The 984632-nt window shown below is 40.5% G+C and overlaps 8 protein-coding genes across 22 annotated transcripts; 5 read left to right on the top strand and 3 right to left on the bottom strand.

Annotated features, from left to right (window-relative positions):
- The first annotated feature begins 59679 nt into the window (after positions 1 to 59679).
- On the top strand, positions 59680 to 305145 carry atp8b4 (ATPase phospholipid transporting 8B4). Of its 4 annotated transcripts, none has more exons than XM_072565057.1 (29): positions 59680 to 60039; positions 67561 to 67657; positions 150006 to 150071; positions 187590 to 187648; positions 194171 to 194284; positions 195681 to 195779; positions 197726 to 197787; positions 202908 to 202980; positions 205647 to 205717; positions 212239 to 212321; positions 225935 to 226093; positions 226881 to 226969; positions 229606 to 229802; positions 233844 to 234052; positions 236859 to 236902; positions 243503 to 243668; positions 244616 to 244804; positions 244979 to 245094; positions 257588 to 257752; positions 258693 to 258804; positions 270924 to 271029; positions 274601 to 274742; positions 284042 to 284225; positions 285131 to 285354; positions 286200 to 286283; positions 288388 to 288633; positions 298020 to 298158; positions 298657 to 298787; positions 301237 to 305145. In XM_072565057.1, exons 3-29 carry the CDS (start codon positions 150044 to 150046, stop codon positions 301513 to 301515), a joined length of 3570 nt encoding a protein of 1189 aa, XP_072421158.1. In that variant the 5' UTR covers positions 59680 to 60039; positions 67561 to 67657; positions 150006 to 150043; the 3' UTR covers positions 301516 to 305145. The 4 variants fall into 4 exon arrangements, with proteins under 4 accessions (XP_072421158.1, XP_072421159.1, XP_072421160.1 ...); XM_072565058.1 differs by lacking the exon at positions 59680 to 60039 and adding an exon at positions 60217 to 60559; XM_072565059.1 differs by lacking the exons at positions 59680 to 60039; positions 67561 to 67657 and adding an exon at positions 104340 to 104489.
- Positions 305146 to 323561: 18416 nt separating this feature from the next.
- Positions 323562 to 388436, top strand: LOC140468933 (NAD(P) transhydrogenase, mitochondrial-like). Of its 2 annotated transcripts, none has more exons than XM_072565054.1 (22): positions 323562 to 323951; positions 328054 to 328241; positions 338078 to 338307; positions 340436 to 340653; positions 343662 to 343749; positions 346745 to 346833; positions 347612 to 347799; positions 350750 to 350883; positions 351019 to 351210; positions 356403 to 356556; positions 358118 to 358279; positions 359127 to 359237; positions 360019 to 360164; positions 362410 to 362605; positions 370440 to 370673; positions 371505 to 371665; positions 372862 to 373041; positions 374154 to 374313; positions 376379 to 376460; positions 378204 to 378322; positions 381493 to 381608; positions 388160 to 388436. In XM_072565054.1, the coding sequence occupies exons 2-22, from the start codon at positions 328103 to 328105 to the stop codon at positions 388304 to 388306; spliced, it is 3246 nt and encodes a 1081-aa protein (XP_072421155.1). In that variant the 5' UTR covers positions 323562 to 323951; positions 328054 to 328102; the 3' UTR covers positions 388307 to 388436. The 2 variants fall into 2 exon arrangements, with proteins under 2 accessions (XP_072421155.1, XP_072421156.1); XM_072565055.1 differs by lacking the exon at positions 323562 to 323951 and adding an exon at positions 324191 to 324360.
- Positions 388437 to 403893: 15457 nt separating this feature from the next.
- Positions 403894 to 410496, bottom strand: dtwd1 (DTW domain containing 1). Its single transcript, XM_072565050.1, has 5 exons — positions 410089 to 410496; positions 407785 to 408085; positions 406751 to 406894; positions 406079 to 406388; positions 403894 to 404564 (listed from the first exon to the last, which is right to left on the bottom strand). Exons 2-5 carry the CDS (start codon positions 408049 to 408051, stop codon positions 404332 to 404334), a joined length of 954 nt encoding a protein of 317 aa, XP_072421151.1. The 5' UTR covers positions 408052 to 408085; positions 410089 to 410496; the 3' UTR covers positions 403894 to 404331.
- Positions 410497 to 410515: 19 nt separating this feature from the next.
- Positions 410516 to 719159, top strand: LOC140468927 (protein FAM227B-like). 4 transcript variants are annotated; one of them, XM_072565042.1, is made up of 17 exons: positions 410516 to 410761; positions 412152 to 412227; positions 412930 to 413005; positions 425636 to 425885; positions 429478 to 429539; positions 431091 to 431135; positions 436806 to 436910; positions 438345 to 438443; positions 440522 to 440623; positions 452886 to 453012; positions 460344 to 460463; positions 685722 to 685837; positions 687777 to 687937; positions 695246 to 695323; positions 695677 to 695751; positions 711874 to 711934; positions 716502 to 716678. In XM_072565042.1, exons 3-17 carry the CDS (start codon positions 412955 to 412957, stop codon positions 716676 to 716678), a joined length of 1629 nt encoding a protein of 542 aa, XP_072421143.1. In that variant the 5' UTR covers positions 410516 to 410761; positions 412152 to 412227; positions 412930 to 412954. The 4 variants fall into 4 exon arrangements, with proteins under 4 accessions (XP_072421143.1, XP_072421144.1, XP_072421145.1 ...); XM_072565043.1 differs by lacking the exons at positions 412152 to 412227; positions 716502 to 716678 and adding an exon at positions 719030 to 719159; XM_072565044.1 differs by lacking the exons at positions 412152 to 412227; positions 716502 to 716678 and adding an exon at positions 717706 to 717984.
- On the bottom strand, positions 541182 to 653179 carry fgf7 (fibroblast growth factor 7). 3 transcript variants are annotated; one of them, XM_072565052.1, is made up of 5 exons: positions 653160 to 653179; positions 636548 to 636800; positions 635338 to 635947; positions 560825 to 560928; positions 541182 to 544606 (listed from the first exon to the last, which is right to left on the bottom strand). In XM_072565052.1, the coding sequence occupies exons 3-5, from the start codon at positions 635624 to 635626 to the stop codon at positions 544412 to 544414; spliced, it is 588 nt and encodes a 195-aa protein (XP_072421153.1). In that variant the 5' UTR covers positions 635627 to 635947; positions 636548 to 636800; positions 653160 to 653179; the 3' UTR covers positions 541182 to 544411. The 3 variants fall into 3 exon arrangements, with proteins under 3 accessions (XP_072421153.1, XP_072421154.1, XP_072421152.1); XM_072565053.1 differs by lacking the exon at positions 653160 to 653179 and having other exon boundaries at positions 635338 to 635553; positions 636548 to 636911; XM_072565051.1 differs by lacking the exon at positions 653160 to 653179 and having other exon boundaries at positions 636548 to 636910.
- On the bottom strand, positions 712321 to 831426 carry galk2 (galactokinase 2). 2 transcript variants are annotated; one of them, XM_072565048.1, is made up of 10 exons: positions 831022 to 831423; positions 824762 to 824850; positions 819005 to 819128; positions 808961 to 809051; positions 790741 to 790884; positions 765846 to 765944; positions 759407 to 759559; positions 746249 to 746459; positions 722541 to 722742; positions 712321 to 717105 (listed from the first exon to the last, which is right to left on the bottom strand). In XM_072565048.1, exons 1-10 carry the CDS (start codon positions 831075 to 831077, stop codon positions 716898 to 716900), a joined length of 1377 nt encoding a protein of 458 aa, XP_072421149.1. In that variant the 5' UTR covers positions 831078 to 831423; the 3' UTR covers positions 712321 to 716897. The 2 variants fall into 2 exon arrangements, with proteins under 2 accessions (XP_072421149.1, XP_072421150.1); XM_072565049.1 differs by lacking the exon at positions 790741 to 790884 and having other exon boundaries at positions 831022 to 831426.
- Positions 831427 to 831557: 131 nt separating this feature from the next.
- On the top strand, positions 831558 to 866998 carry cops2 (COP9 signalosome subunit 2). Of its 3 annotated transcripts, none has more exons than XM_072565046.1 (14): positions 831558 to 831725; positions 834506 to 834619; positions 844174 to 844251; positions 844531 to 844656; positions 848740 to 848826; positions 849976 to 850065; positions 850176 to 850253; positions 854416 to 854590; positions 856101 to 856279; positions 856365 to 856417; positions 860628 to 860725; positions 862241 to 862323; positions 863101 to 863159; positions 865136 to 866998. In XM_072565046.1, the coding sequence occupies exons 1-14, from the start codon at positions 831672 to 831674 to the stop codon at positions 865278 to 865280; spliced, it is 1419 nt and encodes a 472-aa protein (XP_072421147.1). In that variant the 5' UTR covers positions 831558 to 831671; the 3' UTR covers positions 865281 to 866998. The 3 variants fall into 3 exon arrangements, with proteins under 3 accessions (XP_072421147.1, XP_072421146.1, XP_072421148.1); XM_072565045.1 differs by having other exon boundaries at positions 848737 to 848826; XM_072565047.1 differs by lacking the exon at positions 848740 to 848826.
- A 23377-nt stretch (positions 866999 to 890375) lies between these two features.
- secisbp2l (SECIS binding protein 2-like) lies at positions 890376 to 984365 on the top strand. Of its 3 annotated transcripts, XM_072565040.1 has the most exons (19): positions 890378 to 890576; positions 917960 to 918053; positions 927888 to 928060; positions 931157 to 931475; positions 932831 to 932948; positions 936069 to 936289; positions 937502 to 937526; positions 944174 to 944289; positions 949888 to 950046; positions 950581 to 950703; positions 950954 to 951121; positions 951660 to 951801; positions 954213 to 954382; positions 956107 to 956245; positions 965582 to 965744; positions 975303 to 975523; positions 975927 to 976081; positions 978638 to 978854; positions 980395 to 984365. In XM_072565040.1, the coding sequence occupies exons 3-19, from the start codon at positions 927957 to 927959 to the stop codon at positions 980997 to 980999; spliced, it is 3165 nt and encodes a 1054-aa protein (XP_072421141.1). In that variant the 5' UTR covers positions 890378 to 890576; positions 917960 to 918053; positions 927888 to 927956; the 3' UTR covers positions 981000 to 984365. The 3 variants fall into 3 exon arrangements, with proteins under 3 accessions (XP_072421140.1, XP_072421139.1, XP_072421141.1); XM_072565039.1 differs by lacking the exon at positions 917960 to 918053 and having other exon boundaries at positions 890376 to 890576; positions 951663 to 951801; XM_072565038.1 differs by lacking the exon at positions 917960 to 918053 and having other exon boundaries at positions 890376 to 890576.
- Positions 984366 to 984632: the final 267 nt, after the last annotated feature.

The raw sequence follows: 984632 nt of genomic DNA, 5'->3' as shown, positions 1-984632 counted from the left end.
GTATTTTTGCAACTAATTTCAAAATATCAAAATTCATTTGAGGTGTGGAATGACAACAATTCACCCACTGAAGGTGCCCAGTCAGCAGTGCCCATAACTTCACAATTTACCCGAGAATTCACTCTGACAATATAATTTGTCATATAGCCATACTGAAAAAATTGAAATCAGTTTTAATATGTGATCCATTCTTAAAGGATGGGATTGCACGACAAAGTTTTAACAAAAGATCTGAAAAACAATGGAATGCTGAATGGTATTTTAACTAGACTACTAACTCCGGCCTTGACACATTCTTACATGAGCTTCAGTGCTCTCTAATCATGAGATTTCCTGATGATAAGTAATCCAGTGTTTACCCAAAATAATTTTGTCAGTGTGTACATTATACATGGGAATGGATTAGTTTAGATTGCAGAGGGTACTTCAGAATAAGATCAACAGTCAGGTTCCATTCTTGGTCTATCTGAGTTAAAAATCACACAACACCAGTATAGTCCAATAGGTTTATTTGGAAGTACTAGCTTTCAGAGTGCTGCTCCTTCATCAGGTAGCTGTAGAGCAGGATCGTAAGACACAGAATTTATAGCTAAAGATTACAGTGTCATGCAACTGAAACAATATATTGAACAAACCTAGATTGCTGTTAAGTCTTTCATCTTTTAGAATGGGTTGCAGGTTTTGGTTCACTAATATATAAATCCCAGAACTTCTTTCATATCACATTCTTGAGATAACTTAAGATTTTCTAACAAAAGGTGACCTCTCAGCTCAGACAATGCATTAAAGGTGTGAAGTTAGAGTCTATCTACATCCTGATCTTGAGTCAGACTGGTTCTATTTCCAAAGTAGGCATTTATAAAATGTTACGTGGATTGACTCCCTGCAGATTGTGTGTTTTTTTGAGCAAAACAGAAGGTGTCTGCAAACGCTGCCAAGCAGACAAGATGACACAACTACACCACATAGACGCACATCAAGAACAAGAAACTGGAGAAACTTGGCATCACCATTAGCAGTCGCCAAGCCTCCCCTGGCACCACAGTTGAAAATGTTATCACCATGGGGAAATCAATCGTTAACTTATCGGACCACACACATCAACCAGAAGAGATTGAAGTTCTCAGCCGAGGTCTTAATTTCCGCCCGACCACAATAACTGCCTGCTCTGTCTGAGGAAGCCTTGTGACATTCCACTTCGACCTAGCTTTGAGAGTGAGATGCAGTGACAAAACATGACTGACAATGCTGCCAAGAAAATTGCTCAGGGTGAAGTGGCAGTGGATGATGGTCTTTAGACAAAACACTTACAGAATGGAATGTTTTACACATAATGTGAAAGCTATTAGTTACAGAGCAGGCTTTATCACTGGATATTGAGTTTCAAAACATCAATATTTGTAAAACGTTAGAACAGAGTTAAAAGGAGTCAATTGGAATTTGTTTTCGTATGTTTTACAATTAAAGATTTTCAAAACAATTCTCTTTTTTCCATAAGAGCAATAAAGTATTAATATGTCCCTTTCTCCAGAAATGTATTCTGTTGCTTTGGTCATTACTTGATGTTGAAGCTCTGGGGAAGAGTGACAAGGGAGGGAAAGGAAGCTGGATGGGGAGAGGGCTGTGGGACAGACAGATTCAAAACAGTATTAATTCCTCAGATTTTACTGATTCCTGCTGGAAATGCACACTTTAAAAGTTAAGAACTTGTTTTGGGTCAGGGTCAACTTTGATGGACCCCATGCCACGGCTGATCAGTGCAATACAGCCTTGAACAATTACAAGTTACATTTGATGAGTTCAAACACCCCAAACTATGAAAACAAATGGTTCAGCAAAGTATCTGAAAGTTTCAAGCATCTAAGTGACTGGCATCTTCAGAGTTGGAAACACTCATTGGAGGGAATTAGATTGGAAAACATATTTAGAGATTTAAACTTTACCTTGAAAACAGTACTAGCAAAGCTAAAATTAAAACTGGGCAAAGTGACTCGGTTAAGATTGCTCTTGCAGGAAGAAAGCACAGACATAATGAGCTGAATAATCTCCAATTGTATTTTGCTTTGATTATCTTTTGATTCTGGGAAGTCTCTGCTGGCAAGTTATGGGTTGACATTTCAACATAACTTTCCTTGCTGAGCTATGTAATTGAGGCTGACCCTAATCTTTGAGTGCCTTGTTAATTTTGGCGCTCCTGTGTCGCAATCACTGAGTGCTGCATTATCATCACAGCTGTCCTTCATATGTGTGTACACTGAAGTTTCATTCTCTCTGGAGATTCAGGCCAGGGTTAAGGAACCCATGACACTATTTGAAGGCAAACAGATTAATTGGTCATTTGTCGCAATGGTCGTCATCAATTATTTATTAACATAAAATGAGTTATCCAAAGTGCACAGCACTGGCATCTTACTTTGAAACATCTGTGTGATGTGATGGCTTTGTAAATGCTAATAAATATCTTCCTGCATTCTTTTAGTAAATGCGACACGCAAACTTTGAAGTCTGTAGATGTACAGTCTCGTTGTGAAACACAAATGAAAAAGATGCTTACAACAAAAGCACGGAACTTGCTGGAAATAATGAAAATTAGGTAAACTGACTACATAAGAAATTGATCCAAAGGTGTATGCCCGGTAATAGCGATCCTCTGTAGCTCCACTTTGGAGTAAAATGAGAAGGGGTTAAAGTCATTGGACAAAGAAGAGTATAACAGATATGCCACATTCTAGGATCAGTTGTATTTCTGTTTGATCAATATTGCAGGTTTTTTTCCCATTTGCAGACTTCCAACCATAGATTCACAATCTTGTTGTTATGGCTCTCTGAGCAGCAGGATTTCTGATAATAATTCTGAATCAATAAAGGTACATGTACGAGAGGAAAGAACAAAGGAAAAGATACTACTAATAGGGAGCACATCAATTTTTACTGAGGCAGATTTCAGTCTCATAGGTTTTCTGTTTGCCTCTGTCAATATTTTCATGTTTTGAACTCAATATTCTCTGAGGATTAGTGTTATCAGTTTCTCCCACAAGTGGACCTCCAATCCCTTCTGTTCTAGAAAGCCTTTTTGATTGCCCAGTATCTAGATTGACAGGTTTGTGGCCCAGGCATCATACATAGAACCTTTGTTCCATGTAGCAGCTATTCAAATGTCACATGTGGTTTCATATGTATACTTCACTCTTTACAGAAAAGTACATGTACTAAAATTAAGTTTGACACCAAACTGAAAAACTGGTTAAACATGTAAAATCCATGAATGTTGCAATTTTCTGCCAATATTCTTTTAAGCCTGCTTTTTTTCAAACTGTCATTCTGCAGTGGGGAGTTCCCCTTCACATGTCAATCATAACTTGCTGAGAGACGGAAGTAACGAGAGCTCTGGGCAGTGGGCCACAGTCGATATTCTGCAGGTCCGGTGAAACCAGGGGAGTTAGGGCATGTCAGTTAGGGAGCTGCCCACAGATCGGTCTGGAGTCCAATGCACATCAGTCGGAGACATCTGTCCAAACTGGTCAAAGAAGTGGCCCATGGCCAATCCTAGGGGTCAGCTCACTGAAAGCGAAGCGGTGTTATCAAGGCGGCCGCTACAATGGTAGGGAAGTTGGGAATCCCTACGGGGTGGAAACAGGCCCTTTGGCTCAGCAAGTCCACATCGACCCTCTGAAGAGTAATCCACCCAGACCCATTCCCTTATTTCTTTACATTTCCCCTGACTAATGGACCTAACACTATGGGCAATTTAGCATGGCCAATTCACAAACCTGCACATCTTTGGATTGTGGGAGGAAACCAGAGCACCTGGAGTAAACCCATGCAGACATTGGGTCACCCAAGGCTGGAATCGAACCTGGGTCCCTGGCACTGTGAGGCAGCAGTGCTAACCACTGAGTCACTGTGCTGCCAATGTGGAAATTGGAGGCAGTATGCTGGGATGTGGAGGAGGTCAATAATTGTGAAGGGGAGTTGGGTGGGGGTGCTCAATATGTAATGGGAGGAGTCAATAGAACATTGAATCCTGAAACAGGTTGGGTGTCATCAACAGTCACAACCACCCTGGCTTCAATGGTGGGGGTGGGGGTAGGGGGGGTGGGGCGCATGGGGAACAGTGCAGGATGATGGCTGGCATGACAATATCATAAGGGCCAGGGCTCAGAAGAGAATATTGAGAGATGAAGTCATAAGTCAACCAGCCTGTGGGAATATTTAGAAACTCAATTCTGATGGGCTCAACAGGGAGAGCCAGGAAGAAAGAAACATGGAGACTTTGGGCCTTCACTGTGTCATGTGTGAACTGCATGGCTCTCCATTCTCACACACCATGTAAATGTACACTGGGAATGGAAGAAGGCTGCAGCCAGACCTGGGCTGCTCAAGGTATCGGCTTCTCCAGGCCCTGGACTGCTCAAGATCCCAGGCTGCTCCCGGCCCCAGAGTGCTCCAGGCCCCAGAGTGCTCCAGGACGCGGGATGCTCCAGGCCCCAGGCTGCTCCAGGCCACAGGATGCTCTAGGCCCTAGGCTGCTCCAGCCCCCAGGCTGCTCCAGGCTGCAGGATGCTCCAGGCCCCAGAGTGCTCCAGGTCCCAGGCTGCTCCAAGCTCTGGGATGCTCCAGCCCCGAGCTGCTTCAGGCCACAGAATGCTCTAGGCCCCAGAGTCCTCCAGGTTGCAGAGTGCTCCAGGCCCTGGGGTGCTCCACGCTGGGGAATGCTCCAGGCCCCGGAGTGCTCCAGGTCTTGGAGTGCTTCAGGCCCTAGTTTGCTCCAGGCCCTGGGTTGCTCCAGGCCCCAGAGTGCTCCAGGCCTTTGTGGTGCTCCATGTCTTGGGCCATGATTGGAGGAGAGTTCCTTACAAAATCTTTCGCTTATGCTTACCTGCATTCAAAACTCGAATTTCAAATAAAACAGAAAAGATTTCAAACTATAATAAATGTCCACTTTACATCATTATTTCAATGTCTATGATCCCTATCATGTAACGTTGTGTAGTTATTAATTAATAAGTTGTATCGCTGTCTCCAAGTAAAGCAGACCATTAGACAGTATGAAGCATTCTGTTGGGCTGTTTGTGGCCTATGTACTATATGTCAGGCACTCCTATTGAAGAGATACCACAAACACACGTCTTCAATGACCTCAATAGACATGACTTCCACTCTCCCATGCCATTGATTGTGTATGGTAACATACAGAGGCTCTTACATGCCAACACCAGATAGACTACCATGATATGTTCAAGCTTTAGTTTTCCCTGAACCTTTCCAGTAAAGAAAAAAAAAGACCCACAGGGAACTTCCAAATGCCAGATCCCATATTTTTCATGGATAATGACTTCAATGAGATTGATCCCAAGGTAAGCACTTTAATTAGGTACCTGTACAAGAAAGATCATTGTGAGGCACCACCAAGGTCTCTAAAGCATGTTCTAGCTGCACAACAAGTCAGGAAATTGGGGTGACAGGGAACTATAGAATACATTAGCCCATGGTGTTCTTGATAACTTTATCCCTGGTGAATTGGTAGAGTTTGCCATTGCCTGAGACACTGACCCAACACTTGGGGACAGACTGGGCACACACACAATATTCACCCACACCAGACTGCCATTCAAACTTCCTCGTGGCAATAGGAGACTGCTTTGCCCCAGAAGAGGTGGGGCAAATGGGAAAGAGTTTCAACCTGAAACAAATTCTGGGCCTCTCTTCGATGAGACATGATGTCCGGAGCAATACTTGGAACTTTAGAGACTGGAAGATAACAATGTCCCAGGAGTGGATGCACAGCTCGCTTAAAATCCCGGTCAGGAGTATTGTACAATGAGCAGATTTCCACATACATGTATTGCTCAGTCCCCAACCTCTCAGTTATTCCAGCTCCCACCCACACAGTATCAACCAGCACAAACACTTTCACTGACACAGACAGGGCGCCTGGTTCAATGTCTCTGATTCTTAAATGAATTGACTATACAATCAATGATTGCATTTACAAAAGGCTGCTAGAAAATAGCACAGTTTCTTGCGTCCCCTCCTCACAGGGTCATAGACACTTTGCCAGGATATTTGTTGTGAGCAAAACACTAAGACAGACCCATGAAAACAATGTGTGAGTTTTAACTGGATTAACTGCAGCACGTTATGTATGGTAAATACTGGGTCCATGAGGAGATTTTGTGTGATCACATGCCTGTTCCAGAGACAAGTGAGGCTGAGGCATAAATGTCAGCAGATTTACTTGATTCATTAAAAATACAATTTCACCAAAAGCAGTTTTCACATGTATAAATATGCTGTTTTATGTTCACATGCTGCTTTATGTTGCAGTGTCCATGGCTGGTAGCTTATCATTGGGGTTTATTGTTGCTGTCGACTGTCCTTTCTACTATTTTAAATGAACTTTTAATGGTTTAGACAGTCCTGCTGGGGCCACTCTAACACAAAGTCAAGGGGTCAATGGAAACTCACAAATTTTATTTCAGCCCATGCCCCCAGGGCATTAATGAGGGAGCTGGGATTACTAGCCCAGTGACATTACCATTCTGTCACCCTCTCCTCACAGTCCTCCTTTCTGGTTATTTTGTTCAATCCGCTTGGACATTTTATGGCCAATCTCTGGGGCAGGTGGGACATGAACCCTGGCCTAGAAGGAGGGACACTACCATTGGAAATCCAGAGCCCTTCGATTCCCTGTTCTACGGAGAATTTACAAAGTCCAACTGTTGAACACTCATACCAATGAATGTGATCCCATACAGGGGTGTAATGTTAAAGATTCTACATATGAACATTTCTCCAACATACATGCGTACAGCTATTGCATATTGTCCTGACTCACATACAAACCAACTTGTGAATGGACTTGGAACAGAACCCTTGCACAATCCAGACTCAAAATAAAACTTTAATCAGGTTAGACAACCACTATGGGGCACTGTAACAAAAACTATTGTTTTTAAAATTCATTCAAAAAGATGTGGGCATCATTGGCTGGACCAGAATCTATTTCCTATCCCTTAATTACCCCTTGCTCTGAGTGGCTTGTCAGTGTCATTTTGGAGGATGATTGCAAGTCAAACACTGTGTCTGTATGGATGGAGTCACATATGGGCCGGTTTTGAACTAAGGTTGTCATAATGTTGTTTTGATTCTGATTTTGATCTTTAATGTCACATGTTCTCAAGTACAAAAGTGCAGGAGTACGGTGGAAAGTGGGTAATGTCACCACACAAGGCAACATCTTAGGTACAAGTAGCAAGGACCAGAATCTTAAGGACAGGGTAGAAAGAAAGAACAAAGTTGAAAATTAAACATTGCATTGATTATAGTACAGTGACACCTTCTTAGTTTTAAGTAGAAAATAAAGAAACAAAGCCGAAAGTTCAAACATTAAGGAATCAAGTGGGCTAAAAGGGGTCATGAAATAGCTTTAGCGAGCAGAATTAAGGAGAATCCCAAAGCATTTTATTCTTATATAAGAAGCAAGCGGGTAACTAGAGAAAGGATTGGTCCACTAAAGGATAATGAAGGAAGGCTGTTTGTCGAACCTGAGAGAATGGGTGAGATTCTGAATGATTACTTTGCATCAGTGTTCACTGAGGAGAGGAACATGATGAATCTTGAGATTAGAGATAGAAGTTTGATTAGTCTGGATCATGTTGACTTAAGGAGGGATGATGTGTTGGGTAGGCTAGAGGTTATTAAGGTGGACAAGTCCCCAGGACCGGATGGGATCTATCCCAGGTTGCTGAGGGAGGCAAGAGAGAAAATAGCTGGGGCCCTGACAAATGTCTTTGTGGCATCCTTAAATACAGGTGAGGTGATGGAGGACTGGAGGGTTGCTCATGTTGGTCCCCTGTACAGGATGGATAGTAGGGATATTCCGGGTAACTACAGACCAGTGAGCCTGACGTCAAAGGTGAGAAAGCTGCTGGAGAGGGTGCTGAGGGATAGGATCTATTTATATTTAGAAAATAATGGGCTTATCAGTGATAGGCAACATGGTTTTGTGTGGGGGAGATCGTGCCTTACCAACTTAATAGAGTTCTTTGAGGTAGTAACCTAGTTGATAGATGAAGGAAGGGCTGTAGATGTCATATACATGGACTTTAGTAAGGCGTTTGATAAGGTTCTCCATGGTAAACTAATGAAGAAAGTGAAGTCACATGGTGTGCAGGGTAGTATAGCTAGGTGGATAAAGAACTAGTTGAGCAACAGGAAACAGAGAGTAGTCGTTGAAGGAAGTTTCTCGAAATGGAGAAAGGTGACCAGTTGTGTTCCACAGGGGTCAGTATTGGGGCCACTGTTGTTTGTAATATAAATAAATGATCTGCAAGAGGGCACTGTTGGTATAATCAGCAAATTTGCAGATGACACGAAGATTGGTGGAGTAGCAGAAAGCATAAGGGACTGTCAGAGAATACAGGAGGATATAGATAGACTGGAGAGTTGGGCAGAAAAGTGGCAGAGGGATTTCAATCCAGAAAATGTGAGGTGATGCATTTAGGCAAGACTGATTCTAGAGCGAATTATACAATGAACGGAAGAGTCTTGGGAAAAGTTGATGGGCAGAGAGATCTGGGAGTGCAGGTCCATTGTACCCTGAAGGTTGCTGCACAGGTGGATAGAGTGGTCAAAAAGGCATATACTATGCTCGCCTTCATTGGACAGGGTATTGAGTATAAGAGCTGGCAAGTCATGTTAAAATTGTACAAGACATTGGTTCAGCCGCATTTAGAATACTGTGTCACCACATTACCAAAAGGATGTGAATGCTTTGGAGAGGGTGCAGAGAAGGTTTACAAGGATGTTGCCTGGTATGGAAGATGCTAGCTATGCAGAAAGGTTGAGTAGATTAGGTTTATTTTCATTAGAATAAAGGAGTTTGAGGGGGGATCTGATTGAGGTTTACAAAATCATGAAGGGTATAGACAGGGTGGATAGAGACAAGCTTTTTCCCAGGGTGAAGGATTCAATAACGAGAGGTCGCGCTTTCAAGGTGAGAGGTGGAAAGTTTAAGGGGGATACACGTGGCAAGTACTTCACACAGAGGGTGGTGGGTGTTTGGAACGCATTGCCAGCAGAGGTGGTAGAGGCACGGTCGTTTCATTTACATTGCATCTAGACAGTTGCATGAGTAGGTGGGGAGCAGAGGGATACAGATGCTTAGGAATTGACTGACAGGTTTAGACAGTACATTTGGATCGGCTCAGGCTTGGAGGGCTGAAGGGCCTGTTCCTGGCCTGTAAATTTTCTTTGTTCTTTGTTCTTTTCAGAGTCCACCTCCCAGGCCATGAATCCACCTTGCTGAGCCGGGATTCCACCTTGCCAGGCCGCGACTCTGCCTTGCTAGGCCAGGACTCCACCTTGCCAGGCCGCGACTCTGCCTTGCTAGGCCAGGACTCCACCTTGCTAGGTTGGGAATCCACCTTGCTAGGCCGGGACTGCACTTGCTAGGCCGGGACTGCACCTTGTTAGGCCGGGACTCCACCTTGCTAGGCCGGGACTCCATCTTGCTAGGACGGGACTCCATCTTGTTAGGCCAGGACTCCACCTTGCTAGGCCGGGACTCCATCTTGCTAGGTTGGGAATCCACCTTGCTAGGCCGGGGCTGCACTTGCTAGGCCGGGACTGCACCTTGTTAGGCCGGGACTCCACCTTGCTAGGCCGGGACTCCATCTTGCTAGGACGGGACTCCATCTTGTTAGGCCAGGACTCCACTTTGCTAGGCCGGGACTCCATCTTGCTAGGACGGGACTCCATCTTGCTAGGACGGGACTCCATCTTGTTAGGCCAGGACTCCACCTTGCTAGGCCGGGACTCCATCTTGCTAGGACGGGACTCCATCTTGCTCGGCTGGGACTACACCTTGCCAGGCCGGGACTCCACCTTGCCAGGCCGGGAGGCTCTAATAGGGTCTAACAGAAACAAAACTGAACGACAGTGGGTGGTTTGCTCCTTTTTAAGTGATACTTGATAGCAATCTCTTCAGCCCTGCCTTAACTTTGCTGATGATTGTAAGTTTTCTGATAGGGCAGCAATTGCAGGATTGCATTGGTGTTGCTTTTTTGTGCACAGGACCTACCTGGGCAATTTTCCTCATTTTCAGTTCGAGGTCAGTGTTGTAGCGGCAGTGGAACAGCATGGCGAGGGAGTGCAGTGAGGTCAGTAGTTTCCAGCACTATTCCTGGAAATCTGTGATAGTCAGAAGTTTTTACAGTTTCCAGTGCCTTCTTGATGTCATGTGAAGTGAATTGATTTCGTTAAAAATTGGCGTCTTTGATGCGGTGGACCACCGGAGAAGGCTGAGATCAATCTATTGGCACTTCTGGCTGAAGGTGGATGCAAATCAATCTGTTTTTTTGCACATATCTGCTGCATGCGCCCATCATCAACGAGGGGCATATTTGTGGAGACCCCACTGCTACCATTCAAGACCAAATGTGGCAGGACTTCAAAACTTAGCTCTGATCAGTCGGGTGTGTGATTGTATACATCTGCCTATTTCATGCTGCTTCTGCTGTCTGACCCACAAGTCATTCCGGGTTGTGGCTTCAGCAGGTTGACAACTCGATGTTAATCACGCCTGGTGCTGCTTCTGGTATGCCCTCTTGCATTGTTTATTGAACCAAGGTTGATTTGATGGTGATGGTAGTACGGTGGATATGACAAACCATACAGATCGTGGTTAAGGACAATTCTGCTGCTGAAGATGGTCCACAGTGCTCTTGTGGATAACCAAGTTTTGAGTTTCTAGATGTGTTCAATAGATGTCCTGTTTAATACAGTGAGAGGGCCATTCACCCAGCACAATGGAGGGCATGTATCCTCAATGTAACGATGGGACTTCAACCCCACATGCCTTGTAATGGTCACTACTATTCATATTATCACGGACAGATAAACCTGAGACAAATAGATTTGTCGGTCTTTTCCTCTTGTTACTTCCTTCTGCATCTGCCAAAGATAATATTAGCATGACATAATATAGAATTTTTAGGGATTACCATGCTATATGATATTTTTCAGTAAAAAAAACTATAAATTCTGTTTGATGGTAAAGCTTTAGCGTGTTATTTCGTTCAATCCTCTTTCTTTACAGCAATGTTGTATCTCTATATTGCTTACTGGGAATTTTAATCACTTTTATTTCTGAGCAAAGAAGTAGTTTCTTACATTTGGAAGATTTTGTCACCTTTTGTATGAAGGTCTCCTGCCTCTTCAAAGGCAAAGTGGGTGTCAACAGCCTTTCGCAATCTAAAACCAAATGGTAAGGCAAAACCCCAGACTAATGTTTGTACAATTGGAATTGAATGAAAAAAATCTTGAACTAAAGTGCTAAGCTAATGGCAAACTATTAATATTTCTAAAAACACACCTGGTTCACACATGCTTTTAAGGGAAGGAAATCTGCCCTTCTTCCCTTATCTGTCCTGCATGACTCCAGACCCATACAGTGGCTGGTTTTTAACTTCCTTCCGGGCAATTAAGAATGGATAAAAAATATTGGTCCAGCCAGTAACACTCACATCCCATGAGTGAACAAGAAAAGATACATTCCTTGCATAAGTTTTTAAATAGACTGCTGTGGCTGAGACCTTAAGCTATGGTTAGCATGTGAGTGTCCCAATGTCAAATCCGAATTATCTTTGTACACAGTGTCCTGGCAATTCTTGTTGGTCTTGCAGGAGTTCTACCGGAATGTTTGTGAACTGGCTTCAAGGAAAACACAAGTATTTTCTGGAATCTGTGGGATCTGGAGGATATAGCAATGGCATTGCTGATAAGATTTTTCTGATGCTCTTAGATGTTTCTCAGTCCAGATCTCACTACAGTACAGGTCAGTGGTGGTAACACTGTTTTGTTCACCAGGATGTCTGTGGAGGTCTTTGTTGTACTCATTACTGTAATCTGTAGAAGATTGCGCTGGCGCGGTGATCTGATGTTGGATCTCCTCTTCGATGGTGACTTTTTGAGGGGAATGACTGACAAGGTCTGCGAAGCACTGAACATATTCCAGAGTGCCTCCACTAACATGTCAGGAAGGCAGGCTACTTTACTGACCAAGAATGGGCTTATACAAATTTTGCTTTGGCAACCTTCAAGGACAGGTTGAATTTCTCTGATAGAAAAACTGAGGTGGTCGAAAAAGGCTTGCAAGTCCAGTGCAAAGCAGGCAATATTAGTGCACTCTCTGTACGCTACCAATCACATATGTTTACGGTGGTCAGTTCAGGTTGGCCACAGAGATAACTGGGTTAATGTGCTTTCCATCTAGATGACACTTAATGCTAATACCAGGGGACAGAGTCACAGAATTGTTATGATGCAAAAGGAGGCCAATCAGCCCATCATGCCTACACTGGTGCCATCACTTCGTACCAGTTTCCTGTCCTTTCCTCATTCCGTATGCACCAGTTCTATCCCGATGACACGTCATCTTCAATGATGTGCATAGAGACTGTCAGGTAGATTGCTAATAGTATCGAGGACTGTCACACAACCTTTCATGACACTGGCCCAGACTTTAAAGGCAGTTGTTTCAGATCTTCCACTTGAGACAATTCACTCATGTTGCCACAAAGCAATGGCAGGGCATTGCGCAGATTTTCTTGAACATCCAACTCTTTGGAGAACAATATGCAGAGCTTGATGTATCACTGAGCCTATTACTTTGGTCAGGTTGATGAAGGCAATACCTGATAGTGATTGACGGTTCCTGATGCAGAGTGATGCCAATGTGCTCAATTCCTGTACTGGCTAAGTTCACCACGAAGGCCCTGCCTTTTCAATCTTGTTCCTCACCTGAGATATGGTGACCCTCAGGTGAAACCCATTGTTCGTAGTCACTCTCGAATAAGGGAGCATCCTGTTATCCTCTCAGATGCTGGCAACCCACACTTCAGTGACATCTACATTTTGTGATTAAGTACATTTTTAGAAGTGCAACCAAGGTTCATATTCAGGAAGCTTCCTGCTCATTTCAAGTTCCAAGAAAATATGCCCAAAAATGAATGAAAAAGAGGCTGATTGCTCGTGACATCAAGGCAGGACTCAATCCAATATGGAACCAAACAATGGGGGTCAAAGGGAACCCCCCCCTGCAGACCTGCCACACATGAAGATGCTTGTCAGAGGTCAAACATTACAGTCCTCGTACATTGTTGCTTTGCCAACTATCTCCAACAAAGGCCTTCCCTTTGTTGTAAGGTCTTAATCGCATAGTGTTCATTTCCTGCTTGCTATTTCTTTCATAAGACATGACAGCACACTAAGGAGCTGGACAGCATCCAAAGATAAGTTGGCAAGAAGCCACAAGCTTTCATACCAGCTGGGAACCAAGGCAATGAACTCATAAGGAAAGGTCAAACCACATCCCCATGGCATTCCTCTAAATCAACATCTCGGAGAATATCATTGACTCGAAGCCTCATCAGCCATCCCACCAGCATAGCTACAAGGGCAGGGCAATGCAATGACTAGCTCACTCCTGAATTCTCGATCACCTACGATACTTAAATCAGACTTATGAGAAGATATTAATCATTTGCTAGTTTAATGCAACTGAGAAACACTGAAGAGTTTGAATACCGTCTGAGAAATTGTCACTGCGGGGTACACTTGCTAGAACTGCAGCTGTTTTATATATTCTCACTCAACAGATTGGATTGCATTAACTCCTCATGCTTACCTCAACCATGCCTCACTTTTCTCAGGATGTCTACCGTCGAAGCAACAGCATCAGATGGCCTCAAACTCCCTCTCCATCATCATCGCGCCGGTATCCTGGCACAAGCTACTCAGTGCCATTATGGGAATGTCATTGACACCCGAGCTATTGTGATTCAAAAGCATGGTCCACCATCACCTAAAACCAGAGGTGGGCAGCAGGTATTCACTGACATCTTCAACCTGTCCCTTCTAAAAGCCAAAGTCGCCACTGTTTTAAGACGATTGCCATTATCCCAGTACCTGAGAAAGCATATGCAATGAATCTTATTGACTATTGGTCAGTGACTCTGATGTCCATAATCATGAAGTACTTGCCCACTCACATATCCTATCTAAATCTCTGTGCTGACCCTCCACATCCTCTGCACAGTTTGCCTTTCCACTCAATTTAGCGTCATCAGCAAACATTGGATACACTACACACAGTCTCCTCTTCCAAATTATTTATATATATAAATATATATATATCATAAACACCGACACCTGCGGCACCCCACTCACCACTGATCTCCAACCAGAGAAACATCCATTTACCCTAACTCTCTGCTTTCTATTGGTTAACAGTCCTCTATCCCTGCCTGCAAATCCATGCACTCTTAGCTTATGGATTAACCTTTTAAACACCTTATTGAACACCTTCTGGAAATCCATGTACACAGCATCCATCTGTTCCCCTCCATCCACCGCGCTTGTTACATTCTCAAAGAACTCAAGCAAGTTTGCCAAACATGACCTTCCCTTCCTGAATCCATGCTGCAATGGTCATAAAGGCACAACAACCCCCCTTCTTCCTCAGGCAGCTTAGCAAACTCGGCATGTCCAATAAGGTCCCTCACCGACATTTACAGATGCACCACAGAGAGCATACTGTCCGGGTGCATAACGGCCTGATATGGCAGTCGCTCTGCCCAGGACCATATGAAACCACAAAACTTTGGGTGCATTGCCCAGACCATCACGGGAGCCAACCTCCCATCCATGGACTCCATGTACAGTTCTCATTGCCACAGAAAGGCTGCCAACATCAAAGATCCCTCCTACCCTGGGAATGGTCTCTTCCATCAGGCATAAGGTACAGAAGCTTGAACACATGCACCAAGAGGCTCAAGAACAGTTTCCTTCCCTGCCATTATTAAAGAGCTTCATGGACCTCTTCAAGCTGAGATAATATTGCTCTTGCTTTGTGCCCCTCCTGTGCAGTGTAACCTTGTATGCCTCACTCTGTCTAAGCGTTCTATGATCTGTATGTCCTTGCTTGCTATGATCTGCCTAGACTGCTCGCAAAACAAAGTTTTTCAATGTGCTTAGGTACTATGATGGTGCTGCTTCTTTAATAAGGTTATGCTGTCCTTGACATTTTTTTCAGAGCAGTCATAAAAACAGCGATTCGGAGAAAGTCTGGCTTGGATGGGTTTTAACTAACAGATACCGCCTCCGGCACAAGGCTTTCAACTTTTAAGAACCACTTGGACAATGAAAGGGGGAGAGGCCAGTTCTCCCAGCTCAGCTTTTTTCTGGTTTGATTCGGTTTTGGCAGTCAGGCAATTAGAGGCTGCTGATCCAAGAAACAGCTCCATGGAAGAGGGTGTTCCATGTTGCCGTCTCTCTCTGACATCTCTCCTGTAAGACCCTGTGTTTGAGTTTACCTTTTGTGCCAAGAGGTGTTTATGGGGATTGTTGCAAGTACTGGGAACAGGGTGAGAGGTTAAGTTATTTGGTATTCTGTTCTCTTTTTTTTTGTTTCATTCAGTAATCTTGCAAATAAATTCTGTTTTGTTTAAAACTGAATGGTTTGACAAGCTGCATCTCTCCTGGGATATCTACTGTACACCTGCTTAAAACAACTCGCAAAGTTAGGGTTGGGACTACTTTCGTGAAATGTTTCGAGGGGGTCTGGCCTGGTCCATAGCAGACTGGGGGCTCTCTGCAGGATTTGTTCTCTAGTTCCGATTTGAAATTAGGGTTGTTGTGGTAGGTGTTAGTGTCCTTTGTTCTGGGTGGTGAATTTGGTTGGTTTAAATGGTGCTTGGGATAGCCATGGCTCTTTCAGTCTGGGGGTGGAAGTAGTGACTTTGGGGGTTTTGCAAAAGGTGATTAAGGCCAAGCTGCTAGAGTTAGCAGACAATCCGGATTGAAGCTGCCTCCTTCCATAAGGAAAAGAGAGATAATTACGGCAACAGCTCAGCATTTAAATTTGCTGGAAACGCCATCAGAATCTTTGGAGACGGCTAAAATTCAACTTAAAATGAAGCAGCTTGAGTTAGAGGCAAAAGGCAAGGAAAGGGCAACAGGAATGAAACAGTTTGAATTCTGATTAAAAGCAGAGGAAAGAGAAAAGGAATGAATCACTTTAGCAGAACAAAAAGAAGAGAGAGAAAAGGAGAGGGAGGAAAAGAGGAAATTGGTACTTAGGAAAGTCAGCTTAAAGGGATGGAGCTGAAGGCTGAGGGTAAGCTGAGTGAGGAAGAGAGTGAGGATGAGCAAGCCTATGGGAGCCAAAGGCCTGGTGAGGATCTGTTTAAGTATATTCATACATTGTTTAAATTTGATGAGAGGGATGTGGAAGCCTTTTTCATCTCATTTGAAAAGGTGGCCAAAAAAATGTGATGGCCAGCGACCATGTGGGTTTTGTTGATCCAAACAAAACTTGTCGGGAGAGCTAGTGAGGTATTCGTATCACTATCAGAGGAGGCATCTGGGGTGTATGAGGAGATGAAGAAAGCCATCTTAAGTGCATATAAGCTTGTGCCAGAAGCCTACCGACAACATTTCAAGAATCCAAGAAGGGACCCTGGCCAAACCTACATTGACTTTGAATGGATAAAACAACGAATAATGACATAAAAAATACAGCAAACCCATCACGTTCTTAGATGGTTATTTCAGAGGAGTTCGAAAGTTCCCATCCTGAAGTAGTGAGAACTCATGTGGAAGAGCAGCGAGTTAAAACTGAAATGGCTGATGGTTATGAGTTGGTCCATAAATCAAAGTTTGGCTTCCAACATCAGTTTCAATCCGTGAGGGATAGAAACTGGGGAAAAGAGAAATCCTCATGTGGTAAGGGAAAGGTAAGTTCTCGATGAAGATCATAAGGATAACTTACCACAGGGTAAAAAGGAAACCCTTAAAGGAGAAAGAGAAGTTAAAATGTTGCAGGGTTTTAACTGCAATAAAGTAGGACATGTGAAATCACAGTGTTGGTGGGTTAGGAAAGCACTGGGAAGCCAGATGTAGGCAAAAAGGACAAACCAGTGAATTTTGTTGGAATGGTAACAGAAAGCACAATGGAGGCTCGAAAGCTGCACCTCCATGTACACCATGGTCAGAGATTGGTAAAGGAGGAAGTGCCAGATCTTCTTAAACCATGTACCTGCAATCGGCCAGGAGCAGTAGGTAAAGAGGTTTCAATATTAACAGATACAGGATCCTCTCAATTTGTGATGTTGAAAGATAAGGAGACATGTACCTCTGAAGGACTATTGCCAGAAAAAGTATTAGTAACAGGAAACAGTAACAGGCACAGTGGTTAGCAGTGGGCGGCACGGTGGCACAGTGGTTAGCACTGCTGCCTCACAGCGCCAGAGACACGGGTTCAATTCCCGCCTCAGGCGACTGACTGTGTGGAGTTTGTACGTTCTCCCCGTGTCTGCGTGGGTTTCCTCCGGGTGCTCCGGTTTCCTCCCACAGTCCAAAGATGTGCAGGTCAGGTGAATTGGCCATGCTAAATTGTCTGTAGTGTTAGGTAAGGGTAAATGTAGGGTTAAGGGTGGGTTGCGCTTCTGCGGGTCGGTGTAGACTTGTTGGGCCGAAGGGCCTGTTTCCACACTGTAAGTAATCTAATCTAATCTAATATTGAATTCACGGTGAGACAAGAAGCGCTCAGTTATGTAGACTGAAGAGTGGAGAATTTGTGGTAGGACTATTGGAAAAATATCCAGCTCCAGGAACACAATTTGTCCTTGCTAATGATATAGCTGGTTCACAGGTAGAAGTGCTGCCTACTGTGTTTGAAATGCCAGTAGAAACTCAGGCAACTGAACTATTGCAGGATGTATATCCTAGGATTTTTACTGACTGGGTGGTAACGAGGTCACAAAGTCTTCAGTTGAAACAGGAGAGATCATACCGTACAGATAAGAAAGTTGAAGTGGAATTAGCAGAGACCCTATTTAATCAAATGGTGAAGATAAATCAGGAACAGATAGATGACAAAGGAGCCAGATAAATTTAGCTCAGATACATTAACTGAGTTACAGCAGAAATATGAAAATTTAAAGAAATTGTATCAAAAGGCATACACAGAAAAAGAATCTGAATATGTCCCTGAATTTTACTGTTTTAAAAATGATGTCTTAGTGAGGAAGTGGAGACCATCACATATTCAGGCAGATGAGAAATGGGCAGAAGTTCACCAAGCAGCATTGTCAGTGGTTTATAGAAAGGAGGCATTGCGGGTAGTGTATGAGCTACCACGAGTGGGTCATTTAAGAGGAAGAAAAACTCAAGCTAAAATATAAAAACATTCTTACTGGCCTGGATTGCACGAGGATGTAATTGAATGTTGCCAGACATATCATACATGTCAGGTAATTGGAAAACCACAGACAGTAATAAAACCTGCACATTTAATACTTATTCCTGCATTTGAGGAACTTTTTACAAGAGTCTCAATTGATTGTGTAGGACACCTACCTCAAACAAAAAGTGGGTATCAGTATTTATTAACAATAGGGATGTGTCCACTAGATTTCCAGTGGCTATTCCATTATGTAATATCACAGCTAAAATAATTGTAGAGACAATATAATCAAAGTGAGTTACAGTGATTAGAGCTCACCCATAGTAATGGTACCAAAACCAGATGGTACCCAACGGTTCTGTATGGACTATCGCATAGTCAATGCTGTTACACAGACTGATGCATAACTGATTCTGCATTTGGAAGACTGTATTGTGAAGGTGGGGCAAGCAACTCTGAACTTACTCAGAGGGTACTGGCAGGTACCTTTGTCAGAAAGAGCGAAGGCACTTTTGGCTTTCGTAAAGTCAAATGGACTATCTCAGTTCAAAGTCATGCTGTTTGGTATAAAAAATGCGCCATGCACATTTCAGAGACTAACCAATAAGGTAATTGCTGGAATATCCATCTATACCATATACATCGGTGACCTGGTGACTTTTAGTCACACATGGAAGGAATATTTGCAACATTTATCAATCTTGTTTGATCGACTTCGGAAGGCAGGCTTGGTGATACACCGGGCTAAAAGTGAATTTGCCAAAGCCGAAGTCACCTTCCTGGGCCATGATATTGGACATGGACAAATGGCCCCATGGAATGTAAGAAGGGAGGGAGTTTCCCATACCATCGACAAAAAGAGCAGTATGATGGGTTCCTGGGATTGAGTGGATTTTTTTGAAAATTTGTACCAAAGTTTAGCAGTGTGTCTGCTCCACTACTGAATTACTAAAGAAGGGAAAGAAGTTTCAGTGGGCAGCAGGCTGTCAGACGGCATTTGACAGCCTGAAAGCTGTGTTAACCAGTGTCCTGGTATTAGCCACACCTAATTATGCAAAACCATTCAAGGTGGCTATCGATGTGAGTGGTGTGAGTGTTGGTGCTGTGCTTTTACGGGAAGAAGACAAGAAAATAGAAAGACCTATCGGGTATTTCTCCGGGAAGTTGAACAGTCATCAACAGAAGCATTCAACAGTTGAAAAGGAGACTTTGAGATTGGTTGTTGGCATTACAACACTTCAATGTTTATGTTACTGGTAACTTATCGGAGACAATACACTTGTCATAACCCATTGACGTTTGCAGAGAAATTTAAGGACAAAAATTCAAGACTGTTTAGGTGAAGCTTGTTGTTATAGCCATTTAATTTGAAAATTGTGCACATGGCAGACTGAGAAAACGTGATTACCGGCGTATTGTCGAGATTTGAATAAGAAATGGAGGCATTCGATGGCAGGAGTAAAACAGACTGAAACAGAGCATGTTGTAGAGCATGTTTGCATGCTTGTGGTCAATTTAACGTACATGTGTGTTTTAGAGTACTAACAATTTAGGATTGGGGGTTATAAAATGAAGCCATCTTTGGATATTGATGGTTCATTTTTTAAATGGGGGAGGTGTGACGATGCTGCTTCTTTACTAAGACTATGTTGCCCTTGTTTTTTTCAGAGAGGTCATAAAAGCAGCGATTCAGAAAAAGTCTAGCTTGAATGGGTTTTAGGGCCAATTTGGTCATAGTTAACAGATACTGCCTCAGAGAAACGGCTTTCAAGTTTTGAAAAAAACACTTGGACAATGAAAGGAGGAGTGGCCAGTTCTCCAGATCAGCTTTTCTCTAATTTGATTTGATTTTGTCAGTCAGGCAGTTAGAGGCTGCTGATCCAAGAAACAGCTCCATGGAAGACAGTGTTGCATGCTGCCGTTTCTCTCTGACATCTCTCCTGTAAGACCCTGTGTTTGAGTTTACCTTTTGTGCCAAGAAGTGTTTGTGGGGATTGTTGCAAGCATTTGGAACAGTGTCATTAAGCTGGAATAATCTGTTGGGTTTTTGGATCGGTTAAGTTATTCGGTATTCTGTTCTCTTTTGTTTGTGTTTCATTCAATAATCTTGTAAATAAATTCTGTTTTATTTAAAGCTAAGTGGTTTGACAAGCCGCATCTCTCCTGGGATATCCACTGTACACCTGCTTAAAACAACTCGCAAAGTTAGGGTCTGGGCTACGTTCTTGAAATGTTTTGAGGAGGTCTGGCCTGGTCCATAACAGGTACATGTGACTACAATTAATCAAATCAAATCAATGCTTTGCCAGCACTGTCTCCGTGAGCCTTTTATACACGTGCTCCTTTCCTGCTCTGTCATTTTGCCAAACATTAGGGTTTCTATCTGTCCTTTTGCCATCCTCATTCTGAGTGATAAACCATGAACGAGTCCACACTGAAGTATGATAGCAGTTTTCCATTGTCCCCTTCAGGAGGACTGTGCAGGAGATTCTGCAGCTCTTACCACCTGCCAGGTGAATAATTTACCTGCTTGGCCAAATTACAAACACCTTCCAAGACCAATATGTCCCGCTGTGGGACTTAGACCTGCAGCTTTAGCCTCTGAGGAAAGGACATTACCTCTGTGTCAAAAAGATCTCTTAACACCTTGCTAACGTTCAACAAAATGTTAAATTGAAGAGATCACATTTTTAATCTTTGTTGTTTTTCATCTCCATGTTAGTAAAATTCAGGCCAAATAATTAGTTCAAAACACATTGTCAGCATTGGAACTTATTATAGCTTCAAGGCTTTTTTGTAATGAAAAGGCTCTTATAAGCACAGCACCGATAATTCTACAAATTGACCAATAATTAAAATCCTGGTCTCTCTACTTCAAGGAAATAAACTAGAGAAAGTCAATGTGCAAATAATACTATTGTGCACCTTTCTATTTTTAACAAAGGTCTGTGACTGGGTGAAGAGAGAGTCATTGAAACTAAACCTGCAGTGTTCAAAGTCACACATCTATAATCCAAACTTTACTAACGTGAACTTTGGCAAGCAGAGAAGTTGAGGAATAAATACGGAAAATTCTTGTCATCTTTCGTCAGTCAATGATCTATTAATGTATCTAGTTAATGTGGCAGACTGAGATGAAATGGTGTACTGACAGATGACAGTACCGCTTTCTTAACACATATCAATCACTTTTCCAATCTCACTCATCACTAAAATTATTTTAAAAATATTTTCACAAAGCTAATTTTTCTAGAATCAAGGCTACAAATTTTCTAATCATTAACTAAAAAAAAATTATCTTATGATCTTCAACCAATTCCTTCTGTCCTTATACCTCTGAAATGTTGCACACTTTTGTGGCTTCACCTATTACTTGTCCAACTGTCTGGAGGCTATTGAAAACTGAGCTTTATGTCAAATAACCACCACCTTGATTCTTGATTTTCCAGCCTACTCTTTTTATATTTGTATTTCAAATATAAGAGAAACGTTCTGCTTTGAGGGCAAAACATACTCTTTCTGTCGTTACCCCTTCCCTCGTCAAATGTCATCTTAATTCTAAATAACTCCGTTTCAACTGGTGCTATTGCTTGTAGCTTTATTAACACTCATAACTGAGACATTTAATCTGCCAGTCCTCATTATTATCTTTAAGATCACACCACCAGATTCCCACTATTCTCTCATCTGCCCATAGTATCTTCCCTGAACACAGATATGACAGATTCTCTCCCTAACTGCCTCGATGGGTGAACACTATTTCTGCTTTCCTAAGTCCAGAAGAGTGAACAAATTCCTCACTTCTCATTCCTGAGGCAGCTGTGTCAGAGTTTTGAATTGTTACACAGATGTGTTTTCTCCCCCCATTTCTTGAACGTGCATCAAAGCAATGAACAACAATCTGTATCAAGCAATTTGGGTTCATCAAAAGTAAGGAGTTAGCTTATTCTAAGCTCACTTAAATAATATGCAAAAGATATTAAAAATGTAAAAGTATATTCCAAATTCTCTCATACTTAGAACAAGGTGAAGAGTGAGGGGGAGCGACTGATTGATTGATTGACTGATGTCACATGTTCAGTGTAGAAAGAGACCATTCAGCCCATCAAGTCTGCACTGACCCACTGGAGATCATCCTACTCAATCCCTATAACCTTACACTTCCCATGGCTAATTCCCTCTAGCCTGCACATCCACGGACACTGAACAATTTAGCACAGTCAATCCACCTAACCCTGCACATCTTCAGAAACCAGAGAACCTTAGCAGGAACCCACATGGACGCAGGGAGAACATGCAAACTCCACACAGTCAGCCAAGGCTGGAATCAAACTCAGGTCCCTGGTGCTGTAGGGCAGCAGTGTTAACCACCAAGCCACCATGCTGCCCTGCTTAGGCGAAGGGGTTTTATATCCCAATATTGTGCTTGAAGTTTCAGTGTGGGGTAGCGCTGAGCTGTCTGCTCTCCTCAAACTGAGATCAACTTTTTGTTTCTCCAGAGTGGATACTATTGCCGTTCCCCTATTTCACATTCACTATCTCTGTGACATAATCCAACTTGGAATAGAGTCAGGGACCCAACATGAGAAACTGCAGAATGAGAGAAAGAGCTAAACATACATACTGTGTTACTAGTTGTTAATGTTTACAGGAATAAGAACGTGCTTTCTCACGGGACAGTGTGTCAATGGGTAAATAATGATTATTGGCCACAATGAGGACAATTCAATTTTAATAGAAAGTTTTAATGATCTATTGAGTTCTCAACTCTTCTATTTGCAAAGCAGGTTTCAGAGGGTGGCCAGTGTTCTGCTAATAGAGACATTCAGGCTTAAGATGATAGTAAGGAGTAACATTGGGGTCACCCAAGTGCTAGGCAATGACTATTGTTATTAGATTAGATTAGATTACATTACATTACAGTGTGGAAACAGGCCCTTCGGCCCAACAAGTCCACACCGCCCCGCCGAAGCGCAACCCACCCATACCCATACTTCTACCCCTTACCTAACACTACGGGCAATTTAGCATAGCCAATTCACCTGACCTGCACATCTTTGGAGTGTGGGAGGAAACCGGAGCACCCGGAGGAAACCCACGCAGACACGGGGACAATGTGCAAACTCCACACAGAGAGTCGCCTGAGGCGGGAATTGAACCCGGGTCTCTGGCGCTGTGAGGCAGCAGTGCTAACCACTGTGCCACCATGCCGCCCAATGAAACAAGAAACAAGGGCAAGAAACAAGAAACAAGAGTTATGAAACAAGAACAGAAATTGCTGGAGAAACTCAGCCAGTCTGGTGGCATCTGCGGGGAGAAAGTAGACCTAACGTTTTGGGTCAGTGACCCGTCATCTGATGAAATGTGTAGCATCTGTAGAATTCATTGCAGTAACTCACAAGATTTCTCTAACGGCACCTTTCAAACATGCAACCATTTCCCATCTAGAAGGACAAAGCCAGCAGATACATGGAGACACTGCCACCTACATGTCCCCCCTCCAAGCCACACACCATCCTAACTTGGAAGTATTTCACTATTCTTTCAGGATTACTAAATCATAATCACCCTCTGGAATGACATTGTAGATATATCTACATCCCTAGCAACAATTGAAGGAGGCACCTCATCCTGACTTTCTCCAAGAATGGGCAATAAATACTGATTCAGACAACAACAACAACAACATCCTCGGAAATTTTAAAATAAAGCTTGTGTCCGAGGAGCCTTGATCCCCAAAGACAATTGACAATCTCGGTGTGAGCTATACATTCTAACTGATGCATTTTACTGGCCAGATAATAACTCTTGGACATCCTTGTGATAGGGAAGTCATTTATTTAGACGTCCTTTTGTAAATTCCTGTGGTTTAGCTACTTTCAAGTGAGCTTATTCAGTCCATACTTTCATAAGAAGTAACAAAGAGGTAAAATTGACCGCACAAAGTTGAATATTTACACTGAATTTGTCAGCGTATTCCCTGATCAAGATACCCAAGAGGTTTAATCTCCTCTAAACATGTTACTCTGAAGGAAAACTAACCAGAAAAGGTTCAGCGTATTATGTCAATTGGCCAGTTTCAATGGAGTCTCAATTCATGCGAACCTTGCAATATTTTAAGCTGCCCAGTAGAGGGCACAACAATACCACATTCTGATTGAAAGTATTGCTGCCTTCATTTTTTTTCACTTTATTTTGCAATGAAATGTTTTCACTAAGTATTAGTCAGTATTTACTTTCTGGAGAAAAACACTAACAAGAAACACATGCTGTGTTGTAATGCAATAGCTTAAATCAGTCCCTAGTTAAATACATTCGATGTAACTGTTTCCCAAAACTAGATTCAAGTTTTTCTTCAAGCTGTTTGCATCAGGGTAATTACAGTCCTCAGGGGCACGGTGCCAAAGTGGTGTTTTATAAATTTTCTAACGATTTAAAGAACATTCAGTGTCACAAAGTTCAGGTTAAAATGAACAAATGATTGAAATGCTATTTTGTCAATTCGCAATTATAATTTTATTTTTCAATGATAAATGTTAATTATAAAATTAATTTTTAAATTTTTTTCTTCAAATTATTTTAAGACATTTATAAGGGAATAACTCTTAATTTTAATAGTGACTGACTGTTCCACCAACAACATGGTATGGGGTAAATTCTACATTCAATAAAAAATAGAGAACTTTTGGTTTCTTTTGATTAATAAACTCATAAGGAGAAAGTGATGAAGGGCTCTGGCCCGAAACATTGATTCTCCTGCTCCTCGGATGCTGCCTGACCTTCTGTTCTTCTCCAGCAACACACTCTCGACTCTAATAAGCCCATAACACAATCGTGGGGATGCACAGAATTCAAACACTTGATTTCCAGCATGTTTGATTTATGAATTATTAACTTGTATAAAAACCTTTATTTCCCAATGCTTTATTTGAGGATAACCAATGTGAGCACTCTTTAACATGGTGTGTCCCATCACTCAGTCATCTCAGGAGAAAGGACAGTGTTGTGTCCAGTTTTGGTCTCCCTGTTAGAAGAAGGATACTACTACGCTGGAGAGGGTTCAGAAGAGATTTACCAGTGTTGAAGGAATGAGGTTACCGTGAATGAAGTGTTTGAGTTATGTGGAGAGGCTGCATAGGCTGGGACCTTTTTCACTGGAGCATAGGAAGTTGAAAGATGACCTTATAGAGGTTTATAAAATCATGAGGGGTATCAATAAGGTGAATGACAGGTGTCTTTTCGCTGCAGCGGGAAAGTTCAAGACTAGGGGGCATATTTTTAAGATAAAAGGAGAAAAATTTGAAAAAGACATGAGGGGCATTTTTTTTTTAGCACAGAGAGTTGGAATGAACCTCCAGAGGAAGTGGTGGACACAGGTAGAGTTACAACGTTTAAAAGATATTCAGATAAGTACATGAATAAGAAACATTTGAAGTGATATGGGCCAAGCGCAGGCAGGTGAAACTGGTTTAATTTGGGATTAAGGTCGGCATGGACTGGTTGGACCGAGGCATCTGTTTCTGTGCTTTATGACTCCATGACTCCACATAGTGACTGCTGCAGTAACATGGTGTAAGGCCCAAAGGATGTTCCTGAAAGGCATTAAATTGTCCTGCTCCAGGAAAAAGACAAATCTGACTTATAGTTTTGATTTGGGGTCTGAGAATACACAGAAAATGAAGATGGACAAAATTCTTCACCATTGCCCATCGGATTCTGAAGGATGTGGAACTCAAAACAGCCCCTCAATACTGGTCACAGCAGTTGGATTAGTCGGTGACTGGAATCAGCTTCTTTGAAAGGGCAAAATCCAGTTATCTCTCGGTTTCTCCATTTGGCCAAGATGTTGCGCCTACAAATTCACTGTTAAATCTCAGCTAGAGTTCAGAAGTTAAAGTTGTAAAGTTATAAGGCCAGTCTTAATACTACAGTCACTAGTTTCAATGAAGTAAAAGTGAGAAGAGTGTTTAATACAAACTGATTTCAATCAGAATGGAGCTGCGTTCTAGAATTCACTACATTTCGATCAATGAAAATAGAACTCAGTGTTTACCAACATTACTCCTCTGAAGCTGACAGCAACTTCAGGAGTCGGCACATACACAGTTAAAGTTTGGGAGAAGATTTGTAGCTCGGGTGCTCGTTGTTGTGGTTCTGTTCGCCGAGCTGGGAATTTGTCTTGCAAACGTTTCGTCCCCTGTCTAGGTGACATCCTCAGTGCTTGGGAGCCTCCTGTGAAGCGCTTCTGTGCTGTTTCCTCCAGCATTTATAGTGTCCTGTCTCTGCCGCTTCCGAACTCGGCTCGAACTGACAACCGGTAGCGGCAGAGACAGGCCACTATAAATGCCGGAGGTAACAGCACAGAAGCGCTTCACAGGAGGCTCCCAAGTACTGAGGATGTCACCTAGACAGGGGACGAAACGTTTGCAAGACAAATTCCCAGCTCGGCGAACAGAACCACAACAACATACACAGTTAAGCATGAAAGACTGCAGGTTATCATCAGTTACTCAGCCATGCTGCAGGAGTATGTTATTGATGTCTCAGAATCCTGTATATCCTGTATAAGTGATTTGGAGGTGCTGGGTTGGACTGGGGTGGACGAAGTTAAAAATTGCACAACACCAGGTTATAGTCCAATAGGTTTAATTGGAAGCACTGGCTTTCGGAGCGCTGCTCCTTCATCAGGTAGTTGTCAATCACCTGATTAAGAAGCAGCGCTTCGAAAGCTAATGATTCCAAATAAATCTGTTTGATTATAACCTGGTGTTGTGCGATGTTTAGCTTTATCCTGTATAAGATGCTGGTGAAGCCACTGCAAGAGTATTGAGTGCAGTTCTGGAATCCACATGATTGGACAGTTAGTATTCTTTGTGAGCCGGATCGGGGATCCCGCATGGTGTGTTGCCTGCCCGGTGCCAGGATGTAGGACCTGGAGTGGGAGGGGGCGGATCCAATTGTTGTCATCCACATTGGGACTAACAACGCAGGCAAGGCTAGAAAGGAGGACCTTTCTGGGGAGTAAAAAGCACTAGCAACAAAATTAAGGAACTTGAACCAATCTGGAACCAATGTTCTAGCGAAAAGGATAAATAGGGTGGTCCCTCATACTTTAAACTAGTGAGTCGGAGAGGGAGGGAAAGGGAAAGCAACATGAAGTACGGTGATAAATGACTTGTGTGCAGGAGGATTTAAGTTAGGACAGACTATGAAAGAAGCAATAGTGATAGATAACGCAGGAGATATTAGAGATGTTGTGAATCATGATGCTAAGAAAGCTAACATAAAGGTACTTTATCTGAATGCTCATAGCATTCATAACAAGGTTGATGAGTTAATGATATAAATCATCGTGAATGAATATGATTTAGTAGCCATCACGGAGACATAGTTGCAGGATGGTCATGACTGGGAGTTAAATATTCAAGGGGATCAGACTATTCAGAAGGACAGACAGGGAGGTAAGGGAGATGGTGTAGCTCTGATATTCAAGGATGACATCAGGGCGGTGCTGAGAGATGATATAGGTTTTATGGAGCATGAGACTGAATCCATTTGGTGGAAATTAGGAATTCCAAGAAGAAAAAGTCACTGATAAGTGTAGTCTATAGGTCACCACATTGTGGGGGGGAGGGGGGGGGGGGCAACAAACAAAGAAATAACTAATGCCTGATAAAATGGTAAGGCTAATATCATGGAGGGTCTTCATCTGCATGTAGGTTGGTTGAACTAGCTCAGTCAGGGTAGCCTTGAGGAGGAGTACATGGAGTGTAGCCGTGATAGTTTTCTTGAACAGTATGTAATGGAAGCAGTGAGGGAGGAAGCTATCCTAAATAAGGTCCTGCGTAATGAGAGAAAAATAATTAATGACCTTATAGTTAGGGATCCTCTTGGAAGGCGTGATCACAGTCTGGTTGAGTTTAAAATACAGATGGAGAGTGTGAAGATAAAATCCAATACCAGGTTCCTGAGCTTGAATAAGAGGGGGCTATGATAGAATGAGGGAGGACCTGGCCACAGTAAACTGGAAACTGAGACTTTATGGTGTGACAGTTGATGAGCAGTGGAGGACCTTCAAAGATATTTTTCAAAGTGCTCAGCAATGTATATTCCGGTGAGAAGAAAGGACTCTAAGAAAAGGGTAATCTGCCATGGGTGTCAGAAGGCAGGTTATCAATCTGAAAGAGAAGGCTTACAAAGTGGCCAAAAACAGCAGGAATCTAATAGTTTGGGAAAACTTTAAAAGTCAACAGAAAACCACAAAATGAGCTATAAAGGAAAGTAAGTTAGAGCATGAGAAAAAAAAAACTAGCACAGAGTTTCTTTAAATATATAAAACGAGGAAGAGTGGCTGAAGTAAATGTTGGTCCTTTAGAGGAAGAGAAGGGGCAGTTAGTTATGGGATAGGATGAAATGGCTGAGGTATTGAACAGATGTTTTGCCTCGGTCTTCACAGCGGAGGATACTAATAACATGGCAGTAAGAGAAGAAGAGACGAAGGTAAGTGAAGACCTGGAAACAATTATTATTACGGAAAAGTTGGTGTTGGGAAAGCTAATGGATAGACAAGTCTCCTGGCCCTGATGGAATGCATCCCAATGTACTAAAGGAGATGGCGGGAGAAAAAGCAGGTGGACTGGCTGTAAATTTCCAAAATTCACTGCATTCTGGGACAGTCCCAGCAGATTGGAAAACAGCAAATGTGACGCCATTGTTTAAAAAGGGAAGTAGACAAAAGAAGGGGTATTATAAACCAGTGAGCTTAACCTCTGTAGTGGGGAAAATGCTTGAGTCTATTATCAAGGAAGAAATAGCAAGGCATTTTGAAAGAAATTGTCCCATTGTACAGATGCATCATGAGTTTATGAAGGGCAGGTTGTACTTCACAAATCTTTTGGAAGTCTATGAAGACATTTTAAGTAAGGTGAACAGCGGGGACCCAGTGGACGTAGTGTACCTAGATTTCCAAAAGGCCTTCGACAAGATGCCACACTTGAGGCTGCTGCATAAGATAAAGATGTATGGTATTAAGGGTAGAGTATTAGCATGGTTAAAGGGTTGGTTGACTGACAGGAAGCAAAGAGTGGGGATAAATGAGTGCTATTCTGGCTGGCAATCAGTGACTCATGGTGTACCTCAGTGATTGGTGTTGGGACCACAATTATTCACAATTTATATAGATGATTTGGAGTTGGGGACAATGTGTATGGTGTCAAAATTTGCCAATGACACTACGATGACTGGCAGAGCAAAGTGTGCAAAGGACTGTGAAACTTTACAGAGGAGCACAGATACATTGAGTGATAGGCAAAGGTCTGGCAGACGGAATACAATGTTAGTAACTGTGAAGTCATACATTTTGGTAGGAGTAACAGCAAAATAGATTATTACTTGTGTGGTAAAACATTGCAGCATGCTGATTTGCAGAGGGACCTGAGTGTCCTTGTGCATGAATCACAGAAGGTTGATCTGCAGGCGCAACAAGTAATTAGGAAGGCAAATGGAATTTTGTCCTTCCCTGTTAAAGGGATTGAGTTTCAAAGCAGGGGGATTATGTTGCAGTTGCATAGGGTGCTGGTGAGTTCACACCTGGAGCACTGTGTGAAGGTTTGGTCTCTTCACTTGAGAAAGGATGCACTGACATTGGAGGAGGTGCAGAGGAAGTTCACTAGTTGACTCTGGAGTTTAGGGGGTTAACTTATAGAGATCATAGAAATGTACAGCACGGAAACAGATCCTTCAGTCCAACTCGTCCATGCCGACCAGCTATCCCAACCCAATCTAGTCTCACCTGCCAGCACCCGGCCCATAACCCTCCAAACCCTTCCTTTTCATATATCCATCCAGATGCCCTTTAAATGTTGCAATTGTATCAGTCTCCACCACTTCCTCTGGCAGCTCATTCCATGCACATACCACCCCCAGTGTGAAAAAATTGCCCCTTAGGTCCCTTTTATAACTTTCCCTCTCACCCTAAACCTATGCCCTCTAGTTCTGGACTCCCCGATCCCAGGGAAAAGACTTTGTCTATTTATCCTATCCATGAATTTTTAACCCTCTATAAGGTCACCCCTCAGCCTCTGACATTCCAGGGAAAACAGCCGATGCCTATTCAACCCCTCCCTATTGCTCAGATCCTCCAACCTTGGCAACATCCTTGTAAATCTTTTCTGAACCCTTTCAATTTTCACAACATCTTTCCAATAGGAAGGAGACCAGAATTGCACACAATATTCCAACAGTGGCCTAACCAATGTCCTGTACAGCCACAACATGACCTCCCAACTCCTGTACTCAATACTCTGACCAATAAAAGAAAGCATACCAAATGCCTTCTTCACTATCCTATCTACCTGCAACTCCACTCTCGAGGAGCTATGAACCTGCACTCTACGGTCTCTTTGTTGAGCAGCACTCCCTAGGACCTTACCATTATGTGTATAAGTCCTGGGATTATATTCGTTAAAATTCAGAAGAATGAGGGCAGATCTTATAGAAACATATACAATTATGAAGGAAATTGATAAAATAGAAATGGAGAGGATGTTTCCATTGGTGAGGTAAAAACAATGACTGCAGATGCTGGAAACCAGATTCTGGATTAGTGGTGCTGGAAGAGCACTGCAGTTCAGGCAGCATCTGAGGAGCAGGAAAATGGACGTTTCAGGCAAAAGCCCTTCCCGCAACGTCGATTTCGAAGCTACTTGGATGCTGCCTGAACTGCTGTTTCCATTGGTGGGTAAAACTAGGATAAAAGGGTGTGGCCTCAAGATTAGGGGAAGCAGGTTTAGAACAGAACTGTAAAGGAAATTCTTCACCCAGAGGGTTGTTAATCAATGGAATTCCTTGCCCAGGGAAGTAGTTGATGCTACTTCAGTAATTATTTTTTAAAGCTAAGGTAGATACTTTTTTGAACGATAAAAGAATTAAGGGATATGGTGAAAGCACGGATAAGTGGAGCTGAGTCCATGAAAAGATCAGCCATGATCTTATTGAGTGGCGGAGCAGGCTCCAAGGGCCAGGTGGCCTACTCCTGCTCCTAGTTTTGATGATCTTTTGTTCCGATGTAACTACAGTGGAGAGGATGCAGAGGAGATTTATTGGGCTGGAGAGTTTCAGTTATGAAGAGAGATTGGACAGGGCTGGGGTTGTTTTCCTTAGAGCAGGAGAGATTGAGAAGGGACATGATTGAGGTGATTATGAGGGACATAGACAGGGTGGACAGGAAGCTGTTTTTCCTCTTGATGGAACATCAATGACCAAGGGGAATAGGTTGAAGGTGAGGAGCAGAAGGGTCAGAGGGGATGTGAGGAAAAACACTTTCACCCAGAGGTGAAACTGGTTGCCTGGATGAGGGTGGAAGAGGCAGAATATCTTATGACATTGAAGAAGGATTTAGATGTGCACTTGTGATGCCAAAGTATACAAGGCTATGGGGTAAGTGCCTGAAAACAGGATTTGAATAATTAGATTGATTAGGTGGTTGGTTTTGACTGGCATGGACACATGGACCAGAGGAGCTTGTTTCCTGTGTTGTGGATCTTTATGACTATATGATGGTAACATTGTTTGGCTCACTGTATAAAGCTACATCCCTGAATTCTTCCATCAAATTACAAGTAACAACATGCCAGGTAAAGTCCTGAAAGCTATAGAAAGAACTGGTACTGATTACAAGGAGACATCATGAACTGACATGGTCTTTATTGTGATGGCAGTATATGCCCAACAGCATTTGATAATGACGTCAGTGGCTCATGCACCCTTCTCGATTTGGAGGAGCAAACAAGAACATGAAGAATCAGGACAGCAGTAGACCATTCAGCCCATCAAGACTGTCCTACGATCATGCCTGATCTCAAGCTTTAACTGCACTTTTGCCCTGCTTGTCATGACCCTTTGGTGTCTGGGAGACCCCCCTGTGCATTGCTGCATCCATCTTCCCTCCTCCCTCCTTCAGTAATCTCTGACTGTGCCATTATCCTTTTGGGGGAGATGTGTCACATCAGACGCTTTGTGCTTTTTCCAGAAAACTTGTCTTGGTTGCACCTTTCACCCTAAAAGCTGAACTCTTCTGAGAAAGTAGACACTAACACTTGCTTCAGCTCAACCACAACCCCCGGTTAAATAGGGGGTATTGTTGTTGTCGATGATGTTGAGAATTCTTTGCTGACTTTCCCATTTAACACAGGAACAATTTAGATTGACAGGAGTAGCTGGTGTATATTAATTTACTTAACTCCTCAAAGCATTCCTTAGGTATTGAAGCATGGCTTCAAAAACCAGACTGGTTTCCTTTGCGGTTTATTCCAAGATTGATAACACAGAGTAAAATGTTCTGGCGTATTTAATCCCTTAGAGTTCCATCCGGTTTAATACTATTAGGGTTCGAATTCACTTTGTCACTATTCGCTCATTTTTTTTGCACAATGTGAGCCAGTTTCAGTGTTTTTAGCAGGAGTTCAACAATTTGAGAAAATCTTTTACAACTTTTTTACCTTTCACAGAGGAAATTCTGACGGAATGTTCTAGGTGTTATACTTTGCCATACAGATTAAACATTCAATATATAGTTCATTGAATATTTTTCATGGGCCAGGCTGTGGTGGAGTTTTTAAATTGACCAAAGTATCTCTTAACTTCTCAATTGGAGAGTTGGGTCTGTACTAAATTTGCTCTGCAACTCACCAAGGCCCCTCAGACAGCACCATCCAAACCTACCACCACATCTAGAAGGACAAGGGCAGCAGATACAAGGCAACACCAGCACCTGAAAGCTCCCTTTCAAGCCACACACTTCATCTTGTCAATGCCTTCACTGTTGTTAACTCAAAATCCTGGAACTCCCACTGGGGATGTCCCTCCATAAACTGGGCTGCAGCGATTAAAGACGGCAGCTCAGCATCACCTACTTGGGAGCAAGTTGGGATGGGCAAGAAATGCTGGCCCAGTCACATGATCATAGAGTCATAGAGATGTACAGCACGGAAACAGACCCTTCGGTCCAACCTGTCCATGCTGACCAGATATCCCAACCCAATCTAGTCCCACCTGCCAGCACCCAGCCCATATACCTCCAAACCCTTCCTATTCATATACTATCCAGATGTCCTTTAAATGTTGTAATTGTACCAGCCTCCACCACTTTTTCTGGCAGCTCATTCCATACACACACCACCCCCTGCGCAAAAAAAGGTTTCCCCTTAGGTCTCTTTTATATCTTTCCCCTCTCACTCTAAAACTATGCCCTCTAGTTCTGGACTCCCTGGCCCCAGGGAAAATACTTTGTCTATTTATCCTATCCATGCCCGTCATGATTATATAAACCTCTATAAGGTCACCCTTCTGCTTCAGGGAAAACAGCCCCAGCCTATTCAACCTCTCCCTATAGCTCAGATCCTCCAACCCTGGTAACATCCTTGTAAATCTTTTCTGAACCCTTTTAAGATTCACAACATCCTTCCGATAGGAAGGAGACCAGGTTTGCATGCAACATTCCAACAGTGGCCTAACCAATGTCCTATACAGCCGCAACTCCTGTACTCAATACTCTGACCAATAAAGGAAAACATACCAAACACCTTCTTCACTATCCGATCTACCTGCGACTCCACTTTCAAGGAGCTATGAACCTGCACTCCAAGGCCTCTTTGTTGAGCAACACTCCCTAGGACTTTACTATTAAGTGTATAAGTCCTGCTAAGATTTGCTTTCCCAAAATGCAGCACCTGATATTTATCTGAATTAAACTCCATCTGCCACTTCTCAGCCCTTTGGCCCATCTGATCAAGGTCCTGTTGTAATCCGAGGTAACCTTCTTTGCTGTCCACTACAGCCTGTGTCCTCTTGGTGAGCAAAAATAAATTCAGAAATCACAGAAGTGCAAGCATACTGACACACAGTTATCCTGACAGTGCGGTAACTCTGATAACAACGTCCGAAAACATTAGTGTTAAAAGGGGAATAAGAAGTCCTGAAATGTCACCTTTGATGCATTGTGGTGGCTGTCCATTTGTTTAACTCAATATTTTGTTGTCTTTCTGCAGTAATGGACAATGTTGACAGGTAACCCTGTGCTGCAACATCGCCAAATGTGCAAAGAGTCAAGGAGGGAAGAGATACTGGGCTGATCGTGAATGATGCAATCAGCTCCCTTTATCTGACACTTTGCCAAGAGAGACAAAGAAATTTTACGGTTTTCCAATAAATATTTGCCTTTTATTTAAACTATTGGCCTGAATTGAGAAGAAAAAGCAACATTTAAGATCAGAATTTAATTCTTATTAATGCTAAATGATTATTCCAACCCCAGCAATTTAAGGTTGAGTTCCTGGGTAGGAGCTTTCTAATCGTTAGGTTTGTTGGGAAACGATCAGTCCTCAGCAAAGGACTCACCTTCATCCCCCTCTGTCAAAATCCACCTGGACACCCCGCGCTGGCCTATTACCTGCCCTCGACCTCTTCATTTCCAACTGCTGCCGGGACATTAACCGCCTCAACCTGTCGTCCCCCCTCCCCCACTCCAACCTCTCACCCTCACAACACGCAGCCCTCCAATCCTTCTGCTCCAATCCCAACCTTACCATCAAGCCAGCGGATAAAGGGGGCGCAGTGGTAGTCTGGCGCACTGATCTCTACACCGCTGAAGCCAAACGCCAACTCGAGGACACCTCTTCCTACTGCTCCCTTGACCATGACCCCACCCCCCATCACCAAACCATCATCTCCCAGACCATACAGAACCTCATCACCTCAGGAGATCTCCCACCCACAACTTCCAACCTCATAGTCCGGGAACCCCGCACTGCCCGGTTCTACCTCCTTCCCAAGAGCCACAAGCCTGACCACCCTGGCCGACCCATTGTCTCAGCATGTTCCTGCCCCACTGAACTCATCTCTACCTACCTCGACACTGTTCTATCCCCCAGTCCAGGAACTCCCCACATACGTTCGAGACACTGACCATGCCCTCCACCTCCTCCAAGACTTCCGTTTCCCCGGCCCCCAACGCCTCATCTTCACCATGGATATCCAATCCCTCTACACCTCCATCCACCAACACCAGGGCCTCCAAGCCCTCCATTTTTTCCTCTCCAGACATCCCCAACAGTACCCTTCCACGGACACTCTCACCCTCACCCTTAACAATTTCTCCTTTGAATCCTACCACTTCCTCCAGTCCAAAGGCGTAGCCATGGGCACACGTATGGGCCCCAGCTATGCCTGACTCTTTGTTGGCTAAGTAGAGCAGTTGATCTTCCGTATTTACACCGGCACCGCTCCCCACCTCTTCCTCCGTTACATTGATGACTGCATTGGCGCCACATCGTGCTCCCGCGAGGAGATTGAGCAATTCGTCAACTTCACCAACACATTCCACCCTGACCTTAACTTTACCTGGATCATCTCTGACACCTCCCTCCCCTTCCTGGACTTCTCCATCTCCATTAATGACGACCGATTTGACACTGACATTTTTTACAAACCTACTGACTCCCACAGCGACCTGGATTACACCTCTTCTCACCCTACCTCTTGCAAAAATGCCATCTCGTATTCCCAATTCCTCTGCCTCCGCCGTATCTGCTCCCAGGAGGACCAGTTCCACCACAGAACACACCAGATGGCCTCCTTCTTTAGAGACTGCAATTTCCCTTTCCACGTGGTTAAAGATGCCCTCCAACGCATCTCGTCTACATCCTGCACCTCCGCCCTCAGACTCCACCCCTCCAACCGTAACAAGGAAAGAACGCCCCTGGTGCTCACCTTCCACCCTACCAACCTTCGCATAAACCAAATCATCCGCCGACATTTCCGCCACCTCCAAACAGACCCCACCACCAGGGATATATTTCCCTCTCCACCCCTTTCCACCTTCCGCAAAGACCGTTCCCTCCGTGACTACCTGGCCAGGTCCACGCCCCCCTACAACCCACCCTCCAATCCTGGCACTTTCCCCTGCCACCGCAGGAACTGTAAAACCTGTGCCCACACCTCCTCCCTCACCTCTATCCAAGGCCCTAAAGGAGCCTTCCACATCCATCAAAGTTTTACTTGCACATCCACTAATATCATTTATTGTATCCGTTGCTCCCGATGCGGTGTCCTCTACATTGGGGAGACTGGGCGCCTCCTAGCAGAGCGCTTTAGGGAACATCTCCGGGACATCCGCACCAATCAACCACACCGCCCTGTGGCCCAACATTTCAACTCCTCCTCCCACTCTGCCGAGGACATGGAGGTCCTGGGCCTCCTTCACCGCCACTCCCTCACCACCAGACGCCTGGAGGAAGAACGCCTCATCTTCCGCCTCGGAACACTTCAACCCCAGGGCATCAATGTGGACTTCAACAGTTTCCTCATTTCCCCTTCCCCCACCTCACCCTAGTTCTAAACTTCCAGCTCAGTAACTGTCCCCATGACTTGTCCAGACTTGTCCTACCTGCTTATCTCCTTTTCCACCTATCCACTCCACCCTCTCCTCCCTGACCTATCACCTTCATCCCCTCCCCCACTCACCCATTGTACTCTATGCTACTTTCTCCCTACCCCCACCCTTCTCTAGCTTATCTCTCCATGCTTCAGGCCCACTGCCTTTATTCCTGGTGAAGGGCTTTTGCCGATACGTCAATTTCACTGCTCCATGGATGCTGCCTGAACTGCTGTGCTCTTCCAGCACCACTAATCCAGAATCTGGTTTCCAGCATCTGCAGTCATTGTTTTTACCTTGTTGGGAAACCCTATTCTCTGATATTCATGTCCAACTGCTTATATGTAAGAAATAGTCCCCATAAGATAAATGTTCCATGTGATTGTTTGTGATTGCAGAGAACGTGCCTTTGTAAAACAGTCACTGTGAATCATAAAATACTCACTATTTGCTGTTACAAATTTAAATTTGCCATCAATAACCATCAGTGAAACTAATTTTGCTTTGAATTGCCAGCAGCACGACACAGCCAGAAATGTTCCTTGCATGAATATTGCTCACTTTGTGAGCTCTCACATAATAACAAACTGCACCCCTGTGATTTAAAGAATGAGATTCTCATATTTTGACTTCACACGGGGGCAATCAGGCCTTGAGCTTATCTGCAGATATTTTGTTGGATACTATATTCTGCACAGCTTGCCACTGCTTGCAAAGCTCCTGCACTCTCAATTGCAGGAAGTGCTATTGTAATTGCTGAGTAAATCTGTCTGATAGCCCCTGAACTATCTATGATAAGAATGAACAATGTATACCATCATGTTGCCACTTTTCAGGCTGAACATGCCCAGATTGTGCCCATATATTGGCAGGAGCAACAGACTGGATGTCTCTAAATTAAGCTGCATTGGGTAGATCTGCTTGAATCCCAGCTAGTTTAACTAACTGAGTCATACAGACTGAGGAACCCCAGCCTCCTGTCACCCTATCTCTATCTAAGATACAGCATGCAAGACCCCAAGTGGGCAAGGGTTCAGGCTTCACTGTAACGTGAAACAGTGCCAAGGTGGGGATGTTTCCCAGGGTCAAACACCCTGGCACACATGAAGAAGGAATAAGTGGGTAAGGTGATGAGGAAACCACTGAAACTCCAAAGGTGGCAGACATTGCTGAGGTATCAATGGTCTTCCGTGCTGTCTGGAGAACCAATGAGAAATCAGCTCTGTCTCTTCCAAGGAGATCACAGCGGGTCAGACAGCATCTACGGAGAGAGAGCAAGCTAATGTTTTGACTCTTGGTGACTCTTCATCACAGCTGAAGTGAAGTGTGGAGGGGACTGCATTAAACAGCAATAAACGTTTAGATTGACTGCCTCAAGCTCTGTCTATATTTGTAATTGAGAGCTGTTGTGGTGTGTGTCAAGAGGCCTGGGTTTAAGTCCGACCTGCTCTGAAGGTGTATAATAACATCTGTGAATAGGCTGATTAGGAAATGTTTATAAAATTGACTAGTGTCTTAAAAGTAAAGTTAAAGTGAACTCCAAAGTCTTTTACAATGTCTGACAGAGCTGATTCCTCTTGTCATCTCTAAGGAACGGATGAATCAGGGCACTGTCAGGAAACTGGTAATTACTGGCTGCTGAAGCAGAACAAAAGTGAAGCTGGACTTTGAGGGTGACGTATTCCTATCCAGTCAGAATCATGTGGTCCCTCCCCATTTTCAAAGCTGCAGCCAATGAGTTAGCAAATCTGGTCACTCGCACAGGCAGCTGTGTTTCTTTTCCCCCAAAAGCAGCAAGTCACATCTTGTCCAGTGTAAAGAAAATAGACACTAAGTGAAAAAAAAGAGTTTTCTTTATAAAGTGGAGCAGTGGATGATATCTGATGTTGGGCCAGATTCCCAGTACAATTGAACTGTGCTGTTTGTTTTATAATTCTGCATTCCACAGCTGTGGACCAACTGTAATTCTTGTGTTTGCATGTTCGGCTGTTTTAAAGCCATTGATTCAGTCACTAACAGAGATGATCGTAATGGCAAGGTTACTAGGCTAGTATTCCAGAACCCTAATACTCTGGGACATGGGTTTTTGGTTGTTCAATGGTGAAACTTGAATTCAATAAAAATCCGAAATGCAAAAAAGCTAGATGGTCAATCACAAAACCCTTCTGTGACAACATAAAAACCCAGCTGGTTCACTAAAGGTTACTGTCAGGGATGGAAATCTGACATCCTTACCTAGTTTGGCCAACTCCAGACCCACAGCAATGTGGTTGACCCTTTAATGCTTTTCTGAGCAATAAATGCTCATGTTGCCCAAATCCCATCAATGATAAAAATTAGTTCACAACATCTACTTGCCTTTCTTTCCTTTAACTCCAAGGTATTTAGCATTCCAGTAACAGTATTAGATACTAACAGATTATTGTCTTTGAACAAATACACACACAATAATACATTGCATCCTGCTCCTCAGATGCTGCCTGACCTGCTGTGTTTTTCCAGCAACACCCTCTCAACAGTATTGTTTTATCGTACAATCTTTAGTCAACTAAAAAAAACCCAATACAATTACAAGACAGATTTTTTTATTCTCATAACTCATTATGACAAAAGGTATTCCTGTCCAAGGATATCCAACATTTTTTTGTAAAGCAATCTGATTGCTTCTTATGTACAATAATCTAAGAAACGTTGAATTTTTTTTCCTTCTCACATTACTTTTGTGCTCACAAAGGCAAATCCTCAATCTCTTTTCCATAACAGCCTTTGCCCAGTCAACATTGTACCAGAGTGAACAATTGTCAATAAAGCCTTCTGAAGGCAAATTTGTTCCCAATTGGTCCTTATACAGGTGTTCCTTTAAAATAATTGATCAATTTATAACTGTATCTGTAATTTCTGCCAATGCAAGTGTTTCTGCAACTAAGGTGTTTTAATTGTTCTTTATTTTAGTTTTTCGATTCGATAAAAGACAAATATTTGTAATTTCTTCCAAGTAAAAACATAATAAATTCTGTTGTACTTGAAAACCATTGGGAAGATTAGCATGTGAGATGTCAACGAAGTGACTAATTTAATTCCTCCAGGCTGGAAAACCTTTGGATTTGCCTTTAACACTTCTCCAACTGTTGCATATGTCAACATGGTGCTTAGCTCCTAGCATGTATCTGGTCTAGTTCATGTGCATAGCCATTTTAATTGCCCAATTAAACATTTCAACAGATCCACTTCTTCCTCAGTTGGAGAATTTTTCTTTTGTGAGAATCTGGTCTAATTTATTGGGATCTTATCAACATTCTTTAAATTAGACTGCTGATTCAGAGCTATTCCCAGTTTAGTCAGCTTTGTATCCAATCCTATATATTTAAAAGCCCCTGAAGACTGACTTCCTACTTCAAATTCTGCTTTAAGCTTTGTACAACAAAGTTTTCAAATTCCCGACTCACCATAAAAGATCAGGCTGCGCATCATAAAGATGCTTGAAAGTTTTTCCCGCTGCACCAATAAAACATGGCAGGGTCTGCTCTGAACTGGAGACAATCCATTTTTAATAAGACCGTGCTTACTGAGAAGTCCCAAACTCTAAAAGCATAATTTCAGCAATATTCATGTACACCAGACTTCCAGAGTGCACCCAATACTTCTGGTACTTCTTTTGGAGGATGAAGAAGCACCTCCCTTTTGAGAATACCTCTCTGTAGATATGCAGCTTTACGATCAATTAATCCACATTTCCAAGTTTTTGTTCCTCACAAAGCAAAGAAAATCTTCAAAATTACGTTTACCCACTCTTACATTAGACTTCCTATTTTTCTTCAAAATGTTGAGTCACTAGGCTGACTTTAGCCTTATAAATTCCACCCAGAAACACCTTCTCTGTGCATTTCCACCTGTGTGAGAGGGATCTGTCCCTGCTGTTGCATCTCTGTGTACAACCCAAATTCCCTCCAACTTTGTGATCCTTCCTGTTCAGCACGTTTTATTAATTTGTCTTCCAATTTGTGGCCACCAAGACCTTCCAATGTGCTTCTGCTGCAGGTATTACATTTGTACTAAATTTCTTTGCTTTGTTAAAGTATGCCCTCCTTTGCTTTCTGATCTGCTACTGTTTGACCTCACCATCCTATTATAAGGATTCCCATCAGCAGTTTGTGATCTCTTTCTGGGGACATGTTTGCTCTCAGACCCACAGTTTGAGTTTACATTGCATTTTCTTGCCTTCTGCTGTAGCACGTCATGCTCCCAATAGATGGATTTTCCTAAATGTTTTTATAGTTGTCACCGTTTAACATCGAAAAACCCTTTCTCGCAAATACTTGCCTGAAGTACCCAATTTTGATAGTTGTATTTTGGACCAATGGTCTCACATTGCCTATCAGAACTGATCTATCTACTAGAATTGTCAATGGCAAAAATTTGACCTTTATAGCTGTGTAACATTTGGGTATAAGATATACCTGGTTCTTATTTTCTTTTTATAACTCCTTTACAATCAGAAAAAAGTGCAACTTTGAAGAGAGTATCTGAAAAATTCAGTTCTGATGCTGTACAATTATTGTGTTGACTTTATCAATAACCTTTTGTGTATACTTCAGTATTTCTTACAAATCTCATATCCATCACTTATCTCTTCTATAATCTCCTTATTACAGTCCTCATCTCTTATTCTTGCATCATTTCAATATTTTAAAATCTTCTGGTGAAGTGATGGGCAAATTGCCTCTGCAATTTTAATACAACTTAATTTTCACATTCTAAATATTTGAAATCACCTACCCCTTCCCCAACAGATGTCAAGAATTGTTATTTGACTTCTTTACTAGAGAGGTTACATTCCATTAAAGGAAAGACAATAGTGTCCCAGTTACGTAAATTGCAAATTCATAGATTTTCCAAATACAGTAGCTTTACCATTTATCATATTCGATTCACCTGTGTTTTCCTAATTGGTGGCCTATTTAGTAATGATAATATTTCACTGCATACCACATCAGTGTTAATAAAACGATTGATTTCAGCACCCTCACAAGGCAAGACCACTCTCTTCAAGGATTTTAGTGCATAATCATCCCCAGAGCAAAGTATTGAGTACAGGAGTTGGGAAATTATGTTGGAATATTGCGTGCAATTCTGGTCTCCTTCCCATCAGAAAGATGTTGTGAAACGTGAAAGGGTTCAGAAAAGATCTACAAGGATGTTGCCAGTGTTGGAGGATTTGAGCTATAGGGAGAGGGTGAACAGGCTGGGGCTGTTTTCCCTACAGTGTCGGAGGCTGAGGGATGACCTTTTAGAGGTTTATAAAATTATGAGGGTCATGGATAGGGTAAGCCGACAAAGTCTTTTCCCTGGGTTTGGAGAGTCCAGAACTAGATGGCATAGGTTTAGGGTGAGAGGGGAAAGATATAAAAGAGACCTAAGGGGCAATCTTTTCACACAGAGGATGGTATGTATATGGAATGAGCTGCCAGAGGAAGTGGTGGAGGCTGGTACAATTGCAACATTTAAGAGGCATTTGGATGGGTATATGAATAGGAAGTGTTTGGAGGGATATGGGCCGGGTGCTGGCAGGTGGGACTAGATTGGGTTAGGATATCTGGTCAGCATGGACGGGTTGGACTGAAGGGTCTGTTTCCATGCTGTACATCTCTATGACTCTATGACTGTCAAATTGTTCAACTTTGTTGTGATTCCTATTACTCAATCTCGGTAGCATTTTAAGAAGTCTATCCACATACTGTAGCTATGCATCCACTGTCTAGTGCTGCACAATTAAAAAATTCTGTCAACAACTCATCCATCGCTGGACTGAAACTTCTTGTAACCACTTAATGCACTGTCTTTGGTCCATATGTCTATCTTTTTGCTCTGAATATTCCATTTCACATTGAGTTTCAATTACTCTACTATATAGTTTGGGATGTTACTGAGCTTTGAATTGCACCTGAAACATCAGTTGACTAAAGCCTAGGCAGTTCTGGTGTTCATTCTCTTGTAGAAAATCTCAAATTTCTTTGTGTACCCTTCCACAGAACTACCTTCACATTTCCTAAATTTGTCAAAATGTGACCATTCCTCTCTAACAATCAGTAAATCACTATTTTCTCCATGAAGATTAGCAATTTGTCCAAACCTTCTTCTCTGTTCAAACGATCAGCCTCTTACACTCCAGGTAAAAATATCCCAGCCTATCCAGCCTCTCCTTAAAACTCAAACCTTCCCGTTTCAGGAACATCCTTGCAAATTTCTTCTGCACCCTTTCCAGATTAATAACATCTTTCCTATAACAGAGTGACCAGAACTGTACCTGGCACTCCAAATGTGGCCTTACCAATGTCTTGTACAGCTATAACATGACGTCCCAACTCCTGTACACAATGCTCTGACTGATGAAGGTAAGTATGCCAAATACTGTCTTCACCACCCTGTCTACCCATGATGCCGCTTCTAAGGGAACGATGTGCCTGGTTTGACAACATTCCCCAGGGCCCTACCATTAACTGTATAAGTCCTGTCCTGGTTTGTCTTATCAAAATGCAACAACTCACAATTACCTGAACTAAACTCCATCTGCTATTCCTTGGCTCACTGGCCCAGGTGATCAAGATCCCATTATACTCTTAGATGATCTTTTTTTGACAACCTTCATCTGCAAACTTACAAACCATGTCTCTTAAATTCTCATTCAAAATGTCTGTGTATTTAGCATCCCATTAACAGAATTAGATATTAATCATAAATATCCCAAATCCCGAAGAGAACAACAATTTATACTACAGGAGAGATGTTGCTAGGACTGGAGGGTTTCAGCCATAGGGAGAGGCTGAATATGCTCGGGTTATTTTCCGTGGAGCATCAGAGACTGAGAGGTGACTTTCTAGGGGTTTTATAAAATCATCGGGGGCATGGATAGGGTAAATAGACAGGGTCTTGTTCCTAGGGTGGGAGAGTCCAAAATTAGAGATTATATGTTTAAGGTGAGAAGGGAAAGATTTAAAAAGGTTCTGAGGGGTAACTTTTACATGCAGAGTGTATGGAACGAGCTGCAAGAGGAAGTGGTGGAGACAACTACAATTACAACATTTAAAAGGCATCCGGATGGGTATATGAAAAGGAAAGGTTTTGAGGGATATAGGCCAGGTGTTGGCAAATGGGACGAGGTAAGTTTGGAATGTCTGGTCAGTGCACATAAGTGGGACCGAAGGGTCTGTTCCTGTGGTGTATGACTCTATGACTTTAAGAAGTGCTGATTGATTATCAAGTGGGCTATGATTGGAAGAGGTTTTGCCTTGGAAATTCATTGGGAAACAGTTCCCTGCAAAGCTTTTGATTCAATTCAAGCCAAGCAAGTTGGCTCTGATTGTAGTCAAGAGACGGCCTTTTCCTTCTGTAGTCCCATGGCAATGCCTTGACCAACTAAACATATAAATGTAGGCTCATAAAATATATATAGAAAATATTCATGCACTTATTTTGCCATGGGAAAAAAAATAACAAGCAGGTGTGATTTGGAAAGTGTTTGAGAATTTGTATTTCTTCAGTGCCTTGGCATTAATCGATTCCAGGCTGGATTATCCAGCCAAACACTTTCAGAAACATCAAAAGTTTAACATTGAGAGTCATTCCACATAACGTCAAGATGATCAACACTGACACATGTGTCAGTACTCACAATTAATTTACCCAGGTTAAATCTGGAGAAAGAAGTGAACGTTTGCTGTAATAAATATTGAACTGTTGAGTTTGAAGAACATTAACCTGCAACCAACTCCTGTTTATGTCTCACTGAGTTTGAGATATTTTATCATGAGCCCCAGCTACACTTGATAACCTGGTTTACCAAACTTACTGAGCTTAACAATAAGGGGCACAGAAGTATTACAAATCGCTAAAGAGAAATAGTCTGGGTTAATCAGTGCTGGCCAGTTTGTGTATTTAACTAAGGTAGTTTGATGTTAAATCAATATTGCAGTGCATTAGCAATTTAATCAAATAGAGATTGCAACAAAAATTTATCAATTAATTTATTGGATTGAAGTCGAATCATTTCACCTTCTTGAATAACTCAAGTGGTGGTGACATTTTGCAAAGTTGAAGGCTACATAAGTAAATGAATTAAACTGTGATTCAGTGAAAGAAGAAGGACATTTGCTGTTGGTTAAGTCAAAATGTACTACATGTGGGAAGATGGCCAATCCACTAAGACTAAAATCCATTTGGAAAAAAAGTAGATAATATGGTTTATTCAAATTTCCCAATTTAAAAGCATTGCAATAACAAAGGGATGTTTCAATAACCTCAAAAGCGAAAAGAAAATATCTAGAGCTGACTCCAAGGGCTAATGGGTCTTAACATTTTCAATGAAAAGGTTGGTATGTCTGTTAAACACAGCACTGAGGACATTGGGAAGTATAATAAGAGTGACACCTCTGACTCCGAGATGTCTGACTAATATGTACACAGCATATGTGCATAATATGGACATAGCATATTAGATTTCTGACTTCAATAATCACAGAGCAGTTCCAGTTCCAGAATCCAATAATACTTTCAGTTTAAGATTCAATTTATAAACAACACTTTCTTTTTCTGTCCACAGGGTTTTCATCACAATTTCAGTTTAAAATCCTTACAGATGTACTGCGATCGCAGAGACTCTTTCAACTTCCACACACTAATAAATCACACGCAAAGCTCATTGCCAAGCACCAGCTACAGAAATCACTTGTTGTTTGGGATTCGTTATTCCCAAGAAACCAATGTAAATACTGCAGCTTGTTGATCTATGACACAAAGATTAAATCTTGAATAAGTCGTGCTTGTGAAAGTTTCAGTCAATTTTGTGAGTTGCAGTTTGTGTCAACTCTCAGTATGGTGAAGTATTAAATATTTCAAAGATCCAAATGCTATTCTTATCTTGTCCACCTGAACTGCTCAAGATGAAACTACTAAGAGATCTTCATGCCTAATATTTGAATTTCCACAGCAATACTTCATGAAATTTTAAAAAGCTGATAGACAACGGCCATGTGCCAACAATATCTTTTATATTCATTCTTGAGATGTCAGTGTCTCTGCCTGGACCAGCATTTAATGTGAATTCCTAATTGTCCAGAGGACAGATAGTTAACCACATTGCTGTCGGTTTGGAATCACATGTAAGTATGGAAAATAAAGAACATGAAAGCGTGGGAAGGGTTAAAGCATGAAGACCACTGGCAATCTATGGTTTGTGGAAGGCAGGATGGGATAACCATAGTGGAATGTTCTTACACCAATTAGCAGAGTAAGGTTAAGGCGAAAGGTCACTATGGCGAGATGAGATAAACAAGTAATAAAGCAAGTTTCTCTGTTAAGTGTTATTATGACAGGATTGGGACAATAAATATTTGGGGACATGACATTAAAATATCTAATTAATAGTTAGTTGGGTCAGCTTGAGACAGGAGACTATTGTAACAGATGGAATAGCTAAATATCTATCATGACAGGTTAGTCTGGAGTGGAAAGATCACGAAAGGAAGGAAATTAGTGAACCAGATGAATTTTTGCAACAATTGACAGTGGTTAAATGGTCACTACTAGGCTAGATTTTCATTGAATTCAAATTTCATGACTGGTCATGATTGGATTTGAATTCATATTTCTAGAGCATTGACCTAGAGTCCTGGATTAGTAATCCAGTGGCACTGCCCCTACGTCACCTCCTCCCCCTAAATTATTAACTTCAAATCTGCAGCGAATCCATCTTTGCAGGGACTTTAACTTTATGAGCTGAGGTTTCGATAACTTGGACACAAAATTGCACTGGAGATTATGATTATTTTCAGAAGTGGATTTACAATTCCAACTCTTCTTTTCAAATTTATTTGGGTAAAAACGATGACTGCAGATGCTGGAAACCAGATTCCAGAATAGGGCGTTGCTGGAAAGGCACAGCAGTTCAGGCAGCATCCGAGGAGCAGGAAAATCGACATTTCGGGCAAAAGCCCTTCATCAGGATTTATTTGCCCAATCCAAAATATTTCATGAGGCAGCACAACCAGTGAAATAATACAGTAAGTATAATTATCTTTTGATTAAAACATATTTCTTAATGTGTTTAAGAGTAGTAACCTGGTGCAGGATGATGAATACAATTAAACACAAAGCAAGCAATTTTAATGAACCTCTATTCCACCAATTCAGATGTAACTGATTTTTAATTACATTGAATCATTTATTAGTTTCATTGATGTACACTAGTCAGTTTATTAGTAAATTTAGATTGTTTTAAAATGTAGCATCTTTGCACTTCAAAATAAAGCTTAATTTCAATACCATCCATAAATCCCTGCAAATGGTAGAAACTCACTTTATTCATTATTTCAGTCTGTGGTGTGTAGCTACTTTTTGTGAAAGGAGTCAGTTTTCAGCATAATGCTTCTTAAATCAGCATCAACACATAGAGAAACTTAATTTCCTCTGGATGGAAGGTGCTCTTAAATTTCCATAATCTGGTCAATTCAATGCAAACCAATGAAAAGTCTAGGCATCCAAACAAAATTTGTCGGCATGCACATTTGCAGGTTAAATCACCTATTAGTTTTAATAATAAACAAAATAGAAGTATTTAACAGATCTAATAACTGTAACATGGCTCAAGGATGGACAAACATGGCTCAGGAATGGACAGGACTGGCAGCTTAATGTTCCAGTACACAAATACTACAGGAAGGACAGAAAGGGAGGCAAAAGAGGAGGGGGGTGGCATTTTTGATAAGGATTAGCTTTACAGCTGTACTGAGGGAGGACATTCCCAGAAATTCATCCAGGGAGGTTATTTGGGTGGAACTGAGAAATAAGAAAGGGATGATCACCTTATTGGGATTGTATTATAGACCCCCGAATAGCGGAAAATTGAGAAAATTGGAGGGCATCATCTCGTCTACATCCCGCACCTCCGCCCTCAGACCCCACCCCTCCAACCATAACAAGGACAGAACGCCCCTGGTGCTCACCTTCCACCCTACCAACCTTCGCATAAACCAAATCATCCGCCGACATTTCCGCCACCTCCAAACAGACCCCACCACCAGGGATATATTTCCCTCCCCACCCCTTTCCGCCTTCCGCAAAGACCGTTCCCTCCGTGACTACCTGGTCAGGTCCACGCCACCCTACAACCCACCCTCCAATCCTAGCACATTCCCCTGCCACCGCAGGAACTGTAAAACCTGTGCCCTCACCTCCTCCCTCACCTCTATCCAAGGCCATAAAGTAGCCTTCCACATCCATCAAAGTTTTACTTGCACATCCACTAATATCATTTATTGTATCCATTGCTCCCGATGCGGTGTCCTCTACATTGGGGAGACTGGGCGCCTCCTAGCAGAGCGCTTTAGGGAACATCTCTGGGACACCCGCACCAATCAACCACACCGCCCCATGGCCCAACATTTCAACTCCTCCTCCCACTCTGCCGAGGACATGGAGGTCCTGGGCCTCCTTCACCGCTGCTCCCTCACCACCAGATGCCTGGAGGAAGAACACCTCATCTTCCGCCTCAGAACACTTCAACCCCAGGGCATCAATGTGGACTTCAACAGTTTCCTCATTTCCCCTTCCCCCACCTCACCCTGGTTTTAAACTTCCAGCTCAGCACTGTCCCCATGACTTGTCTGGACTTGTCCTACCTGTCTATCTCCTTTTCCACCTATCCACTCCACCCTCTCCTCCCTGACCTATCACCTTCATCCCCTCCCCCACTCACCCATTGTACTCTATGCTACTTTCTCCCCACCCCCACCCTCCTCTCGCTTATCTCTCCACGCTTCAGGCTCACTGTCTTTATTCCTATGAAGGGCTTTTGCCCGAAATGTCGATTTCGAAGCTACTTGGATGCTGCCTGAACTGCTGTGCTCTTCCAGCACCACTAATCCAGAATCTGGTTTCCAGCATCTGCAGTCATTGTTTTTACCCCATAGACTGGGACTGCCATATTGTTAAGGCTTTAGATGGAGAAGCATTTGTTAAGCTTGTACAACAAAATTTTCTGATTGAGTATGTGAATTTACCTAATAGAGAAGGTGCAAACATTGACCTACTCTTGGGAAATAAGGCAGGGCAGGTGACTGAGGTGTCAGTGGGGGAACACTTTGGGGCCAGCGACCATAATTCTATTAGTTTTAAAATAGTGATGGAAAAGGATAGACCAGATCTAAACGTTGAAGTTCTAAATTGGAGGAAGGCTAATTTTGACGGTATTAGGCAAGAACTTTCAAAAGCTGTTTGGGAGCAGATGTTGGCAGGTAAAGGGATGGCTAGAAAATGGGAAGCTTTCAGAAATGAGATAACCAGAATCCAGCGAAAGTATATTCCTACAGATGAAAGGAAAGGTGTGAAGGTATGGGGAGTGGGGATGACTAAAGAAATTGAGGTTTTTTAGTTAATAAAAAGAAGGAAGAATATGTCAGGTATAGACAGGATAGATCGAGAGAATCCTTAGAAGAGCATAAAGGCAGGAGGAGTATCCCTAAGAGGGAAATCAGGAGGGTAAAAAGGGGACATGAGATAGTTTTGGTAAATAGAGTTAAGGAGAATCCAAAGGGTTTTTACAAATACATTAAGAACAAAAAGGTAACTAGGGAGAGAGTAGGGCTGCTCAAGGCAGCCATTGTGTGGAGCCTCAGGAAATGGGGAAGATACTAAATGAGTATTTGCATCAGTACTTACTGTGGAAAAGGACATGGAAGATATAGACTGTAGGGAAATAGATGATGACATCTTGAAAAATGTCCATATTACAGAGAAGGAAGTGCTGGATGTCTTGAAATGCATAAAAGTGAATAAATCCCCAGGACCTGATCAGGTATACCCTAGAACTCTGTGGGAAGCTAGGGAGTGATTGCTGAGTCCCTTGCTGAGATATTTGTATCATCAATAGTCTCAGGTGAGGTGCTGGAAGACTGGAGATTGGCTAACGTAGTGCCACTGTTTAAGAAAGGTGTTAAGGACAAGCCAGGGAACTATAGACCAGTGAGCATGAAGTCAGTGGTGGGCAAGATTTTGGAAGGAATCCTGAGGGACAGGATGTACATGTATTTGGAAAGGCAAGGACTAATTAGGGATAGTCACCATAGCTTTATGCGTGGGAGATCATGTCTCACAAACTTGATTGAGTTTTTTTGAAAAAGTAATAAAGAGGATTGAAGAGGTTAGAGCAGTAGACATGATTTATATGGAGTTCAGTAAGGTGTTCGAAAGGTTCCCAATGGGAGACAGGTTAGCAAGGTTAGATCTCATGGAGATCTAGGGAGGACTAGCCATTTGGATACAGATCTGGCCCAAAGATAGAAGACAGAGGGTGGTGGTGGAGGGTTGTTTTTCAGACAGGAGGCCTGTGACCAGTGGAGAGCCGCAAGGATTGGTGCTGGGTCCACTGCTTTTTGTCATTTATACAAATGATTTGGATGTGAGTATAAGAGGAATACTTAGTAAGTTTGCAGATGACACCAAAATTGGAGGTGTAGTGGACAGCAAAGAAGGTTACCTCATATGACAACAGGATTTTGATCAGATGAGTCAGTGGGCTGAGGAGTGGTAAATGGAGTTTAATTTAGATAAATGTGAGGTGCCGTGTTTTGGGAAAGCAAGTCTTAGCAGGACTTATACAATTAATGGTAAGATCCTCGGGAGTGTTGCTGAACAAAGAGACCTTGGAATGCAAGTTCATAGCTGCTTGAAAGTAAAGTTGCAGGTAGATAGGATAGTGAAGAAGGCATTTAGTATGCTTTCCTTTATTGGTCAAAGTATTGAGTACAAGTGTTAGGAGGTCACATTGTGGCTGTATAGGACATTGGTTCAGCCACTGTTGGAATATTGCATGCAATTCTGGTCTCCTTCCTATCGGAAGGATGTTGTGAAACTTGAAAGGGTTCAGAAAAGATTTACAAGGATGTTACCAGGGTTGGAGGATTTGAGCTATAGGGAGAGGCTGAACACGCTGGGGCTGTTTTCCCTGGAGCATCGGAGGCTGAGGGGTGACTTTATAGAGGTTTACCAAATCATGAGGGGCATGGATAGGATAAATAGACAAGGTCTTTTCCCTGGGGTTGGGGAGTCCAGAACTGGAGGGCATAGGTTTAGGGTGAGAGGGGAAGTTAGAAAAGAGACCTAAGGGGCAACCTTTTCACACAGGAGGTGGTACATGTATGGAATGAACTGCCAGAGGAAGTGGCGGAGGCTGGTACAATTGCAACATTTAAGAGGCATCCGGATGGGTATATGATTAGGAAGGGTTTGGAGGGATATGGGCCAGGTGCTGGCAGGTGGGACGAGATCGGGTTGGGATACCTGGCCGGCATGGACGAGTTGGCCCAAAGGGTCTGTGTCCATGTTGTACATTTCTATGACTCTATGAATCTGAAAATTACTAAGGCAGTTCAGGATTTCCCTACAAAAGGCTTTCTGGTTACGAAATTGTAGTTGATATCAATGTCTGAGATTACTGTAAATTAGTGGGATTACTGTAGGAATAAATCTTTGGATAGCTGACAAGTTAATACCATTAGTAAACTAAACCTATTGAATAGATTGGAGTCCGTGTGTTACAGCTGAACACTGTTTCCAGAGCTTCTAGAATCTTAATCCTATAGATTTTATGGTTGAGTTTTTGCACACCTTTCCCTGCAAGATTAATGTTGGCTTGTGGATCAGTGAGTGACAATGTTTTCCCTTTCAACTGATTACCCACTTCTCCCGGATTTTATTGAGCTTCAGAGTAAATCCATGTTACACTGTTAATGATATCTAGAACAGCTGATTTAATATTACCATGCTCATCCTAGGTAAATATGCCCATCTAATGAGAAATATCTCTGCCTATAACTAGCTGATACAATTTAATTTGCCTATTATAGCCACTTCACTTCAGATGTACAAGCAATGTTTTGTTGTGGGTGTTTAGGTTCCAAGTCTGTTCGGTTTTCCAAAGTATGGCACTGGAGTCCATATATCTTTGGGCAAGAATACTTTATATATAACTTGATCCATACCCATACATTCATATTCTCTGCACACCAGGTTCAAGCATCTGTGCCATTCTAGCTCTTGCTATTTCTATGTGACTTTGATATCACCATTAGTATCATTTTGTGTGTGTCTCATGTGAATACTTTCTACATCCACTAGTTAAAGGTTAAAGAATAAGCTTACAGAAGCCAATGAGAGACCTTTTCAACTAAACAAAGAGAATTTAATGAAAATAAAGTTTCAGAGAATTTACCATGAGAAGTGTCAAACACACTCATAAATGCCATAAGTTCAAGAGAATAAAAACGTTTTCCGCCCAACTGAGCAATCTGAGTGACAGACTCAGAAAATGTCATCTGATTTGTTCAGTAATGGCTAACAACTATAAGGCAGGCAATTGCATCAAGTCATAGAGTCATACAGCACAGAAACAGAACCTTCAGTCCAAATAGTCCATGCTGACCATAATCCCAAACTAAACTAGTCCCACCTGCCTGCTCCTGGCCCATATCCCTCTAAACTTTTCCTGTTCATGGACTTAACTAAGTGTCTTTTAAACATTGTAACTATGCCCACATCCACCACTTCTTCTGGAAGTTTGTTCCACATGCGAATCACCCTCTACGTAAAAAAGTTGCCCCTCGTGTCTTTTTTAAACCTCTCTCCCCTCACCTTAAAAATATGCCTTCTCATCTTGAAATGCCCCATCCTTGGGAAAAGACACCGAACTTTAACCCTATCTATACCTCTCATGATTTTATAAATGTCTGTAAGGTCACTCCTCAGCCTCCTACACTTCACTTTAAAAAGTCCCAGCCTATCCAGCCTTTCTTTAAACTCAAACCCTCCATATCTGGCAACATCCTGAAATTAAATGTTTTGGAAGTGAGTAGTAAAGGCATCATTTCACAAATAAGTTACAGGACAAATAGACTATGTGACAACTCAATCCCCTACTTTATAAAACTGATAAATAGTATGTAAATGACTGAAAACGTAATGAATGTTGTTGGACAGCATGTGATCCATGGACTTCAATACAAAATTCAGAAGGTGCTTAACTTTTCCTTTTTATTTTCTGAATGAAGGAAACCTGCATTTTGCAAAGTATTATAACTATCCGCATGCTGAATTGTTCATCATTATGCACACCCCCTCACATTGAAGGTTGGCTAAACCACAGAGAATGTCAAGTAGACTTCTGATCTCATTGTAGCAAAAAATCTGCAAGGCACACAGACAATCCAGTGAGTGAAGTGCATGCTCTAATCCCTACCCACAGCCACACATTACACAGCAGTGATTTTCATTTTGGTGACAATGGGGAATATGGTATAAGAAAGAATGAATGTTTCACAAGCTTTTCATTGTGCTATGTCCCATTATTAAAATGATCTGTTAATTCAATCTTTTGTTACCAATTCCTATCCTATTTTCTATCCTATGTTGTATAATTCAAAACTTATGGAAATTTGTATTATTTTCACTGAATATTATTTGTTTGGAAATTGTTATTGTTCCTGGCAGCAGGGTAAGTAGCTTGGTCATTTGGATTAAGTAAAACGGTTCTGATTTGCAATAGTTTTGAAATTGGCTGGTATAATTTTAAGGAGAATATGCTTTTATCCAATCCCCCTTACCCATGTTTTTTTGAATGGGCCTGATGCCATGATTTCTGACACACAATCCTACTTCAGCAGGAAACATAGGACTTGACAACTGACCTTCTCCCAGCTTTAAATGTCCAGAAGTTGGTCAATTAGGTCTGCTAGCTCCTCCTGTACTCAAATGAATTACCCATTCTGACAAGAACAAGTTTGGATGGTTCAGAGACTGCTTAGGTGTCTTCCATAGAGTGGTGTTACAGGAACCAATTCACAATATTGCCTCACCTTCCTCAATTTTGAAACATTTGTTCATGGGATGTGGATGTCACTGACTAGGCCAGCATGTACTGGCCTTCCTTATTGCCCAGAGGGCAGTTAAGAGTCAACCTCATTGCTGTGGGTCTGGAGTCACCAGACCGGGTAAGGATGGCAGATTTCCTTCCTGAAAGGAAGGAACTAGATCGGTTTTTACAGCAATCGACAGAAATTAGCTTGCAAATTTTAATTCTAGCTTTAAAATATTCATTCTAAATTTCACCGTCTGCTATTTTGGAATTTGAACTTCAAGGCATTAGCTTGGTCATTTGGATTATTAAGTGGCATTACACTACACCACTTCCTTCCTTTCTAAGATCCACATCTCTCAGTTCATGACTATGAAATTCACTCCTTGGGAGCTATGTCTAACACAACAGCAATATTTCAGTACAAAATATACCAAATTCATTTAATGCAAAAATAGTTAACAGCCCTGAGTACTTATAGAGTCATACTTCACGGAAACAAATCCTTTGGTCCAACCAGTCCATGCCAAACATAATCTCAAATTAAACTAGTCCCACCTGCCTGCTCCAGGCCTATATCCTTCCAAACTTTACCTATTCATGTCCGTTGTTGCATGGAATAAGTTTACTCTGTATAAACTGAGAGAGGAGAAAGGTTCTAGTTCAGTGAGAATGTTACTTAAAGTAGCAGAAATGAGTGTAATGGTCATCATCAAACTGAAAGGTAGGTTAAATTGGAAAGATAACATGAGACTGTGCTCATTTGAGAAGGAACATAGGAAGTGAAATTTATTATAAACACCCAGTAGTGCCATTGGTTAAACCCATTCAAATTAAAATTACACAGCCAAAATGGTCAGTGAATGATATTTGGACCAATCTGTCAGTAGAACACAATGAAGGTATAACCTCAGTGCATGAGAAAAGGAAGCGTAAGAAGAACAAATAACTGAGAAAGAATTAAGTAACTGCATCAACATGGGTTAGAAAGCCAGCTAGATTCCACAAGCACACTGCTCCTTATAAAAAAGAACTAAGAATTCCAAATTCAAACAAAAATGATAAGTATATCATCCATAGAATGATGCTGATAATTCAGATTAATATTAGATAAAATTTATGCTTTGCAAAGATTTTCTTCTTACCACTTATCTCACTGGGAATTCTGAAGTAATAACAACTACTTTAAACACAGGACAATATAAAAGCATTTTATTCTTTCATTGATTGGCAGTATTTTTTCCTCTGGATAGGCTGGGATTTTTTTCTCTGGAGTGTAGAAGGCTGAAGGGGTGAACTGATAGAGGTTTCTAAAATCAAGAAGGACAGAGATAAGGTGAATAGCTGCAGTCGTCTCCCCAGGGTAGGGGAGTCTAAAATTAGAGGGCATTGATGAAATATTTAAAGGGGACCTGAGGGGCAACCTTTTCATATACAAGGTGGTACACGTGTAGAATTGCTACGGGAAGTGGTCGAGGTAGGTACAATTACAACATTTAAAGGACACTTGAACAGGTACATGGATAGGAGAGGTTTCGAGGGATACGGGCCTAATGCAGACAAATGGGACTAGTTCAGTTTAGGAAAACTGGTCAGCATGGATGAGTTGAGTTGAAGGGTCTGTTTCTGTGCTGTATGACTCTATGACATTTTAAACACACTGGTGCAACGAAAATGCAAGTACAATGAGGAAATCTGGATGTCCTGCCCAAATATAATATCGAATATGCCTATACTAAATTAAATGAGATATCTGTCTGTGATTCTTGTTCAAATTCTGATCTTAGCCTTTCTGCTAAAGAAATTACACAGAAAAGGGAAGGAGATAAATGAATGAATGATGAGTCAGGATAGGCTTGTATTTTGTGCCTCACAGCAGCTAGATTTGGAGTAACAAAGATAAGAACTGCAGGGCTTGTGTGTCCACCTGATATCCTAGTTTAGCAATATAAATTAGCAGAAGGATTCTAAAAGGATTCTTCAGTATGATAAAGCAATAATGCTGTGCAAGTAACCCTTAACAACTCACATAGCTTCATTCCAAAATCTTTACATTCCTTCTGCGGATATAAACAATTATATTATTTTTAATTTTGTTATTATTTTATACAATATCTTGTGCCATTTCAGCACCCATCACTGATCACAGCGTGAGCATCACATGTGATGACATTTTTGTGCTCAACTGTTCTTTTCTTCCAGATAATGTCAAATGTTCAAGAGATCAATAAGTAAGATGTTTGACCAATAAATGATGTATGGGTAAGTACACTGGAATGCAATAGTCTTTTCCAGAATTATGCATTATTCCATAAAATCGTACAAAAGGAAAATGCCGAAATAAAGAGAGGAAGTGCTTGAAATATTCAGCAGGTCAAGCAGCACCTGTGGAGTGGAATTTTCCCAGTCCCTGAATGATGTGAGCAGTGGTGAGACAGTTGGCAAAATGTGACAAAAATGGAAAGACAGGATTCTTGATGTCAAGAAAGAGAAGTCCGATTTTCTGCAAAAGGTTTCAAGGACTCGATTAGGATCATGCTGGTGACCAATAAGGGCTGAAAAATGTGTTGCTGGAAAAGCGCAGCAGGTCAGGCAGCATCCAAGGAGCAGGACAATCGACGTTTTGAGCATATTGGATGCTGCCTGACCTGCTGCGCTTTTCCAGCAACACATTTTTCAGCTCAGATTTCCACCATCTGCAGTCCTCACTTTCTCCTGAGCAATAAGGGGCCTGTTTGTATGCTATAACATTCCAGTGATGGCACTTCATTGATATACAGGTTGCTATTTCTCCAGGCAGCACAGGGAAACTAGACAGCATCAATTGCTGACACTGAGTGTTAGAGTGGTAACTTGTCTCTTCAGCTCATTCAGCATACTATAATGCAATAGGGTCATCAAGGGCCATAGATATCTCCACGAGATGAGGTTCCAATGACTGCACAGTCCAGCAGCTTATTGCAGCACAGTACAGACAGGGTGCACTACATAATCTTCAGGTGCTGTGTCTGGGCAACTGAGGCCGAGGATCTGTGAGAGCTGCAGCACTTTTCTGAGCAGGCAAGAGAGAACTCTGATGATGAGGAACATCACCTTCGCCACCCTTTGATGCAGCAGCGTTGGTCAGTCTGTCAGTAATTGCATTCACTGGAACTGAGTTGGCTGAAGTCACCATTCATTGATTATAAATGCAATGATGCTGGAAAAGCAAGCAGCCACTGTCTATTCTCAGCTGCAAATGCAGCTCGCTGATATCTTCGTTCATCACCTTTCCTATTGTTCAATAAAAGTTACATTTACAAACTAATATAAACCTTTATAACATCAGATGCTCCCTCATTCATACATGGAAATGCTTTATGCTAGTTTGGGCATGAGGGAAAGAACAGCTATCCTTCAGACAGGTTTATAATAGTATGTGGTGCTAAGGATGGCTACCCTCCCTGTTGTATTACACTGAGGACCTGAGCACGTGTTGGTCTTCTGGGGTCCTCCAAGTGTTGGTGCCCTGGGGCATTTCTTCCTTAGCTGGCTGTGTTACCAGAACACGCTCCCAACTCTAACTTAGCTCATGACCCAAGTGAGATGTCACGCTCTGAGCTGGTGGAGGTTGCAGGAGACAGCCTCACTGGTGCACATTCTGAGGTGAAATTGGATATGTTAGCTGGAGGGACAGGTCTCTTCAGGGAGGAGACTATGTGGATGGTGCTCATGCTGGCAGAAGACAGAGAGGGAATGAGTTGGAAGGTAGGAATGGAGGCTTGGCAGTGTTAAAATGGCATTGATCGTAACGAAACAGTAGCACAGCACTTGACAGAAGTCACATGACACCAGTTTATAGTCCAACAGGCTTATTTGAAATAATAAATTTTCAGAGCACTGCTCCTTCATCCGATCACCTGATGAAGGAGCAGTGTTCTGAAAGCTTGTGATTTCTAATAAGCCTGTTGGATTATAACCTGGTATCTTGTGACTTACAGCATTATCTAAATGGTGATAAGTTGTAGAGTTCTCAGATGCAAAGAGATCTGGTTGTCCCGATGAATAAATCACAAAAGATCGAGAATCACAAAAGAGGTACAACAAGCAATCACTAAAACACACAGAATGTTTGCTCTTTGAGAGGGGATTCAATGCAAATATTTACACTTCAGTTATACAGAGCATCGATCAGACGGCATCTGGATTACTGTGTATAGTACTGGTCACTATACTTAGGGAAGGATGTTAATGCATTGGGCACGATTCAGAGAAGGTTTACTAAACATTACCTGCAAAGTGTGAATTTCATTATAAGGAAAGGCTAGACAGCCCAGGCCTGTATCCTCCGGAGTTTAGAACAGTCAGAGGTGACTTAATTGAATTATATAAAATCCTAACGAGACTTGACCAAGTGGATGTTGAAAGGATGTTTCCTGTATGGGAAAATCTACAACTAGGATCATAGGTTAAAATTAAGGGATCACCCATTTTAGAGAGAGAGTGAGAGATGAAGAAACCTTTTTCTTTTCACAGAGGGTTGTGTGTTTTTTACAATTCCTTTTTTCAAAATGCAGTGGATGCAGAATCTTAAAATATTTTTAAGGCCGAGTTTGACCATATCTTCGAGGGGAGATAAGGCATTAGCAATTTATTGGAGATATGCAGAATGTAGAGTTGAGATTAAAATCAGATTGGCCCTGACTTTATTGAATGGTTGAGCAGGTTCAAAGGGCCAGGTGGCCTACTCTTTGTTCTTTGTTTGAATGTTCCAGTTAACCCCAATTTATAAAAGATTCATTTTATAAAAAAGAGCAAGGCTGATGCCCAGCTAAAAGAATTTTTTTTGAGAAATTTCATTAAGCCCACACACCCAATTTCACCAGTGTTATCCACAAGATCACCAAGAAAAAATGAGGAAAGCTATGACATCCATTTACTTACCCTGACACAGAGATTGATGGTTTTAATTGTATGGAATGGGAGAGAAAGCTCCTTCCAATATTATTTTAAACAGGTTTCCAATTAAGGAGGTTTAAGGAGCTGGACTGACAAAGTCCATAGACATAATCATGCAGTGAGTATTATCACTTAAAGGGACTGCTTTCTGTCTACACTTGAGTCACACTCTCCTGAACTTTGGTCACGTTGTGGGGAATGTGTCAGATGTCCTGCTGGGGTATCAGCTCCTGGGCCCTGGTCAAAGTGACCATCAACTCTGGGAAGGGTCTTTCTGGCTGCCTGCCCTTATATTGAGGCCTTTTCACCATCCATATGGAGCCTGGACTTCCAAAGCTGGTGGTGCTGGAACATCAACAGCAGAAATGACATGCCTTCTTAAAAAAATACCACCGTTAAATATGTGTTTACTTTTTGTGCATCCGTGGGTGTTTTCAGTTGGCATGCTTCTTAAACAATAATCTTTGTTAGACTGCTATTTGCACTTGGATTAATGACACTTGCGCCATCAAGACCAACATTTATACCCAAAGTATTGGAACGGTGAACTCACTGCCATAGGGAATTGGTTGCAGCCAATGTGTGGGGATACAGGTCAGGCTGAGGGAGATGAAATTAGATGGTAGATTTGGATGAGAAAACATGGGAGGAAGCTCAAATTAAGAGTAAACATCAGCATGGCCTGTCTTGTACCTTGTCTCTATGCATGTGGTTCCATTAAGGTGATAAAACGGATAATTATAAAACGGAACACAGCACTGAGTCATGTAAGGCTTGATCCAAATGAGTATCTTTTAAATGGGAAACCCAGTGTGTCCCGATTGGTGCACTTTTGAGAGCAGAGTGGAAAATCACTGATACTTCGAAAGAAAATGGGAGGAAACTGGAATCTAGCATGTTCTTAAAAAAAACAATTGGAGGGATGAGGGGAATTTGGGCGTAACATCTCTTTCTTAGTCAAAAATATAAACCGTCCCCATATTAAATGTGCGGAAGGAATCGCCACATCACCATTAATTGAAAAAAAACGAAGAGAATGGGATTGCGGATAAACCATATCGCGTTACACTGAAGTCTTTCCCAATCTTGGGGGATCAAAGCGACTTCCTATACGTGCGAACGCTAACGCTGTGATGGAACACGTCAGTGCTCTGCTGGCCAGCACCAGGCTCGATGGAAATGTTTGCTCAAATGCACTGAACGCTTCAAGCGCTAGAGTGCAACCTGTGGCCAGGCTGGCTGGGAGCTAAAGGCGGCTTTCCTTCCCCCTCTCAGCATCGAGTGGGGTTCTGCAGCTCCCTTGTGCCTGCCCAGTGCAGACCACCCGCCCCGTCTCCGTCCAGACAAAGCTCTCGAGCTCCAGTGCTCATCCTCCAGCAGTGACAGGAGTTTCCCCCCCACCCTCCTTCTCTCTCTCTCTCTCTCTCTGCAGTGACTAACACTCAGGGCTGAGCCCAGCTCGCATCCGCTAGATTCCGGTTTCATTTCTGCACCGCGAGTTGGTGAGAAACGGGGAGCCCGGTGAGTACTGAACCGAGGAGGCTACAAGTTGGAGGTTTGGCTCACCCCCCCTCCCCCAGCCCCTTGCTGAGGGTTCGGGGGGGGGGGGGGTAGATGTGGGAGGCAGGAAATCCGTTTAACAGAAGTGCCCAACCTTGAACTTCTCTTATTCTGAGCGTCTGCAATAAACGAGCAGCGGAGAGTAATAGTTTTGGGGCGAGACGTTGTAACGTGTGTGTGTGAGAGAGAGAGTCTCTTGGTGGCTGTGTTTGAAGAGGCAGGAGTGGGAAATGCGAGCATTCCTTGAGCTTCCATGACTATTTAGGAGCTGGCGGTAAAGGCTGCAGTTTGTTGCTAAAGGGGTGAAGCGGTCATTAGCACCGCCTTAACTCTATTTGGCCACTGAGGTTGTGGGCTCGGTAGTTTGACATGTTATCTGTACGGTATTCAGTTGGCGAGGCAACACTTCAGATCACTTGGAGCCCATAAACAATGGTTTATGTTGGAACTTCGGCACCATGCCTCTTCATCAAAGTCCACGGTACATATGACAATGGCCTTACGGGAGGTAGGATCATGCTTAGGACCAGCTGATGGATCATAGGCATCTCATTTTGCATTGGAGCTGCAGAACAGGATTGCTTTAGCACCATAAAGCCAGGGATGCTGGTCATGGAGATGAAGGAATAGGGAGGGGATGTTCAGATCAAATAGGTTAAGATTCCTTCCACTTATGCCCCTGGGACATATCTTTGGGATCAGCATAAAGAAAATGTTACAGTTCTTTACCACGAATTCCCAGAATACAAAATATACCACCACTACTGACTATTGAATGGGATCAATCAAGGCATTTAAAAGGAATTTCAACATATATTTGCTGAACTATATAAAGGATAAATTGGGTTCAATGGCTGACACGTGTTTTGTTTCATGAGAATGATGAACTAATTGGGGTCTACAGTACTAAATTCCTGTGTACTAAAACGTTTATGAGCACAATCTGTTGCAAGATAGAATTTATGGAGGGGTTCAGATGGCAATATAAACAGCATGTGCAGAATTTGAATACTTTGTTAAGATGATCTCAACTCCCAGATGGCTTGCACTGCAACGTTAACTGTGCTGTGTAACATGCAAATCTTTGTTTTAATTTTTTCCTCATGGTTAGGGAGGGATACTGCAGGCATTTAACTCCATCATCAAACTCTGTGGCATGTGCAGGCGTGCTGAAGTTGAGACTTATTTTTACAGCATGTTGGAAGGGCTTGTTTTAGATTGCGTCAATTATAAATGTGTAGACTTGTGGTCACATGAATAAACTGCTTTCACTTGGGTCCACTTCTCGAATTATCGTAAATTTAGCACAAATGGAGGCCATTTGAAAGTCTAGTTCCTGCCTCTATCCCCATTTCTTTGTGATTTTCTTTCCTTCTCAAGTATTTGTGCAACTTCCTTTTGAAAGTTACAGTCAAAGTTTCTGTGGTTTTTGTGATGTTATCTCAAATCCTTAGTGTTGGAACACATTTCATACAGTCATCTACTCTCCTCCCACCACCTCCATTATACAGATAAGCATTGCTTATTCAGACACCCAGATGCTTCTAGATGTCTACAGTTATATTAGTTATATGTCTACAGCTGTACAATTAATCAGATGGGATTTTTCACAAATCCTTGTGTCTTTAGTTATTACTCTGCTGTTATTCATTGGTAGTTCTATTCTTGTTGGGCCTGCCTTGTCTTTAAGTAAATCACTAGCAGGCTCAGCAATAAGTCCATCTTTTAAATGTTTTGAACATGTTAATGTCTACATTCTTCTCGTGATGGAGGTTCAACCTAGAACCAAGAAAAAGATAGATGATAGAGCAAAGTATGGTATTGGCTAGATGTTGAACTGTAGAATACAGTGTAGCACAGCATTTCTTTTATTTTGTATTCAGTGTACAGTTTATAAAATCAATACTTTCTCGAGTTACTACTTTGTCTTATTTCAAAATGAAGCAAGGCTGCCTTTTCTTGGATAGTGTGTTTTGAGTGCGTTTTGAAGATTAAGCAACAAATTGCATGTAATTCATGTGGATAAATATACATGGATGGTGATTTTCTTCAGTCTTATTCTGATTAGTAAATGATTGAAAATTAGGTGATTTTGGTGTAATAGACTTGGTCAATGTTTATTACTCATAAGATCTTCCTCTTGTGCTTTTTGGACATACACTTTGTTAAATTTGAGTTTTGCAATAGAAGTTGACAAATATCTGAATGTTGCAGCAAGTGTGGTTAGTATTGTTAGCACTGAACAGTAATGATGAAGGCTAATTTTCATTTTATATATATATATTTGGAAATATAATACATGGATGTGAAGCATTAACAAGAAGTTCCATGTTCTTCTTCAATACAAAATAGCATACAAAATCCAATGGGTGAACATTGCAGGGTCAAGACAACATTGAGTTGTAGCAATGCAGTCTAATTGGTTTAAAAATGTTACCTCATCCGTGAGAGAGATTACTGTCCTCTGGAGCATGAGGTTATATTTTCTACAATTTGTTTCGCCATATTTCCATATACAATTCAATGTCTTTTTGCTGGAAGCATAATGTGATGGATACTTAAATGGTCATACTGTCCGTATTGTCTGTTGATGATATTATTCTTTCTTAGGCTGGATGAAGTGACTATACAATGTAATTTTGTATGCCAGTTTGTCAAGTAGGTTTCTAAATAATTTTCTATTCTGGCCCAAACTATCAATCCTGGTCCAAGTGTAGCACTGCTGCCTGTAAGCTAACTTTCCTTTCGACTGTATGAACAATGGGAAAGCTTGCCCCCATGTCATGAAATTTTAAAATCTACTTGAGAACTGATAGATGGAAAATATCCTCCCTCAGTGCTTAAGTGTATAACTTCATAAGAATATTTTCGTTTAAACATTTGTTTTGATTCCTTTTGATCTGAAAATGGTGGAGTTAAATTGTCTTATCAGTTAATTTGTGTGCATTAGTGAATTAAACTGCCTGGACTGTTTTATCTTCTTCCTGCTTTTTTTTTTAATCACGGAAGCATAGGGAAAGGATTCGGGTATTCAGTCAGTTAGGTGTGTTTTTCCATTCTGTTAGACCAGGGTTGATGTGGACCTCAATTCTACTTACTTTTGTCCTATATCACTCCATTACTATGCCTTATGAAATTAACCCTTCTCAGTCTTGAACATTTAATTGATATAGCCCTATTAAGGAGAGAGTTGACCTGTTTATCATATGAAGAGTGCTTCCAGATTTTGTTCCTAAATTATCAGGTTATTACTCCCTTTCCCTTTCCAACATTCTGGATCAACTCACTTGAGGAAATTACTTCTATTTCACTCTCCCTTGAGCATGTGGGCAATGGCATGAAAAGTGAATTGAATTGATTCTTTTATTCAGTATAAAATACGGTGAAAAGTTTATAACGTCGCCATGCATTGGAGGTATTCTCATTAACCGAATATAGACAAAAGGAAGATAACTTAAAGTGAGTGCAACTTTTCCTTCTCTAGTCCTGCTCTGCCAGCCCATGCTATGTCACTGCCAGAGTCCCATTCCAGGCTTCACCAGCCCAAGAAAACATGCAAGAATAGAAAAAATAAATTGTAATCTGGACTTTAAAAAATGTTTCTGATTTTTCCTTCAAGTTTTAAATGGCAGCTTTAGGATCTCACAATTGAGTAGTTACTACCTTACCACCAAACATTCACATCTCACTGATAGTTCAGCTCACCTTATTTCTGCACCACTTCCAATTCTCTTCTCCCTTTCCTGAGAAACTAGCCAGCACAAATTTCTGACATATAGGTGCCTGGTGGCTGCGGTTTGTCAGTTGCTTCATCCAATTCTGTCTTCAACACACAATGCATACTGCATGGACACCAAGCTCCTCAAACTAACGTCCACATAAATCCGCAGCCCCAAACCCCCAGGCTAACTAAATCATCATGCCTGTTCTCGGACCAACTCTCTCACCACTCCAGGCCTTCTTCACTTTACTGTGGAGTTCAGGGACACATATGACTTGCATGCTTCTGCTAGATAACTGATGCGATGAGACACACATTCAGTTCTGCATATGCGATGTGCCTTTTAGTCCTTGCATTTGTTTCTTAATAAACACGCACATATTTGGAGGCGCCTTTTTTTTATTCATTTGTTTATGGGATGCAGGTGTCGCAACTAGAATCATTGAGATGTACAGCACGGAAACAGACCCTTCAGTCCAATCCGTCCACGCCGACCAGATATCCCAACCCAATCTAGTCCCACCTGCTAGCACCTGGCCCATATCCCTCCAAACCCTTCCTATTCATATACCCATCCAGATGCCTTTTAAATGTTGCAATTGTACCAGCCTCTAGCTCAGCATTTATTGCCCATCTCTAATTGTCCAGATAGCAGTTAAGAATCAACCACATTGCTTGGGGTCTTGAGTCATACGTAGGCAAGATCAGGCCAAGACAACAGTTCCCTCCAAAGGGACTTTGGTGAATGGGTGTTTCCTGACATAGACTCTTACTTCCAGATTTTTATCAAATTCAAATTCCATCATCTGACATGATGGGATTCAAAACCAGGTCCCTCGGATGTTACCTTGGTCTCTGAATTAATAGTATCACGATAATACTGCGAGGCCATCACCACCATCTGTTTATTAAGTTGCTTTTTAACACAGAAGGAGAGGCAGGTAGCTGGTAATGATGAGGAACAATCAAGGGAGCTGAATTCTTGTTGTATGGTGCATTAACATAATAGCTCCAACATGTGCCAGCAGCTCACAGGGCAAACATACTGCACGTGCTTTAAGCAAATGGCAACATAAGAGGGGCAGCTAATCCTTAGTGAGGTGGAGGGGGCCATGATAGTTAGGGGATACTGCCACAGTCAATCACAGGCTTGTCTGATTCAATTCAAGGGGTTGGTCGCAGTCAATCAGGTGTTCAGTTCTACCAGAGTCTGGGGATGTGTGGCCCTGCCATCCAGAGACTGGGCCATAGGCTAGTCCTGTACAGCAAGTGAAATCTGACCAGAGATTACACTTGTGGAGCCATCTGCCTTGGGATGAGCCATATTTCCTGCAATCAGACAAATTGAGGCATTGAGTAATGATGGAAATGTTTGGATAAGTGATTAGTGTTGACACAAGAGCAGGAGAGGTGTCCTCAGTAAGCAAGGAGGAAGCACTGAGAGTTGAAAGGATTAGCAGTTTGGGAGTGTGTGAGAGCCATTGAGTGGAGATGGGGTATACATTAGTGACAGTTGCAGTCCATGAGACTTAGTGAGATGTGTCTGCGGTGGCAGAGTTAGGGCAAGTGGTGGCCCTGTGAATGTGATGTAATAGAGAGAAGAGAGATGTACTCTCCTTACAGAGCACAGAAGGTCACTGACCTTCTTGCAGTGCTGCATATACCTTTTAAACCCAGGACACCGCACTGCTGGGGAACTATCTGGGTCCAAGCCTCCTGTGGTGATCAGCAGGGGAAAGCTCTACTTCCTCTTCACTAGCCCTCTCAGGTCCCTGTCTGTGAAGCAGGGAGCTGGCCTTCCTCTCTGGGCCATGCTCTCAGTGAAGTGCCACAGGGGAGGGAGCAGTTTCTAGCTTGCACTTTCCAGCTGGACTTTAACTTTAGTTCTAGCCGGAGAAACACCACAAGTTCCTGGCACTTCCACCCTGTCCTGCTGTACAATGCCAAAGAGAAGGACTTTGAAAAGCCTAGCTACATCATTCATGAGGTGAAGAGTGGGTGATTGCGTAAGAAAGGTTTCTCGAGACATGACAGGCTGGGGGCCATGAATCTCACTCAACAAAGCCCTTTTGAAAATGGAAAAATTCCACCCTATATGTATCCTGTCTAATCAACCTTTAACTTCGTTCTCTAAGTTCTGATATCATGATAAAGTTCCAATAAGTATGCCCTGAACTGTTCCCCAGGGCAGTATATCTCTTTGCCCACAGTTTTCTAGGTTGGTCTAAGCAAGCCTCTGCATAATTAAACTGTCATTTCCTCACTTTTGAAATCCTCTGTCTTTTATAATGTAAAATCTGGTCTTTCATTGAAGCTCCTCAATGAAATCGAGTTCTTAGAACTCATAGGAATCATTGGATGAATTCCTATCCAGGTGCTAAAGGAATGCGTTGAACTCACCTTTTCACCAGGGGTAGGCATTTAATTTCTTGTTGTGCAGCTTGAGTTTGAGCTGGAGTGGATGAATCATTTACAATGTGTGCTGATTCCAGCACAAACATTCTTGTGTTGATTCACAGTCAGTCAATTCCTTAATGCTACTCTGCAAGAGAAGTTTCAGCTTTAACACTCTTGATTTGTTCTATTAACCTCTGTTACGCTGTAAAATGGGCCAAAAGAACTCCAGTTGTTCAGGGCTCTTGGAGATATTGTCTTTCTGTCTCATTAATTACTTTGGTAAAAGCAAAGGGAAACCAAAACGTCATTGTTTCTGATGTCCACAAAGTATCCCAGTTTTTGGCATTTCCTCTTGTTATTGAGGCCTTCAGGGATACTGACAGAGATTCCTTGCTCTAACTCGAGCTGTTTAGGTGCACAAAAGACCGTGGACGCAAACCTGTTGAAATTCAGAGAGTGCAGGTGTCCAAGGTGTAGTTTTTAAAGTCTGAGGAAAAATAAGCCACTGCTTTCTACTGTTTCACGATTAAAAATCACACAACAACAGGTTATAGTCCAACAGGTTTATTTGGAAGCACTAGCTTTCGGAGTGCTGCTCCTTCATCAGGTTGTTGCGGAGTATAAGATTGTACGACACAGAAATTATAGTTTATGTTTACAGTATGATGTAATTGCAATTACATATTGAAGAAGACCTGGATTGTTTGTTAAGTCTCTCATCTTTTAGAATGGGCATGTTGACTTCAGTTCTTTCATATGTAAATCGCAAAACTTTTTTTAAAAGCTACATTCTCAAGTGAACTTTAACAATTGGAGTCATGTTGGCCCAGATAATGCATTGAAGATGTGAACTTTCCTGTGTGGGGCTGTCTGTGCCACAATGGTCAGACTGATTCTAATCTAAAAAAACGGATTTACAGAATCTTACATGGATTCATGCAGTTTTTGAATAAAGTTTACTTTGCTCACACAGGGAAGCTAACTCCTTCAATACATTATCTGGGCTGACATAACTCCAATTGTTAAAGTTCACTTGAGAATGTAACTTTTTTGTTATGAAACAACTGAAACTGACATGGTCATTCTAAAAGATGAGAAACTTAACAAAGAATCCAGGTCTTTTTCAATATATAATTTCAGTTACATCACACTGTAAACTTTTGCTATAAATTCTGTGTCTTACAATCTTATTCTTCACAATCACCTGATGAAGGAGCAGCGCTCCGAAAGCTAGTGCTTCCAAATAAACCTGTTGGACTATAACCCGGTGTTGTGTGATTTCTAACTTTGTACACCCCAGTCCAACAACAGCATCTCCAAATCATGACTACTGTTTCACATTTTCATTTTTCTTTTCCTCACAGCCAGAAAGCCAAAATCCAACTCTTGTCAGTGAACTGACCCAGTGCCTTTTCGTGGCTATTGGCATGTCATCATTGCAAACGTCTATCTTCCATTCAGGTAAGCTCCAAAGCTTGATATAATTTCAATCTGCAGTGTTGTATTTATTGGTTATTGCCATCACTTTATAAATAAAGTGGTTCAGGCAGGAGGAACACACTCAGGAATTAAATAGTGCTGCATTAAGTTGATGAATGTAGTTTTCAGAGCTTGTAAATAGGTCTGTAAATTAAGATGATAGCTTTCATTAGTCACACCTCTTTATATGGTGAAGATTATATACTAGTGTGCATTGGTGAGAGTTCAGTGATGGTCATAAGTAGCTACCTTCTGTATAATTATTAGCAGTAACACTGAGATTAGCCCACATATTAACTGTTTGCTTTTTGGTCAGCAAATGCACTTTGGAGGCTGCTTCAGATAGTTAGTCCATGGTGCTAAGATTGTGAGTCTGAGACACTGTTCAAATCACATACACTATAGTCTTTTGCTGGCAGGGTTACATTAAAAAGTGGGGACTGGGCTCATGTCGAGCATCAATGCTGGCATGGACCAGTTGGACTGTATGGCTTGTTCTTGTGCAGCTGGTTTGAGGTATTTAAGAACGAGCTGAACATGAAGGAAGCTGGCAGTGCTTAAAAGGACCAGAAAACTGACCTTAGGTGTAGCAAAGATGAGGGCATGAATAAAAAACTGATGAAATTGGACATCTTGAAATGAGATAACTGAGGGAGATACTTTAACTGGAATACAGAAAGATACAATGATTAAAAGGTAGACAATGATTGAGGAGAAAACTAAAAAGTGTAAATAAAGAAATCTGGGTCTGTTATTGGGAATAATTAATTTGGAAGAGAAATAGAAGTTAATTTTCATTGTTTTGTTACTACTTTTTGTTTGAAACCCCAAATTCATTCAAGGCAAAACTAAGTTAAGGGAAGAGTTAACGTGACTAGGGCTGTGTTTGTTAGAATTTAGAAGCTTCAAACGTATTTTTGCTGATTGGGGCACCTTGGTTAAGACAGCGTTTAAAAATAAGAAACAAATCTTTCAGGAGTAAATTTTAGGAATGCTTCCTAATGCAAAAGGTGGTGGATGTTTGGAACTCTCTTCTGTTAAACAGCAATTGAGGCTTGATTGATTGTTGATTTTTAAAACTGAAACTGAGAACTGTTTGTTTAGTCAGAGACCAAAGAGATACGGAGCAAAGGTTTATTGAGGGTCATATCAGCTATGGTCTGATAGAAAAGCAAACCAGGCTAGAGGGGCCATATAGTCTTCTCCTTTTCAGAAAACTGAATATCTTAGATAACTACTTCTTGAGTTCTATTTCCGAATATTTTCAGAGCTGACCCACAGCGATATAGTCCTCACCACAATTAGGGCAAGAAGGCAAGTTCCAAATTAAACTCCAGCCAGAACAGGCATCAGTCTCCATACTGTTGGCGCAAATCTGATCCACATACCATCCAACTCATTAGGCTAACTGGTCTGCCAAGGAACTGTAGCAACATACACTTTTCCAGAGCTACGAATAACGCTGATGGAAGCTTCTATTTTCTTTCCCTCATCTTACTGATCTGGAACCTCTCCTGCTTTTACCAACTTATTGGTTTACATTTGATGGATTTGCAGATTGATATTCAATTTTGTTGACAATTTCCTTCAACTTTATGTCCTGGAGCTTTGAACTTGAAGCTCTGCCTCAGAGGCAAGGATAAGACCATAAGACATAGGAGCGGAAGTCAGGCCATTCGGCCCATTGAGTCCACTCTGCCATTCAATCATGGCTGATGGGCATTTCAACTCCACTTACCCGTATTCTCCCTGTAGCCCTTAATTCCTTGTGACATCAAGAGTTTATCAATCTCTGCCTTGAAGACATTTAGCGTCCCAGCCTCCACTGCACTCTGCAGCAATGAATTCCACAGGCCCACCACTGTCTGGCTGAAGAAATATCTCCGCATTTCTGTTCTGAATTTACCCCCTCTAATTCTAAGGCTGTGTCCATGAGTCCTAGTCTCCTCGCCTAATGGAAACAATTTCATAGCGTCCACCCTTTCCAAGCCATGTATTATCTTGTAAGTTTCTATTAGATCTCCCCTTAATCTTCTAAACTCCAATGAATACAATCCCAAGATCCTCAGCCGTTCCTCATATGTTAGACCTACCATTCCAGGGATCATCCGTGTGAATCTCCACTGGACACGCTCCAGTGTCAGTATGTCCTTCCTCAGGTGTGGGGACCAAAACTGGACACATACTCCAAATGGGGCTTAACCAGAGCTTTATATAGTCTCAGTAGCACAATGGTGCTTTTATATTCCAACCCTCTTGAGATAAATGACAATATTTCATTCGCTTTCTTAATCACGGGTTCAACCTGCATGTTTACCTTTAGAGAATCCTCAACTAGCATTCCCAGATTCCTTTGTACTTCGTGATACACTCTGCCACAAAACCACCATAAAAGACAATATAATAGCCTGCTCCATGAATACTGAGTCAGGTCAAACAATTTTCCTTACCTTCCTCTTTTGATCTTTATCAACTAACTTGCAACTGGAATCTGAAGAGTATGGTTGTCAGAACCATAGTTTGGTGGCAATTCAGTTTGGGGTTATAATTTGAGGAAGGTTCTGAGGAAGGGCTACTGGATCCAAAACGTTAACTCTGAAGTCTCTTCACTGATGCTGCCAAACTTGCTGAGCTTTTTCCTCAACTTCTGTTTTTATTGGGGTTGTAATTTGTCTTTCTGAAATTAGTGTAAGGTAACCAGTTTTGTACTAATACTCTTTAGTGTACACAAGAATCAGATTGTAACCGGAGTCCTGAGTCATACTTCTGCACTCAGCTTGGTAGAAAAACATAGAAACTTAGGAAATAGGAGAAGAGTGGGTTGTTTGAGTCTTCAAGCCTGCTGTCATGCAAAATGATCAGAACTGTCCATAAGATACAGAAGCAGAATTAGGTCATTCAGCCCGTTGAGTCTATACCATAATTCGATCATGGCTGATATCTTTCTCAATCTCATTCTCTTGCCTTCTTCCTGTAACCTTTGATCCCCGTACTAATCAAGAGCCTATCTATCACTGACTTCAATCCATTTAATGACTTCGCCTGGACTGTCTGTAGCAGTGCATTTCACAAATTCACCACCATCGAGCTGAAGAAATTCCTCCTTATCTCAGTTCTGAAGTGTTGTCCCTTCACCCTGTGGCTGTGCCCTTGGGTCCTAGTCTCCCCTACAAGTGGGTACATCTTCTCCACATCCAGTGTATCCAAGTCTTCATGAGATCATTCTCTCATCCTTCTAAACTCCATCCCGTACAGACCCAGAACCCTTGAATGTTTCTCACATGACAAGCCTTTCATCCCCGGGATCATTCTTGTGAACCTCCTCTGGATCCCCTCCAATGTCAGCACAACCTTCCTTAGATTTGGGGCCCAAAACTGCTCACAATATTTCAAATGTGATCTGACCAGAGTCTTGTACACCCTCAGCAGTATAACCTTGCTCCAGTATTCTATCCATTTTGAAATTAATGCTAAAATTACATTTGCCTTCCAAACTGCCAACTGAACCATCATATTAACTTTAAGAGAATCCAGAACTAGGACGACTCAGCACCTTTTTTGCTTCAGATTTCTGTAGGCTTTCCCCATTTAGAAAATAATTTATGCTTCTATTCTTCTTGCCGAAGCGCCCAACATCACACTTTCCCACATTGCAGATTAGATTAGATCCCCTACAGTGTGGAAACAGCCCCTTCAGCCCAACAAGTCCACATCGACCCTCCGAAGAGTAACCCACCCAGACCCAGTTCCCTCTGACTAATGCAGCTAATACTATGGGCAATTTAGCATGGCCAATTCACCTGGCCTGCATATCTTTGGACTGCGGGAGGAAACCAGAGCACCCAGAGGAAATCTACGCAAACTCCACACAGACAGTCACCCAAGCTTGGAACTGAACCTGGGGCCCCGGTGCTGTGAGGCAGCAGTGCTAACCACTGAGCCACCGTGCTGCCCCAGATTGTATTCCATCTGCCACTACTTTGCTCACTCTCCGAGCCTGTCCAAGTTTTTCTGCAGTCTTCCTGCCTCCTCAACATAACTTGCTTCTCGACCTATCTTTGTGCTAACTGAATATGATCATTCAATTCAGTACCATGTTCCTGCATTCTCCCCATAACTATTGATCCCTTTAACCCTAAGAATTATATCTGATTCCTTCCTGAAAACATTTAGTGTTTTGGCCTTAAGTGCTTTCTGTGGCAGAGAATTCCATAGGCTCATCACTCTCTGGGTGAAGACATTTCTCCTCATCTTAGTCCTAAGTGGCCTACCACCTATCCTTACACTGTCAATCCTTGTTCTGGACTTGCTGGTCATTGGGAACATCCTTCCTGAGTTTGCCTTGTCTGGTTTTGTTGATATTTTATATGTTTCGATGAGACCACCATTATTCTAAAGTCCAGTGAATACAGTCCTAACTGCTCCAGTCTGTCTCCATATGTCAGACCTACCATCCCAAAAATCAGTCTGGTAAACTCTTTGTTACACTTCCTCAATAGTCAGCGCATCCTTCTTCAGATATGTAGGGCAAGATTGCACAAAATACTCCAGTCATGGTCTCATCAAGGCCTTGTACAACTGCAGTTAGACATTCCTGCTCCTGTACTCAAACCCTTTCACTATGAAAGCCAACTTCTTGGATATGTGGAAAAGAGGCAGTATAATTACAATTTGATTGACCATGACCTTCAGAACAGTTTCATAGTATTATACTGTGAAGGAGAAATGATGGCCTTGTGATATTATCGCTGTAATATTAATCCAGAGACCCAGGTAATGTTTTGGAAACCTGGCTTCAAATCCAGCCATGGCAGATGGTAGAATTGGAATTCAGTAAAAGAAATTTGGGATTAAGAGTCTAATGGTGACGACAAGTCCATTGTTAATTGTTGGAACAACCCTTCTGTTTCACTGATGTCCTTGACGGTCCTTGCCAGGTCTGGCCTACAAGTGACTCCAGACCCACAGCAATGTGGTTGACTCTTATCTGCCCTCTGGGCAATTAGGGATGGGCATTAAATGCTTGCCTGGCCAGTGGTGCCCTCATCCCATGAATGAATAAAATAAATATGTTCAAAGACTAAGGTTGGAATGTAATGCTGGTGAGACCTTTAGATTTTCCATGTGGCAATGGGTTTGTAAGGATTCATATGTTAAAGCTATCTATCAAACCCCTATAAGTTATTGTCTGTTACATTCACTGATAAGTTCATGTACGGGAGACTGAATCTCTGTGCAATGGCAAAGACAAAATTTTAATTTCCACATTAACGTTTTTGAAATCACTCTGTGGAGGCCGGTATCCCATCACTAATTGACCTTTTATATACATTTGCACCGTCATGGACTCTGACTAGCTGGGTAACAGCCAGTCCCTGGAGTGAGGAAACTCCCTGAGACTCCTGTTTATATCTGGGAGAGGGTGAGGACTGTAGATGCTGGAGATCAGAGTCAACAAGTGCAGTGCTGGAAAAGCACAGCCAGTCAGGCAGCATCCGAGGAGCAGAAGAGTCGGCATTTTGGGCATAAGCTCATCATCAGGAATGTGGTGGGGGGGATCCAAGGGGGCTGAGAGATAAATGGGAGGGGGGGGGGTGGGGCTGGGGGGGAGGTAGATGATAGATGAAGGTGGGAGATGATGATCGGTCAGAGTGGAGGTGGGAAAAAAGACGGAAAAATAGGACAGTTCAAGAGAGTGGTGCTGAGTTGGAGGGTTCGATCTGGGATAAGGTGGGGGGAGGAGAGATGAGGAAACTGGTGAAATCGACATTGTTCCAATGTGGTTTGAGGGTCCCAAGGCAGAAGATGAAGCGTTCTTCCTTCAGGCATCGGATGGTCAGAGTTTGGTGGTGGAGAAGGCCCAGGATGTGGGTGACCTTGATGGAGTGGGAGAGGGAATTGATGTTTCAGAGAATGTCTCTGGGACATGCGCAGCAATTAACCCCACCACCCGTGGCTGAACACTTCAACTACACCTCCAGCACCCCCCACTCTCCCATTGATCTCCGCCTCCTTGGGCAGCTCCCCCCCGCCCCCCCACACTCCTGATGAAGAGCTTATTCTTGAAACATCGACTCTTCTGCTCCTCAGATGCTGCCTGACTAGCTGTGCTTTTCCAGTGCCATACTCTTGCTTACTTTAAAAAAAATTTTTTTTCTATTCTTTCTTTTTCTTTACCCCACACTACCGCCTAACTGCAGTAGTGGTAATCTTTTTCCCCAGGACCATGTTGTTTGTGTGCAGGTGTGAGACACCATGGAAGACACAAGCTGTCCAAATCTTTATTCAAATTTCCACCACCAGGAAGAAAGGAAACACCCGAGTGGCCAGTGACAAGCAGTGCCCTTCACATCAAAGGGCAATGCTGTGTGATCAAACAGTGAAGGGGAGGGCAGGGATTAAATCAAAATAGAATTGGAGGATACTGTTGCTGATATCTGTCATCCCGGGTTCCCTGATTGGCCCAGGGTTAACAGACTCAGTCAGGGATCTCATACTCCATGACATCCACCTGGCCGGCCTCATTACAATCGGTAGAGTTTTGTACCAAAGACGGAGACTGGAGAAAATCAGCCAGTTTGGCAGCGGCTGTAGAGAGAGAAACTGAGTTAATGTTTCGAGTCTGGTATGACCATTCTTCAGAATGAAAAGTATTGGAAAATAGGCTCCTTTTTTGTCCTTTTAACAGAGACAGAGCAAGAGCAAGACAGCAGATGGTATGGAGGCCGAATGCAAAAGACAAAGGAGCTGTTAGTAGTCAAAAAGAAAAGGAAGAGAAATGTAAAAAGGATGTAAATTAAGGTTGAAATGGAAGGAATTAGTTCCTTGCTACAAAGTACAAAATAAACAAAGTACAAGCACAACATAACCATGGGGGAAGAGAATGTAAAAAAACTGGAGGACGCCCAGATTGGTTTTAACGCTGAGACCTCGAGGCTGTAATGTGCCTGAAGGAAAATGAGAAGTTGTTTCTGAAGCTGGCATTATCCTTTGTTGGAACATTGCAGCAGGCCCAGAACAGAAACGTCAACATGAGAGCAAGGTATTTTATTGAAATGGCAAGCAATTGGGAGGTCAGGGTCATTCCTATGGACAGAACAGAGGTGTTCCACAGGTGTTACAGAGGGAATGATCCCGGTGGAATGCTGACAGTGAAGGGAAAGCACTAGGTTCATCTCTGATTCTTTCCAGAGTCAAAATCACTAATTCTGTTTCTCTTTCCACAAAGGCTGCCAGAACCTACTGAGTCTGTGTTTGTTTCAGATTTCCAACTTTCACTGTGTTTAGTGTTTTGTACTAACAGTGTGACCTCAGTTATCTTTCCTATGATGAAGACTTTGCCTTTCTTCTTTAAGTAAAGTTAAAAAAAAATCACACAACACCACGTTTTGGTCCAATTTGGAAGCACTAGCTTTCGAAGCGATGCTCCTTCATCAGGTGGTTGTTCATCAGATTTCTTTAAATAACAGATATCTGGAAACTCCCAAAGAAAGACAATAAACTTTTCTTTTATCTTTATAATAAGTCAATGATTCCGATTTCTTTGAATAGTTTTTGCTTCACTCACTCAAAAAAAATCACTGTTTATGCTTTGCAAATTTGCTGTTGTTCAATTACATGAACATTTTCTCCTCTCAACTGATATAGTTAGTTATGAATACTAGAGCAAATAGAAGACTTGATTGATAGAACTGGCATAGTCTTTGTTCAGATGATTTTGTGAACTGGGAGACTGATTAAATGTCAGCTACAAATCAACTCCTTTGCTGTCAACTAGTTAAACTGCCAAATATTTATAATTAAAACAAAAACTAAAATGATTTTGTAATTGAGGCCAAAGATCGCAAAAGATGATGCTCATGTTAAAAATATGAAGGGCTGTTGTGGAATTTATGGGTTTGACACATTTCATTCTCCCATATATTGTCAATGACTGAATTATGTTGTGTTATGCATGCTTTTCATACACTTCTGTTTTGGGATGGAGGCCAAATTGTTGTGTAACAAGGTAATGTTAATGTACATGATTTATCAAATATACAACATTGTAAAGAGCAAATTTAAGACTTCTGTATACACTTGAGTAACAGTCAATCTCATATAAAAGTCAACCCTAGTTCTTCACAGATAACAGATCAACATTTGTGAGTCAAGTTAATATCCAATACCTAAATGTTACGATGAGGATATGCATTTTATTTTCATGCTATTATGTGATTTGATGTACAATTTGGCACAAAAAGAGTCGGTTGACAACCAATCTCATGGAATACAGTCACATATCTAGTTGAGGTTTTGAAATTTCTTCATTTTGTGTAAAAATGCCCTTCAGAAAAATACAAAAAATGTCCAGCAGCATTTAAACTCAAGATGATTGAAGTTGCAGAGAAGACAAACAACTGTGTAGCAGCAAGAGAATTTTGTGTTTCAGAGAAACTTTGAGAGAGGCTGAAGGGAAGATATCGAACCAATTTCAAACAATGCTAAAACAAAGTGTGCTGACAGAGGTAGACCTAGTAAGTGACCACAATTGGAGGAAAATGTTGCTAAGTGGGGACTTGAAAATTGTCAAAATGGAAAATGTATTAGTCGTGAAGCCATCCGAATCCATGCAGGAGATGAATCAAAGAAGGATGGAATTTCAGATTTTAAGGCAAGTGCTGGGCGATGCACGAGAAGGCAACAGAGAACTAAGATGGCACAAAAACTGGCTGCTGAATGAGAATATGTTACAGTTTCACCAGTTTGCAATCAGAAATTGGCAGAAAGAAGGCTGCAAGTTATCATGTGTTGGAAACATGGCCTCAACATACTGGAGGATTGAACTGCGAACCTAAAAGGAGAACAAGTTGAGTTGGTGAGAACCCCTGGCCAGGAAAAGAGTGGGTTTACTTTAGTTCTTTCTCGCATGGCTGGTGGTGCTAAGTTAAAACCGATCTCTGGGGGCTTTTCAGAGGAAAAACCTTGCCAAAGGAGAAATTTCCTAAAGGAATTGACATCCATGTGCATTCACAAGGCTGGATGGATGAACATAAAACAATACAGCGCAGAACAGGCCCTTCGGCCCTCAATGTTGTGCCAACCCGTGAACTATTCTCAGCTCGTCCCCCTACACTATCCCATCATCATCCATGTGCTTATTCAAGGATTGTTTAAATCTTCCTAATATGCCTGAGTTAACTACATTGGCAGGTAAAGCTTTCCTCGCCCTTACCACTCACTGAGTAAAGGACCTGCCTCTGACATTTGTCTTAAATCTATCACCCCTCAAATTGTAGTTATGCCCTTTCGTACAAGCTGACGTCATCATCCTAGCAAAAAGACTTTCTCTGTCTACCCTATCTAATCCTCTGATCATCTTGTATGCCTCTATCAAATCCCCCTCTTAGCCTCCTTCTTTGCAATGAGAACAGACCCAAGTCTCTCAGCCTTTCCTCATAAGGCCTTCCCTCCAGACCAGGCAGCATCTTCGTAAATCTCCTCTGCACCTTTTCCGATGCTTCCATATCCTTCCCGAAATATGGCAACCAGAACTGTACACAATATTCCAAGTGTAGTCGCGCTAGTGTTTTAGGCAAAAGTGAGGACTGCAGATGCTGGAAACCAGAGTCTAAACTAGAATGGTGCTGGAAAAGCATAGCAGGTCAGGCAGCATCCGAGGAGCAGGAAAATCGTCGTTTTGGGCAAAAGCCCTTCACTAGTGTTTTGTATAGTTACAGCATAATTTCTGCTCATAATACTGTATGAATTTTGATGGGCATGAATATAAACCATTCAAAAGTAGTATCCATGTAATAGTCCATCCCATAAATTTAATCTTAAAAAGTAGACTTAAAAAATTTGACTATTACACGAGTACATATGGTATTTAAAAGCTGTTGGATCTGGCAATTTAGTAATATTACATGAATATGATTGCTTTCTTTGAACACTGATTTAGATAGCTCACCTACCTTGTATTGACTGGGGAGCTGATCATCTGCTTATTGTATCCCGAGAGCAGAGTCATCCAGTCTTTGGCAGTTAAGTCCTCAAATTCTTACTTCTCAATCCTAATTAGCCTTCTATTTCTGACTGACTCATGATTACTACTTGATTTCTTTTTGGTTTTTCATTTAGCCTTTTGAAGAGACTAATAAGTTGAGATGGTAAGAATTTTGGGGCTCCTGGTATTAAGCTTAATCATAAATATATGTTTTTTTGCTTCCTAACTGTCCATATGTTTGCCGATGCCTGTATATTTGTTGACCCCTCTACTGAAAATTGTTCAGTTAGATTTTTTTTAAACTCCAGGAGAATATTAAATAAATTACGCAGCTATTAAAATAAACTGGAAAAGTCACAAATGCTTTCAGTAGAAAATATTATAACCGCATGTTGTATTGTGACATGTGTTTTCATTTAATTGCCCAGGACATGATTGTGGTTTACCCAGATTGTTTACTTAGACTTATTAAGACCTTTCCTTTTAAATCTATTATTAGACACAACTTATACTTACCAAAGTTTTCCGATTTCTCATGCAAGCTATTGTTAGCTTCACAGTTTGAATAATTATTCATTTGGCTGTATTGTCCAGTCCACCTTGGTCCACTCCTCCGTCACTCCCCAATGACCTACCCATATGATTGCAGAAGGTGTAACACTTGCCCATTGACCGTATCCATCCCCCAGGTCCGAGCTTCCAAACACCTTCCAGATAAAGCAGCATTTCACTTGCGCTTTTTTCAGTCCAGTCTCCTGTATTCACTGCTCATAATGTGGTCTCCCTTTCACTGTCGAGACCAAAAGCAGACTGAATGATCACTTTGTGGAAAACCTCCATCCTGTCCATAGGAATCACCCTGACCTCACAGATTTAAAACTGGAAACTCTTTAATAATTTAAAGAAACAAAGTGAACTAGCATTTCTTGGAGACTTGAAATGATCATACTGGACATTTACATGATAGGGACCCATGAACAGTCCAGTATTATTAACTGGGTTGCTTAAACAATGAAGTATTCCCCTCCATAGTTTCTTTGGTGTTAGATAATTGAAAGCCACTTGGTAGTTACCATAGCTGTGTCAGACTGGTTTGTATGCTAAGTAGAGAGCTTTATGGTATAGGTTGCTAATATTAGTATTGTGGGGAATTTTTTGGACGATGTTGTTAAAATACATTTTTAAAACCTTTTGCATTTATACAGCACATTCAGAACTGTTTGATGTCCCAAAGCACCTCGTAATCGGTTAAGTACTTTGAAGTCTAGTTACTGGTATTATCTGGAAGCTGATTTGTACATCAGAAATTCTCCATATCTGGCAATGTAGAGAACAATCAGATAATCTGATGCTTGTGACTTTGTGTAAATAATAGATATTGAACAAGTCACAATAATTACCTTATTCTCCTTCACAATAGCGATAGGATTCATTATGTCTACCTGAAATAGTAGATGGGACCTCAGTTTAACAACTCGTCCAAAATAAATGGCATTTCTGCAACATTCCCTTAGAAGTTCAGTGATTAGTCCTGCTGTCTCACAGCGCCAGGGGCCTACGTTCAATTCCAGCCTTGGGTGACTGTCTGTATGGATTTGCATATTTTCCCTACGTCTGCGTTGGTTTCCTCCGGGTGCTCTGGTTTTCTCCCATAGTCCAAAGATGGGCAGGTTATTCGGATTGGCCATGGGAAATTGCCTGTAGTGTCTACAGATGTGGAGTCAAGGTTAAAGTGGTGCTGGAAAAATCAGGAATGAGGCTTTTGCCCGAAACATCGATTTTCCTGCTCCTCGGATGCTGCCTGACCTACTGTGCTGTTCCAGCACCACTCTAATCTTGACTCTAACCTCCAGCATCTGCAGTCCTCACTTCTGTCTACGGGTGTAGAGGCTGGGTGGATTAGCCATGGCCAATGCAGAGTTATGGGGATAGGGTGAGGGTCTGGGTGGGATGCTGTTCAGAGGGTTGGAGCAGACTCGATGGGCTGAATGGCCTCTCTTCGCACTGTAGGGAATCTCTGATCTGCACCAAAGTGACCTCTGGAATGAGACTTAGACCCAAACTATTCTGAGAGTCAAAGGTGAATGAGCCATTATGTGTGACTAGTTTTCAAGGACACTGCTTTTCTTTTCAAGCTGAATAGTTATGGCAACTGGGAAAAATGCATGCCTGATGGCTATGTGCTCTTATAAAAATCAAAACTCAAGTGTCCATTTCCAATTTTAAAAGAAGTTGTACTTCTGAGAATTGTCCCAAATGTTATTTCCCTTCAATAAACATTATGATGTGGCTCACTGTGAATACTGGAAATCTTTGTCCTGTTGTACATCCCAGTTTTTTTTCTGTCTGTGACTGGAGATCCTTACACAGACATAATCCTTGCAGGACTGTTTACGTGAAATTATCTGACTGGCCTCACTTGTAAACAGGACCACAAAGCAGGAGCAAAAATATTACAAAACTTCATTACAAATGTGTCCCACATTTTACCTGGCTGCAGTTATTAAAAGCACGATGTTTCTGCAGTGGGTAAAAAGCTACCAATTGTAAAGGCCAATTCTGGTTGTTTCTCTAAAGTCACGTAATTCTTGGCAGAATTTGCTTTCCTGATGAAGGGCTTTTGCCCGAAATGTCGATTTTTTTTTTTCCCTGCTTCTCAGATGTTGCCTGACCTGCTGTGCTTTTCCATCACCACACTAATCGAGCATCTGCAGTCCTCAATTTCGCCTAGAATTTGCTTTCAACCTTTTAGATTGCGTATTTATTTTAAAATCACATGTCGAATGTGGGTGTCGATGGCTGGGCAGCATTTATTGCCTGTCCCTCGTTGTAATAAAACACAATGCTCAGACCTCAGTACACTAGTGGCGAGATCTGAAACAAGGCAATACAGATAGCAATCATTGGTTAACAGCAGAATTTAACTTTCACTGTAATAATAATATTTTATACAACTACCCTTCTACAGAGTATGTTTGGGATAGTTTACTGTGTTGAATGGAAGTGATGCATTATTTCTAAGTGTGTATTAGGCTCTGATAATGGGAGCTGCTCTTGTCAGTGCATTCCAGTGAGTTTGATAAGTACCATCAAAAAATTTGAGGGATATGCTCAGTACTGTGAATAAAAAAATAAATACAAGGTACTGTTCGTATTGGCAGAAAACAAATGTGTTGTCTTGAAATTTTACTGTTGCGTGTAGGGAGTTAAGGGAGAAATTAGTGAAAGATTGATGAGAATTTCATACACCAGTCTATTTCGCTTAGTCACTGTAGGAATCTGGGACTTGATTCACTGAAATAAAAGCAAACTACTGCAGTTGTTGGAAAATCTGAAAGAAAAAAAAAAGAATCTGTAGAGAGAGAGAGAAACATGGGTAATTATTCAGATTAACTACTTTGTCCTCATATTCCCCATCTCAGCAACATGTGTTATATACACAGGCCAACGTTCCTTTACTGAACTAGTGAAGAGCAGTAGGAGCTTTTTCTCCCCACACCTAACTGGGAAACTTCTATCCTCCTTCTTGAAAAATCAAACAGCCTCTGAAATGAATTTAATGCATTTACGTGTTAAATTTGCATTGAGCCATTTAAGAAGCAGCAATTAGTATCAGTGTTATTTATAAATCTTGAGAGACCAACTCCAGAAGCACAGTAAACTGAAAGGATGGTGATAAACTGAAGATTTTGTAGATAGATATTCACCTCAAAATCATGCTGGAGAAGAGTTCAGAAATGGCTAGTGCCTTGATGGCATGTACCGAGGTAATTAAGGCTTTCGAAGAAGTGGTGTGTATGTTGATTATACCCAGTGTGACTGGAGAATGAAGACTTGGTTGGGCAGATGATCCCGTGTTTGTTGATCTTTCTGGTAAATGTTTGTGCATTTAACTCTTTGCTGGTAAAAGTCAATTTACTGCATGTAAGCATGTTTTCTTGAGCTCTTAGCCATTGACAATTATTTTCCCAGCCACAGCAACGGGCCACACTTTTTTTTAAAACTGTGGGTAGGGTGAGAATGGAGGACTCTCTCCCTTAGCTGGAATGGGAATTGAATTTTGTGCTGTTTGGTGTTAATCTGCTCCACGCTGTAGCTGCCCAAACTAACCTGACACTGCGTAGGTAATCTGAACAAATGGCAATCTTCCACTGAATCTAATGTAAGAAGCACTGACAATTACAATGGCATTAATTTTGATTTTCCCTTACATGGGCCCTTCTGTTTTGCATCTTGAAGGAATTTGACTCATTTTCTTGTGGTTTGATTTGCTTTTCCTCGCCCTGTAAATTGCTGTCTTTCTCCATCTGTCTGCTAACTAGTCGCGTTGTCCCTGTGCTGAGTTGACTCAGCCTGTTATTCCTCCCACCCGCCCTCCCCCCCGCCCCCCGCCTTTGCTTTTTCAAGTGGCAAAGCAGTGATTGCATGGAGAACCACGAATTAATGAAGCCCCCTGAGAGCTGTAGTCATGTGGAGCTGCACCTTTTATTATTTCAGTGAGGTAGCATTTGAAAGTGGAGGTACAGAGTGTAAGGTTTGTGTTGGACCACAGGTACCAGTTAGATGAACGTGTAGCCATTGACCTGAGTTATGTCACTAATTGAATGTTTGGCTGAGCTTTGAAACTAAGAAGCTCCTGCACATTTGTATTTGTTGACACATCTTCCAGGACTTCGGTAAGAGGCTGATTTATTTGTTCAGAAATCTGTAGGGACCACAGCTGAGATGACTATTTTCTCATGATGTTGTAAACAGTGATTTTAAAATTCACAGTTGGACTAGCAGCCACCTGTGCACTTTTAATACCTTGGGTTTGTCGTATATCCGGTGTGAACACCAGATTTCGTATCTCTTCGAGGAAAGCAACTCGAGAGTGGAACTGCTAACCTACAGCAATACAGAAATCAACATACAACTTTTGACATGTATTTGGAAAGGTTCTAGACCATAGTGGTGCTGGAAAAGAACAGCAGTTCAGGCAGCATCCCAGGAGCAGGAAAATTGACATTTTGGGCAAAAGCCCTTCATCAGGAATAAAGGCAGCAGGCACTCTGCCTCTATTCCCGATGAAGGGCTTTTGCCCGAAATGTCGATTTCCTGCTCCTGGGATGCTGTCTGAACTGCTGTGCTTTTCCAGCACCACTCTAGTCTAGAATCTGGTTTCCAGCCTTTCTTTTTACCTAGGTATTTGGAAAGGCAAGGACTGAAAAGGGATAGCCAGTATGGCTTTGTGTCTCAATAACTTGATTTGAGTTTTTCTCAGAAGTAACAAAGAGGATTGAGGGCATCCTCTGAATACCAGAATATCCCGGCCTAGTTTCCTATGCTCTGGGAGATGAATAAGCACTGTCTTATCAGCTAGGACTCTATGTTGGAGGCAATCTCATAGCAACTCCTACACTTGCTGCTTCCTTAGAGACCACTTTACAGCTGACCATTCCCAACTCTTGAGGATGAAGAATTTCAAAGATTCATCGCCCTTTTGAGTGAAGGCTTTCTCCTTACCTCAGCGCTAAATCTCTGAACCTTAGACCCATGGTTCTGGGTCTCCAGCAAGGGGAAATAGCCTCTTGTCATATACTCTGTAAAGCTGCCTTTGAATTCTCAAAAAGGCTACCTCACGTAAACTACAGGATTTATAGGGCCTTTCCAGTTAATCTTAACTCCGAATAACCCTCTCAGGCCAGAAATCAATCCAGTGGAATTTGTTGCACTGTTTCAAAGACAAATGTTTTCCTTTGCAGCTGAGGAGACCAAAACAGTACATACTTCTCCAGACATGGTCTCATGCAAACCCAATATAATTTGCAGGAGTCTGCAGTCTTGTACTCCAACCCCTTTGCAATAAATGCTAACATAACTGAAATCTGCAAGATTTTCATGCATCAAGGCAGTTTAGTCCAAGTTAGCAACTTCTCAAAATCTTAAATGGCACATTCTTCTCATGTCTGCGTGGGGTTTCCTCCAGGTGCTCTGGTTTCCACCCAGAGTCCAAAGATGTGCAGGTTAGGTGGCTTGGCTGTGCTAAATTGCCCAAAGTGTTGACAGATGTATAGATTAGGTGCATTAGTCAGGGATAAATGTAGAGTAATCGGGTTGGGGAATGGGTCTGGGTGGTTACTCTTCGAAGGGTCAATGTGGACTGGTTGGGCCAAAGAGCCTGTTTCCACATTGTAGGAATTCTATGTAGGGATTGTGGAATTTTATGATTTCTGTGCAGCTGTGCAACCCATCATGTGAACCTGAGGTCTCGGAATGAGCATTTCAAGTAACGCCTTCCTCCAGCCTGCTCTCTGTAACCAGACACGTTCTTAGAACATAGAACATTACAGAGCAGTGCAGGCCCTTCAGCCCTCGACGTTGCGCCGCCCTGTCATACTAATCTGAAGCCCATCCCACCTACACTATTCCATGTACGTCCAATAACGTCTTCTCAAATAACAGTCTCATTCCCTTTGGAATGCACGGTTTGAACCGCCTCTGTCACCCTGTCAGGCAGTGCACTCCATCCTCAAACTATTTGCTGCCTGAATAAACTTCTCCTACTGTTGCTTTTCCTGCTTTTGCAAATTTCTTTCACCTGTGCCCTCTTATTCATGATCCCCTCACAGCTCGGAGTATGTTTGCCGATCTACTCTGTCCAGACCGCTCCTGGTTTTGAATTCCTCCATCAGATCTCCCTCCAGTGACGGAAAATATTCTGGATTGCACCTCACTTCTCAACATTCAGCTTCATCTGTCAATTATTTGCCTCTTCCACTCAAAATTATCCTCCTCAAAATGGTGTCAAACTTCATATCATCTGCAAAATATGAAATTATGCCCTGACGTAACATAAATCAGGGAGAACAAGGATCCAACACAGACCTCTGGGGAACTCCACCATAAGCATTCTTCTGGTCCAGAGAATATCCATTAACCATCACTCTGTTTCCTCGCACTCCTCCAATCTGTAGCCATGTTGCTACTGTCCCTTGTACTTCATGGGCTACACTCACAGGTCAGTCCATGTACGTTTTTCAATCGGTGCTCCCTCCGAGATGAGGATGACTCTATCTCATTCTCAGGGTGAGTCCGTAGGTGGCTGTACAGATCGATGCGTTTACCCCAGGCTCTGTTACACTTGGGACAGAGGTAGCTGTGGGAAAGGGTGGGTGGGGCATCAGTGTGACCGTGCACTCCTTACGAATTTTCATGTGGCTTCTGCTTTTTCCCAACGACGTGGCTGAAGGTGTTCGATAGCTTCTTGGATGCTCCTCCTCTACTGTGAATGGTCTTGGGCCAGTGATTCCCAGGCATCTGTGGGAATTCTGCACTTCACCAGGGAGGCTTTGAGTGTTCTCTCTGTCACCTGGAGCTCACTTGCTGTTTTGGAGCTCGGAGTAGAACACCTACTTGGGTGGTCATGTGCACCACATCAACCCTCATCATCCTCACCCAGCCTCCCATTGCCCTCATCAAAAAACTACAGCAAGTTAGTTAAAGATGACTTGCCCTCAACAAACCTATGCTAGCTTTCCTTAAGGAATCAATATTTTCTGACGTTACTAATAATTGGTTGCCAATTATTATTCCATACTTCATTTTTAAAATAAAAATAAAGAATGAGGAAATGTTAAATTTTAATTGTCAACATCTCAAGGTAGTACCAGATATCGTGAGTCTTTGAAATTGCTTTCCTGAAAAGGCAGTGAAAGCAAACCCTTGAGTATTTTTTAAGGCAGTGCCAGGTAGATTCTCGCTAAGTTCAGGGGTGAAAGGTTGTCTGGGCTGGGTGTGAATGCAGATTTAGGGTTGCCGTCACATCCGCTCTTATTAATAACAGAGGGGCTGAATGGCCTGCTCTGGCTGCTGCTTCATATGTGAAGCGTACCAGGTTAAGATCTGCTTTTAACTTTTTGGATGTATTTAAGGAGTCATTGATAAGGAAATGACAAATACAAAGCATATTTTGAAGCGAATGCAATTATCCAGAAGTGGTAAGGAATAAGAGCACAAGCGCCCCACGTTGTAATCCGTAATCTGAGTTGATTCATTGGTGATTTTAAAAAATGTCCCTATTTGCTGTTTTGCCTTCAATCCATTTGTGACTTGGCTTTGCATTTCTGTGCACATGAGCATTACAAATAGCGTGCTTCCTTCCAATTCCTTCTCCTTTTCCAGGAATGTGCTGTAACGTTTTAGGAATTGCTTCAAGGAAATTTTAATTTATTTTAAATGAAATGCACATTTTAAATGCGCAGGAAAATGTAACTGGCTTTGTGCGGAAATAAAACTGAGTTGCTTGATCATAGAAGTTTAAAGATAAAAATCACACCATGATGCAATGTTTACTTGGTAAATCCAAAATACTGCCAACCCTGCTTCTCTTTTGAAACCTAAAATAAGAAGTGTTTGTGTAGTGCACTGCAGATTTATTACTCTTGAGATTCCTCTACAGTTTCAAAAATGAAAAGCTATATTCTTCATTGTCAACAAGATGTCAGTGAAAGGACACCATACACAGTAAACATCAGTTTTCCTGAGTTGCCTGGACTTTTCTTTTTAGCAGTCCAACCTTTAGTTAAGTTTGCTGAACTAATGTTGCAAATTCTGAGCACAAAAATGTGCAATGATCAAATATCTGCAACAAAACCACATAAAGAGACCAACTCCCTGTCTCGAATTCCTGTTCACAGGCACCATAACAAAGAATAAAAGAAATTTGTGACTATTCTAAGAAAATACGACTTGGAAGTAAAAATGTTCATGATTAATCATGTGATACTATCAAAACTAACAAGGCAAGCAGGATGTGAGTCTGCTTCCATTTATGTTAATCACAAGGAAAGAGGAAGTAAATAGTAGTATGTTGACCAGGGTCATAGTCATAGAGATGTACAGTATGGAAACAGACCCTTCGGTCCAACCCGTCCATGTGACCAGATATCCCAACCCAATCTAGTCCCACTTAACCTTGGTTTAAATGAGTTTAAAGTACTTCAATTACTATAGGAGAAGTAATTGTTGGGTTTTTTCATAGAATATGTTTCCAGTCCATCTTTGCCCAAAAATCGAAGTGTCTTTTGTCTGTTAGAGTCATAATGTTACTGGGTAAAATAAGGCCATTCGGCTCATTCTCTCCATGTTGCCCTCCTGAGCAGCAATTCACATGCTGTTACTGTCCTGCTCTCGCCAATATAATTGGATCTTCTCCTTTCCTGCTACTGGTCTACTCGTGTTTAATGTTATGATTTGGCTGTTTACCTGCTTTACTCATCTGTCATTTGCAATGTTCCTGCCCAGTTTTGAATTGGGTGCCTTCCAGGTTCTGAGGTTAATTGAATTTTTGTAGATTGACCACTCTGGATGCCAGTGATTTGGATCTTCTCCCATTGATTACTACTAATGCCAACTAAATGTAACCTGGGCAGCAACAGATTAATTGTGGAAAATCCTGTGGAGATCTATTTTCTGCAGTATTTTCTCAAATCTCTCACTGAAAAAATTTTAAAAATGCTTTTGTTGTGGGGCAGCATACTCAACACAACTCCTTGAGCAACCAGCCAACCCTAATGAAATAGAAACATGCCGTTAACTGACTGCTGATGTTCACTTGTTCCAGAGGCCGAAGTCCCCTCACCCTTTTATTTATACAGTTTATGACTTGACGCTGATCTGAGTTCCCCAGATTCTGGATTAGTGGTGCTGGAAGAGCACAGCAGTTCAGGCAGCATCCAAGGAGCTTCGAAATCGACGTTTCAGATGGTTCAAAGACAGCTCTAGCTAAACCAATTCTATGCGTTAAGAAGCTGTAAGTGTATTGCTCAGCATAATGTATAGGCCCTGGATTAGTGGTGCTGGAAGAGCACAGCAGTTCGGGCAGCATCCGAGGAGCAGTAAAATCAACGTTTCGGGCAAAAGCCCTTGCTGTATTCCTGATGAAGGGCTTTTGCCCGAAACGTCTATTTCGAAGCTCCTTGGATGCTGCCTGAACTGCTGTGCTCTTCCAGCACCACTAATCCAGAATCTGGTTTCCAGCATCTGCAGTCATTGTTTTTACCTACCTGAGTTCCCCAGAGCCAGCTCTCCAAGTGATCAGAACCCCTAAAACTCCTGTTTATTTTTTTCTCTCTCTCGAGTGAGCAGAGCCTCCGACACTCTTGTTTTTTTTATTACCCCCACACTGTCGCCTAACTGTGGTAGTGCTTATTTTCTCCCCAGCACCCACGTTGTGTGTGTGTGTGCAGGTGTGAGACACCGTGAGAGACACAAGGTGCACGAATCTTTATTCAAATTTCCACCACCAGGAAGAAAGGAAACGCCTGAGTGGCCAGTGACAAGCCGTGCCCTTCACATCAAAGGGCAATGCTGTGTGATCAAACAGTGAAGGGGAGGGCAGGGATTAAATCAAAATAGAGTTGGACTGGGAAATAATGCACTCCACTCCCTGCGGCGCCCACCTCTTGCTGAACAACTCCCGCCTCGGGCGAGTTTGCACATTCTCCCCATGTCTGTATGGGTTTCCTCCGGGTGCTCCGGTTTCCTCCCACAGTCCAAAGATGTGCCGGTTAGGTGAGTTGGCCATGTTAAATTGCCCGTAGTGTCAGGTGCATTAGTCAGGGATGAATGTAGGGGAATGGATTGTTGTTTGGAGGGTCGGTGTGGACTTGTTGGGCCAAAGGGCCTGTTTCCACACTGTAGTGTAGTGAATCTGTAGTGTAGTGAATCTAATTCCAGAGTGTCGGTGGACACCACGTGCTCCTTTTCCAGAGACACCCGGGCTCTAATGTAATCGTGGAAGAGGGGCAGGCAGTATGCCCTAACAACCCCCTCCAAGAACTCCTGTTTATATCTGTCAGCCAGTGCTCTCTGATTGGGGCTGTTAACCTGGTCCAATCAGGGAACTCATATTCTATGAGGTTCATCTGGCTGACCCTGTTACAATCACTATGTCCCTCTCCCTCTAGGTCTGGGGACGTAGGCCTTTTTTCTCTTGTAGCCTCTCCTTGCACGTTTTCAGCCCGGGTCCAGTTCCTCTGACTTGGCTTCCGGTATGAGTGGCATATCTCAAACTGTCACCCATTTTTTGCGCCCAGTACGTCTCGGAAGAAAATCATCTTCTTCAGGTAATAAAGTTATTGAGACTGTAATATCCATTGTGCCTATCTCCTATTTTGAGATTTCTTCAATGCTGGGCAGAGCAGAACCCCGGGGTTCTGACAGCCTTTCTGGCTGTTCTGAGGGCCGGGTAGGTTTTGCTCTTGACCCATTTGTGAGTTTATTGTTTGTTTAAAATTCCTACAAAGGTGAAGTAATCTGCCAGGCTTCGCAAATGGATATGACTGGTGCTGCAAACCGGACTGATTTGATAATTCCTTCACTTTCCAGCCTCCTGATTTCTGCCTCTACTTTTGCCCGTGAGGCAAATGGCTCTGGGCATGCCCTGCAGTATTGTGGAATTGCTTCATGGTCAACATGTAAGGTGGCCTTGGCTCCTTTGATAGTTTCCAAAAAAACCACCTGATATTTAATTAGGACTTCACTCAGGCAACTATTTTCTAATCGAAAACTGTTGAGCCAATTAAGGTGAATTGTTCTCAACCTATTTCGTCCCTTCAGAGTTAGGCCTGAGCCTTTTATGACAATCAGTGATAACTGAGCCAGCTGCTTCTCATACAAGACTGGAACCGTAGTTATACCCTTAATCAGTAAAGGTTCTCTGATATAGGTTCTCGGTCTAGCTGAGATCTTGCATAAACTTAAGGGTTGGAGTCCAGAGTGAATTTTTAAAAATTAGATTACTTAGTGTGGAAACAGGTTCTTCAGCCCAACAAGTCTGCACCAACTCTCCGAAGAGCAACCCACCCAGACCCATTCCCCTACATTTACCCCTTCACCTAACACTAAGGACAATTTAGCATGGCCAATTCACCTAACTCGCACATTTTGGACTGTGGGAGGAAACCCACGCAGACACGGGGAGAATGTGCCAACTCCACTTTTGTTGAAGACTAGTTCTGTGAGCACTGATATAATCGTGATGATATCGATTACCATTAGAACCAGGTGTCTGTTTAACCAGACATATATTTTGATTGGTTCTGATTTTGATGTTGCCAAGCGATTTAACTGTTCCAAACCAAATGTAGATAGACTTTCCAGGGTGTGCATTCAGCTGGATACCAGACTGAATTCTGTTACTCAGTTAAAGCTATTGGGACTTTTTTTTTTGCTGTCTCGGGTCTACATAGCAGTAACTACAAATAGCTTGCTGGTTCAGATCCTGAAGAAAATATTAACTGTGTGGCCAAGGCTCTGCTGGGGGCTGACCTAGAGTCCCTCTATTCCAGGTATGTCTTGAGTGAGGCTTTGCAGTTGACTACACTCAAAGGGTGTCATCCAAGCTCAGTCAGACTGGTGCGGGTGATCCACTTCCATTACCATACCCTGTAACTCGTATACTCCATTTGTTGCATTTTCTAATGACAAGGCCAGTTGTTTGAAGTCCAGTTGGGCTTCAGCTAGTAAGTACTTTTGCATGATTGCATCATTATTCCCACATACCAAACAGTCTCTCAGCATCTCACTAAGGGTTAAACCAAAGTCCCATTCCTCTAACTTAACCGCGTCAAAACTCCCAATATACCCTGGTTCTCAAATTGCTGATAAAACCGATAGCATCTCAGAATTAAAGGAAGCTTGGAATCATAATATTCTTTGACTAAATCCATCAACCCGTGGTAGTTTCTGGTGCTTCAGGAAATGTTAGACTCCTAATAACTGAAAAAGCTGTGGGTCCACAAGCTGTCAGGAAAACTACTCATTGCTTTTCAACTGCCCCAATGACATTTGCCCAGAGAAAGTAATGCATTCTTTCCACATTCTGAACCCTAGTCTTTGATGCCAGGATCAAATGAGCCAAGCTTCCCAAATAACAGCTTGGTGCCAGAAATGCTTATCCCATCTGAAAGACAACTGTTATGAGTAAATTTCTTCAGGAGCATATTTTTTCTCTTGTCACCACAGATATAACTCCACAGAGGCTGGTATCCCGTCACCAAGTGACCCTTTGTTCATGAGTACATAGTACTTGACACTGGTGCAGCTTCCTCAGAGCCAGCTCTGAGTGAACAGAAACTCTGACACTCCTGTTCACATCTTTCAGACAGGCTCCATGATTGGATCAGGTTAACAGCCCCAATCAGGGAACTCTTATTCTATGAGGTCCACCTGGCTGACCTCTGACAATAACTATAGTTATCTTGACTGCTTTTTCAATAGCATGAAAGAAAAATATGTTATGTATCTAGTTTAAGATTTCACCTTCTCTTACGGTGTTGCTGAGCTGCCTCCTTTAACTGCTGCAGTCTGTGGTAGCGTTGATGACCTCAGGACTGTTCAACATGGAGTTCCAGAATTTGAACCCTTTTGGAAATCCAAATACACTACATCGATTGGTACCATTTATCTACCCTGCTGGTTACATCCTCACATCCTGATAACTTTGCCATATATGATTCCTCTTTGTAAATTGTATTGACTTTGTCTAATTGTACTATGATTTTGTGAAGACTTGCTTAATAGTAGATTGCAATAACTGATGTCAGACTAGCTTGTTTGTAGTTTCTCGTTTTTTCTCTCTCTCTCTCTCCTCTCTTGAATAGCAGAATTACATTTGCCACCTTCCAATCTGCTGAGACTATATTAAAATCTTGGGAATGTTGAGCAATCATAACCCTTATCATGTAGCTCCCTCCAACATAGAAAGGTAGAAACATAGAAGACAGGAGCAGGAGGAGGCCATGCGACCTGTCCAGCCATTCAATATGATCATAGCTGATCATTGCATTACTGTCCGCCCCATATCCCTCAACCCTTTTAGCTGCAAGAGCTATCAATACCTCCTTCTTGAAGATGCAATGTTTTGTACTCTGCCGCTTTCTATGGTAGTGAATTCCATAGGCTCACCACTCTCTGGATGAAGCAATTTCTCCTCATCTGAGTCCTAAAAGATTTACCCATTTTCCTTAAACTATGACCTCTAACTCTGGACTTGCTCAATGGTGGGAACATTCTTCCTGGCAATATCCTGTGGGTGTCATGTTTGTTGTAGACCCTTTAGGTTCAGTAAGACCCCAATCCATGGAGACCTTTCCCTCTGTTCTCATTCTGTTGCACTCTAGGTGTTTGACGCAACACTTGGCGTTGAAAGCAGTTACTCTTTCCTCATCTTGGGACTAAGGCTGTAATGAGGTTTGGAGCAACATAAACTTTGCACAGCAGCTCTTGAACAGTAAATGCATTTTGATAATGCTGCCCACTTTTATTTATCTCGAGTGAGAGTTGACTAATGGGATGGTATTTGATCAGGCTGAGGTTTGTCATGCTTTTTGTGGACATATCTGGGCAATTTTCCACCCTGTCTTAGAATTGTACTTACACCTGGAACAATTCAGTAAGAGACACGGTTCTTCCGAGTTTTCAGCATGAGAGTTGGGATATTTCTGTTTTATCCAATATGCCCAGCCATTTCATGTGATGTAATGAGAGTCGAATTGGCTGAAGTCTGGCACATGCAATAGTGGGCTCCTCAGGAGTAGACCAAGATGGATCATCCATTCAGCACCAGTGGTGGAAGATGGATGTACATGCTTCACTGCTGTCCTTTGTGTGCTGGGCTCTTTCAATAAAGGGGAGTGTTTGTTGAACCTTTTACCTCTTGTTAATAATTCACTTGGCCACCACCATTAATGATTGGCTAGGATCTGATCCATTTGATTTTAGTAACACATGAAATTTGCCAAGCAGTATTGAGGCCAGTTTGTTAGTGAGTCTGAAAAACGTTATTGTGCAAGTACAACTGGTAATTTGGCGTTTATTGCAGTGGGGATAGAGTGTAACAGTAGGAAAGAATTGCTATGACTAAGATTTGATGAAACTGTGCATAGTTTTGGTCTCCTGACTTAAGGAAGGATGTACTGGCATTGGAAGCAGTTCATTGAAAGTTAACTTGGCTGATTCCTGAGGTGAAGCGTTCAATGTGGGAAAGTCAAGTGGATTGGGCATGCATCCGTTTAGATTTTGAAGAAAGGGAGGTGATCTTGTTGAAATATATAAGCTTCTCGGGTGGGGGGCGGTGGGGTTTAACAGGGTAAGCACTGACAACATGTCTCCCCTCATGGGAAAATCCGGAATTTCATTAAAGGGACACTGTTTAAGTATAAGGGATCCCCAACTTAAGACACAGATGCGGAGGAATTTGAAGTAGGGAAGGCCAGGACATTGGATCGATTCCAGGCTGAGTTGGACATAACCCTTGACTGCCTTGTCAATCAAAATTACTGGGATTAAAAAAAAATGGCACTAAGGTCATAATCAGACCAGCCACGATCCCTATTGAATGGCAGAGTAGACGTGACGGTCACAATATTTATGACTAAACCAACCAGAAGCTAACTGCAGAGGGAAGCTTCTGTAAATCGATAGCTGCCTGCGACGGCCCTTCACAAAGGGAGGGAAAGGCTGGTTTATCAATATGAGTAAAACCAGCAGAAAATGACTGACTTCAAGAATATTTTCATGGTTTGAAGCAGGGCCCAATGTATGGCACAATTTAGTTAGTTTATGTCAAGATGGTATTTCCCCTTTTTAGGTCTATATGATCAAATTGCAAAATGTCCAGAAGGACCGCAGTCAATTTAAATTGCTACTTAGCGACTAACATTTTGTGATATCAAGAGGTGGTGGTATATTTCTGGCTTGTAGGTCCAAAGGCAGCATGATGCAAGTAGTGACTCGTTCTGTTTTGAAGTGTGATGGCCTGAATATAGTGGCCTCGTTCGACTGATTTTATCAACTGTTGATGAGCTTCACTGAGGTGATGGGGAATGCTTTCAACTAGATAGTGAACTCTTAAACCCTTTCCTGTAGAGGAAGTAAACTAGACTTACCCTGTGTTTGTCTAAACAATGTGTGCAAATGCTTGTGAGAATCCAGCTTTAGTGCAGCAAGCTTCTTAATTTTAGTTTTGCAACACACAACCATCAACTTATAAAGGAGAGTAACAGAAGTCATTTTGAAGCGAACCAGGAAAATATGTACCCTGGAGCTTTCGAATTGTGGTGTAATCTCTGGCATAAAACTAGGCCTGTTAGCACATGTTAATAACTAAGTGTGCCAGTATTCTGAGTAAGATGCTTATTTGGCCGGGCCCAGTTTCTAAATGTTGTAACTTTTGCGAATAACTGCACCGTTTGCTTTCCCTACAAGTTGCAATCTTGAAAGAAGCAAAATAACAAAGATGAGTAACCCTGTTTGAAAACTGACACACATTTGAGATGTGCATCATGGTTGACTGAAATGCAGTAACATGCAGTGAGGAGCCTGCCCAAGGCTGCTTCAGATAATCAGGGAGTACTACTGCTACCTCTGCCCTCTAGATATGTCAAACCAAAGAATTCTAATACTCTGTAATGTCCCTAATTTGGTAAAATATCTATGATCACAACTTTTAGAAAGCATGTGAGAGTGGGGAGGACCTGGAAATAGTCACATCAACCTAAAAGTACGAGAGAGTTGACACCAGAAAAAGAATAATATGAGGAGAAGAGAAAAATGTCTTAGGGTTACCTCACAGGAAAGTTATGAATTGATAAATTGTTCAGCGGCTGCTCTTAAGAATGGTGTTTCAGTTTTACAAAATGTGAATTTCTTCTTTTAATATAGATATTTTTATTGAAAATTTAACCTGTTTTTACAAGTTTATAAATAAAAAAAACACAAGTACAAACACTAATATACAATTAAATCTCAAATAAATAATAGCCAAAACCTGTCAAACAAAAAGAAAAGATACAGAGAAGAAAAAGACAAAACTCAGCTAACTACTAATCTAACCTATAACTAACCAGAGTGTATGATCAAATATCTTGCGTTATTCAAGAGAAAAAAGAAGGATAACATAATAATTAAGTAGTGACGTACATGCTCGGAATGAGCTAACATCAAGTCGTAATAAAACCCATATTCATGCGGGATTCCTCTCCCATGGGGCCCAGCCGGAACCGTTACCTCAACTAGATGAAAGCCCTTGATAGAATGGCCGAAATATCTGTATCTATGTAATTCAAGAAGGGCTGCCATATTTTAATAGAATAATTCAATTTTTTTTGGTGCACGATATTTGTAAGGAAGTCAAGAGGAATACATTCCATAATTAATCCTATAGGAAGTCCAATAGGACCCTCAGCAACCCAGTTTACTAAGATATTTTTCCTTCTAACCTAGCATAGGAGAGGGGAGCTGGCTTGTAATATAAATATTTCTATTTTATGCATATTTTATTTTCTATTTTACAGAAACTAGGTGCAGGAGTAGGCCATTTGGCCCTTTGAACCTGCCCCACCATTCATAATAATCATGGCTGATAATGAAAGTTCAGTATCCCACTCCCACTTTCTCCCCTCGCCCCTTGACCCCTTTAGCTGCAAGGGCCACATCCAGCTCCCTCTTGAATCTATCTAATGAACTGGCCCCAACAGTTTCCTGTGGGAGAGAATTCCACAGGTTCCCAATTCTCTGAGTGAAGAAATTCTTCCTCCTCTCAGTCCTGAATGGCTTACCCCTTATTCTTAAACACTGACCCCTAGTTCTGGACTTCTCCAACATCAGGAACATTCTTCCCTCATCCAACCTGTCCAGTCCCATCAGAATTTTATGTTTCTCTGAGAACCCCCCCTCATTCCCCTAAATTCCAGCCAGTCGATCCAGTCTTTCCTCTTATGTCAGTCTTGCCATCCTGGGAATCAGTCTGGTGAACCTTTGCTGGACTCCCTCAATAGCGAGAATGTTCTTCCGCAGACGAGGAGACAAAAAATGCGCACAATACTCAAGCTGTTGCCTCACCAAGGCCCTGTATAACAGCAGCAAAACATCGTTTCTCCGATATTCAAATTGTCTCACTATAAAGAGGAGCATGCCATTAGATTTCCTCACTGCCTGCTAACTGCATGCCAACCTCCAATGACTGTTCCACCATGACACCCAGGCCTTGTTGCATCTCAGTTTTTCCTAAACTGCCACTATTCAGATTCTAACCTGCCCTTCTGACTTTGCCACCGAAGTGGATAACCTCACATTTAGATTACCTACAGTATGGAAACAGGCCCTTCGGCCCAACAAGTCCACACTGATCCGCAGAAGAGTAACCCACCCAGACCTGTTCCCAACCCTATATTCACCACTGCACTATGGGCAATTTAGCATGGCCAATTCACCTGACCTGCATATCTTTGGAATTTGGGAGGAAACCGGAGCACCCGGAGGAAACCCACGCAGACAGAGGGAGAACATGCAAACTCCACACAGACAGTCATCCAAGGCTGGAATTGAACCTGGGTCCCTAACCACTGAGCCACCGTGCTTTATCCATATTTATGCTGCATTTGCCAAGTATTTGCTCCATTCAGCCAGCCTGTCCAAGTCACTCTGCAGCCTCTTGGCATCTTTCTCACAGCACATACAGCTGCTGAAGTAGAGTTTAAGGACAGTATATATAGGAAACTCTTCAGTTAGCACAACAGAAAAGTACATCTGAGAGGATGGTATGTTGCCTCCGTTGTAGAAGGGCCAGGGATGTCACTGGTTGCAGGCCATTTTTCTAAGGGAGGGTGAACAACCAGAGGTCACGGTCCAAGTTGGTACTGAGGACGTAGGTAGGAAGAGACTTGTGGTTCTGTAAGTGGATATAGGGACCTTGGTATTAAAGTTAACGAGCAGGACCATCTAAAATAGTATTTCCTGGATTACCTCCATTGTCATGTGCAAAAGTGGAGACAGAAATAGCAACAGAAGCCAGATGAATGTGTATCTGGAAAGATGGTGCAAAATGGACTGCTTTCAAATTCTGGTGCATTAGGATTGGCTCAGGAGAATATGGCACTTGTACAAGCCAGGACTGAATTCCTTGAGGTGGATTTTGCTAGTGCTGTTTGGGAGAGTTTAACTCAGCAAGGGAGTGGGGACATGGAGGGGAAATTAGAAAGTATACCACGGAGAGCCAAATAAAATAAGGGTTAGAGAATAGTAAGTTAATAAGTAGAATTGGAGTAAGGAAGGAAGTAATGAAGTCTAAACTAGGGTTACACTGTATCTGAATGCACAGAGTGCAGTGATTAAAACTGGGCAGTTACACACCCCGATTGCAACGTGGGATAATGCTGTTGAGGCAGTAATGGAAGTCTGGCTGAGAAAGGGCATTAGATTAGATTACTTATAGTGTGGAAACAGGCCCTTCGGCCCAACAAATCCGCACCCACCCTCCGAAGAGCAAACCAGACCCATTCCTCTACATTTACCCCATCACCTAACACTACGGGCAATTTAACATGGCCAATTCGCCTAACCTGCACATGTTTGGACTGTGGGAGGAAACTGGAGCACCCGGAGGAAACCCACGCAGACACTGGGAGAATGTGCACATTCCACACAGACTGAGGCGGAATTGAACCCAGGTCTCTGGCGCTGTGAGGCAGCAATGCTAACCACTGTGCCTCCATGCCACATGTCTGGGTGTTAAATATTCCTGGTTTCAAGGTACTCAGAAAAGATTGGAAATGGGAGGAGATGGCATTTTGGTTTAAGGAGAGCATTGTGCATTGCAGTACTGAAGAAAGGCTGTTTCACATGGTTCAAAGACAGCTCTAGCTAAACCAATTCTATGTGTGAAGAAGCTGCAAGTGTATTGCACAGCATAATCTATAGGCCCTGGATTAGTGGTGCTGGAAGAGCACAGGAGTTCAGGCAGCATCCGAGGAGCAGTAAAATTGACGTTTCGGGCAAAAGCCCTTCATCAGGAATACAGCAAGGGCTTTTGCCCGAAACGTCAATTTTACTGCTCCTCGGATGCTGCCTGAACTCCTGTGCTCTTCCAGCACCACTAATCCAGAATCTGGTTTCCAGCATCTGCAGTCATTGTTTTTACCTAGTAATCTATAGATCATCAACTAGTGGGAAGGATGGAGAGGAACAAATCTGTGAGAAATTGCAGTGAGGTGTGAACATCAAAGAGCAGAGGAGAATGGGCGACTTTAATTATTTGTATATAATGGAGGATACTACTAGTATAAGGGGCAGCTGGAGGAACATATGTCAGGAGCATTTCCTACAGTAGTATCCAGTAAACAATCAGGCATTGCTAGACCTGGTTCTTGGGAATGAAATGGGCCAAGTAACTCAAGAGGTGGGGGGATGTGGTAACATTTAGTGGGCAGTGATCTTTGGTTCACAAGGTCTAGGATATCAGTGCAAAATGAGATTTGATCAATCCAGGGTAAGAATAATAAATGGGAGGAAAGTAGACTTCAATGGGGAAAGGAAAAAGTTGGGCCAGATAGACAGGAGTCAAAGGTTGTTGGGGGAAAACACAGCAGCAGAATAATGGACTACTATCACAGAGGAGGTTATTCAGGTACGGTCAAAGTATATTCCCTCAAATGAGATAGATAGGATAAATAAATCCAGAGCTCCCTGGATGACAAAAGAAAAGAAAATAAATTAAAAAAGAAAAAGTGTGCTTTTGACAGGTCTCAGGTGGTAAAGACAATTGAGAACTAAGTTCAGTGCTGACAGCTCAGAGGAAGAAGAAAAACCAAATAAGGGAGGCAAAGAGGGATTATGAGAAAAGACTAGCAGCTAACATGCATTGAAATCCCAAAGTCATCCAAAGCGCACAAAGAGGTGAATAAAGACCAATTGGAGACAAAAAAAGGGGGATTTGCACATAAAGGCAAGGGGCATGATTGAGGTGTTAAATTGATACTTTGTCTGTCTTAACTGCTAAGCAGATTCTGCCCCGGTAATGCTGACTGAGTAGGGAACTCAGACACTAGAAGGGTTTAAGCTGTTTGTACTATAAGTTAATAAGATTAATAAAGGCTGGATGAGCTACATTCAGGGATATTGAAGGAAATGAGTTGAAATCATGGAGAGACTGGCAATAATTTAATTTTCTCTAAATTTAGGGGTAGCACCAGAATACGAGAGAATTGCAAACATTATGGCTCCATTCAAAGAAATTTGATACCAAGTAATTACAGACTTGCCATTTTAACTTCGGTGGTGGGGAAGCTTCTAGAAAAATTTGTTCGGGAGATAATTAATAGTCACATGGAAAAATCTGGGTTAATTTGGAAGAGTCAGTGTGAATTTGTTAAGAGTAAATCATGTCTGGTCTTTTGAAGAGGTTACCACAAGAGGTTGATTAATGGCAATGCTGTTGAGGGTGTGCATGAACTTCCAAAAGGTGCTTGATACAAGACCACACAACAAAATTGTAAGGAAAGTTATTTGTCATGGAATCAAAGGACAGTAGCAATGTGAATACAAAATTAGCTGAGAGAGGAAATCGAGAGGAATAATTATTGGGTATTTTTCAGGCTGGAAAGAACATTTGTAGTGGACTTGGGGACCCTTGCTTTCCCTAATATATGTAAGTATTTCAGATTTTGGTATGCGGGGAATTTTAAAATTTGCTGATGACACAAAATTTACAAGAATTGTAAAGTGCAGGGAAGACGACAAGGACTTCAAAAAGACATTGACAAGTTGGTTGAGTGGACAGAGGAAGTTCAGTGTAGAGAAGTGTCAGGGGATGCACCATGGTCCAAGGAACATGTCGGGTTGGTATAAAATAAACGGTACAATTCTAAAAAGTGTGCAAGGGCAAAGAGGGAGTATTTGTACATTAATCAGTGTGTGCAAGACAGGTAAGGAGGTCTCTTAGTAAGGCATACAGTATTCTAGGTTTTATTAATAGGGGTATAGAGTACAGAGCAGGAAGGTCATGTTGAACCTTTATTGGACACTGATCAGACCTCAGTTTGAGTACACGTTTGTCAGGATGTGAACACATTAGAGAGTATGCAAAAAATGTTTATGGGAATAGTTCCAGTGATGAGAAACTTCAGTTATGAGGACAAATTGCAGAGGTTGGGGCTGTTCCCCTTGGAGAGGGGAAGGCTAAGATAAGATCTGATGTAAGTTTTGAAACTCATGAGGGGCCCGGACAGAGCAGGCAGGGAGAAACTGTTCAGAAGGTTCGAGTACTGGAGGCCGCCATTTTAAATTGTTATGAAAAAGAAACCAATGCAAGTTGAGATGAATATTTATTGGGGAGTAGTCTGGATTTGGAATGCACTGTCTGGAAATGTGGAGGAGACAGGTTCAACTGAGGCCTTCAAGAGGAATTATTTAAAAAGAAGCAACATGCAGATTACCAGACAAGTCAGCAATTCAGTACTGAGTCAAAATGTTCTGAGAAATGGAAAAGACATGATGGACCAAATGGTGGCCTTATGCATTGTAACAAGTCTGTGTTTCCAGAGATAGCAGGACTGACAGATGAGGAGAGGTTGACTAGGTCAGGATTGTTTTCACTGGAGTTCAGACGAGTGAGGAGGGATCCCATAGAGACTTATAAAATTCTAACAGGACTAGACAGGATAGATGCAGGGAGGATGTTCCAATGGTGGGTGTGTCCAGAGCCATGGGTCACAGCCTGAAGATTCTGGGTGGACCATTTGGGATGGCGATGAGACATTTCTTCACCCACAGAGTGGTGAGCCTGTAGAATTCATTACCATAGGAAGTAGTTGATGCCAAAGCATTGAATGTATTCAAGAGGCAGCTGGATATAGCACTTAGGGTGAATGGGATCAAAGGTTATGGGGAGAAAGCAGGATTAGGTTATTGAATTGGACGATCAGCCATGATCGTGATGAATGGCACAGCAGGTTTGAAGGGCTGAATGGCCTCCTCCTGCTCCTATCTTCTGTGTTTCGATGTTTTGGTTGATTCATCAAGCCAATAGCCTGCTGCTTATGTAGGTGTTTAGTGTAAGTGATATTCCAAAAGACCTTCCAGACATTAGTGAGGAAATAAAAACACGGTTAATGAGATGGTGGTTTATCTGTAGGAAAGAAAATGTGCAAGGCATTTCAGTAGAGAATTTCAGAAAATGAAACTTCAAGTGCTATTGAACTGCTGCCTGTGCAAACAAATATGTAATTTGAGTTATAAGTTGCACATTTAACAGGTATTTCTGGTTAAGTGAAGGGATGACTGATTGTTTGCCGAAACATTCTGTTTCTCTGACCGTTACTGGAAATTACGGACAATAGGAAGTGAATCAAGAAGTGAAGAATGGGGAACTTGCAGCAAACATTCATATTGCAATGGGAACTAATTAAATAAGACATCACCTCCATTAATAGTGGATCGTGTCCTTCCTTTGACTGTTTTTGTGGAAAAAAGATGATATGGTGGTGCCAGTGTTGGACTGGAGTGGACAAAATTAATCTTCACACAACAACAGGTTATAGTCCAACAGGTTTATTTGGAAATCCTTCATCAGGTAGCTGGTGGGGCAGGGTTATAGGACACAGACTTTATAGTAAAAGATCAAAGTGTCATGCAACTGATGAGAAGTATTAAGCAAATCTCGATTGTTGTTAAGTCTTTAATCACTTATTTTCTCTCTCTCCCTTTCTTTCTCTCCTCTCTCCTCCTCCTCTGTCTCTCTCTCTCTGTGTCTCTCACTCTCTCACTCACACTCACACTCACACTCACTCTCGCGCGCGCACTCGTGCACACACACACACACACACACACACGCACGCATTTATGGGGTGAATTTGCATTTGCAGATTTATGTTTGCAGATACATTCTATTTTGTTCAAAAAGCACACAATCTGTAGGCAGTCAGTCCATGTGACATTTTACAAATTCCTACTTTGGAAATAGAACCAGTCTGACACAAAATTAGAATTCAGACAGACTTTAACCTCACACTTTTAATGCAATCTCTGAGCTGAGACGTCACTTTTTTTTTGTGTATAAAACCTTAAGTTATCTTGGGAATGTGACTTGAAAGAAGTTCTGGGATTTACGTATTAATCACTCAAAACCTGCATCCCCATTCTAGGTGATTAAAACCTTAACAGCAACCTAGATTTGATCAATATTGCACAGTATTGTACGACACTTAGATCTTGCTACCTGACAAAGGAGCAGTGCTCCAAAAGTTTGTAAATCCAAATAAACCTGTTGGACTATAACCTGGTATTGTGAGATCTTTTAACTGTGAAAAAGAGAAGCACAGTTATATGAGCACCTTATTATCAAAATCTTTGTTTCATTGAGTGACCATTAACGACTGCGTGAAATTTCTGGTCAATGGCAATACTGTCTAACACTGCCCAGTTGGGTTTGGAGGGGGAGGTGAGGTAGTAATTAGAGGTTTGTGTGTGTGGGATGACACTTGGATTTGTTAGATCAGGTTTTAGATTCCTGGGTAATTATCAAGGGTATGGTTATCCATGTGGATGTGGCCCACATCTCAAGCCCAGAGACTGAGACTGTTATACAAGCTGTTGGGAATCATCCATTTGGAAGTTGAAACTTCCTGGACAATTCCCCATAGGTCCATGTGTCAAAACTTTCAGAGAATCCCAACTCCAATTTTCTGTAGTATGTCTGGTTCTCAGTGACCTGAGACCAGACAATTTGTGTCTATATATCTTTAGTGCTATCTATTCACTAGAAATGCGTGTTCTTTGTTTCTGTTCTACTTGCATCCCTTCTCTTCTTTGTTCTCAGTACTTTTGACTGTATTGGTTTGTCTGATCTCTTCATCAAAAATCACACGACACCAGGTTACTGTCCTGAAAGAGCAGCACTCTGGAAATTTGGGGTTTCAAATAAACCTGTTGGACTGTAACCTGGTGTTGTGTGATTTTTGACTTTGTCCACCCCAGTCCAACACTTCCACATCATGACTGCATCATGTCTGACCTAATCATTTCGAGAATTTTATTCCATTCTCCCAGTTTCTTCACTCTTGCTGCATCGGTTCTCTGACAATGCCCCTGTGTGTTGATGTTTCTGATTTAAAAAAAAATTTTTTTTTATTTTTCTTAACTGGATTCCCCACCATTACACTTGATTGATTGGCTCTTCAACCCTTGCCCACTTGGCACCAGCTGTTCCTCTCAGAAATGCAGCAAGATTCCACTCATCCTCAGCTTCTCCTCTGCAACGCACCATATTCAACGGATCATTTTCGGCCACGTCCACAACGATGCTGCCACCAAACACACCACCTCCTCTCTTCCCCTTGCAGTATTGGTAAGGGATTGAGCTTTCTTTGATGCCCTGGTTTCCTTTTTCACCTTCTCCAACACCCATCCCCTTTCCAGTGCAAGCCCAGGAGATTAAATGCCAGCCTTTTAATTTCAGCCCACACTCTTGCAGGCGAAACAGCAATTTATTTGTATGCATTTGTATCAAATGCAAATTGGGTGACCACATTAGTGAGCATTCCCATTCAGCCCTCAAGCGTAACCCTGAATTTCTGGTGCTTGTTGTTTTAATACCATGTCCTAATCCTCCCAACTTTCTGACATCGAATGGTCAAATAAAAATGGGCCAATGGAATTTGATCTAGACAAGTGTGAGGTAAGGCATTTATCTCTCAGTCCATTTCCACCACTACCGCCCACCACCATTCCTGATGAAGGGCTTATGCCTGGAGCGTCGACTGTCCTGCTCCTCGGATGCCTAGAGAATAAGAGCAGGGACGTAATGCTCAAACCGTATACAATACCAGTTAAGCCATAGCTAGAGTATTGCATATAATTGTGGGCACCACATTAGAGGAAGGATGTGATTGTACATTCTCAAGTACACAGGGGACTTGCAAGTATGTTGCAAGAATGGAGAATTTTAGCTCTGTGGAAAGATTCATTAGGTTGACATGTCTTGAACAAAGATTGAGGTGTACAAAGCTGAGGGGCCTAGACCGAGTGGATTGGAAGGATCTATTTCCATTCGATCCTTCCTATTAGAAAGGGAATAACCAAGGTAATAGTCTTTAAATAATTTTCAGAAGGATTAGTGGGAGCGTTGAGAATTTTTTCATTGAGGTTGGGAGGGTCAAGAACTCTCTGCCAAGAGGTTTGATGAAAGCAAATATGCTCGACACGTTTTAAAAACAAAGTTAAGGTAGGCTCCTTGAAAAGTTGCAAACTACAGGCCTGAAGACCAAGAGCTGGGAAGTAGGATTAAGCTGGATGGTTACTTGTCAACCAAAACAGAAATGGTTTGCTGAATGGCAGTTTCCTGTACTGTGAATGTTGCTATTTTTCAAAACGGTTATGTCTCTAACACTTTGCAGTTCTGGAGAAAGGTCATTGACCTGAAAACATATTTCTCTTTCTCCACAGATACATAGAAATATAGAAAATAGGTGCACGAGGAGGCCATTCAGCCATTCAAGCCTGCTGTGCCATTCATCACGATCATGGCTGATTGTCCAACTCAATAACTCAATCCTGCTTTCTCCCCATAACCCTTGTTCCCATTTGTCTCAAGTGCTGTATCTAGCAATTCCTTGAATACATTCATGGTTTTAGCATCAACTATTTCTTGCAGTAATGAATCCCACAGGCTCACCAGTCTTGGGTGAAGAAATGCCTTCTCATCTCTGTCCCAAATGGTCTACCCTGAACCCTCAGACTGTGACTCCTGGTTCTGGATGCACCCACCATCGGGAACGTCCTCCCCGCATCGATTCTGTCTCATCCTGTTTGAATTGTATAAGTCCCCATACCGCTATTTCCAAAATTTTCCATTTTTATTTTACCCAACCAACAACTGCAATATTTTGCATATTGTCGAGCACAACAGAAGAACAATTTATTTGCTACTCATGCAGATGTCTCTGTGTTGACTAAATGCTTCCTGGATCAACCAAACTTTGAATCAATACACATATATTTAGATTCGAGTAGGTAAGTAAATTGATCCGAGTCCCAGAAGGAAAGAGGATTCCAAATGCAAGAGTAACCTAAAAGCAGATTTAAATAATTTTGTTTATTTAGTTTTGTATCTCCATCACAATCAGTTTGACTTTTGCAGTGATTCAAAACTGGAAGTAGAACTGACTGAGGTCAGCAATTTGGTGACTTGTGAAAATGAAAGGGGATTGCTCTCGCTGTGGTTCTGTAAACAGCAGGACAACAGTTAGCCCCCAGGCTTTGGTGAGTAAGTGTAGGTGAGTAAAAGGAGAGAGTAGCTGAAGTACTTGCTTGGATCATGGGCAGTCATGGTGGATGGTCAGGAGGCTTTTGAGGTGTGGGGTTGGGTGGAGATGGAGGAGGGTGACTGGTAGGGTTAGACAAGGTTTTAAATTGGCTGACATTTCCTGGATAAATCTATCCCATGTCCAGCCCAGAGTTAGAGTCATAGTGTGGAAACAAGCACTCGAACCAGACCCACCCTAACCCCGTAACCCTGCATTTCCCGTGGCTAACCCAACTAGCTTTCATATCCCTGGACATGTGGGTAATAAATGTACCCTGCACATCTTTGGGCTGTGGGAGAAAACTGAAGCACCCAGAGCAAACCCACACATACATGGGCAGTGTGTCCATACAGACAGTCACCTGAGTGTGGAGTTGAACCCTGGGTCATTGGTGCTGTGAGGCAGCAGTGCTAACCACTGAGCCACCCTTGAGTTGGAAATGTTCAACGTAACATGGACTAAAATGAGTAAACAGCATCAGCATGATTTTACATTTAGGCAGTGCCATATTAGGAGTTTATTGTTTGAACCAATAATCCCAGGTAAGATTATTCCTTTAGTTTTCAGGATTTAGTATGTGTGTTTAGATCAACTGAAAGCAGATCGTAGCGCAGTATTATCTTGCTGATGGCATTACTTCAAAAAGTTGCAGAAATCACAACTGCAGCTGCACCTGATTGGATGGAAGCCCTGCACTAAACTGGTTTTTAATTGGTGTGCTTTTTAACTGGAATATTGCATTTCATTGATTTGTTTAAACAGTTGGATATCAAGTTGTATTTTATTGCTGTGTTGTCTCACTTTCTTAGCTCATATATTTAGAAAACATTTTATTTGAACTGTTAAAATTAATTAAGATGGCTGCTTCAGCACGTAAGTTTGAAGTTCTACGTATATTTTGTAAAGGAGTTCAGTTTGGGAATACCTGCTGTCAAATTATTCTTGACTAATACCCATCATGGTGAGACTTTTTTTGATTTCTAAGACTTGCTTTTTTTTATTTACTTCAACTGTCAAATTAAATTAAACTCATGCAGAGTGCTACTTGAAGTTCAGTCTTCAAATGAACCTGTTGGGAGTTCTCTGAGATCGTTCACTTTGTTAAATGACTCATCGAATTGTGGTGAGGAAACATCCCCCAGAACATTCAGCACAACCGGGTTTCCTGTATTTTGATGACACACAAAATACTGTATCTTTACTTCTGCTGTTAGTCTTTGGGCAAGTCAGGACCAGAGCACCACCATCTGCACCATCACGAGGGCGAAGAGACAGTCTACCCCAGTCAGAAGTGGACTGAACCAACATTGTCAGCACCAATCTGACCCTCACCAGCCAGCCAGTACAACCGGCCTCCAAGGCTGTGGTAAAACAAAATTCCGTGCACCTTATGGCCTGAAGTTGTGGAGAATGATGGTGGAGGTTCCCATTTTGTTATGTCATGTAGTTGACCCAAAATTCTCATCCACGCTCATTGTACTGAAGTAATTGTTAAAAACATTTATTACTTAACCTGTATGGCTGCATAATGGATATGCCTTCCTTTGTCACCAAATCCTGGAGTAGCACTTGAACCTGCAGCTTTTGGCTCCAAGGCAGTGACATTACCCTCCTCATTCAAAACCCCATTCCATATGTGGACTAAGGAGTAAGTGAGGCAAAAGTGAGGACTGCAGATGCTGGAGATCAGAGTCAAGATTAGAGTGGTGCTGGAAAAGCACAGCAGGTCAGGCAGCATCCGAGAAGCAGGAGAATCGACATTTCGGGCAAAAGCCCTTCATACCTGATGAAGGGCTTTTGCCTGAAACGTCAATTCTCCTGCTCCTCGGATGCTACCTGACCTGCTGTGCTTTTCCAGCACCACACTAATCTTGACTGAGGAATAAGCAGTAGTTAAAGTGGTAGTTCTATATGATGGTGATTATTAGATATGCAGAAAGAACAGAATGAAACCTCTGTTTTCCTGGTTTGCATTAATATAGCTGCTTATAAATTTGCCAAGACGCATCACTTATCAGGGGTTACTTTGATATGCACCAGCTGCTGTTGAGGTGACAGCCATTTTACAGAATCACAAATGTCAGCCATTATGCGCATGCAATAGCTGGAAATAATGGTAATTGGACAACTATGTACTATATCAGAATTTGATTCATTTTAATAGCCCTTCTCAAAATGACCCTAACCTGGAAATGATTAGTATCCCATTTCTGTATTCCCCCTTGTAATTCTGCTGAGCAGGAAATGGCAAGATCATGACCGTACATCGTTCACTCCCTCACCAAACAGACCATACAATAACGAAACTACATCCAGGATCTTGGCTCCCAAAGCTACAAATGGCAAATCATAAACAAATGCGAAAAATAACAAACTCAAAATTATCTGACCTAAGCCAACTTAGGTCGGCTAAACTAGTTGTTAGGGCAGTTGTAATGATCAACGTTTGATTGGACTTGCTCATTGTAAAACATAACTGTGCCTTAGGTGCCGATTATTATGTTGCTGGATGGATTTCACTTTCTCTGCATGGTCATCCATATTTGCAGTGACAAAACTTTGGCTTGTTGTTTTCAGGTTCCAAACCGAACCCATTATTCTTCAGACGGTTGTGCAACTTGCATGTTGAGTATGGAAACAACGCCTCGGTATTTTTAATGGTGATTCATTGCTTGATTCACCTGGAGGCAATTGTAATGACAATGGTTCTGTATCCATGTGAACCTACTTTATAGTGTTTTCACTAATGATGAACTACACAGATGTGATAGAAGTTGCTCACTATTCATCTATGATGAAACATGAAAATATAATATCTGATAAGTTGTTGATGTAACAGAATAATAATTGTAACAGCTTATAACATACTCTGTTGTGAAAACCACTCTTTGGTTAGGAGAAAGTGAGGACCGCAGTTACTGGAGATCAGGGTGGAAGATTGTGATGCTGGAAAAGCACAGCAGGTCAGGCAGCATCCGTCGAGCAGGAGAGTAAACGTTTCAAGCATAAGCCCTTCCTAGAAATGAGACTTATCGCATTTCCTGATGAAGGGCTTATGCTCGAAACGTCGAATTCTCCTGCTCCTCGGATGCTGCCTGACTGGCTGTACCTTTCCAGCATCACAATCTTCCAACTCTTCAGTCAATCCAATTCGAAGGAGGTTCTGAAGAAGGGTCACCTGAACTCAAAACGTTAGCTCTGCTTTCTCTCCACAAATGCTGTCAGAAGTGCTGAGTTTCTGCAGAAATTTCTGTTGATGTTACAGTTCCAAGGAGTTTTTTTTTAAACTCAGTGCTCTGGTGTGAATAAACGAATTGAGATAGAAGCCAGCTAATGCACTGAATTAGTGGAATGAAGGAAAAAGCTTGCATTTATACAACACCTTTTACCACCAAAGGACATTCTAAAGCACTTAATTGCTGAAAACGTACTTCTGAAACCAATTTCTCCTTAACTTGGTATTCTTGTGAATTATCCGGATGTGTGCAAGTTTCAGTAAATATGTCTTTTTTCAACAATATTCAAGTTCTGTACTGTTAGCCAACTATACTTCTGAAATACTGATATCATTGACAGTCAAATATTAGTCACAATAATGGTAAAATATGATCATCAACTTTCAACTTCCATCATTTGAATTTTAAAAAGGAGAAAACACAGATTTAAGATGCCACAATGAGAGAAACGAAGCCACTTGGAGCGTAAATTAACAATGTATCAAAATACACTAAAACTCAGTCAGATGTGAAGAAACCCTCATCTTTTTTAATTTTCACCTTTCTGGAAGTTTCATATTTTGCGATTAAAACTGCCTGCAGATTATCCAGCTTGAAAAAAAATGATGCCAGACATGGGAATATATAGTGAACTTCAATTCAAGGAAACACTTTTTGGTGGGAGAACAAAGGAGTGATTTGTAAGACAGAATTGGAAGACTCTTTTCTCTCTCTCTCTCTCTCTCTCTCTCTCTCTCTCTCTTCCTCCCGGCATCTTCCCTGTTTCCCCTTAGCCGCTCATAAAACAGTCAGTGAAAAAGTTTATTGTGAACTGAAGGATATTTACAGATTTTGGCACGGCAGAGGGTACAAGATAAGGGGTCCGTTCAACTACAATGGTTTCGGGTTAAAGTCTCCACCTAATACAATTGCAACATTTAAAAGGCATTTGGATGGGTAATATGAATAGGAAGGGTTTGGAGGGTTATGGGCCGGGTGCTGGCAGATGGGACTAGATTGGTTTGGCACATCTGGACGGGTTGGACCGAAGAATCTGTTTCCATGCTGTACATCTCTTTTGACTCTTGTGACTCTAACATTTCATGAATTCTAGGGACTCTTAGTTTCAGTGTTTGAACCAATTGATCAAAGCTGAGAAGCTACCAGAGCTCTCCTCTAGAAGACAGAATGAAGGGCAGGAGCAGGAATGGTCGCTAGACGCAGTGGGATGATGGATGTTACAGGTATTAAGCAGATGAGCTTCAGTGGACGTGGTGCAAGACAGCCGAGCATGACATAACATGACAGCGGATTTTCTGGCTAGAGTCGCTACAAGATGCAAGCAGAAGTTATGACCACATGGCAAAAATTGAATTTTTACTGAGTTTGATCTTGCTCAGACCGCAGCAAGACTTGGTGAAAATCCAAAATTCCTATGGATGATCAGTGAGAATCTTGGACTGTAATTATTTGAACTTGCTGTTGTATTTCAATATACATGAGACGGAATTCCACAGATCAGTATTTTCTGAGGTAGAATTAATGAATGAGAGTAGATCTGTCACAGAAACTTTGATATGCTTGTAGATAAATATTGAAGTGCAGCTGTGATATGACCCTAATCTAGGTAAGATTCCAAACCGGCATAGCATTGTGAATTGCTCCCTTATTGCTGTCTTACCTGGCCTTGACTCTTGAGCATTTCAGAAGGTAATTTTTGGCAAACCATTGATCATTTGTTCAGTTGTTTAAGTTGAGCAATACGTTGCTCCAGAGCAAGAGATGATCCACAGACCGGCGTCATATCATGGATAGTTGGTTACAGGAGTCAGTGACTTTTCTTTCAGGAGAGTCCTTGCCTTTCCTGCATCTTTTGAACAATTGTCACCATCCATTTGCTCTAATGCAGTTTAATACTCGGATGAACAGCCGGATCCCTTAAAGCAAAGATCCCCTTATGCTTAAGGTTGACATCACTCTCGGTGGTTGGTTATTTTAGTGCTTGTGATAACCAATTGATAGTCAAACCTCTAATTTTATTTCAGATATATTTCTGACTGGTAAGCAATCCTAGCTTTTGCTTTAGTTATTGACTTAACCAATCTGACAAGCATGATAGGCAGCAAGTGATGGCCTGCAGGTTCTTGATGAACAATTGAAGTCGAGTCAGGTCAATGGCACCTCTTCAGAACCGAGATGAAGAAGTTGATTATGACCCAGTATTTTTCGTCTGTGAAAGTCACATACAAAATGTAATAGTTGCTTGGATACACAGTTCAGATTTCCAGTTTGAATGGGATACCTTGCTTTTTCTTTCAGTTTGGAATACTGCCACTATGATTTAATGCTGAGCAGCTCAAAAATTGCTGCATTCCCACATCATGACATTGGCTATTATTAGTTAACCAGTTTGATTTTAAGCCAATTTGCTGACTGGATTGGAATTGAGATGGTTGCAATAGCTTCCCATTCTTTCACTCTCTGTGTAATGCTTTCCATAAACTATTGATGCATTACATTGGCCTTTAAGTGGAAATCTGGCTTTGATTCCTTTTGATGGGCAGACATGTTGTCTACTTAAATGGCAGGATAACACAGCCAAGGGTGGAAAGTAACCTCAATGATCCATATTAGTTTGAAAAATCAAGTTTATGACTTGCTTTGGGATAGAATGTTTGTGCTGGTTTGGGATTTTGGCTGATTCCTCATACTCAGTGTCTCCAAAAATCAAGTTTTTAAACATTCCTTGGAATTGTGGGACACAATTCCTCAAACAATGATACTGAGCTTGGGGCCTGTGAGGAGAACAAATTTGACTAATTTGCTCCAATTCTTGAATCCTTTCTCTCACATGTACAATTTGAGGCTACTGAATTTATATCTTTGGCCAACAACTCTTAGTTTTTCTTGTCATGTCCTGATCTTCAATTTCTCAGGATAATTGTTTGAATGTTGTCAAATTCTGCTATAAAAGTGTATTTTAGTACCTTGCATTGGATTTAAATCCTCACCCAATCCACTTGTTAAAAATCTTGCATCGATTATGCTCTTTTTGTCGCTTCCTTAATTTCATGTTGTCACAGATTGATGTCAACAATGACCTTTGCAAATTGAGTGGGAACTGTTGATACAGCAGTTTTCCCATTCAGTGTCTCATTGTAGTTTGATCATCTGGCCAGTAGGCGGATCAGTGCAAAGGGTTTTCAAAGTCTCTCCCAAATGAGTTACCATGTGTGTGAGGGAAGGTGTGTGTGTATGTGTGAGGGAGGGAGGGTGTGTGTGTGTGAGTGAATGAGTGAGGAAGTATGTGGGTGAAGAAGGGTGTCTTGAGGGAGAGGATGTGTTTATGTGTGAGTGGGGCAGAGTGAGTGAATAAAATGAGGGATCTTGTGTGTTTGTGTGTGTGAATGTGAGGGAGTGTGTGTCTGTGTGTGTGTGAAAGTGAGGACATGTGTGAGACTGTAATGGTGTGTGCATGTATATGTCTGTGTGTGTGAGGGAGCATGTGGTGGGAGTGTGCAAGTGCATCCATTTGCTACCTCATGTGAGATACCCAACAAACCCTTGAAGCAGGGGTTAAATGTTCATTCTGATTTACACATGTAAACTGTTTGTGGCCTTGCTCACAGTCAGTTCCGGAATACAGTATATTTTTTGAAGAATGTAACTTGGTTTTCCGTGGGAACTAGAATTTTGTGTTACTCAAAATACTGTGGCTAAAGCCAAAAGCATTAGCGTATATAATTAAAAATTAAAATAGTTTAGCAATGCATGAATGTGTGAGTGACAAAAAGACTGGTGATTAGTATTATTGTAAAAATGCGATCAAGTATATGCATCTCCTGGATAGACACTGCAGGAGTCCTGTGCACTGAATTGTGACATATCTAACTCCTTCTATTTCGTTGGCAATGGGTTCAAAATTATAGTTTGGTGCAGAGGTTTTCTCAGTGTGAGAGTAAGTTCAAGCTTGTTTTTGTTGCAAGAAGTTGAATTGCTACATTGATAATTCTAACAGGAAACCATTCTGCCTTATTTTAAGTACTTGATTTGGTTTGAATTATTGTCATTTGTATTTATTACAAACACGGTGAAAAGAGTTGTTTAGTGTCACCACTCTCCAGCACCATTTAAAAACCCTAAAACTAAACTGAAAATAAAGCCAGAAAAATAAATCCATAAAAGTTTATCGAATAGTCCTATCTCAATAAAGTTACGTGATCTTTGGAACAGTTCCGATTTCTAACTCAGTCACAGCCTGGATAGACCCTGCTGCTAACTTAATGACGCTGCTGCAGTCGGTTTAACAGCAGAGTTTACTTATTGGGTTTACCATGTTAATAGCATGGGTGAGGTGCTTTTTTGACTGCTGCAATGTACATGATGATGGTATTCCCACTGTTATTTTATGGGAGAAGTTCCAGGCTTTTAATCCACCAATATATTTCCAAGTCAGGACTGAGTGTGACTTGGGAGTAGGAGCTGCCCTACCTTCCCTCACAGCAGTGGAGGTTGCAGGTCGAAGAGGTACTGTTGAAGAATCTTCTGTGAGATGTTGCACTGTGCCTTGTAGCTGATACACATTGTAGCCACTGTGCTTGGGGTTGGCAGGAGTGAATATTTAATGTAGACACACTTACTTAGCATTTATCAGGAGTGTGAACTGTACTGAACACTGTGCCAATGATAGTGAATAGCAGGGGTTATTATTGATGAAGCAGCTGAAGGTGGATATCCTGAGGAACTCTTGCAGGAGTGTCCTGGGCTTGAGATGACTGACCTCCCAGTCTTTCTTTGTGCTTGCTATGACTGCAGCAGCTGGAAGGTTTTGCCTTTATTCCCATTGTTTCAAACTGACAGTTATCCCTCTGCCACTTCACTGACAATCGAGAGTTACAGGCAATCCCCAGGCTGTGAATAGGTTCCGTCCTGAAGTCCGTTCACAAATCAATTTTGTAGACCGTTCAGAACACAATGCAGGACAGCATTAAACAGCCCTCGTATGTACAGGCAATGTATGTTGAGTCTTTAAAGTATCCCCCACCCCCCCACACCCCCACCCCCCCCCCCCCCCCGCCGCCGCCGCCACTGCCCATGTGGGACAGAGTTCATAAATACAGACATTCATAAGTCAGACATTCGTAAATCAGGGATCCCCTGTTGAGTGATACAGGGTATTATTGTCAGAACCATTAACTGACACTTACTCAACAATACCCAGCTCTGGGATGCTCTGAGACTTGATGTAATCCGGAGAGTGTGTGTGTGTGTGTCAGCAGGACAAGACATACCTGGGGTTAGTGATGGAGAATGTATGACACTGTAATATGATTCTGTGGGTGTTACTTTCTCAGGCTGCTGTGTTGCTTCACAGTCTGTGGAACAGCTCTCCAGATTTAACACACGTCTCGAGATCAGTGATTTTTAGCCAGTCTGCTGCACACTGGTGTGCGGTGACAAGGGGTGCAGTGTGCTATGGAAGTTTTGAGAAGCAGTGTTGTTTTACCTGTTGAGGCCATGCCCCTACTTTTGATCTCCTCTGGAGCTTCGGTGTGTGTTATTGAAGGCAGTACCTGCAGGCACCAAACACACCATTTCAAATGCATACGTGCAAGCTTCCAAAGTCATAATGTGTAGACTTCTGGACAGTGAGCATGCTGAATGAAAGATGTGGCTGTGTTGTGGAATTGTTTGCCTCATTGATGTGCCTTGATGAGAAAAAGGTTGGAAACCTCTGTTCATGAGGAAGACTTTCCATGGATGACTGGGTTGGGTGTATCTTTATGTCCAGTGCCCAGTTTGTTGCTAGGTGGTCCATTTGGCTTCAATCTTATGGTTCTTTTGTAGCAGTTTGCAGCAACTGAATAGCTTGTGAGGCTGCTTGAGATGGTAATTAAGAGTCAACTACATTGGACATGCGGTCATAGAGTCATAGAGATGTACAACATGGAAACAGACCCTTTGGTCCAACCCATCCAGGCTGACCAGATATCCCACCCAATCTAGTCCCACTGCCAGCACCTGGCCCATATTCCTATACCCATCCAAATGCCTTTTAAATGTTGCAATTGTACCAGCCTCCACCACTTCCTCTGGCAGCTCATTCCATACATATACCACCTTCTGTGTGAAAAAGTTGCCTCTTAGGTCTTTTTTATATCTTTCCCCTCTCACCCTAAACCTATGCCCTCTAGTTCTGGACTCCCCAGCCCTAGGGAAAAGACTTTGTCTATTTATCCTATCCATGCCCCTCATAATTTTGTAAGACAGTCATTGAGAGGCTTGACCAAACATTGCTAAATACAATCTGCTTATCCGAGAATTTTATGTAGGTAAAGAGCTTCACAATTTGCAAATTGTGTTGTAGTGACATGGAAGTTTGTCAAACATTTCTGACAACGGTGTCTGAAGAGGCAATCAGATTTAAGTGATGGCAGTACCTGTGAATTGGAACTTGAATTCATCACCTTCTGATTTGGAGAATTGAATACGTAATCTGGTAACGTTTCCCTGGCAGAGGTGCTAGTTTTGGATGAGAGGTTAAATTGAGGTGCTGTCTCTCTCTTCAGGTGGATGTGAAAGATCTTGTGACTTCCCAAAGTAAAGCTGGGGTACCATCTTAGTGTCCACCCAGCATTTATCCCTGAAATGGCACTGTTAAATTGACCATTTGGGTGGCTTATTGACTGGTGTATTTTGGATCCTGCTTGATATGGCGACTTTTCAAAATTATTAATCAGCTACAAAGTGCTCTGAATGCCCACGGCACATGTATGTGCATGACTTCTTTGAGCAGTTTACAGGGAGATGCCATTCATCCTTATTTTTTTTAAAAATAGTTGATCTTCCACTATTTTAGATACAGCTATCCAACAATTGACCATCCCACTGTTGGGTGGGATCACGGTGACTTGGAAGTTGTGGCTACAAATGAAACATTGAAATTCTTTTCCCAAGCACGTCAGCTTCTTAGTTTGGACTGTCTGTGTTTGAACAACACGAAGTAAATCAGACATCTGATCCTGATCTTAAAACAACATTCTGAAGTCCACAAAGTGCATTTCCCCTCCCCAACATGAGACTCGTGACAAGAGCTTGCATTTTCACAACAACTTTAGGATATAAGATGTCCTGAGCTAGTTGACAGGACTCTAATCGCACCAAATTTGACTCCAAGCCCAAGAAGGAGGCTTCAAAACAAGTGACCGAAGCTTGGGCGAACAGCTTGGCTTTAAAGGGGAATTTTAAAGAAGTTGGGGTAATTAGGGAGGGAATTCCAGAATTCACCGTCCAGCAGCCAATGCTGAACTTGGATTGTGGAAGACTTTCATTTCCAAAAAGAAAATATACTTACTTTTCCTGTCTTTATTTGTTGAAATCAGCGTGGAATGGCATCTAATTTGTAATTTGTTGTGTGTTGCAATTTGTATCTTCTGAATATGAGAGTTCTTTCAGGACTTGCATGATTGAGCTTCTGTGTTTGAAAGCAACCACCTTCCAGTCTAAGAAAAGTCATGTAAAGTTAAACAGGATGGTGTTTGTTGCTTCCCTGCAGCTATTTATAGGTTACGAAGAAAAGACTACATTACAGCAAAGACCGTTGGGAGGACCTTAACTTAGGGGTGACTCCCACGACATCCTATTTGAGTCTTGGACCAAGTCCTCGTGGTGTCAGTCCAGTGGGTGCCGTCACTGCGTTTGCTGAAGCATTAACCCATTCAGTGCCTTCCAGACCCAGATGTTCCCTAATGGAATCTGTCAACTGCTCCAGTTTTTGTTGACCGCTACGGTCAGTTTAATGATGTTTACAAAATAACAAGCTGTCAACCTCTCACTTCTTTACAACATTAATTTTCTCTTCAAAACATTTCTTCAAGATTCCCTTCTCTAAAAGCCCATTCACCGCCCTTTTAGCTTTTGCTAAACTTTAACTCTTTCCTTGCTGATGTTCTGATAGGACCCCATGCTCATTCATAGAATCCCTACAGTGTGGAAACAGGCCCTGTGGCCCAACAAGTCCACATTGACCCTCCCCTCCCTGAAGAGTAACCCACCCAACCCATTCCCCTACCCTATATTTACACCTAACCTACACATCCCTGAACATTATGGGCAGTTTAGCGTGGCCAATTCACCTAACCTAACCCACGCAAACATGGAGAGAACTTGCAAACTCCACACAGACCGTCGCCCAAGGCTGGAATTAAACCTGTGTCCCTGGCGCTGTGAGATAGCACTGAGCCACCGTGCTGCCCATCATTCTCAGGACTCTGCTGAAATCTCTTCTGTCTGATAGTTCCTCAGAGCACTACCATATGGAAATAATTCTGGGCAAAATCATTAATAGAATTTTGACTGACTACACCCATTTATTATGACTACCCTTTGTGTCATCCTTACATTCACCCATTCCAGGGGCTCGGAATAGCAGACCATTCATCTGCACCATTCAATCCATCTCTGTACTTATCTGTAATAATTTCTCCTCATGTGCTTCAATAGTCATCTTTTGGAAAAGGTAGTTGGCATGGTAGGTGTGCAACATGGGAATATCAAGCCTTGGCTTGGCCCAGACACCAAGGGTTGCTCAGGATATGAGTTAAATCTGGGGCAATACAGCAGCTCAGCACTGCTGGTGATTGCTAAATACCATTTTGAGGCCACACTGCATCTGCAGATTTGTAATGAAACCTGCAGAACAATTATGGTTGTTGCTGAGTTTACCTATATCTTTCAGTCAGTTTAAAACTTCAACTACACCTTTCTCCTCAATAACACTGTCCCTGAAGAGCGGATTAGCTTTTAGACATGTACTGATGATGCTGTGCTTCACCCATCTGTGGCTTAGCTCCATAAATGTTACTGTTTGTCTCTCTGACATGAGTGATGGAAAATCCAGGACATTGTACGCTTTTGTTTGCTGGACTGAAATCATTCTCCTTCATACTAATCAGACACTTCTCACCATCGTTACTGACTCCACTTTCCTTCTCATTGCTAGTTCATTGCTAAAACAACGTTTTAGCTGAGTTGTGTTTAACTTGGAGATAAGATCCAAATTCCACATCCAATCCATCACTGAAATGATGCTTTTATACACTAGGAAAGGAAATCTGCCACCTTTACCTGAGCTGGCTTCCATCTAACTGTCCTCTGCCCTAGCCTGCCGTACCATTCATTTACCCACCCTCTCCAGCCCAAATCCCAGGGCACTTCCCTCCTATTCCAACTTTCTCCAAACTAAGTCACTCATTAATGCCAACTCGGCCCTTATTGGCAGGCCAAGCAGCAACTGTGGGTTGAATGGCCTCCTTTTCCACAGTAATGATTGTAGGATCTACTTCTCAATATTACCCCTCTCCATTTCAATCTTCACTCCACTGACATGTTCAGCACTATCTGCATCATCCAATTGCTCAACTGCCTATGTTAGTCTTCGAAGCTTCGAAACGATAATTTTTAACTGCTCTCTAGGCAATTAAATGCTGAACACCCCACATTCTGTGAATGAATATTTTTAAAAAATATGTTTATTCAATGATCTGTCAACGGCATCACAGCCCATGTATCATCTCCTCCTCTTTTTACCAATGCATCTGCCATTGGGGATTTTCACTGACTCTGTATCTACAATTGCATTGTTTCAAGTTCTTTTCTTGTCTGTCAGTTCCTTGCCCATTCATGTTCCATCCTAACTTGAGGGTGCACCTTGAAACCCAATCTTCTGCCCATTCACCCCCCACCCCACCCCCCAAAGCCTGAAACTCCTCTTCAAAATGACCCTGCTCAATCTTTATTCCTTCGAAAGGATGTGCAGCCATTAAAGAGGGTGGAGAGGAGACTGTCAAGGATGGTTCTGGGGAGGAGGAACTTCAGCCACTCTGTAGATTGGAGAATGTGGGGCTTTTCTTCTTGGAGAAGCGAAGATTAAGAGATTTCATCAAAGTATTCAGAATCATGAGGGGTCTGGACAGAACAGTCAGAGCAAACCTGTTCCTGTTTGGTGAGAACTGGAGACACCAGTTTACGACAATTGGCAAAAGACGCTACACCAACATAAGCAAAAGCAGTTTTACATAGGGAGGCTAGGATCTGGAATGCAGTGCCTGAGGCTACGGTGGACACATTCAATAGATGTTTTCAAATGAGAATTGAGTAATTTTCTGAACAGGAAAAAGAAATGAAGAGCTGTGGGGAATAGGTTGGGGAGGAGGGAATTGGCTGCATCAGTCTTGTTGAGAGCTGGCATAGACCCTACAGGCTGAATGGCCTCCTGTACTGTAACCATGCTGTGATTCTGTATCATTTCCTTCCTGCTGGCCACACATGAAGCACCTTGACATGTTTCTCCATATTAAAGGTAGGTGGAATTGTTGCAGCTGTGCAGTTGTTAATTCAGTAGGACCAGTTCCTGAAGAAACATCCACCCATAGATAGAACATCAAACCCACAGATAGAATCATAGAGTCCCTACAGTTTGGCAGCAGGCCATTTAGTCTATCAAGTCCACACTGACCCTCCGGAAGAGCTTTTTCCATGACTAATGCTCCTAGCCTGCACCTCCCTGAATGCTGTGGGGCAATTTAGCATGGCCAATCCATCTAACCTGCACATCTTTGGACTGTGGGAAGAAACCAGAGCACCGAAAGGAAACCCACACAGACACGGGGAGAATGTGCACATTCCACACAGACCGTCATCCATGGCTGGAATGGAACCCAGATCTCTGATGTTGTGAGGCAATAGTGCCATTGAGCCACCATGCCGCCCCAGATGTTAGCATTAATTGGATTTCCACTCTGTCTGAATACTTGTCAGCAGGAACTTTGCAAATATTTAAGTGCTTGTGGAGCCTCTTGTATGCAGTCACAGCGATTATTTTGAATGTAAGTTGGAAAGAAGCAGTCCCTAATGTAATCTGGGCTTTAAGGTTAGTCATGTTTAAATATTCTGTTTTAGGCTTTGCCAGCTGCATTTGGGCATAGTGCTGTGTTGATCCTAAACACTTTCTCAACAAATGGATGGGGGAGAGAGAAGATTGTTGTTCATATTTCTATTCCTTTTCTTTTGCAAAGTCTAAACATTGTGAATCTCCACACTAGTTGGCTGTACAGCATTGTGTGACAATTTTCAAGCAGAGGGACAGGATCACAGCAACATCCATGAAAGATCGGTATAAGTTAATAGCTGTGATAATAGTTTTGAGGTAGAGTTATACTAGTGAGTTGTGAGAAAATTTGTAGCTCAAAGCTTGAGGTTCTGGATGTACGTTTGCTTGATGAGCTGGAAGGTTCGTTTTCAGACATTTCCTCACCACACTAGGCAACATCATCAGTGAACCTCCAGATGAAGCACTGGTGACATGACCCGCTTTCTACTTATGTGTTTAGGTTTCCTTGCATTTGGTGTTGTCATTTCCTGTGGCGACATCATTTCCTGTTCTTTTTCTCAGGGGATGGTAGATGGGGGTCTAACTCAATGTGTTTGTTGATAGAGTTCCGGTTGGAATGCCATGCTTCTAGGAATTTTCGTGCCTGTCTCTGTTTGGCTTGTCCTAAGATGGATGTGTTGTCCCAGTCGAAGTGATATCCTTCCTCATCTGTATGTAAGGATACTAGTGAGAGTGGGTCATGTTGTTTTTGTGACTAGTTGATGTTCAAGTATCCTGGTGGCTAGTTTTCTGCTTGTTTGTCCAATGTAGTATTTGTTGCAATCCTTGTAAGGTATTTTGTAAATGGCATTAGTTTTGCTTGTTGTCTGTATAGGATCTTTCAAGTTCATTAGCTGCTGTTTTAGTGCATTGATGGGTTTGTGGGCTACCATGATGCCATGAGGTCTGAGTAGTCTGGCTGTCACTTCCGAGAGGCTCACTGATGATGTTACCTGATATGGTGATGAAAGGTCTGAAAACGAACCTTCCAATCAGCGAGCTAACCTACATCCAGAAGAGTTATCCTGGACTTGAAATGTTAACTCAGTTTCTGTCTCCATGGATGCTGCCAGACTGGCTGAGTTTCTCCAGCATCTGCAGTGTTTTGCTTATACTTTTATGTAGTAACATTTTGGCACAAATGAATGATTGGCCATTGCTCGCTCCCTGCTTTTAGTGAAAACCTAAAATTCTTTTCTGTTGAAGAATCAATGACATCAGTCATATGATCAGTTCAACATTGGAAGAGAATATATTGAAAACAGTTGATTCAAGAAGCCACATTTTGTCCGTGAACTTTCAGAAGTGTTTTTTTTTAATGTAAGTTTCAATTAGGTGCTTTTTTTTGTCTTTCTGGGGAAAAGCTAACCTTGTGTTATATCTGTACTTGTGCTATAAATAGAAATTTGCCACATGTGAGCACAAATAATCTGATACTGTATGGTCAGTGCTGACATTTAATTTAGAATTAGGAAGAAAGTGGAAAGAAAGCACCAAAAGATGACTTTCAAAATTAAGAAGGGATTGCTATTGCTCCCTTGCTATTTGAAAAAAGTTGTTTCTAAACTGAAATTTCATACCTATCTCAAAGGAAGAATCTCAAGTCTGAAATTTTCTCAGTTACTTGGGGGGCTGTAATCTTGATTTAATTAAAGCCTTTCTAAAACTCAACTTGGTGATCTCAGTACTGCATTGTAACAGGAATCGCACACCAAAGCACTGAACAGTGTGAGGTAATCATGTACCCTGTAGCAGAGCCTATGTTGATTTTTCAATGATTAAAATATTTAGCTGAAGAACTTCTTATGTCAGTGTATTATTGGTGACCACCAGATATGAAAAATGGAATGCAGACAATCTTCGTCGCCGATGTATGAAGAACTTGTAATCTTTCTCCTGTTCCCTACTCTACCCAGTAGCTTTAATTGATTAAGCCTTGAATTTTAGTTTGATTTAAGATATTAGCATTCTCAGCTTGAAACATTTTATCCATGCCCATATTTCAAAGATTATGATCACAATCAATTTTAGTTACTATTTATGCTTTTTCCTTCCACAGCATTTTGTACTGACACAAAACAGTTTTCCTGTACCCTGTGTTAGTTTCTGTTCCTCACAGAGAAGCCCAGATAGTTAGTTTTGCAAACCAGTGGTACTTAGCATTGGGATTAATTTGATCCTACGTTATTGGGTGTCCAACTAAGTAGATTTGAGTAGGTAAAATAAAGGGGGGGAGAGGGGGTTGGGTCACTGTAGGTGTAAACTGTGTACTTTATGTATATTTTTTAATATCGCTGATTGTATCTCAGGATTTTAGACATTTGAGTTAGTAATGTGGGTTTTCGGTGTGTCTAAAGTTAATAATTAATGGCTAGGTATTGCTACAGTCAAAGTGATTTCTGTTCATACAGATTTTGAGGATAAGCATCAGAATTGATGGGTTTTTCAGAACATTGGAAGAGTTTTACAACTGAACAAGTTAAATAAGAACCAACTTAGAGAGTCGGGCCAAGCTTGCTTTTACATTAAGGGAAGCACTCACAGCTTAGAGAGAGAAAATGGTTTTGATTAATTTTACTTTGAGTTTGAGCAGTCCTGTGAAGCCTTCGATGAAGATGGCTGCATAGACTGGAGGTCTTGAGAAGGAAGGGTAGATTGAAACAAGAATGCCTTTGAATAAAGCTTTAGAATTAGTCCCAAACCAAGAGTGCTAGGATAAAAACATGAAGAGCACCAATCAACCACACCACCCTGTGGCCCAACATTTCAACTCCCTGTCCCAGACTGCTGAGGACATGGAGGTCCTGGGCCTCCTTCACCGCTGCTCCCTCACCACCCGACGCCTGGAGGAAGAACGCCTCATCTTCCGCCTCGGAACACTTCAACCCCAGGGCATCAATGTGGACTTCAACAGTTTCCTCATTTCCTCTTCCCCCACCTCACCCCAGTTCCAAACTTCCAGCTCAGCACTGTCCCCATGACTTGTCCTACCTGCCTATCTTCTTTTCCACCTATCCACTCCAACCACCTCCCTGACCTATCACCTTCATCGCCTCCCCCACTCACCTATTGTACTCTTTGCTACTTTCTCCCACCCCCCACCCTCCTCTCATTTATCTCTCCACCCTTCAGGCTCTCTGCCTGTATTCCTAATGAAGGGCTTTTGCCCAAAACATCGATTTTACTGCTCCTCGGATGCTGCCTGAACTGCTGTGCTTTTCCAGCACCACTAATTCCAGAATAAAAGCATGAAGAGTTTACTTAAAGCCGAGTGCACTTAAGCTCAGGTGCATGAATAACTCCAGGAAAAAAAAGTCTGCAATTCCAGTCGAAAAGTCAATTTTACCAAGTGATTTAAATCTTTGTGAACCGAGAAATGGAGACTCTGGTGTGGTTACTGTGCAAGTGGTATTTTGTGTACTGTACAAGCTGTGGTTTTGGATATTGGACCATGAGTGTGTTTTGGGCACTATAAAGAAGCTTATTTGTTTATTTTTTCCTTTTTAATTTATAAAGGGGAGTTTAGCAATTAATGGGATTATACTTTTACTGTGTGCCACATGTAGACAATCTCGTTTATTGTATTTTATCTTTTTTTTGCCGCTAAGCTTCCGTTTTATTGTTAAAGAAAACATGCAGCACTTTGTGCTTGTGTTTTAATGTGACACCACTCTGTTTAAAATTAAAACAAGTGATCTATCATTCTAGGTGTCTGATTTGTCCACTAACAACGTCAGCTGAAATCTTAACACATGGGTCGCGAATAGGAAATCTGGCAGTAATCATTTTTGACTCTTCACCTGATGTTTCTCTTTGACCACATTTCCTGAATGTGCAGTCCTTGCCACCAGAAAGACCCAAGGACAGAGGTGCAAGGGAATACTGGTGCTTTCAGTTCCCCTTCCAAATTACACACCATTGTGATGGACATAAATCATAGCTGGGTCAATGTCATAGAATTCCCTGCTTAGCAATTCTGTGGGTGTTGACAATTACACTGGTTGAAGAAGGCTGCCTCAAGGGCAGTCAGTACCAGTAAGATCCATATTCTGATGTTAAGACTTTTTAAAAAAATTGCTAACTGTAAAATCCTTATTCCCAATCTGACTGAATTCCAGTTTAATAAACAACTCGCATGAAAATAAAGGAGTCTGGTGCAGACACTTGGGTTTTTCATTTGTGAATCTATGTACTTTTAACTTTTTAAAAATAGGTAGCGATGCCATTTTCCAGATCAGAGTAATCCTCAACACAAAGATAAATGATTTATGTACACTTTGGATTCAAGAGTGACTGAAATATGATGTAATGTGCATCGTGTTATGATTGTGATGGCTTCAAAATAGTTGGAACTGGTTGCCTGAGGTTTGTAGCAGTTTTTCTGTTGGAACTATCAATGGCTCTGTATCAATTCAAGGGACATGCTGGCTATCGGTTCTAAATGTTATCAGACTCATGCTGTTTAGTATTGTTCATCTCATCCTGCAGCATGAGTTCATCATTTTCTCAAGAAATAAATGTTTTTTTATTGGGTCTCGATCGAGTCTGATCAATATCTCTAAAAAATGACTGTTGCAAAAAATATTAAAGGCTTCTATTCTGCCACTATCTTCACCATCTTGTACATTGATGAGTGGGTGGATATTAGTGTGTTGCCAATAGCAACAACAACAATAGCTGCTGTAAATTTCCACAATCCTGTTTCCTTTTAATTCCCTAGATCGACAACATAGCCTCCTGTTTCAATGTAGGTTTTCTGATTGTAGAGCTGTAACAGATACATGCTTTGAATTTGAAAGTGTTGTAGGGTGTTGAAACATTTATTGTGCATTCATATACAAGAGCTTGATACCTGATCCCTTTATAGAAAGGAAATCATAATGGGTTGAGAGTGGGTTGGCAGTTGGCATACTGCACTTAGGCTGCTGGCAAATAGTGTGGCCTCCGCAGTCAGTTCCTGCTTTAAGATTAGATTGTCTGTGTTAAGTTTTTGTTTCATCGCTTGACTGTGTTATAAAGACTGGAGTGGATCTCGGAGAATGGCTTCAGATCAATAGCATGATTAAAGGCCTGAGATCGTATGAGACATGAGAACAAAATTTGATTTAAAATGAATGAACTGAACCCCAAGATCTTTAAATTGCTCCCTGATGTGGATTATATATTATTAATTACCAGGATGCTGTCTCTGTGCGAGTAAAGGAAATTGCCATTACTGTGTGGCACATTGTTTGTCATTGCTGATGGTGATTGCCAGTGTGCTCCATGTTTGTGACAATACACGCATTGGAAGATTAATGATACTTCACTCCTACAAGTCAATTAAGATCTTAGTTGGGATGATTGTTGAGCAGTATTATGACTGGAATAAAATATAAAGCAATTTGTAATTCTTCTTAAAGTTTTTGAAACATTGTTTAGAACTCAGCCAATTTGCCATTTTTTAAAATCCAGTTAAACCCCATAATGTGCCCGAGAATTTGTCAGTATTTCAGTTGTTTTTCTTTCACTGTGATCTTTTTGCCTCTTATTTCCTTCTCAAGGATTATTTGCATATCGTTAGCATAGATCTTGAAACGGAGCAGTTAATATTTCTGCTTTTACCCTGTTTTATTCTAATTGATTATTTTATTTCGGCTGCAAATTTTTAATATAGCACATTAATATTGTGTGGAACCAAATACAACACAGTGACAGAGCATCATTTACAAAGAGGTACTGTGATTCATTGTAGTTTAGATCAGTGCTTCTCAAAGTGGGTTTGCAAGCGGATAGTTTGAGGTTGTGAGCTGTGGAGGCAGCAATGGCTGGCCATAATGCTCTGACTGAGGTATAGCAGCTGCATTTCCCACTCTAGTTGGCAAGTCCTCCATTTACAAAGACCCCTTCACCCCACGGTTCTCACTCAGGGGTCACACCAATAGTTTAAATTTGGAATTGAAGTCAGAATGGGAAGAAGTTTTGGTTCGAAGGAAGGGTCACTTGATCTGAAACGTTAACTCCGATTTCTCTTTACAGCTGCTGCCAGACTTGCTGAGCTTTTCCAGCAATTTCTGTTTGTGTTTCTGATTTTCAGCATCTGTAGTTCTTTCGGTTTTTATTCAAGAAGTTTAGGAACCTGGTTTAGGTTGGATTGGAATATTTATACTATTTTTTAAAAAAGATTTATATATATTATGTCAATATCAATGTTGTGTTGCTTTGTGAACTAACAAATGGTTGCAGTTATTCATCATTTTAAATGTTGTTTATTCACAGTTTGTGAGAAAATTTCATTTAGTTAAGATTAGATTAGATTAGATTAGATTACTTACAGTGTGGAAACAGGCCCTTCAGCCCAACAAGTCCAAACCGCCCCGCCGAAGCGCAACCCACACCATACCCCTACATTTACCCCTTACCTAACACTATGGGCAATTTAGCATGGTCAATTCACCTGACCTGCACATCTTTGGACTGTGGGAGGAAACCGGAGCACCCGGAGCAAACCCACACAGACACTGGGAGAATGTGCAAACTCCACACAGTCAGTCACCGGAGGCAGGAATTGAACCCGGGTCTCTGGCGCTGTGAGGCAGCAGTGCCAACCACTGTGCCACCGTGCCACCCTCAAACCCCAGATGCTAAAGTTGCTCCATGTTTCCAGCTGTGTCTTACGTCTCAAACCAAATCCTTAACACAACCTTTGGGCCACACAATGAATAAATTGTGTAGTTGATACGCCTTCACATTGCAAGTTGGTTGGGGAGAAATGTAGATCATTACACGCTGCACAGAGTGATGAAGGGACAGGGAAAAAAAACCTCTTTACTGCATGACTGTTGCAAGTAGTGTCATGAGAAGTAACAGACTACTGCAGTGAATCACTAAATTACAGCATAAAGTAGGGCTGGTAACAGCAACTGAATAAATTGCAAAATTAAACCATTGCCTTGAGAATATAGTTAGCAGTCAGCACTATTACAAATTAACTGTTACACATATTTTACAATGTCAGACATGAGATACATGTTGCTTTTGATTTAAGGCTATCAGAAGCTAAAACATAGCAAATAGAATTCTTATGGTGACTGCTATTGTGGTGTTAAGAAGTAGAATTTAATTGTATTGTCCATGGTGTTCCATGCATTTGCAGCCTTTCAATTTCTTTCCTAAGCTCACTGTATTCCTTGGGATTGGGGTCCTTGACTTAAAATAAGGACAGGGTCCAGTTAAGAAGCATCTATCAATATAGATGTGATTGCTGTCTGTGTTTTACAATGCCTCAAGACTGATTCACTTGTTGTGTACCTTTACGTAAGTATAAATATCCCCTAATGTGCATTTTCACTGTGTTTCTCTGAGGGAATAACAAGTACCAATTCATAATCGAAGAAGAAATATGCTTGAATGGCAAGCATGGGCCCAGACTAGCTGAATCACAGCTAAAGCCTTTATATCACGATACTGTGGGTGGAGTTAAAATCCGACACAAGAAGTGGTGCAGTACTGATCATGTTATTGGATTAGTAATTCAGAAATCCAGGCTAATGTTCTGAGTATTCAAGTCCCACTAGATTTGGAATTCAATTAATTAATTAGAATTGAAAAGCTTTTCTTAATACTGTGTCCATAAAACATTTTTTTCACAGAATCCCTATAGTGTGGAAACAGGCCCTTAAATGAAACAAGTCCACACCGATCCTTCGAAGAGTAACCCACCCAGAGCCCATTCCCCCACCCAATATTTACCCCTGACTAATACACCTAATCTACAGATCCCTGAACACTATGGGCAATTTAGCACGGCCAACTCACCTAACCTGCACATCTTTGTGATTGTGGGAGGAAACTAGAGCACCCGGAGGAAACCCATTCAGATACAGGGCGAATGTGCAAACTTGAAACAGACAGGTCCCCTGAGGCTGGAATCGAACCCAGGTCCCTACGCTTTGAGGCAGTAGTGCTAACCACTGAACCACCATGCTGCCCCACTTGTCATAGTGAAAAAAGATACTGTTTACTCCTATCATTCGGGAGGTGATCAGCTGCCCTTAACTTGTGATTCCAGCCCCGTAACTACCCTTTGAAACTGGCCAAGCAAGCCACTCAGTTGCATCGAAATGGAAAAGGCTGCTGAGCAGTTCAAGTAGGTAGCTCACCACCAACTTCTGAGGGATAACTGGGGATGGACAATTCGCAGCCAGCTTATGTCCCATGAAAGAATTTTTAAAAATGAGGCAGCTTTAAACAGCTGGTTTCTCATGCCATCTCCAGAGGCAGCGATGTCAGCAATTATAATACACAGGCAGTTGTTTTTAGGCTACCATCTGTCAACAGACCAATGTGTGCCAATTGCGTTGCTTTGATGTTGCTGGCCTGTGTGCATCTCCCCTTGCACCAGGGAGGAAGCTAAAGCTTGGAAGCAATGACTTCAGTGGGGTTGTACATCCTTCCAGTTCTTTCGCTGTTGTTGGCACTACTCTGAATTCTGGCCGATAATGTAAATGGGCATAATTCAGAGCTCAGGGTATCAACAGGTTACATCACAGCAGAGCGGTGTTACCTTTTCCTTCCCCATTTATGTTGTAAGATATTATGTGCATTTTGCACAATCTTATGAAGAACAGAGTTTATTTGTTTTGTTACCACTGAGTTACAGGGGAAACGCCAATCTCACTATGGTGAATTGTGCAATTTATTGAGCATGATGGTAATGCATGTCGCCTGGTAACAATAACATCAGCTGTCGTAGAGGCATAGCATTCTTACAGCACAGAAAAAGATGCTTCGGCTCTTCATGTGCAAGAGACTGTGAAGAAAGAATAAATTAGCAAAAGATGGACTTAAAGGGAACAGTGTTATGTACAATAGTGTAAATAGACTCTGCAGAAACCTTCCAGAGTCAGACTCTCCTAGATGAGGGGAAAGCCTTAACAGTCCACAAGCTACCAGAACAGACAAGGGGAGCTGTCTCTCCAATTAGCAGAACAGAACTCGGAGCCACAAACCTCATAGGCTACAAACCAGGGTTGCAGCATCTTGACATATTTGTTAGTTGAACATGAACGACTGCCCAAAACTGAAGCCTTCATTGTAGTAGCGCCTGCACTGAAAATCTAATTAGTTCAACCTTTTCCCAGAGAGGAATTAAAAGCAAGGTTAGAATGTTCAAATGTATACTGATTAAAAAAAACAGAGATGATCTATTTGATTCCCTCACAGCTTCCAAATTAGATACCTGACTGCTTTGCTTTGGAATAGTTTTGATGACAGCTGAGAGACTAGTCTTCAGCCACATCCACTTTGGCAAAGGTGCTGAATAAGTAGTTCACCCTTTTATTAAGTGAGGAATGTGGGGTTCGTATTGCAAAGGATTTGCACAGAAATAATAACATGAAGAAATGAATTTTAAATGCATTAGTGTCAGACACTTTGCACTCCAGAATACGGATGCTGGTTGGACAGTATATCTCCCTACCCTGAGAAGGAGATGACAGCTGCTTTGAAGGTTAAAGGCTAATCCAGCAACAACCAGTGTGGGTTTGCAATGCTTTGGTCATGTTAGACTAACCAAGGGAATTCTTCAAGAATTCGTTAATGGAGAACATGGCAGGTGTGGCACTTTTGGATATTTGTTAGGAATTGTGTGCTTCAGGGGTTTGTTTTGGAAATTAAGGAATGCTATATTTTTAAGAAATAGACACATGGGGGATGGACAGCAAATAGTGTGATAAAAGCTGTGTTTGTAAGTGGTAGGATGTAACTAGAGGTATCCCCCAGGGAGCTGTCCTTGGGCATTTCAGTTTCCATTTAATAATTTGGATGTATGCAAGGGCTGCGATTTAAATTTTGTCATAGCAGCTGAAGGGAACATAAATTGAGAAAGAATTCAAGAGAAGAAAGTGAGGACCACAGATGCTGGAGATCAGAGCTGAGAGCATCCAAGGAGCAGGAGAATCAACATTTTGGGCATAAGCCCTTCATTCCTTATGAAGGGCTTTTGCCTGAAATGTCAACTGTCCTGCTCCTTGGATGCTGCCTGACCTGCTGTGCTTTTCCAGCACCACACTCTTGACTGAGAAAAAATTCAGCAGAGTCTAGGTTAGGTTAGGGTGTGGAGATAAGTGCAGATTAGTGTTGAGCAAGTATATCGCATAACTAGGGCAGTGGATAGGGCTTTAAACTATAAAAGTGGGGATTGAGTTCAGTCGCATGGAAAATTATGGCAAAAGTTAAGGTCTGGAGGGCAGAGGCCTATACTCAATGGAATTTAGAAGGCTGAGGGGGTATCTTATTGAAGCTTACAGAATTCTGAGAGGCCAGGATAGTGTGGATGTGGAGAAAATTTTCTACAGTTAGGAGAGACTAGAACACAAAGGCACAGCACTGATGGACCTTTTGAACTGAGGAGGGGGACTTTCTTTAGCCCAAGGATGGTGAATCTGTGGAACTCATTGCAGTCGAAGGCTGTGGAGCCCAAGGTAGATTCTTGATCCAAGGATTACAAGGGGAGGAGGCATAAAAATGGAGTGAGAAACATTATTAACCATGATTGAATGGTGGAGCAGACTGGGGCCTAATTGTGCTGCTGTATCATACGTTTTAAACTGCATATGGGATAGGGAGTGAAAAATGACCAGTGCCTGCCTATCATCAATGTAGCATTACAATTGTTTTCACCAGCAGTTTGAGCTTGTGTGCCAAAACCTATTGGCACCACTGTCTCATCTTTCGAAAGGCAGAATTGGTACCTACAGCAGTGGGGAGACCTTCACTTCCTCTGAAACCATTGGGAAGCAAACTGGGTGATAAGAATGTGGGAGAAACACCTCTGGAAATAGGAACAAAGGCTAATTAACCCATTTCCTGCTGGATTGTATTGGAGCACTTCCGAGGTTGGACTTCCCAGGGAACATCTGTTCGATTTCCTTAAGCTGGTCACAGACGATGAATGTGGTATTTATGGTTTTGTGCTCTTTTCTGCATAAATCTGCTTTTGCAAATGTGGCTTGCTATAAAGAGAAACTGAAGATTATGTGGTAAAGCTACTTGTTCTCTGCCCCTGTTATTAACCCAACCTTAGCATGTTCTCATACTCCAGAGTGCCATTCTCATCTATCCTATCCTCGTACGCAAGCTGGGCTTCTTTTAGCTTGGTTTTGTTGATCAACTATGGTGTTATACAAGAGACCTGCACAGAGGTGGAGCTAGATCAGTTTTGCCCAAATTCATCCCAGATGGGAGCAACCTGAAAGAGAGATTCAAGTTGTAATCCCAAGTGCATTGTCTCAAAACCTGGCTTATCAATCATCCAACTTCAGGAACAGCAACCAGTATCCAAAGACTGTTGTTGCATTTGGTGACAAGTTACTGATTTAGCTGCAAGTACATGAGCATGAGAGAGACAGGTAGGAAATTATCATTTTACGTTGGATGATAGTAAGAGACTAATCTCTTTATGACAGAGTCTGGGCACTGTGCATCATTCCCTGTGGTTTCTGACACTTTATTCCCCGCTTTACTCCATCCCCTAACACCGTAGGGTCCACTAACACTCAGCCCAATGCCTCCCATCTGACTTTCACTTTATAACAGGTAATGAAAAATATTTGTTCCTATCTTTCAAGATGAATTCATATGTGCAACTTAGTCATTTTATGTGCTTCCTGCAATGCTTTGCATTCTAAACATGCTCGATTGATTTCTTGGAGCATAACAGTTCTGACCTTTCTGACATGCTGCTTTTAAGAACATTTCTGATCTTCATGCAGGAAATTCATGTTTTTGCTTGAAGGTACATGGCCTTCGGCTTTATGTAAGAAAGTAATTAGTTTGGCCAACCTTTTGTATTCACACACAAAAGCAACACTCAATGATCATAATTAGTTTTTGAAAAAGAGTCATTGGACTCGAAATGTTAACTCTGCTCTCTCTCTCTCTCTCGCTGCACAGATGTATCTAGACCTACTGAGTTTCTCCAGCAATTTCTGTTTTTGTTGCAGATCTTCAGCACCTGCAGTTTATCAAAATTGGATTAAATTTTTAAATGTTGTTTGCAGATTTAGCAGAGTTGGTGGCCTAGTGGTAGCTAGGCTATTGATTCAGGGACCCAGGTAGTAAGCTGGGGACCTGGGTTTGAATCCAGCCACAGCAGATGGTAGAATGCGAATTCAATAAAAATCTGCAATCAAAAATCTAATGATGACCATTATCAATTATCAGGAATAAATCTATCTGGTTCACTAAAGCTCTTTAGGGAAGGAAACTGCCATCCTTACCTGGTCTGGCCTATACATGACATCGCGAGTGATGGCAATGAATTCTGGCCTAACCAGTGATGCCCATATCCTGTGAATGAATTATTTTTTTAAAAACACTCTTCTGGAGGAAAGGTGGACCTTGAATCTAAGATTGGTATTGCTTTAACATATCCCTTCATTAGATTTCATATTTGTTTGTTTGGATTTGAGTTCCTTTTATGGTCATTATTTTATACTTGTCATCAGAATTGTAGAAACTGAATTTCAATGTTAAAAAGCTGATTTTCAGAAATTAAAACATCTCAGTGAATTGATCATAGTGTGGTTCCTTGTCACGTTGATAATAAATTGGAACGTATTGCTTTGAGCAGTTGACTCTTTTTTAAAATTTTTTATTATCACTTAATGTCTCTTAAGGGTGATCATCCTGAAAGTAGTACCTAATAGTTCTATTAATGGATGTAGGTTTGCTTGCTGAGCTGAAAGGTTCATCTTCAGATGTTTCATCACCCTACTAGGTAACATCTTCAGTGGGCCTCAGGCAAAGCACTGTACATGATTCCTGCTTTCTATTTATATCTTTGGGTTAGTGATGTTATTTCCTGTGGTGATGTCATTTCCTGTTCTTTTTTTCAGGGGGTAGTAGATGGGGTCCAACTCGATGTGTTTGTTGATGGAGTTCCAGTTGGAATGCTTTGCTTCAAGGAATTCTCATGCATGTCTCTGTTTGGCTTGTCCTAAGATGGACGTGTTGTGTAACACACTACATTGGACAAACAAGCAGAAAACTGGCCACCAGGATACATGAACATTAACTAGCCACAAAAACAACATGACCCTCTCTCACTAGTATCCTTACATACAGATGAGAAAAGACACCACTTCGACTGGGACAATACATCCACTCTAGGTCAAGCCAAACAGAGACACGCACAAGATTTCCTAGAAGCATGGCATTCCGACCAGAACTCTATTAACAAATACATGGATTAGACCCCATCTACCACTCCCTGAGAAAAAGAACAGGAAATGACATCTCCACAGGAAATAACATCACCAACCCAAGCATATAAATAGAAAGCAGGAATCATGTACAGTGCTTCGCAGGAGGCCCACTGAAGATGTTACCTAGTAGTGTGACAAAACGTCTGGAAATGAACTTTCCACTAAGCGAGCAAATCTACATCCAGAACCTCAACCTGAGCTACAAGTCTTCTCAAAACTCACTAAGTTCAATTAATGCCCAAAAATTAGCAAGGTACAAATACTGCTCTAAATTTCCTTGAACAGTTTCTTTATTAGTCAGTGTTATGCTGAAGACTATTGTTTAGAAATCCAGGCAGTGGAATACTTTTGCATGATCATTTCCAATTAGTTTAACTTGTGTGTAAATTTGTTGAATTACTATGCTGGGTAATACTGAAGTGTTTCAATACAAATGCTATGGTGTGGCAAGCTCTCTTTCTGTAAACCCTGATGCTTCATCTCAATTTATTATTCAACATTTATCAACGTTTATATGGAGCCCCTCTAATGTGGTAAGACGGCATTTGACACCGAGTCACATAGAGAGAGACTTAAAGAAGGAATTCCGGAGTTTGGGGCCGAGGCATCTGATGGCAAAACCACAATTGGTGGAGAGGAGAATTTCTGACTTTCTTGTGCTCGCAAGGCAGCAGTCTTGACTGGCTTTAGTGTGAGATAGCTGCCTTATTAAAAAAAACTCAAATGACCGTTTTAGATCTGTTCGATGATTGTGTTTAAACCTATGCCCCTCCCCCCTCACTTTCCCAACGGATAGAAAGGAATTTGCATGGATTGCTTGTACTTGGGATTATTCCGATGATAATTGCAAATTGGTTCTCATGCATTAAAAACAGTTTGCTATTCTCATCAATCTGCCTATGCATTGCACACAGTCTTTAAATTGTGATGGTTTCTTAATAGTATGTGTTGTTGTTGTTGACTGTTCATCTGGGAGATTTTACCTCCCCAGGGAGTGTAGTTAATGTGTCATATGTTTTTGCTATGGTGTCTGTTCTTTTCAGTTGTTTGTAGCAGCATTAACGTTTGTGAACATTCCTGTGTCCTTCTGTTAGTGGCTATGATGTTTTATAGACCTCCAACACTCAATCCCAGCTCTAATGAGCATAGAACATGGTGTCTGAATAAGACAGCAGGGTAGACTGTACTCAGTCTGTGTTTAAAGTGCTTCAGTATGTGCGTCGCATGGTAAAGGTCACTTGACTATTTGTATGTGATTGCATTGCAATTCAAACACTGACTGACAAGAGGCCAAAATTGAAGAATGCAGATGACTCCTAGGGTTGTAAGGATGGTAGAGAGAGATAAGACAGTATGAAGATTCGGATAAATATTTTAAAGTGGAAGTATTACTGAACAGGGATGCAGGGTAAACAGGACTTAATGTAAGTTGGTAGTATGGGCAGCAGAGTGAACAAACATTTTTCTGTACTGTGTGAGAGTTGAGACTGGTCAGGAGAGCATTGCAACAGCCAAGTCGAAAGATAACATTGATGTAAAATCATTGACTCCAAACATGGAGGAGCTTCTGCTTCTAGCACTCTTAGAGTCAGAGTCCTACAGCACGGAGTCAGGCTGTTTGGCCCAAACTGGTCCATGCCGACCAAAATGTCCGTCCATGCTAACCCCATTTCCCTGCACTTGGCCCATATCCAAATTAATGGATTTCTCAAAATACTTGGGCACATAATAAATAATGGATTTTTTTTTCCCAATCCAGGTAATAGTTTAATTGGCGATTTAACTTTCTTTGTTTTTCCTTCCCATTGTAATTAGTTGTGAAAATAGCTAGTGACTGAACTTGTGGGTAAAGAGAAATACAAGTGAGAATTGTGAAAATGCCCAGGAGGTCTGTCAGCATCTAGAGCAAGGGATTTTGTTTTTCCAGACTCCACACACTCTCTCAATGCTGCTGTGCTTTGATTTCTGTTTTCTGAATTGGCCCAGTAACCTGATAACATGCTTCCTTCCAATGGAAGATACTGTTCTCCTCAAATGATAATTGCCATCTGTTCTTTTGTAAAATCAGTCTCTGCGAGCAAGAGAGACAATCGCAACATTGATCTAACGATGCAAGAAAGTTGTGTGCATTTGCAGTCATGAGCTCACTGCGTAAGTGAAATATTCCGGTGACCCTTTCCAACAGTAAAAATGCGTCTGATGATGGATTGCTATAGTTAGTGGCCACTGTGAAGTGATGCTAGAATTTGTTTTCTTTGATTGTTCATTGAATGTGGGTGACACTGGCTCAGCCAGAATTATTGCCCATCTCTAATTACCCAGAAAGTAGTTCAGAGTCAGCCACATTTCCTTGGTTCTGGAATCACATGAAGACCACACAGGGTACGAAGGGTAGATTACACATTAGCGAACCGGGTGAGTTTCTATAACGATGGTTACGTGGTTGCAGTTAGGCTAGCTTTTTGTTCCAGGATCTACCATGGTGGAATTCAAATGTAGAACATTAGCAGGGGTTCGGGTTTACTCAGCCAGTGACATCACCACTATCTCCATTGCTTCCCCTTTGGCTGAATTTTCGTGGTTTTACAAACTGAGTAAAGAGTAGCAGAAACTTGGTGCCATTACTAGGGCAACCTATCGATCTATGAGTCATCAAGTCATGCAATGATTATAAACATGAAAGAGGCCATTTGGCCCGTCAAGTCCAGACAATGCTGAACTAAGTAAATACTCTTTGTGAGGAATGAAATTATCTGCTACATGGTAAGTAATCCTTCCAGTTGCACCAAATTTCAGAAGTAGTTTATTTACTCAAATTTTGACCCAAACTCTCTTTTGCATTTCACCGAATGCAGAATATTCTGGAAAAGAATGCAATCAGACAACATTTCAGATGTCTGAGAGAAAATGACATTATACATTAACATAATTATTACCTAGCCTGTGAACAACTCCATTTTAAACACCTTGAAATGACGTTTTTTAAAAAAAACCTATAAAGAACCATTTATTGTTTGCATTGGGTCCAGTTGTGAGTTTCTTAGGAATTTTAAACCAAAAGATAAATTCTTCTAAAACTTGTCTATTACCTTTGTACCTAAAAAGGGAGCTTAATTTTAAGAGTTTTTGAAAGACCTGCAAAAGAAGCAATTGGCAGAAACCTCACAAGGGTGAATCATTTAAGCTAGTTTCTCACATGTTTTAAAACTTGATCCGAAAGATCGCAAGAGCTCTTGACCCAAGCAGAACTTGAATTTGAAATTTCCTGACCTTTTACATTGCTTTAGCTGCAATTGAGCAGAATATGCTTAAAAAGTACAAACACAACCAGTGGAAATTCCAGCTCTATGTACTTGCTACTGCAGTAATTGATGCTATAATTCAGAACAGTGAGAGCAGTGTGGGGTGTGGAGCTCATTATTTCAATTGCCTTTAGAACTGAAGGAGGGGAAAGCAAGTGTTTAGGATCATTTGCACTGTGTATTAGATGTTACAAGAAGGTTAGACCTGAATATATGCCACTTTTTTTTATTTTTGTTATAAAATGAGAAGATGAATAAGTATCGTTTAATGCCAGAATTTTGCTTTGGGGTTATGCTTCACCTTACCACCTGTCTTTCTCTGCTCTCTCCTCTCTCTCCCACTGTCCATCTGTTCCTCTTCTGTATCTGTTTCTCTCTCTGACTCTCCCAAGCTGTTTTGTTATCCCTGTCTGGTTGGTATTTTCCCAATCCCTGGGGTACATGGACATTGGTGAGACAGCAGTATGTTATGGCGAGATCAGAATAGTGCGATTCTGGATGGCAAGAAAAAATGTCCAATTTTTGAACAGAGATTGCAACAGTGAGATGAAAATCTCACCAGTAAGCAGCAAGTGGCCTAGTTGGATACATTAATATCTAATTATTACCTAATCTTGCCTCATTTATTGCGTTTTGGTATTTTACCAGGAAGTGGAGAGAAACTAAATGGTAACAATTATGTCCTGAAAGGGAGCTTGGTAATTCCAACTGGCCGTTTGCTCCTCAGGGCCTCCATCTTGTTCAGCATCCCCCAAACACTCAGGACATGCTCCACGGGCAGTGACTGCCTGCATTCCTTTGTCCGTGGTGGCTGGCATGAGATATGCCCCAACTTCGCCACAATATCGTTGCCAACTTCCTTACATTTTTGGGCCACCGTTCCAATCCTGCACTTTGGTCTGCACTGACGCAATCAGAACCGACTGCACCGCAGGGTTCCTTGGGTTTGAGAAACTTGTCAGCCATGATCGAATGGTGGAGCAGACTCGATGGGCCGAATGGCCTAATTTCTGCTCCTATGTCTTATGGTCCTATTGTGTTTGTACAGATGCTTTGCTCTCGACATCAAGCCTCTCATTACTGCCAACTTCACAGCTTTCCCAACTCTCTCACCTATGCAGACAATTTCAGTGTCTGGGAAGATTCCACCCCAAACTCGCTGAAAAGGAAGATCTCCGAAAAGGAGCTGAAAGGATTTATCAGCTGTGTCAGTTGCTCTGTTATCACTCAGTCATTTTGTGCCCACCTGCATGTTCATGGCATCTCCACCTTGCCTTTGTGCATATTGCCAATTCCTTCAGAACATACTGGCTCAATGTCTTACCTTGATTTCGTTGGCATAGACACAAAGCCAGGCAGCTTGTCATGTTTTCCAACAGTGATCATTCAGAGGGTTGGACATGTTGCTGTAGATTACTGTTCTACATCAGTGCTGTGTAACTACATCAAGAATCTCTGCTGACCTCATGATCTTCCCAACTTCCTCACCAATGCTCACATCGTTCAGCATCTGGGAAGATTCCACCCCAATGTTTTCTTCTCTAAAAAGTAAGCTCTCAGAAAAATAGCTGAAAGGATTTATCAGCTTTGTCAGTTACTTGCTTCAGGTCATCAAATGGATTCAAAATTCCTTGTAATGATGGAGAAAGATATACTTGCAATGTTATAATTTTAACACAACACCGCACCTCACGATATTACCTGTGCAGAAATTCTAACAAGAGTTGACACCAGAATCTGTGGCAGTATCGAGGGAGTGATGGTGGAACTTTGAAGTGGAGTCCTCACGTTGAGTGATAGGATGGTGATGTAGGGCTTTAGGTGGATGATAATGGTGTTTGATGTGGAGGTGTTTGATGGGGGATCAAAGAGAAATATTTCACAGGAGAGCACTTTTCCCCCTTGCATCATTCCCCTTCCCCTGACCCTTACATTCAGAATCACCACTCCCTTGTCATCCAACGCTTTCAAAGATTTTAGATGTTCTTGTGATACCCATACCGGTTCCATCCAGTCTCCCGTCCGCCATTAGTACATGCATTTCCTAATATCAGCTGTACAGCAGATCTAAGTGTGTTGGGGTTAGTAGGTGTAAAGGAAATTATACCTGTAACTCTTGGTACAGTTACTAACCATGCGCAAAAGTAGCTATGTCATAGGGACATCAGATCACAGAGCTGGAGCCTGTCTACAGGACTCCAAGTAAGATATCCTCGCTTACATCCTCAGAATATGGTTATAGTTAATAAACCCTGATGTTGTTCAATCACAAGAATGTGGATGTCATTTTGCATGTGTCTAGGTAGAGTGAAAAGTTTTTGTTTTGTGCAGTACAGGCAGATGTAACATGCAAAGATCATGGGGTGATAAAACAGAGCGAGGAAGACATAGTTATCGCTACAAAGAAGGTGCACGAAGCAAGATCAACATTAGATTTGAAATTTGAGATGTCCATTCAGAAGTTTAATAACAGCAGGGGAAAAAGCTGTTCTTGAACTTGCTGGTACGTGTGTTTAAGCTTTTGTATCTTCTGCTCAATGGAAGAGATTATAACCAGGGTGGGAGGGGTCTTTGATGTTGGCTGTCTTTCTGAGGCAGTGAGAAGTGAACATGGAGTCAATGGACGGGAGGTTGGCTTGTTTGATGGACTAGGGTGTGGTCATAACTCTCTGTAATTTCTTATGGTCCTGGGCAGAGCAGTTGCCTTACCAAACTGTGATGCATCCAGATAGAATGCTGTCTATGGTGTATCTGTAAAGGTTAGAGATAGTCCTTTTGGACATGCTGCATTTCCTTAGCCTCCTGAGGAAGAAGAGGTATTGGTGTACCTTCTTGACCGTTGCATCAATGTGGATGGACCAGGACAGGCTGTTGGTGATCATCCCTCTTAGGAACTCGATGCTCTTGACCATCTCCACGTCAGCTCTGTTGATGTCGATAGGGCCATGCCCTCCTGCTTGCTTCCTGAAGTAGGTGACCAGCTGTTTAATTTTGCTGATATTGAGGGAGAGATTGCTATCTTTACACCACATCACCACATCACACACTCTTTTCTGTATTCTGTCTTGATATCCGGCCTACAACAGTGGTGTTTTCAGCGAACTTGTAGATAATATTCGGACAAACTTTGGCCACACTGTCATGAGTGCACAGGGTACAGTAAGAGGCTGAGTAGGCAGCTTTGTAGGACACCAGTGTTGAGGGTTGCCGTGGAGGAGGCATTGCTGCCTGTTCTCACCGATTGTGGTCTGTGGGTCAGGGAGTCAAAGATCCAGTTGCAGAAGGCGGAGCAGAGACCTAGGTCTCTGAGATTGTTTGGGATTATAGTGTTAAAAGTGGAGATGTAGTCAATAAGTAAAAGCCTGATGTAGATGATGCAGGTGCTCCAGGGATGTGTGTAGGGCCAGGGAGACGGCGTCTGCCGAGGACCTGTTGTGCCAGTAGGTGACTTGCAAGGGATCAAGGCAGGCTGGGAGGCTGGAATTGATGTGAGCCATGACTAACCTTTTGAAGCACCTCATAATTATGGAGGTCAGAGCAACTGGGCGGTAGTCACTGAGGCACACTGCATGTGTTTCCTTTGGTACTGGGATGATAGTTATCTTGAAGTAGATGGAGACTTCAGGTTATAGTAAGGAGAGATTAAAGAAGTCAGTGAATACTCCCACCACCAGGTCAGTATAGGATCTGAGTGCACAACCAGGGCCTCCATCCACGCCAGTTGCTTTTCATGGGTTCACTGTCAAGAAGGCCGATCTGATGTCTGCAGTGATGACTGAGAGACCCTGTGCATCCAAGGCTGTTGGGGCAGGGACATATTTCACTGACCTTCTGTTTGAACCGCACATAAAATGCATTGAGCACATCAAGGAGGAATGTATTTTTGGGCAGATCCGCAGAATCAAAGGAGCTTATCAAGAGCCAAAAGTGAAGACCAATGATGGTAAACCATGAGGCCGGCCCAGAGCTGGGACAAATACCAGAAATGCTGGGGGTAGGGGGCAGTTAGTGATAGGTATTGAGGCATGCCAAGGCATCGAAGTGTGGAATGGGCAAATCTGTGCAACCACTGAAGAAATGGCAGGAGGAGGCCCAGCGTATGTGGTTACCAACGAGATGATGTTCATTTGGGGCTGTGTTGTAGTGCGGCTGTATTGTGAAGGTCTGTAAGCACCTGTCAATAACATGCTTTATGGGCCACAGATGCAGAACGCCAAAGGATTGGCCATTTTTCAGTCAGTTTACTGAAGCTTCTATAGACAATGTCAGTCTGTAGTTTGGACATTTAAAGGCTGTCACTTTGACCTGAAGTGAAGCAATAAATAAATTCCCCCATGGAACAAGATGATAAATGTGTATTCTTCTTAAATGAAGTGATAGATCAGTGAGACAAATTCTGCTTTGTGGATATTCTGGCCATCGCCAGAAAAATTAATTTCCAATTAGATACGGGGCAGTTGTATTAATTCTTTTGAATGCTCTACTGTGGTTGATAAAGAGGATCCCCATCCCACATTGTACGTTGGGTCTCAGGAAGTGCAGGAATAAGAAACCAAAAGGATGTTGATGCTTTGGAGAGGGTGCGGAGAAGGTTTACGAGGCTGTTCCCTAGTATGGAAGGTGCTAGCTATGAAGAGAGATTGAGTAGGTTAGGATTGTTTTCATTTGAAAAAAGGAGATTGAGGGGGGACCTGATTCAGGTTTACAAAATCATGAAGGGTATAGACAAGGTGGATAGAGATAAGCTTTTTGCCAGGGTGAAGGATTCAATAACGAGAAGTCACAATTTCAAGGTGAGAGATGGAAAGTTTAAGGGGGATACACGCGGCAAGTACTTTACACAGAGGGTGGTAGGTGCTTGGAACGCGTTGCCAGCAGAGGTGGTAGAGGCAGGCACGGTAGATTCATTTAAGATACGTCTGGACAGATGCATGAGAAGGTGGGGAGCAGAGGCATACAGATGTTAGGAAATGGGCGATAGGTTTAGACAGTGGATTTGGATCGGCTCAGGCTTTCTTAGTGCTTATCGGATTTAACAAAGAACAATCTGATACAATGGGAAAGAGGTTATGGAGACCTTGTACATATTTGCTAATCGCTACAATTCTTTATTGTGCGGATCTGCTTGTATGACTTTAGACGTTCTTTGGTTAGCCAATGCCAAGGACGCCAGTTGTAGCATTTTACAATCTGTCAGAGGGTGGAGCAATCCTACATGTTTTACCAAAACAGAAGTTAGAAGGGGTGAGAAAGCAAGGTGTCAAAGAAGCCTGTGACCATCCATCACAGTAGATAGGATAGTGATCTGCTGTTTTATATGAGAGTGACAGGGGAAGGAAATCAGCAGACGATAGCTGTTTATTTGCTCCAGTGTGAAATTTCTCATCTGATTCAGGTGACATAGTTCCTGAAACTAGAATGTTTCTTTTGAGGAGAACCAGTGCTTCCTTCAAGAAAATGGAGAAGAGTTCAGATTGCTTACTCCTGGCCCAGAAGATGCAGAACAATAGCTGCAATAGTCATTAGATAACAAGTTCTTCTCAGAGGACATTACCAGATCTCTGCTGGGATGGAAGAAAGTAACTTCTCTTCTCGTTCTATCAGTAATGAAAACCTGGAAAGCCATTTCTAGATCCAGTAAAGTGACTACAGAATCTGAGATCAAGAATTATGGAGTTAGAAAGAGATCCTCTATCGTGCAACAAAGAGGTCTCAGAGTTTCCAAACAAAGTCAGTGCTGTTGAAACTTCAGTCAGGGTGGATGCCAGTCAGAAGCCAGTTTTCGACACCAAACCTTTTGCAATCATACACTTTGAACCTACATGTGAGCTGGACATAATTAGAAAAGTGTTTCAATCTTCAGAAAAATCTCACCGAGCAGAAGGATTAATAACTTAAGCAGCTCATGAGCTGAGCTGTCCAGAAAGGAAGAGCCCCTTAAACCCAAAGTTGACCATGTTAAATATTCAACAGCGACGGATTGCTGAGAAGGCATTGGAAGGCTGCAAGGGAAAAGGTGGTCCTTTCGGCCCATTAACTACAATTCCGCTCCATTGATGTGCCAGCCCTCCAACTGAGGATACTGTTAGAGATAAGTCCCTCAAATAGAGAAGACCTGTTGGGTTGGCATGAAAGGGGAGTAAAGCTGTTAAATGTTTGTAGTTCAATAATAAGCCACATGGTCTGGAATCAATAGGTGCTTGATAAATGGTACAGATATGTTGGGCCAAAGGGCCTGTTTCAATGCTATGAAACTCAATTGTGAAACAGCATTGGAAGGGATGTAAAGGGAACTAAATCGTTTATTCTGGATATAGTTACTGAGCATGTATCATAGTGACGTGTGATCACATGAAATGGGAACCTAAGTCTGTTGGGCTGCAGGTAAGATGTCTTCTCGTGCCTTTCTCTCTGTGTATCACTGTGTTTAATCAGGCCTCTGGCTGTTCATTTCCAAATATATAGATCTTACTATAATGGGAGCAAGGTGGAAACTAATATAAAATGTGAGCAGGTAGCTACAGGTTTACTGGTAGTGATGGTTTGTCGTGTTAAATATCTTTGATTGTAACCAAATTGAAAACTTTTTAGGAAGTCATTCTGCATCCGAAATAAATATGTCAATAGTGCTTTAAATAATATGAGTAGAGTAGAGCTTGGCTGGTAGTTCCGTATTTGGGATTACTGAGTGGTATTTGACCTCAGAATTCATTCTGAGAGATATATATCTCTGGCTGAACTGAACAATCATAACTTCATCAGAAATAGAAGCAAAGATAACCCATTTAGCTGATTTGAGCCTCCTCCACCATTCAATTAGATCAGGGCTGATGTGATTCTGGCTTTCAATTCCATCTTTGTGCCTGTCCCCACCCTGTAACTGTTACCTCTTTTGCCAATTAAAATCTGCCTATTACCATGGATATATTCAGTGACCCAGGTTCCATTGTTTTCCAATGGAAGAGAATGCCAAAAATGAATGGCCTCTGAGGGAAGAGTGTCCTTATCTCTTTGTTACGTGATTTTAAACATTGTCTCCTTGTTCTGTTTTCTTCCATGCAAGGAGTCCATTGAATAGAAACATCCTCTCGGTATGTATTCATTCAAAAATGTTTAAATTCCTCTTCTCCATTCAACAGATTGGTCTATCAACACAAAACCATGTGAAATTTAGAATCCATGGCTCACTGGTGCACCAAATGGACAAACTTAGAAATCACACATCACCAGGTTATAGTCCAACAGGTTTATTTGGAAACTCTAGCTTTCAAAGACATTACTTAGGTAGAGCAGTGAATAAGTATAGGCTGGAGTGACGAGAACTTAGTTTAGTTTTTTACATTGTTTTAACTGACTGAGAAATCCACAAAATGACGACACAAATTGTTTTTAAAAAAAGTCATACTGTAATCTTACAAACTTTCCTTTGTTCTTGCCTTGTATTTTCCAAAGGTTGCTCCTGCACAGATGAAAGCTGTGTAGAGACAACTTGAAATGTGACTTCCTTACTGTCCTTTTTCCTCCCCATCAGGAAACATTTAACCAAAAAACAGAAGTACGATGTAGGTGTCTCAGCACCTGTTTAAACCTCAAAATCATATAGTTCCCTGATATGTCTGAATATGTGTAATTACTTTGGTGATAGTGGCTAATGTAAAACACTTCCCCATGCTCCAAACTGAACCACCCTCTGAAATCCTTGGCGTTTGAAAGCAAGATGATGTAGGCTCGCCCCATCATGGGATTTTCTTGTAATCTTGGAGGTTTCCAAAGTAGTTATTTACTTCCCCATGGGAGAGCATTTCCACCACTTTTGGTCTCCTATTCTGTTGTAGATATTTTTCCATCAACATGTTCAGGTTTGTTATCATTCATTGACATACTTCTGGAGCAAGTGGGACATGAACTCAAGCCTCCTGGTTCAGAGATAGAGATGGAGATTGTGCTACAAGTGTTCTATGATATGATATGGAGGAGGACATGAACCGTCTTTTAGGCAGAAGAACTTTTACTGGTAAATATCCCAGCTTCAATGGGAGTCGATTGAAACAATTTCTTCAAAAGGCAAATGCATTGGCAAAGACTCATGATGCAGGGCAATGATCTATTAACCTGTACTCCTCAATCTCCTTGACAGCAGATTGTGGCTCCCAGTTTCTCGTGTTTTGAAGGATTTATTGACAGATTGATTATTCTGCCTAGTGCCAGGAGCACAAAACGAATGCCAACCATATATTTGTGCCCACCCTGTGCCAGAGGAAACATTTATACTGCTCTCTGCTGCCAGCTCATTCTCTGGTTAATTTATCTCAACTGGCACTCTGAGAGTTAAAAATCATCCCAGTTCACAGATCCAGGGTTAAAAGTGGCCAGAACGTTTGTAAGTATTTTGTACACAATATATTCCTCAAGTGTCTGATGAAAAGAGATGTAACCAACTCTCTCATCAAATGTTTGTTCTGGACATTTTTTGTTGGTTTGCATTTGGGCAGATTCTCAGGAAAATATTTGGTACCAAAATTTGCACATTTTTGTGGTGATCTGATAATGAGTGCAGTGGCAACTGGAAATGGGTCAGGTTAAACCACCTTCAATTACCACATAAACAGTGATGAGGAAAATATATTTAGCCTTACCCAAAGGAAATTGACCTCAATCATTTCATCGTCAGAGTGGAACATTGTTCACTTTTAAGTAGGCAGCAAGGTAATTGAACCAACTTTCAAATTTGATTTATTTCCAAAATTATTTTTACATTCTCCTGTTTTTACAGGACAATGTTTTTTTGGGTAGGGGGTTATTGAAGAAACACTTGTGTCTTTAAGAAATTTGTTGCATTGAATTACATTGTGATCAACTAAATAATGGTCTGCTGGAGTAGGTGACTCATTGGGCTTTTGCCCGAAACGTCGATTTCGAAGCTCCTTGGGTGCTGCCTGAACTGCTGTGCTCTTCCAGCACCACTAATCCAGAATCTGGTTTCCAGCATCTGCAGTCATTGTTTTTACCTCGTTGACTCATTAAGTACTCATGGGCATTTCATTTTAAAGTAATTGATGGATTGCTTGAATGTCTGCAGATGAGTTATGCTGCAACGTTATGCATTTGATATGCTGTTTGTGCTTTGGTGCTACGTAAATGAAGAGGGACCAAAGTAATTCATTTTGTACTGAATTGCTGTGTAGTTCAGGTTAACATAACCAACCCGATTATATCTGGAATCAAATTGCCTGGTCCCCATGTACCTGCAATACTGACAAGAGAATGGCAGTGGAATTGATGTCTGAAATTGTGTGGGGTGTCCTAATGTACAGAATGTGACTAAAAGGGGAATTGCTTGCTTTGTGTCACTTAATAAATGTTCTTCACAAGTTTCAGTGTAGGGCAGCAGCAGACATTGCATGCGTAAATTGAACAAAACTCCAGTTAAATTGCTTTGACTGAGGTATTATTAATTCAAATATACACTGTGATTCTCAGGATCCAGGCAATGGGGATGACATTGGATGATGTTTATTGCAAATTAGCATGGTTTGCATCGTACCTGTGTTTTTTTAATTGAAATCAGTCGGGCATAATGGAAACCCCATTCACAATGAATGTGTCAGGTGTTGAAGATGAAGACCCTCAGTGTGTTTTACTTCAGCACTAATCCTTGAGAGCGTTTTCATCATGAATGATTGACGATGCTATCTGAAAGGCATTAAACAGTGCAAGATGGGAAATTTAGTCTTTTCTGGTGGTTCACTATCTTCTATGCATTACAGCACATCCCAGAGACTATAGATAGTATGAGAAAATCTTTTAAAATAGCTATTTCATCGTAGAGGAATTGTAGCGGTAGTGTTTTGAAAAATGTACATTGTAATTCTGCTGCAAAGTATTTTGCTGTTTTAACTGTTTTCCATTTTTTGTCCTTTTATCCAGTCCTCCAACGCCTCAAATTGTTAAAATCCTCCGGCTTGCATTTAAGTCTCCTGTTGTTTTCATTCTTCTCTCGCTGACCTTTTCTTTGTAACCTCTTCCAGCCTACCCAAGCTCATCTCCCTGAACTCTTAATTTATTGTGCAGCTCCCCCACCTTTTCCCACTCAATTCCCTTTGGTCGACAATTTGACAACGTTGTCTTCAGCCACCTGGATCCATATGCTCTGAAATTTCCTCCCTAAATCCGCTACCTCTGCACCAGCTCCTCCGATTCTCAGGCTCTGTTTCAAACACGCTTCTTTTTTTTCAAGTTTTTCACTGGCCTCACTAATAATTCCAACTTTGGCTAAATGTTCATTTACTTTGATTATGCCTTTGTGAATTGCCACAGGAAGTTTTTCTACATTAGTAGTTGATTATAAGGAAAGTGATGATGATAAAACATTATGTGACTAAGTTGTTATTCCAAATAACATTTTTGAATACCATATATCAATTAATTTGAGATGTAACATATGGTTAGTATAGCACGCGTGGACATTTTACTTTGGAATCAGGAGCTAGACTCCGTAAAGGTGATCATGAAACCACCATTGCTTGTTGGAAAATCCCATCTCATTCCCTAATGTCCTTCATTAAAGGAAATCTGCCATTCTTACCTGTTCTGGGTTATATCTGACTCCAGAACCACAGCAATTTTGTTGACTCTTAAACTGAGTGAATTGCCACATCATTGAAGAGCAATTAACAATGGACACTAAGTGATTGTTTTGCCAATGGTGCCAAGATCTGTGGTTCCCAAAGATCTCCACCAATTGGATTTTTCTGTGTCATATTGGAAACAGGCAGACTACAGTATTTTATTTCATTCAATCTCCCATTAGCCATAGTTCCCATATGAATTGTAGCCCATTCACAGTGATCGCACAATTATGCTACATTGCAACTTTACCACAACAATGTGAATAAACAATGTGGCAGCACACAGCCATTATGCATTACTTGGTGCAAACATATGTACATTGAAGAGCTTAAAAATCCACCAGTGTCCAAGTACTACTGACATAATTTCTGTTCTGTTGTTGACGAATAGCGATTGAATGATTTGATAAAATTAGTCAACAATTCAGTTATCATTGCTTCATGTGACTACTGGAAAAGTAGGTGAGTTGGATGTACCATGGTCCTTTTGCATTTGACATTCCTGTGGTACTCCTCACATCAGATGAGTGAAGGAACCAATAACAATTTTATGTATTTATTGCAATTTAACTTTACTATTTTTGCGACGCTGCTGTAACCTGTCTGAGGTTTGAAACAATAAGAGACTTGGTCAGGTGATAAAAACTATTAACTAGCAACTTACATCAGCAAACTCTGTTTTTGGAGTTGTAGCGTCTTCAAGTGATGTGCCCAAAGGCAAATAAAGGGTTATAGGTTACAAAGAGAAATTATTAAGACAGCTTCATTGGTAAGAAAATCATAAACAACATGTTTCTTCTGGACAGTTAACGTCCAAATTCTGGATTAGTGGTGCTGGAAGAGCACAGCGGTTCAGGCAGCATCCAAGGAACTTCGAAATCGACGTTTCGGGCAAAAGCCCGTCATCAGGAATAAAGGCAGTTTGCCTGAAGCGTGGAGAGATTAGCTAGAGGAGGGTGGGGGTGGGGAGAAAGTAGCATAGAGTACAATGGGTGAGTGGGGGAGGGGATGAAGGTGATAGGTCAGGGAGGAGAGGGTGGAGTGGATAGGTGGAAAAGGAGATAGGCAGGTAGGACAAGTCCAGACAAGTCATGGGGATAGTGCTGAGCTGGAAGTTTAGAACTAGGGTGAGGTGGGGGAAAGAGAAATGAGGAAACTGTTGAAGTCCACATTGATGCCCTGGGGTTGAAGTGTTCCGAGGCGGAAGATGAGGCGTTCTTCCTCCAGGCGTCTGGTAGTGAGGGAGCGGCGGTGAAGGAGGCCCAGGACCTCCATGTCCTCAGCAGAGCGGGAGGGGGAGTTGAAATGTTGGGCCATGGGGCGGTGTGGTTGATTGGTGCGGGTGTCCCGGAGATGTTCCCTAAAGCGCTCTGCTAGGAGGCGCCCAGTCTCCCCAATGTAGAGGAGACCGTATCGGGAGCAACGGATACAATAAATGATATTAGTGTATGTGCAAGTAAAACTTTGGATATGGAAGGCTCCTTTAGGGCCTTGGATAGAGGTGAGGGAGGAGGTGTGGACGCAGGTTTTACAGTTCCTGCGGTGGCAGGGGAAAGTGCCAGGATTGGAGGGTGGGTCGTAGGGCGGCGTGGACCTGACCAGGTAGTCACTGAGGGAACGGTCTTTGCGGAAGGCGGAAAGGGGTGGGGAGGGAAATATATCCCTGGTGGTGGGGTCTGTTTGGAGGTAGCGGAAATGTCGGCGGATGATTTGGTTTATGCGAAGGTTGGTAGGGTGGAAGGTGAGCACCAGGGGCGTTCTGTCCTTGTTACGGTTGGAGGGGTGGGGTCTGAGGGTGGAGGTGCGGGATGTAGACGAGATGCGTTGGAGGGCATCTTTAACCACGTGGGAAGGGAAATTGCGGTCTCTAAAGAAGGAAGCCATCTGGTGTGTTCTGTGGTGGAACTGGTCCTCCTGGGAGCAGATACGGCGGAGGCGGAGGAATTTCCAGCACCACTAATCCAGAATCTGGTTTCCAGCATCTGGAGTCATTGTTTTTACCCAGTTAATGTCCAAAGGTTATTTGTGTATTCTTGTAGCATAATTACCACAAAATTAATCTACTTTCCCTGGGAATAAAGAATGTTTGTCCCTGACATTTAATTCTAAGAGATTTTCGAATCAACAGCTTTTATCTGTGGCTGCCTGGACCATGACAAAATTGTCCCAGGGTGCTTCACAAAAGCATTATTAAACAAACTATGACAAAGAGTCACAAAAGGAGATGTTAGACTGGATGGGGGGAAAAAAAAGTCAACAAGACAAGTCATAAGGAATGCTTTTAAAGAGGGAGGCAGGCTAATGAGGTGGAGAAGTCTTAGATTATAGGCAATGGTGGAGTGATTAAAATCATGGATTCTTAACACAACAGAATTAGGGTCTTAAGGCATTGTGTCACTAGAGATGACAGATATGGGGGAGGGATGAAATCATGGGAAGGACTTGAAAGCAAGGATGGCAATTTTAAAAGTAAATGTCCCTGTAGGAGTCATTGTAAGCAATTAACACAGAGGTGATAATGGAATGGAGTTTAGTGTGGGTTAACTCATGAGCTGCTGCTTTTCAGATGATCTCAAGTTACTGGAGAGTAGAATGGTGGGGGTGAGGCAGGAGTCCGTGGAGATAGTTGAATCTAGAGGTTTTTAAAAAGAAGAGGGCCTCCATTCCTTTGGGTATTTTGGATACTCTCTATGTTGGATATTTTGCACAAACCTCTTTATGCATTCTTAAGTGTATGGGAAAGTAGGCTTTTCAATTCAACCTTCCCCAATTAATTAGAAGGCTTATGTCAGTTTGAAGTTTAAATCTGTCTTGCCTTCATTGAACTTCTAAAGCCAGCTGAAAGAGAAGATGGCCTGGCAGTTCCTTTGATACCTTTTGACTTGACTCATTGAGATGTATTTGTTTACTTCCCTGGACTAACCTCATTACCTTATGCCATTATTCTAGTCCTGTTATTAACTGGCATGACATAAATTGCGAAATTTCAAATATTAATCCTTGATATTTCCTGAGAGGCTTCCGTTGCCTTGACCATGAAGAATCACTTAATTGTACGACCAACATTAACGTGAATTAGCTTCACCATCTCAAGTGCGAGTGAAGCAGTTTTGCCAAACTTTCCACAAGTTATATCGACTTGATACATCTCTACTCACTGGAAATGAGTCACTGATGTGCAAATAGAACTGTTCACTCTATCTTCTGACTGTCATTCAACTTTAGTTACTATGGGTTAGATCTTCTGCCTCTTCATAGTTAATATAACGGATCAAGGATTGACAGAAGTTATGTCAGTAGTACTTGGAGTACTTAGTGAATTTTTAAGCTCATCAATGTACATATGTTTGCACCAAGTAATGTATAGTGGCTATGTGCTGCCACATTGTTTGTACACATTGTTGTGGTAAAGTTGCAATTTCGTATAATTGTGCGATCACTGTGAATGGGCTACAATATAAATGGGAACTATGGCTAATGGAAGATTGAGTGAAATAAAATACTGCAGTCTGCCTGTTTCCAAGACTAAACATTTTGTTGGAATTTCAAGTTGCATTTATGAAATGATCTATCTGTGGACAACCAGTTGTAAAATACATAAACTTTGTAAATGCAAGATTTAATTAATTTTGGGCTAAATGTTTAGAAAGCCAAGGAGCTTGAATGTAGCTATTTTTAAATCCTATTATTCAAACAGTGTTGGATTAAAAAATTTGATTAACTTTGTCTTACTGTGAGGTTCTCTTTAAATGTTTCTTCTGGAAAGTTTGAAATTAAGCTGATGATACAATTGGTTATAATTAGACTCCACTTATGAGCGGTATATTATCAGAGTTATTGTGTTACTTAATGACATTGTGACTTGCTGACACTGACAATTTGCTTTTTTTTTCCTCCCTAGGCCATCATTTGAGCCCAAATCAAAGGTAATCAGATGATATGAAGCTCTGTGGGGATAAATTAATAGGTGAGTAAATCTCTTCCTATTGAAACAGAAACAGCCCGCTGGTCATGCTAAATCTGTTTCTGTCAATTATTGTGATAAGCATTTGTCTCTAGTAAACATAATTGTCTGACGAAGAATGCTGTGCAAGTGATAGAAGCTACAAAGCTGACTGAGGCTGTTATCTTGGAGACTGAATGCAGTGTGACTGAGGATCTATTATGGAGTGGACAGGCTGTTTTTAACGGCACATCGTGCTGGTGGGGAAAGATAAAGTGGATCATGTGTTTTGCTGTAAAGATTATTGTTCCATAGAGAAACTGGAGATGTGTATAAATTTCCTTTTGCCACTCATCGTCAGGTCCCCACATAACATTACGTAGTCCAGGCGACCTATTAATGTTTCGATTCAGCGAACCATAAAGTGACCTAAGAGAACAGTTTCCTTGACGTTCCATAGCAACCTGTTCATTTGTTGTTTGTAGTTGTAGAATACTTCAGCAGAGCTGCTTGGTTTTGAAAATGGGTGCTTTTGTCGTTTTACCTATGTGTATCCTAAGGGTTCAAGTGAAGCCTGCAGGTAGAAAAAGCTTTCTCTTTGAAATATCTTGCCTCATGCTTGGTGGCAATTTAAATTTTGTGTTCAGTAGATTGTAGAATCATGCTTGTTTAAACTGTGTGATGTTGTTTCATTCATGTTTGCCTCACACGTGGTATTAAAAGATGAAAACCCAGTCGTGGAGAGCTGGTAATCTGACTGTGCTGTGGAGCAGTCAGTTCCAGACTGGTGCCTCTCAATTAATGGTGCTCAACTAGTAAATAATTTGCATGCTATGAATTGTATGTTTTCAATATTCATCTCACTTAATCACTTTCACCTTAATTGCTATCTTTGCATAACGTTTACTAATATTTACTTTTGAGTGTTGAAACCAGTTTAAAATATCAATTTAGAAGAAAACCATTTACGTTAGCTGTAACTGACTATTCTAATCCCAGCGCTCAAGTTCAGGTACAAAATTTAATCAGTCTTACTCTCAGATAGACATCGCAGTACAATCTTCAAGGTCTAATATGGAGCAATATGATATTTACAGTTGAGCCTAATCTGTTCTGGTCACCAGGTAAAGTAATGCCTCTTAGTTTCTGCTACATTGTAGATTCACAGCAACTATGAGCTCAACAATACAGCATGGAGAGCTATGAGCATCAGAAAATTCAGGTTGTGACTTGAATAAACTGCAGCTCAAAGCAGGTTTTATAACCCACCCTTTGTTCACTTCATATCCTTTGTAACAGCATAAAAATTACACGCTGACAAACAATTGATGCACCAGATGTCTTCATTTGATCTTCACAATCACTTTCAACATGACTGTACATAAATATTTTAGCTCTTTGCATATATGTCATATGCCTCGTTGCACCCAATCTGAAGGAGGTATGTAGTCGCATTAGGAAATCACAAGAGCATGTATGGAAAAGAACTATGAATGAACATACTGCCTCTTGTGTTCGGGCGTTGCGTTGTGATGAGAGAGAAATGTGAGAAAAGGTCAATTTTATATAGCTTTAAAACCGAGTCATAGAGAAAATTGCTTATTGCTTTCATACATTAAATAGTCTACTTAAGTATTTCAGGACCAAGCCTTCGTCTGGGTTCTTCCAATGTGTTTGTCTATAAAAGGAGTGTATTCTCCCCAAAGGAGAACATCTGTGCAGATTGGGGCTCTTCATCAACTTCATGGTTTTATTAAATCTGTGCCACTAACTTTATCAGCACCATTTACTCATACTCATTCTCCATGAGTTTTGGTGAACTTTGAATAAAGGGCACTAAAGTGGGGGAACATGCAGCCTACTTCTGGCCACTATCCAGACCAGCCATTAGTTGTGAATGTCTTGCATATTTTGCTCTCTGCATCAAGGCAGCTGAGATTTGGAACTCACTATTTGGGCAAATTAATTCTCCTTAGATCAATTTATTGTAATGATTAATAAGAGCACCGACACTAAGATACATTTTGTCTAAGATATGTCTAATCAACTCTCTTCCTTACTGTTTTGTTAAATAAAATTGCCTATTTATGTATATTGTGCATTTAGATTAGATTAGATTAGATTAGATTCTCTACAATGTGAAAACAGGCCCTTCAGCCCAACAAGTCCACACCGACCCTCCAAAGAGCAACCCACCCAGACCCATTCCCCTACACCAAACATTGCATGGCCAATTCACCTAATCTGCACATCTTTGGATTGTGGGAGGAAACTGGAGCACCCGGAGGAAACCCAAGCAGACACGGGGAAAATGTGCAAACTCCACATGGACAATTGCCTGAGGTGGGAATTGAACCCGGGTCCCTGGTGCTGTGAGGCAGCAGTGCTAGCCACTGAGCCACTGTGCCACCCTTCTTTGAAGTTGGTCAGTGCATTGAGAATAGGAGTTGGAAAGTCATTTGTTGCAGCTGTACAGAACATTAGTCAGGCCACTTTTGACATATTGAGTTCAATTCTGGTCTCCTTGCTATAGGAAGGTGTTGTGAAACTTGAAAGCATTCAGAAAAGAATTACAAGGATATTGCTAGGGTTGGAGGGTTTGAGCTGTAGGGAAGGGTTGAATAAGCTGGGGCTTTTTTCCCTGGCATGTCAGAGGCTGAAGTGTGACCTTCGAGGTTTATAAAATCATGAAGGGCATAGAGATGGTCAATCGACAAGGTATTTTCCCCTCGGTAGGGGAGTCCAGAAATAGAGGGTACAGGTTTAAGATGAGGGGGAAAGATTTAGAAGGGACCATGGGGGCAACCTTTTCACGCAGAGGGTGGTGCCTGTACAGAATGAGCTGCCAAAGGAGGTGGTGGAAGCTGATACAATTACAACATTTAAAAGGCATTTGGATAGGTAGATGAATAGGAAGCGTTGAGAGGGAAATGGACCAAATACTGGCAAATGGGACTAGATTAATTTAGGATATCTGGTCAGCATGGATGAGTTGAACCAAAGAGCTTGTTTCCGTGCTGTACAGCTCTATGACTCCCTGACTCTTATCGATTTTGTCCATAGTGTACTCTTGCTGATAACCATTGTGGTCAGTAACAGCATTTATGTTTGCCAGCATACTTTATGCAGGGACATTTAAAACTATCTAACGTTGTACCATACTGATTATTACTTCAGGTATTTTAAAGACAATGTCACCATTTTAAAATACCCTTTGAAAATGCTGTTAAATAATTTAAAAGTATATTAAAAATGTTCATATTTCATGAGGGGGGATTGTTTTTTTCCACAAAGACAATCTTACATTTTTTTCCACTGGATTTTTCCGTGTATAGTGGTGGCCCATGCTATTTGTCTGCTCTTTGTGTGATTTCTGTATCTTTCTTTAATAGGGTGTGGTGTTGAAGTGTTTCCACACCCTACATTTTGCAAATGTCCTCCTTTCCTCTTCCCTTTTTGTTTTGGCTAACGCTTGCTCATATGGCAGTCTCTAGAAAGTTGCTAAAGTTTCGGGGACACAGAGAGGGATTTAAGCAGAATTTTGATGTTCCTGGACTGGAGTCAGTTGTATCCCCGATAGAGGTTAGTTAAGGCAGTACAGATTTGAAGCTGAACCAGCTGCTCTGGGTGACTTAGGCAAGGTAAGAAAGACCACAATCTATGTTATAGAAATATTTTGGTTGTAAAGGGTTAAGTTGCCTTTACAGCATTAATATAAAGATCACTGCAAGCATTTAGACACTTGAAATGGCATTGAAAAATGTGCTCAACAGCAAAAGTGAGAGCAGGTTTATTTACAAGTCTCTGGACCTGTTTCAACACAAACGACATGGAAAAGCAGAACAAAGAAGTGTTCAGAGATGTAGCTGATTGGCAGCAATGACAGTTGAGCTGCTGAGTAAATGCTCCCCGATTCAATGTTCAACCCACTCTCTATTCTCTCTGTATCTCTCTCTGCAGAGCTGTAACTGACATCCTTTCACAAGCTGTCCTTGTGTGGCACAATTGTGGTTTTTATGGAATTCCATTTTAATTTTGAAGTGATAGTTCCCTTTGAAAAGGGAATATGAGATGTTCACGACATTGCTATTCAATGTCAAAACACCCATAATATCTCGATCCCCGTTTGGATCCAGATAACCAGAATCTACATTGTCAATTTCACTTCTGGTAGTATTTACTCCCTCATATTAAAATTAGAATGAAATGGTTTGACCCCATTTATCTTTGAGAAAGTATTTTGTGGTAATCTCTTTATTGTTTTCAAATCGTTGGAAATTAACATTGTGATGAATTAAATATGTGGTAAATTCAATTGTAATAAAAACAGAGCAAAGGTTTTATATTTTAAGCACTTGCTGCCAAACGTCAACTCTCCCTCCCTTGAGTTAATCTTTAAAACCATTCCTTCTTGGGGATTTTAATACATTTGTAATAATGATTAATCCTAGACCAAGAAGCTGGGCGCCTAATGAAATAGGTTAGCTTGGAAAAAGCTCCCCCACTGGTTTGAATGAAGGAGCTATTTAATTAGAAGTGGATTTTGAAGGGTATTGACATGTGCTATGACAAGATATAATTTTAAGGCAGGTATACTACATGCAGATTGATGTTAGAAGTCTGCAGTACTGATATGTCCAAGGACATCTTTGGCATTTATGGTTTATCAGCTTTGTCATTCAGCTGTTTTATTTAACCTGCTGACTGTGCTGAGTGTGAAATCCTCCCTTGATGAAACTGTCCTATAGGGTGAGCGCTATTTGAACTTGCTGTAAGATCACTATATTTTTAAATAGGAACTATGTAGGATTCTGTTGGGGCTGTCATTTTATGAAAGGTGTTAACAATGGAGAAGTGATAGTGGAGTTGTAAAATAACAATATAAAACTGAAACAAAATACTTTTCTCTTCCCCCTACTTTTCCTTTTGTGTCTGCTGATTGCCCTCTTATATCCTGCCTCGTATGGATCATTGCTAGCTAGCTAGCAATATGTCATTCAAAGATAGAGGGCAGTCGAGTACAGCCCAGTTAAATTCTGCTCAGGAACTTCCAACATTTGCCAGGAGGGTGGCAACCCTGCTCATTTGCTTCTCTCCCTTCTCTTTCCCTATGACCATGAGACATAGTGGCTGAAGTAGGCCATCAATGCCAATCAATGTAATTATGGCTAATCTGATGATTCTTGCATTGATGTAAAGGTTTCTTGCAATGGAACGTGAAATTGGATGGCTTTCTTGTGTGCTGTTACATTCTAAGGTCAAACTGTCGAACATCTAGTTAATTATCCACCCAAATAAGTTGCCTCACATTTTTGTTTTCGCTCCAACAGTGGTACTGTGTTGATTTCAGAATCTTGTCCCGGGGTGCTGTGGAATGCAATTGCAATGATTGCCGTCTTTGATCATTGCCCACGTTAGCTTCAAGCAAACTTACTGCTGATGTTAATAAGTCAGCTGGGAGATGGCAGATTGAGCTGTTCCTCCATAATCTTCACTTTGTGGAGATGCACTCAGCAGGGTTTGAAGACCATTTACAGGGCAGCAATGAGGCATAAAACCTTGCAGATGCCTCCATGAAGCAGTTAAAGGTATTTTTAAGATAGAGAAATGTTTAGCTGACTTCCCATCGTAAGAAAGGCAGTCTGAAGTAAACTGTGCTGCACAAAGGATAATCAAATCTGTAGAAAGCGCAATAATGTTAGCCTGGTCTAATATATTAATTTGGTTACAAAAGAAATGTTCAAACCCCTTGTCATCATTTTATAATGTCTCCAAATTCTATCGTCTCCGGTCATGTCAGAATATTTGCTGGTGATGAATGTCGCAATTATGGTGAAGTTGTCGTTAGATGGAGCATGATTCACCCTCTGCTGCTCCAAAATCCCTCTGCTCATGTTTAAACAATGAAGTTTCTATGTCTACACTGACAAGTGTATGGTAACCACCACCATTGAATGACCTACTGCTTTGCTTTACATCCTTTTCAGTTCAACATGAGTGGTGTTATTACGGATAAAAAGGATTCAGGATGAAAAGCAGTAGGATCCAGTAACTGGCATTTGATGATTCAACCCCCAGCCCTTGTGTTTCTCTTTGCATGCTGATACCTGCATGTACTTTTGGTTTTCGTTAAACTTCCCTGTAAATTGTTGCAGATGGTGGCTAAAGCATGTAAAAATAGTTATTTCCTTTCACATAAGGTAGACCAGAAAACTGCGTTAATCTCTGGAACGGTTGCAGATACACAAACACTCAGCATTGAATTACAGACATTGGTTTCTTGTCATGTAAAACATTTTTCATTTCCGTGTCCCAGTGCATTCTTTATTCCACTCAAACTTTGCAAGCTTTAGAAAAGTTGCGTTTGTCACAATATATTTTTGAAAGCTTTCCAGTCTGATATTGAACTGGCCAAGCATATCAGTTGATAGTCATTAGTGCAGTTGAAAAGCTGCTTTGGTGGTATGAAATGAGCAATGTTTCAGACTAGTTTAGTGCTCCAGCATTTTTGATGTGCAACAGATGCCAGGAGTTGCTATCAGTAAGTGGTGGCTGGGAAATCATGTAGTTTCTGGCACAAACACTGGCAGAGCAGAGGCAAGAGTGACCTTGCCATTGTTTCTTTCGCAGATGCATTAAATATAATATTTCCGTGCTGACTTTATTTCCTGCTGAATGTCAATCCATTCTCTGCTTTCTATTGTCCAACATGACTATATCTGAAAAGAGATTGTACTGCCTTCAGTAATTTTTTCTATTTTTGTACTTCATCCCTCAGAACTTCAGCAAGTGTTGTTCTTGGCCTCATAATTTCACTTCAGCTGTTTAACTTCCCAAACCCTCCAGTGATGTACAAGCCTAATAAAACGGAAATCATGACCAATTGAGTTGCAGGGGACCAGACCACAGATTTGTGTTAAATTGAACTATGAGCTTTTTGAGGAAGTTCAATTGTAATCAAGTTTGCCCACACATTATGAAAATACAGTAATGCAGTAAACATGCGTTTATTTATTTGACAATTTGTTCACATTTTACAATGGCCTGATCTCGTACAGTAAAAGGCATTGAGAAATGTTGGGACCTGGCTCTGGAAAAATTCAATAATCGTTTCCTGAGTCCACCACATCATCAATACCGTCAAACCTGTTTTCCATGTTTTTGTACTGCGAAGCGAGATCCAGAGAATCTCTACGGCATATGCAACTTAAGCTGGCTTCTGGGTCTTCAAGGTAATAATCATCCTTTTTATCTATCGATACATTTTGTCCACTTTCCTGATCCAGACCTCAAAAATGCTGGAGGTTAACCCCATGTTTCTTTTAGACTCATGCTGCGTGGGTAGTGCCTTGATGTTTTCCTGGCTTCTTGGATTCTTCTATCACACAGGAAGCTTGTCAGTGGTGTCCATGTTGGTACAGACCATAGCAATAACATATTGCTTGCTTCAGTTTACACCATCACACATTGTACCTTTAAAGATTAAAGAGTAATCTGGTAAAAGCTAGTATAGCAGTCCAGGTTCATTATGCTAAAAGTGTCTCTTGATCCATACTTATTCAGGATGTGGGTGAGACTGTTTGGCAGCCATTGCTGCAGGCCTGTCCATGTCTTTATCCTCTGTTGTGGCCTAAGTCCACTCCAATTGGTTGACATGGTCATATAATAAGTATTCGCGAGGTTGGCTAATCCAGATTTACCGATCCAGAATTTCGAATTCTCACAGGGATCCTTTTATTGGATCGGATTGATAAAACCCATCTGGTTCACGAATTTTCTTTTGGGGAAGGAAACTACCATCCTTATCTGGTCTGACCTATATATGACTTCAGACCCACAGCAATGTGGTTGACTCTTAACTGCCCTCCGGGCAATTAGGGATGGGCAAGAAATGCTGGCCTAGCCATAAATGCCCTTGTCCCATGAATGAATAAGGCAAAATACTGTTCTGTTGGTGGGAACGGCTGATAATTTGCCCAAACCCCAGAGATCCAAATTTGACCTGATCGCAATTTCATTGTGGATGCATTACAGTTACTTTCTCAATTTATTTTGAGCTTTGATGCCACATTCCTTGCTAAACCTTCTACATGTAGGAGGAAACAGGACAATGCATGCCCCAGAATACTTTGCCTTTTCTGAACAGACGAGGGTAGTTATGTAAATTTACTCAGTAGCTAAGATATCCTTGTAAAATGGACACATTTTTCCAGGCGTGATCCAGATTATGTTGTTTGAGAAATATTGCCTATTATTACACACAGCCCAAATTACAGACAGCACAAGTTGTATTTTCTGCATTCATTTAAATGTGTGTATCTAGGCATTTTTCTTGTCTCCACTAACTTTGAGTTATTTCTAAGAAATTACTTTAACAGTTGTATGAAATTGCCAGTAGCTGCGCATGAAGTTTATTATGGGACATTTTTATCAAAGTACTAATCTTCCAAAAGTTACGTAGAATAATGCTGGTTTCAGCATACTTCCAAGGATTTGATATATCTTGAAATTAAATAGACTGATAACTCACTGGCGCTTTGATTAGATGTCATTCCAACCCTTAGTGGCACTTACCTGATAAAATCTCAGTCGGCATTACTGCCTGTTATTGCACTGTGGAATTAGACAAATCAAGTGGTTATACCTTGGATATAAAGTTATGGAATGTGAAATGAAATGTTGATCTGCTTGCAGAACCCTTGAAGACTTTTGCAGACAGTATGTTCTTTAAAGTGGCTCATGTGCAGTGTATAATATTCAATAGTCTACGTCAATGGATTCCTATTTATTTAATTGTCAGAATTATTTATCTATTGCATTGGTGCCCATTCATGATGGACTGGAATGTCTTATTCACATTTTTAGGGTATCTGTGTTTATCTTGCTGTGAGTGGAGAGACCACAATGTAGGTAGCAATAAGAAAAAAAAAGATGATTTTAGGTGGAGAAACGCTTTCATTCTTGTTCTCCTGCCATAATGTTTCTTTAAATAAAAGCAAGAGCTGTTGAAGGAGTGAGAAGCAATGGGGTATGTGTTCTAAGGGCCCCAAATATCGGTGAGCAGAGCCCCTGATCAGGAAGCAGAGACTTTCTTGCATATTGCTGTCCATCATTGATTTGCAGTGAAATCATTTGTTTGCTCAGGAATCACTCAGCAAACAATTTGAAAGTAAATGGAATTTAATGCTAGGCGTATGCAAGTGGTCTTTACCATTCCCCAATTACCTAATTAATGATCTTCTCATTTTAAAAGAACCTTACTTCTCCATGGAAATGAATGGATGGTTTACACCAGAACTAGTTGACTATTTTAATCTTCCTCCTGCTTCCTTTCTCTTTGTGCCCTATATGCAGTTGGCAAGACAGAAGAGTTGATGAATTTAACACAAGAACACAAACATGGAATAAGAAAACACCAGTTGCTCTGTGAAGCTTGCTATTTCCACAAACCTGTTGGCTTTAAGATAGATATTTGTAAAGGGGACATCTGATGAAGACAGACTGTTTGGGAAACTGGGCATCAGAATCTAAAATAAGATTTCCAATGTTGTTCAAGAATAGCTGTACTGATCATGATCGTCATTTGACTAAAAACAGACTTAAATATTTCAAAATTGAAATCTCAATTTAACCAAGCTCATTTGAGGAATCATTAAACTGCAAACTAATCTTTCACAATTATTGCTGACCTGAATAATAATGTGAAACAGTACAGCTGAAAAAGGAGTAGGCCCAAATCTTCCTTCGAATAGAATTTTCAAGGCTTGTTTTATGAAACCATTGTTCATTTTGAAAGCACAATACGTGTGGGAGAGATTAATGATGCACTTTGCTTATTGGCATGGTTGTTCAAACACTGGCGAGTACTGAGAGTTAACAGATGAGGCAGTTTATTTGATTTTGGCTTCTGTGTTTGTTTAGGCTGGTGAACAATTAAGAATCCTGAAGTGTGGAACCATGCAGCATTTGCAAAGATTGCAGGATATTGGGTTCCCAAACTGACTCAAGCTACAAAATAAGCTCAATTTTATTGTTTCACAGGATAATTTAAGATGTTTTAAACAGCACAAGTGTGGTAGAAGACACTTCAAAACAGTGTGCATTTGGGTCTGGGGTTCAGTCTGTGGACAGAAAGCTTTGAAAGAAAATAATCAAAAACGTGACATCATAGGGAAGCGGTTAAATAATTGTAAGGTTTTATTAAGTGTTGATAAAGTTTCTATCTGTAATAAAACTTACTGTTTTACTTCAGCAAGAGGAATAATTAATGCACAAAGGTGGCAGGTCAAGTGATGTGCTGTGACTGCAGGATGTAAGAGCTTCTGGACACTGGTGTGATCCAGGGCAGTCAAGTCTGCAGTCTGCATCCATAGCTGCAGGAACTCTGGCTCAGAGCTTCTGAGGCAGAGGCTGAGCTGGATTTACACATCTAGGAAAGGGAGAATTACCTCAACATTTTTATGCCAGGAAGCAGTCACACCCCTTAAAATAGGATCTTCTGACTTGATCCATGGTCATGGACATGTTAGTGTAACTCTCAGTCAGGCTAGTAAGCAGATCAAGAAGGTGAAATTGGAGGAAACTCAACCATTAACAGTTGTCCAACAGTTTTGAGGTTCATGCAGCTTGTATGGATGAAATTGGGGACAGCTTAATGGGTAAATAAACTGGCCATGGTACAGGAAGCTATTCAAGCAGGGGAGGTAATAGGAATGTGGTGGTAGTAGTAGCAGACAGTTTATTCAAGGGGGAAGGCACAATTCTTTGCAGCTAAAAATACGAGTCCAAAGGGCTGTGCAGCCTGCCTGGTGCCAGGGTTCAGGACATGCACTCTGGGCTAGAGAAGAATTTGCATGGGGAGGAGGAAGAGCCAATGAGCATGGTCTGCATAACAACCAACTACATTGTTCAAATAGGAAAGAGATTCTGCTGAGAGACACAATCAGTAAGGAGTTAAATTAGAAAGAAAATCCTCACGATTAATAATTTCTGCATTATAACCTGAGCCATGAGAAAATTGGCATTGGGTAAATATGTAGCTCAGAGACTATTGAGGGAGCAATGGGTTTTGATTCCTGGGGCACTGACACCAGTATTGGGGAAAGTGGGATCAATATTGTCAGAACAGTCTTCACCTGAACAAGGTCAGGATCAGGATTCTGGTGAGTTAGGTAATGAAGGTGATTAGAACTTTAACTTAAATAGTTTGAGGAAGGGATCAAATTTAGGAAGATTCAGAAGTCAAAGTATTGAGGAAAATATTAATGTGGGGAATGATGGGGACAGAGGGTACGAACTTAAGAATAAGTTAACACATGAGGCTAGAGGTTGCAAAAATAATAAAGGGGCAAAACTGAAGTTTGGGGATCTGAATCAAAACAGAACAGAAAACTGATGGCAAAAATATAAACGTGAACAGTGTGATAGCCATTACAGAGACATGGCTGCAGGATGACATTAATTGGGACCTGAATATGGAAGATAACATAACATTTAGGAAGGGCAGGGTTGGTTTTGTTAATTAATGACAACATTAGCACAACAGAAAGGGGTGTCCTAAGTTCAGGAAACCAACAGTTTGGATGGAGATGGGAAATGGGAAATGCAACAAATCACTTGGGAGAGCATAGGGGCCCCTATCAGTAAAAACATGGTCAGATTCAGGATAAAGGAAGAGATAATGGGAGCTTAGCGCAAATGTAGCTTTACGTTCCCTTTGAGAGAGTCAAGAGTGGGTCCAAGGCTTGTACTTTCAACTTTAATATGGGTTAATTATGAGGGCATGAAAGTACAGCTAGCTAAAGTCAACGGACAAACTAGATTAAGGAATGGGTCAATGCAATGGCAGGCATTCAAGGGATACTTCTGAAAAGTTATTTTCTAATGGAAAAGGACATTTTTAATAAGTGAGGACCCACTATCTGTGGTTAACTGATGTTATGACATGAGGGCAGGCAGCCAACCTGCCTCTGTAATTACAGCACAGTCAAATTAAACCATCAAAGATCCCTATATACTTAGGCCAATGGTTCATAACCAGATTTTTGAATAGCTAATCCAGGACTTTACAAATAATTTACTTTCCAGACACCAGTTTTGTATCCTAAACAGAAGACTTATTAATTTATTAAATACAAAATAACATTGGCAGAAACAAAATGAAACAACACAGTAAGGTGGTTAATGTCTACGCTTTAAACCAGTCATATTTGTTTTCAGGCCCTATTCACACACAGGACAGGCAAACAAACACAGTTAAAGGATAAATAAAATAACAAAAATGGACAGATTACTTGAATGTTCTTCATGATGTATTGTTTACAGACAGAACTGTGGATTTCTTCTCTGAAACATTTATCCAGGCAAAGGCAACAATATTTCACACTCCGCTATCTACTCTTTGTGCTTCCCGAAGCTAGAGTAGCAGGTCAGGCACGGAGCTTTCAAATCTTTACGCTGTCTCCAGAACCACTTTTCTCAAAGCATGGTTTAAAATAAAATTAATTCTGGTTCTACCCTGATAGACTGATCGACCTGCCCCGAGGTATCAATTACCCTTCAACAACTGCCATCTGATTAGATTACTTACATTAGATTAGATTAGATTAGATTAGATTACTTGCAGTATGGAAACAGGCCCTTCGGCCCAACAAGTCCACACCGACCCGCCGGGCGCAACCCACCCATACCCCTAACCTAACACTACGGGCAATTTAGCATGGCCAGTTCACCTGACCTGCACATCTTTGGACTGTGGGAGGAAACTGGAGCACCCAGAGGAAACCCACACAGACACTAGGAGAATGTGCAAACTCCACACAGTCAGTCGCCTGAGCGGGAATTGAACCCGGGTCTCTGGTGCTGTCAGGCAGCAGTGCTAACCACTGTGCCACCGTGCCGCCCAAAATCTGCTTGAATATAGAGTCGCTTTCAGACTTGCCAGAACCAATTTCCAGGTACTGAACTTGTTATTAGCCAACTTCTGCTATCTGCTTGAACATAGTGCTCTTCCCAGGGTAGCTGTGTCTGTCAGAATTTTTTAAATCAAGGCTCAGCCGGCAATTAGCCTCCAAGCTTGACCTCATAAAATAATGCTTCTTTGATCTTTTAACGCAAAGTGCAGAGGGGATTTACCAGGACGTTGCTGGTATGGAGGGAAGCTCTTACGAGGAAAGTCTGAGGGATTTGAGGCTGTTTTCATTAGAGAGAAGGAGGTTAGGAAGTGACTTTATAGAGACATACAAGATGATCAGAGGATTAGATAAGGGGGACAGTGTCAGCCTTTTACCTCCAATAGTGATGGCTAGCGTGAGGGAGCATAGATATAAATTGAGGGGTGATAGATATAGGACAGATGTCGGAGATAGGTTCTTTCACTCCGAGAGTAGTAAGGGTGTGGAATGTCCTGCCTGCAACAGTAGTAGATTTGCCAACTTTAAGGGCATTTAAATTGTCATTGGGTAAACATATGGATGAAAATAGAATAGTGTAGGTTAGATGGGCTTCAGATTAGTTTCACAGGTTGGCACAACATTGAGGGCTGAAGGGCCTGTAATGTTCTGTGTTCTAAAGTCCACCAGTCATTTCCAGTTCATAAATCAAAATTGATAAGAGATTTAAAATAATGAAAAACAAGTGAGCTTTCTACCAATAAAAAAATTATGGATAGTATCAAACTTAAAGAGAAAGTGTATAATTGTACAAAGATGGGTGGTGGGTCAGAAGACTGGACAGAATATAAAACGCATTAAAGAATATCTAAAAGTTTAATGAGAAGTGAACAATTAGCATATGAGAGAAAGCAAGCTAAAGCTGTAAAAACAGTAAGAATTTCTATCGATTTTTTTTGATAGAAAAGAGTTAACAACAATAGCTCTGATCCCATGGAAAATGAGCCTGGGAAATAATAATCAAAAATAAGGCAATGGCAGATGAATTGAACAGGTATTTTGCATCAGTCATCACTCATCATCATCGGCGGTCCCTCTCAGACTCTCTTCCTTTCTCAGGGTGAGTCCATAGTGGCTGATGCAGCTACTGCAGACTCGGCTACGCTTTGGGCAGCAGATGGTCGTGGGAAGGGTTGAGTGGGGTGTTGGTGTGGCAGCCCACTCCTTACACTGTTTTCACCTGGCTTCCGCTTTCTCCTGACGGCAAGTATTGAGGTGTTCGCCACCTTCCCAGACGTCTACTTTGGACAGTCTTGGGCCAATGATTCCCAGGTGGGAATGCTGTATTTTGCCAGTGAGGCCTTGAGGATATTCCTGAAGTGCTTCCTTTGTCCACCTGGGGCTCACCTGCCGTTTCGGAGCAGGGAGTAGAGCACCTGCTTGGGGGGTCTTGTGTCGGTCATACATATAATGTGACCAACCCATCGCAGTCTATAAAGGCGGGGTCAGTGCCTCGATGCTGGGGATGTTGGCCTGGTCAAGGACGCTGGTGTTGCTGCATCTTTCTTCCCAGCCGATTTGCAGGAACACGAAATATCTCAGAAATAGCTGTAAACCAAAAAAATGTAATGGAATAAAGAATTCGAGAATGTCGCAGTCAGTGAGGAGGTGGGGCTGAACAAATTCTGGAGCTGTGGGCAAATGGTTGCTTTTGTGGTGACGGATTTCATCCAAGGGTCTGCAAAGTAATGACCGGTGAGAGAGTTGTTTTGTTTGGCTTTAATTTTCCAAAATTCCTTAGTTTCGGTGAAGGTTCCAGTAGATTTTATTTGAAAAGGGAAGGAAACCAAAAGCAGGAAACCACATGCCAACTTGCTTGGCATCTGTCCTACAGAAGACATTAGAAGCTGTTATTTAATAAGTTATATCAAGGCACTGAGAAAAGGTGAAGGTAATTAGATTGGGTGAGAGTAGATTGTTTCATGTCACGTTGTTTCATCAGTGCCATAAACTAAAGCGAAAGTAAACAACAGCAGGGTGGAAATCACATGGCTATGGCAAGCCAGCTAGAATACTGTGTGCAAATGCATTTTCCCAAACATAGTCATAGAGATGTACAGCACGGAAACAGACCCTAACATAGATAAGAATTCATTACAGTCCATTGGCGAGTTCCTCAATTGGCTGGCTGCTCTCAATTTATAAGAAGTAAATTGGATTTTTGAGATTTTAGACTCATCGTTGTTGTCAGCTGGAGTGTTCTTTGTTTTGGTTTAAAGATTTGGAGAGGAATTCGAATAAACTCTTAATTTACCATGGGATCTTCCTCTCTCTTTTTGCCAAGAAGGTAATATCATTAAATGGGTGGCAAATGGACAAATGAAATTGCACCAAATCTGAGTTAGATTCAATAGAATGAGTATTGATGATCCTTTTTTTTCCCCCAAAATACAGCAGTGAAATAAAAACAGAAAATGCCAGAAATTCTCAGAAGGTCAGGTCGTTCCTGTGAAGAGATGAAGAGTTATAATTTCAAGTATGTGATCATGCAGAAGAAATTATGATCTTTACATCTCCCTTTTGTATGTTCATATAATTTTAAAATAAAAAGGCACTTGACAATGCAAGTCTCTTTATGCAAAAGGGTAGAAGCACTTGCTAAGACCGCACTTTGAAAATTCGTTGTTTTCCACAAAAATAAAAGCCCACTAACGATCGGCAGCCATCTTGCTTTTGCATGTGCTCCAGGGGCCAAGGATTGAGCTGTATGCCCTCGATTCCTAGATATTGGCTGGCTTGGCAGAAATAATAGCATTTCCCAGCCATTTTCAGGTTATCTCTGTCAATTCTTTAGAAGTCAGTAACAGCAGGTAGGAGGAAGGCAAATAATAGAAAATAATGAAAATGGAGTGGATTGTTAGAAGATCAAAAATGTGTTAAATAACAAAACTTAGTTTTGTTTGCTGTATCAATACTAATGTGCAAAATTTGCTTGCATTTGAATTATTTTGTGATTTAAAATATATCTTGATGTGCTGCAGTGTAACACTTAAACCTTTGAGATCTATCGTAAGCAAACCCAGAAAGTATTGGAGAAGCTCAGCGGGTCTGGCAGCATCTGTGAATAGAAAGAAACAGTACTAATGTTTTGAGGCTGTTATGACTTTTCAGATATGTATTTAGTCTTTTTCTACATTTGATATTTATACTTAAGAACTCAACTCAGGATTGGGGGAGGGGAACTGAATTTCCTGGATGCCTACAGTATTGTGCCTTAAATAATGTTGCATTTGTTGCACGAACTCTCACTTTTTTAAAATAAAGTTTTGACAATAAGTCAATCCATTTGTAAATCAGACCACCAATTTGTAAATAATTTCGAGACTAAATTATGAAGTATGACTTGTTGAAGCTCTTTTAAGAACAAAATTTGGAAAGCTATTCCAGTTCAATTGCAGTGACATACCATCCACTTTGGAAGCAGTTCTCGTGCATAAACCCTATGGTTAGAAATCCATATTCATGTCTTTGGGGAATGCATAAACCATTTTGTTTTCAAAGAATCCTTCAATGCTTCAACAGGTCCTTTGATGACATATTTCACGCAGCTTGAAGACTAGAAAATAGTAACTGTTTTAGTATTACCACACTCTTTTAAATTCACTAACTCTGATCAGTTGTACTAAAACTTTCGTGAAGTCACAGGGGAGTCTTCTGTCTTGGCGAACATTTGCTGCTTAATAAGGTCACATGGTTCTGCTTGTTTAGTAAGACCGTGAAACCCTGTAAATGTTTATATTTACATTCTGGCAGAGAATTTCCATGTGTTTGGCCAAAAGTTTCTCTCTAATTGTTCACATGGAAAGTTAAAGGGGCTGTGTTCTCCAGTTAAGATGCGCGTCACTTGAAAATGGTACGTGTACCTTTAAGTTTAATTTTCCAAACATCTACTCTCATGAGTGAATTTTGTGTTCTAAAATTGGGGGAATCTTAATTCTGGGAATTGGAACAAGAGCTAATTTTAGACTGCCGTTGCCAATATTATATGTTCAAGCCAAATTAAAGGCCTGAGCAGAATAAATTTGCCCCCTGCTCTAACTCAACAATGACCTTCTTCCATTGCGTGACAGTTCTTATTTCTCAGGCCTCCCACCCTTAAGACCTGGTCGGTCAATCCTGGGACAATTTTGCACTAAGCCTAATCAACACAAATTGTTTTGAAATGTGTTGCCACTTAACCTGACAGATGTCAGGCAGTGTTTGAGCAGACATACAGCTGACATTTAGAGTAAAAGACTTTCACCATAACTGGGGAAAGTTGGATTTGTGGGTAGGATTGAAAAGCATTGTGTAACTGAAAAAGTTTTATTTTCTTGGTTCCTTCCACACTTCTTTCCTTTCATTCCTTCTTCCCTCAATTATGGTGGTGCTTTTCTTAGCAGGTTTAACATCTTTGGCAGTGAACTAGTTAAAGTGCTATGGCAAGGTTCCCTTGTACACTATCTTGAAAATAGTGCACTAAAGAACTAATGTGCTACCAGGGGAAATTAAGCCCCCTATTTATTACCATTCTGTAAAAGCTTACTACACGTTCCATACCATCCACTTGGATGTTCAAACCTGCCATTCTCCTCCCTGTCATCCATTAGCTGTAGCACTAATGAGTACCTTGGGAATTCTACCAAATCTGTCTTGTCATTGCTTTGAATTTATTGTTTGGCACCTCCGCTCCCAGTGACACAACTGCATTTTCATGCTTTGCATGGTTTTCCTTCTCCTGTGTTTAGTTATAAGGGTTGGATATATTTGAAAACATCTGTAAAATTTCAATTAGGATCATAGTTGTGGAGATGTACAGCACTGAAACAGACCCTTCGGTCCATCTCGTCCTTGCCAACCAGATGTCCCAACCTAATCTAGTCCCATTTGACAGCACTTGGCCCATATCCCTCGAAACACTTCCTATTCATGTACTCATCCACATGCCTTTTAAATGCTGTGATTGTACCAGCCTTCACCACTTCCTCTGGCAGCTCATACACACACCACCCTCTGTGTGAAAAAGTTGCCCCTCAGGTCCCTTTTAAATTTTTCCCTTTTCACCCTAAACTTATTCCTTCTTATGCCGCTGTTGGAAAGGCTTGGAGAGTGGAGAAAGAATCAAAAGGTTATAATCAGCGTTGTGGGAGAACAGGGAAGTGAGTGGGAATAAAGACCATAGGTAAGTAGAATACGTTACAGGAAACGGCATAAGCAGATGTGGTGAAGTTAGTCTCAGGTGGAGCTGGGAGATCAAGAAGGAGGGTGTTGGAAGTTTGAACCAGCAATTGGATCGTATGGTGACTGAGACTGCGATGGATGTGTTTGAGGCTTTGAAGCTCGTTCTCGGGTCAGTCTGGGAAATTGAGGTTGTGTGTTGTCCAATTTAGCCTGTGCACACAGCTGGAAAGCCAAATGCAATGTACAGGAGGGAAGCAATGAGAAGCTGGGGACTTGTTAGCTTGTTTCTTGCAAAAGCTGAACAAGATAGTTTCAGGCTTGTCAATGTTGCACTGGAGAAAAGGCCCATTTAGTTAAGATGTTTTGAACAACCCTCCATGGGCCCTCAGGGTTAAGAAAAACAAAGTACTTTTCTCTTTCTAGTGCAGATAGTTATTGTTTTCCACTCCACGCAGATGTGAGATGCAAAATGAAAAAATCTGATTTCGGAAATGGACTCAATTAAACTCGAAAGGTCAGAAATGTATTGAGTGAGGAATAGACTTCTGATGTAAAACCCTCCTTTAATAAAAATGAATGATCTCTTTAAGTCACTTCTTACATAAATGCTGCCTGTCCTTCTCTTGGGTGGTCACTGGCCCCTTGGCCACGAAGATGCAGCTGGGAGTTTTTGGCAGTTTGTCCCATTTCAGTTGGCTTGTAAAGAATTGAAATACTGACAAAAGAACCAAAGAGGTGATGAGAAGGTTTTTCTTTAAGTGCAGTGCTTTACGATCTGGGAATCTGAAAAGGAGCTGAAGCAGATTTAATAGTATTCTTCAAAAGGAAATGGAATAAATGTAGTGGAGAAACCTGCAGGACTCTGGTCAAAGAGCAGGGGAGTATCTTTCAGCGGCAAGCATAGCAACCCATTTGTCCCCTGCCTCTGCTGTGCAACTTTGTGCTGAACTAAATCCAAACCAGCTACAATGCACCACCATGCCTTTAGCATATTGCGTATTTTATGTCAAAATTATAAGAACAACGGTATTAATAGTCAATTCCTCATAGATTTAAGAAGCGTAGTGATACCTTCAAACTTGATTTACTTTACCAGATGGGAATTAAATGAACTGATGTGCAAAGTGTTCTGAAATGCTTCAGAATTGTCATTTTCGGTAGTTTTCCTGGAAGACTTTGCTCCTCATATAGCCAAGAACATTATGTGCTGTAAAGTTAGAACCACTTCCTCCTGGGACACTATGTGCAGCAGCAAGTGGAACCTACCTTGCTAGCTGCATGTGTTGCTTTTTGCAGTTTTATCCAAATTGACTTAATTTGATTAAAAGTTATCTGATGTTCTGTAGGTGATAAGTTGAGACCAGTGATAAATGATACTCGTGACTATACTTATTTGATCTCGAAATCTATGCCTTTGTTGGGGATAGGCCTTATAAGAAGTTGCAACTGCTGTATCTCAAACACCGTGACATGGCTTTTATACCTGCACTGTTGAAAAGATTTTTGACTGGATAATGTTATTCTGGATGTTTCAAAAGGTATTTTTAGCTCTCTGGTTTCGTGGATTACTGTACTGCACAGGGTTGCACCAAACCAAATGGGAGCAATCCAGGGCAAAGTAGCCCACTTAATTGGCATCGCATCCACAAACATCCACTCCCTACCCCACCGACAGTCAGTAGCGGTGTGTACTATCTACAAGATGCACGGCAGAAATTCTCAGACAGCACCTTCCAAACCCATGACGATGTCCATTTAAAAAGACAAGGGCAGCAGATACATGGGAACACCACCCCCTGCAGGTTCCACTCCAAGCCACTCACTCCGACTTGGAAATATGTTGCTGTTCCTTCACTGTCACTGGGTCAAAATCTTGGAATTCCCTCCCTAAGGACGTTGTGGGTCAGGTGGACTGCAACGGTTCAAGAAGGCAGCTCACCACCACCTTCTCGAGAGCAACTAGGGACGGGCAATAAATGCTGGCCCAGCCAGCGATGCCCACATCTGATGTGGGAATTTAAAAACAAAATGGAAAATTCCAGACTGGATGATGAATATGACGGAGATTTAATGACCTCTGGAGAAACTTCATTCAGGGTTATGCCTGAAACGTCGATTCGGATGCTGCCTGACCTGCTGTGCTTTTCCAGCATCACTCCACTCTTGACTCTGATCTCCAGCATTTGCAGAGCTTACTTTCTCCTCTGGAAAGACTACAATTGGATTCAGTATGTCAAGAGGATGGTGAAGAAACTCTCCTGGGATTCCTATTGCTGATTGATAACTCAAAGAGGACAAGGGTAGCTATGAGATGAAACAGCTTCAGCAGTGGACAAGATATAGCAGCATTGTAAATTCTGCCCCCCCCCCCACCCATTTAGATCTGTTTCAGGGATTGTAATATTTTTCTCCCCAGGTCCTAGACGAGAATAGGATCAGATTTGTATGCATTGGCTTGATGGTCAAATACTTTGCTGATGTCTTGTATACACAGTTAATGCCTGAAGCAATAGTGTATGAGGTAAGCAAGGGCTGCTGATTCCTCAAGTCATAAGCAATATAAGAGGAGAGAAAAATTTTAATTTTCTCATTTTGACCTTTAGTAATGATATCTAAGCTAAGCCAGTCAATCAGTCTGGGGACATGAACCAATCAGTTAAAATGACACAGCATGAGGAGTATAGGTAATCCCATCTGTGTGTTCCTGAGGCCCCCCTCACCCACCCACTTTTGACAGTTTAGAAAAGTAAAAAGTGGAAGTTCCAGCCGCAAACTATCTGTTCCATTAACACCGTCCTGTACCTCCATGATTAGAGACGATAAAACTGCAGATGTTGGAATCCAAAGTCGACGAGCAGGAGGTTGGAAGAACAAGCCAGGCAGCATCAGGAGGTGGCGAGGTTAACATTTTGGGTGTAACCCTTCTTCAGGAATGGGGGTGAGTGTAGGGGATGCTGCAGATAAAGGGGGTGGTTGGGGGCAGGGTGGTGAGGTGGTAGGAGGTGAAGACAGGTAGAGGGTACGACATGGTTGGTCGATGGGAAAAATGAATCCGGTCAGTGGCTGGAAGGAAGGGTGGATCAGAGGAATGGAAGGGAGGGGAATGGGTTTTGATTTGAATTGGAGAACTCCATGTTCAGTCCTTCAGGCTGTAGGGTACCCAGGTGGAAGATGCAAAACCTGCTGACACACCGCTCCCTCTCACCACCATCCAGGGCCCCAGACAGTCCTTCCAGATGAGACAAAGTTCACCTGCCTCTCCTCCAACCTAGCTTACTATATCTGGCGCTCCCGATATGGTCTTCTCTACTTTGGGAAGACCGAACGTAAACTCAGGGCACGTTTCGCCGAGCATCTTACCCAGGCCTGTAGGGACTGACCTGACCACCCAGTCACCGCCCATTTTAATTCCACTTCCCACTCCTTCCCAACATAACCAGCCTTGGCATCCTCCATTGCCACAATGAACTAAACCACAAATTGGCGGAACAGCACCACATTTTCCGCCTGGGCAGCCGATAGCTCGGAGGACTCAACGTTAAGTTCTCCAATTTCAAATAACCTCCTTTCCCATCCCCCAACTCCCTTCGCAGCCCCTCCCCCTCCCTTCCGTTCCTCTGATTGACCCTTCTATCCACCAACCGGATTCGTCCCTCCATCGACCAACCAGGTCGTACCCTCTACCTATGTTCATCTATCGCTACTTCACCACCCTGCGCCCCCATCCCCCACCTTCCTATTTATCTGTAGCTCCCCTTGCACCCACCCCATTCCTTAAGAAGGGTTGCACCCGAAATGCCGACTTTTCCACCTCCTGATTGTGCCTGTGTTCCTCCAGCCTCCTGCTTGTCTACCTGCACCTCATGATGGCTGGAGCATGACTACCTCATGACTAAACATGCCTGACAGTCACTCCCAATATCTACAAGCATGTAGTATCCCCTCAGGGACAGAAAAAACCGTGCCTAAGGGAAGACACTCTGGCAAGTTCTCTCTGACCCACTAGAGTGATCCAAACCACTTCAACAGATCCCATGGACCCCAAAGGTGCTGGCTTTCTGTATGATTTATATCCCAGTGAGGGTCAGATCCACATCCCACTGGAAGAAGTAAAGGGTATCAGTTATCCCAGAGTTACATGCACTGCTTCTTGCATAGTTTCAATTCATACGCCTGGGACTTATTAATCAAGTCAACTGGAATACGCTTAGAACAAACACAATCTCGAGCTGTTTAATTTTTCTTTGAAGCTCAAATTTATAAAGGATTTGGAGTAAGCTTTAAATGTTGTTTATTTTCTTCATATTTTTATTAAAACTATTTTTTTCCCCGTATGGATGCTTTGGGCAATATTCTTCCTCCAACCATCTATATTATCGAAGGGGTTCAATTGCTCATTTCATTTTGATCTATGACCTTTTCTATACAAGTGACTGTCAGGTTTGTCTGTATTCTCAGAGAAGCCTGTTTGGTGTTCAGGTGCTTTGAGGCAACCAGGAATCTGCTATGTCAATGTTTAAAAACAATGATCATTTCTTGACTTTGCAGCGAGTCAACAGAGAGAGGCAAGCTCACTAATGTTGATAGAAATGTGTAATAAATTACAAGGTGTTTCTGCAACTGCTTAAGTAGCAGCTGTAAATGTTGTTCCTTGATTGTCACCAGCGTTCTCCCGAATAGTGGTCAGCAGTCATCGAAACATCGATTCTCCTGCTCCTCGGATGCTGCCTGACCTCCTGTGCTTTTCCAGCACCACGCTGTCGACTCTGAGCTCCAGCATCTGCAGTCCTCACTTTCTCCTAGTAGTAATAATATACTGATATTGCATCTTATCAAGAATGTGCATTTATATAGCACTTACATCAAGGCACTTTACAGAAGAGCTCAGAAACAAAATTTGTCACCAAACAACATACTCAGCAGGAAAGGGAATAGTCAAAACTGGTCATACTCAAAAACAAATGTACAACTCTTTCCTGGCGTTCCATTGAGGCATATAAGATGAGCAGAGAGATCTTGGTGTCCAGGCACATAGATCCTTGAAAGTTGCCACCCAAGTTGATAGGGTTGTTAAGAAGGCATACAGTGTGTTAGCTTTCATTAGAGGGATTGAGTTTTTCAGAATTGATAGATCATGCTACAAAACTCTGATGCAGCCACATTTGGACTATTGCAGAGAGTTCTGGTCACCGCATTATAGGAAGAATGTGGAAGCTTTGGAAAGGGTTCAGAGGAGATTTACTAGGACAATGCCTGGTATGGAGGGAAGGTCTTCCAAGGAAAGACTGAGGGACCTGAGGCTGTTTTTGTTAGAAGAAGGTTGAGACGCAACCTAATTGAGACATATAAGATAATCAGAGGGTTAGATCGGTTGGACAATGAGAGCCTCAGATGGCGATGGCTAGCATGAGGGAACGTAGCTTTAAATTGTGGGGTGATAGATATAGGAGAGATGTCAGTGGTAGTTTCTTTACTCAGAGAGTAGGTAGGAGCATGGAATGTACTGCCTACAATAGTAGTAGACTCACCAACTTTAAGGGCATTGAAATGGTCACTGGATAGGCATAGGGACGAGAATAGAATAGTGTGGGTTAGATGGGCTTCAGAATGGTTTCACAGGCTGGCGCAACATCGAGGGCTGAAGGGCCTGTACTGCGCTGTTATGTTCTGAGAAAGACAATTGGACCAGTATGTATAATTTGCAAGCTTTGTTTTTCTCTTTCTGGGTAGTGAGGTATCAGGTCGAATGATATTGATTTTAAGAGGCATCTTAAAAGAGCAGCGAGAGGTGGGAAAACTGAGAGGTTTGAGGATGTCCTGGAGCTCCGGACCTAAAGGATTGGCTGAAGCCATGGCTACCTCTGGAGTGATAACTGATGTCTAAGGACCAGAATTGTAACTGTGCCGTTGTCTGTGAGATCTGTGGGTCTGGCAGAGATGACCAAGATAAAGAGGGAAAAGGCCATAGAGGGATTTGCAAAGCAAGCTTAGAATTTTAAAGGTGAATCATTGATGTGACGGAAGTGAGAAAGCAAGGGTTGAAAGATACTTCAGATTAGTGGTGGTGGCTTGTGGGTAATTACACTTTTGATTTTGTAAGAGGCAAGTAATTGCAAAGTTTCAAAATTTGATTATCTATCACAAGCTTTCATCTCTGTAGTGTCCACCACTTTTCACCGCCCCTCCTGTTAACCTTTCCACCCGTGATCCATTTCAATGTTCTAGTGAAGCCCAACCCAAGCTGGAGAAAGAGTATTCTGGTTTCCACCCAGGCACTTCACAGTCTTCAGGGCTCAACATTGAGTTCACTATCTTCGGAGTTGGAACATGGTCCTCTGAGTTTGGTCTCAGCAGGGAACCTATTTTCTTCTTTTCACATGACCATTAACACCTATTTCCCACCTTCATATTTTCTTTAGTACCATTACCATTACCACTCCCTTTGTTTTTTGCTCTGGACTCCTTCACCATCAGTTCTGCTCATTATTCCTCCCCTTCAGCAGCATAAAATTACCATTTCCCTCCACCCCCTGCAGTCCTATAAAGAGTAATTGTACTCGAAACATTAATTCTGTTTCTTTCGTCATAGATGCTGCCAGACCTGCTCAGTTTTTCCAGCACTTTGTTTTAATGTAGCTGTCTCATTACCTGTGTCACTGGGTAATGAGATGGCTGGATAAAGCATTGATATTATCGGGTGATGAGAGTTCAGGAGCATTAAGATGCTGCTGAATGAGATAATTCCAAATCCAAGATGGAGGCAGAGTATGACTCTTTAATTGGAGCTTGTCTGCTTCTTCTGTTTTTTTTTTCTGTCTTTTTATGTTTTGTTTTTCCTTCATTCTTCTTACCCACCTCCCATCCTTGAGCCTCAAGTGAAGTAATTGTAGACTTCCAGCTTTGACAGCCTCAAGGTGAATCCAGAGTGGATTCCCAGCTCCGAGCGCCTTAAGGTAAGGCCCAGCCCGATGCGGTGTGGAGGCAAGGCCTGGTGCAATATGGTCAGGAGGTGAGGTGAGGCCAGTGCAGTGTGGGGAGGTGAGCTGAGGCCGGTGCAGTGTGTGGCGGCGAGGTGAGGCCGGTGCAGTGTGTGGCGGCGAGGTGAGGCCGGTGCAGTGTGGAGGCGAGGTGAGGCCGGTGCCGTGTGGGGGTGAGCTGAGGCCGGTGCAGTGTGGAGGTGAGCTGAGGCCGGTGCAGTGTGGGGGTGAGGTGAGGCCGGTGCAGTGTGGGGGTGAGCTGAGGCCGGTGCAGTGTGGGGGTAAAAACAATGACTGCAGATGCTGGAAACCAGAGTCTAGATTAGAGTAGTGCTGGAAAAGCGCAGCAGTTCAGGCAGCATCTGAGGAGCAGTAAAATCGACATTTCGGAGAAAGGCCCTTCATCAGGAGTGAGGAGGTGAGGCGAGGCCGGAGCAATGTGGGGTCGAGGCGAGGCTGGCCCTGTGTGGAGGCGAAGTGAGGCCGGCGCAGTGTGGAGGCAATGCCTGGTGCATTGTGGTCAGGAGGTGAGCTGAGGCCGGCGCAGAGTGGAGGTGAGGTGAGGCCTGTGCAGAGTGGAGGTAAAAACAATGACTGCAGTTGCTGGAAACCTGAGTCTAGATTATAATGGTGCTGGAAAAGCACAGCAGTTCAGGCAGCATCTGAGGAGCAGTAAAATTGACATTTCGGGCAAAAGCCCTTCATCAAGAATGTGGAAATGAGGTAAGGCCGGTGCAGTGTGAGGGGGCGAGGTGAGGCCGGCGCAGTGTGGAGGCCTGTTGCAATATGTTCAGGAGATAAGGTGAGGCCGGCGCAGTGTGGGGGTGAGGTGAGGCCGGCGCAGTGTGGGGGCGAGGTGAGGCCGGCGCAGTGTGGAGGCGAGGTGAGACTGGTGCAGTGTGGAGGTGAGGCCAGTGCAGTGTGGAGGCGAGGTGAGACTGGTGCAGTGTGGAGGTAAGGCCAGTGCAATGTGGAGGCGAGGTGAGACTGGTGCAGTGTGGAGGTGAGGCCGGTGCAGTGTGGAGGCGAGGTGAGGCCGGTGCACTGTGGGGGAGAGATGAGGCCAGTGCACTGTGGAGGTGAGGTGAGGCCGGTGCAGTGTGGAGGCGAGATGAGGCCGGTGCAGTGTGGAGGCGAGATGAGGCCGGTGCAGTGTGGAGATCAGGTGAGGCCGGTGCAGTGTGGAGGTGAGGTGAGGCCGGTGCAGTGTGGAGATCAGGTGAGGCCGGTGCAGTGTGGAGGCGAGATGAGGCCGGTGTAGTGTGGAGGCGAGGTGAGGCCGGTGCAGTGTGGCGATCAGGTGAGGCCGGTGCAGTGTGGAGGTGAGGTGAGGCCGGTGCAGTGTGGAGATCAGGTGAGGCCGGTGCAGTGTGGGGGCGAGGTGAGGCCGGTGCAGTGTGGAGGCAAGGTGAGGCCGGTGCACTGTGGAGATCAGGTGAGGCCGGTGCAGTGTGGAGGCGAGGTGAGGCCGGCGCAGTGTGGAGGTGAGGGGAGGCCGGCGCAGGGTGGGGGGGCGAGGTGAGGCTGGTGCAGTGTGGAGGCAAGGTGAGGCCGGTGCACTGTGGAGATCAGGTGAGGCCGGTGCAGTGTGGAGGCGAGGTGAGGCCGGCGCAGTGTGGAGGTGAGGGGAGGCCGGCGCAGGGTGGGGGGGCGAGGTGAGGCCGGTGCAGTGTGGAGATCAGGTGAGGCCGGTGCAGTGTGGAGATGAGGTGAGGCCGGCGCAGTGTGGAGGTGAGGTGAGGCCGGCGCAGTGTGGAGGTGAGGGGAGGCCGGCGCAGTGTGGAGATCAGGTGAGGCCGGTGCAGTGTGTGGGGGTGAGGTGAGGCCGGTGCAGTGTGTGGGGGTGAGGTGAGGCCGGTGCAGTGTGGGGGGGTGAGGTGAGGCCGGTGCAGTGTGTGGGGGTGAGGTGAGGCCGGTGCAGTGTGTGGGGGCGAGGTGAGGCCGGTGCAGTGTGTGGGGGCGAGGTGAGGCCGGTGCAGTGTGTGGGGGCGAGGTGAGGCTGGTGCAGTGTGGAGGCGAGGTGAGGCCAGTGCAGTGTGGAGATCAGGTGAGGCCGGTGCAGTGTGGAGGTGAGGGGAGGCCGGCGCAGTGTGTGGGGGCGAGGTGAGGCCGGCGCAGTGTGGAGATGAGGTGAGGCCGGTGCAGTGTGGAGGTGAGGTGAGGCCGGCGCAGTGTGGAGGTGAGGGGAGGCCGGCGCAGTGTGGAGATCAGGTGAGGCCGGTGCAGTGTGTGGGGGTGAGGTGAGGCCGGTGCAGTGTGTGGGGTGAGGTGAGGCCGGTGCAGTGTGGGGGGGCGAGGTGAGGCCGGTGCAGTGTGGAGGCGAGGTGAGGCCAGTGCAGTGTGGAGATCAGGTGAGGCCGGTGCAGTGTGGAGGCGAGGGGAGGCCGGCGCAGTGTGTGGGGGCGAGGTGAGGCCGGCGCAGTGTGGGGGGGTGAGGGGAGGCCGGCGCAGTGTGGGGGGGTGAGGTGAGGCCGGCGCAGTGTGTGGGGGTGAGGTGAGGCCGGCGCAGTGTGGAGATCAGGTGAGGCCGGCGCAGTGTGGGGGGGCGAGGTGAGGCCGGTGCAGTGTGTGGGGGTGAGGTGAGGCCGGTGCAGTGTGGGGGCGCGAGGTGAGGCTGGTGCAGTGTGGAGGCGAGGTGAGGCCAGTGCAGTGTGGAGATCAGGTGAGGCCGGTGCAGTGTGGAGGTGAGGGGAGGCCGGCGCAGTGTGTGGGGGCGAGGTGAGGCCGGCGCAGTGTGGAGATGAGGTGAGGCCGGTGCAGTGTGGAGATGAGGTGAGGCCGGCGCAGTGTGGAGGTGAGGTGAGGCCGGCGCAGTGTGGAGGTGAGGGGAGGCCGGCGCAGTGTGGGGGGGCGAGGTGAGGCCGGCGCAGTGTGGAGATCAGGTGAGGCCGGCGCAGTGTGGAGATCAGGTGAGGCCGGCGCAGTGTGGGGGGGCGAGGTGAGGCCGGTGCAGTGTGTGGGGGTGAGGTGAGGCCGGTGCAGTGTGTGGGGGTGAGGTGAGGCCGGTGCAGTGTGTGGGGGTGAGGTGAGGCCGGTGCAGTGTGTGGGGGTGAGGTGAGGCCGGTGCAGTGTGGGGGGGCGAGGTGAGGCCGGTGCAGTGTGTGGGGGTGAGGTGAGGCCGGTGCAGTGTGTGGAGGCGAGGTGAGGCCGGCGCAGTGTGGGGGCGAGGTGAGGCCGGCGCAGTGTGGGGGCGAGGTGAGGCCGGCGCAGTGTGGAGGCGAGGTGAGGCCGGTGCACTGTGGGGGCGAGGTGAGGCCGGTGCAGTGTGGAGATCAGGTGAGGCCGGTGCAGTGTGGAGATCAGGTGAGGCCGGTGCAGTGTGAGGGGGCGAGGTGAGGCCGGTGCAGTGTGAGGGGTCGAGGTGAGGCCGGTGCAGTGTGAGGGGTCGAGGTGAGGCCGGTGCATTGTGAGGGGGCGAGGTGAGACCAGTGTGGGGGCGAGGTGAGGCCGGTGCAGTGTGGAGGCGAGGTGAGGCCGGTGCAGTGTGAGGGGTCGAGGTGAGGCCGGCGCAGTGTGGAGGTGAGGCCCAGACTGATTCTATTTCTAAAAAAGTAATTTACAGAATCTTACATGGATTCATGCAGTATTTGAGCAAAATAAAATATAATTCTGCAAGTACAAATTCACCCCACAAGCTTGTCTGTGTGTGTGAGAGAGAGAGAGAGAGAGAGAGTGTATGAGTGTGCATATAAGGGGATATAAGTCTGTGAGAAGGTGTGCGTGTGCGTGCGTGTGTGTGTGTTTGTTTAGTACATTAGGGTCACCTATAGGGTGACATAAACCCAAGATCCTGGTTGAGGCCATACCCCCGAGTACTAAACTTGGCTATCAGCCTCTGCTCAACCACTTTGCATTGTTGCCTATCCTGAAGTGCCATCCTCCAAGATGAACATACCCACACATGCACCCTCTCTCAGACTTATACTCATTTATTACGCTCACTCACACTCTCTCTCACAGACACCCATATACCACCACACACACACTCTCTCTCACACATGCACACACAGACATATACGTTTGTTGGGTGAATTTGTACTTGCAGAATTACATTTTATTTTGCTGAAAAACTGCATGAATCTTTGTAAGATTCTGTAAATCCCTTTTTTAAAAATAAAATCAGTCTGAACATTGGGGCACAGACAGCCTCACACAGGGTACCTCACATCTTCAATGCATTATCTCTGAGACAACATGGCACCTCTTATTAAAGTTCACTTGAGAATGTAATTTTAAAAAGGGTTCTGGGATTTACATATGGAAGATTTGAATTGAATTGAATTGAATTTATTGTCACGTGTACTGAGGCACAGTTGAAAGCTTTGTCTTGTGAGCAATGCAGGCAGATCACAGAGTTAAATAGCATAAATTTACAAATAATAGGTAAACAGTGGCAAAAACCAAAGCACAGGTACAGACGAATGCTAAGAGTTTTTGAGTCCATTCAGTATTCTAACAACAGTTGGGTAGAAACTGTTTAAAAACCGGCTGGTGCATGTGTTCAGGCTTCTGTACCTTCTCCCCGATGGTAGAGGTTGTAGAAAAATATTGCCGGGTGGGATAGATCTTTGGGAATGCTGGCGGCCTTTCCTTGACAGCGGGCCTGGTGAATGGATTCTATAGATGGGAGGTTGGTCTTTGTGATTGTCCGGGCCGAGTTCACCACGATCTGTAATCGTCTCCGATCTTGAATGGTACAGTTGCCATACCAGGTACATCCAGATAGAATACTCTCAAAGGTGCACCGAAAATGTTGGCGAGGGTATTCACCGTCATACAAGATTTCCTTATCTGCCTGAAGAAGAAGAGACATTGTTGGGCCTTTGTAACCAGTGCATCCACATGAAGAGTCCAAGAAAGCTTGTGGTGGATGACCACTCCCAGGAGCTTGACACTCTTCACTCGTTCCACTTCTGTGCTGTTAGTGTTTGGGGGGGTGTGTGAGTAACATCCTGCTGAAAGTCAGTAATGAGTTCCTTGGTTTTGCTGGCGTTGAGAACTAGATTGTTCTCAGTGTACTATTTTTCCAGGTCTTGCACCTCCCATCTGTAGTCTGTTTCGTCGCCATCTGAGATTCGACCGACTATGGTGGTGTCATCAGCGAACTTGTGAATGGCATTCGTCTGGGGGACTCCAGTGTTGAGTGTTAGTGAGGATGAAGTACTGTCCTCGATCTTCACGGATTGTGGCCTGTGGGTCAGGAAACTGAGAATCCAGTTGCAGAGAGTGGGGCTTGGTCTGAGATCACTAAGTTTAGTAATCAGTGAAACCAATATGGTCATTCTAAGAGATGAGAGATTTAACAAACAATCCAGGTTCTTTTCAATTGATAATTTCAGTTGCATCACACTGTAAACCTTTGCTATAAATTCTGTGTCTTACAAACTTATTCTCCACAACCACCTGATGAAGGAGCAGCACTCTGAAAGCTAGTGCTTCCAAATAAACCTGTTGGACTATAACCTGGTGTTCTGTGATTTTTAACTATGAAATATAAAAGCAGGCGTAATCTACTTTTGCAATTAGTTGAGAGATTAATATTGGCCAGGACATGGGACTGTTCTTCATGGTTCCTTAAATTGTTCGTCTATAAGGCCGGCAATAAATAATTCAATTTTCCCAATTAATTCTTTGACACGTTTAAGTTAAAAGGATATTTTCCAATTAAAGTGATTAATGTAACACATATTAACTAATGAAGCCTGCTCAGTACACCCTTTATCCCCATATTTAAAATCGACTCTTGGATGTGGACCAGTTTCCATCTCTGGAGGTCAAAGGAATGCGTAGACACATCCTCTGCTACATCACACGGCCTTGTTCGTGGACAATGGCCTTTTCAAGAAAGATTGGCTCGTCATTCCTCAGAGGAGGGAGTGTAGTCTGTTAGTACACAGAGATGTGTAATGGGGTTACAACAACATTGCGATTTGAGTTGTATGATATTGTCCAGCTGTCAGTCCAAGGAGAAGGTGGGTGTAGTGATAATATCACCGGACTAATAAATCAGCGTCTTGGGCTGATGCTCTGAGGATTTGTTTTCAAATCCTACCACAGCAGCTGGCGAAGTTTGAATTCAGAATAAAATATCGAATTGAAAGTTTGTCTCGACAATAGTGCCATAAAAGGTTAATTGATTTTCGTAAAAATCGATTTGTTTCACTAATGTCCTTTAGCGAAGGAAATCTGCCATCCTTGAAGGTCTGGCCCAGTATGTGACTCTAGACACATTGCAAATGTGCTTGACTCTGAAATCATTGAACACCACAATTAGTGCAAGGGAGATTAGGGTTGGGCAACAAATGGTGACCTTGAGAGTGAGATCTACACGCCATGAAAGAATAAAGAAAAAGAATTGTAAGTGTTCTTGTGTTGAATGGGGTGATCAGAACCAAATTTATTTATGTCAGATCTGCACACAAACACTTCAGTTTTTTTTATCATTCACAATGGGAAAATGTACATTCTATGAGCCTCTTGCAGCATTTCCAGATCGCGCGTGCATGTGTGTGTGTGTTATGTTGAACTTTAAGAAGCTATCTGTTCTGGCTTGCAAAATCTGTAACTCTGTAAAGACAAAACTTCTTGTCAAAATTTTTCCTCTTGTACTCATCAGGACAATTTGCAAGAATACCAATTCAAGGGGAAAACCAATAATTATACTGCATGCGTGGAGAATGCTGAATGATTGGCAAGTGAACTCTAACTAGTCGAGGCATTGTCATGGAGAAAGCAACAATCAATGATAGATATTGTCGGAGAAACTCAGCAGGTCTGGCTGAAATGCCCTAGAATCGTAGAATCCCTACTGTGCAGAAACAGACATTCAGCCCATCGAGTCTGCACCATCCCACTGAAGAGCATCCTGTGCAGACCCACCCCATCTAATCCACCTCTCCTGCACATCCTTGGACACTATGGGCAACTTAGCGTGGCCAAACCACCTAACCTGCACATCTTTGGACTGTGGGAGGAAACCAGAGCACCCAGTGGAAACCAACGTGGACACAGGGAGGATGTGCAAACTCCACACAGTCAGTCGCCTGAGGGTGAAATTGAACCCGGATCCCTGGCTTTGTGAGGCTGCAGTGCTAACCACTGAGCCACAATGCTGCCCTCCCCCACCCCCATCCCAGCCGTCATCCCAGCAGCAATCAGCACTGGGGTCCTGGTCCTGCCATTGATTTTCCTTATTGTTCTGAGTAATTATGGTATTACCTTCAGGGGAGGAACAATGACTTGGATACTTTTAGATGCTGGTAATCCAGGCATTTTTCCATCACAGTCAAGGCTTTTGACCGTGTTGATTTGCGACTGAATATCTTTTGATCTAGATTTTTTTTCCTGCCCACATGTTAGTGGGAAATGGCCCATAACTCTTTTCAGCTTTTTATTTGGTCTTGGAAAGGAAATGTGGCCCTTTTCAGTTTACAGCTGGAAATAGTCTGAGAGATAACCAGTGAACCAATAGGGCAAAACAAGAGCAACATGTTTTTCAAATGTACAGCTGTTTAATTGCCAAGATAACTCTGAGCTGAACATAATTGTTATTGTTCTGTGGAAATTTGGGGAGTGATTTTCTGCACTTGCCTGGAGCTTTTCGAAGGGCAAGAAGCAAATTCAAGGCAATGGCATTGACCGCAGAATCTTTCCCGCACGTTCACTGCATTTACATTCAAGGTCACAGTCTCGTGGAGAAAAAACAGGACCTACACGCTCACAGCCAGACTGCAGACGTGATACCTGGCAGGGTTGACGTCTTCGTCCAAACCTCCAGTGAATGCAAACTCCTTCAGTAAAATCTGACCGGGTCAAATAGCCACATTGGCTGACGCCAACAAACTAAACAAGAGTGGGCAAGCAGAGCTGACCAAGGAGGGAGGAGTCTGAGGCCCACTTAAAGGTGGGAGGAATGTAAAGGGTGTGGTTGGCGTGGGCACTGGAAGGATCCTGGGGAATGGAGAGGGGAAATTGGCACTCCGGGGAGTGTGGGTGGTTGGGTCGGGTCACAATGTTGCAGTTGACCTCCTCCCTCTTGCTTGATTTGGCAAGGGGAGAGATGGGGTAGCAGGATATGTCAGGAGTGTCTGAGATGTTAGTCCCAATTAGCCTGCCTGATGCTGTTCCTCCCGGTTGATGCACAGTCATGCCATGGTCCCTCAAACGCCTCCAGCCTCGGTAGGGAATGAATGAATGAGTGAATGCATGGCTGGAGCAATGGGGTGAAGGGCCATGTGCATAGCCGGCAGATACCAATTCCTTTGGACCTGGTGCCCACAGCAGCTAACATCCAGTTCCTTGATGCAGCTATGCACTCACATGTTGAGAACAGCCTGTAACGGATAGAACCTGGGCAGGCTCCTCTGCCCTTCGCTTCAAGTCTACAGATAATCTTTGCCAAAACATCACCCTTCTTGTCTATCCATCTTGGTTAGCTCATGAATGGCCACATCTGGACGTTGATCATTGATGGTGGGTTCTGCAGGGACCTGTTCCCCAGTAATCCTCAGGGTGTCTGAGACCAGTGGCGTTACTTCCTCCTCTAACTGTGAGCTCAAGTCGATGCTGTGTTCACCTTAGACCTACACTTGATCGAGGCAAATGACTCTGTGCAGGAGGAGGGTGGGAGTGCAGACTCTGAGACTCATGACTGTTCCTCCTCAGTGGTGTGGTTTGTGGGACTGATAGGGATGGGTCTTGAATTCCCACATTTTAGTGACAGCAATGCTGCTTCCTGTACAGGTGGGAGTAGAAGATTGGAGTCCCTCTGACTGACTCAGTGCCTGTAGGTATCCAATCTCCTGTTACTGCAGGAAAGGCCCCCTTGCTCTCCTGCTAGCTCAGCGGCCTGCTGCTTGAGACAGTGAGCAGCCTCATGTCTTCCACTTATCATATTGGTTGTTTCCCTGCAGAAGGAGAGAAGCCCTAAGAGACAATAGTATGGCTACAGGAGCACTCTGTCTGCATTGATTGATAATGAGAGAGATGGCAATTTCCAGTACTGTTATTGTTTGTGTGCTTTACTTGTAAGAAAAAATTGGTGTAAGGGAAGTCAGGAGTTAAAGATTTCTGAATGAAAGGTTAGTGCCTTTAAAGCACTACAGTTGATGTAAAACAGGTCAGTATTATAATTAGATTAGATTACTTAGATTAGGTTACTTAGTGTGGAAACAGGCCCTTCGGTTCAACAAGTCCACACCAACCCTCTGAAGAGCAACCCACCCAGACCCATTCCTCTACATTTACCCCTTCACCTAACACTACAGGCAATTTAGCATGGCCAACTCGCCTAACCTGCACACCTTTGGACTGTGGGAGGAAACCGGAGCACCCGAAGGAAACCCACACAGACACTGGGAGAATGTGCAAACTCCACAAAGAAGTTGCCCGAGGAATGGGCCTGTGATGCCTGTCAGGTGTTTAGTACAAACCCATTCTTTGTCGCTGTCTCCTTGTCCCGTGTGAGTTTTTGGTGAAAAGCCCAGTTGTGTACGTTCACCTAGTTGGGGTGAAAGGTCAGTGAACCTGGTGATATATGAGCCGATGAGTATTGTAGCTCCTTTTATGTTTAAACATGAACCCTGGCAAAAGTGAGAGTGGCAACGCCAGGAGAGTGTCACTTTGGGAGCTGCAATGTAGTGACACTGAGGTTTTCATAGAATCCCGATAGTGTGGAAACAGGCCATTCGGCTCAATAAGACCCTCCGAACAGTAACCCACCCAGACCCATCCCCCTCCCGTATTACTCTGTGTTTATCCCTGACTAATGCACATAGCATACACATCCATGAAAACTATGGAGCAAGTTAGCAATTCACCTAACCGGCACATCTTTGGACTATGGGAGTAAACTAGAGCACCCGGAGGAAACCCACGCAGACACGAGGGAGAAGGTGGGTTTTGTGAAGGAGATGCCTGGCAGCCACCCTCCTGTGTGATAGTGCACTGCAGCTGCAACTTTACAGCATTCACTCACACCAAATAGAGCAGTTAGTGGTTAGTGTGCCCCTTGGTGATGCTATGAACATCATCCTCCTACATCACTGGAGTCACCCATGGGTGTTGACCCATACAGCTATCATTCAGGCTGCCTTCATCCTCCCGAGCAGCTGCCTGATGCCAGCCCTTCTGTCCTGACTAGCCTTCAGGAGACCCTCACAGTGCAGCACTGCCTTTTACCTGGACCCTAACACCTCAGCTGGTGGGCTGGGGTGGTTGATGCTCCTGGATTGTAGAGTGAAATGCCTTTCGAAATATAGCACCCGGAAGCTTCTGGAAGCTGGGGCAGAACCTCCTGGCTGTAAAATGTGCCATTTCTCTCACACATGCATGCGCAATGAGGAAAGCAGGCGACCTTCCCCCTGCAAAACACAATTATTTTAGCTCACCTCCACATTCACCCTCAAAAGAACAAGAATGTGGCCCTTCCTCCTTGTGGCTTGATTCCCACTGAACCAATCTTTAACAGGAAACTGTTTTTGTTTTGTAAATAAGTCAAATTAGTCAAAAACAAAATCCAAGTTAACCACCTGCTGGCAGTATGTTTAAGCATATTGTCAGGGGATTCAATTGTGGTGTTATTGTAAATTTCCAGCACGTACTTTAACATGGGCATTAATATCTCTTCTTTAAGATATTTTGGCATAGAAAATACATACAAAGTACAAATTAGGCCACTCAGCCCTTGAACCTGTTCCACTGTTTAAAGAGAATGTGGCTGATATCATTGTCATCCCTACCTTCCTTTTATACCCCACACATCTTTGGATTCGGATGTCAGTCAAAAACCCATCTAACTCCGACTTAAAAATATTCAATGACCTTTACTCCAGTGCTCTCAGGGGAAGAGAATTCCACAGGCTAAAGACCCTCTGAAGAGAAACAGTCTCCTTGTCTCCTCCTTAAATGGGACATGCCTTATTTTAAAACTGTATCCCCTAGTGCTAGTCACTCCCACAAGGGGAAGGATACACTTCCAATTTGTCCTCGTACGACAAACCTTCATTTGAGGAATCAGTCTAGTGAACCTTCTTGCACTGCTTCAAATGCAATTAATAATTAAAAGGCAATTCTATCATTCCTTAAATAAAGAAACGAAAGCTGAACACAGTACTCCAGATGTGGTCTCCCCCAGTGCCCTGTACAGCAGTATTTATTTATTTAGTAACAATAGCTCTATTACATTAAAATGAACAAGAAGGTCGGCAATATCTACCATTACGTTATGTGTGTGACTGCTATGTATCCTGTTTTCAATTCATATCCTAGCTTTAACTGACCATATGTTCAGTATAAAATTCTCTTTTGTGATTTCTACGTGCAAACGGGAAACCAACTCTCTTCCTACGTCAAGCCTACATTCACCTGTGAACAAAATGCCTCTTGCTGACACTTTTTTCAGAATTAAGTTTTGTTTTGACAACTTGCTCATGACTGCATTTTATTTTAGTTTTACATCTCCTCCTAAAGCTTGCGCCAATGAATGGCTGACTAATGCTGCATGTTAGGATTAACCTGAATACTTTATAGCTGAAAACTATATGGAAGACATGTGCCTTGCAACTTGGGCATGGCTAAATTAAGTCTATGAAAGTAAAAGGTTTCCTTTTAGATAGGGTGGGAATGTGTTGACACATCTCTGGAATCTTGCCAGCTCACCAGAGGCTGTCACAGATATGGGAGATATAGCCATTGCCAAGTCCCTAAGCTGGGAAAAGCTGGAGGAAAATGTTAAAAATAGGAATGAATTCTTAGGAGAAACAAATTTCTACTTGTGGGGAATCTGATTTGTGGAGTTACTGACTTCAAAATTCAGGGCTAGTGCAGTATTCCTCCAGCTGATAAATAGGCAGAACCAGATCTTCCATATGGATGAAACCCACCAACTTTGTACCACTAAATGGAAATGGTCTGTCCCTTCAGAGCGAATAGTATTTGTGCTGTCAATTAAAACTCTTCAGAAGGTGGACATCTGAAATTTATACGGAAAATGTTGGAGCAAGTCAAACCCCATCTGTGGACAGCGAATCACAGTCAAGGTTTCAAATCCAAAGATTCCTGAGTAAGAGTCAGTGCAGAAGACAGTTCTGGAGAAGCACCTTCTTTGAAGCTTCTTCTCAAGTTGTCTTTCTGATCCTTTAGATGGATTGACACGTGTTTCAGTGTTTGAAAACTGAGTACCTGGTGTGTTGTTTGCTTGAAGCTGTCTTGGGCATAGAGTTAACACGAATATTGACTGAGTGATTTGCAGGCACAATGATGAATGCTCCCACCCTAAAAGATAAAAGTAAAATTGTTTTTCAGATTTGTTACTTTTGGAATGAAGGAGCTTTCTTATTCAGTCTGTAATTGAGGTGTTACAGATTCTCTCCAATTGTATGATCTGGTTCCTCACAATCTGATGAGGTGAGTAACGGTGGTTAATTGTTTTTGAATCACTTTTTTTTGTCTTTCAGAGGAGGAGCGGAGGGTGATAGCTAACAACCGTGAATATAACGAAAAGTTTCAATATGCTGTAAGTGAAAATTTAGTCTTTGTAAACACTCCAAAGTCTATAATCTACAAACCATAATCCAATAACAATAGAAAAATGTCAAAACTCATCAGATTGAACTTTAAGAAACTTTATGAATGTAACTATGTTAGAACGTATAGTAAGTGACTGTATGCTGTATCCTTGCAGTCACATGTTCTAGGGTCATGTGATGTGGTATCTTTGTGACAGTTCCTTTCACACATGCAAAGTAGCTATTCTAGGAGTAAAGACATAATTAAACCTTTCCTCTAAAGTGACAGATATGGTTATTGCAAACTCCTGCCTGACTACAAAAGTATCTCTTGTATTGCACTGCTTTTATGCAGAGTAATTTTCTTAGGAAGTCAATGTTCTTCTTTACAGAGTTATATATTATTTCACGTGGTAATATGTTTCAAAGGCATTTATGGGCGTTCATTGAAATTAAGGTCACAATAATAATAATTATTACCAGTAACTGCATATACAATGCTTATGATTACTACCAATAATTACACATATCCTGGGAGACTTGCAGCCAAACAATTGTGACGATACAAGTATTGAGGTCAAGAGGACCAATTGGCTGGTTTAAAAAGTCAATTCCCAAGTTTTTTTTAATGAACCTCTTTTTTTTGATTATCTTTCCTTCACTCTGACTCTGTAAGATTCCACATGTTTCCCCATTACTTCATGCCATTAGTTGCAATAACTTGCAACAAGAACCACTTCTCAGGCCTTCACCTTAACTGTCCTGTTAATTAGGTGATGCAGCTCAGAGTTGCTAAAGAGAACAGCAGCGCTCTCTGTGAATATTACAGAGCTGTCTTTGGAGGAGGCATGATCTAAAGCTACAGCTTCTCTATATGATCATCAAACTCTCTCCATAGTACCTCACTCCTGAGAGATCTGCAGAAAACTCTTGATGCTGAGTCAGAAAGGGCAGGTGATGGGACTGCCCTGAATTTGCTGTTAATTTCACTAGAACTGATATTTCCAATCTGCTAACTGAAACCTACAATACATAACTGACAAAGGCTAAGGGTTAATATGAAGAATGAATCATTTCCTTACACAATCTTTAGATAGGTAAAATGGCACCATGGGCTATTTCATTGTCCTTTCAACTATTGAAATAACAAGTTAAATAACCCCTGGTAAAAACAATGACTGCAGATGCTGGAAACCAGAGTCTAGATTAGAGTGGTGCTGGAAAAGCACAGTAGTTCAGGCAGCATCCGAGGAGCAGGAAAATCGACGTTTCAGGAATACAGGCAGAGAGCCTGAAGGGTGGAGAGATAATAACCCCTGGTCTCCAGTTGAAACCCATCCAAGAATAGAGCGGTAAAAGCTTCCAACTGAAAGGATTTGAGGTAGAATTTGTTTGCATTCTCACCTTAGTTTGGAAACTACTGCTTTAATTTCGGGTGGCATGGTGGCTCACTGGATAGCGCTGCCTTCTCATAGTGCCAGGGGCCCTGGTTTGATTCCAACCTCAGGCAACTGTCTGTGTGGAGTTTGCACATTCTCCCTGTGTCTGTGTGGGTTTCCTCCAAGTACTAAGGTTCCCTTCCACAGTCCAAAGATATGCAGGTTAGGTGAATTGGCCATACTAAATTATCCACAGTGTTCAGGGATGTGTAGGTTAGATGCATTAGACAAGGGTAAGTGTAGAGTAATGGGGTGTGGTAATGGGTCAGGGAGGGTTACTCTTCGGAGGATCAGTGTAGACTGGTTGGCTTGGGCCTGTTTCCACACTACAGGCATTTTATGAAATTGCCCACTCTTAGTGATGTATTCATAGTAAATGGGTAATACTCTCTGATGAAAAATATTGTGGAAAGTTAGAATAACATATTTTTGGGAATGATACCTTTTACTGCAGCCACAACTGCCAGCCTTAGCCAGTTTTTTTTAATGTTGCATGTGATGGGATACATTTCGTGGAGAGAGGACGAGCAGTCTGAAAATATGGCTTGTATTAGAGTCAGTGACATCTGGAATACCATAGAGTTCTTCCCAAGGGAGTTTGATGCACTCAGATGCTTAGAAAACAGGACCTCCAAGGTAGTAATCTGAGGATGACTTCTGGTACCACATGCTAAACCAGCATGGGGTAGTAAAATTCAGCCCATCCTCAAAAAGCTTACACATCATTTTGAAGGGAGAACTTCAGAATTCTCCAGTGTGATGAGTTCTAGAGCAAGCTGAGGTCAACAATGAAATAAAAATAGAAAATACCGGAGAAACGCAGCAGGGTATCTGTGGAGAAAAGACACAGAGATAATGTTTTGAGTCTGATTTGACGCATGTTTGTTTTCAAAAAGTTATATTGAACTCAATGTTAAATTTAATGTTTCAAATCCTATACAATGTTTTCCGAATAAACAAGAATCAAATCAGATACAAATCATTACCTCTGAGCTTCTCCTGCATTTTCTGTCTTTGTTTCAGATTTCCAGCCTCCACAGTATTTTGCTTTTGTTTGAACTCAAGAATGGAATAATAACCAAGCCCTTGGAGAGGTTTAAATAGGTGAATATAAAATCGTAAAGCAAGGAAGATGAAGAAAGGATTAGGAACAATTGTACAAAATGGGAAAGAGCAGATAAAATAGTTAGATGAATGACACTGAAGAAAAGAATAGGAGAAAAAGGAGAAGGGAAGATAGTTCTGAATCAGGACTACGGTGGTTATACAATGTGCAAAGCATTTTAAATAAAAGCAGGGAACTAGACAGAATAATTAGAATTGAAGGACGGGATGCAGTTCTGTCAGACACTTGTTTTTAACAGAGCTGCCAATGTGAATTATGTCTGCCTGGTTATAAAATCGTGAGAAGACAGAGAAAGAAAATTGAATAAGAAGCATTATTCTCATTGCAGTTCCATCTGGAAACTGGTTATTGAGGTTGGTGCTTGGACAGTGTATCTATATGTTAATAATTAATGATGGATCTGTATGTTATTTGCAGCATATCATAGCTATTTCTCGATAATTAGAAAGATTTGAAGTGTATGCATGTGCTATTATCTTTGACCCTTTACAGGGGACTGAGATAGTGGTGAAGGCCCTTTAGAATGCATCCAGAGCTGTTTTCCCAATCAATATGTTGTCAACCTATTGAAGAATGCAGAGCCTGATCAGATTCTACATACAAAACCAGGGCATGTAACTGGTAACTGATGCACACAGAATCCTTGAGAAACGTTGTCCATAACCTAACAAATTCAAGATGAAAATGGTTGAAGATTTAAAGTGATTCAACACACAAGTGTCTAACTAGAAGGTAGCTATTTTCAGTTGTGTTTCAGACCCAAAACTGGATAATGGATTTGGAAATGTGGTATTCTACACTACATTACAATGATAGTTTTGGTCTACTCTGTTGCAGAATCTGCTCTGCCTCATGGTACATCAGTCCTTATCAGAGATTATGGATGTGCGTCTAACTCTTGCCATAAGGCTGGAGGCAAAAATCCATCCAGCTGAGTGGCTTCTGGTGCTGTCCCACATTCTCCATTTTGTCGTTTACCATGACAACGTTGTGCTCTGAGATTTGGGAAGGATTGTGAATAATCCCAAACTCTCCATTCATGAAAACCTGTTTTAAAAAAAAAACAAATAGATGCCCTGATTATATTTTGCTTAATTCCTTCTTGTATTAAAGTGTGTCACAGGCTGGGCCTACATGGAGTGTTGGATTTTCTTTAAAATTGACATATACCAAATGTAGGGTTGAATACAGAAGAAAATTGAGGACACTTAAAGAAGTACCATAGAAATGAAGCAAAAGGAGAGATTAATAAATTCTGAAGAAAATATAACAGAAAATATAACCTTAGATAAGTGAAAACACCAAGAGCTAACACCAGCATCAAAGGATGGAAGCGCAAAGAGGCATGCTTACTTTTGAATGAGCCCAATACTGAGATAGTGGCAGAAATGAGTCATGTATTTTGAAATCTTAAGGTTGAAAGTTAGATGTTAGTTTCTACCCTGAGAGGATTCCAAGACCCACCTCTGGGATAAAAGTCACCGTAATTAGGAGTAAAAGCAGGAAGTCGCCAAATCTGGCTGCTTGCAGGCACAACACTGAAGAGTCGTGAGTGAGATAATGGAGACACTGACCATAATTTATAAATCATTTTGTAAACGAGAATTGTTTCTGAGTTCAAGTGGCCGGGTCTCCATTAGTCTTTCCCTCAGATGTGAGTGATCCTGTGGGCTCTATAATATGGAAAATGATTAATAACCAGATTTCAGGGACAATTTGCATTGATTTGTAAACGATACTTGACATACTTGATGTTTTGAGGAAATCAAAGTGCATAAAAGGAAATTAAATATCTTTTTAAAAATTTATTCTCATGATTTCCAGAATTTGAAAGGTCACACTTTATGATGTTTGTAGATTTGATGACAAGACGTTTACTTTTCAGCCTGAAAAGTACTTCACATTTAAGCATTTGTGCGTCAATTGGCAAATGAGTGGGGTCAAACTTGAAGTAGGATCTCCTCCATAAATAAGCAGCCTGATCTCTGCCGTGGAAACTATTCCAAAATTTATCTCAGAAAAGATTTCCTCTCAATGAAGGCAGCAGTGAAACTTTTTTTAAGTTGTTCAATTTTTATTAGTTAAGTTTTAATTTATTCAAAACAATAATATTTTTTATCCTCTACTCTTCAGTGCTTTTTGATTGTAATGTGGGAAATTCTCATCAACAGCAAATTCTCTGGTGGCCAATCCTGTTGTTATTTATGAATTCTGAACTTCAATTCAAGAAGGATAATTTGTCTGATAAAAGCATGTTGAGAATAAACCACCCAATGGCGCGAGTGCAGGAAGGCCTAGAACCGTTAGTCTGACTCCACAGACTTCAATTAGCTGTGCTCATGATGCATTTTCCAGACATTGTCTACTTCCAACTGAATGTTGTTTTTTTTAAAAAATATCAGGCACAAATCCATAATTTAAGTCACAATTTCAACTTTTTTTTTTAAATGCACTGACTCCATCTGGTGGACATTAGTTTACAGGCATTGTACATGACCTTTTGAAGCATTATTTTTAATTGCATTGTCCATTGTTATCCTTGGGCATCTATTGGGCCAATGAATTTCCCTATATAAATATGTGGACTTATGGTTTGACATTTTAGTATTTTTTTAAATTGTTTTAGCTAGTTAAAATTTCCTAATTCCTAGATCTGCTATAACATACGTTTCATCAATGTGCACTCGCTGCAATGAGATTGACGAATTGAGGGCACTGTTTCTACTGCGCAGACTTTTAAAACATGTTGGCTGTAACGTGATTACAGCGCCAACTCTTTAAGCGCTGTTTCTAAAGCACAATTTTTCTAGAATGTGGGATTGCACAAGAACGCAACTTTCACATTGTAGAAGAACTGACTATATATTGATAAAACCAAAACTGTTTGAACCTCACTTCTGTATAAAGGACAATGTATATCTGGGGTGTGAGAGGAGAAGGCAAACGCTTTATAACCACATCTTAATATTCTATTGTCCATTGCAGTAAATGCTTAGTTTTGTGTACCTACCTTCCCAATCAACACCCATTCATTAACTTGTTGTTGTATTCATTGAACAGGCAATAGTTAAATTTTGTTATTATTTTGATTTCAGCTCCCAGCATTTTTCTGAAAGCATGGATGAAATTAATTGTTAACACTCCGTTTTTAGTTTGGATGAAATCAAAACTAGTTATCAAGTTGGTCATATTTACCAAAGCAAGTTAAATATCTTTTTTGGTCAGTGATTTAAGCCCTTCCCCATAGGCTGGAGTGTGACTTCTTTTCCCAATTTGTAGTCTGACTCTGAACTGAACTCAGAAACCTTGACACTCTGTTTTCTTGTTATATATGGTATTAATGACAGAACACACTTTACCGTAGGCGTGGTAGATTATGGATAAGCTAACTATAGCAAGAGGACACTGTTGATTATTTAATGAAAAATATCAAAGTGTACATGACAGCAACTCTGAAAACTACTGCTTTCAATATTCATCCCAGGCTGTGCGAAAATTTAAACAAATTGAACTGCTTTTTGTTATTTATGTAAATGATTCGAGAATGACCTTAAGGGAAGGCAGTCTGAAATTTGTGCCCAGTCTTGGCTTATATGTGATTCCAGAGCTAGAGTGGTTGACTCCAAACTGCCCTTGGAAATGCCCAGCAAACCATTTAATTCACGGGCAAAATCTACTGACCTGGCCATCAATGCTGACATAAAAGAATAAATAAATGTTTCCAGAAACATCAAAATCTACAGATGCAATATTTATGATAAAAACATTATGGGAAAGTTTTTAAAATTGCCATTGGCTGAACCAATGTATGCCACCCATTTATATTGTTGTAGATGGTCTGTAGACAAATATAGTGAAAACATGATTATTGCCATCAGTTTATAACTTGATATTAATCAGAAAATTCAACAGTTGTTGATTGCATTTAAATATCTTTGAATAATTGTACTCTTATGTTATTTCAGAATAACCGCATCAAAACCTCAAAGTACAATGTTATCACATTTCTGCCTATCAACTTGTTTGAGCAGTTCCAACGAGTTGCCAATGCATATTTTCTGTTCCTGCTGCTTTTACAGGTTAGTGATTTTTAAAATACAGCACACAAGAACATGTTTACAATTGGTATCATGTGACTGACTCTTCTTTGACAGTGGAGTATTTAATAACACGTGCTTCAAATATTAGAAGAGAAATATTTTCATCTAAAGAAACAAGCTCGCAGCTGCTGTTAAAACCGTGATTTCTAGCATTTTTTTTGTGTGTTCAAATGGTTCATAAAACTTATTGTGTGTCAAGTTAAACTTGGCAAAGAGCGGAACTTTCCTTCTGATTTATGAAATTAGCAAGGCCACACCCTTTGTGAAATGAGTGGCCCAGTATCCAAGATGATTAATTACCATCCTGAACAGGATCTTATAGTTTATTTGTACCATATCTACCATCAATGGGCACTTGTCATAGGAGCTGTACTCTTTCCACTGTTGGTCTTGAGGTTTACCAGTTGAATATGTGTGGCAATATAAAATTATCTTGAAACAGTTAAACTAAAGAATAGGGAAAGTACCATTTCTATTGTCTACAATACTAGTTTTCCCCATTTTTTACAGCTGTCCCTGTGGAGCAACCAGTGGACTTAGGGTGCACCAACCAGGTACTCAAGGGGGAAGAAAATAACAGTGAAAGGGATGGGGAGGATGGGATGTGAATTATTAGTAACAGTCTTAGGTGGTTCCTCTTCAGGGGTGTGCCATCCACATACTATTAACACCTGGAACTCAGCATTGGGTTTAGTGCATCTTCTATTTATTCAACTCAATGTCATCAGCTGCTATGACCTTCCAAATCTGAGCATGGCATTGAATTCAGCACAATGTTGAAATCGAAATTATTAACGTTAAAAGAACAAATTTAACATGATATGTTTTTGCAACCATGAATTCACAGTTCTGGATATAAATATATGTTTTAATCCTTCATAAAGTTTAAAAGTTTACAAGCTTTTGTTTAGTTCAACTTTTATTTCATCAGTTTGATTGTGTTTGATTCTATTTGGTTGTAATCACTTCTGTGTGCTATAATTTAGCCTCAACTTGTTGGCTTGAAGTCACTTACAATTATTAAATATGTGACTTATCCAGTTTAAGTCTTTAAGCTGAAATGGATTGTTTTATGTAGACACACAGCACAGGCTAAATGGCCTTTTTTTCTTGCTGATCCATGTTTATGCTTCACAGGAGCTTATTTAAGGGCAACATTCCTGTTAGTTTAGTCTCTTAGTTCAGATTGCTTGATAATTCAGTTGTTTTATTTAAAATTTGTCTTTGTTATTGCATTGCTTAATTCCTATCTCCGGATCATTTATTTATTATGTATTAAGTGAAGCATCAGATGTAAATTGAGCTAAATCCCAGGAGTGTACACTTGTGAATTATTTAGCTTAATTCTAATTGGGTCTGTTTTGATTTTTTTCAGCTGATTCCTCATATTTCTTCACTGTCCTGGTTTACCACAATAGTGCCTTTAGTGCTGGTATTAACCATCACTGCAGTCAAAGATGCTACAGATGATTTTGTAAGTACTTAATTCATTTTGGGCAAAGTGAGGTGCCCATTGCACTAGTTCGGATTCGCTCCTTTAGAGTTTAGAGGCAGCTCGTGAAATCCTGTATAAGAGTAGTGATGCTGGTTTCACTTCTTCATTCTTGGCTCCACGACAGTCGGTGGTTTGTGAGATGGTTTTTGTGAGATAAGATTCCGCATGTTCATTTACGTTTGGGCTCCTTTGTTATTGTCACTTCACTCAAGTCAACTTTGATCCTCCAGTGTATTTGCCATCATTCTGTGAGTTTACAATGCGCCGTGCTTGAATTGCTCTTGGTATACAAATGGCCTTGTTGCCTTGCACAATGTCAATGGGGAAGAATCAATCCATAAGCTAGGTTTTTGGTTTAGCAAGATCAGGCTTATGTTTTCCAATCCATTTTTGAAGGATTTGTTCATTTATGATATTAAATGGAGATGGCTAACCTTTTAAGAGCTCATGAGCCAGGAAGAAAAAAGTTATGTTAAAAAGCCCAGTGTGTGGGCCAGTTTGCATTTTATCTTAAGTTCAGAGAAAACAGTGTGAGATTGATTTACATAGAGGGTGGTATCATTTTGAAGCCCCAACCCTATTTAAATTTGACCAAAAAGCTATGGGATTCCAGATAGATATCTTGTTAGAAGTTGTCAGGTTAAGATCTAAAATGCGACACTTTTTTGACAGTCTCTGTTCAGTTCCATCATGCATGGAAAGCAGACTCCGAATACACAGGAACCTCGATTATCTGAAGAGATGACTGGGCACTATTTCATTCGGATAATCAATTATTCAGTTAATCGATTCAATGCCTTTCCTCTGGGGCTCAGAGTTTTTTTCAGTCTGCTCCCTGTTCAGGAGATGAGGCAGTACACTGCACACGAGACCCCGCCCCCGTCCAATACTGCCAGCCTCCCGTCCCTGCCCAATACCGTTTCCAACCCCATCCAAGATCGACCCCTGCTGCTCAAACCTGTCCAACACCACCCCCCCCGTGCCCCCAAACCTGTCCAACACCACCCCCCTGCCCCCCCCCCCCCCAAACCCATCCAACACCGCCCCCCCCATGTCCACCTCTTCCCCACTCCAGGGCAGCCAGACTGGACACCAACAAGAAGACTCCTACTGCTGCTGCCGTCTTTGTGGGGTAAGTCTCCACGTGTGGGCACACACACGCACGCACACAACGTTTTACAGCAACTTTTCGACAGGTTCCACCTTTACCCTGTACAAGACAATGTTGGAGAGATTATCTGGGGAAGGAGGGTTTAGGGTACACCCCTGTGTAGAACTCCAGGGAAAGTGTGGGGGGGTGAGAGAGAGAGGGCAGGAGGTCAGTCATTTGGAGACGGTGCCTGTTTAATCATTGTAAACAAAAGACGCGATCAATGTTGGAAACACGTGTTTGATGTAATGTTTCTGTCGGGACGTTGAGATCTCCTTTGGATAGTCCAATATTTGGATCATCAAGGTGCCTCTGTGTATCTTTGGACATTGATCACTATATTGTATGAGCCTGTAGCTTAAATAGACAGGCACTTCAGCCAAATTCCAGTTAACGCCATATGAACCCTTTGAAAATTCCCATCATTGCCATTGGTTGCAAATGATGGGAGCCAACCATTGTTTGTTGTGGAACATGAGGGGGAAGAAAGGAAGGAGGTTGGGAGATCAAATACTGACCATCAGGTTGGGGAATGAAATACAATGAGTTTGCTCATTTAAGCTAATGAACTGACTGCATTCAGTTGTGGGAATCGTGGAAGCAAGTGAGCTGCTTGCAGGAAAATAGCTGACTTCAATTAACTCAGCAAAGGCCTGGGGTTAAAAGAAAGTGATAGGGCTATTTTGAAAAAAATAGATGCATTTTCTTATGAAGAACTCTTCTTCACACAAAAGCAGTCAGTGGACGGGTACAATCACTCTCTCTTACTTTTCAGTTTCGCTATAAGAGTGATAATCAGGTCAACAACCGATCCTCTCAGGTGCTCATTGATGGCAAGTAAGTTCTTTATAAATTTTCAACCTGGAAAGGTGACAATGGACTGAATTGTCTCTTTCTGCATTGAAATTTCTATGACGGGTTTATTATTTCCAAAGCAGTTACTGCATACTCTGGTTTTAAAAATTGAAACATAAAGTTAACTTGTTTGCCTAACATTCTGCCTTTCTATTTGGCTTTTGTGCCAATTAATAATTTTACTTGAAGAATATGTATGTAGCAAAAGCTCTTGAGCAGCAATTAGTAGCACACTGATTAATCTTTGAATAGATTTGTGTGAGAACATAATTATATGTTTGTGAGGATATATTGATAAGGCTATATATAGGCACTCATATCCTGTTATTAAAGAATTTTGTTGGCATATGGCAACCAATAATTACAAGTATTGCAGAGAACTGTCATCCAGTGCCAAGCGACCCAATACTCTACCTCCTGCAGATGCCACTTTGCCCAGATCTTCGTGCTGTTTGCCAGCATTGGATCGTGTCCCAAGCTGTGCTCAAATTTCAGCCCCTATTGAATTGAATGGAGCTAATTCCTGACGTAGATGATGCTACTCTGTGTCTAACATTAATGGAGCAATTTGAATGGGAATGAGTTTGGAAAAGTCAGCACTCCAAGAAGACATTTGGACAGTATATAACTAGCAGATACATGACCATATTACTTCCATCTGGACATTGGTAAAATTAAAAAGTAAGCTAATTAGTTTATTGGGTGATTTGGTGGCGGGCTTTTCAAAACTGAAAAGGGCAGACTACCTCTAGTTGGGGAGTTGGTTAGGAATGGGAGAGAGCAGGCTGGAGTTTGTATTGAATGATGAAATGCAAGTAAGAAGTTATGCTAAAAGACTGACTCCTTGGTTTCCTCCGGGTGCTCCGGTTTCCTCCCACAGTCCAAAGATGTGCAGGTTGGGTAAATTGATCATGCGAAATTGCCCATAGTGTTAGGTGCATTTTTCAAAGGGAAATGGGTCTGGATGGGTTACTCTTTGGAGGGCCGAATGGTGTGTTTCCACACTGTAGATAATCTAATCTAATCTAATCTAATCTAATAACCCATGTATATTCAGCTGTAGCTATGAGCAAGATCTAGGAGGCTGATATAATAAAAGATGGTCCAAATTTTCCATACAAGTGGAATGGATGGAATTTGTTCAGTGGTCATGTGGATACTGTGAACATTTGAGGTGAGGTTTTGTAAGCTTGAGTTGAGGTAAACATCATTTTTTTAATATCATCAATCACTGAGTTTCTTCATTTTTAGAATCACGCTCCTCTTTGACTCCTTCCTTCCAGTTTTCTGCTGATATATCCCAGCAGTGTTATTCTTGTTCCCCAAAATGCATTTCAAGTAATTTTAATGTAAATATTATTGGGTGTTGTTTAAAGGAAGGAAAGCAGATGAGTGGGGAAAAAATATTCCAATCATAGAATCTATGGCATGTGTTTAGCACTTACAAATAAGTACAAGAACTAGGTGAATTACTGGGTGGGATGGGCCTGGTTGGGAGGTTCTTCCGAGAGTCAGTGCAGACTCAATGGGCCAAATGGCCTCAATCTGCACTGGAGGCATTCTATGATTTAATGTGCTAATTTAACCCAGCCAATCCTTTTCTCCCAAGCCAGCTTTAACAATACTGTAAACTCAAAAGACTACAATGAGGGAAGTTAACCTGTGGTTGCTGCGAATGTGTAATGGTCACGTTTTGAGACCACATTACTTGGTTCACTGGTAGTAGTTTAGCTTATGATCTTGGGATGTGGGCAACATGAAATCCTTGGTTGTCCTAAAAATATTGAAAAAAACAATGCAGTATGGGACTAGAGCCATTGAGTCCAGTGTGACAGGTGAGTCCCTTCTGGGGGATATTAGAGCAAAGAAAACTATAGGGGATTGAAGTATAGAGTAAACAAAGAGGAACTGACAGAAGGGTCAATAATCAGAGGGCGCGTTTACAAACCAGTAGCAATATGAGGAAGAAAGAAACTTTATGGCCTGAGTGATTGGGTTTCAGAGTGTGCTGCTTGACAGGGTGGTGGAAATAGATTCAATAAAAACTTTCAAAATGAAGAATGAATACTTGAAAGAAAAACATTACAATGCTATGAGGAAGATCTGGGCGATTGAGATTCACTGGGTCACTCTTTGAAAGAATCAGTGCAGATTCAATGATTAAATAGTCTCCAGCTGTTTGTACAATCATTCCATACTGCTGATCCAAATGATTTTCTTACAAAGGTCTGGCAAATTTCATGGATACATTTCTGGTTCTGGCCCATAAATTAGATGATTTATTAAATTCTAATTAGCAAATCTAAATTTCTGGGATGCGAGTCCATTATTAATTTAAGATGTAAATGTTAGAGTAATAGCGTAAGGGAATAGGTCTGGTTGTGTTACTCTTTGGGGGGGTCAGTGTGGACTTGTTGAGCCAACTGACCTGTTTCCATACTGTAGGGATTCTATGATGTTCCATGCAACACATTATTTTTAGGGAATTTGCTTTCTCCAAGTTTATTGAAAAAAAATTGGAAAATAGTATACTCTATCAAGCCACATTTTCATTTAATTGTCATACTTTATCAGTAGTTTTTAATCTGTTGCTTGGTATTTACAATTTGCTCCTGATGTTGACTGTAAATATATATTGGGTCAGAATATTGGAGACAATGGCCTTCTGGGTATTATCGCTGGAGTCTTAATCCAAGACCCAGATAACATTCTGGGCCACGACAGATGGTTGAATTTGAATTCAATAAATATCTGGAATTGAGAGTCTATGATGACCAGGAATCCATTGTTGATTGTTGGAAAAACCCATCTTGTTCACTGTCCTTTTGGGAAGGAAACTGCTGTCCTTCCCTCGTCTGAACTACATGTGACTCTAGATCCACAGCAATGTGGTTGACTCTTAACTGCTCTCTGGGCAATCAGGGATGAGCAATCAATACTGCCTGAGTGAAAGTGAGGTCTGGAGATGCTGGAGATCAGAGTCAAGATTAGCGTGGTGCTGGAAAAGCACAGCAGGTGAGGTGGCATCCGAAGAGCAGGAAAATCGACGTTTCAGGCAGAGGAGATGACCTGGGGATTGCAGTGAGAGAGAGACTCTGAGATCTTTGTAGAGAGAGGAGGAGAACTTCTTCAAGGTACGAAGTTAAAAATCTCACAACACCAGGTTATAGTCCAACAGGTTGAATTGGAGCATCGCTCCTTCATCAGGTGATTGAAAGCTCGTGTGCCTCCAATTAAACCTATTGGACTATAACCTGGTGTTGTGTGATTTTTAACTTTGTCCACCCCAGTCCAACACCGGCATCTCCAAATCACGACTTCTTCAAGGTAGGCATCCTTGCAAGAGCTGATGAAGGGCTCCTCGGATGCTGCCTGACCTGCTGTGCTTTTCCAGCACCACTCTAATCTTGACAATAAATACCGCCTAGCCAGTGACACCCTCATCCTGTGAATAAATTAAAAAACACTTTTGAATTCTACTACTTGTTCCTTAAGTGTTCATTATTTATTTTCCAAATACTTTTGTTGCTTTCAGAATTACATGACGTTTAGCTGATTGCAGAGGTTTAAGTTTACTAATCGGGTTAATTAAAGCTTTTAGGAAAATGCAATCAACATGTATTTACAGGGCTAGTTTTGAGTTAACACAACAGATTTGAATAAGACTATAGATGAAACACCAGAATAAATATTTGATGTTGATTGTAGGCGGTGCTGCTGCTTCTTTGACAGGGCTTATGAGCATAAAGATTCCAAAAAGTGCAGTAGATCTTTCAGGAACATTATGGAGTCAACATATCACTGTAATCTTTAAGATTATTGTTTAATGGGGATGAGTTTGAGATATTGTTGTTTTAGTTCCAGGAATCTATGATTATACTCTCATAACACTGCAGAGGTGATTCACCACCTGGCACCTTTAAGACTTAGACTTGATAAATAGTGGATCAATCTGAGACGGTTAGATATTAGGGGGTCATGACAACAGTTATGTAATACAGGTAGCTGCCCATTTGTAAGGAACTTTCTGCTAGTTTAATATGTTCAGCAGTGGTTTTCCAAGCTGTCTCCTCTTGCAGTCTGAGTCCTTTAGTAACTGTCAGTGTCCCATACAGAAGCACTCCTCTACCATGATCACCAGACTGCAAAAGCCACTATTGCCTCACAGCGCCAGGGACCTGGGTTTGAATCCAGCCTTGGGCAACTGTGTGGAGTTTACATGTTCTCCCTGTGTCTGCGTGGGTTTCCTCCCACAATCCAAAGATGTGCAGGTCAGGTGAATTAGCCATGCTAAATTGCCCATCGTGTTCAGGGATGTGCAGGTTAGGTGCATTAGTCAGAGGTAAATATAGGATAATAGGGTAGGGGAATGAGTCTGGATGGATTACTCTTCGGAGGGTCAATGTGGACACGTTGGGCCAAAAGGCCTGTTTCCATACTAGGCTTTCTAATTCTTAAAAAAAAAGCTTTGGATAAAGAATCATTGGAGAGAAGACATCACCACGTTTAAGCTTCATCTCCCTTACTTAGCTCACATTGCAGCCTGACGTTTCTTTTAAACTGGAAACCCTCTCACTGGCTTCATCAGCCACCCCCTGCCCTTGAGTGGATGATGAGCTTGCTTTTAGATGGAGAGTGGCTACTCCATATGTGGGCTTCTAACATCTGTTTGAGCCTGAATGTGGGGTGTGGAGAATGCTGGGAGAATCCTGCCCTGGCTTCCAGGATTTCCATTTTCTGGCATGGAAGCTCACTTTGAACACAAAGTTTTACACAAAGAAGATGCCACTAGGACACCCAATGGTTCTCTTTCTCAATATAAGGCAGTACAGGAGGATATACGAATGATATTGCCAACTTGTGAAGGTTCTTTGCTGAAGCTGGTTACAAGAAATAGAAAAAGAGTCAGTTTCCCAGTTCCCAACTAACGCACTCTCATGGCCATAAAGTCAGGAGAACACATTCGTTGCATAGACACGTGGAGGATTGGAAAGAAGCAAGGCTTTTTAATGATTGGTATGTTCTCTACAGTGTGTGTAATCTAAAGAAGCGACAAGATGTTTGGGGGACAATTGTAACATGTTCTGCATGTTTTTAACCAGGCTACAGAATGAGAAATGGATGAATGTCCGGGTAGGAGACGTAATCAAATTGGAAAACAATCAGTTTGTGGCTGTAAGTGCTTGTTAAAATCTTAATTACTTATGCATTTGTCCTCTGGATTGAGGTAATCTGCCTGACTATTTATTGCCTATCCCTAACTAAACTATGAATGTGGCATTGTGTGTTCTCCTTGAACAGCCTCAGTCTCTTTGTAATAAAAGCTGTGCCCCAATTATATGTACTATATATGTGTCAACTCTTCTTGCAGTCTGTAAAAGCCATGACCATACATGAATTGGGTGGCACGGTGGTTCAGTGGTTAGCACTGCTGCCTCACAGCGCCAGGGATCCGGGTTCGATTCCCGCCTCGGGCAACTGTCTGCGTGGGTTTCCTCTGGGTGCTCCGGTTTCCTCCCACAGTCTAAAGATGTGCAGGTTAGGTGAACTGACCGTGCTAAATTGCCCGTAGTGTTAGGTGCATTAGTCAGGGGTAAATGTAGGGGAATGGGTCTGGGACGGTTGCTCTTCGGAGGGTCGGTGTGGACTCGTTGAGCTGAAGGGCCTGTTTCCACACTGTAGGGAATCTAGTCTAATCTAAACTGGGATTCAGCTCCTTCTGTTACTTGGTCATTACAAAATGGGATTGTGATTTTGAATAGTGTTTGATCAAAGTCACTTTAAAGTGAAATGTAATTATTTCAGAACAAATTATTTTGTAGTATTAAAACAGTATGTACCTCTACTTCCTTATAGAATTCAACTCTGTATTGTGCACTGACGCTGTCCCCAGAAGGTTGAGTGCTGAGAATAAGGCATGCAGGCTATATTTATGTGTGCAGTTGTCATGCTTTATTGCTGATGGGAAGCATTTTTAAATTGCTGAGGGTTTCTAAGCTGTAAACTAAAACTGCATTCAAACTTTCTAAATTCCTGATCAAATATCAACTAAACTCCGGGAATAGCCCATTTCCATAAATAGGCATCCAATCCAAAGGGGATGGACCCCTTTAAACAGAGGTCCATTTTCACATGGAGAGCAGTAATATGTTGGAAAATATTCCTGACATTCAGAAACAATTGATTACTAAATTCACCATCACACAACAAAATGTGTTTACACAATTCATGGCTATATTTCTTGCTTTCTCTCTCACTTCTCTGTTGTGTGAATAGTTTCTATGTTTAGCAAAACTCCTTTCATCTATTTTATTAATTGTGTGTGACACACTGTCCCAGCAGCCCCTCTGGTTCCTAGTCCTGGTATACGACACTAGCTGATTTGCCTGACTCTTCAATATAGCAAAGTGAAATGTACTGAATAATGTAAACGCTTACGTAGAGAATCCAGTTGGTCTCCTCCTACCCATACTGCCCTCTGATGACATTGATTGCTTTCAGCCTCTCTGTCAATCTTGTAACTTTTCAGCTTCCTTTTTTCAAAGCTCCTCCCTTTTCTCCCCCCCCCCGCCCCACACAATGCCCACTAACCCATTACCACCTCCATAATCTGCAACTTCACATCCATACACTAAAAAAACCTAAAACTTTCTCTACACTCCTATCAAACGCCATGCTTCTACGCATTTCCCAGAAATAGATCTAATTTCCCCACACAGCATTTTTGCAATAAAATACAGTACTGCTCATTAAATCAAAAAAGGAGAACGATTTGAAGGAAGAAGTACATTGGATCTTAAACTATTGTTGTACTTTGCCATCAGTGAATTGAATGGGGAAAGGTCATTTCTGTCGATTAACCTTGTTCAATTCTGTAATTCCTGGATTACTGACAGTTTTTTTCAATAAGTTTGTTCTGTCTTTGTTCCATGTTCAAGCCCGGCCCCTACTGCTCCCCTGCATCTCACCCTCTCCAAATTCTGAGAGTGAGTTTAATCCATAAATTCCTTCCATGCTTTAATACTGGTCAGCCAGTATCTCGCGTTCCCATGCTTGATGAGGAAACCTTATGATTATTCTTTCAAATTTTAGAGAAGTCCTCCAGCAATTGCTACAACTTTCTCTTCACTTTTGTCACTTAGTTTGAGGAATTTGCTGCCCATTTTTATGAATGAAAAATTAATGCAATTTTGGTGACCCTATACCTGGAAACTGCGCCACTTTCAGCCTCCTTATGCCAGAGAGGTAAAACTTGTGTTGGAGGCAATGATTTGAAAGTTCCCCAGATGAGTTGTGGGATGAGAAGGTTGTCCTGTAATGAAGGGCTGTGTAATTTTGACTGATGCTGTTTCTGGAGTGCAGAGGAATGAGAAGTAATCGCGCTGAAGTCACAAGATTCTACAGGAGCCTGGTATGGTAGCCACTGAGGTAGCTTTCCCCTGGCTGGGGAATTTTGAAATTCAGGACACAGACTCAGGCTAAGGGTCCGATCTTTTAGGACTGAGCAGAGAATTTCCCTCATTGAGGAGTGCTGCAAATCTTTGCAGTGTTGTGGATGCTCCATTGTGTTTAAGACTGAGACAGACAGTTTCTCAGGGAATCAGTGGATTTGAGAAGCAGGCAAGAAAGTGGAACTGAGACCTGACAATCAATTATAATCATATTGAATAGCCAAAAAGACTGGAGGAACTTTGTAATCAATTCTAACTCCTATTTCTTATGTTCTTAAATGTATGTGGAAGCCATGTTGCAGGTTCAGAATGCTAATCCACTGTGTCTTGATTAAATATGATTTCACTTCATATAGTTTCTTAACCTTGACTTGTTACGTTATCTTTCAGGCTGATCTGTTGCTGCTGTCAAGTAGCGAACCACATGGTCTTGGTTATGTTGAGACAGCAGAGCTTGATGGGTAAGTGTTTGAGGGGAGCTATGGCCAATCCAGCAAAATCAGTTTAAGTTGCAAACTAAACTGAATCTGTTAAGTAGAGATGGTAAGCAATTCAATGCTTGGTGAAATCGCTAAACTGGAACACAGCCTTGAAACCGGTAGATATTCCACCGCTTACAATGTTGCGTTTTTATACAACTTTAACAAACAAGGTGAGTTTGTTCTCTCCTCACCCAGAGCCCAACCCTTCTCCGTCAATATGTGAAAGTCAAGCTGATGACAACATTCCCTTAATGAGGCATCTGTTGTAAACCCCTTTTTAAAGAAAGCATCTACAATTCCACTCTTCCTCCAGCACAGAGGAAATTCACACTGTCACCTTGTCAGAGTTAATAGTCTAATAATCAATTGGTCATTGGGGAGCGATTAACTTTGTGTTGGTTTATTTGAAGCAATAAAATACATTTTAAGTTATGAAGCAAACGTGAGTGCCAACCAACTGACTTCTGTGTGTGCAGTTTACAAATCCACAGCAGACGATCTGCATGACAGGGTCACAGCATTGTGTACAAATTTCACACATAGTCTTTAAAGGTGAACTCTCTTCAAGGCAAGCTACACATATAACACATTTCAAGCCCCAGTATGTTTTCCTCCATCTATGAGAATTGGTGTTGTCTAGGCCATGGATGTTTAGTGATCTGCAGTGGGTTATGAGACCATCAAGAGCTGTATGTGGGAAATAGTCTGCCTATTTGTTCAGAATTTGTTTTTACAAAAAGCCTGCTTTAGCTGGCATTCTATTTCCTGCCCCATTCACTGTTGGTGAAACCAACACAATGACTGATGTGAGCGGAAATCATGCTGGTTCTGAGTCAAACACATGATCTCCAGATTTGCACTGAGAAGTACTCTTATTCCCAAATCCCAAAGCACTTCTATTTGATTCCACTAGCTATAAACTTATTTGTCCACTGCAACAGTTCACTTAAAATTCAGTACTGGTGATGACTCAGTGGCAAATCCACACAGCTCTGAATCAGAAGGATGTGAGCTCAAGTCCCGCTGCGAAGATGTGAGTAGCAATACTCTAGTGCAAGACCAAGGCAGTACAACGCTGTCGGTGGTGGTTTTGTTCAAGTGAGGTGTTTAAACTGAGGTTCCGACTGCTTCCTTCATCTGGATACAAAGCAAACCATGATACCAAGTACACCCAGGGTTCTGGCCAAAGTGTATCCCTCCACCATCATCACCTACAGCAGATTATCTGGCTGTGATCACATTGCTGTTAGTGGAATCTTAAGGTGCATAGATTAGTTGATACGTTTTAGCATTAAAGGTATAACTTTACAGAAAAGGTACATATGCGATGCACATCTTGAGAAAGGCCATTGTGAAAAGGGACAAGCCTTTTCATTGTTTCATACTTCACTGAGATTTGAAAAAAAATCTCTGAGAAGACAAATCTAATTGGAAAGTTGACACACACCATATCGACCTCAGAATATACAATGAGGGATGGGTCCTTCATAGAAATGTTGCTGTAATAAATAATAATATTCTGTGCTGCAATTAGGGGAAGGTGAGCAAGACCAAAAAGAAAGTATCTGGGAGAGGAGCTATTTATTTTAAAGTATGAAATATATCCCAGATGTAAAATGAGACTGGAGAGAAAGGTATTTGAATATTTTATTTCTGTTCTCAATTAAAAGGAATAATCAGATTTTTAACTGAAGAGGAATTTGATTGCACAGAAAATTCTTCCTCCATGGTGTTTGATGTAACAGCTCCGACTGACTCATCCCATATGTCAAAATGCCTTCTCTCCTTCACCCTACCTGAGCATTTTAAGTGCATCAAACCATGCAGAATTAACGTGATAAAAAAACCAGAAGAACTGCAGATGCTAGAAATTGGAAACAAAAACAGAAATTGCTGGAAAATCTCAGCAGGTCTGGCAGCATCTGTGGAGAGAAATCAGGGTTAAATTTTGGAGCCAATGACTCTTCCTCAGAACTGATTTTCTTCAGAATTAACTTGATGATCCTTACCAGAATCACACCTTAAACATCCTCCTTTATTCAACCCTTGCTAGTACCAGCAGTTTTTACTGCTGTCTATGTAGAATAATCTTTGCAGATGATCTTTAAATGGTCTGTCATCCTTGGTACAGATCTGGGCAGATTCCAGACAGGATAGACTCTGGATAGATGTTCCCAATGATTGGAGGACCCAGAACCAGGGGCCCTAGCCTAAGGATACAGGGTAGGCCATTTGAGACTGTGGTGAGGAGAAATTTCTTTCCCTAGAAAAATCTTTATTCCAGACTGTGGAATTCTCTGTCACAAAAAGCTGCTGAGGCCAAAATATATTGCAGATTTTTGAGAAGGTGTTAGATGGGGCGGCATGGTGGCTCAGTGGTTAGCACTGCTGCCTCATAGCACCAAGGTCCCAGGTTCGATTCCAGTCTCGGCAGACTGACTGTGTGGAGTTTACACATTCTCCCTGCATCTGTGTGGGTTTTCTCCAGGTGCTCTCGTTTCCTCCCACATCACAAAGATGTGCAGGTCAGGTGAATTGGCCAGGCTAAATTGCCCGTAGTGTTAGGTGCATTAGTCAGAGGGAAATGGGTCTGGGTGGGTTACTCTTCGGAGGGTCAGTGTGGACTTGTTGGGCTAAAGGGCCTGTTTCCACACTTTCAGGAATCTAATCAATATAGTTGTTAAGGCTGAAGGAAATGGTATGGAGAGAAAGTGTGAACAGGTTATTGAGTCATGATCACATTGAATGGCAGAGCAGGCTCCTGCTCCTGCTGCTAGTTTCAATGTTTCTTTGATCTCCAAGTTGGCCGTTACGGCATTGGATTTTCACGTGTTGGTTGGTGCCCCAGTTTTCCTGTAATATTTCCTTCCCTTGCTGGCACGTCACTTTTCATCAGCTACACGTTTTTAAAGTTTTGTTTGACCTTTATTTAAACCATTCCGTGGGGTATGGGCCTCGCTGCAGAACCAGTATTTGTTGCCCATCCCTAGCTGCCCTTGAACCAAGCAGCTTACTCGGCCAATTCAAAGGTCAGATGAGAGGCAATCACATTGCCGTGGGTCTGGAGTCACATGTAGGCCAGATCAGGTTAAGATGACAGATTTCCTTCCCTGAAGGACATTAGTGAGCCGCATGAGTTTTGGCAGCAATAGTTTCGTGGTCATCAGTAGATTGGCAATTCCAGATTCTTGCTTTGATTTTACAACCTGGCGTGACAAGATTCGAACCCAGGTTCGCAGAACATTCGCTGAGTTTGTGGATGAATAGTTCAGCAATAATACCACTAAGCCACACATACTTCAAGGCAAAGCCACATTTACAGCTGGTTACTGTACAAGCTGATCATGTCCGTTATACAACGATTAGATCTAAGTGCTCATGAGACCAGCACTTGTAAAGTGGAGCCACCTAGTGACTGTAACTGGTTGTTGCAATCACCATTTGAAAATTGCTTTCACTGTTTCAACAGGTGAGAGAGTTAGATCACTTGAACATCAAAACAAGTCAGAAATCTGAGCATTAATAGGGAAACTATGACAGAGACTGTATTTATATAGCATCTCTAATGTCCTCAGGCTAATAAAGTACCTCTGAAGTGTATAAGTGTAAGAAGTATAGCTGTGCATTGCAGGTTCCCAGAAACAGCACAGTGTTAGTGGATGTTGTTTGAGGGCTGAAAGTTGAGTATTAGGCTGCTCCAATACAAAATTATTAAGTGTGCTCCTTCTCACGACCACCTCCTTTGTCACCTCCATTGTTGCTATCAGACTACTTGTCCAGCATTGAGTCCCGTATGAGCAGAAATGTTCTCGGGTTAAATACTAGGAAGTCTGGAGTCATTGTTTTCGATCCTCATTCCAAACTCTGTTTCTTACGTGCTGACACCATCTCTCATCCTGGCAACAGTCTGAGATATTAAGCTGGTCTCTTTGCAATCCTTGGTGTCATTGTTGCAATCCATGGAGACCAATAACCTTTAGGAAGTGATATGAATTTAAAAGTAATATGAAGCAAAGGATTTCATAACAATATTCCACATTTTGCAATGTTTACTGAAACAAAAATAACAATAGCTAGACATTTCTTAACAGGTAATGAACAAAGTAAACAATAAAGCAGGTACTCTCTAATATCCTATTAGATTAGATTCCCTACAGTGTGGAAACAGGCCCTTTGGCCCAACCAGTCCACACCGAAGAGTACCCACCCCAACCCATTTCCCTCTGACCAATGCACTTAGCACTATGGGCAATTTAGCATGGCCAATTCACCTAACCTGTACATCTTTGGACTGTGGGAGGAAATCCACATAGACGCGGGGAGAATGTGTAAACTCCACACACAGAGTGTTGCCCAAGGCTAGAATCGAACCTGGGACCCTGGTGCTGTGAAGCAGCAGTGCTAACCACTGAGCCACTATGCTGCCCCAATTAACAGAACCAAAATCCTCACGTCATATTTATACTTTTCGCTGGACTTTCAGCAGAAATATGGTCTTCGGTTTAAAGTCCCTAACTCCTCCCAGCTTTATTAGAATCCTCTTACACTGTCCCACTGGAGTGAATCTCCAGTACCTTTTAAACAAAGATTTTCCATTCAATCTTTTGGATGAGCTCTCAAATGGATTTCAAGGGTGGCACGGGACTCAGTGGATAGCACTGTTACCTCACAGTGCCAGGAGCCTGGGTTTGATTCCAGCTTTGGGTGCTGCCTCTGTGGAATTTGCATGTTCACCCCATGCCTGCATGGGTTTCCTCCCACATTCCAAAGATGTGCAGGTTAGGTGGATTGGTGATGCTAAATTGCCTTCAAGTGTCCAGGGATGCACAGACTAGGCGGATTAGCCACGGGAGATGCAGGGTTACAGGGGACAGTGGCAGGGTCTAGGTGGGATGCTCTTTGGAGGGTTGGTGCAACTCAGTGGGCCAAATAGCCTGTTTGCACACTCTGATTCTAGTTGTAGTAATTTTGTGGCTGTAACTCTTCATTATGTTTGTTTCTTTGAATTGGGAATTGTCTTCACCAACACTCTGGTAGTTAATGCAAAAAGAAACCCTTTTTTCTCCTGTATGGCCAGCAGCATCCGTTATGGAACCTCGTTTCACAAATCTCTTGGCTCTTTAAAGTTTCAGCAGCAGCAGGACCAGCTACCACCTTGTGTCAGATTTAAAAATCTGCATCTAACCTGGAATAAAATTTGATTTGAGTTTCTGCCTCCACATCAAGCAGATCACACAGGCTTGTCTCTGGAAAGATTTAGGATAAGGTCACATTCTGCTTTCCACATGACTCCATTTTACCTCAAATTAAAGGAGACAATTCAAACATAACCATCTTCTGAAGTCTAGTGTTTGTAAAACAGTCACATTTGATCTCAAGGTGAACTTCAGTCCTCACGTTTCAGTAATCAACTGTCTATTTTCACCTTCAGTTAGACCATCCAGCTCCAAACTTGTCGTAACTCAACTGAGCAACCCTCATTCATGTCCTTGTTGCCTCTGAGATTCAATTATTTCCCACGTTATATCTTACCTAAACTTGAGGTCATTCAAACATTCAGACTGTGTCTGAACCTGCAACAAGCCCCCTTCACCTGTCACTCCTGAATTTGCTCATCTCATTGACTCCCATTCAAGCAGCTCCGTCTTTGTAAACCCCTCCATGGCCTTACCCCCTCCTTATCTCTGCCATCTCCTTGAGCCCTAAGATACTCTGCACCAGCTTCCCTCCTTTAGTTATAACCACTGGCTTGTCTCCACAGTTTCATCATGCCATAGGCATAATATGAAAATAAGTTGTTTTACTGCATTACAAAGGGCAGAGAGATCCACAGTTTAATGTGATCTCTACTGAAGTGTCAGGCTTGGTTTCTGTGCCCAAGACACTGACGAGGGTCTTGAACTCACAACCTCTGACTCAGGGCAAGAGTGAGCTCCAGGATCAATGCAGTTTAAAGTATTTTTTTACAATGTAAATATTGATTGAGGATGACGATTATGGGGCAGCGTTATGTAAGATGTGTAGAATGTAGCTTTCTTATAGAAATTCTAACCCTTCAAAGACCAAGATGTTTTGTACTCAATTCTGGTTGTATGGTGGTATTGTCCCTACCCCTGAGTCAGGAGGCCTTGTTCAAGTCCCACCTGCTTCAGAGATGTGTAATAACACTTCCAAACTGGTTGATTAGAAAGTATCTATAAATATCACCAGCTACATGCTGGGTGAGGAATAATGTCCATGTGTTCACATTTGTAATGTGTCTTTAGAAATGCTTAATTTGAAAGCAACAAATTTGCTTCATTGTTTGGAAGAAACTAATTATAAGATGGAATTTGACATGTATGGTGCACATCACTTCTTCAAGATCTCCTTTTATTAGAAATATGAATTATTTGCAACATTTTTACCTGAGTTATTAAAACATTGAAACCCATGTAAGTGTTCCTGTGAATGTTTTGTGTGTGATGACAACACTATATTCTTCTGACTTCTTCTAACAGAGAAACCAACTTGAAAGTTCGACAAGCACTGCCCGTAACTTCAGAGCTTGGTGCAGATATGTGTAGGTTGGCAGAATTTAATGGTGAGTTTAATTTCTTCTACTAGTTTCACTAAGTAAAGTCACCAGGGAATGGCATTCAAAAGGGAGTGGGTTCCAACACCAGGAGAGTTCCATGAAGTCAGTCCCAGGGAATAAGGGCGGATTGGAAATCCGAAACGGCCTCACCAAATTCATTCAGTGTCATTGCAGAAAATGAACAGCATTGTTTTCTGTGGTCTGCTGCAACACGCCAAGTTCATACACCAATCTTTTCCATGCTGATACTTGCCACTTGAACAGTGTGCACTTAAATCATTAGATCAGCAACAACATCATTATGCTCCCACACAAAATCTGCCAAATGTATGTGTGTGTGTGTGTGTGTGTTTCAGGTTTCAGGCATGGAAATGACACTGTAAATGAACGGGGGAGGTGATACTGAAGATTACATTCATCATGTCAGTTTCATGCTTTGCATCTCCTTTCAATTTCCTTGTTTTTAATTACATTTTTTAACGTTATTTTTGTGAAAGGTGGCGAGGTCAGCATTTATTGCCCATCCCTAGTTGCCCTTCAGAAGACCCATGGTGAGCTGGCTTCTTGAATCACTGCAGCGCATGGGGTTTAGGTACACCCGTAGGGAGTTCCAGGATTTTGATCCAGTGACACTGAAGAAACCGGGATTATAATTCCAAGGCCGGATGGTGTGTGTGGCTTGGAGGATTTTGCAGATATTGGTGTTCCCATGCATTTGCTGCCCTTGTCCTTCTAGATGGTGGAAGTAACAGGTTGGAGATGTTGTCACAAAAAAGGCTGGGTACGTTTCTGTAGCATATTCTGCACATGGTACAAATGCAGCCATAGTCACAGTGAGCCTTAATGTGCTGGTGTTTGGGTGAAGTTAGTGTCTAATTGAAGGAATGTGGAATGGGGCCCCATTCAAGTAGGTGGCTTTGACCTGTCCAGCTTCTGACTGAAGCAGTCATCCATCAAGGCCCAGACTGGGGCTCAGCAGAGAGTGAGCCTATCCAGGCCGTAGGGAGTCAGGAGATCAGTCACTCATTTTAGAATCTGACCTTGTTCTGATTAGATTAGATTCTCTACAGTGTGGAAACAGGCCCTTCAGCCCAACCAGTCCACACCGACCCTCCGAAGAGTAACCCACCCAGACCCAGACCCATTTCTGTCTGACTAATGCACCTAACACTATGGGCAATTTAGCATGGCCAATTCACATCTTTGGACTGTGGGGGGAAACCGGAGAGTGTGCAAACTCCACACAGACAGTCACCCAAGGCTGGAATCGAACTTGGGACCCCTGGCGCTGTGAGGCAGTAGTGCTAACCACTGAGCCACCATGCCACCCTGTAAACCAGCCATGTAAATATTGGTAACCACAATATGTACATGGCTGATTTATAGTCTCTACTCAATAGTCATCCCTAGGACAGAGCTTCCCGATCTTTTTTCCAACGTAACCCCATTGTAAACCTGAAAGTTTAAATAACCCAACAGGGAGAACTATGTAACTGTGGGTCTGCAGGGAGGAAAGATATTATTTTACAAGTGTTAGTGGAAGATGGAGACGACATCGGAAGCCCTGTTGTCTCAGAGCTTGCAACTTCAGAATCTCAACTGAAGATTGACCCATAGTTTGGGAAGTCATATCCTGGGATGTTGATGCTGGGGAATTCAGCAAATAGTAATGCTTAATGCTTTTGAACATGTTAGGTTCTCTCTCCTTTGGAGATGGTCATCACTTGGCAGTTAAAACAAACATGCGACATCCCAGATGTGAATGTTGTCCAGGCCTTGTTGCATGCTGGCACAGACTGCTTCAGGATCTGAGCTGAGATGAATGCTACTTAATATTGTGCAATTATCAATGAACATCCCCGTTTCTAAGGTTGGACAGAATGTCTGTAGGGAATCAGGTGAAGATGGTGGGATTCAGCACTTTTACTGGGTGGGGGCCACAATTCAAATACGGACTACAAAAGTAGGGATACGTTACTCCAATTTGACAGGGCATTAGCAAGATGATGTCTGGAGCAATGCATCTAGTTTTGTACTCTAATTTAAGAATAGGGAAGCAATTGTATTAGAAACAGTTCAGAGGAGATTCACTTGACTCATTTTTGAGGTAAAGAGGATCTCTTAAGAGGAAAGTTGGACAATTAGGCTTGTATTCACTGGAGTTTAGGGTCAAAAATAAGCTCTTTGTGAGGAATGAAGGGTTTATGCCCAAAAATTCAACTCTCCTGCTGCTCGGATGCTGCCTGACCTGCTGTGTTTTTCTAGCACCACCCTTTTCAACTCTGACTTTCCAGGTTCTGTAGTCCTCACTTTCGTCTCCATTGGAGTTTAGATGAATGAAAGATGATCTTGTCAAATATATAAAATGCTAAGGGGATTTAATAGAGTGGAAGGCTTCCTCTTGGAGGAGAGATTAGAACAAGGGGATACAGTTTAAAAACAAAGTGACCCCCCCTTAGGGAAGATATAGGGAATATTTCTTCTTTCAGAACGTCACAAATCTGTGAACTCTCTTCAAATTGGTGGTACCAGAGTCATTGAATATTTTCAAAGTTGAGGCAGATAGATTCTTGATAACCTTTGCCCCCCCACCTTGTTTATCAGAGTTAGCTAGGGAAGTGCGTTGTGGCCACAATCACAACAGCCACCATCTTGTGGGATGAAGGAGCAGGTCTGAGGGGCCGAATGGCCTGCTGTTATTCCTAATTTGCCCAGTTGTGACAATAGCCAATAAGATCAGAACCCAATCAATTTTGTAGTGTGTGAATGCAAACAAATGATTTCAACTGATTAAAAGTCTTTACATCATTAAAATGGAATGATGTTGAGTTTGTCTGAGATTTGTCATTCTTGCAGACTTTTAGGATTGTTTGCCATTTTGCTCGGATTTCCTCTTAGTCTGTGGTCAACCAATTGTATTTTTGATAGTTGCAGACTCTAATTGCAGATTTCCGCATAGGAATGTGAAGATTCATCAAGTATGAAATATTTTAAGTTCTTCTCTTGACTATTGACCCTTAACCTGATTACCATTGCAATTACCTGGGTCACTGGCTTTGAATGGCTAAGATTTGTACTGAAACTAATCCCAAAAGACAAATTAGCTTCTGGCAAGCTGCTCAGCAAGTGAAACCCACTTTGTTGCTGTATCCTTTAAAATGGCTTCAGCAGCATATTCAATTTCTCTCTTAACATTTGAGTTCACGCTGAGTAGCCAGAATATTGTCCTGCATATCTAATTAATCTCAAGCTTCAGCCTCCAAGCACAATAAATTATGCTGGGGTCCTGCTGTCCACTGTTCCCTTCCACAATGTGTCAGGTTACAATCCTTATCCCTACGAGTGAAGAGATGGTTTGTGCAATTACTCCCAGAGTGAAAACTCCAGTATATAAGTAGACTGAATAAAATTAACAATAAAAACAGATAACAGGCAGACATATTTAGCTCCATTCCCTACAAAAGTTAATTAAGAAGGATTTGACAATAATCCTGGCTCAAGCATACTTGAGTTTAACATGTCAGCATTGTTGGCACAAAAATCTAATTTTGATTTGTACATGAATAGGAGGAGTCTCTCTGATGAGAAGCTCACACTGTTCAAAACTAAAACAGAAAGCAAATGTATTCTCCTTTCCTGTACATTCAACGTAATTATAAAGATGATTGAGATGGTTGCTTCATGAGCTATGCAGTGAATTTTTAACTCGAAAATCAAGTGAACCAAAACTCCCTATTCAATAGGGATTTTCCCTATAATTAATGATGCTCAATGAAATTGGAGGAAAAAGGAGCTTTGAAAACTGCAAATCCTGAGGATGGGCATTTGTGAGCAGGCTGTTCAATGTAGCAAACATCCATCTTTATTAAATGAATTTCTGCCACATCTAGGCTGAACCTAATACTTGGAAAATAAGTTATTCATGGGTAGATTTTGATGGATACCGAACTCTGTTTGCATATACACACACACACTTTCTCTCTCACTCTCACTCACACACACGCACACACACACACACACACACAAGTTTTTTGTTCATTAGACTTCATGAACAGAAAGTGCTTAATTTTAGGGTTTTTAAAATTACTGATGATTGATTTTCTGGACAAATATATATTATCATTAATATTTATTGTCACGTGTGTTTTGTTAGAGTTAAAAAAATGTGGCACTGGAAAAACACAGGTATTCCTGATGAAGGGCTTTTGCCTGAAACGTCGATTGTACTGCTCCTCGGATGCTGCCTGAACTGCTGTGCTTTTCCAGCACCACTAATCCAGAATCTGGTTTCCAGCATCTGCAGCCATTGTTTTTACCATTGCCAGGACTGCGTTTTGGGCCCACCTTGTCCATGCTGCCAATGCCTCTGGGTCTCGTACAGGGCACAAACTCGCTTCTGCCGCTGCCTCCATGAATCTGCGCTGGACATAGATGCTGCCAGGAACCCAAATCTGCCTCCATCACAGTGGACATGAATCATAGATTCCCTTCACTGTGGAAGCAGGCCATTTGGCCCAACAAGTCCACACCGACCCTCCGAAGAGTATCCCACCCAGACCCATTCCCCTACCCTATTACTCTACATTTCCATGTCTAATGTACCTAACTTACACATCCCTGAAAACTATGAGCAATTTAGTATTGCCAATTCAACTAATCTGCATATGTGTGGACTGACCCACGCAGACTCTGGGAGAGTGTGCAAACTCCACACAGACAGTTGCCCGAGGCTGGAATCGAACTTGGGTCCCCGTGGCTGTGAGGCAGCGGTGCTAGCTGCTTAGTCACCTTGCTACCTTAAACTATATAAATGATTTGGATGTGAGCATAAGAGGTATAGTTAATAAGTTTGTAGATGACACCAAAATTGAAGGTGTAGTGGACAGCAAAGAAGGTTATCTTGGATTACAACGGGATCTTGATAAGATGGGCCAATGGGCTGAGGATTGGCAGATGGAGTTTAATTAGATAAATATGAGGTGCTGCATTTTGGAAAGGCAAATCAGGACAGGACTTATACACTTAATGGTAAGGTCCTGAGAAGTGTGGCTGAACAAAGAAACCTTGGAATACAGTCCATAGCTCCTTGAAAATGGAGTTGCAGGTAGATAGGAGAGTGAAGGAGACGTTTGGTATGCTTTCCTTCATTGGTCAGAGCATTGAGTACAGGAGTCGGAGCAGAAGCACTGGGATCACTCACTGACCACTGCCAGTCTGCACTGGGCCCATGTTGCCTCCACGCTGGGCTCACTCACTGCAACTATTCCATAGAAACATCTGAATTAGAGGCAGAAATGGGCTGTCCAATCCTTGAAAGTTGTTCTGCTGTTACAGAGCCATAGAGTTGTACAGCAAAGAAACAGACCCCTTTGGCCTGAGTCGTCTATGCCAACCAGCTAACCTAAATTAACCTAGTCCCATTTGTCAGCATTTGGCTCATACTCCTCTAAACCCTTCCTATTCATATACCCATCCAGATGCCTTTTAAATGTTGCAATTCTACTCTACTCTACCACTTTCTCTGGCAGCTCATTCCATACATGCGCCACCCTCTGCATGAAAAAGTTGCCCCTCAGGTCCCTTTTGAATCTTTCCCCTTCTCACCCTAAATCTATGACGTCTAATTTTGCACTCTTCCCTCCCCCACCCCAGGAAAAAGACCTTGGCTGTTTCCCCTATGGATGCCCCTCATGATGTTCAACAAAATCACGATTGACTCATTTTTGGTCCGAACTCCACATTGCCATTCACCAGTCTGCGATAACCTTAGATTCTGCTGCTGAAAGAGTATCAATCTATCTCTGCCTTCAAAATATTCAACGACTCCACCTTCACCTCTTCCTGAGGCAGAGAGTTCCAAAGTCACTCGTTCCTTTGGGGGGAAAAAATTCCCTCATCTCTATCCTGGGAGGTTGGCCTCCTGATTGTAAACCAGTTGGCCCTTGTTCTGGATTCACCCACAAGAGGAAACATCCTCTGCACATCTATGTTGTCAAGGCCATTCAGGATCTTACAAACATCAATCAAATCACCCCTCACACTTCTAAACTCAAGTGCAAAAAATTCCAGCCTGTCTGTACTTTCCTGATAAGATTCCAGCTCTTTGCAAATTGAGCAAATCTGCTCTGAATCTCCTCCAGTTTGATTTATATCTTCCTTAAATAAGGAGATTGAAACTATACACAGTATTCGTATGTGTTTTGAAAACCACTTGTGTTGTACTTTAATGTTACATCAGCACAGTGGACAAATTTTGTTCTGAATAGTCTAAGCTGTTGAAAACACTAAAGGACATTTTCTAATTTAGTTGTTATCATGGTTATGCCCAGGGTTGTTAGAATGTTCTATTGATCATTCCCTTCCATAACACTCATGCAAAAGATTGTTTCAAAGATGTAACGTTAGTTTTGACAATCTGGCTTGGCTGATCTGCCATTTAGGACATGTATTCGTTCTTGTAACTTTCTGTGAATCTTGTAACATGTAAGTAGGTGTCCAGAGAAATGGAATAATTGAGATGGATATCCTGTCCCGACCTCCTTGTAAAGACTCTGTTCAAGACACTTTTGGGAATAGAGATAAATACAGGCTGTATGAACCATGCTATTGCCCTGCTGAAGGAACAGAACACTTAAATCAGAAAGAGCTCTTGAGAACTAAATTGCATCCAGACAAGAGAGAAGTAAAGGCTGAAGGTAGATATGGCACCTTTCACAACCTCCATGTGTCCAAGAGCCATTCACGAACCTTTGAAGCCTGTAGAGACTGTCATGTGGCAGATTGCACAGAGCACATTGGCTCACTGCAGCAATGGCCAGATAACTTGTTTTGGTGATTTTAATTGAGGAATAATGTTGGCCAGGACACCAGAGAAATCTACTGTGCTCTTCATTGAAACAGTGCCATCGGATCCTGAGAGGACAGACAGGGCCTCTGTTTAATATCAGATCAGACAAACAGGTGTCTGACAACACAGCACTTAGCATTGTCCTGGAGCGTCAGCCTTGATGTTGTCATCAATTCGGAATGTAGGGCTTATCTGGAAAGGCAAAGCAAGCGACTGAAATCTTTCTGGTCCAAAGCTAGGAATGTAGAAATTACAGACCATAAAATTCGCATAATGTTTCTAACCATATTGTGCCTCATAACCATCAATCAAATACTTGCATCTTTGCAGACAGACAGAATAAATGCTCTCCCTTAAATGCTTCACAGACATGTAAATGTGACTCATCTGTGTAAGACAAGAACAAACTATTTGCCACAAGAGGGTGTGGACAGAGTTGGATTTGTGGTCCAACTTTGAGTGTGTTTAACCACTTACTTGTTTCTGTCTCAAAAATCAGCGTTTGAAATGTTTTTGTTTGGGTACAGACCTGTTGTGCAGAGATGGACGACCATTTTTTCTGCCCAGTAGGTGGGAGGTTCCAACCAAAGGCTGTAGTTACTTTTGTCTTTTACCATATAGCAGCTAGCCAATGAGGGAAGGTCTCTTGGTGGGCTGTCTGAAATTGTTGGAACCCTCAGCAGTCCACTTAGGGTGAAATAACAAAAGTTCGACAGTTTACGTGGACAGCGTTGAGCACATCTGCTGTTGAAAATGCTGAACATATTCAGCTGGCTGTGGAGAGAGAGAAAAATGGTCAACAATTTGGGCTTGATGATGTTTCCTCAGAACTGCAAGAAATTGCAGATGAACAGGTTTCTAGCAAGTGTAAGGGGAAGAAAGAAGGCAGAGACAAAAAAACAAAAAGGCTAGTTCTGTGCTGAGCAAGAGGGCCAAAGGGATTAAATGCGGAAAGAGATTAAATAGGGTCACATAATCATAGAGATGTACAGCACGGAAACAGACCTTTCAGTCCAACTCGCCCATGCTGACCAAATATCCCAACCCAATCTAGTCCCACCTGCCTGCACCTGGTCCATATCCCTCCAAACCCTTCCTATTCAAATGTTGCTATTGTACCAGCCTCCGCCACTTCCTCTGGCAGCTCATTCCATACATATACCACCTTCTGCGTGAAAAAGGTGCCCCTTAGGTCTCTTTTATATCTTTCCCCTTACCCTAAACCTATGCCCTCTAGTTCTAAACTCCCCCACCACAGGGAAAAGACTTTGTCTATTTATCCTAACCGTGCCCCTCATGATTTTATAAACCTCTATAAGGTCACCCCTCAGCCTCTGATGAATGCGGCAAGAAAAAATGGGATGATAATGGGACTATAAGATAACTTTTTTTTTTATTCATGGGCCATGGGCATCATTGGCTGGCCAGCGTTTATTGCCTATCCCTAGTTGCCCTTGAGAAGGTGATGTTAAGCTGCCTTCTTGAAGTGCTGCAGTCCACATGCTGTAGTTTGTGCCACAATGCTCTTAGGGAGGGAATTCCATTGCTTTGACCCAGTGATACTAAAGGGATGATGTTATATTTCCAAGTCAAGATGGTGAGTGGCTTGGAGGTGAACTTGAAGGTGGTGTTCCCAGGTATCTGTTGCCCCTGTCCTTCTAGATGGTTTGGAAGGCATTGTCTAAGGATCTTTGGTGAATTTCTGCAGTGCATCTTGTAAGTAGCGCCCTCTGCTGCTGCTGAACACCAATAGTTGAAGGAGTGAATGTTTGTGGATGTGATGTTAATCAATTGGACTGCTTTGTCCTGGATGATGTCAAGCTTCTTGTTTATTGTTGGAGCTGCACTCATCCAGGAAAGTGGGGAGTATTCCATCACATTGCTGACTTGTGCCTTGTGGGTGATGGACAGGTTTTGGGGAGTCAGGAGGTGAATTATTCACTGCAGTATTCCTAGACTCTGACAGGCTCTTGTAGGCACTGTGTTTATGGGCAAGTCCACTTGAGATTTTGGTCAATGGTAACCCCCAGGATGTTGTTGGTGGAAGATTCAATCCTGGTAACACTACTGGTTGTGAAGGGGCAGTGGTTAGATTTATCTCTTACTCGAGATGGTCACAGACTGGCATTTGTGTGGGGCAAATGTTACTTGCCACCTGTCAGCCTAAGCCTGGGTATTGCCAAGATCTTGTTGCATTTGAATATGGACTGCTTTGTATCTGAAGAGTTGTGAATGGTGCTGACCATTGTGCAATCATTGGCAAACATCCCCATTTCTGACCTTAAGACGGAGGGAAGGTCATTGATGAAGCAGCTGAAGATGTTTGGGCCTGGGACACTATCCTGAGGAACTCCTGCAGGGGTGTCCTGAAACAAAGATGACTGACCCCTAATAACCACAACCATCTTCCTATGTGCCAGATATGACTCCAACCAGCAGGTAGTTTGCCCCCAATACCCATTAATTCCTGTTTTGCTGAGGCTCCTTGATGCCATACTTAGTTGAATGCTGCCTTGGTGTCAAGGGCTGTCATTCTCCCTCACCTTCGGAATTCAGCTCTTTTTGTCCATGTTTAAACCAAGGTTAGAACGACGTCAGGAGCTGAGTGGCCCTGGCAGAACTCAAAGTGGGCACCAGTGAACAAGGTGATGCTGAGCAAGTACTGGTTGATAGAACTGGTAGATGACACCTGCCATCATTTTACTGGTGAGGAAATGTAAAATCATAGAATGGGTTCAATACAGAGGGAGACCATTCCCCCTGGTGTGTTGGTCTTGGCAAGTGCGTCTCAGCTGGCCCCACTCCCCCTCGCTTTCCCCATAAATCTGCAAATTCCCTTTTGGAAGCCACAATTGAATCTTCCCCTGCCACACTCACTCGCTGGTTGTGCGTTCCAGGACCTTACCACTCGCTGCATTATCCATCTTTTCCTCGTGTCATCTCTGAGTTGTGTTACCAATCAGCTTAAATTGATAATAGAATCATATGCTTCCGTATGGTAAGAATTCTTTGGCCCATCAAGTCCACACTGACCCTCCGAAAAGCATCCTACTTAGACTCAATCCCCTATCCTAACCCCGTAACCCCTGCAAAGCTCATGGCTAACCCTGCACAGCCCTGGACCCTTCGGGCAATTTGGCGTGGCCAATCCAGCGAACCTGTACATCTTTGGACTCATGCTCTCAGATTCTAAACCATTGTGCCCATTGGCAACAGTTTTACTGGCACCAACTGCCTGAAGAAAGATAGGAGATGTGGTTCTGACCTGAAACTGTCGGACTCTATGTTGAACCTGACAGGACATGCAACAGCAGCTGATCTTTCATTAACATCTGATCAAGTGCATAGTTGGATTGAGTCAGCACAATTCTTTTTATTTTTCACTCACTTGCCATTTCGCCATCTGGCATCAGGAAGCTTGCCAAACCTTGACTGAAGAAATTCATAAATCTTGGAAAGTGACAGAGAAAGAAAATAAATTTGTTCCTGATGAAAGCAGTCCGTTGATCAGTTGGAAAAGAAGCCGACCAATTCATTGTATTGAACTCGCTCAGCAAGGTTGCATAATTCATCGCAAACCTTTACCTTGGAGTTTAGTTTTTAATTAATTCAGGAGTATGTTATTCACAAAAGGAAGACAAAAATATCAGTCATTTCAAGCAGCAAATAACGTGCAATTATTTGTACTTAAATGAACATCTTGAGCCTGTTAAATCAGAGGTGTCCAATGATCACAATATTCAGCACAGAATGAGATCACTCTGCCTATTGTACCCATGCTGGCTTCTTGAAAGAAACTAAACAATTGGTCTCATTTCCTGGATCTTTCTCCTGGCACTCTGTTTGTTTCATTTTATGTCAAGAATGTATGCTTTTTCCTTTTTGAAAGTTGATTTTGACTCTAAAAGAAAGACATGCATTTTTATAGCACCAGAAAACTCAAAGCCAATTAAGTGCTATTTGAAGTGAAGTCATTGTAGTAATGTAGGAAACACGTAAACCAAATTGGATTCAGCAGCCTCCAAATCGCAACATGATAATAAGCAGCTAATCTTTTTTTGTAATGCTGAGTGGGAATAAATATTGTCCAGGGATAAATGTTCTTTGTTGTTTTTCAAAATAGTGCCAGAACGTCTTTTACATTCAACTGAGCAAGTGGATGGAGCTTCAGTTCAACAACTCAGGGATGGTACTGTTAATAGTGGAGTGCACCTCCAACAGCATAATGTATTGCACTGCAGTGTCAACTTGACTTTTTTATTCCAGACCTGAATTACAAGACCTTGTAATCCTGGGCTGGGTATGCTACCAAGTGAGCCATAGTTGACTCCTTCTGAATGTGGTTCAACACACTTGCAGGCAATACCTTTCATATCACCAATGCTCCCCCTAAACCGCTCTTGAGTGTCCACACTTGGCGATCAGCATTGTTCCCACCATTTACTTTCAGTTTCAGCCATGCACAGACCTCAGAGGTCACAGGTATAAAGAAAATACGAGAAAATGTAGCACATCACTGTAACTGACAGCAAAAAAAATTCTAGTCGTCACTAAGGCTGGAAGATTTAAGTTATAAGTAAAGATTGCATAGTCTGGGACTTCTTCCCTAGAGCATCGGAGGCTAAGGTGTGACTTTATCGATGCTTATAAAATCACAAGGGGCATGGATAGGGTGAACAACTAAAGTTTTTTTTTCTCCAGGGTAGTGGAGTCCAAAACTAGAGGGCCTAGGTTTAGGGTGGGAGGAGAAAGATTTAAAAGGGACCTAAGGGGCAATCTTTTCACACCGAGGATGGTGCATGTATGGAATAATCTGCCAGAGGAAGTGTTAGAGGTGAGTAAAATTATGACACTGAAAAAAAAAATTGGACACGTATGTGGGTAGGAAAGGTTGAGAGAAATATAGGTCACATGCAGGCAAATGGGACTAGCTTGGATTAGGAAACCTGGTTGGTGTGGACGAGTTCAACTGAAGAGTCTGTTTCCATGCTGACTTTCCTTCCCCTCCCCTCCTGTTCTTTTTGCCAGCAATCTTAAATTTGGATCTTCTGGTTACCTGCGTCCTGTCAATACAATGTGTATCTTTTAATTTGCTATATTGAAACATCACATAATTCAAAACCACTATTCAACAATATTGATCTTCAATAGTATTTAAGAAGTCATGTATGTTGAGATGGTGGGGAGCTATTATTTTCATCAAAAACGTGCTAAATTACCAAAAGAAACTCAGTGCAGTTTGGATGTTTCCAGTTTGCATTTTGCTGAGTCCAATCTGACTATTATTTGCAGTATCCATTCAAGAAGGACTAGTATTTGGATCAATTTTCAAAAGGAGCAGTTTTCAGGAACCTAGGTATCCAGGTGTTACTTGGGCCAGCATTTGAATAATTGCAAACACAACTGAACACAACTTGCAAAAGAAAGAAAAGTTCCCTTCAGCTAATGCAAGCTGGCAGAACTGGAAGAGTCCAAGACTAATGAGTGCCTCTAAGTGAAATGATCTATTCAAAAAGCCATAACAATGACTCATGCAAGCGGTGAACCATTGTATTCGTGCAGTAAGGACAATTCTTCTGAAATTAATTTGTATTGGTTGGGTAAATTAAGGGAACTTTACACTGCAGCTAGTTGCATTATTTTAGACCTTTGTATGTGTGATAGCTTACTATCACCTTCTCAAGAGCAACTAGGGACAGGCAATAAATCCTGAGCCGTTCAACCCATGTCCTGTGAGTGAATAAAAACTATCTTAATGTTCGAAAAAAGTGTGTTTTGTTTCATATGTAACATTGATATTATAAAATTCATCAAAGAGATCCATGTTGCTGAATCACTTTGTGGACTTTAATTAGAAAAATATCCTCTCAATTTTATTTTCCTACTTAAATTAGAAGGTAAAGAATGGGTTGCAAAGAGGATAATTCTGTAAATTGCAGTTGGGGGGGGTGATTTATTTAGTGAGTTAAACACTGGCTTTCTGCCAATATTGCTGGATTGTTGTCAAACTAGAGAGAGATCAGTGAAACGCATGAAGCAAATCTGGTCTGATCGGGCCAGCTGACTGCACCATGAGAGCTGCTGCTCTCAATGCAGGTTACTTCCACCACCTCTTTAAAGGTGGGAAACTACATGAATCCCTACAGTGTGGAAGCAGGCCGTTTCATCCCTTGACTCCACGCCAACCCTCCGAGGAACATCCCACCCAGACCCATCCCCCTATCCTGTTTTTCCCATGGCTAATCCACTCAGCCTGCACACTTTGTGGGAGGAAACTGGAACATCCTGTGGAATCCCATGCATGCGTGGAGAGAGTGTGCAAACTCCACACGGACAGTCACCTGAGGTTGGAGTTGAACCTAGTGTTGAAAGGCAGCAGCGTTAACCGCTGTGCCACTGTTCAGGGTCGGCTTTCTTTCAAGAAGATGGAAAACACTTCTAGGTTTAACTAGGGGAGTTCTTTGCAGTTAACAAGATTTGGTTGATGGTGTATTAGAAACCAGTGTCAGGTTACATTGACATTTACTGAAACTTTTAGGAGGATTAAGTATTTGGTCCCACTCTTTCCAGATCCTAAGCTGTTCTGCCCACAAGTCCCCCATGTCGCCGTCACAATGGGTGGTGGGGTTCACACCAGACTTCAGAATTAACCCTTTCAGACTCGAGTGCAACAGCAGATAACATTTTCCAGATTACTTCCAGTTTTTTTTAGTGTTTGTGTGTGTAAGTATTGAACGAATCACCTTGTATTGACTTCCTTTTGCTGTGCCAGGGGAAATCATTTGCGAGCCTCCAAATAATAAATTGGACAAATTCACTGGGACACTATTTTGGAACGATAAGAAGTATTCCCTAGATAATGAAAAGATGCTGCTTCGAGGCTGTGTGCTGCGGAACACGGAGTGGTGCTTTGGCCTGGTAATCTTTGCAGGTAAATCACAGATCAGTGCAGACTGGATCATTAAGGGATATTCTGATAGCCCAATTTTCTTTTTTTTTAAATAAAAAGGACCTTTAATGTCCTCTACATCCTTGGAATGTCCCAAAGTGCTTTATGGGCAGTTAAGTGTTTTTGAAGTCTTGCCATTTTTGTGTAAGACAGAAAATGCAGCAAGCTTTCACAAATGATGCGATAGTAACCAGATGATCTGAATCACAAAATCCCTACAGTGTGAATTTGACCCATTGAGTCCACACCGACCCTCTGAAAAACCCACCCAGACCCACCCCCACTATCCTATCCATGTCACCCTGCCTTTTCCTATGGCTAACCCACCTAGCCTGCACATCCCTGGACATTATGAGGCAATTTAGCATGGCCAACTCACCTAATCTACACATCTTTGGACTGTGGGAGGAAACCAGAGCACCTGGAGGAAACCCACTGGAAGAATGTGCAAACTGCTGTGGTGATGCTGATTAAGTGATAAATATTGGCCAGAATGTTTGGGGTAAATCCTACACTTCTTTGAATAGAACCCAGGGAATCTTTTAGGCCTACTTAAGTCATTTAGGGTCTTGGTTTAAATTCACATCCATGGGAAAGCAAGTCAAACACATAGCACTTCCCTCGTTATTGGAGTGCTTATATATGTTTAAAGCTGGTGTGGGACTTGAACCCATAGACAACAGTGACATCCGTTGAGCCAAGCTGATATCTAATACCTAATGATTTGATTCAGTATTATATATAACACACCTTCACCTTTACGTTTTAGGGCCTGATACCAAGCTAATGCAGAACAGTGGCCGAACCAAATTCAAACGAACGAGTATAGACCGACTGATGAATACTTTGGTACTATGGGTAAGTGAATGTGTTTACCTGGTCACCTAGGGTTACAGATTATATTGCAGACTGGAAACAGGATTTTTTAAAGTTTAATTTTTCATGCGATGTGGGCATCGCTGGTAAGACCAGCATTTGGTGTCCATTTCTAATTGTCCTTGAACTGGATGGCTTCAGTTCAGAGAGCAGTCGAACAAATGAATGTGGCTGTGCGGTCTCATGTAGGACAGACCAGGGAAGACCCTGAAGGACATTAGCGAACCTTTTTTTAACGAATGCTGGTTTCATGTTTGTCATTACTGAGACCAGTTTTGTGATGTATGAATTGAATTTTAAATTCCACCAAAAGTTCTCGTGGAATATGAATTCATAACATCTAAAGAATCAGCCTGTTTGTTGCATTATTAGTCCATTGACATTACCACTACCCATTGTATGGATTATTGATAGTCACGTGGACTGTGTATGATTTCCATTTATGAGTTTGGATCTGTAATAAGGTAATACTTCTTTACAGGCATTATAGCTACCTTCTCCTAGTCGTTAGGAGAAATGTTGAGGAACTCTATCAATCATCGCTGTAATTGAAATTGAGTCCACAAACACTTACAGTATATTGAGCTGTTGAAGTAAATGACATGGATTTGTTAAAGAGATGGGGATGGTTGGATAGGGAGGAGGAAAGAAAGGAATGGAGTAACTGCTGATAGGGTTAGAGGAAGAGAGGGGGTGGACGCTCCTGTGGAGGCTAGAACAAGTGGGCCAAATGGCCTGCTTTCTGCGTCAATCTCAACATAATTCAAAGAAACAAAGAACTGCAGATGCTGGACCAAAAACAGAAAATGCTGGAGAAACTCAGCAGGTCTGGCAACATCTGTGGACAGAAAGCAGAATCAACATTTTAAGTCTAGTGACCTTTCTTCAGAACTGATTTTAGCGAGGAAAAGGCAGTATTTATACTGAAGGTAAAAACAATGACTGCAGGTGCTGAAAATCAAATACTGGATTAGTGGTGCTGGAAGAGCACAGCAGTTCAGGCAGCATCCAACGAGCAGCGAAATCAACGTTTCGGGCAAAAGCCCTTCATCAGGAATAAAGGCAATGAGCCTGAAGCATGGAGAGATAAGCTAGAGGAGGGTGGGGTGGGGAGAGAGTAGCATAGAGTACAATGGGTGAGTGGGGGAGGAGATGAAGGTGATAGGTCAAGGAGGAGAGGGTGGAGTGGATAGGTGGAAAAGAAGATAGGCAGGTCGGACAAGTCAAGGAGGCAGTAACTGAGCTGGAAGTTTGAAACTAGGATGAGGTGGGGGAAGGGGAAATGAGGAAGCTGTTGAAGTCCACATTGATGCCCTGGGGTTGAAGTGTTCCGAGGCGGAAGATGAGGCGTTCTTCCTCCAGGTGTCTGGTGGTGAGGGAGCGGCGGTGAAGGAGGCCCAGGACCTCCATGTCCTCGGCAGAGTGGGAGGGGGAGTTGAAATGTTGGGCCACGGGGCGGTTTGGTTGATTGGTGCGGGTGTCTCGGAGATGTTCCCTAAAGCGCTCTGCTAGGAGGCGCCCAGTCTCCCCAATGTAGAGGAGACCGCATCGGGAGCAACGGATACGCATTGTATCCGTTGCTCCCGATGCGGTCTCCTCTACATTGGGGAGACTGGGCGCCTCCTAGCAGAGCGCTTTAGGGAACATCTCCGAGACACCCGCACCAATCAACCAAACCGCCCCGTGGCCCAACATTTCAACTCCCCCTCCCACTCTGCCGAGGACATGGAGGTCCTGGGCCTCCTTCACCGCCGCTCCCTCACCACCAGACACCTGGAGGAAGAACGCCTCATCTTCCGCCTCGGAACACTTCAACCCCAGGGCATCAATGTGGACTTCAACAGCTTCCTCATTTCCCCTTCCCCCACCTCATCCTAGTTTCAAACTTCCAGCTCAGTTACTGCCTCCTTGACTTGTCCGACCTGCCTATCTTCTTTTCCACCTATCCACTCCACCCTCTCCTCCTTGACCTATCACCTTCATCTCCTCCCCCACTCACCCATTGTACTCTATGCTACTCTCTCCCCACCCCACCCTCCTCTAGCTTATCTCTCCATGCTTCAGGCTCATTGCCTTTATTCCTGATGAAGGGCTTTTGCCCGAAACGTTGATTTCGCTGCTCGTTGGATGCTGCCTGAACTGCTGTGCTCTTCCAGCACCACTAATCCAGTATTTATACTGAAGACAGGGGAGTGGGGGTGGGTGTAGGTGCTAAAGTAGATAACAATAGGTGGAGATGTGATCCAGAGAGAGACAAGTCCAGTTGGCAGACAAAGGGTTGGATAATGGTCAGATATAATTCAATGTAAATCACCTTTTGAAATGGTAAATAAAGCAATAGTTTTATATAATGATGAAAGAGCCCTGCCTTATTGTTTGAGTATATTTCGCTTTTCTGATGTATCCTTCTCTCCTGTTATCTTCTTGGTCAGGGGTGGTGTGATAGTCCCACATATCGACAGCATTCAGCACAGCTAATGGTAGGGGAGTCAACACTGTTACAAGACTGAGTTTCCCGCGTTTAAAGTTTAAAGTTTCTGCTATGCAAATTCTGGGGAATACAACACAATAAATGAAGTGTCATCTCTTTTCTGAGTTAACTGTGATTCTCTCTTCAGATCTTTGGCTTTCTTGTGTGTATGGGAATCATTCTGGGAATTGGAAATTCCATCTGGGAAAGTGAAGTTGGATACCATTTTCATATCTATCTGCCCTGGAACAAGTGGATGAACAATGCGATTTTTTCGGGATTTCTAAGTTTCTGGTCATACATAATTATCCTGAACACAGTTGTGCCGATCTCACTGTATGTCAGGTGAGCCATTGTTCACAGTGGGGGTGATAAACAGAGACTTTCTCTCATGCCTTTGCTTTCAATGTTCAATTTTATTATTTAATGTTAATTCCAGGGAATATTCATGCATTTGTCAGTCTGGCAAATCCACGTTAGATTAGATGACATTCACGACAGTGTGGAAACAGGCCCTTCGGCCCAACAAGTCCACACCGACCCTCCGAACAGCAACCCACCCTGATCCATTCCCCTACATTCATGCCTGACTAATGCACCTAACACTACAGGCAATGTAGCATGGCCAATTCACCTAACCTGCACATTTTTGGACTGTGGGAGGAAACCGGAACACCCGGAGGAAACCCACGCAGACACGGGGAGAATGTGCAAACTCCACACAGACAGTTGCCTGAGGCGGGAATTGAACCTGGATCCCTAGCACTGTGAGGCAGCAGTGCTAACCACTGTGCCACCGTGTGCTTATCCATTTGAAAATGCGCTGATTAGAAGTATTGATCCAGGGATTCCTAGGTCCAAGGAGGGTTGTGTCTGGTGGATTAGCCTGTCAGCACAAGGTCCAATTACTGGATTGTGAGAGAAGGTCCCTCTATAATTTGATAAATCCTCAGCGTACAAGACACCGTCAGGAAGCGATGGGGATTTTGCTTTTAAAGTGTGTGAAGTTTCTGTCTGGACCTGTGAGGGATTCATCCCAAAATCTTTTTAAGATTAGCACATGCGCAAATTTCCTCCAACAAACAGCTGGAATACCTTTTAAGAATAGTAGTTAAATATAACAAGAGTGTGACACAGGGCGAGATTTTCTGATTTTTCTTCAAAGTATGGTGGCAGGCACCATACCCCTTACACCAGCACCAACACCTATCGATGTGGTCACCCAGTAGGCGGTTTAGCACTTCACTTCCTGGGATAGTGATGTCCCACTCCACCTGAAGCTGCTGGCCAATCAGGGGGGCAGCACTGCTCTGAATAGTAATGCCATGTCAGAGGCTGAAGTAACTAGTTGCATAGCAACACTAATGTTCTGGAGCAGCAGGAAATGTAAGTGACTTTCCAGGGTTTGGCTTGTGGAGAGGGGGGTCAGAGGCAAGGCCATGAAGGTGGCTTTCAACAGCCTCTCCCTGGTTTCCATTAGAGCCCCAAATTATACCCAGATTGAGGCTGTTGGTTGTCTGAAGAGACCCTTGATTGATCATTATTTGACTACTAAAGCATGTCAATTGCTGATAGGTCAGGACAGTTGATGATGAGACTTCCTGACCAGAACTGAAATTTGGAAATGGCAGAGAAGCATTCTCTGATGCCAATCTGACTGATTATCACTGATTCTTAGAAGGGAAAGATTCTGCAAAGTGTAACCATGATTCGGAGATGCCGGTGTTGGACTGGGGTGTACAAAGTTAAAAATCACACAACACCAGGTTATAGTCCAACGGGTTTAATTGGAAGCACTAGCTTTCGGAGCGACGCTCCTTCATCAGGTGATTGTGGAGGACTCGATCGTAACACAGAATTTATAGCAAAAACTTACAGTGTGATGTAACTGAAATTATACATTGAAGAATTGATTGTCTGTTAAGCCTTTCATCTGTTAGAATACAGTGATAGTTTCACTTCTTTCATGTGTAAATCACAAAACCCTTTTTTTTTAAAGTTGCATTCTCGGGTTAGCTGTTAACAATGGTGATAGCTGGACAATATGTTGAAGGTGTTAGCCCCCTGTGTTCTCTGTCTATGACCTGATGTTTAGATTGATTCCAATCTAAAAAGTGAGATGACAGAGTTTTACATAAATTCATGCAGTTTTTGAGCTCAGAGTTCTACACGAATGTATGTGGTTTTTGAGCAAAGTGCAATGTAACTGCAAGTACAAAAAAATTCACCACACAAAATATATGTGTGCATGTGGGTCTTTGTCTGTCTGTGTGTGTCTGTCTGGGGTGGGGGTTGTGTGTGTGTGTGTGTGTGTGTGTGTGTGTGTGTGTGTGTGTGTGTGTGTGTGTGTGTGGTGAGTGCAGAGTGTCTTAAGTCTGTGAGGGGGTGCATGTGTGGGAGTGTGTGTGTCTATAAGGGTGTGTGTGGGTGTCTGTGTGCGCGTCTGTGTGTACCTGTGTCCGTGTGTATGTGAGTGTCTGTGTGTGTGTGTGTGTGTAGTGCAATGGTGGTCACCTGTAATGTGACATGAACCCAAGGTCCCCATTGAGGCCCTCCCTATGGGTACCGAATTTAGCTAACTTAGGGAGAGCCTCAACCGGGACCTTGGGTTCATGTCACATTACAGGTGATCACCATTGCACTACACACACACACACACACACACACACTCTCACATACACACGGACACAGGTGCACATAGACACATGCACCCCCTCACAGACTTAAGACACTCAGCACTCACTACACACACACCACACACACACTTTCTCACACACACAACCCCCACCCCAGACAGACACACACACAGACAGACAAAGACCCACATGCACACACATATTTTGTGTGGTGAATTTTTTTGTACTTGCAGAGTTACGTTGCACTTTGCTCAAAAACCACATACATTCATGTAGAACTCTGAGTTCAAAAACTGCATGAATTTATGTAAAACTCTGTCATCTCACTTTTTAGATTGGAATCAATCTAAACATCAGGCCATAGACAGAGAACACAGGGAGCTAACACCTTCAACATATTGTCCAGCTATCACCATTGTTAACAGCTAACCCGAGAATGCAACTTTTTAAAAAAAGGGTTTTGTGATTTACACATGAAAGAAGTGAAACTATCACTGTATTCTAACAGATGAAAGGCTTAACAGACAATCAATTTTTCAATGTACAGTCTCAGTTACATCACACTGCAAATTTTTGCTATAAATTCTCTTACGATCGAGCCCTCCACAATCACCTGGTGAAGGAGCGACGCTCCGAAAGCTAGTGTGCTTCCAATTAAACCTGTTGGACTATAACCTGGTGTTTGTGTGATTTTTAGCAAAGTGTAATGTAATGGACAAGAAATGCGTGTGCATATTAATTACATGCCAATATGTGAATAGCCCTATTAAGATGCATAAAAAGAATGAAAGAATGACTTGCATTTACATAGCACAGATTATGAACACCAGACATCTAAAAGTTCTCTACAGTGGAATATCTTTGAAGTGCAGCCACTGTTATCACACAGGAAACATGGTAACCAATTTACCCACAGCTAACTCTTGCCAACTATATAGTGATAATGACCAGATAATCAATCTCTCTCTCTCTCTCTCTCTCTCTCTCTCTGTGAGACCATTTCAGGGATAAATATTGGCTAAGGCACAGGAAAATCACCTGATGTCCTTGGGAAAAAAAGAGCATGTTTATTTCATTTGATTACCTCTTTGATATTGCTTCCTCAAAGGAAACTGAGAAGAACATATCCATCACACCTACTATTTTAACGTGCTGGCATAGGGAACCTTATTTATAATCTGTGACTTTTGATTTTCTTTTGTAGTTGACTTTGAAGATTTCTCTTACTGTTATTTTCATAGTTAAAAATCGCACAACACCAGGTTATAGTCCAACAGGCTTAATTGGATGCACACTAGCTTTCGGAGCAACGCTCCTTCATCAGGTGATTGTGGAGGGCTCGATCGTAACACAGAATTTATAGCAAAAATTTGCAGTGTGATGTAACTGAAATTATACATTGAAAAATTTCAGTTACATTACACTGCAAATTTTTGCTATAAATTCTGTGTTACAATCGAGCCCTCCACTATCACCTGATGAAGGAGCGTCGCTCCGATAGCTAGTGTGCTTCCAATTAAACCTGTTGGACTATAACCTGGTGTTGTGTGATTTTTAACTTTGTACACCCCAGTCCCACACCGGCATCTCCAAATCATGCTATTTTCATGGTGATTTTAAATAGGAAGACTTTCTTCCTTGCATTGTCCGGTTTTGACGTTGAGTTTGGTTTTCGACTGTTGCATGTTGCAATATTTGTTATTTTAGTTTTTGTAATCCCAATTTATTTTTCATTTTGTGTCTATTGAAGTGTTGAGGTCATTCGACTTGGGCATAGTTACTTCATCAACTGGGATCGAAGGATGTATTATATTAAGAAAAACACATCTGCTGAGGCCCGAACCACAACACTCAATGAAGAGCTGGGGCAAATAGAGTACATATTTTCTGACAAAACAGGAACTCTTACACAGAACATAATGATTTTCAACAAATGCTCAATTAATGGAAAAGCTTATGGTAAGTTTCAATGGTTTTTTAAAATAACTTGCACTTTGCATCTATAATGGCAATTGTCGTGACATGTTCCTTGTTAAGAGATTCTACTTCCTCCCTCCAACCCAGCCATAAAATTCAACAGTGATATTCATGCTTCCTTTTTACATTATTGGTATATTAAGTGGAAGTCCTCGAATGAAAGTGAAAAAAACAATTGCTGGGGTTCATAGCAGGTCAGGCAGCATCTATGGAGAGAGAGAGAGAGAGAGAGAGAGAAATCTAACGTTTCGAGTCTAGATGACTCTTCATCAGAACTGACGTGAAGTGTGGAGAGGGCAGCATTTATACTATTGCTGGGAGGAGAAAAGATGTTGACAGTTCAGATTAAGTGATTGGAATGTGAGAATGTAAGTCAAGATGTTTTCTTTGCTGCACCTTCCTAGTTCTGTTACTGCTCACAAAGGATGCTCCCCAAAGTGACCACAGAGGGCAATAGTGGGCCACACAAATGAAGTTAAAAATCACACAATACCAGGTTCTAGTCCAACAGGTTTAATTGGAAGCACTAGCTTTCGGAGCACTGCTCCTTCATCAGGTGGTTGTGGGGTACACAAATGTAAGACACAGAATTTATAGCAAAATTTACAGTGTGATGTAACTGAAATTATACATTGAAAAATACCTTGATTATTTGTTAAGTCTCTCATCTGTTAGAATGACCATGTTAGTTTCACTTCTTTCATATGTAAATCACAAAATTTACACACTCAGGTTAACTTTAACAATTGGTGTCAGCCCAGATAATGTGTTGAAGGTGTTAGCCCCCTGTGTGCTGCTGTCTGTGCCATAATGTTTAGACTGATTCAAATAAAAAAATGAATTAACAGAATCTTACATAGATTCATGCAGTTTTTGAGCAATGTACAATGTTACTCTGCAAGTACAAATTCACCCCACAAATGTATATGTGTATGTGTGCATGTGGGTTTTTGTGTGTGTATGTGTGTGTTGGGGTAGATGATTTTTAACTTTGTACATCCCAGTCCACACCGGCATCTCCAAATCACACAAATGAAAACCTTCAAACTGATTCAAAGACTTGATAATTCTCATTGAATGCTTGAAGCACATAGTGCTTCCTTGTAGGTAACCCTTTCAGAGTTACCTCCATTGTTAAAGATAAATGATATTAATATATCATGATATACAATGCTATTTGCTTTATTAGTTTAATGTTTTAATTCTGTTTACATTGCATACCAATATGCAAACATAATATATTTTTTATTCAATATATGTTTCAGGAAAATTGGTTCAATCATCATGTCAATGAGTCTCATGTGAATTTCCAACTGGGAAGGGTACAGCCCAGGTTCTGCCTTTACTCAGCATTCTTGATGCCACACTCACAGCCTGGATTACTAATTCAGATTCAGAAAGTGCCTGAAGGTCACCAATTCTGATCAGCACAGACTGAGATTAAATCTTGATCCTTTCTAGCCTTTATAGTCCAGCGACAGATACTCTCCCTCCAAATCTTCTGGGGAGCCATGCTATTTGTAAGATTTGACCACTCGATAAACCATGGTAGAAATTATTTTGCATCTGAATTGGTGACATGTTAGTGGTTCAGGTCATTAGGACATGTTAGTTATTTGGGCATACGCATTTTTAAATAGTCTTTAGTAGCGTACCTGTGCTAATAGAAATAGTCAAATTTGGGAACAAATATGGTTTTGACTGCCACAATTAAAATGTTGCTCCTACAGCCATGTATCTACAAGAAATAGAACAGTCTTAATCCCAAGCGTATCTTGATTAAGAACAAGCCATCTCGTCAGCATGAACCATTAGCTAATGTCCTTAAATCTGACTGAAATATTAAAATGCCCTCCAAACTCTCAATTTTTTTTATTCACAATTAAATAAAATGTAGAGTTATTTTTTAAAAATTGATGCAGTCTGGAAAATGTACGGATTGGCTATTTTTCCCTTCGAGGGAACTCATGATTTTTATTTTGGAATTCTCCTATCGCAAAGCAAATTGTTTACCATCCTCAAGACATGAGTAAGACAAAAAGCCTGGTATCAATCCTGAGTGACAGCTGGTTGTGTTGGTGGGCTGATACGGGAGAGGTTTCCCAGCCGCGAGATTGCATCAGGGTCTCTCCTGGAGCAGTTCCAGATATGACTCCGCTTAGCATCCCATTCCAACCCCAACCCCTCCGTTCCCCCCCCCCCCCCCCCCACCTTCAAGCTCATCTCCTGCCATGCTGCCCATTTCCCATGGGTCACTCCTGTCTCAGCAGTGCCAGCATATGCCTGTTAAATGTACATTCATTGCCCACCAAAGAATTTCAATCGACCCACTCACAACCGGGTTGCCCAGTGCGGCCCCTGCTCTTGGTAAATTGAAGCGGGGGCAGGGGTGGATGGGCAGGCAACCCATATATTTTAGGTCTCTCCCCCTCTGCCGAACACCAAGCAGGGGAGTGTAAAATCAAAAAAAAATCCCGAGAAATTCCTGGAAGAGCTCAGCAGATTTGGTAACATCTGTGGACAGAAATCAGAGTTAACGTTTCGGGTTGAGTGACCCTTCCTCATTGTTAAATCCAACCCTGTGTGTATGCATAAGGATGATGATGTCAATGTGAGGCTAACACTCTGACCTATTTCCCTACATTCCACCTTTACAGACTGTTAGAATGTTAGTCTTCTCCCTTAACTCCCAGATTTCACATATTACAGTCTAAAGAAATGTATTGTTTTTTTTCCCCTCTAAATGATGAATGGTAATTCTTAATGATTTTCTACATTTCTTCTTTAGGAGATGCTTATGATGAACTGGGACATAAAATTGAAATATCTGAGGTAGGGGCACTATAATGAAGATGTTTGAACTTAAGTGATCACTAGACTTTTACAGATGTGTGTAAACATGAGATACAACAGTGACATTGTGTTGAAAAACAATTTTCACATAGCCAGCTTTTGTTCAAGATGTGATCTGAGTTGAAACCTTCTTTCATATCCAAATCTATCCACACCAGACCTCAACCCAAGGGTCTCTACTTAAGTCTAATATCAGTTTTATAATCCCAACATTTCATCCCTCTATTAACTGAGATAATTTTGTCAGCTTTAGGCTCACCCTGATCTAACACACCACACTAACCCTGAGAACCTGAATTTATCTAGTTAATTATGTTAGAATAAATGATACCTTCGTTAGTATAGATTTATATTCCCTACATATGATTATACAGACCTGAATTAATGGATGCTTCAAGCTTATTCATCCTGTCCACATTTCGACCACACCAGGTCACAAATCTCAAGATTTTAATTTGTGCTAATTGATCCTTGTATATCTCCTTATGGCCAGGATATGTTTGTATAACCTCAGTGTTCATTAGCTTGTGTGTTATGGATGCCACTTCAAAATCAAATCTGTTATTTTCTTAAATCAAACTCCAAACTTTCCTTTATTTTAGGCTATGCTGTTCTGTCCCCTCCCTTTCCTGTCACTAAATGGTACCACCATTCCTTTCTCCCCGTTTGAATACTTGGCCTCTATTGATAGTCATCATCATAGCAAAGGATGAAGCTTATAAATTTATTTTTCCTTAACTACTCACTAAATTGCATATTGAAATTATTGACTGACTCATAAGCAACAAGTTCCTGCTCTCTGAAGAGTTCATCCTCACATCCCACTATATCTCTTGCTTAAAACTAGACATCTGTGTCCATTTATTGTCTCATCAACTATTGGGAGCAGCGTTTTTAGTTTGTCTGCTTTACCAAGCTTGCCATAATCAAATTTTTCCTTGTTCTCTTGCATCAAAGGAGATTAATGCCGCTGCTTCAATCTAACCCTTGTATCTACATTTGTTCATTGTGATAAATCACATCTGTCCTAAACTGTAGTGATCAAGACTGCATGTACCACTTCAGAGCTTCATAAAGATTCAGCATTACTTTTGTCAAGATCTGAAAGATTTGCACACATGACCTCTGAGTCCCTTTGTGCCTGCATACTCTTAGCACAGTGACATTGAGGCATCTATTTTGCCAAAATGCATCACCTCACACTTCTCCGTATTGAGTTCCATTTGTCACCAGTCTACCCATTCAATTAAGATATCTATGTCCTGTTGCAGTTGATGTATACCATCCTCACTGTTGCCACACTTGTAAGTTTGTTACCATCCACAGGCTCTGAAATGTTGGGGTTTTTTTTGTTGTAATATACAAGACATGAACATATATCTAAAACAGCAGTAGCCCTAGGACTTAGCCTTGGATACCACCGCTGTCTATCACTTTCCTATCCTGTCTGGGCTTCTTTCTGATGAAGCAAAAATTCTTTAATCTGATAGGTGAAGGAAAAGACTGTTGTCCTATTCCCCCAGGCCCTAGAACCATGTAGAGGAGACTGGAATACAATTCCAAACTCAGCAGGTTCCAGCTTCTTTAAAATGTGCTGACCGTTACATCAAGGAGGAGAAAGTGAGGACTGCAGATGCTGGAGACCAGAGTCAAGAGTGTGGTGCTGGAAAATCCGAGGAGCAGAAGAATCGACGTTCTGGGCATAAGCCCTTCATCAGGACCACTATATCAATGTGCATTTTGTTGGGACAGGAAATAAATACTCTTTCTTAGTGATAGGTGTTGTTTGAGGGAAACTCCTGGGATGAAAAGCTTCCTGGACTGAATGGGTTACATCCTGGGATAGTAAAGAAGCAGCTACAGAGATGATAGGTGGGTTGGTTGTGATCTTCCAAGAATTTTCTAAAATCTGGCAAATATCAGGGGCTTGGAAAACTGCGAATGTAACACCCTAATTCAGAAAGGGAAGGACACATGTAATATAGGCCAGTCAGCAATCATTGGGAAAATATTAGAGTCTGTTATAAAGGATATTTTAGCAAAATGTATGGCAATGCATCATATAACGAAACAGAGTTAGCATGGCTTTATAAAGGGGAAATCGTGGCTGACAAGTTTATTAGAGTTCCATGAGGTGACAAGCAAGATAAAGGGGAACCATTAGATATAACATGGTTGGGTTTCCAAATGGCATTTGTTAGGGTACCGCGTGTTAGGCTACTTACTAAGAGCCCATGAAATGGAGGGCAAGCACTTGGCAGATGGAATATAATGTGGGGAAAATGAGAGGTTATGCACTTTCACAGAAAGACTGAAGGAGCTGAATGTTATTTAAATAGATAAAGACTGCAGAAAGCTACAGAGAGATTTGGGGTCCTTGTGCATAAATCATGAAAAGCTAGTGTACAACTTCAGCAGGTAGTAGGGAAGCCAAATGGAATGTCGCCTTTATTTCAAAGGGAAAGGAAAATAAACACAGGGAGGTATACTATACAAGCCAGTAATTAGATCACACTGAGAATATTGTGAACAGATTTCATCCCCCTGCCTACGAAAAGATATACTGGTGTTGGAGGCATTCCAGAGAAGGTTCCTATTGTGAGACTGTTTTATGAGGAGAACTTGTGTAGATTGTATAGGCCTGTGCACATAGAGTTTAGAAGACTTTATTGAAACATATAAGATCCAGAGCTTTACAGAGTAGATGCAGAGAGCTTGTTTCCCCTTGTTCGAGAGTATAGGATTGGTGCGTGTAATCACAGGGTAAGGGATTGTCCATTTAAGACTGAGAGACAATTTCTTCTCTTAGAGACGTGAAGCTGTGGAATTCTTTACCGTAGAAGGCTGTCGAGACTGGGTCATTCAGTATGTATAGGCCAAGCTAGACAGTTTTTAATCAGCAAGGGAATCATGGGTTATCAGGATAAGGTAGGAAAGTGAGTTGAGGATTATCAGATCATTGAATGGCATCGCAAACTCAATAGGCCGAATGGCCTGCTCTTGTGCCTATGTTTTAAGGTCTCACAACCTTGGCGTCACAGTTGATCTTGAGGTGGGCTTCTGCACTTTTACACGTACCATCACTTAGATTGCCTATTTCCACCTCTTCAGTGTCACCGAACTTTTCCAATCCCTTAGTTTATTCTGCTGAAATCTTCATCCATTCCTTTGTTACCTCAAGACTTGCTAGTCTCCGACATAGTCAGCAGGTAAAGTCATCGTAGTCCTAGGCTGCTCTCTCATTATAGAGAGATAGGTAAAATCAATGACTGCAGATGCTGGAAACCAGAGTCTAGATTAGAATGGTGTTGGAAAAGCACAGCAGTTCAGGCAGCATCCGAGCAGCAGTAAAATCGATGTTTCGGGCAGAAGTCTTTCATCAGGAATACAGGCAGAGAGCCTGAAGGATGGAGAGATAAATGAGAGGACGGTGGGGGTGCCCTCTTCTCATTTATCTCTCCACCCTCCAGGCACTCTGCCTGTATTCCTGATGAAGGGTTTTTGCCCGAAACATCGATTTTACAGCTCCTCAGATGCTGCCTGAACTGCTCTGCTTTTCCAGCACCGGCCTAATCCAAACCCCCATTATAGAGAGATATCTGGTGTTGGTTTAACCTGGGGGTCACCACAGCTCAGGTGAGAAGAGAGATTGGGAAGGAGAGTCCTTCATGGCAACCCTAGCTGGGACAGGAATTGAACCCATGCAGTTGGTGTCACTCTACATCACAGACAACCAAGCCAACCAACTCCCAAATACTACCCTCCGTAAACTTGAGAAAACTCTGCTGCTAATGTCTTAACTTGAAGCAAGCCCCATTCCCCTATCAGCCCTGTGTTGGCGGAGCTGCATTAGCTCCCAGTCAAACAACACTTTGGTCATAAAATTAGCATTCTTGTTTTTAAATCCCTCCAAGGTGTTGCCATGCCAGTCTCTGGCATTTGCTGCAGCTCTGCCACTCTCATATCTCTACTTCATAAATTCTAATCTCACATGTTCCCACGCAAAATTGCACTGCTTTTGATCATATTTTCAGTTAAATCCCCCCCCCCCTCCCTCCCCAGGTCTGAAGTGTCCTCCCCACACCTTTCTACCTCTTAGAAGACAATTCTTAAAACCTGCCTTTTTGACAAATTGGTCATCCGACTCATTATTTCCAATTGCAGCTCGATGTTACATTTTGTTTGCAAATGTTCCTGTGAAGTGCCTTGGGACATTTCATTAACGATCCTGTATAAATAAGTTTAGTAGCACAGGGAACACTGCTTTCTTCATTGTTAAAGTTCCTATATCAAACAGCGAAGATCTGCTGCTTGTGACAGAACTCCTGAGTGAAGTCTACATGTTGACAACCTTGTCTGATGCAAAGAAAAACCGAAAGAATGACACATTGATCCATGTCTTACACAATATACACCAGAAGGGCCTGAGATGTGGTCACTTGTTCTGGCAGCAACTGTAGACATTTTCATTGAAAGTCAACATTAATAAAATGCACAGATATTAATAAAGTGCAAACTGTTTATTTCCAAATTGGGAAAAGTTTGTGAATTGGACGATTTAGTCATTCTTATAATTCTTTTTAATGTGTACTTTAGCAGCTTATGTAACAGCAGTGCATGAATAATGTTTGTAATTAAAACATATTAAATACCCAGTTCTCAAGGTCAAAGATTGAGCACACAGCTCCATCAGATAAAAGCCTCAAGGAGCTGTAATACTTTCACTTGTATCTTGTGTAATCTAAATTAATAACTAGGAGCAAATGTAGTTCATATCTAATTCAGTGATCGGCCAAGTGATCAGACTGCATGTAACCTCATCAGAATGTAATCTAAAAGTTATTTATCTTAATTCATTGTGTTCATTTTCCTCGTTAAATTGTTTCTTTTGTTGCAAATGTCACTGTGGGAAGAATTGCGATGAGTTCTTTGCAATAATTCTTTGCAATAAAACACATAAAAGTTTAGTTGAGCTTCAATTGGCAAAAACAATGCGATTAAAATATGTACAATTCCAATATTAAAGTTTAATCATTTTTCTCCAGTGATAAATAATGTTCAGGCTTTTTTCACATTGTGACTGATATGGAAGTGTATCTGCTATAATGGTTTATTTGAAAAATGAGCCAAACCAAGAAAAGAAGATAAGAAATTGCATTTGGATAGAGCCTTTCACATCCTTAAAATTTTCTACCTGCATAAATTATTTTTGAAGCACAGTCTTTTGTTGAGGCAAACACAGCAAACCAGTTGTACATAACCAGTTACCTTAAAAATAATGAGATAAATGATCAGTAATCTGGTGTTGCTGTTCAAAAGTTGAATTTTAGGTAGGCTACAGGGACAAATCAAATTGAGTAGATTCCAAATTCACTCCTTGGGGCTATTTTCCCTAGAGCGTCAGAGGCTGGGGAATGACCTTGTAGAGGTTTATAAAATCATGAGTGACATGGATAGAGTAAATAGTAAATATGGGGAGTCCAAAACTAGAGTATATAGGTTTGAGGTAAGAGGAGAAGGATTTAAAAGGGGCTTAAGGGGGAACGTCTTCACATAGAGGGTGGTACGTGTATGGAATGAGCTGCCATAGGAAGTGGTGGAGATTGGTACAATTGAAACATTTAAAAGGCATCTGGTTGGGTATACGGATAGGAAGGGTTTAGAGGGACATGGTGGCAAATAGTGGAAAATGGGACTAGATTAATTTAGGATAACTTCTTGGCATGAACAAGTTGCACCAAAGGATCTGTTTCCATGCAGTACATCATCTCTATGACTCTGAGTTAGCTGAATCATTCAGATTTCATAGAAGGAGATTTATTTGGAGAAACACATCAGTGTTAATCAAGAAATAGCAAATTTAGCACTTAACAAATGTGCAAATTGCATAAGATATTTAATACTCAAAAAGGTGTTGCTGCTGTGTTTCACTCAATGATATGTGACTTGCTTTGGCTATGTTTTTTTAATGCCATTCACTATTGTTGCACCTAGTTTGCTTTAAACATTTATTTTGTGATCCGGATTGTATGTTTGTCATTCAAGAAGTTGAGCATGTGTGGCCTTTCTTTTTCAAATTTTCTAACTTCTTATCAAAGAGTTGTAGCGTTGTGAGATAACATGCAATGTGTTCCACGCTGCCATTTCTGATTTGCAGGGGACACTTAAATTTAGTGTGATAGGCTAAAGGCCTTTTAAATGTTTAAATGTTTACTGTGTTGTTCCATATAGAATGGACCTCATTGAATATATTCAATGTAAAGTTCCCAACATTGCATTGTGTACCTCCTCACTCTGATGTCTTCAATATTAAATGGTCCAGACGACCATTGAAGATTAATGCTGCAGACAATCATTTCTGGAACAATGGTTCAGTTTGAGATTGGACCTGAAATAGTTTGAGAACCCCATTTTAGCATTTGGACGCAAAGAGGAAGAATTAAGACCGCAATCTGACTTCAATACACACCCCTGACTGGCATATCACAGCTACAGATAGGGTTTTAGGAAAGTGTAAAGCACATATGTGTAGTTTGCTGTCATATTTACAGTCTAATTTGTTTTCTCTTCAATTTATAGAAAACGCTCCCTGTGGATTTTTCATTCAATGCGTTAGCAGATCCGAAGTTTAAGTTTTATGATGCGAGTCTGGTGGAAGCAACAAAACTGGGGGATTCATCTGTGCACGAGTTTTTCAGGTTGCTTTCACTCTGCCATACAGTGATGTCAGAGGAGAAAAATGAAGGTAATATTAAAAATTTCAAGCTGGAAACCATACCAGTTTTCCGTGGAGTGTGAAAATTTCATTCGGATAGCACTTGCTTAGTGACCCGGCAAAAGAGGTCAAAGCTTGAGCATTTTGGAAGACCTTTTGAGAATTTGGGACATGAGGTAACTAAATGAGAGCTAATAGTGTTCATTCTACTGATTTTAAAAAGAAGCAGTCTATTTAAAAATATCAATGAAAATGTATGCAATTGTGATTATAGTGTGAAATACTGAATTGTGGTGACCTTGTTTGAGTGTCTTCTGCTTTGCAAAAAATAAATGAAAGTCTATTTTACATTAACTGCGTCTTATATCCAATTCAAGATCAGATTGAATGAGGATAGAGTTTTGCTATAGACAGGTTAGGCGTGGACGAAAACCTGTCAGACGGATAGCATGAACAGTATAAAGTATTAATCATCATCATTGTCATCATCATTGATGGGCCCTCACAGACAAGGGTCTCTCTCTTTCTCTCTCTCTCTCTCTCTCTCTCCCACTCTCAGGGTGAGTCCATAGGTAGCTGTACAGTCTCTACCACACTTGGTGGGAAAGGTTGGGGTGGCATTGGTTTGACAACATGCTCCTTGTGCTGCTTTCGCCTGGCTTCTGCTTTTTCCCAATGGCAAGTCTTAAGGTGCTTTATACCTTCAGTATCAAACACCAGTATCAACAAATTTTAGACCTCAACTATCCATTCATTCAACAACATTCAGTCTGGTCATCTTGCATCATAATTGCCATCCAATACTTCAATACCTTTCATGTTAAACTCCCATTTTGTATTATTGACTTGCTCAATGGTTGGGTTGTTCTCATTGATCCTGTTATCAATAGCTTTGAATTATCAGGTATAAACTATGTTGTACGTTACATTGGGTTTTGTTTTAAATGAAATTCCAGCTGTTGGATTTTTGTCTGCAGGAGAGCTTGTTTACCAAGCCCAGTCACCTGATGAAGGAGCCTTGGTCACAGCTGCAAGAAACTTTGGTTTTGTTTTTCGATCCCGCACCCCAGAGACCATCACAGTGAATGAGATGAGCCAGCCTGTTGTCTACCAATTGCTGGCCATTTTGGATTTCAACAATGTGCGAAAGAGGATGTCAGTGATTGGTGGGTTAAGTACATAAAATAATTATCACCCCTTTTTACATTCACTGTTTTTCTGGGAAGATTATTATCCATTTATACTTTGTTCTTTTAAAACAGTGGAATTCATCAGAATGATGTACCTCTTTATTTTTATAGCATTGATATTACCTCTGACTTAATGATCTTGTGTTTTAGTTCGGAATCCTGAAGGACAAATACGACTTTACTCAAAGGGAGCTGATACAATTTTGTTTGAAAGACTTCATCCATCTAATGAAGACCTGATGTGTGTTACCTCAGACCATCTCAGTGTAAGTGCCTCTTCTGTTCTTTATATGTCTTTAACAGTTATTGGGTTAGGTTAATAAATAACATGATGATTAAATTGGGCCTTGCATGATGTTGTCACAATAGATTGAATGTAATATTGGTGCTCTTGGATTCTGCATTTATTTATTTTCTACTGTTCATTCAAAGTAATTTGGAACTTCCCTTGTGATGTATAGAATTTAGGAACATTTATTCAGTTTGGTCACACTTGAGAGTGGTCATGATTTTGGCAATGCTGGTGCACCAGAGTGAGGCTGGAAAACCAAACTAGTCCTTGGGCCTCTTCATAATAAGTTAGCACAGCTCCCTGGTTCGGGTGGAATTAATTTCGGCTGGTGCTGAAGTCCGGCAGGGCAAGGAGGAGGCAATTGGGTTGTAGAGAAGGCTGGTAGTAAACCGTAGTTGTCTTGTGGAGCCTGGAGTATTTCTCTGGCACCTATTCAATGCAGCCCAATTTGTAGCCTTTATTATGAGGGTCCTCCTGTGACCATCTTAATAATGGTCAGTGGTGAGGGAGCGCAAGTCCGAGGATTATAGGCCTGCACTCATCCTTCTGAACTCTAACTGTCTAAACAAATTCAGGAAACTAGGTGTCAAATGGATGGAGGAGCCTCATCTCAAGATTAAACTGAGGCCGTATATGCTCTTAGGCATCTGTCAGTATCACCCACAGAAAGTAAAAGACCCGATCAGTTTAGCCATGGCCAGAGCACCCATGTCAGTTTGGCAAAGGTCTTTGCTTCGAGAACTCAACTACCATTGTTTCCTGTTGGTGCCTGTAAAATAGTTGCAAGTGTGTTGAATTTAGACATGTGGTTGTTGAAGACCTATGTATTATCACAATAGATTGCTTCCTGGAACAATTTTTACTTGGTCTGAATCTCAATAATTTCTGAGTTACAATGTTTATAGTGACTGTTTCCTGTCAGTGATTGCTGTTGAGAAGATAATGCCTTCTTAAACTGCTACAGTCCATGTGGTGAAAATGTGCCCACAGTGTTATTAGGGAGGGGACCTCCAGGATTTGTGCCAGAAATGATAAAGGAACGATGATATCTTTCCAGTTTAGGATGTTGCTTGACTGGAAGTTAAACTTGGTAGTTTTCTCATTTACCTGTTGCCTTGTTCTTCCAAATAGTGGAGATCGTGGATATGGAAGGTGCTATGAAAGAAGTCTCAGCAAGTTGTAGATAGTGCACAATGCAGCCATAGTGTGCTGGGGTTGGAGGTAGTCATTATTGAAAGTGGTGGAAGGGTGCCAAATAATTAAGTTGCTTCGTTCTGTATGATGTTGTGTTATTAAAATTTCATTGGAGCTGCACTTATCCAGGACAATGGAGAGTACTGCATCATACTCCTGACTTGTGCTTTGTAAATGGGGGTACAATTATAACTACAAGCTTCAAGCAGTTTTGGCAAATCTTGAGTCCGTGGGAATCATGGAGAAAGAAAAATCTTCATTGGTTGGTGTCATATCTTGCACAAAGGAACATAACTGTGGTTGTTGGAGTCAATTATCTCAGCTCCAGGACATCTCTATGGGAGCTCCTCAGAGTAATCATTTGGCCCAACTACCTTTAACTGTTTCATCAATGACCTTCCCTCCATTATAAGATCAGAATGGGACATATTTACTGATGATTGCATTGATTTGATGAACATTCAGCACTATTTGCATCTCCTCAGATACTGAAGCAGTTTGTGTTGCAATGCAGCAAGACCTGAACAATATCCAGTGTGGGGCTGACAATGGCAACTAACATTCACCCCACACATGTGCAAGGCAGTGTCTAAGTCCAACAAGAGAGAATTTAACAGTCTCCTCAATCGCTGGTGTTATAATCACTGAATCCACCACTGTCAACAACATGGGGGTTACCATTGACCACAAACCGAACTGGACTAGCCACAGAAATGCAGTAGTTACAAGGGTAGGTAGGTTAGGAATCCTGAGGCAAATAACTCACCACCTAATTCCCCAAAGCCTGTCCATCATTTGCAAGGCACAAGTCTGGAGTGTGATGGAATACTATCCATCTGCCTGGAATTGATGTAGCTCTTACAACCCTCTCAAAACTTCCCACTATCCAGAACAAAGCAACTACTTGATTGGAACCTTAAATATTCATACCCTTCATCACTGGAGTAAAATGGCAGAAGGTGTACCATCTATACGATGAACTGCCGAAACACACACAGATTTATCAACAGCATCTTCCAAACACACGACCTCCAGCACCTAGAAGAACAAGGGCAGCAGACTCCTGGGAACACCACAAGACTGTTGCAGAGGGCTATCAATGCTGGATCATTAATATTCAAGGTTGATTTAAGCAGGTTTTCAGTCAGTAAGGGAATCAAGGGGAATGGGGAAAAGGCAGGAAAGTGGACTTGGGGATTATCAGATCCACCATGATCTCTTTGAATAGCGGAAAAGACCCGATAGTCTGTTTGGCTTACTTCTGCGCCTACATCGTATGATCTAATGACATTACCAGCAAGTTCCTCTCCAGCCTGATCTGAATCTTAAAGGGCCCTGGATGACGTACTCTGTGACGAGAAATATGGGAGAATTGTGTGACAAGTCAAGTGAGGCCTAGCTGGACATGAGCAACAAGTCACAAGTTTCCAATGAACTTGCAGGTGCTGGGCTGAGATTCCCGCTAGACAATGGCAAGGTGCCTATTAAGGAGGGTAATTGTTTGTGCTTGGGGTCATTAACTGTGCATCTCACTGTATTAGTGCACCATTGTACCAGCCACCATTAGGAAGCTATTCACTGAGAATCTTCAATAAGAAAATTTGAGCAGGTTAACTGCTTGCTTCTGTGGGTGGCCATCTTTGACACCTGGCAACAATATCTCAGGACACACTTCATAAAGTCATACAGCATTGAAATAGTCCTTTCGGTCTAACTTGTCCTACCGACCAAGTTTCCCCAGCTAAACTAGTCCTGTTTGCCTGCACTTGGTCCATATCCCTCTAAACCTTTTCTATTCATGTACCGATCCAAATGTCATTTAAGTGTTGTCACTGTACCTTCATCTACCATTCCTCTTAGAGTCATTCCATGTACAAACCACACTGTGTAAAAATGTTGTCCCTCACATCCTTTTTCCACTGCCATCTGAATCCTGCCAGTTCTCTCAGGACCTCATGGCACCTCTTCAATCCATTCAAAGGAAGCTTCTGAACTTTAAAACATACTTTGGGAGATCCCAGCAACTAATATTGAAATAGTGTAGCAAGAACACTCTGCACCCAGGGACAGGTATCCAGGCTTCATCTCAGGGCTGCTCACTTGGTCTCTTACTGCTCACTCTACTTGAACCCCCCTGGATGCTCACAGCCTTGAACTTTACCCTCCAAGCCAGGCTCACCGTTTTCTATGCCTTGCCCCGCTGTTTAGCCCAGACACAAAGCTAGGAAGCTTGTCGTGATTGTTGGCCGTCCTCAATCAAGTCAAGGGAGATGGCCTTCAGGGTCCTGGAACCAAGGGCAGTCACTGCTATCAGTCCAGAGGCTTGGGACAATCATCCACTTCGTAAGGGATGAGGAGCTGAATGTCAGGCAGCCATCTTGACTCCTTCTGCCCAACTTTGGGCTGCCTTCCTCTGGAATGAGTAAAGGGAAGGATTGAGTGGGATGAAAGTTGGTGGCATGGTAGTTGGAATAAGTGTATTTAGATATCCTGAGCAGGTAGTAGGCTGTGCTGATGCTGTGCAGGGTTTGGGATTTGGGGTGAATGTGAGCGAGTGAAGGCAAATGAATTAGGATGTTTCTCTACAACAGCTTGCCGTTAGGTAGCACCTTTTGCACAATAAATCACCCCAATGTACTTCCCAGAAATGTTACAAAAGTATGACATCCACAACTACAAGGAGATTTTACATTAGATAATCAAAAGCTAGATCCAAGAGGTAAGTTTAAGAAGGATCTTAAGGAGGGAAACAAAGTACACAGACAATGGCATATAGGAGGGTCATGCGTGTGCCTAGTTACCATGGTTACAGAGAGCTCAACCACCAACAATGCAGCAAATATCACTGGGAATGCTGGAGTGGCCAGAATTGCAGGTGCACCAATATCTTTTCTTGCTGATTCATTCACAGGATGTGGGTGGCACTCATTAAACCAACATTTACTGCCCATCCCTCAGAGGGGAGCTGAGAGTCAACCACATTGGGCAATTATGTACCTGCTGGAGATTGCAGATAGGGAGGACAAAGACCACAATCAGGTTTAAAAACAAAGACGGGAATTTTTAAATTGAAATGTTGCTTGACCAAGAGCCGATGAAGGTCAGTGAGACCAGAGGTACTGGGGAGACTGGATTTGCTGGAAGTTAATACACAGGCAGTAAAGTTTTGGGTTACCTCCAATTATTTTAAATTTATCTTTTCATGTGTTGTGGAGGTTGCTGGCGTGGTCAATATTTATTGTCCATTCCTAAGTGCCTTTGAACTGAATGGTTTAGATTAAATACCTGACAGTATGGAAACAGGCCCTTCGGCCCAACAAGTCCACACAGACCCTCTGAAGAGTAACCCACCAAGACCCTTTCCCATACCCACATTTACCCCTGACTAATGTCCCTAACACTGGGCAATTGAGCATGGCTTATTCATCTGACCTGCATATCTCTGGATTATGTGAGCAAACCGGAGCACCCGAAGGAAACCCACGCAGACATTGGGTGAATGTGCAAACTCCACACAGACAGTCGCCTGAGGCGGGAATCGAACTCAGGTCCCTGGTGCTGTGAGGCTGCAGTGCTAACCACTGAGCCACCGTGCCGCCCACCAAGGGTAGTTTGTTAGGTCATTTCAGAGAGCATTTGAAGCATCAACCACTGGGTTAGATTCACATGTAGGCTAAACCAGGTAAGGATGGCAGATTTCCTTCACTGAATGACATTAATAAATTGGATTTGCAACCATCAAATGTCAATACCAGCCATCAATACACAACCATCAAAGATGCTTACCATTCCATCTCCCGGTAAATAACACCATAAGGCTGTGTCCTTCTCCCAGTTTACAAGCAGAACCTAGGGTGTGAGGAAGTCATACAGAAAGTTGCACAGTGCTGGGCTCAGGTAATAGATGAGCTGCTATGTGAGTTTGAAGTTGGTGGATTGGTCCATGTTCAAGAACTCAGTGGCCACCCTAAACGAATATGCCACCACCGTCACCGACTTCATCAGTAAGCATGTAGAGCACAGTGTGCCAAAGAAATTAATCTGAGCGTTCCCCAACTGGAAACCACAGATGAACTGGGAAATTTACTCCCTGACCTATACAAGAATTCTAGGTGTGATCTTTGTGTGGCAATAGAGATGCCAGAGATAATATCAGGTTAAATTAGAGTTCCAGACTAACTACAGAACACACGTCAACAGTGGCAAGACTAGCGTGATGTAACGGGCCACAAAGTAAAGTCGAGAAGAATCGTTGACAACAATGCACCCCTCCCCCCATGAGCTCAGTGCATTCTACGCTCATTTTGAACAGAAGGTTAGTGAAATGATGTCTCTTCCCCTGACAGTCTCGGGTGCACATGTATCCAGAGTCACCATCGCAGATGTGAGATCAGCCTTCTTGGGACTGAACCCACGGAAAGCGACTGGCCCGGATGGAATCCCTGGCCGTGCATTCAGATCCTGTACAGACCAGGAGTATTCACAAACATCTTGAACCTCTCTTTACTACGATGTGAGATTCCCACCTGCTTCAAGAAGACCACTATCATCCTGCTGTCAAAGAAAAACCAGAAACATGCCTGACAGACTAATGCCCAGTGGCTCTGACATGCATAACTATGAAGTGCGTTGAGATGTTAGTAATGGCACATATCAACTCCAGCCTCCCAGATTCAACTCAACTGAGTACTTGACATACTCAAATGTTGCCAATATTTGACCATTTTTAGTGGATATTTGTTATGTTATAGATCATTAACAAACTTTCCCTGACCAAAAAATACTTTTTCCCAGCATCTTTTTCAGCACCAACCTTTGCTGGTCACATTGATTCACTTCCTGCCAATCCATAGCTAGCAATGTAGGCAGATAATGACAGGCGGTAGGTGTTAGCTTCAATGCTGAAGAGACAAGTCAATAACTGTCAGGAAAGATTGACGGTGCTTTACCTCGTCACGTCTGCACGGCAAACATCACATCTCCTCAGTTACAAGCCACTTCCTTGGTAATTACATCTAACCTGTACCCTGGCAGATAAATAGAGGGAACTACTTGAAAACTGGTAGCTAAATTTAACACTTTTTGTCGCTACTGGGAACTTTTAATATTCTGAAACCCCAGAGCCTTATTTGATAATGGCTGATTTTGATTTGGAGCTATGAACCTGCACTCAAGGTCTCTTTGTTCAGCAACACTCCCGAGGACCTCACCATTAAGTGTATAAGTCCTGCTAAGACTTGCTTTCGCAAAATACAGCCCTTCGCATTTATCTAAATTAAATTCCAACTGCCACTCCTCAGCCCATTGGCCCATCTGATGAAGATCCCGTTGTAATCTGAGGTAACCTTCTTCACTGTCCACTACACCTCCAGTTTTGGTGTCATTGGAGATGTAGTGGACAGCGAAGAAGGTTACCTCAGATTACAATGCAATCTTGATCAGATGGGCCAATGGGCTGAGGAGTAACCCAGGGAGTTAGTGAGGAAAGAGATCGATCTGAGACGGGTACAGCTGAGAACAGAAGTGAATCAAACAGTCAGGGCAGGGAGGGACAAGGTAGGACTAAAAAATTAAACTACATTTATTTCAGTGCAAGGGGCCTAACAGGGAAGGCAGATGAATTCATGGTATGGTTCGGAACATGGGATTGGGATATCATAGCAATTACAGAGACATGGCTCAGGGATGGGCAGGACTGGCAGCTTAATGTTCCAGAATACAAATGCTACAAGGAAGGATAGAAAGGGAGGCAAAGGAGGAGGAGGAGTGGCATTTTTGATCAGGGATACCATTACAGCTGTGCTGAGGGAGGATATTCCCGGAAATACATCTAGGAAAGTTATTTGGGTGGAACTGAGAAATAAGAAGGGATGATCACCTTATTGGGATTGTATTATAGACCCCCCAGTAGTCAGAGGGAAATTGAGAAACAAACTTGCAAGGAGATCTCCGCTATCTGTAAGAATAATAGGGAAGTTATGGTAGGGGATTTTAACTTTCCAAACATCGCCTGGGACTGCCATAGTGTTAAAGGTTTAGATGGAGAGGAATTTCTTAACTGCGTACAAGACAATTTTCTGATTCAGTATGTGGATGTACCTACTAGAGAAGGTGCAAAACTTGACCTTCTCTTGGGAAATAAGGCAGGGCAGGTGACTGAGGTGTCAGTGGGGGAGCATTTTGGGGCCAGTGACCATAATTCTATTAGTTTTAAAATAGTGATGGAAAAGGATAGATCAGATCTAAAAGTTGAAGTTCTAAATTGGAGAAAGGCCAATTTTGACAGTATTAGGCAAGAACTTTCGAAAGCTGATTGGAGGCAGATTTGCAGGTAAAGGGACAGCTGGAAAATGGGAGGTCTTCAGAAATGAGATAACAAGAATCCAGAGAAAGTATATTCCTGTCAAGGTGAAAGGGAAGGCTGGTAGGAATAAGGAATGCTGGATGACTAAAGAAATTGAGGGTTTGGTTAAGAAAAAGAAGGAAGCATACGTCAGGTATAGACAGGATAGATCGAGTGAATCCTTAGAAGAGTATAAAGAAAGTAGGAGTATCCTTAAGAGGGAAATCAGGAGGGCAAAAAGGGGACATGAGATAGCTTTGGCAAATAGAATTAAGGAGAATCCAAAGGGTTTTTACAAATATATTAAAGACAAAAGGGTAACTAGGGAGAGAATAGGGCCCCTCAAAGATCAGCAAGGTGGTCTTTGTGTGGAGCCACAGAAAATGGGGGAGATACTAAATGAATGTTTTGCATCAGTATTTACTGTGAAAAAGGATATGGAAGATATAGACTGCAGGGAAATAGATGGTGACATCTTGCAAAATGTCCAGATTACAGAGGAGGAAGTGCTGGATGTCTTGAAACGGTTAAAGGTGGATAAATCCCCAGGACATGAGGGATTCATGTGTACCCGAGAACTCTGTGGGAAGCGAGAGAAGTGATTGCTGGGCCTCTTGCTGAGATATTTGTATCATCGATAGTCACAGGTGAGGTGCCGAAAGACTGGAAGTTGGCAAACATGGTGCCACAGTTTAAGAAGGGCGGTAAAGACAAGCCAGGGAACGATAGACCAGTGAGCTTGACCTCAGTGGTGGGCAAGTTGTTGGAGGGAATCCTGAGGGACAGGATGTACATGTATTTGTAAAGGCAATCACTGATTCGGGATAGTCACCATGGCTTTGTGCATGGGAAATCATGTCTCACAAACTTTATTGAGTTTTTTGAAGAAGTAAAAAAGAGGATCGATGAGAGCAGAGCAGTAGATGTGATCTATATGGACTCCAGAAAGGCATTCGACAAGGTTCCCCATGGGAGACTGATTAGCAAGGTTAGATCTCATGGAATACAGGGAGAACTAGCCATTTGGATACAGAAATGGCTCAAAGGTAGAAGACAGAGGGTGGTGGTGAAGGGTTGTTTTTCAGACTGGAGGCCTGTAACCAGTGGAGTGCCACAAGGATCGGTGCTGGGCCCTCTACTTTTTTGTCATTACATAAATGATTTGGATGTAAGCATAAGAAGTACATTTAGTAAGTTTGCAGATGACACCAAAATTGGAGGTGTAGTGGTCAGCGAAGAGGGTTACTTCAGATTACAACAGGATCTGGACGAGATGGGCCAATGAGCTGAGAAGTGGCAGATGGGGTTTAATTCAGATAAATGCGAGGTGCTGCATTTTGGGAAAGCAAATCCTCGCAGGACCTATAACTTAATGGTAAGGTCCTAGGGAGTGTTGCTGAACAAAGAGACCTTGGAGTGCAGGTTCATAGCTCCTTGAAAGTGGAGTCGCAGGTAGATAGGATAGTGAAGAAGGCATTTGGTATGCTTTCCTTTATTGGTCAGAGGCTTGAGTACAGGAGTTGGGAGGTCATGTTGCGGTTGTACAGGACATTGGTTAGGCCACTGTTTTAATATTGCGTGCAATTCTGGTCTCCTTCCTATCAGAAAGATGTTGTGAAACTTGAAAGGGTTCAGAAAAGATTTACAAAGATGTTGCCAGGGTTGGAGGATCTGAGCTACAGGGAGAGGCTGAACAGGCTGGGACTGTTTTCCCTGGAGCATCAGAGGCTGAGGGGTGACCTTATAGAGGTTTACAAAATTATGAGAGGCATGGACAGGATAAATAGGCAAAGTCTTTTCCCTGGGGTTGGGGAGCCCAGAACTAGAGGGCATAGATTTAGGGTGAGAGGGGAAAGATATAAAAGAGACCTAAAGGGCAACTTTTTCACGCAGAGGGTGGTACGTGTATGGAATGAGCTGCCAGAGGATGTGGTGGAGGCTGGTACAATTGCAACATTTAAGAGGCATTTGGATGGTTATATAAATAGGAAAGGTTTGGAGGGATGTGGGCCGGGTGATGGCGGGTGGGACTAGATTGGGTTGGGATATCTGGTCGGCATGGACGGGTTGGACCGGAGGGTCTGTTTCCATGCTGTACATCTCTATAACTCTATGCCTCTAAATCATTAATTCACCACCACCATTATGCAGCATGGTGGGGTTCGAACCCAGGTCCCCAGAACATTACCATGGTCTCTAGTTGTAGTCTTGTGATGATACTCCCTCGAGGAGCTCACCGACATCTTGTTTAGGACAACCAGGGATGAGCAATAAATGTTGCAGCACCCACTGAACCCATGAGAACTAAAAAAAAGTTCCATATCGATCTAACAAGCTCTTGAAATTTGACAGTATGTTACATTATCGACTCCCTGCAATGTAGTGTAATTCTGTCACTTTGTAGGCCCTTAAATAGCGATTTACGAACTGTTTGCTGATTCAGTGTTAATGGGTAAGTATTAAATTTAAAACCTGCCAATTTACACCTCAACATGATTTCTCCTCCTTGAATATTGACATGAGGTTTATGAATGCCTTCTCCTTGGTGCTTCTCTGTATTCCAAACTTTGTGTAAGTTTGGAAATTTAATTTGAGTTTCATTTAAAGCAAGTTTAGTCTGAAGACCCTTTTTGTGATACTCAGCTATCTTGCAATTCAGTTGAGGAAAGAGCAATAAAAGTTTAAGAAGGACACAGAATTCCAAAATCTCTTACCTAGAATTGCACCTCTCTTTCAAATTTGTGGCCCTTCGGAAGTTAGTAATGTATAAAGTTAAGCTCGGTAAGTGACTTATAAATAACTACTGCAGAATGTACTTGTTATTTGAATGTATGTGTGTGGTTAGCAAGCATCTCCTGTTAAGTATGCTTGTATCAGACTTTATTAGCCACCATGTTTTGAATGTTAATACAAATGGAGTGAGTTGAAATTACTGTTGCTTCTCAGCTACTTAACTTCTTTAAGAAACCCAAGTAACATAGCACTTACTTCAATGACTCACTGTACAATTGGTAAGCCTTTGCTTTCATGAACAAATTTGATTATGGTATATTAGGTCGGTACAATGGCTCAGTGGTTAACACTGCTGCCTCACAGCGCCAGGTATCCGGGTTTGATCCCATCCTCAGGCGCCTGTCTGAGAGGAGTTTGCACATTCTCCCCGTGTCTGTGTGGGTTTTCTTTGGATGCTCCGGTTTCCTTCCACAGTCCAAAGCTGTGCAGATTAGGTAGATTGGCCATAGTTTCCAGGGATGTGCAGGCTAGGTGGGTTAGCTATAGGAAATGCAGGGTTACAGGTGTAGGTTAGCAGGGTGGATCTGGTTGGGTTGCTCTTTGAATGGTCAGTAGAGTCTCAATGGGCTGAATGGCCTGCTTCCACACTGTAGGGATTCTATTCCATGGTAACATTTAATTTTTGTATTAAATACCAGATGTATCTTACTACATTATTAGAGCAGTTGTATTTACTACTAATGAGCATAAATGTATTTGAAACATGAGTCATAAGCACTGGAAAAATGATGTCCAAACAGAAATAGCTTAATATTCTTTTTGCTTTGATTGAATCATGAATGTAAAATCATTTCCATTGTGGTCTGAAAATTTTGATCTCTAGGGTAATTGAAATTCATACAACAGTAGATTTTAGGAACCAATTAGGAAAGCCTTTAATCCACAGATGATGCAAAAACAAATGTCTTTGTGATTTCTGCGTCACCTCTTTTGGCCAACATTTACACGATAAAAGCTGCTCACATTTCCTGAAACGTACAGGGAGCAGCCATTCTGTGTAATTCAGTCTCTGATGTGACTCATGACAGAAATACTGCTGCCCACAGATGCACAAATGTGTACAAGGTTGTTTAAATGGTGCACTAATGGCCACAATTTAGTAATCACCCATCAGTATGTAATATTTTTCACATTTTAGATAAAGCGAATTGAAGTCTCAAGAGATCCAAGATCTCTGTGCTGCCTTGTTGATGTTCAGGAATGAAAAGGGAAGTTTCAGTGGAATGTGGTTTCTCATAGTCTCATACCAACCTGAGAGGATCCTTATTTTCTAAAACATCTTCATTATGCCACCATACATAATTTATTAGATTATGAAAGACTAGCATTTACATAGAACCTTTCATGATAACAGAATGTCACAAAGTGTTTTACCAGTGCTTTGGAAGTCTAATTCCCTCTGTCCATGGCTGCTGTGATCACCAGCATTTGTTGTTTTCAGTAACATAGCAACGGGTTTGCCCACAACAAACTCTCATATACAGTACGTCAATGTGATAATGACCAGATAATTTGGTCTTGCTTCATTGGTTAAGGAAGAAGCGTTGGACAAGATAAGTGAGCAGAACTGCTCAGCACTTTGATTTTTGTGCTCAGTCTCTGGAGGGAGGGGGGCTTGAACCAATAACCTTTTGGCTCAGAAGATTAATCACTTCATACTACTGCTGATGCAGTAGTCCCTGGATTGCAGATGGGTCCCTGGCTCACATTGCAGCTGACCATAGCAATAGGTGTAAACCACCAAGAGAAAATTAAAATATAGGAACTGTTCCAGGGCATTAGCATCAGAGGTAGTATGAAATTATTTATCTCCATTGCTAACACAACTGATAAACCATTCAAGTTACACAGTGAAACATTCTAAACTATAAGTAAGTTGCCAGCCTTGGCTCAGTTGATTGCACACTCACTTCTGAGCCAAAAGGTTATTGGTTCAAGCCCCCCTTCCTCCCAGAGACTGAGCACAAAAATCAAGATTGATACAAAGAGCTGAGGAGTTCTGCCCACTTATCTTGTCCAACATTGGAGCAATCAAAAAGTCATTATCAGCTGCCCCTAAAAGTACAATATATTATAATTTTCTAGAATTTACTCTTTAAGAAAATGCTGCTTTAATCCTCAATGTGATACTTTACAGGAATTTGCAGGAGAAGGTCTACGGACATTAGTGCTCGCCTACAAAGATCTGGATGAAGCTTACTTTAATAAGTGGCAGATAAGACACCATAATGCCAGCACTGCTCTTGAGAACCGAGATGAACAGCTTTCTGCCTTGTATGAAGAGATTGAACAGGACCTGATGGTATGACCGTGTGGAGTATTGCGTTGTCACATCAGTGAATTGCAGTACTTGATGTATACATGAAGGTTGTGACTTACGTATAATGCTTAGCTTAAATTTTATAAGTGATTATATTCATATTACAACCTGGCCCTTTTGTTGGTTTGACAATGAGCAAATTTTCATACATAATTATTCTGTTTAATGCAACCAAAGGGAGACTTTTGCATACATTTTAAAAATAGGGAATCATCAGATTTTATGATAAATTTCTTAAGAAAGCAATACAGCATTCAGAATACCAATAGTATACAGATAATTTTGACTTAATCATTAAGTGGAAATCAGCAAAACAAAATTGTGAAGTATCTGATGCATATCTAGCTTTTCTGGAGGTGTTAAGGTACAGTGTCTCTGTCTCATGTTCAAATCCCAGTCCAAGACTAGATGGGCATGAAACGTGAGTTCATAATGCAGCCAAACAGGCTGTGTAAGAAATCCTTACAACATACATCATTGGTGGGTGGTAAGAGTTGGAGAGATTCCTGACCAGCCATGTAATGGAAAATAATTGGACCCTGTACCATGAGTGTTCATAGCTTCAGGCTACTACATGAGTGTAAGTGCGTGTAGCCCCAGTAACACAAGCTCATTGGGAGCAGGCTGGCGCAGTCAGCTGGACAATGCCGATGAATCAGATCCTAGCCAACTGCGTGGAGCTCGCTCTTTGGTCTGGCTGGGCTGGTCTTGGGACTTGCCTCCTTACCCTTCCTGTTGTAGCGGTAATGGAGCAGTGAGTACTACCTGCTTTGCGGCAGTGAACACAACAATAAGAAGACTAGCAAATATAAATTCTGCAAAATATGGATCAATATTTTGTTTAGACATATTGACTATAAAAGCTTAATAGAGAAATATTAATGCATAGCAGGTAATTAACTGTGTATTTAACGCTATTCAGTTGCTAGGTGCCACTGCTGTAGAAGACAAATTACAAGAAGGGGTTTCTGACACAATTGCCAACCTAACCCTGGCCAATATCAAGGTTTGGGTACTTACTGGAGATAAGCAAGGTAAATAGTAACCTCATTTATTTTATGAAAGATTATTTTAATTTTGGCTGTTTATACAGATAAACCTATTGGATTTAATCCATCTGAGCTGTCTAAGCTAATTACCAACAGCGACTGTGGCAATCGGAAATGGATGGAGCGGAGTGGAGTTGAATGTTTAAATTGAAATTTTCTCATTTGCATTTGACTTTGCAAACTGAACTCAACATACATTGTTCATTCACTGGCTGTCAATTAATATCTGGGTGAAGAGGCTGGTGGAAGGTAGGCCTGTCCTTTTTCTCCTGCCAAAGGAGACCAAATGCCATCACCCTAGATGGCTAGGTGTGTTGTGAGAAGAAACACCCAGCCATGAAACAGCAGGTCAATGACCTTTGGCGTTGCGCAAGGCTAAGTGCTGTCACCTTCTCTTTGTTATCTCACTCACTCTAACTCTGCCATTGCACAAAGTTAATCATTTACCACTCACACTGTTTCACGCACCATCTTCCACTCACCTCATCCTCCCAAAGTACTCACCCTTCCTACCACTTGTAATTCCTCCTCACTCACTCGGAGCACCTCCTGCTCTTTCACCACCACTACAGCTTTTCCGGTCACTTTCTGCTCACTCAATTCCTCCTTTAGTCACAGTGACGATGATGTTACAAATTCCACCCTCCCTCCCAGAGCTCCAGCTCTCCCCTGTGTCCTCCCAAGCTGTGGCAGATCCCATCTGTATGTTTGAAGGAGCCCCACCTTCACAGTTATTACCCTGTCTGCATCGCAGCATAATGACTTGACTCTCCCCACACTTGCTTTTACTGCTTTCCTCAACACAGCAAGGTCTCTCCCTGGTAAACCCCTTTGACATTTGCTCTCCTGGACTGAGAATGTCCAACCACCTGGGCAGAGCTTGTAATATGCCCTTGACTGAGTTTGGCAGCATCCCTGACTGACCCTTCACTTCGGACTATTCCCCTTTGGCTTTCAGACATGGCCATTGGTTAAAGCATTCTCATTATGTTTGCTGAGTAAGTAATTGGCACACGCTGTGGGTGTGACCTTGACATAGCGGCGTGCCATGTAGTCATATGCAAACATACAAACCTGGAACTAGAGTAGGACAGTTGGCCCATCGAGCTTGCTCTGCCACTCAGTAAGATCACAGCTGATCCAATTTTAACCTCAACCTTCCTCCATAAGCCCATAGTCTTTCATCCCTTTGGTAATCAAGAATCTGGCAACCTCTGCCTTTAAAAATGCGAAGATTCGGCACCCACTCCCTTTGGGGGAAGGGAATTCCAAAGACACTCAGCCTTTTGAGAGAAATAAATGTTTCCTTATCTCTGTCTTATATGAGCAACCCATTATTTTTAAACTGTGACCTCTAGTTCTAGGTTCTCCCAAAAGAGGAAGCAGCCTTTCGACATTCACCCAGTCAAGTCCCCTCAGAATCTTATGTGTTTAAGTTTATTCACCTCTGACTGTTCTGAACTCCAGAGAATACAGATCTAGGCTGTCCAGCCTTTCTTCAGTTTTATGTCCACTCCCTTCTAACCACGGGAAACTGCCTGGCCTTCGGTCAGTGCCAGGCAGCAAGGCAAGGTAGAGATGCGGTGAGTGTCCATGTAGGTGCAAAATGAGTCCGAAAGGAAGCTGAGAGCCCTGAGTTGCATCTGCACAGACGCATGAGATGGGCGTGTCCAATTTGCACACAATTGGCAGGAGCATCGCAATGTGAGGTGTCAGTGACCTCCAAAGTGCGATAGTGAAGCGTCTTGAGTTAGTCAGGGATCAACCACAATGGCACAGTGAGGCTGCGGCTTTCCTGCTGCCAACTTCCATGAATGAAGTCTGGAGGGGGACGGCGTTCACTGAGATGTTGCTGAATGATGGTGAACATGGCAATCAACCAGCAAGCTCCATCCTCCAGATAACTGCACAGACTCTCACATTTGGAATTGTCACCATCCAGCTTCTCCCCAGTACCTGATAATGAGATGAGTGTAGCTAATAATGAGTTAAGGTCCTTGCCACATAATGGCAAGGTTCTCATCCAGCTATGGAAAGCTTAAGAAGAAAATCAGACTTTGTTTTCTTGATGAGGAGAATCTCAATTTTTCATTCTTGCTCTATTTTCCCAAACCTTTCGCCATTACCCACACCACACAAGGATTGGGAATATTCCACCAATTGTGTTTAGTAGCTGGCTGAATGGCATTTGAAATGATTGGAAAGAAATTGGTGGATGATATACAAAACTCAACCCAGTCAGGCTACAATAAGTCATCAAGTCACATCAAAACAGTAGTAAACTCGAGAGGCAGAAATGAGATGATTCCACAAAAAGTGGGCAGAGATCCGAGGCCTGAGATTCTTGAACTACTTCCAAGCCAAAGAAACTGCTAATAATGCAGGAAACTGATGCGATTGTATTGTTGAAATCTCTCTGAGGTTGGTTGGAAAAGCCTTGGAGAATTATAAAGACCACATTAGAATAAGTGAACTATAAGGAAATCAGGACCTCTGCTTGGAATGGAGGTTCACCAAGATGGTCTGTCAATTTGTGTTTGGTCATATCACAGCAGAGAAAGGATATCTACTGTACATTAGTGTTTCACCTGGATAAATGTGGCATGGGAAGAGTTAAATGATCAGGTGTTTTATTAACAATGAGTACCAGAAGTCAGGATGATGGAAGAATCCACATCTAGGAGATAGTGTTATGCAATGGAGGAAAGAGATGGAAAAAGATCCTTAATGATTGGACTGTGATCATCTGATGCAGTGGCTTATGAGAAATGGTAGTTACTAGGGTCTTCATGGTGGAGATGGCTCAAAATGGACCCTTGGGAAATGGGGTAGGCACAATCCCTCAGCTGAGAAAAGGAGAACGGAGTCTGAGAAACTTTGGTTTGAAAAGAGAAACCATCAGCAAAAAACAATGGAGGCACAGAAACTGTACAGCCCAACAGTGTCTTTATGTGAAGCAGCCGGGAGGAAGGATAATGAAAACACTAAGAACAAAAGGGAGCTTCAGTCAAGGAGGATAAATCTGAGTCACTGGATGTTGTCATTTGAAGTGAAAGCTGATATGAGTGGTGTGGATTGGTAACAGCCTGATTCACAGCAGAAAGAATATGGATAACCCAAAGCAGGGCACAAACACAATTACATCAGATTATCAGCTGTTCAGTTTTCGCTGTGATATTGAGAACTACTGCCATGATTTAAAGGCACAGAAGAGAATGGTAAAATCAAATGTGAGAAAAATCAGATCTTCAGATAAATTGATGTTTGACTGGGAAATGTACAGTTCTCCTAAATGGATTCCTCTATATCTTTTATTTCACAGATATTGAGCTGTTTTGTTCTGCAAACTCCAGTGGTCAAAAACGGACTCTTTGTTACAATTAATGCTTTCCATTGAAACCCATTTTTCAAAATAATTTTTTTTATGGTTAGGCCCATAAATCATGATGAAGGCTATCTTGCAGTCTTGTTTGTTGCCTTCAACTTCAGCTGCATCCTGCATCTTAGACCTCAAACTTACATCTTGACTTATGAAGCAAAGCATCACTCAAATAAATTGGTTTAATAGAATTTTTGTGCCACTGCAATGTATGTGGGGTTTGAAACTCCCAGAGCGGAGGTCCAATTCCAAACTGCTCCATCTTTGTTTCCCATGGGCCTGCAGCCAGTGGTGTGGAGTTTTTTCTTATACATTCGTGGGATGTGGCATCTCTGACTGGCTGAGACTTTATTGCCTGTTCCTGCTTGCCCTTGAGAAAGTAGTGATGAGTTGCCTTCTTGAGCCACTGTAGTCCATCTGTTGTAGATAGTGCCATTCAAGAGGGAATTCCTGGATTTTGACCCAGCGACAGTGTAGGAGTGGCGATTATATTTCCATGTCAGGATGATGAGGGGAATTTGAAGTTGTACAGGATGTTGGTGAGGCCGCTTCTGGAGTACTGAGTAGAGTTCTGGTCACCCTGTTATAAGGAAAGATATTGTTTAGCTGGAAGGGATTTAGAAGAGATTTACCAGGATGTTACTGAGAATGGAGGATTTGTGTTCTAAGAGGCTGGATAGACTGGGACTTCTTTCCTCTGGAGCGTAGGAAGTGAGGACAGACCTTATACAGGTTTATAAATTATGAGGGGCATAGATAAGGTGAATGGTGTCCTTTCATTGCGGTGGGGATTTCGAGATGAGTGGGAATATTTTAAGGTAAAAGGAGACAGATTTAAAAAAGAAACAAATGGCACTCTTTCATACAGAGGGTGGTTTGTGTATGGAATAATCTTCCAGAGGAAGTAGTGGATGCAGGTACCATTCCAATGTTTAAAAAACAATTGGATAAGTACATGAATATGAAATGGAGAAAGGGAGGACTGCAGATGTTGGAGGTCAGAGTTGAAGAGTATGGTGCTGGTAAAGCAAAGCAGGTCAGGCAGCATCCAAGGAGCAGGAGAGTCGACGTTTCGGGCATAAACCCTTCATCAGGAATTTGGACTGAGCACAGGCAGGTGGGACTGGTTTAGTTTGGGATTATCAGTATTGACGGGTTGGATCAAAGGGTCTGTTCCCATGCTCTATGACCAATGACCCAGGTGGTGGTGTTCTCTTTATCTCCTGCCCCTGTCCTTCTATATGGAAATGATTGTGATTTTGGAAAATGAAACAGAAACCGAAATTGCTGGAGAAATTCAGAACAGTTCTCCCTGAAGCCTCTATACCATCTACAAGGCACAAGTCAGTAATGTGATTCAGAACGGTTCTGATGGAGAGTCACCGGACTCGAAACATCAAACTCTGTTTTCTTCCCACAGATGCTGCCACACCTGGTGAATTTCTCCAGCAATTTCAGTTTTGTTTCAGATCCCCAGTATGCACAGTTCTTTGTTGTATTTTAGTGAGTTTAGAAGATGCTATCTGGGGAGTCTTGCCTCCCACTGAGTGTCATTAATGGGGACGTTGATTGTTTATGAATGCAGCTCCAATCAAGTTGCTGCTTTGTCCCAGATGGTGTCAAGCTTCTTGAGTGTTGCTGGATCAGGCACTGGATCACAAGTGTGCATTGTAACATAGTTATTTGCACTGATGCTACTGTTTATTCATACCAGAATGAGCCGGACTCTTGTTGAATAATAAAAGCAGACACCTCCTGAAAGTACTCATCAAGTCCAGCATCATTTGTGAGGGGTGTAAGATATTAATGTTTCATATTGATGATCTTTTGTCAGAACAGGGAACATAGTAGATAAGATTAGATTCCCTACAGTGTGGAAACAGACCCTTCAGCCCAACAAGTCCACACCGACCCTCCGAAGAGTAACCCACCCAGTCCAATTTCCCTCTGACTAATGCACCTAACACTATGGGCAATTTAGCATGGCCAATTCACCTGACTGGCACATCTTTGGACAGTGTGAGGAAACCGGAGCACCCAGAGGAAACCCACGCAGACCCGGGGAGAATGTGCAAACTGCACACAGACAGTCACCCAAGGCTGGAATCGAACCTGAGACCCTGGTGCTGTGAGGCAGCAGTGTTAACCACTGAGCCACTGTGCCGCCCATCTGAGCCACTGTGCTGCCCATCTTGAGATGATCACATTAACTCTGTTTTGTTCTCTTCACAGATACAGTGCTGAGTATATACAGCATTTTCAGGAGATGTCTGTTTTTATTTCTGGTTTCCAGCATTGACAGTAATCTGCCTTTTAATTGTTATAGAAGAATGATGTTTTGATCTATAGCTGTAACCTTTGCTGATTTGCTAACACTTTGAGTGCACAGTGGGTGCTGTGGCATCTCCTACACATGTATATGCCTCACATCATTGTCGAAGTGCCTGTCCTTGGCTATTGGTTTTGGTGATATGTGAGAAAACCTGGTAAGTGTACTGCTTGACCATGACAATTCCATCGCATTGAGTGATGTCACCCTGAGGACCCAGAGCTTGAAGCTTTAATGGGGCCATGAACTTGATGTAATCTTCCAATATGAACAATTGTTGAAGCACAAATGCAATCTCGTAGTGAGGTTGTAACACTGTATTACCTTATGTAGATGGTTTATGTGTGAAATAAATTGGATTTATGACCATGGTCCAGCATATTGAAGTGTGACAGCTTTCTTAATTTGTGTTAACCAAACTGGAAGATTGGATTGTCACAGTGTGCACTTTTCAGGGTAGTACATGGCTTTTGTGACCTAGAGGCTAGACACATTAGATTTATCACATGTTATATACAGAAGCAATACCTTTCCCCTGACAATTGATGTATTGATTGTCCCTCAGGAAAATGACACTATTGTTGATTACCTAATTCTCAAAAAAGCTAAGTACAGTTAGATTTGGAATAAAACCTTGAAACATTATAAAATACATTTAACCTTTCCATGACCTCTTCGAAACCAATCTAACCAAGTACATTGCTTGTTTAAGCTTTCTTTGTTCTTAGGCCATGACACTTTTCAAAGAGTTGCTTTTGTTTGCTCCTTTCCAGCTAAAAGCCATCCAATGCCTTACGAGAATTTAGTAATTTTGCTTATTTGCTGTTGTGTAGTTTGTGGATCAGTGAGAAAATGAAACACAATCATTGTTCAAATGAAATTTCTAAGATAGGACTTTGAGTAGTTGTGGATTGGCTAACATTTAAACTATCCAGAGGAAGTTTCAGTTAGCTTGCTATTGAGTCATAGAATCACAGAGTCATACAGCATGGAAACCGATCCTTCAATCCAACTTGTTCATGCCAATCGAGTTTCCCAAACTAAACTAGTCTCACTTACCTGTGTTTGGCCCATATCCCTCTAAATCTTTCCTGTTCATTTACCTATCCAAAGGTCTTTTAAATGTTGTCACTGTATCTGCATCTACCACTTCCTCAGGCACACAAACAACCCTCTGTTTGCTGGAGATCACAGTGGGCCAGCCAACATCCATGGAGAGCGAGCAAGCTAACATTTCAAGTCTAGATGACTCTTCATCAGAGCTGAAGGGAGATGTAAAGGGGACAGCATTTATACTATAGTTGTGGTATGGTGTGAGGGTAGTGGAGGGGAAGGTGCTGGTGGAGAAAGGATGTTGCTAGTTCAGATTTAGTGTTCGGAATGTGAGAATGGCAGAACAATGATATGTCTGCTGAAAGACTTGAAAGGATGAGACAAAAAGAATTGCAGATGCTGGAATCCAAGGTTCCAGCAGGGGGCTGGAAGAACGCAGCAAGCCAGGCAGCATCAGGAGGTGAACGTTTCAGGTGTAACCCTTCTTCAGGACTGAGGGTAGGTGTAAGGGGAGCTGCAGATAAAGTTGGAGGGCTGCGAGGAACGGTGGTGAGGTGGGGATAGGTGAACGTATGTAGAGGGTATGACCTGGTTGGTTAATGGGTGCAACTAATCCAGTTGGTAGCTGGAAGGAAGAATCAAAGAGAAGAATGGAAGCAAGGGGGGAGGGGCTGTGAAGGGAGTCAGGAGATGGGAAGGGAGATTATTTGAAACTGGAGAATTCAACGTTGAGTCCTCCAGGCTGTAGGGTGCCCAGGTGGAAGGTGAGGCCGAGAATGGTCATGTTGGAAAGGGAGTGGGAAGGGGAATTAAAATGGGCGGTGACTGGAAGAATTGTCATGTTGGAAAGGAAGGGAAAAGGAATTAAAATGGGCGGTGACTAGGAGGTCAGGTCGACCCCTGTGGGCCTGGCTGAGATGCTCAGTGAAACGTGCCCTGAGTTTACGCTTAGTCTCTCTGATGTACAGAAGACCACTTCAGGAGCACTGGATACAGTAAACTAGGTTGGAGGACAACACCAAGCAGGCTGCTTCACAACCACCTGATGAAGAAGCAGCGCTTTGAAAGCTGGTGCTTCCAAATAAACCTGTTGGACCATAACCTGGTGTTGTGTGATTTTTAACCAGGTGGGAGGAGAAGCAGGTAAACCTCCGTCTCACCTGAAAGGACTGTTTGGGGCACTGGATGGAGGTGAGGGGGTGGTGTGCCAGCACGTTTTGCAACTTTTACGATTGCAGGAGATGGTACTGGGGCTTTGGGGGGCATTGCTGGGGAGATTGGCGTGAACCAAGGATTTGCAAAGGGAACGGTCCGTATGGAAGGCAAAGAGAGGTGGAGGGGGAACATGTTCTTGGTGGTGGGATCCGGTTGGAATTGGTGGAAGTGTTTAAGGATGATACATTGGATGCAGAGACTGGTGGGGTGACAGGTGAAGATGAGGGGTTCCTGTCTTTATTGTGTTTTGGGGTGGGGAGTTCAGCAGTGGAACAGGGGATGGAGGTGGTGAGGTGGAGGGCTGCCTGGATGACAAAAGGGAGAAAAGCATGTTGTTCGACATAGGTGGACATCTGGGATGCTGGGGAGTGGAATGTCTCAATGTTCAAGCAGATGCAGCGAAGGCGGAGGATTTGGGAGAATGGGATGGAGTTCTTGCAGGATACTTGGTGGGAGGAGGTGTTGTCCAGGTAGTTACAGGAGTCTGTGGGTTTGTAGTAAATGTCCATCTGGAAACTGTCACCAGAGATGGAAGTGGAGTGGTCAAGAAAGGGGAGGGGTGAATTTGAGGGCGGGGTAGAAGTTGTAGGTGAAGTTGATGAAGTACAAGGACAGAGTGTCCCACTGGGATGGGGGGAGGGGGGAGCAAGGACATGATAACTGAGTATAAAATTCTAAAAGAAAAGGTGGAAACGGTTACAGTTTGAAGGTGTTGAGTTCAATATTGAGTCCAGGAGGTCGTAAAGTGCCTAGTCTGAAGCTGAGATGTTGTTTCCCCCAGTCTGCGCTGGGACTCACTGGAACACTGCAGCATGTCGAGGATAGATCTCTGAGCCTGTGAGCAAGACGCAGTGTTAAACTAACCGTTTCAGGAAGGTTGGGGTCATGCTTGTGCACAGACCAGAGGTGTTCCACAAAGCAATCACCCAGTCTGCAATTGGTTTCTCCATTGTAGAGTCGGCCACATTGGGTGCAGCAAGTACACACAATGCGCCCAATTCCAGTGAATCACAGCGCAAACTGGGGGAACAACACCTCCGCTTCAGACCAGGCACTTTACAGTCTTCTGGACTTAATATTGAGTTCAGTACCTTCAAATTGTGAGCCGTTTCCTCCCTTTTTAGCATTTTCCAGTCAGTTATCATGTCCTCTCTCTCTCCCCTCGTCTGTCTGTCTGTCATTTCCAGTCTGGCAGGAGACAACACCATTGTTCTGCTATTCTCACATTCCGATCGCTTAATCTGAACTATCAACGTCTTTCCTCCACCAGCACCCACACCCACTACCCCCACACCCACCCCTAAACTATAGCATAAATGCTGTCCCCTCCACACCTCACTTCAACTCGGATGAAGAGTCATCCAGACTCTCAACATTAGCTTGCTCTCTCTCTCCATGGATGCTGTCTGACCCACTGTGATCTCCGCAGTTGGTGTTTTCAGTACAGATTCTAGCACCTGCAGTCATTTGCTCCTATCCTTGGTGTGAAAAGGTTGCCCCTCGGGTCCCTTTTAAACCTTTCTCCTCTCGCCTTAAAAATATGCCTCCTAGTTTTGAACTCACCCACTCTATGGAAAAGACATTTGCTGTTCACTTTATCCATGCCCCTCATGATTTTATAAACCTCTATCAGGTCACCCTCTCAACCTCCCACACTCCAGTGAAAAAGGTCCCAGCCTATCCTTATAACTCAAACCCTCCAATCCAGGCAACATCCTTCTCTGATCACTCTCCAAATTAATAATATCTTTTCTATAGCAGGGTGACCAGAAATGTGCACAGTGTTCCAAAAGTGTCCTCACCAATGTCCTGTACATCCCAACTCCTGTACTCAAAAGGTCTGAGCAGCCATTTTTCAGTGGATCATTTTTCAGTTGCTCACTTACACTTATGTTTCAAAAAGTCCAAAATATCCAACTGACAGACTGCTAAGAGCCATTGAATCAGGTCAATTACTTTGAGACAAAAACAGAAATTGCTGGTGAACCTCACCAGGTCTGGCACCATCCAGAGGGAGAAAGCAGGGTTAACATTTTGAGTTTGGCAACTCTTCTTCAGAATTAATAGCAGCTAAGATAAGGTTTTTTTTTATATTAAAGGTGAGGTTTGGTGGGGAGAACTGAATGGATAAGTGGAGATAAGAGCCCACAGAGAGATATGGAAGGGGTGGGCTAACAAGGGGATTATTGACAATAGGCCAGGAGAGAAGAGAAGCTGAATAAGTGATAATGAGAGCTAAGAGTAGGAGAGAATCAGTATGTGCTAGAAGCAACCCCATGCCATGAAGGATTGGGTGTGTGGTTTGTGAAAAAACATGGTCGGATGGAATCAATATTGAGTGCTAGAGGCTGCAGGGTCCTCACGCTTCCCCTTGTTTGCCGAAACCGATCATTTCTCTTTCTCTCTCTCTGGGATCCTTTTCCACCTCTCTGCTCATCTGTCCACCACACCCACCCCTATCCCCCACCTCCCGAGAACAAATACCAGATTTTCTTAGCTGCCATCAGTTCTGATGAAATGTCACTGGACTTGAAACGTTAACATTGCTTTCTCCCACAGGTGCCGCCAGACCTCCCGGATTTCACCAGCAATTTCTGTTTTGTTTTCAATTGTCAGTATCCGCAGTTCTTTGCTTTATTCAAATATATTACTGTGAAAGTTGAAGTTTGGCTAAGTTGCATTGTCTGCCTCCTTCTCCTGTTAGCTACTGACCTTTCAATGCAATTTTACTTCCACTCTAGACAGACAATGTCTACTCTAGTCCAGTATCTCACACTCTTGTAATTGTCTACTGCTTATGTGCCTATCTCTCTGAGGAGCATCTGTGTTGGTAAGAAAATGTGAGAATGTGTTGGCTATATGTAAAGCTGTTTATACACTTGCAAACATAATTAGGTAGTTTTTTTTCTAGATTTCCTTCATGTTTGGATTTAGTTGATGGAAATGTGTTTTTGATGAATAACCTGTTTTAAAAAAAAAACACCCATCCATTCTGGTGTATGTTCATCATCTTAAATCTGGAAGAGGCTTTAAGTTAGTTTGCTCTCAGGGAAACTGGGGCATTTTGCAGAGTTTCTAAGGCAGAGGAAAATAATCCAGAATCATTATTTGTGGAAAATGTATGGACAAAGCAGAATTGGAATGGTTTAAGTCCAGTCTGATGAAATGGATAACCCGTTTGCTCAGATACTATTAAAAGATTACCAAGGATTAACTTGTCATTTATTATTTAACTGACTAATCAATTACTATGGCAGATTAAGTGGTGATTTATCAAGCTGTTGTGTGGGGAATATTGGCTGTTATTTTCGCCCACATAGCATTGACAGCATTATAAAATTTCAGAAGTAGTTTGCATGGAGTATATTAAGGGTTTTTGCATTCTTGACAAAACACAATTCAATTGCGGGGAAATATATTAACTTTTTAGATTTCTGAAATTTGCACTCCACATTGAAAGAATGGTGATGAAATTGAGTGTCTATTGTAAGATTCACTGAGAAGCTATCAGAAAATAAAAACAAGCAAAAGTGTGTTTTGAGGTTGTGGAATACACTGCCAAAATTAATGATTGAAGCAGGCAGCACATCTTAAATAATTGGATGATGAATAAAGAAGTAAAGGATAGGAGAAGATGACAGACATGAAAATAGGACAAGTGTTCCTGTGGAGTGAAAGCACCCAAATGGAGACATAAGATAGAGAGGTCTGTTTCAGTTTACCATTTTCTGTATGATTCTACAAAGCCATGCTCTGCAGTCTCCTTTGCCCTCTAGTTTTACTGTGCCAACTTAATGAATCATTGCAGTCTGCACTAATCAACTCCTGTTTAGGATGCTTTGGAACAACCAGCCTCCTGCCATCTTACCTTGTTCTAAACACAGTCTTCCAGTCATCAGTGTCCCTTCTCCTTTTCACTATTTTTCTCAAAATCTTACTACTGGGGTTTAAGTGTCACAAGGCTGATGTCATTGTACATCGTTGGTCTCCTCAACTTCGGTGAAGTCATAGGCTTTGGGTTTTGTCTTTCTTTTTATGTGATGAACCTTCAGAAGGTTGTTGAAAATAAGTACCTTTGATTTTTGCATTGTCTGACTCTTTGCATTTCCTTTTCCTGTTTCCTCACAGAGACTGCAATGAATATTGGATACTCATGCAACATTTTAACAGATGACATGAATGAAATTTTCATTGTGTCAGGCTACACTGTACTTGAAGTCCGTGAACAACTCCGGTAAAAAAAACTCAAACATTTTTGCATGTCACAAATCTTTCCAATGCACTTATGCAGCTCATTTTATATATATATATTAAATCAATATGTATGAAGGGATAAATCCTTGATTCGCTGTTACATTTCAAGATTTTGTTTGACCATTCTCCCACAGATGTAGATATTTTAAGCCTTTTTACTAAAGTAACTGTACACCTAAGTTTAAAACATGAGGCATGTAGACAAGTGGTAATTAATATGCTAAATGGAAATTATTTTCCGACGAGATTGAACGAGCAATTTCTTAGCTTGCCTGGGCAATCTCCCACCGTACACCCATTGTCTGGGCAATCTCACACGCCGTACACCCATTGTGTGGAAAACATTTTGGCTTAGAAAGGGTGGAGGTTGGAAAATTGTTTCCATTAGGTGCGGAGACTAGGACCGATGGGCATAGCCTTAAAATTAGAGGGGGGTCAGTTTAGAGCAGAAATGAGGAGACATTTCTTCAGCCAGAGAGTCTGGGCATGTGAATTCATTGCCACGGAGTGTAATGGAGGCCAGGACATTGGGTATCTTCAAGGCAGAGATTCATAAATTCTTGATCTCGCAAGGAATTAAGGGAAATGGGGAGAGTGCGGTAAGTGGAATTGAAACACCCATCAGCCATGATTAGGGCGGCACGGTGGCTCAGTGGTTAGCACTGCTGCCTCACAGCACCAGGGTCGCAAGTTCGATTCCAGCCTCGGGTGACTGTCTGTGTGGAGTTTGCACATTCTCCTCGTGTTTGCATGGGTTTCCTCCGGGTGCTCCGGTTTCCTCCCACTGTCCAAAGATGTTTTTTATCACAAAGATGTGCAGATCAGGTGAATTGGCCATGCTGAATTGCCCATTGGTGTTAGTGTTAGGAGGGAAATGGTCCTGGGTAGGTTACTCTTCGGAGGGTCGGTGTGGACTGGTTGGGCCGAAGGGCCTGTTTCCACACTGTAAGGAATCTAAATGGTAGAGTGGACTCGATGGGCCGAATGGCCTTGCTTCCACTCCTATGTCTTTTGGTCTTATGGTCTTATTTTGGTCTCCAAAGCAGCCTAAGTCAGTTACATAATTTGAAAAATGTTCATAATAATACCATCGCATTTGAAAAGAAATCCATTGTGGATTTTGTAACAGTGCGGTTATGTACCAATGTAGTTTTCCACCCTAAACCCCCAGGTGGACAATGGATAGACTGGTTTGTACGTGCAGAAATGCCACCTTTTTGTGAACCCAATGATGGGATACTTTTACTGATTAACCCTAAATCAGAAGTGGGTTCTGGGCTCCATAGGTTTACCAGACAAAAGCTATGTGACCCACCGTGTCAGCTTTTTGCGAAAGTGAATGAAACCAAACGTATTGCCCAACTCTTTCACGGTTCTCTAACTTTCCCTTTTTTAAATCTTTATCTATGTTCTCCCTAAAAGATAATGGGGAGGCAATGGGGTGGCAATGGCATATCCTGATGAAGGCCTTATGCCTGAAACGTCGACTCTCCTGCTTCTCAGATGCTGCCTGACGTGCTGTGTTTTTCCAGCGCTACACTTTTTGACTATGAGGAGAGATGGGCTTGTCTGGGTCCCTCCCCTCCCCTATCAGCGTTCCGAAAAGACCACTCCCTCGGTGACTCCCTCGTCAGGACCACACCCCCCACCAACCCAACCTCCACTCCCGGCACCTTCCCCTGCAACCGCAAGAAATGCAAAACTTGCACCCACACCTCCCCCTTACTTCCCTCCAAGGCCCCAAGGGATCCTTCCATATCCACCACAAATTCACCTGCACCTCCACACACATCATTTATTGCATCCGCTGCACCCGATGTGGCTTCCTCTATATTGGGGAGACAGGCTGCCTACTTGCGGAAAGTTTCAGAAAACACCTCTGGGACACCTGGACCAACCAACCCAACTACCCCGTGGCTCAACACTTCAACTCCCCCTCCCACTCCACCAAGGACATGCAGGTCCTTGGATTCGTCCATCGCCAGACAATAGCAACATGACGGCTGGAGGAAGAGCGCCTCATCTTCCGCCTAGGAACCCTCCAAACACAAGGGATGAACTCCGATTTCTCCAGCTTTCTAATTTCCCCTCCCCCCACCTTGTCTCAGTCCCAACCCTCGAACTCAGCACCACCTTCCTAACCTGCAATCTTCTTCCTGACCTCTCCATGCCCACCCCCACTCCGGCCTATCACCCTCACCTTATCACCCTCACCTTAACCTCCTTCCACCTAGCGCATTTCAAACACCCCTCCCCCAAGTCCCTCCTCCCTACCTTTTATCTTAGCCTGCTTGGCACACTTTCCTCATTCCTGAAGAAGGGCTCATGCCCAAAACATCGATTCTCCTGCGCCTTGGATGCTGCCTGACCTGCTGCGCTTTTCCAGCAACACATTTTCAGCTCTGATCTCCAGCATCTGCAGTCCTCACTTTCTCCTTCTTGTCTGGGTCAATGTTCACTAAAGTCTAAAAGGATGAGATGGGGTCTGATTGAAACATGTAAATTTCTAACAAGGCTGGACAGACTAGATGCCGGGAAAATTGTTCTCCTGGTTGGGGAGTCCGGAACCAGCAGTCAAAGTCTCAGGTAGGCCATTTAGGACTGAGGTGAGGAAACATTTGTTCATTCAAAGAGTAGTGAGCCTGCAGAATTCTCTGTCCCAGAAGGCCAAGTTATTGAATATATTCAAGAAAGAGATACATTTTTAGATTTTAAAAGTGCCAATTGTGAGAAAGCAGAAAATGGCATTGGCATAGAGGGATCAGCCATGGTCATATTGAATGGCAGAGCAGGCTCGAGGGGCTGAATGGCCTCCTGCTGCTCCTAGTTTTTTTGGTGTATGCGTAATTCAGGTATGACTTCACCTGAAGTTCACTTGAAAATCTAGAAACGACAGTCAACCTTTACTTCAAATTAAATTCATTTGTAAAGGAAAGAAATCAGTACCTGCCGATAAAATGGCAGATAATATAGCTTTCCCTGGAGTGCTTTAGTGCTTTCTGCTCTTTTATATCGAAGTGTATTCCCAGTGTGCTCAATTATTCCAATGGAAATAGTTTTATATTACAGAATCAAAATACTTGCCAAAGTTGAAAAAAAGGGATATACACACACAATGTGCTTTAAGGCAATGTTTAAAAAAAACATTAGTTAATGTCACAGACCCTGAGGCTACAGAATATCACTGAACATTATGAATGTGCCACTGGCTTTAAGCATTCCGAAAGAAGCATAAGAATTTGATGGGAAGAATTCCACGTGTGCAAGTGGTAACAGCTGAGTGACCCAAAAGAAAAGCATGAAGATGACAATTGCTTCTCATTAAAGTTATGTGAAGTTTTTTTTTACAGTTCGTGAAATTAGAAGATTAGCAATTTCTTGGGGGAATGAATCAATTCTTAATGGGATTTTTGCCTCGTTTGAAAGAATTGGAGTTTAGAATTTCCAATTAACATAGTTTTAATAACATCAATCAAAATATCTAGGTTAGTGGGTACTTGAGTTTTATTTTAATAAAATTGCAAAGTTCTATGATGCGCTTTGCATTCCAGGAAAGCAACACAGCAAATGATGGGAACGTCTATTTGCAACGGACATGCTGTCTCTGAAAAGAATGAAACTTTGAAGTTAGAATCCGTGATTGAAGAGACTGTTATGGGAGACTATGCGTTGGTTATTAATGGACACAGTTTGGTAAGTGTGAAAACCGAACATGGTCACGAATGTTGCATATAAGTCCAACCCTAACCATGACCCCACCCCCCATCACTAAACCACCATCTCCCAGACCATACAGAACCTTATCACCTCAGGAGATTTCCCACCCACAGCTTCCAACCTCATAGTCCGGGAACCCTGCACTGCCCAGTTCTACCTCCTTCCCAAGATCCACAAGCCTGACCACCCTGGCCAACCCATTGTCTCAGCATGCTCCTGCCCCACTGAACTCATCTCTACCTACCTTGACGCTGTCGTATCCCCTCTAGTCCAGGAACTCCCCACATACGTTTGAGACACCACCCATGCCCTCCACCTCCTCCAAGACTCCTGTTTCCCTGGCCCCCAATGCCTTATCTTCACCATGGACATCCGGTCCCTCTACACCTCCATCTGCCCTGACCAGGGCCTCCAAGCCCTCCGTTTCTTCCTCTCCTAACGTCCCCAACAGTACCCTTCCACTGACACTGTCATTCGTTTGGCTGAGCTAGTCCTCACCCTTAACAATTTCTCCTTCGAATCCTCCCACTTCCTCCAGACCAAAGGGGTAGCCATGGACATCTGCATGGGCCCCAGTATGCCTGTTTCTTTGTTGGCTACGTAGAACAGTCCATCTTCCGTAGTTACACTGGCACCACTCCCCACCTCTTCCTCTGCTACATTGATGACTGCATTGGTGCCACCTCGTGCTCCGCGAGGAGGTTGAGCAATTCATCAACTTCACCGACACATTCCACCCTGACTTTAAATTTACCTGGACCATCTCTGACACCTACCTCCCCTTCCTGGACCTTTCCATCTCCATTAATGATGACCAACTTGACACTGACATTTTTTACAAACCTATTGTCTCCCACAGCTACCTGGATTACACCTTTTCCTACCCTACCGCCTGCAAAAATGCCATCCCCATATTCCCAATTCCTCCGCCTCGGGCGTATCTGCTCCCAGGAGGACCAGTTCCACCACAGAACACCAGATGGCCTCCTTCTTTAGAGACCGCAATTTCCCTTCCCATGTGGTTAAAGATGCCCTCCAATGCATCTCGTCCACATCCCACATCTCTGCCCTCAAGCCCCAACCCTCCAACCATAACAAGGACAGAATCCCCCTGGTGCTCACCTTCCACCCTACCAACTACATCATCAGATGACATTTCTGCCACCTCCAAAAGGACCCCACCACCAGGGATATATTTCCCTCCCCACCCATTTCTGCTTTCCACAAAGACCATTCCCTCTGTGACTACCTGGTCAGGTCCAGGCCCCCCCAACCCACAACAACCAACCCTCCCTTCCTGGCACCTTCCCCTGCCACCGCAGGAATTGCAAAACCTGCACCCACAACTCCTCCCTCACCTCCATCCAAGACCCTAAAGGACCCTCCCACATCCATCAAAGTGTCACCTGCGCATCCACCAATATCATTTATTGTATCCGTTGCTCCCGATGCGGTCTCCTCTACATTGGGGAGACTGGACGCCTCCTAGCAGAGCGCTTTTGGGAACATCTCTGGGACACCCACACCACTCAACTACACCGCCCCATGGCCCAACCTTTCAACTCTCCCTCCCACTCTGCCGAGGACATGCAGGTCCTGGGCCATCTCCACCGCCGCTCCCTCACCACCTGACACCTGGACGCCTCGGAACACTTCAACCCCAAGGCATCAATGTGGACTTCACCAGTTTCCTCATTTCCCCTTCCCCCACCTCACCCCAGTTCCAACCTTCCAGCTCAGCACCGTCCCCATGACATGTCCTACCTGCCTATCTTCCTTTCCACCTATCCACTCCAACCCTTCCCTCTGACCTATCACCTCCATCCGCACCCCATTCTCCCATTGTACTCTATGCTACTTTCTCCCCACCCCCACCCCCCTCTCATTTATCTATCCACTCTGCAAGCACCCTGCCTTTATTCCTGATGAAGGGCTTTTGCCTGAAACGTCAATTTTCCTGCTTCTCGGATGCTGCCTGACCTGCTGTTTCTTTCCAGCACCACTCTAGTCTAGACCCATGTAGCAAGTTGTCTGTTGAGTAACTGATCCACAGAGACCATATTGAGCTCCTCTTAGCTGGGGGAACATTATGGATCTGACAATTGGTCCTTGTCCTTAGATTAAGGAGGAAAATAAATTGATCCAGTCATAATCATGGTTGCTGTTCACTGATACCTGCTCTAACTGCTGGTGTGTGGTCTTCATCAAGACTGTGGCATCTGTATTCACCCCATTGGTTTGCTGTGTTTTAGTTGCTGATGCTCACTGATAAAGTGCACAAATGAAAATTTGGTTATTTAGTTCAGACACAGGAGGCTAACCAGCATACCCCAATAAGATATTGACACTTTCAGAATAGGAGAAAGTGACGACTGCAGATGCTGGAGATCAGAGTCAAGAGTGTGGTGCTGGAAGAGCACAAATGCTGCCTGACTGACTGGCTGTGCTTTTCCAGCACCACACTCTTGACTTCCACAATAGAGACAGGGAGACCTTTGGTAATTGAAAAGAAACCAGTCAACACAAATAAAATAAGTGAATTTCATATATAACATTGTCAAAGTTCACCAAGATATTTCGGCTTTAATTGGAGCTATACTGTAAATGAAATCCGGTATGAGGTTACGTTATATAAGCTGTATCATTGTTGTAACTTTGAAAAGAAATATATAAAACTTTCCCATGCAGATCATTTTTCTTGTTTTCTCGGTTAAATCATTACTCTAAGGGAAATTGAGCATGAAGGGACATCTGTATTATTCCTTATATAATAAGTGCAAACTTTAAATAATGTAATATAAAAGATTCTACTTACCAGACAAAAAGAGTTAAATTTGTTCTGGGTTCAGTTTGCTTTGTAATACACCCTCCCACCATCCAAAATGTAACTGTTATGGCATAATCACTAGGTCTATGTCATTAAATTGCTCTCAGCTCAATTTTCCCCTCTAATTCTTGCCTCTTTGCTGTTATGATGGTAACTCATTCAAACATGCCAGCAGCCAGTCCACTAACTTCTCTAACTGATTTTGTTCATATGTCACCCTGAAAGCTTTTATTTTATTTGAGTTCTGGATGTAGGTTTGCTCGCTGAGCTGGAAGGTTCATTTCCAGATGTTTCGTTACCTTACTAGGTAACATCTTCAGTGGACCTCAGGCGAAGCAATGCTGAAAATTCCTGCTTTCTATTTATATGTTTGGGTTTCTTAGGAGAAATGACATCACCAATGCAAAGAAACCCAAACATCTAAATAGAAAGCAGAAATTTCAGCATTACTTCGCCTGAGTCCTACTGAAGATGTTACCTAGTAAGGTAACGAAACATTGGAAATGAACCTTCCAGCTCAGTGAGCAAACCTACATCCGAAACCTCAACCTGAGCTACAAATCTTCTCAAAACTCGCTATTTAATTTGAGTTTTTAGAACATAGAACATTACAGCGCTGTACAGGCCCTTCGGCCCTCGATGTTGCGCCGACCTGTGGAACCAATCTGAAGCCCATCTAACCTACACTACTCTATTCTCGTCCATATGCCCATCCAATGACCACTTAAATGCCCTTTAAAGTTGGCGAGTCCACTACAGTTGCAGATCATGTGTTTCACGCCCCGACTACACTCTAACATCCGACCTATATCTATCACCCCTTAATTTAAACCTATGTCCCCTCATGCTAGCCATCACCATCCGAGGAAAAAGGTTCTCACTGTCCACCCTATCTAACCCTCTGATTATCTTATATGTCTCAATTAATTCACCTCTCAACCTTCTTCTCTCGAACAAAAACAGCCTCAAGTCCCTCAGCCTTTCCTTGTAAGACCTTCCCTCCATACCAGGCAACATCCTAGTAAATCTTCTCTGAACTCTTTTTTTTCCAAAGTTTTCACATCCTTCCTATAATGTGGTGACCAGAACTGTACGCGATACTCCAAATGTGGCCACACCAGAGTTTTGTACAGCTGCAGCATAATCTCATGGTTCCAAAACTCAATCTCTTTACCAATAAAAGCTAACACACCGTATGCCTTCTTAACAACACTATCAACTTAGGTGGCAACTTTAAAGGATCTATGTACATGGACACCGAGATCTCTCTGCTCATCTTCACTACCAAGAATCTTACCATTAGCCCAGTACTCTGCATTCCTGTTACTCCTTCCAAAGAGAATCACCTTACACTTTTCTGCATTAAACTCCATTTTCCACCTCTCAGCCCCGCTCTGCAGCTTATCTATGTCTCTCTGTAACCTACAACATCCTTTGTCACTATCCACAACTCCACCGACCTTAGTGTCATCTGCAAATTTACTAACTCATCCTTCTATGCCCTCATCCAGGTCATTTATATAAATGACAAATAGCAGTGGAGTCAAAACAAATCCTTGCAGTACTCCACTAGTAACTGAATTCCAGAATGAATATTTCCTATCAACCACCACCCTGTGTCTTCTTTCAGCTAGCCAATATCTGATCCAAACTGCTAAATCACCCTCCATCCCATGCCTCTGTATTTTGTGCAGTAGCCCACCATGGGGAGCTTATCAAACGCCTTACTGAAATTTATATTACCATCATGTCTACTGAGGGACAGTGAAAGGTATTGTCTGACATGCTTCACGGGCAGATTGTACTATGGAAGTGCATCAGGGTAACAGAACAGAGTGCAGGGTACAGTGTTACAGTTCTGAGAAGGTACAGAGTGAGATCCACATTAATATTAAAGAGGTCCATTTAAGAGTCTGATAACAGCAGGGGAGAAGCTATTCTTGAATCTATTTGTACGTGTATTCAAACTTTTATATCTTCTGCCCAACAGAAGAGGGTGGAAGAGAATATAAACAGAGATGGGGGGGTGGGGGTGTTTGATTATATTGGTTGTTTTCCTGAGGCAGCAGGAGGTTTAGAGTCAGTGTATGGAATGCTGGTTTGTGTGATGGACTGGGCTGTGTTCACAACTGTCTGTAGTTTCTAGCTGTCTTGGGAAGAGCAGTTGCCATACCAAGCTGTGATGCAACCAGATAGAATGCTTCTATGGTGCTTCTATAAAAATTGGTAACAATCTATCTAGATATGCTGAATTTCCTAAGCCTCCTGAGAAAGCAGCAGCATTGATGTGTTTTCTTAACTGTAGTGTCAATCTGGGTGGACCAGGACGATTGTTGGTGATTGCCACTCCCAGGAGCTTGAAGCTCTCGACTGTCTCCACCTCAGCTCCATTGATGCAGATATGGTCATGCCCTCCACACTGCTTCCTGAAGTCAATGACCAGCTCCTTCATTTGCTGACATTGATGGAGGGATTGTTGTCTTTACACCATGCTGCTTAGCGCTCTTTCTCTCCTTCCTGTATTCCCATCTCGCCATCGTTAGACATCCAACCTACAAAGGTGATGTCATCAGCAAACTTATAAATGGAGTTTGTGTGGAATTTTGACACATAGTTGTGAGTCTATGAGGAGTATAGTAGGGGGCTTAGTACACAGCCTTATGGGGCATTGATGTTGAGGATTATTGTGGAGGAGGCGTTGTAGCCTTTCCTGAGTGACTGCAGTCTGTTAGTCAGGAAGTCTAGAATCCACTTAGGGTGGGGAGAAAGATCTAGAATCTGGAGTTTGAAGATAGTTTGTGTGGAGCTATGGTGTTGAAGGCAGACCTGTAGTCAATAATTAGGAGCCTGACATCGGTGTCTTTGATGTCCAGATATTCCAGGGATGAGTATACGGCCAGAGAGATGGTATCTGAGCTTAAAAATGTGTTGCTGGAAAAGCGCAGCAGTTCAGGCAGCATCAAAGGAGAAGGAGAATCGACGTTTCGGGCATAAGCCCTTCTTCAGGAATCTGGATTCCTGAAGAAGGGCTTATACCCAAATCGTCGATTCTCCTTCTCCTTTGATGCTGCCTGACCTGCTGCGCTTTTCCAGCAACACATTTTTAAGCTCTGATCCCCAGCATCTGCAGTCCTCACTTTCTCCCAGGGAGATGGTATCTGCATGGGCCAGTTGTGTCAGGAGGTGAATTGTAGTGGATTAAAGCAATCTGGGAAGCTGGAGAGTTGATATGAGCCATGATCAACCTTACAAAGTACTTCATAATTCTGGAGGTCAGAGCCAGTAGGCAGTAGTCATTGAGGCACACTGCATGATTTCTCTTTGGCACTGGGATGATGGAGCTCTTCTTGAAAGAGGTGTGGATTTGAGATTGTAGTAAGGAGAGGTTAAAGATGTCTGTGTGTACTCCTGCTAACTAGTCTGCACAGGATCTGAGTGCACAGCTAGGAGCTTTCTGTGGGTTCACCCTTAAGGCAAATCTAATGTTTGTAATGGTCACCATGAGTACAGGTACATCCGAGACTGCAGGGATAGGTGATATCGTTTCACTGCACTTCTGTTCAAAGTGAGGGTAGAATAGATTGAGGTCATCGGATAGGGATGTACTGCTGCCCGTGATTCTGTTTGACTTCATTTGTGGCCTGTTTTGTCGTGTAAGCCTTACCATAAACAACGGTTGTCCATATGGCTAGTCTGGGTCTCGAGCTTAGTTTTGAATTGCCTCTTGGCATCTCTGATGGCCTTGCGAAGATTGTTCCTAGATTTCCTGTATAGGTCAGGGTCACCCAACCTGAACGCCTCAGACGTGGACTTCAGTAGGGAGTGGATCTCCCAGTTCCTTCCATGGTTTCCAGTTGGGGAATGTTTGGATTAACATCTTCGATACACAGTCACCTACACACTTACTAATGAAGTCAGTAATGGTAGTGGCATATTCTTTCAGGTTGGCTGCCGAACTCTTAAATATGGATCACTTCACTGACTCCAAGCAGTCCCACAGAAGCCCTTCTTTTTCCTCAGAACAACACTGGACTACTTTCAGCACTGCGTCCTCATACTTCAATTTATAAGTATTTTCTGGTTATATTTACAGATTATTCAGCTGCAAAAATTAGATCTAACCTTCTTTCCTATGTGTATGCACTTCCAGCAGCTGTCACTAGGTATTAGTATTCAGAGCCCTGTCTGACTGACCTTTCCTTTGTATGGGAATTGTCAGAACAAGGCTTGAAGCTTCAATTTTTTCTCTATTACTGTTGAGTACATACCACAGAGCACAGTATGTGTACCTGCTGAGCTTAGTGACAAATTGCTTGTTTCTGGTTGGTATCGTGAAGTGAATAAATGAATTTACTTCTTACAATGGGAAAATTAAGAGCTTCCCATATACAGAGGAACCTGGACTATCCAAATGAGATGGGCGGGCACTATTTTGTTTGGATAATTGATTATTCGGTTAATTGATTTCCTCTGGGGCTCGGAGAATTCTGTGAGGTCTGCTCCCTGTTCAGGAGACTAGGCAGCAGCATGCTGCATGCAAGACCCCGCCCCAACCCCATCCGCTCCCACCTCGCCCCCAACCCCGTCCGACCTCCGCCTGCCCCCAACCCCCTCCGCTCCCACCCTGTGCCCCCACCTGCCCCCCCAACCCTGTCCAGCACTGCCCCCCCACCCGCCACCAACCCCGCTTCCCCAAACTCCCACCCCCGTCCATCCTCACCCACTGTCTGACCCCCCTCTTTCCCGCCCCCCCCCCCCACATACGCACACACAACTTTTTGACAGGTTCCACCTTTGCCCTGTACAGGACAATGTTTTTTCTCATAGTCTTTACATGCTGGTGGCCTGGCAGTTCTCCTCCCAACTGTTCAGTTTTCCCCAGTCTTATACCCCCAAAGCATCAGATTATGTCATTGGCTTTTAAGATTGTCAATATACTAAATTCAAACTTGATTGGAATTTGGTATTTTTCGGGGTAAAATTTAAACTGGTTGGCATAATGATTTGAATCATTTTGGTACAATGATTTGAATCTGTTTTGTCATTTCCAGGCAATCCAGCTAATCTAGCTTTTGACTAAGTGTTACATTGTTATCTTATTGAGAACACTTGGTGCTGTCACATAGTTCTGCTAGCTTATAACTGTCTTAACGATACAGTACACCCATGTCTTCATAACAATACTTAATGCCTGCCTTCTGGTGAGGGCAGATTAGGACTGATATACAATAACCACTTCACCAATCCTCAGCTAGAGGAAGCAAGTTTTCTCCATCCATTCTATCCAAGCCCCTCATTGTTTTGTTTAACTCAGCCCTCAGCTCCCTCTATTCCAAGGAAAACAATCCTAACCTTTCCAATCTTTACTCATTTGGTTGAATAGATAACTGGTCCTAGAATGGGCCCTTGAGCAAAATACAGGAGGCAGGAAGAACACAGCAGACCTGGTAGCATCAGGAGGTGAAGTACAGCCCTCCTGAAGAAGGGTTATAATCGAAGTGTTGACTTCTCCACCTACTGATGCTGCCTGGCTCGCTGTGTTCTTCTAGCCTCCTGTATGTCTACTTTGGATTCCAGCATCTGCAGTTTTTTTTTGTCTGTAACTTGACCAAAAGACAGCTCATATCTGTGTGATGTTTCCACTGCCTGAACTAGTCATCTTTGTGCCTGAAGTTAATGCCCCCTCAGTAATATTATGATTTATTTCATTTGTAAAGCTAAATTGGGATTTGTGTTCATATTCATTAAAGTCTCCCATGTCCGCTAGTTCCAATTTTCCATGTGAAATAATTTAGGCGATTTGAAAGTTTTTAGGGTAGAGGTCTGTCCGAAATTTGGCACGATTGGTCTCAGACCGTAGGATGTTTGGTGTAGGTGATGGTAGAAGTGTCACAAGTCATGCAATTGTGTCTGATCATCCAAGGCCAGGAATGGAATGCATTTGGCAAAGGAGAGAGAGAGAGAGAGAGATCACCACTGCATTTAGTTGTCAGATGCCTTGCCTACAAAGTGTCTAATGCCAATATGGGAAGAGTTTAATTCTCAATCTTTAGCAACTTCCGGTACATAAGCATTAAAGAATTAACAGGCAGTTTAAAAAAAATGAAATGACTCAGTAAATTTGCTGCATGTTAGCCCTTTCTTGGTAGAGATATTGGACACCATATACCCTGCAGGTTTACCTTTTCTTGTTGATCACGAAGTTTTGAATGGGATAAATCCCATAATTTATCGACTTGTAAACGACATCTATAGGAAATATATTGTTCAAAATTGTAGCGTGTTCTTCATTAAAACTTAGAAGTAAACAAAATAAGACACCATTTGTGCTGGTTGCTTAAAACCAGAATACCTCCAGCTATAGGGGATACCCTTATTTTGTTTACAGGGGCTTATTTATTTCTGTTTAAGCACTTAATCGACTTTTTGTTTGCATCCTGTTATACAGGCGCATGCACTCGAGGCAGACATGCAGCGCGAGTTCCTGGACTTGGCGAGTATGTGCAGAACTGTAATTTGCTGTCGAGTCACACCGTTACAGAAAGCCCAAGTCGTTGAGCTGGTCAAAACGTACAAGAAAGCTGTCACGCTGGCTATAGGCGATGGAGCAAATGATGTCAGCATGATCAAAAGTAAGTAATACCTGGATATAAATCTAAAAGTCTGAATCACCATCTAAATGGTGGATGAGAACTATTTTGTGTACATTCCATGGCCATCAGTTTCTTAATTTTTTTTTGCAGTCTCAAGGTTACATCCTTCAATTAAAGGATTGTGGCCCACAGTAAAATATGGGAGAAGAGGGCGGCATGGTGGCACAGTGGTTAGCACTGCTGCCTCACAGTGCCAGAGACCTGGGTTCAATTCCCGCCTCAGGCAACTGACTGTGTGGAGTTTGCACGTTCTCCCCGTGTCTGCGTGGGTTTCCTCCCACAGTCCAAAGATGTGCAGGTCAGGTGAATTGGCCATGCTAAATTGCCCGTAGTGTTAGGTAAGGGGTAGATGTAGATGTGGGGGTATGGGTGGGTTACGCTTCGGCGGGGCAGTGTGGACTTGTTGGGCCAAAGGGCCTGTTTCCACACTGTAAGTAATCTAATCTAAAAAAAAGATACTTTGCTGTGCATTACATGAACTTGTTAAATGGATAGTGTTGCTAGGCAACAGCGTTCTCGTTTTGCTTCCATGTAGACGCTGTTACTTGTGTTGTCACAGCTAAACTGAATAATGAGGATGATCTGGTCTTTGTGAAAAGTTATCTAATAATTCACCTAAGGAAGAATAACTCTGATCAAAATGTTTTGTTTAAATCATTTTGACCTGAATGTAACAATGTATGTATTTAGTATGTTGTCTGGATGTTGAAAATATATTAAAATGTAATGAAGAAAGTAAGAATGATTGAACACACATTTAATAAGTTATCTTACCAATGCTGCACGAGAGATTTTTCTTCATGAAGCTTAGTCTTGGAACAATATTTAATTTAAATGTACTAGTTAATTCTTTAACGCACTAACTATCATTGCTTTATACACAGATGCGCACATTGGAGTTGGGATCAGTGGCCAGGAAGGCATGCAGGCTGTTCTAGCCAGTGACTATTCATTTGGACAATTCAGATACCTTCAGCGACTTTTGTTAGTCCATGGGAGATGGTCCTATTTGAGAATGTGCAAGTTCCTCTATTACTTTTTCTACAAGAATTTTGCATTCACTCTTGTACACTTCTGGTTTGGTTTCTTCTGTGGATTCTCTGCACAGGTCAGTGGCTTCCCTGATTTGTTCTGAACCTATCAGAGTCAATATATCGACATCAAATGAGATGCATAAAAAGAATCAATTGCTGAGGCAGAGTTCAGGATTTTTGACATGTTCAGGTGACATAGTTAATTTTAGAGACATTCCAAGTTGTATGAAATTTAAAATGAAAACTATAATTTCACAATCCAATTTCTTTATGAATTTTATAATGAGTCCCATCACAATAGGAATTAATTAACCTATCATTATGTTTTCATTTGCATTTTGCAACTGAACAAGAAATGTTATGTGATGCATTTGCATCTAAATGAAAATTTGTTAACATTATTCATAGATTCAAAATTATTCCAAGGCCAAAACCAAATGGAATTTGCTTTAAGTTCTGGGGCATTCAAATAGAAATAGTGCTGTAAAATCTTCAATTTACATTTAAAGGCTGGTGAAAATTATTTGGAAATAATTCAAATTACTTTTGAAAATATTTTGCAATTTTTGGGATTTACATGAACATGAGACTGTAGAAATACAGCATTTGTAAAATCTCTGTGAAAATGAAGACCCTGTGGAAATTTAGTATCTCTGAATACTTGTTGATATTTGCCTATTTATTGCATTATCAAATTGGAGTGTTGTGTATCGAGAAATGTAACATACTTTCTAATGAGTACCGACTTCTTAAGAATCCTCTTCTGTAGCTGTATTGCCCATTTCCAGTTTAATAACTGTTTCATAATACAAAATAAATTTGTTTAGAAGATTATTTACTTGATATGCCTTTGTTACCATGAATATGATAAGTTGGTAGTTTTCAATTAAATTTTACAGTCCTTTGTTTTTTTTTTCAGACTGTTTATGATCAGTGGTTTATTACCTTGTACAACATAGTTTACACTTCTCTTCCTGTTCTGGCCATGGGTATATTTGATCAGGTAAAGTAGTCTTTGAATTCTGTTGAGAATGAGTGTGTTTCATAAGCATGGAATTTTTGCCGGTAATAGGAACCTCTGTGTATATCAATTCCAATAAACTCTTCTGGTCCAGCATATCAGAAAATTGACTGTAGCTTTATGAATATTCCATCCTTATTGCAATTATCTGCACATTTATTGTTCAATTGAGTGAAGGGTTCATGTGCAAATGTCTACCAGTACAGCTGCAATGTGGCCCAAGCCTGGACCAAATGCCCTCCACTCCATTCTACATCTTTGTTGAGCTTCAGTTATTTCTAATGTGTTATTTTGCCACCAGAACAGCTAATTGACCTTGATCATACAGTGCTAACTTCAGAGGAGTTTGTGGATTCAGCACAATTAAAAGCTTTCAAAAATTAAATTAATTTAGCACTCTTACAGTCAAGACCAGGGCGAGATTGTCTCTGTACTGTTAATGTAGGGAAACATTAAACAAATTGTTGGTGTTGCTTCATCACTGATGAGACCAGGCACAGAACAATTGGCCTTAAGAGCAGTCAGGCTAAAAGTTGCAATGTTCCTTTCAGCTTTTCCTTTGAATGTCAATGTTATCTTATGGTAACTCTTCATAACAGCTGAAGTGTGGAGGGGACATCAGTTATGCAGTGGGGGAAGTGGTTGGATTGCTGGGGGAGAAAGGATGTTGATAGTTCAGATTAAGTGGTCAGAATGGCAGAACAATGGTGTGTCTACCTGCCAGACTAGAGTCAGGGGAGGGGAGAGAACGGTGACAGAAAATGTAACAAGCAAGGCTAAAAGAAAGGGAAGGATCGTGTTCACAATTTAAAGGTCTTGAACTCAATATTAAGCCCAGAAGGTTGTAAACTGCCTTGTTTAAAGATGAGATATTGCTCTTCCAGTTTGCACTGTGATCTCAGTATAGTGAGGACAGACATGTGGGTATGTAAGCAGGACACTGTGTTAAAATGACCAGCTATGGGAAGATTGGGGTCATACTTGCACTTCGATCAGAGGTGTTCGGCAAAGCAGTCACCCAGTGTACATTTGGTTTCTCCAATGTAGAGTAGGCCACATTGGGTGTAGCGAATACAGTACACAAGATTGGAGGAGGTACAGGTGAAATGCTGCTTCACCTGGAAAAACTGTTGAGGCCCTTGGATGGAGCAGGGAGAAGGTGAAGGGGTAGGTGTTACACCTTATGTGGTTACATGGGAAGGTGCCATGGGAAGGGGGGTGGTGCTGCTGCTCAGAGAAGGGACTAGTGTGTCCCAGAGAGAACGATATCTGTGAAATACAGATGGGACAGTGAGGGGAAGAAGTGTTTGGTGGTGGTGTTTTGCTCTAGTTGTCTGAAAAGACTGAGAATGCTTTGAATGTTGATGGGAAGAAAAATGAGAACAACGGGGGACCAAATCACGCTGTTGTAAGTAATGGGAAGGGGCAAGGGTGGAAGCACAGGTGATAGTTCGGGTACGGTTGAGGGTCCTGTCAACCACAATGGGTGAGAACCATGGTTGTGGAAGATCAGTGTTGCGTCGAGTTTAGTCAGGATTGAGAGCTCCACATGCATTTCCTGCAATTTAGAGGATCATGTTACACCATATATATATTTTAGGATTTTTTCTAATTAAAGGACTTCCAAATGATTCTCTCCTCCTCACCTCTGGGGATATCAGCTTGAACTAAGGTGTGCGTTCTCTGGCTTCTCCAAATGTTAGTTTCTAACTTTGAACATAGGAGACAACATAGATAAGCTTGATTTTTTTTCCTTGCCCAGCATCTACAAATGTGCACATTCTATCCCACACTGTTGACTACCAACCATCATAGGGACCCCAAATGAGATGACCTAATTCAATGCAAATCAGAGTTCTAACCAAGCTGCTGGTCAGTTTGTGTCAGTCTCAGTAGCATGCCGGGAAATTATTTACCTAATGATTGATCAAGGCAGAGAGAAAGTGTTTCAGACATATCGGAAAGAGAATAATAGGAACAATATCAGATTCAGAATCTGTTTCATCAATGTGATACATCATTATCAATGTGCTTGACTGACTGTTGAGATTCCTTTCTGACTAATTTCACTTGTTTTTTTCCATAGGATGTCAATGAACAGAAAAGTTTGGAATACACAAGACTCTATGAACCAGGACAACTTAACCTATTGTTCAATAAGCGAGAGTTCTTCATCTGCATAGTCCAAGGAGTCTACACCTCCATTGTTCTTTTCTTTATTCCATACGGTGCATTTTGTGACACTACAAGAGACGATGGGACACATCTTTCTGATTATCAGTCATTTGCTGTTACTGTGGCAACATCTTTGGTGATTGTGGTTAGTGTGCAAGTAAGTTCTGATTTTAAAAATACAAATGCAAGATGTAGGCTTTTTCAACTTGACACCACTCCTGTGTGATTTTTTTTTGTTTGGATGGAAAATTGCTAATGCACAGCAATCATGTTTGCAGTTTTTCTATAAAAAATAAAATTAATACAATGATATGTATCTATTTAAAATATTTCATAAGTGTAGAAAATGCCACCAAGTTGCATGAGATAAAAAGATACTGAGGTGTGAGGGCCGTTTTGGAGGAGGTATCAAAGATTTGGCTGGACAGCTGGATCTTCAGCAATGACTTTCAGAGAAAGGGATCTGGTTGGAGAGTCACAGGGAGTTTGTGGGCAATTGCAAAGAAGACGACTGAGATGACTAAACAACTTGGTGACTACTGGTAGGATGGACAGATTGGAGATGCTCAAAAGGTTAGAGCAAATTATTGCAGATGATTGATTGATTGATTGATTGATTGTCACGTGTACCGAAGTACAGTGAAAAGTTTTGTTTGAGCAGTGCGGGCAAATCATAGTAAAGCAAGGATGTATAGATCAAAAAGACTTAGACAGAGACATGCAGGTTACATTGCTAATTAAGGCTCGAGCATTGATGTGTCAGTCTAATATGGCTGGGAAGAAGCTGTTCCTGAACCTGCTGGTGCGTCTGTCAAATCGGAATAGTTGGCTGTCTCCCCACAGATGCTGCCTGACCCACTGTGATTTCCAGTATTCTTTGTTCTCAAAAGATTGGAGTTTATTTTAATTTATTCATCAAAGGTTGGCATCACTGGCCGGACCAGTATTTATTGCCCATTCCTAGTTATCCAGAGGGAATCGGTTTAGCTCAGTTGGCTGGATCCTTGGTTTACAGAGCAGTGGGTTTCATTCCCATCACTGGTTTGAGGTTACCATGAAGGACTCTCCTTCTCAACCTCTTCCCTTGCCTGAGATCAGGTGGCCCTCAGGTTAAAATCACCCCAAGTCACTTCTCCCTCTAATGAGAGAGCAGTCGCTATGCTCTGGTAACAATGGTTAACCACAGGACAGTGGCTCTGGAGTCACATGTAGAGTAGATCAGATCAGGTATCGATGGCAAGTTTCTTTCCCTGAAGGACATTAGTGAATCAGATGGGTTTTACAACAGTCAATAATGGTTGCTATCAGAACTGCCTCTATTTCCTGATGAAGGGCTTTTGCCCAAAACGTCGATTTTCCTGCTCCTTGAATGCTGCCTAACCTGCTGTGCTTTTCCAGCACCACTCTAATCTAGTCAGAGGATATCTAATGCTCGTTATTTGTCAGCCAGGGCTCCCTGATTGGACCAGATTGACAGTCCCAATTGGGGAACTCATATTCTGAGGTCCACCTGGCTGACCTCATTACAATCACTACAACTAGTATCGCCCTGCCTCCCCCTAAGTCAGAGAAACAAGTAGCTGAGATAATGAAATGTTTGAAACTTAGATTCAGTGTCACATATTGTATTTGAACAACAGGAATTGGTATCAAGAGCACATTGATGTTTCCTGCAATGTTATTCCTCAGTGCCAAGAATCCCAGCTTCTCAGTGCTACTTGGTGTTTGAGGAAATGGCAAAGCCTCAGCAATGAAGGCCTGCATGCATAAAGATATTCCCCATTACCACCAATTAAAATATTGTGTCCCAGAAAATGAATTGTCATGTCATTGTTACCATTTATAAAAATAGCTTTCTTTCAACAGTCAGGGCCCCACAGGCATCTCCTTCAAGAAGATAAAATCATAACTCAATTAGTTCTTAATAAATGCATGCCGAATCAAAATCTCAGATGTGTCCAGTCTTTAGGTTTTCAAGTTAGCGTAGCCTCAAGGTAACAGATTTTGTAAAAATGAAAGAAGGATTTCAAGAAATTCTGCATAAATGCATTCAGTGCCCAAACATTTAATTGTCACTCAAAATTCCTAACATGCAAGAGTGCCATAAGATCTGAATCAAATTAGTATTAACTTCATCTAAGTTTTAGCATCATTATGGAAAGGAAGGAGGCCACTCAGACCATCAGCTCTATGCTAGAAATTAATCCAGTCAGTGGTCGTGGCACCAGTATATTCCAGGCAGAACAGCTCAAACCACAAGGAATTTATGTCATCCATTTCAGTGTCAACAGAAATTGGGTGAAACAACATTCAATGTATCCACTAGATTTGAAGAGAAGATGAGCCTTTTAGGGAAATATGATATACTGACCAAATCAAGTTGATCATTAAAGTTATGCTGCTTTGTGTATTGTTTCTTAAACATTCAGACATAAGGAAATCAGCAAATGATAATTGAGAAATAGATTGTTTAAAAGAAAATTGAAATAGAGAAGTGATGAAGTAAATGCATAATACCTGTGCAAACAGAGACTCCCAATAAGTGGGCACTTACTGACAGTAATGTCCGTTTCACTAGGTTCAAGCTGCACTTTGAATCCAAGACAGTTACAAATTATAAACTTCAATGGACTAAGTCAGTTTGCAACTGAGAGCATAAGTCACACAGTCAGCAGTAAGGATGAAAATAATGGTTTTCATATAATAGTTATTCTTTATCCAGTATCCACAGTAGCAGAGCAGCTGGGTTTTCAGCCTTGAGCGTTTGAGGTCTCCTGTGCTGTCATTTTTCATTTCTCCTCTCCACCTGTTCATTGGTGGCCCCAAGTTCGAAAACTTCATGAACGACAGTGCAAACTATCATCTTTTGCAGTTTCCCTCAAGGAAAGGACAAGAGTTAGGGGATAGTGATAGTGTTGTCGTAATGTCAGGCTAATGTCCTAGGAACTGGTTTCATATCACAGCATGGCAGATGGTGACATTTGAATTCAATAAAAAATCTGGACTTAAAAAAAAACAACTGGTCTAACAGCAACCATGCTGATGTCATAAAAACCCATCTGATTCACTAATGTCCTCCAGGGAAGAAAATCTGCCAGCCTTATCCAGTCTCATCTAAGTATGACTCCAGATCCACAGTAATGTGGTTAACTCTTATCTTCTCACTGGAAAATTAGGGATCAGCAATAAATGTTGGCCCAGCTACATACCATTAAGGGATGACATCAAATGAGAAAAGCTCCGAGAGTGGCAGTGATCTGAGAAATCCAAACAGAAAATTGCTCTGAAGTTACATCCATCTTATGGGTTTCAGAAATAGTCATTCTTCCAGATAAAACTGAAAAAAAAGTCTGAACGCTGTAGAAGATAGAGTCAACCTTGAGGTACTTGTCATATGTTTCATAGTCTCTACAGCAACTATGTTGACAGTAAAGTCAGAAACTCTCAAGTCCTGTAAATATGTCTAAAATACGGGTTTCAAATTGTGAAATAAGTTGATTGATTAAGTAATTTTAGGTCATATAAATCAACTGGAATATAGCTTTGTATTTTAAAAGACATAAGGATAATATAGATAGCTCCTAAAATTAACAAGGGGTATAGGAATGATAAATTACCTGTTCTGGACATTTGCAGCAAGGAGATAGAAATTTAAATTGGCATGTAAATGAGGGGTCCTATTTTAACATTGGCCAAGAAGATTTGAAATTTGTTTGAGTATTGGAATGCATCATGTTGATTATTAATTTTAAACTGAAACATCTATGAAAAAAACGGGACTGACAGGTGGAGGAACAGAAATCCTGGAGCTGATTTTGCATTAAGTATTTACTGTGGAGAAGGACACGGAAGATAGGGAACTTGGGGGAAATGAATAGTGATGATTTGAAAAGAGTTCATAATGCAGGAGAGGAGGTGCTGGAGGTCTTAAAATGCATAAAGGTAAATAAGTCCCTGGCACCTGGTCAGGTGTATCTCAGAACTTTGTGCAAAGTGAGGGAAGAGATTGCTGGGCCCCTTGCTGAGATATTTGTATAATTGACAGCTATGGGTGAGGTGCCAGAAGACTGGAGGGTGGCTAATGTGATGACATTATTTAAGAAAGGGTGTAGGGAAAATCCCGGGAAAAATACAGACCGGTGGGCCTGAAGTCAGTGGTGCATAAGTTGTTGGATGGGATTCTGAGGGATAGGATTTCTGTGCATTTGGAAAGGCAAGGATTGATCAAGGATAATCAGCATGGAAAACTGTGTCTCACTAACTTGTTGAAGAGGTTACAGAAAAGACTAATGAAGGCAGAGTGATAGACAATGTCTGTATGGACTTCAGCAAAGTGTTTGATGAGGTTCCGCACAATAGACTGCAAGGTAAGGTTAGAGCAATGGGATCCAGGGGGAGCTAGTCAATGGAATACTAGATTGGATTGAAGACAGAAGGTGGTGTTGGAGGGTTGTTTTTTGAACCCTCTGACCAGAAGTGTGCACAAGGATCAGTGCTGGGTCCCCAGCTTTTTGCCATTTATATAAATGATTTGAATGTGAATATAATAAGTGAATATAATAGTAAGTTTGCAGATCACACCAAAATAGGTGCAGTAGTAGACAATGAAGAAGATTATCTCAGGGAATTCTGTGGATTAGTGTGTTTCAGTAGGATCAGTACATTTGTGGAGAGCATAAATCTATACCTGTGTTTTAAATAAGCCATTTGCATTAAAACAGAATGTTTCACTATACAGGATAAGTTATGGTCTGACTTTGAACCATAAATGCATTTTCGAGGTTTGGAATATTTTGAAGAAATGCTTGTCTCATACTCTAGTGGATCTAATGATAAACTGGGTACTTTATAAATCGGTAAACTAATACTTTAATTTAGATGAGTCCTAACCTGCTCCACTAGAAGATTAACTCCCTGCAAGACAGTTAGTGCAACTTTGGCTGCAAGTTGCATGTATTCAGAAGGTATGTTTATTGAGGAAAGCTTTCAACATGTATGCATTTTCTAAATTAGTGAGATTGGGGCTAATGTTAGCCCCTTTTTACAGTTAAAGAGGTGTAAAATGGGTATTGGAATTGCAAAACTTATAAATGCAGAGATATGCTTTGAAACAGATACAAAGAATATTACCCTTGCTTGAAAATGTGCTATTTTTGGCTGACTCGGTGGCAGGTCTTGAGCAGTGTAGCACTTGAGAGAAATCCAAGTGAGTTGATATTAGAGCAACATCTAGTGGCTTCAATGAAGTCTGACAGGTCATGTGCAATATTTATTTTTAGGGTTACTAACCTGTACTGTTTTACTTTCAAAATATGTTAAAGGTCATTGTAAACCTTAACACTGAGACTTGGGTAAACTCCTGGTTGTGATGATTTTTTTAAAAACTTATGTAGAATTATCACTCATCCCTCCTTGCCCCAAAATGAGCCACTTCAAGAATCACTGTACCCATTGACGGAGATGTGTCCCAACACCTGATCTCATTATTCATGTCACATTTATGTAATGTTTTGTAAGTGAAAAATTGGATCAGTGACTATTTGTCCATCCTGATATTTATGATGAGAGTTTAATGGAGTTGAGCCCTGATTTCAACCTAACCTACCCGGCAGGATTTTCTGTGGAATGTAAAACTGAGGGGATGTGAAAAGGGGGTTTGACATGAACCCAGCTGTTCCAAGCTTAAAAATGCTGTTGTGGTGTTTTGATTTTGTTCATGTCTAGTGATGCGACATGAAGGACAAAGTTCACTCGAGTTTTGCTCTTTATCTGCCCAGGGAATCAATAGCTGCTCATTGGGAATTGGGAGTAAGCAGCTATTAATCTTTCCAGGCTGACTTTTTACCAGTCCTTTGTCTGTCCAACTGTGTTTTTCTCTCTCTCTCTCTTTGGGCTCCCTCTCCACCCATCGTTTACTCCAACTCCACCCCATCTTCTACATAATTACCAACCTTTTCCTAACTACAATCTGTTCTGAAGTGTCACTCAACCTGAAACGTTAACTCTGATTTCTCTCCACAGATGCGGCCAGATCTGCTGAGTTTCCCAGCAAGTTCTTTTTTTTATTATATTTCTGAATTACAGCATCTGCAATTCTTTGGTAATTTTTTTTGTACAGTTACATGACTATCTACTTATTATTTGTATGCTTGAACAATGAGCAACATGCACCAGAAACATATAACTATCATCTATAAGACTGAAGACTGACCTAAAATTATTACTTAGCAGCTCTGCTATAACCTGAGAATCAGTTTGAAAACATCTTACAATGTTGCTAATCTCCTACATAGTCCTCCATGATATTTTATCTTCTAACATTGATTTTAAAAATTGCCATCCTGACAACTTCTTTTTTGGGAATCTTGATGCTTTTTTTTATTTCATGCAATCCTGTGTTCTTTTCTCATATGAGTTAAATACTTCATGTGAGCAAAATGGTTTCTGCTGCAATAAGATTTGCATCTACATTTCTTGTTAACCCTTATAGTTCTAATATTCCATGTGCCCTCCCTTTAACCATGGGTACATCGTTATCTTCATTCTGTTTGAAAACAGTTCTAAATCTAACCCACCATCATCACTTGATTTTCCACTTGATGTTACCTGGGCAACTTTTGTCACATTTACAGTCATGTTTGTGAAACTAGCACCTTTAACAGAGATGGCAATATTGGATAAGATTACAAAATATTAAGATTTAACTCTAATTATATTATGATCAGAGCTGGCCAGTGTTATACATGTACCTTCCTTTAAGAGAGTTAATTGTTAAGGACTTCATATGTCCTGTGTGTACAATGTTGTAGCTTTGCCTGGCAGTTAGTCTACTTTGGATTTGCAAATGGTACACTCCAAAATCTGCTGTAACGTCTGCTTAATAACTTATTAAGCATTTCATAGCTTTAAAACAAAGTAACGCAGAGTTAATCATTCCATGATGCATTGCTAATCATTAGACTATTGTCATTAACATCGCCAGTTCAACAAAATGCAACAGAAAAGTGTTTCTGGACTATTGTTCAACCATACTTCCTTTACACCATATTGCTTATGGGTGTGCAGGTTTGCTGCCATGTCCTATGTAACAACAGCGATTCTTCTTAAAAAAAAATTATGTAGAGCTTGCAAACACAATTCTTTCCTTTTGAAGTAGAAAATATGCATTTACATAGAACCTTTTTCATGTATTTTACATGAATGTATGTTGCAGAACCTTTGATTTAGTGTGATTATCATAAAACAATATAAAAACAACCGTTATACATCCACACTTTCTATTCACCAAATGTCAGAATTTTCAATTAGAACTGGAAATGGGACTTTTATAATCAATAAATTAAAGAAAGAATTGCAGATGCTGGAAATCTGGAACAAAGACAGAAATTGCTGGAGAAACTCTGGTCTGGCAGCATCTGAAGCACCCGGAGGGGTCACTGGACTCGAAACATTAACTCTGCTTTCTTTCTCCACAGATGCTATCCGATCCACTGAGTTTCTCCTCCAATTGCTGTTTTTGTTATATCACTGAGTCCTTATTTTACCAGCACGCATAGTTCAGCTGAAGTTTAGAAAAATAACGCAAATTGTATTTTGGTTATTTGTTCCTTTTCTCCCCTCTCCTTAATCCAATAATGGCTACTGTTCAAAAATCTGGTACTGCATGGCTACACACTGGAACATTGTGTGATATATCCATTGTTGACCACTGGTGGCAGATTATGTAAAGTAGGATGACTGCATGAAAAGTACATATTTGTGCTTTTGAATTTATCACAGCATGTAATTTGATAAGAAACAACCGCAAAAAGGATTTCTCTCATGCTGTTTGTAACCCAAGTTGGTAGTGTGTAAGTCTGTACAAGAGGGAAAAAGTGAGGGCTGCAGATGCTGGAGACCAGATTTGAAAAATGTGGTGCTGGAAAAACACAGCAGGCCAGGCAGCATCTGAGGAGTAGGAGAATCAACGTTTTGGGCAAAAGCCCTTCTTCAGGAATGTGAAGAAGGGTTTATGCCCGAAACGTCGATGCTCCTGCTCCTCGGATGCTGCCTGGCCTGCTGTGTTTTCCCAGCACCACATTTTTCAAATCTGTACAAGAGCTGAGTATCAGATTAATAGTCCTCCACATTCTTTGAGAAAAGATGTTATTGCTCTTATTGTAATGGATTTCAAATGTAGTGATCCATTCATAGACAAATGGACAAGCCAGTGAATCTGTTTAGATTTTTATCATTTATAAAGAATTTCTTAACAAAAACATTATTCTGTTATAGGAAAGTCTGGCTTTGATACTTCAATTGTGAATATTCATTGTCGTTGTATAAAATCTGTGTCAAATTCGCTGTCACCCCATTTATAATATGAATACAATCTGCATCTAGGCATGTATAATAGCTGCATCCCAGATTCATTGAATGTTAAGGCTGATTTCTTTTATAGATCTGCTAAATGTTTTAGATTTAGGTAGTTCTCCTATAACACCGTAGTTGTGTTCCAGTGAAACTTCGCTTAATAGAAAATCACTTAATAGAAATAATGGGACCAATGGAAAAAGTGGGGTTAGGGGCAGACCAGTAAAACATCAATGATTGTTCAAAGATCAACCAAATATCACTCTCAATTGTTCAAAATATCACCTAAAAGTCTAATGCAAAGTATAGCACAGCCTGAATGCGGGTTGAAATCACATTTATTAATGAAACAAAAGTGAATTTAACACAGTACATTAAAAAAAAACTGCTCTCTGTACAGTACCTCTCACTGAAAACTGCTCTGTCAGCAGCTGACATTGTGCATGCGCATAACTGCATGGAGTTGGCGTGGACATTGAGCATTAAAATCTATTAATGCATAAAATAAGCACTAAGCCCATGATCTGATCATTGATACCAAATAAATCCATTATTTAAAAAGTGAAGTGCATGTTCAGGATTAGTACTGTGGAATTTTAACTAAAGGAATCCTGCATTTAATTTCAATGTTGATTTTCAAGTATTTTGTAAATTGATTTCTCTTGAGTTGTAAATGTGCACAGAATTATAGCATAAAAGATTGATTATGTATAAATGGTGGTATAGGGTTTGTGCAACTCACCTAGCAATTCAGATGCTGCTCTAACCATTCAGGGATTTGAGTTCATATACCCCAGTGGCATTTTGAGAATTTTAAATCTAGTGTTGGAAAAATCTGTAAATTAAGCAGAATAACGGTAAGTGTAGAAGTTAATGCAAAACTCTTGGATTGCTATGAAATCGTAAGTGATTAAGGGAAGGAAATCTGCTGTATTCATCCAGTCAGGCATATACGTGACTCCAGTCCAACACCAATATGGATAAATTTTCAACAACTGTAATTGAATGAAAAGTGTATTCAGTTGTATCAAACCACTAAACAGCATTTTGAGCCTCTTCACCAATTGAGCTGTAGCAGTTCTAAACACTATCCAGCACCGGCTTCCCAAGTCAGCTAGACTGAGGAAATAAATGCCAGTATTGCCAGCAATGTCCATATCGTGAGTTTGATTTTTGTAATTCTATTGATAGATTGGGCTTGACACGAGCTACTGGACCGCAGTGAATCACTTCTTCATATGGGGGAGCGTGGCTGTCTATTTCTCCATCTTATTCGCCATGCACAGTAATGGATTGTTCTCAATATTCCCAGGCCAGTTTCCTTTTGTAGGTAAGTCTCTAAAACATTAACTTAATGCAGGTTTGCTGGAGCAATGCAGACACCAGTTAATCTGATGACTTTCTTGCTAGCGTACCTTGTTGTCACCTGAACATATGAAGCTCTGAAGCTTAATAAATTGTACAACTAGCTGCCTAAGTCACTGTCCTGTGAGACACAATTTTTTACCCTTGAATTCTCCAGTGAAAAAGGTTTGCTCCTGGTCAGTTTAGTTTGGAACCAAATAAGATAGTTATTAAATCAGCTCAAAGTTGGCAATTATAGCTTGAATTTAGTTATGGATTTCTTTGTCAAAATTACTTTATTTTCAAAGATATAAAATAAGAAATATGAAAGCAATGGCTAAATCTTCATGGAAATATTGGTGCATTGATGTGCTACTGACAATCATTTTATAAGGAACATGTTTGCAACTTCATTACAAATATTGAATGGAATTCAGCGACAGCACTTCAGATACCTAAAATTGTAAATATTTGTGCCTTTCAGGAAATGCTCGGAATTCCCTGGCCCATCTCACCGTGTGGCTTGTCATAATTGTGACCACCGTGCTATGCATCGTGCCAGTAGTTGCAATCAGGTTCCTGATGGTAGATTTGAAGCCAACCTTGAGTGACAAGGTACACATTCAGTTTTTGACCTTTGATTGTTTTTCCATCTGTGTTGTAAAATGCAGACCCTAGCTTGAACATTGTAACACCATTGAATGAGATTTTTCCGATCTTGAGACTTACGAATCAAAGAATAGCTGTACCATGTTTCTTTTGTTAATTAATTAGTTCTAAACATTTAACACTTTGAGTGAAGAAATTCCTAATTTCTGTTGAAAGTATTTCTCATCAATTCAAATTAATATCCTCTTCCTACTTTTGTTGATTTAATTTAGAATAATCTTCTGGGTTTATTCTGTCTAGACTTCCAATATTTTATATGGCTCAATGATGTTTGAATTTGTACATTTATTGCCCTTCCACATATCTTTTCCTATGCACGTACATTTCCTTTCTACATTGTTAAATTCTAAAGTGCAGTCTCCCTAGTAGTCTATCTCACACTAAGACCTTCTCTCTTTCTCTCTCTCATCACTTACTTTGACTCATTGTGCCCAGTTGCCAGCCGCATTTTTCAAATTGTATATGTATGGATTTGCATTTATCAATATTAATTAACATCTGCTATTGGTGCTGCCAATATAAATCCATTGGCAAATATTTTAGTAAGGGAGCAAGCAGCTTAGAAACCCAGGGTTTCCAAGGCAACTAAGCCCTGAAAGCTCCAACCAATAAGAATGCAATAACATCAACTTTATAAATTTCTGGTTGTGTGGCTGTGATTCTCCCTGTTTTATTAGGAGCTGTGGAAGGCTGAAGACAAGTAGATCACTACCAGATAGTGATGCAGATGGGCCACAGATTATTTACTGCAGGATAATTGGGCCAGTATTATTCAGGACTGTAGTAACTATCTGTAAAAGGGGGAAACTCTGTACAAAGAGGGGCAACTGAGATGGGCCAGCAATGGAAATTTATCTATTTTTGGTCAGAAGCTGCTTGTCCTTTATCTTCCCTTTATCTAAAGTGGAGGACCAAAAATGTACAGCTAAGTTTCAAAAGGGTTTATAAATTGCTCAAAAACTTCCTCTGTTGGCTTTACATCTGTTCTGCTTTTGTCTAATGGTTCCTGTTTCAGTAGTGGCTCAAAAATATACTGTATTCATAAAATATCTAAAAGTACCTTACATAACAGCTGAAATTTAACAAAAGATAAAGTGCGACACGATTAGTTTATTTCAGTACAATGCATGAAGTACCTCACTACACTTGCTGTGGTTATATGAATGTCAAACTTCTTTGGTGCATACAACTACAAAAGGTTTATTTTAACATAGTTTCTAGCCTCTTGGTTTATTATGGCTTGAGGGCCTTTCCGCATTGAACTTCTGTGGCAGCTGCCCCAAGCTTTTATCTGCCCTTCAGCACATGGTTCTAAAACATGGAAGCTGCGAGTATGCAACGCCCAATCATTGATATTCCCTGCACCAAAAGACAGGCAAATTTCAGGCAGAGCAAAGAGTGATTTCCATGGAATTGATTATCTTTCAGCAGCAGTTGATATTTCTATTGGCGAGTGTGTCCTTGAGAGAGCCCTTACACAAAGGCCTGTGTTACAGAGCTATTTGCGATGAAGCGCTGGATCTCCTTCAGGAACTGTTTTGCAAAAACACATTTCCAAAAAGAGGTGGCCAATAAACCTCCAGCCTCCTCCCCAACACAGCTGCCTTGAGGGTGGTGAGACTCTGAGCATTCAGCAAGGATCTGATCGGGAAACTATTACTGTGTTTTAGTAATTGTTTAGGGATCTCAACTTAACCCAGTTTGCAAATGAATAGTAGCGTGTCAATTGTCACACCCTCAGTAATGGTCCAAATTGTCCATTATTTGAGCAAAACTATTAAAATATTTTGTCCAGATTTTGAAAAGACCATCTATTATTGAAAATAAACTTGGTGTGGAGGGAAGGCCTTATGAAGAAAGGCTGAGGGACTTGAGGCTGTTTTCATTAGAGAGAAGAAGGTTAAGTGGTAACTTAATAGAGACATGTAAGAAGATCAGAAGATTAGATAGGGTGGTCAGTGAGAGCCATTTTCCTCAGATGGTGATGGCCAGCACGAGGGAACATAGCTTTAGATTGAGGGGTGATTGATATAGGACAAATGTCTGAGGTAGTTTCTTTATTCAGAGAGTAGTAGGGACATGAAATGCTCTGCCTGCAGGAGGAGCAGACTCGCCAACTTTAAGGGCATTTAAATGGTCATTGGATAAGCATACGGATGATAATGGAATAGCGTAGATTAAATGGGTTTCACAGGTCAGTATAACATCAAGGGCCGAAGGGCCTGTACTGTGCTGTAATGTTTAGTGTTGTATGAAACCTTGCACAGTCTTATTGACAATTACTGAGAAATCCAAATTAGCTCAATTTAATAAAGGAAATCATGAAAATCAGTTTTCAAAATTAAGTCCACCTCTTTTTTTTTTTATTGCCTTTCTAAGTATGTTTTGTTTTCAGGTACGATACATGCAACGCGTCAGGAGAAAACAGAAGCCAGTGCAGCACCGTATGCGGCGTGTAAACCGTACGAGCTCAAGAAGGTCTGGCTACGCTTTTGCTCATCAAGAGGGCTTTGGTGAACTCATTACCTCAGGAAGGAACATGCGCTTCAGTAAAACATCGACGACGGCAACTGGGAAGTCAATGCCAAGCAGCACCAGTTGGATTGAAACTTTACGAAAGAAAACAACAGACACCGTAAATAGCTTTGGCAGCGACAAGAATATAAAACAGTAGAGCAGCAGCTATTTGGAAGGAACAATGCCTTTCCTTGTTTTAAACTTGGCCGTAGTTTGTACTGTGCTGCATGTCTGCAAAGCTCGAATCACTACTAGCTGAAGAGTCACCAAGTGATGAACTCTCGTTTCAGAGCGGTCACACGTGAATTTTTCGTGCAATGTTGGACAACCATGACGGAGTCCTCATTGCCAGGTGGCAAATGTTAACAGGAATTGAGTTCAAATTTACAATTTGTGTAAATGTGACAAAAATGTCAGCTCAATTGAAATTGAGTGTTTTGAGGCACTTGTCAGTATATTAGCTGACGTCCCCGTTACAAAACAAGTTTTTATTTCTAAGCTGTAAATATTTTTTAGCTTTTGAAAACATTTTTGTAATGCAAGAGAGCAACAGTTGCATTATGTCATGCTGCTCAACTTAAAAGGACGTATATAAATAAGATTACAGAAAATTGGCAGAGCAACATACCGAATATAATTCACTTCATTCACTATCAGGACCCAATTATATTCTATTCTGTCTAAGAATGTTACACTGTGGTCCTTGTAGCTATGACCTCATTTGAGGAGTTAGTGCCTTTGAGTTTTCCTTGCACGAGGAACAACTTTATTTGAATGTATGTATGTATGTATGATTTTGAAAACTACACATTGCATTTACAAACACTTCATGCTTTAATGGTTCAGTTTAACTTCACTTCTGATTGTATTTCTGCAGTGAAGTATAACAGCTAACCTTATCAGAATTGTTACCTTTGCAATATGTTTTCTACAAGATATTTGCTCTTCATACAGTTACTCTTTATATATCAATGTATTCGCACTATTTTTCCAAGAGGGAACATCAAACAGACAAAGTCTGTTTTAAGACTTGTGGACATAGTAAACACATCATTTGGTTTCAGCCTTGTTCAAATGTGTCTTTAGTCCCAGACTTTTGGCCACTTCTATCTCCCAGCAACCTTTCATTGTTTGGCTCTTCATAAAGTCAGATTTCCCCATTTTATCAGGATTTTCATGGACATGTCTTAGTTGCCTCATTTTCTCCAATTACAGCATTGTCTACACTTCAAAAGTATTTCACCCATTGTGAAAAGCTGTCTTGATGTCATAAAAGGCATTGTGTGAATGCAGTTATTTCTTTGTAGAGAAGGAGCCCATTTTGGTGATTTAGTTTCCTACAGTAGTATTGAACTTCAGCAAACATCATTGAAATATCTTCTGTCTTTAGTATTACTGCTTATTTATATTTGTTGTATTAAAACTGGGCCATACCCCTAGAATCCAACAGTACTGTACCCATACACTTATGGTTTAAGTGAAGGCAGACATACCATGCAAGACAGCTGTGCATTTTCAGTGGACAAGGTAATAAACAAGAAGACTGTACCCCATCTCTCCCAATTTCCATACAACCGAAAATCTAGCCTCTGATGTGCTCCCCATCTTCCCCTGCCAATCCCCAACCTAACAGCAAAGGGTTATTCCTAACTCAGTATTTGCAACCTTCTGTTGCCTTACTGAACAAAATGGTCCCCTGAGCCCTTCCATAGGGAGCATCAATCTGACCTTTCAGTCCCATTCCCAGAGGTCAAATGATCGCTATCCTATTGAAAACAACTTCAGTCTTTTCTCTAAGGATGAATAATCATTTCTCATCATTCCATTCACTGGTGTGGCCTTCCATTGACACCTGACCCCAGTCCCATTCAAACTCTTGAACAAATAAGCCATTGCCAAGAACCGCAGAGTGCTTCATTGTCCTCTATCCCCTCTTTGCCATTGTGCTCTTTTCCTTCATTCCTTTTCCTGCAACCTCATTCTTTCCCTTTTCCTTCCATCTCCTCTGATCTACTTCCAGTTGTCTCATTCCCTTCTAATCTGGTTGACATGAATACTAATCTTACTCTTGACATCACAGAATATTGGCCATTGCATTTGACCTGCCACATTCCATCTGAAGTGCAATATTGCCCTCAGTCAGTGTCCAGACTGTGCCTCCTTTTTTTTTCTGTTGTGCACCCTGACTTACTAATCATTGTCGTTACATTACTGGATTAGTGATCCAGAGGTCTGAACGAATGACTTGAAGACAAATTCAAATTTCACCACGGCACTGGGGAATTTAAATTCAGTTAATAAATAAAACTGGAATTAAAAAAAACTAGTGTAAGTGTTGGTGGCCATGAAAACTACCAGAGTGTCATTTTTAAAATCAATTGATGGCCTTGAGGGAAGGATACCTATTGTCCTGCCTGGGTCTGGCTTATATGTAACTCCTTGCCAACAGCAATGTGGCTAACTCTTAACTATTGTCTGCAGTGGCCAAGCAAGTTACTTATTTGTATTCAAGAGAGTGCTTCACCACTGCCATCTGTAGCACAATTAGGAATGGGAAATAACTCCTGAAACATGCCTCTTGGACAGGTGGACGGCACGGTGGCACAGTGGTTAGCACTGCTGCCTCACAGCGCCAGAGACCTGAGTTCAATTCCCGCCTCAGGCGACTGACTGTGTGGAGTTTGCACGTTCTCCCCGTGTCTGCGTGGGTTTCCTCCGGGTGCTCCGGTTTCCTCCCACAGTCCAAAAGATGTGCAGGTCAGGCGAATTGGCCATGCTAAATTGCCAATTGTGTTAGGTAAGGGGTAAATGTAGGGGTATGGGTGGGTTACGCTTTGGCGGGTCGGTGTGAACTTGTTGGGTCGAAGGGCCTGTTTCCACACAGTAATGTAATGTAATCTAATCTAATCTAATCTCACTGAAGGCCATGAGCACAATCCTCCACTGACAAGAGACATGGTGAAGGGGAAGTAGTTGGGCACATTGACCTGGAGAGAAACTTTGTGTCACCTCACTTACTAAGTTTAGGGCGAGAAGGTCCACGGAGAGTCTTCTCAACCAGCCACCCATTTAGGCTAGTAAGTAGTCAATTAATCAAGTTTAATCTCACCACCAGCATGATTACCTGACAAGCGAGAAAGGTGACTAATCTTCCCTCCTCGAAACCATATTAACCTGCGTGCCAGGTTTGTGTGGGCAGGGGAAGCATTCTCCAATTGCCTCAAGCATCTGAAAGCTACCAACTGCCTTCAACTCCAACCTCCCATTTCCCATGGTCTCCATCTTGTGAGTTACTTAGACCAGATTTAGAACCTAGAAGCTGCTAGTTATCTGGATGCCAGAGTTGAGGCCTCTGTTAGGCCGAGAATCCCACCCACACTTACCTGTGAGCTCTTAATGACCTGATTATGCTGGTACAGTGGCTCTGTGGTTAGCATTGTTGTCTCTCAGTGCCAGGGACTGGTGTGATTCCAGCCTCAGGTGACTCTCTGTGTGGAGCTTGCACGTTGAGACTGTGTCTGCGTGGGTTTCCTCCGGGTGCTCCAGTTTCCTCCCACAGTCCAAAAATGTGCAGGTGAGGTGGATCGGCCATGCTAAATTGCCCATAGTGTTCAGGGATGTGTAGGTTAGATGGGTTAGCCATGGGAAATATGGAGTTCTTTGGGTAGGGGGCTAGGTTTGGGTGGCATGCTTTTTGGAGGATCAGTGCAGCCTTAATTGGACAAATGGCCTCTTGCTGCACTGTAGGTATTCTATGATTGACAGGTGATTAGATGAGGTATTTCAATGGTGGGGGTGCACACTATAGTCAACAAAAAAAAAGGGAAACCTCTGCCTGAAATCTTAAAAGATCATGCTAGAGCTGTTTTACCCTTTAAATTGTACCAACACAGGTACAATTTAATAATCTAAGAAATAAAAATGCCTCTCAGAACTCATTATGTAGGAAAGATTTCACCCTTCTGAGTCCAAGAATAAGCATCAAGTTCTTCTGGTTGAAGCTGTTATGAAAACATAAGAAATAAGAACAGGAGCGGGGCCTTTGGCCCGTCAAGCCTATCCTGTCTTTCAACACGATCATGACTGATCTGTGGTAGGCATCAAATGTCATGCCAGCTCCTAATAGCCCTCAGCTTCCTGATACTTCAGAAGTCTAGCTGCCTCCTCTTTAAAGACGTTCAGACATCAAACTGCCTTCCCCAGCCCCCCCACCCCAACTCTCTGGAGCAGAGAATTCTAGATATTCACAATCCTGTGGAAGAAAAACATTCTTTCTCACCCCTTATTCTATAACTGTCCTCATACCTCGAATTTCTCCCCATTAGTGGAAACATCTTCTCAATATTTACCCTGTTTCAACCCCTCAGAATCTTGTACGTTTCAACAAGACCAGACATCGTTCTTTTAAACTCTAATCAATAAAGGCCTAGTTCTGTTTAGCCATTCTTGATAGGGCACTCCCTTTGTCCCAAGAATTTAGCTTAATGAATTGTCTCTAATGTCAGCACATTCTTTCTTAAATGTGGGGCCAAAACTGTACACAGTACTCGAGATGTGGCTTCACCAACGTACTGTATATTTGTAATAAGATATCCTTATTTTAACTCTAACTCCACCCTTCCCGCCAACCATTTCTGCCATATTCCAACACCCGAGCAATGAAGGCCATTATTTAATCTGCCAACTGAATTACTTGCTCTACTTGTAACTTACAATGTTTCATGCACAGGAACACAAAGATCCCTCTGCCTTTCACTTTTTTGGAACTTCTCCAGTTAAATAATAGACTGCCATTTGATTCCTATCAAAGTGCACACTTTACACTTTCCTACATTAAACTCCATCTGCCAAGCTTTATCTGTTTTCTCTATCTGTATCCTCTTGCAGATTTCTTATGACATCTTCATAACATGCACTGCCACTTATTTTTGTATCATCATCAAATTTACACTCTGCCCCTCCTCCAGGTTATTAATTTAGATGAGAAATAATTGACTGATCCTGTCTTTCCGACCTGAAAAATGATTCATTAATCCTAACTCCTTATTCGGTATGTTAACCAATCCTCAATCCATGCCAATACACTACCCTCAATATGGTAAGCTCCTTGCGTGTGCAATAACCTTTTCTGTGGCACCTTATTAAATGCCTTTTGAAATTCTAAATTCACTTCATCTACCAGTTCCCCTTCATCAACTCTGCTTGTTATATCCTTGAAGAACTCAAGTAGATTTGTCAAACATGATTTCCCTTTCACAAAACTATTTTGACTCTGTTTGCATTTGGCAATATCCTGTTTCTTTTTGTTTAATAATGATTAATCATCAATGGATGTGAGGCTAACTGGTCTATAATTTCCTACTTTCTGCATCCCTTCTTGAACAGGGTCATCGCATTAATGTTTTTTCCAGCCAGAACCGACCCAGAATCCAATGGGTTCAGGAATGTTTCGACAAATTCCTCCACTATCTCTGCAGCCACTTGCTTCAAATTCTTTGGATACAGGTCGTCACATCCTGGTGATTGGCTACCTTCATGTCCATTTGCCATGTCAGGAAGTTTATATTTAGTAAGCTTAAATGCTTCAATTTTGCTGTCATTCCTTTAAACCAATATTTAGTTACATGTCTCCAAATATCTTATTTTCATGCTTGGTCAATTTTGTGGGTTTTTCGGGAATCTAAGCTACTTTAAATGGCCTGAGAATGGGACTGTATAAAATTTACTAATACTTGGTGTTGAATTCCCTTATAATCCTCCTAAAGCAGATAAAGTTTGGGAAACATCCACTATGTGATGATAAACCAAAGTCTGCTGAATGGGAAACTATATGAATATACGGAGAGAGGATTCCCAGATAGAAATTAGGTGTACTGTTAAATTCAATGAAACATGAAATGTAACCGATGTATGAGAAGTCTCTGTTGAGAGCCAACAGTCTCACTCTTGTTTCTGATCACTGTGACCTCTCTTTGTGGCCACTCTCCCAAAATGTAATTATTTGAGACTTGGTCCCAAAGATGTTGGGTATCCTCCCATCTGCAGCCATGGCTTTCATAGTGGCTTTACCAAGTGTGAGAGCTGCTTGCCTCCAAACAGCCTGATTGGAGGAAGATATGGTGGGCTATGCTCTAAACAGACAGGTCAGGTGGCTCACCACCTTCCCAGCAAGCAAGGGAGGTGCCCAATGAAAATGGCCTTGGTGTCTCTTCTCCATTTGTTTCTCATGTTTTTCTAAGCTGTGAATGTTGCAATGCAAGTGTTTGGTACTTTGAGTCACTGCTGCACCTAAAACATCAAATTCTAACTCAGGATAGAGCCCTCTGTCATTGTACTTCAGCCAGTTTAACAACAATTTGGGGTTGTTAGTTCCATTTCATTTTGTGTTCCTTGAAGAGAATGAAATGACTTTTCCAGTAACTGTTACCCCGACCTTTGATCTAGCACGTATGATCTCAAAGCCTATGAAAATGGTCTTAATTTATTGTAGTAACATGAAGCAACAACTTGAGATGCTGAAATAATATCTTTAATTTCCAACAACCTCATCCCATTCACTTAGAAAACTATAGCAAGGGTTCAGAGTTGTGTTAGAAATGCAATCAGCTTGTCATGATTGGGACTCTCTTTTAATTCAGGATAAAATGAAGGAATGAAAGAAGTGATGTGACATGTGCTGAATTCTGCTGACACAAAATGCAGATGGCCTTTTTTTTTAACGGTTCTCAAGAGAGGGCAAGTTTTACTGGGAAGCAGGTGCAAGATATCCATAGTTGGAGTCAATGGAAGAAGCATGGCCATTAATCGGTTAGCTGAAGTGGTTCGAGCGAGGTGCTAATAAGGCCAAGGTCATGAGTTCAATCCCCACACTGTCAAACCTGCTGGCTTTCCCTTGAGAAGTTAATCCTTTTCAGGCCCCTTTGTGGTGATGCGGTAGTGTCCTTACACCTTGATTGAGAGGCCTGGCTTTCAGTCCCACCTGCTGTAGGGGCTTGTAATAATATTTCTGAACAGGTTGATGCGAAAAATATGTTTTAAAATTTTATGAATAATGGAAGATGCACACATGGTAGCAGCAGACAGATAGTTAGCTTTGTGGAGGATATCAGTTTGTAAATGATTATACTTTACACTGGCTTACTTAATTCTGAGATAGAATACATTTGGGAGTCTAAAGGTTATCTAATTAGCATTCTACCTGGGTACAAAGGCCATGTGATTCACATTGCCATGAAGATGGGTTTTGAGAGAGGATGGTTGCATAGATAACATTTCAAGATCAAATTACAAGATTCTCCTAAAAGATATCCCTGAATTTCACAGACTGATTAGTAAACCAGGATCTAAGAGAAAGGAGCAGATAGAAGCAGCGAGTCTGTGTTGTTTACTATGTACAAATGTGGATTAAAAAGACCAAATTTGTAATGATTTACATTTCTTTTAAAAATAGCATATCTTGAACTGGAGAAAGTTATTTCCAGGAAGAACTTTCATTGCAAATGGTAGTTCTTGGATTGAAATTTACCAGATTGGGTGAGGAAAGGAACGAAAAAGTAAACCCTCAGAAACTAAGAATCATTTTGGACTGGTTCCAAAAGAATTGAATGTCTACTTACGGAATACTGAAAAATATAACCGTGAAGTGACCTTTCAGTTATGTTGAAAGTAAAAGGGGAAAGTTCTGTTCTATGTTTTAAGGTATAAGTTGCACACTGAAACAGTGTTTAGTCAATGTTACCTTTGGTTGTTATATTACACTAAATGTTTTCAAATATATAATCTTATTATATCACGCTTTCAGCTATTCACTGGAAATTTCAGTTTCTTTTTTAAGTTATCAGTCTCAATCGTAATAATGCCACAGAAATACCAAATTTCTGATGCTGGAATATTCAGCAAGAAACAAAAACCAGCTTTTGATTTTTATGACGCTTCTACAAGGGATTCAGGTTTGACCAGTGTTGGCAATTGATGTAAATTTGGCAATCTTTGCATACAGCAAGGTCATAGTAATGAGAAACAAAGTAGATCATTTGCTTTGATGCTATTGATTGAGGAATAAATGCTGAATAGGACACCAAAGAACTCCCTGCTTTTCTCAGAACAGTGTCAGACTTTTTTTTAATGCCTATCTGCAAGCGCAGATGAGACCTTGATCCAACAAGTCATATTAAAATCAGTCTCCTAAATTGCATTCTTCCTTCGGTTTTACAATCAATTAGTAACCTAAAAAAGGTCCTTAAATGAGGCTTTGAAGCCACAATGTTCTGATTGCCACTGAATCAAGACTGATATCTATTCGTAAATACATTTACATTTTCTATCCCACTGTATCTCAGACATTAGTTTCAATTCAGTTATAACGTGACTGCATTAAATTAGATTTGGCTGCAATTTCAAAAAGTAGGAGTGTCTTGTTCATGCATATAAGTAAACAGTTATTTGAAATGTATTCAGTATCCTTTCAGCCCTCATCTGTGTAGTTTCAAATTTATTTTAATTAGAAGTGAGAAATGTCTTCCTTCTCTGACAGAAAGTTAAGGGCTCAAAGCTGTATCAATTTTTTATGTTCTGCACCTCACACTTCTTTTTGACTATTTCTTAAAAGCACAGCAATTAGCATTAATTAGCATTAATTTTACTGTCACTTCTCTTGTCAAGCACAAAATATTATTGTATTTAAATATTCCATATGTAGAAATAATTCATATATGGCCAATGTTCATTGTTCAAATAATGTCAAGATTGTTACTCAGTAAAATATGAGAGTATATATACTAATTTATAAAAAGATTTTTTATTTTCAATATTTAGGTAGATTGTCTTTCCTCTTGTGGCATATATCAGAAATACACTTTTTAAATCCAAAATCTAGCTAATCAAGAAGCCCAATTTTAACTTCTATTATGAAAATCCATACTTCTACAAAATATTAGATCTTAATTAAAGGAACTGGTTAAAAATAATCTCTTTGTGCAATAATAAAGTATACATTGTATAAAAATGCATGTTTGAATACCAAAGAGTTTTAGCTCTTTATTTGTAAAATGCAGAAAATGTGTTTACATCTGTAATGTATAATTCTATCATTACATATTTGTTTATTGGAAAAATATGAAGCATCAGTGGTTTATATATTTTTCTCACCGCTCGTGTCTTCTGCTGTAATTTGACTATTTTGAAGCTTTGAATGTGAAAGGAATGTATGTTTTTGCATGTCTAAAGCTGGTTTTATGTGTTTTCAGTATAAAACAAATTTTCAATTCTATAACGTATTTGAAACCTCATCATATTTGTACCTCCCTCCCCATCTTTGTTCCTCCTCAGTCTGAGCAGATTCAATAATAACTTGCAAAAGGGAATTGGGTATCTACTTGAAAAGTAAAACATTGCAGGTCTGAAGGGAAAGAGCAACAGAATTGGGATTAAGTAGATAGTCCTTTCAAGGAAGAGGTGCAAGAACGATGGCTTGAATGGCTTTTTTTCTGTGCTGTAACATTCAATGATTTGTGACTAGTTAGTTTGAAAGTATTCATTGCAGACACATTAGCTCACCGAATCACCAATATAAACAGCAGCAGAAGACGATCATTCAAAGTGGTTATTTCTTAATGACATCTTTGTGGCCAAATGCTTTGTTAAGTTAATGTTTGTGAAATAAAGTTTAACTTTTCCTTATAATGGTGTTCCAAAATAAAAAAAATATATTTCAGAGCTACTATGGAGAATGCAGGGATGGGAAATGGCTGTTTGCCCTATCAAATTTCACCATCTTACCACAGCACCCAAACATACTTTGAATATATCCACTATATATCTTTGAGGTAACAGAAATGTCACATAATATTTATCCATGAATTGATCCCTCATAAATACTGAAAGACAGTAATTAAACCTTTTGTGATCCACCCTGTAAATGTTTTAAAGGTTGTGATCAATTTTGTTTCTGGGTGGATTTCCCTGTTGTTACAAGTTCATAAGGCACTAAGGACCCTTCCTAAATCATCCCTGTGCTTATGTTTTAGACCTAATTGCAAGATTTATTATTTATCACCTGCCACTGCTATAATTAATCCAAGGCATTGCAGATTTTTACATCATTTGTGAAGATATAGTTGCCAAATTTGACAGGGATTCCTTACTTAATGTTGATTCAGTCAATGTTATTTTGTTAAAACTTTACCGACACAATACTGACATCCCCTTCACATCATGACTTGCATTATGATGTCATTTGCCAGAGGCAAATGTTGAAGTTGTCATCAGAACAGAAGTGACAAAGGTGGAGGAACTGGGAGAGTGGAATAGTCTTTACAGGAAGCAGAATGTGAGGATATATAGTCAAGATAACTGTGGGAGTCCTTGGGTTTTTAGTGGTGTCTAGTCTATTCCCAGAAATGGAAACAGAGATGTCAAGGAAAAGGAGTTAGAGATGAGCTAGGTGAATGTGAAAACATTGGAAGTGAAATATATAATCTTTTCCACTTCCAGATGAGAGAGGGAAATGGTACCAATGATGTCATCGATATACCGGAGTAGGACTGGAACAAGGAATGTTCCACTTACCACACAAAGAGACAGGTGTAACTGGGGCCCATGCGGGTACCCATGGCCAAAGCAATGGCCTGAACAAAGTGAGAGGACTTAAAAGCGAATTTGTTTGGGGTGAGAATGAACTTGGCCAAATGGAGGAGGGTGGTGGTGGATGGGGGCAGTTCAGGGCTTTTTCCAGAAAGAATCTGAGATTGGAGACCATTCTGTAAATGGATTGCATGTCCAGGGAAAGAGGCGGTGGCCAGAGCCCACCAACAGGAAATTCTGAAGCTGACATAAAGTGTTGGAAGAATCGCAGAGTTAAGTAGGAAGGGACTGGACAAGGGGAGAAAAAAATCAAGTCGAGGTCAGAAGAGATGAGTTCTGTGTGGCAGGGGCAGGCAGAAAAAATGGTTCTGCCTAGGTGGTCCTGTTCGTGGATTTTGGAAAGCAGGTAGCTGTGATCTGTGCAGGGTTGGAGGACAATGAGCCTAGAGGCAGTGGGGGTGGGCGATCACTAGATGAAATGAGGCTCGTGACCATTGCACACACAGTAGCAAGGTGTTCCGTGGTGGAGTCATGGTCCAGGAAGAGACTGGAGGAGGTATCTGAAAGTTAGTGTTCAAATGGCCAGAGAGAGGGGTCCAGGTGGCGGGAGAGTGTTGGATGTGGGTGAAGGGATTTGTGGGGTGGGGAGAGGATTCTTGTCCAAAGGATGGGCGCAAAGGCAACAGAAGAAGAATTCAACATTACATCATGCTGCAAAATGAATTAAGGTGGGGATGCAGAGGGATAAAACAGACCTTTGCTGAGTAGAGACCATTCAGTATCAGAAAGCGGAAGGTCAGAAGGGATAGTAAATACATGACAGGAGGTGGGTTGGGAGAGGAGATGGAGGCAGAGGGAAGGGGAGGGAAAAAAGGCTCCAAAGGGAGTTGGGTATCTCTTGTTATTCATTGCTCACAATGTGGTCTCGTCTACATTGGGGAAATGCAGTGCGGACTGGGTGACCGCTTTGCACAACACCACCCAAAAGGACCCTGAGCTTCCAGTTACCTGCCACTTCAAAACACTATTGTGTTCCCTAGCCAACATCTCTGTCACAGGCTTGCTGTGGTGCTCCAGCAAAGCTCAGCACAAACTGGAAGAACCCAACATCTCATTTTCCACTTCGGAAGTTTACAGCCTTCTGAACTCAAAATGGAGTTCAACAAACTGAGGGAATGTGAACAGGGGGTTTAGGATGAACCCAGCTGTTCCAAGCAGGTTGGCTTAAAATTATTGCAGTGTTGTTTGATTTTGTTAATTTCTCGTGATGACACATGGAAGATAAACTTCATTGGAATTTTGCTACTTATCTACCCAGGGAATCACTAGCTGCTAAATGGGAATTGGGAATCAGCAGCTAATAATTCACCCCAAAGCTCACCTTTACCCATTTCTTTGTCTGCCCAACTATTTTTATGCCTTTTGCCTTGATCTCCACCTATCGTTTTCTCCACCATTTTCAGGTACTCGCACCTGAATGAGTGAGCCTCTGAAAGCGTTTACAAACAAACCTGTCAGACTCTAATCGGGTGTAGTGTGATTTTTGGCCTAAAAAGATGTAATATTTCACTGCTTCAGCTTTCTGCCTGAAAGATACTGACGTATTTAGGGCACTGTTCCTTCTGCTAACTTCCGTGCTTACACATCAACAATTCCTTTCTGGAAAGAGACATAAGAGAACATTTCTCTCTGTTTATTACCAACATTTTGCAGCTTAAATGATAGGAGGTGGATGTGATGGATCTTTTCTCAGTAAGCTGGTAACAAAAGGTGCAAACATCTATGATAATCATAACGTGTCGTCAGCCTTCCTTTTCTTATCTACCCAAGAAGCTTGTTGCATCATGGAATTCCCAGCAAAAATCATCACTGAGGCAAATTCCATGATGTTTTTTGAAAAAATGGAAACGATAATTACAGAGAGGCTGAGATTAGACTTGAGTGTTTGTGGGGCAAAGCACCAGATAGACTTTTACTGTACTGCAGCAAGTTATGATTCTACAACTTTTTAAATTAACTTTTTTTAATCAATATGTTCAAAGATGTTATTACAAGCTATATAAAAGATGTTGTTAAACTTGAAGGGGTTCTGAAAAGATTTACAAGGATGTTGCCAGGGTTGGAGAGTTTGAACAATAGGAAGAGGCTGAGTAGAATGGGGTTCTTTCCCCTGAGGCTTCAAAGACTGAGGGGTGACCTTATAGAAGTTTATAAAAGGAGCATGGATAGGGTGAATAGCCAAGGTCTTCCCCCAGGGTAGGGGAGTCCAAAGCTAAAGGGCATAGGTTTAAGGAGGGCAGGGAAAGATTTAAAAGGGACCAAAGGGGCAACTTGTTCATGCAGATGGCTGTGTGTGTATGGAACGAGCTGCCAGAAGAAGTGGTAGAGACTGGTACAACTGCAACATTTAAAGGCATCTGGATGGGTATGTGAATAGGAAGGGCTTAGAGGGATATGGCGGCAAATAGGACTAGATCTATTTATGATATCTGGTCAGCTTGGACGAGTTAAACCGAAGGACATGTTTCAGTGCTGTACATCTTCATGACCTCTAGAGCAGGTAGGACTTGAACTCAGCCCTAGGAGTGGGGACACTACCACTGTACCACAACAGCCCTTCAAACTATGATTCCATAACTCATAACTAAATCAAAGCTGCTGTGCAAAGATGAATCAGTTGACCCACCTACAAACATCTCAAAGCAAATTATTAGTTAGTAGTTAACTGAAATTGATTTATGTTTTAACCAATCTAACTCAGAAGGGTCACAAAATGACTTTATGGTGCAGTAAGAATTGCCTCTATGAGTCTGAGTTTCAATTATCTTGTGGGGAATTGTGAAGGCAAACTGTATCAGGAACACTAGAATGGGATTAGGCCATTCAGCCCATCAAGACTGTCCCACCATTCGATAACATTAGGGCTGATCTTCTTCATCAATGCCGTACTTCCGTTCTGTCTCCATATCCATTGATGTCATTGATCGCCAGAAACATATCGGGATTTGTCTTGTATATGGTCAATGATTGAGCTTTCCCAAGCTCACTGGGGTAGAAATTCCAAAACTTCACCATGCTCCCAGTGAAGAAATTCCTTCTCCACCTGAAATGGCCAAGCTCTCATCTTAAGTTTACGTTCCCCAGCCATGGAAAACATGCTGTCCACATCCACCCAGTCACACACCGTAAGAATTTTATAATATTCAATGAAATCACCTTTCATTCTTTGAAGTTGACCTGTAATTGTTTGGTAATGGGATGTGCCAAAAGCAGAATCTGTTCTATTTATTGTCTCTGCTTAATATGCTAAAATGTAATCTAAATGAAAATCTACACAATCATGATGTGTGTTGAAAGTATGAAGTCAAAAAACCCCTTAAAATTGCATTATAAAGCCATTTAGGGGGACCTTACATAGGCTTAAGGAAGAGGTGAATGTGTTATGCTGGTTCAGGTAGACAAAGTGGTAGGAAATTGTTCACACGGAGCACCAACTTTGACAAGGATTATTTGAGTTGAATGATCTACTGCTGTGTGCTACATTCAATATATTGCTCACTCCACTGCCTGGAATGAAGCAGGCTACTTTGGCTCATCAACTGTAAATTAATCAGATTCAAAGTTTGGGAGAAGATTTGTAGCTCGGGTGCTCGTTGTTGTGGTTCTGTTCGCCGAGCTGGGAATTTGTCTTGCAAACGTTTCGTCCCCTGTCTAGGTGACATCCTCAGTGCTTGGGAGCCTCCTGTGAAGTGCTTCTGTGCTGTTTTCTCCGGCATTTATTGTGGCCTGTCTCTGCCGCTTCCGGTTGTCAGTTCGAGCTGTCCGCTGTAGTGGCCGGTATATTGGGTCCAGGTCGAAGTGTTTGTTGATAGAGTCTGTGGATGAGTGCCATGCCTCTAGGAATTCCTTGGCTGTTCTCTGTTTGGCTTGCCCTATAATGGTAGTGTTGTCCCAGTCGAATTCATGTTGCTTGTCGTCTGTGTGTGTGGCTACTAAGGATAGCTGGTCGTGTTGTTTCGTGGCTAGTTGGTATTCGTGTATACGGATCATTAACTGTCTTCCTGTTTGTCTGATGTAGTGTTTTGTGCAGCCCTTGCATGGGATTTTGTACACTACATTAGTTTTGCTCATGTTGGGTATCGGGTCCTTTGTTCTGGTGAGTTGTTGTCTGAGTGTGGCTGTTGGTTTGTGTGCTGTTATGAGTCCTAGTGGTCGCAGTAGTCTGGCTGTCAGTTCAGAAATGCTCCTGATGTATGGTAGTGTGGCTAGTCCTTTGGGTTGCGGCATGTCCTCGTTCCGTTGTCTCTCCCTTAGGCATCTGTTGATGAAATTGCGAGGGTATCCGTTTTTGGCGAATACTTTGTATCAGTGTTCCTCTTCCTCTTTTTGTAGTTCTGGTCTGCTGCAGTGTGTTGTGGCCCTTTTGAATAGTGTCCTGATGCAACTTCGTTTGTGTGTGTTGGGGTGGTTGCTTTCATAGTTTAGGACTTGGTCTGTGTGTGTGGCTTTCCTGTATACCTTTGTGGTGAATTCTCCGTTCAGTGTTCTCTGTACCATCACGTCTAGGAATGGGAGTTGGTTGTCCTTTTCTTCCTCTCTAGTGAATCGGATTCCTGTGAGTGTGGCGTTGATGATCTGGTGTGTGTTTTCTATTTCTGTGTTTTTAATTATTACAAAGGTGTCATCCACGTATCTGACCCAGAGTTTGGGTTGAAGTTGTGGTAAGACTGTTTGTTCTAACCTTTGCATTCCTGCTTCTGCTATGAGTCCAGAGATTGGTGAGCCCATGGGTGTTCCGTTGATTTGTTCGTATATTTGGTTATTGAATGTGAAGTGTGTTGTGAGGCACAGGTCCAGTAGTTTAAGTATGCCGTCTTTGTTGATAGGTTCAACGTCCTGTTGTCTGTTATGTCTGTCCAGCAGGTTGGCTATTGTTTCTTTGGCTAGTGTTTTGTCGATGGAGGTGAACAGTGCCGTTACATCGAATGAGACCATAGTTTCTTCCTTGTCTATGTGTATATTTCTGATGATGCCCAAGAATTCCTGTGCCGATTGTACAGAGTGTCTGGATCCGCTGATCAGGTGTTTCAGTTTCTGCTGTAGTTCTTTGGCCAGTTTGTGTGATGGTGTCCCTGGTAGTGATACTATGGGTCTGAGTGGGATGTCTGGTTTGTGCACTTTGGGTAGTCCATAGAATCTGGGGGCGTTGTTGCTTTCAGGTTTCATTCTTTGTAGGTCAGACCTGGTTATCTGTCCGTTTTTTTGTAGATTCCTCAGTGTGCTGTTTATCCTGTTGGTGAGCTGTGGGGTGGGGTCAAACTCCCTCTTTTGGTAGGTGTTGGTATCTGCAAGTAGTTGTTGTGCTTTTTGCAAGTACTCTGCTTTGTCCAGGATGACCGTCATTCTGCCTTTGTCTGCTGGTAGTATAATTATGTTCTTATTGTTTCTTAGTGATTTTAGTGCTTCCCTCTCCTTGGTGTTGAGGTTATGTGTTTGTTTTTTTCTTGTTATCAGCGGTACGAAACTTTGTCTCACTGTTTGTTGTGTCTCTTCTGTCAGTCCATTGTTCCTGAGTGTGCATTCTAGTGCTGCTAGGAAGTCTGCTGTCTTGGTGTCCCTGTGGTTGTAGTTGAGTCCCTTGGCCAGTATTGTTCTTTCCGTGTCTGTGAGCTGTCTGTGGGAGAGGTTTTTAACCCAGGTGTGTGTTGTGGTGTCCTCTTCTTTGTGTGTTAGTTTGGCCATTTTTTCTTTTAGTGCCATTTTTTTGCGGTGTGTGGTCCTGTTCTGTCCAATGGTGACGGCCTGCTCTATGGTCTATTAATCAGATTGCATTTTAACACGATAGAACTTGATACTCAATGGCATGGTTAACTTGTAACACAGCAGAACTTTCATGCAATAATTGTACAAGTTAAAATGTGCATTTTTGGGCCAGAAGCTGGAAACAGGTTAATTTGATGACTATTTGGCCAGCTAAGCAACAAATACATTTAACAGGAAACAGAAATGAATGTCGATTGTCAAACATTTCCTTCATTAAATGGGCGGCACGGTGGCACAGTTGTTAGCACTGCTGCCTCACAGCGCCAGAGACCTGGGTTCAATTCCCGACTCAGGCGACTGACTGTGTGGAGTTTGCACATTCTCCCCGTGTCTGCCTGGGTTTCCTCCGGGTGCTCTGGTTTCCTCCCACAGTCCAAAAAGTGCAGGTTAGGTGAATTGGCCATGCTAAATTGCCCGTAGTGTTAGTTGAAGGGGTAAATGTAGGGGAATGGGTCTGGCTGGGTTCGCTTCGCCGGGTCAGTGTGGACTTGTTGGGCCGAAGGGCCTGTTTCCACACTGTAAGTAATCTAATCTAATCTAATCTAGTCTAATGCAAAAGTGCATACTAACTGAAGCCCAACTGGACTGCAAGCAGGCATTATCATCGGTGTTGTCATTAGAAAATGTGACAAGTGGAGCTTATGAGTTACAGAAGTGGATACCCTAGCCAGGCCAACTGAGTTTGGGGAACACCACTTCAGTGAAGGCAATTGCATAGCCTCACTCAGGACGTATCCTCAATAGAGGGGGCCTAGGTCAGCCCATAGCAAAATCCCAAAACAAAGCCAAGCCTTGGCCAAATGGTTAAATTTTCTTGAGGATCCAGGCCCACAGGCCATGGTAGTTGCTATCAGAATGCAGACTTGTGACAGCAAAAGAAGTCCCACTAGGCTTGAATTGGGTAAGAAGACTCATAGGCCCGTATCCAGGACAGTGCACACCCTGGAAAATTCATCTTCAGCTGGTTTGAAACAGTTAAAATGCTTAGCAACATCCAAATCAGAACCAATCAAAAGAAATATCTGGTTAAATGGTCACCCAGTTCTAATAGAGGTTGATACTGGTGCTGCTATATCAGTGATTGTGGAACCAGCTTTTACCAAAGTTTGCTCTGGACTCAAACCTTTAAGTTTGCATAAGACCTTGGCCAGGCTGAGAACATATGCAAGGGAACCTTTGGTAAAAACAATGACTGCAGATGCTGGAAACCAGATTCTGGATTAGTGGTGCTGGAAGAGCACAGCAGTTCAGGCAGCAAGGGACCTTACTGATTAAATATGCAACTTCGGTTCTGGTCTTTTGTGAGAAGCAGCTGGTTCAGTTACTACTGACTGTGCCTAAGCTTGATGAACCAAAATTGGTTGAGAAAGATTCCCCTAGATTGGCTCAACATTTTCAGCTTAGAAAATGGTTGCCTCAGTGAAGTCTTAATTAAATACCCAGACATTTTTCAGGGAGGTCTAAGTACTAACAAAAGAGCCAAGGCCACCTTACATAGAACCCCTACAGTATGGAAACAGGCCATTTGGCCCAACAAATTCACACCAAGTTTCCAAAACGAAATCCACCCAGACCTATTCCCCTACATTTACCCCTGACTAACGCACCTAACCTACACATCCCTGAACACCAGGCAATTTAGCATGGCCAACTCACCAAACCTTTGGATTGTGGGAGGAAACTGGAGCACACAGAGGAAACCCATACAGACACTGGGAGACTGTGTAAACTCCATACAAACAGTCACCTGAGGCTGGAATCAAACCCAGGTCCCCAGCACTGTGAGATAGCAGTGCTAACCACTGAGCCACCATGCCACCCGTGTTGACCTGGAAGCAATTCCATGATTGTGCAAGGCCTGCCCAGTGCTATTTGCTTTACAGGCAGAAATCAGGAGGCTGGAAAGCAAAGGAATCATCAAACCAGTCCAGTTTGCAAAATGGGCAGCACCGGTTGTTCCAACTGTAAAGTCTAATGGGTTGGTTTGCCTTTGTGGGGATTTTAAACAAATGGTGAACCACTTTTAGCAGCTGAATACACACCTAATCCCTTGCAATAAGGACTAATACACAAAACTGGCTGGGGAAGCTGTACTTCACAAAGGTGGACATAAGCCATGTGTACCTGCAATTGCAATTAGATAAGAATTTCCAGAAGTATGCTACAATTAATACCCATAAGGGTTTGTACCAATAAATGATACTGCCTTTTGGGGAATCATCAGCATGTGCCATTTTCCAGCAGATTATGGACAACATCTTACCAGGTCACCAGTTATCTAGATGACATGCTAATAACTGGGAAGACCAATAAAGAACATTTAGAGAACCTGGATATAATGCTTAAACATATCTCCCAGGGAGGTGTATACCTAAGAAGGGAAAAATGTGTTCAAAGCATGCCAAGGGAGCTACTTGTGCTAAAAAGTCGACAAGACCGGGCTACATCTATTGGAAGATAAAGTGAGGGTGATCAAAGGTTTGCAGATCCCATGCCCGTGCTGGAGCTTGGGACTTTCCTTAGGTTGGTGAATTATTATGGAAATTCATACATTACAGGCCTCCATCCTGACACCCTTACATTTCCAATTGAGAAATGATTAGCATTAGAAATGGTCTTGTGGCCAAGGTGGTCTTAGTGGCACTATGGCTCGGTGGTTAGTACTACTGCCTCACAGCGCCAGGGACCTGCATTCAATTCCCGCCTTGGGCAACTGTCTGTGTGGAATTTGCACATTCTCCCCGTGTCTGAGTGGGCTTTCTCCAGGTGCTCTGGTTTCCTCCCACAATCCAAAGATGTCTAAAATGGGTGGGTTACTCTTTGGAGGGTCAGTGTGGACTTGTTGGGCCGAAGGGCCTGTTTCCCTACTGTAGAGAATCTAACCTAATGTAGCCAATAACATATGCTTCCTGGACTTTGGCTGAAGCCAAATGAAGATATGCCCAGAGATGAAATGTTTGGCAATCATCTTTGGTGTGAGAAAGTTCCACCACTACCTTTATGGATGTAAATTAGTAATAATAACAGACCACATTCCCCTGCTAGCGATAATTAAAGAGGACAGGGCCATGCCACCCATTATAGTCATAGTCACTCTTCAGATCAAATTCTGCGGTGGGCTCTTGTTCTCTCTGCATACAATTACAAGTTTGAAAACCGTTCGGGAAGTGAAGTGCAAATGTGAATGCCTGGAACCGCCTTTCATTGACCAACCTTCTGGTTACTCCTCTGATGGTATCGAGTGTGGACAAAAAATTCCATCCTGGCAAAACTACAACAGCTGGTGGTAATGGGGGAAACAAAGGGGCCATGAAGAAGCTGACCAGGTGTGAAAATGCCCCAGAAGTAGCCACAGGAAAAGAATGGGCCTACGTTTGAGGACTTAGGGGGAAAGGGATGTATTGCTTAGAACAAGGTCTGCCAGATTGATCTCATAGAAGTGAGCTCCCTAATGGGGGCTGTTAATCTGGTTCAATCAGGGAGCCAGAAATAAACTGGAGTCTCCCCCTCTTCCGCGGTTACGTTAGAGCCCGGGTGACCTTGGAGAAGGAGCACACGGTCTCCACCAACACCCTGGAGTTGTTCAGGGAGAGGTGGGCACTGCAGGGAGTGGAGTGCGTTATAGAACATAGAACATAGAAGAATACAGCGCAGTACAGGCCCTTCGGCCCTCGATGTTGCGCCGATCAAAGCCCACCTAACCTACACTAACCCACTATCCTCCATATACTTATCCAATGCCCGCTTAAATACCAATAAAGAGGGAGAGTCCACTACTGCTACTGGCAGGGCATTCCATGAACTTACGACTCGCTGAGTGAAGAACCTATCCCTAACATCAGTCCTATATCTACCTCCCCTTAATTTAAAGCTATGCCCCCTTGTAATAGCTGACTCCATACGTGGAAAAAGGTTCTCACTGTCAACCCTATCTAACCCTCTAATCATCTTGTACACCTCTATGAAGTCACCCCTAAACCTTCTTTTCTCCAATGAAAACAACCCCAAGTGCCTCAGCCTTTCCTCATAGGATCTTCCTACCATACCAGGCAACATCCTGGTAAACTTCCTCTGCACCCGTTCCAGTGCCTCCACATCCTTCCTATAGTATGGCGACCAAAACTGCACACAATATTCCAGATGCGGCCGCACCAGAGTCTTATACAACTGCAGCATGACCTCAGGACTCCGGAACCCAATTCCTCTACCAATAAAAGCCAGTACGCCATATGCCTTCTTCACTGCACTATTTCCCCCTCCAACTCTATTCTGATTTAATCCCTGCCCTCCCCTTCACTGTTTGATCACACAGCATTGCCTTTTGTGTAGGGCACTGCTTGTCACTGGCCACTCGGGTGTTTCCTTTCTTCCTGGTGGTGGAAATTGAATAAAGATTCATACACCTTGTGTCTCTCACTGTGTCTCACACCTGCACACACACAAGTGCTGGGGAAAAAATAAGAAAAAAAAAGGGGTGTCAGAGGTTCCGTTCATTCTGAGAGCTGGGTCAGTATGCAAAAAAAAAACTGGAGTCTCCCCCTCTTCCATGGTTACGTTAGAGCCCGGGTGTCCTTGGAGAAGGAGCACGTGGTCTCCACCAACACCCTGGAGTTTTCAGGGAGAGATGGGCGCCGCAGGGAATGGAGTGCATTATTTCCCCCTCCAACTCTATTTTGATTTAATCCCTGCCCTCCCCTTCACTGTTTGATGACACAGCATTGCCTCTTGATGTGAAGGGCACGGCTTGTCACTGGCCACTTTGGGTGTTTCTTTTCTTCCTGGTGGCGGAAATTGAATAAAAATTCATGCGCCTTGTGTCTTTCACTGTGTCTCACACCTGCACACACACAACATGGGTGCGGGGGGAAAAATAAGTACCGGAGTGGGGGTAATGAAAAAAACGAAAAAAAAGAAAGAAAACATTAAACTGGAGTCTCCACTCTGAGAAAAAGGAAAATGAAGGAGTCTTGGCTGTCTTGTATGTAGTTGTTACTGTTACTTTTGTGATGACTGAAACTGGGATTTGAAATTTATCCTCATTTCTCTGAAAACTGGTTGTACGGTGGGGTTTGGGGGTCCGGCTTTGCGGCCCCTTTTCCTTGTAAAATTGTAGTTTCTTTGCATACAGCTGCTTAATGTTAACGGTTTTGTAAACTGTATTGTTTAATAAAAATAGATAAATTGGAATCTCCACTCTGAGAAAAAAAGGAGCATGTATTTGTATGTATTTGTGATACTTGTATTTGTTTTTATTTGTTATTGTTTTTATTTGTTATTGTAGTTGTTACTGTTTTGTGATGATCGAAAGTGGCATTTGAGGTTTGTCTTCATTTCCCTGAAAACTGATTGAATGGTGGGTTTTGAGGTCTGGCTTTGCTGCCTCTTTCCTGTACATGTTAACTGTTTGTAATTTGTACTGGTTAACTAAAAGAAATAAACAGAGGGGTTCTGTTGCCTCCAGGAGCTGGCTCTAAACTAACCGGGTTGGTGTCATGTACTAGGCACGTTTAAATAAAAACTGATTTGGTGATAGGACACCGGCCTTTGTGTAGTTATTAGCCTGCTGCACTTTTATAATTCTATGATTCTGCAGTAGGCAGCGTTCTCAATAGGAAGACGGCCCTTACCAGTATCGCTGTGTGCGAAAACAGGCTGTAAACCTCACCCCCCCCCCCCCCAAAGCCCTCTACACTTGGGGAGTAGGACAAATCAACATTGTTCCTTTCTCCGCTGACACTGTCTGATCTCCTGATGCTGTTTTGACTTGCCTTTATATTTTAAAAAAAGCGTTCTCCCATCATGCCGTCTTTGACATTGAGAAGCGAGAGCAGCGACGTGAAAGCCAGCCACAGAGAATGGGGGAAACCAGGAACGAACATGGGACCCAGTCACTGTGCAGTATTTGTGTGAGATTGAATGCCCTTGAGGGGATTAATCATTGTGAGGGGGGCTGCTAGTGGTCTCCTCGCTTCTGAAATCTCTCCCTAGCCCCCTTTGACCGCAGAGCTCGTTTCCGCCACCCAGTCAAACCTTCTTCCTGCACCAGAATCACATGAGAGTTTATTTAAGGGAAAAGAAAAAGCGGTGAACGACGTCTGACGTGAATGAAGGTCACAGAGAGAGAGTAATCCCTCCCTTTCTGTCCCGGCTGCCGGGACTTTGCAGATCCACCGTCCGCGTCAGCTTCAGGTGGGGTTTATTTATTAATTTTTTTAAAAAAAAATGCAGATTCGGGTGGATTTGTGATGTTTTGAGTGTGTGTGTGTGTGTGTGAGAGAGAGAGAAAGACTGGCCCCAGCTGCTACCAATGGCGGGATCAGTCCACCAGCTAGGGGTACCTGAAGGTTATTGAGTAGTTTTCCATCAAAAATCACTTCCCATCTTGAGGCCAGCGGTGGGAGCAATCGCCTCGGCACCTTCGTTTTCGGAAGAGGATCAGATTTGGATGCTCGCAGTCCCTCCGATGCTTTGGCTCAAGCTTTCTTTGTTTTCTTTCAGTACGAGGCCCCCTCTGTCATTCTACATTTTTATACATTTCTCTCGCTCACCGCAGAGCTCAACAGCGCCTGGTCACTGAGGATTTGCAGTCCTGTGTCAGGTATTTTGGAAATTTGGACACGTGGAATAAGAATGAACCGTTACTACTTTGCTTTTTTTCTCTGAAAAAAAATCTGCATTTGCCCTTCTCTGTCCTTTTGGTGTCATTGTCGTCCATTGCCATTAGTCGCTTGTTTGACCAGAACTGTGCATGGTGACCCAGTTTTAGTCTGCTCAGTTCAGAGTAACTCAAACTCCCTAGCAACGCCTGAATTATATAATGATCATTTGTAAAGCTGTACAGCTGGAAGACGCTGATTTATTCATGCACTTGAAGAACATCTGATTAGATTTTCATCCATATATTCAGCACAGATTGAAAATCCAGCCTGGAATTTATTAATGTAAGACATTTCTTGTGTGATTAGGGATACTAACAGATTCCCAGAAGAAAAAGGGATTTTCAGTTTGAAATCTTGACACCATTGGGGGAAACTAGATTGACATCTCATGAGAAGAAGGATTGGAATTGAAGTCTGAATAGCGTTTTTTTCCTTTTTTCATTCTTATTTAGGTGAGAGATCAAAGAAGGATGATTTCTTACAGAATGTGATCGAGTGGTGGAGGTGTATGGTGTAAAGTTCATAATAAAATAATTGCGTGGACTAGAGCCAGGTGACCCTCTAACTTCAGACAGATAGATCCAAGTGTTCCTGTATTGTGATGAAGCTTTCATGACAGAGTATTAAACTTGGATTAAATTTATAGTTCAAATTGTGCAAATATAATAACTCTGGTTGGCAATTTGAACTCTTAGCTTCATTTGTAAAGTTTCAAATGCCCATCTTCTTCTTAGTCACAACCAGTGTATGCTGAGACATTTCTGCATTTTTTTTAGCCATTTAATTTCTTGCTTAAAACCAGTGCTATATGATTGTAAGCCTTTGTGATTGATCCTTTCTGAGGTACTGTACATTCTTACAGTTAGCATAACGTGTAGTAACAATCCAAACTTGTTTTAAGAAATATGTACATGAGATTCATCCAGTGCATTGCAGTTCTGTGCCTGGGTGCTTTGAATTCATTCTGGGAAAGCAGTCAGTCATTCCTCCAGCTTTTGGAGGCTCTGAAGTATCAGAATATTTATCCATCACCCTTAAATCTGAATAATTACAGTACATATTTCTAGTGAAAAGTTGTCACTATAGCATCCTGTTAAATTGATATTTCATCTACCCTCTTTACCTAAACTTACTGCTAAGTTTTAACAATTATTTCTAATCTGGGAAACATTCTCGAGTACAGTACATTGAAATTAGTCACATCCATAAATTTAGGAAGAACTACTCCAAGAACAGACTGATGAATGTTACATGGAATCTTTTATAGTTGTCAATAAGAGTTCACTCTTCAAACTTACTTAAAAACTACACCTGGGTGCCAGTGCTCTCAACATGGTATAATAAACTTGAACAATTGTTCTCTTCCACCTTCACACGTCAACTTCATTAGCAGGTATTGTATGATTTTGAGATGCTGGTGTTGGATTGGAGTGTACAAAGTTACAAATCACACAACACCAGGTTATAGTCCAACAGGTTTAATTGGAAGCACTAACTTTCGGAGCACCGCTCACTCATCAGGTGGTTATAAAGGAGCGGCACTCCGAAAGCCAGTGCTTCCAATTAAACCTGTTGGACTATAACCTGGCGTTGTGTGATTTGTAACCAGGTTTTGTATGTTGTTGTTCCGTTATGTTCCAGATTTTTCACAGATATTGGATTTGGATAACAATGTATCAAAAGTCTAATTATTATAGTTCAATTCCTGGAACATTTTACTTTATAAAGTTTCCACATGAATTATATTTTCAAGAGCAAGTATTTAGAAATAGAAATTCTGTTGATATACTGATGAAGGCCACAATTGTTTCATTTTTGCTATTTATAACTGAAGTTGTCTGTAGAACTATAAAACCCAGAATAAATAATGCAGTACAACATCAATTGTTGTTACTTACATGATTAACTGGAAAAGATTTGCAGGCCTTAATATATCCAAACCACAGCATATTTTAAATAAATATTCATTATTTTACAGATCAGACAGGGAATGGAGTTAATTGTAATGCATTGTTCAGAGTGAAACAGGGGCAAAGAGGGATTGGGCAGAAACTTAAAGTTGTAAATATGAAGGAGGATAGTAAGTGGAGGACTTGACATTCAAAAATAGGAGTGACAGTAGAATATAATGACAGAAACTTCAACCAAGACAATTGAAGCATCAGCAAGGATCCAAGGACCAGTAGTGGACGTTGTTTAAAGCAGCTTTGAAGTAACAGACAAACACATTTTTTGGTTTTGTTATGATCACGAAGGATGCTGAACAATGGTGGGATTAATAGATGCACAAAACCAAATAGCCTTGGAAATGTAATTGTTTATCTTTTTAATATGTTAAGTAATACACTTGACCAGAATCATATTTTTTTTTGTTAACAAATAGTTCACTTTTCCTGCTTTTGAAATCTCCCATCATGTACTTAAGTGTCAGAAGGTATTTTATTGCTTATGCATTGCACAATTAGCCTCACAACTGATAGGATCAATTCTTTTATTTTGTATGTTCAAGTTTACTTATTTATCTGGATCACTTTTGTGTGCATTTCAATCACTTAGTGATTTATGGGCATACGAAGTGGGGAATTCATTGATCCTACATCCTCAGTGAGGTGATCTGTTTGAAAGGTGCAAAGTATGGAGAATAGGTGCTCCACCTTTGTAGGCGAAAGTGAGGACTGCAGATGCTGGGGATCAGAGTCAAGATTAGAGTGGTGTTGGAAAAACACAGCAGGTCAGGCAGCATCCGAGGAGCAGGAAAATCAACATTTCAGGCAAAAGTCCTTCATCAGCCATTCCTGATAAAGGGCTTTTGCCCGAAAGGTCAATTTTCCTGCTCCACCTTTGTAGCCCTGGGATGAGTTTGGCAAATTTTACCAATTTTTAACTACAGCAGAATTACAACCTCTAATCTTCATTGACTTAATTCACCCTGGTCCATTAGAACTTAGCACCATAACCTTTCAGTTAAGGAATCTGAAATTTTTAATCAAATAAAATGCCTGTTTACACCAGCTAATGCTTTGACAATCCATAATATAATGGCTTCACCTAAGCTACTGTCTTTCAAATCAGCTGTGTGAAAATTGGAATTGTCCAAACATTGGGCGTCTCTGTAGGCTGTTATGCATCAATTTCAATTATGATTAAATAAATAAAATAATTTACTGCTACATTTCATCTGGTGCTGGATTAATGTATTGACATGTTGGATTAGTTCTTTTCTTCATGTACTGGTCTTCACCTGTGCTTCATAAACCCTTGAGCTGACCCACACAAGCCTGGCCTGTTTTGCTTGACCATTCTGACTCTTTCAATCTTAGCATATCATTTGTTTTCAAAATTCACTATCATGTTCTTTTCTTCTGAAGACATAATTGAAGTAATGAAATGAAGTGAATAAATTAAAGTTCCTTTTTTTCTCTCTCTTTTTGAAGCTAATGGGATCAGAAATTTGGCAAGGCCTTAGTCCTGAGATGGCTGATTTTGAGGCACTTACCATTGGTAGAAGTGTTGTGATGATGTAAGATCATAAGGAATACAGTGTCCATTTAATTGCCTGTGGCACGTTTTATTGAAATGCTGACTTTCATGTTATCCATGTCCTCAGTTTTCTTTTTTCTGTTTCCCTCTAGAGTGGCTCAACATTAACACAGCACAACAATCCTAAGCCCTCTGCTCATCATGGCCAGTTTATTCCGTGGTGTGACATGCTGCACTTTACCACTGTTCCACAGCGTACCAGCTATTACGATTAAACAAACACCCTGCAAACGTTATTTTAAGACTTATCGGGTTTTGTGGAACCAACAAGCAATTAAAGGTAACTTTTTGATCATTTTGCAAGTAGCCTGTTACTGTAGCTCTTTTCAGTTAAACAAGAGGGGCAAGTTGCTTATAAATACTGATTTGCTATCTTTAACCATCAGTGGCATTTTGTTAACTTGCCTTATTCATGATCTATACCACATTCCATCCCATTCTATTTGTCCAAACTCGTGACGAACACAGAGCTTTGCTTGCACAGAACAATTAGTCTAGATACAGTTGGCTAATGGATGTAGAGAATTGTGAATATGTATGCCTTTTGCATCGGTGACTGAAGTGCAGAATCAGTTTGTTTTTATTTTTAGGTAAAGACATGAATAGAATATTTTTTATGAACATGAAGTTTCCACATTGCTTTCTATGTTGTAGTTACATATAATCAATGTTGTAAATGTCAAATAAAAGTGAATGTAATTTAACCACCTTTTAAAGTTCTTGTCTAGCTTACATAATGTCAAAGAACAGTTGCATTCTTTAAGTCCGATTGTCATGTTTTTGTACATGTTATGACTTTTTTTAGTTCTACAAGGAAAGTAATTCACTTTACAGCAGGTCTGACTAACTGGCTAACCTTTCCTAGGCCTGTGTTGGGCACAGTTCCCAGCAACTGTTTACTAGAACTTGAGGCTGCATCCCTGCCAATTAAAGGAGTGACATGTGAAACCAACATATGTGCAGCAAAAAGTGTTGTTGCGTGTTGTATATAATGTTTGTATAGAACTTGTGCACATCTTTGTTCCAGGACGTATTGCAATTTCAACACATTGTTTAATGCACTTGTGCCAGTTATTTGATTTTCCCTATAGAACCAAGGAACTTTACAGTATACAAGCATTCGTCTTACTGTGTCTGATGCAGCTCGTTGCTAGAAGCAAAATTAAGACCCATTGATCCTATTGCCAAACTTTGGGGCATGTGACAGGTTGCCTTTCTCCCCATAGTTCTCCTTCCTCTGTTTCTAATAATGAAATAATATTTCTTTTCTAAAACTGTTAAGAATTTCCAATGTCTTGAAGAATTCCATGCCCAACATGAAAACTCATAATCAACCCCTCTCTGCCTCCCAAATAATACTTAAGTGGATACAATGTTTCAATTTACAGAATAGTGTCTCACTGCAAGTGTATGTTTTAACATTCTGGTAGAAATCCCAATATAGTTATTCACTTGCAACTATGAAATAAAAGTATTTACATTCTTTAAACATCCAGTTCTTTAAAAAAAGCTGTGCTTATTGTACAGTTAATTTTTGCATGCAGGTTGTTCAGGGAAGTTCCAGGTATCCAGTACATGTTAAACTCTTATAAACTTTAATCTGTCCTAAAGATAATTAAGCAGTACTGTCTCTCCCAATATCAATCTTAAAGCAAGTTGAGTATTAATATCATAAAGTAAAAAATGATTTAATAAAGTAAGTTCATTCCTTTACCAATTAACTATCCATACAACTTCAATCTAGAAGCCAAGGGCAGCAGATACTTGGGAACATCACCTGTAAGATCGCCTCGAAGCTACTCACTACCTTGCCTTGGAAATATATTATTGTTCCTTCAGTATTGTTGGGATAAAATTCTTGAATTCCCTCCCTAATGGTATTTCAAGTCTCTCTACAGCACATAGACTGTATTGGCTCAAGAGGGCAGCTCACCACCACTTTCTTGAGGACAATTAGGATTGGGCAATAAATACTGACCCAGTCGGTGATACACATGTTCTGTGAATACGTATTTTTTAAAGATGAAGAGCTTTTGCTTGACTCGCATAATGTGGAGGTGCCAGTGTGGAACTTGGGTTGAAAAAGTTATAAATCACACAACACCAGGTTATAGTCCAACAGGTTTATTTGGAAGTCCGAACTTTCAGAGCGCTGCTCCTACATCAGGTAGATAATGGGGCAGGATCATAGGACACAGAATTTATAGTAAAAGATCAAAGTGTCATACAACTAATGCGACGTATTGAACAAACCTAGATTGCTGTTTAGTCTCTTATCACTTAGAATGGGGATGCGGGTTTCGATTCATTAATATGTAAATCCCAGAACTACTTTCTGGTTACATTCCTGAGATAACTTTAAGGTTTTATGAAAAACAGGTGACATCTCAGCTCACACCTTTGATGCATTGTCATTTAAATATTGATGATTTAGAATTACAACCCTGCACCATAAAAAGAAAAACTTTAAAGAATGTGGGATATGGAACAGGTAAATCAACATCTGGGAAAACCTAAGGAGAAGGTTTGGAATGTTATGCTGTTGTAATTCAGGTGATTAAATTTGTTAATTAATAATTAAGTATTATTTATAACCTTTTGTCTCCATTCCTATTGCGGTCATCCAGAATTTGTTTGGTTTTGTTTGCTGGCAGTGAAACAGTGACCATCAATGCCACTCCAAAATCGATTGAAGGGAGATTCGCTGCAAGCAAACATACTGGGTTTCTAGCCTTTCTAACCTTCTGCCATGGAGTTTGATGCTACTACATTGAGCGATGTAATTTGGCAAGCATTGCAAGTTTTGATCAGTACAATCAAACGTCAGTTAGAGTGGAATTTGAACTCCTCAGTATCTGGTTAGAAGTCCAACAACATAAAAGTATGAATCTGCTCCTGTAGCCATATAATTGTTTTTACAGCTATGAATTTGGTCTAGAAAGTTGAGTTCAAACTCCATCATTGGTAATCCATAAAATATCAGGATACTAGAAGTACAGTTACTGAAAAATTAATCCAGAGATCTTGATTAATGATATGGTGAACGAATGATCAAACTCCACCAGGGGCAGTTTGAGAATTTGAATTCATATTTTAAAAAACAACAGAAATAAAGAAAACTTGAGGACAAAAGTGTCCGTTAAGTTTTTGGATTGTCATTACAAATACAATGGATTCACTAAAACCCTGTAAGCAGGAAGAGCAGTGATTTAAGGCTGTTAAACATTGTTTAACAAAGTTCCATATCAGTGTTTTCTGAAACGTCCCCACGTCATTTCATTGTATCAGAGCATTGTGTCCCCAAGTACAACTAGGCTAGGCCTTGCCAGTGACACCACCCCTCACCCCAAAACCCCAAGAGAAATGATGATAAATCTGGTAATTTATGGATTAACACCAAGCGATAATAGTTATAAATGAACCTTCCTTAACCAGTCTGACCTGTATGTGATCTTAAATCTTACTTGATTCTCAGCTGTAATAGCAACTTGCAATTCTGTGGTTCTCTTACTATGGAAAAGCATTTCAAAGTGCTTAGGCCTTAAGCATCTGAGACATTGCAGAATGAACTCCAAGTTAAGAAACCGATGTTAGGAGTTGTAACCCAAACCTTAGTCAAGGACAATAAAATCAAACTACCGCAAACTACTAGAAATCTGAAACAAACACAGAAAATGCTGGAGAAATTCAACAGGTTTGACAGCATCTGGGATGAGCGAAACAAAGTTAACATTTTTGAGTTTAATATAACTCTTCTTCAGATCTGGAGATTAGTTTGTATGGAGACGGTATAGCTTAGTTTTATAGGAGCCAATGATTACAGACGGTAGGGAATGGAAGACACACCGTGAGATTATTTGAAAGATTGAATCTGGATATGATAGGCATTATTAAAGATTTTGGCAATGTTACAGATTTTGTGCTGGCACCAGAAGCTGATTCAGGGTTGAGTAGAATGCCTTTTGCAAAGAATCTGAGCCTGAGAGAGTGTTTTGGGTGGGATGTGGAGCCTGTGGCTCGGACCCAGAGATTGTGGTGACATCCCTGAGATAATCACTTTGGTCATCCTATTGATCCTGACTGCAGACTTTTGCAAGAGTGGATAGCAAATGATCAATCTGACCACTTGGTGATGCAGGAAAGATCAGGTTAGGATTCGCAGCTGTATACATGGGCAGTGACACACCATTTGCAGTTAATGCTATTGTGAAACAGCAAGTTGTAGGGGAGGAAGGCCAGTGACAGAACCTTGGGTGCTTCAGAATTAATGGTGTGGGAGCAGAAAGAGAAACATACCTGAGCATCTTCAGAATAGGTTTGAATAAGTGAGAGAGGAACCAAATGAGGGTATCTGAGTAATGAGAGGTAGATTAGATTAGATTACTTAGTGTGGAAACAGGCCCTCCGGCCCAACAAGTCCACACTGCCCCGCCGAAGCGTAACCCACCCATACCCCTACATCTACATCTACCCCTTACCTAACACTACGGGCAATTTAGCATGGCCAATTCACCTGACCTGCACATCTTTGGACTGTGGGAGGAAACCTGAACAGACACGAGGAGAACGTGCAAACTCCACACAGTCAGTCGCCTGAGTTGGGATTGAACCCGGGTCTCTGGCGCTGTGAGGCAGCAGTGCTAACCACTGTGCCACCGTGCCGCCCAGTACTGCAGTAAGACCGTGTAATTGACTTGATCTCCGACTATATCAAAACAGCTGTTCTGTGGAAAAATAATGAAACACTATTAAGACTATTTAACTTCAGCTCTATTGGTAATGTTATCTGATACCTTGGTTATTTATATCTTCACAAACCCCTGGGTGACCTTTTATTTATGCTACAGCAAGCGTGCCTGTTGAGTAAGAATAAATTAGCATTGTAATTGATCATGTTCTATTGCTTTATTAAAAAGATTGGAGGGACCAGATGATACAATGTTTCTATGCTTGCACGTTGCACTCCCCCACTTCATGGAACAATCTTAACTGGGCCTACTTCGAGAAGTTACCAAATAACAGATGATCCTTCCAGTTACAAGTTCAAAAACCTTACAGAAAGCAAAGTCTGAATGATTTTAAGATAAAAGAAGCCCATTTGATCTGACCTTTCGAGGATATTTTCCTAATTTTCCTGTTACGATAATGCATTTCTGAACCAAATCCATTCTTGTTTTTTTTTTGATAGACTCCCTATAGTGTGGAAACAGGCCATTCAGCCCAACAAGTCCACACCGACTCTCCAAAGAGCATCTCTTCCAGACTCAGCCCCCTGCTTTAACCCTGCAATTCCCATGGCTAATCCACCTAGACCAACACATTCTTGGACATTAAGGATAATTTCCCATGGCCAATCCAACCCACCTGCACATCTTTGGACTGTGGGAGGAAACTGGAGAAAACCCATGTAGTCACAGGAAGAATATACAAACTCAACACAAACAGTCACCCAAGGCTGGAATTGAACCCAGGTCCCTAGTGCTGCGAGGCAGCAGTGCTAACCACTGAGCCATTGTACCATCCCAAACAGCCATTTGAATTTCTTGTCCTGATAACACACTGCAACTGATCACAACTTGGCGCCTGAGTAAAGAAATACTGTACATCCAGACACCTGTCCTGAAATGTTTTTATTGCCCCTGCAAACCATTGGCTTCCATGGCCCTGCTTTATCTGAAATAATTTATTCCAGTTTACTTCCTCTATCATGTTGTGCTCCTCATGCATCTGAAGGGATCTTTACTTGGAGTTAAAGCCAGTCAGATTTACCCTACGGAGTCTGTTCCCCAACACCAGAGATTAGCCTCATTGTTCTGGACAACACATTCTAAGACTTGACCGGTCTCCTCTGTGTCAGTGGCCAGTAACCCATGGTGGCCAGGGCTGTCTGTAACACCATGTCTGGGGCATTGCCTGATTTCACATGATCTTTCGAGGTTTTGAAACTAACTGGTTTGATTATGTCACCACCAGTGCCACTCGCTGAGTCTCATTCATCCAAAATAATCAGCAACAAATCATTGAGCACCAAGAGAGGTGTTGAAAATGTTAGAAGGCAACAAATGCAGGAAAAAGTAACCAAAGTAAAATCATTAGTTAAAGAATAATGGAATCTATAAGTTGAAATATTAGAAATAGAGCAGTAAAAGCAAAGTATACTGATATTAGGGGCAGATTTTAGCAGTTGGCAATATTATTTTAAGATTATAGCATTCTTCAGAGCAGACATTAGTCACCATTGCATTAGGTTTCAGGGAGGAAAATAACAACAAAAATAGTAAGTTTTCCAGGGCTGCATCCTACATCTCAATGACATCTGCAAAAATATCAAATACCATGCAGGTCTCTGGGATAGTCATTTAAAATAAGCATTTGTTATTTTTACGAATGCAAATGGGCAGCCCAGAGCTCTTTTAGCTCTTGCTGAAGAGAGGTTGAGCCCCTCTGGATGAAGCAGATCCTTCACCTTGCTCAGGTTGACTTGATGTGACAGTGACCTTTGAACCAGCAGCTTGTGAACTGGTGAGTCGTTTAAAAATTCAGGTGGAGGAGACTCCTTCCTTCCTTCCAGATGCACACAACGCCTGACTCCCACTTGAGTGATGTCCTGTCAGGTGCAGGATAGGCATAGACAGATTTTTCATCATCTTTAGACTTTTATCAATAGTCTGTAGAATAAAATAATGGACCTTGTGAGATGCTACAGTTTAAAATACTGAGATGGAGAAAAGCTACAAGCAAATGACTAACTTAGAAGCAAATTCTTGAATATTGCTGATTGTAGGTTTGGATGATTCAAGACTGTTTAAGTTTGTAATTGACTTTGTCGTTATCTAAAATATTATGCTGAGTTAGAGTGTTTCTGTAGTCTGTTAACCAGGATATGTGCGCTCATTCTGAATTGAGGGTATGTTTGACAAAAGATGCATTACCAAATGTAATAAAAACCATTTATCTAATTTTCCCATGTTGGATTGTAACTAATATTTCATTGTTAACCCTTCTATTTAGCTTTTATTTATTTACTTGTGGCCAGCATTGTTGCCCATCCCTAGTTGCCCTTGTGAAGGTGCTGGTGAGCTGCCTTCTTGAACTACTTCAGTCCACCTGCTGTAGATTGACCCACAATGCCCTTTGGGAGAGAATTCCAGGATTTTGTCCCAGGGACAATGAAGGAACAGCAATATAATTCCAAGTCAGGATGGTGAGTGGTTTAAAAGGGAACTTGCAGCTGGTGTTCCCGCGTATCTGCTGCCTTTATCCATTGAATGGAAGTAGTCATGGGTTTGGAAGGTGATGTCCAAGTGTCTTTGGATTTCTGCAGTGCATCTTGTAGATAGTCCCCACTGCTGGCACTGAGCATTGATGGTGGAGGGAATGGATGCTTCTGGATATGGTGCCAAACAAGCATTTGCTTTCTCCCGAATGGTGTCAAGCTTCTTGAATGTTATTGGAGCTACACCCAGGTATGTGAGGAGTATTCCTTCACACTCCTGACTTCTGCATTGTCAATGGTGGACAGGCATTGGGGAGTCATTGACTGGCCGCAGTATTCGTGGTCTCTGACCTGCTCCTGCAGTGTTTATGTGGTGGATCCAGTTGAGTTTATTGTCAATGGTAAACCCCTGGATGTTGATAGTGGGGGATTCAGTGCTGGTAGCACCATCGAATGTCAAGGGGCAGTGGTTAGATTGTCTTTTATTCAAGATGGTCATTGCTAGGGATTTGTGTGGCACAAATGGTTCAACAACCTTTTGATCAGGAGACACCATGACATCTGTCTTTCTCTTTTTGTTTTTGCCTGGGCCTGTCATTGAGTCCAAACTCACTCCTTATCATATTTGCTTTATCCCCAGTTTTCTGATCCCAAATGAGGAGGCCCATCCACACACGCATCTCAGTGAAGCTCATGCTCTACATGGTGCTGGAGTTGTTTGGCCTCTGTGTGCCAGTCTCTTTGGCCAGAAAGCCTCTCTGTATATGACGGACCCTCTTCCTCCTGCCTACAGAAAACCCTACCACACCCCTCGCTCCGGCCTGTAAATATCTCTTTATCATTTTTTGTTGACCAATGTGACATCAGCCATATTAGTATCTCCAATCCTCTCATTCAGTCAAATTCATTTCTCTCTCACCTTGAAGAATTCTGTTCAGCCAGGTCTTATCTAGATGTTAAACATATTAATAAGAGAAGTGCTGTTGCTGTACGGTTTAAAAAAAAAGACTGTTTACCTGGAGGTTGAACATCTGACAACTCCTGCACTCGCTATGGATTCTGACCCCCCATCCATACCCTATTCTTTACCTTTAGCTGGAGAGTTTTCTTTAATTTTTGATTCTAGCTTCAACATTTTCACATGGTCTACTTCTGACGTTCTGTTTTCTTCTGTTGACTTTGTCTCTATCCTGGAGGATAGATTATCCATTGATATCTGCAGTGAGCCCTCTGATTTCAACAGTATCTTGATTATACTGCTTTTCTCATTACTTCCTATGAAGACTGCATTTCCCTTCTCCAGTTTCTCTCTCTGGTGCATGTGTTCACCTTCCAACCGGATTGCATTCCCTTGCCCTTGCCAACAGGGAAATCATAGCCCCTGATGCCTTTCCTGACCTGGACTCCCAGCCCTCCCCTAAGTGCAGCACCTTGCTACCTTAGAGCCCCAGGTCCAGTTATTGGACACGAATGTACTGCCCTGTACAGGACTCTGCTGTCTTCATACCACCAGCTGACAGATCGTCCTCTTCCATTTCTGCTCACGTCAGTGCAGTTCCATGACTAAAACTCTTTTATTTCCCCTTTCCCTTTCAGCATTCCACAAGAGGCTATTCTTTCCATGAAATCCTTGTCTCCTCCTCTGCCACTCCCCATCAATGCTATCCTTCCAGTACCTTCACATGCAAATGGACCTCGAGTCCCAAGTCTGCAGCTCAAGAGTGTAGGGAGAGGAAGAAGCATTACTTGCTGTAACTTGGGACTCAAGGGAAGGAAGTGATTCATTACATTTGTTCAAATCTTTCTTCTTCTGCTTGCTGAGCCTGAATGCTGGTGAGATTAAATGCAGACTGGGTGATCAAAGTTTGATTCTGTCTGTGAGCGTGACACTGGCTTCCAACTACGATCTCTCTGTCTTTGGCCACCTACGCTATTGCAATGACTCTTGGTGCAAGCTAGATGCATAACACTTCACTTCCTTGCCCCTTTAGTGCCCTTTGCCATCATATTCACTTTCAGTATTTAAGACTGATGCCTGTGATACAGACCCCATTGGTAGAGTCCACTGCTTTTGGCCTATGACATTGCTGGATCACTAGAGCCTTCCAATCCAGTTACAGACCCCTCTTTCTCTAACTTTTTGTACTTGCTTATAAGCTTTATATCTGTCACATCTTTATATTTTGATGTGAAGTCTTTGCCTTGAAATATTAACCCTATTTTCATCTCGCTGCAGATATTGTAGGAATTGCTTTTGTTTCCAGAATTTTCTGTTTGTGCAGAATTTAGTTTGCATATTTTATATATAGTCACTGTTTGTTCAAAAGTGGCTAAGTGACCCAATTATTATTTTATTATTATAATATATTACGATATGCTAATAAAAGTGATTGTTGGAAACATTCCAGAAAACTGACTGTGAATTTTGATTAAGGTCTGCAATTGAATGAATATTTCTGGTTCATTATGGCAACTCTTAGATGGGGCGGCATGGTGGCTCAGTGATTAGCGCTGGTGCCTCATAACGCCAGGGACCCAGGTTCAATTCCAGCCTTGGGTGACTGTGTGCAAACTCTGCAGAGACATTCTCCCTGTGTTTGTGTAGGTTTCCTCTGGGTGCTGGGTTTCCTCTGGGTGCTCCGGTTTCTTCCTGTAGTCCAGAGATGTGTGGATTAGGTGGATTGGCCATGCTAAATTCCACATAGTGTCCAGGGATGTGTAGGCTGGGTGGGTTAGCCATGGGAAATGTGGTGTCCCAGGGATGAGTTCACGTGGAATGCTTTTCAGAGGATCATTGTGGACTGGATGGCCTTACTCCACATTTTAGGGATTCTATGATTGATCCTTTGCATCATGTCTTTGATTTCTTAAAAATTGGAATTTTTTTTCTACTTCTGTAGGTGTCCGTTACAAAGATTTGGTGGTTGGGGTTCCTAAAGAAATCTACAAGAATGAGAGGAGAGTGGCTGTGTCTCCTGCAGGTGTTGAAGCTCTTGTTAAGCAGGGGTTTACGGTTAAAGTGGAGTCCACAGCTGGTGAAGGCGCTAAGTTCTCCGATGACCAATATCGAGAGGCTGGAGCCACTATTAATGAGACAAAAGATGTTTTTGGATCAGATATTGTTCTAAAGGTATTTATTTTATCTAGGAATGAACAACAAGGTATTTTCTGGAAGCGAGTGAAGGTAAAATCACCACAATCCTACCAGACCATAGGGCTGCTCTCTTTTTAGATCAGGAATGATTGGTGGTGGTTTACCCTCCTCATAGTTACCACACCTCAGGTCAGGGGATAGGCAAGGAAGGAGATCCCTTCATGGGAAGCTCAGTCAGGACAGGAATTGTATTCCCACTGTTTGCATCACTCTGCATTGCAAACCAGCCTTCCAGCCAACTGAGCTAACATAATCTCTGAGTCCCAAGGTAATTGTGCATATCGTAAGAGAAAGAAGGAGACTTCTCGCAAATCATTTGATGTCAGCTGAGTGTATGTCATCTGTTAATGATGCTTTTGTAAAATCCACTACTGTTATGATGATCAAGCGAGAAGTGCCTGAGGACTGAATGCATTCAACAATATGAAGCCCACAAAAGTGTCAGGGGAACAGAGTTTGGTGTGGAGGTTCTGAAGGACTTCAAAAAATCACTAAAGAGATGTGGAAGGATAAGATTGTGAAACACATTTTTTAAATGGATAAGGATTTTGCCTTTGAGGCACTTGAAACATTGTGATTCAAAGCAGATATTCATGACTTGTGAAGAGGACTTTGATCTAATTTTGATAAATTCTTAAAAGTAATATAAAGGAGGATAATATGTTGTAGTTAACAGAATATGACCAATGTAATAATAACTGAACATTCTATTCAGTCACACTGGTGCCCCTCACTCCAAAAAAGGCTAATTTTTACTGTTATGAATAATCATTGAACCATTAAATTTAATTAGCTTTGTATGAAAGTCAAGACCAATATCCAAACTAGTTTGTATAGAACTTTGACACTATCTGATTATTGTAATCAACATGATCGAGCATTTAAATTCAAAACAACAATGTGAATTACAAGATCAGTCAAATTTAGTCAACTTAAAGCAAACTCTTAAAATGTTTATAGCTCTCTAAAATTACATGTCCGAACAAAAATAAATTATCAATAAGAGGAAAATTGAACAAGAAACCAGTTCCAAGTTCAGGAAAAAAGCTCACTCCTGGTGAAGCTGACCTGATAGGTTCAGACAAGATATTAAGGTCGCTCTGTTTCTTCCTGGGAAACCTGCCTTCCCAATTTGAAATGCTTTCCTAAAAGCATGTGGCTTATAGTTCAAAGGCCACATGAAATTAACTGTTCATGCCACTGGCAGTAGCTTTTTGGTATTGGAAGGTCATGCAGCAGAAAAGGAGACTCTTAATTTTAAAAACGTCAGAAGAAATTTCTGTTAAGACTTATCATTTTCTGCTGTAAAATGAGGTGCAGTAGGTGCATTCGTTCCCCATTAAATTTCTCAGTTTCATTTTACCTCTGAGTTGAATACTTCGATTTTAAAATAAAGTTCTTAGTTAACCAGTTTGCTGAGCCCAGTCTCAATTCAAACTCTAACACAAACTCAGTGCTGATACGTCGGTGCTGAAGAAGTGATGTGCTGTTGGAGATGGTGTTTTTTGGATAAGTTAACCTGAGACCCCATCCACCTCTCAGATGAACATAATCTTTGGGCATTAGAAGAGGAAGAGACCACTCCTGAAGTTCTGACCAGAATTTGTTCCTCAAATAACATTACCAAAAGTGGATAACCCAGGTGCTGTTCCTTTTGCTGTGTATGGAATTGGTTGCCATGGTTCCTCCATTAAAACTCTGACTGCATTTCAAAAGTACTTCATTTGACTGCAAAGGGCTTTGAGACATCTGATACAATGAAAGATGAAATCTGAATGCAAATCTTTTGTTTTACAAGCAAGACCTCAATGTTATGGAGCTATTGGAGTGGAATTCCAGTATATCCAAATCCCAATTGTAACAAAATTTCTCAGTTGTTATTTGGATCCCTCCCTTGAAATTGGCTCAATAGATAAGACACTCCCTTACAAAGTGCCATAGATATTCCTTTACGTGTAAATGGTATCTATATAAAAGTTGCCTTTAAAAGCCTTAAAGTGTGATGTCATTGTCGTTCCTAATAGCGTTTCCATGTGATGAAATATTTGTTACTTCAGCAGTATTCATAAGAGCTATTTATATCTGTTTATAATTTTTCTTGCAGGTCAGGGCTCCAACCTTCAATAACACATTGGGAGCACATGAAGCAGACCTACTAAAGGAGAGGGCTACTCTTATCAGTTTCATCTATCCAGCCCAAAACCCTGACCTCATGAGTAAACTTGCTCAGCGCAAGGCCTCAGTCCTGGCGATGGACCAGGTCCCTCGAGTTACTATAGCTCAGGGATATGATGCACTCAGTTCCATGGCTAACATAGCAGGGTATAGCAAATGCTTTGTTTTAAATTGATGTTGTTGGGGTTTAAATGTGTTTTTAAAGCTATTGGAATGCATAACTTGTTATAATTACATTGTTTGTCAGTTAGATTTTTCATTGACTAGGAGGTTTGTGGGTGTGAGTGGTCAAGTTGAGGCCACAGTCAGATCTACCATGATCCCATTGAATAGCAGAGCAGGATTGAGGGCCCAAATGGCCTACTTCTCCTTTTTTTTAATGTTCTACTGTAATCCCATTAACTCAAGTGCTGTAGTGCTTGGTCTCCAACAGATTCCAAATTGGAATAAAAAGACAAGGAAGCGCTTGCATATGTTGAGGCAGCTAGAGAGCTACAGATTGACCTAGAGGAAACTTGCCATTGACAGAATTATAGTAGGATTTGGATGTGAGTATTAGTGGTATAGTTAGTAAGTTTGCGGACGACACCAAAATTGGAGATGTAGTGGACAGCGAAGAAGGTTACCTCTGAGTATGACAGCATCTTGATCAGATGGACCAATGGGCTGAGGAGTGACAGATAGAGTTTAATTCGGATAAATAAGGTGCTGCACTTTGGGAAAGCAAATCTTAGCAGGACTTATACACTTAATGGTAAGGTCCTAGGGAGTGTTGCTGAACAAAGAGACCTTGGAGTGCAGGTTCTTAGTTCATTGAAAGTGGAGTGGCAGGTAGATAGGATAGTGAAGAAACCATTTGGAATGCTTTCCTTTATTGGTCAGAGTATTGAGTACAGGAGTTGGGAGGTTGTGATGCGGCTGTACAGAACATCGGTTAGGTCACTTTTGGAATATTGCGTGCAATTCTGGTCTCCTTCCTATCGGAAAAATGTTGTGAAACTTGACAGGGTTCAGAAAAGATTTACAAGGATGTTGCCAGGGTTGGAGGATTTGAGCTATAGGGAGAGGTTGAATAGGCTGACGCTGTTTTCCCTGGAGCGTTGGAGGATATGGGGTGACCATATAAGAAGTTTATGAAATCATGAGGGGGGTTGATAGGATAAATAGACAAAGTCTTTTCCCTGGGGTTGGGGGAGTCCAGAACTAGAAGGCATAGGTTCAGGGTGAGAGGGGAAAGATATAAAAGAAACCTAAGGGGCAACCTTTTCACGCAAATGATGGTGCGCATAAGGAATGAGCTGCCAGAGGAAGGGGTGGAGGCTGGTACAGTTGTGACATTTAAAAGGCATTTGGATGGGTATATGAATGGGAAGGGTTTGGAGGGATATGGGCCGGGTGCTGCCAGGTGAGACTAGATTGGGTTGGGATATCTGGTCAGCATGGACAAGTTGGACTGAAGGGTCTGTTTCTGTGCTGTACATCTCTATGACTCTAGAGGAAATTGAAGCAATGTGGACTTTAAGGGGTTAGTTGTAAATATGTCATTGCGCCATAGAGATGTACAGCATAGAAACAGACCCATACGTCCAACTTGTCCATTCCGACCAGATATCCTAAATTAATCCAGTTCACTTTGCCAACTTTTGGCCCATATCCCTTTAAACCCATCTACCCATCCTGATGTCTTTTAAATGTTGTAATTCAAAGTTTGGTAGAAGATTTGTAGCTCGGGTGCTCGTTGTTGTGGTTCTGTTCGCCGAGCTGGGAATTTGTCTTGCAAACGTTTCGTCCCCTGTCTAGGTGACATCCTCAGTGCTTGGGAGCCTCTTGTGAAGCGCTTCTGTGCTGTTTCCTCCGGCATTTATAGTGGCTGTTCGGCATTCATGCAGGAACCGGAGTTGTTCGTATGTGGCGCTTAGGCGGTTGCCACTATAAATGCCGGAGGAAACAGCACAGAAGCGCTTCACAGGAGGCTCCCAAGCACTGAGGATGTCACCTAAACAGGGGACGAAACGTTTGCAAGACAAATTCCCAGCTCGGCGAACAGAACCACAACAAATGTTGTAATTGTACCAGCCTCCACCATTTTGTCTGACAGTACACAGCAAATGGTGATGAATTAATTAGAGAAAGGCTGACAAGATGCGGAATGGTAACAATTGGCTTGGTAGTTTACATGTCAATACAAAGAATAAAAGCAACAGAAAGCTGAGCTCTGTGCGGGTGGATGTAAAAGATCCTAGTTTGAAGCAGAGCTCTGGAGTTACACTATCGTCCTGTGTAATGTATTTCTCTTAATCAAACTCACAAAAACAGATCATCTGGTCATTATCTTTTTGTTTCTTGTGCATAAAATTAGCTATTGCTTTCTAAAACACAACTGTGGCTACACTTCTTTGCCTGTGGAGAATGATCACTGAGATTTTCCACATTCTCTGTCCATGCCAATAAAAAGGTAAAGTCACCGTGCTCTTACCGGGTCTTGAGAGCGACACCTGGTGATGGTTTTAACCTGCGGATGTCCATGCCTCTGCTGAAGTGAGGGGTTAAGCAGGAGAATCATTCATGACAACTTTTGTCCGTGCGATGGTTCACACAATGAGTGAAACTTGGGAGAATCTTTACAACTAGCAACACTGCAAGCCCCAAAAATGATTTGCCTGTCTGTCGAAATTTGCATTGACTATTGCATTTTATTTTAAATAATTTGTATATTGTTGGGTTGCAAAATGTCACCATAAGAATAAGGAATGATAATGTTGACCAATGGGAGCTGAGCTGTTGATTGTCTTGGCTTTCATCTTTGGAATTCTTTCACTAAATCCTTCAACCTTCACTTCTCTTTTTGTCGCTCTTTCATACTTTTAAAAACATTGTTGTACAAAGTTGATCATATCCCTACCTTATGCAGACATTTTGTGAGGTGGGCGGTGGGTCTGGGCGGGATGCTCTTCAGAGGATCCGTGTGAACTCAATGGGCCAAATGGCCTACTTCCGCACTGTAGGGATTCCATCCTTCTATGCATTCAGCATCTGTCCCTCTGTAAAGCTTCTTAGTGATGCTAGATAAATGCATTCTGTTGTTAGTGTCTTACTGTGCAATAACCCTTGTCATTTCCTAAGAATGTTTTCAAATACTTGTTATCTTTTCCCAGGTATAAGTCTGTTGTCCTGGCAGCTAACCATTTTGGTAGATTCTTCACTGGTCAGATAACAGCTGCTGGAAAAGTACCTCCTGCAAAGGTAAACATTGTTCAATAAATACTGCTCTGGAATCTACAATTTTAGTGCAACCACTATATCATGTTGTAGCATTGCTCCACAATTCCAGTCCTGCTTTACATTATCCCACTGCCTTATAGAATCCATTTGAATTCCTACAGAATTAGACTTCAGTGTGTCCAAGACATTTTGATTTTGACCCAGCTGCTTTGTTCTTGAGTTAATGGAAGGAAGGTTTGTAGTAAATATCACGGCTAAATACAGATGTACTGTGGGCAGCTTATATGCAAAATGTTACAAACACATCTGGATTAAGATTTAAACAGCTGGACCCTCTGGTGAGATAATGTAGCCAATCGGATGGTTAACATGTGTAAAAGCAGGGTACAGCCTGGAAAAACACCCTTTGGTCCAACTCATCAGATATACCAAAATAATCTACTCCCATTTGGCCTATTTCTGTCTAAACCATATATCCATCCAGATGCCTTTTATTAAATGTTGTAATTGTACCAGCCTCTCTTCTAACAGCTCACTCCATAGACACACCACCCGCTGTGAAAAAGTTACCCCGTGGTCCTTTTTAAATCTTACCCTCTCACCTTAAACCTATAGCCTCTAGTTTTGGACACCCCTACCCTGGAAAAAAGACATTGGCTATTTTCCCTATCCACGCCCCTTATAATTTTATAAACCTCTATAAGGTCACCCCTCAGCCTCCGACGCTCCAGGGAAAATAGCCCCAGCCTAATTAACCTCTCCCTATAGCTCAACCCCTCCAATCCTGGTAACATCCTTGTAAATCTTTTCTGAACCCTTTCAAGTTTCACAACATTTTTCCGATAGGAAGGAGACTGCTTTGCAATTGCCTTCTTTGAGACCGTGTCAGATATTTACTGACTTCCTCCAGATAAAGGACAATGAAAGACATACTGAAACTCTAATGTCTAATATTGGGCATCATTTCTGGTTGCATATGTGAGGAATAACCAATCCATCAGATGTTAACAGACCCGCTACACACCTTCAACATATTACATTTTAAATTCTGGAACATTTCTAGTCAGGTTGCGTAGGTTCTGTTGGAGGTTAGAAGAATGAGAAGTGATCTTATTGAAATATAAAAGATATTTAGGGGATTTGACAGGGTGGATACAGAGAGAATATCTCTTTGCATGGGAGAGACTAGAACTAGGCGAAACAGTTTAAAACTTAAAGCATACTCCCATTTAAGACATAAATGAGAATTGTTTTATTCCATTGTTATTCAGTGGAATTCTGTTTGCCAGAGAGCAGGTGGGGGGAGGCGGGGAGAACAGGGTAATTGAATATTTTTAAGGCTGAATTAGATCCTTGATTGACAAGTGGATCAAAGTTTATAGAAGGCAGACAGGAAATTAGAGTAGAGGCGATAGTTTGATTAGCCATGATCTTATTGAATGGTAAACCAGCTCAAAGGGCTGCGTGACCTTTGGGTTCCTAAATCCTGTTTGTTTAGATTAGATTAGATTTCCTACAGTATGGGAACAGGCCCTTCGACCCATCAAGTCCACACCAACCCTCCAAACAGAAATGCACCCAGACCCAATTCTCTCTGACTAATGCACCTAACAGTATGGGCAATTTAGAATGACCAATTCACCTGACCTGCACATCTTTGGACTGTGGGAGGAAGCCTGAGCACCTGGAGGAAACCCATGTAGACACTGGGAGAATATGCAAACTCCACACAAACAGTTGCCCAACGCCGGAATCGAACCTGGGTCCCTGGTGTTGTGCAAGTGCTAACCACAGAGCCACTGTTTTTGCATTTATTTACAGAACTTATATTATTATTTATCTCAATTGATGACTTTAAGGGCACATTTTAGGGTTTCTATTCTTTACGCAACATAATGGTTATTTTGATGATACGTCATTGCAGTTTTCAGAACAGCTTTGCTTTTACCACTTCCCTAATATTTAATATTCCAACTGAAGTGGATTTCAAACATCCACTCTTTGTGGGACAACATGTACTGAATTTATCAACAAGTTGGTAGCAACAGCCATGGAAAAATTGTGCTTATGATATTAAGGGTAAAATGGTTAAAGAGATATGTTGCCAGTTCTTTTCTTTTGAGCAGACCTTGGACTTCTGCCTCTATAGTTCAATTATTGAGTAAAAGCATGTTAGGGAATCTGGATGATATCCACCTCCCTTTATTGTGAAGGAACCTTCTCCCCCCCCCCCCCCCCCCCCCCCCTCACTAAAAGATGTTGTACACTGAATACTGAACAAACCCCTTACAATTGCTGAGCAGTTTTCGATAATGGGCAGTTTTTGGGAATTTGGGTTAGTGGCGTTTTGGTTTTTTTTTTAATATTTACCATACTGAATGTTTCAAGGCTAAAATGCAGTTAATACTTTTATGATTTCCATTCCTCCAGAAGTATTAATTCAGTTATCAGAGAAAGTTGGCTTAAATTATTTTCTGATGTACTGCATGTTTTATTGCAGTGTAACATTGTAATCTGAGTATTACACTGTTGCTGCAGTGCCTGACTTTTTTTTTAAAAGAAGCTGTCCAATTTTTTAAAAGAAGCTGTGTAATTTTCCTGCCTTTTCTCCAAATTGCTTCCCACTTAATAGCTAATTGTAAATATTATTTACACTGTGGTTTATGGAAGAGCAGCCCAGAAGTTATACTGATGCACAATCCTGTGTAAATAGACTTTTGTTTTCCAATTTTCTTCATTCCATCCCATTCATATTTTTGAACATTATTTCCTGTTTACCTCCTCTTCTTAAATGACGAAGCTCCAGTTCCTTTAATCACTTCTCATAGCTGAAGCCTTTCCCCTCCAGAATACTCTGAGTGAATCTGTCATGGGCTCTTTTTGAGGCCTGAGTATCTTGCCTAATGAAGAATGCCTCAAAATGGAAACCACAGTAAACATTAGTTTTAACCATTGTAATTATGAATGGTTTTCTGTAATTTCTCCACTTAAATCACCTTCATGTCTTGTACGCTAGGTACTGGTTATTGGTGGAGGTGTTGCCGGTTTAGCTGCTGCAGGTGCTGCAAAATCGATGGGAGCCATAGTCCGTGGTTTTGACACGAGGTAATATTGTTTTTGCTGCACGCAAGTGTATTAAATATTCTGCCCCCTTTGTCTCTAAAATGGAAAAAGAAGATCAAGAAAACAGTAAAACGATGGTAAGGAATATTTTGGTTATTGACGCTAGGACATTGGAATCTCAATCTTCGGAGGAAGATGTTAATTAAAACTAAACGACCATTGGACCTTTCATCAAAGGTTATTAGGATACACTTATGGATCTCTCTTTCAATGCAGAGTTTTTCTTTTTAGCAGCGTTGATTGGAGAATTGAATGCAGAGGTTAACGTGTTCTATCGGTAATACTATCTAAATTGGGAACAGGGTGAGCGCCACATAATTTATCCCCTTTCAAAAGAAAAGTTTAAAAAAAAATGTTGATTAAATGTCCAAATTGAACAAGTGGAACTAATTAGGATGTTGTTAGATTTAAATGTTGGCTGTGAGGGAATTTAAAAGCAATGCTGCTGCATTTAATCAACATTTTTTTTAAAAAACTTCTTTCTTTTGAAAGGGGATAAATTTTATAGTGCTCACCCTGTTTCCAATTTAGTTTGTATTGTAGATGAAGCACGTTAACCTCTGCAGTCAATTCTCCAATCAATGCTGCTATTATAGAGAGCTGAGATGGACAAGCTTATGAAGTTACCGGAAGGCCTCATCGATGAATTATGACTAATGTTCCAACCAGCTTGGAAGCAGGCCTTTTACAGCAAAGGTGCCCAAACTCTGCAGTATAGGCAATCATCAAAGACAAATTATCATGTATGATTCTTCTGTAGAGCTGCAGCGTTGGAACAGTTTAAATCGTTTGGAGCAGAGCCCCTTCAAGTTGATGTGGAGGAGTCAGGAGAAGGAACTGGGGGATATGCTAAAGAGATGTCAAAGGAGTTTATTGAAGCTGAAATGGCACTGTTTGCCAAACAGTGTAAGGAAGTGGATATTCTCATTAGTACTGCTCTGATCCCAGGTGAGTGATGACAGTCTTGAAGCTCAATTTTTTTTCAAAATCACTTGGTCATTTTATTTGCAAAATCTCCAAATTTTCCAAAAGATGCATGTTGGCCTTTTTACAACAGAAGGGAAAAAACACAGCCCAGTTTTATTTTTTTCCATGATTATAGTCTCAGCTTTTTGGTCTGCAAAAAAAGAGTTTTGGAATGGAGTAAAGCATAAAATAAGGCAGGATCTAGCCAGAATGGGCTGGGAACAGCTGCTGGACGGTAAATCTACAGTAGAACAGTGAGACATGTTCAAAAAGCTACTGGGGGTGGAGGACAGACCCACCATTTTCCTTTTCTGGTGAAATGTAGCAGCAACAAACCCAGAGAGCCTTGGATGTCTTGCAATAGTGAAGACTAGATTACAAGAAAAAAGAGAGGTGTAACAGGAATGAAGTGAGCAAAACAACAGAGGCCCTGGAGAAGAGTCGAAAGTGCAAGGGAGAACGTTAAAAAAAAACTGATTAGGAAAGTAAAGAGGTGAAAAGGTGCTGGCAGGCAAGATTAGGGTGAATCCCAAGATATTCTACAAATATACCAGCAAAAGAGTAAGGCATATTGGTGACCCTTATTGGTGACCAAGGAGACAATGTGTGCTTGAAGGTGGAGGACATTAAATGTTAAATAAGTACTTTAATCAGGATGAGAAGGACTCAGATACAGAATTTTAGAAGATAGAGTCCTTTACATTACAGGAGTTGGGAAGTCATGTTGAGGTTGGTGAGGACTCTTCTGGTACAGGACATTGGTGAGGACTCTTCTGGAGTCCTATGTCCAGTTCTGGTCACCCTGTTATAGGAAGGGTATTATTAAGCTGGAGAAGGTTCAGAAGATATTTACCAGGATGTTGCCAGGTATGGAAGGTTTGAGCTATAAAAAATGGCTGGATAGTTTGGGATTTTTTTCACTGGAGCGTACAAGGTTGAGAGGTGACTTTATAGAATAATGAGGGGTATAGATAGGGTCTTCTTCCTAGGATGAGAGACTTATAGACTGGGGGCACGTTTTTACAATGAGAGGAAGGAAATTTAAAAAAAGAACAGAGGGTAAAAGTTTCACATTGAGGATGGGTCGCTTGTTGAATGAACGTACTGAGAAAGTGGAGGATTTGGGTGCAGTTACGACATTTAAAAGACATTCAGATCAGTACATGGATAGGAAAGGTTTTGAGAGATGTGGGCAAAGAGCAGGCAGATGGGATCAGTTAAGGTTGGGGTTATGTTCTGTTTGGACTGAAGGATCTGTTTCTGTTCTGTTATGACTATGACGTTCTAAAGCAGATTGACGTAAAAAGTGAAGACCTTTCAGCTGATTTAAAAGTGGGGAAATTTCCAGGTCCAGACAAGTTGTATCCCAAGCTGCTGTGAGAGATGAGGGAGGAATTTTTTTTTTTAAATTGCCTGAGGGCCGGTGCCAGAGGACTGCTAGTGGGATTCCTCTTTATAAGAAGGGTGGTGAAGAGAGACTGGGGAACTATTGACCAATGAGTCTAACATCAGTGATAGAGAAACTATTGTAGAAAATAATGAAGGAGAACATTAACTTCTATTTTCAGAGGCAAAGTTTGATTAAGGAGAGTCATCATGGCTTTGTCAAAGGGAAGTCATAGTAGTAAAGAAAGTTTTTTTTTTAAATGCCAGAAGATTACATATTTTATCAAAATAGTGGAGAGAGTTCATTTCCTGAAGTTGCTGAACTCCATGTTGAGACCAGAAAGCTGCATCGTGCCTAAATGGAAAGTACTTCCAGCTTGTGTTGGGCTGCGCTCGAAGCAGGGAGAGTTGACATGGGTGATATAGTGTATCTGGATTTCCGTAAGGTACAACATAATAGACTAATGGACAAGATTAAAGCGTGCAAACCATCCAAGCTCATGGCTTTTACTATCTAGAAAGATGCAGATGCATAGTGAAACCATCACCTACAAGTTCCCCTCCAAGCCACTCACCATCGTGTCTTGGAACTTTTATCACTTTTCCCTCACTGTCACTGAATCAAAATTTTGGAAGTTGCTTGCTAATGACACTGTTCCTGTGCTACCATGGATTCAACAGTTTGAGAGGGCAGCTGACCATCATCTTCTTGAGGGCAGTTAGGGATTGGCAGTGCTGTAAATGGTGGCCTCATCAGCAGTGTCCACATCCTTTTAAGGGATTGTTTTTAAAATGCAAAAACAGGCTAAGCAGCTGAATAAATGGCTAGTTGGTTGAAAGAAGAAGATAAAAGTAGCTATTCAAAGCAACAAAGATTACAATGATCTTTACAACAACAAAATACTATGGATGCTGGAAATCTGAAGCAAAAATTGGAAATACTCAGCATATCAGTTGATATCTTTGGAGAGAGAAACAGTTAGCATTTCATATCAGTGATCATTTAACTGGATTAAGCCAGTTTGATGAAAGATGCACCTATTTTGTTTTCCTCATCCATTGTCTAAATTCACTGCTGACAAAATTGTCTCTTTGTGTTAAAATTCAATGCTTCATTTGATGAAGTACCTTTTTACAACCCCGTTGTCTCGATGTACACTTTAGAAATAGGTAAATGAATAAGGTACCATTGAGCTGCCCAAACTAAGGTTTAAGTATCTCAGCAGGGAGTTTCCCTTTGAAGTTGATGTGTAATAAGGAGAAGAAAGAATATTGAATATTGTAAAGGAAATAAGATTACTCATTTCCTTAAATAAAACAGAATTCTGTTGCTTCGAGCTAACTTACTGCAGTATGTGCTGTGTATTCAAATAGATGAAAGCAATATATTAAAGTTATAGATTTCACAAGAGCATGATTTCTGCTAATTTTATAAAGTAGAAAGAAGTCGTCTTAAAATGTGTAATGTTGTTAATGTTGAGTATGGAATATCAATGAGTAAAGACAAAATACACTTATACTAATTTTATAAACCTTGTTTTTGCAGGAAAACGGGCTCCAATTCTTATCTCTCAGGAGATGGTGGAATCAATGAAGGATGGCTCAGTTATCGTGGATTTAGCTGCTGAAGCTGGTGGAAATATTGCAACAACAAAACCTGAAGAAATTTATGTACATAAGGTTAGTAAAAGATTCGCAAAAGTTGCATTTTTGTTTTTGTTTTTTTAAGGTTTTCTAAAAAAAAAAGGTTACAGTCTAATATTACCTTTGTAAATGTCAGCTCGTTTTTGTTAACACTCTCATCTGACCTGTTAGGGTGTGACCCACATCGGCTATACAGATTTACCAAGCAGAATGGCTACCCAGGCCAGTAGCCTGTACTCAAATAATATTTTAAAGCTGTTGAAGGCAATCAGTCCTGACAAGGAATACTTTCACTTTGAACCGAAGGATGAATTTGGCTATGGAACGGTTGATCACGTTATCCGAGGTACTTTGGTAATGCAGGTGGGTGTTGTGATTCATTAGTCTGATTCCGATTAGTGTAAAAGGCTTACCATCGGATTTGAGTAAGCAAGTGAAGAAGATTAAAACTTCATGTTACGTAATGTGAAAATGCTGAACTGCACTTGATACTTTTCCTTTAAAGATTACAAAATTGAAGTGCGATCAGGCTGCGCACAGTCAGTGGAGGAATGTTAAATGGATTGCTGAAATCCATATTTTCCCTGTGGTTTTTTCTGCTGATTAAATGGGTCTAACAAGGAGCAGCAGCATCATTGCATTCCTGGCGACTGCTGCTACGTTTGCTCAGATTTAATAACTACCTTCCCACCTGAATCCTATTTGAATCCAGATTTCTCACAAAAAAGGGACAGGAAGTGTAAAATCAGGAGGGATAATTACTAGTTAATTATCACTGTACTGGAGAAAGAGGAAATGTGAAGCTTGAAATTTAAAAAAGTGCTAACCAATATGAAGATGAGAATTTTGGTGAGTTGAACCATATGGATTGTTTGAGGTTTTGCACTCTCGACCTTTGCATCCTTTCTGACCCCGTAGCCATAAATCACATACAAAGAAGAACAAAGGACAATATAGCCCTCCAACCCTCGTCAACATATTTTATATTAAAACCTTCCATGTTAGAACTGTGTTCCCTTACAGAATCCATCTCCCTCGATTCCCTTCCTATTCATGTGTGTGTCTAGGTGCTTCTTGAATGTTGCTTTTGAGTCTGCTTCCAGCACCACCTCTGGCAGTGTGTTCCAGGCACTCACCACCCTTTGTGGAAAAGAAAATTGCCTCTCACATCACTTTTAAGTTCCTCCCCTGGCACCTTGAACCTTTGTCCCCTCGTAATTGACCCCTCTACACTGGGAAACAGCCTCATACTTTCCATGCCATTCACAATCTTGTAAACTTCTATCAGGTTTCCCTCTACCTCTTGTATTCCAGTGAACGCAAACCCAGTCTCCTAACCTTTCTTCATAGCTAAAAGCTCCCATTCCAGGCAATATCCTGGTAGATCTTTTCTTTATTCCCTCTGAAGCATCCATATCCTTCTAGTAGTGTCGAGACCAGAACTGTCTGGAATATTCCAAGTGCGGCCTGACTAAAGTTCTATAAAGATGCAGGATAACTTGTCTATCCTTACACTCAATGTCCCTTTCAATGAAGGCAAGCATGCCATAGGCCTTTTTTTTTTTCCATCTCATTTACCTGCACTGTCACCTTCAGTAATCTGTGGACCTGCACACCCAGATCCCTCTGCATATCAATACCTTTAAGGATTAACTATATAATTTCCACCTGTACTGACCTTCCAAAATGCATCACCTCATATTTGTCCAGATTAAACTCCATCTGCCATTTTTCTGACCATGCTTCCAACTGATCTATATCCTGCTGTATCCTCTGACAATCCTCCCCACTGTCCACAACTCAACCAATCTTTATATCATCTGCAAACTTACTAATTAGACCAGCTATGTTTTCCTCCAAATCATTCTTGTAGACCACATACAGCAGAGGAGAAAGTGAGGTCTGCAGATGCGAGAGATAAGAGGCGAGAGTGTATTGCTGGAAAAGCACAGCAGGTCAGGCAGTATCCGAGGATCAGGAGAATCAACATTTCGGGCATGAGCTTCATCCTGATGAAGGGCCATGGCCCAAAATGTCGATTCTCCTGCTCTTCGATGCTGTCTGACCTGCTGTGCTTTTCCATCAACACACTCTCAACACACAGCAGAGGTCCCGGCACCGATCCCTTGGAACATCACTGGTCACGACCCTCCATTCCAAAAAGCATCCTTCCACCGATTCCTCTGTCTCCTATGACTAAGCCAGTTCTGTATCCATCTTTCCAGCACATCCCATGCCATGTGACTTCACCTTTTGGTCCCTTATAGCAGACTGGTACTTGTCAAAGGCTTTATTGAACTCTGTGTAGACAACATCAACCATTTTTCCCTCATCAATCATCTTTGTCGTCACCTCAAAAAAACTTGATCAAGTTAGTGAGGCATGACCTCCCCGCACAAAACCCATGCTGTCCCTCGCTAATAAATCCATTTGCTTCTAAATGCATATAGATCTTGTTCCTGAGAATCTTTTCCAATAATTTCCCTAACAGTGATGTGAGGCTCATAGGCCTGTTATTTCCTGGATTATCCCCATTACCCTTAAACAATGGGACAACACTGGCTATTCCCCAGTCCTCTGGGACCTCACCTGTTGCTAGAAAGGATATAAAGATGTCTGGATTAGTTGTGCTGGAAGAGCACAGCAGTTCAGGCAGCATCCAACGAGCAGCTGTGCTCTTCCAGCATCACTAATCCAGTATTTGGTTTTCACCTCTGCAGTCATTGTTTTTACCCTATAAAGATGTCTGTCAATGCTCCAGCAACTTGTTCCCTTACCTCCCTCAATATCCCGGGATTTATCTACCTTAATACTTTTTAAGATGAACAACACCTCTTCCTTTTTAATAACGACTTGAATCAGAAATGTGACACTCCCTTCCCTGAGATCATCCTCTACCAATTCCTTCCCTTTGGTCAATACCAACAAAAAGTATATACTTTCCTCCAGAAACATTAGCTGCTTTTGTCCCTGTATCCACTGCTGAAGCATCTTTAGAACTGGCAATTCTAGTGTTCAGCTGACTAGCTTGTCTCTTAGCTATACCTGACACACACTTCTGGTTCCTGTGACCTAACATTTATCAAGATGTTCTCATGGGTATACACAGGCTCAAAGTTTACCTCCACTTAGAGTTTTTATAAAACTCATTTTTGCCATCAAAATAGTTCACAGTTTCTTCATTGCTGTAACCTCATTCGGCCCTATAACCTGCCAAGAGCCTTGGGGTCTTCAGACTCTGACCTCTTGCACTGCCCTTTGCTTGTTGTGCTACACCGTTACTGGCAATGTTATCTAAGAGAAAGTGAGGACTGCAGATGCTGGAGATCGCAGTCGCAAAGCGTGGTGCTGGAAACGCACAGCAGGTCAGGCAGCATCTGAGGAGCAGGAGAGTCGAAGTTTCGGGCATGAGCCCTTCATCAGGAATGTGGCTGGGCAGGGGGGAGGTGCGGAGAGATAAATACGAAGTTGGGAGTGGGACTTGGGGAAGGTTGCTGGGAAGGTGTAGGTAGATGCAGGTGGGGGTGATGGTGATTGGTCAGAGGGGAGGGTGGAGCAGATAGGTGGGAAGGAAGATGGGCAGGTAGGACAGTTCAAAAGGGCAGTGTGGAGTTTGAGGGTTTGATCTGGAATGAGGTGAGATGAGGAAACAGGTGAAATCGATGTTGATGCTGTGTGGTTGGAGGGTCCCAAGGTGGAAGATGAGGTGTTCTTCTTCCAGGTGTTGGGTGGCTTGGATTTGGCTGTGGAGGAGGCCATGGTTATACTGGCAACATACCCCACCTTTTCCTCTGCTACATTGATGACTATTAGCGCCACCTCATGCTCTCACGAGGAGGTTGAACTGTTTATCAACTTCACGAACGCCTTCCACCCTGATCTCAAGTTCACCTAGACACTTATCAGACACTTCCCTCCCCTTCCTAGCCCCCTCTGTCTCCATTTCCAATGATCTTCAACCACAGCTACCTGGACTACACCTCCTCCCACAACCCCTCCTGTAAAAATGCTATCCCCTAATCCCAACTGCTCCGCCTCCACCATGTCTGCTCCCAGGAGGAGCAATTCCATTCCAGGGCATCCTAGATGGCCTCCTATTTCAACTTACCCTCCCAAGTGGTCAATGCCCTCCAGTGCATCTACTCCATTTCCTGCACCTCTGTCCTTGAACCCCACCTCTCCAACTGCAACAAGGATAGAACCATTTCACCGCACTAATCTCTAGATACAGCGCATTATCTTCTGCCATTTCTGCCACCTACATTCAGACTGCACCAGCAGAAATATACTTCCCTCCCCACCCCTATTGGCATTCTGCAGAGACCATTCCTTCCGCGATTCCCTCGTTAGGTCCACGCCTCCCCACCAACCCACTCCCCACTCCTGGCTCCTTCCCTTATCACTGCAAAACCTGCTAAACGAAAATGAGGACTGCAGATGTTCGAGATTAGAGTCCAGAGTGTGGTGCTGGAAAAGCACAGCGGGTCAGGCAGCATCCGAGCAGCAGGAAAATTGACATTTCGGGCAAAAGCCTTTCATCAGGAAACCTGTGTGCACCCACACCTCCCTCCTCACCTCAGTCTCAGGCCCTAAAGGATCCTTCCACATCCAGCAGAGATTTTCCTGCACATCCAAACACCTCATCTACTATGTCCGTTGCTTTTGATTTGGTCTCCTGTATGTTGGGGAGGCAGGACGTCAACTCACAAAATGTTTCAGGGAACATCTCTGGGACTTGCTCACCAAACAACCCTACCACCCTGTGGCTGACTACTTCAACTGCCCCTCCCACTCCACCAAGGACATGCAAATCTTGGGTCTCACCCACCGCCAAATCTAAGCCACCCAACACCTGGACGAAGAATGCCTCATCTTCCACCTTGGGATGCTCCGACCACACAACTTCACCAGTTTCCTCATCTTCCCTCCTCCCCACCCCCCAACCTCCTCTCAGATCCAACCCTTCAACTCGGCACTGCCCTCTTGAACCGTCCTACCTGTCCATCGTCCTTCCTCTCTATCCGCTTCACCCTCCCCTCCGACCTATCACCATCAGCCCCTACCTGCATCTACCTATCGTCTTCTCAGCACCCCCACCCATTCCTGATGAAGGGCTTATGCCCGAAACGTCGATTCTCCTGCTTCTTGGATGCTGCCTGACCTGCTGTGCTTTTCCAGCATCACACTTTTAAAGTGTTATCTAAGCACTGGAATTTCCTTTCTAAATCACTGCCTTTCTTTTGACGTCATTTAAGACAAAATAAAATCTCCAACCGAATCTTGTGTCACCATTTTCTAATATCTCCTTTGATTTACTGTCAGCTTTTGACTGATCAGGCTGCTGTGATGCACAAGAATAATTTCCTACAATAAAAATGTTATGTAAGTCCTGACATCAGTGCAGAGTTTGGATCTTTCACTAATTTTGTGTCCTCCTATTACCTGTCTAAAGTGTATTTGGCCAGTAAGTTTTAAAAACAAGGAAGATAAATCGATCTTCACTTGATAAGGGATTAAATTATGGATGCTTAAAACTTTTCACCTTTTGCACACAGCAAGGCAAGAACTTGTTTCCAGCACCTCAACCCTTGAGTGTTCCAGTGAGTGCGCCTGTTAAACAAAGGTCAGTGGCAGAGCTCGAAATGGAAAAGGAGGCCATGGTTTCTCCCTTCACAAAGACAATGACCTCTGCAGGGATCTATACAACAGGTACGGCCAGAGGCGGGTGGGGGGGGAGAGGGGGAAGAAAACATTTGTACCTTGTTTTATTTTAACTGGACCAGTAACGGTGGTGCAGAATTGCTCCCAAATGGACAAAAATCAATTGAATTGAATTGAATTTATTGTCAACGTGTACCAGGGCACAGTGAAAAGCTTTTGTCTTGCGAGCAATACAGGCAGATCACACAGTTAGGTAGCACAGATAAGTAAGTAATAGGTAAATATTGGAAAACCCCTTTTTTAAAAAAAAAAATGCCAGTAAGCTCTAACCTAGGGAGAGGACAATCAAACAGAAAGAGGCTTCAGGGCAGCTGGATCAGTGTTTTTGTGCTATTGATACTTGTGTGGTTTCAGTTCCTGCTCCCAAGGCTATACAACCATGAATAGGAAATGGAAGAGTGGCCAGTGATCTGAGCAGCCCTCCCTGCAGGTTTCTGCTCTGTGTGGCGTTCCTATGTGACTGCCCACAAAGCAGGCCAAGTCTTACTTTGCCTGTAAAAGCGGAAGAGGATCAGGAGTTTCAGACACCTCTAGCCTTGGGCAAAATCTTTTGCAATCAGCGGCTGATGCACTCGTCTTTTTAATCGATCATCCATCTAGTGAAAATCAAATTCCTATCTGATTCCTAATTTCATTAATTGGATCAAAATAATTCGTTGTATTGATGATGAATTGATCCTGTCACAGCACTTTGGTTGGAGATAATTGCCTGTAGGGTTAAATTTTCAGGACTCCACCTGAAGGCAGGAGGGAAGTGGGGTGGGACATTGAGGAGAGAATCATCATCGGGGTGTCGATCCCAGCACCGTCCTGTCTGACAGTAGGGAAACCAAGTCCCTCTAAGGCAGAAAGGCAAGTTAGGTTCAGTGAGAATATGAAAGGTGAGGTCAGTCAATTTCTTGATGTGACAGGATGGAGATTAACTGCCTGGCACATGACTGGAGTGTTCCAGATAAGCTCTCAGACTTGGGTAGCAATACATAGGTAGACCCTCTTAATAAGGGAAAACCTGTCCCCTCACCAATTGGTGGCTGCCTTTTCTGTTTGTCATGATTTGGAGATGCCGGTGTTGGACTGGGGGATGTACAAAGTTAAAAGCTCCTTCATCAGGTGCTTCCAATTAAACCTGTTGGACAATAACCTAATGTTGTGTGATTTTTAACTTTTTCTGTTTGTGTCCTTGTTGAATTGCCCTCTGGTGTATTTACCCAGTACTGCAGCCAATTGCTTCTATAGCCAGAACACCCCTGGTCCTGCAGTTCTGAGAACCGATTCACCTCCATTAATTGAACAGGAAACCGTCCTCCATGTTAACTAAGGGCTCAATCTTACCTTTAATCTGCTTCCTACCAGAAGTGGTTTTCTGTCTGAATAATAAACCAGTTTCCTGATCCACCACACTCCATCTTGAATGTTCGGCTCGTTGTCATTACCGTAGTTGTGTGAGAGAGAAAGAAGCGTGTGCTTCAATCTAACAATAATTTAATGAAATGTTTCATTATCAAGATTTATTACTGAAGTAACACTGAACTCATGTTGCACCTTTTAGGTTTGGCTGCAGTTCTTGGGTTAGGAATAAGCTCCCCAAATCCTGCTTTCACACAGATGGTTACAACCTTCGGCCTAGCTGGCCTTGTGGGCTATCACACTGTGTGGGGTGTCACTCCAGCTCTACATTCGCCACTAATGTCAGTGACAAATGCCATTTCTGGTAAGCGTTTTGTAAAGTTCTAATATAAAGTTATAATCTCTGAAGTAGAAGAAACTATTCTCTAGTCTGGGTATATTCATGACTGTTCTGTCCCATCTTTTTTTAAAAAAAATTCCAAATATGTTCAAATAAGCATTTTCCTGAAAGGTTTTCTTGAAACGAGTAATTTGTTATTTGTAGGTACTACTTTCACCAGACTCTAATTTAGTTCGCGCTCCACTGACATTCTAAGCCAGTTATAAAGCTTTTGACTGCAAAGCCTGTAGGTTTACCTCAGGTTTTTTTATCAGTGAAATGTCAGACTGGCCTTTTCCTGTGTTGTCAGTTTATAGACATTCTTTTCATGAAATAAAATCAATAGCAGATGCCTGATGTTTGGTGAACTTTGTACTCATCTGACCGACCGAGACCTGATCATGTTGAAAACAAAAACAAAAATTGTTGGTCTAGTGAGATTCCATTGGGTTGGCACTTCCACAAACTCAACTCCATCCAGTTGCTTTTCTGACTGTGAAAACTGTGGGCCTCTGGCTTCCAACAGGCCTTGATCAGGAGACACCGTATGCTCTGTTTCACAGGGTCCCATTATAAACAGGCATACAAATTATGCGCCTTGACCGACAAACTATAATACTGTGTTGGAATGTTAGCTTAAGCAAACATATATTTTACTCGTGGAATTTTAACACTTCATATTGCTATGCTGTACTTATGTAAAGATGTCATCAAAACATCCTGTGACCTTGGAAATTATTGCAATAAACAAAAAGAGCAGCAAGCAGATTTCTGAAAGCTATTTTTTCCTTCACTGTGTGGTTCACTCGTGTTTTATTTTTGTATTCTTCAGGCCTTACAGCTGTAGGTGGTCTAGTCCTGATGGGAGGAAGTTACTTACCATCATCCGTTCCTCAAACACTTGCCCTCCTAGCTGCATTTATTTCATCAGTTAATATAGCAGGTGGGTTGTATTTCAGAGATAGGATGCCAGTATTAGTTGGACAAGTGAGTGTGTGTGAGGTGCTGATTCAACAGTTCCACCATCATTCAATCCATCTTGAGTTTGCTTTCCCTCTACAGAATATTTTAATTCGTTCAGATTGCACAGGCACAGCTAATGCTCAAGGATGGAAAGAGTTGGTAATGAAATTGCTCCATAACTGCTTTTAATTGTTAAGAGCAAAGATTGTATTTGTGTCCTTTTGTAAATTATTTGAACCTGAGCTCCCTTTAACCTGACCAGAATCTTCCTTTCTCCAGAGAATTGATGTTTCTTAGTAGGACTGAGCGAACAGAATGCTATAGTTCTGACTTGCCTCCTATATTTATGTTTGAAGTGATTCTAGGGTTCATTTTTTGTTAAATTACCTTTTTTAATTTTTCAAGTGAGGGGCCCAGGATATTCCTATAACCCAGCAGTAGGGTGATCTAGCTCCCACTGTGTCCAAAAAGCTGTGATGCCCTTTTCACCAAACAGTTTTAGAGGTCTCTTCTTAAAGGATAGTGCCTCCATTCCGACATTGGATGGATTAGAAAAACAGTAACTCTTACTGTCACAAACATTGAACCAGTCATTTCATTCCCTTTTATGTTTCAAGAGTTGCTTGTTTTAAATTGGCTTCTGGGTGGAAATGCTTGCTTTCAGTGGTAAAGTGCGATTGATGTTACTCCTTGCCACATCAATTTAATATGCTTGTTTACAGTGAAATAAACAATATTTGGAAATGTGTATTTTATTTCAGGTGGTTTCCTTATTACCCAGAGGATGTTGGATATGTTTAAGCGCCCCACAGATCCACCTGAATACAACTATCTCTACATGTTACCAGGAGTAGCATTTCTTGGTGGCTATGGTGCCTCTTTGGCCAGTGGATATAACATAGAGCAGGTCGAGTCTATTTACCTTCTGTTTTACTTGTAATTCCAGTTCCTTTTACATGTGAAAAGCTTAAAACATGCTTGAGCTATTGTGTCTAATGATTTTGTATCTCCCTTCTTTGGGATTACAAGCTGCAACTTTATTTAGAATTTGACGTTGTTTTTATCTTGCCCACTAGTTAGCTAGTATGGCATCATGGTCAGCACAGACATGGAGGACCAAAGCGCCTGTTTCTGTGCTGTACTCTTCTATGTAGCATTTCAAAAACAAAGGATTATTTTAAATTTAAATTGTGACACAATGATAAAAAAAAAAATTAGCATTTATTTTATTCCCTGCACTTTTAATACGTGAAAAAAAACAATTACTTGGTTTTAAAACAGTAATTGACACATTTTCAGAACAAGTTTATTTTATTGGGGATGTGAAGGAATTTCCCATGAATCATTAAGCAGTTCACTGCCGAGGAAGCTTTTGGCTCCATTTAACACCCTGTCATGTCATGATGAAATTGTTGTTATGGACCAGACCAAACCCCCTCAAAGTATGTTAAGACAATAGCCTAGACTCCAACATTTTTGTGCTTTTAAAGGTAATTGTAAGGTTTTGCTTTCCAGATGCAATTTGATTGGTCAAACTATCAGGCTTGAAGCAAAACATGTTTTATTTTTACACTGTGGTTAAAATGCAAACAAATGAAGGAAGAATTGGAATAACAACTCCATTGGAAAGTGTAACAGAATAATAAATTATTTAACTGCTTAACACCAACTGTTCCAATATAGTAGCATTCCATAAACGCACCCTTCACAAAGGCAAATTCAGTAAAACAGATTGTCTCACATGCAATTCTAGTAGCAGGAAGAGAACTTCAGCTTTTAGCTGTAACAGAGGAATAAGAGCTTCCACGTTAGCTTCAAGACCCCAGCAACTGCAGAAAGGTAAACCAATATCCTGGTGCTGTGGGAGCTTGACCCCACCCATTCAGGCTGCTTCTATTGTTCCAACTTAAAAATAATTCCCCAAGGCCTCACAAGTTACTTATGTTACCAGCCTGAAGCAGACTACATGGCATCTCTGTCTCAACTTCTCTTCATTTTAAAAAAAACAGGACAGAATACACCTCTTCAAGCAATAGTATTGTCACGTTGTTAATTGTCTAATATGATGCACTGCTTTATTCATCCTTTCCACTCCATGAAAGAAGAGACAAGTCATGAATTTAATACTGAAAGAGACTTGACACTAGTTTCTGATTGCTAACAATAACTTTATATGTAATGATACAGCTAAAAGATGGATCCAAAATTCAAGTTACCTCCTTAATGGTTAGTTGTCACAGTTTTTTCCTGAAAACTTGTAAATACTAAACGTTTAAAATGTCTGAAACCCCATTTGCCTGCCAGGCTAATACTGTCATCCAGCTTGGCAATGCTTTACTTGTACCTCTTTGAAACTCGTGCACTTTCTTTTTAGCCACCGAGGTGCTATACGCTCATGTACCTTTTTTTGTTAATTGGAAATTACCCTGGGCTTCATTTTAACAAAGAAACAAAAGTGTATCCGATCTGATCTCTGAATCTGGTGAAAGTGACCTCTTTTATATCCGTGCTAACATTTCTGACCTGTTTAAGGAAAGTCCATACATCCTGAGGTTAACTGATGTTATTTAATGACTCTGGCTTTTTCTCACACCAGTGACCTTCTAAAATCTAAGATGGCAGAAGTAATTTTTTTTGTTGCAAACACTTGGAAGCCCATGGAGTTAACTCATAAGTCTTCCCTGTTCTGTGGCATTAAAGGAAAACCAAGCTGAAGTCATCTCCAGGCAGCAGTAAATAATACTGGAGTTTAAACAGCAGGAGTGCTGCTATATACCAGGCCATCAGACAACTGAACCAATTTTGAAGCATTTGAACAACTTTAATAGGGGCCTATTGTTTTATCTTCCTATTATAATTACTTAACTTGCCCACAATATGCATAGAAAAAAATGCATTTAAATAATAGCTATTAGGAAAGGCTACGTGTAATGCTGAATACTTATATAGTATGGGCTATTACTGAATTTAATTGGAAGCAGGATATTTTTGGTGTACTTAATAGTTGGGAAAAGCTTAACCTATTTGTTAACATACCAAGTTTACCACCTGAAATACGCTGTTTACTATTTCAATGGATACTAAATTGTAGACAATATTGCTAACATCTTAAAAAGTTTCATTACAAAGTAATAAATATGTTGCTCTTATAGATGATGTACCTTGGTTCAGGGCTGTGCTGTGTTGGCGCATTGGCTGGACTTTCTGCACAGAAAACAGCAAGATTGGGAAATGCACTGGGTATGATCGGTGTAGCTGGTGGTTTGGCAGCCACCCTCGGTGCAATTAAGCCGACACCAGAACTCCTGGGTCAGATGTCTTCAGCCATGGCGATGGGTGGAACTATAGGTAAGCAAGCAAGTCTAATTAATGTAACATGTCAGCCAGTGTATCCAGAGCAGGTTAACTTGAAATATCTTCAATACTGAATTTGAATTAAAATGGAACAGGGGCTCTTCAATCTCAGAACGGCTCTTTCTGTAACTGCCTACCCTACAGCTTGCTTCTCTATTCTCCAGATAGTTTTGATTTGTTGGGGAACAGAGTTTCGTAAAAGGGATCTGTCAGTTTTATAGCAGACAAAGCATACGGTTATAAAAGGGAAAAAAATTTACAACTGCTTAATTCCAGGACAGTCTGCAAATGAAATTTTCTGTAAACTGAATAAGTTGGGCATCCACTGTTGAAGTTCGGTTTCAACATGTTCCTTGCAAAGCAGCTGGCTGACCTACTTCCTTAAAGCAAACTGATTATTTGTTTAAGATCAGGATCAATAGTTAATGGGACTTGTTTGCACTGATTTATAGTTAAATGCTATGTGAAGTAGGAGGGATCTTTAGAAGTTGGAACTGTATACATGCGGCACTACAGAAAAAAATCCAGCCTGGAATGAATCATCTGGGTTGCAAGGTGGGGCTTTGCTTAGCTTAATGTGCTTTTGGGGAACAGAGTGAAACCTAGTAAACTTCATCAGTTGATTAAATGGATTAAGCAAAGTGAGGGATACAAAGAAAGCAAATATGGGTCCATTGACTGTTAGTACTATATAAGCTATAAATCTGCCTTGATAATTTCCTATTGGTAATCTCAATATAAGTGTTCAGTTGTCCAGGGGGGCGGGGTTTGTTCTGCACTTATGCTCAGTTGGCAGTGCACTTGCCTCTGAATTGCAAGATTTTGGATTCAAGCCCCACTTGGGCCATGAATACACAAAACAGTGATACTCCAGGACAGTACTGAGGGAGTACTAGAATGTCAAAGCTGCCATCTTCAGATGAGACTTTACTGAAGCCTGGGGTTGGAGTTTGCACTTGTTGTGGGTGGGTCTGAAGGCCTGAGGAAGGTGGAGTCCTGCAGATGTTCTCCTGGTGGGAATTTGCTGACTTCAGATTAGCTGCTGCATTGTCAACATGACAACAGTGACTACACTGTAAAACCTTCACTGGCAGTTAAGTGCTTTCAGACATTCAATTGTTGAAGTACAAATTGAATCTCTCAGCAGCCTTATGTGAGCACTAGACACTGAACAGGTGGGAGAGGCAAAGTAAAAATGTTAAGCTTTTGAAACATGGGAGTGAGTGGATTAAGAGTCATTTGTGGGGTATTTAATGGAGATGGGAGTTGGGGTTGGGGTTGGTCATGCCTGTCAGCTGCAGAGTTGGCAAGAACCTACATCACTTCCTTTCAGGACAATTTGGCCCAGTGATGGGCCTTTCCTAGGGGCTGAAACCCCACCCTGAGAGCCGCTGGCCAATCAGAGGTTTTTTTTTTCAATAGCAGCACCAGAGAACAATGGCTGTTACTGGATTAGTGGTGCTGGAAGAGCACAGCAGTTCAGGCAGCATCCAACGAGCAGCGAAATCAATGTTTCGGGCAAAAGCCCTTCATTTATTCCTGATGAAGGGCTTTTGCCCGAAACGTTGATTTCGCTGCTCGTTGGATGCTGCCTGAACTGCTGTGCTCTTCCAGCACCACTAATCCACTATTTGATTTTCAGCATCTGCAGTCATTGTTTTTACCTCAATGGCTGTTACTGGTCATGCACTCACCTGAGAGACTGAGTCCAGGGTTTGTAGGGAAGGAGAACTCTCTAGCAAGGGCAGGGGGTGGTGCTTTTTTTTTCCTTTTTTAATTTAACCTATTATTCTAAACAACGTGATCAGATGTTATTACACACCTCTGGAGTAGATGGGAATTAAACCCAGGCCACTCGGACCAAGAGTCAGGACGCTACCACTGCGCCACAAGGGCCCCAGGGATCGCGCTAAGCAGACTTGCACTGTATTAAGCATCATTGACATACTTGGCACTAGCGGGAGCGCAGGCACTTCCGCCACATGTATGTGCATTCCTACAGACTACCACAGTTCACAAGTAACCCAGCAAAGTGCACTGATACATTCCTTGTCCATTGCTGGTTGAATACCAGCTACTAATTGTGCTTCTGAAGGCCTCAATCGATAACAGGGCCTGCTCCATGAACCTTCCTATTCTGGAGTTAATTGGTGAAAAGGTAGGAAGGTGATGAAATTCCCAATCAATATTCTTCCACTGAATAGTTGCCCCCACACTGCCAAGTCTCTCTCAGGAAGAGGGATTAATTCCACGCAGTGAATGAATGTACATTGAGGTTGGAAGGGAGGTGGGTTGATGCAATGTTGGATTCGTGTAGGTAATCACTGAAATTGGGTCTGGTTAGGGTGCTGAGAAGCTGGGTTATGCTTACAAAATTCTCAAACTAAAATTGGAGCATGAGGAGCCAGTCATCTCTAATCTACCCAATAAATGTTCCAACTGTAGTGTATGTTCTAACTAATGCAAAATAAAACTTCACAAAATACATAGCAAAGACTGCTAAAGAGTTCTGGTACAGTTTTCCAGAGTACTAGGAGACAATGGCATATTAATGATGTCCCTCGGATAGTAATCCAGAATCCCAAGCTAATATGCCCTAAAATGGCAGATGGTGAAATTTAAATTGAATAAGAATCTAGAACGTAAAAAAGAAACTGTCAATGGTCATAAAGACCCATCTGGATTACTAATGTTGTGCAGAGAAGGCAATATACCATCCTTGCCTTGCCTGCCCTAGATGTGACTCCATACCCACAGCTATGTGGTTAACCCTGAACTGGGCAGTTAGAGAGGGACAGTAAATGTCAGTCTGTTCAGCTATGCCCACATTCCATGAATGTCTTTGTCTTTGTTTTTTGGAGAGGATCCTATGCCATTCTTTGTGTAGATATTGACAGGCACTAAAGAAATGGCAGCGAATTTTTAAGCATAACGCTGGAAGAAATTTTGACCCTGCCGGTTTTGCTACTTAGATTTGGAAATAGGGTAATCTTGCAACAGTCTTGGAATCAATGGAAGAGGCAGAGAGATAAAGTTGTATGCTGTAAATAGGGAACTGGTTCTTGATAGCATATAAATGTGAAGGTCAGGCAAGATGATTTGCATGTTAGAGGTAACTGGAGATTTGAGGGGCTTTTTGGAAAATTGGTTTATTTGTATTATGGTAACAAAAGTGGTTAGAAGATATTGCAAACTGATTTTTGATTGTATCTATTATAAGTGAGTGGCACAAGGAAAGAACAATGTTATTGGTGTTTGATCTTTTTTTTGAGAAACCATCAGTAGAGGGTGCTGTTGGTCAGAAAACCATTCCAAATCTTAACTAAATTTCCCCTGTACTGAGTGTTCCACAGTAAATCAATGCACACTATTTTACTTGTACAATGTTTTAAAAAAAAAATCCAGTACAGATGGGAAAATTATTTAACATTTTACACATTCAGCATAACAGCATTGTGATGATACAAATGTTGGAGGATTAATTGACACAAGTAATGGATTGATTATGAGTGAACTATTTCAGAAAGTTCCTTAACAAATTGACAAAGGCTGAGTGGCTGCAAGCTCGAGCATCTACTGTACATTGTAAGCACAATGAGGAATCAGATAGGAAGAGCTAAATTTGAGTGTGTCGTGACCAAAATGCTACATGAAAAGTGAGTGGTATAAAATTTGAAGAGTAGCCAAACAGGATTCAAAGTTATAAAGTTATAGAAAATTTAGTGCTTGCTGGAATACTACTATTGCCATGTCTCTCATATAGTGGGTAAGTTTTCAATACATGGGACCCATGCAATGTTGAATAATTTGGCTTCTATGTTGGATTTATCTCCTCAAGTTTTCACTCCATTTCCTTTTATCATCTCATGAATTTTAACTTTTGCCTTATGATTTTAAATGAACGAGGAAGAATAAATAACGGTGCAACAGAGCTTCAACACTTGGAGCATGAGGAACCGCTTCCCTCTCGCCTATCAAATGGTCCGCCTGTAATGGATTCTATAAATAATGCAAAGAAAATACTGCATAATGGTTTACTGTGGAACATAAAATGATAGCAAATCAAGCAGCTCTTTGTTTAAAAGGCAAATGTGTCCACAAGATGAGGATTATATAAATACGGTGTCAGGTGGATATTCATGTAAGCATTGGAGTGAACATTGACAGTCCCATGGAATTATTCCAGGAAAGGCTGTCCAACATTCCTCCTTCACCATCACCACCAAAAACAGACAAACTGGCTATTAATTTCCTTTTCATTTTATGATATGTTGACGTAATTGTTGCTGCACTTCAAAGAAACTTATTGTGTGCGCGATATGTTGAGACATTTATGAGAGACATGATAAGGTGCTTTATTAGTGCAGTTTTGTTTTGTTCTTTCATGTTTAAATATTGGGATTATGCATCAGCTTTGTGAACTGGATCCAGCACTCCATCTGTTCTGATGACCAAAGTAGAGCTTGGTTATTGGGCTTTCCACAATGTACTGGGTGTAAGCCTTTGTGTTGGGTTTCTTAAAGAATTATAAAAGGACAGATCACTAGAGTTGAGATGTGGAATCAACTGAGCTTTGATAACAAGATTGTGTATTTTATAGTTACCCACGGTCCATACTCTGTAGTGTGCTGTGAAGTTGAAATAAAAACCAGCGGCAATATTCTGAATTTTGCCAAAACATTTCAGCAGACACAATACATCTTTTAATATGTAGTGGACGAAGCTCTGTTCTGTACTTAATGGTGTTTAACCTTCCCCAGGTGTGCTTGATGCTGAAAAATAGGTGCCTTAAATGTAAAATGCTACTTTCCAAGACTAACATCCTTCAGCTGATCACATAATGTATGAAAATGTTGAGGCAGTAATTTGTGGACTGTACAGTCCAAATATTAAAACGCAACCATCGTTTACTTCAGAATTGTTCAATGATAAAATAAGTTTTTTTGTTTCATTATGAATTATTGATATGAACTTTAAACATCTGCCCTATTATTTAATCATGTCAAACTGATTAAGGCTATTTGGAAGTGAGACTAGATGCTTGAAAGTAAGTGTGAACAGAAAGGATTACTTTTGTCACTAACATGGTTCCTTCCTTTAGTGAGTGTACCGTAAATAGAAATATTTTGTTAGAAAAACAAAATATTTTTCTAATGCACGAATTCCTGAATTCTTTCCATTGTGCTACACTTATTATCTTAAGAACAATTGAGTAAGCAGGCTGCTTTTGAAAGCCAGGATAATTCTTTACAAAACTTTGCTTCATCGACTTCATTTGAGAAAACATCGTTGTTTGGAGACTCTCCCTCTTATTGTTGTTGACTAGCTGTAACAGTTTTCAAAGGAATGCAATAGTCTGTAGAAGTTCAGTATCCAGACAGTTTATGCAACTGAAATGATGATGACAGAAATAGTGTGTGCTTGCATCTATTAGAAACCCAATACCCGAGCCTCTGGCGTTTTGGAAAGTACCACATTTGAAATGTCATGTTGTATATCGATGTTGTGAAATGTAAGTTGGCGTTTTTGCGCAGGGTAACAATTTATTTCCCGACAGCTCCCAAACGTCCAGTCATACAGAGCAAAATTCAGTGCAGCTGGCAGAAGCACTAGCACAATCCAAGCAGTTACTTAAGAACAGGTTAACACAAGGTCACCAGTATTAGAATTCAATACCACTCACATGTGAGTCCCATTATTGAGTTTTTCCATTTCAACAGATTCCACAGGCAGGATTTCAAAAGCTTAGGGTGCAACAACCCAAGAGAGAGTCTACTCAGAATATCAACTGGTTGTAGATTGACCAAATGCAATTTGGACCTTTTTTTTTGTTTTCCATTCTGTTCTCTCTTTAATTATCATTTGTTTGACTGGGTTTAATTTTTTTTTGTCACCTCACTTCATTTACTCTTTCTGACTGTCTCATGCCTTTTGCTTCCAGCTTTCTTGCGCTCCTCCCATTTCTACAAAACGTAAACTGGAATGTGTGGGTAGTCAGGGTGGAAGTCATTTACAACGGTTACTCAAGGAGTTGAGAAATGCGTGAGCCAAATAAGAAAGGTAGCAGGAAATTGGTAATGAAGCTGCATTCTGTCATGAGGTCAAGTATTCAAAGCTGGAAACCATAGAGGGTTTAATGAACAGTTTCAAATAGGAGATAGCGTGCTGATATACCTTGGGGTAATGAACCATGTATTAGAATCAGAGAATCCCGATAGTGTGGAAGCAGGCCATTCGTCCCATCAAGTCCACACCAGCCTTCCAAAGAGCATGACCCTATCCATGTAAACTTGTAATTTCCATGTCTAACCGACCCAGCCTGGACACTACAGATCATTTACCATGGTCAGTTCGCCTAACCTGCACATCATTGGCATGAGAGGAAACTGGAGCATCCAGAGGAAACCCGCACAGACACTGGGAGGATCTGTAAACTCCACACAAACAGTCTTCCAAGGCTGGAATCAAACCTAGGTCCCTAGCACTGTAAGGTAGCAGTATTAACCACTGAGCCACTGTGCTGTATTAGTAGACCCAATGTTCTGCATTAAGCTATTAGACACAGTCACAGAGAAACACTTCTCTGGCACTGAAATGCTTCCCACCAGGACAGGTGGAAAACCAAACAAAGTAATCCCTGCATAGCTCTCTCCATCTAGTATTTTGTTAAAGGATGCTGCTACAGTATTCTAGGGTTACGATGGGGACAAACTGTAAAAGAGAGTATCCTGCACCCAACAGTGGTGCTGGTCAGGGAGCTGCTGGACCGGTAAAGCTCAATGTGAATGGTGTAGCTGTGGAAGCTGCTCCATAATAGATGAAGCTGTTCAAGGGCAGTAGGTTGATGGGGACGGGAGCAAGGCTTCTGGGGAAGTGCAGTTTCTTTCCCACTCAGGCCTTATTGGGAATGGAATGGAATGGAATGGAGTCAGAGGCTGAATTCTGCTGACCTATGGGTGGATAGGGCTGTAAAGGTGCAGGGTACAGATTCCTATTGCTGTCCTGCTAATGAGGAAACATTTCAATGGCAGGTTGGAGAGAAGAGTTATGATTAGCTACATGCTTCATGGAGGTGGGCAGCCAATTCTGATCATTACTGACCCAGTTAGAGAAGATTTGACTGGACATGGGCATTTGCTGATGGAGCAACAGGTATCCAGCTAAGTTGATAATGGTTTCAAGGAGGTCGACTCTCTGTGACAACTCTATTACTGTCTGCGACTTAAGCTGCAAAAAAGTTTGCATTTGGGAGGTACAGTACTGAACCAAGAACTGATGAGGGGTCAAAAGCCTGGGGGAAAAAGAAAAGAGTACCCCCCCCCGAGGGATTTTCCCCTCCATCCCATGGGAACAACTGCCCTCGATCCTCTGCATTTTAGTTTCAGTATACCTGTCCCATGTTGCCTTTGTACTGAGGCACTTTTTAAGGCTTCTGACCTGCCTCAGTGCCCTCCCCTTCCAGTGGGACTACCCGGGCTCTACAGCTTCCTGCTTTCTAATTGGGCTGCCAGCATCAGAGGTCCTTGAGGCCAATGAGTCCATCCTGCTGCTGACAATTGAGCTCAGTCTGACTTTCAGTCTGACTTTGGGTGCAAACAGACGTCTGGTGTAAATGTCAGCCCGTAATGTCATTTAAGGCCAATCGAGATGGGTGTAAATGTAAGCTGAATACACTGCAAAGATGAATGACGCCATTTGCTTCAAGGCAAATAATTGGATCTTGTTGTCTCTCTATTTTTGAAGTGGGTAGAAGAGCCAAATCTGCATCCTTGCTAGCTTTTGAATTTAATATTTTGTCTTATATATAAATGCTGTTCTTATCTGTTAGGTCTCACCATTGCCAAACGCATTGAGATTTCGGATCTGCCTCAGCTGGTTGCTGCCTTTCACAGTTTGGTTGGTTTGGCAGCAGTTCTCACCTGCGTTGCTGAATATATGATCGAGTTCCCACACCTTGATGCAAATCCTGCTGCAAATCTTATTAAGACTGTGGCTTATTTGGGCACCTATATCGGTGGCGTGACATTTAGCGGTTCACTAGTGGCTTATGGGAAATTGCAAGGTAACGTTTTCTATATAGTAAAACGTGATTGTATTAAACTACCTCATTGTTAAAACTTTAGGTTCAACCTTTGTGGTTCTTTCATGAACGCAGTGTGATTTTTTTTTAATACTTTAATTAAGTAACTCTAAATATCTATATATTCTTGTTGACCTATTGCATATTTATATTCTGAATCATAATTAAATATTATTAACAATGAGAACCGGTTTAGTTCCAAATATAAACTATTTTTATTTTCAGGCAAAATACAAATGAAAGTTTAAACTCCGTTAATGCCTGCTACTTAAGCTACTGAAAGGCTTTGCATTTTGGAGGTACATGTACTGAACTGAGAACATAGAAGAATACAGCGCAGTACAGGCCCTTTGGCCCTCGATGTTGCGCCGATCCAAGCCCACCTAACCTACGAACTGATGAATGCACTGAGAGTATCAGCAAAAGTGCTTGAACACAAGTGTCTTTTTTTTTTATTTAAAGCATTGATATTTTTGTAAGTTATGCTTCATTGATGGAGCTGCCACATTTCACATCTGCCGAGATGCTGCTTAACTTTCAAAAGAATGAGTGTGAGAGTGTATGAGAGAGAGAAAGAGACAGGGTGATAGTCTCACAACTTCTATCTGCAACCTGAAGATTACTTTCTCTACTTGGTTTTGTCATTGTGTTACTTATTGCTTTTTACTTTCAGTTTGCAATTAAATTTACTTTTTTTTAATGATCTTGAATTCTTACAAACTGCTTTAAAACTGATCAACTAAAAGTCACTTTAGCAACAGAATTTTTTTAAAGCAACTTGGCAGTTACTAGTTAAACTTCTTTGTTACACAGGCCTACTAAACTCCGCTCCACTTATGCTACCCGGGCGGCACTACCTAAATGCTGGATTGTTAGCAGCCTCAGTCGGTGGACTGGTACCATTTATGCTGGATCCCAGTTATACCACAGGCATGACCTGTCTGTTAAGTGTCTCTGCTTTGTCAACAATCATGGTATGAAAACCTTAAATCTGTTGTAGGTATTTGTTGAAAGAATTGATATTTGTTAAATTTTAAAAAAAATAGTGTCGTTGATTTTACACAAAATGACTAGTATGTAATGTCATCCAATACATGTAAGAGTAATCCATTGTATTCTTGGAAGTAAAATTGGTTAGGAATGGTTTTCATGCTTTCTCATTCTCCCTGGGTTTATTGGGTTAAAAATTTAAGAAAATTTGATACTGGGGCAAAAAGAAATTCGAAACAGTAAAGTGAATTGAACTAACTTCGGTGTTATATGTACTTGCATGTGTACAGTGAAAAGTTTACAAGTTGCCACTCATGGTACCCCCTTAGGTACAAAGGTACCTAGATAGAGGTTCTTGAGTACAAATTCTTAGAGAAAAAAGTTAGAAAAATAAGGAAATAAAAAGTTCTGATAACTTTGTCAGTAAATGCCACAATTTACAGATCATGTAATCTGAAGCAACAATCAATTGTATCCCGATCAAGTGTGTAGGTCAGTGGAAGTTAGTCAATAAATGGGAGAACACACTATTGTCAGGACTTCATTATAAGGCAACCAGGTTCACCGAAAAGTCAGGAAGCTGTTAAGTGACCAAATGAAAATTGGAGGAATTTAAAATGACTCTTTGGCCCTAAAATAAAGCGATGCTTAAAACTAAGTGGAATAAGAGGCATAAATTCATCTGGGGGGGGGGAAACTATCAGGGTTTCTTTACAAAGTGCAAAAGAATTCAAAGCTTAGAGTGGATTTCTAGACAGCATCGTGCAGATGAAAAAATTCTTTTACAGACATTCAGGAACCAACTGTCATTTAATGTCTTTCAGGATGGATAAACAAAGGTATTCTAACTGGCCTTTATTTGGCTGTATCTCTTGTGAACTGTGAAAATATGAAATACATTGCCAGCTCAGTTGTTTGATTAAATAGTTAAGACAATAGAATCTAATTGTAGTTTTTGAAATTGCAACTTGACAACTAATTGTTTAAAATACAGATTTTTTTTGATAATATTCATTGATAATATTTTATATTATCACGTACGTTTATGGACTGTTGTGGCACTGCTGTAGAGGTATTTAACAATATTTGATGTAAGTATTTTCTGATCATTATGATCAATAAGTTGAGTAATGAGTAATGTGACTGCATTATAACACTCTTGTACCTACTTTGTGTCCAGGGGGTAACTCTCACAGCTGCCATTGGTGGAGCTGACATGCCTGTTGTGATCACTGTGTTAAACAGTTATTCTGGTTGGGCCTTATGTGCAGAAGGTTTTCTATTGGATAACAATTTGATGACGATTGTTGGTGCTCTGATAGGATCTTCCGGCGCTATCCTCTCTTACATCATGTGTGTGGTAAGACATTTTCTTTTTAAAAGTAAACCATAGAATGCTGCTGCCTGTTATTAGCTAGTGCGGGCTGGCAGGGATGCCTGAGGCAGAGTGAATGGTTATCGAGTCAGAAATTGAATGGGAGGGTTCTTGTGGCACAGTGGTAGTATCCCTACTCCTGAGTTCGGAGACCTGGATTCGAATCCAACCTGCTCCAGAGGTATGTATAATAGCTGTGACCAGGATAATTGGAATTTTTTTTAACTTCTTCCCTATTTACAACCAATTTTATCATCAGAATAGCTTATTAGTTGATTGTGCATAACAGAGATTTAAAAGTGCTAGTTATTTATCATTGTCTCCCAAATCTAATCATTGTGGATTTACGCTCTGAAGAGCTGGAGTGATTTTATATGGGCTGCAACAGATTTCCATATTGAAACAAGAAGAAACATAAATAAATTAAAATCTAACATTTTTTTTCCTTAGAGCTACATATAATAACTCGTTCCCACAAATACCTTGCACACTCCTCATTTGTACAAAATGGATCTGACTAGTTTGTTTATAGAGACAAGTGATAATGGATTGTTTCGGAAGGGTCTCAGAATCACACACGTAAACCGTTGTGAAATGTTAGTTGCTGACATACAGGAGCATTTATAGATACTAGCTCCATCTCTGTCACATTATTGTGACTTTCAGTAGTTGGTTTGTGTTGCCAATTAATTAAACTTAGCAAACTGCTCTGTTACGTTCTTAAATGAGAATAAATGATTAGGCTTTTCATGTTCAGCACCAGTGCAACAACAAATATTCATCTATGATCCCTTCAACAAATTGTTCTGAATGTGAGGCCTATTTCCATAATTTGCAAAAAAAAAGAAAACTCATTGTGTGCATGGTTCCTGAAGTTTGTATTATATGTATATGTGCTCTACTGTTTCAGCCTTTTTAAGTATCCTCAGTAGCTTTATACCATGATCCAGGCAGTTACAAACTGTAACTAAATAGAAAAGCAATGCACAAAAGTAAATCTAGTCAGATAGTCATTGCCCACAAGAAACAATCTGCTGGAATTAAACAACACCTAAATATCTTGCTATACATTAAATATTTGGTGCTTTACATTCAAGGCGATGAATCGCTCATTACCCAATGTAATCTTGGGAGGATATGGAACATCATCTACAGGCACAGGCAAACCCATGGAAATTGTTGGAACTCACACTGAAGTAAATGTGGATCAGGCTATTGAAATGATCAAGGAGGCCAACTCGATCATCATTACTCCAGGTATGGGTATCTGAAATCGTTCACTTATAATGAAAAGGAGGGTTTCAAGCAGCAAAGATAGATATTGCAATCTGATTATTTTTAAACATTTGTCATATTTTAGTAGTAATTTACAATATACGCATTTATTATTAATATTTGTTTTCTTTTTACAAAAATAAACGGAAAAACTTGAGTATTCATAGGCAAAAGATGCCATGAAAGATTTTTGTCTTGTTCTCAGGACAAAATTGCAAGAGTTTCCATGTTGTGTGCAAGATGAAAAGCTTCAGTTGCCTTTCTTTTCCAGCAACACTTTTGTACTAACAACCAAAAAAGAAAAACTGAATTATGTAGACTGTTTTTCTTTCAACTCTACTTCAGGCCAAACATTCTGCAATTGAAGGTTACCATTTCTCTAGAGATAAGCCATAATTAGTAATAAATTGTGTTTATGGAGGAAAGTGAAGATAATTGTGAAAATTAGTAATGTAATCAACATCATATGAACCCCTCATTTATCAGCATCTGTGCAATTGCATCACCATCAGAATCCCTTTGGTTCAGTGGTAAGACAATAACAAAGTATTTTTTTGATTAAATGCTAAAATTGTGAAGAGTTTTAATAATGGAACTTTGGAAAAACTGTTCGTTCAGTCAGATGATTTACCAGAAGATACAAAATGTAGAGAGAGATGCCAGAAATTCGTCCACGTGTTTGCTACTCTGCATATTTTAAAGTTTACATGTAGAAAGTGAAAGGAGAAGGTGTAGTGTTTATGTTACTGAATTATTGTTCTGCGGACATGGATTAGCATTCCATCATGGTGCATATGGTGAAATTTGAATCCAATAAAAGATAACTTCTAATTCAGATTTTTATGACAACCATGTCACCACTATTGATTGTTGTAAAAACTCATCTGTTTCACTGATGGACTTTAGGGAAGGAAATCTTCTGTCTTGGCCTAGCTTTCATGTAACTCCAGTCCCAGTAGCAATGTGGTTGATTCTTAAATACCTATTCCATTCAAGGGAAAGATGTGATGAGCAATTAATGCTGCATGTGAGTGATGGCCACAAGAATTTTAAAACATTAATAGCTACTCAACCCGGTGTAACGTTCTGCACTGTGCACCGTTGAATTTCCACTTGATAAAATTCCCATTTCCAATGACGTTGCTTTTGCTTCATTTGCTTGTCATCCCATTACCAGCTTATTTCTGCATTAAACAGTGAGATTATGGAAATACTGGGTCACTAAACCTGTCCGTTTCTTCAAGATTTTTTTAAAAACATGCGGTTGTTGCAAACGTTGCTGGATGATTGATTGTATCAAACGATATTTTAGATATTTTGCAGAGCCCTGACAATATTATTACCATTTTTCTAGTTTGGCTGCATATCACCTAAATATCACCAGGGCGGCACGGTGGCTCAGTGGTTAGCACTGCTGCCTCACAGTGCCAGGGACCCGGCTTTGATTCCAGCCTCAGGTGATTGTTTGTGTGGAGTTTGCGCATTCTCCCAGTGTCTGCGTGGGTTTCCTCTGGGTGCTCCCGTTTCCTCACCACAGTCCAAAGATCTGCAGGTTAGGCGAATTGGTCATGCTAAATTGCTCAGAGTTCTAGGTCCATTAGTCAGGGGTAAATACAGGGTAGAGGAAATCAGTCTGGGTGGGTTACTCTTCAGAGGGCCTGTTTCCATACTGTAGGTAATCTAATCTAATCTAAACATGACACTAATTATTAAACTTCAGTGTTTTAGATTTTTTTTTCCGCTCTCAATCAGGTAGAGTCTACCCGATTCTGCAGAAATGGTTATTGTGGGATGAGCACCAGCCATCATTGCTGATTTAATAAATAAATAGAAAATCTCAGAGGAGTTACTTAGTCGGCCAGTATATATACAAGCAAAACAAAAACACATTTAATCTTCACCAAAATCACTTGTTTTAATGCTGTGTTAACAAGGTAAATGGCCATTGAGGAATCTTAAGCTGTCACGCCCTAAAATGCCATCTCACCTTTTCTAAAAAAAAATGTTGTGTATTAATTTTGGGTTAAATATGTGTTCTGTAATACAGGTTGGGGTTTGTGTGCTGCAAAAGCTCAATATCCAATAGCTGACATGGTGAAGATGCTCATCGAACAAGGGAAGCAGGTCAGGTAAGGACTTGGTTTTTTTCTCTCCTCCTCTCCCTCTTCCCCCCTCCCTCTCCCCTCTCCGTTTCTAATCTATACCACCATCACACTTGGCTGTCATTAGTTGTTTAAAATTACTACCTGAGGATTCTCCACAACACACTGGCCAACTTCCTGGTATATGTGGCAAGAGGCCTAGTCCATTTGACGGCAGGTCCTCATTAATATGCAACTAGCCGGCTGCAGGGGTTCTATAAATGCCTCTTTGCAGCTCCATGTCAATGCAATATTGGGAGGCCTGTAAGCTGACTTTGCTGACAGAGATATTAGACTTCGAGAGGCATGAACACTGTGAGTAACAGCAGTGTCCATTCTATGCTATTAGATCAGAGTGGAGTATTCAAGGCACGTACTTTGCCAGTAGATCTTTACATTTCTATATATTGTTGAATATTCTACATGCATATCTACTGTATAATCATTGCCCTGGTTTATTTTTACCAGTCATTAGTGCTGTTATTCTACTAAACATCTCAATTGTCCAGCAGTAGGCTCAGGGAGAATTGGTGATGTGGGGTGAATGGGATGATCAGTTAATTGCATCTATTTGGAGATCCTGCTTACATCTGTTGTGTTTACTTGTCCTTCTATTTGATTGGTTTGCCTTGGTAAATGCAGTTTATAACTTGACATATTATGTGTCAGACCATTATTTCATTGAAAGATGTCCATAGAGCTAGGTATGTAGAAACTAGTGAATCTTTTGGGGCTATTGGGCTTATTGTTTAACCTAGTATGTTAGCTGATTAAATTGTTTCATACGTGAGACCATGTTTCAAGCATAAGCTTGCCTATGGATGTCCCAGACATGAATAAAACAGTAGAAAGTGAGGACTGCAAATGCTGGGGAGTGTGGTGCTGTAAAAGCACAAGGTCAGGCAGCATCAACGTTTCGGGCATAAGACCTTCATCAGGAATCGGGTTTAATCTTGCATGAATAAAATAGTGCCCACATCATTATTAAATTCTCTAATGAAGACCTGACTATTGTTTCTGTCTGTACTTCATTCTCGTTCTACAAATACCAAAGAATTTATGAATTGTATTTTGTTCTCTGTTGAGGTGTAACTGACTGACATTAATCTACTAAATGATTGTAATGGAGAATTATTCAGTATAGAAAATATTTCCTTCTGTTGACCAGGAGTCTAATATAAACCAGCAATTTATAGATTCAAGTTTATATTTTTATTTTTGATTGAGCAAAAACTTTTTACACTAAAACCATGACAAATACAACAGAAATTGTTGCAATGAACCAGTATGTCATTAAACGTTAAGTAAAGAGATTATGGAATGCTTCATGGATTCAATCAGAAATTTGATATCCAAAACTTAGACTCTTCAAAGCAAACTCAGCTTGTTTAATCTTCTTCTGGGTTTTCAAACTAGAATTGAAAACTGCTTTGTTCTGGTCAAACATTACTTCTCAATCTGTCACACTGGTTTGTATCCATGTCAAAATTGCTGTTAATTCTGAAGTTCATGGTTTACAGGTAACCTATGTAATAGTTCAGTTGAATAGATGTTAGAAATTCAGCACCGAATATTCAAGAAGAAAGGCACATTTTGTGAAGTCTGCATCAATCAAACGCACGATGGAACATGCCACTTTTCTTCACTGAGAAACAATGTCACTTAAGCAATCAAAATATGATATGGTACTTACTACAAAAAAAGGTTATTTTCATTAATGTTGTCTTGCAGGTTTGGAATACATCCTGTTGCAGGCCGAATGCCTGGTCAACTCAATGTACTTTTGGCTGAGGCGGGTGTACCTTATGACATTGTTTTAGAAATGGATGAGATAAATCAGGACTTCCCAGGTGAGAACAGAAAAAAACAACAATAATTCTGAGGTGCTGCCAGAAACCAATGCAATGTCCTCTCAATATTATCCCTTGTTTTATTAATGTTCGCATACTTGCTTGCGATAATATGTATAGTTTATCAGAAAATTACTTATATAAACACTTGAAATTAAAGCTGAACTTTTTTTATATTGGTTGAGCAGCAGTATATTGAAGACTTGGAACAGAAAGTCTGAGAACTATGAATGCAGAAATAAAGCAGAGCATAATAAAAATAAATAGTAGATTCTCCCCTCCCCTCCACTCATTCAAGAGGTCATGGAAGCAGAGGATAATTTTGCTGCCTTTAATTTGCAGTAAGTTCCCATTAAGCTTTTGCACCTGGGCCACATTATCAGTCATGTATACACACAGAAAATGTACAACAACAGTAGAAATTCAAAAATTGTAACACTTAAAGTACGTTGTACATATATTGCACCATTTTCAACTTCTAGACTAGTAATATATACCATGACTATACTGCTGTACCCATAAGCACATTATCAGTTGTTTATAATATGTTAATGGACTCCATACTGCACACAAATTTTTCTTCTAAGTTGGACCTTCTGATATAATTTTTTTGTTGATTTTGCCTCCCTATGTAATTGAAACTGCCAAAGATACTTCAGGAAGAAACTTGTTAGATAAGCAGACATTGAGGATAGCGAGTTCCTATTCCTAAAATGAAAAAGCGTTTCCTATCTTGCATTTGATAAATATTTGACCTGTTCTCTTGCTCGTTCTGTTCCACCACCCTTCTCCTATCTAGTCCCTGTTCCCTTGGCTCCCTCAAACTGACATCCTCTGCTGTCTCATTCCTCCCTCCATGCATGCCTACCTGATCTGGAAAGAGTATAAACCTCGTGAACAAATTTCTGTTGTTTATTTCTGCCTTAGACTGCGGTGTTTCAAGAAAGCAGCTCCCCATTACCTTCTCCAGGACAGTCAAGGATGCCCCATAAATACTGGCCTAGCCAGTGATGCCCACATCCAATGAATGACTTCACCTTTCCAGGTGAAACCTGTATTTAGTGATGGACTGAAGATCCCTTTAGAGCTAGATTTTTCCAGGATTTGAATTCATCCAGTTACTAGTGAATGATCACATGAGGATTTGATTTTGGGTAATTCACCCAGTCACAGCGAATGATCACATGATCTCTGGTTGCCTGAACAATAAATGAGAGAGGGAAAAGTTTAATATAAGCTAATTATAGGGTGGTGATTCTCTGTTAAAGCGATTCAATACAGGCTGCAGAAGAAAAAGATCTGTATTGTGGAAAGAAGGATATGTGATTCAAACAGTTCATCATAAGTAACTGAGTTAATTGGATAGTAAAATATTTTTGATTTAAGCCATGCAGCCTATGGCTTTTTTCTTTTAGAATTCTTTTAGAATCTGGAAATCCAGATGATTACTAAAATAAGTACAAAAATATTACTGGTCTCTATTGAGTTTGTAATGCAACTCGTGGCCTTTATTTTGCATTCAATCACAATGCAAGTTGTTGCAAAACTAACAAAATACTGTTTTACCTTACATATTACCATGTTTGCTGAATTATTTATGAAGTTTGCTGGTAAACCAAGAGTTAATGCTAAAATAAACTTTATGCTTAGAATATTTGTAACCTATAAGTGAAAGGAGGTAGCAAACTGCTTTTGTTTGGAAGTAAGTGCAAGGATTTATTTATTAATGAGGCAGCGGCATTGACAAAATGACCAGCTCGAGTAAACTTGGATTTTAAGGAGAAACATGTGTTCAACACTTACTGGCATTATTGTTTGCCTCCTAATTTTTTTGAATGTAGAAAAACTGATCAGATAATATTGATGTCAACTGACACACCAAACCATGAATGGTAGCCCTTGGATTTTCCTCTTGATCCAGCCTCACACAGAGTTCCCAATGTTGTCTAAGGATATGTGGAGAAATGCTGAGTCTGAGGTGGATTCTTGCCTTGGAAGCACAAGAGAGGAAGGGAGGATCAGAAAGGAAATCGACCTGCATCATTCTCCGAAGCAACATTAGCAGAAAACCTTAGAACTGCCTATCCTTTCAATTGGAGAATGGCATGGCCGTGTGTGACTGCACATAGTCGGAGAGTTTTGGAATAAGTCCCTTTGACGCAGTGTATCAACATCAGCCACCTAATTATTTTCATCCTATTTTCTAGCACTTGGCCCAATATTCCTCGTCTAGTTCTGTAAGGAAGTAAACTTTGTACATACAATGTGGATATGGACAGCAGACATTTTATTGAGCTGAGTTTAATGGAGGGTGGAGTAAAATACGTTAGCTGGGGAATATTGGGGATAGTTGAAACTGAAGGTAATACAAGCTAGAGTTGTAGAACATGGTCTGAAGAGACAACCAATGCTAGAGGTGAAAGTAGGGAAGTCTTGTAATGGAGAAAATGCAAGGTCAGATTGCAGCCCAGTTTTGAGAGCAGTCTGATTCCGCCTCTGTGGGCAGAATGGGAGGTGCATCTGCTGACGAGAGGATCATCTTTGTAGCAGGGGCCATCCAAGGGCATTCATCTTTCCTTTAGTTGGAAGAAATTTCAACAAATCCTGGGCTGGATTTTGCAAAGCAGCCACAGATATGTGTCTTTGTGGTAGGTCTGACCTGCGACTGTTTGATTTTCCCTCTGGGTTTTGCGGAAGGTCTCTGATCCTAGACTTGATCAAATGTTGCATTCATTATAAGGGAAGCTGCTTTTTGCCTTCTGAGAAAAAGGTTTTTGTGTACCGTGTCATGAATGTAGTTGAGCAACTTGACTTCTTGGGCACAGATTTCTTAAAGGCAGAATGTCTGAAATAAATATTGCCCTATGAAAGTTCCTATCTGTATGTGAATCAGTTGGTAAATTAACAGTTGAGATTGCATAATCCAAATGAGGTACATTCACTATGATTCATTCGGCCTCAACTTGTGAGTCTGCAATCACTATTTAATATTTATTATGGCAGAAACAGATAATTCTTGATGAGGATGTTCTCTACTTTTTTTTTATAAAACAAGTGGGCTTAGGGTTCAATATTAATAAAATATTACTGTATAACAGTGATTTACATTTTGTTTATTATGCTGCTTTTAACAATAACAGACTGACGTCATGCTCTTTTTGTATCCTTAGAAACTGATTTGGTTATGGTTATTGGTGCCAACGACACTGTAAATTCAGCAGCACAGGAAGATCCCAATTCTATTATTGCTGGTATGCCTGTTTTGGAGGTCTGGAAAGCCAAGCAGGTGAGCTGGAGTGTAAAAGCACCTTATAAGATCTAGCGGTGTTTGAAACAATAGTTGTTTTATGTTATGCAAAGCAATTGCTTTGTGAACAATAACATTTCTTATTTTTTTGCTCTGAATCCAGGGTGGTTTTGCAAAACTTATTATAAAGGCCTATACATTTGGTTGTTCTTTTCTGTTACAACATTTGGAATGTTGAAATAAAGTGGAAGGTGCTGGAGAAACTCTGGTAGAATCTGTGCAAAGAAAGCCAGCATTTCGAGTCTGATGATATAACTCGTTTTTGAAGTGCGTTCTGAAGAAGACACAGATTGAACTAAACAAAAATTAACTGCCTCTCTCCACAGATCTACTAGACCTGTTGAGGTTGTCCAGCATTCCTAGTACTTCACTTTAATTTGGAATCCTGAGCCAAACATAATCTTGATCTAAACACACCATTTCTTTTTGGCAGATGATAAATGTGGTCATTAGCAGTCAATTATAGAAAGGGTCAGGTTGTGCAAATTGTGTTTTTAATAGAGTGCGTTGGGGGAAGAACAAAGAATACAGATTTTCAATTAGGTCCATAAATGGATCAATCCGTTTCTGTTGGATATATACCAAGTTAATGTCCATAAACAATGTTCTTTTGGTCTTCAGGCAGAATTTCTACATCTACTTGTCTCACTATGCGGCAGTACTCTGGGGTTTTGAAATCACATACAAGTCTTCACAAGGCAACCCATTTGCATTTTTGTACCACCTTTAATGCTCCAAAACAGTTTACAGGAGGCTTATCGAACATAATTTAACAGTCTCTCTCGAGTAGATGCCATGACTCATGACCAAAAGCTTGGTCAAAGAAGTAGGTTTGAAGGAGCACCTGAAGAGGAATTGAGGGTAGGGGAAGAGGATTCTAGAGGTTAAGCAAAGCTGCCAATTATGGCTTAATTAAAATTGTACAAACATAATAGTGTAGATATCTCTGAAGATTATGGATCTGGTGGTCATGAGTCTTGGAAAAATTTGAAAGCAAGGGTGGGGAATTTTAAAATTGGTTCCTACTCAAACAGCCCTTCAATATTGGTTGATGCACAGTATTAATGGATCAGAAGCATATGGCGCAAGTAGGGAAATTTAGTGCAGAGGTTTATGCAGCATGGAAGATGGGAATCTAGGAGTTGTTGAAACTATCCAGGTTAAGGATAAAAAAAGACAGAAATGGTAGTTTCAGCAGCATATGAGCTCAGGTAGGGTGGAGTTGAATGATGTTGTGACAGTGAAAGTAGGCAGTCTTTGTGCTGGCCGAATACATGATCATCTTGGAATGCTGTATGATACCTAAGTCACAAGCAGTTGTATTCAATCCAGACAGTTGCTGGTGGAGGGCTGGAGATGATGCTGGGGGAAAAGAATTTGTCCAGGACACTGAAAGGAGGAAGCAGGGGATGGAGATGATTTTGACATAACAGCAGTTGTGAATATGAAGTCATGTCTGTTCTTGAGTCTTCCTTTTCTCACTAATGTCTGTGCACATTAGATTCTTAGTTCATTAAGGTATGAACTGTGAGGAAGTGCTGCATTGTCAGAGGAGCCACCTTCCAACTGAGATGATCCCCTGGTCCCTTCAGATGGATGCAAACCGTTTCTGTGCAACTGCTTCAAAGAGGAATTGGGGAACCATTCCAGTGTTGTGCCTATAGTTACAAAAGCAGACTTTCTGGTCACTGTGACCTGACTGTGCCTGTTTATTGTGACATTTCGTACAGTGTAGCAATGAATGCACTTTGTTGTTAAGTAGTGGTGAAGTGCTTTGGATTTGTGTAAAGTGCTACACAAATGGTTATTGGTATAATGGTTAAACAAAAAGAAAAATGTTGCATTAAAGTGTTTTAAGAGAAAGCTGTGGAATAGGAACGTTTGCTCCCCAAATAACACACGCCTGTTTTTTTTTTAACCACTTTGGAATGAGGATAGCCTCACCAATATTTTAAGTGTTTGCTTGTACAATGGGTCTGAGATCATACTTTATTTTTGTTTCCATTTGGAAGACCATGTTTGATTCTCCTCTTGGATGAAAGAGTTGAGGATTATGCCGAAGTAGTCAAAATGTTTAAAAGAATGTGTTTTCCCATTTTGGTGGCATGATGGGCACATATGATTTGGCAAGTCAACAAAAGGATCTAGCCAGTTCTGACAAAATTAATTTGGAAATACAAAACAGAGGCCCAGGCTTCCACTGCAGCCCAGAGCCTTGGGGTTGGCAGCCCTTGGTAAACAACTCCAACATGTTTTCCACCGCCTCTGTTGCAGCTCACATCTCTGGACTATCCAGGATGGAAACGTTAGTCTAACTTTCCAAATTCTTGAAGTGTGTCTCCATGCTTGTCTGCTTCTGACTGTTGCTCTGTATAATGTGCTGTTAGTACCACAAAGAAGTATACTATTAAACTTGCCAAACTCTGATCATGGATCAGAGAATCCCTACGGTCTAGAAACAGGCCATTAAGCTCAACAAGTCCGCATCGACCCTCCGAAGAGTATCACATCCAGACCCATTCCCCTGCTCCTACCCTATTACTCTACGTTTCCCATGACTAATGTGCCTAACCTACACATCCGTGAACATTTTGAGCAATTTAGCGTGGCCAATTCACCTAACCTGCACATCTTTGGACTGTGGGAGGAAACCGGAGCACCTGGAGGAAATCCACGCAAACACGGGGAGAAGGTGCAAACTCCACACAGACAGTGGCCCGAGGCTGGAACCGAACTGGGTCCCTGCCGCTGTGAGGCAGCAGTGCTGACCACTGTGCTGCACCCAACACTGAAGAATGCGTGCAAAATTACAAGGAGAAGAAGACTGCTTTCAACCCCCACCAGTCCTGGTAGGAAAATGGGCAGTGAGCTAACAGACAAGAGGTCCATTGCACACTGTGGGTGGGTTAAGTTGGCGGACTGTTGGACTTTCACCGGGGCACAAATCATGCCCTGTAATTGGCTGGCTGCTTATTGAACAAGATCTGTGGTGTTTAAATATTTACTTACATGTGGTGGGTGGGCTGCTAGTTTTGATGCGTGTCCACCCTCTATTATTGCCGCACAAGCTGTAATTATAATGGACTGGCCTTTAGAATAAGCATTCAGCTTTCTTGTCTTATCCAAGCATAACAATTCTTGGCCAAAGTAGGCTATACTCTGAAACATTATGACAGTTGAGGTACATTCTTGGAAATTGTGTACAGTAAAAAAAAATTCCTCTTTATTACTTTCAACAAAATATCCAGTGGGATAGACTCAATCAGAGACTTCAAGAGGCAGCACTTGGAACGTAGTTTTTTATTCTCTTTCTGACATTCAGCATCAGCTCTGAAAACAGCAAGGCAAATGTGGCATAGCGGAAAGCAATGCACTCTCCAGAGTGCCCCAGTAATGTATTTTAATCCTACCCTCAAAAGACTATCTCCTCAGTGTGGATTTTCAGTTTGCAGTGTAACACTGGGCAGGATCTTCGACCCTCAGTGAGGCTAGGAATGGAGTTGAACAGGGTCAGAAAATACAGGAACCTCCTTGTGTCAGTCTTTGGCTAAAATGGCTGCACACTGCCACAAAACAGGCAATTCGGCTTGTTTAGAGTTTTAACAGTAAGTAATGGCTGACGGGGAGGGCGAAGTTTCCACTCTCTCATTGTGATGGCAGGGAGTGCAGTTCCACTGCCTTGAGGTGAGGACCCAATGGTTGGCCTCCAGGGATACCCAGAAGCCCTCCTTCCTTGGTAAGGGGATACAAGCAATCATAGGTTACTCTGAGGAGACCAGTTACCCCTCAGAATTCCCTTCCAAGCCCACAGCCATAGCTGTACTGTTTACTTTTTAATTACTCTTCTTGAAAAAGTGTCTGGGAGGCCAACATTACCATAAACCACCTTCTCAGTTATTAATCCTTTAATGCTGTCTGCTGCTATCCCAAACTGTGGATGGCCATTGATTGGCTGTCCAAGATTGTGAACCCACCCACTACCCTTAATTGAAGACAGAACCTGTCTTGATACCAATTAAGGAGGCACCCTGGTCAAAATTCCAACAAATTAGTGTTTTCCCATAATCCATTCCAAAGCCAGATTTGCCATTTAGCCTGGAATGATGTCAGATTCAATTCACTTTATTTTAAATTGATTTTCTTGTTTGTCTGCCCAATAAGCAATGCTTGGGATAATCTGCTTTGCAAGATCCAGTTCCCTGCATTCTGTGTATCTATGTATCTTGCATCTGACTAGCTTCCTCTCCTGCAGGTCTCCTTCCGGTCCTGCAGTCCTCTGAAGACCCCTCCAGGTCTTGCAGTCTTATCCAGATTTCATAAACTGTGCCAGGTCTGCTCCTTAATCAGAGTTTACACCTGGATTCCACCAGCCCTTGAGATCTCTGCTGGATCAAAGTGCTGTGGACACCAGGTTATAATGTTGGGTAGCAGTACTTCCTTCCCATTGTGACTCCACTTTGAGGCTTAAGAAGTGCCATGACCTAAGAGGTGAGTGACTGAGATTGGGAAGAAGGAGATGAGAAAGTTGGGTAGGCCACTGTTTTGTTTTAAAAGAAAGTGAGGCCTTAAAGAAACCTCTCAGCTCTTAGCTCTCTGGAGTAACTGTTGTTGCCCTAAAATGACAGCTTGCTTTTACACAGCACTGTTGTATATGAAAAGAGTGCATTGTGTACAGCCTGAATTGATTTTGCAGGTAAATGACTAGACAACGCTTCTGCAAAGAAAATGGCGAGATGAATTTCTTTAGCCAACTTATTTTGTTTCACTAACTTTTACTCCTAGACATGCCTTCCACTACATCAAGAACTAGGTGTTGTATATTAAACAATTGCTTTACTTCTCTTTTTGTTTGTGTTCATAAAGATATTTCTTCATCTGGGCATGTTTTTTCATTTCCTATTCCAGTGCATTTAATAAACACGTTTATCCTTCCTAAACCCAGTTCTCATGTTGATTCCAAGTTCTGATTGCAATCATTCTCCCAGTGCAGTGCTGTCAGAAAATGTGTATCATAATTGCATATGAATATTGGAAAGAAGGCATGACCGAAACATCCTTGTAAAAGTCATTGCATGGAATTTGAATCTTTTCATTTATGTGTTTTCTGCTTGTTACCAAGCCATTTTCAGTCTAGCTAAAGATTGTATTTTTGCCATTATCCATAGAATCCCTGCAGTGTGGAAACAGGTGATTTGGCCCAACAAATCCACACCCAGCATCCCACCCAGATCCCTCCCCATACCCTGTAACCCCATATTTTCCATAGCTAACACACCTAACCTACACATTCCTGAACACTATGGGCAATTTAGCATGGCCAATCCACCCTAACCTGCACATCTTTGAACTGTGAAAGGAAACCGGAGTACCCGGCAGAAACTCACACAGACATGGGGAGAACATGCAAATTCCACACAGTTGCCTCAGAGTGGAATCGAACCTGAGCCCCTAGTGCTGTGAGGCACAGTGCTAACCATGAGCCAGCATGCCGTATATTCCAAGAACATTAACTTATAAAATCTTTCGTATGTGGAGCTTTGTGGAGCATTTTCTGAGAATCTGAATTAATTGCAACAATTCTTCAGAGCAGAGCATCATTACAAATCTGTCTTTTCATTTTATTGAGACATCACGAATAGCTTGCCCATCATTTACCACTTACTGATTTTAATTTCATCTTTCTTATTTTAAATTTGATCACCTCTGTTGCAAGCCTTAGCTCTTCACACTGGCTTTTTCACTTTCTTGCTAACCATTAATTCTGTTTCTCCATTATACATAACGTCACGCCTCTTTACACAACATTACATACTTTTGAAGAATGTCATTAGTAATTAAATTTATCAATTGTCTGCCATTCCTGCTTTGTTGATTATCACTTTTGTAGCTAAGGGCATCTTAATATCCCTGCTCCAACATTCACAAATTCTTACTGTTCTTGTTAAAATATGTATTTATGAATTATTTAATCAGCAACATCACAGTTACCATTTCTGAAGAATAGTAGAGGTTACATTGTGGGCAGCATTCAGGACAGAAAGCTATAGTATGGTTGAATGTAGGGAAAAGTCATTGTTCCCTTACCCTCACAATCTGAGACAAATTGCCAGAAAAGCAGCCTCCACTAGTGTAACGTTTCATATAAACTGATCCATGGCAGCCATTTGATTATTAATTAGCTATTCATTGTTTGAGATTTTTGCACTCTGCAAAGCAGTAACATAATTGAAAGGATAGTTGAGATGCCAGAATAATAGAGAAACACTTGTTTTCCAAAATTGGATTGGATTCTCACAAAAACCAAATTAGCACAAATATTAATTACTCTTTATGCAAAACAACTTTGGAAAAAAGTCACAATCTGGCTATTGATATAGTTGACTGTGAACTGAAAAAAGATGTGTGAAGACAAATAATAGGCAACTGAAACTCTATATGCATTTTAATTAATGAGATAAATTCCAATTGAATCTAACATTGTGCACAAGAATTGAATGAGCTATCTGTCTGAAACTTTCTTCCACCTGCAGGTTATTGTGATGAAGCGAACCCTTGGAGTTGGCTATGCTGCAGTTGACAATCCAATCTTCTACAAACCGAACTCTTCAATGTTGCTTGGTGATGCAAAGAAGACATGTGATGCTCTGCAGGGCAAGATTAGGGAGATGGAAAAATAAACATTGATATAGAAATGTTATACTAAAGAAACCTGCTGTTCTGGTCCAGAACTTCATGCTTTGAAGATTACAGAAACTAACAGAACACATAATCCAGGGGAAATTTGAAAATAAATATTTTCCTATATTATTTGTATTCATGATATCTTTTATTACCGATATTGTTTTCATGGAAGTTCCAGTTATAGTACTTGCATCAAGTTACAATAAATTAATTCCAGGTTAGATCAGGAATGCTAGCATCACAAATAGGAATGACCTCGAAACTACTGTTTGTTATTCAATGTTTTTCATATTTCATTTTATTCACGTTTTAATATTTTGACAATTTTTGTGGATTTTGAAGAATTAGTGCAGCTGAAAATTAGGGAACCAAATTAATTGGACATTAGGGATAATTGTGGATGAAAAAGGAATTAACTATTTCAAAAAATGCTACAAAGAAAGGTTTTTTAAAATTCTGCTTCATTATCTTTTAATTGTTTTCTGATTATTTTTATTTGTAGTGGATGATTGATTTTTAAAATATTTTAGTTTACATTTTTTAATTTCCTGGAAAAACAAGGAGGGAACTGAAATCCATGTTCGCAGCAGCAGAATTGTTAGCTTTGGATTAGAGATTGCAATTACTGCTGGAAAACGGAAGATTGAAGGCAGCAGTAAAAAGGAGGAAATACCAGGAATTCTAAAAGAGAAACAGGAATGGATAACAAGTAAATTATTTTAAAGTTCTGCAATTATCACATAAGTGACAAGTCTGTTGATGCTACTGGAAGAAAGTCTCATCTCTATAAGGTCAGCATGGTGGCTCAATGGTCAGCACTGCTGCCTCAGAGCACCAAGAACCTGGTCTGGGCTTCAGTCTCGGGTGACTGTGTGGAGTTTGTACATTTTTCCCTAGAGGGGAAAGATATAAAAGAGACCGAAGGGACAACTTTTTTACGCAGAGGGTGGAACGTCTATGGAATGAGCTGCCAGAGGATATGGTGGAGGCTGGTACAATTGCAACACTTAAAAGGCATTTGGATGGGTAAATGAATAGGAAGGGTTTGGAGGGATATGGGCTGGGTGCTGGCAGGTGGGACCAGATTGGGTTGGGATATCTGATTGGCATGGACGGTTTGCACTGAAGGGTCTGTTTCCGTGTTGTACATCTCTATGACCCTGTGACTGCTTAGGTTTCCTCTGGGTGCTTCAGTTTCCTCCCACAGTCCAAAGATGTGAAGGTTAGATGGATTGGCAATGCTTAATTGTTCATAGTGTCCAGGGATGTACAGACGAGATGGATTAGCCATGGGAAATGCATGGTTACAGGGATAGGGTGGGGGGGGTGGGTCTAAGTGGGATGAACTTTGGAGGGATGGTGTGGATTCAATGGCCTGCTACCACACTGTAAGGATTCTGTAAGTGATTTGCAAAATGCATAATGGTTTGTGGAAGTCACATCATTCAGTAAATCTGTCAAACTAGATCCTATTGTCACCATATGTTAAATATAAAAACATATATTGGGTGTTGAATGGCACCATGACCAGTGTTTCACCACAATGAAAACTTTTGTAATGAAATCCATAGGTGGTAGTTTCATTATACTATTAATTTAAATAGTCTAGGGTCACTCATTCAAATCCCACTAACGCAAATAGTAGAATCTGAATTCAATTAATGAACCTGGAGTGTAAAGCTGGTTTTGATAATAAGGGCCATGATAGCTGTCATTAATAGTTGTGAAAATCCATCTGGCTCACACAGTACCCTTTAGGGAAGGAAATCTGCCATTCTTACCCGGTTTGGCCTAAATGTGACTCCAGACCCACAGTAATGTGGTTGACTCTTGAGTGCCCTCTGAAATAGCCTAGCAAGATGTTCACTTGAAGAGAATTTCTGGAAGGGTAAAACAATGCTGGCCTACATCCCATTTAAAGAATAAAGGGGGAAAAAGTACAAAAGCAGATGATCACAATTCCTTTTAAAACTTGCTGCAGGGCTTGTGTTGGCAACTGTATGTGAGCATGACTGATGGTAGTTTCATGTGAGAAAACAAACTGATGAAAGAAACAAATGCTGGATATTAATTTAGTGGTGGGAAATATATGAAATATACGAGTCTGTTCAGTGTTAGTAGGAGAAGACTGGTGATCACTTTACATGGAGGTCATCGATCAAAAATATAATCTTCCATATTTTTGCAGAATCAGATTAAGTGACTGGTACTCAGGGAACAATATATTGTGTCAAATCAGGTTAGAACAATGTGAACACAGTTAGAAACTGAAAAGGCTATGAAGAGGAGGGTAGTACATAAAGTAGTTTTATGGAATCAGCAATAGAAAGTAATCATTGTAACATTTTTAATTGTAAATGAATATGTTGAGTAGTCTTTGAAAATGTGCTTCCATTGTGTCATTTCAGTGTAAATGAACAATTGCTAATTACTGAAACCTTTTTCTGTTGTCATTAACATTGACAGAAACCGAAGTGAATTTGTTAACTTAATTGATAAATAATATTTAAGCTGTGCTTTGTTTTATTAAAGGTTAAATGGGAAGACCAAAACACATAATTAACAACATAATCCACAAAACCATACCAAGCCAAGCAGATGTTGTACACTGAACATAATTGCTTCTTCACTCTGACTCACCAGTGCATTTGTTTTACACATGACACTGTTGAAGATGATAATAGTCCAGATTTTGCAGTACAAATAACAATAAGTATTTGACATTTATTAAATAATAAATTTGTAAAGCAAATTCTAGTGATGAAGTCCCCAGAGACTTTGCTTTATTAATTTTGTGTAAAGAGAATCATTGAATATATGTGACAGTATGAATTTGCTGTACTTGCTTTTAAATAGCCAGTAGATAGGCCAGAAAAAGTTAAATTTTATCTATTACCATTGTGAAGGGTTTTCTTTTAAAAGCGTAATTATTTAGTACAGTAATGCCAAACAATGTCTAGCACAGAAAATTAACTTTTACAAATGTGGAGTAACATTCCCTCAGCAGAGTTCAACAATACCTTTCTCAGCATTTCGATTTTGCTTTCTGTGTGCGATTTCCCAATGAATTAACTATTTTAACATTCCTGACTCAGACTCTGCACTGCTCAGCAGTAAATCTTTAATCTGGTTAAAATGATGCACAATTGCTTGTCTTGTTCACACAGGTCCCAAGCACTCTGTAGTGACTGTCAAGGCCTTCTCATTACAGTCCATCCCAGTGCAAACCTCAATGGAAAAATCTGTGCTGATAATTAATGGACACTGGGATCATTCTTTTTTACACCTGGCAAAATCTAGCCCAATTTAGGAACTAGTCTGAATTCTGCAGCTCTCCAAAATTTTACTGTGACAAAAACAGCATTTTCCTTAAATACAGTTCTGCCGATTGTGTTTAAGAAAAGTCATCATTTCTACTTGAAGCTGGTAAACAGAATATGACAGTTGATTCATATTTATTAAAAGTATTTAAATAAAAACACTATGTTGAAAACAACAGCGATGTCCCTATTCGAACAGACAGAAATTAATGCTTAAGATAGAGACTTCAAATCTTTCAGCCCATTGTAGAGTTATAGGTGTTAGCTATTCATGTTTAGACACAAACATATTAACATATCTACTGCTACCTCCCACGTTCAAGAATAGTAGAAATTAGTCAGTGAAAAGTAGATTTGAAAACTAGCAAAGGCTGGTACAAATGGAAGAAAACAACATTTTTAAACGATTTTTTAAAAAGCAAACTGAAATTATGCACATCTGCTAAGTATGTTGAGGCCAGAACATTTCAGATCCAAAAAAATTTATAATGTTGAGCTTGGTATACAACCAATGAAATTGGGTAATCAGGTTTGAAATCAGATTTAACGGTGGTACTCAAAAGCAAAGTACTGCATGTGCCAGAAACCTGAGACAAATGCAGCACCATCTGATACTATTCTAGATCATATTTTTTAAAACATTCTAACAATTTCCATTTCTGAAGAAGAGTCATAACAGAATCAAATGTTAACTCGAGTATCTCTCTTCACAGATGCTGCCAGACCTGCTGAATTTCTCCAGCATTCTCTGTTTGTAGTGGTACTTCAGGATATGATGTGTTGAAGAACAAAAAATCAGTTTCCATGTAAAATGTTTTAGCGGCATGTCACTTAATCAAGTAATTAATATAAACATAGAACTACAAAGCATTGAGAATGAAGTAGTCAGCTAAAAAATATATATCTTGCATTCTAATCTGGTACAAACACTGATTAAATACTGTAATGATTCAATTTAAGAAATGTAGTGCTATGCCAAGCCAAAGAAACCTGTCCATCCTAATCAACAATGCAATATTTTTTTCAGTGGTAGAGCTTTAATTATTAATGTCAGCTAAGCGTACTGGTATGCACTGGTACTTGTATCCAATTAATGCAAATAGTCTTTTTATACATGTCTAATTCTATTGCCTTTGACTAGAAAAAGTCTTCACACTGAACCCAGATGAAAAGCTGCTGTTGAGTTTTTAATCATTACCAGTTGCATAGCTTTTCAAAGCTGCAGGGGGAAAAAAATTATTCACGCTCTAGTGGCTCTAATCCAAGTTGGCAATCCTGAGTCATAACAGCTCCAAACCCACAAATTGAAGTACCGTCAGACTTGTGGCTCCAATCCAATCTGCATATCATGGACAACACGGTTCCAGATTCGATGAGGGGTATGTGCTGGCTTTGGTTGTCACAATCTTACAAGATCCCAAATGGAAGTGAGAAGCATTCCTAGCATGACTACTTACAGAAATCCCTCTTCCTTTTCTTCAACTCTATTGCTGGTCTTGTTCTTGTACTAATGGAAGCTCACATCTAAAACCATAGTTTATTTCTTCACGCCTCACCCCGAGAGTGTCATTGCAATACTGGGGATCCCGATTGATGAACGTCCAACTTATGAATGTTTGTACTTAACAAATGTGATCCCATATGGTGGGCATGGTTTTAAAGATCTGACATACAATCATTTCCTGTACTTTTAACCTGCAATTTTATATTGTTCTGCATTGCGCTCCAACTTATGCACAAATTGACAGTCTCGAGAATAGAACCTATTTGCAACCTGGACTGACTGTAATGTAATTTTAGGATGCTCTGCACAAATCTTATGTATCTAAGAATTTCCACAATGTTTTTCTCTTTATGCATTTACAATAATGGCGCATCAGTAATCGGATATTAGATGAGAGAAGTTGATAATAGTAATGTTTGTCGAGGTTGAAGCTGCTTTCAGGGCTCCAGGTTTATAAAATCGTGAGGGGTATAAAAAAGGTGAATGGCAAGTGTGGGGGATTCCAAGACTGGGGGTATATTTTTAAGGTGAGAGGAGAAAGATTTAAAGAAGACTTATGGGACATTTTTTTGTTTACACAGTAGTCCATGTGTGGATTGAACTTCCAGAGGAAGTGATGGATGCAGGAACAACATTTAAAAGACATTTGAATAAGTTCATGAATAAGAAATGTTTGGAGAGATATTGGCCAAGCGCAGGCAGGTGGGATCAGTTTAGTTTGGAATTATAGTTGAACCGAAAGGTCTGTTTCCATGCTTTAAGACTCTGTAATTTGTCATATTTGTACATCTTCTATGTTCTTGATTTGGAGATGCCGGTGTTGGACTGGGGTGTAAAAAGTTAAAAATCACACAACACCAGGTTATAGTCCAACAGGTTTAATTGGAAGCACTAGCTTTCGGAGCGCCGCTCCTTCATCAGGTGGTTGTGGAGGACACAATTGTAAGACACAGAATTTATAACAAAAGTTTACAGTGTGATGTAACTGAAATTATGCATTGAAAAATACCTTGATTGTTTGTTGAGTCTTTCAACTGTTCAAATACCATGATAGTTTCACTTCTTTCATATGTAAATCACAAAACATTGTTTTTACAAGTTACATTCTCAGGTTAACTATAACAATTGGTGTTAGTTAGATACTATGTTGAAGGTGTTAGCCCCCTGTGTTCTCTGTCTGTGCCATAATGTTTAGACTGATTCTAATTTAAAAAGTGAGTTAACAGAGTCTTACATGAATTTATGCAATTTTTGAGCAAAGTACAATGTAACTCTGCAAGTACAAATTCACCCCACAAACGTATATGTGTGTATATGGGCTTATGTGAGTGTGTGTCTGCCTGTCTGGGGTGGGGGTTTGTGAGTGTGAGAGAGAGTGGTTATGTGTATGTATGTGAGTGTAGAGTGTCTAAGTCTGTGAGGGAGTGCATGTGTGTGTCTCTGTGTGTCTGGGGTGGGGGGTTGTGAGTGTCTGTGAGAGGGAGTGTATATATATGTGTGTGTGTGTGTGTGTGTATAGTGCAATGGTGGTCATCTGACCCAAGGTTGAGGCCCTCCCAAAGGGTACGGAACTTAGCTGTCAGCCTCTTTCGCTGCTGCCTGTCCCAAAGTCTGCCTTGGAGGATAGTCACCCAAAGGTCTGAGGTCAAATGTCCAGGTCCACTGAAGTGTTCCCCAAATGGGAGGGAACACTCCTGTCTGTTGATTGTTGTGCAGTGCCCATTCAACCGTTGTTGTAGCCTTTGCTCAGTTTCCCCAATGTACCATGCCTCAGGGCATCCTTGTCTGCAACGTATAAGATAGACAACATTGGCTGAGTCAGATGAGTATCTGCCACGTACATGGTGGGAGGTGTTCCCACATGTAATGGTGGTATCCATGTCCACACTCTGACACGTTTTGCAGTACCTACTGTGACAGGGTTGTATGCTGCCTGACCTGCTGTGCTTTTCCAGTGCCACACTTCTTGATTCTGATCTCCAGCATCTGCAGTCCTCACTTTCTCTCAGTAAGGAAAACTGGCCAGGTTATATATTGGATAGTGAATCCATCGCAGTTCTTAAGTTAAATCTCCCCTCTTGATTTGCAAAGTGATCGATCTCCCTATACATTACAGTTTAATCTGATATTGCTTGTAATGCATTCACTAGAGAGGAAGAAAAAGACAACCAACTCCCATTCCTAGACGTGATGGTACAGAGAACACCGAATGGAGAATTCACCACAAAGGTATACAGGAAAGCCACACACACAGATCAGGTCCTAAACTACGAAAGCAACCACTCCAACACACACAAAAGAAGTTGCATCAAGACACTGTTCAAAAGGGCCACAACACACTGCAGTACACCAGAACTGCAAAAAGAGGAAGAAGAACACCTATACAATGAATTCGCCAAAAACGGATACCCCCGCAATTTCATCAACAGATGCCTAAGGGAAAGACAATGGAATGAGGACATGCTGTAACCCAAAGGACTAGCCACACTACCATACATCAAGAGTATTTCCAAACTGACAGCCAGACCACTAGGACTCATAACAGCACACAAACCAACAGCCACTCTCAGACAACAACTCACCAGAACGAAGGACCCAATACCCAGCATGAGCAAAACCAATGTGGTGTACAAAATCCCATGCAAGGACTGCACAAAACACTACATAGGACAAACAGGAAGACAGTTAACGATCCGCATCCATGAACACCAACTAGCCACGAAACGACATGACCAGCTATCCTTAGTAGCCACACACAGCAGATGACAAGCAACATGAATTCGACTGGGACAACACTACTATTATAGGACAAGCCAAACAGAGAACAGCCAGGAAATTCCTAGAGGCATGGCACTCATCCACAGATTCAATCAATAAGCACATTGACTTGGACCCAATATACCGACCACTGCAACGGACAGCTGGAACTGACAACTGGAAGCGGCAGATTCAAACCACTACAAATGGCGGAGGAAAGATCACAGAAGGGCTTCACATGAGGCTCCCAAGCACTGAGGATGTCACCTAGACGGGATGAAACGTCTGCAACACAAATTCCCAGCTCGGTGAACCACAACAACGAGCACCCGAGCTACAAATCTTCTCACAAACTTTGCTTGTAATGCTGGCCAAGATGTGGAATTTGTTGTATGAGTGGGGCAAAAGGTGTTGAAAGTGTTAATCATTATATAAGTTAATGGACTAAAGCAGCACCAATGACTTGGGTGGAAAATTATCCTGATTCTTGGCATATTAGTAGCTATACTAATAGCTTCCCAAGATCCAAGTTTGCAATCAGTTTAACTGACTTTTGCGGTCACAATTTTCCTACAAGAACTGTCTTTCAGTACTGTTGGGTTATTTATGGTGGGGGGAAAAAAAAGAGACCAGGCACTTTCCTGCTCTGTTGATGTATGACTCCTGCAAATTCATTTAAAGATTGATGTTGAACATTTTTATAGAAATATGTATGGAGATTCTTGACTAAAAGTGGATAACAAGGATTGGGTAAGTAAAAGTATGGAGAAAAAAACCTGATATTTTATTTGGAGAACATTGCTAAGCATTACCACATTGGAGTTTTACAATGCTACCAAACTGTGTCTGTTTCAGAGACATAGGTCTAACACCAGAAACATGGCAATTAATCCATATGTAATAAACTGTCAGAATAACAAAAAAAACTTGTTGGAAGTGCAGCAGATACATCTGAACACAAGTTAATGCTTTAGGTAGAGACTTGAAATCTTTTCAAACATCATATAATAGGTGTTAGCTGTGAACATTTGGACCCAAAAACATTGACATGCCTGCCCTTAACTCCCATGTTGAGAAAGTACTCTGAAAAATGGATCTGTCAATGCAAAGGCTAATACAACTGGAGGAAAATAATTTGAAGCCCTGATGAAAGCTTCAGTTTTCAATCAATGCACAATGCTGATCTCCGTATGCAACCAATAGATTTCTTCAATAAAGTTGGAAATCAGATTTAACAATATTACTCACGTATCAGAAAGGCTGCTGCACAAAAAAAGACACTTTCGTGTAAAACCTTTCAGCAAAGTGTCTTTAAAAAAAATGATAAATATACCCATAGATACATATTTCCTTTGATATGCTAATGATAAAAATGCCTGAGGACACAAATATCTGTCATTACTTGTTTATGGTCCAATGGCATTATGTTGAGATGAGCGATTTAGACTTCTTATTTATTTTGTTTTTATTTGTGGAATCTGAATACACACAAGATGGCTGACAAATTTCACCTGCTTAACACATCAGTTCCCTTTTAGATAATTCATTCTGTGTAAGGTAGTTTTAGAAATCTTGGAGAATGTTTGTAGAACATATTTAAACATTGAACTTAAGAAAAATAACAACGTTATCAGATGGAAACATCCTGGTCATTCTTGATCGGTCCACCTGAGCATGATATTTGGATCTTGGGAACACTGGGTTATCTCATTGGCAATCAATACTGAAAAGTGGTCATGTAAAACCACTGAAGTCTGTGTGTACTGCACTTAAGAATCACTTGAGATTGTGTGCTCAAATCTCTGAAATGGGGCTTGAACACATATTATTGATCCTGAGAAATAAGCATAACACCATTGACTCATGACTATCTTGGTGCTAAGTATAAGTATATATTCTGATTGGGTGTTCATCGGCAGTTGGGAAATTGCCCATCAATAAGCAGAAAGTTACTGGTCCAGTTCCCCCTCTTTTCTCCATAGTCCTTCAATCCTTTCCTTTTCAAATGTTTATACTACTCCCTTTTGAAAGCCACAATTGTTTCCAAACTCAAGCAATGCATTCCAGATCCTCACCACTCATTGCATTTCCTTGTGTTACCTTTTGTTCTAAAGTAGGATCTAAAGATTTGCAAATGCTTAAAGAAGCAAGCATAGGAAAGTGGATCAGACCATTTTAGGAATTATTACAAAAACAAAACCCTGGAGATAAGACGCTAGATCTCAAACTAATTTTTTGATTGATATATCATGAAAAAAAGATTAATCTGTCAGTGTTCACTTAACTTAAGTTAAATACTTTAAATTTCAAAAACAACATTCCTTGTATATTGCTAAGATTGTTAATTTATTATAGATTCAAAAGTATCCTTGTATATATTATCATATATTATCGTTGTATATATTCTTGGAACTGTTTCTTGTACTGACACTTGGATATCACAGCATGTTGTCTTGATAATTGGAATTTAACACTAATTTTGTTAACAGGAGGAAGCTGCTGATAAAAGTGGAAAGGGCACTTGCTAGCAGAAGATCTCCTATTTAGACCACAAATGTGAGAAATGCTTGGAAGGTAAGTCAGAGAGTGAAGGAGATCAAGAAATAGGCTTGTCATCGACTTAGATTTCATTGCAATTGTTGGATTCTCTTCTATCTCAAGCTATTCTTTAATTCACATTTTGCAACCTTAGTTTGGCGATACATATTACTAAAGTATTGCTCTGATAAAAGTAAAACCAAGGTCCTGACTGCCTTCTAAGATGGGCAACAACACAATGCAAAGAAGAGCAGGAAAGTTCCTCCATGTTTATCATGTAAGTGATATCACTAAGATTATTAATTTATTTTAGTGCTGCTTTCGGACATGGCAATGTGCACACTGCAATGTGTCCTACACTGGAGCATTGTCTTAACTCCGAAAAGTACTTAATTGACTGTAAAGTGCATTGTAGTTGTGAAAAGTACTGTACATACGCACACATCTAGGAGACAGCACAGGTTGAGGGAAAGTGGTTAATAAGGCAAATAGGATCCTGGACTTTACAAAAAGCAAGTAGGTTATGGTGAACAACGTAAAACACTTTCTGCCTCAATGATAGCATTATGTCAAATACTGGGAATCACCTTTTGGGAAGTTTCTGAAGGATTTAGAGAAGGTGTAGAAAATATCTATGAGAATGATCACAGGAATAAGTGGATAGTTTGGAGAAGCTAGAGCTGTTCTCATTGGAGAAGGTTGACAACAGATTTTAAATTGAGGAATCTGGACAAGGTGCATATAGACAAACTGTTCCCACTGATGGGAGGGTCAAGAACCAGAGGGCATGAATTTAAGATGAAAAGAAAAGAACAAAAGGTAACACAAGGAAATGCAATGAGTGGTGAGGATCTGGAATGCATTGCTTGAGTTTGGAAACAATTGTGGCTTTCAAAAGGGAGTAGCATAAACATCTGAAAAGGAAAGGATTGAAGGATTATGGAGAAAAGAGAGGGGACTGGACCAGTAGAGATCTTCTTGCAGAGAACTGACAGAGATACAGTGGACTAAATGACCACTTCCTGTACTGCGGAGACAGTGAGGACTGCAGATGCTGGAGATTGGAGGTGAGAGTGTGTCACTGGAAAAGCACAGCACGTCAGGCAGCAACTGAGGAGCAGGAAAACTGATGTTTCAGGCTGGAGCCCTTCATCAGCTCATTCCTGATGAAGGGCTCTGGCCTGAAACGTCGATTTTCCTGCTCCTTGGACGCTGCCTGACCCGCTGTGCTTTTCCAGCAACACACTCTCACCTCCTGTGCTGTACCTATTCTATGAATTTATAAATGGGAGTTCCTTCTTTCCAGCAAATTATCTTGATAATGGTCACATGCACCAAAAGTACACACAGGCTGATTATACTTGACTGCTCCTCTTATCTTCTGACTTACTCTCTATTGAAGGTAAATGTTTATCATTTAATCTTTGGATTTACTATGATGATGAAATGTTTGGGCAGGTTTTAAATCCCTCCCTTGGTTGCATTCCTCTCACAGGTTCACTGAAGCTGAATGCAAACAGCCTCTTGTTTTATGTGAATAATGCTTTAAGTCAGCCACCAGAAAATGAACAACCATTTGAGGGGAAATTGTTTCAGTGAGGTTTTAATTACATTAGATTGGATTCTCTACAGTATGAAAACAGACTCTTCAGCCCAACAAGTCCACACCCACCCTCCGAAGAGTAACCCACCCAGCCCCATTTTCCCTACCCTATATTTTTACCCCTGACTAATGCGCCTAACACCATGGGCAATTGAGCTTGGCCAATTCACATGACCTGCACATCTTTGGACTGTGGGAGGAAACCCATGCAGACATGGGGAGAATGTGCGAACTCCACACAGAGGTGAGAATTGAACCCGCGTCCCTGGCGCTGAGGCAGTAGTGCTAACCACTAAGCCACCGTGCTGCCCCTTTCTGGGAAAAAGACAAAAAGGAGATTTCTTTCACTTACAGGATAGCTGCTGTTCACTGAATAATTCTTCAGCTTTTGAGGTTTGAAATTTGTTTTTGTATTTCTTCTGTCCCCCTTCTCCCTGGCCTACCAACTTTTTTCTTCGATGCACTGCATTCAGGATTGCTCGTTTAAGCAATTTCAAAAGTAGATGAGCATTGAAAAATTGTGACCATTCATCATTATATGATTGAAGGGTATAATAGGTCTTTTATAGAATAACATAGTCAAGATAAATGTCAGATGTCCAGATGAAAGTGTTGCAGTATGCATGAAGCCTGTAAACAGACCTTGGCAGGGGGTGAAGCTCTGTGGGCAATTAGTTCTTTTTTTGGCTGCTTCTTCAGCCATTCTGCCAGAAAAGAGAGTGTCATTCTGGAAATTCAAATAAACAACTTGTATAGAATCTTACAAGATACCAAAGTAAAACATGTTGCTCTTTTGGCTCTGGCTCATAATAAGTTCACAAAGCACTTGCAATTAATAAGTACTCCATAAAGAAAAAATTGAAAGCTATAAATTGTAATTGTTGTGGTTCTGTTCGCCGAGCTGGGAATTTGTCTTGCAAACGTTTCGTCCCCTGTCTAGGTAACATCCTCAGTGCTTGGGAGCCTCCTGTGAAGCACTTCTGTGCTGTTTCCTCCGGCATTTATATTGGCCTGTCTCTGCCGCTTCCGGTTGTGAGACAGGCCACTATAAATGCCGGAGGAAACAGCACAGAAGCGCTTCACAGGAGGCTCCCAAGCACTGAGGATGTCACCTAGACAGGGGACGAAACGTTTGCAAGACAAATTCCCAGCTCGGCGAACAGAACCACAACAACGAGCACCCGAGCTACAAATCTTCTACCAAACTTATAAATTGTAATGCACAACTAAATCGAAGTAATGCAAAGTGAATGTGGGTGGTCTTAAAAGAGCAGGCCAGTGTGGAATGGTACGTTATACAGGCGTTATACGTTATACATCACTAACATCAATTTAACAGAACAATAATAGCCTTTGCGTGAATTTTGCAAAATTGTCGACATAAACTGTTATATCATAGTATCCCAGGTTATTTAGGAATGGAAGCAGCTTCTTGAATGCCTTTAGCTATTGAGCTGTTGCTGTATGAACAAATAATTGCAGTGGACAGATAATCCTGTTTGGGCTGTTAATTCAAATTGCAACTACAGAAGCGTTAACTTCTCATTAGCCTCCTGCAATCTAAGATCAGGCGATATGGAGTGTCAGTTACCAATGAGTAAACATCAAGAGAGTAGTCTGGGAGTAGTAGATGTAACCAACTTCTATAGGATAATGCCCCCTCTCAATACCAAACAAACTTTATGGGACAAATACATGAGCCTATTGCAGCCATGTCTCTTGCCAAAGCAACACCATGCCTGCTGATCAGCATCTTAAAATACCTCAGAGTGAGTTTCCACAGAGGTCCTTCTGCTTGTCACTTACTCCACCAGGCCTCCACCTTGGCCTGCAGTCCCAACATTTCAGGGCACACTCCAGGGACAATCATTGCCTGCACACCATGTAACTGGAAGTGGCATCAGACTAGCAACCAACTGCATCTTCGACTCGCTTAGAATCCAGTTCAACACATCAGCACTTTGGATGTTGCTGATGGCTTTCATTGCAATACTGCTGCCAGGCAGGGACAGGCATGTATCAGGACAGGATGCATCTTAAGATTCTTCACTTTGCAGCTATTTGGATGCTCACAGCATGTCTTTATTTTTTGCTCTTCATTCAGAACTTACAGGCTCACAGCATTTCTATCTCGTTTTTTTAGTGCAGACACAAAGCCAGGCAGCCAGTCTTTTTTCCAGCAATGGTTAGTCAAGGGGATTGTCATGTTGGTGTATGACCTCTTGTTTCATCAGTGTCCATACCTGTACCACAAACCAGGAGCTTACAATGCTACAATCAAATAGCCATGCCTCAAATCTAAGAAAAGTTGTCTTCAGTCGAATCCAAGTCAGTCACAATCAGTGGAGGGTATTGTACAACTTACATCCATGGCATTGGACATGGTCAATTGATCAGGGGTTTCTGCATCATTACAGATTGAAGATTGGGCTACAGGCATTGAGGAAGTGGCATTTTGAGGTAAATCAAGGTCACCTTCATCCCCTCCCCCACTCACCTATTGTACTCTATGCTACTTTCTCCCCACCCCACCCTACTCTCATTCATCTCTCCATCCTTCAGGTTCTCTGCCTGTATTCCTGATGAAGGGCTTTTGCCCGAAATGTCGATTTCTGCTTCTCGGATGCTGCCTGAACTGCTGTGCTTTTCCAGCACCATTCTAATCTAGACTCTGGTTTCTAGCATCTGCAGTCATTGTTTTTACCCTCATCTTCCTGTCACCTTGCCATTGACCAAGGGCTGTATGAATAACTGGCAAACACAGTGTATTAGACATGGTTCTCCATGGCAGCCAGATACATGTACGCCAGAGCCAGCATGGTATAGATGCCATTGGTGTACTCCTCCAAATCTTTAATTCAGATTGTCAAATGTCTCCAATAAACCTGCCTGCTTCTCCAGTGTCACTTTGTGCATTCTGACCAAGTTATTAATAGTCAACACCATGACTTAGATAAGGAGTGTTCTATAACCAAGTTTGCAGATGACACAAAAATAGGTGGGAAGGCAAGTTGTGAGGATGACCCAGAATCTGCACAGGGATATAGGCACATGGAATAGAAAGTGGGAAAATATTATTTAAATGGAGAAAGGTGCCAGAAGTTACAGAACAAAGGGATTCAGAAGTTCTTGTATCTGAATCACAAAAAGCTAGCATTCAAATTCAGTGGGTAACAGAGAAAGCAAATGGAATAGTAGCCTTATGTCAAAGGAAATAGAGTATAAAGATCACAAGGCATGAGTCAACTTGCAGCTGAAATGCTGTGAACAGTTGTAGGCCCTTATCAAAGGAAATATATACTGGCATTGCAGGTAGTCCATAGAAGGTTCACTAGGCTGATACCAGGTATGGAGGAACTGTCTTAGAATGGAGAGATGAAGTAGGCTGGGCCTGTACTCATTGGACTTTAGAAGAATGAGAGGTGACCTTGTTGAAACATACAAGAGTCTTAGAGGACTTGATAGGCTAGATATTGTTTCTCCTTGTAGGACAGTCAAGGACCAGAAGGCATAATCTCAGTATAAGGGGTCACACATTTGAGACACAAGTTAGAAATTTCTTCCCTCAGAGAGTAGTGAAACTAGAATTCGTTGTTATTGAAGAGGACTGTACAGACTGGGTCACTAAAGTATACCCAAGGTTGAGTTAGAAGTTTTTAAACCATTAAGGGAATCAAGGGTTATAGGGAAAAGGCAGAAAGTGGAGTTGAGAGTTATTAGATAAGCCACGATCGCATTGAATGGGAGAATGGACTCCATGGGCTGAATGTTTTTCTAAGCTTAACTGCAATTTTTAAAACGACATAGACTTTAAAATATCGCCCATGATTCTCAATAACTTGGAATCAATTCTTTTCAACCTGAATTTGCACCAAAGTTTAATCCCAAAACCGATGTCAACAATACAAAACCAAATGTTGCTAGCTAATTTTAAAAAAAACAAGATGTTTTCAATTTTGAAGAAAAAAACAAAAGAACAAGTGATGTCATCTACATTCAATGTTACTTTCTGCTTTAGGGAAGAAGACATGTAATTGAAAAAACATACATGATAAGTTTCGCTTTAAAGAAGTAAACTAACTGAAAAAATAATTTTAATTTTTGTTTTACACATCTTTTACTGAAATAAGTAAGGTTCAGAGACCAAAAAATATTTAAACAAACTACACAAGTTTTAATCATTCATGTTTTGATTAAAATCCAGAACTTACTTTAATCTTATTTATTGTAACTAGCCTACTAATGATAGTACTTCTTCAGTTTGATATTTTGATGAGACACTATCAGTTACTTTCCAGGTCAGTTCAATTTTCCAGCTGCAAGTTTAGCTTTGTTAATTAATCTGTACATGAATGAATAGAAAAACAATAGATTGTCATATTCCCCATTGTAGTTCTCTTTTAAAAGCAATCGATGATAATCAACTAAAAAATAGTAAATAGCCTCAATTGTAGCGAGATATGTGTCTGGCTTTCCTTTCTGGCCACGCCAAAAGCACGTTTTCCGTGTTCTTAGCTCAACGTGAAGCAATTCTACAAAAGAAAAGGATGCAGGAAAACAAAAAGCTTATTGAGAACAATCAATACAAATATATGTAAATTAACGGTCAATATATAAAATTCAAATCAATTCCTTCTAAAATAATTGTTCATTACTTGGAAAATATGTGTGTTTCCAATTAAATGAAATCTTCCTCCTTCCTTCATGTTCTGAAGGTGCCAGCTGTATTTTCAGAATAACCACTCCTGATCTTATGCAGGGAACATTAACTTGGCATCAGACAAAGAAGTCAACTCTCTTTGTCTCCTCACTCAATTTACATTCGCTTTTAACTGGGACAGCTAAATAAAGATCAATAGCAAGAAAACGTCAGTCAATTTCACTTGACTTTACACAACAGCATTCTCAAATTGGATTAATTTTCATTTTTTAAAATTCATTCACGGGAATGATGGCATCACTGGCTAGGCAGCATTTACTGCCCAACTGTAATTGTCTAGAGGGCAGGTTAGAGTCAACCACATTGCTGTGGGTCTGGAGTCACATGTAGGCCAGACCAGGTAAGGATGGCAGTTTCCTTCCCTAAGGATGAAGCTAGTATCTATCCTGGGACAGGCTAAACAAAGACATGCACAGGAATTCCTCTAGCCTGGCATTCAAACCTGAACTCCATTAGTAAACATATAGATTTGGACCCCATTTACCAACCCCCTCAGAAACAGAACCAGAAATGATACCACTCACCACAACAAATCGAGAGACATAAATAGCAAGCAGGACAGAACACTAACCACTTCACTGGAAGCTCACTGATGTTCCGAGCATGGTGACGAAACGTCTGAAAACAAACCCACCAGCTCAGCGAGGAAAACAACAACCTAACAAAGCTTAAATCATTGGTTTTCCTGCTCTTTGTGCAATGTAAAAGGCAGTAAAGCCTCCAGCAATCATGTTAGCAATGACTTTACGCCAAGCAAATATTCATCAAAGCCACAAACTAATTCTCAGAGATGGTAGTGCACTGTGTTCCACATCCATTTGCGTTACACCTACTTGGTGAACTGTCTAGGGCTTTTTGTTTTTTTTTACACATTGTAATTGTTTTACAAATTGAAGTGTTGAATTGGAATTTGCCTGTTCCAGCCCTCTTTATACCTCATCCAATTTTCCTCTCCATCTGTGCAGGAACTTAAGTTTAAGAATAGAATTCTCAAAGCACAAAATCAAATTCTTTAAAGATCTCTAAATATGCAGAATATATAGAGCACAAAAGCAAAATGAAATGCAGTTCAGTGAACAGAATAGATATGGAGTGGACTGGTAGGGGCATATATAAAGCAATAGTCAATAAAGGCTAAAGTGTATGCGAGCGAATGTTTAAATAAATCAAGTACAATTTATTCAAGGATGCACTGAAACAACTGTGTATGATACTGAACTGACTATCTCGTTTTACTGAGTCAAAACATTTGGTGATTCTGTATCTGTGGAAGATAAAGTTTTAGATTACCGAGCAAGCTCACCAATATACTAAGTTACATGGTACCTTGCAGACGTTCATCAGTAATTATTTTATTGGTTTGATTCCAGGTGCTATCAATAAATATCACTCTTTTTAGTGGAGAAATTTTTGTCTTTGTCTCTCCAACATCCTGCTCCTCTGTCCTGCCTTGGTCTTTATCGTCATATTTTGCACGTTTATGTTCTGGTCCCTCCAATGTAAGGCTCGCCTCATGGCTGTGAATATTCTTGGAAGAATATTTCAAAAGATTGGATTTCTCATTAGCAAGTTTAGACAAATGCATGGGAAGATCTTCAAAGGAAATGGACTTTGGACCAGGGAACACGACTACAACCTAAAACAGGGAAGCATCAAATAATAATGGATTAAAATTAAAGTGACACATTAAGATTATATGAAACACAAAATGAAATAACAAAATTATTCTTTAAAAAAAAACTTCAGTTCTCTTGATACTTTAATTATCCAACTTCCTACATCTAAGGTAGGTGTGATGTGAGCCAAGACTGCGCTACTTACCTTGAATGGTCTCAACACTTTCCTTTAAACTTATTACAGTATGACCTTAATATAGAAATTCAACATAAACCACCTCAAGTAAATGGTGCGGGACATTGAACGAAAGACTGACAGCCAAACAACTAAAGACATTATGTGGTCTTAGATAAGGAAAGTGTATTTTTTTTGATAACTTACTTCATGCTTTTCCTCCTCATTATCTGGCATGCAAGGGTATGTGTAAATATTAACATCATCCCGAGCCAACAGCTTTGCATGTACAGCAGTACTTTTGCCATCAGTTTCATTAGGATGTTTGATAATATCAATCTTCAAAGGGAGCTGAAAATGAATAATAGTTACTTTTTAGTAAAATGGAAATTAGACAACATAATTGATAAATAATAGATTTGTATTTATATAACCTTTGTCAGGTCCTTAAGAGGTCCAAAAGCAGTAGCTAATTTGCATATCATTACTTTAAAAATGTGTTCCTCTGAATCCCCAGTTGCTCTGACAAAGTAATGACTTAAAACTGGGAAACTTGTAGACCCGTAGCAGAGGGCATTAAGAATCAACTGTCCAAAGTGAAATTGAAGTCATTTCTCCTAAGCTAGTTCTTAGTGACCACTAATTGAAGAATGAATGATAACACAAATTATGTGTGTGTGTGGGCATCATAAAGGGATGGGAAAAACTTAAGCTGTGACTCACAATGACCAATAAAGCAATGTTTTCAGGAAAATGTTGAATTAAAACAATGTACTTAAATTCATGATGAACCACAGATGTTTTGCTTTTCCAATGTTGGAAATCAGATTTTCCAACCAAGTGTCAGGTCACGATATAAAAGTTAAAGATTCATCTATACACATATATTTATGAATTATAAAAATAAGTAAAGCTAAGAATGATAGCATGAGCACTTCATGGTCTTTATGGTTAGATTTCTATTGGAATGAAATAGACTGATCACTGCATTGTAATGTAACTTCTCCAAGCTTCTGAGTGCCAGTATACAAATTAACCAGTGTTAAAAGGGTGAGGAATTGGTTTTAATTTATTTTATTTATTATATTTGAACCATAAAAAACATAACATTTTACATCCAGGTGAAATCAAGTTTGTGTGGTTACCTGAAAGACAATGTTCAGGAAGGTTCTGTACATTAGAAATTATACACTAAATTCTATTATAAAACTCCAAATGATGACCAAATTTTAGTTACAAACCTTCACCTGAGGTATCTCATCAGAATTCACACCATCTACCAAAAGACAACACGAGTAACAGTAAAACATCCTAGAACTCAGGCATTTTGGACATTTTGATCGACCATTTTGTTGCAGAGTTTCGAGTATTGTTTGGGAAGCTAGTTTCAAATCTTTAAATGAATCCTGTTCACCACTTTCACATGATTGAATGCACAGTCTTTCAGAATTTGCATCAGTGTGTGGTATGTCTTCAACTCTCTCAGTTTTTTCCAAGCCCACTGACATCCTGAGGAATTGTTACGGCTTTATTAATTATTATCTGGAATTAAGAATAAAGCATAGAAGTGAATGTGATTAATTTCAGTCTTCAAATAAGTGTTCCTGAGTATATCACTGTTCATTTTAAAATACAGCATCTCAAAGACAATATCCAAGGTTGGCACTTTCAGTGGAACTTAAAAATAGAATCAAATTGCAGCAACATGGCTTGAGGTTATGAACATTTTAATCTCAACAATTAATGCTTCAACATTACTGGACATGGAAGGGAAAATAATTTACACTTTACGAAAGTCTGAAAAGCCTATGCAAATTCAAAGCCCCCACTTGCATAATAAGCATACAGTAGCCATCTCAGGAAATAGTGTACTACTATATAGTCTGTACTACGTGTACTTATTCTAAAAAAAATGAAATTCAATTGTGTTAATTTCATTTCTCCAGAAATTATTTACATTATTGTTCTTCCAGATAATATCTGATTTTCTTCAAGGATCCATCCTTGACCCATTCCCCCTCGCCAAACTGTTCAGCTATAGGATGTCAACTTTCACATGAAAGCTAATGATAAGCACCATCATCTCATATTACCAATGATACATGTAATCTTGGATAAAACACACCTTCTACCCATTAAACATAGACAAGATCAAAGACAGCTGGATTTTCCCTACTGAGGTAAATAGCTTGTATTGGGAAATTCTCAAAAGGGTTCCATGAAATCCAATTTTCATTCTGAGAAACTTGGGCAGAACAGAATCTAGCCAGGTAATCGTGGAAGCACATCTTTGGTGGTTATTGAGGCAGGAAAAATGCTGAGGCACTCAGTCCTCTAAGACTTTGGTCACTATGTTACCTCCTTACTAACTCATGCTCTCCGCCTAAATGACTTTCATTAACCCCATTCTAACTCAGTTTACCCAATAACCATATGGGAATCTTCAAAGTCATCATAAGCATATATCAGGAGTCATATGCTAATAAAAAAATTTAATAAGCTCATATAGCTCTTGCTCACTCACATTTTATAGTGCAAAAAACTTTCCATTCATGAAATACAGTCAAATCCTTTCAATCTCAAGTTATTAGTCTTTTATAGAAAAAAAAACTTCTACTCAGACCTGACACAGACAGATGATCCTTTAACAGTGTCTTTAAATTGTCAATCAAACTGTCAACTCAGCACCTCGTGCTGAGTTAATTGATACCTCTAAAACTCACCCAAGCAGGAGAAAGATATAAAAGGGAATAAGAGGCAACTTTTTCATGCAGAGGGTGGGGTGTGTATGGAATGAGCTGCCAGAAAAAGTGGTGGAGGCTGGTACAATTACAACATTTAAAAGGTGTGATGGGTATGTGAATAGAAAGTGTTTAGAAGGAAATGGGCCAAATGCTGGCAAGTGGGACTAGATTAATTTAGGATATCTGATCGGCATGGAAAAGTTGGACCGAAGATTCTGTTTCTGTGCTGTACAGCTCTATGACTCTAAGGAAGGCTAGTGTCGTTACTCCCACTTTTGGCTGCATTTGTTACCCGAAGGCTCCAACTGCTCTGATGTTCCCTTAATCAGATTCACACTGGCCTCACTCTACAGGTTTCAGATAATCACCATATTCACATATTCTGTTCTTAATATTTTCTAATTAACCTGTTCAGAGACATTACTGCACACCTCTGGAACAGGTGGGACTTGAAGCCAGGACCTCCAGGCCTCAAAGTCAGGGACATTACCATTGCAAGTGTTCTATCTTAACACTTTCCCACTCACTCATCACCCTGTTGTCTTCAGGCAACAGTAGAAACTCCCAGTCAATGCAGGACTCTTTCAAGACTGAACTTTGCCTGTTTAGCTGCCCAAGAGGAACAAGCTGAACATCTGTATGCTTTAGCCCCTCTTATATAAGAGTGCACAATTCAAATTTTAAAAATACACCGCCGTTCACCTTAAACCATTTACACACATTCCTTACACCCTGACCTGCATCATTGCAGTGAATTCTAACCTGGATTACAGTGTAGTTTGAAAAAGAAAACTGTCTTACATGAGGGGTGTCTCGCAGAGTTTTATTCTTTGTGGTCGACGCTGACAGTGTCTTCATTACAGTGAAAGGAATCAAACAAACATGAATCTGCTGACGCTGCACATGCGCCAAACGTCGGCCTTCTGTACCAGGCTTTATTTATGATAAAGACAATAACTGCAGATGCTGGAAACCAGATTCTGGATGAGAGTGTGGTGCTGGAAAAGCACAGCAGTTCAGGCAGCATCCGAGGAGCAGGAAAATCGACGTTTCGGGCAAAAAGCCCTTCGGTCTAATTCTGGAATCCAATTGTACTTTTATTCCAAATCAAGCTAAGATCATTTTTCTTCTTTCTTTTATTTTAAAAGCAGAGTTTTTGCTACTCAAGCTGGGAGAGCAGCCTCAGAAAAAGCGAACGTTCGCGGTTGCCGTTCGCCCACGCAGGCCGTTTCCTTCCTCTGGGTAGGAACCTTTGTTTTCAGGAATATCTGAGACGGAGGGGAAAGGCGGTGCACCCGTCTCACCGGAAGTAGTGGTTGCTAGGGCTGCATAGCAACAGAGCAGCTGTAATTTCTAACGTGGCCCTTCACTTTGTGAGTTCATCAATTCGACGTTTGTTTTCTTGTCCACAGTGAAGAACATTAATTACAACTTGTTGCTGACAGTAACGTGTTGAAGAAAGGATTCCTTGAATGTAAGCTGTGTGGGGTTTCTAGTTGAACTATACTTCAGTGAAAAGAGACTTGCTTATTTTTTTGGTTTATTGGTAATACGCTATTTTTGGTAAAATGTAAAAGTCAAGAATATGCAGCTGCATCTGTTTAAATAATTTCATTATTCGTACCATTTTATTGATCATAATCTCCTGACACATTTCTTAACTTCAAAAATCTGTCATTTTGGAAAAATAAAATTTGCTTGCAATTATGCTTTTTGAAAGCACTGAGATCCTGACTGCATGTGAATGTGAATAAAGATAATATCACAGGATTAATTCTCCAGGGGTCAGATATTCAGAAAAAACAAAACTGAAGTTAGTGTCTCTTGCTGTTAAAACTTACAATACATTTGAAAAATAAGTGACGTTGACTATAATAAAAGTCCCTGCACATTCTTTTATTAAAATTTAAATAGCTTTTTTGAAAATGAAAAATGCAGAAGGAATGTCAGAAGAAAACTGTGTGACATAATGGTCCATTTAAATCACAGGTGGATTGGGGGCGTTGATAAAACCTTAGTGTTTATTCTAATTCATTTTGACAGTTTTGGGATGGGGTGAGAAGGATGTCAGGCAGAGATGCTTTAATTTATTGGGAAGTCTTTAATGTTTTGCTTTAAGCATTGCATTTTCTAATCCATTCATTGTATTCTGTTGTGTAGTGATCTGGGACCTTTGCTCACAGATTATATATGCTTCCAAATATCGCATAGTTTATCCATTTGTATATTATTATTATATATTATTACACACTAAATATGGATATATGTTACTTATGGTTATAAAAAGTAACATCCATTTATTGTCAAATACCAAAACATAGCCACAACTATACTGAAACATGTTTATTCTATTTTCTAATCACCTGCTCAGAGATGTTATTACACACCACTGGAGCAGATGGGACTTGAACCCTGGTCTCCAGGTCCAGAGATAGGAACACTACCATAGTGCCACAAGAACCCTTGCTTTTGTTCTGTTTTTTTATCAACCTGTTCAGACACACTGTTTGGAGCAGGTGAGACCTGAATCTAGGCTTCCTGGTTTAGAGATAGGGAGCTACCACTGCAACAAGATCACTTATTGATCTGCTGTATCTATTTTGTTTTATTAGCTATTTTGCAATTAATTCATTCAGAAATGTTATTACGCACCTCTGAAGCTGGTAGGACCTCATGGTTCAGTGTTAGCGACAATAGCACTGAGCCACAAGAGCACTTTTGATCTGATTTAAACATTTTTACTAATCAACCTAATCAGATATGTAATTTTGCACCTCTAGAGCAGGTGGGACTTGAACCCCCTGACTGAGAGGTAGGACACTACCACTGTTGCACAAGAGTGCTCATGGATCTGTTTTCTTTAGTAATCAACCTGTGCAGAAATGTTATTACATGCCTCTGGAGCAGATGGATCTTGAACCCAGGTCTCTTGGTATGGAGGTAGGAACCCTTAATACTATATTTTTATTTAACTTATATTTCTAACCAACCTGTTTAAAAGATGTTATGACACATCTCTAGAGCAGGTGGAGTTGAACCCAGTCTTAGTTCAGAAGTATTTTTCTAATCAATCTGTTCAGAGATGTTACTATACACCTCTAGAGCAGGAGGGACTTGAACCAGGGAGGCCCAGGAACATTACCACTATGTCACAAAAAGGGCCCCAAGTTTTGTATTTAACCTATTTTCCTAATCAACCTGTTCAGAAATGTCATTACTCAACTTTGGAACAGGTGGACTTGAACCCAGGTATCTCAGTTCAGGGATAGGGACACTACCCCTGTACCAAGAGAGCCATCTCAGCTGATTTGTTTTGATTTTTTAAATATATATTTTCATATCTCCGCTGATTTATGAAGGTCTGAGTACCAACTCGGCAGGCCATTGCCTGTTGGCAGGGGGACTTGTACGTAAGGAGCTTTGTAGGGAAATTAGTGATTCCCCATGGGCGTTAAAAGGGTTATGACAAGGGTGTGATTCATATAATAGATGTGATAAGTTTACGTTTGTTTTTACCATACCTTACCACACTGAAAACTGTTCTAATTCAAATTTCTAACTAGTTTCATGTGAAAGGTTTTAAAATTTGCTTATTTTAGCACTAGATGTTTTAATTGTTCAAAAAACAATGATACTTTACAGCTCGCTTTGAAAATATTTACACCGAATGGAAAATCTACCCAAAGAACTTAAAGAATTTTTGCACTTTGAAGATCTGGTAAGTGATTCAGTTGCTTATTCACTGTACATCCTACTTCAGTTATACCATGGAGTTTAGATGCAGAAAAGGTCCAGTTTAGCCTATTATATCAGTTTCACTGTTAGCTACAAATTCTACCTGTCAATTCCAGATTCATATTCCCTCTCTTTACCATTACACTGTACACCATTACATTTCAATAGTCATGTGCAGTATTAGTTTTCTGCTTCACTCTTTATTTTCACCCCACTTGTCCCTCCCAGATTTAATTTCAACTGTGTGCCCTTTGATGCCCTCCCCATTTAACTGCTGACCGATGAGCTACTCTCCCTACCATCTTGCCCTAATGCTCAAGAAAACTATAAGTAGCTTTCTTCGTCAGGCATCATTCATTCCTTCAAAACCAGATGATTCTGTGCAATAGACCTCTTCCACTGCTGTGAGCTGTTTAATATACATTTCAATTCTCTGTTCTGTTTCTGAAGTACCACTTCGCATTTACCTTTGCAAAACTGCATTCGTGACAAACCTACCTATTCACCAAAGGGGTTGTGCTGGACCAGTGGTATTGTCGCTAACCTATCAATCCAGAGACCTAGGTATTATTCTGGGGCCTTGCATTTGAATATTGCCATGACAGATGGTTTGATTTTGAATTAATAATAATCAGGAATTAAGAGTCATGGAGCCACACAGCATGTAAACAGACCCTTTGGTCTAGCTCTTCCATGCTGACCAGGTTTCTCAAACTAGCGCCAGTTTCCTGCATCAGCCTGTAACCTTCTAAATGTTTCCTATTCATGCACCTGTTCAAATGTATTTTAAATGTTGCAACTGTACCTGCATCTACAACTGCCTCTGGCAGTTCATTCCACATATAAACCACTCCCTGTCTGAAAAAGTTGTCCTTTAGGTCCCTTTTAAATCTTTCTCCTCTCTCCTTAAAATTGCACCGTTTACTTTTGAACTTCCCAACCCTCAGGAAAAGACCTTTGCTGTTAATGAGAACCATGAAACTGTTGCCCATTGTCGGGAAAATGTTCTGATTCACTAAAGTCATAGAGTCATAGAGATGTACAGCATGGAAACAGAACCTTTGGTTCAACCCGTCCATGCCGACCAGATACCCCGACCCAATCTAGTCCCACCTGCCAGCACCTGGCCCATATCCCTCCAAATCCTTCCTATTCATATACCCATCCAAATGCCTTTTAAATGTTGCAATTGTGCCAACCTCCACCACAGCTCATTCCATCCACGTACCACCCTCTGCGTGAAAAGGTTTTCCCTCAGGTCTCTTTTATATCTTTCCGCTCTCACCCAAAACCTATGCCGTCTAGTTCTGGATTCCCCGACCCCAGGGATAAGACTTTATCTGTTTATCCTATCCATGCCCCTCATAATTTTGTAAACCTCTACAAGGTCACCCCTCAGCCTCTGACGCTCCAGGGAAAACAGCCCCAGCCTGTTCAGCCTCTCCCCATAGCTCACATCTTCCAACCCTGGCAACATCCTTGTAAATCTTTTCTGAATCCTTTCAAGTTTCACAACATCTTTCCAATAGGAAGGAGACCAGAAGCGCACGCAATATTCCAACAGTGGCCTAACCAATGTCCTGTACAGCCACAACATAACCTCCCAACTCCTGTACTCAATATTCTGACCAATGAAAGAAAGCATACCAAACGCCGCTTTCACTATCCTATCTACCTGCGACTCCACTTTCAAGGAGCTATGAACTTTCACTGCAAGGTCTCTTTGTTCAGCAACACACTCTAGGACCTTACCATTAAGCGTATAAGTCCTGCTAAGATTTGCTTTCCTAAAATACAGCACCTCGCATTTATCTGAATTAAACTCCATCTGCCACTTCTCGGCCCATTGGCCCATCTGATCAAGATCCTGTCGTAATCTAAGGTAACCTTCTTCGTTGTCCACTATACCTCCAATTTTGGTGTCATCTGCAAACTTACTAACTGTACCTTTTATGCTCTCATCCAAATCATTTATATAAATAACAAAACGTAGAGGACCCAGCACCGATCCTTGTGGCACTCCATTGGTCACAGGCCTCCAGTCTGAAAAACAACCCTCCATCACCACCTTCTGTCTTCTACCTTTGAGCCAGTTCTGTATCCATATGGTGAGTTCTCCCTGTAGTCCGTGAGATCCAACCTTGCTAACTGGTTTCCCATGGGGAACCTTGTCGAACACCTTACTGAAGTTGATATAGATCACATCTACCGCTCTGCCCTCATCAATCCTCTTTCTTACTTCTTCAAAAAACTCTAAATCAAGTTTATGAGACATGATTTCCCATGCACAATGCCATGTTGACTATCCCGAATCAGTCCTTGCCTTTCCAAATACATGTACATCCTGTCCCTCAGGATTCCCTCCAACAACTTGCCCACTACTGACGTCAGGCTCACGGGTCTATAGTTCCCTGGCTTGTCCTTACCACCCTTCTTAAACAGTGGCACCATGTTAGCCAACCTCCAGTCTTCCAGCACCTTACCTGTGACTATCGATCATGCAAATATCTCAGCAAGAGGCCCAGCAATCACTTCCCTCACTTCCAACAGAGTTCTAGGGTACACCTGATCAGATCCTGGGGATTTATCCACTTTTAACCGTTTCAAGACATCCAGAACTTTCTCCTCTGTAATCTGGACATTTTGCAAGATGTCACCATCTGTCTCCCAACAGTCTATATCTTCCATATCCTTTTCCACAGTAAATACTGATGCAAAATATTCATTTAGTATCTCCCCCATTTTCTGTGGCTTCACACAAAGGCCGCCTTGCTGATCTTTGAGGGGCCCTATTCTCTCCCTAGTTACCCTTTGTCCTTAATATATTTTTAAAACCCTTTGGATTCTCCTTAATTCTATTTGCCAAAGCTATCTCATGTCCCCGTTTTGCCCTCCTGATTTCCCTCTTAAGTATACTCCTACTGCCTTTATACTCTTCTAAGTTTGTTCTGCTGTCATGTATAGTAATTTTCCTTTTAACTTGTTATGCGCTTAATTTAGCATTACAGAATTAAAAGTTACCAATAGACAAGGTTACAGATCATTTACAAATCTTTTTAAAACAGATTTATCATGAACTCGATCTATCCTGTCTATACCTTACATATGCTTCCTTCTTTTTCTTAACCATATGCTCAATTTCTTTAGTCATCCAGCATTCCCTATACCTAACAGGAATATACTTTCTCTGGATTCTCGTAATTTCATTTCTGAAGGCTTCCCATTTTCCAGCCGTCCCTTTACCTGCGACATCTGTCCCCAATCAGCTTTTGAAAGTTCTTGCCTAATAGCATCAAAATTGGCCTTTCTCCAATTTAGAACTTCAACTTTTAGATCTGGTCTATCCTTTTCCATCACTATTTTAAAACGAATAGAATTATGATCGCTGGCCCCAAAGTGCTCCCCCACTGACACCTCAGTCACCTGCCCTGCCTTATTTCCCAAGAGTAGGTCAAGTTTCGCACCTTCTCGAGTAGGTACATCCACATACTCAATCAGAAAATTTTCTCGTACACAGTTAACAAATTCCTCTCCATCTAAACCCTTAACACTATGTCCTTCAAAAAAGGAACTCTGTTGTCCTTACCTGATCTGATTTATATGTGACTCCAAAGCTACAGCAAAGTGGTTGAGTCTTAACTGCCCTCTGGGTAGATGAGAGATGCTTGCCCAACCAGGGAAGCCCATATCCTGTGAATGAATTTTTAAAAAAGGAGTTTGTTCTGCTGTCATGTACATTAATTTTCCTTTTAACTTGTTATGCGCTTAATTTAGCATTACAGAATTAAAAGTTACCAATAGACAAGGTTACAGATCATTTACAAATCTTTTTAAAACGGATTTATCATGAAGCTGTACTCATATAATTTGCTTCATTTTCATAAAATATGTTGATAACAGAATCAGAAAATATCTCAGCTGAACTTGAATTAGCTTCCTTGTTTCAAAATTTATATGTGCAGGATGTGACTAAGTAAGATGAAAATGGTGTTTCAAATATGATTGCTTCAGGCTGGCTCTAAATCATTCTCATTCTTTTCTGAATCCTTGACAATGTATTAACTTCTGAAAGGCCTTTGATAAGGTGCCTCACGGGAGGCTGCTGAGTACGGTGAGGGCCCTTGGTGTTCGAGGTGAGCTACTAGCATGGATTGGGGAATGGCTGTCTGATAGAAGACAGAGAATTGGGATAAAATGTTCTTTTTCGGAATGGCAGCTATTGACAAGTGGTGTCCCGCAGGGTTCACTATTGGGGCCGCAGCTGTTCACTTTATATGTTGATGATCTGGATGAAGGGACTGGGGACGTTCTGGTGAAGTTTGCTGACAATACGAAGTTAGGGGGACAGGCAGGTAGTTCTGAGGAGGTGGGGAGCTGCAGAAAAATTTAGACACTTTAGGAGAGTGGTCCAAGAAATGGCTGATGAAATTCGATGTGAGCAAATGTGAGGTCTTGCACTTTGGGAAAAAAAGAATACGGGGATGGACTATTTTCTAAACAGTCAGAAAATTTCTAAGGGATTTGGGAGTGTTAGTCCAGGTTTCTCTAAAGGTTGATTTGCAGGTTGAGTCCGTGGTTAAGAAAACAAATGTAATGTCATTTATCTCAAGAGGGTTGGAATGTAAAAGCAGTGATGTGCTACTGAGACTGTATAAAGTTCTGGTTAGGCCCCATTTCGAATACTGTGTCTAGTTTTGGGCCCCACACCTCAGGAAGGACATATTGGCACTGGAGTGTGTCCAGCAGAGATTCACACAGATGATCCCTGGAATGGTAGGCCAAACATACAATGAACAGCTGAGGATCCTGGGATTGTATTCATTAGAGTTTAGAAGGTTGAGGGGAGATCAATAGAAACTTACTAGATAATGCACTGTGGAGAAAGGGTGGACGCTGGGAATTTGTTTCCGTCAGGTGGGGATACTAGGACCTGTGGGCACAGTCTTAGAATTAGAGGGGGTCAATTTAAAGTGGAAATGAGGAGACATTTCTTCAGCCAGAGAGTGGTGGGCTTGTGGAATTCATTGCTACAGAGCGCAGTGGAGGCCGGGTTGTTAAATGTCTTAAAGGCAGAGATTGGTAAATTCTTAATCTTGCAAGGAATTAAGGGATATGGGGATAGTGTGCGTAAGTGGAGTTGAAATGCCCATCAGCCATAATTGAATGGGGGAGTGGACTTGATGGGCTGAATGGCCTTACTTCCACTCCTATGTCTTATGGTCTAACTTCCTTTTGCAAATCGATTGCTAAACAAAACTTGTCACTGCTAATGATGTAAAAAACCAGGTTAGATTTTGGTGTTTGCACTACACAAATCCCAGAAAAGCTTCAGTCTTGATGATGTGCTCAAAAAACAATTAAGTTCACCTATGCAATAATTAAACATTTATTTCATCAGCTTTTCAATGCCCTGATACATGTCCAAATTTGTCCTCTCAACCATTAAAATCAGTGCTCATCTTAGAGTGTTGTTACCAAGGTTGGAGATTAAATGCATGATTTTTGACTAGACTCGCTTATTTTCTTTTATTTATTTTGTTGAACAGCTTGTATATCTGACTTGATTAGTTTGAAACAGATAGTGCTTCTAGTTCTGATAACGATCTTTGAACTTCTATAAAAAGCCTAGCCTTATAGGTATGGGTCTTGCCTCCAACAGGATATTTTACCTGATGTGGCAATGCTTGTGCTTCCCCATGTAGCATAAGAAACTGGATGAGGATAATATGAAATTGAAGAATCTAACAGATGTTTATTATGTACAGCCATAATATTCACAGGCACATCAGTGTCTGGGTTAACATTAAGATATTAAGTTACACAGGAACAGCATTTAGCAATATGTTTCCAGTATGATGTCCTGCCTTGAATGATCTTTCTTAAGACGCAGTATATGATCTGTTCAGTTACTTTTAGTCAACCAGTAGGATCGGTGCTGGGTCCTCTACTTTTTGTCATTTACATAAATGATTTGGATGCGAGCAAAAGAGGTACAGTTATTAAGTTTACAGATGACATCAAAATTGGAAGTGTAGTGGACAGCAAAGAAAGTTACCTCAGATTACAACAGGATCTTGACCAGATGGGCCAATGGGCTGAGAAGTGGCAGATGGAAGTTAATTCAGATAAATGCGAGTTGCTGCATTTTGGGAAAGCAAATCTTAGCAGGACTTATACACTTAATGGTAAGGTCCTAGGGAGTGTTGCTGAACAAAGAGACCTTGGATTGCAGCTAGATTGGATAGTGAAGAAGGCGTTTGGTATGCTTTCTTTTATTGGTCAGAGTATTGAGTACACGAGTTGGGAGGTCATGTTGCGGCTGTACAGGACATTGGCTTGGCCACTGTTGGAATATTGCGTGCAATTGTGATCTCCTTCCTATCAGAAAGATGTTGTGAAACTTGAAAGGGTTCCGGAAAGATTTACAAGGATGTTGCCAGGGTTGGAGGATTTGAGCTATAGGGAGAAGCTGAACAGGCTGGGGCTTTATTCCCTGGAGCGCCGGAGGCTGAGGGGTGACCTCATAGAGGTTTACAAAATTATGAGGGGCATGGATAGGATAAATAGACAAAGTCTTTTCCCTGGGGTTGGAGAGTCCAGAACTAGAGGGCATAGGTTTAGGGTGAGAGGGGAAAGATATAAAAGAGACCTGGGGGCAACTTTTTCACGCAGAGGGTGGTATGTGTATGGAATGAGCTGCTAGAGGAAGTGGTGGAGGTTGGTACAATTGCAACATTTAAAAGGCATTTGGAAGGGTATATGAATAGGAGGGTTTGGAGGGATATAGACCGGGTACTAGCAGGTGGGACTAGATTGAGTTGGGATATCTGGTCGGCATGGACGGGTTGGACCGAAGGGTTTGTTTTCATGCTGTGCATCTCTATGACTCTATGATTTATTATGACTCCTCTCTGGAACATGTGGGACTTAAACCAAACCTTCTTAACAAGAGATAGGGTTGCTACTACCACATCGCAAGAGACCTATTATACAATCTTCTTTCCTTAGATCACATGTTATGATACAGTGATTTTGTGAACATGTCTCTTAAAGGTATATAGATGTACTGACCATGAGACATCACACAACACTTGGTTTCTGCTGTTACTATTATAAGTAGTAAAGACTCCAAAGAGGGACATCAATGTTATTGAAGATGGAGTATTTCCACTTATTTGTTAGATCATAACTAGATATAGGACAGTCATAAAGAAATCCAGCTGGAAATTCAGAAGAAATTTCTTCACCCAGAGTGGCGAGAACACAAAATTTGCCAACATAGCAGTGAATCAAGCGCCTACTGTAAATAGTTTTAAGAAGAAACTAGACAAGCATTTGGGGGAGAGGGAATAAATGGTCATATGATGATAAATTTGGGTGAGCGGACATTCAAATGGATCATAAACAGAAACATGAACTGAATGTTCTGTCTCTGCCTTATTTCCATTGCTTTTAATAAGCTCTTTTATTTTGAGTTAAGCTGCCTTTAGAAGTTTCTGAAGATCAGATAGCAGAACCAAATACTGTACGTTGATGTGCTTATCCGAGCTGGTATGCCGAGCATTACACTATATTGAGACATTCACAATTGCGTTAGGCTAGTTCTGTAGCTAGATATCTAACTTATAAAAGTGAATTTAATTTTGAGAGCTTGAGTCTGTGGTGTATTCACAAAGCACGCAAAAGGTTGCTTTACGAGAACAAGCTGAATGCTTTTTTAGGAGATTTGATTTTGATTTCAAGTCCTGGGAAGAGCTCACCCAGGATTGTTGCATCTGGCACAGCCAAAACAAAATGGTGCTGCCTTCTTCAAAAGCAAACACAAATCATGGCAGAGAGAAAACCACAGCAGAGTGGAAGTCCCAAGCCAGCAACTCAGCTGAAACTGTTGTCTGTGGTATCTTGATCTGTTTGCAGCAGAATCGTCCGGGTGCAGGTCAGAACTCAAGCAATCCCACCAGATGATAATCATGGTCATCATGCTTTTACTGCCAATAACTTGAACAGAGCTGTTAGTGAGTTAGTCTCTCTACTAGACATTTGTGTTTAGGACCTTTTGAGAGACGAAGGAAAATTTCAAGTAGAAAGATAAAGATTATTATAGAGTAATATTCTGCCACTAAATGTTAGAACAGAGATATTCACGTGAAGACTATCCCTTTGTCTGAAGTACTAGTATATACAGATGATGAATATTCTCATCTTTGTGTCAAAGAACGAACAAGAATGCACTGTTTAATTCTAATATATGCACAGATCTTACATATTGTGGTTCCTAAATGCCAATTACTTTTAAATTGTGACACTAAGTTTCTGGACAGTTTCAAAGGAAGACAGGATGACTATGTCAGTGAAAAGTATCTCACCATGTCTTGGGTTACAGCAGTCAAGTAACACATGCCAGCTTTAGAGACCAGCAGCATGAAGCAGATGATTACCCTAATTCTCCTAAAATTTCCAGAAAATTTCCAGTAACTTTTGCTATTCTTTTTATAATGTAACTGTTGGAAGCTTATGTGTGGGAAATTTTAGTTAACCTAAGACACAGAGGAGCAATATATAGAGAATGTGAATAGCTGTCACTTTATTCAATGATTGAAATTCATTCTGGATTTGAAAGGGGCCTAACTCCATTTTTGGCATCTTTCCATGACCTTGCATAGCTGTCCATTATTCTCTTAAGAGAAATAATACAAAATATATATTGTGCATTCTAGGATTTCAAGGCAAATGGATGGATATCATGTGAATATGTGTGTTATGACATTTTAAATGGCAGAATATTAGTATTTCATAAATTTTATCTTTCTATTCAATTTTGTCTTCCACTCTCCTAGGTCCTAAAACAACTAACAGAGAGTAGACAAGTGAGCTGCTGCTAGGCCACTGACAGCTCTGTTCAAAGTAGTTGGCAGAAAAGACATGAGGCTTTGCCAGGTTTACTTGCCTTTCTGGTTTTGTTTTTGCCTGAAGCAACTTCCCAGTGCTTGATGGCTTCCCTAAAGTCTCATAGGAATCGTTCACATTGTGTAGAAATAATGCAGAAGACTGCCAATTAATTGCACATTTCCTGTAATCAAATATTCGTGGACATTCATGATCTTACCCTTGGGCCGAGAGATTTTAGACTAAGTTACGAGCAGGTATCCTTTGACATTTAGTGACCAGTCATGAGAAATTTCTGCCAAATGGCAAATTTTGATATTGGAATTTTAGAAATCTGACATTTTGACTTTTGTTTTCAATGTTAAAAAAGTTTTTAAAAGTCTATTATCAGTTTGACTGAAGGTGAGCTCCTTCTGACCTTGAAGCAGCTTTGTTGATTCCTGGCTGGTCAGGTTGAAAGAAATCTGAAATGTCAGTTTCATTGACAATTCATCTTTCAACCGGATAGGCTGGAAACCCACAAAGCTGCTCAAAGGTCAGAGGCAGGTCACCCTCATCAGTGCATTCAACAGACTGATTTTTTTTAAGAGGCCAAAGCCACCTGCTCTTGGCAGCTATCAGTCACTTCTGTCCTTCCAGTTCTTCAACATCCAGGCAAGGTGGAGAAATCCAGATGGGGGAGGGCAGAGAAGAGGATCATTGAATGGGGTGAGTGTGGAGGCTAAGACGGGTTGGAGGGCATGTGTGAGGGAATGGGGTATGTGTGTGATTAGGAGAGAGCAGATGATTATAATATGTGTGTGGTTGTGGGGAGAGCGCTTCACTAAGTCTTATGTCAACATAGAATATGGACAGTCTGGCTGATACATGAGCACAGAAACATACATCTTCATTTTTCTGTGATGTTTTATTATTTGTTTTATAGCAGGAAAGCTTTAATAACATACTAGATGTTTTCTTGCTTTATGTGTACATTAATTCATGAGCTGTGAACACCACTAGCAAGGCTAGCCTTTCTTACTATCCTTAATTGTGCTTGAAAATGTGGTGGTGAGTTAAAATAGGATCACATTGGAAAATAGTTTGTGAAATACTTTCTTGTCCTTTGCATGTACTAATCCAGCAAAGTCATGGTCTGTTGTTAGTATGGACTTTATCCTGTATTATATACACTAACTGCATTGACTGGTGAAATGCTGAGGTCACCTTGGTGATTTGATATAAATGAATCTGTCCATAGTTTTGCTAGTAATAGAAGGTAAACAGAGGGAAAATTAGTGTTTTGACCTACCTAAGGTCTGATAATCCCACCCATTTTAAATGGTCTAGAAGTATTTACATTTCACTTTAATTATAAGTATATTATAATTATATGATCCTTTATCACCAAAATCCTTCAGACCTTTTTATCTTCAGTTACTCTCATGCATGTAGTTAGCTAGCTTCAGTTAATTGACTGCCAGCAGCCACTGTAAGCCAGCTAACACAGGTGATGTGTGCAGTAGAACTTGGGCAGCAGGAGTTTTGATGTTCTTGGGTTTACAGAGTGGAACACAGGAGGGGTGCTTGGGAATAGCCAGGTCAAGAGGCAATAAAAGCAGAAACAGGCATTTATGGAAGGGAGACACACATGGAGAGCTAGGCATAATTCTGATGTCGGGACTAGTGCATGTTAAAAACACATCCAAAGAAGTATCTGGAATAGACTGACTACATTGTAGATTTTATGGAAAAGTGTTTAAACCTTGGCATGCAAGGCTACAAGGTCTCATCTAACAGCCAATGATGTGTGACTAGCGATATGGAAGGGGTTTAACAAGGGAAACTTTGAAAGATGGTTGAATGTGGTGAATGAGTTGAATGTCCCTTTCCTAGGCATGTTGGCAGTGGCAGGAGCAGTCCCCTTCCCCGGCGGTGGTGGGAAGGGGAGAGGTCAGCTGTGGTGGGATCCTTTGCTTTAAAAGCAGTCTGAGGAGGCAGCAGCAATGTAACTCAGAATGAGGCACCGGCCGCTTCAGTGTGTTGGGCCCAGAGTCGAATTTGAGCCCAACTGGAGAAACAGTAGCTTCAGCAGTGGCTGCATTGCTAAGATCGACCCAGTATGGACTCATGCTGGTGACAGCTGGTGGAGGCAAGATGGTGCCAAAGAATGGTGACATGGTTCCAGCTGTGCAGCATGGCTCCAGGATATGGCTGGGCTTGGGTACTTGACAGCGGAGGTGGTGGCGTTTTGGCATTTCAGCTTTGGCAGTGGAACTTGGGGCGCCGAAGTGTTCGCAGACTGAGAGATGGACTTTGTAGCTTCATTTTTCTTGCGGTGAGGACTCGTGACAAGCAGGGGAGTGAGCTGGACATATCCTTTTCTTTTGTCTGTTTCTTTTATTTCTACTTCTGTTTTCAATCCTGCCTTTTGCATATTAAGATGGTGCTGGAGCATGGTGACTTTGTACACTTTTCACTGTACTCCTGTACTCAAGAACACCTGACAATAAAATCCAGATCTAAAATATCACGTACCTATTTGTTCTGTATCTTTATTGGCATGTTCTGATGCAGCAGTATCCTGTTGCAGTATTCATGGGTACAAGCATTTTAAGTAGATTTCCAGCTGTTGAACAGCAATATTGCTAGGCAGGGTAGTTGAAGGCCCCACAGCTGGACAGTGATACTGAGGCTGGTCAGAGGCATTGCACAAACATCATTGTGTCTGACAGTCTTTACATACTTATGAAGCTGGAATCTATAGCAGAGGCAAGAATTGCTGCTATTATTGGAAAAATAGAAAGATCATTACTCCAGGCTCTTCAAACTTTATCTGTATTTATTGATAGCCCTGCCAATCAAACAAAGGCAAATTAAGTCTACAAAATGTACATTGAGAAGCTACAAAAGACCACTAAATGTGAGCATTTGAAGGTGACATAATCAATTATCATTGGAAATGGTAAAGGTACTATGAAGAATTGGAAAGATCACATAATAACTATTGAGAACTACACAGAAGACATGACAATTTAATAATATCAGGAAGATGTTGTGAAACTTGAAAGGGTTCAGGAAAGATTTACAAGGATGTTGCCAGGGTTGGAGGATTTGAGCTACAGAAAGAGGTTGAATAGGCTGGGGCTGTCTTCCCTGGAGCGTTGGAGGCTGAGGGGTGACCTTATAGAGGAGGTTTATAAAATCATGAGGGACTTGGATAGAGTAAAGAGACAAAGTCTTTTCCTTGGGATGGGGGAGTCCAGGACTAGAGGGCATAAGTTCATGGTGAAAGGGGAAAGATATAAAAGGGAACCTAAGGGGTAACTTTTTCACACAGAGGGTGATACGTGTATGGAATGAGCTGCCAGAGGAAGTGGTGAAGGCTGGTACAATTACAACATTTAAAAAGACATCTGGATGAGTATATTAAAAGGAAGGATTTAAAGGGATATGGGCCAAATGCTGGCAAATGGGAGTAGATTAGGCTAGGATATCTGGGCGAGATGGACAAATTGGACCGAAGGGTCTGTTTCCGTGCTGTATATTTCTATGACTATGACTGTATAATATTTGTAACAAATAGTGTAATAACTAGAAAATATTTTATTAGTCAAAACCGACCAAAAAAAAACAATTCATTCCTCATTTAAAAAGATGTTTTATATAAAAGTTATATTTTTTGTAATTGAAAACATTTAGTCTGATTGCATGTTCTGGTTTGTGACTTTTATTGTTTATGTTACAGACTAACTGGCCAGAGTTACTCCCTGATGAAGATGAGTTTCAAATGAATATTAAGCCTGGTGTATTTAGTTCATATGAATCAACTGTGCAATACATCCATGAAAATGTACCTTTCCAAATGGAGATTCTCGATGATGTTGAGCAAAAGATTAGTGAATTTGTATCACGATTGGAAAGATATTCCTCAAAAATTCTGTCAGATAAACCTAGGGAATCTAAGATCAACGAGCATCAAATCAATACATCATACAGTAAGACATCTGTGCTTTTCAGTATTGCTTTTATAGCAGTAGAAGCTTGTATTTGTAATAAAAACAGAGAATGCTGGAAATACTTAACACCTCAGGCAGCAACTGTGGAGAGATAAACAGAGTTACCAACCAGGAGGTTTGATGACTGATAGGAATTACACCAGAGTCAGATGGGTTTGGAATTTTACATTGCCTGTTGGCGTCCCAGTTTGCTAGCCCCATCCCACATCTGAGCTAATTTCAAGAAGGCTGGATGAGACAGAAAGACTATCCATTTACATGTGACAGGAGGCAGCCTTAAGATTGGAGATGAGGCAGTGCAGCATTTCTTCCTGCCAGAGGTCCCCCACCTATCATGCTGTTGGGCTCTTGCTGCAGCCACTGGTCATCTGGTACAGGAGAAGTCTCTCCAGAATCAGTTGATTCTCAGTATGTACAAATTGCATGATCACGCTGTATCTGGCGTCTACATTAAAATTTGTATCCGGCCTGGCTATTTCTAGGATTGAAGCGATGGAGGAAGACTTTCTGCCACTTTCAGTCCTCTTCTCCATTTCTCTGAATGAAATCAGGTCCAATTCATAGCACTAGGACCTTTACCATGGGAAAGATGAGGAGGCAGGCCACAAATCCACTCCAGCTGGAATGAGGATTGAGCCTCAAGCTATTGGCACCAAGCAAATCCTCACTGTCTTTCCAGCTGTATGAGCCAGCTGGTCTTTCAAAGAATCCAAGTTGCCATGGCTACATATGCTTCCTGATGCATGCTGTTGCCTGGAGCTGTGGACAGTTGGGTTAGAGTCACCAATTTCTTTCCATCATATGTCTGACCAGATATCTCTTCTGGAATTAACCTCCTGCCATTAGCATGTTAGAAGGATTTACAAGTTGATGCTTGACTTGTATGAGCATGTAGTGAATACACTTTCCATGACAAACTGACGTATTTACTTGTCTACAGTGGTGCAAGGCTTGACACTGAGCTGAGTTTTAGTAAAATATAACCTGGAATATCTTAACTGAAGTAGGCTCATTTAAGTGAGGCAGAAAGTCTTTAGCGTTGCACTGAAGTGTTGGTCCAAATGACCTACAAAAGCTGCAGCAAGAGTGCTTAAGATGCAATGGAATGTGAACCCAGAGCATTTGACTCAGGGGACAGGGATGTGACCAACTGTGCCACTAACCTCATCACTTTCGGTTATATTTTAGGAAATGATTTTTTAGTTTAAGTGTGAACTGGAATAGGAATGATTTGTTTAGTGAATGTATGTTAGGTTCAGAGCTCCAAAGAAACATGTTGCAGACTGTGGTTATATAATTTTTCTTTTTTCACTCCCACACCACTGCCTAACTGCGGTAGTGTTTATTATTTTTTACCCCCAGAATCGTGTGTGTGCAGGTGTGAGACACAGTGAAAGACACAAGGTGCACGAATCTTTATTCAATTTCCACCACCAGGAAGAAAAGAAACACCCGAGTGGCCAGTGACAAGCCGTGCCCTTCACATCAAAGGGCAATGTCGTGTGATCAAACAGTGAAGGGGAGGGTAGGGATTAAATCAAAATAGAGTTGGGGGGGAAATAATGCACTCCACTCTCTGCAGCGCCCACCTCTCCCTGAACAGCTTAAGGGTGTTGGTGGACACCGCGTGCTCCTTCTCCAGAGATACCCGGGTTCTAATGTAACCGCAGAAGAGGGGCAGGCAGTCGGCCCTAACAACCCCCTCCATGGCCTGCTGCCTGGACCTGTTTATGGCCAGTTTGGCCAGGCCAGAAGCAGACCCATGAGAAGGTCCTCAGACCTGCCCTCCCCCCTCCGTGCTGGGTGCCCGAAGATCAGGAGCGTGGGACTGAATTGCAATCAAAAGCAGAGGAGGAGGTTTTTAAGAAAATCAAAAAGGGAGTGCAAATGCTCACACCCAATATATACATGGTCCACAGACTCTACAGCCCCACTGAACAAGCAGTTGGGCTGGGAGTCTGTGAACCACCGCAATCTGTGGTTGCAGGGGACCGCTGTGTGCAGCACCCTCCACCCCAGATCCCCGAGAGAAAGGGGGAGGACTCCCCCGTAGAGAGCCCTCCACTGGCACGCCAAGGCGTGTCCAGGCGGTGGATGAGGGAGAAGAGGTGGATGGTGTGCAGCAGCAGTCGATACAGGGCCCGCCGTTTTATGTCCTTAAAAGGGACAAATCTAAAATTCCGGAGGCGGCTCAGGTTGTGGGGCATAGGTTCCTGGAGGAAGTACGGGACCTTGGGGCCAATGTGAAATTCCATCTGTGCAGGGGTAAGCGCATCCTCCAGCTGGTGCACTATGTCGGGTCTGAGCACCGCCGTTTTAAGGTGTCGAATGGCAGTGGCCACTTAGCAGACGTCTACCATTGCCCTGTTCACTATATCCTGCGGCAGCGTCAGACTGTGGTTATATTTTATGAAGAGGAGAAAGTGAGGACTGCAGATGCTGGAGATCAGAGCTGAAAATGTGTTGCTGGAAAAGCGCAGCAGGTCAGGCAGCATCCAAGAAGCAGGAGAATCAACGCCTGAAGAAGGGCTCATGCCCGAAACGTCGATTCTCCTGCTCCTTGGATGCTGCCTGACCTGCTGCGCTTTTCCAGCAACACATTTTCAGCCCATATTTTATGAAGAATAAACTTCAAAGTAGAAAACATGCCAGTTGAAAATAAACAGCTGTTCTTAACAGCAAAACATATGGATAGTGGAAGTTTATATATTTTCTCACAACAATCAGATTTGTTTAAATAGTGAAATGGAGAAGCAGAGGCACTTTTTTGCAGCTTTATATTTGGTGCATACTCCGCCCAAGAAAATTAATCCTTTTAAGTAGCATGCAATTGATGAAGCTATCCTTAAATATCAGTTTGAGTGATTTGTCAGGATTCTTGCCTCACTTGTTGTGGTTACCAGTCCTCTCCTGAAATTTGACACACAATTTGGACCAGAACTTCAGTATAATACTGAAGAAGTTACATTTCATTAGATGAACTTTCATCAGATAAGATGTCATATTAACATCCCATTTTCCTGTTCAGATAAATATAAACTATTTTATATAGTATTATTCATACGAACATACGAACAAACAAGAAGCAGGAGTAGGCCATTTATCCTCCCAAGTCTGCTCCATCATACTGTTAGATCATGGCTGAATTGATTGTAATTTGCAATTTACATTTCTGCCTTCCCCAGATTCTCTTGCATGCCCCTTACTTACCAAGAATATGTCCCAACTCTGGCTTAAAAGGGATTCAAAAAAAGCAGAGAAGGGTGATCTGATGACCTGGACAACATTTGTCCTTCAACTTGCACCACTGTAGATAAGTAAATAAGTCTGTTTGTCATCTTGTTTGCTTTTTATAGGACATTCCATTGTCCAAATGGGCCGCTGCACTTACTGCGTACAACAGTGACTGCATTTCAAAAAGTAAATAATTAGATATGAAGCACTGTGGAATGTGCTGTAAATATGATAATGCGCCATATAATTGCAAGATATTTCTTCTAAAACTTGTCAAGATGCTTTATAGTTTATGAAGGTTTATTTATTCGAGCATAAAATCATGTTTTTTTTTCAGTTCCAGCTTTTCTAACACAAATGAAGGATTCTGATGCGTTACTAACACATCCCAGTCGAAAGGTAAAAACAATTCCAGTGACATTTTATGTAACAGTAGTGAAATTACTTATGAATAAAATCTGTAAAATTTATCATTATTATATAACTGCAGGAACAAAAGCCAAGGCCTGATATTTGGAGAGTTGGAGTGAATTCCCTCATGGTTTTTCCTGTCAGATACTGAAACTTTGGTGGAAACTCTTAATAAAAAGAGTTTGTGGGCGGCACGGTGGCACAGTGGTTAGCACTGCTGCCTCACAGCGCCTGAGACCCGGGTTCAATTCCCGCCTCAGGCGACTGACTGTGTGGAGTTTGCACATTCTCCCCGTGTCTGCGTGGGTTTCCTCCGGGTGCTCCGGTTTCCTCCCACAGTCCAAAGATGTGCAGGCCAGGTGAATTGGCCATGCTAAATTGCCCATAGTGTTAGGTAAGGGGTAAATGTAAATGTAGATGTAGGGGTATGGGTGGGTTACGCTTCGGCGGGGCGGTGTGGACTTGTTGGGCCGAAGGGCCTGTTTCCACACTGTAAGTAATCTAATCTAATCTAAAAAGTGTTTCTGTCATACATCCTCCAAAGCTGGAGCATCCGAGCATAATAATTTCTTAGGAATCTTTAGGTGATAGTGATTTTACTGTCCAATTAACATTACACATTGCTATCCAGGCATTTGACATCTTTTGAAGTAATGTTTATGTCACTCCATACGTTATTTGAAATGTTTAACAATGATAAATGTTTTTATTGTAAGCTAACCAATCAACCATTTGGAGCAAAATCAATTAATTGAGGTATTAATGGCAAATTTTAATTAGCCATGGAATGTATTTCTTGGCTTTTCTGATTTCAATGATCGCATACTATGTTGGTCATTTGATGTTATGATACTCAATGTATTTGAAGTACAGGTAGACAATCCTTTATCCGAAATCCCGAAATCTGAAATGCTCCAAAATCCAAAGACTTTTTCATGAAGTTTTTTTTTCTCATTAACAAAGTTGTTTGGCCACCTCCAAACCCACTTGACCCACATCACTCAGATACAACGTGGGGACGTGGCCCAGCACTGGCAGCCATCTGTTCTGTCTCAGGGCCCACATTACTCACAGGTGCATCTGCTGTTTGGTAAGATTTTTTAAAAATTTCGCCATTAAACTGTCACTTATTTCGAAATCTGAACTCCATCAATAAACACATCGTCTTGGATCCCATTTACCAACTTCTGAGAAAAAGATCCGGAAATGATATCACCCCCTTAAGAGAACAAGACACATAAATAGAAAGCGGGACATGATGCTAGCGCTTCACCAGAGGCTTACTGATGGTGTTACTTAGTGTGATGATGCAACGTCTGAAAACGAACCTTCCTACTCAGTGAGCAAACTTACAACCTACTGTATTTCTCTTATTCTTAAACTAAACATATTATAGATCCAGAGTATTTTAATTCAGAAGTTTGGTTTAAGTTTGTTGAATTTATCATGAAGTTTTTTTTAACTCAATCATTAATGGAAAATATGAGATTTGAAACATTGAAGGAAATACAACTGTCAAAATTGCTTTCTTTTTCACAGCTTTCTGAAGAACTTTCTTTTGCACGCACGGGCAAGACTGTTGAGGTAAGGTTTTCTGAACATACATACAACAGCTAAGCATTTCTTAACTTCAGTGAATTTTATAAAGTGTCTACAAAGAAACTAGTCTTGAGGTTTTGTTAAAATTTTTGGAAACATGGCAAACAACATAAACGGGATACAGATTATTCCCTTTGCACAGTTTCTTAATCAACAAGAAAAAATAGTTGTCTGTATTCAGCTCATTTTATTTAATGAAAATATAAGCTTGTTTTGGTATGATAAATGTGCAATATCTGTGTAACAAACTTTATGAATTGGGCTTTTGAACTCACTTAATTTCCATCAATGATATGCTCACCGTTGCTCCACAATAATAAGAGGGACAGCATCTTACACCTGAACTTCCAGTGTTTCACATATACAAATGACATCCATTCAAATTCATAAATTTGACAGCCGTTCACTCTCTTAAGTGTTTTAAAATGGCATTGAGAAGCCTAAACATGGGACAGATCTTTCCCTCCTGGAGCCTGTAGATACAAGACAGATTCTGCCATTATTCTGAAAAGGAATGTGGATTCCACCAATTGGACAGCCCTGGTACTGTTTCTTTCCCTAGACCTTATTATTGCTCTCAGTGCCCCTGGTTGTAATGTGTAGCCCCTGATTTCAAATCCCAATTTATAAGAATGTAGTTTCCTGAGGGATGATGTAATATCAGTCACCCACATTGCTGACTATGTCAGAGGTACCAAGGAATGGTTATTGAAATTCAGCACATCTTTTTGTTCTACATCTTTCACTTTGGTGATCCTTCTCATTTCCTACTGATTGAATAAGACTATAACATATTAGAATTGACAGTGAATATACATTCAAAAAGTGCAGATTATGTCCTATGATTGAACACCCATGCCACTGATGTGCCCTCAGAAGGTCTTTTTATTCCACTTCCTCCCATTATGTCTTGGTGTTTGCGCATGGTTTTTGCTTCTGGTGTGGATGAGGACACAGATTATGGGCAGAATAAGTGAACTGCAGATGACACCCTGATCCAGAGTACCATTCAAGTGGAGAGAGAAAAGAGAAATGTAATGATAATAGAGGATAGCATAATTAGGGGCATAGGTATTGTTTTCTGCAGTAAAGACAGAGTCCCAAAAGCTGTTACCAGGCACCAAGGATTCAAGACATCTCTACTTGGCTGGACCTGGAGTGGGAGGGGACAGATCCAGTTGCCATGATCCACATAGGGGCCCAGAGTATGGTGCTGGAAAAGCACAACAGGTCAGGTAGAATTGGAGGATCAGGAGAATTGACATTTCGGGCATAAGCCCTTCATCAGGATGGGCACCATGATACACATAGGTACCAATGACATCGGTTGGACTAGGAAAGAGGTTCTACTGAGGAACTATGAGCATCTTTGGGCGAGATTAGAAAGCAGACCACAAAGGAAATAACCTTTGGATCATGTGCAAATTGGCATGGTAATTGCATGGTTCAAAGACTGATGATAGTGAGGGGAAGCTGGCTTCAACTGAAAGGAAATTTAAAGAAACAAAAAGAAATGGAAAAGCAGAGGTGCAGGGCAGTGAAGAGTGAAAGATAATCAAAGGTGACAGGAAGGGGTAGAAAATATATACAGAAGTGTGCAGAAACTAGAACCAGAATAAGTATTAATGGTTAAAGACTCAAAGCTGAAAGCTGTTTATCTGAATGCACACAGCATTTGTGACAAGATAGTTGAAGACACAAATAGAAATACATGACTTGATAGCTATTACAGAGACATGGTTGTAGGGTGACCATGATTGGTCAATATACATGGTATACTGTGTTCTGGAAAAATAGACAAAAAGTAAAATGATGTGGGGTAGCTTAGGACAGTTGTAGATGAAGCTCAATTTGGTGCATCTTGACATTGAGCGTATGGGTTGAAATGGGTTGCTGAAGTAGTGTGAGGTAATAGGGGACATGCAAGCTTTAACAAGGTACCTGGTAAACAGGCAGGGGCTGGTGCTTGGCATGAAGAACATGGAGCACCCAGCTCAGTGAGAGGTCGCAGCCTCAGAGCTCCTTGGGATGCATAGGACACAGAGGAGGTCTGAAATGTTTTATGTTGAATATAAAAGTTGGCAAGTTATGTTCCAGCTGTACTGAACTTTAGTTAGGCCACATTTTCAATATTGCATGCAGTTCTGGTCACCATACTACCAGAAGGACATGGACGCTTTGGAGAGGATGCAGAGAAGGTTTACCAGGATGTTGCTTGGTCTGGAGGGTTTTAAGTTACGAGGAGAGGTTGGATACACTCGGATTGTTTTCGCTGGAAAGATGGAGGCTGAGGGGCGACCTGACAGAGGTCTACAAAATTATGAGAGGCATAGATAGGATGGAGATTCAAAGGCATTTTCCCAGGGTGGGAAGGTCAACTGCAAGAGGGCACAGGTTCAAGGAGAGAGGGGCACAGTTAAAGGGAGAAGTGATGGCAAGTGCTTTCCTGAACCATTTTGGCTAGGTGCACCCACAGTGCTGTTATAAAGGGAGTTCCAAGATTTTGACCTAGTGACAGTCACTAATATCATATACAGAGAATACATCCATTTTGAAACAATTCCTAGTGGCAGTGTGAAAGAGTTATTCAATTCTGAGCTGTTGTTGGATTGCCCAGGGATTAATACACCATTTTTAACTGTTGTTGGGCTGTATATTCCCACTGTTGATGTATGGAGTTTATTCAATTCATAACTTCAGTAGTCAGATATTAGTCACAAGGTTTACTATCTTCATTGTCATTATTTAAACAGTCCTGGGTATAAGTCCTTGAAATTGCTATTTTGGACAAATCAAGTTCAAGATGAAGCTGCTAAACTGATGGAGAGGGGTAGGGTTCCTAGAAACACCGCAATGGACTATTAGATAGCAATGATTATTAGCGTCCTCATTGCTGTTTTTATTACCATTTAACAACATGCCTTGCTCTCACCCTTTCCTCCTCATTGTTGCATTCCTCTTTCATTTTTTCACATCTCCCAGTTAAGGTGTGAAATTGACAAAAAGAGTAAATGAGATAATAGCGTATTATCTCTAGATAATAGCTCTAGATATAGCATCTAGAGAAGGTAACAAGTGTTAAAATCCTGAACCAGACCACCAAATTTATGTTGTATTCTGCCTAGGTACAAGTAATGTTTTTTTGAAAAGTCACCAAAGTTCTTTTTATTCATTCAGGGATGTGGTGGGCACTAGTTGGTTCAGCAATAATTACCCATTCCTAGTTGCCCTTCAGAAGGTGGTGGTAAGAGGCCTGCTACCATTCATTTCGTGCTGATATGCTCTCAAATCTGTTAGGAAGGGGGTTCCAGAATTTTGACTAGCAACAGTGAAGGAATTGCGATATACTCAGATTCAGTTTCCATGGTTTCAGTTATCCTCAGTTTACTGTGGCCCAAAAATATTGCGTGGAACATTCCAGAAATAATTCCAGGGGCTGTGGGGAGGTAAGTTTCCCTTTTAAATGATAGGGTTTGCGATTATTTGCAGTTTCAGGCATCAACGGTAGGTCTTGGAATGTATCACCCACGGATACGGAGGGGGAATACCTGTATTTCTAAGCCAGGATGGCAAGTGGCTTCGAGAGGAACTTGCAGGTGATGGTATTTCCAAGTATTTGCTTTCTTGTCATTACGGATATTTGTAGTCATGGGCTCGGGAGCTGTTATCTAAGGATTCTTGATGAATTTCTACAGTGTATTTTGTACGTGGTATACACTGTTGGTAGTGGAGGGAGTGAATATTTGTGGGTATAGTTGATCTGATTAGTGTCAAACTTCTTGAGTGTTATTGAAATTGAACTCATCCAGGCAAATGGAGGGTATTCCATCACACCTTTTCCTAGCTACAATAAGTTCTGAAGAACAGTTGCTGAACCCAGAACGTTTTCTCCAATTTCTGTCCTCTAATCTTGCCAGACCTGCTGAGGTTCTCCAGCAATTTCTGGTTTTGTTTCAGGTTTCTTGCATCCACAATTCTTTGTTTTTTCCAATTCATCAAACTCTTAACTTGTGCCTTGTAAATGCTAGACAGGCTTTGGTGAATCAGGATATGAGTTATTTGCTGCAGTATTCCTAGCCTTGGATCTGCTCTTGTAGTTACAATATTGAGATGGCTAGTCCATTTCAATTAATGGTCGATGTCTAACCATGCTAGGTTACTGGTAGTTGGGAATTCAGTGATGATAGGTCCATTGAATAGTCAGAGCAATGGTTAGAATTTCTCTTGTTAGAGATAGTCATTGCCTGGCACTTGTGTGGTCTGAATGCTACTTGCCATTTGTAAACTCAAGCCTGGATAGCTTCAAGTCTTGATGCATTTGAACTTGGACTGCTTCAATGTCTGAGGAGTCACGAATGGTGCTGAACATCAACGAGCATCCCCACTTCTGACCATACAATGAAGGAAACGTAATGGTCATGGATGAAACAACTGAAGATGATTGTGTCTCATACATTATCACACTGGACTCTACATTGACATCTTGGAGCTGAGATGACTGATCTCCAGCAACCACAACCTTATCTGTCTCTAGCAGAACATTCTTTGCCATGTTAATTTAAGTTGCTGCAGCCTAATAATTCTGCCAAAACAAAACTGAAACTTCTCCCTGTACCTTTAGTGTAATGGGGCATATTTCCAAAATATCAATCAATATTGAAATCTACAGCAGTACATTTCAAATAATTACATTTTCAAATAATATTTCCTTTACTTCATCAGGATTGGGATGGTAGAGTTCCACAGCATATTTGATTGCTTTTATAGGAGATATAATTGTAACCTTCAATTTCTTTACATGTCATGCATTAAGCTGTGTACTTTTATGCTTAACTGACCTCGTATTTTGTAAGTTCAGAAGTCAACGTTATAATAAGTAGAATTTGTTAGAATTCATTGGAACATGAACATAGACATTGCTGAACCTTATCCAAATTGAACTATCAAGTCAACAGCTAGGAAAGGTAAAGACGCCAATTCCAAAATGAAACAAATATTAGCTGGCTGGAGAAAGATCGGCTTGTTACATTGTTGAAGTGATACTTTTCTGTTCATGTAGCTCAAAATGCTGACTGCAATGGCTAAAATGTGAATGTTGGAGCAGGTCCATGAGCTGGATTTTGTGTGTTTCCATATAGAAGTTTATAAAATCATGAGGAGTATGGATGGGATAAATAGACAAAGTCTTTTCCCTGTGGTGTGGGAGTCCAGAAGTAGAGGGTATAGATTTAGGGTGAGAGGGGAAAGATATAAAAGGGACCTGAGGGACATGTATGGAATGCGCTGCCAGAGGAAGTGGTGGAGACTGGTACAATGACAACATTGAAAAGGCATTTGGATGGGTATATGAATAGGAAGGGTTTGGAGGGATATGGCTAAGTGCTGGCAAATGGGACTAGATTAAGTTGGGATATCTGGTCGGCATAGACGAGCTGAACCAAAGGATCTGTTTCCATGCTGTACATCTCTATGACTCTATTTCTATTATCTTTTATGTATTAAATGTATAAAAGCTTCTCCACTTTCATTATTCGATTGTGGGGTTGGTGGAAGAAAGCAGTGTTAGGAAATAGATGACCACAGAATCACTCACCTTCTTTGTAAAAAAACATAGTCAAAGTTTTTTTGTCATATGTAATTTTTCTTTTTATTTAGTCTGAACGTTTCCCAGGTTTCAAACCATTTGAGTTTACAGAACTTCCTGGACACACTGAGGCTATTCAACTGCTAAGTTTGATTTGGAGGACTCAGAAGTTTGATGTAAGTTATTATTATTAAAACTTGATTTAACTAACTGTTTTCCTTCCTTATCCTTGTATCTCGGAATATTTTATGGTCCTTGTGAAGTTTGAAACATTTTAGCATGCTAATAATTATTATGCGTTCTGATTTTGTTGTTGTGGTAGAGTTATAGATTCGCAAATTGGATGCTTTGAGAATGTGGCGAAGGAAAAGCATTTTTTTTAACCATTACAGCAGATCCATGTGTCTTTTCGATAAAATATTGGAAAGTAAATGTGACTGGTTGTTTATGTTTTTACAAATAATTTGAATCTATTTTAACTTTTCTATCTGAAGTTCAATATGCATACAGATGTCATATGTGTTATAACTATCTATTCAGTTGTTCATCTCTTTCAACTTATGCATTACAAAATATGATTTGTAACTTTAGTTTTAATTAGTTTTCATAAAATAGTATAATCACCACTTACTTTGTGGTGGATAAATATTGTAAATTGAATTAGTACACTGAGTTGGGAGACAGACTAGTTGGCGATTGTTTCCTTGCTCTTCGCCAATGCTATTCTACAGTTGCGTACTAGGAAATGTACAAGAATACCAAAGGATGAAGAAAAGCAAAAAAAAACTGTGTGGATCTACTTAGCAGACCAGAGACTATCTGTAGACAGAATAAATGGGTTAATGCTTCAGGCTTGCTCTTTCACCAGAGCTGAAAAATATTGCACATGAGCAGAATTTTAAAATTGAACAGACTAGTGTGAAGGTGAAGTAAAATATCATAAACATACCCAGATGAAAATTAAATTAAATGAATTACCTATAATGTATTCAAATCTCAAATAGGAAATAGGTAAATGAGAGAAAGAAAATATAAATGAGACAATTGGAGATGCAGTGAGAGAAATATGGTAAGCATGTGGCACATCAAATGGGTGAATAGATAAAGTAATGAGTTAGATGGGTGAAAGAGAAACATGAAAAATGCAGAGATGTCCCCAGTATCCTAGCTCTTGCTTGCTATCCCGTAGGTTGAGCATTTTATGTTTTTATTTCAGATTTTCAGCATGTGTAATATTTTATTGTTTATTCAATGCCAGAAACTGATTTGGTTTTTGAATTCTCTAGTTCTGTCAGAAGAATGGCCTCATGCATGGCCTCTGGCAAGATTCCAAAGATGAAAATTCCAAAATTTCTCAAAATAATATGTTCTGAAAAAGATATTTAACTTGAAACATTAACTCTTTTATGCTCTTTTTCTATGGATGCTTCTGGAATTGCTGATTATTTCCAGCATTTTCTTTTTTGTTCAAATTTCCAGTGTCTGTAGTATTTTATATTTTATGAAGTGTCATGTGAGCTGCTGCAGGGTACAGCACTGTCTCCTATCCTTTTTTGTAGTCAAGCTTATGATAAAGTTACAAATACTAAATCAACTAAACTTCTTGACAGCTTCAATATCAAATTACCTTGAAAAAGCTGGTTCTCTCAACTTCATCTGGTGCCATTCTTCAGGATGCATTTTGGTGGTTCTTCCTTTCCAAGTTTCAGGTACAATTATGTCATTTTAAAAAATGTTTGGGTGTATCATTGTAACAGTCTGTAAAAAGTTCAGATAAACTTTTGATTTTAACATTTCTATGAAAAATGTTGCCAGAATGGAATTGGTGCATGATGCCTCCATAACGCATGGAACATCACGTGTCATGCTCCAAAAATATCTTAATAGCAGCTATTGGTGTGAAAAGCCTAAAATACTGAAGGTAAAAATGTTAACCTATTTCATCGTTCACCACTGTGTGCTAGTATAGATTAGGGATTGAATTTAAAACCTGCTGCTCTGTGAGTCAGTTGTTTACTTATTAAACTCATTGAACTATCATTGCCAATAATTAACTATATTTAGTGAGCAGCTTATCAATGAAAAGGCATTCCACAGTGGCACATTTAAATAAGGATAGATGTTATACTTTAAAAAGAGATATTAGAAGGAATTACCAAAATATGGTTAATGTTTCAAATCTGATATGACTCTTCAGAACTGGTACTAAAAATAGTGGAACATTTTCACTTGCACTTTTCAGTATTTCAAATCAGCAGTTGTTATTAAGAATTTGGAGAACGTTACTCCTGATATTATGGAAGCATGGCGGAGGTGGGTACTACAGATGCTGGAGATTAGACTCAAGATTAGAGTGGTGCTGGAGAAGGGCAGCAGGTCAGGCAGCATCTGAGGAGCAGGAAAATCGACATTTTAGGCAAAAGTCCTTCATCAGAAATCATTATGGAAGCATTACACACCGGTTCTGAAGAAGAGTTGTATTGGTCGCCAAACATTAACTTTGTTTTTCCTCGCTGTACAAATTCTGCCAGACCTGTTGAGTTTCTCCAGCACTTTACGTCTTTATATGACCCAAATATTGCCTGACTAAAGTGTTATGGCTTTTAAGGAGGATAGAACTGAAAGGCAAAATTTAATGCCCATTTCCCCATCTCAGCTGAGGAGCATACAGGGAGATGGATGAAGGACATTTAATCGGACAAGAAGATATAGGGAGGAGAAACCATTGTCTTCCTGACACCCTCATGAGTAAGTCATCAATGGGAACATCAAAGTTGTCTTTTCCACCTTTAGGTCAATTGAAGCCCTTGCATGGCCAGTAAGAGGCTGATCCTGTTGTCTCACTGCCACTGGCTATGTGGGATCCATGTGTATGTATTTCCAGATGACTACACAGCTGAATGCTCCCTCCTCACTCGCCCTCCACGATTACCTCAAACCTCGCCAAGTCATCCCACTTCCATCCTAAATAAGCTTCTTCACTTATCTCTAGTCCGACTCTCATCTCTGCTGTTGCTCCTGAGCCTACTGCAGTCCTAGGATGTGATGCTCGTACATATATCCCATTGGATGGCTGCTCTTGGGCTAGGTATCTTTGCATTCAAAGGCCCTAGAATCAAGACTTCAAGAAAACCAGTGCTTGTTTGGGACTTAATCTATTCAGGAGTTTAGGATTGGACTGCCACAGAGTTGTCACTAGCTTTCTGGCCAATGAACTGGTCCACCACTATGTCTACTGAATTCAGCCCAAAGAGTGATTTAAGGAACAAATTAAACATATAGGGAATAGATGTCTGAAATAACAGTTACCAACAGTTACCAAGTGGGTATGTAGATTACAAAAGGGAATAGAGGAAGAAGAGCATTAAGCTCCCATGAGGACTCATAGAAATTTAAGCTTGAAGATAAGAGTTTTACATGTGGATGTGTGCAGGATGTAGGTTGGAAAAGAGTAAGCTATCAAAGAGCTGCTTTTCAGTAATTTTATATTCAGTATTTTGCTTGACTTGTATGATAAATATAAATCTGTATTTGCTTGCCTTTTTAAATTGTATAATCCTTTTGCGTATTCATTTGTTTGTAACTTTTCAAAGACTTGCTTTCTATAATTTATATATTTTTGTCTTTTTTTATGTTTGGAATAATTTTGATATTTCTCATCACAGTATTATTTTGTCATTGTCTGCTGCATTTTAATCTATAGTTTAGCTGTATTCAGTATGTAGAATGGAAGTCATGAATGAAGTTGTGATTTTAACAAATTTATTTTATTCTTGATCATTACAAGCCTTCCCAAGAAGATCAAGATCACCTGTTTAGCAGAATTGCTGATAGTTTTGTGACACTTTTTATGACGTGCCCTCCTCCGGTGCTTGATTCATTATTAGAGGTAATGTTACTAAATTCATATATTTCTGCAGAGGCATATTGCATTTTCAATTACTATCGACTTTCTAACACTTGCATTGATACCTTGGTTAAAAAATGCTCTGCTTCTGAGGCAACAACATATTGCCATGAAGATAAAATGCTCCTGCAATTTTCTTATTTTATAATACTTCTTTCATGCAATATCAACATCACTGAAAAGCTTAGTACTCTTACCAATCTATACTTAAACTGCCCTTAAGAAAGTGGTAGTGGGCACTTTCCTGAGCTGTGGGATAGATGTACACCCATAGTACACTTTCTGTGGCACCTTATTGAATGCATTCTGAAAATCCATATAGACTACTACATCAACTGGTTCCTCAATTTCATTTTTTTAAATTCACTTTGTGGGGAAGTGGCTGGCTGGCCAGCATTATTGCTCATCCCTACTTGCCCTTGAGAAGGTGGTGTGAGCTGCCTTCTTGAACTGCTGCAATCCATTTGCTGTAGGTAGGCCAACAATGCACTTGGGGAGGGAATTCCAGGATTTTATTCTAGCAACAGCAAACGAATGGTGATAGATTTCCAATTCAGGACATTTACTTAGCAACAATGAAAGAACAGCAGTATAGTTCAAAATCAGCAGTGTGTCACTTGGAGGGGAACTTGAAGGTGATCTTGTTCAATGAGTTTGCTGTTTTTGCCCTTCTAGGTGTTAGAGGACATGGATTTTTAAAAAAAAATTATATTCATTTATAGGATGAGGGGGTGTCACTGATTTAAGGAAAAAATTAAAAGTATAGGGAATAGATGTCTGAATTAATAGTTACCAATGATGAGGCAAAGGAAGTGGGTGTGTGGATTACAAAAGGGAATACAGGAAGAGGAACATTAGGCTCCTATGAGGACTCATAGAGATTTAAACTTGAAGATAAGAGTCTTACATGTGAATGCGTGCAGGATGTAGGTTGGAAATCGGTTCGCCCATTCCTAATTGTCCAGAGGACAGTTAAGAGACTACCACATTGATGTGGATCTGGAGTTCCATGTAGTTCAGACCAGGTGAGATGGCAGCTCCTTTTCCTAAAGGACATTAGTGAATTGGATGGGTTTTTCCTATAATTGGCAATGGATTCATGGTCATCCTTAGACACTTAATGATTTTTTAACAGTTTCTTTTTATTATTGAATTCAAATTCCAACCTCCGCCATGCTGGGTTTCGAATCTGGGTCCCCAGGATCCAAAGGACTCTGGATTAACAATCCAGCAATAATGTCACTGAGCCATCGCCTCCCCATCCGCATCAAAGATACTGCTGTTGTCTGTTCAGTGGAAGCTGAAGGTTGACAATTAGTCACATTAAATCTCTTTCACTTGAAATTCCCAACTACACAAACAGCATACGAGTTCAACTTCTAACTGTGGAAAAGCTGTTTATAAAGTAAACTTCATAACGAAGTTAAAGTACAATGATTATGCACAAGTTATACATTTACTTCATTCATTGTAATTATGAGCATCGCCTGTGGTTCAAATAAACAACTGAATAACTTAAATCTTATGCATCATCCTCATTTTTTTAAGATTAGCTTGGGCTCAAAATTCTGTAGGTCGGATATTCTGGGTTAGATGTTGGAATGTGCCCAATGAATGCCTCCCTCTAATTTTCAAGCCTGATATGTCTTCTACAGGTAAGTACCATTCAAGTGCCTGCAAATGAAATACTTTATAGTATTTGAGTTTATGCAGAGGCAATGAACCAACCCTGGCTTAAAAGTTGGGCCAGGTGCACCTCTCTAGACCAGATAGTTCTGAGCCATCCTTCACCATTCCCCTTAATCAGGAAACATGTCCTTGCTCCAAGGGTTGTCGACCAAATGACTGACAGCTCTCGAGTCCCACTGATGCCTCCAGGTCCATTGATTTCTGCAGGATACAATCGACAAATCTGAACAGCCATGGAACCAGATATGAGAATAAGGCAGAATTTTGCTGAGGCTAGCCTGGCAGGCCCTGGGGAAAAGTACTGGGCTCCCCAGGCCAGTTGGGTGGGGTGTGTATGTTTGTGGATGAGCCTTCACTGGCCTGAACAAGAAGGATTCTACCCCGTCAGATCCCCTTTCTTGCTGTAGTCAACAAGACTAGCCACTCGGACTTGACTGGTTGTGAGGGGATATACAAGGGTGGCACAGTGGCTCAGTGATTAGCACTGCTGTCTCACAGCACCAGGGACCCAGGTTCGATTCAAGTCTTGAGTGACTGTCTGTGTGGAGTTTGTACATTCTTCCATGTCTGTGTGGGTTCCCTCTGGGTGTTCCGGTTTCCTCCCAGTCCAAAGATGTGCAGGTCATGTGAATTGGCCATGCTAAATTGCCCGTAGTGTTAGGTGCATTAGTCAGAGGGAGATAGATCTGGGTGGGTTACTCTGCGGAGGGGCAGTGTGGACTTGTTGGGTCGAAGGGCCTGTTTCCACACTCTAGAGAATCTAATCTAAATTTACCTTTCAAAAGCATTTTAAATGCTGCAGCATTGGTGTGGAATTGAAACGATGACCTAGTACTAACTCATTGTGTATAACTGATTCTGCAAAACTGTAGGAATCATGCACACTGTACCTCCATTCTGGGACTCAAATCTCACTCCAGTCAACTGGAATTCAGAGTTGTAGGATTGCTAAAATTCATAAATCTTTTGGTTGTGAAGTTTGTGCAGGAACAGACATTCGTTGCTGATTCCAGGGAGTATAGGTTTAAGCAGAATGCAACCAATAGAATAGTCAATTACTGTTGCTGACCAACCTTCAGGAGGTCAATAGTGAATAAAACACTGGACACTAGGAAAGAAGAGCTCATTGAGAAAAGCTTATAACCGCTTAAAGAAGGCAGCAAAAAGTATGCATTTTTTTCTGGTTAATGCTAACTATGAAGTTTGCAATCCATTTTCATACCAGAAATGACTGTGTTTTTGCATGAAGCTTCAGTTAGTTTATGAAAGACAGAATTGGCTCAACAGCAATATCATTGCATTTAATCAGCAACCCTGAAACTCAGTATTTATTGACTAGAAAAATAAGCCATTAAAATTAAACTTTCCATAGGCAATGAAGGCCTCCACAGACTTCAGTTCTGTTGAACAATGACCTTCAAAATCCAGATAAAATTTGGTCACTTGAAAATCAATTACATGAGAGGTTTAACTTCAGAATATGCTGTCTGAAATGCATGTCATTTAGGTAACAACTGAGAACTAGGCAATAGAATAATTGCGGTGGCACAGTGGCTCAGTGGTTAGCATTGCTGCCTCACAGCGCCAGGGTCCTGGGTTTGATTCTAAATTGCTCATAGTGTTAGGTGCATTAGTCAGAGGGAAATAGGTCTGGGTGGGTTACTCTTCGAAGGGTCAGTGTGGACCTGTTAGGCCAAAGGGCCTGTTTGCACACTGTAGGGAATCTGATCTAATAATAGAGCTCTTGATTGCATCCACCCCAGCAGAAGCATTCCAGAAAATCTCTTTGACCAACCCAAATGTAACAGTGTGGAAACACTACTACAAAGCAAATGTAAATATGAAGCAATGCTACTGAATAGACAGAGTCCACAGATATATGGAATTTATCCACATGAGCATGATAGGCAATATGGACAAATCTAGTGAGCAGTGTGGCCTCCATGATTGTTCACCTTTTAATGATGTATGAAATGCATTGGGCACCAAAAGACATTGGAAGTATCAGTGCAGAAAATAAAGGCCAAAACAAGTAGCTCATGTCATGTTAAGCTGCAGCTGGAGGGCAAATAGGTGCAGCAATCCACTCAACCAAGGATGTGCAATAGACATTGTCAAAATAGGATCTATGAAATATGTAGCCAAGCTACACATTCAGATGATGAGGATAACTAAAACATCGATGCACAACACGAGCAGACATTCAGTATGGTGACCGTGAAAGAATGTACTAGCATAGTGGGTGTAACAGATGTTTTTGACACCATCCAGTTTAAAATCCATGGATATAAGGAAAGCAAAAATTGTCTGCAAAATTGAATACAGTACAGGCACAAACATCCTTTCACTTAGCACACTGGAACGTTTTTACTCAGATAAAATGACAAGTGATAATTAAACCAATCACTGTCAAGCTCAACACATATATGGTTTTGAGATTCCATCCCTGGGATCTATGACACTCAGATGTCACTACAACAACTTATGTTGTGGAAACTGCAAGTCCAGGCTTACAGGTTGAGTGGATTGCTGCACCTATTTGCCTTCCAGCTGCAGCTTAACATGACATGAGCTACTTGTTTTGGCCTTTATTTTCTGCACTGATACTTCCAATGTCTTTTGGTGCCCAATGCATTTCATACATCATTAAAAGGTGAACAATCATGGAGGCCACACTGCTCACTAGATTTGTCTATATTGCCTATCATCTGCCCTTGATTGCCAATCACAGTGATGTCTAGATAAAGGTGAGTATCACTGTGAACACAAGTAGAAACCCCATGCTTGCATTGGAGAAGATCACCCAATTTAGTAATACAGGTCATCAATTGATAGTCCATGTAGAACAGTTGGAGATACCTTTTCTGATCTTGCGTACTTCATTATGTTGTGTAACCAATTCAGAATTACTATTCAGCAGCCTTGTGTGGAAAACTCTTCCAAATCCTCATTCACCGATGTTCCTAGAGTACAAAATGCATACAAGTTGAATTACCTAACCTGAACATCAGTGAAAATATTTAATATGGACAAAAATGGCAAGGCAGAGCAATGAAACAAATGGCAAGTGGACCAATACCACAACCTGAAACATCGAGTCTTTCTATTCAAATCACATCATGGCTTAAGATGCAACACAAATGCAAAGCCCCAACCTAACATTCAAAAACCATACAGCAGCCTCCAAACAAGATTAGCATAATCAAGTCTAGTTGGATAGATATTTTTTCAAATTAACCTTTCAGAGATGTTAATACACATCTCTGAAGCAGGTGGGACTTGAACCCAGCAAAACAATTGTACATTTTAGATATTGGTAAATGTATTCATTTCTTTCGGGGCATGTTCAGAGACAGTGGCACAAAGCTTCTGGTCAGCTTAGGAACCCCTTTTTTGATGCTGTTAAGACAAAAAAAAAGTTACTTACTCATCTTCATCGGGCTTTAATTGGAACTGGAGAATTGCACATCGGAAGTTCAGATCTCCCAGGAAATTTCTTTAGAATCAATACATCAGGACATCTGCAGGATCCTGAAGCACATCTTGGGTGGCGCTATGTCCTGTCTCTACCCATCTGGAGAATAGAAAATCTGGGGCAATATCACTTTACTTACTATAATGTTAATAGTTTTATTCTTTAAGGGTAAACTTCTGGTTTAGAAACAAAGGGTGTGTGTGGTAAGATGATGTGCATATACCTTTAAGGGAATGTATCCTAACTGCAGGCACAGAAGGAGGATGTGATGCAGTAGACCCATAGCTGTGCTCAGGTAATAGAAATAGTGGTAGAGATCTGACGTTTGTAAATAGGGTCTCCCAGTTTTCATCGTATGTATATGATCTTTATTCTAGTTAAGAGTCAACATTATTGTTTTAATTAATCTTTATTGTATGATTGATATATAAAACCAGCAATGGCAAGTAAGTCATGAAAATGGTACTGCTGCTATTCCACCCAATGTTACCTCTTTGCTTGTCCACCTGTTTTGGGGGACTTCAAATTCAACCATGACTTCAAATCTTTATGATTCTTACAACTGTGATATGCCTTTATTAGTTTTCAAAATCTAGACTAATTACATATTGGAAAGATACTTTCAACTTGTCAAAAGCTAGGTGTCATAAATACAGGATGGTTACAATAAGAAGCCACATGGTTTTCATTTTTTTGGCGATTATAAACTGAAGTGGAAATTGGACTGCTGTAACTGGAATGGCAGCAAGTTTTGCACCTTGAGAATCGATGTTTGTACATTGTTGAGCTATGCAGGATGATGTTGCTTTTTCGAAGCAGTAAGAGGGAGGGTTTGAGACTAAGCAGCCTGAAGGTTATGTCAAGTTAAGAAAATTTTTCCCAACAGCAGCTGTCTGATTGGTTGAGCTGCAGTATATCAAAAAGCTTTAAGTATCAAGAGCAAAAGCACGGAAAGGAACATCTGGAAAAACCCAATAAACCAGCAAATTGAAGAATGACCATCACACCATAGACATTGCAAAAATCGAAAGAACTGGGAGAAAAATTAACTTTCTACCTTGTAGTTTGAACTTTTGATCATTGGAATTTTGTTTACCCTGTCTTTTTTTTACGCCAATAATAGATGTTAAACTGTTTGTCTTTTGTGTATCTTAATTTGGATTGTGTGTATGTTTGGGATTTTGAAGGGTATAGTTTAAGTAGCATAAATTTAAAAATTCTTTCTTTTCACTGCTCCTGTTAAAATTGTATTACAGTAGAGTATTTTTACTGCTGTTGGAAGAAAGTTGGTGTGAATTGCTTTTTTTCAGAGTTGAAGTCAGTCAGGAAAATTCGTGGTCTCATTGAAATTTTATACAGTTTGTAACAATTGGAAATGAATATCGGTGCACAGTTCACATTTAAGTCAGGGCAGTTACTAATATATCCAATAAGGAATTCAGGAGAAACTAACTAGTGTGTGGTTAGAATGAGAGCTTATGATCACGTTGTGTGGTTGTGGCAAAACATTATTTGTGCATTTAAAATGATCCTGCATAAATACATGAAAGAGAAACAGTATATGCTGATGGTGTTAGGTGAATTAGAATGGGAAGAAGCTCATGTGAAGTATAAACACTGGCAGAGGCCAGTTGGAAGTGTTTCTGCACTATAAATTCTATGTAGCATTTCGTTAACATTAATGTTCTGTTTGTAGCCCAATGCCAGTGTTGTTTCTCACCTAATCATTAAGAAGTGTATAGCTTCATATTTTGCCAAACTACAGTTGTCTATACAGGTGTTGCAATGTTCTGTATCACTTTCTGCTAATGCATGATCTTCTGTAATTATCCCTAAGACTTTAACTACCTTTGGAAACATAGAAACACAGCTGGTGCAGGTTTCTACAGGGCTGTAAACATACAACGTTTTTATAAATATTTGGCTCAAGAACAGAGTCAAACCTCAAATCACACCTCACATCAACACTCCAGTTATAATGATGAATAACAGATGCTTATCATTGCTCAGTAACAAAGATGTTTTCCTTCAATTTATGTCCCTTCAACAGCTTCCAAATATGTAGTTTGCTGTAACTTCTGGATTTTGTTTTTCTAGTTATGGTCAATAATTTAATCTCTCGGGTTTCACTGCAGAAACACAGATTTGCTATGTGTAAGCTCAACACACTGAATCAATCTGTTATTTTAATCTCAATAAGATTGAGTGACTGTGATGATTATCCATGAAATGTACTTACCAGAATGGAGTAAAAAATAATTGAATCTGCAATTTTTCCAGTTTGCATTTGTGACATTTAATCATAAGTTGGATGGATCAGGGAAAGGAAATGGACTGTGAGCCAGAGTGAACGTTAATACAGTAAAGAAAGCACTGAGTGAAAAACATTCTGCTTCCTTGTCATTTGGATACCAATTTATTCTTTCAACAATTCTCAAACACTCCAATAGTATACTTGCAGCCAAACAGAAAATGACTGCACTGATTAAGACCAGGCAAACAATTCTCAATGCATTCCACCACATGTCATCTGATATCATGCTAAATCTAACATCTTTTTGGAGGTTGTGAAAAGGTTACCTGTTACTTGTTATATCTTTCCATTTAAAATTGATAGATCATAATTTATCCGCAGCTCTCCCCAAATAATTTTTGAATCATTTAGATCAAGTAATATGCCTACGTTTTTGTAAACTCACTTTTGAAGTCTCATTTATCTCTTTGCTATGCTGAAAGTTTTCTTCTTCTTTTCTCATGATCATGCTCCAATTTACCTCCATAAAAACATTGTTGTTGAAAATGCATTATAACATTTTGCATTTATTAACCTCCCTCACAGAAGTTAAAAATCACACAACAGCAGGTTATAGCCCAACAGGTTTATTTGGAAGCATTAGCTTTTGAGGCGTTGCCTCTTCATCAGGTGGTCCTTCGTAGAAAATATGCTTATTTCCTTTTGGCATCTGGCTAGTTGAGATAAGACATGGCACTCACTGTTATGCAGACTTATGGGGATAGAACTCCTCTTAGCCTGTGACCTGTGATAAATCATCAACGTTTCTCACAAAGAAATTTGAATGCTATTCAGATTTTGAGAGTTTATTTAGGCAGAATGCCATTTTGTAATATATAGATTAAAAATTGTGAATCTAAAGCCAAGAAATACTGTCAATGATTTCCATTAGTAATTACAATATTTAATATAGGTGTTTGGTGAGATTTAATTTAAAGTGTTGACATTTTAGTCTAGATTCAGCAAAAAAATTTACTGACTGTTGTTATGACTGAATGAGGAGGGTTCACAGCTCTAGTCTTTTCTAACATAGAGTCATAGAGATGTACAGCATGAAAACAGACCTTTCAGTCCAACTAGACCATGCCGACCAGATGTCCTATTTGCCAGCACTTGGCCCATATCCCTGTCAACCCTTCCTATGTTATAATTGTACTAACCTCCACCACTTCCTCTGGCAGCTCATTCTATATGTGCACCATCCTCTGCGTGAAAAGGTCCTTTTAAATCTTTCTTCTCTCACCTTAAACCTATGCCCTCTAGTTCTGGACTCCCTCACCCCAGGGAAAAGACCTTGTCTATATACCCTATCCATGCCCCTCATGGTTTCATAAACCTCTATAAGATCACCCCTCAACCTCTGGTGCTTCAGGAAAAACAGCCCCAGCCTCTTCAGCGTCTTCCTATAGCTCAAACCCTCCATACCTGGCAACATCCTTGTGAAACCTTTCTGAACTCTTTCAAGTTTCACAACATTCTTCCTATAGCAGGGAGACCAGAATTGAATGCAGTATTCCAAAAGTGGCCAAACCAATGTCCTGTACAGCCGCAACCTGACCTCCCAACTCCTATACTCAATGTTCTGACCAATAAAGGAAAGCATACCAAACACCTTCTTCACTATCCTATCTACCTGCGACTCCACTATCAAGGAACTATGAACCTGCACTTCAAGGTCTCTTTGTTCATCCACTCCCTAGGATCTTACCATTCAGTTTATAAATCCTGCCCTGATTTGCCTTTCTGAAATGCAGCACCTCACATTTATCTAAATTAAACTCCACCTGCCATTCCTCAGCACATTGGCCCATCTGATCAAGATCCAGTTGTACTCTGAGGTTACTTTCTTTGCTATCCACTACACCTCTACTTTTGGTGTGATCCTCAAACTTACTAATTATACCTCCTGTATTCACATCCAAATCATTAATATAAATGACGAAAGCAGTGGACCCAGCATCAATTCTTGTGGCATACCACAGGCCACAGCCCTCCAGACTGAAAAAGGACCCTCCACCATCACCCTCTGTCTTCTACCTTCGAGCCAGTTCTATATCCAAATAGCTAGTTCTCCCTGTATTCCATGTGATTTAACCTTGCTAACCAGTCTACCATGAGGAACCTTGTCTGTAGATCATGTCTACTGCTTTTCCATCATCAATCCTCTTCATTATTTCTTCAAAAAACTCAATCAAATTGGTGAGAAATAATCTCCTATGCACAAAGTCATGTTGACTATCCCTAATCGGTTTTTCCCTTTCCAAATGCATGTCAATCCTATCCCTCAGGATTCCCTCAAACAATTTGCCCACCACCGATGTCAGGCTCACTGGTCCATAGTTCCCAAGCTTTTCCTCACCACCTTTCTTAAATATTGGCACCATGTTAGCCAACCTCCAGTCTACTGGCACCTCACCTGTGACTATCGATGATACAAATATCTCAGCTAGGGGCCCAGCGATCACTTCCCTAACTTCCCACAGAATTCTAGGGTACACCTGATCAGTTCCTGGGGATTCATCCACCTTAATGTGTTTTTAGATATCCAGCACTTTCTCCTCTGTAAAAATGGACGTTTTTCAAGATGTCACCATCTATTTCCCTACATTCTACATCTTCCATGTCCTTCTCCACAATAAACACTGATGTAAAATACTCGTTTAGTATCTCCCCCTCTCCTGCGGCTCCACATATAGGCTGCCCCTTGAGGGGCCCTATTCTCTCTTTAGTTACCCTTTTCTCCTTGATGTAAAATCCCTTTGGATTCTCCTTAACCCTATTTGCCAAAGTGGTCTCATGTCCACTTTTTACCCACCTGATTTCGCTCTTAAATGTTCTCCTACTGCCTTTATACTCTTCTCAGGATTCATTCAATCTTTGCTGTCTATACATGACACATGCTTCCTTCTTTTACTTAACCGAAACCTCAATTTCTCTAGTCATCCAGCATTCCCTATACCCACCAGCCTTGCCTTTCACCCTAACAGCAAGATACTGTTTCTGGACTCTCGTTATCTCATTTTTGAAGGCTTCCCATTTCCAGCCATCATTTTACCTGCGAACATCTGCCCCCATACAACTTTTTAAAGCTCTTTCCTAATGCCGTCAAAATTGGCTTTCATGCAATTTAGTACTTTAACTTTTAGATCCAGTCTTTCCTTTTCCATCACTATTTTAAAATTAAGAGAATTATGGTCGCTGACCCCAAAGTGCTCCCCCACTGACACCTCAGTCTTATTTCCCGAGAGGAGGTCGAGGTTTGCACTTGGTCTAGTAGGTACATCCATATACTGAATCAGAAGATTTACTTCTACACACTTAACAAATTGCTCTCCATCTAAACCCTTAACACTATGGCAGTCCAGTCTATGTTTGAAAAGTTAAAATCCCGTATCATACCTAAAATCTCCCACCAGAGTGGCTCAGTGGTTAGCACTGCTGCCTCACAGCACCAGGGTCCTAGGTTCTACTCAACTGCTAAATTGCTGTCTTAGGAATGGCAAAGCTTGCAGATATGATTAATTTCTCAGTCAACTGTGCTGTATTCAAGTTGCTTTTTTCATCAATGCTGGTTTGCTAGGATTGAGATTGAGTGAAAGAGTGAGAGAGAATCCTCCAGTTCTTGATCATAAATTTAGTCTTTCCTTCTCTGTCCTCTGCTGTCCAAATGCACTTGTTGATAAAGATCCATTTGTATATTCATAAGTCTGCTCATTCTTTTCTCAAGCTGAATAGTCTCCAGACAATCTTACATCTCAATGTGTAATTGCCAGAAAGATATGAATCAATCAAAATATATACATTTTAGTTATAGACAATTAGTTACACTAAGCAGCTAGACATAATGGTATTGAAGTCACAGTGGAAAACTGTGGCCCTGAAAAAGCACAGCAAGTCAGCATAAACCCTGATGAAGGCCTTATGCCCAAAACGTCAACTCCTCAGATGCTGCCTGACCGGCTGTGCTTTTCCAGTGCCAGTTTTTGACTCTGATCTCCAGCAACTGCAGTCCTCACTTTCTCTTAATGATATTGAAAACCAGAATGACTTAAATATCTCTAGAATTTCTGCTTTATATTATTTCATCTTATACATTTCCACCACTAAATATCCCCAAGTATTAATTTTATGTTCACTTGCTACCAATCACAGCATCATGAAGGTTGCATCAAATTATCTTGTCTTCTTGAATTCCTGTGAACATTTGGTTATGGTCAAACTCTTTCTCATGTAGCCTTTTGTTGCTGTTGTTGTTCCCTAATGTCTGGGAAATAATTCTTGTACAATCCACTCTCTGTGGCTTAATGGGCAACAATGAACTTTTTGGGAACATTTAAAACATACCACAATACTTAAATAAGCTTAAAATGTATAAATTAACATATTATTTAGAAATACGGGAAAAGAAATCTGTACTAAATACAATGTCACCCTTTCAAACTATTGTGAACACTAGCAACAACAAACATAACCAAAAATTCAATGCTTAAGTCAAAACATTTTCCCCTTAAGTATTTTGCATATAGAGCTTCCATTCAAAATTAACTTTGTCAGGATTAAAAACATTTAATATCAATACTTTGGATGCTTTTTGTCCCTTAAAATCAAATGCTTGCAAAATTGTAGCGCATGCAATGCAGCTGAACAAAGAATTGTCAGTAGGTATTGTGCAAAAATGTCTTCTAGTTCCTCTCCAAAGTTCTACATCTCCATTCAACCCATGTGTGATCAAGGCAGATGACCTGAAAATCCATATTATGCTAATACTATATCTGATTTCTGTTTAGGTATATCCTGGTTACTTAGCTCAAGCTGTCTTTGCAATTTTCTACAAGTCTTACCCAGAATCTCTCAACCGTTTTGGGGATGAATTTAAAAATGAGCTAACTGAACTCTTCTCACTCTGGATCACAGGTATGAATTCCTTCATTGTTCATAGTAATCTAGAGTCTGTACTTTGAATTTTTTCTAAATCTATGTATAGTAGTGGAAATCCTGCATACTACTTTGCAATAAGTTGCAGCATCTGCTGTTAATAAGGTCAGGGACACTTGAGCCTGGAACTGCACAATTGTTTTGATGCTACATTGGAGTTACTCATTAATAGGTATCATAACCAAATTAGGGAGATCCTGCTAATGCTTTGAAAGGAGTTCTTGAAGTTAAGAAAATGAATATTTTTCTGTAGACTCATTCCAATTTGTAAAATTAAGATTAATTTCAAATTGTAAAAGGATGGTAATTGTCAGGTAATTATTACTACAAAACAAAAACAAAAACTACACATGCACTAAATCTGAAATAAAACCAGACAATGCTGGAAATGCTCAGGTCCAGCAGCACCTTTGGAGAAAGAAAGAAACCTAATATTTCAGGTCATTCTTTCAGCAAAGCTAATCAAAAGCATGTGTTCCTTTTTTGCATTTATCTGCAATTGCTTTGCATTTATGATATAAAGTATAACAAATTAAAGTGTATTTTGTTCTGGTTGCTAACATGAATAAAGAAACAAAATTACCTGTCAAATTTTCCCTTTTCATTTTTGCACTGACCTATTTGCTTTTTTCAGTAGCTAGAAGAAAATGTATGTGAGGTATCTTAATTATTTAGTTGTCTTTAATCAACAGCATCCAAGTGTAATTTGGATGGAGAGCCAGGAGGAAGTTTGCTGTTGTACAAATGAACCAGCTAAGCAATTTCTCCAAAGTGAAACAGATTGCCACTGCTGAACAAACCCCTGAAAACTATACTAAGATGTGGTCCATCTAATAAATTCTTGCTGAATTCCAAACTCTAGTGATGGAGAAATGCAGAATGGTGATGGATGCTTATTAACTAAATAAGCATGCCAGACAGAACCTTTTACATCTGGTCCCTGCAGGATTCAGAATAGTCTTCTTAACTACATTAACCAGATCAAAGGGACATGCCTATCATGCAGAAATCCAGAAAAGGACCTGAATATCTTAACCCAAAATACGTTTCAGAGGAATTGACTCATCGCGTGCAAATTCACCTCATGTTGCCTGGGAGAATTCTTCAAACTCTATCCTCTATATATTCCCTGCACTTGTCTATAGGTAAAATTGTATCATAGTTGCAATACCTGCAGTTAATCAATTATTTCTGTTGGATAACAATGTAATAGTAGGGAGGAAGGTTGGTGGGTTGGGCAGGAAAGATGCTAAATGCTCTGTCTTTAGGATTGGGATTGGCTTGATTTCTGTAACTGATATTAATGATTTGGATTCTGATATCTATTACAGAGTGCTCAAATAGAATCATAGAATCCCTGCAGTGTGGAAGCAGACCTTTCGGCCCAACAAGTCCACACCGACCCTCTAAAGAATATCCACCCAAACCCATTCCTCTCCCCTATTACTCTACATTTACCTCTGACTAATGCGCCTAACCTACACATCCCTGAACACTGTGGACAATTTAGAATGGCCAATTCACTTAACCTGCACATCTTACAACAAAATGACCTGAATAAATTATGTTAAATTAAAATGTGAGTATAGGGCAATACAGTTACCATTATAAATGGCAAAATTAGAACTGTGTCACAGTTTTATTTCACACAATTTGGTATCTGGAATTGGCCTCCAGATAGAGTAGAAAAGCAAAAAGTCCAAATTAAGTTAAGAAATAATTGAGTCTTGCAATGGTAACACTTTCAGATCAATCTGGATGGATGTAGATTGTCTTTAAAGATATTATTGCAATACCATCTATCTGGATTTAATATGGTGATAATTTATTGGATAAGTAATAAGCCCAATTTAGTTAATTAATAGAAACTAGTTTGCATTAGATATAGTCTGCCTAATGGCTCAGTGATTAATTGCAGTACCTCAATTGACATGGAATCGTCTGGATTGTGACCTTAAATTCTAGGTCTGCACTATTTACATGAAGTCATCAAAGATGCTGAGGTCGCTACATTTGGTCTCAGCACTCAAAGGATAAAGAGGGAAAAAATTCAATCAAGTTCTGTTCTTCTGACACTTTGGATTTCTAGTGACCACAATGTTATGCTTAACTAGGATGTCCTTAAAGTCAGTTAGCCTGTTGACATACCTAAAAATAAATGGCAAATTTTCAGAGATACCAAGGGCTGCAAGCATCTGTGTAATTATTCAGCAGAAGTCCAACATCCTCAAGAACAGAACAGAAAAGAAAAATTGGAATAGAATAATTTTAGTCAGCAGTTTCGTGAGGCTTTCAAATGTTCTGAAGCTGCATGTGGACCTCATATATTTTCCATTATTGCTAACAAATTTCTGACCCGAATTTAACTATGTACCAAAGGTTCTGAACTAAGTATACTTGGAACCATGGGTACAAATTTAATACCACACTACCTTGAAGACATCATGAGCTTAAATCTAGAAACATTAACATTAATAATATGCATACAAGAACCTAGGGATTTTCATAAGTATTCTACCTGTCAAAAAAATGTGTAAATGTGAATAAAAGATTTAATAAGAATTATCACTGCTTATTAACATTTAAATTATTTTAAACATAAATGCCAGCAGAATTTTAATGTCGCTGCCATTTTAATAAATACTGTTTTAAATTCTGTGATTTAAGTTACAATCTGAAGTATCATCATAGATCCAAAGACATAATCAGGCTGTGTTAACTGGCATGGATAGCAGGTCATTCATAGGCATTGTTTATCATAGAAAATTGATTTTTCTCGTGTGGGGTACTTTTGTAAAAATAGTAACCATTCCCAAAAGGCTTATATAAACCTAATATCCAACTCGATGTGAAATGTTGAACATAATGGGTCAGTATTTTCAGTTGTGAGAATTTGCTAGGTAATCATACCACTAAAAAAGAGCGTATGTGTAATCAATATTATTGAAGTTCAGCATGACTCCAGATCTTAACAAGTGAATAAAACATGCAAATGTTTGTACTCTTACTTCCCATTGTTTGTATTTCTGAATACTCAGTTTAACACTTCCATATTTCCAGTTCTCTACAAGTGGTTCTGAAGAAGTCATATCAGACTTGAAATGTGAACATTGTTAATTTCTCCACAGTTGCTGTCAGACCTGCTGATTTTCACCATCACTTAATGTTTTTATTTCAGAGTTACACCATCTGCAGTATTTTGCTTTTTTTGAACTGCTGTAACTAGAATACCATGCTGTTTTGTAACTTGAAAATCAAGTGTTGCATATTGCGCTGTGTGATACAACATTTTTTTGAAGTTCTAAGAGGGAGACTTCAAGACTAAGTGGCCCTAAGAATATTTTGAGTTGAAGAAATTCTTCTGGTTGGTAAGGAGAGGTGACTGCTAAGAGCAGCAGAGTGGAAAGGAACCTCCAGAGCCTGCAGGGAGAAAGCATCAATCTCTCCCTCTCTCTTTCTCTCTTCCTCTTTCTGGAAAAAAAATAGAAAAAACAGGAAAGTTTAAAAGAAAGAATCCAAGAAAAGACCTGAGTTAACTTGATCAACCATGATCCTAAGTCAACAGTCTATCATCACTGCGAAAATCAAAAGGATTGTGAGAAAAATAACTTTCCACCTTATGGTCTGGACTTTTGATCTGTGGAATTTTGTTTACTATGCCTGTATTCTTTTTCTCATCGTAATATATGTATTGAACTGTTTGTCTTTTGTCTGTCTTAATCATGATGAGTGGGTGTGTATTTTGGGATCTGAAGGGATAAATGTAGTTTAAGTTGCTTATATTTGAAATCTTTCCATTTCACTGCTCTTGTTAAAGTTAAGTGTTAGAATGCACTTCTTTTACTGTTATTGAAGAAAGCTGGTATGAATTGATTTTGTCGTGTTGCACTCAGACACCAGAATTGGTTCTTCTGAAGGTTTCATTCGGAATTTTATACATTTTATAATGGTTTGTGGAATATCGAGGCATGATTAGTAGTACGTTCTTCCGAATGAAGTTGTGTCTATTGTATTATATAACCGGATTAACGAGTTCAACACACAGCATGACATCGAACAATTCTTCCGCTGCCTTCGCCTCCGTGCCTACTACTTCAACCAAGATTCTCGCCCTCCCCCTGACGACCCCTTCTCCCGCCTCCAACACACCCCATCCACCTGGACACCCCGTGCTGGCCTCTTACCCACCCTCGATCTCTTCATAGCCAACTCCCGCCACGACATTACCGCTTCAAATTCTCCACCCCTCTCACCCACTCCAACCTCTCACCCTTGGAACGTGCAGCCCTCCACTCCCTCCGTTCCAACCCCAACCTCACTATCAAACCGGCAAACAAGGGAGGCGAGGTAGTAGTTTGGCGCACCGACCTTTACACCGCTGAGGCTAAACGCCAGCTCGTGGACACCTCCTCCTACTGCCCCATTGATCATGACCCCACCTCCCACCACCAAACCATCATCTCCCAGACCGTCTATAACCTCATCAGCTCAGGGGATCTCCCATCCACCGCCTCCAACCTCATAGTCCCACAACCCCGCACCGCCCGTTTCTACCTCCTGCCCAAAATCCACAAACCTGACTGCCCCGGCCGACCCATTGTCTCAGCCTGCTCCTGCCCCACCGAATTCATCTCTGCATACATCGACACGGTCCTGTCCCCCTTAGTCCAAGAACTCCCCACCTACATTCGGGATACCACCCATGCCCTCCACCTCCTCCATGATTTTCGCTTCCCCGGTCCCCAACGCCTTATCTTCACCATGGACATCCTGTTCCTGTACACCTCCATCCCCCATCACGAAGGACTCAAAGCCCTCCACTTCTTCCTTTCCCGCCGTACCAACCAATACCCTTCCACTGACACCCTCCTTCGACTGACTGAACTGGTCCTCACTCTGAACAACTTCTCTTTCCAATCCTCCCACTTCCTCCAAACCAAAGGAGTAGCCATGGGCACCCGCATGGGCCCCACCTATGCCTGCCTCTTCATAGGATATGTGGAACAGTCCATCTTCCGCAGCTACACTGGTACCACCCCCCACCTTTTCCTCTGCTACATTGATGACTGTATCGGCGCTGCCTCGTGCTCCCACGAGGAAGTTGAACAGTTCATCCACTTTACCAACACCTTCCACCCCAACCTCGAATTCATCTTGACCGTCTCAGACTCCTCCCTCCCCTTCCTAGACCTTTCCATTTCTATCTCTGGCGACCAAATCAACACGGACATTTACTATAAACCGACTGACTCCCACAGCTACCTAGACTACACCTCCTCCCACCCTGCCCCCTGTAAAAACGCCATCCCATATTCCCAATTCCTTCGTCTCCGCCGCATCTGCTCCCAGGAGGACGAGTTCCAAAACCGTGCAACCCAGATGGCCTCCTTCTTCAAAGACCGCAATTTCCCCCCAGACATGGTCGACGATGCCCTCCACCGCATCTCCTCCAATTCCCGCTCCTCCGCCCTTGAGCCCCGCCCCTCCAACCGCCACCAGGACAGAACCCCACTGGTCCTCACCTACCACCCCACCAACCTCCATATACAGCATATCATCTGCCGTCATTTCTGCCACCTCCTAACGGACCCCACCACCAGGGATATATTTCCTTCCCCTCCCCTATCAGCATTCCGAAAAGACCACTCCCTCCGTGACTCACTCGTCAGGTCCACACCCCCCACCAACCCAACCTCCTCTCCCGCCACCTTCCCCTGCAACCGTAAGAAATGCAAACCTTGTGCCCGCACCTCCCCCCTTACTTCCCTCCAAGGCCCCAAGGGATCCTTCCATATCCGCCACAAATTCACCTGCACCTCCACACACATCATCTATTGCATCTGCTGCACCCGATGTGGCCTCCTCTATATTGGTGAGACAGGCCGCCTACTTGTGGAACGTTTCAGAGAACACCTTCGGGACACCCGGACCAACCACACCGTGGCTTAACACTTCAATTCCCCCTCTCACTCCACCAAGGACATGCAGGTCCTTGGACTCCTCCATCGCCAGACCATAGCAACACGACAGTTGGAGGAAGAGCGCCTCATCTTCCGCCTAGGAACCCTCCAACCACAAGGGATGAACTCAGATTTCTCCAGTTTCCTCATTTCCCCTCCCCCCACCTTGTCTCAGTCAAATCCCTTGAACTCAGCACCGCCTTCCTAACCTGAAATCTTCTTCCTGACCTCTCCTCCCCCACCCCACTCTGGCCTATCACCCTCACCTTGACCTCCTTCCACGTATCGCATTTCCAACGTCCCTCCCCCAAGTCCCTCCTCCCTACCTTTTATCTTAGCCTGCTGGACACACTTTCCTCATTCCTGAAGAAGGGCTATGCCCGAAACGTTGATTCTCCTGTTCCTTGGATGCTGCCTGACCTGCTGCGCTTTTCCAGCAACACATTTTTAGCTCTGATCTCCAGCATCTGCAGTCCTCACTTTCCCCTCCTTATATAACGTGATGGTCGGTATATTCTGTGTGAAAATAAAATCTCCTTTCCACAAGATTTTTCACTGGTCACTCTCACCACTATTGTCATGGATGGATGAATCTGCAGCAGGGAGATTAGTATGAATGAGGTCATGGAAGTTTTTCCTCATGTTGGTTCCCTCAGTACTTGTGGCAGGCCCAATTAGGACTCAGCTATCCTAGTCAGTATTGCTTCTACAAAAACATCCTTGGTAATGAACATTGGAGATCCCCCCACTCAGGTACATTCTGTTCAGGTACATGGCGTCCAATTTCAATGTTGAGGACTCCAGAAGCAACTCTTTTCCAATTGTGTTCCACTGTCCTGCCACCTCTGGTGGGTCCACCCTGCAGGTGGGACAGGATATACCTAAAGATGATGATGCTGGTGTTTGTGATGTCGCCTGTATGGTATGATTCTGTGAGTATGACTGTTTCAGATTGTTGTTTGATTAATCTGTGGGATAGCTCTTAGAATTTTGGCACAATCCCCCAGATGTTAATAAGGAAAACTTTGCAGGGTTCATACAAATGGGTCTGCCATTTCATTTTCAGTGCCAGGTGGCCAGTCTGGTTTAATTCTTTTTTGAATTAGTAGCAGTTGGGTACAACATCTTTATGACAATATTCATAGTTACCATTGTCCCTGATTTGTTAATTGATTTTGAAGTCCAACAGCTGCCATGGCCCCACAGCATTCACTTTGCGTTTCTAATTATGACTATTAGACCCCTGCCTCCTCACTTAATACTAACAATGTTTCACAAAGATAAAATGCCAAATGTATTTTCTTACTCCATCAAGTAATCCCAGTGTTAATTTTTTGTTGTAATATCTAGGGCTAAAGCCAGTACCATTTTCTTGGAAAGAATGGAACTTGGAATGGTTCGTGAAGTCATTCAGCAAGAGAGGACCTGACAGAAAGGAGAGAATTCTCCATGAATTAGAACTCAAATCAGGTATACTACCATTTTCTGAATCTTTGTTATTTTGCTGTCTATTGTCTCCTCATATCCGAGATTGTCAAACCAAGGCTCACAAGTCAAATGCGGATCTTTTAGCCATAGGATACAGTGTATTGCTTGTGAACAAGAGAGTGAGGTAGGAGCAATTCTGATTGCATGAAAGCATGTGAAGGAGTCTGATACTCAAGGTAGACATTGACATTCTTTTTAGAACCATGTTCAGATTGAACACCATACAAGAGGTGAAAACTAGAGTGGTTTGTTGAGATGCAGAAAGTTAGTGCCTTATCTTGAAGCCAAAAACACAATAACACAAGCAGCATCTAAATGTTTTTCCTCTACCTAAGCTGTTCCAAATTCACTTACCTATACCTACTAAATAACACAGTGAAGTTCACTTTCTACCTCTACCGCCTCTGACACTGACAGACTTCCCTTTGGCACTGCTTAGGGATGTGAGCCTCCATAATTTATATTAAATCTTCCTAGCACCTCCCAATCTCACTGCCTCATACAAAGAACTCTCACATAATTTGTCTTTTTCTGTACCAGAGAATATCAAATGTTCACGTTTTCAAGGGTACCACATCAGCTCGTATATGGCTCAGTGACAGGTGCCAAAGGGTGGTGGTAGAAGACAATTTGTGTAATAGGGGTCTGTGTGTAGTGGTGTATCACGAAGCTCCTTATTGTTTATGATATTCGTAAATTATGTAGATGAAAATGTGGGAGGCATGATGAGTAAGTTTGTGGATGACACAAAGATTGGCCAGGTGGTTTTAGTCAGGAGGTGGGTGTTAGCTTCCTGAAGAATACAAACAGATTGGTCAAAAAGGCAGATCAGTGACAAATGGGACTTAACTCTGTGAGGTGATACACTTTGGAAGAAGGAAAAAAGACAAGGGAGTACTCGATTACTCTGAAGCTCAGAGGAACAAAGAGATCTTGGAGTGCATGTGCACAGATTCCTAAAGTTGACAAGACAAATTAAGAAAGCATTTGACATACTTGCCTTTATCAGTCATGGCATTGATTGTAATTTATGTAAACCTTGAATTGATTATAAGAGCAGGCTGGTTTTATTGGAGCTGCACAGAACTTCAATTATGTCATGGTAGGAGTAGTGTGTACGATTTGATCACCACACTATAGGAGGATGTGATTGCATTGCAAGGAGTGCAAAGAAGACTCGCTGGGATGGAGTATTACAGCTATAAAGAGAGGCTGGATAAGCTTGGATTGTTTTCTTTGGAGCAGAGAAGGTTGGGAGGGGGTGGTGTGTAGAGATGTGTAAGATTATCAGGGGCAATGAATGGAAAGCAGATGTTCCCCTTAGTCAAAGGAGTAATAAATGCAGGAGGTTTAGAAGGGATTGGAGGACGGGACAAAATTTCTGGCTGTAAGAGCTGCTCCTTTTTTTTTGAGGTATTTTCGGTGCTGGAGGTGATTTCCTCGAATTCCAGGAGCAGCAGTTACTGTCTTATATGCTGTTGCATTGTTTTGGAACTTTGGAAAAAAAAGTCAAAATAACAGCAGTTTTAAAAGGGAGAAGAGCAGACAAAGGAAGCACATGGTGAGGACAGTGCAGGAGAGAGAGAGAGAGAGAGAGAGAGAGAGAACCTGCACAGTTACTGCCTTTGCTGTTTTTGAATTCATGTGTCGCTGGACATCGGAGTGCATCTGGGAAAATTAACAGACAGTAAATTTCACAACTTATCTTGGAGGAACCGGTTTGGGCGAAGTTCACAACACAGAATCAGATAAGTTAATTGTTGTTTTAAGTCTGTCCAAGGGAAAGGCTGTATTAGTGAGTACAGTGGGTTCTTTCTTGATTATATGTTTTTGGAGGTAAGTCTCTTGATTAAACTTAAAATATAAGCCATAGCTCTTCATTTAATCTGGTACAGTGTTTTGTAGAGGAATAAGACGGTTTTATTTTCTGGGTCTGTAGAATGTGAAGAAGCAAAAATGGCCTTTGCAATGATGTGTACTTCTTGTCAGATGTGGGAGTTTAAAGAGAGTTTAAGGGTTACTGCGGATTATGTCTGCCATAAATGCTGTTGGATGTGAATCTTATCAGATCGAGTGAATTGGTTGGAGAGACAGATAGAAGCGATGAGGAATTTCCAACAGCAACAGTATGAGATGGATGGCAGTTATAGGAAGGGGGAAAAGTCTCAGATACAGTCACATAGATGGGTTAACTCCAGGAAGGGTAAGAGAGGTAGGCACCTGGGGCAGCAGTCTTTTGTGGATATACCCATTTCAAACTGGTATGCTGTTTTGGAAAATGTAGGGGGTGATGGATTCTCAGGGGAACGTAGCACGAACAACTAAGTTTCTGGTATTGAGACTGGCTCTAATGCAATGAGAGGTACATCGGCTTCCAAGAGATCAATTGTGTTAGGGGATTCTGTAGTCTGAGGTACAGACAGACGTTTCTGTGGCCAGCAGAGAAAAAGCAGAATGGTGTGTTGTTTCCCTGGTGCCAGGATCAAGGGTGCCTCAGAGAGGGTACAGAATGTTCTCACGGGGGAGAGGGGCCAGCAAGAGGTCATTGTCCACATTGGAATCAACGATATAAGAAGGGAAAAGGTTGAGATTCGGAAGGGAGATTACAGAGAGTTAGGCAGAAATTTAAAAAGGAGGTCCTCAAGGGTAGTAATATCTGGATTATTCCCAGTGCTACGAGCTAGTGAGGGCAGGAATAGGAAAATAGAGCAGATGAATGCATGGCTGAGAAGTTGGTGTATGGGAGAAGGATTTACATTTTTGGATCATTGGAATCTCTTTTGGGGTAGAAGTGACCTGTACAAGAAGGACGGATTGCACCTAAATTGAAAGGGGACTAATATACTGGCAGGGAGATTTGCTAGAACTGCTTGTGAGCATTTAAGCTAGTAAGGTGGGGGGTGTAGGACCCAGGGAGATAGTGAGGAAATGCAAGGGGACTAACAGGGAAGGCAGATGAACTCAGGGCATGGTTAGGAACATTGGACTGGGATATCATAGCAATTACAGAGATATGGCTCAGGGATGGGCAGGACTGGCAGTTTAATGTTCCAGGATATAAATGCTACAGGAAGGAAAGAAAGGGAGGCAAGAGAGGAGGAGGAGTGGAGTTTTGATAAGGGATAGCATTACAGCTGTGCTGAGGGAGGATATACCCGGAAATACATCCAGGGGAATTATTTGGATGGAACTGAGAAATAAGAAAGGGATGATCACCTTGTTGGGATTGTATTATAGACCCTCCAGTAGTCAGAGGGAAATTGAGAAACAAACTTGTAAGGAGATCTCAGCTATCTGTAAGAATAATAGGGTGGTTATGGTGGGGGATTTTAACTTTCCAAACATCGACTGGGACTGCCATAGTGTTAAAGGTTTAGATGGAGAGGAATTTCTTAAGTGCATACAAGACAATTGTTTGATTCAGTATGTGGATGTACCTACTAGAGAAGGTGGAAAACTTGACCTACTCTTGGGAAATAAGGCAGGGCAGGTGAGTGAGGTGTCAGTGGGGGAGCACTTTGGGGCCAGCGACCATAATTCTTTTCATTTTAAAATCATGATGGAAAAGGATAGACCAGATCTAAAAATTGAAGTTCTAAATTGTAGAAAGGCCAATTTTGACAGTATTAGGCAAGAACTTTTGAAAGCTGATAGGAGGCAGATGTTTGCAGGTAAAGAGACAGCTGGAAAATGGGAAGCCATCAGAAATGAGAGAACAAGAATCCAGAGAAAGTATATTCCTGTCAGGGTGAAAGGGAAGGCTGGTAGGTATAAGGAATGCTGGATGACTAAAGAAATTGAGGGTTTGGTTAAGAAAAAGAAGGAAGCATATGTCAGGTATAGACAGGATAGATCAAGTGAATCCTTAGAAGAGTATAAAGAAAGTAGGAGTATACTTAAGAGGGAAATCAGGAGGGCAAAAAGGGGACATGAGATAGCTTTGGCAAATAGAATTAAGGAGAATCGAAAGCGTTTTTACAAATACATTAAGGACAAAAGGATAACAAGGGAGAGAATAGGGCCCCTCAAAGATCAGCAAGGCAGCCTTTGTGTGGAGCCACACAAAATGGGTGAGATACTAAATGAATATTTTGCATCAGTATTTACTGTGGAAAAGGATATGGAAGATATAGACTGTAGGGAAATAGATGGTGACATCTTGCAAAATGTCCAGATTACAGAGGAGAAAGTGCTGGGTGTCTTGAAACGGTTAAAGGTGGATAAATCCCCAGGACCTGATCAGGTGTACCCGAGAACTCTGTGGGAAGCTGGAGAAGTGATTGCTGGGCCTCTTGCTGAGATATTTGTATCATCGATAGTCACAGGTGAGGTGCCGGAAGACTGGAGGTTGGCAAACGTGGTGCCACAGTTTAAGAAGGGCGGTAAAGACTAGCCACGGAACTATAGACCGGTGAGCCTGACCTCAGTGGTGGGCAAGTTGTTGGAGGGAATCCTGAGGGACAGGATGTATATGTATTTGGAAAGGTAAGGACTGATTAGGGATAATCAACATGGCTTTGTGCGTGGAAAATCATGTCTCACAAACTTGATTGAGTTTTTTGAAGAAGTAACAAAGAAGATTGATGAGGGCAGAGCAGTAGATGTGATCTATATGGACATTCAGTAAGGTGTTTGACAAGATTCCCCATGGGAGACTGATTAGCAAGGTTAGATCTCGCTGAATACAGGGAGAACTAGCCATTTGGATACAGAACTGGCTGAAAGGTAGAAGACAGAGGGTGGTGGTGGAGGGCTGTTTTTCAGACTGGAGGCCTGTGACCAGTGGAGTGCCACTAGGATCGGTGCTGGGTCCTCTACTTTTTGTCATTTACATAAATGATTTGGATGCGAGCATAAGAGGTACAATTAGTAACTTTGCAGATGACACCAAAATTGGAGGTGTAGTGGACAGCGAAGAGGGTTACCTCAGATTACAACAAGATCTGGACCAGATGGGCCAATGGGCTGAGAAATGGTAGATGGAGTTTAATTCAGATAAACGTGAGGTGCTGCATTTTAGGAAAGCAAATCTTAGCAGGACTTATACACTTAATGGTAAGGTCCTAGGGAGTGTTGCTGAACAAAGAGACCTTGGAGTGGAGGTTCATAGCTCCTTGAAAGTGGAGTCACAGGTTCTCCTTTATTGGTCAGAGTATTGAGTACAGGAGTTGGAAGATCAAGTTGAGGCTGTCCAGGACATTGGTTAGGCCATTGTTGGAATATTGCATGCAATTCTGGTCTCCTTCCTATCAGAAAGATATTGTGAAACTTGAAAAGGTTCAGAAAAGATTTACAAGGATGTTGCCAGGGTTGGAGGATTTGAGCTATGGGGAGAGGCTGAACAGGCTGGGGCTGTTTTCCCTGGAGTGTCATGACCTTATAGAGATTTACAAAATTATGAGGGGCATGGATAGGATAAATAGACAGTCTTTTCCTTGGGATCGGGGAATCCAGAACTAGAGGGCATAGGTTTAGGGTGAGAGGGGAAAGATATAAAAGAGACTTAAGAGGCAGCTTTTTCACGCAGAGGGTGGTACGCATGGGTTGAGCTGCCAGAGGATGTGTTGGAGGCTGGTACAATTGCAACATTTAAGAGGCATTTGGATGGGTATATGAGTAGGAAGGGTTTGGAGAGATATGGGCAGGGTGCTGGCAGGTGGGACTAGTGGGTTGGAATATCTGGTCGGCATGGACGGGTTGGACCGAAGGGTCTGTCTCCATGCTGTACATCTCTATGACTCTATGAAAAACATTTTCACCCAGAAGGTGGTGGGCGTTTGGAATGCATTGCCTGGGAGAGTAGTTGAGGTAGGAGACCTTTTATAAGTATTTTAATGACCACTTTAAATGCTATGATATTCAAGGCAATGGACCTAGTGTGATAAAGTATGGCGGGTGTAGGTTGTATAATTTTGGCGGTACAGACTCAATCAGCTAAATGATCTCTTCTCTACTATATGATCTATGATGAAGTTCCATTCTGCTGCATCGTTTACAGATATTGCTCTAATGGATGGGAATGTGATTTTTAATTTTACTTGTTGTTTTCAGAAAACCATGTTCATTATTGTTGTTACAAGTGGCACGTCTGATTCAATTTATTTAAAAATTACTATTACATTGAATTGTCACAAATCAGGAAAAACATCTAATGACTGGAAAACTGGATAATGATATGTTAGTGAATGTCCAGCAGCAGGTCAAAAGAGACTTCTAGAGGATCTGAAAATGGATTTTATAGTCATTGACCATGGGACTTATGGGCCTGAGCACATTCTCATACTTACAGATGTGTTTACCAAGTTCACACAGACCATTACCGCCCATGACCAAAGGATCTTAACTATAGAAAGCATGTTATTATGTGATTAGCTTGTCCATATCAGTGTTTCATGTCTGATTCACAGTGATCCAGTGTGCACCTTGGGTGCATATTCCTACAGAGGCGTTACAAAGTCTGGCATTCTGATGGAGATTGCCAGGTCAATGAGTAGATTGGCAAGCTTCACACAAAGCTAAGCCATGTACTCAAGATGGCATCCAAAAGGACTAAGAAAAGCACTGAGTATAAAAAAAAATGAGCAGTCACAACAATGATACAGCTGACCTTCCAACTGGTACAAGGGTATTCCTCTGAAATCAGAATGTTGGGCATCAGAATAAAGTACAAGATGTCTGGCACCCTGAACCCGACAGTCATCAAATAGCTGATACAGATGGCCACATCAAGCTGGAGAGGAGCTTCAGAAAGTGGTTCGCAAAGGTGAGTTGCTTGAAGTGGGTGATGTGGAGGCAAGAAGGTCACTCAGCATATTGTGGAACCTGAAGTATCAGTAGATGATGGCTTGAATGAGGTGGTGTTGGATAGTGATGAGGAATCCTCGTGTGACCTGTGTATTGTTAATCCGGGAGCACCTCCAATGGGAGGAGGTTGATTCACATTCTGAAAAACAACTGCAGGAAGAAGCTATTGGGAGGCAAAAACTAAGGCAACAAATGCCACTGACTATACATATCCTGGAGACCTGACCAACTTAGACACCAATGTGGGTGATCCACCATAGAGCTTGGCTCCTTTTGGAAGAAGCTACCAGTACAAATATGAGATTGAGAATATTTTGTGGAGAAAATGCTGATATCACTATCTTTTTACCATTTGCGCAGATAGGTGAAACAAGAAGAGAATGCTACCAAAATGTGGGCCCAAATAATATAACCGTCATGAAACAGTTGAATCTGCTAATCATACACTGCTTCACAAGTGATCACTCTGTGTAATGTATGGTTGCCAAAATGGCAAAGTCTCAAGGAAAAAGCGTAATGGAACCTCCAGCGACAATTGACATGGTCAAGGAGAGTACCAAACAGGGCAGCTCAAGCAGTTGTGCCAAGACCTCCAGCAGCAGGTAATGGTAGTGAGGGAAGGCTCCAAGCAGGGCAGATAGACCAGTTAAATAGATCCTCTTTAGAGGAAAGGGTATGTTTGGTGAAAGTTGGCGTCATGGGAGACGGATGAGACAGACAAAGGGTTTCCTCAACTAGATGTAAACCACTGGCATAATTCCATACAAATCTATCTTCCTGTTTAACCTTCATTTCCCTTCTTGTTTGTAATGCTCTGGCATCATTGAAGTAAAGAATCCCTGTGTCGTGATTTCAGCATGTCCATGTGTTCAAATCTCATGTTACAGGCATAGTGAAGGGAAGGTGTATGTAAATTTACTATAACTTTATCAAGGATGTATGAAGTTGGCATTGATAAATTTGGATTTTTTTGTTAATTCAAATACAACAAATAATCTGATGGAGGTCTTCAAAATTGTGAAGGATTCTTTGAATATATATTTTTTAATCAATCTGTTCTCAGTGGCACAGTGGTTAGCACTGCTGCCTTACAGCACCAGAGATCCGGGTTCAATTCCTGGCTCAGGCGACTGACTGTGTGGAGTTTGCACATACTCCCTATGTCTGCATGGGTTTCCTCCGGGTGCTCCGGTTTCCTCCCACAGTCCAAAAAATGTGCAGGTTAGGTGAATTGGCCATGCTAAATTGCCCGTAGTGTTAGGTGAAGGGGTAAATGTAGGGGAATGGGTCTGGATGGGTTGCGCTTCGGCGGGTAAGTGTGGACTTGTTGAGCCGAAGGGCCTATTTCCACACTGTAAGTAGTCTAATCTAATCTCAACATCTCTAGTAGGTGGGACTTGAACATGGGTTTCTAGCTCAGAGGTGGTAGTATTACAACATGCCATTAGAACCCAGGGTTCTTTTAGTGATTATTTAGTACATAGTGATTATTTCCAGAATTTGGCAATAAAGGACATAAATATCAACATTGGCCATTCATTCCTAACATTTTAAGATTCAGGATTGTTGGTCAGAAGCAGTTGGAATCTATTTCTCTGAATTTTTATAATCCGTATGTAATGCACTACTTTTATTCCACTGGCTAGAATGACTTCACAATCTGATGTGGTCATCTCAATTGGCCAAATTTCTGCTTTTTCTGGTAAAGAAAATGAGTTAATTTAATTGGATGGTGAGAACTGGACCATGTTTTTAAATCTTTAGGATGTGAGTGCAGAAGAATCCCAATTAACCTGATAGTGTTTGAAATAAAAAATTTGTGTTTGCAATAAGGCTAGCCTGTCAACTTTTCTATGCTGCAAGGCTACTTGACTGGTTGTTTACAGTATTGTCATTTGTGAAAAAAATTGAAAACTTACAAAAGGCTATGAAAAGAATTTCTCTCTTTATGCTGTAATAAAATGAAAGCAGTTCAACAATTTCACAGAGACTGCCCAAAAATTAAATGGCTCACTTTAAAGTCATCAAATGCTATAGTATTCCTTTTAAAGAAACAGTGGATCAGATTTTACCAAAACTTAGCAAAGTCGGGGGAGTTTATTGGAGGATTTTTGCCCAAGAACTCTAGCAAGTTATCTCATGCAATTCTCTGCAGCTCATTTATTGTGAATGAACTATTTCTAGGGCTGATGTTCTCATGTGCTTACCAATAGAGAAAATAATTGTCACTGCCAGGATCTTCTGAAATTTCCCTACTAGCACCCTTTTAAGGCCAACTGTGCACCAGATCAAAAGCTATCAGCATGAATAGCCCTTCCGAGTAAATTAGAGGGAGGAAAATGCAAAACAAAAGCTTCAGAAAGACAGTGGTGACGCAGATGACTCTTCATTGTAAATTAAATCTCGTATTTATATATGTTTTTACCACTTTGTATCATGATCTGTCTGATCGACTGTCACAGTAACTGCAGCTACAAGAGTGAAGCTAAACAGACTACTCGTCCTAAATGTCATAACATGTTAAAATTCTGCCTGAAGGAGTGCTACTGTTTTCTAATGCCCAACATAGCATAGCACCTTGTCATTGTTCAATATGAATGTATCTCATGTTGGAAAGCCTTCAAGCCGTTGAAAGTGTTAGTCTTTTATTAAACAACAGCAAAAGTTAAGGAAGAACAAAAAAAAAATCTGCATTTGCTTCTGAGACTAAACATCTGCTTGCTTTTTTGACAAGAACAAATTAACAGTCAAGGAATGATTAGTTCATCTAACTTAGATGTATTAGAACCAGTTGTCAATTAAAATCTTTTTGGCTTGTTGCGTCCAATGCTCCAGCAAAAGTACTGATCTCTGCGCAGCTCTTCAAATGATTTACTGTTAATTCCCAAACTGGTTGCACAGAACCTGCAGGACCTATTGTAGTTCATTCACTGGACTATAATAATATGGCACGTCTTGACTGCCCAAACAACCACATGACTAACTATGACCAATGCCTTGAACTGAGATTGGACAATGTCCTGACATACAGTGTTGATGCTTCCTGAATGACAACAGTCCCCTGGCACTTGACTAGCACCACTCTCCTTTGAATTTAAAACATTGTAACTTGGCTGAAGCCCATACAGTGTTTGCTGCATAAACTGCTGTCATATGTTGTTGAGGTGAGCTTGACATAATGTGGTGCCATACAGCAGCATATGTTCTTTCATGGATCACTGCTGGCAAACATGATTGGCTGGCTGGCTTTGTGTTTGACTACAAAGCAAGGCAAGATTGAAGTATTTTTGTCTGTTAGAGTGATGTAGTAAAGCACAAAAAAGAAAGGCATAGCAGAAATATGGGGTAACCGTTTAAGTAGATGCAAAGTGGTTGAGTCTTAAGGAAGCAAGCATAGGGCCTTGAGATGCAGCCTGCTGTGATACATGAGAGATTTTCCTGTCCTTGCTTGCAAATCAGCCTGGCAGCAGCATCACAATTAAATGTCAGTGAGTTCCAATGCCCAATATCAAGTTGTAAACTTTATGGTAAGTGAGTGAGAGATGTACCATGATGATGTAGCCTGGCCGATACATATGCAATGCGAACCTCTGTGGACAGGGAAGGGTATGCCATATGAAGCCATTTACTGCCTATAGATATGCTTGGAGATGTAGGGGAATGCTGGCTTAGACAGAGGCTTGACAGTGAGCTGGAAACACCTGGTATTTGCTCTGGCTTTTGTGCCAAATATTGTCCCAGTTTTTTTTTGCTTTGTGGAAAATTAGCAAATTGCATATAGATAAAATGAAAATAGGTAATAATGAAATAGAAATGTATGCAATTACAGTCCTCACTGTTCACTAGCAAGATTTGTATCTCTTCATTAAAACCTTTGGTGTAAAATCAGAAAGTTTTTTCTAAATGTTGAGAATGTAATTTTTTCCAATCTTGCCATATTTTCCCAACTGTTTTGCCATTGCCCATATCATTCAAAGTCTGGAAAGATTCTGCCTATTATTTATTTGCTTTTGTTCAGCAGAATACAATACTTTAATTCAAAATAGCATAAAACCTAGTTAAAGTTGTTTTTAAACCTTGAATTGTTACAGGCTTTTGCTCCCACCCTTAAAAAAAAAAGTGAAATCCTAGATTGTTTTTCTCATGATTTACTTCTAATACCACCGCAAAATTATGACAAGCATATCCACAGGATGGACATAAAACTTCCATAAACCTAAAACGTGCCAGCACCGATGTGTTCATCAGTGTGGCAGACATTCAGACTACATTGGGTTCTCACTTTGATAAATCAGCAGCATTGAATTCCAATCCAGTGTTATCCTATTTTTCCATAACAATGTTGTTGCTAGGAATAAATTTCTTTCAGAAAATTGTAATGATAATTTACTATTGGAATAGCATACTTAAGGTAAAAGTAATTGTTCTGTTGGTATAATGCTAATTCTGATAGAAAATAAAATGGAGTATTTTGAAAGCATTTTTGTGGATATGAGTTGAATAACTGACTAGTTCATTTTTAGAGTGTTAATTAGCTTTGCAGGTCACCGCTGTTATCATTGAAATCAACAACATTGTACTGAAACAGGACACATTACGTAAAATCTGGGTAATATCAAAGAATCTGCTTTTAGACATCTAACGGCAATTACAATCAACTTACATCTGTTTCATTCTTTTCAATTTGACTACAGTAACTTCTGGGTATCCAGACTTTTTTTATAGTCACTGGAGTGATATTTAAGTCACTTGAAAGGGGTAGCAAAATTTAATAAAAATGCCACATACATGGATTTAATCTATTTAAGGTCAGATTTTTAAAAGATTGATGCACCTCAACAAGTTCTTTTTTGGGTATTTTATTCTGCAATGTTGTATTCAAATAACCTTTCTACTTTTAAACATTATACACTAACCTGCAAACACTATATGACTCGGATAAAACACCATAAATTTAAAATATTTCAGTAACGGAGAACTAACAATATCTTAATGGACAAGTAAATCCATTGACAAAGTAAAATCAATTCTATGTTTATGTTATTGAAATTACATTTTTATATGTATCTTTTATTTGAACAATTGTGCTATCTATCCAGCCTATGACAAGAAACTGTCAAGATTTTTAAGCACCTAAATAAATTGTGATACATGTTGCTTCCCTCGAATTTGACAGAGTCATGAGAGAAGCTTTGTTTACATTAAACCACATCTTCACAGACCTGCCAGCTTGTGCCATAAAATAGATGAGTATGAAGCTGACAGCAATAATATAAACCATTTGGTGAAAGGTTCAATGAAATGAAATAGTCTGTTGTAGAATTAGCAAATAGCAGAAATGAATGGTATATGTTGTAGCATAATTGAATCACAATAATGAAGAAAAGGAAATGTTTTACCCACCATTAGATGTCACTACAGCATTTAAATGGCGCACAATACAGGCGCTTAAGAGAAAGGCATTTCTCATTCTTTTCCAACCTGATTCACCAAGTTTTTTGCAGGTGGGTCAGTAGACTGGTGTGTATGGGGACCTAGTTGTAACGCTCCAGAAGTAGTTGTTCTGTGGAACAGCTTAAAGACCACTTGTATTTTCTTGCCTGTCAACTTTGTTGGTAAAGCTTCTAAAACAGATATTTCTTCTAAAATATTTTGGGATAGGTACGACAACTTCAGAATATGTTTGTAAATCATTTTCTTCTCTGAAATTATCACTACAAGCATTATTAATAAGCAATGGCACTAGTACACATACTGTATTTAAAATTAGATCAAAAAGCATCTTCTCCTATAAGCTGAAGATAAAATATTTCAATAGGCAAATAGAATTATAGCTAGTTGAATGAATATTAAATGAGTGTTAAGGTATTTGAAAATGTATGTTAAAATAGGACTGAGTCAGCACAGGTTTGTCAAAGGGAGGGCATGCCTGACAAGTTTGTTAGGAAGAGGTAATGAGAAAGTGAGGGGATTTCCAAAAGGCCTTTGATAAGGTGCCGCGCAGGAGGCTGCTAAATATGGTAAGAGCCATGTTTTAGGGGAAAGATACTTATTCATCCTAGCAGTAAGATATTCAGTTGGCAGTTAGGAAAGCAAATCTAATATTACTATTTTGAGCGAGTTTAATACAAGAGCAGGGATATAATGCTGAGGCTGTATCAGTTCTGGTCAGACTGCATTTAGAACTCTGTGAGCAGTTTTGGACCTTGTATCTAAGGAAGGTAGTGACCTTGGAGAGAGTTTGGAAGAAGTTTACAATGATGATCCTGGGGACGAAGGGCTTGTCATCTAAGGTGTGATTGAGGGTCTGCACTTGATGAAGTTTAGATGGATGAGGAGGGAATCTCTGAAACTTACAGAGTGCTGGGAGGCCTGAATAGAGTGGACAGGGACAAGTTACTTCCACTCAGGAGAGATTAGGACCCAAGAGCACAACCTCAAAGTGAAGGGATGACCCTTTAGAATGGAATTTAGATGAGAAGGAATTTCTTCAGCTAGAAGGTGGTGAATTTGTGAATCCATTGGCACAGAAAATTGTGGAGACTAAGTCATTGAATGTATTTAAGACAGAGGTAGATAGGTTCTTGATTAGTAAGGGGATCAAATGTTATGGGAGAAGGCAGGAGATTGGGGTTGAGAAACGTATCAACCAAGATCGATCAGTGGAACAGACCCGATGGGTTGAATGACCTAATTTTTCTTCTATACCTTATGGTCTTATTTAACAATATATCCTAATATTCATTGTCTCGAAATACCTGTTGCAGATTTTGTTTTAAAAGTCATCTGTTAATTTCCTAAAAGTGTTTTAACGTTGCATTCTCATATTGAAACAACATATACATTTGGTGAGTTTATTTCACAAACACAATAGTTTATTTATGTTAATCAAACTGTATAGTAGAAACATGATATGATAATAGAATATTTTCAGACATTCCAGGGCATGCTAAATTGAATCATAAGTTTTTGTTAAGGGTAGGAGTATGCGATGCAGCATTAGTTAATGCATTGGTGAACTCAACTTGCACAGTTCTACAGTAGGTTACCAGCTTGTGTCTGCATCAATACGTTCTTAGGTTCAATGGTATCAGTTATTCTTGTAAGGTGATCCAAGTCCCTTATACTTTGGTGTTGACTTGCAATTGCGACAATAGTATGGTTTTGAGAGGTGTATTTTGTCCTGGTGTTTTTTTAATAGCAGCATAAGAAATAGGAGTAAGCCATCTGGCCCGTCGAGCCTGTTCTACCATTCATTAACATCATGGATTCATTGTTGGTCTGTTCACCGAGCTGGTAGGTTTGTTGGCAGACGTTTCGTCCCTTTTCTAGATGACATCATCAGTGCTGTGTTGCCTCCTTTGAAGCGCTGCTGTGTTGTTCTGCTTTACATTTATATGGCTCTGTTTGAACTGGTTCTGGTTTTTCCATTGCAGTGGTTTATATATTAGGTCCAGGTCAATGTGTTTGTTGATGGAGTCCGAGGATGAGTACCATGCTTCCAGGAATTCCCTTGCTGTTCTTTGTTTAGCCTGTGCTAGTATCGTTGTGTTGTCCCAGTCAAACTCATGGTTCTTGTTGTCCATGTGTATGGACACAGGGAGAGTTGGACATGTCGCTTAATTGCTATTTGGTGTTCATGGATGCGGGTCATTAGCTGTGTGCTTAGTGCAGTCGCTACATGGGACTTTGTAAATTACATAAGTGGGTGACGGGTCCTTTGTTCTAGTGAGCTGCTGTATGAGTGAGGCTGATAGTTTGTGTGCTGTCAAGATCCCTTAGTGGTCAGAGCAGTCTTGTTGTCAGTTCTGAAATGTTTATAATGTATGGGAGAGAGGCCACGAGTTTGACTGAGACAACACAACGATACTAGCACAGGCTAAACAAAGAACAGCAAGGGAATTCCTGGAAGCATGGTACTATTCCTCAGACTCCATCAACAACACATTGACCTGGACCCAATATACAAACCACTGCAATGGAAAAATCAGAACCAGCTCAAACAGAGCCAAATAAGTTAAATATGAAACAGCACTGCAATGCTTCACTGGAGGCAACACAGAACTGATTGTGTCATTTAGAAAGGAGATGAAATGTCTGCCAACAAACCCATCAGCTTGGTGAACAGACAACAATGAATCCAACCAGCTCCCGAGCTACACGTCTTCACAAAATCTTTAAATTAAGAGTATGCTTGATCTTTTTGTGGACTCAGCTCCACTTACCCACCTGCTCACTATAACCCTTAATTCTTTTACTATTCAAAAATCTATCTTTGCCTTAAAAACATTCAACAAGGTAGCCTCAACTGCTTCACTGGGCAGGGAATTACACAGATTCACAACCCTTTGGGTGAAAAAGTACCTCCTCAACTCATTCCTAAATCTGCTTCCCCCTTATTTTGAGGCTATGTCCATAGTTCTAGTTTCACCCCCCAGTGGAAACAACCTCCCTGCTTCTATCTTATCTATTCCCTTCATATTGTTATAAGTTTCCATAAGTTGCCCTCTAATCTTTCTAAATTCCAATGAATATTCTCTTAATCTACTCAACCTCTACTCATTAGGCAACCCTCTTAATTCTGGAATCGACCTAGTGAACCACCTCTGTACCCCATCCAGTATGTCATTTCTCAAGTAAGGAGACCAAAACTGTACTCAGTTCTCACGGTGTGGCCTCACCAGCACTCTATGCAGCTGCACTATAACATCCCTATTTTTAAACTCCATCCCTTTAGTAATGAAGGACAATATTCCATTTGCTTTCTTAACTACATACTGCACCTGAAAACTAATTTTTTGTGATTCGTGTACAAGGACATCCAGGTCCCTCTGCCCAACAGTATGCTGCAACTTTTCACCATTTAAATAATAGCCCATATTGCTGTTATTCCTACCAAAATGGTTGCCCTCACATTTACCAACATTGTACTCCATCTGCCAGAACCTTGCTCACTTACTTCACCTATCAATAGCCCTCTATAGAATTTCAGTATCCTCCACACACTTTTCTCTACCACTCATTTTGGTGTCATCTGCAAACAGTTTCCTCATTTCCCCTTCCACCACCTCACCCTAGTTCTAAACTTCCAGCTCAGTAACTGTCCCCATGACTTGTCCGGACTTGTCCTACCTGCCTACCTTCTTTTCCACCTATCCACTCCACCCTCTCCTCCTTGACCTATCACCTTCATCCCCTCCCCCACCCACCCATTGTACTCTATGCTACTTTCTCCCCACCCCCACCCTCCTCTAGCTTATCTCTCCATGCTTCAGGCTCACTGCCTTTATTCCTGATGAAGGGCTTTTGCCCGAAACGTCGATTTCGAAGCTCCTTGGATGCTGCCTGAACTGCTGTGCTCTTCCACCACCTCTAATCCAGAAGATGGGTTCATGAAAGACAGGTTAAGTTTAACTAATTTTCTGGAATTCTTTGAGAACACTACAAGAGCCGTGAAAAATAGGGAAACGGTGGATGTGATATGTCTGGATTTCCAGAAGGCATTCAACAAGGTATCACACGAAAGGCTGCTGCATAAGATAAAGGTGATGGCATTATAGATAATGCAGCAGCATGGATAGATTAGTTAATTAACAGAAAGCAAAGAGTGGAGATAAATGGTTTTCTGGTTGGCGATCAGTGGCTAGTGGTGTGCGCCAGGGATCAGTGTTTAGACCACAATGGTTTATAATTTATATCGATGATTTAGAGTTGGGGACCAAGTGTATCAAATTTTGCAGATGACACCAAAATGAATGGTAGAGAAAAGTGTGTGGAGGATACTGAAATTCTATAGAGGGCTATTGATAGGTGAAGTGAGTGAGCAAGGTTCTGGCAGATGGAGTACAATGTTGGTAAATGTGAGGGCAACCATTTTGGTAGGAATAACAGCAATATGGGCTATTATTTAAATGGTGAAAAGTTGCAGCATACTGTTGGGCAGAGGGACCTGGATGTCCTTGTACACAAATCACAAAAAATTAGTTTCATGAACCCATGCTGCATCTGCCTGATGCAACAATTTCTATCCAGGTGTCTCGCTATTTCTTCTTTGATGATAGATTCAAGCATTTTCCCCACTACAGAAGTTAAGCTAATAGACCTATAGTTACTCATCTTTTGTCTATCTCCCTTTTTAAACAGTGACATTACATTTGCTGTTTTTCAATCTGTTGGTACCACCCCAGAGATCAGCAAATTTTGGTAAATTATCATGAGCACATTTGCTACTTTCCCTGCCATCTCTTTTATTACCCTGGAATGCATTCTATCATGACCAGGAGACCTGTCTACCTTTAGGAGAAAGTGAGGACTGCAGATGCTGGAGTGTGGCGCTGGAAAAGCGCAGCAGGTCAGGCAGCATCCAAGGAGCAGGGGAGTCGATGTGATGAAGTACTTACGGCCGAAACATCGACTCTCCTGCTCCTGGAATGCTGCCTGACTTCCTGTGTTTTTCCAGGGCCACACTTTGGTCTACCTTTAGTGCCATTAGTTTTACCAACACTATTTCCTCCACAATAATAAAAAGAAAGGACAACCTTGCATTGGCTGGGAATCAAACCCAGGCTTCCCACATGGGAGGTATAACTTCTACCACTAAATAGAGATTGACACAGAGGTAACGAGCGGACTACTAAGCCAATAAAGTAAACAGCTTGTGAGTTCTTCGGTCTCTTTGGAAAGTTGGAACAGTGGAAGCAGCCTGAATGGATGGGATCAAGCGCTCACAGAACTAGGATTTTTAGTTAAGTTTGCAGTAGCAGTCGCTGTGTTCTTAAAGATGAATGTAGAAGTACTTTTTCCTCCCTTTCTCATAGCTACAAGATGGGTTCTTTCCCTGCTGTTAGAATTGCATGTGAAATAATTTGTTTGACTGACTTTTCCCTTGCCAAGGATGTGCTTGTGGGATGTTACTACATCGGAACAGTTAATGAGTAGTTTATTATTTTGTTAAACATTTTGATAGAGTCACAGTTAAGCCAATTCTTTTATTTTTATTTTGTCTGTATTTTAATTGTAGTGGAGGAATAAAGCATGTTTTGCTTCAAGCCTGACAGTTTAACCAATTGAATTACTTCTGGAACATAACGCCTGGCACTTGTCTTTAAAATAAGAAAAAGTTAGGGTTTAGGCTATCTTCTTGACATGTTTTGAGGAGGTTTGATCTGGTCCATAACACAGTGTCCATATAAGGAATCCTCATGTCAGGAATCATTGAAGAGAAAGCCACAGGTTTGGAGGTTCTTGTTCAATGTTTCATGATTAGTTAAGTATTTTTCTGATTAACAGGAAGAGGATTCTTCAGATTGCTCTGCATTAGGGACAAGTGTTCCTAGGGTCAGGGAGAATTGGAAGAATCGATCTGTTGCAAGAGTAGTTAGGGAAGTTGTTTCATGATCTCATAGCTGGACCAGGGAGCTTAGAAAATCCTGAACAAGCCTGACTCAGGCTGTGGGAATGGTGGTCTGGGAACATCAGGTATCTAAGTCTTGAATACATTGTGAGGTTGCCAGGGTGTGGCAGCTTTGGGAGGTGCTTGAGGCACAGCGTTTGAAGCAAATCTCTTTTGAACTATCAGACACCTTTACTGTCATGTTTGTTGCTTTTCAGACCAATTTTAATGTCAGGCATCCACAACAACTTTGACTATTATCAGTCAATTCTTTCCTTTAAGTTTTGACTTAGTGCACTTGTTTATATTGCATTTTAATACTTTTAGACAACAAAATGGCATAGCGAGGCAATGGCCTTGTGGTATTATCACTAGATTAGCAATATGGAAACCCGGGTACAATTCTGAGGACCCAGCTTCATAATCCCACAATTGCAAATGGTGGAATTGAATTCAATAGACAATAGGTGCAGGAGTAGGCCATCCTGCCCTTCGAGCCTGCACCACCATTCAATATGATCATGGCTGATCATCCTTAAATCAGTATCCTGTTCCTGCCTTATCTCCATAACCCTTGATTCCACTATACTTGAGAGCTCTATCCGACTCTTTCTTAAATGAATCCAGAGACTGGGCCTCCACTGCCCTCTGAGGAAGAGCTTTCCACACAGCCACCACTCTCTGGGTGAAGAAGTTTCTCCTCATCTCTGTCCTAAACGGTCTACCCCGTATTTTTAAGCTGAGTCCTCTGGTTCGGCACTCACTCATCAGCGGAAACATGTTTCCTGCCTCCAGAGTGTCCAAACCTTTAATAATCTTATATGTCTCAATCAGATCCCCTCTCAGTCTTCTAAACTCAAGAGTATACAAGCCCAGTCGCTCCAGTGTTTCAGTGTAAGGTAATCCCGCTATTCCAGGAATTGACCTCGTGAACCTACGCCAGAATGTCTTTCCTCAAATTTGGAGACCAGAACTGCACACAGTACTCCAGGTGTGGTCTCACCAGGACCCTGTACAGCTGCAGAAGAACCTCTTTGCTTCTAAACTCAATCCCTCTTGTTATGAATGCCAGCATGCTTTAGCCTTCTTCACTACCTGCTGTACCTGCATGCTTATCTTCATTGACTGGTGTACAAGAACACCCAGATCTCTCTGTACCGCCCCTTTACCTAAATTGATTCCATTTAGGTAGTAATCTGCCTTCCTGTTCTTTCCACCAAAGTGAATAATCATACATTTATCCACATTAAACTGCGTCTGCCATGCATCTGACTACTCACCTAACTTTTCCAGGTCACCCTATAATCTCCTAACATCCTCATCACATTTCACCCTGCCACCCAGCTTAGTATCATCAGCAAATTTGCTAATGTTATTGCTAATACCATCTACTATATCATTAACATATATTGTGAAAAGCTGCGGTCCTAGTACTGATCCCTGCGGTACCCCACTGGTCACTGCCTGCCATTCCGAAATGGAGCCGTTTATCATTACTCTTTGTTTCCTATTAGCCAACTAACTTTCAATCCAAGTTAGTACTTTGCCACCAATACCATGCGCCCTAATGTTGCTCACTTAACTCCTATGTGGGACTTTATCAAAAGCTTTCTGAAAGTCTAGGTACACCACATCTACTGGATCTCCCTCGTCCATCTTCAGAGTTACATCCTCAAAAAATTCCAGAAGATTAGTCAAGCATGATTTCCCCTTCATAAATCCATGCTGACTCTGACCTATCCTGTTACTACTATCCAGATGTGTCGTAATTTCATCCTTTAAAATAGACTCCAGCATCTTTCCCACCACCGAGGTCAGACTAACTGGTCTATAATTTCCTGCTTTCTCTCTCCCACCTTTCTTAAAAAGTGGTATAACATTAGCCACCCTCCAATCCGCAGGAACTGATCCCGAATCTATCGAACTCTGGAAAATAATCACCAACGCATCCACGATTTCTCGAGCCACCTCCTTCAGTACCCTGGGATGTAGACCATCAGGCCCCGGGGACTAATCAACCTTCAGACCTAACAGTCTCTCCAACACCAATTCCTGGCAAATAGAAATTCCCTTAAGTTCAGGTCCTTCAGCCACTGTTACCTCAGGAAGATTGCTTGTGTCTTCCCCAGTGAACACAGATCTGAAGTACCAATTCAATTCTTATGCCATTTCTTTGTACCCTGTAATATATTCCCCTGTTTCTGTCTTCAAGGGCCCAATTTTAGTCTTCAGCATTTTTTTGCTTTTCACATACCTAAAAAAGCTTTTACTATCCTCCTTTATATTATTGGCCACTTTACCTTCGTACCTCATTTTTTCTCTGCGTATTTCCTTCTTAGTAATCCTCTGTTGTTCTTTAAAAGCTCCCCAGTCCTCCGTTTTCCCACTTATCTTTGCTATGTTATACTTTTTCTCTTTTTATATATTTCTTAACTTCCCTCGTCAGCCACGGCCACCCATGCCTCCCCCTAGGATCTTTCATCCTTTTTGGAATGAACTGATCCTGCAACTTCTGCATTATACACAGAAATATCCACCATTGTTCCTCCACTGTCATCCCTGCTAAGGTATTGCACCATTGAACTTTGGCCAGCTCCTCCCTCATAGCTCCATAGTTCCCTTTATTCAACAGAAATGTTGTCACTTCCGATTGTACCCTCTCCCTCTCAAATTGCAGATTGAAGCTTATTGTATTATGATCACTACTTCCCAATGGCTCCTTCACTTCGAGGTCCCTGACCAATTCTGGTTCGTTGCACAAAACCAGATCCAGAATAGCCTTCTCCCTGGTCGGCTCCAGCACCAGCTGTTCTAAGAATCCATCTCTGAGGCACTCCACAAAGTCTCTTTCTTGAGGTCCAATACCATCCTGATTCTCCTAGTCTACCTGCAAGTTGAAATCCCCCATAACAACTGTAGTAACATCTTTGCGAATTCAGTAACAAATTGAAATTAAGAGTCAAATGATGACCATAAAATTTGTTGATTATCAGAAAATTCGTGTGGTTTGTTAATATCATTTAGGAAAGCAAACTGTCATCCTTACCTGGTCTGGTCTTTAAGTGACTCCAGACCCACAGCAATGTGGTTGACTCTTAACTGCTCCCTGGGAAATTGGGGGTGGGTGCTAAATGTTGGCTGAGCCAGATGCACCTGAATTCTACAAATGAACAAAGAAAAACCTCAATTAATTTATAATGTTTCTGAAGCAGAATTAATCTTCTGAAGTCCACATTGACTGCTTTTAATTATTTCTCTTCATCTTGCTGTCAGCATTGGCTTTGTGGTAACACTTTCACCTCTGAGTCAGAATGCTGTGGGTTGATACCCCACTCAAGAGACTTGATCATAACAGGCTGACACTTAGTAACAAGGGAATGGTGAACTGCAGGAGGTACTGTCTTTGACCTTTTAAGGTTGATTTTAAACATAATGTTGCTTATTGTATGTAGTTGCTGTGTGATTATTTATCTTTTTTTTCTTCACTTCCGTTATAGTCTGTTCTTCTGTAACATAATAGTCATGGTTCTTGTGCAACCTCACGTTATAGAAAAATTGCACTTTAGAAACAACACTTAAAGTGTTGAAGATGTAATCACTTTATAGCCAACACATGTTTTAAAAGTTCGTGCTTTACAATTGTCAACCGCATTATTTCGAATTCATGTTGAGGAAATGCACGTGATAGCGGCGCTCCGAAAGCTAGTGCTTCCAAATAAACCTGTTGGACTACAACCTGGTGTTGTGTGATTTTTAACCATATTAGTTCAGAAAGATTAAAACAAGAAAATGGGTTCACATAGACAGCGTTGAGGACAAGAATGATTTTCTTATTTGGAATTCTTCCATGAAAAGCAGTAAGGCACAGATACAGTGAGTGTCAGGAACAACATTTGCTCTGCTATTGGCTTAAAGAAGTAGCACCTTAGATGTTTTGATAGATTGGGCATGTCTAAAGTGATAGCTTCATTAGATTGTTCAAGATCATCATAGCCAGCTGCACGTTGACCATCTCTGCCATCGGAAGATCCCTATCCCTGGACCCCATGGAGGAGGACGAAATCTATTTACAGTTAAAAGAGTCCAAGACAAAGATGAGGAGACAGAGCAATTCTTGCTGAAACATTTGGCTTACAACATCCTACACGATGGCTAAATTAATCATGGTAATTAAGCTTTGATGCTTACATGACAGTAACATCTTTAATTTAAATGTAGGCTCTATGGTGCCAGAGAACTGAAACTGAGGGCAAATGCAGCCTGGTGTTCTGACTAATGTGTATCTCGTTTTCTCTGTATTCTCAAACTGCTACTGTCCTCTCATGCTTTGTTATCGACCTGATATGTCTCAGAACTGATGAATCAATGTTTAACTATTGTTTAACCTAACCCTTCTCTATGTTGGTCTCAGAAGTTCTTCTTCAAATATTTGCTCGTGCCACCAATGCCTGCACCTGCAGTGCCATTCTAATTCCTCTAGCTGGATGTACCTATGCTGATGTTTGCTGCAGAAGTTTTAAGGGACATTGAATTGTCTTGAAGCATTGGCTTTGTAAATAACACTGCTTGCATTTTTTCTTTAGATAAATCAATAAAAACAGGAAAAGATGTTAGAATACACCTCTTATTAAAATGGACAAAGTATGCTAGTTAGTTTTCTGCAATGTTTGCTTATGAGTGTTTAAATTGCCTTGAGCTTTGGAGATCATTCCAGTTACAGAATGGTGGACTCCATTTGTGTTCTTAGACTGCAGTATGTATACCATGTTCTGTCCAAATTAACCATAGCATCTAAAATGAAGATAACTACCTTTAGTCTTAATGGCTTCCTGCTGTTATGCACCATCTCTGTTGCCAAATCCTGCTGAGGATTGAAAGTTTGACAAGCACCTTGGTAGAAGCCTACTGTCCATCCTACATATCAGCTTACCTGTGAATAAATAACCAGGTATGTTGCTTAATATGCTCGCTTGGTGATGACACCTTACTAGTAACCATATAACAACAGTACCAATTTGCAATGGCAAGATGAGTGTATCTTTAAAAGATGGAAAGAATTAGTTTTTAGATAGCTAAGCATGTGCTTGAATCAGGGTGTAACAAGGCAAGAATTAACTATTGATTGCATATATATGTGAATTATTTGTTTGAAAGGAGTTGGATTAAAAAATTAAAATTACCTTCAAACTATGTTCCCTCCTGAACAGCACCAAACTAGAAGCATGGAATGGGTAAATGTATGCTTTTGTGAAAAACTGAGAACTTCTTTAGCTTGGTATTAACATTTTTCCTTATCTAATGCCTAATCCTGTATATGTTTTCTATTGTATTCAATGAGATTAGGCCGGTGCAATACTGCAAATGCTATGCCCACTACCTTTGTGATAATACAATTGAAACATTTAAACTTGAAAATTCATCCAAAATATGCATTCTCTGCATAATTGCAAGTGGCTGATTTGCAGATATAAATGTAGTTTTTAAAAATTGTGATGAGTTGACCAGAATCCATCAATCAGTTGTTCTTGTATATTTCTTATCTGAGAAGATGTGCTTGGATCCCAAGGAATACAATCCTTTCGAAATAGAAATCAAAATAAAAGTTCATTTGCATTTCTTAAGCTCCATTTGAAAATAAACATTTCCAAAACTTATCACCAACCCCCATAATCTTTCTCTCTGCACTCTAGCAATGACATCTTCCTTTATATGGCAATTGCAAATGTGGACTATTCTTGTCCTTCCCTAACAGTGCTCTCCTATCCATTACTATACAATCTTATTATTTTTAAAAAATATATTTTTATTAAAAAAGGAAATGTTATTCTTTTGAATATTACAACAAATACAAAATCAAATAATTCAAACCAATGTTAAAAACAGACCCACTCATTATATAAATAAATAATAACTAATAACAAGGCTAAAAAAGGAAAATCTTAATAATGATAATAACCATAACACAGCTCATCAAAACAAAACAATAGCCCTCGATCATCAAGAGCATAAGTTTAGATTAGATTCCCTATAGTGTGGAAACAGGCCCTTCGGCCCAACAAGTCCACACCAACCCTCCAAAGAGTAACCCACCCAGACCCATTTCCCTCTGACTAATGCTCCTAACACTATGGGCAATTTACCATGGCCAGTTCACTAGCCTGCACATCTTTGGACTGTGGGAGGAAACTGGAGCACCCAGAGGAAATCCACACAGACACTGGGAGAAGGTGCAAGCTCCACACAGAGAGGAGGAATCGAGGCTGGAATCGAACCTGAGACCCTGGTGCTGTGAGGCAGCAGTGCTAACCACTGAGCCACCGTGCCGCCCTATATGTTTGTAGTTCCTCCCCTCTGGATACCAGATTCATTACATAGAATTGCCATGGTTATATAAAGGCTGTTATTAGTATGGTGGACATATTTGTACTCAGGTAGTCCAAAAAGGGCCATCATGTCCTGTAGAAAATCAGTTTTATGGTGCACCATACTGATAAGAAAGTCCAAGGGAACGTGCTCCATGACTAGTTTACGCCAACCTCAGGGGGATTTTCTGATACCCATCCTAATGGATGTTTTTTTTTTGCACAAAAAGTGAGGATACTGGACTTTTGTGTCTAATGAAAGTAAATTAACAAAGCCAAGAAGAAGAGATACTGGGTCCATCTCCACCTTTGTCCCCATGCCCTTCTCTATTTCACCACCACAATTCTCCAGTATGCCCACAGTCTGTGGCAGGACCAAAGACATTGGGTAAGCGTGCCCAGCTCACTTTACAAAAAGGACACATTGGAGATGCTCCTGCTTTAAATTTAATGAGGCAAATGAACCCTGTGGAGAATCTTCAATTGCAAGGTGTGGGTCCTGTTGCAAATCGAGATTCTTGCATTTTCCCAGATATTCTCCCATATTTCAGAAGAGATCTCAACGTCCAACCCCCTCTCCCATACCCTGCAGAGCCATTTGGTCTTTTTCGTGGGACTTTCTACCAATAGATGATAGGCATTGCTAGCAGATAACGTACCCTCAGCCCTCAACATCCTCTTTTCCATGTCGGACCTATAAGGATCAGTTAAAAGTGTAGTGTCTTTTTGTATGAAATTTCTAATTTGAAAGAAACAAAAGAGGTCCCCACCGGGCAATTTGTATTTCCGAACCAACTGGTCAAAGGACATCAATATGTCCCCTTTGAATAAATCACCCAAGCAAGACATGCCTCTAACTGCCCATAGATTAAACCCAAAGTTCATCATCCCTGGCTGAAAGCCCGACATACCAACTATGGGTGTCAAATATGATGTTTTGGCAATATTGCCCTCCCCCGATTCATTGCCCTCCACACCTTGACAGTATTGATGACTATTGGGCTATGGTAATATTCCTTAGTGGGCTAATAAGGGGGCATCTTGCGTGAGATGCTTCGATGTCCACCCAAAGAGAATGAGGGTCCCAATCATTCACATAAGATAGCAATGAACTTAACTGATAGTTTTTAATATCTGGGAGACCCACTCCTTCCAGTCTGTAAGGTTACTGCAATTTAGTCAATTTAAGTAGGGGCTGCCAGCAATACCAAAGAAAAGAACTGAACCAGCCGTTCAGTCTTCTGAATATTTGCTTAGTAAAAAGCAGAAGAAGCATTCACATAAGATACAACAGGCGGGGCGCAATGTTCATTTTAAAGAGGGCTATCCAACCTAACCAAGAGATCAGAAGCGCCTCCCATCTACGAAGGTCCTGCTTGATTCTGTCGAATAAATGGGCAAAATTGGCTTTAAATAGCCAATCAAAAACGGGAGTAATAAATATATCTAAGCAGAGAAAGCCCTCCTGCGACCATCTAAAGGGGAGCCAAGATCTGCCCTCAGGAGCAGGCACTCTGGGAAGACCATCCATGGACATGGCCTCTGACTTCACAAAATTGATCTTATAACCCGAGAAGCCACCAAATGGATTGATGCATTGTATTAGGAGTGGCACTGAGACTGTTGGGTTTGATAAGAAGACAAGAACATCATCCGCATACAGTGCCATCCTATGTGACTTCGTCCCCACCCCTGGAGCGGTTATATTCGAATCCCTACGTATCGTGTCTGCCAGCGGTTCGATCACCAATGTGAAAAGCAACAGTGACAAGGTACAGCCCTGCCGACTGCTCCTACAAATATTAAAATTGCTTGACCATACACCATTGGTGAGGACCGCGGCAAGAGGATCACTATACAAGACCTCCACCCACGTGATGAAGGTCTCTCCCAGGCCAAATCGCTTCAAAGTATGAAAAAGATATGGCCATTCGACCCTGTCAAATTCCTTTTCTGCATCTAAGGCAACTGACTGTGTGGAGTTTGCACGTTCTCCCCGTGTCTGCGTGGGTTTCCTCCGGGTGCTCCGGTTTCCTCCCACAGTCCAAAGATGTGCAGGTCAGGTGAATTGGCCATCCTAAATTGCCCGTAGTGTTAGGTAAGGGGTCGATGTAGATGTAGGGGTATGGGTGGGTACGCTTCGGCGGGGCGGTGTGGACTTGTTGGGCCGAAGGGCCTGTTTCCACACTGTAAGTAATCTAATCTAATCTAATCTAATCTAAAATCACCAGGCTCTGTACCGATCATTGTTGACATACTTGGATCATGTTAAGTAATCTCCTGACGTTATTCGTTGATCTGTGACCTTTTATGAGCCTCATCTGGTCCTCACCAATAGTACAGTACAGTACAGTTCATAGCCTTAATACAGGATAGTACAGTTGCTAGCCTTAATGCCGAAGTCTTAGACAGGATTTTGAAGTCGACATTCAGGAGTGAAATAGGCCTGTAGGAAGCACAGTCCTCCGCTGCCTTCCCTTTTTTTTTAATATATATTTTTATTCGAAACATTTTCAAATCTTTTACAAAACATCTATATGCAAACAAGAACAATACCAAATACAGAAAGATAGAGGCAGTACAACAATGTCATATCACGATGCTATTAATAATGAACTATCTAATATTCTACCAGAAGAAATGTTTTTATTTAACTTCTACAATCAAATTAAATAAAAATTTAATTAAACTGAATTCAAATTAACTTAAATTAAATTATATCGCATTATTTTATTCTATTTCACTCACCACACCTCCACTGAGGCTCCCATCTCTGGGAGCACCAGCTTTCGTATCCGTATTCTTTTCCTCATCCTCCCCCTCCCAGGGCCCCACAGGCGCCCAGACTGACTCCTACAGCTATACCTGGCCCCAATTAATATTGCTGATAAGTCTGTGTCAATGTGATTTAGAAAGGGCCATCATGTCTTTAAAACTGCTCCAGTTTGTGGTGCACCATATTTGTGAGGTAGTCTTTGGGGAGATGCTCCATCACCAGCCTATGCCACCCCATAATACCTAGGGGTTTTTCCAATGTCCGATTCATTAAAATGTTCTTCCTCGCACAGTGGGTAAGAATGTTTCACAGGCTCTTCCTGTCTTCCCCCAGAGAGGGCAAATCTGGCAAATCCAAAAGAAGAAATATGGATCCACTTTAACTTCAATCACCAGGATGTCCTTCAGCTCCCTTACTATAGCACTCTAGTATCTCTGGATCTTGCAACATGACCAATAACAGTGCGTGAGAGTGCCTGTACTAATTTTACATTTGAGACACTCTGAAGACACTCCTCTCTTGATCTCAGCTAGCCTCTCTGGCGCCATGTGAGCCCAGTGTAAAATCTTCAATTGCATGGCCTGTGCTTTGTTACATATTGAAATTTTCCTTACTTTTGCTCATATATCTTCCCATACTTCCAATGAAATATCCTCCCCTCGCCCCGGATCACATCCTACAGAGTCCCTCCACATCCCCTAAGGAACGTCCCTTCTGTAAGTGATACAAAGTACTAACCGAAAGAGCATCCGTACACCGGAGTACTCTTTTCTCCATGTCTGACTTGTAAAGCTGATCCAGGAGCGTGGTCTTTCTCTGTATATACTCCCTTATCTGAAAGTACAGGGAAAGGTCCCTATTAGACAATCCATATTTCTGACTTAGCTGACTAAATGACATCAAGACCTCCCCCTTGAATAAATCTCCCAGACAGGAGATTCCCTTATTCTCCCATAACTTAAAGCTTGAGTCCATTTCCCCACATTTAAATCCTTGGGCTCCCACCAATGGGGTAAATGGTCTTCCCTTTTTTAAGAATGAGAGAGATGTTCACCTCTCTTGGAGGTGGTGGGAGGAAGCCACGACTATGTGAGTCATTAAACATGCTAAGCAACAGCCCTGATAATATACTTATAAATTCCTTATAGACCTCACTGGGGAGCACACCTGGACCCGGCGCCTTTCCATTCTGGAGCAGCCTCACAGCCTCCTGCACTTCTTGTTCTGACAATGGGACATTGAGGAGAGACTCTTGTTCAAGGGTTACTCCTGGAAGGTCTAAATTCTTTAAAAATAGACTCCATGCTAACCTGCCCACTCAGAGCTTTCAGACTGGTATAATTCAGAGTAAAGTTTCCGAATGCTGAATTAATCCTCTAGAATCGTAGGTCAAATTTCCAGTGGCTTCTCTGATCAAAGTAATGGCTTGTGGGGCACTCCTTTTCCCAGCAAGGTACACTAAGTACTTGCCGGTTTATCCCCATTCTCAAACAGCCTTTGACTTGCAAATGTAAGCTCCCTCTTGGCTGACTGTGAGAGCATGGAGTTCAGCATAGACCAAAGTGCTATGATCCTCTGCAGTTTAACCAGTGAGAGTCTGTGAAAGTTTGCCTTTTCAGCTACTTTCAGACGCATCTTAAGCAAGCGTTGCTGCTCACCCATCTGCCGCTTCTTACTGGCTGAATAGGAAATAACCAACTACCTAGCATAGGCGTTAGCTGTTCCCCAAAGAATGGATGGCCTACTGGCCGAGCCTGAATTAATGCCTAAAAATAATCCTGAACTCAGTAGAAAAGAATTCAATAAGCTTGCTATCCTTGAGGATGAAGGGGTCCAGTCGCTAGTGCCTCTATGGTATCCTTACTCTTAACCATTAAATACACAGGGGCGTGATCGAAAATAGTGATATTGCCAATTGTACATGATGCCACCAAGCCCAGATGTGCTGCGGGTGTCAGAAAAAGATCAATCCTGGTATGGCATTTATGTGGGTTCAAAAAGAACATGAAGTCCCTGCCAGTACAGTGAAGGTGCCTCCAAACATCTACCAACCCCAATTCAGCACACATATCCCTTAATTGTTTAGATCGCAAAGAAGATATCGGTGGGCCTTTGGGCAATCTGTACCGTGGGTTCTATGAGACAATTGAAATCCCCTCCTTCGAAAATATGTCGAGATGCAAGATTAACCAGTCGAGAATGTGTATGTCAAGAATTTAAAGGGTGAACCGGGGGATAGAAAACATTTAAGAACCTGTATTCTCCTCGATGTATCAAAGCTTTAAGGATTACAAATCTCCCACATGTATCTTTAATGCAATCTAATAACTTAAATGGGAAATTCTTTCTAACTAAAATGGCCACCCTACTACTCTTCATATTGAAAGATGAAAAATAAACCTGGTCATATTCATTGTGTTGCACCTTCAAATGCTCCGCATCATCCAAGTATGTTTCTTGTAATAAGGCAACATCCACCCTCCCTTTTAAGGCTGGAAAGTACCTCCTTCCTCTTGACAGGCAAATGACTTCCCTTAATATTCCAGTGCACCACTTAAATATATCCTTCGCCATAAACTTCTAGACCACCATTTAGACTCCAGAGAGGAAGAACCTGAAGTACAGATCACTCAGTTTTAATGCAAAGGAATCTACATTATGCAAAAACTACACAGACTAAAATAACTGCAGTCAACAAATTTACAAAATTTACAACAACAGAAAAACAAAACAGATCAAATAAATAAGAATGATACTGAACCAAAATGACAATCATTATCAAAAAGTATTTAAACTCAGAGATTTGTATCTTCTGTTTGATTTAAATTGTTATGGATTTTTAAAATTATTTGTTCACAGGACGTGGGTGTCACTGGTTAGGCAGCATTTATTGCAATCCTTAATTATCCAGAGCATCTGGAGTCACACATAGGCCAGACCAAGTAAGGATGGTTATTTTATTCCCTAGAGGACATTAGTGAATCAGATGGTTTTCCCGACAATCGGCAATGGATATATGGACACCATTCAACCGTTAATTCCAGGCTTTGTTTTGGAATTCAAATTCCTCCATCTGCCATGACGGAAATCAAATCCAGGTCCCCAGAACATTACTTGGGTCTCTGAATTAACAGTCCAGTGATAATCCCACTAGGCCATTGCTTCCCCTATAAAGAATAGGTTTCCCATATTGGGATGAAAGACCTGCTTGCAAATTGTCCAATTTGGAAAATAATGATTGTAGACACAGGAATACACAAATGAACTATATTACAAGTGACTTCTTTTAGGAAGAGCCAGAAAGAGAAAAGTGGATCCATAACAGCTGAACTGGAAGTCATTCTCTCCCGACTTTCTTTCAGTCTTTCAAAAGATAATGGTTGGTGATAAACCACATCGCAGAAATATCTATTTATTGAAAATCAAAGCTATCTACAGATTTTGCTACTACTGAAGATGCAAGGCACCACCAATACAACTATGGTTTCAGGTTAAAATCTATAAGCTCAGAATTTTTAATCTGTACAGCAGAATTGAGTGGAGTGAGCAACAGCGAGAAATATGGGGGAAAATGTGGTATAAAATAAAATCAGAATTTTGGCATTGAGAGAAAAAGTCTTCCAGTTCTCTTCTTAAGTTTAAATGGTGATTTCAAAATCTCACCAATATTGCCTGTCTCTGTCTGAGACAACAGTTAACCTAAGTGGAAGTGAGTATAAAAAGCACAGTGTATACTTAAAATTAGTCAATGCACTTCTTTATTCTTTAAAGTATCAAGTATCAGAAATATTCCCAAATATAAATTGTAAATAGTTAAGGGCAACCACCCAGTCACCCTTCTGCTTACTTAATGTTGTATTTAATTGAAACACATTACCTGGAATGGTCAGCTGGCCAGGCTGTACAGTCGTCTTCACCCCGCCTCCTGATGAGAGGTTACTCGAACACTATTCCCCTCTGGACAGAGGTCTGGTCATGCTCTGTTTTATCCCTGATCTTCCTATCATCTTTTTCCAATCAGGGCTGTCCATGCTATGTTGCTAAGTGCCGGATCCTTCAAACAAGTACCAGACTGCTTTCCTAGCTATGATGGAGGCAATGGCTTTGTGGTATTGTTGCTAGACTAGTAACCCAATGACCCAAGTTCAAATCCCACCGTGGCAAATGGTGGAATTTGAATTCACTAAAAATTGAATTTTATGGGTGCTTTAGTGGTCAGCAGCGCTGCCTCTCAGCGCCAGGGATTCAGGTTCGATTACACCCTCGGGCGACTGACAATGTGGAGTTTGCACATTCTCCCCGTGTGCTCTAGTTTCTTCCCACAGTCTAAAGGTGTGTATGTTAGGTGAATTGGTTGTGCTAAATTGCCCATAGTGTGCAGCGATGTAGGTTGGATGCACTTGTCAGGTGTAAATATAGGGTAGGGGAAATGGGTCTGAGTGGGTTACTTTTCGGAGGGTTGGTGTGGGCTTGTTGGGCCGAAGGGCCTTTTTTCCACACTGTAGAGATACTAAAATGATTAATCTTACTTAGCTTGGGTAGGAGCCCCTGTTTGCATGACTGTTATCACACTCACCTTTTAAAACTTGTTCAGCTTGAGTAACTTGCAGTTTCTCCCATAGAGGTGTCATAGAGGTGGACAGCATGGAAACAAACCCTTCGGTCCAACCCGTCCATGCCGACTAGATATCCCAATCCAATCTAGCCCCACCTGCAAGCACCCGACCCATATCCCTCCAAACCCTTCCTATTCATATATTGATCCAAATGCCTTTTAAATGTTGCAATTGTATCAGCCTCCACCACTTCCTCTGGCAGCCCATTCCATACATGTACCACCCTCTGTGTGAAAAAGGTTGCCCCTTAGGTTTCTTTTATATCTTCCCCCTCTCACCCTAAATCGATGCCTTCTAGGTCTGGACTCCCCGACCCCAGGGAAAAGACTTTGTCTATTTATCCTATCCATGCCCCTCATGATTTTATAAATCTCTATAAGGTCACCCCTCAACCTCCGACGCTCCAGGGAAAACTGCCCCAGCCTGTTCAGCCTCTCCCTATAGCTCAAATCCTCCAACCCTGGCAACATCCTTGTAAATCTTTTCTGAACTCTTTCAAGTTTCACAACATCTTTCTGATAGGAAAGAGACCAGAATTGCACGCAATATTCCAACAGTGGCCTATCCAATGTCCTGTACAGCCGCAACATGCCCTCCCAACTCCTGTACACAATACTCTGACCAATAAAAGATAGCATACCAAACACTTTCTTCACTATCCTATCTACCTGCGACTCCACTTTCAAGGAGCTATAAACCTGCAGTCCAAGGTCTCTTTGTCCAGCAACACTCCCTAGGACCTACCATTAAGTGTATAAGTCCTGCTAAGATTTGCTTTCCCAAAATGCAGCACCTTGCATTTATCTGAATTAAACTCCATCTGCCACTTCTCAGTCCATTGGCTCATCTGCGGCAAGATCCCATTGTAATCTGAGGTAACCTTCCTAGCTGTCCACTACACCTCCAATTTTGGTGTCATCTGTGAACTTACTAACTGTATCTCTTATGTTCACATCCAAATCATTTATATAAATGACAAAAAGTAGTGGACCCAGCACCAATCGTTGTGGTACTCCACTGATCACAGGCCTCCAGTCTGAAAAACAACTCCATCTGAGTTGTAACTAGTTCAAGCCCTGGCCAATGCTAATAAGTGGCTGTTTTCATACATTTGCATCTCATTAATATTCCAATTTGCTTGATTTCCATGCAGTTTCCAATCCTTATGTTCCCCGAGAACATAGAGCTAATTTCCAATGTGAAAGTTCGAGTGTTTACCTGGTAGCAGCTCAATGATTGCATCTGCTGTCTCTTTTTTCATCACAATATGGACAATATCCTCCCCCATTCTTCATTGCATTGGCAAACACAGCCTCAACACGTCATCACGTTTGGCCTCAGACCAGCTCGTACACTATTTCAGCCGTTCAGGACTTCACTCCAGAGCACAGTGATACCCATGACTTGCATGCCTCTGTCAGTCCAGTTTGCATGTAGGGACCTACATATGTCTCATGCATCTTAAGAATCTTAATTTAATTTCTTGGCACTTTATAGCTGAAAATGTGTTGCTGGAAAAGCACAGCAAGTCAGGCAGCATCCAAGGAGCAGGAGAATTGACATTTCGGGCATGAGCCCTTCTTCAGGAAGGGCTCATTCACTTTATGGTTACTTGGAGGCTGCCAGCTTCTGTGGCCACCATTGCTTCTCACCACTGACGGACGTGCAGGCAGTTTGTCATGGTTGAGAGAATTGAACAATCAAGGGGATTTATGTGTTCGTCTATGGTATTGTGCTATGTCAAGGTCACACCAATAATGTATGCCAGCAGCTTATATGTCAAACACACTGCATGCGCTTCAAACAAATGGCCATGTCAGAAAATCAAGAGGGACCAGACCTTAATTTGGATCAAGGGACCAATGTTTAGTCAAGGGATATTGCCCAAGCCAGTCAAGGGTTTTATCTGATTTCAATCCAGGTTTGGCCACAGTCAATTGTAACCTGTCCATGGATTAAGGGTACATCTGTCAGGATGCTGTAGAAACATTATTTTGGGGGAATGGGCTAAAGGGAGGGACTGAATATGTTGGAAGTGGTTATTAGAGTGGTAGAGATGATACAGAAAAGATGATGATATTTTCCAGTGAGTAAGTAAGAAAGGCAAGAATGCCTGCTAGTTTGAGTGAATATGATGCATGCAATCTTGAGAATTGTAAGTCCATGAGCCTTGATAAGTGGTATTTGCAGTGCCAGAGTGAGAAGGAGTGATGGCTCTGTCAGTAAGAGGTAGCAAAGATGAGATGGTCATTTTACCCTTGCAGAATACAGGAAATCATTAACCACCTTCTTACAATACTGTGCATTGCATTTCATCTGGGACACTACATTGACCCATGCCACTATCTGAATTCAGGATGTTTGAGTCTGGTTATATGACCTTCGTGCCAGTCAGAAGACTGCAGCATTTTCCTTCCTTTCCACCACCCCATCTGCCAGCACTTCTGGGTTCATGTCAGTGAACTGGGAATGCCTTACTTGACCACTTCTTTGGTTTAATGGTGTAGGATAATACTATGAAGGGTAGTCCATGGCTTGCAGGGAACTGGGTTTAAATGTACTGCCAGCAGCATGAATGCCAGAAGATCCCAGCAGTGACGAGTCCTTCCATCTCTTTTGTCATGCTATCCCACAAGGTGGATGCCACAGAGGCCAGCATAAAAATTAATGAGATAAAGACAGAAGTCACCATGAGCCTTGGTGGGCCCAGGTGACATGTGGGCGGCACGGTGGCACAGTGGTTAGCACTGCTGCCTCACAGTGCCAGAGACCCGGGTTCAATTCCCGCCTCAGGCGACTGACTGTGTGGAGTTTGCACGTTCTCCCAGTGTCTGCGTGGGTTTCCTCCGGGTGCTCCGGTTTCCTCCCACAGTCCAAAGATGTGCACGTCAGGTGAATTGGCCATGCTAAATTGCCCGTAGTGTTAGGTAAGGGGTAAATGTCAGGGTATGGGTGGGTTGCGCTTCGGCGGGTCGGTGTGGACTTGTTAGGCCGAAGGCCTGTTTCCACACTGTAAGTAATCTAATCGAATCTAAGAATCTCAATAGAACACTTTGCTTAAAATTGGGAAAATTTAGTCCCATATTATTTCATTTTTTTTGTATGAAACATTATTTTCCTCTTTTTAAACTTCATACCTGTGTTTGATGTCACAATTTATTATTTTTCCCGGGGTTCGTAAATAATGAAATTCCTTTCTGTTTTACTCAAAGAAACTCTATCAGTTCCTAATTTTGATTTAATAAGCTTTGTGTTGATCCAAGTGTAATATGCTAAAAAGAAATAAAATCTTTGTTGTAGCCATTTGGAAGGGTTAAAAAGTGGGGTGCCAATTTGCTTCTCTTTGCTTGGTCATAGCAAAATTATCAGTTAAATAGCCATATTTAACATTTCACTCAAAATATGCATTCTCTCCAAATTTTTTATGGCCTAAAGTTATAAATGTCAGTTTTCAAGATGATGATGCTTGAAAAAAATGTAACAATAATTTCTCACAATAAAGTCCTCCTAGTCTTTAAAGTACAACTAAATGTATGCTATTAAGTTTTAAGTTTCAATTTTTGCCATTTTGAATCAATGATGTCATATGACCTGAATAAAGTAAAAGATCAAGAGCTGAGGCATGCTTCACTCTTATGTTTTATAAGATTCATCTTCACAAAGTAACAATGAAAGCCTTTTATGGCTTTATAACAGGATAATTTAGAAACTGTTAACTGCCTAGTATTTGGCAGACGTGTTTATTATCATGATATGTAGTTAGGGTAGTACTTTACAAATGTTATTTCTTATTGTGGTGAAGGCAGACAAGTGGGCTTTAGAATTATTTAGATACAATAAAAGATATTTTTCGTATCCATTGGAATAAGATTCATAGTGCAGCAACGTAAGATTTGCTGTGTCATTGGTAGCCAGCCCCATGTATTCCCAAGATTACTGCCAGTTTTTATTGGTTGTCCCCTCAGAAAACCCATTTGCTTTTTAAGTAATGAAACCATGGGAAATAGAAATGGCTGTTCATTGGTAACATTTGTACTTAAATTTTCTTAAGGCTTTTAACAGTGATTTAAAAAGTCCTAAGGTCATCACCAAAACTGTGGATGGACGAAAATGAATTTTGAGTAAAAGAGGAAAACATCAGTAAGGGTTTTAAGGAGGACCTTGATGGAACAGAGGGTAACAAGAAGATAATGATATTTATAGGGAATTCTGAGGTATGGAACTAGACAGTGGACAGCACAGTTGCAATGATGGGTTGAAGAGACTGGAAGATATACAAAGCCAAAGTTCACCCACATTTCCAGTCCAATTAAGCAGCATCACATTTCTGTTCCTTGTGCAACAGTTTCAGCTATTTTCTTTGAGTTAAGTCGCTGATGAAGTGTGAAGCCAAAATTACCATTGCTGTTTTAGAATTGGGTAGATTTCAGGTGAAAGCAATATTGCACTCAGGTTCAAAGGTTACTCCAAGTGCAAAACGTGTGATTTCCAATGCAGCACAGTTACATGAAGGCCACAGAGACCACATCTAATATGAAAACAGAAAATATGCCTTGGGATCTCTTCATAAGACTTTTACTTTCCCTGTTTCATCAGATCTGTCCTAGTCTTTACACTCTATCCCTTCCCTTTGTTTTACATGTTATTACTTTACAAAGTAAATAATGACATAGAATATTTCGTGATATCATCATTGTCATAGATTTCTACTTTATTAGGAATTTATTGTGTGTTTGCATTTGTATTTTGCTGTCTTTGGGTATGTGAGGCTCTTTTTTTCGAGGTATTTGTTTGTGGAGCGTTTCTGGTTAGAAAAATCTCCTTGTTTCCAATTTCTCATATGGGAACTCTGGTAAAGCAATGCAGTCTGGAGCAAAAGTGAAAAGAAATAATTACAATATATTCATTAAACTTATAGGGAGGAAGTTTTCTTGCTTTTGCATTTTGACCCGTAGATTGGCTTATGGTATCTTTCCAGCTATTAAAGGAGCTTGGCATTCTGCATATCCGATATTGGTCAATAACTTGTGCATTTTCCTCTATGGCTCTTTGGAGAGTTACTTCTGTGCTCTTTTACTTATTCTGTATTATGCTATTTTGCTCTGGGCACATTTTTATCTGCTATTCGTTTACATTACATTTTAGGCAGTGTGGTCCACTAAATAAACTTGGCTGCTATACAAACTAGCTAGCCTGATCCAGTTGAAAAAAAGTTAGTTTGATGGACTACTACTAGATGCAATGATTCAAACAGTTTGTTGAACTAACTTTGCACGACAGGATGTGAAATGGAGCTGTGATCGATTTTGATTTATGGTATATGTGTTTTCCCTGTTTAAAATTGCTCCTTCGTGTCACGGATCCCTTGCTTGTTGTGGCAGATTTTACAATGTGTTCCAGCAGTGTATGTTGGATTAAAATTGTGAACTTAGTCATGGATCCTGAAATGAGAAAGCTACATCTGGATTTGATTGATGATGTAGCCAAGTCTAACAATCAAATAGAGCTTATGACTTTCAGTTCTTTTAACTGTGGATTTCTCATATCAAAGTTTTGATGGTATAAAGAAAGTTGTTTTTTGCTCTTACTTGTTTTGGTAACCTGCAATGGTATACCCTTTCAAGATTAATCTGTACGTATAAAATGAAAAGGATTGCAATTTTATTTCACGTTTCTGCAGTTCCTTCATGTTTAGTCAAGTAGTACTTTACTGACATACAGTAATTAATTGTATTGCACAAAGTATGGCTTTAAATGAAACGTCACCTTGTAATTTCTACGAAAAATCTTTTTAAATAAGAAAACGGAATTTAAAATTGTGTAAATTCTTGCTACTTTGTAAAAATAGGCTTTACAAGTTACTTCTTTAAAAATTTGAAAATATAATCATGTTTCACGTCACTAGCTAAAATGTTGGATGAAATATTAGGGATTGTTTTCCCCACAGCCTTTACTATCTCCACGTGTCTGCGTGGGTTTACTCCGGGTGCTCCAGTTTCCTCTCACAATCCAAAGATGTGCAGGTTAGGTGAATTGGCCGTGCTAAATTGGCTGTATTGTTAGGTGAAGGGGTAAATGTAGGGGAATGGGTCTGGGTGGGTTGCTGTTCGGAGGGTCGGTGTGGACTTGTTGGGCCGAAGGGCCTGTTTCCACACTAAGTAATCTAATCTAATCCATCTCACTGTCATTCAGATGTGTTTTTAGCTATTAATATTGCCAAATATATAGCATTTCCACCAGATCATTTGCATGTTGAAGGGCATCATTGCTGGAACAATTTCAGAGAGTTTGTGCTGTTGACTACTCTACTTATCAGAATTTAGTACTTTAAAATATACTCACAAGCCAACCTTTTCTGTACACCTTTTCTTCAACCCATTTCTCATATTGCCTTCCTATATACCTAACCCATAATGTTATTGTTTTCTGATCAGGATGCATTCAGAGGATTAGTTGGATTTTCAATCCCATTTCTACCTACCCAGATGAAAAGAATCTTGATCCACGGTGAGAGTAATATAGGTTGTACAAATGCCCAGAACGGCGAAGTGCAGCATATATGGCACTAACTCTGATTAGTTTTCTTCGAAATCCTACAGTCAGCATTATAACTCCACTTTGCATGCACTGGGCAACAAAAGACTTTTTCAAGTGGGAATCACACACATCTGAAAGTCAAGAGCTAACTTTCACGCTTGTATGCTAAACAGGGTACTAGAGATTACATTCCTGGTGAAGAGCTTTTGCCTGAAACGTCGGTTTTCCTGTTCCTCTGATGCTGCCTGACCTGCTGTGCTTCTCCAGCACCACACTAATCTTGACTAGAGACTACAACCTAAAACTCACCTCCAACTAAACTTTTTTGCTGAAAAAATTAAGGATGACTAAATTTCTCCTGTGTCCTCTATACCATGAGTACTTAACATTATGATGTTGAACTTGTAGCAAAGTGTTGCTTACTAGTGTCAGGGTTCAGGAAATCTAAGTCTTGAGAGGAACTTACAATGGAATGGCGAGGATTTAATTACAGCCATAGAGATGTACAGCATGGAAACAGACCCTTCAGTCCAACCTGTCCATACCAACCAGATATCCCAACCCAATCTAGTCCCACCTGCCAGCATCTGGCCCATATCCCACCAAACTCTTCCTATTCATGTACCCATTCAAATGCCTCTTAAATATTACAATTGTACCAGCCTCCACCTCTGGCAGCTCATTCCATACACATATCACCCTCTGTGTGAAAAAGTTGCCCCTTAGGTCTCTTTTATATCTTTGCCCTCTCACTCTAAACCTATGCCCTCTAGTTCTGGACTCCCCAACCCCAGGGAAAAGACTTTGTCTATTTATCCTATCCATGCCCCTCATAATTTTGTAAATCTCTATAAGGTCACCCCTCAGCTTCCGACACTCCAGGGAAAACAGCCCCAGCCTGTTCAGCCTCTCCCTGTAGCTCAAATCCTCCAACCCTGGCAACATCCTTGTAAATCATTTCTAAACCCATTCAAGTTTCACAACATCTTTCCGATAGGAAGGAGACCAGAATTGAACGCAATATTCCAACAGTGGCCTAACCAATGTCCTGTACCGCTGCAACATGACCTCCTAACTCCTGTACTCAATACTCTGACTAATAAAGGAAAGCATACCAAACCCTTTCTTCACGATCCTATCTACCTACTCCACTTTCAAGGAGCTATGAGCCTATACTCCAAGGTCTCTTTGTTCAGCAACACTCCCTAGGACCTTACCATTAAATGTATAAGTCCTGCTAAGATTTGCTTTCCCAAAGTGCAGCATCTCGCATTTATCTGAATTAAACTCCATCTGCCACTTCTCAGCCCATTGACCTATCTGATGAAGATCCTGTTGCAATTTGAGGTAACCCTCTTCGCTTTCCACCACACATCTACTTTTGGTGTCTTCTGCAAACTTAATAACCAAAGCTCTTATGCCCACATCCAAATCATTCATATAAATGACAAAAAGTAGAGGACCCAGCACCGATCCTTGTGGCACTCCACTGGTCACAGGCCTCCAGTCTGAAAAACAACCCTCCACCACCACCCTCTGTCTTCTACCTTTGAACCAGTTCTGTATCCAAATGACTAGTTCTCTCTGTTTTCAGCAAGATCTAACCTTGCTAACCAGTCTCCCATGGGGAACCTTGTCGAACGCCTTACTGAAGTCCATATAGATTATATCTACTGCTCTGCCCTCATCAATCCTCTTTGTTACCTCTTCAAAAAACTCAATCAAGTTTGTGAGACATGATTTCCCACTCCCAAACCCATGTTGACTATCTCTAATCAGTCCTTGCCTTTCCAAATACATGTACATCCTATCCCTCAGGATTCCCTCCAACAACATGCCCAGCACCGACGTCAAGCTATAATTCCCTGGCTTGTCCTTACCACCCTTCTTAAACAGTGGCCACGTTAGCCAATCTCCAGTCTTAAGGCACCTCACCTGTGACTATTGATGATACAAATATCTCAGCAAGTGGCCCAGCAATCACTTCTATAGCTTCCCACAGAGTTCTAATGTACACCTGATCAGGTCCTGAGGATTTATCCACCTTTATACATTTCAAGACATTCAGCACTTCCTCCTGTGTAATATGGACATTTTTCAAGGTGTCACCATCTATTTCCCTACATTCTATATCTTCCATATCCTTTCCACAGTAAATACTGATGCAAAATACTCTTTAGTATCTGCCCCATTTTCTGCAGCTCCACACAAACACCGCCTTGCTGATCTTTGAGGGGCCTATTCTCTCCCTAGTTACCCTTTTGTCATTAACGTACTTGTAAAAACCCTTTGGATTCTCCTTAATTCTATTTGCCAAAACGATCTCATATCCCCTTTTTACCATCCTGGTTTCTCTCCTAAGTATTTTCCTACTGCCTTTATGCTTTTCTAAGGATTCGCTCGATCTATCCTGTCTATACCTGACATATGCTTCCTTCTTTTTCTTAACCAAACCCTCAATTTCTTTAGTCATCCAGCATTCCCTATACCTACCAGCCTTCCCTTTTATCCTGACAGGAATATACTTTCTCTGGATTCTTGTGATCTCATTTCTTAAGGCTTCCCATTTTCCAGCCATCCCTTTACCTGTGAACATCTGCCCCCAGTCAGCTTTCGAAAGTTCTTGCCTAATACTGTCAAAATTGGCCTTTCTCCAATTTAGAATTTCAACTTTTAGATCTGGTCTATCCTTTCCCATCGCTATTTTAAATCTAATAGAATTATGGTTGCTGGCCCCAAAGTGCACCTCCATTGATACCTCAGTCACATGCCCTGCCTTATTTCCCAAGAGTAGGTCAAGTTTTCCACCTTATCTAATAGGTACATCCACATACTGAATCAAACAATTGTCTTTACACACTTAAGAAATTCCTCTCCATCTAAACCTTTAACACTATGGCAATCCCAGTCGATGTTTGGAAAGTTAAAATCCCCGACTATAACCACCCTATTATTCTTACAGATAGCTGAGATCTCCTTACAAGTTTGTTTCTCAATTTCCCTCTGACTATTAGGGTGTGTATAAGACAATCCCAATAAGGTGATCATCCGTTTTTATTTCTCAGTTCCACCCAAATAACTTCGCTGGATGTATTTCTGGGAATATCCTCCCTAATTACAGCTGTAATGCTATCCTTTATCAAAAACTCCACTCCCCCTCCTCTTTTGCCTCCCTTTCTATCCTTCCTGTAGCATTTGTATCCTGGAACATTAAGCTGCCAGTCCTGCCCAACCCTGAGCCATGTTTCTGTAATTGTAATGATATCTCTGTCTCATGTTCCTAACCATGCCCTGAGTTCATCTGCCTTCCCTGCTAGGCCCTTTGCATTGAAATAAATGCAATTTGATTTATTAGTCCTACCTTGTCCTTGCCTGCCCTGACTGACTCACTTCTGTTCTCAACTGTACTAATCTCTGATTGATCTCTTTCCTCACTATCTCCCTGGGATCCGCCCTTACTAATTTAAATCCTCCCGAGCAGCTCTAGCAAATCTCCCTGCCAGTATATTTGTCTCCTTCCAATTTAGGTGCAATCCGTCCTTCTTGTACAGGTCACTTCTACCCCAAAAGAGATTCCAATGATCCAAAAATGTGAATCCTTCACCCATACACCAGTTCCTCAGCCATGCATTCATCTGCTCTATCCTCCTATTCCTGCCCTCACTAACTCGTAACATTGGGAGTAATCCAGATATTACGACCCTTGAGGACCTCCTTTTTAAATTTCTGCCTAACTCTCTGTAATCTCCCTTCCGAATCTCAACCTTTTCCCTTCCAATGTCATTGGATCCAATGTGGACAATGACTTCTTGCTGGCCCCTCTCCCCTTGAGAACATTCTGCACCCTCTCTGAGACATCCTTGATCCAAGCACCAGGGAAGCAACACACCAGCTGCTTTTTCTCTGCTGGCCACAGAAATGTCAGTCTGTGCCTCGACAAGAGAGTCCCCTAACACAATTGATTTCTTGGAACCTGACAAACCCCTTGTTGCATTTGAGCCAGTCTCAATACCAGAAATTTGGCTGTTCATGCTACGTTCCCCTGTGAATCCATCACGCCCTACATTTTCCAAAACAACATACCTGTTTGAAATGGGGATAGCCACAGAAGACTCCTGCACTAGCTGCCTACCTCTCTTGCCTTTCCTGGAGTTAACCCATCTATGTGACTATATCTGCAACTTTTCCCCCTTCCTATAACTGCCGTCCATCAAATTGCTATTGCAAATTCCTCATTGTGTCTAACTGTCTCTCCAACCGATCCATTTGATCTGATAGGATTCACAACCAACAGCATTTATTGCAGATATAATCTGCAGTAACCCTTAAACTCTCGTTAAACTCACACATCTGACAAGAAGCACATATCACTCTTCTAAAGGCCATTTTTGCTCCTTCACAATCTACAAACCCAGAAAATAACACTGTCTTATTCCTCTACAGAACACTGCCCCAGGTTAAATTAATAGTTATGGCTTATATTTTAGGTTTAATCAAGAGACATATCTCAAAAAACATATAATCAAGAAAGAACCCACACACTTAAAATAATTCACTTATCTGTTTCTGTGCTGTGAACTTCACCCAAACAGTTCCTCCGAGATCAGTTGTGAATTTCACTGTTCATTAATTTTGCCAGACCACTCCGATGTCCAGTGATACATGAATTCAAACAGCAAAGGCAGTAACTGTGCAGGTTCACTGTGGTGTCAGTTTCTTTCTCTCTCTCTCTCTCTCTCTCTCTTCTGCACTGACCTCACCATGTGCTTCCTTTGTTCTTCTCCCTTTTAAAACTGCTGTTGTTTTGACCTTTCCCAAAGCTCCACAACAATGCAACATGTTCAGAATTACTATATTAATGTATGTGTGAAAATTTAGGGTCCAAGCACTGATCCTGTGTATACCAACTAGTCACTGGTTGCAACTCGGGGGAAAAACAGACCTATGTATTTCTATTGTTTGTTTCTTCCTGAGGTAACAGTGGCTGAAGGGAATTTATATTTGCCAGGACTTGGTGTTGGCGAGACTGTTAGGTCTGAAGGTTGATAAGTCCCTGGGGCCTGATGGTCTACATCCCAGGGTACTAAAGGAGGTGGCTTGAGAAATCTTGGATGTGTTGGTGATTATTTTCCACAGTTCGATAGATTCGGGATCAGTTCCTGCGGATTGGAGGTTGGCTAATGTTGTACCACTTTTTAAGAAAGGTGGGAGAGAGAAAGCAGGAAATTATAGACCAGATAGTCTGACCTCAGTGGTGGGAAAGATGCTGGAGTCTATTAGAAAGATGAAATTACGACACATCTGGATAGTAGTAACAGGATAGGTCAGAGTCAGCATGGATTTATGAAGGGGAAATCATGCTTGACTAATCTTCTGGAATTTTTTGAGGATGTAACTCTGAAGATGGACGAGGGAGATCCAGTAAATGTAGTGTACCTGGACTCTCAGAAAGCTTTTGATAAAGTCCCACATAGGAGGTTAGTGAGTAAAATTAGGGCGCATGGTATTGGTGGCAAAGTACTAACTTGGATTGAAAGTTAGTTGGCTGATAGGAAACAAAGAGTAGTGATAAACGGCTCTATTTTGAAATGGCGAGCAGTGACCAGTGGGGTACCGCAGGGATCAGTCCTAGGATCGCAGCTTTTTACAATATATGTTAATGATATAGAAGATGGTATTAGTAATAACATTAGCAAATTTGCTGATGATACTAAGCTGGGTGGCAGGGTGAAATGTGATGAGGATGTTAGGAAATTACAGGGTGACCTGGACAAGTTAGATGAGTGGTCAGATGCATGGCAGATGCAGTTTAATGTGGATAAATGTATGGTTATCCACTTTGGTGGCAAGAACAGGAAAGCAGATTACTACTTAAATGGAATCAATTTAGGTAAAGAGGCAGTACAAAGAGATCTGGGTGTTCTTGTACACCAGTCAATGAAGATAAGCATGCAGGTACAGCAGGTAGTGAAGAAGGCTAATAGCATGCTGGCCTTCATAACAATAGGCATTGAGTTTAGAAGCAAAGAGGTTCTTCTGCAGCTGTACATGGCCCTGGTGAGACCACACCTGGAGTACTGAGTGCAGTTCTGGTCTCCAAATTTGAGGAAAGACATTCTGGCTATTGAGGGAGTGCAGCGTAGGTTCACGAGGTCAATTCCTGGAATGGCGGGACTATCTTATGCTGAAACACTGGACCAACTGGGCTTGTATACCCTTAAGTTTAGAAGACTGAGAGGGGATCTGATTGAGACATATAAGATTATTAAAGGATTGGACTCTCCGGAGGCAGGAAACATGTTTCCGCTGATGGGGGAGTGCCGAACCAGAGGACACAGCTTAAAAATACGGGGTAGACCATTTAGGACAGAGATGAGGAGAAACTTCTTCACCCAGAGAGTGGTGGCTGTGTGGAATGCTCTGCCCCAGAGGGCAGTGGAGGCCCAGTCTCTGGATTCATTTAAGCTCTCAAGGAGCTCTCATAGAGCTCTCAAGGATAGTGGAATCAAGGGTTATGGAGATAAGGCAGGAACAGGATACTGATTTAAGGATGATCAGCCATGATCATATTGAATGGTGGTGCAGGCTCGAAGGGCAGAATGGCCTACTCCTGCACCTATTTTCTATTGTTTCTTGCCTGCCAACCAATTCTCTATCCCTGTCAGTTCACTACTCCCAATCCCATTGCTTTAATTTTACATGCTCATCTCTTAGGCAGGATCTTATCAAAAGCCTTTTAAAAATGGAAGTAAGCCACATCCACTGCCCCCTCACCCCTTTATCAACTCTACTAGCTACACCCTCTCAAAATTCCAGTTGATTTGTCAAGTATGATTTTCCTTTCATAAATCCATGCTGACTCTGCTTGCATACACAGCATTATAAAGGATAGGAAGATAAGAAAAGATTGCTTTGTTAATTAATGATGGTATTAGCACAATAGAGAGAAGCAGTTTGAGTAGAGAGGAGAAACTGCAAAGACTAAAAGTAATTTGTGAGATGTTCATTAACAGTGCCACAAAGTGGGAAAAAGTATAAAAGAAGAAATAATGGAAACTTGTCAGAAAGGTATGGCAATAACCATGGATGAGTTTAATCTATATGGAGAGTAGAAAATCAGTTGTGCAAAGTCAGCCTAGAGGACAAATTCTTTAGAACAGCTTGTTGTGGAGATAACCAGGGAGCAGGTTATACTAGATTTGGCATTGTGCACTAGCACAGGATTAATTAATGAAGTCACAGTGAAGGTGCCACTATGTAACAGACATTAATAATTTGAATTTTACTTTAATTCATGGAAGAGAAAGGTGGTCAAAGACTAATATTTTAAACTTAACTCAGGGCATTTATGAGAGTGCAAAAGCAGAGGTGAAAGTGAACTGACAAATTAGATTAACGATAGGTCAAAAGTCATGTAATTGGAAACATTTTAAATTAATATTTCAGAATATGCAGAAAATAGAAAAATTCCAAGGGAAGAGTCCACCAAGTGTGGTGTTAACTGCAAAAATTAAATATAGTATCAAACATTAAGAAGAAACAGTTAATTGTTGAAACATCGATGACAAGAAGTTTGAATGCAAAATTTAAAAATTGAAGGATAACTAAAAAATGAATAAGGAGGCAAAAATAGATTGCAAGAATGCCAGACAGTACAGTGGACACTCGCATATCCAAAAGTGATGGGTGGGCACTATTTCATTCGGATAATCAATTATTCGGAAAATCGATTAAACGCCTTTGCTCTGGGGCTTGGAGTTTTAAAGTCTGCTCCCTATTCAGGAGACTGCAGCAGCGCACAACATGCAAAACCCCGCCCCCAACCCGGTCCAACACCACCCCAGAACAAAGCGCGTGAGCCCACCCCCTGGCCCTTCTCCGGGGCATCCGGACTGTACACCAACGACAAGACTACTGCTGCTGCTGTCTTTGTGGAGTAAGTCTCCAAATAGCACACTGGTGCACACACGCCCACAACCACAGCCACACACACAACTTTTTACTGCAAATGTTTGACAGGTTCCATGTTTGCCCTGTACAGGACAATGTTGGAGAGATTATTCCTGGGAAGCTGGCTGGGTGAGGATGGGGGGGGTTGCGGGAGGGGCGGGGGAACGTGGTTAGGATACACCCCTCTGTAGAACTCCAGGAAAAGTGTGGGGAGAGAGAGAGTGTGTGAGGTCAGCCATTTGGAGACGGTGCCTATTTAATCACTGTAAACAAAAGACGCGATCACTGTTGGAACAGCGTCTTTGATGTAATGTTTCCATCGAGACCTCCAGATCTCTTTCGGGTAATGCGATTTTCAGATAATCAAGGTTCCCCTGTACCTGAAACGTAAACTAGATAGAGTTTCCATAGATATTTAAAAGGAACAATTAACAAGTTAAACTTTGGTCCTATTGAAAATGAGTCTGTGGAATTAGTGAAAATTAGATGTCTGATAATTGAATAAATATCTTGCATTAAGCAAAAACCTGAAAGAACTGTGGATGCTGGAAATCAGAAACAAAACCAGAAATTGCTGGAAAAACTCAGCAAGTCTAGCAATATCTGTGGGAAAAAAAGCGGAGTTAATGTTTTGGGTCCAGTTTCTGGTCCAGATATTTTGCGTTAGAGTTCACTGTAGAAGATATAAGTTACATCCAGAAATAGCTAAAATCAGGAAATGATAAGGAATGTCATGATGCTGATGGAAGGAGTGGACTAATAATCAAAACCTTGCTACTCCATGAGCTGTTACTGGGTGGGAGTGGAAAACATAGGCAAAAAGGAACCAAGTCAGTGGATCAAGAGTTCAAAGGCAAGAGTGGGATGAGGTGACTTTCTTATAGTTCTTGCTATTTGGAGACTTACCCCACAAAGACAGCAGCAGCAGTAGTCTTGTCGTTGGTGTACAGTCCGGATGCCCCGGAGAAGGGCCGGGGGGTGGGGGGGGGGGTCTCACGCGCTTTGTTCTGGGGTGGTGTTGGACCGGGTTTGGGGGCGGGGTTTTGCACGTTGTTATCATGTTCTTGTCATTGATTGCACAGTGATAGGAGAGGTCAGTTTAGTAGCTTGTCAATTAGATCTGTCTTTTCTTGACTTGAAAAAATTTTAGTTTCAGAGTCTTTGAGGGTTTTTTCATGCATTGAGGCTGTGAAAGTGAGAGATCTATCTTGCAGGGTTCCTGGAGCTGTGAATTCCCAACTGCCCCTTCTCAGACGTGTGTCGAAACTGTGACTGAAAACCCAAAGGCTCTTGTTGAGCAGCTTTTCAACCCAAAGCCACCTGGTGTCACAAAAGTGTCAAATCCAGTTTCTCCAAAAGTTACATGTGATCAATAACTGAGCACCACACATTTCCATTTTTGACATTCAAGTTGTGGAAAACCATAGCTGGTACATTCTCTATAACACAGCATTGATCAAATGTTCATTTCTTGCCAGTTTATATTCAAAAACCACGCAGTCTTTACAGGAGGGGGTTACTGAAGAAAATTGCAATCACCAGGAAAGTGGTATAGAGCAAATTCTTCGAGCTGCATGCTGGGAAGTTCTGAGGATGTGAAGGAATTCATCCTGTGGCCTTAAAAGTAGCTAATGAGTTAGTTTTAATTTTCCCATATTCCTTGGATTTGGAGAAGCTTCCTTTAGACAGGAAAATAACAAAAGTAACTCAGTTTATTCAAAAACGGTGGAAGACAGAAGACAGTAAATTACACCTTTTGTCTTTCACTGTGTCTCACACCTGCACCCACACAACATGGGTTAAAAAAAAGAAATAGAAAAAGAGAAAATAAAATAAACAGGAGTGTCAGGGGTTCTGTTCACACTGAAAGCTAGCTCTTGAGGGAGCTGGGTCAGTGTCTAGGACTCTCCTACAAAAAAAAGATAAACAAGGTATTCATGCAGCATTGCCCTTTGATGAGAAGGGCACTGCTTGTCACTGGCTTCTTGGGTGTTTCCTTTCTTCCTGGTGGTGGAAATTGAATAAAGATTGGTCCACCTGTTGTCTTTCACTGTATCTCACATCTGCACACACACAACATGAGTGCTGGGGAAAAATAAGCACTACTGCAGTTAGGCAGTAGTGTAGGGTTTTTAAAAAAAACCCAGAAGATCAGGTCCAGGCAGCGGGCCATGGAGGGGGTCATTATGGCAAATTGCCATTTTTCCTTTATTTTGAGCTGTGCCCAGCTACATAGGCAGCCACTACCACTTCTGCTGCTGGAGCCTGGGCCTACTCCTATGAAAAGAAAAATAAATAAAGTTGGTACACCTGTTGTCTTTCACTGTGTTTCACATCTACACACACACAACATGGGTGCTGGGGAAAAGAAAAAGAAGAAAAAGCCAGGAAATAGCAAAAGAAAATATATATATATGTGGTATATACACACATACAAACAAGGTATTCAGCAAATGGATATTTTTGACTGTAAGTGTAAGTTCACTGTTCATCTATCTGTCTGCCCCTCTTTCACTGTCTTTGTCTGTCTGCCTGTCTCTCAGTCTCTCTTTTCTGCCACCTGTTTCCAGTTCACACCAGTCCCAAAAAATATGATTGAATATTTCACTGTGGTCCATCGAACCTAGGGAATTTACAGTGAAGACCTTTTTAAAGGTTATTATATAGTAGTAGCATTGAGGCTTTATATAGAAAGTGTACTGCGAATGTTTTACACTGGCTTTAATCGTGCAGTGGTTGATCACTTTTATGCTGTAGCTCTATAAGAGCTCAGCTAAGCACCAAAAACTTACACTTGTGTGTTTATATAAAATTACACCAGTTGAAGTCTCAATGTAACGGTGCTTCCATTTTTTTAAAAAAGAAGTTATTAGACCGCCGTATGGATTCAGCAAAATCAAAGTTTAGAACAGCTGCTGAAAACACGTAAGCAAGTCACCCGCTGTACAGAGAAAGGAAAGGTGAACATTTTGAATATAAATATCTTGGTTAAAACTGGAAAAGATATATATATATTAACAGGGTATTTAGAATCTTTTCACTTCAGGGACTGATTCTTAAGTTGGCTGGCCACAGCCAGTGTACTGTGTATTTGTAAACAAAGGGTGATTTGGTGATGGGACATCACCCTATATGCAGTTAATTCAGTAACCTTAGTTGGTGCAAGAATTGAACCGATGTTGTTGGCATCACTCTGCATCACAAAGCAGTTGTCCAGCCACCTGAACTAACTGAGCCCTATATGGAAGAGGTAGAGGTCATGTGACTATGACAAGCCTGCCAGTACACTGGATGCAATTGCACTTTGCCAGTTTTTTAAAATTGCTTTTATTCTGTTTTATTTCTTGGCTTGTTTTGTCATTGTAATTCATTGTGATGCTCACAGTACATTTGTTTATCAGTCCTGAAAGTCTTGTGCAATGCTCACGAGGCTGCTACGCATTGTTCCTCTTTCCTATGTGCACTTGCTAGACTTTGATTGACTAAAACTGTGGAGTGAATTTTAATCTTACAGGAGTGCATGGGTTTGGGGGGACAGAGACTAAAGTGCTAAATTTGACAGGAAACTAGTACCAGACTGCTGGCATCCACTTTTACCTGTGTTAAGTTAGGAAGCATGTTAACAATCCCCTCAAGAGTAGCAGGTTATCAATTACACTGTTAATTGTTCAAATACACCACTGAGAGTGCTTGATTTCCTGAAATAAAGCAAGACTATAACAGTCATCTAGAGTGCAGAAGATGTGTAGGGAAAGTGCTGACTCTTCACAGCTGCTTTCTAACCAGATTATGAGAGAGGATTCACAGTGTGTGAGAGAGGGTTTGTTCATAGTACTCATGCTGCTAAGTAACGTTCACAGACTTGGAAGTAACTTCAACAATTTTGAACAAATGATCTCCGCTGCACAGCTGTGATTGATGGTAAGATAAAATTTATTTGTTTGTCAGATGTGAGCATTATTGGCAGTTATCCATCTCTAATTGCTCTTCCGCATGTGGTAGTGAGCTGCCTTCGTGAAGTACAGCAGTGTTAGTAAATCCACAGTGCTGTTCAAGAGGGAGTTCCACTATCTTGATCCAACGACAGATATTCCAAGTAAGGATGGTGTGTGGCTTGGAGGGGAGCTGACAGGTGGTAGTAGAGATTGCAAAATTGAATCCCGCTATAAAATGAGTACTGGAGAGTTGTTGCAGTGCACTGTGTACATGGTATTCACTGCTGCCACTGTGCACTAGTGTTGGAGGGAGTGAATGGTTAGGTGGTAATGGGGTGCTGATAAACCTAGCAGCTCTCTCCAAGATGTTGTCAATTTTCTTCAGTGTTGCTGGAGCTGCAACCATTCATGAAAATGGAGAGAATCTCAGATTTGTTGCTCAGATTCCAGCCCATGGAATCTGCACCCACTCTCTGAGCATTTTGACTCCTGCCTTTTCCTGATAACCCCACATGTTGATTCTATTTAAATAATCATTCAGTGTTCTTTGAATGCCTTAACTGAACATGCTTCCATCACACTTTCAGGCAATGCATTTCAAGTCTACATTACTAGCTATGTGAAATTGTTATTTTCTTACCTAGTATTTGCTTCTTTTACAAAGCACTCCAAAATTTTGTTCTCTCATCCTTGATACTTTGATGAACTGGAACATTTTATCCTTACCTACTCTGCGCACACCCCTCATGACATTGAAACTTCTATCAAATCTCCCCTCAGTCTCTTGCACTCCAAGGAAAAAAATCCTAATGTCTCCAGTCCTTCCGCATAGCTGAACTTTCTCATTCTTGAAACCATTTTTGTAAACCTCTTCTATACTTTCTCCATGGCATTCACTTCAGTCCATCCTAAAGTGCGGTACCCAGAACTGTACACAATACTCCAATTGAGATCTAATCCATCTTCTTTTTATGTTCAGCATATTTTCTGTCCTCTTACACTCTATGCTTGTAGTAATGAAGTCTACAATACTGTATTTGCTTCATTAACCACTACCTCAATTATCCTGTCACCTTTAATGACTTATTTACATCTCGATCCAGGTCTTTCTGTTCCGATACATTCTTCAGAAATAGTACCCTTTATTTTGTACTCTCCTCCATGTTCTTTGTACCAAAGTGTGTTATCTTGCACTTCTCTGCACTATTATTCATCTAACACCTATCCACCCACTCTGCAAAATACCTTTTTGAAGATGGGACATCAACAGTGGTTAACACTGTTGCCTCACAGTGCCAGGGACTTGGGTTCACTTGCAGCCTCAGGTGACTGTGCAAACTCCACACAGACTTTCTTCCTGTGTCTACGTGGGTTTCCTCTGGGTGCTCTGGTTTCCTTGCACAGTCCAAAGATGTGCAGGTTAAGTGGATTGACTATGCTAACTGCTGAGTCACAGGGATAGGGTAGTGGGATGGATCTGGCTCTTTGGAGGGATGATAGGGACTCAATGGCCCAATGGGCTGCTTCCACACTGTAGGGATTCTATCTACATTGTCCTCCTCAATGTTACAATTCTTCAAAGCTAAGTATCTTTCTGAAATTTGAAATTGTCCCCGACATACCAAGGTATATAGAGGAAAAGCAAGTGTTTCAATATCAACCACAAGAGACCTTGACGACAAACATTTCAGTCTGAAACATACCCATTATCCATTGCTCTCTTTTTCCTATCAATCAATTTTCTATCCAAGTTGCTACTTTGCCTTTTATTCCATGACCTACTACTTTCCTCACAAGTTGTTGTATGGCATTGTTGCAAATACCTTTTGGGACTCTCTGTGTGGACATCAACAGCCTTCCCTGAACAAATCTCTGCTAATTCTCCTTGCCTAATCCACATTTTTCCAATTCTGTCACAAATAATTGCTTCTAGATTAGAGAGTATTCCATCATACCTCTGATTTGTGCCTTGTTTTGGAGAATCAGGAGGTGATCCACCTTCCCTGGATGGTATTATGATCACATATCTGGCCTACATGTGATTCCAGATGCACAGGATTATGGTTGATTCTTAATTGCCCTCTGGGCAAATAGAAATGGGCAATAAATACCAAGGATGTCCACACGTCATGAGCAAACAAACATTTCAAACATGGATGATGGTATCTGTGCGAATTCCAAACAATAAGTAATACAGTGATGGAAGCATGACAATAGATATTTAATTAAACAAGCAATGGCATGATGAAAGTGCAACCTTCATAATAGTGCACAGATTTGAAGGTTTGAACAGTGCACAACATCTGAACCTGAGGCCCTTCCAGTTATTAGGAACTAAACTTAGGTTCCACTAGTCTCTGTATCTGGTAGAGACATGCAAGGGCCACTTAATTCACTACAGCAACCTACCAAAGGTTCTTTGATGGTGTCACACCAACTCTGTGATCACTGGCACCTGGAAGGACAAGGTCAGGAGATGCATTGGAACATTTGGAGGGTTGACAGAGTAGATGTGGAGAGGTTATGTAACAAGACTAAAGAGCATATCTTCAGAATAAGGAATCACAGTTAAGACAGAGACAGGAGGAATTTCTTCTCTCAGAGGGTACAGACTTTGTGGAACTCTTTACTGCAGAGAACTGTCAAGACTGGTCATTAAAGATATTCAAGGTTGAAGGATTTTTTAACCAGTAAGGGATTCAAGGGTTATGGGGAAAAGGCAGGAAAGTTGAGGATTATCAGATCAGCCATGATGTCATTGAGAGGTAGAGCGGGCTTAATAGGCTGAATGGCCTACTTCTGCTCTTGTGTTTTATCATCTTATAGGACATTCATTCCATCTCCCAGATGTATGCCTCACCAGAATAGAAATATAATGTGCACTGTGAAATGGACAAAGATGACAGGTCCACCAAAGAAGACTGGGTGCAATACATCTAAGGAGGACTTTCATGAGCAGATTGGAAGAGAGTGCAGTGATCAGGACTGGTGACACACTTTTGCTGCCTGTTGTCTTGCACAGGACCATAGAAACCTAGTCTAACCCACATGATCTATATCCCAGAATGAGAAAAGAGAAATATGATTTTATCATGAAACAAACTGACGGGCAGGTCAAAGACTCTCTTATCCATTCAGCCTGTCCCACACAATTTTGATCCTAGTTTATCACAATGACTACACTTTCCATCCCCCTTGAAGTCATGTAATCTCCTGTGAGAAGCACAAAATCCCAGATAAAAATTTGAACCAATTTGAGGGATTAAAGGTCTGGGAACTGTTTAGTTACACTACCTAATGAACAAACACAAAAGTTAGGTTTTACATTTATCAGCTGAGGGAGTACCAATAAAATTTATCTCTTAATATATAATTATGGGCCTGAACCTATGACCATTTGATTATAAAAATGTCAGTGTTTGTATTGCTATTTCTAATCTCCCATTTCATTATACTATAAACATGGTATTCCCCCAGCACTCTAAAGTGGTTTGTCACTATATGAGTACCATATGCCTAATAATGGTGCATGCCTCTTCAGCAGTAGCCTTGTAACTCATTAAGAATATTTTTTCCTAAAAAGCTGTAAAACTCTAAAAGTTTGTACTTAACATTTTCAAGTCCCAAGTATTTCACTTTATTTGACGAAAGTAGTATACTGCAAGTCCTGTAGCCAGCTGCTGTAAGACTGAACTTTAAGATTTCGTGCAAAGAAAAGCTTAGCGTGACTTGGCGCTGTGGCAAAATGTTTATTCGGACAGTATTTGTATCAGGTAACTTGAAAGTTCATGCTCCTGTGTTTGGTTTTATCTCTGGTGCTTTATTTTGATCCAGATGTGAGCTGTATCATTTAGTACAAGGTCTAATTTCACCAATGATTCCATCTGCTGGGCACTTTGCCAACAGTGCTATTATATTACACTGCAACCCTTTATCGTGGACATCTATTTAAAGGAAATAGAGTATGCAAATTTAACAATTGCAGACATCTTTAGATTTTAAAAAATGCATGTTTAACCACCAAAATAATATATCAACCAGCTGGGGCAGAGAAAAGCCAACATTAAGGTATCTGGGAGGAATGAGGAATTATTCTTGTATGCATACATATAATCTGTATAAAATGATTGCATTTCATAATTCAGTACACCAGGCCATGGGGAGTAACAGCTATTTATTTTTTTTTTCCTCAAAATGAGTCAAGAAATGTTATAGGAATAAGATGTAGTAAATATTTAAAGCTTCACCAAAAACAAATGCAACAAGTGGCATTTTAACCTTTAAAATGATTCTCATGGTGTCTGCACAAGAACTAGCAGATTCAGTAAATATAAACCAAAGAGCTTTAGTAAGAGATTTCATTTGAATAGATACTTGATAAATAATCATATAAAACCTACAGTATGGGAACAGGCCAGTTAGCTCAACCAGTTCACACCAACCCTCCGAATAGTAACCCACCCAGACCCATTCCCCAACCCTATCACTCTGCATTTATCCCTGACTAATACATCTAACCCACTTGTCTCTGAATATTATGGGCAATTTAGCATGGCCAGTTCATCCAACATGTCCATCTTTGGGTTGTGGGAGGAAACTGGAGCAACCAGGTGGAGGGAAACCACACAGACATGGGTAGAATATGCAAATTCCACATAGCCACCCAAGGCTGGAATTGAACCAGGTTCCCTGGCACTGTGAGGCAGCACTGCTTGCCACCGTGCCTCCTTTGGGAGCAAAAACATTCACCCCACCTCCCCTTCCAATTTGGAATTAAAATTGCTCTGCAATTTGTGACTTACCTTGATCAGACGAATTTCCAAAATCAACCCACAATTTGGGAAACTAAACGGTGTAGCTTGTTTGTAACAAGGAGAATCTTGCATACAAACTGATGAATCCCGAGATATTCTGTGACACGAACACTCTCAGCTTCAAGATAGTCATTGATTCTTCTACATCTTTGGACTGTGGCTTCAGCCTTGTGTGTTCACCTGCAAAAGTCTGAAAGAGAATGTCAAACCCTCCCATCCCCATCAGGGGTATGAGTCATGAAAAACTCACATGCTTACAAAGCATCAAGTAAATTCCGTTCCCTGAATTTCCATTTCCTGAAATTAAATTTTAAATTACTATCAGCTTAATGACCAAAATTATGAATTATACAAGAAACTGTAGTATTTATACATTTTCTATACTCTGTCAAAGTAGGAATTAAAAACCTAAAATAAATATTTGCAAGGGATCAGTTGGCCAGTTATAGAAGTGTACTTTTTCTTTGGCATATCGTATTTTGTTTTTGTAAAAAAGAAATTATAGTGCTACTGTATGTATTTTCACTCCAAATCTGAATGTCACAGATAAAGTTATGCACTAAATGTGTAGATAATATGATGGGAAGGTTCATGTTATTTAGTAATATCAATACTAATGGGCAACAGTAGCTCTCTGGATTGGACACTGCTAACATAGGAAAGAAAATCTGATTAATGTGAGAAAATTAAGCAAGGTTTCAACAGCTGATTTGCATTGTAATTGCTCATAATCTGTTAGCTCTTCTTGCAGCAACATTACTTTGAGGAAACTACCATCTTTAGTTGGCACTAATTAAGAAAGTTAAATAAAATACAATCTGTGTTCCCGCAATTAGGCGGTAGTGTGGGGGTAAACACAAAAAAAAAGGAGTGTCAGAGGTTTAGTTCATTCTAATAAAAAAAATACAATCTGTGGTGATTCATGATGCTGTTTGTTCACAGCTGAATGTATGTTCTTTTATTATCCATGAAAAGGGAACAATTTATAAAGCAGATGAAGTTCTGCAGGTGTTATGCTCTAGAAATTGAATATGCAAAAAAAAAATTGGAGATGCCAATTTCCTTTGATTCATCAAAGGCAGCCATGAAACTGCTTTATGTTTTAGAAATAGCAGACAGATACTTCCAAACAGGCTGGCGTCTGTATGCACATTTATAAAATACTTCATAGATGTAGACTTAATTGGACAATTGGCTACATTAAAGCTGCTTCCCAGAAATAATCTTGGAAACGTTCACAGATAGTAAAAGCATTTGCATCAAACAGGCAATTAATAAACTTGTGACAATATTTCAGTGCATTGGCTTGGAAACTTGCTTTGGGATGCCAATATGTAAATCAAACCTTTAGTTTTATGATGGCAGATTCCAAGTTGTACTGAGTGCAATCTGAGGAACTGTTCCTGAATATCTAATTCTCTCTAATCCGACTTAGATCAGGTAGCAACCTTCATTGGATCCACATTTGCTCAGAAAACTATTAGTTTTTGTGATAACCCCTTTAAGGTTCAGGGGAATCACTAATTCATCTCCCTACAGAGTACTAGACTCCTCGGTAACAAAGCAATGGCCTGCCCAGCTTGGACTCAAGAGCTGAATCCTTTATGAATCGTATGATTGGGCTTTGCATGTAAATGCTTAATTGACTACATGGGTGGTTACAGGTAGTTAAAAGAAGAAAAAACACAGTCACAGTCATTTTGGTGTGGGAAAGCCAGTCAGTTGTGTATAATAGCACTTCTGGGTAAAATAGAACAGAAATTAAGCAGACCCAAACCAGAAAGCCTAGGTTCAAGTCTCACATAATCCAGAGGTATAATAACATCTCTGAATAGGTTGATTTGAAAATGTAATTCCGCTCCAGTACCCCTATCCACATTGGATGTCTTTGGAGAGGGAGCACAAGATGTCTTTCAGTTCTCTTGATGGCTTTAGAGGGAGGTGGCACCGGAGGGGAATACCATCCCATCCAACTCCTTTTTTTTATTCATTTGTGAAATGTGGGTGTCCGTGGCTGGCCAGCGTTTACTGCCCATTTACAGTTGTCCTTGAGAAGGTGGTGGTGAGCTGCCTTCCCAAATTGCTGCAGTCCACCTGTTGTGAGTTGACCCACAATGCCATTAGGGAGGGAATTCCAGGATCTTGACCAAATGACAGTGAAGGAACGGTGATGTATTCCCAAGTCAGGATGGTGAGTGGCTTGTTGGGAACTTGAAGGTAGTTCCAATATATCTCCTTCTAGGTGGAAGTGGTCGTGGGTTTGAACAACGCCACCTAAGGATCTTTAGTGAATTTCTGTAATGCATGTTGTTGATAGTACATACTGATTGTTGGTGATGGAGAGAGTTGATGCTTGTGGATGTAGTGCCAATCAAGCGGGTTGCTTTGTCCTGGATTGTGGTAAGCGTCTTAAGTGTTGGTGGAGCTGCACCCATCCAGGCAAGTAGGGAGTATTCCAAAACACTCCTTACTAGTGCCTTGCAGATGCTGGACGGGCTTTGTGGAGCAAGGTGAATTACTCATCACAGTATTCTTAACCTCTGGCGTGTTGTTGTAGCTACTGTGCTTATGTGGCGAGTCCAATTGAGTTTTGGGTCAATATTAACCCCCAGGATGTTGATGTGGGGGATTCAGTGATGGTGTCACCATTGAATGTCAAGGAGTGGTGGTTAGATTATTTCTTATTTGTGATGGTCATAGCCTAGCATTTGTATGGTGTGAATGTTACTTGCCAGTTGTCAGCCCAAGCCTGGATAATGTCCAGATCTAGTTGCATTTGGACATGGACTGCTTCAGTATCTGAGGCATCACATATGGTGCTGACCATTGTGCACTCATCGGCAAGCAGCCCCACTTCTGACCTTATAATAGAGGGAAAGTCATTGATGAAGCAGCTGAAGATGGATGGGCCTAGAACGCTACCCTGAGGAACTCCTGCAGAGATGCCTGGAGCTGAGTTGACTGACCTCCAACAACCATAACTATCTTTCATTGTGCCAAGCATGACTCCTACCAGCAGTGAATTTGCCCCTTAATTTTCATTGATTCCAGTTTGGCTAGGACTCCTTGATGTCACGCTCAGTTGCATGCAGCCTTGATGTCAAAGGCTGTCACCCTTATCTCACCTCTGGAATTCACCTCTTTCGTCCATGTTTGAACCATGGCTATAATGAACTCAGAAGCTAAGTGGTCCTGGCGGAGCCCAACTAGGCATCGCTGATAAGGTGCTGCTTGATAGCATTATTGATGACACCTTCCATCACATTCCCGGACATCGAGTGGAGACTGATGGGTTGGTAATTGGCTGAGTGGGATTTGTCCTTTTTTTATGAACAGTACATACCTGGGCAACATTTCACATTGTCTGGTAGATGCCACTTGTAACTGTACTGGAGTAGTTTAGCTTGGGGTGCGGCAAGTTCTGCAATGCCCTCAATAAGCTTTGTTTGTAAATATCTAATTGGCTACAAGGGTATTTTACTGAAGGTAGTTAGTAGTTTAAAAAAAATAAACAAGGTCACCTCTGAACAGGCTTTACATATAAACATTTAATTGGCCTCATATGTGATTTTTTTTGGTGGTGGTTAGTATTTAAAAATGAAAAAAGAACAAAAGTGAGAGTCAAGGTAATTTTGGTGGTGGGAGGATTGCTCAGTGTGTTAGCACTTAGAGTCATAGAGATATATAGCATGGAAGCAGACCCTTTGGTCCAACTCGTCCAGGCTGACCAGATATCCCAACCTAATCTAGTCCCACCTACCAGCACCCGGCCCATTTCCCTCCAAACCTTTCCTTTTCATATAACCATCCAGATGCCTTTTAAATGTTGCAATTGTACCAGCCTCCACCACTTCCTCTGGCAACTCATTCCATACACGCACCACCTTCTGGGTGAAAAGGTTGCTCCTTTTACATCTTTCCCCGTCACCCTAAATCTTTGCCCTCTAGTTCTGAACTGCCTGACCCTGTCTATGTATCCTATCCATGTCCCTCATAATTTTATAAACCTCTATAAGGTCACCCCGCAGCCTCCGACATTCCAGTGGAAACAGCCTCAACCAATCATTCTCTCCCTATAGCTCAAATCTTCCAACTCTGGCAACATCCATGTAAATCTTTTCTGAACGCTTTCAAGTTTCACACCATCCTTTCGATAGGTAGGCAACGAGAATTACTTGCAATATTATGAAAGTGGCCTAACCAATGTCCTGCACAGCCACAACCTGACCCCGCAACTCCTGTACTCAATACTCTGACCAATAAAGGAAAGCATACCAAACACCTTCTTCACTCTCCTATCTACCTGTGACTCCACTTTCAAGGAGCTATGAACCTGCACTCCAAGATCTCTTTGTTAAGCAACATTCCCTAGGACCTTGCCATTAAGTGTATAAGTCCGGCTAAGATTTGCTTTCCCAAAATGCAGCATCTCGAATTTACCTAAATTAAACTCCATCTGCCAGTTCTCAGTCCATTGGCCCATCTGATCAATATCCTGTTGTAATCTCAGGTAACTTTCTTCGCTGTCCACTACACCTCCAATTTTGGTGTCATTTGCAAACTTACTGACTATACCTCCAATGTTCACCTCAAAATCATTCATATACATGACGAAAAGTAGTGGACCCAGCACTGATCATTGTGGCACTCTACTAGTCACAGACCTCCAGTCTGAAAAACAACCCTCCTCCACCACCCTCTGTCTTTTACTTTCGAGCCAGTTCTGTATCCAAATGGTTAGTTCTTCCTATATTCCATGAGATCTAACCTTGCTCACCAGTCTCCCATAGGGAACCGTGTCAATTGCCTTCCTGAACTCCATATAGATCACATCTACTGCTCTGCCCTCATCAATCCTCTTTGTTACTTCTTCAGAAAACTCATTCAGGTTTGTGAGACATGATTTCTCATGCATGAAGTAATGTTGACTATCCCTAATCAGTCCTTGCCTTTCCAAATACGTGTAACTCCTGTTCCTCAGGATTCCCTCCAACAATTTGCCCACTACCCATGTCAGGCTCACCGGTCTATAGTTCCCTGCCTTGTTCTTACCACCTTTCTTAAGTAGTGGTACCACATTTACCAACCTCCAGTCTTCTGGCACCTCACCTGTGACTATCGATGATACAACTATCTCAGCAAGGGCCCCAGCAATCACTTCCCTAGCCTCACATAGAGTTCTAAGGTATATCTGATCAGGTCCTGGGGATTTCTCCACCTTTATGCGTTTCAAGACATCCAGCACTTCCTCCCGTGTAATATGGACATTTTTCAAGATCTCATCATCTATTTTCCTACATTCTATATCTTCCATGTCCTTCTCCACAGTAAACACTGATGCAAAATACTCGTTTAGTATCTCCCCCATCTCCTGCGGTTCCACACAAAGGATGTCTTGCTGATCTTTGAGGGGCTCTATTCCCTCCCTAGTTACCCTTTTGTCCTTAATGTAATTGTAAGATCCTTTTGGATTCTCCTTCATCCAATTTGCCAAAGCTATTTAATGACCCCTTTTTACCCTCCTGATTTCCCTTATAAGTATACTCCTCCTGCCTTTATACTCTTCTAAGGATTCACTCGATCTATCCTGTCTATACCTGACATATGCTTCCTTCTTTTGCTTAACCAAACCCTCAATTTCTTCAGTCATCCAGCATTCCCTACACCTACCCAGCCTTTCCTTTAACCCTAACAGGAATATACTGTCTCTGGACTCTCGTTATCTCATTTTGGAAGACTTCCCATTTTCCAGCCATCGCACACCTGCGAACATCTGCCCCCAATCAGCTTTTGAAAGTTCTTGTCTAATACTATCAAAATTAGCCTTCCTCTAAATTAGAACTTCAACTTCTGGATCTGGTCTATCCTTTTCCATCACTATTTTAAAACGAATAGAATTATAGTCACTGTCCCCAAAGTGCTCCCTCAGTGACACCTCAGGCACCTGCCCTGCCTTATTTCCCAAGAGTAGGTCAAGTTTTGCACCTTCTCTAGTAGGTACATCCACATACTGAATCAGAAAATGTTCTTGTACACAATTAACAAAGTCCTCTCCATCTAAGCCCTTATCACTATGGCAGTCCCAGTCTATGTTTGGAAATCCCCTACCATAACCATCCTATTATTCTTATAGATAACTGAAATCTCTTCACAAATTTGTGTTTCAATTTCCTGCTGATTGTTCAGGGTCTATAATACAATCCCAATAAGGTGGTCATCCCTTTCTTATTTCTCAGTTCCACCCAAATAATTTCCCTGGATGTATTTCCAGAAATATCCTCCCTCAATACAGCTGTAATGCTATCCCTTATAAAAATACCACTCCCCCTCCTCTTTTGTCTCCCCTTCTATCTTTCCTGTAGCATTTGTATTCTGGAACATTAAGCTGCTAGTCCTGTCCATCCCTGAGCCATGTTTCTGTAATTGTTGTGATATCCCAGTCCTATGTTTCTAACCATGCCCTGAGTTCATCTGCCTTCCCTGTTAGGCCTCTTGCATTGAACATAGAACATAGAACATAGAAAAATACAGCACAGTACAGGCCCTTCGGCCCTCGATGATGTGCTGACCGAAGCCTACCTAACCTACACTAGCCCAATAACCTCCATATGCTTGTCCAATGCCCGCTTAAATGACCATAAAGAGGGAGAGTCCACCACTGCTACTGGCAGGGCATTCCATGAACTCACAACCCGCTGAGTAAAAAATCTACCCCTAACATCTGTCCTATACCTACCACCCCTTAATTTAAAGCTGTGTCCCCTAGTAACAGCTGACTCCATACGCGGAAAAAGGTTCTCACAAAGTAAATACAGTTTGATATATCAGTCCTGCATTGTTCTCTGCTTTGTCCCTGCCTGCCCCGACTGTCTGACCCTCGTCTTTTCTCAAACGTACCAGTCTCAGATTGATTTCTTTCCTAGCTATTTCCCTGGGTTCCCCCCCCCCCCCACTTCACTTTACTAGTTTAGATTCTCCACTCTAGGAAATCTCCCTGCTAGCATATTAGGCCCCTTCCAATTCAGGTGCAATCTGACCTTCTTGTACAGGTCACTCAAGAGATTCCAATGATCCAAAATTGTGAATCCTTCTCCCATACACCAGCTCCACAGGCACACATTCATCTGCTCTATCTTCCTATTCCTCCATTCACTAGCTTGTAGCACCGGGAATAATCTAGATATTACTACCCTCGAGGACCTTTTTAAATTCCTGCCTAATTTTCTATATTCTCCTTTTAGAATCTCATCGTTTTCCCTTCCTATGTCATTGGTTCCAATATGTACAATAACTTGCTGCTGGTCCCTCTCCCCTTTGAGAACATTCTGCACCCTTTCTGAGATGTCCTTGATCCTGGCACCAGGGAGTCAACACACCATTCTGATTTTTTTGCTGTAGGCCACAGAAACGTCTGTCTGTACCTCTGATAGAGAGTCCCTTAACATAATTGATCGCTTTGAATCCGAAGTAACTTCTGGATAAAGAAAGAGAAAACAGACCAACAAGCTTCCTTGCAGTACAGTGGTTATGTCCCTATCTCTGAACCAGGAGGCCTAGGTTCAAGTCCCACCCGATCCAGAGGTGTGTATTAATCCATCTGAACAGGTGCAGTCTTCATTATGACGGTGCTGGAGCAAGTTAGAGCCAGTGCTTTGATGACCATAATGGAGCTGACTACAAATGTGAGCTTATTAGATAGAGCTATAAGATTCTACATACTCTAGCCCTCACTTATCACATCCATTATCTTCCACTCAACCCCATGGCTTTTTAACACCAACCAATTCATGCACTCCATGTAGCCCTGTGTCCCCAATGCCAACTCGCTCAATATTAACCATACATACACCTTCATTCCTGGTGAAGGGCTTTTGCCCAAAATGTCGATTTTCCTGCTCCTTGGATGCTGCCCAACTTGCTGTCCCTCTCCAGCACCACTCTAATCTATATATGCCAATAGCCATGTGGAGATGAAACAAAATAAAGTTCTAAAAGTCTAATAGAGCTGTAATTTTGCAAGTTTGATCATTAAAAATCAACGCTGCCATTCAGGAAAGCTCATTTAACCCTTTGTCTAACTCCTAATTGCACAATTTCTTATAAGAACAAACAATCTTCTGTGCATATCCCATATCAAATACAATTAGTCCTTTAATTGGATCTTTAACTTGGCAATTACACATTGAGCTTAGAACTCCCTGCTTAGATGATTGTAATTTTTTATGTATATTGACCAAAGGTAAGTAAAGAAACAACCATTGCAACTTAAAATAACAGATGCTACAGCACCTGGTCTGTCAATATAGCAGAGTTTGTTAACTCTCACTGACACCTTTAGCCTCTTTCTTTTTATTTTAAAGGGTTAGAGTTTTCAATAACTTCAGATCTTTGACAGTGAAACAGACCTTATACATCCTTCAGGAGTATTTAAACTCCAAGAATTCATGATTCCCACACTGTGTATTATCCCGACAACAACCAAAATGAGCTCTGGTTGAAGTCAGCACTGAATCACTTGGCACTACTGAATTTGGAGTTCCATGTTCTATGAATCACAATGCTCCCCTGCTGGCAGAAATGGGATCTGTAAGAAATGTGGGCCAGACCTCTGGATCCAGGTACCCCCACCATTTTTGAAAATCTGCTGAATCTGACTCCACAAAAAAAATCACCTTAGTATGTTAATAATCTTGAAAGCCAAGCAAAGGCAAAATCATTTTTTTAATCACAGCCACCCATTGGTTAATCTGTTTGGGGTTGTGAAACAGCTGTAGGGTCAATGGTCAACGCTAGGTCAAAAATATGAGAATCCCTTATCATTTCCCCACCATGATGTGTTAAAAGCTAATTTGCTTGTTGTAATGTAAACTGTGGAATTTTTATATATAATTTTCAATATTACTTGTTGTCAGTTTTGATTTCTAGTTTTTGAGTTAGTAACCTGTGAGCCCTCTGTGTGTCTGAAATTATTAATTGTAACTATTTCTGTAGCCATGATGATCTCTTTTAAAACCAGTTTTGAGGCCTGGCTTTAGAGTGAATGGGTTTTGGATAATACTAATGGACTTGTGTTTATTTAGACTGACAGCATTTATTTGCCAGTCAGCATGTTAAATAATGCAGCTATAGGGTTTGTTAGAGAAATCTGGAGTTTGTTCTTTTTTAAGCTAAAGGGAAACAATGTAGCTAAAAGAGAGGGATTTTTAGTTTCTCTTCTTGGGGAAGTCCTGTGGAGTCCTTAGAATATCATAGCTGTGTAGAAAGATGTTCCTGAGAATGAAAGGGTACATAGTGAACTAGGTTATCTTAAAGTGAAGAGAGGCTCAGAAAGTGTTGGAGTAATACCCTGATGAAGTTATTTAGAATGAGTACATTTAAGGAGGTGTATTACAGATCCTTCCTGGAGGTATCTGCAGTTTCACTCTAAAAGTTGAAGTCATAAGTGACTGAAACCTATTAAGTTGTTGGATACAAGTATGTTAGTGGGAGTAAATGCCGTTCTTGTTTCTTTTCAGTTTATAAAGGGGTGTTTTAAGACCATAAGATATAGGAGCAGAAATTAGACCATTCAACCCATCAAGTCTGCTCTGCCATTCAATCATGGCTGATAGATTTCTCAATCTCATTCTTCCACTTTTTCCCCATAACCCTTGATTCTCTTGACAATCAAGAACCTATCTATCTCAGCTTAAAAATGTGTGCTGAAGAAGGGCTTATGCCCGAAACGTCGATTCTCCTGCTCCTTTGATGCTGCCTGACCTGCTGCGCTTTTCCAGCAACACATTTTTAAGCTCTGATCTCCAGCATCTGCAGTCCCCACTTTCACTTATCTATCTCAGTCTTAAATACACTCAATGACCTGGCCTCTAAAGCCTTCTGTGACAGTGATTTCCATAGCTTCCATAGATTGTGTGTTCAAAAACCTTTAAATTTGTGTAGTGTTTCATATTATTCTATTTTAATTTTTTAAAATAAACTTCCATTTTATTGTTAAAGCAAAAAATGTGCAGCATTGGATGCTTCTGTTCCAGTGAGGGAACACTTTGTCAAAATCAAAACAAAGTATCTATCCAGCTAAGTTCCTGTCTGGGATAGGACTTGAAATAATACCTGGTAATAACATCAGGTGAGATCATAATATATCCATCAGTGTTTCTGATCATGTACATTCCATTCCTGGAGGATTGCCATCATTCCCTTTTATCCAAGCTAAGTTGAAATCCCCCCCAGTATAAACATTGTCTGAACTGAATGCCATAATCTCTGACAAAAGAGTCTTATTTCCAGGAGAATATTGTCCTCAAGGTGTACAAACAATACCAAGAAATAAAACTGCCAGCTTGAATTAATTGTACCTGTTGTATGAGGTAACGGTTCTGAAAGGGTTATGCTGAAGACTGCATTAAGCGACACTAAGTCTGGTGATGTCAATCAGAGAAAACAAAGAACTTCTGAAGAATGGTCACTGGACTTGAGACTGTAGTGATTGTAACGAGGTCAGCCAGTTGGACCTCACAGAATGTGAGTTCCTTGATTGGGACTGTAGGTCCAATCAGGGAGCCCTGGCTGACAGATAAGAACATAAGTGTCAGACATCCTATTAACACTAAGAGCTGGCTCTGAGGGAGTAAGAACAGTGTCAAGGATTCTCCATGTATAAATAAAGGGTGACTTGGTGATGCGATACTAACCTCTGTCGAATTATTTCAGTGACGATGAGAGAAAAGCATACTGCTGAAGGAATTTGCATGCAACAGTCATTTTTGAGTTAGGGTAAGCATTTCTAGCATCATGCTGTTATTTGGGAAGCCTGACTCCTTTAACCCTACCATCGAAGACTGGGTCCAATATATGGAAAGAACGCATTAATTTTTCCGGGCAAAAATGTTGGTGCAGATGAAAAGCAACAAGTAATTCCCATGACAGCTTGTGGAACTACAGCTTTCTCAGTTATTAGGAGCCTAAACTTCCCTGAGACACCAGATACTAAAACCTTTTAAGAATTAATGGATTTAGTCAAGGCATATTACAATCCCAAGTCTCCTCTAATTCTGAAACGCTATCAATTTTACTTGGCAATTCGAGAACCAGAAGAATCCGTATTGGGATATTTGACTTGGTTAAGTCGTTAACAGAGGTATGTGACTTTGGTTTAACCCTTAATGAGATGCTGAGAGACTGTTTGGAATGTGGGATTAATGATGTAACCATGCAAAAGTGCCTAAAAGGTGAAGCCCAGCACTACTTCATACAGGCACTCCAGCTTGCTTTATCATTGGAAAATCTGGCAAATGAAGCATAAGAATTGCAAGGTATTCCGATGCAAGTGGACATCTGCACCAGTATGACTGAAAATGGGAAACACCAATTGAGAAAAGACAATTGTATTGCTTCACTCAGGATACATCCTGAATAGAGGGATTCTAGGTCAGCCCACACCAAAACCACAAACAAAGCCAAGCCTCAGTCAAACAGTTAAAACTTTCTTCAGGATCCGGGCTGGCAAGCCATTGTAGCTGTTGCCAGTATGTGAACTCAAGACAGCTAAAGAGTTCCACTAACCCCAAGTTGAGTAGGAGAACTCATCAATCAGTATCCAGGAGAGTGCACACCCTGGAAAGTCCACCTACATCTGAATTGGAATACTATATTGTTTAGCAACATCCAAATCAGAACCAATCAAAAACAAATCTGGTTTTATGGTCACCCGGTTCAAAAGGAGGTCGATACAGCACGGCCGTTTCAATGATTGCAGAACCAGTCTTTAACAAAATTTGCTGTGGACTCCAACTCTTACATTTACGTAAGACCTCGTCTAGACTAGACTGGAGAACCTTTCTAGATTGATGGTACAATTTCGGATCTGGTCGCTTATGAAAGCAGCTGATTCAGTTACCACTGATTGCTGTAAGTGGATTGGACACAAGCTCAATGAGGCAAAATTGGTTGAGAAAGATCCAACTAGATTAGATCAACAGTTTTCAACTAGAAAATGGGTGCCTGAGTGAAGTCCTAATTAAATACACAGAAGTTTTTCAGGAAAGTCTAGGAACTATCAAAGGAGCCAAGACCACATTGCATGTTGACCAGGAAGAAATTCCACAATTCCGCAAGACCCATACAGTACCATTTGACTCAGTTTGATATAGGGGAAAAATAGAGGCAGAAAGCAGAAGGCTGGAAAGTGAAGGAATCATCAAATTAATTCAGTTTGCAGAATGGGCAGTACTAATCAGTCTAATTATAAAGCCGAATGGGTTGTTTCACCTTTGTGGGGATTTTAAACAAGCAAACACTAAACTTCTTTTCACAGCTGGATAAATACCCAATCCCTTGGAGAGGATTTATATGCAAAGCTGGTGGGGTTTGGGGGAGCTGTCCTTCACAAAGTTGGACATGAGCCATGTATATTTGCAATCGTGGTTAGGTATTTTGATTGGTTCTGATTTAGATGTTGCTAAGCAATATAGTATTTGAAATCAGATGTAGGTGAACTTTCCAGTTTGTGCACCGTCCTGCATACTGGCCTATGAGCTGTCTGACTCAATTTGGGTCAAGTGGAATTTATTTTGCTGTCTCAAGTCCATATACTGGCAGCAACTACAATGGCTTGCCGACCCGGATCCTGAAGAAAACTTTAACTGTTTGACAGAGGCTTGGCTTTGTTTTAGAGATTTGCTGTCGGCATTCCCATAAGTATGCTACAATTACCACCAATAAAGGTTTGTACCAATATACAACAGTGGCATTCAGGATATCGTCAGCTGTGCAATTTTTTAGCAGATTATGGAGAACATTTTACAAGGTTAACCCAAGTCACCATTTATCTAGATGATGTGCTAATAACAGGGAAGACCAATAAGTAGTATAGTTCTTAGACATTTCTCCCTGCTGGGCATCTGCCTCAGAAGGGAAAAATGCATGTTCCAAGCACCCCATGTGACCTACTTGGACTGCAGAATCAACAAGTCCAGGTTACACCCATTGGAAGATAAAGCAAGGGTGATCATAGGTGCCCCAGCTCCCACACCTATATCAGAGTTTAGGTCTTTTCTTGCGTTGGTGAATTATTACATAAAGTTCATACATAACCTAGCCTCCATCCTGGCACTTTTGCATCAACTCTTTTGAAAAACAAAAGATCAAACTTGGAAATGGTCACATAGCCAGGCTGCAGCTTTCTGAGATGTGAAGAAACAGCTATCATCCTCTCAGATGTTGGCATACTATGATCCCAAGCGAGATCTGGTTTTGACATGTGATGCCTCGCCGAAAGGCATCAGGGTAGTATTAGCTAATAGGTGGCCCAGTGGAGGGGAATTCCCAAAGCGTATACATCAAGATCTTTGACTAATGTGGAGTATAAATATGGCCAAATAGAGTAGGAAGGTTTGGTGGTCACACTTGGAGTCAAGAAACTTTATGGATATGTATTTGTAATATTAACAAACCACAAACCCCTACTGGGTCTGCTTAAAGAGGACAAGGCAATACCACCCATAGCCTCAGGCCAAATTCAGCGCTGGGCTCTAATACTAAGTGTGTATAATTAGAAATTCGAAATTCATCTGAGGAGCCAAGTAGAAAATGCCCCCACTGGTGAATGTACCACTGGTGTGCCACCATTGGAAGAGTTCTTAATGGTTTTAAATTTTCTGGACACACTTCTAGCCACAGCTGGCTACATTAGACTTTAGACACAAAAAGATCCAGTCCAGCTAGTGGTGATGGGGGGAAACCAAAGGGCTGACACAACCAGAATTGAAACCTTTTTGGATCCAGAGAGACTAGATCACAGTAGAGGATAACATGTTATTATGGGGAGGAAGAGTGTTTGTCCCAAGCAAATGTCACTGCCAGATACTGGCTGAACTCCACCAAGGGTTTCCAAAATGACAATGTTAGGAGAAGTGATATCTGGTATCCAGGATTGGATGCCAACAGAGTCGCATTGGTGGGGCAGTGCCCAGACTGTCAACAAGGACATAAATTACTGTCAGCAGCTCCCCTACATTCATGGGAATGGCCGGGTAAACCATGGACTTGGTTACATGTTGACTATGCAAGACCTTCTATGGACTCAATGTTTATAGTCATTGTGGACAGCCAGTTAAAATGGCTGGAAGTGCACAGAATTTATTCATTAAGCACTGAGATGATGATAGAAAAACTGCGTACATGGACAATACATGGACTTCCAGATGTGTATGCCACAGATAGTGGGCCATCGTTTACCAGCAGGGAATTTGAGTATTTCTTAAAGTCGAATGGCATTCGATATATAAGGACAGCTAAAAACAATGACTGCAGATGCTGAAAACCAAATACTGGATTAGTGGTGCTGGAAGAGCACAGCAGTTCAGGCAGCATTCCAGCACCACTAATCCAGTATAAGGACAGCTTCAGACCGTTCATCGTTCAATGGTCTGGCAAAAAAATGGCAGTCCAAACTTTGAAGGCAGGCTGAAGAGAACAGCCTGCAGGTGCACTAGATAACAAATTGTCCTGGTTCCTACTTGATTGTAGACCACCCCTTATGCAACTAAAGGGATCACTCCAGCACAGTTGCAAATAGGAAAATGCAGTGTTGAATCTGATCTTCCCAGACCTGTGGGGAGAGGGTGAAATGGCATCAGGAACACTAGTGCTGAACACAAGACTCTGCTGAGCAAGGGAGACAGTTTACTTCAGAGGATGAAATTTGAAGTAGGAACCCTTGGGAATGGGTAAAAGGCATGGTCGATGCAAGGCTAGGTCCAGTAACATATAAAGTTCAGGTAGGTGCAACAGACCTGAACAAGCACATGGACCATATGAAAGCTGCAAACTTGCAAACCGTGTGGGAGCAGTACGTGTCTAGCTCCTTGACAGCCTTTCTGACTGTTTGGGGTTCTCCCTTCCCAGCAAACATTAAAAAGACCTTGGAATCTGAAGTGATCTCAGATTGGATTAGCACTTGGTGAAATACCTCCATTCTATCTACAAACATGATCCTGAACTTCCAATCGTCATTTTAATTCTCCACCTTGATCTCACACCAACATTTCCGTCCTCAACCTGCTCTTCTATTCCGTGAAGTTTATTGTGAACCTCAGGGGACTACCACCTTATCTTTCAATTAGTCATTTTATAGCCTTCTGAACTGAGCATTTAGTTCAACAGTTTCAGACTGTAAAGTTTGCCCCCATTTTGGTTCCTGTTCTTGCCTTGTATCATTCAGATTTTTCTTTCAGTCAGCAGCACACCTGTGCTGGACATATCTTTTGTTTCTTTCTTTTGTTTCTTGTACCATATCCGTTTCCTTTGGCCCTAGAGGATTAACTTTTCTGTAATGCAATCTCTTCTGTCTTTCACTCAGTCACAGACCAACCTTTTGTCCTTATCCCACATGCTCAAAAGCTAGTTTTGTAACTGATAACCCGTTCAGATGAAAAATTATAGACTTGAAATGTTAACTTTGTTTCTCTGTCAACACAGATGTTACCTAAGCTGTTAATTTTTTTTCACTATTTTCTGTTTTTATTCAAGCCACAAGATGTCCATTTTAACTTTAAATTTAACTAGTCTGAATGCTTGCTAGTGGATGCCTCAAAATTTCTAGCTAACTTTGATGTCATTTGAAGGTAAGATGGAAGTTGTTGCACTTAAAAAAAAACTGTCCTTTTTCTCAGAAGATACTCCAGTTGCCGATAAAGGTATGATAAAGCAGAAGATAAGGCTAACCTTGAACAAACATCTCTTCATGAGCACGCAATGGTTTTTACAGTAAAAGAGATGTTTATAGAGTCATCGAGATGTACAGCATGGAAACAGACCCTTCGATCCAACTCGTCTATGCCGACCAGATATCTTAACCTAATCTAGTCTCATTTGCCAGCATTCACCCCATACCCCTCCAAACCCTTCCTATTCATATGCCCATCTATATGCCTTTTAAATGTTGTAATTGTACCAGCCTCCACCACTTCCTCTGGCAGCTCATTCCATACACCCACCATCCTCTGCGTGAAAACATTGTCCCTTAGGTCCCTTTTAAATCTTTCCCCTGTCACCCTAAACCTGTGCCCTCTAGTTCTGAACTCCCCCACCCCAGGGAAAATACTTTTGTCTATTTATCCTATCCATGACCTCATGATTTTGTAAACCCCTCAGCCTCCGATGCTGCAGGGAAAACAGCCCCAGCCTACTCAGCCTTGCCCTGTAGCACAACTCCTCCAACCTTGGCAAAATTCATGTAAATCATTTCTGAACCCTTTCAAGTTTCACAACATCTTTCCAATAGCAAGAAGACTAGAATTGCATGCAATATTCCAAAAGTGGCCTAACCATTGTCCTGTACAGCTGCAACATGACCTCCTAACACCTATACTCAATACTTTGACCAATAAAGGAAAGCATACCAAATGCTTCTTCGCTATCCTATCTACTTGCAATTCCATTTTCAAGGAACTATGAACCTGCACTCCAAGGTCCCTTTGTTCAGCAATACTCACCAGGACCTTACCATTAAGTGTGTAAATTATTCTCTGATTTTCAAAAATGCAGCACCTCACATTTATCTAAATTAAACTCCAACTGCCACTCCTCAGCCCATTGGCCCATCTGATCAAGATCCCATTGTACTCTGAAGTAAGCTCATTCGCTGTCCACTATATCTCCAATTTTGGTGTCATCTGCAAACTTATTAATTAGACCTCCAATGTTCACCTCCAAACCATTTGTATAAATGATGAAAAGCAATGGACCCAGCACTGATCCTTGTGGCACTCCACTGGACTTATGCAAAAGAAGTTTAGATAAAATAGAGTAAACTAAAGTATTTACATATGACATACATTTAAAAACTTCAAAATACACAGTAAAAATACAATTTCATTATCCCAACAGTATCCAAATTTGCAGTACTCAAACGCCAGAGAGAATGTCCTTCTCTATCCTAAATAGGATTTGACTTAGCTGTAGCTTCAATTCCGGTTGTGACAATCTGATAGCCTCTTTGATTTGTCACATTATTGAGCTTAAACTTTCTCAGCTTCAGATAACTTCACAGTCTTAACCAAACACTCAATCTGGAACTTTTACTAAACTTACACTAAGGTATTCTATTTTTAACGATTTTAAACTATTTCTCCCTTTCACAGGAGAGACTGCTCTTCACATCCAAAGCCACAACCATTGTAGAATTACCCAAAAGTGGAACTGAATGTCAGTTTTCTGAACTATGAATCGAACTTAACTCCAAAACAAAATCTGGAATCTTCCATCTGAAAGCTTCATGGATTACACTGTTTACTTTGTTTGCTGATAACTCTCGCAATGTAAACAAATTGCCATTAGCCTCCAAAACTGTCTCACTCTAACCGTTTCATTTAAAAGACATCACCATAGCTAAAACAAGTACTTTTGATTTAATCATTAAACCCTTTAGACACACATTAAACCCATATTCCATAGAATCAAATTTTAAAAATCCAAATTCAAAAGTAAATGACATTGAAAATTACATAAATCACATACTTTACAGTATGGTACTTCTTTTTTTGAATTAATTCCTTTTTTTGCACTGTAGAGGTGAAATTTGGTTCAGGTGCTTTGCTTAGTTTCTTCAGATATAGCTGACTCAGGTAGACTGAAATCAGATTTGTCGCCTAGATTCTTAATGCTGCAAACTTGGGTTGGCAAATTTGTTTATAAAAAGTGCAGTTGTTTAATTTGTACTAAAAACTTACCTATTACCTGTTGAGGAAGTAATCAAATTATTTGAAATATGTTTTTTAAAACTTACTAAACTTTAGTATAGTAGTGAAAGTGAGGACTGCGGATGCTGGAGATTAACAGTCGAGAATGTGGTGCTGGAAAAGCATAGCAGGTCAGGCAGCATCTGAGGAGCAGGAAAATCGATGTTTCGGGCAAAAGCCCTTCATCAGGAATTTTGTATAATAGCCATAGCCTCGATAGAACTTGTGAAAACATTAAATAGATGACATTTTAATTCAAACAAAATGTATCCACTGATACAAAGTTACAGTTAAGTTAAACATGACACAGTGTAGTTCCGTCCCTATGCAAAGGTACCCAAAAAGTGAAATAATGTCACAGAGGCCAGTATCCCATCCAAATCATGCTTCATTTACACATGGGAAGTCCTTGACACTAATCCAGCTTCCTCAGAGTCCCAGGATGTCTCATGTTCGTGTTTATATCTGTCAGCCAGGGCTCCCCAGTTAAACCAGTTTAACAGCCCTAATCAGCGAACTCATTCTATGAGGTCCACCTGGCTTACCTTGGTATTATGACTGCATCCCTCCCCCTATGGGTCCAAGGACATAGGTAGGTTCTTTTTCTGTAGCTCCTCCTGGCCATTTTAGCACCAGGTCAGGTTCCTCCAACTCTGCTTCTGATATGGTCTTGCACCTGGAATGTCTCGGAAGTTATTCATTCATTCTTCAGTTGGTAAAGACATCGAGGTGGCATCATCAGCCATGTCTGTCTCAGATTCCAAGGCATCTTCAACGCTTGATGGAGAGGGAGAACATAAAGAGATCTGACAGCCTTCCTGACTATCCCAAGAAGGCAGGCATGTTTTACTCCCACTCTGTTGGTGAGCTTGCAGGTTTCATATGGTCTATGAGCTTATTCAAGACCATTGCACCCATGTCACTAGACCTGACTTTGCATCGACCATGCCTCTTACTCACGGGCCATTCCAATGGTTTCTAAACCAAACTTTGACACCTGAAATAAACTGTCTATCTCCCTTAGCAGAGCCTTGTGTCCAGCATTGGTGTTCCTGATGCCATTTCACCCTCTTCCCCACCGGTCTGAGAAGATTAGGTGTAATTTGGTGGAGAGTCTTCTCATCAGCAACTATTTTGGAGCTATTCCTATGGTTGAATGAGAGGGTGGTCCTATAACCAAATAGGAACTGGGACAGTATGGTATCCAGTAAAACTGTAGGTATTTTTTTTAAACCTGCCTTCAAAGTTTAGACCACTCTTTCTGTCAGACCATTGGATGCCTGGCATTCTTGTATATTGGTGCAAACTCTTATGGATATTAATTGTAGAATACTTCTGGGAATTCTCATCTAACTGCAATTGCAACTATGTGTGGCTCATCTCCAGCTTTGTGAAGGACCGTTCCCCTGCCAGCTTTGCACATAAATCCTCTATGTGAGGGATTGTGTATTTATACAGCTGTGAAAAGCAGATTACTGTTTGTTTAAAATCCCCACAAAGGCGAACCATCCATTGGGCTTCACAATTGATACGGCCGATGCTGATCATTTCGCAAACTGGACTGGCTTGATGATTCATTCGCTTTCCAACCACCTAATTTCTGCCTCTACTTTTGCCCGTAAGGCAGGTGGCACTAGACGGTCCAGCAGAATCGTGAAATTGCTTCCTGGCCAATATGCAAGGTGGCCTTGGCTCCTTTGATAGTCACTAAACCTTCCTAAAAACTTTCGGGTATTTAACTAAGACTTCACACAGGCAGCCATTTTCTAATCGAAAAATGTGGAGCCAATCTAGCTGAATCTTTCTCAACCAATTTTGCCCAACCAAACCTGGGCCGGGCCTTTGACTAAAATCATTGGTAACTGAACCAGCTGCTTCTTATAAGACGCTAGAACTAAAGTTGTACCCTTAATCAGTAAAGGTTTTCCAGTGAAGGTTCTCAGTTTAGCTGAGGTCTTTTGCAAATGTAAGAGTTCGATTGCAGGGCAAATTTTGTTAAATATTGGTTCTCTGATCACTGAAACGGCCGTGTCATATTGACCTCCTTTAGAACCAGGTGACCATTTAACCAGACTTTAATTTTAATTGGTTCTGATGTGAATGTTGCTAAGCAATATAGTATTCCAAGCCAGATGTGGACATTCCAGGGTGTGCACACTGCTGGATATCAGCCTATAAGTTCTCTTATTCATTTTAGGTCTAGTAGAATTGTTTTGCTGTCTCAGGGATCTGTGTACCAATAGCAATTACAATGACTTGCCAGTCCAGATCCTGAAGAAAATCTTAACCATTTGGCCAAGGCTTGACTATGTTTTGGAGTTTTTCTGTGGCCTGACCTAGAGTCCTTCAGGTTATGTCCTGAGTGTGGCTTTGAAATTACATTCCCTCAAGTGATGCCCCCCAATACCCTGCAACACATGTGCTCCACTTACCATATTTTCCAATCAGAGAGCCAATTGTAGTGCCTGTTGAAGTCCAGTTGGGCTTCAGCTAGTAGGTGCTTTTGCATGGTTACAGCATTAATCCCACATTCCAAACGGTCTCTCAGCATCTCATTAAGGGTTAAACCAAAGTCATATGCCTCTGTCAACAACTCAACCTAGTTAAAAGCCCTGATACGGATTTGTTTGGTTCTCAAATGCCGAGTAAAACCAATAATGTTTAAGATTTAGAGACGGCTTGGGGTTGTAATCCATCAACTTTTGTAATGTTTTAGTATCTGGCACCTCAGGGAAGTTCAGGCTCCTAATAACTGAAAAAGCTGCAGCTCCACATGCTTTCAAGAGAATTACCCATTGCTTTTCATCTCCCCAAATGTCAGTAACCTGGAAAAATAATGCATTCTTTCTACATACTGGGCCCATTCTATGATGGCAGGATCGAACGAGACAAGCATCCCAAATAATGCCAGAAATGCTTGCCCCCACTCAAAGTCCACTGTTGCGAGCTAATTTCTTCCAGAGTGTGCTTTTCTCTTGTTGCCACTGAAATAACAGAGACTGGTTTCCCTTTATTTACAAGTGGAAAGTCCTTGAGACTGATCCAGCTTCCTCAAAGCCAGCTCTGAGGAACAGGATGTCTGACACTTAGATTCTTATCTGTCAGCAAGGGCTCCCTGATTGGACCTAACAATTCCAATCAGAGAATTCATATTCTATGAGGTCCACCCAGCTGACCTCATTACAATAACTACAAAATCAATATATAGCACATGCTATAGTGGATTTGATCTACCTTCAGATTCCAAGGTATAGCCATAACACTTTTGTAAAGAGTTAAGAAACTCAAAAAGAGGAAGGGAGAAGTCCTGCAAAGTACCTTAACACCAAAAAGATGTTGTTGAAATAAAATGAATTTAAATACAAAAATATAAAAGTGAGCCACCTATACCTCATTCCAATCCTAATTCCTCCAGTCTCAACTCCTACTGTAAAGATACATTCCTGTCCTTCAAGTTATACTCTGCTCAACAAAACCATCCTTTTGTTACCCTCCTGGACCAATCGGCATGTTTACTTTATTCTTAGTATGAATATGTTTGCAGATTTTCCAGATATTTTTGGTGCGTCTGGTCTTGTGGGAATCGGCAGGAGGCCATATCTACAGCCATTACTCCTGCCATAGAAACATAACTACTCACTTCATTGTCTCAGTCCTGGATGCAACCTCCATTGTAACAAAATAATGGCCTGTTCACCACCATTCTACATGAATTGAGTTTATTTGAATCCTGTTTTATTTTCAGATGGACATAAAAACCTTGTACATAACTTTGTGACATGCTTATTGCACTAGATTAGGGCTCATGTGATTGAGGGTCATATATTAGTCTGGGCCAAGAATTAGTTAATGATCAGAAAACAGAAAAAATAAACAATTTTTGGGTTGGCAGGCTGTAACTATTGGGTACCACATTGATCTCTGCTTGGAATGCAGCTGTTTACAATCTGTAACAATTACTTAGGTGATGAGATCAATTACAAGGTATCTGAATTGCAAAGCTAGATAGATAAATAAGCAATGAGGATATGAAGAGATTTCAAAGGAATATAGAAAAGTTAAATGAGTGGGTAAAAACATAGCAGATGGAATATAATCTGGGATACTGTGAGCTTTATCCATTTTGAAAGGAAATACACAAAGCAGAATACTTTTTTTAAAATGGGGAACTAATGTGAATGTTAATATTGAGAAAGACCTACCTCAATATCTTGCACATGAATTGCAGAAAGTTAAGATGTACATAGAGCAAGCACTTAAGAAAGCAGATTTATTACAAAAGGATCAAATGTTATCTCTTGTCTTGGTGAGAACAAACCTGGAGTACCCTGAACAGTTCTGGTCTCCAGAGCTAAGGAATGCTATACCTGCCTCAAAAGGAATACAGTGAGGGTGAATGGGACTGATTTTTGAAATGAGGGCATGATCCTAAGGTTAGCTTTTTTAATTTCCTAGAATTTAAAAGAATGAGATGTGATCTCAGTAAAGCAATAAATTCATAACATATTTGATAGTGTGAGTACTGGGATGTTTCCTTCAGCAGTCCACAACTAGGGGTCATAAACTTAGAATAAAGAGCTGGCTATTTAGAATTGAAGTGAAAATAAATTCCTCCTCTTAGAGGGTCATGACTTTTTGGAATGAGAAGGTTGTGCATGTACAGTTTCCCATTATATTCAAGACTGAGACCAAAGTATTTTTGGATACTAATGGATTCAATGGATTTAATCAATGGGAATAGTGGAGAACGATGGGATTAAGGTCGATGACCAGCCTTGGTCACATTCAAGGGCTAAATGGTCTACTGCTCTTTCCTGTTTATTACCTTTTTTTCTTATGTTTTTAATATGCTATCTGCCCCTAATAGACTAAAGTTGATGTAGAGTTACTTACAATCATTTTCCTAATGAATTCTGAAGTAGTTCCAGACAACAGATGTTCATGTGCATGTTTTTAATCCTGCTGGAGCATTTTAACATCTGGGACTAAGATTTGGATGGATTGCATGCAACCTGGCATCTGTTCCAGTTGGGGATTCCTTGGTCATACCAATAATCATTGATAGGGCTGTAGCATTGTATTTATTGGGGAATTCTTGAGATATTTTTCAATCAGAGGAGGAAACAATAGTACTTTGACTCACTATGCTGATGGTGCATAAAACAGAAGGTCATAGCGAGCGCAAGGAAATGTGACATTATGGTGATTTGGTCTAATTTATCTGTAACAGGCATCTCTTTCACTGGAACAGCATTGTTCTAAGCTGCAAGCATTTTAATTGGGAGGAACCCATCAGTCACAATTGTAAAAGTTCATGAACTGTATTTTTGGCAGCAGTTTCAGGTGGTATGAGGAGTTTCTAAAGCTTAGTATTGAAGCAAGAGTTCCTGACTTTGGCAGCCTCTGTTATTAATCATTGACCTTTTCTTTGTGAGCATAATTGGATAGAAGTAAAACTTGTTTCTCATGCTGTTTCTGAGGTTGGTAACTGTGATGCTGAGAACTTTTACAAGTAGTTAAAACATTTGAGACTGACGTTTTTGAGTTGTATTGTCCTGTTTTGGGCATGAATACATTCCATCTATATTCCTCAGGATTCCCATCTATATTTTGCTTGCCTAATCTTTCAGTAAAAGATGGAATCTTGTGCCCATACCGTGGTACGTTTGATTTTAGGAGCATTCATGCCCATTGGCTATTAAGGCCTTTATGTGCATGGTTAATGGCCAGTTATTTGCAGTTAGTTGGCAGTAATGGCAATCGACAATAAGATACAGATGGTGGTGTGGGAAAGGGCAGCAGGTACAGAATGGGAAGTGAGTCTTTGTTCAAAGGTCTGTGTGCCTGATCAAGGATCCTGGCATTATGAAAGGTGGGGCAGATAACATTGCTGAGAGGCACCATCCCACAACTTGCTGCCACCCTCTCTCCTTCAATATCTCTCATGTTATCGTTCACTACAATTGTGGTCTAAAACCGAGCAAAACGTAATCAAATCTATATAGAAATGGCATCAGTGTTAGTACCAGGAAGACAAAAAAAATTGATTTTACGATAGCCAGGAAGCTATAGCAGAAACTTGGAGACAGTAAGGACTGCAGATGCTGGAAGCCAGAGTTAATGAATGTGAGACTGGAAAAGCACAGCAGGTCAGACAGCATCCGAGGAGCAGGAAAATCAACGTTTTTGATTGAAGTCCTTCTTCTGAAGGTTCTAGTGAAGCATTATTTTTAAAAATAGTTCCTTTTATTTTATTGAATGAAGATAAAACATACTGTAATACTCAGCAGGTCAGGCAGTATCTGTAATGACTCTTAACTGGATACATGAAATAATTACTACCTTGAAAGCTCTATATTGATCTGAAGTATTTCTTTTAAATCCTTGTGCTCTTTGGTTTTCTTTTAAAATGGCAGTCGGGCAAGTGATGTTTTAAATTATTATCCTGGAAGCTATTTAAAATACAGGACCAAAGTATTCAAGTTCATTTATTTATTTACAACCTTCTGAGACTACTATATTCTTCTAATTCTGGTCTCGTGTGCCCCTGATTTTCATAGTTCCACTGTTGGCAGTGTGCTTTCAACTTCCTAGATCTTAAGCTCTGAAATTCTCTCCCTGAGCTTTTCTGACCTTCATACTGTCTCCTCCTTTAAGACATTCCTTCAGTCCCACCTTGTTGATCAGTCTCTTAGTCACCTGTTCTAAAGTCTTATTCGTTTCTGTGTCAAACTTTATTTCATAACACTGCTGGAAAAGGCCTTGGAATGTTTTGCTATTTCAATTATCCCTCTGTAAGCACCAGTCTTTATGGACAATATCTTCATTTTTTGGTTAACCACACAGTTGATTAAATGTATTTGCAATGGTATTGATGGATGACAAAAAATGAAATCGTATTGAGTGATAAATCTGTGATCTGGCACCTGCAGTTTCATTAGCTGCTTCAGTCAGTTATGTTTACACTTTATGATGATGATGCTCCTTTAACAAGCTTGTGCTGTTCTTGGCTTTTTTTTTCAGTGAGATCATACTGAAAGATCTGACTTGGATGGGTTTTAGGGCCACTTTGATTATAGCTAACAGATACTGCCTCGGGAAGAATGCTTTCAAGTTTAAAAAGATGCTTGTCCAATGAAAGTGGAGTGGCCACTTCTCCCAGTTTAGCTTTTCTCTGATTTAGTTTGGTTTTAGCAAGCACAGTTTTGAGGCTGCAGGTCCAAGAAACAGCTACATGGAAGAAGGTATTCCATGCTGAATCTCTCTGCCATCTCTCTCTTTCTTTTCTGTAAGACCCTGTGTTTGATTTTATCTTTTTTGCCAAGGGGTTTTTATGGGGATTATAGCAAGTATTTGGAACAGCATTATTAAATTGGGATAATCTGTTGGGTTTTCAGATAGATTAAGTTCTTTCATATTCTGTTACCTTTTGTTTGTGTTTCATTCAGTAATCTTGTAAATAAATTCTGTTTTGTTTGAAACTAATTTGTTTGAGCAACTACATCACTCTGGAATACCTGTGTTACACTTGCTTAGAACAACTAGCAAAGTTAGAGTCTGGGCTACTTTCTTGAAATGTTTTGAGGAGGTCTGGCCTAATCCATAATAAGTTGCATGTGTTGTTGAAGTTTATACAGATTAAATAATACCACAACAATCAGTAACCACTTTCTTTTCTAGGTTGGTCTGGAGTTCTTAAAGGAAGAAAGTAAAATAAACTCATATCCATTCAACTGTGTTTTATTGTTAAGATGAAATAATGAATGATGTCTCTAAACATGGCGACTTGATATTTTTGTGCTTGAGTATTGCTGGAAATAGATGTTTTATTGAAGGTTTTCACCTTGCACTTATCAGAATTTTTAACAAGAATACAAAATCAAGAGGAATACCAACATTTATATTGTGGAGATGCCAGTATTGGACTGGGGTGGACAAAGTCAGAGGTCACACAACACCAGGTTGTAGTCCAACAAGTTTATTTGAAATCATAAGCTTTCAGAGTGCTGCTCTTTCATCAGGTGAAGTTTACTTCTAACATTTATATTGTATAAGAGGAGAGTGCTGATTGGTTGGCAAGTGGACTCTGAATTGATAGAGGCATTGCCATAGAGAATGAACCCATTAATGCTGATTGACAGTTAACAGTCTGGCTCTGTTTACATTTTAAACCATGGAGGTAGACTGTTATTGGCCAGGGCATTGCCCTGAGGAGTGAACCAGTCAGTGGTATCACCTTTTTTTTGTTGAATTGAAAAGGCAGTGCATGCGTGCAAACACTAAAATATTTCAGCAATACTCAAGTCCTGTACTATGGAACAACAATTTGAATGCTGTTTGATAAAATGACAGAGCATGTTACAAATTATATAGTAATTATAAATAATACGAAGAACACATACTTATTGGAAAATTAAAACATTAATTTACTGATGTTGCCAAGTTATTTAGTAAGATGATTAGTGAAATTCAGATTAGTGGGAGCCAAGGATCTGAATAAATCTAAGCAGATATACTATTCTGTAGTAAAAGGATTTTCAATAAAGCCAAATGTAAGGCAATGCATATTTCTTAATGACAACAAGTCACTGTCAATTAACATTAGTCCAACTAAAAACAGAAAGATTAGGATAATTGAAACAGAGCATTCTCTGTGACTGTGACTAAATGTGTATTTTTGTTTGGAGAGGAGGACCAAGGGGTTAAGGATGGATTTTTGCAGGAGGCATACATTCACAGCATTAAAGGGACAATGGGATGTTATTTGTACTAAAGAGCTATAAATGGTTTGGAAAGTACTGAGATAAAGAAAAGTGGTTATGTAGCCATAAAATAAAAATAAAGAACTGCAGATGCTGGAAATCTGAAAAGAACAGAAAGTGCTGGAGAAACTCAGTGGGCCTGGCAGCATCTGTAGTGAGAAAAACAGAGTTAATGTTTTGAGTCCAATGACCCTTTGGCTGTTCTGATGTGGCGTCACTGGACTTGAAACATTAACTCTGTCTTTTTCTCTCTACAGATGCTGTTAGACCTGCTGAGTTTCTCGAGCACTTTCTGTTTTAGTTATGTAGCTGGGGTGCATCAGTCAAGAGACCAGAATGTAGCTATAATGAGGAAGATTAAAAGTGTTCAGTATTGAGGGATAGGAGCAGTACTTTGATATGGTCTATTGCTGTGATGAAGTGGAAGACCTTCATAATCACAAATGGGTGAATTGACAAATGCATGATTCACTGAATCTCCTGAAAAACAAAATTTTAGAAATTCACCAGGTCGGCAGCATAAAGCTGGTCATCTTGGATGGATACCACTTTACATGCAGCTAATGATGTTTAGATTCAGTTACTGTAATGAGATAAAGTATCAAATGCTTTGTAAAATGGATAGTTGATCCAGTTTTGACCATTTTACTTCCGCAGCCTAAGTCAAGTTTCTACCCACTAAGTAACCTTTTATTAAACACAGTTTCTTCAACTGTATTCCTTTATTTCCCAAGATTGCATTCTAGCAAACTTGACCACATCTGACATTCTTTTTCTGGTTTTGACAGTTTTAGTTGTGAAACTGCACCCACTCAACCTATTTTACATTAGTTTCAGTCGGTTAATTTCCTAACTGCAGTCAAGCTAGATCTGGGAAACATGACTTTCATTGAAACCTTTACTGATACTTTGCATACAACTGAGATTAGCAGCAAATATAAACCATCTGCAAATATGCACAAACAGATATTTCATTATATGTAGTGTTAAATTTGCCAAATTCCAGCATTCAGCAGTGTGTATTGATGGTGTAAATATGCTATATAATTCACATCTTTCAAAAGGAGCATTAGAGTATTTAAACCTCCTGGACAAGTGTTATTTTTATTGGCAATTTGACAAACACATAGGTTGGCAACAGATTATTTGTTTATAACAGTTTGCAAGGATTAAAATCCTGGCCTTTATCAGCAGATCTTAGTGGGAATTATTGCCTAGTGGGAATTGGATTCTTCTGCTCTTACCTTTAGAAATGCTGTAAAACCGATCAAAATGTTTTTAAGAACCTTATAATTTAACAATCTTTTGAGACTAAATTAGGTTGGACAATGGTTTGAATGCGCATTTGAATACCACAAAGAATGATTGCTTTCTACTTTAAACCCAGAGCCAATTAGTTTAAATCAAAAACATATTCTGTTTTCCAAATATTCAGTGACTCTGCATATGTTACATAGAGAGAATCTATTGCTAACGTGTGATCCATATTTTTCACAACTTGAAATGAATGATGTTGAAGAAATCATATATAAAGCATTAATTTTTATTAAGCTGAGCAGCACTGCTGATACTGTAGAATCATTATTTTCACAAGTCATTTACAATGTGGCAAAGTTTGTGATTGTGCACAACATTTTTAAACATTCTTCATCTTGTGAAAATCAAAGATATTACAGTAACTACATTTTTCTCATTAAAAATACTGAATTACAAAAATTAAATGCTGTATGAAAAGCTACACATTCATCACTAGATTCATATATTATGTGATATTTGATTCCCCAATAGTCCACAGTGCTTTCTCAAGGAAAAATTGTATCAGATCAAATGTAAGATGTCTTAATGTTACAATGATTATCTTGAAAATGTATATAATACTGTTTAAGCATGAAGTACCATTATCCCTTAAAACTATCATTTAAGGAAATGTTCTATGTACAAGCTACTTGCACTTCTTTACACATTTGCTGATGATGATCAATCATATGACTTTCATCCAAATGTTTCTTGTTATAAGTTTAGGAATAAATTTACAAACTTTTACCTTTTACATCTGTTGTAACATTGGGATGCATTGAATACAGTCGTGCAAAATTATAAGTACGTTTTTATAGCAAAGCGCAAGCCCAGCTTGTTCCAGATGTCAGTAGTATTTTAGCTTGTGTGGTTAGGATTTCAGTGATAAATGTGCAGAGGTGGAACACCTTAATTAATGGAATTTTTGTTCTCATTGTGTGTACTTCATTACGATACTGCCATAGGAAGAAAATGAGATGATTTATTTTCTTTCTTTGTCCTTTTTCCTCTAATGGTTACTCCTTTTTGGTTCAAGGCAACAAACATTTGTTGGCCATTATGTGTCCATTTTGCTGAAGCGTATGTATTATAATTGTTTTCCTCTATAAGCTCTCTGAAATTGCAGTCTTCATTGCAGGTTTTCTGCGAAAATATTGAAAATAAAGTGTACATTATTACTGAGGAAATATTGCAATTGATGATGAAATTTATAAGTTAGCCTTCAAGCATATATTGTTTTCATTATTTTAATATTACAAGTGACTTCACTTTGTGGAGTGATTTTCTTGTTGTATGTGTAGCTTGTCTTTAAGATAATTCATTTTTTAGAACTCCATTTTCATTGTATAAACAATGCTGTGACCTTGCCTCACCATTCATCTGGTTTGGGTTTGCAAGCTGCAGGCACAGAAATTGGCCAATTGTTGTAATATCTGTCTCGTAACTTATGGTGTGTTTAAGATAAATTAACCCTCAGAGTTAATCAATTCCTGAAGAGCGATTGATTATTTGACCATTGTCATTAAGACGAAAATTTTACCTTTACCCTTTTTTATTTTTTCATGATATGTGGCCGTCGCTAGCTAGACCTATTGTCAGTTTCTAATGCTTGAGAAGATGGTATTTAAGTAACCTTCTTGAACTGCTTGGTATCCAACAGTGTTGTTAGAAAGCAAATTCCAGAAATTTGACTCAGCAATGGTAAAGAAATGCAGTGTAGATCCAAAACAGGATGAAGTGTGGCTTGGAGGGGAACATGTAGGTGGCGGTGTTCCAGTATAGCTGCTGTCCTGTCCTCCTAGCTGTAGAGATTGCATGTTTGGAAAGTGCTGTCAAAGGAGGCTTGGTAAGTTGCTGGAATGCATCTAGTAGATGATACAAATTGCTGATGGAATTGTATGTTGACGGTGGAGGCAATGAATGTTGGAAGTGGTGCTTGGGGTTCCAGTAAATCCGACCGTTTTCCCCTGAATTCATCTGTAGTATTATTGGAGCTGCAATCAACTGGTCAAGTCCTGACTTTTGTCGCATCCCTGACTTACAGTATCATAGAGATTTATAGCACAGAAAAGGATCCTTTGGGCAATCATGTCAGGCCAGTGAAAAACAAACACTTTCCAGCACTTGGCCTATAACCTTGGCATCACAAGGGCACATCTAAATTCCACTTCAATTATATGAGGGTTTCTGTCTCTACCATCTTTACAGGCAGGGAGTTCCAAATTTCCACCATTGTCTGGATGAAAAAGGTTTTCCTCACAAATCCTCTAAACTTTCTGCCCTTTACCTTAAGTCTATGCCCCAGTCATTGATCCCTCCATCACAGGGAAAAGTTATTTCTTGACTCCCCTACCTATAATTTTGTACATCTCAATCATGTTTCCTCTCAATCTCTTCTACTCTAATGAAAACAACCCTAATCTGTCTAATCTCTCTTTATATCTGAAACTGTCCAGTCCAGGCAACATCCTGGCAAGTCCCCTCTGCAACCCCTCCATTGTTATCACATCCTTCTTATAATGTAGATCCCAGAACTGCACACAATACTCTAGCTGTAGCCTAGCCAACATTTTATACAGTTTCTAGCACAACCTCCCTGCTCTTAAACTCTATGCCTTGGCTCGTAAAAGCAAGTGTACCATAGACCTTCTTGTTCACTTTATTCATCTGCCCTGAAACCTTAAGGGACCGATATACATGCATACCAACGTCTTGCTGATCTTTGGTCCGTCCCAGTGTATATCATGTATTCCCTTGTGCCTTGTAGATGGTGGACAGACTCTGGAGAGTCAGAAAGTGAGTTCCTTACTGCTGAATTCCCAATCACTGACCTGCTCTTGTAGACACAGTGTTTGTACTGGCTAGTCCATTTTAGTTTCGTTCAAAGATAACCACGCAGGACTTTGATAGTTCAGGATTCAGCAATGCCATTGAATGTCAAGGGAGATGGTTAGATTTTCTCTTCTTGGAGACGCTCACTGCCTGGTCCTTGTGCAGCATGAATGTTGCTTACCACTTATTAACCCAAAACTGAATGTGACCTGGTCTTGCTGCATATCGATAGGATTGAAGAATCACAAAATGAGTATCCCCATTTCTGACCTTATGATGAAGGAAGGTTATTAGTGGAGCAGCTGAAGATAGTTGAACCTCAAACACTGCCCCTGAGGAACTCCTGTAACAATGTCCCCAGGCTGAAGTAATTAGACTCCAATGACCATAAACATCTTCGTTTGTGATAGGTATGACTCCAAGCAATAGATACTTTACCCTGACTCCCATTTGCTTTAATATTGCTTAGGCTCCTTGAAACAAGTTAAAATTCCTGATTTATTTGCCTGCCCTGAGGTTGGGAGTATTAGTGATTTTTGAGAAGATTTATAGCTCAGGTTGATGATAAGTATATAAGTTAGCTCGCTGAGTTTGACATTTGTTTTCAGACGTTTTGTCACCATACTCGGTAACATTATCAGTTGGGAGTATGTCACGGTTTTAATCTGCTTTTCACCCCAAGTTAATGGGATCTTACTTTGTATATGCATGCTGGGTCACAATTAAGTAATTAGGATCCAACTGGAACTTTAACTAAGGCCCATGTGATCCAAACTGGGTTACAAGTTCAATAATTTAAGAGATTGATAAAGTTAAACATTTTTCTTTCCTTTGTGCTCCCTAGAGGAGCTGTAATATCCCTCCAAGGAAAGCCTTAGGCCTCTCCTGATGACAACTATAAAAAAAAGTGGAGTTTATGTGCATTGATCACTTCCACTATGAGGTTAATACCTTGTTTAAACTACCTACACAATGCCTGGCAACTGTATTCTCTGCTCTTCTATATGACAGAAGAAAATGTAATGTTATCTTTCTTCCCTGCTCTGTATAAATTGAGAATGTAATTAATCATGTGATTGTCATGATGTAAATGGGTAAAAGCACTGACTAACTGGCTTATATACACAGAAGCAACCTGTGTTTGACGACAAGTTTATTCAAACATTTGATTATCTCCTCTGGCCAAAATCAGGATCACTTTACAACAGCAATAAACAATGGTTTTAAGCATGTTGTACGAGTAAGGCATCTGTGGACCAGCTACATTGTGCAATCTTCATACTTGCACCAAACATTATTGTTCAGTTTGGTTGCTCAGAGAGACAGCAATCTTTCAGCGCAATACTTGCATTTGCACTAGATCTTCAGAATGCATGATCTCTTTACACTTAAAGTGCAATTTCAGGAAAGTATTTTTGTTATAAATTATAGGATATTAAATAAGAAAAATAAACTTATTAGTGTTTAGTATTTTTAGTTCAAACAATTAAGGGAAAGAAATTTGTTCATATAGTTATGCAAATGTATTCCATTTCCTGGGATAGGCAGTACTGTGGATCACTACTTATATGGCCATATGTTGTTCTTCAAAGACATAAATGAAGGTGTGTTTATGGAGGCCTGTGGCACTGCTTACCCTGGGGATAGTAACGGAAATCTGCATAATGCCGTTATAGCACTAAATGTACAGATAAATTCCTCCTTGTAAATCATTAATCACAGGTTAATGTACTCCACATCTTCTTTCATGCCTTGATAACTAATTTTTAATTTGTTGTCCAAAACCTTTGTTGTCGTACTTACCTCTTTAATAAATTATGTGAAGATTATTATCAATATGCTAGTCAGCATCTGTTAAGTTGTTTATGTGTACAAAACATTTGGATTCCATTGCTGCACTATTCTGAATTAGCTGTATCGTGTCCTGTCTCCTCTGGTTAAAATTAATTAAAGATGTCCGTACTGAGATGTGGAAGAGCTGCCTTATATCAAATGAAAATCTGGAGGAAGGTAATGTGATTCTGGGGTTGGAAAAAAGATTAAAGAGGCATCCAAATGCTCCTTTGATTCATAGGCAAGCTTTATCCTTCTCCTTGGTGCATGGTTACAAAGTGTAAGGAATCCTGAGATAAAAGTTACTGATCTCAATAGCACTAATCTGTTGCAGTAGTCAGTTACTCACATAGATTTTGATTTTTGGGTGAACGACTGGTTGAGGGTACCTGCTGCACAGCCAGTGAAGAAGCTAGAGCTATTTTGAAACTCTGGCTTCATTTAAATAGAACTAGCAGCTTGCTTGCCCCATACGGATGCCAAATCAACTGCCTAGGTTCAGGGCAGCAGCAGGACCAGGCTGGTTAGGGTGTGGAGAGTAGCCTGGGATGACAGCAGATTCCATTATTTTCATGAGGTCCAAAGGTATGGTGTTGCTGCTCCTGGGCCAAAAAACTTAAGTTAAATTTGTGTTCCTGTGGCCCCTTTAACTATTGGAGAATAGACAGAATATGCTAAGATAGTGTTCTGTCTTGAAATTGGCATATTTTTGAAGTCTGGAATAAATCCTGGAAGCACACAGCAAGCCAGACTACATCTGTGGAGAGAAACTCAAAGATGAAGGGCAGTTTCAAATGCCAGATATGAAATGAGAATGATAGGAGTATACATCATTTCACCTGCATCCTTTTCCTTGAAGACAGATTGGGATTAGAACTCCTATGGTCCAGAAGGAACAGATAGCTAATTAATCATAGAACATAGATCAGTACAGCGCAGAACAGGCCCTTCAGCACTTGATGTTGCACCAACCTGTGAACTAATCTAAGCCTATCCCGGTACAACTATCCAATCTTCATTCATGTGCTTATCCAAGGATTGTTTAAATGCCCATAATGTGGCTGAGTTAACTACATTGGCAGGCAGGGCATTCCACGCCCTTACCATTCTCTGAGTAAAGAACCTGTCTCTGACATCTGTCTTAAATCTATCACCTCTTAATTTGTAGTTATGTCCCCTCGTACAAGCTGACGTTATCATCCTAGGAAAAAGACTCTCACTATCTACCTATCTAATCCTCTGATCATCTTGTACATCTCTATCAAATCCCCTCTTGGCCGCCTTCTCTCCAATGAGAACAGACCCAAGTCTCTCAACCTTTCCTCAAAAGACCTTCCCTCCAGACCAGGCAACATCCTGATAAATCTCCTCTTCACCTTTTCCAATGCTTCCACATCCTTTCTGTAATGGGGCAACCAGAACAGTACACAGTATTCGAAGTGCGCCTGCACCAGTGTTTTGTATAGTTGCAGTATGACATTACAGCTCCGGAATTCAATCCCTCTACCAATAAAACCTAACACACCATATGCCTTCTTAACAGCACTATCACCTGAATGGCAACTTTCAGAGATCGATGTACTCCAGGATCCCTCTGCACATCCACACTACCAAGAATCTTTCTATTGACCCAGTATTCTGCCTTCCCAAAGTGAATCACCTCACATTTAGCTGCATTGAACTCCATTTGCCACCTCTGAGCACAATTCTCTAGTTTATTCAAATCTCCCTGCAACCTGCAACATTCTTCCACACCATTCACTACTCCACCGACTTTAGTGTCATCTGCAAACTTACTAATCCATCCACCTATGCCTACGTCCAAGTCCTAAAAATAACAAACAGCAGTGATCCCAAAATAGACCCTTGTGGTACACCACTAGTAACCAGACTCCAAGCTGAATATTTTTCATCAACCACCACTCTTTGCCTTCTTACAGAAAGTCAGGTTCTAATCTAAACTGCTAAGTCACCCTCAATCCTATGCTTCTGCATTTTCTCCAACAGCCTGCCATGTGGAACCTTATCAAAGGCTTTACTGAAATTCATGTACATCACATTAACTGCCCTACCCTCATCCACATGCTTGGTCACCTTCTCAAAAAGCTCAATGAGGTTTGTGAGACATGACCTGCCCTTGACAAAACCATGTTGAGTATCTCCAATCAAATTGTTGCTTGCTAGATGATTATAAATCCTATCTCTTACAATCCTTTCCAAAACTTTTCATACAACAGACATAAGGGCTATATTTACTGGGTCATCTCTACTCACCTTCTTGAACAAGGACACAACATTTGCAATCCTCCAATTCTCTGGTACCAAACCTATAGACAATGATCAAGGATCATTGATCAAAGATCAAGGCCAAAGACTCCAATATCTTCTCCCTAGCTTCCCAGAGAATCCTCGGGTAAATCCCATCCAGCCCAGGGTACTTGTCTACTTTCACTCCTTCTAGAATTGATAACACCTCCTCCTTACTAACCTCGATCCTTTCTAGTCTAATATCCCATATTTCATTCTTCTTCTCTACAATAATCTCCTTTTCCTGAGTGAAAACAGATGAGAGATATTTATTTAGCACCTCTCTGATCTCCACAGTGTCCACACACAACTTCTCACTTCTGTCTTTGTCTGGCCCTATTCCTACCCTTGTCATCCTTTTATTCCTCACATATCTATAGAAAGCTTCAGGGTTCTCCTTTATTCTACCTGCTAAAGACTGCTCATGTCCTCTCCTTGCTCTTCTTAACTCTCTCTTTAAATCCTTCCTAATTAATCTGTAACTGTCTATCGCCTTATTTGAGCCATCTCATCTCAACATCATATAAGCCTCCTCCTTCCACTTAACAAGAGATGTAATTTCTTTAGTAAACCACAGGTGCCTTACCTTATCACTTCCTCCCTGCCTGGCAAGGACTTAGCTGTCAAGGACATGCAATATCTGTTCCTAAAACCAACTCCACATTTCAATTGTCCCCATCCCCTGCATTTTACTACCTCGTTCTATGCATTCTAAGTCTTCCCTAATCGCATTATAATTGCCCTTCCCCCATTTATAACTCTTGCCCTGTGGCATGTACCTATCCCTTTCCATCGGTAAACTAAATGTAACCGAATTATGGTCAGTCTCTCCAAAGTGCTCACCCACCACTAAATCAAACACATGGCCTGGTTCATTACCAAGCACCAGATCCAGTGTGGCCTCCCCTTTTGTCAGCCCTTTGACATACTGTGTCAGGAAACCCTCCTGCACACATTGGACAAAAACTGATCCATCCTACGTACTAGGGTTACAGCATTTCCAGCCAATGTTGGGGATGTTAAAGTCCCCCATAATGACCAACCTGTTCCTTTCACTCCTACCCAGAATTGGTAGACAATAAAAAAATAGGTGGTGGAGTAGGCTATTCGGCCCTTCGAGCCAGCACCACCATTCCTTATGATCATGGCTGATCATCCACAATCAGTATCCTGTTCCTGCCTTATCCCCATAACCCTTGATTCCACTACCTTTAAGGTACCACTACCTCTATCCATCTCTTTCTTGAAAGTATTCAGGCCTCCACTGCCTCGAGGGCAGAGCATTCCATATGTCCACCAGTCTCTGGGTGAAGAAGTTTTTCCTCAACTCTGTTCTAAATGGCCTATCCCTTACTTTTAAACTGTGTCCTCTGGTTCTGGACTCACCCATCAGTGGAAACATACTTCCTGACTCCAGAATGACCAATCCTTTAATAATCTTACACGTGTCAAATCAGATCCCCTCTCATTCTTCTCAGCATAAGTGTATACAAGCCCAGTCGCTCCAATCTTTCAACATATGATAGTCCCGCCATTCCGGGAATTGACCTTGTGAACCTACACTGCATTCCTCAATAGTCAGAATGTCCTTTCTCAAATTTGGAGGCTAAAACTGCACACAGTACTCCAGTTGCAGTCTCACCAGGGCCCTGTACAGCTGCAGAAGGACCTCTTTGCTCCTATACTCAATTCTTCTTGTTATGAAGGCCAGCATGCCATTAGCTTTCTTCACTACCTGCTGTATCTGCATGCTTGTGTTCATTGAATGTACAAGAACACATGGAACTCGTTGAATTTCCCCTTTACCTAACTTGACTCCATTTAGATAGTAATCTGCCTTCCTGTTCTTGCTACCAAAGTGGATAACCACACACTTATCCAAATTAAACTGCATTTGCCATGCATCCGTCCACTCACCTAGCCTGTTTAAGTCACCCTGTATTCTCCTAACATCCTCCTCACATTTCACCCTGCCACCCAACTTTGTGTCATCAGCAAATTTGCTAATATTACTTTTAATACCTTCATCTATATCATTAATGTATATTGTAAACAGCTGCGGTCCCAGCATCTAGCCTTGTGGTACCCCACTGGTCACCGCCTGCCATTCCTTTTTGCTTCCTGTCAGCCAGCCAATTTTCAATCCAAGTCTGTATTTTGCCCCCAGGACCATGTGCCATAAGTTTTCTCACTAATCTCCTATGTGGGACTTTATCAAAGGCTTTCTGAAAGTCTTGGTACACTACATCCACTGGCTCTCCCTTGTCCATCTTCATTGTTACATCCTCAAAAAATTCCAGAAGATTAGTCAAGCATGATTTCCCCTTTGTAAATCCATGCTGACTCTGACCTATCCTGTTACTGCTATCCAAATGAGCCGTAATTTAATCTTTTATAATTGACTCCAGCATCTTTCCCACCACTGACATCAGGCTAACCAGTCTATAAGTCCCAGTGTTCTCTCTCCCTCCTTTCTTGAAAAGTGGGACAACATTAGCCATCCTCCAATCTGCAGGAACTGATCCTGAATCTATAGAACATTGGAAAATGATGACCAATGCATCCACGATTTCGAGAGCCACCTCCATTAAGTATCCTGGGATGCTGACCATCAGGTCCCAGGGATTAATCAGCCTTCAGACCTAATAGTCTATCCAACACCATTTCCTGCCTGATATAAATTCCCTTTAGTTCATCCATTGCCCCAGGTCCTTCATCCACTATTACACCTGGGAGATTGCTTGTGTCTTCCCCAGTGAAAACAGATCCAAAGTACCTATTCAACTCTTCTGCATTTCCTTGTTCCCCATAATAAATTCATCTGTTTCTGTGTTCAAGGGCCCAATTTTAGTCTTAACCATTTTTTTTCTTTTCACATACCTAAGAAAGTTTTTACTATCCTCCTTTGCATTTTTGGCCAGTTTGCCTTCCTACCTCATTTTTTCTTCACGTATTTCCTTTTTAGTTATCCTCTGTTGTTCTTTAAAAGTTTCCCCGTCCTCCATCTTCCCACTCATCTTTGCTATGTTTTACTTCTTCCTTTTTAATTTTATACAGTCCTTAATTTCCCTCATCAGCCATGGCTGTCCCTGCCTCCCCTTAGGATCTTTCTTCCTTTTTGGAATAAACCGATCCTGCATCTTCTGCATTATATCCAGAAATACCTGCCATCGTTGTTCCACTGCCATCTCTGCTAGGGTATTAAACCACTGAACTTTGGCCAGCTCCTCCCTCATAGCTCCATAGTTCCTTTTGTTCAACTGCAATTCTGACACTTCCAATTCTCCCTTCTCCTTCTCAAATTGCAGATTAAAACTTATCATATTATGGTCACTATTTCCTAATGGCTCCTTTACTTTGAGGTTCCTGATCAAATCCGGATTGTTGCACAACACTAAATCCAGAATTGCCTTCTCACTGGAAGGCTCCAGTACAAGCTCTTCTTAGAATCCATCTCAAACACCATTTCTTGGGGTCCAGTACCATCCTGATTCTCCCATGTAGTAATACCTTTGCGACAGGCCAATTTCAACTCCTTATTCAACTTACACCCTACATGCAGACTACTGTTTGGGGGTCTGTAGATAACTCCCATTAGGGTCTTTCTTCCCTTCGAATTTCTCAGCTCTATCCATACTGACTACATTGCCTGATTCTGTGTCCCCCCTCGCAAGGGACTGAATATCATTCCTTACCATCGGGGCTACCCCACCCCCTCTGCCCGTCAGTCTGTCCTTTTGATAGCACGTATAGCCTTGAATATTCATTTCCCAGGCCCTGTCCACTTGAAGCCACATCTCAGTTATTCCCACAACATTGTACCTGCCAATTTCCAACTGAGCCTCAAGCTCATCCACCTTATTTCTTATGCTTCGTGCATTCATATATAATGTTTTAAATTTGTTACTCCCCTCACCTTCCTGTCAATCCCTATTTCACTTGACCATACTGTATAGGCCCCTCTTGAGTTTTCTGCTCCATTGATTTTGTTGCCTTTCTTAACTTCTTTTATTTTCACTTTCCCTTTAACTTCCTTCTTGAATTTCAAGTTTGTCCCCTTCCCTCCCCCCAACTAATTAGTTTAAACACATCTGTGTTGCTATGCCAAACCTGCCTGCCAGAATGCTGGTTCCCCACTTATTAAGGTGCAACACTTCCCTCTTGTATAATTTATCCTTACTGCAAAACATACCCCAGTGATCCAAGAATTTAAATCCTTACTTCCTGCACCATTTCCTCAGTCATACATTCAAGTCCATTATCTCCCTTTTCCTGCCCTCTCCAGCCTGAGGAACTGGAAGCAAACCGGAGATAACCACCTGGATGTCCTGCTTCTCAGCCTTCTTCCGAGTTCTCTGAAGTCCCACTGGAGAATGTCCCTCCTCTTCTTCCCGACATCATTTGTGCCGACATGCAGCACCAGCTCTGGCTCTTCACCTTCACCCTTGAGGATTCCCTGCACTCTGTCGGTGACGTCCTAGATCCTGGCACCAGGAAGGCAACACACCATCCTCAAATCCCGCCTGTTGCCACAGAAACCCCTTTCAGTCCCTCTCACTGTGGAGTCCCCTATTACCACGGCTCTGCAAGATGTCTGACTTCTCGGCTCTGCCTTCTGAGCAATTTTCGATTGGCAGACTTGTCTGCCTCTCAGACTGGCAATGTCGTCTCTCTCAACAGTTTCCAAGAGAGTCAACCTGTTCACGAGAGGTACTTCCTCCAGGGTCTCTTGTACTTGAATCATCTCTTCCTTCCTCATCATCATCTCCCTTCTCTCTTCCGGTATGGTCGGTGTAATGACCTCGCTGAAGGTCCTGTCCAGAAAATTCTTGTTCTCTTGGATGAGCCTGAGGTCATCTAGTTCTTTCTTCAGTGCTGCAACATGCTCCTTCAGAAGCTGAATGTGTACAAACTTTCCACAGCTATAGGAGCTAGCAACACCATCAGTGTCCCTGACCACACCTACTTAAATAGCACTCATTAACCTTCCCAACAGCCTCTGTGCTCCGATCTCACTTCTGCCCAGCACACGCCACACTCTGCTGCAAAATAAAGACTGCTGGCTTCGAGGTAAATACTTAAATACCACTCACTAACGTTCCCAACAGCTTCTGTGCTCTGACCTCACTTCCGCCCAGCTCCCGCCACTCTCTGTTGCAAAATCTGCTGATCCTCTCCTCCATATCCTTGGAATTCTGCGGAGGCCTATAAAAAAACTCCCAGCAGGGTGACCTCTCCTTTCCTTTTTCTAACCTCAGCCCATACCACCTCAGTAGATGAGTCCTCATCAAAAATTCTTTCAGCCACCAGAATACTGTCCTAACCTAATCAAAACACCAATTATATCTATAATCAGAGGCTGTTTGGATTTAGCAGTACTCTAGGCAAATTTTGAGCCATTCCCTCTCTCATTTGAGGATACCTCAAGATGTAAATGCTCTGGCTTCCATAGCCTGTCCACCACTCTTAATTGTACAGGAAATGTACCCTCTGGCTAATAATTGGTAAGTTGAAGCAAAATCATTGTCCGATAACTTCCTATGACACAGTGCAAACTCGATTTACACTAGATCCTGTCTCAAGATTCATGTTGGTGACTTTTCATCAGAGTATCGGGCTAGGTCTGGGTGAGATACAGTTAAGAGGGTTGGTATGGACCTGTTGGGCCAAATGGCCTGTTTCCACACTCTGGGGATTCTGTAAACAAAAATATTTGCATAAGGAGAAAAATGAGAACAGGTGTAAAGGTTTGAGTATTTTGGTAGCATGATACCCATACTTGTAAACTGAAAAAATTTGTAGGAATAACTTAATGAAGCATAGAAAGGGCCATAGAGATGGGAAAGAGAAAATTAGGATCAGGTTGCTTGCAATTTTAATTTTCTCTTCCAGTCCTAATCTGCCCTGTCTGTCCTTCACCTCCTATATGGTTGAAATGAAGATCAATCCATGCTAGAGAAACTGCATGTCGATTTATGGTTAGGTAGTTTATAATCTTCTGGACATAACATTGATTTCAACAACATAAGCACTGATCACATGATTTCTTTTTAGATTTAATTAATGTATTGGTCATGGTACTGATTTTACTGTTATGATTTTCAGCTCTTCTAGACTATTTTTATTCATTCATGGGATGTTGGCCTTGCTGCTGAGGCCAGTGTTTATTGCCCATCCCCAATTGTCATGGGGAAGATGATAATGAGCTGCCTTCTTGAATTGCCACCTTAGCATTTGCGAAGTAGGATTAGGCAGAATGTTTCTACCAGCTTAGACATAATGAGCTGAACAGCACCTTTCTGAGTCATATATTTTCTACATTTTAACGAAACAGTTGCCATCCTTCCCAATGAATACCATTTGTCTAGACACCTAATACCAACCATCCTGAAAGCCTAAATAAGTATCAAGTACCATCTTATTCTTTTACAAACACCACATATACCTGATGCTTACTGCCTACTGCTCCCACTGGATCAGCGATGGGTGGGAGGAGTTGGATGGCACACCCACTCTGGGCCTGTTGAATCCTTTAAGTGCCTCGTTAGAGGCCTTCATCCATCACCCGTATGATTTTTTATCACTGTGGGGATTAGGAACTAGGTTTTATCTGGTGGCATCATGGCCACACCAAATGAGCATGCCTCCTATTTGGGGATGCCCTCTGCCCTTGGGAAGCTACTTATCCAAGGTATTTATACTCTTCTGCTTTCTCCGTCACCACCGAAACTCCCTCACTGCCCCCAGTCTGTCTCACTGAAGCCGATACAACAGGATTCATGACTCCTCCCGTTTGATTGACTTGCAGCTATTGCTAGAAAATAAAGCTATAAGGTAGGGAAAAAAATGAAACACAAGGGTAAGCTAGCTAGTAATATGAAAGAGTATTGCAGGAGTATTTTTAGATACATAAAAGGTAAGAATAGACATTGGACAGCTGGAAAATGAGGCTGGAGAAGTAGTAATGGAGAAAAAAGAGATGGTGAAAGAACTGAATAGGTACTTTATATCAGCTTTCATGGTGGAGGATACCAGTAGTATACTAGAACTTCAAGGGAGTCAAGGGACAGAGGTGAGTGTAGTGACCATCACTAAGGAGAAGGAGCTGGAGAAGCTGAAAGATCTGAAGGTGGATAAATCACTCAGACTGGATGGACTACATCTCAAGGTTCTGAAGGAGATAGCTGATGAAATGTGGGGGCATTGGTGGTGATCTTTCAGGAATCACTGGAGTCAGGGAGAGTCCCAGAGGACTGGAAATGGCTAATGTCACACCCCTGTTTAAGAAGGGAGGGAGATAGAAGAGGGAAATTATAGACCAGTTAGTCTGACTCTGACATTGGTAAGATTTGAACAGAAGATGAACTCTTATTTCAGTAATTTCTTTTTATCCTTATTGTGCCTCAAAATGGTGCCAGATTCTGGCAACAAAACATTTTTCGCTGCATCTTTAAAATATATGTCACGATAAATAAATCATTCATCCATTCAGAAGGCAGAGAATGGGGATAAAGTGATATTTTTCAAGATGTCAGCAGGGATCAGTGAAGGGACCACAATTAGTCACATGATACATTAATGATAACCATTATGCATTAACATTATTGCTGAGTTTGCAGAAGCCACAAAGATAGGTGGTTGGGCAGGTAGTGTTGAGGAAGCAGTAAGTCTGCAAAAGGACATGGACAGGCTAGTAGAGTGTGCAAAGAAGTGGATTAGTGGTGCTGGAAGAGCACAGCAGTTCAGGCAGCATCCAACGAGCAGCGAAATCAACGTTTCGGGCAAAAGCTTCCTGATGAAGGGCTTTTGCCCGAAACGTTGATTTCGCTGCTCATTGGATGCTGCCTGAACTGCTGTGCTCTTCCAGCACCACTAATCCAGTATTTGATTTTCAGCATCTGCAGTCATTGTTTTTACCTTGTGCAAAGAAGTGGCAGATGGCATACAATGTGAGAAAGAATAGACTATTTTCTCAATGGGGAAAGGCATTAGAAATCTGAAGCACAAAGGAACTGATGAGGCCTAGTTCAGGATTCATCTAAGGTTAGCATCCAGACTTAGTGGGCAGTTTGGAAGGCAAATGCAATGTTAGCATTCATTTTAAGAAGGCTACAGTACAAGAGCTGAAATGCACTACTGAGTCTGTATATGGTTTCGGTCAGACTGCATTTCAAATATTGTGAGCAGTTTTGGGCCCTGTGTCCAAGGAAGAATTGCTGGCCTTGGAGGGGTTAAAAATGTGTTGCTGGAAAAGCGCAGCAGGTCAGGCAGCATCAAAGGAACAGGAGAATCAACGTTTCGGGCATAAGCCCTTTGGTCCAGAGGAGGTATACAATAATGATCCCAGGAATGAAAGGCTTGTCATATGAGGAGCGGTTGAGAACCCTGGGTGTGTACTCGAAGAGTTTAGAAAGCTGGGAAGGGATCTCGTTGAAACTTAGAGTACTGAGACAGAGTGGGCATGGAGAAGATGTTTCCACAAGTAGGAGGGACAAGGAGTCGAAGACATGGCCTTAAAGTTAAGGGATGACCCTTTAAAGCTGAGATGAAGAGGAATTTCTTCAGTCCAGATGGTGGTAAATTTGTGAAACTCATTGCCGCCAAGGGCTGTCGAGGCCAAGTCATTAAGTACCTTAAGTGACACAGATAGGTTTGGAATTAGTAAGGGATCAAAGTTACGAGGAGAAGGAAGGAGGATCCAGTCAAGATATATATCAGCCACAACTGATTGGTGGAGCAGTCTTGATGGGCTGAATGGACTAATTCTGCTCTTGTGTCTTAAGATCTTTAGTCTTATGCAATGAGGTGGAGGACTTAACGTGAGCCAACTAACAAGCGATGGTCATTAAATGGCTGTGCCAGCATCGTGATAAAATGCAACCCTACATTCCATCTACTATGCTTTTGTATACTTGTTTAACCATCCAAATTTCTTTGCATAAAAGCAAATTACTGCGGATGCTGGAATCTGAAACCAAAAAAGAGAAAATGCTGGAAAATCTCAGCAAGTCTGGCAGCATCTGTAAGAGAAAAGAGCTGACGTTTCGAGTCTAACTGACCCTTTGTCAGTTTCCCCAACTAACTTTTTATCATCAGTAAACCTGAATACATTATATTTTGACCCTAATAATACCATTTCTCCATGGGACTTAGAGTCATAGAGTCATAGAGATGTACAGCACAGAAATAGACCATTCGGTCCAACTTGTCCATGTTGACCAGACATCCTCAATAAATCTAGTTCCATTTGCCTATATTTGGCCCATATCCCTTTGAACCTTTAAGATTAGATTAGATTCCCTACAATATGAAAACAGGCTATTTGGCACAAAAAATCCACGCTGACCCTCCAAAGAGTAATCCACTCAGACCCATTCCCCTACCCTATATTTACCCCTGACTAACACAGGGCAATTTAGCAAGGCCAATTCACCTAACCTGCACATCATTGGATTGTGGGAAGAAACTGGAGCACCCAGAGGAAACCCACGTAGACACAGGGAGAATGTGCAAATTCCACACAGAGGAATCGAACCCAGATCCCTGGCACATGTGAGGCAGCAATGCTAACCACTGAGCCACCCTTCCTATTCATATACCAATTCAGATGTCTTTTAAATGTTATAATCGTACCAGCCTCTACCACTTCCTCCTATTTGCTTGTTCCACACAGGACCATCTTCTGTGTGAAAAAATTGTTCTTTAGGTCCTTGTTAAATCTTTCCCCTCTCACCTATGCCCTCTAGTTTTGGACTCCCACCTCAGGGAAAAGACCTTGGGTATTCATCCAATGCATGCCCTTCATGATTTTATAAATCTCTATATGGTCACCCCTTAGCCTCCAATGCTCCAGGGAAAACAGCCCCAGCCTATTGAACCTCTCACTATCGTTCAAACCCCCCCCCCCAACCCTGGCAGCATTCTTGTAAATCTTTTCTGAACCCTTTTAAGCATCACAGCATTCTTCCTGCAGCAAGAAACCAGGATTCCAACAGTGGCCTAACCAACACCCTGTACAGCCGCACCATGACCTCCCAACTCCTACACTCCGCACTGACCAATAAAAGCAAGTATACCAAATGCCTTCTTCACTATCCTATCTACGTGCAAGTCCACTTTGAAGAAACTTTGAACCTGCACTCCAAGGTCTCTTTGTTCAGCAACACTCCCCAGCACCCTACCATTAAGTGTATAAAGTTCTGCCCTGATTTGTCTTTCCAAAATGCAGCACCTTACATTTATCTAAATTAAATTCCCATCTGTTACTCATCATATTGACCCATCTTATCAAGATTCCGTTCCTGTTGAAGGAAATTAATATTGAAGAGCCATAAAATATATTCTTAAACTGATAACTAAATAAGCACTATGCTTTGTGTTCAGGCTTACCTTGCCATATAATTTTCCAGATTTGTTCATTGCTAGGAAGTAGTCACTTTCTATACCTCGAATAGCAACAACTCCAACGGCCACAGTTCTGATTTCCAAAATACCTGTAATAGATTACAAATCTATCTTTAACCAATTTGCACACTACAATTTGCATTATGCATGATGGAATGAAGACCACTTTGGTTGTTAATCAGTATCAGCTCCACCTCTTATGAGCGGAAGTTATGATGTGTTGTATATATGGTGCAGACAATGTAACTTCTTTTTAAATTAAAATGTTGGTACCTAGATGAAAAACACTCATTTTGTAAATGACATCTCACTCAAAGATGATGTGAATTATAGAAATAAATGAATTGAATAATTTGAATTGTGAATGTGAAGGTTGTGTTGCTACTGACAGTAAAATACAGTGCATTCATTTGAAGAAATATATTTGGTAAGAAATCAATATATCCTTTATGAATCTGTTGAATTCACTACCCAGTGCGGTAGATGCTGGGATATTGAGTAACTTTAAGGAGGTGATAGACAGACAGAGTTAATGTTTTGACATCAGAAACCCTTTTTCAGAACAGGAGAGGAAGAGGACATGATGGTAATGTTAATGGTCTAGTAATCCAAATTCAATTTCAGCTCAATAGTAATTCCAGAATGTTGACAATAGAGGTTTCAGAGATGATAATGCCATTGAACGTCATGGAGAGATATTGTATTTTGTCTCATTATGATTGCTAATTGTTTGACACTTTGGTGGCTTCAATTATATTTGTCACTTGGCCCAAATATGAAAGTTATTCAGGTCTTGCTGCATATAGACATGGACCATATAAGCATGATAAAAGCCAAGAATGGTGCTGAATGTTATTTATTCAACTTTTGATGGAGAGAAGGTAATTGATGAATACTATCCTGAGAAACTCCTGCAGTGATGTTCTGGGACTGAGATAACTGACCTCCAACAAGCATAAACGTTATCTTTTGTCCTTGGTATGACTTGAGCCAGAGGAGAGCTTTTTCCCTAATTCACATTGACTCCAGTTTTCCTACACCAGTCAAATGTGCCTTGATGTCAAGGGCAGTTACTGTCACTTCATTTCTTGAGTTCAACTCTTCTGTTTTCCCAGCAGAATCCAAATTAAGTGTTAGTGAGCAGGTTATTGCTAAGCAAGTGCCAATTGATAGCATGAATGGCAATACGTGCCACAACTTTACTGATGATTAAGAGGAGACTGATAGTGGGATAATTGGCCAGATTGGATTTGTCATAGCTTTTGTGGGCAATTTTCCAAATTGCTGGGTCAATGCCAATGTTATAGCTGTACTACAACTGGCTAAGAACATAGTCAGTTCTGAAGCATACATCTTCAGTTCTATTGCTGGAATATTATCATTTTATAAAGCTTTTGCAGCATCCAATGCTTTTTAACATTTATTGATGTCATGTGGAATTAATCAAACTGGCTGAAAACTGACATTGTAATGTTGGGGACTTCAAGGCGAGGCACGTTAGATTGTACTTGGCAATTTTCACTGACGATGGTTTGAAATGCTGCAGCCTTGTCTATTATACATATGTGCTGGGCTCTCCCATCGTTAACAATGGAGATATTTTTGGTTTCTTCTCTTGCAGTTGTTTGTTTAATTGTTCATCATCATGCATGGCTGCTTGTGGCAAATCTGAAGAGCTTAGATTTGATTTCTGAATTGTGGAATTGCTTAGCTCTGTTTATTGCATGCAGCTTGCACTTTTTGGCATCCATGTGGTTCTGTGCTGTAGCTTCACCAGGCTGACACCTTATATTTACACATGCCTGGTGCTGGGATGCCATCCTGCACCTTTCATTTAACCAAGGTTTATCTATTGGCTTGGTGATAATGGTAAAGTGAGGCATATGCCACACTGTGAGGTTAAATACAGTTCTGCTGCTGCTGAAGTCTTATGGATATCTCGTTTTGAATAGTTAAATCTCTGCCCCATTGATGCACAGTGCACTGCCACAAACACAGTAGAGGGTATCCTCAGTGTGTGGACAGAACTTCATTTTCACATATTGTTTTCACTCTTACAGTGAAATTGAAAAGACACCACAGTCCCAAAGGACCATTGACTGCTTTCTCATTAGATAGAGAGGGGGAGTGGCAATGCGTTCAACCTGAGAGTCATCTATGCCTCAGGTGAGAGGCAAGGTTAAGAAAATGGATAAGATTGAGTAGGTTTTTCCATTTTGTTATTACTCTCACCACCTGTTCCAGATGCAGTTTAACAGTGTTGTCCTTTAGGGCTAGGTCAGTTGTGGCACTGTTTAGCCACTGTTGGTGATGGACATTGAAGTCCCTCACCCAGAGTTCGTTCTAGACCCTTGCCATCCTCAATGCTAAAGGAAGACCCTGACATAGTTGAAAGAGAGTAATTTTGGCTTTTCAATTTGCACTTGATTCAAATCCATATCTAACACAGTACCTTGCCAATCCATGAAATGTACTGACCTTTTTCAGCCTTATTCTATTTTTCCTGTTTATTGGATACAACAAAGGAGTAATTCAATCTAATTCTGCAGAGTGAATCCTACATTCCAAGAATACTTGAGTAATGCCCAATGCTGTATGGACTAGATCAGCAGGTCTGGCAGCACCTATAAACAGTGAGAGACAAGAGGCAGTGTTAACATTTCGGGTCCAGTCACTGTTCCTCAGAACTCAAGAGTCACCAGATCCAAAATGTTAACTCTGATTTCTTTGCACAGATGCTGCTTGACCTGCTGAGTTTTTCCAACAATTTTTGTTTTTGTTTCTGAGTTACAGCATCCATAGTTCTTTTGGTTTTTATTTAGTATTTAACTCACTGCCTCATCTCTTCTAGGCATGCCCAACCTGAAGTTCTTCTCCTCTCTCCAATGGGATTTCCATTCCAATCTTTTTTTTCTTGTCCACCATCATGAATTTCACTGTCGTTTTCACAGCTACATCACATTTCTCAGTGACTGCCTCCGACTCAGATTCACCCCAGTTCTGAGGAGGGGTCACCAGTCCTGAAACATTAACTCTGACTTCTCCTCACAGATGCTGCCAGACCTGCTGAGACTTTCCAACAATTTGTGTTTTTGTTGTTACATGGACTTAGATGGTATGCAGACATCTTATCCAGATTGCTGTTCTTATGTTCCTTGTGTATAACTATAAAGGCACCAAATATTTGTTGAAGGTCCTGCTCTGAAATTTGTCAGAAACTTAATGGAACATCTATGGGTATGCTAAATTCAGTTTATTAATCACTACTTTTGTAGTCTCACCAGTAACCCTTTACGAGACTAGCAGAATTCAACAGACACATTTGCTTGCATATCAACCCAACTTGTAACAACTTGTTTTATTTTCATAGTTCAGTTTTGTATAAATTTCAGATTCTATTTTTGGATAACTTTTCTCTGATTTATTGCTATCTTTGACACTTCTGTGATTAGTTTTCAGTTGTCTCCTGTGTGGGATTGAAAGTCAGGCCTTTAACATCATGATATGTAACACAGCTTTATATATTTTAGTATCAGCCTTGTGGTGCTTCTGTCCACCTAATCCAGGACCTGTTTATCTCCTGTGCGTCTCAGGAACCATAACGTTTTTTTTTAAATGTATTCATGGGATGTGTGTGCCTCTGGCTGGGCCAGCATTTAGTGCCCACTCCTAATTTCCCAGAGAGCAGTTAAGAGTCAGTCACGTTGCTGTAGGTCTGGAGCCACATGGAGGCCAGACTAGGTAAGGATGGCAGTTTCTTTCCCAAAAGACATTAGTGAACTAGATGAGTTTTCTGACTATCAACAATAGTTTCAGGGTCATCATTTGACTCTTAATTTCAGATTGTTATTGGATTCAAATTCCGCCGTTTTACACAAATGAGTTCAAGTCAGAATTCCAGAGTTTGATTATTGACTTTGTCTAAATGTTACAGCCATGGTTAATTTTGTTGCTTTGCATTGGTTAAAGATTCTAAGACTTATAGCTCTATTGACATTTTTCTTTTCTTCATGCAGTACTTTTCATTTGTTTGTATTAAATATTATTTTCAAACAGTCCATCCAATTATTTTAACCAGCTGATTTGGCAATTTCCAAATTTCCTCCTCTAATTCTATTGCACCTTTTAGTTTAATATTGTCCGTAAATTCAACCATTTTACATTGAATCTAAATCATTGATTTAAATTAGAAACAGTAGTTGTCCCAGTACTGAGCCTGAGGCACCCTATCATGTATCCATAAACCTGACATGAATTTTTTTAATAGTAATGTTGTTTTCAAAGCTTCAGCAAATTTCTTATCCATTTCTACGATTTATCCCAAATCCCCATAATGTTAAGCATAAGTAGGTTTTTGTGTAAAAATTTATCAAATGCCATTTCAGCATGTAAGTATATTTTTGTAATTATTCAATTATTCAAAAGCAGCAAATTGTGAGAAATTACTGATTATTTGTGTGGAAAATTCTATAAAATCAACACTAAAATGTATTCACAAAGCTTAACTGTCCAGTTCCAAAATAATTATAGAGTGCTTTCTTCATTACAATGATTGTAATGAACTTCTTTCACTTTGTGTTATTGATAGGATAATCACTATATCCCTCTCAGCAACATGCTGGGTAGATTGCTAAATCTTAAAGAGGAATCATTAAGATTTCACTTTATAAATTAGCTTTCAAGTTTAATTAACTGCGCCTCTGTACTTCACATTTCATAGCCTTAAGATAGTGTGAGTAGACTGTTGTCCAGAAACCCGCTGTCAAAGATCATTAACTGCACATTTGATCTTACTTCAGACTGTTACCATACTTTCAGTCTGGTCTCTGCATATTTTCTCACCATCTGTAATGATCTCTTTCATTTACCAGACAAGGGAATGTGATAATTCTCTTAGCCATTCTCTTTTTTAACATTGGAATGTAGAAGACTGCAAAAGATCATTGTGGTGGATCTAGTTGGCTGCAAAGTTCAAAATATCTCAAAACCAGTCTTTAATTTCTATTGTGATAGTTCAATAGATTCAATTAGGCCAATACATTATATATCATAATCACAATCTTCCAATATAATATGAATGCTCATGTTCAGAAAATAAGTAACAATTAGTTTAAGCAAGGTATAACTTATAATAAAGGCATTACAAACTTTGGATGATATCCAATTTAGAGCAATTAGACTATAATCCAAACATGACACTTCTAAATTTTGCTTGATTTTATAAAATAGACTCAATGTTATGCCAGCAGAAAATATCCTTATGAAAATATCCTTGACTATATTGAAATTATTGATGATCCTTCTTAACTGCATGGACACTGGATCAAAACTTCTTCACTATTCTTCACTATATTAATTGCGTTAGTCACCAGAGATCAGGTATATAATGCACTGCACACTAGAGCAGATTAGATTAGATTAGATTAGATTACTTACAGTATGGAAACAGGCCCTTCGGCCCAACAAGTCCACACCGCCCCGCCGAAGCGAAACCCACCCATACCCCTACATTTACCCCAGCACCTAACACTACGGGCAATTTAGCATGGCCAATTCACCTGACCTGCACATCTTTGGACTATAGGAGGAAACCGGAGCACCCGGAGGAAACCCACGCAGACACGGGGAGAATATGCAAACTCCACACAGTCAGTCGCCTGAGGCGGGAATTGAACCCAGGTCTCTGGCGCTGTGAGGCAGCAGTGCTAACCATAATTACTATGGTATACATTTGTTTCCATATACTTGTTGTACATTAAAAGAATAGTGAAAATAATTTCCTTATTTACCAGCTTATTAAACCCCAGCCTCAGATGTAGTGGACTGTTTCCAGTCTACTAAAGGCTGTAAAATCCAAGGAAAAGTTAAAATAGTGATAAAATATGCATTTGCGGTCAGTACTTTACAGAACATGGATATCCATGCCATGAAATACCACCAATGTTTTACTATCAGAATACATTTAAGTACAAAACCTAACTTTCATAATTTAATGATTGGGTAAATACAAACACAAATATAATGATAGTGAGCGTTAATTTTAAAGCAAAGATCTTTCATCCTTCTAGCTCAACTCTTTTAATTGTGTGAGAAATGTATAATCTGCGTACAACATAGTTTTAAGTACCAAGAGTTCATTAGGTTTAAAATAAACTGGAAAAAGCCATCTTCATGTTACATAAAAAAATCAGGACACATAATTTTTCTGAACAAATCAATTGCCCTTGCAGTAATAGTTTTATTTACTTGAAAGTAAGAATTCCACCCTTTCTTAGAATGGAATTCTGTCCTAGAGTGCGGCTAGTTGATCTGATGACCCACAGCTCTGTTGTCCTAGCAATGTCAGGCTGAGAATGGTGGCCACTGCTGGATCTAGAGACAAACACGGAGTGTAAAGTAGTCACTGGTCACCAAACTAGCATTTAATTTGCATTGTAGGTGCATAATAGAAGGGAGCCATTAAACTAAAGATGGTTGTCTTCATTTAAGATGTTTCCGTTAATTTGGACAGAACATGGTGTACATGTTAGAACGTTAGAACTTAAGAACTTAGAAGGAGTACAGCATTCTGTAGCAGGAATGATCCCCCAAAATTCAAGGCAATAAATGTCCTTTTATTATTCTCCCTTTAATCACTCACATGCATATATTGCAGAAAACTAACTGAGATGCTTTACCTATTTTATAAAAGGTGTATTCTAACCCATTTTCTTCTGTTTTTATTGATTTATCTGAACAAAAATTGGAATCAGTTATTTACAAACACAATGCTTCAAAACAATTCAGTGTTACTAAATACTTCTGCAGCATGCATCAGCGAAGTTACATCCAACCAGTGTCAGAACCACTATAGATGCAGGTATTGGTAGTACTGACAAATATTTGAAGTTATGAAGACCAAAGTAGAGAATGGTTTATTTGGACAATAGATAAACATTGGATCATCAGTCCTGAGACTTACAAGGTAGATAACAAAGCATGAGTGAGCAATAGCAGTTGAAGATACAGAAGAAGATACAAGTTAGTGAGAACACCAGGCTGCATTCCTCAATTTCAGTTCCCTGGCACCATAGGGTTGATATTTAAATGAAGCATACAAATGTCATGTAAGCACCAAAGCATAATTACCAAGCTTAATTTAGCCATTGCAGGGTGTTGTAAATGTTTCAGCAAGAATTCATCTGTCTTCTCATCTTTGTCTTGCACCTTTTTGACTGTAAATAGATTTCGTCTTCTTTATGAGGTCCAAAGTTAGGATCATCTGATGGTATAGATGGGATCTTGAAGATTCCAATGCAGCTATAATTTTAGGCATGTCTAATTTATTGAAACATCTAAAGTGTTTTTTTTTTGTTAACTATGTTAGCCGTGCTTCCTGTTATATTCCTTTTGAGCAAAAGAACACATTACTGCTGCAATGCAAGCATTCGTGACCTTATAGATTTATGAAATCATGAAGGGCATGGATAGGGTAAATAGACAAAGTCTTTTCTCAAGGGTGGGGGAATCCAAAACTAGAGAGCATAGGTTTAAGGTAAGAGGAGAAAGATTTAAAAGGGATCTAAGGGATAGCTTTTTCATGCAGAGGGTGGTTCGTGTATGGGATGAACTGCCAGAGGAAGTGATGGTGGCTGGTACAATTACAACATTTAAAAGGGCATCTGGATGAGTACGTGAATAAGAAAGGTTCGGAGGAATATGGGCCAAATGCTGGCAAATGGGACTAGATTTATTTAGGAAAGCTGATCGGCATAGACAGGTTAGACTGAACAGTTTATTTCTGTGCTCTACATCTCTATGACTCTGTGACTCTAAGTATTAATCATTGCCTATCTACTGTCATGCATTTTTAATGAAGTTAGCTAGACTTTCCTAGCCAACTCCCTATTATGTCTTTGTAAATTCATTTGTTTAAATTTAGGGCCCTAGGTTTGGAGTGGACTATTTCACCTACTACCCTAATGAAGAATTCTATTATGTTATGGTCACTTTTTTTCCTAAAGGACCTCTCACAACAAAATTATTAGTTAACTCCTTCTTATTGCACAAAACCAAATCAAAGGTAGCCTGTTCCCAAGTTGGTTCCTCAACATACTGGTCTAAAAAAAAAACATCTTGTACATAACTTCAGGAATTCATCCACTATAGTATTACTGTTAGTGTGATTTGTCCAGTCCACATGTGAATTAAAATCACCTGTGATTACTGCATCATTCTCATAGCATGATTCTCTAATTTACAGTTTAATGCCATCTTTTGCCCATTTAATGACCTCATCATTAATGCTGAGAAGACCTATAGTCAACTCCTAGTAAAGTTTTCGATCCCTTGTTGCTTATCCCCACCTAGTTTGAATCTGCACCTAGATTTCCTACACTAATATCCTTTCTCACTACTGCACTGAATCTATTTTCACTGACAATGCTCCCCAACTTCCGTTTCTGTTTTGACTGTTCTTCTTAAAGGTTGATTACCCTTGGGTGTGCAGTTCCCAGCCTTGGTCATTCCTCAGCACTGTCTCCATAATAGCAATCAAATCGTACCCATTAACAACTATGAATGCTGTAAATGCAGCCTCTTTATTGTAAATATACCATGCATTGAGACATAGTACTTTTAGATGTGCCATTTTGACACATTCTTTGTATTTCAGCACTCTTGCCTTCCACTTTTACTTTGTACTTTTCTATCTTTCATTTCCATCTTTGTTTACCTCAATCTTGTCTACCTACTTAGGTTTCTATTTCCATTTACAGGTCAATTAAATGTTTCAGAAATCCAAGGGTTGCAGATTTCCTGATATAGCCCCAAGCCCTATAAAATTTCAGACAAGTCAAGGTGGGCAGGTAGCTGGAGGGAAGTCCTGTTGCTGTATTTTAAGTACCTACTTTGCCTTCAAACCTGGCGGCGAGGGAACAAAAAATGCCCACTGTCTGGGAAACAATCACTCACCTCTGATTTTCCGTGAGTTGCCAATAGTGGGCAGAGGCTGGTTTCACCATCTAATTAAGAAACGTGCACAGCTCTCAAAGCTGGAGGGCCAGTAGGAAGACTTGCAGCTTGAAAGCAGCTAAATGGAGGTGCCCTGTCCCCATTTTGTTCAAATTTAAAGTGGGAAAAAAGTCCTTTGCTGCCATACCACCATTATGGCGGTGTCCCGCTCTCATAGCACCTGTTGCTGCTGCATCCTAGGCAAGCCTTTAAGCCTGCCTGAAGTGCTGGCCTTTCAGGCAGCTAAACTATTTCCTGCCAATCTGCTGGGACCTGGTGGCTGACTGGAAAATCCTAATTGATTTCCTTGAATAGACACAGGCTACCTGCCGCTTGAAGACAAGAAGCATTTCCACCACCCACCTCTTCTGTATTGCCTCTGTAAAATATCTGGCATATGATGGAGCTATTTTTAGTGCTTGCCGACCTTTGTTCCCAACTCTAATGTAGCACTTACGATGTTCATCAATTAATTCAAATGCATAGACTAAGGTAGTGGTTGGAATGTTAAGATCACAAAGTTTGACTTTATCAAACTAAATGATTCCCAAACTGCAGAAAAAATAGGATCTGCAATTATTCAAAGGTAGACCTAAAAGATAAACTATTTGAATTCAAATTTAGAAACTAAATTGCTCAGTTTTCCTTGCTGGGTATATTTTAGTTTATTAATTACTAAAATGTTTGTGACATTGAACAAGTTATTTTATTCATTTGAAGAAATAAATGTGTAATATGGAGAAGGTTGTACCTAAATTACATGCTTGAACTTTGAGTGATGGAATTTCAAATACCTTGACTCTCTACTGTGTAGCTTACAACACCGAAAGAACACTGCTTCAAGCTTGCAGATAACTTATAAATGCATGGTGCTGATTACTTGCAGAGATGTCTCAATGCACTTTTTATGGCAACAAATAAGTAGTGGACATTGAGTAAGGGGAAAGGAAGTCAATGAGGATCTGGAGCAGTATAACCATGATCGAAGCAGGATTGAATACGTAAGTGGAAGTAGCAAAATGGTGATGTTGGAGGAGAGAACCTGAACCAACCTCGATGAAATGTTGGAGAGGGAAGAAAATTAGAATTAAGCTACTATTGGAATGAGGGAGGATAGGCACCATAGAAGTATTTGAAAGTGAGGACAAGAATTATAAATTTATGCCATGCAGCAGACGAAACCTTGAGAGAGAAAATGCTGGAAAATCTCAGCAGGTCTGGCAGCATCTGTGAGGAGAACAAAGAGCTGATGTTTCGAGTCTAACTGATCCTTTGTCAAAGTTTTGACAAAGGGTCAGTTAGACTCGAAACATCAGCTCTTTGCTATATTACAGGTGCTGCCAGACCTGCTGAGATTTTCCAGCATTTTCTCTTTTGGTTTCAGATTCCAGCATCCGCAGTAATCTGCTTTTAAACCTTGAGAGACCTTGATGAGGACGTGTGATGAAGATGTTAGCTTTAAGTATAGGTGAAGATAATATGACTAATATTTTGAATGGTAGAATTGGAAAGAAAATATTTAAGAACTGGAAAAATATTGGAGAAGTGGATAAGTATGCATAGGGACTTCAATGTGAAGACTTGTTTTCTGTAATAGGACATAAAACTTTTAACAAACCAGGTTTAGAACAGCCAATAATATTGGTGATCACATATTGAAATCTTAGGGGGCTTCTGTTTCTGGGGAATGGAATATGATTATTCCAAACGAATTATTGAAAATAGACATTTCATAGGAATCAGAAGATTTTTTAAATTAACGTTATTCTCTACATTTGAAGTGACCCACAGTGATTTAAGGAACCTTCAATACAGGTACATATTTTAGAACTATTGGACAAATCATTAAACTTGCTGACATGGGTGTTGCTATTGTTATTTTGTTAAACAACTATACTTTATTACAGACTAAACAGCAACTCCAACGTCATCTTGTCATCAAGACACGGACAGCATTCAAGTTGGGTAGATAAGTGTCAGGTATTCTTTTCCCCAGACTAATGTCAACCAAGTACCATTCCAACAAGAGAGAATCTAACTATCTCGCTTTGATTTTTAAAAAACCTGTTCATGGGATGTGGGCATCACTGACTAGGCCACCATTTATTGTCCATCCCTAATTATCCAGAGAGCACTTAATAGTCATCTACATTGCTATGGATCTGAAGTCTCATTAGGCCAGAGCTGGTAAGGATTGCAGATTTCCTTCTCTCATTAATGAACCTGATAAGTTTTTACAACATTCAACAGTGGTTACATGATCACCATTAGACTAGCTTTTCATTCCAGATCTTTATTGAATTAAGGTTTCCCCATCTGCCATGTGATATTCAAGCCCATGTCCCCAAAACCGTAGATTGGAATTCTAGATGCTTAGATCAGTGACATTGGCACTTTGCTAACACCTACCTCGAAATAACATTACCATCACTGAATCCCTGCCCAGTCAATATCCTGGGGGGTTCCCATCAACCGGAAACTGAACTGAACCAGTTATGTAAAAACTGTGGCTACTAGAGACTGGGAATTTTGCAACAACATGCACAATAAAGCAGCCTATTTGAGTGATGTCCCATCTTTCATCTTAAAAATTCATTCCCTTCAGCACTGACACGCAGCAGTAGTGTGTACCAAACAAAAGATGTACTGCAACAGTTTGTCAAGCCTCCTATGAAAACACCTTCCAATCCCATGACTTTTAGCACCCAGAAGGACAAGGAAAGCAGATGCAAGCAATTCTCTTCCAAGCACCACACCATTTGGAGTGTTATTAGGTAAAAATTCTGCAACTCCCTTCTTAGCAACACTGGGGCTGTTCCTACATCATATAGACTGTAGCAGTTTTAATACACAGTTCAACATCACCTTGTCAAAGGCCCACATCCTGTGAAAGAGGAAATTTGAAAAATAGAACATCAAACCATCTTTTCCAGATTATTGTCATCTCTTCCATAGATCATCACTCTGCAGCTTGTACCCTCATAATCTGCTAACCCGATACAACCTGCTTCTACATCCTGGCCAAGATCATAAACAGGGCTGCTTTAGTAGACTCATCATTTCAGTTTGTTCTTGATATACAGAACTGCTTTCTTTGTAAAGTAATTTTACTTCCTCTTCCCATGTTTTCTGTTCTCCCCCATCTACATCCATGACTCTCCCTACTCTACTTAAAAAGTTTCTTCCCATACTCACCCATCCCAATACTACTCAAAGTCCTCGACCATACTCTAGGGTCTTCACAACATCAGCAGGACTAAGGGGCTGGATATTATGAGGAGCAATGTGTGATTTTTAGACTGTATCCCAGATGGGATTAGCCCTCAATAGATCAGCATGAATATTGAAGTAAATACAGCACAATTAACCTAAGTTTATATGCAAGAAGGGGGTTCTTGTGGCAAAGTGACAGTATTCCTACCTCTGGGCTTGAAGGTGTGGATTCAGTCCCATCTGCTCCTGAGGTATATTGCAACATGTTTGAACAAGATGTTTAAAAATACCTACATGTTGAAAGGAACCTATTGGTGCCATAAGCAATGATTTCCACAGTCATGCATTTTCTGAAATGTTGTAGACTGTAAATCAGCTCCCCAACAATTTCAGTTCCATTGCAGTATTCAGAGTTTGCCACATGTGAGACCACAGGATCTGGACCATGATATCTAACTGTGGATGCTGTCTGACCTACTGACTATCTCTGGTATTTTGTGCTGTTACAATGATTTAATTACTGGCCATTTTAAATGCATACTCTTGCATAGATTTCTTCCATGATGTGTTTGAGGAATGTAAACGTGGAATTAAAAATACAATGGCTTCCAAATGTAAACCTTTTATAACTGTTCCTTGATTACTCTTGCCATCAGGTTCTGCTCAGGGATACAGGGATCAAATCCTAACAGGGACATCCTTAGGAAATCAATTAGCACAATTCTATTAATAAAAAACAAAATACTGTGAATGTTGCAGATCTGAAATAAAAACAAATAGGGAATTCTGGACTACTCAGTATATCTGGCAACATCTATATAGTAATAGCGTCTAATAGAGTTAACATTTTGAATACCAAGACTCTTCAAATTCTGCTTCTCTCTCCACAGATGGTGCCAGATCTGATGAGTTTCTTCGGTATTCTCTGTTCTTAAAGATAATTGTGTCCTTGGATATAAAGTTGATGCACTAATGCTGGAGATTGTCCCACTTAAATGCTAAGGGGTGAATCTTATGTTATATTTGACGAAGTCCAAGTTAAGACAAGTTGAGTTTTCCAAATAACTTTGCCTCTTCATCTCATACTCTAATTGACTGACTACCCTAGCATCACCTGATTCTTTTTTGGTTAGTTTTGGTTTGGTTAGTTTTCCTGTCCTTTAGGCAGATATGATGAGGCTCCACTTCTCTTGGCAACATTGAGATACAACCTGTGGTTATTTATCCAATTGGTTATAATTTTAAAATGCATTTAAATCTCTTATTATTCCCTTAGTTGCTAAGTTGGAGAAACTATAAAGCCTTTGATGTGAGGACCATGGACTGGATTCGAGGGCAGGTATTTTCTTTGAGCACCAGCTGGCCACCTAACTAGTGCAGGTGTACTGCATCTGTGAGGAAAGGGATGGACCAAGGACCTTCACCTACCTAGGTTAGTATTGGAAAGTAGGGAAGGGAAAGCTGAAGACAGCATTAAGAAGGCATCCTAAACCTCAGAATTTCTATGTGGAACAGAGAAGGAAATGATAAGTGAAAGCAATGGGATTAATTTTCCTGTATAATTTTTGTGGTATTCAGTTCATGGAAATTGTAGTATAAAGGACAACACTTAGCTTCTTTATATGCCTGTCCTCTGAGGTATGTCGAACAATAAGAAAAGTATGACAGAAGGCCAAGTACACCCCTTTGCATCTCACTTCAATGGTAACGTTTGGCACAAATCCAGTATTATTTAACCAAGAAGTTTCTTTTGACAATTACAGTTTTGCACGGTGGTAATGGAGATCTCATATCATGGATCCTACTCTCTTTTCCTTTCGACTCAGTATTCCACACTGCTGCAGGAGGAAAAATCACCAACTCAACAGAACATCATTGTGATGAGCCCAAACTCTAAAAGATTGATTCATAAGTTCTCAGTACTTATGCAGCAATTTGTACCTATCTCTTTGTTAATCTTGCTGCTGAAAACCTATACCAAGATTCCAGATCTTGTTTTCCTTAGTATTCCATATTATCTTATGCTCTAATTTCCAAGTTTAAAGTGGTTTGAAAGAGGTTTACATCGATCATTGTTTTGGTCATGTCCTAATAACAATAGTTAAAAACTAGATGGTCGTTTGCTGATATATTACTTCTTTATAGATATCTCTAAATAATCAAACTTGTTAATAAATGAATTGTTGTTGGTCACTGTACTGTTGTTAGTTCTTGATATGTGCAACCAATTCAAGTAGCCCACATAGTGTACACCAGGTAGGCAACACCAGTTCAAAGAACATGCCTTGACACACCTTCTTAGGGCAATTAGCAATGACCAACAGGTTCCAGTCTTCTTTACAATGCTCAATTCCTATGAAATTAAAATGAATAATATTTAGAAAACCAAACTTAAATACTGACTGCCACCAGACCACATGTGTCAAAAACTCACCTTTGTAACTATATTGCTAAAATGGATCAGTTGTTGTTTATCGTATATACTTGTGTAAATGTGGAATTTTTTACACTTTTTTAAGGTTAAATTTATGGGGTCGACTGTTACATGGATACTGGTTTAGAGGGCCTGAAATTCATGCTACAATCCAAAATACCATATAATTATAGTGGATAGCCAGAGACTTTTTCCCATGGCAGAAATATCTATCATGAGGGGACATAATTTTAAGGTAATTAGAGGAAGGTTTAGAGGTGATGTCAGAGGTAGGTCCTTTACTCAGAGAGTGGTGAGTGTGTGGAATGCACTGCCGACAGTGGTAGTAGAGTGAGATACATTAGGGACATTTAAGTGACTCTTGGATAGGCACATGAAGGGTATGTAGGTTAATCTGATCTTAGAGTAGGATAAAAGGCCAACACAATATTGAGGGCTGAAGGGCCTGTACTGCACTGTACTGTTCTATGTTCTATTACCAGAAGTCCAATTGATCGCTAAACAAATAAAGGGAAAAAAACACAATGAATTATGGTAATATGACTGTATTCCACGAATGCTATAAAAAAGGGTTACACCCGAAACGTTGATTTCTCTATCTCCTGATGCTGCCTGGCTTGCAGTGTTCTTCCAGCCTCCTGCTTGTCTAAAAGGTAAACTAAGCTCAGCTGAGCTGTGCACAAAGAGCGGATGTCACCTGACTCTGACCTGATGCATCTTAAACTTTTGTGCCAAGTTGATGTGAATTGTACATCAAAATGCATAATAGCACAAAGAAATCATTTCCTCATCATAACATTTATGTACCTTGACTCACAAATGTTGACCTGTTATCTGTGAAAAACTGGAGTCAACTTTTACACAAGATATATGTAAAATTTCAGATTTTTTTGGCCAAAAATAGGGGGTTGACTTTTATATGAGATCAACTATTACTCGAGTATATACGGTATTTTTAAATCTGGCTGAAAGTCTCTCTTCCCCAATGTATCAATCACTTGTTTCAGCACATCACTTAATAAAAAAGAAGTGAGCAATTCTAAGAATTCTACAGTAAGCTTTAGTTAATGGAAAACATAAGTAGTATACTGAAACATTGTGGGCAGTGTTCTGTAGAAATTACACGTGCACTACTACAGTTTTATGAAGAATGATCTGGGTCTTGCAATTTATGTATTCATGTTAAACATGTGTTTAGTAAGTTGCTGATGCACAGGAGGGCAACCTGAGATGCTGTTTGAGTCTGTATGTCATACTGAAATTTTTACTTAACATTTAAGGTCATTAAGATGAACTCTACTGATGGATTTGGTTGGGTCCGAAAGGACATAAATGCTAGACTGTGTCTATGGCAGGTATTGAGAAAACCACCAAGAGGGAAAAAAACATCACTTGCCAATCTGCTGGCTGAAGGTGCATTTGTCCATGACAGGAGTAGTAAGAATGACCACCGTACAGTCCTTGTGAAGCAAACTCCCACGTTCACACTGAGAATAGCCTCCGTTATGTACGTCACTATTAACGTGCTAAACGGGACAGACTTTGAACAGATCTAGCAACTCAACACTGGGTATCCATGAAGCACTGTGGGCCATCAATAGAAGTAGAATTGTACTTCAACACATTCTACAACCTTATGGCCCAATATTTCCCCACTCATCCACAAAACCATCATGCCAGGGGATCAGCCCTGGTTTAATGGAGAGTACAGAAGGGCATGCCAGGAGCAGCAACTGGCATATCTAAAAATGAGGTGTCAATCTGGTGAAGCTACCAAGAAGGACTTCTTGCAAAACAGCATAAGCAGTGAGTGATAGACAGAGCTAAGTGATACCAGACTTTCTGGTAAAATGGAGGTGGAGTAGGGCTTCTGAGCCTGGGGATTGTCTACCATCTGTTTTTTGTTTCATTTCTCCATTTTCTTTTTCTTTTATTTTACTTACCTCTTGTTGAAGAGCTCATTCGTGCTGATGGCACTAGCGGTAGCGAGTGAGCCCAGTGCAGACTCGCATCGCTGGAGAGTGGCGACACTATACAACATTTTTCACTGTATTTCATAGCAAGCTACACATGACAACAAATAAATTAATCAAATCAAATATATCCCACAATCATTGGATCAGATCTAAGCTCTGCAGTCCTGCCACATCCAGTCGTAAATGGTGGTGAACAATTAAACAACACACTGGAGGAAGAAGCTGCACAAATATCTCCAGTGTCAATGATGGAAGAGCCTAACATATCAGTGCAAAAGAAAAGGCTGAAGCATTCACAGCAATCTTCAGCCAGAAATGCCAAATGGATGATCCACCTCAGCCTCTTTCAGCAGACCCCAGTATCACAGATGCCAGCCGTTGTGGTTCTGTTCGCCGAGCTGGGAATTTGTGTTGCAGACGTTTCGTCCCCTGTCTAGGTGACATCCTCAGTGCTTGGGAGCCTCATGTGAAGCACTTCTGTGATCTTTCCTCCAGCATTTATAGTGGTTTGAATCTGCCGCTTCCGGTTGTCAGTTCCAACTGTCCGCTGCAGTGGTCGGTATATTGGGTCCAGGTCGATGTGCTTATTCATTGAATCTGTGGATGAGTGCCATGCCTCTCGGAATTCCTTGGCTGTTCTCTGTTTGGTTTGTCCTATAATAGTAATGTTGTCCCAGTCGAACACATGTTGCTTGTCATCTGCTGTGTGTGGCTACTAAGGATAGCTGGTCGTGTCGTTTCGTGGCTAGTTGGTGTTAATGGTTGCGGATTGTTAGCTGTCTTCCTGTTTGTCCTATGTAGTGTTTTGTGCAGTCCTTGCATGGGATTTTGTACCTACGGGCGAGAGACGCTAAGACAAGCCAGGAAATGGGAATCCTGTGCCAACCGCCTAAGCGCCACATACGAACAACTCCGGTTCCTACATGAATGCCGAAAGAATCGAATCCTTCCACCATGTGTCAGATACAGACCACCAGTCAACAACCCACAAGCCAGGGACACAGCCAGGCAGAACGGATTCAGGTTGATCCAGGTAATGATTATAGACGCTCACAACAGACTTCACAAATACAGACAAGAAATTGTGCGCCAAAAATCGTTAATTTCAAAAACCACCAATCAGGAATGAACCCAGACCATAGAACAGGCCGTCACCATAGGACAGAACAGTCCATAGGACACATCGCAAAAAAAGGCACTAAAAGAAAAAATGTCCAAACTAACACACAACGGAGAGAACACCACAACACACACCTGGGTTAGAAACCTCTCCCACAGACAGCTCACAGACACCGGAAAGAACAATACTGGCCAAGGGACTCAACTACAACCACAGGGACGCCAAGACAGCAGACTTCCTAGCAGCACTAGAATGCACACTCAGGAACAATGGACTGACAGAAGAGACACAATAAACAGTGAGACAAAGTATCGTACCTCTAATAACAAGGAAAAGACAAACACATAACCTCAACACCAAGGAGAGGGAAGCACTAAAATCACTAAGAAACGATAAGAACATAATCATACTACCAGCAGACAAAGGCAGAATGACGGTCATCCTGGACAAAGCAGACTACATCCAAAAAGCGCAACAACTACTTGCAGATACCAACACCTAGCAAAAGAGGGAGTTTGACCCCACCCCACAGCTCACCAATAGGATTAACAACACACTGAGGAACCTACAAAAAAACGGACAGATAACCAGGTTTGACCTATAAAGAATGAAACCTGAAAGCAACAACACCCTCAGATTCTATGGACTACCTAAAGTGCACAAATCAGACATCCCACTCAGACCCGTAGTATCACTACCAGAGGGACACCATTACACAAACTGGCTAAAGAACTACAGCGGAAACTGAAACACCTGATCAGCGGATGCAGACACTCTACACAATCAACACAGGAATTCTTGGACATCATCAGAAATATACACATAGACAAGGACTCATTCAATGTAACGGCACTGTTCACCTCTATCGACAAAACCCTAACCAGAGAAACAATAGCCAACCTGCTGGACAGACATAACAGACAACAGGACGTTGAACCTATCAACAAAGACTGCATACTCAAACTACTGGACCTGTGCCTCACAATACACTTCACATTCGACAACAAAACATATGAACAAATCAATGGCACACCCATGGGCTCATCCATCTCTGGACTCATAGCAGAAGCGGTAATGCAAAGATTAGAATAGACTGTCTTACCGCAAATTCAACCCAACCTCTGGGTCAGATATGTGGATGACACCTTTGTAATCATTAAAAACACAGAAATAGAGAACACACACCGGATCATCAACGCCACACTCACAGGAATCTGATTCACTAGAGAGGAAGAAAAGGACAACCAACTCCCATTCCTAGACGTGAGGGTACAGAGAACACCGAATGGAGAATTCACCACAAAGGTAGACAGGAAAGCCACACACACAGACCAAGTCCTGAACTACGAAAGCAACCACCCCAACACACACAAAAGAAGTTGCATCAAGACACTATTCAAAAGGGCCACAACACACTGCAATACACCAGAACTGCAAAAAAAGGAAGAAGAACACCTTTACAATGTATTCGCCAAAAATGGATACCCGCGCAATTTCATCAACAGATGATGCCTAAGGGAAAGACAACAGAACGAGGATATGCCGCAACCCAAAGGACTAGCCACACTACCATACATCAAGAGCATTTCTGAACTGACAGCCAGACTACTACGACCACTAGGACTCATAACAGCACACAAACCAACAGGCACTCTCAGACAACAACTCACCAGAACGAAGGACCTGATACCCAGCATGAGCAAAACCAATGTAGCGTACAAAATCCCATGCAAGGACTGCACAAAACACTACATAGGACAAACAGGAAGACAGCTAACGATCCGCATCCATGAACACCAACTAGCCACGAAACAACACGACCAGCTATCCTTAGTAGCCACACACAGCAGATGACAAGCAACATGAGTTCGACTGGGACAACACTACTATTATAGGACAAGCCAAACAGAGAACAGCCAGGGAATTCCTAGAGGCATGGCACTCATCCACAGATTCAATGAATAAGCACATCGACCTGAACCCAATATACCGGCCACTGCAATGGACAGCTGGAACTGACAACCGGAAGCGGCGGATTCAAACCATTATAAATGCCGGAGGAAACATCACAGAAGCGCTTCACATGAGGCTCCCAAGCACTGAGGATGTCACCTAGACAGGGGACAAAATGTCTGCAACACAAATTCCCAGCTCGGCGAACAGAACCACAACAACAAGCACCCGAGCTACAAATCTTCTCACAAACTTTGAGATGCCAGCCTTCAGCCAATTCAGTTCACTCCATGTGTTATCAAGAAACGGGTTGAAGTTGCTGAAAACAGCAAAGGCTATGGGCCCTGATAATATTCTGGCAATAGTTTTGAAGACTTGTGCTCCAGAACTTGCAGCTTCTCTAGCCAACCTGTTCCAGTACAGTTACAACAGTGATATCTAACATATGGAAAATTGCTCAAGTATGTCCTGTACATAAAGAGCAGGACAAATCTAACCAGCCAGTTACCAACCCGTCAGTCTACTCTCAATCAGTACATTGATGGAAAATGTCAACAATACTGCTATCAAGCAGCACGTGCTCAGCAATAACCTGCTCAGTGAAAACCAGTTTGCGTTCCATTGGGGCCACTCAGCTCTTGACCTCATTACAGGTTGGTTCATTTTTGAAGCAGTTCATGTTCAAATGCAACAAGATCTAGACAATATCCAGGTTTAGGCTGATGTGTAACATTCCTGCCACACAAATGCCAGGCAATTACAATCTCCAACAAGAGACAATCTAACCACTGCCCCATGACTTGCTATGGTGTTACCATCACTGAATCCCCCACTATCAACATCCCTGGGAGTTACCTTTGACCAAAGACTCAAATGGATTCAGTTTATAAATACAGTGGCTACAAGAGTAGATCAGAGGCTAGCATTATTGTGGCAAGTCATTCATCTCCTGACTCCCCAAATCCTGATGAAGGGCTTTTGTTCGAAACGTCGATTTCGAAGCTCCTTGGATGCTGCCTGAACTGCTGTGCTCTTCCAGCACCACTAATCCAGCATCTGCAGTCATTGTTTTTACCTCCCCAAATCCTGTCCACCACCTACAAGGCATAAGTCAGGAATATGATGGAATACACCACACTTGTCTGGGTGAGTGCAGCTCCAACAACACTCAAGAAGCTTAGAGTCATAGAGTCCTGCAGCATGGAGGTAGGCCCTTTCGCCCAAACTGGTCCATGCTAACCAAAATGTCCATTCACGCTAATCCCATTTCCTTGCACTTGGCCCATATTTTCTAAACCTTTCTTCTCCATATATTTGTCCAAATGCCTTTTAAATGTTCTTAATGTGCCCACCTCAATCACTTCCACTGGCTGCTTATTCCATATGCGTACTACCCTCTGTGTAAAAAACATTGCCCCTCGGGTTCCCTTTTATTATTTCCCCACTAACCTGAAACTGATGCCCTCTAGTCCTCAATTCCCCACCTCTGATAACATCTAGGACGAAGCAGCTTGCTTGATTGGCACCACATCTACAAGCACCCATTCCTTCAACCACTGCCACTCAGTAGTGTCAGTGCATACTATCTACAAGATGCGTTTCAGAAATTCACCGAGGATCATTAGACAGCACCCTCCAAGCCCACAATAATTTCCATCTGAAGGAACAAGGGCAGCAGATGCACAGGAACACCACCACCTGTAAGTTCCCCTCCAAGCCACTCGACATCCTGACTTGGAAATATATCGCTGTTGCTTCAGTGTCACTGGGTCAAAATCCTGGATTCTCTCCCTAAGTGCATTGTGGGTCTACCTACAGCACATGAACTGCAGCGGTTCAAGAAGATGACTTACTACCATTTTCTCAAGAGCAGCTGAGTATCAGCAATAAATGCTGGCCAGCCAGCAATACCCCTGTCCCATGATTGAATTCAAAAAGCTACACAGTGGCACAGTGGTTAGCATTGCTGCCTCACAGCGCCAGAGACCTGGGTTCACTTCCCACCTCAGGTGACTGTCTGTGTGGAGTTTGCACATTCTCCCTGTGTCTGTGTGGGTTTCCTCCCACAATCCAAAAAAAAAATGTGCAGGTTAGGTGAATTGGTCATGCTAAATTACCCCATAGTGTTAGGTGTAGGGGATTGGGTCTGGGTGGGTTGCGCTTTGGCGGGTTGGTGTGGACTTATTGGGTCGAAGGACTGTATCCACATTGTAAGTAATCTATTTAGGACATAAACATGATATGTTTTTAAGGAGATGTGAGCGCTTATAAAAGTAGTTCTTAAATAAATTAAAGTTATAGACTTGGAAATGCAACAACTTCCATGCATATCAATGTGATGACACTACGAGATCAGCTGTTCTGAGACTTAGGGCTTAAATTTACACTAGTACATTAGGAATGTTGGAGCTGGGAACACAAGTAGACCAATCGATCCTTTGAACCTGCTCTGACAATAGGATCAAGGCTCACCTGTTTATGATATAAACTCCACTTTCCTATGTATGCTGCCATAACACTTGACTCCTTTGTCTATCAAAAGTATATTTAAGTCAGCCAGAATAAATTCAATGGCTCAGCCTCCACTGTTTTCTGAAGAAGGGAATTCCTTGGATTAACAACCCTCAGAGGAAAATATTCTTCTCATCCTCTTAAAAGCGAGACCTCTTATTCTGAAATGGTTTCCTCCAGTTTTAGTCTTTCCCACAAATGGGATCATTCTCGCAGAATCTACACCACAAGCTTACTCAGAATGTTCCAATAAGGTCACATGTCATTCTTCTAAACTCCAGTGGGTTGAACATCCAATCTTGTCAACCTTTATGTATAAGTCTTTCATCACAAGGATGTACTGAGCAAAACATTTCTGCGTTGTTGCAAACACAGTTATATCCGTTTTGAAATAAGGTGTCCAAAACTGTTCTTTGTATTTCAGATGTAGACTCACCAAGACAATGTCCAGCTGCAGTAAATTTTCCCTACTCACATATTCCATTTCCTTTGCAATAAATTCCATTTGCTTTCCTAATCACTTGCTGTGCCTACAGACTAACTTTTTGTGATATATATACCAGGGCATCCAAGTCCTTCTGTGCCTCTGAATTCCACAATCTCTTTTTATTTAATTGTTATTATTATTTTTCAGTTCTTCCTGCCAAAGTTAACAAGTTCATGTTTTCTCACATTATACACTATCTGCCAAAGTTTTGCTTACTTAACCTGTAGATTGCTTACTTCCTCTTGACAAATTATTTTTCTACCTGACAAATTTAGCTGCAGTTTATGCAGTTCTCAAATCCAAATTGTTGATATTGATTGTGATTGGTTGAGGCCCGGTATTAATCTCTGTTATACTTACAACCTTCCAATCGGAAAAAGATCCATTTTATCCTATCCTCTGCTTCCTGTTAGCTAACCAATTCTTTATTCATGATAATATATTATCTCTTATTTTGTGTTGTGCCATCTGATCAAATACCTTTTATAAATCCAAGTACACCGGATCCATAGGTTTCCCTTTATTAACTTTGTTTGTTACTTACTGAAAAAACTCTAATAAATTAGTTAAGTATTTTTCCCTTACATGAAGCTATATTTACTTTGTCTGATTCCATATGATTTTCTAGGTTATCCTGCTATAACCTGCTTGATAATGGATTCTAGCAACTTCCCTATGATTGATGCCAGGCTGAGTAGCCTATAGTTTCCCACTTTCTGTCTCTCTTCTTTCTTGAATACATGTTTTCATTAGCTATATTCTAATCCATTAAGACCCTCCAGACCCTCAAGAATTTTGGAAGTTTATAACCAATACCAATAAATTCTTCAGCCACTTATTTTTAGATCCTACAGTATATGTTCTGGATACTTATCAAACTTTAAGTCTAATAGTTTTCCCAACACTTTTTCCCTGGTGAGGTGGTTGTATGAAGTTCCTCCCTCCCAGTAACCTTTTTCGTTTTCAAAGATCTTTGGGAAGTTATCTAACTCATCTACAATGAAGACAGATACAAATAACCTTTTGAAAACCTCCATCATTTCCTGCTTTTCCATTATGAATTCACCAGACTCACTCTCTCAAGGACAGCTAGTACCATTGATTCCTATTTTTAAAACTTGTAGAAACTCTTAGTATTTGTTTTTATTTTACCATTTAGGTTTCTCTCATACTCTAATTTCTTCATTTTAAAAAAAAGTTCTTTGCTTGTCCTTCACAGAATTGTACAGTGTTCCTGTCAGTTTTTTCCTGTCTGTAGCTTACCTATTCAGCCACAGATAATGTTCTCTTCTCAAAGTCTTTTTTTTCTCACTGAGATAAATCTTTGAGATTTATTAGATATTAAAAGTCTGCCACTGAAACTATACTGTTCTGTCTTTTAGGGTCAAGTGAGTGGTGCTGGAAGACCACAGCAGGTCAGGCAGCATCCGAGAAGCAGGAAAATCGACATTTCGGGCAAAAGCCCTTCGTCAGGAACCTGGTTCCTGATTCCTGGAACCAGGTTCCTCATGCAGGGCTTTTGCCCGAAACATTGAATTACCTGCTCCTCGGATGCTGCCTGACCTGCTGTGCTTTTCCAGCATCACTCACTCGACTCTAATCTCCAGCATCTGCAGTCCTCACTTTTGCCTGTCCTGTCCTTTAACTTGGTTCAGCGTTCACTTTAACTAGCTGTGCGTTTATACTGCGATTTATATTTCACATTTAGGAATCAATTACTTATGATTGGCATAATGAACTACAGGCTTAGCCTGGTAATCAAGGACCCCTCCCCCCCAAAAAAATCATTGTCCCTTTCTTTCTTGCACTCCCTGATCAGCCCATCACTACTGGTGCTCCACATGTTCTCACACATCAACTGGAATTATATCTGCAACATTGAGCCTTGACCCTACTGTTTAGTCATGCCCACCATCGAGATAAATAATAATATGCCCTTTGGGAATACTAACTCCTTATGTCCTCCCATGCCCACTTGTATGTTCTACATTCCCCTTTACCATACTTATCTCTTCTGCAAACCAGGTTACTGCCCCCAATCCCCAGTACTGAATTCATCAATGCCTAACACAGCAGTGCTCCCTTATAACACCACTTGACATTGATTCCACTGACACCCAGGACTGACGATAGCCTACCATCCTGACTGACTGTGAAAGACAGACCTGATAACTGATCAGACCTTTGACTGACCTGCATGCAGGTCCTTGACTAACTTACTGTGAATGTCCTGGCTGTGTGAACTGGACCTGCAGCTCTGACGGCAATCCATACCTCAGACTGCAGTGAAATGGACCCTGTGACTATGACTACCTAAGTGACTGTCTGACCATGTCCAAGTCTCTGGATTGAGATTGAACATTGCCCTTGAGTTACTGTACCAGACTTCACAAAGTGACAGCAGCCTCCCTTGACTGAGGACTACTCCAAGAGGGCTTTGAGACATGACTGCTTGGGTAAAGTGCAGAGTGTTTGCCTCAAAGGTTACTAGTACGTGCTGTAAATGTGAGATTGATGTCGCACAGTGCTGTACAGCAATATGTCCACTCCAGTAAGGTTAGATCATATAGAATCCAGGGAGAGCTAGCCAATTGGGTCCAAAACTAGCTTGACAGAAGAAGCCAGAGGATGGTGGTAGAAGGTTGTTGTTCAGACAAGTGGTGTCATAGATAAACAGGGTGGTGAAGAAGGCATTTGATATGCTTCCCTTCATTGGTCAGTGATTGCTGCCATGTTACAGCTGAACAAAACGTTGATAAGGCCACATTTGGAGTACTGTGTACAATTCTTGTTGCTCTGCTACAGGCAGGATGTTATTAAACTGAAAAGGATGCAAAAAATATTTACAAGGATGTTTCCAGGATTGGAGGGTTTGAGTTATAGGGAGAGGGTGGAATGTTTTTCCCCGAAGCGTAGGAGGCTGTGGAGTGACCTTATCAAGGTTTATAAAATCACGAAGGGCACAGATATGATTAATTTTCCCCGGCCCGGGGAGTCCAAACATGGAGGACACAGATTTAAGGTGAGACGGGAAATATTTAAAAGGGACCTGAGGGACAACTTTTTCACACAAAGGGTTATGCACGTATGGAACAAGCTGCTAGAGCAAGTGGGAGGGGCAATTACAACATTTAAAAAACATTTGAACAGGTACATGGATAGGAAAGGTTTTGGGGGATATGGGCCAAATGCAGGCAAATGGAACTAGTTCAGTTTAGGAAACCTAGCTGGTATGGACAAGTTGAGCCAAAGACTTGTTTCCATGCTGCATAACTCTATGATTCTATTGACCAATCATTGCTGACAACTATGACAAGTTGCCCAGCCTTCTGTCTACACTAAGTAGCACAGCTAGGCAGAAATCCTGCAATGTGTAGCTCAGAGGGCAGAGTACCAAAGTCAAGACAAGGTAAGGTGAACATTACATGAGTCAGTGCTAAGCGACTGAGTGAGACATCCTGAAATGTCTCCTGGCTGAATACATGAGGAGAATGCATGTCCCTGTGCACAAAATGTACTGGTAACAGCATTGTAATTAAAGATGATGGTGTGTTCCCAAGTTCAGAATCATACAATCAGTGGATCAGAAATGTGCAGTGGGGCTGATACATGTCAGATGTCAAGGCTCATGGACTGGCAGTGGGAAGGGATGGTGTGTATGCTCTTGCTGCCTGTATAGCATGCTCTGAGATGTCAGTGCATGGTATTTAAGATGGAGATCCAAAGGACCAAGTAGTGAGCTGGAGTCAGCAGGTAACTGCTCTGACTTTCTCGTTAGGAAATACACTGTGTACTGTCTGTTCAGCAGGTGGGAGAATTGAAAAACTGCATACTTTTGAAACAAGCTTAACTACTGCATGCGAATAGGCCTATTGCCACTCACGAGCGACAAACTCGCCTTGCAGTTTCATTATCTACTCTTTGATTATCTGGTTATTTATTATTAGCTTGCTGTTCATGGGAATGGTTTTGGGTAAGTTACTTGCTGTATGTACAATAGTGACTGTATTTCAAAACTGCTTGAATGCATGTGAAATATTGTGAAATGTCTTGAAATCATGCAAGGTGCTAGATAAGTGCAAGTCTTTCTTTTTGGCAACAATTCCAGGCCATATTTAATAAACTGTTACTGGATGAACTAGCAAGAGCATGTTAAAATTAAAATAATAAATAAAACAGAATTCCACCTTGTGTACTTACCATTTTGAAAATTGCCTAATTATAAACCAGATTTACATTAAGTTTGAATGAGATTCTCTTAAATTTTGGAAAATGTTCTACAATAAAACATCACACCTTTAAAACTTCTTTTGGCAGTCAGATGCAAAATCACTGGTAGACAAGAAAATAGACAAGGTCTTTTCTTTGGGGTGGGGGTGTCAAGAAGGAGAGGGTATAGGTTTAGGGTGAGGGGGAAAGCTTTAAAAGGGGCAACTTTTTCATGCAAAGGGTAGTGTGTGTATGGAATGAGCTGCCAGAGGAAGTGGTGAAGGCTAGTACAATTACAACATTTCAAACGCATCTGGATGGGTATATGAATAGGATGGGTTTAGAGGGGTATGGGCCAAGTGCTGGCAAATGGAAATAGATTAATTTAGGACATCTGGTCAGCATGGTTGAGTTGGATCAAGGGTCTGTTTCCGTGCTGTACATCTCTGCTCTATAACTGAAAAATGAATAATTTGTACCACATAATTAAATCCCTTGTACCTTATTAGACTGTTACATAGTTAATATGGCGAGATTCGAGAAGATTTGTAGCTCAGATTGAGGTGCTGGACGTAGGTTTGCTCGCTGAGCTGGAAGGTTCGTTTTCTGACGTTTCATCACCATACTAGGTAACATCTTCAGTGAGCCTCCGAATGAAGCATCAGTGGCGTAATCTGCTTTCTATTTATATGTTTGAGTTTCCTTGGGCTGGTGATGTCATTTCCTGTGATGACATAATTTCCCATCGTGATGTAATTTCCTGTTCTTTTTCTCAGGGAGTGGTAACTAGGATCCAAGTCAATGTGTTTGTTGATAGAGTTCCGGTGGAGTACCATGCTTCTAGGAATTCTTGTGCGTGTCTCTGGCTTGTCCTAGAAAGGATGTGTTGTCCCAGTTGAAGTGGTATCCTTCCTCATTCGTATGTAAGGGTATGAGTGACAGTGGGTCATGTCGTTTTGTGGCTAGTTGATGTTCATGTATCCTGGTGGCTAGTATTCTGCCTGTTTGTCCAATGTAGTGTTTGTTACAGTCATTGCATGGTATTTTGCAAATGACATTAGTTTTGCTTGTTGCCTGTATCAGGTCTTTCAAGTTCATGAGCTGTTGTTTTAGTGTGTTGTTGGGCTTGTGAGCTACCATGATGCCAAGGGATCTGAGTAGTCTAGCAATCATTTCCAAGATGTCTTTGATGTAGGGGAGAGTGGCTAGGGTTTCTGGATGTGTTTTGTCTGCTTGTTTGGGTTTGTTGCTGAGAAATTGGCGAACTGTGTTCATTGGGTACCCGTTCTTTTTGAATACACTGTATAGGTGATTTTCCTCTGCTCTGCGTAGTTCCTCTGTGCTGCAGTGTGTGGTGGCTCATTAAAATTATGTTCTAATGCGACTTTGTAAGTGTTGGGATGATTGCTTCTGTGGTTCAGTATTTGGTTCAGTATGTGTTTTCCTGTAGATGCTGGTTTGAAGTTCCCCATTGGCTGTTTGCTCCACTGCGATATCTATGAATGGCAGTTTGTTGTTGTTTTCCTTCTCTTAGGTGAACTTTATGCCAGCAAGGGTATTATTGATGGTCTTGAAGGTTTCCTCTAATTTGTTTTGTTTAGTGATGACAAAGGTGTCATCCACATAGTGGACCCAAAGTTTGGGTTGGATGGTTGGCAGAGCTGTTTGTTCAAGTCTCTGCATTACTGCCTCTGCTACGAACCCTGATATCAGAGATCCCATGGCTGTTTTGTTGGTTTGTCTGTAGGTTTTGTTGTTGAAGATGAAGTGGGTGGTAAGGCATAGGTCCACTAGCTTGATGATACTGTCCTTGCTGGTGAAGCTGCTGGTGTTTGGTGTATGTGTCTTTGGTTCTTCCAATAACGTAATCAGTGTTTCCTTGGCCAGGTTGAATTTGATGGATGTGAACAGGGCTGTTACATCAAAGGAGATCATTATTTCATCCTCTTCTGTCTTGCTGTCTTTGATGGTCTTCAGGAATTCTTGGGTGGAGTGGTTGGAGTGGCGTGAGTCTTCTACTAAGTGTTTTAGTCTTTGGTGAAGTTCCTTGGCCAATCTGTAAGTTGGTGTTCCAGGTAAATGAGGAAGGACACCACTTCGACTGGGACAAAACATCCATCCTAGGACAAATCAAACAGAGACACGCACAAGAATTCCTAGAAGCATAGCATCCAACCTGAGCTCTATCAACAAACACATTGACTTGGATCCCATTTATCACCCTGAGAAAAAGAACAGGAAATGACATCATCATAGGAAATTATGTCACCACAGGAAATGTCATCTTCAGCCCAAGGAAACTCAAACATATAAATACAAAGCAGACTACACCACTGATGCTTCATTCAGAGGTTCACTGAAGATGTTATAGTATGGTGACAAAACGTCAGAAAATGAACCTTTCAGCTCAGTGAGCAAGCCTACATCCATAGTTAATATGTTTTAACTATGAAACAAGTGTTCATATATTTATCACAGTAAAGTAGTACATTTTATGAGACTATGGTGCAAAGATATTCTGGATACATTTTGATTGGAAACCACTTTAATGGTCTGTGCAATTATAAAAGATGTGTTTAATCAGCTTCAGACTACAGGATAAGTAGTTTTACATGTGATCTGTGATAAGTGTAGCATGATTTGGAAGCGACAGTGACCTTGAACCTATAGTTCCCAAATTTCACTACATAACATCATACCTGGGTCTGTGGTAGACTAATTGATAAATTGATTGCTCATGATTAATCAACAACTGCACAAGCATTGCGTTACACAATTACATGGATTGTAGAAGGAGTGACCTTTATCTTTTCTCATCTAGCAATTCTTGTGTTCCTAAGGTTTCTAAGATTTAGAGAATGCCTAAACTGAGGAACATAATGTTGAGATTTACCAAGGAAAACTATAATTAAGAACATAGAACATAGAAAAGTACAGCACAGAACAGGCCCTTTGGCCCATGATGTTGTGCCGAGATTTAATCCTAATGTAAAATATAGTTATTTAACCTACGCACCCCTCAACTCACTGCTATCCATGTGCATGTCCAGCAGTCACTTAAATGTCTCCAATGACTCTGCTTCTACCACCACAGCTGGCAATGCATTCCATGCATTCACAACCCTCTGTGTAAAGAACCTACCTCTGACGTCTCCTTTATACCTTCCTCCTAATATCCTCAAACTATGACTTCTTGTACCAGACAATCCTGCTCTGGGGAAAAGTATCTGGCTATTGACTCTATCTATTCCTCTCATTATTTTGTACACCTCAATCAGGCCTCCTCTCTTCCTCTCTCCTCCAGAGAGAAAAGTCCGAGCTTATTCAACCTTTCTTCATAAGGCAAGCCGTCCAGTCCAGGCAGCATCCTGGTAAACCTTCTTTGCACTCTCTCCAAAACCTCTGTATCTTTCCTATAGTAGTGTGACCAGAACTGTACACAATATTCCAAGTATGGTTTCACCAGGGACTTGTAGAACTGCAGCAAAACCTCGCAGCTCTTAAACTCGATCCCCCTGTTAATGAAAGCCAAAACACCATATGCTTTCTTAACAACCCTATCCACTTGGGTGGGAACTTTGAGGGATCTATGTACTTGCACACCCAGATTCCCCTATTCCTCCACACTGCCAAGAATCCTGTCTTTAATCCTATATTCAGCATTCGAGTTTGACCTTCCAAAATGCATCACTTTGCATTTGTCCAGGTTGAACTCCATCTGCCATTTCTCACCCCAGCTCTGCATTCTGTCTATGTTGCGCTGCAGCCTGCAGTAGCCCTCTATACTATCGATGACACCTCCAACCTTTGTGTCATCTGCAAATTTACTAACGCACCCCTCAACCTCCTCATCCAAGTCATTTATAAAAACTACAAAGAGCAGAGGCCCAAGAACAGAGCCCTGCGGGACCCCACTCAACACTGATCTCCAGGTACTGGATTAGTGGTGCTGGAAGAGCACAGCAGTTCAGGCAGCATCCAACGAGCAGTGAAATCAACGTTTCGGGCAAAAGCCCTTCATCAGGAATAAAGGCAGTGAGCCTGAAGCATGGAGAGATAAGCTAGAGGAAGGTGGGGGTGGGGAGAGAGTAGCATAGAGTACAATGGGTGAGTGGGGGAGGAGATGAAGGTGATAGGTCAAGGAGGAGAGGGTGGAGTGGATAGGTGGAAAAGAAGATAGGCAGGTCGGACAAGTCAAGGAGACAGTAACTGAGCTGGAAGCTTGAAACTAGGATGAGGTAGGGGAAGGGGAGATGAGGAAGCTGTTGAAGTCCACATTGATGCCCTGGGGTTGAAGTGTTCCGAGGCGGAAGATGAGGCGTTCTTCCTCCAGGCGTCTGGTGGTGAGGGAGCGGCAGTGAAGGAGGCCCAGGACCTCCATGTCCTCGGCAGAGTGGGAGGGGGAGTTGAAATGTTGGGCCACGGGGCGGTTTGGTTGATTGGTGTGGGTGTCTCGGAGATGTTCCCTAAAGCGCTCTGCTAGGAGGCGCCCAGTCTCCCCAATGTAGAGGAGACCACATCGGGAGCAATGGATACAATAAATGATATTGGTGGATGTGCAGGTGAAACTTTGATGGATGTGGAAGGCTCCTTTAGGGCCTTGGATAGAGGTGAGGGAGGAGGTGTGGGCACAAGCTTTACAGTTCCTGCGGTGGCAGGGGAAAGTGCCAGAATGGGAGGGTGGGTCGTAGGGGGGTGTGGACCTGACCAGGTAGTCACGGAGGGAACGGTCTTTGCGGAAGGCAGAAAGGGGTGGGGAGGGAAATATATCCCTGGTGGTGGGGTCTTTTTGGAGGTGGCGGAAATGTCGGTGGATGATTTGGTTGATGCGAAGGTTTGTAGGGTGGAAGGTGAGCACCAGGGGCATTCTGTCCTTGTTACGGTTGGAGGGGTGGGGTCTGAGGGCGGAGGTGCGGGATGTGGACGAGATGCGTTGGAGGGCATCTTTAACCACATGGGAAGGGAAATTGCGGTCTCTAAAGAAGGAGGCCATCTGGTGTGTCCTATGGTGGAACTGGTCCTCCTGGGAGCAGATATGGCGGAGGCGGAGAAATTGGGAATACGGGATGGAATTTTTGTAAGAGATAGGGTGGGACGAGGTGTAATCCAGGTAGCTGTGGGAGTCAGTGGGTTTGTAAAAAATGTCAGTGTCAAGTCGGTCGTCACTAATGGAGATGGAGAGGTCCAGGAAGGGGAGCGAGGTGTCAGAGATAGTCCAGGTAAATTTAAGGTCAGGGTGGGATGCGTTGGTGAAGTTGATGAATTGCTCAACCTCCTCGCGGGAGCACGAGGTGGCGCCAATGCAGTCATCAATGTAGCGGAGGAAGAGGTGGGGAGTGGTGCCGGTGTAATTACGGAAGATCAACTGTTCTACATAGCCAACAAAGAGACAGGCATAGCTGGGGCCCATACGTGTGCCCATGGCTACGCCTTTGGTCTGGAGGAAGTGGGAAGATTCAAAGGAGAAATTGTTAAGGGTGAGGACCAGTTCGGCCAAACGAATGAGAGTGTCAGTGGAAGGGTACTGTTGGGGACGTCTGGAGAGGAAAAAACGGAGGGCTTGGAGGCCCTGGTCATGGCGAATGGAGGTGTAGAGGGATTGGATATCCATGGTGAAGATAAGGCGTTGGGGGTCAGAGAAACGGAAGTCTTGGAGGAGGTGGAGGGCGTGGGTGGTGTCTCGAACGTATGTGGGGAGTTCCTGGACTAGCGGGGATAGGACAGTGTCAAGGTAGGTAGAGATGAGTTCAGTGGGGCAGGAGCATGCTGAGACAATGGGTCGGCCAGGGTGGTCAGGCTTGTGGATCTTGGGAAAGAGGTAGAACCGGGCAGTGCGGGGTTCCCGGACTATGAGGTTGGAAGCTGTGGGTGGGAGATCTCCTGAGGTGATGAGGTTCTGTATGGTCTGGGAGATGATGGTTTGGTGATGGGGGGTGGGGTCATGGTCGAGGGAGCAGTAGGAAGAGGTGTCCTCGAGTTGGCGTTTGGCTTCAGCGGTGTAGAGGTCAGTGCGCCAGACTACCATTGCACCCCCTTTATCCGCTGGCTTGATGGTGAGGTTGGGATTGGAGCAGAAGGATTGGAGGGCTGCGTGTTGTGAGGGTGAGAGGTTGGAGTGGGGGAGGGGGGAACGACAGGTTGAGGCAGTTAATGTCCCGGCGGCAGTTGGAAATGAAGAGGTCGAGGGCAGGTAATAGGCCAGCGCGGGGTGTCCAGGTGGATGCAGTGTGTTGGAGGTGGGCGAAGGGGTCCTCGGAAGGTGGGCGGAAGTCCTGATTGTGAAAGTAAGCTCGGAGGCGGAGGCGACGGAAGAATTGTTCGATGTCACGCCGTGTATTAAATTCATTGATGCGTGGACGGAGGGGGATGAAGGTGAGTCCTTTGCTGAGGACTGATCGTTCGTCCTCAGTGAGTGGGAGGTCTGGAGGGATGGTGAAAACTCGGCAGGGCCGGGAGCTGGGATCTGGTGTGGGTGGGGGGAGCGCCACTCACCTGCATTCTGCTGACACAGCCCCCACAGACCCCACTGTCACTATACCCACACCCCAGAACCCCGAGTTCTCCCACTGATCTCCAGGTAGAATACTTTCCATCTACAACCACTCTCTGCCTTCTGTCAGCCAGCCAATTCTGAATCCAGATAGCCAAATCTCCCTGTATCCTATACTTCCTGACTTTATGAATGAGCCTACCATGGGGAACCCTATCAAATGCCTTGCTGAAGTCCATGTACACAACATCTACTGCTCGACTGTCGTCGACCTGTCTTGACACCTCCTCAAAAAACTTAATAAGATTTGTGAGGCATGACCTGCCCCTCACAAAGCCATGCTGACTGCCTTTAATTACACTATGCTTTGACAAATAGTCATAAATCCTATCCCTCAGAATTCTTTCCGAAACTTTGCTGACCACAGACATAAGACTGACTGGTTTGTAATTGCCAGGGATTTCCCTATTATCCTTCTTGAAAAGAGGAACAACATTCACCTCCTTCCAATCCTCCGGTACGACTTCTGTGGAGAGTGAGGAGGCAAATATCCTCGCCAGTGGCTTAGCAAACTCCTTTCTTGCTTTCGGGAGTAGTCTAGGATAACTCTGGTCTGGCCCTGGAGACTTATCAATCTTAATGTTTTCCAAAATTTCTAGCACATCAACTTCATCAATCTTGATCTGGTCAAAACTGTATCCCAGCTCCTCTAAGTTTTCAATTACAACAAGTTCCCTTTCCTTGGTGAAAACCGAAGCAAAAACTCATTTAGGGCTCCCCCTATCTGCTCAGACTCCATGCACAAGTTCCCTACGCTATCCCTGATCGGCCCTACCTTCTCCCTGATCATTCTCTTATTCCTCACGTACAAGTAAACTGCCTTTGGGTTCTCCCTAATCCTTCTTACCAAGACTTTTTCTTGCCCCCTCCTGGCTCTCCTCAGTCCAATTCTGAGCTCCTTTCTAGCAAGCCTGTAATCCTCTAAAGCGGTGCTAGATCCTGGTTTCCTCCACCTTACGTAAGCTGTCTTCTTCCTTTCTTCCTTTCCTCTGTTCTCATCATCCAAGGTTCCTTAATCTTACCCCTTCTTACCTGTCTCAGAGGAACAAATTTGTACATCACTCGCAACAACTGCGCCTTAAATAGTCTCCACATGTCTGCTGTGCCCTTTCTGTGGAACAATTGCTCCCAGTCTGTACTTCCCAACTCCTGTCTGATAGCGTCATAATTTCCTTTTCCCCAATTAAATATCTTCCCTCGGTAACTGCTCCTTTCACCCTCCAAGGCTATGCTAAATGTGAGGCAGTTGTGATCACTTTCACCAAAGTGCTCTCCCACCGCGAGATCTGACACCTGTCCTGGCTCATGGCAGAGCACCAAATCCAAAATGGCCTCTCCCCTCATCAATCTGTCTACATACTGAGTAAGGAAACCCTCCTGAACACACCTGACAAACCATCAGCACTTAGGAGGTTCCAGTCGATATTTGAAATCACCCATAATAACAACCCTGCATTTTTGCAGTTTTCCAGAATCTGCTCGCCTATGAGATCTTCAATTACTCTACTGCTATTAGGTGGTCTGTAGCAAACCCCCAATGCGGTGGCTGTTCCTTTGCTGTTCCTAATTTCCACTCATACTGACTCAGTAGACAAACCTTTCTCAACAACCTTCGTTTCTGTAGCTGTGATGCACTCTGATTAGCAATGCTACACCCCCTCCTCTTTTTCCACCCTCCCTGTTCTTTCTAAATGTTCTAAACCCTGGAACCTCAAGCAACCATCCCTGCCCCTGTGAAGCCTACGTTTCTGTTATGGCCACAACATCGTAGCCCCAAGTACTGATCCATGCTCTAAGTTTGTCACTCTTATTTGGACACTCCTTGCATTAAAGCAGACAGAACTTTAACTGATCCCCTTGTTTCATCGCGTGAGGAACCTTCCTGATAGATTCAATATATCCTGTCACTGTCCTGTCTGCAACTGACCCCCTCTCAGACATGTGGCTCTGATTCCCACCCCCCTGCCAAACTAGTATAAACCCTCCCGAATCACATGAGCAAATCTCCCCCCCAGGACATTTGTGCCCCTCCAGTTCAGGTGCAACCTGTCCTTCATGTATGGGTCCCACCTTGCCCAGAAGGTATCCCAATGGTCAAGGTATCTGAAGCCCTCCCTCCTGCACTAGCCTCACAGCCACGTGTTAAGATGCATTCTCTGACTGTTCCTCATCTCACTATCTCGTGGCACTGGTAGCAAACCTAAGATCACTACTCTACTCGTCCTGCTCTTCAGCTTCCAGCCTAACTCTCTGTAGTCACTTTTCAGATCCTCAATCCCTTTCCTGGCTATATCACTGGTGCCAATATGTACCACGATTTCTGGCTGCTCACCCTCCCCTTCAGAATCTTGTAAACCCGATCGGTAACATCCCGGACCCTGGCACCAGGGAGGCAACACACCTTCTGGGAGTGCCGTTCCTGACTGCAAAATCTCCTGTCAATCCGTCTAACTATTGAGTCCCCTACCACTAGCGCTTTTCTATTTTCCCCCCTTCCCTTCTGAGCCACAGTGCCAGGCTCAGTTCCAGAGACCTGACAACTGTGGGTTTCCCCTGGTAGGCCGTCCCCACCAACATTATCCAAAACAGTATACTTATCGCTGAGGGGAACGGCCACAGGGGATCCCTGCTCTGATCTTCAGTTCCCTTTCCTCCCCCTGACAGTAACCCAGCTGTCCTTACCCTGTGTCTGGGGAGTGACCACCTCCCTGTACATCCTCTCAATTTTCCCCTCAGCCTCCTGGATGATCCGTAGTTCATCCAGCTCCAACTCCAGTTCCCTAACTCAGTCTTTGAGGAGCTGGAGTTGGGTGTACTTCTGCAGATGTAGTCAGCAGAGACATGTGAAGTGTCTCTCACCTGCTACATTCTGCAGGAGGAACATCTTTAATTTGAATGTAAATTAATGTTTGTTAATCCTGATGATCAGTGGTATAAATGACCATTGAAATGGTTTTATACCATAACACCAATGATATCCCAAGGTGCTTCACAGGATTCTTTTAAATCAAAAATGGACAATAATGCAGACAACCAAAGGCTTAGTCCAAAAGTTTGGTTTTAAGAATTTTCTAAAAGGAGGAAAGTGAGATAGAGAGGCAGAGAGAGCATTCCAGAATATAGAGCCTTTTCCAATGCAGGTACATCCCCCAAACAAACATTAGACTTATGTGTAGGCAATTTGACCTTTCAAGCTTGCTCCACCGTTTAATAATGACTAATGTAACTGTGGTCACAGCTTCACTTTCTTGACTGCTCTCCACACTCTGACTCCCAGTCTGTCATAACAATTACTAAGTCAGACTTGAATAAATTTAAAGACCCAACCTCCGCTGCCTTCAGGGGAACAGAATTCCACACTTTAATACATTTTGAGAGAAAAGGTTACACCCCATCTCTGTCTTAGCGGGGAGACCTCTTATTTTTGAACCGTATCCCCTTGTTTTGATCTCCTCCACAAGGTGAAACGTATCCTGGTATTCACCCCATCCAGTCCCCTCATAGCCTTTATAAATTTCATTAAGATCACCACCTCTTCTAAACTCCAATGGGTCTTGGCCTAATCTATTCAACCTTGCTTTATAATGTTAGCCCTGTATCCTAGGAATGACTTGAATGAACCTTTTCTCAACTATTTCTAACATGATTATATATTTTTAAAATGTAACAACTGTAACTACAAACAGTTATGTAGTCTCAACAACAACCTGTACAACTGTAGTAAACTCCCCTACTTTTATCTTTCTAATCCCCTTTCAATAAACAGCAACATTCTATATGTCATCCTAAATATTTGCTGTACTTGCAGATTAACATTATATAATTCATATACCAAGACACCCTTCTTCGCTACTCATCCTGCTAAATGGCTATGTTCATGTTAACCCAATTTATATTTCATTTTGCCCACTCATTTAACCTAACTATATTCCCTTTGCAGATTCCCTACCTCCATTTGGCAACTTACTTCCTGACCTTGCTGTTATCAGCAAATCTCACTGTTATGCATTTGATCCTCATCCAAATCATTGATAGAGATTGTAAATAATTGAAGGATTACCACTGATTCCCATAGTGCCCACTACTTACAGCCTGCCAAACCTAAAAAGGCACATTTATCCCTACCCTCTATTTCCTGCTGACTACACCCTCTACCCTTGCTGATATGTTACCCCCTGCATCATATTCTCTTACCTTGTGCAACAAACATAGTTTCAGCTTAGTTATTTCTATCACTAGTGCAACCATGAAAATCAGAGATGCTCAAAGGGCCAGACTCAGAGGAGCACAGATATCTGACAGAGTTGTGCAGCTGGAGGACATTACAGTGATGGATAGGGGAAAGACCATGGTGGGAGTTTGATTTGTTGGTGAGGCAATAAATTGAAAGATTGCTGAACTGGATGCAGGTTAGGTCCAAAAGCACCAGAGTGATGAATAAGCAGGATTTGGTGTGAGTTAGAACATAGTCGAGAGTGTGGTACTGGAAAAGCACAGCTGGTCAGGCAGGAACCGAGGAGCAGGAGAATTGTGTTTTGAGCATAAGCTCTTCATCAGGAATGAGGCTTTTGTGCCAAGGGGGCTAAGAGATAGATGGGAGGGTGTGGGGCTGGGGGAAGGTAGCGAGGAATGCCACAGGTAAACAAAGTAGGGTTTGAAGGTGATAGGTCAGAGAGGGGGGTGGAGCGGATAGGTGGGAAGGAAGATGGACAGGTAGGACCATCAAAGAGGGCAGTGCCAAGTTGGAAGATTGGATCTGGGATAAGGTGGGGGGAGGCTAAATGAGAAAACTGGTGAAATCCACATTGATCCCCTGAGTTAGGACATGGACAGATGTGTTTTGGATGGCCTCAAGTTTATAAAGAGTAGAAACTGGGACGATGGCCAAGACTTATAATATACTTATAATGGGAGGTATCATGATCAGAAAAGAGGAGAGTATAGCGATTTGTTCCATTCTGCCCCCAGGAAATTACTTATCCACTGTATATTACAAACCGTACAGCAGATTACAGTATTTTTATTTTTGTACATCAGGTGGGAAACAGCTGGATGACAGATGTCTCAACGGTTTAATGTTAGTAGTTGCCAAGAAATCATATTAGAGTACCAACGGCTAACTGACTCCCCATATCCTGATGCAGGATTCAATAACCTACATTAAACGTTTTTATTGAACTCCTGCATGCAAAGAACATACTTTTAATGATGACAGAATACTGCAATCTCTTTGAATTTGTATAAATATTTGGCATAAACACCAGAGGCATCATTAGTTTTCATGCAATCAGAAACCTAAGAACTCAGAAGCTGGCTATGTTTCGAGCTAGTGAATTTCTCTCCTCAGCAACTCTACTCGTCTTTTCAAAAGACCAACAGCTCTTTCGAGGCTATCTTGCATTGTTTTCGCAGCCACAATGAATAGCACTCCAGGCATGCAGACTTCAGAGAATACTCAAAAGACAGAACATAAACCACCTCATGAAGAATCACTGGATTATAGCAAAATGTACCTTGACTTTAAGGGGCGGCACTGCCAAGAGGCTCAGACTTATGAGGTTGTTTATGATTGGATTATCTTTTGCATCATGATTTGCCAGATCAATCAACTATTTTCAGTGTGCTTCTTGTAATCAACATCTATACAACAAATAATTTCCACCCTGCCCTCGAGAGACAACCGAACTTATAACTTTGTTAATAATACCACCAAGAACCTAATTGCCATCACAGTGGAGAAGGCATTAGGTCAAGTTTAAGCCTGCAGAATGTCATACAGTTTCCTTGATGATTGACTAAAAAGCCTCCAAGGGGATGTTCAAAGCTAAAATGGTACTTTGACCCACAGTTAACATTGCACATCACCTTGGCAAGCAACCTTCTCTAGTGCAAGCTTCAACTTCTTTGCCAAGATGATGTACAATGTTAACTGTGGGTCAAAGTAGCAATTTAGCTTGGAACCCCCCCCCCCCCCCCCCCGCCACTTAGAGGCTTTTTAGTACTTGAAGTTTCTAGGAAAGAAAACACGTAATATTTACAGTCTAAGACTGTCCAAAATTACAGAATTGTTTGAAGGAAAAGTAAAGATGGCTGACTATTTGTTGATATTACATTAATAATCCTCCCATGATTCAAGATCCCATTGAAAATATAAGACAACATATGTGGAGCAACAAGTAACTTATTAAATGCCAGGAAACTCCTAAAATTTGGCTCACACACTATGATTTCCTGCTATCCTGCTACATGCATAGTTTTGTGATGATCTGAATATCAACTGGCACATTCCTCACTACTCAGCAATGCTAGAGGGTCTTTCCTCACATAACAAATAATCTCTGTCAGGAAAGCCTGCTTGACAGCAACTATTTGTCTGAATCCCTCCCTCCTTGTTCCACGCAGGTTTTCCACAAGAGTCAAATCCATCCTCTTGGATTTGTGAGCACAGTGTGATCAGGATAGCTGCAGGTCTATTTCACAGACAGCGCTTTAGCACCTGTCAGATATTGTCTTATTACCTCTTTAAAACTTTCTTCCCCAAGGTTTGTCTCCCTTAACATGAAAGAGAGACATGATGCCTCTCTCCAATTCTGATCACCACCATCTCTTCATGGTATTGATAAGATCTGTACCAAGTACATTATTGTACATCTGGTGAATTCTTTTATGAGGTACTTGTATCCTATGTTGGGGCTGGGTGACAGTGGAAAGAATTTATGTGTTAATTTATCTTCTGGGCCATGCTTATTCTTATTTTACCACCACATATGGAGAGACTTGAGAGGACATCACAAATAAGCCAAATGATACATGCCACCACTGGCTGCCTGAGAATTAAATTCTCTCCATCCAGAGGTAAATATACATAGAACATAGAACATTACAGTGCAGTACAGGCCCTTCGGCCCTCGATGTTGCGCCACCCTGTCATACTAATCTGAAGCCCCTCCCACCTACGCAATTCCATATACGTCCATATGCCTGTCCAATGATGACTTAAATGCACTTAAACTTGGCGAATCTACTACCGTTGCAGGCAAAGCATTCCATACCCTTACTACTCTCTGAGTAAAGAAACTACCTCTGACATCTGTCCTATACCTATCTCCCCTCACTTTAAAGTTGTGTCCCCTCGTGTTTGCCATCCCCATACTTGGAAAAAGGCTCTCCCTGTCCACCCTATCTAACCCTCTGATTATCTTGTATGTCTCTATTAAGTCACCTCTCAATCTTCTTCTCTCTAACGGGAACAGCCTCAAGGCCCTCAGCCTTTCCTTGTAAGACATTACTTCCATACCAGGCAACATCCTAGTAAATCTCCTCTGCACCCTTTCCAAAGCTTCCACATCCTTCTTATAATGTGGTGACCAGAACTGTACACGATACTCCAAGTGTGGTCGTACCAGAGCTTTGTATAGCTGCAGCATAACCTCCTGGTTCCAGAACTCAATCCCTCTATTAATAAAGGCCAAAACACTGTATGCCTTCTTAACAACCCTGTCAATCTGGGTGGCAACTTTCAGAGATCTTAACAACCTTGTCAATCTGCGTGGCAACTTTCAGGGATGAGCCACCTTTACAATGAGCAACCTATTATTTCTACCTTTAATGGTGAAATACAGATATCTGAATTCTTAGTGCTAAATATAAAGCATGGTTCGTCTGTTGCTTTTGCAATTTAATATGTACCTAAAATGATTTTTTTTTGTTTTTCAACTAGAACAGTTAACCACTACATAGCTGCTAAGCTGCAAAGTCAAATCAAGGAAGGAGTTTCATGGTGAATGATACATACTTTGTAAATTTTAGCTCTGATTTGGACATTTTCTCCATTCCATAAGATCATAAGAAATCTGAACAGAAGTATGCTGTTTGGCCTCTTTGAGCCTCTGCCATTCAATAGGACCATCGCTGATGCAGCATTCCTAATGTTCACTCTCCTACATTTTCACCATAACCCATGATTTCCCAACTGATCAAGAATCTATCTATCTCAGCCTTAAATATACTCAAGGACTCCTCCCCCAAAGCTCTCTGTGGCAAAGAGTTCCAAAAACCAATTACACTCTGAGAGAAGAAATTCCTCCTCCTCATAGTCTTAAATTGGCACCCCTTTGTTCTGAGACCATGTCCTATGGACTTAGACTCACCCATGAGGGGAAACATCCTCTCAGCATTTACCTTGTCAAGCCTCTTAAGGATCCTATATGTTTCAATGAGATCATCTCTCATTCTTCTAAAGTTTAGTGAGTAAAAATCTAACCTCATAGAGAGTCATAGAGTCCCACAACGTGGAGACAGGCCCTTTGGCCCAGAATGTTCCATGCTGACCACAATATCCATCCACACTAACTCCATTTTCCTGTATTTGGCCCATATCCTTCCAAACCTTTCCTATCCATATATTTTTTCAAATGCCTTTTAAATGTTGTTAATGTACCAGCCTCAACCACTTCCGCTGGCAGCTCATTCCATATGCGTACCATCCTCTGTGTAAAAAGGTTGCCTCTCAGGTTCCCTTTCATTCTTACCTCTCTAACCTTAAACTGATACCCTCTAGTCCTCGGTTCCCCAATCCTGTAAAAAAGACTAAGTATATTCACCCTATCCATGTGTCTCATGATTTTATACACTTATATAAGATTCCCTCCTTAGTCTCCTATCCTCTAAAGAGAAAAGTCCTAGCTGTCCAACTTCTCCATATAACTCAGACCATTGAGTCCTGGCAACATCCTTATAAGTTTCTTCTGCACTCTTTCCAATTTAATACCATCGTTCCTATAACAAGGTGACCAAAACTGAACACAATTCTCCAAATAACTTCCCAACTTCTATATTCACTGCCCTGACTGATGAAGGCCAGTGTGCCAAAAGCCTTCTTCCCTGCCCTGTCTACCTGTGACTCCACTTTCAGAGAACCATGCGCCTGAACTCCAAGGTCTCTCTGTTCCACTACACTCCTTAAGGCCCTACCATTCACCATGAAACTCCTTCCTTGATTTGACTTTGCAAAATGCAAGACCTCACACTTATCTATATTAAACTCTATTTGCCATTTCTCGGCCCACTTGCCCAGCTGATCAAGGGCCTGCTGCAATTTCTGATCACCTTCCTCACTGTCCATAACACTGCCTATTTTAGTTTGCAAATCTGCAAATTAACTAAGCCTATTGAGCCTTTGCTTATAAGATAATCCCTCCATACCACGGATCATGTGGTATGAACCTTCTTTGAACTGACTCTAATTAAATGATATCTCTTTTTAAATAGGGGGACCAAAACTACCCACAGTTCTCCAGACATGATCTCATCAGTGCTTTGTATGTCTGGGGCTATCACTAACTTTGGCCTCCTTATATACTTTTCTTTCAACTTAATTGTCCCATAACATCCTTGGTTAGCCATAGTTGTTTTGTTCTACTCTTAGAGTCTTTCCTCCTTACTGGGATGTATTTTTGCTGAGAGTCATGAATTACCTCCTCAAATGTCTACCACTGTTTGCTTACTGTCTTTCCTGCTAATCCACCTGCCCAGATCACTTTAGCTAACTTTATCCCTATTTCATTGTAATTTACTTAAGTTAGACATTGTTGATTCCAACCCAGATTTCTCACCTTCAAACTGAATATTAAATTCAATCATGTTATGATTACTTTTTCCCAGTTCATTTATTAAACCTGCCTCATTACCCATTACCAGATAGCCTGCTCTCTCTTTGGCTCCATGACATATTGCTCTAGGAAATTATCTCTAATATAATCTCTGACTTCATTGTCATAGCTACTGTTTCCAATTTGATTAACCCAACTAACATGAAGATTAAAATCATCCATAATTATTGTTCTTTTTTAACATACTCTGATTATTTGTTGATTTAGAGCCTTTTCCACAGAGTGGCTATGGTTTGGGGTCTGTACCCTACTGTACTCTAAAAAGGTTTCAGTCATTTGAAAATCCATATATGCAACCCAAAATATTTTGTATTTTCACTATCCTTTGAGTTTATCATTCCTTTGATGGCATCTTCCAAAGCTGCAATCTCTATTATCTAGAAAGGCATCTTAATCTGGTCCTTTCTTTTACATCTTCCTGTTAAATAATTTGCAGCCAATTTTGCATGTACAGTAATTAGTTCATGTTATTACTCATTTTTGTTCTTAAACTTCTCATTTGCTTAATCCAGCATTAATAGCTGCCTGTGTTTTTCTATTTACAATTACTGAATCAAATGCCTAATAGTTAAGCAGTTCACTCACATTGCAACTTTGAAACTGTTCAAACAGGACCCAGAAATTTGGGCCCATCCATTACACATGTGCAGTGACCCTGAAAGGTGAAGCCTGAGGCAGTCCCAATCCTGGCCACTGAACGTCATTACCATAAAGCTAATGAATTGGTGCTGCTAGTAAAAAGTATCATCTACTTAATATATTGTAACCTTGCCTTTTTTATATAGGTATACGCAAGAGCTCCACCAGTTCATACAGTGATCCATCTTTCTGTTGAGAACAAGAAGTTAATTAAATTTATAAACCCAAAGTTAACAAATTAGGTATTCCTTGACACAGTGATGAGATTAAAGCTTATTGTATTGACTATCTTCTTAGGAAACATGTGGATGAATCCTGTAGATGTTATCTTCAAAGCAGCATCTTGTGCAGCCTGATAAAATCAGGACTTTATTCCTGATTTCGGTTGAACCTTCATGAATGACAAGTAAATCTATAAATGAATGAATGTGAAAATAGATATTGTTTTATTGAAGTAAATTTAGGATTTAAGTTTAGTTCAGGTTTTGGGGTTGATATACTGTGGAGCTGGAAAAAGCGCAGCAGGTCAATTAGTATCAGAAGAGTAGGAGAGTCACATTTCGGGCAAGACCCTTCATCAGGATTAGTTTAGGTTTTGAAAATGGTCTCTTCTTTTTTCTTTTTGATTTGGTAATACTTGGAGATACCTGTTTATAGTTAAGCTTCAATAGTCTTGTTGTCAGCTGTTAGAGTACTGCTGCTTGGAGATGGAGGACTAAAGATGTGCTTCAGAAAAAATAATCCCCGTCTATAAGAATAGCACAAACCTAGGTGCTGGGTTAGGAAATGAATTCCTTTTATAAAGCCACTGATCCAGGTGGCTTTTCTTCCTGGAATAATGACAATTTATGTTTTAAGTAGAGGTTGAATTTTGAAAGAATGTTTTAAAACCTACAGTAAATAGTTTAATATTATTAGGCTGGATTCTTATCATCTCAGCAAAGTACATCAATAGGCTCAAAGAATCTAGACCCGATGCACTAGAAATTATCCCAGTAATGCTTAGATTTAATGTACATTCAATAAGATACATATAAGTGCAATCATTCATCCAGTAACTGTTCCTGGCAAATCCACATTTTGTCTACATATGGTCTTTAACTCACAAATAGTGATGAACTGACTTAGTGGTTTAAGTCTTCACTAAACTTGTTTTCCAAATTTGTCCTTTAATTATTTCCTTTTTATGATTATTTGTAACTAATCAACTATTTCTGTGTCTTGTGGCTTAGTTTGTGGAAATTTGTAGAGATAGTCAGAAATTTTAGATGCCATGCAAACAATAGTTTGCAATCTTGTATATACCTTTCCATATTAACCCATTGTGAGAACCTCAAAAACTTGCTGGGAACTAGAATGTTCAAGTAATGGATGGATTATATCCATGAGCACTGCTGAACGTGTACTTTATTAACGTTTTTACGTAACTGCAACCGCAGATTTTTCCAGATTGTCAGGAGATCCCAGAGCTCACATATGGAGTGCAAATGTTTCTTTAAAGAACATTCACTGTTTAGAGCACTTTTATGAGGTTTTCTTTCAGCTTGAACAAATTTATCTCGCTATTTAGGATTGCCTCTGGCAAAATAATCTAATTTGTGACTGTTCTGAACCTCTATTAATATTGATAAGAACTAAAATGTCCCCTTAGTTATTTGCTTTCATTTCCTTTTTTAAAATTTTTTAATGTACAGTATTCTTCTAAAAGTCATAAACCCTGTTTCCCTCCACTTCAAAGCTTAGGTTTGTCCACTGCATCATCGGTAATTCGATAAATGCGTAACTCTCTAATTTTGCCTTTTACTAGACATTAGCATTTGACATAAACATATACAAATTGTATTTGTGAGTACAGCACAGTTATCCCCTCTTAAAGTGTCACAGAATTGCTTTACAGGGATATAGCAAGATTACTGAGTTCCTAAAGTCACCTGTTAATTTATTATTTAATCTTCATCATTTGTTACAACTTGTGTAGAAGCCAATTTATCCTTCAATAATTTGTAGATGCAATATCGGCTTTAAAGAGAACAGCAGTTGTATTCCATGAAAATAGCATAGACATGAGTCTGAAAATTTGTTATTGCTGCAGGTTGTACTTTTCAACAGGATGCAGGTGGAAATAACTTTAACAAGGACATAGGTAACAGGAAGTTGACCTATTGATTGTTACCAGCACAAGAAAATTTTCAAAATTGCACTTTGCCATCAACAGGCAATGGATTTCTTATATCCTTATTACATGTTTCATTAACCCTGGTCAGTAATAGACCAAGTCCCAAGCAACAGCAGAGAGATAGAGTTGAAATCCATGTCTAACAGGTTTAACTATCTAAATTTGAAACTTCAGAATCTAATTTGGAGAATTGCTTTTCTGGTATATTAGAACTTAACTTTGAACTCTGACAGAAATGTGACAAGATCAAATTTTTCACAGTGGAACTGGGGGAAAAATGTAAATAGGAAAGCTGATTCTGTTGACATTGTATTGGTAGTGTTTGTTGAAGAATGATGGAACTGATCTTCACTTCCTAAATGAGTTCTCAATGAAGAACTCATGATTACTATCCACGTGGAACTCTTTTAACAGGTGACAGATTTGGGAGATATGAGAAATGCATTTAGAGTGATATATATGAACTTTCAGAAAGTTCTTGCCAAGGTGGCCTTTGGAGTGAAGCATGGAATCAAGAATATGGTAGAAAGTTGAATTAATACTTAATTAGCAAAGAGGAAACTGAGAAAAATAAAAAAAACATTGAAATCAAGGGCAATATCTTGGGGCTAAATTTTTGGATAATTGCCAGTTTCGTAAGTTTTCTGGAGGGTTGCTGGCCTCCAGGCCTAATGACTTTTTTTTAACCACATCTTACAATCTAGTATGATTAACTAGCCAACTCTCCCATCCAATTCTAGCCCCATTTTTCCATGCCTTCCTCATAACAATCTGCCACAGCCAAGATATCCTGGAATTGTAAGCATTCCTGGCACCTGTGCTCCCTTTAAAAGGCCCTTGTGCAGAGGTAGGATGTCCACTTCCACAGAACCAGCAAAGGAGACCACAACACGAAATCATTCCAGCCTGCGCCAAGGTTGGCACCTGGATTGGTAAAGCCTCAGCTGTTTGGAGGAATGCACCACAGTTTAGGAAGAAGTACAATGGCTTTCTCAACTCTGCCAGGGTAAGTGCCACTATCTTTTCTCCCATACCTCATACTCCCTCTATCACTGATACTGCACCAGTGTCTCATGAAAGCTCATGCTCTATCGATCTCACTATTGCCTGCAACAATCATTGTCACCCATTCCAACCACCATCACCATGAACCCTGCATGTGTTCTACGTTACCTGGAACGGGTTTCCTCCCACTATACACTTTCATGCCTCCATCTCTCTCTCATTCTAGGAGGAAGAAAGTTCCAAGTAGGGCAGAAAGAGTCAAGACAGGTAGTTGACTGCCCAACATTCAGCCCCTCATTCCAAATGCGGAGACAATTCTGCGTCTGACCTTCCTGAGTGGCTGACTGACTGTGTCCTAATCCTTGGACTGGTATGGGAGGCTCCCTTGATTTACAGTGCTAGGACCTCCCATTTCAAAGGCTATCTGCCTTGACTGAGGACTGCTGAGAACCATGCCAAGATTCCTGGCTGTGTCTCTTTGCTGAATTTTACAGCAATACAGCATTAGTGTGATTTGAAAGTGTGGTGCTGAAAAAGCACAGCAGGTCAGGCAGCATCCGAGGAGCAGGAGAATTGATGTTTCAGGCATAAGCCCTTCATGTCTGATGAAAGGCTTATGCCCAAAACGTTGAATCTGCAGCTCCTTGGATGCTGTCTGACCTGCTGTGCTTTTCCAGCCCCACCCTCTCAACTCTGATCTCCAGCATCTGCAGTTCTCACTTTCTTCTAACAGTACTATAAGTCTGGTATTTCTGGCTGAGGGACAAAGCAAAAAAATGGCAAGGCAAGGAATGCTTTCAGGATCTAGGTAAGGTCAAAGTGAGTGAGCACTAAGGGAGAGAGCAAACAGCCCACAGATGCTGTCTGGTCCAGTCCGTGAGCTGGGTGTGTGTCCCTGAGTGCAAAATCCTTGCTACAGCATTACAGTGCTAGTTGCCATTGTGCTTTGAGGTGCAGCATTGAAGTGAAGAAATATACTGCAAATGGATCAGAGATGGACCATGGTAGTTCTCAGAAACTGGCACATGTCAGATACTAGTGTCTGTGAACATTGGATGCTTGTGGCTAATGTCTATGGATCGTGCCCTGATATAATGGTTCCTGGTATCCAATGTGGAGATCCTGTAGAGGAGGTGGCACGCTGAATTCTGTAGGTGAAAGTGAGGACTGCAGATGCTGGAGACTAGACTCTTGACTCTGAATTCTGTAGGTACCACACTGACTTCTATGTCAAGAATTCTCAGCATCAGGTTTAAGGCAGACATTAAGATAGGCCTTGCTGGAATTCTAACACAAGTCTCCTACTTTTCTTGCCATAGCTCATCATAGCTCATGTCACTCACGTGTCTGTAAGAATCCACCCTATATGTTTGAATATGTGTACATGTGGAATATCCCACATAGAAGTAGAACCAATGATAAGTATTTAATTTTTAAGGTGCTTATGTTGCACACAGTAGCTTTCAAGTATTCCTATGGTCAGGATTTGTGCTTTACTTTCAATTAAACAATAAATGACTGAGCAGGAAAAGTTAAATATTAGCTGATAATACATTTAAGAAAAGTCAGGTAGATGGTTGAATGGAATGTTATGAGAGGAAATGGGAAAAGGACAGACACATGTGATTAGCACTGCTTTTTGTATGGAGGACAACTGAGAAGAGCTGGACTGAAGTCCCACTTGCTCCAGAGGTTAATCAAAAATCAAGAATAAATGACAATATAGATTGGCAGAGTTGAGCAACTATTGAACATTACTCATCATCCATCCTTGAATGAGTTTGTTCTCCCTTGTAAGGCATAGAGATAGAATGAACATTTGCCTCCAGAGAAGCATGCATTCATGAATGACCATGTACTCACAAACATACAATGGCCTTAAGAAATCATTTAACTATTTCTGAATTTTGTTGAGCTCCGGTGACCCATCATGTACACCCCATCCCCAAAGACAAACAAAACTTTATTTACCTACACTTTGTTGGCAGGTAATTTTGTTCCTCATGCACAACCCTTCATGTTCCAGTTTGCTTTTCTGTCCCAGTCAACTCTTTTGGGCTTCCCAAGCTCCTATCCAACCCTTTTCGTTGATGATTAATCTTCCCAATTTTCCTCCTCAGCATTTGGTTTACTGCATTGCCACATCCACTATAGTCCTCCCATTTAATTTATGAAAAACCCATTCCCACAGTCTGCAGTGCCCGGCAATGTTTAGTCAGATTCCACCCTCATATTTGGAGTTGTTCACCCTTCACTGTTATTATCCTCTCAACATTATAGCATAATGCAGCCTATCCCCAGAATTGAGTTCACCCACATTTCCCAGCACAGAATGGTCTGCCATCAGATAAGCCCCCTTTATGTTTACTATCCAAATCCCGAGGAATGGATGACCCCCAGGACTTACTTGTGAGGACTGTATACAGTGCAGACCCATGATTGTTGTGTCAACAGCTCACTGATTGAGTTACCTATAATCCCTGCACAACCCAGACCTGACCTGCAAGGACTGAATGTGTTCTAATCCCTGGAGTGCAAGGATATGGATTCTTGAACTGCAATCAGACCTAGCACCCAACTGAGAGTGGCCAAACTTCTGGACTGAAATCAGATGATGCCCTTGAGTGAGTGCTATGTGCCTCTCCCCACTGCCAACTGACCATATTTCCCCTACACTCCACTAAAGGCTATTAGATTCTGGCTTTTAGGCTTGGCCATTTGGTTGAAGTACACGCAATGAGTTTGCCATGCAAACTGTTTGTATATGCTGCTGGTGTGACATTGATGTAGCACAGTTCCATACATCAACATGTCCACCTTTTGACTGTTGAGTGCTGACAACCATGACAAGATACCTGACTTTCTGTCTACACCAAGAAGCAAATCAAGGTAAAGATGCTGTGACCTATATACTGTTATTGAAGCAGCAATGCAGTAAAAGACAAGAACAACTAGAGATGCTGTAAGCATCCATGTAATAAAAAGTGAGATAGGTTTCTCTCTTTTGAGCACTAAAAGTCATAAAATGCATCCTATGCGCACAGAGCAATGTAGCAGGTGCATTGCAATGTAAGGTATGCATGAGCTCTAAAATATAGTAGTGTAGTGCTGACATACATTATGAGTTAGTCTAAAATCAATTATGATGATGTGGTAAGACTGGTGTTTTGCCAATTTTGACTTCCATGGATGAAGGGAGGAGGCGGTCACTGCACATGCAATGAGATGTTGGTGAATGGACCTTGAGATGGAACCACAATTAAGCAAGTTGTGAACTGCATCTGCTAGGTATTCACTCTGATTTTTGTGTTGGTGCTTTCTAGTTTCTCAGCATTTCATGGGAGAATTGTGAAATGCATAGAAATGACATGAGATTAGCTAAAAACGAAATGTAACTGCATGGCTGTGGACCTGTACAGATTATTTCCAAATCAGGATGGTGTGTGACTTGGAGGGGCACTTACAGATGATGGTGTTTCCAAGCATCTGCTGTCTTTGCATTTCAAGGCAGAAGACATTTTGAGTTTGGAAGCTGTTATCAAATGAGCCTTAATGAGTTGTTAACAGTGCAACCTGGAGATGATACATCTTGCTGCCACTGTGCTCAGGTTGTAGAGGAGTGAATATTTGGTGTCCAATGGAGTTCAAAGAAGCACGCTGTTTTGTCCATATGGTGCTGAGTTTCTTGACTGTTGTTAGAGCTGCATCTATCCAGTAATGTGGCGATAATTGCATCGTACTCCTGAGTATAAACAAGTTTTGGTGAGTCAGGAGGTGAATCGTTCACAGCCGAATTCCCAGCCTGTGACCTGTACTTGTCATCATAGTATTTATCTGAGTGATTCTGTTAAGTTTCTGGTCAATGTTAACTTTCAAACCATTGATGTGAGAGATTCAGTGATGGAGGTAATGCCATTGGATGTCAAGGAGAGATGGTTATATTCACTTGGCTTGGAGCTGGCCGTTGCTTGGCAGTTGTGCGACATGAATGTTACTTGCCACTGCACACTCTAAGCCTGAACAGTTTCCAAGTTTTGAGGCTGGTTGGCATGGATCACTTCATTATCTGAGGAGTTACAACCAGAACTGAACACCACAAACATCAGTAATTATCTCAATTTTTGACCAAATGGTTCAAGAAAAGCCATTGGTGAAGCAACTGAAGATGTTTCTGAGCACTCCTGAGAGCTTGTATCAGTAGTGTCTTGGGGCTGAGTTGATTGCAGCCTTCTTCCTTCCAATTGATGCAGAGTTCCCACTGACTACTGGTTTGCTAAGACTCCTTCATCCTATACTTAAGTTAAATGTTACCTGAGCATCAAAGCCGCTCACTTTTGCCTCACCTCCTCTGAACCCTTTCAAGTGAATATATTCTTTAAAATTAACCTTTTAGTGGTTGTCTGGAGTGGTCCCTTTAAGGACTTCGGGTTAGGCTGCATATAGGTCAAAAAAACCTGAAACATGTTGTATTCAGGAAACCAGTCGTTCCCAGGATCCTCAAAACAGATAAGTCTCATATTTATAAACGAAAAAGGCCTAATGCATTTCAGAGTTTTTTTTTGATTATGCCAGTATGACAGATGGCACATTTCCAGCTCACATTGACTTGGTGCTTCCAACATGCCACATTGAAGGTGCAGGAGTAAGCCTGTTTACCACCCAAAAACCATGCAAGGTAACATCAAATCTACAGGTCATTTCAAAATAATACACTTCCATCTTTCAAGAATTTGTCAAGTAGGATCTATTACCTGCTGTGGTGACTGTTTCAGTGACAGTTGCACTAAAAAAAATCATATGCAGGCTTCCATATTAATAATGCAGGCTCTGCAATCTAATCACTGCCCCATGGCATTCAATCATGTTACCATCACTGAATTTCCTGTTATCAACATCCTGGGCCATTAACATTGACCAGAAATTCAACTGGACTCACCATGGAAATACAGTGACTGCAAGAGCAGATCAGAAGCTAAAGATACTGTGGTGCATAATTCACTTGACTCCCCAAAGCCTGTCCAGATGTACAGGCACAAGCCAGGAGTGTGATGGAATTCTGCCCACTTGCCAGGATGGGTGCAGCTGCATCCAATGCACACCAGCCAGGACAAAACACCCCACTTGATTGGTGCAACATCCGCAAGCATCACTGCCTCCACCACTAACACAGTAGCAGCGGTGTGTATGATCTACAAGATGCACTGCGGTAATTCATTAAAGATCCTTAGGCAGCACCTTCCAAACCCACAACCTCCTCCATCCAGAGGAACAAGGGCAGCAGACAAATGGGAACACCACCACCTGCAAGCTCCCTTCCAAGCAACTCCCCATTCTGACTTGAAAATGTATTGCCATTCCTTCAGTGTTGCTGGGTCAAAATCCTGGAATTCCATCCCTAAGGGCATTGTGAATCCACCTACAACACATGGACTGCAGCAGTTCACAAAGATAGCTCATCACCACCTTCTCGAGGGCAGCTAGGGACTGGCAATGGTTCCTGGCCAAATGAGTGAATAAAAAAGAAAAATGCAATTATTTCCCAAGATGTTCAGATAGAAAATAACAGTATAATAATCTCAGAACCTTTGCATTAAAATATCTACTGTAAAGAATCCAGAATTATTATGGTACTGTTATACAGTTTATATTTCAAAAATGCCACTCACTAATGGTTGACGAACAATTCTGCCATGAAAATGTAACCATTTCTTGAAACATCTGGGACAGTTTCATACCTAGAGGTCTGAAAAACATCGATTTGTGTATAGTACCTTTCATACAGTGTTCTAAATGAATTTATTTTGAAGTGCATTTGATAAATTGGCAAGTATTATAAAAAATATGTTTGTGGCAAATTCTACTAGATGAAATGTTTAACTGCCAATGTAGTCTATCTTTGATGTTGAGTACAAAGGAAAAATGATGACCAAGTCACATGGGAAATTCTTCACTCTTCTTTATGTAGTGTCGCCTGGTTCCTTTAATTCCTGCTGAGCAGGACTTCATTCAACATCCCTTCAAAAGGGTGGCTGCCCTGATCATGTCATAGTCTTTCAGTTCTGCACTGTCAATCTTGGCTTCGTGGTAGTACTTTTGCCTCTGACTCAGAAGGTTGTGGATTTCACTTAATATTGTAATTTGCTATGAGTCACTTATCCAGTAATTATTAAGAGTAACTTTCTAAAGTTATTTGGATTATAGATAATTTTATATGCTAGCTTCTACTCAAACAGCAACACAAATTGTTCATCAGTAGCCCCGAAAATGTGATTAAGATTGTGATTTATGTTAGAGTTAGTTATTAAAAGCAGGCCTTGTAATGCCGTGTGGTGGAACACTGTGGAGAACTCCCAGTGGAGGCATGGTACCTTCCCACTGTGCTATGTTCACACACTTCCTGGTGGCTGGCTCAAAAATGACATTGGCAGTGGCTTGAAATGGGATACCTGCCAAACCCCTTTGGCTGTGGAGCATGTGTGACCCAGCAAGAAAATAAAATTGGGGCAAGTATAACAGACATGTGACTTTTTTTAACCATACACACATGCTGCAAACAACAATAAAAAACATTAAGCACATTTACAAATAATTGTAGCTAGGGAGTCTCCCCAAGTCGTGACATGAGGAATGTGAGAGACACGAGAGAATTAATGTGCAGCTGGCATGCTATATTATTGCTAATCATTACAGTGTGAAACATTTGCAGCTTGCTGGAAATAAAATTTGCTGTTAGAATTTAATTTTGCATTCTTCGTCACTCTCACTTTTGAGAAGATTCTCCTGAACTGAGCCATGTACTCTTAGACGGAAGGAAAATGTTAAGTCCCAAAGGTAGAACTTCAACAATTGCAATTCCAAATCATTGACCCCATTTCAATTCATGAGCAGTGAAAACTCTGAATAAACAGTTTAAGCAATTCTTAAATCAAAATCTGTTGCTCCCTGTTATCTTGTATTAACATTTGCCAGTTAAAGCTAAACTTTGAAATTGCAATGAACTCTGAGCAGAAGACTTCCTAAAACTTGCTTAAATATCAAAAAAAGAATAAAATAAGATTGATAAGAATCTTCCAATGTCACTCAAATTTACTAATTCTGAACAGGTCTCATGCTTCACACAAATGTCCATTCTCGCATGAGCATAAACAGAATATTCTGGCATAACACACAGTGTTTTGGCAGAAAACAGGAGCAAAAAACAGAAAAGACTGTGAACTTCCCAGAATCATGATTGGAAACCTTGAGGGAGAAATTCAACTTAAGGTTGGTTACTTGCTCTGTGTCTAAAGAACAGTTGCCAGCGGTTGAACCTAAGGAGAGTGCTACATCTGCTCCAGTGAATCCCAAGGTCTGCCTGATGGAACATTCTCTAAGCGGTTGAGCATGACTCCAGAGATTCTTACTCTCTAGATCTCATCCTCAATTATTTGAGAGTTGCCAAACAATGGCTGATGTCAAGACCTTACTATGGGATGCAGTGCAGACCTCAAGTCTACATCAGCCAGATCAGAAATCAAACCTTGCACCGCTTGCATTATTCTCAGCCACATGTTAGCCATAAATCGAACTGAGTGAATCAACCTCCTGCTGCCAAAGCTTGGAGCTTAATTAACAAATCAGGATACTATGCTGCTTGTAAATTCCAGGTACACAAATGATGTGCTTTGCTAAGAATAGAATGCAAATTGGAGGATCTATTTCCTGAGTTCACACTGCTAAAAGGGAGTCCAGAGTGCATAGCCCTGCTTTTAAGGAAGTCTCAGGGAGTGTACACTAATTCAAAGTTACTTGGCATCTACTGCATTCCATATTTCAGGACTCTTAAATATTAAAACCAATTTTCCTTAAAGTTAGATTTTGAATAATTAACAGGGAGGCATCTGAATGAGTAGAATGTAAAATACTGGCGTGACAGAAAATAAAGTCAATTTTTAGTCAGTGTTTGAACCCCAGCTATTCACAAAATATGTTAATTATTTATATGAGGGAGTTAAATGTAAAATCGAACAAAATACTCCCACCCGTGTCCTTCGGGTAATCAAGATTCCTCTGTACATAACAGATGAAGTTATAATGTGGATAAATATAAGGTTAATCACTTTGGTAGCTAAAACAGGAAGTCAGATTATTATCTGAGTGATGACAGATTGTGTAAGGGTAGGTGCAATGAGACCTGGATGAACTCTTACACTAGTAAGCATGCAAATGCAGCAGATAATGAGGAAGACAAATGGTATGTTGACTTTCATATAGATAGGGTTCGAGTACAGGTGCAGCGATATCTTGCTGCAATTGTAAGTGGCCTTGGTGAGACTATAACTAGAGTATTTGTTTGCAGTTTTGGTCTCCTTATCTGAGGAGTGATGCTCTGGCTGTGGAGGGTATGCAATAAAGGTTACCTGACAGATTACTGGGATGATAGGATTGACTCATGAAGAAAGACTGGACTATATTCACTAGTGTTTAGAAGAATAAAGGCATCTCAGAGAAAACTATAAAATTCTAATAGGATTAGACAGACTAAACACAGGAAAATGTTTCTGATGATCAAGGAGTTCATAACCAGGGGTCACAGTTTAGGATATGGAGTAGGCCATTTTGACTGAGATGTGGAGAAATGTCTTCACTCAGAGTGGTGAACCTGTGGAATTCTCTGCCACAGAAAGCAGTTGAGGCCAAAACATTGAACTTTTTCAAGGAAGAATAAGTTAGAATTCTTAGGGCTAAGGAGACCAAAGGGTATGGGAAGAAAGCAGGAACAGAGTACCTAGTTGGATGATGAGCTTTGATCATGCTGAATAGCAGAGCAGCCTTGAAGGGCAGAATATCAGAGTTAAAGAAAGATGGAAGGACAAATTATAATGTGACAATGAAGAGAGGGATGAATTCAAATGAAGCCAGGTTTGAGGAATGGAGAATTTGGGGATGTGGGATTGATGGTAGTGCTGAAGCAGGCTAGTGTTGGAGAGCTGAAAATGTGTTGCTGGAAAAGTGTTAGAGAGGATGAGTTCATGAATGGATTTAAAGTACAAAGATAAAATTTCTAAACTGGAAACATTTTGAGGGTCAGAATTCAACACAACTTAATGAAAAATAGGCAATGGCAGCAGACTTTCAGCAGGATGAGCTGGTCTACTGAAGTTAATGACAGAAAGCCATCCATAAAAGCATTAATATAGTCAAGTTAGGACATGATAGTGGCATGGATGAGAGTTTCAGCAACAAATAAAATGAGGTAGGGGTGAAGGTGGACAAAGTCACATTCTCATATTTACGTTAATTCTTTCTTACGTTAATTCATACAAAATTGAATTTTGTATGAGAACTTGTGAATTTTTTACCATTGTTGAAATGCATAGCTTTCATATTTGACTTAGGTAATGATGCTGTTTCTTAATGTGGAGGTGCCTGTGTTGGACTGAGGTGGACAAGGTCAGAGGTTACATGACACCAGGTTATGGTACAGCAGGTTTGTTTGAAATCACAAGTTTTCTGACGAAGGAGCAGCACTTCAAGAGTTTGTGCTTTCAAATAAACCTGTTGGACTACACCCTGGTGTCGTGGGACTTCTGGCTCTTTTTAAAGATTCCCATCTCCCCAGTCATTCCCTACTGCTTATATTTGTGCTGATTCATTTAGCCATGTAGAGTATAATGTTATTCATGTCTATTTTTATATCAAAGATATTAATCCTAGGATTTTCTCAAAACCTAGACCTACTAGCCCAAAAAAGGTAAGCCTTTGAAATATCAACATATGATGTCCAACATGAGCTAATTAAAATCATTCTTCAGTCTATGTCTGTATCTACAATTGCTCCCTTCCTGAAAACATTGACCTTTGTGAATGATACTGTTTCAATTCTGAAGCCAAGTAGCATGCATTGTTTGCTGCAGGAGCATCACAAATCCATTTTAATTTGCACTTGCTTGATAACCACACCAATGCATTTCCAGCAAAGACTCCAGCTTATATTTGCTTATTTTGCTTATTTTCTCTTCCTAATCAGTGGCATTGAAAGAGGCCCATTGAAGGAGGTGCAGTAGTGGTGTCCCTACCTCTGGACTGGGAGGCCTAGGCTCAAGCACCACCTGCTCCAGAGGTGTGTGATAGCATCTCTGCACAGGTTGACGAGAAAATAAGGATCAGTAGCATTGAAACCAATTGTAGTACAGCCCCAGTCAACTTTGCTTACGATCAAGTAATTAAGCTATCCTGAGGACCTTCTCAACTGAGGTATTCACTGATTTAATCAACTGGATTAGCAAGGAGTCTATCATTGTAATTTTATTTTGTCCAAGTTATATGAGAGGCTGCTGTTTAGAAGGCAGTCTATCATTAACTGCCCTTTAGGATGCTGTCATTTATTTAATCAACTCATTGGTAAGGACAGTGTGCCTTTATGAGAAACTAATAATTGACACTATTATTGCAGCTATTTAGAATTATGTGGGCTGGAACATGTAAAGTTTCAAATAATAGTGAATAACAAATAAGTTTCTTATGGGCATGGGTTCATTTTTATTGACAAGTTGAAAACTGAATGTATTTTCCACAAATCTTTAACATAATATAAAACAGAACTGTAAATGGATTAAGAGCATCTAACTCCACACTTCTTTTCATTAAAACTGTTGAATAATTGCACGTGGTACAGAACGTATTTTGTTCTGTTATGTTGTTTGAATGGTATGTAATCTAGAGTACTTGTTTGATACGGGCATTCACATTTCTCAAAATTCTGCTGTTACTCATTGTTGGCAAATCTCCAAGCCTTCTTTCAGAGCTCATTTCAATATATATTCTGAGAGGCTATTTGATTGAGTTAATATCAAACAATCACATAGTGAATTGAAGGCACCTAGATATTTTCAAATCAACCTGTTCAGACATATCATGATACACCTCTGGTGGGACATGAGCCTGGACCTCTTGGTTCAGAGGTAGGGACACTGTCACTGCTCCACAAGGTCCCTTAAATTACATTGCGCCCAAGCAGGGACATGAACCCTGGACCATCAGATTAAAAGTCTGATCTTATAACGACTGAAGGGTCTGATACTCTTAGATGAGAGCTAGGGCTTTAAAGGTGAGTGTGGATTGAAGAATCATCCCTATTGTTTTAAAGCTCTTCCTCCAATCACTCTGTTTTTTGAGGGAAGTTCAGTATTGGAAGAACAGGATTGATTACTCTATTCTCCCAATTATTGATTATTTGTAAGATTAGTAATGTAATTCTTGTTGTGCTATTTCTTATGGTCAGTATGTCGATATTCTTTTAAGAGACATGGTGTCTTCCCAACCACTGAATGACATGGGTAGTGGCTAACCAATTGGGGGAATCTGCCAAAATTGGAAAAATGTGCTTCTCCATGTCAAGAAAAAAAGGTTTGATTTTGCAACCAGGTTTTTAACAATGAGACAAGAATCTTGCTGATGAGCAAAAAGAACCAATTTGCATGCGATTGCATGCTATTAATATCTAATCTTGCTCCATCAACATGCAGTTTCCTATTCTCCCATCCACGGATAGAAATCTGATCGCAGATACTGACACCTCCCCTGGAATCCTGCGCCCCACAATTTGAGCATTTCAGGGAAATTTTCTTTGTGCCTTTTAAGATATCCTGGACAAGTTTCCTGTATGGGCTGTTCAACATTTGTAACGTTTAATTAAAAAGACTAAAACGAGATGGCAACAATTACCAAACATAAGTCAGAGTGGGTGAGTGGTAGCTCTAGCCCACCACTTGCTCCTCCGAGTCCCAATCTTGGACAGTAGTCCAACATCTCAGATTACACTCCATAGGCAGTGACTGACTAAACGCCCCTCTTCGTGTAAGTCAGCATCTAACACTCATCAGCCTCACTGTATCATCATGGCACATCTCCAACCTATGAACAGTGCAGTTCTCCACTTTTACTGTTGAACTTTAGAGCACACAGGCACTTTTTATTTAAATCAACTGGACGAAAGTGAGGACTGCAGATGATGGAGATCAGAGTCGAGAGTGTGGTGCTAGAAAAGTACAGGCGATCAGGCCGCATCCGAGGAGCAGGAGAATGGATGTTTTGAGCATGAGCTCATCATCAGGAATCATTTTTGTTTAATTTTATTTGAATGCTGCAGCAAGGACACTTTGCAGGCAGGGACCAGCACAATCTCGTGGGTGGGTCAGGATCTGCCTCAGGGTTCCTCACTTTCTGTCTCAACACTCACATTGTGCGTACTTGGATGCTTACAGCATCTCTGCCTTCCCTTGCCTTGACTTTAGCACTTTGCTACTTCATTCCGAACTTGAAAAAGCTCATAAGATTTCTGCCTTACCTTGCTTTGCAATTTATGAGTGCAAGGAACATCTCTTTTCAGCAGAGTTAATCTGAAATTTCATGTGCTGGCTAAAAGATATTAAACTTCTTACTGTCTGAAGGATGTCTAACAGTGAGTAAGCCTTCTGGGATAGCCAAACTGAAGAGAGAGAGTTTTGGATGCAAGATTCCAGAATTAAAGAATACTAGAGCGAGGAGAAATCTCACCTAAGTTAACCAAGTTTATAAAGTTAGCAAGGTCTGTGTTGAACAAAGAGTTACAACAGTTGGGCACTTGGAAGATGTGAGGGAATAACTTTGCCAGAAGTAAGCAAAAGACCCATTAAAAATCTCAATCCTTAAATCAATTTTATAAATACATAGACAACTGTAATATAAAAAGGATTGAATAACCTTTATTAAAATCAGTCCCAGTTGTAATCAGCAGCAGTCTGGATAACTGCTAAATCCCATCTTCCCAATTCGGCAGGTAAAATGGAATGTTTTACACCACCATTTGATTTGAGGTCAGCAGGTAACTCTTTTACTGACTTCAAAATATTAATTTAGAGCAGTGTGAAATATTGGGAAAAATTATAATGAGAGAAGAAGTGTTAGAGGAATCGGAATCCTTGAAAGTGAATAAGTTACCAGGGCCGGATGGATTATGTCCCTTGGATGTTAAAGGAGGTCAGGGAGGAAATAGCAGATGCTCTGAGGAGTATTTTCTATTTTTCACTAGACACAGATGAGGAACCAGAGGACTGGAAGAATGCAAATGTTGTGCAATTATTTAAAAAGAGTGCAAAGGAAATGCTGAACAATTATAGGTCAGTTAGTCTTATTTCAGTGGTAAGCAAGTTGTTAGAATTAGTCCTGAGACATTGGATAAACTGTCACTTAGAAAGGCATGGACTAGTCTGTTCAGGGAAGGTCATGTCTTAGAAAATTGATTGAATTCTTTGACGAAGTGACAAGGAGGATCGATGAGGGTTGTGCAGTGGATGTTATCTACATGGAGTTTAGTAAGATATTTGATAAGATCCCCCATGGCAGACTGGTCAAAAAAGGAAAAGCCCATGGGATACAGGCTAATGTGTGAATCCAAAGTTGGCTTAATGATAGGCAACAAAGGGTAATGATCGATGGCTGTCCTTGCAAATTGAAAGCTGTTTCAAATGATGTTCTGCAGGGCTTCCTATTGGGACCCCTGCTGTTTGTTTTATACATTAAGATTTGGACTTGAATGAGCGGGGCATAATTGGGAAATTTGCAGATGACATAAAAATTGACAATGTATTGGATAGTGTAGAGGATAGCTGTAAGCTCCAAAAAAATATATACAGGGTTGGTGGAGTGGGCAGGAAAGTAGCGGATGGAGTTCAACTCTGAGGTTGTGCATTTATGAGATCAAGCTGTAAAAGGCAACACACAACTAATGGGAATGTAATGAGAGGGGTAGATGAAGTGAGAGATCTTGGTGTGCAAGTACACGGATCCCAAAGGTAGTAGTATAGGTAGATAAGGTGGTAAAGGCGGCATTTGGAATGCTCTCCTTCACTGGCAGATGCATTGAGTACAAAATATAATATATAATTATGAAACTCTATAACACACTGGTGAGGCCACAACTGGAATACTGTTGGTGTTCTAGTGACCACATTGCAGTAAATACGTAATTGCTCTGGAGAGAATGCAGAGAAGATTTATTAGAATATTGCCAGAGCTGCAGAATTATAGCTATCAGGAGAGGTTGGGTTGTTTTTTTCTTGGAACAGAGAAGGCTGAGCTGTATAATGATAGAGGTAATACAAAATTGTGAGGGGTAGAGATAGAGTAGACAGGAGGAACCTGTTTCCCTTGGCAGCGAGTTCAAAAACCATAGATTCAAGCTAAGGATTAGAGGGGACATGAGGAAAAACTTTTTTATGTGGTGGGTGTCTAGAATTGCTGCCTGTGTTAGTGGTGGAGGCAGAGACCCTAAACTCTTTTTAAAGGTTACCTGGTTCTGCACCTTAAGTGCTGTAAGTTGCAGGCCAAGGGCCACGTACAAGAAGATCAAATTAGAAAGGTCATCTGGGGTCTTTGGGTTGGCATGAACACCATTGACTGAATAACCCTCTTCTGTGCTGTGTCATTGTATGCTTCTATGAACAGAAACGTCAGATTAAATAACATAACTTTGACTAATAATGGAATGAGGTCTACAGAAATCAAAATTCAATCATGGAATGTCACTTTGTTTGATTGGGATGCAGTATTTATTCAACAAGGCTGCCTTCTGCAAACCAGACCATTACTTTCAATTATCCGTCCAACTATGGTTGTTGATAGCCCCCTGAAGGAAGCATTAATCTAGGATAAAAGCTTGCAATCTAAAAATGAATCTGCAAGATTAAATATAAAATTGGGCAAAAAAGCTCACATTATTTTTTAGCCATTGTTTAGTGATTGCAGTACTCATCTCTGTGACAGAAGGCTGGAGTTTTTTTCAGACTTCATTCATTGAATATAGGCAATGCTAGCTAGGCTAGCTTTCATTGCTCATCCCTAATTATCTTTAGATAGTGAGCTGACTTCTTGAACCATTGCAGTCTTTGAGCAGTAGGGACACATTCAGTTCTATTAATTAGAGAATTCTAGGATTTTAATCCAACAACAGTGACAATAATATACTTCCAAGTAAGGATAGTGTGTGGCTTGGAGGGGACATTGCAGATGGTGGTCTTCCCTTGCATCTGCTGCCCTTGCCCTTCGAAGTGGTAGAGGTAATAGATTTAGAAGGTGCTGTTGACTGGCTGAGTTACTCCAATGCATTTTATAGATGGTATACACTGTGTGACACTGGTGAAGGAAGTGAATGCTGAGGGTGATAGATTGGGTATCAGTCAGACAGGATGTTTTATCCTAGATTGCGTTGTGTTTCTCAAGTATTATTGGAGCTCCACACATCCTTGCAAGCTGCACACAAGTTGAAAGTATTCTATCACACTCTTGACATGTACCTTGTAAATGGTTAACTGGCATATTGTCAACAGGAGATGAGGAGATGTCCACAGAATTCCTAGCCCCTAACCTACTCTTGCAGCCACAGTTTTTAAATGGCAATTCTGAAGAAGAGTCACTGGACTCAAAACATTAACTTATTTTTTCTTCAGATGCTGCCAAAACGGCTGAATTCCTCCAGCTATTTCTGTTTTTGACATATATAGTTGGTCCAGTTCAGTTTCTGGTCAACGTTTACTGAATTGGATTTGTCATGCTTTTTGTGAACAGGACATACCTAAACAATTTTCCTCATTTACAGGTAGATGCCCAGTGTTTTGACTGTACTGGAACAGCTTGGCTAGGAGTGAGGTTAGTTCGTGCATACTAGTCTTCAGTCCTATTGCGAGAATGTTGTTAGGGCCCATAGGCTTTGCAGTATCCAGTGCTTTTAGCCGTTTCTTAATGTCACTTTGAGCATCAAATTAGTTGAAAACTGGTATCTGGGATGCTGGGGACCTCTGCAGGAGGCCAAGATGAATGATTCAGTTCTGGCTGAAGATGGATGCAAATGCTTTAGCCTTGTATTTTGGAATAATGTGCTGGACTCCACTGTCATTGAGAATGGGGATATTTATAGACATTCACCCAATCTCTTTATTGTTTCATTGCCCATATAATTTATGATCAAATGTGGCAGCTCAGCAGAGCTTATATCTGATCTGATAGTTTGGCATTGCTTAGCCCTATCTATTGTGTGCTGCTTCTGCTGTTTAGCATGGAAATAGTCCAATGTTGTATCTTCACCAGGTTGATAATTGGTGCTGTTCTAGCCTGCCCTACTGTATTTTTCATTGAATAAATATTATATCCCAGCTTGGTCAAAATGGTCAAGTGAGGAACATGACAGACCATGCGGTTGGAAATTGTGGTTGAATACAGTTCTACTGCTGATGGCCCACAGCACCTCATGTTAAAACCCAGTTTTAAGCTGCTAGATGTGTTGAAGTCTGACCCATTTAGCCCAATGGGAGTACTACACAACACAATGGAAGGTATCCTCAATGTGAAGGTAGGAGTTGGTCCCCACAATGACTGTGTGGTGATCACACCTACAAATGCTGTCATGGACAGAGACATCTGTGACAGATTAGAGAGGATAAGGTCAAGCGTGTGTTCTTTTTCTTCTTCATTCATTAATTCATCACCTGTTGTTGACTCCGTTTAACAGCTATGTCCTTTAGGACTTAGCAAGTTCAGTAAATAATAATTTCCATCTATTCACTCTTGGGATGGACACTATTTTCCCCAAGTGGTGTTAAATTTGGAGGAGTCCTGCTGCATCACCTTCTGATATCTGAGATTTCATAGGGTGCAAAGTCAATATTGAAGACTCCTAGGGCAACTCCCTCCCGTGGTCTACCACTGTACTGCTGTCTCTGTTAGATCTATCCTGCCAGTCGGACAGGAGATACCCAGAGATTGAGATGGCGATGGCTGGGAAATTGTTTGTAAATTATAATTGTGAATCTGACTATGTCAGGCTGTTACTTGACTAGTCTGTAGGATAGGTCTCCCAGTTTTAGCACAAGTTCCCAAGTGCAAGTATGAATTTTCAGGGTCAAGAGTTCTGGGTGAACCATTGCCATTTCCAGAGCTGAGGTAAATGCTGGATGGTCCATCCAGTTTAATTCCTTTCCTTAGACTATGTGACCATTAGGCAACTGATTGACTTGCTAAGACATATCAGAAGGCAGTTAAAAGTCAAATACATTGCTGTGAGTCTGGAGTCACATGTGGGCCAGATTAGGCAAGAACTATTCCCTAAAGGACATTAGTGAATAAGACTGATTTTTTTACAATTATGGTTATGTGTGTTTATACGCTAAAAGATAACTATATTTATACAGAGTCCAAATCCACTCTTTTATTTCAATTAACCACACTACATTAAACTCACACACTGCTAATTACTACCTCCCCTAATTTATATGACCAATTGTCACCTAATTAAATCTTAATTAATATATCCATCACCTGTTTTCTTGTCCCATTAGGCCTCAGGCATTCCTTCTGACTTTATTAGATGATAACAGATTCTCTTCTTTCTAATTAAGTAAATTTGCATATGTATACAATAATAACAAAAACAAACAAAACATACAAAATGACAACATATTATTCCTTACTTGTTCTCTGCACATTAAAGTTCCCAGTGTTCTTTTTCCAAAGTCTGTGAACTTGTTCCTTTCTTTGTTTAAAAATCGATAGCTGACTGTTGCTAGCTATCCATTTCAATTTGGAGTTTTCCCCATTATCCAGCCTCTGTTTTAAAACCACATCATTAACACTCAATGGGTGTTGAACTTCTTTTTGGAGTTTCTTCCAATGTTTTACTAAGAAAAATGTATGGATGACCAGGGGTGTTGTGACCTTGGTCAAAAAGAAAAAGGAAGCATTCATAAGGTCGAGGAGGACAAAGCCCTTGAAGTATGTAAGGAAAGTAGGAAAGAATTTAAACAAAGAATTAGAAGGGCTAAAAGTTGTCATGAAATGTTGTTAGCAAACTGGATTAAGGAGAATCCCAAGGCTTTTTATACATATATAAAAAAGCAAGAGAGTAGCCAGGGAAAGGGCTGGCCTGCTCAGGACAAGGGAGGGAATTTCTGTGTGGAGCCAGAAGAGGTAGGTGATGTCCAAAACAAATACTTTCTGTCATTACTCAGTAAAGAGAAGGAATTGGAGAATGATCTCAGGGAATGGAATATCGAATTTCTAAGCCAAATTGTTATTAGAAAGGAAGAGGTGTTGCGCATCTTAAAAAGTATTAAGGTTAATAAGTCCCTGAGTCCTGATGGGATTTATCCCAGAATATTGAGGGAGACAAGAGAACAAATTGCTGGAGCTTTGACAGACATCTTTGTATCCTCTCTGGCCACAGGTGAGGTCCCAGGAGACTGGAGAATAGCCAGTGTTGCCCCATTGCATAAGAAGGGTAACAGAAATAATCCAGGAAATTACCAGCCTGTGAGCCTCATGTGCTGGTAGGGAAATTATTGGAAAAGATTCTCAGGGGCAGGATCTATACACATTTAGAAACAAATGGACTTATTAACAATAGAGAGCATGGATTTGTGTGAGGGAGGTCATGCCTCACTAACTTGATCATGTTTTTTGAGGAAGTGACTAAGATGTTTGATGAGGGAAAAGCAGTTGATGTTGTCTACATAGATGTCAGTAAAATCTTTGACAAGGTCCCTCATGGCGGACTGGTACAAAAGGTGGAAGTCACATGGTATCAGAGGTGAGCTAGCAAGATGGATACAGAACTGGCTTAGTCATAGGAGACAGAGGGTAGCAGTGGAAGGATGCTTTTCGAAATGGACAGTTATGACTAGTGGTATTCCACAGGAATCAGTGCTGGGACCTCTGCTGTTTGTAGTCAACATAAATAATCTGGAAGAAAATGTAGCTGGTCTAATTAGTAAGTTTGTGAATGATACAAAGATTGACGGAGTTGCAGATAGTGAGGAGGATATAGCAGGATATAGATCAGTTGGAGACATGGGCTGAAGAAATGGCAGATGAAGTTTAGTCTGGAAAATAGGATGATGCATTTTAGAAGGTCAGTGCAGGTGGAAATTATACAGTGGATGGCAGAATCCTTAGCAGTATTGATATGCAGTGGGATCTGGGTGTGCAGGTCCATTGATCACTGAAGGTGGCAGTGTAGGTAGATAAAATAGTTAAAAAAAAAGGTCTATGGCACGCTTGCCTTCATTGGAAGACATGTGGAGGTGCTGGTGTTGGACTGGAAGGACAATGTTAAAACCTGTTGGACTATTACTGGTGTTATGTGATTTTTAACTTCATTAAACGAGGCATTGAGGATAAAGATGGGCAAGTTATATTGCAGCTTTATAGAACTTTATTTAGGCCACACTTGCAATATTGTGTACAGTTCTAGTCACCACACCACAAGAAGCATATGGATGTTTTAAAGAGGGTACAGAAAAGATTTACCAGGATGTTGCCTGGTATGGGGAATTTTAGCTATGAAGAAAGGTTCGATAGACTGCGTTTGTTTTCACTGGAATTCAGGAGATTGGAGGGTGGGGTTGGGAGGGTGGGGGGCAGGGGGGTGACCTAATAGCTGTTTATAAGATTGTAAATAGCATAGATACAGTTTAAAGTATGAGGCTTTTTCCCAGGGTGGAGGAGTGAATTACTAGGGGACAGAGGTTCAAGGTGCTAGTGGGGATGCTTCAAAGAGATGTGCGAGACATGTGCAAGGATGGTGAGTGCCTGGAAAGCACGTTCAGAGGAAGTGGTGGAAGCCGACACAATAGCAACATTCAAGAAAAACCTGAACGAATACATGAATAGAAAGGAAATAAAGGGATATGGATCCTGTAAGGGAAGACAGCTTTAGTATAGAAGGGTAAAATGTGTTGGCACAGGCTTGGCAGGCTGAAGGACCTGTTCCTGTGCTTTATTGTGCTTTGTTCTCTCTTTTTTCTAGAAACATAATATCTATTGAATTAAGAGCAAGACTTTCTGTTGCTCAGGTATTTTTTGCAACTCTTTCATACTGAAATAACTCCATAGAGACCGGGATCCCATCACCAAGCCATTCCTTATTTGGACTGGTAGAGAGTCCTTGACATGATGCAGCTCCCTCAAAACTAGCTCTCAGAGTAAACAGAGCCCGTGACACTCCTGTTCTTATCTGTCAGCCAGGGCTCCCTGATTGAACCAGATTAACAGCCCCAATCAGAGAATTCATATTCTCTGAAGTCCACCTGTTTGACCTTGTTACAATCACTACATGTTCCTTTTAGCTTCCAACGATGTAGAGATAGCACATTGATGTGGAACGAGATTGGTTGGCTAACAGGAAGTACGGAGTAAATATAAATGAGTCTTTTTCAGAGAGGAAAGATGTAATGCAAAGTATGCTACAGGGATCACTGCTGGAATCCCAACTATGTCATTGACTTGGAGGTGGAAAGCAGTTTTGCTAAATTTCCTGATGACTCAAAGATAGTAGGAAAGAAAGTTCTGCTGAGGACATAAGGAAGATACAAAAATGTATGGATATGTTAAGTGAGTGGAAAATTGAATATCATGTGGAAAAATGTGAAAAAGTCCATTTTAGCTCTCAGAATAAACAAGAAAATGTGGTGAGGTGCAGAGCTCTCAGATGCAGAGGGATTTGATGTCCTTGTGCATGAATTGCAAAAGGCTGGTCATGCATACAGCAAATAATTAAGAGCTCAAATAGAATTGATCGTAAAAAGAGTTTAATGCAGAAATAATGTATCAGTTACTCAGAGTACTGGTGAGATCACATATGGAGTACTTAGTACAGTATTGGTCACTTTATGTAAGTAAGGATGGAAATATATTGGAAGCAGTTCAGACAAGTTTACCAGAGAAATGCCTAGAATGGACTGGTCGTCTTATGAAGAAAAGTAAGACAAGGCAGGCTTGTTATCTTCTGGATAGAAGCGTAAGTGACATTTAGGAGAGTAACAGATAACTTAATTGAAACATATGAACTCCCAAGGATTTGATAGGGTAGGTGTGGAGAGGATGTGTCTCCTTTTAATCTCGAAATAGAGGTCACTGTTTGAAAATCAATGGTCACTCATTTAAAACAGACATGAGGTGACATACTTTCTCTAAGAAAGGCTTTGAAACTCTCATCCTGAAAAGGCGCTGGAAGACAAGTCTGAATATTTTGAGGTAGAAGTGGATAGATTCTTAGCAAGTTATGGGCTGAAAGACTATCAGGGGTTGGCAGGAATGTGGGTTTCAGATGACAATCATATTATTTTAATAAATGGTGGTGCAGACTCAATTTTCCTAATGATGTTGCATTTTGATGAGTTTTTCTGTGTGCAACTTAGCTGTCAGATCTTCACATTTCAAAAGTACTTAACCATTTATAAACACTTTAGAATGTCCTGAGGTTATGAAATATGTAATATAAATGTAAATCTGGCTTCCTGTTTTATGTGATGTCAAAAACTAGAGATGGGTTTTTCATGAATACTACACTTTGATCAGTTTTTTTTGCAATTTTCACTCCAAAACATCTGTAAATTTTCATTTTAGCCATTGTGGTAAGCATGTTATTTGAGTCTGGGCTCATTAATTTGATTTTCAATGTTCCTGACATTTTTAGTGTTCCTGACATAGCATATTATTCAGTTATTATAACTAAGTTAAGCTCATATAATAATGGTCCTGAATGTGTACACCACCTTAAAGTGGTAGATGCAAGTACAGTTACAGCATTTAAAAGACATTTGGATAGGTGCATGAATAGAAAAGGTTTAGAGGGAGATAGGGCAGAGGTGGGCATATGGGACTAGTTTAATTTGGGAAACTTGGTCAGCATGGATGAGTTGGATTGAAGGGTCTGTTTCCGTGCTGTATGAATCTATGACTCTATGAATGTAGAGATAACACAGGAAAACATATGATGATCTAAAATGGCAGAATTGGCACGAAAGGCTTAATGGCCAGTCCTATGTTCCTATTCATTCTATGCACCACCATTTCCCACTGAGAGACAATCAATCTGCAGAATTTCCACCTTTGAATCAGTAACTGAACAATAATCAAGTGCTTCGTGAGTGAATTCAACAGAGGTTTATTTTTATTCTAGACTTATGTAATTGATATATTATCGGATTAGGACAACACTAACACTCTACATATGTATACCGTTTACATATTAAAGAACCGAAAGTAGTATATCACATTCTAAAAGATGAAAGACTTAATCTAAATTTGTTTAATATACCATTACAGCTCCATCACACTGTAACCCTTTTGCTATAAATTTTGTGTCTTATGGTCCTGTTCCACAACCACCTGATGAAGAGGGAACACCTCAAAAGCTACTGCTTCCAAATAAACCTGTTGGAACTATAACCTGGTGTTTTGTGATTTTTAACTTTGTCCACCCCAGTCCAACACCGGCACCTCTAAATTATGTATACCTTGTACACCATGTATGAATTGTAATCCAAATTCAATTTTGGAAGACTTTCTCAATCAATATAAATTAATAATTGTCAAAATACTTTTCTGTCATGTTTTTACTCATAATATTGCTAGTGTTTCCTGTATATAAATGTAATAAAGTAAATGACCAAACGTAATGATTATCCTGAGATTTGCATTTTGTAATTATACTTATTTCCATGAACTCAACATCTGGGGAGCTGCACTGGGTAATTCACATTTTGAACTTTCTACATACTAGCAGTTGCCACCCATGAAAATATTACAATAATGGTACTTAGGTATCATTACCTTCTAAAGCTTAGGAAAACTTGTATAGGTTACATGTATTTGTAGTATTCACAATTGGAAATTCAGTGTAATGTATTTTAGAAGATACGTGAACATGTGTAATGTGTGATGCTCCTCTAAATTAATTCTTTATTTCTCTAATTCACTCATTATTGAATTGCTGTAATCGGTAAGATTTTCCAATGCATCTATCTCAATAGTGTGGTGCCAATTTAACTTGGGAGCAAAATTTATAACTCGTGTGTCACCATCCAGGGAACAACACAGAATTAGAGTGGAACACCACAACATTTCTACAACGCTTATCTAAGGATATGGAATTCCATTCTCATTGGCAAGGTGACCACTTGAATTTATCAGCTGAACTAACCTTGATATGTAACTTGCTTGAAGGACATAAATATACAAAAAAAAGAAAAAATGCTTATCTCATTTTTGTTTATCAGCAACTAAGGGTTGTCATGAAAAATTATGGCCTTATTGCTAATGATAATGCCCTGTAAAAGACAAGTAGCAATCAAATAACAGAAGGAGGCAGATATTCACAGAACTTGACTGTAAATAGTCAAATTGTATAGTATTTTCAAAGCCAGGAATACCAAACAGAGAAAACAGTCCATACTGTTGCCCACTTACCTCTATTTTATAACTGCATCCTACCCATTTTTGGGCGAAAAGATAGAAATACAATGTACAAAATGTTAAAAAAAGGAAAAGGAGTACAAAAAGCTTGAAAAGGGCATGAAGCTTCAAAAGTGGTTTGTCAAAGTTTTTCAAGACCACTCTGGGTAGTACACACAAATAATCAAGACAGTGGCAGGACTAGTTGACAAACAAATAGTAAGCAAATGGAGTCATTAGCTTCTTTAATAGAGGAAAATAAGATAAAAACAAAGAGGTTATGTTAAAACACTGGTTAGTCCACAGAAGGGTATTGTGTTCAATTCTGGGCACTGCACTTTAGAAAAGACATTAAAGTCACAGTGAGGGTGCAAAACAAATTTACTAGACTGTTACATGGGTCAGGGGCTTCACTTATGCAGTGAGAATGGAGAGGTTGAAGTTCTACATACAACGGAGAAGACGGAAATGATTGTTCAAAATCATGAATGATTTTGACAGAGTAAATAAAAAGAAACTGTTTCCACAGTTAAATGAATCAGAAACTAGAGGGCATGGATTTAAGGTGATTGATAAAAGAACCAGAGGTGATGATGAAGAAACATTTTGTTACACAAGCCGTTTTGATCTGTAATACACTGCCTGAAAGGCTGGTGGAAACAGCGTCAATAGTATAATTCAAAGAGAATCAAATAAGTACTTGAAGAGGAAATAAGATTTGGAGTTACATAGGGACAGAGCAGAGAAATGCAATTAACTGAATAGCTGTATCAGCTGAAGTGCCAACACAGGCAACAGAGGCTGAATGACATCTCTTCAGTGCTATAGCATTCTAGGAAACGCTATTTTGTTGGCTGAAAGGAAGCCACCTGTCTTGTTCTTGAGCTAGTAAGGTTCCAAACTATACCAAGCAGTTGATTTGATAGCATCTCTCACTTCATATTAAAGTGATGGCTTGTTCATCATTCATTTGATTATGGAGTAACAGCACAGAAGTTTCTGGTGCTTAAGCCAGATTTTTGTAGATATGCCTGGAACAAAAGAAGCTTCTATAGCACTTTAGTCTTCAATCTAAACTGCATATACTGGATGCCACAAGGAAATATCACATACACTCTATCTGTTATTCCTGTGTTTCACACCAAAACAATGCTTGGAACTCTTTAATGTGCACAAGTTTGAATACAGTGTTCATGATTCTTTGCCACACAAACATTATTTGAGCAAATTATCCCAACGAGACCTATGACTTGTGCATTGGTAGTCTCTTTGTGCCCTTACAAATTTTGGTTCTTGCAATGGCTGCTGGTTGTGCCCAGTTGTTCACCTAACATGCAGAACAACATTTATTTGAAGGCCTGCTAACCTGAACAGGAATCAAAGTTATGATGTTCACAAGGTTATAGTGTTCACTATGCATATTCTTCTTTTACATTATGTTTCAACATATGGAGCAAACGTATGTTTTAAAATCCAGAAACTCAGACAAATAATATTTCCTTTTCTAAATTAAAGACACCTGCATTGGTGAATTGTCTTTGGTAACTTTCATTAATTGGTATGATTATATTTTGCATACATTGTTGATATATCTATTGCTCGATGGATATCTCAGTGCACTGAAAACAGAAATAATTTCAGGCAGCCTAATAACTGAAATACAGTTAACCTTTTAGCTGCCAGTTAAATTAGACTAAACAGTGCAAATGTAAAAAGCATTTTGATGATTTTTTTATCCCACCCCCAACCAATTTAATGGGTAGACATGTTCTGGAGTTTGATTATACATACATAAGCAGCCTTCAGTTCTCAGTGACCATTATTCCTGCAGCTTCAGTTAGTTTGAGGTTTCAGTCAAAACTGATTCACTCAGACTTAAAATCAAGGGCATAACATACCACATCAGGCATTAAAATCAACCATTCCTCATGTAATACCATAAGTATCTCCTTTTCAGAAGATGTCATGGGCTAGGAATTAAAAGAAGAAACTCTGAATTACTTTGTCCTTCCTTCGCATAGACACTCAAGCTAACTCTTAATGACTGTATAACTGATCTGGCTGAGATCGGATCACTTTACACAGATCATTGATTTAACCTAGATCTCTGTAGCTTTGTACCTGACTAAATTATGATTTTACTTAATTAGTCATAAGGGAAAGGGTATTTGTACTTAAATATAAAAGGGTACACTGCCTGCTTTAATCAGATTTGAATGCCAGAAAAGCAGAACATGCATAATTGAGCCACATACCGTACACTGCTTGCCACTGTGCAACTCCTGATGACATTGTAAATACAAAAATTCTTGATGAGGTACAACTGTAGTTACATTCAACATGCGGTTATTTGTGATGCCGCACTTCTTTCAGCTGAACGTACTGCTGGTGCTAAACTCTCAACTTCAGCAATAATTTGTAATGTTATTTTTGATATTGGTGCAAACCAAAACAAAAGAAATAATTCTCACTGACAATAAACAGAGCAAACTCCCTTCAGCTAATGTTTGTTTGACTTTCAACTAAGGCATAACTTTAAATATTTGCAATTCCTTTCAAATCTGGCATTTTTGTCTTTTAGTCCTCTGAGCAGAGGAAACAATGTGCGATGGAGTATGCTACCCTATTCAAGTATATCTTCCAGTATATCTATCAGAATCTTTAATAAGATTCTGGTAACATGTATGGAGTGCTCATGATATAGTAAACCTCATGATTGGCAAAAGTGGCCAAAGGTAAAAACAATGACTGCAGATGCTGAAAACCAAATACTGGATTAGTGGTGCTGGAAGAGCACAGCAGTTCAGGCAGCATCCAACGAGCAGCGAAATCGACGTTTTGGGCAAAAGCCCTTCATCAGGAATAAAGCTTTATTCCTGATGAAGGGCTTTTGCCCGCAACGTCGATTTCGCTGCTCGTTGGATGCTGCCTGAACTGCTGTGCTCTTCCAGCACCACTAATCCAAAAGTGGCCAAATGCAAGTTAGCTGGGGACAGGGAAAGTAATAAGGAAAAGAACTATAAAAATTTAGAACAATCTGTAATTCACTGGACAGAAATGAATGACTTTCAAATTGATTTTTAAAATTGTCACATACTAGGTCCAAATTTCCTTTAAAGAATCAGTTATGTCTTCAACTGTCAGCTTTTCTTCTCTGTTTTGCGATATAGGGGATCTTGGGTTGTTATTTTATTTTTGTCTATATCGTCCATCTTTCTCAGTCAACATTACCTGTTTCTGAGATAGTTTTGCCTTAGTTTCTCACAAACCATCTTGACTCTTTTCTTTTACTTTCTTGTAAAGTATTGTGTGAAATGCAGTGTTGTATTGACAGGTATAACAAGGAATTAATGATCCTGGGTCATGAATTTCTGTATGGGAGCTTTTGAGTTGCTGTGTTATACTTGTAGGCCATTGTATAATTTACAGCTTTTAGACACATAACTACGTTTTCATATAACCATACCTCCTCCTTGCTGCTGAATGGGCAGAACTGCACCCATCCTGCAATAAGCACTGTTTGTGCTGTATGATTTGGTTTCAAAACAATATAGCATTAACTAGAAAGGAATCGCTTGAATTTTTTTTGATTAATAGATTTTTGAAGTAGTTAAGACATGTTTTCTTTTGACCATCTCAGATATCAGACATTGCTAACTGTCTGTAAATAATGTCAGAATGGTGTTTGGAAATAAACAGCAGTTATTTAAGATTATTTCCTAGTTGGAACCGCACCTTAAATTCTGAGTTAACCTGATTTAATTAATTTCTTAAATAACAATAAATTACTTTAAATAGAATATATTCAAGATACCAAAAAAGTTGGGAACTTTCCTTTTGAAGTTACATAGTTACGATGCATTAGCATACAAATCATTTTAAATTTCCCGCTGAAGAGATGTAGTATGCAAAGCTGTGCATGCTGAAGTAATGAAATGTCACAGTCCCATTTTCCCAGTAATCTATTTTTCAAATGTCAACTTACATGAAAAACGGATAACACTAATGATTTTTGCTTTGGCCTAAGTGTTATCTGATATCTCTGTTCCTTGTCAGTTTGAATAAAAGGGATAATTTTTGCAAACGTTTACCAGCTGTCAACTTAATACATTAGCAGAACTAAAATATGCTGGTTACATATCGCTAAGAGCTACACATTTAAAAAAAAACGAGCACCAGATGTTTGAAGCATACACAGACTATTTTGGATAGATTCTTGGTTTGTTGTATAAGACCCAGTAAACCTGAAATTACGCACTCATTTAGTTTGCTAAAATCTTTAACATGTAACATTCCAAGCTAATTAAAATGATACTTACAGTAATTGCAGTTAGGATTAGCTGTGCCTTTGATTTTGCCCTTTTTATCAATCTTCAGATAGAACTGTGTTCGACAGAAAAGTTTCCTTATTCTGACATCTCCACCTTCCATGTAGTCATAACTTCTGGTATGCCGCTCAGGACTGGAGGAACAGTTCACACTTGCAGTTAGTTGGTCTGGAGTCATGTCATTGCAAGCAAAAGACACACTCCCTGCTAGAAGGATACAATGAAAGTATAGTCTGTACAACAGAGTTGGCAGGATCCATGTTTGCATCCATTTGCGCATTATAGTGCACTGCTCTGGGTTCTCCTGAATAACATACTGCAATTTAAAGTATGAATCAGACGGATGCTGCTAGTTTGGGGTCTCAGCTTCTGCCTGGACTCCGTGACCTTGAGTCTCTTTTTATGTGTGGCACTTGCAGTTTTAGAATCTATGTAAACTTTCCTGAAAAAGTTTTATGGTGCTGAGCCAGGGTTTCTTCAGAGAACTGATGCACTGTAACTTTCCTCTATAAACAAATCAGTTTGCAGTGGTCTTGAATTTCTTGATCTTCCTTGCTATTAGAATCTTCCTTTTGTACAGAGAGGTTTGACGGTAATAAAGCTGCAAGCAGAAGTATCACTTAACTTTAATAAGCCATTACAGTCAGCTGTTACAAATAAATTACAACCATAGCAACAAGCTTGGAGGTGTATTCCAAAGTTTTTTTTAAAAACGTTCTAGCTGGTTGCCAGTTTCTGGTTTAAAAAAAATGTATCGCCAAAAAAAGTACAGTAGGTAGTTTGCTTTTCCAATGACTGCTCTATGCAGTAGTTTCAGTCTTTTACTGTATGTTTCAAAAAGTGTGATGCCTGTAGCATGGTGTGTGTTCTATGCTAGCAGTCCACTGCTGTTTTAACTACTCTGCTAAACTCTATTGCATAATCAATTCCCTAAGCTTCTGTACACTTGTCATCTTGCATGCATTCATTCATTAGTAATCACTGCACTTTTTATGTGGTGAACCAAATGCTTTCCATGGAACGTCCCATGCTTCCCACACAGCATTCTTGTTTCAACGTCTAGACCGGCTGGAAACATTCAGAACTACCTCAATTTCAACTACATATGTTTAATGTGAGCTAGCATAATTTTAAAAATTCTTATGGTCATAAGGTTTTGTATGTATAACATAATAAAAGACAATTTGTGTATAAAACTTACTTTTACTTTTGTTGAAGACAAACTGTGCATAAAAGAAATCCATTGCTTTTCTCCCTCACAACATCAGCCTGTACGTCGTTGTGGACAATTTCCTAGTCCAGGAAGATTCCAAGAGAATCATAATTGTTTCCATAAATCAAGTGTTAACATGAGAGGGATTTTCTGGGCATCTTGAGCCTGTTGTTTTGCAGTTCTGTTCGATAAATGCCTTTCCCTGACCTCACTTGGAAGTAATTAGATCTTAGCCAGTCAGCTGTCAGTTGGATACACGAACAAAGAAAAAGTGAGGTTCCTTTTGTTAGATGTCCACATGGTCATCAGAGGGAGCTATGAACTCACAGAGGTCTTTCTTATTTCCACACAATATCACAATCCTTTATTCTCTGCTTGTTAATTCAGCTCTGCTCCAATCATGGTAGAAAAATGTGATCTGCTCCTCCAAATCTCTCCTCCTCTATTTCTCTTTATTGAATAAATAAGGCTCAGGAATGAATCTTACAATATATAGAATATAAGTCATCCATCATATTCATTATGCTTTTGGGAAATTTATGTTATCTTGGTATAATACATTGAAGTGAATGAAATTTAACTTTTGCGTCAAAGCAGTTGAAAATCTTTAATTGGCCAAATATAATTTTAACAGCCACATTTATTTTGAAAAGTTTTTGTTATGTCACGTGAAATAGTATCAGAGGAGATTATGATACCATTCAATGTTTTCTTGTCATCAGCACAATGTACCTGGTTTGTATCAAAGCTAATAATGAATTTCAATGAGACGTTTTTGGTATTGTATGATTTTTTGCTAGATTCTTACTGAGTTCAAAACCTTTGTAAAGATCCATACTATTACCACTTGGATTGATATTGCAATTTGAGGGAAAATTCTCCATCATTCTGAGTAAGCATCAACAATGTGGAGTTTTGATAACAGAGGTTAGTTACCTCAGTAAGTTATAAGCATTTTTTTATGATTGTGAAAGACCCACAGCTTTTAAATGCTGTATGCTTAAGTGAGTTAAAGGCTTTCATACAAAACAGAGATGATCCATTATATTGAAATATTCTGGACATTTGATAGATATATTGCTCCTTGACAATCAAAATTATCTGTAAATTGTTTCTAAAGCACAGTTAGTTTCATTGAATAAGTGTTACTTTATTAAAAAAATCAATGTTTTAAATTACGAATCATTCCCTTGAATGAAAGCCAAGTTTCATTTGACATATTTAATCAAATTAATATGTTTTAAACTAGATTATGTTATTGATTATTGTAAAAACAGATTAGCACGCAAAATTGTGCCTGATGACAAAAATACCTGTCTTATTTAGTTATGAAAGAATACAGTAGAGTTTCCAACAGAGTAGCAAAGTGCATTTATCTGTATTACATTTCATCACTTGACACTTGCAAAACTTTCCATTTTAATGTATTTTTCCTATCTCTCACATCCTCCCTCAGGGTGCTGAACTGAGAAGTTGACATGTATCAGCTCAGAAACATCTCCAGGGACAACGTCATGATCCACTAGAAAGTAGTATGAAGCAATACGATAGGTGACCCCTTTCTGTCACATTTTTCCTCTTTTCTTTGTCAACCCAACCCAGTAAATATGCCCTCCAGGAGAAATCTGAGTCTGAGTTTTGTTTGTCAGGACTGGGAGTAAAATTCAAGGCTCCTGATTGACTGGTCTGACATTTTGGTGTTATAGTTTTAAAATCTACTAGCTTCTTTGTTTGATTTCTAATCTTTCATACAGCTTTATCTCCTTTAACCATTTCAGACTCTATCCATTCTTTTTCCTTAATTAGAATGTGACACATCCGAACCTTAGACTGTGAATACTACCTAAGCATTACTGTAATGACACAAGAGCTTTTTTTAAAGAACTAAAATCTGTATTGTAAATAATAGGAGTATTATACAGAAGAATAGATAGCAATCTGTAAAGCAACTTCTGTTATGAGAGGGTTTTGAATGTAATCAACCTGTTCAGATTTTTGAAGGCAGCAGCTAGGAACTGCAAGATAGTTGGCCAGAGTGCTTTCCCCTCATCTTTCTTCATCGCCTTTTGGTGTTCAGGTGTTTCCCAACCTCAGGATGGAAAACTGACTTTCCTTATCACTTATTTAATAGTGTATGACATTTTGGCTACATCATACTGTATCATAGTGTTTCCCAACAAGGTTGAGCTCTACCTTGTTACTCAAGTATTTTTCTCTTGATAATATGTTAAAGAGACCTCTTTTGTAAATTACTCCAGGCCCAGTCATATGCAGTGGGTTACGAGCCATGGTTTAAGGTCCAGAACCGGCAAATTTTCTCTGGTAATGACAAAGGAGCTCAAACCTTGAAGGCCAGTGCCTGCTTCCATGCAGAAAATCATTCAAATCATTCACATGAGGAAAGCAACAGGAAGTTGCCTTCTTTCTACTTTTTCCTTGTTATATGGCTTACTACTTATTCAAGTTGAAAATAGGCTGTAACCAGCAATTGAAAAAGAAAATGCAGGACTGTGAGGAGTGGAGCAATGAGTGGGAAATATGCATTCGGGCAGATCGCCATTATAATATGCCAAGCCTTATAGTATTAAAGTACTGGAGCGTCAGAGGCTGAGGGGTGACCTGATAGAGGTTTACAAAATTTACAAAATTATGAGGGGCATGGATAGGTTAAATAGACAAAGTCTTTTCCCTGGGGTGGGGAGTCCAGAACTAGAGGGCATAGGTTTAGGTTGAGAGGGGAAAGATATAAAAGAGACCTAAGGGGCAACTTTTTCACACAGAGGATGGTATGTATATGAAATGAGCTGCCAGAGGGAGTGATGGATGCTGGTACAATTACAACATTTAAGAGACATTTGGATGGGTATATAAATAGGAAGGGTTTGGAGGGATATGGGCTGGGTGCTGGAGGGTGGGACTAGATTGGGTTGGGATATCTGGTCAGCATGGACGGGTTGGACCAAAGGATCTGTTTCCATGCTGTACATCTCTAGGACTCTATAAACAACCAAATATCAGAAGAAAAGCAAATACAGGATTAAAAGTATTAATTACAGATGAGAAATAGTGGTCTGTGAAAATAAATGTCTGACAATACTTAAAATTGGACCAGAGATGACTGCAAAGGTGAATATCTTGATAAACGACATTAATTGGAAATGTCTGTTCATCATTGACATCATACTATACTTGCATCACAAATCAATAAGACATCAATAGGATAATAGCACTGCATTATGAATGCTTAATCCAAGATCTCATAAGCATTATTCCCAAAGATGTATTTCCCAAATAAATGAAAGAGAAGGTTGGGGGGAAAAAGAGCTAAAGAAAGAGAAAGAAATACATTGAATTATAGGCAAATGAAATGTGGAGAACAGTGAGAGGAAATGCCGAAGTAAATTAACTGGGAGAAAAAAATAGAAGAAATGACAGAAAAACATTAAAACAAACAGAAAGAATAAGAGGACATTGTAATTTTGGGGGGAAATTGGTGTTGTATTATATTGGTCCATAAGAAATTAATGAGTGAATGTCAGGGTAGATGGGCTAACTATACAAACGTTGTTGATTGATGAGTTATAGAACTAACCATCCCATTCATCATGATCAGAAATAGTGAAACACCCAGCGAGTATCTCATTGCACTGCTTTCATAGGTACATACTAGAATTACTAGATGGTAAAAAAAAAAGGTCTATCTACTTTGCCTTACATTATTCTGGGAGACACATTATACAAAGATAAGGTATGTATTGAAGTCATAATAATAAATCTCAATCATTAAGTCTAAGTCCCTAGGCATGAGAAACATCTAAGTGTTAAAGAGTTTTGGGGAACCGTGGATCAGATTTTTTTTTGGGATCATAGTGACTCCATCAAAGAAGCAGGCAGGACCTGGATCCAAAAGTTAGGCTCCATTTCAGATTGATCCCACTTTTGATAGGAAGGGTAAAGGCCAGGTTGTGACTCACAAGTGAGGAGGACCAACATTCAGCCCATTCTACAGAACAAAATGCCAGACCTGATGTCATTCTGCCCCAGACCTGGAGCAAAACTCAGACCATTTAGGGCTTTCTTTCTAAAGCAGTGCCCCAATCCAGGAAATTCCTCAAGGCAAGCTACCCAACCCAGGAGTAAAATCCATCTACATTGTGCCCAAAGTTATCTTTTTCTTCTTAAGCATGCTGCACGTGGCACATGTAATGTCTCAAATTACTTGAAATGCTGTATTCCAAAATATTATTTTCTTATAAAAAATGTCATCACTTTTGAACGAGTGACTCCTGAGTGTTAAAATAGCTTTGCATCCTTAAACCTTTTGCTTGTGACATTAACAAGAGCAGAGGTGGTAGGAAATGCGCAAGATTTGTGCCAAGACTTGTAAAAGTTTTAAACACGATCAAGAAAATGGATTACTCTCTAGAATAAGAATTTGCAACTTCATTGTTCCCTCTCTGGGCCTCCTTGGTTAGATTGTCATTGTAAGGCCATAATTTATATCATTAATAGGCACATTTTCAAATGAACTTACAATGTTAAATGATTGCAGTAGGACTATTTCATTATATTGTATAAAACTGAGCAATTTCACAAGCACCTTTCAGTTAAGTGGGAAGGTCATGTTGAGAAGGGACTTTTTCTGTCCTAATTTGTGAAGAATCAGTGCATCTCTGTTTTACTGTGTATTTCTTTTTTTTACAAATTGCTAATGCTGAGGTAATGATGTGACTTCACATGGCTTAGTACATTCCTGATGAAGGACTTATGCCTGAAACGTCGACTCTCCTGCTCTTGGGATGCTGCCTGACCTGCTTTGCTTTTCCAGCACCACACTTTTCAACTTAGTACTTTCCTGTCAATATGCAGTGGTGTTAATTACAGATGGACATATGTCCCGGTACAACTGCCGGGAAATCTTCATTGATTTCAGTATACACTAAAGTTAAATGTTTGACTATTGCTTCAAGAGTTTTTCTCTTGCCACTTGGACTCAAAATGTGGCAGAGTATAACTCCAAACCATGATTGTAGAGACCATTTTCAACATTGTTCTCCAAATGTTATCCTTTTCTTTTCTTCTCAATGGTTAAGGTTTCTTTCTTGCTCATTTAGTATCCTCTTCCTGATTGTGTTAATCTTCTGTATTTTTAATCAATTTGTTTAAGTCGTGAATAACACCTTTACCACTGTTCCATCACCAGAATTGTCAAGTTGAATGGTGGCCCCTAATTCCACTTAGAATTAGGTGTGCCCTATAAGATGAGCCCGATACTTCAAAGAAATGTCAATGTCACAAAGGCAAATTGGAGAAGCTTTTGATCATTTTTAGAGCAATGCTACATTCAACAGTGATCCAGTATTTTACAGAGAATGCTTGGGATTAGGAATGAAATGTTGAGAAATTTTGCTGCACTCACACCCAGTTATAATACAGGCAGTGGGTTTCTTTTTTGAAATACATGACAATATTTTTGAAATGTTCAGATGGACATATGTCCCAGTACAACTGCAGGGAAATCTTCATTGATTTCAGTATACACTAAAGTTAAAATGTTTGACTATTGCTTCAAGAGTTTTTCTCTTGCCACTTGGACTCAAAATGTGTCAGAGTATAACTCCAAACCATGATTGTAGAGACCATTTTCAATATTAGTCAACATTATTCTCCAAATAAACTTAACAAAATATAATCTTTCTATTCACAGGGTGAGGGCATTGCTGTTAAGGCCAGAATTTTATTCCTTCTCTGTCATTGATCTGTGAAGATTGAGACAGTCACCTTCTTAAGAACTAGGCTAGAATTGAGTGAAAGTTAAGACTCAACCATATTGCTGTATGTCTGGAGATATAGGGAATCATAGAGCTATACAGCAGGAAACAAACAGAACCTTTGGTTCAACTCGTCCATGCTGACCAGATATCCTATTTTAATCTAGTCCCATTTGCCAACATTTGGCTCATATCCCTCTAAACCCTTCCTATTCATATATCATCCCAATGCCTTTTAAATGTTGTATTTGTACTAACCTCCACCCTTCTTCTGTTTGCATGTTCCATACACAGACCGTCCTGTGTGTGAAAACATTGTCCCTTAGGTCTCTTTTAAATCTTTCCCCCTCACCTTAAACTAGTGCCCTCCAGTTTTGGAGTTCCCCCACCCTAGAAAAAGATGTTAGCTATTCACCCTATCCATGCCCCTCGTGATTTTACAAACCTCTATAAGGACACCCCTCAGCCTCCAACGTTCCAGGGAAAACAGTCCCATTCTATTCAGTCACTCCCAATAGCTCAAACCCTCCAACCCTGGCAACATTCTTGTAATTTATTTCTGAACCCTTTCAAGTTTCACAACTTCCTTGAGGGAGACCAGAATTAAACTCAGTATTCCAAAAGTGGCCTAACCAATGTTCTGTATGGCCGCAACAAGACCTCCCACCTCCTTTACTCATTGCACTGACCAATAAAAGCAAGCATACCAAACGGTCTCTTCACTATCCTGTCTACATGGAACTCCACTTTCACGGAACAATGAACTTGAGCTCCAATGCCTCTGTTCAGCAGCATCCCAGGACCTTACCATTAATTGAGTAAGGCCTACCCTGATTTGCCTTTCCAAAATGCAGGAAAGATTGGGTGAGCATATCTCCAAAGAGTATTGCTGAACCAGGTGGTTCTTTATAACGTTCCAACATCACCACTATTACTGATATTAGCTTTGTATTGCAGATGTATTTACCTAAATGTATTTGTACTGGCTGCTATGTTGGGATCTGAACTAATGTCTGCATTAGCACAATGATGTAGCAGGACATGGCACATTTAAGATTATGTATTTGTTTGTTGAAAAATATTGTCTTACAATGGCCTAAATGCAGTTCCCATGAATGGACATCTATGGTTCTAAACTTTCTGAATCTTGATCTTTTCAGTACCACTCTTGGAAAGCTGAAAACTTGATTGGCTAACAAATAGCCTATAGTAGTAATCTATTAACTAGCATTAATGCATCTTACTACAGCTTCATTTTTTTTGTTAGTGCTGAATATTAGTGCATAAAGCATAGATTCACAGATTAGAGTGGATGATATTTTGTTTTGTAATAAAATAATGCAAAGTAAAGATTGTGAAATACAAAGATTTAATTTTCTACTTGTGTGATATATTAGAAATCTGATTTGTACGTTCATTTCTCATTCATAAATCTTATCTTTGGTTATCTATTATAATTCTTTTGCTATCATCCATATAAAACCCACTGCCCATGTAAACATATGTAATTACATCCTCCTGCCTATGATAGCAGTACGATATCTCAGTTTTGTGTCTCAACACCTCATCTTTTACTGAGTGCACATTATTGTAGTCCTACATCATTACTTTGAAAGTGTTATGCATTTTTATATAATAATAAGTAATGGTCCAGATTTTGCAACTGATATTGAATGGCCTCAAATATCTTTTACACTTAAACGTCTATGAGCTTTCACACTGGAACTTGCTGTGATTAGATGATTTCAGTTTAGCACCCTATGCACTGGCTCTATGGCCTGTGTGTTTTGGACAAGCAGTTGTATCTCCCACCAAATTAGGATGAAAAATCCTATAGATGCATAAAGAATCTTAACTAGGAAGTGTAAGTTAGAATGTTTAAGGTGATACCAAATCTTGTATAGAAAGTAAAAGAAAGAAAGGGAATGAATGATGATTATAATAGATTGAGTTTTAAATTTGAATCAATAACCTCAGCAATTTATTTTTTTAGCTGCATTTTTGAGTTCTTTTGTTTTAGATCATTTGATCAGTATCATTTCATTACTTTAAATCTTAGTTTTTAGCTATGTTATAGGTTGACATATCAAAGAGTTCATAGGAAGAAAAGTCTAAATTAAAAGTGATTAAAGTTTACAGTAACAAAGGTATTTTAGAGCCTAAAGGCACAATAACCCTCCTGTGTGCATAAACCTCATTAATTTTCCCCAGACCTACTGTTTGTAAGATAAATTAATCACTGACAAGCACAGAAATAGCAGAAATTATTTGCACATTTTAACAGCACAGGAAGGCAATTGCCTAGTGTTATAATGACTCGAATGTTTAAACCAGAGATCCAGGTAATGTCCTGGGGACCTTAGTTCAAATCACATCATGGAAAGGTGAAATTTGAATTCAGTAAAAATCAGAAATGAACTGTTTAATGATGATGTGGAGCTGCTGGTGTTGAACTGGGGTGGACAAAGCTAAAAGTCACACAACACCAGGTTATAGTGCAACAGTTTTATTTGGAAATACAAGTTTAATGATGACCATCAAAGACAGCAGCTTGTCAGGAAAAGATCATTACTAATGTCCTTTATGGGAGGAAGCCATTTTCCCTGTCCAAAAGCTCATTCAAATACATGGAGCAACAAGGAATGTAGTCACAGTAAATCAAAATATTGCAAGGAGGATTGGTTTCATTCACTGCAGCAAACAGCAATAGTCCAGAAGGCTATGTTACCCACTAGGCTGACAGACTGGTATGTGAGAAGTGGGTTTCAATCATTGGCCACGTTCAACAGTATCGGGAAAAGTAGGGTCTGTACTGTTTGGGTGATCTATAACTGATCCATGCTAAGACCAGTGTTCTTACAAACTACATAATGAGGGAAGTAAAGTCAGGTTTAAACTAATTAACAGGGGCAAGTGATCAAGTATGAAAAGATGTGAAATTTCAAAGGGTGAACACAAGGTTAGGGAGAATGGCAGGAAAGATCACAGAGAAAATCAACCTAGGAACACACCAACAATCAAATCCAGATACTACAAAGATAACAAAAAGTCAAAACTAAAGGCTCTATGTCTGAATGTGGGTAACATTTATAATAAGTTAACTGAGTTGATAGCACAGATCAAAATTAAAATAAATATGACCTGATGGCCATTTTGGAGACATAGCTTTAGGATAAAAAGGAATGGGTTTTGAATATTGAAGGAAATGTAACATATGACATTGGTCTTATTGTCCAATTCAAGAAAAATAGGAAGCTGGGTAACAATAGCGATATAGCAGTGTTAATCAAGGATGGCATTTGTCAATACTTAGAGATGACCTTAGTTCAGATGTAGAGTCTGTTTTTCTGGAGATGAGGAATAGTAAAGGAAATAATTCACTAGTGGAGTGCCAACTGCCCGCTAACAGTAACCACAATGCAGTACAACCTATCCAAGAAGAAATATTGGGAGCTTGTGGAAAGGGGTTAGTGTTAATCACAGATGATTTTAAGCTACATAAAACTGGAAAAGTCAAATTGGCAGTTGTAGCCTGTATGAGGCATTCATAGAATGCTTTTGAGATAATTTCTTAGAGCAGCTGGTTTTGGAATCAACCAAAAAGCAGTGTATATTAGTATGTGTGTATTAGTGTTGTAGAATATGTCAAGGTTAGTTCAGGATTTCAGCATTAAGGTACACCTTAATGCAACATTGAATTTGGCATGCAATTTGAAAGGGAGATGATTGGGTCTAAGACTAGTATTTTAAACCCAAATAAGGGAATTATGTGGATATGAAATCGGAGCTATCTGAAGGGAACTGGCATGCTAGGTTAGATTAGATTCCCTCCAGTGTGGAATCAGGCCACTTTGTCCCAACCGACCCTCCAAAGAGTAACCCACCCTGACCCATTTCCCTCTGACTAATGCACCTAACACTATGGGCAATTTAACATGGCCAATTCACTTGACTTGCACATCTTTGGATTGTGGGAGGAAACCCATGCAGACACAGGGAGAATGTGCAGACTCCACACAGACAGTCGCCAGAGGCTGGAATCGAACCTGGGTCCCTGCTAACCACTGAGCCACCGTGTTTCCCTGTTAGGGGCATATCACTAGGGATAAAGTGGCAAACATAGATGGGAATACTTCAGATACTCAGAGAAATTATATTCCAAATCATGAAAAATTCCAAAGGGAGAACAAACCATCCATGAAAGATGAGTAACAGATGAGATGATTGGTCAGATTTTAAAGAACAGCAGAGTATGACTAAAAGATTAATTAGTAGGATGAAATTGGCAAACGAGAGAGGAAGCTAGCTGGGAATGTGAAGATGGTTAACAAGAGTTTCTATAGGTAGTTTAGAAGAAAGAGTGTAAGTAAGGTGTGTTAATCCGCTAGAGAGCAGGAATAATGAATTAATAGTAGATAATCAGGAAATGGTGGATGATGTGAACAAATACTTTGCTTTTGTCTTCACTTTAGAGGATACACAAAAACATTCCAGTAATAGCAGTAAATCAGGAGGTGGAAAGGAGAGAGGAACTTAGCAAAGTTATAATCAAAAGGGGAGTGATTCTTAGTAAAATAATGCAGCTGCAAGTTTACACATCTGAGTTTAAATGGTCTTCATCCTAGGACCTTAAAAGAGGTTGCAAATAAGGTGTAGTAGAAATGTTGGCGTTAACGTACCAACATTTCTTAGCTTCAGGAAAGGTTCCATCAGACTAGAAAGTAGCAGATATACCTTTGGAGTGGCACGGTGGTTAGCACTGCTTTCTCACAGCGCCAGGGACCTTGGTTCGATTCCAGCCTCAAGCAACTGTCTGTGTGGAGTTTGCACATTCTCCCTATGTCTGTGTGGGTTTCCTCCCACAGTCCAAAGATGTGCAGATTGTGTGAATTGGCTGTGCTAAGTTGCCCATAGTGTTCAAAGGTGTGTAGGTTAGGTGCATTAGTCAGGAGAAATGTAGAGTAATAGGTAAGGGGAATGGGTCTGGGTGGGTTACTCTTCAGAGAGTAATGTGGACTTGTTGGGCCAAATGGCCCACACTATAGTTCTATTCTATGTTAAACCTTTCTATTCAAGTAGGAAGGGATGCAGAAAACAAGTACAGTCTCGATATCTATCATGGGAAAAGTATTAGAATTGATCACAGCTGTTCATTTCAAAACAACTCAAGATAATCAGAAAGATTCAACATTATTTAACCAGTTTATTAACATTCTTTGATGGGCTACCATGGATTTGGATAAATGAGAGCCTATTATACTTTGTTTTTCAAAAGGCACTTGATAAGGTGCCATTCAGAAGTCATTATGTAAACTAAAATACTCGTGGTGTAGGGGTTAACATAGTAACATAGATGGAAGATGGCTGACTGAAAACAGAATATATGTATAAATAGGTCATTGTCTGATTGGCAGGATGTGATGAGAGAAATCCCACAGGGTCAGTGCCAGGGCCTCAACTTATTACAATTTGCATCAGTGATTTAGATGGGAAGAGTAATGGTGTGGTAGCTAAATATGTAGATGACAGCAGGATAGTTAGGAAAGTATGTTGTGAAGAAGACACAAGGGAGTTGTAGATGAATATAGATAGGTTGAGTGAGTTGGCAAAGATCTGGCAAATGAAATATAATATTGGAAAATGTAAAGTCGTTTGCTTCAGCAGGAAGGATGAAGAAAGCAGGAGTATTACTTAAGTGGAGAATTTCAACAAACTTTCAAGATGCAGATTTAGATGTTCTGATGCATGAGTCACAAAGTATCAGTATGCAAATATAACAGATAATCAAGAAGGCTAATGGCATACTGTCCCTTATCACAAGAGGAATTGACCATAAAAGTAAGGATGTTATGATTCAGTTATACTCAGATTCAATGGGGCCACATCTCACATACTGTGTGCAGTTTTGTTTTCCTCATTTTAGCAAGGATGTAAATGTATTGAAGGTAAGTGAGCGTGGTTTGCTAAATTGAAACCTGGAATGAGCAAGTTGTCTAATGAAGAATGGTTGCACAGGCTGGGCTTGTTTCCACTAGAGTTTAGAAAAATGACGTGTGACTTGATTGAAATGTATAAGATCCAGAATGGATAACAAAGTGGGTGTGTAAAGGATGTTTCCTATTGTGAGTTAGTGCAGAACTACACAAAACTGTTTTAAAGGTAAGGGTCACCCTTTCAGGACAGAAATGAGGAGAATCTTTATTTTCCCTCAGGTTTTGTGATTTTGGAACTCTCTCAGAAGGTGGTGGAGACAGGTTCATCAAATGTTTTTAAAACAAAGATGGATACATTTTGATTCAGCTGGAGAATGATTGGTTAAAAGGGATAGGTGGGAGTGTAGAATTTGAAACAAAAACAAATCAGCTATGATCTCATTGAACGGGGCTGAATGGTCTACTTCTGCTCCTATTTCGTATGACCTCGCAGTTGTACTTCAGACACTTCAGAGCTGGCGGGGAGGCCACTGTCATGACTTCAAATCCATTGCCAAAATTGTGCAGCACATAAGAAGTTCAGAAATTATTTTAGAAGTGGTACCAAATTGCTTTATGAAATACTAACATCCTAGTTCCAACATTAGATGTCACAATGCATATCCAGGAGAAAAACAGAGCCAGCAGTTTTCTGCCTTTCAAGTCTTTAATGAGTTTATTTTAAAGAATTATATACACAAACACTACATTTTCTTATTTATCTCAATTTTAATTGAATTTAAAAAGCTGTTGCCTCTTACATTAGATTGTTTCAATAAATTCTATCTATCCCATAAGGTTTCCTGGTCTGCGAAATGTTTATTTGGTGAAGTTTAATGAACTGATTTCATTCATAATTAGACACTCAATTCAATTCTAATTTGCTTTAAAGATGTATATTTTGGTAAATACTGCAACTGGTGGATTATTTCCCCTGGTTAGGTTTTTTTTGTATCTTCCTGGAATATTATTAAAAATCAACTGTTCACTATTCATGCTATTTACTTATCAAAAATGAAGCCAAGCATGACATCTATGGCATGTCCTTTGTTGGTTGAAAAAATCTCTGCAAGAGCACTATAACGTTTTGGGCAAGAATAAAGCTCTGTGTCCTAGACAGCTAAAATGCCTGTCATTAGCTTGTCTATTTGCTAGGCTTTTCATCTAAGTAAACAATTTAGATCTTTTTAATTGCGACCTGTCTAAACTCACCAGAGAGATAGATATTTGTGGGACAATTTTGGCACAGAAACTAAGAGTGGTGCTTTGATGGTATATTTCAATGATGAGCTCAGTTCTTAAACCCCAAGTTACTGAACAAAGGTTGATTCAAACAAGAATATTATAAAATGCCACTAAATTATCAATATCTCTTTATATTCCTAATTAAAAACTAAGCCAAGTGTAGAATTTGGCATTTAATAATGTATTCTTACAAATGTAAATGGTTAGTATAGCCCTTTGATTTAAAACTGGATAAATTCCAAGATCAAGTTATCAGATCTTATGCATTAAAGAAGCTTGCAATTATTGGTATTCAGAGACCTATGCCACATTACTTGGTGTACAGTACAATATTACTACATCAAGACAATATGTACGATATTAACTTGCTATGAGACTTTAATATTTTTACTCTCACAAGCAGTAGTATGGTGCTTTACAATTTCAAAAACTAAGATATTTATTTTCATTATCCTGCATTGGTCACATTTTAAAAATAACATTTCCACATCTTTCTCTTTCCCCAGTCATGTTAAGGTTTTAAATATCATTTTTTCACTTATCAAACTTGTCAGGAATTTGACAAAACCCAGTAATAGGTCAGGTACATAATTTACAATTATGAATAAATTACCTTATTATCATGAGGAGGGATCTGCAGTGTTATTGAAATACAATACCTTGTTAAAGCCCTAATGAACAGCTGCAGTGCATTTAACATTAGGTACAGTCATTTACTGCATTGGGAATTTGGGGTTTGGTGCCTTACATGAAGTAAATATGAGTGAACTGTCTCTGATCAGTTTGATCTAAATTAGCAGATGCCAGTCAGCTCTAAATGAATTGCTACTTCTTCATGCAAACATATGGCAAGGTGAGAAAATGACTCCATCTGACCTTAGATTGCACAATTCTGCAATAAGTTGAAACTCAGAATCCAATTTGTATGGGTACTCGGTTCAGCTTAGCTTTCTATACCTGTTTTCCAAAACCTCAAATGCAAAAAACGATGCTTTGTTTGTTGAAAAGTACATTAAAAATTTCAGTTTTATAAATACAAATCTGACTTATTGGTGCTTCCTCTGTCTCATTTTCTGTTCATAAAATCAGGAAATGTCAAACTTTCTCAGCCTAAAGAGTTCGGATAACGTTTAACAATAGACTAATAACAGAAAGTTTTTAAGAAATTTTGCAAGCTAACAGTTAGAACTAGAGTTACAAGTTGGAAATCATAAACTCAGTTTTGAACATGCAAAGCTACCCAAATTCAATGTCTTAAATATATTCATCAGGTGCAATCTTGATAACACAGAAATAAGATGCAATTCTTGTTATTGTCCTGTAAGATGGTACAGAGGAATCTTTGAGTCTCCCTTTAATACCCAGGAACTCCTCTCTTTAACTGACAGAAAACCACTATCTAATTTAGCAGAAGGTTCACCCCGGCAGACAATGTACCATTAGAATATCTTCATAACTGGACCATAAAAGGGGTTTGTAGAAATGAAAAAGGCTGATTAAATGATGAAAATGCAAGTATATGTCTTTTTTATAATGTTCACGTTTACTATTTTAAACCTAGTGTGACTATTACTCAATCTTGATACATGTTTTTAAAGAATGGTATGTGCGAGGAATTCACATAGCTAGTTTATCATCGTAAATACTGCTCATGCCGTTAGAGAAAATTCACAATTGTTGTGAGCCTTATGCCAAAAGTAAGATTGCCAAACAGACCATTGGGGCTTTGGGATAAAAAATTAAACTGGACTCTATTCATAATTTCAGGAATTATAACTCCTATTAATGCCAGATTCCCAGAAAAATACTCTGTATTTAAAGAAAATAACTTAAGCAGTTTTCAAGTAGACATGTCAAGTATATTAATTTGCTTTGAGGTTTTCCCGGTTTTTGCGTTGAGCTTCTTCACTGTTGTTGGAGCTGCACTAATTTAGTCAAATGGAAAATATTCGATGATGTCCCTGATTTTTGCATATAGATGGTGGGAGAACTTTGAAGAGTCAGGAGAAGATTCGGGAGATGAGTTATTTGCCATAGAATATCTAGCCTCTGACCTGCTCTTGCTGTAACAGTTTTATGTGGCTGGTCAATGGCAATCATGGTATCCAACCATCAATCTCCACAACCACGTCTTTCACGACCACAGTTGCAGCAGTGTGTACAATCTACAAAATGCATTGGCAAAACTGACCAAGGTTCTTCCAGCAACATCTTCCAAACTCATGACCTCAACTGGAAGTTCAAGGGCAGCAAATGAATGGGAATATTATCACCTGCAAGTTCACCTTTAAATTACAAACCATTGTGACTTGGAAATATATTGCTGTTCTTCATTTATTTCTGGTTAAAATTCTGAAACTCGTTTCCTAACAGCGTAGCATGTCCCTACAGCATGAGAGTTGCAATGGTTTAAGAAGACAGCTCACCACACATTATCCAAGCTAATTTGGGAAGGATATAAAAGTTGCCTAATAAATGATGCCAACATCCTATGAACAAATAAAAAAAAAGTCATTGGATTTGAGGTTACCAAACTGGAGAGTTGACCCAAAGTCTCCAGAAACTGAAGATCATTCTCATGGATGATGCTGTGTGCAACCCTGGAATATTTCAAAAGATTAATATTTGTTATCATCTTCTTTGAACATTTCTCATTAGCCTGTAAAGAAGTTTGAAACTGTGGAAAAAGCTTGTGAGGCTAAAAGTGAAGTGTTACCCAGTTGAGAAATTAGCCTTTTTGCTTTCAAATTAACATCAGAAGGCAGTGCATCGCAAGGATGGATGTGTTGGACAACTAATTGCTAGAGTTCTGGGTATATGTCAAGTGATGAAATCTCCAAATACATGTAATCACAAGTGGCAATCCTAATTTGGGATGACCTTACTCGAGGCATCTCCTCCTCTTGTAGTTTTGTGGATGTGCAATGTGGTCAGGATTTCTAAGGGTGTTTGCTGATGTTGGTGACAAAGCAGATTTAGAAACTTCAAGGATAATTATTTCCTATACAAAATCATTTCCTTAGTTTTCACAGATAAGTCATAAAGTCAGGAAACTCAAATTAGACTTGAGTTAGAAAAAAGGTTCCACATATTTACATAAAAGCATAAGAAATATGAGCAGGAATTGACCATTCTGCTCCTCAAGCAGGCTTCTCAGGGTTTGATTATAGTCTGAATAATACATCAACAACTAGATATCATGGTTGATCAAATTGACAAAGTTTGAACAAATACTGGGAGGCAGTGGTGTAGTAACAATCTCACAAAATAGCAATCCAGAACCTCAAGCCAGAATTCTGGGGATAAGTTCAAATCCCATCATGGAAGATGGTGAAATCTGAATCAAATAAAGAACTGGCCTAATTGTAGCAATGTAACAACTATGCATTGTTGTAAAAACTAATGCCCTTTAGGGAAGGAAATCTGCCATTGTTACTTGATCTGACCAATATGTGACTCCAGATTCACAGCAATATGGCTGACTTTTAACTTGCCTCTGCGCAATAAATGCTGACTAGCCAATGATGCCTGCATCTAGTAATTGATATTTTAAAAAATATCAGCATTCATTAACATTTTTTAGAATATGCTATCCCAAGTCGATTCACAGACCTTATATCTGGTAGGTGTCTTGCATAAGGCATCACAACTGTTCAAGACAGTATTTTCTTGAATGATGTTCATACACATAAGTAGAAGTGTACCATAGAGTTAATACATTTTCACTAAAGATCCATTATCTTCCACATGAAAATTTTAGCTTCTTCTTTGAGCAGTTTGTGTCTGAAAGCTTGACCTATAAATTGACAAGAATCCTTATACTACCTTCAGTAGTTGAACCTGTTATTTATATCACTTTTAGAAACCTTTCCACCAATAAAGCTTACAACGCCTAATGGAAGACAGCTGTCCATGTTTTAAGGGTCAATCACAAAATCTTATTTCCTGTGAGACCTTGTCAATTTTGGACTACTTACAATTCCAAGTCCCAGCTGAAGATAAGTTCCATATGTTTTATGCCTGAGTGTGAAGATAGAGCAACACATTTTCTTTCATATTTTCAAATGAATAAAAATGTGATCCACAAAGCACCTTGGCAGCCTTCTACCTTGCATCATTTAAAAGCCTAAGGGAACATCCAAACAAGAGAAATTCATTAATTTCCTGTTTAATAAAGGATAAACCAGCAGTCATCTCTTGAGGTCTGCGTAAAACTTCAGCTTAGTCATTGCTTCTGTCTCAATCCTGCAATCACTACGTTCATCTGACCCAAAATCTCCAATTTCTGATTTTGGTTTTAGCTTAGGGAAGTTGTGTACACACTGCTTTAATTTGAGATTTATTAAGAAAATGTCTACTGGTATAGTCAGCCTATCTTGAACAGTTGTGGTCCCTTATGCAAGACACGCATCTGATGTGAGGGTGCTACTATGATGTGTTATGTTGATCACTGGCCTGTTTTTGAGGTGTTGTAATACCCATTTGTCTTTGCCACTTTTCAAGTGATTTTCAGTTTTCTTACCAACTCATGGCAGAGGCTACTTTGGTGCCATATATTCAGTGGGAATAGAGGAGGAGAGTTCACACTATTTTTATGAAGATAGTCAATGTTGATAGTGAAACATAAGGAACAACAAGCTGGGGTTTTAAGCCCCAGAGTGCAGTCAGTCAGTCAGATCTACTCAGAATACTTCCATTCCTACTAGCCAGAGATTGTTATACATTTAGTTCTTTATGATATTATTGACTTTAACTTTCATGTTGGACCTTGAAGCAAAAGAGCCTTTGGATCAGAAGTGCTTGGGATGATTACAGCATTAACATGTAAATCTTTCTTTCTTCATTATTCTAATGCAGGAAATTAGCCTGCTTATTTCAAATAGGTTAGATTTTTAAATTTGTTTCAAGAATATTGACAAGGCAATATTTATTAGCAATCACTACTTTCCCTGAGAGACTTTTAAAATAGTGATGGAAAAGGATAGACCAGATCTAAAAGTTGAAGTTCTAAATTGGAGGAAGGCTAATTTTGATGGTATTAGGCAAGAACTTTCAAAAGCTGATCGGGGCAGATGTTCACAGGTAAAGGGACAGCTGGAAAATGGGAAGCCTTCAAAAATGAGATAACGAGAGTCCAGAGACTGTATAATACTGTTAGGGTGAAAGGAAAGGCTGGTAGGTGTAGGGAAGGCTGAATGACTAAAGAAATTGAGTTTTTGGAAACATATATCAGATATAGACAGGAAAGATCGAGAGAATCTTTAGAAGAGTATAAAGGCAGTAGGAGTACACTTAAGAGGGAAATCAGGAGCGCAAAAATGGGACATGAGATAGCTTTGGCAAATAAGTTAAGGAGAATCCAAAGGGATTTTATAAATATTAAGGACAAAAGGGTAACTAGGGAGAGAATAGGGCCACTCAAAGATCAGCAAGGCAGCCTATATGTGGAGCCACAGGAGACTGGGGGGGATACTAAACAAATATTTTGCATCAGTGTTTACTGTGGAGAAGGGCATGGAAGATAGAGAATGTGGGGAAATAGATGGTGATGATTGAAAAATGTCCATATTACAGAGGAGGAGGTGCTGGACATGATCAGATGTATCTTAGAACTCAGTGGGAAGCTAGGGAAGTGATTGCTGGGCCCCTTGCTGAGATATTTGCATCGTCAATAGTCATAGGTGAGGTGCCGGAAGACTGGAGGTTGGCTAACGTGGTGCCACTATTTAAGAAAGGTGGTAAAGCAAAACCAGGGAACTATAGACCGGTGAGCCTGACATCAGTAGTGGGCAAGTTGTTGGAGGGAATCCTGAGGGACAGGATGTACATGTATTTGGAAAGGCAAGGACTGATTAGGGATAGACAACATGGCTTTGTGCGTGGGAAATCATGTCTCACGAACTTGATTGAGTTTTTTGAAGAAGTCACAAAGAGGATTGATTAGGGCAAAGCAGTGGATGTGATCTATATGAACTTCAGTAAGGTGCTCAACAAGATTCCCCGTGGGAGACTGGTTAGCAAGGTTAGATCTCATGGAATAAAGGGAGAACTAGCCATTTGGATACAGAACTGGTTCGAAGGTTGAAGGCAGAGGGTGGTGGTGGAGGGTTGCTTTTCAGGCTGGAGACCTATGACCAGTGGAGTGCTATAAGGATTGGCACTGGGTCTACTACTTTTTGTTATTTATGTAAGTGATTTGGATTTGAATATAGGAGGTACAGTTAGTAAGTTTACAGATTACACCAAAATTGGAGGTGTAGTAGACAGTGAAGAAGATTACCTCAGATTACAACAGGATCTTGATCAAATGGGCCAATGGACTGAGTGGCACGGGGAGTTTGGATAAATGCAAGGTGCTGCATTTTGAAAAAGCAAATCCTAACAGGACTTATCCACTTAATGGTAAGGTCCTAGGGAGTCTTGCTGAACAAAGAGACCTCAGAGTGCAGGTTCACAGTTCCTTGAAAGTAGAGTCACAGGTCGATAGGATAGTAAGGAAGGCATTTAGTATGCTTTCCTTTATTGGTCAGAGTATTATGTATAGGAGGCGAAAGTGAGGACTGCAGATGCTGGAGATTAGAGTCAAGATTTGAGTGGTGCTGGAAAAGCATCAGGAATCCTGATGAAAGGCTTCTGCCCAAAATGTCGATTTTCCTGCTCTTTGGATGCTGCCTGACCTGCTGTGCTTTTCCAGCACCATTCTAATCTTGACCCTATTGAGTATAGGAGTTGGGAGGTCATGTTAGGACTATACAGGACATTGGTTAGGCCACTTTTGGAATGTTGCATGTAATTCTGTTCTCCTTCCTATCAGAAAGATGTTGTGAAACTTGAAAGGGTTCAGAAAAGATTTACAAGGATGTTGCCAGTGTTACAGGATTTGCGCTGTAGGGATAGGCTGAGGCTGTTTCCTCTGTAGCGTCGGAGGTTGAGGGGTGACCTTATTGAGGTTTATAAAATTATGAGGGGCATGGATAGGAATATGTACTTCTTGTCAGATGTGGGAGTTTAAAGAGAGTTTAAGGGTTACTGCGGATTGTATCTGCCATAAATGCTGTTAGATGCGAATCTTATCAGATCGAGTGGATCGGATGGAGAGACAGATAGAAGCGATGAGGAATTTGCAACAGCAACAGTATGTGATGGATGGCAGTTATAGGAAGGGGGGAAAAGTCTCAGATACAGTCACATAGATGGGTAAACTCCAAGAAGGGTAAGAGAGGTAGGCACCTAGGGCAGAAGTCTTTTGTGGATGTACCCATTTCAAACAGGTAAGCTGTTTTGGAAAATGTAGGGGGTGATGGATTCTTAGGGGAACATACCACGAACAGCCAAGTTTCTGGTATTGAGACTGTCTCTAATGCAATGAGGGGTACATTGGCTTCCAAGAGATCAATTGTGTTGGGGGATTCTGTAGTCAGAGGTACAGACAGACGTTTCTGTGGCCAGCAAAGAAAAAGCAGAATGGTGTGTTGTTTCCCTGGTGCCAGGATCAAGGATGTCTCAGAGAGGGTACAGAATGTTCTCATGGGGGAGAGGGGCCAGCAGGAGGTCATTGTCCACATTGGAACGAACGAAATAGGAAGGGAAAAGGTTGAGATTCTGAAGGGAGATTACAGAGAGTTAGGCAGAAATTTAAAAACGAGGTCCTCGAGGGTAGTAATACCTAGGTTACTCCCAGTGCTACGAGCTAGTGGGGGCAGGAATAGGAGGATAGAGCAGATGAATGCATGGCTGAGGAGCTGGTGTACGGAAGAAGGATTCACATTTTTGGTTCATTAGAATCTCTTTTGGGGGTAGAAGTGACCTGTACGAGAAGGACAGTTTGCACCTAAATTCGAAGGGGACTAATTTACTGGCAGGGAAATTTGCTAGAACTGCTTGGGAGGATTTTAACTAGTAAGGTGGGGTGGGGGGTGACTGAGGGGGTGGGGGGGGGGGGGAGGACCCAGGGAGATAGTGAGGAAAGAGATCAATCTGAGACTGGTACAGTTGAGAACAGAAGTGAGTCAAACAGTCAGGGCAGTCAGGGCAGGCAGGGATAAGGTAGGACTAATAAATTTAACTGCATTTATTTCAATGCAAGGGGCCTAACAGGGAAGACAGATGAACTCAGGGCATGGTTAGGAACATGGGACTGGGATATCATAGCAACTACAGAAATTTGGCTCAGGGATGGGCAGGACTGGCAGCTTAATGTTCCAGGATACAAATGCTACAGGAAGGAAAGAAAGGGAGGCAAGAGAGAAGGAGGAATGACATTTTTGATAAGGGATAGCATTACAGCTGTGCTGAGGGAGGATATTCCCGGAAATACATCCAGGGAAGTTATTTGGGTGAAACTGAGAAATAAGAAAGGGATGATCATCTTATTGGGATTGTATTATAGACCCCCTAATAGTCAGAGGGAAATTGAGAAACAAACTTGTAAGGAGATCTCAGCTATCTGTAAGAATAATAGGGTGGTTATGGTAGGGGATTTTAAGTTTCCAAACATTGAATGGGACTGCTATAGTGTTAAAGGTTTTCAAAGTTTGTGCGAAGATTTGTAGCTCGGGTGCTCGTTGTTGTGGTTCTGTTTGCCGAGCTGAGAATTTGTGTTGCAGACGTTTCGTCCCCTGTCTAGGTGATATCCTCAGTGCTTGGGAGCCTCCTGTGAAGCGCTTTTGTGGTCTTTCCTCCGGCATTTGTAGTGGTTTGAATCTGCCACTTCCGGTTGTCAGTTCCAGCTTTCTGCTGCAGTGGCCGGTATATTGGGTCCAGGTCGATGTGTTTGTTGATTGAATCAGTGGATGAGTGCCATGCCTCTAGGAATTCCCTGGCTGTTCTCTGTTTGGCTTGTCCTATAATGGTAGTGTTGTCCCAGTCGAATTCATGTTGCTTGTCATCTGCGTGTGTGGCTACTAAGGATAGCTGGTCATGTCGTTTCGTGGCTAGTTGGTGTTCATGGATGCGGATCGTTAGCTGTCTTCCTGTTTGTCCTATGTAGTGTTTTGTGCAGTCCTTGCATGGGATTTTGTATACTACGTTGGTTTTGCTCATGTTGGGTATCGGGTCCTTTGTTCTGGTGAGTTGTCTGAGAGTGCCTGTTGGTTTGTGTGCTGTTATGAGTCCTAGTGGTTGTAGTAGTCTGGCTGTCAGTTCAGAAATGTTCTTGATGTATGGTAGTGTGGCTAGTCCTTTGGGTTGTGGCATATCCTCATTCTGTTGTCTTTCCCTGAGGCATCCGTTGATGAAATTGCGGGGGTATCTGTTTTTGGCGAATACATTGTATAAGTGTTCTTCCTTTTTTTGCAGTTCTGGTGTACTGCAGTTTGTTGTGGCCCTTTTGAACAGTGTCTTGATGCAACTTCTTTTGTGTGTGTTGGGGTGGTTGCTTTCATAGTTCAGGACTTGGTCTGTGTGTGTGGCTTTCCTGTCTACCTTTGTGGTGAATTCTCCATTCGGTGTTCTCTGTACCATCACGTCTAGAAATAGGAGTTGGTTGTCCTTTTCTTCCTCTCTAGTGAATCGGATTCCTGTGAGTGTGGCGTTGATGATCCGGTGTGTGTTCTCTATTTCTGTGTTTTGAACACCATGAACACTAACTAGCCACGAAACGATATGACCAGCTATCCTTAGTAGCCACACACGCAGATGACAAGCAACACGAGTTTGACTGGGACAACACTACTATTATAGGACAAGCCAAACAGAGAACAGCCAGGGAATTCCTAGAGGCATGGCACTCATCCTCTGATTCAATCAACAAACACATCGACCTGGACCCAATATACCGGCCACTGCAGCGGAAAGCTGGAACTGACAACCGGAAGTGGCAGATTCAAACCACTACAAATGCCGGAGGAAAGATCACAGAAGCGCTTCACAGGAGGCTCCCAAGCACTGAGGATATCACCTAGACAGGGGACGAAACATCTGCAACACAAATTCCCAGCTCGGCAAACAGTGTTAAAGGTTTAGATGAAGAGGAATTTCTTAAGTGCGTACAAGACAGTTTTTTGATTCAGTATGTGGATGTATCTACTAGAGAAGGTGCAAAACTTGACCTATTTTTGGGAAATAAGGCAGGACATGTGACTGAGGTGGGAGAGCACTTTGGGGCCAGTGACCATAATTCTATTCATTTTAAAATGGTAATGGAAAAGGATAGACCAGATCTAAAAGTTGAAGTTCTAAATTGGAGAAAGGCCAATTTTGATGGTATTAGACAACAACTTTCGAAAGCTGATTGGAGGCAGATGTTCACAGGCAAAGGGACGGCTGGAAAATGGGAAGCCTTCAGAAATGAGATAACAAGAATCCAGAGAGAGTATATTCCTGTCAGGGTGAAAGGGAAGGCTGGTAGGTATAAGGAATACTGGATGACTAAAGAAATTGAGGGTTTGGTTAAGAAAAAGAAGGAAGCATATGTCAGGTACAGACAGGATAGATCGAGTGAATCCTTAGAAGAGTATAAAGGAAGTAGGAGTATACTTAAAAGGGAAATCAGGAGGGCAAAAGGAGACATGAGATAGCTTTGGCAAGTAGAATTAGGGAGAATCCAAAAGGTTTTTGCAAATATATTAAGGACAAAAGGGTGATGAAGGAGAGAGTAGGGCCCCTCAAAGATCAGCAAAGCAGCCTTTGTGTGGAGCCACAGAAAATGGGGGAGATACTAAATGAATATTTTGCATCAGTATGTACTGTGGAAAAGGATATGGAAGATATAGACTGTAGGGAAATAGATGGTGACATCTTGCAAAATGTCCAGATTACACAGGAGGAAGTGCTGGATGTTTTGAAACGGTTAAAGGTGGATAAATCCTCAGGACCTGATCAGGTGTACTCGAGAACTCTGTGGGAAGCTCGAGAAGTGATTGCTGGGCCTCTTGCTGAGATATTTGTATCATCGATAGTCACAGCTGAGGTGCCGGAAGACTGGAGGTTGGCAAACGTGGTGCCACTGTTGAAGAAGGGCGGTAAAGACAAGCCAGTGCACTATAGACCAGTGAGCCTGACCTCGTGGTGGGCAAGTTGTTGGAGGGAATCCTGAGGGACAGGATGTACATGTATTTGGAAAGGCAAGGACTGATTCGGGATAGTCAACATGGCTTTGTGCTTGGGAAATCATGTCTCACAAACTTCATTGAGTTTTTTGAAGAAGTAACAAAGAAGATTGATGAGGGCAGAGCAGTAGATGTGATCTATATGGACATTCAGTAAGGCGTTCGACAAGGTTCCCCATGGGAGACTGATTAGCAAGGTTAGATCTCATGGAATACAGGGAGAACTAGCCATTTGGATACAGAACTGGCTCAAAGGTAAAAGACAGAGGGTGGTGGTGGAGGGTTGTTTTTCAGACTGGAGGCCTGTGACCAGTGGAGTTCCACAAGGATCAGTGCTGAGTCCTCTACTATTTGTCATTTACATAAATGATTTGGATGCAAGCATAAGAGGTACAGTTAGTAAGTTTGCAGATGACACCAAAATTGGAGGTGTCGTGGACAGCGAAGAGGGTTACCTCAGATTACAACAGGATCTGGACCAGATGGGCCAATGGGCTGAGAAGTGGCAGATGGAGTTTAATTCAGATAAATGCGAGGTGCTGCATTTTGAGAAAGCAAATCTTAGCAGGACTTATACACTTAATGGTAAGATCCTAAGGAGTGTTGCTGAACAAAGACACCTTGGAGTAAAGGTTCATAGTGCCTTGAAAGTGGAGTCGCAGGTAGATAGGATAGTGAAGAAGGCGTTTGGTATGCTTTCCTTTATCAGTCAGAGTATTGAGTACAGGAGTTGGGAGGTCATGTTGCAGCTGTACAGGACATTAGTTCGGCCACTGTTGGAATATTACATGCAATTCTGGTCTCCTTCCTATCGGAAAGATGTTGTGAAACTTGACAGGGTTCACAAAAGATTTACAAGGATATTGCCAGGGTTGAAGGATTTGAGCTATAGGGAGGGGTTGAAGAGGTTGGGGCTGTTTTCCCTCGAGCGTTGGAGGCTGAGGGGTGCCTTATAGAGATTTACAAAATTATGAGGGGCATGGATAGGATAAATAGGCAAAGTCTTTTCCCTGGGATCGGGGAGTCCAGAGCTAGAGGGCATAGATTTAGGGTGAGAGGGGAAAGATATAAAACAGACTTAAGGTGCAACTTTTTTCACGCAGAGGGTGATACGTGTATGGAATGAGCTGCCAGGGGATGTGGTGGAGGCTGGTACAATTGCAACATTTAAGAGGCATTTGGATGGATATATGAATAAGACAGGTTTGGAGGGATATGAGCCGGGTACATAGAACATTGAACAATACAGCGCAGAACAGGCCCTTCGGCCCACAATGTTGTGCTGAACATTTGTTCTAGCTTAAGCACCTATCCATGTACCTATCCAATTGCCGCTTAAAGGTCACCAATGATTCTGACTCTGCCACTCCCACAGGCAGCGCATTCCATGCCCCCACCACTCTCTGGGTAAAGAACCTACCCCTGACATCCCCCCTATACCTTCCACCCTTCACCTTAAATTTATGTCCCCTTATAACACTCTGTTGTACCTGGGGAAAAAGTCTCTGACTATAAACCTCTATAACCTTTATAATCTTATAAACCTCTTCAAGTCACCCCTCATCCTTCGCCGTTCCAATGAGAAAAGGCCTAGCACGCTCAACCTATCCTTGTACGACCTATTCTCCATTCCAGGCAACATCGTGGTAAATCTCCTCTGCATCGTCTCCAAAGCTTCCACATCTTTCCTAAAATGAGGCGACCAGAACTGCACACAGTACTCCAAATGTGGCCTTGCCAAGGTCCTATACAGCTGCAACATTACCTCACGACTCTTGAATTCAATCCCTCTGCTAATGAATGCTAATACACCATAGGCCTTCTTACAAGCTCTATCCACCTGAGTGGCAACTTTCAAAGATCTATGAACATAGACCCCAAGATCCCTCTGCTCCTCCACTTTACTAAGAACCCTACCGTTAACCCTGTATTCCGCATTCTTATTTGTCCTTCCAAAATGGACAACCTCACACTTGACAGGGTTGAACTCCATCTGCCACTCCTCAGCCCAGCTCTGCATCATATCTAAGTCCCTTTGCAGCCGACAACAGCCCTCCTCACTATCCACAACTCCACCAATCTTCGTATTGTCTGCAAATTTACTGACCCACCCTTCGACTCTCTCTTCCAAGTCATTAATAAAAATTGCAAACAGCAGAGGACCCAGAACTGATCCCTGTGGAACTCCACTTGTAACTGGGCTCCAGGCTGAATATTTACCATCTACCACCACTCTCTGACTTCGACCGGTTAGCCAGTTCTCTATCCAACTGGCCAAACTTCCCACTATCCCATGTCTCCTGACTTTCCACATAAGCCTACCATGGGGAACCTTATCAAATGCCTTAGTAAAATCCATGTACACTACATCCACTGCTCTACCCTCATCCACATGCTTGGTCACCTCCTCAAAGAATTCAATAAGACTTGTAAGGCAAGACCTGCCCCTCACAAATCCGTGCTGGCTGTCCCTAATCAAGCAGTGTCTTTCCAGATACTCATAAATCATTACTTTACCTACCACCGAAGTAAGACTAACTGGCCTGTAATTCCCGGGGTTATCCCTATTCCTTTTTTTTTAACAGGGGCACAACATTCGCCACTCTCCAGTCCCCTGGCACCACCCCCATTGACAATGAAGACGAAAAGATCATTGCCAATGGTTCTGCAATTTCCTCTCTTGCTTCCCACACATAATCCTAGGATATATCCCGTCAGGCCCGGGGGACTTGTCTATCCTCAAGTTTTTCAAAATGCCCAACACATCTTCCTTCCTAACAAGTATCTCCTCTAGCTTACCAGTCCGTTTCATACTCTCCTCTTCAACAATACGGTCCCTTTTCATTCGAGACCTCTCCTATCTCTTCCGACTCAATACACAGTCTCCCACTACTATCCTTGATCGGACCTACCTTCATTCTCGTCATTCTCATGTTTCTCACATACACATAAAAGGCCTTGATCCTACCCGCCAAAGAGTTTTCATGCCCTCTCTTAGCTCTCCTAATCCCTTTCTTCAGCTCCCTCCTGGCTATCCTGTATCCCTCCAACGCTCTGTCTGAACCTTGTTTCCCCAACCTTATATAAGCCTCCTTCTTCCTCCTTACAAGACATTCAACCTCCCTCGTCAACCAAGGTTCCCTCACACGACCATCTCTTTCCTGCCTGACAGGTACATACATATCAAGGACACGTCGTATCTGTTCCTTGAAAAAGTTCCACATTTCAACGACATCCTTCCCTGACAGCCTGTGCTCCCAATTTATGCTCCTCAGATCCTGTCTTGCAGCATCGTATTTACCCTTCCCCCAATTGTAAAACCTGCCCTGTTGCACACACCTATCTCTCTCCCCAACCAAGGTGAAAGTCACAGAATTGTGGTCACCATCAGCAAAATGCTCACCCACTAACAAGCCCATCACTTGTCCCAGTTCGTTACCAAGTACCAAATCCAATATGGCCTCCCCTCTGGTCGGACAATCTACATACTGAGTTAGAAAAGCTTCCTGGACACACTGCACAAACACCGCCCCATCCAATCTACTTGATCTAAAGAACTTCCAATCAATATTTGGGAAGTTGAAATCGCCATGACTACTACCCTGTGGCTTCTGCACCTTTCCAAAATCTGTTTCCCAATCGGTTTCTCCACATCTCTGCTGCTATTGGGGGCCTATAGTAAACACCCAACAAGGTGACTGCTCCTTTCCTATTTCTGACTTCAGCCCATACTACCTCCAAAGGCAGATCCCCCTGAACTGCCTTTCTGCAGCTGTTATACTATTTCTAATTAGCAACGCCACCCACTCACCTTTTTTACCACCCCCCCAATCTTACTGAAACATCTGTAACCAGGAACCTCCAACAACCATTCCTGTCCCTCTTCTATCCACGTTTCTGTGATGGCCACAACATCGTAGTCCCAAGTACCGATCCACGCCTTAAGTTCACCCACCTTCTTTCTGATACTCCTTGCGTTGAAGTATACTCACTTGAGCCCATCTCTGTGTCCGCAAGTATTCCCTGTCGGTGCTACCTTCTCCACAGCGTCCCTACATTCTTGGACATCCTAATAAACAGCTAACCTACTTGCTGGACTACAAGTCCGGATCCCATCCCACTGCCGAATTAGTTTAAACCCCCCCGAAGAGTGCTAGCAAACCTACCTCCCAGGATATTGGTGCCCTTCTGGTTCAGGTGCAACCCGTCCTGCTTGTACAGGTCCCACCTTCCCCAGAATGCAGTCCAATTGTCCAAATACCTGAAGCCCTCCCTCCTACACCATCCTTGCAGCCACGTGTTCAACTGCACTCTCTCCCTATTCCTTGCCTCACTGTCACATGGCACTGGCAACAACCCAGAGATGATGACTCTGTCCGTCCTAGCTTTTAGCTTCCAGCCTAACTCCCTGAGCTCCTGAATGACCTCCCCATCCCTCTTCCTATCTATGTCGTTGATGCCAATGTGCACCACGACTTCTGGCTGCACACCCTCCCCCTTAAGGTTTCTGAAGACACGGTCCGAGACGTCTTGGACCCTGGCACCCGGAGGCAACAAACCATCCGAGAGTCTTGCCCATGTCCACAGAACCGCCTGTCTGTCCCTCTAACTATAGAGTCTCCTATAACTAGTGTTCTCCACCTCTCCCCCTTTCTCTTCTGGGCCTCAGAGCCGGACCTCGTGCCAGAGACCCGGTCACTGCAGCTTACCCCTGCTAGGCCGTCCCCCCCAACAGTATCCAAAGCGGTATACTTGAGGGGGATGACCACAGGGGATCCCTGCACTGCCTGCTTCCTCCCTTTCCCACCTCTAACTGTTACCCAGCTACCTCTGTTCTCTGGTGTAACTCTGTCCCTGTAGCTTCTATCTATCACCCTCTCAGCCTCTGGAATAATCCTCAGGGTACCGGCAGGTGGGACTAGATTGGGTTGGGATATCTGGTCAGCATGGACAGGTTGGACCAAAGGGTCCGTTTCCATGCTGTACATCTCTATGACTCTATGAGTCTAAATAGACAAAGTCTTTTCCCTGAGATGGGGGAATCCAGAACAAGAGGGCATAGGTTTAGAGTGAAAGGGGAAAGATATAAAAGAAACGTAAAGGGAACCTTTTCATGCAGAGGGTGGTGTGTGTATGGTATGAGCTGCCAGAGGAAGTGGTAGAGGTTGATACAATTGCATCATTTAAAAGGAAGTTGGATGAGTAAAAGAGTAAGAAGAGTTTAGAGAAATATGGACCAAGTGTAGCAAATGGGACTAGATTAGGTTAGAATGTCTAGTCGGCATGGACGAGTTGGACTGAAGGGTCTGTTTCCGCGCTGTCATCTCTATGATTATGTGGACCTCGTTAAACCTATGTAAACCTTATGGTACTAATCATGGTACGACAAAGCTTTTTAGAATTCCAGTTTTCTGGCTTTGTAATGTTGTTATTTGGACAATGTATGTTTAAATCAGGATTGTGTGTGATTAAAAGAGCAAATTGAAGATGATGAAGCCCCAGAATATTGCTGCACTTGTTTTTGTGGCGGTAGCGTCCTATGTTAATGACTTTATCCCAGGTAATCCTCCTTAAATTCTGCAAACAGACTATGGCCTGAAGTTTTTTGGTCAATTGTGTTGATTTTATTTTGATGCAATTTAACTGAAGCCACTGTAAAAGTTGTAAAACCTTATGCACAATTTCCATTCAGCATGAGTCTAGTTTCTGTGACTTGTTGAACTAGTTTTAAAACATTGTTTTGGAAGCAGGCCCCACCCACAGAATTGGCAATGCTTCCAAAGTGAGTTAATGAGAATCATGGAATTTCATTATTTGTCTCATTTGTAGACTTTCAGAGAGATTTTACAAACTAAGGTGGGTCTTCTGAGTTGAAGGCCACAGATAAGTACGTTTTTAAAGTTTTAGCGTATAATTTCTGCTTTAATTTACAATGTAACTAATTACTTTCCCTCAATATAACTGAAAAATTGCTCTTAATTTTTTTTAAAAAGCAAATGTCAGTAATTTAAAATTGAGTTACTTGGAGGTGAGGATTTGACATTGATTTACATTGGTTAGTTTTTTTGTGAAAAGTTTGTTTTAATCAAGTTTAACCAACTTTGGTTTGTTAAACATACAAAGGGAAATATTTTAAAGCACTCTTTTTTACAAAATGATTCTTTGAAATGCTGTTTGATTTGCCTGATCGTAGAATTTTTTGTATTTGGTGAGAAGTAAATGAATCTTAATGAAAACTAAGGACCGCAGTGACATTTGTCAAAATGAATATAAGTTTGGACACAGTTTAGTCCCAAACTGTCAGTTGTGCTCAAAGTGAAAATTCTGTTGCATCCATATTTATGTAAAGACTTTACAAACACTAAGTACCGTATTCAAAATTGATAAATAAACTAATACTAATTGTCACTAGATGGTGTTTTTACTGGTTTTCCGACCTTCAAGTTTGAAGACATTAGCAAAAGTATCTGCATCTGGAGCTGATTTCCTACCTCGTTTTAAACCCTTTAGCAAACATTGTTATGATAGGTCATATGTTTATTTTTTATATTTAGCAAGTGCAAGGAAAATAAATGGAGAGAGTGATATTAAACAGATCACTATACACATACAAAGGGCACAACTGACTTGTCTAAATGTAAATTCTTGGCTAAGACAATTTATTTCTGCTTTAATTTTCTGGTTATAAGTCCTTCTGAAGGAGTAAAATTACAAATACATTTTATTTCCATGTCACAACGAATGTTTACATTTTTTTATATAAAAATTGAATAATCATTTCAATTCCAGTCTGTTTATAAACTGTGGACCAAAGTTGACACATTATTAGACCCTAACTTGACAGTATAAGTTTTCCATTATAACTTTATTTGACATTGTCTATGTGGTCTACAGTACAAATTTGAATCTCACTGACACTATCAGATAAGTAAACCCACACCGGTTCTTCCCATTTTAAATTTAGTTCTGCTCTAAAATGGCATTACATGGCCCATCTTTTATTGATGCTGGTAGGCAAAGTCATTTTTTCTTTAGGAAATGTATTAAATAAATGTAGTTTTGATTAATTAGTGTACTTAAAAGGTTAAAATTCCATGTTAAATAGGATTTCTATATCAAAGAAACAAACCACAGAGAAACACAATCAGTTCCTAATCTCAATCAACTTAACTAGCACAGCTAGCAAGCTTCAGTAGACAAAGTGCTTTTCTAGAAGATAGCAAGGAAAAATGAATAGCCAAATTCAACCAAGAGCATTATGGCCTTCTCATTGACCTGTTCCTTCCTGAAAGATTGGCAGAATCCTGGAAACAGTGCACCTTTGGCTAGAGAATCATACCTGGTCCTTTGTGGGTCAGGTTATATTTTTAAATATATAGTTTTATTATTTTAAAATTAAAACATACTTTGAAGAATAGAATCATAGCTACCATAAGTTCCATAATGAGCTTCATTTCATATATTGTCTTTCATAGGAAAACACACAAGAGCATTTAGAAAGGAAAGTAATTTTGTTACATTAGTGGTGAAAAAAAATTAACCTTTGTTTCTACTCTTACTTTTGGAGTGCTGCTTTTAAATGGACAAACCCTGTGAAGAACAAAAAGTGAATTAGGGCGCTTTTACATTATGAATTGCTTTTCCCATCTTATTTCCAAGACAGGAATATGGGCATCTGTCAGAGAAATTAGCCCAATAAATCAGAGATCACAAAGCACAGTTCACAGTGAAATTGACAAACAGTTTATTAGAAGGTGATATTGCGGAAGAGAAATTGACTACGCTGAAACAGCACAGACAGTCAGTCCAGGTAGCCGAGAATTCTCTTCTTCGAGCTGAGGATGAAGCCAGGTTTTATAGGAATCTTGTACAATGAGGTTAATTAAAATGGGGAAAGATACAATGTATTTGGAAATGGAGTAATCTAGTTACAATGATGATAATTGAAAAACAGTTATCGGAAGAATGTCCTGATTCTCAATACAATGCAACATCCCGACAGTATCAATGGGATCAGGAGATTTCAGTTCTCTTTGCAGGTGGGTGAGAATGTCTCTTGAAGCAGTAAGGTGCTTCCATTGTCGTGTCCTGTCTGGGAGCGATGTCCTTGGTGGTGCCTCTCTGTCTGGCCTGTTCTTTGTGTGGTTTTGGTATTGCTATGTTATGAGACTGCCCTTGGAGCTTTGGGACAGCTGTATTGACCTGGTATTGTTAGTGCGTTTTGGGAAGTGTATTCCCTTGTCTGTGAGTGCTGTCTGGTTTCACTTGTCAGCCTGTTTGGTCCCTGCTGAGGCATTCTGGGTGTTTCTGGTATAGTTTGGCCAAGTTTGTTTTCCTATGTTTTGTGTGGGCCTACTATGGGTAGGTAGGGTGGCAGAACTTTTTCCATAGCATCACTGGTAAATCCAGCATGTTTTCCCCATCCGTCATTGCAGAGGAGAAAGTGAGGGCTGCAGATGCTGGAAATGAGAGTTGAGAGTGTCTAGTGCTTTTCCAGCACCACCATCCCTAATTGCCTTTGAACTGAGTAGTTTTCTAGACCATCTCAAATGACTTTGACTCAAAAATATTGCTATGCATCCGAAATCACATGTAAGCCAAACCACTTAAGGACAGCAGATCTCCTTTCATAAGTAATAAGTGAATCAGATGGGTTTGTGCAACAAATAATCAAATTTTCATGATTACTGTTGCTAGTTTTTATATTTTACATTTATTAATTGAATTCCTCTAGTTTGCCCGGTGGAATTTGAACCTAATTTTACGATAAGCTCGAAGTCATAGAGTCATAGAGAGGCACAGCATAGAAACAGACCTTTCGGTCCAACTCGTTCATGCCAACCAGATATCCTAAGTAAATATACTCCCATTTTCCGCATTTGGCACATATCCCTCTACGCTCTTCCTATTCATGTACTCAGCCAGCTGCTTTTTAAATGTTGTAATGCACCGCTTCCTTGAGCAGCTCATTCCTTACACATACCACCCTCTGCATGAAAAGGTTGCTCCTTAGGTCCCTTTTCACCTTAAACCTATGTCCTTTAGTTTTGGACACCCCTTCCCCAGGTCAAAGACCTTGTCTATTTACCCGATCCATGCCCCTCATCATTTTATAAACCTCTATGAAGTCACCCGTCAGCCTCCGATGCTTCAGGAAAAATTGCTCCAATCTATTCAGCCTCTCCCTATAATTCAAACCTTCCAACTCTGGCAAATCCTTGTAAATCTTTTTGAACCCTTTCAAGTTTCACAACATCTGTCCCAAAGCAGGAGACCAAAACTGCATGCAGTATTCCAAATGGGACCTAAACAATGTCCCAAAACATTGGCAACATGACCTCTCAACTCCTGTACTCAACATATTGACCAATAAAGGCAAGCACGGTGGAACAGTGATTTAGCACTGCTGCCTCACAGCACCAGAGACCTGGGTTCAATTCCCGCCTCAGGCGACTGACTGTGTGGAGTTTGCACGTTCTCCCCGGGTCTGCGTGGGTTTCCTCCGGGTGCTCCGGTTTCCTCCCACAGTCCAAAGATGTGCAGGTCAGGTGAATTGGCCATGCTAAATTGCCCATAGTGTTAGGTAAGGGGTAGATGTAGATGTAGGGGTAGGGGTGGGTTACGCTTCGGCGGGGCGGTGTGGACTTGTTGGGCCGAAGGGCCTGTTTCCACACTGTAAGTAATCTAATCTAATCTAATCTAATACTAAATGCCTTCTATCTACTTATCCTATCCTATATACTGCAACTCCACTTCCAAGGAACTATGGACCTGAACTCTAAGTCTCTTTGTTCTCCCTAGAACATTACCATTAAGTGTATAAATTCTGCCCTGATTTGCCTTTCCAAAATGCAGCACTTCACATTTATCTAAATTAAACTCCATTTGCCTCTCCTCAGCCCATTCAAGTGAAATTGAAGAATTGACTGGGTGCAGGTAAAGTTGTGATAACCCGAATAATATATTTTGAAATTTTTGTTTTACAACTGCAGTAGAAATTTTTAAAGTTTGAGTGGTGCTGCCTTGATTCATGGTGGCTTTACACCGAAATTTCACAATTACATACATAGTGGCACATAACCCATTGGTTAAGTCCATTTCTAGAACATGAATGCATGGTAATCAATTCATCAATATAATTTGTTGTCTACAGGGAGGGCAGTATGCTGTTCTTCTTCTCTGAAGAGAAATTATTTGTGCTTGTTTAAAGATCACGTATTTTGCATGAACAAACAAACAGTGATAGTCTTCGCCTGTATCATTTAGAATTGAGTTCTTCTCTATTTTTGGTACTTTGGATAAAGAAATAATTTTAAAATTGCAAATGCTTGCAGATTTTTTACATTTAATTTTAACAACATGTCAATGATGATATGACTGGTGGAGAAGGTTTACTGCTTTATGTAAGTTACTTACCAAAGCTTTGGAGGCTTAAAATATGGCTTTTATTTCAGGTGAGTGATGTGTCAAAAGGTATAGATTAAAACATTGCATTTGAAACTTTGCACATATACACAGATTGTACAAGTTTCTCAGTCTTTTTATCTCGGGGAGATTAAAGGGATATAGGGGTCCTTTGGTAAAACTAGAACCCCTATGAAATTACTTGCTAAGCTTATTTTGTATTTAAAAATCTCAAATTTTAATTCCCCAGAGGAAAACATATTCTAAAGACTTAAAACTTTAGATTGAATGTATTATATATCCAAGATTACCGCTTTATTATTATTGTGTTCTTGTTACTGATCTATTTTTTTCTATGATTACAAAGTAAAATATTAGCACATAGTAGCTCTTCACGAGGAGAGGATGGCCTACAGTATTATCACTGGATTCAGAGATCCTACCATGGGAGATGGTGGAATTTGAATTTAATAATAAAAACAATCAGGAATTGAGAATCTAATGGTGACCATAAATCCATTGTTGGATATTGGAAAAACCCACCTGGTCCACGAATGTCCTGTCAGGCAGGAAATGCTATCCCCACCTGGTCTGCCCTACACATAACTCCAGAACCACAGCAGTGTGGTTGACTCTTAACTGCGCTCTGGGCTATTAAGGATGGGTAATAAATGCTGGCATTGCCAGCCACGTCTTCATCCTGTGAATGAATAAACAAACAGTTTGTTTGTTCTTAGGTGTCAATCAATGATATGGTCTTCTTATTACTAATTTTACATTTGAGAATTAGACATTTGATCCAAGAAAATCAAAGCATGTAGTAATATAGCCAATTGAAAGAAATCGTAAGCATTAATTTCCAGATGAACTTTTAAAAAAAACTTATCTGATTTTACAGAGTGTTATCAGCTAGTGTTCACTAATGCAATAATTCAAAGTTTGGTAGAAGAGTTGTAGCTCGGGTGCTCATTGTTGTGGTTCTGTTCGCCGAACTGGGAATTTGTCTTGCAAACGTTTCGTCCCCTGTCTAGGTGACATCCTCAGTGCTTGGGAGCCTCCTGTGAAGCGCTTCTGTGCTGTTTTCTCTGGTATTTATAGTGGCCTGTCTCTGCCGCTTCCGGTTGTCAGTTCGAGCTGTCCACTGTAGTGGCCGGTATATTGGGTCCAGGTCGATGTGTTTGTTGATAGAGTCTGTGGATGAGTGCCATGCCTCTATGAATACATGAATTCGACTGGGACAACACTACCATTATAGGGCAAGCCAAACAGAGAACAGCCAGGGAATTCCTAGAGGCATGGCACTCATCCACAGACTCTATCAACAAACACATCGACCTGGACCCAATATACCGGCCACTACAGTGGACAGCTCGAACTGACAACCGGAAGCGGCAGAGACAGGCCACTATAAATACCAGAGAAAACAGCGCAGAAGCGCTTCACAGGAGGCTCCCAAGCACTGAGGATGTCACCTAGACAGGGGATGAAACGTTTGCAAGACAAATTCCCAGCTCGGCGAACAGAACCACAACAGTGCAATAATATTGAATGGACTCTGAGTTAATTTAGAAACAGACGCTATGTGAGGAGTGACCTAGCTTCTAATTAGAAAAAATATTGATTTTTTTTAAATCTGTGATTTTTCAAAATTAACTTACCCTTATTAAATATTCTGATTTGGAGGTACCAGTGTTGGACTGGGATGGACACAGTTAAAAATCACACACAACAGGTGACTGTCCAACAGGTTTATTTGGAAGCACTTGCTTTGAAAGCACTGCCTCTTCACCTGATGAAGGAGCAACACTCCGAAACCTAGTGCTTCCAAATAAACCTGTTGGACTATCACCTGGTGTTGTGTAATTTTTAACTAAATATTCTGAGTCTTTTTTATGGCTTCATAATCATGTAAAAGACCAAAACTAAGAATCGTGCCTATCCACATTTGGCCTTGACCAGACATATTTAATCAAACTCAAGCTTTTAAGTTCCAAAGCTTAGATCTGGCTAAGATTTAATAGAAGTGGCAGAAAACAGATGTGACAACCCTTTGTAATCCAGAAATTTGTGCAAATTAAAGTTCTTTCATAGAAGTGATGTAATGTGCCATGTATGTTCATCTTGCATATGGTGTAACTTCTTTTGTTGATTTCTGGCCTGCTTTTCAAATTAGATGTGGTGGGTTTACTCATATTTCTGTTGACCTCAATCTGAGTCATTCTGCACACCCATAATTAAGTAATAATGTACACATAAACTATCTGATCAAATGGAAGGCAGGATGCGTGACTGAAGGACAAGAACAAGGGTAGATTTTATCAGCCTTCCAGTCTGAACTTAATTCAGCTATAAAGTACATGTGAAAAGCATATTTTGATATTCAAACTCTAATTTCAAGTTTAGAACTTAATACCTCTTATATGACTCTCTATGGATCTGTAATACACAGCAAGTTTGTTAATGCCCTTTTATTGTACTAATATGAATAGTTAAACTGTAATGATATTCTTCAGACAGCCACGAAGTAGTTCATATTATGTGTTGAAGTTTAGAGTTTGTCAGCTAAGCATAACTAGCTGTATTCAAATGTTCTTCTTTCGTTCAAGCTGCTTCTAACAAATATTCATCCTATGAAGGGTCACTGGATCCAAGATGTTAACTCTACTTTCTGTCCACAGATGTTGCCAGATTTGCCAAGCTTTTCCAGCAATTTGTGTTTTTGTTCCTGATTTTTAGCATCTGCAGTTCTTTTTTTTTTGTTAAACATTCATCGTGGTTAGTCTTAACTGTATTGCAGCTTGTGTTCCTTGTGATAAATCAGAATGTTTTCCCCTGAATATTTGGTGTGGCAATCCTTTCCCATGTGTATCACGGTAGGTTTGGAGTATACTACTTTCTTTTACATATTCTATTTGCTTTTTACAATTCTAGGTTGAAAATCCATTAAAGGTCTTAGCTAGAGCTGAGCTTTGGACTTAAAAGCTTGATTCTGATTAAATGTCAAGAGCAAAAACTTTTCAGATGCATAATCATTCATACAAGTTAGGAGCTGGAGGGAGCCATTCATTCTTTCATGTCTGCTCTCCCATTTGACAAGGACATTTCAGTCCCATCTCTATTCACCTTCTACAACTTTTGACTCCCTTGTTAGACAAGGACCTATCTAACTCAGCCTTAAAAGTACTCAATGATTCTGGCTCCACTGATCTTTAGCAAAGAGAATACCACAGATTAGCAACATTAGATAGATTAGATTAGATTACTTACAGTGTGAAAACAGGCCCTTCGGCCCAGCAAGTCCACACCGAACCTCTGAAGAGCAACCCACCCAGACCCATTCCCCTACATTTACCGCTTCACCTAACACTACGGGCAATTTAGCATGGCCAATTCAGCTAACCTGCACATTTGTGGACTGTGGGAGGAAATCGGAGCACCTGGAGGAAACCTACGCAGACACATGGAGAATGTGCAAACTCCCCACAGACAGTTGCCTGAGGCGGGAATTGAACCCGGGTCTCTGGCGCTGTGAGGCAGCAGTACTAACCACTGTGCCACCGTGCCACCCAAAACGTTCTGAGAAAAGAAATTCACCTAATCTCCAAGATAAATAGAGGAACACTTATTTTTAAATTGTGTCCCCTAATTATAGACTATTTATTTAAAGGCAACCATCTTCCTGTCATCTACCCTGCCAATATTCCTCACAATTTTATACGTTTCAGTAAGATCACCGAACGTCCATTTAGAAATCAAAGGTTAGAGGCCCAGTATGTCCAATGTTTTCCCTTAAAAAATTTATGAAAGCTTGGACTACAAAATTCATTCTAAACATTTTTTAATAGCAGGAATAATTATGTAGTTCCTTAAGAAAAAAATATTAAAATGTTCTTAAATTTCCCTGCCTTATTTTTCCTTTCTGACTCAGACTTTTAAATTTTTACTTTGCTTTTGTTTCTCGCTTTTGTTTCACCAACATAAGTAATTCTCACCAGCTTCCCTGCACATGAACGCTATTATCTTTGACAGGAACAATCAAAAAGCGTCTCTTATGACACTAGTCATCCACAGCTTGGTTAGCTGTATCTTGAGAAACCTTGTATCTTGGCAACACTTTATCCTTTGACCACTTGACCACCAATGAATGACTTTTCTTTTATTATTTTCACTTAATAAAATGAAAAAAAATCTATAAATGCCATTGCGATTTGTTGGTCATACAAAAACAAAAGATCACAGTAGAAATTTTTAGTAAATGTGTTTTCTGTACTAATTATGATTGGAATATCAACCAACAGCATTACAATGCAAGTTTGGAGATTCAAACATTTCAGAAAAAGCAATTTAACACTTTCTGACTGAACATATTTCGAATTTCTAAATACCAAACTGCACATGTATAGAAAATGATAGAAATCAATAGAATCAATAGAAAATGATAAAAATAATTGATGGAGCAGTTTCCTAATTGTGTGGAAATGTTAGTTTTGATTATATTATGCATTCCAGTAGCCTCCGGTGCTTTGAGCAAGATACCAGCCTTTCGGAAGTAACCTCCCAATAGTATTCTGCTAATTATCATTGCCAGACATTAACTGGCAACTTCAAATTATAAATAATAATAATACTTTTTGAGCATAAGAGCCTTCAGAGTCACACAAAGTTGCTAATGGCAATTTGTTCAATGTAAAAGCAGAAGTTGTTGAATATTGTGAATTGTGGAAAGGTAATCCTTGGTAGCTTCAGCAAGTAAACATTTTTTGAGTGGGCATCACTCCTTCTAAATCTTTTATCAAATATACAGGAAGGATGTCCACATCCAGTAAATCTAGATGGAGCATTTATCCTTACCACATTATATCAGAATTAACTTATTTTCATAAAATTACATATTTTGTCACATCCACATGACCTTTCTCTGTGTAGAAGATTTTGTTTTGGAGCCTGTCTACTTAGTTGCCCTAAATGTCATTTCCTCTTTATCTTCCTTTTCCCCGCACTGTCCTTTTTTGTGTGATTTTGTGGGATGCGAGCATCACTGCTTAGGCCAGCATTTGCTACCCAACCCTAATCGCCCTGGGGAAAGTGATAGTGAGATATCTTCTTGAACCATGTGATTATACCCATCAGCTGTTCAGAAGGACGTTCCCTATTTTTGACTCAACAACAGTGAAAAAACAATGCCGCGTAATTCGGAGTCAGGATGGTGTGTGATTTGGAATGGCACTTGTAAGTGGTGGTGTTCCTGGACATTTGCTCATTGTCTTTTTAGCTGGTGGAGGTCACTGGCTTGGAACGTACTGTTGAATAGGTTTAACATGTTGCTCTATATATTTATTCTGATATCTTATCACTCTGTAGCTTGTCCCTAACATCCTTAGCATCCAGTTTCGCACATTTCAGTTCGTCTGTGATAATTATCTCTTGTATCCTTGAGTCTTTTCTCATCCATTTCACTACAAAGTTATCTCTCTGCCCTCTGCTCCTTGGGATGATATATGACTTCCTTTTCTTTGTCCGGTATCCACTTCACAGAGTGATCTCGTTATTCTCCTTTTCAGAAAGCCTAGCCTTTATCCCTCCATCCTCTAAAGCTCCAACTTTGTTTTTAAGACCATGAGATGTGGTGGAGCAGAAGTAGGACCATCCAGTGCATTGAGTCTACTCCGCCATTCAAAGAGATAATGGCTGATCTAATCATCTTCAACCCCACTTTACTGCCTTTTCCTCATAACACTTGACTACTAGACAATAGACAATAGACAATAGGTGCAGGAGTAGGCCATTCAGCCCTTCGAGCCTGCACCGCCATTCAATATGATCATGGCTGATCATTCCTAATCAGTATCCTCTTCTGCCTTATCTCCATAACCCTTGATTCCACTATCTTTGAGAGCTCTATCCAACTCTTTCTTAATTGAATCCAGAGACTGGGCCTCCACTGCCCTCTGGGGCAGAGCATTCCACACAGCCACCACTCTCTGGGTGAAGAAGTTTCTCCTCATCTCTGTCCTAAATGGTCTACCCCATATTTTTAAGCTGTGTCCTCTGGTCCGGCACTCACCCATCAGCGGAAACATGTTTCCTGCTGCCAGAGTGTACTAATTAAAAACCTGTTTGTCTCAGCCTTGAATATACTTAATGATGCAGCCTCAACAGCCCTCAATAGTATAGAATTCCACAGATTCACAAACGATTGAGAAAAGAAATTCCTCCTCACCTCTACCTTAAATGTGCAACCCCTTATTCTGAGATTATGCCCTCTGGCCCTAGACTTGGGGAAACAATCTATTCACATCTCTCCTGTCAAGTGCCCTAAGAAACATGTAGGTTTCAATAAGGTCGTCTGTCATTCTTCCTTATTCTAATGACTACAGGACCAATCTATACAACTTACCCTCCAAACACAGTCCCTTCATTCATGCTATCAGCCTAGTGAACCTTCTTTGGACTGCCTGCAATGCCAATATATCTTTCCTCATATAAGGGACCAAAACTCCTCACAGTATTCCAGCTGTGATCTCACTGGTGTCTTATGTAGTCTTAGCAAAAGCCCTCTACTTTATACTTTGTTCCCTTTGAAATAAAGGCCAACCGTCCATTTGCCTTTGCTATTACTCACTGAACTTAGGTGCTAGCTTTTTTTGTGTTCATGGACAAGGACTCTCAAATCCTTGTAATCTGTAGCTTTAAATAATATTTACTCCCCTATTCTTCATGCCAAAGTGTATAATCTCTCATTTCCCCATATTATATTCTATCTACAAAATGTTTGCTTACTTAACCTGTTCTATATCTCTCTGCAGACACCTTTGTATTATCCTTACCATTTGCCTTCCTTCTCATCTGCAGGCTTTGCCATATTACATTCACTTTCCTCATCCAATTCATTAATACAAATAATTTTGGCCCCAGCACTGATCCCTTTGGCACACCACTAGTTATAGGCTGCTATCTTGAAAATATTCTCCTTATCCCAACTTTCTATCTTCCATTAGTTAGTCAGTCCTCTATTTATGTTAGTATATTACCTATCAATTGGGCGTTTGTCTTATTGAGCAGCCTAATGTGCGATGTTGTATCAACCATCTTCTGAAAATACAAATATATTACAGCCAATGCTTTGTCTTTATCTATCCTGTTTGTTACCTCTTCAAAGATTTCTAGTAAATTTTTAAAAAAAGGATTTCCCTTTATGAAGCCATGCTGATTCTACTTCATTGTATGATGTATTTCTAAGCGTTCTGCTATTACATCTTTTTTAATATGCACTAACTTTTTCCTAATAACAGGTATTAAACTACCTGGCCCATAATCAGGTGCTTTTTTTGTCTCTTTCCCTTTTTAAAGTGTTACCTTAACAGCTTTCCAGTCCTCCAGGACTTTCCCATAATCTAAGGATTCTGAGAAGATTACAGCCAGAGAATACACCATCTCTAGTTACTGCCTTTAATATTGGGGGATGCTTCCCATCGGGTCCATTAGTTTCCCTAGCAGTTCTTTTCTAGTGATAGTTCTTGCATTTATTACCTCTACTCCTTCTCCCTGTAAATATTTAGTGATTTTGGAATGCTATTAATGTCTTGAACTGTGAAGTCTGATGCAAAGTATTTATTAAAGACCTCTGCTATTTCCCCATCATCATTCTTTAAGGAGCCAATGTTGACTTTGGCTTCTGTCTTCCTTCATATATGTGAAGTGGAGGTGCTGATGTTGGACTGGGGTGAACAAAGTTAAAAATCACACGACACCAAATTATAGTCCAATTGGTTTATTTGAAACTACAAGCTTTTGGATCGCTGTTTCTTCATCAGGTAACTAGTGGAGCAGGATCATAGGACATAGAATTTATGGTAAAAATCATGTATAGTCAAAGAAACTCTTGCTGTCCAGCTTAATATTACTTGCAAGTTTATGCTCAGTGTTCCTCTTTTTTTGTTGTCTTTTGTTGGTTTTTAAAACTTTCCCAATTCTCTGGCTTGGCACTAATCTTTGCCATGTTGTATGTTTATTCTTTCAAGCTGATGCTATCCTTAACTTCTCTGGTTAACCATGATTGGCTTACCTCTTCTTAGACTCCTTCTTCCTCACTAGAATATCTCTTTGCTGTGAGCCTGAACTATTTTCTTAAAGGTTTGCCATTGTTCCTCAGCCAGCTTTTCTACTAAACTACTTGCCCAGTTCACTCCAGCCACCTCTGCCCTCATTCATTTGTAATTACCCTTACTTAAGTTTAGCTCAGTTGTTTCTGACCCAAGTTCCTGTTTTCAAGGGGGTCTTATTCTCTGACATCATTTATTAAACCTGCCCCATTACACTTAAACCAGTTCCAACCTACCGAGATCCCTGCTTGGATCCACAACATATTGTTCTTCAAAACTGCTCTGAATACACTCTGAATTCTTCCCCATGGCTCCCTCTGCCAATCTGATTATCCCAATATACATGAAGATTAAAGTCACCTTTTTTTTACATAGCCTCATTATCTCCTGATTTATTCTTCTATAGGATATTACTCTCAGGGAGCCTATAGACTACTCCTAGCAGTGTCTTCTTCCCCATTATATTTCTCCATCATCCAAATCAAGATTACTTCTTTCTATCATACTTAATCCATCCTGTACCAATAATGCTACCTCAGCACCCTTTCCTTACTGCCTGTACTTAGAAAAGTCACATATCTCTGAATACGTAGTTCCCAGCCTTGATCTCCTAGTAACCATGTCTCTGAATTGGCTAACATCCTCCTGTTTGCTAACATGCATAACTCTGAGCCTACCTCTCTCTTCAGCCTGTGTTTGAATCTATTCAATCTGGTGTGCATCATATGCAATGCACCGTTGCTTAAAATTACTCAGGATATTCTATGTGATTGATTATGTTTTCTTATTCTTCTTGATATCTCTATGGAGAGTAATAGTCTTATTTACTGCATTGTATTTCTATCGTGATTCTATTATATAATTTACCTTCTTGTTACTACATTTCTCTCCTCCTTCGAAAGCTTCCTTTTAGCTTACCTCTTTGTTGATGATTTTGGTAATCTCCAGAATTCAAATTCTGAAAAAGGGTCATTGAACTTGAAATGTTAACTCTGCTTTCTCTCCTGAGATGTTAACAGACCTGCTGAGTTTCTGCAGCAATTTCTGTTTTTGTTCCAGTTATTGATTTCAGTTTAATAACTTTCTGCGATGAGATTTGTGCTCATAAGCTGTTTTTGGAACACAAGTATCATACTGCCTCATTTTTGGCCTCATGTCCCTCACTGAGATTACAATTTAATTCTTCCATATGAAAAAAAACATGCTTTACATTATTATCTGATCTGCAATGATTTAACATTTAATTTCTGTATTCATCAATGGTTTACCTTCTTCCCAAAACCAGGGTGTATATTCAAGGACAAGAATCGTGCACTATGTATCAGCCTCCAATTCAGGTCAGTTTATGTTGATTGTGCAAAGCTGACAGGAGAAGCTTTTTTTCTCTTTTGTAAAACTGAAGAATGGGTGGAACTTACAGAGCTTTTTCAGAGCTTACAGAATGTTTTCATTTGAATTGAAGGTTTTAAATCAGACCTTGTTTTAACTGTACAAGCAGCAGTAGAACTACAATGTCTTCAGGCTGTGTCTTCATACCTGAATATTTGGTAATGGAACATTGGAAGCCTTTTGTATGGAGTTATTTCCAAAATTTGCACCATCAGTTCCATTAAAAATGACAACGAAGCTATTAATTGTTGCAAAGCCAAACTAGTTCATTAATGTCATAAATGTGACTAGTCCTATACCAATGTGGTTGACTCCAGTGGTTTTCTGATCGGTGTAGCAAACCATTTCTTGGCATTAAATTGGATTGTGCCAATATTACCAGCAATATTCACATTGTGAGAATGAAGACAAAATTAGCGTAATCAGACAGGGTGTTATGGTCCAAGATGGCAGCGCTAGCAAGATAAGCAGCGTTCAGCTCCTGGGCCCATGCAGTCCAGACCGGCCCCTTCCACCCTTCTTTTCTTACTCTTTTTATCTTTTTTCTTTTTCTTCATCTTCTTCCAGTCGGCAGCAGTGAAGGTGACATTGTGGAGGACGGCAGCTGGAGCAGGACTCCTGGTGAGTCAATGGAGGCCTGGCCTGGCAACAGAGCCAGGGACTCCTGGTAATGATGAGCCTGGAGCAGGGACTGCAGGTGACGGTGAGGTGGCTGCTGAAGTGGCAGTAGTAAGCTATGCCCAAAGCGGAGACTCCAGGTGTTGCCAAGGCAGCAGGAGCAATGGAGCCAAGGGCTCCAGGTTGAACTCCTGGTTATCAACGAGGCAGTGACAGCAGCTCCTGTTTGTGGTAGGCCCGGAGCTGGAGTGTCCTGGTTATCGGCAAGTTGGTGGTGGCTGTGGAGCTGGGGCTTACTGGCTGCAGGGCAAGACTGGGTCAAGCATGGGACCTGGCATCGGCAGCCTGTCGGCAGAATGGGTCCAGCGATGAAGCAATGATGCCTGAAGAGTGAGGTCTCCAATGTTGATGGGTCTAGTGCAGGTGGCAATGGGATGGCAGTACAGGGGTCATTGGCAGCTGGCTCAGGACTCGTGGTGGAGTAGGTGGGATGTAGATGGACTTTCTCTTTACATCTTTTTATCCTTTTTAATCTCAAGCTATTCAAAATGGCAACAGATTATGGCATCAGTTGAAGCTTTGTACTGTATTTTATGTTGAGTAAAAACAAGGACTGCAAATGCTGGAAACCCGAGTCTGAATTAGGGTGGTACTGGAAAAGCACAGCAGGTCAGGCAGCATCCAAGGAGCAGAAAACTCGACATTTCGGGCAAAAAAGAATAGAAGCAGGAAGCCTGCAGGGTTGAGAGATTATAAAAAATTGGTCATTGTGAAGTACAATTGACAATAAATCATCGTCATCATCGTTAGTCTTTGAAAACACTTATAAATCTAACTGGTTCAATTTAATGACAAGTTTAAATCACCTGTTTCCAAATGTTAAAGGATATAGAGACAGCCAGTGGAATTGGAATAAATGGCTCATGGAGATAAAGGTTGGTACAGACATTTTTGTTTCTAAGCAAATGGTCTGGATCAATATTCTGATTGGTGGAACATTAAGACAATATTAGAGGATCAGACTTATTTTTATCATTTTCAGAATTTAAAAAAGGATTTGGAAGTAAATATCTAGTGATGGCCTAACTTTATAAATGAACTCTTCTGAGAGTCAATTAGAAATTTCTGAAGTCATGAGATTTGCCTGAAGTTTTAAAGTGCAATTGCAGTATATGCAAATGCTGAGAATACAACTAATCTAACTCTGATATTATAAGATTATCAACCAGCCAGTTTCTGTAAGAGCTTAATTATAAAATGGTTACTTTATGGAACAAACACATTAAGCGCATTGATTACTTGCAAAAACAAAATTCTGGTTGCTATATTCTTTCAAGTAGTTTGACATTTCAAAATAACAACTGAAAGAACTGCAGATGCTGTAAATCAGAAACAAAAAACAGAAGATGGTGGAAAAGATGAGCAGGTCTGGCACTTTCTGTGAAACGGGAACTCAAAGTTAACGCTTTGGGTTTGGTGACCCTTCCTCAGTTGTTGTAGTTTGACATTTATTTCAGTACCTATGATATCTGCTGCCTCTCCTGATCTACCTTTCTATCTGTTGCCTAAGTCAGCCATTCAATCATGCACACAGATTTCTGGACTTTGATAGCTCCATTACCTCTATTCTCATGCACTTTGGTCATCATGAAATTAAACCCCTGTATAGGAAAGCGTTTGATATTCCTGTTTCCTGATCTTGCTGTTGGAGATCATGGCTGCTCACTTTCTATTTATAAGAGCTGATGTTAAGATTAAGACAAGTATTTGTCCCAATATGGAACAAATAGTTCCAGAGATGTAGTGGAAAAGATAGCAAAGATGATTCTGGATAGAAACGAGAGTAACAGGTGAGTTGTTATGTGGGTCTTTAACTTTCCAAATATTAACTGGAAATACTATAGTATTTTAGATGGGTCAGTTTCTGTCGAATGTGTGCAGAAGGGCTTCCTGACTCAGTATGTAAACAGGCCAACAAGTAATGCCACATTGGATTTGGTACTGGGTAATGAACCCAGCCAGGTGTTAGTTTTGGTGGTAGGTGAACACTTTGGTGATAGTGACCACAATTTTGTTACATTTACTTTAGCGATGGAAAGGGCAAGAGTTATAGCTGGAGGAAAGACAATTATGAAGCGATTAGATAAGATTTAGGATGCATAGGATGGGGAAGGAAACTGCAGGGGATGAGCACAATTGAAATGTGGCGCTTGTGTCCGTGATAAGAATGTATCAGTCAGGCAGGGAGGAAGTGATCGAGCGAGGGAACCGTGGTTTACTAAAAAGTTGAATCTCTTGTCAAGAGGAAGAAGAAGGCTTATGTTAGGATGAGGCTTGTAGGCTCAGTTAGGCTCAGAGGCAGGATATGTTAGCCAGGAAGGATTAAAAGAGAGATCTAAGAAGAACCAGGAAGGGACATGAGAAGTCGTTGGCAGATAGGATCAAGGAAACCCTCAAAGCTTTCTGTAGATATATCAGGAATAAAAGAATGACTAGAGTAAGATTAGGACCAATCAAGGACAGTAGTGAGAAATTGTGCGTGAAGTACAAAGAGATAGGAGAAGCGCTAAATGATTATTTTTTATCAGTATTCACACTAGAAAAAGACAATGTTGTCAAGGAGAATACTGAGATACAGGCTACTTGGGATTGAGTTTCACAAGGAGGAAATGTTAGCAATTCTGGAAAGTGTGAAAATAGCTAAGGCTCCTGAGCCAATGGGATTTATCCTAGGATTCTCTGGGAAGCCAGGGAGGAGATTGCAGAGCCTTTGGCTTTGATCTTTGTCGTCATTGTCTACAGGAATAGTGCCAGAAGACATGAGGATAGCAAATGTTGTCGCCTTCTTCAAGAAAGGAAGTAGGGACAACCTTGATAATTATAGACTGTTACTTCAGTTGTGGGTAAAGTATTGGAAAAGTTTACAAGAAATAGAATTTGTAATCATCTAGAAAATAATAAGTTGATTAGGGATGGTCAACATGGTTTTGTGAAGGGCATATCATGCCTCACAAACCTTATTGGGTTCTTTGAGAGGGTGACCAAACAGCTGTGTGAAGGTAAAGTGGTTGATATGGTGTCTCCGGATTTCAGTAAGTCATTTGATAAGGTTCCCCACAGTAGGCTATTGCACAAAATACAGAGGCATGGGATTGAGGGTAATTTAGCAATTTAGATCAGAAATTGGCTAGCTGAAAGAAGATAGACTTTGGTGGTTGATGGGAAATGTTCATCCTGGTGTTTAGTTACTAGTGGGGTACCGCAAGGATCTGTTTTGGGACCACTGTTGTTTGTCATTTTTATAAATGACCTGGATGAGGGCATAGAAGGATGGGTTAGTAAATTTGTGGAATACACTAAGGTTGGTGGAGTTGTGGATAGTGCCAAAGGACGTTGCAGGTTACAGAAGGACATAGATAAGCTGCAGAGCTGGATTGAGAAGTGGCAAATGGAGTTTAATGTGGAAAAGTGTGAGGTGATTCACTTTGGAAGGAGCAACAGAAATAATGAGTACTGGGCTAATGATAAGATTCTTGGTAGTGTAGACAAGCAGAGAGATCTCGGTGTCCATGTACATAAATCCCTGAACGTTGCCACCCAGTTTGATAGAATTGTTAAGAAGGCATACAGTGTGTTAGTTTTTATCGGTAGAGGGATTGAGTTTCAGAGGCGTGAGGTCATGTTGCAGCTGTTCAACACTCTGGTGCGGCCACACTTGGAGTATTGTGTTTAGTTCTGGTCACCACATTATAGGAAGGATGTGGAAACTTTGGAAAGAAGGGAAGTAGGGATAACCCTGATAATTATAGACCAGTGAGCCTTACTTCAGTTGTGGGTAAAGTCTTGGAAAGGGTTCAGAGAAGATTTACTAGGATGTTGCCTGGTATGGATGGAAAGCCTTATGAGGAAAGGCTGAGGGACTTGAGGCTGTTTTCGTTAGAGAGAAGAAGTTTGAGAGGTGACTTAATTGAGATATATAAGATAATCAGAGGGTGAGATAGGATGGATAGTGTGTGCCTTTTTCCTCAGATGTGATGGCTAGCATTAGGGGACATACCTTTAAATTGAGTGGAGATAGATATCAGACAGATGTCAGAAGTAGTTTCTTTACACAGGGGCTTGGAATGCCCTGCCTGCAACAGTAGTAGATTCGCCAACTTTAGGAGCAGTTAAATAGTCATTGGATAAGCATATGGATGAAAATGGAATAGTGTAGGTTAGATGAGCTTCAGATTGGTTCCACACATCGGTGCAACATTGAGGCTGAAGGGCCTGTACTGCACTGTGATGTTCTATGTTCTATTTCTGGATAGATTTTTTTCCCAGAAATGTCTTCATTGAGTGATTTTTATTTGGTGTCAGTATACAAATTTACATTGCAGTGCTCATTCCATAATATTAATTGTGAGTCTAGTGAAGGGATGCTGAGTGCAAATGTGTGGGTGGTAAAATATCTCAGATCTGTTTACTGAATCTCGTTGGAGTAAACAAAACTGAAGCAAGTGAAACAGACCCGCTTGTGACTTCTGATTTTGTAATTTCACAAAGGAAATACCTAATCTTTTAAACTAAGGAATCACTGGAAGCATTGATCAATGTCTTCTATTTTCTAGCTAAGTTGACTTTGGATTTTGACCTTGATGAGCTAACGAAAGAAGATGCAAGAAATCAGATCCAGAAAGATATGTTAACTCCAAAAACCACAAGTACACTTCATGCTAAGACTGAGGTACATTTATCAGAGACTTTGCTTAAAAAGGCATCAAAGGCTTTGGGGCCAGGGAGGGATGTTCAGCCCTATGATAATGGTGGAGAAAGCTGCACTTACCAATGTCCAGGTAAAAAGCAGGAATTATGTCTCTCATCGACTGTTGCATGGGCTTTAGCTTCCTTGTTTGCCTATTCAAGTGGCCTAAAACTGTTTGAAGTTACCAAACAATAAACCCATCCCAAAAATTTAGGACCCATGTTTGTGTAAATTGGGTGCAGGCAATATCGTTTACTTAAAGAAAAAGAAAGCAATATTAAAGCCAAACTACAGCATTTATCTTTCACAATAAAAGATATATTTAAATCTGAGTCCTGCTCACAATGGTCTTAAAAGGTCACCTTGTCAATTAGTGATTGATGCACAGTCCTTTTGATTGCATGTTAACTTCAAGCTTACTTTTATTTTACGAACATTTTTCCAGCTGAATTCATGACTGTTTATTTACAGTGACATGGCATCAGATTTTCCTTTAGATGTGGGGCTATAATTACGTTCTTTTGCTTTGCATTTTCTCTTTTTACCATGTATAACAGACCTTCTGTCAATGTGTTTGATAAGGAAACTAATTCTGAACCACTGCTGAAGATATAGAGTCATAGAGATGTACAGAATGGAAACAGACCCTTCGGTCCAACCTGTCCATGCCAACCAGATATCCCAACCCAATCTAGTCCCACCTGCCAGCACTTGGCCCATATCCCTCCAAACCATTCCTATTCATATACCCATCCAAGTGCTTCTTAAGTGTTGCAATTGTACCAGCCTCCACCACATCCTCTGGCAGCTCATTCCATACACGTACCACCCTCTGCATGAAAAAGTTGCTCCTTAGGTCTCTTTTATATCTTTCCCCTCTCACCCTAAACCTATGCCCTCTAGTTCTGGACTCACCGACCCCAGGGAAAAGACTTTGTCTATTTATCCTATCCATGCCCCTCATAATTTTGTAAACCTCTATAAGGTCACCCCTCAGCCTCCGACGCTCCAGGGAAAACAGCCCCAGCCTGTTTAGCCTCTCCTTGTAGCTCAAATCCTCCAACCCTGGCAACATCCCTGTAAATATGCCAGAATGCCAGGGGTAAAAAACCTCCTCTAAATTTCTCTCTTTCATTTGGAGTTCCACTGGCAACACAGCACGGGGGTGATCATGCACTCCACTTAGAGAGTCGTCAATGCAAATGTTTGTCCCACTACGTTTTGAGAAGGTCTTGCATTTGTATAGCACCTTTTACAAACTCAGTATTTCACAAAACACTTTGCAGTGAGGTACTCTTGATGTGTAGTCACTGTTGTAATGTCTTTCTTATTGTGTATGTATGATGTATTACTATTGTATAAGCAGGACCTTTGAATTTTTGTATGCTGTTTTATGGAAAACAATTCGCTTTAGTGATGCTGTTTTAAGATCATTCTGATGAAAATATAGTCTTCTCAGTTGGTGAACATTGAAATTAGGTGCAATTGGAACCCTTTTTTCTTCTTTTTCCTCAGTACTAGTCATATTGCCTGTTTGTTACAGCATCTATCCTGAAGTAAGTTTCGTGTTCTAGTCTCATGGTAACCCCTTCCAATGATTAATCATTGTGCGGAATACTTAAAAATGTTCCTGCTGTCTGTACTAAGTTTTCTCTTTATCATCTTGAACCTCTGCACTTGTGTCATGTTGTTCTGCATGTTCTTCATCCTTTTTAAATGCCCTCGCAGAAGTCTGTTTCCAAGCTGAAGAACTCTTGCTGACTAAATTATTCTGTATATTGGGGTGTACTCAAGCTTATCTTGATTAATTAGTTCAGCCAATATAAATCATGAAATACTCAAGTCATTGATAAGAAAAAGAAAATTCTGAATGGTTTATTTCATTACATTTTGAACTGATCTTAACTGTTTCTTTTCACAGTCATCTTACGTTGGCCACGGTCCTGAATTTCAACACATACTTTTAAGACTTTCTGGTCACAGCCCTCTGGTTGCTCACTTTCTGAACATGAAAAAGATTGCAGGTAGAAGTTTGAGCATCACAGGACCAAAAATGATTTGCACTGAAATTTCCAAAAATCCATATCCTTTAAGGCTCAGGATATTATTTTGCAATGTCATCTCTTCATATCTTTCTATGAAAGTATTATTTTACAGTGTCCTCATCAATGGTGAAATGATAATCTTTTCCTTTCAGCAACAGTATTCCTGTCCAGATGTAGATGTGGTGCATTTGAATTAAGCTTGATAGCCTCAGTAGCTACTAGTTGCACTGGCAAATTAAACTTTACTCAATCATAACCATTTTCAATATATGCAAGATTATTTTATGCATCTTAAGTATGTTAAAGCAAAGACATTTAAAGGTTGGGAACTAAAATTTCTATGGCAATTTATTACAACTAGGGCAACTAGGGTCAGGAAATAAAATCTGGCCAGCCAGCCAGCAACACCCAAATCCCACGTTGAATTTAAAAATAAAACTCAAATATAAATTGTGATCCATGAAGTATGTAGCATTGGGCTGAATACTTCTATAATTTTCATAAATTGTGTCACAATAGTGGGACCGTAACTATTACCATCAAGGGATGGGAAAGATAATAATAATGGTCACCATTGTCCTTTTGGACCATAGGCTGCTCTCTCATTAGACAGAGACGACTAATGATGGTTTAACCTGAGGGTTCACCACGTCTCAGGTGAGGAAGGGGTTGAGAAGGAGAGTTCTTCTTGGTAACTTCAGCCAGTATGAGTCAGTGAGTTCAGTTGGTTCAACAGCTGGTTGGTAATGCAGCGTAATGCCAACAGCATGGTCTCAAGTAATAATGATAAAGGTCTTAAAAGTTGTTAAGTTGTCACAACATAATTCAAGACTTTTAATATCTTAGCTTAATTTGAGACTCATCTGGATTTTAGATTGTAAAAGTAAAATTACTCACAAGACTGATAAAATAATCAGATTAGGATTATGTCTCTTTTAGTGATTTGAGCTTCATAAATCAATACAGTGATGTGAGGTGTGCTCTGTACTTTTGTGACATTTCTTAATGTAATATTTAACAAAATAATTTGTCCTTGAGATTTTCATGTTTTGTTAGCAACACCATCATTAGGTGAAATATGATAGAAGAAAATATCAAATGTACAACATGTAGTCGTGTTGTCACCAAATTATATCTGTTGTCCCTTGATACAATGTAGGCATCATTGTTTACATATTAAACTAATGATGTTCGGAACTAAATATCATCATCTTAATTAGTTCTATCCTTCCTAAATGTATAATTGCTTCCAGCAGGCAGGTTTGGCAGATAGTCATGTCAAATTAAGACCTAGCTTTGTATCCCCCAGGCAGTGTCTTCATTCAGATCATCTTCGTTATTGTCCTTAAAGCCATTGCTTTCCTATATATGCAATTGAATACTCCCAGAAGATAATTTACAGCTGGGATTATTATTCCTCATTTTGGCTGGCTACATCAACTTTAAGGGCTGAATATTACATATCTTGGCCAAGTCTGAGTTGCATCAAGTTTTTTTGACGGATCTCAGTGCGTGGTCTGAGGGATTTTCTTGCCATATCTTACCAAACTTGCCTTATTAACTCCCTACCTTGCCTTCATGAGGACATTCCTTATGTCATACTCCAGCCCTGAAATAACATGTACCATTCCAGAAACAACTCACCACCCAGTGGATGTTTGCCCAAAGGTTGCTGTGCACTCAGACAAGTGTTGGATTTCTAATATTACCCCACACCAGCAATGCCACGGCCTTGCAACCACACAGCGCATGGCACATAGCCAGTATGACTGACATTCCCTCACACATTCAATCCCAAACTCTCACCCGAGTTTAACCACCAGGCCACACAGAGTATGTAGCTATATCCTGTCTAAACACCTTAAGTTAATGCTACACTGTCCTAATGCCTACTGGTGACTCAAAGCTAGTTATTGTCCAGTAGGAGAAAATCACACACAGGCAAGGAATGGACAAATTAAAACATTTTATATGTAAACAGTAAAGGCGCACACGAACAAAACAATACAAACTTAATAAAAACATGAAGAACTGCGGATAATGTAAATACGAAACAAAAACAGAAATTGCTGGAAAAGCTGAGCAGGTCTGGCAGCATAGAGTCACAGAGATGTACAGCATGGAAACAGACCCTTCAGTCCAACCCGTCCATGCCGACCAGATATCCCAACCCAATCTAGTCCCACCTGCCAGCCCCCGGCCCATATCCCTCCAAACCCTTCCTATATTTTTCCCCATCCAAATGCCTCTTAAATGTTGCAATTGTACCAGCCTCCACCACTTCCTCTGGCAGCTCATTCCATACATGTACCACCCTGTGTGTGAAAAAGTTGCCCCTTAGGTCTCTTTTATATCTTTCCCCCCTCACCCTAAGCCTGTGCCGTCACCACCCCAGGGAAAAGACTTTGTCTATTTATCCTGTCCATGCCCCTCATAATTTTGTAAACATCTATAAGGTCACCCCTCAGCTTCCGATGCTCCAGGGAAAACAGCCCCAGCCTATTCAGCCTCTCCTTATAGCTCAAATCCTCCAACCCTGGCAGCATCTTTGTAAATCTCTTCTGAACCCTTTCAAGTTTCACAACATCTTTCCAATAGGAAGGAGACCAGAATTGCACACAATTTTCCAATAGTAGCCTAACCAATGACCTGTACAGCCGCAACGTGACTTCCCAACTCCTGTACTCAATACTCTGACCAATAAAGGAAAGCACACCAAACACCTTCTTCACTATCCTATCTACCTGCAACTCCACTTTCAAGGAGCTATGAACCTGCACTCCAAGGTGTCTTTGTTTAGCAACACTTCCTAGGACCTTACCATTAAGTGTATAAGTCCTGCTAAGATTTGCTTTCCCAAAATGCAGCACCTCGCATTTATCTGAATTAAACTCCGTCTTCTCAGCCCATTGGCCCATCTGTGCAAAGAAACCCAAGTTAACATTTTGGATCGATTGACTCTTCCTCAGAACTGTTCTGAGGGAGGTTCACTGAACCCAAAACGTTAACTTGGATTTCTCTGCACAGCTGCTGCCCGACCTGCTCAGTTTTTCTAGTAATTTCTGTTTTTGAATAGAAACTGACGTTTGCCCTGACAATGCAAACCAGATTTCAGCATTATGACCGATAACTATTTTATGGTACAGGTTGGTTCGATGCATCCAGCCATCTATTGGAAGAAGATGTCAGTGACACCTTGTCTGGCTTGCAGCTGAGATCTGTCATGGACAGGGAGAACTTCCATCTCCCCCAAGCCCTGTCCCCTCCTTGGTTCCATTTCCTCCCATTCCTCCAGTTCCTCAGCACCCAGCGTATCACTTTGTTGCATGTTGCAATTGTGCAGAGATAGCATGCCACAATGATGCAGCAAATGCTGTTTGGACTGTACTGGAGGCCACCCACAAACCAGTCCCATACTCTACTCCATCATGGCCCTGCTATTATGTCTACACTCTGCATCAGGGGTGGGGGGGTGGGGTGTTTCTATCATTGTGTCATCAGCAACAGACGTAATGATTAGCCCTTGTTCCCCAGTAACCAATCTTGTAAGCCACCTGGAATCTCTAAAACACCAGGCACATGAGAATGCTCCAGGATGTAGAAGTTGTAGCAACTGCCAGGGTAGCAACTCCAGCAAACGGTAACAATGGTCACAGGTGACCTGAACATTAAATTAATTGAACTCTTTTCTGTTAATGAATTCTGCAGCATTGTTATATAACCCTGTCAATATGACACGTGTGCAGATGATGGGAGACACCAGCCATGTTCCCAAATTCTACTGCCTACACTTCAACACTGAGTTCATCATTGGAGAACAGAATGCACTGGTATTATCTTACACAGATGGAATCAATCACTATACTGATGTTTTGTGACAACTTCCTATGGGATCCTGATTGATTTGATTTGATTTATTGTTGTCAAATATACTGAGACACAGTGAAAAGTACTTTGTGAACTGTATAGGCCAATTGCACCATACAAAATGCATCAGGTAGCAGAACAGAGTGCAAAATATGGTGTTACATCCGCAGAGAAGGTGCAGAGAAAGGGATCAACATTAACATTTGAGAGGTCTGTTCAAAAATCTGATAACTGTGGGGAAGAAGCTGTTCTTGAATCTGTTCAGACCTGGATTCAAACTTCTATATCTTCTGCCCAACGGTAGAGGATGGAAGACAGTATAACTGGGATAGGAGGGTCTTTTATTACATTGATTGTTTTCCTGAGGCAGCAGGAAGTATAGATGGAGTAATGGCTGGAAGGCTGGTTTGTGTGATGGACTGGGCTGTGCTCACAACTCTCTGTAGTTTCTAGCTGTCTTGGGAAAGAGCAGTTGCCGTACCAAGCTGTGATGCAACCAGATAGAATGCTTCTATGGTGCATCTATTAAAATTGGTAAGAGTCTTTGTGGGCATACTCAATTTCCTCAGCCTCCTGACTAAGTAGAGCTCTTGTTGTGCTTTATTGGCACTGCCACTTGCTCATTCCCAGGAAATAATATTCCATATCCACTCCGTAAAAGATGGAATGGGATGCTCCCAACATCAAGATAGTACTCACCAAACTTCTTGTCCAATTTTGCTACAAATCTCACCACAACCCACATCACCCTATAAGATTCTCCCACAACATTTGCATAACTCTAATTGAAATTCTTCAAGACTAGAAGCTTTAGATTGTAATATTTTCTGCAAGTGATCATGCCTATATTATAATGGTTGGGCTGAGAAACTTTCATTGTCACCAAATCTACATGCTGGTATTAGTCTAAGCCACAGATACATGGGAACATCGCAACCTGCAAGTTCCCTCCAAGCCACTCACCATCCTGACATGAAAATATATCTCCCACTTTTCACTATCACGGGGTGAAAATCCTGGAATTCTCTCCCTAGGGGCATTGTGGGTCTAACTACATCACAGGTGCTGCTCAAAAAGGCAACTCACTATCACCACCTCAAAGACTACTAGGGACAGGCAGTAAATACTGACCAGCCAGTGATATTTATATCCTTTAAAATATAAATATATTTTTAAATAAATTTTTAAAAAATACCTGTGAGAGAAGAGCAAAAAAAAGATTAAATCATGATTAACAGTAAATGGGTTTTTTGATATTTTACTGAAGAGCTAGTTACATTATATTGGAGATATTTGATGGTCTCTTGTGAGACATCAGGCTCCACTTAAGTCTAAGTTCATATTACTACGACTGAAATATGTTCATACAGCTTTGGGAACAAATACAGAATTGATTGGCTCCTCCCAAAGGGCAGAGCTCTGCATGTGATATCAGTTAACCATTTCAGGTATTAACTAACTTATGTATAAAACCTGGAGCAGTGGTTTAATGAAAAAAGAACAGAGTATCTTCATGAATGAATTACAAGATCAAAGTTGTCAGAGTTTTATTATAGTAAAGCATTGTAGTTATACAATTTTATCTGACATCATGCATTAAAAAGATGAAGTATTGTGACATTATGGAGAGGATAGACAAGCAAGGTGGACATCCTAAGATTGAGTAACTTTGTGTTGTTGTAATGGCATGTTGTTGTCTTTGTGCTGTTCAAATTGTGTAAGTCAGCCCCAGTTTCATGTAAGGCATGTTGGTACCCTTAGTGTGATCACATTGATTTGGTTTCCCTAATAGACTGTCTGGTAGTCAATAGACAATAGACAATAGATGCAGGAGTAGGCCATTCTGCCCTTCGAGCCTGCACCGCCATTCAATATGATCATGGCTGATCATTCCTAATTAGTATCCTGTTCCAGCCTTATCTCCGTACCCCTTGACTCCACTATCTTTAAGAGCTCTATCCAATTCTATCTTAAAAGAATCCAGAGACTGGGCCTCCACTGCCCTCTGGGGCAGAGCATTCCACACAGCCACCACTCTCTGGGTGAAGTAGTTTCTCCTCATCTCTGTCCTAAATGGTCTACCCCGTATTTTTAAGTTGTGTCCTCTGGTTCGGCACTCCCCCATCAACGGAAATATGTTCCCTCCTGCCAGAGTGTCCAATCCAATCCCAACTAGAGAGAATTCATCTCTATTTTGATCAGCTAAATCACCTGAAGATTAAAAGAATTGTAGGGAGGTGCTTTACCACATCACCAGATTTCGTTTTGCAGCCAACAATGAGAGTTAAACTAACTGAGAACATGGCAAAGAAGCAGAATTGGCAATAGTAAAAAAAACTTGGACTCTTAATTTTACATCTACCTCACATTTTGACAGATTTTTGGTGTCTCACTTCCAAGTTGTTAACCTAAAGAAAATTCCAGGCCGTCTTCTCAGTTTCAGGTGGTTATTGGACCAGGCTAGAAATTCCACAGAAAGATGAATTCACAAAAATCCATGCTTATATTTGCATGTTAGACCCAGACAATGATACAATAAAATGATCTTCTATTAACCACTGTCAAAACTGATCAAAAACCGAGTTTAATTCCATTGCCTGATGCTAGCAAAATACATTTTACAGCCTGTTCTAACTCGTAAACTACCTTCAGATCAACTGAAATAGACTAAAATAAGCTTCACCAAATTCAGATTTTTTTTGGATTAGACAAAAAGAATATAAAATCTACACATTTTGCTTGATAATCCAACAGACCATGCTTTTAAAATCTTATATGGAAACAAAGCTATTCCGAAAGAATATTGCAAACAGTATGCTTGTGTGGAAATTTGACTTTTCAAACAAAAATCAAAAGCCTTTGTTAGAGCTGATAGTTGCCAGTGTCAGATGGAGGTTGTACTAAAGGCAGTTCATAGTCTACACTTTCAGTCACCAATGAATGTTGCAACAGTGATGAAATTATTCTTATTCTTTAAGTAAGTACTGTCATCTTGTTGCCATGCCAATTTGCTCTAGTGTTGAAGATTATCCATTATGTTTTATCTTTTTAGCAACCTGAACTATTAATTCACAATGTGCTGGGGAGGCTAACATGGTGGTATCAAACTGCTGGAAAGACTATTCAGCCAAATGAAAGCCCGCAGCACAAGAATCTAATTTGGGTCTGCATTTTTAAGTTTTGAATTAATTTGTTGCTGATTAAACTTTCAGTGCTAAGCCTTGACCTTTAATGAAACTATGGTTTTGTTCATCATCCCAGGAGGCTTCAAATTATGTTGAGTTGCACATAACTGATTTGGACCCCGCTTTAAAAAAATTCTCATGTTGCTTTTGGCTCCATTTTCTTAACTTGTCTTCTGTCTTTAAGTATAAAATTGCAAGATGAATGAGAAAATAAAAACAAAGCAATTACTACCCAAGGATACTAAATAGTCTTAAAGTAGTTATCGTTTTAACTTTAACTGAATCCAGTGCACGCCACCCTCTCCAACCTATCAAGATCTAATCAAAGAAACAAAGAAACAAAGTAAAGAGCGCCACCAGAAAATAATTGAGTAAGTTAAAAATCTATATGTATTTTATTTTAGGTTACACTGTCACCACATTGATTCTTATTTTAAATAAAAGCTTAACCGTTTTGATTTCAAAGTAAAGGTTATATTTTAGGTTTAAAGTTTACATTGTGTTTTAACTGTTGCACTAGTTGAACGCCATGTTCTTGGATGCTGCCTGAACTGCTGTGCTTTTCCAGCACCACTAATCCAGAATCTGGTTTCCAGCATCTGCAGTCATTGATTTTCCCACATGTACACAGCATATCCTATACAATTAATGGTGTTCTGCGCAGTGATTACTAAATAATTCACTCGTATCTCTTCTGCATTTTATCTTTTCCTCTGTCTTTTAGTTTACACGAGCAAACCCAAAAGGCACTTGCAACATTAAGAAGGGAACGAATCCAGTTTAATGACAAAATAGACAGGTTTGTACTACTTTTGTACAAAATTCTATTGATGAGCAAGAAATATTTATATTGCCTGAAGTAATGAAATAACAATCGCTGACTCAAAATTAGAATGCTGCTTTTGTGAGAATTTAGCAGTGAAATGAGAAAAGTGCATACTTTTGATGCAATCGTTGGGTTCTTTCAATACAACATTTGGAATGCAATATATTCATGTCAAAAACTGATGTTATACTTTAGGTAATTTATTCCTTTTTAAATGGAATGGCTTCCATAACAGCAAGAGAAATACAGTACAGAAAGTTATGCCTGACACCATAGAGCTCAATTAAGTTTATTAATAAACTTACAGGAGATTGTGAAGGCAAAACCTCTGGAATTATTTCAGGAACAAATTGATGTTTCTGACTGTATGTTCATAAGATTGCAGAATAATTATAAACTTGCTGATATCTGTCCCAAATTTGCCTTTTATGTGTTTGAATCCATCGCCTCATTGTACTACTCGTATAACATAATAGGAATTTTCCAGATAAAGCTTTTCTGCAGAGCCAATCACCTTATACATCTCAATCAGCTTACTTCTCAGACACCTCCTTTCAATGGTGAGGCAGGTCATAGAGCACAGAAATAGATCCTTTGATCCAACTCATCCCTGCTGACCAGATATCCTTAAATAAACCTGGTTGCATTTGGCTCATATCCCTGTAAACCTTTCCTATTTGTATACCCATCTAAATGCCTTTTAAAGGTTGTAATTGAACCAACCTCCACCACCTCCTCTGGCAGCTCATTCTAAACATGCAACACTCTCTGCATGAAAGAATTGCCCCTTAGGTTCCTTTTAAATCTTTCCCTTTTCACCTTAAACCTATCCCCTCTAGTTTTCGACTTCCCCACCCTGGGGAAAAGGTCTATTTACCCTCTCCATGACACTCATGACTTTAAAAACCTCTATAAGGTCATCCTTCAGCCTCCCATGCTCCAGGAAAAATAGCCCCAATCTTTTCAGCTTTTCCCTATTGTTCAAATCCTTCAACCCTGGCAACAATTTTGTAAATCTTTTCTGAACCCTTTCAAGTTTCACAACATCATTCCTATAGCAGGGAGTCGAGAATTGCACACAGTATTCCAATAGTGGCCTAACCAATGTCCTATAGACACAACATGACCTCCCAACTTCTATACTCAATTCATTGATCAATAAAGGGAAGCATACCAAACGCCTTCTTTACTATCCTATTTAGCTATGGCTCCACTTTCAAGGAACTGTGAATTTGCACTCCAAGATCTCTTTGTTCAGCAACACTGCCCCGGCAACACTGCCTTCAGGATTCCTTCTAATAACTTGTCCGCCACCACTTTCAGGCTCACCGGTCTATAGTTGCCTGGTTTTTCCTTACCACCATTCTTAAATACTGGGACCACATTAGCCAAGCTCCAGTCTTTCGGCGTCTCGCCTGTGACTATTGATGATACAAATATCTCAGCAAGGAGCCCAGCAATCTTTTCCCAAGCTTTCCACAGAGTTCTAGAGTACACCTGATCAGGTGCTGGGGATTTATTCACTTTTATGCATCCAGAATGTGGACATTCTTCAATTTTCATTTTCATATTTATTTCCCCAAGTTCTCTATCTTCCATATCCTTCTCCACAGTAAACACTGATGCAAAATATTCATTTAGCATCTTCCCCATCTCCTGCAGTTCCACACATAGGTGGCCTTGCTTATCTTTAAGAGGCCCTATTCTCTCCCTAGTTACCCTTTTGTCCTTAATATATTTGTAAAATCCCTTTGGATTGTGCATAACTCTATCTGCCAAAGCTATGCAGGTGATGAGGAAAGTTGGTTGTCAATGTCAACCTCGACTAGACAATGCCATTGATAAGGTTCAACTAATGGTATGTTACTAATGGGCCCCAATGTTTACCAGGGTGAAGAATATCTCTACCCTGGTGAAAATGTCAGAAGTCAGGAATCCAAAAACCCACCCCCAAACTTGATGTCTCTCATTTTCATCGGGGTGGATTGGGGGCTGAGTTGTAGTTCATGCATACATAGTTCTCAGAGACAACTGGTCATTTAAGTGGTGAAGGCCTCCACTTAAATTGGATTTCCTTATATCTGGAACTTGAAATATGGAGATTGGGCTAGGTAAGAGCAGGTCTGGTTCCAGTACATTTATCTTGTATAGATAGATACCCCTTTGAAAAAATTACCACTATAGATATGATGTTAGGTCACTCTGGAGGTGAGGGGTCAGGAATCCTTTTGTTTGAAGAGGTCAGGTGCCCTTTGGGACTGTGGAGAAGATTGTACCTTAATGGTGCACAGAGACCTTGGAATTGTTCAACTTGCTAAGACTTATTTACGTGTGAGAACCTGTCCAGAAGTGACAAGAAATGTTGATCTGTTAAGAAGTGTCAGGAAGTGTCAAAATTTTTATTTGAGTGTTTTTCTCCATTGTGTACATGCTGCAGTATAGAAATTTAAGTGATATAACTATAGTTTGTTCCCTCTGTGCATGGATTCTTGTTTTTTGTTTTTAAATTCATTCATGGGTGTGAGCACACTGGCTACACCTGTTTTTTTTTGTCTATCCCTAAATGCACGGAGAGTTGGTAGGAGAGTTTCCTTCTTAAACCACTGTAGTCCATGGTGTGTCAGAACATCCTCAATACTATTAGTGAGGATTTTGAAATGGTGACAGTGTTGGAACGGCAATATAATACAAGATTAGGATGGTGTATGGCTTGGAGGAAAACTTGCAGATGGTCGTGCTCCCACCTGCGAGGGCTCTCAGAATGACTTGTATTTTGCTTTTTTCGGAGAGCTATGGTACTCCTTTGCATCTGATGCTGGGGGGCCTTTAAGGGAGGTAAGGTCTTTAGATAAGGGAAAGTCTTAGGATAAGGGGTAGCAAATTTAAGTCAGATTGAAGGAGAAACTACTTCTCAAGGGTTGTGAATCTGTTGAGTTCACTACCTCAAAGTGCTGTGGATGCTGGGACAGTGAGTAAATTTGAGGAGTTAGACAGATTTTTAATTGGTAATGGATTGAAGGGATATGGACAGAAGGCAGGAAAATGGGAGTGAGAAGCATACCAGCCAATTGACCTAATTCTGCTCCTGTATCTTATGAACATCTCTAAGGTATCTTTTGGGACATGTTTGTGCATAAGTGATGCATATCCTCATTGGGACTGGCAAAGTTGTCAAAGGACTATCCAAAAATATGAAGTTAAAATGGAATAATGCTAGTCATTTCAGAATGTTTGTGGACCGGCAACTTTATCTTCTGTCAAAAATATCTCCTGTTTAATAGCCCTGCTAAATATTGATTACTTTACTTACTGTATGGAAACAGGCCCTTCAGCCCAACAAATCCACACTGACCTGCCAAAGTGCAACCCACCCAGACCCATTCCCCTACACCTAACATTACGGGCAATTTAGCATGTCCAATTCACCTAACATGCACATTTTGGACTGTGGGAGGAAACCGGAGCACCCGGAGGAAACCCACGCAGACAACGTGCAAACTCGACACAGTCAGTCACCTGAGGTGGGAATGGAACCCAGGTCTCTGGCGCTGTGAGGCAGCAATGCTAACCACTGTGCCACCATCCCATATTGGATGAATAGGTATAAAAGGGAAGGACAAGGGTTGATAGGTTAGGTAAGAGAAGTTGGTATAGGGACTACAAAAGGGTAATGGGGGTGATTGACATCATATGGGGCATTAGAGGATGTGGTAGATGGTTGGATTGGCATAAGGGTATGATGTACCATGGTTACAAGGGCATAGATGGGCAAAGAGTAATGGTGTGATAGTAGTAGGGATGTGCTATGTGCTTAATACATAACCTTATACTTTGAGTGCCGGAGTCCTCAGGGAGACATTCTACCCAGCCCACCTTGTGAACAAACAGCTACTTTAACTTTCTCTGGGTCATCTGGCCTGGCTCATAATCCATCCAACCTCCAAATCTAAAATGAGAGCAACCAATTTAAGGTGAATTTCAGAGAGTTGGGATTTCTCCTGATTCTACCTGATTGAAGAGTGAAAATCCCGGTGATGGTATTTCCACCAGGCATCAGTCTCTCTCCTTGGATGCTGTCTGACCAGCATCTGCAGTAATTTGTTCCTACATTGTGTTTAATTCTCTTCAAGGAATGCCTACCCTGAAGAAGTTTTGCTCTTTCCCTCGACAGGAATTCTGGTTATCGCTTTCACTGTCTGCATCTCTATTGCTTTCCACTTCACTGCTGGTATTCAACAAGGTATTTGCCAAAACTCGCTTATCTGAACTATCAACATCTTTTCTCTGCCAGCACTCTGCACCCCACCACTGCCATGGATAGACAGGGTGATAAAGAAGGTGTTTGGCACACTTGCCTTTATTGCGCAGAACATTGAGTATAGGAGTTGAGGCATCATGTTGCAGTTTGTTCAGGACATTGGGGAGGCCACTTTTGGAGTACTGTGCACAATTCTGGTCGCCCTGCTACGGGAAGGTTATTATTAAATTAGACAGAGTTCAGAAAAGATTTACAATTATGTTACCGGAACTGGATTATTTGATTTATAAAGAAAGGCTGGATAAACTGGGATTTTTTTCCACTAGACCATTGGAGGTTGAAAGGTGACCTTATAGAAGTTTATAAAATCATGAGGGGCATAGATAAGGTGAATAGGAAATGTCATTTCCCTGGGGTGTGGGACTTCAAAACCAGAAGACATAATTTTAAGGTGAGAGGAGAAAGATTTAAAAGGTGCCTAAGGGGCAACTTTTTCACACAGAATGTAGTTTATATGTGGAATGAACTGCCAGAGGAAGTGGTAGATGCAGGTACAGTGACAACATTTAAAAGACATTTGAACATGTGCATGAATAGGAAAGGTTTAGAAGGAAATGGGTCAAATGCTGGCAAATGGTACTCGTTTAGTTTGAGAAATTTGGTCAACATGGACAAGTTCGACCAAAGCGTCTCTTTTCATGCAGTATGACTCTATAAGTTTCAATTAGATCACCCCTCAGTCTTCCCAATTTTGATGAATAAAGGCCTAATTCATTTGGTCAATCTTGATTTGTCATCCCTTCTTAAATAGGGGCGCAAAACTGTACACAGTGCTCCAGCTGTAGCCTCACCAATACCCTGTACAGTTGTGACAAGACTTCCCTATTTAATACTCAAAACCCCAGCAATAAATGGCAAAATTCTATTTATTTTAATTACTTGCTGCACTTGCATGCTAACATTTAGTGTTTCAGGCACAAAGCACCCAGATCCCTCTGTGCTGAATATTTCTGGAGTCTCCCCAATAAAAACGTCTGCCTTTTATTTCTTCCTACCAGTGCTTGACTTCACACTTTCCTGCACTAAACTCCATCTGCCAGGGATTTGCCCACTCACCCAAGCTATCTATATTCTCTTACAGAATTCTTATTTCCTCATCACAACATGTCCTCCCTCCTAATTTTGTATTGTCAGCAAATTTGGATATTTTACATTCTGCCCCCTGCTCAAGTCCATAATATAGATGAGTAATGATTGAGACCCTAGGACCCATCCTTGTGGTAATCCAGTTGTTACATATTTCCAACCTGAAAAAGACTCATGAACCCTGGTTCTTCTTCTCTGTCTGTTAACCAATCCCCAATCTATGCTAATACATTACCCACAATACCATGAGCTCCTACCTCATGCAGTAACCGTTTACATAGCATCTTATTAAATACCTTCTGGAAATCCAAAAACATCACATTTACCAATTCTCCTTTATTAACTCTGCTTGTTAAATTGACAAACAGCTGTCGCAAATATGATTTCACTTTCTCAAAACCATGTTGACTTTGACTGCATTGTTATGAACTGCTATTTCTCCCTTAGTAATAGACCAGCATTTTTCCAATGACAGATGTTAGAATCCTGTTGTTTCTGCTTCCTGTCTCCCTTCCTTCTTGAACACGAGCATCACATTAGTAGCTTTCCAATCCACTGGAACCCTCTTGAAGTCAAGTGGGTTCCAGAATATTTCATCAGTGCTTCCCCTGTCTCTGTAGCCACTTCCTTTAAAACCTTGAGTGCAGTTGATCAGGTCCTGGCCACTTGTCTGCCTTCATTTCCAATAGTTTGTCAAATATTTTGTCCCCCAGGATAGAGACTGTTACAGTACCTTTCCTCCCATTAGCACCATACTAGCCTTTGGAATGTCTATAATATCCTCTGTCATGAAGTCCATTGCAAAATATTGTTTTTAAGTTATTTGGAACTTCCCTGTTCCTTGTTCTAGTTGCATTCTCAATCAATTCACATTTTACCCATAGAAGCTCTTGCTTATTGTTTTTATTTTTTTGCCTGTTTAAATTCATAACAAATTTACTTCCTTATCATCTGCTGCTAATTCCTAAAAAAAAATCCCAACCTCTGGTTTACCATTAGTTTTCATTGTTTTATATGCCTTAGTTTTTGATCAAATACACTCCTTGAGCGCCTTTGTTAACCTTGAGTAGTTTATCCTTCTCATCAAGTTCTTCTTTTTGACCAGAATACATTTTTACTGAACATTCTGAAAAGTCTTCCACTACTGACTTTCCCCTTATTTTGTGTTCTTAGCCATCTTTAGACAACATTTTTTTCATAACAGCAGTTACTGTTATTTAAGTTGAGAACCTTGATTTAAGAGCTGAGTTATTCGACCTTAAACTAAATTCGAAATTCTCTGACATTGTGATTGCTAGCCTGTTACAACATTCTTAACTTTGAGTTTGTTTATTATTTACACGTTATTTATTACACATTGTTAGATCTAAAATAGCCTTTACCAATGTAAGTTACGTAATGTACTGCTCTAAGAAACAATCCCTATTCACTTTACAGATTCATCATCCATGTTATCCTTGCCCATTCTAATTTTGTAATCAATATGTACATATTAAAATCACTCGTGATACTTATACTGCCCATCCTACATGCCTCCATTGTTTCCTGATTTATACTTTGTCCTACAGTGAGGCAACGCATTGATGACCTATAGACAATGCCCAACAATGACATCCTTGCCTTGCCATCCCTTTCCCACTCAAACTGATTCTATATTATGACGTATTGCACCAATAGGACTACTCATCACCACACTGGTGCTATCGTTTATTAACAGCATTATTGCACCTTTTTGTCTATTCAATCCTGTTGAATATTGAGTCCTGGTCACCCTGCAATGACTATCAAATCATATCTTTTATTTCTATTTGTGCAGGTGACTGATTTACCTTGTTAAAAATACAGTATGAATTCAGATACAATGTTTTTACCATTATTACTTATTTTGGTTCTAATTTCCACTGCACTCTTCTGCATTTAGAATATAGAACATAGAAGAATACAGCGCAGTACAGGCCCTTCAGCCCTCGATGTTGCGCCGATCAAAGCCCACCTAACCTACACTAACCCACTATCCTCCATATACCTATCCAATGCCCGCTTAAATACCCATAAAGAGGGAGAGTCCACTACTGCTACTGGCAGGGCATTCCATGAACTTACGACTCGCTGAGTGAAGAACCTATCCCTAACATCAGTCCTATATCTACCCCCCCTTAATTTAAAGCTATGCCCCCTTGTAATAGCTGACTCCATACGTGGAAAAAGGTTCTCACTGTCAACCCTATCTAACCCCCTAATCATCTTGTACACCTCTATCAAATCACCCCTAAACCTTCTTTTCTCCAATGAAAACAACCCCAAGTGCCTCAGCCTTTCCTCATAGGATTTTCCTACCATACCAGGCAACATCCTGGTAAACTTCCTCTGCACCCGTTCCAGTGCCTCCACATCCTTCCTATAGTATGGCGACCAAAACTGCACACAATATTCCAGATGCGGCCGCACCAGAGTCTTATACAACTGCAGCATGACCTCAGGACTCCGGAACTCAATTCCTCTACCAATAAAAGCCAGTACGCCATATGCCTTCTTCACTGCACTATTTACCTGGGTGGCAACTTTCAGAGATCTGTGTACATGGACACCAAGATCCCTCTGCTCTTCCACACTACCAAGTAGTCTATCATTAGCCCAGTAATCCATCTTTTTATTACTCTTACCAAAGTGAATCACTTCACACTTAGCTACATTGAACTCCATTTGCCACCTTTCTGCCCAGCTCTGCAGCTTCTCTATATCCCGCTGTAACCTGCCATATCCTTCCTCACTGTCTACAACTCCTCCGACTTTCGTATCATCCGCAAACTTGCTCACCCAACCTTCTAACCCTTCCTCCAGGTCATTTATAAAAATGACAAACAGCAATGGTCCCAAAACAGATCCTTGCGGAACACCGCTAGTGACGGCACTCCAAGATGAACCTTTGCCATCAACTACTACCCTCTGTCTTCTTCCAGAGAGCCAATTCCTAATCCAAACCTCCAACTCACCCTCTATGCCATATCTCTGTATTTTCTGCAGTAGCCTACCATGGGGGACCTTATCAAACGCCTTACTAAAATCCATATATACCACATCTACCGCTTTCCCCTCATCTACCTCCTTAGTCACCTTCTCAAAGAATTCAATAAGGTTTGTGAGGCACGACCTGCCCTTCACAAAACCATGCTGACTATCCTTGATCACATCATTCTTATCCAGATGTGCATAAATCCTATCCCTTACAATTCTCTCTAAGACTTTGCCCACAACAGAAGTGAGACTCACTGGCCTATAGTTACTAGGATTATCCCTACTCCCCTTCTTGAACAAGGGAACCACGTTTGCTAGCCTCCAGTCCTCTGGCACTACTCCTGTCGACAAAGAGGACACAAAAATCAAGGCCAATGGCTCTGCAATCTCCTCCCTTGCTTCCCAGAGAATCCTAGGATAAATGCCATCAGGCCCAGGGGACTTATCTATTTTCACCCTTGCCAGAATTTCCAACACCTCTTCTCTACATATCTCAAAGCCATCCATTCTACTTATTCGTGCCTCAGTATTCATATCGACAACAATGTCCTGTTCCTGAGTGAATACTGACGAAAAGTATTCATTCAGCGCCTCCCCAATCTCTTCAGCCTCCACACGCAACTTCCCATTACTATCCTTGATTGGACCTATTCCTTCCCTAGTCATTCTTTTATTCCTAACATACCTATAGAAAGCCTTAGGGTTTTCCCTAATCCTACCAACTAAGGACCTTTCATGTCCCCTCCTTGCTGCTCTTAGCTCTCTCTTCAGGTCCTTCCGGGCTACCTTATAACTCTCAATCGCCCTTATTGAACCTTCACGCCTCATCTTTACAAAGGCCTGTCGCTGCCGCTTTGTTTCCTGCCGCTTCCTATCACACTTCCATTGTTTGTTTGTTTGTTCACTATCCAGCACCTTTTCTCTGTTGTTTATTTTGATTCATTTTATATCTAGAAGTGCTCTTACACACAACTGAACTTTCTTGTCCCATCACCGAATCACCTGTGATATGTTTTCTACCTATTAACCACCATCAGTAAATCACCTGTGTTTCCAAATGAATAATTTATGTACAAAGCTCAGTAAGGGCAATGCAAACCATCAAAGGGGAGGGGTGTAGAGGGTCTTTTTGCTTTTTTATACTTCCCTTCACTTGTACCCTCCATCAGCTAATTAGATTAAATCCCTATCTACAACCCTAATTATTTAATTCACTCTACACTGGTCCCAGCATGGTTCTAATGAAGTCTATCCCATGGAATGGCTCTTTTTCCTCAGTGCTGGTGCCAGTGCTCCATGAATCAGAACCCACTTCTCCCATGTCAATCTTTGAGTCACGCATTTACCTCTCTAATTTTGTTTACCCAACACTAATTTATACGTGCCTCAGGTAGTAATCCTGAGATTATTACTATTGTGGTTCTGCTTTCTAATTTATCCCCACACTGCTCATAATCCCTCAGCAGAAACTGTTTCCTCGTCCTACTTTTGTCATTGGTACCTGCATGACCACAAAATTGGATCCTTCTCCCATTCCAGTTTTTTTCTCCAGCCCAGAAGATATGTCCTGAACCTTGGCACCAGTTGGCAATACAACTCAGGACTCTCTGTCTTTGCTGCAGAGAAAAGTATCTATTCCTGTAACCATACTATTCCCTATTACAACTCCATTTCTCTTTTCTGCTCCCCCTTGAGCTCTGTAATTTGGTGCTTTGGTCAGTTTGCTCATCCTTCCTTTACTCTGTGCCCTCTTTCACACTGGGAGCAAGAACCTTGTGCCTATGGGACAAGGGCACAGGCTGAAGCTTCTCCACAATTAGATTGCGGATCCCATACCTACCTCACCTACAGGTACAACCTCCTGTCCTTCACTATGGACCAAATTTGTTGTAATTAATCTTAGGAAATGTGACTGTCTCCTGAAACAGAGATTTTAGGTAACTGTTCCTCTCCCTCAAATTTCCTCAAGTAGCCAATACTCACTGGTGTGATCACAATGGCCCATATTGGCATCCACCAGTGTCCACATGTTATGGCTTTAACACGTCACCTACCCAGTCACCTCTATTCAATTGAATTAATTAATTTGGTTGTTCATTAGTTTATAAATGAACCTTCTAAGTGTGCACTTCTGCTATTTCAAACTTCATATTCACTCATGGGATGTGGATCTCACTAGTTGAACCAATATTTATTACCCATCCATAGTTACTCTTGAGAAGGTATCTTCTTGACAGTCCAGGTCCTGTAATAGTAGACTTTGCATTCTATTAGGGAGAGAATTCCAGGATTTTGACCCAATGACACTGAAGGAATGTCAATACATTTCCAAATCAGGATGGTGGAGGACTTGGAGGCCAACTTGTTGGTAGCAGTGTTCCCATGCATCTACTACCCTTGTGCTTCTTGATGGAAGTGGTCTTGGGAGCTGCTTTCTAAGCTACTTTCTAAGGGGTCTCAGTGAATTTCTGAGGTGCATCATGAAGAATATACACACTGCTGCTACTGAACATTAATGGTAAAGGAAGCAGATATTTTTGGATGATTCCAGTCAAGCTGGCTGCTTTGTCCTGGATGTGGGGAGACCCGAATTGAATGCAATATTCTAAAAATGGCCTAACAATGTCCTGTACAGCCACAACATGACCTCCCAACTCCTATACTCAGTGCACTGACCAATAAAGGCAAGCACACCATTCACTATCCCATGCATTTGCGATTCTACTTTCAAGGAACTATGAATCTGCACCCCAAGGTCTCTTTGTTCGGCAACATTCCCCAGGACCTTACCATTAAGTATGGAAGTCCTTCCCTAATTTGTCCTATCAAAATGCAAAATTCTCACATTTATCTAAATTAAATTCCACCTGCCATTCTTTGACTCATTTGCCCATCTGATCGAGGTCCTATTGCATGATGAAGTAACCTTTTTTCCTGTCTACGACAGCACCAATTGTGGTGTCATCTGCAAACTTACTAACCATGCCTCCTTTAGTCACATCCAAATCATTTATGTAAATGACACAAACAGTGTACCCAGCATCAATCCTTGCAGCACATCGCTGGTCACAGGGTTCAGTACTGTTAAAAATGCTAACATTTTTGGGGATCCAAGATGGCTGCGATCTTAGAAGATCGCACTGCAGAGCTTTGCATCGCAGTATGAAGCTTTAATCCGCCCAACCCAGGCCACTGTGATATCTTGGGACTCCGCAAAGATTGTGGAGTCCCAAGAAACTTCTAAAAATGGACATACCTATGTTTCCAGCAGTCCAGAGATGCCAAAAAAGGGAGGAGTATCCGAGGCCAGGTCTGCAGTTCATCCTGCAGCAGCCTCGAAACTGATTGCTTTCCAGGCCCTGGTGAATGAGCTCTCGAAATCTCACGAGATGTTGGGGAAACAGATTGAAGAGAAGCTGGCTCCAATCTCTCTCATGCTGCAGAAGCATGAGCAGCAGCTGGGAGACCTGGAGAAGGGGATGGATGAGGTAGAGCACAGGGTCATAGTGGTGGAAGCTGATGCCAGTTCATTCAAGGATAGGATCCAAGCCCTGGAGACACAGTTCTGTAATTTGCGTGACCAAGTAGATGATCGTAAGGACAGGGGCAGGAGTAAAAACATTTAGATCATCGGTCTGCCTGAGGGTAAGGAAAGTGAGTGGCCTGTGGAATTTGTTGAGGACTGTCTGCTGAAAAATCCTTGACTTGGAGGCTGGGATGAGACAATTGAAGATAGAGAGAGTGCACCAGGTCGTTGTGCAGAGATTGGGTCTGGGTCAACATCCTCACCTTCTCCTGGTGCGGAGAGAGTCATGGAGGCTTGTGAGGAGGGGCAGGCCAAAATGGAATCCTTTTATAGGGATCAGAAGCTCCTGGGTGTGACTCCTGAGCAACAGTCCTTTCTCAATGCCCCCTTATCAGAGCAAGAAATGCAGGAAGCTGTGAAGCAGCTTGAGATTGGAAAGGCACCAAGTCCTGACAGACTTCCCAGTGAATTCTGTAAGGAATTTATAAGTGTATTGTCAGGCCCGATGCTCATTATGTTTAATGATTCATACAGTCATGATTGTCTCCAACTATCTCTGAGAGGCGCCAATATTTCACTTATCCTTAAAAAAGGGAAGGACCCAGAAGACTGTGCTTCATACAGGCCCATCTCGCTCTTAAATGTGGACTTTAAAATCCTCTCTTAAGACTCTCACATTAAGGCTGGAGACTGTATTACCTTCTATTATTAAAGAGGATCAGACAGGCTGCATAAAGGGTCGCAGATCTCCCAACAATGTTAGGAGGCAGCTTAACGTAATTCAAGCATGCCAACAACAGTCAATACAGGGATTGGTGATTTCTTTAGATGCAGAGAAGGCATTTGACCGAGTTGAGTGGCTGTACCTTTTCTATATTCTAGAGCGCTTTGGTTTGGGCAAAGTCTTCATGAGATGGGTAACAGTTCTCGACAGTGGCCCTCTCACAGTGGCCATCACCAATGGGATATGATCAAGCAAATGTAAAATTTTTAGGGGCAGCCGGCAGGGCTGTCCCCTTTCACCATTGTTTTTTACGTTGGTGATTGAACCATTAGTGGAGGCCATTCGTGGGGATCTCAATATATCAGCTCCAGAAGTGGGGTCAAAATCACATAAGATCTCGTTGTAGGCAGACAATGCCCTAATTTTTTTTGACAAATCCAGCAGTTTCGTGCCTCGCCTGATACAATGCCTACGTGCATTTGGCACTTTTTCGGGGTATAAGATTAATTTTGCTAAATCAGAGGCTATGCCTACGGGGGTCTTACAAAGGAGCTGGCTCTTAGAGGCGACTATAGATTCCCATTTAGGTGGTCACAGGAGGTTTGTGTGTATTTGGGCATATTCATTACTCCAGTTCTGGATTGGCTGTTCAAAGCCAATTTTATTCAATTATTTGGAAAAATTAAACAAGAGCTTCAAAGATGGGAGGCACTTCCAGTCTTGTGGCTTGGTCAGATAGTGTTTATTAAGATGAATATTCTCCCTTGTTTGCTATACCCTATACGGATGCTCCCCCTGATTTTCAATAAACAAACACTCAGCTGGTTCAGCTCCTTTATTTGGCATCGTAAGTGGCCCCTCATTAAATTAGCCAAACTGTAACTGCCTCACTGATTGGGGGGAGTGGACCTTCCAGACATTAAAAATTACCAATTAAGCTCGCTTTTGACCTACGTGAGTGATTGGGTTTGTAGGGATCCTCTTTCAATATGGCTAGATATCGAAGCCTCCCAGGCAAGGTGCCCCCTTACCAGTTTGCTGTTTTTGGACAAGGTGAGGACAGTTAGGGAATATTGCCATCAATACTGTTAAATAGTCATCAATACTGTTAAAGCATGGAGGGTAATTCAGCAGAGGGAAGGCAATATTGGCAAAACATCATAGTTTACACCTTTGTTTACACCATAGTGGGTATGCCAGGTTTTCAACCGGGGATGATAAGATTCAGGATTTAAATGTTAGGCAGCTAGGGGTATACCTTGCATGGGTGATTTATTTGAGGGAGATGTAATGATGTACTTCCATACTAACTGATCGAAGGACGAGTTACCTAATAGAGACGTCTTTCGTTTTTTTTTCAAGTTAGGGATTTTATTCAAAAAAAGGCCACACTTTTGACTGATCCCTGCAAGTCTGACATATAGAGGGGGGTGCCCCCTCAGATGAGTCTGATCAACTCTGCAAGACGTGGGAGAGAGAGCTGGGTGTTGAAGTCTCCTCAGAGGCATGGGAGGATATTTGGGAGAATGCAAGGAAGATAAACATTTGCAATGGGTCCTATGCTTTAAATTGAAGATTCTCCACAGGGTCCACTTGACTCAGGACTTTTTGTCAAAACTTAAACCAGAGGTATCTTCAGCATGTCCCAAGTCTGTACGGGCACTCTTACCCATTGTCTTTGGTCTTGCGATAGGCTTCAAACATATTGGAGTGCTGTGGCAGGCACAATGGAGAGGATTTTGTGTGTAAGGGTGGAGAAGGACCCTATCTCTCTCCTTTTGGGCCTGCCCACTGTATTTCCTGCAGACGTGCATAAGAAAAAAACTTTTCAATATTCTCACGTTCTGTGCAAGAAAGAATATCTCGCTAGGTTGGGTATCCGAAAATCCCCCAGGCCTGTCAGAAGATAGTTATGGATCATATTCCCCTGGATTTTCTCACAAATATGGTACACCCCAAAACTGAGAATTCTTACAAGACATGGCAGCCCCTTTTGGAATAACTTGACACAGATTTATTTGCCAAACTAACAAGGGCTTTTATATAGAAGTAACGATTGTGTTTCATGAGACAGATATCCAGGGAAGAGGAACTGGGAACATATGAGTGTTTTGTTTGGCGGGCTGAGTAATTACAATTTATTAGTTTGTTGTTGGTTATTTATTTATTTAGTCAAATAGCCAGTTTGGGTTTTTTTTAATTCTATATTTTACTGTATATGTTTATACATTTGTATGTGAGGGTGGATTGGGGATTTTTTTTAATTTGGGCCTTTTGTACTGTTTTGAACTGTATTATTTTGTACTTGTTGTAATATTAAAAAATCTATTTTTTCAATAAGAATATATTTTTAAAATGTTAACATTTTTAATCCCCTCACATGTTCGATGATATAACTGCCTTCACAATGTCATAACAGAGCTAAAAAAATCTCAGCTGTTGAAATTGAATCACAACCTAAGTACATTTAGTTTAGAACTACCTTAATTGCCTCATAGCAAAGTCTCCACAAGTAAATATCTGTTCTATTACTGTACTAAGTTAAAAATCACACAACACCAGGTTATAGTCCAACAGGTTTAATTGGAAGCACTAGCTTTCGGAGCGCTACTCCTTCATCAGGTGGTTGTGGGGAGTGGCGCTCCGAAAGCTAGTGCTTCCAATTAAACCTGTTGGATTATAACCTGGTGTTGTGTGATTTTTTAACTTTGTACACCCCAGTCCAACACCGGCATCTCCAAATCATGCTTACTGTCCTGGCTTACAAAATACTGCCACAGGCTGAATACTCTGCTGTTGGTGTTCTCCAGGCTCTGGCCTTGCATCAAACATATAATGTAAAAGAAATATAAAGATTAGAATTCTGGAGAGAGTGCAATTACCATATCTAGATTAGAAGGCAGGAACCAATTGTTTTAGCCAAAAACACAGCTCCTGTTTCTGGACATTATCCAGTAACCTCCATTGAAATGTACAGATTGAGACTGTCAGGTGAGAAAACATCATGGTTTGTTGTGAAAACCAAAAGAATTGCGGATGTTGTCAATCAGAAACAAAAATAGAAATTGCTGGAAAAGCTCAGCAGGTCTGGCAGTATCTGTGGACAGAAATCAGAGTTGACATTTTGATTCGAGTGACGCTCCCTCAGGTCTGCTGTGATGTATGTGAATTATAGCCTTACACTCTAAACTTGAACATGAAGATTGTTGTTTTGGTGTCACTTCAACTCTTAGTACCAGTGGATGCAGCCAGAGTCAGCACCTGTAAGAATTGTATGGAAAAAATAAATGAGAAACCTCTACCTTTACAAACAGGTTAATACCCTTTATAGTCATAAATTTAGAGATGTAAATTCATTAAAGAATTCAAATTCTTTTCCCCTTGAGTGAAGAAACTTGTAATTTTTTAATATCTGTGTCACACAAGGCTGAAGAAAAAGTTGTCCAATAGCTCGGAAGACAAGATTGAGACAATTCCCAGCAAATCGGTAAGTTTGTATAATATCCTAAATGAGTAAGCTTTGCCGTTCATTAATGCTATTTATGATTTCTGCTATTCACTCTAAGAAACTGATTCTTTTAACATCATTCTATAATTACATGTAAAAAGAGCAGTCATCATTGAATATTAATGCATGAGAAAATTTCTGGTAGATAAAGAAATATTTTAGTTGAGGATTAGTTACAAAACACACTGGAATAGATCTGCTGACAGCTTGTTGACATTTAACATGTTTTAAAACTTGAAAAAACCAGATAATGTAGTTGAATGCATTGTGGCTTATTTTTGTTCAATACCTGTGGGACAATGACGTTCTAGTTGCAAAATCATCAATTAGTAAAATAGATTAAAACAAAACACAAGCACATCAAATAATGGTTTCAGAATTTTATTTTCAAATGACTTACTGTTGGGGAATGTACCAAAATTTGTTTTTACAAACAGTTTTAAAGTAGGCCCAAGTACCAGACAGGACAGGCATTGACAATTTACTGATGCTTTTATTTATGAATGAACAAAGTATATAAGATCATTTTATTTTGGAATCAAGATCAAAAGCCACTTAGTTACCCAGACAAAAGTGAAAATAACTATATAAATTAATGTGCATTTTTCAACTATCTTCCCTGAAGTGGGAGAAGGCACAGGGCGGGGTGACACTAGGCACACAAGATGGCCGCTGAGCCATAGGTTGGCCACTTGACACACAAGATGGCTGCTGGATCACAATATGGAAGGAGACAGCAGTGCAAACACAGACACTGCCTGGGGCTACCAGATGGCCAGCACAATGCACTCACAATCCAGTTGATAAATTTAAGGCAGGTGGGGGAGAGAATACGCATGAGTGACGTACACTGTCTGCTGAAGTGTCTGGGTCCAGCCAATGTCTTTGATAGAAATGCTAACAGTTTGATACAGACTCAATACAAAGTGCTAACAGCCAGGACTGCAGTAATCGTTCTTCTCAGGAAGAGCGATTAGCACCCATTACTACAGCAATTGATTTCCGTGCAGGCATTGAAACTGACAATGTCTACACTGAAACTGACAGTGACCACGCGAAAATTAACAAAGGCTGTACTGGAACTGACAAAGACTGTATCAAAACTATCAATGATTCTGCAATGTTTACAGTAAACAAACTATGTTACAGAGACAATAACCTCATCACTGACCTATTATATTACAAAATGTATAAAAGTATCTTGACATGTGCTCCAGGTTGGGAGAAGACTTACAGCTGACCACTGTGCTGTTGGTGTCTTTCTCTCCCCAGAGCTCCAGCATTTCCTTGTGCAACAAACTCTGTTGTTGAACCCCGACACTAACTCTGAGGCTGGTGATTTTCCCCACAACAACCCTATCAATTTAAAGGCCAATCTTTTTTCTTTTGGCTCTGTATTAGTCTATACATTCCAAGCTGCCTATCTTACAAACAAAGGCACTTGATGTCAGAGCAGCCACCTACCCAGGATACCTGGATGACACACTGGACTTTAGGGGAGACTGAAACTCTGAGATTTCAAATCACCGCTCCCCTTTCCCAGCATACTCCTGCAAACATTGAAGCCATTGAGAACCAGATGGACTACCTTAAAGCTAGATTCATCTTCCAAAGAGAACTGAGGGAGTGCAGTGTGTTCTGTTTAACAGAGACATGGCTCAGCCCTGCTACACCTGACTGTGCCTTACAACCCAAGGGCTTCTCAATTCACTGAATGGGCCACACAGCATCCTTGGGCAAGGTAAGGGGCAGTCTCTTAATCAACACCTCCTGGTGCTCAAAATGTGGTGACCCTTGTGAGTGACTGCTCCCCATGCTTAGAATATTTAACAATGAAATGCTATCCATACTACCTGCTATACTATCCTGACAATGGTCTACATCACAGCCCATGCAGAAATGAAGAATTATTCAATTCTGCAAACAGTCTACCGACAGAATACCTGAAAGCCTTGTTCATCGTGGCCAGTGACTTCAATCAGTCCAACCTCAAGAATGTGCTTCCAAAACACCAAACATGTCTCCTGGCCCACCAGAGGCTGAACATCCTTGATGATTGTGACACAAGCATCAAATATGCCTACCACTCCAATCCTATCAGCACTTTGGAAAATCAGACCATAACACTGCTCCTCCTCCGGGCTTACATACACAAACTGAAGCGTGAGGACCCAGTTAAGAAAGTAGTACACTGTATGTCTGAGGAAACTGAAGGGCTTCTATGGGACTGGTCAATTTTCAAGAACTCAGCAGCCAACCTGAAAGAATATGCTACTACCATTACTGACTTCATTAGTAAGTGTGTAGGTGACTGTGTATCGAAGATGTTAATCCAAACATTCCCCAACTGGAAACCATGGAAGGAACTGGGAGATCCACTCCCTACTGAAGTCCACGTCTGAGGCGTTCAGGTTGGGTGACCCTGACCTATACAGGAAATCTAGGAACAATCTTCGCAAGGCCATCAGAGATGGCAAGAAGTAATTCAAAACTAAGCTTGAGACCCAGACTAGCCATATGGACAACCGTTGTTTATGGTAAGACTTACACGACAAAACAGGCCACAAATGAAGTCAAACAGAATCACTGGCAGCAGTACATCCCTATCCGATGACCTCAATCTATTCTACCCTCACTTTGAACAGAAGGGTAGTGAAACAATATCACCTATTGCTATAGTCTTGGATGTACCTGTACTCATGGTGACCATTACAAACATTAGATTGGCCTTCTTAAGGGTGAACCCACAGAAAGCAACCAGCCCATATAGAGTCCCTGGCTGTGTACTCAGATCCTGTGCAGACCAGCTGGCAGGAATATTCACAGACATCCTTAACCTCTCCTTATTACGGTCTGAAGTCCGCACCCCCTTCAAGAAGAGCTCCATCATCCCAGTGCCAAAGAGAAATCATGCAGTGTGCCTCAATGACTACTGCCTACTGGCTCTGACCTCCAGAATTATGAAGTACTTTGTAAGGTTGATCATGGCTCACATCATCTCCAGCTTCCCAGATTGCTTTAATCCACTACAATTCACCTCCTGACACAACTGGCCCATGCAGATGCCATCTCCCTGGCCGTATACTCATCCCTGGAACATCTGGACATCAAAGATACCGATGTCAGGCTCCTACCTATTGACCACAGGTCTGCTTTCAACACCATAGCTCCAATTGAACTCATCTTCAAACTCCAGGACCTAGGTCTCTGCTTCCCATCCTGTAAATGGATTCTTAACTTCCTGATCAACACACTGCAGTCAGTTAGGAAAGGCTACAACGCCTCCTCCACGATAATCCTCAACATCAGTGCCCCACAAGGCTGCATACTAAGGTCCCTACTATGCTCCTCATAGACAGACAACTGTTTGGCCAAATTCTCCATCAACTCCATTTACAAGTTTGCAGATAATATCACCATTGCAGGTCAGATTTCAAATAATGATGAGACAGAATACAGGAAGGAGAGAGAGAGAGAGAGAGAGAGAGAGAGAGAGAGAGAGCTTAGCAGCATGGTGTAAAGACAACAATCTCTCCATCAACGTCAGCAAATGAAGGAGCTGGTCATTGACTTCAGGAAGCAGTGTGGAGGGCATGACCATATCTGCATCAATGGAGCTGAGGTGGAGACAGTCGAGAGCTTCAAGCTCCTGGGAGTGGCAATCACCAACAATTGTCCTCGTCCACCCAGATTGACACTACAGTTAAGAAAGCACATCAATGCCTGTATTTCCTCAGAAGGCTAAGGAAATTTGGCATATCCATAAAGACGCTTACCAATTTTCATAAATCACCATAGAAATCATTCTATCTGGATGCATCGCCATGCAGTATGGCAACAGCTCTTCCCAAGACGGCAAGTAACTACAGAGAGTGGTGAACACAGTCCTGTTCATCAGGTAAACCAGCCTTCCACTCATTGATTCCATGTGTACTTCCGTCTGCATTGGGATGGCAATCAACATATTCAAAGACCCTCCCCCCACCCCAGTTATACTCTCTTCCACCCTGTTCCAACAAGCAGAAGACATAAACGTTGAATACACATATGAAAACTTTCAAGAGTAGCTTCTTACCCGCTGTTATTTAGAATGGACCTCTTAAATACTAATGTTGATTTCTCTCTGCACTTTCTCAGCAGCTGTAACACTGTATCCTGCACACTCTGCTGTTACCCTGGTGCACTTGTATCGTACGGTCTGCCTGTAAAGCACGTAAGACTATAGTTTTCACTGTGCCTCAGTACACATGATAATAATAAATCCAATCATCATCACGTGTTCTAATTAACTGCCTGTTTGGAATACTAATCTGCAAGTTTTGAATTCAGGCTGGCGAAGGATTTCAATGGTATTGGATTCTTCCTAATGGTTAATAAACTTAATGAATAGATCAACCTTCCTGTTCAGATGACACCTGTTTAATATATGGTAGAAACAAAAATCTTTGAGGCAGAAGGTGCAACACGCAAGACATCAGGTGAAATATACACAAGATTAAAAGCACAATGAATTTTGTTCTTTGACTGTTGTCTTCATTTCCATTAGATCACTGAAGTCAAAGAAACCAAAAAGAAACTTCAAAAATCAAGTTTGACAGAAGCTGAGACAGACACTGACATTGATGACGATTATAAGGACAATATGAAATGCCATGACAATCTGTGCGTATTGCAATTTTCACAGGAATTGTTACCAATCATAACCATTGAAAAGGTTGAGTAAAACATTGAGTTGCAATTTTGCAACAAAAAAAGGCATCCTCTGTTATAATCTCAAAACAAATTAAACAAGGGATTGTGAAGAAGCAATATTTGTAATCATCTCAAATTTATTTTGAATAAATGTGTCTTAATTACTCAAAGTAACAATAACTAAACAGACCAGCTCTCTAGTTTATTTTGGGTGGAAAGGTCTCCTTATTCCCACAGGTCTTGCAGTTATTTAGGCCTCATAATAAGCTGCAGCTCCTCCTGCAGGCTGGGTGGCAAACAGGCTGTGTGTGTGTAAAGCTGCTCTTTGAACATCGGCTTTGTAATAGACTTCTTGCACTTTCATCAGGAAGCTATTCAAGTTGTTGGTGGGTACCATAGACACTGTGCAACCTCCCCATCCAGCACCAGTTAACCGTGAGCCAATAGCACCAGATTGTCTGAAAAATAATCATTAATATAAATACCATCAGATAGAACATGAGCATTTACTTTTCAGGCCACAATGATCTATAAACTCAGGATTCTAAATGTGTAAGAGTTTTGTTTCATACGATAGCCTACTTTCTTAAGTCTTCTTTGACTTTACTGAGCACAAAAATTCAAAGATTTAATTAGTGTGAGGGAATAGAATATTTCCCAGGTCACACATCATAAAATCAGAGCACGCTCTCTCAACTCTGACTCAAGCCCAACTTCAAACAGACATTGTACTGCACTATCCAAGCCAATGAGGAATTAGCTTAAGACTACCCAAATTCTCTTCACAAATTATCCTTAACCATCAGTTGCAAAGAAAATTTTGTTCCATCAGTCTGGGTTGAATTTGAATATAAAAAGGCAATACTTTATCCATTGTTGCCTATGAGTATTTAAGAGATTTTAGTACACTGCAGACTTTAACACTTACAAACCACCAGTATCACATCTGATCATATTCTGGACTCTGAGCTGAATGTTGCTGTAACCTAAAACCAGGAAAAGTGATTTGTGTAGCAGAATAGACGTCATAAACATTTCTTTATTTTGTTTCAAAACAGTTAAAATCAATTGAGGATTTCGACCATGATCCAACAGACTTTCAAATTGCGTCAGGGAGCGGTGAAGAATAAAACATACCTGGGGATTCAGAGGTGGCAATAGGTGCAGATCAGAATATTGGACTTACATTTTGGTGTCCCTGATCTGTGGGACGTGGAGCTGAGATGATGCAGCAGACATTGCTGGAAATGGAGTAGCAGGACTGAAGGAGTTGACCCTAGGTGACCATCATTGACTGCAGTTTAAAGTATTGGAATTTCACAGCTGAAGCTTTGTAATCCCAAATAAAGAAATTACAGATTCTACAAATCATTTGCAATATATTTAAATTGTTCTCTAACTAGGAACCATGAGAGATCCCCCCCCCCCCCCACCACCACCTCCATGCGAATATTAATCATACTAAACAATACAAACCTAAACAAATCTAAGTAATAAGCATAATCCTAAACTAAGGACAGCAAATTTGGAAGATGCCAGAAGGAATATTTACTCTATGTTTGAATGGCCTTATCATCGCTTCGAGAAGCTCACTAGCAGCTCATGTTCAAAATTAAGTCAGTTAGGAAATCGAAACAGGAGCTCATTGGGCTATTTAATAAGATCATGGCCAAAAGAATACAATAACACCACTATCCCCAAATTCCAGAGGACCGAATAAAACTTTGATTAGCTTTCTCATTCTTCACCGTCAATTCTGGCCCAAAATCATGGGAAATACGTTTCTTCTCTGATTCTTACAAGGTCTCCATTTCAATTTCAAATTTACTAACAAGAGGGCTCTGTCTATCACTAAATGGAAATTTCATTCCTAAAATACAATCAGTGTGGAATATTGTGATGTGTTTTATTTATTCACTTAAGGAACACTACTCTGACATTACAGTGCGAACATTAATCTGTTTCAAAGGTTCCATTAGTGGCATGAAGCTTCACTGGTGGTAACCACAGGCCATAAAATCACACCTGCATCCTTGTGCTAAACTTTCACTGCAATTTGGCAGAGCAAGTTAGGCTGCACTACAGTTATACAGGGGCCTTATGTAACTTGGTAACTTCAGTCCAAAGCTGAATTTTCTAGTTCAATTGAAACTTGTATCATGTACCTCGTCCACATAAGATAAAATGTTTTCCTTGGGGTCAATAGGTTCAAGTTACCTTTACAAATCATAGAATCCATACAGTGTGGAAGCAGGCCATTCAGCCCATTCAGTCCACATTGACCCTCTGAAGTGTATCCCACCCAGACCCATCTCCCTACCCTATTGCTGTTACCCTGCATTTCCTGTGGCTAATCCACCTAGCCTGCACATCTTCCAACAGTGGGAAGAAACCGGAGCACCTGGAGGAAACCCTGCAGACATGAGAATGTGCAAACCCCACACAATAGTCTCCCAAGGCGAGAATCAAAACCTGGGTCCCTGGCACTGAGAGTCAACAGTGTTCACCACCGAAAGAGATATAATTTCAGTTGTGAGTATATGTCATGTTTTCAATTACATTTTGTTTCCAGTATTAGCTGATTTGTCTGCCAGTTGATTTTTGTGCCTTTTCCCCTATTTGTATTTTCCTCAATTACTCAATCGCTGGTGATACTTAAGTTGCAGCACACATGGCGGTAAGCATTGGCAGTTTCCACCTCACAAAACAAGCTGTAACAGAATTCTACCAACTGTGACAGGATAGCTAACAGCTAATATATGACATAAGATTGGCACTTCGAATATAGGTGCCCCTTTTTTTCATTTGTGACATTTATCCATGGGATCTGGATGTCCTTAGCTAGACCAGCACTTATTAGCTATCTTTAATTGCCCTCAAAAAGATAGTCGATGAGAAAGTGAGGACTGCAGATGCTGGAGATCAGAGCTGAAAATGTGTTGCTGGAAAAGCGCAGCAGGTCAGGCAGCATCCAAGGAACAGGAGAATTGACGTTTCGAGCATAAGCCCTTCTTCAGGAAGAGCTTATGCCTGAAGAAGGGCTTATGGCCGAAACGTCAATTCTCCTGCTCCTTGGATGCTGCCTGACCTGCTGCGCTTTTCCAGCAACACATTTTCAGCTCAAAAAGATAGTGGTGAGCTGCCTTCTTGAACCATTGCAGTCCTTGGCATGCAATACCACCCTCTGTGCTGTTAGGAAGGCAGTTTAGATTAGATTCACTACAGTATGGAAACAGGCCCGTCGGCCCAACAAGTCCACACTGATCCTCCGAAGAGTAACCCACCCAGACCCATAAACCTACCCTACATTTACCCCTGATTAATGTACCTAACACTATAGGCAATTTAGCATGGCCAATTCACCTGACCTGGACATCTCTGGACTGTGGGAGGATAATTATGGAGACAAGGGAGAATGTGCAAACTCCACACAGACAGTCGCCTGAGGCAGGAATTGAACCCGGGACCCTGGCACTTTCATGCAGCACTGAGCCACCATGAAATAATACTCCACAGGCATTCGTGCTCATGGGAGAGATTTCAGGACATCTGACCCTCCAAGAGTACACTGCATTACTCCATTATGTAACTTTTCCTTGACAGCCTGTATTTTCTTCCTCAGATTTTCTACTGTAGTGAAACCCAATTCGTATTTCTGTGAAAGGAAATGCAGAATATACTGCTCCCTGTTATTTTGTTTGACATTTACTATTTGCCATTTTTGGGACACACTTTCTTATTTTAAAAATGTAGAAGAGCTGATTTTACGAATATCTTGCTTCCTAAATAATGCACAAAGACAATGTTTGCAGGGACAATGGTAACTTTTTTGGCAGCATTTGATAACTAGAATCAATGTTAGTAATACTATACAAATAACCAAAGAACTGTAGATACTGGCAATCAGAAACAAAATCAGAAATTACTGGAAAATCTCAGCAGGTCTGGCAGCAATCATGGAGAGAAAGAAAAGTTAATTTTTCGGATCCAGTGACCCTTCTTCAGAATGCATCTTCCAGGGAGGTGATGGCTTAGTTATTGCTAGACTTTTAATCTAGAAACCCAAATAATGCTCTGATGACCCAGGTTCAAATCCTGCCACAGCAGATGGTAGAATTTGAATTCTATAAATATCTGGAACCTATTGATGACCATGAAGCCATTGTCAATTGTCAAAACCCATCTGGTTCACTAATGCCCTTTAGGGAAGGAAACTACTGTCCTTTCTTGGTTTGGCGTGCATGTGACTTCAGACCCACAGCAATGTGGTTGACTCTTAACTGCTCATGAGGTGATAGGGGATGGGCAATAAATACTCACCCAGCCAGCAACACCTACTTCCTGTGAATGAATTTTTAAAGTGCAGGATCTGAGAGTACTAAGTGCCATAAATCGGATAAACAGCACAAGACTTATGCACAAAGTGCTACCCATCAGCTAATTCCACATTTTCTGTTCTTCCATTCCAAGCTGTACTAAATTTATAGTTTTTGTACTGCATTATCATACCTCAGTAATGTAAATATTCAACTCAAGCTGATACTTATTATTAGAGGCTTTTGATCCTAACTCCGCTCATAACTCTGAAAGTCACTTACAATTGGCTTCAGAATTAAAGCTCTATTTTTCTCTTATGTTCAACTGATGATATTGATCCCTTATAGCAAATCCAAATTCTTTCTGTATATTAAGACAGATGGGGAATGCTGTTTACTTTATTGCCATCTTAAAAGCAAAATGAATGGACCACATTCTTCAGCTTCCTGTTTTTTAACCAAGTTCTTATCAACCCTTTAATAGTTTGTGTTTTCATTCATCAACGTGTCTCCATTGCAGAAGATTCACTGATACAACATTCGCAGCATTTCTTTCTCAATGCACTTTTTCCTTAAACAATTTTACAAAATTCATGAGGCACAACTTGGCTTTTAGGAGTCCAAGATTAATCATCTATGCATAATTTGTGCTTCTTTAAATATACAAAATGAAATGAAGAGGCCAAAGTGAATGCAGGCACTTTAGAGAATGAGGGGAAAGTGAGGACTGCAGATGCTGGAGATCAGAGCTAAAAAATGTGTTGCTGGAAAAGCGCAGCAGGTCAGAGAGCACCCAAGGAGCAGGAGAATCGACGTTTTGGGCATATCGTCGATTCTCCTGCTCCTTCGATGCTGCCTGACCTGCTGCGCTTTTCCAGCAACACATTTTTCAACTTTAGAGAATGAGGCTGGGGAAGTAATGGGGAACTAGGAACTAGCAGAGAAGTTGAACAAATACTTTGTACCAGCCTTCACAGTAGAAGGCATAGTAGGAATACAAAAATATGAAATAATCAAGCAGCAAAAGAGGGGAAGGAAATAATTACAATAACTAGCACTGGACAAAATCTATTCTGGAAACTAACAGGAAGAAAGGCTGCAAAGTTATAGAGATACACAGCACGGAAACAGACTCTTCAGTTCAACTCATCCATGCCAACCAGACATCCGAAATAAATCTCATTCCATTTGCCAGCATTTGGCCCATATCCCTGTAAACTCTTCCTATTCATATATCAATCCATGTATCAATCTGAGCTATTTGTGTTTCTGATTCATTTCCCGACCAGTCATATTATTCCAAGAGTTATTTTAATGCTGACTTCATAATTGAAGTGTTATCATTGCACTGACATTTAACATATATCATAAAATCATGTTTTGAGTCTTGTGTTTAAATTACATCTTCAACAAATGAGATAAAATTACCTTTGTTTGTGGTCTTTGTAATTGTTAGATATAAACAAAACGCTGAATTATGTCATTTATATTGTATGGAAAATGTGACACAAAACATTCCTCAGTATAATTAACATTCAACTAAATTATCCGTTTTCTTCTTCTGTTGGAAGACTTACATACAGATGTCCACAAGCTGGTCAAGTTCTGGACAGCTGCACTCGTACATATCCCTACAGCTGGTATGGCTTTGATTCATCAGCTCTCCCAACAATTGCAATGCATTGGCAGGTGCCTCATCACAAATTCTCTTGAACTGTAGAACTCGTCTAGCTTCAGTGTACACATGCTTAGCGCGCTGATAAAGTTTGAATGTTGTCACTGTAGAACAGAAATATTAATTTTTAATTTTAATGTTTTTTTAAGAACAATGTTGAAAATTAATGCAGGAAGTAACTCTATCAAGAAAAAGACCTTTGATTTCACACAATTACAAACATTGCTTTGGGTACTCGAATGATAAATGACACTGAACATAGCAGCCATAAAAGTAAAACAAAGGAGCCCTTTTTAACTGAACAGATACGCTATCAATACTTTATATTGTATCACAATTTTGCTCATGTCAGTTATGGGCTTTCAGAGGTACTGAGGAAAACAATTTAAGGTAGTAGATGGAAGTCAGGCTGATTCTGGATTCCCGCTGTGCATTATGAAAAGAATGGTTCGTTAAAATTTGTTGCCTTTTTATGATCATTTCCTACTCCATGGATTCTTAAAGTAGATTCGAGGAGTCAGACCTCAATTATGACAAATATGAATCTACAACCTTAAAGTGATTTCCTCAGTACATCTGAAATGCATGATTGGCATGAGCAAAATTGTTACACAATTTAAAATACTGTCAGCATATCTATTCAGTTGTGTCAAATTAATATATTATGGTTAGACTGCAAGTTAGTAAAGTACCTTATTTAAAAGGGAAATACAAATTTTGTTTCGAAGTCACAATTCCATCACAGAAATGAACTGCTTTCAGGGCACCTATTCTTAAGCAGTGCAATATGAAATAAAAGCAAGACTCCAGATCTTTTCTAAGGTATGGTGCCCAGATCGGTTCACAGTACTCCATTTGGGATCTAATCAGAATTTGTATAACTGCAGCTTAACTTCTACATCCTTGTACCTGAGCTTTCTAGATATAAAGGCCAGCAATCTATTAACTTTCTTGATTATTTTCTCTTCCTGTTCATGATTTTTTAAAGATCTATGCATATGAACCCCCAAGTCTCCTTGGCCATCCTTATTTAACTTCATTCCTTCTAGAATGTATGCTGATCAATACTTTTTTGGTCCAAAATGGATAGCCTCATATTTACTTACATTGAATTCCATCTGCCACAAATTTGCACATTCAATTAGTCTATCAACAGCTCATTAGATTGTTATGCTAACCTCTATAGTGCTGCCTAATTTCATATCAGCAACAAATTTAGATACATGACTTTCTATGTCATTATCTAAGTAGTTAATAAATAATGCAAATAACTGAGGCTCAAATGTAGACACTGGTCACACCATAAGACCATAAGACATAGAAGCAGAAATGAGTATATTCAGCCCATCGAGCCTGCTCCGCCATTCAATCATGGCTGATAAATTTCTCAATCCCATTCTCCTGTAAGCCTTGATCCCTTTGATACTCAAGAACCTATCTATCTCAGTCTTAAATATACTCAATGACCTGGCCTCCACAGCCTTCTGTGGCAATGAATTCCATAGATTCCCCACTCTCTGGCTGAAGAAGTTTCTCCTTATCTCCATTCTAAAAAGTCTTCCCTGTATTCTAAGGTTATGCCCTCGGATCCTAGTCTCTCCTGTTTCAACACAGCAGTGAACTCTTCTGCCAATTAAACCAAACACCCAGAAATCTCATCCCACCCTGTAATCTGTTATAGTATGAGTGACAGAGAACTCGCAAATTCCACTATTTAAAGGAAAAATATCAATTTATCTTTAACTCTAAAAATGAACATTAAACAACAACTATTTAAACTCCTCTCTCTTAAATATCTGTTATTACTTCCCACTCTATAACAATATACTGTTCTGATAAAAACCCATATTAAAATTACATCAACTTAATTTCATAGCCACTCAGCGATTGTCATTTCCGGTGTCTGTCTTCCTCTGGCTATAGATCTCCCTGGGTCATCTTCGGTCTTTTGCTGCAAAGATGTTTCATATGAAAAAGGTACCTTTGATCGAGTGTGTGGTGCTGGCAGTTACTCTGGCGATGACAGTGGTCTCACTGTCTAACTTTCAAAATGTCTGATTCTTTATACCCCAAACATCGGATTGTCTCGTGGTTGGCAAAACAATAAATTCAAACGCAATTGGATTTTAGTATCCTGGGGCATAACTTAAACTGATTGGTTAAATTCAAATGGTTGGCAAAACAGCATCCAAAACTCAGCTATTTGTTTCACAGCTATATGTTATATATTTTCAATTTTTCAAAATACTCTGAGACTGCTAGTCAGTCACATGACAAGTGCCTGCAAGCTCTCAGTGCAAAACAACTTTCAGTCTCTCTTATAGGTACAGTACACACCTTCAACTTCATTACACTCCTACCAATATAAACATCTTCCCAACATCCACCCTGTCCAGGCCATTCAGTATTCTGTGTGTTTCAGATAGATCCCCCTTCATCCTTCTAAACTCCATTGAGTATAAACCTCAAATGTTACTCATATGTTAAGCTTCTCATTCCTGGGGCCCTTCTCATGAACGTCTTTTGAACACGCTCCAAGGCCAATACATCCTTCCTGAGATATGGGACCCAAGACCGCACACAATACTTCAAACATCTTGCCAATTTGAGTACCTACCCATTATTACTACCTTCTGATGCCTGTCACGCAAATGATTTCCCAGTCACATCAGTAATTTGCCCTTAATACCAAGGGATTCTACCTTAATTAACAGTTGTAACTTTATGGATTAGACTAGATTACTTACAGTGTGGAAACAGGCCCTTCGGCCCAACAAGTCCACACCGACCCACCGAATGTAAGAATCAGCAATAACTCTTCCTGAAATAAATTGTTCTCTGAGATGAAAGAGACATGGAGAAATTGTTATAAAGGAATTAAAAGCAATATGTTAATTAATCATTCCTGGGAAGGAGTCAAAGCAAATAAACAAGCTGTTCCCTGGGAGAGAGATGGTAACACTGCTTGATAACCTGCTTCCTTGTGATAAATGGGCAGTTAAGATTGCCTGCAGAAGAAACATTCTGAAGTAAAAGGGTCAAACAGACAGCTAACACAGAGTTAACAAGGAACAGGGGAGCTACTTCTGATAAGCTACGGACTTTATGTGTCAAGAAATGTAATCAGTGTTGAGGATGAAAATATCTAAAGGATCATCAGTAACGTCACACCAAAAACTTGAAATAGGGAAATTATGTAAGAATCCAACACCAGAACTCTCCTAAGCTGAACTCTGAAAACAACAATGCACAAGGATCAAATCTTGGAAACTTCCAGAGACTGACACCGTCTAATAGCTAAGAACATAGCTAAGTTCCATCTAGTAATAACCAAGTTGAATTTTGAGGCTTAAATTGCTTACGTCAGGAATCTTATTTTGCTTGTTACTTGCAATAAAGTTTAAATCATTGTTTCAGTACTTAATTGTCTGAGAGACTTCCTAATAAGTACCTGAATTCAAGACAACTTGTTATGATTTACCCACAACACAGTCTCTGAGACTTTACCAAATGCCTTCTTGAAGTCCATATAAACAACATTCATAGACATTCCCCTATCCATTACCTTTGTCAGCTGTTCAAACATTCACTGAGGTTTATCAGACATGACCTATCTGTCATGAATTCATGCTGGCTCTCCGTGATTAACTGAAATTTTTCAAAGTGTGCAGTTACCCCTATCCTTGATTACAGATTCTGACAATTTCCCCACCACAGACATTAGGCTAATGGATCTGTAATTCCCCGGCTTTCCTCTTTCTCCCTTCATAAAAAGCAGAGTAACGTGCAATTTCCAATCCAGAGGGATGATTTTTATATCTAGAGAATTCTGAAAGATTACAGTTAAGGCATCCACAATGTGCTGTACACAATGTACCATCTATAATAGTGGCTGTCAAAGATTCACAGATGATGTGTGGTTAGTACTAGGTTCAGTGGGAGAGACAATTGAAGCTGACCCATGGAAAAGCAGCTGAGAGTTGAAATTCTTTTGGACCAACCTCCTGGGTGCACGCATGGGCAATCTCAATCATGATGCAATCAATATGCATAGCAACAGACAGGACATCTTATCAAATATTGCCAGAAAGATATACTTATCATTTGGGACATCACAGATGACTGAGAATAGCAGTAATTATTGTGGAGGCTAACAACACCAGAGAATGCTGGATCCTCCCAAAAAAAATGAGGAAAAACAACATGATTGTCGAGTATGCAAGATAAAAATATAGACAAGGAAATTGTCTCTTCCTAACCTTGATGAAACTGGTGTCATTGTGCATTTTTTAAAAATCTGATTATAGCCAATGCCTCTCTTCCTATGGTAATTTGACAATTAGTGGGCCAACCTCAGAAAAGTCATTAAAGCTATTGGATATTTACTGAAAACTGCTCTCCTAGTGTCCTTCAGGGAGGGGAGTTGACCAAATTCATCCATTCTCTGAGCTCCACCTGACTCCAGCTGTACAATATCTGGTGACTTCAAAAGCTTTCAATGGCAACTAGAAATGGATAACATGGGGCCTTGACACATTTTTTAAAAGGTCCCGGCAAATGAACTAAATATAAACATCTTAAAATTCTGTTCTTGACAAGAGTGGATGGATATTTAACATATAGTATTCCTCTGCAGTTTGAACAAGCTTATTTCAAGTAAGATACACATCTCACTAAAATAAGAGACAGAAGAAAATTCTATAAGGTCACTCCATTCATATGCTGAAACTGTCAACAATAATTTCCAAGGTAAGGAGACAAAACAAAGTAAAAATAATGCAGGTCTGAATGCCAAATGCACTCAAAATAAAATAGTTCAGCTAAAGATGGCAACAGAAAGTTATAATGCTTTTGGAAGGCAGAAGGTCAGTATGAATTCTACGTGTAGGGCAGGTTTGTTCTGCTAAGGTAGCAGAAAGAGGAGAGCATAGTTGTATATTTATCCCCGAGAAAGATCTGAACTAAAGCATTCTGGCTTTAACTAATTGGCAGAGGTTAAAATTATCAGTGAAGGTCATTCACATGCTTCCAGGGAGGACAAGGAGAATTCTAACATATTATGACACAATGGGTCAAGCAGTAAGATAATTTCAGCTGACTTTAATAAAGTCAGTAATAACCAAGGTTTCCTAAATATAAATACAACAACAGAATCAAAACTAGTGAATATGGTATAAGGTTACTTTTTGGCCTCATGTATCAAAGTATCCATAAAGGATATCTAGGCCAGATTTCTACAAATAGCTAGGGTGGCATTTAGAACTCAGAAATAATGCAATCTCTTTGTTCGAATAACCACATGTATAATTAATTTCAAAGATTCTGTAACAACCTTACAAAGACACATCTACCTCATTGGCATTGCAATGTTTTCCTCACTAGGACATGTCCTACAGAATAATCAACTATTAATTAACAGGAGTTATTCTTACAGAATCATAGTAAATCAGCAAATATCCCAGATTCTTCTACCACTATTCCTAAGGTATCCTGTGTCATTAACATAAAAGACCCACAACAATGGTGACACATCCTGACACAACAAAAACAAGCTACTGTAGTTTTATAGCGACTTAACACAATAAAGCATGTCAAAGTCTTTACAAGACCATTATAAAACAAAGTTTGACACTAAATCACATACAATGAAATAAAGATTAATCATCTAAATCTTGCTGAAGAAGATAGGTTTTAAGGAGCATTTTAAATTATAGAAGAGTGGCATGGAAGATTAGTTCCCTTAGCTTGGAAATTAGTGTTGCTGAAGGTATACCTCAAAGCTGGAGTGACATTTCAGGAAAGGAGTGGGCTGAGACTCCCCAACATTGACTCTGACAAATTCAGATCAAACAAAAATAAGGAAAGCTCCTTTCCCTCAGCGAGTGAATCAGTACATTTCCTAATGAACATCAGACGAAAGATTGAGTTGAAAAGTATTTTCAAATAACAAAGCAGATTCGTCATGGTGATTCATTCAAAGTATAAAACCTCTCAAAAGGTCACTCATTCTTGTAACTTGGTTACAGTAGTTCCAAAACATAAATCTTCATATGAAAATGAGTATTTTTAGTGTATGATGATGAAAATATTTACTAGAGAGATTACTTAAAAGAAAATTTTGGAATTTATATTGCACCTTTTATGACTTTAGGCCATCCCAAGCCACTTATAACCAATGAGGTACTTCAAGTGCAGTCACTGTTACAATAAAGGAAATATCAATTTCTGCATCACAAACAGAAATGACATGAAGGCCTCATAATCTGCTGTACATGATGTTGGTTGAGGGATAAATATAACGCAGGATACCTGGGTTAACTTCCATGCTTAAGTGCTATAAATCCTTTACTCCAATTATTACACTTAGAAAAATGCAAGACATATACTGGACCTTCAATCTTTATCCCTCATAATTTTGAAGGGTGAATAGAAGATCAAAATTGATACATTTACAAAATTAAAAACTTGCCAATTAAAAACAAGGCTCAAAGCAGCATAGGACTGGCCGATAAATGGTTTGCCTTAGTGAACACAGTAATCCTATCTGAGCTATTACTAGCTACATAATTGCTGAATAGCATCAGCACTCCAATCCACAAAGAACAATGCAAGATCAGGTGGCAACCTTGGTTCAGTGGCACTGCTTTTACCTCCAGAACAGGAAGTTGTGGGTTCAAATCCCAATCCTTAGCATTAAAATTGATCTAGCTGATGCACTGGTGTGTGTTGAGAATGCTATCTTTCAAATAAAGGCACATATAAAGGATCCATTGCACTATTTAGATGAAGAGCACAGAAGAATTTTCTAGCAATAAAACCAAAGAACTCCAAATGGTGGAAATCAGAAACAAACAAAAACTACTGGAAAAATTCAGCAGTTCTGGCAGCGTCTGTGGAGAGAAAGCAGAATTAACATTTCAGGTTCAGTGACCCTTTTTAAGATCTCTCCAACATTCTGGCCAATATTGATCCCTCCGCTCACATCATATTAGCTCTTTTCTGTAGGCAAATTTATTGCTACATTATAATAGTGACCAAAACACCTCACTGTGAAGTACTTTGCAAAGGTCTGAAGTCATGTGTAAGGTGCTATATAATGCAGTCTTTTTTTTATTAAAATGGCACTTCGACGCAATAGCAGACTTACCACATCCAGAACCTAAAATGGTGAAACAATTTAAAAAGCTAACAGACTGCGTCCACCATCCTGCCCACAACACCCAAATCCCAGAGTCAGAAAATAATGCTGAGAACTTGTTTTGTTAAGCCTGAATTGTTCTGAGTACAAGTGAGATGGTAATGACACAATCGTTTTCAATTATGGAAACCGTATTCCAGATTTGGAATGATCACTGATTTATTTTAATCTTAAAGTTTATGGTTTGAGCAACAAGAAACTTAAGTAAAACTTCAAAATAAGGGTTTCTGGTAACAATACTGAACCAACCTACTAATTTTCCAGAATGCAATATACAGGCCAAAGTTCTATTATGGTTATTATGTAAATAATGAAAACATACAACACTGAATCAAATTGTAAACTGCACAATCCTCTCATTCTAAATACAGGCAACACTTGTCTGCTATCTCATCGTGTGCAGATCCTACCTAAATTTTGTGCAGTATCAGTAAGCACTAAGTTAGGTGACAGCGTTTTCTCATTTCTCCACTGCTGCCTGGCCAATTGGCAATTCTTGTATATTTCAAGAGAAAACTGCAGGTGCAAAGTTGTGGCGAAGGACTGGGGGAAAAAAGCAAGAGCTGCATAATTATGCCATCTGAATAGATGCTGGTATGAGAAGGAAATGAGGTGTGAGGAGCAGGATTAGACATGAGGATACTGTCATCTTTCATCCCAGCCATCAGCCTCAGCAACAATAGTTCCAATGATGTTGAGCACTTCAGTCGAATACTACCAAGGGAGAGGGGAAATATGCCAAGGTTTAAACTCACATGATTGTCATCATGCACTAACTGATAGTTGTCTAAGCTGTGAAATATTAAAATGATGCGTAGGCACTGCACTGAGCATTTTCTGAGGACAGTGGTGTAGGAGATGGAATAAGGCATTTATAGATGAATTCACTGATCATGACCACTTAGCTGAGGATATTGATCCTTTTGAACACTACCCTCAGAATTTTAGTGTTTGGCTCCTGGCACTGGTCTCAACTACTATCTACTCCCACTGTCTTTTAAGTGTTTGGAGGTTTCCTGGTCTCCATGTGGAGACAGCAGAAAGTTGGCATAGTCACGAAGAAGTGGAGGGCTTTGAGTCCTTCATGATGGGGGAGTGGAGGTGTACTGGGACTGGATTTCGATCTCGGGCGACCGAATCAACACGGACATTTACTATAAACCGACCGACTCCCACAGCTACCTAGACTACACCTCCTCCCACCCTGCCCCCTGTAAAAACGCTATCCCATATTCCCAATTCCTTTGTCTCCGCCCCATCTGCTCCCAGGAGGACCAGCTCCAATACCGAACAACCCAGATGGCCTCCTTCTTCAAAGACCGCAATTTCCCCCCAGACGTGGTCGACGATGCTCTCCACCGCATCTCCTCCACTTCCCGCTCCTCCGCCCTTGAACCCCACCCCTCCAATCGCCACCAGGACAGAACCCCACTGGTCCTCACCTACCACCCCACCAACCTCCATATACATCGTATCATCCATCATCATTTCCGCCACCTCCAAACGGACCCCCCACCAGGGATATATTTCCCTCCCCTCCCCTATCAGCGTTCTGAAAAGACCACTCCCTCCGTGACTCCCTCATCAGGTCCACACCCCCCAAAAACCCAACCTCCACTCCCGGCACCTTCCCCTGCAACCGCAAGAAATGCAAAACTTGCGCCCACACCTCCCCCCTTACTTCCCTCCAAGGCCCCAAGGAATCCTTCCATATCTGCCACAAATTCACATGCACCTCCACACACATCATTTACTGCATCTGCTGCACCTGATGTGGCCTCCTCTATATTGGGGAGACAGGCCGCCTACTTGCGGAACGTTTCAGAGAACACCTCTGGGACACCCAGACCAACCAACCCAACCACTCCATGGCTCAACACTTCAACTCCCCCTCCCACTCCACCAGACATGCAGGTCCTTGGACTCCTCCATCGCCAGGCCATAGCAACACGACGGCTGGAGGAAGAGTGCCTCATCGTCTGCCTAGGAACCCTCCAACCACAAGGGATGAACTCAGACTTCTCCAATTTCCTCATTCCCCCTCCCCCCACCTTGCCTCAGTCCCAACCCTCGAACTCAGCACCACCTTCCTAACCTCTCCGCCCCCACCCCCACTCCGGCCTATCACCCTCACCTTAACCTCCTTCCACCTATCGCATTTCCAACACCCCTCCCTCAAGTCCCTCCTCTCCACCTTTTATCTCAGCCCGCTTGGCACTTTCCTCATTCCTGAAGATGGGCTCATGCCCGAAATGTCGATTCTCCTGCTCCTTCGATGCTGCTTGACCTGCTGCACTTTTCCAGCAACACATTTTCAGCTCTGATCTCCAGCATCTGCAGGCCTCACTTTCTCCTATAGTCACAGAGGACCAAAGGATGCTCTCATTAAAGAGAGATGACCGGCAGTGAGTTCAACCTGAGGATCATGACACTTCAGGCAAGGTGCCAGGTTGAGAAGACGGGGCCTTCATGGTGATCTCAGCCAGTCCAGATCCTGAATCCATGCTGTTGGCATCACTCTGCATTGCAGATGAGCCATCCAGCCAACTGAGCTACCCAACACCACCATCCCAGCTTGTTCCATATCCCAAGTAAAAATGTTATGCAATATTTAAAGTTTCTCTGGTCAGAGTGATTTATGTGAGAAATTCTACACTTCCTCCTGTCAGAATATACCTCCTCTACAGAGAGTTCAATTGGCTTTAAGTAGTGCCAACTCGCTTCAATTTGCAAAAACCCCCTCTTGATCATGATACTTGCTGAGATGTAAAACCGCTCAGCAATGTTGTTTGCACTGGCCATGTGCTACAACTATGATGGTAAACAGGACACACAAGGTTTGTATGCTGCCTACATCATACTGAATGGGTATGAGTAATTATGCAGCAACAGCACATTCCCATTTTTTGCAGTAATCCAAATTAGCCCTTTACGTTGTTTGAAGTCTTTTATAGATAGGTGATTCAATTGTGATTCAAGGAACGCTACTTTTACAGAAGTTTATTAATAAATTGTTCAAATCTTCATCAGTCTTTACCAAACTCAGAAGGACATATATGTAAAACAAAAAATCGTTTGAGTTTTTGTATTGTATTGTGTTTGTATTTTTAGCATAACTCCATTAATGTAACGAAGAACTTACAGATGTCTGGAAACACTCCCATCTGCCCGTCACCACCCCCCCCCCCCCCCCCCCCCCCCACCAATAAATAAAGTATATGCTCTGCAAATAGATTCTGTCGTGTAATTTTGGTCTGCCAACATTATGAGCACAGGGTTTAAGATACAGAGATATTGCACACAGATTATATTTTTACAGGGTAATCAGAAAAAATGGAAACAAATTTTGTAATTAATTTTGACCCAGACTCCTCTTAATGTCACAGGACTACATGCTAACATTAATGTGTTAAATCATCAACTTTTAGGAGTAAATGTTACAGCCATTTCAATTTACTACTTTAACTACCTTCTCTGCTGGGACTATTTATATGCACCCGAAGTCAATAATAAAAGACTTTTTTGTGTTAAATTAGCTATTTTAAGAAAAACATTCTCCAAAATTATTGAAAATTTGTCAATCATGATATAAATAAATTCCACTAGAAATACAAAACATCTAACCTTTCTGTAAGCAACTGCAGATTAGTTAGCAGGCAAGGCCATTAAATGGTCAGAAATTAGCATGAATGCAGCAGTGTACACTCACAGATGATGGTTTCTCTTTAAATGTATTTCCCAATCGCAAGGCTATTATTTTGAGGCAAGCTGATTTCACAAAGCGCACTCATTGAAAGCATATCCGAGTTGCGTGAGAAATTTCCATATCTCTCACACTCTTGTAAATCACAATTGAACAGTAGTAAACCAAAGAATGAAGTAAACCATGGCTGGTTTTAATTTTAATGCAACATCCTTGCCAATGACTGGGATTGATTCAGAGACTGCCCTTTGGTAAGTAAGGCTTTACTAGCCAGATCACCTTAAAATACTTTATGATTCTGGTGCTCTCGTCACGTTATGCATTACTGGCCAGAAGCGTGTTCCAACTATTGGCTGCAAATCAAAAATTACTGAGAAGTTCAAGCAAGCTGTTTAACATGATATGAAGCTTTGAAATTTGGGATAAACAAAGCACATCAACTATAAACAATATTTTTTCTTGAATCATGATTTAAGTCAACATGTGAATATCATTTGTAACCCATTTAATCTTCAATTTTTCTAGAAAGGTGGAACACCAGTTTTCATTAAAGTCCAGAGTCCAACATTTCCCTCAAGGCCAGGCATTGAGTATTGTTGGTATTTTCAGAATGGCTTTAGGATTATATAAAGGATTTAGAATAGTCAGAGGACTTCAGCTCGCATAAAGCCAAATTGGGTACTTTAGACAGGAGAGACATTGAAGTTTAGGGTTTATTGAAATTCACAGACTGTAGGTTCACAGACCTGACTCTCCACACAGCAAGTCAGAATCCTTGGCTACGTAGTCTTGTGGAGGCTACAAGTACTTCTCCAAAGCAAGGAAAAAAATTATGACAAGGTATGTCAACCTGGGTTGCTCTAGGTCCTAAAGACTAATAATGTAGTAACATGTGCAAACCCTAGAGGGTAATTTGCCTGTCAAACTTCTGTGAAGAGTATGATGTGTGGTAAGAGGAAAACATGCACTTAATTGAGGATGGGGGCTATCATTAAAGCTAACAAATGGCAGTAATTAAAAAGAAACATGCCTAGAAGACAAATGCACAGAACAAAATAAGTACAGAATTTGGGATTAACATTGTTAATCCCTCCTGGAAGTACTGTGCAGTTCTATGGTTAAATGTATGTTTTACAGCCGGGGGGCTCCTGGTTCAAATTCATTCCCACCGTCAAAGGTTTCAAAGGGAATTATCATAACTGGACTCCATTCTACTTAGTTGCAAAATGAGTACTACCATCTGGTGGAAAGTGAATGTGCATTCTGCTGAGAAGAGAAGCCCCTTACCAATCAGAAATTGTGCTCTCTTTGGCAGGCATTTGTCTAAGAGTTTGCTGCAGAAACAAATTGATTTTTCAGTCCCTGATTTAGTTTTAGTCAGTGAAATAAAGAAGTGCAAAATAAGATATTGCAAGCTTCACTATGTACGGTGAACCGCAATTACAGTAATTGCAATGAGACTGATGTCAATGATGTATATCAAGACACTGCCACACTGAAAATATGCATTAATGTTAGGTGCGAGGAACAAATCCAAGTCAAATGGACCTCTTTATAAAGCATATCCATTGTTTATCTTATAGGAAGATTGTAATGTAAATAGAATTTCATGACATTTCCTTCTATTCAAAAGTCATTAAACCAAACAGGCATTGCTGTCTGAGCAATATCAATCTGTAGTATTTTCATTGTATATGACAATTATGCAGATATATTTAACAATTTACATTGAAGTAAAGGCACTGTAACCATGGTGTGAAATTTACTTTGTGCAAAATACTGTTTGTTATAAAGAAGTTAATTATTTTGCAGCAGAGCTCACAGTAAATATCACTTCATGTCACATAATTTAATACTTTAAAAATGTAATACTTTTGAGCTTCCACTTAATCATCTAGGCAAATTAGCTTATGTTATTCTCTCCACAAAAATCTTCAATGGTACATCAGATGAACAAAAGATACTCACTTCATTAAACCCAATAATCTTATTGTGAAATGTATTAGGAAGATAGTAAAACACCATAAACTGTTTTAAATTCACTATATGTAAAGATATATAAAATGCTTCCTCAAAATGATTTTATTCCAGCAACAGTATCGCTCAGCTTGTATAAAGGTGAATGAAATAAATAAAGGAAAAAAAACAGGAATTCTTTTACATTGCAATACTAGAACACACAATATACCTCTTATGACTGATTTATGATCAGTTGCCAAATTGGTTCAAATTTTCCAGATGAAAATTCAAAGGCTGCGTGCTCTTTATACATTTTTGCGCATAATTCGATAATACATTATTTTTACAAGCAGTCCAGTAATAAGCATGCCTAATATTGTATGTCTTTAGAGAATTTTTTCAAACCACATTCCATACAGTTTCACTGTTGCTAACACATATCCTCCATATAAAACAATGCAGCTGAAAGATAGATTTATGAAATTATAAAATAACTTTGTTTTCACTGGTATGCACATTTTCCTTCAAAATGCCATATGTTAAAACTATTAATCTCATGGCTTTCAGTCCCTCCAAGAGTATTAAAACATGTGGTTTGGAAGAAAACAATTTTCTTCCAAACCTGAATCTAGTCAATTGCTTAAAGCAGGTGCTGTTGAATCTAGGTGACACTTAACAGCATTTTGTCTTCAGTATTATATTTATTCTAATAACTGTAAGTCTCTGAATTATAATATTTACTCACTACTTGTTAATTATAGAAGCAAGATACCCATTTAAATGTAAATTATGGCAAAATGACTCAGACATTTCTTCTGAAATCACTTGTTTCAGAGTAGAAAGGAGTGGGAGTTGTAATGGGGATCTGTTGCAGCATCCAAGGAACAGGAGAATCGACGTTTCGGGCATCAGCCCTTCTGTTGCACTGGGTCCACAATATCTATTGCCATTTTGGAATTCTTTTGACAGATTTAAATATATTTGCCCAAATTTGGATAGGAATATGCAAAATTATGAGGAGCTATGAGAAAATAATTCCAAGTGCAGAGTCATGAACATCTTGGCAATGATGTGCATTAGAAACAGAATTACATTCATGGTCTATACCATTACTGGGACTGGGACACAGACACAAAACAAAAGGGCTTAACTAGCCTAATGTAGATTATTACAACAAAGCTACTAATTGCAAAGGGTAATTGGGGGGGAACAATGAAAATCATTTTCAGATGGTATTCTTAAGCTAACTGCATCTATCACTGAGTGCTGCAGCTATCTCCAAACTCCATTCCAGCATTGTTCCATTCCAGAGGCAAGTATCCAAAATGGAGCCCAAGTTGTCATGGGGGTCATCAATAACAATTAATATTTAACCTAGACAAAACACAAGGAAATTGTTGCAGTCAAGCTGCGAAAATCTAGGGCACTGCCTCCTGCAGAGCTTGTTGAGCAAGCACACTGCATAAGCAATTTGTTGTACATACAAACAAGATCACTCATTCTTAGTTGTGAATTGTATTAAAGTTAATACAATCAACTGCACATTTTCTTGTTTGAGGTACAGAGTGAAATTAGCTATTCCTAACCAGTATCCAGCATTTCCTTCTCGAAGGTATGGACATGTGGACTTCAAATAGCACCAGCCCCATTTAACTATGATATTCTCACAGATATAGCCTAATGATTTGTGTTGATAGAAAAGAAAAATGATCAATTCAGTAGAATATGTTATGATACACCAGTGCATCTTGTGGTGAGACTTGAAGCCAGGTCTTCTGGCTTAGAGCTGCAGGCACTCGCACTGTGTCATATGATACTAGGTTTTTTTCAAAAAGTGCACTCGGCAGGATCCAGTCTTGCAGGGAATTACCCCCATCCACTTTAAATCCGTCGTCTTAACCATTCAGCTACAACTAGAGACCACTGTGTTGATACATGATGACTGGGCACTTGGGTGAGCTAATAAGTAGCAGCTGACACCCATAAAACAGCTGGCCAGCAAACATTACCATCACCATGACAGAAAGTGAGAAAATTGGAAACATATGGCTCTCGGTAACAAAGAACTACACCATGTATTTCCCCAAGCTTCTTCTCCCTCATAAGAACAAGCTTAGTCTCAAAAATCCCTCCCTATAAACCGTGATCCTGAGTTTCATTAACATCTTTGTTGTCCTTCTCTGAATCCTCTTCAGTCTATGAACAGAAGTTTGTAAGTAGAATGTCCAAAACAGCAGAGAATGAGTGGCAGTTAAGGCTTTATTGGAAGTACTCTTGTCTCTGAGTCAGAAGGTTAAGTGTTCTCACCTGCACTAGCTCAATAATGATCCCATCAGCAACAAACATCAGAAAGAAACAGCCTGTGAATGGAGGAGCAATGGGCAGTTAGGAAAGAAAGCAAAAGCAATGAGGGAGTCGCCAGGGACCACCTTTAGCTGAAACCTGAGCTGGAAGATATTTACCAGATTAGGATTTCTGTCTACCAGAGGTGAGTGTGTGTGTAAGGACTGAAAGAGATGGCTACAAGAGGTCTGTAGAGGGGTAGAGAAGCTGCAAGATGGGCATGCAAGAAGAATGGGCTGCAGAATGGGTGTAGGGAAGAATAGGGGTGGAAGATGGGTGTAGGGAGAGAAGAATGCAGAAGGTTGTGGGAGAGGAGGCTGTGATGAAGAGGGAACAGTTCTAAACCTGAGAACAGAAGAATGCTCATCATGTTAAAGTAATTAATTCCTTGTAAATTAATGTAGAATCTCTCGTTTAAGGTTGAAAAATTTGGGAATTATTTGGAACAAACTTGGTGAATCACGGCTGCAGAAGAGGGGGTAGTTTAATGCCTGGTTAAAAGTTTCCAGTTTGGTGCATATGCAATGGAAATGTATTAGTTGACTTCAGAGTGTGGAATGTGTTAAGGGTGATGGCTTTTTGTATCTGGAAGTATATGTCAGTTGTTCTGGGGGAAAAAAAAACATTTGTTGCTAATTTATGTCTGTTGTCTCGAACCAATCTAAATATAGAGGTATGTAGGAAATTAAGGCATTCCTAGTGGTTTGTGCCTTAAATGTAATAGATTATTATTGAGGATATTGGTGGATTCTTCTCAATTTGTTCTCATACCTCAAACGTCAATACAAGTACAGAAGGTATTGTTACTACACAACTGCACTACTAATGAATAACTAATGAGAACGTAAAAGTAGCCCGTGTAAACCAAAAAGCACCATTTGAGACAATCTCAAAAGGATCCCTAGAAGAAAGATTGTGATCATTGATACCCACTACACCATGAGAAATAATCTATCATCTTCAGCTTTGTTTGTGGGCTATCAATATTCTGTTTGCATCTTTTAATTCTACAATCATGGTCAAAATTAAATAATACACATTATCCATGATCATAGCATTTTATTCTTATATCCTTTCAATCTGTTTTTCACAGGATTGAAAAGTATAAAACTACTCAGTAAAACTTGTCAATTTAAATAGAGTGCTGGTTACATTATAAGACCATTTAAAAAATCATCTGTTTGAATTGAAGCACAATATCACCATAAACAATGACAGATTCTGCTGAAGTAGACAGGCAGGAGGCTGGAACAACCCAGCTTCCTGCCTGCCTACTTTGGATTCCAGCATCTGCAGGGCTTTTTTTGTCTCTAACCAAGATTCTGCTGAAGGTCAATTTCATTAATGTATTTAAACATCTGCTACACCATACTAAATTGTTAACAACAGGAAGGTCAATTGATTAAAACAACCTCCTTCCAAGGAATGACAATGTTTTTGCTCAGCACTGCAACATAGTAACATGCCTTGAAATCAGAAATTCAGTAACCAAAGGATTGGGATTTCAAACCTGTGACATAACAATTTTAATGGTGCAAGATCTGAATTAACCATAACCCTCATCACTTCTGTTCCTAGTCTGTCTACCTTTAACTGTTTGTCTGTCTCCAAGGTGTCTATCTTGTATAGGGCAGATCCAACTATAATACATCAGTGTCCTCTTCCTTCCTTTGGAAAAACTGGTTTGTCTTTCCTATGTCCAGCTGAGATGATGAACTGCCAAAGTTTTTTTTTCTCCTAGCCACAATCTTTTAAAGCGTAATTCTTTTTAACCATTAAGTTTAACAAAATATTTCTTTTCTTAATTTTTTTTTAAATTGCTCTTCTGCTTGGACTGTATTTTAGAAGGATCTAACTTATTTATGATTTGGAGATGCTGGTATTGGACTGGGGTGTACAAAGTTAAAAATCACACAACACCAGGTTATAGTCCAACAGGTTTAATTGGAAGCACACTAGCTTTTTTTTATTTCAAAAATATACTTTATTCATAAATGATTTGATGGTCTGTACATTGGATCATGCCATACATATGTCCATATTTACAAACACAGATTCGACTTTATTCTTGTCCTTTACAATCCTGTGCATTTTTTCAATCTTGTATATATACATATATTTGGCTGAGGCATCAGCAGAGCCCAAAAAAACGTCTGTATGGGCCCCCTGTTCTTCTTTCGGCAGGCCGATCTTACACAGTGGTCTTTCCCCACCGCGCCTTGGCGGCAGCTGCCCCAAGCTTCAGCGCGTCCCTCAACACGTAGTCTTGGACCTTGGAATGTGCCAGTCTGCAACACTCGGTCGGGGTCAACTCCTTCAGCTGGAAGATCAACAGGTTTCGGACCGCCCAGAGAGCGTCCTTCACCGAGTTGATGATCCTCCAGGCGCAGTTAATGTTCGTCTCGGTGTGAGTCCCGGGGAACAGGCCGTAGAGCACGGAGTCCCGCGTCACGGCGCTGCTCGGGACGAACCTCGACAAGCACCACTGCATTCCTCTCCAGACTTCCTCTGCATAGGCACATTCCAGAAGGAGGTGTGTGACAGTCTTTCGGAGCATCACTCCTTCATCAGGTGGTAGTGGAGGGCTCAATCCTAACACACAGAATTTATAGCAAAAATTTGCAGTGTGATGTAACTGAAATTATACATTGAAAAATTGATTGTCTGTTAAGCCTTTAATTTGTTAGAATACAGTGATAGTTTCACTTCTTTCATGTGTAAATCACAAAACCTTTTTTTTAAAAAAAAGTTTCATTCTCAGGTTAGCTGTTAACAATGGTGATAGCTAGACAATATGTTGTCACCATTGTTAACAGCTAACCTGAGAATGAAACTTTTTTTAAAAGTTTTTTGTGATTTACACATGAAAGAAGTGAAACTCATTCTGTATTCTAACAGATGAAAGGCTTAACAGACAAACAATTTTTCAATGTATAATTTCAGTTACATCACACTGCAAATTTTTGCAATAAATTCTGTGTTAGGATTGAATCCTCCACTACCATCTGACGAAGGAGCGTCACTCCGAAAGCTAGTATGCTTCCAATTAAACCTGTTGGAGTACAACCTGGTGTTGTGTGATTTCTAACTTATTTAGGTCATATTGAGAAAGAAACTTTAATGAGCTAAATATTTTTCTCCTAATTGGCTGTTGATTTCTTTTAAGAAAATACAGCAACTGTACAGTAAGGCTCGTGTTGACTAAGCAGAAACCAAAAACTAACATTCTGTTGTTAAGGAATGGGTTATAGTTGTCAAGAATCTGTAATTCACATCATGGCAATGCAGTCAGATTTCTTCACTAAAAAAAATGCTATAGCTTAAACCCAAGTTAAAATTAACGTTGATATCAGCTGGATTTTAGCGTATTAATAACTGCAGGGCTATCAGCACACACAAACACAAAAATTCAAAAGTTGCTCTCAGAAATGCTCTGCTTCTCCAAGGGGTATGTTGATACATTGCTCCCTGAAAACTAACTGCAACTGCATAAACTTGGGGGCTCACCCACTAGCTATGCATTAATAAATGGCTAAAAAGTTAAGGCTGATGCATAAGTTAGTTTTTAATGGCGCAATAACTGACCAATATTTTTGAACAACTTCGCTGGTTCTGAGACATTAATCTTCCAATTGCAGAGTTCCAGTACCTCAAAGGAAATAACTGTTGCAGAAGAAAACAAAACTTTCTGTTTTACTTTGTCTTTTTTTTTTGATCTTCCTCTTTTAATCCCATTTGTATTTCCCAAAATCACATTGCTTTTTCTATGTCAATTAAATGGTAACTTAGATTTCTTGTTTTACTCCATGTGCTTTAGTGAGGATGCTTCAATCTTATTGATTGAAGAGTTTGGCTGTTGCTTGCCCTTTCCACAGGCATCATGCTAGAAAAGACATTGGAAATCCCCACAGACATGCTTGTGAAAGCTCCCTGAGCAGTTCTCAATGAGGTGAATAGCAAAAACCTGACTGTTCCTTCACAGTTGAGAGCAACATCCAGGTTATTAACATTAAAAGGGACTTTATAGAAAAGGGTAACATCAGCTCCAGTATAAAGGTTGAATCTAGCCCAAAATTACAGGATAAATTTTTTTCTGATGATTGAAAAAGAAATGAATTTGTAGTCAGATCCAGTTCTAAGAAGTGAACCAGCAACACAACGTACCCATATTTCATATTTCAGTGATCTGAACTGCAGCACTCAGTGCAAGCTGGAAGAACAGCATCTCATTTTCTGTCTGGGGACTCTGCAGCCTTCAGGACTCAATATAGAGTTCAATCATTTTAGGGCCTGAGCACCTTCTCCCATGTCCATACCCAAACCCTCAAGACTTTGTCATCACATTAGCAATTATTGATTCCCCCAATCTGACCTTACCCATGCCTTTGTCTGTCTAGCTGTTGTTCTCTCTCTCTTGAGGCTTCACCTCCACCTCTTGATTACTCCTCCCTGCCCCCACCCCCCTACCCCATCTTCAGCATATATACCAACTTTACCTAGCTACATTCAGTTCTGAAGAAGGCTCACCAAACCTGAAATGTTCATCCTGTTTTCTCTCCACAGGTGGTGCCAGACTTGCTGAGTTTTCTTAGCAATTTCTGTTTATGTTCCTGATTTACAGGATCATAAGTTCTTTTTCTTTTGAGTTTTAATTGACTTTTACCCTATCGACTATGACTCGTTAATGTATAGGTGATTTTTGTTTTATATTCCTATGTATTGCACCTGTCTGCACTCTGAAATTCAAATTATTGTTTTAGAAATAAAGGGAGTACAAAAGGAATTTTGTTGGAAAGCTAAACTGGTCAAGGATAGCCAAAAGTGTGAATGTTAAAAGGAAAGCTACATTTGCTGTCAACCAACTACAGGAGGGCATACTCACCACTTATGAAAACCCTCCCATGGAAAAATATAGTTTTGGATTGACAGATTGCTTTGAGATTTGATTTCAAGTGGATCCTTACAGTCAAGATATAAAAATATTAAATCGCTAATACAGCAAAATACACAGGCTCTTCACCAAAGAGAGAGTGAGACATCAAGGAGAGCAGTGACCAGCAGGGAAAGCAGCAACAAAGGGTGCACCATCTCTGGGTCCAGTGTGTGGGCACATGATGATGATATCAGCAGCACTGACTTCCTGTTCAAGTGTGTAGGTAAGAGGTATACATGGTAAAAGGAAGTAAAATTAACATCAAAGTGACCTCGGGAATTGAGAAAAAGTTAAAATCATTTCGTTTTCTGCTTTTGGACCACTTTGGAATAGAACAGCTTTTAAATAATTAACTTAAAAAGGATACATAGATTTGAACACAGGTTTAAAAAAAAAGTTAGTTTAAAAACTTGTGCTACGAAGTATGTATGATGCTTCTTTTAATTTGTTATTCTTAATTAGAAGCTTCCCTTGTCCTCAGGAATTATCCGGTATATTTTCTCTGCTTTAAAGCCTCAAGTAATTTTCTTCATTTCAAGCAACTTTATAGTATTTAGTACTCACTTTCTTTGAGGCTTTTAATATGTGCCTATCCTGATGCCTTTGTTATTCATTACAGAAGATATTGTTCTTCACACAAAGCTAATTTCAAAGGAACCAAGGCAAAATTGGTTGCATATTTGACAACTTGCATTTAGTCAGCAACCAAACATAACATGGTACAATTCAAAGAAAATCAGAATTCTCCAGGTAAAATGGACAATATTTATCTTTGACTAATAACACCAAAAGAAAAATAAATAGTTATTTATCTAATTACCAACCAGATGGCCAGACACTGCTGGTCTAGCATATGTGTTATCTGTCTTTATAACAAGTCATTCAAACAAATAATGTATGGGTAAGTATTGAGAAATGACATGATAAGATGCAATTTAATTAGATGCCACCAATTTATTGGAAGTTCTGAAATGAATGCCATCTGGTGGTCTTGCAAATATATTACAGTTTACGTTTTGATTATTTCACCTTGAAATTTAAGATTAGCATTACTAGATGATTATAGAAGAGAAAGGTAATCTGCCTATATTTATTCATCTATCCCTAAGGACATTAAACATCCTCCACTGTGACATCAAACTAATTCTTAAATTATTTGGGAATTTTGCATTCATTATGGGGAATGTTTTCCATGATCACTGAGAGAAGAACTCCTTGACATCAATTCTCCATTTGCTTTCAAAGAGCTTGAAACTATGAAAATTTAAAGCAGTTTTCTGAATTTAACTTTTCCCTACCACTTACATATTCCACATATAATTTACAATGATTAGGCGGATTTCTCCAATTTATAGTATCTACTTGAAATTCAGTTACCTCATTTTCCAGTTAATAAATGTCAAGAATGTTTAAAAATTTGAAAGCTACAAAGGACCCTTAAAATCCAAAGAAGAAAAACTACAGTGTAGAAATTGGTATTTGTGATATGCACACAGTCTGATCTTTGAGTACTGTTTCTGCTTGCCTTGATGGTTACAGCAACTGCTTACAATTTAAGATAAAAAATAGCAGAATCTGAGACTGGTGCGTAGAGTTCATTATCTGCCATCCAATTCTCATGTTGCAAATCAGATAAGCTGACAGACAGAGCTCTTTCTCATGGCTCGCTGACACATGTTGCCCTTCCATTGTGCATTCAAATTACCTTTGGAGCAAAATGCTTGCATTTGGCCTCCAAATTAATCAGTCAGACTATTCAATTTTCTCGTCATCTACGGTCCAAAAATTTCCTCTTGTTCATTTAAATATTCTAACTTTATCATCACTGCAAACTACATGAAGGTGAGATATTATCACTGAAAAGTATCCAGACAATTAAAGGCATTAATAACATAACTCAAAGGATTGATGGAGTAGATGGAGAGCAACAATTCCCTTTGGTAGCAGTGATATGGACAAGTCCAAAATATACCAAGAGGATAACCTAGACCCTAACTTTTGCTTATTTTAAAGGCAAGTGTGACGCATTACATTCTGGATGCAATTCAATTGGTCAAACTACCAGTCTTGAAGCAAAACACACTTTATTCATACGCTGTAGTTAGACTACAACAAAAGAAAGAAGAAATTGGAATAACAACTCTACTGAAACCAGAAGCATACATTATTTAAATACTAAACAGCAACTGTTCCAATATAGTAAAATCCCATAAACGCCCCCTTGGCAAAGGCAAATTCAGTCAAATAGATTGTCTCATATTCAATTCTCCTGTCCAGGAGGAAAAACATCAAAACTCTTGAGAGAGTGAGAAGAAGGGAGAGATGTACTGTCACTTCCAAACTCAAGACCCCAGCAATTGCTACTGAAAAACTTAAGCTAAAAATCTTTATGTGGGAACTTGACCCCACCCATTCAGACTGCTTCAATTGGTCCAATTATTTTGTAAGAAAATCCCAAGGCCTTACAAGCTATTTGTCGTCTTTGGAGCAGACTGCCAAGTACCTCAGTCACAACCTTTCTTCATTAAAACACACGTCTTAAAGCCACAGTACCGTCACAATAAAGTCTAGAATGAGCAGGTATAACTTTAACATTAAAGTTAGGCCATTCACAGAGGTGATGTCAGAAAGCATTTCTGCACACAAAAGGCAGTAGAGCTTTCAACATTTCTTCCCCCAAAAGCTAAGTTAGTTCAAAAGTCAGAACTGAAGTGATACATTGTTCACATGACTAAGATTCCATTTTTTGCTTTCTCTTAGTGAGCTCCATTGCATCATCTGTCCATCACTTTGACATCCCTTGTCCAACAAAGCATTCAATGCTGTGCAAAACTTTCTAGATATAACTTAACTGATAATTAGTGGAGGTTTAGAATTAAAACATAAAACAGAATTTTTACCCTATGCTCCTTTTTTAAAAAAAAATCAGAGAACCTCAAGTAAGTCACACATTATAGGTGAGGAGGATAAATACAGGGATTCAAGGCAGATAGATTGGGTTAAGATACAGATCAGCCATCATCTAACAGAACAGCCAAATGTTCTTGCAGGCTGACTGGCCTCTTTCTGTTATAATATTTTGTCCCAAACTTATCCACACTGACAATCCATAGAAGTGAGGATAAAATTATATGTATATATGAATGATCTACAAGTTCATGGTCCTGAAATATAATGAAAGAAAACGCAACTATGTTCAGTATTGGCACGATCGGGTCTTTAATTTGCGAAACTGTGAGCCATATATTTTTACATTTATAAAATAAAAGCTGTTGGAAATAATGTCTTTTCTCGTTGCTCTACTGCCCAAACACATTAGAATGTAAATTACTCATATTATTTCACAAAACTAATATTTTAATATTGTTAAGCAATACTTTAATGCATTCTCTAGAAATGTGTACCTAGGAACAAAGTTCAAGAAGGCTTAAAGCAATTATAATGTACTCGTTAGAGCTTTGTTCAGGAACTCACCATGCTGTGTGTTCTGGCTGAGGATGGTGCTGCACAGTTCTTCTTGACTGATCCCAAGATGTTGACAAACTTCCTCTCTGCTGTAAGGTTCTGGATGCAGAATTTGCTCCACATTTGAAATCATTGTCTCCAGACTGACTCCCAGTTCAGTTTGTAAGTCTCCCAATTTTAACAGATTCTCCCACTTGACACCCTTTCCTTTTGCTAGTATCTAAACAGCAAAGAGAGTCAAATGTTCAGCATTACATTTAGAATTATTTAAACCGGTCTCCGAGCACACTATAAAATAGCTCAACAAGAAAATGAATTTAACTGGGCCATTTTCTAGTACAATATCTTATAGCATTTGTGATACTTTAGCAATGATGTGATCTCAGAAAGAGATTTGAAAGAGAATTAAAGACATTTCTTGTTTGCTGATAATTGTTTAGACATCGACTTGAAAACATTTTTCTTTAGTCTGTAGGTTACTTTTGTGCTGTGTGCTAATGTAAGAAAAAGATACGGTATGAAAGGCCTATAACATCTCTTGATTCATATATCAGAAACAGCATTTCTCTACATACTTCTCCAGAACCACTTCAAAGCTCTGAACACCTCTATGAGTCTCACTTTCAATTTTCTCTCTTCTATTTAACAGTCAGAGTTTATGCACATGATTAGGCTTCCATTCTTTGTATTTGCTTAGTGAGCACCAGCTTCACCATCTTGCCATGACCTTTATATCCCTTGACCAATAAAGCTTTCAAGGCAGTGCAAAACTTTCTAAATACAATTTAACTAATGATTAGTTGAGGTTTAGAAATAGAATTTAACTCCAATTTTTACTCCACCTCCCTGTTTTAAAAAAAAGGATCAGAGAACCTCAAGCGAATCACACGTTATAGCTGAGGAAGAACAAGAAGGTTCTGGCTGGAGAGCCAGCTCAAGGCTGCCTTCAATGTCAGATTTCCAGAATGATTGCAATCCAGGATCTACATATCTTCTGAGCACCATAAATTCATAAATAATGTAAAAAGAATATGAAGCACCTTGTAAAGTATTTCCACTAGGAATGGAGAAGTCCATTACGTGTACCTGGGCAGTGATATTTGCTGCTTCAAAGTGATGTCGCTCTTGAATGCATTGCACCTTCAGGACAATTTATAATGGTCCAAAGTTGCACTGTCATCCCCTACCAACGATCTACCAACAAGTCCAATCATTAACCCCAATGATAACAAGAATGTGATATTAACTCCCTATACCTAGATATGGACAACTCAGTACATTGACAGGGTTTCAACAACTTCATACACCTCACAGCAAGCAGAATCCTTGAAGGCTTGTCTAGCAGGTCTTGAAATTCCACTGAATAATGATGAAACTGTCAACTGCCATAGGATAAATATGCTGTGCCAGCTTTAGATTGGTAGATATCCACATGATCTGACACTGATGGCGAATCACATGCTGAAACATGAGAAGCCAACCTGTAATGAGTTGTTCATAGTCTCCCAAAAGAGGAGCCTCATTCAAAGGTACTCATTGCCCGAGTAAGGGACTCAGAATAAATAAGTGGAGGGCAGCTGAAAGCCACTTCCCTGTCCTTACTGAGTGATACCACCTCTTTCACTCTTGCAAGACCTTTGGCTTTGGTCACTGTGTGATCCTGGGCCTGCAATGGATGCATTTCCTGCAGCAGCCTCTGTCTCTCACATAGCACTGCTGAGCAGATGATGATGCCTCTGATTGCCAGCAGTTCTAAGCAGGTGGGTCTTTCTGCCTTTAGGGCCCGGATGGTACAGCAATTGCCTGTATTTTGGAAAGGTTTCTCCATAGGAGGCAATACGGATTTCTCACTGGGTCTCCAGCTGGTGGCCAAGAGACCCTATCACCCCCACAAAATTCCTTACTCAGAGCAACTAGCACAAATACAAAATTTAGCCTCATGTTGCAAGGCAACTAAGAGCAAAGACATTAAAATAATATTCAGACTCCACAGTGTCCAAATGGTCAGAGACCAGACATCCCCAGAAGGTGTGCTACCGAACCCTTCAGAACTCCATACAAGGACTTGCCAGGAAGTTGAACTACTGATTGGTAATTCTTCTGCTCCCTGGGCCATTTTAAAAAGACTCTGATTCTTGAATTAGAGTCAGAAATTGAACAGATAATTACCCAGGAAATATTAAACAGGAACAAACCCAAGTCTAGTTCCTGTGTGAGTAAGCTACTGAGCCCTGATCACTCACACAGATCCCTAACTCACCTCTTGATTCCAACTAACCACACCCCTGACTTGACCTATTCCAACTACCTCTCTATGGCACATCCTCTGCAAACTCCTTCCCCCACCCCCGAACCCTCTCCTAACCACCAACCTACCCACCGCTCACTCACTCTTACTTATAGTGCATTCTTCCTTTGACCACTTACCTCTCCCACCCTGGCCTCAGAAACAGCTGCAGGAACTCAGGAGATCTGACAGCATCTGTCGAAAGAAAGCAGAATTAATGTTTCTGATCCACCTCTGGACCTGAAATGTTAACTCTGCTCTCTCTTCATAGATACTGCCAGACCTGGTGAGTTTCTCCAGCAATGTGGATGATCCATTTCAGCCTTCTCCAATGGTCCCCAGAGTGCTAGGCCTTTTCTCATTGGAACAGCGAAGGATGAGGGGTGACTTGACAGAGGTTTATAAGATGATAAGAGGAATAGATAGAGTAGACAGTCAGAAACGTTTTTCCCGGGTACAACAGAATGTTACAAGGGGACATAAATTTAAGTTGAAGGGTGGAAGGTATAGGGGGGGATGTCAGAGGGGGGATGTTCTTTACCCAGAGAGTGGTGGGAGCATGGAATGCGCTGCCTGTGGGAGTGGCAGAGTCAGAATCATTGGCGACCTTTAAGCGGCAATTGGATAGGTACATGGATGGGTGCTTAAGCTAGGACAAATGTTTGGCACAACATCATGGGCCGAAGGGCCTGTTCTGTGCTGTATTGTTCTATGTTCTATTACTTTACCAGTCTTCAGTCAATCGATTCACTCCATGTGATATCAATAAAAGGTTGGAGGCAGTGGAGACTGAAAAATCTATGGGCCCTGACAACATTCTGGCCAAGTATTGAAGACTTGTGCTGGAGTTGCTGCTCCCCTAGCTATGCTGTTCCAGTACAATTACAACACTGGCATCTACCCAACAATGTGAAATATTGCCCAGGTATTTCCTGTACACAAAAAGCAGGAAAATTCATCCTAGACAATCAGCACTCCTCAGTCTATTCTCAATCAGAAAAGTGAGGGTAAGTGTCTTCAAAAGTGAATTTTAAAAAGTTCTGATTTTGTTTCAGATTTCCAGCATATGTATTTTGGTTCTTTATTTGTTTTCTTTTCTCTTACACATGGTGTAAAAAATAAAACCTTCCATAGCTTTCAAAGGAGGGTGTGGATATTTGAACCTCCTTTTGAAGATCACTGAGAGGAAGTTAAATTTATAAGTTTTTTTGTCTGATCAGGATCAACAATAGGGTTTTCAATCCTGACTAGACAATTTGGGTCAATAGGTTGCGCCTACATCTTTATTTCTTTCATATTCAATTTTTTTTTCCATCATGATTGTTTCCTGCTGTTCCAATCTACTTAAACAGTTAGTTTGGCTCAGAAGAAAATGTGACAAATCTACTCCAATTCCAGTAACTGGTTTCAGTGATGAGAATTGGTATTAGTGAATATATAATCATGTTTCACAATACATAATGCTGAGAGATTAACATTTAAGCTGAAGTGCCTTAAGAATAATAGCCAAGAATTTGCAGAGCTTTTGACTGTAAATGTCAGTGTTCACCCTCATCAGTCATCTGAAGCTGACCACAACCTCAGAACTTGGTGCAAACACAAATGAATGCAATAATCCTGAAGGTTCAGTCTTGTCATTCAGTGCCTTACTCTAGGTTACAATGTTAACCGCCCTTCCCTACACAATACCTATGTCCAATCCACGCAACATCTTGAACCAGCAATAACTGGCACCAACTAATATACCAAGAACTTTTGTTTTTCTACTCTGCATTACTGTTAGATATGCATTATAGAGTTCAGCCCATTCCTTAAGGAGTAACAGAATTTTAAGTGGTGATTGAGCTCAGCACTGTTGCCAGACAAGCAACCTGTCCCAGAAGAAAAAGACAGTGGCATGTTATTGAGTGTCTTAATTTTGACTAATCATTAGATTTTTAAAAATTTATTTTCAAAAATTAAGCATTTTTCATATATCAGCTTCTACCTTCATCCTGTGTGTATGTCCCAGTCCTTGATCCACTCTGTAATTTCATTTTTGATAATCTGATTACTTGTGCTTTATATTTCCAGCTGGGTCTTTATAGTGATACTAGAGAAGTTGAATCTCTTGTCACAAGGAAGAAGAAGGAGGCGGCTATGTTAGGGTGAGATGTGAAGGCTCAGATAGGGTGTTTGAGAGTTACAAATTAGCGAGGAAAGATCTAAAGAGAGAGCTAAAAAGAGCCAGGAGGGCACATGAGAAGTCATTGGCAGATAGGATCAAGGAAAACTCTAAAATGTTCTATAGGTATATCAGGAATATAAAAATGACAAGAGAAAGATTAGGGTCTGTCAAGGATAGTAGTGGGAAATTGTGCGTGGAGTCTGAAGAGATAGGGGAAACGCTAAATGAATATTTTTCCTCAGTATTCAACACTGGAAAAAGACAATGTTATCGAGGAGAATACTGAGATACAGACTACTGGACTAGACAGGGTTGAGGTTCACAAGGAGGAGGTGTTAGCAATTCTGGAGAGTGTGAAAATAGATAAGTCTCCTGCACTGGATGGGATTTTTCCAAGGATTCCCTGAGAAGCCAGTGAGAAGAGTGCAGAGCCTTTGGCTTTGATCTTTATGTTGTCATTGTCTACAGGAATAGTGCCAGAAGAGTAAAGGATAGTAAATGTCCCCTTATTCAAGGAGGGGAGTAGAGACAACCACGGTAATTGTAGACCAGTGAGCCTTACTTCAGTTGTGGGTAAAGTGTTGGAAAAGGTTATAAGAGATAGGATTTATAATCATCTAGAAAGGAATAAGTTGATTAAGGATAGTCAACACGGTTTTGTGAAGGATAGGTCACTCCTCACAAACCTTATGGAGTTTTTTGAGATGGTGACCAAACAGGTGGATGAGTGTAAAATGGTTGATGTGGTGTATATGGATTTCAATAAGGCATTTGATAAGGTTCCCCACGATAGGCTATTGCACAAAATACAGAGGAGGCATGGGATTGAGGGTGATTTAGTGGTTTGGATCAGAAATTGGCTATCTGAAAGAAGACAAAGGGTGTGGTCGATGGGAAATGTTCATCCTGGAGTTCACTTACCAGTGGTGTATCGCATGGATCTGTTTTGGGGCCACTACTGTTTGTCATTTTTATAAATGACCTGGATGAGGGCATAAAAGGACGGGTTAGTAAATTTGCGTATGACACTAAGGTTGGTAGAGTTGTGGATAGTGCTGAAGAAGTTTACAAGTTACAGAGGGACATAGATTAGCTGCAGAGCTGGCAAATGGAGTTTAATGCGGAGAAGTGAAGTGATTCACTTTGGAAGGAGTAACAGGAATAAAGAGTACTGGGCTAATGGTATGATTCTTGGTGGTGTAGAAGAGCAGAGAGATCTCTGTGTCCATGTACATAGATCCATGAAAGCTGCCACTCAGGTTGACAGGGTTGTTCAGAAGGCATACAGTGTGTTAGCTTTTACTGAGTTTCGGAGCCAATTAGTCATGCTGCAGCTATACAAAACCCTGGTGCTGCTGCACTTAGAGTATTGCATAAATAATACTGGTCACTGCATTATAGAAAGGAAGTGGAAGATTTGGAAAGGGTCCAGAGGAGATTTAATAGGATGTTGCCTGGTATGGAGGGAAGGTCTTATGGAGGAAAAGCTGAGGGACTAGAGGTTATTTTCATGAAAGAGAAGGTTGCGAGGTGACTTATTTGAGACATACAAGGTAATCAGAGGGTTTGATAGCTTGGACAGTGACAGCCTTTTTCCTCGGATGTTGATGGTTAGCATGAGGGGATGTAGCTATAAATTAAAGAGTAATAGATATAGGACAGATGTCAGATGTAGTTTCTTTATTCAGAGAGTATTAGGGGCATGGAACACACTGCCTGCAACAGTAGTAGACTCGCCAGCTTTAAGGGCATTTAAGTGGTCATTGAATAAACATATGGATGAAAATGGAATAGTGCAGCTTAGATGGGCTTCAGATTGGTTCTACAAGTCAGTGCAACATCGAGGGCAGAGAAGGCCTGTAATGTTCTATGATTGACTGCTTGGTCAGCTTGAAGACATGACTGTAGTTCAATGCTGTGAATTTCCACTAAACTATGCTTAAATCAACTAAAATCAAGACAGCTAAAGCTCTGAATCAGAGAAGCTCTCAACGCAATCCCTTCAAGATCAGCAATACTCTTACTTTGCAGCTGACTGCAAAATTTGGATTATTATTTCTCTTCTAGCATTATTCCTTTTCCTTTCACTTACATCTGCACACATATATAGTGTTTTTAAACATATTTTTATTCCCTCTTTCTTTCAGGTATCCTTGCTGCATTCACTGCTTCCTAACCTGTTCACAGCATCTACTATTTTGACTACTAAGGTTCATGAGACTGCCCTGAAGCAATTTGCTCTTTAGTTTTTTTTCCTTCACTCCACATGGGGAAGTACTTAATTTACAGTCATTTTCTGTCAGTGATACCAAGTTCAAAAATTTCCTTCACTGGGAATCACCAGTCTCAACCCACATTCCGCTATGCTACCACAATGCTGTCACAGGGCACAAATTCAAATTAGCCTCCTTGGCACTGTATGCTTATGAATGTTAGGAGTTCCCCAGAGACTGGCTAAATTCACTGGCAATGATTTAAATACAGTATTTTTCACAGAATTATTTTAAAAACATTCCTTTTTGTCATTTTTAATATGACTAATACAGTCTGGGTGAACATACAAAAGGTTGAGAACAGTAACTGTGACCTTTAAAATTACATGACAACATATTCTCTTCCTGACAGCATTCAAAGTGGACATGTACAACAATGTAAAAACATTATATTTATGTAGTTTTCCATCATGTAGTCCATTTAAAATAAAGTTGTAGGTTGAAACTAGGGTGTTGGTGAGGCCACAACTTGAGTACTGTATACAGTTTTGGTCCCCATATTTAAAAATGATATGTTGGTATGGAAGCAATTGAAAAGACACTCAATAGGCTTGATTTCCGAGATGAAGGTTCAACTTATCACACAAGTTTAGGTTTTTATTTATTAAAGTTTAAAAGAATGAGGGGTGAATTTATTGAAACTTACAAGATTTTGAGAAGGCTTGATAGAATAAAATGATGTTTTCACTAATGAGGGGGTTTTGAACTACAGGAACATAGATACAGAATAAGTTAACACTCATTTAAAACAGTAATGCAAAGAAATTTCTTCTCTCAGAAGGTCGTGAATGTTTGGAATTCCCTACCAGAGAGTTGTGGAAGCTAGATTCCTGAAAGTACTTCAAGGGAAGGAAGATAAATTTTTCAAATATCGAAGAATTGAGGGCCATGAGGAGCTGAACGAAAGAGGAGTTGAGGTCTGTGGCAGAGCAACCATGATGTTATAGAATGGCAGAGCAGGCTTAAGGGCTGAATGGCCTACTCCTGTTCCCATTTTTTGTTATGTTCTTGGGAAAAAAGGAAATAAAGACAACCATAATTAAAATGGTAGACAAAAGCCAGAATATGCATCATTTAACTAACTTTGGTAAGGATACTTTTAAAAGAAGAAAATCATGCTTCTCATTTCAACCTAAATAACGGTGAAACTCTGACCGTATCTAGTGTTTAATTGATGGTAATTAGATTTGAGGCCTTTAAAGACCTAGCTTTGGCTTAATGACAAAGTAATAAATGGTGCCTAGCAATGGCATGATGCTCATGGCCTTAAATAAGCAACACAGCATGCATCTGCTAGTAAGTTTCTACGCAGATAGTAAATTCCACCTGCCCATTTGACCTTTCTCATCATGCTTTAATGTCAATATTTACAATGTAAAAATAATATCGCAGCATTTATTCTACAATTTCAGTCAATAGCTGTTAACTACCATTACATAGAACACAGAATAGTACAGCACGATGTTGTGCCGACCATTGATCCCCATGTATGCACCCTCAAATTTCTGTGACCATATGCATGTCCAGCGGTCTCTTAAATGTCCCCAATGACCTTGCTTCCACAACTGCTGCTGGCAACACAACTCTCTATGTAAAGGACCTGCCTCTGACATCCCCTCTATACTTTCCTCCATTCAGCTTAAAACTATGACCCCTCGTGTTAGCCATTTCTGCCCTGGGAAATAGTCTCTGGGTATCGACTCTATCTTTGCCTCTCATTATCTTGTATATCTCACATATCTTGGCAACATGGTGGTATTGATGGACAGAACCTGCAATATCTCCCAAAGGTGCTTCCTGACCTTATTCCATTGTCCCTAACTTTGCAGCCTCGTCTCTCAACTCTTGCACAGGCTGCTGTCCTTGTGCACATCCTTTCTTGTACCCTTGGCCCCTTCAGCCCACTTTGCAGCTTTGCCATTCAGTATTCAATTCTTTATATCTCCTTTGTTCCGCCATTCCTCTCCATTACCCTCCCAACATTAGTTCTGGTTTTCTCTCTACAATCGTGTAACTCAGGCTATTCTTCATGCACTTGGCATTCAGCATAAACCTCTGCCCTGGCTCTTTCTTACTTGATCATTCTTCAAATAGACTTGGTCATTCTAGCTTCTGCTTCTCTGCTCTTAGCCTCATTACTAACATTGTTCTTTGCTGCCCTGATACTCAGCATATACCTGAACTCACAACCTCCTAGCCCTGTTATCACCTTAAGCATTGGTGCTCAGTGTACCTCCTGCTTTCCTCACGTAACCATCCTCAATATCATGAAAATTACATTCTTCAGTCCCAACCGGTCTCTAATCTGTTCTTCAGCCAAGCTTCCAAACCAGCATTTAGCCCAGTTTTTCACCTGGATCTGGATGTGATTCCCCTCATTTACATTGCTTCCTAGCACTCCTATCAAATTTCCTCTCCAAGGAAAATAGGTCCCACTTCTCCTACCTTTCCCCATAACTGAATTGTCTAATCCCTGGAATCTCTTCTGCGCTCTCTCCAATGTATTCACATCCTTCCTATAGAGTGGTGCCCAGAACAGTATACAGGTACAATACTCCAGGTGAGGTCTAACCACTGTCTAACCTAAATTTATCAAATACTGTTCTTCTACTCTCTACCATCATTTATGAAGCCTAGAATACTGCATGCTTTATTACCAGTTCTTTCTGTCACCTTCAATGATTTATCTACATAAACTCCCAGGTCCCAATGATTCTGTACATCTTTTATTAGCCTTTACTTTATGCTATCTCCCCATGTTCTTATGTTCTTTGTATCAAATGTATCATCTCACATTGCCCTGCACTGAACTTTAGCTGCCACTATCTTCTCAAACTACCAATATGCCAATGTCCTTTAGAAGCTCTACGCTGTTCTCCACAGTTTATAATTTTTCCAAGGTTTGGTTTGTCTGCAAACATTGAAATTGCCCCCGGCCCAAGATTTAGTTAACATATATATGTGTGTGTATTAGGAAAAGCAAGGGTCCCAATAACAACCCCTGAAATCCTCCACTACAAACCTTCCAGCCCAAGCAATTAACCATTACTCTCTTTCCTAACCCTCAGCCAATTTTGTACCATGTTGTTACTGTTCATTTTATTCCCTGACCTACAACTTTCCTCACAAGTCTGCTGTATGGCAGTGTTGAACACCTTCTCGAAATCCATCAACACATCAACAGACTCTCCCTTATCAACCCTACCTGTTACTTCTTCAACAAACTCCATTAAGTTGGTTAGATGTAATTTTCTCTTAAGAAATCTTCTAAATCAATCTACATCTTTCCATATGACGTATCCCAAATAATTGTTTCTATTGGTTTCCCCACCATCAGTGTTAAACTGACTGATCTGTAATTGCTGGGCTGATCTTCACAACTCTTATTGAACAGGGACATAATATCGGAGTTCTCCAGTCCTTGCGCACCATATCCCTCCCCCTCATCCAGGAACAATTGGAAGATTATGGCTAATGCCTCTGCAATTTCGACTGTTACTTCCCAAATGTCTTTGCACATATCTCATCTGATCCTGGTATCTCATCAACTTTAAATACTAACAACTTTTCAGCTATTACAAGGGGGCATAGCTTTAAATTAAGGGGGGGGTTGATATAGGACTGATGTTAGGGGTAGGTTCTTCACTCAGCGAGTCGTAAGTTCATGGAATGCCCTACCAGTAGCAGTGGTGGACTCTCCCTCTTTATGGGTATTTAAGCGGGCATTGGATAGGTATATGGAGGATAGTGGGTTAGTGTAGGTTAGGTGGGCATTGATCGGCGCAATATCGAGGGCCGAAGGGCCTGTACTGCGCTGTATTCTTCTATGTTCTAACTTATCCCATACTTCTTCATTATCAATTTTTAAGCCTTCCAATGATGGAGTTTCCTCCTCTGTGACCATGTACTGGGCAGCATCCAATTCCTTTGTAAAAATAGACGGAAAGTATTTATTTAACACCTCAACCTTGATTTTTGAATCAAGTGTAAATCCCCTTTTTGGTCCTTAATCGATCCTATTCCTCCTTTTGCCTTACTATTGAGTGCTTAAATCAGACTTTGGAATTCCTGTTTATGCTAGCTTCCAGTTTTTTTCCACAATCCCTCTTTACTTCTTATATGCACTTTTTCACTTTCCTTCTAAACCTTCTGCATTCCACTTGATTTTTTTTTAAATTCTCTTCTGGGACATGGGCATGGTTGGCCAGCCTTTACTGCACGTCCCTAGCTGCCATTGAGAAGGTGGTGTTGAGCTGCGTTTTTGAATTGCTGCAGTCAAGTGCTGCGGATCGACCCACAATACCTTAGGGAGGGAATTCCAGGATTTTGACCCAGTGACAGTGAAGGAATGGCAACGTATTTCCAAGTTAGGATAGTAAGTGACTTGGAGGGGAATTTGCAAGTGATGGTGTTCCCATACATTAGCTGCCCTTGTTCTTCTACAGTACAACCTCTATTATCTGAACATCAATTATCTGAATTTCGGATTATCCGAACAACATCTCCAGGTCCTGTAAAAACGGCATTAGGCAACTCAGCATTCAGTTATCAGTTAAACAGCATTATGGCAAGTATTGCCGGATAACCAAGAAATGTTCGGATAACTGGCGCTCATAAATTACCGCTTGTTTACGATCAGATCAATTATCCAAACAATCGATTATCCAAACAAAATACTCCCCACCCATCTCGTTCGAAAATACAAGATGGAAGTAGTTGTGGGTTTGGAAGGGGCTGTCTAAACATCATTGGTGAATTTCTACAGTAGATAGTACATACTGCTGTTGCTCTGCTGCACTATTGGTGATGGAGGGAGTGGATGCTTGTGGATATAATGCCAATCAATCAAGTCCTGGATGGTGTCACGTTCTTGAGTGTTGATGGAGCTGCACTAATCCAGACAAGTGGGTAGTATGCTGACTTTTGCCTTGTAATGGTGGACAGAGTTTAGGGAGTCAGGAAGTGAGTTACCCGCCACAGTATTCTTAGCCTCTGACCTGCTTTTATGGCGAGTTCAACTGAGTTGGTCAATGGTAATGCCTAGGGCATTGACAGTGAGAGATTCAGTGACGGTAACGCCATTTTTCTTTCAAGGGGCAGTGGTTAGATGGTCTCTTATTAGACACAGTTACTGCCTGACATTTGTGTGGCATAAATGTTACTTACCACATGTTGGCCCAAGTGTTGATATTGTCCAGATCTTGCTGCATTTGAACTTGGACTGCTTTGGTAGTTGAGTCGTCGTGAATGGTGCTGAACACTGTACAATCATTGGTAAACATCCCACACCTGACCTTATGATGAAGGTCATTGATGAAGCAGCTGAAGATGGTTGGGCCTTGACATTATCTCGATGAAATTTTGTAGAAATGTCCTGCAGCTGAGATGACTGACCTCTATCAACTACAACCATCATCACATAAAGAAACCAACTGATTTACTATCCAATGCCTTTCAAAGGCACACTTTTTATCTCTTATCTCCTTTGTCACCAGGGAGTTCTGGAATTATTTCTCCCAAACTCTTCTCTTGAGGACTTAACCTTTACTATGCAAATATCCATAACTTGAGCAGAGAATTATTTTAGTGATAGTGAATGGGTGTACATTTTTGGTATGTTTAAACGATTTATATGCATTTGTCTTTCCACATCTGAATTACACACCAAGTTACTGCCACTTCAGCAAACAACTGCCCACAAATTCCAGTGAGAAGAATGAGTTAAGTGATCAGCTGGTCCAGTTTTCTTTTCTGGTGATAATGGTTTCACTGAGAATGCTGATCAAGACATTTGGACAGTTTCCTGTTTCCACAGTGTTTAAAGTCCACTGGAAAATATAGCATTTTAATATTACACGTAAGTGATAAACTAACTTTCCTTCAGTATAACACCAAAGAAGTGAAGTGGATGATTTGTGATATAATCTTATAATTTTGATTTGTCTTTGATTTTGTAACTTAATGCTTATTATTCTAAATTTAATTTACAAGCAAAATTGCAAAAAACAGATTCCTTTTTGATTGCTGTTCCTACAGGTACAATGTTATCTTTACATTAAAGAGTTTTGATAGATAACTGTCACATTCTACACAACCCATGCATCATGCTCTGTTGTATATAGTGTCATAGAGATCTACAGCACTGAAAAGAGTCTTGCTGCCCTCGCGTTTGTAATGATCAAATCCAACAATTCTAATCCCATTTCCTAGCATCTGGACCATAGCCTTTTATGCCTTGGCATTGCAAGTGCACATCTAAATACGTCTTAAATGTTATGAGGGTTTGTGCCTCTATCACCTTTACTGGCAGTGAGTCCAGATTCCCCCACCACCCTCGGTGAACATATATTTTCCTTGCATCTCCTCCAAATCTTCTGCCCCTTTCTTTAAATCTATGCACCTTGGTTACCGAATGTCGGCAATTAGGAAAACAAACTTACTTTTGTTGCAAGTCGACATTCCACAACTCTGATATTGTAGTGAGCTGTTGCAGCTTTATTCATTTCTATGCAACTGTTCGCGATCACAAACACAGCTCCTTTTGGAAGTTTTACATTGGTGGCACGAAGTGGGTTGAATTCAATCAACTTGGCCTGTGGAAAATAAAACGGCAAATTATACAGATGAATCTGGTGGATTGTCTGACAAATGGATTCAGGGCAACCAGCATTAGAATCCAAAATTATGGAGTTCACAATATTACGTATGTCTCTAATGTAGTAATCTTGTTTATTAATGGCTGCTTTGACCCCCATTTACTCAGTTGGCAACTTGAGTGCAAAGTAACTAACTGAATTTTCACTAGGGACATTTCTCATTTGGGTGGTGGCAAAAGATAGTTAGGTTGCTTACATGCAAAAACAAACTTCAAAATGATAGGGTGATTCCATAAAAATGTTTAAAATTATGAAAGGGTGTGAGAGAGAAGATCGAAAGAGATCACTTCCATTGAGGGACAGTCTCTAATATGGATGCAGAGATAGAAGTTTAAACACAAGTGATTTAAGAGAACAGGAGAAACTTCCTTTCTTCACAGACTACAGTGAAGTAGTGAAATGCCAGTGATTGAAACTGGGAACAAATTAACATTTTATATACAGGTTAGATATAGGTGGCAGAAGGGAACAAAGTAAGGGATTTATCAAAAGTACAAATCATTGCTCATAGTTTTTCTGTTGTGATTTCTTTATATATCTATTTAAATACAAATGGCCTCAGCACCCATTAGCCACAGCAGCGTCACCACTCTTTGTTTTCTAGTTGCGCTTCCTGGAAACTATATGCATATGGATGTGTGGTGAAAGTAGGATGGGACTCAGCAGTAATGTCCTCTTCAGTCAAACAGCCTCCCAGACACACAATGGGATTTAGTAAAAAGAATTGATACTTGAGTTAGACATAGGATGGAATCACCATCACAGCATAAGTCAGCAATTGCAGCTTTATTCATTTCTATGCAACTATTCGCAATCACAAACACAGCTCCTTTTGGAAATTTTGCATTGGTGGCACGAAGTGGGTCGAATTCAATCAACTTGGCCTATGGAAAATAAAACAGCAAATTAAACAGTTGGCAGGAAGAACATTTTGGAGCTGATTTTCACCACGGAGAGCTTCTCCACTGCAGTGAAAATGGCAGAAAACATGAGAAATCCTAAGTCCCACCCCTGTACCCAGCATTCTCCATTGTTTTAGAGGTGGGATTGGGGGTGGTCCAAAGGTCAAGCATGAGCATTTCACAGCGGGTGCCTCCATTCGAGTCAGATATTAAAGCCCCTGATGTCTGGCACCCAGTATGTGGAGAAGGCCTGTTCTCAGGTTATTTCTTTTTGATAGTCTGGGAACCCCTTTGGGGAGGTGAGGTATTCACGTGAGTATGCCCCCAGGAAACCTTGGAGGAGGTCAGGTATGATTTCAGAGTGGAAGGGAATAAGGTGCTCTTTGGGATTGGAAGCCATGATAAAGACTGATGTAAAATGGCATAAACCTGTCGGAACTGTCCAACTTACTGAGAGCTGTAAAATGTGTCATTAAGCACTGACCTTTCAAGAATTGTCAACACCTGTCATAAGTTGTTTTTATGAATGAATGTGCAATAAAGTGTATTCTGCACTATAAAACTGTAAGAAATTGACTTTTATTTCTTTTCTCCTGTTTGCATGGGTACTTGTGTACACAGGTGGAAAGGCATAGTGGGTGGAAGTAGGTACTAAATTGGCATTGGAGTATAAGAGGCCATGGGGGTGGGAAGAAGACTTTAAATGACACTGGTTGGCATGGATGGGACCAGAGGGTGAATGGAATGAATGGGATGGGAAGGGTGAGGGGGTGAAGGAATTTGTATATTTTATTCTCTTATTTTAATTTTTGAACAAAGTGCTTGAGCCCTGAGGCAGGCCTTCCTCCAGTCTGCCTCAGGTACTGGCAGGTTCTCAGCTGTTCCTGGGTCACCTGGCTAGACTTCCAATCTAGTCCAACTCACACAAGCAGACTGAAATTGGGGTGGATGGGAGGTCTTTTTTAAGGGTTCGGTTTACAGAGCTACAGTTCTCAAAACTGAAGCCTGAGTGTAAGACTTTGTGCAGAACTGGGAAAAGTATGTTACCTTTTCCATTTATCCTATTCTTCTGAATTAAGTAAAAACATCAGAAAACAGTCAGATCTATTATGAGTACCTGCAATGAAAAGTGTAACATTTACACTTGACCCAACATTCCACTCCAAGTCATTTCAGTTGCATGTTTGACGATCACATACTGCCTGAATCTCAACTAAAACCGTAAAAGAGAAACACTTTCACATTTGCTAGGGCCTCAGACAGTGTTGATGCCAAGTGCAGCAAGACTTGCCAAGTCTCGTAGATAATAACTTGTCAGCAGCAGCATTCCTACAAGAATATCCTTATTGTTCACCTACTGAGTGTGAAATTATATATTGCTCAGTCACTATTAATACTGAAATTATGATTAAAAATACAATTCTGCAGTTCATCTCAACATAATACTGTATTTAAGCATAAAATCTGTTCAGAAAGGATGACCTTCCATTTACAACTAGTGCACACTACAAAAGACGAATTAACAAATAAAAGTGATCAAATGAAATTCTTAAAAATAGTTTTAAAATTACATTTTGCTCAACAAGGTCTTGAAGTTCTTGTAAATGGACCAAACATTAGTTCAAACTATCCTACTATGGATATTATCCTATTTATTCAAGCAGGCTCTACATATTTGGAATTCTTTTTCATAGAATCCCTACAGTATGGAAGCATCATTTGGCCCATCAAGTCCATACTAACCCTCTGATTAGCATGCCACCCAGACCCAATCCCCTACCTTTTCCTTGTAACCCTGCATTTCCCATGGCTAATCCACCAAGCCTGGACACCATGGGCAATTTAGCATGGCCAATCCACATAACCTGCACATCTTTGGGCTGTGAGAGGAAACTGGAGCACCCGGAGGAAATCCACGCAGACACTGGGAGAATGTACAAACTTCACACAGACAGTCGCCCAAAGCTAGAACTGAAACTGGTTCCCTGGTGCTGTGAACCACTGAGCTACCGTGATGCCCCTTCTTTCAGAAGACATCCCTCACAAGTAAAACTCTGTACATCTACTTCTGTTCAACATTAACAGAGCACTGTCAATAAATGTCATTCACTACCCATTCAGAATAGCATGTCTTTCTGAGTATTTGGTTACTTTGGTCTTTGCTTTGCAATTAAAGGAAATGGCTCTGTGAAATATAAAGGGCAACTGAGTATGAAATTCCTGTGTTGTCTTCTTGGAATACATACATGGTACAATCACCAAGTATTCTAATATTTCAAATACTCATTCTCACGTCAGGTACAAATATTATCAGTGACAAGTAGAAAGCATTAAGCCAAATGCATAGGACACCACAATCTGCAAGTTTCACTCTCAACTATACACCATTTTGACTTGGAACTATATCTCTGTTACTGAGTCAAAATCCAGGAATGCCCTTTCTAACATCACTACAAGTGCCCCTACACCCAAGAACTGCAGTGGTTTAGGCAGCTCTCCAACACCTTCACAGCAAGTAGGGATAGCAATAACCCAACAACACCCATTTTCCATAATCAAATTTTAAAAAGGATAAAACTGATACCTGCACAAATGTAACTATCATTGTTCTTCATTGCAACCTATGTTTCATACTGTAAAAGCTATGTCTCAGTATAACTGGATAAACAATTATTAACTGTAGCCTTCTTTGAAAGTCTTTCCATATATCGAACTTTATCAAACGTATCCTGTAAATCTCTGTAAATGGTTTCCACTATATAGCTCTAAAGCATGAGTTCCAATTCTTGAGCTTTCTTTAACTTCTCAAAGAAATCCAGCAGAATAATAGAAAATTGTCCATTACTCTCATAACATTTTGTTCTTCAGATAAGTTATTTAGATTGTGTTATTAGGTTCCAGATGAAATAACCCAAACTGTTAAGTTCCCTGAAAAAGAGGGATGAATGTGCTCCCCTTGTTTATTCAACCACACACCTTGGTTGAATGCAACAAGGTTAGTTTATAAAGCATCCCGTCCCTTGTGGATACCTTTCTCCCTGACCAAAATGAACTTATTTTTAAAACAGGCCAATTTAACCAGACTTTCTTGAATCATCAGAAAGTGAGTTTATTAATTAAGAAACGTGAAAGATAATAGTAACGCAACACACAGATTTGAAATAAGTGGAGGGTTCAAAAGATACAAGTTAAGAAAATAAATATACAGATCAATTGCTGAATTACTTGTGAAAAGCAAGAATTTGCTGCTATTGCAGTGGAGGTACTGTCTGCATTGACATTGGTAGTTGAACAGTCAGTTTCATGAATCTTGTTTTTGTAGGCTAATTGAAGATCCTGCATCCTGATTCCTCCTTGTAACTGGTTTGTACTCGAGTTTTTAACAGAGGGCCTTCCTTTACATACAACACAGGGATAATTCTTTGACTGTAAATTTCACGGCAAGTTAATGCTCAAAACTAGGAAAGTACACAAAACAGAAATCAGTCCCACCAGCCCACTCCAGAATACTCAAACTAGCTTCTTAACCATTTTTTTGAAATTTCTTGGAGCGTAATAGATTTTTCTGCAAGAGGTGACTCTCTGCTGAGAAGAGTGAGAGGCAGTCAACCAGTTTCGTTGCTTCTTAAGTCTCCCTGTTTGAAGTTTCCCTGACAATTTACATGTGCAACATTCCATGGATTTCAGACAAGCCTTTGTCATACAGTCACTGAATTTAAAGCCACAATTTTTCTGTAGCCATCCTTCTTTTAAGTAGTGCATATTTTGGAATTAAAAATTTAAAATGAGCAAAGTACTTTGGAATTCTGACCAGTCATCGATCACTTGCCACATAATACTTCAAGGCATTTGCCTGCCACAGCTATTGGGTATAATTAGTCTTCAACTTGCCAGATTCATGTAGTGAAAACATACTTCATTGCTCATTTCCAAGATTCCAATATAAGTGTAGCTTATTTCTCTTTTCATTTCCTGGAGACTTTTAAGGTGCTTTTCTTGCAAATGTCTAGTTCATAGTTCATGTGCTTTGGTACATCACTTTTAGTTTCAGGAATTAAACTCTAACCGTAGAAAATTGAATAATTATAAATAAAGCACCTCCATTTAAAAGGTTGGGTTCATGTTGCTTTAAGAGACTAACAACTAGGAATGATTTGGAGATGCCGATGTTGGACTGGGCTGTAAAAAGTTAGAAATCACACAACACCAGGTTATAGTCCAACAGGTTTAATTGGAAGTACACTAGCTTTCGGAGCACTGCTCCTTCATCAGGTGGTTGTGATGAAGGAGCGTCGCTCCGAAAGCTAGTGTACTTCCAAATAAACCTGTTGGACTATAACCTGGTGTTGTGTGATTTTTAACAACTAGGACAGTAAGGTAACTAAAATGGTGAGCTTTAGTGATGCCCAGATCACCTAAAACAAATGACAATTCAGAAGGTTATCTAGTTTGATTAATAGAATCAAAACAGTAGTGGAGCTATAAAGATAGCAGATGGCTTTCTTAGCTCTTTATGTGGTGTCTTCAAAACTTGCAGTCATGTCTGCTCAGACAATCAGAGCAAAGTTAGCTTAAAAGCATTCAGTAAACACCAGAAGTCAGATTAAGGGCAGTCAGAAAACTGCATTGTAAATGAGATGGGTGGAACTTATGAAGACTTTCTGGTTTCAATTTGCCTGGAAATCTGTTTGCTGGAACAGGTTTGTTTCACTTTGAAGCTGGGAGAGTACTGAAGCAACAAAAATATACTACCTCCTTATGACTTAATCCATTGTGAGGTACCTTGTAGAATGCCTTCCAGAAGTCCAAAAACAACACGTCAACTGGTTCCCCTCTGTCCACTCTGGTTGAGACTTCCTCAAAAAAACTCTCATAAATTAGTCAGACATGACTTCCCTGTCATTTGATTAGATTATGATTTTCCAAATGTTCTTCGAGTACTTCCTTAATAATTAATTCCAATACTTTTCCAACAATAGATGTCAGGCTAATTAGCTTACAGTTAGCTAATTTTTGCCGTTTTTCAAATTTCTGGTACTTATCCAGAATCCAAGGAGTTTTGGAAAATTACAACCAATGTATCCAATGCATACATCTCTTTGATTACTTAATTTTCGGCACTTGAATGACGCAGTTCAATGTACTCAGAAAAAGTGTGAAACTATTGAATTTTTCCATTTAAAATTTATGCTTAGTTTCCTTTATTTAATTTGAAAAGTAATATGTGGGATGAGTTAAGTATTGGATACACATCATAGTAGCATAGCCCCTTAATGGAAGTGATGACATTTGCAAAGATTTGAAATTTACACATAACACACCATTCCTTTCTCTGCCAGGAATGAAATCGACTGGTCCATACCCCCACCTTCAGTGCCAATGTACCGCTCACACTTTGCACAGATCTCTGCAATTTCCACCTAGAAATAAATTGAGAAGAAATGCTAAATGTGGTCTACATATCAAACTGAATTCATACCAAAAAAAATCACTTGTTTAGTTAAAAAAAATTTATCACCACCCGCACACTTCCCTCCAAGTTACACACCATAATGGCCTGGATCTTGTCACAAATTTTTTTATTACCCTTTGGCCAAAACCCTGAATATTCTTTCCAAATAGCACCATGAATTGTTATGAAGGCGTAGAGGTACTATACCTTTAAGAGAGTTGAAAAGCTAGCAAAACTGCCTGACACAGCACAAGGTGTTCTGAACAAGGTAACAATGCAACACATGGTTGATACAAATAGCAATATAGGTTGCCATGGGACAAAAACAAATTCAAATTCAGCCAATCAGTTTAAATTATGCTTCAAGATACCAAAATCAAATCACATTTGAATTTAGTATTTTGATAATATTAAAATCAATGAAACAATTTGATGTTCAGCGGTAAAAAAATGGACATTTTGAACGGCTAGAGGGAGAACTGCCACAGAAACTGCTAGCTCAAGAGCTCACTCAGAGGTACCTGTCTGGGGAAAGAGTTTGCACAGCAGAACATCAAAACTAACCTGAAAGAAGCTACAGAGGAAAATCTACAGAGGAAACTTGGCAAAGCTGTCTGAAATAGGGTTTTGTTTGTAAATCTTAATCGGGATTTGTTTAATCGGACTAGCGTTGTAGAGTGGGAGGTAAGAGATAGGTTTAAGAGAAAGGAGTTGTAAATTCATGTTGGTTTTAATATTCTCTGTTGGACTTAAAGAATAAAGTTGTTAATTTTTACTTTAAATAGTGACCTCGGGGATAGCTCTTTGCCTCGCAAATTTTAACAGATTACAGCACAGGTTCATCTTTTCTATGTTGCTGGTTTAAATTAGCAGAGGGGTTTACCCTGTGTTGTAACAGAATGGATGCACCAGATGGACGATAGCTGCAGGAGGTGGCACAACACCATCCTCGCAAAGGCAACTAGGAATGGGAAACAAATGTCTTGCCAATGATGCTCATGTTGCATGAAAAAAATACAGAAAAAAAACTACTGATTGCATACATTTCCCACCTCAGTGACAATCTCCAAGGCCTGCATCTGTTTTTCTCAAACATTGAATAATTTTTAGAGCTGATTTTAACAAATTAATTGTAAGTCAACATCATGATATTGTATTAGGAATTAATGAAACACTGCAACACGCAGAATCGAAAAACATGAAAACATCAGAGTTCATGGGTATGTTATCTGTAATGGGGTGGAGGCATTTGGTACAGAAAGTTGATGTACAAAGTAGAAAAGTCCTTTTCATGTTCCAATAGTGTCACACTCCACATCCACTCACCTGAAAAAAAAACAAGTTTTAAAACCAAGCTATAAATATGCTTATTTCAGAGAAGACTGAAAATCCTTAGGGTCTGTTACAAATGGAAGCTTGCATAGCATGGAAATGAGAACAGAGAGAAATCTGCCAAAATTGGTGAGGTTGAAGACAAGGTTTCTTTGTTATTCATTCAGGGGATGTAGGCACTAATGGTTGGACCAACATTTAATGCACGGTCCTAGGTGCCCTTTAAGAAGAAGGGTGATAAGCTGCCTTTCTAAGCCTCTGCAGCACATTTGGTATAGGTACACCCATCATAATGCTGTCCTGGTGGGAGCTCCAGGATTTTGACCAATGACACTGAAAATACAGTGATTTGTTTCCATATAAGAACGGTGTGTGCTATGAAGGGGTACTTGCAGGTGGTGGTTTACTTTTGTACCTGCTGCCTTTGTCCTTCTGGATGGGAGTGGATAAGGCTTTGAAGGTGCGTTTAAGGAGCCTTGGTGAACGTTTGCATTGGTGATGGTGGAAATGACTGTCTGTGGATGTGGTGCTTTGTCCTGGATAGGTTCATGTTACTTGAGTTGCGTTGGGAATTGCACTCATTCAGGCAAGTAAGAAGTATTCCATCATATTCTTGTCATGTGTGTCACAAACAAAGAAGAGCATGAAAACCAGATGTTTTCAAAATTTAGGTAGAGAAATAATAAAGTAAATGTTGTACTACAAACTGTAAAGTGCCAAGACAAAAGAAGAGTAAATATTGAAACTATAAACAAAATAGCCTGAGACTACAAGAAAACAATTGATGGATAGATCATTAAAATCAACTACAACAAGAAGTAGCCCAAGTAAAGCAAATAGAATATTGGGTTGCACACAACACGTGACATAGAACATAAATCATGGATGTGTTACTGAGTCTACATTGTGAATTAGCTCATTCCTCTTTTGAATACTGGCTACAATTCAAGTAGAGTGCAGCAAGGAGACTAAAGCATATGAAAAGATGCACAAGATACCAGAGCTACAAAACTTAAACTAGACTATATTTCAGAAAATAAGGTGCGATGAGTACAGAAATGGATCAGTTATGAGTAAAACTGAAGCTCTGCCCGTTCTGGTATATAATACAACTACTGGGTGCAGCATCAGGCATTTGGAGGCAGTTCAGACTATTCTGAGCAGTTGCAGATGAAGACAGTCATAGTTTCTACTCTTCATGTCACCATCAGAACAAGTTCTTTAACGAATTAATGCAATGCTATAAACACATCTCGTTACTAAAGACAGGAGCCTCTTCTGCTGAGAATTACCAGTGACTCATTCTTCAACACAATCAATTAACAACACTATGGATTAATACTAAAGAAAGACTGGCAGCAGCACCTGCTCAAAAGAAGAACATGATTATTACACCTTGGGCAGAAACATCTTGAAGTATTCAAATTCTAATGCTATTTAAAAGTTGAGCCATGGCCGATGGCTGAAAAAGAGAGGTGATAGGATGAAACAGATATAACTACCTAAATGTTATAAAAGTATTTGTCGAAAAATTTTATCGAGCTTGTTGTCCAATTTTATTCTTTAGAATTGCTGGCTAGAGGTCTCCATTTTCTGTAACAATCTTAAATCTGTTATCAAAGTTCTTTCCCAATCATATCAGATAAGAAATGGTACTCACAATCATCTCCATTTCGAACTATGAGGAAATTCAAACAAACATACTTACATCGCAATGCATTAGATTTTCTGTTTCATCTAACAAATGGTTTTGCTAAAACTATCAGATATGTTCTTATCCTTTGTTCCACAAGTGGTCAATTCTGCAGAAAACACTAAATTCCACGGTAACTTCCATGGCTATTAAACTTGTAGAATTGTACTTTATTATACACATATGATTAAATCTGCAGTCACAACCATTTTCTAGAGTTATTTATGAATTATTACCATAATCTGACCTTCACAACAATGTGATATTTGTTTAATCAATCAATGTCTAATATTTTCCACCAATGTGCATGGTTTTATCTGCACATTATTTAGATTTTAACAAATCTGTGAAATATTTTTTAAAAATCAATTTCAACAGTCAAAACCTGGTATCTTAGCAACACAGGTGAAATGCTGGTGAAAGTATTCACCTATTTACTTCCAGGAACAAGAGAAACTCCTTCTACTGGACCAGGCTTTGCAGTAATAATAAAAACGAATGTGTCAGTATTCACCTTCATTAATCCTTTGAAACTGACAGCAAGTCCTGGAGTCTGCAAAAAATCAGTTGAACCTAGAAATCTAAACGTTGCTGTTCGTGATTTCATACTTTTCAAAAGGATGTACTGTTGAAGTCCATGCAGGCTGCAATCAAATAGGATTTGCTATGTTGATGAAAACATACCCTTTTAATTCTGTTAGTCTTTCTATAAACATCCTTGAAATATTGAGCATTGTTGTTGGGATGTAACTGGGATATTAATGGAATAAATAATACTGGGTTCATATCCACTTCTGAAAAATTCCACTGAAAAAACATTTATATTTGTGAATGGCAAAATTTCTGATAAATATTAACATATTTCCACTTAAATTTATGATGTTTTAGCTTCTGTCTTAATCCATTGTGAAATTTCCAATCATTTATTTCATTCTACATAAAAATTTAATTGAAAATGAAGTGCATTCGTTTCTTGGTTGGGGATCTATGACAATACTTAAAAATGAAACTTGTCTGTTGGTATCACTGATTCAAGATGTCCTGACTCAACACCAAATTCAAATTAATAGAAGGAGAATGAAAATCCACAGCAGAGGTCACTAGATCTTTGTGGTCAGCAACAAACATTATTGTTTTGCCAGTGACCATAAAATCTCAGCAACTATTTGCAAAATGTTCAAGAGGACCAATTTTAGTGTAAATCATGTAAAATACTATTACTACTCTCACTAAATATTTTAACATATATTTCTCTGTTTTTAATTATGCCGATTTGCTTAAGTATAGTTTGTCTTGTGCCCTAGCCAAGTCTCTGTTTCCCCAGTTAGAATGACCACTGACTTCATGGAGATAAACTGCTCTCCTATTGCAGTAGATTCCTTAGATAATTTCCAAAAAATAAGGCCACCCACTGTTTGAATTTAGTTGCACTGTAGTTAACTGCTACCATTGTGTTATCCTACATTTATCCTCATGATTCTGCTTCCATACATATAATCCAAATGTGAGTAATGCTGATGAGATATATTAGAAGCAGTTAAAAAGGCTAAAGATAAATGTTGCAGGTATAGTTTGACAAAATTTTATATGTAGAACAATATTATTAGAACAAAGTATAAACGTTACTGATTTTAAGATTATAATCAGGAGCAGTAAAGATTAAAAGATCAGTACCAACACACATCACAAACTTGAATACCTGTGGAATATAGTTATAATGCAGTTAATTTTGGTTCACTTTACTGCACTAGATTTAAAGCAACTACTTAATAACATCAGACCTCATTATTTTAGAACCTGATGCTGTGCAATTAACTAAGATACACAAAAGATTTAATTATGCACGTCTTCCAAGTGAAATACAGTCTTATGAACAGTAAAATAAGATATACATTTTAAGTACACTTGTAGAACCTGTTATGGACCAGGCCAGACCCCCTCAAAACATTTCAAGAAGGTCAACCAGACATTAACTTTTTTAATTGCTTTAGGCAGATGTAAGGTGAATATTCCAGGAGTGATGCAGCTGGTCAAACCACTGAGTTTTAAGCAAAACAGAATTTATTTACAGACTACCGAATGAAACACGAACAAAAGAGAAAACAATATAGAATAACTTAAGCTGTCTGAAAACCCAACCGACTCTATCGCAACTTAAATGACGCTGTTCCAATTTCCTGCAACATCCCCAAAAATACACCCTTTAGCACAAAAGGTAAATTCAAACCCAGGTTCTAACAGGACAGATGTTAGAGAGAGAATGACAGAGACAGAGAGAATCAGCCAGGGATCATTTGCTAAAGTCTGGACCCTCTTTCCACTGCAGCTGTTTCTCTAGCTCCCCAGCTAAAACTAACTGCTAAAAGTACACCAAACTAGAAAAATGTCTGAACTGGAAAAACTGTCTGCTCCTCTTTCATTGTACAAGTGTTTTAAATAAAAACTAAAAGCCCTTTTCCCTGATTGTTGCCTTATGTAATATCTGTTAACCATAATCAAAGTGGCCTAATCCCAATCAAATTAGAACCTCTGCCTTTTACAACCCCTTTTGAAAAAAAAAGAACATAACCTTGCTAAAGGAGCAGCATCATCACAAACCAATTTCACAACACGGCTTATTTTCCACTCCAAGACATTGGCAGATTTACTTGCATTAATTAGGAAAGTAAATACCATTTGTGAACGAAGTACAAATGCAATCTCAAGATTCAACTTGTGATATTATCAACAATGATTTTTAAGAATGGTATGTCAAATGTATTGGTGTGACAATAGCACAATTTGATGTACTTGAGGGTCACATTATAACCACACTGTTAACATTTCTACCTTGGACATTATCTGGATTGAGTATCTCATTATGTATGACTAGAGGGAGAATGGAAGAAAATTACTAGGATGTTCATGTCACTCATGGAGCCCACCCTATACATCCAATGCTCTTCAGGTGCACCCCGGTTGCCATATATATCATCTACAAGATGCAGTGCAGCAATCTGTTCCTTCAGTGGCATCTTCCAAACTCACATCTTCTACCACCAAGGAGGACAGGAGCAGAAAGCTCATGAGAACACTACCCACTACAAGTTCAGTTCGGAACAACAGTAAGAAAGGAGGACAAATAACAAAAAAACTGTTCCAGAAACATTTCTGGTTTCAGAGACAAGAATAGTTACTCTTGCACTGTCAGGCTCTGTGGCCTGTTGATGAGCTTGCTCCTTTGCAGATCCTCTTCCTGTTTTGACTTGATTGCATGTGAGATATTACCATGTTGATCTTCAAACATAAGCTCTCAAATGGCTGAAAGAATTCAAGTAAAATGAGTTGTCAGCCAATAAAAATGTTATCTCTACTTCACTATGTTTGAAGGGACAAAAGGTACGTAAATATTTTTAAGATTTTTTTTCATGAGTGGAAATAGGATCTAACAAATTAGATTTCATTCAAACAATGAATAAAAAAAGTTAAATAATGTTAAGAAAAAGTGACCCAAGGTAAAAAGATTAATTAGGCAGTTCAAATTAAAATGTTCACATTTTTTGCTCAACTCGTATTTCTTCCTTTCCCAGGTGGCTTTGGTGAAATTCAGCATTTCACTACATCATGTCTAGCAAGAGCTGATACCTTTAGCAGGGGGTGAATAAAAAGAATTTTAAAAAACACTGACTTGTTTTTTTCATTTCACAGTTAACATTGCTATAATAAAAGCACTGGAACATCTTTAGTTACTTTTTTTCCTTTATTCATTCACGCGATGAGGGCATCACTGTCTAGGTCAGCCTTTATTGCCCATCCCTAATTGCCCAGAGGGCAGTTAAGAATCAACCACATTGTTGTGAGTCAGAAGTCACATGTCGGCCAGACCAGGTAAGGATAGCAGTTTCCTTCCCAAAAGGGCATTAGTGAACCAGATGGTTTTTTTTCTGACAAGCGACAATGGATACGCGGTCATCATTACATCCTTAATTCCAGATATTTATTGAATTCAAATTCCACCATCTGCCGTGGCAGGATTCGAACCAGTGTCCCCATAACGTTAGCTGGGTCTCTGAATTAACAGTCCAGCAATAATATCACTAGGCCATCGCTTTCCCACAAATTATTATTGCATGAAATAAAAGCTTACAAAATTGTCATTTTCCTGGATCTGACAATAATGTAAAGGTTAAGATGTTGAATTCACAACTTTGATAACAGATTTAAACTACAGACTCTAAAATCCACCAGCCAGATTGAGCACATGCCCTAGGTTTATTTCCAGAACCAGATATCTTCTTTTTATCCTACGGAAAGACAGTATTTCAAAACGATAAAGAAAAAGGCAGTATACTAAATAGGGTACATTTTGTGACCCCATTATTATGGTTACAAAACCAATTGGCCCAATAAAGTCAGGAATGACCAATCCTACAAATTATTTTGAATAAATTTCATTTTGTGTTCAGTTCAAATGCAACTTGTATTAGGTTTCAATCAGGAATATATTTACGGAGATGGGGTGGGGCTTTCAGAAATCAATCACAGCTGCAGTTCTTACAAGGGAGAGTTGCAGCTGCCATCAAAAGGGAGGCTTTAACTTTAATAGTGGCACTGAAGCACATAACCACTTCAAAGAGTGACTGAGGCATTCTGTTGAAGCTGTGTGACCATGCAGCAGCCAGGAAGCCCCACACGTTGATCACCATGCTGCGGCATAACATCCACTTCTGGAAAGCAGCACTGCAGACATACCTCAAGAGATCTGCAAAGGAGGCAGAAACATTAGAAGGAATGCACTTCAACTGGTCCAGTGTAGCCATCTATTTGATTAACTCCAGGTGATCCTGTTAAGCAGGTGCACCTACTTATACTAGCGCAATCTAAATTATTAATTCTCCCTGGGGACTGCAAGTGCCTTAACAGGTGCAAAGGAAATAGCATTTCATCATTTGATATAATGACACTAATCATAGGTAAGGATAAAAATATATGAAATTCAAAAGACTTAGTTTCCTGTTACTTGCAACAAACAGCTGGATATTTAAATCTATGCAAAGCTAAATTAAGATGCAGTCTTGCTAAATGGACATGGGGTGTAAATTCAAATATTTAATGTTGATCTGAGAAATTAAAATACAATGGAAGCTTTCTGACATCTAGTTTTATGAATTCTCTAATGCCTGGTGTGATTTCAGTTGAATAATTTTAGCCTTTAGCCTAAATGAAATCCATATACTTTTAAATCGGGTTTTGACCCTCCTTAAACTGTCCAATATAAAACGTCTGGTTTCTCAGCATGTTAAAGTGGAGGTTTTTTTTACTCAGGCAGGCAGCAATAATCAGCTTGAGCAATTTAGCTTGAAATTGACTAAATTATCTCAATAGTTGATATACAAAAATCTTGCCAAAGATAGTTGAAATGATCTGAGGTAATTGTAGTGGAAATTGCAATATTCTCAGGAGTGCACAAAATTCTTATCTTACATGTTTGTTGTAAATTAACAGAATAAGAACCTGCCATCTTAAAGACTAAACATTCATGAAATAAATAGCAGAAAATGTCAAGATGAAAACAGGTTTAGTTTTGTCAGAGATCCTCGAACATTTTTGTTTGTGGACCACTTCAGTGGGAGGGTGGGAAGACTTTATGGATTCCCTACACTCCCAGTCTATTCACTTTCATTCATCAGAATAATGGGAAGAATGTTGCTGGTTTTGATGAGACACCAATGAAATGATGATTCCAAGTTAAAGAGTCTTCAGTTTCATATCAAGTTCCATATTCAACTGGTTCCTCACTGCTTTCAATCCCACAAGCAATGAAAATCTGATTTCACAGTTATATGATGTAGGATTATCATAAATCCTGCTTATAAAACCACTATTGCTCACTATTATGATGAATTATACCATACATGTGGCATCAATGAGGGTTCTGGCCTTGGCTGTGACATTGTGCATTTGTGTTTGATATGGACGAGCCCACAGACCACACTTGAAGACCCGTGCACTGGCTATGTGGCACTTCAGTACCACAACAAATGAACAGTAATATGGAAAGCCAGGTAACAAAGTTCTGTGGCTCCACTGCCTTTCACTGCTCTAATCAATACAATTTTCTCTCGGTTACATCAAAGATTGCAGCCAAGATTCGAGATCTGTGTTTGTACCCAGCAATTTGGTTGAGAAAAAAATCTTGAGATTAAGGTCTTACACACCAAGTTGTGGAATAATAGGATATAATAGGTGGAGATTTTTGTAAATTAAAGCACAAACAGCCTCTGATTAAGTTAATTACAGTGGCACAGGCACAAGAATAATAAATGTTTACATGCAATGCTTTCCATTCACTCTGACAGGTGAAAAACCGTGGAATGAAATGTATAGTATCATGAAAAGAAGCTCAATATTAGCAAAACAAGGAGAAAATCAGTGACAAACCAGGCTTGTTTGCACTACCAATAAGATCATTTGCCTCACATTTACAGGTTTCTTTGCTTTAAAATGCACCAAAATTTGAATTCATTACATCTACCACATATATTCATCTTCAGAGTTATAGGACTAAACTCATCGGAAAGCAGCTGAACAAATTGTTTTAGCAATCAAAGACCAATATATCCAAAATTATTCCGACCGACAGACAGTTGACAGGATTTGGGACAAAATCAAGTGAGTGAAGTCTGAATTTTTTTTAAATGATAAATAAATAGTGAGGCAAAATATAGTAATTATTTTAAACAGCCCAGAAAACTGTGGGAGTATAGTGGGAACAAGCAGAAACATACTGATGTTTTTAACATATTAAGATTTTTGTTTTAACATTTTAAACTGATAGATATTAAGCATAGATATTGAACAAAGTATCAGGTGTTGATGGCTTATAAACGTGTACTTCTTCCAAGTGTTAATATGGATCAAGTTGCAATAAATCCATGATGGTACTTCTAATTCCTTACTGAAAGAAAATTAACACACAATTTCATGAAAATAAATCCATGTGAATAGTAAAAATGCTGGCATGAATAGTAAATGTTGTGATTACACCATCTGGTTTCAAGCACATTTTTATACATCAAATTTCTTTTTAACTGGTTACTTGATATTTACTTTGTTCATAATCCAAACTTTCTTCCACAAACCTTATACCTGACAGGCTAAATACTCCTAAAAGTAACTTGCTGAAGTAATATCCAAAAAAAAACTCATTACACCTTTTATTCAATCACTCTACCATCTCTTCCTCAACACAAAGCCAACATCTAAACCATACTCCTTTTACATTACGATCAAGATAGCATTAGGTTCCAATTTCCTAAGACAAATGCAAGTACAGGAGATGAAGTACAAATTAATCCAATTGGCCTGCTCGATATATTTAATTCTGTTTCCCCTTTCCTGTAAATTTCCATTTCACAAATAAAGAAGTCATAAGTCACAAAGGAAGAAGACACACATTGCAGCCAAAGAAGAATTTTGATATGTTGTAATCAATATAATAACGTAAAACCAACTCCAACAGTGTGCCATTTTCATTTAAAGATTTGGCACAGAATCCAGATAGCAAAAATAAGTAGACAAAAATATAAGGAATCAAGAAAGAAAGGTGGGAACAGAGAGGGAAAGATTAAGAGCAAAAAAAATTAATATAAAGGAAATACACAAAGAGCAAAAAGCATCTCCTTTATGAGGCACCCAACCCTCTTCAAATTGGCATTGGATTATGCAGTGCTCCCAGTAAAAACTGAAATTATTGCCATCCAGGGAGCACAGGAGCTCCAATGGAAAAAACCTGGCATCAGATTCACAGGCTCAAAGGCAGACCCCAAGAACTCCCACTTCAAGCAAAACCCAGCCTAAGACTTCAATGAGGAACAAAGCAATTACATCAGTTCAGTAGAAAGAAATGCTCTATATTACTCATGATCTGCTAGTCCCAAAGTTTATTTAAATTACAGCTGCTGTCGCAAATTAGTTTCCAAAGGAACCTTATTGAAAACTAAAGACTATGATAGATTTTGATATAAGTTCTGCAACTGGTCTTAGACTCAGAAGAAAATAGCGTGCCACTCAAGTATAAATCAGAAAACTACTTATGAGTAATGCTAAAAAGGGTAAGTCCTTATTATACGTGAGACTAATTAAAGTTACATCTGCTTCAACTTTGCATGCTAAGTTCCAATTTGCTGCTATTTCACATATGTTTTGTATGGTAATGGTACTCATTTTCATCAGGAGCTGGGACGTTTGTCAGACATTATCTGGTTGTCATCATAGCCACTAGAATTAAGCAATGATGTTATCTGTTCTGTTAACCTTTTGCTCTCATGTCTGTACCATGCAGGGCGTAGTGTTGATGCAGCTTTGCCACAAGCAGATTTTCAATGAGCTCCACTTCCCATTTGTGTTTTGGAATAAACAGGTTTGACACACAGACTTCTTTTTGACAACATAAATCCACAAGAGTTGGGAAGTTTGCCAGGGTATTTCATAAGACAATTCTCAGATTCCTTACTACTTCAACAGATTGAAAAACACGATGTTTAATTTATTCATTAATTTGTCTGCAATTTATAACATGAAAATATTTGAGCAATTTTACTAAGATAGTTGAAAATCTGGTTTTTGACTTTCAGTTGAAGGGCTCAATTAAACACTTTCTGTGTGGGTAGAAATGAAATTTACCACAGAGCACAATTATAACTTTAAATTCTATGTTTTTCACAGACCCAGGTTGGAAAGGGAAAAATCAAAATCATATTAAGCAGCACAGTATGTTTAAACTGTCCTTTTATTTTCAAAATCTGCTTTCCGCCACACCTGTGGGGAATGAGCAACCTCCCAATTGGGATAGCTCACTTTCCAAAACAGAAATTAACATCAAAAATGTCTAGGAATGGCTTTTGGTGTTGATGGAGTAAATGTACAAATTAAGGAAACAGCAATAAGAGCTGTTTATGTTTCAAAAATTGCACATACAAGATGTAGTTATTGTAACAAGGTCAGCCAGGTGAAGCTCATAGAATATGAGTTCTCTGATTGGAGCTGTTAATCTGGTCCACTCAGGGAGACCAGGCTGACTGATATAAGCAGGAGTGTCAGAGGTTCTGCTCACTCTGAGGACTGGCCCTGAGGAAGCCGGACCAGTGTCAAGTGATATGCACGTGTAAACAGAGGGTGACTTGGTGTAGGGATATAACTCTATGGAGTTATATCAGTGGCGACAAGAGAAAGAAAATACACTTCTGAAGAGATTTGTTCACAACAGTCGTCTTTGAGTTGGGGAACTTGACTCGTTCGATCCTGCTGAAGATTGGGCAAATGGCATAGAGGTAGATAAAAAGCAACAAGTAATTCTCCTGACAGCTTGTGGAACTGCAACTTTTTCGGTTATTAGGAACCTAATGTTTCCTGAGGCACCAGATACTAAATCCTTGCAAGAGCTGACAGATTTAGTTAAGGAATATTACGACCCCAAGTTTCCTCGAATTCTGAGATGCTATCGGTTTTACTTAGCAGTTCGGGAACCAGGGGAATCTGTATTGGGATTTTTGATGAGGTTAAGATGATTTGCAGAGGCATGTGACTTTGCTTTAACCCTTGATGAGATGCTGGGACACCATTTGGTATGTGGGATTAATGATGTACAGGGGAACCTCGATTATCCGAATACCAATTATCTGAAAATCAGATTATCCGAAGGAGATCTCAAGCTCCCAACAGAAACATAACATCAAAGACGTGTGTCCAACACTGATAGCGTCTTTTGTCTACAGTGATTAAAAGTGGCTGCCAAGAACAGTTCTGGACTGATGGAAGCACAGGCACCATCTCCAAAGGACTAACCTCCCACCCCCTCTCTCGCTTCCCACACTTTCCCTGGAGTTCTACACAGGTGTGTACCCTAAATAATCTCTCTAACATTGTCCTGTATAGGGCAGAGGTGGAACATGTCAAAAGGTTGCAGTAAAAAAGTGTGTGTGTGTGTGTGTGCGCTATTTGGAGACTCACCCCTGCCAAAAGGCAGCAGCAGCAGTCTTGTTGGTGTCCAGTTCGGCTGCCTCAGTGGGGGGGCACAGAGGGATGGGCGGGGGTCGCACTGGGTGTTGTGGTGGGCAGGGGGCGGTGATGGATGGGGTTTGGGGGCGGGCGGGAGGCAGTTTTGGGGTCATGCGGGGGTGCAGTTCAAATGGAAATTGATGTCAGTGGACCTGTATCAGTGATTGCTGAACCAGTCTTTAATAAAATTCACTCAGACCTCCAACCCTTAAGGTTGTGTCAGACCTCACCTAGACTGGGAATCTTTACAGATTAAGGTTACAACTTCCGTTCTAGTCTCACTTGAGATGCAGTTGGTTCAGTTACTACTGATTGTAGTAAAAAGCTCAGGGCGAAGCCTGATGGGGCAAAATTGGTTCAGAAAGATTCACTTTAATTGGCTGAACGTTTTTAAATTAGAAAAATGGCTGCCTGAGTGAAATCTTAATTAAATACAGGGACATTTTACAGGAAAGTTTAGGGATTATCAAAGGAGCCAAGGCCACCTTGAATGTTGACCAAGAAGCAATTCCACGATTTTGCATGGCCTGCCCAGTGCCATTTGCCTCACATGCAAAAGCAGATGCAGCAATCAGGAGGCTGGAAAGCGAAGAAATCATCAAACCAGTCCAGTTTACAGACTGGGAAGCACTGGTCCTACTGATGGTAAAGCCTGACAGGTCAGTTTGCCATTGTGGAGATTTTAAACAAACCGCTTCTTGCAGCTGAATAAATACCCAATCCCTTGCAGAGGACTTACACGCAAAGCTGGCTGGGTTTGGGGGGAGGGGGAATGCTGTCCTTCATAAAGTTTTACATGAGCCATGCATACCTGTAATTGTGGTTAGATGAGTACTTCCAGAAGTAAACTACAATTAATACCCAAAAGGATTTGTACCAATATATAAGACTGCTGGTTTTCAGCAGACAATGGAGAACATTTTACAAGGTCCACCCCAGGTTGCCATTTACCTGGATGATCTGCTACTAACTGGGAAGACCAATAAAGAGCACGTAAGAGATCGATGTTTCTCCAAGGCAGGCATACGTCTGAGAAGGGAAAAATGTGTGTTCCGGGCATCCTAGTGGCCTACTTCGGCTTCAGAGTCAACAAGACATGGTTACACCCACTGGAAGACAAAGTGAAGGCAATCCCACGTCTGTAATGGAGCTTAGGTCTATCCTTGGTCTGGTGAATTATTAGTTCATTAAAGTTGATATATACCTAACCTTGAACCTGTGGAAGCATGCCATTTGGCCCATCAAGTCCACACCGACCCTTTGAACAGCATCCCCCCCCCAGTTGTTGAAAAATGATCAGCCTTGGAAATGGTCTCATAGCCAAGAAGCGCAGAAGCAGTTATCATCATCTAAGGTGTTGGCACACTATGACCCCAAGTGAAATCTGGTGTTGACATGCAATGCCTCCTCATACAGTATCTGGGTAGTGTTGGCTCACAGATGGCCAAATAGAGAGGAAAATCCAATACCGTATGCTTCCTGGACTTTGGCTAATACAGACTGCAAATATGCCCAGATAAAGACAGAAGGTTTGGCGGTCACCTTTGGTATGAGTAAGTTCCACCAATACTTTCAAGGACATAAATTTGTAATAGTAACAGACCAGAATAGCCTAGGGCTATTCAAAGAGGACCAGGCCATGCCACCCATAGCTTCAGGTCGAATTCAATGATGAGCTCTCATTCGAAGTGTGTACAATTACAAGTTGGAACACTGTCCAGAAAGTCAAGTAACAAATGCAACTGACTTGAGCCACCTCCTGTTGGCAGTAACACCACTGGTGGTGCAGCCACTGGAACAGTCCATTCTGATTTTACATTTTTTTGGACATCCTTCCAGTCATCATTGACAATATCAGACTGGTGCTGTCTAAAATAAAACAGCTGGTGATGGTGGGGATATAAAAGGGCCACCACAACTAGAACTGAAACTTTCTTGGACACAGCGAGACAAGATCACCGTAGAGGACAGCATTTCATTATGGGGATCAAGAGTGATTGTCCCGAGCAAAGGTCGCCACCAGATACAGAACTCAATCAGGGTCATCTACAGGTGTCCAAAATGAAGACGGTGAGACATTATGTCTGGTGGTTGGATGCAGACATAGCTGTGTTGGTGGGACAGTGCTCAGAATGCCAACAAGTGGATCAGCCATGAGAAATGCAGGTTTACAGGGAGAGGATTGGGGCGGGGGGGGGGGGGGGGGGGGGGAATGCTGTTCAAAGGGTCAGTATGGACTTGATGGGCCAAATGGCATACTTCCACACTGGAGGGATGGAAAGCTAACAAGATCTTCCATTATCTTGAATTATTGCATTAAATCTGTTTCAAACCAAATCTGTAATGTTTTTAGTTTCAATTAATATTGTACATTTTTCATGAATATAGCTTCTCACCTGACTTTAATGTCACAGTGAAAGTATGTAATATGTACATATATATAGGTCATTCTGCTATGACGTGCATTTCGTTAATACAAATTTGCTGTAACACGATTGATGAATTGGGGACACTGTTTCTAAAGCGCAAATTTTAAATAGTGCTGCTATTACGTGATTTTCTTTTAACACGGGATTGCACAAGCACAGAACTACTGCTTTACAGCAGAACTGACTGTGTGTGTGTGTGTGTGTGTGTGTGTGTGTGTGTGTGTATGTATATGTATAGATAATATAAATATATATAGCTAACACTTAATTTATACAAAAGATACGAATCAATAATTTAACTTGTATATAATATTTCTGAACTACCACTGTATTTATTGTTAATATTTTCACAAATTACAGCAATCCCTCACCAACCTCCCTGTATCATATAAATGGCTCCTTTCCATATCTATTTAACAACGTGAGGCTGAAAGTTTGAAATTCCCAACAAAAGATTCCTTAGGTTTACAAGAGAAGTTATATTCCTGCATCCTAACAAAAAAAAAACAGGACACAGTTACACTCATGTCACAACCAGTTCTGCATAAAATCAAATCAAAGCTTGCCTGTTTAGACTGCCTAGTCTTTTGGCCAAATTGTAAGGAGGACAAGAATAAACATTTTTAAAATTTTGACTGGCCACTTTTGCAACCCAGTGATTTTCCCCAAGTCTTCCTGTTTGCTGCTCACTTGTTTATACTGTAGGACTTTTAATTTTGTCCCTTCAGTTATGACTCTGTTTCTGTTCCTAATTTCTCTATTTCATGCACAATAATAAATGAGCACAAAATCAAGAACAACTTTAATCATCCTTCCCGATGTTCTTAGCACCTTCCGACAAAGGAGAAGGAAGTTATGTTAATTCAAATTTAACAAATTTCATATAATTTCACATATTTCACCAGCTATTAAAGCGACCTGAGCAAAGTACAGAATGACACATGACAGGTAAAATCACCTATGCATATTAAAATGCTCATGATTGCAGCAGTATCTGCTTAAAGTCCTTAAATTTAAATCCACCTGTCTGATACTTACAGCTATCAATTCCTATTGCTTTTCATGGACAAAGATCCTTTGCCATTGTATCAAACCTAGAAGCCTTCAAAAACAACCTTTATTATTCAACCACCTCACCACTTCCAAGCTGAGACTGTTGGGAATTCCAAACCTTCAGCCTCACATTGTTAAGTAGTTATGGAAAGGAGTCATTCATATGATGCAAGGAGGTTGATGAGGGATTGCTATAGTTTGTGCAAAATATTAAAATTAAATATTAAAATTAGTTTAATCAAGCATTGCTCCATTTCACCTGCCCCACAATCTCAAGCTGTAAAGCTCTCAAATGTCCCACATCCTGTATTCTTCACTGTTGTTTTCCTTCAACCTCTGTCTCTTCCTACTGATGGGAATTCCTCCCTCTGCTGTTTTTACAGTTACATACTGTGCCCACCTCCTCCACTGTGCCATGCTGACTGCTTTCTCCCTACTTACATCAGCATTGTCTGCTTGCTTTGTGCCAACGACCCCCAGATCCAAATGAGGTACATGCACATGTCAGTCTGAATAATCCATCAGGGGAATTATCTTACTATTGTTTTTTTTCCCCCCAGTACCCTTTTACATTAGTTAGAAGTCAGTCCTACTTCATGGTGTTTAGCTCAATGGTATTTTGTGTCAGCAACTCCATACAACATCTCTAGGCATGGGTGGGCTATCAATAGGACAACAGAACTAATGCAGAAACAATGTTACAAGTCTTATTGAATTCTTCGAGGAGGTGACCAAGCATGTGGATGAGGGTAGAGCAGTGGATGTAGTGTACATGGATTTTAGTAAGGCATTTGATAAGGTTCCCCATGGTAGGCTTATGCGGAAAGTCAGGAGGCATGGGATAGAGGGAAATTTGGCCAATTGGATAGAAAACTGGCTAACCGGTCGAAGTCAGAGAGTGGTAGTAGATGGTAAATATTCAGCATGGAGTCCAGTTAAAGTGGAGTTCCGCAGGGATCAGTTCTGGGTCCTCTGCTGTTTGTAATTTTTATTAATGACTTAGATGAGGGAGTCGAAGGGTGGGTCAGTAAATTTGCAGATGATACAAAGATAGGTGGAGTTGTGGACAGTGAGGAGGGCTGTTCAACCCTGCCAAGTGTGAAGTTGTCCATTTTGGAAGAACAAATAAGAATGCGGAATACAGGGTTAATGGTAGGGTTCTTGGTCAGGTGGAGGAACAGAGGGATCTTGGGGTCTATGTACATAGATCTTTGAAGGTTGCCACTCAGGTGGATAGAGTTTGTAAGAAGGGAGTATTATCGTTCATTAGCAGAGGGATTGAATTCAAGAGTCGTGAGGTGATGTTGCAGCTGTACAGGACTTTGGTTAGGCCACATTTGGAGTACTGTGTGCAGTTCTGGTCGCCTCACTTTAGGAAAGATGTGGAAGCTTTGGAGAGGGTGCAGAGAAGATTTACCAGGATGTTGCCTGGAATGGAGAGTAGGTCGTACGAGGATAGGTTGAGAGTTCTCGGCCTTTTCTCATTGGAACGGCGAAGGATGAGGGGTGACTTGATAGAGGTTTATAAGATGATCAGAGGAATAGATAGAGTAGACAGTCAGAAACTTTTTCCCCGGGTACAACAGAGTGTTACAAGGGGACATAAATTTAAGGTGAAGGGTGGAAGGTATAGGGGAGATGTCAGGGGTGGGTTCTTCACCCAGAGAGTGGTGGGGGCATGGAATGCGCTGCCCGTGGGAGTGGTAGAGTCAGATTCATTGGCGACCTTTAAGCGGCATTTGGATAGGTACATGGATGGGTGCTTAATCTAGGATAGAAGTTCGGCACAACATCGTGGGCCGAAGGGCCTGTTCTGTGCTGTATTGTTCTATGTTCTATGTTCTATGTTCTAATGTGTTTCAATTGGACTAACGTAATTTTAGGTATGTGGATTTTTAGGTTGTCCTGAGGAGTTTTGATAAATGTTTTTTGATACATAAAATAATGATAATTCATTAGACAAAAGATACTGAAGGATATCTTGTGTGATAGCAGTTTAATTTGGGGGACATTGGTGCCAGCATAACAAAAAAATGTTCCCAGCAAGGTCAATCTAATGTGAGATGCACTCAGCAAGAATGCATTCAGCTCTATTACTAGATCCTCCACAGGATAGAAGACTCCAATTGATGAACTGGATTGGTTGCTTATTCCAAACTTAGTTTTAAAAGTATGCATTAAAGTGTAATGTTAAAATGCCAGTGCTTATGAGAACAGAAGGAAACAGTCCAGCAGTAGGCATGGGGGTCATTGGCACAAAGCAAGCAGACAGTGCTGATGTAAGTAGGGAGAAAGCAGTCAGCATGGCACAGTGGAGGAGGTGGGCACAGTATGTAGCTGTACAAAACAGCAGATGGAAGAATTCCCATCAGTAGGAAGAGACAGAGGTTGAAGGAAGACAACAGTGAAGAATACAGGATTTGGGTCTGTGGGACATTTGAGAGCTTTACAGCTTGAGATTGTGGGGCAGGTGCAATGGAGCAATGCTTGATTAAACTAATTTTAATATTTAATTTTAATATTTTGCACAAACTATAGCAATCCCTCATCAACCTCCTTGCATCATATGAATGACTCCTTTCCATAACTACTTAACAATGTGAGGCTGAAGGTTTGGAATTCCCAACAGTCTCAGCTTGGAAGTGGTGAGGTGGTTGAATAATAAAGGTTGTTTTTGAAGGCTTCTAGGTTTGATACAATGGCAAAGGATCTTTGCCATTTTATTCAACATCCATTTTGAAAAGCACCATTTAAGTTTTGCCAGAAGGTAATCATTTTGACTGGTAACATTTATCCAATGTTTGAAACAGAAGAAAATTACTTTGGCTTTCATTGAAACATGTGAAAATGCATTTCTTTGAAATTTATGGCTGTGCACCAACCTCTAGAGCACAATGTTTGAAAGGTAGTTGGCAAAGTAACCACCATTCCACAACATTCCCTTTTTAGGAATTTGTTTCTAAAAGAAGATGGATCAGAATCCTGTTGTATAAAATCATCATCTCCTTGTCACTCAGTCTCTCCTCTTCAGAGAGTGTATAACTATTTTTTCCTTTCATTTAATATATTTTCTTGGAGGAAACCCTGAAGCAGTAACTATGCCCTTGAATAGGAAAGTGGAAATGTCTTTACAAATCATAACAGCAATTTGCAACAGCATACCAAAGGTTCCAAGTATTTGGCACTTTGATTTCAACGGAGAATGCAGTGGATTAACAATGTTATTGCATATTTATTTGTAGTTATTCACTATGTGCCTTTGAAAATAAATCATTCTGAAAGATGGTACCCAATGCACTATGATCCTTTGGGGTTAGGACTAATTCCATTGCAGCAATTCTGCAAATGTTTCTCTGAAACTGGTCCAAGAGATTGTAAATGAGATTCATATTGTAAAATATAAAAGACTGAAAGAAAATCGTAGTACTATAAATAGCACAGAGACAACTTCTGGAAAGTTTCATCTTTTTACAAGACAGGTTACTCTAAGTTTAAAGTCATAACTTTTTATCCCCATATTTAAATGGTGACATGGCCTTTTGCCTCCCTATTTTAGAAACCTTCACCAGCTTGAGAATCCTTGCACTCATTACCCTGAACCCCATCCCACCAAACTCGCCAGTACACTAACATTGACTGATTATGCAAATCGCCTTCCTTTGCCCCACCACTGGCAGCTTTGCATTTAACTGCTATGCTTCAAGTTTTGAAAATCCCTAATCACCCATGTCTGTCAATCTCCCTTCCCTCCATCAAGACTCTCCTCAAAACCTACTTTTCTTCCTAAGCCTTTGGTTATCCCACTCGGTATTGGCTTCTTTATCTCAACATCCACATTTCCAATTATACATCTATGAAGCACTCTGGGCTACTTTGCCAAATTAAATATTCCATATGTAATTCTGAGATCTTTTTTACATTACTGCTTCATTTATTTCCAAACAGCCTTTGGTTTTGTGTTTTGATGTAACTAGTGATCAATCTTTATCATAATCACCATCACCATTTTCTGTTCAAACCTCAAGGTGATGAATTTATAGCAGTTCTAGTAAAGCCACTGGAAAACCTCACAAAGGTAGTCTGAATGGCTGAGTGAGAAAAGCCATCGTGCTCTTCTACATACCGTATCTCTGGTTAATCACATTGTTTAAATTTTAGTAGTCACATTTAAAAGTTCACAAAGAAATGAAAACAGCCAATCATTAACTCCTGGTAGTAAGAATGCACCTTACAACGGAGAGAAATTTGGCATTAAAGAAACCGGCAACTCCAGCAAACTTTGAGTGATACTTAAGTTATGGATGGGAAAAGATGTGGGATAATTTCCCAATTTTCTCGCAGGCAGGTGGGAATAATTTAGTTTGGGATTATGTTCACCATGAACTGGTTTGCCCGAAGGGTCTGCTTCCGTGCTGTATGACTCTATGACTCTTCGCTGATCCCAACAAAATGTAATCTAGAAAAGGAGTGTCTCTATGCCTTGACTGCTGCATCTTTAAAAAAAAACTGACATACAACAGTTTTCTTCTAAGATTAAATTAAAAGAAAGGATAAATGCTTATTTCTAACAACACCAAAATTAATATAACAGGAAGATATTGGACATCTCTAGCCCATTTCACGTGTGCCTATAGTATCATTGGATTCCATTGTCTATACAATGCATTGTTGGCAGATGTAACTGACAGAAAATGGAGAATAAATGACATCTCATCAACATTCCATCCAGGAGCAGACTCCTGACTGTCTATACTTGAAACTCCTTCTTCATGGCACAAGCAAGTCTAATAGTCATTGACATTTTAAATGTCTTCCAGTGAAATTAGAGCGGTCATTTATCAACATTTAAGAAGGCCCTTTATATTTTAATGATTTTCCAGAGATCTGCCCAGACGTAAATTTAGTCCCTGTCTGTGCAGAAACTACAAAAGAAATCACCTAACTTTCTGAAGTCCACTTGTGAATGCAGGTGTCCATATTCCATGCTATTTTCTAAAAATGAAGTGTCAGTCTTCCAATAAGTTCCACAGGCTTATGATGGTACCATGACAAATATGAATCATTGAATTAAACGGCATTGATTCTATCATGCCTGTCTCTCCTCTTTGGAAGGACTAGCAAATGAGTCCCACTCCCCTGATATTTTTGCCCCTTAACATATCAAATCTTTCCTTCAAGCAATTATCCAATTCCGTCTTGAAAGTTATCACTCAACATCCTTCCACCATCCTTTCAAGCAGTGCCTTTCACATTGCCAAAATTCACTACTTTGGCCCATTGGAACACAGTGACAGTGAATAAACTTAAGATTGATCTTCCCTATTTGCTAACTGAGCCCTATTCACATTCACTTCAGGAAAAAGAGCAAAATATCAAAACAGAAGTTTAAATGATCTCAAGATATTCAAGATTTCCCATTTCCAAGGTATGATTGTAGACTGTGTAATTTATATATGTTTTTAATATCACTTAAGTTTGGATTTATGAATTTTTAATAAGTGATCAATGGGCTTTTCTGTGTGTTTTAAGAGTTAGTGATGAACTTGAAGGTATTCCTGTACCATGTTGAATTTTTTTTAATAGCATCTTGAGTGAGTAAGCTTCAGAATAAAGGGTATTTATATATGACTTATTTACAGAGAGTATACAACTGACCAAGTACAATAATTGTGTATCAAGGTTTCTGTCAGACAATTCTGTGACTTATTTTTAAGCTTCAGGAAAACTTTCCCTCCCATAGACTTCTGACATTGGGTGCCCAACAAGTCAATCACCACAGATACATAGCTTTCCATGGCTCTTCAATGTGTCAGACTTATGAAAATCTGAACTGGAATATATACTGAAAATGTTTTTTCTTCTTCTGGACCAACTATCTAATGGAGGTATATCTAACAAAATTCATGGCCCATATTTTGCCTTGAACAACCTCAAAGAAAGATTCCCACAGAGATCCAGTGAACTCTGTGACACAGTTTTCCCTTTTTCCAGCACAGTATAAATATGGAGCTAGGTCAACAGGATGGTTTGCTATGCAGCAGCAATGATGTTGGCAAGCAAGTATGCAGCCAAACACATGGAAGTATTTACACACAGCGAACTAGGAAGTTAAACATCCAATAAGCTATCAAATTAAGTTGTGCTAAGTGATTGATATAAGCAATGGTAAAAGAAAGAAACAAGCACTTGCCTAAGAAAGAAAATCACAGACAGTATAGACCAACAAAAATCTAACCGCTACATTGCATGCATTTCTTGAAAGTAACAACATTCCACTGGTTGCGGTGATGATTTATAGTTTAAATGTTTTCAATGGCTTAAAACCAAATGTTGTAAGTCAAAATAATTGTTCTTTTCACAGGGTCCACTTGAGATTTTCTTGAGGGCCACATTTTGATTTGGGGCTACTTGGCAGTTTCTTGGTGCTACTTTATCAAACTCGCTAATTTGTTTGTTACATGACGTCATCGCATGATAACAAAACTTTCTGTATTTGTATTATATATGGGGTATTTCAGACTCTCACAGAAGTAGAGTTAGAATAATTCTTCAATAATTATCAACTATCTATTAAACTGAAAAGCACAACACACAATCAAAGTACTAATTTCCTTTGCGTTCTGAGGAAGGGTCACCAGACTTGAAACATTAACTCTGATTTCTCTTCACAGATGCTGCCAGATCTGCTGAACTGAGCTTTTCCAGCAATTTCTGTTTTTGTTTCTGATTTACAGCATCCATAGTTCTTTCACTTTTTATTAATTCCCTAGACAGCACGGTACTTGAATTGATACAAGACAACAGGCATAAAACTGTTCTCACTTCTTTACAGCCTCGCTCAGCCACAGCTTTGGAATCTCACTCTCTGCCAAAGCAACTTTTGCAGCCTTCTTCTTCTCCCTTACATCTTTTACAGAACCCTCCTTCCCCCATATCTATCTCATAACTCTTTCTTCCACCACATCACTCTTGCAGCCTCCTTTTCTGCCAATCTTCCCTTGCAACCTCCTTCTCATTCCCACACCTCTCACAGCCTCCTTCCTACCCACTCACACCTCTTGTAGCTTTCATTCTCTCCACACACCTTCCTGCAGTTCCTTCCCACATACCTCATCAAGCCTCTTCTCCATCTATACCCCTCTTATGGCTTCTTCTGCCCCTATTTTGCACCCTCCCCCAACCCTCGAAGCCTGTTTCTCCCTTCACAAACACTACTGCAGCCACCTCTGACCCTGCTGCTGCCTTCACCTGGTTCATGTTTTCAGCCTGCAGATGGAATTCTCAAATCCAGCAAAATACCCTTACGGTCTTGGAAATGGTGTCCTGTCCTGGCCAAAATGTCAGAATCAAAGACTTCCAACCATCACATCAAGATACTATTTCACTTAACAACATGAAAAAGATCAGAAAAGATCATGTAAGGAAACTGTGAGGCACAATATATTTGGCTGTATTAAGTTAATTAATGTTCAATTAATCAGTTATTATTAAAATCAAGTAGGAGCCAATCCACTTAATTGGCTGGACGGCTGGTTTGTAATGTAGAGTGACATGAACAGCACAAATTCAATTCTCACACCAGCTGAGGTTACCATGAAGGATTGTCCTTCTCAATATCTCCCAGACACAGATAATAATGGTAAAGGGGAGATTATATGTGTAACATTGGTGTAAAATGTTAGCTGTGAAAATAAGAAAATGGGAGCTCTCTGCTGAGAGCAAAGCCAATAAGACACCAATAATTCACAACTGGGGGATGGTTGGTAATGTAATAAAAATGGAAAATAGAAGTCATACTCTAAAGTTGTAGAACTCAAAATTCCATACTAGTTACTATAAAGTGCATCAGTGGGATATTAGAGAACCAGATTCAAAACATTAACTGTTTCTCTCTCCATAGACCACTGCCAGATCTGCTTAGTTTTCCAGTACTTTCTATTTTCATTTCAGATTTCCAGCATCCATACTATGTTGCTTTTACTTTAGTGACTCTACTTGGATATACACCACCATATTTTCTGCACAAGTTCAAAAATCTCTTTTGAGTAAACTTTCATCATCTTATTTCATCTCATAATTTTTCTGCTACTTCTTGTACCCTGATACTTCTCGAATCCTTTCTATGTCAAAAGCAGTACATAACTGCCAACTGCCGAAAATTTGCCCAATGAAAAGTAACATTCATTTCTGATACATGAAACAGTATAGACAGATTTTACCTTTGATAGAACCTTCTGATTAGCAACCATTGTAACGAGACCTGCACAGCAAACCAATGCACTGGAGCTAGAGAGTCCTGAGCTGGGTGGGACTGTCCCATCCACCACACAGTTCATTCCACTGGCAATGATGTCGAAATGTTCCTGAAAAAATAATTTGTTATGAAACAAATGTGCGTGTCTATATAGATAAATCAATAATACTTCCTTTTTACTTTGAATTGAATACATGTAATTTATTAAACATATTAAAATACACGAGGTAAAAACAATTAAAATACAGCCTACAACAGCTGAGAAATTATTAAATGCTTATGTATAGCAAACAGAAGGAGAAATGGAGAAAAGAGTGAAAGATGGAAGAGATTGAGAAGAATAAACAAAAAAAATGAGGAAAAGAGAACAGAATAAATTGAATTTAGAGATCATAGTACTATATGTTGATCTAGTTCATCATAAATTTACTCAGGATAATGTTGATGGCACTTATTATTCTAGCCAATGTCCATCAAATTAATATTGTCAATAAATTCTGTGTTAAACAACAACAGACTAACACAGATTTTAAGGCACTATGGGGAAGGCGATGGCCTAGTGGTTTTATTGCTGGACTGTTAATCCAGAGACCCAGGTGATGTTCTGGGGACCCGGGTATGAATCTTGCCACAGCACATGGTGGAATTTGAATTCAATTTTAAAATCTGGAATTAAGAGTCTCATCATGACCATGAATTCATTGCTGGAAAAACCCATCTGGTTCACTAACGTCCTTCAGGGAAGGAAGCTGCCGTGCCTTCCTAGTCTGGCCAACAAGTGACTCCAGACCCACAGCAACATGGTTGACTCTTAACTGCCCTCGGAGCAATTAGGATGGGCAATAAATGTTGCCTAAGCCAGAGATGCTCTCATCCGGTGAATGAATAATGAAAAAAATACTTCCATACATACAACTGTGTGCTTTATATACTTCCTGCTGGGTACTCTCTAAAACTTGATGTCGTTTACCCACCCCTACACCCCATGGGCTGCTTTCACTGCCCAACCTATTTTCACTCACAAAATGGTCTCCATCAGTAATTTTTCTCTCTCCCCGGCTTACCATGATCCATTCTTTTGTTTGCTCAACAGCTGTTCTCTCTCTGGGCTCCTGATCCACCTATTATTCCGTCCCTTCCCCTTCCCAGTCTCCAGTTATTCCTAGCTACAATCATGTTTCAGAAGGGATACTGAATCTGCAAGCTGACTCTGCTTTCTCTCTGCAGATGCTGGCAAACCAGCTAATGTTCTCAAAGATGTTCAAACAGCCATGTGTAACAGATGGTGCATCAGGTGGGTTAAGTTTAATTTCACAATAGCAATGCGTTGGGTAACACAAAGTTTCTCCAGTTCACTATAATCACTGGATCACTGGAGACAGCTATTTGGTATCTTTTCAAACTGTAAAAGATTATATATTTCCATTGAAATACTTCTCAACTTCTCATGGTATTCACATAAGCATGGGAGCGGAGAGGGAAGACAGGCAGCAAGGGTAGGGTTTGAAAAGGTAATTTAAAGTGAATAAGAAATATGTTAAGTTCTTCCACATTCTAACACAATTTTGAAAATAAAATCCTCTTTCAACTTACCTTGTTTCATAATTTTAAACATTATGCTACATGATTTATATAGCATCTACTAATTTGAACACTTTTATATTACTGTAAAGAGAAGTTTGTGTCCTGCTAAACTTTGTATACCAAATGTGTCCCCTGGAGAATCTTTAATCTTGAATTGTTATAACTCAAGTTATACTCTGGGGGATCAAACACAGCTGCTGCACAGGATCTCACACAATTTCTCTAAGTCAGGGTTCAATTCCAGATACTATGGAGCACATCATAATAGTTGACCTATGAAGTCTCAAAAGATCCTAAAAAAGGGGGTCAATTGTATGCTATATATAAAATTCATATCACTGGTGGCCATTGTGAAATGTGAAGAAAGCACTAGCAAATTCATATTAAATACATATGGCTCATTTTAATGAATTCATTAATTCTAGATGGATACCTTTAACTACAATCAAAACATTTCACAGGCTGTCAAGTTAATTGGCTTCTGAATCCGACAGAAGTGTCCATCAAATTCATTCAGAGTCATTTTGGCTATCATAACATGGATCCTGCTATGCATCAGGTTTAGTACTTTCAATTTCAGAACTTTCACTCCACAGCAAATCACTGGATAATCTGCATCTTTTTGATTGTTATGATAATCCACTAATAACATTCCAGTTTGGGAAACCATACAAAATATCAAGCAGGACAACATGCATACTTCCACTATTTATGAAGGGATTTTCTCCAAGATCCATCCATTCCATCCGATACAAACAAGATCCCATTTATACCCATTGTGTAAGCATACACCTCCTCCCTGCCTTGCTTCTTCAAAGGAGTGGTGTACTCACATTAGGAATCAACCACAGAGATGCATGTTTCTTTCACTTCATAAGTTGGCAAATGGAATCAAGTAGGTGATACAATCCATGTTGCTAAGGAGATGCATGGAATTTAAAGAAACATCCACAGAGCATACTAAATGTGCTGAATTACAAAATCCTGGTCTTGCAACAAATGTTCTGAGTGCAAGCTAAAAACCATAGCATTTGCTTCCTTGTTGAAATACTGTTCTGTTGCAAGGGAGTTTAGTGTTAGGTCACTAAGGTATTTATGGAGTGTTGCTGAACAAAGAGTTCATAGCTCCTTGAAAGTAGAGTCACAGGTAGATAGGATAGTGAAGGCAGCATTTGGTATGCTTTCCTTTATTGGTCAGAGTATTGAGTACAGGAGTTGGGAGGTCATGTTGCTGCTGTACAGGACATTGGTTCAGCCACTTTTGGAGTATTGCATGCAATTCTGGTTTCCTTCCGGTCAGGAAGATGTTGTGAAACTTGAAAGGGTTTAGAAAAGATTTACAAGGATGTTGCCAGGGTTGGAGGGTTTGAGCTATGTGGAGGAGGTTGAATAAGCTGAGGCTGTTTTCCCTGGAGCATTGAGACTGAGGGGTGACCTTATAGAGATTTATAAAATCATGAGGGGCATGAATAGGATAAATAGACAAAGTCTTTCCCCTGGGGTGGGAGAGTCCAGAACTAGAGAGTACAGGTTTAGGGTGAGAGGAGAAAGATATAAAAGAGACCTGAGGGGCAACCTTTTCACACAGAGGGTCGTACCTGTATGGAATGAGCTGCCGGGGAAGTGGTGGAGGCTAGTACAATTGCACCCATTAAAAGGCATCTGGACGGGTATATGAATAGGAAGGGTTTGGAGGGATATGGGTCCAGTGCTAGCAGGTGGGACTAGATTGGGTTGGGCTGTCTGGTCGGCATGGACGAGTTGGACCAAAGGGTCTGTTTCAGTGCTGTACATCTCTATGACTCTATGACTACATTCATGCACCATCCTACTTTGAAGGATCTGGTTGTCAAAATGCCTACAACTTTCTATTCCTCTGTTCTTCTGACGAATACGGCAATCCTTTGATTTTTCATGGAATTTATAACACTTAAAACAAATACCCATTATTTTTCTTCTCAGTTTTCATGTTCCCTCACTATATATTGGCAAATTTTGAGGCAGCTATCAGCTTATCCATCTCAATAACTTACTAAGTAGACAAATGAAGTTCCAGTACAAATCTTTTTGTCAAGCCACCAACTATATCTTGCAAATTTAAGAAGTACGTAGTTATCTCAACTCTGCACTGTCAAGCAATCCCTTCATTCATATTGTCAATTTAACACTAAAGATGTCAGTGTTTCTGTTCTGTGAAAAGTTTCACGAAAATTCAAATATATCACATCTGTTGTATTAATTTTTTTATAAATGGGTGATAATAACTCAAGAATCTGCTTCAAATAAATAAGTTTTCACTTCCACAACTGGTCCATACGTTTCCCAGGTTTTCACTAATATTCATAACTGATGAACCTAATTAAACACAATTATTTAGTTTATCTCTTCTTATGAACAGATGAAAAGTGTGTAACGCGCTCTATATCCCAGTTTATAATACAAGCTCTGTGATAAAATATTTTCAGAAAATTTACAATTAGGTCTTTTATTTTACTACTAACATTTCTCAATATTTCAGTGTGTAAACCATCCAGATTTGGAATTTAAAGAAAGCTAGTCTATTGGCAACCATGAATGTCGTAAAAACCTAACCAGCCCACCAAGGCCTTTTATAGAAGGGAATCTGCCATCCTTTCCTGGTCTGGCCTCCATGCGACTCCAGACCCACAGCAATATGGTTAACTCTTAACTGCCCTCTGAACAGTTAAGGATAGGCAATAAATGCTCATCTAACCAGTGACGCACACATCCCATGAACAGAAAAAAAACTTCGCGAATTTAAGTTTCATTAATCCTGATATAATAGAGTATAAGACGTAGGAGCAGAACTCAGCCACCTGGTCCAATGAATCTGATCTACTACTCAATGAGATCATGGCTGAAATAATTATCCTCAAGTCCACTTTCCTGCCTTTTTCTTATTACCCCGGATTCCTTCACAGATTAAAAATCTGCCTATCTCAACCTTGATTACACTTAACAATGCAACCTCCACTGCCTTTTGCAGTAAAAAAAACACAAATTCACTATCCTCTGGGAGAAGAAACTCCTCCTCATCTCTGTCTTAAATGGGTTACTCAGATTATGCCATCCAGACTGACGTACTCTCACAAGGGGAAGCAACTATCCTGTCAAGCTTTCTAAGAATCTTGTATATTTCAATAAAATTACCTTTCATTCTGTGCTACTTCAATGAGTATCATTGTTGATATTGATTAATTGATCTACATTTTCCACATCTTTAGTGACACAGAAAGAAGGTTCCAAAGAGAACATAACGAGCATGCAAAGGGATATATAGATAGACTAAGTGAGTGGGCAAAAATTTGCCAAATGTAATATAATGTGGAAAAATATGAACTTGTCCACTTAAAAGATTTTTAAAAATTATTTAAATGGAGAGGGACTGCAGATATCTAAGATACAGAGGGATCTGACTCATGAAAAAATTAGTTAGTGGGTATAGCAAATGATCAGGAAGGCAAATGGAATGTTGTCATATATTGCAAGAGAAATGGAATACAAGAGGAGGGATGTTTTACTGCAGTTGTGCAGAGCATTGTTGAGATTGTGTTTTCACAACTATGTACAGTTTTGGTCCTTATATTTGAACAGAAAGGAGATCATTGAATTAGAAGCAGTTCAGAGAAGGCCTATTTGATTTATTTCTGGGATGATGGGATTACTATATTAAGAAAGACTAGATTATTAGACTGCACCCATTGGAATTTAGAAGAATGAGAGGAGACCTTATGGAGTCATACAGCACAGAAACAGACCATTTTGGGCTTTTGCCCACAACGTGGATTCTCCTGCTCCTCGGATGCTGCCTGACCTGCTGTGCTTTTCCAGCACCACACTCTCAACTCTAATCTCCAGCATCTGCAGTCCTCACTTTCGCCCACTCGGTCCAACCAGTCCACGCCGAAGATAATCCCAAATTAAACTGGTCCTACCTGCCTGTGCTTGGCCCATATCCCCCTAAACATTTCCTATTCATTGACTTATTCAAATATCTTTTATATATCCCACATCCACCACTTCCTCTGGATGTTCATTCCACACACAAAGCTCTCTGTGTAAAATAAAGTTGCTCCCATGTCATTTTTTTAACCTTTGGCCTCCCACATTAAAAACATGCTCCCTCGTCTTGAAATCCCTCACCCTAGGGAAAAAGACATCTATCATTCACCTTATCTACACCCCTCATGATTTTATAAATCTCTAAGGTCACTCCTCACCCTCCCATGCTCCAGTGGAAAAAATAGTCCCACCTCTCCAGTGTCTCCTTATAACTCAAAACCTCCATTCCTGGCAACATCCTGTTAAATATTTCCGGTAATAACATCCTTCTTATAAGAGAGCAACCAGAACTGCACACAGTACACCAGAAAAAGCCTCACCAACATCCTGTACAACTTAAACATGGAGTCCAAACAATAAAGGCAAGCATGCTAAACACCTCCTTAACCACTCTGTCAACATGATGCAAACAAAATAATTACCCCTGAATCCCTAGGTCTTTCTGTTCTACAAAACTACCCAAGGCCCTACTTTTACTTGCATTAGTCCTGTCCTTGTTTGTTTTACCAAAAAGCAATATCTCATATTTATCCAAATTAAATTCCATCTGTCACTGCTCAATTCACTGACACAACTGATCAATATCTCTTTGTAATCCTAGATAATCTTCTTCACTGTCACTGACTAGTGTCTTCTGTACACTGACTAGTGTCTCTGAGTTCCCTCTCTCTCAGGGAGATCTCTTCATGATCTTAGATAATCTTCATTGTCTACTATCACAGGAAAATGAGGATAAATTGAGAAGGTGACGACTGAAAGTAGGTTTTCCCTTGTGAGAGAGATGAAAGCGAGAGGACCAATTTAGAATTAAAGGACCTTCCATTTAAGATGGAGATGAGGAGACTTTTCTTTCCTCTTAGTAGACTGGGAGTTTATGGAACTCTTATCTCCCTATAGAACAGTGGAAAGAGTATCACGGAATATTTTATAAGGCGGAGGTAGATAGATTCTTGAACAAGGAAGTCAAAAGGTGTAAGAGGTAGGCAGGAAAGTGAAGTTGAGGTCACAATGAGATCAGCCAAGATTTTATCAAATGGTACAGCAGGCCTGAGGGAGCCGAATGTCCTACTTCTGACCACAATCTGGATGTTTGTATCTAATTCTTTTACTTTTTTTGTAAATACAATAGGAATTTGCTGACCATCATTTATATTCACTACTAAAAGATAGTTTTCTCTGTTTCTCAATTGTCATCTCTGAAATGCATTTGTTTCCCATTGTCTTTATCCTTAATCTACGTTAATATTATGTCACTTTTAAACTGTGTCTTTAAACTCAAGTTAAAATTAAAGGATCATGTAACAATTCTAAATCAAGCCTGATTAAGTCAAGATGAGCAAGATGCAAAAATTTCTTACATTTAGGAAGAAAGAGCAAGAGGAACTGTTGTAATAGTAAATAGACTCCAAGTGTTTGGGCAGAAGAGAAATAAGACAGTGGAAAATAATAGCAGTTTGTGTGGACGACAGATAGAAGGCACTCAAGATTTTTCACCAGCTACCAAAGAAAGACAGTCTCTGGTCAAAGAAACGCATGCTGCAGCTATCTAAAGAAACTGAGACATTTATCCTGATCTGGCAATGACAGAAGGATAATAATTGGAGCAGGCTTTACAGCTGGTTGTAGATTGGAGAATGTCTTGAAAAACTGACGGAAACACCTGGAGATGATTTTTCAAAGTTGCTATTCAGTGAAAACAGAAAACGTGAACCTATTGGAAGCTGGAAGTGGCTTTGGACTGTTTACTATAAGGACTGTAATTGTACAAAGAACACAATGAGTTATCAATATAAAAAAGAAATGTTGCTTTCTGTAGTTTAAAGTATAAGTTACTACAAGAATCATCATTTGTGAAAGTAAAAATCTGAAAACCTGAAACCTTGAATCTTTTTAACTATTAACTGGAAATTTAATTCTTAACAAAACTCAGTCCCTCTGCGGATTATAACACCTATAGCTGACTTCCCCTTAGTAAAGTACATTTACAATTTGGAAGTATTAATAATTCTGTTCTAATGTATATGTACAAAACAAATACAGCTATTCTTACAATAACTTTCGCTTTTTCTAGAAAGCCCACTTTTCACCTTCACAGCAAAGATTCTGTGACAGCATGTTGCAAAGTTGGGTAGAATATTTGTGGATTGGAAGGCAGGATGTTAGAATTTGGTGTTTGTAAAATGATTGGGGGGCGGGAGGGGGAGGGAGGTCTGTGTGGTCCCTTTAAAAGATGGTGAGTTTTTTTCCCTATGCTTAGAGATTTGAAAATAAGTGTCTGTGAGCAGCAGTTTGCCAGTTGCAGGTGCTCAAATTGAAACATTTGTTTCAAAAGGTTATACCATAAGCAGACAAAGCAGTATTTTTACCAAGCCAACAGATGTTTAAATTCAGCCTATTAATTTAAGCCAGGCAGTTGGAAACGAAGGACCAAATAAATTTAAATCTAATGTTTTTTACAACCGCAAACCAATCCTATTCTAAGAAATTAATAAGTCATGCTGGGTATAGAAGAGGACGGCATTTGAAAATCAGCAGATAGCAAACTGGCATCTGAAGAGGTTAGCTGTCTCAGCACTCATGAAGTCACACATCATCTGACTAAAGGTACAGTGTCACACTTAGCTAATATTCCTGACACAAGAATTCAATGGAGAGAGGCGTTTCGGACACAAGAATCCAAGGGAGGAGACAATCCTGAAAGATCAACGGACAGGGTGCAGGGCATTCTGGAAGCTGTATCCTGGTTGTAATTTTGAGAGACTGAGTTCTAAATTTTTTATTGTATCTTTTAAGTGGGACTTGTAGTTATTGGAACAGCATACCATTAGGATTTTGTTTATTTGGTAATAGCTAGTAGTTAGAGAGGAATTGCTCAGTTTGTTAGTGGCAGCCAGTGACAAGTGATGAACCACATCACTTGAATATAAAAGCAGGGATGTACTTCTGAGGCTCTCTAAGGCTCTGGTCAGACCACATGTGGAATGTTGTGTGCAGTTTTGGGCCCCATATCTCAGAATGGATATTCTGGTCCTAGAGCATGTTTGGAGGAGGTTCACGAGAATGGTCCCAGGAATGAAAAGCTGAACATATGAGGAATGCTTGAAGACTCTAGGTTTATACTCGATGGAGTTTTGAAAAATGAGAGGGAGTCTAATTGAAACATACAGAATACTGAATGGCCTGGACAGAGTAGATGTTGGGAAGATGTTTCCATTGGTAGCAGAAACTAGGACCCACAGTCATAGCCTTTGAATGAAGGAAAGACTTTTTAGAACGGCAATAAGGAGAAACGTTTTCAGCCAGAGAGTGGTGAATCTATGGAATTCATTGCCACAGAAGGCTGCGGAGGCCAGGTCGTTGAGTATATTTAAGATTGAGATACTTGAGTTTTTGAGTATCAAGGAGATCAAGGGAGAAAGTGGGAGAATGGGGTTTAGAAACGTGTTAGCTATAATTGAATGGTGGAGCAGATTTGATGAGCCGAATGGCCTAATTTCTGGTCCGATGTCTTATGGTCCTGTTAATTTGTTCAGTTTTGGAGTGAGGTAAATAAATTGTCATTTGTTAACTATGGAGTGAGTGGAAGGATTTAATTTCATTTAACCACTACTTTATAACAGACGGGGAGGCTGAGACGTAGGTTATACCTCTTTTAACAGACTATGAGGTGAGGCAAGCCTTTCTGGCTGTTTTGGTTTTAGTGATCAGAGGAGGGTCAACCTCTACTTCATAACAAGACCTATTTTCCCAGAACTCAGCTAAACTCCTAAATCTGGCTGGATCTGTATTTGGAGAGGAAAATACAATTATGAGAAATATATTTTACTCCAGAGTAAACTGGGTATTTAAGTCTTAAGATGCATTGCTTAGGTTCGACCAGTTGTACAAATAATAACACGAAAATGCCTCCAGTGACCAAAAATGTTGCCCATTGCCAACTTACATACGCACACAAATTCCCTTAGAATCAGTTCTCCTTGGCAAAAACAGGCTTTTAAAAAAATGCTTGAAATTTTAGTAGAAAGTGAACAAGGATATTTTATAGAATTGTACCACAATGAAATGAATATAAAGTTTTAAACTATTTAAATAAAATGTGAACCTGATGGAAACAACAATTTTTGTAGTAAAATTAGTGTTATATGTGCAGTTCCCTGCCAGCACTAAGTAAATTAATAAGCTAAAACATAGATGCCAGTTGTTTTGTTCTTCAACTGTAGCCAAACCCAGATGAAAAATTGAGTAATATGTCTAAGTAGGGCTGATCCACAGGGTTCGTCCCTTGCATGAATATAGCTTATAAAGCTATCACGCAATGTTTCACAAACTGCTTTGGTTTCAGAAGAAAATGAGGTCTGCCAAGTATTGCTTTACTCATATCCCAATGGAGTTGGAAATTCAAATTAGTATAAACAGGCTATACCCTTGGAACCTTTTAACACTCTTCATTTAAATTGCTTATTTTAGTCTGTAACATTTCAACATTACTTCTGGGACCTGTCACTGTACTGTAAAAGCCCACACTATGCAGCCTCCAGCACAACGTACTGATATTCTGTAGTACTGGAACTTATAGGGAGAAGCTTGAGATTACCCTCTTTGTGAAATCTTAAACTCAGCTAAACTGTCACTGTCTAGAGGAGAAATGCTTCAAAAGTGGGACAGCTTTTTGCAGAATGGACAGATCCATACAGGCCTTCATCATTTGGCAGCTGGTTGAATAATGACACTTGAAAAGCACCAAGGACCAGATTGTATTCAACACTTTAAAGTACCACGATATGATTCTGCAGCATATAGCAATCTTTGCTACAGCATATAGCAATACATTTCTGTCATCATTTTAAATGGCGATCTTTGTTTGGACAGGAAACTATATTTGGTGATATCAAAAAACATTACAGTTGTGATCCATTGAGCATCTTTTTCTATACATTATTCATTACTATCTTTTGGGTTCTGTTCTCTCTCCAAGAGAAATCAAATGCTTAGTAACTACAGCCTCCCAAAATGTTAAATTAAATGCCAATGTTGTGATCCCAGCTGATGGTAATACAAAACAAGTGTGATCATTGAGTGAAACCAGGCTTAATAAATCTTATTAATAGATTTTTTATTTTTGCAGTTTGGTTAACATGGTGATCAGTCACTGGACATATTAACGTATGGCTATAATCTTCCTTTAGCACTAGAACACAAGCTTATTGCACAAAATGAAAAACCTAGCTATTTATAACAATTCAGGAAGATCTTAACATAAGCAGTAGTAAAAATATTCAACCTTTTTCCCAGTAATATCCTTTACATTCAATCCTAATGAAGTATCAGTTCTACCTTAACTCTTTAATTTCTTACTCAACTAATTCTTGTGAACCCTTTTCCTTGGACTGTTGAAACAGAGTAAGATTTCTTTTCAGGTCTGAAAACCAGAAGATTTCTTTAAGTTCTCATAACCCAGGACCTCTACAAGCAAAACATGCATAGCATTGAACCTTCTACAAATTAAAAACTGCCCTCTGCTGGTATGATCTCTTCTATACTCAACCTACTAATGGTCCCTCGCTGTCTGTTTCTGTATAGGTCGTAAAACTCAACTCAGTAAATGTTCAGTAATTCACTTCCCAGTTAACTGATTGAGTCATATATCTAAAGTCATTGCTTTTTTGGCAAAGCTATCTTTATTAATGCAATCAACCTGCGTGGTTTAAAATTTTAACAAAGCCAGCTATTAATTGTCAACAGCATTAACAGTTGTGTTCTCCATGGCAATGCCTCTACCAATCAGAGTTCACTAGCCAAGCAATCAGCAATCTATCATGCAATTAGCTTTCCCTTTGAATTTGTATTCTTGAGAAATGCCCTATTGAGTGCAAGACAAAAAGCTTTCACAAAATGTGTCTATGTTCAGCAATACGTAGTTGTGTAGGGTCAAGTTACCATTTTTGACAATCAGAACCAAAAACTAAACTAGAAAAACTATTTTTCTTCATATGAATCCAAGTTCCCCAATATTGACAATACAGTACAAACCCACATCACATAAGGAAAATTTAAAGAGACATTTTATCTGGCTATCTGCACATTTGTTTCTCTCAAGTTCTCATTGTACCCCCCTTCCAATGTCCAATCTCTTAATTTGATATGCAAATGCAACTCTGTGCAGCACCTGACTTGTACATTCTCCTAGAAAATCCAAGGAATATGCACAGAACATGATTTTCAAGATTTTGGAATTATTTTAAAAATGGGTAAAGGCAACATAGTTATTTAGTATTTAGCCTGGAGGTCTCCTAAACCATGACGACACTGGGTTTGATTATACTGACAGGAAAAACAGGAAGCAAAAAAATGGAGTAATTTGCATTGCCTTGTTCGAGTAAACAATCCATTTTCACACCTTCTATTCTAGTAAAAAAGTTTGATATATGATATCAGAGGTGCCCTTAATTAGTGGAACATTATGTGTGAACACCTCTGGTACATAAGGTAGAATCAATGTGCTTAATATGATATCTGTATCCAATACTGGAGGTTCATATTCTTATGAGAAACTGGGCTGATCCTTTGTTCATTGTTGAGAAAGGCAATATCTTCAGTTCGTTCAGGATATATGCAGTTACTGAACCAGTTACTTTGCATATTTGATCACTGGGTTGCCTAATTCTGTCTTATACTGAAGTAGACTTAATTTTAGGGCAATCCACATTAATGATGGAACAACTGGGTGCTGGTGTTCCCACACTATTTATTTAATTACAAATATTCTGATCAGTACACATTGAAATTTGGAAAGATATGTGTCAATTTCTTTATGTTCTACATGATCTTCCATCTGGTGTAACTCTGGATATTCCTCCGACAATGGGAGACGGACTTCACAGCAATATATGATGGTTGCAATCCCAGTGACTAAACCAAAGGAATTCTAAATTTATTACAAATTTCTCCTCAAAGAGATTGCTATCAAAGCACTTTTTAACCAGTAAGTTCCTGTATTTTTTTTACTTTAGTTTTCATGAATTCAGTGAACATCCGTCACATTAAAATCGTGGATCTAACTCCAGAAATATGTGAGCTAATGTGGCTCTTTCTAATAATTTGGAGAATATTAAAAACAAAAAGAAAATCAAGTTGGCAATTGTGATAAAAGGTCTGTGATTTTTATATACTTTTTAAAAAGAGTATAGATTTCAAACCAGTGGCATATGGTTGTTAGTCTACATTCATGAAGGTGTTAAAAATTTAATTGGGTCAATCTTTCCAGAACGATTTTAGTTCAACATGTGTCAGGGAGCAGGCCTCCTGGAAAGTGGTTTATACTGCGGAGGTTTACAACCAGATCAAGAGAACATTAGTCATTAGCTGTATCAAAATTTAAGATGGGGAAGCTTTTTTATCTTCAGTTTAAAGCTTCTGGGAAGCTTCAAGGAGACCTTACTGAAGTTAAATGCAAGTATAGTTTCTCTTCGAAAAGGAGGTTGTACAGAGCAGTAAAGAGGTTAGGTTACCTTAGTATAGGGTTGTAGTTTGTGAAACTTCCAGACCAGGAAGGTTTGAATAGAAACTTACAGATTATTAAAAGACTGAGTATGTATAAGTTCTCAGTGTATGAGTGATCAAGGGAAAATACCTCATAGCTCATGAGACAAGCAATAACAAGAAGCAGTTCAATCTCAGATTTAACAAGGAAGAAAAAATCCTTTGCAATTTGATTAACTGTAAAGTTTTGGAGAGTAGGTAGAATTTTGTTTTGCCACGTATCTTGAAATCTTCCAAACTATGTTACATTTAGATGCCTTGCTTAGTTTATTTTTATTCTTTTCAAGTGTAATAAACTTCAGCTTTATTGTTAAAACCAAATCTGCAGCCTTGTATGTTTGAGTTTTCAAATGACAGAGATGAGAGTAACTATCTCAATTTTTAAGACAGCATTATATCATTTTTTGCACAAAGGAAACCCTGAAAAAAATGTCAACAGTGATTAAAAGAAAAACCTTTCAGTGCCTGTAAGTCATACTTGATGTAAAGTAATGGACTGTCATAGTTAGAGATCAGACATCTCTGATAAAGGTCACTAGGGCAACATCTTTGGTCCAACCATCTCCATCAATGACATTACCAAATTCAGACCATATACCATGCATACTTCTCCAACATTAAACCAACTGATGGAAATGTAGGTAAAGTCCTGGATATCCTCCAAACTCGAGTGGACTATTTGTAGCTTTATTCATGTCACAAGTCATGATATACCCAATGAGAATAAGCTTGGTTACTTTCCCTTAAATATCACCATGAAGAAACCTATCAACAACAACTTGGGGATTTTCACTATTCAGAACTTTGTTGGTTAGCCCCATCAAGATTATGGTTGGTCCAACTCAGTGCACATCCTTTTAAACCTTCAAAGCTTGAGTCAGGAATGAGTTGGAATATTCACCACTGACCTCAATGGGTGCAGCTACACAACACTTATGAAGCTCAAACAATATCCAGGACAGAGAAATGTGTTGCCCATGTACCATGAAAACATTTTTTAAAAATTACAAGTGGAATCACTTAATTCCAAACTGCTGTTGGAAGGACTACAGAGGATTGAATAGTTTCTTCCATATTATGAAAATGCCCATGGAAATCTATTACAGAATTGTGGTCACATTAGACACTCTCCATTGTCTGCTAACTCCAAATTGATCCAAGAGTGAGTCATTTAATTGGCCTTTGACACACCATTACTGTTATGGCACAAGGTGATTCACAAATGTATTTCGTAAGTACCACCATGGTAATCAGGGCATGTTTGTTGTGCGTTGAACTGACAGACCAGATTTGATGTTTGATGAAGGTTATGTAACATCACCTTTCCTAGTAAATGATCCCTGTGGAGCTATTCTGATCATCAGCAACTCTTCTTCCACATCCTTAACTGATCAACTTGTTCATCGCACAAGGTAGATTAAAATATCTTGTGTGCAGCCACATTTAGCTAATGCTGCCAATGTGCTACATGAGTAGGATTTACCACAAGTACTACAACAGTCATTTCCTAAATGCAAAAAGGATGGAAAGAACTTTGTGTATTTAGTTTGTCTACAGAATGCAATTTAATTGTCTATCCTTACATACAATTAAGTTATCATTGTTAAGAATTGGCATTTAAATGCCATGGGTTATATCTCACCTTCTTTTGAATTTATTGAATTCTTGTATTTGTTACATTATTTTTAACAAATTTGAGACTTACTGCACTTTGAACCACTTATGTTTATCAAGACTAGTCATTTAAATAAAAAAGATTTGGAAGTAATTTTAATTACAAATTAAATGGCTTAAATTGCAGTATAAAGATTTTTTGCAAATTTTCTATTACTTTATTTGTACTCATGATGTAGAGGTGCCAATGTTGGACTGGAGTGGACAAAGTTAAAAATCACACAACAGCAGGTTATACTCCAACAGGTTTATTCGGAGGTACTACCTTTCGACGTGCTGCTCCTTCATTAGGTAGCTGTGGAGTAGGATCATAAGGCACAGAATTTATAGCAAAAGATCTCAGTTTCAGTTGCATGACACAGATCTTTTGCTATAAATTCTGTGTCTTATGATCCTGCTCCACAGCTACCTGATGAAGGAGCAGTGGTCTGAAAGCTAGTACTTCAAAATAAACCTGTTGGACGATAACCTGCTGTTGTTTGATTTTTAACTTTATTTGTACTGATATTACTACCCAGAGGTTTTGTTCTAAAAAATTTTAAAGGTGCTTTATACAAATCTGATTGTACTTAAAAGACAAGCTTTTATTGAGTACATCTTCACAGTTACAAATATTCTTATATTCACAGAGACCTGAAAAACATTTGTGTTAAAATTTGTATCGTCATTATCACAATACTCTGTTAAACTCTCATCCTTAGGCCATTTCCCCTCTCATTCCATACTTTCCATTCCTTTCATCCCTGTTTGATCATCCTTGTACTATCACATCTCTCAATTACTCCTTCTTCACTTATCATCCACATCCGCGTTACACTATCCCTGATGCCATCCCAACCACTTTTCCCATTCCATATTTCCAATGCATTCCCTTGTCCAGGCTACCACACATACATACATCTATACTTGAAATTTTGGTTTAATTAAGAATCACTTTGCATCTAGTTCCTGTAAATAGCAATTTCATCAAATGCATTGAAGAGCTATGTATTTATCACAATGTTGAATGATGTGTTCTGTTTATCACTTGGCAGTGCTACCTACAAATTTTATAATACAAATCGGCCGATCTGTGCAAAGAAATAAACTTTGCCTGGTACCCAGGTCACACTCCGCTTGAGAATCTATGACCTAAACAATGGTATTGCTTTGAGATGTCATTCCTAGTTAGACAGCATTTCTTTCTGCATGATTGTTTGTTTGTCTGTTTGCTTGTTCAACAAACCATTTCAAGGAAATTATTTCCAAACCTATCCTGATTTAAAACAAATACAAGACTAAAATCTCAGTAAAATAGAGAATCAAATTTTTGACCATCTGTGAAAAAAGGGCTATTGTACTCTAAAACATTACCAAAATAATTGAAATAAATTTTGGAAAATGTAACCTTGGGATTTTCAACAGTCTTTAATTTATAGTACAGAATTCTGTAGTACTGACAACCATCAAGTACTCACTTCAGCAGATGTGTTTTATATTTACTTTTCATTACTGGGATTTCTCATTTCACTGCACATAGTAGTTATCAATGCATCTCCACAACAAACATGTTTTTGTTTAGTCTTAAAACAAATAAAATGTTTCCAACAAATCCCATGATGAGGCAAATCATGAATCATAATATCATTGTCATGGATTCTGACTAGTTTGTGGAAATAACTACTGAATTTAAGGATACAGTAAAGATTAAACAGGAGCTCAGTGGTTAGCACTGCTGCTTCACAACACCAGGGACCTTGGTTCATTTCCACTCTCGAGCAACTGTGTGGAGTTTGCACGTTATCCTCATGTCTGGCTTTCTTCCAGGTGCTCTGGTTTCCTCCCACAGTTCAAAGATGTGCAGGTTAGGTGGCTTGGCCACGCTAAATTGCCCCATAGTGTCCAGGAATGTATAGGCTAGGTGGGTTAGCCATAGGAAATGCAGGGTTACAGGGATATTGTAAGGGGTGGTCTGGTTGAGATGCTTTTTGGAAGCTCGGTCTGGACTCAATGGGCTAAAAAACCTGTTTTCACAGTGTAGTGGTTATATGACTGTGTAGTTCAAGGCATAATGGTGTTAACAATCATATTTCCACTGAATTAAAGAAAATAGAAACAGACCATTTGGCCCATCAGGTGATTTATTTTCTCCCAAAAGATCATCCAGTCCAATCCAAACTTCCTGTTCAACACGATGTCAAGCAACAATGCTATTCATTCTCAAAATATCAAAACTCTGTTTCAAAAATTCTTTGTAATAAGGGATTAAACACTAGCCAATAGAAACAACCTCACTATTTACCCTATTCCAAAAAATCATAAAAAGGCCATGTTGCATCTTCTCTCTTTCTTTTAAAAAGTTTCCAATGCTGTGTACAGTATTCCAGTTACAGCATAATTAAGGTAGTGTGTAAATTCAACACCTTTAATGACCAGTGTGTTCCATTTAAAACTTTACAACTTCTTTTTCTACTTGCAAAATATATTATTTAGCATTTTCTCTATATTAAGTCTTCCACTTTCTCCTCATTCTCTTGACGTTTCTGTATCTACTCACAGCCTTTCACAGAGCACGATGATTTGTTATATCTTCTAGCTTAGTGCTTTCAACATATTTCACTATCGTGACGCAAAGTCCAGGGTATTTATGTCCATCTTTAAAGAAAGAGGAGCCCCAACTGAGAATCCTCTGAAATATTATTCTCTGTATGCTTCCTTTGTTGCTGCTATCCTTGGTCTTCTACCGACTAAATGAGGTTTGCATTTGCAACTAGAGACAACATTTTCTGTCCTGTCAATACTTTACCATGAGAAAGTTCTGCTCCTCTGACATTGGATGTTGAATATGCAGTCTGACAATTTAAAGACTGTGGAAGGGTCAAAGATATAAGGGTGAGGAAAATACAGTTGTATTTGCATGAATGTTGAACATAATAGAAGCTCAAATTACTTTTTGCTCAGCCTGTCATCCCACTAATAATTAACATACAGGTATTTTCACTAAACCTCATGCCTGTACCATTGCTAAAAATTCTCAAACATTTTGCCACTTCCATACAAGACTATTCTATTACTTTTCTGACCAATCTCCCACCTCCCTCACTCTGCAAACTTCAACTCTTACAAAATTGTGATAGAGATTAAAAACTCTATTTTGGTGATGTTAAGGAAGGGATAAATGTCGGCCTGGACACCAGAAAAACATCCCTACTTTGATTCAAAATATTGGTATGAGATTGTTTGCATTCACCGGTGAGTACAAGTAGAACACTGCTCATCAGTATGGAGTCATTAACTTATACAGAGAAATAATTGTTTTACATTACCTGAATCCCTTTAAATCCACAAAGAAAGTAGTGATGCCATTGAGGTTTCGCTGTCTCAATATGGATCTCACTTATGTGAACATGATAGTCCCTATAGTGATAAAGAAATATTTGTGTGAGAACTATGTCGTAAAGAAATAGCTAACTGCTGCCATCTACTGCTTTGCAGCAAAGGTTGTTAATGCACTTTCCATAATACAAGCCATTGTTGCCAGGACTGTCACTAACTTCATTACCTCTGGAGATTTCCCCCCCCCCCTCCACTGCCTCCAATCTGATAGTCACCCAACCCCAGACAGCCTGCTTCTACCTTCTTCCCAAAATCCACAAACCAGACTGTCCCGGTAGGCCCAGTGAATCAGCCTGTTCCTGCCCCAGCAAGTTCATTTCCTCCTGTTTAACTCCATCCTCTCTCCACTTGTCCAGACCCACCTACATCCACGATTCATCTGATGCCCTCCACCATATTAATAATTTCCAGCTGTCTGGCCCTAACTGCCTCTTCTTCATCCATGCCCAAACCCTCTATATCTCCACCAGGATGGTCCGAGAGTTCTTGGCCACTTCCTTGACCAGAGGCCTGAACAACCCCAATGAACCACTACTCTCCTACTTGGCTCAGCTGAACTTGTTCTCTCACTGAACAATTTCTCTTTCAATTCATCTCAATTCTGCCAAGTCAAAGGAGTGGCTATGGGGACCCGCATGGATCCCAGTTATGCCTGCCTTTTTAATGGGATATGTGGAACAATCCTTGTTCTTGTCAAACACTGTCCCCCTCCCACAACTCTTCTTACTGTCCATCGACAACAGTTTCAGTGCTGCTTCATGCTCCTGCCTGGACCCTGAAAAATTTGATACTTTTGCCTCGAATTTCCACCTCTATAATTTTCACATGTTCCATCTCTTCCACTTTCCTGCCTTTCCTTAACGTTACCATCTCCATTTCAGGGGATAGACTATCCATTGTCTTTCACTACAAAGCTATCAACTCCCATAGCTACCTTCACTACAGCTCTTCATGCCCCACATCCTGTAGGAATTCCATCCCATTCTCCCAGTTTGTTTGCCTAGGTCACATCTGTTCGGATGATGCCACCTTCCAAGTCAGCACTGCTGACATGACTTCTTTCTTATAAAACCATGGTTTCCCACCCACTGTGATGGACAGGTCCATCAAACGCATCCGACTTATCATCCATGCTTTTAGGCTTGCCCCTTCCCATCACACACAACGTGATTGGGTGCCCCTTGTCCTCACGTTTCATCCCAACAGCCTCTGCATTCAAAGGATCATTCTCTGCCATTTCAGACAACTCCAACAGAACACCTTCACCATCCTCCCTTCCCATGTAACTACAGAAGCTGCAATATCTGCCCCTTCATCTGTTCCCTGCTCACCATTTAAGGGCCTAGACTATCTTTCCAGATGAAGCAGCATTTCACCTGTACCTCCTCCAATCTGGTCTACTGCATTCACAGTACGAATGTGGCCTACCCTACTTTGTAGAAACCAAATGCAGACTGGACAACAGCTTTGCAGAACACCTCCGGTCGATGCATTAGCATGATCCCAACCCTCCCATAGCCGGTCATTTCAACACAGCATCCTGCCTGAATCCCTTTAAATCCACAAAGAAAGTAGTGATGCCATTGAGGTTGTGTGTCCTCGGCATGCTGCAAAGCTCCAGCAAATCACAGCACAAATTGGAGGAACAGCATCTCGTCATCAGACTAGATAGGCACTTTACAACCTTTTGGACTTAACATTTATTGTGTTCAACACCTTTAGATTGTGAACTCACTCCCATTCCTTCCCTTTCTTTTAGCTTTACTTGTTGCATTTGCTGTCACCATATCCTCTCTCTCCCCTCTCCCACTCCAGTGGGACCACCTGTTCTTTCCAGTTTGGCAGCTGGACATACCATTGTTCTGTCATTCTTACATTCCAACCACTTAATCCGCAGTATCAGCACCCTTTCTCCACCCAAGCACATCACCCCCACACTACTGCATAAATATTGCCCCCTCCATATTTCATGTCAACTCTGAAGAAGTCATTTGACTTAAAACGTTAGCTTGCTCTCTCTCCACGGATGTTGCCTGACCCACTGTGATTTTCAGCATTCTTGTTTTCAGTTAAGACCATAAGACATAGGAGCAAAAGTAGGACAATCATTGCTCCAAGTTCACTTCATTATTCAATGAGATAATGGCTGATTTAATAATCCTCAAAACATCTTTATTGCTTTAAACCCATTACCATTGACTTCCTTAATAATTAAAAATCATCACAGCCCTCTGCAGTAAAGAATTTCACAGATCTACCACCTCTTGAGAGAAAAGATTCCTCCTGTTTGTGGGCAATCCCTTATTCTGAGATTGTGCCCTCTGGTCCTAGACTTTCTCAAAGCAGAAACAACATCTCTGCATCTAACCTGTTAAACCCTCATGAATCATGTATGTTCAATAAGGTCTCCTCTTGTTCATATAAACTCCAGTGAGTATAAGTCCAATCTACTCAACCTCTCCTCATAAGAATCAACCTGGTAAACCTTCTTCAATGTTGGTGTATCTCATCTTAGTTAAGAGATGCAAAACTGTTCACAGTATTCCAGCTGTGGTCTGACTAGTGTGTTATGTTGTTTTAGGAAGATCTCCTTATTTTTATACTTCATTTCCTTTGAAATAAAGGTGAACATTCTATTTGCCTTCCCCATGACCCATTGAACTTGGATGAACTTTTTATGATTGATGCACAAGGACCCTAAATCCCTGTATACTGCAGCTTCAAAGTTCCAAAAGAAAATCCACCAATGTATTTTGTGAACTGCAAGTTTAATTGAAGACATTTTAAAATAGATCCCCAGTGGCTGTGGCAGACAGCAATACAGGCCTTATGTAATCAACTTGATATAACGTTTTACAGCTGGACATTTAGCTTTTGAAATCCCAATGGACTTTGAAACAAGCACAGAAATATAGCAAATATTCCTTTCTAATTTTTCAAGGGTTAGTTTTCTTTTGAAGAAAACTAGATTCCTTTTGAGGAAATTGATAAGAGACCAATTTACATTCCACCTCTTCCCTGTTGTCCAAAGAAACAGATTAACTTTCCCAACTAATCTAAAAGGTCTCTATCCATACCCTAGAATCAAAAGACTTCCAATTATCACATCAGGATACAACCTAACACAACATCATGAGCATGTGAGGAAATTGCAAAGCACAATATGTTTGGCTCCATTCAGATATTTAGTGTTTAATCAGTTATTATTAAAATCAAGCAGAAGTAAATTAGCTGAGTATTCTGGACTGCTGGTTTGCAATGCACAGTGACTCCAACAGCATGGGTTCACATCCCCTTCCCCCTAAAATCCCAATGAAGGCCCCACCTTCTCAACCTCAGCCCTTGCCTGAGGTGTGACAACCCTCAGGTAAATTCATCAGCAGCCATCTCTCTTGACTCAGATAGCAGCCTCTCTGGTCCTCTTGGACTTTGGTAACTAATACTAAGTTGTTAAGATCAATTGTGCATTGATATAGTCAACTTTTTAAAACAGATGATACCTCTAAAAGATCATATTTCTGCTGGCCTAAGATCATGACAGGTTCAAATAATAACTCATCAGCAAATTAAATGTTCAAATGATTAAATACAAAAAATACTAAAGGTACCAGACAATACAAAATAAGGACACAATTAAATAGCATCTGTGCCAAAGCTATGTTTCAAAATGATTTCATCATGATGAATGAACCACAATTGTCATAACATAGCAGTCATGTGCACAGCCAATTTCCCACCCGACCACAAAAGATAATCCGACTACGGTGAATAAGGAAAAAAATCTTTTAATGTTGCCCTGACTGATCAGGACAGATTTGTCTTGGTTTAAAAATCTTTCCTGAAAGCTAGAATATCCATCAATGCACCTCCACAGTGCACATGCATAGCAAATACAATTTGGGATGCATGGCATCTCGGAGACTTGAGAGATTGGAGGAGATTAGATTCCCTACAGTATGCAAACAGGTCCTTCAGCCCAAGGTGTCCACACTGACCCTGCGAAGAGTAACCCACCCAGACCCATTCTCCTACCCTATATTTACCCTGACTAATACACCTAACACTATGGGCAATTTAGCATGGCCAATTCACCTGACCTGCACATCTTTGGATTGTGGGAGGAAACCCACTCAGATTTGGGGAGAATGTGCAAACTCTACACAGACAGTCACCCAAGGCAGGAATCAAACCTGGGTCCCTGGTGCTGTGAGGCAGCAGTGCTAACCACTTAACCACCGTGCCGTCCCTAAGATGACAGAGATATGGAGGAGAGAAGCCATGGATGGGTTCAAATACAAAAATGGGAATTTTTTAATCAAATGTTGCTTGACCACAACCAATATAGGTCAGTGAGCCCAGGGGTGATAGGAAAATGGAAATTACTTTGAATTAAGATACCAGGAAAATAATTAGCCAAACATGGTTCATGGAACCACAGGTATCTCTCTCCTAGCGAGAATTAAATAACTGCCCTTCTTCCCACATTACAACCAGGCCCTTCAAACTTCAAAAAGTATTTAATTGTCTGTAACATTCTTTGAGGCATGCTGATGTCATGAAAGGCTCTGTATAAATGCAAATCTTTCTTTTGCTCTTTATTCCTGAACACATTACCTTACAAATCTCCACTAGAAGTGACTTCACTGCCTCAAAGGTAAAATCTATTTCTCTTTGGTCAAAGACTGTAATGTACGCTGCTCAGAGGCAAGGTTGTAGCATGGATAGAACCTGGCAGAAAGCAGAGAGTGGGGATAAAAGGATCCTTCTCACGAATGGCAGCTGGTGACAAAAGGTTTACCACAAGGCTCAGTATTGGGGCAACTTTTCACTTTACACATTAACGATATAGATGAAAACACTGATGGCATTCTGGCTAAGTGTGCAGACAATATAAAGATAGGTAGAGGTAAAGGTAGCATTGAGGAGTTAAGGAGGCTGCAGAAAGAATTGGACAGCTTAGGAGCATGGGCAAAGTAGTGGCAGATGGAGTACAACATGGGAAAGTGCAAGGTCACGCACTTTGGTAGGAAGAATAGAGGCATGGACTATTTTCAAACTGCAGAGAAACTTCAGAAGTCTGAAGTGCAGAGAGACTTGGGAGTTCCAGTCCTGGATTCTCTGAAGGTAAACCTGCAAGCTGAGTCAGTAGTTAGGAAGGCAAACGCAGTGACGGCATTTATTTTGAGAAAACACGAATATAAGAGCAGGGACGTACTTCTGAAGCTCTATAAGGTTCTGGTCAGACCACATTTGGAGTATTGTGCACAGTTTTTGTGCCCCATATCTCAGGAAGGGTGTACTGGCCTTGCAGCGTGTTCAGAGGAGGTTCACAAAAATGAGGAACGTTTGAGGAGTGTAGGTTTATACTTGATAGAGTTTAAAAGGATGAGGGGAAATCTAATGGAAACATGCAAAACACTGAATGGCCTGGACAGAGTAGATGCTGGGAAGATGTTTCCATTGGTAGGCGAGACTAGGATCCAAGAGCATAGCCTTAGAGTAAAGGGAAGACTTTTCAAGACACAGATAACAAGAAATGTCTTCAGCAGGAGAGAGGTGAATCTTTGGAATTCATTGCCACAGGAGGCTGTGGAGGCCAGGTCACTGAGTATATTTAACATTGAGAAAGATAGGTTCTTGAGTATCAAGGCGATCAAGGGTTATAGGGAGAATGGAGTTGGAAAGCTTATCAGCCGTGATTGAATGGTGGAGCAGACTCGACAGGCTGAATGGCCTAATTTCTGCTCCTACGTCTTATGGTTTTATGATATAATCTGAGAATATCCATTTTTAAAATCGACGTTTATCGTGAACAAATACATTTCAAATGGGTCAATCTATGGTTCCTAGTTTGGCTTGGTCATTGGATTAAGCGACATGTGTATCTCCATAAATTACAGCCTTCCTTTCAAAAGTGTCAACATAACTATGCCCCTCAGTGAATCAAGTATTCTAGCAATCAAAACCTTCAGCAAATTTAAAACCCAAAATGGGATTCTTATCTGCCAACTGTTTTTCCTTGCCCTATTTTGCTCTTTGCCTTAGATACCAATACTGATATTTTGAACCATAATGATGTCCCCATTCAAAATCCAACTGATACATTTCTTGATAATCTTCATGCATTTCACACCTTGTACTCTTAACCCACATTGCAAGTATGCTAATTATGAAACCTATAGAGATAAGGTAAATTCATTTATCACAGTTTTCAATTCAGTTATCTTGTCATAACGTTAAAACTAGTTTAGCAGGTAAGAGTAAAATTTATAAAATACCAGTTATAGATTGATTTGAACAAACTGCAAAGCAATAAGATAATTAGTATCTATGGACACTTTTGATTCAGAAAGTGTATGCTATTTTGTTACCTATACCCTTAGCATCTGGTGAGATCTCTGGCAGTGATTACTAGAAACAGCAGCAGTAGGAGATAGAAACTCAGGCAAACACAATAAATTGCATTTTAAAACCATTTAAATGCATTTGTATTCTAAACAGAAGAGCCCAGTTAAGCATTGTTTTCTATTCAGTATTTATAAAAACAAAGACTGCTTTGGATATTATTTTGATTTGATTTAGTTTGATTTATTGTTGACATGTACCAAGATACAGTGAAAAGTGTTGTTTTGCATGCTCTACAGGCATATTGCACAATACAAAGTTCATCAGAGTAGTAGAACAAAGTGCAGAATACAATGTAACAGGCGCAGAGAAAGAGAGAGATCAACAATAAATTTTGAGAGGTCCATTCAAAAGTCTGATAACAGCAGGGAAGGTGTTCTTGAAACTGTTCATATGTGTATTCAAACGTTTCCCCAATGGATGAGGATGGAAGACAGTATAGCCGAGGTAGGAGGGCCTATGATTATGTTGGTTGCTTTCCCGAAGCAGCAGGAAGTATAGATGGAGTGAATGGGTGGAAGACTGGTTTGCATGATGGACTGGACTGTGTTAATGAAGATCAGCAGTTACCATAGCATGCTGTGATTCATCCAGATAGGATGCTTTCAATTGTGCAACTATAAAGATTAGTAAGAATCTTTGTGGACATGCTAAATTTCCTTATCCTCCTGAGGAAGTACTTGGTGTTGTGCTTTCTTGACCATTGTATCAGAATGGGTGGACCAGGTGTTGGTGATCACCTCTCCCAGGAACTTGGCGCTCTCATCCATCTCCACTGAAGCTGACAGGGCTGAGCAATCCATTCTGTTTCCTGAAGTCAATGACCAGCTCCTATGAATCGCTGACATTGATGGAGAGATTGTTGCCTTTACACCATGCTGCCAAGTATTCAACCTCTTTCCTGTCCTCTGTTGCATCGTTGTTTGAGATCCAACCTACAACGGTGGTGTCATCAGAAAATTTGTAAATGGATCTGAGTGCACAGCCAAGGACTCCATCCAGGCCAGTCGCTTTCCATGGCTTCACTCTCATGAAGCCCAATCTAATGTCTGCAGCAGTTACCATGGGTCCAGGTGCACCCATGGCTGTTGGGACAGGTGACATTGTTTCACTGACCTTCTGTTCAAAGCAGGTGTAGAATGCATTGTGCTCATCGGTTAGGGATGTATTGTTGTTTGCACTTTTATATGACTTCACTTTGTAGCCCATTATGTCATGTAAGCCTTGCCACAAATGACAGGTGTCATTGTGGTTGGTCTGGCTCTCAAGCTTAATTTGGCATTGCCTTTTGGCATCTCTCTGTTGGCAGACATGTTGCAAAACTTACATTCTTAATGTGTAGAATTGGTCTTGAGGTACCAGAGAAACCTTGGAGATCTGTCAGTAGACAATATATACGAACAAATCAAAACAATTAATTTAAAATAAAAACAGACAGTCCTAGAGAAACCCAGCAGATGTGGCAGCATCTTTGCAGACAGATGTGGAGTTAATGTTACAAGTTTGAGATGAGTTCCAGAGAAGAGCATTTGAGACTCAAAGCATTAAACAAATAAATAAAGGAGAAACAGAGGATGTAATACATTTTGATTTCCAGAAGGTATTAGCATATGTAAACTACTTAAGAAGTTAAAAGTGCATGTGCTTGCGGTAGTATGTTAGTTTGGATAGAGGATTTACTAAATAATGAACGACAGCTGGGATAAGAGACACATTTTCAGGATAGTAACTGTAGCGAGCAGAGTGTCAGAAGGACCTGTGCTACAGCCACAATTATTGTTGAAAAGTCTGGCACTGGAAAAGCACAGCAGGTCAGGCAGCATCTGAGGAGCAGGAAAGTCTATGTTTTGGGCCTGACCTGCTGTGCTTTTTCAGCACCACACTTTTCAAATCTGATCTCCAGCATTCACGGTCCTCACTTTCTCTTCGGCACAATTAGTTACAATATATAATTAATGATGAATAAGGGAAGTGAATGTACTATCACCTAATTTATGGATGGCTCAAGAATAGGTGGGAAGACAATCTACACAGGTTAAGTGAGTGGACAAAAACTTGGCAGATGGAGTATAATGTGGGAAAATGTGAGATTATCCACTTTGGCAGAAAGAATAGAGAGGATGATATGATTTAAATAGAGAAAGACTGCAGAAGCTGCAGCACAGGGAGATTTAGGAGTCCTTATGCAAAGCAAGCATCCAAGATCAGCAGGTAATAGGGAAGGCAATGGGAAGGTGGCCTTTATTTCAAAGGGAATGGAGTATAAAAATTGAAAGGATTTTTTGAAACTATACAAGGCATTAGTTGGACCAGAACTTAAAAAGAGGTCCTTTTATCTAAGCTGTACCAGTATTGGAAGCAGTCCAGAGAAGGTACACGAGGTTGATCCTAGGCATGGAGGGACTGTCACATGATTACACGTTGAGTAGGTTGGGCCTATACCCAGTGGAGTTTAGAATAACATATTAAAATATTCAAGATTCTTAGGGGGTTTGACAGGCTAGGTATGGAGGGGTTATTTCCTTATGAGAGATCCAAGACCAGAGTACACAATCTGGGAATATGGGGTTGCCAGTGGAAGAATCTTCCCGCTCAAATCTTTGAAATTCTTTACTGCTGTAGAAGCTGGATTGTTAAGAATATTCAAAGTTGGGATAGACAGATTTTTAGTCAGTAAGGGGATCAAAGGTTATGGGGAAAAGGCAGAAAAGTGCAGGTGAGGATCATCAGCTCAGCCATGTTCTCATTGAATGGCAGAGAAGGCTCTTTAGGCTAAAAGGCCTACTTCTGCCCCAATTCTTAAAGTCTTATGCTGCCGGACCCATTGAACTTCTCCAGCACTTCGTTTTTATTTCAAATCTCCATCATCTGTAATCTTTTGCTTACCTTTAATATACTCCTTAACTAATAAACAATGTAAATTACCCTTTTCACTTCATCCCAAAGATCAATTTTAGAATTTAGAATTTCTTATAATTTTTTTCCATACCACACACAATTTCCAAGTTAAAAGGTACCTGGTGACTTATTTTTACATAATGTAGTAGTTCCGTTCTCGTGCAATCCCATATGATAAGTAATAACAGCACTATTTAAATTAATAGGGCCAGAATCACTTTATAACCAATACATGCTTTAAAATTTCACACTTTACAAAGTGTCCCCAATTCGTCAATCATGTTATAGTGAATTTGTGTTAACGAACGCATGTTATAACAGACTGACCCGTACCTACCTATCAGATACCAAACAGCAATCCAAGGTAGCCTGTCTCCATTGCTTTCCCCCTTTCATGGATAAATCCCCAGTCTCCTTTAGCATTTATTCCAATATCATTTGATTAGTAATGAGTTCTTACAAAGGTTGAACAACTTGTAGCACACCCACTTGCTAACTACTTTAAAAGACTTAAAAGAAGAAAATTGTAAAATGTTAACTTCAAACATAACTTCACAGAAATTAGAGTTTAGCACCATCAAGACTTTTCAGTAACATAATGGGTCATTAGGAAAGTGGAATGTAAGCTGCTACAGTTCTCTTTAACTTCTAATTCAAATTAAATTGCTTACAGGTATACGGGGTTAGTGTTTGCCAGCTGGATGAGGTTTGTTTGTGTTGGTGTGACAGCTGCCAAGATATCTTGTTCCAAAGCCATTGGAAGCACAGCATAACCACAGTAATCAATGTGTTCACCTGAAAAAGATATAAATGACTCAAATTATTTTTATTCATGCATGCTTTTAAGTGGATAGGTACATTTTAAATTTTATAAAGTTACTAAAATAGATAGTTAAGAAGTTATGTAAAGCATGATTTCACATATGTATTCAAAACAAAGGTTTCCAAGTATGGCATCTAGACTGACTGGACTCCATTAGTTACTGAATAATATTGAAAGGGAATATTTTCTCAGCTCAATTTTCTCTATTTTCTGTCAATATTGCGCCATAATGGAGTATGAAGTTCCATATATACAACAGCATCTTTGGGCTCTTGTGGTGCAATGGTAATGTCCTTACCACTGAGCCAGGAGGTCAAGATTCAAATCCCACCTGCAGAGGAATGTAATAATATCTCTGAAAATATCTACAACCATATCCTCTGCTACCCATTCCACACAATGAACTTTATTCAGCTATTAATTTATTTCAATTTGTTGCTGATTCATACCTTCCTGGCATGGAAATGCAATAATACCACTTAAAGTGAAATTATTCAATAGATACCAAACAAGAAATCAAACCTGCATTCTCTACGTATAAAACAGTATAGCTGTACTTATTCATTTAAAGAATAGCTACAGTGTGGAAACAGGCCATTTGGCCCAACAAGTCCACACTGACCCTCTGAAAACCCATTCCCCTATCATTTTACTTAAACATTTTCTTCTAACACACCTAGCTGACACAACCCTCAACACGATGGGCAATTCAGCATGGCCAATTCACCTAACCTGCACATTTTTGGACCATGGGAGGAAACTGGGGTACCTGAAGGAAACCCACACAGACACAGAGAGAATGTGCAAACTCCACACAGACAGTCACCCAAAACTGGAATTGAACGTGGGTCCCTGGTGCATTGATGCAGCAGTACTAACCACTGAGCCAAAATACCGCTCACGAAATTATTGTTTGAATGGTAAAGGGAACTCTATTTTAACTGTTATCACCAACAACAACTGGATTATAACCAAAACATCCTACTCTGAGTATATATTGTTCTAGGGTGTAGGTTTGCTCGCTGAGCTGTAGGTTTGATATCCAGACATTTCATTACCTGGCTAGGTAACATCATCAGTGGCGACCTCCAAATGAAGCAAAGCTGTTGTCTCCTGCTTTCTACTTATATGTTTGTCCTGGATGGGGTTCCTGGGGATTGTGGTGATGTCATTTCCTGTTCGTTTTCTGAGGGGTTGATAGATGGTATCTAGATCTATGTGTTTGTTTATGGCATTGTGGTTGGAGTACCAGGCCTCTAGGAATTCTCTGGCATGTCTTTGCTTAGCCTGTCCCAGGATAGATGTGTTGTCCCAGTCGAAATGGTGGGTTTTTTTCCTCCTTGTGTAGGGCTACGAGGGAGAGAGGGTCGTGTCTTTTTGTGGCTAGCTGGTGCTCGTGTATCCTGGTGGCCAACGTTCTTCCTGTTTGTCCTAATTACTGTTTGTGGCAGTCCTTGCATGGAATTTTGTACACAACGTTGGTTTTGTCCATGGATTGTACAACAAACTCGCACTCCTGGACGTCACAGTCGAAAGAACGGACAATAGGAAACTACAAACTTGCGTATACAGAAAACCGACAAACACTGACCAAATACTTAACTACACCAGCAATCATCCCAACACACACAAACGAAACTGTATCAGAACACTATTCCAAACAGTCACCTCACACTGCAGCACAGACGAACTTCGGAAAACAGAGGAGAACCAACTATACAACGTATTCAAGAAGAACGGATACTCAAAAAATACAGTCTGCAGATTCCTCAAGAACAAACCATGACAAGCAGACCAAACACAGCCAGAAACCCTAACCACCTTACCATACATCAAAAAAGTTTCAGACATGACAGCCAGACTACTAAGACCCCTCGGAATCCTAGTAGCACACAAACCCACCAACACTCTCAAACAAAAACTAACAACAAGACCCAGTACAGCCCATGGACAAAACCAACGTCGTCTACAAAATTCCATGCAAGGACTGCCACAAACACTACGTAGGACAAACAGGAAGAAAGTTAGCCACCAGGATACACGAGCACCAGCTAGCCACAAAAAGACACGACCCTCTCTCCCTCGTAGCCCTACACACGGAGGACAAAAACCACCATTTCGACTGGGACAACACACCTATCCTGGGAAAGGCTAAGCAAAGACATGCCAGAGAATTCCTAGAGGCCTGGCACTCCAACCACAGCACCAAAAACAAACACATAGATCTTGATACCATCTATCAACCCCTCAGAAAACAAACAGGAAATGACATCACCACAAACCCTAGGAACCCCATCCAGGACAAACATATAAATAGAAAGCAGGAGACAACAGCTTTGCTTCACTTGGAGGTCGCCACTGATAATGTTACCTAGCCAGGTAATGAACGCCTGGATATCAAACCTACAGCTCAGCGAGCAAAACTACACCCTAAACCTCAACCTGAGCTACAAACCTTCACAAACGTTGCATATATTGTTCTAATTTGAAATATTGGTCCTTCAATTAGCTTTATACACATAGTACTGCATATTGCAGATAATAGTGCTTAAATCTATTCATCTCAATTGTCATGATGAATCAAAGTTATTTGTGACCATCTGACTCTCTTAAATAAATGGAATGCAGAATGTCCTTCTTGAGAATTTACAATGTATTATAGCCTTCAACACAATCATAAACAGTTTAAAGGCTCTCTTGTAAAGAATCAATGGTACATCAATTTAAAGTTAATGTTAAATGTGTGAAACAAAGTTTTATTTAATTCAGCATGTAATGTTTTTAATGTTAACTCAATGCTAACACCCAGACCTCAGATTCATAGAGGTCAAAACACATTCCAGGGCCTAAACACACACCTCAAGCTGATATTTTAGCGCAGCACCATGAGAGCAATGGGGAGAAAGTGAGGACTGCAGATGCTGGAGATCAGAGCTGAAAATGTGTTGCTGGAAAAGCGCAGGTCAGGCAGCATCCAAGGAACAGGAGAATCGACGTTTCGGGCATGAGCCCTTCTTCAGGAATGAGGAAATTGTGCCAAGCAGGCTAAGATAAAAGGTAGGGAGGAGCGACTTGGGGGAGGGACGTTGGGAATGCGATAGGTGGAGGGAGGTCAAGGTGAGGGTGATAGGCTGGAATGGGGGTGGGGACGGAGAGGTCAGGAAGAAGATTGCAGGTTAGGAAGGCGGTGCTGAGTTCGAGGGATTTGACTGAGACAAGGTGGGGGGAGGGGAAATGAGGAAACTGGAGAAATCTGAGTTCATCCCTTGTGGTTGGAGGGTTCCCAGGCAGAAGATGAGACGCTCTTCCTCCAACCGTCGTGTTGCCATGGTCTGGCGACGGAGGAGTTGAAGTGTTGAGCTACGGGGTGGTTGGGTTGGTTGGTCCGGGTGTCCCAGAAGTGTTCTCTGAAACGTTCCGCAAGTAGGCAGCCTGTCTCCCCAATATAGAGGAGGCCACATCGTGAGAGCAATGGTTTGTTAAAGGTATTGACAGGTTAAACTAAGGTCACATCTATGTCAGGCTGCAAAGATTCTCATAAGAAATAATACTGGCATACAGGGGAGGTGTTCTAGTATCACAACTGATGGTCAACCCTCAATGACCATGACTATCTGATCATTTCTCTCATCATTGTCTGTCGGACAGTGCTGTGTACGAACTGTCATCTTCCCTTACAATACAACAAAAAACACACTTTAAAATGTATTTAATTGGCTGTAAAATGCTTTAAAAGAACCTGAGGTTATGAAAAGAACTGGACAGATGCAATTCTTTCTTATCACCTATTAAGTATTTCACTACATTCTCTACACTTAACACATATGTCATTTTAAGTAATAATTTATTAAAAATATATACTGGTCAGACAAGCTACCGGTGTCAACCATTTCCAACAAGTTTCATTAACTGTTTTGTTTACTTTGGCTCCCTAGTTCTTTCAAAATATTTCCTTTTAAACAGCATGTGCTGGGAAATGGTTTGGCAGACTGACTAAGCCTGACACAACAGTACAGTCCTGCCAATTCCAGCTAATATAAGGTAAGCAAGTAGATTGTTTTGCATCATTTAGCTTTGCATTTATGGCAAATGCAAAGTTTTGAAACTAAGGTATTTCTATAAACTCTAACCAACTTTTATGGTTCTAACTAAGGTCATTTTCCATTTCAAGTTTGTTGCCTTACTTTTTTTGCACTTAATAGCAGGTTAAATCATTCATTTTCATAAAAGACTTGAGCCTGCACTTTCATCAAGGCTCACGCACACTATGATCTGTCCAGTTATCTCTTATCAATCTGTAGAAATTTCTTTAAAGAAATAAGTTCGCAGTGTTGAAATGCAACATTTTGGGAGATCAAAAAACTACGAGAAATCTAAAACAAAAATGTAAACTGCAGTAAACATTCAGGGAGCACAATGGTATCTGTGGAGAGAGCAGTCATTAATATTAGTGCATATATTGGTATGAAAAAATTAACATTTAAATAGTAACCAAAACATAGACAAGAGGAAGAAACAAGGACATACATCAAGTATTGATAAATTGACCTGTGATGTGAAGAGAATCAGGAAATGAATATTAAAAATGAGGCAATAGGAAAAAGATAGGAAACAGAGAACACGCTAAATAGATGTAGCATTAAAGACATTTGTCAAATCTAACTCAGGATAAACAGGGAAAATGGTGCAGGATCCTGTAATCTGCAGAGAACAACACCAACCACCAAAGATAAAAGATGAAGGTGCAGATTCCTCCACCAATGTTGGATCCGGCAATTGTTGACTTCCTGCACAAACTCATCTCACTGAACAAACTCAATTCACAATGTCTAGTTCTGTTTTATTATTTAAGTGCAAACTAAAGTTAAGGCTGGAAGAAATTAAGATCAACATGCCCTTTAAGTGTATGACAGGTCATTTTTTCCATGCTTACTATTCCAGTTTATTTTTGCTTTTCCTTCTCATTCCTGAGTGCCTATTTAAAAGATGTTTATTCTTTCAATTTCAATGGTAAGTTCTAAATCAAAATGTTAACTTCGCTGTTCTCTCCAGAGATTTTGTTTTTGAAATCGAAGCAATGTTGAATTAATGATTACATCTCTTCTACTTGTTTCGTCACTGCTTGACTATTAAGCTAGTCACCAATGTTGTCTTAAGCATCCTTTGAATAAAACCAAAAGTTTGATTTATTTTGTCAAAAAAAAAGCCTCAAAAAGCCACAGAAATATGTGGCTACAGAGCTGCACTGTATCTCCCTTAAATAAGTCAAATCACACTCCTGACTGAATGCATGAATGTAACTGAGACAATGAAAATGCAGAAGCAGGTCATAATGAAGTCTATTTATTTTAATATTAACAATTTCTATATTACTTACAACATTACATACCGATGTGGCAAAATTGGTCATCAACTTCCACAGACAGTCCATACAGAAAGTTATTGAAATATATTGCCTTAGAATACTGAAGTTGAAATGTACAATTTTAAACTAAAACAGATGACTAAATTGGCTAGAGGTAACCCTATCGCAAAGTAACACCAGAATTAAAGGAACACCTTTATGGAAAATAATCCAGAGTACCTTCTAACTTCATTAACATACCAATTAAATTGACTCGTCCTGGAGCTCGTGCATAAAATGCAGGTGGGGCACCATATTTAGATATAAATGCATCTTTTAGTTTCGTAAACCTGAAGAAACAAAATTGAATATAAAGTGTAAATGATTCCTGCATTACACCAGAGGAAGAAAATCACCTACCTGAAATTTAAGAATAATCGCTCACCCTCAAACTTTAAATAAAGTTATCAATATCAAATGATGAGCACAAATAAAAAAAGTACAGAAATGATACAGAACTCAAAACTTTTAATCAAAGGCATGCTCCACTTGAACTCATTCTTAGTCACCTGTTGTCATTTAGCCCAGAAATCGGTATTTGCAGACCTACACCCATGAAGAACACCAAGGTTTTTCTGTTGAAAGGATGTTGTTTTGGTTTCTAATGCTGTGGAAAGCATTTACCAGAACAATTGTACTGGGTGGCTGAGAGTTTTGTCGCATCTCTCCAGGATGAATATACTAAATTATTGCAAAAATCCTTGAAACAGCAAATACTGTACTTATAGTGTTGCACTGAGGTACAAAGCTTGGATGAAAAGTACCAATGGCAATTTCTCATGGAAACAGAAACCCCATTTAATTCTGATAAGTCATAAGATTTTTCATAAGTCCATCAGGAATGGAAGGAAACTTATCCACCCTACAAGTGCTAAGAATAGTTGAAGCAAATATCGTTAATGTACTGTATTTAAGGGCTGGATATGCATCTATGGGAATAAGGCTTGCAAAATACCAAAACCCCACTATCATAACTGCAGGACTGGTGTTTTTGGCTCAAGAATTGGTCAACTAGGCTACGAACACCATTTTTAATGAAAATTAAAAAGAGACTCACAGCTGTTAAGACTGTGTCAGACCTCCATAGCAGCTATCAGAACCTGGGTTTGTCAGCTTTTAAACCTTTAAGTTTCTCCAATTCTGTTTCTCTGTTGATATATATTAACACAGGTTCCTCAGTCTTTTTCGCCCCTTGGATATCGTCTGTTTCTAAGACTTAATTTTAATCTCCTACTGTCAAGGCAAACAGGTATTTGTTCAAAGTCTCTCATATTTCTTCATTCTCCTTGGGTAGTTTGTCCTGTCTCTGCCTCAAATAGATCAACACATATTTTAGTCACTATCATCCAACTTTTTATATACTTGCCAAACCTCTTACTACTGCTTTTATATTCCTGATTAGATTACTGTCATGTTTCTATTTCTTTCCTTTATCAACTTTTAACCACCCTTTGCTGGTTTCTAAATTACTATATATCCTCAGGCTTACAATTCATTGCAATATTATAAGCCTCTTTAATCTATCCTTACCCTCTCTTTTAATCTATCCTTAGCCAGTTCTCTCCTGATACTTGAGTAAGTGGCTTTAAGATACATGTTTGGAACTGGTCTCCATCACTTAGAATCCCCACAGTGCTGAAAGAGGCTATTTGGCCCATCAAGTCCACACCAACCCTCCAAAGAGCATCCCATCCATACCCCCACTCTACCCCATAACTCTGTATTTACCATGGCTAATCCACCTAGCCTGCACATACCTAGACACTACGGACAATTTAGTGCAAGAAAAGTAAGCCACCTAACATGCACAACTTTGGACTGTGGGAGGAAGCAAGAGCATCCAGCGAAAACCCACGGAGACACAGGGAGAACTTGCCAACTCTACACAGTCACCCAGGTCCTTGGCACTGAGAGACAGCAGTACCAACAATTGAAGCACTTTGCTGTCCATTCAAAGCATAATATTGTATTCAACGTACCTTAATCCCCTTAAAGGATACTTTACCATAAGGTAAACAATTAAGCCTGCTCATTCCCACAGTGTAAGATCTAAAATTGATTATTTCTTGTTGGTCTAACAATTCTAGGAACATGCCACAAAGCAGTTTACTAACTTGACCACTCTATGGAGGGATTATAGTCTCCCATTGTTATTACATTGCCTTTGTCACCAACTCCAATTCTAATTTCTTAATGCTTTGTTCAATGGTACATCTAACTGGTGGGGGCCCTCTATACAGTACTACCACTGGAGTTTACTAATCCCTGTGATTCCTAAGCTCCAGTCACCACAGATTTTGCTTGCGGATTTTCAGCCAAAACCCTTTCTTGTTTCTATCCATTGGTCATCCTCAACTATCATAGTCACTCCTCCTTTTCCATCCCGTCTGTCTTTTTAAAGTTTCTGTACCTTGGAATACTTATTTTCCCAACCTTGGACATTTCCGTAATAATATTTTGTATCCATACCATTTCTCTCAGTGCTGCTTGTTCATCGATCGTTTAACAAATATTTTGCCAATGTTTCTGCAATAGTAATTCTACCACCAAACATATTCAAGGGCAGAAGACACAAGGGAGCAGCAAAACTTCCAAGTAACCCTACAAGTCTCCATACCAGTTTACTTATTTTACTGTTCCTTCCTCGTGAGGATTAAACACAGGAATTCCCTCAAGACATCAGTCCACTACCTTTTTGAGGGCAGTTATAGAAAGACAATTGCCAGACTTGTTCATGCCAGAATTAAGTCTTTTTTACTCTAGTCTCACCATTGATTTTAATGGGGACAGAGCCACGTTAATTTGTTATTCAACTATTTCACCAAGGATCTATTCACAAGGCATCACAAAAGTCACAGCAAATTGTGGCGTAGATGCAGATAATTACATCCCAGAATTTCTGCACCATTTATAAATGACAAAAATCTTGGAAGAGGATTTCAATAAGTTCAGGTCCAATCACTTCAGACACAGGCCCTTCCTTATGGAGATATTTAATCTAAGCCGACATTGGATGAGAAGGAGTGAAAGTATAGTCAATTGATACCATCATTAGTATGTTTAAATGATGCAGCAGTGAAAGTGCAATTTCTCTTGTACATATTTATACCTTTTAAATTTTTAATTCAATATATTTTCTTGTATTTACACATGCCTAATTAACTTATTGAAACAATTTTGAACTGGAATATTGCCATCCATGAGACTGGGAACATTCTTCTGCAACTTCTTTACAGTTGAACATCTCAAGCAATCCTACAGTCTCATTCATTTTATGTTCTGCTTTCACATGATAGATGCTAATGCATTAAAATTAGTGCAAAACAATGAGATGTAAATAGAGTATTACACATGGATTGCATTCCCCCAAATTAATCTAGGGGAATAATCATGAGAAGCAGCATCTCTGAAGAACACACAGCCTCGACACGGCATTTCAAATTGAGCCTGACCAAATAGGGTCTGTTTCCATGCTGTACATCTCTATGACTATTAAATAAAAGTGAGGTGGGGCGTGGCTATTGTAGGGAGCCTACCTCTGAGCCAGGAAGCTCCAGTTCAAGTTCCACCTGTACCAGGTGTGAAACAACCCAATGATGTTGATTAAAAAATGTGAGAGGCAATGCATTTGGGAAGACTAATAAGGAAAAGTAGATGACTTTGAATTGTCGGGTTCAAAGGATTACAGGATCAGAGAGATTATGGAGTGCATATCCATGGATCCATGAAGGCAACACAGGCAGATAAGATGACTAAAGCAGCATAATACTTGCCTTTACTAAACAAGGTGATGAATACAACAGCAAGGAGGTTAAGATTAAGCTGTACATAGTGTTAGTTAGGCCACATCTTAAGTACTATGTGCAGTTCTGATCACCAGATTTGATTGCACTGCAAAGGGTGAGGAAGAATTTCATCGGGATGTTGCCTGAGTTGGAGCAATTCAGCTTTGTTTAGGAGATATGGTTAGTAAGTTTGCAGGTGACACCAAAGTAGGTGGTGTAGTGGTCAGTGAAGATTATTTCAGAGTACAAAGGGACCTTGATCAGATGGGCCAATGGGCCAGAGTGTGGCAGGTGGAGTTTAATTTAGTGAATTGAGATGTGTTGGCATTTTGGTAAGGTAAACCAGGGCATACTTACACAACCAATGGTAGGGTCTTGGGGACTGTTGCCGAACAGAGACCCAGGGATACAGGTGCATAGTTTCTTGAAAGTAGAGTCACAGGTAGACAGGATGGTGCAGAAGGCATTGGATATGCCTGCCTTTATTGGTAAGTGCATTGATATAAAGTTAGGACATCACATTACAACTGTACAGGACATTGATTAGGCATTTTTTAGAATACTGTGTACAATTCTGGTTGCCCTATATGAAGGTTGTTGCTAAACTTGAGAGGGTGCAGAAAAGATTTACAAGAACATTACGAGGACCAGAGAGTTTGAATTATAGGATGAGGCTGAATAGGCTGGGGCTATTTTCCCTGGAGCATGGAGACTGAGGTTTATAAGATCATGATAGGGTGAATAGCTTTTTTTCCTAGGGTGGGGGAGTCCAAACTAGAGGAGATAGGTTAAATGTGAGAAGTGAAAAATTTAAAAAGATCCTTAGAGTGTGGATGGAACAAGCTGTCAGAGGAAGTGGTGGCGGTAAATACAATTACAACATTTAAAAGGCATCTAGATGGGTACATGAATAAGAAGGGTTAAGAGGGATGTGGGCCAAATGAGACAAGATCAGAATGGAATGCCTAGTCAGTGCGGACGAGTGGACCAAAGGGTCTGTTTCCATGCTGTATAACTATGACTCTGTAAGAAGGATTAGATAGGCTGGGTTGTTTTCATTACAAGGCTGAGGTGGGGTCTGATTAGGGTGTTCAAAGTCATAAATGGGCAACATTTCCTCATAGTAAAGGGGGTCAATAATTAGCAGGCACACTTTTAAGACAAGGAGCAAGAGAATTAGAGTGGATTTCAGGGTAAAGAAATTTCCCCGGATGTTGTGGGTACCTGAAACTCACAGAAAGAATGGTAGAGGCAGGAATGCTCAAGACATTTACAAACAATTTAGACAAGCACTTGAAGTGCCGTAGTATACAGTATATGCTAAGAGCCAAATGCTGGAAACTGAATGATTGATGACCAATGTAGACACAATGAGCCAAAGAGCTTCTTTCCTTGTTATAAAAACTCTATGACTCAGTCATATAGCAAGGAAACAGACCCTTCAGTCCAACTCATCCACACTACGAGACAACCCAATCTGACTTAGTCCGAAGTGCCAGCATTTTACCCATATTCTTCTAAATCCTTCCCACCTAGATGTCTTTTGAATGTTCTATTGGTATTCGCCTCTAGCAACTTGTTCCACACACACACACACACCACCCTCTGCTTGTAAAAAGTTACCCTTCAGGTCCTTTCTAAATCTTTCCCCTCTCACTTTAAACCTCGTTTTGGATATTCCCATCCCAGGGAAAAGACCTTGGCTATTCTACCTATGCTCCTCACCATTGTATAAACCTCTATAAGGTCATCCCTCAGATTCTGATACTCCAGGCAAAAAAAAACCCAAACCTATTCAGCCTCTCACTGTAGCTCAAACCCTCCAATTCTGGCAACATTCTTGTAGATCTTTTCTGCATCCTCTCAAACTTAACAATACCCTTATAGCAGACTTTGATGAAGTCCTTGATCAAGCCTAATTTATGTATTAGACGATACAGACTTCTCCGTAGTGTACAGTTGATCATAGTATAGTGAAAATGTGTACAGGATGATCAAGCTCATTCGTCCTCGACGTGCCATGGTCAAACTATAAGCAGTTAAATGGGTTTGGCTCATCCCGTGACAACTCTTGTGGTTCCCGTGATGTGCAATTTTCGCACAAGGGAAATCTGATGACAACTGCAAGCATTTAAGCGGCTGGTTATGCTTAGTTAGAGACAAATGAACTTAATCGGACTGTAGGATTACAGCCGGTCGGGGCGATCATGAAAAGAAGCTGAATTAAGTACTTTGCCAGTTTCATGGATGTAAATATTTCAAGTTCAAAATAATTCAAGCACGGCAATATAATGAAATGTACGCCGTCCATCAAATAAGTCCCATTAATCAAAGCAATTGAATTAATCCGATGTCCTTGATTGCCAAATAAGTTTCGCCGCCTAACTTTAAAGTCTTCGTGGCCATCAATTTATTAACAACAGATTACGCTCTGTACTTTGTGTCTAAGATTGTGAAAGTGCCTTATGAAAGACTCAATATGGAGAGACAATGCCACACTTCTATCGGTATTAGTTCGAGTTTTAGATTAGCAAGTAAAAAAAAAGGAAATTTGAGCACCACGTCACGGATTTAAAAGAAAACTAATCACCCCCAAGGCCGAATCTCAGGATGACCAAACACCGACACAGTCTTTGTAAAAACAGACGGGCAAAGCTGCAATATAGTGCCTGCTACCTTTCACTGTCAGCCACCAAAACCGGCTCTTGGGGAGGAGTCGCCTTATCCACCATTCTTCCTCAACTACCCTTTCCCTGGATCTATAGCTGGAAATAAACAGATTTCTGGGCGTTTGTCGCAGCTCCAGAGACTCCCAGTTCCGCTCATCACGGATATCCTGCACACACCCACTGCGGAATGGGACAGACATTGTCAAGTATTTCTCGACAAATGAGGGGAGGAAGGATGGCTTGTAAGCAAATGCATTTGTCACACAGTGATATAAAATGCAACAGCTCCCCTTTAAAGCATTTTCTTCATACCCAACACCTTAACAACTGCAACTATACAACTCGTGCACTTGATTGCTGGGAGTGAGTGTCCCACTCAATCTCTTCCCCCACCCTCGGCTCGGTTGCTGAGGCCGAGTGTCCCACTCAATCTCTTCCCCCACCCTCGGCTCGGTTGCTGAGGCCGAGTGTCCCACTCAATCTCTTCCCCCACCCTCGGCTCGGTTGCTGAGGCCGAGTGTCCCACTCAATCCCTTCCCCTCGTCCCTCAGCTCGGTTACTGGGGATTTGTGTCCCACAGAAAAACCTCCCCGGCAGTTCAAATTGGAAACCGCGCGGAATTGTGGGGCTCGTACACAAAAAAAAACTACTTCCAAGATGTCTGACATGGAGGATGATTTTATGTGCGATGATGAGGAAGATTATGACTTGGTATTGGTTTTAATATCACGCTTATACATAAGCGATTCGGTCTTTTTTGTTTTGTATTGCCCAGAGGTTCTGTTTGCCACGGTTCAGGGTTTTTCCGGTGTAGTTTAAGCCGCGTCCCTGTCTCAGAGTCGGGACATTAGCTGCTGTGAGTGAGCCATCCCGAGCTTTCGACTGTTGGTAGTTGGCAGCGGAGTATCCGTTTGAGCAGAAACCACATTAGTTTTATAAGGTTTCAAATGATATTTTTAAAACAGTTTCACTCCGTCTTATATTTTCGGCCACAGGTTCAAGTTGTGTGGTAACCTGACGAAGTGGGCCTAGTAACACTTGGTCAGGTCGAAACACGTTAGGCCTGATCTGTAGAAGCCCACCATTTACAAATCATCCTCTTGTATCCGTTATAAAAGTTCTGTTAAAAATTTAACGAAAATGATAGCTTTTCAGTTATATAGTCCCTAATACAAAAATCGAAAACAGGTGGTTTAGGGCTTCATAATTTGCTTGACATAGTGTGCTAACGCAGTGCAATTATCTGTGAACACTGCGATTGTTTACTTGATTAATGTAGAAATATCTTTATTTCTACGTGTGAGGTGGGTGTTGCTGGGAAGACCACACTTGTTGCCCATCCCTAATTACCTTAGAACTGAATGGTTTGCTTGGCCACTCCAAAGGGTAGTTAAGAGTCAGCCACATTGCTGAGAGTCTGGAACCATATGAAGGCCAAATTGGGTGAGGACAACACATTCCCTTTCCTAAAGGACGTTAGTGAAACAGATAGGTTTTAACAACAATCTGGGATAGTGGACTAGCTTTATATTCCACATTTATTAAGTTATCTTAAATTCCACCAACTGTTGAGGCAAGATACAAACCCATATCCCAAGAGCTTGAGCCTGGGGTTCTGGATTGCAATGGCATTACTAATGTGTGACCATCTCCCATTGTTATTGATAATTTTGTAATCAAATTAGGTCACCTCCATTTGTAGTGATAAATTATTAGTTTCATTTATTAAATTTTTATGTGTGTATATTTACTTATCTAACTGTGAGCTTTGAACATTCTTTAAAACTAAAATTACCTGCTGAATACAATTTTTAAAAATTATTCTGAACTGGAAAGAGATGATGAATAAATTGCATTGCAGGGACGTCAACTGAAACTTTAAACAGAGCTTAAAGATAGCTGAGGAAATTCCTATGCAACCATATTTGCCTACAAATGTCATTGTCATAAAAGGCCTTTCTCTGTGCTATATTGAAATAAAGGAAATTAAAACAGTGCAGTAAATACATTTTTAAAAGTCATTTCATTTTTAAAATTATTCACAGCTTGCAATATATGTAAAAGGCTTGTATGTAAAAGGCTTGAAGAACCATGAGAGTTAGTGCAAGAAAAATCTTTTCCTGCTTAGCATTCTGTCTTTGTACAAGTCAGCCATGTTTTCATTGCTGTCAACCAAGTTTTCCTGTATTTCTATACTGTGGTGGTGTAATCCCAGAGCATGTTCTAGCTTCAGCTAGAAAAACATGTGGGCAAGTGAATAGGCATTCATTGGGCTCTTATGGGATGATTTTTCTTGTTACATTTTGTTTGTTTTCTGTTTTACGCCTTAGCAATGCTTGAGATCATCTAGGAGCTTTGTTAACCTCATGCTGTGTGACTAGTGTTTTGACATTTGCAAAACAATGTGACATCTTGAGTTCTTTTGTCATAAGAAGTGGCAGTTTAGCAGCACTATTCGTGTTCGTACAGCCCAAAGCAATGACATATTAAACACTTGCTCTTTAAAGAGTGATCTGGTAAAAGATAAAAAAGCAGTCCTGTTTAACATCTGCATTAATAAAGTCTTGGTGCAAACTGGTTCAGGTAGGTATAGATGGAATCTTCATGCAACCATTATTCATGCAACCAAGTTCTAAAGTGACAATGACAATACCAGTCAAATATATAATTATTTATTACCAATTAATTTATAATGCGGTGGTATGTAAAATTAATCTGTAATGTTAACTTTCCAAGTATGGTGACTCTTTATCAGAACTGATTAACTGTTCTGATGAAGAGTCACTGGACTTGAAATGTTAACTCTGCTTTCTTGACATAGATACTGATAGATGTGCTGTATTTCTCCAGCAATTCCTGTCTTTGTTTCAACATCCGCCATTCTTGTTTCGTTTTAATCTGCAAGATGTCCTGATTGGTGTGAGGAGCATTTTACTGAACTAGCAGTTTACAGTACTTGTATAAAGACAAACATTCTTATCAGTTCTGCTTTGAGAGTTAATCTACAGATGGAATAATACAGCACAGAAGAGAACCATTTGGCTTATCAAATGTATTCACTTTTTTTCAAAGAAAAATCCAGTTAATCTTACTCCCAACTCATGCCTGCTCCTTTTAAATGTGCTTTCATAGAATTTTCATTTTGTGACATTACAGCTGCTGAATCATCAATAAATGTTTAATGGATGAACATTGTGAAGAAGCTGAATTTATCAGTGACAATATAATGGTTAATGTGGTGTATTATTCTCAGGTCCTGTTGTCTGAGGTAGTGTCATTAATTCAATGCTCAATTCTTATTGGTGTTCCTGAAGTCACCTTGCACAGGCTACTTGTACGTTTACTCAGAAACCAAATCCGTTGTTTTAAATTTTATATGATCAACTATAAAACAAGACATGCTGTAGAAGCATGAAAGTATGCTGAATGACAATAACACTATGTTTTTCAGATTTTGGTTCCATTAACTACCTTTTTGTTTTAACCAACAGGAGTATTCTGAAGATAGTAACTCCGAGCCAAATGTGGATTTGGAAAATCAGTACTACAATTCCAAAGCATTGAAGGAGGATGATCCTAAAGCAGCACTGAGCAGCTTCCAAAAGGTTCTTTATTGCATGTTATCTAGCGGAATACATGTTATGATAAGATAATATTATGTTCATATCTTTTCTGAACATACCTTACAAGGGCAGCTTTTTAAAATTTATCTACTAAGGCAATTTAGTTCTCTTAACGTAGACTAGTTCACATGTTAGAGCACAAAAATATGTTATTGAGCCAACAAATTTATGCTGGATTTTTTTTCTCTAGATAAGTCATCAGATGTAATCCCAGTCACAATAACTGTTGATAATTCATAAAGTTATTTACCAAAAACTATACAGCCTTCTTTTGTTCTGCAGGTAACCCATTACGTACTTTAACTTACAAACCATTTTAGACATCATTTGTCTTTTGAGAAAAGCCCTTTTACCTCTGAGCATTCTCACGTGTTAGCCAACATTTACGTTGACCTGAGTCATGGAAACAACTATAAACCCATTACTTTTGACCTGGGCCATATGGATTTCTTCTTTGCAGAAATTTGTTACAACTAGCCCTAGTTAAACAAGATATAATTAAGTTTGGTGTTTGCCAAATGAAGTCAAATTGATTAAGTATTGAATAATAATCCAATCCTACACACTCTTCCTTTTAAAACTAATAAAACCATGAGAAATAGGAGGATTAAACCATTTGATGCTTAAACTTGCTTCACACAACTCCATGAGTGTTTGTGAGGAGATGCATGGGAGATAGCGCTCATTCTTGTGATGGCAGGATTTAACATATGGGGAGAGGTTAAATTGATTAGAATTATATTTGCTGAAGTTCAGAATAATGGCAGGGTTTCTCATAGAAATCTATAACATTGTAAACAGGACAAGACAGATAGATCCAGGAAGGAAGTACCTGATGACAGTGAATCCAGAATCAGGCGTCACAGTTTAAGGACATAGAGAAATTATTTAGGACTGAGATGAAAAGACTTCTTTTCGCCCAGACAGTGGTGACCCTATGGAATTCACTACCACAGAAAGTAATCAAGGTTAAAACATTGTATGATTTTGAGAAGGAGTTAGATGTAGTATTGGGTCAAGAGCAAACAAAGGGTGTAGGTGAAAAACAGGAACATACTGTTGAGTTGGATGATCAACCATGATCATAATAAATGGCTGAACCAGCAATTGCTGGTTTTATTTTTCTGTCAGTGCAGGCGGCACTGTGGCTCAGTGGTTAGCAATGCTGCCTCACAGCTCCAGGGATCCGGGTTCAATTCCCGCCTCGGGCAACTGTCTGTGTGGAGTTTGCACATTCTCCCTGTGTCTGCGTGGGTTTCCTCCGCATGATCTGATTTCCTCCCACAGTCCAAAGATATGCAAGTTAGGTGAATTGGCCATGCTAAATTGCCCATAGTGTTGGGTGCAGGAGTAAAATGTAGGGGAATGGGGTCTGGGTGGGTTGCTCTTCAGAGGGTTGGTGTGGACTTGTTGGGCCAAAGGGCCTATTTCCACACTGTAGGGAGCCTAATCTAATCTAAAAGGCTCAAAGATTGCAGGGAAAATGAAGACTGACACTAAGAGTTTCTATAGGTTCATGAAGAGAAAGAGATTAGTGAAGACAAATGTAGGTGTCCTACAGACAGAAACTGGGGAATGTAAAATAGGCGACAAAGAAGTGGCTGAGCAACTGGATACATACTTTGGTTATGCCTTCACAAAAGAGGACACAAATCAGATACCAAAAATATTGGACAATGCAAGATTTAGAGAGAGGGAAGAACTGAGTAAGATCATTATTAGTAGAGAAATGGTGCTGAGAAAATTGAGGAGATTGAAGGCAGATAAATCCCCAGAGTCTGATAATCTACATCCCAGAGTACAGTACTTAAGGAAGTGGCTCTAGAAATAGTGGAGGCATTTCTGGTCATCTTCCAGAATTCCATCAACTCTGGAAGAGTCCCTGCAGATTGGCAGGTAGTTAATGTTACTCCAATATTCATAAAGGGAGGCAGAGAGAAACTAGGGAATTACAGACCAGTAAGCCTAACACTGCTAGTGGGGAAAATTCTCAAATCTGTTATCAAAGACATTATAGCAAAACATTTAGAAAGCAATGGCAGAATCAGACAGAGTCAGCATGGATTTATGAGGGGGAAATCATGCTTAACAAATATGTTGAAATTCTATTAAGATGTAACTAGTAGAGTTGACAAGGGGGAGCCAGTCGGTGTTGAGTATTTGGACTTTCTGAACGTGTTTTAACAAAATCCCACATAACTTACTGTGTAAGATTAAAGCGCATGGGATTAGGGAAAGCACATGGGATTCAGGAAAGTGCATTGAGATGGATACAAAACTGATTGGCAGAGAGGAAGCAAAGAATAGGAATTAATGGGTCCTTTTCAAATTGACTGGCAGTGACCAGTGGGGTACCACAGGGGTCGGTGCTTGGAACCCAGCTATTCACAATATATATGAATGATTTGCATGAGGGAACAACATATAACATCTCAAAGTTTGCAGATGATACCAAGATTGATTGGGAGGATGAACAGTGATGAGGATGCAGAGATGCTTCAGCATGATCTGGACAAGTTGGGTGAGTGAGGAAATCAGTGGCAGATGCAGTATAATTTGTAAGCAAAAACAAGAAGGCAGATTACTACCTTAATGGCAATGAGTTGGCAGAGGGGAGCGCGCATTGGGACCTGGGTGACTTTGTGCACCAGTTGCTGAAGGTAGGCATGCAGTTGCAGCAGGTGGTAAAGAAGGCAAATGGTATGTTGTCCTTCATTGTGAAAGGTTTTGTGTCCAGGAGCAGGGACATGTTGTTGCAGTTATTCAGAGCCTTGGTGAGGCCATACCTAGAATATTGTGTGCAGTTTTGGGCTCCTTTTCTGAGGAAGGATGCTCTTGCTGTCGGGCGTGCAGTGAAGGTTTACCAGGTTGATTACAGGAATGGTAGGACTGACGTATGAAGAGAGATTGATGAGGTCATGATTGTTTTCGCTGGAGTTTCGCGGGAATCTCATAGAGATTTAAAAATTTCTAACATGACGAGGCAAGGTAAATGCAGGGAGGATGTTCCCAGTGGTGGGTGCATCCAGAACTGAGGTCATACTCTGAGGATTCTGGGTGGACCATTTAGGATGGAGGTGAGACATTTCTTCATCTAAAGAATGGTGGGCCTTTGGAATTCATTGCCACAAGAAATAGTTGATCCCAAAACATTGAATGTATTCAAGGGCGGCTAAGTATAGCACTTGGGGCCCAAAGTTATGGGGAGAAAGCAGGATTAGGCTATTGAATTGGACAATCAGCCAAGGTACTGATGAATAGTGGAGCAGGCTCAAAGGGCCAAAAGGCTACCTCCTGCTGCTACCTTCTATATTCCTATGTAAAGTGCTCAATGACCTACTCTGCTCCAATTTTTTACATTTCCAGCCTGTTTCCCATAACTCTAAAATCCCTAGTGGATCAAATATTTATCAATGTCTGCCTTCACTATCCTAGGTTAGAGAATTTTAAAAGATTAATAACCAATTATTTTCTTCTATCTTCAGTGGGAGACCCCTTTGAAACTGTCCTCCTAGTTCAGATCTCTTCCATGAGAGGAAAGATCTTTCAGCAGCTACCATGTCAAGCCTGTTTAGAATCAGTATATTTCAGTGGGCTCACCTCTCAGTCTTCTAAACTCCAATGTATATATGTTTTTTGGTATTCCTTTTAATCAAGCAATTATCTGCAAAAGAAATCGTGGGCTTTGCAACTGTTTATGAAAAATAATTGCACAACATAAACAGATTTTTGATAATTTTCCTTTTATTTCTGTGGTTGTCTTTAATTTGTGTCCTTATGTTTCCATTTACGTATCCAGTGTTCACATTCTTTAATTAGTTAGCTTACTGCAACCCTTCCTCACCTGGAGCACCTGAATTAGGTCATTCTTTCATACGTTTCCCATCATTGAATAAAGCCCCAATTTCTCAACTCTTAATAACATCCTTCTCAATTACAACTGAATCTGTTTGTTTGCATTTATCTCTTTGTTGAATATGGTGTCTCAAGTACAAAGGCCTTTTTATAATATCCTTATCCATTTGTCCAGGGAACACTAATAATAATCTGCAAAGCAAGGTCCCTCAAGTCAGTTTAAATTATATTATTTGGTTTTTTTCAATCTATTTCATTTTATGGCATAAAAATAGCTCCTCTAACTATGTCCCACTGCAGTCTTTCACTGTCCTCATAATGACTGCTGTATCTCCTTCCCACGTGGCCTTACCTCTCCATTCTTCAATCAATGTTTTCTTCTAAGGAGTACACTTAAAACAAAAAAATGCAAGTTGGCACTATATTGTACTTCAACCACATTTTGGAAAATATTATGTACCAGGAAATGATATGTAGATCAGTCCATATTTATTTATTTTGCTGTTTTTAATTTGTATTTTTTAACAGTTGATAATGATTCAGTTAACAACCCAAAATGTTGATTCAGAATTTGTAGTTTTAAGCATAGAATCCCTACAGTGTAGAAACAGGTCATTTGGCCCAATAATTCCACATGACCCACCAAAGAGTTACCCACCCAGACCCATTCCCCTACTATCCTATATTTACCCCTGACTGATGCACCTAACCTACACATCCCTGAACACTATGGGCAATTTAGCATGGCCAATTCACCTAAACTGCACATCTTTGGATTGTGGGAGGAAACCGGAGCCCCCAGAGGAAACCCACGCAGACACAGGGAGAATGTCCAAACTCCACACAGACAGTTGCCCGAGGCTAGAATCGAACCCGGGCCCCTGACGCTGGGAAGTAGCAGTGCTAACGACTGTGCCGCCTAAATCAAAGTCTTCAAGATATTAACATAAAAAGACAGGGTAGATAATGATGGCAAAGCTGTTAACATTTACTGGCTTATGCATAAAATAGACATAAGCTTCTGTCATCTGCACGCACTCAGTTATACTCAGAAATCAGTTACTGCTCATGATAATCTGTTACACAGTGTACCGTTGTGTTATAGTTTTTAAACATTAGGCATAAAAACAATCAAAAAGATTAAAGTTGTTCAATGTGTTGTGATTGACCTTTTTAAAAACCACCTTCTAAGTCAACATTATTGCTGCAAAATTTCTTCAGCGCTGAAATACTAAATTTACAAATGTGGAGTGTCATTCTGTAAAACATTTTCAAACTTTTGTCTTTCAAACTTTATTTATGGTATTTTTGCATCCACTTAATGCCATCTATAGGTCCCAATTTTAGTTTTGTTTTTGGGAAATTAAAATTAATAAATTACATTCCATGCTTTTTAATCTGGTTTATCTTCAGTCTAGAGGAGAAAGTGGGGACTGCAGATGCTGGAGATCAGAGCTGAAAAATGTGTTGCTGGAAAAGCGCAGCAGATCAGGCAGCATCTATGGAGCAGGAGAATCCAGCTTTTCCAGCAACACATTTTTTATCTTCAGTCTGCCTGATTGGCTACTTCATGACATGACTGTTGTTGGATGGCATTTTACCTCCTATAATTAACGGCAAGTGCAAAATCATGTTCGAATTCTACACCGACCACAATCTGGGCCATTATTTAGGATTATTTTATTGTTGTTTGCTTGCTTTCTCAATGTTAATTGTGACTTGTAATTTCTGATCATCGAATTTCAAATTCAGTTTGATCTTTGTGCTGGATTTGCTTTTGGCCAAACTTTTTTTTAAATGGTAATTAATGTATACAGGCTATTAGCATTTTGGAAGTCTTTCATAGTCCTGTTCGGAAATTTTATTTTTGACAAATGTCCAGTAATTGCTGTTTTTTCTGTTGAAGATTTCTTAACTCTTCTTTAAACTTCTGTGGAAGTTATTGTGGGATGTAAGGCCAGCACTTATTGCCTAATCCCTAATTACCCCTTGAAGCGAGGGGCTTGTTAGGTCATTTCAGAGGGCAGTTCAGAGTCAACCACATTTCTGTGTGTCTGGGCTCACATCCAGGCCAGTTCAAGTTAAGATGGAAAATTTCTTTCCAAAAGATCATTAGTGAACCAGGTGGGTTTTTATAACAATTAGTGATAGTTGTTGTTGTCACCATTACTGAGGTTAGTTTACATTGTCATCGACCATGGTCAGATATAAATGGTCGTTCTGTCTTGCTCAAACATTCCATGCACAAAAATCAGCGTGCTGATGCATTGGCTTCGCATCCACAAGCTGCTGTCATGCACTGGCCTCAGAGGGTCATGCTGCAGGAGAAATGATAAAAGGGAACGTTAATTTGATCCTGTATCCCCACAGGATTAACGTGGCCTCTGGCTGACTCGCTTGATAATATTACCACTATACCACCATCTCCCCATTGTTAATTAATTTTTCCTTGTCAGCAGTTTTCCTAAAATTAATTGAGAATTTGCATACTCAGTCAAATGATAGCTGATTAGATTTGGAAGTGTCTTATGAAGTCTTGCTCAGTATTCACATTTTCAAAACAGCTAATAACTTACTATTGACAAGCTGCTTGCTTAGCACCGTGTTGTAATTGGTTAATGTTAACAAACTTGTATAATTATAAATGTAGAAAGGTTATTTTATGCTTCAGTCTTTAAAAATTGTCTTTGTTCTGTTCTGACATGAAATTGTGGATGAATGCATAATTCACAGAAAACTCCCCATATATTGATGTTTATTTGCTGTATCAGAAATGTTACCTACAGATAGTTCTCCTATAACATGGTCATTGTGTTTCTGTGCAACGTTGTTATAGAAAATCGTGCAATAGAAGTAATGGAGCCTATGGAAAAAACTGGGTTAGGGACTCCAGTTTAATGAACCTTCCATTCCTAGTCAGTTACAGGAATGTCAAGTTGTTACAAGCGAAGTTTCCCAATGTATTGTTGTATTCCCAACTCCTCGTGGAGTGGAATTTATCCAGGATTTGTGTCTTCCATTAAACTTTGTAAAATTTCCAGAAGTGTTTTTTGACACAAGTAAAATGTCTTTTTTTTTGAGGTGCTGTCTAAAGTACTGGGATGGTGTAAACAGCTGGAGGTTTTGATTGGTCTTGGGCTTCGGAGAGAATGAGGGGTTGAGACAGCCAGATATCCCCCCCTCCCCAAAATAAAAATTGGAGATCGGATGAACTTGGATCAGGCATAACTTAGGATGGGTAGGGTGGGGAGAGATGAGGGTGGCCAGTAGTCCGTCCTTAATTTCACATCTTATGCACGCGTGCGCACACACACCCTCTCTTGTAAAATTGCCATGTGTTGAAGCTTCAGATAGCCAGCAACTGAGCCTCCGCTTAACAAAAGGCCCTGCTTACTCTCCAATACTCGCTGGACATCGCTGTATTTGCATCTTCTTTTTCTCCTCCCTTGCCCTCACTCTTGCTCTCCATCTCTCCATGTGGTGTAAAAATTGTGTCATGGAGAAAGTGAGGACTGCAGATGCTGGAGAGTCAGAGTCCGAGAGGCTGACATTGGAAAAGCACAGAAGTCAGGCAGCATCTGAGGAGCAGGAAAGTCTTCATCAGGAATGTGGGGGGAGAGGGAGGGGTGCAGGGTGCGGGGCAGAGGGCTGAGAGAAAAAGAGAAGTTTGAGGGTGAGGTTGGGGCAAGGGAGTTGGAAAGGTGATAGGTGGTGCTGGTGGGGGTTATTCTGTTAGGTCGGTGGGTGGGGGGGGGGGGGTGGAGTGGATAGGTCAGAAGGATGATAGAAAGGTCAAGAGGGCAGTGTCGTGTTGGAGGGGTGCATCTGGGATGAGATGGGGTGAGGGAAGATTTGGAAACTAGTGACATTGATGTTGATGCCATGTGGTTTGAAGGGTCCCAAGGCAGAAGATGAGGCATTTTTTCTTCAATTGTCGGGTGGCTTGGATTTGGCGGTGGAGGTGGCCCAGGACTTCATGTGCTTAGGGGGGAGTGGGAGGGGGTGTTGAAGTGGTCAGCCATAGGGTGATGGGTGTGTTTGGTGTGCGTGTCCCAGAGATGTTGACTGGAGTGCTCCACGAGTTGGTGTCCTGTCTCCCCGATGTAGAGGAGACCACATCGAGAGCAATGAACGTAGTAGATGAGGTGAGTGGATGTGCAGGAAAATCTCTGCTGGATATGAAAAGATCCTTTGGGCCCTTGGTTGGAGGTGAGGGAAGAGCTGTGAGCGCAAGTTTTACACAGGAGTTCTCCAGTGACATTACCAATCACATGACTGTCCTCACTTCAAGGACAGTGTCCACCTCTACTCTCAACCCCAGCTCTACACCAGTCCCCAGACCTGCCAAGTTTTTACCATTCCCCCAGATCTCCCTCTCACTTCAATAAAAGTCTCCCCTTCATCCCAGTTTGCTCCCAGGTCAACAAATTCCGCACGTGCTACGACATTGAACTTTCACCCCCTCCATCTCTTTTTCAATCGTGACTCCCACCCGCCCTCTGAGGACCCCTTCTCCCATCTCCAAAATAGTCCATCCTCTTGGACACCCCATGTGGGCTGCTTACACACTCTCAACTTCTATCTCCTACTGCCACCATGACATTGACTGCCTCAAACTGTCCTCTCCTCTCACCCACTCCAACCTCTCACTCTTGCAACACGCAGCCCTCCACACCAACCCCAACCTCACCATTAAATCTGCAGACAAGAGGGGGCACAGTGGTGGTTTGGCGCACTTGACATCACTGAAGACGGGCACCAACTCGGGACACCTCCTTCAACTGCCCCCTCAACTATGATCTCACCTCCCATCACCAAACCGTCATCTCTCTCATGTCATAACCTCATTACCTCAGGGGGTCTCCCATCCACAGCCTCCAAACTCATAGTTCCACCACCCCGCACTGTCCGGTTCTACTTCTGACCCAAAATCCACAAACCTGACTGTCCCAGTCAACCTGTTGTCTCCATCTGCCCCAACAAACATATCTCCTGCTATCTTAATACTGTCCCGTCCCCCTTTGTCCAGGAACTTCCCACATACCTCTACCTCCTCCATGACTTTTGTTTCCCTGGCCCCCAACGCGTCATCCTCACCATGGACATGCAATCCCTATACATGGCCATCTGCCATGGCGAAGGCCTCCAACACTCCTTTTCTTTCTCTTCTGCTGACCCAACCAGTACCCCTCTCCTGTTTCTCCCTCAGCCCACTCTTCCTACTCCCCACCCCTCCCCCACATTCCTGATGAAGAGCTGATGCCCAAAACATTGACTCTCTTGCTCCTTGGATACTGCCTGACCTGCTGTGCTTTTCCAGCACCACACTTTTCAACTCCCACAATTGCTTCATGCCAAAGCTAAACCCATAGTGCATGGACATGCATAGTCTGCTGAATGCGGATTACAATAAAGTAATATATTTGACATTTTTACAGACAAAAGCTTAGTTCACCATAAATGTACATCTTGCACTTCATTGAACAAGCTTCAAAATATTTTGAGTATTCAACTCTGCAATTGATGAAGACAGCTCACTTTTTAAAATAATACACTAAACAGCTGGCATTTCTATTAAGTTAATTTTGTGGTGCAAGAATTGCAGAATAATGATTTGAAAAATAAGTAGCTATCTTTGCCACATGTAAGCAATAGAAATATTTAGATTTCTTTTCCCACAGGTATTGGAACTAGAAGGTGAAAAGGGAGAATGGGGATTTAAAGCACTCAAACAAATGATTAAAATCAACTTTAAGTTGGTAAGAACATTGATTGTAATGTTACTTGGAACTATCATGGAAACTTCTTCTAGTCATGCTAATTGTATTTTAAAGATAAAGTAATTTCTTTTTAAATATGAAAGTGCTAAAATAATTGATATATTCATTAAATTGCCTTTATTTCATTGCTTAATGTATTTCTTTGGATTACTTGTTTCTTTGTTTGTATCTGACTGCTTAGCTAATTATTACATGTAATTTCTAATGTAATTTCCAATTAAAGTCACAAATAGAAAATAATTGAGCACTGTCCTATAGGGTAACTATCCAGAAATGATGAACCGATATAAACAGCTGCTAACATACATTCGGAGTGCAGTCACAAGGAATTATTCAGAAAAATCCATCAATTCCATCCTTGATTATATATCCACTTCTAAACAGGTATGCATTTGAAACTGATCTGCTGAAACTTTGTTATTGGTTATTGATATTGAACTTGTCGTTTTATAATTGTTCATTTAGGTCATTTTCTGCCACAGTTATGGAAGAAATTGTGAAAAATCAGTAGAATTTAAATATGTTTAAATATAAATATTAAATGCAAATCTTTAGTAGATTCTCCTTTCAAGCAATGAATGCAAAAACATTCTTGAATGCACTTAGCACCTTTATACATTGGGTCTGTAAAATTGGCAGTCAATGTTTGCATCACTTCTTATAACTGGACAATGGTAAGTGGGGAATGGCCATAACGTGAAGTTATTTGAGAGAAGGAGAAAACATTTTAAAAGATTCTCCATGTATGTTTGTCATAATCTGCATAAGCTTCAAAATAAATAAATTGGGTCTGGAATTCAATGATTTGACTATAAAATGCCTTTCATCCAAAGGAAAAATCCCAAGGCACGACACAAAAGTATAATTGGACAAAAAATAAACTACCAAACCAAAGAAAGCTGTATTAGGAGGTGTCAGCAGAGGTAAAACAAACAAATGAGTGTTAAAGCAGGAGCATGAAGTGAAGAGGGATTTCAAGACTGGGGACACATTTTTAAGGTGAGAGGAGAGAGATTTTAACAAGACATGAGAGGCAGATGTTTTGCACAGTGATTCGTTTATGGAATGAACTTCCTGAGGAAATGATGGATGCAGGTACAACTACAATGTTTAAAAGACATTTGGATAGGTACATAAATAGTAAAGGTTTGGAGGGATGTGGGCCAGGAGCAGGCAGGTGGGACTAGTTTACTTTGGGATTATGTTTGACATGCACTGGTTGGACTGAAGGGTCTGTTTCCATGCTGTATGACTCTGAGAGGTTAAGACATAGAAGATTGAAGGTACAGTTACTAATGTTTGATTGAAAGGAGTCAGCAATGCAAAAGAGGCTAAATATGGAGAAAATGCAGAGTTATCAAAGTTGTAGGGATTGTCAAGGTTATAGATGTGGGAAGGGAAAGGCCATGAGGGTTTTAACACTATAATGCAAGTTTAAATTGGAGACTTTGAGAGACTGGGAGCCAATGTAGCTCAGTGAGCATAAGGTTAATTGTTGAAGATCTTTGTGTGGAATGGATCACAGGGACCAAGAATTTTGGATGTGCTGAAGTTTATTAAGGATGGGAGGCTAGCCAGGAGAGCATTAAAACAATTGAGACCGGGGCTAAGAAAGTTTCATCCATGGAGAGAAAGAGAATAGAATTGCTCATAAGAGTATGGAGTCTAACGTGATTGCCAAAGCCAATGAACGCTGTATTGTGACATTTAGTGAGATTGGATGTCAGACAAGCAGTCTGACAAAAAAACGGAGCAAGTATTATCAGGTGCTGTCAAATGTCAAAATGTCGAATGGACTTGAATAGTGTATGAATGAAATGAAGCCTAATGTAAGATTTTGACCTCTGTGTCATGAAGTAGGTAACGTGAATTGCAAAAGTTGATTTTTTTTCATTTGCTGCATGACTTGCTTTATACTGAAGTCATACACAAGCAAATGTGTACTTTTGAAAAGTTAAAAGATAAGTTGTTTGCAATCAGCAAAAGTTTTATCAGTAATTTACGCTTGCATCTGTCTCAACAGTGTAAGTCTAAATATGTTGACTCATTTAGTCCTCTAGAACTTTGTTTAGCCAAATACATATGTGCCATCAGGATAAAGAAAAGATGAAGAACTTGTCCCGTGCAAATATTGCATATGACTTGTGTTTTTCACTTTTTGCTTAAACCTAATTTTAGAGTTAATACTTTAGATATAACCAGGTTTAACTTGAAATCTGAAATGCTCAAAAGACTGAATTTATTTTCGTAACAACGCAAATAAATACAGGGATTTTTCCAGGATTTCTGATCCTGATTGCTGTCCAATGACAATTGCTAAAAAGATGTGCATATCTTTTCGGGGTTAACTGTGATGTTTTTCCACTGTTGAATAGCCTGCCAACATTTCCCACTCAAAGAGCAGCTATTTAGGAGAGATTTGGGGGCACTTTTAGCAGCTGTGGAATGATATGCCAACCATTCTCACAAAACCAGGAATATAAATTTGGTTTTCGCACACTTTTTTTAAAAAAAATGTTAATAGATACATTTATGGTATTTGTATAATTTATCTGCTGTACTTGTGTAATTACACAATGTTCATTTATGTCCTGTTTTTAGTATGCTTTCAAATTTGTGAGCTTCAAATATATCCAGTTATGTTTCCTTTAACCTGCTGCACTATTTTCATGGATTAATCAAGCACTTCAGCTTGTCAGCAGATGCCAACTTTTTCGTGAACTTTTCTCTCTTATAAAACTTATTATTTAAAATGTTGAGTGTTCTTGTGCTATATGGAACTTGTGGAACTTGCAATTTTTCCTATGATATTTTTAACTTGAAAATCAACACCAACATGTCCTTCAAAAAGGGACGTTATGAGGACCTCCTCAGTGATCCTTGAGTTTGAGTGTAATTCCAGATTTTCATTCTTTTATATCTCCAAACAAGTGCAATAGGACCTACTTCTCTCTCAGAAATAGCTGGAGAAACTTAGCAGATCTGGCAGTATCTGTGGAGAGAAAGCAGAGTCAGTGTTTCAGGTCCAGTGACCCACTTCAGAACTGTGTTCTGAAAGGTTAACTGCTTTCTATCCATGGATGCTGCCAGCGCTGCTGAGAAATGAAACAAATACTGATATAGAGGGATAAATGTTGTCCATGACGCCAGCAGAACACTGATGCTGCTTTTTGAATAGTGCCTTACCATCTTATACATCCATCTGAAAGAGCAGATTGGTTTCCTTTAAATGTCTTATCTGTAAAAACACACTTTCTCACAAATTGCACTGAATTTTCAATCTGGGTTAGCTGCTATAGTCCCAAATTGAAGCTCAAACCTGCAAACTTTGGGTCAGAAATAAGAATTCTGAGTCTAGTTAAGATTTCAGTTCTCCGAAGCACCGCATCAGCTCCTGATCATTTTTATTTCCAAACTTTTTCTCAGTGTCTTTCTCTTTTACATTGTGAACCAAACAGAAAATGTGGAAACAGTGATAGTTGCTGACTCAGTAAACAAATCAAGTTTTAGAATTTCTTAAGCAGCAAATCAGTTAATATATAGTAAAATCATGGAATATAATCCAGCCAATTCAAATGATCTGTAACAATAAAACATAAAAATGATAATGCTGTCCACCTCTCAACTATTTCTGAAAATTAACTAATGGAAGATTTAGCTATCAGCAATAGGGTCGGTATTTTAACACTCAGATATCACTGGATGCTTGTGTGAAGCTGACATGTCTGCCTTCTGAAAATGTAATCTTCAAGATGCCTCAAAAGTTCAAATAATTGCTTGTCCACAATGTTCCACATTTTGTTCTTTGCCATAACTTCAGTTTGTTGCAGAATTCCTCACTCTGCACTCAGCTGTTTTCTTTACTGCACATACTCAAGTTTGTGTTGCAAGAAAATAGGGCAAGATAATTTTACTGTGGAGTATTTTAGGTCTTATCATGGAGCTAGAGTGGAGAGGTTTTAGCCTGTGTTTATGTTTTCTTTTACATTTTGTGACTGTGACATTCTGGCCTTAAAAGTTCACTACTTTCATATTTTCTTTGCACTTTTTCCTAGCCAAAACTCCATGTGTCATTAATTCCTGTGATAAGAGTACCAACAATTTCTCATTACAACTCAGAAGCATTCTCTCCTAAATAGGAATAGGAGGGAGGGTGTAGAGGAAGGAAGCATTCTAGGAAACTTTAATGTTCTTCTCCAATTATTACTCTTTCGATTTTATTTTGCCTACTTTTTATATTTTATTTGCATTTCAGTTTTATTTCTGAACTGGATTTTTTTTTGTGATGTCCTCCTTTTCTGAACCTTTTTAAAAACTTTTTCTGTTTTGTCACATTACTTTTCTTCCCATTTTAACATCTTTCTGTCCTTTTCACATTTTTATTTCTATCTCCTCCTTCCCCTTCCCTTTTTTTTCCTCCCTTACCTGCCCTCTCCGGAACCTGTTGCATCTACCTTGTTCAAGCAGCAGAAGTCGATGAAGAGGCAGGGTAGCAACGGGGGAATCGCAGAAACGGACCTGAAAGCTTGCTTTGGAGGGGAAGCTGAATCCAAGGTCAGAAAAAGATTTGCATAATGTGAGGAGACAAAGATATGGACCAAAATCTAACATCATTGCTTGCTGTTCACTTTTTCCTGTCCGTGTTGGAGGGATTAAGTAAATCTGAGCTATGTTAATCTTCATTAGTTTGCCCTCCAGGTGTATATAGGTGCAGACATGGGAATTGTGGGAATAACAAGTGAGCAAGCACATTTGAACTGTTTTGCAGTTTCTAGACCTTTGTGCCATGATAATTCCCACGTTTTGTGTGTTGGTGTCTCCTAGTTGTCCAAGACAGTTAAACCTGTTGTGCTATAGTGATAGTGTGAAAAGGAAATTCTCAAACTTTTTACCACCATCAATAAAGCATATACGTATACACAAGGGAAACTTCATGAGAAAAATGTATGGTGTTTACTGATAGGGATGCATTAAATCAATTGAAATGTAACTGTACTAGTTTTCTGCCTCTAATGTGACCTATCATTTTCTCATGGTGCAATGTTAAAGAAAACTTTGGATCCTCAGAAAATGCCTCAAGAACTGAATATTCTTAGCAAGGTTTTGCAACTCCTACAAAAGCTGTTGTCGATTAAAACTCAATTTTCCTCTAAATTAGACAATAATATTCATTTTAGCACCCTTTCCAAATGAGAGCAAATTCTTCGAATAGGAGCAATGAGCTGTCATTGAGAGTAAGATTTTTTTGTTAAGGAAATTTAGGACTAGCAATGAATAGACCCATTACTGAAGTCTGGTACCTGGTGTAAAATTGCACCTTGCGCATGGGGTGATAGATTATAAGGTTTTACAAATGACTGACAGAATCTGATCATAACAACAATGAGTGCTAGTTGCAGCGCCAGTGTACAGGTTTAAATGTGCTTAAAGGAAAAAAATGGCCTTTTCTCATTTTACTCTAATATACTTCATAACAATCAGTTTTACAGACCCAATGTAGGCACAGGGGGCCAAATGGCCTCCTTCTGTGCTGTAATCATTCAGATTTTAACATTTAGTCCTGCTTATAGCTTTTCAGCTTGTGAACCAAATCTGATCTTTTCCACTTTTAATTAGGATTATGGTCCAGGCTAAATAAACAATAACCCTTATCAATTTCTGGGGGTGGAAGGTAGCTTTATTAAAACTTTGCTTTACTCGCAGATGGATTTGTTGCAAGAATTTTATGAAACTACACTTGAAGCTTTGAAAGATGCAAAGAATGATCGATTGTGGTTTAAGACAAACACAAAGGTACTTACAGTCTTTTTGTTATAGTTAAAAATCTTTAAACCCTAATCAATTTAATACTCTGAGCAAAGCAACTGTGATATTCAATTAACAAAGATATTGTTTGTTTTCAGCTTGGCAAGCTGTATTTGGAAAGAGAAGAATTTGGGAAACTACAGAAAATATTACGCCAGCTCCACCAATCATGTCAGGTAGTCAGACTTCCCTTGCAAAATCCAAGGAATAGTAAAGATCTGAATTAAGTGTTGAGTTTTTTTTTCATAACAGTAGTTTTTTGGCCTAGTACGTTTACAGAAATTTCAAATTCAGATTGAAAGAGTGAAGACCGAGTCACATACAAGCATTTTAGCGTTCGGCAAAGATAATTATATAAGCCTGACGAATGAGTTGGCCCAAGTGGACTGGGCAAAAATAAGGGCAGGATATTCCTGAGAGGAAGGGGAAATTGTAAAAAGTGAAAAATCATCCAGGGCTTAACAAGGAAATCAAGGATAATATAAAAGCAAAAAGTAGGACATACCATGCTGCAAAAGTTAGTGGCAATCTGGGAGAACTTTAAACATCAGTAAAATGTTACTAAAATGAAATCTAAAGAGCTAAAATGAACTACAAAAGAAAACTAGCAGAAAACATGAGCAGTGATGCCAAAAACTTCAAAAGTATATAAAAGGAAGAGAATAATGGTAGTATATGTTGGCTCTTTAGAGAAAGAAAATGGTGAGGTAATAAAGGAAAACTCAAAAATGGCAAAGGCATGGCACTAAACGAATATTTTGTCTGTTCCATTGTGGAAGATAATTTCTTCACAAAAAGTGCAGTTAACGCAGAAGAACTTGGTGAAATTACTATAACTAGAGAGAAAGTATCAAGTAAACTAATGGGAATTAAAGGCAGATAAATCCCCAGGGCCTGATGGCCTGCACCCGAGGGCATTGAAGGAGGTGGATGGATTAGTTATGATTTTGCAAAATTCCCTGAATTCTGGAAAGGTACTAGTGGATTCAAACATGCAAATGTGACCCCTTTGTTTCAAAAAGAAGATAGGCAAAAATTTGGAAGCTGTAGACCTGTTAGTTTGACCTCATTAGTAGGGAAATTGCTGGAATCAATCATAAAGGTGGAGATAACTGAACACTTGGAAAAATAAAGCTCAATTCACCAGTGTAAGCACAGTTTCATAAAGGCAAGTTGTGCTTGATAAACTTGCTGAAGTTCTTTGAGGATGTAACCAGCAATGAGGATCCAGTGAAAGTTGTACATCTGGACTTCCAGAAGGCATTTGACAAGGTGCTACATAAAAGACTAATCCAGAAGGTTAGATCTTGGGGAGAGGGATAGTTAAAGGTAGAGTAATGGATTAGGTAGAGGATTGACTGACTGACAGAAAGCAGAGGGTCAGTGTGAATGGCTCTTTCTGTGGAAGGTGAACTTTAACAAGTGGGGTGCCACAGGGTTCCGTTCTCGGACCTCAACTACTTACAATCTATGTAAATGATCTGCAAGCAGGCTCAGTGTAACGTAGTAAAGTTCACGGATGATAATAAAATAAGTGAGAAAACAGGCAGTGATTACTAGATAAAGAGGTTACAGATGGATATTGTTTGGCTCGAAGAATGGGCCAGAAACTTGCTGGAAAAAGAGCAAATTATTATTTAAATAGGAATCAGGTTCAAAGTGCATCAGTGGAGAGGGAATTGGGTCTCTTTTTGCATTAATTGCAGAAAATGGGTGCAGGTGCAGCATATACAGTCCGTTCTTAGATAACTCGATAGTTCGGTTCTCGTGTGATCTTGCATTAGAAGAAAGTCACACAATAGCCGTGCCATTTAAACTAACGTGGCTGGAATCGCATTATAGCCAATGCAGCTAAGGCAAGTTCACATTCTACAAATAATGGTCTAAATTCTTCAATTGTGTTAAAGCCAACCTGCGTTGAAGGAACACGTTATAGCAGAACCGACTCTAATGAAGGCATTTCTTGCAAAAGAATTAGATTATAAAAGTAAAAAAGTGTTGTTACAATCATACAAGTTGGTGAGATCACATCTAGAATATTGTGCCTAGCTCTGGTCTCCTTACTTGAGGAAGGATATAGCGGCACTGGAGGCAATTCCGAGGAAGTTCACAAGTTTGATTTGAGGAATGAAAGGGTGTCATATGAGGAGTGATTGAATAGATTGGGCTTTTACTTGCTGAAGTTCAGAAGATTATGGGGGGGATCTGATTGAGGAATATAAAAGGGATTGATAAAGTGGATGTGGAACAGATGATCCCCCTTGTGGGACAGTCTTGAACAAGAGGGCATAGATATAGAGAAAGAGGAGATTGGTTCAATACTCACATGAGGAAAAACTGATACGTTGAGGGTTGTAAATCTGTGGAACTCACTGCCACTGAGTGTGGTGGAGGCAGAATCAATCAACAGATTCAAGAAAAGAATATATATGTTTCTGATGAAGAGCAGGATAAAGGGTATCAGGAACAGGCAGGAAAGTGGAGTAGAGACTGATCTAAGATCAGCCATATTAAATGGCAGAGTGGGCTGAATTGCTTATTCCCCTTCCTAATTTCTATGTTCTGTGTAAATGTTAAATCATCACTGGCCACTAAGTGATGCAACACTGACTTCAGGTAACTTCTTGCAGGCTAATAAATACACCTCCTACTGGGAGCTAGCCAAATTGAGAATCTCAGGTATGAACCCCTTCATGGTTATAGGCAAAAATATATGTGCAATAATGAGTCAGATGCCCTCGAGAATTTTTTACAGCTAATTTTGGTTCCCTCCATTAGACAGAGAATTGCTGTTTTTATGTACAAATTCATTTTTTGAAAATGACATAAATAGTATTGGGAACATATCTGTGCGACATTGTATCTTATGCAATCTGAGGTGTATAATATTTGACTGTTGTAATGTGTTTCATCACTTACGTTTGCAATATTTCAGCTATAGGTAAAGTACAAAGTTGTATTTAAGATAGGTCAACATCAAAGTGCACAACTGGTCCTGAATTACAAGAGACTTGTTGCCACTATATTCCTTTTGACTGTGGTGTATAGTGTAGATAGATACCCATCACCTAAAACAATCTAAAATTAATCCTACAGCCTTAACCTCTACCCCTGATATTTATCTTTCTCTCTTTCAGTTATGTATCCAATTTTATCTTAAAAGCTACATTGATTTATACCTGAATCAGATTCTGAAGGGTGTATTGGATTGTCATAAGGGTTTTTCCATGTTTAAAAACAAAAATCACTCAGCCATTCTCTTTCTGTATTTAACTAATCAAAGCTTAATTTGATTGAACTTAAGTTAAATCTTAGCTAGCTCTAACGCAGTCAAAATTGTTGCATGTTTCACCTGATACTTAGACACAGTACAGTATGAGTTCATCTGAATTATATCAGAGTGAAAATCCATAAGTGTTATAATTCCCATTCTATAACTGGATGCCTAAAACTACACACTAAAATGGTATGGTCAAATCTGTTCCTCCTTATTCCCTCTTTCTCTTACCGTCTTTCCTGCTGGCTTTCTCTATTGTACTCGCAAGCTCCCTCTGTTGCATGCTCAATGTATCACCTTCTCTGCTGTGCACCTGCGCCACTTACTGCACATGCCAGTGTACCTGTTAGCCTGGCATGTGCCTGCTTCCGCACTTTGATGTTTTGCCCCTCACTTCACCCGCTCACTCATTCACCCATACTATAATGTTCTTTTTCTGTGTTTAGGATTTATTTATCAGGCTGTTTAAGAATCTGTAAAACTTAACACACTATACCTAACACTGCCACCTGCACTTTTGAACTGGAGTTAAAATTTAGCCATCATATAAAACTGCACATTATTATGTCAACATTCATATGCCAACACTTCTCTGTTCTTCTCACACTCCAATCTCCCTTCCCAACAACATTAACAGTAAAACACCCATCCTCACAGTCCTTATAATTTTGTACATTTGCTACCTAATTGCAATTCAAAGCAATTCTGTACTTTGCATTCATTGGCTAATTTTCTATTAACAGATTTTCAATTTGCCCTTGTATGAACCAAAATATATTTATTCTATCAGAATTGCATATTTTACCCTTTAAAACCATAATCTATTTTATGCATATCTTCCAGTTAAGTGTAATAGCCTTTTACTCCTCCTCAAAAAAACTTACCTTGTAATTTAGAAAAGAATGCCAGCAGAGATTTTCTAATTATTAATAAATAAAAATGAACATTATGCAGATTATTAACAAAGCCTATTTAGTTGTAAGGTTGCCAACCTAGCTTTTGATTAATTCGATACAATAAGTTCCTATGTATTTTCCAAGATTGTTTTTGGTATTTTATAGACGGATGATGGTGAGGATGATTTGAAAAAAGGAACACAACTATTAGAAATTTATGCCCTTGAGATCCAGATGTATACTGCACAAAAGAACAACAAGAAGTTAAAAGCACTGTATGAGCAGTCTTTACACATTAAATCTGCCATCCCTCATCCACTTATCATGGGAGTTATTAGAGGTGAGAATTGAAGTAATAAAATTATTGACATTAATTTGTGGTATTTTGTTCAAATACTGTACATGTTAATTTGCTATTTCCTGTATATATGCACATGGAGTTTGTTTTCTTTTGCTCTTTAGTGAAATGCTGCACAAAACAATGCTTGCAAAACATACTAATAAATCATTTAACTGATAATACATCTAGATTTTTTGAATCTAGATTTTTAGCCAGAATTTATTTGCAGATCTCTTGTGCACTTCAAGGAAAATCAGGTACTTGTAAGGTACTTGTGCTCTGTTGCAGATGCTAAGGTGAATGATTTGTTCATCATTTTTAAAGGCATTATATCTAATTTCTGTAGAAAAACAAAACCTAAAGTCCCTGAAAAATTAAATACTCAGGGAAATTTTCAGACTTGAGGGCATTTACCTTTTCAGATATTTCTTTGGTTGAATTTTTTTGTGCTTTCTCCAAACTGTGATGGCTGCTTTCAAATGTTTTATATATTTCTAAAAAAATTTGATCTCCCACATTATGTTAGTCACAAACTAAGTTATGGTTGTGATGCCTAGCTCACAACTTGGCTTGTTCCTCTTAAAGCCCAGCGCTTTCATATTACCTTTAGGTATTTGGCCTATGTAGCTTCCGAGGTCATCAGAGTGATTCATTATTTCATGAAAGCCATTACTAGATGGTGGTCAAAACAGCATTACGTTTTTCGTACTTCTAACATTCTGCACGAATGTTGTAGAGTCATCTGTGACACAGTAGGCCATTGGGTCTATCAATTCCATGCTGAGAGAGAAATCCTATTAGCCCAAACAACTTGATCCCTGTAATTCTGCAGGCTAATTTTCTTGTAATGTCCATCCAATTTCCTTTTTGAGATCATTAGTTTTATTTCCAGCACCTTCGTGGACAGAGGTCTATAATTTTGTTATTAATAGACAGGAACACCCCAATTAAGAGTGTGTAGATTCTGCTCCAAGCGATTCTACCAATGCAGTCTAAAACCAACAGCTTTCGGTATGTGTGAATGATCAGTTTAAGTTCTGTTCCTTACTGGGATTATGCTGCTCTTGTAATACACACTTTTTAACTTAAGTGGAGCACTGCAGATTTTCCAGCATCTAATTGTGTATCACAGGTTTTGTTGAAAGTGAATTGTTGGGATTTGTACTGAAAGGATGTGTATGTCATTCTCACTGCAACAAAGTGCAATATCCAGTAGGTGGCAACAGAGGCACTGACTGGGGTAGATGCTGATGTAGTATGAAAATTCAGATCAGATCCTGAGAAGAAAGGTCCAACTTGGAATCCGTCTCTTTCTCAACATTATAAAGTTATGTGGCTTACATAAATCCAATAAAGTGAGCAATACACAAAGAGCGTACATTTTCAGAGTTATAATGGGCCTTCTAAATGCTTTTGATTTTCACTTGTAAGGCCTGAATTTAAATACAGCCCAGGAGACCACAATTAAAATTTTCATGGTGGCATTAAAATTGTATCTGATTTGTTGCAGAATGTGGTGGTAAGATGCACTTAAGAGAAGGAGAATTTGAAAAGGCACATACTGATTTCTTTGAGGCATTCAAGAATTATGATGAATCAGGAAGCCCTAGACGTACCACTTGCCTGAAATATTTGGTTTTGGCTAATATGTTGATGAAGTCAGGCATTAATCCTTTTGACTCTCAGGAGGTAAAATTGCACAATTAAATTCTACTTTTTTTTCAATATCTTTTTAGCATACTGTTGCAGTGCTTACTAATTCTATTCTGTTTAGGCCAAACCATACAAGAATGATCCAGAGATTCTTGCAATGACAAATTTAGTAAGGTAAGTCTCTTTAGGGGAGTGTAAGTTATAACTTTTTTTTCCCTGTGTGTAAATTGCAATCACAAATTAAATAATTTTGGAAGAAGGGCCTGATTTATAGTTTACATGTTTTTTTCTTAATATGTGGGAGTATTCCCAATTAGAATAATAATTAATGCATCTTATTGCTTTTATATTGGAAACTACAAGTTAGAGGAAATTATTGCTATCCAAGTCTGCCATTGAAGATTTCATGGGTGGGGTGGCACGGTGGCTCAGTGGTTAGCACTGCTGCCTCCCAGCACCATGGTCCCAGTTTCGATTGGACAGCCTTGGGCGACTGTCTGTGTGGAGTTTGCACACACTCCCCATGTCTGCGTGGGTTTTCTCTGGGTACTCTGGTTTCTTCCCATGCTAAATTACCATTGTGTTAGGTGCATTAGTCAGAGAGAAACGGGTCTGGGTGGGTTACTCTTCAGAGGGTCGGTGTGGACTTGTTGGGCCGAAGAGCCTGTTTCTACACTGTAGGGAATCTATCTAAGTTAGGTGAAACAAAAATTGTTGCAATTATGTGAAGTCTATTGAGCTTGAAAATTCATGAATAAACTTGTGCCTGAGAGAATATCTTGGAGAAACATCTATTCATAAGATAGAATGAATAGGTATGCTGAAAGACAGCTATTTTAACTGATGTTGGTGCATCTTCTAAGAAAGATCTCAATATAATCTCCCACTCATAGCATCTATTTGTTTCTCAATTGATTACATTGCTCTATTATAAATTCCCTGCTTCAAGATAAATGTTCTGGCATTCTTAAATTGGTATTCAGTAGTTTTAATCCATATCTCGTTAATCTCAATGAACTGAATTAATAGAATTGCAACAATAAAATAATACTTGAAATTTTGACAGTATTTTACTGAACTACTTTGTTTCAATTCATTACTAATTATATTGAGATTCGTCTGTTGCATTCTGCAAGAGTTGTTCAGACAATATTTGACCTCCTAGAAACAAAGTAACTGGAATGAGCCAAGGCAGTTAGTCTGTCCAATTTCTAAAAAGTTGAAAATTGTACAATTCTAATACACCAGATATTCTGTAGATTGTTGATTGTAAACTATGTAAAAATGACCATTTATTGATAAATTGAAAAACAGAATAGCAAACCTGCATACCAAAATGTGTAACCTAATGCCTGCAATTAGATTTCTGGTTGGGCAAAATGCGATCTGGTGTACTTCACCTCAAGTAGGAATTTAAGATTAATTTTCATTTGAAAGGTTTCAATCGGAAACTGTTATTGCAGCAAAAATATTTAGTAGAGAATAGTAAATGTAAATAGATCATTTAGTAAATGTAATATCATTAGAAATAGGAAAAGGAATAGACTGTTTGGCCCTCGAGCCTGCTGTGCCTCCTCTCAGCATTAGTAAAATTAAATCACAAGGAATTCAGGGTGAGCTTACCAACTGGATACAAAATTGGCTTAAAGGTAGGAGACAGGGTGGTGGTGGAGGGTTGTTTTTCGGACCGGAGGCCTGTGACCAGCAGTGCTCCGCGGGGATAGGTGCTGGGTCCACTTTTGTTTGCCATTTATATCAACAATTTGGATGAGAATTTAGGAGGCATGGTTAGTGTATTTGCAAATGACACCAAAATTGGTGATTTAATCAACAGTGAAGAAAGTAGTCTAAGATTACAAGCTGATCTTAATCAGTTGGGCTACTGGGCTGAGAAGTGGCAGATGGAGTTCAATTTGGATAAATTGAGGTATTGCGTTTTGGTAAAACAAAAGGCAGGGCTTGGACAGTTAATGGTAGGGCCCTCTGTAGTGTTGTCGAACAGAGATCTAGAGGGTTCAGGTGCATAGGTTGCTCAAAGTTGTGTCACAGGTAGACTGGTTCAGAAGGAATTTAGCATGCTTGCCTTCATTGCTCAGACCATTGAATAGAGGAGTTGGGATGTCATGTTGAGGTTGTACAGGATGTTGGTGAGGCCGCTTTTGGAGTATGTGTGCAGTTCTGGTCACCCTGCTAGAGGAAGGATGTTATTAAATTAGAGAAGGTTCAAAAAGCATTTACCAGGATGTTGCCAGGACTGGAGGATTTGAGTTACATAGAGAGGCTGAATAGGCTGAGACTTCTTTCATGAAAGCATAGGAGGCAGAGGGGTGACCTTTTAGAGGTCTATAAAATCATGAAGCGCATAGATAAGGTGAATAGCAAAAGGTTTTTTCCCTAGGTTGGGGCAATTCAAAACTATGGGCCATAACTTTAAAGTGAGGGCAGAAAGCTTCTAAATGTACCTGAGAGGCAACCTTTTCACAGAGGGTGGTTCGTATGTGGAGTAATCTGCCAGAGGAATTGGTAGATGCTAGTACAGTTGCAACATTTAAAATTAGTTTGCACACATACATGAATAGGAAAGATTTAGAGAATATGGGCCAAAACGCAGGCAAGCAGAAGTAGTTTAGTTTGGGAAACTTGATCAGCATGGACAAGTTGGACCGAAAGGTCTGTTTCTGGGCTGTATGACTCTCTCAAGGAGCTTGACAGGTAAATAATCTTACATGTTTCGATCAGATCACCTCATTTTTCTAAATTTCCACGAGTAAACTGTTTAACCTTTACTCCTAAGACAATCCATGCTTACTGGGGATCATCTCAATGAACCATCTTTGAACTGACTCAAATTTAATAATATTTTTTCTGAAATGAAGGGACCAAAATTGCACATAGTACTCCAGATGTGGTCTCACCAGCACCTACTACAGTTACAGTAAGACTTGTCAGCTATTATACTCCAATCCCTCAAAATAAGGGCCAGCGTTCCATTAGCTTTCCTGATTACCTGCATTTCATGTATAAGTAGCCCCAAGTCCCTTTCTGCTTTCTGCAGTTTTTCTCCATTTAGATAATATTCTGTTGTTTTGTTCTCCCTTTCTAAATGAACAACTTCATATTTTCTCACTTTATACTCAATTTGCAAACTTTTTGCCCACCTATCTAACCTATCAACATCTCTCTTTAAACTGAATGTATCCCTCTCTCAACCTGCCTTTCCACCTAAGTTTTTGTTGTGTGCATATTTGGCTACAGTAAATTTGCTTCCTTCCTCCAAGTCATTAATATATCTTGTAAATGGTTGGAATAATTTTGTTTAAAACTATAATTCAATAAATCTGACATTGTGAATGGTATAGTTACATCTGTTTCAGTTTATTGAACTATGGCTGACTTTTTACATAAAACTAAAAGCAGATATGGTCTTTTAAATGAGCTTAAAAGTCTTAATTGAGATTGGGATATTTACCAAATAATTAATTTGAGAATATTTGCCTTTGATGAATTTACTTGACTGGTCCTGTTAATGAGCACAAGAAAATAATTAAATTATGATCATTTAGAAGTCAAGGTAACTGGACAGTTTTTGCTTGAGTGCATCACTTTGCAGCGTAAGGCACTTGTGATGGGCTGATCCCTGTGACCTGATTTGACTGTCTTAATTGATGTTCACTCAAGCCACTGCAGACATTGCTAAAAAGAGACATCAAGTCAAAGCTTTTCATTTGCATCGATTAGGACTGGTATGCAAGAAATAAAACTTAACCATTGTTGCTGCATCTTAATGCCAGTCTTGGACCAATGAATTAGTGTCGTGTTGTCATGCTGGGTAAGTTACTTCCCTTGGCTTGATCCTTTGTATCCCAGTCGTGATGAGTGCAAGACTAAATGTTTTGATTTCATGTCTCTTATTAGGAATATTTAGGTTTTGGTCTACTAAGCAATTATTTCTAATCTCTGTGTAATGAGTATAATTCTGAATCTTTATATTAACAAATGTTCCCATCTGTCTTTGATCAAGTAGCTAAATAATTTGTGTGAGTAAATTTTTAGGTTCAATCATCATGTAAGGACTTTCAAGTCTAGAAGTTACAAATTCTCTGTCAGCAAAATTGAGCAAAGTAATTCAAGAGATTGGCAACTTCCAACTAATTTATATATTTTGCACATAATGTAAGTGAGCAGATAATATTCTAAAACCACTATAATAGATGAAATATTATTTAATGCATTTGATTTAGGGAAAATGGTCTTGTTCATGAAATTATTCCAGGACAAATGTTATAATTGGGCTATACTGTATTAATACTACAGACTGGGAGGATAAAAGATCTACTTCTAAGTTCTGAAGAGGGAAAATTCAAGTTAAAGTACTTTTTTTCAGTGCCTATCAAAATAATGACATCACTGAATTTGAGAAGATTCTGAAAACCAATCACAGTAACATCATGGATGACCCTTTCATAAGGGAGCACATAGAAGGTATTGTTAAGCAAATTGTTTCTATATACATATTTCACATATCCATATTGTGAAATGCTTGTCTTTGAGTATGACTTTTTTAAAATGTTTGTGCTGCAATATCTACTGTGGCACTGCATCATTTAAATGAAGGATGCAGGTGTTTGCATTTGTTGGCAAGAAGGGATGATGCGGGGCAACTGAATAGGTGGTTTCAGTACTGGGGGCAAAGTGATCCTTGCACATACTTTTGGAGTACCTTACACAAGGATCTAAAACTGTGGTAATTCAGACTGGAGTTATCTTGCCTTAGAAAATGAGCAATGAGAGATTTTGGCAGAGAAAAGCAAAACCCAACAATGGTGAATCTGATCCTGAAAGATCTGGTGACCTATGAGAAAACCGCTTCAGCTTTGCTTAAATCTGTGTACCTTGAAATTGAGTTTTATGGGTTTTTTGAAGTTTTGAGCAGTTTTAAGTGATAGGATCCCATTCTAGGTATTGATAACAGGTACACGTCTACAAAGGTGTTTTCCATCTTTGTTTGATCACGTTCATGGCTCCACTTTTGCAAGGACAATAGATATCGTAATAGAATACCCCTTCTCCACACACACTATTTCTTGTGTAAGTCTTATATAGATGCCATTGATGACTACTGTAGAAAATTGAAGTTTATTCTGTGGCAGCTGAACTAGTTTCCAATTCATAGAAATGTTACAACACAGAAGAGATCTTTCAGCCCATCATACCTATGCTGGCTCATTAAATGAGCATCATTGCCGAGTACCAATCTCATGCTTTTTTCCCAAATATTCGTGCGTAACTTTTACCCAAATAATCATCCAATTTGGTCTTGAATGCCTCAATTGAACCTGCCCCCATCACACTTCCAGGCAATGCCTAACTACTTGTTGAGTTTTTCCTCACTTTGCTTATATTGTAGATTGTTTTAAATTTGTGCCCTCTTGTTCTTGCTGTTTTATGAGGGGAGAGCAGTCTTTCCCTATTTGCTTTATCCAATCAGTTAATGTACCAGCACTTTCTATTTTTATTTCCAGCATTTACGTTTTCTTTTATCTCATACAGCTATAAAGGTTAATTTGTTTTTTTATGATCAGTATATTATAAAGCATCAATTTTAATAGATGCACACTATTTTGGTTCCTTGTTGCACTGCACTTGCCCCACTTTGATCTGTTGCTTTCATCTATTTGTCCAGCTGCTATGTAAAATCCAAATCTTACTTTTGTTTTAAAATCATATATATGCTAAGAATTTCCCCTTATCACTGTTGATAACATTGTTCTACGTTAAATAATATGCATTTGAGACTATGGTATATGATAAAGCACAACTACTTTGCATACTATAGTAAATTTTAAAATTATGCACTGGAACATGAACTTCAAAAGCAAATGTCCATGAGTTTGGATTCCATTAGCCGTGAAGTTGTGTTGCCCAAATATGTGCTTGTATATTCTTTTCAACAATTAAGACTTGTGATAATAGTAGGGTCTCTTTTTGTTTTTAAAGAGTTATTGAGGAACATCAGAACACAAGTCCTGATAAAATTAATAAAGCCTTACACGAGGATACATATACCATTTATCTCAAAGGTGAGCTTGCATGTTTCTGTTGATGCTTGTTCACTTGAATTCAATGTTCCTTTGGAAAAATAATAAGTTAATACCTTCTGCTTTAGCATTCAGTCATAATGATTCAAACTTTGAACTAGTTATTTCTGACAATAGAGAACTGAGTTATACACTTCTATTAGACCAATATATTTTTTCCACCAATCAATTTAAAATATATTGTTAACTGAATTCAGAATATTTGCGTGGAGACTAGACATGTGATATCCAATTTTGTATTTGCTATGGCGTGTAAATACTGAATGATCGATCGTTAGACTGGAAAATTGAATGCTGGAGAAGGGGCCAGAAAGATCACCCTCCCAATTTAGGTGCTTGCTGACTGTGAAATAACATTAATGGTAGCAGTGAAAAGTAATATGATAAACTTGCTCTAATCATGGAGCAGCTTTGGGGGGACAATGTTGGAGAATGTTTGCATATTAGCTGAAAGGAAGACCATGAAGTTAATAATCGGATAAATGAGTTAAATTGGAGTCTGCCCACATATTTACTCCATTTCATTTCTCTGTTTGACTCTTTATACTTTTCACTTATTCTTCACCCCCAGTAGTGGCACTTTGAACTTGCTCTACAATACTTTTGCATTTCTAATTACTCACATATGACTCAAACCTAGATTAATCAGAAATTAAACATTCCATCTTCAAGTGACATCCAATTTATTTTCATTGTCAGCATTTCACACTTTCTATTGTTCTTATTCCCGTTTATTACTCTTTTGTTTTAACCTCCTAGGAGTTGAACATAGATGTAGCTGATGTAGAGAGCTTGTTGGTGCAATGCATTCTGGACAAGTAAGTACTGTTTTTTAAAAAGAAAGATTTGCATTGGTATAGTGCTTCTCACTGTGGTTGCAAGTGTAGTTATTGTTATAATGTAGGAAACAAAGCAGCCCATCTATGCTAAGGCTCAACAAACTCTCACAAACAGCAATGTGATAATGGCCAGATTAGCTTTTTGTGATTCTAATTGAGGGCTAACTTCACTGCTGTTCTTCAAAATGTTTCCTTGGAATCTCTCACGGTAACCCCAAGTAGACACTTAGGGCCTTGGTTTAATGTCTCATCTGAAGGATACCGTATCTGACAGTGCAGTGTTTGAGTGTCAGCCTTGATAATTCTTTGTGCTCAAGTCCTGGAGTGGGATTTGGACTCAGGAACTTTGAATTTCAAAGGCAAACTGAGCCACAACTGGCATTCAAGTAATTACATATTTTCTTGAAGTTTTCCTAAGGTGTTACAGAATATTTCTATAAGTTATCAGTTACTACAAAAGCATGATAATGATTCTCTATTTTTAATTTCACAACCCTTTATTTATACATATTGATTGCCCCAGAAATGACCACAGTCTTTGCATATTTATAGAGTCATACAGCACAGTATTAGACCCTTTGGTCCAACTCATCCATGCTGACCACGTTTCCCAAACTGAACTAATCCCACTTGCCTGTGTTTGGCCCATATCCCTCTGAACCTTCTATTCATGTACCTGTCCAAATGTCTTTTAAATGTTGTAACTGTATCTGCATCTACCACTTCCTCTGGCAGTTCATTCCACATGCAAACCACGCTCTGTGAAAAGGTTGCCCCTCATGTCCTTTTTAAATCTTTCACCTCTCACCTTAAGATTATGGCCCCTAGGTTTGAAATTCCCCACCCTAGGGAAAACACGCTTTACTATTCGCCTTATCTATGTGCTCATTTTATAAAGGTTGAAAATGTGTTGCTGGAAAAGCACAGCAGGTCAGGCAGCATCCAAGGAACAGGAGAATCGACGTTTCGGGCATAAGCCCTTCTTCAGGAATGAGGAAAGGCTCATTTTATAAACCCTATAATGTCACCCCATAACCTCCTATTCTCCAGTGAAAGAAGTCCCGGTCTATGCGCAGCACGTTGGCTCAGTGGTTAGCACTGCTACCTCACAGCACCAGCTTCCCAGGTTCGATTCCAGCCTCTGGTGACTGTGTGGAGTTTGCACATACTCCCTGTGTCTGCATGGGTTTCCTCCGGGTGCTCCGGTTTCCTCCCACAGTCCAAAGATGTGCAGGTCAGGTGAATTGGACATGATAAATTGCCCATAGTGTTAGGTGCATTAGTCAGAGGGAAATGGGTCTGGATGGGTTACTCTTCGGCGGGTGGGTGTGGACTGGTTGGGCCAAAGGGCCTGTTTCCGCGCTGTAGGGAATCTAATCTAATCTATCCTTGTAATTCAAACCCTCCGGCCTCGACAACATTCTGGTAATTTTTTTTCCCTTCTCCAATTTAATAATATCCTTCCTATAGCAGGGCGACCAGAACTCCACACAGTACTCCATAAAGTGGCCTCACCAACATCCTGTACAACCTGAACATGACATCCCAACTCCAATACTGTATGGTCTGAGCAATAAAGATAAGCGTGCTAAATGCCTTTTTAACCACCCTGTCTATCTGTGACACAACTTTCAAAGAACAATGTACCCCAACCCCTAAGGGTGTCTGTTGTACAACACTATCTAGGGCCCTCCCATTAACTATTTAAGTCTTGTTCGTTTTACCAAAATGCGATACATCACATTTATCCAAATTAAACTCCATCTGCCACTCCTCAATGGCATTACCATTACTGAATTCCCCACTGTCCATATCTCGCTGGTGACCATTGACTATTTAATGTATTAGTTTAGAATTTTAATATGCTACATTTTAAAGTTATCATGAAGAAGTAATCAGAAATCTTGAAAGTGTTCAAATTCAGCTACTAAAAATGCACTTCTATTCATTTCTAGCACTATTCATGGTCGGATTGATCAAGTCAACCAGTTGCTCGAATTGGATCATCAGAAAAGAGGCGGGGCCCGGTATACTGCATTAGATAAATGGACCAATCAGCTTAACACGCTCAACCAAGCAGTTGTCAGCAAATTGGCTTGATGCAATTTAGGCTTCTACAGTTACACAATAAGGAAAAAAATGCAGTGATGTAAACCTTAAAAACTGAGAATGGCTGATCTGCTGTTAGTTGGCCCTGAAGACTACCAGAGCTATGGCAGAAGTGCTTTTTGATCAACTGGTTTGTGTTTTGTTGCTGCATTTGTCCCAAGACACAGCTTTAATCTGAAGAAAACCAAACTGCTACAGGACTTGTGGTTTCTCCACAATGTGCCCTCCATCGTAAGGGAAATGACAGTCCAAGAGCTGTTAGTGTCAAAATTTTAAAACAGACTCTTCACTTTGGTGACATCTAAATATTTTAGCATTAGAAAATATCTATCCGAAATGTTAAACCAAACTGCAATAATTTGAAATGTGTACCAGTTTTTGGAGATACATTCTTTCATGTACGATTTGGCACGGTTGCGTCATTCTACAAAATGTTTTGTCAACTTCCAAGTTATGTGGCCCATGAGTTCTCTGTACCTCCAGTATAGTAAAACATTAGACAGGAACCTTCATCTGTGGCACACTGTCACATTAGGATTGAAGCAGCAAAATAAAATGCAGCTCAGAAATTGGAAATGCTGTAATTTTGGAGTGCTTCCATTTGTTTTTTTTTCTTTCTCAACAATTCAAATAAAAAGCATGCACATGTTCCATGTCTTTGGCCCCAGTAGATCATCTCCACATACTTTAAAATACAAGGTTTATTAAAGCAAGTTGGGTATTAAAGCAAGTTGGGAATTCAATTGACTGATCAAAAAAAATTAAGTTTACATTTTTGACTAGTTTCAATGTAGTATGTTAACTAGCCTAGTACACAGAACTGAAAGGATATCATTTGATAGTTTGTACTCTTACAATGTGGGACGTGTAGGCGTTGTGTGCCATGGAACAAGTTCAACCTTTGCTAAGCTTTAATTGGCTGAAGCTATTAAATGCAATTATTCTTGAGGGTGCTGCCTGTGTGAATTAGTCAAAATACAGCACTTTGATCTTGGATTTTGAGTATGGCTTTTTTAAAAATATGTCTTATTACTGATGAATCAGAAGAATAAACTAGTTATCACAAACTTCCACTCCTCAACATGTTTTTACCCCTGAATGTAATGGTCAGAACTTGAATTCTTCTGTTTCCTAGTTAGCATTGTTCACGGTGTTATCAGGTGAAAGCATAACTCCTTTAATCTTAATGTGCCCATTAGTTGTTTGGTTGTGTCTAGCATGAAAAATGACTTTTTTTTTTCAAATTGACATTTGAGGTTTTCATTTTTTTCCTAAATATTTCACTCTTCATTGCATGCTTTGACCTAATTAAAATTTGAGGTCCTTTTCAAAAGCAGAAGTTTTAATACTTATGTTGAACAGTGCTAAGCATGATGTATGCTGCTGTTAATTTTATTTATGCAATTGGCATTCCTGTTCTAATGATTTGACAAGATAAATGTACATGATTATAAATCTAGACAATTTATATATGATATAGTTAAATTGCTAATGAATTTATTATACTTAATGTATTTCGGAACATACTTGAGAGTGAACTTTCTATAAAGACAGCAGAGTACTGATCTGCAACTATCTAAGCATTTCAGATGTAGCTCACTACATTTATATTTTGTATTTAAAAGTTTTAATTTATAGTTTGCAACAAAAAAAGCCCAAGCTGAAAGTTTTTTCCAGTCTTTTCAGCAACATTAAAATTTATAATTTTATATTGAATGTTTAGCATTGTATTTATATTCTAGCTCAGTAACAGTTTTTTACACAAAGGATAGTGATGTTGTATGGACTCAACCACAAGAAACTGAATTTAATATCTTTCAATTTTTAATTTGTTTAAAAAGCCTCAACTTTAATTTTAAAAAGTGACAAAAATTGTTTAGGTACCTTGTATTTTGCAAATTTTGTTTGTTTTTAGGTGAGCGTTGTCACATAAACAGAACTTGCAAATGCAAAGCCAGAAGTTACAGAATCTGTCATCTTTGAAGGAGGGTGACGGGCGTGCATTAAAGAGCTTCCAAACTTGGAAAATGTCAGCCAACCGATTGATTATTCCAGAAGAAAGACTGAAATGTTCAATCCCATCTTCAGCTCCCAATACACCCATACCAGCTATATGATTTAATCAATAAATTTTGTGTAAAAAACATCAAGACCTATAGCAGATTATCTTTCTCCACAACCTGGCAGACCAATAGTCATGATTAGTCTAGAATGATACATAAACCCAGCCTTTTTAATGTAATTATCTAATATTTATCTTGCTGTAGCCTCATTATCTCTGTGCAGAGAAGTGACTGAAAGCAAAATACAAGTTTTCATTATCTGCCTTTTTGGGAAACTTGCAGAGTTTTTTTTCAACAGCAAGTCCTTTTTCATTTATCCAAAAAATAAAAAGGTGTTTGAGAGAATCTTGCTAGGAAAAATGACACATATTTTCTGATACTGAGGCAATACTGCAAAGAATTCCTTTTAAAAGGAATACACCACCAAATGAAGATTTGTCTTCTTTTGGTCTTTAAATAAATTGCATTTCTCATCAATAGAAACATTAATGAAAAGAACAACCTGTAGTGCATAATGAATCTCAGTCCATGACAACTTGTTACACTCAGACAATAGTTATTCCTGAATTACGTTTGGGAAAAATTGAGGTCAAGCATTGAAAGATTTATGAAGAATATAGTACATGCAGTATTACGTCAATATTTTATTGATGGTAATAATAAATTGTAGAATCCCTACAGTGCAGAAGCAGGTTATTTGGACCATTGAGTCCACACTGACCCTCTGAAAAGCATCCCATCCAGACCCACTGTTTCTGTGTAACCCTGCATTTTACCATGGCTAATCCACCTAGCCCGAACATCCCTCAACACAATGGAAAATTTAGCATCGCCAATCCACCTCATCTGCACATCTTTGGACTATGGGAGGAAACTGAGCACCCAGAAGAAACTCGCGCAGACATGGGGACAAAGTACAAACTCCACAGTCTCCTGAGGGTGGAATTGAACCCAAGTCTCTGGAGCTCTGAGGCAGCAGTGCTCACCACTGAGTCACCGTGCTCCATACAAATGGATTGCGTGATTCAGTTTTGCCTGCACCTTTTCTAATTTGATCGTTCCAAATACAGGTATTCATTGTGAGCTGCCACTTTTTAATATATTTCTCTTGCCTTAGTTATGCTCAATTTATAAATCTACACATTGCATAGTTACATCAAATGTATTATTCAACACTGGAGAGATATTACTAGTGTTCTAACCAATATTTGTCCTTCCATCAACATCACAAGAACACATCTGGTCATTATCACATTGCTGTTTTTGAGAGCTTGATGTGCACAAATTGGCTATGGTGAAGTTGAAAAGTGCATTGGTTGTTTTGTAATTTGAAAGTTGCTGCATCAGTGCATATGTTTGTTTCACTGATATGATTATGTTCTATCCTTGCAGACACAGATCTGTGCTGGAAGGATTAACCTTAGTTTCTAACTTCTTTCTTGATCAATGAAGCACATGAACATTTCCAGTTCAAGGCTGCAGTATTTCTAGGGCATATACGTGAAGTAGATCATAAATGTTAACAGAATACAGTTATCAGTCTGTGATGCTGACAGAACTAAAGCAGAAACAGAAGGTTTCAAGGCCTCCTTACAAATAAATAACATCTCTTTCTGCTTGGTAAGAAGGAACCTTTTCCTGCTGCGATAGTTTTCTAACTTTCTTGTCCATGTCTCCAGTTTTCTCTAAGTTAGTGTTTGCTATTTCAGTCATAGTATTTCTAAGATATTGCAGTATCACAAGGCTAAAATCTAATAATATAAACAGTAAAATAGCAATATTGCAGTTCAAGTCATTCTGATTAAATTTCTCCTTCCAGCACTGTTTTTACAAAAGGTTTTTATCATATTTCATCAGTTGTCTCCTTTAAATGCCAAAGTTGTTTCTTTTATTTATATGTACTGATTCTTCACATTGTACAAAAGCATCTATTAAAAAGTTCCCCAATATTTTGCTACATTTTTGACCAACTTCATCAGTGCTTTATTCTATTTGGTCACTGAGCTGCTTCGAGTGGGCTGTAAATACTGGAATACTTGGAATTTCTACAGATAATTTAAGGAGAGAATGGTGCACTGTGTCACGAGTTATTTATATTACAAAAACCATTGGATTATAAAGTTCCTAAAACATTTCAGTATTTTAAACATCATGGTATTTGTAACAATCTCCTATTCACGCCTGTTAAGTTTCATTGATACTTTAATTAAATTTATATATCCATAATATCTGAATTTTAGGACTTATTTTCTCCAGTTGTAAAGGTCCGTACTGTATGATCTTAGTTTGAGTTTCAATTTAGTTCAGAAAACTATCTTAAATATTCACAAGTTTGACGTTGAGTTCGTGTTTATACTGTGGTAAAGGCTTTATCTGGATCCCATCCTATGTTTAACTAACCCAGGATTATTTGATGTAGGTAGTGGCAGCTGGAAGTGAGAAAAGACCAGGTCGAGATCATTTATCTTTCAACACGATAACTTGAGTTTCTCCAGCATTCTCTGTGCTTATTTAAAGTTTTGTGCCTCATATGCCACCACCCCAACCCCACATGCAAATTTTTGGAATCAACTGAGGTGAAGTTAATATTCTGCAGTGTTGCAAAATGGACAAGATAACAGCCTGTTCTACAAATTTTCATTTTCTTTTCAATTCAAGTAAATGGACATGATATTAAGCGGGTTATTGATTTGAAAAGAACCTGTTTCAGAGTAGTGATTAATCATATCCAGTGTACTTTGCAATTTTACTTTCTTGGTTACTTGCATGTTCCTTAGACATAAAATAACACCAGCATGATGGTAGTATTATGCAGCTAAGTAAACTTAACATTAAACAGGAAAACTGATGACTCACTATGACCTCAGATGAGCTTGTTTGCTAAAGCAACTTTGGGGAAACTTGGTCTCTAAATTCAAGCTGCTTTTAACCAGAGTATGTTTGTCAGTATAATTATTAGAAATTGAAGTTTCCAAGAATGCACATGCCTAAAATTCAGGAACGGTAGTTGGACTTGAAACTTTCATTCTCAGTTCCATTTTGGGCTCAATGCTTTTCTAAGGCCCCAATTGATTATGTTGATCTCTCTTTATATTAATGCATTTTTACAATCTGGCCTCTGTCCACAAGATTATCAGGAAATTCAAGTGTAAGAGGACTTAGAGAGGAGTTTTAAAGAAAGCAAAATTAGAGATATTTGAAATAATGGGATGTGAGGGGGTATTGCAGCATATTCCTGCCTCAACCGAAAGCTCTGGATTTGCGTCCTATTCCGTGAATTGATGGCCAATATGGTGCTTTTATAATCTGGCCATATGAATGGAGTGTCAACTTGTAAAACCTTCCAACATAAGCCAATGAAAGCAGTAAGACTGTGAGAGATTCCAGCATGGCCACATGGTGGTAGAATAAATTGGAGCCTCTATCATTTTGCCAACTGGGCATCTAAAAATGTATACAATAACTCGGAAACCTGGGGATTTTCAGTTGAAAGGGTAGCTGATGTGATCCAGATTGGTGTCAAAAACACAGGGTTCAAAATGTTCTTGTTGGAACCTGTCTCTTTGCCCTACACCTGACGGAGATTTTTGTTATTGTATGTTAGACAATATGAGCTACATTTAGGCAGAGAATGAAGAAGCAACAGCAGAGGAAAATTGGGCTTGGTGTCACCTATTTACAGACATTAAAGGTTTAAAAATGGCATATGGGACAGATGTTAATTTCTGATTCAATGCAAGCTCTGCAATTTCAAAACTCCATGCTCCAAATTGCACCCCCTCTCAACCTCTCAGAGTTGAACATGATGTTAAATAGCTTAAAGAACAACACCCTGCAATCTCTAACAATATTTGAAGAAATTATCAATTACGTACAGGTAACATGGTTTATTTCTTATGGTTTTTGGGTAATGCTGTGAGGTTTAGTTGCTTTCTATAGTCAGGTAAAATTTCAAAAGCTGGTGGTGCAGCAATTACGCAAATGTTTTTTTTTCTGATCCAAAATCTTCTGCACATATCAGTTCCTTCCAAACATGTACACTTGGAGATATTGAGAACGACTTGAAGAATCAATGGGGACACAGAGATAAGGCGAAACTGCTAGAAGAAGGAGCAGGAGGAGACCATATGAAAAAATAATGTACAGGAAGCAGTTTCTTTGAATAATGGAATGTTAAGAATGCTGAAACGCCCTTAGAACCTCTTTAAATACTGGTAGCCAGAGATATGATGGCAGTGGCCTTAGTTTCCATCACAGTACTCAGACATTAGGCCTGTACTGCAATAGAAGCTGAGACATAGGCCAATACGATTCACACTTGGTTCCATAAGTTTGCTGCTGTCAGTAAAAGGCCTTCTCATTATGGTTGGTACTATCTCATCAGGGTCAGAATGTAATGGTATATACCTTCCCACTTCCAATTAGCTCATACTATCTCCAACTGTATAATCTTTTCCTGCAATACAGAGGGAAATACGTCAGTGAGTTTTGTGCAATTTGTGTAGGTGTTCTGGCTTTTATTTTGAATAGCTAGCCCTAGGACTGCGCAATACCAAGGGCCAATGACAGTAAAACCACCTCCTAGCTTAAATTATACAAGGAAGTAATCATATGGAGCCCTTTGCTCATATATGAAACCATTGAACTATATGGTGAGTACTAGAAGCACAAAGAAATCTTACAATGAGCCAATAGAATAATGTTAGTATGGTACATAGATTCCACCTAATGAGCACAGATTAAAAACACATTTTAATTCCCTCTCTCATTTTTGGAGGCTACGCCAATTACTACCAAGAAAGTGTTGAGGATCAGAAATTCAACAAAAGTCAGATGATGATTGCAAACATAATTGATAGAAAGTACTCTCTGTGGACAAATTTTTCATTGATGAATTTTTACAACTGATAGGTCAATCTTTATTATTAATCAAGAGGTATTGTCAGCATGAAAAACAATTTTATTTTACAATTACTGTATACCCGAATGTATTCACGCAACTTCAGTCAATTACAAACTTCAATTGCTTTCGCATAATGAAATAAATAATAAATGATGAAACAGAATATCACTTATTTCGAAGGAATTTTGCTCAACAATGTATTACAACAACAACAAAATGTACTGGGTCTTACTTATTCTTGGTTTTGTTACAATAATAAAAGTAAGAAATAGTTTTGATATCATGGTATGCTAGAGTAGTTGATGATCTATAACTGTCATGTTGCAATATTTATGTTAACTCCTGTAACATAAATATGAGAAGTGAGATACACAGTACTGAAGAATTCAATGAACATTTATAATCGCTCCTGGTATATATACACTACAATCACAGTACCTTGTGTCTGAGCTCACACTGAGAAATTTGGATGTGCTGTAGCACATTTCCAATTTGGAGCGCGGAGTTTTGAAATTGCAGAGCTTGCATTGAATCAGAAATTAACATCTGTCCCATATACCATTTTTAAACCTTTAATGTCTGTAAATATGTGACACCAAGCCCAATTTTCCTCTGCTGTAGTGCATTATGCTGCAAGGGAACAGAGGTGGTAAGATGGAAACTGAGACCTTTATACCATTAGGCCACATGTCATGATATGGTGGTATAATCAGCATATCACTTCAAGGCATATTACATATCTGCTGTGAGACATAAAACACAAGTCTATGTATTTCTACCATTTGATGTGTCATCCCTTTTGCAATGTTGTTAATGCCACCAACACACAGGAATAAAGTTAAAAAAAAACTCTGAGGATCACATCCTTCTCTTCAAAAGCTTTATGTAGTGCCGTTGGATGGAATTTAAGCCCCTGCCCCAGTTGTCTTTCTGCCTCCACCTGATCATGTCGTGGTGGAAAGGTTTGTGGATGATTTTCCTACCTGATGCTAATCCTGTGACCACTGGATTATACACCAGCAGTGAGTGAAAGGGCACACCTTTTGGGTTTGCTTGCAGGTTTTTGATGAAGACTCAGCATTGGGAAATGGTCCTGCAGATGGTCACACCCCTATCTCCTCCAGCCCCAGCCAAGAACACTACCTCCCATTGTCATTCAATTGTGACCTCTCTGAATCTCTTGACAAAATCTAAACTTCTCAGTATGTAGTCACATTCTCAGCAGCTCACCTTTTCCCAGTGACATGGATGGACCATAAAGAGCTCCCAGCCTCTAACTGGCCAGCAATGTTTATTCGATGGGGAGGCGGGGGAGTACAATTTTACCCGTGGATCCTAAATCCCCGAGAAGAGCCACTGCTGCCCAGTTATCCTGAAGGCTTTCCTAATTAATACAATGTGGGGATCTTGTCAACTCTCCAGCCAGCAGGTGAGACCTTTGTCGTCGAGATTAAATTCTTAATTTAGCAAGCCATTCCAAGGAAATTCGCAGGACCATCATAATATAAACTTCCAATACCAAGCCACAAAAGGAGATATTAAGTGAGATGACCAAAAGCTTAGTCAACAGAAAGGAGAATCTTAAAAGGAGGCAAAAGAAATCGAAAGTTTACAGAACAAATTTTAAAGCTTTGGCTTTTGGCAGTCACAGATCTGGCCACTACCAATGCAGTGATTTTTCAGTCATGTACTTTTATGAAGTAAATTACATTTGTGACAGGGATGAAAGACAATAGATCCAATCTTCTCAATACTTAATTGGAGGAAATTTCTGCTTGTTCAGAACTGGATGATGGTCAAACATCTCACAATTTAGAGACAGCGGAAGGGTTGAGGGAGATAGTTATGAAGTAGAGCTGGCTGCCATCAGTGTACAAGTGGAAACTGAAGCTGTGTTTTTGGATTGTGCTGCTGATGGGCAGATTGTAGATGAGAAATGGGGACTGGAGCAAGGATCAATTCCACATACTTTCATATTTGTTGTGCTTTCATTCAAATGTTCACATATGTACACAGATATACATATGCATACAAATATATCGATAGTATTGCATACAGTCATCACCAGATCTAGCTTCAGGCATGAAAGATGATTGGCTCTTTATGCCATTACAGTTCATGTATATAAGAATGGAAAATCTATCAAGTGTGGAACTAATGGAATACAATGTTAGTGAGTGGGTTGAAATATTTAGTATAATTATATCTTCCAATAATTTCATAAGCCCTTTGGCAGTGGAATTTAATTTTCATTTGAAGTCTTGAATTTCCAGTTATTCCACATTATTCAATGCAAATTCAAATCTCATCAAGTCACTGTGTCTTGCAGCCATGCAAGATACAGCCATACAGTCATTGATATGTACAGCATGGAAACAGATCCTTCAGTCCAACCCATCCGACCACATATCCTAAATTAATCGAGTCCCATTTACCAGCACCCGGCCCATATCCCTCTCAACCCTTCCTATTCATATACCAACCAGATGCCTTTTAAATATTGTGATTGTACCAGCCTCCACCACTTCCTCTGGCAGTTCATTCCATACACGCACCACCCTTTGTGTGAAAAAGTTGCCAGTTAGGTCCCTTTTAAATCTTTCCCCTCTCATCCTAAACCTATTCCCTCTAGTTCTGGACTCCCCCAACCCAGGGAAAAGACCTTGTCTATTTACACTATCGATGCCCCTCATGATTTTATAATCCTCTATAAAGTCACCCCTCAGTCTCCAACACTCCAGGGAAAACAGATCCAGCCTATTCATACAGTACATAATCCAAACACATGAAATTTTTACAGCAGTATATTACAGGAAAAACAGGAAATCCATAGCATGTGGCACTTACTAATGCAGGTGCTTTGTTTTGCCCATGCTGCAGGCTGAGGAATTCCTTGGACAGCTCAATTGCAAAGTATTGACTCTTGAAAGAGATTATAACGTCATGGATTTATGTTGTGGTATACAATAAAGGACTCTGGCAATGAATTAAGTAGATTTGTTAAGCTGAGGAATTTAATGTTTTTAGATCACTTATAACCATAACTTAGGAAATTGTGTCTAATTAGTTGAACTCAAGCGAATTAAATTTCATCAGAGAAGATTAATTTCAAATATGTTGAATGTGTACAAGAAATCACCATCATTCTCTCAGACGATGTAAATATTGTGATAGAATTTTGCTGTGAATTTTGCTACATCTGAAAGATTCTGGACAATATCATGTTAATTTAAATAGAATTTGAGGACACAAAGCAGACTTGTATTTATATACTATTATTCACAATCACCAGACTTCTCAAAGCATTTTTCAGTCAATTAAATGCTTTTGAAGTTCACTCACTGTTCTAGTGCAAGAAACAGTACAAAAAATATGTGAAGAGCTCCCTTAATATAGCAAATGAGTAATTTTTTTTTTCTATCACATGTTGTTTGAGGGACAGATTTTGATGCAGAACATCAGGGATAATTCTCCTATAACCCTTCTAAAACACCACTGGCTAACCAGGCGAATGGGATTTCAATTTGACTTCACAAACAAAAGGCAGCATCTCTGACTGTGCAGAGCTCCTTCAGTACTGCACTGGAGTCAGCCTTTATTCTTGGCCATAAGCAGGACTGCTTATAGAAGAATCTGACACAGAGGTTGGCTTGCTACCAAGCCAATGATCTCTTTGAACATTTGATGGATTGAATGGTCTATTTGTACTTCAACATCTTATTGTCTAACTGAGTTATAACTGATATTAATTGGTTTCCTTTTAGCTCTCTGCCGCACCGCACACTGCCCTTGAAGCGGCTGTGGAGGGGATGAGACTGTCACACACCTCCTTCTGGAACGTGCCTATGCATAGGAAGTCTGAAGAAGAGTGCAGTGGTGTTTGTCGAGGTTCATCCCAAGCAGCTCCGTGACGCAGGACTCTGTGCTCTACGGTCTATTTCCCAGGATGCACACCGAGATGAAAATCAACTGCACCTGGAGGATCATCAACTTGGTGAAGGATGCTCTTTGGTCTATCCGAAACCTGTTGATCTTCCAGCTGAAGGAGCTGACCCCAACTGAGTGTTGCAAACTGGCACATTCCAAGGTCCAGGACTACGTGTTGAGGGATGCGCTGAAGCTTGGGGCAGCTGCCGCCAAGGTGCGATGGGGAAAGACCACTATGTAACATCTGCCTGCCAAAGAAGAAAAGGGGGCCCACTCAGTAATCGGGCTCTACTGAAGCCCCAGCTAAATATATGGATGGTAAACATACAGACGTGTATATATGAATGATTAATTCTGATCTCTGTATGTAAAGAAATGCAAGGTGTGCTTATGAATGGCACTACCAATTGTACAGATCATCAAAATATTTATGAATAAAGTATATTTTTGAAATAAAAAAAAGTTTCCTTTTGGCTCTTATCTCCCTCTCCTGAAGCTCTACTCTGATTAATTGCACCATGACAAACTCCCACCTGACCATGTTTAAGGTCAAATAATAAATATGCACAGGCTATTCAATTACGAAGCACCTGAGAAAAACAATCAATCCTATTCTCGATTTGGAGATGCCAGTGTTGGACTGGGGTGTGCAAAGTTAAAAATCACACAACACCAGGTTATAGTCCAACAGGTTTAATTGGAAGCACACTAGCTTTCGGAGTGCCGCTCCTTCATCAGGTGATAGTAGAGGGCTCAGTCCTAAGACACAGAATTTATAGCAAACATTTACAGTGTGATGTAACTGAAATTATACATTGAAAAATTGATTGTTTAATCAAAAAATTGATTAATCCTATTCTCTTTCAACATCTCCATATGCACAGTTTGCCACGGGTAATTTAGACAGCAATCAGGACTTTTCCCTTCTTAGCCTAGGGCATTGAAGCAGATTGTAGCACTCTTAACAGTTTAACCTGAGGTGTTCAGGTTGAGTTCTGAGGAAGGGATGCCAGACCCAAAACATTACCTTTGATTTCTCTTCACAGATGCTGCCAGGCCTGCTGAGATTTTCCAGCAACTTCTGTTTTTGTTTCTGAAGTGTTCTTATTCATATGGTTATCTAGAGTATTTTGTTTTATACAATGTGACTTCTGCCACAAAACAACCCACAATATCTGAGAAGCACCTCACTTGCAAGAAGGACATTATTAATACAAGAGAGCTCAAAACAGATAAATTTAAATATCATTGTTTTGACAATCAATAAAAACAGGTGCATTGCATGGTGCTGACCATTTTCTACTGAGTTAAAAAAAACACTATTCCTACAAACAAAATGATGCAGTTGTACAGGACTACTGTTGGAATATTGCGTGCAATTCTGGTCTCCATCCTATTGGAAAGATGTTGTGAAACTTGAAGAGGTTCAGAAAAGATTTACAAGGATATTGCCAGGGTTGGAGGATTTGAGCTATAGAGAGAGGTTTGGATAGGCTAGCGTTGTTTTCCCTGGAGCATCGGAGGCTGAGGGGTGACCTTATAGAGGCTTATAAAATCATGAGGGGCATGGATAGGATAAATAGACAAAATCTTTTCCCTGGGGTGGGGGAGTCCAGAAGTAGAGTGCATAGGTTTAGGGTGAGAAGGGAAAGATATAAAAGAGACCTAAAGGGTAACTTTTTCACGCAGAGGGTGGTACATGTACAGAATGAGCTGCCAGAGGAAGTGGTGAAGACTAATACAATTGCAACATTTAAGAAGCATCTGGGTGGGTATATGAAAAGGAAGGGTTTGGAGGGATAGGGGCTGGGTGCTAACAGGTGGAACTAGAGTGAGTTGGGATATCTGGTCGGCGTGGATGAGTTGGACCGAAGGGGCTGTTTCCGTGCTATACATCTCTATGACTCTATAGATTTACGTAAAATGAACCCCCATCAAACTTACTGAAAGTAATCACTAATGAATCTGTGAAAAATATCTATTAAAAATTGTAATATTGTAAGTACAACGACACCATAAAAAGAGACATAATTTAAATTGAAGTTACTTTGAAGGCAGATAATTTATTTCACTGATAATCCTTTAAGTGAGCTATTAGCTGTATCAAGTAACATTTTGGTTTTATACAAAACTCAAATTATTTTGTGCTCGCATGAACATGGTCAGGTTTAAGGTCTATAGAAGTTTATCCTCAGACTGTGACTTGATGAACCTGCAATGCAACTGCTGATTTACTGGCCTTAGAATATGGCAACAACAGCATCCTCCAATGCCATGTTGGTACTGTAATCAGACTCAAAACAAGACCGTGAACTTAACAGTTGATTGCACATGAAGTAAGATTGTATATGAAGTCAACTTACTTCATGCCCTGACATGCAACATTGCCCAATTGTGGCTAATCATGGCCCCTCACTGGCTTTGCCAATATAATCTAGCTGTGGTGATCTCATCTGTTGTAAATGTTGCAGAGGGATTGGGGTGTCTTGGTACATGAATCATAAAAGGCAATCATGCAGGTTCACTGTGTGATTAGAAAGGCAAATAGAAATTTGGAATTATTGTAAATGGGATAGAATGTAAAGCAACGGCTATTTAGCTGTAGTTATACAAGATCTAGACTACAGCTGGAGCACTAAGTACAGTTCTGGTCACCATACTTGAACAAAGATATGATTTCATTAGAATCGATTCAGAGTGGCAGACACAGGGACACAGTTGAAGAATGAGAGTGTCCTTTTTTAAGACTATCTCATAAGATAGTGGAGGATGCTTCTTTAAATTTATTTCAGACTAACAATTATAGGTTTTTGATTCACAAGGGAATCAAGGTGTAATGATTGTAACAAAGGCAGCCAGGTGGACCTCACAGAATGAGCTCCCTATTTGGGCCTGTTAACCTGGTCCAATCAGGGAGTCCTTGGCTGACAGATATAAACACTAGTGTCACACAGCATTACCCTTTGATGTGAAGGGCAGTGCTTGTCACTGGCCACTCGGGTGTTTTTCATATCTTCCTGGTGGTGGAAATTGAATAAAGATTCGTGCACTTTGTGTCCTTCACTGTGTCTCACATCTATACACACACACACACACCATGGGTGCTGGGGAAAAAATAAGCACTACCGCACTTAGGCGGTAGTGTGGGGGTGTAAAGGAAAAAAAATAAATAAATAAAACACAGGATCGTCATTGCCCTTTGAAAAAAAAAGAACAGGTATATCTGATCACACAGCATTGCCCTTTAGAAAAAAAAATATAAACACTAGTGTCACACAGCATTGCCCTTTGATGTTAAGGGCAGTGCTTGTCACTGGCCACTCGGGTGTTTTTCATATCTTCCTGGTGGTGGAAATTGAATAAAAAAAATATAAACACTAATGTCACACAGCATTGCCCTTTGAGGTGAAGGGCAGTGCTTGTCACTGGCCACCTGGGTATTTTTCATATCTTCCTGGCGGTGGAAATTGAATAAAGATTCGTGCACTTTGTGTCTTTCATTGTGTCTCACACCTGCACACACACACCATGGGTGCTGGGAAAAAAAATAAGCACTACCGCCGGGGGGTTTAAAAAAAATTAAAAAAATAAAAAAAAATAATCAAGAAATTGGGAGTGGAGTGCATTATTTCCCCCTCCAGAGAAAAAAATATAAACACTAGTGTCACACAGCATTGCCCTTTGCTTTGAAGGGCAGTGCTTGTCACTGGCCACTGGGGCGTTTTTCCTATCTTTCTGGTGGTGGCAATTGAATAAAGATTCATGCACTTTGTGTCTTTCACTGTGTCTCACACCTGCACACACACACCATGGGTGCTGGGGGAAAAAAAAACAGGAGTTAACCCTCCCCTTCACCTTTTTATATAAAAAAAAGAAAAAAAAATAAAAAAAAAATAAACACTAGTGTCAGAGTTTCTGCTCACTCTGAGCACTGACTCTGAGAAGGCCGGAGCAGTGACGAGTACTATGTATGTGTAAATAAAGGTTTACTTGGTGATGAGATACCAGCCTCTCCAGAGATATTTCACAAGGTTTCTGAGGAGCAGACAGGAAAATGAAATTGAGACTACAACCTGATCAGCTAGGATCTAATTGAATGTCAGAACAGGCTTGAAGGGGTGAGTTTCATAATACCTCCAGTGCAGAAAGAGGCCATTTGGCCCAATGAGTCTGTACTAACTCTCCGAAGAAAATCCCACCCAGACCCAGTCTCCCCATCCTATCCCTGTAAACCCACATTTACCATAGAGTCATAGAGTCATAAAGTATGGAAACAGACCGTTCAGTCCAACCAGTCTATGCTGAATATAAACTCAAACTTTTGGGCAGCACGGTGGCACAGTGGTTAGCACTGCTGCCTCACAGCGCCAGAGACCCGGGTTCAATTCCCGCCTCAGGCGACTGTCTGTGTGGAGTTTGCACGTTCTCCCCGTGTCTGCGTGGGTTTCCTCCGGGTGCTCCGGTTTCCTCCCACAGTCCAAAGATGTGCAGGTCAGGTGAATTGGCCATGCTAAATTGCCCGTAGTGTTTGGTAAGGGGTAGATGTAGGGGTTTGGGTGGGTTGTGCTTCGGTGGGGCGGTGTGGACTTGTTGGGCCGAAGGGCCTGTTTCCACACTGTAAGTAATCTAATCTAATCAAACTGAACTAGTCCAACCTGCCTGCTCTTGGCCCACATCCCTCCAAACCTTTCCTATTCATGTACTTATCCAATGTCTTTTAAACATTAAAATTGTATCCACATCCACCCTTCCTCAGGAACTTCATTCCATATGCGAACCACCCTCTGTGTAAAAAAATTGCCACTCATGTCTTTTTAAAATCTCTCTCTTCTCACCTTAAAAATGGGCCCCCTAGTCTTAAATTCCCCCATCCTAGGGAAAAGACAACCACCATTAACTCTATCTATATCCCTCATTATCTTATAAACTTCTCTAAATCTCCTATGCTCCAGTGAAAAAGTCCCAGCCTAACGAGCCTTTCTTTATAAATCAAACCTTCAATGTCTGGCAACATCCTGGTACATCTCTTCTGAACTCTCTCCAGCTTAGTAATACCCTTCCTACAACTGACCAACCAGAACTGGACACGGTATTCCAGAAGATGCCTCACTAATATCCTGTACAATCTCAACATGATTTCCCAACTCATACTCAAAGGACTGAGCAATGAAGGCAAGCATGCCAAACACCTTTTTAAACATCCTGTCTATATGTGATGGAAACTTAATGAATTATGTACCTGAACCCCTAGGTCCTCTGTTCTACAACACTACCCAAGATCCTACTATTAATTGCAAAAGCCCTACTCTTGTTTGTTGTACAATTGCAATACCTCAGATTGAACTCCATTGTCATTTTTCAGCCCATTGACCTTTGATCAAGATCCTTTTGTAATCTTAGAAAACCTTCTTCACTGTAGGCCAATCCACCTAGCCTGCATATCTTTAACCTGTGGGAGGAAACTGGAGTACCTGGAGGAAACCCACACAGACATGACGGGGGAGCTTGCAAACTCTGCATAGTCAGCCAAGGATGGAATCAAACATGGGTCTCTGGTGCTGTGAGGCAGCAGTGCTAACCGCTCTGTCATCGTGCTGCCCCAATAGTGTACACCTGCTCTGAAAAACATATCTACTGTATTACGTTCAATTTTCTACCAGAATACTGCAGTAGCCCATAAAACATTCTGGAAACTGTATAAATGCTGGTACTGGTAGACCTCACTGAAAGCAAACTACTTGATCTAATTATGAGGAAAACCAAAGGAAAAGGAGTGAATTTTCAGTTGGAACTTATGGGTACTAGGTCAAAATTACAGCCTTGTGCTGAAAAAAGAAATATGGTAGGCAAAAGGTATTGGAAAATACATTGTGACAAAGAAGGTCAGAAAGTGATAAAGCTGATGAATGGGACAAAAAATTAGTAGAAATAACAAGAAGAAAGAGGTAAATTGTCATGAGATATAATGTCATAAAGTCATACAGACACAGAGATGTACAGCACAGATCCTTCAGACCAACTCGTCCATGCCAAACAGACATCCTAAATTTTATTGTGTCCTCAACTGGCGTCATCGTGATTAGAAACACTGATAATTCCATTTGCCTGCACTTGCCCCGTATCCCACTAATCTCTTCCTATTCATATACCCATCCAGATGCCTTTTTAAATGTTGTAATTGTACCAGCCTCCACGCTTCCTCTGGCAGCTCATTCCATACCCATACCACCCTTTGTGTGAAAAAGCTGCCCATTAGGTCCCTTTTAAATCTTTCACCTCTCACTCCAAACTTATGCCCTCTAGTTCTGGGCTCCCCCAACCCAGGAGGAAGACTTTGTCTATTTAACCTATCCATGCCCCTCATTCCTGGAGGAAAAAGATGTTGTGAATAAAATGGCAAAGATAAAAACGCAAAAATCATAAATGTTGGCAATCAGAAAGAACAGTATGAAAAGAAAGTAATCGTACAGTTCATCTACAGCAGCATCTATAGAGAAAAAAAGAGTTCAAAGTTAACATTTTAGAGTATAATAACATTTTCACAATAAAAACTACAGTTTGTTCTTAATTCTTACACTATTAAATATCAAAAGGTGATTAAAAGTGTTACTCAGATTGATATTTACAAGTGAATATTCCCCCATGAGTAAGCAGAAAAACATTGAAGCTATTTTTAAAGTGCATCTATTATGTACAATCATGTGTTCCAATTTAAGTTTATTGTGAACATTTGGGTGTGTGTTCTTATTTGAAACAAAGCTTGTTGTGTCCTATGGAATTAAACATTAGCACCAGCTCTGTTATGATCTTATCTAAGTGGTTAGGACAAAAGTGCCCATTGTATTTCAGTTTAGATTCTTTGGAGGCAGGGCTATGCATATTAAAAGGAATCTACGCATTTTTTGCCAAGACACTATCTTATCCTTTTCTTTCCTGCTGAAGTTCCACAGGTAATTGGGCATTTTACTCAAGAGTATATTTGTCATATGTGAGTCCAGATGGTGACGGCCATTTGTGCAAGGATTGGAGTCATCGCAACCAAATTTTATTGTGTCCTCAACTGGCGTCACAGTAATTATTAACACCAATAACAATTTTTCACCAAAATGTAACAACCGGGCTGCCATGCACTTGGGATTAGTTAAAGGATAATGAACAAAATTAACCTAAACAAATGAAATAGGACCAGAAATAGACCTTTGTGCCCCTCATGCCTACTCTATCATTCAGTAAGAATGAAGCTGATCTGTCTGTGTTTTAATTCTACATTTCCATTCATCCACGATACCCCTGCCTAACAAGAATCCATTCACATCTGTCTCAAAAGTAGTCAATGGCCCCAACTCCACCCAACCCTGAGGCAGGACGTTCCAAACCGCTAAGGGAAAATGAAATCCCCATCTCTGTTCTGAAAGGGTACCTTCTAATAGTAAAACTGTGCCCCCCTTTCCTGGATTGGTCCAAGAGAGGAAACAAGCTCTGACGAAGAGTCACTGGACTTGAAATATTAATTCTGTTTCTCTCTCCAGTTGCTGCCAGACCTGCTGGGTTTCTCCAGCAATATCTGTTTTTGTTTCCTTTCTACATCCAATTCGGTCAATACCATTCAGGATCTTATACACTTTAACTAAGTCACTCTTCTGAACTCCAATGGAAAAAAAGCTCAGCCGGTCCAACAAATTCTCATAAGACAACCCACTCATTCCACGTTATCTCCTTCATAAACATGTTGTTCAATTTGAAACCAATTTAGTTGGCTAGCTCAGTTGGCTGGAAGGCTGGTTTGTGATGTTGAGTGACACCCAACAGCATAAATTCGATTCCCAGACGAAATGACATTACCAAGAAGGACTCTCCTTCTCAATCTCTCCCTCTCAACATGCTGGCCCTCAGATTAAATCACCACAAGTCATTTTTCTCTAATGATAATCCACTGTGGTCCAATAGGACTACGGCAACTTTACCTTTGTCCTTTAGTCCTACATGATCTCCTGACTCTACAGCTCATCAATCTTACTTCCTGCTTTATATGCGCACAATAAATCCAGTTTAGATCTGAATGTATTCCCTATTACTCTAAACCCACTTAATAACTTATTATTTCTTACTCCTATGCTAGCTGTCTCCCAGTTCTTCGGATGAATCTGTTGTTGGTAAACATTCGTTTGTGGACCATGAGCACTGACTACTCACTATCTGTATTCAGTGATTTACAACTGCTCAGTTAAATCCTTGCCCTGGCAGCAATGTACTACTCTGCATCCACTTCTGTGGACACCAAAACATCTGTAATCTACCCAATTTTGTTTTTTGCTAATTCTTTCTTTTAACATATAGAGATTTACAAAATTATGAGGGGCATGGATAGGATAAATAGGCAAAGTCTTTTCCCTGGGATCTGGGAGTCCAGAACTAGAGGGCATAGGTTTAGGGTGAGAGAGGAAAGATTTAAAAGAGACCTAAGGGGCAACTTTTTCACACAGAGGGTGGTACGTGTATGGAATGAGCTGCCAGAGGAAGTGGTGGAGGCTGGTACAATTGCAACATTTAAGAGGCATTTGGATGGGTATATGAATAGGAAGGGTTTGGAGGGATATGGGCTGGGTGCTTGCAGGTGGGACTAGATTGGGTTGGGATATCTGGTCGGCATGGACGGGTTGGACCGAAGGGTCTGTTTCCATGCTGTACATCTCTATGACTCTATGTCTTTCAAAGCTATAGCAATCCAATTTTTATGATTTTACATTCATATGCTATGCTCTATTTCTTTATCAATTTCTTGGTTCTCCTTTGTTGAATCTTAAAATCCTCTCAATCTTCAGGCTTACAACATTGCTTGGCAACTTTATGAGCCTTTTCCTTTGATCTAATACTATTGCAACTTCCCTTGTTGGCCAAGGCACTCTTATTTTTCTTTTTGGATAATAGTATAGTAATGGGAGAAGATTCATAATAGCTTTTAAAAGGGATGTAGATAATAGTAAAATGTTGCAGATGCTGGGAATCAGAAATCAAAACAGATAATGCTGGTAATATTAACATGTTTGGTAGTGCTGGTGGAGAAAGAAACAGGGTTAAGGGTTTGGGCTGAATCATCTTTCAAACTGGAAAATGTTAGCAAGTTAATAACGTCTTATGTTTCTATATTCCTAGTTCAAGTGAAAGACCAGAAATTTGGTTTGTCTCAACAGCTATTGCTATACTTCTGGATAAGTTTTCAATTAGACAAGAAAAAAAATGTTATTGGTAAATTATTTGCTAAATTAATATGCCAGATATTGTCTTTTTTCAATTCATTCATGGGAGGCGGGCATTACTGGCTGGACAAGTATTTTCTGTCCATTCCTAATTGGCCTTGAGAAGATGATGGTAAACCACTTTCCTGAACTACTGCAGTTCACAACAGAAAGGTGCATGGACAGTGTTATTATGAGGGATGTTCTAGGATTTGGAACCAGTGACAGTGGAGGAAAAGCAATATAGTTCCAAGTCAGGATGGTGAGTGGTTTGGAGAAGAAGTTGCATCATTTAGATTTTCCAGGCATCTGCTGCCCCATCCTTCAAGTTGGTAGATGTTGTGGTACCAGAGTGAATTACTGCAGTGTATTGTGTAGATAGTAAATAATGATGCCACTGTACCTCAGGGGTATAGGGAATTAATGTTGATAGGGTGGATAAGGTGCTAATCAAGTGGCATGTTTTATCCTGAATGATATTGAGCTTCTTGAGTGTGGCTGGAGCTTCACTCATCAAGGTAAGTAGAGGTTATTTCATCACACTCCTGGCTAGTGCCTTGTAGATGGTGAACAGGCTTTAAGGAATCAAGAGGTGAGTTACCTCTTGATTCCTAGCCTTTGACCTGCTTTTGCAACCACTGTATTTATATGGCTGTACCACTTCAGCATTTAGGCAATAGTATCCTCCAGATGTTCATAACGTTAGCCGTGCAATTGAAGGTTGAGGGAAAGTGGTTAAATACTCCCTTTTTGGAGATACGAACGAGCACAAATGGTACTTGCCAATTTTCAAACGTGGATATTGTTAAAGTCTTGACGCATATGGACGCAAGATTCTTCTGGATTTGAAGAGCTATGAACATTGTATCATCATCAGTGCACATCTTTTGAATTTATGAGGAAGTATCTGAACTTGATTGGGCCTAGGACATTACACTGAGAACCCTAAATGATATCCTATGGCTGAGAAGACCTTCCTTTGTGCTAAGTTTGCCTCTGACCAACAGAGATTTCCCTTTCATTATTGTTGACTTTCTATCTGCACTTGGATGATGCTGATAATTGAGAGTAGAGTGATGAAGAGTAATTAGTTGGGCTGGACTTGCTCTAATTTTTTGCACACAGTCATACCTGGACAATTTCACATTGCCAAGTAGATACCAATATCTGGCCTATTAAATCACAGTCTTTTATGCTATAGGAAGGATCAAATTGGAGGCAAGGGAGGAGGGGCATTTTTGATTAAGGAAAACATTACTGCTGTATTTAGAAAGGATATTCCTGAGGGATTATCCAATGCAGCTATATGAGTGAAACTCAGCAATAAGATGGGGATGATCACCTTGATGGGATTGTACTAGAGGTCCCTCAATAGTCAGTAGGAAACTGAAGAGCAAATATGTAGAGAAATCTCAGATATGTGTAAGCATAATAGGTTTATAATAGTAGATGATTTTAACTTTCCAAACATAGACTGGGATTGCCTTAGTGCTAAGGGCTGGGTGGGGAGGAATTTGTTAAAAGTGTTCAAGAAAATTTTCTTTATCAATATGTAGATGTACATACTTGAGAAGGAGCAAAGTTTGACCTTCTCTTGGGAAATAAGGAAGGACAAATGACTGAAGATCACTTTGAGTCCAGTGATGATAATTCTATTAGTTTCAAAATAGTTATGGAAAAGGATAAGCCTTACATAAAAATGAAAGTTCTTAATTAGAGTAAGGCCAATTTTAACGGTATGAGACAAGAACTTTCAAAAGTTGATTAGAGTAGACTGTTGGCAGGTAAAGGACAACTGACAGGTGGGAGGCTTTCAAAAGTGAAAGGCAGTGTGTTCCTATTAGAGTGAAGGATAAGCCTGGTAGGAGGAGGGAACAATGGATGAATAAAGATACTGATGCTTTAATCAAGAATAAGGAAGAAGAATATGTTAGGTATACACAACTGGGATCAAATGAATTTGTTGGAAGAGTATAAGCTGATTTTAGTCAATTCGGCCAATGGGCTGAGGAAAGGCAGATGGACTTTAATTTGGATAAATGCAAGGTAAGAGAAAGTGAGGACTGCAGACATTGGAGAGTCAGAGTCGAAAAGGGTGCAGCTGGAAAAGCAAAGCAGGTCAGGCAGCATCCGAGGGGCAAGAGAGTCAACATTTCTGGCATAAGCCCTTCATCAGGAATGTGGAGGGGGAAGAGGGATAAGAGATAACTAGCTGTTGGAGATGCGGCTGGGGGTAAGGTAGGTGGAAAGGTGATAGATGGGTGCACGTGGGGGATAATTGTGATGGGGGTGGGAGGGTGGAGCGGATAGGTAGGAAGGAAGATAGACAGGTAGGAGAGGCCAAGAAGTGGTAACAAGTTGGAGGTTTACATTTGCGATGAGGTAGGGGGAGAGGAGATTTGGAAACTAGTGAAGTCAATGTTGATGCCATATACTTGAAGGGTCCCAAGCTAAAAGTTGAGGCGTTCTTCCTCCAGTTAGTGGGTGGATTTGATTTGGCAGTGGAGAAGGCCCAAGACTTGCATGTCCTTAGCAGAGTGGGAGAGGGAGTTGAAATGGTGGGCCACAGGGTGGTGGGGTTGTTTAGTGCATGTGTCACAGACATGTTCCCTGAAATACTCTGCGAGCTGGCATTCTGTCTCCCCAACATAGAGGAGACCACATTCAGAGCAACAGATGCAGTTGATGAGGTGGGTGGGTGTGCAAGGAAATCTCTGCCAAATGTGAGGCCTTGGATGGAGGTGAGGGGAGAGGTATTGCATTTTGGTAAGATAAACAAGGGGCTTATACAATTAATGTCAGGATAGTGTTGTCAAACACAGAGTCCTAGGGGAGCAGGTTCTTGGTTCTTTGGAAGTTGTGTCACAGGTAGACAGAATGGTTAAGAAGGCATTTAGCACACTTGCCTTCATTGCTCAAAGTATTGGGTATAAGAGTTGAGACATCACGTTATGGTTGTATCGGACATTGATTAATCTACTTTTGGAGTATTGTGCACAGTTATGTTCACCCTGCTTTTGGAAGGATGTAACTAAATTGGAATGGGTTCAGAAAAAAGTTACAATGTTATTACCAGGAGTGGAGGGTTTGTGTTATAAGAAGAGGTTACGTCGGCTGGGACTTTTTTCACTGACGGTAGGAGATTGAATTTTAGAGTCCCTACAGTGTGGAAACAGGCCATTTGACCCAATAAGTCCACACCAACCCTCCGAAGAGTGACCCCCCCAACCCTATTACGCTACATTTTGCCCTAATACACCTAAGGAGCAGGAGAATTGATGTTTTGGGCATAAGCCCTTCTTCAGGAAGGGCCCTCATTCCTGAAGAAGGGCTTATGCCCGAAACGCTGATTCTCCTGCTCCTTGGATGCTGCCTGACCTGCTGCGCTTTTCCAGCAACACATTTTTCAGCTCTGATCTCCAGCATCTGCAGTCCTCACTTTCCCCTAATACACCTAACCTACCTATCCCTGAACACTATGGCCAATTCACCTAATGTGCACATCTTTTTTGGATTGTGGGAAGAAACTGGGGTACCCAAAGGAAATCCATGCAGACACATGAGAATGTGCAAACTCCACACAGACAGTAGCCTGAGGCTGGAATCGCGGGTCACTGGCACTGTGAGGTAGCAGTGCTAACCACTGAGGCATCATGCCCACAGTTGAGAGGTGACCTTATATAGGCTTATAAAATCATAAGGGGCGCGGATAAGGTGAATAGCAAAGATCTTTTCGCAAGGATAGGGGAGTTCAAAAGGTGTGTTTTTAAGGTGAGAGGAGAAAGATTTAAAAGCAACCTGAGGGACAACCTTTTCACACAGAGGTTGGTACATGATTCTCCTGCTCCTCAGATGCTGCCTGACCTGCTATGCTTTTCCAGCACTACTCTGATCTAAACTATGGTTTCCAGCATCTGCAGTCCTCACTTTTGCCATATATGGAATGAACTGCCAGAGGAAGTTGTAGATGCTGGTACAGTTACAACATTCAAAAGACGTTTGGAGAGGTACATAAATAGAAATGTTTTAGAGGGATATGTGCCAACACACAAGCAAGTGGGACTAGTTTAGTTTAGGAAGTGTGGTCAGCTGGACTGAAGGGTCTGTTTCTGTGCTGTATGACTTGGACTCTACAATTATATTTCAGTTTTAAATGTATGCTACTTAATATTTAAGAAATAGTCAGTTATTTAAATATTAGTGCAGTTTAAAAGAAGTTTGTGTTGCACCTCAAATGTGTTGTCTAATTGCTTATGGTGAAAGTATAGAAAGGGCTGTTGAAGGTTCTTGTGGTAGTGGTAGTGTCCCTACCACTGAACCAGGAGGCATGGTTTAAGTCCAACTTATTGCAGGAGTCTATATGAATATCAATGACCAGGCTGATTACAAATATCTACAGAGGGATGTTTTATAACATGAAGAGACACTTGTAGCACAATGGGAGTATCTGAACTAGGAAACTTAGGTTCAAGTTTAGGCCCTCTTGTGACGCAGGGATAGTGTCCCTACGCCTGAATCAGGAGGCCCAAGTCCAAGTCCCACCTGATCCAGAGATGGTAATGACATCTCTCAACAGGTTGATTAGAAAAATACGTTAATTTTTTTAAAAATTCCCTTCCGGGATTCACCTACTGTTCAACTTTTGCTTCGACAGTGGGTTGGGCGTTTGATGGGCTTGGCTTGGCTTGACAGAGGCTAGTATGTTGGATGACATGACCAGGCTCGGTCTGGGTGGGGCTGTCCAGGCAGGTGGGGGTCAAGGTGCGTGGCATGAGGGACAGAGCAGGGGGCGGGGCCATGATTGGTGGTGGGCGGGGATTGCGCCGGCGGGAGGGTCGTGCGCTGGAGGGCGGGGGGGGTACAGACGGCCGTGGGCGTGACCGAGCAGGCCGGGGCGGGGCCACGGTGCCGGAGGCGACTCGAGCGGCGCGGGGGTGGAGGGGGGGAGGAGCCAAATCCGAGTGGCGACGTGTTTACGTGACGGCGACAACAGCCCTACCCTGGCCGACAACATGAAGCCTGGAGTCCGAGAGGCAGTGTTGGCGAGGGGCTCCATTTGACAGCGGCTGAGGACTGAGCACGAGGGGGAGGCTGGAAAGCAACGTCTTGCGGCGGAGCGAGGATGGAGAGAAGGAAGAAGGAGGCGGCGGCTGCGAAGGTAAACCGATCAAGCACCGGGTGTTTGTGTGTATGGCACTGGCTTGTTTGTGTTGAGGAGGACAGGCCTTGAAGCGGCCCTGAGTGGAAAATTTCCTCCGGATCTGGGCTTGTAAAGCAATCGAGTCCAACTCGCCATAGCCTTCAGATTTATATGATGTTTGTGGCTGATAATATTGTTTGTTTTGGGTTTTAATCGGAGTTTGCTAATCTGACATTTCGATCCCTCCACTTCTAAAAATCCACCCTTTTGTTTCTCATCAGGGAATTTTAATTGCTTTCGATTTGCAAAACATAACATTGAAGTAACATTTAAAAACATGACTTAATTTTTACCCTTGGGTTTTAATCACCACAGTATGCTGCAATTCATAAAAATTAACGCTTTGGACACTTGGCCTAGTAATAAATTGAGTTTAAACACTTGCCCCTTGAAACAATCAGGAAAGTCACTTGGAACAATTCTAGATACAACAAAAATAAAACAGTTTTTATAAATTATTTGATCACTTGCAGTTGAGCTACAGTAATTTTACGTTGCAACATGTATCTGATCCCATGTACCTGTTACAAATGATAAGCTACCCTACAATAACAGGGTTATCTTAAGTATTCTTCTAGGAATGTGGTCCAACTGGTGCTGCAGCGGTGAGAATCACAGGAAATGTTTGACTGAAGAACGAAAATTTTTTTACATTCTATTGTGGTGGAGACTGATATACAGCAAAGGTCTTTTGTAGTGAGACAAATGTCACTTACTAAAGTTCAATTCCAGTATTTATTATTTGGTTGTTTGTAGAAAATCTAAATTTTCAACTATTGTATACAACTTGAAAACATCAACAATTACACTTTAGATTTAATTTTAAACTATTTTAGTTGAGTCAACTAACATCAGTTTATTCAATCACTTTGTTACTCAGTACTATAGAAGAACTGCCTGTGTAATTCGCTGTTCTGGTTTAAAAAGTTAAAATGCACTGTTTCATGTTGGCATTGATAGATTTTAGTTCTTTGCTTTATCTTTTGGAGTTGTTTATTTTTAGCAAGTAAATATAGAATTAGCTAAAGTTGAAGTTATTCTTGAGTAAGTACTACACCTATATGGAAGTTAATGCACATTGAATATATGTACTAAATCAGTTGCCCTTTGAAGGAAAAGTGTTTTAAATTCAGTATTTCTGCAAACACTCTTGTTTGAAATTGAAACCTAAAAACAGGCTGCTACAAATCATCAGTATAATTCTTGGGTGTTAATAATTTGTTTAACAATTACTATGATTTAATGATATGTTTATATTATTTATAGAATTAAATAAATGGATTGTGTTTAGTTTGTATTAATACCCTGATATTCACGACTCCATTTTTTTACATTGGTTCTTGTGCATAAAAGTATACGGAGAAAATATGTAAATAAACAGAGAACATCTCAAATAGTCAATAATCTTAAAACTGAATTGAGCCCATTCCTGGCTGGTCTCTGACATTGTACCCTTTTGCAACTTTGAGGTAGTTCAGAACCTTGCTATCTGTGTCTTAACTCGCAGCAAGTTCTGTTGTCCTGTTCCTCTGTCACTCCTAAGCATGCTGACATTTATTAGTTCCTGGTCAAGCATTATCTTTATTTCAAAATTCGCTTTTCTGTTTTCAAATTCCCCCATGATCTTGCCTGTCCCTCTGTTTACAATCTCCATGATCCCCACAGTGCTTTGAGATACCTGACCGTCTCTTTGTTCCCATTCATAGTTGCTCCATCATTGGTGATTGTGCCCAGGCCTCGATCTCTATAATTTACTCCCCACACCCAGATCTCTCTGCCTCTCTACATTGCTTTCCTGCTTGAAGACATTTCTTAAAATTTACCCCTTTAAAAATGTTTACCTGTAGGATAGAGTATCTTATTTCTGTATGCTTCTGTGATATGCCATGGGATGTTTCGCCGCATTAAAGGTTGTATAATGAAATAGTATGCAAGATATTATAAAGTCGTCATGTGATATTGTAAACTTGTTTAATTTATTATTATACAAGAGCACAAATAGCACTATGTTTCACAAACAAAACTGAAATGGTACTGTTGTTACTTGTGTCAGAACAACGGGGATTACATAGATCATTTAATGTAGAGAGTGGCAGAAAATTGCATACTAAATTTGGTAATACAATAAATCTTTGACTAAAGAGTCTATGACTCTTTATAAAAGTTAAATGTTATGTAATAGGTGTTGCCATATTGTTCCTGGATTAATTTTTCAATATGTATGTTGCAATATTGCAACAGGGATTAAGAGGTTACTGATCTTTTAGAGTGCTGCAGATGAATCTCAACTGTGTGCATTTGAATGCTGGTGCCATAGGCAAAATGTTTTATTGAGTGATTGCACTTCTGGTTAGATTTCCTAAATGATCTGAGAAATTTAATTGCATTGATGACAGAGTCTGCTCCAAAAACATAGCATTGATATCCTTTGTGACTATATACATGAAATAGGACACGGAGAAACAAGCTGTCCAAAGTGTTTGATGCTGATGGTAATGATATGTTGCCACACAACCTGCTCTCCAGACAACATTCCGTTGCTGATCTCCATAAGACCATAAGAAATAGAAGCAGGAGTAGGCCTTTCGATCCCTTGAGTCTGTGCACTCGGTGGTGCTTAATGTTACGTGGAGTGAATTGGCTGGAAATTGACCTCTGAAAGATTTTGGTTTCCTCTTGAAGCCACTATTATCATCCACACAAAATGGATGGTTGCAGGTGCTTCAACCTTGCCTTTTATGCTGATGTGCTGGGCAAGCTGGGATCTTTCCTCGAATGTGTTGTTAAACATCAAAGTTGTATCAAAGTAGGATCAAGTTTTTATCGGTCTTTATACTTTTCCTCACTGATTCTGGAATTCCTTTGAAAATCTAATCCACATTTTATATTGCACGTCTACTTTTGATTTCTATCTTCCATGTTCCAGTTAATAAAACAAAGATCCATACAGGTTACATCAAAATAACAAACTTGGGTACAACAAAATACACTGAACCATTTTCTACCCCTTCTATTTATTTTGTTAGCCTAATTATATTGACTTTATCTTCTCTTCCTGTCCCTGTATTACCATGCTTATGTAGATTGCACAGACCCTTTCCATGCTGCATATTCACAGTTGGCCAGGCTAATGGATTCCAAGCCCCCTCAGACATAGCTGAGTGAATTTTACACATTCCATTCATCCGTTATCTGAGACAATATTCTTGCCTTTAGCGCTTTTGCACAGTGCATCTATGCTCAGCAGAAACATCTTAAAACACGAAATATAGGAGCAGAAATGGGTGTTGAATTTGTTCATCATACAAATCGTGACTGTTTTTTACCTCAGCGCCACTTTTCCATGCTACCTCCATATCCCTTGATGTCCTTGGTATCCAGAAATCTATCGACTTCTGTCTTGAACGTGCACTGTGATTGAGCTTCCACATTTTTCTGGATTAGAAAATTCCAAATATTCACCACCATCCATGTGAAGACATTCCTCCTCATCTCAATCTAAAATGGCCTCAGCCTTACTCTGGGGCTTTCTCTCCTGGTTCTACTCTCACCAGTCAGGTGAAGCATCCTATCTATAACCACCTTGTCATATCCTGTAAGACTGTTTGTAAATTTTAATGAAATCACCTCCCATTATTTGAAACCCATTCGCTGCAGTCCATCCTCCTGAAACAATCCTGTCATCCCTGAAAAAGAGTATGATGATTCTCCTTTTGCATGCCATCTATGGCAGGTATATCTTTTCTTTAGATAAGGAGACCAAAACTATATATAGTGTTCCAGATGCAGGCTCATTAAGGCCACTTGATAAAAACCAAAAGAATTGCAGATATTGTAAATCAGGCAAAAATAGAAATTGCTCGAAAAGCTCAGCAGGTCTGGCAGCATCTGTGGAGAGAAATCAAAAATGAACATTTTGGATCAAGTAACCCTTCCTCAAAACCCAGTTTTGTTAAGAAATTGGCAGAAGTTCATCACGTTGTATTACCAGTGGGTTAAGGAGGTGCTGTGGGTAGCACATGAATTACCAATAGAAGGTCCTTTGGGAGGAAATTTGATGGGAAAATATCAGACAGAACGTTTAAATGAGTGTCAGTTGTTTAGAGTCAGCAAGGATTTGTGAAAGATGATTGTGCCTGACTAATGTAGTTTTTTTTTGAAGGAGTCACTAACCTTGGTGGTAATAGTGTCTATATGAGCATTCAAAGTTAAATTAACTTCTGAAGGTATTTGCAAAGGTTCCATAGAAATCATAAGAGCAAACAAAATTGTAAATAGCATTTAATTGTATTGCTTGGTAGTTAACTGAGAGTTATCAGAATAGGACAAATGGTCTTCTGCAGATCTGTCCAGGGGGCTTACTGCAAATCACGTTTTAAAGGAATAAAGCTGTATATCAAACTTTGCAGATGATGTGCAATTCGGAGGTGAGGTATATGGATGGCAGTAGGAAGTTACAGAGAAACCTGGCCTAAGTTAGTGTGCAAAACAACAGGACATGGTGCCTCAATGTAGTGAAGTTTTACATCAAATCCTTCGTTCACATAGATGAATTGAAATATTTTCTTAGTCTCAAAAGACTAGGCACTGTGGAAGAGCTAAAGGATTTAGATATGCACAAAAAACTTGTTGCAGAATGTGATGCTACATTTTTACTGAGCCTTGGTTAGTCATTTGGAGTACTATGTTCATTTTAAGGCACAGAATCAAAGGAAAGGTTTGTTGTCCTTGGAAATGATTTTTAAAAAAGCCTTTTCAGTACAATCGTAATAGTGCTTAATGGGTTAAATAATGAGGAAAGACTGTGTAAACTTGCTTTGTATTCCCATTTGTTTGGAAAGTTCTGGGATGATCTAATTGAGGTGTTTATATTGACAAAGGAATTGGTAAACTACATGCAGAAAAACCGGTGTTGGAGATCAGAGGGTGAAATTCATTGAACGATTTTACTGTCTTCCTCTTTTTGCTTTCAGAGTTTTTCGCTAACAATTCTACCTTTTTCCTTTTAATAAATAGGCAGTGGTGTGTTTCCTCAAACTCTGTTTGTGAAGTCCAACCTAAGATGATCCACAGCGAATTCTTTAGCATTTAAACAAAGTAGGATTTATTACTGCTTTCAAAACTTGTAGGAATGGTTTGCAATACATTAGCACGTGCATCTAAGAAAGAGAGAAAAGAGAAACGAGGAAAAAGCAAGGGAGAGAAGTCATGAAGGATTATTTAAAATCAAAAGACTTCAGAATAAATTCCCATGAATTAGTGCCCAGCAAGTCAATGTACATTGAGTTTCTTTCAGTTGATTGATGTTCTCTTGCAAGAGTTCAAATGCAGTCATATTGTAATTGTAAGCTGAAAGTGTAGGCATAACATCAGTTTCTCTTTATAAATCACACTTTTTATTTGAGAGATATTGACATCAGAAACATGCTTTTAGCTAAGCCTGGAGCTGTTTACTTTTTGGGTCCGAGTCATATAGATGTACAGCACAGAAACAGACCCTTTGGTCCAACTCGCCAAGCCAACCAGATATTTAGATTAGATTAGATTACTTACAGTGTGGAAACAGGCCCTTCAGCCCAACAAGTCCACGCCGACCTGCCGAAGCACAACCCACCCAGACCCATTCCCCTACATTTACCCCTTCACCTAACACTACGGGCAACTTAGCATGGTCAATTCACCTAACCTGCACATTTTTGGACTGTGGGAGGAAACCGGAGCACCCGGAGGAAACCCACGCAGACACGGGGAGAATGTGCAAACTCCACACAGTCAGTCGCCTGAGGCAGGAATTGAACCCGGGTCTCTGGCGCTGTGAGGCAGCAGTGCTAACCACTATGCCACCGTGCCGCCCACTAATAATATGCATGAGCGTCCCTGGGTAGGCTCGAACCACCAACCCTTCAGTCAATAGCCAAACGTGCTAACCGATTTTGCCACAGAGAGTCCTATCCCAACCCAATCTAGTCCCACCTGCCAGCACCCAGCCCATATCCCTCCAAACCTTGCCTATTCATAAACCCATCCAGATGCCTTTTAAATGTTGCAATTGTACTAGCTTCCACCACTTCCTTTAGTAGTTCATTCCATACATGTACCACCCTCTGCGTGAAAAGGTTGCCCCTTAGTTTTTTTTAGATCTTTCCCATCTCACCCTAAACCTATGCCCTCTAGTTCTGGATTCTCCCACCCCAGGGAAAAGACTTTGTCTATTTTTCCTATCTATGCCCCTCATGATTTTGTAAACCTCTATAAGGTCACCCCTCAGCCTTCAACGCTGCAGGGAAAACAGCCCTAGCCCATTCAACCTCTCCCTATAGCTCAAATTCTCCAACCCTGGCAACATCCTTGTAAATCCTTTCTGAACCCTCTCAAGTTTCACAACATCTTTGCGATAGGAAGGAGATCAGAATTGCACGCAATATTCCAACAGTGGCGCAACCAAAGTCCTGTACAGCCTCAACATGACCTCCCAATTCCTGTACTCAATACTCTGACCAATAAAGGAAAGCATACCAAACATTGGCTTCCCTATCCTATCTACTTGCAACTTCACTTTCAAGGAACTATGAACCTGCACGCCAAGGTCTTTGTTCAGCAACACTCCCAAGGGCCTTACCATTAAGTGTATAAGTCCTGCTAAGATTTGCTTTCCCAAAATGCAGCACCTCGCATTTATCTGAATTAAACTCCATCTGCCACTTCTTTGCCCATTGGCCCATCTGATCAAGATCCCGTTGTAATCTGGGGTAACTTTCTTTGCTGTCCACTACACCTCCAATTTTGGTATCTTCTGCAAACTTACTAACTATGTCTCTTATGTTCACATCCAAATCATTTATATAAATGATGAAATGTAGTGGACCCAGCACTATCCTTGTGGCATTCCACTGGTCACAGGCCTCCAGTCTGAAAAACAGCCCTCCACCATCACCCTGTCTTCTACCTTTGAGCCAGTTCTGTATTCAAATAGCTAGCTCTCCCTCTATTCCATAATATCTAACCTTGCTAACCAGTCTCCCATGGGAACTTTGTCAAATGCCTTACTTAAGTCCATATAAGTCATGTCTACCGCTCTGTCCTCATCAATCCTCTTTGTTACTTCTTCAAAAAACTCAATCAACTTTGTGAGACATGATTTCCTACGCATGAAGTCATGTTGACTATCCCTAATCAGTCCTTACCTTTCCAAATACATGTACATCTGTCCCTCAGGATTCCCTCCAACAACTTGCCCACCACCAGCGTTAGGCTCACCGGTCTATAGTTCCCTGGCTTGTCCTTACCACCTTTCTTAAACAGTGGCACCACATTAGCCAACCTCCAGTCTTGCGACACCTCACTGTGACTATCGATGATACAAATATCTCAGCAAGGGGCCCAGCAATCACTTCCTGAGCTACCCACAGGGTTCTAGGGTACACCTAATCAGGTCTTGGGGATTTATCCACTTTTATGCATTTCAAGACATCCAGCACTTCTTCCTCTGTAATATGGACATTTTTGAAGGTGTCACCATCTATTTCCCTACATTCTATATCTTCCATGTCCTTTTCCACAGTAAATACTGATGCAAAATACTCGCACACAAAGGCCGCCTTGCTGATCCTTGAGGGGCCCTTTTCGCTCCCTAGTTACCCTTTTGTCCTTAATGTAGTGTTTCAAGCAGATTGGTAATCAAGGATGACTCAACTAAGAAGATTGACATTCCCTCATCATATTCCTGCCCGAAACATCGATTTTCCTGCTCCTCGGATACTGCTTGACCTGTGCTTTTCCATCACCACTCTAATCTTGATTCCTTATCCGTACCCATTGTTTATTTGTGGTGGCTAAATAGAATAATTTGCACCAACTACACCTATAATGGCTTTGATCAGAACTAACTAAAGTCAACAGCTTGTCTATTAGTCTTTTGTTGGCTTTGCTGGAATGTCCATCCAGTGCAAGGAGGGTCACATTATAAGAGCTGATGTTTGAATTTGTCCTGAAACGTGCTAGACACTTCTGAAAGAAGTCAACTTGTTCATTCTGTTTTCGGCAGCAACTATTTTAAGACTTGGCAAGGATCTGTTTAAAAACAAAAGAATTAAACAAGTTTGATTTTATAAAATTCTCTCTCCCTGCCCTCTGGGCATTATGTTGGACTGTCGATATATCTTCAGTACATCCCACTCAGCGTTGAGGTTCTGTTACTGATATTCAGTTTCTCAGGATAGAGAGTGTTCAGACACTTTATATTTATTTCCCTTGTTCCATTAATCCTAATAGGTTTTGAGGTATTGCTTTTCCGGTTTAAAAATAACAGACTTTGAAATTTGTTTAATTCTTGTGGTATGAGGGGTTCTTTTGAGTTGCACGTGAAGTTAGGATATTCTGCAGTTTTGTCCCCTACCTGATTTGTATTATTCTTGTCTCACTGAGCTTTGTGTTTACAAGTAGCTTATTCAAATAATAACTCTGTATCAAGCGATGACTAACTGACTAGGGGGCTAATGTTCCTCAACTGGAGTTTTGTATCAATCCTTGATATACCTTAATATTCTAGTCCTTTGTGATTTTGGAGAAGACTTGTAGCTCAGGTTGTGGATCACGTTGTAAATTTGTTCACTGAGCTGGTAGATTTGTTTCGTCACCATGCTAGGTAACATCATCAGTGAGTCTCCAAATGCTCGCTGATGATGTTAACCTAGCATGGTAACGTCCTCCTCCTCCTCCTCCTCCTAGCATGGTCTGAGAACAAATCTACCAGCTCAGTGAGCAAACTTGCAACCTGATCCTGGTGATTCTCGGTTCAAATGATCCAATACACCTTGAACTGATTCAAAAGCATCACTCCCTAGGTTGCTTTGGTTCAGATCCCCTCTATTATAGAGTCATAGAGATGTACAGCACAGAAACAGACCCTTCAATCCAACTCATCCATGCCAACCAGATATCCTAAATTAATCTAGTCCCATTTGCCAGCACTTGGCCCATATCCCTCTAAACCCTTTCTATTCATTTACCCATCCAGATGCCTTTTAAATATTATAATTGTACCACCTTCCACCACTTCCTCTGACAGCTCATTCCATGCATGCACAACCCTTTGCATGAAAAAGTTGCCCCTCAGGTCCCTTTTATATCTTTCTCCTCTCACCCCAAACTTATGCCCTGAAGTTCTGGACTCCCCTACCCAGGAAAAAGACCTTGTCTATTTACCCAATCCATGCCCCTCATGATTTTATAAACCTCTATAATGTCACCCCTCCGTCTCCGACGCTCCAGCAAAAACACCCCCAGCCTGTTCAGCCTCTCCTTATAGCTCAAACCCTGGCAACATCCTCCTAAATTTTTCTTTACCCTTTCAAGTTTGACAACATCCTTCCAATAGGATAGAGACCAGAACTGCATGCAATATTCCAACAGTGGCCTAACTAATGCCCTGTGCAGCTGCAACATGACCTCCCAACTCATATCCTCAATACTCTGACCATTAAAGGAAAGCATACCAAATGCTGCCTTCACTATTCTATCTACCTACGACTCTACTTTCAAGGAGTTATGAACCTGCACTCCAAGGCCTCTTTGTTCAGCAACACTCCCAAGGACCTTACCATTAAGTGGATAAGTCCTGCTCTGATTTGTTTTTCCAAAATGCAGCACCTTGCATTTATCTAAATTAAACTCCAGCTGCCACTCCTCAGCCCATTGGCCCACCTGCTCAAGATCCTGTTGTACTCTGATGCAACCTTCTTCGCAACAGAATAGGATTTGTGTTTCAAAATAAAATTGTAATTGATCAACAGATATAATGCTTGATGGCAGAACAGGCTTAAAGGTTGGTATGGACTACTCCTGTTGTAGGTTGTTCTTTTATTTAAAAATATGTTTTATTATTTGTTTTGTTTTAAAACTGCTGCATTGAAGATGACTATAAAATCAGTCACAAATTAAATACATAATTTCAAGCATTACCTTGAATCTGAAATTCCTAACTGTTAACTGTTTCTTGGGTTTAATTGGAATTATAGTTTAAACATAATTATATAATGTAAAGTTGCCACCTTTGAAACTGTATTTCCCCTCTGCCTATATTAAACTAAAGTTGAGTTGGAAAGTTTGATACATGATGTCATTAGAAAATGTCATGTTTCTCCAGTACTACAGTAGTTGTATAACAATACACACTGTCTGACTCTGCTTTCTTTTCCCATCAACTGTTCCGCATTCTCCTCCCCGCCCTCCCCAAAACCCGGCCCTCTTCCTCTCAACCTCCTGCTCCTCCTCTTCTCCCCCATCGTCATGTCCTCGTCCTCCTCCTCTGCCTCCTCCTCTTCGTCGTCCTCCTCCTCCTCCTCTTCGTTGTCTTCTTCCTCCACCTTCTCCCCCAAGTCCTCCTCCTCTTCTCCTTCCTTCTCTTCTCCCTCCTTCTCATTCGCTTATGCCCCCGCTCCTATGCCGCCTCCTACTCTTTCCTTCGTCCCCCTCCTCCTTGCCCCCTTACCCTCCCGTCATGCCCCGTCCCTGTCCCTGTCCCCATCCCCTTCATCTCCCAAAATAAATGTTTTTTTATTTGTGGTGGCTATCAATCATAGAGCCATCCAGCACAGAAACAGATCTTCCATGTCAACCTGTCTATACATACCTGCTTTCCTAAACTAAACTCGTCCTGTTTGCCTGCATTTGGCCCATATCCCTCTGTCTTTCCTATCAAAGGACCTTGAACCTTACAATGCAGTACAGGCCTTTCAGTTCTCTGTGTTGTGCCGACCTGTGGAACCATTCTGAAGCCTATCTATCCTACACTATTCCATTTTCATCTATATGTTTGTCAATGACCATTTAAATGCCCTTAAAGCTGGCAAGTCTGCTATAGTTGCAGGCATGGCACTTCTCGCCTCTACTACTCTGAGTAAAGAAACTACCTCTGACATCTGTCCTACATCTGTCACCCCTTAATTTAAACTATATCCCCTTGTGCTAGCCATTATCATCAGAGGAAACAGGCTCTCACTGTCCACCCTATCTAACCCTTTGATTATCTTATATGTCTCAATTACAATAAGGCCAAGATCTTATATATCTCCCCCGTTTTCTGCGGCTCCACACAAAGGCCGCCTTGCTGATCTTTGAGGGGCCTTATTCTCTCCCTAGCATTGAAATAAATGCAGTTTAATTTATTAGTCCTACCTTGTCCCTGCCTGCCCTGACTGTTTGACTCGCTTCTGTTCTCAACTGTACCAGTGTCCAATTGATCTCTTTCCTCACTATCTCCTTTGGATTCTCCCCCCCCACCCCCAACCTTATTAGTTTAAATCCTCCCAAGCAGCTCTCGCAAATCTCCCTGTCAGTGTATTAGTCCCCTTCCAATTTAGGTGCAAGCCGTTCTTCTTGTACAGGTCACTTCTGCCCAAAAGAGATTGCAATGGTCCAAAAATGTGAATCCTTCTCCCATACACCAGCTCCTCAGCCATGCATTCATCTGCTTTATCCTCCTATTCCTGCCCTCATAGCTTGTAGCACTGGGAGTAATCCTGATATTACTAGTCTCGAGATCTCCTTTTTAAATTTCTGCCCTAACTATCTGTAATCTCCCTTCAGAATCTCAACCTTTTCCCTTCATATGTCGTTGGTTCCAATGTAGACAATGACCTCTTGCTGGCCCCTCTCCCCTTGAGAACATTCTGCACCCTCTCCGAGATATCCTTGATCCTGGCACCAGGGAAGCAACACACCATTCTGATTTTTCACTGCTGGTCTCAGACTAGAGAGTTCCCTAACGCAATTGATCTCTTGGAACTCAACGTACCCCTCATTGCATTAGAGCCAGTCTCACTACCAGAAACTTGGCTGTTCATGCTACGCTCCCCTGAGAATCCATCACCCCCTACATTTTCCAAAACAGCGTACTTGTTTGAAATGGGGATAGCCACAGAAGGCTCCTGCACTAGCTGCCTACCTCTCTTCCCGTTGCTAGAGTTAATCCATCTGTGTGACTGTATTTGAGACTCTTTTATTTTTCCCCCCCCCCCCTTCCTATGACTGCCATCCATCACATACTGTTGCTGTTGCAAATCCCTCATTGTTTCTAACTGTCTCTCCAACCAATCCATTCAATCTGATAAGATTCGCAACCAACAACATTTATTGCACGTATAATCCACAGTAACCCTTAAACTCTCTTTAAACTCCCACATCTGACAAGAAGCGCATATTACTCTACTAAAGGCCATTTTTGCTCCTTCACAATCTACAGACCCAGAAAATAACACCATCATATTCTTCTACAAAACACTGCCCCAGGTTAAGTGAATAGTTATGGCTTATATTTTAAGTTTAACCAAAAGACATATCTCAAAAAAATATGAATAAAGAACCCACTCTACTCACTACAGCAGACTTTCTGTAGGTCACTCTTAAAAATGGTACACTTATCTGCTTCTGTGGTGTGAAATTCGCCCAGTTACTCCAAGATCAGCTGTGAATTTCACTTTTTGTCAATTTTCCCAGACGCACTCCAATGTCCACCGATACATGAATTCACAAAGCAAAGGCAGTAACTCTGCATGTTCACTGCTGTGTCAGTTTCTTTCTCTCTCTCCCCTGCACTGACCTCACCATGTGCTTCCTTTTTCTGTCCTTCTCCCTTTTAAAATTGCTGTTGTTTTGACTTTTTTTTTCCAAAGTTCCAAACCAATGCAACAGCATATAAAACAGTAATTGCTGCTCCTGAAATTCGAGGAAATCACCTCCAACACCTAAAATACCTCAATAAAGGAGCAGCTGTTTCAGCCAGAAATTTTACCCGTCCTCCATTTTGGATTACCCAGAATCTCCTTCTTGAACAGGGGAACAACATTTGCTATCCTCAATCTTCTAGCACTATTCCTGTAGACAATGATGACATAAAGATCAAAGCCAAAGGCTCTGCAATGTCCTCCCTGGCTTCCCAAAGAATCATCAGATAAATCAATCGCCTGGACTGGGGTCTTATATATTTTCACACTTTGCAGGATTGCTAACACCTTCACCTTGTGAATCTCAATCCCGTCTAGTCGAGTAGCCTGTATCTTGATATTCTCCTCAATAATATTGTCTTTTTCCAGTGTGAATACCAACGAAAAATATTCATTTAACGTTTTTCTTATCTCCTCAGACTCCACGCACTCCTTCCCACTACAGTCCTTGATTGGCCCTGATCTTACTCTACTCATTCTTTTATTCCTGACTTACCTATAGAAAGCTTCGAGAGTTTTCCTTGATCCTATCTGCCAATGACTTCTCATGTCTCCACCCGGCTCTTCTAAGTTCTCTCTTTAGGTTTTTCCTGGCCAACTTGTCACCCTCAAGTGCCCTAACTGAGCCTTCATGACTCATCCTAACACAAGCCATCTTCATCCTCTTGACAGGTGATTCAACTTCTTTAGTAGAACCACGGTTCCCTCACTTGACCACTTCCTCCCTGCCTGACAGTAGCTGGTCCTTGAATAAGCTCCACATCTCAACTGTGCCCAACCCCTTGCAGTTTCCTTCCCCATCCTATGCATTCTAAATCTTGCCTAATCGCATCATAATTGCCTTTCCCCCGTTTATAACTCTTGCCCTGCGGTATATACCTATCCTTTCCATCGCTAAAGTAAAGGTAACCAAATTGGGGTCACTATCACCAAAGTGTTCACCCTCCACCAAAGCTAACACTTGGCCGGGTTCATTACCCAGTACCAAATCCAATGTGGCATGGCCCCTTGTTGGCTTGTCTACATACTGTGTCAGAAAACCTTCCTGCAAGCATTGGACAAAAACTAACCCATCTAAAGTACTCAAACTATAGTATTTCCAGTGAATATTTGGAAAGTTAAAGTCCCCCATAACAACTACCCTGTTACTTTCCATTCTGTCCAGAATCATCTTTGCTATTCTTACCTCTAAATCTCTAGAACTATTCGGAGGCCTATAGAAAACTCCCAATGGGTGACCTCTCCTTTCCTGTTTCTAACCTCGGCTCATACTACCTCAGTAGAAGAGTCCTCCAATATCCTTTCTACCACTGTAATACTGTCCTTGACTAAAAAGCATCTAAATCCTGAAACCTGCAGCAACCATTCCTATCCCTGCTCTATCCATGTCTCCAAAATGGCCGCAACATCGAAGTCCCAAGTACCAATCCATTCTGCAAGTTCACCCACCTTATTCCGGATGCTCCTGGCATTGAAGTAGAAACACTTCAAACCACCATCCAGCTTTCTGGTGCACTCTTGCGACCTTGAAATCATATTTCTGAGTAGAGAGTGTGCTGCTGGAAAAGCACAGCAGTCAGGCAGCATCCAAGGAGCAGGAGAACTGACGTTTCCTTCTGAAGAAGGGCTTATGCCTCAAACGCCGATTCTTCTCCTTGGATGCTGCCTGACCTGCTATGCTTTTCCAAATCCACACTGTCTACTCTGATCTCCAACACCTGCAGTCCTCACTTTCTCCCAACCATATTTCTGACCTCACTACTCAACCTCCTGGACACTGGAACTACAATTTAGGTTCAAATTCCCCTGCTGAATTAGTTTAAAACCTCCTGAAGAGCTTTAGCAAATTTCACTCTCAGGATATTGGTATCCCTCTGGTTCAGTTGTAGACCATCCTGTTTGTAGAGGTCTCGCCTACCCCTGAATGAGGCCCAGTTATCCAGGAATCTGAAACCCTCCCTCCTGCACCAACCCTGTAGCTACATGATCAACTTCTCTCTCTTGCGCGCGCGCTCTCTCTATCTCTCTCTCTCTCTCTCTCGCCTGTCCAAATGCCTTTTAAATGTTGTAATTGGACTGACCTTACCACTTTCTCTGGCAGCTCATTGCATATAACAATGGAATATATACACATTCCATATATACACCACCCTCTGTGTGGAAAAAGTTACTCCTTAAGTAAATATTTCCCTTCTCACCGTTAACTTACACCTTCTAGTTATGGACCAGGTCAGACTCCCTCAAACTAATTCAAGAAAGTGGCTCAAACCTTAACTTTGCTAGTTATTTTAAGCAGGTATAACGTGGTATATTCCACGTTCTATCCCAGCAGGTATATTCCAGGAGTGATGCAGCTGGTCAAACCCCTTGGTTTTAAACAAAACAGAATTTATTTATAAGATTACCATATGAAACACCAACAAAACAGAGCAGAATACCGAATAACCTAATCTATCCGAACATCAGCAGGTCATCCCAACTTAATGATGCTGTTCCAAATGTTTGCAACAATCCCCAAAAACACCTCATGGCACAAAAGATAAAATCAAACAGATTCGTACAGGAGCAAAGTCAGAATACCAGCCTGGAGCCACTTTTTTCACACTACTGCTAAATACTAAACCAAACCAGAGAAAAGTGGAATTGGGAGAACTGTCCACTTTCCCTTCAATGTATGTGTTCGTTTTAAAACTTAAAAGCCTTCTGCCTGAGGCAGTATCTGTTAGCTATAAACAAATTGGCCCTGAAACCCTTCAATGCCAAACTTTTCGGAACCTGTGTCTTTTACAACCTCTCTGTAATCAAAGCCAAGGACAGCATAACCTTGTTAAAGGAGCAGAATGTCTTATCCTGGAGAAGAGACCTTGGTCATTCACCTTATCTATGCCTCTCATGATTTTATAAACCTTTATATAGTCACTCCTCAGCCTCCTACATTCCAGGGAAAAAACTTTGAGGACATCCAGGCTTTCCTTATAACTCAAGCCCTCTCACCTTGGCAACATCTTTGTGAATCATTTTTGAGTCAATTCCAGTTTAATAATATCCTTCATCATGGAGCAGGACTACCAGAATTTTCCAGTACTCAAAGTGTGGCCTTACCAATGTCTTGTACAGCTGTAACGTGACATCCAAACTCCTGTATTCATTGCTCTGTGCAATGAAGGAAAACCTGCTAAATGCTACCTTGACCACCCTGTCTACCTGTGGTATTTGCTTAGTTTGGGTGTTGAGACATTAATGATGATCCCAATTAAATTTGTGACTGCCTATTAATAATATTCTCAGTGTTATCTCTGCTCCAAGAATGACCAATCTAATGCTTACGTTTCTATTGGCATAACCTGGTAGCCATATGCTATAGGCGAAAGTGGATACTGCTGATGCTGGAGGTTAGAGTCAAGATTAGAGTAGTGCTGGAAAAGCACAGCAGGTCAGGCAGCACCTGAGGAGCAGGAAAATCGACGTTTCAGGCAAAAGCCCTTCTTCAGGAATGAGGCTGGGAGCCTCTGGGGTGGAGAGCTGTATGCTATACTTCAATTTCTGGAAAATTGAACAAGCAACATGGATGGATTTAGCGATGCATCATTTGCAAGGATCAAAATGAAATGTATTTAAAAAGCAGTTTAATTAAATTACTTAGCATTACTATAGTTTAAGGGATAAGTTTTGAAAAGAGGAGAAATGTTCTCATTAACTGCTGATACAAAAACATTAAATGTAAGGTCTTGAACAAGAGTTACAGGAGAAATATCAGGAATACTTCTAATGTACTAATTAATATACAAGCGTTTTTACACAAAAGTCGTCGTGACTTGGAGCTTGCCCACAAGACTGGAAACAGAAACAGTTAATGATTTTGAAAATAAATTTAATTGACACTTGAATAAAATACACTTGTGAAGTTGCAGGTATCAAGTGGAGAATGGAACTGACTGGATTGCAATGCAGACAGCAGCATTAATTCAATGAAATGGCCTCTTTTGTGCTGTAAATGAATCAAGCAACTGTCATTTTTTTAGGGTAAATATTCTTTGGTAGGAACTACCCAGAAACTATGATATTCCACTGAGCGTGATGCCTTCAGTGGATTTATTTTCATTTTAATTGTATTGTAATTTTAGATGACCTTCCTTGTTAAATGCATGAATATCAATGTGCATATGAAGTGCTTAAATGAGGATGCAGGTGGGAAGTTCAGGCAACATAACGTTCAACTCAATTTGTGATATATGACTGCTTTCTGGCCTTAGTACTATAACTTTGAAGAAAGGTTAGCTGAACAGATTCTTTTTTAAAGAAGGTGTAATCTGCAAATGATTCTTGGTTTATTTTCTTATTTCACCCTTCCCTCAATAAAACTTAGAAAATAAGAGATGGCCATCAAGGCAATAACGTGGTTATTTCCAGAGTGCAAATTAGTTACCTAATCATAAACTAATTAATTGCAACTCTTTCCATTGAGCTACCTTGACACAGAGCAAGAGTGAAATCAGAATTGCTTGATCTCTGGCTCTGCATCACACATTGGTGGAGAGATGATAAATGTTGTGATAATTTCACTGGATGAGAAATCCAAAGCCCCAGGCTAGTGCATTGAGAACAAAGGTCCAAATCCAAACTTGGCAGCCAGTAGAATTTAAATTCATTTAATAAAATCTGAAATTTAAAAGAAAACTGGTCTCAGAATGGTGACCATGACAACCATCATCAATTGCTGTAAAACCCATCTGGCTATCAAGTGCCATTCTGAGGGGGAAGCCTGCTATCCTTACCTGGTCTACATGTGATTTCATTCCACAGCAATATGGTTAACTGTTGAAGGCTTCTGAAATGGGCTCACAAGCCATTCAGTTCAAGTATATTTACAGCTTTAAATATTGAGGCAGCTGCCTTAATTGTTAATCTGAGAGATGTTTGGAAAATCAATTTTGAAGCATTTCATGTTTGAAATCTATACACATGTGATGGAAATGCAAGTGTACAGAACTCCAGGATAGACTTGCTTTTACAGCAAAGGAATCCTCAAACGTTTGGAGTTGTACTTGAAAGATAAATGAAATTTTTGGCATATAGGTTAAAGTGAACATTTTTGTCCATTGATATCGATGAATGGTGTTGAAAGGATACATCGTCTCATGAATTGGAGATAGTAAGGACTGCAGATGCTGGAGGTCAGTGTCAATAAAATGTGGAGCTGGAAAGACACAGCAGGTCTGGCAGGATCAGAGGAGCAGGAAAGTCAACGTTTCAAGTCAGGACCCTTCATCAGGACTGGGGAGGGGGAAGGGAACTAAGAAATAAATAGAGGGCGAGGGGTGGGGCAGTGGGAAAGGTAGCTGGGATGTGATAGTTAGATGTAGGGAGGGGTTGTTATGATTGGTCAGTGGAAAGGGTGGAGCGGAAAGGTGAGAATGAAGATGGACAGGTTAGGTCCAGTCAAGGAGCTGGGAAGCTGAACATGGGCGTACACCTGCCCCTACACCTCTCTCCACACCTCTATCCAAGGCCCCAAACAATCATTCCAAATCTGGCAGAGTTTCATCTGCATCTCTTCCACCTGCGAGAAAGTGAGGACTGCAGATGCTGGAGACCAGAGTTGAGAAGTGTGGTGCTGGAAAAACACAGCAGGCCAGGCAGCATCCGAGGAGCAGGAGAATCGAAGTTTCAGGCATAAGCCCTTCTTCTGAAGAAGGGCTTATGCCCGAAACGTCGATTCTCCTGCTCCTCGGATGCTGCCTGGCCTGCTGTGTTTATCCAGCACCACACTTCTCATCTCTTCCACCTGGACTACTGCATTCGTTGCTCCCAATGTGGTCTTCTCTACATTGGAGAGACAAAGCGTAGACTTGAGGACTGGTTCACAGAGCATCTGCATTCTGTATGCTCCAATTGAGGACACCTGGTGGTTGCCAGCTATTTCAACTCCTCCCTCTCTCCTGGCAGCATGTCCATTCTGGGCCCCTATTGCCAAAATAAGGCAAATGGGAGGAACACCTTACATCCTACCTTAGCCCAATGGCCTTGATATAGAGTTCACCAGCTTCAAAATCTCCCCTCCCCTCAACCTCATTCTGTGTACAGTCATCCCTCTCCATCCTTCCTCCTTGACCAGACCTAAACTGTCCATCTTGCTTCTCAGCTATCTGCTCCACCCTTCCCACTGACCAATCACAATAACCCCCTACCTGCATTCACCTATCCCCAAACCCCTATTTATTTCTCAGTTCCCTTTCCCCTACCCAAACCTGATGAAGGGTCCCGACTGAAAACATCGACTTTCCTGCCACGTCATCTGATGAATAACATTCATCCTTTGGTAACTCCCCATGTACTGTTGTGTTGCTCAGCTTTGCTGCAAAATCGGTACATAATCTTGGCAATCTGTTGTATATACTCTTTATAGACTGTGGGTCATAATATTCCTTGTCCACATTTTCCCAAACTTCCCTGACTCCAGGAATATGTTACAGCTTCTTCCTTGTTTGTGAAATACAAACCAAGGACAGTACTGGGAAATCAAACCCACGTTCTTAATTGAAATCTTAAGGTTATCGTTGGGCCATCACATTTCCTCAAGTATGTCTCATTTTTTTTGTTATGGCGGTCTCAAATTTTAGTTTCTACTGTGCAAAGATATTTTATTTTCTATGGTCAAGGTAGTGTTGCATTGTAAAATATGAGCTGCTTTGTAAATGAGAGCATTCTATGTAGTGACTTTTTAAAAGGTGTAATGACAGCACTGGCAGAGTCTTGATGCATAAACATTAAAAATTGCTGTTCCCTTTCAAGGTTAACACAACCTTCATCATCAAGTATTGGATGTATGTAAAACCTACTGGGTTTAAAACTGGTCATATGCCTGCAGATAGATAATTCCCCTGATTCTGCTACTGTAAAATCACTTGTACCCAATTTTTTATATTTGTCAGATGTACAAAGCGCTTGAGTTTTGCCCTTTTAAGTTGCAAGTGTAAATAGTACACGAGCTTTAGATTTTGTAATGACCTCGCTATATAGAAAAATGTTTGACCACTTTACAAGAAGGAAGATGATAAAGGGCACCCAAACATGAGGAAGAACATAAAATTTGGATTGGGCAAGAGGATTGTGACATCAAACAGTTCAAGGAATTCAGGACTGCACCAGTGATGTGTTATCAGCACAAGATAAAATTAATGGTATTTCTGTTATGGATATCTTACTTCTGAGCATATTTTATTATTTGTTTACAACACTTCGTTCCATTTTGTACTTCTGTCGTAGTCAAATTGTTTGCCAAAGTTGAAAAGCTAGAAAATATCATTTGAAATTTTTTTTGTTAATATTAAGGACCTTGCTCAGTTGTCCAGAAGACCAACTCTGTTTTTTGGAGATTTATTTATCCTACATGACTCTATTGAGCATTTTGAATTCTTATTTGAAGCTATTTGAACTCTTATATGAAGCTGTATGGCAGCAGACGTTTTTTTAGAAATGTGATGGCCCAACGATAACCTTAAGATTTCAATTAAGAACGTGGGTTTGATTTCCCAGTACTGTCCTTGGTTTGTATTTCACAAACAAGGAAGAAGCTGTAACATATTCCTGGAGTCAGGGAAGTTTGGGAAAATGTGGACAAGGAATATTATGACCCACAGTCTATAAAGAGTATATACAACAGATTGCCAAGATTATGTACCGATTTTGCAGCAAAGCTGAGCAACACAACAGTACATGGGGAGTTACCAAAGGATGAATGTTATTCATTAGATGTAAGTTTTATAGTTTTAACACTTTGCAATATCATCTTTGTCTGACGAAAACCAAGGATGGTGATAGTGAAATTGTTTTATGTGCCAAATTCTTTTTGGATTGCTGATTTATTTATTTTACAGAAAATACATATTGCCACATTTATAGTTGTTGTTATTGGAGCTAGGCAGAAATGTGGCGTTGAAGCTACAACCAAATAATTTTATTAAATAGCAGAACAGGCTGAACGGACCAAATGACCTACTCATGGAGATGTACAGCATGGAAACAGACCCTTCAGTCCAACCAGTCCATGCCGACCAGATATCCCAACCCAATCTAGTCCCACCTGCCAGCACCCGGCCCATATCCCTCCAAACCTTTCCTATTCATATACCCATCCAAATGCCTCTTAAATGTTGCAATTGTACCAGCCTCCACTACATCCTCTGGCAGCTCATTCCATACATGTACCACCCTCTGCATGAAAAAGTTGCCCCTTAGGTCTCTTTTATATCTTTCCCCTCTCACCCTAAACCTATGCCCTCTAGTTCTGGACTCCCTGACCCCAGGGAAAAGACTTGCCTATTTATCCTATCCATGCCCCTCATAATTTTGTAAACCTCTATAAGGTCACCCCTCAGCCTCTGACGCTCCAGGGAAAGCAGCCCCAGCCTGTTCAGCCTCTCCCTATAGCTCAAATCCTCCAACCCTGGCAACATCCTTGTAAATCTTTTCTGAACTCTTTCAAGTTTCAAGTTTTTTAGGGGCGGCACGGTGGCACAGTGGTTAGCACTGCTGCCTCACAGCGCCAGAGACCTGGGTTCAATTCCCGCCTCAGGCAACTGACTGTGTGGAGTTTGCACATTCTCCCCGTGTCTGCGTGGGTTTCCTCCGGGTGCTCCGGTTTCCTCCCACAGTCCAAAAATGTGCAGGTCAGGTGAATTGGCCGTGCTAAATTGCCCGTAGTGTGAGGTAAGGGGTAGATGTAGGGGTATGGGTGGGCCGCGCTTCGGCGGGGCGGTGTGGACTTGTTGGGCCGAAGGGCCTGTTTCCACACTATAAGTAATCTAATCTAATCTAATCTAATCTTTGCGATAGGAAGGAGACCAAAATTGCACGCAATATTCCAACAGTGGCCTAACCAATGACCTGTACAGCCGCAACATGACCTTCCAACTCCTATACTCAATACTCTGACCAATAAAGAAAAACATACTAAACGCTGCCTTCTTCACTATCCTATCTACCTGCGACTCCACTTTTAAGGTACTATGAACCTGCACTCCAAGGTCTCTTTGTTCAGCAACACTCCCTAGGACCTTACCATTAAGTCTAGAAGTCCTGCTAAGATTTGCCTTCCCAAAATGCAGCACCTCTCATTTATCTAAATTAAACTCCATCTGACACTTCTCAGCCCATTGGCCCATCTGGTCCAGATTTTGTTGTAATCTGAGGTAACCCTCTTCGCTGTCCAATACATCTCTAATTTTACTCCTAACTCCTGTGATCTGATTTTCAAATGTTCCCTTGGCAGTGAGACTTGCAACTATATGCTTGGCTATGATTATTGTTGCTGTTTGTCACAAGTTTTCCAATGAACCGACAACTATTTACCTTGGCAGCAGGCCAGTTTGATTAACTACATCTTTGAGTAAATTCCTTTACATTATTAAATAACCAAGGTCCAACATTGTGTCACCCTCCCTTTGCTGGTAGAGCATTTTTTACCCCTGCTTTGTTCTGTCAGTTACAGAGAACCAAATGCACTGTTGTTCTGTAATGGTTCTTGAGCTATCATTGCACTTTTCTCCCCCATATCTGATTTGTCCCGCCATCCCTATAGATCCGACAATGAGTGACTATTTCAGTATTGCACAAGCCTGCCTTTCTTTAACAATGTGCCCATTAAGAAGCATTACTTAACGGAATTCCCTTGGAATGAACAGGCCTGTCTTCGCCAATTGTGTTGCTTTTCTTTTATATATTTTTGTTAGTCTCTACATCTGACAATGACTTCAGTCTTACATTTTCCAGTACAATGGTGCCTTTTAAGTTTGTTGTTTTGGCATCAAAACAGGTGCAGTAAACTGAATGCTTGATCATCTTGTTTAAAGGTCATCATGTACAGGTAATAAATAATATGACTCCTGAAATGGTTTCATCAGTTGCTAGGTAAGATTGCAATATGCTAAGTACAATAGTTTTCTCATCTTAGACTTTACTGTTTTAGACATTTTTAATGAAAAAAGACATTATGTTCAATCAAAAGCATTCTGTAGTTAGATGTTAGATTCTTTAATTTTAAAACTGGATCTTTGCACAACTTAAACCCTACTTCTCAACTTCTAAGGATGAGTGGAAATTTATTTTAAGTGTCTTCCACCATTTTTTTTATTTCTGTATCACAAATGTAAGCGTTGATAGAAATTGCATTCATTTATTTCAAAGAATCCAAATGTCTGAAATTTTTTCAAGTTACAACATGTGGGATGAAAATTGTAGTCCATTAAACCTGGAATTTATTCCATTTGGAGTACTAGCAAAAGAGCACATGGCAATAGAGTTGTGTAGGCTGTGCTTGTGAGTGGGCTGAGTATGCATTCACTGGATTTTAGTAAATTCATTGTTCTGTTGTAAATATCGTAAAATTATATATTTTGTTATAGGCTTTAAGTTCTGTTAGTTTGGAAGACATTTTAGATCTTCCAAAAATGGTTTGGATTGATGTAAAAGAATCAATTTATGCCTGCTATTTTATAGTTCCTGAAACACTTGGCAAAAGATATATGACCAAATTGTTGGCCTGTCTTTTTGACATGTTTGAGCAAAATAATTTGTTAATGCATGTTAATTTAAAATTGTCGAATATTACTGACATATACCCCAATCAGTTAGATCCAAGAACTGCTAAAACAGATGAGTTCTGTAATATGCAAAAATATTTTTAGAATACTACCTTGGTTAGTACAGAGCAGTCACTTAGCTCAGTTGGCAACACACTTGCTTCTTGAGTCAGCATAAGTCTGTTAAATTTGACCAAAATTTTAAAAAAAAGGGTTTTTATGAATACATTCTGAGGGGCAATTATTGAGGCACCAATTTTTAATTATATTTGGGTCGGGAGCATTAACTGGTGATCTATTTGAGCCTTTTATAAAGAGTATCAGCCTTGTAACTATGGCTGTGGAGCTAGGAAATATATGTTTGTAATATTAAACTCTACACTAAATACATAAGTACACGTACATATTTGTGCCATATCTGTACGTCACCACTGACTTTCTGGATTAGAATACCATTAAAATACTTATTGTTTTTAGTTCTTTCTAAAATATTTTGTGAAGTTTTACAGCTTATTTCTCATGCAGTTGAATAGCTTTGTGTGGTAGATTTTAGCAGATTCTCATTATTTTTCTACATAAAACATTTTGCAATTGTTCAAGGTAGTAAAGTCATATGGTATTTGCAGTTATGTAGTACCTTTTTTCTTCCAACCAGAATTGGCCCAAATGTGCACAATAGTGTAATTTAGGAAGGTTAGCACTCTCGTTTTATGCGCAGCAAAACCCCATTAGTAGTAAAATGAATGATCAATTAATATGTTGCTGCTGTGATTGAAGGAGAACTATTTGCCAGCATGCTGTGTTTTGCTTCTTTGGAAAGTGCAGTGAAACTTTTATTATCTTTTTGAACCACCAAATCAGGCTTAGGGGACCTCAATTTACTGCCTCCTTTTGAAGTGCAACCTTTTGAGAATGCAGCAATTCTGGGTTTATAAGGGTTTTGGCACTCTGAAAGTCTGTATGAAACCCTACTTTGTATTTCAGAGATGTACATACTATCATGCTGCGTCAGTATATTAGTTATTGGCATGTCTTGATTTTTTTTATTTGTACTTTTTTTTTCAACAGCTAACTGTTGGTCGATTGAAGGACCAGCCCTCCGAAAGCTAGTGCTCCCAAATAAACCTGTTGGACTATAACCTGGTGTTGTGTGATTTTTAACTTTGTCCACCCCAGTCCAACACCAGCATCTCCAAATCATGTTCTAATAGGGTTTTCCAACTCTTGACAAGCCATTTCTAAACCGCCTCACCTAAAGTCATAGAGATGTACAACACAAAACGGAGCCTTTGGTCCAAAATGTCCATGCTGACCAGATATCCTAAATTAATCTAGTCCCATTTGCCAGCATTTGGCCCATGTTCCTCTAAACCCTTCCTATTCTTAAACATCCAGATGCCTTTTAAATGTTGTCATTGTATCAGCCTCCTCCACTTCCTCTGGCAACTCATTCCATACATGCACCACCCTTTTTGTGAAAAAGTTGCCCCTTAAATCTCTTTCCCATCTCATCTTAAACTTGCTAGTTTTGGACTTTCCCACCCAGGGAAAAGACCTTGTATGTTTATCTTATCCATGCCCTTCATGATTTGATCTTATAAACCTCTATAAGGTCACTCCACAGCCTCTGACACTCCAGAGAAACCACCCCCAACCTCGAATCCATATGCTGACTAATCTGTGCATTACCATTCCTGTTTTATTTCTTCACTCTACCTTGTTTGAATCATATATAAATAACTAACATTATCTTATTCATAGTTTTCTGGAAGTTATAAATGTGATCTAGAGTACTTGACCACCAGAGTGTTTATTTATTAAGTGTTTATACCTGTAAATAAAACAGAGCTCTTGTAAATTCTGGAAATCTGGAATTAAAATTAATAATACTGAATATACAATGATCAGTCAATACGGAAAAATAGGGGGGAAAGAAACTTACTGTAGTTCATACTCTATTCTCTGCAAGACTGAGTTCCCAGTGGTAAATGAATACTTAAAAGTGAGAAAAACAAAGAAGTAAGTGTTGGGAGAAGCAACTAATTAACTCACTTTGTGAAGAGTATCTGTGAAATGATCTTCAAACTCTAAAATAAGAAATATCCTAAAATTTAATGGAGGAGCTAATTACTGCAGATGTTGAAATCTCTACTGAAAACAACAAATGCTGGAGATCACAAAAAGTCAGGCAGTATCCATGGGGAGAGAATTATCCAGACTCAAAACATTAGTTTGCTCCCTCTCTCTGTGGATACTTACTAATGGCTGTGAGCTCCAGCACTTGTTGTTTTAAGGAAAATTTAATGGAAACCTTTAGAATGTGCAAATATTGCTGATGTTGGTGAAAATTCTTGGGATCCTTATGCATAAGTGAGAAATGAAAGTGGGAAAGAAACTGATATGCATGAAATTCAAACACCAAATACAAGAAAAGCATGAATTGTTGATCACCAAATAAAGAATGTAAAGAACTTGGTGTCATGTCTCCTAGAACATGTCATTCCACTATAACATGTGTTTTGTTAACACTAATTTGCTGTAATGCAATTGACAAATTGGGAACATTGTTTCTAAAGTGGAAACTTTTAAAATGTGTGTAGATTGTAATGCGACAGCATTTTAAGTGCAGTTTCTAAGGTGTGATTTTTCTATAATCTGGGGGTTGCACATGAATGCAACCATCACGTTAATAGAAGAACTGCCTATATGATATTGGGATGTCTCAAAGCATGTTTTAGCCATTGAAGTAGAGCCACTTTTATATTGTAGAGAAGTGAAATAACCAATTTATACACAGTAACGTCACACAAAAAGCACTGAGATAACTGAAATGGATTATCTTGTCACTTATACTAATAAATTTATTTACATAATAACAGACAAACTCCCTGTGAAATATCACATCTGTATTCCAGTACTTCATTTAGTTTAAGACTTCTCAATGATGTTAAAAATCACACCACAGCTCCAGGTTATAGTCCAACAGGTTTATTTGCAAGTACTAGCTTTCAGAGTACTATCTGATGAAGGAGCTAGTGCTTCCAAATAAACCTGTTGGTCTATAACCTGGTGTTGTGTGATTTTTAACTCTGTCCACCCCAGTCCAACACCGGAACCTCCACATTGCTTTTTTCAGCAGAGCGAGATAATTGACAAACGCATTGTTGGCTTGAACCTGTGACTTCTGACTCCATGATGATATTGCTAACACAAAACCAAAGCTAACCCGGCAAGGAAAAAGAATGGGTCTGCATTATTTCCCAGACCCTCATTAGGGTAAGGCAAATAGGACAGCAAGTTTGCATCTAGCAAAAAAAGTGAAATAAATGCAATTAATTTGTTTATTTTCAGGTTGTTTGAGGGACAGTCGTTCTGCACCCATAAAACTCATCTGTTCTTATTTGGAGAATGACATTAATTTATGGTGCTACAGAGGACTCCAAGGTGTCCAGATTTCTGCTTTTGGAACTTGTATTTTAATATTCCTATGATTTTGACTTAATACTGGCTCATTCCCAAGAGCTACTTATAACCAATTTTTTTTAAGAGGTTGTTAGCAATCCAGAAGAAAACTACCAACATTGCAGAAAATCTTCATTTGGATACAACAATTGAAATATCATTTTCGAGAGTTAATCAATGCAAAGTGTTTTTATAAGAGTGAGGAATGTGGAATCACTCGTTGATTCTCCAGTTTGTCATTCCTGTTAATCCCTAATTGATGCAACACAATTCCATGCGCATTTAGAACAATTCTACCTTAAACTTGGGTACAAAAATTAATGTGTTAAAATGTTGGTGCAGGTTACCATACTGCATTGTGTGTGGCATATTGTTGAACTGTAAAACGTTTTCCAAATGACAGTACTATTTAAATATTCATTAATAATTAAAAGGGTAACAAGGTTTAATGGTGTCTTTGGGAAGCCAAAAAAAGTGCAGTTTTAAAGAAACGTTTAATTGCAGATTACTTCATTACAATGCAAAACTCTAGTATCAGAAAAAAAAACTAATATTTTGTTTTTGTTTTTATTTGCAGAAACTAGTAATCCAGTGTGCCAACATGTGCTAATATATAGTGAATTAGCCAACTTGATAATAGCAAGCTGGAAGGATTGTTTTGTAAATTACAGGTAAAAGATGATTCGGTTCCCCTCAACTGTGCCACTGATCTCTTTCCTTGCATTTGGTTTGTTGCCAAGCAGTAGATGTGTATGAATGAAGTACAGTGGATATCACATTAGCTGGAAAGTGTATAATTTGTTCATTACGTGCTGTCATTGTCAGTCACCCTAATGTAATCAGTTGTAGTTTTATGTTGTGAGTTTAAAAACTGCATGATAGTTTAGCTGCAGGTATTTTTGTATTGTTTGTGTTCTATACTAATAATTATCTAATACTAATCTAAAGTACTAAAGTGCTGGAAAGCTGAAATAAAATGAAAAACTACTGTTAATACTTTTTGAGTTGGGCAGATTCTGTGTAGGGGGGAAAGAGAGAAAGTCAAAGTTTCAGATCAAAAACCTTTTCACACCAGTTCTGATGGATATTTAACCTCTTTCCGCAGATGTTGTCTGACTTCCTGAGCATTTCCAATATTATGTTTTTATCTGTAATATCATTTGTTAGGTGAACACATTTGCTATAAAAATCTGTAATTGACGGTTGTTCTTTGTAAATTTTTGCTGCAGAAATTCTGGTTCTAATTTTGTGGCTTGGGCTGCATGGGTTTTCGTGAGTTAACTCTACCTCAAACACTTTAACATAATTGAAGAGAACATTATAGGTTCCTGCTGTAATGAACAAATAAAATTAAACCATCTGATGAAGGAGCAGCACTCTGAAAGCTAGTGCTTCCAAATAAACCAGTTGGACTGTAAGCAGGCATTGTGTGATTTTTAATTTTGACCACTCCAGACCAAAACTGGCACCTCAAAGTTATTTATCTGAATTATAAATGCTGCATGGTGTGGTATTAGACCTTTTACATTGCAAATTTGAACTTTTTCTGTTTCAAAATTTCATTTGTTGTGATGGTTTGTGGCGGAATGTTATCAAATATCAACTTCTGCAGCTTCTTTAAATTTTTAAATGTGTAATATCTTTCAAAGTTTGTGAGAAGATTTGTAGCTCGGGTGCTCGTTGTTGTGGTTCTGTTCGCCAAGCTGGGAATTTGTGTTGCAGACGTTTCGGCCCCTGTCTAGGTGACCTCCTCAGTGCTTGGGAGCCTCCTGTGAAGCGCTTCTGTGAACTTTCCTCTGGCATTTGTAGTGGTTTGAATCTGCCGCTTCCGGTTGTCAGTTCCAGTTGTCTGCTGCAGTGGTCGGTATATTGGGTCCAGGTCGATGTTCTTATTGATTGAATCTGTGGATGAGTGCCATGCCTCTGGGAATTCCCTGGCTGTCCTCTGTTTGGCTTGTCCTATAATAGTAGTGTTGGCCCAGTCAAATTCATGTTGCTTGTCATCTGCGTGTGTGGCTACGAAGGATAGCTGGTCCACTGACACTCTCATTCGTTTGGCCGAACTGGTCCTCACCCTTAACAATTTCACCTTTGAATCCTCCCACTTCCTGCAAACCAAAGGCGTAGCCATGGGCACACGTATGGGCCCCAGCTATGCCTGTCTCTTTGTTGGCTATGTAGAACAGTTGATCTTCCATAATTACACCGGCACCACTCCCCACCTCTTCCTCCGCTACATTGATGACTGCATTGGCGCCACCTCATGCTCCCACGAGGAGGTTGAGCAATTCATCAACTTCACCAACACATTCCACCCTGACCTTAAATTTACCTGGACCATCTCTGACACCTTGCTCCCCTTCCTAAACCTCTCCATCTCCATTAGTGACGACCGACTTGACACTGATATTTTTTACAAACGCACCGACTCCCACAGCTACCTGGATTACACCTCTTCCCACCCTATCTCTTGCAAAAATGCCATCCCGTATTCCCAATTTCTCCGCCTCCGCCGTATCTGCTCCCAGGAGGACCAGTTCCACAATAGAACACACCAGATGGCCTCCTTCTTTAGAGACCGCAATTTCCCTTCCCACGTGGTTAAAGATGCCCTCCAACGCATCTCGTCCACATCCCGCACCTCTGCCCTCAAACGCCACCCCTCCAACCGTAACAAGGACAGAACGCCCCTGGTGCTCACCTTCCACCCTACAAACCTTCACATAAACCAAATCATCCGCCGACATTTCCGCCACCTCCAAAAAGACCCCACCACCAGGGATATATTTCCCTCCCCACCCCTTTCCGCCTTCCGCAAAGACCGTTCCCTCTGCGACTACCTGGTGAGGTCCACACCCCCCTACGACCCACCCTCCCATTCTGGCACTTTCCCCTGCCACCGCAGGAACTGTAAAACCTGTGCCCACACCTCCTCCCTCACCTCTATTCAAGGCCCTAAAGGAGCCTTCCACATCCATCAAAGGTTTACCTGCACATCCACTAATATCATTTATTGTATCCGTTGCTCCCGATGTGGTCTCCTCTACATTGGGGAGACTGGGCACCTCTTAGCAGAGCGCTTTAGGGAACATCTCCGAGACAGCCGCACCAATCAACCAAACCGCCCCGTGGCCCAACATTTCAACTCCCCCTCCCACTCTGCCGAGGACATGGAGGTCCTGGGCCTCCTTCACCGCCGCTCCCTCACCACCAGATGCCTGGAGGAAGAACGCCTCATCTTCCGCCTCGGAACACTTCAACCCCAGGGCATCAATGTGGACTTCAACAGCTTCCTCATTTCCCCTTCCCCCACCTCATCCTAGTTTCAAACTTCCAGCTCAACACTGTCTCCTTGACTTGTCCGGACTTGTCGAACCTGCCTATCTCCTTTTCCACCTATCCACTCCACCCTCTCCTCCTTGACCTATCACCTTCATCCCCTCCCCCACTCACCCATTGTACTCTATGCTACTCTCTCCCCACCCCCACCCTCGTCTAGCTCATCTCTCCACGCTTCAGGCTCACTGCCTTTATTCCTGATGAAGGGCTTTTGCCCGAAACGTCGATTTCGCTGCTCGTTGGATGCTGCCTGAACTGCTGTGCTCTTCCAGCACCACTAATCCAGTAACTGTTTACACACTGTAGATAATCTAATCTTAAAAAAATGTATCCCAATCTGCTATGCAAGGCAAGGGGGGGGAGATTGTTGCAGCCCTGGCAGATAGAGTTAATACTTTGCTGGCCACAGATGTAGTGCCAGATGACGAGAGGTTAGCTAATGTGGATCCTTTGTTCAAGAATGGTAGCAAGAATAGGCCAGGTAATTACAGGCCAGTTAGTCTGATGTCAATAGTAGGGAAATTATTGGGGAAAAAATTCCAAGGAACAGGATGAATGAGCATTTGGAAAGGCTGGATTAATTAAGGATGTCAACATGGACTTATTGGAGTGAGTTTCTGTCTGAAGGTAATAACCTTCTCAAAAAACTCTATGTTGGTGTGGGTGATGCAGTTGGTGTGGTTTACATGGACTTCAGAAAGGTCTTTGACAAAGTCCCACATGGAAGCCTGATCTAGAAGATAAGAGCTAGTGGGATTAAAGGCAAACTGGATCCAAAGTTGGCTTGCAAATAGGAGGCAAAGGGTGATCGTGGAGGGTTGTTTTTGTAATTGGAAGCTTGTGACCAGTGGCGCACCACATGGGTTGCTGCTGGGAGCACTGCTGTTAATGTGCATTAATGACTTGGATGTCAGTGTAGAAGATATATTTAGTAGTTTTGCAGATGTCATGAAAGTTGGTGATGATAGTGAGGAAGATTGTCTCAGGCTACAGTCTGATTGTGATCAGTTGATAAATAGGGTAAAGCAATGGTTTGAGGCTCTTTTTCCTGAGGTTTCACACTCGAGATGAAATTCGCATACGCCAACTTCTGCAAATAGTTAAAGTTTACTAAAGTCTATACAAACTAGGTGACATTTTGCAGGCATGCAAAGTTGAGTCAAAAGAGGCTCTAAACAAATGAAATACATTTCCTTTATACAGGCCAGTTTGCCAGATGTCCTGCCTGCATTAACCACATGTTACCCCAGGTACAATGGTAGGATGAAGTCATCCTCTGAGATAATGTAAATGCCTTAATCCTGGGGAATCATTATGCAAATTATTTCCTGACTCCATGATTCCCCCAAGACAATGTAGGTGTGATATGTCCTAGTTTCAGGGCGGCCCTGCAAATGGGTTCTGGCTCTGCTACTTCCTCAGACAACATAGGTGTGATATACTGCAGTATCAGGGGATGATCACACAAACAAATTTGATTGGCTGGGGGACGGCTGCGAAAGCATTTCTGAATGGAAGGGATTGAATGAGAGTTTAATTTAATAGTAATAACTGGCTGCCCAAATGAAGTGTGGATTACAAAGGATAGTCATCCAAATTCCTGCATGCTGTCTGTGAGACAGAATGTCGCCCCCACCCACTTCGAGAATGATCAGCTTCTTTGAGAAAGACAGTACAGTTAACCCTTTAACATTACATTAATGTCCAGAGACAGTGTACAAGTTAATCTTTTAACATTACAATGGCAGATGAAATTTAATCCTGATAAGTGTGAGGTGATACATTTTGGGAGGCCTAATAAGGGAAGGCATGATTGGAGATGCTGGTGTTGGACTGGGGTGTACAAAGTTAAAAATCACACAACATCTGACGAAGGAGCGACGCTCCGAAAGCTAGTGTGCTTCCAGTTAAACCAGTTGGACTGTAACCTGGTGTTGTGTGATGTTTAACTAATAAGGGAAGGATTTACAAAGTGAATGGTATGTCCCTAGGGAATACTGAGGAACAAAGGGAACTTGGTGTACAAGTCTATAGATCCCTGAAGCTGTCTGTCTAGATGGGCAAGATGTGAAGCAGGCATGTTGGATGCTTGCATTCATTAGCTAGGGTGTAGAATATAGGAGCAGGGAGGTCTTGTAACTTTTTAAAGAGCATTGGTTACGCCTCATGTGGAATGTTGTGTATACTTCTGGTCACCATGCTATTGGAAGAATGTAGAAGATGGAGAGGGTGCTGAGGAGATTCACTAGAATGGAAATTCTTAGACTTGATATGTCCTAGCTCCTAGGAGAGATTGGATAGGCTGAGTTTGTTTTCAATGGATCAGTGGAGGCTGAAGGGGAGATCTGATTGAGGTATACAGAGGTAAAAATGAGGTAAAAACAATAACTGCAGATGCTGAAAACCAAATACTGGATTAGTGATGCTGGAAGAGCACAGCAGTTCAGGCAGCATCCAAGGAGCAGCGAAATCAACGTTTCAAGGGCTTTTGCCCGAAAGGTCAATTTCGCTGCTCCTTGGATGCTGCCTGAACTGCTGTGCTCTTCCAGCACCACTAATCCAGTATTGAGGTATACAGAATTGAGGCACACAGATGGGTTAGATTAGGAGAATATTTGATCCCATGGCAGACGGTCATAAGTTTAAGGTGAAGAGTAAGTGGTTTAGAAGGGATCTGAGGAAAAGACTTTTCGCCCAAAGGGTGGTAGAAAAGTGAAACACGGTGCCTTAGGGGCTGGTGGAGGCAGGTACTCTTGCAACATTTAAGAAGCATCTGGGTGTGAGCACTTAAAATGCTATGACATCGACTATGGAGCATGTATAGTTTGGTATCTCTGGCCCCGGTACCTACAAGTGAATGCAGTGGTGTGCTGCCATTCTGACTGTTGTGTGTGAGGACTCTGAGCATCTGAAGGATAAACTTTGAGGCTTTGTTTTTCTGGAGGTGGGGAAGTGATCTGGTCATTTCCTTTTCTTTTGGCTATTTCTTTTATTTCTGATTCTATTTTTAACCCTGTCTTTTGTGTGCTAAGAATGATATTTGTACACTTTTCACTGTACGCCTGTTTTCCTGCATTTGCGTACATATGACAGTAAAATCTAAATCTGGAGGGCTTATTTCTAAGCTTATGACTCTGTGACAATGAACACTAAATGTTTGTGCCACAGACAACAATTTAGGCAGAGATAATTCAATCTCTTATTGAAAAAGAAGACAAGCAACTGAAACAGGAAGAGACAAGACTTTATGGGGGGCAATTTGTTTTGCCTAGCTGTACAAAAGAATGAGCACAGATAAAATGGGGCAAATTGCTGCCCTCTGTCATGTCACATTTGTCTTGCAGTCATGCCTTGATGTGTGACAGTTTTATGCAATGAATGGTTTAGCCAAATATCTATATTTTTATGCCAGTTGAGTAACCTAGTTCAGACCATACATTGATCAGTATTGCAGCTATAAATATTTAATTCTAACTTAGACAATTTTACTAATTGTTGCTGGAGCTGATTTGTACTAGGATGCTCAACATCAGATTTGTATTACTGTACAATTAACCTCAATTGTTCTTTATCTAGAGAATCAGCTATACCTCAGATTAAATTTTTATAAATAGTTTCTATTAGCGTCCATATTTAATTGAATCAATCATCAATCGGTTGTGACATCAAGCAGTTGATGTCACTGCTTTTAACTTGACCGATGATGTCACTAAATCTAATGTGAGATGTTCACGTAGCAGTCTTCCAAATATTTAAGATTGAACGCTCCACACCCCTAGGCAAGATACTGTCAAGATTGCATCTTTTATTTTTATTTCACTTTAAGCATGGACTGAATTTGATAAAAGACTGTTTGACAACAAAGCACTGTGGAACAAGTTGCTGTACTTCCTAAAAAAAAACAAGTTACTGAAACTCATTGTTGCTTGGCAAGATCTAAATAGGCAGCACATCACTGAAGTGTATATACAAAGTGAAATGTACCTGACAACAGGTTGATGATTGTTTTGTGGAATTGTGACCAGTGTGGATGTCAAAGTCATCAGCTTGACTACAGCTGTCTGATTCCTGGGTAACTGAACAGGTTGTGAGTATGAATAAAGTTATGAGAAGACTTAGGACTGCTGAAAGGGAAATGGTGTCCCTTTCTCTCTCCAATGAAAGTACATCTAACTAAAGAAAGCAAGTTGTTTTCGCCAACCAGTTGCTGTTAGCTGTTGTTTTCAACCAGTCAGTCAAGAGTTTTAATAATTTGTGAACCGTTCACTCTGCCTTCTTTTGAGAAGTGAAAGAACTTGAAGGAAAAGGTCTGACACCTGAAGGACTTGGGAAACAAAAGGACATGCCATGAATCCTAAGGGATAGTGCTTTGAAATGTTTCCACAGTATTTTGGCTACCCTGCACGCATGCCACCAAAGTTTCTTCTCTGTCTGTTTCTGTGTGTGTGTGTGTGTGTGTGTGTGTGTGTTTTTTATGGGGGTAGGAATGTTGGTTGGAGAATTAGCTAGTAAAACTATATGTTAACAGTCCAAAGTTGTTTACCCATGGTTTGAATTTATTTATTTATCATACATCAGATTTCTGTACTTAACAATTATTATTTACGTTTTCTGTTAAACTATCAGCCAGGTAAATTTGGGGACTTTGTATTCTTTGATAAATGTTTTAATGTTTCTGATCATTCCAAGAATAGTGGGCCCTGATTTCCAACTTGCTGCTACAGTGAAGTGTAACAAAACAGCAGATCACGTTCCACTTTGCCTCAGCATTTGTGATGCACAAGTGCCAGGAAAGACTATCACCAATAAGACATTTTCTTTGATATTCAAAGGTATAACAGGTGCTAAATATCCCATTGTCAACATCCTGAGGGTTCTCGTTAACTAGAAACTTAACTGGACCATATCTGATAAAAGATCAAAGGTTGGGAATGCTGTTCTGTAATGAGTAGCTTTTCTTTGGACTCCCCAAAGGCTGTTCTTCATCCTTAAGCCACAAGTTGGACATGTAATGAAATGCTCTTCACTTGACCAAATGACTGCAGTTGAAAAAGCTCAACTCTATCCAGTACAAAACAAGCCTCCTGATGGCACCTTATCACCAATCTGGGCGCTCTCACTTTCCACCATTGGTGCACAATAGCTATCTACAAGATATATGGCAATAATTTACTAAGGCTCCTTAAATAGCACCTTCCAAACCTGTGGTCTGTCCCACCTAGAAAAACAAGAGCAGTGGATGCTTGGTAGTGCCATCACTGGAACCACCAGTTCCTGACTTGGAAACATATTATCATTCCTTTTCTGACGTAGGATGGAAAATCTGGAACTCCATAACACTGCTGCAGGTGTACTTCCAATACATGGATTGTGTTGATTTATGAAGGTGCTCACCTCCACCAGTTCACATCCACTTAGAGATTGTCAGCCAATACTGATCTTGCCAGCAATGTTTGCATCCCACAATTGAACAAAATAGCTTTGCATAAACTAAAAGAAGGAAAGTGAGAGATCTTAAAACAGAAAGAAGCATCAACAGTGGTTGAACAGACAGATGAGACCATATGCTAGGATCTACAGAGTCAGGATTGTTTCTGATACTTAAAGCAATATTTTCATCCCTCTCTACTTGCTTTGCAGCATGGAGTAACTGAAATTGAGATCTCCCTACTGAGGAGGAAAGCGGCTTGTTCTAAGTCATAACTTCTTAATTGAACACCAATATTTTGAGATGATGAGGACTGAATTATGTTGCAACAAACATGTAATTTTGACTACAAATAGCTTTAGTCTCAAAATTGACTTGCACTGTGCAGTACATGACAGCTGTACTTAACTCGAGTATCTATTGACTTAATCCATTTGAATTACTGTATAACGAAAGCAAATAAAATGTGTGAAGATTGTTAAATTGATATGCCTCAGTTTTTCTATATGTATTTGTTTTGCTTACTTTTCAAGCATTATTAATGTGAAAGATAATATATACATTTGGAAATGAAAAGTGGCAATCCTTTCAGCTAAAGTCCTCTGAGTCTTTTTTGGGTCTAACTTTAGAGAGGCCCAGTAGTTCTATGGTGTGAAGGAGTGGTCCTGAAGTAATATATTTATGCCATCACAGAAATTGAACTGATTATGCTTTTACATCCTTGATAGATTGGTCTCTGCTCTTAGTGGGGTAATGTGGCAGGAATAAAGAACAAATGTGGGGTTAGGATCAATCTGTGAGGTGGCTGTGTAGCAACAGGAGAAGTGTTGCAGAGAGAAAGAATTCTAGCTTATCACTATCTTGGAGGGGGAATCAGGTTTACAAGCCTAGATTAAGCAGGTAGTGATAAGTAAACTTTGCAGCATGGTGCCGGACCTCTTGACTTTCTAAGATACTTGTCCAATTATTTGAAAAGTCAGAACTTAAAGAAAATATTGCAACTTATATTACTTTAGCTTATTTTATCCTTAATGATCCTGATTCATTGCAACTTCATTTGCTTAATAGAATGGAAATCAGATGACAGGTATGAATAAATAAATTGGGGTTATTTGCTCAAATGTTTTCCTTTTTGCAAGCCTGTATCCTGATGTTGCATTTTCTTTTAACAGTATTAAGTACATCTTTTAATTAAGCTGAGTAATGAATATTCAGAGTTTTGTTTTAGCTGTACTAATTATATACTAATGTCATTAACATAGTTCAAAACCAGGGGGCAAGTTTTAAAGTGACAAGAGAAAGATTTAAAAGGGACCTGAGAGGCAACCTTTTCCATAGGCAATGGTTTCTTTTGTGGAATAAACTGCTGAGGAAGTGATAGATGTAGATACAGTTAGAACATTTAAAATACATTTGGACAGGTATATGAATAGGAAAAGTTTAGAGGGATATGGGCCAAACACAGGCAAGTGGGGCTAGTTTAGTTTGGGAAGTTTGGTTATGGACGAGTTGGACAAAAGGGTTTGTTTCTGTGTTGTATGTTTTTGACTCTATGCCTATATAGAATAAAAATCAGATTGAGTACTATCCTTTTGTACTTTGTACTGTTGATCTTGTAAAGGCTGCCATTAGTCAGATGTTCAAGCATACATTTTGTGGAATAAATTCCATTTGTTTGTGTGCATGTGTCACTGTTAATTTCATTTTGAGTAATGAATTTTTTCATCACTTTATTCAGGATATTCAGCTCTCTGCAGAAGTAGAACCATTTATACCCCAGAAGAAGGGAACTGATATTCTTGTTCCTATGGCTCTTCCTAATGATGGAAATGGTACTGGTGTCGAAGCTCCTCCTATACCAAGCTACTTGATAACCTGTTATCCCTTTGTGCAAGAAAATCAATCTAATAGGTGAGTAGAGGTGCACAAATCAATTGGTACCTTTTGCATAATTTTTATTCAGATTTGTTAATTATATGGTGAAGTTTTAAAGTCAATTTTCCTTTTAGTATCACACGTGATTGGTTATTATGGAATGTCATTTGGTAAACTTTGTAATCAATCTGGATAGTTGAATTGAATTGGTTTCAGGAAGAAACTCCTGAACACTGAAATGTCTTAAATTCATGCAGATACCCACCCAACCCGACCTATACTACATATTTACCCTTGACTATGGGGAATTTAGCATGACCAATTCACCTAACCTGCACATCTTTGGATTGTGGGAGGAAACCGGAGCACCCGGAGAAAACTCACGCAGACACTGAGAGAATGTGCAAACTCCACACAGTCAGTCACCCAAGGCAGGAGTCGAACCTGGGTTCCTGGTGCTGTGAGGCAACAGTGCTAACCACTGAGCCACTGTGCTGCCATAAATCATTTTTCTGCACTGATCCTCCCAAAATATAAAATTGCACAACCAACTTTGGAAAACTTCTCAGCCTTCCTTTCGTGTGTGTATGTATGTATGGTTGGGGGGGAGAAGGGAAAGGTTGAATATCATTTAGAAGCTAAGATTGGTTTTTGAAATTGAGGATTTAGAAAGTCTTGCAGTTTACAGTTGCAAACATGTCAAAAGCAGGATGGTCCAAGGATTCCAGTGGGATAGTTTGTTGGGACATATTATTATCTTGTACAGGCTTACTAGTAGACTTTAAAATAACCATTATCAATTACTATTTCTCAGTGTCACAGTAGAGTCAGCGATTTTCATACTGAATTCAAGTGAAGATTGACAAGTCTTCTAATACAGTCAGTTAAATATCTCCAGACCCCAAAATGATGTGAAAGTAGTTGAGTTTTGAATTTGATCAAATTAACAATGTCCTTGAGGCATTCTTCCTCTGCTATAAAATGGGTCAGTATAAACTTGTAGTACAGAATCTTTTGGAACATTGGGTCAGATCTTAAGGCTCAAATGTTAAATTTTCTAGATAGAATTAAATTGTATTTTGTCGGTAAAATGATCTTTTAAATGCAGTACAATAGACTCATCACAAACAAAAAAGTATGTCTCAATGTATTGTGTATTATTGTTAAACCTTGGTTATAGTGATAGTCTTAACTTTTGATGGTTTTGCACCTGGAACCATTGACATCCTTATGTTTCTGTGAAAGCCTTTTCAAGGTGACCATTTTGTTGTAAATAAGTTTTGGTGGCATCTCTGAAAGCTGATTGTTGGGAAAATATTAATTTCCAATTTTAGGGGAAGTGATGGCCTAGTCATATGATTGCTAGACAATTAATCGAGAACCTCAACTCATGTTCTGGGAACCTGAGTTTGAGTCCTGCCATGACAAATGTTGGAATTTGAAATTCAGTAAAAAGAAAACTCTGGAATTGAGACTCTTCTGATGGCCACAAAACCATTGTCTACTATTTAAAAAAAAAAATCCATCTCACTGGCCTTCAGGGAATGAAATCTGCCATCCTAACCCGGTCTGGCCTACATGTGATGCTAGACCTACAGGTTTCAGATCCATAATCTGGTTGACCTTAAGTGTCTCACTTGCTAGGTGATTTCACTCAGTTCAAGGGCAGCTAAGCAGCTAGGAGTGAGCAATAAATGCGAGCCAGCCAGTGATGCCCACATATCAGGAGTGAACAAAACAAAAACCGTCCTTGCCACGCTGCAGCCATATACCTAATGCAAAGTAGTCGCAGTGTGTAGCATGTACAAGGCATACTGCAGCAGCTGAACCACCCTCCTTTGACAACACCATCCAAGCATGCAAGCTGCCACCTCTAAGGACAATGCAGCAGGTGGGACCACCACCTAAAAATTTCCCCTCAATCCTCCGAACTTCTGAATCTGAATTATATTGCTGCTGCCTCACTTTAACAAAATCAAGTATCTTGGACCTCCTTTTCTCACAGAACTGTGGGTGTACCTGTGCAAATGGGACTGCAGTGGTCCAAGAAAGTGACTTAGCACCAGCACTTTGAGGCTATTAGGGATGAGTGACAAATGCTGTAATGGCTACATCTCATGAAACAATGAAAACAAAGCCTAGGAAAAGAAAGGCTGGTACCAAGTGACAGAAGGTACCAAATTACATTTAGCCCTATGGGTATGAGCCAGTCCTTGTCTCATACAGTCATAGAGATGTACAGCATGGAAACAGACCCTTCGGTCCAACTCATACATGCGATCAGAAATTCCAACCCAATCTAATCCCACCTGCCAGCACTGGGCCCATATCCCTCCCAACCTTTCCTATTTATATATCTGTCCAGATGCCTTTTAAATGTTGCAATTGTACTAACCTCTACTAGCCTCATGCTGGCTGTGCTTTAGTGTCAACAAAATACTTATAGTTCAGCACTGTCAAGTACTGTCTGACTGTTGGCATGAGGAACATGGTGCTGTTCTGGAAGAGAAACAGGTTTTGGATTACAGGTAGGTTTGTCAATCTTGTAGCAGTTTCTATAGTGCAGGTTAGCGCACCTTCTTAGTGATGAAAAAGCTGCTGAAAATAGCTGTGGAGTCCAGCTAGAGCACAATTTAATATGACTTGATTCTGGAAGAGCAACAACTGCTGATGGCGCAGTTAGTAAAGAACTGTTGGAGATGAATGAAATTGGAGTTGATAAAATGTTTAATGGACATTGTTGCTTATGCTGATAATGCTTTCAATTCATGCAGCCTGGCATACAAAATGCATTAAGTAATTGACTGTGAGGAGTGAAATGCAAACTTCTAGCTGAGCTATTTGTCCTGTTCTTGGGCAAGTAAAAAGAAAAAAGCAAGGCAAAAGAGAAAAACTGCCTAAATGAATCTCTCTTTCTGCAAATGGTGGGAGACAGGATTTGATGTCTGTACTTAGTGGCCTCATGCTTTTAAAAGAAAACTGCTCGCCTTCCAATTTGCTGCAACAATTCAATGGAGATTGAGTAGTATTTGAAAAAAGTCTGACAAGATGTGTTATTGTGAATATATGTTAATAAATATAGTTTTATAAATTCAAACTATTTTCATGCTTTCCTTTTGTATTATATTGCAGGCAATTGCCTGTGTATAATGGTGATATTCGGTGGCAGCAAGTGAATCCAAATTCATCAGGACCATACCTTGCCTATCCCATATTGCCAACACCACAGCCTCCTGTTTCTACAGATTATGCTTACTACCAGCTCATGCCAGCACCATGCACACCAATGGTGGGTTTTTATTCTCCCTTTCCTCCACCATACACTGCACCTTTCCAGCCAGCCAATGTGGTGAATGCATTGTCTGACTGCAGTGAAAGACCTGTTACCGCCGGACAAGCCTGCCAAGCTAGCACTCAGAGAAGCAGAACCAGCAGAGGTCCAGTGCCGAAGGTAAGGATTTCCAGCTGTATTTGCTGTTTATGCTTTACAGAATTGAATGACCCTGTTTCACCTTGCTCCAATTGAAAGTTAGCCTTTCAATTTCATCTGAACCTGTGGGAGTGAAAACATTTCCTTTAGTATGCTAAGCATGATTTCGGTTAGATAAATAAAGATTGTATTTATATATAATTACGTTCTCCCCCTTTCCATACTACTTGGGCAATACACATTTAGAAGTGTTGAATACCAACGAATAGAGTTGTGTTCACTGATACCTTGCCCAAATGACCATTACTTGTGAATAAAATTAGGTATGATCAACAAACTGTTAAATTCTATGGGGAAATCAGCAAGTTGCCTTGTGGCATTTTTCAGCTCAAGTCACTGGATAACAAAGGAACTGATTTTTATGGGGTTTTTTGTTCTCCCTTTACTATCATGGACTGTTGGTGCCAAATCTGATGTTTCTGATAGTTTGACATTATTTATTTAGTGTGGTTGTGCTGACCTTATAAGAGTCAGAATTCTGACTCCTGCTTTTTTAAAGGGGTGAAGTTATGCCAGTTGTGTGCATTTTTTAAAAAAATCTCATGGAACATAGTATCTAACTAATGCCATTTATTTACCTATCGAGAATCTAGGTTGAGTAAATTTAACCTTGAATGGAAAAAAAAGGCAGCATTTCTCCTCTTGCTTGTAGCTAACTCCTCATGATGGTTTGATATAAAAACCATGAATGTCAATTTTGTAATGATATGCAAAGATATTGGAAGAGGTGGACATAAAGATTGTTAGTAAAATTAAGTGTCTTGCATGTTAACTCAAGGTAGTTGTCAGCTAATTTTGCAAAATATTAATGTGGCAGAACCTTTACTGATTTTGTGAATACTTTGTATTAAACAAAATCCAAACAATTTTCTCTCTCTTTCCCTCTTGATCTATAGAAAACTTGCTGCTATATGTTTACTATAATTTTAGGCACCTGCCAATGCCTTCCCAACACACTCTAATCATGTGTAACCTTTGGTTAGCCATGTCTGAACCTGTCCAAACTTGATGTTTCACTTTGTTCTCCAACTATTCTTGCTTAGTCATGATTTGCATTCCCAGTATTTTATTTCCCCTTCCACCTCTCCATCTCCCATTTCTCCTTTTAAACTGCTGCTTAAACCCAACCTCTCTGTTTTGATCATAACATCTAATATTTCCTTATGTGTTAGAATCCATCTGTGAAGATATTTTGCTGTGTAAAACAGACTATACGAATACAAGTTAAGCTGTTGGAATAGTTAACTGTTAGGACAAATAACAGCAATTTCTCTGTTTTCTTTTTGAGTTAGGAATTGCATTTCTTATTTGTGCAGGTTTTGAAAACGACCAAGCCTCTGGTGAGAAACGTAGCTGTTCAAAAGGAAAACAGTGCCTCGGGTCCTGAAAATAGATCGAAGATTGTGTTGCTGGTGGACGCTAGTCAGCAAACAGGTAAAGAATCTTAATTTCCCAGCTTACCAGAACTTGGTCAAACTTAACCAAACCAAGAAACTTAATTCTGATATAGTTACCCTAAACTCAATAATGAAATAATGCAAGTAGCTGTCTAAGAAATTCCCCCAACTAGTGTAACGGATCAAAGCTCTGAAATCTTGTGATTTTATGGAAAGTCTTGTCACAAGCAGATATAAATGGTGCCAGGCAATTAAATAGCTCTTAGGAACTGGCAGCTCCACAAATATTACAACTCTCAATAACTGGAGAGCCCAGTACAAAAGACAAGACAGAAACCTTTATATCCATCAATAGCCAGGGATCCATCTCTGCCACCACCTGAGACCATCCCAATATCACAGATTACAGCTTTCGGCCAGTTCACTTTAATCCATAATATCAAAAAAAAAAGGCTAAAGACAATGGTACTACATTTTTTGGGGTCTGACAGCATTCCAATAATCATATTGAAGACTTCTACTATAGAAGTAGCCAAGTCTCCAGCCATGGTGTTTCAATACAGCTTGTCGAGTTACATCCAGTCCACAACGAGTAGGATAAATCTGATTTCCTCCTTTTATCAGCCAACTGTTGATAATCAGCAAAGTGATAGAATGGATTATTTTCAGTCTGCCAAACAGCACACACAGAAGTTTGATCTTTTGCGTCTGACTTTGTTCTCGCCTGGACCAAACATGGACAAAGGAGCTGAACATCACAGGCCATGTGAGAGTACATCAAGGTGACATTTGACCAAGTGCAGTATCATTGACCTTAGCAAAGTTCAGGTCTATGGGAATTGGGGAAAACTCTTCACTAGTTAGTCATACCTCACACAGAGGGAGGTCATTCTGATTTTTGGTTGATTAACTCAATCCTGAGAACCTACTGCATGAGTTCCTTGAGGTAGTATTGAATGCAAAACCAACTTCAGCTGCTTTGTCAGTTACTTCCCTCCATCATGAGGTCAGAAGTAAGATTGTTCACTGATGATACCTATAATATGATACATTAAAATTAATATGGGGCATACAACAAATGAAACATACAAGATCCTGAAGATTGTTAGTAGGATAGTTGATAGAGTATGTTTCTTCATGGGTAGAAGGTACAACCTGGATGTAGGTTTGCTTGCTGAGCTTGGGGGATTTGTTTTCAGACATTTTGTCACCATACTAGGTAACGTTATTAGTCAGCCTCCAGATGAAGCACTGGTGGTATGGCCCGCTTTCTATTTGTGTTTAGGTTTCCTTGGGTTGGCGTGGGTAGAACCAGAGTCATTGGTTCAAAATCAGGAGTTGCCCATTTAAAACAGAGATGGAGCAATTTTTTCTGTGAAGAGTGAGTCTTTGGAAGTTGCTTCCTGAACAGGTGATGGAACCAGAGCCCTTGAATATTTTTAAGGCAGAAGTAGATGTATTCATGTTAATCACTTTCACCCTTGTTTATCAGTAGGTGGGAGTGTGGATTTGGGTTGCAGTCAGATCAGTGAGCAAGAGAATCTAACCATTACTCCTTGACATTCAAAGGTACTATAATTGCTGAACCCCACACTATCAATGTTCTGGTGACTCTTTGATCAGGAACTGAACTGGTAAAGCCATGTAAATAATGTGACTTCAAGAGTAGGCCAGAACCTAGGAAATCTGCAGCAAATAATTCACCCATTGTGTCTTCAATGCTTGTCCACTATCTACAAAACACAACCCGGGTGTGTGCAATACTGTCCACTTGCCTAAATGAATGCAGCTTTGAGATCACTCAAGAAGCTTGACACCATTCAGAACAAAGCATCCTGCCTGACTGGCATCCCATTTGTCATCTTCAGCTGCAGTGTCTAGCAGGTACAAGATGCACTGCAGTAACATACCAAAGGCTCCTTTGATAGCATCCCTCAAGTCTGAGATTTCTACCATCTAGAAGGATAATAACAGCAGATACACAGGAACGCCACCTGTAAGTTCGCCTTGATGACTTGGAATAATACCACTGTTCCTCCAGTACTACTGAGTGAAAATCCTGAAATCAAGAGAACATCCCATGAGCAATTTTATTCAGAAACGAAGTGATAAATATTTTATTTCTTCATTTATCTTGCCAGTGTGAAAACATCTTTGTGTTAATAATAGTGAGCATTTGGCAATAATAAATTCAAAGCTAGCAATTTATTATTACTATGATTTAAAACTGACATTGAGTTTAGTTGGAACATGTGATACAAGAATATCTTCTGTAGCAGACTGAAAGGAGTGAGAAGGAAAAGAAAGAAATTGAATTTAGAGGTACTACAGAAATGTTAAGTCACATAGTATGTGAGTATCTTTTAGAATGTCAGAAAGTGGATGCATTTTCAGGGTTCTTTTCTGCTTTGAGCTTCAGTGCAACCCTGTGCTGTTGGCAATCGAACTGCTGCAGAAGTTAGCAACTCCAACAGAAATGGGGGGGAGGAAAGTCCTGAGGCCCTCACTGGACTTACTGCTCTCAAACTCATAATGGTGACTGAGTTACTGAAATGAGGAATATTATTTTATAATTTTAAAATGACCACAGTATGATGAACATAGTTGCGCATTTTTGAAATTATTCTTTGAAAATTCGCTGTTGATTGATAATCCAAATCCAGAAGCAGAATGTGCCACACTTCTTTCCTTATACCTGCTTTAAGCACATCCTATTAGCAAATTATTGTAGTGTGTGGAAAACAGTTTTTATATGTAATACCAGAGCTTCATTCTGCTGTCTGAATTTCAAGTCGTAGTCCTAGAGATGTACAACATGGAAACAGGCACTTCGGTCCAACCTGTCTGCTTGCAGTTTTGCACATCTAGTCATGAAAACTTAATGAGTACAATCTTCTTTTGTTTGAGACAGTTGTGAGGAAGTATTTTAATGTTTTGTTCTGCAAGGCTTAATAGAAGTATTTTGATTATGTTGAACAGACATGGTTGTTGATGCTGCTTTATGGCAATGTTCTGTACCTTTAAAGTATGGCTTTGTTTTGGTAGTTCAAAACTGATACACTAAATGGAGGTGCTAAATCAAACTGTGCAATTATTTGAAAGATTTGTTATAATCTGTATCTTCAATTGTAAATGTGATTGTTTTTATTATTAAAAGATTTTCCTGGGGATGTAGCCAATAAAACACACACCGAGAGGGCCAGCCCCTTGATTTGGAAATCAAAAGTCAGGAGAAGAAGAGCATCTCACCCTGCTGCTGAATCTTCAAGCGAACAAGGAGCTAGTGAAGCTGACATTGACAGTGATAGTGGCTACTGCAGTCCCAAGCATAGCCACAGTCAGACCACATCAGCTGCTACAAGGAGTACAGAATGCAAAGTACGTAAATATACGTAGTTCATATAACCAAAATAAACTCTGATATTAAAATGTTCTGTAAATGATGGAGGTTTAGGACTGTTAGCAGAGTCTGAAGCATTTCCCATACTTCTGCACAGTTTAACCCTTTCCCCCTCCATCCCAGAGCCAAGACAGGGTTCCCCTGTTCACATGATCCACCCCAGTACCCTCCAGTTTAGTCATTCTTCACCATTTTCTGTCTCTTCCAGCATGATATCACCACCAAATACATTTTCTCCTCTCCTCCAAGTGTTCTGAAGGTACCATTTCTTCACAATATCTTGGCCCATTTCTGTATTGCTGGCAACACCTTATCAGCATTCCATGACTCCTTCCCATTCAATTGAAGAGAGGAGCGACACTTTCCTTTTTATCTCCCTTCTCTTTATCCAAAACCTGAAATATTCCTGCCAAGTGAGGCAATGTGTTTGTACTTCTCTCAATCTAGTCCACTGTATTCACTGCTGACAGTGTGGTCTCCTCTACATAGAGGATTACAAATATGGACCAATTTAGATTAGATTAGATTATTTACAGTGTGGAAACAGGCCCTTCGGCCCAACAAGTCCACACCGCCCCGCCGAAGCGCAACCCACCCATACCCCTACATCTACCCCTACCTAACACTACGGGCAATTTAGCATGGCCAATTCACCTGACCTGCACATCTTTGGACTGTGGGAAGAAACCGGAGCACCCGGAGGAAACCCACGCAGAGACGGGGTGAACATGCAAACTCCACACAGTCAGTCACCTGAGGCGGGAATTGAACCCGGGTCTCTGGCGCTGTGAGGCAGCAGTGCTAACCACTGTGCCACCGTGCCGCACATAAACCCAAAAAAAACTTAAAACTGAAACCCACCTCAAAACAATTAGTATATTAATCCAAGTTTAAACTTTAAAACTGCAAACATGTTCATTTTATATTTACTAGTGCAAAGACAGCATATTTATCCAATTATTGAAATCTAAACTTATTGCATTCAGAAGACACCTTTTGTGTTAAAACAGTCTAAATAAAGCAGATACAAGTCCAGCTAGTAAAACCTGGTAAGGGTTCTATTCTGAAATAAATTTTTTGTGGCAATTGTCAAATTATATTCCATTTGAAATTATGATTTTTGCTTTTACTGGAAAGTGGTGAATGTGCATATACGGAGTTGGATTAAACTGTTTTTTGTTTTATTTCAGGTCGATGATTTAACAGGGGTTGCAGGTAATTAATTTAAATATTTGTGCTGTAAAAGTTTCACAGTAGTGGTAAGAATAGGTAAGTCACTGCCTCATTAAAATTATTGAAGCAAAGGTCATTGTCTTCTTGGATAAATGCAACAGAAGGAAATAGAACGTGTGTGAATATATCTGTCTGTTGGGATGGAGAGGTGGGGAGAGGACAGACAGCATGGGAAGGATATTCATGTGTACTATAAATATTTGGCAATGCCTCTTGGACCAAATAATTTGTTTCCATTCTGCATGTTCAAATTTTTCAATTTATATAAATTAGAATAAATTAGACTCGTAGAATTTGTTAAGTGTGTACAAGAAAATTTTCTGATTCAGTATGTGGATTTACCTACTAGAGAAGGTGCAAAACTTGACCTACTCTTGGGAAATAAGGCAGGGCAGGTGTGTGAGATGTCAGTGGGAGAGCACTTTGGAGTCAGCAACCATAATTTTATTTGTTTTAAAATCGTGATAGAAAAGGATAGACCAGATCTAGAAGTTGAAGTTCTGAATTGGAGGAAGGCTAATTCAACACAGGAAAGGCACATGGCCTATTGAGCCAGTATCTTCATTAGTTCTGCAAAGTTAAAATACAACTTTCTTGAGCCTTCTGAGGCTGGTATAGTTGAGAAAAGAAGTGAGTCAAACAGTTTGGGCAGGTAGGAACAAAGCAGAGAGCAATAAATTAAGCTGCATTGATTTCAATGCAAGGGGCCTAACAGGGAAGGCAGATGAACTCAGGGCATGGTTAGGAACATGGGACTGAGATATCATTGCAATTATAGAAACATGGCTCGTGGATGGACAGGACTGGCAGCTTAATGTTCCAGGATACAAATACTACAGAAAGGGAGGCAAGAGAGGAGGGGGAGTAGAATTTTTGACCAGGGATAGCACTACATCTGAACTGAGGGAGGATATTCCTGGAAATACATCCAGGGAGGTTATTTGGGTGGAACTGAGAAATAAGAAAGGGATGATCACCTTATTAGGAATGTATTATAGGTCCCCTAATAGTCAGAGGAAATTGAGAAACAAATTTGTAAGGAGATCTCCGTTATCTTTTAAGAATAACAGAATAGTTATGGTAAGTTAGACATTTTTAACTTTCCAAGCATAGACTGGGACTGCCATCGTGTTATGGGTTTAGATGGAGAGGAATTTGTTAAGTGTGTACAAGAAAATTTTCTGATTCAGTATGTGGATTTACCTACTAGAGAAGGTGCAAAACTTGACCTACTCTTGGGAAATAAGGCAGGGCAGGTGTGTGAGATGTCAGTGGGAGAGCACTTTGGAGTCAGCAACCATAATTTTATTTGTTTTAAAATCGTGATAGAAAAGGATAGACCAGATCTAGAAGTTGAAGTTCTGAATTGGAGGAAGGCTAATTTTGATAGTATTAGGCAAGAACTTTCAAAAGCTGATTGGGGGCAGATGTTCGCAAGGAAAGGATGGCTGGAAAATGGGAAACCTTCAAAAATGAGATAACGAAAGTCCAGAGTCAGTATATACCTGTTAGGATGAAAGGAAAGGCTGGTAGGTATAGGGAATGCTGGATGACTAAAGACATTGAGGGTTTGGTTAAGAAAAAGAAGGAAGCATATGTCAGGTATAGACAGGATAGATCGAGTGAATCGTTAGAAGAGTATATTTAAGAGGGAAATCAGGAGAGCAAAAGGGGAACATGAGATTGCTTTGGCAAATAGAATTAAGGAGAATCCAAAGGGTTTTTACAAATACATTTAAGGAGAAAAGGGTAACTAGGGAGAGAATAGGCCCCTCAAAGATCAGCAAGGCGGCCTTTGTGTGGAGCTGCAGGAAATGGGGAGACACTAAACGAGTATTTTGCATCAGTATTTACTGTGGAAAAGGGCATGGAAGATATAGATTAGTTTAGATTAGATTACTTAGTGTGGAAACAGGCCCTTCGGCCCAACAAGTCCACACCGACCCGTCGAAGCGTAACGCACCCAGACCCATTCTCCTACATTTACCCCTTCACCTAACACTACGGGCAATTTAGCATGGTCAATTCACCTAACCTGCACATTTTGGATTGTGGGAGGAAACCGGAGCACCCGGAAGAAATCCACGCAGACACAGGGAGAATGTGCAAACTCCACACAGAGAGTCGCCTGAGGTGGGAATTGAACCCGGGTCTCTGGCACTGAGGCAGCAGTGCTAACCACTGTGCCACCGTGCCGCCCAAACGTTATATAGATGTCGGGGAAATAGATGATGACATCTTGAAAATTGTCCATGTTACAGAGGTGGAAGTGCTGGATGTGTTGAAATGCATAGAAATGGATTAATCCCCAGCACCTGACCAGGTGTACCCTAGAACTCTGTGGGAAGCTAGAGAAGTGATTGCTGGGCCTCTTGCTGAGATATTTGTATCATCAATAGTCACAGGTGAGATGCCGGAGGACTCAAGGTTAGCTAACATGGTGCCATTGTTTAAGAAAGGTGGTAAGGACAAGCCAGAGAACTATAGACCAGTGAGCCTGACGTCGGTGATGGGCAGGTTGTTGGAGGGAATCCTGAGGGACAGGATGTACACATATTTGGAAAGGCAAGGACTGATTAGGGTTAGTCAACATTGCTTTGTGTGTGTGAAATCATGTCTCACAAACTTTGATTGTGTTTATTTGAAGAAGTAACAAAGAGGATTGATGAGGGCAGAGCGGTAGATGTGATCTATATGGGCTTCAGGAAGGCGTTTGACAAGGTTCCCCCTGGGAGACTGTTTAGCAAGGTTAGATCTCATGGAAGAGAGGGAGAACTAGCCATTTGGATACAGAACTGGCTCAAAGGTAGCATACAGAACTGGCTCAAAGGTAGAAAACAGAGTGGTGGTGGAGGGTTGTTTCTCACACAGGAGACCTGTGATCAGTGGAGTGTCACAAGGATCGGTGCTGGAGCATTGACTGTTCATCATTATATAAATTATTTGGATGTGAGTATAAGGGGTATAGTTAGTAAGTTTGCAGATGATGCCAACATTGCAGGTGTAGTGGACAGCGAAGAGGGTTACCTCAGATTACAACAGAATCTTGATCAGATGGGCCAATGGGCTGAGGAGTGGCAGATGGAGTTTAATTTGGATAAATGTGAGTGCTGCATTTTGGGAAAGCAAATCTTAGCAGTACTTATACACTTAATGGTAAGGTCCTAGGGAGTGTTGCTGAACAAAGAGACCTTGGAGTGTAGGTTCATAGCTCCTTGAAAGTAGGCTACTATTGGAATATTGCGTGCAATTCTGGTCTCCTTTCTATTGGAAGGATGTCGTGAAACCTGAAAGGGTTCAGAAAAGATTTACAAGTATGTTGCCAGGGTTGAAGAATTTGAGCTATAGGGAGAGGTTGGATAGGCTGGGGCTGTCCTCCCTGGAGTGTCAAAGGCGGAGGGGTGACCTTATAGAGGTTTATAAAATCACGAGGGGCATGGATAGGATAAATAGACAAGGTCTTTTCCCTGGGGTGGGGAGTCCAGAACTAGAGGGCATAGGATTAGGGTGAGAGGGGAAAGATATAAAAGGGACCTAAGGGGCAACTTTTTCACACAGAGGGTGGTACGTTTATAGAATGAGCTGCCAGAGGAAGTGGTGGTAGCTGGTACAATTGCAATATTTAAGAAGCATTTGGATGAGTATGTGAATAGGGAAGGTTTGGAGGGATATGGGCTGGGTGCTAGTAGGTGGGACTAGATTGGGTTGAGATATCTGGTCGCCACGGACAAGTTGGCCCAAAGGGTCTGTTTCCCTGCTGTACATCTGTATGACTCTGATCTTAGATCTCCTACTGTTAGATGTAAATTATATTGTCAGTCATACAAAAATAGAACATTCTTCAAAATATAGGACCATTCGTTTTTGTGCAATATTCACTATTTACAAACAGGAGGTCAAATCTGATCCAGCCAGTTACTGCTCCATCAGTCTACTCTTGGTATTTCTCCAGTTTAGTTTTATTTAATTTTCTAACTCACCTTATCAGTGCTGCTTATTGTCTTGTTCCTCTCTCTTTGTAAGGTTATCCTTCACCTTCCATGTTTCTTTCAGGTTTTTTAAAAGATTTTTCGAAGAAAATTCTATTTGTTCTCTCAACGAGGGAAGAAAAAAACTTGCATATTCATATGGCATCTTTCACAATCTAAGCACATTTTAAAAAAGCTTGCAGACAATGATTTATTTTTTTGGAATATTGTCTTTGGCAAATATACACTTCAGAAGCTTCAATAAATCACTGACCATATAATTTCTTTGTGTTTTGTTTGAAGAATAAATATTTATTAAGGCCTAGGGGAACACTTCTGCTGGTAGAATAGTCCTGCCACCGCAGGAACTGTAAAACCTGCGCCCACACCTCCTCCCTCACCTCTATCCAAGGCCCTAAAGGAGCCTTCCACATCCATCAAAGTTTTACTTGCACATCCGCTAATATCATTTATTGTATCCGTTGCTCCCGATGCGGTCTCCTCTACATTGGGGAGACTGGGCACCTCTTAGCAGAGCGCGTTAGGGAACATCTCCGGGACACCCGCACCAATCAACCACACAACCCCGTGGCCCAACATTTCAACTCCCCCTCCCACTCTGCCGAGGACATGGAGGTCCTGGGCCTCCTTCACCGCCACTGCCTCACCACCAGACGCCTGGAGGAAGAACGCCTCATCTTCCGCCTCGGAACACTTCAACCCCAGGGCATCAATGTGGACTTCAACAGCTTCCTCATTTCCCCTTCCCCCACCTCACCCTAGTTCTAAACTTCCAGCTCAGCACTGTCTCCATGACTTGTCCAGACTTGTCCTACCTGCCTATCTCCTTTTCCACCTATCCACTCCACTCTCTCCTCCTTGACCCATCACCTTCATCCCCTCCCGCACTCACCCATTGTACTCTATGCTACTTTCTCCCCACCTCCACCCTCCTCGAGCTTATCTCTCCACGCTTCAGGCTCACTGCCTTTATTCCTGATGAAGGGCTTTTGCCCGAAACGTCGATTTTGAAGTTACTTGGATGCTGCCTGAACTGCTGTGCTTTTCCAGCACCACTAATCCAGAGTCTGGTTTCCAGCATCTGCAGTCATTGTTTTTACCTACCTGATAGAATAGTCCACCTAAAGATGCTGTCAGGGCCTCTTTAATGTAGCCAGAACAACAACATCTTCAGTATAATACTTGGTGAGCAAGGCACTGTAAAAAGTGTCAACCTACTTTGTAGTCAGCTCTGGAATGGCAATTATATCTGCCACTTCTGGCCCCAAAACAGAAGTGCTACCACTGAGCTTCTGCTATCATTTCTTAGTTTCCTGATGCTAACTATTAACATTGATTATTTAAACCACACAGTCTCGCTTTATTTTTATGCGGACCAGAACTGAGCAAATTAGGTAGGGTGTGGTTGAAACTGGATCATGTTTTCCCATTTTTTAAATGACACTGGGAAGGCTACATTTATCACTCCTCCTGAGCGGCTCTGAGCAGGTGATTGTAATTTGCCACCTTAAACCAGATGATTTGATAAAAGACTCTTTGATCACTGTTCTGCTTAAATTGCTTTTGTTGAATGTTGAACTTTGTTCTCAATCATTTCAATATTATTCATAAAGTGCACTTCACACTGACAAATCTTTTCTCTTTCTATACAGTCATAAAGATATACAGGATGGAAACAGACCCTTTGGTCCAACTCCTCCATGATGACCAGATATCTCTAATAAACCAAGTCCTATTTGCCAGCATTTGGCACATATCCCTCTAAACTCTTCCTATTTAATTAAAAGCCACTTGGATAGGTATATATTGTAATTGTACCAGCCTCCACCACTACTTCTGGCAGCTGATTTCATACACATGCCACCCTTTTTCACACAAAGTTGCCCCTTATGTTCCTTTTAAATCTTTCCCTTTTCACCTTAAACCTATGCCATCTGGTTTTGGACTTCCACATGCAAGGGAAAAAAAACCTTGTCAATTCACCCGATCCATGTCCCTCGTGATTTTTTTAAACCTCTATAAGGTCACTTCTCAACTTCTGACACTCCAGGGAAAATAGCCCCAGTCAATTCAGCCTCTCCCTATAGCTCAAATCCTCTAACCCTGCAACATCCTTGTAAATCCAATCTGAACTCTTTCAAGTTTCACAACATCCTTCCTATAGAAGGGAGATCTGAATTGCACACAGTATTCCAGTTGTGGCCTAACCAATAGCTGTGCAATATCCTGTACAGCTACATCATAGCCTCCCTTAATTTCATTCATATAAAATTATATTTGTAATATAAGAAATATTTGGACAGAAGTTACAATTTAGTATGGTTAGATTTAACACTTATGGTTTTTGGGAGACAAATCTGTCGTCATCCAAGAATTTGTTTGAATTTTATAATGTTTTAAATATGAATGACGTTAGAAGTCTTAAATTTTATAGCCTAAAATGTCTTTTATGTATATATGTGTAAATTAGTAAACATTCATTACATAATCATGAAAATGGATGACTTAACTGCTGATATTTATGAAAGCTTGCATCATGTGGTGCTACACTTAGTATGAGTAATGTGGAAATTATATAAGTTCATCTTTGAGTTATTATCTTGTAGCTATTAATGAGGTGGAGTTTTCTTTTACATCCAGGAGGCCCCAGTTGGGCGAATGTCGCTTCCCAAGCTCCACAAAGGTTTGGGATGGACAGAATCCAGACATTTTCTTGTGGTCGAGTTGGCAGGCCAGCAGATCTGCGAAACTCTCAGGTATGTGTGTAGATTTACTATCATCATTCAGAATTTGGAACACTCGTGTTATTATTTGTTTTAAGATAGAAAATTCCTTGCCTTCCAGTTGGTTTTCTATTATATTTCTGTACAAATCGGTGCCTATATTGGCCAGATTTTTCAGTGACTGTGCAATCAGTGAAATACTGAGCAAATTAATAGTCTAATTTGATGATCTCACCATCAATAATTTTGTTCATAATTGAGTTGGAAGCCTCACAGCTGATTACTAATATTGCAACATAAATTGGAAATACTAAGCAGGTCAAGCAGCAGCTGTAAAGAGAAACAGTTGAGATTTCATTTTGATATGACCTTTCATCGGAACTTCAGTCAACTGATCATCCAGCAAAGTTATATGGGTGGAGCTGAGAAACACGAAAGGGATGACCACCTTGTTGGGATTGTGCTATAGGCCCTCCAATAGCAAGCGGAAATTGAGAAACAAATATGTAAGGAGATCTCCAATATGTGTAGGAATAATAAGGTTGCAATGGTCGGGATTTTAACTCTCCAAACATAGACTGGGGCTGTCAGAGTGTTAAGGGCTTGGATAGGGAGGAATTTAAGTGTGTACGAGGAAACTCTTATTCAATATATGGATGTATCTACTAGAGAAGGAGCAATACTTGACCTTCTGTTAGAAAATAAGATAGGGCAAGTGACTGAGGTGTCAGTTGGGGAGTACTTTGGGCATGTGACTGTAATTCGATTAATTTTAAAATATTTAAGGAAAAGCATAGAACTGATCAAAGAGTTAAAGTTCTAAATTGCAGCGAGGCTAGTTTTGACAGTATTGGACAGGAACTTTGAAAAGTTGATTGGGGGTAGCTATTTGCAGGTAAAGGAATGGTTGGGAAGTGGGAGGCCTTTAAAAAGGAGATAACAAGAGTTCAGAGACAGTGTGCTTCTGTTTAATATGAACGCCAAGGCTGGTAGGTGTAGGGATGACTAGAGAAATTGAGAGTCTGGTCAAACAAAAGTAGGAGCATATATGTATGGACAGCAGGAGTATACTTGAGGGAAATCAGGATGGCAAAAAGGGGACGTGGCTTTGAGAATTAGGGTAAAGGAGAATCCAAAGGGATTCTCTAACTACATTAAGGGCAAAGGAGTAACTCAGAAGTGAATAGAGCCTCTTAAAGATCAACGCAACCATCTGTGAGGAACCACAAGAGATGAGTGAAGTACTAAACTAATATTTTGCGTCAATATTTATCATAGCAAAAGATACCGAAGCTAGGGTACTTGAGGAAATAAAGTGTAATATCTTGAAAAGAGTTCATATTACAGATGGTGGTACTGGAGGTCTTAACGCAGAAGGGTAGATGGATCCTCAGGACCTAATCATGTGTTTCCCAGAACTTTGTGGGACGCTAGGGAAGTGATTTTTGTGTCCCTTGCTGAGATATTTCTGTCATCGACAATCGCAGGTGAGGTGTCAGAAGACTAGGGGGGTTGCCTAATGTTGTGCCATTATTTATGAAAGGCTGTAAGGAAAAGCTAGGGAACTATAGACTGCTGAGCCGTATGTCTGTGGTGGGTAAGTTGTTGGAGGGGTTTCTGAGGGACCGGATTTACATGCATTTGGAAAGGCAAGGACTGATTCGGAAAAGACATCATGGATCTGTGAATGGGAAGTAGTGTCTTGCTAACTTTATTGCGTTTTATTTGAAGAGGAGATGAAGAAGGTTGACGAAAGCAGAATGGTAGATGTCTATCTGGACTTCAGCAAAGTGTTTGTCAAGGTTCTGCATGATAGACTGATTAGAAAGGTTAGATCACATAGGATCATGGAGGAGGCAGCCAATAGGAGACAAAATTGGCTTGAAAGTAGGAGACAGGGTGGTGGTAGAGGGTTGCTTTTCAGACTGGAGGCCTGTGGCCAGCAGAGTGCCACAAGGATTGGTGCTGGGTCTGCTGTCTGTAGTCATTTATATAAGTGATCTGGTTGTTAATGTAGGAGATATGGTTAATACTTTTGCAGATGACACCAAAATAAATGGTATAGTGGATAGTGAAGATGATTACAGATTACATTACAGTGTGGAAACAGGCCCTTCGGCCCAACAAGTCCACACCGACCCGCCGAAGCACAATCCACCCATACTCCTACATTTACCCCTTACATAACACTATGGGCAATTTAGCATGGCCAATTCACCTGACCTGCACATCTTTGAACTGTGGGAGGAAACCGGAGCACCCGGAGGAAACCCACACAGACACGGGGAGAACGTGCAAACTCCACACAGTCAGTCACCTGAGGCGGGAATTGAACCCGGGTCTCTGGCACTGTGAGGCAGCAGTGCTAACCACTGTGCCACCGTGATTATCTCAGAGTACAATGGGATCTTGATCAGATAGGCCAAGGTGTGGCAAATGGAGTTTAATTTAGATGGATATGAGATGTTGCATTTTGGTAAGGCAAACTAGGGCATGTCTTGTAAGTTAATGGTATCACCCCTAGGGTGTGTTGTCAAACAAAGAGACCATAGGGTGCAGGTGCATAGTTACTTGAAAGTGGAGTCCCAGGTATACAGGGTGGTGAAGAAAGCATTTGGCACATTTGCCTTCATTGGTCAGAGTACAAGAGTTGAAATGTCATATTGCAACTCTGCAGACATTGCTGAGGCCACTTTGAGAATACTGCATATGATTCTGGTTGCCTTTCTATAGGAAGGATGTTGCCAGGACTGGAGAGTTTGAGTTTGCAGGGAATGGCTGAATAGGCTGGGGGTTTTTTTCCCCAGAACATTGGAGCCTGGGAGTTGACCTTCTAGAGGTTTGTAAAATTATATGGGGAATGGACAGAGTGAATAGCCAAGGTATTTTTCATAGGGTGAGGGAGTCCAGAACTAGAGGGCATTAGGTTCAAGGTGAAAGGGGAACGATTTAAAAAGGACCTGAAGCTGGAATCCTTGCAGTGTGGAAGCAGACCATTAGGCCCATCAAGTCTGCACCAACCCTCTGAAGAGCAAACTGCCCAGACCCACCCTGTACCCTATCCCTGTAACCCTGCATTTCCCAGGCTAATCCACCTAGCCTGCAAATCTGTGAACACTGCAGGCAATTTATTGTGGCCAATCCACCTAGCCATTTAAATCTTTAGACTGTAGGTGTAAACTAGAGAACCTGGAGGAAATCCATGCAGACACAGGGAGAATTCTCCACACAGACAGTAGAGTGTAGTCCGAGGTTGAAATCAAACCCGGATCCCTGGCAGCATGACTCAGCAGTGAAAACCACTGAGCCACAGTGCCGTAAGGGATAACCTTTCCACACAGAAGGTGTATGGTATGAGCTGCCAGGCAGTGGTGCATGATTGGAATGAACTGCCAGAGGAAGTGGTGGAGGTGGGTGCAATTACAATATTTAAATGGTGTCTGGATGGATATATGAATAGGAAAAGTTTAGAGGGATATGAGCCATGTCTGGCAAATGGGATTAGGTCACATTGGGATGTCTGATTGAGCTGGACTGAAGGGTCTATTTCCATACTGTGTGACTCTGACTCTATGCTTGATGTAAGGCCATCTCAACCTGAAACATGAACTTTTTCCCTATCCACAGATGCAGTCTGACCTGAGAATTTCAATATTACTTCTGACATCTCAATATTTTGCTTTTGATGACTAATATCCTGGCATTTAAGTCAGTACCTATACTAACTCCATAAGACCAGAAGACATAGGAGCAGACATTAGGCCACTTGGCCCATCAAGTCTGCTTCTCCATTCAATCATGGCTGATAGGGTTTTTCAACCCCTTTTTCCTGCTTTCTCCCTGTAACCTTTGATCCCCTTGTCAATGAAGAACTTATCTATCTCTGTTTTAATGACCTGGCCTCCCCAGCCTTCTGTGGCAATGAATTCCACACATTTCCTACTCTCCGGCTAAAGAAATTTCTCCTTATCTCCATTCTGAAAGGTCCTCCCCTTACTCTAAGGCTGTGCCCTCAGGTCCTTATCTCTTCTGCCAACAGAAACACCTTCCCAACATCCATTCTGTCCAGTCCATTCAGTATTCTGAAAATTTCAATCAGATCCCCCTTATCCTTCTAAACTCCATTGAGTATAGTCCCAGAGTCCTTGAACATCCCTAATGTTTAGCATTTCATTCCTGGGATCATTCTTGTGAACCTCCTTTGGACCCGCTCCAGGGCCAGTACATCTTTCCTGCGGTATGGGGCCCAAAATTGCTCACAATACTCTAACTGTGTGGTCTGACTGAAGCCTTATAAAGCCTCAGAAATACATCCCTGCTTTTATATTCTCGTCCTCTCGAGATGAATGACAACATTGGGTTTGCCTTCCTAATTACCGACTCAATCTGCAAGTTTACCTCAACAGAAACCTGGACTGGGACTCCCAAGTCTCTTTGAACTTCAAACTTATGAATTCTCTCCCTGTTTAGAAAATGGTCCATGCCTGTATTCTTCCTACCGAAGTGCATGACCTCACATTTCATCTGCCATTTCTTTGCCCACTCTCCTAACCTGTTAAAATCTTTCTACAACTTCCCCAACTCTTCAATACTACTAGCCCTCCCACCTATTTTTGTTTTATCTGCAAACTTAACCAGAACGCCTTTAGTTCCTTCATTTAGACCATTAACTTATCCTAATCTCTGACCAAATCGAGGTTTTCCCCACTTCTCCCTTTTGGTCTGCATTATGAACCATGTTAAAAGAATTTTAAGCACCCATACAAAAAAATTGAAACAGTAAACTAGACAATGTTATAGGATGAGACTAGCAAGAGTTACTGTCATTGCATTATGCTATATTATTTTGTTTCATAAATTCCAACTTGGAGGTTAACTGCCATGTTGAGCACCTTTCAGACTCCATGTAAATGTCCAATTAACTAGATAACTTACAATCACAACAATTTATTGGTTAACATGAGTAATGTCTGATTAGCCTTATGTACACAATTCATTGACTACTTAAAACAACAGTCAGGTGGGTTTTAAAGGAAAATATTAAAAACATTAATCTTCTATTTGCCTGTCTGCCTTTTACAGGTATGTGATTATGGTATTTCAATCACAATTTGACTATTTCTGGGGATATTAAAAAGTTTTACTTTTAATTTGAGGGATCAACTTCAAAAGTATCTTCGTATACTTCATGTACAGAAAATGGTAACCACACAGGCAACAAAACTTCAAGTAACTTGTAATAGTTGAAAAAATGCACGATAGTTATTGACCTCTTAAGACTTTAAGTGAATGGTTTTCCATTTTCTTTCTCACTTTGGAGGAAACCGTTCTCTGAATATCAGCTGATGTTAGTACATTACAGCCAAACCCAAGTAGCAGAGGCACAAATACACTAAGTCCATTAGGAAACTGACCATTGTATTTTAATAGGGGTGAAGCTTTGAAAATAAAGTGCAATTCAGTTTGGTGATGGTCATAATAAAGATGTACAATTGTTCCTGAAAACTTTGGTGCAGCATGTAATGGTACAAATTGCATCAATTTTAAGGAAAATGTGCACTTGAATAATGGCACACTATAACTAGTGTTACAGTGATGCAGTTTTTCTTCCATGGCTTTGTTGATATGCAGGATAACTCCAGAGGAAAGGTGCAAAGTTTGTCTTCACAAAGAATGTCAAACCATCAAAAGAATCGAGATTGGACTGCAGGACAGTCGTCTGAAGCGCAACAGTTTGTCAGTGGGCATATGACTGGAACTGATCAAAAACCTGATTCTTTATGTTTTGAGGTATTGAAGATTTAATTTAGTCACACTGTAAAATGTGTAATCATGTTAGTTGCATCCTAGGTTGTTGCTATCTGATGCCTCATTCGAGTTAGTGCCACATGAGATCTGGTTTTGTGCCATGCAGATCAGGAAACTCTTGAGGCAAATATTTTGCTTATGCCAAGTTGGCTGATAAAAGCTAGAGCGATGTTGAATAAAAGCCAGCAACACTCCTGAAATGATGTAAAGAAATGGACCAACTCCTACTTCCTATTATTTTTTGGCATATTTTATGTTCATGTGTCATTGAAACCAAAGAATCTCTATGGGATGATTACATTAAATTCCCATCTTCAAAAGCTTGTCTTCCGGTTTTTTTTTAAACAAGTACTATCATGTGAGTTACTGTGAAGGCTTTACATTATACAGTAGCACAGGATAGATCAATTCCCGTCAAAACAGCACCCATTGAAATCGCTGATCACTGTTGTTTACCATTTACCTGTAAATACTTGGATAAAAATTTGCAAGTGTATAAATCTCTATTTTATGCAGGATGACAGTGAGTTTCCAGAATTGATCATTGGAGCTGGTGTTTCCAAGAGCAAAGCTGTAGCCCATGATAATACTCAGAATAAAAATTCTCCCATTTGTCAACTTTCTAAAAAGCAACTCGGGGTGAGTGTTGTATCCACCTTCATTTATATGCATGCCTTTAGCAAAATGTTAATGTTTTAAAATTCTTTATTTTCACTGAGGCAAAATTTAGGATAGAAAAGTACATCATTTTGAAAAAGACAACTGAAATGTTATCTGGTTTTACCTTTTCATATGTTTGCTGTTGAATAAATTGTACTTTATCAGATAGTTGAAAAAGAAATTTGTATGTTAATTATTTTCATCAATAATATTCTTCTGCTTTTTTTAGCTGGGCGATCTTCCAGAAACTTCTCCAATCAACATAGTACAGACACCAATTCCAATAACTACAGCTATTCCAAAGCGTGCTAAAAGTCAAAGGAAAAAAGCATTGGCCGCAGCCCTTGCTACTGCTCAGGAGTATTCAGAGATTAGCATGGAACAGAAAAAACTCCAGGTGAGTATTTCATGTTTAATTCTTAAGGGGTATATGTAACTTTCCTTTCTTCCTGTTTTGGGTATTATTTTCAATGATGTCAAGTCAGAGTATGTGATGAATTTAAATTATTAGCATGAATATACTTTTGAGTAATTTTGGGTGAATTTTGATATCTGCAAATTTCTTGCGCCATTTAATGTGTGGTTTGCTACATGTAGGGTCAATAGCAGATCAGGAAACTTTGACTGTTCTGTATTTAAATGTTAAGAATGTGATGCTTTTCATACTAGTGTCTGCTTATATTTCTCCTTCCAAAACAAAAAATGCCTCTGATCCCAAATAACATTCAAGTCCATGTAATGCTTTTGTAGATCTAATCTATCAGTATACTATTACAGGACTTAGTTCAAGATATTATAAATGTTATGAAGAATGCTGAAAGACTACTTTTTCTGCTGCTAATTGAAATATCTTAGGAGATGTGGTTGTTTACATACAGTTCTGTACAACAGCTTTTGCTCTTTGTACCTGGTCTTATGTTATATATTTTTCCAAGGAGGCTCTGAATAAGGCAGCAGGGAGGAAGAGTAAAGCCCCTGTACAACTGGATCTTGGTGATATGTTAGCTGCACTAGAGAAACAACAACAAGCCATGAAGGCAAAGCAACTGACTAACACAAAACCTCTATCCTACTCTGGTATGGTAAATTTTACAGCTTAGCTTGTTAAATTTTGCTTTCTCGGGCAATTCTATCCCTATAGTGTTTCTTTATTTCGAAAAGGACTTGCAAATTGCGTTGATGCAAATTGAATGCACACTGAGAAATACCATGCTGGTCCTTTAAAATTATATCTGTACGTGATTAATTCTTTTTAGTTTCTGTGCTACACTGCATTAATGTCTGTATGTGCTGAATTGTGTGCTTTCTTTGAATAGAACTGAATTGACGACTTCGATGAATTTATATAAGATCATTCCAATTTTTGATTTGATTTATTATTGTCTCCCATACCAAGATACAGTGAAAAGTATTGTTATGCATGTTTTCAAACTTCTGTATCTTCTGCCTGATGGAAGATTAGTATAACTGGGGTGGGAGGGGCCTTTGAATATGTTGGCTACTTTCCCGAGGCAACAGGAAATCTTGACTGAGTCAATGAAAAAGCTGGTTTTAGTGATGGACTGGGCTGCATTCACAACTCTCTGTAATTTCTTATGATCTTGGGCAGAGTAGTTGCCATATGAAGCTGTGATGCTTTCAATGGTGTAGCTGTAAAAATGGTAAGAGTGATTTAGACATGCCAAATTTCCTTAGCCTTCTGAGGAAGTGGAGGCATTATTGTGCTTTATTTACTGTAGCATTGACATGGATGGGTCAGGACAGATCGCTCCTGATATTTACTCCTAGGAGCATAAAGCTCTTGCTACCTCCACCTTAGCACTACTGATACAGTCAGGGGCGTGTCCTCCATTCCACTTCCTGAAGTCAATGACCACTTCTTTCTTTCTTGTTGACATTAAAGGAGAGATTGATGTCCTTACACCATGCCACTAAGCTTTATAACGCTTTCCTGTACTCTGTAGCTTCATTGTTTGAGCTCCAACCAACTATGATGTTGTCATCAATGTCGGAGAATTGTCCAGTTATAAATAAAGTGTGTACACGCATCTTGTGAAATTGACAAGTACTGGTTTATTTCACAATATCATGGGAAGGGAGATTGACCACACATAAGCAAAACGGGTACTTTGCACACTGAGTCAAAAGCCCTCTTCCCTGAGCTTCAGGTATAGTCAGTTCTTATAAGGTTACAAAACATCGATGTTAATTACAAGATTAACATCGATGTTAATTTCAATCACAGTTGATAAGAACAATTTTGCTAGTCCAGCAGTATCTGTTAGTTAACAATAGCAACAGGAGGTTGGTTAATCTACAGAAATGGGTGCTAATAGTCAGCGTCCTGGGAGCAATAGTTTCATAGGGCAGTGATCATTCATATCCAGCATCCTGGTGTCATTTAGTCTGCATGGAAATTGTGGTGACTTGTTTCCTGGGTAGACTGAGCTCCCTCGGGGCTTCAGGAGCTGTAATGCCATTGTGAGGCAGTGAATCTCATCAGGTCATCTAAATAAAATGTTCGTTCAGTCAGTAAAGGTTTTGGTAATGGCTCTTCCTGAGTGTGCTGCTGTGCTCTTCCAGCACCACTAATCCAGAAACTGAGTGTGGCCAAGTTGAGGTAGCAGTGGCATTATGGGTAGCCCCTCTTTGGCTAAAGACAGCCATAATATCTCTAAGCAAGTGGTCTGCAGGCAAAGTGGTTTTTCCCTCTCCCGCAATCAGTGAATTTGTAAATAGAGTTACAGCTGAATTTGGCCATAGTTGTGAGTGTGTAAGGGGCTGAGCGTGCAGCCTTGTGGGGCACCAGTGCTCAGGGCTGTGATAGAGGAGGTGTTGTCGCTTATCCTTACTGATTTCTGTCTGTGACCAAGAAGTCAAGGATCCAGTCACAGACTGAGGAGCAGAGTCCTATGTGTAGGAGCTCAGATGTGTTTGGTTGGAATTGTGGTGTTGAAGGTGGAGCTAAAGTCAATAAATAGGAGTCTGACATGGCAATGTGGGGAGGAGGTGTTCTTATTCATCTCTGGAATATCTGGATAATGTAGGGCTGGGTTGTTGGCATCTGCTGTCGACCTATTGTGACAGTAGGTGAATTATAGTAGCTCAGGCAATCTGGGAGGCTGGAGTTGTGTGCCATTCCTAACCTCTTGAAGCCCTTCATAATGGTGGATGTCAGAGCCACCAGGTGGTAGTCATTGAGGCACTCCGCATGATTTTCCTTTGGTCCCAAGATGATGGTGGTCGTCTTGAAGCAGTCCAGATTAATAGTGATGGGTTTAAGTCAAGGTCCCTGAGACAAATAAGGACTGTGTGCTAATTGATTGCATCAACAAGTATCCCACGTTCCATAGTTTAAACTCCTGTTTTCTTGATACCATCTCATTGCTTTTCTAGAATTATTCTTTAAATCACATTGGTCAGCCCACCATATTGCCAAAAGAATACTTTACAAATATTTCACAAATCAACATTTTCTTTTTTTTCAGTTGGTACAAGTACACCTCTTTCCATCAAAGACTGTGGGAACATGAAAACTTTACATAAAAATCAGCAGTTTATTGGATTTCATAATCCGTTGGATTCTGGTGCCCCCAAGATAAAGCGAGGGAAGGAGAGGGAGATTCCAAAAGCAAAACGTCCAACTGCACTTAAAAAGGTAAAACCATAGTTGAGTAGCTGCTGCACATTAAGAAAAAAAAGAAAATCTGAAACATTTGTTTTTTCGGTTAGTAGGAGGTAACAATAATCAAAAGCAAATTTTCACTCTTCCCATGTTAGATACTATGTTTTTGAGGATAAAAAGTCAGTTTATAAATACCTAAACAATTTGGTTCTAGCAAAATTGCTTGCTTTTCATTAAATTTAGTTGTAGTAAATAAACAAACATACAGCAAACTTCATTTTAATCGGCATCTAATGAACTGGCGCACTCAATAAACCGGCAAAAATTATATTCCTCAAATACCATGAAGTTTACTGTATTATTCTGTCCTATTATAGTTCTTTTAAATTTATTTACCTCCGTGTTAAGAGACTTATTCAATCAAATGGCCACACAGTTGATTCAGTTTCAAGACTATTTCTTCTCAAATTCCACGATGTCCCAGCAGTCAGTTGAGAGTGAGAAGGCTCTATGCTGGCAAGTCTTATTTAGGCAAAGTTGCATTATTAAAGTGATTTATGCTGTAAATAAAGTCTAACAGTAACATGAATACTCCCTAATTTACATTCCTTTTGCTTAGTATAGGTTTTTACATTGTTCATGTAGACCTTTGATTATCTGGATTATTTGATCAACTGGCACCCTCCATGTCCAATAGTTAACAAAAGGTTTGTTATATTTGTGAAGAGTAGTCGAAGTGGAAGTTCGTTCCATGACATGTATACTGACCAACCATATGCTTTCCTTGAGTGATACGGAAACCTGAATATTTCTAATTCGTGAATTTGTTGGGATGTAGCAAATAAGTGACCCATTTTCATAGGGAGAATATTACATGAATTCTAGTCTTCAGCTGTGAGCTGTAGCTTTCAGCAAACCACTGGTCATCCCTGTTCATCTAGCTAACTGAAGTAGAGAAGACAATTGATGGTGGGATTTGAAAGATGAACAGCATGAAGATTTTTGTAAGTTGCATGTAAATTTTGTTTTAGGCTGTCCTAAAGAATGCATTGAATTGATTTTTTGCATGGAAGATAATTATTAGAAGCCTTCAGCTGTCTGGTTGGTGGATTTGAAATAGAGTGATGTCAACAACACAGGTTCAATTCACGTACCAGCTGAGGTCACCATATCTTCTCAACTTCACCTCTGTCTCTTGAGGCAAGGTAACCCTCAGGTTAAATTTGCCACTAGTCGTCCCTCTGTAATAAGAGAGCAGACCTATGGTTCACTGGGAATATGGCAACTTTGCCTTTAAGTTATAGAAAGCCAGAAAATGGAAGCAAGGATATGTCATTCTCTGTTCAATATGATCATGGCTGTTTCCACTTTCTTCCCATAGCCATTGATTACTTTAACCCAAAGACCGAATCTAACTCCTTCTTGAAAGCATTCAGTGTTTTGATTTCAGCTGCACTCTGTGGAAATGTGAAGATTTCCCAGGCTCCCCTCTCTCTGGCAAAGAAATTTTCAGTCTTAAATGGTCAACCCCGATCCTTAGATATTATTGCGTCTGATTCTGCCTGCCACAGACATCGGGAGCATCATCCCTGTGTTTATCCCATCCAGTCCTCTTTAGAATTTTATAGGTTTTGAGATGCCTCCCGTTCTTCTAATCTCTAGTAAATATGTCCTAACAGATCCAGTTCTCTTAGATTGATGCTGTATCCTAGCTAGCATTCCAGTGGGTACATTAAAGCTTTTCCTCTTCGTGACAGATTATCCTGAAGGAAAGAGAAGAAAAGAAAAATAGATTTTCAATAGAATCAACAGTTGTAGGATCAGAGGAACCGGGTGATGAACAAATGAACTTTTCGGAGGAGCAGTCTATAACCCAGGAAGTGGTTTCGCAGGAAGGTAAATTACCTTGACTGTTAGAAAGGAGATTTTCTGTGCAACAGCATTTGGATAGTCTACATTTTTTTTTATCATTCTAGCTTATGAATGAAATTGGCATGCTTACTGACACTTGACTACTGTTTGAATGCCTTCTGCAAATGTTGCGTGTGTAGCTGATGATAGTTGACTAGCTTTCTTAAAAATGGAACTGGACTGAGTGGCATAATGGCAGCTGTCAATGAAGGATTTTTGTTTTTTAACCAATAAGAAATTAGGTGGTTAAATACCACTTTTATTACAAAAGCCTGAAAATAAACCCCTTATTTTGTCAGCTCGGCAGAACATATACAATGAAAATCTTATTTGGAAGTGCTGCTGGACTTCATTAAATGATACATTATTTGTAACTACTTCAAGACCAGTGTGAGAGGCAGGCAAATTTTGTTCTAATTGCTCCACACTATTAAAGTTATAGCTTTCCTAAAGTTTTGAGGTAGTAAAGTGTTGGGTTTTAAACTGAGGGTGAAAGTCAGGATTTCTGTTTCAAAACAAAAAAGCACACTTATTCATCTGGTCTTAAAAGCTAGACATACAGTTTTCTGATCTTAAGCCATCTACATTGCTCTTCCTCTCTTTCACTCCTTCATGTTGTCAAATACCTTACTTCACTGGAATATACAACCATTTCCAAAGGTCACATTTCTCCTATGGAGGCTCTGTTCTTGTTTCCTTAAACCAGAAAAATACTAGGTTGAGACTGTGGTCTATAATAAGTTAACTTGCATCAAATGGGGCAAACGTCACTACAGTTGATGTCAGCCTTTGAGTTGGAGAGAAAATTTTTTTTATTTCAAAAATATACTTTATTCATAAAATTATTTTGATATCAATTGGTGATGCCATACATATGTATACATTCCATTTCTTTACATACAGAGATTGGAATTAATCATTCGTATATACAAGTCTGTACATTAACCTTCCAGGTATTTTGCTGAAGCGTCAGCGCGGCCTGATTATTGAGTGGGCCCCCTGTTGTTCTTAGGCAGGCAGACCTTACACAGTGGTCTTTCCCCACCGCGCCTTGGCGGCAGCTGCCCCAAGCTTCAGCGCATCCCTCGGCACGTAGTCCTGGACCTGGGAATGTGCCAGTCTGCAGCACTCAGTCGGGGTCAACTCCTTCAGCTGGAAGATCAACAGGTTTTAGACCGCCCAGAGAGTGTCCTTCACCGAGCTGATGATCCTCCAGGCACAGTTGATGCTCGTCTCTGTGTGCGTCCCAGAAAACAGACTGTAGAGCACGGAGTCCCGCGTCACGGAGCTGCTCGGGACGAACCTTGACAAACACCACTGCATTCCTCTCCAGACTTCCTTTTGCATAGGCTTATTCCAGAAGGAGGCGTGTGATACACTCGTCCCCTCCACAGCCACTTCGAGGGCAGCGTGCGGTGCGGTAGAGTCCGGGAGTGCATAAAGGATTTCACAGGCAGAGCCCTTCTCACCACCAGCCAAGCCATGTCTTGGTGCTTGTTGGATGGTTCTGGTGATGGGGCATTCTGCCAAATGACTTTGACAGTCTGCCCAAGGAACCGCTCGATAGGATCCGCCCTCTCCTTTACCCGAAGGGTCTCAAGGACACTACGTGCTGACCACTTCCTGATGGACTTTGTTCATTTGCTATCCAGCTGAATATATTTGTCCATGGACCTAGGCAAGGAATAGGGTTCAGCTGTGGTGCCTCAGACCTTTTAAATGTGTGACATTGTTACTCACTTGTTGAATGACTACAAGAACAAAATGGGGAGAGCCCAAAGACCCTCCGCAAAAATTTATATTTAGGAATGCAACGGAAAGATCTTGCCTTAGTGCTGACCGAGGACGTGATAGACATCTAACTTTGGGTGGCAATCTAAACAAACAAATATCCTACCCAGCTTGTAGCTTGAGGCTTAGTACCTCTTAATGGTTAATGCTTTTTATCTTTAGGGTGAGGGGCCTAATGAACCACATATGAATCAGTTTAAGTTGCAGGTAGCTTTTTTAGGCAACTTAAAAAAACAAGTTTGCAATCAGTTAGTAAGGCCTAGTAAGGTCTAGATAGTTAAGCTTGCTCAGGTACTTTTACAGCCTATAGAAATGCAAGGTTTAGTTCCACAACTTCAGAATATGACCTCTGCACTCTATTATTCTTACTACAGCACCTCCCCAGCCATGTCAGATTTGTGATTTTTCACATTGCTTACGGCAGAGCAGACCCATTTTCTCCTTTTCACTGCGAACACTTAGTTATTTTGCATATCCATCTTGTCTTTACCACCATTATCACTACTTTTGTGTTTTGCTCTGGATGCTCTCCATCTGTTCACTTTCTCCTCCTATCCTGACTACAGCATTAAAACCAGTATTTTTAGCTCCTTTCAGTTCCACAAAAAAAAATAATTCAAATAATAATTGGCCTTCCTATTTTGCTACTGAAGTGGATAACCGTGCATTTATCCATATTACACTGCATCTGCCATGCATTTGCCTGATCACTTGGCATGTCCAAATTACTCTGCAACATCTCTGCTTCCTCTGCACAGCTCACCCTTCCACCCAGCTTTGTGTTATTTGCCAATTGAGATGTTAAGTTTAGTTCTCTCAACTATATAGTTAACACGTGAATATCTAGAGTCATAATACAGATCCCTATGGAACCTCACTTACAATTCAGAAAAAGGCCCATTTATTCCTACCCTTTGTTTCCTGTCTGCTAACAGATATCCTGTCTACATCATGTGCTTCAATTTTATACATTAATCTCTTATGTGGATTTTGTCAAATGCCTTCTGAAAGTCCAAATAAATCACATCCACTGGCTCCCCTGATCAAATCTACTAATTTCATCCTTGAGGCATTCCAGTATTGAGTCATAGAGCTGTAGACCATGCTAGGTAACATCATCAGTGAGCCTGAGTTGAAACACTGGTGTTCTGTCCCACTTTCTATTTGTGTCTTGGTCTGTTACGATGAGTGATATAATTTCCGGTTCTTTTTCTCCATGGTTGGTAAATGGGGTCACTCTGTAGCTAAATCTCAATAATTCCAACTATGTCATACCTGTTTCTATTTGAATCTATTTGCATGATTAATTCATCCACTTTATTTAGAACACTCTGTGTGTTCACACACAAAGCCGTAATGCTTGTCTTTGACATTTCTGGTCCCATTCTCATAGTTATTTACTGTGGCCTATTTAATTCTGGCCTTTAATTCCTCTGCTTATTACTTCTCTTATTCCCCTCTTCTGTCATTTGTTCTTGTCCTTGACTTCCCTTTCCTCTGACTCCTTGAATAAGTTGCCCAGTCAATTTAGTTTAAGCCCTTCCAACCACTCTAGCAAATACTCCCTCTATGGTATCAGCCCTAGTCCTGCCCAGATGTGACCTGTCCAGTTAATTTTGGTCCAGCATCCCCCAGAACCAGTCCCAATGCTCCAAGAATCTGAAATCCTCCCCTTCACCATCTGTTTAGCCACGTGTTCATCTGATACATCCTGCTCTTTCTATTCTGACTTAGGGCGGCACGGTGGCACAGTGGTTAGCTCTGCTGCCTCACCGCGCCAGAGACCCAGGTTCAATTCCTGCCTCACGTAACTGTATGTATGGAGCTTGCACATTCTCCCCGTGTCTGCGTGGGTTTCTTCCAGGTGCTCTGGTTTCCTCCCACAATCCAAAGATGTGCAGGTTAGGTGAATTGGCCATGCTAAATTGCCCATAGTGTTAGGTGAAGGGGTAAATGTAGGGGAATGGGTCTGGGTGGGTTGCTCTTCGGAGGGTCGGTGTGGACTTTTGGGCCGAAGGGCCTGTTTCCATACTGTAAGTAATCTAATCCAATCTGGAGATCACTACTTTTTTGAGGTTGCACTTTTCAGCTTGTTCTCTAACTCCCATGTTCCTTTTTGTTTTAAGCCTAAGAGCATGGAAACAGACCTTAGCCCATGCTGACCATGTTCCCAAACTAAACTAGTCCTAACTGCCTGCATTTGGTCCATATCCCTCAATCTTTCCTGTTCATGTACTTCCCAAATGTCTTTTAAATGTTGTAACTGTACCTGTATCTACCACTTCCTGTGACAGTTCATTCCACATGAATTCCACAGGTTATTTTAAAAAAAGCTCCCCCTCCTGTCCTCTTTAAAACTTTCTCCTGCCACCTTAAGAGTATGCCCCTAGCTTTGAACTCCCCCAACCTAGGGAAAACACCTTTGCTATTCACCTTGTCTATGCCCCTCATGATTTTATGAACTTCTGTAAGATCACCCCTCAACCTCCTATGGTCCAGTGAAAATAAGTCACAGTCTATTGTTGTAACTCAAACCCCATTCCCAGCAACGTCCTGATAAATCTCTTCTGAGCCCTCTCCAATTTAATATTCTTCCTTTTGGCAGGGCGACCAGAACTGTACACAGTACTCCAGAAGAGGCCTCACCAATGTCTGTACAACCTCAACATGACATGCCAACTCTTTATATTCAATGGCCCGAGCAATTAAGGCAAGCATGCTAAACGTCTTCTTAGCCACCCTGTCAACCTGTGATGCAAATTTCAAAGAATTATGTACCTGAACCCCTAGATCCATCTGTCCTACAACACCACCCAGGACCCTGCCATTAATAGTATAATTCCTGCCCTTGTTTGTTTTACCGAAATATAATACCTTGCATTTATCCCATGTTATTGGTACCAATGTGTACGATGACCACTGGGTACTCACCCTTCCTCTTCAGGATGTCCTGTAGCTGCTCTGAGATATCCTGGATCCTAGCACCTGGGAGGCAACATACCATCCTGGAATCTAATTTGTGGCCACAAAAATGTCTGTCTATTTCCCTTACAATTGAATCCCATATGACTATCACATTTCCACACATTTTACTCTTCCCTTGTGCAGCAAAGCCAACTATGGTGCCATGGCTGTTGCTGCTTTCCCTTTAAAGGCTATTCCCCTCAACACTATTCACAGTAGCATGTCTGTTTTTACGAGAATGGCCACAGGAGATTTGTCCTTTTACTCTGCCTGGTATTCACCCATTCCCTTTCTGCCTCTGGAGCATAGAACATTAGAACAGAACATTACAGTGCAGTACAGGTCCTTCAGCCCTCAATGTTGCGCCGACCTGTGAAACCAATCTGAAGCCCATCTAATCTACACTCTTCCATTTTCATCCATACATTTATCCAATGACCATTTAAATGCCCTTAAAGTTGGTGAGTCTACTACTGTCGCAGGCAGGGTGTTCCACACCCCTACTACTCTCTGAGTAAAGAAACTACCTCTGACATCTGTCACCCTATATAATCCTCTTTTTTTTTACATATGTCTCAATTAAGTCACCTCTTAACCACCTTCTCTCGAACAAAAACAGCCTCAAGTCCCTCAGCCTTTCCTCATAAGACCTTCCCTCCATACCAGGCAACATCCTAGTAAATCTTCTCTGAACTTTTTCCAACACTTCGGCATTCTTCCTATAATGCGCTGACCAGAACTGTACACTATACTCCAAGTGCGGCTGCATCAGAGTTTTGTACAGCTGCAACGTGACTTCGTGGCTCTGAAACTCAGTACCTCTACCAATAAAAGCTGACATGCCGTGTTCCTTCTTAACAACCCTATCAACCCCTGAGTGTCAACTTTGAGGGATCTATGTACACAGACACTGAGATCTCTCTGCTCATCTACACAACCAAGAATTTTACCATTAGTCCAGTACTCTCTATTCCTGTTGCTCCTTCCAAAGTGAATCACCTCACACTTTTCTGCAATAAATGCCATTTGCCACCTCAGCCCAGCTCTCCCTATCTCTGTCCCTCTGTAACCTGCAACATCCTTCGGCACTGTCCACAACACTACCAACCTTAGTGTCGTCCGCAACTTTACTAACCCATCCTTCTACACCCTCATCCCAGGTCATTTATAATAATTACAAACAACAGTGGCCCTAAAACAAACAGATCTTCCAGTACACCACTAGTGACTGAACTCCAGGATGTACATTTCCCATCAACCACCACCCTCTGCCGCCTTTCAGCTAGCCAATTCTGATCCAAAACATTAAATCACCCTCAATCCCATGCCTCCATGTTTTGTTCCATAGCCCACCATGGGGAACCTTATCAAACGTCTTACTGAAATCCATATACACCATATCAATCACTTTACCATCATTTGGTCACCTTCTCAAAGAATTCAGTAAGGTTTGTGAGGCATGACCTACCCTTCATGAAACCATGTTGACTATCCTTAATCAACATATTCCCTTCTAGATGATTATAAATCCTATCTCTTACGACCTTTTCTCACACTTTATCCACAACCGAAGCAAAGCTCACTGGTCTAAAATTACCAGGGTTGTCTCCACTCTCCTTGTTCAAGAGAGCAACATTTGCTATCCTCCAGTCTTCTGGACTGTTCCAGTAGACAATGACAACATAAAGATCAAAGCCAAAGGCTCTGCAATCTCCTCCCTAGCTTCCCAGAGAATCCCTGGATAAATCCTATTTTACCCAGAGGACTTACCTATTTTCACAGAAATCTATTTCCACAATTGCGAAAACCTCCTTATGAACCTCAATCCCGTTTAGTCTAGTAGCCAAAGTATTCTCACCAGACCCTGACCACATGACACCTGGAGGAAGAGCGCCTCATCTTCCGCCTAGGAACCCTCCAACCACACGGGGTGAATGTAGATTTCTCGAGCTTCCTCATTTCCCCTCCCCCCACCTTATCTCAGTCCCAACCCTCTGATTCAGCAACTCCCTCTTGACCTGCAATCTTCTTCCCGACCTCTCTGCTCCTGCCCCCTCTCCGGCCTATCACCCTCACCCTCACTTCCTTCCACCTATCGTATTCCCAGCACCCCTTCCCCAAATTCCCTCCCCCCTACCTTTTTATCTCAGCCCGCTTGGCACACCAGCCTCATTCCTGAAGAAGGGCTTATGCCCGAAATGTCGATTCTCCTGCTCCTCAGATGCTGCCTGGCCTGCTGTGTTTTTCCAGCACCACATTTTTCAACTCTGGTCTCCAGCATCTGCAGTCCTCACTTTCTCCAAGTATTCTCCTTGACAACACTGTCTTTTTCCAGTGTGAATACTGAAGAAAAATATTCATTTAGTGCTTCCCTTATCATCTTGGACTCCATGCAAAACTTCCCACTACTGTCCTAGATTGGCCCTAATCTTATTCTAGTCATTATTTTATTCCTGATATACATATGGAGTCTTAGCCCGTAGTGTGGACAGCTCTCTATACATGCTATCCACAGTTCTCTCCGCTGTTGCAGATGCTCCACAGTGTCCCCATCCATTGCTCCCACTCCTTAACCCAGGCTTACTGAAGACACTTCTTGCATATGCACTGGTCTCAGGCAATAGAAATATTCCCATTTTCCCAAATAGGTCAGGAGGAGCCCAGCACTGCTTTCAGCTCACCTGCCGTGACATACCCCTCTAAATTAAGCCTTTTGAAAACTGCATAATATCAAATAATGTCAATTTCTCTAGGGCCCTCTCTGTGTTGCTTGCTACTACACAATCCAGTCCTTGGAAACAATAAAACCAGAAAAAGACCTGCCCTAACTACTTATAAATTAGCCTTCCCCATTGGAGCCTCTACTCCTGCAGGAGGGTAAGATTACCTTGGTTTTCCTACAATGCCACTCTTTGTTTCTTCCTTACCAGCTGCACACCCTGCCCAGCCTGCTTTACTGTAGCATGTAGTCAGCTCTGCTTTACTGTAACGCTGACTATAAGGCCACACTCTACCCAGAATTAAGTTATTTCTAACAATTGCTCAAGAAATCCTAGTTATTCTAATAACAAAAGACTTTTGTTTTTGCCTTTACCCCATAGTTATGGTCAAAAGTGCCATAACTAAATTTGAAAGCTTAGCTGTGTAGAAGCTCAGTCAGTTGGGGGAAATAATGAACCCATGACAAATCTGTCACTAGATTCAGAGTAACAAATTCTGTGCAGCTGTGAATTAAGAGTTTGGCAAGATTACAGCTTTTTGACGTGTTATGATTACTTTACGGCTGAGATGCATCTGCAAGTCAAGCTTCTGTCAAGTATGGTGTCTTAATCTGGCAGCTGAGGAAGCTAGTTGGATTGGAAATGCCTTGTGATAAGTTAAGTCTGTTTTTAAGTATTCAGAGTTCCCTTCCAGTTTATAAACTGCTTTGGTCTAATGTCCAAACCCTGCACCAAAGAGATAGCGTGCTCCTCAAGCATCAACTGGAAGTTTGCATGTTGAACTTTAGCTGAGTTCGTCTTTCAGTCTCCCATTTCATTATTTCATTTCATCCTGCTTGAGCTATTATTTTGAAACTTTTTATGTTGCATTGCTTATTTTAGCATTTTGAGTCATCTACTGACTTCGTGTTTAACTAACTGATGGTATAATTCAGAAGGAGGCTGAGTTTAATGATGTGAAGAAGGTAACCAACTAAATAACTGCAATGTGCTTTTAGTTGGATGTCTGTTTTGTTCTATCACTTCCATGCTCAGAGGTGGGATGTATGTGGAAACTGACTATCTTTATAGATAGAAGACCATGCATTCAGTAAATAATTTTAACATCACGGCAGATGGTGGTAAAATGAGCAGATGTTAACATTTGTTGAAGTACTGTAGCTTTAATTTTGGAAAAAAGAGCAAACTAGTTTAGTTAGTTTTGTGACGATACAATGGCTTTAAGAGGTGTATTTTGTTCTTTTTTTTATGAATAAAGTTTGAGCCATAGATGAAAAGTGATCTGGTCAAAGCAAATAAAGTAAATAGCTTGTGAGGCCTTGGGTTTTTTAAAAGTTGTATCATGGAAGCACCCTTGAATGGGTGGAATCACGCTCCCATAGAACCCAGATTATTTTAGTTTTAATTTAAATGTAGTTGTTGGGGTCTTGAACCTGAGTGTGTGGAGTCTCTTATTTCTCTCTCTGTTACAACTAAAAGCTGGGGTTCTCTGCCTGCTGCAGAATTGCACGTGAGGCGATCCATTTTACAGATTTTGTTTTTGCCAATGGTATATTTCTGGGATGTTGCTACATTGGAACAATTAATTAGTAGTAATTGATACATATTATTTCAAGCATTTTGCTCGAGTTACCTTTGAGCCAATTCTTTTGTTTTTATTTTGTTTGTATTTTAATTGCAATGCAAAAATAAAATGTTTTTGCTTTAAGTCAAGTAGTTTCAGCTACCAAATTGCATCTGGAATGCAACGCCCTACACTTTAAAAATGAAAAATGTTAAGTTCTAGTCTATCTTCTTAATATGTTTGAGGGGGTTTGGTCTAATTCATAAATTTTCTTAATTTCAGATATTGGATTGAGCGTTCCCAGTGACACATCTCTGTCTCCTGCAAGCCAGAACTCTCCATATAGTATGACACCAGTTTCACAAGGGTCTCCAGTCAGCTCAGGAGTTGGCAGTCCAATGGCTTCTTCGACGATCACAAAAATTCACAGCAGACGTTTCAGAGAGTAAGCATTTTAGGAACATTTATATAAAGCTGTCACTTCCTCAATTGAACTTCTGTGACAGTACTTTTTTGTGAAGAAAAAAGTGAATTTCTTTATTTCTAAATAAAGTTTAGTTGGAAGTCTTTCAGTCAAAGTGGCTGCTAATGGCGGTTTAAATATTTTTAAGTTTAGATTTACACCCCCAAATTTTAAAGGAGTTGCTTGTTCCACAGAACTGGATTAGTGGTGCTGGAAGAGCACAGCAGTTCAGGCAGCATCCAAGTAGCTTCGAAATCGACGTTTCGGGCAAAAGCCCTTCATCAGGAATAAAGCCCGAAACGTCGATTTCGAAGCTACTTGGATGCTGCCTGAACTGCTGTGCTCTTCCAGCACCACTAATCCAGAATCTGATTTCCAGCATCTGCAGTCATTGTTTTTACCTCTGTTCCACAGAGCTGTCTTGTTATACTAGATGTTCTGGAGGGGTGAGATTAGTAGGCAGAATTAGAGCACATGGGTTTGGGTTTAATATACTGCCGGGGATTGAGGATTAGTTAATGGGTAGAAAACAGTAGGAATAAACAAGTCATTTTCAAGTGGGCAAGCTGTGACTAGTTGATCAGTGCTTGACCTCCGATATTTGCATCCTCTATCAATGATGTGGATGTGGGAACCAAATGTAGTACTTCCAAGTTGCTGTTGATCAAAAAAAGTGGAATGTGAGCTATGAGGAGGATGAGAGGAAGCTTCGATGGGATTTAGACAGGCTAGTCAGTGGGCAAGAACATGTCAGAATATCTCAGTTGGCTGTGGCCAAGAGCCAGAAAATAGGATTTGTGTAGTTCGATCTTTATTTGGCATGGGCACATTGGCTTAATGGCCTCCTGCTCTGTAAGAGTCTGAGTCTATGGAATATAATGTGGAAAAGTGAAGTGATCAACTTCAATAGGAAAAACAAATGCGCAGGATTTCTTGAATGGTGAGAGATTAGGAAGTGTTGTTGTTCAAAGTGACCTAGCTATCCTTGTTAGGGAGTCACTAAAAACAAGTATGCAGTTTCAGCAAGCAATTAGAAAGGCAAATTATGGTCACTTGAAATCAATCTCTCTGGGCACATTTTGACACGTCTGCGGTAGATGGGTCTTCAACCCAGACTTCGTGGTCCAAGAGTTCTTAAATACAAATGATCTATTCATCTTGGATTTGATTGCAGGAGTAATCAAATGAAACAGAGGTTCACCACATGATATTTGGGAAATTGAGATTTTCCTATGAGGAAAGATCAAGGAGATGGGGCACGTCTCCTTTCAAGTGTGGAAGGATGATAGATGATCTTGTTGAAATTCATAAAATTCTTACGTGGCTTAACAGAGTAGATACAGGGTTGTTCTCTTGTTTTGGGTGGGTGGTGAATGAGGGGTTGATTGTCTGGACCAGATGACTTGTTTCAGAATAAGCAATAGGTCATTTAGTACTAGAGAAGAAGATTTTCGTTGCTGAAGCTGTGTAACTCTGGAATTGTCTGTCACAGTGGAAGCTTAGTCATTGAGTATATTCAAGACAGAAATTGATAGATGTCTAGATATTAAAGATATTAAGAGATAAAGTATAGAACAAAGTAACTGATCAGTTTTAATTCAGTTGAATAGCAGAGCAGTTTTGAGGGACCAAATGGCCTACTCCTGTGCCTATTTGCTACATTCCTACATTGCTAGAACATCTATATTGCTGGTATTTACCAGCTGCCTTTGCGTTTGAAGTGTGATTTGTGCAATCTCCAGCTTGTTAATTTATCAATGTAAATGGATTTCCATTCAATCTCATGAGTGGAAGCTGCTTGCAATTTGTAATACTGTGTAAGTTGGGATGATTGCTAGATAAAATGTTTCTGTTTTGTATGGATGTTTTCCATAGGTGTTTGACATTGATGAATGATGAAACTATTCATAAGCATATACAATCAGTCGCATATACTATACCAAACATTTATTCAGAAGTCTTGAAACGTAATCATACAAAGTTGGAGAAATTGATGTAAGCTGAAAATTAATACAAAGTTAAAAACCACACAACACAAGGTTATAGTCCGACAGGTTTAATTGGAAGCACACTAGCTTTTGGAGTGTCACTCCTTCATCAGGTGTTAGTGGAGGACTCAATCCTAAAACACAGAATTTATAGCAAAAATTTACAGTGTGATGTAACTGAAATTATACATTGAAAAATACCTTGATTGTCTGTCTGTTGAGTCTTTCATCTGTTTGAATACCATGATAGTTTCACTTCTTTCATGTGTAAATCACAAAACCTTTTTTTAAAAAGTTGCATTCTCAGGTTAGCTGTAACAATGGGTGATAGCTAGGCAATATGTTGCAGGTGTTAGCTTCCTGTGTTCTCTGTCTATGACCTGATGTTTAGATTGATTCTAATCTAAAAAGTGAGATAACAGAGTTTTACATGAATTCATGCAGTTTTTGAGCAAAGTACAATGTAACTCTGCAAGTACAAAGTCACCCCACAAAGGTGTGTGTGTGTGTGTTTTGAGTGTAGTGTGTCTTAAGTCTGTGAGGGGGTGCGTGTGGGAGTGTGCGCGCGGTCTGGGGTGGGAGGGGAGAGAGTGTATGTGTGTGTGCATGAGTGTAGAGTGGTCTAAGTCTCTGATAGGATGCCTGTGGGAGTGTGTGTGTCTGTAAGGGTGTGTGCCCGTGTGTATGTGTGTATAGGTGTGCCTGTGCCTGTGTATGTGTATAGTGCAATGGTGGTCACCTGTAATGTGACATGAACCCAAGGTCCCGGTTGAGGTCCTCCCTATGGGTACCGAACTTTGCTATCAGCCTCTGCTCGGCCACTTTTCACTGCTGCCTGTCCCGAAGTCCACCTCGGAGGATGGTCACCCGAAGGTCCGAGGTCGAATGTCCTGGACGACCGAAGTGTTCCCCAACTGGGAGGGAACATTCCTGTCTGTTGATTGTTGTGCGGTGCCCATTCATTCATCGTCGTAACCTTTTGCTCGATTTCCCCAATGTACCATGCCCCAGGGCATCCTTGCCTGCAACGTAAGATAGGCAACGTTGCCTGAGTCAGATGAGTGCCTGCCATGTACAAGGTGAGACCCCACGTGTAATGGTGGTATCTATGTCCACACTCTGACACGTCTTGCAGCACCTACCATGACAAGATTGTATGGAGTTATCAGAACACTTAAGACACTCTACACTCACTGCACGCACACATACACTTTCTCTCACACTCAACCCCCAACCCAGACAGACGCACACACGCGCGCGCACACAGACAAAGACCCACATGCGCACACCTATTTTGTGGGGTGAATTTGTACTTGCAGAGTTACATTGTACTTTGCTCAAAAACTGCATGAATTCATGTAAAACTCTGTTATCTCACTTTTTAAGATTAGAATCAATCTAAACATCTTGACATAGACAGAGAACACAGGGGGGGCTAACACCTTCAACATATTGTCTAGCTATCACCCATTGTTACAGCTAACCTGAGAATGCAACTTTTTAAACTAAAAAAAAGGTTTAGTGATTTACACATGAAAGAAGTGAAACTATCATGGTATTCAAACTGATGAAAGACTCAACAGACAATCAAGTTATTTTTCAATGGATAATTTCAGTTACATCACACTGTAAATTTTTGCTATAAATTCTGTGTTTTAGGATTGAGTCCTCCACTATCACCTGATGAAGGAGCAACGCTCCGAAAGTTAGCGTGCTTCCAATTAAGCCTTTTGGACTATAACCTGGTGTTGTGTGGTTTTTAGAACATAGAACATAGAACAATTCAGCGCAGTACAGGCCCTTTGGCCCTCGATGTTGCGCCGATCCAAGCCCACCTAACCTACACTAGCCCACTATCCTCCATATGCCTATCCAATGCCCATAAAGAGGGAGAGTCCACCTCTGCTACTGGCAGGGCATTCCATGAACTCATGACTCGCTGAGTAAAGAATCGACCCCTAACATCTGTCCTATACCTACCACCCCTTAATTTAAAGCTATGCCCCCTCGTAATAGCTGACTCCATACGTGGAAAAAGGTTCTCATGGTCAACCCTATCAAAACCCCTAATCATCTTGTACACCTCTATCAAGTCACCCCTAAACCTTCTTTTCTCCAATGAAAACAGCCCCAAATGCCTCAGCCTTTCCTCATACGATCTTCCTACCATACCAGGCAACATCTTGGTAAACCTCCTCTGCACCCGTTCCAGTGCCTCCACATCCTTCCTATAGTATGGCGACCAAAACTGCACACAATACTCGAGATGCGGCCGCACCAGAGTCTTATACAACTGCAACATGACCTCAGGACTCCGGAACTCAATTCCTCTACCAATAAAGCCCAGTATGCCAGATGCCTTCTTCACAGCACTATTTACCTGGGTGGCAACTTTCAGAGATCTGTGTACATGGACACCAAGATCCCTCTGCTCATTCACACTACCAAGTATCCGACCATTAGCCCAGTACCCCATCTTTTTGTTACTCATACCAAAGTGAATCACCTCACACTTACCCACATTGAACTCCATTTGCCTCCTTTCTGCCCAGCTCTGCAGCTTATCTATATCCCGCTGTAACCTGACAAATCCTTCCTCACTGTCAACAACTCCACCGACTTTTGTATCATCCGCAAACTTGCTCACCCAACCTTCTAGCCCCTCCTCCAGGTCATTTATAAAAATGACAAACAGCAATGGTCCCAAAACAGATCCTTGCGGAACACCGCTAGTAACTGCACTCCAAGATGAACCTTTACCATCAACTACTACCCTCTGTCTTCTTCCAGCCAGCCAATTCCTAATCCAAACCTCCAACTCACCCTCAATGCAATACCTCCGTATTTTTTGCAGTAGCCTACCATGGGGAACCTTATCAAACGCCTTACTAAAATCCATATATACCACATCTACCGCTTTACCCTCGTCCACCTCCTTAGTCACCTTCTCAAAGAATTCAGTAAGGTTTGTGAGGCACGACCTGCCCTTCACAAAACCATGCTGACTATCCTTGATGACATTATTCCTATCCAGATGTTCATAAATCCTATCCCTTACAATTCTCTCTAATACTTTGCCCACAACAGGAGTGAGACTCACCGGCCTATAGTTACTAGGGTTATCCCTACTCCCCGTCTTGAACAAGGGAACCACATTTGCTATCCTCCAGTCATCTGGCACTATTCCTGTAGACAAAGAGGACACAAAAATCAAGGCCAATGGCTCTGCAATCTCCTCCCTTGCTTCCCAGAGAATCCTAGGATAAATGCCATCAGGCCCAGGGGACTTATCTATTTTCACCCTTTCCAGAATTTCCAACACCTCTTCCCTACATACCTCAAAGCCATCCATTCTAATTAATTGTGACTCAGTATTCACATTGGCAACAATGTCCTGTTCCTGAGTGAATACTGACGAAAAGTATTCATTCAGTGTCTCCCCAATCTCTTCAGCCTCCACACACAACCTCTCACTACTATCCTTGACTGGACTTATTCCTACCCTAGTCATTCTTTTATTCATAACATACCTATAGAAAGCCTTTGGGTTTTCCCTAATCCTACCAACTAAGGACTTTTCATGTCCCCTCCTTGCTGCTCTTAGCTCTGTCTTCAGATCCTTCCTAGCTACCTTATAACTCTCAATCGCCCCAATTGAACCTTCACGCCTCATCTTTACATAGGCCGCCCTCTTTCCTTTTAACAAGGGATTCCAATTCCTTATTAAACCACAGCTCCCTCACACGACCCTTTCCTCCCTGCCTGACAGGTACATACTTATCAAGGACACTCAACAGTTGCTCCTTGAACAAGCTCCACATACCAATTGCGCATTTGCCTTGAAGCCTACTTTTCCAAGCCACGCATCCTAAGTTGTGCCTCACCGCATCATAGTTTCCCTGACCCCAGCTATAAGTCTTGCCCTGCAGTGCACATTTATCCCTCTCCATCACTAGAGTAAGTCACCGAATTGTGGTCACTGTCCCCAAAGTGCTCACCTACCTCCAATTCTAACACCTGGCCTGGTTCGTTACCCAGAACCAAATCCAGTATGGCCTCACCTCTTGTTGGCCTGTCTACATATTGTCAGGAAACCCTCCTGCACACCTTGGACAAACACCGACCCATCTAACGAACTCGAGCTATCGCTTTCCCAGTCAATATCAGGAAAGTTAAAGTCCCCCATAACAACCACCCTATTACTTTCAATCTTCTCCTGAATCATCCTCGCAATCCTTTCTTCTATGTCTCTAGGACTATTAGGAAGCCTGTAGAAAACTCCTAACAGGGTGACCTCACCTTTCCTATTCCTAACCTCAGCCCAAACTACCTCAGATGGCGAGTCTTCATCCATCGTCCTTTCCACTGCTGTAATACTATCTTTGACAAGCAATGCCACACCTTCCCCTCTTTTACCCCCACTTCTGACCCTACTAAAACATTTAAAACCTGGAACCTGCAACAGCCAATCCTGTCCCTGTTCTACCCATATCTCCGTAATAGCCACAACATCGAAATCCCAGGTACCAACCCACGCTGCAAGTTCACCGACCTTATTTCATATACTTCTTGCATTGAAGTATACACACTTCAAGCCACTTTCCTGTTTATAGGCACCCTCCTTTTGAGATTGATGCCATGTTCCTAACCTCCCTACACTCCAGGTCCTGCACCCTAAAGCTACAGTCTAGGTTCCCATGCCCCTGCAGAGTTAGTTGAAACCCCCCCCCCCCCAAAAGCACTAGCAAACCTCCCCCCAAGGATACTGGAGCCCCTTAGGTTCAGGTGTAGACCATCCTGTTTATAGAGGTCCCACCTTCCCCAGAAAGAACCCCAGTTATCCAGAAACGGGAATCCCTCCCTCCTGCACCATCCCTGTAGCCACGCATTTAATTGTTCTCTCTCTCCCTATTTTAACTTTGTACACCCCAGTCCAACACCAGCATCTCCAAATCAAGAAAATTAATAGGATCTCTTAAATTTTGAATACAGATTAGCTGACCAAATTGGCCTCAGGAAAACAGTTTCTAAAAAGATGTCACATGCACTACACGTTCTTTGGAGTGATGTACTAGCAAGCTAGTGTTATATGTAGGACTGAATTGTTCTGAATTTGCGTAGTAGGTTAAAGAATTTTTATACCCCCCCCCCCATCAGCACGGTAACACAGTGGTTAGCACTGCTGCCTCTCAGCGCCAGAGACCCGGGTTCATTTCCCGCCTCAGGCGACTGATTGTGTGGGGTTTGCACATTCTCCCCATGTCTGCGTGGGTTTCCTCCGGGTGCTCCGGTTTCCTCCCAAGTCCAAAGATGTGCAGGTTAGGTGAATTGGCCATACTAAATTGCCCGTAGTGTTAGGTGAAGAGGTAGATGTAGGGATATGGGTGGGTTGCGCTTCAGCGGGTCGGTGTGGACTTGTTGGGCTGAAAGGCCTGTTTCCACACTAAATAATCTAATCTAATCCGCCACCATCTCAAATCTTGAGTTCCAAGTTTCAATATGCTCACGTACAAGATAATTTAATAACAACAGTGAAAAACGTATTCTGGGGATGGTGTATTTGATTTTCAAAGTTTTAATGTGAATATTATGTGTATTTACAAAAGGTGTTTGATTCCAATTTGAATCTGCCTTTTGCTGATTGATTGTAAACTAGATTAGTAGCATTTTCAGCTAAGTGCTGCTGTTTAAATAACTGGAGTAAGGACTGAGTAAAGAGCCTTTGCTATATTTCTCAATGAATGATGGCTCCTGGTTTTCATTTCCTACTGTGTTAGAGTAGGAAAGGAAATATTTTGATTCAACATGTTCTGTTTATCACTGATTTTGTCAATGTACAGCTTGACAAGTTGCCCCTGTTTTTAATAAGGAATAGAAACTTCTAATGGGGTACTTTTAATTCCAGTGCACATTAGTGTATCAATTAATATTAAGTTTTGAGTAAATAAAGAAATAACTTCCAAAAAAGAGAGGAATCAAATCAGTGATGTTTTGTCAAATAACAGGATCCATTATAAAATGGGCATTTTTAAAGCCATTTGTTTTCATTGATTTTTCTTTCTAAAAGAAGAAGCATAGCATATCAGACGTATGTAGTAATTAATTAGATCCTGCTCGTACAAAATGTTAGAGATAACACTTCTAATTTCTTAAAAATAAACTGGTTAGTATCAGTCCTGAGATCACCCAACTCTGCACTTGCGTTGCAGTAAAACGTAAAGTAGCATGCTGGCAAATGTTTAGATTTTCAGATGAATCAGCCTTAAATTTCCAAATTAGAAAAGTGCTAATTATGAAAAGTTCACTGACATTCGTATGTTGAACAGAGCTCATGCATGTGTAAGTAGCAACATGTTTTTTCACTGGGAGCATGGATTGATTGGATTGGCAATTAATGTTCAGCATTGTTTTGTTAACATAAAAAACATAAGAAATCTGAACAGGAGTGGACCACTTGGCCCTTAGGGCCAGCTCTGACAAACAATAAGGAAATGGCTGATCTATTTGTGGCTAGAGACAAAAGAAAAATGCAGATGGTGGAATCCAAGGTAGACCAGCAGGAGGCTGGAAGAACTCAGAAAGCCAGGCAGCATCAGGAGGTGGAGAAGTCAACATTTTGAGTCTAACCCCTCTCACCATAACCCTTCATTCCTTTACTGCTCAAAAAAAAATCCATCTTAGTTTTAAAAACATTCAATGAGGAAGCCTCAACTACTTCACTGGGCATGGAATTCCACAGATTCACAAGCCTCTGGTGAAGTTCCTTCTTAATTTGGTCCAAAATCTGCTTCCCCTAATTTTGAGGCTAGGCCTGCCACTAGTTTCATCCACCAGTGGAAACATCCTCCCTACTTCTATCTATTCCCTTAATAATTTTCCATGTTTTTATAAGATCCCCTCTCCAATTCTTCTAAATTCCAAAGAATCTAATCCCAGTCTACTCAGTCTTTCATCAGAAACCAACCCCCTCAACTCCGGAATCAACCTAGTGAAGATCCTCTGCAACCCCTCCAGTGCCAGTTTGTCCTTTCTCAAATAAGGAAATCAAAACTGCACACTGTACTCTAGGTGTGCTTGACTAATGGGAAAAAAAATCATTTGAGAATATTTAGACTGGAAAAGTTTCCTTTTCAAATACTTTGTGCAGTGTTTGCTTAATAGAAATGATTAATAGATTAAATATTGTTGTCTTTTGTTGGAAATATTTCCATGGCAAGTACAGTAGAATGGAGTAAATATTTTAAAAATTTTATTTCATCCAGAAACAATTTTTTTGTCTAATTTATGTTGGAGAGCATTACTTGTCAGCATAGCTAAGTTAACAACCAATTTCCAAAAATGTGTATTGATACAGGTTTCTAGATGTTAAGTTGTTTTTGTATGCCAACAAATTGAAATACCTCATTTCATTCAGCAATGCTACAGTTAAAATTTTAAGTCATTAAAACAATTTCCACCTTTCTTAATCATATATTAGTACTGCGGTCCCTGACACTTTAAAATACAGTTTGGAAATAATTTTATTTTCATTTTAATTCTTTCCCTATGCCAGATATTGCAACCAAGTACTTAGTAAAGACATTGATGAATGTGTGACTTTGTTGTTGCAAGAACTTGTCCGTTTTCAAGAACGAATTTACCAGAAAGATCCAATCAAAGCCAAAATGAAGAGAAGGCTTGTTATGGGTTTACGTGAAGTGACAAAGCACATGAAACTAAAAAAAATCAAATGTGTGATCATCTCTCCAAACTGTGAGAAAATTCAGTCAAAAGGTACAGTAGCCAATACGTTCTTGCAGGCATGAAGTGCTGAAATGATGCTGTGGGCGTCACAGTGGTTAGCACTGCTGCCTCACAGCGCCAGAGACCCGGGTTCAGTTCCTGCCTCAGGCAACTGTCTGTGTGGAGTTTGCACATTCTCCCCGTGTTTGCGTGTTTTTCCTCCGGGTGCTCCGGTTTTCTCCCACAGTCCAAAAATGTGCAGATTAGGTGAATTGGCCATGCTAAATTGCCCGTAGTGTGAGGTGAAGGGGTAAATGTAGGGGAATGGATCTGGGTGAGTTGCTCTTTGGTGGGTCGGAGTGGACTTGCTGGGCCGAAGGGCCTGTTTCCACACTGTAAGTAATCTAAGTAAATCTAAGTAATCTAAATCCTTATTGTTTTGCTCTTCCCTCAGGTGGACTAGATGAAGCTTTGTACAATGTGATTGCCATGGCTCGGGAACAAGAAATTCCTTTTGTTTTTGCTCTTGGCCGTAAAGCTCTTGGTCGATGTGTGAATAAACTTGTTCCTGTAAGTGTTGTGGGGATCTTCAACTACAGTGGTGCTGAGGTATGTTTTCAGATTTTCAGTTGTGCCACTTATTTTAACATTAGCACAGAATCTATGCAGTGAAATTCATTTCTGTTGATTGACTTAGCTCTTTGCTTGAAAGTTGCTTACACCCAATTGTTATACATGGATTTTTTGCTAATCAGACAGTTGAAAACAATATAGTTTCTGGGAATAAGTAAGTCATACGCTACAGAAACTAAATACAAGATAAACAAATTAGCTATTAATTAAAGATATTTTCAAAAGTATTCATGTCTAATGACTCGTGTCCAGCAAACTGTCCGTGCTAAAATCCATCTCTTTACCATCATGTCTGGGTTTAGACTGATCAATTAAATGGTCAAGATTCGATAAAAACCAGAAGTTCTTGGGATGCTGTAGATCAGAAACAAAAACAGAAGTTGCTGGAGAAGCTCAGCAGGTCTAGCAGCATTTGTGAAGAAAAATCAAAGTTAACTTTTCGGTCCAGTGACCCTTTCTCAGAACTGATGGTAGCTAGAAAAATGTTGGTTTATGTGCTGAAGATAGGATGGGGGAGGGGTTAAGGAGTAATGATAGGTGGGGATAGAGCCCAAAGAGAGAGAAGAACAGTTGGACAGACAAAGGAGTCGATAATGATCTGGCTGGGAGGGTGAATAGCTGTTAATGGGGACTGATAGTAGCAAACAATAAGAACATAGAACTAGGAGCAGGAGTAGGCCGTCTGGCCCTTTTGAGCCTGCTTTGCCATTCAATAAGATCATTGTGATCTTTTCATGGACTCAGAACCATTTACCCTCACTCTCACCATATTCCTTAATTCCTTTTATTGTTTAAAAAAAAATCTGCCTTGATTTTAAAAATGTTTACTTAAGTTTACTGGCAGCACGGTGGCTCAGTGGTTAGCACTGCTGCCTCACAACTGTAGGGTCCCAGGTTCAATTCCAGCCTCTGGTGACTGTTTGCACTCGGATTTTGCACATTCTCGCTATGTTTGCGTGGGTTTCCTCCAGGTGCTGCGGTTTCCTCCCGCAGTCCAAACATGTGCAGGTTAGGTGAATTGGCCATGCTAAATTGTCCATAGTGTTAGGTGCATTAGTCAGAGGGAAATGGGTCTGGGAGGGTTACTCTTCAAAAGGTCGGTGTGGACTTATTAGGCCGAATGGCCTGTTTCCACACTGAAAGGAATCTAATATAATCTAGTGTCAATGACTTCACTGAGCAAGGAATTTCATAGATTTACAGCCCTCTGGATAAAGAAGTTTCTTCTCCATTCAGTCCTAAATCTGCTCTCCCTAATTTTGAGGCTATATCCTCTTGTCTTAGTTTCACCTGCCAATGGACACATCCATTCTACTTCTATTTTATCTATTCCCTTCACAACTTTACATGTTTCCATAAGATCCCCCCCCCCGCCTCATTCTTCTGAACTCAAATGAATATAATCCCAGTCTACTCAGTCTCTCCTCATAAGTCAATCTCCTCAACTCCAGAATCAACCTCGTGAACCTCCTCTGCACCCCATCCAGTGTTAGTGCATCCTTTCTCAAGTGAGGAGACCAAAACTGAGTACACTGCTCCAGGTGTGACCTCACCAGCATCCTATACAGCTGCAACATAACCTCCCTGCTTTTAAACTCGGTCACTTTAGCAGTGAAGGATAAAATTCCATTTGCCTTCCTAACTCCAGTCCAAAGATGTGCAGGTTAGGTGAATTGGCCATGCTAAATTGCCCGTAGTGTTAGGTAGGGGTAGATGTAGGCCTTTGAAATTCATGCACAAGTATACCCCGGTCCCTTTGCACAGCAGCATGTTGTAATTTCCTACCATTCAAGTAATAGTCGTTTATACTGTTATTCCTACCAAAATGGATGACTTCACATTTATTAACATTGTATTCCATCTGCCAGACCCTGGCCCATTCACTTAAACTATGCCTGTTTGCAAAGTTTTGCATTCCTCTGCACAAAGGAATGTATAAAATGCTGTTACTTGCATTCATTAATCAGAGTGAATCCAATATTCCTGTGTGATAACCTGGAGCTCCTCTCCCTGCATTTACTGGTAACAGCTTGTAATAAACCACTCTATTCGCTTGAACAAACTCCTCCACCTCTGAGTTGTTACTGTCTCCGTGAAGGTCACTCTTACAGTATATGAATAGGATGTGTTTAGAGAGATAAAGTCCAAATGCTGGCAAATGGCACCAGGTCAGATTGAGATGTCTGGTTTGCACAGACAAGTTGGACTGAAGGGTCTGTTTCTGTGCTGTATGACTCTTAAGCTTATTCCTCCCAGTCTGATTCCCATTTGAGATTGGAATATCATGTGTTCATGTTCGGTCCCAGGCTCCACATTTTGTAATCCCCTTACTAAATTCTTCTTCTGCTTTCTGTTACATAAACTATGGAAATTAGCTTTTCAAGTCATAAAATGGAAGGATTATTGGTAGGTCAAGTGGATGCAGTCTTCGTGCTTTTCTCTCTGTCACCCTGGCCTAATGCAGTACGTGAAGAGTCCTTTATGATAGGTGATATAATTTCAAATGGACAATTGTTGAATTTCCTTCTTTAGAGCTTGTTTAATAAGCTGGTGGCATTAACTGAGGAAGCCCGTAAGGCATACCGTGACATGGTGACAGCTTTGGAACAAGAACAGGCTGAAGAAGCCTTAAAGCACACCAGAAAGGTACCACACATGGGCCATTCTCGTAACCCTTCTGCAGCAAGTGCAATTTCATTCTGCAGCGTTATATCTGAACCCATTTCTGAAGTGAATGAAAAGGAATATGGTAAGCAATCAATTTTTTAGGTCAATATTATCAGCAGGGTAACATTTGCTTAAGCAAATTTGTGAAGTCTATTGCAATGCACTGCGCTTCTAAATAGTAATAGATTTATGTAATCGGCAGATGCATTGGATTGCTTGTTAAAATTTGGGATTAACGTGGCGTTGTTAACAATGCTGCAAAGTGCCAAATGTCTTCACAAATTAATTTGTGATTTGTCTTAAATTTTAAAAAGTTGTTTTGTTTTTTATTTTATATTTAAAAAGGACAAATATATTATGCTTGGGGTTTTTTGGAACAGATATATGTTGCAGTAACAAAAGCTAATAATGCTGATGCAGGAGATCTGAATTAAGAATGAGTCTGATGAAGGGTAGTTGAATAGTAATGAAACATTAACCCTTTCTCTCCACAGATGCTACTTGACCTGCTGGATATTTCTATCATTTTGTTTAATTTCAGAGCCATTGAGATGTACAGCACGGGAAAACCTTTGGTCCAACTTGTCCACACCAATCAGATATCCTAAATACATCTAGTCCCATTTGCTAGCACTTGGCCCATATCCCTCTAAACCTTTCCTATTCATATACGGAGGAATCTCGATTATCTGGCATTCAAATTATCTGAATATCTGATTATCTGGCAAGATTGCAAGATCCCAATATTTGGCCAAACAATGTTATCCGGCATTCGATTATGCGAAATTTGATTAACCAAGCAAAATACGCTCTGCCCGTGTCCTTTTGGATAATCGAGATTCCTCTGTACCCATACAGGTGCCTTTTTAAATGTTGTAATTACACCAACCTCCACCACTTCTTCTGGCAGCTCATTCCATACAAGCACCATCCTTTATGTGGAAAATGTTGCCCTTTAGGTTCCTTTTGAATCTTTTTCCCTCTTGCTCTAACCTATACCCTCTGGACACTCCCACCCCAGGAAAAAGACCTTGCCTGTTTATCCTATCCATGCCCCTCATGATTTTATAAACATTCCAGGGAAAACAGACCCAGCCAATTCATCCCCTCCATAGAGTGCAAACCCTCCAACCCTGGCTAAATCTTTGTTTGTATTACAGGTGGTTTTCCCAAATACGATGTGTGCGGTCAAATTTCTGATTGTGGTAAAATTTGTAGGGTCATTTACAAACACTTCCATGCACTTTTTGTTTCAGTTTCATTTCTTTTACAATAGGTAGTGGATGACTTCTGAAAATAACGTGTGTGTATATAAGGTTTATTTCTATCTTTTGAGGTCATGAAATCTTCTCTCAAAAAATAGCCTCATGGTTTCACGAAAGCTAAAAGTTGTGCTTGTTTTTTTGTGGGGTTTGTAATATTTGTAAAGAATTTGTGTTCTGTGTACACCCTTTGTTATCATCTTTATTAATTTATGTTATATCATCTTAAAATGCAGAATATTTGAAAATTGAGCTGAAAACACTGTCCTTATCAAGGATTTGATCATTTCTTGCATTTTTTAAAAAGTACCTTTGAATTGTCCATTTGTAATTTTAAAATGCATTTTTTTTTAAACTTAGAAACCAACTGGCGAAACATGGTAGAAGCCACTGACACACCTGAATGTTGCGAGAATGAGAAACCCATATCAAGTGTGACCACTGGCCTGGATAAGTCTTCAAGTTTACCAGCAGCTGTAGGCAAAGCAAACAAACCAATCCTGGGAATAACCACTAGTTCTTCTGTGGGTCAGGCAACGCGCGCTACAGACAAGGAAGAAGGGAAAACCGATGATATATTAGAATGGGCCTCTCAGCAGAGCACTGAGACAGGATCACTTGATGGTAGCTGCAGGGATATTCTTAATTCTTCCATGATCAGCACCACCAGCACTCTTGTACCCGACATGCTTGAGGAGGAGGAAGATGAGGAGGAGGAGGAAGAAGATGACAATGCTGCTGAACCTGTTACCATAGTGGTAACATTTAGCAGCAGAATTGATGATTGGGTATCAGAAGCACAAAAAACACTGGAAACATTGCAGCTCAGCAAAAATATTGATAGTACAGAGGAAGATCACAATGGGCAAAGTGACATAGAAGAACTAGATGCAGTGGAACAGATAGATGTAACTACAGATAGTGAAGGCTCTCAACTTGCAGAACCAGAAAGTCAAACCTGCTAATAATTTTAGATCCTGGACCAGCAGCTCTTGCACAGAGCACAATTTATTTTTTTAGGTAGACTCCTGGGATTACGAAAATCGTTTTGTCAGTTTTTGCATTGAAACATAAGCTACTGTTAAAAACATTTTGCGCCCATTTACATTTTATTTGGAACAGGTTAATATCTGGTTTAGTATAGAATTTTTCCAATTCAGTTCTGTAAAATATGTGTGCATATCTGAAAGTCATAGTTACAAGCCACAAAATATTTAGATTTTTTCTTTATATATTAATATCCTTTGTTTAATTGGTTTCCCCTCTTGCAGTCAACTTACTTTGGCCTTCTGATCGAAGTTATATTGAAATTTTACTTTAAAATGTAATTAATTAAACCTCAGTAGCTGCTTCAATCAAATTTCATAGCTAACTATACGAAACATTTTTGTGAGCAATCATTCGAGTCTACTTAAGGGTTACTGTAAGCAAAACAATATATCGACAACCTCAGGAACACATAAACACACATAGGAACAGTTAATTTAAGAACTTGCTGTTTATAACCTTGTCATTTCAATCTCACCGATATATGATCTGAATTAGCAATTGTACAGAAATCGTAAAATTTTGTTAGCAAGTTTGTCTCCTCTCACAACCTGTCCTACATTAAGTTGTTTTGTGTAACTTAAATCGCAAAATAAATGGATTGCTTTCTGGATGGTTTATGGAAATACTTTCAGAATCTCTGGAGAAAATGTAAAAAAAAAAATGGAGAAAAGCCAGTAGTTTTGTTTACAAGAAATTCAGACTCTGAAGTGGTAGTAATTTCATAGAATTTGATTTAACTCACTGCAAAAGTTCTGTCTGTTTGGAATAGCAATGACTGTGTTTTTAAGAAATCTTCTCCTTGTACAAACTACTTCTTTTCATCTTCAGAGTCCAGTGGTGTCCAGTTATGTGCAATAACTTGAAACTGATAGAGTTGCATGTAACCACACTTGCTTATAATAAAATGATTGACCCTATTGGCTGTAAAAAGAGCATTACTGGGATGTGATGGATATTATCTAATCCTGCTATAAGCAAACTTTGGATAAGTATAGAGCTGACTTGTATTCAGAAGGTTGATTAAATGTTAAGCTTCCTAATTCCCAAATTCTAAATTCCTATTTCTTCCTTCTACCCATTTGCCCAAAGAAATATTTTGGGTTTAACCTGAAACAATGTGAAACGTTTATGTTTATAAGATATATAAATATGTCCTTGTGTGTATGGGATGATACCTAGAAATACTATTAATTTTAACTGAGATGAACAAGCAAATTTCTTTGTAAAACTTTCATTAACAGCATTGTGCTGCATATGTTTACATAAAAGTGAACGATGACAATTGTAATTATCTTGTTGATCAACTAATGGTTCCTTTGTACCTGATCAGGCTTGCAATTTCTGAGAATGCAGGTTGAGTGTGTTTTTCTACAAAATTTCAATTTTGGGCCTCTTGTATAGTTACAATTGTACCTGTGATGCTGTCACTTAAGTAATGCTGACAGTAGTAACTGAGTTATATACTCAATTGAACATCTTTGTGAATTTCGTTACTGAGGTAATATTTTTAATAGCATTTGAAAATTGAACCTACATTGAAAGGTAAAATCTGAGTAGCTTAGATTCTTTTACATTGAAAAATATTTAGCAGAGTTCATATGCATTTGGGCAAATCATACCTGTGACTTCACTTGCATCATGACCCTCCTGCAAATTTATTTTACATTGAATTGATGGCAGTCATTTTTGTAAATCCACAGGATGTATTGTATCGGAAAATTCACAGGAGAAAAAGGGGCAGCATATTTTTGTCATGAAAAGTTAATTATCAGATCTTCAGTTCTGCTTGACTATTTACTAATAAAAATGTTTGCTAGTTGCAATCGAATGTAAATAAATTATGCTTTTACTAGTATGAATTGTAGGGCTTAAATGAAGTGTGTATTAACCAATTGTAGAATTTCTTTGACGTTTCTCAACTAACATAAACTGATTCCTACAAGTGTTATGTTAAAAATGGGCAGCACTAAGTTGCACATCTACCTAAGCTAAATTTTTATATGGCTTTTGATGAAACCAAATCAGATTAAATTTGCATCGTATTCAAGATGGCATGGAAATCCTGATTGGTGGATCTTTCAGCCATTCATTTATCTAAAGAAGAACATGTTTTCACTATGAAAAGTTTGTTGCTTTATAGAAATGATGGGAGAAAACTACTGGTGTATGGCAATGTTTTACAAATGGTGTTTTCTGATTCCACAATGATGCATTTAGATGTGCTTGGAAGTTTATAGTTCCTGGTAGCACCAGCAGGTGGTGTAGACCTTGATCTATAGCAACACCTGGTGCTTTTAAAACTTTTAGAAAATATTTCTAATCTTTGTAAAGAGACTTCCTTTATCATTTGTTTGATATGGTTAACTGCATTTGTAAATTTATACCTAAAATAGACACATTAGTATACACTATGGTGGGGACTTTTGAACAATCTCCAGTATTTAATTCTTAATAAACGACTAATATATAAAGCAACTTTTGAAATGATTTGGTTACCTTTGTCCAACAATTTGGCACCTTTCTAATGTGGGCAAATGACCTGAACAAGTTTAAATTCTACACTTATTACTGTTCAAATGGAAGAAGATACATTCCATCAAGCTGATAGATATAAATCTAAAAATGCTATACAATTTGAAATTTGAGCAGTGGGTTATCTGTAGCTTATGCAGTAATACAGTGTATGTAATCCAGTGGATCTTCCATGTATCCCAGTTAATAGGAACCAATTTTTTTTTCCATTGCCCAACTTTTGAACAACAAAAGATTGTGTGACACAAACATTTCTGTTTGGAAACATTCCCCAGTTTGCATCCCAGTGAGTACAGGATTTGTTATATTTTGAATACTCAATGCTAAAGCAATTACAATTGAGAGGAGTGACCTGACCATAAGTTGTATTGATTAGAAATATTAGCCAGATTTGTTTAATCCAATCCTGTAAATTAAGCCATGCCATTATGTTTCTGTCAGAGGCAGAAAAAACTGAGATTGTTAACAATCAGTCATGTGCCTCTCATTTTCTCTTAAATAAGAAATAGTTAATATCTTTGTATTTTATTGTCACATAAGTTATTTTTAGAATATGAATCAAAACAGAAAAACAGGTGCAAAGTAAAGATTTGAAAATTAGTTATATGAAGGGTGATCTGTTTTTTGTGCTTTAAATGACTAGCATACTGCATTGTACATAATTCAGTAATTAAAAAGGCATACTTTGCACTATGTAAATATCAGTAAATTTTCCCTTCTGTAACTAATAAATTATCCAGATTATTGAAGTTTTTCTTGCATTGTGTAATTCATTCATAGTTCATTTGATGCTCTCAGCATTGAAAGAGGGGTTTAAAGGTTAACTCGAGATTGCTTTGCTTCCACAACTTTTACTTTGCTGTACAAATTATTTTTTATAGTTGTAGAAGGTAAACAAATTTGTAGTTATGCTGGAGAATTATAGAGTCATTCTGAAGAATTATGGGTGAATAATAATATAGTTCTGTACTTTGTATCTAGTATATTTTTATATAAAGCCCTCCTTTTAGGTGTAA

The sequence above is a fragment of the Chiloscyllium punctatum genome, chromosome 48 (assembly GCF_047496795.1).
Source record: "Chiloscyllium punctatum isolate Juve2018m chromosome 48, sChiPun1.3, whole genome shotgun sequence".
In the NCBI taxonomy this organism is placed as follows: domain Eukaryota; kingdom Metazoa; phylum Chordata; class Chondrichthyes; order Orectolobiformes; family Hemiscylliidae; genus Chiloscyllium; species Chiloscyllium punctatum.
Note: the sequence above shows the minus strand (reverse complement) of the source record. Positions and strands in the feature narration are given on the sequence as shown.

Bases quoted from the DNA above. Each gene is read 5' to 3' on its own strand.
- atp8b4 (XM_072565056.1), top strand. From the start codon at position 150,570: ATGGGTGCTTTTGTCGTTTTACCTATGTGTATCCTAAGGGTTCAAGTG. The intron at 257,753-258,692 runs GTATGACCGTGT...AACGCTATTCAG, and splicing joins AGATTGAACAGGACCTGATG to TTGCTAGGTGCCACTGCTGT. The intron at 284,226-285,130 runs GTAAGTAATACC...CTTTATACACAG, and splicing joins TGATGTCAGCATGATCAAAA to ATGCGCACATTGGAGTTGGG.
- dtwd1 (XM_072565050.1), bottom strand. From the start codon at position 408,051: ATGTCAGTGGGCTTGGAAAAAACTGAGAGAGTTGAAGACATACCACAC. The intron at 406,389-406,750 runs GTAAGTTATCAA...TCCCTGTTTTAG, and splicing joins ATGAGGAGGAAAAGCATGAA to GTTGTAGTCGTGTTCCCTGG. The intron at 404,565-406,078 runs GTACCATGTAAC...TTTCTTTTGTAG, and splicing joins TACTGATGAACGTCTGCAAG to AATTGCTTCACGTTGAGCTA.
- secisbp2l (XM_072565038.1), top strand. From the start codon at position 890,541: ATGGAGAGAAGGAAGAAGGAGGCGGCGGCTGCGAAG. The intron at 890,577-927,887 runs GTAAACCGATCA...CACTTTATTCAG, and splicing joins AGGAGGCGGCGGCTGCGAAG to GATATTCAGCTCTCTGCAGA. The intron at 951,802-954,212 runs GTATGGTAAATT...CTTTTTTTTCAG, and splicing joins AAAACCTCTATCCTACTCTG to TTGGTACAAGTACACCTCTT.
- LOC140468927 (XM_072565041.1), top strand. From the start codon at position 412,955: ATGGAAAATCTACCCAAAGAACTTAAAGAATTTTTGCACTTTGAAGAT. The intron at 436,911-438,344 runs GTAAGTTATTAT...ACTTCTTGACAG, and splicing joins GGAGGACTCAGAAGTTTGAT to CTTCAATATCAAATTACCTT. The intron at 438,444-440,521 runs GTACAATTATGT...GATCATTACAAG, and splicing joins TCTTCCTTTCCAAGTTTCAG to CCTTCCCAAGAAGATCAAGA.
- galk2 (XM_072565048.1), bottom strand. From the start codon at position 831,077: ATGGTGGATAAGGCGACTCCTCCCCAAGAGCCGGTTTTGGTGGCTGAC. The intron at 824,851-831,021 runs GTAGCAGGCACT...TTGTTTCTTCAG, and splicing joins TTGGTGGCTGACAGTGAAAG to GTTTACGAAACTAAAAGATG. The intron at 717,106-722,540 runs GTAAGTCTTCCA...ATTATTTTTCAG, and splicing joins CAGCTTGTGGACATCTGTAT to ACAATCTGGTGCTATTGGCT.
- LOC140468933 (XM_072565054.1), top strand. From the start codon at position 328,103: ATGGCCAGTTTATTCCGTGGTGTGACATGCTGCACTTTACCACTGTTC. The intron at 340,654-343,661 runs GTATAGCAAATG...ATCTTTTCCCAG, and splicing joins TCCATGGCTAACATAGCAGG to GTATAAGTCTGTTGTCCTGG. The intron at 356,557-358,117 runs GTACGGCCAGAG...TGCACCTTTTAG, and splicing joins TGCAGGGATCTATACAACAG to GTTTGGCTGCAGTTCTTGGG.
- cops2 (XM_072565045.1), top strand. From the start codon at position 831,672: ATGTCTGACATGGAGGATGATTTTATGTGCGATGATGAGGAAGATTAT. The intron at 850,254-854,415 runs GTAGTCAGACTT...GGTATTTTATAG, and splicing joins AGCTCCACCAATCATGTCAG to ACGGATGATGGTGAGGATGA. The intron at 854,591-856,100 runs GTGAGAATTGAA...GATTTGTTGCAG, and splicing joins TATCATGGGAGTTATTAGAG to AATGTGGTGGTAAGATGCAC.
- fgf7 (XM_072565052.1), bottom strand. From the start codon at position 635,626: ATGCGCAAATGGATGCAAACATGGATCCTGCCAACTCTGTTGTACAGA. The intron at 560,929-635,337 runs GTAAGTATCATT...AATCTATTACAG, and splicing joins TAATCCTAACTGCAATTACT to GTATTTTGGAAATCAGAACT. The intron at 544,607-560,824 runs GTAAGCCTGAAC...ATATTTTCGCAG, and splicing joins CTGGAAAATTATATGGCAAG to AAAACCTGCAATGAAGACTG.